This window comes from Hypoxylon trugodes (assembly GCF_022578975.1).
Source record: "Hypoxylon trugodes strain CBS 135444 unplaced genomic scaffold F4822scaffold_5, whole genome shotgun sequence".
Taxonomy (NCBI): domain Eukaryota; kingdom Fungi; phylum Ascomycota; class Sordariomycetes; order Xylariales; family Hypoxylaceae; genus Hypoxylon; species Hypoxylon trugodes.
Window position 1 is genome coordinate 1875376 of NW_026250020.1, and position 934355 is coordinate 2809730.

The 934355-nt window shown below is 47.0% G+C and overlaps 272 protein-coding genes and 4 non-coding genes across 276 annotated transcripts; 136 read left to right on the plus strand and 140 right to left on the minus strand.

Moving 5' to 3' along the window:
* Nucleotides 1-3708: 3708 nt before the first annotated feature.
* F4822DRAFT_255307 (uncharacterized protein) lies at nucleotides 3709-5147 on the minus strand. Its single transcript, XM_051454500.1, has one exon. It carries the CDS (start codon nucleotides 4851-4853, stop codon nucleotides 3738-3740), a length of 1116 nt encoding a protein of 371 aa, XP_051314512.1. The 5' UTR covers nucleotides 4854-5147; the 3' UTR covers nucleotides 3709-3737.
* Nucleotides 5148-9709, plus strand: F4822DRAFT_255308 (IkappaB kinase complex, IKAP component). Its single transcript, XM_051454501.1, has 5 exons — nucleotides 5148-5632; nucleotides 5696-6636; nucleotides 6686-7471; nucleotides 7523-7865; nucleotides 7918-9709. The coding sequence occupies exons 1-5, from the start codon at nucleotides 5442-5444 to the stop codon at nucleotides 9608-9610; spliced, it is 3954 nt and encodes a 1317-aa protein (XP_051314513.1). The 5' UTR covers nucleotides 5148-5441; the 3' UTR covers nucleotides 9611-9709.
* On the minus strand, nucleotides 9709-11253 carry F4822DRAFT_255337 (uncharacterized protein). The gene is made up of 2 exons (XM_051454502.1): nucleotides 10629-11253; nucleotides 9709-10539 (listed from the first exon to the last, which is right to left on the minus strand). Exons 1-2 carry the CDS (start codon nucleotides 11079-11081, stop codon nucleotides 9808-9810), a joined length of 1185 nt encoding a protein of 394 aa, XP_051314514.1. The 5' UTR covers nucleotides 11082-11253; the 3' UTR covers nucleotides 9709-9807.
* Nucleotides 11254-13875: 2622 nt separating this feature from the next.
* On the plus strand, nucleotides 13876-15949 carry F4822DRAFT_403701 (Rho type small GTPase). Its single transcript, XM_051458148.1, has 5 exons — nucleotides 13876-14388; nucleotides 14459-14486; nucleotides 14719-14916; nucleotides 14977-15111; nucleotides 15230-15949. Exons 1-5 carry the CDS (start codon nucleotides 14321-14323, stop codon nucleotides 15383-15385), a joined length of 585 nt encoding a protein of 194 aa, XP_051314515.1. The 5' UTR covers nucleotides 13876-14320; the 3' UTR covers nucleotides 15386-15949.
* Nucleotides 15950-19426: 3477 nt separating this feature from the next.
* Nucleotides 19427-21305, minus strand: F4822DRAFT_429358 (transmembrane amino acid transporter protein-domain-containing protein; the record flags this gene model as incomplete). The annotated part of the gene is made up of 4 exons (XM_051461081.1): nucleotides 19427-19455; nucleotides 19545-20117; nucleotides 20176-20338; nucleotides 20394-21305. 4 exons carry the CDS (start codon nucleotides 21303-21305, stop codon nucleotides 19427-19429), a joined length of 1677 nt encoding a protein of 558 aa, XP_051314516.1.
* Nucleotides 21306-21795: 490 nt separating this feature from the next.
* On the minus strand, nucleotides 21796-23946 carry F4822DRAFT_255959 (acid protease). The gene is made up of 3 exons (XM_051454507.1): nucleotides 23620-23946; nucleotides 22464-23556; nucleotides 21796-22400 (listed from the first exon to the last, which is right to left on the minus strand). The coding sequence occupies exons 1-3, from the start codon at nucleotides 23800-23802 to the stop codon at nucleotides 22117-22119; spliced, it is 1560 nt and encodes a 519-aa protein (XP_051314517.1). The 5' UTR covers nucleotides 23803-23946; the 3' UTR covers nucleotides 21796-22116.
* A 2113-nt stretch (nucleotides 23947-26059) lies between these two features.
* On the minus strand, nucleotides 26060-27797 carry F4822DRAFT_255661 (uncharacterized protein). Its single transcript, XM_051454504.1, has one exon. It carries the CDS (start codon nucleotides 27542-27544, stop codon nucleotides 26531-26533), a length of 1014 nt encoding a protein of 337 aa, XP_051314518.1. The 5' UTR covers nucleotides 27545-27797; the 3' UTR covers nucleotides 26060-26530.
* A 1-nt stretch (nucleotide 27798) lies between these two features.
* Nucleotides 27799-28902, plus strand: F4822DRAFT_255713 (CHD5-like protein-domain-containing protein). Its single transcript, XM_051454505.1, has 3 exons — nucleotides 27799-28020; nucleotides 28082-28268; nucleotides 28338-28902. Exons 1-3 carry the CDS (start codon nucleotides 27931-27933, stop codon nucleotides 28718-28720), a joined length of 660 nt encoding a protein of 219 aa, XP_051314519.1. The 5' UTR covers nucleotides 27799-27930; the 3' UTR covers nucleotides 28721-28902.
* Nucleotides 28903-29339: 437 nt separating this feature from the next.
* Nucleotides 29340-30930, plus strand: F4822DRAFT_255715 (uncharacterized protein). Its single transcript, XM_051454506.1, has 2 exons — nucleotides 29340-29552; nucleotides 29616-30930. The coding sequence occupies exons 1-2, from the start codon at nucleotides 29533-29535 to the stop codon at nucleotides 30670-30672; spliced, it is 1077 nt and encodes a 358-aa protein (XP_051314520.1). The 5' UTR covers nucleotides 29340-29532; the 3' UTR covers nucleotides 30673-30930.
* Nucleotides 30931-31188: 258 nt separating this feature from the next.
* Nucleotides 31189-32992, minus strand: F4822DRAFT_429363 (uncharacterized protein; the record flags this gene model as incomplete). Its single annotated transcript, XM_051461082.1, has 4 exons — nucleotides 31189-31564; nucleotides 31618-32675; nucleotides 32733-32884; nucleotides 32953-32992. 4 exons carry the CDS (start codon nucleotides 32990-32992, stop codon nucleotides 31189-31191), a joined length of 1626 nt encoding a protein of 541 aa, XP_051314521.1.
* A 915-nt stretch (nucleotides 32993-33907) lies between these two features.
* F4822DRAFT_403741 (uncharacterized protein) lies at nucleotides 33908-35599 on the minus strand. Its single transcript, XM_051458149.1, has 4 exons — nucleotides 35477-35599; nucleotides 35348-35416; nucleotides 34909-35292; nucleotides 33908-34855 (listed from the first exon to the last, which is right to left on the minus strand). The coding sequence occupies exons 1-4, from the start codon at nucleotides 35508-35510 to the stop codon at nucleotides 34236-34238; spliced, it is 1107 nt and encodes a 368-aa protein (XP_051314522.1). The 5' UTR covers nucleotides 35511-35599; the 3' UTR covers nucleotides 33908-34235.
* Nucleotides 35600-36063: 464 nt separating this feature from the next.
* On the plus strand, nucleotides 36064-36912 carry F4822DRAFT_429365 (uncharacterized protein; the record flags this gene model as incomplete). Its single annotated transcript, XM_051461083.1, has 5 exons — nucleotides 36064-36159; nucleotides 36233-36291; nucleotides 36399-36495; nucleotides 36600-36687; nucleotides 36800-36912. 5 exons carry the CDS (start codon nucleotides 36064-36066, stop codon nucleotides 36910-36912), a joined length of 453 nt encoding a protein of 150 aa, XP_051314523.1.
* Nucleotides 36913-38858: 1946 nt separating this feature from the next.
* F4822DRAFT_256040 (Cupredoxin) lies at nucleotides 38859-40093 on the plus strand. Its single transcript, XM_051454508.1, has 2 exons — nucleotides 38859-39666; nucleotides 39722-40093. Exons 1-2 carry the CDS (start codon nucleotides 39108-39110, stop codon nucleotides 40045-40047), a joined length of 885 nt encoding a protein of 294 aa, XP_051314524.1. The 5' UTR covers nucleotides 38859-39107; the 3' UTR covers nucleotides 40048-40093.
* A 327-nt stretch (nucleotides 40094-40420) lies between these two features.
* F4822DRAFT_256104 (putative serf family protein) lies at nucleotides 40421-41435 on the minus strand. The gene is made up of 3 exons (XM_051454509.1): nucleotides 41130-41435; nucleotides 40798-40882; nucleotides 40421-40744 (listed from the first exon to the last, which is right to left on the minus strand). Exons 1-3 carry the CDS (start codon nucleotides 41190-41192, stop codon nucleotides 40713-40715), a joined length of 180 nt encoding a protein of 59 aa, XP_051314525.1. The 5' UTR covers nucleotides 41193-41435; the 3' UTR covers nucleotides 40421-40712.
* Nucleotides 41436-43165: 1730 nt separating this feature from the next.
* F4822DRAFT_429368 (uncharacterized protein) lies at nucleotides 43166-43984 on the plus strand (the record flags this gene model as incomplete). Its single annotated transcript, XM_051461084.1, has 1 exon — nucleotides 43166-43984. The coding sequence occupies one exon, from the start codon at nucleotides 43166-43168 to the stop codon at nucleotides 43982-43984; it is 819 nt and encodes a 272-aa protein (XP_051314526.1).
* A 955-nt stretch (nucleotides 43985-44939) lies between these two features.
* F4822DRAFT_256144 (uncharacterized protein) lies at nucleotides 44940-48100 on the plus strand. The gene is made up of 5 exons (XM_051454510.1): nucleotides 44940-45407; nucleotides 45532-46026; nucleotides 46078-46886; nucleotides 46938-47133; nucleotides 47192-48100. The coding sequence occupies exons 1-5, from the start codon at nucleotides 45240-45242 to the stop codon at nucleotides 47588-47590; spliced, it is 2067 nt and encodes a 688-aa protein (XP_051314527.1). The 5' UTR covers nucleotides 44940-45239; the 3' UTR covers nucleotides 47591-48100.
* Nucleotides 48101-49329: 1229 nt separating this feature from the next.
* F4822DRAFT_256191 (uncharacterized protein) lies at nucleotides 49330-51498 on the plus strand. The gene is made up of 5 exons (XM_051454511.1): nucleotides 49330-49523; nucleotides 49582-49823; nucleotides 49875-50240; nucleotides 50293-50692; nucleotides 50768-51498. The coding sequence occupies exons 2-5, from the start codon at nucleotides 49796-49798 to the stop codon at nucleotides 51288-51290; spliced, it is 1317 nt and encodes a 438-aa protein (XP_051314528.1). The 5' UTR covers nucleotides 49330-49523; nucleotides 49582-49795; the 3' UTR covers nucleotides 51291-51498.
* F4822DRAFT_429371 (major facilitator superfamily domain-containing protein) lies at nucleotides 51314-53145 on the minus strand (the record flags this gene model as incomplete). The annotated part of the gene is made up of 4 exons (XM_051461085.1): nucleotides 51314-51661; nucleotides 51731-52593; nucleotides 52665-52849; nucleotides 52910-53145. The coding sequence occupies 4 exons, from the start codon at nucleotides 53143-53145 to the stop codon at nucleotides 51314-51316; spliced, it is 1632 nt and encodes a 543-aa protein (XP_051314529.1).
* Nucleotides 53146-54109: 964 nt separating this feature from the next.
* Nucleotides 54110-56011, minus strand: F4822DRAFT_429372 (cytochrome P450; the record flags this gene model as incomplete). The annotated part of the gene is made up of 7 exons (XM_051461086.1): nucleotides 54110-54463; nucleotides 54533-55095; nucleotides 55172-55244; nucleotides 55311-55564; nucleotides 55621-55647; nucleotides 55706-55738; nucleotides 55930-56011. 7 exons carry the CDS (start codon nucleotides 56009-56011, stop codon nucleotides 54110-54112), a joined length of 1386 nt encoding a protein of 461 aa, XP_051314530.1.
* A 1712-nt stretch (nucleotides 56012-57723) lies between these two features.
* Nucleotides 57724-59784, minus strand: F4822DRAFT_443574 (uncharacterized protein; the record flags this gene model as incomplete). The annotated part of the gene is made up of 1 exon (XM_051463130.1): nucleotides 57724-59784. The coding sequence occupies exon 1, from the start codon at nucleotides 59242-59244 to the stop codon at nucleotides 57724-57726; it is 1521 nt and encodes a 506-aa protein (XP_051314531.1). The 5' UTR covers nucleotides 59245-59784.
* Nucleotides 59771-62403, plus strand: F4822DRAFT_443584 (fungal-specific transcription factor domain-containing protein; the record flags this gene model as incomplete). Its single annotated transcript, XM_051463131.1, has 3 exons — nucleotides 59771-60172; nucleotides 60249-60713; nucleotides 60782-62403. The coding sequence occupies 3 exons, from the start codon at nucleotides 59771-59773 to the stop codon at nucleotides 61751-61753; spliced, it is 1839 nt and encodes a 612-aa protein (XP_051314532.1). The 3' UTR covers nucleotides 61754-62403.
* Nucleotides 61661-63583, minus strand: F4822DRAFT_443590 (uncharacterized protein; the record flags this gene model as incomplete). Its single annotated transcript, XM_051463132.1, has 4 exons — nucleotides 61661-62572; nucleotides 62640-63126; nucleotides 63197-63319; nucleotides 63389-63583. The coding sequence occupies 4 exons, from the start codon at nucleotides 63581-63583 to the stop codon at nucleotides 62052-62054; spliced, it is 1326 nt and encodes a 441-aa protein (XP_051314533.1). The 3' UTR covers nucleotides 61661-62051.
* A 1854-nt stretch (nucleotides 63584-65437) lies between these two features.
* F4822DRAFT_256394 (MFS general substrate transporter) lies at nucleotides 65438-67416 on the plus strand. Its single transcript, XM_051454512.1, has 5 exons — nucleotides 65438-65777; nucleotides 65857-66055; nucleotides 66123-66215; nucleotides 66297-67009; nucleotides 67081-67416. The coding sequence occupies exons 1-5, from the start codon at nucleotides 65606-65608 to the stop codon at nucleotides 67374-67376; spliced, it is 1473 nt and encodes a 490-aa protein (XP_051314534.1). The 5' UTR covers nucleotides 65438-65605; the 3' UTR covers nucleotides 67377-67416.
* Nucleotides 67417-68109: 693 nt separating this feature from the next.
* Nucleotides 68110-70048, minus strand: F4822DRAFT_256738 (NAD(P)-binding protein). The gene is made up of 3 exons (XM_051454514.1): nucleotides 69707-70048; nucleotides 69202-69639; nucleotides 68110-69132 (listed from the first exon to the last, which is right to left on the minus strand). Exons 1-3 carry the CDS (start codon nucleotides 69765-69767, stop codon nucleotides 68453-68455), a joined length of 1179 nt encoding a protein of 392 aa, XP_051314535.1. The 5' UTR covers nucleotides 69768-70048; the 3' UTR covers nucleotides 68110-68452.
* Nucleotides 70049-70549: 501 nt separating this feature from the next.
* On the plus strand, nucleotides 70550-72127 carry F4822DRAFT_403813 (Aldo/keto reductase). Its single transcript, XM_051458150.1, has 2 exons — nucleotides 70550-71131; nucleotides 71195-72127. The coding sequence occupies exons 1-2, from the start codon at nucleotides 70754-70756 to the stop codon at nucleotides 71870-71872; spliced, it is 1056 nt and encodes a 351-aa protein (XP_051314536.1). The 5' UTR covers nucleotides 70550-70753; the 3' UTR covers nucleotides 71873-72127.
* Nucleotides 72128-72423: 296 nt separating this feature from the next.
* On the plus strand, nucleotides 72424-72514 carry F4822DRAFT_t66. Its single transcript has one exon. It is a non-coding gene; the product is annotated as a tRNA-Asn (tRNA).
* Nucleotides 72515-74370: 1856 nt separating this feature from the next.
* Nucleotides 74371-76043, plus strand: F4822DRAFT_256809 (S-adenosyl-L-methionine-dependent methyltransferase). The gene is made up of 2 exons (XM_051454516.1): nucleotides 74371-74416; nucleotides 74742-76043. The coding sequence occupies exon 2, from the start codon at nucleotides 74790-74792 to the stop codon at nucleotides 75993-75995; it is 1206 nt and encodes a 401-aa protein (XP_051314537.1). The 5' UTR covers nucleotides 74371-74416; nucleotides 74742-74789; the 3' UTR covers nucleotides 75996-76043.
* Nucleotide 76044: 1 nt separating this feature from the next.
* Nucleotides 76045-77137, minus strand: F4822DRAFT_256770 (uncharacterized protein). The gene has a single exon (XM_051454515.1). The coding sequence runs from the start codon at nucleotides 76741-76743 to the stop codon at nucleotides 76108-76110; it is 636 nt and encodes a 211-aa protein (XP_051314538.1). The 5' UTR covers nucleotides 76744-77137; the 3' UTR covers nucleotides 76045-76107.
* Nucleotides 77138-77214: 77 nt separating this feature from the next.
* Nucleotides 77215-78173, minus strand: F4822DRAFT_429380 (uncharacterized protein; the record flags this gene model as incomplete). Its single annotated transcript, XM_051461087.1, has 2 exons — nucleotides 77215-77842; nucleotides 77944-78173. 2 exons carry the CDS (start codon nucleotides 78171-78173, stop codon nucleotides 77215-77217), a joined length of 858 nt encoding a protein of 285 aa, XP_051314539.1.
* A 6945-nt stretch (nucleotides 78174-85118) lies between these two features.
* F4822DRAFT_403827 (CAP Gly-rich domain-containing protein) lies at nucleotides 85119-86707 on the plus strand. The gene is made up of 2 exons (XM_051458151.1): nucleotides 85119-85812; nucleotides 85991-86707. The coding sequence occupies exons 1-2, from the start codon at nucleotides 85576-85578 to the stop codon at nucleotides 86477-86479; spliced, it is 726 nt and encodes a 241-aa protein (XP_051314540.1). The 5' UTR covers nucleotides 85119-85575; the 3' UTR covers nucleotides 86480-86707.
* Nucleotides 86708-89351: 2644 nt separating this feature from the next.
* Nucleotides 89352-91159, plus strand: F4822DRAFT_256916 (uncharacterized protein). The gene is made up of 3 exons (XM_051454517.1): nucleotides 89352-89697; nucleotides 89754-90703; nucleotides 90759-91159. The coding sequence occupies exons 1-3, from the start codon at nucleotides 89449-89451 to the stop codon at nucleotides 91129-91131; spliced, it is 1572 nt and encodes a 523-aa protein (XP_051314541.1). The 5' UTR covers nucleotides 89352-89448; the 3' UTR covers nucleotides 91132-91159.
* A 1247-nt stretch (nucleotides 91160-92406) lies between these two features.
* Nucleotides 92407-94812, plus strand: F4822DRAFT_429383 (uncharacterized protein; the record flags this gene model as incomplete). The annotated part of the gene is made up of 11 exons (XM_051461088.1): nucleotides 92407-92536; nucleotides 92591-92644; nucleotides 92733-92872; nucleotides 92982-93011; nucleotides 93067-93139; nucleotides 93195-93231; nucleotides 93302-93392; nucleotides 93449-93485; nucleotides 93562-93673; nucleotides 93743-93813; nucleotides 93863-94812. 11 exons carry the CDS (start codon nucleotides 92407-92409, stop codon nucleotides 94810-94812), a joined length of 1725 nt encoding a protein of 574 aa, XP_051314542.1.
* A 548-nt stretch (nucleotides 94813-95360) lies between these two features.
* Nucleotides 95361-96632, minus strand: F4822DRAFT_429384 (glycoside hydrolase family 128 protein; the record flags this gene model as incomplete). Its single annotated transcript, XM_051461089.1, has 1 exon — nucleotides 95361-96632. One exon carries the CDS (start codon nucleotides 96630-96632, stop codon nucleotides 95361-95363), a length of 1272 nt encoding a protein of 423 aa, XP_051314543.1.
* Nucleotides 96633-102425: 5793 nt separating this feature from the next.
* F4822DRAFT_429385 (uncharacterized protein) lies at nucleotides 102426-104289 on the plus strand (the record flags this gene model as incomplete). The annotated part of the gene is made up of 5 exons (XM_051461090.1): nucleotides 102426-102713; nucleotides 102773-102859; nucleotides 102920-103054; nucleotides 103117-103288; nucleotides 103400-104289. The coding sequence occupies 5 exons, from the start codon at nucleotides 102426-102428 to the stop codon at nucleotides 104287-104289; spliced, it is 1572 nt and encodes a 523-aa protein (XP_051314544.1).
* Nucleotides 104290-105777: 1488 nt separating this feature from the next.
* F4822DRAFT_429386 (uncharacterized protein) lies at nucleotides 105778-110121 on the minus strand (the record flags this gene model as incomplete). The annotated part of the gene is made up of 3 exons (XM_051461091.1): nucleotides 105778-105936; nucleotides 105989-109471; nucleotides 109522-110121. The coding sequence occupies 3 exons, from the start codon at nucleotides 110119-110121 to the stop codon at nucleotides 105778-105780; spliced, it is 4242 nt and encodes a 1413-aa protein (XP_051314545.1).
* Nucleotides 110122-114065: 3944 nt separating this feature from the next.
* Nucleotides 114066-116371, minus strand: F4822DRAFT_429387 (Sodium/hydrogen exchanger family-domain-containing protein; the record flags this gene model as incomplete). The annotated part of the gene is made up of 5 exons (XM_051461092.1): nucleotides 114066-114551; nucleotides 114613-114927; nucleotides 115285-115971; nucleotides 116093-116190; nucleotides 116254-116371. 5 exons carry the CDS (start codon nucleotides 116369-116371, stop codon nucleotides 114066-114068), a joined length of 1704 nt encoding a protein of 567 aa, XP_051314546.1.
* A 3335-nt stretch (nucleotides 116372-119706) lies between these two features.
* On the minus strand, nucleotides 119707-121413 carry F4822DRAFT_443594 (cytidine deaminase-like protein; the record flags this gene model as incomplete). Its single annotated transcript, XM_051463133.1, has 2 exons — nucleotides 119707-121173; nucleotides 121229-121413. 2 exons carry the CDS (start codon nucleotides 121411-121413, stop codon nucleotides 119898-119900), a joined length of 1461 nt encoding a protein of 486 aa, XP_051314547.1. The 3' UTR covers nucleotides 119707-119897.
* Nucleotides 121414-125832: 4419 nt separating this feature from the next.
* F4822DRAFT_403870 (bifunctional 6-phosphofructo-2-kinase/fructose-2,6-bisphosphate 2-phosphatase) lies at nucleotides 125833-129022 on the plus strand. Its single transcript, XM_051458152.1, has 3 exons — nucleotides 125833-126776; nucleotides 126831-127653; nucleotides 127707-129022. Exons 1-3 carry the CDS (start codon nucleotides 126334-126336, stop codon nucleotides 128562-128564), a joined length of 2124 nt encoding a protein of 707 aa, XP_051314548.1. The 5' UTR covers nucleotides 125833-126333; the 3' UTR covers nucleotides 128565-129022.
* Nucleotides 129023-129417: 395 nt separating this feature from the next.
* F4822DRAFT_403871 (uncharacterized protein) lies at nucleotides 129418-131927 on the minus strand. The gene has a single exon (XM_051458153.1). It carries the CDS (start codon nucleotides 131776-131778, stop codon nucleotides 130129-130131), a length of 1650 nt encoding a protein of 549 aa, XP_051314549.1. The 5' UTR covers nucleotides 131779-131927; the 3' UTR covers nucleotides 129418-130128.
* An 864-nt stretch (nucleotides 131928-132791) lies between these two features.
* Nucleotides 132792-134802, minus strand: F4822DRAFT_257438 (velvet factor-domain-containing protein). The gene is made up of 3 exons (XM_051454518.1): nucleotides 134633-134802; nucleotides 134312-134468; nucleotides 132792-134237 (listed from the first exon to the last, which is right to left on the minus strand). The coding sequence occupies exons 1-3, from the start codon at nucleotides 134645-134647 to the stop codon at nucleotides 132874-132876; spliced, it is 1536 nt and encodes a 511-aa protein (XP_051314550.1). The 5' UTR covers nucleotides 134648-134802; the 3' UTR covers nucleotides 132792-132873.
* Nucleotides 134803-139823: 5021 nt separating this feature from the next.
* F4822DRAFT_429393 (uncharacterized protein) lies at nucleotides 139824-140461 on the minus strand (the record flags this gene model as incomplete). Its single annotated transcript, XM_051461093.1, has 2 exons — nucleotides 139824-140209; nucleotides 140311-140461. 2 exons carry the CDS (start codon nucleotides 140459-140461, stop codon nucleotides 139824-139826), a joined length of 537 nt encoding a protein of 178 aa, XP_051314551.1.
* Nucleotides 140462-141197: 736 nt separating this feature from the next.
* Nucleotides 141198-141315, minus strand: F4822DRAFT_t73. Its single transcript has one exon. It is a non-coding gene; the product is annotated as a tRNA-Leu (tRNA).
* A 272-nt stretch (nucleotides 141316-141587) lies between these two features.
* F4822DRAFT_t67 lies at nucleotides 141588-141687 on the plus strand. Its single transcript has one exon. It is a non-coding gene; the product is annotated as a tRNA-Phe (tRNA).
* A 471-nt stretch (nucleotides 141688-142158) lies between these two features.
* Nucleotides 142159-144018, minus strand: F4822DRAFT_257498 (family A G protein-coupled receptor-like protein). Its single transcript, XM_051454519.1, has 3 exons — nucleotides 142965-144018; nucleotides 142756-142904; nucleotides 142159-142672 (listed from the first exon to the last, which is right to left on the minus strand). Exons 1-3 carry the CDS (start codon nucleotides 143384-143386, stop codon nucleotides 142377-142379), a joined length of 867 nt encoding a protein of 288 aa, XP_051314552.1. The 5' UTR covers nucleotides 143387-144018; the 3' UTR covers nucleotides 142159-142376.
* A 2342-nt stretch (nucleotides 144019-146360) lies between these two features.
* On the minus strand, nucleotides 146361-149466 carry F4822DRAFT_429395 (ARM repeat-containing protein; the record flags this gene model as incomplete). Its single annotated transcript, XM_051461094.1, has 3 exons — nucleotides 146361-147377; nucleotides 147433-149111; nucleotides 149193-149466. 3 exons carry the CDS (start codon nucleotides 149464-149466, stop codon nucleotides 146361-146363), a joined length of 2970 nt encoding a protein of 989 aa, XP_051314553.1.
* A 1908-nt stretch (nucleotides 149467-151374) lies between these two features.
* On the plus strand, nucleotides 151375-153170 carry F4822DRAFT_257536 (cyclin-domain-containing protein). Its single transcript, XM_051454520.1, has 2 exons — nucleotides 151375-152243; nucleotides 152296-153170. The coding sequence occupies exons 1-2, from the start codon at nucleotides 151570-151572 to the stop codon at nucleotides 152729-152731; spliced, it is 1110 nt and encodes a 369-aa protein (XP_051314554.1). The 5' UTR covers nucleotides 151375-151569; the 3' UTR covers nucleotides 152732-153170.
* Nucleotides 153171-153412: 242 nt separating this feature from the next.
* Nucleotides 153413-154067, plus strand: F4822DRAFT_429397 (uncharacterized protein; the record flags this gene model as incomplete). Its single annotated transcript, XM_051461095.1, has 2 exons — nucleotides 153413-153933; nucleotides 153998-154067. 2 exons carry the CDS (start codon nucleotides 153413-153415, stop codon nucleotides 154065-154067), a joined length of 591 nt encoding a protein of 196 aa, XP_051314555.1.
* An 864-nt stretch (nucleotides 154068-154931) lies between these two features.
* On the plus strand, nucleotides 154932-155431 carry F4822DRAFT_429398 (uncharacterized protein; the record flags this gene model as incomplete). The annotated part of the gene is made up of 3 exons (XM_051461096.1): nucleotides 154932-155087; nucleotides 155154-155163; nucleotides 155232-155431. 3 exons carry the CDS (start codon nucleotides 154932-154934, stop codon nucleotides 155429-155431), a joined length of 366 nt encoding a protein of 121 aa, XP_051314556.1.
* Nucleotides 155432-156526: 1095 nt separating this feature from the next.
* Nucleotides 156527-159407, minus strand: F4822DRAFT_257627 (alpha/beta-hydrolase). Its single transcript, XM_051454522.1, has 3 exons — nucleotides 158906-159407; nucleotides 158045-158677; nucleotides 156527-157982 (listed from the first exon to the last, which is right to left on the minus strand). The coding sequence occupies exons 1-3, from the start codon at nucleotides 159239-159241 to the stop codon at nucleotides 156810-156812; spliced, it is 2142 nt and encodes a 713-aa protein (XP_051314557.1). The 5' UTR covers nucleotides 159242-159407; the 3' UTR covers nucleotides 156527-156809.
* Nucleotides 159408-160753: 1346 nt separating this feature from the next.
* On the minus strand, nucleotides 160754-162931 carry F4822DRAFT_257692 (putative hydrolase). The gene is made up of 4 exons (XM_051454523.1): nucleotides 162504-162931; nucleotides 162062-162348; nucleotides 161914-162004; nucleotides 160754-161775 (listed from the first exon to the last, which is right to left on the minus strand). The coding sequence occupies exons 2-4, from the start codon at nucleotides 162319-162321 to the stop codon at nucleotides 160954-160956; spliced, it is 1173 nt and encodes a 390-aa protein (XP_051314558.1). The 5' UTR covers nucleotides 162322-162348; nucleotides 162504-162931; the 3' UTR covers nucleotides 160754-160953.
* F4822DRAFT_257731 (uncharacterized protein) lies at nucleotides 162791-165678 on the minus strand. The gene is made up of 2 exons (XM_051454524.1): nucleotides 165157-165678; nucleotides 162791-165093 (listed from the first exon to the last, which is right to left on the minus strand). The coding sequence occupies exons 1-2, from the start codon at nucleotides 165575-165577 to the stop codon at nucleotides 163388-163390; spliced, it is 2127 nt and encodes a 708-aa protein (XP_051314559.1). The 5' UTR covers nucleotides 165578-165678; the 3' UTR covers nucleotides 162791-163387.
* A 561-nt stretch (nucleotides 165679-166239) lies between these two features.
* On the minus strand, nucleotides 166240-167361 carry F4822DRAFT_257595 (DASH complex subunit Dad2-domain-containing protein). Its single transcript, XM_051454521.1, has 3 exons — nucleotides 166806-167361; nucleotides 166694-166753; nucleotides 166240-166629 (listed from the first exon to the last, which is right to left on the minus strand). Exons 1-3 carry the CDS (start codon nucleotides 167026-167028, stop codon nucleotides 166457-166459), a joined length of 456 nt encoding a protein of 151 aa, XP_051314560.1. The 5' UTR covers nucleotides 167029-167361; the 3' UTR covers nucleotides 166240-166456.
* A 39-nt stretch (nucleotides 167362-167400) lies between these two features.
* On the plus strand, nucleotides 167401-170320 carry F4822DRAFT_257944 (uncharacterized protein). Its single transcript, XM_051454529.1, has 3 exons — nucleotides 167401-167787; nucleotides 167849-168302; nucleotides 168356-170320. The coding sequence occupies exons 1-3, from the start codon at nucleotides 167739-167741 to the stop codon at nucleotides 170058-170060; spliced, it is 2208 nt and encodes a 735-aa protein (XP_051314561.1). The 5' UTR covers nucleotides 167401-167738; the 3' UTR covers nucleotides 170061-170320.
* F4822DRAFT_257839 (vacuolar protein sorting-associated protein) lies at nucleotides 170246-171546 on the minus strand. The gene is made up of 3 exons (XM_051454528.1): nucleotides 171142-171546; nucleotides 170658-171068; nucleotides 170246-170556 (listed from the first exon to the last, which is right to left on the minus strand). Exons 1-3 carry the CDS (start codon nucleotides 171208-171210, stop codon nucleotides 170431-170433), a joined length of 606 nt encoding a protein of 201 aa, XP_051314562.1. The 5' UTR covers nucleotides 171211-171546; the 3' UTR covers nucleotides 170246-170430.
* A 1011-nt stretch (nucleotides 171547-172557) lies between these two features.
* Nucleotides 172558-174503, plus strand: F4822DRAFT_443596 (alanine-glyoxylate aminotransferase; the record flags this gene model as incomplete). Its single annotated transcript, XM_051463134.1, has 4 exons — nucleotides 172558-172646; nucleotides 172715-173340; nucleotides 173399-173757; nucleotides 173817-174503. The coding sequence occupies 4 exons, from the start codon at nucleotides 172558-172560 to the stop codon at nucleotides 173898-173900; spliced, it is 1158 nt and encodes a 385-aa protein (XP_051314563.1). The 3' UTR covers nucleotides 173901-174503.
* A 1301-nt stretch (nucleotides 174504-175804) lies between these two features.
* Nucleotides 175805-180320, plus strand: F4822DRAFT_257778 (CRM1 C terminal-domain-containing protein). The gene is made up of 10 exons (XM_051454526.1): nucleotides 175805-175966; nucleotides 176064-176093; nucleotides 176158-176230; nucleotides 176287-176358; nucleotides 176420-177141; nucleotides 177200-177962; nucleotides 178015-178485; nucleotides 178537-178766; nucleotides 178819-179384; nucleotides 179441-180320. Exons 1-10 carry the CDS (start codon nucleotides 175901-175903, stop codon nucleotides 179682-179684), a joined length of 3237 nt encoding a protein of 1078 aa, XP_051314564.1. The 5' UTR covers nucleotides 175805-175900; the 3' UTR covers nucleotides 179685-180320.
* Nucleotides 180321-181406: 1086 nt separating this feature from the next.
* F4822DRAFT_257796 (arad-like aldolase/epimerase) lies at nucleotides 181407-183454 on the plus strand. Its single transcript, XM_051454527.1, has 4 exons — nucleotides 181407-181856; nucleotides 181949-182161; nucleotides 182442-182512; nucleotides 182881-183454. The coding sequence occupies exons 1-4, from the start codon at nucleotides 181615-181617 to the stop codon at nucleotides 183291-183293; spliced, it is 939 nt and encodes a 312-aa protein (XP_051314565.1). The 5' UTR covers nucleotides 181407-181614; the 3' UTR covers nucleotides 183294-183454.
* An 8861-nt stretch (nucleotides 183455-192315) lies between these two features.
* Nucleotides 192316-193011, minus strand: F4822DRAFT_258064 (uncharacterized protein). Its single transcript, XM_051454530.1, has one exon. The coding sequence runs from the start codon at nucleotides 192876-192878 to the stop codon at nucleotides 192396-192398; it is 483 nt and encodes a 160-aa protein (XP_051314566.1). The 5' UTR covers nucleotides 192879-193011; the 3' UTR covers nucleotides 192316-192395.
* Nucleotides 193012-194920: 1909 nt separating this feature from the next.
* F4822DRAFT_403933 (uncharacterized protein) lies at nucleotides 194921-196193 on the minus strand. The gene is made up of 2 exons (XM_051458154.1): nucleotides 195039-196193; nucleotides 194921-194981 (listed from the first exon to the last, which is right to left on the minus strand). The coding sequence occupies exon 1, from the start codon at nucleotides 195839-195841 to the stop codon at nucleotides 195449-195451; it is 393 nt and encodes a 130-aa protein (XP_051314567.1). The 5' UTR covers nucleotides 195842-196193; the 3' UTR covers nucleotides 194921-194981; nucleotides 195039-195448.
* Nucleotides 196194-209253: 13060 nt separating this feature from the next.
* Nucleotides 209254-211463, plus strand: F4822DRAFT_258303 (T-complex protein 1). Its single transcript, XM_051454532.1, has 5 exons — nucleotides 209254-209472; nucleotides 209545-209611; nucleotides 209667-209875; nucleotides 209933-211161; nucleotides 211212-211463. The coding sequence occupies exons 1-5, from the start codon at nucleotides 209448-209450 to the stop codon at nucleotides 211302-211304; spliced, it is 1623 nt and encodes a 540-aa protein (XP_051314568.1). The 5' UTR covers nucleotides 209254-209447; the 3' UTR covers nucleotides 211305-211463.
* A 1380-nt stretch (nucleotides 211464-212843) lies between these two features.
* Nucleotides 212844-214307, plus strand: F4822DRAFT_429411 (uncharacterized protein; the record flags this gene model as incomplete). The annotated part of the gene is made up of 4 exons (XM_051461097.1): nucleotides 212844-213029; nucleotides 213235-213446; nucleotides 213488-213572; nucleotides 213720-214307. The coding sequence occupies 4 exons, from the start codon at nucleotides 212844-212846 to the stop codon at nucleotides 214305-214307; spliced, it is 1071 nt and encodes a 356-aa protein (XP_051314569.1).
* Nucleotides 214308-215238: 931 nt separating this feature from the next.
* F4822DRAFT_258322 (phosphoglycerate mutase-like protein) lies at nucleotides 215239-217168 on the minus strand. The gene is made up of 3 exons (XM_051454533.1): nucleotides 216913-217168; nucleotides 216399-216854; nucleotides 215239-216331 (listed from the first exon to the last, which is right to left on the minus strand). Exons 1-3 carry the CDS (start codon nucleotides 216965-216967, stop codon nucleotides 215409-215411), a joined length of 1434 nt encoding a protein of 477 aa, XP_051314570.1. The 5' UTR covers nucleotides 216968-217168; the 3' UTR covers nucleotides 215239-215408.
* A 729-nt stretch (nucleotides 217169-217897) lies between these two features.
* F4822DRAFT_403945 (uncharacterized protein) lies at nucleotides 217898-219308 on the plus strand. The gene has a single exon (XM_051458155.1). It carries the CDS (start codon nucleotides 218401-218403, stop codon nucleotides 219061-219063), a length of 663 nt encoding a protein of 220 aa, XP_051314571.1. The 5' UTR covers nucleotides 217898-218400; the 3' UTR covers nucleotides 219064-219308.
* Nucleotides 219309-219769: 461 nt separating this feature from the next.
* On the minus strand, nucleotides 219770-226700 carry F4822DRAFT_258331 (uncharacterized protein). Its single transcript, XM_051454534.1, has 2 exons — nucleotides 220242-226700; nucleotides 219770-220184 (listed from the first exon to the last, which is right to left on the minus strand). The coding sequence occupies exons 1-2, from the start codon at nucleotides 226182-226184 to the stop codon at nucleotides 219966-219968; spliced, it is 6162 nt and encodes a 2053-aa protein (XP_051314572.1). The 5' UTR covers nucleotides 226185-226700; the 3' UTR covers nucleotides 219770-219965.
* A 6083-nt stretch (nucleotides 226701-232783) lies between these two features.
* F4822DRAFT_403956 (endothelin-converting enzyme 1) lies at nucleotides 232784-236342 on the plus strand. Its single transcript, XM_051458156.1, has 6 exons — nucleotides 232784-233277; nucleotides 233699-233785; nucleotides 233843-234033; nucleotides 234092-234628; nucleotides 234688-234969; nucleotides 235027-236342. Exons 1-6 carry the CDS (start codon nucleotides 233061-233063, stop codon nucleotides 236074-236076), a joined length of 2364 nt encoding a protein of 787 aa, XP_051314573.1. The 5' UTR covers nucleotides 232784-233060; the 3' UTR covers nucleotides 236077-236342.
* A 4-nt stretch (nucleotides 236343-236346) lies between these two features.
* F4822DRAFT_258450 (acyl-CoA N-acyltransferase) lies at nucleotides 236347-237196 on the plus strand. The gene has a single exon (XM_051454536.1). It carries the CDS (start codon nucleotides 236540-236542, stop codon nucleotides 237047-237049), a length of 510 nt encoding a protein of 169 aa, XP_051314574.1. The 5' UTR covers nucleotides 236347-236539; the 3' UTR covers nucleotides 237050-237196.
* Nucleotides 237197-239366: 2170 nt separating this feature from the next.
* On the minus strand, nucleotides 239367-240129 carry F4822DRAFT_258510 (uncharacterized protein). Its single transcript, XM_051454537.1, has one exon. It carries the CDS (start codon nucleotides 240035-240037, stop codon nucleotides 239597-239599), a length of 441 nt encoding a protein of 146 aa, XP_051314575.1. The 5' UTR covers nucleotides 240038-240129; the 3' UTR covers nucleotides 239367-239596.
* A 1-nt stretch (nucleotide 240130) lies between these two features.
* On the minus strand, nucleotides 240131-241975 carry F4822DRAFT_258421 (uncharacterized protein). Its single transcript, XM_051454535.1, has 2 exons — nucleotides 241561-241975; nucleotides 240131-241342 (listed from the first exon to the last, which is right to left on the minus strand). Exons 1-2 carry the CDS (start codon nucleotides 241700-241702, stop codon nucleotides 240744-240746), a joined length of 741 nt encoding a protein of 246 aa, XP_051314576.1. The 5' UTR covers nucleotides 241703-241975; the 3' UTR covers nucleotides 240131-240743.
* Nucleotides 241976-242741: 766 nt separating this feature from the next.
* F4822DRAFT_437393 (uncharacterized protein) lies at nucleotides 242742-248516 on the plus strand (the record flags this gene model as incomplete). Its single annotated transcript, XM_051462410.1, has 7 exons — nucleotides 242742-242835; nucleotides 242939-243906; nucleotides 244148-244151; nucleotides 245890-246045; nucleotides 246129-246505; nucleotides 246561-246962; nucleotides 247017-248516. 7 exons carry the CDS (start codon nucleotides 242742-242744, stop codon nucleotides 248514-248516), a joined length of 3501 nt encoding a protein of 1166 aa, XP_051314577.1.
* Nucleotides 248517-251342: 2826 nt separating this feature from the next.
* Nucleotides 251343-254786, plus strand: F4822DRAFT_258640 (TBC domain-containing protein). The gene is made up of 3 exons (XM_051454539.1): nucleotides 251343-253077; nucleotides 253144-254254; nucleotides 254309-254786. The coding sequence occupies exons 1-3, from the start codon at nucleotides 251690-251692 to the stop codon at nucleotides 254678-254680; spliced, it is 2871 nt and encodes a 956-aa protein (XP_051314578.1). The 5' UTR covers nucleotides 251343-251689; the 3' UTR covers nucleotides 254681-254786.
* A 1257-nt stretch (nucleotides 254787-256043) lies between these two features.
* On the plus strand, nucleotides 256044-257034 carry F4822DRAFT_429423 (uncharacterized protein; the record flags this gene model as incomplete). Its single annotated transcript, XM_051461098.1, has 3 exons — nucleotides 256044-256427; nucleotides 256507-256788; nucleotides 256858-257034. The coding sequence occupies 3 exons, from the start codon at nucleotides 256044-256046 to the stop codon at nucleotides 257032-257034; spliced, it is 843 nt and encodes a 280-aa protein (XP_051314579.1).
* Nucleotides 257035-257365: 331 nt separating this feature from the next.
* Nucleotides 257366-259444, plus strand: F4822DRAFT_258794 (uncharacterized protein). Its single transcript, XM_051454541.1, has 3 exons — nucleotides 257366-258339; nucleotides 258533-258853; nucleotides 258919-259444. Exons 1-3 carry the CDS (start codon nucleotides 257998-258000, stop codon nucleotides 259102-259104), a joined length of 849 nt encoding a protein of 282 aa, XP_051314580.1. The 5' UTR covers nucleotides 257366-257997; the 3' UTR covers nucleotides 259105-259444.
* F4822DRAFT_258795 (uncharacterized protein) lies at nucleotides 259445-260630 on the plus strand. Its single transcript, XM_051454542.1, has 2 exons — nucleotides 259445-259849; nucleotides 259912-260630. Exons 1-2 carry the CDS (start codon nucleotides 259785-259787, stop codon nucleotides 260399-260401), a joined length of 555 nt encoding a protein of 184 aa, XP_051314581.1. The 5' UTR covers nucleotides 259445-259784; the 3' UTR covers nucleotides 260402-260630.
* A 131-nt stretch (nucleotides 260631-260761) lies between these two features.
* Nucleotides 260762-262657, minus strand: F4822DRAFT_429426 (FAD/NAD(P)-binding domain-containing protein; the record flags this gene model as incomplete). The annotated part of the gene is made up of 2 exons (XM_051461099.1): nucleotides 260762-262303; nucleotides 262358-262657. 2 exons carry the CDS (start codon nucleotides 262655-262657, stop codon nucleotides 260762-260764), a joined length of 1842 nt encoding a protein of 613 aa, XP_051314582.1.
* Nucleotides 262658-262894: 237 nt separating this feature from the next.
* Nucleotides 262895-265209, plus strand: F4822DRAFT_258823 (nitrilotriacetate monooxygenase component A). Its single transcript, XM_051454543.1, has 4 exons — nucleotides 262895-263218; nucleotides 263270-263458; nucleotides 263524-263771; nucleotides 263829-265209. The coding sequence occupies exons 1-4, from the start codon at nucleotides 263132-263134 to the stop codon at nucleotides 264763-264765; spliced, it is 1461 nt and encodes a 486-aa protein (XP_051314583.1). The 5' UTR covers nucleotides 262895-263131; the 3' UTR covers nucleotides 264766-265209.
* On the plus strand, nucleotides 265010-267128 carry F4822DRAFT_258713 (Nitrilotriacetate monooxygenase component A/pristinamycin IIA synthase subunit A). The gene is made up of 8 exons (XM_051454540.1): nucleotides 265010-265310; nucleotides 265363-265503; nucleotides 265561-265765; nucleotides 265820-265832; nucleotides 265891-265950; nucleotides 266004-266560; nucleotides 266619-266796; nucleotides 266862-267128. Exons 1-8 carry the CDS (start codon nucleotides 265253-265255, stop codon nucleotides 267084-267086), a joined length of 1437 nt encoding a protein of 478 aa, XP_051314584.1. The 5' UTR covers nucleotides 265010-265252; the 3' UTR covers nucleotides 267087-267128.
* A 5482-nt stretch (nucleotides 267129-272610) lies between these two features.
* Nucleotides 272611-274165, minus strand: F4822DRAFT_429429 (uncharacterized protein; the record flags this gene model as incomplete). The annotated part of the gene is made up of 2 exons (XM_051461100.1): nucleotides 272611-273089; nucleotides 273157-274165. The coding sequence occupies 2 exons, from the start codon at nucleotides 274163-274165 to the stop codon at nucleotides 272611-272613; spliced, it is 1488 nt and encodes a 495-aa protein (XP_051314585.1).
* Nucleotides 274166-285692: 11527 nt separating this feature from the next.
* Nucleotides 285693-293571, minus strand: F4822DRAFT_258995 (putative histidine kinase HHK1p). The gene is made up of 3 exons (XM_051454544.1): nucleotides 293238-293571; nucleotides 290835-293167; nucleotides 285693-290780 (listed from the first exon to the last, which is right to left on the minus strand). The coding sequence occupies exons 1-3, from the start codon at nucleotides 293366-293368 to the stop codon at nucleotides 285784-285786; spliced, it is 7461 nt and encodes a 2486-aa protein (XP_051314586.1). The 5' UTR covers nucleotides 293369-293571; the 3' UTR covers nucleotides 285693-285783.
* Nucleotides 293572-294703: 1132 nt separating this feature from the next.
* Nucleotides 294704-297187, minus strand: F4822DRAFT_404044 (FAD/NAD(P)-binding domain-containing protein). The gene is made up of 6 exons (XM_051458157.1): nucleotides 296912-297187; nucleotides 296746-296815; nucleotides 296609-296689; nucleotides 296192-296542; nucleotides 295709-296134; nucleotides 294704-295653 (listed from the first exon to the last, which is right to left on the minus strand). Exons 1-6 carry the CDS (start codon nucleotides 296923-296925, stop codon nucleotides 295048-295050), a joined length of 1548 nt encoding a protein of 515 aa, XP_051314587.1. The 5' UTR covers nucleotides 296926-297187; the 3' UTR covers nucleotides 294704-295047.
* A 1718-nt stretch (nucleotides 297188-298905) lies between these two features.
* Nucleotides 298906-299617, minus strand: F4822DRAFT_259030 (uncharacterized protein). The gene has a single exon (XM_051454545.1). It carries the CDS (start codon nucleotides 299532-299534, stop codon nucleotides 299130-299132), a length of 405 nt encoding a protein of 134 aa, XP_051314588.1. The 5' UTR covers nucleotides 299535-299617; the 3' UTR covers nucleotides 298906-299129.
* Nucleotides 299618-301798: 2181 nt separating this feature from the next.
* Nucleotides 301799-304115, plus strand: F4822DRAFT_404048 (TPT-domain-containing protein). The gene is made up of 5 exons (XM_051458158.1): nucleotides 301799-302379; nucleotides 302452-302519; nucleotides 302578-302801; nucleotides 302861-303268; nucleotides 303325-304115. Exons 1-5 carry the CDS (start codon nucleotides 302243-302245, stop codon nucleotides 303694-303696), a joined length of 1209 nt encoding a protein of 402 aa, XP_051314589.1. The 5' UTR covers nucleotides 301799-302242; the 3' UTR covers nucleotides 303697-304115.
* Nucleotides 304116-304445: 330 nt separating this feature from the next.
* On the minus strand, nucleotides 304446-305599 carry F4822DRAFT_404052 (ribosomal L27e protein family-domain-containing protein). Its single transcript, XM_051458159.1, has 3 exons — nucleotides 305387-305599; nucleotides 304846-305182; nucleotides 304446-304771 (listed from the first exon to the last, which is right to left on the minus strand). Exons 1-3 carry the CDS (start codon nucleotides 305447-305449, stop codon nucleotides 304764-304766), a joined length of 408 nt encoding a protein of 135 aa, XP_051314590.1. The 5' UTR covers nucleotides 305450-305599; the 3' UTR covers nucleotides 304446-304763.
* Nucleotides 305600-306377: 778 nt separating this feature from the next.
* On the minus strand, nucleotides 306378-307710 carry F4822DRAFT_259069 (uncharacterized protein). Its single transcript, XM_051454546.1, has one exon. The coding sequence runs from the start codon at nucleotides 307456-307458 to the stop codon at nucleotides 306610-306612; it is 849 nt and encodes a 282-aa protein (XP_051314591.1). The 5' UTR covers nucleotides 307459-307710; the 3' UTR covers nucleotides 306378-306609.
* Nucleotides 307711-308405: 695 nt separating this feature from the next.
* On the plus strand, nucleotides 308406-310098 carry F4822DRAFT_259071 (4-hydroxyphenylpyruvate dioxygenase). Its single transcript, XM_051454547.1, has one exon. The coding sequence runs from the start codon at nucleotides 308520-308522 to the stop codon at nucleotides 309789-309791; it is 1272 nt and encodes a 423-aa protein (XP_051314592.1). The 5' UTR covers nucleotides 308406-308519; the 3' UTR covers nucleotides 309792-310098.
* F4822DRAFT_404055 (TFIIH basal transcription factor complex, subunit SSL1) lies at nucleotides 310083-312421 on the minus strand. The gene is made up of 2 exons (XM_051458160.1): nucleotides 311331-312421; nucleotides 310083-311263 (listed from the first exon to the last, which is right to left on the minus strand). Exons 1-2 carry the CDS (start codon nucleotides 311918-311920, stop codon nucleotides 310405-310407), a joined length of 1449 nt encoding a protein of 482 aa, XP_051314593.1. The 5' UTR covers nucleotides 311921-312421; the 3' UTR covers nucleotides 310083-310404.
* Nucleotides 312422-312908: 487 nt separating this feature from the next.
* Nucleotides 312909-314568, minus strand: F4822DRAFT_259129 (chitin synthase III catalytic subunit). The gene is made up of 6 exons (XM_051454548.1): nucleotides 314172-314568; nucleotides 314052-314087; nucleotides 313886-313979; nucleotides 313750-313837; nucleotides 313603-313696; nucleotides 312909-313549 (listed from the first exon to the last, which is right to left on the minus strand). The coding sequence occupies exons 1-6, from the start codon at nucleotides 314199-314201 to the stop codon at nucleotides 313001-313003; spliced, it is 891 nt and encodes a 296-aa protein (XP_051314594.1). The 5' UTR covers nucleotides 314202-314568; the 3' UTR covers nucleotides 312909-313000.
* Nucleotides 314569-318810: 4242 nt separating this feature from the next.
* On the plus strand, nucleotides 318811-321283 carry F4822DRAFT_429439 (sugar transporter STL1; the record flags this gene model as incomplete). Its single annotated transcript, XM_051461101.1, has 6 exons — nucleotides 318811-318833; nucleotides 318901-319416; nucleotides 319472-319549; nucleotides 319614-320096; nucleotides 320146-320858; nucleotides 320910-321283. 6 exons carry the CDS (start codon nucleotides 318811-318813, stop codon nucleotides 321281-321283), a joined length of 2187 nt encoding a protein of 728 aa, XP_051314595.1.
* Nucleotides 321284-322495: 1212 nt separating this feature from the next.
* Nucleotides 322496-325626, plus strand: F4822DRAFT_259198 (glycosyltransferase family 39 protein). Its single transcript, XM_051454549.1, has 7 exons — nucleotides 322496-322845; nucleotides 322910-323032; nucleotides 323087-323094; nucleotides 323147-323197; nucleotides 323251-324014; nucleotides 324064-324561; nucleotides 324615-325626. Exons 1-7 carry the CDS (start codon nucleotides 322696-322698, stop codon nucleotides 325256-325258), a joined length of 2238 nt encoding a protein of 745 aa, XP_051314596.1. The 5' UTR covers nucleotides 322496-322695; the 3' UTR covers nucleotides 325259-325626.
* On the minus strand, nucleotides 325619-327332 carry F4822DRAFT_404063 (GTP-binding protein rab2). The gene is made up of 2 exons (XM_051458161.1): nucleotides 326500-327332; nucleotides 325619-326427 (listed from the first exon to the last, which is right to left on the minus strand). Exons 1-2 carry the CDS (start codon nucleotides 326785-326787, stop codon nucleotides 325975-325977), a joined length of 741 nt encoding a protein of 246 aa, XP_051314597.1. The 5' UTR covers nucleotides 326788-327332; the 3' UTR covers nucleotides 325619-325974.
* A 764-nt stretch (nucleotides 327333-328096) lies between these two features.
* F4822DRAFT_404065 (uncharacterized protein) lies at nucleotides 328097-331356 on the plus strand. Its single transcript, XM_051458162.1, has 2 exons — nucleotides 328097-328522; nucleotides 328580-331356. The coding sequence occupies exons 1-2, from the start codon at nucleotides 328510-328512 to the stop codon at nucleotides 330835-330837; spliced, it is 2271 nt and encodes a 756-aa protein (XP_051314598.1). The 5' UTR covers nucleotides 328097-328509; the 3' UTR covers nucleotides 330838-331356.
* A 20-nt stretch (nucleotides 331357-331376) lies between these two features.
* Nucleotides 331377-332875, minus strand: F4822DRAFT_259240 (uncharacterized protein). The gene has a single exon (XM_051454550.1). The coding sequence runs from the start codon at nucleotides 332592-332594 to the stop codon at nucleotides 331770-331772; it is 825 nt and encodes a 274-aa protein (XP_051314599.1). The 5' UTR covers nucleotides 332595-332875; the 3' UTR covers nucleotides 331377-331769.
* F4822DRAFT_259248 (Metallo-dependent phosphatase) lies at nucleotides 332876-334265 on the plus strand. Its single transcript, XM_051454551.1, has one exon. It carries the CDS (start codon nucleotides 333157-333159, stop codon nucleotides 334060-334062), a length of 906 nt encoding a protein of 301 aa, XP_051314600.1. The 5' UTR covers nucleotides 332876-333156; the 3' UTR covers nucleotides 334063-334265.
* An 864-nt stretch (nucleotides 334266-335129) lies between these two features.
* F4822DRAFT_259308 (uncharacterized protein) lies at nucleotides 335130-336512 on the plus strand. The gene is made up of 2 exons (XM_051454554.1): nucleotides 335130-335395; nucleotides 335490-336512. Exons 1-2 carry the CDS (start codon nucleotides 335307-335309, stop codon nucleotides 336334-336336), a joined length of 936 nt encoding a protein of 311 aa, XP_051314601.1. The 5' UTR covers nucleotides 335130-335306; the 3' UTR covers nucleotides 336337-336512.
* A 20-nt stretch (nucleotides 336513-336532) lies between these two features.
* Nucleotides 336533-337942, minus strand: F4822DRAFT_259283 (uncharacterized protein). The gene is made up of 3 exons (XM_051454553.1): nucleotides 337152-337942; nucleotides 336995-337087; nucleotides 336533-336932 (listed from the first exon to the last, which is right to left on the minus strand). Exons 1-3 carry the CDS (start codon nucleotides 337747-337749, stop codon nucleotides 336730-336732), a joined length of 894 nt encoding a protein of 297 aa, XP_051314602.1. The 5' UTR covers nucleotides 337750-337942; the 3' UTR covers nucleotides 336533-336729.
* Nucleotide 337943: 1 nt separating this feature from the next.
* Nucleotides 337944-340088, minus strand: F4822DRAFT_259282 (O-acetylhomoserine ami). The gene is made up of 5 exons (XM_051454552.1): nucleotides 339726-340088; nucleotides 339610-339664; nucleotides 339469-339552; nucleotides 339051-339410; nucleotides 337944-338998 (listed from the first exon to the last, which is right to left on the minus strand). Exons 1-5 carry the CDS (start codon nucleotides 339773-339775, stop codon nucleotides 338180-338182), a joined length of 1368 nt encoding a protein of 455 aa, XP_051314603.1. The 5' UTR covers nucleotides 339776-340088; the 3' UTR covers nucleotides 337944-338179.
* Nucleotides 340089-341236: 1148 nt separating this feature from the next.
* F4822DRAFT_429448 (membrane-associating domain-containing protein) lies at nucleotides 341237-341896 on the minus strand (the record flags this gene model as incomplete). Its single annotated transcript, XM_051461102.1, has 3 exons — nucleotides 341237-341544; nucleotides 341611-341739; nucleotides 341812-341896. 3 exons carry the CDS (start codon nucleotides 341894-341896, stop codon nucleotides 341237-341239), a joined length of 522 nt encoding a protein of 173 aa, XP_051314604.1.
* Nucleotides 341897-344415: 2519 nt separating this feature from the next.
* Nucleotides 344416-347273, plus strand: F4822DRAFT_404077 (long-chain-fatty-acid-CoA ligase). The gene is made up of 3 exons (XM_051458163.1): nucleotides 344416-345305; nucleotides 345388-346975; nucleotides 347037-347273. The coding sequence occupies exons 1-3, from the start codon at nucleotides 344870-344872 to the stop codon at nucleotides 347140-347142; spliced, it is 2130 nt and encodes a 709-aa protein (XP_051314605.1). The 5' UTR covers nucleotides 344416-344869; the 3' UTR covers nucleotides 347143-347273.
* A 257-nt stretch (nucleotides 347274-347530) lies between these two features.
* F4822DRAFT_404079 (WD40 repeat-like protein) lies at nucleotides 347531-351394 on the plus strand. The gene is made up of 4 exons (XM_051458164.1): nucleotides 347531-348251; nucleotides 348307-350210; nucleotides 350271-350380; nucleotides 350434-351394. Exons 1-4 carry the CDS (start codon nucleotides 347658-347660, stop codon nucleotides 351267-351269), a joined length of 3444 nt encoding a protein of 1147 aa, XP_051314606.1. The 5' UTR covers nucleotides 347531-347657; the 3' UTR covers nucleotides 351270-351394.
* Nucleotides 351395-352337: 943 nt separating this feature from the next.
* Nucleotides 352338-356312, minus strand: F4822DRAFT_404082 (uncharacterized protein). Its single transcript, XM_051458165.1, has 7 exons — nucleotides 355533-356312; nucleotides 355205-355450; nucleotides 354836-354938; nucleotides 353780-354727; nucleotides 353696-353729; nucleotides 353485-353638; nucleotides 352338-353432 (listed from the first exon to the last, which is right to left on the minus strand). The coding sequence occupies exons 1-7, from the start codon at nucleotides 355650-355652 to the stop codon at nucleotides 352971-352973; spliced, it is 2067 nt and encodes a 688-aa protein (XP_051314607.1). The 5' UTR covers nucleotides 355653-356312; the 3' UTR covers nucleotides 352338-352970.
* Nucleotides 356313-357520: 1208 nt separating this feature from the next.
* Nucleotides 357521-359509, plus strand: F4822DRAFT_404085 (citrate synthase-like protein). Its single transcript, XM_051458166.1, has 4 exons — nucleotides 357521-357874; nucleotides 357936-358000; nucleotides 358058-358251; nucleotides 358302-359509. The coding sequence occupies exons 1-4, from the start codon at nucleotides 357755-357757 to the stop codon at nucleotides 359342-359344; spliced, it is 1422 nt and encodes a 473-aa protein (XP_051314608.1). The 5' UTR covers nucleotides 357521-357754; the 3' UTR covers nucleotides 359345-359509.
* A 714-nt stretch (nucleotides 359510-360223) lies between these two features.
* Nucleotides 360224-362489, plus strand: F4822DRAFT_404099 (mitochondrial carrier). Its single transcript, XM_051458167.1, has 4 exons — nucleotides 360224-360363; nucleotides 360737-361064; nucleotides 361133-361805; nucleotides 361883-362489. Exons 2-4 carry the CDS (start codon nucleotides 360830-360832, stop codon nucleotides 361935-361937), a joined length of 963 nt encoding a protein of 320 aa, XP_051314609.1. The 5' UTR covers nucleotides 360224-360363; nucleotides 360737-360829; the 3' UTR covers nucleotides 361938-362489.
* Nucleotides 362490-362848: 359 nt separating this feature from the next.
* On the plus strand, nucleotides 362849-364158 carry F4822DRAFT_259717 (glutathione S-transferase). Its single transcript, XM_051454555.1, has 5 exons — nucleotides 362849-363145; nucleotides 363204-363226; nucleotides 363294-363405; nucleotides 363470-363653; nucleotides 363716-364158. Exons 1-5 carry the CDS (start codon nucleotides 363115-363117, stop codon nucleotides 364122-364124), a joined length of 759 nt encoding a protein of 252 aa, XP_051314610.1. The 5' UTR covers nucleotides 362849-363114; the 3' UTR covers nucleotides 364125-364158.
* Nucleotides 364159-364841: 683 nt separating this feature from the next.
* Nucleotides 364842-366214, minus strand: F4822DRAFT_429455 (uncharacterized protein; the record flags this gene model as incomplete). Its single annotated transcript, XM_051461103.1, has 5 exons — nucleotides 364842-365152; nucleotides 365203-365282; nucleotides 365340-365548; nucleotides 365620-365967; nucleotides 366035-366214. 5 exons carry the CDS (start codon nucleotides 366212-366214, stop codon nucleotides 364842-364844), a joined length of 1128 nt encoding a protein of 375 aa, XP_051314611.1.
* Nucleotides 366215-374604: 8390 nt separating this feature from the next.
* On the plus strand, nucleotides 374605-378228 carry F4822DRAFT_404110 (plasma-membrane proton-e). The gene is made up of 5 exons (XM_051458168.1): nucleotides 374605-375262; nucleotides 375328-375407; nucleotides 375463-375729; nucleotides 375791-377891; nucleotides 377957-378228. The coding sequence occupies exons 1-5, from the start codon at nucleotides 374974-374976 to the stop codon at nucleotides 378001-378003; spliced, it is 2784 nt and encodes a 927-aa protein (XP_051314612.1). The 5' UTR covers nucleotides 374605-374973; the 3' UTR covers nucleotides 378004-378228.
* A 215-nt stretch (nucleotides 378229-378443) lies between these two features.
* Nucleotides 378444-380597, plus strand: F4822DRAFT_259899 (uncharacterized protein). Its single transcript, XM_051454556.1, has 5 exons — nucleotides 378444-378683; nucleotides 378776-379141; nucleotides 379201-379258; nucleotides 379309-379484; nucleotides 379641-380597. The coding sequence occupies exons 1-5, from the start codon at nucleotides 378650-378652 to the stop codon at nucleotides 380363-380365; spliced, it is 1359 nt and encodes a 452-aa protein (XP_051314613.1). The 5' UTR covers nucleotides 378444-378649; the 3' UTR covers nucleotides 380366-380597.
* A 48-nt stretch (nucleotides 380598-380645) lies between these two features.
* Nucleotides 380646-383615, minus strand: F4822DRAFT_404115 (uncharacterized protein). Its single transcript, XM_051458169.1, has 3 exons — nucleotides 383038-383615; nucleotides 382612-382824; nucleotides 380646-382432 (listed from the first exon to the last, which is right to left on the minus strand). Exons 1-3 carry the CDS (start codon nucleotides 383393-383395, stop codon nucleotides 381210-381212), a joined length of 1794 nt encoding a protein of 597 aa, XP_051314614.1. The 5' UTR covers nucleotides 383396-383615; the 3' UTR covers nucleotides 380646-381209.
* A 525-nt stretch (nucleotides 383616-384140) lies between these two features.
* On the minus strand, nucleotides 384141-390161 carry F4822DRAFT_429459 (Nup93/Nic96-domain-containing protein; the record flags this gene model as incomplete). The annotated part of the gene is made up of 5 exons (XM_051461104.1): nucleotides 384141-384461; nucleotides 384534-387635; nucleotides 388249-389301; nucleotides 389362-389931; nucleotides 390030-390161. 5 exons carry the CDS (start codon nucleotides 390159-390161, stop codon nucleotides 384141-384143), a joined length of 5178 nt encoding a protein of 1725 aa, XP_051314615.1.
* A 1659-nt stretch (nucleotides 390162-391820) lies between these two features.
* On the minus strand, nucleotides 391821-394587 carry F4822DRAFT_259963 (uncharacterized protein). Its single transcript, XM_051454557.1, has 4 exons — nucleotides 394306-394587; nucleotides 393045-394253; nucleotides 392171-392994; nucleotides 391821-392103 (listed from the first exon to the last, which is right to left on the minus strand). The coding sequence occupies exons 1-4, from the start codon at nucleotides 394378-394380 to the stop codon at nucleotides 392019-392021; spliced, it is 2193 nt and encodes a 730-aa protein (XP_051314616.1). The 5' UTR covers nucleotides 394381-394587; the 3' UTR covers nucleotides 391821-392018.
* Nucleotides 394588-394935: 348 nt separating this feature from the next.
* F4822DRAFT_404127 (SPX-domain-containing protein) lies at nucleotides 394936-398174 on the minus strand. The gene is made up of 3 exons (XM_051458170.1): nucleotides 397179-398174; nucleotides 395554-397118; nucleotides 394936-395495 (listed from the first exon to the last, which is right to left on the minus strand). Exons 1-3 carry the CDS (start codon nucleotides 397816-397818, stop codon nucleotides 395418-395420), a joined length of 2283 nt encoding a protein of 760 aa, XP_051314617.1. The 5' UTR covers nucleotides 397819-398174; the 3' UTR covers nucleotides 394936-395417.
* A 646-nt stretch (nucleotides 398175-398820) lies between these two features.
* F4822DRAFT_259998 (glutamate synthase) lies at nucleotides 398821-406467 on the minus strand. Its single transcript, XM_051454558.1, has 8 exons — nucleotides 405955-406467; nucleotides 405841-405894; nucleotides 405739-405779; nucleotides 405006-405677; nucleotides 402517-404953; nucleotides 402215-402462; nucleotides 399533-402161; nucleotides 398821-399477 (listed from the first exon to the last, which is right to left on the minus strand). Exons 1-8 carry the CDS (start codon nucleotides 406077-406079, stop codon nucleotides 399351-399353), a joined length of 6333 nt encoding a protein of 2110 aa, XP_051314618.1. The 5' UTR covers nucleotides 406080-406467; the 3' UTR covers nucleotides 398821-399350.
* Nucleotides 406468-411760: 5293 nt separating this feature from the next.
* Nucleotides 411761-413349, plus strand: F4822DRAFT_404137 (Apc15p protein-domain-containing protein). Its single transcript, XM_051458171.1, has 2 exons — nucleotides 411761-411978; nucleotides 412042-413349. The coding sequence occupies exons 1-2, from the start codon at nucleotides 411943-411945 to the stop codon at nucleotides 413155-413157; spliced, it is 1152 nt and encodes a 383-aa protein (XP_051314619.1). The 5' UTR covers nucleotides 411761-411942; the 3' UTR covers nucleotides 413158-413349.
* F4822DRAFT_404139 (uncharacterized protein) lies at nucleotides 413350-415015 on the minus strand. The gene is made up of 4 exons (XM_051458172.1): nucleotides 414770-415015; nucleotides 414315-414545; nucleotides 414161-414254; nucleotides 413350-414019 (listed from the first exon to the last, which is right to left on the minus strand). The coding sequence occupies exons 1-4, from the start codon at nucleotides 414778-414780 to the stop codon at nucleotides 413813-413815; spliced, it is 543 nt and encodes a 180-aa protein (XP_051314620.1). The 5' UTR covers nucleotides 414781-415015; the 3' UTR covers nucleotides 413350-413812.
* Nucleotides 415016-416137: 1122 nt separating this feature from the next.
* On the minus strand, nucleotides 416138-417355 carry F4822DRAFT_429465 (uncharacterized protein; the record flags this gene model as incomplete). The annotated part of the gene is made up of 1 exon (XM_051461105.1): nucleotides 416138-417355. The coding sequence occupies one exon, from the start codon at nucleotides 417353-417355 to the stop codon at nucleotides 416138-416140; it is 1218 nt and encodes a 405-aa protein (XP_051314621.1).
* A 2948-nt stretch (nucleotides 417356-420303) lies between these two features.
* Nucleotides 420304-423438, minus strand: F4822DRAFT_260169 (uncharacterized protein). The gene is made up of 3 exons (XM_051454559.1): nucleotides 422917-423438; nucleotides 421140-422864; nucleotides 420304-421084 (listed from the first exon to the last, which is right to left on the minus strand). Exons 1-3 carry the CDS (start codon nucleotides 423147-423149, stop codon nucleotides 420841-420843), a joined length of 2202 nt encoding a protein of 733 aa, XP_051314622.1. The 5' UTR covers nucleotides 423150-423438; the 3' UTR covers nucleotides 420304-420840.
* An 873-nt stretch (nucleotides 423439-424311) lies between these two features.
* On the minus strand, nucleotides 424312-427315 carry F4822DRAFT_404158 (P-loop containing nucleoside triphosphate hydrolase protein). The gene is made up of 2 exons (XM_051458173.1): nucleotides 426784-427315; nucleotides 424312-426714 (listed from the first exon to the last, which is right to left on the minus strand). The coding sequence occupies exons 1-2, from the start codon at nucleotides 427003-427005 to the stop codon at nucleotides 424942-424944; spliced, it is 1995 nt and encodes a 664-aa protein (XP_051314623.1). The 5' UTR covers nucleotides 427006-427315; the 3' UTR covers nucleotides 424312-424941.
* A 159-nt stretch (nucleotides 427316-427474) lies between these two features.
* F4822DRAFT_404162 (uncharacterized protein) lies at nucleotides 427475-429645 on the plus strand. The gene is made up of 4 exons (XM_051458174.1): nucleotides 427475-427749; nucleotides 427844-428183; nucleotides 428235-428774; nucleotides 428836-429645. Exons 1-4 carry the CDS (start codon nucleotides 427729-427731, stop codon nucleotides 429222-429224), a joined length of 1290 nt encoding a protein of 429 aa, XP_051314624.1. The 5' UTR covers nucleotides 427475-427728; the 3' UTR covers nucleotides 429225-429645.
* A 160-nt stretch (nucleotides 429646-429805) lies between these two features.
* Nucleotides 429806-432253, plus strand: F4822DRAFT_260225 (putative cytochrome P450). Its single transcript, XM_051454560.1, has 7 exons — nucleotides 429806-430087; nucleotides 430153-430593; nucleotides 430719-431075; nucleotides 431134-431448; nucleotides 431505-431680; nucleotides 431746-431865; nucleotides 431960-432253. The coding sequence occupies exons 1-7, from the start codon at nucleotides 430004-430006 to the stop codon at nucleotides 431997-431999; spliced, it is 1533 nt and encodes a 510-aa protein (XP_051314625.1). The 5' UTR covers nucleotides 429806-430003; the 3' UTR covers nucleotides 432000-432253.
* Nucleotides 432254-434691: 2438 nt separating this feature from the next.
* Nucleotides 434692-438593, plus strand: F4822DRAFT_260309 (SPX domain-containing protein). The gene is made up of 6 exons (XM_051454561.1): nucleotides 434692-434971; nucleotides 435076-435160; nucleotides 435344-435466; nucleotides 435540-435590; nucleotides 435650-436451; nucleotides 436505-438593. Coding segments are annotated over exons 1-6 (2928 nt in total). The 5' UTR covers nucleotides 434692-434969; the 3' UTR covers nucleotides 438370-438593.
* Nucleotides 438594-438772: 179 nt separating this feature from the next.
* On the minus strand, nucleotides 438773-439827 carry F4822DRAFT_404169 (uncharacterized protein). The gene has a single exon (XM_051458175.1). The coding sequence runs from the start codon at nucleotides 439517-439519 to the stop codon at nucleotides 438818-438820; it is 702 nt and encodes a 233-aa protein (XP_051314627.1). The 5' UTR covers nucleotides 439520-439827; the 3' UTR covers nucleotides 438773-438817.
* Nucleotides 439828-440291: 464 nt separating this feature from the next.
* On the minus strand, nucleotides 440292-443459 carry F4822DRAFT_429471 (amine oxidase; the record flags this gene model as incomplete). Its single annotated transcript, XM_051461106.1, has 8 exons — nucleotides 440292-440347; nucleotides 440446-440905; nucleotides 441003-441072; nucleotides 441144-441377; nucleotides 441867-442646; nucleotides 442695-443112; nucleotides 443168-443364; nucleotides 443419-443459. 8 exons carry the CDS (start codon nucleotides 443457-443459, stop codon nucleotides 440292-440294), a joined length of 2256 nt encoding a protein of 751 aa, XP_051314628.1.
* A 1272-nt stretch (nucleotides 443460-444731) lies between these two features.
* On the plus strand, nucleotides 444732-445937 carry F4822DRAFT_260402 (V-snare-domain-containing protein). Its single transcript, XM_051454563.1, has 3 exons — nucleotides 444732-445072; nucleotides 445128-445543; nucleotides 445615-445937. Exons 1-3 carry the CDS (start codon nucleotides 444893-444895, stop codon nucleotides 445700-445702), a joined length of 684 nt encoding a protein of 227 aa, XP_051314629.1. The 5' UTR covers nucleotides 444732-444892; the 3' UTR covers nucleotides 445703-445937.
* A 65-nt stretch (nucleotides 445938-446002) lies between these two features.
* F4822DRAFT_404178 (NUC173-domain-containing protein) lies at nucleotides 446003-450009 on the minus strand. Its single transcript, XM_051458176.1, has 2 exons — nucleotides 449907-450009; nucleotides 446003-449844 (listed from the first exon to the last, which is right to left on the minus strand). Exons 1-2 carry the CDS (start codon nucleotides 449967-449969, stop codon nucleotides 446173-446175), a joined length of 3735 nt encoding a protein of 1244 aa, XP_051314630.1. The 5' UTR covers nucleotides 449970-450009; the 3' UTR covers nucleotides 446003-446172.
* A 282-nt stretch (nucleotides 450010-450291) lies between these two features.
* Nucleotides 450292-451867, minus strand: F4822DRAFT_260377 (TPR-like protein). The gene is made up of 3 exons (XM_051454562.1): nucleotides 451542-451867; nucleotides 451032-451462; nucleotides 450292-450968 (listed from the first exon to the last, which is right to left on the minus strand). Exons 1-3 carry the CDS (start codon nucleotides 451572-451574, stop codon nucleotides 450554-450556), a joined length of 879 nt encoding a protein of 292 aa, XP_051314631.1. The 5' UTR covers nucleotides 451575-451867; the 3' UTR covers nucleotides 450292-450553.
* A 286-nt stretch (nucleotides 451868-452153) lies between these two features.
* F4822DRAFT_429475 (uncharacterized protein) lies at nucleotides 452154-452786 on the plus strand (the record flags this gene model as incomplete). Its single annotated transcript, XM_051461107.1, has 1 exon — nucleotides 452154-452786. The coding sequence occupies one exon, from the start codon at nucleotides 452154-452156 to the stop codon at nucleotides 452784-452786; it is 633 nt and encodes a 210-aa protein (XP_051314632.1).
* A 197-nt stretch (nucleotides 452787-452983) lies between these two features.
* F4822DRAFT_260478 (DUF726-domain-containing protein) lies at nucleotides 452984-455689 on the minus strand. Its single transcript, XM_051454564.1, has 3 exons — nucleotides 454942-455689; nucleotides 453912-454748; nucleotides 452984-453860 (listed from the first exon to the last, which is right to left on the minus strand). The coding sequence occupies exons 1-3, from the start codon at nucleotides 455564-455566 to the stop codon at nucleotides 453142-453144; spliced, it is 2181 nt and encodes a 726-aa protein (XP_051314633.1). The 5' UTR covers nucleotides 455567-455689; the 3' UTR covers nucleotides 452984-453141.
* A 4382-nt stretch (nucleotides 455690-460071) lies between these two features.
* F4822DRAFT_437412 (ras GEF) lies at nucleotides 460072-462743 on the plus strand (the record flags this gene model as incomplete). Its single annotated transcript, XM_051462411.1, has 4 exons — nucleotides 460072-460378; nucleotides 460462-460665; nucleotides 460789-462590; nucleotides 462651-462743. 4 exons carry the CDS (start codon nucleotides 460072-460074, stop codon nucleotides 462741-462743), a joined length of 2406 nt encoding a protein of 801 aa, XP_051314634.1.
* Nucleotides 462744-463638: 895 nt separating this feature from the next.
* F4822DRAFT_260503 (Six-hairpin glycosidase) lies at nucleotides 463639-467377 on the plus strand. The gene is made up of 9 exons (XM_051454565.1): nucleotides 463639-463855; nucleotides 463913-463951; nucleotides 464007-464124; nucleotides 464183-464279; nucleotides 464333-464335; nucleotides 464388-465015; nucleotides 465071-465530; nucleotides 465584-466828; nucleotides 466881-467377. Exons 1-9 carry the CDS (start codon nucleotides 463732-463734, stop codon nucleotides 467227-467229), a joined length of 3063 nt encoding a protein of 1020 aa, XP_051314635.1. The 5' UTR covers nucleotides 463639-463731; the 3' UTR covers nucleotides 467230-467377.
* A 738-nt stretch (nucleotides 467378-468115) lies between these two features.
* Nucleotides 468116-468993, minus strand: F4822DRAFT_429479 (OSCP-domain-containing protein; the record flags this gene model as incomplete). Its single annotated transcript, XM_051461108.1, has 3 exons — nucleotides 468116-468322; nucleotides 468386-468703; nucleotides 468835-468993. 3 exons carry the CDS (start codon nucleotides 468991-468993, stop codon nucleotides 468116-468118), a joined length of 684 nt encoding a protein of 227 aa, XP_051314636.1.
* Nucleotides 468994-469559: 566 nt separating this feature from the next.
* On the plus strand, nucleotides 469560-473358 carry F4822DRAFT_404191 (uncharacterized protein). Its single transcript, XM_051458177.1, has 5 exons — nucleotides 469560-470220; nucleotides 470284-470403; nucleotides 470456-470713; nucleotides 470785-472586; nucleotides 472683-473358. Exons 1-5 carry the CDS (start codon nucleotides 470017-470019, stop codon nucleotides 472948-472950), a joined length of 2652 nt encoding a protein of 883 aa, XP_051314637.1. The 5' UTR covers nucleotides 469560-470016; the 3' UTR covers nucleotides 472951-473358.
* A 183-nt stretch (nucleotides 473359-473541) lies between these two features.
* On the minus strand, nucleotides 473542-474848 carry F4822DRAFT_404195 (charged multivesicular body protein 6). Its single transcript, XM_051458178.1, has 3 exons — nucleotides 474584-474848; nucleotides 474129-474492; nucleotides 473542-474044 (listed from the first exon to the last, which is right to left on the minus strand). The coding sequence occupies exons 1-3, from the start codon at nucleotides 474619-474621 to the stop codon at nucleotides 473820-473822; spliced, it is 627 nt and encodes a 208-aa protein (XP_051314638.1). The 5' UTR covers nucleotides 474622-474848; the 3' UTR covers nucleotides 473542-473819.
* A 620-nt stretch (nucleotides 474849-475468) lies between these two features.
* F4822DRAFT_429482 (uncharacterized protein) lies at nucleotides 475469-479065 on the minus strand (the record flags this gene model as incomplete). The annotated part of the gene is made up of 6 exons (XM_051461109.1): nucleotides 475469-476975; nucleotides 477027-477281; nucleotides 477330-477441; nucleotides 477493-478512; nucleotides 478570-478673; nucleotides 478719-479065. The coding sequence occupies 6 exons, from the start codon at nucleotides 479063-479065 to the stop codon at nucleotides 475469-475471; spliced, it is 3345 nt and encodes a 1114-aa protein (XP_051314639.1).
* Nucleotides 479066-479260: 195 nt separating this feature from the next.
* F4822DRAFT_260603 (SNF2 family N-terminal domain-containing protein) lies at nucleotides 479261-483017 on the plus strand. The gene is made up of 12 exons (XM_051454566.1): nucleotides 479261-479865; nucleotides 479914-480482; nucleotides 480534-480641; nucleotides 480704-480921; nucleotides 480973-481003; nucleotides 481048-481241; nucleotides 481289-482195; nucleotides 482248-482433; nucleotides 482495-482542; nucleotides 482593-482695; nucleotides 482758-482856; nucleotides 482913-483017. The coding sequence occupies exons 1-12, from the start codon at nucleotides 479455-479457 to the stop codon at nucleotides 482931-482933; spliced, it is 2895 nt and encodes a 964-aa protein (XP_051314640.1). The 5' UTR covers nucleotides 479261-479454; the 3' UTR covers nucleotides 482934-483017.
* Nucleotides 483018-483318: 301 nt separating this feature from the next.
* On the plus strand, nucleotides 483319-485995 carry F4822DRAFT_404216 (AAA-domain-containing protein). Its single transcript, XM_051458179.1, has 2 exons — nucleotides 483319-483798; nucleotides 483853-485995. The coding sequence occupies exons 1-2, from the start codon at nucleotides 483499-483501 to the stop codon at nucleotides 485824-485826; spliced, it is 2274 nt and encodes a 757-aa protein (XP_051314641.1). The 5' UTR covers nucleotides 483319-483498; the 3' UTR covers nucleotides 485827-485995.
* A 155-nt stretch (nucleotides 485996-486150) lies between these two features.
* Nucleotides 486151-487927, minus strand: F4822DRAFT_260790 (cytochrome c-like domain-containing protein). The gene is made up of 4 exons (XM_051454569.1): nucleotides 487437-487927; nucleotides 486861-487051; nucleotides 486709-486803; nucleotides 486151-486649 (listed from the first exon to the last, which is right to left on the minus strand). Exons 1-4 carry the CDS (start codon nucleotides 487450-487452, stop codon nucleotides 486625-486627), a joined length of 327 nt encoding a protein of 108 aa, XP_051314642.1. The 5' UTR covers nucleotides 487453-487927; the 3' UTR covers nucleotides 486151-486624.
* A 475-nt stretch (nucleotides 487928-488402) lies between these two features.
* Nucleotides 488403-489632, plus strand: F4822DRAFT_429486 (uncharacterized protein; the record flags this gene model as incomplete). The annotated part of the gene is made up of 2 exons (XM_051461110.1): nucleotides 488403-489122; nucleotides 489189-489632. The coding sequence occupies 2 exons, from the start codon at nucleotides 488403-488405 to the stop codon at nucleotides 489630-489632; spliced, it is 1164 nt and encodes a 387-aa protein (XP_051314643.1).
* On the minus strand, nucleotides 489499-491378 carry F4822DRAFT_260788 (ribosomal protein S5 domain 2-type protein). The gene is made up of 2 exons (XM_051454568.1): nucleotides 490579-491378; nucleotides 489499-490478 (listed from the first exon to the last, which is right to left on the minus strand). The coding sequence occupies exons 1-2, from the start codon at nucleotides 491119-491121 to the stop codon at nucleotides 489834-489836; spliced, it is 1188 nt and encodes a 395-aa protein (XP_051314644.1). The 5' UTR covers nucleotides 491122-491378; the 3' UTR covers nucleotides 489499-489833.
* Nucleotides 491379-491500: 122 nt separating this feature from the next.
* On the plus strand, nucleotides 491501-493600 carry F4822DRAFT_404223 (NAD(P)-binding protein). Its single transcript, XM_051458180.1, has 5 exons — nucleotides 491501-492475; nucleotides 492582-492884; nucleotides 492971-493154; nucleotides 493219-493262; nucleotides 493317-493600. The coding sequence occupies exons 1-5, from the start codon at nucleotides 492066-492068 to the stop codon at nucleotides 493435-493437; spliced, it is 1062 nt and encodes a 353-aa protein (XP_051314645.1). The 5' UTR covers nucleotides 491501-492065; the 3' UTR covers nucleotides 493438-493600.
* F4822DRAFT_404228 (arginine-tRNA-protein transferase) lies at nucleotides 493601-496732 on the minus strand. Its single transcript, XM_051458181.1, has 4 exons — nucleotides 496293-496732; nucleotides 495538-495585; nucleotides 494572-495295; nucleotides 493601-494390 (listed from the first exon to the last, which is right to left on the minus strand). Exons 1-4 carry the CDS (start codon nucleotides 496336-496338, stop codon nucleotides 493862-493864), a joined length of 1347 nt encoding a protein of 448 aa, XP_051314646.1. The 5' UTR covers nucleotides 496339-496732; the 3' UTR covers nucleotides 493601-493861.
* Nucleotides 496733-500374: 3642 nt separating this feature from the next.
* On the plus strand, nucleotides 500375-501097 carry F4822DRAFT_404254 (NUDIX hydrolase domain-like protein). The gene is made up of 2 exons (XM_051458182.1): nucleotides 500375-500429; nucleotides 500537-501097. Exons 1-2 carry the CDS (start codon nucleotides 500399-500401, stop codon nucleotides 500962-500964), a joined length of 459 nt encoding a protein of 152 aa, XP_051314647.1. The 5' UTR covers nucleotides 500375-500398; the 3' UTR covers nucleotides 500965-501097.
* Nucleotides 501098-502827: 1730 nt separating this feature from the next.
* On the minus strand, nucleotides 502828-504832 carry F4822DRAFT_429491 (uncharacterized protein; the record flags this gene model as incomplete). Its single annotated transcript, XM_051461111.1, has 2 exons — nucleotides 502828-504030; nucleotides 504092-504832. 2 exons carry the CDS (start codon nucleotides 504830-504832, stop codon nucleotides 502828-502830), a joined length of 1944 nt encoding a protein of 647 aa, XP_051314648.1.
* Nucleotides 504833-506459: 1627 nt separating this feature from the next.
* Nucleotides 506460-508142, minus strand: F4822DRAFT_261095 (glycosyltransferase family 34 protein). Its single transcript, XM_051454571.1, has 3 exons — nucleotides 507649-508142; nucleotides 507168-507595; nucleotides 506460-507102 (listed from the first exon to the last, which is right to left on the minus strand). Exons 1-3 carry the CDS (start codon nucleotides 507935-507937, stop codon nucleotides 506884-506886), a joined length of 936 nt encoding a protein of 311 aa, XP_051314649.1. The 5' UTR covers nucleotides 507938-508142; the 3' UTR covers nucleotides 506460-506883.
* A 590-nt stretch (nucleotides 508143-508732) lies between these two features.
* Nucleotides 508733-510198, minus strand: F4822DRAFT_261104 (uncharacterized protein). Its single transcript, XM_051454572.1, has 2 exons — nucleotides 509353-510198; nucleotides 508733-509284 (listed from the first exon to the last, which is right to left on the minus strand). The coding sequence occupies exons 1-2, from the start codon at nucleotides 510034-510036 to the stop codon at nucleotides 509180-509182; spliced, it is 789 nt and encodes a 262-aa protein (XP_051314650.1). The 5' UTR covers nucleotides 510037-510198; the 3' UTR covers nucleotides 508733-509179.
* Nucleotides 510199-510789: 591 nt separating this feature from the next.
* On the plus strand, nucleotides 510790-512307 carry F4822DRAFT_261130 (putative proteasome component Pre8). The gene is made up of 5 exons (XM_051454573.1): nucleotides 510790-511051; nucleotides 511111-511130; nucleotides 511236-511286; nucleotides 511345-511947; nucleotides 511997-512307. Exons 1-5 carry the CDS (start codon nucleotides 511008-511010, stop codon nucleotides 512113-512115), a joined length of 837 nt encoding a protein of 278 aa, XP_051314651.1. The 5' UTR covers nucleotides 510790-511007; the 3' UTR covers nucleotides 512116-512307.
* F4822DRAFT_261152 (RCC1/BLIP-II) lies at nucleotides 512090-513348 on the minus strand. The gene is made up of 4 exons (XM_051454574.1): nucleotides 513103-513348; nucleotides 512931-513044; nucleotides 512681-512879; nucleotides 512090-512632 (listed from the first exon to the last, which is right to left on the minus strand). The coding sequence occupies exons 1-4, from the start codon at nucleotides 513254-513256 to the stop codon at nucleotides 512206-512208; spliced, it is 894 nt and encodes a 297-aa protein (XP_051314652.1). The 5' UTR covers nucleotides 513257-513348; the 3' UTR covers nucleotides 512090-512205.
* A 478-nt stretch (nucleotides 513349-513826) lies between these two features.
* F4822DRAFT_437418 (uncharacterized protein) lies at nucleotides 513827-518604 on the plus strand (the record flags this gene model as incomplete). The annotated part of the gene is made up of 7 exons (XM_051462412.1): nucleotides 513827-514063; nucleotides 514117-514145; nucleotides 514253-514301; nucleotides 514362-514614; nucleotides 514672-515141; nucleotides 515276-517247; nucleotides 517307-518604. The coding sequence occupies 7 exons, from the start codon at nucleotides 513827-513829 to the stop codon at nucleotides 518602-518604; spliced, it is 4308 nt and encodes a 1435-aa protein (XP_051314653.1).
* A 65-nt stretch (nucleotides 518605-518669) lies between these two features.
* On the minus strand, nucleotides 518670-520631 carry F4822DRAFT_261210 (uncharacterized protein). Its single transcript, XM_051454575.1, has 4 exons — nucleotides 519733-520631; nucleotides 519465-519666; nucleotides 519032-519410; nucleotides 518670-518945 (listed from the first exon to the last, which is right to left on the minus strand). Exons 1-4 carry the CDS (start codon nucleotides 520112-520114, stop codon nucleotides 518739-518741), a joined length of 1170 nt encoding a protein of 389 aa, XP_051314654.1. The 5' UTR covers nucleotides 520115-520631; the 3' UTR covers nucleotides 518670-518738.
* Nucleotides 520632-520769: 138 nt separating this feature from the next.
* F4822DRAFT_404274 (Rgp1-domain-containing protein) lies at nucleotides 520770-524174 on the plus strand. The gene has a single exon (XM_051458183.1). It carries the CDS (start codon nucleotides 521234-521236, stop codon nucleotides 523751-523753), a length of 2520 nt encoding a protein of 839 aa, XP_051314655.1. The 5' UTR covers nucleotides 520770-521233; the 3' UTR covers nucleotides 523754-524174.
* A 432-nt stretch (nucleotides 524175-524606) lies between these two features.
* Nucleotides 524607-528065, minus strand: F4822DRAFT_261300 (WD domain-containing protein). The gene has a single exon (XM_051454576.1). It carries the CDS (start codon nucleotides 527729-527731, stop codon nucleotides 524708-524710), a length of 3024 nt encoding a protein of 1007 aa, XP_051314656.1. The 5' UTR covers nucleotides 527732-528065; the 3' UTR covers nucleotides 524607-524707.
* A 1802-nt stretch (nucleotides 528066-529867) lies between these two features.
* F4822DRAFT_261310 (uncharacterized protein) lies at nucleotides 529868-531165 on the minus strand. The gene has a single exon (XM_051454577.1). It carries the CDS (start codon nucleotides 531067-531069, stop codon nucleotides 530104-530106), a length of 966 nt encoding a protein of 321 aa, XP_051314657.1. The 5' UTR covers nucleotides 531070-531165; the 3' UTR covers nucleotides 529868-530103.
* Nucleotides 531166-532924: 1759 nt separating this feature from the next.
* Nucleotides 532925-534379, minus strand: F4822DRAFT_404280 (Calcipressin-domain-containing protein). The gene has a single exon (XM_051458184.1). It carries the CDS (start codon nucleotides 534088-534090, stop codon nucleotides 533305-533307), a length of 786 nt encoding a protein of 261 aa, XP_051314658.1. The 5' UTR covers nucleotides 534091-534379; the 3' UTR covers nucleotides 532925-533304.
* A 3834-nt stretch (nucleotides 534380-538213) lies between these two features.
* On the minus strand, nucleotides 538214-544530 carry F4822DRAFT_443674 (uncharacterized protein; the record flags this gene model as incomplete). Its single annotated transcript, XM_051463135.1, has 9 exons — nucleotides 538214-539770; nucleotides 539848-540057; nucleotides 540164-540454; nucleotides 540518-540660; nucleotides 540792-541216; nucleotides 541320-541919; nucleotides 541970-543897; nucleotides 543957-544356; nucleotides 544412-544530. 9 exons carry the CDS (start codon nucleotides 544528-544530, stop codon nucleotides 538214-538216), a joined length of 5673 nt encoding a protein of 1890 aa, XP_051314659.1.
* A 1021-nt stretch (nucleotides 544531-545551) lies between these two features.
* On the plus strand, nucleotides 545552-546854 carry F4822DRAFT_261362 (uncharacterized protein). Its single transcript, XM_051454578.1, has one exon. It carries the CDS (start codon nucleotides 546075-546077, stop codon nucleotides 546708-546710), a length of 636 nt encoding a protein of 211 aa, XP_051314660.1. The 5' UTR covers nucleotides 545552-546074; the 3' UTR covers nucleotides 546711-546854.
* A 21-nt stretch (nucleotides 546855-546875) lies between these two features.
* On the minus strand, nucleotides 546876-548665 carry F4822DRAFT_261408 (phenylalanyl-tRNA synthetase). The gene is made up of 3 exons (XM_051454580.1): nucleotides 548416-548665; nucleotides 546957-548352; nucleotides 546876-546906 (listed from the first exon to the last, which is right to left on the minus strand). The coding sequence occupies exons 1-2, from the start codon at nucleotides 548546-548548 to the stop codon at nucleotides 546998-547000; spliced, it is 1488 nt and encodes a 495-aa protein (XP_051314661.1). The 5' UTR covers nucleotides 548549-548665; the 3' UTR covers nucleotides 546876-546906; nucleotides 546957-546997.
* An 889-nt stretch (nucleotides 548666-549554) lies between these two features.
* On the plus strand, nucleotides 549555-550595 carry F4822DRAFT_404306 (mitochondrial carrier). Its single transcript, XM_051458186.1, has one exon. It carries the CDS (start codon nucleotides 549600-549602, stop codon nucleotides 550263-550265), a length of 666 nt encoding a protein of 221 aa, XP_051314662.1. The 5' UTR covers nucleotides 549555-549599; the 3' UTR covers nucleotides 550266-550595.
* Nucleotides 550585-552219, minus strand: F4822DRAFT_261370 (insert subdomain of RNA polymerase alpha subunit). The gene is made up of 3 exons (XM_051454579.1): nucleotides 551963-552219; nucleotides 551334-551899; nucleotides 550585-551282 (listed from the first exon to the last, which is right to left on the minus strand). The coding sequence occupies exons 1-3, from the start codon at nucleotides 552029-552031 to the stop codon at nucleotides 550904-550906; spliced, it is 1014 nt and encodes a 337-aa protein (XP_051314663.1). The 5' UTR covers nucleotides 552032-552219; the 3' UTR covers nucleotides 550585-550903.
* Nucleotides 552220-553222: 1003 nt separating this feature from the next.
* On the plus strand, nucleotides 553223-554025 carry F4822DRAFT_429506 (GrpE-domain-containing protein; the record flags this gene model as incomplete). The annotated part of the gene is made up of 2 exons (XM_051461112.1): nucleotides 553223-553525; nucleotides 553585-554025. The coding sequence occupies 2 exons, from the start codon at nucleotides 553223-553225 to the stop codon at nucleotides 554023-554025; spliced, it is 744 nt and encodes a 247-aa protein (XP_051314664.1).
* A 326-nt stretch (nucleotides 554026-554351) lies between these two features.
* Nucleotides 554352-556325, plus strand: F4822DRAFT_261508 (uncharacterized protein). The gene is made up of 2 exons (XM_051454581.1): nucleotides 554352-554358; nucleotides 554442-556325. Exon 2 carries the CDS (start codon nucleotides 554760-554762, stop codon nucleotides 556137-556139), a length of 1380 nt encoding a protein of 459 aa, XP_051314665.1. The 5' UTR covers nucleotides 554352-554358; nucleotides 554442-554759; the 3' UTR covers nucleotides 556140-556325.
* Nucleotides 556326-557240: 915 nt separating this feature from the next.
* F4822DRAFT_429508 (uncharacterized protein) lies at nucleotides 557241-559222 on the minus strand (the record flags this gene model as incomplete). Its single annotated transcript, XM_051461113.1, has 4 exons — nucleotides 557241-558260; nucleotides 558368-558688; nucleotides 558740-559022; nucleotides 559104-559222. 4 exons carry the CDS (start codon nucleotides 559220-559222, stop codon nucleotides 557241-557243), a joined length of 1743 nt encoding a protein of 580 aa, XP_051314666.1.
* A 1426-nt stretch (nucleotides 559223-560648) lies between these two features.
* F4822DRAFT_404312 (replication factor RFC1 C terminal domain-containing protein) lies at nucleotides 560649-564405 on the minus strand. Its single transcript, XM_051458187.1, has 5 exons — nucleotides 564079-564405; nucleotides 563974-564028; nucleotides 563870-563914; nucleotides 561174-563816; nucleotides 560649-561120 (listed from the first exon to the last, which is right to left on the minus strand). Exons 1-5 carry the CDS (start codon nucleotides 564179-564181, stop codon nucleotides 560793-560795), a joined length of 3174 nt encoding a protein of 1057 aa, XP_051314667.1. The 5' UTR covers nucleotides 564182-564405; the 3' UTR covers nucleotides 560649-560792.
* A 228-nt stretch (nucleotides 564406-564633) lies between these two features.
* On the plus strand, nucleotides 564634-565498 carry F4822DRAFT_429511 (ribosomal protein L16; the record flags this gene model as incomplete). Its single annotated transcript, XM_051461114.1, has 3 exons — nucleotides 564634-565059; nucleotides 565118-565259; nucleotides 565317-565498. The coding sequence occupies 3 exons, from the start codon at nucleotides 564634-564636 to the stop codon at nucleotides 565496-565498; spliced, it is 750 nt and encodes a 249-aa protein (XP_051314668.1).
* A 276-nt stretch (nucleotides 565499-565774) lies between these two features.
* On the plus strand, nucleotides 565775-568033 carry F4822DRAFT_261583 (uncharacterized protein). Its single transcript, XM_051454582.1, has 3 exons — nucleotides 565775-566338; nucleotides 566396-566917; nucleotides 566972-568033. The coding sequence occupies exons 1-3, from the start codon at nucleotides 566051-566053 to the stop codon at nucleotides 567863-567865; spliced, it is 1704 nt and encodes a 567-aa protein (XP_051314669.1). The 5' UTR covers nucleotides 565775-566050; the 3' UTR covers nucleotides 567866-568033.
* F4822DRAFT_404316 (uncharacterized protein) lies at nucleotides 567831-569099 on the minus strand. Its single transcript, XM_051458188.1, has 2 exons — nucleotides 568832-569099; nucleotides 567831-568655 (listed from the first exon to the last, which is right to left on the minus strand). Exon 2 carries the CDS (start codon nucleotides 568432-568434, stop codon nucleotides 568201-568203), a length of 234 nt encoding a protein of 77 aa, XP_051314670.1. The 5' UTR covers nucleotides 568435-568655; nucleotides 568832-569099; the 3' UTR covers nucleotides 567831-568200.
* A 308-nt stretch (nucleotides 569100-569407) lies between these two features.
* Nucleotides 569408-570746, plus strand: F4822DRAFT_429514 (uncharacterized protein; the record flags this gene model as incomplete). The annotated part of the gene is made up of 2 exons (XM_051461115.1): nucleotides 569408-570467; nucleotides 570526-570746. 2 exons carry the CDS (start codon nucleotides 569408-569410, stop codon nucleotides 570744-570746), a joined length of 1281 nt encoding a protein of 426 aa, XP_051314671.1.
* A 390-nt stretch (nucleotides 570747-571136) lies between these two features.
* Nucleotides 571137-571580, minus strand: F4822DRAFT_429515 (DASH complex, subunit Dad3; the record flags this gene model as incomplete). The annotated part of the gene is made up of 2 exons (XM_051461116.1): nucleotides 571137-571304; nucleotides 571449-571580. The coding sequence occupies 2 exons, from the start codon at nucleotides 571578-571580 to the stop codon at nucleotides 571137-571139; spliced, it is 300 nt and encodes a 99-aa protein (XP_051314672.1).
* A 341-nt stretch (nucleotides 571581-571921) lies between these two features.
* Nucleotides 571922-573993, plus strand: F4822DRAFT_404320 (uncharacterized protein). The gene is made up of 2 exons (XM_051458189.1): nucleotides 571922-573416; nucleotides 573546-573993. The coding sequence occupies exons 1-2, from the start codon at nucleotides 572628-572630 to the stop codon at nucleotides 573882-573884; spliced, it is 1128 nt and encodes a 375-aa protein (XP_051314673.1). The 5' UTR covers nucleotides 571922-572627; the 3' UTR covers nucleotides 573885-573993.
* Nucleotides 573994-574014: 21 nt separating this feature from the next.
* F4822DRAFT_429517 (uncharacterized protein) lies at nucleotides 574015-575862 on the minus strand (the record flags this gene model as incomplete). The annotated part of the gene is made up of 2 exons (XM_051461117.1): nucleotides 574015-575246; nucleotides 575313-575862. 2 exons carry the CDS (start codon nucleotides 575860-575862, stop codon nucleotides 574015-574017), a joined length of 1782 nt encoding a protein of 593 aa, XP_051314674.1.
* A 1543-nt stretch (nucleotides 575863-577405) lies between these two features.
* F4822DRAFT_437423 (Pkinase-domain-containing protein) lies at nucleotides 577406-579418 on the minus strand (the record flags this gene model as incomplete). Its single annotated transcript, XM_051462413.1, has 4 exons — nucleotides 577406-577772; nucleotides 577824-578205; nucleotides 578255-578554; nucleotides 578611-579418. 4 exons carry the CDS (start codon nucleotides 579416-579418, stop codon nucleotides 577406-577408), a joined length of 1857 nt encoding a protein of 618 aa, XP_051314675.1.
* Nucleotides 579419-581748: 2330 nt separating this feature from the next.
* Nucleotides 581749-583230, minus strand: F4822DRAFT_261774 (uncharacterized protein). Its single transcript, XM_051454583.1, has 2 exons — nucleotides 583145-583230; nucleotides 581749-583091 (listed from the first exon to the last, which is right to left on the minus strand). The coding sequence occupies exon 2, from the start codon at nucleotides 583074-583076 to the stop codon at nucleotides 581919-581921; it is 1158 nt and encodes a 385-aa protein (XP_051314676.1). The 5' UTR covers nucleotides 583077-583091; nucleotides 583145-583230; the 3' UTR covers nucleotides 581749-581918.
* Nucleotides 583231-583717: 487 nt separating this feature from the next.
* On the plus strand, nucleotides 583718-584908 carry F4822DRAFT_261798 (NAD(P)-binding protein). The gene is made up of 4 exons (XM_051454584.1): nucleotides 583718-583917; nucleotides 583971-584265; nucleotides 584324-584630; nucleotides 584682-584908. The coding sequence occupies exons 1-4, from the start codon at nucleotides 583869-583871 to the stop codon at nucleotides 584769-584771; spliced, it is 741 nt and encodes a 246-aa protein (XP_051314677.1). The 5' UTR covers nucleotides 583718-583868; the 3' UTR covers nucleotides 584772-584908.
* A 61-nt stretch (nucleotides 584909-584969) lies between these two features.
* On the minus strand, nucleotides 584970-586741 carry F4822DRAFT_404327 (uncharacterized protein). Its single transcript, XM_051458190.1, has 2 exons — nucleotides 585839-586741; nucleotides 584970-585784 (listed from the first exon to the last, which is right to left on the minus strand). Exons 1-2 carry the CDS (start codon nucleotides 586468-586470, stop codon nucleotides 585331-585333), a joined length of 1086 nt encoding a protein of 361 aa, XP_051314678.1. The 5' UTR covers nucleotides 586471-586741; the 3' UTR covers nucleotides 584970-585330.
* A 107-nt stretch (nucleotides 586742-586848) lies between these two features.
* On the plus strand, nucleotides 586849-587831 carry F4822DRAFT_404328 (Oligosaccaryltransferase-domain-containing protein). The gene is made up of 2 exons (XM_051458191.1): nucleotides 586849-587021; nucleotides 587086-587831. Exon 2 carries the CDS (start codon nucleotides 587141-587143, stop codon nucleotides 587327-587329), a length of 189 nt encoding a protein of 62 aa, XP_051314679.1. The 5' UTR covers nucleotides 586849-587021; nucleotides 587086-587140; the 3' UTR covers nucleotides 587330-587831.
* A 591-nt stretch (nucleotides 587832-588422) lies between these two features.
* Nucleotides 588423-590869, plus strand: F4822DRAFT_261839 (uncharacterized protein). The gene is made up of 6 exons (XM_051454585.1): nucleotides 588423-588840; nucleotides 588901-588930; nucleotides 589034-589036; nucleotides 589787-589948; nucleotides 590001-590336; nucleotides 590389-590869. The coding sequence occupies exons 1-6, from the start codon at nucleotides 588613-588615 to the stop codon at nucleotides 590389-590391; spliced, it is 762 nt and encodes a 253-aa protein (XP_051314680.1). The 5' UTR covers nucleotides 588423-588612; the 3' UTR covers nucleotides 590392-590869.
* A 200-nt stretch (nucleotides 590870-591069) lies between these two features.
* Nucleotides 591070-593718, minus strand: F4822DRAFT_404334 (PLP-dependent transferase). Its single transcript, XM_051458192.1, has 8 exons — nucleotides 593252-593718; nucleotides 593058-593116; nucleotides 592380-592855; nucleotides 591952-592328; nucleotides 591769-591892; nucleotides 591474-591708; nucleotides 591345-591420; nucleotides 591070-591291 (listed from the first exon to the last, which is right to left on the minus strand). The coding sequence occupies exons 1-8, from the start codon at nucleotides 593278-593280 to the stop codon at nucleotides 591270-591272; spliced, it is 1398 nt and encodes a 465-aa protein (XP_051314681.1). The 5' UTR covers nucleotides 593281-593718; the 3' UTR covers nucleotides 591070-591269.
* An 808-nt stretch (nucleotides 593719-594526) lies between these two features.
* On the plus strand, nucleotides 594527-596418 carry F4822DRAFT_404343 (P-loop containing nucleoside triphosphate hydrolase protein). The gene is made up of 3 exons (XM_051458193.1): nucleotides 594527-595191; nucleotides 595251-595873; nucleotides 595924-596418. The coding sequence occupies exons 1-3, from the start codon at nucleotides 595105-595107 to the stop codon at nucleotides 596270-596272; spliced, it is 1059 nt and encodes a 352-aa protein (XP_051314682.1). The 5' UTR covers nucleotides 594527-595104; the 3' UTR covers nucleotides 596273-596418.
* A 2588-nt stretch (nucleotides 596419-599006) lies between these two features.
* F4822DRAFT_261991 (uncharacterized protein) lies at nucleotides 599007-601650 on the plus strand. Its single transcript, XM_051454586.1, has 7 exons — nucleotides 599007-599156; nucleotides 599231-599254; nucleotides 599338-599364; nucleotides 599427-600589; nucleotides 600642-600902; nucleotides 600953-601357; nucleotides 601421-601650. The coding sequence occupies exons 1-7, from the start codon at nucleotides 599099-599101 to the stop codon at nucleotides 601481-601483; spliced, it is 2001 nt and encodes a 666-aa protein (XP_051314683.1). The 5' UTR covers nucleotides 599007-599098; the 3' UTR covers nucleotides 601484-601650.
* A 1694-nt stretch (nucleotides 601651-603344) lies between these two features.
* F4822DRAFT_261994 (zinc metalloprotease mde10) lies at nucleotides 603345-606504 on the plus strand. Its single transcript, XM_051454587.1, has one exon. The coding sequence runs from the start codon at nucleotides 603759-603761 to the stop codon at nucleotides 606144-606146; it is 2388 nt and encodes a 795-aa protein (XP_051314684.1). The 5' UTR covers nucleotides 603345-603758; the 3' UTR covers nucleotides 606147-606504.
* Nucleotides 606505-607002: 498 nt separating this feature from the next.
* Nucleotides 607003-608573, minus strand: F4822DRAFT_404355 (uncharacterized protein). Its single transcript, XM_051458194.1, has 3 exons — nucleotides 607735-608573; nucleotides 607501-607603; nucleotides 607003-607426 (listed from the first exon to the last, which is right to left on the minus strand). The coding sequence occupies exons 1-3, from the start codon at nucleotides 607935-607937 to the stop codon at nucleotides 607274-607276; spliced, it is 459 nt and encodes a 152-aa protein (XP_051314685.1). The 5' UTR covers nucleotides 607938-608573; the 3' UTR covers nucleotides 607003-607273.
* Nucleotides 608574-608732: 159 nt separating this feature from the next.
* Nucleotides 608733-610661, plus strand: F4822DRAFT_404358 (glycoside hydrolase family 51 protein). Its single transcript, XM_051458195.1, has 2 exons — nucleotides 608733-609183; nucleotides 609243-610661. Exons 1-2 carry the CDS (start codon nucleotides 609077-609079, stop codon nucleotides 610651-610653), a joined length of 1518 nt encoding a protein of 505 aa, XP_051314686.1. The 5' UTR covers nucleotides 608733-609076; the 3' UTR covers nucleotides 610654-610661.
* A 430-nt stretch (nucleotides 610662-611091) lies between these two features.
* F4822DRAFT_443683 (WD40 repeat-like protein) lies at nucleotides 611092-614218 on the minus strand (the record flags this gene model as incomplete). The annotated part of the gene is made up of 6 exons (XM_051463136.1): nucleotides 611092-611553; nucleotides 611607-612038; nucleotides 612096-613313; nucleotides 613466-613647; nucleotides 613778-613794; nucleotides 613938-614218. 6 exons carry the CDS (start codon nucleotides 614216-614218, stop codon nucleotides 611530-611532), a joined length of 2154 nt encoding a protein of 717 aa, XP_051314687.1. The 3' UTR covers nucleotides 611092-611529.
* Nucleotides 614219-616638: 2420 nt separating this feature from the next.
* Nucleotides 616639-617819, plus strand: F4822DRAFT_429530 (DUF1751-domain-containing protein; the record flags this gene model as incomplete). The annotated part of the gene is made up of 2 exons (XM_051461118.1): nucleotides 616639-617015; nucleotides 617090-617819. 2 exons carry the CDS (start codon nucleotides 616639-616641, stop codon nucleotides 617817-617819), a joined length of 1107 nt encoding a protein of 368 aa, XP_051314688.1.
* A 5471-nt stretch (nucleotides 617820-623290) lies between these two features.
* On the plus strand, nucleotides 623291-627254 carry F4822DRAFT_404370 (TPR-like protein). Its single transcript, XM_051458196.1, has 8 exons — nucleotides 623291-624087; nucleotides 624147-624350; nucleotides 624410-624492; nucleotides 624550-624729; nucleotides 624788-624880; nucleotides 624935-625091; nucleotides 625154-625398; nucleotides 625453-627254. Exons 1-8 carry the CDS (start codon nucleotides 623928-623930, stop codon nucleotides 626932-626934), a joined length of 2604 nt encoding a protein of 867 aa, XP_051314689.1. The 5' UTR covers nucleotides 623291-623927; the 3' UTR covers nucleotides 626935-627254.
* Nucleotides 627255-627349: 95 nt separating this feature from the next.
* On the plus strand, nucleotides 627350-629273 carry F4822DRAFT_404372 (ribosomal protein L3-domain-containing protein). Its single transcript, XM_051458197.1, has 4 exons — nucleotides 627350-627736; nucleotides 627837-627993; nucleotides 628049-628722; nucleotides 628776-629273. Exons 1-4 carry the CDS (start codon nucleotides 627645-627647, stop codon nucleotides 629029-629031), a joined length of 1179 nt encoding a protein of 392 aa, XP_051314690.1. The 5' UTR covers nucleotides 627350-627644; the 3' UTR covers nucleotides 629032-629273.
* Nucleotides 629274-631119: 1846 nt separating this feature from the next.
* Nucleotides 631120-632435, plus strand: F4822DRAFT_262268 (uncharacterized protein). The gene has a single exon (XM_051454589.1). The coding sequence runs from the start codon at nucleotides 631201-631203 to the stop codon at nucleotides 631984-631986; it is 786 nt and encodes a 261-aa protein (XP_051314691.1). The 5' UTR covers nucleotides 631120-631200; the 3' UTR covers nucleotides 631987-632435.
* F4822DRAFT_262249 (anthranilate synthase component 1) lies at nucleotides 632078-634257 on the plus strand. The gene is made up of 3 exons (XM_051454588.1): nucleotides 632078-632449; nucleotides 632541-633948; nucleotides 634019-634257. The coding sequence occupies exons 1-3, from the start codon at nucleotides 632438-632440 to the stop codon at nucleotides 634138-634140; spliced, it is 1542 nt and encodes a 513-aa protein (XP_051314692.1). The 5' UTR covers nucleotides 632078-632437; the 3' UTR covers nucleotides 634141-634257.
* Nucleotides 634258-634742: 485 nt separating this feature from the next.
* On the minus strand, nucleotides 634743-635904 carry F4822DRAFT_262292 (uncharacterized protein). Its single transcript, XM_051454590.1, has 3 exons — nucleotides 635489-635904; nucleotides 635138-635301; nucleotides 634743-635025 (listed from the first exon to the last, which is right to left on the minus strand). The coding sequence occupies exons 1-3, from the start codon at nucleotides 635652-635654 to the stop codon at nucleotides 634897-634899; spliced, it is 459 nt and encodes a 152-aa protein (XP_051314693.1). The 5' UTR covers nucleotides 635655-635904; the 3' UTR covers nucleotides 634743-634896.
* Nucleotides 635905-636644: 740 nt separating this feature from the next.
* On the minus strand, nucleotides 636645-639318 carry F4822DRAFT_404381 (MFS general substrate transporter). The gene is made up of 2 exons (XM_051458198.1): nucleotides 638419-639318; nucleotides 636645-638348 (listed from the first exon to the last, which is right to left on the minus strand). The coding sequence occupies exons 1-2, from the start codon at nucleotides 638841-638843 to the stop codon at nucleotides 636893-636895; spliced, it is 1881 nt and encodes a 626-aa protein (XP_051314694.1). The 5' UTR covers nucleotides 638844-639318; the 3' UTR covers nucleotides 636645-636892.
* A 2074-nt stretch (nucleotides 639319-641392) lies between these two features.
* F4822DRAFT_404386 (general substrate transporter) lies at nucleotides 641393-643620 on the minus strand (the record flags this gene model as incomplete). The annotated part of the gene is made up of 4 exons (XM_051458199.1): nucleotides 643145-643620; nucleotides 642286-643079; nucleotides 641761-642233; nucleotides 641393-641611 (listed from the first exon to the last, which is right to left on the minus strand). Coding segments are annotated over exons 1-4 (1600 nt in total), but the record flags the coding sequence as incomplete, so codon positions are not given.
* Nucleotides 643621-643758: 138 nt separating this feature from the next.
* Nucleotides 643759-645165, minus strand: F4822DRAFT_429538 (uncharacterized protein; the record flags this gene model as incomplete). Its single annotated transcript, XM_051461119.1, has 3 exons — nucleotides 643759-644567; nucleotides 644617-645007; nucleotides 645061-645165. 3 exons carry the CDS (start codon nucleotides 645163-645165, stop codon nucleotides 643759-643761), a joined length of 1305 nt encoding a protein of 434 aa, XP_051314696.1.
* Nucleotides 645166-646448: 1283 nt separating this feature from the next.
* Nucleotides 646449-647531, minus strand: F4822DRAFT_404390 (uncharacterized protein). The gene is made up of 2 exons (XM_051458200.1): nucleotides 647423-647531; nucleotides 646449-647322 (listed from the first exon to the last, which is right to left on the minus strand). The coding sequence occupies exons 1-2, from the start codon at nucleotides 647453-647455 to the stop codon at nucleotides 646840-646842; spliced, it is 516 nt and encodes a 171-aa protein (XP_051314697.1). The 5' UTR covers nucleotides 647456-647531; the 3' UTR covers nucleotides 646449-646839.
* Nucleotides 647532-648751: 1220 nt separating this feature from the next.
* Nucleotides 648752-650467, minus strand: F4822DRAFT_262369 (glycoside hydrolase family 72 protein). The gene is made up of 3 exons (XM_051454591.1): nucleotides 650125-650467; nucleotides 649880-650067; nucleotides 648752-649814 (listed from the first exon to the last, which is right to left on the minus strand). The coding sequence occupies exons 1-3, from the start codon at nucleotides 650264-650266 to the stop codon at nucleotides 648867-648869; spliced, it is 1278 nt and encodes a 425-aa protein (XP_051314698.1). The 5' UTR covers nucleotides 650267-650467; the 3' UTR covers nucleotides 648752-648866.
* A 1696-nt stretch (nucleotides 650468-652163) lies between these two features.
* Nucleotides 652164-653935, plus strand: F4822DRAFT_404396 (WD40 repeat-like protein). The gene is made up of 3 exons (XM_051458201.1): nucleotides 652164-652240; nucleotides 652294-653442; nucleotides 653499-653935. Exons 1-3 carry the CDS (start codon nucleotides 652238-652240, stop codon nucleotides 653682-653684), a joined length of 1338 nt encoding a protein of 445 aa, XP_051314699.1. The 5' UTR covers nucleotides 652164-652237; the 3' UTR covers nucleotides 653685-653935.
* Nucleotides 653936-654095: 160 nt separating this feature from the next.
* Nucleotides 654096-655790, plus strand: F4822DRAFT_262414 (NAD(P)-binding protein). Its single transcript, XM_051454592.1, has 2 exons — nucleotides 654096-654807; nucleotides 654863-655790. Exons 1-2 carry the CDS (start codon nucleotides 654343-654345, stop codon nucleotides 655469-655471), a joined length of 1074 nt encoding a protein of 357 aa, XP_051314700.1. The 5' UTR covers nucleotides 654096-654342; the 3' UTR covers nucleotides 655472-655790.
* A 2086-nt stretch (nucleotides 655791-657876) lies between these two features.
* On the minus strand, nucleotides 657877-657983 carry F4822DRAFT_t72. Its single transcript has one exon. It is a non-coding gene; the product is annotated as a tRNA-Met (tRNA).
* Nucleotides 657984-659346: 1363 nt separating this feature from the next.
* On the plus strand, nucleotides 659347-661739 carry F4822DRAFT_404406 (kinase-like domain-containing protein). Its single transcript, XM_051458202.1, has one exon. It carries the CDS (start codon nucleotides 659785-659787, stop codon nucleotides 661084-661086), a length of 1302 nt encoding a protein of 433 aa, XP_051314701.1. The 5' UTR covers nucleotides 659347-659784; the 3' UTR covers nucleotides 661087-661739.
* Nucleotides 661740-662119: 380 nt separating this feature from the next.
* F4822DRAFT_429544 (PCI-domain-containing protein) lies at nucleotides 662120-663514 on the plus strand (the record flags this gene model as incomplete). The annotated part of the gene is made up of 3 exons (XM_051461120.1): nucleotides 662120-662298; nucleotides 662360-662442; nucleotides 662508-663514. The coding sequence occupies 3 exons, from the start codon at nucleotides 662120-662122 to the stop codon at nucleotides 663512-663514; spliced, it is 1269 nt and encodes a 422-aa protein (XP_051314702.1).
* A 315-nt stretch (nucleotides 663515-663829) lies between these two features.
* Nucleotides 663830-669611, minus strand: F4822DRAFT_262472 (uncharacterized protein). Its single transcript, XM_051454593.1, has one exon. The coding sequence runs from the start codon at nucleotides 669359-669361 to the stop codon at nucleotides 664271-664273; it is 5091 nt and encodes a 1696-aa protein (XP_051314703.1). The 5' UTR covers nucleotides 669362-669611; the 3' UTR covers nucleotides 663830-664270.
* A 596-nt stretch (nucleotides 669612-670207) lies between these two features.
* F4822DRAFT_262517 (uncharacterized protein) lies at nucleotides 670208-671446 on the plus strand. Its single transcript, XM_051454595.1, has one exon. It carries the CDS (start codon nucleotides 670402-670404, stop codon nucleotides 671272-671274), a length of 873 nt encoding a protein of 290 aa, XP_051314704.1. The 5' UTR covers nucleotides 670208-670401; the 3' UTR covers nucleotides 671275-671446.
* Nucleotides 671410-673811, minus strand: F4822DRAFT_262492 (Sds3-like-domain-containing protein). The gene is made up of 2 exons (XM_051454594.1): nucleotides 672932-673811; nucleotides 671410-672872 (listed from the first exon to the last, which is right to left on the minus strand). Exons 1-2 carry the CDS (start codon nucleotides 673355-673357, stop codon nucleotides 671619-671621), a joined length of 1680 nt encoding a protein of 559 aa, XP_051314705.1. The 5' UTR covers nucleotides 673358-673811; the 3' UTR covers nucleotides 671410-671618.
* Nucleotides 673812-674904: 1093 nt separating this feature from the next.
* Nucleotides 674905-679209, minus strand: F4822DRAFT_262536 (uncharacterized protein). Its single transcript, XM_051454596.1, has 3 exons — nucleotides 678762-679209; nucleotides 676488-678661; nucleotides 674905-676427 (listed from the first exon to the last, which is right to left on the minus strand). The coding sequence occupies exons 1-3, from the start codon at nucleotides 678937-678939 to the stop codon at nucleotides 675360-675362; spliced, it is 3420 nt and encodes a 1139-aa protein (XP_051314706.1). The 5' UTR covers nucleotides 678940-679209; the 3' UTR covers nucleotides 674905-675359.
* A 1225-nt stretch (nucleotides 679210-680434) lies between these two features.
* On the plus strand, nucleotides 680435-681989 carry F4822DRAFT_262562 (uncharacterized protein). Its single transcript, XM_051454597.1, has one exon. It carries the CDS (start codon nucleotides 680566-680568, stop codon nucleotides 681703-681705), a length of 1140 nt encoding a protein of 379 aa, XP_051314707.1. The 5' UTR covers nucleotides 680435-680565; the 3' UTR covers nucleotides 681706-681989.
* A 283-nt stretch (nucleotides 681990-682272) lies between these two features.
* On the plus strand, nucleotides 682273-682562 carry F4822DRAFT_429550 (uncharacterized protein; the record flags this gene model as incomplete). The annotated part of the gene is made up of 2 exons (XM_051461121.1): nucleotides 682273-682319; nucleotides 682376-682562. The coding sequence occupies 2 exons, from the start codon at nucleotides 682273-682275 to the stop codon at nucleotides 682560-682562; spliced, it is 234 nt and encodes a 77-aa protein (XP_051314708.1).
* Nucleotides 682563-682920: 358 nt separating this feature from the next.
* Nucleotides 682921-683415, plus strand: F4822DRAFT_429551 (HRDC-like protein; the record flags this gene model as incomplete). Its single annotated transcript, XM_051461122.1, has 2 exons — nucleotides 682921-683052; nucleotides 683110-683415. 2 exons carry the CDS (start codon nucleotides 682921-682923, stop codon nucleotides 683413-683415), a joined length of 438 nt encoding a protein of 145 aa, XP_051314709.1.
* Nucleotides 683416-683510: 95 nt separating this feature from the next.
* Nucleotides 683511-684532, minus strand: F4822DRAFT_262573 (P-loop containing nucleoside triphosphate hydrolase protein). Its single transcript, XM_051454599.1, has 3 exons — nucleotides 684297-684532; nucleotides 684021-684246; nucleotides 683511-683964 (listed from the first exon to the last, which is right to left on the minus strand). The coding sequence occupies exons 1-3, from the start codon at nucleotides 684362-684364 to the stop codon at nucleotides 683683-683685; spliced, it is 576 nt and encodes a 191-aa protein (XP_051314710.1). The 5' UTR covers nucleotides 684365-684532; the 3' UTR covers nucleotides 683511-683682.
* A 227-nt stretch (nucleotides 684533-684759) lies between these two features.
* Nucleotides 684760-686427, plus strand: F4822DRAFT_429553 (pseudouridine synthase; the record flags this gene model as incomplete). The annotated part of the gene is made up of 1 exon (XM_051461123.1): nucleotides 684760-686427. The coding sequence occupies one exon, from the start codon at nucleotides 684760-684762 to the stop codon at nucleotides 686425-686427; it is 1668 nt and encodes a 555-aa protein (XP_051314711.1).
* A 78-nt stretch (nucleotides 686428-686505) lies between these two features.
* On the minus strand, nucleotides 686506-687469 carry F4822DRAFT_262565 (GPI-GlcNAc transferase complex, PIG-H component-domain-containing protein). Its single transcript, XM_051454598.1, has one exon. The coding sequence runs from the start codon at nucleotides 687367-687369 to the stop codon at nucleotides 686584-686586; it is 786 nt and encodes a 261-aa protein (XP_051314712.1). The 5' UTR covers nucleotides 687370-687469; the 3' UTR covers nucleotides 686506-686583.
* Nucleotides 687470-689395: 1926 nt separating this feature from the next.
* On the minus strand, nucleotides 689396-694942 carry F4822DRAFT_429555 (uncharacterized protein; the record flags this gene model as incomplete). Its single annotated transcript, XM_051461124.1, has 6 exons — nucleotides 689396-692477; nucleotides 692535-693788; nucleotides 693875-694186; nucleotides 694267-694393; nucleotides 694450-694704; nucleotides 694762-694942. 6 exons carry the CDS (start codon nucleotides 694940-694942, stop codon nucleotides 689396-689398), a joined length of 5211 nt encoding a protein of 1736 aa, XP_051314713.1.
* A 7198-nt stretch (nucleotides 694943-702140) lies between these two features.
* On the minus strand, nucleotides 702141-703027 carry F4822DRAFT_262704 (uncharacterized protein). The gene is made up of 2 exons (XM_051454600.1): nucleotides 702366-703027; nucleotides 702141-702301 (listed from the first exon to the last, which is right to left on the minus strand). The coding sequence occupies exon 1, from the start codon at nucleotides 702893-702895 to the stop codon at nucleotides 702404-702406; it is 492 nt and encodes a 163-aa protein (XP_051314714.1). The 5' UTR covers nucleotides 702896-703027; the 3' UTR covers nucleotides 702141-702301; nucleotides 702366-702403.
* Nucleotides 703028-712590: 9563 nt separating this feature from the next.
* F4822DRAFT_263031 (uncharacterized protein) lies at nucleotides 712591-713566 on the minus strand. Its single transcript, XM_051454602.1, has 2 exons — nucleotides 712945-713566; nucleotides 712591-712887 (listed from the first exon to the last, which is right to left on the minus strand). The coding sequence occupies exons 1-2, from the start codon at nucleotides 713277-713279 to the stop codon at nucleotides 712872-712874; spliced, it is 351 nt and encodes a 116-aa protein (XP_051314715.1). The 5' UTR covers nucleotides 713280-713566; the 3' UTR covers nucleotides 712591-712871.
* Nucleotides 713567-714432: 866 nt separating this feature from the next.
* On the minus strand, nucleotides 714433-715860 carry F4822DRAFT_263023 (HSP20-like chaperone). The gene is made up of 4 exons (XM_051454601.1): nucleotides 715514-715860; nucleotides 714974-715366; nucleotides 714831-714857; nucleotides 714433-714746 (listed from the first exon to the last, which is right to left on the minus strand). The coding sequence occupies exons 1-4, from the start codon at nucleotides 715533-715535 to the stop codon at nucleotides 714592-714594; spliced, it is 597 nt and encodes a 198-aa protein (XP_051314716.1). The 5' UTR covers nucleotides 715536-715860; the 3' UTR covers nucleotides 714433-714591.
* A 730-nt stretch (nucleotides 715861-716590) lies between these two features.
* On the plus strand, nucleotides 716591-718131 carry F4822DRAFT_263110 (Snf7 family protein). Its single transcript, XM_051454604.1, has 2 exons — nucleotides 716591-717068; nucleotides 717137-718131. The coding sequence occupies exons 1-2, from the start codon at nucleotides 717021-717023 to the stop codon at nucleotides 717791-717793; spliced, it is 705 nt and encodes a 234-aa protein (XP_051314717.1). The 5' UTR covers nucleotides 716591-717020; the 3' UTR covers nucleotides 717794-718131.
* A 1-nt stretch (nucleotide 718132) lies between these two features.
* On the minus strand, nucleotides 718133-720093 carry F4822DRAFT_263107 (uncharacterized protein). The gene is made up of 2 exons (XM_051454603.1): nucleotides 718979-720093; nucleotides 718133-718920 (listed from the first exon to the last, which is right to left on the minus strand). The coding sequence occupies exons 1-2, from the start codon at nucleotides 719790-719792 to the stop codon at nucleotides 718292-718294; spliced, it is 1443 nt and encodes a 480-aa protein (XP_051314718.1). The 5' UTR covers nucleotides 719793-720093; the 3' UTR covers nucleotides 718133-718291.
* Nucleotides 720077-721799, minus strand: F4822DRAFT_263115 (iron permease FTR1). The gene is made up of 5 exons (XM_051454605.1): nucleotides 721530-721799; nucleotides 720980-721437; nucleotides 720729-720927; nucleotides 720340-720674; nucleotides 720077-720252 (listed from the first exon to the last, which is right to left on the minus strand). The coding sequence occupies exons 1-4, from the start codon at nucleotides 721686-721688 to the stop codon at nucleotides 720396-720398; spliced, it is 1095 nt and encodes a 364-aa protein (XP_051314719.1). The 5' UTR covers nucleotides 721689-721799; the 3' UTR covers nucleotides 720077-720252; nucleotides 720340-720395.
* A 2187-nt stretch (nucleotides 721800-723986) lies between these two features.
* Nucleotides 723987-726921, plus strand: F4822DRAFT_263153 (multicopper oxidase). Its single transcript, XM_051454606.1, has 7 exons — nucleotides 723987-724808; nucleotides 724863-725366; nucleotides 725437-725657; nucleotides 725717-726072; nucleotides 726127-726177; nucleotides 726259-726430; nucleotides 726492-726921. Exons 1-7 carry the CDS (start codon nucleotides 724455-724457, stop codon nucleotides 726727-726729), a joined length of 1896 nt encoding a protein of 631 aa, XP_051314720.1. The 5' UTR covers nucleotides 723987-724454; the 3' UTR covers nucleotides 726730-726921.
* Nucleotides 726922-727952: 1031 nt separating this feature from the next.
* Nucleotides 727953-730192, minus strand: F4822DRAFT_404458 (ATP synthase beta chain mitochondrial precursor). The gene is made up of 7 exons (XM_051458203.1): nucleotides 730095-730192; nucleotides 729856-730000; nucleotides 729742-729763; nucleotides 729576-729661; nucleotides 729474-729516; nucleotides 728863-729417; nucleotides 727953-728809 (listed from the first exon to the last, which is right to left on the minus strand). The coding sequence occupies exons 1-7, from the start codon at nucleotides 730103-730105 to the stop codon at nucleotides 728118-728120; spliced, it is 1554 nt and encodes a 517-aa protein (XP_051314721.1). The 5' UTR covers nucleotides 730106-730192; the 3' UTR covers nucleotides 727953-728117.
* A 225-nt stretch (nucleotides 730193-730417) lies between these two features.
* Nucleotides 730418-733120, minus strand: F4822DRAFT_404460 (TPT-domain-containing protein). The gene is made up of 2 exons (XM_051458204.1): nucleotides 732314-733120; nucleotides 730418-732249 (listed from the first exon to the last, which is right to left on the minus strand). The coding sequence occupies exons 1-2, from the start codon at nucleotides 732749-732751 to the stop codon at nucleotides 730942-730944; spliced, it is 1746 nt and encodes a 581-aa protein (XP_051314722.1). The 5' UTR covers nucleotides 732752-733120; the 3' UTR covers nucleotides 730418-730941.
* A 259-nt stretch (nucleotides 733121-733379) lies between these two features.
* Nucleotides 733380-735652, plus strand: F4822DRAFT_404461 (DUF382-domain-containing protein). Its single transcript, XM_051458205.1, has 2 exons — nucleotides 733380-733709; nucleotides 733762-735652. The coding sequence occupies exons 1-2, from the start codon at nucleotides 733635-733637 to the stop codon at nucleotides 735481-735483; spliced, it is 1797 nt and encodes a 598-aa protein (XP_051314723.1). The 5' UTR covers nucleotides 733380-733634; the 3' UTR covers nucleotides 735484-735652.
* Nucleotides 735628-738143, minus strand: F4822DRAFT_263225 (sugar transporter). The gene is made up of 8 exons (XM_051454607.1): nucleotides 737826-738143; nucleotides 737609-737762; nucleotides 737415-737542; nucleotides 737035-737339; nucleotides 736803-736987; nucleotides 736422-736743; nucleotides 736027-736352; nucleotides 735628-735957 (listed from the first exon to the last, which is right to left on the minus strand). The coding sequence occupies exons 1-8, from the start codon at nucleotides 738027-738029 to the stop codon at nucleotides 735773-735775; spliced, it is 1809 nt and encodes a 602-aa protein (XP_051314724.1). The 5' UTR covers nucleotides 738030-738143; the 3' UTR covers nucleotides 735628-735772.
* Nucleotides 738144-741219: 3076 nt separating this feature from the next.
* Nucleotides 741220-743450, minus strand: F4822DRAFT_429567 (uncharacterized protein; the record flags this gene model as incomplete). Its single annotated transcript, XM_051461125.1, has 3 exons — nucleotides 741220-741321; nucleotides 741443-741946; nucleotides 741999-743450. The coding sequence occupies 3 exons, from the start codon at nucleotides 743448-743450 to the stop codon at nucleotides 741220-741222; spliced, it is 2058 nt and encodes a 685-aa protein (XP_051314725.1).
* Nucleotides 743451-745480: 2030 nt separating this feature from the next.
* F4822DRAFT_263307 (uncharacterized protein) lies at nucleotides 745481-748238 on the plus strand. Its single transcript, XM_051454608.1, has one exon. It carries the CDS (start codon nucleotides 745653-745655, stop codon nucleotides 747891-747893), a length of 2241 nt encoding a protein of 746 aa, XP_051314726.1. The 5' UTR covers nucleotides 745481-745652; the 3' UTR covers nucleotides 747894-748238.
* On the minus strand, nucleotides 748239-749885 carry F4822DRAFT_263329 (uncharacterized protein). The gene has a single exon (XM_051454610.1). The coding sequence runs from the start codon at nucleotides 749413-749415 to the stop codon at nucleotides 748585-748587; it is 831 nt and encodes a 276-aa protein (XP_051314727.1). The 5' UTR covers nucleotides 749416-749885; the 3' UTR covers nucleotides 748239-748584.
* Nucleotides 749492-754992, minus strand: F4822DRAFT_263314 (uncharacterized protein). The gene is made up of 5 exons (XM_051454609.1): nucleotides 753068-754992; nucleotides 751273-752977; nucleotides 750654-751169; nucleotides 750177-750551; nucleotides 749492-750092 (listed from the first exon to the last, which is right to left on the minus strand). Exons 1-5 carry the CDS (start codon nucleotides 754619-754621, stop codon nucleotides 750058-750060), a joined length of 4185 nt encoding a protein of 1394 aa, XP_051314728.1. The 5' UTR covers nucleotides 754622-754992; the 3' UTR covers nucleotides 749492-750057.
* Nucleotides 754993-755489: 497 nt separating this feature from the next.
* F4822DRAFT_429571 (uncharacterized protein) lies at nucleotides 755490-756501 on the plus strand (the record flags this gene model as incomplete). The annotated part of the gene is made up of 5 exons (XM_051461126.1): nucleotides 755490-755560; nucleotides 755632-755768; nucleotides 755843-755947; nucleotides 756010-756162; nucleotides 756287-756501. 5 exons carry the CDS (start codon nucleotides 755490-755492, stop codon nucleotides 756499-756501), a joined length of 681 nt encoding a protein of 226 aa, XP_051314729.1.
* Nucleotides 756502-756895: 394 nt separating this feature from the next.
* Nucleotides 756896-759369, plus strand: F4822DRAFT_404477 (DUF726-domain-containing protein). Its single transcript, XM_051458206.1, has 3 exons — nucleotides 756896-757984; nucleotides 758101-758429; nucleotides 758575-759369. The coding sequence occupies exons 1-3, from the start codon at nucleotides 756928-756930 to the stop codon at nucleotides 759238-759240; spliced, it is 2052 nt and encodes a 683-aa protein (XP_051314730.1). The 5' UTR covers nucleotides 756896-756927; the 3' UTR covers nucleotides 759241-759369.
* Nucleotides 759370-759389: 20 nt separating this feature from the next.
* F4822DRAFT_263401 (HET-domain-containing protein) lies at nucleotides 759390-762085 on the plus strand. Its single transcript, XM_051454611.1, has 2 exons — nucleotides 759390-760154; nucleotides 760233-762085. The coding sequence occupies exons 1-2, from the start codon at nucleotides 759785-759787 to the stop codon at nucleotides 761909-761911; spliced, it is 2049 nt and encodes a 682-aa protein (XP_051314731.1). The 5' UTR covers nucleotides 759390-759784; the 3' UTR covers nucleotides 761912-762085.
* A 180-nt stretch (nucleotides 762086-762265) lies between these two features.
* On the plus strand, nucleotides 762266-763539 carry F4822DRAFT_404482 (mediator complex, subunit Med18). Its single transcript, XM_051458207.1, has 3 exons — nucleotides 762266-762859; nucleotides 762912-763260; nucleotides 763315-763539. Exons 1-2 carry the CDS (start codon nucleotides 762429-762431, stop codon nucleotides 763249-763251), a joined length of 771 nt encoding a protein of 256 aa, XP_051314732.1. The 5' UTR covers nucleotides 762266-762428; the 3' UTR covers nucleotides 763252-763260; nucleotides 763315-763539.
* Nucleotides 763540-784218: 20679 nt separating this feature from the next.
* F4822DRAFT_263589 (uncharacterized protein) lies at nucleotides 784219-785002 on the plus strand. The gene is made up of 2 exons (XM_051454612.1): nucleotides 784219-784913; nucleotides 784973-785002. Exon 1 carries the CDS (start codon nucleotides 784286-784288, stop codon nucleotides 784718-784720), a length of 435 nt encoding a protein of 144 aa, XP_051314733.1. The 5' UTR covers nucleotides 784219-784285; the 3' UTR covers nucleotides 784721-784913; nucleotides 784973-785002.
* Nucleotides 785003-785594: 592 nt separating this feature from the next.
* Nucleotides 785595-787350, plus strand: F4822DRAFT_263607 (uncharacterized protein). The gene is made up of 2 exons (XM_051454613.1): nucleotides 785595-786775; nucleotides 786849-787350. Exons 1-2 carry the CDS (start codon nucleotides 785733-785735, stop codon nucleotides 787300-787302), a joined length of 1497 nt encoding a protein of 498 aa, XP_051314734.1. The 5' UTR covers nucleotides 785595-785732; the 3' UTR covers nucleotides 787303-787350.
* A 1441-nt stretch (nucleotides 787351-788791) lies between these two features.
* On the plus strand, nucleotides 788792-790334 carry F4822DRAFT_404515 (dual specificity protein phosphatase 12). The gene is made up of 2 exons (XM_051458208.1): nucleotides 788792-789022; nucleotides 789105-790334. Exons 1-2 carry the CDS (start codon nucleotides 788976-788978, stop codon nucleotides 790177-790179), a joined length of 1122 nt encoding a protein of 373 aa, XP_051314735.1. The 5' UTR covers nucleotides 788792-788975; the 3' UTR covers nucleotides 790180-790334.
* A 7700-nt stretch (nucleotides 790335-798034) lies between these two features.
* F4822DRAFT_263698 (DUF1742-domain-containing protein) lies at nucleotides 798035-799116 on the minus strand. The gene is made up of 4 exons (XM_051454614.1): nucleotides 798715-799116; nucleotides 798385-798654; nucleotides 798270-798334; nucleotides 798035-798216 (listed from the first exon to the last, which is right to left on the minus strand). The coding sequence occupies exons 1-4, from the start codon at nucleotides 798823-798825 to the stop codon at nucleotides 798102-798104; spliced, it is 561 nt and encodes a 186-aa protein (XP_051314736.1). The 5' UTR covers nucleotides 798826-799116; the 3' UTR covers nucleotides 798035-798101.
* Nucleotides 799111-800924, plus strand: F4822DRAFT_263737 (Rtt106-domain-containing protein). The gene is made up of 3 exons (XM_051454615.1): nucleotides 799111-799488; nucleotides 799547-799870; nucleotides 799928-800924. Exons 1-3 carry the CDS (start codon nucleotides 799404-799406, stop codon nucleotides 800863-800865), a joined length of 1347 nt encoding a protein of 448 aa, XP_051314737.1. The 5' UTR covers nucleotides 799111-799403; the 3' UTR covers nucleotides 800866-800924.
* A 468-nt stretch (nucleotides 800925-801392) lies between these two features.
* On the minus strand, nucleotides 801393-802753 carry F4822DRAFT_443717 (Aldo/keto reductase-like protein; the record flags this gene model as incomplete). Its single annotated transcript, XM_051463137.1, has 3 exons — nucleotides 801393-802186; nucleotides 802236-802586; nucleotides 802644-802753. The coding sequence occupies 3 exons, from the start codon at nucleotides 802751-802753 to the stop codon at nucleotides 801598-801600; spliced, it is 1050 nt and encodes a 349-aa protein (XP_051314738.1). The 3' UTR covers nucleotides 801393-801597.
* Nucleotides 802754-805322: 2569 nt separating this feature from the next.
* Nucleotides 805323-807431, plus strand: F4822DRAFT_404532 (cytochrome P450). Its single transcript, XM_051458209.1, has 3 exons — nucleotides 805323-805837; nucleotides 805903-806019; nucleotides 806073-807431. Exons 1-3 carry the CDS (start codon nucleotides 805631-805633, stop codon nucleotides 807285-807287), a joined length of 1539 nt encoding a protein of 512 aa, XP_051314739.1. The 5' UTR covers nucleotides 805323-805630; the 3' UTR covers nucleotides 807288-807431.
* Nucleotides 807432-807863: 432 nt separating this feature from the next.
* On the plus strand, nucleotides 807864-809922 carry F4822DRAFT_443719 (PIN domain-like protein; the record flags this gene model as incomplete). Its single annotated transcript, XM_051463138.1, has 3 exons — nucleotides 807864-807877; nucleotides 807939-808099; nucleotides 808158-809922. 3 exons carry the CDS (start codon nucleotides 807864-807866, stop codon nucleotides 809636-809638), a joined length of 1656 nt encoding a protein of 551 aa, XP_051314740.1. The 3' UTR covers nucleotides 809639-809922.
* A 604-nt stretch (nucleotides 809923-810526) lies between these two features.
* F4822DRAFT_263886 (uncharacterized protein) lies at nucleotides 810527-814557 on the plus strand. The gene is made up of 5 exons (XM_051454617.1): nucleotides 810527-810822; nucleotides 810883-811234; nucleotides 811285-811915; nucleotides 811967-812612; nucleotides 812667-814557. The coding sequence occupies exons 1-5, from the start codon at nucleotides 810632-810634 to the stop codon at nucleotides 814291-814293; spliced, it is 3447 nt and encodes a 1148-aa protein (XP_051314741.1). The 5' UTR covers nucleotides 810527-810631; the 3' UTR covers nucleotides 814294-814557.
* F4822DRAFT_263889 (MFS general substrate transporter) lies at nucleotides 814557-817428 on the minus strand. Its single transcript, XM_051454618.1, has 3 exons — nucleotides 816481-817428; nucleotides 816136-816423; nucleotides 814557-816081 (listed from the first exon to the last, which is right to left on the minus strand). The coding sequence occupies exons 1-3, from the start codon at nucleotides 816705-816707 to the stop codon at nucleotides 814821-814823; spliced, it is 1776 nt and encodes a 591-aa protein (XP_051314742.1). The 5' UTR covers nucleotides 816708-817428; the 3' UTR covers nucleotides 814557-814820.
* A 2642-nt stretch (nucleotides 817429-820070) lies between these two features.
* F4822DRAFT_263974 (uncharacterized protein) lies at nucleotides 820071-821127 on the minus strand. Its single transcript, XM_051454619.1, has 3 exons — nucleotides 820724-821127; nucleotides 820440-820604; nucleotides 820071-820335 (listed from the first exon to the last, which is right to left on the minus strand). The coding sequence occupies exons 1-3, from the start codon at nucleotides 820857-820859 to the stop codon at nucleotides 820163-820165; spliced, it is 474 nt and encodes a 157-aa protein (XP_051314743.1). The 5' UTR covers nucleotides 820860-821127; the 3' UTR covers nucleotides 820071-820162.
* Nucleotides 821128-822212: 1085 nt separating this feature from the next.
* F4822DRAFT_443723 (uncharacterized protein) lies at nucleotides 822213-825589 on the minus strand (the record flags this gene model as incomplete). Its single annotated transcript, XM_051463139.1, has 4 exons — nucleotides 824894-825589; nucleotides 824262-824804; nucleotides 823972-824214; nucleotides 822213-823910 (listed from the first exon to the last, which is right to left on the minus strand). Exons 1-4 carry the CDS (start codon nucleotides 825479-825481, stop codon nucleotides 822213-822215), a joined length of 3072 nt encoding a protein of 1023 aa, XP_051314744.1. The 5' UTR covers nucleotides 825482-825589.
* Nucleotides 825590-829134: 3545 nt separating this feature from the next.
* Nucleotides 829135-829722, plus strand: F4822DRAFT_404547 (uncharacterized protein). The gene has a single exon (XM_051458210.1). The coding sequence runs from the start codon at nucleotides 829323-829325 to the stop codon at nucleotides 829566-829568; it is 246 nt and encodes an 81-aa protein (XP_051314745.1). The 5' UTR covers nucleotides 829135-829322; the 3' UTR covers nucleotides 829569-829722.
* A 310-nt stretch (nucleotides 829723-830032) lies between these two features.
* On the plus strand, nucleotides 830033-833884 carry F4822DRAFT_404548 (WD40 repeat-like protein). Its single transcript, XM_051458211.1, has 3 exons — nucleotides 830033-830725; nucleotides 830941-831395; nucleotides 831471-833884. The coding sequence occupies exons 1-3, from the start codon at nucleotides 830548-830550 to the stop codon at nucleotides 833727-833729; spliced, it is 2892 nt and encodes a 963-aa protein (XP_051314746.1). The 5' UTR covers nucleotides 830033-830547; the 3' UTR covers nucleotides 833730-833884.
* F4822DRAFT_264032 (uncharacterized protein) lies at nucleotides 833878-834774 on the minus strand. The gene has a single exon (XM_051454620.1). It carries the CDS (start codon nucleotides 834664-834666, stop codon nucleotides 834025-834027), a length of 642 nt encoding a protein of 213 aa, XP_051314747.1. The 5' UTR covers nucleotides 834667-834774; the 3' UTR covers nucleotides 833878-834024.
* A 4006-nt stretch (nucleotides 834775-838780) lies between these two features.
* On the plus strand, nucleotides 838781-839418 carry F4822DRAFT_404570 (uncharacterized protein). Its single transcript, XM_051458212.1, has 2 exons — nucleotides 838781-839119; nucleotides 839200-839418. The coding sequence occupies exons 1-2, from the start codon at nucleotides 838907-838909 to the stop codon at nucleotides 839242-839244; spliced, it is 258 nt and encodes an 85-aa protein (XP_051314748.1). The 5' UTR covers nucleotides 838781-838906; the 3' UTR covers nucleotides 839245-839418.
* On the minus strand, nucleotides 839395-842089 carry F4822DRAFT_404574 (putative dynamin GTPase). Its single transcript, XM_051458213.1, has 3 exons — nucleotides 840546-842089; nucleotides 839983-840492; nucleotides 839395-839921 (listed from the first exon to the last, which is right to left on the minus strand). The coding sequence occupies exons 1-3, from the start codon at nucleotides 841896-841898 to the stop codon at nucleotides 839685-839687; spliced, it is 2100 nt and encodes a 699-aa protein (XP_051314749.1). The 5' UTR covers nucleotides 841899-842089; the 3' UTR covers nucleotides 839395-839684.
* Nucleotides 842090-842354: 265 nt separating this feature from the next.
* F4822DRAFT_404581 (uncharacterized protein) lies at nucleotides 842355-844741 on the minus strand. Its single transcript, XM_051458214.1, has one exon. It carries the CDS (start codon nucleotides 844308-844310, stop codon nucleotides 843027-843029), a length of 1284 nt encoding a protein of 427 aa, XP_051314750.1. The 5' UTR covers nucleotides 844311-844741; the 3' UTR covers nucleotides 842355-843026.
* A 2300-nt stretch (nucleotides 844742-847041) lies between these two features.
* F4822DRAFT_404584 (uncharacterized protein) lies at nucleotides 847042-847580 on the plus strand. Its single transcript, XM_051458215.1, has one exon. The coding sequence runs from the start codon at nucleotides 847144-847146 to the stop codon at nucleotides 847489-847491; it is 348 nt and encodes a 115-aa protein (XP_051314751.1). The 5' UTR covers nucleotides 847042-847143; the 3' UTR covers nucleotides 847492-847580.
* A 1133-nt stretch (nucleotides 847581-848713) lies between these two features.
* On the minus strand, nucleotides 848714-849169 carry F4822DRAFT_429593 (uncharacterized protein; the record flags this gene model as incomplete). Its single annotated transcript, XM_051461127.1, has 1 exon — nucleotides 848714-849169. The coding sequence occupies one exon, from the start codon at nucleotides 849167-849169 to the stop codon at nucleotides 848714-848716; it is 456 nt and encodes a 151-aa protein (XP_051314752.1).
* A 1032-nt stretch (nucleotides 849170-850201) lies between these two features.
* Nucleotides 850202-851931, plus strand: F4822DRAFT_264762 (uncharacterized protein). Its single transcript, XM_051454622.1, has 2 exons — nucleotides 850202-850671; nucleotides 850725-851931. Exons 1-2 carry the CDS (start codon nucleotides 850320-850322, stop codon nucleotides 851807-851809), a joined length of 1437 nt encoding a protein of 478 aa, XP_051314753.1. The 5' UTR covers nucleotides 850202-850319; the 3' UTR covers nucleotides 851810-851931.
* Nucleotides 851882-853788, minus strand: F4822DRAFT_404588 (argininosuccinate lyase; the record flags this gene model as incomplete). Its single annotated transcript, XM_051458216.1, has 3 exons — nucleotides 853603-853788; nucleotides 853238-853455; nucleotides 851882-853184 (listed from the first exon to the last, which is right to left on the minus strand). Coding segments are annotated over exons 1-3 (1397 nt in total), but the record flags the coding sequence as incomplete, so codon positions are not given.
* A 997-nt stretch (nucleotides 853789-854785) lies between these two features.
* Nucleotides 854786-856632, plus strand: F4822DRAFT_264833 (acyl-CoA N-acyltransferase). Its single transcript, XM_051454623.1, has one exon. The coding sequence runs from the start codon at nucleotides 854931-854933 to the stop codon at nucleotides 856488-856490; it is 1560 nt and encodes a 519-aa protein (XP_051314755.1). The 5' UTR covers nucleotides 854786-854930; the 3' UTR covers nucleotides 856491-856632.
* A 350-nt stretch (nucleotides 856633-856982) lies between these two features.
* Nucleotides 856983-858858, plus strand: F4822DRAFT_265024 (NAD(P)-binding protein). The gene is made up of 6 exons (XM_051454624.1): nucleotides 856983-856994; nucleotides 857168-857719; nucleotides 857786-857985; nucleotides 858071-858177; nucleotides 858275-858319; nucleotides 858394-858858. Exons 2-6 carry the CDS (start codon nucleotides 857388-857390, stop codon nucleotides 858583-858585), a joined length of 876 nt encoding a protein of 291 aa, XP_051314756.1. The 5' UTR covers nucleotides 856983-856994; nucleotides 857168-857387; the 3' UTR covers nucleotides 858586-858858.
* Nucleotides 858859-861147: 2289 nt separating this feature from the next.
* F4822DRAFT_429597 (MFS general substrate transporter) lies at nucleotides 861148-863172 on the minus strand (the record flags this gene model as incomplete). Its single annotated transcript, XM_051461128.1, has 7 exons — nucleotides 861148-861363; nucleotides 861523-861802; nucleotides 861858-861884; nucleotides 861940-862336; nucleotides 862390-862805; nucleotides 862861-862922; nucleotides 862984-863172. The coding sequence occupies 7 exons, from the start codon at nucleotides 863170-863172 to the stop codon at nucleotides 861148-861150; spliced, it is 1587 nt and encodes a 528-aa protein (XP_051314757.1).
* Nucleotides 863173-865183: 2011 nt separating this feature from the next.
* On the plus strand, nucleotides 865184-867412 carry F4822DRAFT_429598 (PhoD-like phosphatase-domain-containing protein; the record flags this gene model as incomplete). Its single annotated transcript, XM_051461129.1, has 7 exons — nucleotides 865184-865618; nucleotides 865680-865716; nucleotides 865785-865910; nucleotides 865968-866124; nucleotides 866178-866278; nucleotides 866338-866466; nucleotides 866520-867412. The coding sequence occupies 7 exons, from the start codon at nucleotides 865184-865186 to the stop codon at nucleotides 867410-867412; spliced, it is 1878 nt and encodes a 625-aa protein (XP_051314758.1).
* Nucleotides 867413-868995: 1583 nt separating this feature from the next.
* F4822DRAFT_404607 (Diphosphomevalonate decarboxylase) lies at nucleotides 868996-871051 on the plus strand. The gene has a single exon (XM_051458217.1). It carries the CDS (start codon nucleotides 869659-869661, stop codon nucleotides 870808-870810), a length of 1152 nt encoding a protein of 383 aa, XP_051314759.1. The 5' UTR covers nucleotides 868996-869658; the 3' UTR covers nucleotides 870811-871051.
* A 1609-nt stretch (nucleotides 871052-872660) lies between these two features.
* On the plus strand, nucleotides 872661-874825 carry F4822DRAFT_404610 (uncharacterized protein). Its single transcript, XM_051458218.1, has 4 exons — nucleotides 872661-873299; nucleotides 873350-873521; nucleotides 873582-874223; nucleotides 874285-874825. Exons 1-4 carry the CDS (start codon nucleotides 872816-872818, stop codon nucleotides 874562-874564), a joined length of 1578 nt encoding a protein of 525 aa, XP_051314760.1. The 5' UTR covers nucleotides 872661-872815; the 3' UTR covers nucleotides 874565-874825.
* A 1244-nt stretch (nucleotides 874826-876069) lies between these two features.
* Nucleotides 876070-878376, plus strand: F4822DRAFT_404613 (caffeine resistance protein). Its single transcript, XM_051458219.1, has 3 exons — nucleotides 876070-877143; nucleotides 877204-877857; nucleotides 877920-878376. The coding sequence occupies exons 1-3, from the start codon at nucleotides 876537-876539 to the stop codon at nucleotides 878162-878164; spliced, it is 1506 nt and encodes a 501-aa protein (XP_051314761.1). The 5' UTR covers nucleotides 876070-876536; the 3' UTR covers nucleotides 878165-878376.
* Nucleotides 878377-878423: 47 nt separating this feature from the next.
* F4822DRAFT_404615 (cytochrome c and c1 heme-lyase) lies at nucleotides 878424-879818 on the plus strand. The gene is made up of 2 exons (XM_051458220.1): nucleotides 878424-879318; nucleotides 879404-879818. Exons 1-2 carry the CDS (start codon nucleotides 878645-878647, stop codon nucleotides 879690-879692), a joined length of 963 nt encoding a protein of 320 aa, XP_051314762.1. The 5' UTR covers nucleotides 878424-878644; the 3' UTR covers nucleotides 879693-879818.
* A 253-nt stretch (nucleotides 879819-880071) lies between these two features.
* Nucleotides 880072-881353, minus strand: F4822DRAFT_429603 (vitamin B6 photo-protection and homoeostasis-domain-containing protein; the record flags this gene model as incomplete). Its single annotated transcript, XM_051461130.1, has 2 exons — nucleotides 880072-881079; nucleotides 881150-881353. 2 exons carry the CDS (start codon nucleotides 881351-881353, stop codon nucleotides 880072-880074), a joined length of 1212 nt encoding a protein of 403 aa, XP_051314763.1.
* Nucleotides 881354-882796: 1443 nt separating this feature from the next.
* F4822DRAFT_429604 (heterokaryon incompatibility protein-domain-containing protein) lies at nucleotides 882797-884683 on the plus strand (the record flags this gene model as incomplete). The annotated part of the gene is made up of 1 exon (XM_051461131.1): nucleotides 882797-884683. The coding sequence occupies one exon, from the start codon at nucleotides 882797-882799 to the stop codon at nucleotides 884681-884683; it is 1887 nt and encodes a 628-aa protein (XP_051314764.1).
* Nucleotides 884684-885328: 645 nt separating this feature from the next.
* On the plus strand, nucleotides 885329-887153 carry F4822DRAFT_265315 (putative aldo/keto reductase). The gene is made up of 3 exons (XM_051454626.1): nucleotides 885329-885514; nucleotides 885598-886170; nucleotides 886314-887153. Exons 1-3 carry the CDS (start codon nucleotides 885511-885513, stop codon nucleotides 886682-886684), a joined length of 948 nt encoding a protein of 315 aa, XP_051314765.1. The 5' UTR covers nucleotides 885329-885510; the 3' UTR covers nucleotides 886685-887153.
* Nucleotides 887154-888221: 1068 nt separating this feature from the next.
* On the minus strand, nucleotides 888222-890023 carry F4822DRAFT_429606 (uncharacterized protein; the record flags this gene model as incomplete). Its single annotated transcript, XM_051461132.1, has 3 exons — nucleotides 888222-889048; nucleotides 889169-889829; nucleotides 889886-890023. 3 exons carry the CDS (start codon nucleotides 890021-890023, stop codon nucleotides 888222-888224), a joined length of 1626 nt encoding a protein of 541 aa, XP_051314766.1.
* Nucleotides 890024-896506: 6483 nt separating this feature from the next.
* On the plus strand, nucleotides 896507-897234 carry F4822DRAFT_429607 (uncharacterized protein; the record flags this gene model as incomplete). The annotated part of the gene is made up of 3 exons (XM_051461133.1): nucleotides 896507-896669; nucleotides 896725-896970; nucleotides 897023-897234. 3 exons carry the CDS (start codon nucleotides 896507-896509, stop codon nucleotides 897232-897234), a joined length of 621 nt encoding a protein of 206 aa, XP_051314767.1.
* A 345-nt stretch (nucleotides 897235-897579) lies between these two features.
* On the plus strand, nucleotides 897580-899459 carry F4822DRAFT_265423 (oxidoreductase domain-containing protein). Its single transcript, XM_051454627.1, has 3 exons — nucleotides 897580-897906; nucleotides 897999-898132; nucleotides 898204-899459. Exons 1-3 carry the CDS (start codon nucleotides 897794-897796, stop codon nucleotides 899202-899204), a joined length of 1248 nt encoding a protein of 415 aa, XP_051314768.1. The 5' UTR covers nucleotides 897580-897793; the 3' UTR covers nucleotides 899205-899459.
* Nucleotides 899460-899516: 57 nt separating this feature from the next.
* On the plus strand, nucleotides 899517-900774 carry F4822DRAFT_265444 (uncharacterized protein). The gene has a single exon (XM_051454628.1). It carries the CDS (start codon nucleotides 899605-899607, stop codon nucleotides 900214-900216), a length of 612 nt encoding a protein of 203 aa, XP_051314769.1. The 5' UTR covers nucleotides 899517-899604; the 3' UTR covers nucleotides 900217-900774.
* On the plus strand, nucleotides 900395-902216 carry F4822DRAFT_265447 (zinc finger protein zpr1). Its single transcript, XM_051454629.1, has 2 exons — nucleotides 900395-900760; nucleotides 900821-902216. The coding sequence occupies exons 1-2, from the start codon at nucleotides 900572-900574 to the stop codon at nucleotides 902060-902062; spliced, it is 1431 nt and encodes a 476-aa protein (XP_051314770.1). The 5' UTR covers nucleotides 900395-900571; the 3' UTR covers nucleotides 902063-902216.
* Nucleotides 902216-904104, minus strand: F4822DRAFT_265453 (glycoside hydrolase family 72 protein). Its single transcript, XM_051454630.1, has 5 exons — nucleotides 903879-904104; nucleotides 903671-903815; nucleotides 903522-903595; nucleotides 903038-903403; nucleotides 902216-902960 (listed from the first exon to the last, which is right to left on the minus strand). Exons 1-5 carry the CDS (start codon nucleotides 903939-903941, stop codon nucleotides 902370-902372), a joined length of 1239 nt encoding a protein of 412 aa, XP_051314771.1. The 5' UTR covers nucleotides 903942-904104; the 3' UTR covers nucleotides 902216-902369.
* A 573-nt stretch (nucleotides 904105-904677) lies between these two features.
* Nucleotides 904678-906961, plus strand: F4822DRAFT_265493 (lariat debranching enzyme, C-terminal domain-containing protein). The gene is made up of 4 exons (XM_051454631.1): nucleotides 904678-904903; nucleotides 904965-905066; nucleotides 905128-906550; nucleotides 906641-906961. The coding sequence occupies exons 1-4, from the start codon at nucleotides 904850-904852 to the stop codon at nucleotides 906667-906669; spliced, it is 1608 nt and encodes a 535-aa protein (XP_051314772.1). The 5' UTR covers nucleotides 904678-904849; the 3' UTR covers nucleotides 906670-906961.
* F4822DRAFT_404641 (POZ domain-containing protein) lies at nucleotides 906814-908025 on the minus strand. Its single transcript, XM_051458221.1, has 3 exons — nucleotides 907715-908025; nucleotides 907343-907482; nucleotides 906814-907264 (listed from the first exon to the last, which is right to left on the minus strand). The coding sequence occupies exons 1-3, from the start codon at nucleotides 907888-907890 to the stop codon at nucleotides 907254-907256; spliced, it is 327 nt and encodes a 108-aa protein (XP_051314773.1). The 5' UTR covers nucleotides 907891-908025; the 3' UTR covers nucleotides 906814-907253.
* A 491-nt stretch (nucleotides 908026-908516) lies between these two features.
* F4822DRAFT_265529 (ras-domain-containing protein) lies at nucleotides 908517-909852 on the plus strand. The gene is made up of 3 exons (XM_051454632.1): nucleotides 908517-908899; nucleotides 908962-909165; nucleotides 909225-909852. The coding sequence occupies exons 1-3, from the start codon at nucleotides 908609-908611 to the stop codon at nucleotides 909621-909623; spliced, it is 894 nt and encodes a 297-aa protein (XP_051314774.1). The 5' UTR covers nucleotides 908517-908608; the 3' UTR covers nucleotides 909624-909852.
* Nucleotides 909853-910458: 606 nt separating this feature from the next.
* Nucleotides 910459-911140, minus strand: F4822DRAFT_265533 (DASH complex subunit Dad1-domain-containing protein). Its single transcript, XM_051454633.1, has 2 exons — nucleotides 910925-911140; nucleotides 910459-910830 (listed from the first exon to the last, which is right to left on the minus strand). The coding sequence occupies exons 1-2, from the start codon at nucleotides 911027-911029 to the stop codon at nucleotides 910597-910599; spliced, it is 339 nt and encodes a 112-aa protein (XP_051314775.1). The 5' UTR covers nucleotides 911030-911140; the 3' UTR covers nucleotides 910459-910596.
* A 180-nt stretch (nucleotides 911141-911320) lies between these two features.
* On the minus strand, nucleotides 911321-913886 carry F4822DRAFT_404644 (Metallo-dependent phosphatase). Its single transcript, XM_051458222.1, has 4 exons — nucleotides 913030-913886; nucleotides 912517-912961; nucleotides 912034-912463; nucleotides 911321-911980 (listed from the first exon to the last, which is right to left on the minus strand). Exons 1-4 carry the CDS (start codon nucleotides 913187-913189, stop codon nucleotides 911789-911791), a joined length of 1227 nt encoding a protein of 408 aa, XP_051314776.1. The 5' UTR covers nucleotides 913190-913886; the 3' UTR covers nucleotides 911321-911788.
* Nucleotides 913887-914036: 150 nt separating this feature from the next.
* Nucleotides 914037-916627, minus strand: F4822DRAFT_404645 (Smg-4/UPF3 family-domain-containing protein). The gene is made up of 2 exons (XM_051458223.1): nucleotides 916240-916627; nucleotides 914037-916182 (listed from the first exon to the last, which is right to left on the minus strand). The coding sequence occupies exons 1-2, from the start codon at nucleotides 916476-916478 to the stop codon at nucleotides 914553-914555; spliced, it is 1869 nt and encodes a 622-aa protein (XP_051314777.1). The 5' UTR covers nucleotides 916479-916627; the 3' UTR covers nucleotides 914037-914552.
* An 836-nt stretch (nucleotides 916628-917463) lies between these two features.
* On the plus strand, nucleotides 917464-919410 carry F4822DRAFT_404647 (NAD(P)-binding protein). Its single transcript, XM_051458224.1, has 2 exons — nucleotides 917464-918388; nucleotides 918515-919410. The coding sequence occupies exons 1-2, from the start codon at nucleotides 917864-917866 to the stop codon at nucleotides 918773-918775; spliced, it is 786 nt and encodes a 261-aa protein (XP_051314778.1). The 5' UTR covers nucleotides 917464-917863; the 3' UTR covers nucleotides 918776-919410.
* Nucleotides 919411-919868: 458 nt separating this feature from the next.
* F4822DRAFT_429619 (kinase-like domain-containing protein) lies at nucleotides 919869-921011 on the plus strand (the record flags this gene model as incomplete). The annotated part of the gene is made up of 2 exons (XM_051461134.1): nucleotides 919869-920066; nucleotides 920121-921011. The coding sequence occupies 2 exons, from the start codon at nucleotides 919869-919871 to the stop codon at nucleotides 921009-921011; spliced, it is 1089 nt and encodes a 362-aa protein (XP_051314779.1).
* A 539-nt stretch (nucleotides 921012-921550) lies between these two features.
* On the minus strand, nucleotides 921551-923202 carry F4822DRAFT_265596 (uncharacterized protein). Its single transcript, XM_051454634.1, has 2 exons — nucleotides 921925-923202; nucleotides 921551-921855 (listed from the first exon to the last, which is right to left on the minus strand). The coding sequence occupies exon 1, from the start codon at nucleotides 923015-923017 to the stop codon at nucleotides 922100-922102; it is 918 nt and encodes a 305-aa protein (XP_051314780.1). The 5' UTR covers nucleotides 923018-923202; the 3' UTR covers nucleotides 921551-921855; nucleotides 921925-922099.
* Nucleotides 923203-923414: 212 nt separating this feature from the next.
* On the minus strand, nucleotides 923415-926548 carry F4822DRAFT_404655 (HET-domain-containing protein). The gene is made up of 3 exons (XM_051458225.1): nucleotides 926077-926548; nucleotides 925967-926020; nucleotides 923415-925915 (listed from the first exon to the last, which is right to left on the minus strand). Exons 1-3 carry the CDS (start codon nucleotides 926477-926479, stop codon nucleotides 923847-923849), a joined length of 2526 nt encoding a protein of 841 aa, XP_051314781.1. The 5' UTR covers nucleotides 926480-926548; the 3' UTR covers nucleotides 923415-923846.
* A 1200-nt stretch (nucleotides 926549-927748) lies between these two features.
* On the minus strand, nucleotides 927749-928645 carry F4822DRAFT_429622 (uncharacterized protein; the record flags this gene model as incomplete). The annotated part of the gene is made up of 1 exon (XM_051461135.1): nucleotides 927749-928645. One exon carries the CDS (start codon nucleotides 928643-928645, stop codon nucleotides 927749-927751), a length of 897 nt encoding a protein of 298 aa, XP_051314782.1.
* Nucleotides 928646-932502: 3857 nt separating this feature from the next.
* F4822DRAFT_429623 (uncharacterized protein) lies at nucleotides 932503-933174 on the minus strand (the record flags this gene model as incomplete). The annotated part of the gene is made up of 1 exon (XM_051461136.1): nucleotides 932503-933174. One exon carries the CDS (start codon nucleotides 933172-933174, stop codon nucleotides 932503-932505), a length of 672 nt encoding a protein of 223 aa, XP_051314783.1.
* Between the last annotated feature and the right edge of the window lie 1181 nt (nucleotides 933175-934355).

The window sequence follows — 934355 nt, forward strand, 5'->3', positions numbered from 1 at the left end:
GATGTTGTTGGGCTGTTTCAATGCGAAAAGGTCAATTGATTACGGTTTTTAGCGTGCCTTAAGGGTTTTCCGTCAGGGTCTTTTTTAGGGAACAACGTCACTGGATGCGGGACCGTGCAATTAAGTTTTAACTAATTCCAGCCATACGTCAGGTAACTTACTTATCTAAGCTTAGATCTATATACACCTAGCCGTATAATAGCCGTATAATACATGTACATATGTATACCTGTCATATATAATTTCAACATTTTAAAGTTACATAGAAAAACGGCAGGCAATCACGCAGGTCGTCATTGACTATGTGAATAAAGGAAAGAGGAAGATACCCAACTTTGTCTGATCAATTCTTCATTGAAAAGCATCCACATCTGAACGTTACTTCCTAACGTACCAAAGTATATAAATGTGCAGTTTAATAATATGTATTAGTAGTATAGGTGGGGTACCTAATTTTTACTAATAACCCAACCATCCGTTTCTTGGCTCAGACTATCATTGAATCCAGTCTATCCAGGGCTATGACCATAACTACTGTACAACTAAAGAAATCGAGTATACATACTAGACCACAAGACGAGCGCTACGCCTTATCCGCGATACCTGCACCGGCTGACCGGTGCCAACAGATATCACATTTTCCCTATTCTACACAGCTACTGTACATAAAACTTCACTTACCTAACATACCGGGAATGACAAAAGGCGATTGCTACACTCGCCTTCAAATACTTGATAGCATACTTCTTCATTACGACTTGCATAGCTTGCATAGTCTTATTTCTATGAACCATGGGTATCCCCACCTCGTGTTCGACCGATTCGATTCTTATCGTGAAGCCGGATTTCCACCATCACCACCACCACTACTACCAGCAATACAATCTAGTATAATCAAGCGAGAGAGGGTTGCGGGAAAACGGGATGCCTCACCAATCTACATACCCGCTGCCCACCATTCGGTATGATAAACGGCGCTGGAAGCTTCTATGATCGACGTTGACGCATCCCTTTTACAATATTGCATACCGCCCCGGTCTGCTTGCGTCTTTAGGGAAACATTGGACCCTGGGAGTGCATCGTAGCTGCGTCCCGCCAAGCTAATCCTACCAGCTTATGGTGTTACTATTCCGGTCTTGTGCCACTCACCAAATCCAAGCAGTTGGCGAGATTTATATATGACGGAACCAGACCTACGCCATTAGAACGGTAGTCCCGAACACAACATCGAGCTACATCACGCAGCTCACTAGCCACGCAGTGCAGCTTTGTAAAGGTTGCAACTTTAAATGCCACCGAATTGGTTACGTTTGACCTTAGGACCCGCGACCACGCATCTCTCAAGATATTCCGTTCAAGGAAATTTGAGGCAATAAGTCAGAATCCTTCTACCTCTCTCTCTTTTCTTTCATTCTTGTCTTCGGGCTAATGGAGAAGCTCACGAAGAAATGAATGGGGGTTGCGTGGTGGTCGCGACCACTCAGATACGAGAGCGCTCAGCGGACCATGGCTGAAGTTAGGTGGAAGGGGGACACATGGTTCATCCGTCATACGGCGATGCGAGGTCCTCTATAAATGGGTGACCAGACTAGAAGACAACGCGGGATGGCTTTTTCTCATCTCATGATTACGCCAAACCATATTTTGATTAATTGGCTACAACATTGGACAAAGCGGACCCCAAGCGTTGTACTTCTGTGCGATACCTATTTACACACGTAAGGTAGGTAAGTACCTATGTACGTATGTATATATGTACTATGTAGGTATGTTTTCTTTCTTGTGTGCCATCCCTCCGTTACCAATATGGTTGGTTAGGCATCGTGAACCCCTCCGTAACAATTTACGCCCCCTGCACCGAGGGGTTGGTCACGTTAAACTCTAGAAGCTTTTCCGGGACTCCACATACATCTGATATTGATGTGGGGGCTTTTAATCGGGAAAACGTCATACTTCCAGACCCTGGATTCCCGTGTGACGTGCCACGAGGATACACAGTGCCGCGCGCACCCCCCATTTAATTTCACCTACATTAGTACAGATGTACCTATGTACGCCTACCTTCTACATCCACTACCTAATATCCACTATATCCACTATATCCATCTTCAGTACTTCCATGCAGCAAGCGTATACACCACATACAGACGTACCCATTCTTCTACAAGACCCGTTCAACAAAGAACGCTTGACAATGGATCTCGACTCTTAAGAGAGACCGGATGCGGACAGGGGCAGATCGAACCAACACGTACATACATGTACATGCATACATGCGTAGCGGCATGCTACATTATATTCGTCACAAGCATGTGTGCTTGATGGCCCCGAAGGGCAAGTGGTTCGCGGTTAATGGATTTTAATGGTTTGGCCAAAAGTCCATAAAAGGCAATTAGGATGTGGTCCTTATTTGTTCCAGCGACTCTCTCGGTTATTAGCTTCCCGAAGCCCACCTGAAGATATTCGCAAATGCCCCAGGCGCCCCTCCACTAACAAATAGTATAGCGTACATATAGCAAGCCTGCAAGCATAGCAACAATTCCTACCTCCTACCTAACTGGGTACTTAACGGCCGACCACACCACTAACAACCAACTACTAGGTAAAGTTCTCACAAGCTTCAAGTTTTAGATCCAAGCTGACTGACAGATCTCCGTGAATGACTTGAAACGTTCTTTATCAAAAAATACCTCGCTAATGGCGTGACATCCTAGTGGATATGAGAACGAAATCTTTTTTGATATCGATTTAATTCACCGCATTAGCTCTTACAATCAACTCGGACTACTACGGCGACAATCTTCACGCTCCGGGGCCGGTTTTCGTCTTCAGGGATACAAAAAAGTATTACTGCCCACCACTAAAAGCCACCACCAGCATTAGCGCCTGGATTCGAATTAAGATATCGCCTGATTTGGTCTATCTAGATATCTAGCGTGCTTTGTTTTTATAGTGGCGAGATAAATAAAACGCCTGATATCGGGGCCAGGAGAAACCGTAAGTGCTTGTTTCTTTTTTCTTCCCTTACACTATCGATGACTTGTCTTATTTCCAGAGGCCTCGCCCTCGAACTATGTGTGTGCCGGACTGCAGATATTCTGTGAAGTAAGAAAAATCCTGTTTTGGCCCTGCCTTAAGCCAGCCAGCTGAGCGAGACTCGCTGCGGGTTGGCTTGACCTCCATCTCCGTTGCGTTTTCCCCGCACTAGACCACGGCCTGTGGTACAAATGGTCAAGTCCAGTGATATACGTGTTAGGGGCGGTGCGCCATGGCATTGGTAGGGAGGTAGGTAAGCAGTAAGCAGAGCGACGTAAATGTGCATATACGTTGGGTATCTAGATGCTTTGACTTTGATAATTTATCTAAATAATAGCTTATAGATTAAGGGGTTGCTAACAAATAGAAAAGAAAAAATCGGCATTTTCATAAATTTCTAGCCCAATAATTAGACAGAGAAGCCGATCTTCTATTATTAGTAGCTAGAGTATCAATATCTTCTCCGCGAGATTTATGCACGTCCATTTTTCTGGCAGCCGAAAGGGGACGGTTCCCTCCGTAATAGAATGCATTCCTTTTTCTCAGCACCGCTGCAGTGTGACTCTCAAACGTGAGAAACGACTGTCGATATTACATGTCGTGCCCACTTATAACTATGACGTGCAGCAGGAAATGCGATAGTACCCTAGTATCTCGTGTTCCGAGGCGAAGCATAACATGGGACACATTGTCTTAGATCTTTAGAGCAACACTCTAGACGCCACAGTCAGCAACCATGCTGCGTCCTGCCACCCGCCTTCGTCTGGTTTCGGGGGCGGAATTCGTTCCTCCGGTACCTTCGTGATGCCTTCAAAATCCACTGTGCTCGCACTTCGCGGAAAGTGACTTTCTTCAGTTTCTCCGTCTGACACTTCGCCCTCGGCATTGTCCGATTCTTCTTCGTTTTCCTCAACGGAAAAGAGTGACCACATCCAAGAGCCTACGCCGCTGTTCTTTCTACTAACTAATTTCCGGACGGCGGCCTCGTCCAATTTGCTCGTATCTATTTCGAAACATTCGAGCTTTTCATCTAGGCCCACGAAATCTGGACCTGGTACGGAGTCTTCTGGGGAAACATCCTGGCTGAAATATCCTTCATGCGCGTGGCGCTCCACAGGCGTTCTTAAACGAGCCCGACTTCCAGCTCTGCTCTGCGATCGGCTGCCAAAACGACTGCCTGGCGAAAGAACATCGTCTTCTGGACTTGCCACGCTGCCTCTACGGCTACTCCGTCTACTCGCCAATTCCCTCTCCCTAGCTAATTCTCTTTCATATGCTTCCTCATCGACGTCTCGCATGCCAGTCAAGCTAGTCGAACTCGCTCTCGAGACTAACCAAGCCTGCCCTTTAGACTCGCGAGTCTCAGAACTAATCAAAGCACCCGCGCGTAGGACCCAATCGCTATCACTTCGTTCTCGTTCTTTCGCACTGGCCGGTTCGCGATGGCGGGATAGAGGTGACAATGCTTCTATTCCTGCTCGTCGCGCATTAGACACAGCTAGGTGAGTTGTAGATTTACTCTTCGGTAGCTTCGTATCTAAATTCAAGGGATCGCGCATTGAGGAATGACGGCGGGTGGGGGAATTGGCTCGGGTTCGAGATGGGGATTGGAGGAGTCGGGGCGTTGTAGGCGCCGATTTGCCCTGGAGGTAGGAGACATTGTGTTGGAAAGCTGACGCGCCGAATTCGGGGAGGTCGTCGGGATCGGTCAGTGGCAATTTGGATGTGAGGGGTGCGAGGGAGAGGTGCTGGAGGTTTGTTGAAGATCGGTTTTTTCGTCGGGCTTGATTGGCGTGTTGCTTGTATGCGACGTCCATTGTTTGTATGGGAGGTTGGTATTTTGATGATGCTATTCAGACACTATGCTCAACAACTTTTAGATTGCAGCAAGACAAATTCGAGGCAAAACGTAAATGATGACTTAAATGGTCAATTCAATTGGAGTATGTACAATTAGTAGCAGATCAAGAAAACGAAGTCGGTTAAAGTTGAAAACTAGAAGCTGGGCTGGCCACACTACGAATTTGATACCCAGGAATTGGACAGTGACTTGCAGATCTGTTGGTAGGGATTCGGCAAAAGCTTAGAGAAGCTTTGGCCATTCAGCATTAATAGCAGGGTTTTTAGTGATACCTTCCGAGGTCCGCCGACCCGCCGCCGAGGTTTTCTAAACCTGGGAAGTTTAAGAAGCAAAAGCACGGACCCAACTTTAAACGGATTAGGGAGCAAACTAAATATACAGTACGAATAACGTTCATAAAAGTTTGATCGCACGGACTTATAGTCATCGTCATTACACAACTCAGTCAATATCAAAATCTCGTCGCCGAAGCCGTATTGATATATCAAGCTTCCTACTTAAAAATTTATGGTCGGCCTCATTATACCGGGCCAGGCATTTCAAAATGCGCAACCTTCGCAATATTCGATACAATGCCTGGAAATCATCAACCGACTTAAACGAAGAGGCCATTACATCGACGTGCTGGGACCCCGCCAAAGATGAAGTTCTATGTACTTTCGGCCCAAGTGAACAAGATGGGCGCATTCGTCTTGTGAGGATTATAGAACATGTTAGGGCCTCCTCTATAGACATGTGAGTTTTTATAATTTATATGAAATTTTTGAGATTTATTTTACTTATTATTCACATTTGTAGTGAATGCCAGGATGTTGCGTCATGGGATGCACCAAGCCCAAATCCAGATCTAGCCGTGGACAGGATTATAAACTCGCATCACTTTAGTGATACTCTCACAACATGCCTAGTACTCGAAGGTGGCGACATTGTTGTCGTCCAAGAATCCGAGGGCATAAATCCCCAAGATGGAGTCCATATTGAAATTATGGGTTCTATAGACGAGGGCATTACAGCTGCAAGCTGGTCCCCTGACGAAGAGCTACTAGCTATCACCACCAAGGCGAATACGGCAGTCTTCATGAGTCGCGGTTTTGACGGTATAACCGACATGACCATGACTGCCGACGATCTCAAGGAATCCAAGCATGTTTCTGTCGGCTGGGGTAAAAAGGAGACACAATTCCAAGGCAGGGGCGCTAAAGCTCTACGAGATCCTACTATACCTGAAAAAGTAGACCAAGGAGTGCTTAGCCCCAACGACGATGGAAGTACAATAATTAGTTGGAGAGGCGACGGCGCCTTCGTCGCAATTAACTCCATCGAATCAGGTATCCGTCGAGTTATTCGAGTGTATTCTCGAGACGGAGTGCTTGATAGCGTAAGTGAACCAGTTGATGGCATGGGGAGCGCATTGACTTGGCGACCAGTCGGAAATTTAATGGCGGGTACACAACGCCTTGAGGACCGCGTAGATGTCATTTTCTTCGAAAGAAACGGTCTGAGACATGGCCAGTTCTCTCTGAGAGCCCCTGAAAATAGGTCTCTCGTGGATGATAGGATACGACTAGAGTGGAACTCAGACTCTACAGTCCTCGCCGTAACTCTTAATGATCGAATCCAATTATGGGCTATGGGTAATTACCACTGGTACCTAAAACAAGAAATTTTTACACATCGACAACCGCTTCACCTTACTTGGCATCCTGAAAAATCGCTACGCTTCACATCAGCCATTTCAGGTATGTTAGAGTGTATATGATTATAATCTCGGCGCTAAGATTATTACAGGGAAACTACTACTTGCAGATTATATCTTCGAAGTGACTCGAGGATCGCTCACACCACCATATGATCATGGTGCCGTTGCCGTTATTGATGGCAAGACCCTTAAACTCACCCCTTTTCGAACCGCCAATGTCCCCCCACCAATGGCATTGTTCGAAATTCAAACATCATCGCCGATTATTGACGTAGCTTTCTCGCCAGCAAACACATTTATGGTGGTTCTCCATCAACTTGGTATAGATGCGTACCAATGGAACGTCAAGGGACAGCGTTCCATAACTCCGTCCCTAGTAGGCAATGTGACGTTCTCCAAGGATATCCCAGAGGGTGAACATGTTGCCCTGCAAATTGCCGTTACTGAGAACAGTGTTGTTCATTGCCTAGGGTTTGAGAAGGGACCTTCAATCCAGTCTCACCAATTCGATCAAGCTACCGGAGAATTCTCATCCAATCCGAGCATATACGCTGGTTCAATGTTTGGCTTCGCACGCTTAACCCAAGCAGGCTCTAGTGATGTCCTGCTTCAGGATTGCCTAGGCAGGCTTCATGGTGTTGTGAACCAACAGGATGAATTATACTCAATAAGTCTCCCATCTCAACTTCCATGGTGCGAAGTTATTGATCTAGCCGGCAACGTTATCGCCGTTGGATTATCTAGGAATGGTCACTTATATGCCAATTCTCGTCTCCTACTCAAGAATTGCACATCTTTCTTGGTCACACCGGCTCATCTTATCGTCACAACTACTAATCATCTAATTAAGTTCATCCATTTAGTTGATGTCGATAGTAAGTCCCATAGATGCTGTCAAATTTTCTGATAATTAACTTGTTTTATAGATCTTGAGGTGCCCCCGGATGACCCCGAGAAAGATGAGAGATGTCGAAACATTGAGAGGGGTGCACGGCTGGTGACCGCAATGCCTACAAATATGAGCTTAATACTCCAGATGCCTCGAGGGAATCTCGAGACAATATACCCCCGGGCCATGGTTGTAGCGGGTATAAGGCAACTTATTGATGCCAAGGACTACGGAAAAGCATATTCGTATTGCCGGACTCAACGTGTGGATATGAATATCCTCTACGATCATAGACCGCAGCAATTCCTCACAAATGTTGGCCTTTTCCTCGATCAGCTAAATGATGTCTCGTACATTGATCTTTTCCTCTCTTCTTTACGGTATGTCTTCATATTTAAACAATTAATGCGTGGTTGATCTAACAAAATACAGCGATGAGGATGTTACACAGACAATGTACAGAGACACCAAAGGTATAAGGAATCAAGAATCGCCAGAGAATACTTCTGGGGATGCTACTGTTGGTGTTGATAGTTCTTCGAAAGTAAACACGATTTGCGACGCAGTGCTTTCGCATCTGCAGTCACGCAAAACTAAGGACCACAATACTTTACAGAACATTATCACCGCAAATGTGTGCAAAGCGCCACCAGCATATGAGGATGGACTGCTAGTTGTTGCCGCCTTACTACAGGAGGATGAACAACTTGCTGAGAAGGCTGTTGAACATATTTGCTTCCTCGCAGATGTCAACACTTTATACGATGAAGCCTTGGGTCTCTATCACTTAGACCTGGCGTTGCTAGTGGCACAGCAATCGCAAAGGGATCCCCGAGAATATCTTCCATTTGTACAAAACCTACACCAACTCCCTGGACTAAGGCGTAAATTTGTGATCGATGACCATCTTGGTCGACATGCGAAAGCCTTGGCTCACCTTCAGTCACTTCAAGCCCATAAGGAAGCCCAAGACTTTACAGTCAAGCATGCTCTCTTCGCCACAGCCTTGAAACTCTATCGTTACGACCAACCTAACCTCACTACACTTACTGGTCTTTATGCAACATACCTTGAATCCAAGTCGAAATACCGAGAAGCAGGACTTACCCACGAATCTCTCCACGACTATGCAGCAGCAACCAGATGCTACCGCGCAGCCGGCGCCTCCTGCTGGCGCGAATGCCTCTTCACAGCCCAACAACACGACCCACCCTTATCCCCCGACGCACTTACCGACCTAGCCACCACTCTCGCCGAAGCTCTCTACGAAGCCAAGGACTACGCATCCGCAGCCACAGTCCACGCGGACCACCTAAACTCCCTCGAAAACGCCATCCCCTGTCTCTGCAAAGGCTACCTATTCGCCGACGCCATGCGTCTAGCATCCCAGCGCAAGCGTCCAGACCTGCTAACTTCATCCGTGGACCCCGGTCTAGCAGACGCCTTAGGAAGCAGCACCGAATTCTTCGCAGACTGCAAAGCCCAGCTCCGCGCCCAAGTCCCGCGTATCCTCGAACTACGCCGCAAAGCCGCGGAAGACCCACTAGGCTTCTACGAGGGAGAGCGTGGAGGTGGGGGGGATATACCGGATGATGTATCAGTTGCCGCGAGCTCGCGGATTAGTACTGGTGCTAGTTTATTCACGCGGTATACGGGGAAGGGGGGTGGGAGTGTAGGGACCGTCGGAACGGGCGTTAGTCGTGCGACGAGCAAGAATCGCAAGCGTGAGGAGAAGAAACGCGCGCGTGGCCGGAAGGGAACTGTTTATGAGGAGGAGTATCTTGTTAATAGTGTGCGCCGCCTCGTCGAAAGAGTCGAGAGTACCAGGCCCGATACTGAGAGACTGGTTTTTGGACTTACAAGAAGGGGTATGCATGAACGGGCGAGAGCGTTAGAGGTTTTGGCTGCGGAGGTCGTGGACGCGTATAAGGTGGCGATTAGAGAGGTTTTTCCTGCTGCTGCGGCGGCGGAGAAGGAGAGGAGAGCTGGGGAGGAAGCGGATGAGGAGGATTGGAGACCTATGGGTGCGGATGCGGTGCTTTATGAGAACCTAGAAGCTGCGTGGCGGAAGCAGGAACCCCCTATTATAAAGGGGTTTGAGAGGTTGTCGTTGCTTGGTTCGTAGACCGTTAGGTGGAAAAAGTACAAAGGGTAGGTAGGGTTAGATAAAATTAGGGGATTGCATGCAATGAATGGATGGATTTAAGTCAATGATGAGTGCAAGATTGGTTGGTTCTGAGCCTGTGTTCCTGAATGCGGTATATACATTTATGTTACAGGTTTAAACGGCGTTTTGGTTTTTATTTTACAACTAATCTTCTCTCACGAAGATGGCGGTGGAGGTGTTTCCTCAGTTGTCGTCTCTGGAGGTGGAGGAGGCACAGCTATCTCACTAGACGTTGTCGGAGCACTACTACTGCTAGGGGCCTCAGGTAGAGCGACACCCGCATTCCTCGTCCTCTCCAAATTCTTCGCCATAACCTCGCCGATCTTCTCCAGCATCTCTTGCGTCAGACGCGGCTTACCCTTCTTCTTCTTATTCTCCCGCTCGGCACGGTGGAGTTCTTGTAACGGTGTACGCATGCTATTCATCAACTTCTGCCTATCCTTCTTAGCCTGCTCCTCAGCCTCGAGGCGTTCGATGTACTCGGGGTCGTGTCTCGTACGGAAACGACTGTATTTGTTACGCAGTTCGTCGAGGACGGATTCGGGCATTGGTGGGTGGAGTAGCGTAGGCGTAAATGTGCGTTCTTCGACATCTATACGCAGGGTATCCGAGGCGTAGTCTTTTAATTCTTCCTCGGCCTCTTTGGGCCACGGGATCGATACGTTGAGACCAGGAACGACACGCGACCATTGCTTCTTGCCGGTTACTCGGTCGTGGATGAAGTCGGCGTGGACTAGTTGGTTGATGATGACGTCTCGCGTGACGCCGGTCTGGGTATCTTTGATCGGGTGCACGAGTCGGATCGCGGAGATGGGGATGGGCAGTTCGGTGTTCAGGGCTGGGGCGTCTGTTTGGCCGCGGATCTCTTGTTGCAGTCGGATGTTGGCCTAGAAATTGTCGGTTGAAGTTAGCTCCCTTTCCTATAAACCGAATTACAGGGACCAAATATAAAATGGGCGAGTAAGGATAGACCTACCTTATTTAACCCATTCACTTGAACCTCAGCCTTCTCCTCATTGATCCGCCCAATCTGGCCGATGCGTCCTTCATCCGGACCTTCCATCAACACAACCCGATCACCGACGGCGAGGTTGAGGTTGTAAGCACCGCCGGCCCAGGCACAACGGCGATTGCGCATGGCGAGGGAGACACGGCGGTATCCGGTACCGTAGCGGGCCTCATGAACAACGGCGCCCTCGCTTTCGGCCCATTCGCCGACGTCCTTCCTAGGTGCTAGCGGGCCTAGGTTCCAATTGTCTCTTATAGAATTCTTCGCAGCAACGAGTTCAGAGCGTACCATCTGCATCTGTGATTTGTGGTCGTTCAATGACTCTTTCTTCTCTTTCTTGAAGATCCTGAGATCTTTCGCCTTCTGCCGCTTGGCAGCTACCCGCTCGGCGGTGGCCACGCGGCGAAGGATTTTCTGCATTTTCCCTTTTTTCCTCCCCCTTCTCTTCGATTCGGTGGTGAAAAGGCAATGTCGAGTTGGCTAGGTGGTATATACAGGAGGACTGTCACCGTCTCTTGGTCCCTCACCGCGCGTGGGTAGGCCTCTATAATTTGTTCAGTGCCAAAATTTTGGAGGCTTTAGAGTCAATTGGTTGAAAGTCAATGCAATGATCTGATTGGTCTAATCTTGTATTACTTAAGCTAGAGATAAGATCCCGGAAAATCCAACCTCCGATTGACCCACTGCGCCGGAGCGAACATGGGTAGAGGTATGTACTTAGGTATACTTGTACCTAGGTATACCCCCTAAAATGCCAAGACACCTATTGTAAAAGATGTCGGTCTATCTTGCAGATTTCACGTTGCAGTTAGAGCTTGAGCTTGAGCTTCTTATCGACATGAAATAACGATATATTCAACACCCGAGCTTCCTATTCAATTTCGTGTCCTTATATCAATTGGACAAGTCTTAGCCACGGTACTATATCATTCACCGGAAGATGTTCCGATCTGTTGAGTGGCATCTTTGTAGCTATATCACATTATGACACATTATGACACATTATGTATTGAGCATTGTTTTTGTTTTTTTATTACTCTGGGCGCAGATCTTATTGAGGCTCATCAAAATGGGACTTCATGACGTGGATGAATACTCTATCGTATCCCTTCTGAGTTTGTCGGTAACTTTGATGTTATAGGTCTAATTCAGTGATATCTGTATAGATAAGTCGGAGTCTCGTCGGATTTCAAGGTTTCGGCCGGTAATGCAATCTATCTGAGCGGGTTGAGACGCGGAGATGGGACTAAACGTTCCGTGAAGAAAAAACGAATAGTCGATCTAAATTCGATAACGACCCATTCAATAAGCTAATGATGAAAACGATATACCTAAAATTTTAAGTACGTTTCATCGACGTGTAGACTTAAGTTGATGTGCTGCCTTAGAGCTTTAGGAAGTATTATCGATATGAAGCCGCGGTTTAGCTTAGTAGTAGCCTGTAGCTTACCTAGCTTGCTCATACGGTATTAAGAATGGATGCGTTATTCGAGTCAATCCATCGTCACAAGCAAGCCGAGCCACAGGGACTAATGAGTCTTGTAGCCTCGGTCTAACCACTTTTGTAAGAAAATGGCCTCCCAGTGCCGTGTTGGTAATAAAACTCAGGCGAACCAACGAAATGGAAAGGAATTAAAAAAAAAAAAAAAGGAGATCAAATCCAGCACGGAGTTTGGCAGTCGTATGAAACGCAAGTCACAACGGCTTATACGCGTATGCCGAACCCCCCACAACTCGTATCAACGGAGGTGGCAGAGATTGAACCAGACAAAACAAACATTGCGCGATAGGGGAGACTGAGCCGGAATGACATGACACTGAGCCACACTTGTTCAGCTGATGAGCCCGGATCAGCGCATGGCTACTGCGGTACCAGTCGGTGAGAGAAGAAGACGGCGCACACAAGAGAGAGGAAAAGAAAAAAAAGGCTCCTTGAAGATCTCCTGGTTCGGTAGGCGAATTGACTCAAACATGCCTAAACCTAGCTTGGTCTTGCTTGGATCTCTTTGCTGGGACTTTGCCAGGACATGATCTACCGGCACCTTGTTCCGCATCGAAGTTGAAATCTATGCAGTGACACACTTAAGTAGTGTACGCATTCATTAGCATTAGTATACCAGACTACATAATATGTTAGCATGTATCGGATTCTTTTCAGACTTTAATATCGACAAGTTTCTAAGTCAGCACCCGTTTCAACTCATAAGCATGAGATGATTCCACGTTTATGAGATATGACTATGAGAAGAAAAGTCATGACCTGTATGTTTTTACTGTGTGTGATGTTCATGGATATGCTGTTTTTTTCTTCGCTACCACATTCCCGATTTTCACCAGCCTGCTTCAATATTGTATAAAGAGTCATCTTCATACTATGCATACGTATACCAGGAAATAGTATAGGCATAGGTATAGGTACTTACTTACATGAGTAATCTATGTAGGACACCTCATAATGTGCATGTGTAAAAAGGAAAAAGAAAGCTGAATATCTTCAATAAAGATATGTCGACACAGCACATGAGACCCACTTAACAATGAATACTCTTCACGCATTGGTCGTAGGTATAAGATGGCTGATGTTGTATTTCGTAGGTCTACATATCTTGCATATGTAGGTATCTTCAGGTGATGTTATTATGAACGGCTTTTGTAGGTAGAACTGGTAGAACTAGCGGACCAGGTAGATACGTGTAGGGGTAGTTTGGTACTGGGGAAACTTGGTGTGTGTTTGGTGGGTTGCCTCCTCGATTTCCGAGGCGCAAGGGCCAAGGGTAAACCACTAAAATGTGAATGTGAAGGTAAAGTAAAAAAGTACTTGTAACCTCCAGTGCGAAAGCATAGGAATATGGAAAAAGGCGGGTACGGGTAACAATGAATCTCATAGGGTTAGTACTGGTGTTAGGTACCTAGATAGATTTCAGGACTCATAGGTTAATCATAACAATTTACGTTGTTCGGGTCGTTAGGTCGCCCGGTCGCTAGGACGAACCACTAGAACTACCTACAATTCCTAAATGCACATGTGTTGACCCACTAAACCCTTGCCCCCTTTAGTTCTTTTAGCTCTACTGTTCCTACCAGGCCCTACCCAGGTACTTATGTAGGTACGTACCTCTTAGCCGTATCATACCCGGGTTGTATGGTTGTCTTGTGCCTGTCCCTTATTTGGAGGGTGACCCGCCCGCTGCCTGGCGCTTTCTTGTTGCTTTCAATGGATGGGATGCTGCTACCTGGCTAACAGTTTATGTACCTGTAGTTGTAGTACTTGCAGTATTTGTAGTGCGTGCCTGCCTGTCCTGCCTTATCCTCTCTTATCCTACCTCCAGGGCTAGTACTTATCCATTACTTCTTACCTCCCTAACTCCCTAACCCATTCTAACCCTTCTAACCTTGCTGGTGCTACCGCTGTCAATTGAGCAACGACCTTCCAACCTTTCCTCCTTCTCACATTCTCCGTCTCTAATCTCCTCCATCTTCTTTCATCATCCAAACCACCAAAGGGACAACTCATTCCATAACTAAATCAAGAGGAATCTCCCATCAAGCCTTTTGTCCTCGTTTTCTTTTTCTTTTTCTTGCATATTCGCTGAATACCCCCGAGCAAAAAGGCCTTCTTTTTCTCTGCCCCTAAATTTTCTTCGCCCTCTTCTCCAACCATGGCTGAGATCCGCCGAAAGCTGGTCATCGTCGGTGACGGTGCCTGTGGTAAAACCTGCTTGTTAATGTATGTCGCCAACACGACCACCACCCTCAAAACAACACAATTCTGCAACCTATGCTAATTCGTATCACAGCGTCTTCTCCAAGGGAACTTTCCCTGAGGTAAGAGACTTCATTGCCTCGTCATCATCCATTCCTTTTTTTCAACACTCCCTTCTCCAAAGACCCGCCCGCGTCATATCGAAACAAAGAGACACCGGTCCAATCAATTTACACCTATCGAGCTGCCGCCTCATCGCCCATTGATACCATCAAGACCATCTATCGCGATCCGTCATACAATATTTGATGCATAATTCCATCTTGCTGACAAAATCCCCTTTTTTAATTATAGGTCTACGTCCCCACTGTCTTCGAGAACTATGTCGCCGATGTCGAGGTTGATGGCAAGCACGTCGAATTAGCCTTATGGGATACGGCAGGTCAGGAAGACTACGACCGTCTCCGACCTTTGTCTTACCCTGACTCCCACGTCATCCTAATCTGCTTCGCTGTCGACTCCCCCGATTCTCTCGACAACGTTCAGGAGAAGGTCGGTAACTCCTTTTCCTCCATGTCGATAATAAACTGCTGACACGTGCTCTATTAATAGTGGATTTCCGAAGTTCTTCACTTCTGCCAAGGCCTTCCCATTATTCTCGTTGGTTGCAAGAAGGATTTGCGCTACGATCCCAAGACCATTGAGGAGCTACGTAAGACTAGTCAGAAGCCGGTTTCTCCTGAAGAGGTAAGTTATTCTCACTTCAGCCTTGATGCATATAAATTGTGCATATCGACATGCATGCTCCTTATCTATAGCCTCGACCCTCGTGTTTATTTATGACCGCTAACATTCTTTTCCGTAGGGAGAGGATATTCGTAAGAAGATCGGTGCCTATAAGTACCTCGAATGCTCGGCGAAGACAAATGAAGGTGTGAGAGAGGTTTTCGAGCACGCTACTCGCGCTGCTCTCCTCTCACGCAACCGACAGAAGAAGCACTCTAAGTGCTTAGTCCTTTAAGAGCTTTACAATACCTTTACGAATACCTTCGACATGTCGTCGTAATCCATCGTCGTCCTACTGGGTTCATTTCGCGGACGAGATACATAGATGACAAAGGGTTTTGGACGGACTGGAAGGGTTGGACCGCCTCTGCGTCATAGTCTCGGCTGGAGTTTGATTCGTCTCCTCGTAACTTGCTGCTTCGGCCGGCGTGCAACTCAGGTCAGCTTTCACGTGTCTCCCATACTACAAACGGGGAGTGTATTTGGCGACAGGGCAGCGGGTACCATGGTACTTTGAATTGCTACGGATCGGGGAGAGAGGGGATAGGCAAATATTGCTGCCGTTAGAGAGATGTGTGTGGTGTGTGTGCGTGGTATGTGTGTCAAGATTGGCGAGACAACCCCAGAGAATACGGCTATATCATAAATCTTTCTCCTTTTTTACTGCTCTTGATAATTCCCACGTCAGGCCAAACCGGGGGGATGGACATTTGTTGCGCAAGGGGGCTACTCTTTCTACCTGTCTTTTTTCCCAATCATACTCCTTACTAATCCTCAGCCCCGTCTGGTTTCTTTCTTGCCTCTTATGACTATCTCGTGCTGTAGACCCCTTATCCCGTGAAAAGATTATGTAGCCCTGCTAATAGTGGGAAGCCCTCAAGTTTCGGGGGCTTTGGACGGCTGACTTCGGCCAAGTGGCTTAATGGCAATGGTAAGATTGTAGTTCTGACGTTGTAGCCGCATGTAAGGGGTCATGTGAGTTGGTTCGTACATATAGTCAGCGATTCAGGGGCCATGTTTCAAAATGGTTGTGCTTCATTCCTTTTACTAATATGTATGGTGAAGCTCACTCTATGCATATTAAGACCCGTATCAGACCACTGAAACGACTCACATTCTACGTCACTATCATAATTAAGAAAAAGGGGGTATGGTTTACTGGTGCCGTAGAGGCAAAGGCCATTTGTTGTAGTTGTACTCTCTAGAAACTAGAAACACACTCCTCTCGTTCATCTCGTTTCGGTTGATACATTAGAAAGACACCGTTAGAAAGAAAACCGTCTCCTCGTGATCCGATACAGTCCCCCTCCTCTCCCACCTATTCACCCTCATCCCAGATAATACACCCCGTCCCCGTTGCCGCCGTGTCCCCATGCCGGATATGGTAGTGAGAGAAAAACGAATGGTCTAGTAGGAATGACTGTTTGGTTCGGTTTCTTGTCATTGTTGTTGTTTAAGAAATAGTATGGAACGGAATGGAATGGAATGGGTTGGATTGGTGGAGGGCTGGGCCCTCGCCTGGTTTGCTGCTCACGCTGGTTCCCCCATGGTTTGGGGTTGGGTGTCGTGGCGCTGGTGGTTGTGGTTTAGACGGGGCAGGTCTGGTGAGATGTTAGCTTGGGTTTGATATAAGTTATGAGTGAGACATGGGAATAAAGGTGAATGTGTAAGTTGGTATACTCTCCATATGAGCCATATGGGATGAAATCATGAGAGGAAAGTTGGGTGAGATGCGTGATTGGTTTTTCATAGATAATCAAAGAGTCGAAACTTACAGCACCGCAGGAACCGCACTTCTTGACGTCGCCGTCGAAGCTGGTTCCGCACTTGGGGCAAGACGAGTTATGCATTTTGAGTGGTGGTTAGGTGGTTTGGTGATGTAAAAGATAGAATGTTTGCTGTTAGTTCCTGTTGGTCATCCGAGTCAGTTCTAACTAATAAGCACTAGGGTAAATGGAGTGACAAATCACGCCAAACTAGTTTCATTCGCTTTCCCCTCTCTTGTCAATATGTTTTCTTACTTCCGCTAATAGGAAGGTAGATAGATATATCAGAGGTATATATGTGTGTGTTAAGATAGGGTATAGGGTCTATGTGGGTGGATAGGTGATAATATGTATGACGGATGGGGTTCACAAAGTTTGTCCCGAGATATGTATGTAGTTTGTGTGTTTGTTTATCTCGAAGTACATGAAATATGTAAAAAGAGGGAATAGTAACGGGAGTTGTCACATAGCACGAAAGGAGGAGGAGGAATAGTAGTGGTTGAAGAACTTACCAGTTGGCAAGATCGGAGAGTTTCGATCGATGGGATTGGCAGTGCAAGATGGATAGAGAGATCTTTGGGATTCAAGTTCTGTGGTGTGATGGAAGGATTAATGTGTTGCTTAAATACTTTTAAGGCAGAAGAGAACAAGATGAACCTGGACAGGTATTATTCTCGAAAGGGGCCTCTCTCGTCGTTCGTTGGACCTTTTTATAAAGTGGCAAGCGGGGTTCGGTGCAATCGGAAGGAAGACAGACCAGACAGTGACCAGGAGCTATCAGATGTAAAGTATGTATGTGTCGATGTATGTATGTAAGTGTGCATGAGAGGAATAAGATAGGTATGGATAGGTATGTAAGTGTGCGTGCGTGGTGGTGTGTTGGTGTGTTGTATGACTCTTTTCTCTCTCTTTTTCTCTTTTGATCTTCGTGAGCCAACCCCATTTCTCCATCATTCTTGTTTTATTAATGGCTTTCTCTCGGTTCATCTTTTTTCTCTTCTGTACGTTATGTACCATCCCGCTTCTTCTGCTTCTACCCACCTTACCTACCTACCCCTACCTTATCCTTACCTATCCATCCATATCTATCTGCCTAGCTACATACAATAAAACGTGCGCGTTTCCACGCCTCTCCGTCGTACCCGTTGTCTGCCTTGTCGTCTACCTTGCCTCACTCTACCCTACACGCATAGCATCGCATATACCACACATCAACTTACGTACATACAATACATACATAGCTTACATGACGATTAGATACCCTGCTCGAAACTTGTCTGGGGACCGTCACTAGCCAAGTCCTGGTCCCGCTCTGGCGTGGGATCCTGCCTAATGGGGAGCGGCATCTATAGGTCAGCTGCCGATCCACGGATTACTAGAGTTGGGGTAGCGTGCGTGGAAAGGAAGGACAACGGAGATCGATCTGCTGCTTTTCTGTGGTAACGGGAAATCCGCCTCTCGGTCTCCTACGTATCGTGTAAGTAAATTCCGTGTGTACATACATATATGCATATCTATATATGTATGGCGTTTAAGTATTGATATGTACGGTAATGTGCCACGGCAAGACGGTAAGAAGCTGTAGGACTGCCTGAAACTAGGTAGGGGTAATTAGGAAACTAGGACTGAGAAAAAAAGAGGAGTCTACGGCTAATAGGACTTCTGGATGACCTAGATGGAGGTTGGTTTGTGGTGGTGATGTACCTGATGGTGTGCGTCGTCTCGCGCGTGTGGCGTTTTTGCAGTTGTGCAATTTGCGCCATGTGTCTATATTGTATGTATGTGTATGTGTGTGCTCTTTGTTCCGAGAAGCTTGCTTAACTCTTACCTACATATCTAGGCGCATATATAAGTATATATGTATCGTGTAGTATGTAGTGTAGTCTATACTGTATAGTGAGTTGTGTGTGCTGGCGTGGGTGGAATGGGAATGGATGGGGAATGGAAAATGGCTGAATGGGGTCAGGGCCACCATCAATCAAATCAAATCAACAATAACAACCCCCATCTTAAAGTGGTGCTTTGCATCGGCCCATCCAGACACAGTCTCACTATCTAATCAATCGTGCATGTGCTCGTCCACCTGTAAGTGGCCTAGAAAGGTCAACTGCAAAGTGCCGCCAAACCGACCAAACATATCCTCCCGCGATAAGCGATACAACGCACCCATGGCTTGGCCGCGCATGTGTGGATAGCCGCAGACAGGCGGATCCCGACCGTCTGGATGCATCCTCAAATCAGAAGAGGCCTTTCATCTCGGAAACGCTGCCTGCAGCTTCGCCATGCGGCCATCGACCTGGTGGCGTTGCCCGATCGCTCAGATGTCCTAGGTTACTCCCCGCCTCGTTTTCTCTTCATACGACTGTGGGCATCATAAACAATACACGTACACGGACACGGCTGTCATGCAGTATGCAATATGCAGTTTGCCTCTATTTTACTCTAAGAGCCCTTTCGCATTACGTGACGGGTGATATACAAGTACATAGCCAAGTAAGTCTATTATATCTCTAGACGCATTGAGACGGCTCGCCCCCGCCTGTAAGAATGGATATAAGTCAGCGTTCAGGCAACGGAGATGATGGAAAGACGGGTAGCCACGTCGCGCGACGTGTGAGAAGAACGAACCTTTGATCACCTTGCCTACAGCTTGGAACATGCTAATAACCATAACCGCACATCCAAACGCCACGATGCCCATAGCGACGTATGTTCTCCACGATCGAGAGCTTAGTTTGATATAACACAGCGGCGGCAGAATATACGCCAACGCGCAGGCACTCGTCGCCCCCACGAGCTCGAAAACCACACCGAGATCACACGTCACCAAGCTCAACGTCATGGCCGACACGACCAATGCAGAGCTGAAGATCAGGTGGAGGTTCATATTAAACGGCTCGTTAGGGAACCAATAATTAAGCATGACTTCCCGACATACGAACGCCTCCAGCGGTAACGTTGTAAGCATGTTCAGTCCGAAGCAGAGCCGCGCGAAAGTAACCATCGTATTGTCGGCGGGGAAGTTGTTGAGTACGTTTCCGAGCGTCTTATCTCCGAATGTAAGAAAACCCGCGAGGGCCATGGTCATGCATGCCAGCATGGAGACGCCTGTAGAATAATGCGTCACTTTTGCGAAACGGTCTATCGTGGGTGTTTTTAGAGAACCGTAAATTAGAAGAGAGTTATGTTGACAGACGAATGCTGGCTCTGGTTAACTTCACATTTTCATATCCTCGGAGTTATGACAACATAGACTCACCAAAGGAAATAACACCGACGGCCTGAAAAATGCCATCGTTAATTGTAAGTAATTGTAAAGAAAAAGAGCCGCGGTTTTCCGCTGGCGTAAGAGCACCTTGAACGACGACCGTAATCAGGATAATGATCATGCTGATCAGAGCAAGTGTGCTTGCTTTTGCGAGCTATCTTGGACTTTAGCCTATAAATCGGATAGCCGTTTGGCCGGAATGGACTTACTTTCGCAATATCCCTATATAATGTTAAAGGATAACTTATTCCAAGAATGAAAAGAATAATGGCCGCCCTGCGATCGCCTAGGATCCATAATACAGGTGTACTACCCAACCCAGGAAAGATGGTATGTAAAACCTGAGGTATCGAATCGCCCACGATGATGCCGAATGCGACCATGCCGCCAAACGCGAAAGCCCATTGCGCAATGCTTATAGCAATCAATCCTGTTTTGCCAAAGCAATGTTCGACTGTCCCTTGGAAGCTGCTCGCGCCGCTGAGTTTGCTGTTGATAACTATAAGCCGGATGGTCCAGTCGACGACAATGGTCAATACGATGAGTAATATGATGCCTGCTAATAGACCCGCGTCCTTGAATGCGTAAGGTTGACCGATGATACCGGCTCCAATGATACTGTTGGCCATATTCATAAACGCCGAACGTAGACCCGACTTGGGCCGAGTACGTTCCCGTTCAGCCCATTCGTGTACATCATTGTCGAGACTATTTGCTAGCGTTACGGACGGTGCTTCGATATCGGTTAAGAGAGGGTGTCGCGGTGTGGAATCGTCGCCGATAGGACTGTCTGGTTCGGCAACATCGAAGTAATCGGAGGGCTCGGTAGAGTAATCGTGGCCATTCGCTGGCGGTGGAATGTTTGTAGGTACTAAATCGAAACGTACTCGATTAGGGGTTTTCGGAGTATGCGGAGGTCGAATAGAACTGTGATGATCTTCGTCTGAACCATCGGCCTTAGTGTCGCCTGGATGTACTATTATGCCATCTTCATCGTCGTCTTCATCGGAGGTATTGCCAGCAAGCAAACCGTGTTGTTCTTCATCAGAGGGAGCTGTGGTGGAGCTGGTGTTTCGAGGTTGCTCTCTACTAGAGGAGCTATGAGTCGTGGCCTTGGCCATTGTGTCGTCACGGCGGCATCCTTGCTAGGGACGAACTTGTCGATTCCGTCCTCAGCAACGGCCTGTTATATGGATGTTAACAGAAATATAGAATTGCTGATTGTATTTGTATTAAGTCAGCCTTTTGAGCCGAGCCTCGAGGCAGTGTCAATGGGAAAGATTTAGGTACAAAGGTACTTGATACCAATAACAATTTCCCTTTCCTTATCATCATGTGATAGAAGGTACGTACCTCAACCTCTATATGCTAATGCAGGGGTGTATAGTTGGTTCCGGCTGGGACCCTGCTCGTCATAAGTTTTAATGGGTCCTACCTTCCCAAACCTCTTCATGAAGATCGGTCCGATGCTGCAACTTAAAATGTTATTAGCTTCTCCTTTTTTGACTTATCCATTATTTTGGCGATGGACTCATTTCTAGTTACAACTAAAGGAAACAAAACTAAATGTTGGTAGCTCATAGAATTGAATATATCATTCTTTATTACATAATCCTACATACAATGCCCAACAGACGTACGTACGTGTGCGCCCATCATAGGCTTCTCTGCTAACCATTTTCATTCCTCTCAACCCTGGGTATCATTCGTGTATATTTCTCCCTGCGCCATTATGTAGCGCTACCTTCTCTCCCTCTTTACAGCGACGAGCTAAGCCTCTGCTGTATATCCAAGAAACAAGCGGTACCTCCATATTTGGAGATAGGTGACGTGTACTGCTACGAGGCAGTATCTTCTGCTGGTGATAAAGCAGTTCATAATGTGTACATGTATATATATGGAGTAGGATGATTAATATTAAAACATCCCATATTAAACAGTCATGGCGATAATTAGGAGGGCACCTAGTACGGAGGCATATAGACCCTTTCCTTGCAATTTCTCGCCAGACGATTCTGTAGTGGGCGTCGGTGTCGTATCGGCTGCCGAACTACCTGAACTTGTAGGACTTGCGTTAGGCATGAGGCCAATGCCGGTACTACCCGAAGAACTCGTTGGGGTGGATGATTCGATAGTCGTTGTTGAACCATCGGGGGATATTGACGTTACAGATGGGCTTGTCGTGCTGCCACTTGAAGCTGCTCTAGCAGCGAATCCTGCAAATAGTTAGCTTCCGTAGAAATGGCTTGGAAGATATGCAACTATAATTCTTGACTTACCGATCCGTTTTTGATCTACGTCGAATACGCTGTAGACATTCTTCAAAAACATGTCTCCGAGCAACCAAGCACCGGACACGAACTCCATGCCGTACACATTCCCAAAGCAGACACCATCGCCATTCGGTGCAGATGTGAAGTCCTTCGACGAAGCAGTGTAAGTCTGGCCCGAAAAGGAGAAAGAGACTGTAGCATTGCTGTCGCATGGAACGCTCCAAGTCTGACCATTATCGGTAGTCTTGGAGTCAGGCACTAGCTTATATAAAGCCTGAACATCATCCGGAGGGCCGAAAACGAAAGTCGTTCCGGTGTCGATGTAAGCAAGTCGACCTTTAACTCCGGCCGAGTTGTCGTCATACAGCACGTCGTCCATCGGAATAGCCCAACTGTCTCCGGACTGAATGGGGGTGTATGAAATGTCGCCCTTGAATTTGGCCTTGTTTGGCCCACCAAAAGCTATTTCCCCATCGTTCGTACCATCACTATTCCTAGCCAGCGCAATCCCGAACACGTTAGAGTCGATTAGTTTAGCTTCTTTGACATAGCTAAGCCATGTGCCATTGGTCATCGATAATCCTAGGATGCCCTCGAAGGGGAATTGGGCAAACTGGTCGGAAGTAACGTTGGCGACTCCAAAAGGCATAGTAACTTCAAGCCCCGCAATGGATATAGTGTCAGATACAAGGTGTCCACTAACCTCTCCCGAGCCATACTCGACAGAGTAGTCGTTCCCAGTATCATGGTACGATTTGGAATCGTTCGGACCAAATGTGTTATGCTTCGTGCAAGCGCTGGATGTGCAACCCGAACCCATGACCCATGTTGTACTAGCTCCCGTGTCAACAAGCATGTACAACGACTTGCCCTCGGAACCAAAGTTGGCTTCTAGGAAGTACGAGTAGTCCGTTCCATCTTGATCAACTCCTACAGCGTTGCTGGCCGAGGGTTTGGCTGCAGTTACTACTTTGTAGTCGTTGTCTCGGTTGAGGAGGGCCGGATCTTCGGATGTAGATCGAGTCGGCGCTCTGTATCCATATTTGGTGGTTAGACTTTGAATTGCCCTGGAGACTTTGTCTGTAAGACTCTCTTTAGACTGCGAATCGAAGATTATATGTCAGTAAACCTCCAATGCCACGTCACAAGGGATACCACATACACTAGGCTTCCCTTGAACCAATTTAAACGTAACAAACCCAAGTTGGGGGTTTTGTTTGCTGGGTGCCGATCCGTCCGGGGAGCCTCGCTTTTCTAAACCGTCGTGACTAGGAAGACGCTGGAAGAAAGCATGAATACCGGTTACCCATAGTAAGAGCTGGAGAGTTATTAAGGCCCGATGCATATTGAGATTCTGCAGCGCCGTTTAACGCAAGCTTCTCCCCCAGCTTCGAAATACCCGACGTCTCGGATCCCGCCGCCAGGATTGGCTACTATGGTTAGATGATAGCAAACTAAACCTGCATATACATCTGAGAATCCGTCACCATGCAGTCGGTTTCGAACAAAGAAGTCGAACTTTGTTTGAATATGAGAAGGCGAGTTGTTTACAAAGTCAATTGGGTGCGTTAAGGTGGTTTTTAGACCGGTCAAAGCACAGCCCAAGAGTACCAGACTCTACGGTCTGGATATTATGGTATTAAAGATTAAGAGAGCGTCATTGGTGGGCCGGAGAGTAAAAGAAAGACGAAGGGACCAAGTTGGAAAAAGAACAACCAAAAATCAGAAATACGAGGTCGTCATCGACAGGACGAATACAAGGAACGTAGGGTCTCGCGGGAGTATTCGATACAGTCGATCTGAATTCCAAGACAAAGTGCGCCGCCTGGGAGAAACACGTTTCGAGAAACAAGACAGACAAGAAATTCCAATCAGGCCGCCCCGTTCTATTTCAAGGAACAAGATAAAGCAAAACGACTGTGGTGTATTATGTGGCGCTGTAAGACGACGACATACAGTATATACCACCTGCAACAAATTAGAAGGAAAAAAGGTATCGGGATCGGGGACGGGATGGAATGGGATAGGATAGGGTAGGATGTGGAGAAATGTGTGAGGATAGAGTCTAAGTAGTCTGGTAGTGTAAGTAATTATGTGGAGGTCGGTAGAGATGGAGAGAAGCGATGATGGACATAGGCATGAGCATGGGCATGGGCATTTGACCGGTTCTCCCTAAGCCCCTGCAGCCACTGGGAGTTCCAATATGTCCAGCATGCCCAGCATCATGTATCTCCTGATGGTTAGGGCTTTCCTCTATAAGGATAGCGTCTAAAGTGCGGGATGGATCTTAACTTTGGTACGTTACTTGTCGGCTATCCGACGGCCGAAAGTTGTCGATACATATGTATCTTCCATGGCATCCATGGATTCTTCTGTCTTGTTAGCTTCCAAGGTTTGTTAGTCCCGTGTCTCCCGCAGAAAAATGATCAATCGCAGCTCCTAATGAGAATGAACTGCTAAGAACGCTAAGAACGCTAAGAACTATTCTATGGGTACCCCCGGTACAGCAGTAGGGGTATGCAGAGATAGCGTTATAAGTGGATTCCCGGCTTTTAATCTACTTAGAGGTAACCTAGGATATCTGTTCCATTGATGCGATATCTGAGTATCTATGATGTACTGTTTTATTATAGTGATCTACTTGGGAAATTGGGTCTCGTCCTAAGAGTTAGCTGATTGGTCCGTCTATACTAAAGCATTCAGTTTGCGGCGTAACATTCGTGTTAACCGTATTTTCTATGCACCTCTCTAAGCCTCTTTAGATAATTTAGATAATCCCAAGCTATTATTATCAATTGATATTTTCAATGTTGGGGGTGTTGGAACTTCAATGGGCGCCATTGCGTATTGCATTTTGTGAGAACTGACTGGTGACGAACACCCAGCCTCGGCGATACGCAAGGGATCTCCATACAGTATGTATGTGCGTATGTAAAGTAGCAGATTCAACTGGCAAGGATTCCAGCTCAGTGGCCAGGAGATGGCCCCAGATAAGGTGGAGTTAGAACGGATGGGGTATTGATGGACAGCCAAGAAAACTGGTTCTGGAGATCCTTGATTCAAGAAATCATATCTGTGGGGCGTGCCCTTGCCAGCCCGATATGCGAATCTCATATTGCCGCCAATAGTCATTTAGGAGAGATAGTCGAAGATACCGCTCGGAGTACCCAATTGAGGTTGTTACTATGTAAGCAGGGCTGGACTGAGAATTCTTCGACGAGGTAAATCAGCAGTATTATGAGTTATATATGTCGAAATAGACGTCGAGTCTGAAATATTCTGTCATCAAGATGAGACTAGTTTAAGTCGGTACGAGGCAACCGAACCAATGGCAAACTACATGAACGGGAGAGGCCGGTTCAACAGACGGCAAAGCTTGGCACTATTAGTACTATCCATACATACTTCGTCACCCCACCTGCATCAGCTGTGCGCTTGAAAATCCCCGTGGGCTCCAGTGTTTTCCCTAGCCCCTTAGAATTGACGGTTGAGAACCGCAGTTGTGAACCGGAGGGTTTTTCGGTAAAGTGTACAGGAGGATCTCAATACTGTTAAGTGCCAAGGAGTCTCAGAATACTGGAGTTAACTGGTTCAGCGCCCAAAAAGTAAGGTAGCGGAATAATAATAGTAGGGGGCCTCTTTAGGCCATCTACTACTACGTAGTAAGGCCGGGCCCCCTGCGTTAGCTCAACATGAAAGGATTAGGCCTATCAGCATCGTTGTAAGTCCATCCCCCAAGCCACGTTTTAACCGTTGGGCACTTGCTATGATAGTATTTTCCCTTAGCCGCTATCCGGAAGGTTATGTGCAGCCGATGAGCCGCAACCCGGACTTGATCGCGGATCGTTAATCGCTGATTGTAAGGAGGGGGACCCGAAGGCGCAAAAATGGAGACGAAAAAAGCCAAATGATGTAAAGTCCGGACGGGCTGTTTCAACCTCTTGATTGCGTATTCCGAGGTTGGTAATTGCCTGGTTACAGGTAATTAGTAACACTAATACTGAGGGTCTCCCCTAGAGACTGGCTGGCTTATATACCTAGGTAGCTTGTACTGCTGCTAAATCGACCTCATTTTATTCGGCCACGTTAGACTCCGATGAAAGGCGGTATTTTTCACACCAACGCCGCGCACCCTCCAGTGTTCTCCACTGGCTACTGTCTTCCGGTGTTATGGAAACAAGTTTCTCGTTTATGGCTAAAAATGACTCAAATTGTTGGTCGCCAATGAGCCCTGTTACCGCGATGCTGCGCAGAAACACCCAGACGGACTCATTCGTCCAACGTAGCGAGTCCGAAATATGAAGTACTTCGGCAACGATTGAGGAGCAAAGCTTGGTGCGATTTTCTTTATTTTCGATCTTGCATATGGCATGAACCAGAAAACTCCAGCAAGAGATATCAGTATGATTTTTCAAACAAAAGTCTTTGACGTCAATAGCAACAGGCTCGGCGAATGTTGGATGACGATCTAATAAGAAGCGAGCATGATGCCAGGCAGTATAATTGCGAGGATGTCGAGTCCCCGCCACCATCACAATGTTTTTGATATCATGTTGCGGGTCTACAAACACGTCGTGGGCCACAAATAAATGTAGTAGCCAGCGACGATGGGACCAAAGGACAGGAGATTTAGTATGGCGATGCAGCCTCGATGTGAGCAAGCTATCCACAAATTGTTTCTCTCGTCTCAATATCGACTCGTGAGGGCCATTCCCTTCTAACGTCGATATAAGCAACCGCTTCCTGGTATTGGCAGCAGTCAGATGTTCAGGGTCCATGAGGAGCAGTACAGCTGTTGCATGTCCAATCTTGCTGTCATTTATGGATCCGCTGTTTTGGTAACCCTTTAGCTTTTGACGGGCAACGAAGAATGCCTGAGCCAATCTCAGCTTAGGAATTGCTACAGCTGTGCCATCCCTGAGATAGTTGACACCTGGCTGTAGAGGATGACTCTTCCCAAGGAATTCAATCTCCAGTAATTCATTTTCTGGTTGGTCCGTCAGAAGTGTTGAGATGTCCTCGTAGATTCTGTTTAGGTCATCGGCTTTCAGGTGAGCTAGAATGTCTTTATCGAGGGAGCGGGTCATTGCACGTGTCGGTCATGGATTTGCTTGAATATGGTCGCAAGGTGTTGCATATTCTACGAAGTTAGGTATGTGGCATTACATAAATATGTAAGTCATAAACTTAGTCTTCTGGTGGTATCTTGATGGAAGGTGTAGCTGAGCTTGCAGGTGCCCTATGATGATTGGATAGTGGGGTTTAATCAATTAAACAAATTATTTCACCTAAATGCATATTATGCCCTGACAACGCATAGGCCTAAGCCTCATCTGGGTTTAAGGTCGCATATCAGATTGGCCACGAATTTAGAGCTCCTACCTTGATCCCGTGGCCAAACTTATTCGCTGTGACGTACCGTCAGAGCTGTTTTCTTCCTTAAACACTCTCAACAGAACGCAGTATCGGCGACATGATGCTGTCCCTACTGCTCCTAGTTTTCCTCGTCGAGCTCGGCGCTCACCTTGTAAACACTGTCGGCGCCGCGACAATAAATAACATAGTAAGACCACATCTCTAGTAAAACCTACGTAACGTCATACTAATCGTTGACTGTCTTGCAGCTCTGGAACCTGTACCTAGCCATTCCGACACAGACCTCGAAGCAAGTAGCAGAACAAAAAAAGCTACAGAAAGAATACCTCACTATCCGCCGTGACCTGAATGCTACTAGCAGCCAGGACCAGTTTGCGAAGTGGGCCAAGCTCCGACGACAACATGACAAGTTGCAAGATCAGCTAGAGAAGAATAGTACGTTTTTTACTTCAAAATACATGCGATGGGAAGTAGGAGCAAGAGTTAACAGATGCGCGCAATAAGAATCTTCCTACGAAGCCTCGAAATCGAAATTCGATAGCACCGTCAATATTCTACGCTGGTTGACCACGACAGGATTGAAGTTTCTTCTGCCTTTCTGGTATGCGAAGCAGCCTATGTTCTGGCTACCACAAGGATGGTTCCCGTACTACGCCGAATGGATTCTATCCTTCCCACGAGCTCCCATCGGTAGTGTTAGCATCGCATCATGGCAAACGGCCTGTACCGGTGTAGTTATGTTGATGAGCGATATGATCACGGCGATTCTAGGGTTATTATTGGGCGCAAAGATCGCACAAAAACAACCGGCTGGGGCTGCTGCTACTGGGGAGAAAAGAAAGGAAACACCAAATTCGCAACAACTCAGGAACAAGAAAGATTCATGATTAATCATAATGAGATATAGAGGATACGTATGGATTATCGGGTTGTCAACTGACAATAAGGTATGAAGTATGTCTCTCATCTAATTTGACGCAGAGTTTTTCATCGCGAAATGCTAGGAACTCTGTAACACGATTGAGATGACTCTTGGCAGAGTACTTGGGCTCGCTCTAGGCAACATATTGACTCTAGCGACCATTGAGAAGAGAGATCGCCAAAGCTTCGAAAGTGCCATCAACATATTGTGGTTTGGTCCTCTTGACATACCTTGTCATCAATCCCTACTGCTGTTCTAGCTAGATTTTGCGACTCTATGAGACACCATGGCCTCTCTTGTGAGTTCGTCTCTATAGCTAGAATAATGAATGGCATGCAATGAACTTTGTACTTCATCCATCACACATTTAGAGGTTTTTTTTGATATGCGTGTTCTGAAGAATTCTGAATTATTATTTGTAGGGAAAGAAGTAAATTATTTTTTCCACCACCGATTTTTAAGAGGAACGGGGAAAAGAGAGTGGATCTAGATTTGAAACTTTGAACCAATCAAAGAGCTTTCAACGCACTGTCCTTGCTCCATATCGAATCCCTGCTCAAGGCCACTGTCACATTTGAATGTACAAGTATAAGTACTTATCTACATCATAGCACTTACGGAAGAACAAACTTGTCAATTTTGAAGGATACGTATGTACCATCCAGTCAAGTTGACCTTTGTGACTGGAACAAATAGAAATACCATATATCTACCTACCGATCATTACCTAGAAATTTGGCCGCATGTGGACTACACATCTAGCAGATTAACGACACGATGGCGATTCCTTGGGGGACGTAAGTGCCACCTTACCCTTCCCTTACCTTGAAGAACACAGACGGCTAACATCGAATACCTAGTATCAAGTCCCTCCTCATATTCTTCGGCCCTATCCTCCTCCCCAAAGCCATAAGCTACTACCGATCCCTTCGCGATGGGCCCCGCGTTGCTGGTATATCCATCCAACCTCTCCCGCATGACGCCCGTCGAGGCATCGCCGTCCTCGTCACAAGCGCCCTAACATTCTTCTCCCTCACCCTCCTCTTTACCCCCGAAAATGTATTCAAACGAACACAATCCCGCCTCCAAATCCCAACCGACGTACTCTTCAACCGCCTAGCCTCACTGCGCCCCAACAACGTCCTAACAGCAACCGACGACGCCCTACGCGCGCGCTTCGTAAACCTCGAGTCTCGGCTCCTATACCTACAATTCGGGCTGGACGCCCTATCCCAATGTCCATTCTGCAACGCCGAAGATCCACGGTCCTATTTCTACTACGCACTACCCGCGCTATTAGCACCGCATTTAATAAACCTAGTCCTCGCCTCCCTCGCGACCTCCGGCCTAATAGCAGGTCAAACCCACGGCCCGATATGGCGCACCACAGCCGCCGTGAGCAGCGGGTTAATCGCTGCGTTGGATTTATATTTAACAAACTCATATAACCACCAAACCAACGCACGTGCCACGCGGCTCGGCGAGTTAGACATGTTTTTCTGGGACGCGCGAACATATCGGTATCTAGCCCTGACCTTGCTCAACGCCCTCCTAGCCACGCTTCTCTACCTCTCGAGTACGAACCGCGCTTTCGTAACCCCGCCTAACCCCGCAACCCGTGTCGACGCCGTAACCCGGCAACTGCAAGGCACGAAGAGTCGTCTCAACGCAGTGGGTATAGTAAAGAACGCTACGACGAGGGATGAGGAGCTTCGCGCGCGCACTGCGGCGTACTGGACGCATGAGGGCCGGTTGATGCGCGAGGTTATGGAGGAGCGCGATGTGGTTGAGGGGGTTAATGATGCGTTGCAGAATCGTATTAATATCCAGGATATCACGCGTGATGCTGATGCGTATGTGTTGAATGTATTACCCCGGGTAGATCCCGCGGGGGCGCCAGAGACGATGGTGGGGTGAATGGTGGGATGGGATGGGGTTGGAGAGGATTGCTAGTATTTAGATAGAAATAGATGGCCAGAATCATATTTAATTAGATTCATATGTGAAGATGCTAGCTGGGGTGAAGTGAAATAGATCATGTATACGTGAATGTAATACTATAAGATATGCCAGTCTCTAAGTTTATCGGTTGATTCTAAGAGACATGGTTCAGCTACATCGAAGCACGACTCATTCTAAAGAAAGCAGACATAGTAGTATATGAAGGCATAACTAACGGGTGCTTGTTCAATATTATCCAAATGCGACCGTTTGAATGGCCTTCCTTGTCCTTCCTTCCCTCCTACCGACGACTTGGATATAAAGTCGTTTCCCCCCCCCCATACCCTACCGGTAACCGACAAACACCATGAGATGATTTATGCTTTGCGTCTCTTTATCACAATTGGTTATACTCGAAACAGAAATGAGTGCATTGCAATGTAATGCAGTTACATGGGTAGATCTAGATGAAGTCTTCACTACCTGAATTAATTAATTAGGTGTTCCTTTTGTTGTGCCTGCCGTACTCGACATGCTGCCCTTTCTTGATCCTCCTACCTGTGATGCTTCCTCTACACTCCTTTCTAAAAATCCGGCCCATAAATCCGCAAGAGATTCCTTGCTAGCCGATGATGAAGGTTCTGCAAAGAAATCCGCATTCAGAGACGGTGTGCTGGGTGTTCTATGGAATGGTGAACTCGGCAGCCGGAGACTGTTGTTGGATGTTCCCGGTCGAGCCAACCCGGCCTGCTCTCGCTGTTCGTCCGTCCAATTGAGAAGCCCGGCAATGATCTGGAGGATCTGGAATTTCTTGGGGTCGGATCGGTCAAGGGCGAGAAATTGAAGGAAGTGATTTGTAACAATTTGCCTATGGTAAGTTAGTAAATAAGCATATGACGTGCTATACGGGATGGAACATACCTATCGATACTATCCTCAGGCTTAGTTTTCTTGAGGTACCGCAGGGCTTTTGTTAAATGATCGTTGAGAACGATAGCTTCATGTCTTAATTTTCCAATAAGGAGATTCTTCTCTTTTACCTCTTTCTCGAAAGGCGCCGTCCGTTCCAACTCTTTTTGCAATGAGCCCTTAACCTTCTCCGCTTCAGTGGCTCTTGAATCTGCTTCTTGGACAAGCTTCTTGAGCGCCTGGAGCTGTTCTTCGGATGTCTCGACCATCTCTCGCAATTCCTTCTTGCGCGCCTCTTGGATCTCCTGTAGCGCTCTCTGAAGACTGTCGACAGCTTGCGATTGACTGTCTCGTTCTGTGGCGACTCGTTCGTAACTCTCTCTTAGTGTGCAAAGTTGTTCCTCGAGGGCAGCTGCTTTCTCAGTAAGGGATTCACGGATTGAACGTTCTTCCATTGCCAAGACTTCCCAATCGCCCATGGCGTCCTTAGCCGCCTCTGCTTCCTCTCTCAAATGTTGGATTTGCCGGGTCATATCCTCTTTCTCCTTTAGTGAGTTGTGCTGCGAGAGATTGTTGCGGCTCCGCAAGCTAGATAATTCCCTGGTGGCATCTTGTAATTCGACCTTTAACTTTTCCACTTCATCTTCGTATGTTTGTGCACCCCTTTGAAGCTCCTCGTTCTGGCCTTCTAATTCTTCGATACGTTGGTTCGCTTCTTCTAATTCTTCCTTTCCTCTTGCTAACCTGTTACCAACGTTTTCTTTAATCTTTTCGACTCTTTCCACGAGTGTTTGATATTGCTCCTCGACTTGTTCTTTTGCTGCTTCGGATTCCTCTAATTCTGATTTGAGTTGGGTCGTTTCTTGTGTATGTGTTTCTTGTATTGATTCGAGTTGCTTGCGTAGCTGCTCTACTTCTGTTTTTAGAGCTTCTCGCTCTTGTGTTATAGCTTCTAACCTAGCGCTTGTATCTGTGGAGTCGGTCGTTTCCTTTGTGCTCGGTTCTTGGACAGGGTGTCCATTCGTCGTTGGCGATGTGGTATGGCCGTTCGGGGGATCTTTTGGTGCACTCTGCAAATTAGTGAGCTTTATGTTGTGGGATACGTGGTTGGAATTAGTTGTATTCACCTCTGCTACGGTGGCATCTGGCTCGTCGGATTCGTTACCGTCCTCGTCAGGTCGCTCTCCATCCTGATTTGTTCCTAAGGCCTTAGCCCCGTCCTCTACCGGTTTTGACTTTGCGTTGTTCTTTTTCTTCTTATTATTCTTTTTCTTGGTAGCTGAAAAGCAGCGTGTTAGTTGATAGGGTCAATCTGCAAGACAATGACAAGAATGTTTAGCGACTAACGAGTATTTAACTGTTGCTGAGAAGGTTCGGTCGGACTCATTATGAAATCATTCGGGAGGCTTCAAAGCTTGAATTGGTGGCATCGATCGTGAGAGGTGGTTTTTTAAGAAAGTTGATTGAGAAATGATGCGCCGTTCTTGTTGCAGGACTGGAAATCACAATCCACAATCCGCTATCCGCTATCCACACGTAAGCCGTTGTGGTTTAATGAATTCCTATGTTGTACCTGTAGTACCTGTACATCTGCATATGTTATTTAAAGTAACGAATCAGATCGCCGTAGATTGATTGAATAAGGTACATATGTCCCCACACTGTAGGGTAAGTCCAGCGCTGTTACCTCTATCTGCGGCGGGGCCTATCCGCGAGCCTCTTGCCCTGCAGCTTCAAAAAACATACATCGGATGAAACTTTGCTCAAGGATTAAATCAATTTTAGATTCGACGTAACTGCCTAAGAAGTATATATAAGAAATTAAATAGACTTATTGCTCTCAGAATAGCAACATCTAATTAATAATGATTAAAAAGTTGTCATGAGTTCCGAACGAGATCTTGTACATATTCAAGTGGTAGATACGAGCTAGTTTCTAGCCTGTCTTCCATTGCAACACTCTGGGCATACCACCTTCAGAGTCTAGACCTTTTACACAAGATAAAACGGACCATCCATCCTCGTATCAGTCTAAACTTATCACATACGAGGTTAACTGTATAGATATCAAGATAGCCAAGAATTTCTAGTTTTATATCAGTTTGTTGGAGCTTTTGCTTGCATGGAAGGAATCTTTATAAACGTACTTAGGTACCCAACTACAGTGCCCCGCCAATGAAACTCACGGGCCAATCAGCTCATCCAATCATGTGATTGGTCAATAAATCATGGTAAAAGAAATCTAAAAATTCAAGCTTTCGCGATCTTTTTTTCTGCTCTACACATATTTTTCCATCTTCACTGGATCTTTTCAAAATCGAAGCTACCTAGGCTAATTTATGAAGCTTAAATGGTTGGTTCATTCATCCGGTTGAAGTAGAATGACAATTGCCCTTTATAATCCCATTGTCTGCTTGAATTATTCTACGAGTACAACGGGTTCGCTATGTGCAGACATAACGAATATTTACGTGAACTAATGCCTAGTAGAAGCAGGAAATAGTGGGCTTAAGCTAGCATCACTAACATTGCGCACGATTCATAAACTCGACGATCAAGTTAGGGGCCTCTTTGAATAGAGGAAGTATCGTCAATTGATTATAAACCATTAAAGAAACGCCTGAAACCCATTATGCAGCCGCCTTCTTCGCCTTTGATTTCCTCCCCTTTTTAGTGGTCTTGGTAGTATCTTGTTTGCTTGCCTTGGTAGGTACCTCGACGGCTGACTCCTTCGCTTCTTCTTCAGCTGCGGGGGCTTCGGGTGCCGCTTCAATAGCTTTCGGCGTCTCTTCAGCATACTCGAGCGCGGGAGCGTCTCTTGTCACTTCGTCAACAGACTTGATCTGGGGTGCTTCGAATTCGTACCCCATATCCGCCAATTTCTTTGCTCGTTCGTTGCGCTTCTTCTCTTCCTTCGTGATCTTCTGCGTCCACGTAGATTCCGACAACGGCTTCTTCAATTGATTACCAGCCATCTTGTTCCACGGCACCTTCTTGAAGCGTTTGTTCGAGCCCTTCCAGAGATCCTCGTGGACTTGCGACTTAGGAACAATCTTCACTTTCAGTACCCGACCAAATAGTAGATAGTTATCCATCGTCTTCGCGACGATCTCTGCCACTGGCGCCTCGGCGAACTCGATAAATGCGAAGTGTTTGCTCGCTCCTGTCTTCTTGTTCCTCGACATTCGCAATTTCTCAATTTTACCAAATTGGGAAAAGTAAGAGCGCATCTCGTGCTCGTAGAAACCGTCTATAATTGTCAGTGTTGGGGTTTATTTCCGGAGTGGGATTGGGTTGACTCACGAGGTAGGCGGCCGACGTAGACAACGCCACGCTCGTCATCTTCCGATTTGGAAGACTTCAATAGCTTCTTGGATGTTTGCGGGATTTCGCCTACATCCTGCCCTTCCTGAAATATGACATCGGCATCTACTACAGCCTCATCCTCATCGTCGCTGTCAATGATCTTTGCTAGAGCTTGAGCGTTGTCCTGCTCGTCATTGGGTGGTTGCGCATCTTCATCTTCCCCATTCGCTTCTTCCTCAACCTTCTCGCTCACTTTCTTGGATCGTGCGCTTTTGGTGGGCCTCGTCTCTGTCGATCGGTCGGCTTTCGCCTTTTTGGATCGGGTGTCGTCTTTTGTCGGCTTAGATTTCTTAGCTGCGACTGGGCTCGCATCCTCGGCCGCTATTGTAGCTATATTAGTTGGGAGATTAGAACAATGGCGCTGGTTATATCATACCTTTTCGCTTGGAAGCTGGAGCATCGACCTTGGCTTTTGAAGCAGGCTTCGCAGCCGGTATGGTAGCTTCTGTAATGATTGTTAATGCATGAAAACTCGGAATAAATATCGAATGCAGCATAATCTTACCCTTTGGTTTCCTTTTCCTAAGTTCTGGAGCCATTTTCAAGGTATTTTCTGATGTGTAATTAATGTGTGTTCCTTATTCCTTAACAACCTGGTCCAGATCAAGAACTTTTTTTTTTTCTTTTGCGCTGGGGATTCTGCCGTTCAGATTTTGGCGGTGAGAAAAGATAAACCCCACTAGTAGACACCCTCCCCAGGCTATAAATTGTGGGTACATTACCGCTAAAACCCAGCTTCGTCCAGTGCATACAAACGCTGAAGAACATTGAACTTCGGCATATTCAACGCGACTCAATATTCTAATTCTCACACCACGAAACTTAATTCCACGCCGCTTTCATTCTAGAAGCACGAGGCCCTATGCGATCCAGGTACTTAAGATTTCGATCCAGAACATAGGAGATTGTCTCTCTAAGGCGGATTGGAGGGGCTGGTCATGAACTAAGGACGTAACTACTGAAATCACAGCTGGCTAAGGTAGAGGTTGCCTACTACGATTAACCCGCCTGTGTACAGCTCAATATCCAAACTTTGCGATATTTTACCGACTACAACGACCACAAAAAGGATCCGAATAATTACCTGCCAATATGGGGCCCCCTTCTAAGGAACCTTTAACTCACAATGAGATTTGGGATGATTCAGCTCTCGTGGATTCATGGAACGATGCGCTAAGAGAATACGAGGTACGACCCTAACTATTAAGCCTCGATTCCCCAAATCTAAGAGTGGTCAACGCTCAATACTGACATTGTTTAGAAATACCACAGCATTCACAGGAACGGAGGTAATGTGGAAGATCTTCTGAAATCCAACCAGTGAGTTTACACATACCCTTCCCCAGCCCACTTCGTGTAGCTCCAGCCTCGTGGCCCATGTATATATATATATATATATATATATGCTTACACGAAGATCATTTAAGGACGTCTTCGGACGCCAAGAATGGGACTGAAGAAGGCCGCAATAGCCGTAGCCCTCGTCCTCCCAAAACAGAATCCGAAATGAGAGGAGATGCTGATGTAAGTAATAATCCCGACTCTCTGCCAAAGCTTTACCCTTGAGGTAAATCCCGGAAGATCAAGAAAGCTTGGCACAGATCTCCCAAGATTCTAACGAAACACAGAATGGAAGACAAGAGGACGGAACGTCAACTTCCCAGCATAGCCATCCGCTTGGTGGAGGTCCCGGTCCTGAAGGGCTGCTAGGTTCAGGTGAGTTTCCAGCCCAGCCCCAGTCCCAGTCCCGTCAAGGGTCAGAAGAGAGTTGTCTTATTCTATGGATTTGAGTGAGTTGCGGGAAGCGGTTTGCTAATAGCTATCATAGTGCGCGATGAGGGGCTCAAGAGACTACTGATGTCTTGGTACTACGCAGGTTACTACACCGGCTTCTACGAAGGCCAACGAGCTTCTCCCCAACAACGAAATTCGGAATCATGATAAAGATGAAATGAAGGAATTTAGAGTTATCGCAAGTCCATCCTAAATCTAACCGAAAACGTGATGGGATTCTTGATGGGATCGACTTGACAGGCAAGGATCTGTAACGTCAGATGTTACAAGCCATTGTGACAATGACAACGTCTCCCAGCTTACTCTGCTAGTGTGCGACGGGACGTGCGTCAGTTTCCAGCTTTTAGGAAGAGTACAGCAGAAAGCTGCCAATTACAAAATATCAATTAAAGATGCAAGGCGAAAAAAGCAAGTCAAGGCTACCTTTACGCATGAAGATCATGAACTGATTTCTTTCACGTTTTAGGTTGTGATTACCAGCCCAGCAGCCTAGCCATGGCAGATATGTTTCTACTACGTCGAGAGGAAACAAAGTTTACAATCCCATTAACGCCTCCTTATTCCGATGACTTTTGTAGGTGAAGATGATCTCAAGCCAAGAATTCGACCTTGGCAATAATATTGTACCACAAAACTCATCATATACGAGGTAGTAGTCAAACTAATGAGTGCATACTAACTTGTAATCTAAAAGCGCGTATCTCTTTATTCTGCATTTTACATAGTACCTAGTGGCTTCAACTTGATAAGAATATATGGCGAAGTCCAGACCCAAATCAGATATCACCGAGAGGCCGCCGGCGTCAACTTAGAAACTCACTTAATACCAATATATAGCAGCTGGAAGAGCCGGAAAGATACCTCAGGATGAGACTAATCGAGAAGCAGCACATGGTGCGGAGGACTAAGAAAGTCAGGGGTGCCCTTTCAACTAAAAGACATGCAATTCGCAAGTCTAGTTCAGATTAGGTCAGGCTTGAAGATTTCTCTAACTTTTGGGTAAGGGTCGAGACTGGGGAGTGGAGACTACGATTAAGTTGACCCTTAACGCAGGAACAGAAATCTCATCCGTCCTAGGAGTTCAGATGGTAGCGACAAGGATCCCGCAACGGTAATTCTACTTTGCAGAAACATGCACGTTTCTTGCCAAGCACCTCTCCCTATATACACATGTAGTAATCATTAAAAGGTTACTTACATAGGTATGTGTTAGTTATTAAAGGATGGCGAAGAAGAGTAACTCCGGCTCCGGAATACCTAACATTGATAAAACATGGTTCTCTTTTGAAAATTCGGTATAGGTGCCAAGCACACTGATCGCAATTCGTATGTACCTTGAAGGGGTTCCATTGACAGCGCTTAGTCTAACTAAAGAGGCTCTAGGCGTATAGTAATAAGTGGTATTTTATAGGTGGGTTAGTTAACAAAACTCAATTGGGGGCAATAGCTCTTTTAATTCTTAATAGGATATGATCATTTAGACTTCACCTTGATCATATTAAGTATGTACATCACAACTCTTTTTCATTAACTCTTACTATACATATCTATAAATGACAATATTCAGACTTTTTCCCTTTTACTACAGTAACATCGAAAAGGAATTGACGTCTGCACAATAACCATTGATGTAGAAGTATCATGGGGGTTTTGAGCTATGACCGCATCCCCCTGGTCTATAAGACGTTTAAGCGAAGGGTCAAAACACCACCCGAGACAATTCTGTCACATCGACCTCCTACCCCAAGCCCATGCAAAAATCTTTGAGCCGCCCAACCCGTGCTACCCAAGAATTCGCCCTATTCCTCACTCGACTATGTACCCCGTCGTGATGAAGAATTAAGTGGCATACTTCCGGTTTACCGTCCGTCTCCAGTCATGGAATCGGCTACCCTTGACCCCGGTAGGAATCCCCAGCTGCGTCCTGCACGGAAGATTTCCCAGTCCTGTTTCGAGAGCAACTCCTGGTCAAGGAGCGTAATATCCTTTCAGGGTTCGCCTCTAGGCCTAACCGGCGGCGGGTTCATAGATCGCCATGGGCTCGATTTAAGTGACGAGGTCCCCCTTCTGGGGCCGAACGTGGGTTGTTTCTCTTTCTCACTCCCTTCTTCAGACGACTTGTCCTGTGTATACGCTCTTTTTCCTTCATTCTCTCCCGGTGCCTTCGTGTGCTGTACGTCTTCGTTCTCTTAATTACGAGCAGGCCCTCGCCTTTTTGAAAAGCTTCTATATTGCCAGGTTCCGTTACGGTCATTCAGGAATACCTTTAACGACTCTTTCCACGGTAAAGAGGATATCAATCTTACGTTTAATTCCCCAATTAAAACCAAAAAATCGCAATCATGAAGTACGCTGCAGCGCTCTCGCTAGCCGTTGCGCCTCTGGCCATCGCTAAGGCAGTTCACAATGTCTACCCGCAACACAAGAGAACTAGCCACCTGCAAAAGGGTGAAGGTGCTATTGAAGGTATTGGTGGCAGCATCGGTCAATTAGTACAAGGAGTTTCGCTCGGAAGCGCCACGCAAGTTATCGTGATCTGGGCGAACCCTGGTAACAACGCTGCGACGACAACATTGCACGAGCAGACCACGGTAACGCAGACCGTCACTGAAGGTGCTGCTGCCGCAACTAGCGCTGCCGCAGGGGCCGCAGCCACTCACACAGTCACCGTCGGTGGTGCCGCTGGTCTAGTCTTCACCCCCGACCAAATAACAGCCAACGTTGGTGACATGGTCATCTTCGAATTCATGAGCGCCAACCACACCGCTACTCAATCCACTTTCGGTACACCCTGCAAGATCATGGAGGGCGGTATGGACTCCGGTTTCCAGCCGAACCCCAACAACACCGTCAGCCCCCCTCCCAAGGTTGCCATGCAAGTCATGACCACCGACCCCCTATGTAAGTCAATAAAATTTAAACCCTACTTGTCTACATCCCAACTAACAGATAACAGGGTTCTACTGCCGTCAAATGGGTCACTGTGGAAAGGGTATGACCTTCTCCATCAACCCCACTGCTGAGAAGACCCAGGCTATGTTCCAAGCCATGGCTATCCAACAGAACGGCCAAGGAGCCGGCAGCGCCATCACTGGTAACGCTACTGAGACCAGTGCTTCGTCTGCCGTTGCTGCTGCGCCCGCCGCCACATCCGGCATCAACATGGGAAGCGGTTCCGTCGAGAACGGTGCTTGTGTCTGCGCTGTCACTTGCGCCTCTGGCAGCTTCCCGGCCGTGGCAGCCCAGGGCATCGGCGCCTTCGGTGGCATTGCAGGTTTGTGATAGGCCTCGTGTATTATAGAATATCAAACACAATCTAACCTGTAGATAGGAGCTCTTCCCGCAAGCATGATGGAGGCCATCTAAGTTAATTCTCAGAGGAAAGCGGCGTCCGGTTGGGAATCATGAAAGGTTGTGATACCAGGGATATCGTATAATTGTGCAGCTGCTATTGCAGTTCGCGAAGAAAACGAGATGTTCCGAAATTTTCTTGGGGGGTTTAAACACCTGAATGACTTGTAGACTTTTTTTTTTTTTATTACCTGGCATAGGAGGTTTTTTTTATACATATGACTGGATCGTATATTATAGGTGCACTTAATAGGTCATCAATGAAGTAAAATACCATTTGTCGTCTGCAATACTGAATCGTGATGTTTGTCTTGTTAACATGACTACGGTATAGGATCTATCGCTTGGATAAGAGAATAGATGATACGCTACACGGCTGTTATCGGAGAAAGTCACGCTTCAGATCAATAATGATTGTATTCGTCAAGGGACGAAAGTGGGAAAGAAAGTCTAGACGCCATCACACGCCTAAAACTAGTATGTCCTGCCGAAGAAATATCGTCCTACTTCGTCATATCGTGAAAAGCATCCTTCCCGCCTTATCTATGGTGTATGAAAAAAAAAACTCCCTTTTCGCCATGCTCAAGTCACCACGGTTACTTTCCACCGGAAGCCTTCTTCGCATCGGCTAGAATAGAAGATCAGTAATCGACAAACTTCCAATATTAACATTGTCCTTACCAGCGGCTTGCTTCTTGCGCATCATCTCGGCGACGGCCTCCTTGTCGCGCTGCATCTCGGAACCGCTCTTGCTGCTCTTCGATTTCTGTAGAAAATATGATTAGTCTATCGTTACTCTCCTCCGAGCAACCCGACGGCATCGGCATCCTTATATTTGGGCATTATGGTTTGTGTCGGATTCCATATTAAGATCATCCATCTCTTAAAACATATTCCTTTGTTCCCGACATCATGACAGTATATAGTAATAGATATTGACCGGCCGATCGGAAGGGACTGCGAGGGCTCGGAAGTATATGGGTAGAGGAATGTAAGCAGGCGGAAGAACTCACCTGTGCAGCTTGCTGCTTGAGGTTCTTCTCACGCGCCTTTTCACGCTGGTTACCGCGGGCCATTTTTGCTGAGGATGTGGAGAGATAGAAGTAATCTGGGTAAGGATGGCGAAATCGGCGCTTAATAAAACGTGGATGGAAGACTCGTTTGTCTTGTCTCGGTGGTCTGGTAAGGATAGGTTGAGGGACGAAGATCAGAGGAATTTAAGGCTAGGTTTATGAATGCTAACCGCCAGTTGCTTAAAATAAAGAAACGGTGTCGGAAGCGCAGAAGTTTAGGGGAGTGGGTTCCCACTTAGAGCCGCGCTGGTAGCCTGTCAGTTGGTCGGTGCGGGCGGCCTTACCTGTCGCATTAATCCTCTATGGTACCTGCAATAGTGCGATGGTTGCGCTAGAGAATAGGCGCAAAGTTTTGACCGCGTGACTCCTGAGCCAATCATATCCATTTATCTCACAGTCACCTTCTGGATCATTCTTTACTCATTAGAATGAATCGGCGGTAGAACCCCCCAGCTTGTCAGATTCTCCACGCCGCCCACGATGCAAGCGGTCGTTCGCACATCGCCGATTCAATCAAATCCAAAATTCCCTAAGATAAAACGAAATCAATCTATGAAAACTACCTTCGATTCAATTTAATTTTCTCAATTATCAGCGGATTCAATAGATGAACAATATCAATGTCTGAACTTATGTACCTACAAAAACCCATAAGTACGAATGGCCTTCAAGTGATGTACTGAAAATATCCGGGACGATTTTTGGATGGCCTTCAAAGAAGCCAAGAATTCCACAACGCCTTGAAGCGAATACAATCGTCAAAGGATTCTTCGACCATGAACAGCTCAGCAACGCCGGACGCAATGATTGAATTTGCCTTTCGACCTGCTTGATTAAGACGCAATTTAAAGATATCTATCCCAGGTGTTTCCGTACCATTTAAACAGATCTTGGTGGAGTTGGGCCAATAGAAACGATGTTAACATGAAACAAAGTCTGTTCATTCACAGCCAATGAAACCTTTGCAACAACCCAATTCTCTATATGCATTCGCTCAACGAGAGACAGGATATTCCCAAATTATTGGATGGGATGGTGTACCGCTGCAGGTCGATCTCACGCTTCCCCTAGTTGCCGGTTTCCTAAGATGATAGTACGTGGATCGTTCAGAGTTGTGATTCGTGTCGATTCGCCAAGGGAGATGCTGGTCTAAACTGACAAAGGAAGGGATTCATCCACTCTATGCATCGTGGAGTATGCAAGAAATAGTATTCAGATCAATTTCCACCTTAACTCCTTGCTGCTTGTAATCCATACCCTTGAGAATCGAACTTAACCGGCTCCTACCTGGTTCACGCGTGCGCGTCTACCAATAGCTTCAACCGCTAGACACTCCCTGACGGAACACCTCGGGCTTCAATAGAGCATGATAGCACTTAAGCCCAACTAAATTCATTGGTCAGAGCAATCTTCCCTGACGCGAAACATGGAACAAGCGCCCCGATGAATTGTTACATTCTATGACTTTGTAATTGTCCGTAAATTCATTGTGCGGTCCTTGAAACCCTTCTTTGAGTAAAGCTTCTTTTTCTTCCACCATATTAAAAGATCGTGAGCTGCTGGTCCACACATTCTCTCCTTGTTCACGATTTTTACACCATAAGGATTTTATTGTCCTCGACGGACGTACATAATACCAATATTTTCATATTCATCCATTGTTTGTATTGTTATAAATCTTCACGCCACAAGGTCGACAATTTACGTTCCCTCTTACCTTTTCCTTGGTTTTTTTCCTTCAACTTCTTTTCTCGGCCACACAACTTACCACCACATTCATTCGACCGAAAATTCTCAGATCTGCCAGCCAGATCCCGTCGTACCAAAGAAAGAAAATTCGCATTCGTAGCAACTGCTGGCAGTTTCAACAGTTGGTCTCCCATTTTTTTAATATACGAACGATGCTTCCAAAACATCGTAACGCTAACGCTTACACACCTAGAGACACAAAACTAGGTATCGCCAGGGCATTAAATATGTTGGGCGTCAAGTCTCAATCCGGCTTCCAAGGCTCCGCCTTCATTATCCTCCAGGTTATCCGTTGTTGCAATATCGCCGTCCTACTGGCCATTATTTTCGTCTCCGGGGTTATGATGTACTTCGCCAAGATGCCCAACGGCTTCCAGTTCTTCAACGACGTCTCCCTTGCCTTTGTGATCGGCATCTCCGGCCTCCTACTCTGGACGGAACTACCGATTGAATTCGGCAAAGAAATGATCGGACGTAACTGGCCAGTCATCAGCGAAGCGCGTGGTTTCACCTGGCTCGGTATTTCGATGATTCTCATGGGCTCCCATCACCTCGGCGCACTCAGCAATGATACTTATAACAACAAGGACGTCCCCTTCCAGGTCTGGCAGGCTATCTTAGGAACCGGCATCATCTCCATCGCCTTCGGTGTTACCAACATCATCTCCTCTCTCATTTTCAGCAACAAGAAGGACGGTGTTCACGCTCGCGAGGTCCGCAACAAAGGCGCAACCACCCAAGATGTCATCTTCCATGAGGAGTACGAAAGCTACCGAAGCAACTCTATCCGCAAGGAAAAGCCTAAGACTAGGAGCTTCTTCTTCGGCAAGGGCGACGCCAAGCCTAAGATTAGCCATCCGATTGCTGTCCACGATATCGAGCACGGACACGGTGACGAACTCCCGATGGTCGATGATCGCAGCAGTCCTATCATCCCCGACGTCAAGCGCCCTCCGACTGCGCTACACCCTGCCTACAACGCCGGATCGAGATCAAGCCGATACAGCGAGGCGAGCCATCTTGATCGCTTTGACAATAGGATATAGTCAATTAGCACAAGAGGGTTGGCCAAAAATAATTGTAGCATTACGACATGGTGTTCATGAAGGAAAGGAAAGGCGTTTAGGCATTATTTTGATTTCGGATATACCCTGATTCTGGTCCACGGACCTTTGGTCTGGCTTCTTACATACCATAGCGTTCATTAGCATCCCATCATAATTAGGAAAGTGATAATAATATTATTGAAAGTTCATCGAATTCTTTAATTTGTTTTCCATGACAGCGTGATACGTATGGCCCGTATTTAATTCCTGCTAAATTGTGATTGAAAAAAAAAAACGATGATCAGGTGAAAAATGATGCATCTGTATTTGTGACTAGAGACAGGTACCTACTGTACCTAGGCAGGTATCTTATCACCACATGGCTTAAGCCACCAAAGTTGTGAAGCCTTAGTTGGTAGGCGCACGTGACTGGTTAAGTGACACAAATGTACACTATGTGGGTCTCTAGGCGGCGTGTAACTTCCCGAAGTACTTCCTTGTACCTAACTTTATCCATTGTCCGACTTCCTGGATTTCATCGGCCAAAGCTTCCGTTTAACAATCAACTTTCTCTCGCGACCTTCTACAACTTTATTTCCATCTACAACAACAACAACAACAAAAATCCCTTTCTCCTTCCCTTCTTTTCAATAACAGTTCTTTGCTTCTTGCGCGACCAAACGCTGATATTTCTTGCGACGATTTTTCTCGACAACCCTTTCAATACTTCGCCTCTGAAGGCCTTCATAGGATTTCAGCTTTGATCCACACTCGGTTTCCTCTGCTCCGACGCGACGACCTCAATCGCCTCTCGACGCGCCTCATCGACAGTCCCATTCATCAAATTGACCGGTTATACAGAAAATTCAGTAGTACTTGGAAGCGTAAGAGAGAACACGCGGATTGGGCCTAGGGCCTTTCGGCGTAGTGGGGTTCTAGTGAAGGCAATGCTTGAGCACTCTTGATCTCTTCAATACCTACTGCCAGACAGGCTCAAGGCCGTGCTCTAGCAATTTGGTAGAGTCCGGTCAGAGAGTCAATCATCCAATATTAAATTCTCGTACCTTTTGTATTGGTGAGAAGATTGCATAAGGGGCGTTTGCCTTTGTGACATACACTTTCAGTACTGTGCACGCGCCAGAGGAAAGCGGCAAAATTACAGCTGCTGACTCTTCTCTACACGTTGCAAATTACTTCTCATTAGCCCCCTCTTTCATCAAATCAATTCCCTTGTGTTCGCGCCCATTTAGCAACCATGTCCAACGAATCCGAGTCGGAGGCGGTAGCCTCGGCCTTCAGAGAAGCAGTGGAGGATCTTCATGGGTTTGCTAGGAATGAAATTAATACCTTAACTATAATCGCAAGAGAGAATACCGAACATGCACACGCAATCTCTGGAGCTCTTCAAGAGCACATAAAACGAGTAGGTTAAAATTCTTCTTTGCCGACTACGTGATAGTCAGATTTCCTTTTGTCTAGTCCGCGTGTCGATCTGTTGCTGGTTGAAAAGTGAACCCATAGAGCCCGTACTAATATACTCCTTTTAGGTTGTACCTCCTAAAAAACTGGCTTCTCTATACCTCCTCGATTCCATCGTCAAGAATGTAGGAACTCCCTACACCCTCTACTTCGGTAGAAAGCTGTACCAGACCTTCATGGAGGCTTATGCCTCGGTCGATATGGGAACCCGACGGAAGATGGACGAGATGCTGAGGACATGGAAGGAGCCTGTTCCGGGATCTCTCGATACCAGGCCGGTATTCCCCCCGGACGTTACGCGTCCCATTGAGAACGCTCTCATCAAAGCAAGAACATCGACATTACAAGCACAACGCGAGCATGCTCGAGGCCAACAACAATTACTTGGCCGTGGAAGGCCGTCGAGCCAGGGAGTGCCTTTCCGCGATACCCCGACGCCTCCAAGTGCTCACTTACCTCCTCAGGCCAACGGTTATCATTCTCAGACTCCCACGCCGACTACAAACGGCTCATCCTATAGCAACCCAGCCCAGTCAATGCCAGCTAGCTACCCGATGCATTTAGTAAGTATATAATTTTATCTTTATTAGAATTATCACTAATATCCTGTTTAGAGCCAGCAACTTCCGTCTAGATCTACGCCACAACCTATGCCAACAACAATGGCCTTTCAACCCCCCCAATTAGGAGGTTATGGCGCACCGCAGGCTGGAATCAGCACAGATGCTTTAAAAGATGACATCCAAAAACTAATTGCGGCCTCCCAGGCCCAGTCCGCACACAATCCGCATGATCCTAGTATACAGACAAGGCTGAAGGCGTTGGTGGATTTACAAAACATACTTCAGACCCAGAACCTGCCACAGGATCAGTTAGTGCTTGTTAAGAATCGAATTGCTGATCTTGCCGTGACTATAAGAGCACCCCCTGCCCAAAATTCTACCCCTATACCCACATCACAACCTGTAGCAGTAGCCCCTCCGCCGGCACCAGCTCCGGCTCCAGCTCCAGCCTCGAAGATTTCTCTAGACTCCTTGCTTGGTGCCGGTGCGTTAGCTGCTATAATGGCACGGAATTCTACCACACCAAAGGCATCTACACCCTATCCTCCTCCCGCAGCAGCTCCTGTTCCTACACCCCCACCTCAACGAGTTGAGCCTCAAAAGCCGGCCGTGACACAACCAGTACCAACCCCCGCATCAGATCCTTTAGCACTTATGAATATGCTAAGGCAAGCCGGTTTACTTCCGGCCACAACACCGGCTAGTAGTTCAGCAGCAATTCCTCCTAAGCCTACACCTTCACTACCTTTTCCTATGCCTTTTAACATTCCGAGTGCACTTATGGGCAACCAACCCCCTCGTCCTCCCACTCTTGAAGCTCTGACGAGTGATATTATCCTGAGGCCTGCGTCTCTAAAACAGTACGTCTCTTTGATATAGTTACATTTAAATTCGTACTAACGGGCTTGTAGATTCCGCCCTCATCTCTTACCTTTACTTTTCGACGCACTTGGACCTCAATGCACGCAATGTGGACGGCGGTTCCCTAAGGATGAGGAGGGTAAGAAGAAAAAGACTGCGCACATGGATTGGCATTTCCGGGTGAACCAGCGCATTGCCGATGCTGAGAAGCGAGGTCAACACCGGAGTTGGTTGGTTGACGAAGTTGTGAGTATTCCTAGTAAATCTGATTATATTTGAAGAGTACATATACTAACATGAGTAGGACTGGATCAAAACCCGGGAAACTGTCGACACGGATCATATCGCTCCATCTAGCGATTCGAACGCAGCCTCGGGCGGCTCAGCACCCAAAGCGCCACAACTACAATACATTCCCGTTCCCGATGATCCCGAGTCGGCAAATAGTATCTGCAGTATTTGCCAAGAGAAGTTTGAGATGAGATGGTTAGATGACGCCCAGGAGTTCGTCTGGCCGGACGCCATGAGAGTCGGCGAGAAGATATATCACGCTAGTTGTTACAAGGAGGCATTTAAGGACGGTGGAAACACACCGCCGATTTACACGAGAGGTACACCCGAGCCGACTACAGGAAAGCGAAAGGCCGAGGTGAGTTTTCGCATTCCTATCTACTTGTACTTATTATGGAAATTCCGTTACTAATACATCACAAGCAGGATGAACTGACCTCTGCGCAACGAAGCAAGATGAAGGTGGAGAGTACATAGGATGCACACTCTAGTTCTCCGGTCTGTTCCAGCTTTGGACGAACTGGTCCTATCCGCTCACCGTGTACCATTAAGGCTAGCCTCGACAGCCCGGTACGCGCGGGACGTTACGAGCCGATGTACTCGAGTCCCCTGAGAAACTCCTTCAGAGAGTGAGAGGGAGCGAACCGACTACACAGACGCCTGAAGCGTTATTGTTTTTGTCTAGGTGCCGTGTAACTCCACTCGGCATATTGCGTTAAACCATTGGCTATGGCTGCATAGAGCAGCAACAGTAAACGGCCAATGAGATACCTGCCTAGGTACTTGGGTACTTAGATGACTTGTCTCCTAGGAGAGGTTGGGGAGGGTGGGAGGAGACATCCAGCGATTGGCAGAGGTACTTGCATTAAAGAAATATAAATATTGATTAAAATGATTCTGTGGCTTTTGCTAAGTGATCGTCATCTCAGGACTTTTATTTCCATGTTTTGTTAGTATGACATGCTGTTAGGAGTGGGTCACCGTATGGATATCGTAGAAATTACTGCTTCGAATATCTCGCCTTTAATTAGATGCCGAGATCACAACCGTTGCATCTTTTTAATGTTCGACATAATTGAGACAAACTAAATATAACTTGGGAACTCAGAAACTATGCTAGGCAAGCTTATCAGCATTGGCGGGCCGCGTGTCAGGGCGGCGATCCGGTTTTTGTGCTACCAAGGACTCGGTCCCGAGATCGTCAGCCATCTTTCAGCCACATGTCTCTAAAGGGACGGTTACTGTCTCGGCCGAGCTGGGATCCTTGCGTCTGTGCCGTCCTTACATATGCGTGCCGTGGTAGAGATGTACGTGCGTGGGTGCCCCTTCGATCCTCTGCAGCGGCAAATTTGCCGCTCGTTCTCGGGAATTGGAATTGGGATTTGCTGCTGAACTTCTTTGGAATGCAGCGTGAATCCGACGTGCCTTATGGATGATTGGATCGACAAATGAATTTATGTGCTGCGCCGTCTGGCATCTTCGGCGCATTTGTCAGTTGAGACCGATGCTGAGGTTTGGTTTCTGTGTAGTTAATGCTTGGCATTTCGTATTTTTGAGGGTTGGCATCTTAAAGCACTGCACTTTTATCTTGATCTTATCAATTCGGAACTCCGAAGGGGATGCTCAACGCCACGATATGACGCTATCCCGATGGTACGCGTCATAAGCCGCAACACGCAGCCGGCGTTTGAAGGAACATCTAGATGGTGGATTTACGCCTCTCGGGAATAACCGATAATACTGCTATAGAAAATAAGGTCTTCTATAACCAGGAGATTGGGGAATGCGGAAATAGGAAAACAATTATCTCCAGTTTTCCGAGAGGCACGGCACTCTGCTATAGGCAAATGGGTGGAGACGCCTGCGTGGATGGTGTCATCAAGGAAGCGGCAACGTGGAAAATGAATCGTTGGAAGAGCTAAGAAAACCGAGTATTTGGCCTAGGACGTTTGATGATAGGTCAATGGCGACTTTTATACGTATGTCTTGAATTTTAACCTCGTATTGGTATAAGATAGCTTTTTGCCTGTCGTCAATCAAGCTTATGCTAGCTTAGGTAGGTAGTTGATCACACAATTCTTAGGTATATGAGAGACATATAGCTTAAGTTACGATGAATACTGTCCAACCTATACGCCACTCTGTAAATACCTACTTATATACTCTGAGATGGGTTGGAGTATATAAAGGGTACTCTCTTTACCATTGGATTTAAGTATCTCATCAGATGAGATCCACACCCCCCCCTTAACCATTTCTACTTCATACCAACACTGCCTATTGCAATCCTATGTAGTCATTGCGTGTGAGTAAGTGGACGTTTCATATAATTACTTACCTACTAGGTATCTTATCCTACTCCATGCTAATTATGGAAGCTTTATTTACTTTATTATCTACTAGTTACGCGTCACATCCTTCTTCTATCTTGTTCTCATAAATGATAGGTTACTTGGCTAGGGGGTTGACCGCAAAGTGGTGATTATGCATAAATATACCTGCTTTTCGGTGGGCTTCATCGGGATTTGTAGGCTCAAATCGAAACTTCTAGAAGCCCGATATTACCTTCTACTTAAGTTATAGAACCGAAATAATCTCGAGTTGGACAATTATAACAATGTCAAGCCAAGAAAAAGACAAAAAAGGTCTGTCATATCTATCCATCTCGCCGACGATTTATACTAATTCAACTTCAGCGTGTTACAACTGTATAATGCGGCACATTGCCTGTGATAAAACTGGCGTTCGTTGCAATAGATGTGCCAAGGGGAATTTAGAATGTCCTAGTTATGGTATAAGATATCGATTCGCAAATGAAGAGACAAAACCACAACCGGCTTCGTTCCCGGGTGTAAAGCATATTAGGTCAAGGCGCCGAAAAAGAAGCTATAAGTGGATTAAATATTGGACGGAATTGGCAACGCCAGAACCACAAATGTCGCCGGCATCGTCGACAGTGAGCCACTCACCGTCACCGTCCAGCAATTCTTTACCCTCGCCAAGCTCGCTACCAGGTATAATATCAGACATAGACCCTAGAACACGCCTGTGTTTTCTACATTGTAATTATATCCGCCCCTTTTCTAGCAAGCTATGAAATGCTGATGATGAAAGTTGCTGAAAATGTTGCTCCCTTTTTGGTAATGTTCGATGGCAAGACGAATGGTTACCGACACCATATATTACCTATGGCCTATAGCGAGCCTCTCGTTGAGAAAGCTGTCTGCGTTGTGTCAGCTTCTCACATTTCGGCAAAACAACGACGTCTTTGTAACCCCGCCGAGATTATAAGGGGTGGCCTGATCCGGAGGTTGTTTGAAACTTCAAGGTCGGAACCTGATTTGAGCGAGACTACTTGGGCAACGCTTGTTCTGCTAGTTGCGTCAGATATAATCAGTGGTCGCGATGATGTTTTAGTTATATATGAACTCCTGACTACATTCATAAAAGCCCGAGGACCCCTTGAGGAACCCATGTCCCCATTACAGAGATTTTTACATTTCCAGTCCTCCATGTGAGTGTACACCCAATATGTCTTACATCTAATCAATTGTGACATCTACATTCTGACCGACTTTACGCGTAATAGTCTAGGCTTCTTTATACAACCTTTCTCACATTTAGAGTCTCATTATAACAACCACAGCCCAATACCAATACTTGAAGATTATTATCGATATGACCCCTGTTTGCATAGGATCAACTCACATTACGAATGCACCGATTACGAAACATGGTTTCCCATCTACGAAGAACTTTTTCGCCTGGCGGGTGAAATTTGCGTGGCAAGAGAGGGGTCGGCGGTTTTACCAACTACTTTGGTCGATCATATACGGGACTGTGTTACGCAAATTAAACTTGCCTCTGAGAACATTGAGGAGAACACCCCAGGGTTCCATGCGATTGTCTGGCCTGTCTTTGTGGCCGCAGCAGAGAGTTTCTCGGACAGTAATCGCCGGTATTTCACCACAGTATTAAAACAGTTATGGGAAAGAACTAGCCATGTGAACATACTACGCGGACTCGAGGTTCTCCCCGATATATGGGCTCAGAGGGGCAAGAGGAGTTGGATTTCTATGATTTTAGACTATAAGGGGCTTGTTATATGTTGAGTACCTGGGTAATTATATCTTTTCTATTCGCATTGAACTACTTCCTCGGTTTCTAGATTAATGTCTTTTTGCTCAGCCACACCCCCTGCGCCATTTTTCTCGGGTTTTTCCATGTCATCTTTGAGTCCATATCGCGTATCCAATTCCTGTCTCAATGGTATATCTCGCTCTAATAAAACCAGCAGAGTCGCAAGACCAGCGAAAGCTATACCTATCAAGAACACTCGTTTTAGCCCTTCTCGATACACGGCACGAACTTCTGCCTGTACAGATGGAGAAAAGCTTGTTACAAAAGCGGCGGATGCTTGCTGATATGCGCCACCACCAGATAGTAACCGACGCGCGTCACTGTCGGATATGGTATTCAAAATCTGATCAATACGATTGTTAAAGATAGCGGCTGGGATAGCAACACCTCAAATGCTTCCGAATGCGCGGACGAAGCTCCATGCAGCAGTGGCAGCAGCCTGGTCAATCTCGGCCACGGGTGCTTGAAAAGCAGGCAATAGAGTATCAATGACAATACCAATACCGAGAGCGCCGATAGACTGGAAAACAGCCCACACAGCTATAGATGTATTCTCATCCATTGTTGAAAGCAATCCCATACCAAGCGTTGTGATTGCGAAGCCCGCGAAATGCAGGGGCGTAAACTTTCCCCAAATACTGAGCGCGATGGCAGCAACAGCAGCGCCAGACACTCCGAAAAGGGACATTGGTAGTAGGGAGTAACCGGTACGGAATGGCGTATATAGAGCCGCGGCCTGGAAATAGACAGGGAGAAAATATAAAAACCAGAAGTACATTGTTGAATTTAAAAAGGTGTTGATGATGACGATCACAGATGTACGATGCGCAAACAGATGCACCGGCATCACTGGTTCGACCGGCAGGCCGCTGATCTCGAAGGCTATGAATAGTAATAGACCGAGAAAGCCGAGAAACAAGGGCACTAACGTATGCCATGACGACCACGCATAGACGGTTCCGGCATATGTAAGCGAGTAAAGAATCGCTACCGTGCCTGCCATAAGTATGCCATTACCTATAAAGTCAATACGCTTGATTTTCTGAATGAGAGACGTCTCCTGGTCATATTCGACGTAAAGGAACAGGAACATTATTAGAAGCGATACTCCGCCAACCGGCAGGTTGATCCAAAAGACCCAGCGCCATGTCGTCGTATTAACTATAGCACCGCCGATTGTAGGGCCGGTTGAGATTCCGAGTGAAAAAATGGCAAGAACCACGGCCGTATATTTCCCTCGTTCGCGTAGTGGGACCAAGTCCGAAACTATAACGTCTAGTAGTAGAAAGAAGTGTAAGCTATTCAGCAGGTTGCTTGTAAGGTTTCACACAGGGGACGCCACTTACTATTCATTAAGACGATCCCTCCAGATCCTATACCTTGCACGGCCCGGCCCGCGATTAACATGCCCCCAGTCCTTGCTCGGCCACATATGCCGCTGCCAAGGGTGAATGTGGCTACGATAGCAATATAAATCCATCGTCGACCAAAAATGTCGCATAGCTGACCGAAGAGAGGTTGAAATGCGGCACTACGCTGTTTGTTAGTTTCCAGATTCCCTAGGTAGCTCACTTAACGAATAATAACAAACCTGCAGATTAAAAAAGCGTTTGTTATCCATACGAAATCTTCCCGTAGTTGAAGGTCCGTTAAAATTACGGGTGCCGAAGTTATGACCACGGTGTGCTCCAATGCAGCTAGAAGGGCCGTGACGCCGAGACCAATAATAACAATCCAGAAGCGAAATCCGCGTTTCAAGTCTTGAGGGACACCGTCAATAGGCCTGGATGTACTGCCTGTTCTTTCCGTTGATAATGCATCCGCCATCTTGTCCGTTTGAACTAGTTTGAATTTCCGACCTAAGCGGAAAATCGCGTATCCTCTACCTATGAGGCAAGTGGCCTATTTGTTTGATATGCGTTATCGTAAATCGCACCTCTTATTTCACCAGATATCCATTACTGTTACACGAGGATTAGTGCCAAGACTATGTTAGTTGTGATGTGTATTGAGTTGGTGGTTTGGATAACTTATATAAAACTCATTGTAGGACTATAAGGTCATGAGTTATGCAAGCGTACCAACATGAGGTTGGTAAGGAGAGACAGGTGTGAGTAAGTCGGTGGGGTCTCGTTCTAAGGGATGGCTTTAGGACCCAAGAGAATTATTAGATAAATATTGTTCTAAGATCTACCAAAACTTTGCCAGAAGTAATTACCTAGGTATGTAGTATTTATTATCTTGTTATAAATCTATTCGGAACCTAGAAACTACCGCCCGGACCGCTCCCTTAATACGAGTGGTTTGATTGACATGTTGGCCGAAAGAATATCTAGGTTACTAGGATACCTTTTTCTCACCGCACATCTGTGGCGTCAGAATTCCAAAGTTACCCCTTAACGTGATAGGCCCGGTTGATACATTAGCCGAAGATCTCTAGATACGTTACGACACGGTAGTATTTCCGATAGACGGCCATCACCAACACACATAGAACTTCAAAATAATGGGTTTGTTAGAGGTCTTATCAACACTGAACAGTATGTGAAGTACCAACACAGTTCTTGCCAAACTCATGTCCAAGAAATGAGGCTACAGATAGGTATATTATACTGTCAAAAAGGCAACATATACTGAGTAGCTCTTCATATAGGGGGTCAAGAACATATACGACGAGCAAATTATAACAAGATTAGAGTTATTCAAGCTTTTAATCAGCCCCATTTTGACATTGTACCGGGGTACAAGTATAACACCATCTTTGTTACTGGCCTAGGCCAGAAATTTTTGCTTAACCCGTCCTGTACCGGTGTAAGAATCTCACTCGTACTTCTGGCCGATGCCATATAGCATGTACCCAGAAGTCCTTGTCGAATGTCTTGTCTTGTCCACGGATCATTTCAAGGTCAAAGGTCCACAGCATCTTGGCAAGGAACAGCCTGATTTGACTCCATGCAATCTCTCTGCCTGTGCATAATCTAGGACCGATAGAAAAGGGCAAGTAACACTTTAAATCATCTTTAGAGAATTTGGTATCGTACCTAGGATGATCCGGCGGAAGCCAACGTTCCGGGTGGAAATTCAACGGGTCATGGAAATAGCGCGGATTGCGACAGATGTTGAAGTTGCTAACTTGGCATATAACCTGCAAAGTGTACGTATTAGAAATAGGGGTAGTAGATTAGGTGCCGGACAGTCAGCACAGGGGACTTACTCCTTTTGGGACGTAAACACTCGCGACAGTGGCACCGGGGCTTCTTCGTGGCATGCCCGAGATAGTCGTCACATGTGTACGTAGTGTTTCATGAATCACGGCGTTTAAATACTTCACATGAATTAATGTGTCAGGGGTGATGTCGTTGTAATCCCGGAAGGTATCTCTAATTTCCTCCACAAGTGCTGTATAAGCGTCCGGGGTCTTCAACAGAAAGAAGACAGCGCTGAAGAGTACAATTTGAACAGGGTCAAATCCAGCAAGGAAGAGTTGCATGGTAACTTGTTCTAGGTGAATTTTCTCTTTCTTTGTCGTAGGTGCAGGGACATCGAGTGGTAGCATGTAGTCGACAAAATCGGGATGTACCGTATCTCCTCGTTTATCTATGCGCTTTTGAACCTCCTGGCTGTTCATTTTGAAGAATGTTGGTAGGGTTCGAAGTACCTTTGGCGGAACGAACAAAATCGAAAGTGGACTAAGAAGCGGAAATCTCTTGGAAACTTGCATGACCGTCCCCAAGAAACTGGTGCCTAGTAACGTCTCGAGAAACTCGGTATACTTTCCTATTCATAGACCTTTAGTATAGGTACCTAGGTAGTCACGGGGTTGCCAGAGTGAAGCTTATCAAAGCAGACTTACCATCTCTCATTTGATGTAGTTCGCGACTATACGTCAGGTCTGCTGACATATCTGCAGCAAACCAGTTCGTCCACTATATGCTAAGTCAGTATTGACATATGATCTCACGGCGTATCTCAAGGTGATGGGAGTACAATACTTCGTAGAGATCAATTCCGTCAGTTGTGTCACCAAGTTCCCTCATCTTGTCAACAAATAAGTCAATATACATCTGCACAGTAGGCTCCTTGGCCTTGATAGCTTTGCTACTAAAGGCCGGGAAGACCTTCCTTGCTACATCACGACGTTTGACTGGATCAGTTTCCCAAGTGAGTCCCAAATCGCCCGTCCCGAAGTCCATGAGGTCAGTCTTCACCGAGGTTTCTTGGCCTTTAACCACTGAATTATATATGTCTAGGAGGATATGTTAACTTTACCCTTTACTAGATTAGCGATTGGATGATGCTTACCCTGCACTGCCCGTGGCGTCGAAAATACTATTCGAGGGTAATCTACTTAGTTCTGGTAATAGACTTGCTTAGGAAGCGCTCTTACCTATCTCATTAGGGGCAACGCGAACCACATCACCTAGAGTCACATGTTAGCGCGCTATTATACTTGACATAAGTTCACGCATTAGCATACCGTACTACTTTGCGAGCTGCTCCACTGCCCAAGGATATCTTCCTCTCAACCTAACTCATTAGACAATTGCTCAGACTGAAGTGGGATCTACTAACCAATTATAGGCAAAGAACGCGTTTGAGATCACTGCTAACTTAGGACCTGGGAATTTAGAAGCTGGATGGAAGTATAGCAGATAGATGCTGCGAGATATAGCGTAGCTGAAGGGCTAGACATCGTCAGTAAGGGTCTACAGTGAAAAGGGGGTTAGGAGGCAAGTCTCGCGACCATACAACGGCTATTGCTAGTAGAATCCATTGGAACGCCGTCAAGTTGGACAGATATGGTAGAAACAAACTGCTAGCAGTAGTCATGATGAACTCGCGATTTACTAGTATGTTAATATAAATGGTGCGACGATTCTAGGTTAACACATATGTGGGTGAGGAGATGGTGGACGATACAGATGATACATAATATAAATGGGGGACTGACGGGACATATGGTAAAATAGGGATTGGGTTGTAAATTCCATTATCATCGTCACCATTGGACAAAGCAAAACAAAATGTTGGTGGCCCAAAAGTGATAAGCGGTTGCTATTTCGAGTTCAACCTTTGTACCGCCTCAATACTTGTATGTTGGTTGGTACATCCAACGTCGATGTAAGGGATGGCGTATGGGGGCTATTAGGTTATCTGCTCGTATTAATGTAAGGAATATATGAAAGAAACATAAAGGTGTAAGCTGTTTTAATGTTAGTTCCTCTAACATAGCGGCCAATTATACAATTCGATCATTGAATCCCATATAATGGGCCCTACAGCAAACCCAAGGGCGAATAGACACATTTCATATTGGCAGCTATTTGTATGAGTTTTTTCGTCTCCAGAGACCCAATTGATGAAATTAGGGTATTCTTCCATGCCCAATCCGAGGTATACGTGATCGGCAGATTCTTGCGTCATGTAGGTTTACAACAGGATTAATGCAAGATAAGAGCTCTGATGCCTTTATGCGCAAACTCGTTCTTGTACATTGCGAGAACTAGATGATGCATTTAGCCAGTGCAATCCCGCGATGCGGCGCTATAAACACAGTCGAAGCTGTAATATACGGGAACCTGTGACGTGGCGTTCATAACATTCAACCAACAGTTCTTTTGTGCGATGGCATGTCGAACTAGGGATTGCCCTTTCTGATTCAGAAGAGATGATATCATGTTAGCCCTGGGTTGCACTTAGATTGGAGGGATTTGAAAATCGTGTGAGGGATAAGTAAAAAACAAAATACTTGCTATATTTCAACCGGTTAGCCTTGGTAATGGGTGTCTCATATGATTGTTTTTTGGGCCTTTCATATACCATACTGCTGCTATACATTCACGGCATCAACCCCTGCCATATTAGAATCATAAGCCGCATCAACAGTAAAATAGCCCTGCGGAAAATGCCGTTGGTTCGGGGCAAAGATCCATCCGAAAGAAACGACATTTTCTCCGGCTAGAAGGCACTTGCTGTGATACTATTCCGAAGTATTGCGAAGTACACTTAAGTTCTTAACTCCGGTGGCTTCGGATATAGGCTTTAGGTAAGAAGGGTTAGTAGGCGTTAGGGACTTCATGTACAGTCTTTGGCTGTGACTACCTAGGTATCGGCAAACACACCCAAGAATAACGAAACTTTCGCCTATATTCATTATATTTCGTCTAAGTCCGGGTACTGGTAGCTTACTATGAAGGCTAGGTACATAATCGTGCTCTTTGCCCTCGTCGGCGTTATCCCGAAATAACTTTGCACGATCTCAGCGAAACCTTAAAGTAGCCAATCAGGTTTGAGGTACAATGCTCAATTAGGAAAGTAATGGATACAACCTTATGTAGAATTGAGTGGAGCTAGGTAGGAATAGGAGAAGAATTAAATAATGTGGATGGGGAGCACTGATTTCTCTTAAATCTGTTTGCATTGCTTCTTTAGGACCTTGGTGATGGAGGGGTTGAGCTGCTCGTGTGAAGATGTGGCTCTCCAAACCCAGGTGATCCGAGCGTCAGGGCGAATCAGAGCAGCTTTAACTCCGTCCCATTGCTGACCAAAAGATTTAATATCATCGCTCGGCCCGAAGTATTTGATGTTAGAAGCCCAGGGGTTGGTGACTTCACGGAGAATTCCTTCGAGTTTGTCATCCATCACGACCAGGAGAAAAGTATCAACAGACATTGCAGCGTGGAGAGGATCAAACCTGCCTTGAACTTCAAGGTGGGTCACCCTCGAGCCTATCAATGAGTCCTGCTCATCCCCTTCCTGGGGAAATGGATCGCCAAAGCCAGTGATACGTCTCACCAACAATTTGTTTATGTTAGGGTGAGCGATGAGTTCGTATACAATATCGGCTAGGGCCGCTCGTTGTGGATTGTCCGGTGTGTACAGGGCTGTCTGAGCCAATGTACTCTTAATGACAGCTTGTAATGCGAGTCTCCGCTCTGTATTGTAGCTGTCTAGAAGCTCCTCTGCATGAACTCCGGTGATTCTTCCCTGAATAACGGCGACAAGTTTCCAGGCTAGATTGGCCGCATCCTGTAAACCTGTCGTGATACCCTGACCTCCCGCGGGGAAGAACTGATGAGCAGCATCCCCGACAACAAAGATGCGCCCGCTGCGAAAGTTCGTCGCCAATCGAGTAGTATTTGAAAATCGAGAGGTCCAAAGTGGGGAATGCATACCGTAATCTTTCCCCGAAGTCTCGATGGCGAATGATTTGGCATCCTCAATCGTCGGTGGCGCACTTGGCGGCACACCCATAGTGCTCAAATTCACCCCGGTAGTTCTGTAATAGTCCTTGTATCCGAGTGGCTGGATTAAGAACGATCCTGATTTGTTGTTTATCGATATCGGATGAGGAGGGGGGTCCGTAACGAGGACATCTGCAAGCCAACCCCAGATAGTTCCCTCTGTGCCAGGGAATTCGATATTTGCCAATTTCCGGATTGTGCTTTTTGTTCCGTCGCATCCCACAAGCCACGGAGCAGTGAAATCGGATTTGGACCCATCTCTAATTTCGACATTGAGAGTAACGCCGTCGGAGTTTTGGACCAGCCCGACTACTGTATGCCCGAACAAGAACTTAACTCCCTTCTGCTCACAGACGTCGATCAAGAGTTGTTCTGTCACAGCCTGTGGAATCATCAACGAGTGAGGATGCTTGGTACCTAGAGATTCTCGCGACATCTGTAGTCTAGTCGGGGAAGAACCAAAGTGGACCGAACGGATAGGTACACCGGCGTCAATGAAACGCTGGGCGATACCGCGAGTCGCGAAAGCCTCGAGACAACCGGCAGCCATTGCCGCTGCTCGGGAACGAATGTCTCGCGTTGTGTTTCTTTCAATAACCGTGACGTTAAGTCCGGCGGCCCGGAGCTCTAATGCCAGCCAAAGACCGGTCGGGCCAGCACCAACAATGAGAACATCGGACATCGCGACAAATTTTAGGTAAAACGCGCAACTAATTGCTTCTAGTAAAATTTGATTGAATTCAATCTATGTATTTTGATCAATTATCCTTATTCTACTTAATTTTCTATTCAATTTATATTATTGCGACAGGCCGATTGTCTTCGTATTCTTCGCCGGTATTCTCTTCATAAGCTGAATTGACCGATTGTGAGAGAGCCGAGAAGTCCATTATATTGTATTTTCCGACTTTGAGTGTCATCCATTCGAATGATTGACACATTTTTGAGTTAGGCGTCTCCTATGCACCCTGTCATCTTTTTCAGGAGTTTAGACGATCCTTTCCGTTAATTCATTCGTAAATGCCGATGCGGACGGAGATATAGGACCTTTCGGGCTTCTCGGGCCTCTCGGCCCACTCGGTGTTTTGAGCGTTGTACCACTATTCAAATACGGGCAATTAACCCTGGTTTTGTCAACTATTTACTACCCTGTATCCTAAGCATCTTCATTTAGTCCCCATGCATTTATCAGCATTACGCCTACGAGCATGAGCAACAGACCTTCTCGTCTCTCATCGCCAAGACACAGGCCGCGCCCGCGGTCTTGTATGGAATGCTACCGACGAAAATTGAGATGCGATCGAACCCAGGCCTGTTCAAACTGCACTGTCGCAGATGTTGAATGCGTATATACCGATGAACCGATTCGTCGAGACCGTAAATCGAAACATCGGAATGAAGAGCTAGTGGATCGGATAGCTGCACTCGAACGTTTAGTCTACCAACTTTTGGCCCAAAACTCGCTACGGGAATACAGGGAAGAGTCGCAAGAACCACCCAGGGAGGGTGAATCGTCCGCCACTCAACAACCACCAGGTCACCTGTTAGCAGACAACCACGGAAAGACTCGTCTCTTGACCGATACGTTTTGGGGACGACCTTCAAAAGAGGTATGTCATCTCCCTCATTAGACATACATATTGTTAAAGCGATCGCAGACTGCTGAATGAAGACTTTCGGGAACAGCTCGGAAGCCTTAACGGCAGTCTAGGGGGGAATTCGGTTCACTACCTCACCTCTCCATTCTCAGGGAGTTTATCTTACGAAAATTTCTTATTTCCACAAGCAGCACCTCAAATACATATAGCAATTGCGAAACCTGATCTAAGCCAGATCCGTCAGCTATGGGGGATATACGTTCAAAACATTGACCCTATTATTAAAGTTCTCCATAAACCCAGCATCGATCGATACCTGAATGATATATCACTAGGTAGAGATATGTTTAATCCTGAGACACGGGCCCTGATGTTAGCGATTTGCTATGCCGCAGTATCTTCTATGCCATCCTCCCAAGCTAGGATTGAACTTGGTTGCGACTGTGAAAATCTCACTGCTTCCTTCAGAATAGCCGTGGAGAAGGCATTATCGGATGCCCACTTACTTCAGACACATGACCTACGAGTTGTGCAAGCATTTTCTATATTCCTGGTAAGCTTCTTAGATAATATACACCTGGTACTGAAATGAGTTGCGGGTGCTTACCAGCCCTCATCTAGACGTGTCTACCTAGAAAAGAAACCCGTAGCATAGGGATACTATCTTCCATCGCGGTCCGAGTGTCCAGAGCAATGGGGCTACATCGGGATGGATCGCTATTTAAGTTGTCGCCATTCGAAACGGAGATGCGACGTCGCCTTTGGTGGCACCTATGTCTGCTAGAATGGCGTGCCGCGGAAGATGCGGGCTTGGAAACAACTATAACACCCTCAAGCTTCGATACGAGGTTCCCACTAAACATCAACGATAACGAAATGGATACAACATCCTTGAGCCTCCGCGATCGTCACGGACATACTGAAATGACATTCTCCCTGGTCAGATACGAAGCATGGCCACTTGCTGCTTCGTGGAGAAGTAGAAATATGCTTTGCCCTTGCCAAAGACCAGTGGGGAGCGCAGAGAAAGAAGAAGCCCTAGAGAAATTGTTAAGCCGCTTAGAGGATACGTATTTACAATATTGCCGACCAATCTCTACGCCGATAACCCGGATCCTGTTAATGATGGTACCACAAATGATCGCGAAGATGCGTCTCCTTGCTTCGTATCCGGTGTATCACCGTGACGACCCCCAGGGGACGACATTAACGCCTGGGGAAAGGGACGCCCTGTTCCGATCCGCAATTGACCTCATAGAATTGGATCAGCTGATTGAGGCTGATGGCGAACTAAGGGGTTGGCGCTGGTTCTTTGCTAACACCCATATTCCGTGGCATGCTATGTCGTTCGCCCTATCCGAGCTATGTATTCGTGTGGAGGGAGAGATAGAAAACACTGCGTGGAATGTGATCGAACGGGTTTTCCCTTCTGTGCCCCTTGGGCTCGGTAGGCCGGATGACAGTGTGTGGGAGCCGTTGCAGGGGTTAAAGCAAAAGGCTTTGAGTGCTCGATACTCCATCACGTCGCAATTATCGGTTCTCTTCCCAAATGAACTTAGTAACTCTCTGTTCGATGAATTGTCGGGAGACTAGGTGGATGACCCTTAGGTCTTGGTTGTCATATCCACTTAACGATCTCCACCATATTCGACGCAGAGAACGTTCCCCTGGATGTAACAAGCCGAATAAAATCACTGATTATCCTAACGCCAAGTTATACGCACAAAATGTCCTATAGACCATGTACCCATCATATGTCCATCCTAGCGCCAAGACCCAAGTCTTATGTTAATGATAGTATAAGCCAAACATTAGAAATACATAGTTAGGGAAGTCAAGCAGATCATACATCATAACCTTTCGGTTTTATTCGTTACATTATGTCTTTTACTCAAACTGCCTTGTTCACATTGACTTGGATATCAGTGCGTACGTAGATATCGTCCGATGTTGGTGGAATCACTATATTTCCCGGGTCGACATAAGTTATCTTAGGTAGGTATGCTGGCGAATGTCCGCGCTCGATCTGGTTGTTGCTAGCTCCCATTTGTTCTTGTTGTTGATGTCGGATGTAGCTGGAGGTGATATCTTGCCTGCTGCTTTTCGAAGATGGATTTCCCGTAATATCGACGCTGGTAAGGGGGATACCGTCATCCTGAGTAGTATCCACCCTTGAGGCATCAATAGTTGTCGGCATAGTCCATATGTGATTCAAGCTAACGACGCGCTTGAAGCCGCGAGAGCTCTGTTTCCCGGAGCCTTGGTCTGCATTCCTCTGATAGACATAACTCTTATCCCTCGAATTGCCCCTATATATCCTCAGTAACTGCGGTGCGATTACGGGGACACACGCGCAGACTACCGCTGTAGTCTCTTCTGCGGCGGTGAGGATTAAGTATACAGCGACGCCGTCTATCGATGATGATTAAAAAATGCACTAGGTTGCCCACCAATGACACACAAGGGATGAGAAACTTACAACTAGGATCGTTCTTGTCGTCCGTGTCGAGTAAAAGAGCCAATATACGAGCTAGCTCAAGTAGGGCAGCAACCAAACCAATGCCGAAGACGGCCATTAGACCACGTTTCTTAGATTTGTCGAGCCTTAATTTGGAGATTGCCCAAATTGGTAGCAGCAGGAGTCCGACATCCGAGATCAAACTAAAAATTGTCGGTAACGATACATGGAGTACGCTTGTAGCATCACATTGGCCATCCAAGCCCCCGGGAACCGGTTTTTTGTACCGAGCGTAATACTGGAGGAAATACCACTGCACTGGTTTGCACTGGAATAGGTAGAAGGCCGTACCGCCGAAGAACCAGAGGACAATATAGACGAAATTGGCCCACCAGAATATCCGTAGTCTCGGGTCGTTTACTAAAAATACCCGCTTGTAGAAGAAAAGTAGCGTCATTTTGATGGCGAGGAAGAAGCTACACATCAAAACCATAGTAATCCAGACATGCTGTTCTCATACTATGCGGTTAGCCCCGATGAAGAAATGGTTATATAAGATATAAATCTGGGTGACATACCCTAAAAGTCTTGGATACGTTCGATGGGTAGTCTGGGTCCCGGTGGTTGACGACTTCGATATGAAGACCAAGCCCATAGTGTGTTGCTACCATGAGATTCGCTATAATGACATTCACAAGGATCTAGTTACTCTAGATGTCAGACGACGGGCAATCTCTGGGAAATTCCTTGTGAAGGATGTGAGGACTAACCCCGGTCAGCACGATTAAGAAATCCTCCCATATGACCCTCGAGCGGTTTGCTACAGATCTCCATGTTCCCCACAGTCTTCCCGCGATGGCCACATCGTTGATAACGAGGAAAGAGATCAAACAACCCCAAAGCGCAGGTTGCCTACTCTCGTTAAGATGGGCCTCTTCGTAAGGAGTGAGTGTCGGTTGGGACATTATTCAGCAATTTGCGCGTCGTTTGGCTCTTAGTTGGTTTGGTATGTTATCCATGAGAAGAGATTATGATATCTGGGGAAGCGGAGACTGGTAATACTATCCGGATTTCCCGATGTTCTATTAAAAAGGATACCCAGCCCCCAAGAAGCTTCACAATGAGATGTAGGTAGCATTCCAAGATGTTTGCTCGATATCAATCAAATTGTCCCGTTGTGTAATAAATAGCATGACCTCTTGAAGTAGGTGCCACAGCTCAGTTAAGACATGGAGGGAAGTTCATAAAACCCTTTAAGGGCTCAGGTACTATGTAGGTAGGTATGCCATGGCCACCATAGAGCTTGATCCACGAATGAGAGAAGAGAATAGGGTAGCAGGAAAGGATCAACATGAACGAGTTGCAGATTTGGTGTTGTGTAACGTAGGCATGTCTCTTACTTTTTTGCACCGATACAGGTGATTTTCCGAGTCGTCCCACCACCCATAAATTCACAGCCGCTTCGGTTCCTCCGAAACAACGTTATAAAATTGGTCACCGTCGGACGATATAACAAGCTGAAGTTCCGTTCCATCGATTTTAAGATTTCACTCATCGACTTGGCGATACGACTCCATAATGCTTTCGAATGGGCGTTCCCCGTGTACATAATTTTTAACCATCTAGGATATATCGACTGAAGTAGGTAGATCATCCGGCGGCTGTTGATGGCCTCGAACACGACTATTTCCTCGAAAGCATCGAGAAAGGAGGCCGAGTCAATGAGTGATCAGCGGAGAGAGCATGTCTACGTATCTTGGTATCTATTAATAGGCTTCCGCTCGTAGGAATACTAGGTCTAGGAGGGCTGTGAGCTAAATGATGGTTAGATTAATTAATGCTGGAGATATAATATAACAAGGATACCCCATACCCGTCCACATACTGTAACAATGGTTAACCTCGCCGTCAACTACCGTTTCGGAACTTACCGTCGGGGGAAATTCGTATCTACTTAGGTACATATCGAGCTAGGTATGTAGGTAGGCGTCGGAGCTGAAAATGTGAAATACAACACAACCCTCGGTCCAAGACCGGTGGCATCAAACGGTTACAATGGATTTCAGCCTTCAATGAAACAGAACGACCGGAAGCAAGGCAGGCAGAGGAATAAGAAAAATTAATGGGATGGTAGTACATATTCGCCCAACAAAGACTCATTACCGAGGCATGTGTGAGTTATAAGCAGGCTGTTCGCTTTTCCGGCTTGATGCAGACGAGCTGGCGTAATATTTAGTTGTTTGTCCAATCATGTAGTCCGAGAGCTCGGATATATCGGAGAAGATGAGTGTCTGCTGATATTATTGGATGAGAATGTGAATCAAGGGAGGGCATCCGAGACCTCCTTGTGTACCCAACAATGTGGTATATCAAAGACATGTAGAATTTAGAATTTAGAAATATGACAGCCCTGGAGGAATGGTTTAGACGTAGAATGATGAGTTGTGATTGGCTATAAAGTCTAGGGTGGTTGTATAGGATAGAGTTTAGTCTTCTAGGACCCTGTAAAATACAGCAGTACTTCAATCATGTATGTACTTGATTGAAAACCAACACGTACCTTCCTTCGTCCTTCGTACGCACATGGTAGAAAAGTGATCGGCACGCATTGGCGGAATTGGCAGGACCCATGGATCTCTTGTACTACCATCCATAAAATTAACAAAGGGAATTTATTAATGAGTTGCCAGGTGGCCTAGGTCAACTTGCTCAACTGATCAACTTAATTCCTTGCGACGTCGGCGCCGCACACTTCGGAATATCTGGTATTAGTATTTTCTTTTCTTTCATTCTATACTCTTTTAAATCCATTATTATTCTTTTCTTCTCTACTTCCACTTTGGTTCATTTCCTCAATTTCCGTATCACCAAAAGTGTTTCAGGGACGTGCATAACACCCTTAAGGATTGGAGAGTTCGAGTCCCGCGTCTTTCCTCTTAATTCCGTTTCGCCTATCGAGCTTAACATACGGATACGGATATACAGCCATGTCCACTGAGAAAAACACCTCCAATTTGGAGGCGGGCGAAACTGCGGTTGCACGGTCCGAGGCCGACAGTAATCCCCAGGATGCCAGCCTTACGAGTTACACCCCCGAGCAAGAGGCTCGCGTGGTGAGCAAGCTGGACTGGAACCTAATGACCCTATTCTTTGTTCTATGTGAGTAACAGTGTTTCGTACCCTCTACCGAACAAAAAAATAAAAGAAAAGGTGCTGACCCGATCCCTGCGACGCCAAGACATGTTGGCGTACCTTGATCGCGGTAACATTGGAAACGCCAAAATTGCTGGTATGGACAAAGACCTTAACCTGGTCGGCAACAAATACCAGTGGCTCATTAACATCTTCTACATTACTTACATCATCTTTGAATTTGGTGTGCTACTATGGAAGATCATCCCTCCTCACATTATGGGCGCTGTTGTTGTGTTCGGCTGGTAGGTTACAAATCACCCGCCTGCCCGTTATCCGTCACCTTCCGGTCTCTGACTAAGCGTCACATAGGGGCTTGATCGCTATGGTCCAAGCCGGCACCCACAACTGGGGTGGTATGATGGCTCTAAGATTCCTTCTTGGTGCCTTCGAAGCTTGCTATGGGTAGGTAATAGTTATTATAGTGAAACTATTACTATATGTAACTTCTGCGCGTAACTTTTGCTGACGCGAACCCCTCTCTAGACCCGGTATTATTTACCTCCTGTCATTCTTCTATCTTCGACATGAGATCGGTTTCCGCTGCGGTATCTTCGCGTCCGCCGCTCCGTTGGCTTCGACCTTCGCGGGTGCTCTAGCCTATGGTATCACTAGCGGTCACTCACATTTGGCCAACTGGCGCCTTCTTTTCCTCGTCGAGGGAATCCCTACCGTCCTCATGTCCGTCATTGCCTTCTTTTTCATCCCCGACTCCGCCGAGAAGGCTAGGTTCTTGACGTACGAGGAGAAGGAGATTGTCCGTTCTCGAGCGATGCGTCAGGTCGGTACCAACGCCGCTGCGAGAATTGGGGGAATCAAACTCAAGGATGCAATCGCTATTTTCATCGATCCCGTGGCATGGCTATGTGGGCTTCTGTATTTCTGTGGCAACGTTACTTACTCTAGTTTGCCCGTTTTCCTCCCTACTATCCTCGAGGATATGGGATACACCGCCATCGACGCTCAAGGCTTATCCGCCCCTCCGTCTTTTGCGGCTTTCCTGTTCGCCCTGATCACTACCTGGATCGCGGATAAGACTCAACAGCGATGCTTCGTTATTTTCGTTACCTCAGTCGTGGGAGGAGTCGGTTACATCATCCTTGCCACTGTTGACACGGTCGGTGTTCGTTACTTCGCGACATTCTTAGCTTCCGCGGGAGTCTTCTCCACCATCCCGAACATCCTCGGTTTGACATTGAGTAAGTATCTTCCCCTGCACTACTAGGCCCATTCTAGCCATCGCGCATATACTAATTGATAATCTTCTTAGACAACCAGGGCAGTGACACCCGTCGGGGTATGGGTATCGTTCTCATCAACCTCATCGGTCAATGCGGACCCTTCCTTGGAACGAACGTCTTCCCCACCAAATCAGCACCCCGCTACGTCGAAGGAATGATCGTATGCTCTGCCTTCATGTTTTTTGCCGCCGTCCTCGCAATTGTCCAGCGTCTACTCCTTATGTGGTTAAACTCCCGACTTGACCGCAAGTACGGAAAAGACTTAGAGACGAAGGATGTGGTTGCTCAGGAAAACTTCAGCCCCACTTTCAGATACGTACTTTAAAGCATTGCAATATGATGGCAAGAGGTTGAAAAGGCAGGATTAGGATTTCGTTCAGGCCGATAATGGATAGAGGTCAAGGTTATACCCTTTTATTTTTCAATTTCCCTTCGCGAGCCCCGGGTTTTGGTAGGGATGAGTCAGGCGAGGTGGAAGCCTGTAAATGAGTCTTCCGGCCAGGATAGATAAAAATGGTCGTAGTAATGAAACACGAGTGTATTCGGAAGTTCAAGAGGACCATTTCGTCGTCTTGGAGTGAATCGCGTCTAACCCGCTAGGCCGCTGCCGAATCTTCACGTACCAGACAGCCATACACCCTGTCCAGTTCTTGTCACTGAATAATATCATGAACCACATAAAATAGTTAGCTCACCTGAGATTTCAACGTCCATGCCACATAGCATAGCGCCTTATGGTACTGCTATTCTCGAACCTCTGCGCTGGTAGTCCGCGAATGACTACCGCCGGATAACTCAGTGACGATGACGTTTCCGTCGCGCGTGTAATCAATGTTGATCCCATGCATATGGTCTGAGACTATCTCAAACTCTAGTAGAGGCTTAGACACCTCTACTCAGCCCTACTAGAAGCAAACAAGGCCTCACTAATAAAACAATCGGATTCCGCGGCTGAGACATGTCAGTCACAATATCCCTTGAAATGCCGATACCGGTCAGTACTAATTCGATCCGACGTACGGAGGCTGCGTCCCAATGCCATGTATTGGGGACATGGTACGGTACCGAGGCTAATGCCCGATGATGTTTCGGATATTATCGTGGCTGGCGCTGAATCGGCCAATTGGGAATTAAGTAAGGGATAGTATAAATAGCTTGAAGGTGAGTATTGGCCGTATACTTCGAAGATCTTGGTCCATATACTGATACTTCTCCCTCGTATAATATTTTGGGGGCCAGTGATCACTATACCCTAGATCAGTTGCTTCAGAAGTTCACGATCCATCAACTCAAGAAGTCGGGTCCGCTTAGGTGTTCGACAACGTCCTTAGTATTATATGCTATTCTATGCTTACCGAGACAAGAACCCTTCCGCAGCTCTAAGCCAAGATCGCGGGCGAGTTATTTACCCCCAGTGTTCAGGGGGCTCTTCGGGTCGTATACGTCAGTGGTGATCAGCTCGGGGTATTTAACATCACCCTGCTTCAAAGCTTCCTCCATAACCTCCATAATAACGATGCTCTCAGACCATGGTAGAGTAGCGCTCTCTTTCTTGCCATCGCGAAGACATCGGGCGCATTCGTCTGCTTCCCAGAACATACCATGACCCCAATTTCGTTCCGGATCCTTCGGTATCGGGCAATCCACAACCTCGACTTTGCCACCTCCATCTTTCTTAATGATCTTGTACTGCAGAGGACTGAAGGCGGGGCCCATAACTTGGATTTCTCCTAGAGGACCTTGGATCTTGATTGCGGGGCCTCCGCTGTTGTGCCCGTCGGTGTTGGTGGCGATCCGTAGGGCGGTCATCGCTATTCCCATACTCCTGTGCTTGGGGAACTGGAGGATGATGTTGGTCATCTCATCAGCCCCAGTTGAGTACTTGTTAATAGCAGCGACGGTTCGCGGTGGTTCCTTCTCCGCCTCTGGTTGCAGGTGGTATAGAAATTGGAAGAGCCATGTCAGTGAGTAGATACCCAGATCCAGCAATGCGCCTCCGGCCAAGTCCGGGTTCACCATTCGGTTATCGTCGGGCCAGGTAAGAGTACCATTCGGGCCATCGTTGCCGAATGAATTGTCGGCTTTGATTTTGTATGTTAACATCCCCTCCGTGTAATTCATTTATCCCTTAATGAAATGCGAAAACTCACCAATGACTCGATATACAGGGCCGATAGCACCGGATTGCACTAGCTCGCGGATCTTTATGCTAAGGGGGAAATATCGCGTCCATACTGCTTCCATCAAGAAGAGGTTCTTGGCCTTGGCGGTCTCAACAAGTTTTCGCGCTTGAACAGCATTGACGGTGAAAGCCTTCTCACATAGAACATTCTTGCCAGCTTCCAAAGCAAGCATAGTGTTCTGAAAGTGGTGGCTGTGTGGGGTTGCGACATAGACGATATCAACATCCGGATCGTTCACCAACTCGGTGTAGGAACCGTATGCCCTTACGCCGTCTGGAGCATTGACTTTTTGGAGAAATGACGTCGCGCTATCCTTGGAAGATGAGGATGCCACTGCAACCAGCTTGTGGGCGACATCATGAACATCGCGGATTGCGGGATTAGTGAGAAGGTCCTTAGTGAAAGCTAACAGGATGAAATGTTAGTTATATATGAATCCAGTCGAGTAATTGCCCTTGGTGACTTGACTAACTCTGAGCGATGCCGCCCGTGGCCATAATACCCCACTTGAGGGTGTAGGGTTGAGAAGCCATATTGGTTATTCTAATAGGATAAGAAGCTTAGGGTCAAGGCGATGGGAACAAAAAAAAATATACTAAGAGACGAGATTACAAGAAACCATAAACCTTATGAGCATTAAAGTTAAGAAAGAATATTATAAATACACCACGGCTCTTTCCCACCTTTGGCTATTGTGAAGGTGGGGTAAGAGGCGCCACATACTCTAGATTGGTGGGTGTTCGTCAAAGGTTATCGCTATCCCCTCATATACTATCTCAAATATACTGAGATGCCCACTGTATTTTACCGAGGGATTAGGTGCACCTTCCGATTAAGAAATCGTTATTCTGGTCGCTAGAAACCCTATTAAAATATAAGCAACTACGGACGTACGCCGGCTGTCCGTACATTGTAAAGCAGGAAGTAGGTTACCCATTTGCTTTTTATCGGTGCACAACCTTCCGATTATTATGCAAACGGATTGCCCGCGGTTTCACGACCGTCAGCGAAAGAGGACGTCATAAGCTCGTTTCCCTAAACACCCCGCGTTTGAAACTTCGGGCGTTCATAAAGCCGAAATGACTAGGAGTAGCAATGTATCTAGTTCAGCAAGCTGAGAATTACATACCTCTGCTTCAATTTTTGGTATCTAATAATTTCGGGTCGTCAAAGGGCGTCAATAAAAATATAATTTTACAATTACAAGAATCCGATGGAGTGATGGTATAGACCGTAGACTATATCAAATGACGTATGCGAGCTAAACACCAAGGGCTGAATCCCCTCACAATGATTTCATCCTTAGTCTTCGTAGATTATCACCTAATCACGGATGCCTGTACGACGAACTTAAATTTAATATTGCGACGATATAGCGTAAATAATATCTCTGCATTCTTTCAATCATCACCTTCAATTCATTCGACTCTTGCTCCTACCGAGGGCCCATTATTCCCAGAAGAAATACAGATTTATTGATTGTGGTGGATAGTAAAATCCATTTTGCGACTGAAAGGTTATGCCAGCAACAGCCCATATTCTACGGCCATTTTACTCCAAAGTCTCTTCCTTCGCGCCCATTCAACCGGTTCACGTAAATTGCTGTAGACCATTTCCAAATTCCGGGCATTCCCGATATATTCTTTTCCCATCAAATCGCCAGATTCTTAGTTTCAGATCGTATACAATGGATGCGAAACCGGCGCCGATGCCAAAGTTGATATATGGGACAGCTTGGAAGAAAGATGCAACAGCTGACTTGGTATTCTTGGCCTTGAAATCTGGATTCCGTGGTATCGATACAGCAGCCCAGCCTCGACATTATAAAGAGCACCTAGTCGGAGCCGGTATTAAACTCGCGATTTCATCAGGCATCATAAAGCGGAATGACTTATATGTGTGTTGTTTCTTATTAACTAGGAATCTTCAAGTACGAAAAACGTACTAATGATCTTTATAGCTTCAAACAAAGTTCACTTCGATAGGGGGCCAAGATCCAAATGATCTACCGTACGACCCCAGTGCGCCATTAGAAGAACAAGTACATTCTTCAATAGCCTCATCGCTAGAGAATTTCCGGTACTCGGGCTCGGAAGACCCATACATCGATAGTTTGGTTCTACACTCACCACTTCGTACCCTACCAGACACGATACAAATCTGGAAGACACTTGAGACATACGTTCCGCATAAAATCAGGCAACTAGGGATTTCAAATACACCGTTACAGGTCCTCGACTATCTATGTAAAAGTCCTGATATCGGCGTCCGTCCAGCATGCGTACAGAATCGTTTCTACCCAGCAACAGGTTGGGAAGTAGATCTACGGGCGTATTGCCGAGGTGCAGGTATCGTATTTCAGAGTTTTTGGACACTGTCGGGGAATCCGCAGTTACTCGGAAGTATGCCTGTGCGGAAACTAGCTACTAGCGCAAATGTTGAACTTCCGGTTGCATTGTATGCGCTCGTGCTGGGTCTTGAAGGTACTGTGGTTCTAGACGGAACTACCAATGAGGCACATATGAAAGGTGACTTAGAAGGGATTGGAATTGTAAACAGATATGCTGAGAGTGGAGGCCAGCCAATTTGGTCAGATTGCCTGAATGAATTTAAAGGGATAATCGGAGAAAATGAGTAAGCGGAATCTGGAGGTCAGTTTACTACCTAGGTAGGCCGAGAAGATAAATAGGAAAAGGAAGAAAAGGAAGAACAAGAGGAAGATGAAAGAGAAGATGAAGAAGATGAAGAAGATGAGAAAAATAACAAGCTTATTTTTGATTAATAATGTATATATCCCTTGGAACACCTTAGGTAGGTACCTTATATTCATAGCATACCTAGGTAGTAGATGATTTTTAAGGAAATAGGAATACATTGCCTTTCCATCTTCTCCCTCATACACTCTTCTTTCCCCTACAATAAAAAGTCGTAGTGATACTACCTACCTGGTAACTTGGTGTGAATTACAAGTCCCTTCACAGGTGGGTTACTATGAATGGTACACAGGCCACCACATACCGGCTACTCACGGACCTTTGACAAGGTCCACACTAGTTCGAGCCAGTAGTAGCACGGCCCACACTCCCATCTCGGCTAAATTCCCCTTAAATTGGTAATATAAGACTTAATTTGATTCGCACCTTCAACAATACCGGAACCATCACCACACCACATTCCAATTGTGGCTTATCCTCCGTGGCGCAACTGGTTAGCGCGTCTGACTGTTAATTTGCAAAGAATTGCAATCAGGAGGTTGACAGTTCAAGCCTGTCCGGGGGAGATTGATATCTCACGATGAATTTTTGATGTTCTCATTCCCCCCTAATCTGGGAATAAAGCTAAGCTTATTTTTAAGATTAGGTACTCTCTCATATTTTTTAGGGCATTCTTCCAGGAGGTATGCCACTGATTGTTTCTTTCCATCAAACTTAGCTGATTTGACGAAAGCTATACAATTGTATTACTATACCGTATTCTTCACACCTTGGTCAACTTCACTACCATCACCTTCTTTGATGAGGATATCACCTTTTCCATTAAAATCTCTATTTAAATTTGTTATATCTTTCATAGGTTGCATGGTCTATGGCTAGAAATTGGCTGCGTGGTGGTTTGCGACAGAAACCAGAGCATGCAAATGCAACCCACCTATCCTCTTCTTTTAAACTAGATTTTCTCGATCATTCCTTAATATTCCGGCCTCTAAAGCTAGCGCTGGGAACAGCCAGAACTGTCGGGCTTCCAATTTTGCTGTTCGGTGTATGTTTCGCCGTACTGATCTTGAAAGCGGGTGCTAGAAACGAGTGCTGGTATTTTGAGGTAATTTAATTAATTCGTTTAGGTACTACGGTGTCTAGGAACCTTTTCTACCTCACGCCATATACCATTCTTCCTGGTTCAGGTTGGCCATTGTTTCAATGCTATTTCTAATGAGTCCTCATGAGAATTCATATTCACAACACACAAGTCAATGTATATTCCATCTACCGAGGATTTAAAGACAGCTGCTAATGAACTCGATGGTTTGACACCATCTACGAGAAGTTCTCCCTGGCAGCTTGGCCAATTACCTGCCCTCCTAGGTAGGTACTTGGCTCCCCTATGTTTATAATGATAAAGCTACATAAATCATGATACTCTTTAAAAAAAAGTTTGTATCGGGGTTCTTCCCACCATCTGGGACGAACCCCCCTTGTTCCCGCAAATCGACAAGTACTTCTACCAGTATCACCAACATCACCACGATATCAAGAGTACATGGCCCCACCATGTACATTTACGCCTGATCTTTAGATACAATATTAAAAACCGAAACGAGGTAATTTATATGCATGTCTCGGCAACCCACGAGGTTGGTTTTCGATCTTACTGCGAGACACAAGTTTCACCCTTCCCATTTGCCCTCCTCTTACAACCCGGCGCTATTTCCCTTAGTATCGGGGGATTTTTCTTGTTTTAATCTAGAAAGGAAATATAAGAAAAGCTGAGCTGCAAGATCTAAGACATGCAGACGCCGAGGGATCGGCTCGAACCGGTTTGGTTCCTACTATGTACTCGGGCAAGGACCCGCTTGACAAGCTGACCACCGAACAATGCTGACAATTGACAATGCCATGTGTTCCCCACTTTCTCGGTGGGTTCCCATGAGAGGTTTGATTTCTTAGTGAAGTATTTTACGTACATGAAAATTTATGAGTGTCACACAAAGTTCATTTTTACTTCTTATCTGATTTCTATCCACTCCACTTCTTGATCTTTTTTACTTTTTTCCCCCTGCCCCCCATGCTGATGGGTTGTACGAATCATATTTTAGCCGCATACCTAGGTACCCAAAACCTAAGGTACGTTAGACACGCCCATAAATGCATAAGGTTTGGCTAGTCACACAGCAAGGGACTACCCAGCACGGTACTTTCGGATACTTAATCCTGTCCATGTACAATACATCCATTCATCTTATTGTATCTCAGAAGGTATTCTATACAATATATCTACTCAATCACCCTACATCATCAAAGTTTTGGCCGACCGGGCATCGTTGAACACCCCCACTCTTCTCCCCCGCCTAAGTGAGACAAGCTTACCGGGTTACTGGAACCTTTACCCTCGCTACCTTATCCCAACGACTTACAGGGCTTGCCTGTATAACGCCCCCGGTGCGCTACCTACCACATGTAAGAAGGTTAATACCTAACCTAATTGTACCCACGTACATACCTTTTTTTTTCTTCATGCCTGAGGCCCCCTTGTTCATTTATCACATCTACATCACATATCAAGGATTCACCTAGTAGTAATGTACCTTACATACATTATTCATATTTGAATCTACAAATGCTTGTCTCAGTCTCTATTCCGTCTTATACATGTTATCTCTCTTATCCTTACATCTTCACATATCTATTTGCACATTCATATCTACATAACATACACGTATGATGTGTACTATCACCAAAGCCACTACGTAATCTAAACGTACCCTAACGTATCCCTGCCTTGTTCTGCAGATCCAGCCAGCAGCAAACCCAACCAAGTACACTAAACCTATCCGCGTCATGCAACAGCAGCAGCACGAGCAAGAGCAAGCGCCAAAGCCAAACCTGGGCTGTGCAGAGCATGGTGGGATGCAACTGCGGTTAGGCCCCAACGATAATAACGAGAGGGGTGATCCCGCACGAACTAGCGTGGGTGAATCTGCTATTCCTTCTGCTGCTGCTGCTCCTACTGCCGCCGGCAACGCACCCAGAGAGGCGGTGACGCTGACATCACGAGGAGCTGAGGTCCACCGCCCCCAACAAGAACAACGAGGGAAACATGACCTGCTACAGGGTGTTACTCAGGCTACTGCTAGGCTAAGTACCTCCATCAGTTCGCATGGCGCGGCTATAGGACAAGGTGACCTTAGACCTAGCTCTAGCCACCCCTCTAGCGCTACTGCTGCAACCGCCGAAAATTACGAACAGCAGCACGTGCACAGCGTGTATGAGTCGATCGCTTCGCATTTCTCATCTACCCGCTACAAACCCTGGCCCCTGGTTACCTCCTTTCTGGCGTCTATCCCGCCGGGTTCTGTTGGTCTTGACGTTGGTTGTGGCAATGGGAAGTACCTCGGTGTTAACCCCGACCTATTCATCCTCGGCTCGGACCGTAGCGCAAACTTGGCCCAACTCGCCCGCGAACTCAAAGTAGCTTCGGGGGCGACTCAAAGTGATAGAAGTAGCGCAGATGTGGTAGGTGTTGCTGACGGTCTCGACTTGCCATTTGGAGGCGGGGGAAAACGGGTTGATTTCGCCATATGCATTGCTGTCATCCATCACTTCTCAACACGGGACCGGCGCATTGAGGGCGTCCGGGCCCTGCTCGATTGTGTTCAGCCGCGAACTGGGAAAGTCCTGGTGTACGCCTGGGCCCTCGAACAGGGAACTAGCCGCCGAGGTTGGGATGAAGGGACTGCGGACCAAGATCAGCTAGTGCCGTGGGTCTTGAAAACCAATAAGCCCAAAAAGTCGAAGAAGGAGGAGACTAATAACAAAGAGAATAGTGGTGACGGTGAAGAGACAAGAAAAGCTGAAACAGGGGTCGCAGAGGCCACCTATCAACGATATTATCACTTGTATAGGAAAGGAGAGCTAGAAGAGGATGTCGTGACTGCCGGCGGTGAAGTTTTAAGCAGCGGGTACGAAAAGGATAATTGGTGGGCAATAGCAAGCCCTAAAGAGGAGACAAAAGACACAACTTCAGAATCTATAATATCGCGATAGCAATATTATTTCAACGACAACCACATCAAATTCCATATCCAAAGAACCTAGACCGCTTGTGAACAAGATTTGCTTTGCATGTATTCAAAAACGAGAAGTACTAAATCACTATTTAATAGCCTGTTGGACCATCCACATCTAGTCCTCTATCTATCATGGTATGGCCAACGGCTCTCCTAAAACCTCCAACGTGGGTACCTAAGATAAATGCCATAAAATGTAACAAAACCCCTAATACAGAACAAGACAAGACAAAATCAAAATAGAAAAAATAAAAATAAACACAAGCTTCCCATCGACTGATGTCATACATTAAAAAAAAACCTCGCACTGCAAGACTCCCTGCTGCCGTGCCCCAGAACCCTACCCTCTCTCCCCGGTATCCTGACCTTTTCCACACATTCCTATTTCCATTCCCGGCACCTCCATTGCCCGCAAGTAAGCGAGGGTGATAAACAACGACAGAGATAATAGTAGTAGGGGAAGGTGAAAATGTGTACATGAGGATATGGAAAGACCTAAAAAGCAAAATAAAAACAAAATAAAGAGGTAATAAAGATAAAGTGATAAGGGAAAACCACTTTTCTGCTCGTCCATTGCGCCGCCCCATGCTTTCGATCGAATAGAAGGGGGGAAAAGACACAATCAAGAATGGGACAAAATAATAAAAAAGATTTCCACTGGGAGCCCAAGAAAGGGGGGTGAGGACGAAGTCGGCTAGGCTGCCTGCGCCCCCTATCTTATCCATCGCCGTCGAGCATTTTTCTCGCTTTCTTTCTTCCCTTCCGAGTTTGTAGTATGTATTTTTCTCTTCCCATTTGTTTTTCCCGTTTTTCTTCCTTTCCCCTGTCGTCAATACATGATTTCCTGTTGATAAATAGTATGCCCGATTTCTTCGAAAATGCTCACTCCGGTTCCGATGCAACGCTGTTTGTTCCCATTTGTTGTTTTGTATTTTTGTTGTGGTTTGTATTCCCGGACGTAGGTACGTGTACTGCCATACGTTTCTTCGTAGTCGTAGTCGAAAAGAAGGTAGATATTAATCAAAGCGTAGTAGATAAAGTAGCGACCAAAGTTTCGGTGGGATAACTCGGGTATTAAGACAAGAGTTCCCGAATACTGTTTGAATTAGTTTGTGTTCTGATTTCTTTGGTAACTTTGTTTCGAGGGTGGCTCTCGTACCGTGAATAGATTGTTTCGTAAGGGCACGACAACATATTTATGCTCTTCGCCTGCTCATCCCAGGAGAGAAACTGCTGACCTCTGGGCTCCTACGCCGTTTCGACATTGTTGATTCTAAGGGTGGGTACCCCATCGGAATCATATAAGGACCTGGACTTGCTGTAGTGCCTGGAGCAGGGCTCACGTTCGGAGGCGGTAAAGAATATGCCGGCGTACTATATGGGCTTGCACCCGTTGTCAACTCTGCAACTCCTGGTAGCATCCCTGGTCGCGTTGGCTGATTCTTGAGAGGGGCTAGAGGCATTCCATGGGGAGCATGATACCCATAATTGTCGGTAATAGGTTTAGGATAGAGGGAAAGGTTAGGCACGGCCTCCCTTCGTGATGCGAGCGGCCCGTTTAATGACGACGTCCCTCCGCGACCATACCCTCTTGGAGTTGTCGCATCGCGAGAAATATTCCCCTGTGAGTGGGAATGGGCATGTCGAGGAGATGTTCTAGTACCATTTTGCGACCCCTCTGCCTCTGTTTTCAGCGGAAATGTCTTTGTTACCCCAGCACGAGCTGCCATGTCTGTTTCGCCCAGCTTCCAGTGCATGGATTCCGCTGCTTTCCATGGTATCTCCATCTCCTCTCCAACCCTAGCCCACATGTCTCCTTTAAATCTGTTTTTTGTTGTCGTTAGCTCCATTGCTAGACCCTTGGAGCACTTGCTCTACGCGAGAGTTTTATTTGGCGTCGATGGCCCATCTTAGGTGTTACTTACCTCTCGTAGAGCCTCGCGAGTTTATTTTTCTTTTCCTCGTCCCAGTCGATCTTCTTCTCAAGGTAATTCTGGTAGTGCAGTCGACAACTTATAGGGCTCCTTCCTGGCAACCTTCTGGAAATGTCATCCCATTTCATACCACTTCCTCGGAGTTGCACGATTAAGGCGTCTTCTTCTTTAGACCATTTGGTCTGTTTCTTGGCAGGCGATTCCGACGAGTGAGGCCCCATGCTGCGTTTTGCGGCTACTCCCCCTAGTATTGATGGACCTGGTCTTCCCAAACAGGGAGCAGTGTACGACGGTGAACCGCTGGCTGGTACCGACGTGATGGCCGTAGTAGTTATGGAGGGGGGTACAGATGCGGATCGTGTATGGCGAGGGGAGGTTGCGGAGGACTCATTTGAGTCTTCAGCCTTAAGGAGAGACGAGATATCCACGTTGGCGGTTAAGGTGGCCTAGAGAGCCTTGAGCAGGCTATTTATCATGGGGGCGCTTAGTTGGCGCCTGGGATCCTCGCGGGTGTTAGAGACGTGGTGGTAATCGTTTTTTCTACCACAGTTGGCGCCGCCCGGCAGTCCACCAAGATATCCTAAATGCGTTTCGTCTCTGTTTGTTTTGTTTGAAAAGAAAAGACAAAAATAATCCTAAAGTTGCCTAGATTTTGTGTACTCTAGGACCGGTAAAGAGGATAACAACAATTCGGTGCCAACTCTTCAGGGGTGAATGAATGGGGTTCGGAGACTTCCTAGTGCAAAATAGAATAACTAAATAAATATCGAGATAAAAGGGGTTCTTCAGGTACGTGTTAGAAGTGAAAGGGAGAGAACGTTCAAGGAATCCAGAATTCTAGATCAGTAAAGCGTGATAGTACTTTGTGATTTATTACATATGATTGGATGTTCCCCAGTACTTTCCCAGCCAATAAATGTGATAATCTGAAATATTTGGATGAGGCGGCGCCAGACGGGTAAGTACAGTACTCCAGTCAAATTAAGTATATGTCAAGGGTTTTCGATAGTTCAAGGTACTTTATCGTGACATTATTCATCTATGTCCCATGGAGTGTTGATATAGTGGCGATGGGGGTACTATAGGTCCACGTCGGGGATGCGTAGTGTAAATTAATATCGGAGAAAAAAACAAGAAAAGAAACACTAAAAGAGAAATATCTACAGGAAGCTGGCGGACTGGAGGCTTTCTGGTCGATGGAGCATATGGTGGTCAGTGGGAGAGTCGGTAGCAAGGGTCTAGGTAGGTAACCCAAGCTCGAATAGACAACCAGGGGTGGGGGTGGGAGAGGGTTTATGGTGTGTCGAAATAAAGAGGAGTGTGGAGACGATAGACACCAGGTTTCTACGTTTATAGGCAGGCAATAGGCAAGTTGTGCGAGGTATAATAGAGCCCAGCAGTTCGTGGGAGAAGAGTTGGGTAACACTTCACCGACTATGCCAGCACAGAATACATACTTCTATCTGTCGCCCCCCATCTTAAGGGGGCCTCCTCCTCTTTCAAAAGGAGGGGAGGAGTCAGGCTAGCAAGTGACAGATTTTTAAGGTAATACATCTTTAGAATCGAGAAGGCTCTTAGAGAAGCACGCATTGTGGATATCCATCTATCCCCAGAGAAGAAGATTGGGATTCTAAGTTGAACAAACGGCTTGTTGGGCCATGCGAGATATTGACCGGGGCTGATGGCATGGCCACGAAATCATGCATGAGCAGAAGAACAATTCACCACTTCCAATGTATTTTTGGTTAGTACGCTAGGGGTAGCTTGCTGAGTCGGCGGATTAATGACGCAAATGGGGAGTGACGAACTGAAGAAAGTATACAAACGAACGAGGTGTTCGAGAGGCTCCCCCCGGGACGTCTAGGATTGGAGCAGCACACACCCTGGATTTCCTGGCAAAAAGCGTTGCCGGCAACGAGTTCAAGGAGTTCCCGCGCTGGAAGCTCTAACACGATAGGTCAGCCGGGGTGGATTGCAACATGCGCTTTGGGTCTTTGCGCGGTGCCAGAATAACCCAGGCGTAACAGACAACCCTCGTTTCCAAAAGGGCCATCAAGTTGCCGTCCTAATGCCGTTCCGAGGCTTCGAAGGAACTTGAGAGGACCCCTTGACGATCCGTTGCAGGGCAGCTCAATAAGGCTTGGATGAGATCGATTCGGAGAAGGACCCGTCCCTGGCCAACGATACTACATAGAGACCAAAATTCCAGAAGCCCTAGTGAACAAGATCGGGTGGCGGGTGGCGGCCTGTAGGCTATGAAACTGAGCACTGCGTACCTTTAAGTGGAGAATCATGAAACCAGACGGACTGCCATACGTACATTACTTGCCCTAGCTACCTGTCCTTACCTATGTATGTTACTGCTACCCTCGGTACCTTAGGGCAGTTCAGGCATATACATGTATGTAGCTATTGCTGATGTGCATGTGCGGATACAACCTTGGGACCTTGGGTCTACCTGGATGGCTTGTGAGGGTCACTGGCGAGGAAAGGTTCTTCTCATGTAGATATGTAGATACGCACTAGCACCGGCTAAGCGGGAGAGGAGGAAAAAAAAAAAAAAAAAAGAAAAGAAAACAAGGTAGGGTTTCGTCCGGGAGAGCAGGGTATGCTAGTCTAGCATGTATAACAGGTAGTTTATACATCTGTAGTTCATTGCGTATTCGAGAACATGGATTATAGGTTTGGCAAGTCTGGGGTGTAGTGTGTAGTGGTGTTGTCAGTTCAGATCGGAGAACGCCAACCGTAGAAGCGAAGGGAACGGTTTGGTCTACTTGCGTGGGTGGTGCGGTTGTGTGCGTGTATGTGAGAGCGAGCAAAGCGTTATGTGGTATCAAGTGGTATGTAAGTCCAGTGGGTGGTGGGCGTTGAAGTTGCCCGGACGGGACAAAATATGCCACCTACACAGCTACAATACCTAACCTACAGGGCTACCTTACAAGGTATACGATGGATACAACAGGATCCATAAGGTACATACGATTACCCACTCTTTAACGGCACCAACCCTCAACCCTAGCCCAAAATGACAAAGGCCCCTTGTCCCTCGAACACGGGATATGGGGCTCTCTCTTCTCTTCAACGCACGTTGCAGAGTAAAAGCCCAACGTCTGTGCGGCCCTTTCTCACGCTTTGATGAACATGAACTTATCACATCGGCTCCAGTTCGTCTCATACATATTATCATGGGCACATCATACATCGCCTGTAATAAGATATGGGCCGTTGTGTTTCTTACCTACTGCTTGCATTTGCCATTTTACAAGGTATGTCCAAGTCGTCATAGGCACAAAGATAAATCAATCAAATAACCAGTGTTTCCGGGTCTCCGGGAATAGCGATCTCTGGGGACCCGATGAACTGGCGGTCAGCAGACCAGCATGCATACGGGTAGGAGGTAGGTATCATACGTATCTTGCGTATACATTCTCATAGGTTAAGCAACTATTTAGACCAACCTGTCCCCTCTCTCGAGGCGGGAAGTGAAGGAGTAGGACATACGTATAGCGGTAGTAGTAGCGGGAGTAATAAGTACAGGGATATTTTTTAGCCCTCTCTCTTTTTCTTCCTTTCCTTTTTTTTCTCATTCTTTTTTGGTTGACTAACATATTTTATTTTCCTTCCCCCCTCATAACCCTTGCCATACACACACGTCAGTGACAGGGAGGTTAGGAGCCGGTACCGAACTTCAGCCTTCATCGTCTGTTTTAATGGCGTGCATGGGAATTAACTGCCATGAACCATGATCTACTTTGCCTGCACCGCATCACAATAATTAGGAAAAGTTGGTTTGGGCCCATTCTCGTACATGTACATGATGCTTCATGCTTGTCAAAGTCTTACACGTACACCACCCAAGAACTAATTTTTTTTCTTGCGCTGTTTGTTTCCATGTCGATTTCTGATAGGGCAGACCCCTGTCAGTTCCTCAGCATTTTTATGGATAGAAAAGGGACGAAGAAACGAACTGGTATCTTGGGCTGAGGGGGGTTTGCTGGGATATGTAGACGATGGATCGCGTGCGCTACACGGGAATTCAGGGACCAAGAAACCATTTGGTAAGTTGGGTAGACAGACAGGGGACAATAGGACCAAAGACATGTATGTACCTACTTGCTTACTTACATACCTACATAGGGAAGTATGCATGATACATACAATCATATAATGGTATTGTATGTACCGCATCTTTCCAAGTGCATACGGACAGAGACATGCATACATACACATATGCGAGTGTTATGGCATGGTAGCTAGCGCAATCTACTCTGCTGCAACTACTACAACTGGCAACAATATCGTGTTACATACCGTTCTCTCTTATGAATGAGGCGACAACTCTATCGCATATTTGCACTTTTGGTGTGCCGTTTTGTACTTGCGCCAGATTGGTTAGAAAAGCGATAGAGCGTGGGGTGGATGGTGTGGAAGAAGGAATTTCGTTGGCCATTTACCGTTTGACTGTTGCTGCCCGAAGGAAAGCAACGAAGCGGAGCGAAGCGCATCTATGGCGCTCTTCTTTTTGCTTCTCCGTCTGTCAATCAATTAACAAGAAGCGCACTATAGCCCTTACTAGGGTTTAGGGTAGATACATGATCATATTAGTTTCCTACTAATCGTAATGATGGACCGAATAGAGAAGGAAAAGAAATACATCCCCAGAAGAACAAGAAAAGCAATACACCCGTATTCAGCGACAATGCTTGAAATATGATATGATATAATATCATATGGCTGTTGGTCGGTTCGTGAACCCAGGCTAGGTCGATGTAAGGCGTACATGGATGTGGCCGTGCTACTAAACGGACTGACGTGCAACACCTGTTCGAGGTCAAGTGAGGCGAGACTCACGCATGTATGTATTGTCTACTTTTCCGGCCTAGCCTTGGATCGAACCAGAAATCCGGTGGGCCAGTCAATCTCCAGACCATATCGTTGGGCTCAATCAGCCCCCAACTCTCAGCCACCAATTTTGTCAGAAAATCCCATTAGGAAACCTCAGAATTCATCGTGACCTACGTAAGCTGCATTAATAATACCAAGTTTAAGGTACCTTCAGCCTGCTTCTGCCCATTTCCCTGGACAGTTGTGCTGGCCTTGCATCAATGGCTTGGTTTGATTGTTTTCCTCGACACACACCACCCCATCGATATCCATATAGCCGCAGCGCCGTGGCTTCGTCTCATATGCTCGGTAATTACTATCTCCGTAGCTCAAAAGACTCATAGAAAAACGTCAGATACCTACCTAATAGCTTGGGCACAACGGGTCTGAGTATAATGACTTATGTGGCGGATATAACAGACACCTTAGTACTGCCTGACAACTCGAGCTCAGCCTCGGTGACAACGCTAACATTTCACTCTGTGAAGCTGATACCGAAATAATATTATGACACGTCGAACCAAAATAATACACCTCTCCCGCGTTGTTGGGTCGGGATTTGACAGCGGGTCGATTGACCGCTTGGAGATGGGGAAGCGGTGAACAGTACCATAGAGTCTCGGATGGTACGGACGGGAACAACGCATATTTGCCTCCGTGATGAGACCACGCCGATTCATGTTAGATATACCACCTACCCAAGGTACTGTGAAGTGTTGGTGTGTCTATGAAGCGATCGCAGCTCCAGGCATCCCTCGAGATGCTAGTATGGGAGGAAGATTTGAGTGTCATTCCCATTTAAGGCTACAATATAAGCGAAAAGGGAAGAAAACTCTGGGTGGATAAGACGTTAGGTGGTAGTCCAAGCTCGGGTGGCGCAGCGGAACCGAGATGTGACTTGTCAGCTAGCACTTTTTCTGTGATAACCAAGATTTCGAGGACACCAGAAAGCTTTTGTTTGCTCGGGGCGCTACCTAGGTATGGGTTTTGGAGCAACTGGATCCCGGCACCGGGTCTTTCCCCGCGACGCTCCTAGCCCATAGAGGGCTGAACGTGGGCGCCTCGCGTTAGGGCAGACTGATAGGTCTTTTTTGGGGATCGCCGGTCGGCTGCCGCAACTATCGAAGCATCGTAAGCAATTGAATCATACGTGAGGGACGTATAGGTGATAATGATGCTGAAATGGCGTGGTTATGTCTCTAGGTTTCCTAGACGCGGCAATCTCGTGCCTGATGGTACGAAGAGTCGATGAAGCCAGACGCCTCGATTCCGCTGAAAAGAACCAGAAAGATCTGTCGTGGTACCCGATGGGTTAGATCTTCAGGTACGCAGATAATGATGCAAACGGCGGTATCCAAATCGTTGGTCCCCAATTCAGATTTGGCTCGTCCTACGTGACAAGCGATTGGATCTCGTGACTTAGCCAGATGGGACACGGACGTCAGCGGCCAAGTAGGATCAATTGGCATTGGTTTTCCGCACGCATTTCGCACGATGTTTCGGTCTACCGGTAAGCGATTGCTAACAATGCGGGCGTAAGTTACCATGCATTACGTGGGAGGATGTATCTATGTAGTATGTAAGCATGTAATGTTGTAAGGGCTACTTATGTAGCTCTCTACATATTATATGTGTGTGTATGTGGGATGAATCAGGCAGGTGTGCATGTCGATGCCATTTTAAAACTTCACGATGTGGGATGGAAGGGAGAAAGGGAAAGAAGATGGAAGAAAAAAAAAATTAAGATGCATCCTACCCCATCTGCCCATCGACCCCCCATCGACCTTACCTTCAGCAAGCTTTAGGTACCTTAGGTAGGTGGTATGGACCCATAGGATGGATCCCCTCGTTGGGGTGTTCCTGAAGAAAAGAAAAAAGGTCAGAGTTCATACGAGAGTGTACCTAAAATCCCTACATACATATGTACCTATGCATTTTTGGAGTATGAATAATACGCAACTTTGTACAGTACGCCCAATGCAAGGTGACAGTTCACACGCTTCAGGGCTGATTCTTACCGGTTCCAGGTTAATGTACCTATCGCACTGTCGCACCTACCTAACCGCGATCCTATTGTGGCTTGCAGATTGCAAAACTGTGGCGGCTTATCTAGCTGCAGTTGCCGTTGCTACCAGGGACCCTTGTTACTTTCCTTTGCAGTGCAACCTACCTAATATTTATGCATATATCGAGCAAGGATTAATCTAAATATGCACTTAAAATGTGCAACTTTTTTCAAGCCACCCACACGGATTCCGTGAACTTCTCCAACCACATGCTCAAGGCTACATACATACTTACATACATCTCCATCCTCACAAACGACTACCTACTTACATGCCTACATATCTATGTCGCTGCACATAATATAATTTAGTGCGATTAGTCCAAATTCGCCATCTCGCATACACACATTTCGCTCATTTGTCCAATATCCTCGTATTCCTGGTCCATTCCGATCCTTGGCCGTTACAGTACCTGTGCGGCCCGAGCATTGCTTGTGCTTTCTGCGGCCAGGGGTGAAATCTGACCCTACCGAGCTGGTGTGGAGATAAACGAGCGAACTCCTACTAAGCAGCTTAGATCGGGGAGCCTCACTCCTACCCAAGGTCGCGTTCCCTATCGTTCGTAACCAGGAAAGGACTCCGGCAGTCCCATCGAAGATCACCGATCGTCGGCCTTCATACGCCTTTCAGTGTTATCATCTCGTCTAAGCTTTTGCCACAGCCCAGGCGAGCAATGGCGGATATTCCGTTGCATGTCATCTCCGAGAATTCGGCCTCTGAGAGACGAGTCACCCCATCATGGTCGATCACCCAGCTGAAAAGGAAACTTGAGCCCGTTACCGGCATCCCACCGTCATCTCAACGTATTAGCCTTAAGACGACATCTAAGGAAACCATAGCCGTCGAGGCCGCAGATGAAGACACCACGATTCTGTCTAGCTTCCCCCTATCTGCTTATGCAGAACTGCATGTGAGTACCGCTCCACCTCATAGATACTTCATATGCCAGCCATCGGCCCAATCACTTTCGCGGAAGTACTTCGTATAGAGAATACGTGTCATCCCATTAGATGGTGCAAATTTGCTCACATGCACATATTTTCACAATAATACGCGAGACATGATGGACCACTAATGACAATACGAAGATCATTGATACTCGGCCTGCTGGCTCTAAGCTGAATCTCAATGATACATCGGGCGTGGAGAAGTATGTCATGCCCCCGGACGAGTACGAGAAGAAATCAGACTCGGTCTTGGCTTGGAAGAAGGCTGAGAAGTTAGGCCGCTTCAACCCGGACGCCCCCAGCTTGGAGAAGGCCAAGGTTGACGCCTTCGAGGCCGAAATTAGGGGTCGAGGCATAGAGGTGGGTAAAAGGTGCAGAGTTGGTGGCGACGATTCTCGGAGAGGTGAGATCAAGTACGTCGGCGAAGTCAAGGAGATCCCCGGCTCTTTAGGGGCTTGGGTTGGAGTCCACCTTGACGAGCCAGTTGGAAAAAATGATGGTAGCATTGGAGGCACTAGGTACTGGGGCACCGAATCGGCACTTAAGCATGGTGTCTTCGTCAGACCAGAAAGGGTCGAAGTAGGTGAATGGCCAGTGCTCAATGACTTGGAAGATATGGAAGAAATATGATCTAACGTCAATTTCTTTACATCTCTAATATGTGGCATTTGTAACCGGTGTCTAATCATTTGGAACGCGTTAATGCATCAAACTATTTACCAAAATTCATGAGATCAATCTCTAGATCCTTCTTAGATTACTTCTATGCCCTGATAGATTTAGGGGTGTCAGGATATAATCCTCAATGTACCTAAACAACATAGTGAGTATCTATTCAAATTGCGAATCATCCAAAAATGTCGTCATATTTATACTAGTATTTGTATTCTATTGAGCTGAGTGAAGTGTACAGGGAGTTTTCGATGTTCTACAGCATGCTCAAAATCAAATAAATAGTCGGAAATTCGATGCTCTAAATCATAGCTGCATCAAAGACAACCAAATTTCTACTCCCCTCAATCAAGAATAAGACCAAACTAACATCATAAAGAAGATTCCCAGTACCTACCTACCTATTAGAGCATTAGAGCATATCGGCGCTTCCCCGAACGCATTAATTGTCTTACCGCCGCCGTGTTATCAATGTGCAGCTTCCAGTAGCACACGATGGTACTCACGTCGCAAATCTTGATCTGATGTGTTTTTAGGAGTTTTAAATACGATAAGACCCCGATCTCAGAGGCAATCCATGTAGTACTTCCCGGGAGATAAGTTTAGCATCTGACACAGAGTAGATCTAGGGGCATAGGTAGATCGTACACTGCATATTCGGCAATGAAGATCGTGCTTTCGTCCCACAACATTTCCAAGAATACCGAGAAGCCACAATACTACATCATACATGATGCCGTACTCACGATCTCCGAGAATGAACAGGAGTTCTTGGTAATACAATAGTTCTGAAAGGGTGATGTCGTGTAGTATGCCAACGAAACAGGTACGGTGACACGAGAGGTAATAATAGGAAATTGTCTGTTACACAATTAGCGAGGGAATAACTTCCAAGGTGAGTCTTCTAAGATTAGCAAACTGTTCAGCTCGATTTCAATCTATATTCTTCTCGAAAAACTAACAGGGCACACAAATAATCAATAAACTTGCCCTTTCATTCCTCTTTTTACCCTTCTCGTGGTGGATGTATGAATCCTGAAGTAAGACAAGTAACACTTAACATTTTTCCTACTTCTGAATACAAAGTAGTCAAACAAACTAAGGCAACATGTTTCCGTCCCACTCGACACCAGAGAGCGGTGTAAGTGATCACGACAAGTCCTATACTAATGAGCTGGTAGACAAGGTCTTAGACGCGGTGGTGGAGGTTTAAGATGTACTCCAGGTAAGTTAGTTATCCAATAGGAATTAATCGCATTGAATTATAATGTAGTATTAAGGTTTGGGCATGGGGACCGTGCTCTTATCCGTAACGATTGTTATGAATCAGATCTGGTTCTAAGAGACTAGGGCTATAATGCGTTTGAGATTTATACACGTGCTACTTACGACACTTACTAATTTTCTTCAAGGACGAAAAAAGTCCCCGTCAGCTTTAAAATAGGATAGTTTGCAAACTAGACTCTTGCGTATGTTAAAGGGAAGAGATATTTCGTGGGGAATATAATATAACCGAATATAGTCCTATGAAACTATTAAGTGCGTTGATAGTATAGTGGAACTACTAGAAAGAGAAACTTGCATCGAAGCGAACCAACGATCTTTGATTCTCCTCATGTTGACTCCAGATTAGGTAATAAGATATAGAATGAGTTTATATAGCGGGTCGCGACCGGTAGGTGAGTTGCCGTATTTAGACATCGAGATTCCAATTGGATAATTCAAAGCGCAGCATGACTTATAGCAAGGTTCATGTTTGCATACCTAGGTAGTGATTGCGCGTAATTGTAGTAATTGTCTAAGTACAGTAATTCAACCATTCATGACTTCAAATTCCAAAACATACCTATACGTACCTAATGTACATATCATACGGTAGATGGCTGTGCGCCGGAGAATCTACTATTCGAGATGCCAAGCCAACTCTGCTTTAAAGGAAAGAAGACGCTAAAACGATGCCCGTCTCGGAATTATATGTTGCGTACAGAAAATCAAGCAACGTGATAATATCGCCATAATTGACGGCTTCATTCTTTTATTTGCCACTGGCCAACGCAATGACCAGATTTACGTTGTGTTCCGAGGTAGCCAAGTTGCGCACTGAATACATTTTCAGAAATTGTGCAACTTGAATTGTAGAGATGAAAGAAAGATGTATGTCGGCATATACTTGTATAAAACCAGGATCCTTGCGGGCTTTTTCTTAGTAAGTTTAGACTGGGCCGCAGACCCGATCTTGGCATTTCAATGCCGTACCCAAATACATGCGAACTGTGTAGGAAGCGAAGGTGCAATTGGAGGTACACGCGTACCTAATCTACAATCGGACAATCGACCCTTCCCTTCCCTACCCATTCCTTTCCCCACATCCCACCCGCTACGTACGCTTTACAGGCTTTACAGGCTTTAACAACTAAAGTCAAACCATCAAACACGCACTCCACATTCACACCACACACCACATACCACATACATACGTACATCTAACTTCCTTCTTCTCTTCTTACTCGTCCCCTCGTTCCCATGCGGCGTCGCCCAACACATCCGATCCGAACCTACCGCCCCAGCGCTCCCATTCGCAAGCCTCCCTCTTCCTCTTCCGGATCTACAACCACACAGCCTCTACCGCCAATCGCTTGTTGCCGATCAGGAAAATAAAGAAACGCCGCCAAGCGCCAAAGAACTTCCTCGGCTTTATGTCTTACTCCCGCGAGGAGAGTCGGTGTTGACATGCGACACCAGCCCTTTGCCTATGAGTGGCGCGCTAGGTAGGGCTATCTTCATACAAGGATCGGCCCACCTATCTGATTGATTTCTGCTGCCCTCTTCCGCGATTCTTGCTTTCCGACCATTCCTTTCCTTTCTGCCTCGGGGTAGTATTCCACAACGGCTGGCCCATCGTGTGAAAGCCAACCAAAGAGCCCGGCATGGCGACGTCGACCGTCGCTAGAGCCACCAACATGGCTTACCTCATCCTAGGTCTTACCTCCGTCCTTTCCGTCGTATCCGCCGACAAAGCCACCACGAGTACATTAAATGATCTCCCCGACAATCTGAACCAATTTGCTATGGAACTTTCTATAGGTCCTGTCTCCGGTCCTGTAGAAGTTGGATATAAGGTTGCACCTTTAACAGGACCAGCGGGGTTGAACCAGACCAACCCGACCGCGTTGGACGTACGGGTTCCTTTGATCCTTTCCTTTTATTGCGGGTTGACTAAAATGCATAACAGGCCATCAAAGTACAAGGGAACATAGTCGTCGTCGACCAGACCAATTATAACCAACAAAACGTCAAAGATAGCATTGCTTATTTAACTTGCGACTCGAGCGCTGCCGACAATACCTACCTTAGCCCCAACGACGTATTGAACTCGGTTATGACCAGACAACCAAAGGCGATATTACTGTACAGCATTGACGGGACCTGCTGCTCTCTGGAAGGGACAGATTTATCATTCAACTCTATTTGGACTATGACCAACTCGGAAGAGGCATCGGCAACTAAGAACATGACTTCGGATCCATCAACGGTCATGAGTGGCACAATACAAGGGTCGGGGAATGATGCCGACGATAACTCCGACGGGGGCCAGTCTCAGGGCGGGAATAACTCAGCGGTGGCGATGAGCATATTGTATAGCATCACTGGTCTGATTACTTTACTTTTCCTCATCATCATTGCGACCGGGGCAATCCGAGCACACCGTCATCCCGAAAGATATGGACCTAGAGCCAGTTATGGCGGAAGGCCAAGGCAAAGCCGCGCGAAAGGCCTCGCACGGGCTGTTCTAGAAACGCTCCCTATCATAAAGTTTGGCGACCCTCAACCCGCAAAGCCGGATCCAGAAAATGAACTGGAGAGCATCGCAGGAGACCGGCAGCAGCACTCGGCATCCCCCGCACAACGGGAGGTAACCGCGACCGACGTGGAACAGGCCGGTTCGTCCCCGGATGCGGCGGCAAGAGCGACCAATGCTACCTCCGAAGTTGCTGCTGCTGCTGCGTCAGGTGATGCTAAGGTCAACGGCGGACAAACGGAGGAAGATCACCTCGGTTGTTCTATTTGTACCGAAGACTTCAGTGTGGGCCAAGACGTCAGAGTTCTCCCCTGTGACCACAAATTCCACCCACAATGCATCGACCCGTGGCTAGTCAATGTGTCTGGTACCTGTCCATTATGGTAAGTCATTAAAGTTGATATCTATTAAAATATTTGAAACTAATGGTGCAACTAGCCGGCTAGATCTCCGCCCCCAGGAAGGGGAACAAAACGAAACCGACGAGGGCACTGATTCAACAACCCCACATGATGCAGGCGGCGATAACACCATTGATAACCATCTAGTCCCTCCATCCGAAGGTGCAGGAGATGGGAATCAAGGACGGCGGATATCGCGGCTTTTGGACTGGAACAGATTACGCCACGCTTCTGTTGACGAACGTATCCAAGCTCTCCGACAATATCGGCAGTCACAAGGAACTTCATCGGGCAATGCTTCAACCGAGGATCAAAACCATCACACCAAACTATCAGATCGGTTACGAGAAAAGTTCCATATCAGGACGAGAGCCCATCCACCGAATGATTCCCCTTCCACGAGCAATTAGACATTTCGTCAGTTTCCTCTAATACTTTACCGGGGTTTTCTTAACATGGTTTCCGTTTAAGGGTAGGGCGTCAATGATGAGTTTAAGTGACGAGTGATGTGATGAGTAGTTCCGATGAAGCGATGATGGTGGGGTGGGCGGGATGAGTGTGTTATACCACAAATAGAACGGCGTTGAATCTTATCAGGAAGGATAGGATAGGGTGTCATGGCACAGAGGGTTCGCATTGATCGGCGTTCTTAGGAGGGCGAGGTTATCTAATTCTACAGCCAACGTAAATACTTTAGGCTGCACTGGCGTTAGGCAGGAAAGATGGCGGCGAGTTCTAATTAATCGAATTGGCGTGGCGGGTAGTGGTACCATTCATTGGTATACAACATACTTATGTCTTTGAAAATGACCTCGGGAATAGAGGCGTCTATCTGACTACTTGGTAGCAGTCTAATAGAAAGGGTTTGAATTCCTCGAAGGCTTGTGGCCAAGTCTCGATGTTGTTGATATTACTAGTTGCTTGACTCCATAAAGGTAAGTGTCGTCTACGGTTGTTAGTCTTAAGCTCATCAGATGAAGCATCTCCCTCCATTCCTACTTCTAAAAGCCCAGCATACATAGTTCATATGGACCTTTTCCCTTTCGAGAGGAGGTTGAGTCTAATGTGAGTGAATAGCGGCGATGAGTTGAGACGGACGAGCGTAACCGATCGAAAAAACCTAAAAGCGCTTCAATGTTGAATTTTGGTCGAATTCTATCTCATCTTATCCTAGGGACGAAAGCTTACCTCCGTTTTAGGCCGGTCGTGCGAATTGTGAAGCGACGCTTTGACATCTTCGTGCTTGTCATGTTCATGACACAAATCCAAGTCGATCGTGGGTATTACGCCCATTCGCAATGATATATACATCAAAGCATCTCATATCGCCAATAATAAGTATCTGAAGTTGCTATAGCTTCTTGCTGCCCCTATTGATGTCGGCTTGGGAGGAGATAGCCCTAATAACCTCCCAAAAGTGTCATAGCAGACCTCGGACGGTCATCCGAAGTCACATTTGCCGATGGGAACAAGAGCAAATAATCCGATCTTAGATACACAATAACCTTGCGGCACATTTAGAGCTGATCGTGTAAACCCTAACTAGATCGAGTCGGTGCGGCTTACGGCTTGCTTTACCATCTAGCTAGGCCTTTACCTTCTAGTCTTATGTCTTCCGTTCTTTCTAGATTCTAAATCTTCTACGTAATTGATCTGATAATGAAAGGACAGGAAGTACTCTGAATATGGCTTCACTTTTATCCCATCGAGAAAATGGGGTCCTGTCATCAGCTCCGCCTGCGGAACCCCTCTCCGGCACGGTCATCAGTGTGATACTCGCATTCAGCGCTTTATCCATAATATCATGTTTCCTAAGTTCGTGATTCATATACATGAATATTAAAATAGGGCGACTAACGTTGTCAACAGCGCAAAGGTCAATAGCGGTTAAATCATGGAGACGCTTATCTCTTATTGCCATACGTATGTCTAGCCATCTAGAGAACCATCCTGCAGTCGAAATATCTGTATACCAACCTTAGGTCGCTAACGAAGAATGTTATGACGCCAGTGGTTTCCACGATCTATATCGACTCATGGATATTCGTGTTCGCCTCAGGCATCATCGACTATGGAATAGGCGTGGATACGAATCTAGAAGCCTGTTCAGCCGCTATACTTATATGCTTGTTCTTCTATGTTACTACCAAAGTTCGTATATCCATACTCTCTCCATCTCCACCATATTGACGAAGCTTTAGATTGTGAGTATCACAGCCACCTCACGGAAGAATGAACCAAGCTCACATCATTGGAACAGCTGATATATATCTTCCTCGTCGAGAAAGCAGTAAGCGACTCTCCTTCATACCAACAGAGACCACGAACTCACCACATGGATACAGTTTATCATTCAGGGCAGCACGAAGCGGCGATTTGAATCCAGGTTGTACTTATTCAACTCCTTCGGTATACTAAGTAAGTTTATACACCAAGTCAACTGTCCAATACTAGTATTCTAACCTACTAGTAGCTTTATATGCGATCGTGTGTACCTTGGCATTTGTTTAGTAAGTCGAAAGGAAAAATCCCCGCTACGTACAGTTATTACTGTCCTTGACTCTGACAACCAGTTAATAGTCGCATCGCTCGAATGGATAATGGACAATGTATCATTGGGATAGAGAGATCGGCCATGATCCCCCTCATAACGTTCGATGCCGCTGTAAACGTATGGTGGCGCCTATCTACTCTGCTTTCCGATATGCGGCTAATATGGTGAAATAGGTGTACCTCACGATCTTATTCTTGAACCCCTTACGAAGTTAGATACTCCTTCCATCTTATCTTTGAGAATTATTAAAGCTATGCTAACCACATCTCGAACTACCCATATTTAGGTGTCTACTCGCTAAAAGCTCGCTCCCGTGCATCCATTAATACTCCGAAATTGCGTGCTGCAACCATTCGGACTTTTGTTGGCGCCCTATGTACAACCACTTCAAGCATAGTGTAAGTACCATCTCTCCACAGCAATGTCAGGCAGAAAAGAATAGACGCTAAATTAACATTCACTTCAAGGAACCTTACAGTTCTCATGGTTCTCGACGGCGAGCCCGGATGGGTATGCCTTACATGTTGTAATGCGGATAGTAAGTGCTCATTCCCCTCCTCTTGCCTCAAACCAACCTAACAGCCCAGTTCTCTTTTCCGCGCTAGTAATCCAATGGATAACATCCCACGACAGCACCGGCGCTCACGATTCATCTCCCCCCTCTGATAAGGTCCAATCCTACCAACCAACCAATACGCTTCCCCCCCCACCAGCTCCTCCTCGCCCACCACGACGCGGTCGCGGGCAGAAAAAGCTCAACATCTCGCTCCCGCTAAAGACGACCAGTACGTCGCAATACGAGCACATATTCGGAGACATCGAGGCAGAAGCCGACATCACAAGTGCCAGCAGCGCATTTACCTCGCTCAAAAAGTCTGGGACCGCGACCCCCAGATTCGACTACGACATCTGCGGAAACGAAGGCGACGACGAACGCCCCAACGACAACAGTATACTCCAAGAACAAGAACAAGCGAACGAGGTAAACGAGCAGAGCGATACCACAAACGCCACAACCCTCAACGACAAACCCAACAACCGTACCCCCGACCCCTCAACCCGCACCCTAACAAGCCCACCAAGCACGCATCTAAGCCCATCCCCCCTCCCACACTCCCACCCACAACCCCCATCTCAAACCCAAACCCAACCATCAACCCCAACCACCAAACCCCATCCATCACCCGCCTCCGCCGCCGTAGCAGCCGACCTAGAACGACTACGCCGATACCGCGGGCGCCTGCAACAGCAACACCAACGCGCCAACCCAACCTCCAAAGCCGCCTCACCCTCTCTTTCCACAAAACCAGCAACAGGCCCCACAGGCGCGCTCATTAAACCCCCTCTCCTAGCCCCGGATACATCCGCCATGACACGTAAAAGCAGTGCACGGGACCCCGGGCACGCGTATCGCATTAGCCCACTCGTCTTCGAGGGGGGAAGCTCAGATTCGCGGTGGCTTGATCTCGTGGATGTGGAAGTGGAAGTGGGGAAAGGAGGGAAGGGTGGTGATCTTGGGGCGGGTGGTTGGATTTAATTGAAATGAAATATGGCTGGCTGGAAGGTTGGTGAAAATTAGAAAAAGTAAAAAGAAGAAAATTGAACGGAAAGAAGGTGATTTGGTATAGTAGTTTGCGACAAGAGGGAATGATATAGGGCAAGAATAAGTAATGTTTAATGGAGAGCATGTTCATCTAGAAGAGAATTAACCTGGGTTTTTGTTAGTAATAGTAGCAATTTTCCTTAAGTCACAAAACCTCACGAATGCATTGAAAAAAGACCAAGTATTTAGCATAAGCAAAGCTATATTGCTATTCCATTTCGTGTATCTCCGTATTTCCATGAATCGCCTCGATTGTAGGATGTCCCTCCCTGTGTAAAAACAGACTAGATGCTGGCGGGCATGACCCAAGACGACCAGATATCCAGTGGCTCGATGACATCGTGCCAAACAAATATGTACAAAGAAGTTTAGTGCCGAATTTTTGTAATCCTCGCGATGCATATCCCCTTTACCCCCCTTAAAAATCCGTTAAAAAATGTTGTCAAAGAATCGAAGTAATGCCACCAGAATCAGCGGTCATCTTAGGCGGTCCCGGCAAAGATCTTGCCGTAAGAGCTCAACTCGGTAGGCGAGTTCATGAGGCTGCCTTGGCTCAGCATGAAGTAGGAGTACTTCTCAACGAAGCTGTACTCATCACTGTCCAATTTCTGAGTGATGGCGCTCATGAATGCATCTACGTCGCCACCGCCGTTAGCGGCGAACTCAGTGATCCATACATTCTTGTTGTTGCAAGCCTCGTGGACCTTGGTAACGTGGTCTAAGAATTGCTCCGCACCTGCGTTACCGCCAGGGCCGTACCAATGAGCGACACAGAAGTCAATTTGACATTTACCGTCGCAGGCGTCCAAGAACTGCTTAAGCCAGTCGATACCTTGGCCCGCGTTCTCGCTGCTAGAAATGGCAGGAGAACCAATTCTCACCTTACCAGCGTACTTGCCGAAGAATTCTTGGTGACCGGCAGCAGCCTGCGCAGGCGATAGGTTAGATTGGGCGGCAATATCAGGCTCGTTGAAGCTGAGGAAAGCGTCGGATCCGCTAGAGATAGCAGCCTCTGCCTTGGAATCCCAGTTGGACGAATAATCCGACACGGAGGACCAAAGCATAGGATAATAGGCGACGTCAGCCTTAAGACCACCAGAATCAGAACCCCAGTTGTATGCCCACGAGAGCTTGGCTCCCAGGTTCAGGGCATCGGTGACAAGACTGGCATCATTGTACGCAGCACCTCGCTTGCCGGTGCTAGAAGTGGATGAGGTAACAGTAGTGGCCGACGAGGCTGCCGCAGCAGATGTCGACGTGGCGACAGCCGAGGATTGGGCCTGGGTTGTGGGGTAGAGTACATTGGGGACCGCCTCAGAAGAAGAGGAGCTGGCAATGGACTCAACAACAGGCACAGAGGGGACCTTGACCGAAGCGATCAGGGTTGTGGGAGTCGATGTAGGATAGGTGGGCTCAGCCGCCGGAACAGTGGTAGAGACGACAACAACAGATGAAGAAGACGATGAGCTAGTCGAGGTAGACGACGAGCTGACTGGAGCGGCGGGATACTCGGAGCTGTCTCCTTTGCCCTTACCCTTAAAGTCGATCGAGGAGGTAGCAGGAAGTGCTGCTTCGGTCGGTCCCTCTTCGCCTGCAGTGACAGTAACGGTCACGTAGTCAGTGATGACGACGGTGTCAGTCTCAGCATAAACAATGCCCCTCTTAGGGTGCATATGACGGTGGAGAGAAGCGGCGGCCACCTCCTGGACTGAGGCGGCAGCGCAAAGCGCTACGATGCTGAGCTTGGAATACATCTTGGATAATCCCTAGAGGTTTGGGGGTAGATGTTAAATGTCTTTCTTATTCGGAGTACTCGTTGTGGTGATGAATTCGTTCGTGTATATCAGTTGGTGTTGTACGATTTCCGTTGAAGGAATGTCGAGGGGCCAGCAGTCCAATCAAAGGAGAGAAAAGACGGATCGATAAATAGATCGGTCAAATATAAAATGAATGAAAATGTCAAAGGGACGTTGTGCGCTCCGCGTAGAGTGATAAGGCGGGAAGCAGGTAGCGCAGTCTATCAAAGACGCAGAAGGAGTGATGCGAGTTTGATGAGTATCTTGAATTGCACCCTTGGACGAGGTGAATTTGGTAGCGGTTGGTTTACTGCGTGTGACGTTGGACGGGGGGGATAAACAGCACACACGGTGTTGACTGTTCTTTTATATCGAAACCAACCACAAAGAATGAGTGAGAAAGGCTATGAATGGGTCGAAGCTGGCGACCTTGGAGGTGGAAACGTAAGCACTCAGTACTTGAAATGAATGTGTGGGGAAAGGAAGGAGATTTGATATCTCTTAGTGAGGAATAAGAGAAAGGATATCAAATGTGAAGGAGAAGAAAGGAAGAGAAGGGTCAGTTATGAAAGAAAGATTTTATTTACACCAGTGTTTTATGTTGCTGACCTGGGGGGGAAGGAACCAGTTAGCCAGTGAGAGACGAGAGAAGGTGGTGAATTGAGTTGAAAGATGCATATGTACCTAGGTACCTCTTTCTCTAATGCAGGTCCAGCAAGTCTGTCCAGCAATCGGGACGATGTGGGGCATTTGGGTGTGGTGGGGCATCAGGATCCAGGGGGAAGAGAACCAGGGGTGTCCCTTCCGCCTTACTAGTGGTCTTGATGGCTAGACCGATAGGCTCGTCTAGCTTCTTGGGCAGCCGCCGACCGTCGTTTCTGAGCGGCTTCTCTAGCAGCTGCAGGGTATTATTTAGGGTCGGGTTTGGATGCCAAGACTGGAAGTAACCGGTCCTGCGCACGGAAGATCTGACACCTCCAGAATCAGTTCGATTTAGCGCAAATCGATTTGCTAGAACACAATACTTAGGTACTTTACCCACCTGAATACATACATATTAATCCACTGCACCGTATTGTTTTTTATTGTTTTTTATTGTTTTTACTGAGTTAGGTACTTACCCGCCTGTCAGCTCGAATGTTCAGATGAAAAGCTGACCTGACCCGCCAATTCCTATTGGCTTCTTTTCAATATCCTATTGATCGGTACATGGGTACGTACACGTGTTGTACAATACGAACGGCGTATGTAGGAGGCTTGAGCACATTAGGTAGTGATTATGCAAAATAAATAGTGTGTGTGTACCACAAGAATAAACCTGTTTTCTCTTCTCATGTGCATATCCTCTGCATATCTGCGTCACTATTCTTTCACTGTACTCCTATTATTCGCGCATCAGGTGCTCACATATTAAGAATGTTTGACAAAGCCACTAAATCACCAAATAGGTGTTCATTATTTTATTCCCATTGTGTTTAACTTTTTATATGCTCACTTACATGAGCTTTATGAAAAACGTAGCGTATTGGTCACCAATCATGAGACGATACTACCTAAAATCTCGTCGCTCTTTCTGTATGGTCTAGATAGTGCCAGGTCAGACGTTTTCTTACGTAGCCCATGCAGGTACCGCTATCGGAACTGCAGGAACAAGGCGTAAGTAGACCGCTCAACACGAAGGAAACCATAAGCTAACGTAGCTAGAAGCAACTAAAGATGGGAGGGATCTCAGGGGATGTTACAGGTTTGCATAATTGTATAGGTGAAGTATCTATCTATTTGTATATACTATAATTTACCCCAATCGCTACTTAAATCTACATCGCACAATGCTGCCCATAAGCATCCCCCCTTTCCAACTTCTCAGCTTCTCAATTCGTTTTTTCTCTCACTTGAGACGTAACAAAGAAGGGGATGATGTCGCAAATACATTATAATTCCATTCGAATATCACTTCAGTTGAAGTATTTGTCACAATCGTTGCCGCCAATGCTTTAGTACAGAATACATGTCATTTAGTAATTTACCAATGATCAGAAACTAGGAAAATCGCACGACGGACGCGCCCGTCAATACTATGCCGCGCGCTGAAATTCAGGTGGCGGTCGCAACTACACACAGAAAAATATTGCTTTCTGGTCCTGATTCGATTCGAATTGATAATTGATCCACGTGTGGGCCGTGGGTGGTTGGTCCAAGTTGATTCATGGCAAGTCCAGACCCAGACCAGATGGGTTGCGTGCTTCTCGTCAATTGCGCTGACGCCTTACTTCTCTTCCTGGTCTAGCGTCTTACGTGGACACGTAGTGTACCAACAGGCTGGGGATCGACACGGCCCCTTGCCCAAATTGACAGGACCGAAGTTGAGAAAGCCTTTCTTCGAGGATGACGTGGTGCTTGTATGACAGGCTCGGCTCTCACTGAAGAACACCACATAGCGAAATTACTTCCAAGATAATTCCACCGACAAATGAGTTGTTACACCAGGGTAGCGTTACAATATCTATATGTCCCGACGGGCGACGAAATTGAGGAACATTGAAGATATTATCGTGTGGCTTCAGGGTTCCCATGTCAGTACCTTCAAAGCCCCTTGTCATATTGTAACGGCACATCAAAGCTTAACTCTTCCTTTCTCTGCTTTTTTACCAGCCGCTAAGTCGGACGATCCTAAAGATCAGCGACGCCTCGCCAATCGAATAATTCGATCCATTGTAACGTCTGACCTTGTTCTATAATTGGTCACTGGACAAAAGCGAATTCCCCCTTTTGAAGATTTGCTTTGTGAGAAGTTAATCGTTTCTTCCATCAACCAGACAAAGCTTACTCGTCGAAAAGGAGACCAATTGCATCATGTCAAGGTAGGAAGCTTACCCAGTCTTACTGCTTCCAATCCCTCGGTGCGCACAGGCGGGAGATCCAGAATAGGTAAACCACGTCGATATCCAGCTCCTCCAAGCATCAAGGTTAATTCTCCCACATGTTTATTTCAGAGATTGCCTAATCTAGTAATAATATTCTACGATATTGCTCCTTTTTATGTCCAGTAGATGCTTACGATATAGTGACATACCTAGGTAGTGACACAGAATTTAGAGTGAAGACTACCAATGAAATTAGCCCCCTGTGTTGATCCGTCGGGAATCTACATGAACGCCGTTTGCCAACGTTCTTGTCTTGGTCTTCGAGTCTTGAATAAAGTACCTAGGTAATGTGTAGGCTGAGCGATCGACGCCGACGCACTGGGTCGCAGAATCTATTTCAAGCTGCTGTCTCGGAAGCACCCAACCGCATCATCGGAGGTTCAACATCGTATATGAGTTGGAGGGGATCAAAGTCCATTATTTCTATCATTTCTTCTCCTATTCTTACCCAAGCGATACAGCAAACCCAGACCATAACAATCTACTAGAAGTGAAACATGAGTTTTCACGTATATGGTCTTCTCATGCAAATACAAGCATTGAGTTGTGCTCTGCATGGTTTTCGTGATATACACAGCATGTTTGCTGGTGTTTTTAATACAAGACGAAACCACAGTTTCTACCCAATGACCACGACAGTCATACGCACCGTCCATGGCATCCCGAGGCGGCATTATACCTAGGTACCGTCTCCCCAATATTATTTATCTCCGTTTCTTCCGTCATCTACTGATCTAAGAACCGGCCCCGCGCAACCTCCAGGATTGCGGATCTGTCAGGTCCCGTCGGCCCTACCGTCGATCTCAACCCGCTAAATTCTTGTAGTGCCCATAGATTCTCTAGCTGATACAATACTGAGTAAAGGGATATTATGTAAGTGTATTCGGACCTGATAGACACCCAGTTAGTCTTCTATCATATCATATCATATCTATCATGTACTGATTTTAAAACACCCACGCGAGCTGGCGACAACCCTAGAACTCGGTATGTGAGAAGTGTCGATTAGGTCAATGATCATGTCTTTCAACTCGTTTTAGTACAAGGAAAGCTGCCAATCAATGATTTCACATATATTTTAATACCATACTGCTATTCCAATTCATTAACAAATACTCGATATCGATCCTCTGGCCAATTAAGTATGCTATGACTATATCATTATAAAATCTTAGAGCCTTGTTCGTTACACAATAAACCCAAGGTAATACTATTACTCGTGTTCAAGGTTTCCCTTCCCCTTTTAGCTTACAGACCTTCTAAGCATCATGCCATATCCAATTTCTTTTCGGTATTAAAATATTAAGTTCATTATCGAAGGGATTTCATTGTTACAAAATAGATATATGAATTAGCAGAGTCTCAGGGAATATTTATTTATAAATATTCAGGTAAGATGCAAGGAAAATGACCAAATTTAAGCCTTCCTACTTAATATGAGATTCCTATCAGATCCCAAGCTTCAGTTTTTCATTCGACGATACTCAACCTAACCCTCCCTTTTCTACCATTTAGGTCGTATTGAAACTTCCAAATAAGGAACGATTTGAAGGATTTAATGTTGACTTCAGGATAGAATATTGAGTCTATAAGGTGAGGTGCCTTAACGTAGGATGCTGTTGTAATTCTTATTCTAGGATGATGGAAGACGGGTGGCTTAGCGGGTCAAATGATGAAAAGGGCGCCCAATACAGATGATCTAGCTTCGGTAGATAATTACTCCTATCGGCAGAGAGTACTACGAGACTGAATAGCGAATTATACTGCCGGCGTGATTAGGATTGAAGAAGGGATGGTGGGTCGTAATGATACTCGCGTGTCATTTAGCTACGACTGAGACCCTCATTGTATATGAATTGAAAGAGTTATACCAGTGATATTATAGTATATTGACGGTCGTGAAGTCATTTAGATTCCCTCGATATTTTGCTTTTCATCTCCTCGGAGGTCCGAATTTTGATACCGAAGCATAGCCCCCTTTCCTTCTCCACATAGCTAATCGTGTGCTTTAACTATACGTCTTGGCTTCTACTACGTTCCAAGAGGCTATGCAGCAGCGGACCAAACTTTTAGTTATCATTCAATCCAAGATTCCGAATTCGCGAGAAATAGTCGAAGATCGCATGTATACCGTTTAGGCGGAAGGGCTAAAGAGGATACCATTATGTCACCTAGCCAAGAAAATATCGCACTTGATGACCGAATTTCGCAACTATAACAGACGGGGAAAAGGCATCCCAAATTTTCAGTTGTGTTTGTAGGTGGTTGTCACCACAACTGACAAATTGCAGAGAATTTATTATCACTTTTTCGAAAAATCGACATATTGTCTCACAATTGTACTTTTGTCGATATCCCGGTAGTAATATACTGAAAAGACTCTCCGGTCTGACTCATTGCATGTAGATAAAAACCTATTTAGGTAATCAACAGACAAATGCAACCCTAATGAATGCTACAATCAAGTGCTAGAGTTATAGCTAAGAAGTGACGGACATCAGCCCAGTCGTGAATACTGACCAATTAGAAATTGCCATTTTGATCCCTAGTCGAGTCCTAGACAGGACGGTGACAGGCATCGCCACGATCAGACCAGCATATGATTGGCCCGGATGAGTAAAGCTGAGGCTTGCCCACCTATACTGGGCAGATCGACATTTCGACTCGTCTTGGCGCTAATGGCATTCCTTTCAACGTTCAGCCTCAAGGGTTCAATGCTTCTTCAAGGGGCGATTCCTTTGTTCCGTCGAACTTTCTTCGAACTTCAACTCATCCAATGGATACTGAATCGATAGACGATCTAGAAATATCGGAGTAATGGTTGGAGATGGAGCCGTCCAACTTTACCCAACCCATGATCCTTCCGCTCATGAACTTGAATGGTGGCGACGATTTCAATTACGCGAGATTCCTCGATGATGATATTGGCTACCTCGCTAGCAATGAATCGTCTACCTCTCTTCAGGCATTGAATAATGAATTCGGTGCGTCGAGTGCCTCGCCTCCGGCAAGTGCGCCCGCCAAGGCTGTCTTGAATCAGAAACAGAGATTGGAGCGGCGGGGTCATACCAAGAGTCGACGCGGTTGTTATAACTGCAAGAGACGTCGGATTAAGGTATTCTCACTTATACCCAGGCAGCGATAGGAGGCCAATTGCTGATACGGGAGTGACAGTGCCAAGAAAACCGGCCAGCATGTGGACACTGCGTGAAGACGGGATTGAAATGTGAATATCCAGCAGTTCCACAGGTCGTGCATCAAGTATGAACTCCATAGTGCCGTTGATCTCTCTTGAAGGAACGGCTACTAACAGGAGAAAAGCCGCAAAACCAAGTTCCTCTCTTCAGTCTGCAGGACATGCGATTCTTCCAGCATTTCCTGTTCGTTTGCTTTCCAAACCATCCGATAGGAAACGAGGCTATCTGGACGCATGAAGTCCCGTGTCTATCACAAAATGTATGCATCGCGCTGAAATCGGGCACATGAAGTGGGTAGAACTGATGATTCTTCATTGATAGTACGATTATCTCATGCACGCCATCCTAGGACTTGCGGCATCCGATCTTATGTTACAAGATCCCAGTTTGGTCACATTCGCCATGATGCATAGGCTGAAGGCCATCAAAGCGATTAAGAAGAGGCTCAACGAGGCCCACAAGTCGAACAATCCCGAAGAAGGAAACGCCATCGGTACGTGCCTCATTCTAGAGCTTCTTTTGTTGAGCAATTTAGAATCCCCTCCTAGGCTTAAAGCACAATACAACCCTTGGCTATTAGAATGAAACTTACTCACCTCTCTAGTGGCAACATGCTTCGCCCTAACCTTCCAATCCGTAATCCTAGACGACGGGATGGCAGAGTACATGACATTCTGCCGGGGCATCGTGCTCGTAGCCGCGCGAACATGCGCCATGCACCGGGACCGGTTCCTCTTCAGCAACATGGGCAACAACGAGCCAGCCTCGCTTTTACGCCCATTCCTCGAGAACATGCCCCCGGTAAACTCTGAATGGGTCGACATGGCCATAGCCTCCATCCGCGCCATCGAGCCATTAGTCCTACTATGCCGGGAAGACTCGGAGTCAACCTCCACCTCTAACTCCTGCGAAGAAAGGAGCGAGGGCATGGGAGTAGAGGAAGAATTAAGGAGGGGCACCGGAAGCGGAAGTGCAAGCGGAAGCACAAGTGGAGAAACCACCGGCACCGTAGTCGAAGCCGAATACTACCGATTCCTCATCGACATGGCCGAGGCCCTCTACGAGCCGAATCCATACCACGCCTACGAACTCCTATGCGCGCACTACGGATGGTGGATCCAACTTCCACACTCACGCTTCCGGCGCCTCGTAGACCCAACCAGCCAAACCGCAACCCTACTCGCCACGCACTGGATCGCATTGAAGCAAATCATGTGGCGTGTAACATCCGCCGAGCACCGCTTACGTGCTCAAGAACCGCGCGACATACCAGTAGTCAAACCCAAAAAGGACGGCGATGGTAGTAACAAGGACACGCACGGCAACGAAAAAGACGAAGACGGCGACATCTTAGTAGACCCGGGCATGGCGCGGTGGCTCAAGTATCTCAATCGCCAAGTCGACGCCGAGCACCGGCGCTACAACGACTGGCCGGTGTGGGTACAGCAACAACTCGATCGGGACATTAGGTACTTCGGAAAGACGAGGGTTTAACCTGACCGGTCTGAAAGCCACATAGACAACCGATACGTCTACCTGCATGAAGAGGGGAAGTAGAAAGAAAGAAACGGAGGGAGCTAGGGAAGTAAATTGCGTTATCGTACGCACGGATGACCATCCTATTGGTGGAGGAACGCCACGGCGGCGCTTTGCTTTTTTGGCTTTTGGTTTGGTTTGGTTTGATTGCTTTTCGCCATTGATACCACCACCGTCACTTAGACACAAATACACACCAAGGTCTATACCTAGAGGTACCTACATACGTGGGCTAATGTGCACAGTCTGGACCGGGTACTAGCACAGATAAAAACGAGGCTCTGAGAATATTTGCTTACGATTACACCGAGATAAGCACAGAGAAGTGTCTCGAAGAGAGACCTACATAGCTATCTCAACAATCAGATATCTCCAAGACAAACTCTTATCCCCGAGAATTTCCTGCAGAAGTGCTCATATCGTATGTTGGGAGCTTACTACTTTCCTTCTGAGACAAGCGTCCACATAAGAAAAATAAGAAGAAAATGAAAAACTTGGAAGTATTTTCTCATTTTCGGGCCGCGTCATGCGTGATGGCGCAGCCACCCATCTCGCTTACAAAACGCACTTCTGAAGTAGTAGGTAGGTACCTAGGTAGATAAGTCACGTCCCCTTATCGTCTAGCCTAAGTCACGGACATCGTGCATTCGTAGTCCTCGATGCCTAGATACTTACGTATGCTAGGTACCTACCTTGGTGGACATCTAGCCTTTTCGTATCCGTACTCTTGCTAGGATAGAAATTGCGAAAGGAGAATGTGAAAGAAACCAAGAGTCAATAAAGATATCCCGTGCCAAGCATCGTATGCATCTCTAGGTAGACAGCTAAGCTACGTATATCCGAATCCAAAACCACTGAGGTAATAATGTTAATTCCCTGGTCACAGTGCTAATTAACCCATTATAACGTACTACAACGGCAGTAACAAAATCAGTGTCTAGGTAACAAGGAAGGTGATCGTGCCAGTAATATAGGATGACTTATATAAACTATAGTATTAAATCATACGATAGCAACACAAGATCTTTAGAATTATAGGTTATAATTTGCTGGACTGTAATTCCAGCTACCCATTCTAATTATTCGAGCTGTCGAAGGACGTTACCTTCCCGACCAAATCGTCCTATGAATTGGTCCCCCTAATTCAACGGCAGATAATAACACTCGGGGGGGGGCCTCTCCCTCATACCCCTTCATGAAGAAAAATCAAACAAATCTAAACGCCTTGCTCTAACATTTTGTGGACTCGATTATTTCGAGTCTCTTATTCTGTTTCTGCACTATCCCGCTTTCATGTTGGCCGGTCCGATAAAACGTGTTGACCGTCCAACTCCATCTAATACAAAATATTTACACACGAATGAGCTCATAAACCTCAAAAGCTTCGCTCTTAGAATTGAGTATAATCCGAATACAACTCATATAACGAATGAAGCTAGAAAGTCATTAAATAGTTCCCACAATATTGGGGAGAAACCTCTGGGCAACCCCTCGCACATTGTCAGAGAATGTATTGTAGGTTTCGATTGATACAGAGGCACAAGTCGTCAGCGAAGGAGCAACACTAACCAACATAGCGCCAAGGATGAACATTAGAATTGGAATCTACTAGTAATTAGTCTCATTGCCATAATTAGAAGGATCGTAAATTGCTTACCCAGACAAACCACAGCATCTTGTCACTGCTGCCGGTCTTGAGCCTCTGAGCATGGGCTCGCTGTAGGTGTTCTTGTTGCTCCTTGGTGATGTTGTGCTTGCGCCCAATTTCAAGAAGCGCGGGCACTTCTTGCGATTGCGATGTAGATGCTTCCGCGGATGTAGGAGTTTCCGTCGTGGGTTGGTCAAAAAGAGTAGCACATTTTTTATCCGCTTCGAACTCAACTGCTGCGGTGGCTGCTGAGGTTTGTTTTACTTCGAAGCTCTTATCCAAGCTCTTCTCTGGGAAGATGCTGTCGTAGGCTGGGGGAGGCGAGTCCTTAGCACCGAAGAAGGGGAATTCCCATCGTTTACTACTGCCATCCTGCGGAGACTGTCCGTCCTCTGATCCAGGACGTGGACTTCGGATGTTCGGCACGAGAGAACTAATACGCTGCACAACAGGAGTTGCGTATAAGTAGGCTTGGTAATCCGGAAGTACGGGGATCGGCGGCAGGGCTGGCATTTGCATGTGAGGCATCTGAAGCGGTGGTAGATTTTGGAAATGCATTGCCATGGAATTCTGCCATTGCTGGAGGTGCGCCGCAAAGTGGTCTCGAATAGCTGACATCGGCGATGTAGGTGTAGCATCTTCATCCTCTAAGTGACGAGGCGGGATATTCTTAGGATAATGAGTAGGCGGGAATGGTTGTCTCATATGCAACCAATTACTCCTATCATCGTCATTGCTCCTCCTTCCAGACCAATCACCGTCACTGTCGCTGCTCTCCGCTGCTGAGCTTGAACCGGATCTCGAACGGCCAGACGTGAACTTCTCGCGGCGTCCCGGGGTCATTAAGGGCGTATCCCAAAGAGATTTGAGGGAGCTAGCACTGTTAGCCCTGCTGTGGAGAGACCCGTTACTTCGAGATCTGGAATGGTTCTCGATCTTCCGGAGGACTCGAAGAACGTCGCTAGATTGAGCAACATCGGCGGAAGTAAGACCCGAGAGACTGCGCATAGTCGGGTCGGCCCCTTTCATAATGAGACGTCGGACGATCTCTGGGTGGTTATTCATCGCCGCCAGATGCAGCGGCGTGAAACCACCCCTGTCACGCACGCCCACGTTAGCACCACGGGACAGGAGACCAGCAACAAAGCGTGCGAAACCGAGAGCACAGGCTAAGTGAAGCATAGTCTGGCCGCTCGCCCTCTTGAGATTGATCTTAGCTTCATTGATGCTATCATCAAGATCGATCAGCTCCAAAATACGAAGGAGACCCATCTCTACGGACTCCGAAAGATCCTGCTCGAGGCTGCTAAAGTTAGCATTGGGCGTCTGGCCTCCAGAAGTTGATGGACCCCAAGAGCCACTATTGTTGCCAGGCCCGTAGATGATGTTTCTAGCAATGTCCGCGACATCTGTCATTTTGCCACCAAGCTTATTTCCCAGAACGGTGAGAGCTGTACGTATCAGACGATGTTCGTCGTCATCGACATATCTAAATAACGGTTGCTGGTTGCCGGTGAATAGGTGATGCTGGGGGACCACACCGGGCTGTCTGATCGACACTGGGACTACACCCGCGCTTGGAGACGGCGGGAGTAGGCAGACCAACGATGTCTCACCCCAGTATGTCGTCGTAGCTGCCCTTTGCTCACCAAACATCACTTCAAGGCCGCCGTTTGTGAAACCGCTACCAAGAATTGTTACTTCGACACCGCCTGATTTTGGCCCTTCTCCAGGAATGATCTTGTAGATCATCGGCTGTGATCTACCCACATTCATAGCTGTAGGTGCATTGTACATGTTTTGGCCTACTGGAGGTTGCGGCATGCTTCGAATGTCATTTCCCATGCGATTCGGGCTAGGAGCTCGGCTAGGGTGAGTCGACGTTGGTGCTGAGAACATCGGAGGCACTGACATGCTGTCGAGGCTCAAGTTCCTGGTTCCTGATGGGAACATAAATTCAGCACCACCACTGTTTGGGGTAGGTGGACCTGTTGGAAATTGTTGCCCCATACCGTTGAGGTTTGGTTGTCCATGAAATATGGGATCCGTAGCTGTTGGAAAAGCTGCCATGTTTGGTGAGAACGGCGAAGTGGCGGCTGAAGTAGCGGCGGATTCGTTCTGCGCTCCCGGAATCGATGGCGGTGATTGGTGTGTCTCGAGTCTTGTCATCTCAAGACCGCTGGGTAGTTTCATAGATCCACTTGCTTTCCTTTTCTTTGACATAGGACCAGACGGGCTCATAGGGGAGCCCTGCCTGGATAAATTACGGGGTGCTGAGATGTTTGTTACAGGTTGGGGGTTCTGGGGGGGAAACGCCAGAGGCCCATTTTGAGCCATGCTCTGGAGGTCAGAAGATGACTGTGAGTGAAACATCATCGGAGCTTCGGCCGATTTGACATCGTTGATGCTCTGCATCGGCGAAGCTCCCAAGGCTGGAACAGAAGTTTGGGCCGTCGAGGTGGTGGGAATGTGTGTTTTGTGATCATCTGTAATCATTATTGATGATGAAATTTGTTGAGCAACAAGATTGCCTTGGTAGTCTTTTATGGTGAAGATAACGCGGAATCCCATTTTCTCGCCGTGGTGACGACAGTAGCAAGCAATACGCATTGGCGCATCTACTTGCACAGTACCATCAGGGACCACGGGATCACGTAACCCAGCTCCAGTAGGATCAAGCATATGAGGAGTGACTGACTGCCAGTCCTTCACTTCTTGGGTGTTAAAAACGATGACCCGCTGGTGCTCGTATCGATTCCATAATTCCTCCTCTTCTGGCTTTTTATGCTTCTTGCGGCCGGCACGTTTGCGTTCACGAGTTATACAACCGTTACATATCCGGACTTCGCCTCCTTCCTGCACCATTTGCTCTTCATCCGTACCGGCATCCTCCTGTCGGTTCGGATTTAGAAAGTCATATTGAGCTGTAGCGGCTCGCTGAAATGCACGTATACGCTTCGTCCGATCCTCCATAGCACTACTGCAGACTAGCATAGTGGAAAGCTCCAGAGTATCAGGTGACCGCATCGCTGGAGGTTTCGCAAGTAATTTAGGTTTTGATATTGTGTGTGTCGGTAAGTGAATCTTCTTAACGCCGGGTGGTAGGTTGTGCAGGGTTAATTTGATAGGAATTTGTGTCTCAACTCGAGATTTGAGCGGCGTGGGATGAACCACTAGCCTCGGTGGGGCACCTTGAGCCAAGCTCACTCGCGGCGAGAAAGACTGGAAGCCGTGCGGTATGTTTATCGAATCTTGTCTAATTTTTGTGACTGGTCCGTTGACTGGCAGACCCCCCATTGCTGGCCATGCCTGCGCCATGTTCATTTTTGGTATACCGCCATTAAGATGGTTGGCAATGTTCTCCGGGGAAGGTGAGTTTTTGAACACCACTGCCGGGGAAGCTTCTTGGCTTACGACTATATTCGACATCGGTGAGGTTTCTCTCGAGCCGCTCGTCTTGAGGCCGTTCATGGAGCTTGTTAAAGAATGTTGCTACACGCTAGTTAGTTTGAATGATATTATAAATCAGCAAAAGCACGAACCGATTGTGCCTTATGGTGGCCCTTTATCCTCTTTGCAACATGGCCCTGCGATCCAGGATTTATTGGTACAGACGATTCTCGTGTGACGCCGTTTGTGGGGGGGCTAGGACTGCTCGAAGCACTATCGAAATCGAAAACAGTAGACATGTCTATGTTTGATGGGTCCAGAGTTTCAAACATGAAATTCGTATCGTGTTGTTTATGTTCATTATCGACAGTCCAAGTTGGAAATGCCTCATCCGTCATCATCGCATCCGCTGAAGATACACTAGTCTTTCCAGTAGAATTGCCGCTCATTCGGGATGAATCTGAGGATGAGGAGCCACGGTGGGATGGAAGCGAAGCATATCCTGGTGCTGTTCTGTTCAAATTGGGATCTGTCGGTGGGCTAATACCCGGTGGAAATGGCTTAGATTCCCCATACATCGACCCGTCGAGTAACCCGCCGCCCGCGAAATTAAAAAGTGAAGTATTTGTAGCATGGTTGACATCGTCGCCATCATAGAGATCATATTCGTTCGTAACTGGGAAAGGAGGCATTACCGAGTCGTTAGGGAACGGGTTCGTCCCCGTGAATGGGGGTGACCCAGAAGTCGGCATGACCTAATACACTATTCTTCGATACGTCAAAGACGCAAAATCGTCCAAAAATCGTTAAAAGGGTAAGAAAGTGTTACCCGAATCAATTCCCACCGACCCAAAAATTATTCCGGATCGAGTCCGATGCTATCGTCGTCTATAATATCTGAAGGTTGGGGAGTGATTATAATGCGAGGTAACCGTTCGTGAAGGCCCTATCCAGCGAGTCCAACAAGGTAATGTAAGAAAACGTTATAGGGGGGGTTACAGCAACATATTGATCCAACCCAATACAACTTAATTGAAAGCGAATTTACGAGTGGGAGGATATTCGGACTCGAAATCCACCTAAAATCCACCTTCAACACCTATTAAATTTACAATGCAGTGCAAAGGATAAAAAACGACCAAAACTCGATGCGTGATTGAAGACTCGTATGGTGTGGCGACCGTGGTTCGGAATATGTGTGCCGAGAAACGCGGGTGGTTCTTTTATAACAAATATCGGTGAAAAGTTGCGGTAAGTTTTGACAGTAACAGTTGTTTGCTGGAAATTCAGTCTACAAGTAATTTGTATTACCCCGTTATCGGAATTTTCGATTACCGTTCTGACAGGTCCAATTGGGTAGTAGGACGTGGTTGTCGTGAGAGCGATCGAAAAAAGAAAAAACGAGGGAATAGCAAGAAATCGTCAAGTGTTTTTTCGAATGGAAGGAAAGAGAAGGAGGAGGGGGGTTTGTCGTCGGTCAAGGGAGTAAAAAAAGTGACTAGAATAATTAGATAGATTGTAATGTAGTATGTCAGGTAGGGTAACGGTTGTAAGGTGGTAGGTAGTAGGTCTCCAGCCCAGGTTATGGAGGTATGGGAAAGGGACAAAATGGATGGAAGAACCCTTGAGCGACAAGCAAAGTGGAGTTGAAAAAGGTGGTCAGGCAGGTCAAGGTGGGAAAACAAGCGCAAGAATAAGTTCTAGTACGCTAGCATTAGCAGTGAACTAAGTGGGCTAAGTGGACTAAGTACTAAGCCTAAGATTTTTGTGGTAACTTTCCAGCCTATCCCTGCCACCCGGCAAAACCGGGGGTTCTCCCATCTTTATACGGAGAGAGCTACCAAGTGACCTCAGTTGTTAGAGCGGAAGGATGGACAGGATGTAATTCCCACTAAAAATTGTTAGTGTTCTAGCAGTACCTTCCAGAACATCAGTATTCGTAGTGGTTTCTTTACAAGGTTAGCCACCGCTTCGCCATTCTATTCACTCTATTTAGTTATTTAGTAGTAATCTCGCTTAATACCCAGATGTTAGTGCAGCATCGGTGTACCTAAGCTACTGGGTAAACATAATCAAAATACCTACCAAATACATGACAACAAGAGCATACTTTCTTTCGTTTTAGAAATCTACATACATACGCATTGCGCATCGACGAGGCTACTGGAGTTTAAACCTTGTTCATATCTGACCGGGGAGAGACTAGACGATGACCTCAACCGTGAACTTGTGTCTCGTGCTCCAGTCCCGCCCGCACTGTTTCATATCCTTAAAACACTAGGCTACCTAGGTAACTACCCAAATAAACCCAGCTACCCCAGATAATGATCTCGAAATACATCCCTACATTGCAGACATGTACGCAAATATCTAAATAGCGTAAGATGTCGCTCGGCAGTGGCTTCGCTGAAGATCTTCTGGCAGCTTTAAATCCTCTCGAGTCTCGCGCCGGTGATCGGGAAACACCCATCATCAAATCAATATTGTTGTCATCAGTGCTGACCACCATATACATTCATTTCTCCAGTTTATCAGATACGATATACGTTTTTGTCAAGAGGAGTTTATCAGCGAGATAAACCAAACTCTAACAGCTTATTGCCCTATCTACAAGTAATAAACTCATATAACGGTCTTAGGTTATACTTTAGAGTTAATTGATTTTAACTATTTCCGCCGTTGAATTCAATTTAATCAGTTAATTCGTAAGTGCAGTTACCTATTATTTCCAGGCCAACCCACCAACACGAAGAAAACAAAGCGCAACTCCGCGCACTACACAACACTAATACTAATACTGATATAATATTAAACACCAACAGCAACGGCAACGACTACAACTACGACAACAACAGCAATATCTAACGATCTAACAATACACATCAAAGCTTAGTCGAAATAAACTCCCCTTTACTGTATCAGATCCACAAGTTCAATGTCTTGTTCCTATTCCTGCGTCGGGTCTAACTAAATTCTGACTGGTTCCTAGATCAGTTTTACTACGTGTAACTTACTCGGGGTTCTGTGCATATCTTGGTGGAGAGGCACATATTATATTCTCATGATGTGATAGGTCTTTACTACCGTGTCGCTATGATATACGGTCCCGCGTGGCCAATGTTATGCATTTCTTCTAGTCTACCCACCTACCTACCTATCTACGTCGCCTGCTTAGCTGTGGGAGGTCATAGCTCTCTTCTCACGGGCCCCAGGCACGCCATCGTCAAAGTAAGCCGTTCTCGCTGCTGCTTGCTGTTACTGAAAAGAAAAAAAGTAAAAAAATACGTGTCTCTGCTTTTTGCCAACCGCACAAAACATTACCTATCGAACCGCATCCACATTGCGTGACCCCCAAGGTAGGTAGCTTTTTTTTTTTCCCCGTTGATCTCTCGCCCTACGGGTATCATGGAGGGTTGCACCGGTATTAAGCACCTTCTATGTCGTGGCTAGAGCGACTCCGGGATTGATTGTACAGATAGGTAAATAGAAACAGGCAGTAGTTATCTCGAGTTACCTTGAAACTTCCGCTCAATGGAGGACTTGATCTACATAAGATATCTATTTATTTGTCTGCATCATACATCTCTTACGTATACCTTGTGACCTCCGTCCACGTTCGCTGGCCCTGAGCCACCGGAGTATCCGACACTCCTAAGCCAAGACATTTAGATTTTTTAAAATACACCCATGAATATCTACTACGTATAAGAAAATGCAAGTCGGTACCATTCTAAACTAACGGAGATGTCGGTTATTTAGATAATGCAAGGTCTACTGATGTATTCTGGCCGGAACTTTTATTTAGGCAATGTAACTCCATACCACCCTACCGATGCACGAACCAACTGTCGAGTTGGGTGCCTCAATCTAGTTGACGTGATCAACATAGTGACCAATATGTCTCTAACTGACTTACTGGTGTAAGTAAGTGTGTGTAACCGCTATCCGAATGGCTCGGATGGAAAGACGCGGGGGTGTTCGTGGAACTAGATATAATATAATGTCATACTCCGCTCAAAAAGCCGGTCTGGCAGCCAATAATTAGGGCTGAAGGATGAACTACTCCAGAAACCCCGTGTAGATCAAGGGTTCCATTGCTGCTGACAAGGCTAGGGCAAACCACAGCCACGGTCCCCAATTGTACGACAGAAAGGTAGCTTCTGATAGAGGGGAGCTTGTTGGTTGACAGCACCCATCTAATTAATGCGAGCAGTTTAACTTGAGTAAGCCGGTGTCTAGATTACTGTAACTGTCACGCTCGGATGTCCGTCCGATGTGGCAGTTGACATCACCGAAGTCCGAAACACACAAATGAAAGATAAGAAATCTGCATTTGTAATGGACCCTGAAATTTGTGTCAAAATGTTACCTAAAAGGGTGTAAATGATTGTATCGTCTAACTAACAGTAAAACTAATAGATTGGATGATATAACAAAGATGGAAGCTCATAAAAGTATCTCTAGTAAGGTGGTAGTTAGAAAGAAAAGAAAAAAAATTGGGTTGCCCACCCTCAAAAATTGACCATCTGTCTGGATGTCACCCTCCATATGATTTTCGTTGCAGGAAGTGCGCGGCCCGGCCAATGACCACTACTACCTTCTAGGCGTCGATATTTCACCACGCCCACGCCTCGATTGATTACGTGCTAGGGCGACGAATTTCAACGACATTGCGTTGTCAGAAGTGACAAATCACTCATGACTTGACCGTAGTATCCTTCTCAGGATCTCGAGGCTCCTTGCTAGCCGACGATGCTTCATCAGGAAAGCGAATTGTGCGGCTGGGTTGGGTTGGTGATGGTGTGCTTCCAAGCGAGCCCGGGCCTGCCTCTGTATCTGGGGATCTGGAGTTAGCATCGACCTTATCTCGGGCCTCGATTATTTCATTAGCAGTCGACAATTGTACTGTAGGTGGCCTAGTGGGAGGTCCCACAGGGGGTCCGGTAACCGCCGTGTTCTCTTTAATGATAGAACCGCCGATTCTATACATGGGTCGTGCTGATACAGAACGAGATTCGGTGGGCGTATCGAGCGCCGTTCTACTCCTAGAGCGGCTTCGCGACCTCAATCGACTATTTATCTGAAAGGGTATTATATCCTCAGGCGAGGACAAGGTCCTTGAAATGGTACGGGGTAGGTAAACACCAAATTTGCCCAAGGGGATACTAAGTCCATGGACAACCTTCGAAGCGATAAGTATGAGTATCATGTCACCATTTCCAACGATACGAGGCAAAACTTACAACGCTACAAATTACCATAAACCACACAAGAACTAGCACGCCTTCCCGGAGGTTAGCAACATCCCACCTTGCCGCATTTCCTTCATCCGGGTTCAACAAGGTTACGAATTCTAGTGTTATGTATAGGTAGAAGATTGCCGAACAGCCAATTGGCCCGAAGAAGCCCATGAAAACGGCTTGCCGCCAACCATCGATCTGTGGAATTTTCTTGTAGAACACCAAGATGAGGGGAAGACGCCTGAATAGCAAAATCAAGATCCCTAGGGGGATCAATCGGTAGATCGGAATAACGCTATTGGAGACAAAACTATGCCACTGTAACAAATACAAGTTAGCTGCTGTATGGAGAAAATATCTGGAAAACTTTGAAGCCCATAGCTTGCTCCACGAACAGCTCTAGGAGAAACAAAGAATGACGTAGGATCAACAATAGAGATAACAATTGCTTATGAATAGCCGAATGATAATACGTACCGGACACACAGCGCCGTACCACATGAATATAGCTACGTTAAGAAGCATATCGATAGTCGGTTGAAGTGAACTAGAGCGCCGATATATGATTAGTGGACGTGTTACGTTATAATTCAAAAACAATTTAAAAGCGTGCGTACTGAATCACGGTTAGCGGGTAAGGTTTATGGTATCCAGGAACACATCAGAACTACGAACCTCATCGAGCGTTCGTAGACGAAACCAATCATCCCAAGTGAAGACGTTTCCAGCGACGAAGCACGCTAAGATATCATCACTGCCAATCATACCGCATGTGCCGGTGATGAAGAGGGCGAGCGAAAACGCGAAGACGAGAAAGCTTTCACGATCCACGAATTTACGTTCTTCGCAAAAATGAAGCAATTCTTTAGCGACCCAGCCTACAGCCGCGCCGTATATGACACTGAGGATGATAGTGTATCCCCATGTCTCGCCAAACCATAAACCCATAGCAAGGCCAGCGCCACCTTTCTCATTAACGCCACCATCACCAATGTATTTGATAAGGTATAATGCGAAATATAAAAAGGGGTAGCCGAGCCCGTCGTTGGCACCGGATTCTGCAATAATGATTTTCTGAAGATCCTTGGGAACGTTGTGATCAGCGAACCTCCCTTTCACGATCACGTTGGACAACACCGGGTCAGTTGGCGTGACGCAAGCGCCAATGACAAGCGCATGAAGGAAAGGTAGATTTGGTACCAGCCCCCAGACGAGTAGACTAGTTATCATCCACATCGCTGTCATTATCGGCCCTAGAAGTAAGGCTAAAGGCTTCCATTCTTCAAGTAAGTAGCGGCTTGGAAGCTGAACCCCAGCGAGTACGAGCTGGACCCCAAGAACCAGACGGGTGAAGTACAGTGTCTGTAACAAAATTTAGCGTCAAAGCCTTGAGCTATAGGTGCCACTGTGAACAGACAAGTCGAAATGTGCTTTCCATCAGGTCGAATTTCCATGGCGCGGAGGTTCACTGGGGACTGCTTACAATCGCGTTTAGGTTTTCTTCCGAACCTGCATACTCGAGTGGACGTACAAAATTGGCAGCGTGGGGGGAGAATGTAAGGCCAGACATGAGCGATATGACTACAGAACCATCAGCCTTACGGACTGCCCATGTAGGTGATATCGTAAAACAGCTATACTTACGAGCCTCGGAGAGGTAGAAATTCTCTTTTAGCAGATAGGATACTAAACCGAAGACCGAAATCCACCCTCCCAACACGCTAACGACAATGTTGAAGTTAGTTAAAGCAAGAGTCGGCATTGTTGTTGAGTACCTATCTTAGAGATAGGGTTTCGAATAGGTATCAAGTAACGCCAGAATCGTCCTTGCTGCAACGCAAGGCAGGTAAGCAATGATATGCCACTAGCGAACTGAGTGTTATTGAATCATTTGGTTCTAATGAGGCTGTAGTGAACGTCGGCAGGCCCGCCACTTTGATTTCTATCTATGAAGGCGAGCGAGTATTGACACAGAAGTGTAACCAAACACCGTAGTACCAAGCGGGCAGCAAGGTGCTTGGGTCTCTAGAATTAATAAGGTGTATGTCGTAATGCCTTATTTGTGCCGTTTTTAAATCTTTCAATGGGCGCGATAGTCAGGAGAAAAAGCACGAAGCTAATACTTTCGTCAATGACGAAGCACTATCATAGGCTCAGCAACCACCTTGGTTAATAAATAGTATGTAGGTAGTGTAGGTAGGAAGGATGATGGATCTGCGATGGACGCAAGGAAAAAAAAAGAAAGATATGACGAATGGGGAAAGAATATTGATACTCCACTTCAAATGTTGTTAAAGATCGGAGCAATCGCCTTGACCGACCGACGCCGCCTTCTTATAATATAACCAAACAAAGGAAAGAGCGTCGGCTTCCAGATGCATAAGAGAAGCCACTAGGTTACACTAATGAGACTATAAAGTCTCAGCATATTTAGCATATCTACTCTAAACTACCCAACCGCGTTAGAATCGCAGCTACGGCAATTGCTAAGTATGATTACGCCTTACCTTATAGTAGCTCCGACATTCCTGCGCGCATATATACATCTGTATATTCAACCACTTATTCTTAATTGTTCTAGGTCTTGAAATCGGATACCATACTTATGAAAATTTCAGCTGCGTCTATCGTGGCCTAATGTTGCACACCGTAATTCACAAAATTGGGCATCAAAATCTAATCACTTGGCGGTCTCCTCATTCGAGCGATCACTCACTATCATGCAAATAGGTAGTAGAAAAGTCGTGATAGAGTATGATTATATGTGTCGAGGCTGCAGCTGTTACGACGCCACCGGCTCGATAATATATGCTTCGCCCTGTGATAGGTATTATCTGCGTCAAATTCCATACATGTGAGGGAGAATCGAACCGAGAAGAACGTAGACGATGGCCCCGAAAATGGTATCATTCGGTACTGCCCGGCATGAACGTCGTAAACTTATCATGGCATATTCCATGGCCAATATCTAGCATGGAACACATTATCTCATTAGAGCGGAAGTTTAGATCTTTCGCTTCGCGCCTTGAACGGCAAGCTCGTCGGCTGCCACATTTCCGACATCTGTGGAGTGGCCTTTTACCCATTGGAAGTATGTTTTCGTCCCTGCCTCGTCCCTCTCTTCGATCTTGGCTCGGATGGCTTCGACGAGGTCCCTATTCTTCACGGGTCCGTCTTTGGTCTTCCAACCGTTCTTTTGCCAATTCACATACCATTCTGTCGCACAGCTGATTGAGTATTTGCTGTCCGAGAAGATGCGTATTTTTTGTTGGAGGGGCACGATTTCTAAGGCTCGAAGAACAGCGGTCAGTTCGGCTCGTTGATTTGTTTGTACGTCACCCTCAAGGTGCTCCGAGACATTCCTATATCGGTCTGTTAGTAGGGTATCTTCCGAATTTAATTTCATGTCAGTAAATTACCTTTCGTCACCCGGACCAAACCAGACTCCGACTCCGGCGACAGCACCCGCGCGGCCATTAGAAAGGCTGCTTCCGTCTGTATAAACATGCTGAACGCCTGGCTCATCTTGAGTGGTAGCGGTAGTATTAGCATCTGTATCGGCGCCCGTGGACTTTTTTGTTCTCTTCGTAGGAGGCTCGATTCCTTCATTCTTCAGTGCTGCTATAGCTTCTTCGTTTCCATGTCTTCGGATAAACTCTACTGCATCTTCGCGTGTGTCGAACTTTTTATACTTCGGTCCCTTCCAACCCTTGATAGCAAGTGATGCTGTGTCCCAGTCGGTGTAAACTCCGGGTTCTCTGCCGATGGCTACTGCATAGTACCTCTCCGCACCCGGGGCCGCAGCCGATGTTTTTTTGCCAGCAACAAATGCTTCTGCATCCTCCCTACTCGGGAAAGACTTGTCTATCAAAAAGTATTTGTTAGCCCCTAGGTGATGCGTAGCAGATACTTAGCTCACCTACATGAGGCACCTCTGAATCCCGCAGTCTGTTCCTGGCATTCCGCCCAAGTCAAATATACTCCCGGTTTAACTCCTGCTCTTACAGCATAATATTTCTGAGCGTCGGGGTCCATCTTTCGTTTCTTGCTCGTTTTGGCTGGAGCTGTTGTCTTGGCAGGCTGCGAAGCAGTCTTCGACGGCGGGTTTTTCTTGGGTGCGTTCGGCGGCATTTTGAGAAATGGGGATGCGATCTTTTTCAAGGCTGATGCAATTTCACTCGTCCATAGCAATATGCATGACCTGCAGGATCCCGTCCTCTGAGAAACCGGTGGTACTTGTTCGAAACACGCGGCTTTGTTGTCGATGATGCAGGAACTGCAGGTAACCGTGGGCGCAAAGGTGCGTGAGAAGCGGTGTCGGAGAAGTCAAAGGAGTGTCATTTTCATTGAAGACTGGACAATTAAGACCGCCTAGGGAGGTCAAAGATACTTTCCGTTCCCGTCAGTAACCTTCCCTCCTTTTTTTTTTTTGGCGACGTGAACAAAATGCACCAAGGTTAGGCGGATTGGTTAGGCAAATAGTGGATGTATGTAGGTAGGTCTTTAGGGGAGAGGGGAATCCTCCAGGGCTATCAAAGCTTCCTTAGTCGCTACGATACATCGGACTGGGTGCACGTATGACAGGGATGCTAAGCCAAAGATGGAATACTGCACTAATCTATGCATAGGCGGAAGTGGGTTTTCTACGAGTGATAAGATAAGGGATTGGTAGATAAGTGGGTTTTAACTAGGGGGGCGTGTATATTTTATGTATCATGTGGGGTCCGGAACTCCACGACGCATCGGAACCACCCTTTCGGGGCAGCTACAACACCTGTACATACACATAAGGTAAGGAAGTTGTGCTGTGTATTGATCATGCCATCACAGTTATTCTTTGTAATACATGTATATATTAACTGCAGTATTTGTTTTTTGTTGTGCCTTTTTTTTTCTTGCTCTTACCTGTGATACAACTTTCACTCGTCCTGGGTATATCATGCATGCATCACCGTAAAGCCTCAACCCAAAAATATACAATGAGCAACCTTAGCTTTCCTTTCCTTCTTTTCCTCTCTGCTTTTTTTCTACCTCCATTCCTTTCCCTGTTCCTGTTCCTTTTCTCGTGACCAAGCAGGTATGCTGGGTCGTCGTAACGCCTTAAATCAACCTAGGCAATATAGGAACGAGAATAAAACAAATGCCATAGCCTAGCTGCGGTACCTTCTTTTCCCGTCCTCGTGTAATGTTAAACCCCATCAGTAATGCCAAATTGTGGCAGGAGGACTACCTAACTCCTCTGCTTGCCTCAAAACCAAACTTGTGAGTTCATCGTTACCGAAAAATGCTTACGCATGTAGGTGCGCGTCGACCACCAACGTCTCAATGTTGTCGGACTCCCACTCCCATCCCAGCAGAGTCCAATTCAACTCTTTGCGCCAGTGAAGTCCGAGTCCCTGGCCTCCACCGCACAAGCCAGTCTGACAAGTTCCCGAGGTTGCGCACGCATCATGACTTCGATCCTCGGAACACATGCCGCCCGTCAATGGCATACGTTGGCGGAAGACAATTCGTCCCATGCGTGAATGCAAGATAGCCATAGCGCACATGATACATGGCTCGTGAGTCATGTATAGTTCTAATTCGTGGCACAAGTAGCCATCAGGACAAGGGTGATCGGCGTTAAATACAATCTGCTCATCGTCGAGGAGGGGTTTGTCCTGGAATGCCTCGAACTCCATAACTCGTGGTTCAGATTTAGGCCTCTCTTCAGCCCTAACTAACTTCTGGGCCACCATACTGATTGCTCGGAGTGCTGCGTGGGCCATAGGGTTACCAGTATGTCCGGTCCTTTCTTGCTGGTGCCAGCGAGCATCAGCTGCGAGAGCGACAATCTGGGTTGTCTCTCTCGGTTCAGGTTCAGGTCCTGGCTGAGCATCACCCTGATTCTCGGCGTTTGAGACATCCAACTGGTTGGTGTCACCAGTGACGTCACCTGCAGCAGGAGCCTCCACGGCGTTGCCGGCATCAACCGCGGTACCTTCATTGTTGGAATCAGATTCAGCAGGACCTTGGTTGGGGCCTTGGTTCGCTGGGGTGGCCCTCACAGGATCGGGCCTTCCAGGAATAGTCCGCTTAACGATGATGGCACCAATGGGCTCTCCCAGGCCAGATATCTCTGCCTTTTTGGCAACTTCGTGTGCCAGTGTCATCCATATTCGGACGTCGCGGGACACATTGGTCTCAGATCGAGATATAGTGCTTGGGTGAGGACCGAGTGGGTTGTTCTTGCGATAAACAGTTTGCCAAAACTGCTGAGACCACATGTTGGCTTGGATCTGCGAGGTGGGAGCCATCAGGGGAACTGGGACCGTCGTCACGAAGATGTCATCCCTAATGTCATCAATGGCGCTAAGACCGTTCACTAGTTCTTCGTACGGCATCCTATCCACAGGACCAAGCACAATATAGAGCCAGTTGGATTTGCCGAGGTGGACTTGTCGACCGTTTCCTTCATTCATGAATTGTGATTTGAGATGGGGTGGTAAGTCGCAGGGTTTTACGCATCGGCGCAGGTGAGGGAGGTTATTAGCTGCATCATCACCGGCAAGAGCTCGCGCGACACTGTAACAATCCGCATTAGCTTGTGTTAGGATGCTCTCGGGAAAATATATCTTACTTCACAACGTCATTAGTAGATTTGTTAGGTGCTCGTGTAACATATGCCAGGCCAAGACAAAGGTTGTCACGCAGCTCTAGAATGGTCTTTAGAGGTACTAGGGTTCCTAAACCTATATGCTGCGGGAGGAGTTCTCGGGAGACAGGGTCGAGCGAGTCGACAGCTTCTTGCAAGGGATCGTTCATAGCGGCTACGTCGAGAAAGACACGGGCGTTGTATACGGTCGGGTATCGACTTGACGAGAGTGAAACTGTGAGGCGGACCTGCTGTTCGATCTAGAGCCTCGGTGTGGGAGATAGTATGGAAGTCAAAAAAGGTGATGGTTGAAAGCGTGTTGGCGACGAGAAGTAACCAGTAACCGCACACCAAGATCCAAGAATGTATAGGTTGACGGGGTTCAGATTAAATGAGAGACTTGATCCAATCCTATGTCAGGGCTCGGGCTCCCAGCATTGTGCTCAAAAGTCAGTAAATGCATAGATGGGTGAAGGTGTAATGGATGCACCCTCAGAGAACACGAGAAAGGACGGATTTGTTGTTTTTGAGGTCAGGGAAGGGAGACGTCGTGTAGTTCTTAGATGGGTCGAAGAGCGCGACTCGTGTTTGTTTCGTCGTAGCAGCTGTGTGTGTCGTGTGCTGTAGACTGGATGGGAAAGGTTGATCTTAGCTTGCGGTCGTGGTGGGAAAAAAAAATATGAATTTTTGAGATAAATCATAAGCTTTGGGAAGCGCTGATCAACCTTAGTTACCGTGCACCTCATGCGGAGGAAATTCTCCACAGGAACGATGGTGGAGTTTATCGATAAAGCCCTTTAACCTGGGAGCGCCTGAACCTTACTGCCTGCTAGGTATCGTACTAAATCCATACAGGTACGATTTTAGCACATTTATTCACATAAATCAAGTACCTACCAGCATATATCAGAGGTACCCAAGCAATTTTGCATAGCATTCCAAGTATAATACTGTACTGTAAGAATTAGGTATCTAATGTATTTGTAGTATGCGCCATTGGTTAATAGTTTAATGCATAAATGTCACCACCATTCGTAATGGTTGGAATTATAGCCCGCCTTTGAGGCCTTGCTATGACGTAGGTACATCTCAGCTACAGCAAACTTCGAATAACATAAATGTGCTTAGGCATATTTATGAATTTTTTCGAATGCCTTAGAAGCCTTAGAATATAATGTGCTTTAATAGTTATTTTTTTTTTCTCTTTGTTTACATGTGTACCAAGAAAAACCCAACCCCATGGCATTGGATTTGAACGATCTGAAAGTGCCAAAAATAGCGTGAGATGAGTACATGTGGAAAAAATAAAATAAAATAAAATAAAAACTCGGGGTCAATGCGATTTTGGCATCTGACGTAAAAAAAGATACGGATGGATCCATCCCTAGCAATAAGCTAAAATGATAAAGTTCATAGCCTTATGCTAAACGATGGTTATAGCTATTGACAATACATCCAAAGCTTGAAATCTTTGGGACACTATCTGATTCGCTAGAGTTACTTTTTATCTTATGCACATGCCCCCTGTCCGCATTTGCTTAGGTAGGTGCTTCCAAGTTATAGGTATATATGCGTATATAATTCCTATCGCCGAGGCGAGGGGTGATCGTGGGGCTTTTCCAACTTCTGCACATAAGTCAATACCCCCACCGCAAACCCGCGAAAGGCTGCGCGATATGAAAGAGTAAGAGGAATGAGGTGCGTAAAGGGGCCGGCCTTATCTCCTCCTAATTCCCCACGAATGCTGCGCTCTTGATCTACCACGTGGGCTCGTAATCCTCTGAAGTGACGCTTCTTGAGGTATTTATTGGAAGACATCCAAGGTGTACTACCTACCTACTTAATAGCTCAGATTTTATATTAACGACGGAGCCGAGCCAAAGAGCCACCCGCAGCACTACTTGGTCACCATCACTTCCCCAGGTTTACGTTGCATTATACAGTCAATCTCGCGTCTTGGGGTATGAGTGCGATAGATTGGAGACGAAATTTCTTACCCATGTGATCAAACTGTAAGAGCGATCCAGTGTAGCAGCTCTCGATTTCTACGTAGCTATTATTCACGTGAGTTTGCGCCAAAGTTGCATACAAGGGATGTTGCTAAGCAGATTTTCAATGACTATTGGATCTTACAATCGCTTGGTACCCAGTATATGTGCTGATCTCAGATCCCAAGGGTCTGATGACAAGTGCCCCTTGGGGTAGTGCTGGGGTACTCATCTTCAGCCCCGGAGAAAATGGTTGGGCATGAAGTTACTTAGATAGTGTATATCCGGTAACGCTCTTATATCATCGAGTCCAAAAAAAGAAGCCATCGCCAAGGCGGATCTCCGGTAAATCTCTCATACTACGTAGAAGGATGAGCCTAGGCCGTCGCACTGCGTAAGCCACGCCCATACACAAGCGTCCCGTTACGGCGCGGAGAAACAAATGGTAAATTCTCAAGATAACATGGGAATTAAGATATTGGGGACAAGTAAGAAAAAAAAAGAAAAAGTATTTCCAAGTCCGGAGTTACAATTAAGTGAATGTACCAAGGGGGGGACCAGTACAGCACAAATCCGAGATCCGACGAGTAAATTACCTAGTATATGCCTACCAGCTCCGGCTACTTTCGCTCCTCTCAACATTCTTCACAACTTGATAGAGCGTAATCTTCATTGCGCGATAATTACGTTGCAGGAGTTCAGACACCACCTGGGTTGTCAAGTCAGCGAATCAGTTGTGGTAGCACTTACATGGCGTACATCCTGAGACCTTCTCCGGTCGGAATACTCATAAATCCAATGATAGATAGGTAATTTTAGGCGGGTGTAATTGCTGTACATAGTAATAACATTTCTTCTTTCTCATTACCTTTTGACTAGTATTGAAGGTGGAGGGGTTACCAATGCGCTGTTTGTTGACGGTTGCCTACCTATCTAAGAACCAGGTTTGTATAGGAGGGAGGGAGAGAGGGCACTTAGACACAAGATAGGACAAGAGTTGATATTAATTTTTCTATACAATCCTACCGTCCCTCCCTTCCCTGGACTTTCCAAAGTTAACTCTCCGTAACCAGACGACTTCCCCAAGTGCCTGACTACCTATTTAGTCTAGCCTTGTCCTTTAGTTTGAACGTTATTCTTCGGGTGTTTAAAGTCTACCTATATTAAGTTTTGGTTGCTTAAGAAACAGTAATTTGTCACTGTTACATTTAACATTTTGCATCTTACAAGACCAATTCAGGTCGTCTTTAAAAAAACAAGGGCGACCACCACTAGACTAGGAAGCAGAAACACCCGAGCTTGCAGAAACAAAACGCGAAGGCGCTGATCTGGCTAAGAAGCTGAGCCTCTGGGCATATTTGTCTCAGAGTGAAAGACAATTCAATAATTCTTCTTGGGCTTTACCAGCACGTCTTGGCTTCATATCGAAGAAGGATTGCCAAGGACCAAGGTTCGAAAACTGGGCCAACTGTTGGGTGTCCTCCGCCCCATAGCCGACAAAACACTGAGCCTTCTCTTACACACCTAATACATAAGATATTACGGTGATTTACAAGGGGGGCCAAGCACCCAGGTGTTAACGTCAGGGACGCCGCAACCGCAATCGCAACCACAGGCGCTAGGAGCGGGTTAGAAAACGACATCATAAAAGTCCACCGACAGCCCACTTCGCGCCCACGTCAATCACTGATGTTTGGCCCACTGTAAGAGGAGAGAGGTACCCGTGGACCACTATTTCTTCTTAATCACTTGCCCTCTGGTAGGAAAAGGTGATATCAGAAAACAAAAGTCTGGAGAAGACGGCAAACAAGAACGACATCATTCATAATTGGTCTCATATTATTCCCATTTATTTTATTTCTACTTCTCCTTCTCTTTTTCGATCAATCTTGCATTAATTCTTCATCATCACCCTCGTCATCATTATCAAATTATTCTTTTTCTTCTCTTTGCATATTCGCACGCAAGCCTTACCTTACGCATTTACACTTACACTTACACAACCGCAACGTCCACTGTACAACCTGCAGTCCGTATCGGACCGTTCGGGATCGACATTGAGACGACAACTGAGAGTGACCCTTGTGTTGTCCTTATCGGATCTTTTCTTTTGGTTCTTAGCGAGTCAAACACGTTGGTTATACGGCTTCCAACTGTTTGCACCGTTAGTGCCGTGGGAGAACCGACAAGACGGAAAGGACGGTCTGAAGCTCTTGTCAATTGGCAAGCCTCGAAGCTTCTTTGGGTGGTGCAGCTAGGTTACTGCTGCACGATTACATTATCTTACCTTCTAGACTCGTCCGATTCGCCGGTTTCGCTACAATAGGTGGTTGCTCTACTGCAGGTTCCTACCCTAGCTTGCTACCTTCAGGGCTCTCTTTCCATATTGGACGGCAACCATATCTCTTGGTATTGCATTGTCCGTACTAGCGGTCTGCGCTAAAAAAACCTTAAACCAGCTAAGGTTAGGAGGACCCTTAAAAAATAGTCCGGAAGCAAGACACCGCGGACGATGACTCCTCGTCTGCACGTAAAGGGAGCAGGGCCTCTCGAGGTTCTTGCGCCGGTTGAGTGTCACAACAATTCTACTGTGTACCAATATTCTTCTAGCTCTACCACACAGGGTAAGTCCATCTATCTTGAACTGAAAGAACCACATTAAACCTTCTAGTGTGATTTCTTTTATTCTTTCCTTTTTTTTGCCCTCCGAAGATATTTTCTTTTTTTCCTAAGCAAACCCACTACCGATCCTCGATTTGATTTTTTAACTTTTGCTTTCACTTTTTCCTACATACGCCTTTATACACATACCTACTTCATCATCGATCGTGCTTTACATACTATAGTACTTTCCAACAACCTATTGCGACAATTTCCCATCCCCCCCCTCCCACTTCGCACCTGCACCTGCCTGCACCTTAATTCTACATTCCTTGTTACTGCATAAAATTGCACCCACTTTGCACGTTCCCTCTCGTCTCGGCGCCCCGATAATCGGTTGCATTTACTAAATTCAATTCCTTTTTTTCTCCCTCTTTAGATCGCAAACCTTCCAACCGAAGACAATCGCAATCACAGCAGTCGTCGCTAGCAAAAGCGGCGATGAACAACCAACGTCGGTTTTCCACCTCAAATTCTCCTCCTCGATCTATCCCGACGCCTCCAGAACACACAACCACAACCGAGTCCGATTCTCGTACCACCAGCTCCGACGCTACTCTGGCCACTACCGGTACCACCTCTCATGATGGCACGTCAGCATCACCACCCACACCCGTGTCCTTAAATGGCGACAGTACTGGCGTCTCCCATCAAAGCACTCCGAGCCAGAAGGGCCTTGCGCCACCTACGCTCAACAACCTACCACATGTTAGTCTCGGTCCAGTCGCGCATCCCTCTGCGCATCCCTCATATCTAGATAGTGCGCTCAGGGCCATAAACGAAGGGTCTGGTGGAGCTGCCGTCCGCGATTTTCCTGCGCCTTGGTCTAACGATTCTCCATATACGAAGAGTTATTCTTCTACTGCATCAACTTCCCCGCGATTGTGAGTCCTTGAATATGCCAATCTTAATTGGTTGATACTGACTTGTTGGGATAGTCCTCCGGTACGACAGAACTCGGGATCTCAGACCCCTCGTGTGCGACCTCATGCTACGACACTTAGTATCCCGGGGATGACCCGATCGCTCATCTCTCCTGATGGAAAAATTGCCGACAGAGATGTAGCTGCCAAACTAGTCATCATCATGGTTGGCCTCCCGGCCAGGGGCAAATCGTACATCACGAAGAAGCTTCGAAGATATCTTTCTTGGCAACAACACAACACCAGGATATTCAACGTTGGAAACCGAAGACGTGTTGCGGTCGTGAACTCTCCAACCAAGCATCGCAAAGAGAGCTCCATGGATATGCCAGCACAGGGGACTACTATCCTGGTGAACGGCGCTCAACCGCCTACTCCCGACTCTCCGGTTCAGAAGAAATCATCGGATCAGGACAATTCCAGTCCGCAGGCTATGGACCAATCCGCTAAATTCTTCGACCCCAATAATGAACAAGCCTCGAAGTTAAGGGAGGAAATTGCCATCGATACTCTGGACGAATTGTTGGACTACCTGCTCAACGGCGGAGGCTCGGTTGGCATTCTCGATGCCACGAATAGCACCATCCATCGCCGACAGAAGCTTTTCGACCACATTAAAGCCAGAGAACCCAAGCTTGGTATCCTATTCATCGAGAGCGTCTGCCAGAACCCCACCCTCCTCGAAGCGAATATGCGCTTGAAACTCTCTGGGCCTGATTACAAGGACAAAGATCCTATCAAGTCATTGGCGGATTTTAAGGAACGTGTGAAGGCTTACGAAAGTGCGTATGTGCCTCTTGGTGACTACGAGGAGGATCACGAAATGCAATATATCAAGGTAAGAAAGCATAATCATATTACCGCCTTATCGCACACTAACAATGATAGCAGATGATCGATGTTGGAAAGAAGCTCACTCACTATGGGCTTGGAGGGTTCCTCAGCAGTGGCATTGCCCATTACTTGTCATCTTTCAACTTATCGCCACGACAGATTTGGCTCACTCGCCACGGTCAATCCCTAGATAATGAGAAGGGTAAGATCGGTGGCAACTCTGAGCTCACTGATCGTGGCCACTTCTACAGCTTGTCACTGTACAAATTTATTACGCAGAAGCGAAAGGAGTGGTTAGTAGAGCAGAAGGATAAGGTTGCGCAATCGTCATTTCCTCCTGTACCTGGCGATCAATCGCCTCCTTACCCAGACTTGAATCGCGAGCTCGACGAGAAGAACTTCTGCATCTGGACCTCGATGTTAACACGCAGTATTCAAACTGCCCAGCACTTCGAGGCAGATGAAGATTACGATGTCAAGAACTGGGAGATGCTCAATGAACTTAATGCTGGTAGATTCGAAGGTATGACATATGAGGAGATTGCTCGTGATCATAAGGATGAGTATACCAAACGTCAAACCGACAAGCTCCAGTACGTCTATCCTGGCGTTGGTGGCGAAGGCTATCTCCAAGTCATCAGCCGCCTTCGAGACATGGTACGTGAGATGGAGCGAATAAAGGACCATGTCCTAATCATTGGACATCGTTCCATCTGCCGCGTCCTGATGGCGTATTTCATGGACCTCACCAGAGACGACATCGCGGATTTGGATATGCCACTGGGCATGTTGTACGCTATTGAACCCAAGCCTTACGGTATTGAGTTCCATGCGTACAAGTACAACGAAAGGAAGGGATCGTTTGACGAGGTCCCAGGCTACAAACCCGCAAAGACGGTCGACCGCCATGCCTAAGGGCCTAACATCGAAACCATTTATTCCATATACACACACCACACCTACATTGTATTATATTTAGTCATCATTCAGGCGAATATGGTAATGATACCATGAGACACGGCGGGCATTTTGTCTTCGAGGCAACCATTTGATTTTCCCTTGTTTTTTTTCCTTACAGGGACCGGTTTGCATGCTTTAGGAGTTTAGGGGAATGGTAAACGGAACACAAGTCACGGATTCATGGGGATTCTACAGCCGTGGTGAAGGCGCCTCGTGGGGCACAACGGCTTTTCACTGCTCCTTGCCATTTTTTCAATAAAACGCAGCTTTATGAACTGCACAGGTGGAGGATACCTAGCGGTGTGACATGGACTCAGGAATCGGCGTAACACCAGATAGATCCTCATGGTAGCTAGAGGTCTACAAATTCATTAATATAGTGAAACTACTCAATAAAGAGCCTCCTAAATGCGTCTTCGGTTATGCCTTGTCCTAGTGCTACTGTGATTGTGACGTATATGGGAATGAGCAAATTGACTTACTGGTAGCAGCATGAGCAATCGGAGTCGGTCCAAAGAATCTACTGACGCGTCAAGAGTGCGCGAGCATGATTGAGCAAAAAACATCACGTCCTAGGATGATTGCTAAAGAGCCAGGGATCTACTCACACTCCAGGAGTGCGTTAAGCCTTGACCCGACATTCAGGTCTGACATCAATGCTGTGGTATGACAAAGGTCATTCCACTCGTAAACATCATGATATCAGCTCATAAACATTATCTACACTGCCACAACACGAACACAATTTCGCACTGATGAAATTACAATTAATGCCCAACGCAAGGCGAACACAGAGTGATGTAAATATGGTATGTTATATTTCTGATCTAAACTGATCGGTTTCATTCCGTTATCATAAGCCCTCCTTAAACCGTGCCTCGAACGTAAAAAACCGTAGCGACCCTTATCCTATTATAATTACAAGCGGGAATCCCATTCCACGCGTCGATTGAATTTCGTACCAAAAAAAGGAGGTTAGGCTACCTAAAAAGCCAGTCCGGGAAGTAATAGCAAAGCAAAGATACTATACCAAGTAGCTGATGCCAATTCTCCCTTCATACGCCTGTCGCCTTAGAAACAAAAGCAGGTTCTGATATGGATATTTCCTTGCCGGTAGGTATAATTCGTATGCGAAAAAAGGTATATCTTTTCAATCCCCTTCTCAAAGATTCTCCAGCCTCTGGTTAATGGCAGTAGATATGAGAAATAGGGGAGGAAAAAGAGGAAGTCGTAAGTTCATAAAACAGTTTCCCTTCGTAATCATGAGAGCATTTCATCATGAGAAGAGCGTAGAAATGAAAGCAAATTGGTATCCATCCGTCCGCATCCATCCGGAATAGAAAAGAGAATAGAAACAAAAACGCCATGCTTTTTTTTCTTCGGTTTCTTGTCTTACTCGTGCCGGTCGTTACCATGACAGAATGAAATCAGAAAGTCGTCAACTGTTGCTATCGCCACTACTGTCGTCGTTTCTTCTCCATATCTGTCGCCCGTCCGGTCGCCAAAAGAGGAACTACCCCTATAGCGCCTCTCCAAAATGTCCTTCCGCTGCCTGGGCGTTCTCGTTCTGATCATCATATACGTAGATGTTTTCGTTATAGCGGCGTTTCTGACGAGGCTGGATGCGTGGTTTGTGGTAGTGGTACTGATCCGGGATTCGCGGAACCGAGGGGATACCACGATTAGCGTCGGGTACAACACTGAGGGGTGTAACTTCCCTCGAACGTGCCGGAGCCGGGTCAGAGGGGCCCGTAGTTGCCGTTGCATCTTGATGAATACCATCCATAGATCCACGCTCGCTATCCATCTCCCACGGATCTAACCCTCCTCCTCCTGATGCGGATCGCGATCGTAGAGATGCCGACTTGCCACGCTTACGCAGTTTACCGCCTTCACCTACTCGACTACTAGTCGAAAATGTTCGGCGAGACGGCAACTGCTGGTGCTCTTGGTTCTGATTTGGAAATTCCGGGCGGCGGCGACGACGCTCAGGTCGCCTTGTACTGACCTCAGGTGCGGGAGCAGGTGGGGATGGCGAGCGCATGCGCACAGCCCTTTCCTTAAGGTAGACTGTACCACCAACAGAGGTCGAGGGCGGGAGGCCCACAACGCCATCTGCAATCTGGGAATCCCGATTCGAAGAGGGCATCTTACGTAGTTTCTTCGCCACTCTCTTAAGTGGCTGGGCGAAAGAAGACGACGTAGATGCTCCAGGTGCTGTTGCTTCAACATTTGCACTTGCATCTTCAGTATCCGTTCGGTTGCGCTTGCGGCCTCGGAGAGATCCAAAGCGAGCCTCGCGAGAAATCTTATCGTTCGTCACAGGCATTAGTACAGGCATTTCTTCCGCCTCTGGCTCCGACTCCGACTTTTCGACTTTTCGTACTCGGTGGCCTGCCTTAGTTGGACTCAGTGGCGAATTGGGGCCCGAGGTAGCGGCGTCCATAGATGATACGCGCGGCGGGGGCTGAGGCGAGCAAGGCGCAGAGCCTGGGATTGAAGGCATAGGCGGGGGCATTGGAGGTGCAGCACGACGATCGTTACTGTGGCCTGCCGGTCCAGCATGGCGTGTTGATTGTATAGCGTGGGATTGGAAGAAGCCCGTTGCCATCAATTCGTTGTACGATTGTAGAACATCCTCTCGAGACGGGCGAATAGCACCGGGACCGGTACCATTAACACCCAAATTAGATAATTGCGGGAGGTTGTACATCTCAGAGTGGGATTTAGCAGCTCGAAGATGATCAGATCGAGGAGACAACGGTGGTTCCTGCAGGCTACTATGCTTCTTAGAGACGTCTTGCTTTCCACCACCATTGCTACGAGAAGAAAGGTTCCACCCCAATGCGTCACGGACACGATTGAAGAAGCTAGTCGATTTCCTATGGGTGATAATATGGTCTTGCGGATTTCCAGTCTGCTGTGTTACGATACTCTCAGAGAATGGGCGCTCTCGGCGTTTGCCGCGGGTCTCTTGTGGCTGCTGCGAGGTATATGGGTAGTCCTTGTAGAATTGCTTCTCGAAAGCCTTCAATTGCTCCGGACCGAGAAACTGCGGCGGCGGTGTAGCGCTGACTCGGTCGTTCATTGATCCCTCAACGAATCGTGAGGTTGGAGGTCGAGAACCGCCGTTCTCGGTTGGAGGCCTACTTGATGTATCAGAGGCCATAATAGCGGCGGCTATATCAATAGCTTTGAAGAGGTAATCTTGCGAATTCGAGGAATCATTAGGAAATGTGTTATGTTGTGAGGGGGGAAAAAAAGGTGAAGCTGGGAAAGTTAGGCAAGGCAATTTGTTTACTTCGAATGAAACTTGACCAATGCAACGTTTGCACCTTCCACCCCAGTCGGTAATTGCGGTGGGTCGGGGGGGCAACGGCGTTGTGCGTACCTACATAAAACCTACCTAGGTACATAAATAATGCAAGTTAGGGTAAATTACCCGCAAACCATTTGGTGCTAGATTGCAATGGACTAACCCAATTAAGTAGTTATTTTAGACACTTAATTTCATTTGCAACTCTCATCAACTTTCGATACTCACAGCTATCTACCTACGGAGATGTCCAAGTGATGAGGAATGACTTCCATCGAGGAAATTGATACCGTAGTAATTGTACTACCTACCTAGCTGGAGATAAATGTCCTTTGGGTAGACTCAAATTCGTATCACAATATCCCGAGATGTATGAAAAAAAAACCTATAGGCTTTGTTCATCGTATATATACAAAGGCAAATCGCCGTGCTCACTGTATCCTTTAAACTAACACATGAAAATTCAGAAGCTGGATCCTAGACGGACAGCCTAGTAGCGGCATTACTATCGCCAATAAACAAACACCTGCATGCTTCCAACCACAACTACAACGTCTTCGGCGAGCCGCCCCCCCCCTTTCTGTTTGGTCCCGTCATACCACCTTTCTTTGTGCCTCGACGTTAAACCTAGCGACCATTGTCATTATCTAGCAACCTTCGGGTTATTGAATCCCATACGGCCGCCAATAGTAGGATTCCATCAGCGTCGGATCCGCGGGCATCCCGATAGTAGGGGGCCCAATATGCTGAAAGGATGTATACAACGTAAAGGAGTGGGTGGGTAAAACCATCCTAGACAAATGAAATAGAAAATGATAGTGACGAAGTGTATCCCCACAATATGTACAAAAGGGGGCCTTATATTAAACATTGACGCCGTCGAACGCGCAACGCCCCTGCGAAACTTGATAATTGTCATTCGTAACATCCGTTAATATGCTCGAACCATTATGCAAGAGAATCGGGGAACACAGCTGTTCGTTCTGTGCCATCGGCTCTTCGGTAGTAAGGAACTCCGGGGTAGTCTATTGAGGGACGGTCGCCGTTGACAACACGTCCTTGCTGGTTGCTACTCGTCAGCTCGTCGATAGAGCGTTTGGTAGATCGGGGTTCAGGTTGAAGGTACGGCGGTCTATGAAGTGATGTTATCGAGCCAGAACGATCAGCGTAGTGGCTGGGCGACATCTTCGGGCTTATTATGGAAGGAAGGGAAGGCATAGGTCCAATGGAGGAAGCCGTGGGTGGTCTAGGGGAAACTCTCGCCAGGGGATACGGCGCAGGCGGGTGAGCGGAAATAGTAGAATAGCTCGCAGACGATCGTCGTCTAAGCTCTGCGTCGCTGGCAGCGGAGTCGTAATGCGGGTAGCCCGGTGGTGCATAGCCGGGCGATGGAGGTGGCGGCGGAAAGTTATTGCTCGGAGGGAAGATAGGAGCTGCAGGTGATACTGGTGTCGATTGGCCAGATGGAGGCGCAGGTCCATAGGGTTGAGCGAATCCAGCGTTGCCTCCATGTCCGAAGTTAAGCATGGTTGACGGAGCCTGGCCGTTCTGGTATAACGGAGGCGGAGGTGGTCCATATTCGGCATTCGAAGGACGTCTCGGGTGATCCGGGCCAACATATGAAGTTCGGTCCATGCTCGAATTGCTAAGGGATCGAGCGCGATATGCTTCCGGAGTTTGAGTCCTGTTCCTACGCCTAGCATACTCTTCCTCCGCATTGTTGTCGTACTCGCTAGGAGCAGAAGCCTTAGTGTCGCGTCGTCTCATACGTACATCACGTCGAATACGAACACGGCAACCCTGCTCAGCAACCGTACGGCTAAGAGAAGTGCTCTCAGTCAATCCCGGGAACTTCTTGGCACTATAGACAATAAAATCGGTTGATCGAAGGTCCATCCTATGGTTGGCATTTCCCGCTCTCAATTCCGACATGCCATCTTCATGGTCCTGAGGTGGTGCATCACGATCCTGATCTTGCTCCTCCTTAATCAACTCGTAAAGGCTGAAAACCAAACGATAGCGTCCTTCATGACGAACCGAAAGATCCGGGAACAGGAAATATCCAGCCGGGTCGGGTCGATCCAGGTAACAGCATCCAGATACAGGAAATCCAGTAAGGACGGGAGGCGAAGTAGCTGCTGGGGTTTGTACTCTCCCGTGAGCCATAGGGCGCGCATGCTCAAGCGAGGCGTAACAGAAAAAGTCGACATTATAATCAAACGTAATATCTCGAGCACCTTCAAAATGCTCTCCTTCGAAAACTCTCAGAATGACAACAGGCGGTGGGTCAACTGGTCGACGGTCGGCAGATGCTATTACTTGGTTAGTCATAAACTGAAACTCGGTACCTGTTAGAAAAACGTGGCCTATGGATTATTATCCGTACATTTGGGACCAGAACCACACGCTCTCGCACGCTCAGGCTGCTGCAGAACTTCTAATTGGTACCAGAGGTGTCTACCACCCTTGGTAATGCGGTGCTCGCGCGTATACATCTTGCTTTCGGTCTGGGCGACCATGGCATTCGCCATATTGGACTCGGGCTAAATCATAATCTAATATTAGTATTATTGAATCATAGTATGCGATGCGTCGTCGTCGAATAATGCGTCCAGATTATCAAAAGACCAATCGCATGGTTTCGCGTCGAGACAGAGTCGCATTCATAAATCAATAATTGTTAAGTTCAGTTAACACTGCGACGTACCTGAATTGGAAGCATCGCAAATAATATACTCTATTCGAGGGAACAGGTTTTTAGTAAAGAATGTATCCTTTAAACCCCAAATCCTACCGGTAATCCAACCGTTCCAGACAATCGGACCGTCAGACGAGGAAAAATTGAAACCAGGTAAATGGGATTAGGTTTAAGTTGTCGGCGGGCATGAATGATAGAAACTGGTTGGCGAAAATAGGAAAAAAGAGGAATCCGTCAAATTGGGTCGAGGGCGAAGTTTGTTTTGAAGAGAACCCGAAGCACTGGCTTCTAGCGCGAGGCAGGTTGTTCGATGGTCCAGGCGGTCGGTCGATACGATGACGGTGTCCTTCGTTTCCCGGTACGCTGGGCTCGGTTCCAGTTCTCTTTTTTTTCTTTTCTTTGTTGTCTTGATTCGTGGCTTAGGCCGGGGAAATCGACGACTCAGTTTCGACGGACTGAACTTATCTCGACCCAGCCGACGACAAAGGCCCACAGACTGAAAAGACAGGCGGGTTGGCGGAGTTTGTCGTCAGAATGATCGGTAGGGACGAAGTTTGATGTGTGTGAGGGAAAAGGAAAGAAATGAACCGGTCCGACGCCAGAGAAGGGGGAGAGAAGGCCAGTGGAGGACGCTGAGTGGGCTAGACTGGGGAGCGTGGGAACCAGTAAGAGGGTAGAAAGGCTTGGTTAGTTGGTTAGTTGGTCAAAGTCGGTGGACTCCAGTGGTCTCTGGGCAGACGGCTGGTCCTTGCTGGTGGATTTTTGGCTTGACTTGGTTGATTTGCTTAGTGAACGCTGGTGAGATTTGGCAGATTGGGGCCATAGCACCCAGTGCAAGGGAGATGGGATTGGCCCGAGCAAATCAACCGGGGTGGTACGGGGTGGCAGGTGGAGATGATTGCATCGGGTTCCCTACCTGTGGGTCGGGTACCACCAATCAAACGGGGTACTGTACCCATTAGGCTCCACCTGTGTGGATAAAGTAGCCCCCATTCCTCCCTTGGTTTTTTAGTTTCTCCCTGTATAGGAAGTCATGCTCACTGTAGCTTCGCTGTAGCTCACAGTATATGCACGGTGCCAAGACACGCAGGGACAGGGGTGTGAGGAAGTTTTCGACCAAGCAGATTGTATAAGAATGGAAGGTCCTCCACCCAATTTCAACCCGGCCAGAAATCCCCGAATGGGCTTATTCTATGACAATCACGTCGCTCCCGTCTCCCTGGACCGGAGACGGTACAGTGACATTACTGCCGTACTGTATAAAGTTCTGCTTCTACATCCATGCAGGACCGTGGCTCTGCAGCTGTACATATGTAATGTATAGGTTGGGTGGAGTTTGGGCAGCGTAGCAAGCCAATTAGCGGTCATTCCAGGAGCCAGGATTTTTGTCTTCGTCTAAAATTTTCTGAACGGTTCGCGTTTTAAAAGAAAGAGATGCTTCTGGTGGCGCCAAAACGGATCCGTTTCCCCCAATTCCGCCGCTGCGGGAGGAACCGACATTGCAGTTAGCGGAGTACATTTTAAAGTACAGTACGTACTTCATTTCCTGGAGACATTCGAGACAATTCATCATTTGATCTTTTAGGTAATTCATAATTACGGATACCAATATCAAATCTATAAATCTATTTACAACCATATTCAAATCAAAGTAAAAGAAAGAAGTCATCTTCGCGTGGAGAATTCCCGAAAATGCATAATTACTTACAAGGTAACATTCGATGAGACACAGTTTGCTTTTCCTCCTCATCCTCCCAACCAAACTTGTGCCGCTTCCCCGTAATGTTTGTGCATAGTGTCGTGTCTGCATAAGGAGATTAAATCAGTGGGAATCATTAATAACAAGCCGTCTGCGTCTTACCGAGCAAACATATCCATTTACATAAGATAATGTATAATCATTTGACTATATGGTATATGAGTATACCTCCATTCCATTCCGCCGTCGCTGGTTTTTTAATAGCCGGCCTACCTACATATATATTGTATCCTATTATGTAGAAATGAATACCTTTTTCTATAGACAGTGAATATTTCAGCTGAAGCACGAAGGTCACTTTAACATAAGCCAGGGTCTCTAAATATGGAACTCAGCTAACAAGTACCTAGGTACCTTTCTAATAAACGGATTTCATACCGATCTCCGAATGTCTACATTCCGTATTCCAATCCTCTTCCAATTCCGAATAGTAGTACCTGAAATATCTATGTAAGGGTTCTAATCCAGTAGTTTGATAAAAAAAAAAAAAAAAAAAAAAAATAAGTTCTGTTATAAGAGTGCCATCTTTGCTTCAGGAATTACAGTGTTGTACTTTCGGAACCTCTACCGATAGGATCACCATTTTCCCTAAATGGAAAATGCTCTTAGATATGATGGCCCCCTGGTGAAAGCAAAATCCGGTTCAAACTAACAGAAAACTAAGCCTCCTTCCATGTACCCAGGTAATATTCAATTAGGTCCATCAGTACTGTACGTAATCAATCACATTCGTAATACTGGTACATACCTAGGTAACTAGTATCTCCCAAAACCAAAAATCAAATATTCTAGACTTTATCTAGAATGTCCATCGTCATTTATATGGTGCGGAATTGAAAGCCCCGCCCTTTGACAGTTCTACCATGGTATATGTTTCTGTAGAACTTGTCCCGCTGTCCCGATGATCAGGGACCAATATGTAATTGTCTTTGTATGATTTAATACGTTGATCGACCCGAGTTTTACCACGCAGCTAAAAAGTTAAGCTTTCATCGGGCTTTGGAACCGAGTCTCAGCTGCGCTTGAAGAAATGCTTAAAGAACTGGTGCAGAAGTGGTGTTTTGCCAAGCTCTTTCTTGGCATCATTGACATTAACATTGACTGACAGACTTGACAAACGGCAACCTAGAAACAAAAAAGTTATGCTCTACATGGTGAACTCATCTGATGTCAAGATGAGACGACATGTCGCCTCGTGGCCGGCATCTCGCTAAGGCTAACTTTGAGGTTGGCTGTTAAATAAGTTCAATGCTTTGAGGTACATACATAATTAGACATGTATGTGTATATCATGTACCTACGAAGGTGGGCTAGAGAAGAAAGTTCATGAGTCGGCTAGTCGATTCTTGTTGGTCCAGTTCGTCCTACCTGCAAATTTAGTTTTAATCAAAGTAGTCTAACATGGTGATAGGTCATATCGAGATCATTACGTCGTGCAAGTACGGCCGAAAACCCTGTCGGCCCTTTCCTCTGGGAACAAGTACATCGTTCATGTACATGGGTAGCAACTGCACTATGCAGTTACATACCTAATGTACTGTACACTCTGACTCGAACACTAATACACTAATATCTGTGAAACCACCATTCAATTCTCTTATCTAAGCAACCTTCTCCCTTACATACACTATACGCTACGAACCCGGGCTAGCGGTACCCTACACATACTATCTATTCGTCGGGCTACCGCTCATCAGCAAAGTCGAGATGATCAACCACCTGCCAAACGACGCGAAGCCACAGACAACCAATTATGTCTTATATGGAAAAATAACCTTCCGCGTGTTTGTCTCAAATTGCCACGCTTAAGCAACTAGGTTATGGGGGAAGCGTATACTTCACGACGCTGTAGTCCACGTGTATACATATGTATGTCTCGAATGATCATTTCCACATCCCTGCATCCCACACGAGGTTGGCCGGTGAGCCATGAAATGTCTCTCACGTATGTGTTTGCCCTATTAGCGTGGCCGCTTGGCGCCGCCTTCTGTCATTCATGACCGAATGTCGTTAGCAGGGCAGAGGAGGCTAGCGGAATGATCCAGAGCCATGGCTTGAAGTATACGAGTCACTTGAAGATCATTTGGCGGCAAATATACACAAAGAACCTTATTTGCACACTTCTGAGGCCTCGACAGATCCGAGCAATAGTCTCGCCATTCGCGACCGAGTCGCAAAAACAAAGATCAATGGGCTAAGCCGATCCTCAAAGTACCAAGTATTCTATCATTCAACACATCTCCGGCACCTCATTCTCATAGCGGCTTAGCCTCGTCCCCCCCCCCTTAGTGAGGTTTTATGAGCCAACCCGGATACCTACCTAAGGTAGCAACCTCAAGGAGCATATAGACGAATCAATGAGAAGCAATAACGCCATTGTCAGCTATGACTCTTCTCAAACTCTTGCCTACAGCGGAATATGACAGCAGAAGTCCGGTAGTTACACCTGAAGGCGTAAAAAACAGGACGTACAACTTAGAGTGCATCTCGATTTCAATACAATACCAATTGAACTCCGAGTCGTCTAAGACTTGCATCGGCTACCCACTCACATTGAAATGTACAGTTAAGAAGCAACCTCCCCAAATGAGCAATATGATTGACTATCCTCCTATCTGTAGTGTAGCCTCGTTCGCTTCTACCTGCAGCGAGAACTCCCAGTATGACTTACAGGTCCCGAAGGCAAGACTCCGATGGCTATTTGGTCCAGAGAAGCCACGGCATGGTTTTCACGGCATTGTCGCATGGTCGATCCGTAAATCATCTATTATGATTCATACTCCATTACCTAGGTAGATGTTTGGTTCTTTTCAGTATCGGTGTCAACAACGGTATTCCTCTGCCAAGTGGTTCCTGCTTGATATACGAGATGCAGCAGCCCTAGTTACACCAGATCGCTTCCAGAGTACTCAGGTAGACTGAGATAAGGAACCCCATCACTAAACGTTACTTGGACGGTGACCCAAAGGGAACATAAAGTCCAATAAAGATATTACCACCCCAATAATCCACATTGTTGACTCGGGTATGAAAGATGATTCATCTTCAGAATCGCCTAGATGTTGAAAACCGCATGGTTATCTGCATATCATATTGCACGACATCCTCAGTAGCCGAGACCAGTTCGTAGCACTGGCTTGGCGGTCGACTTGTATGCTGGATTTTGATAATGGCGAATAAGATCGACCAGCTCGGTCAAGGTCATCGGGAACAATACAATCGTCTCAGGATGCATCAAATTGAGGATAAGTTTAGCCGCTTCAATTGATTTGCCTCTGATTATAGAAGTCATCAGCGCCCAGTACACCTAAATACCACCCGCCTTAGCTACAAACCTTATGTTCGATATGGTAATAACTTGTATAATCATATTTAACATATTACCTAAGTATTTTGGCAGATATTAATTATCACCATCATTCTTGAGGCAGGAAAATACCATCAAATAGAACCGCCCATTACACTCCCATCTTCATCAACCCACCAACCCCTATATACCTTCGCTTCTTGACCCTCCTTCCTCCTATCTTCTGTGCCCCTATATCCTCTCTCATCTCCCACCGGTCCGTTTCCCATCCTCGGAAATCCCCTCCACCCCTTCCAATCTCTCTGCCTTTGCCACTGCCGCCTCCTCCTCCTGTTATTCCTCGACCGTGTGCTTAGTTGTTGTGGCCATTCAAACACAGGTTCAAGCCATCTCTCCCTAAGTAGTGAGGATGTCGATGACGAATTCCTTAATGTCCCCCTGCGGCCACCGTTGCTGTGCTTTCTCGGCCCGAGGATGTGTTGCCAGCAGTGCGCGAAGACGCATACTAGGATAACAAGTACTTGAGCAATCTTGAGTTAGCAAACATCTATTTGATTACAACAAATAATCCCGAAGAAAACCCAAATTTACGGAATAATAGAAGGGTGGTAGTACACTTACAGACGACACAAATAACCGCCACCACCATGGCCGTGATGAATGCTTTGGGGAAATTGTCTGGCACGGTTTCATCTTCTTCTGGGTCCTGCGCTTCAGACAACCTTGTAAAAAGGAGAAGACTGGAATATATAGCGAGTAGTAGGGACCCCATTATCGCAACATAGTAGATGTAATGCACCGCCCCTGATAATGGTGAAGATAGGTGTAGGATGGGAGCGCTTGTCTAATAACTGCGAATACTTATGACAATTACCCGAATATGTTCTTCCATATAAATAGGACATCTCTTCAGCTAAAATCCACTGGCACCAACTATCGAAGTTATTGGATAGATTTCGTTTCTTTCTCGTCACAATTTCCCAGCATCTTCCCATTGTAGCCGGATACGAGACGGCAAACAGGTTATTATTAAACTTAATCGAGTAATTGAACATATAATTTGGAGTTTAAGTTCATCCAAACTAGACACCTGCATGTCGCCTTCGAATTAAGATTTATCTTCGCTTCTTAATATTGCTTTTAAAGCGCTTTGGCTTTGCTCAGGCGCTTCGCACCTCAAATTTTCTGACGATAGTTATGACATTACTTAACATCAAAGCACACCTGATCATACTGGGCATAACATCTCATCAATAAATTCCATTCTTGGACATCCCAACACAGAACCTTTACAATATATGTCGGGTCGCGGGTTGCGCTGTAAATCTCAACATTCTAGATGGTATCCAAAAGGTTGGTCCACCCTATTCCTATAACTATTCCTGACAATAAAATGAAGATGCATATCCAAATTTTGGATACATCTCAATATAAACTACATCGCTTAGATATATCGCCTATAAAATAAAAGACACCAAAAAGAAATACAAAACACAAAACTAAAATCATGACAAGACGGGGATTCGAACCCCGGACCCTTTCGGGAGTAGGTTTTTCTCTTTGAAAGAGATAAGAGATGAAATATCCTCTTGAATCTACCGCCTTAGACCTCTCGGCCATCTTGTCTTTAGAATGATTGAAAATAATGTTCATTAAACTAAATGATATAGGTTCATATAGAAGTTAGTTCAGATGGAGGAAGGAAATATGATGGTTAAGAAAAAAGGTGCGATCCATGGATGTGAATTTGATATATGATAATTAAAATCGGAGGGCCCACATATGCTAAGAGATAGTATAACCCTAATTGGCCGAGGACGGAGCTACATTATGCTGTAGTCAAGACCATCATTTTATGCAGGATATAGTAGCAATTAAGAGCATAGAATTTCAACAAAGCGGGGTTAGCTCAGCTGGGAGAGCGTCAGACTGAAGTCCACTTCAATCATCGAGGTAATCGGTATCTGAAGGCCGTGCGTTCGATCCGCACACACCGCAGCAATTTTTCTTTTGCTTGAGATTCAAGTCTTTTCTTGTTTTCCCTTTTGTTTCTCCGGATCATGTGGTGTTGGAAATATTCTCTCCATTGGGATGAACGTCCACTCAGTATCGACCTCGAAATCTTGCGATGATTGTGCCTTGAAGCGAAGGGAGGTTTATTACCACTTTTTGTTCTTTGAATCAGAAGAATTCCACCCCACAATGTTAAACGACATTTTATATCGAGATCAAGATATCTTTGTGGTCTCATCTCAATCGCGGAAGACGTAAATTCTTATTATTTCTCATTTTGCATAAAACAGCAAAGGGGTATTTTATTCAGCTCATTTCGACTACTTCCATTAAGTATTATTAGGGTAAACCGTCCTTCCTCTCCATGACGCTTATTACTACTTCGAAGGGTATAATGGCTTCCTCCTTTCCATCTTCTATAGCGAGCGAGGGGTATATATAATAATATCGCGACCATCCAAGATCCCAATTATTAATATCATTATTACGTTTCGTGACGATCATGATCATCACATCATAAAGAGTGACAGGCCCAGCCTACCATGCTTGACAACCGATCTAGGTTGGGCAACGGTGTGTATCCGAAAAAGGATTGTGCGACTCGCGAGAGTGACCTGCAAGAGACGTTCAACGCGAGGCGAAGTCGCACGGCTTTATACAGATATTCTAATTATCTATGCGGCCTGTTCACCGACGACGGGCTGAGCCGGAGCAGTAGCAGTCTTCTCGGGGAATTCACCGGCTTGCGGGACACGGCCATATCGAGTGAAGGCGATGTTCAACTTTCCGTAGTCCCATCTTTGAGAGAGGACGAGGAAGGCGAAAGAGACAGCCGGAACTAGCAGGACATCGAGAATACCAAAGAAGATGTAACCCGGAGTTACACCAATGCGGTTACCACCGTCGGAAAGACCCCATGCGATGGGGTATAGGAGCCAGAGAAGGTTGATCCAACCCGCCAACAAGGTGTCTACAATATCAGAGTCAGCAATTACCGTCATTGAGGTCCCGAGCCTGGAAAGGGGAACAAGGGAATATATCGGATATACGTACGGTCTCGGGCAACGTCGAAGCGTCGAGCGGCAGTCGAGCCGGTAAAGAAGGTGCTGAAGGCAAGGAGGACCCAAGCGATCGTACCGAAGGCGTAGAAACCCCACTTGTAGTTGGATGTCGTGAAGGCAGAGACGAGGTAAGAAATGACCCTACACCAATTAGCTCTATTCAGGGCGGCGAGAAGCAGCTTTAATCATGGGAATACTTACCAAGTCCACGACAAAGCAACATTGTACAGGATAGTAGCCCAGGAGACACCGCTTAGTAGGCCTAGAGCAATAGCGACAACGGGGAAGCTGACAACCCAATTGACGTACTCAGCCCAGAAGATTTGTCGAGTCCATCCGTCGACAGGCTTGTAGTTGGCCACCGGGATCGATTCGTAGGCCAGGTCAGAAGCAATGGCAAAGTAGGTGATGGAACCGACGAGGAGAGCAATGGTGAAGAGATAGTGGAAGATCTTCTCACCGGCTCGAGCGACGAAACTGCTAGCGAAGAAGACGATAAAAGAGACAACATAGATAGCCGTCACCGCCCATAACCAGTCACTACCGTGTACACTTAGCTCCTCACTCCCACTCGGGGGGTTGATATTGAGAGCATCGTTCCCACGGTATAATAGGATAGCCATTGCGATTATTTGTTTGTATGTTGATATTTACTAGGCAAGCCTATGAGGTTCGAAATTAGGAGGTTCACTTTCAAAGTGAGGAAGAAAGGAGAAAATCTGATATAGCCTTTGGATCACGGTGGTTGCGGTGATTCGCTGGATAGCTGATGATGAGCGAGTAGGGGAATGATCGGGGACGAGGCTCATAATATAATGACAAGAACCCCCCTGGCGAGAGCATCGAAGATCTAATGTGGTAGAGTTACACTATCGCAAAGCTCGGAGACCGATTATTGGTAATGACTCAATAGCCAAGGTATGAAGCGACAGTGACTAAACCCGAGATCCGCACGAAGGTATCCCGCTTGAATGATCATATGATCCAGCTATAACTCAGATTTGTATAGAATCTTCCATAGATCCCGGTAGGGGGCGCGCGACGGATCGCGACGGATCATAGTGATGCGTTTGTGGCATGGGATAGGATACATTGTTACCCACTGAGAATTCTATTCAGACCCAGGACACGGAAGGCGACGGAACGACGCGGAGTCAGACGACCTTCAGAGAGATGCAACAAAGTGTCTTTGTAACACATGGTACTTGAGCCAGTATGGTCGACGATCCCTCAGCCCTAATGTGGGGAAGCTACGGGACTCAACTATTATCGTAAGAACGTGGCAGCTTACAACCGGCCTGAGCCGGGGCTGATGTCTGTATTGGTAATTAATGCCCGATATGAAGTCTCATGAATCCAGTCCGTAACCCCAACTCTTAGTGAGGCAGAAGAAAGACCTCGGAAAGAGCTAGGATATCTTACAAATGAGATTGGAAACTTGAGGAAGAGGATTGTTGATTAGGAGGGCGCAACTATCGCCCGGGTATGGTCAGCAAATGCAAGGGAATGATCGGTAATGGTGACCAAAAGCCAACAGCACTAGACGATATTAGCGAGGTGTAGCAATGGCCATAACCCATCTACGGGGGATGGCGACATTGATGGAGGGATTCACGGCAGCATCGGATGAGCTAACACCAGATGCAGCCATCGAAAACGGTGATAGGTCTCCACCGAATACTCGACCATGTTCGTTCTAAAAAAGGCAATGGATGGACCCAATGGAGCTAGCATCGTGAAAGCATTGCCGGAGCTTGCAGGGGGAGCTTCGAGGTCCGACGAAGGCCGGTAGGCCGATAGACGGCTAGGCATATGTACAGTGGCGTCGAGTTGACGTGACGTGACGTGATTATAACCAAGGATTTCGAATTATTCAACGACAAACTGCTCATTTATATTGCCTACCCAGCTTTGTGTAGGATCTGACGTTGTTGTAGTTGTATGTGGTTGTAGGTAAATGATAGAGAGGTTGAGAGAGAGACACTGTCTCATCTTCATCTTCGTTAGCAATATCATCCCTTAGATTTCGTCTTGCTAGATTTAGTCCTGGTCTGGTCCATCTAGGCTCATCATTACTCTGAATGTCTAGACGTAGGTCGAAGGAGGGGTGGACTGGGGAATGAGATGTTTGGACCATTGAGAGCCTCAAATCGCCTGCAGCTCTCGCAGCTCCCCCGGCTTTTACGGAATGGATCCAATGATCCAATGGACCACGCATCGAGAGATACGACGCTATGCCTGTCTTAGATGGCGATCGACGGGTTTTTGGGTGTCATGCCACCATGCGAGGCTTTTTTTCTTCTTCTCTTTCGTTGTTTTTCGGTCCCTTCGAATTGAATAGAAATGGTTTATACCCGGAAGAAAGTGGTAGAATGACAAGTTTTTGGTTTGAACTTTCTTTTGATCTCATGCCACTTAAAAAGTCATTACATTATTTTTAGGCGGCGACTGCCGAACATTCCGGAGTTTCTAGACCAAGCGCCTTCCATCATATCATACCTCTATCTTATTAAGTGAAAGTCTAAATGTGATAATCAATTTCTCCATCACATCTAAAATTCTTTAATGCATAATGATATACTTACGATATTAAGCAACTGCTTAATAGATGGGTAACGATATGCAAAATATCTGCAATAATCCATACAATTATCATATAACAACTCTAGGAACCGAGGCCAACCGCTACTATGCTTGTATGCAACCGACCCAGACGATCGCCCATCAATTCGCTATTCGTTAATAACAATAAATATTAACCTATAATGATCTTCCCAAGGTCTCTCCCCCCTGGGCAACTCGATCCTTAGATGCATCGTTCTCCTCGCTCCCAATTGGTAAAAAGTTGCCTCGTACTTTACGCATGTGGCATTAAAACGATCTCCCACTCGCGGAGACGAAAATGCACAATGCGGTATGCTGAATCATGCTCACTTCAACCCGCTACAACACATTCTAGCTAGGCAAATAATAGCAAACCAATTCCCTCGTGTCACCCACGCCATTGGTTTACCGTCGCAACCCTTAGGTAACAGACTCATTTACTTTCTCCGCCCGGCCCTCTAGGACAACCTCCAGCGTAGCATTCGTCGCCTGTCGTACGCCCCAAACTCCGCGCGCGGATCAGCGGTGTGTCCTTCTCAACGGCAAAAAAGGTCCTCCCTGACTCGAGTGCTGCTAGTTGGAATTTTAGGTAGGTTCGCTTTCACAGGACCGACGCCAAAGAAGCGCAAACCGGCGGTTTTTGCTAGGCGCCGTAGTTATCGTATCGGGCTACAAATCAATATCCACAGCCAAATGGATGGAAACCTAGGTAATATCACATATAGCCAAGACAAGCCGAAGAATTGTGTATAATATCAATGTAGTCCCATAATTTTAAAGGGGGTATGTAATTGTGCATCCCTGGAACGCCCACGCGCCAGTTATGCCTATGCCTACATCTACAGCCTACCCGATACAAGCATCCTAAAGCATCCTCATACTCTCAATCGAGTCCCCTGGCCCTTCCGCTCGTAATAGTATAAACTGTACAAGTCTTCGCTGTATTATTCCTTCTCGAGGGGCTTCTTTCGTTGTGTCCGTTGAGGACACCGATTAATAGTTATTCGGCTTCATCTGCCACAGGGCTGATTTAGCCCGTTCCCGTACGTCAAGCTCGTCGTCGCCCTCCTTCAGTGCTTCGAGTTTTGACAAGAAACCCAATTTCTTAAGCTCTTGGGCTCTTTGAGTACATCCAGGACCATCACTGGCATTATCTTGCCATGTCAAATTATTGATCAGGTGGCACAAAGCAACCCGAACCTCCCTGTCCTGATTATTAAAAAGCCTTGCTAAGTGCTCAAGTAATTTTGTCTGGGATACCACTAGCTGCCGGTGGCGAGGGATGCTAGCGGCGATATGAACCAAGATGTAGATGACGGATTCGATAATTTTAGTCTGCGGTGGAAGTATTCGCGTTTCGCTACCCGGAATACCTCGTTGACTAAACGGATGGAGAACCTTAACCTGTAGTTTAGTGTCGAGGATATCGAACAACCTGTCTTGCCCTATGGTGTTGAACAAGAAATCGATCATCTCGGTTGTATCGTTCGGCGAATCGGCATTGGTACTCGAGTGAGCCCCACCGATCAAGTTCCGGATGAAGCCTAAACCCTGCTCCTGGATAGCTAGATCGTCATGTCTTGCTTTGCGGACCGGGTTTAGCTCCGCTTCCCGTAGAGTTTCCAGTCGTGCTTCTGCTAGCCGCAATATCCGCACATCCGAATAGGTCCGACTCGTAGGCGATTTATAGAAAGAGGCCGGAAGCCAAGGACGATACTGATCATCAGCAAAGCCCATATCTACATCTTCGTCCATATCATCTAGTGTATCTTGAACGGTACCCCTGCCGCTCCTTGTCTTTGCTGAGAAAAGCGCCGCATCTTCGGTATCGTCGCAGATCAACCGGACTAGCCATCCAGACTCGAGCTCTTCAACAGACCTCCTCTTTAGGTCAATATCTGCTGCGTGGACTAAATGTTTAAGTGCCCACAGGGCATTCAATCGCAACGATGCATTGTGCGAATGAGCATGCTCACATAACGCTCTCAGAATTCCGGCATCGATCAAGGACTAATGTTTGAATTAGCATAGTTCCAACCAGTATTTTGGCGTTTGAGTTACTTACCTCTCTCATAGGGCTAAAATCCATAACCAGATTGCAGATTGACGCGGCTGCTGCCACTTGGACCTCGACTTCAGGATGGCGAAGAAGTTGAAGTATCGGCGTGGATACTGAGTGATCAACTAGTGCTGTCCGGAGAATATTGACAGACCGAGACAACATCCGGACCACGTAGCAAGCTGCCAGAGAAACCGGCACTGGATTGTTGGGCGATGGGGTAACGGATTCAACAATATAGTGGACAACGTCTTGATTGACAATTGCTGTGCGATATTCGTCTTTGAAGGTTGCTAACGCCCCGATGGCCCTCAGCGTGCTTTCTCTAACATTGATTCGATGCACTAAATATTGATGTTGGCCTGCCTCTCCTAGCCGACATTCTGGAGGAAGCTCCCTTGCCGAATCTTGGGTTTTGCCGTGTATAGACCATGACCATGACTTTGCAAGTGGAGGTGGTGTATCATAGGTTTCCTTTAGCAGCTTGCACATAATCTTTACTGCGTTGCAGTCAAAGGCCGCTTTCTGTAGCAATTCGCTATCCGTAATAAGGTAAGCTAATATGATGGGCGCCTCTTCAATGAGATTGAGCATAGAGATGGTGTTTCGGTTGCAGTTGTTGTAGTCGATATCCTTCAATTTAGTGTCAATATCATTAAGCAAGCTCAAGAGGACGGGTATGACAAGCAATCCTATGTTTGCTTCCCTCGTCTTATAAGTAAAACCGGCTTTAAATAGAGAGGTTAAGATAGAAGTAGCCATGAGCATCTCGCTCCCTTTCCGAGTTCTAATTAAGTTGATTAGCCAGGGTATCAGAGGGCTTTCTGCTTCTTCGCCATCGGCATCGTTGTTAGAAGCTGAGGGTCCCTCGGATGGACTTCTGGAAGTGGTGCTATTCTGATACTTTGACGCCGACCGCCCGTTGCGAACCTGATTGTCTCGTGATGTGCCAGAGCTCGCCGTAGTTGCGTGGCTTGTAATCTGGAGGAGCGTATAAGGGAGAAGTAAATTCATAGGCTCGAAATCTAAATGTTTCGTTGGTCGTAGCCCAGGTAATTCCATGGGCCCAAAGGGTGATCTTGAAGACGTATTGGGATCAATTTCCGCGACGGGAAATACGGCGAGAATCGAAGGCGAGTAAAGTAATTTACATGTCCTGTAAGATGAGTCGCCTATGATGGCCGCGATCGCACCCAGAACCCCGTCTAAGCTACCAGCGGCGGTTGCAGGTGGTGGTATATACTCGTGAAGACCTTCATGCCGGGCGATCTTCTCCGCCCTCGGTAAGACTTGGCCTTCAGAAACCACAAATCCAGCCAACTTTGTAGCAAGGGAATCGAGGATACCACGAGTAACTAATGCTGACTGATGGCGGTCATCATGGCAAAGGTCTTTGATTAGATAGGTAATTATGGATGTTTGAGCTTCGTTGTCGGGGTTTGGTGGCTGTTGGGAGAGAATATGGTGGAGAGAGTCTAGAGGGCCATCGGTAAACAGCACGTCGGCTAAAGAACTCGAGCTAATCGGCGAGGACGATGGAGCATATGTCGTGGCTGCTGCGATATCTCGTACTACCCGAAGAGCAGCGAGAACGATGGGAGGATGTTCGTTTCGGAGACATGAGTTGCTGAGGACAGCCGGTAACGCACCGGCGGCGTGTAACGGAGGTAGGAATACAGGGCCAGCTATAAGATATATTGTGTAAGCTTATATCATAGTCAAATTGCGATATATAACAGTCGGGCGGGAAAACAAGTAGTACGTACCATTTGCGAAGCTAGCAAGAAGTTGTAAAGCTTGTAGCTTTGCATTGTCTTCATCTGGTAATGTCAGGAAAGGTTGCCGTCTATCTTTTCCATCTGTCTCGAGCGCATCGGGTGCTATGATCCTAACAATAGCTCGAAGGACACCGTGCTGAACCCAATCTTCTTTCTTCTGAATATGGCCGATCACCTCGTTTTTTAAGAAGCCCAAAGCGGCGATTTGTTCTGGCGCGCTTGAATTGAGCTTAGCCAGCACTGACTGAGGATCTAGAGCCATCATCGACGGCCAATATCTCCTGGTCGAGATTCTATTGATACAAAGGTAAAGCAAAAGAGAATCCGGCGCGCAATCTTTGATGATTGATTAAGTACAGAATTACAGAATGCGGAAATTGTCGATAACAGCGTTGTCGCGACGGTTGTACGTGCATGGATGGTACGGAACACTAAATTATTACGCTAAACTGATTGGTCCCTGATTGGTCCAAGTATGGGGATATTTTAATGGCTGCTCCTTCTTGTACATCCAAGAATGTATATTTCTTTGTGCTAATGTACGTACCCCGCAGTGAGCACCGTGGAGTTCAACGTATTTGATTGGATGAATTGGAACCAAGCTCAAAGTGTGGCTTGTACACCAGATCTGAGTTTCAATGGAGCCGTATCACAGCCACCGTGGCACAGCAGAAAAATTGATTCAATGTTCTAGGTGCCTAACTCGGCACGGGCTATCTTCCGCAGACCCGGTAAATCGGCAGCAGCCCGGGAGTCTGGAAACAGCCTTAAAAACTAAGAGTTAAAAAATTATCAAATATTTTGCTCTTTTTCAAGGTCAACCCCGGTCATTAGATGACGAAATCTATTGAAGACGTCATTGGTAGAACTCATTTTTAAGTAAGATGGATTTCAGTATGGAGATTTTGAAGCACATCCCGAGGTATATCATACTAACTTGTTTTGCTTTTTTGTCATTTTTGATAGAAGGCATCATAATTGATATCTATTTTCTGTATATACTAATCCACATTTGGTAGTTTGACATTGTTGATATGGAAGAGATAGGATGACTTTGCTACTATTTAAAGTGAGAAGTGTTGGTTTTTATAGGCGCAATCTGTTTCCAACTTTCATAACTTGACAACTCAAAGTCCATCCATCGTTTCGAAAAGGGTATACGTTTAACAAATTCTGACTCTCCTAACGCACTTTGGAGAGAAGATTCCGTTCTCGTGATAGAGTCGAGATTCGCCAAGAGACTAAGCTGACGAGACTAGAATAATAGGGCACCGAGAGGAACGGGCACTTTTTTTTCACTTTGCTCATCTTGGATTGGTACGAACTTCCCATGTGCCCCTCCCCCTCAGGATTTTCAACCAGGTACGTTAGCAGGTTAAGTACCTAGCGCAAAGCAGGTAGCATAGCCTAGCAAATAGAAACCCCTCATTCTCCTTCTAATCTTGAACGCACATATATCCTATACCTTATCTGAATAGGTGCCTAGGTGCGTGTAGGTATATGTATGTACTTATTAAAAAAAAGTACATGCAGAAGAAAATATCCTTGACCGCATAAAAGAAGCGTTAATAAAAAAAATAAAAAAATAGAAAAATCTAAGTCGGTAAGTAGACATGTCTTATATATCTTCAAACCACATCCCGTTCTTATCTACCGTACTTCTAAGTAAGTAAAGTCAGTAGTTAACCCATAATGGGCTACTTCCCGGCCCAGAGCGTAGTCGGACAAAGTTAAGTCGGGCCTAGAGAAGGTTAGGTAATAAGAAAATGGGTATGGATGTCAAGAACGTTCAAGTTAGTTCCAAGGTTAGGTATTTAGGTAGGAATGGTACGAGGTAAGAACCTGAAGAACCTGGATGGAGTGGGTCCCCACATGGACGTTCTTGCCGCGCAGCACTCCAGCGGTTTTTCGAAATTTGCCTTCTCCGTTTCTTCTCTGGTGCGGTTCCATAGGCCGTACATAGGCCGTAGTCCATAAGTCTAATTGTCTCCAGGGCTATCTCTTATGGTGCGTTCTCGGCGTCCATTCAAATCCTCAATTTGCTTCCCTCAATCATGAGCTCCAGAACTTGTCCCACCACCGCCTTTCCTTTTCTCAAAAAGCCGAATTTCCGTCAGTCAGCCTTTGACGGCCCGCCAATTAATCGTTCTTCTCTCGTATAGGCGTATAGGTAAATCCGTCGGTATACCTATTGTACAGTACACGCAAGGCATTTTTATTTGACGAGACCGCCGTTCCTATGAATGCATACATCTGGTGCGGCCCAATTTGCGACGACTTTCTGCGACTACTGCGACTACTGCGACCTCTGCGAATTCTTTGATCCACGCGGCTGAGACAAAGACATTATGACGATTTGGGAACCATGTTAACTTCGCCTTCAACAATTCCAGTGACAGCCAGCGCATCACCGAGGACTTTCCACTATGCAACATCTCGCTCTCCACTTCAATCGCCCAAGATAACGGTGCCGCTCCCACGCCGCCAATCTAGACATTCTTTATCGCGCTCCTCGCCCGCTGCATCTTTACGGTCACCATCTCTCTCCAAACCGAAACAATATGTTGGAGTTGATGCCGCTACGCAATACTCACCGATGGAGCCCTTCGATCCCATGGTCCCTTTGCGATCCGCACAGGTATCAGGTCCGAGGATATCGGGCTCCATAGCCGCAACGGCAGCAACAACTGCAGATCAACCTATACCACAACTTATCTCTACAGAAAATCCTCCCGTACCGAACCCATCCCCTAATAGAACCACGAAACCCCCTCAATCCCTCACACTCTCCCCTAATAAGAGGCGCAAATCGCAAGATCCTATCCGACCCCACCCATCCTCGGTAGTGGCATCAAGCCAACCGAGCTCTCCAAAACGACCAAAACCCAATGAATGCCCTCCCAAAGTATTGCCTCTGAGATATGAGTTATGCGAGGTGGAGGATATGGTGACTTTAATCGCCAATATGCTTGGGGAGCTGATCGAGACAAATGACTCGCTAGCCATGAAAAGTGGTCACCTCACAAGGTTTCATTCAAGGTACGATTAAGCAATTTTCGTGGCGAGCTGATGATATTAATTAGATACATAGGACAGCACCAGGTATATCAGTTTTGGACTATCTACAACGACTTGCGAAACACGCTACGTTGACACCGCCTCTTCTCTTATCTATGGTGTCCTACATCGATCGCTTATGCGAGTACTACCCCGATTTCACGATCAACACCCTAACCGTACACCGATTTCTGATTACAGCTGCAACAGTAGCTGGAAAGGGCTTGTCAGATTCATTTTGGAACAATTCGTTCTATGCGCGTGTAGGGGGTGTTAAAGTAGCAGAATTAAAGCTGCTAGAGCTTGAGTTTCTAACTCGAGTGGATTGGAGAATAGTTCCCAATCCAGAAGTATTAGTGGCTTATTATAAGGGCCTGGTTGCGCGTTGCAGTGGATACGTTTTGGAAGGGGAACAAGAAGCTTCCTCATCTAGTGACGGGGACGAAATCGACGAGAGTGACGATTTATAAAGTATGAAAGTGCTGAAATATGTGTGCAGGAAGATAATGAGGCCCCGATGGCTTATGTGAGCAGAGGATATACTCAAGAAGCTACGCACATAAAGACTATTTTTGATCTTTGATCTAGGAGTTATTGAGGGGAATCGGTTGCATTTGGCGCTTAGTGTAGGGTGATAGTACTAGGTCATTGCGGCTAGTTGGTTATAAGAGACATAACGGTGTCGTCGATGTCAAAGGGAGTCCAGGACATACCCAACCACGCTACAATGTTCATAGAGAATTTTAAAGCCTTAAAAGATAACAAAATTCCTGGCTCCAATAGTATAGGCCTCGTCGTTATGACCGTAACGCTAACAACCGAATTTTGATATAGAATACCTTTCAAAAGAATTACCACATTTTACATAAATAGCATATTTATTTGAGTATAGTGTAAATGCTCTATATATAGTGTGTTGAGGCTCAATTAACGTTGATTATTATGGTAGTAGAAGGTTACGTAGTAGGTAGTGGCATGCTGACAGCGCATGGTCCCAGAAAAACCGGGGAATCAACGGCCAATAATTACAAACTTCCTACTAACAACGAACAACGAAACCTACCTACATTACATAACCTTTCTATCGACCTATACCTCTAGAATATAATCATAATCCCATTCGCTAATACGAAATCACCGAAACGCTGCCCATGAAGTTCTCCTCGATAATATCAGGCCTCACGGCTTTGGCACTAGCGAGCTTAGCCAGCGCCGCCGACCGAACGGCTGCCATATACATTCAGCCTGTTTCTTCCTCATCTACTACCCCAGCGCCTCTCGCCGAAATACGCTACAATTGCGCGGCCTCTGCGTCCGATGCCGAGATTATATCCTACGAAGCGCCCGAGCTACCAGATGAAGCTACGTTAGTGCGCGTCGGGGCCTACGATCCGTCTACTAAGCGATGGCAGTCCTCGACTTCCGTGGCGTCTGTGAATAATTTCGGAAAGGGGTACTCGCCGACGATAGTCTTGTCCGTGGATAGAAATGGCGATGTAGTTGCTGCGGCGCTGAAGGGGATTCGGATTGATGCGGGACAGACGAGGGATTTTGGACCCCAGGTTTTGGTGCGTGTTGATAAGCCGGGAGCGCAGCCTGAGTTGAATAAGCCGGTTGTTCTGTCGCCTGAGGGGAAGACTGTTGAGCCGGAGGAGAAGACGTTCTTCCAGAAGTATGTATACCTATGCCTATCCACAGGATATGTTGGGGTTAGATTTTCTAACAATTTGTTGCAGGTACTGGTGGTTGATAGGTATCGTTGTTATGATGACTATGGCCGGTGGAGGAGGCGACCAAGGCAAATAAGCATAGAGTATACAACATCATGCCGTGTTCGATTAAGAGTACATTGGATCTGATATATTCCGGTAATGTGTTCTCACTTTGTAGTGATTGGTCTTTTGAAGTCATCTGCCTATCTAACATAACATCCTAATCATGTTCAATCGACTCCATTAACGAAGGTCGTCTCGAGATGTGAACTACATTTGGATACATTGACTACAAACATATTACTCAATATACTACTTCTGAGGTTAATGGCACAGTAAAATCGAAGAATTGATTATCTGCTGTTAATGGAAGGTATCTCTATGTTGGAAGCAATCCCCAAATATGATTTCATGGCATATGATTGTGTTTAGCAAGCTCGCAGCTGCCAAGTTCAATGTTGCTCACAAGTTGCTCTTACCACTATTAAAAATGTACAGTAGGTACAAGTTATCAGATACTGTAGCATCAAACGGCAACCACGAGCCCAGATTCAGCTTGCCCACCCCTTCTAAAGGCGGTCAGCCAATAGCCCCGAGAGCGCCATCCCCAAATTGCGTTAGTGTGCCTTCTAATCCTGGAGTAGGTAAAGCAGGTAACTCTGGAGACCGCAGCTGCAGTTTGAAACCAACCAATAAACACGGCAGCACAGTTGAACCTAGTTGAGAAGTACAGGCAGGTAGGTACACACCTTGGTACACATGTTTTTCAAGCACGCCGTACTTTTTTTTTTTCTACCACACACCACCACACCTTTTCCAACTTTCTGTTTAACCAATTGCGCTACAACTTACGATTGCTCTTTCGCCATTGATCAATCGCACGCAAATCTTCTTTTTCTCTCTGTAACTCTACCAGAAACCCACTACTCTCTACAAATCGCGATCACACCAAGTCATCATGGCCAGTGAGAACAGCGCTACCGTCCCTCAAGACGCTTCCGCCACCAAGGGCGTCGACGAGCCCGTCAAGGGAAAGGGTAAGGGGGCTGCGACTGAGGACCCCGTCGACACCACTATGGATGAGGACGACGATGATGATGACGATGAGGAAGAGGTAAGCTTTCCCTTCACTATTTACGCTCACTTATGCATTTGAACACTCTAGCTAACTATTTAATAGGCTGAAGGCGGTAAGCTACCCCCCATAACCAGCGATATTCTATTTTGCGAAAGCGACCACTAACACAACTCGACACAGGTGATGAGGACGCTGACGACAACATGGACGAGATCGATCTCAACAACATTGTTCAGGGCGGTCGACGAACTCGAGGTCGCGTCATCGACTGGGCCAAGGCTGCGCAGGACAACCCTGCCGAAGATGACGATGATGAAGATGAGGACGACTACGAGCCCGCCGGCGGCGAGGACGATGGAGACAAGATGGAGGAGGACTAGAAATATCCACGCCCCCTTCTCTCCCCTTCGCGTGCCCTCTAGTTGGATACCGAAGACTCCAACTGGATCTGAACGGGGTTGTCTCTATCCACCAATCGGACCAGCATCGTTACTACTTCTCCTGGTTTTCGGCAGTCCCGCTATTACGACCATCATATCATCATGTTTTTCTATTGCTTTGCGGCACTAGATCTTAGAAACACACGTTGTTCTCTTTTCCGGACATCGGATACGAAAAAAAGGAGTCTACGGACGGAGGAAACGCATAGCTATAACTTAGGTCTACTTCGGACTGATGTGTCTGACGTTTAGCTCAGATCACGGATGTATTCATCAATAAAAGTAAATGAACACACTAATACCATTCACTGCCTTCGTAAAAGTAACAATGTAATTGTAATTCGTTAAAAGTCCGATCTTGGTGATTATGTTTTATTTCATTTTGGAGTCGGCTTTCCCCTCAAAAGACTACGATAGCTCGTAAATAAACTCCGCAGAGTCTAAGTGTCCTCGGCATATGATGAATCAAACAATAATCTTCGTCTACCTATTATTCGACTTTTACCTCGTCACTACTTTTCTATATATCACATTTAATATCAGATATCATAACAACCGATCACATCGCATTCATTCGTTGACGTAAATTCGCATTCCCATACAACATATATAGAATTTGCTTTCTACAAATTCCCACTACTCAAACCAAATAAGCAAATCCAACGGTCGACTTGCCATTTATATTTCTTTTCGCGAAAAATCGACGATCACCCCAATAACCCACATGTACCTACATACCCCGAAGGCAAGTAATGTAGCTATTCACCGATACTCTCAGTTCCCCGACCAATCAAACCCATCACCTACGCCCTAAACAAGCAAGAAGCAAGCAATTGGATGATTTAGTTACCATTCCCAAGGTTTGATCAACGGGTATTTGCTTATTGGTTCTTGCTCCTAATACCAAGTAGGCAGGATTGGCGTAGCGGATGCGACTATAAATAAAAGCAAGAGAGCAAAGGTATTTACAATGGTTTAAGCATGACACCAAAACACCAGAAAGATAGTTATAGTATGGGATATGTATTTACTCATTTACCAGAGCCGAATATATACTATCAAACTCTCTAGGTATATATAATAAGGCTTTTAATTCAAGCCGTACCGTCTAGCTTTTGTCCATCTCTCGAGATGCGAATCCATTCAAACGCCGTGCTTCATGCTTCGTATGCAGCCAATGCTAATCCGAAAAACCAATGCTTATCATTCAACAATAAAGGGTATCATCCAACGCTCGCACATGCCATCACTGAACAAATAAAATAATATTTCAGTCGTCTTTTTTTTTCTGCTTCCCTTCTTTTTTCGGAGGCGCAGCTTATAACCTCGCTTTGGTATGCTGCTCGATCCCGAGGGATGTACTTCCGTTTCCGAATCCCTCGCTTAGGATCGTCCTACCCCACCAGAATGTGGATTCGTTCCGCACCCGCAGAGTCAGATTGCCGATTTGTGCGGCGACACCTGGGTTTTGACGTCCGCGCATACCCATGCGCTCATCATTACCTTGGCCGAATAACGTCACCTTGCCCAAGCTGTTCGCTTCTTTTACGCCGATCATAGTTGTGCTCGTGTTGAAGGGGCTGACAAACTTTGGCCATGAGATGGTAGTTGTGTTGGTGGTAACGCCAGGGCCTGGATTAGGATCACCAGTAACGACAAATCGACTCCAGAAGCCCGTCATCGCATCTGCCATAGCAACTATGCCTGGATATTTTCCGATAACGTCCATGTCATGCGTAACTATGGGTGCTTCGTCGCCGTGATCCGCGCCGCCATGACTATTCGACCGAGCAGCATAATGATAAGCGTAGACGGGGCTGGCATCCTTTGCGGTCGAGGCTAGATGTGCTGTTTGAAGTACCGGGCAGATATACGCGTAATGCGCATAGACATCATCTAACCTCCAGAACTGCGTACCGAAGCCAGCGGGTGGTTTAGTGACGTATAGTTTTTGTCCGACAGTGGTGTCGGGATCGGGATACATGGTATTTAGTGTATCCAAATCTGTCTTGTTGAGAGCAGGAATGAGGCCGGACATTAGGTTGCGCATTGCCGATGAATTGCTCTCCTTCGACGGTACGAACACTGCACCCTCATTCGTGTTAAAACCCGTTAGGATCGGGATACGTAAAACATTCCCTTTCTCCCAGGATTGACTTGGTAGGTCCGGTATTATTCCTCCGGAGCCGTCAATTACAGGCTGGAAAGCCCAACGCAGAGATGGGTTCCAACGTCTCCACACATAATTAGATGCAGTAACGACCGTGTCCAAGGGGAGGGCGCGGAGCCCATCAAAGAGCTTATCCCCAGAGGTACCATTCAATCCGCACTTCTCCAGGAATTGTGAGAGTTGCTGTTCATGTAGCGGATGAGTAGGTACGAAAGTAGCACGAGCTGTAGATCCACCGGATTCGAGGATCGCTTTTTGAAACGGTACAGGCGCCGAGGTTAACTTATTTGCCGGCGAATACGATATTAGGTGATGTCCAACCTTGAATCACTGTTAGTTATTCTCTCCTGTGACTTCGAATTTCTATCAAGATAATCACTTACCGAGTGAGCACCAGCGCTTAGGCCCATTATCGTAACGTTGTTGGCATCTCCACCAAAGTCGGCAGCGTTATTCTGTACCCATTGGAAAAGCGCCTGTTGGTCCTTTAATCCCAGATTTAATAGGCCTGCCTCTGCGGCTGATGCGCCTGGTAGGAAACCCAAAGCTCCGACACGATAGTTGAAGCTCATTCCAATTAACGGCGTCTCCGACCACGCGACAAAACTCAACATATTTCTCTCGGCACCACTGCCACTGTTAAAACCACCGCCGTGGATGTAAATGACTATGGGCATCTTCTTGCTATCAACACCGAGCTTTGCCATCTCGGCGGCAGCGGCGTCTGGGTCGTCGCTGAAATGAGGTCTAAATATGTTGACGTTTAGACAATCCTCGCCTTGGTTCTTCCCACCTCCATTTTGAGGGCAGACGTGGCCATAGCTCACAGCGCGCTGAACATTGTTACGGTCTACCGTACCATTTAGCGGCTGTGGAGGTCTGAAACGGTTTTGGCCAGCTGTGGACTGCGCATATGGTATGCCGCGATAAGCCTCAACGGCACGGGCGTATTTCGAGCTTTTCTGTACCACTTCGCCTAAATATGTCCCTTGATTTAACTGCAAGGGAGATGATTTCTGTCGCATCATTAGCTTGTTGCACGACTGAAAGTGGTGATAGGTAACTGAAGTTATTCATGCAATGATTGGAGATTGGGGATGCCAAGCTCGGGTAGGGAGGGAAGATCTCCCAGCCAAGAGAAACAATTGCTCGGCAGGGACACGATTTGACAACCGCACGCGATACGCCAAGCAAACTGCTTATGTATGACTTAATACAGCAAATAACATTTCTTTTTTACATACCTTTAAAATTTCGTGTATATGACCACTCGTTTCTAACCATATCAAAACTCCGAGAAGTACGGCGGCAACGACGAATGAAAATACAATAAGAGCTTGGCGCGTTCGGCTCTTTCGGATTTTAATGGCTTCGGTTTCTAGCCATAGTCGGATCTTGGAGGCCTTCTTCGTCCCCTCTGGTGTTAATGACTTGGTGCTCTTGGTGCTATCGCCGTCCTCTATCGAAGATTGGTCCATGACGGCTCGTCCATGGGGAGAGTCGTGGTTGTCTTGGGAGTGAGAAGAAGAATTCGAGGGATCTATGTTAATAATAAAAGCATTCTCTTTGGGGTCCTTCATTTGTCGGTGATTGTAATTACTAAGGCGATTGGATTGTTAGAGAGGCTCGACCCTCTGCAGTACCTACCAGAGGTGCTGTGCCGTACGCTGAACTGTAGATGCTACCGGATTCGAAAGAGGCGGAGCATAACGTGCAGGGAGGGTGCTGCCCGTCTTTTATCCAGGGGCAGAAAAGCTTAGCGAATTTAATAATAGTATTAAATTGGTACGTATCGCTGTAAGTCCTGTAAATCGTGTAGCCCTATGAGCGCTTGGCCAACACAATGAGGTTTGTTGGTTCTGGTTTGTTGGAAATAAAAGGTGGATTGTGGTCGTGAAAGGCGGGTAAGTGAATGGGTAATGACAAGGAAAGGAACAAGAAGGAATTCGGAGATCTACATATGTATGTGAATGTATGTAAATGTATGAATCATATCGGTCAACCTTCCAGCATTATGTATCAAATGTGCATGCCAGGTACGGCACAATTACCTAGTCAGAGGGGTACATAAGTGTAAGCTGCCAAACAAACTATACGTGTACAGTGTACTATGTATGTATTATGTACGTGTCCGTGAGCAATTTAGAATTGAATTTGGTCTCGGATTTTGAGCGGCAGTGGGGAGTAGGCAGTAGGCAGGCAATAAGACGTGGTGGTTCTTTCGTTTCTCCCGGTATGACTTCGCAAAGTCTGGGCCTGCCTGGGCTACGACAAGGGTAAGAAACAAAGGTGCAGCAACTTCCCACACTTTCCAACTTTAGTCCGAGGGGGTATACAAATTATGTTATTATCAATACCTCTTGTGCCTGCATGTCTAGCCTTGTAATGCATGTACTCCGAAGGTACACGGAAGCTAAGGAGTTTAGAAAAAACCGATAGTTCTTTCGCATCATCCCACAATCGGCCATCAAACCGAATAAGCCTTTACTAATACCATGGCATCATTGTCCAGAGTTGCTCTTGCAGAATATAGGACCATTGAGCCGATTCCTTTCTTGGTTGAATTCTACAATTAGCTCAACCACGTGCTTCGTATTTCTATTTCATTATTCCCGGATAAACTAAACTTACATCAACAAAGCTGAAAAAATTGCGCCAAACAATTATTTAGTGTGGTATGACAAAACAATATATCCTGGCGGCCAAGTAGGACGAACACATCTCCTAGGTGCTTGCGGGCATACCGCACCTATACGCATACGAATGTACCGAGCGTACCGACGTAGGAGATAAAAAAAAAAAAAAAAAAACAGGTGTTGCACAGCACATCTCGAGCCAATCACTGAAATGCGTCACTATCGCTCTGTCAAATGTCAAAAATCGCATACGCATGAAATTGACGCTGCCAATGCTGGGCACCCCACGAATTATATCATTGTCGATCAGACGAAGAGCTTCAGTTAATTTTCAGGTGTTAGGTGAGATCAATTGAACTTGACGCAATTCCTTTAGGTCCTTTCTAACATGCTACTAATCCTGTCGATCCAAGTCGCGCTTTGGCCCCCACTGTCTTAATCACTTGGCACAAATTGCTTCCGTGATCCTGGGCGGTTCTAGATCACAGACCATCTTGAAGAAATGGTTGGTTGCCAAGCGAAATCAAGCTTCTGGATCTAACCAACGGGAACCTCTCCTGCGCCTCCAACACCAGATTTTGGACCCTTGCAGATTGCTACGTTATACGGGGTCCTGAGCTCCAATCGTCAATTGAATTCCCAAGACAGCTGAAGAATCACATAACCGCACAGCTGCCTAAATTGGAGTTAGGTCCTAGGGCAGAAGATATCGGAACTTCCTCGCCGCCACTCCAAATTTTCGATATTCGCTGAGTGGCTGTGATATCCTTGTCTGGCTTACCGTCCACAAGGACTATATCAGCCCTCAGTCCCGGCGAAATTCTACCTCTGTCTCGGAGATTGAAGTGTTGCGCAGCTGAGGACGTAGCCGCTCTCAAAGCCTCGATAGGTGTTAGCCCGGCTCGTACCATCAATTCTAGTTCGTGATGAAGGGACTTTCCAGCCACGACCGTAAAGATGCCGCTGTTGTTCGTGTCGGTACCCGCAGCGATAGGTACGCCCGCATTCCGCATCGCTGCCACGCTATCTAGCGCATTTTGGAAGTCGGTTTTGCGCCTGAATGATGGCAGGATCCAACTAAGTCCCCACAGGACCCAGCTATTGGCCATGCCTTCCATCATCGATAGCGTTGGCACCGCGACCGTCTTTTGGCTAGTCATCTGGCTAACCACATTATTGTCAAGGGCTCGATCCATAGGCACGTGGGTTAGGATATCGAAGCCCGCTCGCAAACCACGTTCAAATGCGGCGTAGTGCGCTGTGTGAGCGACCGTCATCTTCCCGTGCTTCTTCGCCTCCACTTGAATCTTGTCTAATACAGCTTGCTCGTGGCCTGGGTGATCTGCAACGATCTTGATATAATCGACTCCTTCGTCGACCCGGTTTTGTACGAATTTCGCAGCTTCATCGGTGTCATGGACTGCGTATTCCGGGCCAAAACCACCAAGTTTGAATAACCGACCATGTCTAGAATTTTCCTGATTTTCAACATCGTGGATTAGTAACTTTTACACTCTGGCGGCGTAGGAGGAGGCATGACAGATAGCTTCAAGAGCTACACCACATGAGAATACTCAACCATCAGCTCTCTGAAATGACGCAATCTTGCCACTTACCTCATACGCAGGAAGACTCGAGCTCAACCACGTTGTTGGTCCTAGGACCGATGCGGCTCGGAGCTTATGATATTTATCTATCGGCATGCATCTGAAAAATAAAGGATCATTAGTACTTCCTGGTTATCGAACTTACAAACAAACTCACGCCATATCGCAGACGGTCGTGACCCCGAAGGATGCACATTCAGCCAGTTGGGCTTCGTCGCGGATGTGCACATGGCAGTCGATGAGCCCGGGAAGCAGTGTGCAGCCGGTGCCGTCGATAACAACAACCGCAGACGGATCCGCATCATCGGCTAACTCATTCTCACCGATATCCGATCCATCGATAACCACGGTCTTAGGCCCGACGACAGCCTGGCCGTCAAAGACGCGAACATGCTTGATAATGGTTAATTTTCCCATTTTGAAAATATTCTAACAGAAAGCTAACTGTGTATGAGATAAACGTATTAGTAAGTGCAATTGACTATAATCTGTGTACCTAAGAAGGCACTATGGTGATCTCGAGAATGCGAACCAAGAACACCGCTACATTCTTCAGACCCACAATCTCCAGCGCAATAATAGGATGTATATAGACTCACTTCAAGGTAGCTGGGTAGGCTTCATATATGTATAAACTGGCGACGAATGAATTAGTCTGTAGATAAAGTGTGACGTACTATCTTACGAAATCCTTGTCGTTGGGCTATGTATATATTTCAGCTCGAGGTTTAGGAATGTGCATGATTCATGTTTCCCGTCCCGTTTACGGGACTGCCCGCTTCGGACGGTCGGATGATCATTTAATATACCTTCCGTATCCTCAACTAAATATTGGGTTATACCCCATACACGGAAATTACATAACGTCGTCGCTTTATAACTTGATATAAAATTGCAGGTTGCAGTGGGATTCTATCGAATTAGTATCATGATTGTGGGGATGCTTACGGCAAGTCGGCGCCGCTGACGCCGATTCTAGATACCTCGGCATCTAGATCTACTTGATATATCGACAGGGGAATTATCTCAGCTATTTATTTCTGAAACTTAGCTTCGGGGACTGACTCATTTACTCCTCTGATAGGGACGACATGGTTAATACATGTACATGGTGATTTTTCAACTCGGGGTCGAGCCAAAACAACCAAACAACTCGAGTCCACGATTCTGATTAGAAATTATGCATTTGATACTCAATTAATGCAGTAACACCAATAATACAGGCCAAGTGAGGCCAACGTGAAGTCAGCAAAATGACTATACCTATACCATAACAATGCCCCAAGAACCCAACACAAAACAATACAATACAATACAACAACCAGACCGTTAGCAGGTCGGCAAACGCCAGAACTCTGTGCTTTTAAAACTCCCCGATGCAGTATGCAGATACACACAATAATACACCCCAGCCTTTCCTATAGTTTATCCTAAGAGCTCCATTGTGCTCAGTGACTCCCATATTCGGCGATCCGTACTATATTCATGTCGAAGTCATGACATCTCGCAGGGAAGCGATGGTCATCCTCTTCCTAGCTTGTTTTGCTGCCCACTCGCGGCTTTTCTGTCGTGATCGTTCAGCAGCCTCTTCTCGTGCAAGCTTAGCCAATGCTTCTCGCTCTCGTTTTTCGCGTTCTCGTTCACTAGTCCACGAGTTATCTCGTTTGTATATCTCCTGGCCGCGAAGCCTCTGATGTTGCACATCTTCTGTGGACACCGAACTACGTTGTCCGTTGAGGCTGCCCACGGTGGAGCTTGAAGAAGTGCCACGACTTGGTTGTGTACCCGCTGGTTCGGGGTGGAGTCCTCGGCCTCGTGATTGTTGTGATTGGTTGTTCGTTTTTGAAAGGGGAGAGCGTGAAGTAGGATCCATAATTGAAGGTGAACCCTTATTCCAATTAGGTGATACCTGGTGGGTGGAGTTCTCTACCAAGGGTCCTTTATTTTGACGGGCTCGGCTCGCAACAGTTTCGCGAGGGAATGTACTGGGCGCAGCACCGGAGCGAATAGGTCTCGCCTTGAATTCTCGCCTCTTGCGCTCTTCTTCCTCTTGTGCTTTTAGTTGTGCTTCGCGTTCCTCGCGCTTGCGACGAGAAATAGCTTCCCCTGGTAGTTCGAAGTTGGGCCGTGTTGGGGCTTTAGCTGATTTGGCGCGTCGAAGGCTCGATACAGTCGGCTTTATCGCCTGCTCTGGATTGAATTGCGTCGAGGCGCGGGCTTCGCGTTTCTCTTTTAGCTTCCGAGCTACTTCATCCCCAGGTAACTCGAAAGTCGGGATAGTAGGTTTTTTCGCTGACTTGGGAGGTTGCTTTGGTGGCAATAGACTCGATATACTCCTTATGGTTGACTTCTTTGGCGGGGCCTGAGCCGCAGGCTTGTCTTCAATTTTTATCTTTGGAGAATCGAGGAAAATCATAGATGCTGCCTTGCGAACAGTACGTCGGGGCTCGCTAGTTGACTTGATTCTAACAGAAGCGGAACCGCTCCTTCCTAATGTAGTTCGCTTGGACTGTGGTGTTATGGATCTCGCGGTATCAGCAGTCTTCACGGATAATGATTGCATTCGAGGCCTTCTTTCCGAGCCCGGGTCTTCCGGGGAAACAATTCGTCTGATGTGAGCTGCCTCATCAAATGCCTCTAGCTGTTCTTCAAGTTCGTCAAGCGCTTCCACAGAATCCTCGATTCTAGCAATAGGTATCACGGGCGACCGAGCATTGACTATATCTATGTGCTTTTCCTTGTCTCCGGCTGGACTGGTAGGCAATGATGAAGTTAGCCGGGGCCCATCCACTTGTAGTGCCTCGGGCTCTTTCGCCGGCGCGACGTGATTATGATTAGGCTCCGCAAGAGCCATCTTTTCTTTACTTTTAGAGTCTTCGCTCTCCTTTGCTCGTAATTCTTCGCCTGGTGCTAGGGGAGATATGAGAATCGTAAAGCGCGGAGGCGTTATGGTTTCGTCCGAATCCTCGCACTCGGTGGTCTCTTCTTGGATTGGCAAAAGATTGAAGCCGAAATGAACCTCTATATGGCTGGGTGTAGGTTTGGGTTCCGAGTTGGGAGCTTCGACGCGTACTCTTGTAGAAAGTATTCCTTGGAAATAACCGTCGCGATGTTTCGCGATTTGTTCCTCCACCGGTGGGATGCCCTTGCGCGCGATTTCAACTAGAGGATGATCCGGAAATAGTTTTTCTAGTAGGATGAATATATTAGTATGGCTAAATAGGACGCGATTCTATGTTTGCGAATACACACCTGTAATTGGAAGATCGAGATGGCGCTGTGTTTCGTTTGAATCAATAGTAGTAGCAACAGAACTTGATGGGCGCTTTGGATCGTATTCTGGAACAGTCTCGAGAACCTCGAAGGTGTTGGCTGAAATTGCAGGTCTTGTTAAGCGACGTCGACCTTGATTCTTCGGGTTATCATTCCAATTGTTACGAGATTCCGCGTCTATTCGAAGATCCCTCAAACTAGTTGTGAGTGAGTCAATTGTCTCATTAGAAGCCGCACTTAGTGGACTTGATTGGCGATTCTGCACCTGAAGGACAGAGAGTTCACCCAAAGATGTATCGTTCAGCTCGAGGCTGTTGTGCGAAGAATGATCATCATCGCCGCTATTACTCGAATCACAGGGGATCTCGAAGGGTAGTCTTCGAGATGGAATGGCAGCCATCCTTTCAGGGCTTCGATTGGATACAATTGGTCAATTGACCAATGATTGGAGGTCTGAGAGTGAAGCAACAAGGGGTGCACGGCTCAGGGGTCCAGCATGAAGCAAGGGTTTGATGAGAGTCCCAATCTAATACCTAGCAGCCCCGGACTAGCGACCACGAGCAGCTTGAGCACGGGGATTCCGACGAGCGAGAATACTGTCTATCAAAGTGGAGGTGGGGAATAACCCCTGCAAGAAAGCAAAAGAATTATTGAAACTCCTTTCCAACTTAGTGATAGATGGGATTGAATTTTTATGCTTGGTGATGATTGATGTTGTAGAAGAAATGAAAAAGCTTCTTCTAGAAAATTGGACGGTGGATATTGTTCAAGGTCAAATGCATACAGCGTGATAGTTCTTGCCATCGGAGTCGAGGGATTAAATGTTTGTCGGAAGGCTCGTCGCATACCTACATATGTAGGTAGTACGTGCTGTACATTTACGTACAAGTATTGATTTCCCTCGGATGTAGCTACCCTACGTCAGATCTTTTTTCCTATGGTAACGGCTTAGTAAGGGACGCGATCTTGACGCGATAGGTTCGCGAACTTTCCCCCACTTTGTTCTATCGGGGCGCCCCTGCCAGAACGGTAATCAAGGCATCGTCACTGATATCAATGTACTAAATGTACGACGCCCCCTCACATCTATGAAAATCTGTATGCGGGTATAAAATACTTAGGTATACATATAGTATAACTGTGAAGTAGGTGCGCCACCGTATCGGAGTTCGGGGATTCCCATCGGAGTTGGCCATAACTGCGCAGGGCGCAAGCAAGGGGCCAAATTTGGATGTAGGCTGATGGATGGTATGAGTAAGATTGTCCCAAGCGCATATACTCAAGAGAGGGACGATGAATTATGTTCACCCTCGAGAACTGCTTCCGTTTGAGCCTGCAATGCAGGTGCATGTTCCGTTGGTATACGGACTAGGGTTTGTGGTAGAGGGACAGATGTGTCCTCTTCGGCTTTGACTGTGGTGTCATCTGTATTTCGTGGCGTCGGGATTTTGGCTGCGGAGATGATCAGTACTGCATATTCCTATCGATCGATAAGTTGGATGAGATGCACGCAGACCTGAAGCCATATTGATTGCTCGAAGCACATTATGCCAATTGCCCACCACCGTCGCAATTGCTATTATATTCAAATTAGTCAAGAGTCTAATTTCTTATGAAAGTGCTCCCACCTTCCGTTCCGTCTGATAGAGTAGCAAGCTTCTGTTCTAAAGCTTCCATTTGGCCCGCTACGGCTGCACTGAGATCTCGCAATTCCTTGAGATTCTCAAGTTCTGCTTTTTTCTCGTTGACACGGGCCTGAAGCGTTGAGGATTGACCCGTTGATTGGCCAAGGTTACCGGAAGTAGAGCCTTGGCGCAGGTGGTTAGGCAACGTGCGCGACGAAAATGCCATTGTACTCTTGTCGGGAGAATAGTTTGTGAGGTCGAAGAGTTATGCTTCGATAGAGGATAGGTTAATTCGTATAGGACCTGGGATATCCTTGGTGATTAAACCAAGTGGGGAACTATGCATTCACTACCTAGGTATATATGAACTTTTGAAGTCCCGAGGCTGGCAACAAATAGGTGAGTAATCCAACACACTTGTGAGAGTATGATTGTCTGGATTATCCTATGCGATTTCATGAAAAGGATCATACCACAACTTTTGCAAACAGATATACCCGAGTAAGTACATTTGCATGATGCTAAATTGCATGTATTAAAGTTCAATATTCGTTTAAATGTGGATGCGCAATTACTTAACTTAATATTTTAGTGTGACGTCGAGAACATGTGGTTGCTAGTGTAACCCAATATGGAGCCCCTGTCCCAAATTGATGGTCATAGCTTGGAACTATACCTTCTTCGGAAGTTTGTTGATATCTATTCTCTGTGGAGACCAGCTCCCTTGCCAACTCATCTTGCCGACCAAAACTTTTTTGAATTTCTTCACCGCATCACACAAACAGCTCCTATCGTCGCGTGCGCTATTACTTTCGAACGAATAGGATTGCTACTCACTCGCTCCTAATAGGACCCATTTACATGATTATCGGCCTTCCAGATTGCTGCTACAATACTTATAATCTTGGAATTTCGCCCACCTCATGAATTCTGACCATGGCACGACTCAACGAGCCAATGGTGTCAACAGATAGCATAGAAACGCGTATGTTCCCAGCTGTTCTCGACAACTATGAACCACACCAACTAACTTATCTATATGATAGTACGGCGAAAATTCCTACGCCAGAATCGAGATATCGCCCGAGTTAATTCAACCCAATCGCTCAAAATACGCACTCTAGAGAATGAGTGTGTCCGCCTATTATCCGAAAACCTCGACCTTCGAGGACAAATACTACGACTACAAACAGAGTTGGAAGACAACAAGGCACAGAAAATTGCCGACCATGCTCTGGAGATTAAGGAGAAAATGGAAGCGCAACTAGCAGAATGGGGAAGTATGCTTGCGAGTTTGGGGCACGAGCCCATACGTAAGAGCCGATCGCCAAGAGAGGCAAAAAGGGCAAAACATAGATCGAGTATTGGTCGCATCAGTATGTCTGAATGGAAGAGGAGAGACACAGTGAGCTCAATGAAGGACCTCGAAGCTGCCGCTCTTCAGGAAGGCAGATTAGCGCCAATCTGGGAGAACAAAACATGCCCCCGCGAGACACTTAGGTAAGGCGCGCTTATCGAAATATGTGGGCATCATATACTAACAAAGTATCTAGTCGAGAGGAGATCATTGCGCTACGTTCCGTAGTGGACGACAATGACGATTCTCCGGATCTTGGACCTCCACCTGTATCACGTTTTGTCGATGAAGATCCCGTGAAGATTGATTTACCCACTAGAACTAATCCATCTAAGTCGGATTGGTCGTCGCTAGAAGATACGTCGTCTGAGCCTGCGAGCAAGAAAGAACCGCCAATAGTACCCAAGATGGATAGAAAGATAGATGATGCTGTCAACGATGTCACCTCAACAAAGGTCGAGCCGAAAGAAGCGAAGGCGGCCGCGGTCCCGGATCCCCAGCCTACTACCCAAGTTGCTAAGGCCAACTTGAAGAGGAAGCTAAGAGAAGAAGATGAGAAAGAGAATGCGGTGGTGTCTAAACCGGCAGCACAGACTGTTGCATCGGAAAAAGAACCGGAGAAGCCCACCCACGCCAGGGCCCGTCCTGGTAGCAGGATGCTCAAGCTTTCTGCGAACAGAAAAGACCCTCGGGATCAGCCATCCGACCCGCTTAATAAGAGAAGGCCGTTGGGTGCGAAGAACTCGAATGAATGTATCAAGTCACCGAAAAAGACGACGAAGCCTCCTGTTGACGAGGAGATCGCGAAAGAGGATATAAAAGCAAAGAAGGACCCTACCCCGGTTGTCGAAGTGCCTGTTCCAGAACCTTCACAGCCTGTAGTGGTTACAGACGTTGAAATCGAGACAGAAACACTGTCTGCGGAGCCCAACTTGGCTATACCTAATACACCAGAACCCACACCAAGAGAAGAGGCCAGGGATACGCCGCCCCCTACCGATATCTCATCTAGAGAGACATCGCGGGGTAGTCGTAGAGCTAGAGCTGCTGTCAGCTACGCTGAGCCCAACCTGCGGGATAAGATGCGACGGCCTACTAAGCAGTTGCTCGATGCCGTATCGGGTGAGGGAAAGCATATTCGACGAGCTAGTCACTCGAAGAAAGACGAGTTTCCCTCCTCAGGTCCCTCCTCAGGCCCCTCTTCCATAGTCAGCTCGGAAGGGAAAACGCAATGGAAGGAGATTCCCTCGATCAACAATGCATTGAAGTCAACTTCGGATGTCACGGCTAGTCCCCTAGCCCGAAAAGGCTTAAGAGCAACACTTTCCTCTAACGAGTTACCCACAAGCGTGGTAATGGAAAGGAAGAACCGAAATTCAACAATCAATGTTTCCACATCGAGCGATCCCGAATCTTCAGCCCCATCGTCTTCCGACGGAAACAACCCTACTAAGTCTAGTTCTCGATCAATAAACCGCCGCTTGGATGAGATCGCCGCACGAGAGGCTGAAGTAGCAAAGATATTCGACGACGAACAGGACGTCTACGAGTTCACCAGCCCGTCGTCCAAGAACGGTTCGAAGCAGAAGAACGCGATAGCACCAGAAGAGCCAGCCAAGAAGAATCACGGCAAAGTAACCCGACGCTCCAGGGTCAGACGATTATCATCAATACTCCACGAAGATCAAGACCATGGCTCCGAAGAGCTGAAAGGACCACGATTTACCGGATCTTCTAGACGGGCGACGGTCGCAGCATCTAAAGAATCGAAGCCAGAAGTAGAAAACCAAGGACCCGATAGCTCGCTAGAAGGAGACAGTTTGAGCAGCAACTCCTCCGCAGAGATAAACGGCTCCGCCCAAGATCGAAATGCATCCAGACGGAGGAGCATGATGTTATGAGAAAAGAGATTCCTTTCACTATGATAATGATTCATTCGCACAGGTCGTTTATGGAGTTTTTCTGAAGAAAAAAAATTGTATATGGATTCAAGTAATCACGAGGTTGAGTTGGCTATCAAGAGCCCCCCTTTTCAATAGTTCATTTTTCAAGGCGTCTGGTTTGGGATACATACATACCATACCCCCTTCCTCGGTGTATCCAGGATACGATTAAAGTTCTTTCATTCGTTGCATTGAAGATTGTATCATTAGGTAGTCAGGGCTAGAAGGAAGCCTGCTTCTACCCGTTGTGGGAGTGAAATACAACTATCTGATTAATCAGCGGACGCTTGGTAAACTCGGTGATCTAGATGTTCCCTCTTTCTAAAGATTAGGATGATCCTCCTGTAGGCTCTACAGGTTTTGTGTATGTCACCTTCTCCACGGCGACGTTTTCTACCCCGTTTTCGTCTTTTCTTAGTTGGTAGACGTATAGTGTAAGTGATATTCCTTGGACCTGTGTTTGGTGTTGGTAAGCGGTTAGAGGAACATTAAATCCTCCGTTTCAAACTCGTCCCCTCTCCCATAAATAACATCCGCGATAGAGAGAAAACTTACATCCATCAAGCAAAAACTGGGCACCATATCCTCTCCTTCATTAGTCCATCCCGTGGTATAAGCACCGGTAGCGCTACCCGGGTTCACAAAGAATTTGTCCATATACTCGAAAGCATCGAATCGGTGAGTACCGCCCCAGCATAGAACATCGACATCCAGTTTGTTGGCCTCGGCGAGCAGAAGATCGGGTTCGGTGGATACTAAGGTGAAGCCTTCGACGAAACCGATGCGCAAAGAACCGTGTGTTACGACTTGCGATAATGGTAATGATGTCGCTTCTACGTCAAACCGTCCCTTGACGATCTTAAGGTCCGGGGCGACAGATCGGAGATACTCGTAGGTGTGCTTGTCCGTTAAGTTGCCTAGGCATAGCGTCTGTCCAATTTTACCCGGTGAAAGGAGCTTCTTGAACTATTGGAAAGGTAGGAGTCAGCGGCGACGTAGAAATGTGGATGAGGTGAGATGTGTTGGTCATGTATCGTACCTTTTGTGGTATGTCGAGAGCGCGATCGGGAATGTGGAGATCCCCGATTACGAGTATAAGGAAGGCCATTGTGTATAGGTCGATGGATGGTCGGTGTTTTCCAGCGTAGAGAAGCGCCTGTTGGCTCGAATAAGAAAACTGCGTTTAGTTAATCGTAAGGGGATCGGTTCGTATAAGTCGGTAGCACCGTTTCGATATGGGTGAAGAATTGCGGTGAGGATGGTATGTTTAGATGTTCGCCACTTAGTTCGTAGATAGCCTTGATGATTTAGTAGGTTCAAGCCGCATGAGATGCATACGTATCCGCATAACAACGAATCGTAGACATGGATGTGAATGTATCTTAAAGTATTGAAGCTATCCCCACGGGTCTGCGAGGCTGACGTTTAATTGTTAGAGACCCATAGAAGGCAACTACCTAGCTTTTGCAAAGCCCCGCAATTTTAAGCTCTTAGTATACACCAGGTACGTACCCCCTCCACAGCTCGTCTCGTCATCTGTGGAACACCTGCAGCAAATGATCAGCGAGTACCTGCCGTAGGTTGGTACCTAGGCTACCAGATGGACACCTATTAAATCAGTACTTTTTATATCAAAGGTTTCAACTATAGCAGTACTCATCGTTATAGAGAAGATCCTTAATACATATAAATCTACATGATTAAAATTGGTCTAAATGTAATCAATCTATTAGTCTCGGGTTAATGTAATGCGGCCGAAGACGGAGGCTATTTAATCAAGTTAAACTTGAAATACCCGATCTCTATGGTTAAGATAGAATAGCGGTGGCTTACTATGTGCTATACCTAGAGCGATAAGGTCCCCTAGCCAATATTTGTATGTAATGTGTACGGGTAACTGCAGGTAAGTACTTGTTAGTGGGGGGAAGGGACGGGGGACACTTAGTCTCACCATCTCACCGCGAGAAATTAGGGCGTTCATAAATTCTAGTAGAATCTCCGACGTCCCTTCCCTTCTCATTCCTTATAAACTCTGTTTACTAAGGAAATAATATACCATTATATCAAATTTGGGATTAAATAAGGTTATTTATCCAACAATTGTTTAAGTTAGACTATCCTAGGGACCACAATTCTTTACCTGTCAAATCCCTTAGGTCAAAGTTACGCGACTCAAACTAACTCTTCGGGCTTACACTACACCCTTCATTCCTAAGTAGGGGAAGGGAGTGACCTATCAAAAGAGCTGGCTTACTCAACAGTACTACGGAGGCTTGCCGGAGCGGTGGTCGGCGAAATGCCCCACCGTCTACTCAAGACAGCGACCACCTCCAACCCCGCAGCCCGCGTAGCCATAATATCACAACACCTACAGGGCGGCAATCCCAATTACCCCAGAATTATTTCTGTTCCTCCAAATCAAGTCCGTAGTAATTTTTCAACATCATCCGCCAGCATGTCGTCCCAACCGGTACACCCGACGCTCCTCATCCCCGGCCCAATCGAATTCGACGATGCCGTCTTGCAGTCCATGAGCCACTACAGGTCTGTACAAACACTTACATATTCGATATGCGTCTAGAGCAAGGCCCTTTCTGACTTATGATAAATAGCGAATCCCATGTCGGTCCAGGTTTCGTCGCTACTTTTGGAGAGGCCTTGTCGATGCTACGTAAGCTCTTCCAAACAACCTCGCCCACTTCGCAACCATTCGTTATCTCTGGATCGGGTACGCTTGGCTGGGACTTAGTAGCTGCGAATCTTGTCGAGGCTGGCGAAAAAGTCCTAGTTCTCAGTTCTGGTTACTTCAGTGATGGCTTCGCCGACTGCCTCAGAGTTTACGGCGCCAATGTCGACCTCCTTAAGGCTCCTGTCGGTAGCCGCCCACAATTACCCGAAATCGAGCAGGCATTGAAGAGCAAGAAGTACAAGGCGATCACAGTAACACATGTCGATACATCGACAGGCGTATTAAGCGAACTCCAGAAGTTATCCGAGACCGTGCAGAGGGTTTCACCTGATACGTTGCTCATCGTGGATGGTGTATGCAGTGTGGCCAGTGAAGAGATCGACTTCGATGCTTGGAAACTTGATGGTGTGATAACAGCGAGTCAGAAGGCCATTGGTTGCCCCGCAGGTTTATCGATATCTATGTTCAGCGGCAAGGCCATAGACGCCTTCAAGGCGAGAAAGAGTCCACCAGCGTCCTATTTTGCTTCCATGAAGAACTGGACACCTAGTACGTTATAATCCTCCAAAGCAAGGTAGTATATACGCAGGATGCTGACCCGAGGCAGTAATGCAAAACTATGAAGCAAAGAAGCCATCATACTTTGCGACTCCGTCACCACAGCTCATCCACGCCCTACACACAGCGTTAAGTCAGATCCTCACCAAGCCACTCTCTGAGAGGTTTGCTAGGCACCGAGAGGTATCAGACAAGATTAAGAACGTTGTAACGGAATTAGGGTTGAAGCAAGTCGCCTCCAATCCGGAAGATCAAGCCCATGGCATGACGGCGGTCTACCTGCCGGAGAACGTCAAGGCTACTGATCTGCTTCCCAAGCTTGCGAACAGCGGTGTTGTCTTTGCCGGCGGCATCCACAAGGAAATCGCGCCTAAATACGTGCGATTCGGACACATGGGTGTTAGCGTGGTATGTGTTAAACTCGATATCTAGCGATAATATGAGGTCATGAAAGCTAATTGGAGTAGACCGATCCTGCAAGAACCGATATCGACAAAGCGATAGCTGCACTGAAAAGCGGGTTGGCTGAGTGCGGATATCAGAAGGCCTAAGACCTCAATACTGATAAGGATCCCGTGTGCGAACGAGTGTTAGCAAGTACATGCGAGAAGACAATAGTTATTTCTCGCAGTAACCAATTTCGGAAAAATCATTGGTCAGCTGGGAAAAGGAGATGGTGTTGTCTGCCCAAATTTGAGATGGGCAACAAAGGAAAAAAAGGTAGTGTAACCATCCACAACAAAAGAGGGAATAGACTAGAGGTTCCAAAGCGCGGAAAACGAAAAATATATCCTCTTCTTAGACCCGTTCATTGTATGCAGATCTGCTCCATTCATTCGGATGACACGACTTTGTTTTAACCACGTCGCATTCGACCACCTATTACCATTAGTCTTCACCTGACTAGCCACATAGGAGTAATACCTAGGTAGTGATGTGGCATTGGCGATGAGAAACTCGCCCTTCCTAAATCCCCATAGCTTCAGCCCAATTGCCATGCACAAATTAATATATGATATAGGGCGGCAGAGGACATCCGGCTTTTTCCGTGCCCAAAGATCAAAAGTGAGGGGAATGACAATGTTTATGAATCATCTGCCGCTTCGAACATATTCATCTTTCTCCAGAAATAAGTAGATGATAGTCGTAGATACAGTGAGTTGGAAATGTTTAGCAGATAAAATTCCGGGAGAACGGAAGAGATATGTACATATATCGAATACCCACTGGTACCACTGAGCCGGAATGATGGGTCCTGGGTACGTGGTACGAAAAGCGAGTACAATAGAACCTTAGTCCCCTAAAATAAATTGCAAGCCAGTCAAAATTATTCCTTCTACAGCTCACGTTACACATACCAAGGAAAGAAACACCAGTACAAACAGACTGGGTACCGAAAGTAGGCACCTAAGGTGACGTCCTTACCAAATGCGGGAGTGCATAATTTATAATCTGAACATAAAAAAAAAGAATTTTAGCTTTTTAGCCCGAATCAGCGGTGAGCTTTAGTGGGTAAGTGACCTATCAAATCCCCTTCGAGTCGGGCAACTTCGAAAACGCCCATGATAACATTATTGTGTTGTCGTTCTGCATTGGTTTGTCAACTTTCAAGACATTATTTAAATACTTGCAACAACACGAACCATTTCCACTATTACTTATTTTTATGTAGGTACTTTGAGACCGCATTCTACATATGATAAAGCAAGTATCCTACGAATCAACATCATAGGTTAGTAATATTCATCTTCGTTTTATTTGTATTTTTTCTTGTCGTGTAAGACAATTCCCGTTTATAAGACAACAAACAGCCCGCATGGCATTTGACCAAACCTCGGCGCGGCACGATACCCTAAAAATTAGAGGGGCAGATCGAGTTAGGTTGGTCGCCTAGGTACTTGCCTTGCGTACAGGTATATGTACCTCTCAGATGGTTATCTCGGAAACATCGAAAGCCTTGCGTCGACATCCAATGACATAATCGGAGTTTTTCGTTTATGATTGGCTCCCGCCGTATTTGACGCTGCTAACGACGAGTTTCAGCCGCTACCGCGCTACATACATATGTGCTGGCGGCTTCCAGTTTGTACCCACAGCTAAGCCTACGGTAGTGAATACCTTAGGATTAGGTTCAGAGGTATCACTGCAGCACAGGTACGTATCCAATGCTTAGCTGTGGCCCCAGCTCCAAATACCCCCCCAACCCCACCTACCTTCTGTGCAAAGTAGCCGCTATCATCTCACAGACCCGTCACTTGCTGCTTCCTCTTTGAATTTGGTGATACCTTTTTTTCACAATTCCAGCCGCCGAGCAGCAATCCCTTTTCCCACCAACCAGCCTCACCTATTTCTGCCTAAGGACTGCTTTTCTACTCGCAGAACCGCAACACCACCAATCTTTTCATAACTTCATACCCACGAGCCGTAGCTGAATAAAATCAAAAATTTAACATTTCAACTGACGTTCGCCCGACGCACAATTAGAGCGAGTCTCTGTGGATTTCTAGGCGCGCAGCCTACTCATCATCTCCCCCCCGCCACCCCGTTCGAGATGGCGCCCAGCATCCCCGACCTGGATCTAATGATCCAGTCCTTCTACGAAGGTCGCGGTGAACAGGTGAGCTTATCGTGCTTGTGTTTTAACTCTCACAAATGCGTCTACGCGCCATATGAATAGCTAAAGCTGCTAACACTTGCCTCTTCCCCGCCTCCAGCAAAAAGCTGCTGAAACCGCGTTAAACCAAGTAAGTGATGCGCCATCCACCTTTCCCACAAACCTGCGCTGCTGCTAACATGTGTGGTGTGTAGTTTAAAGAAGATCCCGATGCATGGTTACTCGTCGATAAGATCCTCTCCGAGTCCCAACACCCGCAGACAAAGTGTACGCCAGATTATACCACCACATATAAGGCAGAGCAGAAGGCTGACAGGTTTTAGATCTTGGTCTCCAGATACTGGACAACGTTATTATGACAAGATGGAAGGTCTTGCCCCGAGACCAGTGTCTGGGTTCGTCCATCCCGCCCTCCAGGTACCATTATCATAAATCCTTACAGCTAACCTTGATTAGGTATTCGCAACTTCGTTGTGAACTTTATCATCCAGGCATCTAGCACAGAGGAGTCGCTTCGAGGCCAACGAACTCTCTTAAACAAACTCAACCTCGTTCTAGTCTCCATTCTGAAGCAAGAATGGCCTCACAACTGGCCTACGTTCATTAACGAAATCATCTCGGCCTGCCGATCCAACCTATCCATCTGCGAGAACAACATGATCATTCTCCGCCTTCTTTCTGAAGAAGTTTTCGACTACTCGGCCGAGCAGATGACCTCAGCCAAAACGAGAAACCTCAAGACTACTATGTGCAATGAGTTCTCGCAGATTTTCCAGCTGTGCCAGGAGATCCTTTCCTCGGCGAACCAAACAAGTCTAGTAAAAGCTACTCTAGAGACATTACTACGATTCTGCAACTGGATCCCGCTAGGATACATCTTCGAGACCCCGCTTATCGAAACGCTGCGTACACGATTCCTCGAAGTTCCAGAATTCCGCAATGTTACTCTTCAGGTGTTGACTGAGATTGGTGGCTTAGTGACGGGGAGTCCAGGACAACCAAATGCATATAGTGAGCAGTTGGTAAAGATGTTCGTTGACGTCCTCACGACTATCGCTGGCATCATTCCCTTAGAGCTGGACTTGAAGAGCACATACCCTCAAAGCAACTCTAAAGATCAGGAATTCCTCCAGATATTAGCACTTTTCCTCTGCAACTTCTTCGGTCAACATGTCGATGTAAGTTAATTCGTTGTTCATAACATTCCCATGGTCAACTTTGCTAATATTAGTCCAGCTCGTCGAGAACCTCCCGAACAGAGACTTCCTCACGCATGGTCACTTTTACCTAATCCGAATTTCTCAAATCGAGGACCGCGAGATCTTCAAGATTTGCCTAGACTACTGGCTCAAGTTGGTACAGGAGCTGTACGAGGAGATGCAAACTGCTCCTTTGCAGGACATGAACCCCCTTATGATGGGTGGTGGATCGGCCAGCGGAGCAGTAAACCCAGGCCTGCTGGCCAACTTCCCGCTACGAATGCACAAGTATAAGGAAGTCTTATCCAACCTTCGAGTAGTCATGATCGAAAAAATGGTGCGACCCGAAGAGGTACTTATTGTCGAGAACGACGAAGGTGAGATTGTGCGCGAGTTTGTCAAGGAGAGCGACACAGTACAACTCTACAAGACCATCCGCGAATGTCTTGTCTACTTAACACATCTTGACGTCGTTGATACCGAGACTATCATGACTGAAAAGCTCCAAAAGCAGGTAGACGGTACTGAGTGGTCATGGCATAACTGCAACGTTCTATGCTGGGCTATCGGCTCGATTTCACTCGCGATGAATGAGGAGACCGAAAAACGTTTCCTCGTTACCGTCATTAAGGATCTACTTGGACTCACGGAAATGAAGCGTGGGAAAGACAACAAAGCCGTCGTAGCCAGCAATATCATGTACATCGTTGGACAGTACCCTCGCTTCTTAAAGGCTCACTGGAAATTCCTTAAGACGGTTGTTAACAAGCTATTTGAGTTCATGCATGAATCTCACGAAGGTTAGTAAATCATCTCTGGGTGAGGATCAACAAGCAGCTAACCTCATTACAGGCGTTCAGGATATGGCGTGTGATACTTTCATCAAGATTGCAAGGCAGTGTCGACGACATTTTGTCGCCCTACAACCTAGTGAGAACGAGCCTTTCATTGAAGAGATTATCAGGAACCTCCAGCGCATAACGTGCGACCTCACGCCGCAGCAGGTGCATACCTTCTACGAGGCTTGTGGATACATGGTTGCCGCGCAGGGTAACAAACATCAGCAAGAACGATTACTTGCCGAACTCATGAACGCTCCCAATGCTGCTTGGGACGAAATTATCCGCGCAGCTACTCAGGATCCCCAGATATTACAAGACTCCGACACGATCAAGATTATCGGAAATATTATGAAGACGAACGTATCAGCTTGCTCCTCCATTGGCCCCTACTTCGGCCCACAGATTGGCAGAATATACCTGGATATGCTCCAGATGTACCGTGCTACCAGCCAATTGATCTCGGAGGCCGTCGCTCGTGATGGTAGGTTTATAAGTACAGCTTTTATTCATGTAAGCTAACATATTACAACAGGCGAACTTGCTCCACGCATGCCTAAAGTCCGAGGATTGAGGACTATCAAGAAGGAAATCCTGAAGTTGATCGAGAGTTACGTCGATAAGGCCGAAGACCTCCAAGCGATCCGCCAGCAAATGGTTCCCCAGCTCCTCGATTCGGTGTTGGTGGACTACAACCGCAATGTCCCGGGCGCCCGAGACGCGGAGGTCCTCAAGGCCATGTCCACTATTATCACAAGACTTACTGTAAGCAATCTAGAGTGGGGCCCGATTGTTAAATGTTGCTAATCGAGTATAGGGCCTCATGGAAGATCAAGTACCGATCATCATGCAGAACGTTTTCGAATGCACTCTTGAGATGATTAACAAAGACTTCTCGGATTTCCCAGAGCATCGAGTCGAATTTTTTAACTTGCTCAGAGCCATCAACCTACACTGTTTCCCTGCTCTCCTTAAGCTTGATAATCGCCAGTTCAAGTTCGTTATCGACGCTTGCATGTGGGCTAGCAAGCACGACAATCGTGATGTTGAAAGTGCTGGACTTAACATGTGCCTGGAGCTTGTCACGAACATCGCCGAGAAAACCGACGTGCAAACATCCAACGCTTTCTTCCAGCAGTTCTTCATCGGCATCTTACAAGATGTGTTCTTCGTTCTGACCGATCCCGACCACAAGGCCGGGTTCAAGACGCAATCCTTACTGTTGATGCGAATGTTCTACTTTGCTCTCCCCGCCGATGGATCCACGCCAAAGATCCAAGGACCTGTCTACACGGACCAAGCACCAGCCGGTACGAGCAATAAGGATTTCCTCGCCGAGTTCGTTGGTGGTCTTCTACGTAATGCTTTCCCCAACCTTCAAATGTAAGTGTCCTTATATAATGATGCTCCACCACTATAGAAACTAATAAACCGTATAGTGCGCAGATCGGTGCATTTATTGAATGCCTTTTCACTTTGAACACCACGTATGAGAAGTTCCGACTCCAAGTACGAGACTTCTTGATCTCCCTCAAGGAGTTCGCTGGAGATAATGCGGACCTATACGTGGTGGAGAAGGAGCAAGAAGCTCGCGACAAGCTCACTGCCGACCACGAGAGACGAGCGAAGGTTGGAGGCTTATTAAAGCCGTCGGAAATCGAGGTAGAGGATGACGAACTGTGACTGCGTCAAGAGTTCAGGAATGAATTCGCTCCCCGGCACAACTCGAGCACAAACGATCCATCCAAGCAGGCTTCGGTTGATCCTCTTGATGGATGGGACATTTATGGGCTTTGAAAGCTCCTCCGCGGTACTCGAACGGGACTGATGAGACCTTGACCTTTTACCTTTTTGTCGAATCTCTTCGAGTGCCTATTCTCTATTTTCCTGTACGTGATACCAAGATAGAACTGCATGGCTAGGCGATTTCAACCGTTTCTGGACGATTACATCGCTTATATGGCCCATAAAGCTACTCAGCTCAGTTGCATTTTTTTCTTGTCCCGAAGTCTGAACCCGGTAAAGACATAATAGGCGGATATAAGAGAACGAAGTCTTGTGCCATCATGACAAGCGCAGCAGAGGTGGACCAAAAAAAGGGGACAATAATGGGAAAGAGGAGAGAAATGATGAAATGCATATATCCGGTTTTATTGGAATGACCAAATTCTCGAGGGCGGAAGGAAGGGGAAGAGGTGCAGTTCGCTAGGAAAAGGACGGAAGGGAGGGTAGGCAGTCTTGTGCCGATACGAAGGCCAGAAAAAAAGAAAAAGAAAAGAAAAGTTAGGGAGATAAACCATCGTTCAGTTTTTTATATGCAGGACGTGAATCTCTTGTTTTTTTCTTGTTGCTCAGCTAGTCGATTCGATAATGGAGGGTCTGCTCTTTAGCTATGAACCCTCGCCAACGACCACACTAACGTAATTCTATAATCGCAGGATTTTTCATACTGTTGTTGGTGTTGGTGGTGTGATGTGCGATGCATGGGCTTGTTTGCTGTGATGTGGTTTCTTGTGTGTTGCCTATGATGTGTATTTACTTGCTTAGTGAATGCTCGATGATCTACGTAGGAGATATCGTCATCATTATGTTGGACTAAGTGGCAGGATAAGTTTGATGTAGACTGTTACGTGTTCTAATACACAATTAACGACGTCCTACGCTGAGCTCTAGGATGATGACCTTTTTTCAAGACTTAGCATGTAGTTGACCACCCTCTACCGGCGCAGGATGCCATTGATAGAGAGTATACAGAATTTCCCTTCTATCCACCTTCTTCCAGCCGCTCATTAGCCCGTGTAATGGTTAGGATTCCTGGGGTATGCCCCTGAGCATGGTGCTGGAAGATATAGAACCAAGTTGAATACAATGAGACAATCCTTCCTCACTTAGAAATATTCCCTTCGCGAGAACTACATCCTACAAATTCAATAAACGTGTCTATTTATTCACTGTCAATTACAACCCATCTCCTTTTGAAGATAGGCACTTAATACAAGGGCAAGCGGAAAGTCTCGGACACGAAAGACGGAGTATGGACAGTTCGAACTGCCGACGAATTTCCAAATAGGGTAGGTATTCGGCATGGTACCGGCGAAAGGAAAGGGATTCTTATCTATTTCGCCCGTCTTGATCCCGGCCGATTCCGGAAAGACAAAGGCGGGGCTCGGACTATGGCCCATATCTATCCATAGCATGACATAGGTAAGTCTAAGTTGATTCCTGATTACTTTTAATCATTTGATCCGACCGGTGGCTTTTCTGGAGCGTCGTTCCTAGATCTTATTTAAACTTGATCATCGTAAAATCGATCCATGTAGAGAAGTCTTGCCACTCACATGTTATTGGTGACAGATCGCTGCGTACGGATAGGTTGATTTTCTTACACGACGCCCTTCATGCGGGGGAATTCTTGGTCTCCTCCTACTACTCCACCTCGGACCGGGAGCTTATCATTAGCAAGTCGTTAGATATAACTGCTACCTTTTCTACCATATAAGATACACTAGACACTGCGCTGTATGATACGGGGTTAGTGTTACGCCTAGTGCTATACATATTCAACATTTCAAAACGAGAAATCAGCAAATACTTCGTACATACCAAGGAAACAATGGCTCCTTCAGCAATCGCGGAGACAATCCCGAGCATTCTAAGCCTCAAAGGCCAAGAGAAGCTGGCAGACGCCGTAGAGGTTAAGGAAAAGACTCCCCTAGAAGCCATCTCGCATGGCATTGTGATGGAGGGAATTCCTACATTCCCTACCTATACGGAGCATAGGCGACACATCCTTATACACATGTCCGCCATCTTCCGCTTCTTCGCTCGCTCCGGCTTCACCGAGGGGCAGTCCGGGTTAGTTGATAGTCCTTTAACTGCCTGTCGCTAGACTCATCCGTTCTCTTGTCCATGAAGACTCGTATTGCTAACGTCACCACGTCATCCAGGCATATTTCAGTCCGGGACCCGGAATTCCCCGGCGTCATGTGGATGAATCCACTCGGCCGTCATTTCGGCATGCTCACGGCGGGCGATATGATCTGCCTGGAGATCGCCACGGGTAAGATCGTGGGCGGGAACACATCCCAGCCAGCCAACGCCGCAGGTTATTTGATCCACTCCGCCGTACACAAGCGTCGACCCCATGACATACACGCCATGTAAGTTTAACTCCTTTTCTCATCGACCATCACGACACGTATCATCCATCCCTCTGCCTTTGAGCAATATCCTTTTCCGTACCCTAGGCGCATGGAAATGAAGATAGGAGAAAGGAATTGTGTTCGGTGGGCCAAAGATGCAAAATGTCAGACGCGAGGGATCGCGCGCATCCCGCAAAAACCCAGGACCCACGATATTCCTAATAAGAGAGCATATTCCAAAAAGGGGATGGGACAGTTTTTTTTTTTTACTAACCAACAACCATCTTGAAAAAAATAGATGCCACGCCCACTCTAACGCTGGTCGAGCATGGAGTGCATTTGCGCGTCCCCTTGAGATGCTAAACCAAGGTAAGGCAAAGATACGAACCAACCAATCCACCACCATACCTACCTACCTTACTCATTTTCTTCAATTACCTTATACCTACATGCCTACATTTTCGATACCCCCGAATACCCCACAACGCATCCCACTGTCTGTTCCATCGTCGTTGTTATTATTTCGGGCGAAGGGGTATCCGTTCTTACTTCGGAGCTGCTCCGGAAGGAATCGTTCCCCGGTCGATCTCCCTCCCTCCCCATACCCTCCCCTTTCCCACACACCGCGAACCGAATCGGGCGATCACACCGAAGACCCCGGGCTTTTAACTGCCACTTCAACTACCTATCTAGCATTAAACCTCGCATCACTGACGTACCACTTTATCTCAATATAGATGTATGCAACTTCCACAACGCACACGCAGTCTACGCGCGATACGGGGGCATAGTCTTCGCAGCCGAAGAAGGCGAGTCCATCGCCTCCGCCCTAGGTCCCCATAACAAAGGCGTGATCCTCATGAACCACGGTCTACTAACCGTAGGTTCCACCGTCGACGAAGCGGGTTTCATGTTCGGGCTCCTAGACCGAGCTTGCGCCATGCAACTCCAAGTCGAAGCCGCAGCCGCGAACGGTATCCCGAAGCAGATTATCAGCGACGAGGAAGCCGCGTATAACTTCAAGATGGCTAGTGAGAAACACGCGCTGTACCGCGAGGCACAGCCCGATGTCGAGTTTGAGATGGAGATGGCTGGTGGGGAGCATGTGCTTGCTAGGGGGTTTGAGAGTCTAAGGGTTGTAGCGGCGTAGATAGATCGATGGCTAGACTAGGTCGGGGGTCGTATGTAGCAAGCAAGCAAGCATGGTTCGTGGGCATGGTGGCGCCATAGTAATGCCGTGTTGTGCCGTTATGCCGAGCCAAAGTTACAAGTTACTGCAGAAAATAAAGAAACTATCGATCCTTCGATCTGAATCTTGATCTGGGGGTCCGGTCTCGATTTCGAAAAAGGGGAAATGGGGGAAAAGAAACAGAAACAGAAAAAAATCGAAATGAAAAAAAAAGTGGCATGATTATACGCGGGGGCGCTGTGGCGCTGTCTGTGATATATCATTTTTTGAAGTTTCTATCGTATGTCCGTCTACTCTATTCTACTACTACAGTACTATGGAGTGCATGTATTCCCATCTATACTAGGTAGTGAGTCGTACGCGCCAGTGATAGGCGCGCGAGACGAAGTGATAATTTACCGTCTAGAGGGTAGCAAATTGAAAAACAGGTTCGGCTAAGACCGTGATTTCATGTAACCCTCCTTTCTGGCCGTTTATGGGGTATTCGATATAATAAAGTGTGGGAACCGTGGGAGGAGAAACATTTGGGGGGAAAAGGTAACCTTCGGAATGTTACTGTAGAGACAGGATTTGTTGGTCAATCAGTCTGGAATTACATATATAGTGTAGTAGTGGAGGCAACGGGGTGATGAAGAAAGTGATGCAAAACAGATGAAATTTTTCCTTCATTGGCTTCTCTACCGAGGCGTTCGAGCCATAAAAGGCATAGCGTTGGGACGGGGAGATGACGGGAGTATCCCGCAACATGTCAGGGACGGGCCGTAATTTTTTGCGTAGGGGGCTCGAACAAGGGTTCCCCCTTCACCCTTCACGATGCAAGCATCGGATCGCCCGATGAGGATCGAAAAGGCAAGTCATGACTCGCTGTAAAATGGTGATCACACAGGCTTCGGCCGGTCAAGCAAGCTAACACTATCAAGACATACATACATTGCCTACCGTGCCGTGTCTGCGTGTATACGTTAACCTCCTTCCTCTCTCAGGCCGAGATGATAAAATAGTCCCGGTTGCAGATCAAGTCATTTTGGGGGCCATTGATCTAACGCCGAGGTTTCACAACGATAACGAACCGAGCCAGGCTCACCGAGAATAAAGAATGGGCACTGCCTCGGTACGACCTGTTTTTACAGATATTGCGTAAATACGACGTCGATAGATAGGCGGCTGCAGCGTCGGGCATGCAAGCTGTTTCGTTCGCGAACCCCCGAAATAAAATAAAAAATCTGCAATCTTGCCTCCTGCGTCTGCGTCTCTGCGTTGCGATCCCGGATTGCTCAACCAAAGATGAGGTCCCATGCAACCAAACCATTCGGGCGAGATCCGCGCCCAGATCAATACCACCAAATAACCTCAAACGTACCCGGTCAGAATCACCGGCACGTAATGTATGTAAATAGAGTCTCCTTCAACTTTAGGCGCTAACCTCAGACTGCGAAAATCTCTTCAGCGTGTAATCTCTCGTATTGAGGCGCGGTTTCTGTAGCATTTACTCTTTTTAGAAGTAAGCACACTATCTGATTGCGTGCAGGATTTTCTGATGAGATCAAGGGTGTGGGCGCTTGGCAGATCGACGACCTTTCCTATGTAGGCATTGCATCGGTATTGCGCATACTTAACATAACCTCATAGGTACAGTACCTAGAACTACTAGGGGTGTTCCCCCAACTCTCCGCCGGTCCCCGGCCGTCCGCAGCTTGACCGGTTGACTACATAGGGAGTTGGTGGCTGCTTTGATTTATGATGAAAATGTTGTGTGACATTGACTGATAGTCTAGTCCGTCTGGACGCCTTCGGACGATCCTGCAGCTGCAGCACATACCATACTTCGGCTCGACGCAGCGCAGGGCACATGGCGACCTTAGCGATATCTCCATGTCTCAACTAATAGCACATTAGCCCTGTGAGATAACTAGGCGATCAGCCGTTGGCCTAGTCGTATAACCACATATGCCGGGCATGCTAATAGGTGTGGCTGCAGTCATCTTGTCCTATTCCCTGTTTAGTGTAGTCTAGTAGGGCTGCCTGGGCAAGGGGTGCGGCTCCAGACAATAACCTTAATGAATACACATCTTGAGAATGCTATGGTTCAGTGATTTTCTGGCTGCTTGGTCTAGACGTCAATGTTCAGGGGCCAGAACTCGTCAACCCTTCAACGATGCATGGATGTCCATAACGACACTCGGGTGTCGGGTTTTTGAGAATCACGGGAAGCCTGGAATGCGAAAGAAAAAATTTGCGTACAGGCGTCCCGAGAGAGGTTTCAGCAATACATGGGCTAGTTTTGGTGTAATTAACGGCATTAAACCATGCTTTGATGCAAAATTTCTGCACAATTTAGAGCTACCGAAGAAGTTGGAACGAAAATAGATAGATGATGCCTACCTTATGGATCATTCCGATGTATATTCAAGCTCGGAATTCCTACAGCCAACTTCAATTTCGAGGCTGCTAGGAATATCCACAAGTACGAAACCAGGCAGCAGAGACCTTGCCTAATGACTCCCCGCTAACTAGTAGTATCCTTCTACCTGGAACGCGGTAGAAAATTTTCTTGTCTATAGATGAATGAGTCACTTGCTGTAGGACTGCAATTTCCGTTCCTCACCGTAGCTAGCTCAAGGAAGCCCAAGTAGCGAAAATTTTCGTTTGGAAATGCGTCAGTGACACTATGGGCATTCCAAGGAAGAAATTGGTTATGTTGAGAGCGCAGCCGTGGAATGACGGGGCGTAAGACAGGGCGAACGAGCTTCTGGAAATTTCCCTATCCGCGTGAGACCCAGCTTTAAGGCTCACTAACAAACAAGGGATGACTCATCCTTCTGGTGGATCCAGGCGGAGCTGAGAAGAGGGTCCTTCATATTCCTCTCACTCTCTCATGTTCTTTTTCTGAACGGCTGATGTGAGTAGAATATTCATGGTTTTTAATCCGTACCTTGGAATGTAGTGTATTATGCCAGCTTCCCTATCACCTCATCACCGGTACACTAGTACACAAGTATGATGGTGGCACAAGGGTAACCTTGACGGAGAATTTATCACGATTTGAGACTGTTTGCGTGGAACGACTGGGAAGCCATCCGATTGAGTCTTTTCTTTCTCCTCTTACCTAGGAGGCTAAAAGGGCTATGTAATACTCTCACACGGCAACGGCTGCAACCTGAAGTTGGGCCCTGGTGCCTGGTTCACCATTGAATAATGCCTCAATCGGTCGACTCGGATGTCTGTATGGGGAACACAAGTAAGACACTTGTTCACGCTATCGGGACCTTCCGCCGTGAGGAAAATCTCAGGAACGCACGCAATAAGATCGTGGAGTGCTGAACTACGCCCTCTGACGTTGTCCCGACGCAGTAGATGAAACAAAAATCCCCGCTATAAGGATCCGTAGAAAGAAGACAGGCGAATAGGATAGGCAGGCGAAAGACATAACCGGCTTATTTCAGAAGTCAGTCGAAGGAGGACCCGCATTCCTTTGGTGTCAGCCAGTTGGAGAATGGCTTAAACGTGGCATAACATGAACCCTTAGAAACGTGCCTTGATCGAGATAGTGCCAAGTTCTATGGTGGATAATTGGATAGGGGAACCTTGAGTGATTCAGCCCGTCAGCGAGCGAGAGCCGTGGGATGGAGCCCGGTCTCGGTGGGTTCTGGAGGTCCGGACAGGTCCATGGGCTGACACGTCGTCGAAGTGGATTGGTCCGGCGGGAGCATTGACGGCTTTCTGCCCTCCTAAGACTCGGCAGTCTAGGACGAGAAACAGTAGCGGGTTCTCCTATTGCTATTGTGGGAACGCCCCGCAAGCCTAGTACAGACCCCCATTGGGTATGCACATTTGAAGTCGGACGGGCCACGGGAGGAAAGCCGGGACGGGGAAAGGAAGTAGGTAGGGAAGTGGAAGGAAGGCTAGAGAAACAAGATCTCACGAGCCCATCCATCATCCACCATCCACCATCCACGTCCTGTTATCCACATTCACAATTCTCAAACAGGTAACCGGATGTGTACCAAGATTGAGCCTGGAATTTTTAGGGGTCCCAAGCGAGCAGAACTTGGAATGACCGGAGGGATGCATTATGCAACGTTGGGGCCGTTGTCCTTGTCCCTCAATGCCGTGCCATTAAATTGATTTGAGTGATCGATTGATCGAATTTTTATTCTCTCATAAGCAGTGGCCATTGTCTTGGATAGCACGGCAGAAGAGAATTGAGTGGATTGGATGGATTGATGGAATGTTTCCAGGTATTGTAACACCATCGGCGCTAACGGCACTTAAGAGAATGACGTTTCAGGGACATGGTTGGTAGTTGTAATTGTAGCTGTATTAGGTTATTAGGTTCAAATGTTATTAGTCGTGCTAGTGTATAGTTGTACGGAATTAGACTAATCTATAGAGGGAGAAGAAATATTCCGAGAAGGTTATGTTATGGATACATGTACATAGCCCTTGCTCTTTGTCTCTTGCTTTATTATTAGCGAAAGCCTCATAATACCTTACGTGGAACGTACTTACCTATTGTAAACACATACATGAACGTACATACATAACATCAATAGTACTGATTCATAGTGGATTAGGTATAAATATACATATAGCCTATTGGCATAATGCAAAATGAAATAAAATAAAATACCTTGTAAGTCAGCATGAAGACGGTGAAACTTGATGTTTGGAAACAACTTGCTCTTCTTCGACTAGGATTGGACATCACAATTGTCCGGGTACCTTGTGGAATGATAGGCGGAATGTAGTGCCGTAACCAATGAAAGGGACGAGAAGGTACCACTTCTATCGAATTGGGTAGGTGAGTACACGTAGGCAGATAATGGAGCACTCAATCTATTAATTTGGGGATAGATGTACCCAAGTATCCTAGCAAGTTACAACAATAGGAGTAAAAAAGACTCACGATGATGACTTACTGTACGTACAGTACGTGATTGTATTATCGTTCCTTGGTACGATAACAATATCCCGCCTTGTTTTTCATCCCACGTAAGAATTTTTTTTTTCTTCTTCGACTCGTACTATATCTGCCTGGTTCATATATTGATGAGATGTCTTGTGGGGGTCACCCTTCTCATCTCGGCACATAGTCCGTAGACAAAGTTGGTAACGAGGTGTGTTAACGAAGGAATCAGGAAAACTTGGGAAATATACTCGTCCCTCTTCTCGACTTCCCAATTAATTATTTGATCAACACGCACTGCATAGTGTTTATGGTTGTTCCCGTAAGCCGAGGGTGAAACAAACAGCAGGTAGTAAGTAAGGAAGCAGCTTAAAGATGCATAAACTACATGTGTCAACCAATTGCCAGACTGTATTAAATGTCGTGTTGGCGGGTGAAGATTAATATTCGTACGAAAAGACTCTAGCTTCTGCTGCACAGCTCCTAAGCTCCTAACACCGACGTCATATCAATAATAATACTGTACCTAATTCCTAATTCATAGACAGATAGTATCCATAGTAGACAGGTATCCATCAATTATGTATAATTCACCCTCATGAGCCGCTCTGTATAATTCTCTGGGCGTAATCCCCCGCCTTAGCCGCAAGAGAACTTCGGATTGCATCCTGCACGGCTTATACATATTAATAACATTACTGTTCCGTAAATTTGCTGTTAATATAGGAATTGATTACCTGGGGTCGATTGTACAATCTTACCGGACTAAGCATGGATTTGATCAATGCTGTGTGTGTTATGGAAAAGGACTTTTTCCTTCTTGCTAGGTAATAGGTTGGTTACTTGGCTGCTTGGTTGGTTGGTTGACTTACTCCGTGGGTTGCTACCTATGATCGAGGCTGAGATTGAAGAAAAAATTTTCAAATTCCCCCCAGACCTGAAACATGCCATCATACTTTCGTACCGCATTGAAAAAAATAAAATAGAAAGAAGCGAGGTCGAATAGGGACACGCCCGTAAGTTAGTCGCCCGGCATAGGAAAGACAACTTTGCAAGACAGTCCGATTCTGCATAGGATACAGTACAGTATACAGTCCGAGGTAGGCTGGCTTGTCTTGTCATCAGTAGATTACTCGGTCTGGAACGTCTGTGGCATTTTCAATCTTTCGATTTTTTGTCATCGTGCGACCGGAAAATGAACAAAACATCCCAACAAAAAAATTTGCACGGTTTTCAGCCTGCTTTGGAGATATTGTAACTGTTCGCCTCGCCTCATCTTCGCTTACATCGATGGGAACATAAGGGACCAAGCACAATATTACCTAACAATGGATATGACCATTGAACGATCAAATTACCATAAACAAACCCGGAAAGGTGTTGTCTAGCCAAGTACTAGGTATTGTGCGCATATGTATGCCGGGTGCTGCGGTGTCTCTCTTCCTTAGTTGTTTTTACGAGACACGGAAAAAGTCTTCCAAGATTTCTGTAATCCACTTATCTTGGAAGTTGCTGCGTCTCGGCTGAGTTTTAGTAATATGTAAAAACAGGTTTATGACGTTTTAACGAATAAGCCTGTGTCTAAATTTATACATTTTATGTAATTAGGTAGCATGCCCAGGCTTATTCAGCTGCACGGCTCCTTACCTAGGAACTTTTATGTAGGGATTTAGGAACCAAACCCCTTGCATAACTAAGAAATCCGTTCCTGAGATTGACTTTTAACTCGTCCAAAGCTTGAGCATAAACACAGATAAGGTTTTCTCCGCCATAGGTATCATTTTGAAGTTAGCATGAAGTATAATAACCAGGTAAGGGAAAGCTACGTGTAAGTAACTGGTTAAGTATATTATGTATGCAATTGGCCTCTATAAAGCACATCGTAGATACATTTATGTATGCACCTGTAGCTCTAGAATTTTATATGAGCAGGATTAAGTTGACGCCAACCGGCAGATGCTCATTGGATCGATTGTCCGCCCGGCGTCTCGCGCGGGAAAAAAAGAGTTTCGTTGACGCAACTCGGGAAATGGTACAATTGGTCCCAACGCTGAGCCACCGAGTTACATTGACCAGAACGAGAGCCTCTTGCTGCTTTTCTTCAGTGTTTTCCCCCGTGCCTCGATCATACATATGGTAGTAGTTCAGTGTACGTGTAATTGACCATATACAAACTTTCAACTACGTCCAACGGCTTCACTTTGTATAAATGTGCTCAACAGTCGATGCTCGATGCTCGATGTTCGATGCTCGATCCGATCTGATCTCGGTCCAAGACCCCTAGCCTAACGTTCGAAATCCTCTCGTGCGACCTGAAGAAGCCTGCTGCGAATAGGCTCCTTTCGTTAGTATTGATACGGCATGGCCCTGGATATCTGTGCATGTAGCGAATGTAACTATCTCTTGAATCCGCTTTCGGCCTCTCCATCAAGTACTCATACAGTAGATCCTCCTTCTGTGGCTGATAGGGGGTTTCTAATAATCTCGTATGAAATCCTCGTACCATTTTTCTCTGGGCAATACACCCTTAAGAGGAGACACGGCATAATCATATAGTAGGAGATAGGCAAGTGGTTGTATGTAGTTACGTACTTGCATTTGCATATCTCTACTACACAGCTATGTAAAACTACATACTTAGGTAAAGAATCGACTCTCAATACGAACACCCCCTAATAAGTTGAGCGTTTCCATACGTCCTAGGGGGGCCAATGTTGATCATAGCGTTGTCCTATGAGGAGAGGCCATCCCTAATACAGAGGAATGAAGTCGAATCAAATCCCCACGTAAGATGATTTTTTAGTATTACACGTTTTACCTATGACCAACATACTATGTAGGCTAGTCTACTCTAGCTAAATTTTATAATTAATGTATAATTTTTTTTTATCTCCTGACGCGCCGTTGATGTACTAAAGAGGTAGTTTAATGCAATTCATAACGAAAAGAGTATTAAGCGCTTCCGCTACCCCGTCACTAAGGGACTAAGTGCTGAGCTTGGCGATCAGCTGTTGCATCTTTTCAGCGCCGATGCGATTTGAGCCTGACGATCAACGTCTGAGCATATCTGGGGAAAAAATGGTGAAATTTTCTAAAACTCTGGCACATCTCAAATAGGATCCACCGAACACCTCAACCTCAATCTTCGTAACATTTGTGCATCCACATCCTGAATAACTAAAATAATGATCCACTTAGAGCAAGAAAAAAAAACATAATCAATTGACTATTGCAACCTGCTATTTTGGACTGACCTCTCCACAGAATAGGAGGGAAACTCCCGTCTGGGGATACGATCCAAGATTCCCTCATCAGGAAGGTCAATAGATGAAAGTCTCCGAATACCAGGGACTCTAAGTTAAAATCATCTCAAGCTGATCACCGATAATATGCAATTCAAATGAAAGAGGATCGCTTTTCGTATGAGGGGCTTGAACTGTTTTTTCAATTCTTCTTGTGAATGAAGCCTCCCTATGGGATCATGCATCAATGGTGCAATGCCGCAAGGGAGAGGCAACCTAAGCTAGTCCTAGATGCCTAACATGTATCAAGTCCCATCAATCCACGCTGTACGCGGATGAGCCCGTGTTTCTGGGTTAATTCCCATCTCACGGCTCCTTTACCAACTGTTCTAACGCCTTCGTCCATAAGGAGGGATGACTCCCAAAACATACGTCTGAGCCAGTACAATTCTCTAACTGACGTGCTCTGTAAAGTCCCTGTGCCCAATAAACCCCGATCCTGGCAGCGATGTGCCCCATGCAAATAGAAAATCAAGTGATATCTCAATATTGTATCGTAGTACAACAGTGTCCGTGCCTATACCGGTAGCCCCCAATCGTACGCCCGCGGCTAGAAGGAAGTCGACAATAGAATCCCGAAATGACCCAAACTTTTTTATGATGCTGTGCTCCGAAAGATGCTCTTGTACAACAAAGTAACATAGTGACAAATGAGGTAGTAGTAGAAGTGTGTGGTGGTAGTGGTGGTAATTCATGCGTAGTCGTTCTGATCAAAGAGAAAATAAAATAGAAAAGAAGGAATGAGTCGTGTAATAGTTGCGTTGAATCGATTGATACGTATTTAATTGGTATAACAAGTGGAGTGCTGATCGTTCATGAAAAGTAGAAACGACGTCCGTTCGCTTGGCCTATCGCTTAGTAGGATCGTCGTCGTTGTTGTTGGAGGCGGGCGTGCTCGAACGAGCTGGCGTAGTCCCTCAATTGCTTCTTAGCCTTATCAGAAAGTTGCGTGCCTTCGCTGCCTGCGGAAGAGGTGCTTCGGAGGGAGCAGAGGCTGCTGTGGGAGCTCGACGGTGTGAGTACCCGGGTCGAGTTGGAAGAGGACGAGGACGATTCTGAACGTTGGGACAGGTACGATTGCGGTAGAGGTGTTGAGCCATATGGTTGAGCATTGCTGAAGTCGTAGGCGGGAGGCAGGTAGAACTTGGATTGTTGCCTCGAGGTAGGCCAGTATGAGCATGGAGCAGCAACGCCTGGGGTACCGGCTGGTGTGCTCGTTGTGGACGAGGTCTTCTCGAAATCAGATAGCCTGCATGATTCAGAGCAGTAGGTAGCGCCGTCTGTTTGTCTGTCGCAGGCAAGGCAGAATTCGGGTTCCCAAGATAGATCGGCAGACATGGTAACTGTGGGTGTATGTGTTGTATGTGGTATACGATTGTATGTGACGACCAGTTGGTCTAGTTCGATCGAGGACGATTCGTTGTTGTAAGAGTGAAAAGGCGAAAGGCGATAGCAAGAGAAGCCTGCTCAAGTTTGTCTTAAATTTTACACAAGACTATTGAACATATCCAAGGCGGAGAGGTCGAGGTGAAGCTAGCTGGGTGGGTTGTTCACGACGAAGTGGTGACAAGAGAAGTGAGGTGCCGTCTCGGAGGTATATATTGTTACAAGTCAGTCGAAGATTGTATCATGTTCTGCTGTAGTGTTGCAATGGAGCACGCAATAGCAGAGCAAGAATAGTCAAAAAGGTTGAATGAGAGTTGTTGTCGAAGATTACAGTAGCTAGCAAGAGGCTCGATGGAAATAGTTTGGAGGAGACGATGTTCATTTGTATGAATCCAGCTTACACAGCCAGAGCCAGGATGAAGGTACTTTGGTACAAAAGTTGGGAATGGTGCATCGAAATGGTCAGTCACATCAGCGAGCGTTTCGATCAGCAAAGACAAAAGGGATCCACAATTAGACAGACAAGAAGAACAAGGGCATTAGCTCGGTGGAGCCATTTTGCAACTCTACACTACTACAGTCCACCCACCCCTACCACCCCTACCTTCAGTCTAGCGGGCCCCTGTCCTTGCAGAAATTCGCATACGGGCTAGGCCGTGTTAGAGTTAGCGCTAAACCTGCTGCTGATCACGACTGGAGGGTTCGACAGCCAGGTACCAAGGTACCGTGCAAGGGCCTCCTCTGACGATTTCCCCTACTACGCACTATAGTAGAAAATTTTCTGCTGCTGCTTGGGTGTGTAGGGAGAGATTTCAGGGGGGCGAGCATTAGAATTATGGGCGACAGAGAGCACTGATAGAGAGAGGGTGTGGTGGGGAGGGGCGTGTGATCTTTTTTTCTACTTCTCCATTTTATTTTTTTTTATACAATACACCCCCTTTCCTTTTCAAGGGACCCCTCTCTCAGTCTCCCTCCCCACCAGCCTACCTATTCCGCCCATTACTCTGTACCTAGGTACCTATGTACTCTCTCACATTGCTCATTACACCCTCAATTTGTGACCCTGATGGCTCCGTAACTGATCATTCATTATTAGCAGATGTCTGGCGAGTTCCGAATTATGGATGAATATGTAGGGCACTCTATAGAAGGCAAATGAACATATCCTTGATATCCCTAGATATCCATGAAATATACATTTTTATTACATTTTACATACTGGGTACCTAGGTATTCAATGGGCCAGATAGGCAAATGCTCGAAATGCCTTGCCTATCAAACCAGTTCAACCTAATCCTTCCTTTTTGCCTTCTGCCTTGCTGCCTTACAAGAAGAAAAAAAAAATTCTCATCGTGGGCTAATATCTCTATCTATAGGTAGATAAAATAGATTAACCAAAGTGCGTTAAGCGATTTGTTAGGAAATATATTTACGATGGGCTCGAATAGGAGCATTTTCGACAACTATGGCTACGCGTACTCTCTATCTAAGGTGCCACCCACGCATGCTATTCTTTTTGCTGGCATGATTTGCAGCAAGTATGCAACATAACCTGTAGTCGAAACTCGTCTTCTCATTCGCTGCTCGGGCATATATTGAAGTTATGTTTAGTCTAGTTCAATGCCCATGCACTGGTTGGTATTATTCTTATTCTCTGGTTGGCGAACAATTACTTCATCTTATTTTGGCATATTGCGGCCTATCACTACCCGTTTTCTGCGACTTGCATAGGAACCTCGCTCTTGGACTATTATACAGCAAAACACTACCAAGGTAGGATATAATATACCCAATACTTACATACATACGTAGGTGGTAGTAGTAATAGATAATCCAAACCAGACAAGCCGCGAGACGGAGACGGAGTCAGAGATGGAGTGGAACCCGTGGGGGCGTTTCTCAACACCTTTACCCACGGTTGCCACATCGCGAATGTACGATCGTCAATTAATTAGCGACTGCGTAATGGCCGACCGGAATTACTCAATGGTAACAACAGAAGAAGAAAAAATTGCGCTTCCTTCGTAGGTGGCAGCCTCCATCGGCGGGTTTCTGGTTGGGCGACCCAGACAGGCAGATAGATTTGCACAGATAGGCTGACAACTTTAACAGGCTCAGACGCTGAGACGCCTAAATCGCAAGGACGAGGTATACGTAAGGGTATGTAGGCCCTCTACATAAGATGTGGATGTACAGTATATGCGAGGATGGTTGCACGATGACTATCATTTCATCAAGCCTACGCGTTGCGCAACTAGGCAAAAGAGAACCTAAGGGACGATGGGATGATAGGAAGATGGAAAGATGGAATGGAATAGGAAAAAAAAAGTGGATTGCATCGAATTTTACAAGTATCTTCAAGATGCAGGGCGACGACGTTGCAATCCAAGCGTAAAAAGAGAAAGAAGCAGAATCTACATAGGTACCGAAGTACAAGAGAAAGAGAGGGAGAAGAAAAAAAAGGTTGCTATTTCCCAGTCAATTCGTGTTTTGCGGGGAAACAGCCAACCTTCGCACGATAATCAAACCATAATGATATTCAGTGTTGCACAAAGTACTTTGGTAGTGCGACGGGAAAAGCCACAGGAAAATCTAAAATGTTGAATCCACAACTTTAAGTGGCCACACAGGATATACCTCCCTCCTACTATACATAGCATACTATACATCTGCGAGCTATAGTACATATATATGTATATTGTCGACGTATGAGATAACATCAAAGCATGGTATGAGATGGGCCGCATTATTGTGAGATGGTGGTCGAAGCCTACCATACCATACCTACATAAACCATACAACCATACATACGCACTTATACAATTACATACATTACGACCGACCACCTGAACCCGCCCACATTGTCTCTGCAGGTCTTGCATATGTTCTGCGGACGACTCCTTCATCCTACCCATCTCATTGGTTCGTATATACTTCCAGACAGGATGGCAATTTATGAAAACCGCCTAAGGTGCCATCGAAATTACCACCTCTCGAGCCATATTCCAATCATCTTCCTCTACTCCCCACGAAGCCACTGCTATACTTGTTGACCTGTGTGGCTACCCCCCCTTTTGGTCCTTACCATTTCCTGCCAGCATTATTGTGGTGGTTCATGGGAAATGCCGCTCATGGATGATACCTACAGCAGAGACACACGAGTGTGTATCCTATCTTCGCCCGGTACCTTTATCGACACCCGCGATTCCCTAAGACTCGTTAAAGAAAAAAAAAAGTAAGTGAAAATCAGATAACAAGCATGGGAAAAAAAGGAACGAAGAAAAGAAAGCCATTATTCGTAAACAGAATCGCGGCTTCTGACATCATCGTACTCATTCCCAAGACCTTTACTACTACTACAGCAACACTAGTTCTACTAAGAGCGGGAAAACCCCCAGGATAAGGTCATTTCATTTCATGGATGTCGCCAACCACATCCACTACGGCCGGTACCTTACATCGGCCGACCAATCTACCAGTCATTTTCCGACCCATCCGATGAATCACGGGGAAAGACTGTAATGGGGGGACCCCTTCGTTATCATCACCATCACGGGTTGCCCAAACAAGACTCGAATGCTCAGTTAGCCTTCGCCCACCTGCTAGTAGTCCAATTAGGACAGCAGCTGACACCTCCATACTTCCCATATTTCTATACTCCCCCCCATGCTCTACACTATTAGTAGGATGCTGGTAGCAACGAGCTGCACCATGCTCATGTCGTCAGCCCTTCGTACTGTACCATTTTCCTTTAGCCCTCGAGGTCTACTCTATTTGCAATATCGCTGCTGAAATACTACCTACGGACACCTCGGGGTTACGGTAGATCTTTCAGGTGGCAGCATAGTCTCTTGAAGGAATGATCTAGCGTTTGCCGAGTCTCATCCTTGGGCGTGGACTAGACCGAATTGGAGGAACCAGCAAGAAAAGAACAAAAGCGAAGACGAAGACGACGACTATGTACTGACGAACTAAACTTTTTTTTATCTTACGCTATCTATTCACAGCTTAGAGCCTCGCCTCGCAAGATGCCTATCACGCAGATCCAAAACGCCAGCCTTCTCGGTCTTTCCTCTTCGCCATGTCAATCCGAGACCAAGTGGTCCGAATGAGGACAAGAGGGTTGGAGTTGAGTTTGACTGGCTTGACTGGCAGTAACCGCAGTGGTCTAGGATGGTCGATCTACATCTAGTACGCAAAAAGTTGTTCTTGTGGCAGCCAAGAAACATGACGCTAGGCCCAAACCGATTCGACCTGCGTCGAAAGGCGGGGGAATCTCCTGCAGGTTCTCGTAGTAACATCAAGCAATTTGGTCCAAATGGTTCCAATAGACAGCCACCCTTCAGTCGTTAGCTGTCGGTTTGGAAGCTGCAGAAATGGGTGTGTGGACGAGCCACACCATCCCCTCCAGGGCTCTTCTTTTTTTCCTTGCCGACTCTGGGATCGCCACTTGATAGCGTACCAGACCTGCCCTGCTTTAATGCCATTTGCCTTTGGACGAGACTAGAGTCTGCATACTTCGGCGCACCCAGTAGAAGGGGGCCATTGATGTTATCGACGGAATTCAACAGGCCAATCTTGGGCCTTTTCATTTACTCAGGACCCTGAAATCTGCAGGTCTGCCATGTTAGTCTCCCCTTATAAAGCACGCTAGATCTCCACTCGGCCGACAAATACCAAGCTTTTCTAGGGACCGCATAATCATTAGGATATAGGACCAGGCTGGCGAGCACTATGAAAATACAACCTCGTCTGGCGCTATTGGGACCTTGTCGATCTAGCGTAGCGGGCGACAATACTAGTGTAGGAAAAGCGCTGGGCATATCGTCTCATCTAAACAATCCTCAACGACTATTTCGTGCTACCCCGTACATATTCCGCACTTAAAACACTATTCGACGTCTAAGGGGTGTGCCGATATCACGACCGACAACCGTAGCTTGCGGCATCTTGATTTTCAACGAACCTGGGGAGCGCTAGAACTAAGGGACCACAATAAGGTCATCGTGGGTAAGAAAGTCGGAATCCTCAAGAAACGTGGTCCCTAGCGCGGCCATTCATAGGGACAACATTCTACTGGTAGGATTTCTATGGCAATTGGCAATTCCTAACAATAAACCCGCATGAGACGACGTTTCCGCTAAATGTCGCGAGATATCGTCATGGGCAGGTAATTTGTTCCAATCTACTCAATCTACATGTGCGCGACCCTGCGCAGCAGGGCACTCTAATGATACTATATAAATGTTTATTGTCACCTTATGAGCAGATAGCTGCATCGCCGACGCAACAACAGCAACACGGGTTACTCGAACAAGTACACACACATCCCTCCGGCTGTCTCGTCACTTTCCCGTGCCGTCGCCGTGTTCACCCTAGCTTTCGGCGGGTAAAATCGTAAAGATCAAGCAGGACTCGAAAGGAGGGTCCGCGTGGGATGTGTTTGTCTTGCATCCGGGTGCCTATCTCTCTGATATGAAAAGGCATGCGTCCAGAGCATGCGGAATATCTGAAACTACTGAAGAGTAGGTGGGTACATAATAGATAGGATAGATGGATAGAATGGAGACACGAGTGTGGGTGGAGCGTCTGCTCGCGATATGGTCACATTAAGAGTATCCATCTAGATCTGTATTTATCTCGGCAGGCAGTGCACGCTAGACGGACAAGAGCAAAGTCCCCATTCATAACCGCTCTACGAACGACGGTCGTCATTCAGTCTATTTGCGCTATTCCTTTCAGGTATGCCAAGCTCGGACTCAGAGGGGAATTTTGCTTGGATGTGTACTTTTTTAAGCGATTACGACCTTTTTGGTCCCTGATTAATGATCGTCAGGCATTCTCTGAACGTATTTGGCCCTAGGTCTACCAAGGTGAGGCAAGTGTGTAAGTAGTAAATAAGCCCTAATTGTGCCAATGTCAATCAAGACTGTAGGCTATCGTTATCAAACGCCCAGCTCATTGCGCAATATGAAAAACCATACGATGTATGCAGTTGGGCGCAGCTTTAGTTTATTAGCTACTCAATCTGCTGGGACCTAGCTCCCTTTTTCTCCTACCTCACTGCAGGATGCTCGGCGGTTGGCTAGGGTCACATTCAATGCACATGTGCAGAAGCAGGCCCCGTTCTATCTGGTAGGTAACCCGTGGAGCTAGGTCATTTGCAAATAGAAAGGGTGGGCTTGCGGGCTTGCTTGTCTTGGATGCTGACACAGCAGTGTAGCACGCGGCTGACTGCGACGCTGTTACTGTTGTTGTAGGGACAGGGAAGCAGGGAGACAAGAGACTAAAGACACGAAAGGAGTGTGGCTTGCGAAGCTGTGGGTATCGTCCAATCTATTCCGAATATTCACCGTGATCCCCCAATCTCTCCATTTCATTGCATCTTTGCATCTTTTTTACATCTGCATGCCCAGGGCCCAGGGGGGTTAGGTGGGGAAGAAAAGAAGGGGTTCGGAAGATACCTATTACCTATCACATCTCTCGTACATGACTTATGTATGCGAACTCCCTCGCGACCAGAGAAATGCCAACGACGCCCCGAAAGGTACCTAAGTTGGTAACTGACATGGCGTCGAGACAGATCGAGCCGAAACGGGTCCGGAAGTGAGGTGAGCCAGGAACATGAAGCAAACCCTCTCTCGGCCCATAGCTCAATGTAGAAAATGTCAACATTATGAGCCGGCATCTTCCTAGTTTTCTTAGTCCTATCTATCTATTTTTCCTGACCCCCACGCGCAAGTTTCGTCATATTCCATAGGCCTTTGGATACCTTGGACTCGACGTTGTTGTGATTTTTTACTAATGCGCCCAATAAACCCGACCCAATCCGGTTGTTCAGCTGTGTCAGTCTCCTCTTATACAATTTCATACCGAGACTACCCTCCACCCTTGTGAAGAAGAATGCGGAGCCTTATCGCCCATTGATTGGCTTACCTTCCCCCAACTTATAATATGTCACATTTCCATTTTCGTAAGCGAGATGCCATGTTCGGTGAACTCGGCAGAAAAGAACGTGTGCATGAACAAGTGGATTTCCTATAGGGTACCCAATAAACAGCGAGAATAGCATCATAGCCAAGAAGCTATGGTCATTCGGATCCTGAGTGCTGGGAAATTGTGCGATGGTGAGGCCCTTAACCTCTTTTGGAGGTGTGCAAAGAGAAGGACGCCCGTCTGCCTCCGAGATTCCTAGCTGCGAACGTCGTGTAATGAAACGATCCTAGACCAACGGGTTATTATCTTTTCCTTTGCTTAGTGAGACCCTTCGCGCGAAGTCCCAGCATAACGGTCCTTCGGCACGTCTCGATATCCGAGCCTAAGGGAGGCATAAGTCGAAGGGACGGGACGCGATGAGCCAGCGAGTGCACGGCTTTAGCGGACCTTGATGGGTCTGTTACACGGCAAAGAAAAAGACGTTATCCCCATAGGGATAATGACCCAAGGTGTACAATATAGGATATCCTTACCTATCTCCATATTGGATATTAAGCGATCCTCGTCGCGCTAGCCTTAGATCAGGGACAGCGTACAGTCCAAGCGTTGTTAGGGCCTAACATTAGGGACTTTCGACAATCTTGTTGATCGTCATCAGTGCCACGGGGTTCATATTTTAGCCTCTCAATTGTCTTTCTTAAGATTGGAGCTGATAGTATCGCTTTCTCGAAAACAGACTAGAGGCAAATCAAACCGAGCCAACCCATCCTTGCGATAGGTTACGACGAGCATACTGTGTGTTATTGTGTTATATTATCAGCATTCCCCAAACACCAACCAGCGTCGGATTATAGGTCACAGGGCTGGGATCTGTCAATCTAAGTCGTTAATATCCGATAGCTTCACCGCAAGAAAGGAAAAAGCTGCGGCTCTTATTGAGCTGAGGGTGTGGTCGTCCCATCATCATCCTCACGTAAGAAGCTCTCGATTGGGAACGGAGGGACGAAAAACGTGGTCGCCGAGTCTATAGTTCGTATCAGCTTTCGGGAATCTGGCTTCCCAACCTGCTGGATCTTACTATTATTTTCTAGTGGTCATCAGCGATAGTTTTCAGCGCACATCCACCAATCTTTACCAACCCCTAGGGTCCTAGAGCCCGAAACCGATACCGATCATGGCCTAGTAATAGCCTGCCAGGGCTGAGTCTGAACTTGAGATTGGAGTTGTTGTTAGTGCTTGTTAGCGCATGGCAGATCGATTGGTTATGGGCGGAATTCGTCCGCATCTAATCAATACCAAGCCAAGCCAGGCTAGAATGAACTTTTTTCACCTTGGATCTTGGAAACACTATCAGGGTAATCCTAGTGAGGGCAATAGCGCCGGTCAGGGTCGTCCCGAACGTGGTCAAACGGATCCCTTGCTGTAGCAAGATGCATCTTGAAAAATCAGATAAGCAAACCCAATTCATGGCGACGTCGAGACCGTGAATGCCATCTTGGGCGATAATTATCTTGCTTGGAAGCTAGGTTTGGCTTGGGCTAGAATTTATAATTGCTTACTATCCTGATGATCTAGCCTAGCCCTTGGGCGACAAGGGAAAACAGTTCGTTCCATAAGCCAAGAAGTCAGATATCGTAGTCCTATTAGGGATTGGTCTTGGCCATTTTTGGCTGCTTAACCCGATGAATATACCACAAAAATTTTGGGTGGACTATCATCTCACCCGCCATTTTCGAGTCTGGGTCTTGCAAATGCAGGAACCGACAAGTCAGAGAACACCTGGAGTTCATGTGTTTAGTACAAGCTTATCCCGTTCAGCCATGCAACCGAAGCCGGCCCCGACTTTTTGAATCTAGCATTCTACTTTTTGGGTAGGTGAGATTTTGGATAAGAGTTCGTAGGGCTATGCAAAACCCGCTTTCGGTGCCTTGCAGGTAAAATTGCTCATATCACTTAAGACAAGACTGATAGCGGAGGATTTCGATGACGTTTCTTGGGCGAGGTGTGATTACGCAGCTTACCGGCAGGCAATGTAGGTCACATGAGCATCAACCTGCGCCGCGCGGCACGGCCATAGTGCAATGAAGAAGAATGTTTCGACGATTCCATACTAATGTCTTCGAATGCCAGTCAATGTCGCTTTGGACCCCCTTTTACCCATGTTGTCGACGCCCCCTGAAGCATCGTATATTGCACCATAAGCCACGCGAGAATGCATTCCCAGCAGTGCCGGACGTCTCGGCTTTGATGACATGCTATGCATGGTTTTCGTGGTAATTATCCCTTGCGTTTTGATAGGGAGCTCCGAGCATCCGAATTGCGAAAATATGTAATCACCGAGGCTATCTAGCTAGGTGGCTGAGCTACCTCTCTGTCGTGATCGTAGTCGGCGCGATATGATGTTAAGATGATGTTAATATGATGTAAAAAATCTAAGACTAGCAAATTCGTAACTTTTTAGGAGACGAGACTATTGACGACGGCTTCAATATTTACTGATAGCAGCATAAACAATACTAACACGTGCCCTATGTCCTTTTACTAGTGCTCGGTGTTTGCTATCTCAAGATCCCGGAAGATACCGACTATGTTAAGGACAAGGCATGGTATATACAAACATGTAACTTATGATGAATTATTAATGTCAGAAATGCTCTGTAGATCATTTGGCACTTATCTCCATCTCCTTGCCTTACCCGTTTCCGAAGTGAGATCACGACTTAGACATAGATGAGGTATGACAATCGAGATTGTTCTTATCCGGCTATTTAGAAACTAGCCCTTTCATCAGACTCCATCATATATTCGTAACACAAATGTCATTGAAGCCTGAAATTGCGCAAGTAGATGCTAGCAGTAGACCTCAACGAAAAAAAGAAATGGCGGAATTTTTCGACCCCAGATTTTTTTTTTTCTCCTTTCATTCTCCCCTTTCCCATTTCTTAGCGTTATTCATGACCAGGAATGCATCCTAGTATTTTGCATCGGGACCTTGCCCAAGTAAGCAGAACGCCGTTTGTGCTACCGCTCAAGCTATTGTAACGATGTCACATATCATCCTCACCCCTGTCTGGACCCCAGGTTATCGACATGCTCTCCATAGCATTTTGATATTCATCAAAAATAAGCACGGACCAGAGACTAACCAAGTCGTAGATCTTAAAAAATTAGGGCCTCCTATTTTGTTAATTTTTTACGACCTTTCGGACAATAGATCTTGGGGTTCTGAAGATTAAGTGACAGGGGAAATATTTAGTGCGTATTTTCTCGCTTAGCTGCTTTCGCTATCCGAGACCAGGTACGAGGTTTTCTATAAGCGACTCTCATATTAAGTAATCAAGCAGTGCGGCAGGCGGGAAATGCCGTTCAACATCTATTCAACAACATGGGCTCCGTGGTCTGTCATATTTCAATGATGATCATCGTTAACTATTTCAGTTGATAGATGTAACACGTGGCTATGGGGACCTTTCAGATATATTTGAAGTTTTATATAAGTCAGGGGAGAGCCTCTTCGTCTAGTGTTGTCCCTTGTGTGGTTTGGAGTAACCTGGTTCACGACAGCGCTCAGACGCTGCTTATGACAATCAGTCTCGCACTTTCGTACTTAAATCGTACATTCGCAAGGGTCTACTTTGAATTCTGGACGGAACCTCCCAGAGTAGCGACGGCTGAACCGCTTCAGCGGTGTGTTTTGCATACACTATCCTAACTATCCATGAGTGTAAGCAATTTGGCTGTATGGTTGATCAATATTAATACGAAGTTGTTCTAGAATACGTCCTTTGCGAAATTGTATGACTAGGAGTTAGAAGGGGTACAGTATTGATTCATCTTTATACAATGTAACTAAATCTTCTTGTTAATAATGATAACTTTAATCTTAAGACTCTTAATATAATTTGGATATTTTTAAGAGAACGTATTTGAAGAAGAGAGTATGTTAATTCTACCTGGGTAAGAATACTTGAGGGACATCTATAAGAGTATAACATTGTCTAAATGTAAATATTTACTTTTTGAATAGTTACACAACCTGTGTATTGAAGAGTTGCATCAACTAAAACCCCGCATTTTCACGTTCTTGGCACGCAGATGGTGCATATGCATCTGCCTAAACATGGTTAGAACTGAGTCCTTATCAATTATACGCTTACTCCGTATACTCCAGTTGAAAGTATTCGCTATTCTTCTTTTCTCCTCTTCCAGAATCAGAATTAAAGGATTATAAACCCTGTACCAACTTCGACAAAGTCGTCGTCAGCCGCATTGCAATATTGGTAAGTTTATATATGAACATGTATGTGCATACATGTTCTTTGCAATCCTATCATCCTCATAGGCGCATCACGAATTACGAGATACATACCCTGTCTTTCGTCGGATGAAGGATCAACCCCATGCCCGAATAAGTCGAAACTTGGCAGAAGGGCGTCATAAAAAGTGTCACTGTAGTATTGGTACGGCTTCAAACTGTGGTGAACAGCCTATGTGATTGGTTAGGAATCACAGTATTTGTACTGTATTTTTATGAGGCTTCGCACTGTGACATTTTTTTGACGCCCTCCTGCTTGGTCCGCCATGACGATCATACATATTTCGGATTGTCTAAGAGCTCGATGTGTCATATCCTCCGAATCTACGGTAAAATCCGAATATTATCATAGCATCAAATCAACCAAGAACTTGTTGTACCTAGTGGCTTGACAATGTCTTCGTGTTCATGCTGCCGTTCCATTGACTCCGAGTTCTCGACCATCAGGCTACATTACCTAGCAACACAAACAAGTTTATTGAACGATGCCTAAGGCTAGACCTATGTATATGGGCAAATAAGACGAAGGACTACGGAAAATGATATGTCATGTTACGCGACGACTTCATTCAACCATGGTAAAACATCTCATGCAGACGCTAACTCTTGCCTGTTCACCAGCCATCCTCAGGTCACACGGCACCTAGAGTGTTACCTAATATAAAGATTTCCTTTTGCCTACAAAAACGGGATAGCAGGTAACAATAATATCCGTGTCTTCTGCGCAACCTGTCGTGTAAATTGCCAATATTCTGCCTCGCTGCACGCGATCGGCTGCTGCATCAACCGGCGGTCGGCCATTTACGATACCGTCACTCAGTTTCTTTTTTTTTTTCTCTCACTATTCCCGTTAATTCTACGCCTGTTCTAGTGTTGTCCGCGAAGCGTCGCATTTCGGGGTTAGGCATACTAAGAAGGCAGACTAAGATAGGCGTGATGGGGCGAAATATGCTGTTACATCTCAGCCTAGACTCCTGGTCGCCTGCGTCAATCAATTTAGCACACCTTCTCGTAGTTGGTAAATTAAAAGGCTACTGAACGATATCCCATGCATCGGTGGTCCTCTGCACATAGACAAGGCGGCCGGGCTGTATCTTACATTGGACATGTTTTCCTTTTTCATCTATTTGCAGACCCATGATGTTACGAAACCGTCCCTGGCCGCAGACAGGCCTAGCTTTTCTCCCGGTCGAGTATTCATTACACATGATGCCAGGGAGCAAAGCCCTATGGCTGAAGGAACTACGCTGAAGGCTGGCCAGACGTAGATCAATATGTCATGCATGTCTCTATTAGTATTTGCTTTTGTCTAGCGAGGCACGAGATTCCCACGTTCTCCAACCCAGACTCTATGGGGTTCCATCGTGATATAACCGCCACTGGTGGCCACAGCAATTATGTTTACGTCAATTTCATGATCTCCTCATCATATCCGCGATCCCCTGTGGTATGGCTGAGCTTGTCTCTTATTAACGACACGCCACTGCCAAAAATCTCATGCATCAACTAGCTAATGTGGCTTGCCGTAGCATCGTAGGATTCGACACCCCCCTCTCATTGGTTCCTCCGCACCGACGCCGCGGTTCTAATTTTTCATCACACTTGTGGCCGCATGGTGCCTAGAGGAAGCCCGGGGCTTCATCACCTTTCATCCACTGTACTTGGGATTGTACAGAGCATACTTCTGAGACGTTAGCGTCACGCATTACCGTTTACTAGGTTCTTTGCCTGCGTGGCTAGCTACTAGAGGTCCGAAAGGGTGGTTGATGGCTCGATATCCCTGACGGAAACATTCTACTTCTTACATACATGGTGATATCAATGCTAAAAAAATTTATTCCTGGCGTTTTCAATGACGCCCAGGACTTCAAGCCTTATGATCGGCTCCTCGTGGAGCCCTCTCTGTCCCACCTGGCTGGCACACGGGAAGATTCATCACATTATTCCTCCCAATCCGCCGGGTAGGAATCGTCTCCGACCAGGGGGTCGGCCGTCACAACATGGCGCTGTGGCTAGCACGGAAAGGGGAACTACAGTTGAAGATGTGTGAAGCCGTTCAAATTGTCCGCAATTGGATTCTTCATCAAGTACGGAACCGCGTTGCCGAAAGAAGATGCAAGATACATACACTAGGTTCATTTGTGGTTCGGGAATAACGGCCAACTTACTATCTGCTCACAGCCAGCCCATCGTGAAGACCAATCCCTATGCGGCAAATGTCTTCGCCACATTGTTTCCGTGACATAATGTCCGTCCCATTAAGGATAACCGTGAGGAGGGCCTGCACGACGAGAGGCCTAGCCCTAATGACGCTGGAAGACGGAATGCCCTGCCACGATGCGTTATCCAGCGTCTCCAATCAGCGCTTATTCCCACGAAGGATCATATTAATCAGGTCATGTCCTCGCGATTGATATGATTGTAAGGTACCCCTAGATTAGGAAAGGAACTAACCCATGAAGAAGCGCGAGGTTTCGAAGCAATAATCTGCGAGCTGAGTGTATACGATAAAATACAGGTCGTCTTTCCTTCACGCGATTGCAATTCCCAACAATTCGACCCCCTGCGATGGACGCCTTTCGCAGCAGCCCTTTCAAGCATTAAGTCCCGAATTGTGTCAACCAAGGGAACAAGAGTGTGACGCAGTTTGGTGTAATCAATGGCAAGAGATGGTAAGGAGCTCTCCGCATAAGGTTGTGTGGGAGTACAGCGCCTCACGTCTTGCCCCCTCCAAGCGGGTAAATGAGCGCTGTGCGACGCCGGCAAAAACGCCCTCTATCTCATCGATGAGGGAGGCCAGCGACTACCCGGATCACGATTGTGATCGTCTATCGCTTACCCTCCAGATGAGCCCACCTTGTTCCATCCAGGTACGACTCCTCCTGACAAGGGCATTTGATATTATGACTGGACTGTAACATTTCACATACATATTGCAAACTTTCACACCTTGACATTCCATCGCATAGCAGCCTTATTAGACGTAAGCCGGTCATGAGACCGTCTCCGTATGCACGTTGCCGTCCTGCTTGTCTTGTCTGGCATACCGCTTTGCGTCCGAGATCGCAGACCCTGTGATACTACGCTGGTCTGACTTGGTGGTTTAGTCATCACTCTACTGCTACGACAACGGACCTACCTAAGACAGCCTGCCGGTGAGCCCTCCGGTTTCGATTGTCTGTCCTACCCAAGTTATTGATAGATATACACTCCCCCTTTCGATCTTGTCGTGAGATGGGCTTACTTTTCAGGGTCCTATATTTGCCGGTATTAATTGATCTGTTCGAGAATTACTATGAGAACGGGCTTCGAGATCGCGTGCCGGTCAAACGTTCCTCGTCTGTGAATCGGCAGATGCGGACGTGCCTTGATTTATCTCGAGTTACATCTGCTTATGACGTGCAGCTTGGTCTGTTCCTAACTTTTCTAATGGGTGGTAGTATGGTATCGGAGACTTTATACCTTGATGTCGCCTTCGATACGACTGCGTTACATTATCGCTCTGTTTTGGACACTCAGGGTCGTCGTGTTATTATCAGTAGGAGGGTAGCCCTCGCTTCAACTTACTCGATTGTTGTAAAGAGCGGCATCGCAGGAGCGCCGATGTCATCCAAATTTCTCAATTATAGCTGTCATCCCCCTTGGTGAGGTCCCATCCACGACTACGGAAAATTCGTAAGCGGAGCAAAGCACCGTCTCACGATAGTCCTCAAATGGATCATTGCGTTCTTAAGTCCTTCTAGGTGTTTCCCTCGTTTAATCGCAGAGAAAAAGGGCCGGAAATAAAGCGGCTGTAGTTAGTCGGACTAATTAAGCGGACTTCTCTCGGGGCTTCTATTAAGTGATGAATCGAGCATCTCCGTGGGTCGCAATAGCTAACAAAAGTGAGATAGAGTGGTCAGAAATTACAATTACTACCACCTGTCTCCAACTTGGCGCGAAAAAGGTGTTAGTTTTCGATTTACAATGAGAGGGTAGTGACCTGGTTGGGCTGCTTCGTATGGAGCAAGGCGACTTCGTCGTAACCTCGTCGGATCGTGAGCTTTTAGCCTCGCAGAATATGTCTAAACGAAGAGCCCTTCGAGTAGCGTTTGCTGCGCGTCACGCGACGACGATGGAACATACGAGGCGTTGTGTTCGGGTCGCCTCCTACCTATGGAGTGAATAGAAAAGGACTCGGCTTACCCTGGCCGAGCTCGCAATGTCAGAGAAAATATGAGATGGAACCCGAATCTCGTACTCTCTAACATAACACATTTTCCTATCATTCTCATTGACGTCTGGTTTCAAGAGAGCCGCTGGCCAGCATGTTCATTTCAAGGCAAGTTATCCTCAATCCAAAACTCTCGTTTTCGCTTTTTCCAAAATGAAAGGGCGCCGAATTTTCGTCAGTTCTCAGAAATATGACCCCCATTTTACGCCGAAACGATGCTCGTGTCTCTAATAACTGGGCGGTACCACGGGATTTTAGGGGTGGAATTGGGCTTATTGTTCATATGATGGGACGCCATCGTGACATCGCGCTTCGCAGGCATCGGGATTGTCCGTAAGACTTATCGCACTCGCTTACTCGTAGCATCGTGGTTCTTGTTGAGAGTTGAATTGTAAGTCCGCCGTAAATCATGAGCCGTGACCATAACTAGAATGCTTGGTAAGGAACCATGAGGGATTGAAGAAAAGAAACGATATTTCCGTAGACATATTGCATCCTATGTCTATTGTTGAGAGTAGGCTAATTATTCGATCTCTTCTGAAGCTGCCGTTCAGAATCCGATTTCCGACAAGCAGCCAGCGTTCAATTGAGAAATGAGAAAGGCAAGTATCAATATCATGAACCGTTTAATAGACATATCAAAGATTCTCATAGCGTTATCTCACCATTTCAATCTCTCAGTTATATGTTTCTTATAAAATGACATTTAAAAATAAATTGATGAATGAGTTTAGAATGAAATGGTACTTTGGTACCTTGGAGACGCGTCAATTTAGAGTGCTAGGGTACCCAAGCTAGCAACTTTATAGTGGATCGTATTAGGTAGCAAGGAAGGCGAGGGCGGTGAAATAACTTTTCCATTTTCCGCGGGGAAGCTCCAAAATTTCTAGGCCGAACAAATAATTTCGAGGCCAATAGAACAAGCTTCGCGACTACAACCTTTGAGCCAGGACCTTGTTGTTAAGCTACCTGTGCTAATCTCTATTCTCTTCTTGTTGACCTGGTTTGATTTAATAGCCCAAATACCAAAAAACGACGCCGGCGCACCTCCTTCAACATGCAGGCTCCCGTTGTGGTTATGAGTGAGCCCCTCCATGAGCTTAGAGATAGCTTCTACACCACAACTACAGAAGAAAACTAACATTATAATCTAGACACCCAAAGCGGTGATAGACAAACTGGACGAAAAGCCCAGTTGTCCAACATCGCCGCTGCGAAAACGTACGAAACCCCTTTTACCCCGCCATGCCCCTCCAAGCTAAACCCATACTCTTAGTGTCTCCGATATCATTCGATCATGTCTCGGTCCCAAGGCTATGTTGAAGATGTTGTTGGATCCTATGGGCGGTATCGTACTGACGAACGATGGCCACGCTATCCTACGAGAAATCGAGGTTTCACACCCTGCTGCCAAGAGTATGATTGAGCTTAGCAGGACACAAGATGAGGAAGTAGGTGACGGCACAACCACCGTTATCATCTTGGGTTAGTAACCAGGTTATCATACCCCCAACGACGGATTTGGCGCTGACTTCAGTTTAGCTGGCGAGATTCTAGCACACGCCCTACCCCAACTCGAACGAAACATACACCCGGTCGTAATTATTTCTGCCTTCAAGCACGCGCTTAAGGATGCCCTAGAGATTATCGACGAAATATCCCTACCGATAGATATCAACGACGATAAAGCCATGTTTGGCCTAATCTCCTCTTCCATCGGTACCAAGTTCGTTTCGAGGTGGACCGACCTGATGTGCAGTTTAGCTCTAAATGCTGTCCGAACAGTTACTTGGGAGGCTGGAAACGGCAAGACGGAAGTCGATATTAAGCGATATGCACGTGTAGAGAAAGTTCCCGGTGGCGAGATCGAAGACAGCAGAGTTCTAGATGGTGTTATGCTCAACAAAGATATTACCCACCCCAAAATGCGAAGGAAGATTGAGAATCCCCGAATCCTCCTTCTAGACTGCCCCTTAGAGTACAAGAAGGGCGAGTCTCAAACCAACATCGAAATTACAAAGGAAGAAGACTGGAACCGTATTCTACAGATCGAGGAAGAGCAAGTCAAGGCTATGTGCGAATCGATCCTAGCGTTCAAGCCCGACCTAGTCATTACGGAGAAGGGTGTTTCTGACCTCGCGCAACACTACTTCATGAAGGCAAACGTTACTGCGCTACGAAGAGTCCGAAAGACGGACAACAACCGAATTGCTCGAGCGACAGGTGCTACCATTGTAAACAGAGTGGATGATCTTCAAGAGTCGGATATCGGAACGAAGTGTGGCCTATTCGAAATCGAGAAGATTGGTGACGAGTACTTCACTTTCCTCACCAAGTGCAAAACACCTAAGGCTTGCACGATCCTTCTCCGAGGACCCTCCAAGGATATTCTGAACGAGATTGAGCGAAACCTCCAAGATGCTATGGGTGTAGCCCGGAACGTTATGTTCCATCCTAGACTATCGCCTGGTGGTGGAGCTACAGAGATGGCAGTCTCAGTACGGTTGAATCAATTGGCAAGAAATATTGAAGGCGTACAACAATGGCCTTACAAAGCGGTTGCCGATGCCTTAGAAGTTATCCCCCGAACTCTAGTCCAGAATGCCGGTGCTAGCCCGGTAAGAGTCCTCACCGAGCTTCGTGCTAAGCAATCAGAGGGCAAGAGCTCGTGGGGTATCAACGGAGATACCGGCACAATCGTCGATATGCAGGAGTATGCCATTTGGGAGCCAGAAGCGATCAAACTACAGAGTATCAAGACCGCTATTGAGGTAAGCTTTCTAAAACCATATCCTTTAGCAGTATACTAATTATTTTACAGGCCGCTTGTCTTTTGCTAAGAGTTGACGATATCTGCAGCGCCAAGAAGGCGCAACAAGTTGGAGCTCCGGGCGTAGGTGGTGGGGATGACTAAGGAGTAAAAAAGGAAAATAATTGATGAAATCTTCGAGCAAGCCTATTAGACATGGAAAACGAGAGGACATACCCCTGTACCAACGACTGGTCTAAAAGTTACAAGATAGATGAACTAGATGGCTTCGCTACCATCAATGACTCGCTTGTGACTTTGTTATGCCCTACCTGTCCACATACCTAGGTAGTAACAATATCGATCTAATTTGGGGCCGCGAATAATGCTGATTTTGTCTCGCAAGCAAATCTGCTAAACAAGGTGTATTACGAATTAAGACTAACCACCTAGGTGTGCTGCCTTCTAAGACTTATCGAACTCTTAATTGTACGATTTTGAGAGAAGTTTGAAGTGTCGCCTATTGAAGTAGCTTAAATTGTGATGAAAGCTTACCTGGCACCAGATTGTGTTAGCATCTTCATAATTAATAGTCAAGGTGTCATTCCAGGTCACTCTAACTCATGCAACGGTGGTGAATGTAACGAGTTCATTTGGTTCTTCACCCGAAGGTTAATTCAAAGTCAGCAGTCGCTCTGACTCTGTATCTTTGCTTCTCTAGTTGTTTGCTAAGCTGTGTGTAACCTTCAAACTCACATCTATGTACTATAAGGCCTCGTCAAGAGGGTGTTTGCATTTGATATAGAAGATTCTTTCAGATAGTAGCTAAAACAAAATTACCTATTTTAATCTCTTAGTATATATAGGTAATAACATCATATTACTTCGTCTATGTAATATTTTTCTAGATAACCTGAAGCAATCTCCGTGACAGCACAGGGGTCAGTTGGGATTAGGAGTCATTGAAAGGAGAATCAGACTTAAAATATTATCTACAGAGATTACCCCAGCGAGTGATAAACACCTACACTATGATGTTCAGGTAATTCGTATGAGATCACTGGTGGAGAGAATAAAAAAGGCTTGGTTAAATGGCAATGTTCGTTTTTTTAGAGGTTACGATAGAAAAGATATGAATCCTCGGGTGGATACGCATTGTGTTTGGTCCGGCTTAGGGAAGCTGCTACTCTTATGTGCAGGTGGTGAGTGGTTTCCTTTTTTGAGTTGATAGTGACGAGGAAGCGACTACCAGTATTATGCCACTCATTTACGACAAGAAATTGAGAAAAAACAGAAGTTACTCCTTCCTCTGTCCTAATCACTTGTCCTAATCATTAGCACTTAAGATCCTTCTTGCGCTTTCAATCTTTCCAGCCTTCCCATCTTTTTTACATCAACACGCAGTCTTGACTTTTTGCATTCGCAACACCAGCAATTTCGATTCCGAAAGCTTCGCGTACAGCACCGTCCTACTAGTTCTTGATTCAAGTTCTACTACTTACTGCTTCTTTACTTTACGTACTTTGAGTACTTTGATTTACATTGACGTCTTTGCGACATCAATCGCTTCATCTACTTGATCATTTCCCCTACTACTTCCACCTCTTCCACCTCTCTTACTTCTACCCTTACTACCTGTTCTCACTCCTCCTCTTATTTACCTTTCTACCCACCCTCTTACCTTACGAGGCATCACTTGTTACAATGCCTGTCCTTACTAAAAAGCGAAAGGCCGAGCTCGAGGCAGCTGGAGAGGGTTCCCAGGCTCAGGCGCAGCTCCAAGGCTCACTGGAGACCGACAAGACCAGAAAGCTCGCCGCTAAGGAGCACCCCTCGAAGCGCCAGAAGCGTGCCGATCCGTATAAGATAATTGACCCTTTTCGTCCTTTCGTAAGTAATACCATGGGTTTCATCTCCTAACTCCTCATTCCTTTTTTTTTTTTTTTTTTATAAAAAAGAAAAAAGTTCTTCTCTCTTCCTATCTCCCTCGTCCTCTTCAGCGGACCTCGGTGTTTAGGATGTCAAAAATTTGCCTAAAGCCACGAAAGCTCTTTGAACAGGGGATTAACATCGATGTACTGACTTTGCTGGATAGTCTCCCCCTCCCAAGACTGTGATGCGCCGTAAAGGCCGAGCGCACCAACCTAACGTCCCGAAGAAAACTATCGTCAAGCCGCCGAACCCCCCGCCGTTTGTCTTCTGTACCGTGCCCACCATCAACTCAGTGGGCAAGCTTTCCTCGAAAGGGGGAAGCAGTAAGGATGTCGGTACTATCATGGCGGCTAAGTCGTTAATCGATCATGCAGAGTAAGTTGACATTTGAATTCGTCTTCTGCTCGTTTCTTCAGTTGTGCTGCTGAGGTCCTCCGGGACCCTGTTTTTGAAGAACCTATTGATGAACCCCAAGAGGAGGAGGAGGACGGGTTCGAGGAGGTTCGAGAAGGGCAGGAGTAACAATCTAAGATCGCAGAAGCTCAAGACTGGCATATCTTGGTCAGACCAATCGCCCCACCACTCCCGGGGCGTTTCTTCCACCCTAACGGCCAACTCCACACCATATACAAGTATCTAACCGCACAGATCCCCCTTCCTAGAAAGTGGGTCGAATGGGCCGTCGAAAACGGAGTACACGAAGTTCCTGGGCGTGGAGATATCCGCGACCCCGGTACGTACGTCGCGGACGATACGTACAATTATGACCTGCTATACGAGACAATCCACCGAGGATTCTTCCGGACTGGTCGGCTGGAGGTAGATATCTTCCCCGAGCACTGGCCGATGGTCCGAGGCCATAGAGATGGAATTTTGGCAGACTTAGACCTACGCCCTCTCTCGCCCCCTGTGGAGCAAAAGGTTAAGGGCAAGGGCAAAGAGCCGGTAAGATCTCGGTTGTCGCCCGAGTCCACGCCCGCGCCCACAGGGGATCACTCACCATCGGTATCGCCATCAGCACCAGGACCCAACCGGGTCAACCAGGAGCTCTCAACCATAAAGGAGGAATCAGAGAGCCCTGTGCCCATTAGCGCGTCTATACCTCGAAGAAGAGATCCGACCGCCGTCCCAGTTGAACATTCCAGTCCTGTTACAAACACCATGGGGACGTTCGGACTCCCGGACGATTTTTACGATACCACCGATGGAGACTCAACGATCCTGGTGGAAGACTAAATGGACAAGGAGACGTCCATGGGTTACCGGAAGCGGCCCAATCGGTAGGCCGCCCTATTTCATCAACGCGAAGCATCCAGAATACTCGCTCCCCATAGCCGAGATGGAAAACTTAGGACTGGGGAGCCTAGGAAACTGGATATCCATTTATAAAATAAAAAAAAACCCTCACTTTAGACGACTCGAGTCGTAATGTTATATCGACACATTTAAACCCCCCAACAGCGAGCGATACAATTATCCCTATTCGAGAGACATAATCATTCAACTCACAGTATTTACCACATCGAGAGACTATATCTCGAACGAAAGTCGAAGATATAATTTGCGACAAAAATAATGATAATATGACAGTAGTCATAATTTAACATTAAAACCGGGAGGAACCGTAGTCACCCCACCGGGCCTGAACAACACCCAGCACCTAGATAACAGTTTAGGAGACCAAGCTATCCGAGAACTTGTCTCGGAGGGCAATAAATAAAAATAGCAGGCCGCTGCTTAATGGCCAACAGCAGCGGCCAAGGTGAAGGCCTGTCGGCCTCAAGAACGACCTTGCAAAAAGCAAGACGATTCAAAATAACGATGCCGCATCATGAGGCATGAGAAATGAGACATGAGAAAACAATTGATAGAATGGATATAATGAATACAACGGAAAATGGGATGAATTATCACGAAATTATGGCGTTTGGGGTGCTGTTGGGATATATTGGAACTTGGGGTATTGGATATATAAAAAGAAGGGGTGTTCTTTTTCATTGTGTTAAAATAATAACACAGAACAGCCTTGATGTAGGAGTTGAAGTGATAGAATAGAAAAGATGTCAATTGCAAGATAACTTACAAACACACAAACATCACCCAGCTATAATATTCAGGATGTTCGGAACACTGTAAAACGGGTTAAATGACGATATGCTTTGCAAATTTTGATATAAATGCTAAACTATTTGGCAATACGTTATTTTCCGAACCTCATAATCATCCTAGTCATAATGCGCGCCAATCATAAAGGGTATCTCCAATATGTAGAAGAAATGGGTGACAGACATACTAAGAAACCGATCCCCCCAGACCCCCAATATCTATTTTCCCAATTTAGTAGACGCTTCCTCGGATGCTTTTATCCTCCTTCTCCGCCTTGTCTAAGTCCTCGGCTTCGTCGCCTCCATCGGACCCCTGATCCGAGTTGTTAGGCGCATCACCAAGCCTATTAGCGTGCGCATGACGCACTGCCGAGGGCTCTCGGCTATTAAGTGAGGTTCCGTTCCTCTCGCCGCTTTTGACACGGGCGGCTTTCGCGGCGAGCCGCTCGCGAGCGTCGTTCTCGGAGAACTCTTCTTCGCTCGCGTGACCTGAGTAGGTACCGCCGAAGTCACGTCCGGTGCGTAGGAAGTTCGATTTAAGCGGCGTCGAGACGCTGCGAAGACGGTCTTCGATTGTTATGAATGAGGGCGTACCGTCGGGCGACGACACGATGTCCTCTTGAGCACGTGTCACGTCGATCTGCGGAGGAGCTCGGCCGCGAGGGTCATCGGAGTCGTCGTCCGAGTTGTTAGGCCCCTGTACACGTTTGGCTGGAGTTCGGCGGCTAGCAATCGTGCCGTTAGTCTCCGGGGGCGTGTGCGTGTGGCCGTTTGCGGCACAATTCTCATCATGCTGCCGCAATTCAGCTAGGTCACGGCGGATCTTGAAGTTCTTGCCGTGGTTGCAACCCTGTGGGCAACCACCCCATTTCCGTGGCGGGGCGGGGGTCGTAGCTTGCTTTTCGGCCTTGCTTGGCTCCTTCTCCTTTCCAGTATCAGTGAGCTCCTTGTCCTCCTTGGCTTTGATAGCGGCTCGTTCTCGGCGTAGTTCAGACCATGTACGAAGATTATTCTCGAGGTCGTATTTGCCGCTGTCCTTTTGCTTCTTCATGATAAGGAACTCGCAGTGGTTGACGTTGCGGAGGTCCTCGAAGTACTCGACGGAGAAGTGGTACCACTTCATTAGGAAGACTCGAGACATGAGACCGTGGGTGACTGATTAGATGTTAGCAGCTAGGTTACTTAGGTGTAATAGGGGAAAGTCTGGGGTCTGGTTACATACCCAATACGCAAACGCTGGCGAAGTCATCATCTCCGAACTGACGCCACAGGCTCTCGTTGAAGCCCGAGACACGGTCATATGCATCAGCAGCACTTTCTCCGTTTGGGATACGGTAGAAGAAGTGGCCGTAGTCAGCACGCTCTTGCCACATGCGTTCCATCTCAGCACTGCAAGGCTGGAAGTTTCCAAAGTCTTGCTCACGCAACCGTGGCTCCTCGTAGACCTTCATGTTAATTTTCTTAAAAGGGGACGGGTCAGGGTCGTCAGATGTCAAGGTCTCAAGGATGCCTTCGGTCGTCTCTCGCGTTCGTCGGTAGGGCGAGGTGTAGAACTGGAGGGTGTCGTCTGGCCTCAGCAAACCCCGTAGCTTTTGGCCGGCTTCACGAGCTTGCTGCCAGCCTTCGGGTGTTAACTTGACTCGGTGGTCGGGGATGGTCTGGTGAATCTCGCGGTTCTCTATGGTTATAGCGGTCAGTTCCTGCGTTTGTGCTTTTCATGGACGATGATAGCGTACTATTGCCCTCAGACTGGGCATGTCTGATTAGTATAATAAGCCTTGGACGACCCATGGTTAGAATGAGTTGTGTCCTGGAGCTCTTTTCTTAAGATGCTTTGGCGGTGGCGATGTTTTTAAAACGGTGGGGTTTCTTCGATTTCGTCGGGTTGGGTATTAAACAAGGTTAAGTTTAAAGACGCCGAAGGTTTTCGTTCGAGGAAGGAAAGAAGGAATATATATAATTATTAAGGATATCGCAGTAAGTCACTCGATATAGAACAACAGGCAGGTACAGGTTAGGTAATATGGGACTTTTCGTCAGGTGCGTTGTGGTTTTTGGAGAAACGAGTGATTTCAAATCATTAAATGAACAAAAAGACTTGGAGACTCGTATTTTAATTTCTCTCTCTTTACGGCATCTATCGGGCTGAGCAATTATATGTACAAGTGGCAGTGAGTGATGTGTATAAAAAGTGATGATAGGCTGTTATAAGTCAGGTTCAGACATACGTCAAAGGAGTAGCATTCAAGATGTATGTATAGTGTATCTTGATTTTACCGGATTAAAAATGTTTGGAGATGGAGGGTAGCTTAATTGGCATAGGTAAGATCAAATGCACCTTGCATCTTGCTTTTTCTTTGGCGCTGCACTTATGTTGGGCTTGTTTCAAACCCCCCCATTGTCCCCTCCAACCAAACAGCATGTGCAGCGCCAAGTGGTCGGGGGTCTCCCTGCTAGCCATGCACAAAGAAGCCTAAAAGACTCAAAAGACTCAAATACAAAACGTTGATTGGCTCGAAACTTTGTCCCCCTTCTGGCCGACCCTTGGACCCGATTTCGGCTCCAATATTGAGTTAGGCTTGGCTCCGAACTTTAGGTACGGTCCTGCGGTCCTGCAGTAGCCACCCGAGGGGTGACTCCTTACATAAGATACATCCCGTCAGGTAACACAAATGTAGCGTGGTCATCCCGACCCTTCGACCCACTCTTTTTCTTCGTCAAGGTACAAGCCTCATTATCGTCATCAATCAATCAATTTTAAGTGTCCAAAAACTTACAATCCGGCATCAAAAACAGCGAATAAATCATCGCAAACCCGTCTACAGCGATCTATAACTACTAAAAGATCAGCGCATCTGTTCGTCCCACTTCGACCCATCGCGTGTTTTTCTCCACGCACTAAAGATCCCCCTATTCGATCTACCGTCTCTCACCATAGCCAAAAAAGCGTTCGCATCACGCCATCAACATACGACAGCGCGCCTCGAATCGCCAGAGCCTCCTCCCTTACTCCAACGTCAGAACCAGCGATAGCTTCCAAAAGGTTCATTATACGATAAGAAAAATTAGGGGAAGGAGGGGGTTGGTGTGCCGATTTCGATAGCCAGAAGTAACTGCCCATCTAGGCAGCATCAGCTAGCCGGCAGACATCTCGGCACGTTCCGAACGAAGAATGACCCGCGCAAGTCCAACCTAGATACCGCTGCGAAAGGCCAGTAACAAAGATGTCAGGCGAAGGACCAGAAAGCATCCCCACATCCGCAGACCCGCGCTCCAAACGCCCGGTCAAAAAGCGCGCCTTAACCCCCCTCTCCACCCAAGCACGCGAAGTCGAAGCCCTCTTCTCCAAGCCCGAGCAAGAAGTCCGGATCCCCGACCCATCCGCCACCCGTAAACGCGGCGCGCTCCCACCGCCTCCAGAAATTGTGACTAATGTTCAAGGATCCAGCGCGGGAGCGGGCTCGGGTGAGTTCCACGTATATAAGGCGAGTCGGCGGCGAGAATACGAGCGACTGCGGTTAATGGATCAGGAGGTTGAGTCCGAGCGCGCGGCGAGTGAGTTCGAGGCTAAGAAAAAGGAGACGGAGACGCGGGATGAGGAGAAGACGAGGAAGAATAGAGAGAAGAGGGAGAAAGCTAAGGCGAGAAAGGCGAAGGGGAAGAAGAATGGTGGTGGAAGGGGAGGTAATAACAAAAGCAATGGTGCCGATGCAGAAGGTACACCTGATGGCGATAAGTCTACCACTGCGCCCGCGAAGGGCGTTAAGGCTAGGGTCGACGTGAAGAAAGACGAGGCAGAAAGTAAGGAGAAGACGGCTGATGGAGAACCCGCGCAAACGGATGCGCCGGCGGAAGAAGTAAAGGGTATCGTCATCGAAGAGGACTAATAGGATGGAATTTTAATACAGAGGTACCCATAATCCCCGTGATCATTAATCTCGTTAGGTATAGGCCGGAATAGGATGGGTGTTCGGGATTGAGATACATATATGCCTATTTGATGGCTTGACGCATCGTGGCAACTAGGGATGGCTTGCTAATACTACATCTACTATTGTACCTTGATACTGTACCATCACCTGTAAATTCATCAAAAGAGGCAGAAATTTCTTGTCGAAGTATCATAAATGGTATCTAATTTAATTATGCCCACATTGAAACAAAGTGATATCTTTCATCAGGCTTACCTTACCAAGACGAACAAAAAAACAAACATGCAAAACCGTGACTCCTTTGCCGGACCACGACACTTCATCGAGGGGTATACACACGAGCGACGAGGAGTGAAAAATAACACCCTCGTCAACTGTTATCATAATCCCTCGATGCCATCTCTAAGAGCTACCCAAGATCGCTTTTCTTCCGACTTTCTCTATCGAACAATAACCAATTGTTAAGCCATGAAGTCATGATGCCACCACGAGGGATGATGATGATGATGATAATGATGATGTGGGCCGTCGAATTTTGACGGCCGGCCTGCCTGCATTTGTACAAATTCCTCCTAGTAGAGCGTCGCAGATCCCTTAAACCGTATGTGAACCCTTGAGTCTTGACCTTTGCCCTACCTGTCTTAATGGTACATGTGCCATTTCAGCAGAAAATACAAATGTTATTTTTGAATCCTCCGCCTCGGCCGCCCCGACGATGCATTCGTGGTATACAACAACACTTTCCTTTTCACTTTTTATAAAAAATAAACCTCTATCTCCTGGAAACGCCGTGCAGATGCATTGATCATATCTTAGAGAGCAGCAACTGCTACTAACCGGTCGTTATCGGCTGCGAATCAGAAGAACTTGGACATCGCCGTGCTTAGGTCGACAAAGTCAACTGGCTTCGTAACGTAATCGCTAAAACCCGCCGCTGCGCATTTTTCTTGGACGTCCGACATAACGTTCGCCGATAGGGCGATGATAGGCATCGGGCGAAGATTGGCATGCGACTCCCATTGTCGAATTTCCCGACAAGCTTGATAACCATCCTTTCGAGGCATATGAAGGTCGCACTGTTATTCGTATATTAGCTTACCAATCTTATCAGCAGCATCCTAAGAACGACTTACCAATATTAATGAGTAGTAATTTGGTGGTTGTGCGAACACTTTCTCTGTGCATTCGACGCCATCGGCGGCGATCTCCGCCTCAATCCCAACTTTCATGAGATACCTAACCAAAACTTTCTGGTTGACGGGGTTGTCCTCAACGAGAAGTACTTTGTATCCCTTATTTCCAATACGCTTTTCCACATCCAAATAATTTTGCTTCTGACTTTCGACCATTTGAGCGGCGCTGGAGCGATTCAAATCTACACTGAGATCACGTTCCTTAGCCGGATCGAATATGACCGCGAACCTAGACGGTTTAACAGGTTTGTATACAAAAATCATCCTCTTTTCTGCTAGAAGTTGTTGGTGCTCGGCATCCGACGCTAGTTTGAGAACCGCTTGCCTTTGAACGGAGTCCGTTAAGACAAGTACCGAGGTCTTACCACCGGAGCTGGCGATTATCTTGTCGATAACTCCTATGATCTCTTCGGCCGATGGAAGATTAAGAACGATATGGGTGAAAGTGACGGATTCATGGCCTCCAATCACTTCTGCAGCTTCTGATACACTTGCCATTGCCGTTATCTGGTGTGGGACATCTTTCGGTAGCGTCATTTCAATATGATTTGTTGTCGCTTCTCTGCTGTATTTCTGGGGGCAGATGATGAGGATCGAATACATCGGTGGTCGGAACTGTGCTAACTCCGTGGGGAATTTAGTACCGTCTGGAGTAGGTACCATATGTGGCGACATCTTCCCAGAAGGCATTTCGAGTTTCATTCGAGATAGGTCTTGTCCACTAGCCTTTGCGGCTTCGCTAAAATGTGTGAGGCCAACATTAACCGAGGAAACTGAAGATCGGGTAGTAGTCAGACTTCGAAGAGAGCGAATTGAAGGATCCGAGCTGCCGGAGGATTCTGGCGGTGGTGAAGTAATATCCGCCTCAGAACTGGGACTAACGGTCGGGGCTGGCTCCATTGCCTTTTGCAATAAAAGGGGTTTGATAACCTGTGCTGATTTCTCTTCTGCTGGAGACCGTCTGGATGCAGTCATCGGTGGGGTATTCATTATGCTGGGATGATCGTTGGGACTTGGTAGGCCAAACCTAGCCGTAAACGTGAACGTGGAACCTTTTCCAGGTACAGCACTTCCGTCCATTTTTCCACCGTGAAGCTCCACAAGTTGTCTTGAAATCACAAGGCCCAGGCCGCTACCACCATGTTGTCGAGTACTACTCCCGTCGATCTGACTAAAGGGTTTGAAGATGAGCTCGGCTTCTTCTTTGCTGAAACCTCGCCCAGTGTCAATAGTTGAGAACTCAAGCATAATCTGATGTTCACCGAGTTCGGCTGCGTTGGCCGAATAGACTCTACATCGGCTAAAGACTTCTCCCACTGTGGTAAACTTAATAGCATTACCAATGACATTAAGAAGAACTTGCCGTATGCGAACCTTGTCACCCTTAACCCATGAAGGAACATTCTCTTCCACGATATAGTTAAGCTCGAGTCGCTTAGCAACCGCCATCGTCGAAACTAGTTCGTTAACGTCCTCGATAAGAGATCTAGTATGAAACCATTCGAAATTCAACTTCATCATACCAGCATCGACTTTGGACAAATCCAATATGTCGTTGATGATCATAAGGAGACTGTTGGCGCTAGTCTGTATGGTGTTCGTGTAATCCCTCTGTTCTTCGTTGAGTGTCGTATCTTGTAAGAAGCTTACCATACCAGAAATTCCAATCAGCGGTGTTCGGATTTCATGAGACATATTGCTCAAAAATCTACCCTTGGACTCCATAGCTTCTTTCAACTTCTCCTCCAGCAGTTTATGGTCATTTATGTCAGTTGCCGAACCGAAATAGGAACTCGCGCTACTACCGAAACCAACATCGCCGATCTCGACGCACCTCACTAAATGCCATCGATATTCGCCAGATTTTGATCGTAATCGCACCTCGGTGGTGTACGAAAGGCGGCCATTACTGTCTGTTGAAACCTTAAGGATGCCTCTCCGGAAGAGGTCATTTAAATCTGCGGTGACGAAATCACGGGGCGAGCTGTGATTCTGAGGCATGTTCCCTGGTTGCCCACTAATTAGATCTGGAGGTAGCAATGTGGTGCCCGTCGACGAACGGTGCCGAGATATATCGTCCACGTGCTCCCCACTCGGAGATGGTGCTGTTGAGCGCTCTAACGGTAATCGACATTTCGCTAAGTCGTCTGGGTGTACGTAGTCTATAAACCCTAGGCCCAATGCGCCTTCATCGCTCTGCCCGGTATAAGAGAGCCATTGTTCGTTTGCGAATGTGACTCCATCATCTTCTGTAGCGGTGAATATTATCTGGGGTATCAAGTTTGCTAACAGGCGATGTTTTGCCTCTGATACTTCGATCTCCTCTTGGCGGAGCGCCATTAATTCGGCTACCTTTTGATCATGGATATCCATATAGGAGCCGATAAACTGTACTATTACTCCACGTTTATCTCTCGAGGCTACCGCACGAGCCTGGTGCCATCGGTATGCACCATCGAAGCGACGAAGGCGTACTGATTGGGCGAATTGATCACCGGACCGAAGAGAATGCGTCCAGGCACGCATATACTCGTCACGATCTTCAGGATGCAGACTTCCCCAAGGATCTGCGACCAGGTCTGCAAGAGTCTGACCCCTGTAAGTTAGATAACGACTGTTAACCCAGACGATCTCCCCATGTACAGGCAGTGCAACGAAAACATGGACAGGTAAAAGGTCGAGCATAAGCCCCTTTAGGCGATCCGATGGAGGGAGCATGGTAACGTGTGGCGTAGATGAAGATCCAGGTCTGGCCGGTGTTGTAGGTTGCGACGTAGGTTTCGAGAGTAGGGAAGTGCTGGAGGGTAGGGATTGGAAGGTCGTGGAGAAATCGCCACCATACGAATGTAACATGGTGTGTTTATGGCTGTTAGACGATATACTCTGGCCAGAAAGCCGCTTCCGACCGTCATCAGCTTCGTGACGAGATGGCGGAATTTCCAATCCGGTGTTCATCTCGGAAGAATCCTTTGACGTCGGCCGTTGCTTCAATGCCTGATTGATTATTATTTCATCGAAAATACCGGAATTGCGAGAGGGAAGCTCGGAATTTTCGACGTCTTTTACAGCTGCGCTCAAATCTTGCTGATGGTGCAGAAGACTTCTCACCCGTCTTGGCTGCTTTTCGATAGTCAAACCGCCTTCCTTATTAATGGTTCTAGAAGCACGTTGAGCTAACGTCCTTTGAGCTGATGCCTCTACAGAAAGGCCTTCACTTCGAGGTACGGAACCAAAATAGCTATCACCACCTGGCTGACTAGGACTAGTACCCGCAGTTCGCCTCTCCACGACAAGTCCAAAAGAGCTAGGATCCCAAAACGGCGTTCCACTGGGTGAAGCATTAATGCTCCGGGATGGACCTGAATATTCGCTAGGGCTGGTGAGACTTCCGGTAACCGAGCGTTGGGAAACATCCTCAGCCGGCGGAGAATTAAGATGAGCGAAAATGGCAGGGTCAGCGACTGGTCGTCCATCGAGTCCAATAGCACCGAATCCACTGGTAGACGGCCTCTTCCGATGAAGACCCATTACTTCTGTTTCAAGAGTTGAATAGTGTCGACAAAGGGAGAAAGTCGCTGCTAAATGGGGTGCCAGGTGTTCGAGTGAGTGGCGTAGGTTGGAGGGATACGGTATGATAGGGGTTAAGATCGACAAGATTGCAATAGGCAGATGTTTGTTCTTCTTGGCTAATTCCTCGGTAGATAGGCGCTCATGTAACATAGCAGAACCTACACTCGGCTCCGGATGGTTGCGCTGAGAAACTTTCTGTTCTAATGCAGAGGGATCCAGTTTGAACTTTTGAGGTGGCTTCGAAAGAAGGACATGGTTCAGAGGCACATGGAGCACGGTCCAGGAGTTGTCAACTCCAATAGTCTCCGGGGGTTGCGTGGATGCATAATCTTGCGGACTTGGTCCTGGATTGAAGGATTCTTCGTCAACTACGGCGTCGGTGAAAAAGGGATTCTCTGAAGGGTCGGCTCGGACGGCGGGCGAAGGTGCCGGTGATTGGGACCATGGTGACGGGGGTGCCTGTTCGTACTCTTCGTATTTCGGGGTGGGAGGTCGAGGTGGAATATCATCTATCGTTGAGAATAAACTAGGGATCTTTTTATCTGCTGATAACGACTTTCGATTTCGGCTTAAGGATCGGGGTGCGCTCGCATTTGCTAACAATGAGGAGAGTTTCGTTTGTGATTCGGTTCTAATAGGCTTTTTTGATATTTTCTTCGGGTCTTCCGCTGGCGTAACTTTAGCGCTCTTCGGTTGTCGTTTTTCTTCGGAGTTCGGGTCGAGGTAGGGATACGTCCGTGTTAAAGCAATCACTTTGCCTCGCTCAACAACGCGGGTTATACCGTTGTGGTCGATGAGAGGGTCTGCTTCAAAGTCAAGTCCTTGCAATACCGGAAGAAGACGTCCTCTAACTTCACTCTTCGGCTCGAGCCTTGCTTCCCACGTTGGAACTTGCTGTTGGTCCTCAATAGCATCATGTTCCTCCAACGCCTGTCTATTTAATGCCGAATGAGGTTCATGCCTGTCGGTACCTGGATAATAACTTTTACTCCGTTGAAGTAAAGTAGGCCGGTGAGAGCTAGGGCCAGCGGCTTGATCCACATCTCCCTCTCCAGCACCCCTTTTATCTTCATAAGCGGTAAAGGAATGACGGTTTCGGATAATTGGTCGCACGGGCTTATCAACCTTTTGGAGTCCCTCCGGAGTCACTACAAACTCAGACTGATCACCTATGCTATTCGCAACAAGACTGGCTCCCCGGGCTATATATCCTACGCTTAAGTCATCTTCCTCTAGGGCGTTGTATGTGGCCTTTTGCCCCCAAGGTACATTTTCAACGTCTGTTGGGTCAGCTGGTACTGAGAGAGTTACCCTCTCTGCTTTATAGTATCCAGTCATAATCTGGACGACACTGCTCCACCATGCATCTAAGCCAGGCTCGGCAGAAAGCATCAAGGTTAGGTCATAAAGATTTGGTGTGGGGAAGTCGAGGTTCGGTTTGGTGGTTACTCCAGGAGGTAGGAAAGTCATGGCCGACGCCGGCGACGATGGGTCAGATCTCAACTGATCATGCAACACAAAACCACTAAATTGGGAACCGGTCGCGTTAACGGATCCGCCCTGGGTGGGCTGCTGGCCAAGAGCATTTTGCAGATACGTCGAGGTGAAACTGGGGGTACCCATACGTGGGAAGGGGTATGATGGTGTGCGGGCCGTGAAGTTTGGGGTCATACCGCCACGAACCGTCTTAGTTGATTCGGTCGAGGCAGTCGGTATGTCAGAATCGGGTGTTGGTGAGGGTGTCGCGCTAGACTCTTCCTTAATAGGTGATATGCGCGTCTTCTCAGACGCATTTCCAGAAGGCGACGGGGGACCTCGAACCGCTTGTTCTCGACGTTCCATTTCCTTCGCAAGTCGTACCCGGTATTCAGTAATAGAGCGTTTATTTTCTATGACTTCGGGTGAAGTCTCTGCGATGCTGACCTCCCTGCCTTTTCTCCTTGCGCCCGGGCCAACTCCTGTTGTTCCTCTTGGTAATTCATCCTTTTCGGGTTGAACATCTCTGACGACGGACGGAAATTTCTCCACACCGACCGCGTCCAAACCGTTGCCTCGCAAGTTCACGTGGTCTACGCTCGAGGAGGCAAGTGTCAGCCAAGGTGCATCGGGGTTCGTCGGCCCTACCGCGTTGGTTGGCAAGTTTCGCATGGAATCGGCGAGGTCGCTAGAGAAACTAGTCCCGGAAGGACTACTCTGTTTCTCGGTATTCAATGATTGTAAATTATTTGGGTCATAGCTGGGAGATGGGGAGGGCGGTAGTATGATAGAGCTACGTGGTTCGTCCGGGCCTGAGTAGTGATGATGTGATGGCATTCCTCGTTCACGGCGCCCCCATGCGGCAGTGTCGGGGACGGATCTCACTACGTTCTCGTGATCTCGGCATTCGCATTTGATAAAAACCAAAAGTACAGGTGCTCTCGGTCGCTAGAGTGCTAGAGTAAGGGATTAGACAGCATACGACCGAGAACAGGTGGTTTGAATTGCCGTATGTTGGTTGGGTGACAGCGAACTGCAGTGACAGTAAGGAATAAGGATGTAATTCTTTTTCGGCTAGGACAGTTCAAAACCGGTAAGTGGCATCGCCTTGTGTCGATTGCAAGGCTCAATTGCTAGTCAGCGGTCGGTTGGGTCACTACCTACGTCAGACAGTGCTCCTGATTATTATTGGTACGGTCTTATTTGCGACTCGGGTGCATCCGTAGCTCATAAGCACGATCCCTCAAAAGTATTGGGTATTGTACGTGCGTAAGCAGCGGGAATGACGACTTTGAGGGCGGGTCTCTTTTTTTTTTTTTTTCAACTGTCTTGTTTAATATTATTTTATTTTATTTTTTTCGGTTTTCAGCTGGAAACGAATGCTGGAAGAAGAGAAAAAAAAATTATTGGTAGAAAAATAAAAATGAGAGTAATAGTAATAATAATAATAATAATAATCGTATACACCGTTACTATTACTCGACTGGCTAAACTAACAGACAGAAACGTCAGACGGAAGGGGGAAAGGGATGGTTGGCATAAAACTCATAAAAGAAAAGTTGCATCGGTACATACGCGCAGCGGGTACGCTAAAAAATTAAAAGGCAGGCGGGACGAGATTTGGCTGGTAGGGAACCTTGGAAGGTTTTTTAGTTAGGGAAGCAGGGAAGTAGTAGCCCTGGGAGGGGGGAGTAGCAGGAGTAGTAGCAGGCGGGCAGGAAGTAGTAGGGAAGTAATGGAGGGAAACATGGCAGCATTGGCAGGTGGGTGGGTGTCTTGTCCACGTTGATAATTGCAGAGATGCATCTCTTGGACCCTCTTCGATCCAATCAACGATCCAATCAAGGTACAAGTTACTCTTTAGAAGGTTACGGCGCAATGGTAATCTGCGTTTTTTTTCCCCGCCCAACCGAGCAAAGCCAGTTCTTCCAACTCTTGCATACCTTGATCTTCAATTCTTTCATTTACAGCCCACAGCCCCGAACCCTTGAAAACCGCTCGATTCTATTTAACCACTTGACAATGACACCCACTCCTACCTCTCAGCTGAGCAATAATCTATCTAGCGGTTTCCCGCTCTCTCTCATATGATTTCGCCTTGTCATGAAATTTGAGCGACCTGCCAAGTTACGGTCGCCTAAAAAGAGTCCGAATAGAGAGAGCCCTGGAGAGGTGGCGGTATTAAGACTCACTCACACATAACGGACCCTTACCTCTCTCTATAGGCTACCTACCTAGGTACCTATTTATAAACCCCCATCCTCCGGAGAAGGACTTAAACCTACCTCCTACCTAGTATGGTAGTTAGATATGACCTATATATTTTAGTATGTAAAATCCCGTGGTACCTAGGTATCTAGGTAATATCTATTTCATCACGGAAATACTGACGATATGCCGTGTAGAAGAGACGCAAGATTGTGTCATCAAAAATCCCAATAATCCGTCCTTGTCAATAATAAGAGCGGTCAAGCAGGAATATATAAAATAAAAGTCACATAGGTAAATAGGGGGTGGGGTGTTCGCAGTTCTTGACCGGACGAAATTTTGGACGATCTTTCCAACCCCAGCTCGTTCAACCGTCAACGCGACCGATAGTCTTGGAGTCGAAATGCAACTAATGATCAGCCGGTTTTTTTTTTTTTTGTTGAATTTTTTTAAGGCTAAGTAGAGAGGAAAATAAATACTCATTTATAAGAGACTTGAATAATCATTACATCCCAATCATCTAGCTATCTACCTACCTACCTAACACAAGTTACTCAATATATCACATAAGATATTTCCTAAGAGACTGACCAAAAGGAGATAGTCGATAAGACAAAAATCGTCAAGAAAGTGTAAGTACCTAAGGGTCAGTGGTGTATGTAGTGCGAACTAAGTGCGTCATTGCATTGTGTACGTCATCTCACCTGCAGGGAAGTTTATAATTTGGTGTACAATCGCCAGCTACCGGATAAGAATGTCCGGCGGGAACTCATCGCTGAGAGTATTACCAGAAGTTGAAGTATTCCCGTCGCAAGCAGCCGTTCATCAAGATAGATTTGTTGATTGACGCGACGTTGATCTTGGAAGGGGGGAAAAAAACATGGTGGATGTTCGCATTCCTAAATTATCTGGACTTTCGGAGTTCTGCTGTGCCACAACCCAGACGATCGGTTAACAAGAGTAATGAAATGACGAGCGCTCCAAATGATAAGATTGGTGGAGAAGGTCAGAGAAAATACATACCGAAAGTACTTGTTTATATGGACACGGTGTTAGTGCATGTATATATTCAAGGTTAAGTTGTAGCGTATCAAAAAGTTGGATTGATTGATTGATTGACTGACTTTTGATGTATTGGACGTAAATTTATACGGATTACAGTATTCTTCCTTTTTCAAACATCCAAGGTTCCAGCGGTTTCATACTCCTCAGTAAAAATACGACAAAGTCTATGTCTTTTACAAAAAGTGTTTCACAATGACGAAATCTGTATCAGTTCGCGTGACACGGCAGGTAACTTCTCAACCTATCAATAATGTTGTGAACCGATGTATTTGCATTGTGGTGGCCAATAAAAAAGGATTGGGTAATTTTGGAGGCTCGCTTGCCCTCAACCATTTTGTCCGTTTTGTCCACTTACACAGGTGCGACCTACACTTCTTCTCTCGATGCAGCAGCAATGACCGTATGCGCCTGGGCAGTTCCCCACATAAATTTAGTAAGGGTCCAATATCCTTTTCCAATCGTCTCTTAAAAAAAAAGTTTAGGGTCCAAACCAAAAATCAATTGGTGTCCTACACAATAAAAATACATTCCTAACCATATGATAATACAAATACCCGCTGTTCAATCTGAACAAACCATCGTCCTACGGAGTAGATCTCATATTAAGCTAGCTTTACCCGAGAAGGTTTCACGCCGACAATGAGATTATCATCGCTTGACTAAAATAGAACCCAAAGTCAACGATTGGCGTCGCTTCCAAAATGGCACTACCCTCATCTATGGTCTCAACGCGTATCTTCATATGACAGAGATTGGATTAGACAAGATATCCCTCTGTTTTGAGCATGCTACGTGAGTGATCAATATTAATAGACTATCATGTGCCTTTATCCCTGCGATTTAGCAGGCCTAACGTTGGAATACATACATAAAGTGGCTCCCCATTCCAGATATTTGGCTCTTAACGCAGACAAATGACAATCATTAACCATATACACACAGCCTTATCTTAAATAGACAAGGTAGATCCGGAATACCCAATGACGATGCATTAATGACAACATTCGCGGAGACCCTACCGACCGAGCAGCCCGAGTCTTCTTCTTTTTCCCCTTTGTCGTCTCTACACCCTTTTCACCTTGCGACCCAGCAGCTGAGAATAGCTATTCGCTCCATGGCCCACAGCAGCCCGCCCGTGCGTGCCAACCACCGGGAGAACGGCGCATGATGAATCAGATCATTATCCACCCACCTACTTCTCTACGGAGTACTAAAGTAGGGCTTTAATTTTTCTATACGGACAATGCTTCAAGGAGCTAAAAGACGGCCTTAGAGCTGCCGCTACGAAACTTTTCGCGCGACCATCGGCTTCTACGACCTACTCTGTCGTTATAGCCGGTCAATTTTTTAGCTAAAAATCGTTCCACTTAGCTTAGGCCCTCAAGGATAGGCACCGTGTCCACGTTGTTAGGCAGTGATGCTAAAGGATTTAGTGGCGTTCTACGACAACTATTCTCGATCATACAGATAAGAATATGAAAAAGAAAAAAATTTATGAAGATGGGGATTTGCGAGCCGTTACTCGTCCCCACCGATTCCGATCCGCGGTCGACCTTCCGAGATGGCTAGTCTGCAGCACGTGCGGAGGTAGAAGGTCATTTCCAACGTCGCACGGCATGGGACTATCGGGGTCCCAACCCCTTGTCAGTCGAAATACAGCTATGGCCCCCAGTTGCGAAAGAGAGTATTCACTTCGCGATTCCATATAACTACAGCGTACGAAGTACGGGGTCAACTCGGAAGTAGGCAAGTAAATGTCGATCTATCAATAGGAGTCGCACAGGCAATCCACCCTTGCAACTTCACTAACACGTGCAATATTCTCGGCTTTGTTCGGAGAACCGGCTAGGCTATTCGCGAGGCGAGATATTGGTATTTCAGCCCATATTCTAGGTTTATATCAATATATATATTTATTTTATCTACTTGTTATTCGAGTAGCTCACAGTCACTCTACACTCAACATACGACATCTCATCTATTTACCACCTAGTCAACCAACACAAATCAGCAGAGTCCTTCACGTCGGATATTCCTCCGTTCCGAAGCAGCTCCGGTTCCCGCCGAGGCACAGCATACTAGGCCGTAACTTGTTCATATAGAACACATATTCTGCTGTACCCCACCGACCCGTACGCGGGGCCCCATGTACGTGGCCTTAATGCGGCTATACAAAACCGTAAATACCTAGGTTGAAATACGGTGGGAGGGGCTCCCACGAGCGCGCTGCTGCCGCCGAAACCCTGCAGTACGAACGCCACTAGATGGGGGCGGAGGCGTTCCAACAAGAAATAAAAACACAATATGAGGCTTGGGTTAAAGAAGTACCCATATTCCAAGAATGTACAGGCGCTCCCCAGGGGGAAAGTCGGCGTCCACAGCAGATCATAGCGTACATAACGTGCCATACACTGTGAATTACATACATATTGATCTCACACCTGTATAACTTATGTAGGTGGCAAGCACCAACATATCATACACACCAAATGAGACCGGCAAGTAATCTAAAATCTAGCCCTTGGGAAAACAAGCCCCAGCATGTAAAAGGCCTCGGGAATTCTTATTATATTTATACGCTGCACATGGCTGCTCCAACATATCTACCCCAACCTATTACTCGATTTTGGATATTAATCTCCTATATGGCTTGCGTATTCCATACTGGGTTCCCAGGTCATTAGCGCAAAGCAGTAGTAGCTCAGAGAGCTATTATGTCCTACCTACCTAGGTATGTATAGATGCCATCTATACACTAAGTACATTTCGATGAATAATAACCAACTTAGAGATGAAATATAAAGCTATTCGTGGTTAGAGCATCAAGTAAGTGACCTAAACTAGGGGTTTAAAGGCACAATACCTTTCAAAAAGTATGTTATGTATAGAGACCAGTATGCGACTAAGTACTTGAATCTAGGTAGCAAAATCTGATAATTTAAGTCTAGAAAAGGGTGATTCTCTTCAAGAGTTGAATACATCCGAGAAGTTCGGTTTTGTGTAACGTGATATGATATAACCCCAGCAAACCCTCCTATAAATAACCTAATCTTTTACCTATTCCTATTCTATCTACCTTTCTTCAGTAAACAACAAGCCCCAGGAGTGTAATTCCAGCAGCGAAAAGTCGATGCAAGTGAACCACGCAAACCTAGCCACCACAGGTTAGCATCACTCGAATTCATTCAAGGTAACCCGGGGGGGGCATCATGCCTTAAGTCTGGAACAACGGCGATATAATGCCTCACAACAAGACCTTCGCTAGCTCAAGAGATAAACTACTATACAACTACCTAGGAGGTATATAAGGTCCGCAAGATCGTGCCTTTTGGGGTACTAATGTTTTCCTGCCGTTCCTCAGCCCTGCAGCCACCCAATTGCAGGGAGTATCCACAACGATGCGCGAGTGAATGCTTAAAGTGAAATGTGCCCCATTCGATATGTACTCAGCTAAAGGTGGCTCAAGGCTGACCTTGATGTATCATATGGCGTTATACCCATATATCTAGGGCGTCGAAAGTCTGGTTTATTAATAAACAACACGCGGTAAAGTAGTGAGCATTGTTTCAACCAATCACCTCTAGTTCAAGAAAACCAACGTGGATGTATATCTTGGCAACGCTGCTCGCCCTATCCCTGAACTACACGATGCCAAATTGCATAGGACTTAGGCCCGCGCCCATATATGCGGCTTATGGTTTGGAAGAGAACAACTTACAAGCTTAAAGTGAAATTTGCATACCTGCTTTCAATACATCAATGCCCATCTATTCCGTATGTCCTTAGATGGGATATATCCAGCGAAACAACATCATGATCATAGACATTTACCAAGACTTGAAGCAAGACTTGAAGCCATGAAATTCATTAAAGATGATGCATCCTTCGTATTATTCAGCCCTTTAGCCCCACATACCCCTTTCTGGGCATGCTAGGATTAGCTTCCGCCAGCTAACCATTAGGAGCCGACAGAGAGAGGAATGACATGTTAAACGACCAATCAAAACCCAGTATTCATTTTAAATAGAGTAGCTACCCCCAGCAATAGGTACCTAGCCCGGCCATTTCCGGCTTAGCGTGTGGGGTTCTTTGCTCCGCCAACAGGCTGCAGCTGGCTTAGGCATGAGCCGCCATGAATTTCCATGTTACGTTCTTACCTTTGCATCTTAATCAACAAACCTGCTCATACACTATATCACTATACACCGAGTAGATCACTATAGGACGTCACCTCATCTATCGATTGTATTTTGTAAGGACGTATTGATTACGGATATGTACAATTTGCTATAGTCTGGGCGCACTAGGTACCTAGCTATCCCACAGTGGGCTAGCTACCCAGCTCAGCTTCTTTACTGCCACTGCTGATCGCATCATACACGCCGTAATAGACCTTACCAGCGTGTCTTGGCTCAGATCCATCGCCTTCAATCAACAGATATGGCTGGCCAAAGTCAGCTCTTAAATGACGAGCAAACACCCCTGCTTCGTGGTGCCAGCAATAACCATGACCAGAGAGGAAGGGATGTGACTGCCGAAGGAGACTTCGTTCATCTCAACTATCAGGTTAAAACCTGGAGGCGCCGCCGTTGGATATCACTCATCGTCAGCGTTCTTCTCATCCTCGCCTTCGTTGTAATATTAGTTCTTTCAGGAGGTAAGTTACACTTGATTGCCATTGTCGTCCTGTCCGACGTTCCTCAGAAATTAGTCTTGTTGCACTGATTGCCTCTCTTTATGAGCGATGACTTGACCACATGTGTCGGTGTCGGATCTGAATTTTGTATACCACTACACCCTTATAACCCAATCTCATGTATACCGTCCCACGATCTCTAGTCGACATACACTTGTTTTAATCAGGATGGTGTCATTCACCGAAGCGAGTAGTGGCGCGGAACAGAGACGGGTCGCATTCATCCGGAATTCATCCTCTCCACTTGGGCTTGATTCATTTCTGCAACCTCGCATCTACGCCTACCGAGATTTCATTCATTCTGCTTTTACTAAACCCCAAACCCTCGCTCTTTAAATACACTTATCACTTATCTAGAGGTTATCATCTAACGGTATTATAGTTCTCTCACGTGCTCGACGAAAGCCGAGCATGAGTACCTCGCTGTGCCAGTCCGCGGCCTGCATCCACGCAGCGTCCGAAATTCTCTGTTAGTGGATTCTAATGTTTCCAATTCCGCATACAAGAAGCTTATAGTGTTTTTTAGACAATTTGTCTCCGGACTATCAGAAAATCGATCCATGCACTAACTTCGATACTCTGGTTTGCGATGGGTTCGGCAATCGCCATGACATCCCGCAGGATAAGACATCTTATTCCACGTCAACTATCATGTCTGAGAATGGCCAAACCACACTCAGACACATACTAGAATCGCCGTATCCTACGACTTCTGAGGTATGTCCTCCGACGTGGAGCAAAACTACACGAGTTAAACATGCTAACGCTCATATAGCATTCCTCATTCTCGCCCCGGAACCTTTTTACGCGAGCTGCTTCTACCGATGAAGAAAACTTCCTCATGATTCAGAACGCTTACAATTCTTGCTTGAATGAAACTGTCCTCCAGAAAACGGGTGTCGCACCTCTGGTTGACTTAATTGGCCAACTTGCTAAGTCTTTCCCTGTTGATGAGGGCGATTCTGCTACAGTACAGGAATCGGATTATGTTACTCTTAGCGACACTATTCTTTTCCTAGAAAAGATAGGAGTAACATCGTTTTTGGGACTTGGCGCAGGTGCTGACGACAAGAACCCGGATGTCGTTATTATTCAAGCTTCTCCAGCAGGACTTTCGCTGCCCTCGCCGGAATATTACCAGGACAATAATACCGTGAGCTCGTACCAAGCTACGCTGGGAGAACTTTTCGCCACCTTCCTTCCTTCGAACTCTTCGAAGTCGGCGGCTAAGGAACTTGCGCAATCTGTTGTGGACCTTGAGAAGAAGATTGCAGCGATAACACCACCTCCCGAGGACCAGTCGGATGTTACTGTAAGCAGCATACGCCCAAACATCCCCTCTTGGTCCTATTCACAAGCTAACGATTCTAGAAATACTACAACATCGTCAAGACCACAGACGCTGCAAAGATTGGACCGGCCATTGGTTTGGACTCCGTCCTTAAGGGTTTGGTTCCTGAGGATTATACAGGAGATAGCCTGCTACTAGCATTCCCGGAGTTTCTTGGCAACGTGTCCGAGATCATCTCTAACACATCTAAGTCTACTGTGCAAAGTTACCTAGTCTGGCACTTAATCAGTGCTTATGCGGACTTTGTTGAGGGACCGGAGGTTGAGCCACTCATTCGTTTCACCAATGTACTATCAGGAAAGGTAAGAGTGCATCTCGCATATTTGACTCTCGGGCAGTAGGTGGCTAACTATTTCTAGGATCCAGACACGAAGGCCGAGCGATGGAAGACGTGCGTTAGCTACGTTGATGGCACCCTTGGCTGGATCCTCAGTCGATTCTACATCGAGGCTGCTTTCTCCGATGATGCTAAGAAGTACGGCGATCAGATCATAACTGACATCAAGCATCAATTCATCTCGAAACTGAATGGTTTGAGCTGGATGGATGACTCAGTTAAGAAGCTGGCTGCGAACAAGGTCAACAACATCGACCAGAAGATTGGATTCCCCACGGCTTCTCCGAACATCACAAACCCAAATGCCCTAAAGTCTTATTACAGTGGCTTGACTATTACCGACTCGTATTTCAACAACACCGTATCAAGCAATACTCGCGAAGTAAACAGAACTTGGTCGACTCTTGGAAAACCCGTTGACCATGGTGAATGGGGCATGCAAGCTGACATTGTCAACGCTTATTACAACCCCGTAGGTAACGAGATCGTCTTCCCAGCCGGCATCATGCAGTTCCCCGTCTTCGAACTGGACCTACCTAGCTATGTGTCTTACGGCGCTTTTGCATCCGTTGCCGGCCACGAATTATCCCACGCCTTCGACAACTCAGGCCGCCACTATGATGAGCACGGCAACTTCACCGACTGGTGGACGGAGAACACGGTAAAGGAGTTCGACACAAGAGCCAATTGCTTCGTGGACCAGTACAGCAACTTCACCGTTGAGGGTACTAATGGCGATACCCTGCACGTCAACGGCAAGCTCACCTTAGGCGAGAACATTGCTGATGCTGGTGGTGTATCGGCCGCCTTCGCCGCATGGAAGAACCGCACCGAATCGAACCCCGATCAAAGCTTGCCCGGCCTTGATTTCTTCACTCACGAGCAGCTTTTCTTCGTCTTCTATGGTAACTGGTGGTGCGGCAAGACCCGCAAGGAGAACGCCGTCCAGCGTATTTACACGGATCCCCACTCACCCGCTTTCGCTCGTATTTTAGGTACTACAGCAAACTCTAGGGCGTTCAGGGAGAGCTTCAAGTGCCCTGCCAAGGAGCCCACTTGTGAGTTGTGGTAAACATGGGTTTGAGCGAGTAGGATCATAATGGTGTTTGTATACTAAGAAATTGGAATCTTTTGTTGTTAGGTATATGAATGAATAGGTAATCAAGCGCCCACATATTTAGCTACTATAAGGTGCTTTCTAAGTATGTGTTTAATAAGAACTTCAAATATATTTTAACCTATTACGTATCCATAACTCGTAGATAGCTTATACGTACCTTATAGACACAGCGATTAACATCGTGAATACAAGATTATATCAGCTTACTTAGAAATGGGTTAACTCCTTTCTTAGCGTTTCCGAACAGCGCTTCTCGGACGGGGGATAGGGACGACGCCGATACCCGCGTAGGAGCAGGCCGCTCTCGGCAGACTAGCCCCGGGAAAGGAATCTACCCCTGAATAGTGACCATTTCTCTAATAACTCGACAATAAAAAAAAGAAAAAAAAGAAGAGAAACACGACCGCCATCGACCATGAGTGCAAGCGGCGGCGGCGAGGATTTCCCTCCCCTATCCATCGAAGGCCTAACGCTGAAGCGGGCCTCGGTGGAGGACGTACCCGCGATAAAGAAAATAATAGACGCCGCATACACCAAATACATCCCACGTATCGGCAAGCCACCAGCGCCTATGCTAGCAGATTACCAATCACTCCTCGCAACAAGCGACATCTTTATCCTCCGAACCGCAGACACAAACATTCCCATCGGCTCCGTCATCCTACGCCAAGACCCTCTCACCAATTCACTTAAGATCAACAACCTCGTTGTCGATCCCATGGCTCAGGGCCGTGGTTATGGCCGGATTCTAACCGAGTACTGTGAAAAAGCAGCGCGGGCGCAAGGTCGTACAGCTTTAACGCTGTTCACGAATATCAAGATGTATGAGAATCTCGGTCTATATGCAAAACTAGGCTTCGTGGAGGCGGAGAGGAAGATTGAGGATGGTTACGAACGGGTCTACTTTCGAAAGGATTTACTATGAGAAACTGGGGAGCGAATTTTACCCGCTAAAGGCTTCAAGTAACTATGCTGTTTTCCTTCCAGAACCTTGTGTCTGATTGAAATACAATCGTCTTTAGTACAAGTCGAGAGATAGCTTGAATGAACAACACTGCTGTGATAGCAGCTGGAAGGGGTGGGATGGGTAATCCTTCGTATGATTGTAAAATTTAGGTAACAATAACGCTTCATACATGGACGCGAAGGAAAAATGACTTAAAGTAAGCAAAAAAAGAAAAAAAAAAATTAATGACGAGGGAAAAGAGACTTCCTCGCCTAGGTGATATATGTTATCTCCCATAGTTTTATATTGTATTGACCGAATATTGCTAAAACGCCGCCATCCGGAGAGAAAGTCAACCCAGTTTGATCACTATCTATGTCAATCTTCTCGAGCTTCTTCCCTGTCGCTGTATCGAATAAGTAGATCCCCATGGTTGGAATAAGAATAGCAAAAAATCTACTATCCACGGAGAAGACCGTTGAGTTCTGGTGGCTTTCCCATCTGGTCCTAATCGGCTCGGAAATGGTAGACGCCACGCCCTTATCGAAGTCCCAGAAGTGAACTATGATAGTGTTTTCTTTAAAGTAGCGGCCGGCTATCCTCTTCCCGTCCAGAGACCAAATAACGGCCCCATTGGTAGTCACGGGTAAGTCGCCGAAGATCTGGCTTGTCTTGTCCATCGCCCTGTCTATGATTCTGATGACTCCGTTGTGCTCGTATTCTACATATGCAATCTTGGTCCCGTCCGGTGAGAAGGTGACGGGCCCATCCGATGTAGTAGTGGTTAAAATTTCTATCCCCGTTGCCAGGTCCCACACATGCCGAGCCCCCGCGGAGTTCACGAAAACAAAGACACTCCCATTCGGGGAAAAAATGTGCCCATATCCGGAGCCGCGGCTGCCGCAGCTAAAGGAAATGCATCGCGATACATTAGGCGATAACCTCCATACTTCAATCACACTATCATTTTTTATTGCAAGCAGGTTACCGTCTAGAGAAAGAGTTAATAAATCAGAAAAGGGTAGATTTTGACGCCAGGTCACGCCATTCCATCCCAGTCCAATCAATTCGTTTGACCCGGTATACCGGCCTACAATTGAGGTGTGATTCTCAGACACCCTAAGGATTCCGATGTCGGAAGAGTCGGCAATATGTGTGTCCACTCCTGTGAGGATGTCGAATACCCCCCATCCAGAGCCATATCGACGTATCATTTTGGCATGCGCTTTCTGGATCGGCGCAGACCCGCTGGGCCAAACGACCTTGCGATCTAGGCTGCCTTTCATTGCGTCCCAGAGATCAATTACACTGCGATTGGAGACGACAACAACTATTTTCCTGCTTCGTGGTAAGAAGCTTACGGAATCAATATATCCCCCATGTTCGCGATCTCTGAAATAGGTCGTTAGCTGCCTGATGTTGAAATAGCCCCCGACGCTAGTAGGCAATTTCGCACGCCAGGCACTACTAAGGGAACTATATAGAGAGGAAAGCAAGGTGACTGCAGCTATAGAATCCGGGTGATGGCTTCCTAGGGCCGAAAGCCTGCCATTCACGGCTTTGAGACACAGACTTTGTGCCTTGGCCCAGTCAGGTTTCTGCTGTCGAGATATCAGCAGAGCGCGTAGGTAGCACACTGAGAACACCTGTAGGTCGGGTAGCTGCGGGTTTCTGATTAGCTCCCGCAGGATCCTTTTGGCTTCCCAAGCGCTCAACTTATCCTCTGCGAGGGCTGTCGCCAGCAGGAGCTGGACATTTTGGTACACCGATGCGTCAGGACCAGACCGGACATCAGCTCCGGAGCGTTCTATGGCCCACATCATCTTTTTCAGGAGGGGAATCGCCTCGGAAAACGTCCCCGAGCGTATGAAATTCCTTGCTTTCTTATACCGCCTTTTGAACCTCTCAGTTTCGACGCCTTCGTCTTCCCAGCTGCTGATAGTACTGGGAGGCGTGTTAATGGGAGTGCTGTCCAAATCATCCGTGAACTGAGTCGAGGCTGTAGATAGAGAATCATCCGTCTCGTCGCCGGGTTCTTCCGTTGGGTCTGCTTGGTCTTGATTCATAAGCCAGGACGCAACCCTATACAATCTGCTAGGGCCGACCGGTACGCCTCTAACGGATTCGGACGAAGCGGCGTAGCCAACTCCACCGCTCTGATGCCGTCTTACGGTCCCTGCTCCGCTTGATGATCGTTCCGACTCGGTGATGGCACTGGCGTTCGAAGCTAGCGCTCGTACAATCGTAGCCAATTCCTCACTGCCTTGAACTATCGATTCATTGGACTGGGGGTCGGCGGATTGACCCCTAGCATTACCATGAGCAAACCCATGAACCTCGGCCAGTATAGCGGCAGTGTTCTCCTCCAACTGTAAGATTCTACCTAGTAAGAGGCCCTCTTCGGGTTGTTGGTCGGGATTCCGATTACTTGAGCGAGTATTTTGGCTGCACACCCAACTTTAATAAACCGAAAGTATGGTCAAGAGGGAAGAGTAGGAATTACCAAAAAGAAGGGGGCCAGTTTACTTACATATTCATTAGAACTGGGATGTTGAAGGCAGATATGTACGTATTGATCCGCAATTTAAGATGATTGATCTCCTGATCATACATAGTAGTGCGGAGATACTCCCTCGTCCGATCGAGGAAGGATCTATCACGACGAATTGCGCGATAGATAAAATCAAGCCTCGAAAACGTCTGCGTCGCATTCGTGAGAAGGGCCTCTAGCGATTGCGAATCCCACCATCCCGCGACGTGATTCCTTATGGCCCCGGTCCGAACCTGGTGCTCGAAAATAGATAGCGAGAACTGAAAGGTGTCCAGCTCTGCGGCAAGATGCCCGGAGGCCTCATTCACGTTCCGTATACCGTCAATCATGTTCTTGACGCTTATAACGGACCGGCCTAGAGCCGCGAGTAAAGAGAGGGACGAGGCAGCTATGCCGATGGCTGAAGCCGGGTCCATGGTGATAGAGGTGGTGAGTCGTTGCAACTCATGGAAAGAAGTGTTGATGGAAGGATTCGCGAGGGGTGAGATAGCGATGAAGAATGCCGAAATACTCCGGGGGTGGGGTCATATGCAGCACCTATGTAGGCATGAAGTTCACGGTAAAGTATTTTCTTTCAGCAATTGCTACCTACCTACTTGAGTAGGTGTACGGTTTCATCATTTCATTTGTTTTACTTGTAATTCGTATGAAATGACTTAGAGTTGTGTTTAGCGACCCTCCAGCCAGTCATATAGTGTCGCTAGGCGACGAGAAGTCGTTTCAATAATGTATCGCCAATCCGTTCTTTCGTTATTGCTACCTCATCCTTCTATGTAACTCTTTGCTCTATATAAAACGCACTCGTCGAACCAAAGCCGTGGATTCTTTTTGATCCCAAAATTAGAGTATACTCTCTAAGAGTGGCATATAACTCCGTCAAAACGAATGCTAATACCAATGAATACCGAACCATCCAAACTGACGATCTGACGCCGTGGCTAAAATACCGTCCAGAAAAGCGCCCGAAAGAAAGCAATTTTGCCCAATTTTGTCTACTGGGGACTTTTGACATGATAAAAGATAGACAATTGAGATCCCCATTTTGCTATGCACTCTGTTTGAAGCAGACCAAAAGGAATGTTCCCTTTACCCTATACTAACATCCACTCCGCCCCAATTCGCTCACAAGCCAAGCTTATGCTTCTTGATACGTGGGAAGACGCCGACAAGTAACAACACAACGATGACGATCAGAGCCCATAGCTTTAACCCCAGAACGTTGATGTTATAGTCGGTCTCAGCAGCGCTAATAATGGTAGCGCCTAGGAAGGGCAATAGAGCGTAACCACTGGCGCGGTGGTACTTCCAGATCTTCTTCGCATTCGCCTCGCCGCCATACAGCACGGGGACAGCGAACATAGTAAACCCAATCAAGTACTGCGCCAAGAGCCAAAACGAGGCGATGACACCGAGGTACCCGTGTACAGAGTGGAAGTGCGCGCCATGATTAATCTCCTTGTTAACCTCGATACTGATAACGCCGACGGCGAAGATGGCGAACGCTAAGAAATTGAGGCCGGCGTGGACCTTTTGGCCTACTTGTTTCTGTGTGCCGGTATGTGTCGGTTGGAGGACGAGGATCGATTGGATGAGAACAAGAATGCCTAGTGATTGCGCGAGGGGGTGCACCGAGAAGAGGATCAGAGGACCGTTGAGGAAGACGGCGGCCCAGACCGAGGCTACAAGGAGGATGCCGGCGGTTTCAGCGAGGACGCCCGTGCCTGATGATTGTATGAGCTTTGCCATATTATATATATCAAAGTAGCATTGGGGAAATGTTTGGTAATATTATTGTAGCTCTAGTATATGTATATTATATGCTAAAGACAGATTAGGGGCGCGGCGGGGCAAGGTAAGGCAAGGTAAGGCAAGGCAAGAGTGACTAAATAATGAAACGGAAAGGACAGATCTACGACGACTAAAGAAGTGAGCACCGTACCAATGAAGAGGTTTTTGATTATGGGAGCGTTGTCCCTTTGAGAAGCATCTCCCGGCCGGCCCAAAAGAGGTTCTAGATCACCCTGTCCGTCGTTGTCCGAGCTGACCGGGGGATGTTGGGGTATTCCAGTAGCTGATGCCATTTTGCCAATTTTTAATTAACGTAACGTCCTTTTTTTTTCTTGGGCGGATCTACCGCACGGGTCTGACAGTAAGGCAGGCTGTGCTAGGGGTATGTATTATTAATGACGTTGATGTAATTTAGGGGTGTATTCGGGAAGCACTTGGAGAGAAATATTGACCAAAAAATGCAGAATTTGGGTCGTTAATAAGAAACTTCCGAAGATGAAGAATTTTTTAAAAAAGGAGTTGTTTCACTTCATCTTTTTAAACATTACGAAGCTCGCCCACCCAAGAAGTAAGAAGGCTGGCAGCTGAATTCTGAAAGGGGATCGAGCTCACCATCGGTGACGGACATGACGGATATCTGCTTGAACCAAGCTTCGACCTATCAGCGTCTCGCGATTCTTAAGCGGGCGCTGTATTGTAGCGTAGACCGCACTTGATGCGGGGGAGCTACATCAGCAATCCCTGATTTGGGAAGGTTGTTGGTACACAAAGAGGATGAGTACTAACTTGAAGCGGGAAATAGGTTTCATCTTCTGCTTCGTAAAGGCGAAGCACCCGAGCTACATGTATAATGTATGTGAATTTTGTATGGATGTATACAAGGACACAAATATGATGAATAATCCATTATGGTTGAATGGAAAACCGTTTAGCTTCGGATGAAGATAATGCAAGGAAAGAGGGACAAGTGGAACGGCAATGAAGAACTGCAGGATTGCATATGTCATAGGTACTAACCGGCTGACTTGTCGAGTTAAACAATTGGTTGGTGGATCATAGAGTTTACGCCCCAGCACGAACACATTAGCGATCAAATGCAATTAGCATACCTAGGCAAATTGTATTCTGTATCGGCCGTGGCCGGGCGTGGCCGTATTCCGGAGGTTTGCCCCACTAGATTAGCGTATTGCGATTTCGAAGTCGGAATGTTGCTCCTCAGAAGGGGTCATCTGCAATCGGGCAAACAATGTGGAACGTCTTTCTTCTCTGTGATATATCGGTAAAACATTTCCCTGAAGGAAACACTTTTGAGAGAGAAGACAATCAATAACCATGGCGGAAGACATCGAGTACAAGCTTGAGGTTGTGAAGGTCACACCAATTGCCTCGGAGGAAATCGATAAGACTTTCCGATCGAGCAGCATCGGTACGTGAACGCAATGACGTGAGAGAAGGAAATGAAACAACAACAACAAAAAAAAAAAAAAATGAGAATTGAGGCTTCTCTAGGCTGACTCGTATCCAATTAGACTTGATCTCCGGAACATTAGGAGGCAAAGTCCTAGGATTCTCGGACCAATGGTTTGCCGATGCTATCAACCTATTGACGCCTACGCCTCCTATTAGGCAGCCTGGAAAGATGGTCTATACGGGTGCTTGGTATGACGGATGGGAAACGAGGAGACACAACCCAGAGCCTTTTGACTGGGTGGTTATACGACTTGGTGTGGCGTCTGGTACCGTGGAGGGCGTTGAGATTGACACTGCCTTCTTCTCTGGTAACCACGCTCCCGCAATTTCCATCGAGGGCTGTTTCTCATCAGATGACGATGAGGTTCTCTCTTGGAAAGGAGAAAGAGGAAAATGGGAAACCATTCTGGGAATTCAGGAATGTGGCCCCTCGCAAAGGTTCGGCTGGAAGTTGGACAACCCCACCTCAAAACAGTATACGCATGTCAGGCTCAACATGTACCCCGATGGAGGAATTGCAAGATTCCGATTATTTGGGCATGCAGTTCCGGTCTTTCCACAGGATACTGGCGCAATTTTTGACTTGGCTGCAGCTCAGAATGGTGGCGTCGCAGTCTCTTGCAGCGACCAGCATTTTGGTACCAAGGATAATCTTATCTTGCCCGGTCGAGGCAAAGATATGGGAGACGGTTGGGAAACTGCACGGTCTAGGACTAAGGGACATGTTGATTGGGCCATCATCCGTCTGGGTGCACCGGCTCTCATACAAGACTTCGTTGTAGATACGGCATTTTTCAGGGGAAACTTCCCACAAAAGTCCAAAATCGATGCGATTGAATGGAAGGGGACTGGTGAGCCTGGGGCTGATGCTGATGGATGGGCTGAAGTCCTTGAGCCTAGTAAGTGTGGCCCTGATCAGGAACACAACTTTCCTAGCGCAATAAAGGACAAAACCTTTACCCACGTGAAATTGACTATCATTCCTGATGGAGGCGTGAAGCGATTGCGCGTGCTGGCTAAGAGGTCTGTCTAAAAGCGACATTCAATGGAAAGGGATGGGTTCGTCTTTCGGAAAGTATATATTTACCAAGATTCCAATACATATATGTTCCAATTAAATAGACTCTTAAGGGCCATGGTCGAATAAGTTGTAGGAATGATTGAAAGGGAGAAGAGCAGTCACAGAAGCGCTAATGCGTTAAAATACCGTGCGAGTGCACAGTGTTGTGGTATATTAAACTGTACACCTGTAATTACAGGGCGTACAGCGCTGTAAGAAGCTTCTCCCCATAAATAAACGAGCGAACATTTTCCTCCTCGAATTCTAGCCCCGCGCTACCAAGTCATCTCTGTTCCATCCATAGCTCTGATATACTTTCCAGAAGTCTTTTCGCGAGTTGCGTTGTCGATCTGCTCTCAATTAGTTTCTTCTCTGCAATTAACGTTTTTATTATTTCAGATTTACAATATCTAGCATTCTCTCAACGCAATGCTCGATTGTAATGGGTGCCTTTTCCAAGTTTCCGAAAGTTCGGGCAACCCAATTTCCTGGGCCGGTTTGAACAAGGCTGTAGGGCTTCCATCAGCAAGCCACTAACGACGAGGGAAACGATACTTTGGGGAACTTACCCTGGGTGTATGGCCGTAGCCATGAGCCACTCGTTTTCGAAGTGTATCGCACTAGGATTGGGCTTATTAAGTGACTGATGACATGTAGCTAATGATTAACAGTTATATTGCTTACCATGTTAACCAGTTCAAAGCCGCCTTCGACGCACCATAGGATGGGCCGACCCAAGATTGAATATATTCCATGAGGCTGATAGAGCCACCCCCAGTGGAAACTGATATCCACTTGGGTGATTTCTTCGACTTTTGTAAAAGCGGCTTGAAAGTCTGGAACAAGACCAAAGGTGCCACTGCGTTGACGTGAAAGTTAGATATCATATCCTTGGCATCGACAACGTCAAGCGGCTGCACGTGTGGGCTCCCTCCTGCGTTAGCAATAATTATATCAACATAGTTGATGCCATATTCCACGACGGCTTCAAAGGCTTTGGCTGTGTCAGTGAAGGATGTGCTCTCAATGTGTACTAAGAACAGCCTGGAGCCAGGAGCTACTTTTGAATTCTTAAGTGTGGAAATTTCCGGCTTGGATTCATCTCGAATGCTTCCCACCACGACATGGTTGGGCCTCTCGAGATATCTCTGGGCTAACTCCCTCCCAATACCTGGAGGATGTATAAGTTAGCTCACGGTAATCCGGGTCAACCCCGCGATACTAGTTGGAGAGGACGAAATATATACCTGTGCTAACACCGGTGATAACTACAACGACTGGGTCATCCATCGCGAAAATATTTTTCAAATGTTTTACCCCGAAGTCAATTAGTTTCTTCGAGTTGGCTGGTATACAGTTGGCCGAAGGGCTGGCTTTATCTCAGCAGGCTCAATCCCTTACTTGAAAACTGCGGTAAAGGGATTTGAGGTACATTTATAAGTTCTACCACTCTCTTATAACTTTATCAATTTATGTTGTATATGTAATTAATACTTAAGAGTACATCTTTTCTTTCCCTACTTCTAAGTGCTATATATATAACGTAGATGCGATTTTATAGGATCTACTTACGAAGCCTAACAACTTTGAAGGTACATAAATTGGGTACTTAGATACCTTAGACTAAAACTCGCTATAAGCCATTATACACACTCCACTTTAATGTTCTGCACGGGCCACTACGTGTGGCTAAACAGGCGCAGCCCGCTCTTCGCAAGGTTCAATGTTAGTTGACCTTATTGAGATAAGTATTAGGTCTATCTCTACACTATCGCGCATATATGCCACTCCCTGATACTAGGCTTAAATGACGAACGTCCCCAAGTCTGGAACCCAATATAAAGGAGAGACCCACAGCTCAATAATAATAAAACTACTTAGAAAGCATGATTGCCCTTTTACTTGATCCGACAAATCCTTGAGCGAAATACTCCTATGCCTCCCATCCAGCAATGGATTTTGGGGACTCTGATGGCGGGGGCTTTGGCGGGGAGTCGCCAAAGAAGCCTCGAGCTCTGCCAGCCGACCTACCCAAGTCCCTAGACGATCGGAAGATAGTATCAACAGAACTGGTCCCGGAGACTGAGATGTACGATGGTTGGCAAGGTTCGTGAATTAGGACCCCTCCCTATAGCTTGAGTCAAAATCCGAGCACATTCCAGATGCTAATTAGAGCAATCTTTGTACAGGACAGTCACAGTTCCTTACGAGCCCTATGTTGGCGAAACCCCTTCAGTTTAGCAACCTGACCCTAGACGATCCTAACTACGACCAAGATGTAACTAAGGGAATGCCCGATAGCGATACGCGATTAATGCAAATGCTCGCCGCACAAGCACAACACCTTGGAGGGGAGGCTTTTGGTGATGTAGATGCCATCGCCGCAGACGAGAAACTATCGGACGAAGAGAAAAAGAACATGCTACAAAAGGCTTTGATTATGTCCGCAAGTAACGGTGATCTTGAAAATGTGAAGAAGATACTTGGCGGCAAGGCCAAATCATTTGTGGATATTAATGCACCGGACGAAGAAGGAACACCGTCCTTGGTATATGCCAGCTGCTTTGTTAGTCATATAACTTGCATTTCGTATCCATGATATGGCCGCTAATAATGCTCAGGGACATGAGAGTGTGGTACAAGCTCTTGTAGACGCTGGAGTTGATGTAGATAAACAGGACCGCAACCATTGGAGCCCCCTAATGTGGGCAATGACCAACCGACATAAGGGCATCGCGAAAATCTTGCTTGACAATGGAGCCTCACCTGAGGCTAAGACCTCATCTGGAAGAACAGCTTTCGATTTTGTTGCGCCCGACAGCGAAATGTCGTATTATTTACACGATAACGGCTACGGTATCGGGAATGCTGGGGTTACAGACGATTTCTACAACCCAGGCTTCTCCCAAGATAGGTTCGAAGAAGAAATGGCCGAGAACGAAATACGGCGGCGGATGATGATGGATAGTGCGCGAGACCTTGAGGTCGATTTAGGCAACATGGGAATAGATGACCAACCTGAGGTAGGTTACTGGTCCGCGACGAACTATGTGAGTTCGGTGTGCTGATTTCAAAAGCCCATGGATGAATTCGAAGAAGAGTTACAGGAGTTTGACTGGAGCCGATGTCTACATGACCAGATGTTCGTCTTCCAAGAAAGTGATCTAGATAGGATCCTCGACATTATTATCACCAACATGCAACCGCAGCGATCACCATCCCAGAAGCCCGTTCCGGCCAATATGATTTTTCTTAGTGCGCGATACGCCCACTACCACTCTAGCCCCGAACTTTTGGAGAAGCTGCTCGTCACTGCTCAAGACAAAATTAATGAAGTTGTCGAAGATCACCAATGGGATATGACTATCTTGGCCTTCTGGATGTCGAACGCGACCCTCTTATTACACTATCTAAAAAAGGATGCCGGATTAGTTGAGGCAACCACCGAATTCCAAGCGCAGCTAGCGGAACTCATTAATGAGATATTTATTCTGATCGTTCGAGATGCAGAAAGACGGTTAGACAAAGTATTGGATTCCGCGATGCTTGACCACGAGACCATTCCTGGACTTGACGATGTCACTTTTCAACATGAATGGAAGCTTTTTAAGAGAAAAAAGGAGGTCAAAGAGGAGCCACTCGAAAAACGATTCCGACCTCCCTCCCCAAAGCAGCGTGCTAAGCCCGCCCCTCGAAACGTGACATCCCTTTTATCATCTACATTATTTGTCCTCGATTTATACGATATCCACTCTGTTATCACTGCGCAAATCATATCACAACTTCTTTATTGGCTGGGCGCAGAGCTATTTAATCGAATTATGAACAACAGAAAGTACCTTGCACGAACGAAAGCGATGCAAATTAGAATGAATGTTTCAGTATTAGAAGATTGGGCTCGGTCTAACAATCGCCAACCTGAACATTATGAACATGGTGAGACGAATTCTTCCGGCGAAACGACGGTGGAGGCAGCACGGCGGCACCTAGCGCCTATCGTTCAGCTCCTTCAGTGGTTGCAATGTTTTTCATCATTGGATCCGGACGACCTGGAGGCTCTAGTTGGAACACTCCAACAGCTCAAGCGGTTAAGTCCGCAACAGTTGATTTTTGCTGCTAAAAACTATCGACCAGAAGTCGGAGAAAAGGGATTACCTAAGAGTGCGTTGAAATATCTCGACGCAATCCAGAAAGAAGCTGCACTTAGGAGAGATCGCAGAAGAACAATGTCCCCGCTGCCAGGTAGCGCACCCTCGACTCCTGTTAGGAACACGTCGAACGGTAATAACGCGGCGACTCCTGGGAGTGTGCAAGGCACGCCGAATCCGGATCAAGACGACGACGACGATATACCAGACGGAATAAATCTCGATCCCTCCTTAATGCTACCATTTACTTTACCAACCGTTACTGATATGCTTGTCTCCTACGGTGCCGGGTTTGGAGGAGTTAATCGGGAACGAGAGAGGAAGTACATTCCAACAATCCCGCCAGAGTTCCTCGAAAAATTAGAAGTAAGCGGCAATTCAAATCGGCCAATTTTTGGCGAAAAGGATTGGGAAAATGAAGAAGTTTGACGGGCTGATGGATATTCGCGTAGCGGTCAACGAATGAATGACCACCTCTAGCTCGGGCCAGCTCAGCATGCATGGAGCTCTACTCATCACTACCACAACCTACCTACCTACCTTACCTACCCAATTCGATGACATGACCGAAAACTCGTCGCGTTGGCGCCAACGAAAACGATTATCGACGCGGTATTAAACCATATGCAAGCTGCAAGGGACGAACGCGTGGCGCAGGGGGAACCCAGGGGTCCAATGCATAGCATTTTCGGGAGAGGCGTTGGGATGAGTAAGATGAAGCCAGTAAGATGTCTGGAAAGTTGTCATTAGTGCATCTTAGCGAAGTGTGCTGGACACGACAGGAATGATTATTGGAAGATATCAATTTAAGGGGCAGATAGCTATATGCATAGACTAGGAAGCGGAGATGAGAAGAGAAGGGAGAAAAGAAAAAAAGAAGAGATTCCCTACCCCTCTGACTGTGTTCAACCTTGTCCCTGTTTAACCTTGAAGCTTAACGTTACCGTACCTGAAATGTGTCGTGGCTCTCGTCACAACTAGTGGATCTCTTAACAGTCGACAACCAATTATCTTGACTTTCACTGTGATGCGGTCAACCTGAATCCAGGCACAAAAAAATCGCCAACTGTCGCGACCGACCCATCATCCAACCACGTCCAATCCGATTCTATCAATTCTTCTAGCTTCGCTTACAAGAAGGTTGTACTCATGCTTGGCACACAACATTGGCTTTGAGTCTTGGCAACGGATTCCAATATTGAGTTGTTTTTTCGCCGTCGCAATTTCAGTGATACCAAAATCGAATGCACAATAAGTTAGACTTGTCTAATTTTAGAGCTTCACGCCTCAATTGCTCAGATCCGACAGTAAGCCTAGAATGTTATAGCAAAGTACCTGGTAAGTGAAATTGTAAGGGGACCTTGATTGACCCCGCGCTTTTTCTTTTGCTTTTCATTTAATTGGTGACGGTTGATGGTCTCAAGGGTTGGCTGGCTAAAATGGCCACGTCAATGATCCAGTTGAGGTCGGAGTTCATGACCCGCGGGATTATTATTTTTTTTTTCTTTTTCTTTTTCTTTTTCTTTCTCGGTGTCTGTTAGGGACGAGCTTCCAGACCCAACCAAACTTCTTTGTACCTTTGGGAGTGACGTATACTACTCGCTTTACCCCGCTAGAACAGATGGGTATACACTTTCTAGATATACTAGAAGGGTCATTCGGTATTCCTATCTATACCGTACTACTGGTGGAAATGGATAGAAAAAATGGTGTAGTAGTTAACTATCGTGAAATCGGTTGCCCTCTTTTTTCCCATTCCTTTTACCCTCCGATCCCGACTTGGCTAAGCTCAGGTCGATCCTTGGATCTCGCATCTATAGACAAGCCAATAGCGAGAGAGGATGGGGAGCAGCTAGTACTACTTACCGGTTCAACATGTCTTGCCCTCCCATTTTGCGTGGGGCTCTTTATAGGATAAACGGAGCGATTCCAGTCATCTACCCTATCGATTAGGAAACTTGACATCGCGGACATGCGGAGGACTATAGCTTTTCATCAGTCCTGAGGCGGTTTGCCGTCACCCTCCCTCTACCTAATGGAGTGTAGAGGACGTTTGCGGGGGAGGCGAGGTCTGAAATTGAAGTTGGGGAATACACCCATGATGGTTCCAGGCTTTTCTTATATCGAGTAACTATTAGGTATAGACTGGAAAGGTGTTGCTTTTTTCCAAGCCCATAGTCTCGGTAGTGTAAGATACCGTTAGCGAGCACATATGGGTCATGAGATCTATGACCTAAATGCGCCCAACAAGTTTGCGACTTTTAATTCTTCTCTTAGGTACACGTATTACTTAAGTTTTGAAAGTGCAAGAAATGCAGAAGAAAAGCACGTAGGGTATTGTTGACAACATACATGTACGTAGTTGGAAGTGAAGTGGATTGTACTAGACCGCTAGATTTCCTGTTTGAGTATACATATGGATTAAGTCCACTAAAGAAGAGTTGGGCGAGCCAGTTAAAGTAATTGGGAAAAAGAACGGTGCGTGACCGCTCCGGGCCTGCGGGCTTGGGATCTATCGGTCTAGGTGGGAAAAGGTTGGGAAAGTGCCGCGGTACAACCAATTACCAAACTTGCAGCACTTGCAGCGGGCCAGCTGGAAAGAGTGGAAACCTCGCAACTAGGTACCTCTTGCCCCGACCAATTGGGAGAAACGGCAATGATGGTTGTAAAGTTTGAATACCTAATATACTTAGTATGTACTGAGTATGATGTGCATCGCTTCTATTGATGACCTTTCCGCGACCTGGTAGACCTGGTATACCTAGTAGAAGACCCTCCCCCCGACCCCCGTAGTACCGAACATGTCCTATGGAATTGCTGCCGCCACGACATCCACATGTGCATGCTGGCCAGATCAGATGAACCGTGGTCCAAGTCACCCAAAAAAATTATTGCCAGGGCAAACATATTAAAGCACCCGGCACCGGCTTGTGATAGTCATTTCTTAAAAAAAGCAATTATATGAGCTAGCTGGTATACCCGTTAGGCTTTTGGAGATATACCTCTATACCTATACATTTAAACATTGAAGGTTTAAAATTTACAACTAACAGCGGCGTCTGTGTAACTCTCCCACAGCTTAAAATTTCCCGATTCATCGATTCACCGTTTAAAAGTCAATATTTGAGTTTTCCTTTGCAGCCACCACATCAAAGAAGGTACGAGTGAGAAAAGCCTCAATAGATTGATTTCCTGACTCCCTTTTTTGGTTTGATCATTTCTTTTCTCTCGTCATCTTCTTGCTAATTGGCCTTTCTTGAACGCCCACCCCCCATTCCCTAGAACAGAGTCACGCTAACATATAACTACTTATCTATAGTCGTGTAAGTGGTGGACAAAGCTTGAGACGATTCATTAGTCCTTTGTCAGATTCGAGTTGCGAGTTGCGATACATAACGACAAACGGTTCTCTGTCACTGGAGCATAAACAAAAAAAAGTTAACAGCTCATCTTTGTCGACGTGGTTCGTGGTTTTCAGAGTACTTGGCTTGTCAGTTGGTTCGAGGCTTGTCAAGCCACTATAGCGGTTGCTGGCAGAATATCCTCTTCCGACGTCGCACCAAATACGATATTGTTCATTAAAGGAAATCCGTCGTGAACGAATGGCGCACATGTATTCCTTACACACATCAGCCACGGGGTTCGGGCTTGCGTCAGGTCCACCTGGCACGGTACCGTATGTGCCTCCCACAGCGCCCTCTAAGAGTAACGCAAGCACCCGGTACAGGAGTAGGTCTGCAAGTCTTGTTCCTTTTAGGGACGAATCCAAGCTGGTTGCGTTACGATATGATCAAACTGTGCAAGCCGAACCGCCTATCCCAATACCACCACCACGATCTTCTCGTCGCCCGCCGCCACGTCCAATTTCTTGCAATACAACTCGTGGCCCCGTTGTAGTGCCACCTCCTCGTCCTGCACCCCCTACCGAGCAGCACCCTGCACTGAGAACGATTAGCACACCACGAACAATCGAGCAGAGCGGAAAGCGGGATTCCGGTCATTCTCCGAGTACGCCATCAAGCTGGACCATTCGTGAAGATAGTGAGACAGATGATGAGGATCCATTTGCATACGAAAACGTGCAAAGATTTCCCGAAATTAAACCCCTCCAATTGAGGACTCGTTCTGCATCCCCCTCTCTGTACTCGCGTCAAGAGGAACGAGTGAGCGAATCCAACAGCAGGGCCAGTGCTCCTTCAATTTCTCCCGCATTATCAGATGGCGAGACAGTTTCACCAACTTCACCAACTACTCCTCCATCTGGCTTTTCAAAAAGATTCGCAAGAAGTTTTAGTTTGAGATCAAATTCATCAAAGTCATCTATTGCGAGGATGGGGCGGCTGCGGAAGAAATCGGCGAATGAGGTGGCCCCGTGCGCTGATAACCCCAGCTACCCACTGAAAGGACAGGATGGTTCGGCGCCTAAATCTCCTAGCGGCAGATTATCGCCATTACCTGACCCCCATGGTTCCCCAGTTATTTCGACAACCATCCCCACCGAGAGCTTGTTAGAAGATGATTTTATGACCCAGCTATCTTTCTCCAAGCGTGGCAGCATCATTTTTGGTGGTAAGCATCCGCGTAAATCTTTCAGGAACGCGGCCATGATGGCCGACCAAGACAGTGGCATCGGCAATGAACACATCGACCTGGTGCAACCCCGAGAGCCACGCGCTTTTCCTTTAGTACCTTCGCGCGCAAAGGTTATCGATCCTACCGCCAGCGCAGGCACTAAGGAATCCGCCAAAATCTCAGGGGCGCCCAATGATGCGAAAACCGATGCCCTGACTAGCACGCCACCGACGCCACGAAAACAACCTCCCAGTCTCCGAGTTATATCTGCTGAGGCGGAAAAGGAATCTCAAAAGGTGAGATCGCTCTATGAATCCGGGGAAGGTCTCAATTGGGAGGAGGGCGGTCGACACTCATCAATTGATGAGCGTCTTCAACCCGCAGCAGAACACCCACTAGATAAGAACGAGAACGACGCGTACGGTTTCCTTATATATCCATTTCCGTTCCATTTGATCATGCTGACAAGTCGCGTCTCTTACAGGGCAAGCGACAAGGCTGGAAACCCTATTCCAACCTTGGCTTCTATTTCGTTGCAACCAGATAACGACTCTCGGCGCGAACACGAGTTAGCAGGAGGTATTGAGGACTGGGAAGGAGTCCACGGCGAAGAAGTCGATCGTTACGGTTTCATTTCAATCCAACAGTCGCAAGAGTCCCGGCCGACAACACCGAACGAAAACGCATCCGTTCAATTCTCACCTAGCAAACAACGAAACGTCCTTGTTCGCAAAGATGCAGCATCACTTTCGCTAAGAATCACGCGCGGTCCCAAGAAGAAGTTGTCGGCCCGCTCTTTACATACACAGGCGTCGGGTTTATCCACAGCATCGCGCCGTTCCGCTCTTTCGGCTACTTTCCGCCAAGCTACAAACTTATTACCGTATAACAGGGACAGGAAGCTAATAGATGAGGCTGGGGATATCCTTGCATCGCACCCAGGCTTGTCGCATATAAATGAAGATGGGTCGGCCGAGAGGAAAGCGGCCGAGTCGAAGGTGAAGGAAATGGTGCGCACGGAAAAATGGCGAAGGATGGCCAAAATAATAAGAACTGGTGCGGATGGACAAGGCATGGTATTCGAATTCGACACGAAGCATCCGAAGCTAGTCGAACGAACATGGAAGGGCATCCCTGATTGTTGGCGATCGGCGGCTTGGTACTCGTTCTTGTCATCCAGCGCCAAGGCCAGCAAGGAGCCATTTGCGACAGATGAAGAACTAAAAGCCGATTTCCACAAGCTGATTGAGGAGCCGTCACCAGATGATGGACAGATCGATCTAGATGTACCAAGAACTATCAACCAACACATCATGTTTCGAAGAAGATACCGAGGTGGTCAACGGTTACTATTCCGAGTGTTGCATGCTCTATCGCTCTATTTCCCTGAGACAGGCTATGTTCAAGGCATGGCTCCGCTAGCAGCAACATTTCTTAGCTATTACGACGAAGAGGCATGCTTCATAATGCTAGTGCGACTCTGGAAATATCGTGGTCTTAATCGAATGTACCAATCCGGATTCGCAGAACTTATGGGCGCCCTGAAAGACTTCGAGCATGATTGGCTGGGCAGTACGGATGTCGCCTCGAAGCTTGTGAGTACCAACCATCAAATCTAGGTAACTTAGACTTCAACTAACCTTTATCAGTCTGAGCTCTGCATCGATCCAACTGCGTATGCAACGAAGTGGTACCTTACCCTCTTCAACTTATCGATACCCTTCGCCGTTCAGCTTCGCGTATGGGATGCATTCATCTTACTTGGTTACTCGCCAGAAATGTCGGATGCCCTTGCTTCTCCAACCAAGGCCACTTTCGAAGAGCCATCATCTAAGGGATTAGAGATTCTTCATGCAACCAGTCTCGCCATCATTGATGCCCTTCGGCCTACGCTGCTAGATTCGGATTTCGAAAATGCGATGAAGTCCCTTACTTCCTGGGTTCCTATTAAGGACGAACAAGGATTTATGAACCTGGTACATCTGGAGTATAGACGTCACCACAACAAGCAGAAGGCGTAGGAAGCTGGATCGTCCTCCTAATGTACTTGGTACGAACTAGACTCGCCCGTCAACTTCCTCAACAACGGAAACGAGAAACACAATTCTCGTCGGAATATCATTAGTATAAACTAGGCTGGGAATCGTGGTACCAGCTAGTCAGTTAATCATCACGAAGGGGAATTTCTATTCCCCCAACATCGTTCAGGTCGCGACAATGGCCTGGCTTATTATCATCTAATTCCCTTTGTGTCTCGGAGGAGCGCTGGTGTTCGCCCATGCCGGGCCACAAGGTGTAGGTAGGCATGGGATACGTTGATGGATGGTTCTCGCACTATACCCCTATGCGTTTGATGGATGTTTACGAATGGAGAGGAAGGACAGTTGGTCACGTCAAAAATCTTGGAACTCCACCAGCTTATCATCGTTGCTATGTTACTTAATAAGGAGCTCTACTACACGATCCCTACAGAGGTCGTGTCTCCTATAATCACTAAAATGGTCGTCTAGTACCTACCCTATAGCTGGACTACCTACCATAAACATAATAATATTACCTATGAACGAAGTCAATCAGTTACCCTACCTTCAAGCTTCATAGTGATGTGTACCGATCCAAATACTTCAGATTACCTACCCAAGCACTAGGGGATGGATGGCACGTGTTCGCCTTCCGTAAGGATTTATATAGATATCAGTCTCCATAAAATGACGTAATTTGCTCCTGGAGATGCAGTTTTCAGGAACCACCCGAACAAAGTAGGGCTGATTGAAAGTCGAGTATATGCTCAACAATCTGGACGCATGATCGAAAGCTTTGACCTAAGCCAGAATAACGTTATCCATTGACGGCTGATGACCGGAAGAGGGTGTGATATTCTTTTTTCTGTCGGTAAGGTGTGGTTCTTATGTACTTTCGCAAGATAATCCGCGATGCTTCCTAAAAATGTCCTATTTGGGAAGGATGGTGCGCAGGTCCTGGATGGGTATGCTACAGGCGGCCCTGGCATTGTGCGCTCTCGTTGGCTCAGCTCTCATGCCTTGCTTGGCTAACTACCTAGGTAGATACCTACGCCATGTTTTCCCCCCTGGATAGAGACGGCGAGGTCTCGCCCGTTTGGCGATTTCCAGTCATATCATTATTTTTAAATGGTATAGCCCCTTTATTAAAAGTTTATAAGGACGGGCGAGTATGCGGGAACTATGGTGGTTTGTCTTCTCTCAATCTCTAGACGGTTCAGTATCTTGGGCTAGATATCCTGCGTACCTAGATGCCTACCCAAATATTGTTATATCTTTGTTTTTTTCGCATATCATATATCAGACATAGATACGGGTGTAATCATCTCAACCCTCACTTATTCTGATTTGAGGGGTTGTAACGATGGGGAAGAAGGTGGCACAACAATACGAGCAAATGAACCAACCGCCGTTCTACCCGTACTCACCACCCATTCCCGCCGGTGCTTTTCCTCCTCCTCCTCAGCAGCAACTACTACAACAACAGCAGCAACAACAACACCAACAACACCAACAACAATACCAGCAATACCAACAACCGGCAGAGGTTCCCCGCCAGTTCCCGACGGCCTTCTGTATGTACACTGAGTCTCGCTGGAGCCAGCGACATTGGATGCTCGGCGAGCACCAGGCGAACCCGCTATACGCCGTCTCACTACATAGTGGCTTGTCTGGACAGCCGGACGTTGTACTGCATAGTGGTCCAAATGAGAAGCTACCGCCGTTCGCTGGCGCAAAGAGAGATGGGGTACGTTGTCTTGTTTTCCTTTCTTTCTACACGGGGCCTTGCTTGCTATGGTTTTACTAACAACTGACACTCATCGCAGTGGGGCGGCGCCGCGAAGATTACCTTCCCAACTGGATTAGGTTCGCAGGAGACGGTGGAGAAGATGGAGAAGGGAGGGAGCTTGACACATCCGACCTTTTCGTTTAGTATTGAGGTCGGCCCGGGTATGTGGCGCGAGACTTTCGAGTGGCGACACACGTCCGGCGCTGCTGTCAAGGCGCTCGACGGCCAGAGGTCCGGGTGGAAGCTTGTTAGGCTAGCCGGTGGCGGCGGCGCGGGCTTTGGCGCCACGTCGAGTGATGGGAAGGAGGTCGTTGCAGTTGTATGTGATACTGTCCCTCCCAGATTACTAGCGTAAAGATTGGTTTTTTGTTAACTTACGTTGCTACAGTGGGCATGGGCCAGCGCCAGCTTAACAAAGGTCTTCAAGTTCCAATTCCTCAGCAGTGGCGCAAATGGTGCCTTAGGCGACCGCTGGGCTATCATGGCTGTTATCACGGCGCTCAAGATATGGGACCGCCAAAGACGAGAGAAGAATGCGAGGGCTGCGTCTGGCGGTGGAGCTTAGATTGCTGTCTGGGACTTTGTTGAGAATGGGTTGGTATACTACCCTGAAGGCTCTATAAATTAATTCATCAGCTCATCTTCAAATGTTTTGAAACCCCTTAAAGTTCAGCATATGTCTATCCATATGAACAGTGTAGGGAGGCACATGTTCCATCTTCCGTAAGGGCTGTTCTACATCAGCCCCCCTTGGCGCATCGTTCAAATGTAACATGACGTAATTTCTTCCAGGGATGCCGTTCTTACATCCATGCAAGGTTGATGATGTTTCTAGGGCTATCGGGTTGAATAAGGATTTTGAAAGTACCTAGGTATAAACCAAAACTCATCTCATAGGTTGAAGTTGAAAGATAAAAAAAAACATTAATTCTCTTTATCAATAAGGAATGGGACCTTTTATATACAAAATCGACATTCACTAGTGATGGTTCCTATAAATATCCCAATTTGGAAGGGTAGTGCACTCGACCTAGACGAATCAGCCTCAGCTAGCTCTAGCATTGTCGATTTCTCGTTGGCTGAGCTTGCCTTGTTTGCATAGCATGGCCCGTTACAAGCGTCATAGTTAGGATCGTCGGTCGCTATGTGTGGAATGATCGATTCCTACGCTACGGTCGAGGCTTAGCTCGTTTAGCGATTTGAAAGTGTGCTATACTACCTTTTAAGTAAAAACGAGAAAGTAAATAAGGAGGAGCTATCGCCATTTGTCTTGTATCTTTTCTTTCTATTGAAGATTCAAATGTTAATACTACCTCCTAATTATTTACCTGGGTACTTTAATAGGTTGATACCCTGTGTTGTACATGTCAGCCTATCACATATCACATACAGGTATAAATAACCAAGTACACATATACTCGCCTCCATCCCCTCGATCCTTCGATCTCCGATCTCCATGCTAGCATTACCATTTTCACCTATACCAGCATCATAACGCGAAAGAGCCTCCAAACTCAAACTTGCAACCATGGCACCCCATTTCCAAGACGAGAAAAAAGGAGAGAATCATCAGGATCAACCAAACGACCCGCCCCCTCCGTACTCACCACAGGCTGCTGTAGAAGCTGGTCCTAGTACGCAACCGCAACAACAGCCGCGGCAGAAGAATATCCCACGTCAGTTCCCGCCCGCGTTTAGCATGTACAATGAATCGAGCTTCGGACAGCGTAAGTACATGATCGGCGAGCACCAGTCGACTCCATTGTACGCCGTTTCCCTACATAGCGGATGGTCGGGGCAGCCGGATGTCGTGTTGCATAATGGACCGAGTGATAATCGGCCACCGCTTGCAGGGGTGGAAAGAGACAGTGTGAGTACTTACCTACCTACTTGACTTTCATTCCACCCTCCTCCCGTCCTTAATATAGGATTAGACTTTCGGCCCGTCCCGGAGCCAAGAACTAATACTACCGGGATGTTTGCTCTTGCTTACATTGCCTACCTTGCCTAACTCTTACCTTCTAATATATCGGAAGTGCTATACACATACTAACAAGTCACAGTGGAGCAACTCCGCAACAATCACACTCCCCGTGCTTCCGGGGTCAGGGACACAAGCCAAGACCGAGCGGCTGGAGTCGACGGGCGGCTTCGGACATCCGGCGTATACGTTTAGCGTTGAAGCTGGTTCGGGCAACCGTCGTGAGGCTTTTGAATGGCGCCATACATCTGGGTCTGCGGTTGCGTCGCTTGGAGGACGTAGTTCGGGATGGAAGTTGCTGCGCTTGTCGACGGATGCGCCGAGTGGGGTTGTGGGAGGGGGGAGTGGGAAGTTTGTAGGTGGAGGGGCTTCGTCGAGTGATGGGAAGGAGGTTGTTGCTGTGGTATGCGATGCCCCCCTCCTCGATTGTTTAACCGAATAATGATTTTCTAACTGGCGCTGCTATAGTGGGCTTGGGCCAGCGGTAGCTTGACGAAAGTGTTCAAGTTCCAATTCCTCGGTAGCGGCGCGAATGGCGTCCTGGGCGAACGCTGGGCTATTATGGCTGTCGCCACGGCGCTTAAGATTTGGGATCGTGAGAGGCGGGCGAGGAATTCGAGCGCGGCGGGTGCTGGCGGTGGTGCTGGAGCTTAGATTGCTTTGTCTGGTGGCGGCGCGATGTCGTTGGGGTTTTGTTGAGAAAGAGTCGGTACACTACACTAAAGGCTCGATTCACGCCTTTCCCCTCCATGGAATGTTCTTTTCGTCAGTATATCCTCGGGACAACCGCGATAGGCTATCGTGGCCGGATCTTTTTCGTCGGCGTTTGCCCGAGGGGTTTGAGGCTTTTGTAATTGTTACTTAGTAGAAGATCATTATTCAGGATTTCGAATTAGTCATTATACCCTATAGAATTACGAGTTTCCGTTTATTTGTTTGTTTTCGATTGCATGGTAGATTTTCTGGTATCGTGACAGCCTCAATTCGGGGCTGGATCATCAGGACCAGGTACCAAGAAATAACGCATTTTTCTTCATCGGATCGCGATCCGTACGGCGCAGACGAGTTAGAACCAACATAATAAGTTAACCCGACCCCTGGCGAACACGCGACTCCTGCAAGTCAATGATATGTCTCCGAAGAGCTGAAAGTCGTTGGCTTTGTCCTTCTCCAACTCGTTCTAGAAAAGGCTGCGATTTACTATTCGGAGCTTCCAGTTCGGTCGGTCGCATCCATGTGCATTACTGATGCTCATTTCGAAGATGCCGACACTTTTTCGCGTATACGAACGAGGCTCACTGAACAGCCTTGGGAATCGGGCGAGTGAGTGAATTATGACACTGCGCTATCGTGGATGGATTGAAGCGGCGTGGATGCATCCTGCCTTTTTCAGTAAATGGTAGATGGTATTAAAAGGTGAAAATGTACTCGACTAGAGATCAATTGACTATATGCGTTCAGTTATTCCTCTTTCCATTGTATCATATCCGAAAAGCTTCTTACCATGGCACCTCTCGCGACAAACCGAGTATTGGACGAAACTAGCTCTATAGGGTCGTCTACAGAAGCAATACTCACCTCGTTATTGCAATCCACTCCTTACGATATATCCCATACCTTCGAAGTAGCGAGACCAGAATCGTCCGCCTCTAACGAACCCCGCTCCGACTCCGATTCCCATCGCAACGGTGACGGGGGCGCGATTGTGGGCATTGTGTTGGGTGTTTTGGTTGGCCTCTTCGCAATATGGCGATTAATCTTCCTCTACCGTCGCTTCGGAGGATTTAATCCCTTTCGACGAGCCGTCCAGCAGAATGAGCCGTCAACAGAGACACCGCAGAATCGAGATTCAAGGTCGAGGATGGCCAGATGGTTTGGGCGTAGACATGATGGTCCGGACGAGCATGAGGTACGGGATTTGGGGCACTCGGATCGCAATGCGGCATTGTGACCCGTTCAACTCTTGGTTCAAATCTAAAGAGAGAAGCAATGGGATTTTCTCATGATTTAAATCAAGTAATTGGTGTATTAGCTTCACAATATTCGAAACTGATTAACGGTCATTATTTCAAGAGTTGGTTGTATTTGATTAGGGTAGGAATATTTCATCTTAGCGATGGCTCCAGCTGAAAAAGCAATGATTTGGTGGCGTTTTTGCGTGCTAGGTACTCTTCCGATAATAGCTACCTCTATCTTCCCCTAAACAACTCAGCATGTTAAGCACTTGCTAACAGCGAATAAGCCATGTATGCTACCTAGGTAGCTAATATTGTACGGACATAACTCAGGAGCCCTTTTAGATTTAATCACTTCAAGGTAAGTCCCACCAACTTTCATGTACATCCCTTAAGTCGATAGTAGCTGGGTCGCGAATGTACGGCGTAATGTCAACGCTAAGATCCTGTTCTTTCTTAGTATTTCCGAGACCGAAGTACCAAGCCAACCCATTCCCGCTCTCCCCGAGATATTCGTACTCCCAATCCTCCCAACGCGGATCGCGATAGATAATTGTTACATGCGTTGCGCTCCCGGGCCAGAGACCATGTATCCTGCTTCCGGGTCGACCACTATTATACCAAGAGCTGCAGTTCTCGGATAACACAGTGGTCTCGAAGAAAGCATCCGAATAATCCACAAAGTCATCAGCGGCCTTACGCGACGGCTGGATCGTCTTGATGCCCTCGCGACCGAACTTGCGTAATAGCTTCGCCCAGAACGTGACCTGGACCTCCACGCTATGCGGGACGGTCCCCGAACGGCCAGACCCGTGAGGTCCATGAATAAAACCTAAATTGGGGAAACCGGGTGTTGCGACACCGAGGTATGTGTATGGGAAGCCATACTCGCCGTTTTGTTGCCAAAGCTCGGAGAGGTTCTTGCCGTGTGCCCAAATACCGAATGGAGGGACCATATCGACATTGGCTCCCGTGGCACAGTAAATGGCGTCGACCTCACGGTGTTTACCGTCGACAGTCTCGATACCGGTTTCAGTGAAACGTTTTATGTGTGTCTGGATATACTCAACATTGTCCTCCGTAATAGCCTCAAAGTAACCAGGTCCAGGAGTAAGTCGTCGACAGTGAGGTGAGAAGTCGGGAATAATGCTTTCGAGAAGTTCAGGCTTCTTAGCCAAACGCTTCTTAGAAATCTCAATAAATTCTTGCCGAGACTTCTCGTTCAACTCGGATCCCTTAAGCCAACTAGAGAATCCTCTCCAATATTTGGATTCCAACTCCTTTCGAAATTTAACATAGTTGGCCGGGTCCTTGAAAGATTCTTGGAGCTCGGAAGATATGGGGATAGGCTCAATGGAAGTCTCGTCGCCGGCGAAAGACGCCGCGACCCACGTCCTATTCCGAGCATAAACATCTAGATGCTGCACACGTTTTTGGATATTAGCAGTGAGCTGGAGACCGCTTGCTCCATTGCCTATGATCGCAACCCGCTTCCCGGTAGGATCAAAGTTGGGGTCCCAGTTGGAAGCATGCCGAAGTAAGCCCTTGGAGTCGTTGATTCCGGGATAGTCGGGCAGCTTCCAAGCATTAAAACGACCGTGGGCCGTCAGTACGAAATCGAACTCTTCACCAAAGGCCTCCCCCGTTTTAACGTCCTGAGTTTTTACGGTCCATATGTATTTCTTCTCGTCCCAACGTAATTCTTCCACCTTCCGAGAGAATTTGAGGTATTGGTACACATCATATTTTCGAGCGAGTCCTTGCCAATAATCCCTAATCTCACGGCCCTGTGCGAACTGCTCTGACCAGTTGACATTCGGCGCAAAGCTGGTTTGGTACACATGTGCTGGCACATCGCATCTCACACCTGGATATATATTCTCAAACCATGTACCGCCCTGTTACTAGTTAGTAGAAGTACACCTGTTAGGCTTCTCTACATCCCCACTCACCACGTCGGCATTCTTCTCGAATATTGTCAGCTTAAGATTCGGAACCTTCGCAGGAAGAAGAATCCCAGCTAAGACTCCAGAAAGTCCTGCACCAATGACGGCAACTCTTAACTCTCTTGGCTCGTCTATGTGTCGCTGCTCTAGTTTAAGGGTTGACCTCGGGTAGCCGGACTTCTGTGGCTCCTTGAGTAGCGGCTCGATTGTCTTCTTAACATTCTCAACTACCGGTACCTGCACACCATTTGTTGGTTTTTCTGGTATGGTTGAGGCACTGGTCTGCTCCGAGCCGTCGATAGTCATATTGGCAAGAGGCTTGCTTAGCCACCTTCGTTCAGTACAAATGACAAAACTTCAACCAAATAAGTTTCTATGTCTATTCATTTTCTTTGATACCCGGCCAGAACCAATCTTATAGCCGCTAGACTGAAGTTATCATTAAACGCGTTATGATTTGACTAATGCCGTGTTGTCCACCTACCACGTCTACAATAGGCGAAGCACGCAATAGCCCCCGCCTCTTTGCACCTCCGCGATAGGACGTCCGGGTAGCAATCAAGCTCGCGGTTAACATCGCATTCCAGCTAGCATTGTCACATCGAGACTAGACAAATGTCGTGATATGATAAAGCTACATAGGTACCGATGTGGGAATTGATACTATATGATTGCGGGTTGAACCCATGTGATACGATTTATGGTTACTTCGCCGAATTCCTAAGAGAAGTCATACAGAGCCAAGTCAACTAAGAAATCAACTGTGAATTCGATCTCAAGATGGCTTCTTCAGAGGGAAAGAAACAGATTTTGCTGAATGCATTTGATATGTCAACTGTTGGTCACCTCTCTCCCGGCCAATGGAAGGTAAGTATTCAGTCCTATGTATAGACATATACTTAGCTAATAATTTATAAGAATCCCGTCGATAAATCAGCAACGAAGCGCAATCTTGAGTATTGGATAGAGCTCGCGAAACTGCTGGATAAGGGAGGATTCAACGCTCTATTCCTTGCTGATACATATGGAGGCTATGACACCTATGAGGGAAGCTTAGATAACTGCATCAGACGAGCTGCTCAATGGCCAATGACCGACCCAACTATCGTATGTTCTCCAAAATGAGTTTTCGTCTTGTTGAGCGGGACTAAAACCCAAGTTTTGGGCAATAGCCGATCGCGGCAATGGCAGCTGTGACAAAGAACTTGTCATTTGCCATCACTGCTTCGACATCCTTTGAACCCCCTTTTCTATTAGCAAAGCGATTTTCGACCTTGGATCACTTCACTGGGGGTCGATTCGGTTGGAATATTGTCACCTCATGGAAGAAGGCGGCGTTTAAAGCTATCGGCCTCGATAATCCCATTGAGCACGACGAGCGTTATCGCCAAGCCGATGAGTATTTGAGAGTCCTATACAAGTAAGTCTTTACAGTCAAAAATTGCCAAATTCGATGAGGGTTAACACGTATTTCTAGGCTTTGGGAGGGCTCATGGGCCGATGATGCCATATCCCCTGATCCGGAGAACGACAGCTATGCGGATCCAGACAAGATCCGTACAATTAACCACAAGGGGAAGTATTTCACACTCAACTCACGTCACATCGTCGACCCGACTCCTCAGCGGACTCCTTTCTTATTTCAAGCTGGAACTTCACCCGCAGGTTCCGAGTTTGCTGCTACACACGCGGAGGCAATTTTCGTGTCCTCTCACTCACCTTCTGTTCTTCGGCCCAAGATTGCCAAGATCCGAGAGTTAGCCGCTTCTAAGGGTAGGGATCCGAGCTCACTCAAGTTCTTTTCAACCCATACCCCTATTATTGGGCGTACCGATGAAGAAGCACGCGCGAAGTATGAGGAACTCCAGAAATACGGCTCGGTCGTCGGTGGCCTTGTCTTGGTTAGTGGGTGGACTGGAATTGACTTATCTAAGATCCCCTTGGATCAAGAGATCACCGCAGCGGATTCGCTGGAGGCTCATAAAGTACGCAGCATCTTAGACTCATTTACTACTACAAGTGAGAGCATACCGAAATGGACGCCTCGTGTGATAGCTCAAAAAGCATTCATTGGAGGTCTTGGTCCAATTAGTATCGGGAGTCCCCAGACTGTAGCCGACGAGCTGGAACGTTGGGTCCGAGAGGCAGATGTGGATGGGTTCAACCTTGGCTATGTGACTACCCCCGGCTCGTTTGAGGATGTAGTTGAGCTCTTGATTCCTGAGTTGCGACGTCGGGGGATTTACCCAGACCCACCGGAAGAAGGGGAGAAGCTTACTGCTAGGGAGAGGGTATACGGAAAGGGGCAACGTGGACTCAGGGAAGACCACCCTGGGTCTGCGTACAAATATGATCGATACCAGGAGGATCCGCCATATGAAGAGGAAGTTCCTACCAAGAATGGAGACAATTAGGTGTCATACAAGATCTGTCATTATAGTCACTAGGACGGTTAGATCAACAAACCACAAAGGGGTCATTTCTCAGGATGCGACCGCAAAACACTCATCGTACGTTACACACACACTCAATTAATGTTGCCCCCACCTTGCTTCGACGCCTCCTTTCACCGGAGTATGACGACTATGGCGTGCAACCTATATTGGGGAACCCCGCCCATGCCCTATGGCGTGATTGGGTTCCTCATCTTGCGTGATCGTAGCCAAGCAAGCCGCAATACCAAACCATACGAATCACTACCTAGGTACGGCATCGTATGGCGATAGCTTGCAATCGGGCGGGCGAAAGCGCCGGCAGTCGGAGGCCATTGTCGATTGGATAGTCTAGTCCCGATACTGCAATGATGCAACAATTAAGCTACGTAAATGCCTTCGAACAAATAGGCCGGAATATCAACAGCATTTTGAAACTTGTGCATTGAACGGTATTCATAGCGTCAAAATGAGTAGCAACGGAGCCACTAAGAAGAGCCTTGTGCTCAATGCCTTCGTGATGATGTGTATGTCCCATACATTAAAACATAGAATCTGCTGGCTTATACCGAATTATAGGCAGTGGGCATCAGTCCCCCGGTCTCTGGAGGCACCCAGATGATGAGTCCTGGCGTTTTAATGAAGTATCTCATTGGGTCGAGCTGGCGAAGTTGCTCGAAAAGGCCAAATTCCATGGCATTTTCATTGCCGACGTCCTGGGTTTGATTAATCATAAAATTGCTTTATATGAGCATCGTCGCTAATCACAGACTTTAGGAGGATACGACGTATATACCAAGACATTAGATCCCGCAAAGGTCACAGGGACCCAATGGCCGGTGAATGAGCCCCTAACAGTTATTGCCGCTATGGCGGCGGCAACCGAGAGTATAGGTTTCGGCGTCACGGCGTCGACTACCTACGAACAACCCTTTCACTTCGCAAGGCGTTTATCGACGGTTGACCACTTAAGTAAGGGAAGGTGAGTTTATCCTCATGGTATTGTATGGCTTAGGTATACACTAATCTTGTGTAGACTAGGTTGGAATGTTAGATAAAAATTCCGTCAAACCGTACTGAGGGATACTGAGCTGAACGGCTACTTAGATTGTTACGAGTTACCTTGACTCAGCGGCGAGGAATATGGGCTTAATAGAACAGCCAAAAGTGGGTGAGGATGCCTCGTGAGAAATTCATGGCTCTAATTAGGTTACAAATAGCACGACGAACGCTACGCACAGGCCGAGGAGTACGTTAAGGTTATCTACAAGCTTCTAGAGTCCTCTTGGCGGGACGATGCCGTGAAGCTAGATCGCAAATCAGGTATCTACACCCAACCAGATCTAGTAAGACCAATCAACCACGAGGGCAAGTACTTTAAGGTGCCTGGACCCCATATTTGCCAACCCAGCCCCCAGCGTACGCCCCTTGTCCTTCAGGCGGGCACATCTCGTGCGGGAAAGCAATTCGCCGCCCAGCATGCTGAAGCTATCTTCGTGTCGGCCCACGCGCCAGAGGTCATAGCGAAGAGTATCGCGGAAGTTCGTGAAATCGCTAAGACACAATTTGGACGGGATCCTACCGATATCAAGGTCCTAGCACTAGTAACAGCGATTCTAGGGCCCACAGAGGAGGAAGCTCAAGCCAAGCTAGCCGACTACAAGAAATATGCTTCACACGAGGGAGCCCTTAGCTTGTTTGGTGGCTGGACTGGCATCGACCTAGATCAGTATGGTGATGAAGAGGAATTGAGACATGTTGAGAGCAATGCTGTGCGGTAAGCATGATCAGATGCAACTCCCTATTCGTTCTAGCATTAACCCAGTCTACCCCAGATCTACCGTCGAAGGCTACGCCAAATTCTCGCCAGGGACCTCGAAGTGGACTAAACTTACAATCGCTGAGCACATAGCTATCGGAGGCAATGGCCCCCTATTCGTGGGGACACCCTCGCAAGTAGCCGATGGGCTTGAGAGCTGGGTTAATGAATCTGATGTCGACGGGTTCAACTTTGTAAGTAACCCTGTTAATGCTTCGCTACTATTTGGTCAGTTACATAATCTCACCATAAATCACAGGCATACGCTCTCTTCCCTCAAAGCTTCAAAGACATCATCGAACTTCTGATCCCCGAGCTCCTCAGCCGGGGCCTGTTCTGGGATGACTACGCAGTGCCAGGAGGTACATACAGAGAGAATTTCTACCAAAAACCAGGACAGACTGGCCCTCTCGACTCGCACGTTGCTTCCTCTTACAGGTGGAAGGCAGGTGTAGCACCAGAAGACCATGTGATACAAGATTAGCAGTAACCCCTGAATATACGTGAAGCAGGTAAACATGCGCAATCATCGATTACAATTTGCCTGAGGCTATGTTAACTAGGATGGTTACTTGAGTGCCTAATCAGGAGAAAACAAATATCGTAGGATTTCGTACTAAGTATTATACGTATTAACCAGTTAACTAGAACGAAGTCTAGTTATTCATGAGTAGATCAGGTTCGTATCCCACTCCCTTCCGCACATTCGCAACAATAGGATGCTATGCCTTACCTGGTTGTCGGATATGAACTCACGAGGCCTCACCTAAGCAGTAGAATACAATTCGCGCCAACGGTTACACAAACACATTCCAAGGGTTCAAATCGTATACAACCATTTAATGTCGACCTTGACAGATGCACCTAACCTCAAGACGCGACCAGGGGTAAACACGAACCTACGGCTAGTTAGAGGCAACATTAGGATCGTAGGATGAGACGAAAACAAACAGAACGGAGATGAATCAGAACCACTAGATGCCTCCACCGGACATTAGATAGAAACAACGACGAAACGCCCTAAGAAACAAAAATGACGAAACAATCAAACCCAACCCAACGTCCCAACCCCGGCCTCGTTGTTCATAACTCGATTCGGATTGTCGTTCGTGATGTCGTCCTAGAAGGATTCGCTTCGGCTGACGTTGCCCGAGACCTAGGTAAGTATCTGCGTGCCAGGGAGGGTTTAAACGAACGACAGGATCTTCTCATTCCTACGTGCCATGTGTGCAAGTATGTATGTACAACAATGCATATGAGCACATTTCGTCAACAAACTTCCCTGACGCTAACGATATCCCTCAAAAGATCCCTGGCACCAGCGGCAGCAAACTATACACACTATTACACACCAAACTAGCCCTATACGTATGCTGTCCACACGCCTCCGCATTGTGGGATCGTCATGCGGCGGGTATAACATGTGGCTGCCCTGCTCAACCCTGCCCTGGTTTTCTGCCCATCCCATATATGTCCTACCCTACCCTACCCTGCCTTGGCTTGCCCTGCATGCCCTGCCGCGCTAACAGCCCATCATCCATTTCCACCTACCTCTCTCTGTCGCGTTTTGCGCCCGGCAGACCCGATTCGGAAAGGATGCGGTTTCCGGATCGGGCAGGAAGGATTGAGGGATTCTCCCTCAGCTGAGTGAGCTGGGCGAAGCCCACCATTTTCACTCATTTTGTTTTTGCGTGATATTTCCTATATAACAAGAGACAACCGGATCGTCGCATTTCCGGAGCGTATGTGCGTTTTGTTGAGTGACATATTACCTAGGCGGTGTTGCTGCAAGTTTGTTGTCGGGCGAACGTTCCCGTCCCTACGGTGACGATGTAACAAGACCTGCTGAGCCTCCTCATACTATATTATTTGCTCTCAGCTGACTGGCTGGCTATATAGTATGTACATCAGATACCCAGTAGAGACGGGACGTATGAGGTAGGTACCTTGTATGGGCCTGCTGAAAAAAAGTGATCTTCGAGCCTATCGAGTCGAATCCCGTAATGTCACTAACTGACGCACTACCGACGATCAATCAGATCACCCGCTAGCTTCGCCAACCCGTAAGCAGCCTGTTTACCTAACCTACGCATACACACAGACACACACCATACACACCGCGGCGGATCGGAAACGGCCGAATCAATAAGACCTAAGCTACCTATAGCTAGCACCTTTTCCCCGATCCCGTCAAATGGCCCATGTCTGCCTATATGTACTATGTATGTACGTATGTAGGAAGCATGTATGTGGGTGTGCGTATGTATGTATGTAGGCAAAACTAGGTAGGTGAGGTAGTATTCGTCCCATTGTATATTATGTACGCCGTGTTTCATAGATATTACTCTTATTAAGCCGCGCACGCAGTAGAAGGGTAGGGAAAAGCTTGGCTTTTCCTTGGTCTACATTTGATTTTTTTTGCGCTACTGCGCCCGTGAGGCGTTCGCACCTAGGCTGCCCCATTCTCTTGCCGTTCAAGTAGGGTAGGCAATAGGTGAATCTGTATGGTTGAGAAATGGGTCGTCGTCGAATCAACGGAAAGCTGCTCTACATGCAGTCAGCAACAGCGTCCCATGCCGCCACAGCGTCGCAGCGCAGCATCTCAGTGGGTGTGTGTGTTTCTGGTTTCGAAAAAGAAGAAGGGGGGGATGATGAGGGGCTCAGACCGGGCCGCTTGGCTGTGGCCGCGTCGCGGTCCTGTTGAGTTGAATTGATGATGAGCGAATAGCAATTCAACGTTCCATCAAATGTTTGGCGTCGAGCGTCGAGTCATGGTAACAATGGAAGGGGAGGCGCCCTGTTTGTTGTTACCTACATACACATACATACATACATACGTACAAAGCCACCAACGCGGCCGGGAATACAGACAGGACGTATGTAGGTTAGGTAGGTAGGAGGTAGGTATTCTCGAAAACTCGTCGGTGAAAGCTGTGGCCCTGAGGACCGCCCGGCCCTCCACTCTTCTACATACATAACACCCACAATCTACACACCTAACTACCGTAGCGCTTGCGCGTTCGGCGAAGACATAAATGATACCACCTTCTCTCGACTGACTGGACTGCCGCCCGGCAACTATCCGTCTACCTTTCCCCTAAGCTAGCGTTAGATCAAGAGCGTTTCGCGATGATGACAGGTGACATATCGTCTCTCCTTCTCGCTACCTAAATAAAGAAAGGGGCAGAGAACGTGTATGTGATTCTGCAGGTAAGAAAAATTGATCGATTTGGGCATCAGCCAGGTCTACCGAATGCGGTCCAGATCGGCGCATCGTCCTTCCTGAATACTGGGTTATGTATGTCTGTACGAAGTACGAGTGTAGGTAGGCAGGTATGTACTGTATAAATGTACACCGTGTCGTCATGGTCAACCAAGCCCGCTACTGCGAGTCATCATGCATCGCTAATGCTGCGTGTGCAGCGGCTATGTTGCGAAGAGGCGCTTGTAAACGAACAATGAGCGCTGTAAGTGGTCGGGGAACTATCGTGTGATTTGGAATAGAGTCGCGTTGATCACCCCTAGGTCAGATATTCCCATGTGGGTTTTCTTCGCCGTCGTCTGTTTAGGTACCGGGTAGGTAAGGTATGGCAATGTAGCACTGCTGGGGAAGTAAGAGCTTCGGCGACTAGCCCAGAAGGAATCTGTATCCCTTTGAGGGATGCGTCTGACATGTCTCAATGCGGATGCATGGGAGGATTTACCTACCTCGGCAGTCAAAACGTCGAGCCTTTTTACTCTTTCAATTGGAGCCTCCGTATTCAGCCCTAAAGGGGTATAAGGACCGGTAGTAGTTGTAAGGGGAAGAAAAAAAGGAGTAACATAGCTAGAGAGATGCTTGCCGTTATGGCAATTAGTACTCGGTCGCTTGTGTAAGCACTTAACAATAGAGAATGTTATCGGCGCTGGCCGGATATAAGCCCAAGCTTCTTAGGAACCCTTGGCCCACGTGTTAGAGGTCAATTACCAAGCTTCTAATTGCCGTATTCTCCGTCATAACGCGAATCTCCGAGCTATAGCTCTTGGCCTATAGTTCCAGCGATCGCAGTTCATGCGAATTTGTTCCTCTGCTCCCACTAACTCTCGGACACCTGCTAATAATAGCATTTCCCGGTAACATTAAGTAAATAATAAAGCAACACATCGCGAAAGGAAGTAATGTAAATAAGGGGACGAAGAGTAAGAAAATCTAACGCTGTCATCAGTAATTTCAGTCTATTCTCGGAAACGGGGAACCTCGTCTACAACCTTAGGTGCGTCGTCAATCGTTGCATAACTGTTTTGGGATAAGAAAATAAGATGGAATGGTGAGATTGAGGGGTGAAATGAGATGAACACTCCAGCCTGCGTCTACATGTGCATCTTTGTCCATACACCTACCTACATACACCTCTTACCACACCAATTAACCCTCCCTTCTCCCCGTGGGGGGAGAAAGTAAGAGAGCGGCTGCTAGATTGCCGTTGCATCGAGCCTGACATGAATAGCGGCTTGGGCGCGTGTGTGGGCGCGAATCATGAGTCGTCTGACCACTTAGCCGTCTGGCGCGCGGGTATATTTTGCAATTTTTTCAACTGCTTCCCCTGAGCAATTTGCATCTCCCTTACTCACATCGCATTCATACTGTACTGTAAGTATCCTCTTGTTCGCAGCGGATATCGGGGTAAAAGTAAAGCAGGCTCTGCAAGTAAGGGAATCGGACGAAGATCGTAGTAGTCCGGACGGACGTTTTCTAAGGCTGCTACGTGACACAAGTGGCGGTGGGCATATGCCCGCTACTAATATTTCGGACAAGAAGCAAAAACTGCCCAATTTTTTTTATTTCATTTTCTTAGTCTCGGATCACTTGACTTACATTTTACATTGTAAGATAGATTATTGACATGCAACTGAATGCGAAGCCATTACTACGTCCAGCTTCCCACAGGTACTGTCGTGCGACGCAGAACACAACCTATATTAAGTAACGTTTAGCAGTTCGTCTGCTTCCCGACCGGCTACGGTAGCTAGGTAGAACTGCTGCTGTGCTCAATATCTACCCAAAGCCGTGTTCTCCATCCAGCCCTTCCCGTGTTACCCAAAAGGGAACCTTTGGACGAATCATTAAATCTCCGATGATGCTCAGGGTCGGGTAGCCAATAGCGTCGCGATAGTAATCTACGGCAAATGTACAAGTAATAATACGAATGTCCTAGGCGTCGGGAAAAGGAGGTAAGCTAGTCGAACTGGGAAAAATGAATGTTTATGATGCTTTTTTCTGCACAAGGCATTTGATTACTGTATCTCGATGTACCGTGAGTTCAACATTTCCTCGCTCTTGTACAAGGAGCGATTTCTTTAGGGGGATATGGGAATATGATAGTGATGTTCAAATCGATAAAAAAACAGACATCAGATCTTGTGAACTCGATTGTATTATACACACTTTGCGTAGCTAATTCCTAGTCTTGTCCCCGGACTCTAGACGCCTACCCCGTTTTGTTCACATGGTATCTATTCGTATTGTACAAGGCTCATGCGTATTTCCTCTCTCAAATAACAAAAAATGTCCGGTGTCCAGAAACTCCAGGTCCTCTTTTCCGAGCCCATTTCTCCACACCGTAGAATGCTTTTAAACCGTCGTCATGACCCCGAAATGTATGCAGATGGATGATTTAGTACAGGTGAGAGTTATTAGTTACAGTGAATTCCAGATGATCGCCGTAGCCGCGCCATCTCATCCTAGACTGTGCTATTTGACTGTGTTAAGAGTTGGCGTGGCGCATCGGTAATCGTTTTTGTCCGGCCAAGGGGTCAATGTGTAGGTATTTTGGGGGAGAAAGCCACCGCCTCTTTCGCTTGTTAAATTATAACGTTGCTTAGAATGTCCGTAATAGTCCGAAGCCTGAAATTCCAACTCTTGTGACATTAGAGCCCATTTCTAGACTTTGGTAAAGACTATGACCCTAAGATCTGCACCAGAGGCTGAAACGCGGTCAGATAATAGCAGCGTAATAACGAGGATGCTCTCAATCATTTTCTCTCCCAGAACCAGGAGGTCCCACGGCCGATCCTACCCCAGCCACTCCAACACGCGACCTTTCATCCGACACCGCCGGAGAATTTCTTCGTGAGCCTTCGCCCTGCTGCGTCCTCATTTCCGATGCGTACCGTGGCGATGGGTGATCCGATAATAACGACGAGACTGAATGGGCACCGCTTCGAGGTTGCTGCAATGGTTCGCCCACCCCGGCTTCTCTTGGCGCGCTGAGACCGGGTGATAATCCCCGATGGGGACCAAAGGGTTCCATTCGACCACGCCCAACCGACCGATACGACGAAATATCACTTCTCTGCCGCGAATGACCTCGTCTTCGACCAGGAGGCGGATTTGATAACGTTGATGGTCCGCCATGCTGCCCGAAAGGCGGTGATCTGAAGCGCGCTTGACTCGGTGGGGGCGCTGCTTGTTGGGGGCCGGTCGCTTTTCGTTTCTTGGGCGATTCTACTAATTATCGAAGGGCAACATTAGCCAAACAAGTTTTTCTACTTGCTCGTTTTGGATTTTGACAAACCAGAAGGCGTTCCTGGCTGATTAGAGCCTCCTTGGGTAGTCGGAGGTTGCCAATGATGAAAGTAGATCGACGGAGACTGCGTATCTTGTTGTGGCTGAGCTTGCTGTTGCGTTAACGCGTGTGCTGGGTGTGGAATGCCTGACGGACCAGTAGGTCCTTCGCCCGTACTTAATCGGGGGAGAGCTGAGCTTCCTAACGGTCTTCCTACAGCTCCACCCATGCTCAAAGTGTGTGCCCTCGGTCTCGGCGAACCTGGCCCTGGATACGGCACAAAACTGGCTTGTGCACCTGCTCCAGATCCCGGCGTGGATGGAACACCGATTGTCGCTGCATACTGCTGTCCGCCGTACGGCTGGGACTCTCTTCGTGTCTCCGGCGATAACCCCCCCTGCGCCGGCATTATTTGCGCTGTGTGTGCTTGTTGCGGTGGCGCTAGATACTGTTGCGCCCATTCCATGGCTACTTGCGGGAGCGGTCCCCCGCTCATCCCAGCGAAAACAACCGGTACCATTGGTGGTGGAATTCCCCGATCTAAAGATGTTCGAAGCATTTCGTATTCTAATCTTCTCTGTTCCAGACGTAAATTTTCTTGCCGCGTCTTTTCTTCTTCCTGTTTCCTCTTCTCTTCCTCGGCCTTGGCCTGTAGCCAGCTCCTCATTGTGTCTTCAGACTGATGCGGGGGCGGAGGTGGTAATGCACCCAATACCTGGCTATGCGGAGAAGGAGCTGGCCCTACTTGAGAATGTAAAGGTGGTCCTGGAGCTGGTGGGTGAGGAGGACCAGGAGCTGGCGGCGGTGGTTGAGCTAGTGTCATGGCTGCCGGAAGAGGCAGGCCACGATGAGGTGCTGACATGGGCTTAGTGGATGGACTCTGTTTCTGCGGAAGGGCGAGGTATGGCTTCTGCAAAGAGTCCTGGACACTCAAGGGGGGCGAGGATCGAGGCGGCGTCGGTAGGTCATGGACAGGCCGATACCCGTGTTGAACTGGCTGCGTAGCTGTGAGCATCATCTCGATAGTAGAGGTGAAGAAGAGCTAGGCGGTAACAACGTGGGAACGCATGCTAAGGAAGGGGGAAAGGGAAGAAAATGCGAAAAAGCAAAAAGGGTAACAGAGGGGCAAAAGAGTGTATATGGAAACCAAAACGAGAGGTGGTGAATAACCTTTGCATAAGAGGAAAGCTGGGAAGGACGGCCAGCTTAGTAGAGAAGGGTCAGGATACGATCGGGGCTTATGGAACTTTTGGATCCCTAAGCCCAGCCTCATTTGAAGATCGGTGCCACACACATGGGTAGTAAGTTCTAAAGGATCAACTTTTTGGGGGGGAAGGGAGTTGTAGTAGCCGGTTGCGTGGTATTCTGGGCGTTGCAACTGGACATGCGCCGACACACAACAGCAAGCGGTCGAGAACCCTGGACGTTGTCTAGGAGGATCGATGCCCAAAGTAGCTCCAAGTCTCGGGAAGCACCAAGTGGGAAAGATCTTGGAACGGGTACGATAATGTGAGCAGCTAGACAGATTCTACCACTCGAAGCCGATTTAGGCAATGCCCGAAGCGGAAAGTTGAGGTCGTTCTGGGTGTGGAGTAAAAACGAGGGCCTAGCTTATCTGAAGGTAATAGTATGCGTACGTATTGTGTTCCCTAGAAGGTGGTGGTTTTTCATACAAGAATCTTGTAGAAAGTCGGATAGGAAGGGAAGGATTGTTGAGAAAATTCAGTTAGCCAGATGTAATTAGATCAGGTAGAACAGTCTGCCGGATCAAATTACGAGAGCTGGAATGTGTGTGTGTGTGTGTGTATGGTCGTTTCGAATCAGAAGCAAGCACTCGCTGTCAAAGAGAGCGTTGCCTAGACATGTTAGTTAGAGAAGAGTTTGCTAACAGGAAACTAATAGGCGATTCAAAGTCGCTTAGTCCGACGAATGTAATCAGACGAGGAGGAAGCTAAGTCAGAAGGGAAAGGCTTCTTCGCGACGACCTCATGAACTAGATGTTTAAGGTAGTTCCAAGTAAAGAGACTGGACGTGGATGTAGAAGTGGAAGAAAGTGGCTGAAGAGTTGACGAGGCGTGCCTCCGGGGGAGGAGGAGAGGGAGGGGAAGCCTTTACACGCCACTACAATGACGAGGCTGATCAAGCTGTATGTATGTACACAGATCAGATCAACATGGCCTGTCCTTGCTCCCCGTTAATATTTTTTCCTTCTCTCTCCCAGACCAGGGTGAGCAGGCCCCATCTTCCACAGTAAGTAGGGCAAGGGTTGGATTTTTTTCTCTCTCTTCTAGTGTAGTCCGACCTTGGGATGGTGTGTTTATAGGGCTAGTGTGGTATCTTTTCGCCGCAAGTCCCCTTTTCTAGTACTTGTGTAAATACGTATATACAACATACCTGAACAGAGGAGAGAGGGACCTTCAAGGGCTTGGCTCTACCCTGTTTCGAAGTTCGAGTCTCGAAGGAAGCACAAAGCCCGGGGGGTGGGAAAGACTCAACCTGCAGGGTCGATCCCTCGACGTCGGAAAAAGAATAAATGTCAAGGAGGATGCGAGAGAGACGGACGAATCAACGAATGTGGGGGGTGTGGAAATATTAGCAAAGCGGCTACCTAGCACCTAGCTTGGCTTGGGTAGGTATGGGCGTTGCTTGCTTGACTAAGGTATGGTACATATTGTACATACATGCGTACTTACATACTAGGTATACATAGACTATGTACACATAGTAACAGTAACGGGGTAAGAAGAGAAGAGAGGTGGATGGATTGAAGTGGAGTCTGAGGAAAAAGAGAAAGAGAGAGAAAAAATAAGAGACTGTACGGCGCATATGTGGGCAGATGGGACGAAAACTAATAAATAGACGCTTTTTCTGCTGTAAGACGTGTCAAGAAGAGAAGTTCGAGACTTGAGATAGGATAGATAGGATGGTGCAGGGTAAAATTCTCGCGAAGAGATAATCTAGAATCCGGACGATCTTTGGGTCTTTTTTGCCTTTCTTTTCTTCCTTTTCTATTCTCTCTTCTCTCGTGGCGCTGTTTTACCAGGTATCTCTCTCTCTATACATACACGGTTGTATGGAGGTAGCTGGGTAGTAAGGCAGGTTAGAATCTATAATTCATACCGGGAACGGATAGATATAGGCAATACGCATGTACGAAACCTGCTGCGTACATAGAAATACCTGTAAATGTAGGAATATGTGTGTGTAAAACAAGTATATTTCTATAGCAGATCAAGTATTTTGTTGTACTGTGCGTGTAAGTGAGTTAGGTACTTGTACCCATGTGGTTTAGTGTATGTAGGAGGAGGGAATTCGGCAGAGACCGTTGGTTAGGTACTAATGTCGATAGGTCGAAAGGGGCAAGTACAGTGCCGCATGTACTTGTCCATACCAGACTTGGAAATAGTAGCGTCAGCAGCTGAAAAGTGGAGTACTTTTTTTCTTAGGCCTTATACTAGATGTAGACAAGTGTATGTACATGTATACAGGTACTCGAGTTATGTACATAAAATCTTAATGTATATCCAGGTATGTACATCTGTCTATGTACATATGTATGGTCGGTATTATGGCTGAGCAGCAAACCTCCTGCTCGACGCTCTACCTACATATAATACATGCAAGTACTCACATCCAAATACTTCCCATGATAAAAAGACCACCCGCCCAGCCACAATTTACCTACATATACGGGGACAACCTCTCGAGTCATGCTGCGGGAGAACATGGAGGAACATCGTATGTATTGCATCAAACAGTTCGTGTACAATTAATGGTTCGGAAACCCAAGTAAAAACCTGTTGTTTGTGTGGGTGGATGCGTATGCGTGGCTGTACCAAGCAGGTAGACATCTGCATACCTACCACCTTAAGAACAGCGAGCCTATGTACACAGTAAGGAGACTTACAGTCTTGAGATACATGTATGCGGGTTTCTATACTGTGCGTTACTGTACGGAATCCTCGCCGGTCCTTCCTGTCTAGCGTATGCAGGCCTGTACATGTATATATGTAGGCCGTCTGCATGGAAGAATGGCCTTGAAAGAGAATAGGCTTGAGATTAGTGAGTAACTAGTATGTAACGAGTTCCAATCCCACGCTCTGTATCAGAGTATGATAGATATATGCAGTTTGGGACTTTTGTGCAATGTAACCTACCTACAACACCTGATATGACTTTAGATACCTTTATCTAGGTTATATATATATAAGTATGTGAGTGTGTAAGCATGTACATAATGTAAGAAGTCTCATTGTATGCAGTATGAATCTAGTATAGTGAATATTTATGAAGGTATCGTGCCAACCCGGTAAATACCTGCAGCAGGTAGGTTAGGTACTCCATGTAGTTAGTTGACGCACTCAAAACTGCCATGTACATGGGCAAGCAAAAGCAAAATATGCAGAACGGCGGGGTCTACCCATTTCCATATACATACCTCAGAACAAGGGGTTTAGGCTGGTCCCGTAACCAACCTGTAAGATTCCAACGGTGTAAGCTGTTGAATATTCCCGATCTCGCAACGGGTCGATAACGCGCCGCGCGCAACGGGGACAAACAATCCTAGCAGCTTGGCAGCTGACTTCCTGTTTAGAAGATCAGCGCTATTCCTGCTATGTAAAATCGGTCTAGGTTAGGTAGGTAAATAAATACGAACAACAGTAATACATATACTTTGCGATTCTGCGGCCGCGTGGCTGCTGTGACGGCCGTGACGTCCCTTGCCTAGGAGAAAGAGAAAAATGTTCGCCTGGCACACAAAGATTCCATTTTCCGTTTAGAGAAGAACGCCGTGTCTCGGGACCGAGGTTGTGACCGTGTTGTTTCGATTTGTGTATGGATAAAAACAAGAGCTCGCCCTAGGGGTAGGTATTGGGCAACGAACGAGTCTGACCAGTTGGAGGGGACGGCTTAAACTACCCAGGCACCCTACATAGTACGTAGCATGTAACATGTAGCATGTAGAGCCGTGTAGTATGTAAAATGTATGTAGGATATGTAGGTAGGGTACCTAGAAGGGTCTAGGCAAGCATTCTTTTTTTCTCTTTGCATGGGGTTTCGCCTTCTCGCAGCCCTTGTCGGCAATGTTTCAAAATCAACCCGATTAGGCAAGTCGATCTCTCATATTTAGACGTTTCAACTAAGGCGGAAAACTGGGGGCTCGGGGAATTGAAGGGGGCCTGCAATTGAGGTAGCAGTAACTTCGTCACATACCTACATCTGTATAAATTGCCGTCATTTCCAAAGTCTGGTCTTGCCGGGTCACAGCCAACCCGGGGAATGAGAATTACCTCATCTACCTCTATATGTATAATAAATCCGACTCGTGTGAATGCCCGCCGGAGACCGTCCATCGAACTCCCTGAAACATCGATCGCGTATGTAGGTACCTTCAACTTTCTATGACATATACATAAGGTGTTCACGACGAGGGTTTCGGATTCTCAGCGCCGGGGGTACCTAGGTCTCGTTGACAATTGTGTCGAAATAGGGAAAGGGCATCGTCGTTGCAGAGATGTAAGTGGCGGAGCGTAGGGCAATTAACGGGAGGGGTTGCGGAGTTAAAACCCAAAGACAGTACCGTGCCATAGAGCAAGGTAGGGCAGTAAAGCAGTAAAACAACAGCAGCTACCTAGGTACCTTGGTAAGGAGGGGCAGAGTTCGGAAAATCCACTAAGCCACAAACAGATGTACTAGTACCCATGCAGCCCCGAGGAGAGCTTCACACCGACAAGGGTTACATGCAGATAAGTACCTGGTAACGCTTATTTACACGAAGCTATCACCCATTTTCATGTCGTATTCCCTTACTTAAGTTTGTTGATGTTTCCGTCTTTTACGATGTGTTGCGACCCTAAGAGCCCGAGAGGAGTTGATTATTTTAACAGTTTAGAAGCTGTATCAGGCAAAATATGATATTGAAGAAAATATTGTTTACTGAACCCCTGAAGAAATAATCCCTACATAAGTACTTCCCCAGGTAGGTAAATTTGTGCGTATAAGCTTGTATGTATTCACTATGTATGCCCCCCCCTCCATGTAAGCCGGTAGAGTAACACATTAAAATCCGGTCCCCGGACGCGTTCCCCAAAATCTAGATTTAACTTCTTGTCAGAGTTATCCATGTGCTTAGATGCACACGTTTGTTCTATTAAAAGATCAATTGTAAAGTTTAGAAATCAATGCGGCCTTTTTTAAACCCTCGTACCTGACCAAAAATCTGGTGAATGACGTTGGTTTGTTATATGCCAAAATACACCAAAGATGCTCTCACCGGTTGAATATCTATTTATCTACGATATGTTCCTAGATAGGAGTAGCTCTGCCTTCAGCTTTGCGACATGGTTCTTGGCGCCATAGCTACGGTAAAATTACTAGGCGCTTAGTCTCGTACATATAGCCGCAGCCTCTTATAGAAGAGCATCTTAATCTCAATCTACCTAGGTAGTCAATCTAGTCTGATACGTCAGTTTGTGGCTGATGATGAGCGCAAGCACCATGGAGCCTCATAGAACGTCGAACAATGTCTACGATGGGGTCGCACAAGGTGGCGTATGTCGGTATGAATCAATCGTCATGGGATTTAATGAGCCAATTCGTAAACAGGCCAATTCCTGTCCCCAAGCGCAATAGTTTACAAGCACGTGTAATGTAGTGCAGCGTGTAACCAGTAACTTGAAAGTACCTAGCATATTGAATGTACATGTAGTAGAGAGTCATTAGTATCTTCTACAGCGACCTCGTAAAGGTTTGTTCCTCGTATGGGTTGTTGCCTCAATATTTTATAGATATATGGCCAGCCACGCAAGCATTGCCAATCGCTTGTCGTATGTGATACCGGAAAGTCGTTATACATAGATGCAAACTCCGCTATACCGCATCAATGGATACGAAGCACGACCTCGACATATCTATCTACATTCCTTGTGTACTAGTATAAAGTCAAGCATTGTTGCCTGTCAGTCTGTGTAGCAAACTACTGTAACCAGCAAATGATGACGAACCCCATCTAAGAAATGTAGGGCATTTTAAGAGACAGGGGAGGAGAATGCGCGTGCCCATACAAGATGATTGGTTACGAATGCCTCTCAGTTTATGTTTCTCATATGTACGCGCCTTGAAATATTGTTTACCCACATCATGTGGACTAATAATGCATTTGGCTTTTGCGGCTGAAGATGTCAATTTGTTGACGATAAAGAAGGAGAGGTATTAAATTGCGAATGATGCTGGCGCATTCCATTTAGTACTGTGTGCTCCCAGAACGCTGAATAGATACTTAGGTACTTAATGTACTTATAAAGTCTCGTAATTCCTAAATGGGGAAAACGAGACGGCAACGGGCCAATCAGAGGCGGTCTATACTTCTTGGCCGAAAACAACTGGTAAGCTTGTCCCGAAAAGAAGTCCCCAGCCGTCATCTTCATCTTCCTTCGTAACCAGCCAACAATAGGTGGATATTATTACCTTCTGCGTAGTACTCATCTTTTTCTCAAAAAGGATAACGCGCAAAAGAAACAGCCACGATTATGCTAACATCTAGAATGGGGCTTTTCACCCGGTGTATGAGGTACCCGGTAGTCATGGTACAGTACTTATGCATGTTCTGGGATGTTCTAAACCTTGTATGATCCGATCCCGTCGGTACATGTACCTAACCCAGGTTTCTACGCCTAGCCTGCCTAGCCTACATAAATTGAGGTGACACAGTATATCCGGATGTACTTACTACTTACATATGTTAGTATGTTAGGTAGATGTAGTAGGTATACGGATGGATGTGAAGTTAGTCTTTCCCCCGTTTCCACCTAATTAGGCGATTGAGTTTTCCTGATCGAGACGACATTTGAAACGACGCTGTCGATTTTAGTCTTCCTCGACTTGAAAAAAATCCATATTTGTATCGTCTTCTCAACGCAAAGCCGCTGAGCCCCGCTACCAAGTCCTGTAGTGGATATTCAAGAGAGAGTGATGATGCGCCACGGCGCAAATCAAACCCATTAGCACGATGCTTGGCTTTTCAATTCTAACGCACCCGGGATGCGCAGTTGAACAAGTCAATCCATCAATTGACACGAGATTGGCCTGTCATCAATTGCGATTCTTGCGCAAGCTCGTTGCTTTTACCAGCTGTAATTGGGACGGACCATCTTATCCCTTAGCTCTGCAACCTGTCCCTGCTCACTGTCGATACAGTATGAAGCCGTATTGAAATATGAACAGGAGCAAAAGCCGAGACTCTTACCAAACCGGACAGAGTTTGACCCAACACCGCTGCTATTCTTCACCAATTGAATTTCTCGGTTGCTTGGACTGAGCTTCCGCGGGTCTGGACGTCTCCTCAATTAGGTAATGTCCACCAAGATGGCTCCTTGCTTTCACCTGGATAAATCTGGGATGATGGCACGAGAGACTAAAAAAGAGAAACTACTACGCCAGGGGATCCAACTTAAGCTATCCCAAACTTGACTGTCAACCGATACTCTCTGGAAGCTATACTGTGTGTCAACTCAATATAGTTCACTTGTCAGCTTTGCAGGGACATTGACCCCTTCGGATACGTGAGGCAGTCAAAATCTTAGGCGACATTTAGGGACGCTTCGACGAATAATGTGCGCTCGCATCCATGTTACGGATATGCTAGTATTTGGTCGGATGCTCCAGTGACCTACCGGCAGCAGTTCCTATTGCTCGAGTACCATACTTCTCGTGGCTTACCTTGCAAGCGACTAAGTAGCTAATGGGTTATGCTAATTTAGTTAGTTGTCATTGTTCTGAATTGATTGGCTATACCCATCTTCAAGTCGACTATCATTGCCTTGGGGATTACAATTCGGGCATCCACGACTCGCCGATACGATTTGGCGTGAACCTTCTTACTATACTTTGTGGGGCCGAGAAAACGCACAGCAGCGGGTAGACTAATGTTAGTTCACTCTAATTACTCTAATGTCTTCGAAGGTTTCCGGGCAAGATAACTAGTCTGCTAGCTCAAAGATATTCGGCTACACCGTGACCCCATTCTTTTACATTTACTATGTACCTAGGTAGGTTAGGTAGGTATTCCCTTGTAATGAACAGCCTAGATATTTCACTACTATACACAGACCGGGCCTCTCCACGGGATTCGAGAATATCTTCGGATCCAAAACTTGGCCATGGTCCACTTACGGCATCGGGGAGTTCGTAAATAATTAATACGGTAGTAAAGTGAACACTGAACGGACTTCCGGAGAGCCACGCACGTACATAATAAATCCAACCGCCGAGAAGCGCATATTGACGATGCATCACGAAGTGAAGACGGTAAACAGCATGGCAGACAAGGATCGAAATGAACATCTAATTTCTTTCGTGTCAGTTCCTCGGTACACTTTTATTCGAAACCTCAACTAGAAAAATATTCTTGGGCTTGACTTTTCACTGCCCCCACAAAGCCCTCGTATAGGAACCGTCGGATTCTAGGTCACCTACAGAATCATGGTTAGGCCGGCATAATTGTCAGCTACAGTCCACTCAAGTTCGTAAAACGAACTATACGTATGGGCTATTTCTACAGGTTTCTTCGTCCTTCCGGAATAGCTCCTAATGGGTTTAGGGCTTCCGAGAAGCGACAACGTCACTACTATCTCAATTATTACTATGGACGAACTCGTTCAGCCCAGCAACCGAGGCCCAACCCCATATGGAGATGTCTGAATTTTTATTGACTAATTCCATTAAACTAATAACTAGTGACCTGCTCGGAGTTTACTCCCACTCTCCAGCGGTTGGTACCTAGGTACGTACCTAATTTTTCATTTTTATTCTTCTGGTCTCTGAAAAAGCAAGTTACCGTCTACAGCAGCCGATAGTAGAAGATGGCGTAGAGTTACGAGGTTATTCCTAGTCGAGATGGCGTCAATGTATTCTGCATGGGAACATGTGCTACACGCCAATATGCAGCTTTAGATTGGCAACCTTTTCCAACTTCCTGGCTCGCTCCGATCCTTTGCCTTCGAACCTTGATCCCGACACCGTGTGGCAGCCTTATGTCTCATATGTACACGATGGCTACCTATTTCTACTGATGTGTTAAGTTGGTTAACTTAGAGAGCGAAGTCTAACATGGTACTTCTAATATAACTACCGTGCTGATTATGACAGCTGACCTCCCTTACAGATAGATCTACTAGATCTAGGTCCTATATTTCGCTGAAATGTGCAACAGAAGCCTTTCATCTTAGATTTCCGCCTGCCTAGTACCTTTCCCCCACGGGCCAACGGCTCGACACGTGTACTTAGGTATGTGTGCGGACGCCACAACGCTCCCGTGGTTACAGCCCTAGGTAGTAGTCGATCCGATAAAAAGCAAACACCTGCTTCTACGCTCGCTCCTTTTGCTTCTTCTATATTAGAGAAATCTTGCCTGCATAGCTGAAACGCGCGAGTTTAACGCCTCCCGCTCTTCTAAGATAGGCTCCTACCTTGTGATCTTTCATGGATCATTCCCACACAGGATAGTCTTTGTACCTCGTGGGCACGAAAGAGGTATCTTAGAAGAGGTCTATTTGACGACACGTGGTATCCTTCGCTTGAGCCGCAATACTCCTTGAACTGCTAGTTTGCGAAGTTCACCGAGCCAACCGAGTCTAGATAGTCGCACCGAGTTGAGCCCTAATCATCCGACTTCTTGGCGTATCCTTCCTTCGCAAACCGGTAGTATCTTATAACCTTGTCCCTGCTTATACGCATCAGGTAGATAACCGACGGCCTTTTAGTTTCCAAAGAGAAGAACTATTTCGCGGATCTAAGCTGCTTCTGTGTTTATCTCTCACTTTCGCTAGCTTCGGAGGCGCAAGCCACCTATAGTAAGCTCCACACATGAAAAAATCCCGGTTGCCCAGGTGGACAAGTTTGCTAAACCGGGCAACAACTAACGATAAAACTCTTGAGAACTCCGAAAAGGGAATTCCCAACAATTCCAATCACCTGTAGCGCCTGCTACTTTCGGTCTCTATTAGGATCTGACCGGTATAGACAAGAACCGGCCACCAGGTTACCAGGTTTGATAAAAGGGGGCTAGAGGGGTAGGTAGGTAGGTAGACGGGACGAGGCTTGCCGCGTCATGTTCGTTGCGTGTACATACATATAAGTGCATTTTCAGTAGGGAGGTACTTATGAGTACCTATCATCTTATAACCGACTCACATCACTACCTAAACATACAATCGAGTGACTCAGCTAGTATTTTGTATAGTGAGAAACATCTCAACAATACCATTAGCATTCCACCACTAGCTTCATTCCAATCCCATCCTTTTCCCCCTTCTTTTTCTCTTTTCCATCAACAATAGAGGACCCATTAACCGCGGCATATAAATTAGCCGTCCCAAACTGTCGGGCCATACTAAAATCCAAACCAAACACACTACCAATCTAGCTCAACAGGCTAAAACATCGAGGAATTCTAGATCGTCTCGCCCCTTTCGTATACCTACCTCGAGTAGAAGTAAACTAGGATCTAGGTGAGTTAGATCATCCCGGTGGGCAACTCGGACCGACTTGTGCGAATTTCTCTTACTTGGGTAAGTAAGTGAAGTTGTCAAGCCCGGGTACCTACCTATACCTACGCGAAACTACTCTACTCCGCTTCACTCCGCCCCAGAGCCTCGGATGTGGTGGCTATGGATGCGAATATGTAATGTAATGTATGTGCTGTAAGTATGTCTCAGCTAATGCACTGCTGCATTCCAGCGTCGGGTCTGAGCCACGTACTCTAGTGAAGATTACTTTAGATGACTACGAATGCTTTTTCACGTGGCCCTGGCGTGGTAGCTTTTGTGGTGGCGCTTCGTATAGACTTACGTGGTATACTAAAAGCGACTACGGGTGATCAGCATCACAATAAGCGTGTATCCAAAATTGTTTCTTTATTCTCTTCTCTTCAATGCGTATTCGTGTGATCGGGGTCCTAGGACAGCTTCCCAAGTATACAAGTCCATCCATCCAACCTAGCTGAATAGGGAATCCTCTGTTATCCCTGGTGAGGACGTCCCCAAAAGTAAAAATGCTATATGTTCGTGTCTAGGTAGCTAGGTGATGGCGTTCTCTTATATCATAATTCCAAACTCACTTGTAGTACTTCATCTCGGACCCTGACCCGAAACGCGTATCTCGTATTCCATGAATGTGCATCATGTGCCGTTTGCCACATTATCTATATCATAACTTCAAATGACATAGCTCTCTTTCGTCCAACCATAATAGATTTCTCGCAATGAACCTAACCCTCAATGCAGTTTTTCTCACAGGGAATCCTGACGAAATAAATAAAAGTGTCCATATGTGTACTCCAAATTCCCAACACCAAATCACCATTCCCCGTTCGCCTCGGCCACGACGACCAACCCAATTGTGTACTGAAATGGCGACAACATCGTCCCCAAAGGCCCATATATGCGGGAAGAAATGAAGAAAATATTGGATAGATAAGAAATAGATCGAAAGACATTTTCAACAAGCCAATTATGCCACAACATATGCTATTACTCCTGAATGCTTGCTTTTGTCCATGCTGATGATGAGGTAGTCGGAATAGTGAGACAAATGGTTGTAAACGGGGGTTGAGAGGTATCCTCATAGCTTTAGGATGTTTCAAGTTTCGTAATCCGCGTCGCTATCTAGTAAAGATGAATTACTAGAATGTGGATTCTTCTTGGTCAAGACTGCTCTTGGTTTCTCGCTACTAGTGGATGCAGTGCCAGATACACTATTGTTGCGAGCTTTAGTCAACTTACGTGGCTGGCGTTTAGCCGCTTGATGCAAGAAGGAACTCGAAGGACTAGCTATGGAGTCTTGATCGGACAACGTGATCTCGCTGGATGTACCACTAGGCGGTTGGAAAGGCCTTATGCTCTCCCTGATTGGTACGACAATGGGTGGCGAACCGGTCGTGAAGTCATGCTCATTAACCACAGGCGGGCTAGGAACTGGGGTAGAGTTGCTGTCCGAAGATTCAGGAGGGGTTACTTGCGAGAGAATGGGGTCTAAAGAGTGCCTTGCGGGTGGTGTTGGCGGCTGGATGGTTCCCGTGGTATATGTATCCAACTTTCTCTTGAGCAAGTCCGCTTTAACTGGTTTCGCGAGATAATCATTCATGCCTGATGCCAAGCACCTTTCTCGGTCACCTTGTATTGCGGAAGCTGTCATAGCAATAACCAAAACCTTCCTCACCTCTTCAATGGGGTCCTGCCTGAGAAGTTTCGTGGCTTCGTAACCGTCAAGTACAGGCATTTGAACATCCATCAAGACCACGTGGTAAGGTATTCCCTCCTTAGCCTTCTGGCGTAGACCTTCCACTGCTTTGAGCCCATTTTCGTAAGCATCGACCTTGGTATATCCAAGTTTGTGCACAAACTTAATAGCAATCCTCTGATTGATAAGATTGTCTTCTGCGATGCATATGCGGATTTGATCTTTCGGAACTCGTGCTAAATCCACTACTGGGTGCGGCAAATGGTGGTGAGAAACCGGTTGAGGAGCATCGCGTTTTCTACTGGTATCTGGGAGTCCAGTAGGGACAGGTTGTGCTTCTCCTACTGATACCTCAGGTAATGCCTTATCGAACGTGACGCTGAACCAAGCCGTCGTACCCTCATGCTCCCTACTATCCAATTGAATCTCGCCGTCCATCATGTTTTCAATAAGCGATTTGCAGATGCTAAGGCCGAGTCCACTGCCACCATATTTGCGAGCGGTACTGGCGTCGGCTTGGCTGAATGGTGTGAAGAGTTTCGTCAGCTGCTTGTCCGGAATGCCAATACCCGTATCCTCAACCCAGAAAGTCAATTTCGCCCTTTCGGAAGTATTGGAGTCAACTCTAGCACCAATGGTAATAGAACCTCGTTCGGTGAACTTGATACTGTTGCTAATGAGATTACCAAGGACTTGGTGTAAACGAATAGGATCTCCGTATATCAACATGGGAGGAAGATTTATATCTTGAATAACCTTGACGTTTTTCGATGTCTTATCTTGATTGCTGTAGGAGACGGCTCGAACAACTTCGCGGACCATCTCTTCCGGGTTGAAAGCAGTAATATAGAGCTTCATCTTATCCGCTTCCATCTTGGAGAAATCAAGGATGTCGTTGATAACCGCGAGGAGGAGGTCCGCCGATACTCGGATCGACTCAGCCATCTCAAACTGCTCCTTGTTGAGGTTGCTGTCTCTTAAGAGCTCAGAGTTGCCAATTACACCGTTCAATGGTGTTCGAAGCTCGTGGGATACATTTGCGAGGAAGATACTCTTAGCCTTGGCTGCTTCCTCAGCGATTTTGACATTACGTTTGGCCTCAGCTTCCGCGTGTTTTGCCTTGGCTTCCGCGTCTCGAGCTTGAGCGACCGCTTTTTTCTGTATCCGAACCATTGCCTCGTTTTCCTTGGATACTTTCTCAACTGCTTTCATCGAGAGGGCATTGGAATAGCTGATGCCGATTTGGTTTACAAGTAACTGCAACACGGTAACGTTCCTGTCTGTGAAGGACCCTGGCTCGCCCTCTAGGTAGAGAACACCCAGGAGCGGCTTCCCTCCATGACAAATGGGGATTGCGATGATGGCCTTGCTTAGGGAGTTGCTCTGCAACCAGGACTCACTAACATTCCCGAATCTTTCATCGCTAATGAGGTCCGGAATGAAGACGGGTTCGCGAAATCGGGCGCAGTATAAAACTACGTTTTGAGCGACTAATGATGTACCAACTAATTGTTGCCCAGGGATATGTGCCGTGGCGCCTCTTTCCGAATCCCCGCTTGCTGCGATACACCAATTGTCTTCCACATCATCTTCATCTTGGACGATAATTGCGGCCTGAGTTGCGGATCCACCGCATGTTTGAAGAATCACATCGCACATCGTCTTTAGTAGGACGTCAACTTGTAAGACGGATGAGATAACTTGGGATGAAACCAAGATAGCATGAAGGTCGATCATGTCAAGAGCGGGCAAACCAGCCCCGGCTTCAGGTTGTGTAGAACCACGCCAAGCCGCCATTCGTGTTTCTTTTGTTTCGGCATTCACAGCCTGTACTGATTGTGGAACATCTTCATTATCTGCGGCATAAGTGACGGAAGCGGAGTCACCAGCAAAATCGGTCTGGACAGCTACTTCGGCGGTTCTTGCATGGCGGGTAGGACTATGAAGTAAAAATGCGTGATCTTCCTCGATGCGTTGTGCGATCCCGGTGGCTCCCAGTTGTCTCCAAAGCGCAACCGACTCTCTCAACCCTGCTGTTGCTGACCTCCTCGCTGATTGTCTAACGAAGAAACCAGCCATCAAGAAATTACCGAGAGCTTCCTCGAAGAGAAGGCTGAACTCTGACGCGTGGTCTAATGCCGTTTCATAATGTCGTATAGCACAACCGTGGTCATTACGAAGTTCTGCGATCTGAGCATCTAACCATTTTGACCATGAAAGATAATTGGCGTTGGAAACAACCTGCCAGTCCTTTATTTTCTTGTTTAAGTCTTCAAGCTGTGTAATGGTGTCATGAACTTCGTCCTTCGAGTCGGTAGCGTCTGTCCGCGGATCATTAAGCTTGCGTTGCATGAGACCTGCAAGGGCAAGGCCGTAGGAGACTAAGACGGCCCGAGTACTCCGCGAGGACCAAAGAAGATCCAGCTTATCCAAACACCTTCGCCCCATTTCGCACGCTGCTTCGTAGTGACCATACAGATATAGCGCAATGATTTCCATCGCCTCGTAGATTAGGACCGACCGACCGCCATTCCGTGTTTGGATATTGAGCCACGTCTTATATGCGTTCGAATTATGCTGGTCGTCGGTCATCACTGCTTCGGCGCTTGTTACATTTGTTTTTCCTTGTAGCGCTCGACATATTTGTCTAACCGCTATTAAATAAGTCCCGCCCCGAGTATCCTGGTGCCAGCCTGGGACTTCCTCGCAACAGTATTGACAGATTGATTCTAGATAGGCAACGTTTTCGCTCGCGAAGAACTTTAGTTGGGTTGAAAGTCCAAAGCTAAGAATAACAGTCAGGCGGTCACCAGAGCTAGAGGCGTACTCAACAGATTGATCGGCATATGTCACGCAAATGTTAATAGGAACCTGAATGTGGCTCACAAAACTGGCGTATGTCATATAACCACGGGCAGAGGAGAACGGATCGCGGGACCGCTCTAGAATTTCTAGGCATTGGGTACCAAGCTCCGCGGCGAACTCGACCATGTTGAACCTAGATAACGCGATCATGGCGACATATAAAAAGGCGGAACTGGAATAAGGGAAGTGCCCTTGTGTTAAAGCGAGAGTGATATGTGCAAGGGCGAGGTTATAGAACTCCAAAGTGTCGCTCCACCAAGCAGCACTGATGGCATCCGTGAGAATGGCCCCGACCGTCATCTGATGAGAATCAATGAAACCGGTAGGGCTTATAATCTCCGTCCGATCCATAACCTTTATTTTGGCGGCTAGATTCATAAATGTCGCATCACATTTCTCAAAGGTAGGGTGCGTGTCAATTTCCACCTTCAATTGAGACAAGCTCTCTTTGAGCACACTAAGCGCCTCCTCTGCGTTCCCATTTTGAGCATGGACACGGGCCTCAAGAAGCCAGGCTGGGGCTTTGTCCTCGGCGGATTTGGCACTCTGCAAAATGGTACTCGCAATACTATGAGCCGAGGCATTGCTGCCCATATAAATATAGCATTCCGCCGTACGCAAATGAAGCTTAAGGGTTTCTTCATAGTCCACATCCTCTAGGCCGTCCGTCCATGGATCAGGCTGCAGGAGCATGATGGCGCTATGGTAATATTTGGCGGCTGTGGGTCTTGCGCTGTTCTCTACGGCTAACGCCGCGCACTCCATTAGGTGTTTTCTATAAGGCTGGCGAATATGGACTTTTCGCCTGATAATGTCCACCGCTTCTGTGATATGCGATGCGGTGTTATCTCGTGTCTTGACTTCAGACCCGTGATGTTTTAGGAGGGTCTGTGCAATGGCGAAGTGCATTTGAGAATTGTTGCACTCCTTCAAGGATGACGCTGCTTGGACGTATCTATCATGGGCAAAACGAAATCGATCATCAGTCTCGCCCTGCACGATAATACAGGCGTTGATTGCCGCTTGTAATCCTGCTACGGCCGCCTGTTTTGTATATCTGGTGCGATAGAGAACCTCACTTAGCTCTTGGTCTTCGCCGTCAACAAGATCGTATTCGCCGCTCAGGAGTTGACATATTAGCTCAAACGAGAATGAACTTCCTAGAAGGGCCGCCCATGCTAGAATAGCTCGTGATGCCGGTGGGAGCTCGTTCAGCCTCCGTGTTATGAAGTCGGTATTCAAGACGTCATAATTATCTTCGCCTTTGAATTGTTCGAAGAGCCAGTCTAGGTCGAACAGCCACCTATTTTCTTTATAATCGTACCATATACATTTCTTGCGGAAGCAAGCACTTAACATCTCCCTCATATAGAAAGGATTGCCTGCGGTCTTTGATTGAATTACGAGGGCCAAGGAGGCAACATCCTCTTCAGGCCGACATAATGTCGATGCCACATATTGCAATATTTCATTTTCCGTCAGAGGTGACAAGGCAACTCTAGTGATCCTTGGGCCGCCGGATTTGGGATGTTCTGATCTTGAGTTAGCGTAAAAAGGACCGACAGAGACAAGACGGGATAATTCACCGTCAGTCTCCGCCGGCTGGAGAATCTTTTGGACCTTATCAGGCGACATCTCTTCGGGCCGGTAAGTTATTATTAGTACCATTTTGAGTCGAGCTGAGATCACTTGAGTGATCAACTCTAGAGACTCTGAGTCCGCAAATTGGAGATCATCGAGACACAAACATACGAAGTGGTGGGTTGTAAATATTCTCAGCAAATCCAAGAATGTGTTCATCAAGCGAATTGTTTTTGTAGACACGCCGCCCCGTAGAAATTCTTGGGAACTCTGCGATGTCACTCGCGGACTTTGGGGGCGTGGCTTGCCCGGTGAGCTCACAGGAGATGAGCTACGTCTATGTGCTGAAACCCTACTGACCCGAACGCTTGTCGAACTTTGGGATGGGGGAAATAATGATGGCTGTTCTTGAGAGCCGAGGAGAAACTCAGGCAGTCCAAGTAAATTGTGAAGCACTGGCCAGATTGGACGAACATAGTCTTTTAAGGCTCGGTGGAAAGGCGTCTCCGTGTTACTTTCTCCCCATACTTGTTTGAAAAGAGAAGACACAAGCTTCAGAAGTGGCCCAAATGCGGTTCTCCTAGCCGTATCGAATTTTGCTGTTGCGCAATAACCCCTGCGCCTAGCATCAGCCAACACTTGTTGGACCAGGAAACTCTTCCCTAAGCCTCCTGCACCCTCAATAGTGATGACCTCGCAATGGCCGCGTCTTCGAAATTTCGCTGATCCCAGTTGTCTTGAAAGGCTAGTAGATGTTTCTGTACCGCTATGTCGCGAAGAAGATTGACGTTCACCCAAGGTGTCGAGGACGGATTTTGGCTCAAGAGAGACTGATTGATGCCTGTCCCATGGCTTGGATAACCTAGCTGACTGATTTGATGAGATAGTATCGCCGGAAATTGTTTGGGCGTCCGTCCCATTCACTGAGGAAGGAACGCCGCTTCTCAATTGCTTTGGTTCTGAGATATTAGTTTGGGTGAATGAACCGCTTCGTCGAACACCCCCTTCGACAGAGCTAGCGCCCTCGCTTGAAACATCGGCGGCGTCGACAAGGTCATTTGATAAGGCCGAGCCATCCGAAAATCGATTGGTAGCCCCGAGACTCGCGATAGCGTGGCCTCTTGCAACTCTCTCGATGACTTTTATGAGCTCATTGTGTTCTTTCTGACGTCCGATCATAGCCGTGGGTAACATGAAAAATGACGAAATATCTTTTGAAGCAATGCGCCACTCCTTCAGCGCCGTCCAGTCACCATTTCCTAAGAATTTTTGAATCATCTGTAAGTCATAGCGTAGACCACTAGCTGAGTGATAACGTTCAGAAACGTTTTTGGCCGTGCATTTCTGTATAACGCGACCCAGCACTTCAGGTATATCCGTCCGAATATTGGATACCAAGGGAATGCGGCGACTAAGAACACATTGGACGATATCTAATGGTGAGGTTCCCGTGAAGGCGGGTTGTTGTGTTAGAAGCATCCAGAACAATACACCTAGAGAATAAATGTCAGTCCTCGTATCAGGCTCTGCCGGCATGCGACCTGTTTGTTCGGGGCTGATGTAAACCAATTTGTTCTTTGCGCCAAGTTCTTTGGAGAGTGTTGACCATCCAGTGCTAGTGAGTCCATGTTCGAAGGACCTCACACCCGAGCCAAAGGATATCAGCTTTACCTTATTTGTTTCTATGTTAAAATGGAACGCATCCGCTCTTACTTCTCCATGAACCATACCATGGCCATGGTGTAAAATCTCCAGACACTGGGTAGCGCCGATAGCAAAATCGAGGAAATGCAATAGACTAATGGGCGGTTCTAGAGAGAAGTCAACTCGGCGATAGGCTTCGAATCGGTCCTCGATTTTCCTAGCATAGTAGAAAGCGGGTCCCAAATCCAAGGCCTTGAAGAGATAATTTTCCCCAGGATGTTCATAAATAGCTACTATTATAGGCGCACGATCGCCCGGTTGTGGGCTGAGGCGGATAAGGTCGATGGGCTTCACATTATGTATTCCTTCCGGGTCGGCGGTGGCGATCAGGTTTTTCGCTATGTGAAATGTTCTTTCTTCGCGGAGGACGTGATAAGATACACGCGCGACTATCTGTTGTTCCTCGACGTTGGAAAGGTCGGTGGCTAGACTGGAGAAAGCAGGCGGGGAAGTCGATGAACGTTCGCTACTGGCTTCACTTGGAGAGATGAAGCCAAGATGGAGGTCGGCGGCCGTCGCGCGACTAGGGACAAATTTGGCGATCGCCGGTGGGCTACCTAGGTTTTGCAAGGGGGATGTTGTCGTGGTAGTTGTCGTTGAATATGGCGATATAAATCTTGTACCATAGATGTGCCTAGACAAAGATGCTCCACGTTAGACAGCTACTACGTAAGATGCGAGCTGATCGCATTCGGGAAGGATACCAGTTGTCATAACTCGAATGGAAAGGCCTTCGAGATTCATCCCATGTAAAGCCGCCTAGCTGTCGGAGCCGTTCGAAGATCCGGGCTGGGGGATCAAGTTGGTCGTCCGACATGACGACGGACCCGTCCATGACGTCTTAGCATACATAAGGAGGCCGTCCACGGCGCGCGTCGTTTAGTTGGAAGGTAGAAAGTAAGGAAGATTCCGCCACCGTCGCGACACACATGGCTTTGCCCGGGGGGGCCAAAGTTCAGAGAGACAAATTCGAAGATCGAAGAGCCTCCCTGAATTGGTGATCTTCGCCCCGGTGTAAGGGCCTTAAGGGAACTTAGGGACCTTCATCCACCCGGGCTGTAGAATCCTGCAAGAAATTTGGTGCTTGTCGCTTAGTCTTGAGACCGCTAACATTCGGGCGACAAGTTTGCTCTATTGTACATGTAGTAGTAATAATAAATTCCAAGATCCAAGATCCCTCAACCAGGTTAATGTGTTAATGTAAGATTGATGTGTAGCTAGGATGTTTGTATGTAAAAACTATGAGATATGAATGGCCAAGTGTTTGTTGTACAAGAAAAAACTCGTTTAATAAAGAGACTAATACAAGAAAAGTTGTAGGAATGGAGTTATATGTACATGCCTACCTACATCGATCGAATGGGGGACGTAGCTACCCAGAAAGCCCAGAAAAAAGCTGCCCTGCTCCTGCTGCCCTCCCAGCCAGCTTGCATACATGTACCTTCTAACTTGTATGTAATCTTATTGACCGTTTTCTTGTGGGCGATTGCCCCCCTCTATCTGGTACTGCCCTAACAGGCGCTACATCCGGCGGCTAACTTTCCCCTCTTTTCCACTGAGAGCAAATTGGGAACTACCCCAGCCGATCAGATACTACAGTACTGAATAACACTTGACCAGTTATACAAACATTTGAACACTTGCACTTTTCAGCCATCTCCAGCTGTGCATGTGACAAAACTTACGTGGGTAGCTCAAAAACCAATTCGCTTACATACAGGTATATAGGTACCTATAAGTATTAAGCTGCGGTCTTACATTGCTTTTTATGTACACAGATAATGACGTATATGTAAATGCATAGATAGCTTACATAACTTTATTAACAGTATACCCTCATTCTTGGCAACAAATTGCGGCGCCGGTCTCGTCCAGCTGAGTTGATACAAGTGGCATGAGGTTGGGGGTGGCAACGAACTTATCATATTGGTACCTTTTCTGAGAGTGGCACATGAACTACTAGCAGTAGTGTATAGGGCGATCGATGCGACAATATCGATATTCGGACATAGCAAAATACCACCTTCGACTAAAGCAAAAATGACCGAAAAACTGATCGATCGAAAATTAACAACTTTAAGGTGCTTACTATATGTACCGAGGTCTGCAAGGCTGACGAGGTAACGAGGAATATTGGATACGACTTTTTCAACGTAACCTCTTAAATATGTATAAGTTGATTGGTCATTTCATACATAACATCACATCCGGTCCATTATTAAAAAACGGCAAGTTAATCAGAAATCTATTCTTCTTTCTATTCATTAAGTCTCCTACCGTAGTAGAAAGACACTGACTTTTGATGCTTTCTTGTTTCGTCGTAAGATCAAGTCAGAATTAGCCTATCATTCCATTGCCGTCGCACTCATCAAACATGAACAGCCATATGCTCAACATAACGGTTTGCCAGAAAGCTCTAGTTCTTTTTGAAAAAAAAAAAACATCAATCAAGAATGTAGGCCGCAAATAGGCTATCTTCACAGCTTCACAGGGCTGCCATTACATTTACCTCGCTTATTTGGGGTGCGAAGGTAGTGCCGTGCCAGACTTCTTGGCGGCTAGAGGACCTTGGTCAAGACGGCGCTCAGTGTTCTGGCGGGTGTTGACAAAGTCAGGGTAGTTGAGTGTAAGCTCGACGGCGCCGTTGACGATGTGGTCAGCGGCTTCTACACCCAACATAAATGAGTGGTCCTGGTTGCCGACCTCGTATCGCCAGCTACCGAATCGGCCACGAGAGTAGATGTCCAAGTCCTGGAGCTTGGGGAGAAGCTGCTTCAGGACACCTTCACGCTCAAGAGTGGGTGTGGGGTAACCGTGGTCGAACTTGCGGTGGTAGGTGGAGACAATCTCGTCCTCAGCCTTGATTAGGTCGGTGTTGACCAAGCCCTGGATGCAGTCCTTGAGCAAGTTGGCCTCATCAACAGGCTTGAGAGATGATTGCGACACCTCAAGCATGACAGACCAGTATGGTCCCTCCTTGGGTTCCGTGCTCGCGGGCTTGCTGCCGTTGGCAATGGAGATAGTGGGGAGCTTGACATCAGCCTGGGGCTGGTTGTAGGGGGAGTAGTTGGAGAAGATAGTGGCTCGGTAAAATGGGCAGTTGTCCTCAGGGAAGTAAAGCTAGATATTCAGTCAGTTATAATCCAAGGTAAATTTGTATTAACCAATAACTCACCCAGCACTTGTCACCAATGCGCTCGGGTCGCGCACCTCGGAGACCAACACCGATAACATGAGTGGAAGAGTAGAATAGGCCCTTGCTCAGGGTGACTAGCTCTTGGTTGCCAATAGACTCAACTAATTGGTCGACGTTCATCGTGGAGACGAGCTTGTCGTAGCCGATAGTTGTGCCATCCTTAAGGGTGACAACCTTCTTGTTGGCGTCAACCTTGGTGACTTCTCCCTTCTTGCCGAATCGCTTCTTCTCGTCGGGAAGAGTGTTCGCGACGGCAATCCAGATACCACCAGTACCATCACGAGCAGGGAAGCGGAAAGTCGCGTTGGGACCCCAGTTTCCGGCAACCTTATTAAGAACAACGTTCTTCACAACATTCTTGACGTCAGGGGCGGCGACACGCTCACCTAACCATTGACATTGCATCTGGACATTGAATCTTAGAAAAATTTATCGATTTCGTAAGGAGGGGCTGTGACGTACCTTGGTGGTGGGAACAGCCCAGACCTTGTAGTTGTAGGGTCTCATGAACATGTCGGCAATACCAGCACCAGTCATGCGCATAATCCACTCGTCGAAGTCCTTGGGCTTCGTGTTGGCAACGCGCACCTCAAGAGAAGCGTCAATTAGACCATCAAGAGCTGTGACTTGGTCCTCCTTAGGCAACATGGAGATGTTGTTCTGGAAGGGGTAAGGGACCCAAAGATTCTTGTAGCGGACGTAGGAGATACGTTGGTGAGTGTACCAGTCATCCTCCTTAGGGAGTGCCTCGTCAATGCAGTCGTCGAAGTACTTGTAGTGGGAGAAGATGACGTGACCACCAACATCGTAGAGCTGTCAATACAATTCATCGTCAGCCACGTTTTAAACGGCGAGATTGCGGGGAGTAGATGGACTTACGAAACCCTCAGGTGTAACATCAGTAGAAGCTAGACCACCAGCCTTCTCGTTGGAGTCAATAATCAACCACGAAGGTCCATTCTATACCAATTATCAGTTCACGATAATTTCTTATCTAATTTGGCGGTGAGGCATACTAGCTGGTGGAGGCGCTTCGCAGCACCGAGACCAGTCGGTCCAGCGCCGATAACGAGAACGTCGACGTTACTAGGAGAGCGAAGGTTAGTCAATTGGATATTTTGAAAATGATTCTTAACACCACGGAAGTATACACCCTCGGGTTTACATCTGGAAAAAACTTACATGTCCGCACACATTTTGTCCCGTGGTTATTTTGGGATGGTTTCTATTCGAAGGCGGGGAAGAAGCCTCAAGTCTCAAGAACACAGAAGGATCTTGAAACGGCGGAAAAGAATGGATGATAGACTATCCAAGTCAACGAAGGCTGCAGGACAAAGTCTGTCTAACTCTATAGTGTACACGAAGTGTGTGCGTATGTGCGTGTGGGCAGACAAGGAGGGCACTCAAGAAAAAAGAAAGTCCTCAGGAGAGCAGCAGTTGTGTTGTTTTCTATAATATTTTTGGAGGGGTACTGCACTAAAATTGTGGACTGTATTAGTACCGCGCTATAATGGTGCTAGGCGTGTGCGCCGATCCACTTATCCTGCCCCCTGTCTCTCCGTCATGCAACTTGGCAACATTCACCCATCCAATCAGGTGGAGCTTAAGTCCTGATACGGTCAAGATGGTACCTGCACCTGCATACAAATGAATACCTTAGGTACCCTAACATTATCGCTACCTACTTAATTGCAGAGTACTTATCGGTGGGTGGTGGAATAGGTTAGGTATTAAGTAAAACATCTCCATCTATAACCAACCTTGGAACTTGTAGACCGCCAAGGCGACAAGACATGTGAATCAGCGTCGAACCTCTTGTGTTAGAAAGACGGGTACGGGATGTACCAAGTATGCATGAAACATAAACGACTTAAGCATTCGAGCAATCGAGACTTTCTACAAAACGGTGCTGCTAAATTAGGATTGAAGATAGAGTTATTCCAGATCAATCTTTTCTCTCCTTGCCTCCTTCTCCTTCTTTCGCTTCGCTACTACATGTATGTATTGAAAACGTCAATAACGTTTTCGACGCGGCGGCTGCAGGGACCAGAGCCTGCAACGAGTTTCTCCTAAACTTTATCTTGGGTACCTTCTTACTCAGAGTACTATATCTCTTGTACCCAATCTACAAATCTACAACACAAGTGTCATACTGATTTACATCCCTCATACATGTACCTATCTAGTTTCGCTGCCATGATTCGTCCGAGTCGCACGAAAGAGTAAACACTGCCACCTACCTACCTAGTTACCGCTAGTTTCCCTCCAAACTAAAGGACACCGTCAATTCAGGGGTAAACTCAGGAGAGACTCTTCCCCCCCCCTAAAATCCCTAATAGGGGGATCATATTATGACGATCGCTGTCCCTCTACAATTTTCTATTGACACACATACTGTGTAAATACATAACCGACATTAAAAATGTCCGCATGTGAAAGATAATCGAGTTCTGATAGGAGCAAATTCGGTGTGTGACAGTAATCAGCAGCAGAGCATCAGACAAAGAGGGTTGATTGACCACCGGGAAACCCCTGCCCGCAATTTCATAATAAGATGAAGCTCATACTCGTCCCCTTGTACGCGTCAACCTCGAAGCACCCAGCATCTAATCGCTTGTCAAGCACGACATCTTAAGCCTGTCATCAACGCCCGCAGACCCGTCACCTGAAATAGATAAAATGTGTGGTACCTAGTGCTACGACCAGTTTCGCATGGCACCGGGGAATATCGTGCTAATGCAACACTTACAACATTATATACAAGATGACAAGGTGACAAGATGAGGCTGGTGAGCCAAATAAAATATCTTACTACTCATTAACATATCATTACGTAGGTATATCTAATCATGCTATTTTGATACCCTTCTGGCCATTTTTGGACATTTTGCCCCCAGTATACCATGTCTTAAAAAATTCGCGGCAGATCCATATCGTAGATAATTCGCCTTAGGTTTGCGACGACGACTTCGCGCGAGTCAAGCCAGTAAAGCAGTGGGAACGCTGATGAGAGTATTATCTACCAGAGGCTAGCCAGCTCTAGAACCCCGGCAACTGAGATGGTGTCGAAACTATCTACCTACCTAATAAAATAACTAATATCGGAGTAGAACTTGTTCTGGCGTACATAGTGTGCATAGTATTGCCAACCCCTTCTCGCCGGTCCTCTACTACATTCTACTACCGCCGCTAAATATCATTACTATCACTACCCACTCTGCCACTTCCCGTTACTCTGCGATTAACATGTCGCATTTGTCGGCCAAATTGGGTCTTGAAGATCTTTTAATTTCGATAAGGTCGTGTCCCGCCCATACCCAGGTCAATGGCTATTTCCTACTCAGATGTACATGTACAAAAACCAATGTCGATCTTGTTTTCCGCTTCCAGCACTACCCAGTTAGGTCGGCAAAACTGCATCCCTCTTCAACTTGCTTCTAGTTGGAGCCTCAGGACCGGTTAGCTCCGCGAGATCGACGGTCAAGATTTGCAAAGTGCTCAAAGCCGCCGTCTCAAGTTGATGTATTTGGCCCACGGGGCCGCCTGGCGGCTTAAAAAGAAAACTTCCAAAGTGGAAATCCCGAGTATTCAGTTCCGTTAGGTCCAAGTTCAGAATAGCTTCCTCTCGAGCGAATACAAATACTAAAAGGTTAGTTCTCAGCCGGCTCTTTTTTGAAGTGATAGTCCTACGTGGAATCGTGACATGTCCGAATTGAGAGGGGGGGGGGGGGGGGGCCAAGGAGGGAAGAGAAAAAAAAAAGAAAGAAAAAAAGGTTGATCTTATCGTCTTAGGGTATCTGCTCATCTATAGCGTTAGTAGCACCTTTTTTTTTTTAGGGTGGCTACTATAAATATAAGGCACTAAAATACAGTGAGCATATCTCACTAATAGGGGGGCTTAACTAGGTATCCCCTATTCCCTTGCTAGCACCACATTTGCTATTACATGTATCAAGTCAGCCGCAACAACAGGAGTAAGATATTGACCGAGTAGGTAAAATATACTTGCAGATTCAAATCAATAAAGGAATATATGATGGATTATTCGTACACATGGGCTCGACTAAGCTGCGAGATAGAAAGGCTGGGGAATAATCCTATGGCGTCATACCACCATCTTACTTGCTCCTGTTGTGCAAATCGGGTGCCTCATCTCAAAGTATTGCTAGGTACTATTGACAGATGCAGAAGCGATATAAAATCTCATAAAATAAAACAAGCCTTTACGGCACGTAGCGTCCAACGTTTAACAGTTAGCGTATGGCACAAGCCCAAAGGGGTCCTTACCTAGCAGCTGAAGTACCTATTCACCTGAAAGAAAGCTGCCATCTACATCCAATCGGTATACCTACTTTAGAAGATACTAAGTACGAACTATCCCATCTGCATAATCGGGCAACCATTCGCTTGGGATGTATGTATGTATGTATGTAGTGTTGCTTACCATCTTAGGTAACCATATAAATACATACTAATGTAAGTAACAAGATTCCACGACATACTGCCAAGGGCACCAGGTATTCGGGTGAGTAGATGCGACGGGAAACTTGAATCGTGAAAACGGACGGAAAGCCGCGGGCTGTGATACGTGGCCCCGAAGTCTATATTGTGCTTCATACCTCGTATTTTGGACCGAAGGAAACGTGATGACGTTGAATACGAATCAACCTTCATTATTCTGATTGGAAGGGTGGTGATGATCCAAGACCAATGTCTACGCTACCTTTTTTGTATTGATATCCGAAGACACCCCCCACTGAGCCTCATCGCCTCGAAACGACTTTGAGTACATAATAGCGTACCTTAACCCTGGCGTAGATAGCCCGGTTTACCAGGGCTGGTCCCGTCTAAAAAGAAAGGTTGGAAATTCGGAGGGTTTTTCTCCTTTGTTGGCTACGTCACAGTGGAATAAGTTAAAAAAAAAAAAAAAAAAGGTACGGGGCCGCAATTCATCGATGGCCCTGGCTTTAAAAATGCTTAATCTCCAACAGCTTCAGATATGACGGACAGGATATGAAACCGCGTGGTAGAATAATTCCCGTTGGTTTCGATGGCAAACATCCCATCCCATCTCATCATCCCGCTTTTGCCCACCTTCTTTGCCCAGGTACACTAAAAATGCTGTGCCCATTACGAGGTCCGGGGATGGCCAATGACAAAATCGGAATCGAGAAATATGTGGAAAGCCTAAAGAATACATACGGAACATACCTACACTTACGAGTTGGATTGAGGATACGTAAATACGTGATCGGGAATAAAGGAATGCTATTTGTTTTGTCTGAACTACATAAAAATATGTGTTGAAATAATATGTAAATACCCTACCTAGGTACCTAGGTAAAATGTATAAGAAATATCAATGTCTATTAATGTCTGTCTATTGTTACTAAAGGTGTAAAATAAAAAAAGCCCTTAGGTGTGTTATCTTGAAACACAGGCTTAATCTATGCCTATCCGCGCTAAGACACAGTAGACAGTTGGAATTACAATCCTCTAAAATTGGATTGGATAGAAAGAACAAACTGTTCTAATTGTTCCAAGTCCTTGTTCTATGGCGCCGTGGGGAGGGATGGCCCATGATGAAATGAGAGCCTCTCAAAACGACATCAGTGGCTGTCAATTTTCAGGTTTTATCTATTAGACCTATAAGACTAACCCCACGCTTGTCCCTTTAGGGTAGCACTACGCAATTATTAGCCCCTGACTCCCCTGAACGCAGGAATTCCAGGGAATGAGAGTTATTAGTGGGGGTGGAAAGAGATGCGCTTGTATGGGTTTGTACCCATGAATGAGATGTACCGGTACCTGTACTGGTACTGCAGTCCGTCTAATAGGGTGCTGTTAGGTGGCGGACAGGGCAAGCAGAGGGGCACTGCCCAGAAGGGGGTAGGTGCTTTGCACTTGCTACGGCACGCACTGATGATGCGACCGTGTTTGAAAGCTCTCATTCAATTGGGGCGGGTTCTGGGGCTAAAATTGTGCGGGATAAGCACCTTGGTTCCTAAATTGCAAGATGTACCCAGGTACCTCCCATACCAAGGTACCTAGACCTTGTCGAACGCGAAGCACCTTTCAAATCAAAATTTATTAGCCGTACCATCTTCTTTTTTTCAGTCCTCTCTTTTTTTTGTTCCGCCTTCTTTTTCTCTCTGCGCTACCATCCGCAACTCGTCACTCCTGTTTCCCCCTCCAGTTGTCGACGACTTTTTTCTCCCTTCTACATACAAACAGCCTCAAGTTTCTTGAAGCTAACGGAAGAGAGAAACAAGAGTTCATTTTTGATTGACATCAAAGATATTTGTTGTCGTCTTGTGAACTTCTGCAGCTTCCCCCACCAGTAACGCCTTTCCCCAATTCACCTAACTCTTTAATTGGTCTCAGCAGGCTTGGCCTAGTCACTCTTTCTAAACCGTGTCGTCTTCAATTCTTTCAACTCTTACTACCCCTTTCTACTTATTTCGCAACCCGCGAACTGCTTCACATACCTAAATACAAGTAATCATAGCAACAATGGCCGACGAAAAGAGTCGTACCTCGGGCGAGATTCCCCGACCGGAGCCAAAGGGCCCTATTCTGCCCACTACCAACCTTGAGGCTGAAAAGCCCCAACCCCCAAAGCCAGCTGTTCACCCGGCTTTTTACGTCGCGTATGTCGAATCTTAAGCCATAGTTATTGTCGAAGTCGAGGAACGAAGCTTGCTGACAACGGATTCCTGCAGTGTTTGGATCAGTCTGTCGTCATCCGTCATTCTATTCAACAAATGGATCCTCGACACTCTCGAGTTCCGTAAGAAGCCCACAATTGATTGATTTGCGACCGTGAACGAGACCTAACAGTATTCCAGGTTACCCCGTCCTTTTGACATGTTACCACTTGTCTTTTGCGACTGTCGCGACCCAGCTCATGGCGCGTTACACCTCTCTCCTTGACGGTCGCAAGTCCGTTAAGATGACTGGACGCGTCTACCTCCGTGCTATCGTTCCGATCGGTGTCTTCTTCAGTTTGAGTTTGATCTGCGGTAACTTGACCTACCTCTACCTCAGTGTCGCTTTCATCCAGATGATCAAGGTATGGAATTAAAGAGCTTCAATTACATGAATGTACGGATTTTAACAAAGGATTGATAGGCCACCACCCCCGTTGCTGTCCTTCTTTCCAGCTGGGCTATGGGACTTGCACCCCCCAACATCAAGCAACTCCTAAACGTTTCCGCCATTGTTGTTGGTGTTATGATTGCCTCGTTCGGTGAAATCCGATTTGTCTGGATTGGTTTCCTCTACCAGCTTGGTGGTCTTCTCTTCGAGGCTATCCGTCTTAACTTGGTCCAGGCTCTTCTCAGCTCCGCTGAGTACAAGATGGACCCCCTCGTTTCCCTATACTACTTCGCTCCTATTTGCGCTGTCATGAATGGTGTTGTCGCTCTCTTCTGGGAAGTCCCCAAGGTTTCTATGGCTGAGGTGTACCACGTTGGTCTATTCACCTTCTTCTTGAACGGTCTCTGCGCTTTCTTGCTCAACGTTTCCGTTGTGTTCTTGGTAAGTTTTCAGTGCCAATTTGCAAATTTGAAAATAATCGCTAATCATATGCACAGATTGGCAAGACTTCTGCTGTTATCATGACTCTTTGCGGTGTCCTCAAGGATGTTATGCTTGTCGTTGCATCCATGCTTATCTGGGGTACTCCTGTCTCCGGTCTCCAGGCTTTCGGTTACACCATTGCTCTTGGCGGTATGATTTACTACAAACTTGGTATCGAAGCCATTAAAGGATATGCTGGCGAAGCCAACAGACAATGGGCAGAATTCGGTGCCGCTCGCCCTGCTGTCCGCAAGATCGTTGTCATTGGTGCTGTACTATTACTCGTCTTCGTTCTTTTTGGAGGCTTGGCTCCCACATATGCCCCCGACTACGACCCGTCCCAATACCTTGCCGGTGCCGCCGAGAAATTTGGCGTCTCTTCGTAAGCGAAATGTGACAAGATATACAAACCTCCATTTTCACAATACGCTTTTGTAATCTTCAGAGTGGAAGGGAGTTATGGTTAGGCTCTACGAGATCCGACCCGTGACGGGTGAACGCTACGTGATGAGCTAGTACGCGTTTCCCTGATTTTTCGAGTACATACTTGCACATATTTTCGACCATCTTATGTTTGTGGGGGCGGTAGTAATTGGAGAAATTTTTCTTTGTGTTCGCGGACGCTGATGAAATGGGGTAGCCACATGGAATTATTGTACGGCTATTAGAAAGCAGAAAGGCGTCAAATGCAAAAGGACTTGGACTGCATCTGTTTGCATCACGATAGGGCTAATCTTCATGTAACTTAGAGAGCCTAGGAGGAATTAGACCTGAATGGAAACGAAACTAAAAATTGCATATCAAATTTGTTTGACTCCTATTTTCTCCTGTGATTGGTATATGATGTTGATGCTACGTTGTAGTTGTGATGTTTCGTTTCGGCCTTATAATCCTTATTCAGCCAGTATGGGTAGCATTGTGAAGTGAAACACCGTAGCTGACCTATCACGGGTAATTAAATCGGCCGAGTTTTTATCGTCTACATGAAGGGTCTAAATGATACATGTTTAGGTGTATATGATTACTAACTTTGCAGTGTCACTTAGCAGAACAACCGTTCCATCGAGGTTAGGTACTTTGGCACATGTCTACGTATTCACATTACGAATCACTCAGGTCTAGATACCTAAGTACCTAGGGAGACATCTAAGAATAGATTATAGTCGTAAATTCTGTTAGCTATTCAGCTTATGCCATAGGACTATATCTCGGCATATTGCTACGATCCACAAGTTATCTCGTGAATGATGGTAGCCCACAAGGTCACATATGTACGCCCCGAGATAAAAAGCAGGTAGAGGTTCATTCGTCAAGTGTGTTTCATTTTTCATGTTCCTGAATAATTCAGAGCAAGACCCTTTGAGGCTCCTAATGCCATTTGATGATGCGATTTACATCCCAGACCGAAACCCCCCTAATACCGAACGACGGAAGTTGTATGCAGACGAAAGGATTAGAATTCTGTTAATAAATCATTAGCATATTTGTCGTAGCAGATATAATTGTCTATTATATCGAATTATGAGGAAACATACTCAAGGGTGTGAAAAACCATCGGTTCTTGCCGCTTGTGTAGCGCTCCTCTAGGACCTTCTTCACGTTCTTCTTAGCATCCTCACGTTGGCTGACCTCCTTGAAGGTGTCGTTAGAGACGACACCCTTAAGACCCTCAAGCTCGAGGGTGTATCGGGTGGGCATCAAGTGGTTGTAGTTGATGGCCTTGATGAAGGGCTTGATCTTTGATCGCTTCTCCTGTCGCGTCTTGGACATGCGTCGGGTGATCTTGGAGGGGTATCGCTCAATACCAGCGACGATGGCGTGGCCGTAGGGGTGGAGCTTGTTACCGCTGTCGACGGGCTGAATGATGACGACCTGTTGAAGTGGAATCTAGTTAGAATGATATTTCTTTCCCAATTTCTGTTGCGATAAAAATTTGTGCTTTGGAATCCGTAGAATTGTTGGAAACAATTGTGCAGTGAATCAATATCGGTTTCCCAAAGTTGTAGGTATCCAGTCCAATCCGTGTCTTAATTGTCCATGAAGTTGAAGTTGCTCTTTTCCTTCCATTCAACGTACCTTCTTTCCGGCGTATCTGCCGCGGGTGATGATGGCTACTCGGCCGACCTTGAGGAACTTCATGTTTTCGGCTTCTCTGTCGTCTTCTTCGTGGTGAGAATCGAGAGGGCGAAAGGGAAGTCGGGGATTGTTGGGTGGGTTGGCGTAATTGGTCGTAAGGTCGATTGAGGTAGTGAAGATGTTCGCGATGGCTAAGAAAATCGAAAATGTGCCTGAGAAAATTAAGCGAACTAAGGGTTTTCCCATTGATTGGCTAAATTGTGCTTGGTGGGGCAAGGTTTGAATGAAAAGTCATGCGTGGTCCGAGCTTGATAACATTTTTAATGGACACATCCATTCGTATTTATCTCAGGTACCTAGGTACACCCCGCCATCGCTTGTCTCTGAGAAAGCTTCAACTCTTTCGATGGGACTCTAGTAAACCACCTCAGAACTACCGACTCTACTCTGTAAATACTCCTCCTCAAAAAGTGATACTCCCCTAGAGCTCCATACCGTTCCAATGGCTCCCCAAACCTATATAATCTCCCGTATAGGGGATCCCATCTTCGCCGTTGTAATCGGGCTCGGAGCGGCTGCGACAAGAATTAATCGAGAGGGGAAAGAAAAGGGTAGAACGCCACAGCAAACCATTCAAGCTGGGAAGAGGTACACTCCACGTAGCCCGTAGTCAAATGGGACGCCCTCTCTAACCTGGTCTCTTATGTAGACGATTTAGTAACATATTTAATAAGCCGTCGCAATGATACTCTATACATTACGGCAACTCACTTGACTACCAACCGGAGGCCGGCGTAGGATCGCGGTCCTTAGAACTATGAGTACATTCACATCACCTTACGACGCGCGTTCGTCACCAATAATACCATACCTGGCTACAACACGCCTTCTCCGAAATTCAATACCGGGTAGTTTTGCAACGACTATCGTTGATGAAGTCTTACGAAGACGGTCAGCAATAACCAAGTTTAATACGGATCGTTATGTGCCATCGAAAAGCCCCGCGGATCTTGACGTCCGATAGAAAACAAGGCGACGCAAAGAAGAGATAAGGGACCGCTATATGGACATGACCAAGGTCTATTACAATATATTAAATGCTGCCGCTGGACCCTAGTATTCAAACTCCGAAGAACCAATCCTGATTAATCATCGCAATTTCCCATTAGCCCCCTCGTCATTATATCGTTACACCATCGCATCGTTGGCATTTACATGAATAACTATGTGGCGTATGCAGGACCATACTCTTTCTTCATCGCTTCCCTCACCATCTGGCCGCATAACTTGGCGGTCGGGTTAGTACTCACAGCCAACCCCTTGGCAATTTCGTTCCCGTACCGCCCCCCCAAAGCGAAGTCCCTCGAAGCAGCCTCCTCAAAATCAATCTTGGTCCAGGTCGCTTCCTTCCTCTCCCTTATGTCAGCCACTTTACTGGTCTGGAAAAATTTGGATGTCGTGTAATAAATGGCTGCTCGTTGAGTATGCGCAAGTGCCAAGGTTTTCCCAGCTTGCGGTGAGATGGAGGCGAAGAGGCTTTTCGGTGTCAGAAGCGCGATAGCTTTGTCGAGGTCTGAGAGGGCGAGGACTGCGGCTTGGCGTCGCTCGGCTGCATCTGCATCATGTTGTAACCCTCCCGGACCGTGTCCGCCGGGGAACAGCATCGTATCTCCGTGCAGTCTCCTCAGGGCTTGTGCCCTGTTATTTCGAGCACTCGCATAATCGGGGTACTCCGAGATGATATCGCCAATTCTTGATACGCATTGACGATACTCCTTTACCAGCCCAGCCACGGAGTAATGTCGCTCAAGGTCGGCGTCTTGTGTCTCGTTCACCGATTCTGCTGTGGAATCATGCCTTTGAAAATTTGCAAGTTGGGTCTCAAATTTCTGCATGGCTGAGATAACATCCCGCTCTTTCTGAGAGATATCATCGTAGATTTTTATGTTCGTTATGTTCGGGTCCTTGGGCAATGATGCGTCTACGATGACGGCTGTGAGAGGATTTGATTCCGGGTCCTTGATCTTCTCCAGGACGTTGATATCACGCCGACTGAGGGAATTTGTCGCCATTTTAGTAAAATAAACGGGCCGGGTATCGGATTTGAAAGTGCGTTCGAGGTATCGCTATGTTCGAGTTGATGTAGTGAAATACCCAAGAGCTAGATAGTAAAGCAGAGTATTCCTGGAAACGATTCGAATGGATGAAATCAAAAAGAAGTATACCATCGAAGTATGATACGAACTAGGCTGACCTCATTTATGACAGACAACTAGATAAATATTGGCTACACTAGGTATCCTCTTTACCTGTCGTGTATCTTCATCAGCAGTCATTGTTTCTCCACCTCGGCTTCTAATGCAATGCCGACATTTGTTACCACCGCCTGTTATCTCCTCATTCACCCTGCAGACCTGCAGCCAACTTGAGGTCAGCAGCGATAACGAAGAGCCCCCTTTTTCGCTCTTCCCTTTCTAGCCGTCATAACCCAGAGATGCTAATTGGATCATTCTAAGCAGAAATGGGTGGCGTCGGATAGGTGTAACTAGCTCAAAGCTATGGGGGCACGGCTAGCTTCGGCAAAGGGGTCTGACGTCTTTATTATTCTTTTCGGCTTGGTTTGGCTTTATGGTTTGATCCCGCATCCACCGAGATTTGCGTTTTATGAGGCGCAACGGGCAACAACCACCGCCAAATGTCCAATGCATTATAGTAATCTGCACTTACTCCCGAAGTTTTAGTTCCCCACTCGTCTGGGGAAGGAGGTACAATAAGTGGCTTGATTATGTGGGAGGAAGGTACAGACGGCCCGCCCGGTTTAGGAGTGCGGAATTCGGTCCGGCCCTGTTCATCCCTCTCTATCCGATGTACCTGTCTATAAAAGTGATGAAAGGTTTAAAATAATAGGGGAGGTAGGTTAGGTATTCTCTCAGTCCCATATGTACTACTGTTTCTATATTCCCGTTCGTGTACACATTCTTCTAGTATACGAATCTCTTATCAAAGAACCCCATTGAACACTCTTATAAATATATACCTTCATTCCCGCTTCGACTTCCCCTTTACTATATCGGCGTGATATCTACTAGGATAGATACATAGACATATCTTCAAATTACACAAATCATTCATCATGGCCCCCTCGGCAATCACAGATTCACCCCCAACCTACCCTACTGCCTCCGCTACAACCCTTCCTGCTCACATAGAACACACCGACGACTACGCTGTTCAAGCCGGTGTATCCAACTTCAAGGGCTACGACCACACGACATGGTGGGTCGGCAACGCGAAGCAAGCCGCCTCCTATTACCACAATCTCTACGGCTTCGAGACAGTCGCGTACCGGGGCCTGGAGACAGGGAGTCGGTACTTTACATCATATGTCGTAGCCAGTGGGGATATCCGCTTCGTGTTCACATCTCCTATCCGCTCTTATGCTCATCTACCCGAAAATGAGTTCATAACAGATGCCGAGCATAAGCTCCTCAAGGAGATGCATGAGCACCTGGAACGCCACGGCGATGCCGTCAAAGATGTCGCCTTCGAGGTTGACAATGTGGAAGGCGTATACCACAACGCCGTTGCCCAAGGCGCCATATCCGTGCAACCACCACAACTCCAGCACGATAAGATCCACGGAGACGTGTTAACGGCCGTGATCCGAACCTACGGCGACACCACGCACACCCTAATCTCGCGACGCAACTACACCGGGCCCTTCCTCCCGGGTTTCCAAGCCCGGTCCTCCCCACCCTCAACTCTCATACGTCCAAGGGTAAACCTCTCCCGCATCGACCACTGCGTCGGCAACCAATCCTGGAACGAAATGGCCTCAACCTGCGGCTTCTACGAGCGCTGCCTCTCCTTCCACCGCTTCTGGAGCGTTGACGACGACCAAATATGCACCGAGTACAGCGCCCTCCGCTCCATCGTAATGAGCAGTCCCGACGACGTCGTCAAGATGCCCATCAACGAGCCCGCCCCCGGCAAGAAAAAGTCTCAAATCGAAGAATTCGTACTCTTCAACTCCGGCCCGGGGGTCCAACACGTAGCTCTTCTAACTGAGGATATCGTATCCGCGGTCTCGGCTATGCGCGCGCGAGGAGTGGAGTTTATAAGTGTACCGAATACGTACTATGAAACCATGAAAGAACGCCTGCGAACGGAAAAACGCGGGTGGGAGTTGCAGGAGGAGTTTGAGACCTTACGGCAGTTGAACATTCTCGTTGATTATGATGAGGGTGGGTATTTATTACAATTATTCACTAAGCCCGTGATGGATCGCCCCACGGTGTTCATCGAGATTATTCAACGGCATGGGTTTAGCGGGTTCGGGGCTGGGAATTTTAAGAGCTTATTTGAAGCTATTGAGCGTGAACAAGCTGAAAGGGGGAATTTGTAAATGACGAAGTCACAGCGACTGTTAATTGGCTCTCTAAATGAGTATAGAGAGGGAAGCGGAATGGGATGTACAATAGTGCATAATCATTGTTACGAACTTACGAACCGGCACAGCGAGATTGTTTAATGAATTAGTCGGTTGGATGAATGGATGGATTTATTTTATGATATTATAATGCGATGAATGGCTTGAGGACATTCAACAGATGGGATGGCCATAACCATTATCATAGTACAATTAGCGAACTACTAATAGCTTGTGCGGAGCAGTGATGGCTATAGCCTATAAGCAATAGCTAGCTATTTTTTGTCATTCATTCGGATATCCTCTATACTCCTAATGGATTCATTGACATATCGTAAGCGTGAGTTCTGTCCCCTCTATATGAAGCAATTCGTCCCCTAGAAACAGCAAATTTAGGTGCAAACACCCCTTATCCATTCATTCAGTATGCAGACCCCACCAACGCCCCTCTTTGTTTTCCTATGCAGTAATGCCTAAAGGTTCGAGGTCATCCAAAGATTACCTCTGTCCAATCACTAATTGACTGTGTTGGTGATGTTATATTCATTCTCCTATAAAAGGACCGTGGACTTGTTCAGTCGTTCAAGGCCTATCCGTCGATTTCCATCGCGCCATTAGCGTCGCCGTTGCCATTAGCACTGCCATTAGCATTTTGCGCACCCCTCGTATCGCTCTGGCATCCGGGGCAATTGTGCAGAACTTCATGGGCGAATAAATCGCAGTCGATGCAAAAATGGTTACGGCAGACTTCGCACGCGTATCTTCCGGATTCGCTTAGACCTTTGACCGGCGGGAGCGACGCACCGGCAGCAGCGCCTTTGTCCTTAGGTTTGTCGGCTCTAGCTTTTCCTTTCTTCGATTCGGGTACTTCGGGGAATGGCGTTAGACACGAGTAGCACGCCTTCGAGCGGCGAGCTTCAGACCATGATACCTCGACCCAGTTGCGCAGAGGAAAGAGGTGGTGGTAAGATCTGGCTAAATGCGTTGATAGAATAAGTGTAAGGCCGCAACCGGGACACTCGGCGGGTAGTCGGCAGACACGGGAGGTGCAGCGAGTACAGGCATAGCCTTCTCGTGTAGGTCGGTTATGACATGCGCAGTAGTGAATACTATCTCCGGCGGCGAGAGTTCTCGAGGGGAAGCCCATCATGAGCAAGCTTGCGTTGTTCTGCTCCTGTGTTCGGGTAATCGGAGGTGTCGTTATCGCTAATAATAGATCTTTGAAATGTTCTTCGTGAAGAGCTATGCTATAACTCGAATTATCTCCACCGTTGGTCTTGGAACATAGCTCTTCGCAAATAGCGACTTGTGCTGCAAGTCCGACGATAGACACTCGTATACGGTCGCCAATCAAGGAGTTGATGGTCTCGTGTATGTCGCCCGGGTCGCTTGATATTAACGCTCCGTAGACAACAACGACCTCTCTTGTTCCATGCGATGGTGTATGGCTGTAACCCAAAAATCGTCAGTTATTCCCGTTCCTTGGTCCTTTATGCTAAAGCTATAGAGACCCACAATAGAGCACCTCTGCACATCTCCAGGGCATTTTGCAAACTCGGGTTTCCTTGGGGATCCTGCTTGATCCAATCCTGTAGTTTCTCAAGGTGTTCAGTCGGGTTTCCGTCCATGTCACTGATCCTGATCGCGACGCCGTCCCGCATACCTATTACGGCTAACTGTGAGATCGGATTCTGCTCGAAATATTCTCGGACGAACTGAGAGGCATAGGCCATCGTTAACTCGTAGCGGCTGGGTAACATATCCTTTTCGAGCATAGCAAAGGACATGTCTAGAACTAGGACCAAGTGACGTATTATACCACGTTGTAGGGGTGTTGTATCCTTCAAAAGTCGCGCACGCTTTTCTGCTTCGGCGCGGCCCTCGATAACACCAGCGAGTGTGCCATCTGCATCTTCGACGACTGTATCCCACGACCTTTGTATGCCTTCCCAAGCGGCCTTAGCGCCCTTACGTCCACCTTTCTTAGATTTATCGGCTTTGGATTGGGTTCGTGTACCGTGTCGCGTACTAGATGTCACTTGGTGATCGCCGAACTCGTCGTCAGTAACGTCGTCGGCTTGGTATTCACCGTCGGAATCGGCCATGGTCGCGTTAGATTCGTGATTTGTGTTGGGCAACTTTAACTAGTGAAAACGTGCCAGAATTGATAGAATAATAAAATCCCTTTGTCGGCGCGAAGACTTAAGGGGTGGTTATATGGAAAATGGAGAGGAAGAAAGAGAAAGGGAGGAAAAGAATAGAAAGAGTCCTAAGCTCTTAATGACGATTAATGCGTCGGCGAGATTTTTTTCTTACGAAACCTCAAGGCATTGTCAATAAGAGGATCAAAGTACCACATAACCCCCATAAAATAACCATGAAATCCTCGATAAAACACCGGCGAGACACAATCCCGCCAGAACAAAAAAGTTGTAAAATCTAGACGGGAGAGATGCAATAGGACAAGGCTGTTTTTCTTTGTTGAGCGCGACCGCGGCGATTGCGTAGCCTCGTATTTAGCATTATAAGCTTCGACCAATCAGATGTTGTGTAGATAATACTGAATTGGTAACTTGAAGGTACTTCCAAAGGTTACGTACTTAGACCTACATACCTGCAAGTGCACCTACCTCTTTTACATGTATCTACCTGTGCGCGCATCTGCACCGAGATCTTATGAACTTTAATCGGAAATCTATAAATAACATTTTTTACTTTTTACTCATTTACTAAGATGGACCGTGTTTTTGGTTGGTCTGGAACTACATATAGTATTCAATTCTATCATACGACGTCATATACATTAGTCGCACATATCTGGGGTATACTTTCAACCATGCTCAACAACACTCTTCGCCAAATTGGCGAATGGCAAATCTGCCATCATATGTATGAATATAACCTCTCTCCCCCTTTCTCTTCCCCTCTCCTTGGTTTTCTTCTCAAGCGTGCTTACGTTGCTTCGTATGCAATCATGCTTTTTGAACCCATCCTCCTTTAAAGGTCAACTAGTTTTTATACGTGGATTAAATTTTTTGGTGGTATTTTTCGTTGCCGGTTCCCTGCGACACCGTGTTTATCGGCGGGTTACGGCCAAGGAGTGAAAAGAAAAGAACATGAACGGGTATATTGTTGAACCTGAACGCCGACTCCGTATTCAAAATTAGTGATTAACCCCGGGAGAATCAAGGATAACTCGCAGGTTGACTAGCAATTGGCCAATCATCTTCGGTGATGCTTGACCAAAATACCCAGATCATGACTACGGATAGTAGAGTGAAGAGCGTCTCGAACAACGCCCCATCGATCTTGCCACTCGTTCCATTGCATATGTAGGGGCTGACCACGTAGTTGAAGATTTGTCCCAATGCAAATAGAACGGCAGCGCCCGTGAGATAGATCATAGGTCGGATTTCACCCAAGATTCGTAGAACGAGTACTGACTCCAAGACGTAGAAAGCCACTAGGAAGATGAGTGGCGCGAGCTGGTAAAGGACGTAAAGTGCAATATTTCGGTAGTGGTTGGTGGGATCCGGAACAAACTCATTCGTCCAGTGGTAGCCCGTGTCGAGGGTGATGTAGCCGGTGCCGATAAATAAGACGCCACCAGAGATGAGCATGAGTCCTAGTGAGAGCGGAGTTCCATCGTCTAGGATTTGGTATCCTACAACGGCATTAAGGAGAAGGACCCATGTTGTCGCGATTATCATTCCAATATGAATTCCAGTAAAAGCCTATGCTGGGTTAGTCTTATTTGAGACACAGATCCAGTGGAGGCGTCACATACAACCCGAACTGTCCCACTAAGAGGAAACTCCCCGACCGTGAATATTTCGCATATTTCGATTATGATATAACCAAGGAGAAACAATTGTATTTCCCTGCAAATGAATTAGTTGAAAGGCCTTAGGTTTTATGATGATTCGTTACGGACCTCCGGCCGACTGCGGCCTTCTTTCTTTCCGAGCGCAATATTAGTAGTATTGACACGGCAATAGCAATACCGCAAAGTAATATTGACCCTTCACATTGTTAGTAGGAATTGACGTAGATCTTGCAGTCAAACAAACCTAAATTTCCTAGATATCGGCCTCCAGACAGCGAAATGCCTTGTAGTTCGCAACCACCCCATCCGCCCCGCTGATTGTGGTTTTCCGAGAGAACCTAGCGATGATTGTTAGCGATGTCGGGTCCTTTGGCGGGACGTTGCATATGTGTATCACTGAATGAACGTACATTGCACACTGGTAAGGTCGAATCGCGACAGAATGCCTACGTATTGCGAAGTAAAGTTAGCATTGCTGTGGAATTTGGTCGAAACATATCGACCATGGTTTAATCATAAGAGAAACATACGTCGAAGTTTCCGAAGTTTGTCGATCCCATTTGGCCTTAAAGCGCGAAGGGATCGCGCAATGATAAACCCTTGAGGGTGGTATGGAGTATATGGCTCGTCGAGGAATATGACTTGCGCTGATTGTGCTGTCCTTTGCGAACCTAAGTATTTCAACGGAATATTTGAACGCGCGCAATTTCGTGACCATTCGCTGAAGCCCTGATCCTAAATTGAAACGCTACGGTAGAAATTGTTGAGAATTTTGCTCGGTGTCCGGATGATTGAACGCAATCTGACTCGCGCGTGCGGACGACTCGATATACTCGATTCGAAATGAGATTGTTGCCGAGAAAAAAAGTCGAAGGCTGGATTATTATGATGTAATTCGAAAATTTCCCCCTCAAGACTCCCTTCCTCTCCAAATTATCGTATCTCGAAAACCTAATCGTTGTTGTTGTCTCGTTTGTCCAAGAAGATTACGGGTGTATTATCTCGTGAATCCTCCACGGAGAGAGGGATCGTATGTGTAAGAGGGAAAGAAATGAGGGCGCAACAAACCCAGGGCGAAGGTTGTTAGGGTGATTGGTTCTGCTAAGCCAAACTTGGCTCGATCCCCTTGCGCCTTCTATGACAACGTTAGAGAGACGAAGCTACCCTTCTAGGTAGGCAATCTATTGTATTGTTAATCTGTAGGTAGGCAAGGTAGGCAAGGTTGGTAGGGGAAGGCGACGACTGTGGTTGGAGAGAGAGGAAGAACAGTGGGCCTTCTTAAATTATCCCAAGCTTATTTTGGTGATTCGATTTGTACTTGTTCCTGGATGGAAAGGCAGGAACAGCGCGATTCAAGCATATAAAGTGTACATGGATGGGCAGGGGTCGGAAATCTAGTTGTCTGGGTTGTCTGGGTTTGAACAGGGGTGCCAGGGCGGGCCAATTTTGTATCTCGCATTTCACACTTAGACGTTCCTTCGTTCAATGTTCTCAGACTAGGTTGTAACTTAAATCCCATCTATTTTATATGGATGCGAATATTGGCGTTAAAGTTTCGGATTACTGGCTTCATACTTTGACAAGTTCGAACTCATCTTATTAGCCGGCATACCAAATAGACTAATGTACTAATGGAGTATATTTTAACGTGGACAACTATGCCCATCCTTACTTGGTGTAGATGTGGTATGTACCTAGGTAGGTGGTAATGTAGTAAATGTACGTTGCCGATAAGACTAAAAAGGGAAGAAAAAATAATAAAATAAAATAAAGTCGTTTGCGAACCGGACAGCAAGATCCGCGATGTCTTGCATAAAAGTGGTTGTACATCGACCTTGGAATGGGCTAGGACTTACATGGAAGACCTAGCTCCTACCTAGGTAGCTTTAAGGACCCATACGTCTGTGAGTAATTGGATTGGATTATCTTCATGCGTGATGAAGTGTAGCCTCTTATGAGATAAGCAAGTTCACGGTACACCACTTATATACGACGATTATCCCATCCCACTCGCGTCTTAACTCCTTCTTCCCAACAACCGTAACGGGGGGCCGCATTAATGAAGGCGATGAAATACATAGGTAACATCCCTATGAGCCTCGAGGGTTTCGACACTGGTTGTCTTGGATTTGCCCAGCCAAGCCCCTAGCATACACGCCAGCATACGTAAACTTGTAAACTTGGTCCTGAGAGACAAATAGGCCGATCGTGTATTGTATTGAGTACATCGGTACTTCAATACAAGCAGCTAAGACATTTCTTATTAGCGCTGCATCTCTTCCCGCCCGATGTTACTTCTACCCGCTGGGCCCATGCTCCTTCATTTTGCAATCTTGGATGAATATCCGCTTACGGTCCGTTTTACCAAGAAAGTGCATAGTCGATAACTTCTACGGACGAGGTCCCGCTCATTATCGGAGTACCATACTGTTAATAGTATTCGCTCGAAAAATGATTCGGTGATGGTGTGATAAGAATTCAGTAGTATTTAGATATTCTCGAAACTATTCGTCCTAGGATGTGAATTATGACAGAATAATCCATAATCCTACAATACCTATAGTACCTAGGTATTTGGTGTAGAATTGGTGGTACGATTTAATGATAGATGATCTGCTTTCAGTTCCACGTTTGCGGCGTCTCGGGATAGGCGCAGATACCACATGTCTTCAGGGCACCTTGGGGGCGCGCAGGGTAATCTCTAACCAACCGCGTAATTGAAACCTATTAAAGTAGGCAATTAACATGGCGCGATGGCATTCCGAGTCTCAATGCTCATATTTTCAGGATTCGGGGCGTAATCGTAGTTTCTAATGGAAAATAGAAACGTTTCGTTTCAGCCACCATCCCTTTTCATGCCAGACTTTGTCCCAAGGCATCTAATTTCAATGGTCGGTCGTATATATTGGTCAGTTGGTTTGTAATTTTCGCGCCATCATTTGCCAACTAGCCAGTCAATTCGCGAGGACGACATTTTGTTAGGATGACCTCGAGCGGCTCTTACTAGCTTCCTCTTTGGGACTCTGTCTTTATGTCGCGTGTAATTCCAAGGTTGAGGTGATTGAAAGTAGGCAAACGATAAGTCCGTATCGGGTATTTAGGATATTCCGTGTGAGCTTCGAACTCATCCCTAGATTCGAATGACGTAGGTGTATTTTGTTGGGTTGGCCAAGATTCCTATGTTGGCGCAGTGGCTGGGCCGAGCATGTGCGCTTAGATGTTTGTCGAACTTTTAACGCTCTTCGTGCAGAATCGATTGTCCGAAGAGCTATATTAAGTTCTAATCGCATTACCTGGTAGTCAGACTGACCAAGATCCGATGACTATTACCTACCTAGTCAGCAAGGTCAAGCCATTGTGTTAGTTTACTAGATGAAGGCAGAGATGTCAGGAAGAATCATCATCTGATAAGCCACAGTAAGTAAGAGAGAAAATATTATCTCGCAGAATGCAGGCAACCCTTGAGATTAGTAGTTATTCCATTTTCACGTGCGCGTGGGTAGAATACCAGGACTTTCGAGGCTGTTAATGAGGGGGGTTGGGCTATCAGCCGAGCTATATGCGATCCCTACAAATGGTTCTCGTGATTAAGCTTCTCCGAATTCCCAGCAATCGACTGAGACATTGGTAGAACTGGGAAAGGGTTCATTCTGACGAGGAGAAATATCTGGGGTGTTGCATCCTCAAGTGACATTCTCGCTGACCGCCTTAGCCCGAGTATTCATGCTATGATGCCATCGTGGGTCAGTTTGCATACTGGAGCCGCTATCCCCAGACGGCTGAATATGCAACGAGTCAACACCTGACCCGACTGGTTTCTTGGACTGGCTTATGTTCATTCGTCGAATCAGGTAGAGGATTTGACATGTGTTACAATGTATCGTATGCGAATTCCGAAAGGGGTTCGGATTTGCATAGGATTGTTATCCGAGTAGAGAGGGTGCCCCCCAAAAGACTAGATTTAGTAGAGCTCGACACTGCACGATTACCCCACAGACTCTTCGATCCATCATGTGACTGAGGGTCTGTTCTGTCTTTTTGTCTGCCTGCGGATAGTGCTAACCTTGGAAGTTATGAAAGAAAACTCTCGGACGTGAGGATAACCGTTAGAACGTTAGTACAGCGGGACAGAGTTGTGACGGTCGCACGTGGTATCCATCTATAGGCAGCTTAGTTGGTTTTTATAGATTAAGCTTCCCGTCAAACACCGCTTAGATGGGATGGATGTCTGATATTTAGATGTTTCTGTGTCACCTCGGGTAGGTAGCAAAATGTACCTGCAAAATAAAGTAAAAAAAAAAAAAAAAAAAAAAAAAATAAGTATTACAGTTTATAAGGCGAATCGTCACCACGCATATAGTACAGTAGCTGTTTAAGATGGATACAGTAGAGTACATCGTATTTTGTAATTTTGTAAGTAATAAAATACGGCATAGCACTATCTTCTTTCAGAAGGGTTGTGGGGGTTTTATTACCCCACACTCAGAGTTGCAACTACCCAGCTGCCCTGAAACCTCCAAAGACTACGGGTCGCGGTTGCCGCTGAAAAGGCTGACTATTACACAGTATTAGGTTTACGGAGTACTTCTTGCTTGTGTAAGAATCAAGAAGGATCAGCGTCCATCTTCCCTTTCTTTTCTCCCTGAACTACAGAAAAAATAGGGGATTGCAGATTAGGATTCTATCGATCTGTCCCGGAAAGCCCTGTATTATCTTATTCTTTTCTTTTTTCGAAACCTACCTAACTTTACTCACTCATTTACTCACAATTCATTCTTTTTTTCTCCAATCTCGCCAATACCAATAGTGTATACAGCTCGAATTGCCGACTCCTACATTATCTCAGACATTTTTTGGTCCCCTTACACCAATTACAATTAACATTTGTTACGGTTTTTTATCGATATTACTTTGAGTAAAAAAAAAAAAACCGTTCTCTCCGTTCTCCGTTCTCGGGCTTCCGTTGGTTAGGTTGCAACCTTTTCTTCTGTATCGGTATTGGTACCTACAGTGTGTGGTACCTACCTATACCCGTGGACCTACCAGGCCTCCAGGGCTACTATCCATCTCTAGATCCAGTTGTGCATGTGTCTTGTACTTTGTTGATCCACCTACGTGCGTTGTGGTTTGAAAACTTGTCAACGCTCTTTCGTCACTCGTCAGGCCCGGATGACACTGAATCTTGGGGCCCTGTCCTATATACGCACTCCACCCTTTCCACATTCCCCAACTCAATTCCAGTCAACACAATCATCGCAGGAGGGTGCTGCTGCCTCACAGCCCCAATACCTCCAAAATTCCTTCACCAAAATCCAACCGTCTTCCTTCCAACATCCCCCTTCGAACCCTCACAAACCGATCCGAACACGGCGCCCAATCGACGTCATTGCTGGCTGGCCATCGGGACCAGCCATCCTACGAGAGACACTCCTCCGACTCTGCCGATTCCGACTCTTGGACTGACACCGGTGATCTCGCCGAGCAGTTGGCAGATGAGGAGGATCCCTTGCGGAAGACCCTCGCCGATACCTCCGTAAACGAGGACCTCTTCGCCGGCGCCTTTAAACGTCATCCTAAGCATAAACGCGTCCAATTTAGGAGGTCCGTCTCCGAACATAGTCATCAACGCTCCTCCAGATCCTTCAACGGCACTATCGATAAAGAAGCTATCGAGGTCCCCAACGTACCACCACGTCGTATCTCTAGAGCAGAGCGTATCATATTCGCCATCATGCCGGGTGCCGGGGTACACGGTTTCACGGGCAAAGCCCTCATGTTCGTAGCACACGTTTCCCCATGCGTGATACAATTTGTGCTAACCATGTCACAGTTACTTTACGAGTATATTCGTTTCGTTAGGTGTTTTCTTATTCGGATATGATCAAGGAGTTATGTCGGGTATCATCACGTAAGGCTCGCTGATGATTCTAATCTGACTTGACAGGTCGTCATGTCTTCTAACAATAGTTCAGGGGCCCGTACTTCCGGGATTACTTCAAGAATCCGTCGAAAGCAGAAGTCGGCACGATGGTTGCTATTCTTGAGATTGGTGCCTTAGTCTCATCCTTAGTAGTAGGAAGAGTTGGCGATATCATCGGTCGGCGAAGGACGATCTTGTACGGCTCGATCATCTTCTTCGTCGGTGGAGCTTTACAAACTTTTGCTGCCAATATGCCCATGATGATGCTGGGTAGAATCATTGCGGGTCTCGGTGTTGGTTCTTTATCCACCATTGTTCCCGTCTACCAATCCGAAATTTCTCCTCCTCACAATAGAGGTAAATTGGCCTGTATCGAGTTCTCGGGTAACATTATCGGTTACACGACGTCCGTCTGGGTCGATTACTTCTGCGGTTTCATTACCAGCGACTTGTCATGGCGCATCCCTCTACTGATGCAGTGCGTGATGGGTGCCCTTTTAGGTTTGGGCAGCTTAGTTATTGTCGAATCACCAAGGTAATGCACTTCGAAATTTTCGAAAATGAACTTGTGTTAACCTTTATAGATGGCTTCTAGACAATGACCACGACGAGGAAGGTATTGTAGTCATCGCTAACCTATACGGTGGCGGAGACATCCACAATGCTAAAGCTAGAGACGAATATCGCGAAATCAAGATGAATGTCCTACTCCAACGAATGGAAGGCGAACGAACCTATACCGAGATGTTCCGTCGCTACAAGACTCGAGTCTTCATTGCTATGTCAGCACAAGCTCTCGCCCAACTCAATGGAATTAACGTCATCTCATACTACGCTCCGTACGTTTTCGAGTCCGCTGGTTGGGTTGGCCATGAGGCAGTCAAAATGACCGGCATCAACGGTATAACATATCTGCTTTCAACCATCCCACCGTGGTACGTCGTCGACAGATGGGGTCGCCGAGTCATCCTCCTTACCGGTGCCATTGCGATGGCAATATCTTTATCCTTAGTATCATACTTCATCTACCTAGACATCAAGTCTACACCAACATTGGTAGTCGTCTTTGTCATGATATATAATGCCGCGTTCGGTTATTCGTGGGGACCAATCCCATGGCTTTACCCACCCGAGATTCTGCCTCTCAGCATTCGATCGAAAGGAGCAAGTTTATCAACTGCTTCCAATTGGGCATTTAACTGGCTTGTCGGCGAGATGACTCCTATCTTACAAGAATGGATCAAGTGGCGGCTGTATTTAGTACATGCATTCTTCTGTGTAGTCAGTTTCGTCGTTGGTAAGTTTCCATGCTCTTGTTTCCGATTATTACATGATTAACCGGAGACAGTTTATTTCATATATCCCGAGACCTGTGGTGTACGATTAGAAGACATGGACTCGCTTTTTGGAGATGCTAGCACTGCGGTGGGCACTCCTGGCGTGAGATCTGAGACCGGTTCTCTGGTCCGAGCCGGATCACCGGTGCCGTCACTTGACCTTCGAGGACGACCCCTTGGCTCGGATGCTAATATTCCTCCGATGGATATCGATCCTCCTACTTTGAATATTGTAGATGGAAAGCCACAGTTACGGTCCGAAAGCCAGAGTTCAAGAGGACGGGTAGGTGAATGGCTCACGAGGATGGTTGGACAGAACCGAGGCACAAGCAGTAGCCCGGCTAGTGGAACCAGATATGCGCCATTAGACCAGCGAGATGACTGAATTTACGAAACACGGGAACGTTAAATTGGTTGCAGGAGAACTCTTTAGACTCTAATTCATATAGATGGCGCGTGGTGGGATTTTCTGAAGGCTACGACAGCCCACGCTCCAGCATTATTGTACAGTGTTTTGCATAGGGTCATTCAACAAACTCACGAGGACCTCTACGACAAGTGACAGGATCGAAAGAGATACGGAGAAATGAACTTCATAATACATTCTGATGGGGAGCGAGTTTCTATTTTCATATATCCGGCCGATCCCCGGATGAACGCGAGTTCATCAAGAAAAACGGGACATCGTCTTATCGTGCGGAACAGAGATTGAGAGCATTAGATACCTACTCGAGGCAGTCTATTTAGGTTAATACTACTAGGCGGGATACTCACCACTACTCAATGTAGCTGGTGGTGATTCCGCGCCGACAATAATTCCAGGAGTCAAGTCTTGGGGTTACGTGCCTCCGTAATAAGCTACCTAGGTACGGGTTCGTTGTAAAGGTACCTAGGTATGGACTTGGTTGGGACAACAGATAGTACGCAGGGCGGAAAAAGCTGTCGATATTTCATTTGGTTCTAATGTACCTTTATTTACAATGATGACTACGAAATTTAATCATCATAGAGATATCAGTCTGAATAGCTTCAGTCGATATACCGAGTAATATTGACAATAAAGAAGTTACTAACAAATGAATCGGAGCTAGGTGAGGGTACGGACCGCACGGCACCCGACAAAGTGGGTAGGCTTACATAGGTAAGTGCGAAGCGAGGTACGGTTCACATGTGGAATAAATACATTACATTACACTTTGTACGCCGCGTGTCAAATAAATGAGCAAGGTGTCCCTAATTGAAGGTACATACGCAGGATGCTAGATAAAGCTAGGTAGCTGCACAGGGGAGGCTAAGGGGGGTTAGGGGGTTTACTTTAGCGTACCTAAGACAGCTAAGGCTAGGCCCTCGACCTGTTAAATCATTCATTCAGCTGAAGCAAGAAAAAAAAAAGTGAGAAAGTGCCAACTGAAGCCGGGCCACGGCTAGGGTAACCCGTATTTTTTTTGGTACTATCATCGCTTCTAATCGTACAAGCCACGCAAACCTCCCTTTTCACTTCTTCTACTATCTACCTCTACCCAAGGTAGCCTTTTCTTCTTCGAGAATCAGGTGTCCCCTTTTTTTGTGTTTCTCGGTAGTGTCAAGAATTATCAATTTATTCTTTCTTTGTGGAAGAGATGCTCTACTTTTGCCATCTTTGACCAGTTAATTTGTTCTCTTCAAGACCCTCCTTTTTTCTTGACCTTTTTTAGTCCGTAAGCCCCCGTTTCCAACCCGTGACATTCATTCAACCATTTCTCTTTATTCTCTCCCCTTTCGACTCGAAGAACGGGGTCAAGAGATAGTTTTCCAATCATGGCCGACAAGAAGGCCGCAGTCGCGTCCGGCGCTGATCCCGCCGGTGACGCTGCTCGCCGACGTAACGTACCCGGTTCTACTACCACCCCTGGCTCTCAAGCACAACAACCAGAGGCCGACGAGAAGAAGGTTCATGGAAAGAAGAAGGTACTTGCATCCGTGCATACAATCCGCCTCAATGCGAACCGCAAGCTTACTTGGATATAACTAGGAAACCTCGTTCCTTGACATTCTCGACCAGTGGGAGTTTATCATTGCGCCCCTGATTTTTACAGCCTTTGCCGTCTTCACGCGTCTATGGAAGATTGGCCTTAGCCCAATTGTTACTTGGGATGTAAGTAGAAAACATGTCTTGTAATCACGAGAGTATTTGCTAACAATCGCATAGGAAGCCCAGTTCGTCCGACCCTCCAACCCTCCCTTTCCCTTGACGCTGACCCCTCGATAGCTTCGGTAAATTCGGATCGCACTATATCAAACGCGAATTGTTCTTCGACGTGTTAGTACTATTAAAGAACTCGGTCGGAATATCGTTGTTAATGCATGGAATAGGCACCCCCCTCTAGGAAAAATTCTCGTCGGTCTCTCCGGAGTTCTAGCTGGTTACAATGGGTCGTTCGAGTTCAAGTCCGGTGAAACCTACCCAGAGGAGCTCGACTACACGTTTATGCGAGCTTTCAATGCCTTCTGGGGGATACTATGCGTGCCATTGGCCTACTACACTGCGAGGGAACTGAACCTTAAGCGACCTGCTGTCTGGCTAGTTACGCTTATGGTTCTGTGCGAAAACTCGTACACGACGATCAGCCGATTCATCTTGCTGGACTCTATGCTTCTCTTCGGAACCGTCGCGACTGTATTCTGCTGGTCCAAATTCCATCGCCAGCAAAAATACAGCTTCGAACCCGAATGGTTTTTCTGGCTATTCATGACAGGACTGAGCTTGGGATTCGTTTGTAGTATCAAACTTGTCGGGCTTTTCGTCACTGCTCTTGTTGGCTTGTACACCATTGAGGATCTCTGGAACAAGTTTGGTAACACCAAGATGCCAGTTCCAGTTCTTGCTGGTCACCTGGCTGCTCGAATTGTCGGTCTCATCGTCATCCCGTTCCTAGTCTATCTGTTCGCTTTTGCACTTCACTTCGCGATCTTGACAAAAAGCGGTCCCGGTGACGCCCAGATGAGCTCTCTGTTCCAAGCAAACCTAGAAGGTAGCGAAATCGGACGAAACTCCCCCTTGGAAGTTGCCCTCGGCTCTAAGGTAACCCTTAAGAACATGGGCTATGGTGGTGGTCTTCTCCACAGTCACGTCCAGAGTAGGTATCCAACATCCTGTGTTGTTGGACTTTGCTAACTATTTCCAAGCGTATCCCGAGGGCTCGACTCAACAACAGGTCACTTGCTACCACCACAAAGACGCCAACAACGAGTGGTGGTTCTACCCTAACCGTCACGACCCCGACTACAACCCAGAGGAAGAACCCCGTTTCGTTGGAAACGGTGACGTTATTCGCTTGATCCACTCTCAGACGGGACGAAACCTCCACACTCACGATATCGCAGCCCCCGTTTCGAAAGGCCAAAAGGAAGTATCCTGCTACGGTAATTTGACAGTTGGTGACGATAAGGATCATTGGCAAATCGAGGTCGTCAAGGATGTTGCCTCGCGTGATAAGAGCAGGGTTCGAACTTTGACTACCGCTTTCAGACTTCGAAATCCAGTTATGGGCTGTTATTTGAGGGCTGCCAACGTTAACCTCCCTCAGTGGGGTTTCAAGCAAATCGAAGTGACCTGTGATAAGAGCAACAATCCCCGTGATGCCTTCACTCACTGGAACGTCGAGGCTCACACCAACGACAAACGTAAGTTCATGGGGTATTATTAGATATATCAGTTACTAACCTTGGAATCACAGTTCCTCCTGGAGACCCCGGCAAGTATAAGTCGCCATTCTTCCACGACTTCATTCACTTGAACGTCGCTATGATGACTTCTAACAACGCTCTGGTGCCCGACCCTGATAAACAGGATGACCTTGCTTCTCAATGGTGGCAATGGCCTATCTTGAACGTTGGACTACGTATGTGCGGCTGGGACGATAAGATCGTCAAGTACTTCCTCCTTGGCAACCCCTTCATCTACTGGGCTTCGACAGCTTCCCTAGGTGCTGTTGGCCTCGTTACTGCTTGGTACATCCTACGATGGCGACGAGGGTTTACCGACTTGTCTCAAGATGAGATCGACCAAATTCACTACTCTGGACTTTACCCCATCCTCGGTTGGTTCCTTCACTACCTCCCATTCGTCATCATGGCTCGTGTTACCTACGTGCACCATTACTACCCGGCTCTATACTTTGCCATTCTCAGTCTTGGTTTCCTCGTCGACTGGACCTTGAGGAACCAGAAGAAGGCCATCCAATACACCATCTACGGAATCTTATACACTACCATCATCGGTCTCTACATCTACTTCATTCCTATCTGCTGGGGTATGACTGGCAGCAACCAAAACTACAAGTATATGAAGTGGTTAGATAGCTGGCGTATGTCCGACTAAGGGCTAGATGAAGTCCAAAGGGCAACCCAAAGCTAGAGAAGGGTAGGCCGTTTAGGTATAGGGAATTCTCCCCTACAAAATTCGACTACTTAGTCCATTTGGTCATAATGGCCATGAATCAAATCTCCATCTCCTCTATGTTCTCTGTTGTTTGATGTAACGATATGAAGGCAAAACTTGCATGAAAGGGAAAAATAAAGAGAGTGGAGTTCACGGCGGTATAACGTGGATGAGGCATATCTGGGGAAATAAAAGCAAACAAGAACTCATCAATCAATCCATCAATCAGTACACCGCTTTCTAATACAACACCACAATTTTTTTTTCTTTTTCTATTGAGATCTAAAGGAGGGGGCCCTCGTCACGAATCACAGTGTTAGGTATAGAAGGTAGTTAATCACAGTGATGAATTGTTCATCTGAAGTTCTTTCGTATGTGTGCTTGATGCTTGATATGCTTGAAAGTAGACATTATTACGTAGGGTATCATCGAATGTCGTATGCGATGCCTTCCAGAATGCAGTTTTCTTATGTACAGTGTGTGGAACCTTGACCCAACCTCATATACATCTTCTTCCTAGACGACTAACCGTTCAACATAAAGCTCATTCAAAGTGCTATGATATGACCGGACTGGATCCGGTTCAGTCTGGGGATTTTCCCATTCCAATTCAAAGACAGTTACGTTTGAATCTCAAGTGCCCACGTAGGCGCAGATTAACAACAACCACCCGCAATGCCCCTACTCGCATCCGCGGATAACTTGACTTGCTTCGCACCTCCAGGCCCCGGTCCCTTTACACCAGACCGACGGTCATTCAAATCGTATTTCCCCGCATTAATATTCTCAAAGATGCGCTCGGCGACTCTCATAAAAGCCTCCTCGACGTTTTCTCCGGATTTCGCTGAGGTCTCGACGTATTGCAAAACACCGTTTCGACGGGCCCATTCTTCAGCTTCTTGGTGGGTTACTTCGCGCTTGTTGGAGTCGTCGGATTGGGCTTGGTCGAGCTTGTTGCCGACGAGGATCACGACGATATCGGGATCTGCGATCGCGCGTAGGTCGTTGAGCCAGTCGGTTACGTGGTTGAAGGTTGTTTTTCGGGTTATGTCGAAGACTAGGAGTGCCCCGGAGGCGCCGCGGAAGTAGGACCGGGTTACGGATTTGTACTAGAGGGAAGAGATAGGTTAGTTGAAAGCTCCCCGTAGTTAAATGAGACAAATGGAACTAGAAGTGCTTACGGTTTCTTGACCTGCTGTGTCCCAGAGTGAAAGCTTCATATGTTTTTGCGGTGTATTGGAGACACGCGGGGGTTCGGGAAGACCTTTATCTGTGGTTGTAGTAGATGACTGTTTCGAATGTGGTGGACCGACGGGTACAATTCTCGAACCGAATTCTACTCCGATCGTGACGTCGTGCTGAGGGCTGAAGCGACCTTCGCAGAGTCGGATCGTGAGCGACGATTTACCACATCCCGAGTCTCCGATGCAGACCAGCTTGGCGATGTAGTCCCAAGGCGGCGAAGACATTGGGATTCGAATGGGTGGATGGGAATATCGGCGAAAGAAGAAATCGGTCACAAGACCTAGGATGAAAGGAGTGGAAATGTGTGAGGGTCCCTCGTCGTGGACTATGTCTTATATCTTCGCCGTGACAAGAGAGATAAGCCGAGGAAGAGCTCCGGCGATCCAAATCAAGAGTTAGTATTGAACTAAGAGCGCGAGCCTATAGACATCTGACAGAACAAATGTAGTATAGAGCCCAACAGGCTATCTTAAGACACAAAGACCACCGCCTTGTTACGTAAGTGAGAGAAAGTGAATGAATACTAAAAAAGATGAAATAGTCTAGAGATTCTTAGGGTAGCACATAGGTTTTGATGATGTCGCCGGGATCAACTACTTTAAACTCGCCTTAGCGCTTCGGGCAGCGGGTCGAGGCAACTCACTGCAGCCAGCTTGGTAGAAGGAAGCTCCGTTATCCTAGTCCCTGTTCCCTATCGATAATGAATTGCTATGGAAGGATAGGTTGGTACCTATAATGCTCAATACCTAGGTACTAAGTCAGGCACGATACATGGCTCTATTCAAAGCGAGTAAGGTAGGGAAGGCACCTAAGCAGCTAAGCACCTAGGTACATAAAGGTAAGGCGGCGGTCGGCGTTTCGAGCACCTGGCAGCGCCGATAGCGCCTGATTGAGGGTGGATGACCTCACCGCGTTAGACACCTGGTATGCTATGAAAGGCTCGTGACATGGTCGCACCATTTATTTCATTTATTAACATTATCATAAGGAGACCATGCCGGTTAATAAATGTATAAGTGACTTTTCCTTATCTCTCTTTCTATTTTCTTATTGGCACAGGGTCTTTTCTATACACTCTTTCTATTCTTATGGTGATTTGCATATATAATTAGTGAACTTGAGCAAGTGATTAAAGTGACGTACCGCATGTAGGCAACCGCTCATACGTACATGTGTACATCCCAAGTACTTATGTAGATAAAAGTAACCTATCTTATCGGAGATAAACTGTTTCGGGGCAAATAAGAGTGGTTGAATAATGAGTAACTGCAGGCTTCAGGGTCCATTAGTACAAGTTGGCGGCACTTGTTAGGCTCATACCTGCCCACTATCCCACTTTGACCGCTTCCGTAATGCAGCTCTCTAAAGTTAGCGGGTCTATGTCCGGATAAGCAGGGGTACTTTACAGTGTGATTAGTGCTGTAGATTAGGTACTTACGTATCTCTGTAGGTAACTAAGCTCTCTACATTTAGTATATTCAGTACATTCAGTACATTTAGTACAGAAGATGGAACATTGGACGCCTGCATGTGAGCAATTCCGAGAGTCATCCATCCATCAATCCCTCCATCTCCATCTCCATCTCCATCCACATCCACATCCACATCCAACAAACCTCGCGACGCCGCCGTTGTCGACGCAACAGCCTTGACCTACCATTTTTTATTTTTGACGTATACTTTCTTCCAACCCATCCTCTTTCCACAGTAGCATATCAAGATTCGGTGTTTGTTACTTTATTTTCTCTTTTATTGGCGGGTAAATCCCCGGTGTTCCCTTTCTTACTATTACCATTAGTATTCCGAGTCGTATTGTTTGCATTATTGTGCTATTGTCACCGCTGATTGATTTGCTTTTTTTTCTTTCGACTCCTGCCTAATTCTGCCCGACAACCCTTCCCCCTATCTAACCTGCCGGAGTCTACCTCCTCCTGCGCACATCCAACATGTTCTCAGAATGTAAGTCAAGCTTCTGCCTATTATACTAGGACCCGAAGTCTGACGTTTCGCTCCAAGATGCCTCGAGGTTTTTAGCCCAGTCGCAGTCCCGATTATCCAACTTCGGCCAACCGGATAACAATGAACCCTCAAATCGACAACCACCGGGGATGTCAGGACGATTCTCTCGGCAGCCTGCTCGGTCCTCGTACCAGACCCGACTTGGGAACCCTTATCAGCCCGCGAACTCACGATTCGGAGGTTTCTCGAGATACAACGCTATATCCGACGCCCCGCTCTTCCATAGTGCCCTGAACGAGTACCGAGAGGATGAGGATGACGACGATGCGAGGGAAGCTGCGGATCTTCGGGCTTTACAACGGTCTCGTCGGGTCTTTGTCTCGAGCCGGTTAGAGGAGAGCTCAGCGTCGGAAAACGATGGGTTAGGTGCCTCTTCGGAACGCGATGGGAACGAATCCCACGAAAATCTATACTCCAGTGCTCGTCCCATAGGCGGTATTAAGAGCAGTTGGAATGGTGAATCGAGTTTTAAAGATAGGCATTCTAGACGGGAATTGGGCAAAGAGCCAGAGGGGTTAGGCAGCCATCAGAACAAGAGACAGAATTCTGAGAGTGACGAGAGTGGAAAGATGGTTGACATTGGTTTGGAATCGACGGTAATGGACAATCAAGTTCCGGATGATCTTCTACAGGAGACACCTACAGATTCGTCACCACCCGCTTTCCAGCAGTTTAAGTCCGGTCCGAAGGGTGTAGCTGGGAGAAGAGGCTCGAATTTAGAACATGACCAACGGTTGATGCGACAAGCTATCGCGGAAGAGGATGAGACGGAAGAAGAGGAGCGAGGCGGCGAAATTCCTGCGCTGGCGCCTGCCCGAATGTATGGGGAAATATTTGTTCACGATCAATTTTTCGCCTGGATCTATCTCATAGCTATCGCATCTCTATTCGCCACCTTCGTGCTCGTATGGTTGCACACCTCCGTCCCAGGCAGGAAGATAGGAGACACTATCTACACAACCCTACATTCTTCATTTTACCTCCTTGCCGTGGATACGCTGGTGTCAATCATAGTGGCTTTAGTATGGATGGCAGCATTAAGGTCTTTCGTACAGCCCTTAGCGCTTCTCATCCTACTCGGTGTCCCGATTGTCCTCTTCTCATTCTCACTATATCCAATGATTTCCAGTTTCCAAGGGCCGGATCACGGATCCCGATTACAAGATGTGGTTATGAGATATGCGGCTATTATTCCAGGTATCTGCGCTATTGTATGGGTATGGCTATTATACAAGGGACGTCACGAGATACAAAGGGCAATAGACATACTAGACTTTTCGAGTCGAATCCTCACTGCCAATCCGGCGCTGGTGCTTCTCGGACTCGGTTCGTTAGGCTTTGTTGTCGGATGGACCTGGATATGGTTATGGATGTTCACAAGGATCTTCCTCGGCGGGTACTTTTCTAAGTCCCTTTCGGCCTTTGTGATTGGCACTGCTACTTGGTGGCTAGCAGTCTTCTTTTTCCTCATGTACGTCTGGACACTCTCCGTCATGGGCGGAGTTGTTCGGGCCACTACCGGTGGTACCGTTTCAAATTGGTATTTCTTCCGAAATAACCAGACCCCCGCTTCTTCAAATGCGGTCGTCAAGGGTGCTCTGGGACATTCAACGACCACAGTATTCGGCACTATCTGTGCCTCTACCCTCCTATCCTTAGCGGTTCGGATCCCTATTTTAATCTTGCCCCGCCGTATCGCAAGTATCTTCGAGTTTATAGGATGGCGATTAGCTCCTCGCCCCGTATCCGTCCTGACTAACCCGCTGGCGTTGACGTATGCGTCAATCCACTCGCTACCCCTGATGGAGTCGGCTTCACAGCTGAGTAGGATTCAGTTTCTCGCTACCGGACCTACTACTACACTTACACCGAGTGCATTCTCTCGACGTGGACAAGCATCGGCATCATTGATGCCTTACCGAATGGCAAAAATGCTCCTCCACGCCGCACGATTCGTTATGTCAACGGCACTAGGGTTTGCGGCATGGGTTATGACTGCACGGCAGCTGCAGGTCCAACTCCCAGATAGTTCCGGCATCAGGGGAAGCGCTTATGCGTACGTTGTTGGTTTGGTAGCTAGTATGATCGGTTGGGGTGTGTTAGGGGCCATGGAAGGTATTCTATCAGGTATCCTAGATGGAGTTCTCATATGCTATGCCAGTGAAAGGAGATTGGGTAGTGAACGCGCGACATACTGCATCGAAGCAGCCAGATTATTCGAGGACAGGAGATATGATGAGAGGGACATGGTTTGATGGATGAATGGATGTTGTATTTTGTGTTCCCGATTGACTTACATTACGCATTGCACTTTTCAGCTTCGGCGTTTTCGCGTCTAGGCCGCCGCCAAAGACGGTGGATAGGAGTCTCGAGATTGGACATGTTAGAATAAGGCTACTTGAAATTATTTGTGTTTTTTTTCGACGCATGAATAGCATGATGCCACGTGGTGGTTTGCTTGGGATAGATGGTAGGGGATTCAATACACGTAGGGAATTGACAGTCAGTGAGTTTTAAGAATAGGGTATTAGATACGTTAGGGATCGTAAATATGAACCCATATTTGATTTTAGGCGGCTTTACCATATAATTACACGACTTCGCGACATTCTCAAACAAATCATCTATACCAAACTCTAGCATTAGTTATCACCGTCATGTTTCTTTGTGGTCACCCAAGTTCGAGATTTAGGGGTTTTACATACCTAGGTACCTACAATGAGCTTCATCCACAGACACGGCTTTGTTCTTCAAATTGTTTAAATACCAATGCCCCTTTGCGTCACATTCACACTAAAATCATCATGATTAATATTTAATACCGTCAATTCCGTACCTCATAAGCTACCTATATAGTAGCTAAATTATAATACTAGACAGGATGGGTTGAATTAAGCATCACGGATGCTTAACTTCCCGCCAGCCGTGTTCATAGAAGATAATCACCCCTTAAAAAATAAAACCACCTCTACTATATAACCCCTATGAACACGGATTCCTCGACCAGCTCATCAAAACTTTTTGATGATTAAACCCAAAAAACAATAAAAACAGCCTGGGTATCCTCCTAATAAGCGCCAATTGAAAAGGAAAAAGAGACATACACTCGTATGTCTAAACGATATAGTACAAAGAGAAAAAAACGAGTTGCCCGAAGCCAGAGGAGCCTAACCATCTACGATAAGGCCTAAAACCTCGGATGCCGGTCGATTCCACGCCGCCCGAACCTAGCGTAGTAGGCATCGTCAATCTGCCGTATGACCTCTCGGGTCACCTTCTTCTGGTATGTTTTACACCAGCGAGCGATCCGGTGAAGAGGGACCCAATGTTCCCTCTTTGTATAGAGGTATTCATTGAGGTACTCTATGGCATCCTCCAGGTCGTATGAATTAGGGTTGTCCCCGCAAAGCCTATCCAATTTACCGCAGAACGCGTAAGACCACGGAGCAGCGTAAATAACAAGGCCTCCATTAGCGCCTTCGCCGCTGTAGACGATGGCGTCTTGTTTTATGGCAGCGTCGGCTAGACCTTTCTGAATTTTGCCCGGGATGCAGATCTGGTTCGAGTTGTTGAACCATTCGGTTCCCAGTTCGTTGTAGAACGCCTTATTGGCGTACCGGGCGGCATCGCCAAGGACGTGGTTCTGCGGGGACCGTGAGTTGCCCAAGAAGAAATCAACGTCATGTGTTGTCTCCCGAGATTGGAAATATAGGACGTTAATAGCCCCACCTACAGCTACCACGCGGATCGTGACTTGCTCTCGATCTAAGTACGTCGCCATGACGTCCAGGGCCTCCTTTAATACGTCCCGAGTAAGGTCGAACTTTACGTTCTCCCAAGGATGACCGTCGGCGTCGCGACGCTGTGAAGGGACCATAACAGGTCCTCCAATTGGGGCTGTGATAATCAAAGAGCCCCCGACTTCCCTGCGATCTCCTCTGTATCGCTCTCTGGCCACTCGAGTGGGCCCAACGGGATCGTCGGTCTCGGGCTTGGAGTGTGCGTGGCCCATTGTGGAAGTCTGAGGAAAGTACTGTGGTATATAGACAACTTTCTTTCGTATATATAATAGATTTCCTCTCTTAACTTAGGATTTCCTTTCTGCAACTCTTCTTTTTAAGCCACTGCGTGCTGGTGAGGAAGTCCAAGTCTCTCTCTCCAGGCGGATTTTCGGGCTTATAATACATTTCCGCTCTCATTGTCGCACAACTATTGTGGTGCACGGTGTTGGACATTGTTCGTACCTCAATACTCGAGTTTTCGAATTACGTATCTGTTTGATAAGTATATTGAACCCAAGGGTATGTTTTTGCTAGATCTTGGTGCAAGTTGGCCTTGTTGGTTAATGTAAGAAACTGTTCGCTCTTACAAAGTATCTCCGATGAACAGGTGGCATTGTCTTTCGGCCGTGTTTGTTGGTATGATAATGCGATTGGTTCATCCCTTTCAATACCCAAGTTAGTAGTAATATGATCCCAGAGTTTTGAAGAGTACATATATAATCTGTATCCCGCCCACCGCGACCATCTCCTTATCTATTGTGTATCGTGCAGCAAGACCGAACATGCTAAGAGATGGATTTGACTCCTCTTTCAGAGCCCCATTCGCAGGGGCAATCCAATCCGAATCAGACTAGCCACCTAGAAGATGTACCATATCAAGTACATCAAATTTCAGCATCCTCGTCGATTAGAATTGTCTGTATATCAGACACTCACTGTACACAGCCAAGTTTACCCGAAGGAGACATCCTGCTTCACGCCGGTGACTTAACCAACAAGGGATCATTCGAAGAAATCCAAGCGCAGTTGGGCTGGCTCAAGGAAGCACCTCATAAGTATAAAGTTGTTATAGCTGGTAATCACGATGTCTTACTAGACCCCGCGTACGTGAAGCGGTTTCCGGACCGTATATATGAAGGGGAGGGGACATCGCAAACCGACTTAAATTGGGGTGATATTATCTATCTCAACCGATCATCTATCAAGCTCGACTTTCCGAATGGTCGTTCACTTGATATATACGGCTCACCGCTTACCGAGCAATTCGGTACGTGGGCTTTCCAATACCCTCCTATCCGAGACGTGTGGACAAATAGTATCCCCAAGGGCACGGATATACTCCTTACTCATGGTCCTCCAAGGGGTCACCTCGATCTCGGAGGCAAGGGATGTCGATTCTTGTTGAAGGAGATCTGGCGGGTACGTCCCCGACTTGTCGTATTCGGACACATACATGCCGACCATGGACAGCAGGCTATTACCTACAGTTCTGATGAAGCATCATACGATATACCAATGATGGGAGAAATAGGGGTTTGGGCTACCTTTGTTATCAGATTCCGTCTGGCATCTGAGAAGCTTTCTGAACTTCTCTGTTGGCGATCGGAGGCCTCAAGTAGCACAACGCTTGTTAATGCTGCGGTTGTGGGTGGTCCCGGCAATGTGGAGGGAAGGCCAGCTATCGTAATAGATATTTAAACACACCTAGAGCCGAAATGGATAGACTTGAAATGTCGATAATGAAATGTCGCTATATATCCAGGCTATGTCTTTTGTGATGCCATATTCCGTACTCACTATTCTTGGGTGTGAGGTTAATGACTGGGTAGTTGTATCGCCGATGATAGACCCAATTGTATGCAAAGTTGTTAGGCGAATCTTTTAATAGTATAGCCAACTTTTGGTTTTGTTGAGGATCACGGTTTAGTCGCTTTGCAATCCTTCTCCCATGCAAACTAAAATTTCTGTATTGGTTGTGTCATCGTGGACGCCTTCAAATCCGGGAAAGATAGAGCGAAATTATACGAAGCGATAATAATTCTAGATATTTCAAATTGTATTCGTACGTAATTGTGGCTTAAAGTCGTATTGAATAAGGAAAGCCTACATAGATGCTAATAATTCGTAAGCTAAAGAGGCACAATTTACTTGTGACCGGGTGGCATTGTGAACGTCGTCAGCTGTCTCGCCTGTTCTCTAAAAAGTTGAAGATGGGAAGTATTCTAAATACAAGCACAGCCCCAATATATGCGGGTGGTGATTGGTGGCCTCCAGCAATCGAGGGGGTTCGAGTTTCGAGGGGCAAAAAGTGGTGAATGTCTCTCACAAGTTACACATTCGTGACGAAGAGCCCACTAAGTACTTGTCAGGTACAAACCATTAGTCAAAGTATAATCGGGGTTTAAGATGCCGAAACCGAACTGACTGAGGCAATGCCCTTTTTTAAGTCACCTAGGTATACATTAGGGGGCTTTATGGGGAATGGGGATGGGATGCGGTTTCCACATCATTAGATACATATGTACATTTGTATGTTAGGGGTGTACTTGACGTATCGAATCAGCTGTACATCTTGTATCATCCTTAGTAGAATCTAGAAGCGTTGCGTTGCTTTAGCAGGAACCACGGGTGGCCACCTGCAGTAGGTTTGTTACTATTTATTCCCATTACTGTGAGACATCTTAGAAGAAGGTTCTTGCGTTAATATTCGTCCAATTTTCTTCTTTTCTTCCGCCCAATCTTTTTTTCAAATACCTAATTCCTCACCAAACATATCAGTTTGGGAATAAACCCCTCCTTTGCTTGCGAGGAACCCCACTTTCTACTTCTTATAAGTCGGTCCATCAACCAGCCAACTACTTTACATCTATCTACCTACATAGACATTGGTACATGTAATCCATACAACACCATATCGCGTCGCAAAATAAAACTCGACACGTATGGCGGACTTCTTACCACCTACAGGCCCGCCGCCTCCTAAGGTACCAGAAGGCTGGGTCGCCCGCTGGAACGATCAATACCATGAGTGGTAAGTCATGGCTTGGCTCTCATACCTCAATTCTCCGCCCCTCACGCCACTTACTTCATTCGTCGCATCATCTAACCCGCTTTGCTTCATATAGGTTCTATGTCAATACGTTTACCAAGAAATCCCAATGGGATAAGCCCACCGAGCCTGCCGTAGACCCGAACGCTCGCGACGACAGCCTGCCTCCTGGCCCACCTCCCGGCTACACCCCAGGTCGAAGCCCCGCGCCCACCGACTCTAAGAATCCCTTCATCAACGAAGCCACCAAGCCTAGCGGGCCCTCGGGTTCACACGATGAGGATGCGGATGCTCGATTAGCGCGCCAGCTACAGGAGGAAGAGAACGCTCGTGCTGGTGGTGCTGCGCGGTCGTACACTAACGCCCCGACTCCACCGCAGGGCTACTCCCCATATCCGGATCAGCAAGGCCAACTACCACCACGCTCTGGAAGTGGTACAACCGACAAGGCCAAGGGCCTGCTAGGCAAGTTCTTTGGTGGAAAGAACAAGCCCCAGGGCTACGGTGGCGGCGGCTATGGTGGTGGATACCCGGGTCAGCAACCACAATACGGAGGACCTCCTCCCCAGCAGTACGGTGGCTACGGCAGCCCTCCCCCACAACAGGGATACTACGGTGGACCGCCCCCAGGTCAGTACGGAGGTTACGGGCCTCCGCCTGGCCAGTATGGTGGTTACGGTGGCGGATACCCTCCCCAACAAGGTGGCTACTACCAGCAAGCTCCGCAAAAGAAGCCAGGTGGCGGTATGGGAGCAATGGGAGGCGCCGCGTTGGGTGTAGGTGCGGGTCTAATAGGTGGTGCTTTGATCGCAGATGCGATTGACGACCACGAAGACCACGAGCAGCAGGAAGCGTACCAGGATGGTTACCAGGACGGCCAGGATAATGATTTCGGCGGTGGTGACTTCGGTGGTGATTTCTAAGCTGCTCATTACCTGACGCTATATTCACATCATATTTAAACCTATGTTTGCGATGCTTTCTACCACATATGAGCACTGTTTAGCTGGGGAGGCTGTTTAGATTGGGTCGAGCAAGGAAGCCAGAACGAGATAGGCAAAGAAGCAAGTAGCCAAGCATTGATCATGATTGAATGAAATCTAAATCGGGCATGAGAAATGAAGTGGAAGGGTCTGGCTGGGTTGGGTCGGTTAGGTACATAGGTCCTGCAATGCAGCTTCGTTTTACGAATCACTTATCTCCATGCGCATGTGTCTATATTCGAGTTGATAGGATTGACACCGTCCTCTAGCCGTTCTATTCCCTCTATATAAATGTTCGTACAAGCTTGCCATAATTCAATATCTCATAACACTCTATCTCTTTCCTGCCTTTTTGCTACCGCTGTTGTTACTACCAGCAGCAGATGCCTCGCTTTCATCTTTCTTCTGCCCCGCAAGGTAAGCGGCCATGTCGAAGTTGCCCATGGGGTTGGCGCTGGATTGTTGACCGCCCATTATCGAGTTCATTGGGTTGTTCTTTTGCTGTTCTTCCCACTCGGCTCGCATTTCGGGGTCCACTGGAGTTTTCGGTGGTTAGAAGACAGTGATCTATAGTGCGCATAGAGAGGAAGGGGCTTACTGTTCTCAACTAGCTTCGGCACGCCGAGGAAGAGTACCATGCTGACGAGACCCATGAGGATCATGGGGTTCTTAAGAATGCCGAAGACGGAGACTGTAGGTGCGTGTTAGTTTAGCCCAATATATTCAGTTTTCTCCTAGGTAGAGAATCCACGTACAAGATCCCCTCTCAGTATAATATTCCTTCGGGCCCAAAGCCCGCAGCGCGAAATATCCGTCCCCATTCTTTTGCACCTTCTGGCCCTTATTTCCCCAGTCATTTCCGCGGTACGTCTCCCACACAAAGAATACCGGTGTCTCGTTATGCTCTTTCGTTCCATCAGTATTAGTAGCGCTCGTGCTTCGCTGCGCAACATCCACGCGCAGCGGCGCGAAGGCATGCGTTCGACAATGGATATCGACGAGGTACGATCCGATCGTTAGATTCTGGAAAACGAATGTTCCGGCCGCAGTTAACGGCGCGGTCTGCGAGACGCCGAGGGAGGAGAGTGTTGCGTGCGTAGTCGGTGGCAGGACGTGTGGGTTGGAAAGATGTTGTGAGGATGGAATCCATAGTGTTAGAGAGTCTGTTGGTGAGGCGAGGATGGCGTCTGATGCTTGATCTGTACTAAGCCCTTTGCCTTTGTACTTGGCGTGGTATGTCTTTCCGTCTACGACGACGCTGGTTGAGCCGCTGAACGATGTTGTTTCGGCGGAGGTAAGCGAGCATGCGGAGAGGGCGCCTAAGAGGACGCTGGTGAGTGTTGGTATGCGCATCTTGTGTCTGTCTCCCCTCTCGATGCTATTAGTATATAGCTATAAGTAGTGAAGATAAATGGAAATGTAAGTCTCTAGATAGGGTTTGAGGCTATGATGTTATACAGTTTGTCGTTTGGAAGGTTCAAAGTCCTACATACACATTATGTGGGGCCAAATTGGGGGTTGTCTTGGCGCCGGATAGGTACCATACAACTGGAAAGCAGAGCCAAATTTAACATACCATCCCATCTCTCCGTCTTCTATAAACTTCGCAACTTTTTATCGCTAAAACTATGCGTCTCATTTGACTAGTGCTTCATGGCTATTCCGCATTCTAATAACATGTCAAGTTTGGGTGCTCATAAAATTTCCCCTTATCTCACAAATGTGATATGATTCTTTACTACTTGAATGGGTATAATTATTCAAAAATGTGCTTGCAGGTTCCTTATACGACTGTTGGTGCTTCATCCTTCTTGGCTTCCGCTCCCGAACCTCCCTCTGCTCCCTTTGTGGTCGCAGCAGACGCGTTCTTGAACGATTGTTCAAAATCGGCAATGATGTCGTCAATGTGTTCCGTACCGACTGAGATACGGATCAAATCCTCAGTCGTACCTGAGGCAATCTTCTCTTCATCTGACAACTGCTCATGTGTTGTGGTCCAGGGATGAATAGCCAGCGTCTTTGAATCGCCAACGTTGGCCAAGTTGGAGATCAGCTTGAACCCATCGACGATCTGGCTACCGGCAGCACCACCACCCTTAACTCCGAAACTCAGAACGCCACCAAAACCCCTCTTCAAATACTTCTTAGCGAGTTCGTGGCTGGGGTGGTTGGCCAATCCCGGGTACGATACCCAGCTTACGTAGGGGCTGGATTCAAGGTACTTCGCAAGCGCAATTGCATTTTGCGCATGTCTTTCAGCTCTCAAACTCAGTGTCTCGAGGCCAAGAAGGAGTTGTTGTGCTCCAAATGGGTTAAGACAAGAACCTAGATCACGTAGAATCTCAACTCTCACGCGAATGGCGAAAGAGATAGGGCCAAAGGTCTCCCAGAATTTAAGACCATGGTAACCCTCAGACGGCTCAACAAATTGGGGGAATCGGGCTCCATTCTTGCCCCAGTCAAACTTTCCACTGTCGACTACGACGCCACCAATTGTCGTTCCGTGACCTCCAATCCACTTCGTAGCCGAGTGGACAACAATATCTGCACCATGCTCAATGGGCCTTACGAAGTAGCCTCCAGCTCCAAAAGTATTGTCGACCTATTGAAGTTAGTATATTTTGCATCTTGCCTGGGATACTTGTTTAACTTACAACGACGGGGACACCCTTCTCATGAGCAACTTTCGCAATGGCCTCGAAGTCTGGCACATTGTACCGAGGGTTACCAATGCTCTCAAGATATACGGCCTTCGTCTTGTCGTCGATAGCCGCGGCAATGTCCTCGGGCTTATCACCCTCGATGAATTTTGTCTTGATTCCGAGTCGTGGCAGGAAAACCTTGAGCTGATTGTACGTGCCACCATATAAGTTGGTAGTTGAGACAATGTTGTCACCAGAGTGCGCGAGAGCAGCGAAAGTCATGAATTGAGCCGACTGGCCGGATGAGGCACCAACTGCCGCCACACCACCTTCTAAGGCAGCAACTCGCTTCTCAAAGACATCGACAGTAGGCTGTTCATTTCGGTTAACATCGGGCCAAATATGACTGGCGCTGACAGATATTACTAACGTTCATAAGACGACTGTAGATGTTGCCGAACTCCTTAAGGGCGAACAGCCTTGCGCCATGTGCCGAGTCATTGAAGGCGAAGCTCTATTAATGACAGTCAGCTCATAAACGTCCGATATGCTAATATCATGACAAACTAACAGTAGTCGCGTAGATGGGAACAGCGCGAGCATTCGTAGCTGGATCTATCTGGGCGCTATGGCACAATTAGCTGTCAACGCCCGAATATCTTGACAGTATTTGAGGAATTCCCGTACCCCGCATGGAGCTGAAGTGTCTCAAAGTTTTTACTTAATTCCTCTGCCATTGTGACTAATTTCAGATATTAAGTCTTCTCGGGTATAAGAGAAAGGTGAGAATCAGATAAGTGAGAATGACAAGATATCACGACGTCGGGCGATACCCAAATAGAGAGAAAACAGGAAGTATTTGAGTTCACAAGCCTATAGGACTTACTACAAAGATATGTGTCACTTGACTTAGCTTATATGTATCTCTTCATCACAAACGACTTCCCGACAATAGCACAGTACTCTTAGGCGAATCGTCACTCTTGGATTTCCGTTTTGGGGAATTGTGGAGTCGGGGTAGAAAGCACGCCATCGACTATCTCCTGTCGACTTGCCATGTAGGTCTATGTACTACCTATACGCTTCTGCAAGTATACATACTACTTACGTAGGTAGCTAGCCGTGGTGCTCGCTATAGAAAGTTACTTGGACTGAGGGGTTTTCGACTAGCTTCGCTCCATCTCCCCTGTCTCTTTCCTTTATATAGAGCTTGACTTCATTGGTCTGATATTTCGATATTATAAATTATTTTATTGGAATATGAGTTGCTTACTTCATAATTAATACTTCCTTTTCTACATTTTGTACGTATAGAAAAACTAGGTAGCTGAAAGGAGAAGTATCGCGGGGCATCCCACGCAAGCTATAGTGGGAGGTCACAAAAGCTAGCGAGGCATGGCGGGGTATCAATAAAAAACACCATCCCGTAGCCGTATTGCGACAGAACTAAAGCCCGTATACCGGTACATGGTGTAGGATATCGGGTGGGATGGTTCGTACTACCCCAATACCAGATGGCTGGAAACAAAGTTGCGAATAAAGTTTATACAAAGTTCCTACATTAACTTCGCTACATGTATGAGGGAAATTAAGGACTCATTACATGTAGTATAAGGCTAGCCGACATCGCCATCGCAATCAATTCTCTAACCCCTTATCCCTCTTCATCAATAATTCATTCACTATGTGTCAAGTTGATTAATTCTCATCGCGCAAACAGTATTGATGGTATATTGGATATATTCGTTCCGTCTTCATAACAAGAGCTCAGCCGAATCAGTTTCCCTTTAGTTAGTTAAGTTTTAACTATTATTGTTTCAAATTAACTCCAAATAACTCCTTCACAGCACAGCTCCCTTTCCCGGTACATCCCATCCATGGACGTACTGGCTGGCTAGTCATCTAGACGAAGCCTTCAATTCCCCGATTTTCTCTCATTCATAGCCACCTTCCCGTATCCTAGTAAAAAAACCGCAATCCCTTTGGTTGGATGAATGGGTTGATTGATGAATGAATGTGTACAACACAGATGACTGTCTACACTTTGCCTAGATGCAAGTATACACGATCCCACCGCCCAACCGTCTTCGCCTCTACGGGGTAATCGAGAGACGGACGGTACGGGGATAGCGGGATGTCAGTGTACCCGCGGCCGCTGCCGACGGAGAGCCGGTCGCCAGTTTGGCTTACGGTCACGCTTACGCGGCCGAGGTTTCCTTCATAGGGGGCTCGTTTAAAGGGCCCTTGTTGCTGCCCTTGCGGCCGAAAGTCGGCCGCTTGAAGCTGGGGAGGCCCGCCTTCGCGACTTCCTTTCCCATAAGGATCGCGGATCCGGTCCATAGTAGAAACTCGAAGGCCCCGAAGGCGATGGCGGCGCGCGCTGCTCCGCACACGCTGCCTCGGCAGAAAAGTAGGCGGCTCATGAATACGCTGAGTGCAATGAAGCCGGCGAAGTAGAAGAGCGCGTTAAGTACTTCGAGGCTCATTGCCACGAGTGGGTGAGATACTAATTAAAATGTGAGTTTTTGGAAGACGTATATTGAGCTGCTTGGCTCGTTTTGTGGTTACTTACGCTTGGGAGCGAATCTCGGTGTTAACTCGAGGTAAAGGACAGATACAATCGTGATTACTGATACTACTAGTAACCAGTTGACCTGCGAAGGAGACGTAGTCAATGTGTCTACATTGTACCAGTGCGCAACTAACCAAACCCAAAGTTAGCCCTTGCCAAAACAGCAACTTTACGCATCCCTTTCTATCATGACAAACGTACCATATGCCGTAAGACCCATCACAATGAAGGCGAAGAGTAGTTGGGCCGCCCGGATACCCAGGATAATAATGCTAGATGAAGCCATGTTGCCGGTTTGAAATCGAGGTGTACGGTTAGGAAAACGAACGTCACGGTGCGTACCGGTCGTCATAAAAACGATATTTTAATGAAGTACGCTAGGGAGGCGAGGGGGGAATTATTTGGATTGTATAATAGTTAAATAAGGAGCGTCAACAGCGGCAAAAGAATAGAAATATCCCAAGGAACGGAAAGAGGGCACCAGGCACGCAACAGATATAACGGGTGGAAAGAAAAACAAGAATTGGGAAGGGATCGAAGGGGAAAAAAGAAGAACCACCTACCATTCATGCTACATCCCGGGGGGGAACCAATGGGTAATTATCAAGAATCCGGAGACAAGTCACTCGTCAGGGTGAATGGGAATATCCCTGGTTGATGGTTGATCGTGTGCCCGCGAGTTGGCACTGACTTGAGCTCTGATCGCCCCAATGCGGGCGGCGATGTGCTGCCTTGAGACCATCTGAAACAGCAAAGATCAGGGGGTGTGAGCCATGCGCAAGAGATTCGATTTCCCGAACGGGGTCGTTGGTAGGGCGGAACGACCAATCCAGCCCAATCATCCCCCCATCATCTGCCGTGGCGGTCCCCACAGGGGTGCTTCGCAAATGCTGGGAAGGGTTCTTAATACAAGGACAAGAAAATCTTCGAGTTTCTGGTTTGGCTTTTGAATCGTCTTATCAATATCGATTCCGATCCCAGCGACCTTGGAACTGACAGATCACTGCGGATATTTCGTGATGCGATAATTTTTTGTAGCAATCCTATTTTATAACATAGCAAGACATTTGATTCTTAAAGATCCAAATTCCTCTCTAACTTACAAGTACATGAGATTCTAGCGTTTATTGTTGGCGGCAAGATGCGAGTGAAGCGAAATAAGAGGGGCGTGTATCACGCTGGCGGGCGCGTACACGTAAGTACAGCAGCGGAAGTCCGCATATCCATCCATTGCTATACTCAACATCGAATCGACTCGATACCAAGGTCTGTCTAATTTAGCAGTGCTACGTACGCACTTACCTAATCTACCAAGAAAATCTCCTTGTTTGACGCGCATGGGAATTGTTTCCATTTACGACCGATAATAGAAATGCCCAGACTATGAGGATCATGAACAAATACGTGAGAAATAAAAGATTGAAACATGAGATTGCGGGGATAAGATAAAGAGTAACCAAAAATAACAAAATGTTTTGCAAAACAATGTCTGTTAAGACTCGGAATTTGTTGATGGCTTGTATCAGAAGGCTTGTTCTGAAATCTTGAAGGCATCTTGGCTACCGGAGCCAAGTCGTCTCATCAGTTCGGGACTAAGCTTTGAGTGCCGAATATCTTACACGGCCAAGAAAACGCGCGTGCGCTCAGGCCTGCCTGCGTAGTGTAGTGGCGAGAAATCGATGGATTTAAGTATGTGCCTATTTTAGGATCTTCGGAGTTTCTATCGTGGCTTGCTGCCGTGTTATAATCATCTCTGGATGCTCTTCGGAATTGAGTCGTTTTAGACTGAGTGGCGTTGTTCTGGACCATCCTGCTAGATCTGAGAAAATTAAGGCAAAACAGCGCTAATAGGCGTGTGGTAGTACCTAAGCAAAGAAATTCTTCGAATTAAGAATCTCGATATTGCTATTTGAATAGTAATAAATTCACATGGATATAAGTTGCTTGCTAGCTCAGATATCTCCAACGAAGAATATATTCCTTGAAGAATGAGGAGCGGTTCGTGGTGACAAGGTGGCCGATAGCCTCTTTATTAACATGTCATTTGGCTTGACGGCTATTTTCGGCTAGGATTGTGTCGGAGTAATCTTGGCGATCTCTCAATCATACGGCTGGCTGCAGTGAGGCTTGAAAAAGGAGATAATGAGAGCTGAATCGTGTGTCACGAAATGGCGGTACCTGCGTGCAATTGTTTCGAGGCGGCAACGCCTACAAATGTATCTCTCTATCGGCTTTTAGTTGAAGCCACCATGTGATAATTTTTATATATTGTTGCCTGCATACCTAGTTAGAACGAGGTAAGGAACATGCATATTTGCCCAGAGTCTTTTCGCTTCCTCATGGTATGTCTATAAGGGCAGTCTATCGAAGACGAGTCAGCCAGAAGCGTTATTCGCAAAGTGAGGCCGTAGATCGCTTGTAAATATAAAAGTAAGCTTATCTAAGTCAGGTCATTTCGTTATTGGCTTTGAAAAGGTCTAGTCCATAATAACCTTAAGTTAAATCCAACCAGAAAAAGTTCAACTAATCACGGTACTACGGCATGGAAAGTGCCGGATTATATGCATACGTCTTTAACTGTTCGGCCGATGACCGAATCTTAACCAATGTCTTTGCTTTCAACCAATGATGACCGAAATGTCTGGGGTAAGTCAGTACCCATCTATTGCTCCGAGGTCTAGTTTCTGTCCAATCATATCCACGTATTGTTAAGATCGAGTCCCTAGACCTCGGCTCGCCTAATAGAGCTACTAGTAGTTTCGTGCATAAGCTGGGGAGGTACCTACCTAACAAACAAACAGAGCGAGCACATGTGCAGCGCATCTCGGCGAAGCTCATCTCCACCACTTTTGCTTACATGCGAGACAAATTGAGCCGGATAGGGGCACATAAATATTTTTACATACCTCTTTTGTCAGTTGTGTATACTTCCTAAGGCGAAACTGTTTTATAAGCTTAGACCTATACTTTTCATCTCTATCATTTTAGATGGTAGGTATTTAGTGTTGAAGCTATTGCTATCCACTTAACAATCCACCTCGGTATCTTCCCTACATAGACTAAACTCTAAGTGGGTCACGTCTGTGTAGCAAGTCGAGAATAAAGATTAAGGTTGCGACTAAAGGTGACTTCCAATTTCTTGAGTCGCCTTTTCTTCCCTTACATCTTAAGAAATCGTTTTGTTTTTAATTGTTTTATTTTTTTCCAACCCACCTATCAATACTACCATCTTCGATTCTACCGGGTAGCTGGATAAAATATGTCTGGAATTGGCCCTGACCCGCAAACTCTTGCGACGATTAAGCAATTATCGACGCCGCCACCTCCCGGCTCGCCCTACGCTGTACCTATACCTGGCACCGAACGAGATGGTCGAAGCCCTGTTTACAGGCACTGGCGATTTCAAGATAAGCCTCTGCTCGAAACTTATGTGCCCGAAATACGCACTTTCCACGACCTTTTCCAGGATGCTGTAAAGCGATACCCCAATAACAAATGCCTGGGTACGCGACCTTGGAACCCGACAACCAAGAGCTGGGAAAACCACTTCGAATGGCAGACATACACTGAAGTCGCGGCGCGAAGCAAAAACTTCGGGTCTGGTATATATGAACTTCATCGTCGCATTGGCGTTCCGCCTGGTAACCATGGTGTTGGTATCTGGAGTCAGAACAGGGCCGAATGGCAAATCACAGGTGAGAAACCCCTAAAACTCGAAGCGGCTGCCAAGTCGAGACCGATCTCCAGGTGTTCAAATTTCTGACTTACGTAACAAAGATATCGGGTTGAGTTCGCAGTCGCTCTTTTCTGTCTCGCTTTACGAGACCCTGGGTCCCGATGCGTCCGAATACATCATCAAACACGCCGAACTATCTTGCGTAGTCTCTTCGCTACCCCATATCCCGACTCTCCTCGCCCTTGCGCCCCGAATACCCTCACTTAAGTTGATCATCTGCGTGGATTCCTTAGATGCGGGGGAGCAAGATGGATACTCTAAAATTGCGTTGCTAAACGGCATCGCTGCTCAGCACGGTGTCCAGATATGGTCGATGACAGCTGTTGAGGAACTTGGAGCTAAGGTGGCTCACCCTGCGCGCCCTCCTCGTCCAGAAGATATTCTTACCGTCAACTACACATCTGGTACTACTGGTGATCCCAAGGGTGTGATTTTGACGCATTCCAACTGTGTGGCAGCAGTTGCCAGTGCCCGTTCCAGTGGGTCTTATACTCATACGGATGTCACTTTCTCGTACCTACCTCTAGCCCATATTTATGGACGAATGATCGACCAGTGTGCTATGTCTTCGGGTAGTGCTATAGGATATTTCCATGGCAACATGCTAGAGGTTATTGACGACTTGAAACTTTTGAGACCTACCGGTTTTATCTCGGTACCTCGTCTATTCAACCGAATCAACCAGGGCATCCGAGCCCAGACTATCCAGGCCGATGGCGTGAAGGGTGCTTTATCGCGAAGAGTTATAGAGACGAAGAAAGCTAGCATGAAATTGCCACCTGGAAAGGCGCACAATAAACACTTCCTCTACGATAGGATATGGACTCCTAAGGTGAAGGCCGCTGTTGGTTTGGACCGATGTCGCTCCATGGTGAGTGGAAGCGCGCAGCTCGATCCTGATGTCCACGAGTTCCTGCGAGCCGCCCTAGGCAACTTTTTCTGCCAGGGATATGGTCTTACCGAGTCTTACGCCGCGGGTTCATTCCAGCTGGACGGCGACTTTACGATAGGGAACGTGGGTGGTCCCATGCCAGGCATAGAAGTATGCCTAGAATCCCAACCTGAGCTCGAGTATCTCGTGACGGACAAGCCCAGGCCGCGAGGAGAGTTGTTGTTGCGAGGGCCGTTCATTTTCCGTGGCTACCTAAAGAACGAAGCGGAGACCAAGAAAGCCTTGGAGGCGGATGGATGGTTCCACACTGGTGATATTGCCGAAATCGATGAATTGGGTCGAATCAAGATCATTGATCGCAAGAAGAACGTTCTTAAGTTATCTCAAGGAGAGTACATATCTCCTGAGCGAATTGAGAATGTTTTCATGGGCAGCTCTAATCTAGTCGCCATGGCCTTCGTTCACGGCGAACCAAGCCAATCGACCCTGGTCGGTATCTTCGGTGTGGATCCGGTAACATTCGGTCCATTCGCTAGTAAGATCCTAAGGAAGACTGTCGCCCCGGAAGATATTGAAGCGATCAAGGTAGCTGCTCGAGACCCTCGTGTAGTGAAGGCTTTCCTTAAGCATCTTGACAACATTGCCAAGCAGCACAAGTTTAACGGGTACGAGCGCGTACGCAACTGTCTTCTGGACTTCGAACCATTTACTGTGGAGAACCAGCTTCTCACACCAACGTAAGTTTTTCTAAGGGTCTTATCATCTTATTGTACTCCTGCTGACATAAATCGTGTTTAGGTTGAAACTTAAGAGGCCGCAAACGGTTAGGAAGTTCAAGACGGATATCGACCGCATGTACGCCGAGATCAATGCAGAGACCGCAAACGTCAAGCCGAAGTTGTAATATATCGGCGATTCTGTACCATATATTTTATTTTACGTTATGTATACCTGTTATGTAACTACATAAGCGATGGCGCTCAACTATTCTTATTAATGTGATGAATGAATCATACATATTGTTGGATGTCTTTATAATCCTATTTTTCTATTGTCGTGACAACCCCACCAACCCACTACTTCACTAACAGCTATACCCGTATTAACTTACAACTTTACAACACTACATATTTAATAATAACAAGTAAAAGTCAACGACGTAGTAAATGCCTTTTGTTAACGAGATGATAAAGTTTATTTTAAAAATATAAAAAAGTAAATATTTTAATATAAATAAAATTTAAATATTTATATCTTTAAATTATTATATATATTTTTTAAAATAATATTTATTTTATTTTATTTTTTTATTATAAATAATGTATTAAATAAGTTTTTAACTTAATAAAATACCCGCTTTTTTAGTTTTATTTTAGTTTTACGTTTTCGAATGGTTAATAACTGGGGACACCATCGATCATGGCCGTCGACGCGAAAGGGGCAGCGTTACGGCGAGGCCAGCTAATCGACCTGACACTCGCCGATGAGGAGGAAGAGGGGGGAGAAGGAATTTCCGACGATTTTATACCACAGATACCCCCCAAAGCACCTAGCTTTCCCGCCGGTCCCACCACCACGCCTACCATACCAAACGCGCATGCCTTGAGCGTGCGGCCTCCTCCAATAAAGCAGGAACCCAGGCAATCCCAGAGCTATATTCCACCTCCATCGACACCGCTTTTATCAGACTCTACTCCAACCAATGGTCACTCTACGAAGCGCCGAAAGTTGCAACATGCCGACGCAAACAAAGCGACATCCCCCGCCGCCGTGAAAAGGTTGTTGAACAAGTGCTTGGAGAACCAGGTGTTTCCACATCTCGAGCGTGCTATCGAGGACTTAGATACAGAGGTCTACGATATCGATAAGCTTGGGTCAAAGGTCATTGGGAGGGTTGCGGATAGCGAGTTCGAGCGCCACTTTAACGATGGCAATGGGCGTCTACCTCCCGAGGTTGAGGCGAGCGTTAACGTGCGCGTTCGTGAGCTTGTAAAAGAGCTTGCGGGAGAACCTGTAAGTTGCTATCTATGCCCTACGACGATGACTTTTACTAATAGACCTGGTCTAGGAGTTTCGACGTCCGCCGAATGCTTCGCAACCACCGCAACTGCCTGCTCGCATATCTACGTCACAAATACCCGTGCCGATATTGCCTTCTATCGAGAAACCGCTGGATGGGTTTACGCTTAATGGCAATGACCACCGCGATGAAGAGGAAGTGGAGCAAGATGCCGACGAGGATATAGTCATGTCCGAAGATGCTGTCCCTCCACCTGCTCAGACGCCTCCGCCCCGACTCCCACCTAAGAAGAAGCCACCGATCACGCCGCAACAATTGCGAACGAGACAGAAAGCTACACAGTGGCAGTCAGGAAAGAGCTATGAATTCAAGAAGGAAGGTTCTCCATTACAAGCTAAGAGCCGCTGGTTCGGTCAACGATCAAGACCATATCTGCCTGCCGCCGATCGGCGTCGCATCGCAACGGGGGTAGGTAGTGGGCAAATGCTCCCTCTACGACTCGGCGAACTGAGTCAACCGAGTGTGTACCATGTAGACTTCAGCGATGAGGAAGTGAGATATCTTCAGCGACTTGCAAGATCTCTACATGGTAGACCACTCCAAAAGGCAGAAAGATTGGCTATCCGGGACCTACGCCATCTCCTGAAAAAGTCTAAAAACATGCAAGCTCGCATTGTTGATGTTCATCGGCAAGGTTATGACGATTTTGAACACCCGCCTTCTTCTATATTGAAGCGTTCTGCAGAGGATATCCATAATTTCTTAGATGATATACTGCAGAAACAGGTTGACGCCGAACCTAAGTCGTTTTACTTAGAACGAGACGATAGTGATGCTCGTGGTGGTGCACCGAAGAAGGATATAGTGCCAGAGTTGCTATTCGCAAGGGAGATTGTTGGTCAACGATTAGGAGTTACTCGTCGTTACCAAAACTTCAATACGGCGTTTAGGAGTAATAGAGAGGATCATATGGAGCCGAGAGTTGAGTGGACAAACTGTGCCGGGGATATTATGACTATCAGCTGGCTTTCAGATGCGACCCGCTTCGTCTGTGGCACCACTACGCATTCTGATTCTCATAATCAGCAATACAACAAACCTGGAAACCTTTTATTCGGCGATGCGGCATCTAACACCCTAAGAGCGTATCCTGACCACCGAATCCCCCGCCCTATCGTCGAACACGGCGATAACGCCTTAGCATCGATGAGGGAGAGTCAAGATCCTTGGCTTTTTACTTCAGTGGTATCATCGGACTATGATCCCGTCCATGATTTTGTGTTCACTTCGAGCTTTGATAATACGGTCAAAGTCTGGCATTCGCGTGATGGCGCCATGGCGCTGCATGAGACATGGCATCATGACGGAAGGGTCAATTTCGTCGTGGCGAATAAGAATATACACGGTAGTAAAGTAGCGACTGCTGCTGATATTTCTACGAGAGCAGTGCGGGTCTATCGTGCTACTCTTGACGGGCCAACTCGTCCTTCACAAGACTATGCTTATGATGAGTTCTCTTGTAAACGAGTCCACGGCGAAGATTATGTGCCTTCGGATAAGTGGGCTTACTTCCCGTCTGCGATTCGCTGGGGGCTAGAACCTAGTGTGAACCATCTTCTCTTAATCGGCTACTCTCCGCGAAGTCTCAACGGCGACGACAATGAGATCCCTGAGGACAAGCGCGATACCGGCGAGCTTTGTCTCTGGGATACAAACACGAACACCGAGGTCAAAGTCAACAGTGCGGCGACTGCGAATGTATTTGAGGTTGTGTGGCATCCCAGTCGGCCGAGTTTCGCTGCTGCTACTTCGGCGTCACAGACTTCGGAGAAGATTGAGGAGCACATTCGAACCCAGATCCGTATTTTCGAGCTGAATGAGATGACGGGCCAGTATGGCGTGGTGAAGACACTGGATTGCCCTGCTATTGATATTAATGAGCTTGCTATTAGGTACGAATTGTCTTTGTTATCTAATATTCTTGTGATGTAGGTTGCTAATATCCAAAACAGGCCCAATAGCACTCTATATTCTTACATTGCCGCTGGCTGTACCGACGGCCGAGTTTACGTTTGGGATTCTGCGGGTAGTGATGATCCCATGTGCGTTTTGGAGCACGGCGGTAAGTGTTTGTTTCCCTTTTATAATAAGAAATAAGGACTAACGGAAATATAGATCCAGTAGAGGAATTTATTGGAGATCGAGAACATGAGGATGTAGGTGTCAAATTCATAGCCTGGGCTACAACTGTGGACCGACTATACACCGGATCATCGGATGGAGTTGTCAAAGTATGGAACATACGACACGGAAAGGGGGTCTTAATCAGGGATATTATCGAGGTACCTGGCCCCATCACAGTCGGCGCTTTCTCACCAGACTTCAAGAGACTACTCATTGGAGATGGCAGTGGGCGAGTATTTCTAATGGATATCGATGGTGACGACGATGAGACGGACCAGAAAAGCTCAGCCGCCGTATCATCCGGCTTCTTACGACTGCAACTAAACGGAAAGCAACGTGCTATCCGAAGACCCCGTCCGTTCATACCTCACGAGGAAGTCCCCCCACCGGGTCATAATGGATTACCTAAATACCAGGCTGGACAGGAGCAAGCCCGAGAATACTTAAACTCATCACAGATCATACTTCGTCCCGACCCCACCATCGGCGCCGTCCAGGGGTTTATGTACTTCGAAACGGGCCTCTACCGCGCGGAAGCCCATCTTAATGGAGACCCACAGGAGCCGCTTCTAGGCGGTTTCGAGGCTCACCAACGTATCAACCAAACTTTCTCGCGATCATCGAGAGTGCTTAAGCAAGATAATGATAAGATCAAGAAACTACCGGCCCAGTGGGATAAACAAGTTCATAAGCGCAACACAAGGCTAAGTTTAGATGTTGAGGCCCTAGATCTGGCGACGTTCAGCGCGCTTATGGCCGAGGGCGCGGAGTTGCAGGCGTCGCCGCTTGATCTGGACTATGAGTCGAGTTATTATGAGGAGGATTAGTGATTAGTGTATCAATACATCGCATCAATTAGGGGCGTATGAGAGGGAGAGAGAGCAGAGCATAGTTTAAAAACTTCCTGAGCAGAGTCCTGCCGATGGAGTAATAAATGACATTTTTACATAAGCTATGAGGTCTACTCTATGAAGTGTATTTGAGTCGCAATATGATTAATTTCAACGCGGATACTGTACAAGTCCGGTGTACTACATTGTCCCAACACGCCCCTAATATTAGCTTCTAAAGCGATACTTCAGATCATGTCTTAGACCTATACCATTAACCCGTTTTATTCCGATCTAGCCGTAACACCCCAAGTAACACACCAAGAAGCCAAGCCGGATGAAAGAAAGAAGAAAAAGTAAATAATTCATTTTTCTAGTCACATGTATCATGTATTCGGACATCCCGGATGCTGTACTCTCGATTACGCAATGCATCGGGCTTCCCTTACCTCTTTGACCCCCACTTACTACTTAGTGGCGCCGGCAGGTTTCACGAAATACCTTCGAGTTAGGAAGGTTATTGTTAAAAATGTGATATGGTACAGATCGTACGGAGTAGGTTGGGCGTTACGATGCGATAGAAACTCCGGTGGGTTATGGATTACGTACGATGTTGACGACAAAAATGCCTGGGTTTATATTACCGGCTACGACTGTTGCGTTCCGAGGTACCTTTCGTGCCGTGCTACTGATCATTAAGTAGGTACCTCGGATGGATATGCATACCTAACTAGCTACCTAGATTAGGTATATAATTAATTAAGGCCGAGAATTGGGTATTCGAACAGTGCTTCGCAAGCAAGGAGGCGTAAGTAGTAGATACCTAGGTAGGTAGCACATGGGGCGTTCAAGGACTTTATAGGCTGATCGGTCTGCAGTTTGTTTGTAAGGCCTGCATGCATCATGCAAATTATTTATTATGTATCTGCACCCGAGCAAATGTACGATGTGACGGTGGCATTCTTTGGAATCTGCAAGAAGTGGTAAAGAAATGCGGGCGATCAATCTGTAACGGAGTTTTATGCTGTTACTCATCCCCAATGAAGATAAACATTAACATGGACAAAACACAAGTCTGGTTATAATAACTAATTGATAGTTATCTAAAGCTACATGCTACATGCTGCCGAACCTCCCCAAGTAAGAAGTTATCATCGAAATAGCCGCCCCCTTGCTTTTTTTTGTCTTCCTATCCTCAACGCCATCTCTGATTTTTGGGGGTACTATACATTATGCAACCTGCAACCTGCAGCGTGGACAGATGCCAATCTGCCCTGCTCTGTACTAGATGCAGATCAATACCAGAATTGGGGGGGAAGCTGAAAACAAAAAGGAAAACAGAACGCAACGTGTAGACTCTAACGCAAAAAGGCCCGTCCACATATAATGTAAATAGGTCCTATATGCGTAATGTCATGTTGATAGAGCAGAAGAATCCCGCGGTTGCTAAATGCGGAGATCCTAGGTCCCATCAGTCTTAACGCAAAATGCCCCAACGCCAGCTCATGCAACGTGATTCGTAAGATACTCGCAGATTATGATACGAGAAACGACCTCGCTTTGCTCTCCAATAATCCATGACACTCCCTTCATGACAAAGGGAACTGTTGACTTCTTCCAAACTCGATAGCTTCTGGGAGCCATCGTTCAAGACCAATCATCATATTTTTGCCTAACCTCTGATCAGCCTCGTCGCCGCTACTCGGAGGCCGGCGGAGGGAAGGCAAATCCAGGAGGAAAGACCGGCATTCCATTAGGTCCAGTTCCGATTCCGAAAGGAAAGGACGGAATGGCGGGTCCGTTATTAATACCGTTAATGTCCTCTTGGAGATCTTCGTGACGAGGATCTCGGTTTCGCCGCCATCTGGTAAGATCACCATCGTCCTCCCCAGGGCCACGGCTAGACTTGGGACCATGTCTACCTCCTTTATCGGTTTGCATTCGTCGACTGATGGCCTTTGACGAAACACCGGCACCAATCTCGATATCTGGTTCTTCGACGACCAGACCTGTCTCAATGGGACGGCCACCACTACCGCCGTATTCAGCGGTCAACATCCACTTTCGATCCGCCTCCGTCAATTTGCTGATAGGGATTACACTTATACCGGTTTGGTAATCGCTGCAATCACGAGGTCCGAAGCCTACACCCCAACGTGTCTGTTTCTTGTAAGTATAATGGTCAATGACGAATGCTTTAGATATCACTTACCCTAAATGTGCTATTCTCCATGGCTTCCTTTGCAGTGACGGCATCTCGGCGCGTAACCATCTTAACAAATGCGTGACGCTTATCTTTGTTGACAATGCAGGTCTGCACTTGACCATGACGGTTGAAGGCAGCGCGTAATTCACTCTCGGGGCATCTATAGATACATTAGTACAAGACACATCTTTCAGTCAATCGAAAATGAATAACTTACGTGACACCGCCAACGAATAAGGTCCTGCTTAGAACTGTTATTCACGTTAGTATATGTATTGTGATAGATATTCAGGCCATTTACCTTTGATATGACCCTGAGGAATGGTCCTATCGTAATCAACCCATTTGGGGCCTGGGTGAGGGAAGCCTTGCGCCGGGCTGGGACTACGGCCACGGCGTCCAGGGCTGCGCTGGCGGAATTCGTTACCTCTCATACGGCGGTCACGGTCATCCATACGTCCTAAGCCTGGAGAGTTACGACCATAGGTACCATATTCACGGTCGGAGCGACCATGAGGATCGCGTGCATCCCAGTGGCGTGGGGGCGAACGGGATCTTGACCTATTGCGATATCTATTCGGCGATCTCACTTGTTGATAGTCATGTTCACGTGATTCGACAGGAGGATAGCCCCCCTGACCCCAGGAACCAGCATACGGGGACTGACTAACGGGAGGTACAGCTGCTGACGCAGCACCAGGTGTGGGAGTGGCACCATTATTTCCCTGCATACTGGCTATGATTGCGGGGATTTTATCAAACGGGACGCCTTGATCGGCAAGAAGCTTGATCAACATAACCTGTTGCTGGACGCTGGGATCCATGCCAGGCACAGACGCCGCGGGGGCACTCGGTGCTACACCAGGGAAGCCAGGAGTTGGGTTACTAGAAGTTACTGGAGGCACAGGGGTTGAAGCCTGGATTTGACCTGGCTGGGGGAATGCGTAGGGCATTCCCGGTAAGTTTACAGGTTGCTGGGGTGCTGAGTAAGGAGCAATCGGTTGCTGGTTGTGACCTAGAGGAAGAGCCGGCGAATGAATCGTGCTCGTTTGTGGTGGTGGCACGCTGTACGTGCTGGCTGGAGCCGGGACGGCGTTGTTAACGGGCGCGGCTGTAACATTTTGTCGGGCAATATTGGCCAAGGCCTCCATGATTGCATTCGGAGCCTCGGTGGCTGACGGCTTACTCTCGGGCAAACCTGGTAGACCAGGGCCCGGCGGGGGGCTACCAATGGGTGTGGTAGACTCGTCTACAACAGCAAACAAGGGTCAGATACACGACCACAGATACGAGGGCAAAACGATAAATGAGTAAAAGGGCGGGAGGTTATTATCAATGTCGAACTCGGAAAACCTACTCTTTGCTGGTGCAGAATTGAGCTTCTGCTTGAATGACTCGATCATGGCCTGAGGGAATGTTTGGCCTTTCTCCCAGATGTCAATGAGCTTCTTAATTTTCTCCTATTGGGAACGGTTAGGTAAGTACTTCTTTTTATAGGTCAAGGTCGCAGGAAGTGTCTTAGCTAGTCCTGCGGATGCAAATGAATCAGAGCAACAAAAAATAGGCCGAGGGCCCTAATACCAGGATACCGGGAGATAGCACGACTAGACACAGCTACTAGACATAGCTTATTCCGCTTATCCCAAGAGCATCACGGTTTTTGAATGTCGATGCTATCGCCTTATGCTACGACTTGAATATGCGACGAATATGTGATATAGCGTACCTTTTGTTCTCCGGGAGCGTTCTGAATAATGTCATTCATAAGGACTGGAAGCAATTCCGTTACTCTATGCACGCCGGCAGCGTAGGTTCCATCTTTTGCAGAACTATTGATAGGTTGACCTTGATGCTTGGCCTGGTCAACCCAGCTGCGAGTTACCGAGTCTACAACGTAGAGCACTCCTAACTTGTGAGTCGCAGGGGTTTTCTTGAAGTGTGTATAGATTTTCTGAATAAGTACGGATTCGGACTGCGAGGTTAAAAAGACAATCAAATTAGCATTCATCTACTCGGCAGGAGGATCATGATGTTTTCAATCTAGTCAATCTTACCTGAACACTGTTGACGCATAAGCTTGTCAACGCTTCAATACGGGATCTGGTAACTCCAGGTGGCTTTAGATTTTGCATGGCATTCAAGCCCGCCTCAAGCTCAGCTACGGGCGATGACATGATTGCTATAGTATTCTCCTGTTTGGGTATACTTGGTTGGAGAGAATAGCGCGCAAGCACACAATGTACAACGAGAACAGGCTCGCGGCACCTGTGGAATGATAATACGATAGAGTCGCGATAAGTCACCCAAGTATTAGGAGGGTCTCTCTTGTTGCGCAGTGATGGGTTTGCTCTCGGGTGATTACTTGTATTTTCTTGTCGCGACCTAACGAGTTACATCCGTCAAGGGGCAAATCTAGGTAAAAAATAGTCGATGCTTTTCAAGAGGCCCTTTTCAAAAGCAATCCAGGTTGGATGGACGATTGATTGATGGAAGAAAATGGCCAAGGGAGGGAGTCGAGTGATTGAATTGATGCGACAGCAAATGGCACCACCACAGCTTTGCTTGCACCTCTACTACGGCGTGGGAACCCAGTCCCGGTACAGCGTCGAGTTTTAGAAAAATCCGGGGCGGGTAGGCTGGATTATTATGGTAAGCTGAATATTATCGGTAGGAATATGGAGAATAGCAGCGCGACAAATCCGATACTGCTGCGCGAAGATGTCGGCAGAATTTACGGTAAGCTGTTGATGTTGAAGGTAATGGGGAGGGTTGGTGTGGGAGATTTTTTTTTACGTCGGAAAGGTTGGAAAGGTTTTTAGAGGATTGCGAAAAGAGGAGAGGAGAGAATAGAGGCCTTTAACCAGTTGGCTGGCAAGATTTTTCAGTCGCGTGTTGTAAAAAGGTGGGGGTAGGCTAGTGAGTGATTGAGGGAAAGAGTCCGATACTGTAGAGCTTCAGGGCTCTTACCTGCCCGGTGGACAGTACCTAAAAAGATGTTAGGTTCCGCGAGTACCCAGCCACGAGGACCCACATCGAAATATCTAGGTAGGTGCGAGTACGCGCGCACTATCTTAGTACCTAAGGTTCAATAGATATTCTCACGGAAGGTGCCCGCTTTCCTCGTAAGTTGCAATTGAAAAACTCCAGCAAACAAGAGATTTATGGATGCCTTGAACATTTAGCTTGCATTGTCACAATTAGACAATGTTAGAAAATAATACCTAAAAGATATCTGACATCTGATAAATTAAAGACTTATATCCTAGTCAGTCTAGGATAGAACGTCTAGAATATTTTTAGCAATAATCCTGCTGACTAGGCTTTTTAGGCCTATATTTTAGCATATACCTACACTTACTTGCTACTAAAACGATGGTATTATATAACAAGCAAATGCTTCCTGATCCCCAAGTGCTTACTTCTAATTGATATTAGTATACGAAATAACCCTGAAGATGATCCACTTAGAGCAGACATATTTGTATATATATTCTAACTCCTAAGGGCCTGCCTTACGTACATACAAACATACTTAGTTGAGTACAGACTTAATATCCACACAACTAATGAATCACAGAAGCTTATCAGAGAAATCGCAAGCACATATATCATCCCAACTGTGTTGTAATAACCAATTCTACTAGATATAGTGAAGTTAGATTGACGTCAACGTTACAGAGATCGAGGCGCATACATATACATATATGTAGGTGTGCGATAGGAATGTAATGTAGATGTGTGTATGTATAGGTAGTCGGAAAAGAAGCCGTTCAGTGGATTGATGGACTGAATGATCCATGCGCGGATATGCGGACACTAATCAACCGTAGGAGCATAATTCATTGGCTGAAATCATCGGTGTACTTTCGTACTCAATACACTACATTGTAGCATCTTATGTAATTTTTGGTGAGATTTAAGCTCCCCAATTGGCCGTGAATCACCCTAGGTTACTTCATAAGGATGTAGTTGATGTAGTACAGGAAGGAAGGATGTTGGATAGGTGGTACGAAATAATGTACATAGAGGTAGTACCTCCGTAGCTGGCTGTCCTTTTAGTTGCCGGGCCCACTAAATTTTTCTTCGGTTTCCCCATCCAACCGAAAAAGCTGCCCCTAGTCCGTCAACCCATTCAATTTACCAAGGTAAGGACTTTAGTTTTCGCCCTTGAGGCATTTCATCATTCTTTTTATCCTTTTTCTCGACCTTCTGCTACTTTTTCTGACATCTCCTTATCATCAACCACAACCCAATTCTCCCCGCCATACTATCAGCCATGGCTACCACCCTTCGTTTAGGCTCCTCCGCCCTCCGAACTTCACTGAGAGCACCGGGTTTCACGGCCCGTACCACAGCTTTCAATGCCGTGCGATGCTACTCTTCTTCCAAGAGCCAGGTTAGCAAACCTCTAGAACCCCTCCAACCCACAACATCCATTGGCTGATCAATGCGTCTAGACTCTGAAGGAGCGCTTCGCCGAACTACTCCCCGAGAAGATTGAGGAGATCAAGGCTCTGAGAAAGTAAGTTCACTACGGAAATTCTCTTCCCAATGCACGCGACTCATAGCGCACTCGCAGAGAGCATGGCTCCAAGGTCGTCGACAAGGTCACACTAGACCAAGTATACGGTGGTGCACGAGGAATTAAGGCTCTAGTATGGGAAGGTTCAGTCCTTGACTCCGAGGAGGGTATCCGTTTCCGCGGCAAGACCATCCCAGAGTGCCAGGAGGTTCTCCCCAAGGCTCCCGGTGGCAATGAGCCTCTACCAGAAGGTAAACATTTACACTTACCAATGGCATAAACGTAAACTAATTCCTACTAGGTCTCTTCTGGCTTCTCCTAACTGGTGAGGTTCCCAGCGAGCAACAGGTTCGTGACCTGTCTGCCGAATGGGCTGCTCGATCCGATATCCCCAAGTTCGTCGAGGAACTCATCGACCGCTGCCCTACCGACCTCCACCCGATGGCGCAATTCTCGCTTGCTGTTACGGCTCTTGAGCACACCTCGTCTTTCGCGAAGGCCTATGCTAAGGGTATCAACAAGAAGGACTACTGGGGATACACCTTCGAGGACTCAATGGATTTGATCGCGAAGCTCCCCACTATCGCTTCCCGCATTTACCAGAACGTCTTCAAGGGTGGAAAGGTTGCGCCGGTCCAGAAGGACAAGGACTACAGTTTCAACTTTGCCAACCAGCTCGGTTTCGGCGAGAACAAGGACTTCATTGAGCTGCTACGACTATACTTGACCATCCACACCGACCACGAGGGCGGTAACGTCAGCGCTCACACCACACACCTTGTTGGTAGCGCTTTGAGCTCCCCCTTCCTATCGCTCGCCGCTGGTCTCAACGGTCTTGCTGGTCCTCTCCACGGTCTTGCCAACCAGGAAGTCCTGAACTGGCTTACTGAGATGAAGAAGTCCATTGGTGACGATCTTAGCGACGAGAAAATTACCGAGTACCTGTGGTCCACCTTGAACTCCGGCCGAGTCGTCCCCGGTTACGGTCACGCCGTCCTCCGCAAGACTGACCCCCGATACACCGCTCAGCGCACCTTCGCTCTCGAGAAGATGCCCAATGACCCCATGTTCCAGCTAGTCAGCCAGGTCTACAAGATCGCGCCCAAGGTCCTAACTGAGCACGGAAAGACCAAGAACCCCTTCCCCAACGTCGATGCCCACTCCGGTGTCCTTCTCCAGTACTACGGCCTAACGGAAGCCAACTACTACACTGTCCTATTTGGTGTTTCGCGTGCCATTGGTGTTCTACCCCAGCTCATCATTGACCGTGCCGTCGGTGCGCCCATTGAGCGACCCAAGAGTTTCTCGACCGCCAAGTGGGCCGAGATTGTCAAGAAGCTATAAAGGAAAGAGAAAAGTTTGCATTTCTCCTTTAGTCTCAAAAGAGCATGATTTTTACAACGGAAATAGATCGGTATACTGAGGGCAGTGGTGTATCAAGGGGGAGTTGATTTAGAAATGCTCCTATCGATACCAAAAGCTGCACTTTCTGTACAATAGTACGTCATGATTGATTTTTTTTTTTTTTTTTTTTAGTATAGGTAGCTACTACTAAACATTACCTATTTACAAAAACCTCTCCGCTCATCATTTTACAATGTTGTCCGATTTCTTGTCTTTGCGCAAAGTGTCACGGAAACTAGGGTACCTTACAGAAGCCACCTACGGAGTTCAGCAGTTCGTGGCGTTCCAATTGATTCGATATGGATACGTGCGGAATAGGTAAGGCGGTAGAAATTATTAAAATAGTTCCAATAAATTAAACAGAAGTACCTAGACAACCAAATTGGAATTGGGGAATGTCCGATCCGCTTGTTGAGGGAAGAGTTACATAAGGTGAGGCCTAGGATGGGGTAAGATAGGCCTAAAAGCTGCTAGGCTGCTAAGGTACATGTAGCTTACCGACAAATATGCACTTAGTAATTGATGGGGGCAGCCGCAATATTATCGGGCGGAGTATCTAGGGGGAAGGAGGGAAGCGGTTGGCTGCGAGCTTGGCAATTGTTGAGGAAGAGATGTGGAAAGTGCCCCGGTGGAAAAGGAAAAAAAAAAAGCGTTGGAGGAGTCTGACTTCCCACTTCCCAGCTTCCCAAGGGATCTAAAGCCTGGCAATTATGTGCAGGGTACCTTCCGCCTTTTCTCGGCGCTGGGTACTATTACTGTGGCTTGGGGGTCAAAGGAAAAAAAAAATTAATTTTTTAAAATCTTACAATCTTACATCTCATCATCTAACTCCGTACAAATAAACAACTTGTATCCGAGATAAGACTTTTGTCGAGATATATTGCTGTTGCTTGTTTTTATTGATTCATTGATCTTGAATCAATTATCATTGTTCAATTGAATTTACTAGAAGTCACTAGGTTAGTAGGTAGGTCATAACTCCAGATTCTTTTGTCGCCCAAATCTCCCCCCAGGAATCCCATAAATCCCCTGAAAGTGGCCGACATAGGCCTAGAACTAAGGCACCTAGACGGTAGACTAAAATATGACCATTACCACATGTGTCCGAGGATGTCTGTTGGTTTAACTTGATTGCTGACCACGTTCCCGGTAACAGCTGCAAGCTTACGGTAATCCGTAATCCTCCCAATTCGTATACCAATCATAAGCCATTTGTTAGAAAGTCGCCGACTCGACCACCCGTCGTCTCGCTCGGATTTTCTTGTCTTACAATCTTTCACCACTACAACTTCTTTCCTACACTATTATTCTAACATCACGATTCTCCTCTAGAGAACCTACCGCCGTCAACTCTTTTCCCTTTCCGCGAAGAAGCACCCGTCCGCCTTGGTCAGGCCCCCTTCCGTCAACCGATCCTCGCTTGAGATGTCCACCGCCACCGCTGCCGCCTCCGGGGTCAACCCCCCTCTGACCAACAACACGCTGGAGAAGAAGCCCATCAAATTCTCCAACTTGCTTCTCGGCGCCGGCCTCAACTTGTTTGAGGTCACTTCGCTCGGTCAGCCTCTGGAGGTCTGCAAGACCCACCTTGCCGCGAACCGAGGCGATTCGTTTGCCTCTGCGCTGCGCTCCATTTGGAACCGCGGTGGTGTGCTCGGATGTAAGTCTTCAAAGCCCAATTGCGATCATATGTCAGTGCTTTTCTAACATGTGTTTTCCACGTTGCAGTCTACCAGGGTCTTATCCCCTGGGCCTGGATCGAGGCCTCGACTAAGGGCGCCGTGTTGCTCTTCGTCGCTTCCGAAGCCGAATACTATGCCCGTGTCGCCGGTGCCTCGGAGTTCGGTGGTGGTATCATCGGTGGTATGACCGGAGGTGTCGCTCAGGCTTACGCCACCATGGGTTTCTGTACCTGCATGAAGACGGTCGAAATCACGCAACACAAGTTGGCCGCTACGGGTGTTAAGCCTCCTGGTACCTTTGCTACCTTCATGGATATCTACCGCAAGGAAGGTATCCGCGGTATCAACCGTGGTGTCAACGCCGTCGCTATCCGCCAGATGACCAACTGGGGATCGCGTTTCGGTCTCTCACGTCTTGCTGAGCAGGGTATCCGCCGTATCACCAACAAGGAGAATGGTGAGAAGCTCACTGCTGTTGAGAAGATCACCGCTTCGGCCGTAGGTGGTGGTTTTTCCGCCTGGAACCAGCCGATCGAGGTCATCCGTGTCGAGATGCAAAGCAAAAAGGAGGATCCCAACCGACCCAAGAAGATGACGGTCGGAAACACTTTCAGGTACATTTATGACACCAACGGTCTCAAGGGTTTGTACCGTGGCGTTATGCCGCGTGTCGGGTTGAGCGTTTGGCAGACGGTTTGCATGGTGGCCATGGGTGATATGTAAGTTTTCTCTTCCCTTTCTTTCCCCCTCTTCACCTCGAGATCGGAAGACAGATCGCTAACCAAAGTCAAAATAGGGCCAAGACTTACGTAGAAAAGTTGACCGGAGAGAAGGTCACTGCTAAGCATTAGGCGGCGTTTTCTGGATGGATGATATGGATGGTCACGTAACTCACGTGTTGATAGAACATGGTGTGGGATCAAATGTGTTGTGCTTTTTCATGATTTTTCTTGATATATTTATGACGGTCCGTCACTGATAGAATTCTTAAACTTCGACCCGTATTCCGGGTAGCATCTGTTCTTCTGGTCTACGTCTGGCATTGGTGTATGACGACGGCGTATGGCTCTTGGTCGAGATATATACATACTATAGAGACCTAATCGCAATACAAGCTTGTGGCCTTGGGTCGAATTCGTTTTCCAGTGTCGCTCTTGACGGTTGGTCTTGTTTATATGCCGTGATATGCGCGATTTTAGTCTGGTATGTTATATCAGTGGGTGTGGCTATGTAGGCGGATGTTGGGGTTGATAAGGGTGTCGAAGTTCGGTGTCGAGCTGCTACTGGCTGCTCTAATCTACCTACCTAGGTATATCCCGCAGCAACACGCTCATGGCTATAATCCTCCGTATGAAGAACATATCATTCCAGGTTTCACATCTAGAGCTTCAATTCATACTCCTTTTTATAATCTCTTCATTCCATGTGACGCCTACATACCCGTACCCAACTTTCAATCTATGCATAGTATCCAGCTATCTTATGTGGTGTCCTAGCTAATAACCAAAAGTTCAATCAGCTTGACTCGTCGTCATCGGACCATAAAGAGTCATAGTACATTGGCTTAGGACGTAAGCTTCTAGGTGTAGCATTAATACGGCGTATTGTCTAAGTTCGTTTATATGGTATAATAATATGGAGAGTAGAGTATGGGTTATAAACAAATCAATTTGGGTGGTTCATACCAGCTGATGTGCTGTGAGCCTAGTTGTACAAGGAACTTTTGTAGACTATTATGCGTGTTGGTGTCAGTCTATTTCCATTTCCGTTCGGTGCCTGGATATCGCTGGCTCCATCTCCAATTAGGTATATTAGGTCGTTGGCAACCAAATCGGTAGAAGGAACGTCTCCAGGTCTGACGCTCGATGTGTTTCCTAGCATCTTGTCCACTGTATCCCTTGCATACCTAGGTACATAGGTATATTCCTACTGGAATTAGTCCCTCTGGCGCATTCCCTTTGGAACACTCGAAACATCGTCATAAACCTATACTTTATAATTAAATCGAACATTCACATTACCTTTACTATGGCGAGGCCTATTCGAGTCTGGGTGTGTCGTACGTCAAGATCCTTTGGCCTTGTTATCGAATGAGTTACTGACAGTCGGATTCGCAGCTCCTGGCTCTAACTCTTGGAAAGTAAGTTGCCTATACCAAAATTACCAGTTTTGCGAGTGTATGCTAATGCGAGTTTCACTATGCATAGGTCATTTTTGTTTTAGAGGAATTGGGGCTTCCGTACGAGCTCGTGTCGCTCAGGTTCGAAAACATCAAGAAGCCGCCATTCACAGGTATTAACCCGAATGGTCGTGTGCCCGGTATGTATTGTTCCACAATTACTCAGGCCGACATAGGGGCGTTAGTCGTTGACCCAGGCATAAGCCATCGAGGATCCGAACACAGATATCACGTTGTGGGAGACGGGGGCTATTATCCAGTACCTGATTGCGCAGTACGACACTGAGCACAAGTTGAGCTACGCCACTCTCAAGGAACAAAACCTCTGTAACCAGTGGCTCATGTTCCAGGTCAGCGGCCAAGGCCCTTACTACGGACAGTGTACATGGTGAGATCTTCCGAGTTTCACTATCCTCCACCATTCATTAATACGCAGTTCTTGTTTTCCAGGTTCACCCACCTACACAAGGAAAAGCTCCCATCAGCTATTGAGCGATACGTCAACGAAGCCCGAAGAGTCCTCGGAGTTTTAGAAGGCGTACTCGCTGCTAAGTCCGAACCTCGATGGCTCGTCGGCGATCGCATGACATTTGCCGATATGGCTTTCGTCCCCTGGAACAATCGTTTGGAACTACTCCTCAGTGTCCCTATAGAAGAGAAGTGGGATGGATTCCCGCATGTTCGAGCTTGGCATGAAAGTATGACAAGTAGGCCGTCGTGGATCAGATCTATGGATGTCCGCACAAGGCTGATGGATGAGCAAGGTTTGGATTGGAATGGTATGCCTAAGGGAACCAAAAACTTTCATGAATACCAGGAAAGCATCAAGGCTGAGGATCAGGGCGAGGGAACGGCGTAGAAAAGCTAAATTCTTGCGTGTACCACATAGTGTTAAGCCTTATACTTGTCTTTCCGCTCCTGTATCGGCTACGGCCTGGCTTGAATACCTGGGTACGCAAGCAGGCAAGCCAATATAATGGCTACCATAGGCCGCGCCAATTGACGCCATATTGCTGAAGAAACCCTAGAGAAGGAAATAGGAATGACGATCCGATCTCTCACCAAAAAGTAAAGAGGCAAAGTGAAAGTCTACTATGTTACACAACAGGTCAGGTGTCACCGTTTCTAAATCCTCTAGTTGGGGGCCGGGTGACCTTTCCGTCGAGATTTATCCCCATCCGTCATTTGTTGGTAAGGCTATCGTCCTCCTACAAAACGAGTATGAGGAAGTAAATTCAAAGCTTTAGTTTATAACTATGCTCCCGTTATCAGAACCTGTGTATAATTTTTATCAACTGACAAAAGTCCATCCTGGTCCAGGATATGGAACGACAGATGAATCCCTATTACCACTATCTCTCACGGATGAGCTCTCAGCTCTTCCGGCAACGATTGCCGACTCTCAGGCCGGGCTCGAACAGAACCCAATGAAAAACCACAACCTAACAATCACATCATTCGTATTAAACAACACCCGCAATATCTTAACCATCCCTCCCATTTAAAAAGGGTTTGCTTTATACGGACGAACCATTCGTATCATTAATACCGTTGCTCTGCTCATATGGCGCCACCTCTATCCCTCATTAAGGCTATCGTGTATATCCTGCTGGACCTCGCCGGACCTATGCTGAATTTGAAGCTCAATATGCGAGTCTAGTGTTGGAAGCCCCTCATGTTCCGGGTTGGAGTCGCTGTGACTTTGGCTTTCTTTAGGAGTTCCATTCGATTCGAGGCTTCGAAGACTATGTGCAGAGCGGACACTACGGACCATCGACTCGGGCGCGCGGCCACCTGTGAATAGGGGGCCGTAGCAGGGCAGACAGGCCGCAATGATGGAGCAGTTTGGCTCGAGGATCAGGAAGATAAATTGTTTGGATTGAAGGTCTGCCTCTGATTAGCATATAAATAGAAGTCTAAGGGAGATAGCGACCTACAGACGTTGTTTTCGGACTCGACCACCGCCCGGACCGACTGGTCTAAGAACACCAGCCGGACAATAGCAGCGACACAGCAGCTGTACAGCAAAGATTAGTCACACAATTCTGGCGGCCATTTTAACGGATGTACCTACAAAGCACCAAGCCAGAAGATCAGGGCAATGGCAATCTTTCTCTGAGGTGTCATGTGCATGCGAAATATGACTAGAAGCGGGAGGCACAAGACAACGAAGTTAAGCGCGATGCTACTGCCAACCTGCGCGAGTCCCAACGCTGTCGAATCATATCTCAACCGACCTCCCTTCCACGAGTCTTTAATAGGGTCCACCTGGGTAAGGACCAGCTACAAGGTGATTACCTATTAGCTGAGATCAATCCTCGAATGGAGGGGGGCGGAGCGAACTCACGACGAACAATATAAGACACCATATCGAGACTATACCAATAGCAACCCAGACGGCGATGCGGAATGGCCGAGGAGAGAAGATACGCCTGTAGAAGAGAAGAATGGATATCTTCACTGTGGCGAGAGGGAATTGGATTAAGCACGATGAGAGGTAGATCAATTACGACCATGCCAGGTAAGTTAGCATTGTATTTCAAATGTAGAGTAATTCTCTTCAGCGCCGTGAGATTGAGGTACTCCGGCAAACTAACCTCAAGAGAGTACGAGGTGCCCTGGTTGGGATCGATTTTATAATAATCAATACCCGACCTATCGGTGAAAACCCAGACTAGAATGCTAAGTGTGAATGTGAATATCTAGCGATATTTACTTGTCAGCTACGTTGCCAACAGAGTTCCTAAACCAGTGGGTTATCAATCATACCCAAGCAACAATAACCCATATATCGTCGGCGAAGACTGGGCGGCGAGCATTTCTTCGAGATAGGAATCGGAGGCCGATAGCGATTGCTGACAGCACTGGGAATATGGCCGATACAACTACCAATGCCGTGGTGATGGCTGAGCGCACAGGCTTGCCTGTCTCGATATTAGAGAGCGGCATGCGTTTTTGTCTTGTCCTTGGATTTCATCAATGCGGATCAGAGACACGCGACAACACGCCTGAACAAAAAATGAGAGTAAATCGATATCCGAGCCAGACATCAACATAATTGCAACGAGAATTCGGGTTGCGCCTCAAAATCGCCAGCTGTGCCTCTTAAGTCTTCGCCATCCTCCCTGTGGTGTAACATAGTGGTGTTGTGGTTGGTAACTGCCAACAAGAGGTACTGCGAGTGTTTGCCGTCTCGGGGCTCGTAATTACGAAGGGATGTGAGAGAAGATTGCATAAAATGACAACCTACTCTAACACTCATTTCAAATTACTAAAGCGAGAGTAATACTACCTCTTACCTGTTTACACGAACAACTTGTAACCACCATGTGGTAACACTTGTATCGGCTGCTACTATTATCCTAACCAACATATATCTATTTAACTCGGCGCCAACTTTTCGCTCGAGTTGGGTGGGCATTCTGGGCACGAGAAATCCTTAAAAATGTAGATACGGATGTAAGGGACAGCAATGTTCGCGGGGTTAAGCATCTCATCACCAACAGTTTCAAGGCTTAGGGAAACCCTTAAAGGCTTGCCCGTGGCGGCCGAATCCTCGCTATGTTTCAGAGCTGTACCTCAAGGTTGATGTCCCGAACAGCAGGAAAGTCTACTCCTTCACACTGCTCGTGCAATATATGCGGTAGAGAGCCATAACTGTCCAATAACTACCACCTGCGCGCTACTATGACGGATCAGAGCAGCATTCGCGAAGTTGTTCGCGTGGGCAATGACAAGGTTTCCCGACGCCATTAAACAATAACCCCCCCGAAACTATGAGTTCACGGGAACGTATCTACTCCTAATTTTGTCGTGGCGAGAACTGGATACCTACGCTGTGCCCGACGCTTTGCGCCAAAAAGAGGCTGCTGGCGGTAGTATCAACGGCGATGATAAGGTTGCCGTGAGCTCTGATTTAATCTCGTGAATTACCTAGAATGGATAGGCCGACTTGGAATGAGATCCCCACTCTACCGATAGTATTGCCGACTTCATCTGTCGCGCGCTCTCTGACATTGCGGCTCGCCCGGACATGCTTGGACGCGCGGGCAAAAACTCATGCTAGGCACGCCAGTCTCTATGGGAATTGGGGTATGGAAACCTTGGAACCCTTCTAGCTTTCGAAAGCTCGGGTATGCCACGAAAGGGGCGGCGTGTCTAGCTCCAGATTTGTTTACGATGTGTAAGTGCCTAGGCATTTGAAAGCGGTTTCTTATTGAGCGCACTGATTCTTCTAAACGTTATTGTATTTTGTCCAATACCAAGGTAAATTTATCGCAAAGCGCAGGTGATAAACAGCGATTTAGCGAGCGAGGCTATGTCAATATATTCTTCTGTCGCCGACTTACGCGTCAACATCACTAACTATGAATGGACGGCGGATACCATCATTCAATTTTCGCTTTACTACTCAGCTTGGCTAAGTAAGGAAGATATTTGATTGAGAATATTAAGACTCTAAGTTGTCTATAATCTACACTGCCAAGTCGATATTCCGTTGCCCTGGGCCAGAAGTACGTAAACATAGTGAAAGGCATGACGAATATACGAATAGCTTCAATGGTCTAGCGCTATGTCTCAGCGCAACACCCCAAAAGTAGAAAAGCCTGAGGCTCAAACAAAATCCCAATTAATAGTTCCCGTGTCTAGTATTCATCATCTACACCAATGCCAATGATAACTAGGTAGGATTGACTCCCTTCTAGAAGAGTCAACCTGCTTGACTATTGTCGTATTGCATGTGAAGACACTATATACCGAGTTCGATATTTCCCTCGCACGGACATGCTAATTAACAGAAGCATCAATGCCTAACCAACGAATGTATCGATTTCAAAATAACACTCTTTTTACATTTACACAAATCACACCTCGGTGGATCATTTCATCGAAAACTCTCGAAGGCTTTGGGCTCGCATCCGTTCGTTACACGATTATCCCGAGCGTCTTTTTTTTTTCTTTGCTTCCCTTCCGTGGCGGGTAGTGATAGTGGGGATTGGATTGGTGATGGCGAACGGGACGACGCATTCGTTACGTCTCGGTTTAGGCACCTAGGGTTTGATTCCAATAAGATGCTGCTACTACGTACTACCTCCCTACATATCCGTCTGTCCTATCGGGTGTGTTGCATGCATTGAGTGTACTTGCAGCGCGCAAATTGACGTCGGTCGCATGCCTTTTCTCTCACTTTTTTTTCTCATCACTGACTTGTAAGCAATTAACGAGAGAGAAGAAATCTCTCATTCTCAGCTGACTGATTACCTGTATCTTGACGGGGCAAATTCATATCATGCGCGCGTCATAAGGGGGTATTCTAGCGGTCAGGCGGAAGCACAGACACAGGCACAGGCACAATGAGCATGGATAACATAATTGCCGCGTATCACCATTACCGCCGTCGCTATTACTAGGGGGCTCAAACTTATATGGTACCCAGGTAAATAGTTGTAGGCATCGTTAGACCGAAACAATGAGCTCATACGGTCACGGGCGGAAGCCAGGTACGCATCGTGGCTAGTTCCAGGTTTTTGTCGGCAGAGTCAATCGGAACTGGGCCAAGAGCCCGCGGGACTTTCTCACTTTCCACAATGTATCTAATTTATGTATGCATCCCCAGGACCTGGGGTGGATCGAGACGAGAGATAGAAAAATATGCCTTGCACACGGGAGTCAAACAACGGGCCATTCCGGGGAAGCGAGCCGTTCGTCATCCTGCCGAGCCCGAGACGGCCCGTATTGTGTTCCTCCAGAAACTGTCAACTGCGAATCGGATGGACCGTATTCTCGTTTACGTAACTCCGGCTTGAGACAATCTTGTATCTGTATGGAACATTGAGAACTCTTGGCCTCCCCTGTTTCCACCTGATGCCTCGACGCAGGTGGGCTTCGTAGAGAAGTTCTTTACCGACAGGCTGATACCGGTTAAGGGCAGTGATCAGCTTGCCTAGTCCGCGCCCAGCCATCTCAGCTTTCCAATGTGCCTGATTGAGGCTGTCGGTAATTCTATTTACGTCGCATTGCCATGTAACCATACTGCGGTGATGTATTTTTGGTAGTTGACTTCACTTCATCTTAATCCAGGCTATTCGGGTTACCTTTGCTGGCGTAATTTCTCATTAGGATCGTAGCTTGGCTCTGCGCGGCGCGGCTCATTAATCTGCGTTATCTGGACGCGTTAGGTAGTTTATCGTGTTCTTCAACTCCTAATGCATCCGTCGGTTCCTTTTGATTACGATGCAGCGAGTGTGCCAAGAAATATCGAAGATAAAAAAAGGGCCTGTAGTTCCTCGTGAATATCTTTCCCCCATCCCCATGGGACAGAGAGAGTGTAGATCATCGTGGCTCGTCTGGTCTTGGCTTACACGTAAACCATATTTTATCTAACAAAACTGGTCCTTTTTCTGATAGAGGATTACTACCGATAGTGAGAGCCAAGCTTCCCGACCCATTTACTGTTTTTATTTGTCTAGAACGCTGGCAATCCTGATGACCGAGAGAGGCAGAAATGGAAAATGCCCAGCTAATAAAAGTCGCTAGAGGCATCTTTGTGGTCTCTTGGCATGACGCGCAAATATACGTGCCAAGATGACATTGTCTGATGAAGGTCTGCCTGCGGTCTGTCGGGGGCACAACATAGGTAACATGTCCAGCATACCATAACACTGTACAAGAGCACTGTACCTAGTCGTTTTTTAGGTATAGTAACTCTTACATACAGTACATAACATGTCAGATGTCGGCCACGATTGCTCCAAGTTTGGTTCTACATCGATGTATCGGGTACACGTACCATAACCCCCCCTTCCCCCAATCCCCAAAGGGCTTTGGCGGGTGTGTGCGCTAGAAGGAAAATAATCATCTTGGCGGCGGAGAAATCGAGCAATCGGATCGACTGTAGCTTTCTGGGCTGAAAGGGGGCCAAGTAAATGGGGTCTGAATTGTACGTCAAGCTTCGATAGTTGATATCATCATTTTTGAATAGTCGTAAATGATCTTGTTTTGCGGATTTTGAATAACAGGATGAGTTTTTAGTCTTGTCGATGAAGGTCGAATTTGTTCTAAAGCTGCAACAGCGAAGACGTGGTAAAAAGCTTCAATCTAAATGGACGATAGGGTTTAGGTGGATGGAAGTATAAACTCCATCTATGACGAGACAAAACTAAGGTCTTTCCCGAATGGAGAATAGGGTTCGAAACGCAACTATATACAAGCTTAACTCTGATTAAGTCTCTACTGTGCATAGGGGACTGTAGAGTTTGTCTAGTAGACCCTGATCCATTTAGATGGTAAATTTTTCTTTGTTTGGGGGGTTTGGGGTTTTCGATTCTCAAGGGTCAAGGATGTAAAATTTCACATTTCACATAGGGTGAGTAAGCAACATTGATTTTTGGGGGGTATCTGGGTAGGAATGATAAAGAAAGAGGAAAAGAAGAAAAAAAAAGACTCATAGTAGGATACTCGTATCCAATAGCAAATCGCTAAGTTTAGAATTTGAGATAATTTCATGATAGTAAACTCAACAAAGCACATGCTTCAAAAATGTTTACTACTCCAATCCTTGCTGGATTGTTTCAAAGTTTCATCAGCAAAGAAACCAAGCTTTTTATAGCCGGGTTTCGTCGTGCGTTGCTTGGTTGCTTGCATTTGAGATCCATGCTCAACCGCGCACGGCGCCTCTGGCGTCTGTTACTTGCAACACTTAGGTAGAAACATTTGGTATGACAAAGGTGATTCTTGCAGAATCTGATTCGTGGGGAATGGGAAAAAAATGATTAGGTATGGGGTTTTCGTACGACCCGGGAATGGCGAGGGAATAAAGGAGATGTAGGTAGCCGTCTCGCATTAATTGACAAGACGGAATATGGCGAAATTTTACGAGGCTTTTTTTCCCTTACGAAGCTAACTAATGTGGCTCCCCCCTTTCGAAAGCCAGGCCCATAGCGGCGCGACAGCAATGGCGACAGCGAGGGTTGTTGGCTCCTCGGCTGCTCGGAGGCACGAACGTGTCAAATGTCGGAAGTGGGATACTGGTTAAGGAAAAGGCAATCTAATAGGAACCCCAAGCTATTCGCACCTAGGTAAACAAATCAGAAATTGCGACGTGAGAGAGGAACCACATAATGTCCGAATTAGAGCCATTGACCACTGACAGGAGCTCGAACGGGGTCCGCGAAATGGAAAATCTTTTAGCGACACGAGCGGCTCGATCCTCGGATCCTCCCAGTATAATTCCATCTCAATTTCTACTGTACCGTCTAAGATAGGTTAGTCTTAGTAGCTTCAGTTTCCCCCCCGGTCCCAATGTCTTCCATGTCTCCCATGTCTCTCCCGCTATCCTGAATTCAGGTAGTCCGTAAACGGCGAGGCGACCTCTCCCCATTCCCTGAGGTGCATCTCCTAGCGCAATTACGACACCAAGCGGGCGGACCCCAGTCACACGAATCCCGATTCTTGAGATTACTTTTTGCCGTCACCATGATTGGCGAAATTATCTAGCAGACGTTCCAGATCCGGACGCATAACCACTTAACATAAGCTGCGACAAGCCCACGCGACTACTTGCCCCTACGGTGAACGATATACGTAGGCATGTATTCTATAGTACTTCAAATTCTTCCCCGAGCTTGCGGCGGGCATGAGAGATTGACGGAGGCAAAACAACCGTAAAGGGGATAGGCTTAACATGTTGTCATATTCGTGTTGGGTCCTTCATTTGCGTAGGGGCGAAGGGGATGACTGTTTTCGAGATGGCGACAATGCCGATGACCGAAAAATGGCCTTGGGCTTAGGTAACCACCAACTTCCGGCTGAATGTCTGTCACTTTCACTTGGAATAGAAACATTAGGGAGCTTAGTAGTAATAGCAGTAGTGCGAAAAACCCCTTTATTAAGGTTGACCCATCTGGAATCAGGGACTAACGCACTCCGTACTTACGAAGACGCCATGGGCGGATATCGGACGCAGAGTTGACGGTGGCCACGAGACTACAAGCGGCAAGCTTTGTGGAGCCACGGCCATACCGAACGAATACCCATCCGAGAATTTGCGGTTGGCAAAAGGCGCTTTTACTTTCACCGAGCTTCGCACTGCCGGAGCCTTGTCGGTGAAGAGAATGCCGCGGATACAGGAAGAGAGCGAAGAAGAAAAAATAGTAATAAAATTCTAACGTCGATCTACAACTCTGTCCTACCATTGGTGTGGTCTGTGAGCTCTCCCAGCTGGGGTATGCGCGTGTTATGGTGGAAGGATTCGAAAAAATGCGGGATTGATCCCATGAACCCATGACGTATGAAAAGTAAGCCACACACGCCAGACGCCTTGCCATTACAGGAATTACTACCATCAATCAATCAATCCAGCGGTGGACACTGGATTTGAAGTTATTTCCCACGCTGCGTTCGCCAGGCTCACATTCCCCTTAGCCGCGGTTCTAGCTGGGTTGCCCTGAACCTAACAATAAATCCGCATTTGGCAGGTCACCGGCAGGCAAGGAGAACACCGTACTCCACGTTAGACAATGACGATTGTCGGTTAATGGAGACGGGGCTTGGGTATTTTTCTGGACCCTCCTACTTGTATCGTAGACACTGAGAGGTGCACGATGTAAATAGGTACGTATGTTCGTCGCATGGCATGCTCTAAATGAGACAGCAAGCCAGCAAAGCTAGGTGGACGTAGTGGACATTTCGCTCTTAGCAGGATCGGCAAAATTTGGTGGGTTCTAACACCTTTCCGCTTTCGAATAGCAGCCTCGTTCGCTGAGAGGTGAATGGAAAATGGCTCATAATGCTGGTTAAAGATGCTACATACGTAAGGTAACGAGGGTAGGAAGGATAGGCAGGGTAGGTAAGAAAGCTGGGTTACCCATTATGTATGTACCGTGTCTAGCAGCAGCAGCAGCTTTCTGCAGGCCTGGGTCTAGTGCAGATACCTTTGCATATGGTGTGGGCTCGTGGGCATGGGTTGCATAGCATACCTAATACCTAGGTACATATAGCACAGTAATAAGAGACGCACTGACTCGCCAGTAACCGGCCATATTTTCATAAGCTAGCACTGTATACTTTACAGGGCTAACATAACCTTGCATGGGTGGACCCAGTTCGTACATGCTAGATACCTAGGTAGTTAGTAGCCCTCGCATAAGCCCATGGGTCTATTCTCTAGTGACCGTGCTTCCCGAATGCAGAGCTTTGCGGAATCTTGATTTTGAGACGGACCTGGAAGCCAGAGGAAGGAAGAGAAAAAAAAAAAACACTCACCAAAACAATTAGGCCAAAAACTATTTCCATGCCAACCATCGCTTGGATAAGAGCGGAACGCTTTCAAAATTAGGTCAATTGGATAGAACAAATGGCTCTTCAGCTTCGGCATCGATTTTCTTTAAGCTATGACCATGAATGATAAGTGGAAAAGTCGGTGCGCATCTTCTGTCATCATGGGCGCAATCGAGTAATTCCCGCAAGATCAGAAGTTGTTCATGGGGTGTTAAAATGCTTCTTGCTCTGGAGATGGGATGTGGAGTCCCAGAGCTGTTCAGGTACCGAAAGGTGGAGTTCTGCAGGGTCTAAATCACACTGTGGTTACTTCCCATCTCCAGTGAAGAAAGCACGCTTGCCCGAATATGGTAGCTATGGTCAGGTACAGTACAACCTTGTTCAATAGTAATTTGTATGCTACGCGTCGTACCTTTTAGTTGCTGGGTACTGATGTGCATAGGAAGCAATTTCCCGAAATAAAAAAAATTAATCCTTACAACATACGTAGATAAACTTATGGCAACATCTAATACACGGACCTAAAGTAAACAAACTTTCCAAGTAGCGATTTTATCGTTTGTTAGAGTTATGATATAGGCCACTTGGCTGACCATTCAATGCAGAATTTGATACTATCATATTCTAGCTTATATTATTGGTGATAACATTGAAATTATTTTGCAATTAAAATTTTTAAGCTTTGCGTAGGGACAATTCGGCAACGCAAACAGCAGCAACGCAGTAACATGTTGCGAAATTCGCGCGTGAACAGGTTATAGCACGGTACCTAGGTACATAAAATACGTACATAATGCCCCAAACAGAGGTTTATGTACAAAAAGTTATTAGTGGTAGTGTGAATTATTGTGAAATTCGCCCTGGCTTGGCCAATGGGGGATCTATTGAGTGTAATAAAGTGGGGGTCTGGGTGGAAACAAACGGAAAGTGCATCCACACTGTATTGATCTGTACCCGTTACTTCCATGCTTGTGAGCTTGGTCAACCAGGGCCCCACAGTCGGAATTAGCTCTCTCGTTCTTGTCGTTCAGTTGTTTTCCCACGCCTTATAAAGAAAAAGCTCGCCCGCAATAGAACGCGCTTCCTCTTCTCTTCCCCATCACGTTGAAGACTTGGTTCGGCTCGTCTGGCTTGTCAATTCCCCCCCCAAGGTCGTCCGTGGTGCCTTCCGCCAAAATCTCCCCTCCTCTGTGATTAGTCTGAACGTCGTCCTTATTTACTACCCACGACATCATACCTCACAAACAACACCGTCGATTTAATCCTACATCCTAATAATTAGCATTCCACCTATTGCCGTCGATACTCGCTCGCCTACCCTGGAGTAATTTTAATATTTCACTGGACTCGGTCCTCTATTTTCTCTTTCCAATCCAGTCCTGACACTGAGCATTTAACCCTCAGTTGTCAATTCCAGAAAACTCGCCGTCATGGCCGAGTCCAATAATGCCGCCGCGCCGGCGCTCCACACCAACATAGAGTCGGGCAAATTCGACGAGAAGGAGGCTCACCGTGTCGAGGATCCCGCTCCTCTTAAGACCACCAAGGCCGAGGAAGAGGATGAAGACGAGGACATTGACGCCTTGATCGAGGACCTCGAGTCGCAAGATGGAAACGCCTTGGACGATGAGGAAGAGGGTGATGGATCTCCCGGTGACACCGGTCGCGTTGTTCCGGAGGAGATGCTCCAGACTGACACTCGTGTCGGTCTCACAGAGGGTAAGCCATGGATTTGCGACGCGGTCGCCGCGCATCAAATCAATGGGTAACTAACCAATTCACAGCGGAGGTCACCAACCGTCGCCGAAAATACGGTCTCAACCAGATGAAGGAGGAGAAGGAAAACCTCATCCTCAAGTTCTTCGTGAGTTCTAACCGAGCTTCCAGCGACCAATCAGCGTCTAACCAGCTTGTGACAGGGTTTCTTTATTGGTCCTATCCAATTCGTTATGGAGGCTGCCGCCGTTCTCGCTGCCGGTTTGGAAGACTGGGTCGATTTCGGTGTCATTTGCGCTCTGCTACTTCTCAATGCCTGTGTCGGTTTCATCCAGGAATTCCAGGCCGGTTCTATTGTCGACGAATTGAAGAAGACTCTTGCTCTTAAGGCTGTTGTCCTCCGTGACGGTACCCTCAAGGAGGTTGAGGCTCCCCAGGTTGTCCCCGGTGATATCCTTCAGGTCGAAGAGGTGAGCGATTTTTTCCATATCCCAATCAAATAGCGCAATTGACTAATTGTACATCTTTCAGGGTACTATCATTCCTGCCGATGGCCGCATCGTCACCGAGGATGCTTTCCTCCAAGTCGACCAGTCTGCCATTACCGGTGAATCTCTTGCCGTCGATAAGCACAAGGGCGACCAATGTTTCGCTTCTTCCGCTGTCAAGCGTGGTGAGGCCTTCGTTGTCGTTACTGCTACTGGTGACAACACTTTCGTCGGTCGTGCTGCTGCTCTTGTCAACCAGGCTTCCGCCGGCAGTGGTCACTTCACTGAGGTTCTCAACGGTATTGGTACTATCCTGCTCATTCTCGTCGTCTTCACTCTTTTGATTGTCTGGATCTCCTCATTCTACCGATCCAACAAGATTGTCGACATCCTTCGTTTCACTCTGGCCATCACCATCGTTGGTGTGCCTGTCGGTCTTCCTGCTGTCGTCACCACTACCATGGCCGTCGGTGCTGCTTACCTTGCCAAGAAGAAGGCTATTGTTCAGAAGCTTTCTGCCATTGAGTCCCTTGCTGGTGTCGAAATTCTCTGCTCCGACAAGACTGGTACTTTAACCAAGAACAAGCTCTCTCTTTCTGAGCCTTTCACCGTCGCCGGTGTCGACCCTGAGGACCTTATGCTTACTGCCTGCCTTGCTGCCAGCCGCAAGAAGAAGGGTATTGATGCCATTGACAAGGCTTTCCTTAAGTCCCTAAAGTATTACCCCCGCGCCAAGGGTGTTCTATCCAAGTACATTGTCAAGGAATTCTTCCCCTTCGACCCTGTCTCCAAGAAGGTTACCGCTGTTGTTGAGTCTCCCCAGGGTGAGCGCATTACCTGTGTCAAGGGTGCCCCTCTTTTCGTTCTCAAGACCGTCGAGGAGGACCACCCCATCCCCGAGGAGATTGACCAGGCCTACAAGAACAAGGTTGCTGAATTCGCTACCCGTGGTTTCCGATCTCTCGGTGTTGCCCGCAAGCGTGGTGAGGGTGCTTGGGAGATTCTCGGTATTATGCCCTGCTCTGACCCCCCTCGTCACGACACTGCCCGTACTATCAACGAAGCCAAGCGTCTCGGTCTCTCCATCAAGATGCTTACTGGTGACGCCGTCGGTATCGCTCGTGAAACTTCTCGTCAACTCGGTCTCGGTACCAACGTTTATAACGCTGAACGTCTTGGTCTCGGTGGTGGTGGTGACATGCCCGGTTCTGAGGTCTATGACTTCGTCGAGGCTGCTGACGGTTTCGCTGAGGTTTTCCCCCAACACAAGTACAACGTCGTGGAGATTCTGCAACAGCGTGGCTACCTTGTTGCCATGACTGGTGACGGTGTGAACGATGCTCCCTCTCTAAAGAAGGCCGATACTGGTATTGCTGTCGAAGGTGCCTCTGACGCTGCCCGATCTGCTGCCGATATCGTCTTCTTGGCTCCCGGTCTAGGTGCTATCATTGATGCCCTTAAGACTTCCCGACAGATCTTCCACCGTATGTACGCTTACGTCGTTTACCGTATTGCCTTGTCCCTCCACTTGGAGATCTACCTTGGTCTGTGGATTGCTATCTTGAACCGATCGCTCAACATCGAGTTGGTCGTCTTCATTGCCATCTTCGCTGACGTTGCCACTCTTGCGATCGCCTACGACAATGCCCCCTACTCCATGAGCCCCGTCAAGTGGAACCTGCCCAAGCTCTGGGGTATGTCTGTCCTCCTCGGTGTCGTTCTCGCCGTCGGTACCTGGATTACTGTTACCACTATGTACGCCCAGAGTGAAAACGGTGGTATCGTCCAGAACTACGGTAACATGGACGAGGTTCTCTTCCTTGAGATCTCTCTTACTGAGAACTGGCTTATCTTCATCACCCGTGCCAACGGTCCTTTCTGGTCGTCCATCCCCTCGTGGCAATTGACTGGAGCTATTCTGCTCGTCGATATCCTCGCCACCTGCTTCACCATCTGGGGTTTCTTCGAGGATGGTGCCCGCACTCACATTGTGTCTGTCGTCCGTATTTGGATCTTCTCCTTTGGTGTCTTCTGCATCATGGGAGGTGTCTACTACATCCTCCAGGACAGCGTTGGATTTGACAACCTCATGCACGGCAAGTCCCCCAAGGGCAGCCAGAAGCAGAGGTCGCTCGAAGACTTTGGTAAGTTGTCCTTATTAACTAACTATCCCTTGTTTTGGGGGCGTATTAGCTAACATGTTTCATAGTCGTCTCACTCCAACGTGTCTCCACCCAGCACGAAAAGTCGCAATAGGCCATCCCCGGATGAGCTAAGAATGGTCGCCGTTTAGGTGACTATGGTCGTCGGGAGGACTCTTAATCAGTGGTACATACTCGCCCTTCGGTCTATAGATACGTTCCGTTCAGGCTTGGTCGTGCACTTCATTTCCTTCTTGTAAACTGCCCCGGCGTATAGGCCTCGGTTACATCATACCCATGTTTCTTAGACTTAATAAGAATGAAAAAAGTATAAAGTAAACCTGTGTTGTGTTTCGCATGTGAATAACTACTTCTGTTATATATACAAATGGTGTTGGTGTGTGCCACCGTAGACTTTCATCATTGCTCAGTGTGCATGCTTTTGTTGGATTCCTTATCGGACATTCCAGCAATCTGATGCGTATCGATATGATTAGGTGGGGTATCTGAAATTCCGAGCGGAATGTTGAAAATGTCAGGTTCACGAGTATGAAAATTAAAGTTTATGGTCGGTGCATATTTAAGTTGTAGTTGGTCAGATTAGGTAGCCACTTGCGTAGATGAAACAGACGGCGCTGTAGATACTTGTTTACCTGCGTGCAGAGATGCTTTAGAAACCTTTTCCCCCAAACCCAAATCGGCGACTTAGATCGTCCACTTTACAACTCTCCGGCGTCATCTTCATCCACACATCCGACACAATGGCGCCCAGAGACATTCCTGGCTACTATTGGGGTAAGTTTTTAAGTTCTAGTCCTATTCTTATTTATTATGACCTTTTTGATTTTATTTTTCCGCGTATCGTATTAATATTAATCATTTTGCAGACGCCGAAAAAGGTCGTTATTTCAAGGTTGAAAGTAGCAACACCGCGCCGCAAGATGCCGCGTGGTCTTCGACTAGCTTCAAGAGACGTAAGATTGAGGATGAGGAGTCTATCGCACGACTTCGACGAGCGGACCGAGCCAAGGGCCTCATTAAGCGCTCTAGAGTACTCAATGCGCCGCTCATGGGTGGTTTCCTAGCTCATGAGTTTGGTGGACGCATTCCCGATTTTGACACTGCTCTCTTCGCCGATGGTATTGTCAAGAAGGGACGTGTTTCGATTGATCCTCGTCGAAGATCTACCAACCTTAGGCATATGCTTGTCGCTGCGGATAAGTTTGGGGATGGCTGGTGCTATGCCTACGGAAGTGAGTTTGTCTATTTTGCCAAGGAACGTATAATGCTAACATTGAATTCTCTTTGGAAGGTATGAATGATGGTATTGTTGTCTCAGACCGCATCTCTAGGGCCGGAGAGGCTCAGCTGTATGTATCATTCGGACTGTTTACACAGAGCACACTAACGATGACGACAGTATCGACAACACGCGTTCTTACCGACGCACTTTTGATATGGATGTTCCATGCGCGGATATTAAACATAGTGAGAAGTTTAACCGCGTCCTTGTCGCACCCGCCCGACCCTTAGATGCAACTCGTCCCCTGGTGACGCTCGATCCATGGACCTTGCTACCTATGAATATTAGTCATAGTGAGTAAAGCCATACTTCCTTTCTCCATTTCCATCACAGCTCTTAGATACCAAAGCCAGCATTAACACCAACACACTTCATAATCTTCCCGCGAGTTTTCTATATCTTTGTTTATGTGACGTGATTAGACTATTATTAACTCCGTTATCATCTAGGGCTCGGTTCTGGTTACAAAGGCCTTGAAATGGACACAGAGGGCGTTTCTTGTACTCTAGGTATACCCCCCTCGAGTAGTGAGTACGTCTGCTTGGTGGGCACAACCAGAGGTGTAGTGGCAGTCAGCCCTCAGGGTACATTTACTCCCATCTCCCCGGAAGGCAAGAAGTATAGGGATGTCTTTTCTATCGGCTTTTGTGATACAAAGCCAGACATTGCCTATTTTGGTGGCCGTCCCGGCTGGGTCTGGGCCGTAGACATGCGCAAGGGCGACCAAACCGTTGTTAACATGTCTGTACAAAATGCCATTACCAATGTCAGACTCATCGATGAGAACAACATCCTAGTAGCGAGCCTCCGCAACACACTGGCTGTCTACGATTTGCGCAACTTCCAATTCTTTGAGCCGTCCACAGCAACAGCGGTCATGGTCATGGATGGTTATAAGAACCAAGCTCGCATCGATATTGGATTGGACTACCATAAAGAATCAGGTATAGTTGCGGCTGCTCATGACGATGGTAAGGTGGCATTATATTCGGTACGCACTGGTCGTCGCGTCCCGTCGCCTGACATCGATGCTATTTCTTCGCGGTTTGGAGCGATCCGCTGCTTGCAGTTCCAGAACTTCTACAACGATGCCACACCCAGTCTATTTGTGGGCGAGGGCACCAATGTTCAGGTATACTCCTTTGGCACGAATTCCCCGGGCGACGAGGCTTGATGAACCATGAGAGCCACCCCACCTCCCACCTTTCTTTGATAGGCGAGCCTCTGGCTATTCGGACTGCATAGAAAAGGCGTTTGTAGTTGCTTTGACCCGAGATACCCAATGTTCTTTACAAATTAAGGACTACTTGCATTAGATAGCTTTGCCATGAAATGATTTAAAAAAATTGCTGTATTTTACCTGGGTGGCCTATCACTCTGGTTAGTTGTGAATATGCCCTTCCCTCTTACGTGTTTTCCTTCTTATAGTCCTCGCTGAAAATTCCATATGGTGACCAGGATAACTTCGAGCCGCTTTGTATCATTGACATCTACTGGCGAAATCTAACTGCTCGTCTGTATATATTTGGGAGAAATTGTGTCTTCTTTGGGTTATCCAAGGATCTATAGATCTTGGTAACTCTGACAGGATACCACCTACTCTTCCAACAAAGTTTTCTTCAACATCAACAACACATCCACAGCATCTAACCACCTCCACATTACCTATTCTTCACAAGACCACCGTATACACATGTATGCAGAACTTTGTATTGCTGATTGCTATTAAAAACACACTGATATGTTGAATCGTGTGCAGGGTACGTAATGATACCTACTTTGTCCTCTTAAAGCCATGTTATGCCATGCCGTCCCATCCCAACTCAATACTCCATGATATAACCCCTTTAAATAAATTCTTTTGTTGCTCCAAGCCAAGCCGAAGAATGGGTATAACTTGTACAAACCCTGTCAGACGCCTGTGTATTCTCAGCACCATAATAGGTGTTATGCTTTCGAACCAAAAGGCTATTGCTGTAAGCCCCGTATCACTTATCCGTGCCTTCGAATCCTTCGCTCTACCCACCACTAAATTGTCCGTCCGCAGGATCTTCCCCTATACTCCCTCTCCCTCTACCATTCGCTCTTCCCCCCCTTCCACGTCCATTCACCCCACTACCACCTCTCTTCAAATTATAACTTCCCCTCAACCTTGGGAAAGCCTCGTCGAAATCTTCCCCAAGCGACCAATTCTCTATACGTCTGAGATGTCTCTCGAACACGGGGTTAATTAACAATTCCCCACCATCCGGGCTTCTAAGCAACGTATCGGTAGGTTCGTAGGGCCAGTTCAGCGAGATAGTAGTCGTGAAGGGGATGAAGAAGTTGTCGAATAAGAATTCGGTCGCGTTGTACTCGAGGGCTAACTGCTCGCGCATACGCGGAAATGGGAGGTGATCGATCCACGCAGGGTGCGGTGTTGATAACTGTGCTGCCGTCGGTTGAGCGAAGCTCGGCAGTAAGTCGAAGTTCTCCTGTGTCGGACTGACTTGCCATCGCATGACCAGGAACATGTAATACAGTACGGCAACTCGTTCCGGTAGTGTGCTTATCCCTGGGAAGGCAGCTAGGATATCCGTGAAGACTTTCGATAGTGGATGGGAGAACACGCTGTTAGCCGGGTTAAGTAAGGATGAAACGGAAGGGTATCTCGGACCGACGACCTCCCTCGCGGGAACACCTTCAGCAGCCCGCTGGCGACGTTCTTGTAGAAAGTCTAAGAGTAGACTATCGAGAGGACATGTAGGTGGTACGTTCTTGATCGGGGCCGAGACACCAATCCAGGATCTCTCCCGGCATTGAACGGTATTCTGCGAAGCATACTCTATGCGGTGCTGTTGCTGCTGAGGGTACCCATCGGTTACAGCGACACGAGAAGTAGCATTCCAATCATGCTTCATGGGAAGATGTTGATATCCAGGGGTATCTTGTGCTCCGTTGAGGCCCGTCTGCATTCTATTCACACGTTCCGAGGGATCGAGCAAAAAATCAAGCTTCAGTTGTTCGCCAGCGCCAAGATCCAAGTTGTGGAGCAAGTCATGGCGTTGCTGATTCAGCATCTTAACCTGGGTGATATTCGGACTCGGTTGGGCGTGTGCCTGCCATGGTGAGTCTGCTGTTGAACCGGGAGAGGGGGCACTTGCGGAGGCCGAGTCATTGAAGGTAGTAGCAGGAGATTGCGACGGCTGGGTGGTGTGTATAGGCGCGATGTTCGGGAAGAGAGATGCGTAAGCCCCCTCCACTAAGGTAGAGAGTATAGTCAGTATACGTACGCATACCTCCTTTCCATTGCATAATATATATGTAGGTTGGTATGTTCGAGGTAGGAGATAACATGATCGGAGTTGGAGTACTACGTCATGGGATACCTATACCTACCTACATAACATCACATCTCAGATATGTACTGTACTGACTGACCTTGTTGATTAGATAATATTGGCTGTATCAAGGACAGGATAGTAGCCAGTCGGGTCTTGATCTCTGCATTTTCAGCCTCGACGGCCTCTTTGGCACGGACAGCAGCCTGCAGCTCCTGATAGGGCTGCTGCGAGGTCAGTTCGCAGATCCGCCTCTCGAGTGTCTCGATCTGATTCTTGGTTCGCTCGCGGATAGCGCGCTGTGCTTCCCGGTCTGGAGAAAAGAAGATGATAAAGAGGTTAGTAAGGGATAAATTTAGAAGCACAACGTTACACCGGGACACGTAACCGTACGGGGAGAGAAGGTAATGTGTATATACATATGTATGTTAACGCAAGTATGGCTTACGGGGCTAACTAAATTAGGGACGAAGATGACGATGTTGGGCTTATTATACAGGCTTTTAGATATGAAGTTTATATATACCATTGGCTCTCTTCTTAGCGAGTTGCTCGGGTGTCAAGCTGGCGACGCCTCTCGAGCTAGGGCCGGTCCGGCGCTTCTTAGTTCTTTGATCCTCGATATGGTCCGAGGCATTTTTGGGACCCGGGTGGGACGAAGCGTTACCCGAGTCGGATGACTGGCCATCAAGGGAGGGGCCGTGTCTGTGGAGACCTCCGTTGAGTCCGGCCGAGTCGTTTGTCTCGGGAGTGTTCCCGTTGTTGGTGCTAGTGGGAGCAACAGTAACAGTAGCAGCAGTGTTTGAAAGACGACGATCAGAAGTAGTAGCAGTAGTAGCAGTAGGGGTGGAGAAAGAGAAGACTGAACCAGCGGACGGGTGCATATCACATACGGTTCCGAGTTAGTCAGATGTATGAATGCCGAATGTATATTATCCCGTTTTTTATTATTATTATTATTATTACCAACTACCTGGGGCGTGGTACGAAGTGGTGGTGTATCAGGGAATGGGTCATGACAATTGGGTAGAAGGGATAGTGGGTTTGTAACACTGGAGATACTGGAGTTAGACCCGCTGTCACTTTTTTGTACTTTTAACTGGCCAATTTCAAAAAAACTTAACCCCCGTCTCACCGCTCAAGCCACTTTTCCGGAAACCTATAAAGATCGGCCCCAACACGATACATTCCAGCTAAGTGGGTCTCGAGTCAGAAAGCCAAATTATTCGTTAACGTTAACTATTGGTTCCTGCCCGCCGTAACCTTCAACCCAATTGGCTATATTCCCCGGTCGTACTACCGCCCCCCTTTCCGAATCACCTAGGTACATTATTACATCTAATCACAATTGCAAATTATCGTGAACTACGACACACGGGACGCAAGATACGACACCAGCCCCCTCGTCATTAATCTATCACTTCACAGCTGAATAAAATATTTGTAACTCTTGAAGTAAGCCGTTTTGCTTTTTTAAAAAATTGGTAAAAATTGCCTCGAACTGTTTCGTTCTTACCCCATCGACGCATGCATGACACTCCGATTAAGCCGAGCAAATCCTGGTTTCTCCAGCCATCCTTTTTCTTTTATTTCCCTCAACTACTACTATTACAACGGTTGGCTATCTCATTAATCCGCAGAAGCCCGAGCTAGAGCTTCGTGTAGGTGCGGCGGGAATCTATATCTTAGTTGACTTGTGTACGTTGTCAAATCCATGCTGATTTGTTTCAAGTTGTCACACATCATTCGTCTTGTGCCTTCATTGCCACTAAACTGTCCACCCATTAGCCGCTCCCTCTGTCGGATGCAGCAAGTAATAGTCCACATCAGTAAGTTAGGTATGTTAATAGCAACTGTCTGAGACAATCCCGAGAACATAGCCGCGTAGTGGCGGATTCTTGCCGGATCGCCATTAGCATCCAGAGGCAGAATCTCCAGATTACGTATTTTCTATATAAATATTAGTATTATTGTATCATTTTCGTTTGATTCCCAAGGGAGAAAGATAAATAGAGTACTTACGTCTAGAGCTTCCGGCCATTGGCTACCCTCAACCAAGCCCTTAACATCGCTCATCTGCAAGAGGATGTGGCAAGCAACTCGGTTCTGATCCTCAATCTTCGTGTAGAACATAGCATCCTTCTCATACATCGACATCATCGTCATAGCGAGTTGGATGGGATCATCGATGCACGCCAAGCTCAAGCTGCTGCCAGGTTGCACCTCGGGGTCCTTACCATCCGATCGTGGCTTAACTGGCATCAGGCGCATGGGGTCTTCACCAATCTCCAGCGAGATCGCTTCGCTTAGTGCACGACTCACTATAGTCACCACACTGTCGTAGTCGCAAGCCAAGTGATATAACAGGACCGCGTCCGTAGTTCGGCCATTGTCATCGGCGAATCGGGCAGCCTGTAACGTAACTGTCTTAACGAAATCATCTTCCTCCCTAAGGCCGATGAGCGAAGCACGTTCCTCGACGAGACCAGTGATGCGACGCCCATCAGGTCTGATATCTCCGATGAGCTTGCTGAATTCTCTAGTTTCCAAGATAAGCTCTCGGAGAGCGACGTGGCAGAGTTCTGCCTGTTGGCGTCCCGCCTCACCGCCTAGATCGGCATTGAGACAGATTAGGGTAAGATAGTCAACGGCTGAGGCTACGTCGGCAGCACGGAAATCCCGTGTGTAGTAGCCTAACATCCGACCAAAGCTCAATTGGGGTCTCGAGCGTGTGTCATGTGACAACAGAGAATCTGCTGTAGTCCAGGGGTCTGCAGGACGAATAAGGCCATAGAACTCGAGAGCAATGGCAAAGTGAATAGCATCCACATACGAGAAAGCATAAAGGTACGCAATGGCCTGTTCAAACATGCCTGAGAGGATCTGTAGGAAGAAGAACATGCCGAAAGTACCGTTATCATCCTCGTTGGGGGATTTCGGGAAGTGTTTGAGACCGATTTCCCGAATACCTGCACGTAGATCCTGCAAACCATACGATTCAGCAGCCACCTCGGTCGCCTTGTCGTTTTCACGCGCGAGGTTGAATTGGAGCCATATCCAATCTTCAATTTCCGTGTTAAGGCCGTCAAGACTGCGATTGCTCACATCGCAGCGTCCCACGATCTTGTAGCAGGCCATGCGGTACGGATCGATAGAATTCTCCGGCGCATTACGAGCTCGCTGGTTGTACTCGTTGTTACAGCGCTCTTGCAATTGACGTCTCAGTCGTCTATCCGGACTGCTAACATATTCGAGGAGGTAGGATGCAAAAGTACGATCAATGCTTCGGAAGGTGGTTGACTGGGCTTTGACATAATCGGCCGCCTCAGCAATCTTTCCAGACCTTAGTAGGTAGAATACGATAGCCCAAACAAACTCCCCGTCGACCTGTTGAAGTTCGACGTTATCAGGCACAAGATCTTTTCGCGCGTGTCGTAATCGAACATATGCCTTGATCTTGCTGATCACGTCGGGTCGACCACCCAAGTTTGCCTCCCTAGGGTATTTGGCTATGACATTTTCCACTTCCACAAAGAATTTCTTCTCCAAGAAGCCGTTTGCACCGCTAAGAATCTTTCGCCGGACCTCGATTGACCCAGCAGACTTGTCGTTCACATCTAAGTATTTGTCCTTATATTGACGTTCCCTTGCGGTAGCATCACCAGCAAATGTATCCGCCTCAGGATTCTCCCCAACGATAGACATAGCAGCATGGTAAGCATCGACTAGTTGCTGAGCGTGTCTATCGCCAGAACTGCCGGCAACCTGCGCAAGTTCGTGTAATATAGGGTATGGTTGCTTCTCGATTCGAGCGTGGTTAAGTTGTCGGATCCTCTCCGCAAGTCTACTTTGCTTCTCCCTGAGGAATCGATCGTCGATAGAAGCGGCACCATTGAGCGCAGCTGGGCTTCCCGTTGTCTCTTGAACATCCGTGAATTCAGACTGGTGGGCACCGATCTTGCTAGGAGTGCCAATAACAGATTTCTGAAGATTGGACCGACCAAAGGTGCTAGCTTTGATACCGGGTGTCGTAGATCGAGACGGCTTAGCCGTTCGTCGAGACCTGCCAAACCCTGCATGCGACTCTCTGCTAGGTGCCGCAGACTGTCCATCCGCAGGTCCATCATCTCTGGTCTTGATGCCGAAGTGCTCATAGATACGCTTCCTTTGTGCTTCCCATTCCATTGTGATGTTATCTTCGAGAAAATTGTCGAAGTCCCGCGTAGACCTTTCCAAGCCATCAGCAATCATGCTTAATGTAGTCTTCTTCTGTATATTTGAAAGGTATGCATCGACGTCAATATCAGTTGCAGCAGGCGCAGCTACCGGGCGTTCGACGCGGCCACCGATTCGAACATCGAAATCGTTCAAGTCTCTCACCGCCGATGCGGGTTCGAGACCGGATGCGGCGAGGATAAATCGAGCTTTATCGTGCGCTAGAGGATCCATTCGCGGGCCCAGCTTCCGAAGACGTTGACGAAGGTCTCCCAAACCGAGATGGAGGCTAGGGAGATCACCGAGCGGAGATTGTTCGCTGTCGGGCTTCTTGCTCTTCGAGAGGAGGCTGTCGAAGTAGCCGGTAGTATTTCCCTGTGGTAGTGCGCCGGTATTCGACTGGCCAGCTCCTTGAGCTTGGGTGTTTGTAGAGAGTCCGAGTCCAAGGCCGCCGGGGGCGGGCTGGGACTGGGCCAAAGACGCAAACATACCGCCCAGCTGTTGTTGAGGCTGTTGGTTACTGGTAGACAAGCCGGATAATCCAGTGAGGCCGAATGAACCTCCCGTTCGAGGTTGTTGGGTAGTCGTAGCTGTTGCGCCGCCGCCGAGACCCGCGAATGGTTGTGGTGCCTGAGCAGAAGCACCGAGACCAAGAATGCTGCCGCCGGGTTGGGGCTGTTGTTGTTGTTGCTGCTGCGGTTGCTGTTGTTGCTGTTGTTGGCCGAGACCAAGACCCGAAAAAGGCGATTGCCCAGTCTGCTGATTCTGATTATTATTATTAAGATTGGCAAATACGCTGCTACCCGATTGTGCAGGCTGGGCTCCAGCTGTGTTTGTCGCGGCACCAAACAGGCTACTACCAGTAGGTGTAGCAGCCTGCCCCGCCGGTTTTGCGCCAAACAGCGACATCTTGGACAAGAACGAAAGAAGAAGAAAAAAGATGATAGGTCAGTCGCTGTCGGTAGTTCGTGGGGGTTGCTGCAATTGGCAGCTGAGAAAAAGATCAGCCCAATGGATGGGATTATGATGATTATTTAGTTCAAGGGAAGCTGCAGATTTCATAGCAAGGCTGTTAAAAAAACAATCAACACCGTTGCACCGTTGCGGGTAGAAGCTTATGCACGGGCCATTTAGCGCGTCGCGACCGATAAGAATGTACTTACCCATATTAAGTAGGCCATAAGGTACCTATACATATGTACATATTTAAAATTTCATCAAGCAGGTACATGTCCGGATTTAGGCAGTCTTAATTGCCATTGATGATTCACATTTTATGTACATGCCTTTCAAGTTGTCTAAGAAATGCGTCTAATGCGATTAGATCCCAACTTTACCAACGGAAGAGATGAAAAGATGCAAAAATTCGGTCTATTGCCATTATAATCTACCATGTCCATATTTCTCTATCTCCTCTCCATTTCTGCGCCTGCTAGAAAGTTCCCTAGGTACCCATTAATCCACAACAGCTACCTACCCATACATATGCCCATCAACCCCCTTTTACTTATTTCCCATTCACATGAACCCAGGAGCTAGTAGCCGCGTCTATTCTGTCGCGGTACTCCCGTTGGGTTCGGCATAGGTCCAAGAATACTCCATACTTGGCATCGAGGAGTTTCTTCTCGTCGGCGTCGGTCCCGGGCTTAACGAGCCGGCCAGGTTTGCTCATGCGATCCATGATGCTCCAAAGACCCTCCGTCTTGCCTTCGCTGTCCGCGCTTCCGGCCTTAGCACCAAGCATGGCCGCCCCGTGTACTACAGCAGCGTGTACGTAACGAGGAATCAACACCGGCATATGGCAGGCGGTTGCGATAAGATCCATAAGCATGTCGTTTTGGCATTGACTGCCGGACATGAAGATAGTCTGGATGTTGTGGCCTTCCTTGTTCATAGCCTCAATAATTTGCCTTGTTTGTAACGCAATGAACTCCATCGTGGCGTAATACCACAGCGCGAGACCGTCCACGCTAGAGTCGGGGCTGAGACCGATCACTGAACCCTTCATGTTAGGGTCAGCGATAGGCGATCGGTTTCCCCAGTAGTCGCCATAGAAGAAGAAGTGTCGACCAAGGTAGGAAACGGTGGGGGCCTTAGAGCTCTCAGCAAGCTCCCTAAGGTGGCCATTTAGGTAGTCGTAGATGTTCATATGCATAGCCTCGGCGAGTGGAATTACTTCCTTATGCGCTGGGTGTGTCTCTATGATGTGTCTTAGGAGTTCACCCGTCGCCGATTGACCACCCTCAGCTAACCAATAATTAGGCAGAAGGACGTCACGGTAGGGGCCCCATACGCCATTCACAAATACAGGCTTCTCGGACATAGCAAGATGGCAAGTAGATGTACCGGCGACAGCGGCAAGACGGGTAGAAGCTTGCGCAAGATCGTTTGCGGGCGCGCTCTCATCGGCGTGTCCATATTCGGTGTCAACCTTAGCTCCTACGGTGCCGATCCACCCGGCATAAGCATCAATGACACCACTGCCTACTGCGATACCTGGTTGTAATCCTAACTGCTTACTAGCTTGATCAGACAAGTGACCGACTAACTCTCCCGCGCTAAAGTATTTGCCATTCTGGAAATTGAGTTAGCAAAATGGCTCAATTGAAGGTCACGAGGTGCTTGTGAGACTTACCACTCCGTTTACACCACCCATGCGCCTGAAGTTGTCCTTAGCAACATCAGCGAGTCCAATCTCATTGAAGAAGTCTTCCTGCCACCCCTTCTCACTTCCATCTACACCAATTGGGACGTATCCCTGCTTACAGACGGTACTGCAAAAGCTTCGGTTATCATTGCCAGTAGCCAAGTGTGTAAGCGCATCTGCCAAGTCATAAAACTTGCAGCGGTCGAATAGCTCCTTGGGCATGTTGTTCTTCAGCCATAAGACCTTAGGAATTTCCATTTCAATGCTCATCTTGCCGCCGACATAGCGCAGTAAGTTGTGGCCAGTAGCATTGATCTTCTCAGTCTCTTCGACGGGACGGTGGTCCAGCCATAGGATAACATTGCGATCGTTTCCATCGTTTTCGAAATCGGGACCGGTAACCGTAACGGGTTGGTCGTCATCTTCAGAGAAGACCGTGAGCGAGCAAGTAGCATCGAAGCCTATGCCCTTGATATGTCCAACGTCGACGCCGGACTGGTGTACAACACGCTGTACACAATGGCAAATACAATGCCAGATATCCGTAGTCGATTGTTCCTACATGTCTTTGTTAGTCTTGGTTATACCATTGGCTACCCGAGCTAAGACAAAGCAAAGCAGCAAGAAGGTGGGGAGGTCTTATATGGGTAACGCACATAGTAACCTTGCTGAGGCTGCCATAGCTTAATAGCTTCCGAAGCGAGAGCCTTAATATCGCCGGACGAGTCTATTAAACAAGCACGAGCCGATCCAGTGCCTACATCGATACCAATATAATGGTCCTGCATAGTTGCGGATGTTAATTGGGTTGGTTCAGAGAGGCTTCATGGGAATAACGAAGTATCGTCTGTATGTGTGGAAGGATTGTGGATGGACGGATAGAAGTATAGATGGGGGTTGGCCGCGTACGTTGTCCTCAAAATGGATTACATTCCGGGTGCTAAATAGGAAGTCCTTGTTAGGATTCGGCATAAACTCTCAGTCGTACAGACGATGATAAAGGGAAAAGGGCACCATTACTAACTCCATCGTGGGGGGGAATGAAGGACCGTGAGTGAATAAGCCACTCAAGGTACCGCGGGTAAAGGAACGAGTGAATAGACTTCCAAAGTACAGTCAATATACAGGAAGGTTTTTAATCCGTCCAATTGCAACCGTAACTTGCGTCGTACAGTTGCCTTCGATGGTTGCGTGTGAGGCTTTTCTCTTTTCTCCGTCGCTTCCAATTGCGTGGAACGTGGAACGTGGAACGACCTTGTGTCAGCAGCAGCTTTTGGGAAACTTGGGGAAGCAGGAGGCAGTTCCGGGTAAGTGAAAAGTGAACAAATTGACGCAGTACGAAACTGAAAGAGCAAGCCGGAGGAAGGAACCAAGGAAAAAGGTACTGGTCAAGAATTAAAAATGTTCGTCACACCTCGTGAGTTTCCCTTTCCCAAAGAATATTTGAAGCTACCCCCCCCCTGCCCCGTTACTACCCCCCCTTCCACCCCTCTACTATAGTACGCTATAATACTACTAGCCTGCTAGCACAACGCCATACGCCTCCATAGGACGCGAAACTTTTGGAGGGGCCTGGACAAGTCTGGCCCTTGGCCGAAGCCAAAGTGCTAATCCTACCCTTTTGCAGGGTACACCGCAGTACCGTAGTGTCGTCACAAGGTGGAGAAAGGTGGGGAGGAAAGTCGCTAAAAGCTCAGCGATACCCCGCTAATCTTTGCCCTAATTTATTGAGCTCTTCCCCCCTCCGCATGGGTTCAGCGTCGACCGCTCCCGCTCCTAAGCATCTAAGGTATCTGACTGTACCGCGAATAATCTTCTAACCTCCATGCTTTGGCAGCTGATAGGTATCGTGACTTTTGTTGGGTGACAAGCCACTCCACAAATTTTTATCTCATTTCGCAATAACGTACGTGTGGGAAGTAAAAATTTTCACCTTTTTTTCTCTTTCCTTCTTAGATTATCGGAAGACGGGTCTCGATACGATACCATTTTCCCAAGAGATTTCACTAAGCGAAATCCACATTACAGCTGTACAACAGGGTTGCGATACATTCTTGGGACTTGATGTGCATACACCTGTCCACCGCCAACTTTTTTTTTGCTCCGGGAGTTTGCAGCGAAGTCCGGTATTAGGAGGATTGTCACGATGATCCATGGTGTGGCAAGCCGCCACTCCCTAGCCCGGATTTGCAGCAACACCGTTTGGTTCGTCGAACACCCCTCCGCAAGAGTGCCGATCAACCAGCACATTGGAGGTTAAAGTCTGCAAAGTCTGCAGGAAGAAAGCAGGCAATGAATGCCTAGACATCTTTTTTGAGGGAATATGTATGCACCTGTATTCATGAAATAACCAGCGAGTCAGAAAGTGCATAATAAAATAGACTGAATGGGTATATCTACGCGAACAACCTTGAAAAAACTCCCATTTCCGAGATACAAAAGCAATTTTTTACAGCTAACCTAAAGCCCATTCGCCATTTATTCAATGCCCGGAACACCTGGATAATAGTGTAACCATCGTGAAATTCGTCCGCTGCGTCATTGCTGTCATTAAATTTAATGCGTGTAATTGTCGTCCCGTCCCGTCGCTCCTTGTTGAAATTCTGCGAGTGCTTCCCGTGAGAACTCCACGATCATCGCGATCGTTACTCAGCATCGTCCGGTTGATCCTCAACAAGTATTACAACCGTCAAGGTCGCTGCGTAAGCCTCGCGTATGGCACAAGCCATGCTGTAATGCATTAGTTATTAATTAATTATTTGTTCATCATCGTTGTGCGACTGCAACGGCAACTCACCAAGTTTTACTAATATCCGCCACCACAGCACTGAGTCCCCAATGGGAACACCATGCCCGCGCCAAGACTTCGTTGTCGGTGTTGCCAAACGTTTCAATTACTAGGACTCTATCGGCGTCGTCGTCCCCCACGATACGCTCTGCCGGCTTGTTCGCACTCGACCGACTGCTCCTTTCCCTATTACTCGGCTTACCCCAATCTAAAATATTCACGATTTCGTCGACTTTGCGGGTGGTGTAAACATAATCCCAGAATAGAGGGTGCGGCCCGTCGGAACATGGCCAAGCATTGATGAACGAAACATCAAATGTGAGATGAAGCGGCCATGACACTTGATCGATAGCGAATTGTATCGACGCATCGAACAATTTCGGACCGGAATCCGGCCTATCAGTAACCGCTTTCAGATTGACTTTTTCAATTTTGATAGTGTCGATAATATCGTCTGCATCGGGTGTGAGCAATTCATATTCTTCGACGGGATAAAATTTGGATTTTGTTCCTAGGGGGTCCGATCTTTCGCTCATCGAAGTGACGTCCTCTGGTGTCACGACATGTTGTCGAGCTTTTCTCGAGCGAATCCGCGCGATCTGTGAGCGCCCCAGGTCTTCTGTTGGTTGCGCAGGTCCAATCCATCCAGCGGCTTCAAGGCAAGTCGGCGCAAGCACTTTACCGACGATACACGTTGATGCCCAGTAGGTATAACTACCGCGATACTGGAAGCCGCAGTTGGGATGCAGATGTGTAAGTAAGGCAAGCTCGTCCGTTGCCTTATCGGGATCAATATCAATTAGGGAGTTCATAATGAGGAAAGGGAATGTGGCCTGCGCAACAATTAGCAATTTCAGCTGACAATACCAGAACATGCACTTACCCCTGGCAGGACCAAACCGCTAAAAAATGCCATCGCATGAGAACTAACGGTGATGAGAGTTCCTTCTGCTTCTCTCTGCTTCAACTCATCTATCGTCTCGGCTAGGTTCGGCCATTTCATCATCTGGGCGAACCTCTTCAGCATCTTAACCTGTCTTTTTCTAAGCTTGTAACGTAGTTTGACTTGTTCTGCCGTCTCGCCATAATCTTCAACACGCACAAAGTCCCTCCATCTTCGGGCAAGGGCGAGATTCCATTGGATCTTCGGCGGTATCGAAGATATGAGTCTCTCCTTAGCCCAATCTGTATGGAGTCTTGAATTAATCCGTAACTCAAGCTCAAGGCTTAAGAGTAGTTGATAGAAGAATCTGTGGTATTGTTGCTCATTCTCAGCGGTGGTATCATAGATGAACTTGGTGACAACTTGATTCTTCGGGTTGGAGAAGTCGATCCAATCCGGGCCCGACAAGCACATAACCAAATCCGTAATCTGACGCTCCATCGTCTTATGCGGGCTAAATATCTTGTCTGGGTCTTTGAGAAATCGTTTATATAGACGATATAAGAGTTCCTCATCGTCATCTTCCAAGCCGCCCTCCAAATCCCTCAGTCGACGAAATATCTGATCTAAATCGACATCCCTCGGTACCATTCCAACGTCGCGAAGTGCCATCGGCGGCGGAATTGCGCTGAAAATACCTGCCCAGTAGTTTAGAGTAATAGTACCCGGCCGGGCTCCGTACCCGAAGGCAAGGCTAGGTTGCTCAAGGGTCTCCCAGGGATAGGTAGGTGGACCAGATCCCTGTAACTTCAATGTGGTAAGTTGGGTCATCGCATTATGCTGGTTAGCAGCGTCGTTCTCGTCGCCGTGATTACCCGCCGACGTTGTATACAAACCGTAGTAGTTATCTGATACATGAGGAATCGGACGTTTATGTCCCTTATGCGCTGGTACACCCGTAGAGATAAGTTCCGTCGCTTGGCCTTGCGTGAGCTTTTCCTCACTAGACAAGCCTTCGGGCGGCCATTCAGATAAAGGCGATGGTTCATATTTATGGCCATTTGGATGCTCCTTACCCTTGCCCTTTGCATCACGAGGATCCGGGCGTCGAGTTCGTCGGCGAGCGTTGGCGGGGTCAAACTTCTCAGATCTCCGTCTTCGCGAAAGTGAATCGCCATCGCTAGCCCTTCTTGACGGCGGATCTTTTTCCTATGCGATTCCATAAGTAGATCTTCAACTTGTCGGCGATGAAAATACGTACCAGCTTACCGCTTCCTTGGGTACTGATTCTACGGAGCAGACCGCTCAAAAGCCCTTTCTTCTTTGCTTCAGCCATGGTTGCCTCGGAGAAACTCTCGGCTAAGCATAAATATGCAATCAAGTATCGGAATAAGTGAGAAATATCTCGATGCGCCTCTTAATCATTATCGGCTTCAGATTCGCGCAGGTAGGGGTACGCGTCAGGTCTTGTGGCTGGGCACACCTAAGGGATTAATGAAAAACAGAGCTATGCAACAAACAAGAATAATTATTGGTTTCGATGTGACACTTTTTGGTACTCGGGATAAATAGACTCGTGTTTTTATTTTACTATGATTTGTCTCATGTGATATCAATCAAATATTTGATATCGCTTGAAGTGCCGGATTGATTTGAGAGATGTGACTTGAAAAAAAAGTACCGATTAAAGTCAAGTCGAGTAAGTGGACGCTGCATTAGAATAAAGATTTATTGTTTTTGTTTTAGGCCCTTAACCATAGTCGATATGTACCATACATGACCACACGGGAAGCAGGAAGCTGCAGGTGTGTGTCATATGCACAACCCAGTAAAAAGGTCCAGCCTCAGATGTATCTAACAGCTGCATCATGCTGAAACAGGACATTGCATTGGCTTTAAATCGAAGATAGCCATTCAGGAAAGAATGTTGCGTTTGGTTTAGCAGTAGCGGGATCATATAATGATCATGCCAGTGGCTTACATAACGTGTTACCCACGTACCTAGGTACTTACCCATTTACTTACAACGCCTAAACATTTGTGCAACACTCCTTTCTCAATAATTCGTCGCTGGCACATCTCAATTTGGACTTTTCTTCCTTTTGGCGTTGTACTGCACGAAGAGAACCAGTTATGCTATGTTATGCTCGATGGCAGAGAATTCATGCCCTCGATAATATGCCGATTTTATCCTATGCATAACTTTCTTAACTTTCTCCGGAGATCCAATACATCTGGGAATAACCCAAGATACCTATACAATACATGACAAACAAATTTCTACACTTTTTTTCCCCAAGCACATATGTACCCATGTAGGTAACACAACTAGGTAACCTTTACTACTAGCAGATATTGCCGGCTTCCCTTGTCCTACACAAGCTCTCCAACAAAAGCCGCTTCAGTCTCATTCAACAAATGGATATCCAACTTTGCAAACGCGGCCCGGTACTAAGCAAACGGTTAGCCTCAAAACAATAATCGGATAGATCATAGGGTCATTTCTTACCGAAAACACAAAGTTCAATATCAGAGCAAGCATAAGAGCGGCACTGACAACCAACGGCCCAATCATGTTGTCAAAGTCTTTACCGCTGCGCTCCATAATCATATTGCGGCGCTTCTGCAGCATGAAGTATCCCCAACCACCTGCCATAATAGCAATCACGATATAAGCGATGCCCATGCATTCAGCGAGGAAGTTTTCTCCCGCTGCCGTGTACAAGCTGATAGCTAAACTGCCTAGGAGGATACAGATGTGCTGCCATTTAAGGAATGTTCGCTCGTTGGCAAGCCAAACTTTTGGCTCTACTTGTAACGGACCGGCATTCTTAAGCCAAACCTCCGGCTTTGTGACACCTTCGGGAAGTTGCGCCCGTTGACGCTTAGCTCGAGAGTACCGTGATAAGGAGAAACCAGGGAAGATGGAAGAAAGAGTTCCATATCCCTTTTGCCGCGTACCGTCTGTGTCGCCAGTCTCGGTATCATGATCACCACGGCCATTCACGGCGGTTGGAGGTACAGACGCCCTCGATTCTCTGGCAGCTCGCTCCGAGAGATAAGACTTCCCAACTGGCGAACTTGTCGCTGGTTTATATGAGCCGATCTTAGCGCCACCTAGGAAACTGCCTACAGCCATTGCATCTTCTGCCTGCTGAGCCTTGCGCTGTTCTTCCTCATCGTGAGCTGTCTGGGGATCCTTTCGGATATCCGTTTCGAGATCGCTGAGCCACAGCGGTAGGTGATTGACGTAGTCATCAAAAAGAGATGCGACACCGTGCACAAACTTCGAGAATCTAGGGGCTGCATGGACAAGGTGGGAAGCCATCAACTCTTCTATCCACCTCGGCTGCTTGCGACCATCTTCCTCCTTCAGCTTAATCTCAAGAAGCGCAAATGGAAATCTAGAGACCTCGCTCTGGTTTATGTTCTTGAATGGATACAACATGTTGCCATTGTCGATATCCCGGCGATGCCATTCCTGAGGATCGCGACACGGTCGGTCACGATCCAAGGTATCTTCGCGGATAAAAGCAACATCAGTGTCGATTGAGATTCGAACACGGTCATCCGAAGGTTTTTGGAACGCCGTACGAGTGTAATTGGCTCGCAGGACGGGTTCCAACTTGCTTCTTATAATGAACTCTTGGATCTCGTCAACCGTAGTCTTGAATTCCTCAATAGCCTCCGCAGTCTGACCCTGGCGTTCCATTTTCTGTATCGTCTTTTCCATTTTGTAGTCCCCATCAATGAATTGTTTGACATATTTATTCTTAATGTTAAACTTCCTCTCTTCACTAAGGCCATTCTCGTGCACGATCTTTTGCTCGAGGACAATGTCCGGCTGCGCATCGAGTTGTCCATACCAGCGTAGCCTGACGGACGAGGCGTCAACTTGACGATCCACCTTTCTTCCATATAGGTCGAATTTGGAATTGTCAAAGTAGAGCGACGTAATCTTGGGGTCTTCGTTGCCGTCAGGCTCTTGGCCAGCTTGTTGGGTGTAGACGAGGGCAGGTAGGTGTCGTAAAATAGCAGTCTTAACTTCGAGAAGGTTGTCTGTGTGTATCCAGACTATAACAATCCATATTAGCCCAAATTCAATTTAAAGTTGAGACGAATCCAACAACTTACATTTATGAGCGGTATAACGTTCCCCATTGTGCACCTCCTGTTGATTATCCAAATCCAATTCCAGCGGATGCTGTTGCTCGCCATCATCCAAGTTCTGGTTAATAGCATAATACATCAACGACAACTTCGTCAGCAACGGCGAATACGCCTGTTCGGAATTGAACCCGCGCTCAGACAAGCTAACCCGCATCATAGGCCGGACCTTATACCGATCACCACGCTTGCGGTCGTGTTTCTTAGCAATCTTCAAGAAACCGGTATAATTGGCACTACTATACTTCTTGAGTTCCTTGACCTCGTTCGTGATAGAATCAAGCTCGCTCTTCAGCTCCTTCAACCGGGCCGTAGTGATATCGCTCTTCGGCTTATCGTCCGACGGCGCCATGTCCTTGAGTTTCTCGAAGGCGACCTCGGCGCGTTCTTTTAGACCACTGACGATCTTCTCTTGAAACTGCGCGACCTTCTCGAGTTGTACGTTGAAGACCTCGTCACAGAACCGGTTCTCGTCGTCCTCAGTCCATGGCACGTCTTCGTCTTCCCGCCTGTCTTCTCGCAGCATGGTTTTCAGCTTTGAGTAGTCGATGTATTGGTCCTTCCATGGCGGGTAGATAGACTCGCGAAGAGTTTTGCCGAAGCGCATCTTGAATTATGTTTGTAGCTCGTGGCTTCGAGAAGAGTCGGGTTAGGGAATTAGTTGTTTAGAGGCAGGATTTTCGATTGGGGCTCGTATCAGGAGGTCGGGGTTTACAAATGCAATATGGATATAAGGGCTAAGGCAAAGACTAAATCAATTGGATAGAAACACAATAAATGCAGAAAAATAATTATAAGAGGAAAAAAGACACGATCAAGTGTCAAACCGATCGTTTTGTATAGCTGGGAAGATGGTATCAAGAAATTGGAGCTAAGAGAAGTGACATCTACATAGCACAAGCATAGCATAGCATGGTATAATTTTACACAGTATAAACAGCGATCTGCGACGTCTAATTGGAGCTCTTTCGTCACTGTTACCGAGCGGGGCTGGGCTACTTAGGTACTTAAATACTTAGCTCGTTCAGGGTTCCAGGGTTCCTTCGGAGAGCTCCATCTTCTAAACCTTTTTACCTGCCATCTAGCCGTCGACTAAGCTCTAATATTGTTAGCTTGAAGGTTCTGGACTACGCTATCTACGGCATAGGTATAGTATAAAAATATCGATCAGAAAGCCATTCGCCAATAAGATCGCGTGCCCGCGCAACGTGCTGTCGCATAGTCCTGAATAGAAAACATCAAGATCCAAAACCGGGCCTAATAACCACGCTAGAAAGAGGGACAAGAAAAATACTCTAAGAAAACCTGAGGAGGAAAAAACCTCTATGATGATAGTTTATGGCTAAAAGCTAGTTACGGCCTGCCCGCTAGGATAGAGTGGAATATCAGACGAGAAAGCTATCTCATATGTAATAGAAGCTGTGGATAACCTATCGTATACTGGCTTAACATATGTGATATTTGGAGCACGTGCCCCTCGAAGTTGTTCTCGCCAGCGAGCAATTAAAGGATAACAATAAATTATTGTAAGTAAAATTATGACATATGAAATGAAAAAAGAGGGGAGAAACTGTTGGCACAGAAAGAAACGAGCATATACGTAATGGTTCCCAGTGTAAGTGCCTCGATTGGCGAAAATCAATGATATTACTTCAAGTAGGGAAGGAAAATCATGTAAACTACAAATAATATAAATTCATCGAAGCAGAATATCATCGTATATACAGTACTCCTGGTAATCATCGCATCCCATGCACATATCGTAATCGTATAGTGTTAACAACTCTATGCTGCATCAGCAAGCAGCATTCAAAGAGCCACCCCAGAGCCAGGCATTCTTTTTCCCCTTGAGACCGCCTGCCTGCATAAGGTACATAGACATTCTCGCCTAATTTTCTGCCTCTTCTCCGTCCCCTTTATTCGTGGTATCATAAGAAGAACACTTCGTAAAATATCAATATGTTCACACCCGCCTTGATGATTTTTTGAAAAGCACCGAGCCTGTCCAAAATCTAATGTTTTTGTGACATAGCTATACATATATCTCATAATTCTTTTTGTGTTTATCCCATTTTCGTTGAGGAAAACATCGCATGGTTTTTAATACTTTTTTTTCTTGGTTTGTCAGTTTTTTTTTTCTTATGCGGCGACGCTGAAGATCTCCTGGGCCGTTCGCTTGACGATACCACCAGTGACGGGCAAGCTGGTGTAGTGCTGGAGGTACAAGTCGACCTCACGAGCAGCTTGTCGTCCTTCGTTGATACCCCTGTGCAGTATTGTTAGCTCAATTCCATTTCAAACAATTTTATGCATTAACTTACCAGACAATCAAAGATTGACCGCGGCGGCAGTCACCAGCCGCGAAGATACCCGGGACATTGGTGGCGTAGGAACCGGCAGGGGTCTTGACATTCTTGCGCGCATCCTTCTCGATCTCCTCGCCGAGAACGCGAGCCTCGGGACCCAGGAAACCCATGGAGAGGAGGACGAGGTCAGCAGGGAAGAATTGCTTAGTGTCCTCAAGCTTCTTCATGTCCCAGCCGCCAGTAGCAGACTTAGTCCACTCAACACGAATGGTGTTGATACCCTTGACACGTCCACTGCCATCGTCGACGAATTCCTCAGACATGATGCAGTATTCACGAGGGTCCTTGCCCATGTGCTGAGCCACTTCGGTGTGGCCATAGTCGACACGGTAGATGCGAGGCCACTGAGGCCAAGGGTTGTCACGGCCACGCTGCGGCGGGGGCTGCGGGAGAAGCTCAAAGTTGATAACCGACTTGGCGCCATGACGAACCGAGGTACCAATGCAGTCATTACCAGTGTCACCACCACCAATGACCACGACGTGCTTGTCCTTAGCAGAGAGGTAAGCACCGTCAGCCAGCTCAGAATCAAGCAGAGACTTGGTGTTCTTATGTAGGAATTCCATAGCAAAGTGGATACCCTCAAGGTTGCGTCCCTTGATCGGAAGGTCTCGGGCAACAGTAGCACCGGTAGCGATGACAACAGCATCGTTCTTGGCCTTGAGGTCCATCAAAGTGATATCTTCACCGATGGTAACACCAGTCTTGAATTGAACACCCTCAGCAGCCATGAAGTCCGTTCGGCGCTTGACGACACGCTTATCAAGCTTCATGTTGGGGATACCATACATGAGAAGACCACCAGCTCGGTCAGCACGCTCGTAGACAGTGACAGTGTGTCCAGCACGGTTCAGTTGGTCGGCACAAGCAAGACCAGCAGGACCGGAACCAATGACAGCAATCTTCTTGCCAGTTCGGACCTCAGGAGGTTGCGGGACCATCCAACCCATCTCGAAACCACGGTCAATAATCGCGCACTCGATGGATTTGATACCTACGGGGTCTTCGTTGATACCAAGGACGCAGGCACCTTCGCAAGGAGCAGGGCAAACACGACCAGTGAACTCAGGGAAGTTGTTGGTCATGAGCAGACGGTTGAGAGCATCTTGCCATTGATTCTGGAAGACCAACTCGTTCCACTTGGGAATAATGTTGGAGATCGGGCAACCCGTGTCGGATTGACAGAAGGGAACACCACAGTCCATACATCGGGCGGACTGGTACTTAAGTTCGTCTTCGTTTAGACGTTGAGAAAGCTCAGCCCAATCCTTCGTTCTGGTCTTAACAGTACGATATTTCTCCGATCGTCGCTGGTACTTCATGAAACCCTTAGTCTTGTCAAGGACGAGAGCACGCTTCTTCTCAGCCGCATTATCACCAACTGTCTCTTCGATATCCTGGAGCTTGGCGGCCTTCTCTTCCTTCTTTGCCTGGACACCAGAAACAATAGGTAAGTTGTATTCAGCACGCTTAGCCTCAGCAGCCTTGGCGGCTTCCTCCTCCAAGACTCTCTTGTAGTCTACGGGAAGAACCTTAACGAAACGTGGGAGTGCCCTGTTGAAGTCTACAAGGATACGAGCAGCCAGCTCGGATCCAGTGTAGTGGTGGTGATCCTCGATTAGGCCCCGGAGGAAAGCAATTTCAGTGGGGTCGGTAACCTCAGAGGCTTCAACCATCTCCATGTTCAGCTTGGCAATAAAGTCGTCGTGAATGTCTAGGACGTATGCAATGCCACCCGACATACCAGCAGCAAAGTTACGACCAGTGCTTCCCAAGATGACAACACGACCACCAGTCATGTACTCACAACCGTGGTCACCAACGCCTTCGACAACGGCTGTGGCACCCGAGTTTCTGACGGCGAAACGCTCAGCAGCGACACCACGGAAGAAGCAAGTACCGCTAGTCGCTCCGTATAAGCACACATTACCGATAAGAACGTTCTCCTCAGCCTTGAAAACAGCCGACCGGGGAGGGTAGATGATGAGTCGTCCACCAGAGAGACCCTTACCAACGTAATCGTTGGCATCACCCTCCAATTCCAATGTAACACCAGGAGCAAGGAAGGCACCGAAAGATTGACCGGCGGAGCCTTTGATGTTGACATGGACAGTGTCCATTGGAAGACCAGCTTCTCCATAGCGCTTCGAAATCTGGTAGGAAAGAGATGTACCCATAGCACGATCGGTGTTGACAATATCACACTCGATGCGAGATGGAAGTCCCTTATCAAGAGTCAACTCAGCTTCCGAAATGAGCTTGTTGTCTAGTCGGACATATAGACGGTGGTCCTGCTTTCGAACGTTGAACGTAGCAACACCAGGTCTGAGCTTGTGAGCAGGCGTAAGAATGAGAGAGAGATCGATGTTAGAAGTCTTGTTGGTTCGGAGATCGTCTCGGACCTTTAGGCATTCTACGTGTCCAACCATTTCGTTAATGGTGCGGAAACCAAGCTGAGCCATAATGGCTCGGAGCTCGTTGGCGACATAGTAGAAAAAGTTGATAACGTGCTCAGGGGTGCCAGAAAACTTCTTGCGAAGTTCTGGGTCCTGTGTTGCGATACCCACAGGGCAGGTGTTCAGGTCTATAAAATGTTAGTAACCCAATCATAGCTTCGAGACCATAGAATCCACTTACGGCACTTCCTCATCATAATGCAACCCATGGCAATCAAGGGAGTGGTAGCGAAACCCCATTCCTCGGCACCAAGCAGACAGGCGATTGCAACATCGCGTCCAGTTCGGAGTTGACCATCAGTTTGTACGACAACACGGCCACGGAGATCGTTTAGGACGAGCGTCTGATGGGTTTCAGCAAGACCCAACTCCCAGGGAAGACCGGCGTACTTGATACCAGTCCATCGACTAGCACCAGTACCACCATCGCTAAAGAAATTGTTAGTCAAAAATCAGAAAACCGTTAAGATTTTTAGTACTCACTGTCCAGAAATGAGAATGTGGTCGGCCTTGGCCTTGGCGACACCAGAGGCGACAATACCAACACCAGTCTCAGAAACCAGCTTAACGGAAACGCGAGATCGGGGGCTTGAGCACTTAAGGTCGTAAATGAGCTGCTTCAAATCTTCAATGGAGTAGATATCGTGGTGAGGAGGAGGCGAGATAAGACCGACACCGGGAGTTGAGTGACGGGTTCGGGCAATGGACTTCGAAACCTTGTGACCGGGAAGTTCACCACCTTCACCAGGCTTGGCGCCTTGTGCCATCTTGATTTGTAGCTCATCGGAATCGGCAAGGTAAGCTGAGGTCACACCGAAACGCCCAGAGGCGACCTGCTTGATAGCCGATCTCATTGTGTCACCGTTTGGCATGACTTGTGATCGCTCAGGGTCCTCTCCACCTTCACCAGTGTTCGATTTTCCGCCTAATCGGTTCATCGCGACGGCTAGAGTAGAGTGAGATTCCATGGAGATCGAACCATAAGACATGGCACCTGTGCAGAATCTCGTAACAATTGAAGTCCAAGGCTCTACCTGTTCAATTGGAATGGGATTGCTCTCCTCAAATTTAAAATCAAGCATGCCACGTAGCGTGCAAGCCTTGATTTGTTCATACTCCGAGCGGGAGTATGCCTCATACGACTTGTCATTTTTAGTGCGGACAGCATCTTGGATATTTGCAATCGAAGTAGGATCGTTTATGTGAGCTTCACCACCATCGCGCCAATGGTATTCACCGGATTCGGGCAGACCAGGGACGCTAACAGTCTGACGCGAAGGGAAACCACGCTCGTGGAAGCGGAATGCATCCTCGGCAATGAGCTCGAAAGTGAGACCCTTGATACGCGAAGCAGTTCCCCTGAAGCATCGCTCAACAACCTCGTCATCGACACCAAGTGCCTCGAAAATCTGAGCACCCTTATAACTGGCCAGGGTTGAAATACCCATCTTGCTCATGACCTTGAGAATACCACCATCGCAAGAGTGCTTGTAGTTTGCGATGAGAGTATCATCGGAGAGCTTCTTCCTGATCAAGCCTTCGCGGTTGAGCTTCAGAATACACTCCATAGCAAGGTATGGGTTGACGGCATCTGCACCATAACCGAGCAAGACACACATATGGTGGACTTCACGTGCCTCGGCTGTCTCGAGAACAATGGCGGCCATAGATCGCCACTTGTTGCTGACAAGATGGTGGTGGACCATACCGGAAGCTAGGAGAGATGATACAGCAACGCGGTCGGCGGATGTTTTTCGGTCGGAGAGTACGATAATTCTGTCTCGAGCCTCAATGGCAGCAGTAGCTTCATCGCAGATGAAGTCGAGGTGCTTCATGTAACCAGCAACACCGTCTGACTTAGGGAACGTAAGGTCAATTGTCTTCACCGTCCAGTCAGGGTACAACTTGGACATGTTGGTCAAGGAGTTGAATTCGGGGATAGAGAGGATGGGGCTTGGCAGTAATAATCGAGCACATTGAGAGGGGTCCATCTCAAGCAAGTTACCCTGCGGTCCCACGTAGCATTCTAACGACATGACAATAGACTCTCTGATCGGGTCGATAGGAGGGTTTGTGACCTGAGCGAAAAGTTGTCGGAAGTACTCGTAAAGCAAGCGAGGAGCCTGAGAAAGACAAGCTAACGGTGCATCGTTACCCATGGATCCCAATGCTTCCTTTTCGTCTGACGCCATCGGCGCAAGGAGTAAGCTAACTTGTTCATAGGTATATCCGAATGCAAGTAGCATAGGGTCCTCTTGGAGGCGTGTGGCATTGAGCTTCGCTGCAACGTCAATTGCTTGCTCTCCCGATACACGGCTTAGAACCTTGGGCAGGCTAATAAGCTCCTGGTCGATCCAAGATCGGAAGTCATTGCGGTTAGACACAGCTGACTTAAGCTCCGAGTCGTCGATCAAACGACCAGCTTGAGTGTCGACTAGCAGCATACGACCTGGCTGTAATCGTCCCTTTTGGATAACTCGCTCGGGGTCAACGTGAATAGTACCGACTTCGGAAGCGCAGATTATACGGTCGTCGTCCATTATGTAGTATCGGCAGGGACGGAGACCATTTCGGTCTAAGTTGGCACCGCAGAATCGTCCATCAGCGAATGTGAAGAGAGCAGGGCCATCCCAAGGCTCCATTTGGCATGCGGCCCATTCGTAAAATGCAGCTTTCTTGGGGTCCATGGCGGTGTTACCTTGCCAGGCCTCAGGGACCATTAACATAACTGCTTCGGGTAGCGAGAGGACGCCATTGATGGTGAGCAATTCTAATACGTTATCAAAAGCAGCCGAGTCAGAGCCGCCAGCCTCAACAATCGGGTATAAATGCTCAAGCTCATCACCGAATATATCAGATTGCATTACACCTTCCCGGGCACGCATCCAGTTCTTGTTACCGCGAAGGGTGTTGATCTCACCTGAAGTAATGTTAGACGTACAAGGCTATTGGAGTTCTAGATCTACACATACCATTGTGAGCTGCCCATCGCAGTGGTTGAGCACGATCCCAGGAAGGGAAGGTGTTTGTGGAAAAACGAGAGTGTACGAGGGCAAAATGAGCCTCGTAATCGGCATTTACCAGATCATGGTAATACTGATAAACTTGGATGGGGGCAAGTTGTCCCTTGTAGACAATGTTCTTGTTTGACAAGGAGCACAAGTAAAACCAATTATGAAGGCCGATGGAGTGGGTAGCACGCTTTCGAAGGACATACAATTGTCGTTCGAACAGCCGTTCATCGAATTTCTCTGGGTCCGTCATTTCAGGAGCATTTCCAGAGCCATACGCAGATGCAAGAACAACAAAGGGCTGGAGAATAAATGGCTCTCGCGAGGACGCAGCAGGACCAAGGAGAGAAGAGTCTACAGGAGGTGATCGCCAACCTAGAACTCTTAACCCGAGCGATTCGGCAATATCTTCCAATTGCCTCTTCGACTCCTGCAACGTCTCCTCATCTGGTTTAAAGAAAAGATTTCCCACGGCATATTGTCCCAGAGGAGGCAGTTTAATGCCTTCCTCCTTCTCAAAATTCTTGATAAAGAACCTATGAGGAATCGAAGTCATGACACCAGCACCATCACCGTCTCGAGCATCAGAACCAACCGCACCACGATGGGTCATGTTGCACAGGAGATTGCGGGCTGCAAAATGTTAGTATATTGACATGGGCATATAATATGGTGATGTTTATTAATAACTCACCATCGCTGACGATTTTATGGCTTGCCTTGCCCTTGATGTGGCTACGTAAATGGTTAGTGAAATTGTTGCTTTAGACGGGGCACAATTGTGTAACTGTCGTACCAGGCAAAACCGACACCACATGCATCTTTTTCGAAGCTAGGATCGTACAATCCTCTATACGATTTGATTAGTTATATGATCACATCGCCTTTTATTTATTCACTTGACACATACTGCTTCACCGGCAGGGCGCCAGCCCAGGAGTCGTTATTCTCTGTTTGATATTCATAAGGATGGTAGGCCTCGGCCTCGGACTCTAACTGTGTTTGTCTATCGTCGAAGTCGGCAGGAAGGCCCATGTCAGGCAAGAGAACAATAGGGCCAATTGGAGGTGAAAAGTAATAGAGAGAGGGTCGGAGGTATCTAGATGCCTCGAGAGACGCGGCCCCTGTGTGTATACGGCGAATGAGAGCAGCTGACGCTGCTTAAACGTCAGGTCTAGCTAATTCACAATTTTTATGTCAGCGTTTGATAACTTGGCTTTAGATCGGCAGATGCGAAAGAACGATGATAACGTGAAAGATAATGCAGAGAACAAGGTTGGTCCAATGGCGATCCGGATAACATTCGATATTGGGTGATCCAGAGTGACGGCGTTGGATTGGGAGGATAGAAAAAAGAGTGCGGGGTGATAGGTACGATTGACGACTGATACTTTTTTTTATCCTCTCGCCTTTATCTATCGCTCTTTCTCCATCTTAGGTAGAGTGTGTGGAGTTTGCCATGTGATGCCTGCAGCCGGAGCGTAGAAGACGAAACTCTATCCAGCTCTAGGTCCAGGTTTGTTCAAGCACGACCAAAGTGGGCTCCGCGGGGAAACCACTTGGGAAGGAAAGTGAGGCGGGTTACGAAGTTCTTGTGGCAAGAAGCATCTTGCTCTTTTTCCTCCCCTTCCGCTTTCTAGTACCCAGTAAAAATGCCATTTTTATCCACTTGGCGGGAGAATAAGGAGGAACGCCGGCCGCTATTAGGATAGATGTGCTATTGTGAACACAAGATGGGAAATAAAGGAGAACAAAAGAGCGTTGGACAGCCTTAGCTCTCTTTTTTTGCCCTTCAGTGTGTGTTGTGTTGCTTTACCCATATGCACCACTGGCGTCATTGAGCTTTGAATGGACAAACCACCACGACATACCCATGTAGAGGCCAGCCTGAATCAGGAAATCGGACTGTTGAATCATTGGTTTTCGCACGGTGGTAGCGTGGGGAGCGATACGATAGCAGCCAATTGCGAAGCTTCCAAACGAAACCATGCGGCTATCGATCTTGCGTCTGATAGGTTGGAGATCGTGCATATGATGTCTTTTTTGGTGCCGATACTTTCAGTTATCATCCGTAGGGTAGCAATAAGAGGGACCGGGGTATTTCTGCATTTGGATGGAGACAGAATGCCTCACTCATCATCCAACGCAGCATTACCCTATCCCTCGAACGCCAGTCCTGACAACCGACATAAATCCATAGGTACATCGAATTGTTGATCGCTTTCGCTTTTCCCTATCCCATTCCCGGTTTCTGGGTTTAGGTGCCACCGTCCAGGTTTTCCGCATTCCAGGTCTATTTTCGTTGTTCTTCGTAATTGCGGCCATTGAGGAACCAGGTTGAGGTGTTGCAAGTTGGGGAATTATAATGAATTAATAGAGAAAATTATATAGTTATACTCACAGTTAAAACTTTACGCGACTCCTATTTTTTTTTTCCTTTTCTCTGTCTCTCTTTTCGCTATCTCTCTTGGCGGGGTGGCTCTCGAGAGGAGATAACTAGGTTCAAAGTCTCTTGGGACAAAAAGCTGGGTATTTCGCTAAATGGTCTGGCAAGAGAAAGAAAAAAAGAGAAGAGAGGGCAATTCGAAGAAAAAGGTGTGGCAGGAAGTCTGGCTTTTATGGATGTGACAGCAACAGGAGAGGAGTAGGAGGAGCCAAGCCGGGTTAGAAATCGATCAAGGGCTTTCTACACAATTTCCAAGTCCAGTGTCGAGAAAAAAAAATATTTATTCATATAGGTCAGTAACAAATTTGGTGTAGAAACCCGACATGGGGAAACAAGAGATCGGCCTCCTCCACTGCGCTTCTTAGCCCCAGCGTTCAATAATAAGAGTAGAGTCTAAGTGGGGGAGGGGAAGGAGATGGCCGAAGGACGGACGACAAGTCTTTCAGACCCCGGCGTACTGTTTGCGTCTATTGGTTTAGACTGAGCGGCTAGTTCGATTCGGTGACGTTACCGGAGTCGAAGTTGCCTCTACCTCATACGCAGAGTCATTGAAGATTAACAAATGAACTATTCTGATTGGTTAAACTAAGCAGGGTCCATGGCAGTTGCTTGGTGTAAACTATAACTAGCCCATTTCTTCTACTACACATCTGTATGTACTCCTTTTTTTTGTACTACTGGTACGCAAAACAGAAGGACTCGGCCACAACCTAAACTTTGCCTCCATAGTGCCGCTGTCAGGCGAGGGAGGGCAGACAAAAAAATATTCGCGCAAATTCGGAATTTGTCACATATGCACCTACATGACATACAAATTTATACGCACTCCTCATTCATCCAATAAGCATCAATTTCATTTCTGTGTGATCCAAACAAACGTTATGAGAGGTAAGTTGGATGAAATGACTACGTAGGTGTATGATATGGTGCAAGGTAGTTTTTGATGGGTGAGATGGAATTCCAAAAGATTTGGGGGGTTGTGAAAAATACGAGGCTGTTTGCTGCATTCGCTACATAGTAGTGTGTGCATAGAGAGGTATGTAGTATGTAGTGTATTATGAAATGTGCATGGGCTACTACTGCTATTGTTACCACTGCTACGTATACTAGAAATGCAACATACCATTGAATCCATAGAGTCCATTGAGTCGCGAGACGGTAGCTTTTCTTGAAATTCTATTAGCGACTAGAGATTGTAACTACTATATAAAATCATACCCCCTTACTGCCCTTAAAATTAGTCGGTCTGTCTGTCTGCTTGGCCGTCCTTCTAGATGTCTGGTTAAGAGAATAATTAATTTGTTAGCATCGTTTGTGGCATCCGAAGTAAAACGACCCTTATTACACAGGAGACATATATGTCGTAATGGTGCATTTCAGGGCTACATAATCGCCTTCGAGAGCGCATTTGACTTGTAACCCAAGACGCCGGTTCATTGGTAGTCGGTTCTCCGAGGATCGAGTCTTACAGGCATGAGTCTATTCGCTTGAGATGCGACTTGGTCACATTTGATTGACCTTCGCAAATTAATAATAATAATAATAATAACGACTCTTGGATGATTTCCTTGCCGTTCATCGGAGGTCATCCTGTTTCTTTGCTTTTTCCTTTAAAAAGCTACGTAGCCGCAAATGAAGTTTTGAGTAACAAAAACGTCGCTCAGCGCTGGATGGACATGAACATGGGCCTGAGCATGGACGTATGAACTAAAGTCCATTCCAGAACCGTACCCTGAGCGCACCCCACACAGACATGCATATCCCGATGGCAGGGATATATCCAGGAAGAGACCATTTCCATGTACGGGGACTGGCGGGTAAGACGTAGAGCTGGCCTAAAGCGTCGAATGAGGCACTACGAATTTAAAGAAAGTCCATCTCAGCACCCAATCAACGCGAAACCTTTATGATTCTTGGATTATGAAAAAAGCTCGCTTCCGTGGTCCGATGTCGCGTCACCCGCTACTGCGGAACACTAGTAATGCATTATACTGTATATAGGCAGGTATTGTAGTAGTAATGCAGCTTCACAATGTAGCGGGTGACAGGGTCCGGGCGAGGACGAATCCGCTTACGAGAGCCTCCATTTGGGCGGTGCTGCGTGGCAGCGTGGGGTCTCTCACCATTATGGACAGACAAATCTGTTTTGAGAACCATAGTAAGGAGACACGGGGAATCATACAATAACCAAGATGCCTCATTCCTCGGGTGTCTCACATATGTGCGTACGCTCCTCGATCAATGTGGAAATGCCAATATATCCCGCAAACAACTAAGTCGTATTTGGTGTCGAGCCGACGCAGCAATTCGTCTGTACTATGTAAGAGTCCATCTATTAAGAATAAAATCCGTGCAGAAAAAAATACTTATAGTTGTCCTTGCAAGTAATGAATAGGCTGGTGCTAACTTCAAGAAGAAATATCTTCAACCGTGTGTAGCCTTATGGATTAAGCTTATCTCCGAAGGAATTCGAGAGGAGATTTTGAACTATAAAATGGTTCTATAGATGGTTGTATCGTAGGCTGTGCTCCAATTCCTACATACTGTACAACTTTGTTCGGGTAGAAATAATAAAAGTGCCCAGCCAATAAGAAGCAGCTCTAGACTTGTTGGGTCTATGTAGGAAGCAGCTCTCTAAACCGAATTCCTAACTTTACTCGGCGTAATTTCTGCAGGTTGAACCTGCATTGGATTTTAGGTAGATGTATCATGTATGTAGAACGGGGCGGCAAAGTTACATACATAAAATACACTTAGCATGTGCATACCTAGGTACAGTAGATACAGGGATAGTACGTGTGGTTAAGGATGCGACTGGGGTATTACGACCTGGGGGCTACATAGTAAAGTTTCTTGGCCGCGTGACCTCCCGTGTTATTGTACTCAATACCCTTTGTTCCCTTTATAAATCCGTAAGTAAAAGAATCGACAGCAGTAAATAGCCAGAATCCACCAATCAGAGTCTTGGTTATAGGTGATGGAGTGTTATCTCGCGCTAGCAATTCCCTGCGAGCCGCTAGCAAGGCCGGAGACCCGGACTCAATCTAGATCTCGGCGAATATGTGATAGAACCATTACCTCGTCCCGAGTACGGGTGTCACGCATTACGGAGGGCTATATTCTTTCGTGAAACTTCCAGTTTACACCCGTTCGCATACTTACACGGCGTTTGTATTCGGACGTGAGTTGGTAGACATCTAGTCACCGATATATTACTTGTACGACTTCCGATGTCGACCGAGAGAGAGTGGCAGGATCGAAGCGAGATCGGCCTTGTGGGAATAAGCTTTCAGAGGAACTACAAGCCTCCCCTCCTAATCCTTGCGCGTCGCGGAGGGGAGCGGGGCGGACTTAATTAGAGAGGGCTGACGGGCGGCGGGTCAAGCCCCTAGCACGTGCGCTACATATGTACGAAATGTACGAAATAATGAGGAGGACGCGTTCATCTTCCTTTCAAGCACGAAAATGCCCACTTTCTGTTCCGAAAAATCCCGTAGTCGAGGAACAAGCCCCATGGAGGACGGCCCAAATATGCCAAATACCTACTTTTTTAGGTAGTTACTTGTTCGTTTTGTCTGTTTTGTCTGTTTCATGAACCCGCGGCCCTTCTCACCGCTGCTAGTCAAACCGTACGATTCCCTTGACTAGCAAATTTCAGCGAATTCTCATTACCTGATGAAAATATCATCTATATTACTATTAGCCCGTAAGCGTAATTTGCTACGACTTGACTTGTCGCCAGCACGGGATGAGATGTGAGATGGCATGCAAAAAAGAGGAGTTCAGCAACTTACGATGAATGTGTCCTCATCACTCACCTGCCCAGCCTGCTTCCGAGCAGAACCCGGAGTGACAGCACATAAATTACTATACCAGAAGAGTATAGACTGACAGTTGTATCGCAGGCTGCAAGAAGCACTTGACTTTGGGGTCCGAGACTTTTGCGAATGGGAAATTCCATATGTGGATACATCCATTCGAGGTACCTGATCACATGCTTCTTTCTTATGTATGTTTATATAAGTTGGTGCTCGATCGCGATCTGAGTATTCAACTGAGGTTGCTCCAAATGAGGAACCAAAATGGTTATACAACATTGAATAAATAATGGAATTGGTCTGTATAAGTCGGGTGCATAAATTTAATTATACAGCAGCACATTTGGATTAGTATAACGTAGAATATAATAGGATAGGAAAGTGCGTTGACAAAAGGCAAAATGTCATGATTAGTAATAACAAACCGTAATAATTTTGGAGCCTCAAAAATACATCCCACTCAACCCCAGATTTAGATTTAGCAAATCCGCACCAGTCGCAACACATCCCTGAATTGTCTTTCCAGAGCAGCTTCATTCCGCCCAATTCGACACGCAGAGGACCATACGGCATGGTTACTTATCCGGCTACCTCGTAAAGCGATCAATTGCAACATTTGCCGGACATAGCAAGCATGTTGTCCCTCCTTCCAGACCTAGCACCACGCGATGTGAGTACCTCCTATAACACGTCTCATATAGGTAAAACAGCTAACCACAATCTACACACCCAGTCACACTCACTATGGTACACATCAACCCGCAATCCCCTCTCGACCCCCAACCTCGACCCCTACACCCCAAACAACCAGCCACACCACCACCAACAGCAACAGCAGCAACAACAACAAGACGGCGCCACCGGGGCTAACCACCGCGGGGCACGCCACCTAATCGAAGCTTCACCGCTCGCGCGTCTCCGGTCCGATGAGCAGAACCTGGAACGGCGAAGGCAAAATGTAGCGAGTTTCGGAAGCACATGGCTGAAACCCCTCGGCGTGCCCAAGACCCTGCACCAGCTGCGCGAAGAGCGTCGGGAGGCGGAGGAGCACGCCGAAGCCATGCGGCGCGAAGCCCTCGCGCAAGAACTCGCTGAAGCGGAAGCTGCTGGTGTGGGTGTGGGTGGTGATGTCGATGCTATGCTGGATGATGTACAGCAAGGCGGTGAAGGTGGGGATGACGGTGTTATGGACGACGTGCAGCTAGACGGGGCTAGGGACTTGGACGATGATATACCAGAAGCCGAGGATGCGGATTTTGGTGCTGGGTCTGATGATGAAGAGGATGAGGACGAAGAAGATGATGATGAACAAGAGGAAGAAGATCAGGAGCAGAGAGTCGCGCGAACGCAGCAGCAGCTTATGGCGCAGCGTATGCGCCAAGCCGATGATGCATTCCGTGAGTCCATGGCCCGTGGGCGGGACGACGTGAATTACTACGGCGTAGACGATGAAGTCGACGACGAAGACCAAGCGCAGATGATCGAAGAAGACGACCTAGCCGGTGGTGGAGACATGGACATGGGTATGGACGCTAACTTAGATGACGACATCCCCGAAGCCGAGGACGCAGGTTATGAGCATACGGACTCGGAAGCGGATTTGAGCACTAGCAGTGGCAATGACGATGACCGAGCCGAGATGAGCTTTGCTGCGCATGCGTCCCAGTCCCAACCGCAACCACCTCAGCAGCTGCAGTCTAGATATAGGCACGGCTTAGCGCGAAGCGATGCGACGCGTAATAGCATTACTATTAGTGATATACTATCCCACGACGGCAGCATGCTGGGAAGTAGCCCGGAAGTACAACGACGCAACAGCGGAGCGGCCCGTCGTCTCGGGCGAGGTTGATCCGTGAAGGAACACTAAGATTTTATGATTCATGACATAACGTCTTTCCTCTATTCATCCATTATTTACATCTGCATTCACCTTAAGATACCCATTACTACTTTACATCCTTCTCTACCTTACTCCCCTAATGAGATGGTTTCCGGAACCAAACAAGTTAGCCTTAGTATCATTAATACCAAATTAATGCCCAATGGAACGAGACAATGCAAGATGTAGTTGATGTATGTATGAATGTATAGATATGATACATTGAGTATTACAAACGTTGTAGTAGTAATGTTGATGACTTGACTGGTCCAAGTAAGTGTCTAATGTCCAATGCCCCCTAATACGTATGTACCAAAGTAGGTATGCATGTGTATGCTCGTGAACTTCGTACCGTACGTACGCACTCGGAGTCATTCCTATCCACCCGCCCGTATTCAGAGAATATCCCCATTCCCTATTCGTTTTCACGATCGTATCGTAACCGTGCCATTCGTTCGCATGTTAACACGCCGCAACGCCAGTCGTAATGTCGCTCTGCTTTTTCTAAGCCCTGTCTCTTGCTTTAGAGGTGTATGTGTATATGCATCTTTTCGTTCATGGGTAGGTAGTCGATATACCAAAATTCGCAAGTTCTACTGGTAATTTTATATCGCAGACGTCTACATCAGAATAACCAGACGTAGAGGAATATAAATATAACAGCGGCGAAGAACCCAAGCCAGACCTTCCAACCGACACCGGTTCGTTCGGCCATAAGAAGCATACGATTCATAGTACCTCGCAATCGTAGTCGCGTCGAATCGAACGTATCGTTCATCTTCTCAGCGAGCGCAGAAGACTCGCGGATTTCGTCGCCGATAGCTACTGTCATCTTGGGCACACATCCATATTAGCATAAATCTCCAGCGTTGCGTAGATCTCGACATGTTTTCTTATTTTTGCATTTCTTCTCCCGTGCCTCAATAGAAAACAATAATCTTACGCGCAGCAGCAACAGCAGTATGAAACTCACATCTTTAAGGACCTTGACCTTCCCTAAGATGCCCTCGACCTGCTGGTCGTTTTGGCTTTCTAATTCGTTTAGCACCGCATCGCTATATTGTCCCCTAATCACAGTATTGTCAGTGGCTCACCCCTTACAGCAGAGGTATACGAAAAAGTTGTACCTCGAATTCGGTGTCGCCGGCCTATAACTCCCTCTGTTGTCCACGCCTAGATGCGAACCGCTCCCGCCGCCGACCGCCGCGCCATTGCCTCCGGGGTATCCATATCCGTAGCCGCCCAGCGCAGCCGGGCTCGGTCGTCTCGTCGGGTCGGCGCTATTTCTACCGCTGCCGTTGTAGCCCTCGAATAGGGCGCTGCGGGAATCCCGCTGGTGTAGTGTCGAGTGACCGAATCTACAGTATCATTTCACCGTTAGCTCACGGATATCCATACAATACTCTGGTTTCTAGAGAAGTATTTCCCCCTTCTCCTTTTCCCATTCCGTTGCCGCGCGGCGCGATCTACATTCGATCTCCGAAGGTTCCAGAGAAGCCAAAGAATCGGGTCGGCGGGCGTGGCGAGGTAAAGCGTACCCAAACCAGTAGAACAGTGGACGGCTATATTAATCCGTACGTACCTGGATGCCATACTGTTCGTTGGTGAAATATGGCTACGATAGAGTAAAAGACATTGTCCAATTTTTTTCTAGATCGACGTAACGAAGAAGAAAAAGTTGAGTTGCCGAAGTTAATAAGGTATGATTAATTTATTGGGGGTTCAAAAACGCAGTTGCCAGGTCCTGCCACGTGTGGCTACAGGCGCGTCAGCAGCTGTATTTTAGATTTTTGCGACGTCACACCCCACTGAAACCTTGGAACAAACCATCCAGTCAGGAATGGGATAACTTTAACCTCAAAGATGCCAGGACTGAATAGACTTATGTCTAAGGTTAAAATAGTCTAATTATTCATCCCATTGGAATTTGACGAATTACCCACCTAACCACTTAGACATATGCCATCTCAACTCTCAATTCTATTCTGACTGTATCTCATATCGGTCGCATTTACTGGATCGTCACATCTCATCAAGACCGTAGTGAATAGAAATTCGATAAACTACTAAAACCTCTTACTCCCTTAATTCTTGTATAATGTCCATATGGTAAATAAAGCATCACCGAATATCTAGACCAGGCTTGATACAGCAAGGCTAGGAGGGTACAGAATAATATAAGTTTAAAAAGGCTGTTATTTATAAAAGAGCCCGTATCACGGCCAGTATATTTGTATTATAAACCCAGGATACCAGGCGTTTCTATATTCCTCACTCGTTCCCCCAGACAGCCCGAACTTCGCCAGAGAAGCCTGATTCGAAACCGTACCAGTCAACTCACGATCCCTCACCACTTTTCAAATCCGCCACTTTCACCCCACCTCCCTTCCGTCGCTTCAACTCCTTCCCACCAGCTCCTATTCCTCCTCTTACTCCTCGTGTCTCATAGACTAGGCTGCCGACGCTGTTCCATCCGGACGGCGAAGATATCGAACGGTTGATTGGCCAGTCGGTTGATAGTGCAACCAGATGGTGCGTTGGTTCGCATATATGATAACGCCGTTGATATTAGATCATAGTAATAAGGAACTTCGAGAATAAAACGAGCGGGAATTAAACGATAAATAGGTAGATCTCGCCTCTTCCGAATATGTACAGCAGTCACAACATTCCCTTATCTGTAAGATCCGTGACCTTGTATAGTTTTTTAATATCCTCCAAAGAAAATGTGTCTAGAAGATATTTCATCCGAAGTCGACAGTAGGTAGAAATATTATGCACAAAGGATAGTAAGATGTATGCTAGAACCGCTGAACGCCACCAGAAAGTCCAAGTATAGGACTTAAAAACACAGAAGACATAATAACGTTGCTTGAGTAAGGTAGTGTTGCGTCCAGGTTCGGGTATCAACTGAACAGAAATGAAAAACCGAAGACACTGTTTTTTGTTTTTAGAAATTCTGTGAGATACCGGCGCTCTGTTGAGGATAGTGCGACGGGTTCTCAATGCGGGTATTGCGTCGAGCTGGATTGTCCCTTATAACGGGTTGACCTCCTGCCTGTTGTTGTCCGTAAGCACCATCAGCATATGGGTTATTGCCACCGTATTGATCGAGGTAAGCTGGGGCTCCATATGAACCGGCGTTGTCACCAGAGCCATCGGACCTTCCAGCAGCACTGTAAGATGACGAGGCATTCGACGGTCCACGTTGTACGTTAGTGGTACCGTTACCGCCACGGTTGTCCGTAGCAGACGGACCCATAGCACCGAGGATCTCACCTTCTGGTGGTGAATTGGAGCCTTCGTTTACAAGGCCGTCTCCTGATCTCGTGTCAGAAAAGTTGCCTCTGGTTGGCGATGTTGCATCTGAGTAAGCCACACCTGCTGCGCCGCCCGACATTGTAGTCGAGGCCTTCCTCCCAGTTGAACCCGCAAGAGTGGTGGATCCCCATCCACGGTAACCTGATCCGTCTTCCTTCATTTCGTAAGCACCGCCAGCGCCGGCTCCCATATCGGGTAGGGTCGGATCGTTATTTGGGTTGTAGCTGTAGTCTTCAACCTCTTTTCTCCTCTCTTCCGCCGCATCCCTCCGTGCCTTCCGTTTCCTCCAGAAAAAGATGCCTCCAAGTACTAATAGTGCTACGGCAGCAATTGGGACGACAACGGCGACAGCAATTTTAGCCGGCTCGGCCAGAGCTCCCGACTTGGCAGGGGTGGAAGTTATGATAGAGCCAGATGCATCTGTGGATGTGGGTTGATTAGTTGACTGGGGATTACCAGCAGTCACCTGGGTCGAAGTGACAGTTATAATTGCTGTGCTTCCGTTCTCCCCCGTGCTCGCCTGAGTCATAGTAAATACAATGCTTGAGCTAGTTGGCGTCGATGTCGTAGAAGGTGATGATGTTGACGTGGTAGAACTAGTGGATGAGGGGGTAGAGGTGGGAGTATCACTAGTGCTAGATGTGCTGGTGGTTGGAGGAGTTTCAGTTGTCGATGTTGATGACGGCGACGTCGTTGGATCTGAAGTCGTAGAGGAAGTAGATGTGGTATCAGGCGGTGGTGTACTAGGTGGGCTAGTTGAAGGAGTGGCAGGTGAAGATGGACTGGTGGAATCCGACGGACTTGCCGTCTGCGCGGAATTGTCGGAACTTGTGGTGTTGGTAGACATGGTGAATTGCCTTGGGACGTTCAATCCGGTGAGAAAACTAGGAGGTGTCATGTTAGCATGAGGAAATCCGACAATACAGCGGTGGAAGACATTGAGGATGGTTGAAGAAAGACGAAGATAACGTGAGGTTAAGCTAAACAAAGCGGAACACTACACATTCGGGTGAATGGGGCGCTGGAGTTGAGCGGTCCAATGAGGTTATCATGGAATGTGTCGCAAGTCGCCACAGCACAGATTGTCAAATGTACACTAAAAGCAGCCCGTCGTGTTTATTCATGAATAAAATGCAGTGAGATGCAGACTGTGAACGTACCTATGCGACGAGACCTACTAGCCTGACTTGGCTGATTCACGCAGTCGAAAGAGACTGGGCGAGAGTAAACCACAACTCTAGTGGTAAAATCAACAATTGATTCTGATCTTGGCTATCGTTTCGAGTTGGGCCGTCTTGAGACGCGAACGGGAAGGAAGACGCACGCCAGGAGGGCGCCAGAAGGATGTACGGAACGAAGGCGAGACAGACAATGAAAGTTGGAAGTACAGTACGGGCAGACAGTGAAAAAAGTAAGGCACCGGCCGCGACGGTGGGCAGTCTTTGACTTAGTATGTACCCAGTGCTGCCAGTGGTATGAGTGGTATGCAGAGAGGGAATTGCAGCGAATAGGCTACTGCATACACCAAGTACACGTACAGGGGGGTTCCCTAGATAAGTCGTGGCTGAGTCCTCTATTTTTTTTTTTTTCCCGCTTGTGCCTCTTTCTCGTGTCTCTCAGCTTATGCAGGAGGGTCCAAATGATAGGTTAGGAATGCAGCAAACCACGACGGGGCCAAGGAGCTTTGAGTGTTAGTGTTGGTTGCATGAAGTCTAGGTACGAAGAAACAACGATATCTTATTAGTAAAAAAGAGTGAAGAATTAGTTATTAGATCATAGATTTGATCAGAGATAAGGAAAAACTATAGAACGAGTATGGGGGAAAAAGATGAGGAAGAGAGAATGAATGTCGGGGGAGGATTCAAAGAAAGAACATGGTTTAGGTACTGCTGGCAAGGGGGCAATTCCATGCAGTAGCGATGATTGACAAAAAGTGACAAAAGTGACAAAAGCAAAAGTTGGAAACTTTGCAATAATTTGCTGGCAATCTCAACTGGATCTAGTACGGACACGGACAATCCGGCAAGACTTTCGAATTGAGTTTAACGTTGCAGCCCGGTACAGGAACATCCCGGCCGCTATGATGAAGTTAGTGACTTCGTTTAGTAACTTACGAGGTGTCTAGGGTAGCTAACAACAATCTAGTGATTCGGTTTTACCTCAAATCGACTAGCGGTTCATCTCTTTCGTGTTTGCCCCTTGCGACCTGTGGCTTGACTTCTAACGCTTACCGTGGAGAGCGACTTGACTTTAAAATTGCGTCTCTTCCTTTGACATTCTTAATTAGCATCAATGCAGGTATATCAATTTTGTATCAATACTAAAATGAATGCATCCATAAGACGATTCGACAAACATATATATTGAGGAAGCTCAATAACCAATTTGTTTGCGGCGAGTATTGAGAAAAGGAACGATCTTGATAGAATCTAAATAACCATCCCTGGATTACATACTTAGAAAAGGTACCTATCTACCTGGTTACCTAAGTCCTCAGATACCTACAAGCTAGTTAGGTACAGTACCAATACGACTCAAAAAACCTGTCTTAGACAGGCACAGATTTTATTACCTTGGTATTTGGCGCCCGAAATTTTGAATTGGTTAAATGTTAGCAAGTCATTTTTGAGACCAACGTTTGATGAAAGGCCTCCAGCTAACAGTTAGTGTTAGTATATTAGCCTCATCTTCTAATTAGTCTACTGTATTTGCAAAGTCAAAAATCTTGACATGACACAGAGGAAGTCTATTCCATGTGTACTTGGAGCTTATTACCTTGGTCGGATAAGTACATAGGTACATAAGGTACCTACCTAAGGCAGGGAAGCTAAGCTGACAACACGGCTGGCTCAGTATATTCATTCCTTCAAGCAAACAATTCTGTATTTCCATCTTAGAAGATGTATTCGACTTGACTTACAGTAGTTTCAGTAAATTATTACCACTGTATAAGAACATTGACCTTTATTTAGAGCACGCCTCACAGATACTAACCTACCACGAAGCGCATGGAGAACATGCACTGCGGATGGAGCACCGTAGGCGCCATATGCAGTTTCTACGCATAGGCCCCATTGGCCCACCATCTAACATGTATTGCAACCCATAGACAGCACCTAAGTAGATCACCGGTCACAGCATACAAACATTCTCGGTGAAAATACATATAAAGACGGTCAGAGCAAAAGCAGGCTCTAAAATCCTATTCTTGGAACACCATAAATCATATCGGCGTCAACAGTTTCCATCAGTGCTGTAACCATCCACCTATATGTTCCAAAGTAGAAGATATTTCCTGCTTTTTGCCTTCACCCGTACATATAATACGCCGTCTTATAGTTTATCGCTAACGTCATCCGTGCCGGAGTAACTCCATTGAAGATGCAATCTTCAATTCACTGAAGAAAAATGTATACGTAATTGGCCCGTGTTCTTTGGGGATGATCTTCGATCTGACCCGACATACAAGACAGCCATTCATCAACTGAGAACCTCCTTCTATCTTTGGAAGCCCCCGCGCGAATATGATCTACAGCTTATTTTATATGGATGTGGAGATAAACCTCGAGACATTAGACTGTCTTAAATATTTCACAATTCATTACTATTTATTGAAACCCATTTTATTATACACTCAGCAGGTAGATTGGAAATATCTCACCTAATATTGAGAGAAAGTTGATGAGTTTAGACGCTTATGACAGGCGCTTAATGTGACACACCCGGTGAGAGTCAAAGCAGAGTAACCGCCGGAGATAATCTTAACGAAACAACGAAACATCAACGGAGTCTGTCAAAACTTATTTTCAAACTCCGGACAATTCTATTCAACTGTCCAAGTACCTGGTATCTCAAAAATTGATTTAAATACAGGATGTAGAAAAAATCAAAGCATAACATCCCTATTTCGATGAACAAAACACCATACCAGAGGTAATAGTAACCTCTCCTCCCATTGAAACAAGGGCAATAAGATAACCTCACCAGAACACGCTAGATTACACGATAGAAGAGAAAACAAGGAAAAGAACAAAATAGAAATCAGAAATCACAAGACTCTTAACAAACTAACCTGGATATATTTAATAAATACCTAATAGCAAAAACAACCCTAATTGCCTAGTGGCAGAACTGCACCGATCCTTCTATAATGTGTCCGCCATGCAAGATTGAATGCTTCGCCGGTCATGATATGGTTTCTAAATTACCTCCCACCACAAGGGAGAGATATAGGACATTAACAGTACATATTGTCAGATATACAAGACAACTAGCCTTGTCACATTGGAGTCCCTGATATAAACATTAGGCTTGTGCCATTGACTACCAGCTCTAGTCCCTCATGTTCCAAGATGGCTTCAGAGTGTTGTTCATAGAAGCCTGAGTAAAGACCGTGTCACCAGGAAGTCGACTGACTCTACCAGCACCATTACGGATAGCGCTGAGGTTAGCTGATGAAATACCGCTACGGTTGCTAACCACACTGCCCGAATCACTCATCGCGTCGGGATCCTTAAACCTACGCGGGGGAGCGAAGTCAAGTGCAGTGAATGTTCCTGATTTACGCAGAAGATGCCTATCGATACATGTTAGAAATGTCATTTCGCATACGGAATACGAGGTCTACTTACGGGCTAGGTAGTGCCGGAGTATCATCGAAAGCACTGACTAGCGGCGAATGGATTGGCGTATTGAGCATGTAAGGCTTGCGTTCGCCAATGGGGCTCTGCGATCGACCGGCCGTCACATCCTTGAAGGTAGGAGGAGGTGCGAACTCAACAGCACCCATAAGGGCGAACGAATCATCTCTCAACTTGGAAGGAGTAGGTAATGTGTTAAGCGGAGCAGGAGGAGGCATGGGTTTCTTGGGCTTTCCACCCATGAATCGAGGGTTAGATGCCGAGGAGTCTGGACGAGGGCTCATCGGTGCCCATCTGTTAGCTGACATGGTCGAGCCAGCTCTAGGTCTTCCACGAGGACCAGGCATATTCATGCTTCCATGAGGACCGTGAGGCCCACGTGGACCACGCTGTCCAGGTCCAGGCATTGGTCGTCTCGAGTTCGGAGGTGGGGTCATAGCACGACGGGTAACGGGCTGCGCGTACGGCATAACGAATGCATTAGTGTCAGGGTCGAAGAATGCACCATCACCAAGATAACCCGCATCGTAGTCTTCGTAGTAAGTTGCCTGTTGTGGGATTGGTGGCGGCTTTCCGTGATCCACAACCTTGGTATCCTCGAAGTACTCCTTGTAGAATGAACGGATTCTGTTAGCCCTGAACTCGGGGTCCTCCGATTCCAGGAAGTCCTCCGGTGGTAGAGGTCGGAACCCGACTGATAACCTTCGGTTCTCTTGCTCTGGAACACCTAAACCGGCTGAGTGCGGATACTCCTGTTCATGTTGCACCGGTGCGTCAACGTCGTAATGCGCGGCGTAGTCCTGATAATCTTGGGCAAAGTTCGACCCGACAGGCAAAGACTCCTTCCTAGGTGGCCGTACACTTGCGGGAACCGTGTTGCTGTCCCTTAATGATACATCGGCAGAGTTCTGAGATGCGCGAGGACCCATGATACCCAAACCATCCGTTTCTGGCTGAAATTCGAACTCTGGCAGGGCCATGGAATCGCCATGACCGGCGACGTTACCTGACTCTTCAGAAAGGGGACGAGAAGTGGCAATGGGCTCTTTTGATAGAGCTTGTCCAGCAGCAGCTGGAGGCTCCTGAATTTCTGGTACATGAGGAAGAGTTGAAGAATCATCGACGAAACGGAACTCGTTCTTTGCTGGGAGAGGGGGCATCTCTTCAGCGGATTCACGACGCGAAGGAGGCTGTGCGACAGGAGCTAGCTCTTGTAGAGGAGATGAAGGAAGCGACTTTTGACGAGGCGGTAGATTATTGGCGGTATTAAGGGTAGGCGTATTTCTCGATGAATCACGGTCACCACTGGTACGTGTCTTGCTGGTGTACAAAGAAGACTCTCTGTTACCCCCTTTCTGGAATGAGCGTAAAGAGCCGACGTCACTGCCGGCATAGCTAGTAACTGGTCGATAGGGATCCTCGTTTTGGTGAAGGCTCCTTGCAAGGGAATGCATGGATTCTCGAGATTGGTGTAGGTTAGGCGGAAGTAAATAAGGACTGGATAGATTCATGTCCATGGAAAGCTGCATCTTGTGACCCGGTTCCTTCTCCTTTCCGAAGAAAGCACTTCGCCTCTTATTTCCTTTGGTTGCCACGTTACCCTCGAATCCGAAATCCATAGACTTGTACTTGTCTGTTTCATCCTCCCTTCTTTGCCTGATCGTTGTTCGGCGGTGCAAGTAAATTAAAATAAGAAATGCAATTCCTAGCGGGATGCTACACAACTAGGTTAGCCACAATACTGTCGAAACTGTAGAACTCTTCTCACCAGACACCAAGAACAATGGGGACAGTTGTCGAGCTGCCCACTGGCTTTTCATCCAGATTGTTTTCTCGAGCTATAAGTCGAGTAGCGGCATTTACCCCCTCTGACCCGAGGTTGCCCATTGCTTCTCTAGCTTTAAGCTGATCCGGTTGCTCGATCTCCAAATGGTTTGGCTTCGAATGGAAGTGTTGATGGGCATGGCTATGGCCATGACCGTGGAAGTGACGCCCCGCCATCGTGTCTACTACACACACTCAATCCCTTATCCTAAATTAATCCAACCCTTCTATAATTCAATCGTACTCGGCTGGTATTTAAAAACCCGTTAAAAATCGATCAAATTTCCGAGTTTCGTTGTATGGTCATGCCAGGCCGTTGGGTAGAGAATCGTCGAGGTCGAAAGACGCGTTGGGAGCGGATAATACCTCGATTTCGAAAATTAGATAGGCTGGAACCGAATACTATTATTCTACGAAATCGATGCCCCCAACACTAACGCCTAAGTGACAACAAGGCCGGAAAGAATGACTAGTGGTTGGGCATAAAAATGAATGACTTTAGGTTAGCTATGAAAGAATGGCACGCCCGCTGGCAGGCAGTTAGGGTCTATTGACCGATTGTCGACGAACTCCTGGGTAAGGCGGTGGATGAATAGGATGAAGGAAAGAAAGGAAACAAGTGCGAGCAAGAACAAAAGAAAGGATGATTGACCGAGTACAACGACGGAGGTACCTTTTTCGATAGCCAGGTTCAGGGGAACCGACGAATGAAAATGGACAAGGCGGAAATGAACGAAGGGGTTATGGGGACCTTTCTATATTGGGTTTAGAGGGTCGAGAATTCCAAACAAGTTAAGGGCACTGTCCCCAACTAACCCCCCCGTACCTGAGAGGCTCCAATATTCATTAAAGGGCAGGCACATGTCAGTAACAAAATGGGCTACGATGGGCGCTCCAATTGCGTATAATTGCGTATGTTCCTGCCCGTTTAACACTGTACGGCCCCTGCCATCGGAACAGGGGACTAATGCAGGAACTGAGGAGTTCGTCCAATCATGCTCGTCGATAGAAACGCCGATAAGGACATGGAGGAGTAATCTAAGATGGGTTTCCACTAATTTGTACCTAGTCCTAGTTCATCTAGCCCCCTATTTTGGACATTTTGTTACGTCTGGCCGCTTAAACTGTTAAACTGTTCTTTGTACGGAAATACAGTGGTAAAAATCTGTTGGCAAGAATCAAGGATTGAAGGGGGATTCCCTCCACCATCATATACCCCCTTTTAACTTAGGGCCGGTCCAATTAAGACGAGCTGGTGACTTACCGAGCTGAGAAAGATCTATGGGACTTCATTCTGCATAATTGACGATCTTGAATTACTTAAGTAATGCTTAGTTTTGTTAAATTGTCGCATGCTCAATTTGGTAACTGACGAGATGAACATGTCATTATGTTTATGAATTACCTTTATTGAACAAAACGAGGCCTACAATTTCCAATTCATTATTTCTTCAATAATCATTCCTTCATACGGTTGGTAATCCTGGAGACTCCATCCCGTTATAAATACTTCATTTACATGGTTCGCGTCAGATGGTTGGATCCCAATTCGCTGTACCGACCCAGACGGTTAGGTTAGGTACAGTAAGTTCACCCATGGGTCAATCAGGAAAGACAAAAGACATCATCCCATAATAAGAAGTACGAGAGCAATGTACTTATCCACGGTTAGCTAGTGTGCCAAGCTAACGTTAAGTTTGTTTCTTTTTAAAACTTGCCCTTACGATTGGTTATTCCCGTCTCAGCCTCAACAGGTTTTGAAAGTAATAGTGACTATGACATTGTCTCAATAATTCCGTCCTGCAGTTTGCTTCATTGGTCTCTTCAACAAGCCCATCTTGAACAGCCGAACTTAGTAAGGGGGGAAGTACCTAGGTAGTCTCACAAGCAAATTCAGTGTCAATTGCAGTTGTAACGAGTCCATCGTCGAATAGGTCTAGCAAGTCAAAAACTGCTTTTTTTTTTGTCATCAAGACTTTAATTGGTAGTATCCTGATGCGTATTCTAAAAGCCATCCCTTCTCAATCTTGCTAATGTCGCGGATAAAAATCTTGCTGCCGGTTTCCATCACTTCGTGGAAAATTACCCAATCAGCTTTACGATTAAACATCAAAGAGCTAGGATGCGCATGAAGCGTCGTTCCACCTTCAACATTACGGAAGCTCCCATCGGGCTGCATCCTCGCCGCGTAGGCGAAATAGCCCGTCGTGAGGCATCTTCGAATTTGCTCTCCCTTGTTGGCGACTGATGTCTTGAGGCTCTCGTCTACCGTTATCCCAAACCGTTCCAGGTAGCGTTTCATTTGCGCTCTGATACTCACTGCACGGGTCAAAGCTTTGAAATTGATATGGTTTTCATGACAAAACTTCGACTCCTTCTTGCCCTTGGTTATAAAGGATTGGTAAACATTCAGTAGCGTCAAGTGGTCGCCTTCTTCAGCAGCGAATTTTCGTCTTGAGGACTCCATTTGTTTCTTTTCTCCATCTCTTTGAATCCAAATGGAACTGCCAAGGCTGGTCATGGCTGCTATCGTCAATATCTCACTGAGACAGCCGAATGAAGAAGCCGTCAACAATGTTTTAGCCATCATAGGTTCAACTGCGAGCTCTGCCATCCGCATACCCAACGGTTTTGTTAATTTAGCATACTCATCCAGAGCGCCCAGGGAGAACAACAGTTCTGTCGCTTTGATCATGAGTTCCGCAGGTGGAGGTGTCAGGTAATCGAAGCGCACAACATTATCAATCCCAAGCGCTTTAAGTTGTACAATGAATGGTGCGAGATTGGATCTTTGTATTTCTGGTATGTTCGCATCAGGTAAGACCCGGTATAATTTCTCGGTGTAAAGCCGGAAACATTTGCCGGGTTTCGTACGACCAGCTCTTCCCGCGCGCTGCAAAGCAGCTGCTTTGGAGACTGGGGTTGCTGTTAATGTCTCAATTCCAGTCTTAGGATCAAAGGCCCTTAACTTCACGAAACCCGAATCAATGACATAAACAATGCCATCGATTGTCACGGACGCTTCCGCGATATTAGTTGAGAAAATAACTTTTCTTGTATTTTCAGGTGGGCTGTCGAACACAAACATTTGTTGTTCTGTGGATAATCCTGCATATAACGGTAAGGCTAAGATCGACTGAGATCCTGGGGGAAGTTGAGGAACTCGTTCCCCAACAGCTTGGACCGCTGTGTCAATCTCTTCACGGCCAGTTAAAAAGACTAAAATATCGCCGTCTAGCTCTTTGGTGTGGATATCAAAAACCGTAGATATTGCTTTTTCAACATAATCCTCGGCCGGTGATTCCAAGTAAAGAATGTCAACCGGGTACATTCTACCTTCAAGACTGATTATTGAACCGATTTCATTATTTTCGTCGTCGGAGGGTTCCCGGCTTTCCGACTGCGAAAAGAAACTTAAGAAATCCTCGGCTTGAAGAGTTGCACTACTTATGATTATTCGGAGTTCCGGTCTCCGTTTTCTTATTTTCTTTAAAAGACCGAGAAGAATATCTGTACTTATAGACCTCTCATGCGCCTCATCGACCATAATCACCGAGTATCGTGATAAGAGCGGATCGACCAGAGCCTCTCGAATGAGTAAGCCGTCAGTTAGGAATTTGATACGAGTCGCAGCAGATGTTACATCCTCGAATCTAATTGAATAGCCGACCTCCTTCCCAAGCTCGCAGCCAAACTCCTCGGCGACTCTGATAGCTACGGTTGTAGCAGCTACACGCCGGGGCTGTCGCCTATTAGTACGGACCACCGAAAAAAAGAAAAAGAGGAGAATAAAAAAAGTGAGGGGTCCTACCTGTGTAACACCAATTATCTTACCGTCAGAGCACCATCCCGCGTGCTCGAGAAATTGTGGTATTTGAGTAGTCTTGCCGGAGCCTGTCTGCCCTACGACGATAGTGACGGGATTTTTCTCAATTAGATATAGTAGACTATCGTGATGCTTGGCAATAGGTAGTAGCGCCGAAGGCTTATGAAGAGCAGGAATGAAACTCGAATCGAGATCAAAATCCGCCATGGCGAGTCTCTGTAAGAATGGCTCCGAACTATTACTTCACACCTCCGAACTATAAGTCGTGTACTCGAGAATCAGACGTATAAGTGTCATCCATGATTTACCCAGTATCTATACAGGTAATTAAATCTGACTCTGGGTGGATTGTGGCATAAACGGTCTACTATGTAGAATTTAATCTGAATTGAGCACTCTCAACTTGGTGTGCTAGGCAGGCAGGCTGGTAGGTATTCGAGAATTTGCTGTTTGGATTTGGATTTGCTATTGAAGCTTAGTGACATTAAAGATAGTTGTGTACCTAAGTACCCATAAGAAGTTGGACCGGAATAGGATCTGACTGTTGGGAAATTTGTGGCTTAGCATCAAATTAGGTTATGTATTCACTGTGGCTCAGCAATGCCGTGGCGGGGTGGGGGAACGTCATGCGCGTCGCAACTCGCCTGGGCAAGTTGCCCCTCAAAACGCCGAGATAATTAGCAGGTACTGTACCTAGGCTGCCGGGCTACTGGGTAGGTGCCAGTGGGTTGCATGAACGATTATCTATGAATAGCTGTATCATCACCTATTAGTCTCCTGTTTTACCTTCGCTAGGGGCCTGAACAGGCAGACAACCATTCTTACTCAATCCTATTCATAATAAAATAGAGACTTTGACATTTCAACATTAATTATTCCTCCTTCACATCACATTTTCCAGTTACACCTGTTACTTACACTCTGATCAAGATGTCCGCTCCGACTGATGCGGTAAGTAAATTTCGATGATATGATGCAATCAACATGTCGCAATCCACATTCGATGATAATCGCATTTTGCTGACGCCGCGCTTGATTCTTCTAGAGCAAGACCGGCCCCGCCACCACGGCACCCGAATCTCCAACTACCGTGCGCCCGTTCGAGATGGACGACGACGATATCCAAGAGACTGGCGTCCTAGGCGATGAGACCGCCCACCCTACAGCCCCGAGTACTACGGCGGCTACAGCGGCTTCAACGGCCACCAACCCGCCTACAGCTACCGAAGAATCTGCGCCTCCGAAACCTCCTCGACCGCTTACCGAACAGCAGAAGAATGAGATGATTCTAAAAGAGGCATTTCCAGGTATTGAAGCTACTGTCATCAAGGCTGTTCTGATAGCTAGCGGTGGTCAAATCGACCCAGCTTTCAATGCTCTTTTAGGTATGTGTGATGCTACCTACAGTAGAAGCAATTGTTAATTGTAGGATATAGGCATGAGCGACCCGGATGCTGTCCAGAATGAGCCCGCACGCGAGACTGCGCCTCCCCCTCAACCTCCACGACCAACCGGGCCTAGAAGTCCCATGTCGCAATTGGAAGCCGACGAGCTCTACGCTCGACAACTCGCTCAGCATTACGATAGCGTCGGTGCCTACGAAGCAAGAACAACAAATCGTGGCCCGGGTGGTCAGTACCGACGACCAGAGACGGGTTTGAAGCCTAACGAGATGTACGACCGAGAACACAGCTTCATCGACGATGACCTTCCCGTCATTAGGGAAAACCTACGCAAAGGATTCCTCGACACCCAAACTAAAGTCAACAGTTGGTTCACCAACCTAAAGAAGAAGATTGATGGGGAATATGACGAGGACGAGGACGAAACGCAGCCCTCTAAGAACCAACGCCAACACCCACTAGGCAGACGTAGCGGGGAGGGTTCAAGGAGGAGTGCGGACTATGAACGCTACGACGCCGATCCGCAGGTCCTAAGTGATGACTTCGCAGGAATAAGGCTTAATCCTGATGGAAGTAAGTGGCTGACACTCAGATATCACAATACTCGAAATACGCGCGGCTAACAATGATACAGGATCTTCCCAAGATCGCCCGTCAAGCAACCCTAGCCTCCATAGACCACCCCCACCATCTACATCTCCTAGGCCTGAAGGTCGCAAGGTTGCCTTCAAGGAAGGCTTCGAAGATATCGACCAATATGATGCTTCCCCGAGAATTCCTCCCAAGGATAGCAGTGCGACTCCGCCCCCGGGCAAGCAAAGCAAATGGCAACCTCTATCGTCGGTAGAACCCAATCCGATTACAGACAACGATCCCTTTAGCCTCGGCGACAGCGAGGATGAAAAAGATGCAAAGAGTGGTGGGATTAAGATGGAGGCTAGTGAGAGGCTAAAGCAAGCCACAGCAGATGCTATGGCTGATAGTTTAGTCAGCTCTGAGAAGAAGACTGGTGGCAAGGATTAATAGCTAAACTAGATTGTTTCTTGGCGACATGTTTGGAACGTTGAATGAATGATACAGCTGGGTAGCATGGTGCAAACCCATCCTAATGCGTCGTTTACAGGCCTTTCCACCAGCATGGATATCTATTCAATCTGTTTAATCGAGCTTTGACGGCCTGATATTTGAGCCGATTCCCGACTAGTAGGCAGCCACTAGGTATCATATTAGATACGTGGGTGAAATTCTAACGAGTGACCTACCAAACCGGGCAATGATCTAGAACTCGTCTGCCATTCATTGCCTAACAAAGGGTGATTTAGCGACGCTCTGATTGGTCGACTTGTGTCATGGATGACCTGCATTCTTCGTATCCGTACTGTAGTCCTGTATTCTGTACGTGACATTACGTGACATACGCGAGCTTTGCGAGTGGTACTCGGCTATACATCTCCGCAAAGTTCTACACGCACCGAGATGATGGTCCTGCACTGCTACCGGGTTGCGAGGGATCCGGGGTCTTCCAAGTTTCCGAAAGTACATAGCTTCTAAAGCTCCCCTTTTATTACTACATAGCCCCGCAATTACAATGGGTTCAAAAGAAAATATATATAACATGATACCGTCGGCGATCTTGAAAATATTCATGGAGCAAAGGGAGCTGAATATGGATGACGTTCATATCGGCGACGCACATGCTTTTTGACATATTTACAGCATTTTCTCATATAACTTCATTTATGTGGTAAATAATAAATTTGGTCTTCTTTATATATATTTATTTTCTCTTTGCTGTGAACATAATGGCCAAGTTAGCTGAGCTATGGGAGGTCGGTGTGTCCAGCGTTGGGAAGTATGGTGCGCTCGCCATATTGATTTTTACCTTGGTAGGTTTCGAACGAGTGAAGTTTCAAGTATATGATGGTGGCTGATGTCAGACTGCGCGTTATAGGCTGTTGCGTATGAAGTAGCAGGAATTATCTACAACCTCTACTTTCACCCATTGCGCGACTTCCCTGGACCATTGATTCAAAGGGCTTCAAGACTTCCATGGGCAATTCGACATGCTCTTGGTTCTCAAGCTCTTTACACGCAAAAGCTTCACGACAAATATGGACCTATCGTCCGTGTTGGGCCGAATCACTTGACTTTTACCGATCCGAGGGCATGGAAAGATATCTATGGTCATCGTGTTGGTACCGAGGGCGATATGGCAGAAATGCCCAAAACTCGCGTGTTCAACAAGACAATTCGATCCCAGCCGACTTCGATCTTAAACGCAGACCGTGAAGAGCATTCTCGATTCCGTCGAGCACTTTCGCATGGGTTTTCTGATAATGCGATGCGCCAACAGGAGCCAATGATTAAGAAATATGTCGATCTCTTGCTACAGGTTAGTAGTTGGTGATACACCGCCTAATTCATTTCTTTCGAGTTAGGTGATGTAAGGGATGGGCGGCCATTGGAATAGGCTAGTTCATATTACCGGATAGTTACTAACGATCGACCTCACAATAGAGATTACATGAAGAATGTGATAATGGGAAGAAAGCACTCAACATCGAGGCTTGGTACAATTGGACGACTTTCGATATCGTGGGAGATCTTGTTTTCGGACAGTCGTTTCACTGTCTTGACAATGTCGACTATCATCCCTGGATCGAGTTCATATTCAGCAGTATTCGATTCGGTGCTATCACGGTAGCGATGACTTATCTTGGCTTGGGCGACCTCGTGCAATTGCTAGTTAAGTTGGGTGGGAATGCGATTAAAAGAGTACGGAAGTATACCGATGACATGGTGAGGACACGGTTATCAATGGAGAAGGACCGCGACGACCTCTTCGAGGGCCTTATTAAGAGACGTGAGGACTGGGTATGTTAATATTCTTCACATAGGGAAACTAATACTAACCATTTCGAAAATTCTGCAGAACTTATCGTTCCAGAAACTGTCTGCGAATGCGTTCATTCTCGTCCTCGCTGGATCCGAGACGACGGCAACCACGTTATCTGGTGCTACCTATCTCCTATTAACTCACCCAGAGATCCTAGAGAAGTTGAAGAAGGAGGTTCGCTCGGCATTTACCAGTGTCGATGAAATCACGATTAGTTCCGTCAACAAGCTCTCGTATATGCTCGCAATCCTCAACGAATCGCTCCGACTTTATCCTCCCGTCACCTCGGGTCTAGTTCGATCAGTTCCTGAGGGTGGTGAGCAGATTGCGGGTCACTACGTAGCTGCTGGTGTAAGTGAAACTTGGCATGAAAATAGTGGATATCTTACTCACATGTGTCTACGTAGACGTACGTCGAAGTCCAACACTGGTCGATGAACCACAGCAAGGAGAACTGGAAGGACCCATGGGCCTTCCAACCCGAGCGATTCCTGACCACCCCTGAAGAGGCTGCCAAAGCCGGAAACCAGCTTGAAGCTCTACAGGCCTTTAACGTTGGTCCCCGGAATTGTATTGGGCGCAAGTAAGGCACTACCAGGTCCTAGAAATGAGTTAGATCGTCGTATTAACATCGTTCCTAATAATTAGCCTTGCGTATGCCGAGATGCGCTTAATTCTAGCCCGCATTATCTACGAGTTCGATCTGAAGCTATCTGACGACAGCAAGAACTGGATCGAGAGGCAAAAGACATTTGCGCTTTGGGATAGGTCAGTATCCATACCCCTTACGATGCTATGGGGCATATTACCCTATAAATCTGCCGCAGAAAACCATCGCTAACCCCTGAGTCCGGAATTACAGAATCCCTCTTTACGTAAACTTGACCCCGGTAGAGCGATAGTCTGCTTTACAATCAAATAGCATTTATATGGAACATAGAAATGAGTTCTAGCTTATATCAATGGATTTGGTGTAAAGAGTAGGGTGATCTATGCGGCGAAAGGTAGAGTACATGTGAGGACGCTAGGATATGTGTGTTGCAAAACTCCCATCTATAAACCATTGTATCAAAATATACCCCTGTCACGAATCTACGTTGATCATCATACTAAGCTGTTACTTACCTAGGTAGTAATGCATTCTTCCTGGCTGCTTAGATTGGGTTTCCACTGGTATTTTCCAGGCAACCTCTTGCTTTCTCAATAGAGACTATAGTTGATCTATGTATTAAAAAATCCTGACGTTGGGTATTTGAGGTCCAGGATCAGAAGAGGCGATACTTGACGTAGACACCCAACGGATGCGCGCACATTTGGAACTGTGTACCTAGGTAGTTGATGCAACGCTCAATAGCTCGGGTCCAATGGAGAATACCGAATGTTAATGGTAGTTGATTCTCATAGCGCTCTTAACGAGAAATGGGGATAAGGGGAAAGGATTTCATGTAGCTATACCAAGTTCTAGAGTAGATACTTAAGTTTGAACACAGAGAAGAATCTCTGGGACAGATGGGTTCGCCCCCAAATCGGAGGATTAAAAATGTCGAGCTGAAGTACCTACATGTACTCAATAGCGACATGGCACGTGATACCTTGATCAAGGATCTGTCATCACCAGGTCGTCGAAGATCTCCCCAGGGTTGAGATCAGATCTTGCGGGGCATGAGTACTTGCATCATCGTTAAATCCGAGTGAACAGAAAAAGGAGGATTACTGGAACTGTCCACAAAGATGACACAATTGAAAGAAGAGAAGAGAGGGGATATCAAGGAAATAGAGAAGAAAATAATCATATCAACAATGGAGAATGACGTAGGAAATCGGAGGGCCGAAAAGGTTTGGGATGATTATGGAACGGTCGGAGGAGAGCGGCGGAGCACGAGGGGTTCTTTGCCTAGACGCCCGGACGAACCCCGGGCTCGGAGATAGTTCCCCACCCCATTTAGTTTATCCTCAGTCAGCCTCGCGAATGTCATGCAGAGACCACGGGGTGGAAAGGAAGAATACCATTGGCCGGAAATTTCAATGGGAAAGAGGAGAGGAAAAAAGGAAGCCACGATGATATGGTGGATCGATCGCCCAATTGTGGGGCTAGAGCTGCAATTGAAGGAGCTAACTTCTGCAGCCCATTCCCGAAAAACTGAAGTCCGCTGCTTGGTACTCTGTACTTACTGCCAGGATTTGTTCGGGGGATATATATCCGCTATACCAACATCACGAACACCTTTTTTTGAATGGGATTTTTGCCCGGCTTGCCTTTTTCAGTTTTCCAACCATAATCATACGGTAGATATTTACCGATGATACGTGAAGATGTATATTGGTAAGTTAGTGACATTTATATGATGAGGTAAAACGTTTAGGTTGTACAGCGTATTATGTACCAAGTACATTACGACGGTGGTCGCATTTGGCTCTTTAGTTTTTAGGGGCCCCACTGTGGAATACTTACATACGCTACATGCGAAGTCTGTCCGATTGTCCTCTAAAATCCCATTAGTGCTTCAAAGCTTGTCGTTATCAATCTAGAAGCTCACTTCGAAATTCAAACGACGGGCTCGGCCCAACGAAGGCCCATTACGTATGAAATACAGCATTCGCTCGACTCTGGATCCAAACATGAAGCCTAGCCACCAATCCACCCTACGAAGGTGTCAGTGAATCATACAGTCTATACAAACCCATACATTAATGTAGCCGCGGTAGTCTTGTCCCGTCTGTTTATTCTACTTGGTTTGCCCGGTCCCTACAAGGTTGCCAGGAAGCTAGCAGAACATTTACTATTAGCCCCTCGCCGGTTCGAGACCCTAAGGCCATTCCAGAAATTTGCAGCTCACCAGTCCAGTCGCAGTCGGGCTTGACGTCGTGAAAGCTATTCGGCTCAAGAGAGATTCTCCATTTTTCCTGTAAGGTACCTTTCCATCAACCCCTCCACGGGACTCGAAATCGTCATATTAAAGTCTGGGGCACGTCCTCATCAAACCTCTCCTGCGTCACATCCGCGTCCCTTGCACCTATCAGGAGCTTGCTTTTTCTACCACCTACTGGCCAAGGCAGTCCTAGGCCTGTTCATCGGGATCACCAGCCGCTTCATGCAGAAGGACAGTACTACACCTCACCCCGTCTGACCCCCACCTCCCTGTACGGCAACCGTCATTGGATCCAACGCCCTATTGTTTGGGCTGCCGTCTGCAGTTCGTCTTACCAAACTATCCCAGTTGCCTGAAGCTCTAAGCTTCAGTACCGAGGCGCCGTTATACGACCGGTCAGATTGTCGTGAACGTGACCTTTCCTCCATCACTACTCGTTGGTTCATCGATCGTGGAAACCCAGGCCCCTTGTCAAGAAGGTATAGTATACCTGCTGCATTTATTACCTCCGACGCCGTCGTCCCTGCTATATTAGTCTAACCCAAGACTCCTCATGCAGTTTTCCGACGTTGGTGGCTGCAAGTTAGGCGGGAATTCTGTCCGAGAGCTTTGCGCCCTACCGGAGCGTGCCCCCCTCTCTTGACCTTGCCACATGCTTGGATTTGATCCTATCTAGTATTACTTACGTCTAGATTATCAACTTATTCTTCTGCCTGTCTCTCTTAGCCACTCAACGTTCTTCGAGCAGATAGTTATATGACTCGAGGAGATACGTTTTTGAGACCTAGGCCCTCGTTTCTACATTAACCCTACCGTGTTGTCAGTTCGCATCTCATCTTGCTTAGGCCCCCCCTGGTACCACCCGCTCCCCTGCATTTTCGTTACACACGGAAACCCGCTGTTAGAGTCATCTCCATTGAGACACGCCTTTGCCGCCAATCTTGAGGTTCCCGCCTAAGTAAACAGCCTTCACGGGCTGGTTGCGGGCACGCTTGCCGCACCATGTAAGTCAAATCTGTTACTCATAGATTACTCCTGTCCCCCTCCAGTTCATCGCGCTAGAGTATTGCTTTTCTGCACCAGCAGGGGTTACTAATACTTTCTCCAGGAAGTTCGGTAAGCAAATCCAGAAGCGCCAGCTTGAAGTACCCGAATATGCTGCCAGCTTCGTAAACTATAAGGCGCTCAAAAAAGTATGTCAGCCGTTGCTTTATTTACTTGCTTCGTTTTACTTGATAGTATGAATTTTACGTGAGACGCTGCGTCGAAGGGGATCTATCCCATGTTCGCCAGAAACCAGCTTCTCATTCGTACTGTCTTAGATGAAACTTACGTTGCTCACAAAGTGGGATTGTATCACTAACACCAGCCAATAGCTCATCAAGAAGCTCTCTGCTACCCCGACTTTGAGCGCCCAAAATGACCTTCACTTTACTCCCACGCCGGTAGACACCCAAGTCGCTCTGCAGGCAAACAAAGCAAAGTTCTTCTTTCAACTGGTATAGTCTATTGCCTTCTCCTTTTGAAGGGCTATGTATATACGCCCTGGTGAGCAGTGCTCACATTCCGTAGGAACGAGAATTAGAGAAAGTAAACGCGTTCTACCTCCAGAAAGAAGCCGAAGTGAGTAGATTTACAATCTATTTATTTGCACCTATATTTTCGATGCTAACAATCATAAGCTTAAAATTCGACTTCGAACTTTGCTTGACAAGAAAAGAGTACTGCAATCTCGCCAAGGAGTCTCTAGACGCTCCGCCAAATTCACGACATTGGAGGAAGGGTTCCAACAATTTGCCAATGACCTGAATAAGCTTCAGCAATTTGTCGAAATTAATGGCACCGCTTTTTCCAAGATTCTGAAGAAATGGGATAAGACTTCTAAGTCTAAGACCAAGGAGTTGTATCTCTCCCGCGCTGTGGAGGTGCAACCATTCTTCAATGCTACCGTCATCAGCGAACTCTCGGACCAGGCGACGACCAGCCTGCAAGAGCTTGGGGCCTGGGCAGATGGAGATCATGTACCGTTTGAAGCTCGGTCGGAACATATGGTGAGTAGCCAACATCTACTTGGAACGGACGAAGGCGACGTAGATAGTCTGCTGCTCGATACAGCAATTACCGGAAACTTGGAATCCTTAAGAGACCTCCTTACAAGGATGCGAGCTGGGTCTAGTTCACCGTCAGGGATGGATGTCTCGCTGATGGAAAGGGTGACACGCACGTTCCTCGCTGCTATTCATGAAGCGCCGCAAGCTTCCCTAGAAGTCTTACTAGCGACTGGGTTGGTCGACATCCGATCTGAGGATGACATCAACGAGCGGAACTGCCTTCATCAGGCTACTATATATGGAAACTCGTTTGTGTTGAACGTTGGTCTCTCGGAAGGTGTTGAGGTTAGCAGAACGGATGTCTACGGGCGTGTACCGCTGCACTATGCTAGTATGCATGGTCGGTTGGATATGCTTGAACTTCTCCTTCGAGGTAAGGGCGATATAACCCCCTATTCATTCAATATTATGCTGATGTTGAGGCAGCTGACCCAACGACGATCGATCTGATTGACCACGACAACTTCACCCCTCTGATCCACGCGATTATTCACGGGCACCTTACATGCGTACAACGACTTCTCGCAACCTCGTCACGACTAGATCCTGTATCAGAGACAGACCATATTCCACTTAATCTCGCTTGCGAGCATGGATCTCTTGATACAGTCAAGCTACTTTTGGAGCATGGCGCGCAAATACTACCTGATGCTGAAGGGTTGTATCCTCAGCATCTCGTAGCACGATCTGGCCAAACACCACAGCTACTCCGCCTATTGCAAGAATATGGTGCCGATTTAGATCAAATCGATAAACTCTACGGCTGGACCCCATTAGTACACGCGGCTAGCGAGGGAAACGTACCTTGCTTGGAGGAGCTCCTTAACGTGGGGGTTGATCCTAACATCGTCGATGAGAAAGACTTGCCTGCTATGTACTACGCTGCATGGGAAGGGCATCTGGAGTGCATGCAGAAGCTTACGCCGCATCAAAAGGGGAAGACAGAAAGCCCGTTGATGATGCATACAAGCAGTTCACTCTTAGCCCCCATGGGAAGTGGGAATACACCTATTCCCATGTCCCTTGACGCTGATGCCATCCCTATCCTTGAATTACCACCACCGATAATACCTCTACGGCGTTATGGCCACAATTTCTTGGACACGAAGGCCGTTGTCCAAATCAGCTTTCAAGAAGAAGGCGATCACCCATTAGTGTTCTTTCATGATAGCAAATATCCTGCTGCACGATTAACGATCTCCTCCAAATTATCGGATCTCATTCCCAAAAACATCATGTTGCCTTTCCAAGAAGATACACGGCTTGTCTCTTTTCAGGTCGATAACCTTGATACGTTTACCCTCGATTTCGACGTTTTCCCTACTTATGGTGCGAAGATAATAGCGAAGACGGTTGCTCTTCCGAATACGTTCCGAGCTTCCTGGAATAGTTCAGGAAAATGCTGTCTTCCTTTATTCGACCCTCGACTACGGGCCATTGGCCAAATTACTTTCAATACTCAAGTAATTAAACCTTTCCAAGGAACTCCACTAGAGATTACGGACTTTGAGACTTACTGGAAGGCTACGAGTCAGCTCGATCAAAATCCAACCATGTTTGTCACAGGCTCGAGTTTGTCGGGAGATTTTCTTCAGCTATACGTTCAACATACTAGTGATGGCATCCCTGTGGTATGGCCACAGTGGATGATCCAATGTGGCGGCATTGATATATCAATCTCACGATTATCTTATGAGCAATTCTCTACCGTCACGGCGTCCAATCCTGGGAGAGCTCAGCTTCACCTGATATCTTCGCAAAATATCAGTAATATTGCCGACATTCACCACGTCCTCAACACCGCGGGCGTGTCCCTAGAACAGGCACTCTCCCTGCTTCCCAATTCGATGCATGTTGATCTTCAGATTATCTACCCGTCAGAAGAGGAGGAGCGAAGTCTCGGCCTAGGGCCAACTATGAACGTCAACAATTTTGCAGATGCCATACTAACTATAGTTTTCGACCACGCGAGGGAGCAACGGGCGCAGACAATGTCCGCTCCTGATACTGTTAGATCGGTGGTTTTCAGCTCTTACAACCCCACGCTCTGTGCGACTTTGAATTGGAAACAGCCCAATTTCCCTGTATTCCTTTGCAACGATCTCGGACGGGAAGAGCCTAATATCGCCTCGGGTGTTATTAGGAGTAGCGGACGGAGGACATTCTCGGTTAAGGAGACCGTGAGGATAGCGCAGAGCAACAATTTTATGGGGCTTGTTTGCTGCTCTCGACTATTAGTGAGTTATCTCCGACATTTTGATTTCCCCCGGATCATCGAAGGGTCTACATGAGGGGCAATGCTAACATAAGTTTTTTGACAGAACATGGTTCCGGCTCTCGTGGATGCGATAAAGTCGCACGGACTAGCATTAGTGGTCGATAAATCGGCCGAATACGTCACGGAACCGTATCTGCATGCCGACGCATTCCCTATTCCTAAGGGTGTTGATGGAGTATTAAAGGGCAACGGAGTTTTGAGGTTTAATGAATCTATAGACGTATAGGGGGGTTGCGGTCTAGTTAGAGCATTTATCGGTTGTGGCCATAGCTACGGATCCATCCCTATCCATATTCTTCGAATCCGGCTAACGCGAAAAATTGGATGGTCGCAATGGCCATACGCCAATGTGGCTTGCGAGAATTAAAAAGTAAAATGAGAAAAAGTGCATTACCAATGGAGTTTTGAGACGCTAAAGTGTTGTTGTAATGTGACGTTTGATATTGTAAGCTTTTATGTACTTAAGCACCCTTATACTCGTACCGTAGCGCACTTAACTCCTTCTCTGGATCTACACCACCCATAACCGCCTTCGCGACCAGCACGACCGCGTATACTATGGCGGGCAAGTTGCTTAGTCCAACGTGGCCCCAATGTCCCTGAGACGTCGGTGACTTCGATATAAACCCCGTCAACACCAACACACCGCATAGCCCTAGGTTTAGGTACGGGAGGTACTTCTCGAACGGCGAGTGGGTTTGTTCTTGCGCCCAGAAGGGCGAGTTATTAATATCCTGCCCGCCACGTCTCCCTCCCGCACCGTGTTTGGAATCATTACTACTACCACTACCACCAACCCAAGCATCCAAAATCCTTATCCCAGAAACCCCCGGCGGGAGAGACCACAACGTCCAAGCCGTAGCCGCTAAACTCGTAAGTCCCAATAGAGCTATCAACCTCCCACTCGCATCGCTAGGAAAGACCAGAGCCGTCAGATAAGGCAACGTGGATACCGCCGGTAGACATAGAAGGAAGAGTCGGAACTGCGCGTTTCGGGCGGCGTTTTGTTGGGCTAGGGTCGCTATGAGGTCATCTTGTTCTTGTTCGTCGAGGGCTGGTGCGTCTTCGTCGTCGGATGAATCGTTGGAACGGGGGTTGGGGGAGTCGTCGGGGTAGGCGAATGTGCGGCGCAGACGGGATGATGCTGTGGTTATGTTGTTCATGCCGGGTTGCTTGCTTTTGGTGTGTTTGTTGTGGTGTTGGGTGGGTTTGTAGGTAAATGCGACTGAGAGATGAGAAGAGATCGAAATTGAATTCGGTATTTATGTTTGGGCTTTCATGGTGGAGAGGGAGTTTGGTAAGTCAGGTCGACGAACTGATGGGTTGTTTGTGTTTGTGATCGTGATGATTTTAGGTAGATGGGATAGAATAGCAGCTTCGAGAATAGCGAAGCTACAGTTAGGTACCTAGGTACCTAGGTAGGGATTATTGGTGTGACGTAAGGTCTTGGGACCACATGATATACCCATGTGAGAGGAAAGTGTGGCTGGTTGTGGCTCGTCGATATCCTCACCTTGAACCTTAAGAATAATCGTCTCGATTTATTCCTTAGCAATTATTATGGTTTGAAAAAGAGTTTAAAGAATATCTTAAATGTTACAGGGTGATATTGAAGCTCAACAACAGATAACTTGCCCTAAGGAGGTGGGTTGGGAATTGCGTTGAAGCTTGCTAGTAAAAGTAGGGGTAGGCGTACCAAGACAAGCAACTATCCATATTTGTCCAGTGTCGCGACGTTTTGAACTTTAAGAGGGAGACTTGACAGTCGCCAGTGGCAGCGTTTAATCCAAGTTGTCGATCATGAAGATTTCCTCAGACGAGCCTCTCACTAGCCGAGTAGATAGAATATCTTTTCATTTCCACAGCACATGAGCGTATAGCATAGGTTGATGAGTGGTAATATGTGACATTTTGATACAATGATATATACAGTATTTACGTCGTCACCGTAGGGAAGTTTTTGAAGTTCCCATTATTATCATATTTCGCCTCTGTAAACCACTCGTTAGCTTAGATTCCCTACTTGCTACCCCTTGTCTTCACTTCCACTGATTGCCTTATGAAAAGAAAGGGAAGGAAAAGAACTTACTGAAGAAAGTATAACTCAGCGTAACTTCATTAATACCCCTCATATTAAGATCATCCAACAAATCCGGATCCAAGTAAAAGAAAACCGGCATATCCACCGTCTCGCCCGCATTCAACCTCTGCTCCTCAAAGCAAAAACACTGTATCTTGCTGAAGTACGGCGCTACCTGCGCCGGTGTTACGCTGTAAGTAGCAACCCCGATAATGTCGGAATCGCTTCGGTTGGTTGCGGTGTAGAAGGCGAGAGCTGTCTCACCGGGGAGCACACGCACTTCTCGTTGTTGGGGCACGAATTTCCAGGGGAGTACGTCCGAGACGGAGGCGTTGAAGGTTACGCGGATGCGCCGCGCGTCGGTAACCGGGACAAGACGGGATGCTGGGTCGAAGTCGGCGTCGCTGGAGGAGGCGCCGTGGCCGGGCGCGCGGATCGGTTGGCCGCCCCAACCGGTTGTTTGGCAGATCTGTTTTTGCCCGCTGTTAATCTCGTGCGTAGTGTACATATATGCGTAAATTGGCAGTGATATAGGGGGAAGTTGAAGAGTAGGAGCGGGAGCGCACCATCTTGTACATAGGTACGGATCCGTACGAGAAGGCGACGGTACCGAGGATGATGCTGAGCGTGTAGTACCTATAACCACCATAGTTGAGTCATAATTCCACGAGACCAATTGGAGTGTTCAGGGGAATCTGGGTATATACATCGTAGTCCTATTCCTGTATTTATAGTACTCGTGCACTCGCTCCATCGAAGGAGATACGGCGGTAGCGGAGGCATGCTGCTTTTTCGTGGTGCTATTCGTTACAGTCCTCCGCGGTGCTGACGGTAATCGCAATGGTTTCCCTCGAGCGAGGGCCCGACGGCAGGATTCGCACGCCCATGATGATGTGCTTGCTCGTAATGCACGCCATGGTGCCGGGAAAAGACCGTTCATCCTGATATACGGAGGTTGTAAGCTTTAAGAATTCATCATGCCATCCATATTCTTTATCGTGGGGTCATGTCGAAAAGCTTAAGGTCCCTGTAATTTTAGGTGGGCCTTTAAGTTTACAGGGGTTCGATTAGTGATCTGCTCGCTGTAACTTTGTTGTCGCAAGATCCACTAGCGCTTCCAGTCAGCCAGTAATTACAGTACCAGACTTCCAAGGTTGTTACTTCCCGACGATTACAAGCTCGAGTAGAATCATTGGTTCAACAAATGAACTCGTCGTAATTTAAATCAGTCGTAAGCTTAATAATATCATTATTTATTTTCGACTTCAGTCTATTCCAGTATCAGAGTAGACTACAAATGCTTCCCATTAGCCACTCTCTTCCTCATACCGTTCCCTTGTACCGAGACTTTCCTATTCGTCCTGCAAAATATTCTCTCCAGCAGGTCTATTACGAATGTTTGAATAGCTAAAATGATGAGTCTAACGAACAAATCCACAACGCCCATGTGAGGTTGCTTTCCACGGCTGTATGTCGAGTCCACGAATTCGAATGGTAGCTTCGCTCCAAGATGAGCCTGAGCTACGTGCAAGCCGCTACTGAACCCATCCTCGTGAAACCCATATTTCGTCCATGCTCCCGCATAGCTGATTCCTCTTGTATTCTGTATCCTCGGTAAAGCTTGTTGCGCCTGGATTGCAGCGGGGGTGTATAGAGGATGCGAGTATGAGTATCGACCTTGAACAGTCTCCGGCTTTGGTTCGTGAATGGGGTTCAGGGTTACAAGGACATCGCCAAAGCCTTGTCTTGGGATATGCTGCAGGATATTCATATTATAAGTCAAGGACACCTGATCAACGTCTTTGCCTGTCCATGGCGACGATACTGTAAGATAATTCCATGCTGACCAGGAATTTTCACGCTTGGGCATGTGTGAAAGGTCTGAATGGAGAACACATGTGTTCTCTGAAGTCTTGAATGAAGACATGATGGCCCTCTCCTCCGGCGTAGCTGATGGCTTGATGATCTGGTAAGCTTGGTCTCCATGAGTAGCCAAGATGACCTGGTCGAAAACCTCTGATTTTCCATTTTCAAAATGCAGTCTCACGGATCCTTTTGCGTCGTTGGTGATATGCTTAACTGCTGTCTTTAGGAATAGGTGATTTGGAGGAAATCCACTCATCACCGCATCGATGTACGATTTTGCGCCTCCCTCTAGAGTGAGCCAGTCAGGTCGTGTAGCGACTGTACTTAAGAGGTGATGATTCCACCTTGCCGGTATCAGCAATCATATTCCCTAATTAGGTTACCAGACTTACATAAATCGAACAAGTGTCACAGCCGGAAATTCTAAGGCGCATTTATCGGGACTCGTACTCCATACAGCAGCTGTCATGGGTATCAAATAATCGTTGCGGAATGTGTCTGAGTATCCCTCCTTGTCCAAGTACTCGCCAATAGTTTCCATCGGCTTATACAAATCCTTGGGGCCCTTCGAGTTTGAATACGATCCATCGCTGTCGTCCTTTAGCAAGTCTAGAGCAAACTGGTTAAAGCGAACAATATCGAAGATCAGCCTCCACATTCTCAATGAGAACAGATTCCTCCTCTGGCAGAATATGGCATCTAGACCGGTTCCCGCCCATTCGAACGTTCCGCGATCTCGTGAAACACCAAAAGTCATCTCAGTGGGCACCGTATTAACTTTGATATACTTGAGGAAGTTGATGAAATTGGCTTAAAGGCTGTTAGCGAAGTCGCATACATATTCATGATTTCGTAGGTCACAAACGGTATGTTGCCGTGTTGAGGACGATGAACCCTGTGTCTACCAGGGTAGTAAATTTGCCCTTCTTCCATTCTACCGTATTTGTGTGACCACCCAAGCGGTCGGCCGCCTCGTACATGTAAACATCATGATGAGTACGGTTCAGGGCCCAGAGAGCACCAATTCCAGCAGAACCGCTGCCGACGATGGCCACCTTCTTCCTAGGAACCCGATTAGTATATGATGTCATTGATCAAGACACGATGATCATTCACGGAAAGGGAGGCTCTAGCAAACGAAGTTCGCAGAAATTCATATAGGAATGGAATGGTCGAGTCGGGGAATGGGCTAGCAATGGAGGTATGCCACAAACGGTCACACAGCAGTGCCAATCCTCAATAGTCTCGTTAGACCGGCAGAAGTGTGGCTGGCTGACAGTAATGGAAGCTCTGATAGGGCAACCGTTGGCCTGCTTGATACATACGGCCCGGACAATTGCAGGATGTGTTTGGGTACTTTCGGACTTACATCTCCATACCGCCGTAGCGATTGAGTTGATACCTAGGTAGCTAACTACACGCGCTCGTTTGTAGTCCGAGGTCGATTCGTTGTTGAGCTAAAGTTTGTGATGTGAATATATAAGTTGAGCAGGGTTTCAACTCTTATTTCATAGCCACCCTAGGTCACAATTGAAACAGTTACTGCTTTGATTTACGGGGTTCCAGGTGTTTCTTATTTTACTGAGACAATTGCTGGGTTATGGCGCTTTGACTACAGCCACCAAACGCCTACATATGTACTGTGTACAGCATGCTTCTGCAGGTTGGGACGTTATCCAAAGGTCATGACATCAGTCAAAAATGATATGATCGATGTGACAATCGGAATCTAATCCCGCTTCTTTATTATAGCGACGTGTAAGAAAGGACCAATGTTTTGGTCGCTATGCAAGAGAGTTCCTAAGGAGCTGAAGCATGAATATTGCAATTTCACAACTCCGGGGCGATTCATTAACAGCTGCGATATCAATAAATGATCTACGTATGAATAATAAATAGGGTCCTAGTCAATCAAATGTCGAGGCTCAACGGGATCGAATATTCAGAGGCGGCGAACCGTCTAATACCCAATTCTTAGAAGCTCCATGTTTTGGTCTGCCCGGCTAATACAACTTCACGTCCGTAAAGAAATGAGGACGCGAAGCCTAATTATATTTCTGCTTTCCGGGGGTTCAACTTTCATGGAGAAGAAAAAGGAAAGAAAAGAGAAAAATTGTTACGAGCTGGGATTCATTAAAATACTTTTTCTTAGGCGAATTAAATCTCCACTAGTTGTGGCTGGATACGTGGCTGGCGATGGGCTGAATCCGTTTAATAGTGCCGATTTAGGTTTAGCTTGGACCCATAATAACGGATCTAGGAACTGACAGAACTCCCGTTTTCTTGGGAAGGAACTTGCTTCCATTTCTGGTTTAACTTACGCAACTTACGCAACATTCAATCATCTCTCCTGCAACTTCGGTATCTCTCATCAACCAACCACATCATCCCGTCATAGGATCCATAAGTCCTTCTAAGTCTAGTAAGCAAGGCAACGAGTTGCTTCTTAATCTCACGACAACGACATACGTACGCTCCTTTAACCACGATCCTCTCCGTGAGAGCCTTCGAGACGTCCATTCCAATCATCTACCAAAGAACGAATAACCTGACGTAACCTCTCAACGACAACCATCCCAACACAATCAACATGTCCAACCCTCTCGACACAGACGCCGGCTCCGAGCTCTTCGGCAGCTACGAAGCCGAATTCAAGTTGGTCCAAGCCGACCTAACCCAAAAGCTAGACCAGATCTCCGAACTCAACGGCGAACCGCGCAAATCCGCCATCAGCGCCGCCGAACGAGCTCTAGAGGAGGCCGATGAACTGGTAATTCACTTTCTTTCCCTTCATACTATATACTCTATTCTAAACGAAATAACAGCTCGGCCAAATGCGTCTCGAAAAACAAAACATCCCCTCATCCTCGCGCACAAAAGTAAACCAACGTTTCCGAAACTACGAAACCGACGTCGACTCCGCAAAGCGCAAGCTCCGTTCCCTAGCCTCCGACCGAGCGGCTCTCTTCGGCTCTCGATACACGGATGATCCATCCACACCCACCGATGTCCAGCTAGAGCAACGCCAACAACTTCTCAGTGGAACCGACCGTCTCGATCGCAGCTCGCAAAGGCTACGCGCGAGCCAGGCTCTAGCCAACGAGACAGAGGCTATAGGCGCAGGAACCTTGGCTGATTTACATGCGCAGCGCGAGCGCATCTCGCATACGGGCCAGGTGCTGTATGAGAGTGAGGGTTATGTCGATCGTAGTGTGAAGACGTTGAGGGGGATGGCGCGTAGGTAATGGAACCTCCTTTATCCCCTAACTCGTTTCGTATCAGGGAAAACGTTAGCTAACTGAGGACTTATAGGATGGCTACGAATCGGGTAATCACCATCGCCATTATCACTGTCTTAGTGATCCTCATTCTCGCCGTTATCTACAGCAAGTTCAGATGATCAAAGCCGTCGGAAAAGTTATATTCAGCCGTGGCTACACAGCCAGTCGGTCCCGAATTCTGTAGAAGTGGCATTTGTAAATTTTCACCCATGTATCTTGTGCGCTTGAAAGGAGAAAGAAAGTTACCCACGGCGTTTTACGGAAGCGTTAAAGTATAGGAAGGGCATTGGAACCATCATCACAGTCGTTTCACTCGTACATATTCCCATCCTACCATCAATTATTGAATTTTGTTTGGGGGTCACGGATTTTGATTGGAAGTAGTTAATACCAAAGACATTGATTGCGTCACCCCTTAATTTTAACGAGAAAAAATATGTATAATTCATGTTCATGATCCGATGATCCGTAATAACGCCTTGACCGTAACTAAACTATCAAACGGAAATTTTATAGGTAGGGCAGCACGAGATGTGTACTGCAAGCGGGTATCAAACTCGATCTAATATCCTAATCCCAGGATACCGGATCACCTTCTACCGGGAGATTTAGGCTTCCCAACCTTGCCAGCGAAAGACGGACCGTGTCTCCTTTCCTGCCCAAGTCCTCGCCTTCCGGAAGCAATACCACCCCTGCCGCTCCTTCCACCGCGCATACCTCCGCCACGTCCTGCACGCTGTCCTCGGAATCCATTGCCACCTCTACCTCCTCTGTTGACTTGCGATTTAATAGCCGAGACGTCTTTCTCGTCGACATCCATTTCTTCGTCGTCTTCATCATCTTTACCTCGTCTATTGGAGAACTTAAGACGTCCACCGCGGCCTCTACGCCCCACGTCTTTGCTCTTAAGAGCCGCGACATAGGCACCAACACCGCTCTCTTCTCTGCCCCCTTGAGCTGGCGTATCGATGACCATAGCATCATCATCCTCGTCTTCCTCGCCAAGGATCAATTTGCCGTCCAAGTCCGTCTTAGCCTTAGTCTTGCCAGCCTTGCGTAATTTGCCGGGTTTAGTAGAGGAGATACTGGCGAGCGCCTTGCGATCTAAGAGATCCAATGGTTCATCCTCATCTTCCATGATGTATGCCGAACCTCCCTTTTGGGATTTTCGGGACTTTCCGAGGACCTCGGCGTCCGAGTCATCGGAAGCATCTGACTCATCGCTGCTGTACAATGCCTCATCATACTCACTCTCGAACCGACTGCGTCGCTTGCCACTTTGTTGATCGCCATCTTCCTCGTCACCCGCTTCCTTAGCAGCATCCTTCCGCTTCTTGCTGCGCTCCTTAGTTTTGCGGATGTTGGTAAGCAACTTCCGGTCGGCTTCGGGGCAATTCCGATTAACAGGGTCAAAGCCAAAGCGACGAACCATTCGTTCTAGAATGTGCTTGACCTTGGCCCTGAAGTGTCCCTTGTGCTCGTGCGCCCATACCATTAAGTTTGGAATCATGGTTGTTAGGCGCGGCAGCATTAGTTCTGTGGGTAAGCTAATAACGCACACCTTCACGAATCCTAAGACACTCTTGACAATCTCTCGATTATTGGATGTTAAGAAAAGGTCCATAGTTTGTACAAGGTCGCTTAGAACTGCCTGGCTGACTGTCTCTCGAAATTCGTATAGGATGCGAGTGAGGGCGGTGATAGAGGCGGATATCATGTGAGGGGTGCTACCCGCGAGACCAGCACTCACCATGGTGAAGTATTCCTCGATGCTTGCAGGTACGGATGGGGAATCGTTTGGCATGTGAGGAACTTTACTGTTGTCGATCAATTTGCCCTTCGCATCTGCTAGTATTTGACCCATAAGCACTAGTAGTTCGAAGGCTGAGGTTCTGGCCTTCTCGTTATGTTCTTTGCAACATATAACTACTTCTGACAGTACCGATGGGATGAAGTGAAGGGAATCGTCGGGAATAAACGGCACCAACGCGGCAATTGTCGCCAACCGTTCTCTTCGCGCAGGAACCGAGACCTTCTCCGAGCTCGATAGAATCAGGTTTTGAAGTTCCGCATTTCGTTCTTGAAGCGCAACTTTGCCAGTATCCGAATCGGCTAGTCGCGGTATTAATTTATAGGCTTTCTTCTGTAACTGAGGGTCATCATCCTTGACAATGATGAGCGCAGCGATGTTGAAGAGTGAGCTAAAACTCTGGCGCGGGAGATACACCGACATAGTAATTACCAAATCCATCAGCGTCTGACTTGTAGAAGGCATCTGCTTTTGCTTCTGCTTCTTATTCTCCTCACCGTTGGCCTCATTTAGCGAAGAAGCCAACATTGTACTGACACGGTCAAATGTCTCAACAAGTTCCTTCTCAGGTGTGATACTAAGATAAGCGTTGATCGTCTGAAGTATGGGGCCCCTGGATTGGGGAAGTGTTTGGCTGTAGACGTTGAAAAGTACCGCTAGTAAGTTACCTGCGAACCCCCCGAGATAAGTCAAATTCTTTTGAGCGTCTACTTTAGAGACTCGACTTGTAAGGATTGAGCTCTCGTCCTCGACCGAAGCCACCGCTTGGTTCGATTCGACAAGAGCCTTGAGTGCTCGGCAAACGTCAAGCCTGAGATCAACTTGCTTATACAAAAGATTAGCGAGCATCTCAGCAAACACCTGGTCAAATGCTACTGTCAAATCTAACGGCAAGTCGCAGTAACCCGGTAGAATGGACCATGTTTGGTGTACCAAAGTTTCGTATATCTTGATCTCCATAGTCTTAGCAGCCTCGCCGTTGTCTAGAACCCGTTGAAACATCGCCTCGCTCAAAGGGATGAACTCAGTTCTAAAATGTTGAAGGTTGGTATTTGAAGTATAATCTCGGAGAATTGGCAGCATCCAAGCTCTGCCGGATTGGCCCTTAACTGGCTTGACAAGATTCAGGGGCAGTACGCTGAGCACGGATTCGGGGCCAATTGCTCGGATTGCTTTGCCGAGAACTTCATCCGCTTCCTTTTTGCCCATGAAGGAGTCGTTGCCACGGAGTTCGCCAACCGTTCGCACAACATTCAGCATCATTGGATCAGCACGCCACCTCAGAACATCAAAAGTCGCGCCAAGTACGTTGAACGTCTCCATCCACGCAGCCTGGTATTTTACGCTAAGAAGGTTCTCGGCAATCTTAGCCACTTTCTCGAGGACTTTCTCATCATAGATCGAAGGTTCAACTATGACTTGCTCGGGGATGCAGTTCACCATAAACGATATTAAGCATTCCGATGCAGAAATTCTTATGTTATGCGAAGATGATTCAAGAAATTCGGACACCATTGTGAAAAGATCGGGGAGTTTTTGAAACGTATCTTCGGGTTCCATTTGGGCTGAGACATCGTAACCTCGGGATAATATGGCGATCCAAGGAGGAAGAAGTTGTGTATCGTTGGATGAGGGGCGCATCTCGGAGATAATTTCGAGGAGACGTGGTAATTTGGTAGACGCAACCTCATCTGCCATGCCCTCGAAAATCATCTCGAAGATTTCGAAGACGGCCATTGTCATGTGCTCGTTCCCACTCTTTGCGATGCTAAGTAAAAGTTCACACAATGCCTCGATATTTTTGCTGGGCCAGCCACCACTAGCTATCGCAATCATCTTCGTAAGTTGTAGCGCATGGATGAGCGCGGGGTCGTGTTCGGCGGATGACCTCTTCTGCTTCCTCGATAATGCAGCCTTATTTGCGATATCCGTCAAGCTCCTCATCGCCGTCTCAGCGCAGAGATCTGCTGCTGGATGATCCAAAGATGGGCTTGGGGGAGGATTCTTGAGCACTTTGCGTAGCGCATCTTGGGCCCGCTTTCGTACTTTCGGTCGGTGGTCCGTAGCAAGATTTAAAAGTCCAGCGACAGCTCGTCGCGGACTTATTTCGCTTGTCGGAAGTTTCCATGCTGCCGAATCTTGCGCAAGAAGTAGTGATTCAAGGCACCCAATGGAAGGTTTTACTAATGGCGCCTCAGCATCGTCTAGGAGTAGCACCGGGGCGAGAAGCGAAAGGATCTGTGTGAATTTGGATCGGAGGAGAGGTTGCGGCGCAAAAGGCGTAACAATGTCGAGGAGATATACGACGGATGGTGTTAATTCTTTATTTATTTTTCCAGTTTCGAGTGACTGGTTTAATAGGGCCAACAGCGCAGCGAAGTATCCTGTCGGCGTCGGTTGGGTATTCTGTTCCTTGAGTGTTTCTTCGACCGCTTTTAAAACCACAACAGTCTACGCAGAATTTTAATGTTAGCGACCTAAAATCGGTGATTGATGGTATAGGGAATACTGACTTGCTGCTGGCTTTGGAGATTAGGTGACCGGATCTTATCCAGCTTCTCCTCCAGGGTTGCCATTGTGATTATCGCAATTCGCAGAAGCTTGAATTGGTGAAGTTTCTGGACTGTCTTGTCCATCGAGGAATTTTGGAATATTTTCGCTTATCGACTTCTTATCGGTGTTATCGTTAATCGTAAGGAAAGAACCCCACCATTGGTGCGCCTTGGCGGAGTTCAGCATGTGCCTATTGCCCGTGGGTACGTACCTAAACTCCGACGATTAGTGCACTGTGCGGATAGCCACCTCATCGTACTCATTCTCGAGTTCAGCTTCTGAGGCTATACAGACTCCATTAAATCAGTTAACTATAGAGGGCTATTATCACTAGCAGGAATATCGATAAACATGGAGAATAGATATAATACTTTCTCATGCCGACTATGAGGTTGATAATATGCAGTCTCTTGTGAATAGTAGCTAGTTTGCCACGGTGCCTGTTTCTAAACCAAGACGTTGCAAGCATGTCTTTATCTTGCGATTTGCAAGATCATGTTGCGCTGTGGTAGTATCTCCCGCCCAATCCCAACACCGAAATATCAGTTTAGCTGGCTCTTCTTGTATACAGCTTCCTCCATGGGTATTATATGCGCCTTAAGTCCACTTAAGAGAAATCCTCACCGGCCTCTTCGATGCTGTTCTTGACCCGTACAAGAATGGTAGTCTTCCACTTGTCAAGCTTGCTCATCTGGTCGTATTGGAATAACTTATCCGTAAACTGATCCTGGTCACCTGCTTCGACGGCGCCTGCTAGGTCCACAAGTAACTGGTGCTCTCGGGTGCTAGGGAATGTTGGATCTAGGTCTCGGAATTTCTCGAGCGCACGGTTCGTAGCGACCAAATCGCCTGTCGCTAAGTGGCAGATGCCGGCCTTGAGGAAATAATCCTTAACTGAGTAGCGCATCAAGTTATTGTTAATAGATGCCCCTGCGACTTTCTCGTAGTGTTCGATCGACTTGTAATAGTCGCCTTCGATCGCGGCAATATCTGCCACCTTAAGCCAGAGTTTGTTCGCCAAGCTAGACACGAATCATTAGCTTCCAAGGCACTATCATAATACGATCGTAGAGTATATTTCTTACGCTCCGGCGTTATCTCCTTCATACCATCCAGCGGCTGCCTCATAGCACTCGAGCGCGCGCTTCGTATCGCCCACCTCGACCTCGAAGACTTCACCCATGCTCTCTTTATGCTGCGCTGCCCGCCTGAAATTCCCCTTCTTGCAGTACTGGTTGACAGCGAAGTCGAGACATCGCACGGCATCTTCTGGGTTCTCTTTCCGATACACCTTGAAGGCATCGACTAGGGTGTTCGCAGCATCGTCCGGTTCGTTGAGTTGCTTACTTTGCACTGCAGCCGCCTTTTCGAATGCCTGACCGGCCTCCCGGTTCATCTTCTGGATCCGGAAGGAATTCGCCGCTTCGATATACAGGTCGGCCGCGTTCATATACTTCTCTTCTCGGCCGCCGAAGAAACTGAAACCGCCCGAGGCGCCGGCGAGCGCCTTGTCAGCCTGCATTCGCCATCGCGTGTCAGCAGCTATCAGTATAGTTGAATGTGGGGATGATGATGGCGGGGCAGTATCAACTAACCTTCTGTAGCAATGCGCGAGGATCTCCAGCCATGGTGTTTTGCTTTTGTGGTATTACACTAAGAAGAAAAAAGGAAAAATACTAGGAATAGTCGATCGATAAATTTGGCCGTTCAGAGTTAATATTGATGACAAAGGAATAGGAATGATATAAATGGGAAGTTGTCAGTTTGATGTTGCGACGCAGCTACCTAAATCTCAAGCTATGACATCGCCGTGTCTCACGCTAAAAATACCCCCTGTAAATGTACCCCAGGACACCTCCTTAGGTACATGAATCCTAGAAATTCAGTGAACAAAACTCACAATTTATTAGGAATATCTTCCATTCAACAGCATGAGGTGTATAATATTCTAATATGTTGATTGCATACAATATTTCATATTTTAGTGTAGACACCAATCAATGATACTCTTCTGAATTCGTATTCTTTGTGACTTCAATATGCCAAGGCCTAGGTAGCTTGTTCAGCCTCAAGCGCTGGAAACATCCACTGTAACCACTATCTCCAGCAGGGATCTTCCCTTTTAGGTAATTCAAAGAGACTTCAAATCTCGAACCACATCGAGTCTCCCTACTCCTATAGACTCAACAAGAGCATTCTCAAGCAAAATGAATTCAACAATATGCCCTCGTTGCCGTACGGCACTACGCCAATCCCTACGAACCCTACGATCTCACCATCTCCGTACAATATCTTCATCTCCCTCTCGCTCTTCACCCCACTCCCAAAACCCAGCCTCCCAAGCCTCGACAAGCATATCAGAAATCCTCTCGAAACCAAGCTGGTCCGTCCGATCACTCCTCCCTTCCTCTTCAACCTCAACTTCCGACGAAACCATAACCCCCAAAACCCTCCACCACCTGCTCCGGCTCTCCGCCCTCCCACCCCCAAGCTCGCCCGAAGAAGAATCCCGTATGCTCTCAACCCTACAATCACAACTACACTTCGTCCGCGCAGCCCGAGACGTCGACACCACGGGCGTCGAATCCCTGCGCGCCATCCGCGATGAAACCACAGCCGGACTACGCGAACAAGCCATTGGCCTAGACCGACTACGAGACGCGTTAGCAAGGGAGGACGTAGTAGGCCATGCGCGACGGCCACGACGACGACACCGAGAAGAAAGCCGGAGTGGAAGAAATAAGGAGGCTGGGGTAGAGGGATGGGACGTACTCGGCGGTGCAAGTGAGACAGCAGGACGATATTTCGTCGTTAGAACTGGATCATCTAAGCCAGCCTAAACGAACATCACTTAAACCGGGGATGCCGAGGAACATGTAAAAATAATTGTGAATTCATCGTGACTAGCGTAAGTAAAGTCTGCGTATCTCATTCCTGCAAATGCATGTTGTCCCGATTCCGGTTGCAAACCGCGAAATCTTCCCGTCCACCTCCACATTAGGAACAATGCTTAAGCCACCTATCCTACAGAGCAACCCCCTTATAGCTCGAAAAGCTCGCGGTTCTTGATGATATACTCATAACAATAAGCCTCCCCCCACCTAACACCTTGCGACTAAACCCGTCCTAGATATGCCTCCGTGTTCACAAATATCGAGGGCTTGGGCGAGCTCGGTGCTCCCCTGGATTTCGCCCCTACTTGTTACCAAGTGTCGCACGTCGCATCTTGTTCGTAGCTTCTTGGAGTTCCCTCGAGACCTTCGTTTTCGTCTTGGGAATGTCATTGTCGGCCACCTTTTCAATTTGCTCGCGTTCTTCCTGGAGCTCCTTCTCAGTATTCATCTGCACGTTCAACTTCCATTGCTCGCCGCCGACCTTGCTATAATCAATATCCTCCCAGCCGACCCGTCTCAGAATACTACCGGCGAGATTACAGTATCGAAGGTGGTTTATAATCACGTCGCCTACGTCGCAATTCTCGACATTCGGTACGCCCTCGACTCTCTGCAGTCCCGCTACACCGTCTTGCCAGTTGCTGCTGCGGTAGAGAAAACCCAGCATGTAATCAAACTTGGAATAGGCGTTGACCAGTCTTCCAGCAACAACGCTTTTCATCGCTGCCCATACTCGAACTTCGCTCGGGCAAGGCGCACCCATCAAGATGACGTTCTCCACCAGACCAAAACCTCTCTTCTCCGACAGTGCCATGAGGCAGGCATAGATAACGCGGGCCCCGAGACTGTAGCCTATAAGGGTAACGGGTCTTTCCCCAAAGATTCTGTTCATGAGGCACTCAGCTAGCACACCGCCTGCCTTTTCTGCCCGTACCATTCCGACACACCAGGGATTCTCAACGACCTTGCTGATTTTTACGAGGCTGCTCGGCCATAGGGATTGCCTGAGACTGTCGAAGACTAAGGGCCGTGTTAGCTTGCAAACAAGTCAATTGAAAAAGGAATTCTCACCGGTCCTTGAGCCGATCTCCTTTTTGGCTTCGTGCCAAGCTACACTCTTCATGGCAGATTCCAGCGCTACGCCCATCTTCGTCAAAGCTTCCAAATCCCACCTCATAGCGTAACTTTCGTTCTGGTTGCCGAGAATCTTCCAGGAGTCGGGGAAATCGTTTCGATCATTGAGCAACCCACTGATTCCGATAGTGACTCGCATTCGGCGATCCTCGGGGAGGACGTCTTTGGGGTCAATAACCTCGTTTTTACTAGTGTTGTGCAAAAGCACCATACCGAAATCCTGGACGTCCTTGCTGTGCGCGTCGATCGTCTTGCTTCCTTGCCGAGCTCCATACAGACCAAACAAGGTGCCGACGACGACTGTGCTTTCATTCATGGGGCCCAGCAGTACAGCTGTTGCAGAAGGATCGAGTCCGGCGCCCCCAAATACAGTACCGAGTCCAGCAACGACGAGGGGTGCCGCCAGCGTGCTGGCATTTCCACCCTGAGCTACAGCGGCCATGCCCGGCCTCCAGCGTCGAGAAGTCTTGGCTTCCTCCGTTCGCCTTTGGACGATCTCTTCGACAGGGATACCCGTAATGATCTTCGAAAGCGCTCGGGAGATTCTGACTTCATCATGTAGTAGAACATACATCGGGATACACAAGGAAGAAGTAAGCTTAACCATTAAGACCCTTGAGTACATGGCATATTGGTCCAGACCAAGTAAGATCAGTAGCATAGTATGCAAGATCAATGCGCGCTTCTCCTTGGGGCATTCCTTCAAGGGCGTTGGAGTCGGAGGGTTAAGACTAACAAGAGCAATGTTGGAATCCCCGGCGCATGTGCCGGATCCTGATATACCACATTAGCTTTTGTTCATAATCCAAGGCAAATTAGGAGTCGACGGTGTAAATTAGCGATAAAAGTGAAAGAAAAAGAAGGAAATAGATAAGACGTTCACTCCCAGCAAGCCTAGGGAGGAAGAACTTACGATTTTGTATCGAAGGTCTTCCTCTTGCGGCGTTGCCCGGTCGTCCGGCATTACCTGATGCCTGTGGTAGTCCCTGGCCACCAACATTACCACTGGTTCCGCCATTCTTGATAACGATATCTTGGAGTCGCTTCTGCACGCCCAGTCGCCATTTACTGAAGTTAGCAAGGTTGTCTCGCTTCAATTCGGCAAGGCTGGCTGTCAACACTTCAGCTTCTGTCTTCTGATACATCGCGCGGAGCTCATGAGGGGACTTGGGGGCCTTCCATGTGACGCCCGGTGCCTTGGTAATTATGTCGGGTTGTTGGGCGGGCTTCACATTCTCTTTGCGGGAGTCGGTAGCAGTGGTCGGAGGCGGTACTCCTTCGATGTACAAGTGACGATACTTCTCGCTGCGAGGGTTGGGGATGATGTTACATGTCGGCTTAGGGGGGTTGATGCCCAGCTCGGGGGCGATCTGGGAGGGACTCAGCTGATCGAAGTTGTCGCGTAGCTGCTTCTGAATATCATCCATAATGGCATTGACAAGTCGTTGAAGTTGGAATTTCTGTTCCACATTCATGACGGCACTCAAGTCGAGTTCAACACGCTTGGGCAGACGCCCTCGAGTCGCATTGTGACGAGCCATGGCGTGAGTGTCGTCTTCAGATGAAGTGGAATAATTAGAGGATTGATCCATTGCTAGGAATCGAGAAATAAAAAGGAATACTGAAATAACAAGAGATAGTGGGGCACCAAGGGTCGCGTAGGAAGTTTCGACGTTGCTAGGATACTGGGAAGGTACGTTTGTTACTGATTGCTGGTGGTTCAAGGTCGCAACTTCCTAAGGAACCTAGGGGAGGAAGCGACGATAAGGTAATCTAGCAGCTGCCACCTAACAATCGGACACAGTACTCAAAAAATAAAGGCAATCGCGGGGTTAAAATATGCATATAGCACCGTACTTAAGGAGATCTGTGCTACGAGCTAAAATTTATAATTGCAAACGACCTCAATCGTGCGTGTGTCCACATGAGATATCGGACGCAGGAATTATCAGATGGCCGCGCCTTTGTTGCTCACATTGCTTATCCAGTGCTGTAGCTATCCGAATTTATCAACCTAAAAAGCTACCTATCCTATACCAATACTTGATTAATTGCCATAATTGATTGGGATAAAAATGATAGATCTTATAATGTTATATTACTTATGCAAGCCTTTTTTCTTTTTTGATTTTTGTTGTAAATAGATATCTTTATGAAATATGATTTATCTATAGAAACTATAAAAAAGGGGTGGTAGTAAGGCAGTGAACGCCGCTTAACACTAGTTTACTCATTCATTCGCCTATCTAAAGCATCCAAAACAACCAGTGAACTTACTGCCATTTAAGCTTCGAGCCTTATTTTCATTATTTGAAAAAAATGAAAGCTTAATTTTCAAGATTACATAGATACGAAGAGTTCAATACCTGCGTAAGGCACCCGCTATTCAAAAAGGGGCTACACCTATACCCACGCATCTACAGCGATCCTAAGTAGAATGAAAATATGCGTAGACGTTGAAGCTACACGCACGTTCGGTCTAATGTACGGGCATACTAGTTCTTGACAAAAATATCTGATTCATGTTCTACAAAGGCACAACGGTTATGCCACCTAATCGTAGGTAAGGATAGAATCGCCTGTAATGGTCTAGGAGATCTATCGATCTACGGCAGAGCCTCAGGCATCATTAGCACGCTCGTGTGCCCTACTAGGTACCTATAATAGTCACCCATTCACTAATTCTCCAACTTAATGTAGTGTCATTATCCGAACTGGAACACAGTACGTGAATCATGTTCGTACTTAGGCATCTCTTGGGACAATTTCTATTCTTTCAGCATATCACCTAGGTCTTACCTTGACGCGCAAAGTCCATGCTCATGTTCAAGACTATGAAGTAAACATGTATCCACCTACCTATATAAGCATCTATGGATGGGGCGTTTTTAAAATACGGGCACGACCGCGAATATTAGCAACTGGACTCTGTCGAATGAGGTTGGTTGGCACTTGCTGGATAGCAGGCACTATTTCCATGTTTCTTTTATCCTGAGTCAGTGGGCAATAACTAGCTCGCAGTCTTTTCGGACCCCAAAGATGCGCATTGCCTGTTCTAATAAACCCATTTCAGGGGTAGATCACTTACCTAAGCCTTGTTTCTTCCACTTCTATTCTCATCTCTATCTCTATGTGACTACCTGGTAAGGAAGATATTGTCTAACCTAGTATCGGAATTGTCACCTAGAATGTTATTTATGATAATAAATGCCGGCCTCGTATCATAAAGGAGATCGGATTCACGAACGGGATCGTCCTCATAGCCAGGTGAGTACAACAAAAGGAGACTATAGGCTCATCGGTAATCTGCAGTACGGTAACGTTCCTTGTGACAGCACGTCGTACTACCTTAGCAATGACACATCGCATTGGCAAATTGTCGTAGTTATACTTGAAAATTCGTCAGCTTTGCTGTACTAGCCGAAAAACTGGCGGTTCTGATGAGACTGTAGGTATTTGCCGAAGAAGTAGGAATGCTCCTCTCGAGAGTTAGTTGAGCGATCTTCATGATAGTTGTTTTCGTGGCGTGTTGACAGTCATTCTAAGTTGAAAATATAAAGGCTTAATTCGTAGGTCGTACAATAGAAAAGGAATTCAGGGCCAGAAGTACCTACTTTTTAAGACTTAATGCCCGGAGCCGTATCATGTGTCAGATCACCAACGTAACCATGAAATTGAGCCAAAGCTGGTTCTTATCGAAAAGATCGACGCTGTGCGAACATCGACACAGCTGTAGCGCTCTTGGTAGAGGAACCAATACGTGACTGGCCGTCAACGTTGCCTAATTTGCTGCGATATTTCATCCCGGACGAGCCCATATCCGGGCGGCTATCGAGCAGGTAACGACCTGCTATGTATAATATTGTGGGGGTACCAGGTTGGGATATGAATTTGGACTCACAACTGACTTTCATAATAAATGCATACACAACTTCTCTCTTGGGCTACGTCACTGTCCGGTTTGCCCCCCTGATAAGACTCCAACAATGGAGTGCCAGGGTTGAGATTAAAAAGATGGTATTACAGATTACATCCAATTGAATAAGAAAGTCCGGTAAGTACCTACCTTCTGAGCCTTGCGTGCCGTCCCGTATTTGTGTAAGACAAGCCATTTGATTAAAAGGCAAACGGTTCGATGATGCAAAGCCTTACGAGAAATACATAATGTCGTCTCGATGGGTTGATCCAGAGATGGTGTGGCGTGATTTATCATAATAGTCCGTCCCCGAGGCCCCGCGCAAGAACACCACTATATGTGAGGCTCGTACTTTCGTAGAAGGGAGGAGATGTTTGCTGGCGTTGACATTTTGGCGTAGGTGCGTAGGAGTTGGAAGATATCAAAGCGCAACGCTTATTGGTCAATCAACCCACGTGCGTATAAGGAGCTCTCATGAAAGGATGGAGGGCCTGAACGGCCATGTGTGCTAGCATAGCTTGAAGATATATGATTGGTCTTTGGTCACAATCAAGATAACCCAGCAGCACGCCGGTCGTAACTTGGTGTACAAGTTGCCGCCGGCCGTTTGCATTTCGGTGTTATCATAGTACTTTTGTAGGTACGAATATGCAGATTGAGTTTAGGTACCATATTTGGAGTGATGATAATTGGATATTGAGGTTAGATTAAACCTCAGCTTTTGATCAACTTCAGCTCGGAATCTGGCGATGCATGCAGCTTCGATGAGAAAGGAGCCCCTTACCACTTTTATACCGAGGTGTGAAATGATTTAAGTTAATGGTCAATTCTTGACCTTAGATGGGGGGCACTTGCTCAGCTTAGATGCAGGGGTAGGGAAGCTCCTGTCGTAAGCTGGGGAAAGGGTACTTTCAGGTACATCAAACAGCTATTTACTTTTAAAATTTACTAGCCTGATAGTGACAGGTTTCCCGTTGAAAGCCACCAACAGACCCTTGGCAACCCCAATAATGACACATCGAAATCGCACGCACTTGTATGCAGATGTACCGCAAACACCCAAGTCTCTTCCTAGGGACATGGGATATACATGGAATACATGGGATATATTACAGGGTCCCCGTCACTTAGTGCTTCAGCTGAGGGGGTATTGAATTCTATCCCGTAACCGGATAATTGGACTCAAACTTGAACCCCTCGACGTCGCATTCGAAGACGACTGAGTTCAGTGGATTTTCATGACATGACAACGACCCCTACCTTTACATTACTTTTAGACGCTGTATTCGAATATATCCCATCACCTTTTTTCTTGGTAAACCATCGACGCATCGCTGGTCGAAGTTTCGCACATATCCCGGGTTTCCATTTTACGGTTCAATTCTGAAGCTCTACCTCGACGAGTAACCCGCGAGAGTCTGTTGTGTCGGTATGGATTTGGCCCCATGGTCACTCCGTACTTCGTGAATTAATATCAGCGCTTTAGTTTGGATGGCGCAACATTACACAGCTTTTCGCCTAGCTGATATAATTCATCCACGATCACATCGGTGAAGCCGTACTCCTCGCGCCGCTCGCTTTCTCCTTCGTCCGACTTTTCCACGAGTACCTACCTGCCTTGTATCCATATTGTCACACCCGACTCTTAGATTGACCAAGCTATAACGAATGTGCTACACTACACAATAGCTCGCAACCCGCCCTTATACACTCAGCCAGTCCGAGGGCAATACGAACGACTTGAGTCCGGCCACGCTACGTAAACGATTCATAGCAAACGATTTCTCTCCATTATCCATAATATAGTCACCCCTTCCGATCACGACCCGTTCGACCTCAGAGACCCTATCTCAGTTTCAGACTCCCGCCATTCTGATCGGAAGTATATCCCTTGATTCCCCACCTCCCTTGGGATTCACTCTAGTCTCTCACCACCCTTTCGGACTTTGTTTCTCGATAGATATCGTAGGCGAAATAAACCAGCCACCTAAGACGACGTACAACTATAGTCATGAGAGCTCTTAATTGAAGCTCTCCCCCACCAGCTCTACATAAGGAGCTATTAACAAGACGTGATCCTAATGCTTGGATGTGCCTACAGAGCTTCTATGGTGGACACCAAGGTCGTTTTATTCCTATCACAGACGATACGCCTTGACTTGTCCACATGCGATTGACATCATGGAGAGTATCAACATATGTGTGATAGGGGCCAATGGGGTCGGCAAATCACACTTTGTACAAAGGGCCATGTCCCTACCACGCGTCCCAGGCCCCAATCCTACGACAGCTCGTATCAATATCGACAATGTACCTTATGCCGTCACGTTGTTTGAATTGGATCTCGAATACTTCGACGTGGATCCCGATCGGCAGATCAAGTGGCCGAAGCAGATGGGTGGTGCCATTCTTCCCCGCGTGAACGGAGTATTACTCTTATACGACGTGATGAACCGGGAAAGCATCATAGAGTTACCACAAACCCTAAGTAAGTGGCGGCAAATACATACAGTTATGCTTTCAATGCAACTGGTGTTCATGTATAAGATGAGTGGAGACTAATATTGATAGATGCCCTCGTAAACTCATCCCTACCAGCGGTCCTCGTTGCAACGAAGTGCGATAACCCGGAGAATTTAAGACATATCGATACGGAGGCGGTCGCTGCGGCGTGCCAATCTTGCCTCGCTACTTTTAAGACGTCCGCCAATAAACCCGAAAGTGCGAGGATAGCATTATCCACGCTCCTCAAAGCATTAGTAATGAGAAGTCAAGGTAAGTTTTTACCCATGGTATTTCTTGACTACACGAAAAGGCAGAATTGGAACATACTTATCTATAATATAAATAAACCCAACAATTTATCACGTCTTCATCTTTGCTGACGGTATATTATAGACCCAGACGGCACAGAAAGCATAGGTTCAAGACGTCGAGCAGCCTCAGCCGCGCATCTTGATGCTCAATTAGAACCAACAAATTCTCGACCGCTAAGTCAACATAGCAAACACAGCCGTGCTAGTTCGGATATGTCCCTGCTTCGAGGGTTCATCAACCAGCCTGGGGCAGATTACCGTCATTCCACAAGATCACCTCGCGTCGATTATACAGGAAGCCACGTAACCGGCCAATTCCCGGACGCGGCAGAAGATGATTCAGGCCAAACCGTCTCAAGTATGCTACGTACTCCAGGCATCAGACTAGATCGTTCCCAAAATACTGCTTCGTATCTTGAAGTCGAAGATTCCGATGCGGACTCATTGAGATATTCCGATGATATACCTTTACTCCAGCGGAGTGATGACTCAATGTTCGAGCGACCAGCAAAGAAGGTTGGTGTCACTTTCGAAGAGTTGGTGGATCGTCTCGTTGGCCAGAAAATGTCTAGAGCAGATAACAATTTCTTGGATATCTTCCTATGCTTGTACCGAAAGTTCGCAACTCCCTGGCAACTCTTTTCGGCCCTCTTATCACGGTTGGAACGTCTCAAGGACGACAAGTCCGTTCATTATCTTACCAAAACCGCCACACAACTCCGAATAATCGAGGTAATTGCCAAATGGGTCGGGACATATCCTGTTGATTTTGCGCGACCAGCGACGAGAAGAAGGCTCGAGAACTTCGTGGGGCATTTGTCCACCGAGCCAATATTTTCTGCGGCAGCGCAACAAATGCGTAAAACTTTGGAATACGGTGCGATCGAGGCCGACGATATAGGCTGGGAGAAAGCTGATAGTCCCGATGATACCGAAGACAACGAGCTAGCTACAAACTCTTTCAAAGACTCTACGAAACGATTTCCTGATTTGTCAGAAAGTATGAGCTCTCTTGGTGTAGATGAACCAATCGAAAGACGACCTTCGGCTAGTTCATCTCTCCAAACGGATGGTGGGATAGCTGGAAAGATACATTCATTCCAATTTCACTCATACGAAGATTACGAGCGAGAAGCGGCAACGATGGTGCCTACATACACACTACCACTAACCAAATTCCGGTATCACATATTTATGGACACGTCGAATGAGGACATTGCCGACGAGATGACACGTATTGATTGGGTTATGTTCTCTTCAATCCGAATCCGTGATTTGGTCCGACACGTCAGCTTGTCCGCTGATCAGAAGGAAAAGTGCAGAGCCATGAAGAATGTGAACCGCACAATTGCGCATTTCAACCATATCGCGACTTGGGTTTCGAATATGATTCTCATGCGGGATAAGGCTAAACATCGTGCACAGATGCTAGAGAAATTCATGAGTATTGCTTTGAGACTCAGACAACTCAACAATTATAATGGTCTAGCAGCCGTGCTAGCTGGCATCAACGGAACGGCCATCCACCGTCTCTCACAGACTCGGGCACTCGTTCCGGCTGAGGTTCAAAAACGGTTCGCGAGATTGGTGCTGCTCATGGGGACGCAAAAGAGTCATTTTGCTTACCGATTAGCATGGGAAAACTCACCGTTGCCACGTATCCCTTTCATCCCGCTACATCGTAGGGACCTTGTATCGGCTGAAGAGGGTAGCATGACACTGGTGGGTCCCCAAGGCGACCGAATAAATTGGAAGAAATTTGAGATTTTAGGGGAGATCCTCTTGCCCATCATGAAAAGTCAAGGGACTCCCTATCCAAATTTATCCAAGCATGATACAGCAAGGGAACTCATATTAGATTGCTTGATGCCTACGGATGATGAAGTAAGACATCTATAATTTTACTGACCAAACGGAGCGTGTGTAACTAACTTGGCATTTTAGGACATTTACCAACGCAGTATTCAAGTTGAGACGCCTAGTGGTGGCTCAGTAAGCACCGACAAGAAGAAATTCCCTTGGTTCGCGAAGTCGTAGTGACATCGTCAGTCTCCACTTCTTTTCAATGCAGCGATATCCACAACTTCAACTTAGCAGTGGTTACTTGAAAGCAAGCCTGTCAGATTTACAATGGAGTTGATGGCGCTAGAGAGTCAGCACCCAAGCCACCATGTTTATTCTTCCATCGATGCATGGCTATATCCAAGGTACATTCCAATGAATTGGTAATTACTGATGGAGAGGTTTGGAGGTCTATAAATTGACTCGCTTTTAATTTTTTCGGTGAGATAGACAACCAACCGGTTAGGTAAGGGGCATTTTGGGAAGTTGTTTGTAGAGCTTGCTCCTTGTCTACGGTCGCTTTATCGGGTGGTAATGTGTCACGATGGGTTTGGCTATCCCAACGTTGCGGATATTATTTTTTATTGGCGTCTAAGACATATTGATATCGACCCATAACATATCATTTTAGTTAGAAAGGATTGATGAGATGGAGAGATTATATTGGAAGGTGATAGTAACGTACATACCCCCCACATCCATGATAATGTTACATGTGCTTGCCCCAGATTTTGATTTTGTGAGGTCTAGATTGTTTGTATAACTAGCTTAATGATGTCATACGTCCCCCGCACATGCTTTTATTCCCCTCATTCGGGTCTTTTCTCCCCCCCATCGCGGCCTTGGTTAGGCCTTGACGCAACAACCAACGACGTCTTCTTACATTACCGTAGCTGTAATTCGACTAGCTCGGCTCAATCCGCACAGCCGCCAGGACCATCGGCTTACCTGAATAAGATAGTCTCAATAAAGCTCTTCTCGCGTACCTGGATTTGATCTACAGTTGTCACACTTATCTCGTCTTGTCATCTTACACCTCGACGATATCAATATTGGTGTCTCATACTCTCTCCAAAAGTTTAGGCATTTTGACTACTTGCTCTTAGATCATTTCGTTGCGGTTTTAAGCGGTTTTAATTGTCTTGTTTCTATTCGATTGGCGTCTATTAGGCCGCTTTCCACCATGGTTGTAGTTGACAACCACGAATACCTCACCGAGGAAGAGAAACGCCTCAAGGAGGATAGTAGTCGTACCAAATACTGGAAGAAATGGGGTCCTTATGTCGCTGAACGACAGTGGGCTACAGGCAAGATGACTATGGAGCTGCCTTTATTTGGCTCACTAACTAACTCTTAATGCGTAGTACGAGAGGATTACAGTGCTGATGGTGATGCATGGAGTCGTAAGTATTCTTGTGAGACCCTACCGAGTAGGCATTAATCCCTGAATATTTGTAGACTTCACACACGACGACGCGCGATCTCGAGCATTCCGTTGGGGTGAAGACGGAATCGCAGGAGTATCCGATACCCACGGCCTACAAAACATCGCCTTCGCTTTTTGGAACGAGCAAGAGTCCGTGCCAAGCTCCGTACGCCCCAAAGTGCTTCTTACTGACACGAACACGTATTAGTCCCTTCCTCAAGGAACGCCTCTTCGGTCTTGCGAACCCCCAGGGAAACCATGGCGAGAGTATCAAAGAAGCCCATTTCCACCTTGATAACACACCCGTAAGCTTTACACGTCATTTGTGTCAAAATAATTGCTAATAATGAAATCATAGACAGTAAGAGATAATATGATAAACCTTGCCCACACCCATACTTACGGCCACCTAGCATTCATACATGAAATACCTCTACAAATACCCCCAGAAAGCTTTTCCATACGACGACCTCCTGAAGACGAATGCCAAGAGAACGAAATCCGAGAAAGAATATCAACTCATTGATACCGGTATCTTCGATGAGGATAGATATTGGGATATAATAATTGAAACTGCCAAGGAAGATAATGACCCCGACGAGATTCTCTTCCGAGTCACAGCGTGGAATAGAGGCCCAGAACCAGCTCCCCTCCATATCATCCCCCATGTTTGGTTCCGGAACACATGGGCATGGGGTAGAGAACCCGAAGATAAGAAGCCATCCATCACGGAACACGCCGAGAACTTGGCTAAGTCGAAACATCACAAGTTAGGTGATCGATATGTACTATTATCACCTTCACCAGGTGTTGGCACCAGTGGGGAAGATGTAGAGCCAGAGCTGATCTTCACTGACAATGACACGAATTATGAACTCCTCTATAATGGAGAAAACAAGGTCCCATACGTCAAAGACGCGTTCCATCGATATATAGTCGATAAGGAGAAGGGTGCTGTGAATCCAGCTAAAACAGGCACAAAATGTGCAGCATGGTTCCAATTTAATGAGTCGGGTGGTGTTGGTCCTGGTGAATGTGCTGGTAGGTCGCCGATGAAACCACTAGAAGAATATGAGGTGCTAATATTAAATAATAGTTGTCCGTTTCCGACTTTCGAAGAAGGATGAAACCTACCTAGATGAAGAGGTCTTTGACGATATCATTGAAAAGCGACGAGAAGAAGCGGATGAGTTCTATTATAGAATCAGCCCTCTACCAATGGCTGACGATCTTCGCAACATCCAGCGTCAGGCCTTTGCGGGTATGATGTGGTGCAAGCAATATTACCAATTCATATGGGATCAATGGGCCAACGGCGATCCTGCTCAACCACCACCTCCATCTGAGAGGAAGTCGGTCAGAAATGCACAATGGAAACACTTATATATCGACGATATCCTATCTATGCCGGACTCATGGGAATATCCTTTCTTCGCAGCTTGGGATTCCGCCTTTCATTGTATCCCACTCGCTATGATTGACCCCGACTTCGCCAAGAAGCAGATTGACCTGTTCACTAGAGAGTGGTACTGCCATCCAAATGGTCAACTTCCTGCGTATGTATTCACGTTGAAGCGAACATGGAGAAATGCGCTAACAATTTTTGAAGGTATGAGTGGAATTTCGGCGACGTGAACCCTCCAGTTCATGCCTGGGCTACGTTCCGCGTTTTTAAGATCGAACGCAAGATGTATGGGAGGCAAGACCTTGATTTCTTGGAAAGGGTATTCCAAAAACTGTTGTTGAACTTCACATGGTGGGTTAACCGAAAGGATACCGAGGGTAAGAATGTCTTCGAGGGAGGTTTCCTCGGTCTAGACAACATCGGTCTTTTCAATCGCTCCGAGCCCCTCCCGACTGGAGGTGTCCTTGAGCAGGCCGACAGCACAGGATGGATGGCATTCTATTCGCTATGCATGCTAAACATTGCGCTTGAATTGGCCAAGCACCGACGAATTTACGAGGATATTGCATCAAAATTCTTCGAGCATTTCGTATTCATCAGCGATGCCATGACTTTCAAGTCTGGTGAAAAAGATGAGAAGTCCTTGTGGAATGATGAAGACGGCTTCTACTACGATGCGATATCTTGGGGCGGGCCATGGATTCAACAACTTCCTGTCCGGTCCCTCGTCGGACTTATTCCGCTTTACGCGACACTGACCTTAGAGCCGGAGTTGATGAATAAGTTGCCATCTTTTAAGAAACGGGTGGATTGGTTCGTGGAGAACCGATGTGATATAGCCGAGAGAAATATGGCAAGCATTCGGAAGAGGGGTAAGGGAAATCGTATTCTCCTCTCGATGGTGAGCAAAGATCGGCTAGAAAAAATTTTGAAGCGTATGCTCGACGAAGATGAATTCCTCAGTGAGCATGGCATCCGATCGCTATCTAGGTACCACAAAGACCACCCGTACTCCATGGATGTGAATGGTCAGAAATTCACCGTCGGATATGTACCCGGAGATTCGGATAGCGGGTTATTTGGTGGCAACAGCAATTGGAGAGGTCCTATCTGGCTTTGCGTCAATTTCCTCCTGGTGGAATCCTTACAAAGATTCTATCTATTCTACGGACCTAATTTTCAAGTGGAGTGTCCTACAGGATCTGGGGAGTACATGCATCTTGGACATGTTTCCGAAGAAATTCAACATCGGTTACAACATCTCTTCGCTCGTGGCGATGACGGGCGCCGGAGTATCAATGCCGGAAGCGACCTACTTGACTTTGACCCCCACTGGAAAGATCATATGTGGTTCCACGAGTTCTTCGATGGAGACACGGGTCGTGGGTTGGGAGCAACACACCAATGTGGTTGGACTGGTCTCATCGCCCGCATGATCCATGACACTGGGTAAGTTACACCATTCCCAAAATTTTATTACAGATACTAACATTTACAATAGTATTAGTTGCCGACTTCCCCAAACACCACGCACACCATCAGTGGGTCTTAATCACTACTTTGATGACATCTTCCACCGCCACGTCGGCGTCGGAGGCACTAATAAACCACAAAAACCACATATGCGCCGCTCATCCACCGCGAGATCGATTAGTGCGCGCAGCGACTTCGATGCTTCAATCAACGACGACGAATATGATGCTCGTAGTGTCGCACCGGATGACCCTGAGCGTGAAGCGCTTCGTAAAGAGGCGGATGCTCATCTACACCAGTATATCTCGGAGCAGTTGCAGAGGGTTCAGAAGGATGATGAATATGCAGACGGGGAGGAGTATGAGACGCATGTATAGACAAGAGGTGCATTTAAGATCTAGGGACTAGAAAGGAAGAAGATGGGGATTAGAGGTTATACATATACGCATTTATACATAGGTAGGCTGCATACGATGTAGACGGAATACGAGATGATAATGTTGGAGAGGATGATATAATAAAAGTATTTGGCATGATAGTTGAATTATACGGAATGATGGGGTGTGTTTGCGCTTTGTTATATGTGTCGTATTGTATTCTTCCATATGGTGGCGTATTCCTTTCCCCTTTGCTAGAGGATTTCATATCGTTCAGTTCTACCCATGTTTTTCTCTCAGGAACTCTGTTCCCTATACAGCCCCTCTTTATACTTGATTACGCTAGAGGACTTGACGATAATTAGGAGGCTAAAGAATGTTTGTCTACCGGCTGGGAATGACGAGGGACGCTGGCAATTGTTTATAACCTGATTTATGATACTTGCTATAAAGGTGACCAAGTGATCAGGCTCGGGGGATTCATGATAGATATATATTTTGAGTATGGTCAGTAGTAATACTCCATACTCGCAGTTTATTTTGGTAAACTTGTGCTTGATAATCGTATTGCGCTTGCAATATGAATAGTTGATTTCTCTTAACAGTTCAATTAGCTGAGATGGCACACTAAGCATCAATGAGATACACCGCAACCACCAATTCACCATGTAGAAATTTCATCCAAGAAACAAGTAGCTGGATATTTTCGATTAATGCTTTTATGAAGAGACAAGTAGGATTTGGGGGGACGAATGCTTCTTCTATTCTACGAGCCTATACACAATGGTATCTCCTTTCAATTTAAAGGGGACCCAACCTTTCTAGCCGCAAATCGTCTCTCCGTGACATCACCCTCCACGCTCACGCGAAACAAACAGAAATTATTTTACAGGGTGTCGGTAAGGAGCTTATTAAGCTTGGCAATCTTGGATGAGACCGAAAGGTCAATTGTCCTGTCTCCGATTTCCACAACGAGACCTCCGAGAATGTCCGGGTTGACCTGGTTGGTGACCTTTAGTTTCTTGCCTTGTCCAACGTATTGGGACTTGGCGATGGCAGTTTCGAGGCGGGAGAGGGTCCTGTTGTCCAATTGCTAGGATACTAATTAGTATATTTCGTATATTCGACGTATAATTCTAGGTTGAATATTAATTACCTGGGCGCTGGTAACAATGAGCTCAATCTCGCCTCGGGAGGCGCTCATGATCTCGCCGAACTTCTCGCAGACACCCTGGAGTATTCCAAGACGGTTGTTCTCGGCGAGGGTAGCGAGGAAGTTCTTGACGGTTTCGTTGGAAGCAGCAGCACCAACGTTCTTCTGTAGTTCGGCGACGATGGAGCTCTTGTCGGCGTCGGAGAGAGTGGGGGTGTTTAGGATCGTGGCCAACTTAGCATCCTTGGTGTATAGCTCGCCAAGGGCGGTAAGGGCTCTAGCGGTGGGCTCGAGAGACGAGGACTTCACGGCGGCAGTGTACTAAATAGCTCACAAGTCAGTAAACTGGCTTGTCTTATTCTCCCTCGCTCCAATCTCTCCCCAATTGAATTCTTCAATACATCCTAAAACCAAACAACCGTAATCGCAAAGGGAATTGAGGGTTGGCGTACCAGAGCGGTGGCATAGGTACCGTCAAGACCGTACACGGAGACAGGGGGCTTGACTTCCTGAGCGGCGGCAGCAGCGGCATAAGAGCGCACAGGAGCACGGGCAAGGGTCCGCTGGGGAGCTGCGGCTCGAATTGAGCGGATTGCCTGTCGGGACCACATGACGGCGTGTATGGTGATGGAATTGATGCGGGTTTCGAGGGGATGGGTGGTGATGTATCGTCGTCGGCTTCAGAGAGGTATTGGAGGTTTGGTCTGCAAGAAATCCAACCGGCAACTTTAGCGGGCCATTGGAACTGACCTAAAGTGGGTCAATAGAAAACAAGCCCGCAAGCCTCTAGAAAATTGTGTGCTGAGCCACAATATGGCTTGACTGTTTTCCCAGTTGAATGTCATAACCTTATTTGGTTTAGCTTAGTTTTTTACGTTTTTGCATGCAGCACACCTTCCTTCAATTCCTACCCTTTGTCCTTTTTCGGACGATCCACAATGTCACATTTAAAATGGCTCGTTCAAGAACCTGCACTTCTTACTGGTTACTTGTGACTTACTACAACGCATAAACAGGGCTCCGAGCACGTGTACAGTGCCTGCTCTGTAGCCGTGATTTTTAATTTGGTTTAGCCTAACTGATTTTGTCGGTTTGTGCAGGACTAATCATCGCCCCAGGCATATTTATATATATGTAGGCCCAAGCGCCCACCCAAATGCACTTCACCTTCTTCGACCAAAATAAGACAAGACAAGCCCGAAACTTCCCACACCTGGATTTTTCGCACCGTCAATCCAACTTCACAAGCCAGAAGAACAAGATCCATTTTGGGCGCGTTTTTCTTAGCCCAACCCAAGAAGTGTCTTTCTCTTCTCCATCGCCCGGTTTAGCAGGCATTTGATTTGATTGATCATTATCTAGGTATACTACTGTGATCCTCGCTCACTACCTATCTACCTAGGTTCCTTTCATCATCCATCTTCATCTCCTGTCATATTCCAACAACGCCAGAAAGTTGCCTTGCTTTAGTCGCTTCTGTCCGCCCGTCCAGGTTTTAGGTTCCAAGTCGCGATCGCGCTTGGATATGATGCAGTAGCTGTGCCACTATAGCCATCATCTTTCTTTTTTTTTAATACTACATACCAGTATCCCACAGTTTCCTTTCAATCGGTAAGGTTAGGATTACTGTCGTGATGACGAGAGAACGGAAGAAGGTTCCAGCGCCACGCGCTGGCGTCCAAGCCCTAACTCGACGCTCCAAAATGGAGAGAGTACGACAACAGCATGATCATACATGGCGAAGTTTGAATCCGTTAAAGGAACCGCCTAAAATGAAACACAAGACCACTTTCGAATTGGTCCAGAACGCCGATAAGAAGAAGAAACTTGAGTTCAAGGTAGCCTGAGATTTTTTGACAGAATGACGATACTGTCGGAAGGAAAATGCTGACCGCTGATAGATCACCACCGATAAGCAACCACCTCCGGGTTTCGAGTTTGTCCCCATAGGAAATCCAGATCTATCGCAAATGTGCAAGGACATGTCCCGAGAACAAGATGCGATGATTTTTATTGTTTCTGTACGCCACACCTCCTTTCGTCGCTTCATTTCTACTGACATTCAATACTTAGGAGGGCAAGAATCCTGATAATCTCGAGCACCACATGAACCGTGTTGGCTACCATTTTAGGCAAATGATAGTTGAACAGGCTCGTCCGAAGCTTAAGAAATCCTGCAATGCTGCTCCAGCCCATCAGCATAGCGAACCAGAACCAATTCCACAGGATCAAAACGAAATCAATGACCAAGCCGATGCTGTTCTGAGAGACCTTTTTCCGAGAATACCACATACCGATCGGCGCCAAATCATCCAACATGCCTTCCAAAAAGTGCGTCCTTCATTTTCTACATATCATACTACGATACATACGGACAGACGTTAATATTATACTGATAACAGGACGGTAAATTCCATGGCGAGTATAGAGTTGGCATGGCTAAAGAACTAACACTAGCACGACGGGTTCAACTTGCTGCGATTGCTCACATCAGACATACGCATACTCGTTATGATGACCTGCTGAAGCAGACTAGTTGGGCCAACGCTCGAAGAGCTGTAGAAAAACCCTGTCTAGATATCATCGTCAAGTGGCGAGGTGATGAAGAGACTGGCCGTGACCAGCTCGACGAGATCCTTCGTGAAGTCATCGAAATTTCAGATACTGAAGAAGACTCCGAGGATGAAACACCTTATGCGGAGCCCACGCTTACGCCGCGCGTTGGAACCATGCCTGCCGGAGAGCTGCCAAGATATGCGGCAGAACCCTTACCTCTGGAGCTTGCGAGTCATCAGCCGTCTTCTCAAGCTCATAGACGTGAACCATCCGTCCCAGGTGTCCTTACGTCAACTAGACAGAAAGCGATTGCCAAGGCCGAGAAGAGGACTGCTCGAAAGACCCAGCGATTCAGGAGGTATGCTGCCGCTGCTGAAGCCCTAGCCGGTGTAGTCGATGACCAAAGGAGCCGCGATAACGTTCCCATTATGGTCCCACGTGGTGCTGCTCCGATGGATTCGGCCAGGCGTCCGGGTTCCGTTCACACCATTAACTCTAGTCGTGAGCCAACCGTGGCCGCGCGTGGTACTCCTGACATTGAACAGATGCCGCGCCATTTCGAATTACGAACGGACTCTCAGCGCTTTAATAGAGCCCCCGGAGAGAGAATTCCTACAATTCCTCGCGGTATTGAAACCAATGGATATGCATCACCCCGACCATTGAATGAACTGGGAGATCATAGGCCCAAAGTTGGGCACGTTCAACCAAGTTACAGCCATCCACATGGCCCACTCTCGCCGGTAAGAAATGGATTACAGGACATGGTATTACAGTCTATTGAACCTGCGTCTCCTGTTACTCCCCGCAAGGCGCAGGATTCATCTCGTATCGTGTATCGTGAGCCTCAGCGCTTTGTAGAAGCGCCCCGTGTCTATCGACCAATTCATGAACCCATGGGTTCCGGGCCCCGCCCTTGGTCCCCTAGGGTTGTGAGTAGTGGCAATGGATCGGTAGCGATGCCCCACCGTACTGATTACCCGCCGAGGGATTTTGGTACACGTACTGGACCTGCGTTCGTCGAGATTGACCGTCAGAATCGCGGGGAGGATTTGCGACATGCTCCCGCTGAATATTTTACAGACAGGCCACTATCGCCTTATAGACCTACGAGCGATCTTCCGGCTCACAACCGGCTACAGCCACTTCCTAGTGAAAGAGTGGCCCACTATAGCGGTGATGTTCCTCTTAGAACTAGACCACACCAGGTCGTCATTGATGATGACGAACCATCTTATCGGCCTCGTCAAGTAGTCGAGGTGCGACGACATCCCAATGGAGATTACCCAATTCCTCCATTAAGACGAGGGGAACCAGCCCCTCGATTCCCTGTTCAAGAACCCGCTCATCACCGAGATGGTGCCGAGGTTATATATATTGACACAGTATCTGACCGGCCAAGAAGCGCTCTTGACTACCGTGGCCCAATTGATGTTCCCAATGGCGGGTTACCTCCATTCCAGGAGTCTAGAATCCGTAGAACAGCAGCGACAGGGCCACGACACCACGTAGTTGATGCTCCCGCGAGCTATGACCCGGGTTATCACAGGGAACCGTTACGTAGTCAACAACTGGATCATGGTTTATCTGGTAATGTATACTGTGAAGGAGGACGCGTTCCCCTTCCCGATTTAGACCAACCCGAAGTGTAAGTCGCGAATTTCATGATAAAATATCCTTCTTCATGAGATTTTTCTACCCTTTTAATTCTATTGTTCCAACGCAGGCTGACATGCCTATTTAGGCGCTACGTACCAACTCAACGACGTCTTCAGGAACGACCAGATTTTGCGCCAATTTCCGACCCTCATCAGGATCGACGGGAGATTCGGTACTACAGAGTAGGCGAGGCTGGCGAGGCTAGCGAGACTGCTTTGCCGCCGGTAGAATACCGTCATGATTATCGACCACGTCTCGTAGCACCTTCAGCTCACGACCATTATATGGAAAATCATGATGCTCCGCTTCGACATTACGCTCCGGAACATCGCATGGTTTATGTAGACCAATAGTATTGAGCAAACGAATCCTTCGACAACGATGGTACTGATTAGGCGAGGAAATTTTTCCTTTGAAATTCCGCTTTTCAAGGTCAGGGGATGGATGACACGAGGCGTTATGGGTTATAAGGGAGGATGACGTCGGCACATTTCCAACCAGCATAAGATACCCTCCGTTCGGCATTAAAAATTTCTAATCACTGTTGCATGGCCAGGAGTTATCGGCATTTGCATCACGGTATAAGGAAGGCATTGCATAACTATAGAATAACCAGGAAGGTTAAGGAGTTCCCAGAATTGCATTTTCGGCTTGGCTAGGGAGTTAAGAAAGTCATTTTTCTATACATCCTGTATATATTTTAAGGAGACGTCGAGAGGGACAATAACCTTGGCTGAATCCAATACACACTTTGCATCCTACTTATGATACGAACCAAGTGATCTTATGTAATTGTAGTTATAAAGACATTTTAAAGGGGGTTAATTTTGAAAGTAACTATTCCTAAGCTTATGGATTTTTGACAGTTTGGTTAATAAGGCTAATGGCGCCTTTCTTGTGTAGATGTCGTATTTCAGATCTAGTAAATCATAGATGGATAGGAATCGAGCCATGAGAAACAGTTGAATTCTATTGTCTATTCGTTGACATGAGCCAGTGGAGTATCCTCGTCCAAACACTGTCTATATCCATCCCCGTTACAAGATGTCCAACCAATCAACAAGAGGGATCTATCATAATAACCTTTGCTTCAAAAGGGACTGGAATCCCACCATACGCCTAATATCTCCAAGACTAAAATGATTCTAACACCAATTATACAAGCAATGCTGATTACTAAATGGCCGTCCGTCTGCCTGTGCCCTGTTATTTATGTCGTATACTACGAGGCAAGCACAGCCCTCCTCTCTGGTTGTGGTTCTAGCTCTTCTTCCTCTTCATGTATTTCGGGTTGTTGCTCTTTGACAACCGCTTGGGGTAGTTTGGTATCAGGTGCGTTGGGTAGTACGGCAGGGCCGTTGACTTCGAGTTCGAGGGCCGCTAGTTCGTCTTCGACTTCGTCCTCGTCTTGGTTTGTTATTCGACCGCCTAGCATATCGCTGACTTCCTGTAAAACGAACAAACGTGTATTAATATCAAGCAATTAATCCTCAAACTAGTTGGTCTCGTGCGAGATTGGGCTGGTACATACCTTTTGATAAGCAATAGCATCCGCCGTCTCACCCATCAACTTCTCTACATGTTCGATCCCGCCCATCTCGGCGTGGATATCGCGCAGCACCCGCGTGCCCTGTTGTAGCCCGAATATGACATCTTTTTGTATCAGCGCGAATTCAACTGATCGCGTGAGTTGCTCGAGCTGCGCTAGTTGTGCGTCGGTCTTCTCGAGAAGCGATTCTTGGTACTTTTTTCGACGTAAGGCCAGGAGGGCGCGCTTCTTATCGCCTGCGGCGAGCATTTGCCGCGCTACGGCCGTTTCTTTGTCGGTGAGGACTGTGATGCGCCGTTGGTATTGGTGGAGCTTGTCGCGCTGGAGTTTGAGGTCTAGGATTGCTCTGTTTGTTGGGAGAGTTGTGTTAGGCGAGCGCAGTAGTGAGAACAATTAGGGAGGCTTGCTATTGAAGGTAGGAGATAGGGGGGCTGTACTTGTCCTGGGCCGTCACCCTGCTCGAGTTGTTGCCCATGTTCGCCGTGCCCTGGTATCTGCCGCCGCCGAATCCGATGCGTGCATAATCCGCCGGCGACGATGTTTGGGGTTGTGGAGCAGTATATTTTGGGTTGATCGGTCCCCCCCCACTCTAAAGCTGCCTGCTTTCTGGGATAATAAATCTTGTGGTTTTGCTACGCATGTGATGAGTGTGATATCTCGGTGGATGTGTATGACGAATGGGAGGGAAGGTTGACGGCATTGCCTTGCGAGTTAGGAAGGTGGGTATATGTCTTATCGATTACACGGATCATGCCCACCTGGCGACCTAAAGTAATAGAAAAGACGCGGACCCATTATAGATTAACCTATTTGGGCTGTTATCAATCAACAATTAAATCTCAAATAACTTGATCAAATATATGATACTATAAGTTTTATACTTATTTTTTTTAATTAATCCGAATAGTCCTATTTAATAAATCAAGTTGCATTAATATACGATATATATCAAGAAAGTTATGGTAAAAAATAGCTGATATCTTAAAAGTGGGTTCGATGCACCATTTCCCATTACTTCCGGCTGCCTGGGCACTTACAGTAGGGTGTCAAAAGTTTGAATCTATTTTACATATCTGTACAAGGTTAAAATACACTATACCTATCTTAGAAGGGTGCTTGCAGGTTTAACCAATCAATGTTCTATAATCCTTCTGGTCTAGCTATATCTAGTTAGAGTATTCTGACATTCAGTACAGGTACGCAAAACGGATTCAAACTTTTGACACCCTACTGTACATGTATCTACCTACTAGGTAGGTACCTAGGTAGTATTACATATGTAGGTAATGTTTTCTAGCGTTTATGCTTATGTACCTATGTACCTAATCTATCACCTCAATAACCATTATTCCCTGAGCGTCGCAATAATCGTGATGTACGGAACGAGCATGTTGGTCAACGTCAACTGCGCTATTAAAAGTGGTCATGCAAGACCCGCACTTCCATCTCTCAACCAACTTCGAATGGTAGTCTAGGAAATGATCGCGCAATTCGTTTTCAAAGGCGGCAGCACTCTCACTAATAAAAACTGCAGCCTGCTGCTTGTTGAGACAACGGTTGCAGAAGAAACTCGTATGGCGAAACACGTAATGGGTTTGAAGTTCCTCCACATTAGAAAACTGTGCATGGCACTCCCGACATCCGCAGATGATTGAACCTGACAACACCCTATTCTTGTGATGGTAGACCCAATAGTGGCTTGTTAAACTTTCAGGCGTGAGTTCCCCCGCACAACCCGAGATACGGCAGTAACGGAAACCAACTAACTTCATGGGGCTGTTAATCATTATATCTAGTTGAGAAGTATCGAGAAGATTGTTGCCGAATAATGGCAATTCTTTAATTGATCCCGATAACCTCAGCCCTGTGGTTTCCTCGGGGGCTTGTAACAACTTTTGAGAAGATAGAACCATATTCTGTTTTTCAAGCAACGCTGAGGTCTTGCTGTCATCCAGCTTCGGTGTACTCTGGGGCCTTGAAACGGCTAGTTGACCCACTCGCCTTATTGGTTTGTGAACCACTTCAGGGCGATGATACCTGACCATATGGTTCTCAAGATTCCTAATCGAAGTAAATGGAGGGAATCTGCACTCCGGAATGGTACACAAGCATAACTTGGTATGGCCAATCTCGTGCTGGCGCCGCAGTTCTTCCGATACGAAACCTTCAGTAGCTTGTGGACAGGAGCTAAGTCGACACGTAAATGCCGAACGTCGGAATTGGCGCTTGAATAGATCTAAATCATCAGCGGATATATCTGGATATTCATCGACTCTGAGAAGTAGTCTGACGACTTCTTGGTAAGACGACAGCATCATTGAGATGTAGTCTTTGTGTGGCGAGTTGGCGGTAGGATATGGCTGCACCCCAAGAACCGATATTCCAGGTTTTGATAGAAACTCATTCATGAGGTTAGTTTCGAATCCCTTCGAAGACCTAACATTCAGGAAAATTTCGACGAGCCTCTTCAGCTGAGGCTGCCCCTCTAAAGCTTTTAGTCTTTCATATGTCTGCGGGTCTAGCTCCTGTCCGAACACAGCATTTTCTACTCCACCAAACCTCTGGGCTAGGGCTGAAGCCAAATCCAGAATCAACGAGTTGCTATTAGGTGTTGCTACATGGTCGAGCAGATATTCCGTCCAGAACTCGGTAGCATATACATGAAAGCCATGTATGCCTTTTACTACACGCAGAGCTTTGGTATGTTCTGTTTCGTTGCCAAGAAATATATCGGCGCCGCATGTCAGACAAGCCAGGATGGATAAACAATGTTCTGTCATAATCTGGCTCTCTCTGATAATGAAGCTACTCGAGGGCGACTGGAGGAACCTGAATGGCGTGTTAGAATATCAAGGGCGACTAGTAAGTCAGTGTACCTACTCCTTGACTGAGATATGTATGAAAGCTAATGTAGTATCTGGTCTCTCTTCCACCAACGTTCCGCAAATATCCAAGACATACTTTGGGACAAGATTGGTCACGTTTGGGTCTCCTCGGCTGAACGTCAAGGCAGAAAGTAACTCCATCTTCTTTAATGGTCTTCTCGTGAATCCGATCCAGCCAAATATACACCTGATGCGCTCCACTGACCTTTGGTCTAGTTGAACCAAGACCTGTGTCAGAATCTTGCGGTAACTTGAGCATGGTCAGAGTTTTCAATCACCAGGAGTTTGACGGACATACAACTCGAATAATTCTTTCGGCAGCTCGTCAATAGCAGCCTTCATTTCTTTGCCGTTGAAGAAGACGTTCTTAGAAAGGTAATCAAGAACGAGGCGAGCATACAGAAACATGCCTACCATGATCTGTTAGTACGGTATTAATGCACAGTGTGTAATGTGTGTACCATTGGCTTTGTCTGTGATCATATCCCCCATATGACCAATATCATCGGTCGCAAGCTCAAGCTGACAAATTCTGTTATGTAGGGGTGCCCGTCGTAATCGTTGCGATACATATTCCCTAATCGCATGTTCGATGTTGCTTCTCTCTTCTGTGAGAGATACGGTTTGTTTTGCCCTCAGTCTGCCAGCGATCCGTGGTGAATTTCGGCTGCAAATAAGTGTCTTGCAAATCATTCCATCTGTTCCTGATTTCCTACTTGTGATACGGCTAATGAAAGTCAGTATGTCTCCTTGCCTATCTTCGTCGCATTCGTTCAGACCATCGATCACGATCCAAACATATTCGACCCGTCGTGGCCCACGAGAGGTTAGAGTAAATAAATCACCTAACAACTTCTCAAGAATTTTGACCGTAGTGGGTTTCTTAGCAAGCATACAGTGTTCGTACACATACGCGACTAAGTCACTGTCCTTACGAAGTAATTGAATGAGTATCGACCTTAGTATTTGGTCATATGTTGTGGAAGAAGCATATCTGTCAGTACAGAAGTGGCTTATGAGAAACATATTGGCGCTTCTCATGAACTTCATAATTTGACTGGCTAAGACACTTTTTCCTGATCCCGGTGAGCCCTGGAGCCATAGGACTGGGGGATCTGGTTTTGACTGAAGCCAGCATTTAATCCTCGTGTTATTCAAAGCCCATGAGCATGTGCCATCGTATTTATCCCCTTCGATCAGGATAGTCTCGAGGATAGCCAGTTGACCTGATTCCTCCGACTTCAGCCAAGTCACAATGGATTCGAGTTGCTTGCTGGTCTGCTGATTGTTCCATTCATTCATTCGGGTACGGCTTTCTACCCTCCAGGACTTGATGTCCTCACGCACCTGGCGGATATCTGAGACACCATGCGCATTGGCCTGAAGGTCAACGAGCTCTCCGTGGCGCTTCATATCGTCGAGGATGTTGTCAAAGCGCCTTTCAAAGCGACCCCAAGACGTAAGAAAAAATAGTTTCCAGCCTAGTAATTCGTCAATATTTACCTTGATCAACAAGGGTTATGGATTATTCAACCCACTCTTGCGACGAACGAAGATGTAAGCATGTCTATGGAATTGGAGTATATCGGCGTAAAAAACAGCCAAAGTCTGTTGGAAGTCGGGGTTTTTGCTCAAGGCTTCGCTAAGCAGCTGGAATCAACCCAAAGAATCCGCAATTCGAGAGTACCCTTTGATTATCTTCTCAAAGGCCTCAACATATTCGGAAGCAAGTTGGAGCACCAATGTGATTGGTGCCCAGATCCAAGACAGGTAAGGAGTCCCATTGCATAAAACTTCCACGACTCTTGCATAATGCTCTAGGCCAGAAAATAATGGTAGAAGTCGTCGCATATTACGAAGGGACTTCCTTGCGGCGAGTTGGTTCTCAAGAACAAGCGCAGACTTCTTCACATTTTCAAGTGTTATAGTAGAGAAATTGTGCGAGTCCTCTGGAAGAACTGTCTGGTCGAGTTGGTCGAAAGCAGTCTTCATCGCTTGGCCAGCCACGGCAGAGACAGGGGGCCTGAGAGGCATTTCGTCCCTTAATTCTATTCCGATGCGAACTTCTATACCGTCTGTAGTTGTAAGACGAGGCGAACTTGTTTTATGCTATGGCTAAAAAATTTGGGTTGCTTAAGAGGGAATTATTGAGTGAGGCAAGTCGGGCTGTGGGCGCTGTACTACATCAATACGACTACCACCCTCATACACACAGCCACCTATGCCATCTGCATAATTAAAAGAATCACGGGCTGACAAGTTAGCCTGCATATGGGCTGTAAAATACCTTCGGTACAAGGCCGCAATACATCCTCGATCTTTATCCGATATACATAGGGCTGGTCTGTTGTGTCAAGAACACGGTCTACCGACTTCCCTATGCTTCCAATGCTATTTCTAGTATCCTGACTCAATTATTCGTCATGTCTACATATTTCGATCTCGATAATATAAGCCAACCCAAATCGAAGCGCCCGCGTTTAGACGAGGCACCGATTTGTTCGTCGGGCTTCACTTTTACCGCAAACAATACCCTCCCTGCGATAGAGGCATCAGAGTGGTCAAATCTAGGTGGTCATCTTGACACGGAGCCTACGGATGTCTGTCACAATGTCTCTACAGGGACCTTAGACCTTTTACCAAATTTTGACAATCCTTTATCGCAACCATTCGGGTCATGGTCGCAGCAGCCTGGTACTTTCCTTGGGGCAGGAAATGAGGCATTTGCTTCTGCACATATAGATTTTACGATCAACCAACCCCCATGTTTTACTCTGCCCAATATCCTAAGTTCATATACCCCGGATGAGGACGAGATGGTTTGCTTCGGGATGGTAATGTGCGGCCTAATCTGTTATGAATGCGGCACCTAACAGCTACAGGTCGACAACATAACGGCAACCTATGAGCAACGGAGTCAGGAAGCGCTTTCACCCTACTTCACGGTACAATTGAAACCTTCGGCTCATTTTACTTCAGACATATATAAATCCTTCTTAGGTCGCATCCAGACCGAACATTGCCATATGATAGAAGGTCTTCTGGAAGAAAAATCCCTAAAACTACACGTAAGGTGCACGCCCGCCCAAGGGCAGAGTACCAAGAAAAGGGGGCGGAGTAACAACGTACTATATTGTTCTCTAAGTATTATTATATACGGACCTCTTGGATTATTCGGCGACATTGGTGATTGGTTCCAGGACTACGGGGTTTACCTACAGGATCCGGAATCATGTAACCTCGACGTACCAGATACCAAATACTATAACCCGCACAGGATGTCCTCGAGCGACTTTCATTTGTGCCCGATGGTCTCGGAGGTCATATCAGAATCATCTACTATTGTACTACAAGAGCTCCCGGAACTTCCCGATTATTTAGAAATACTAGGTAGCTACGCTGACTTAGAGGAAGCACCACAACCATCCTCTATTAATACTGCCCTGAAGAGGTATGTAAGGCTCAGATCTTAAGTTATTACAACTAACGAATTATGGCTCAGGCACCAGAAACAGGCCTTAACTTTTATGTTAAATAGGGAGAAGGGTTGGGGTTTCGGTCATGATTATCCAGACATTTGGGAGACCATTTACAAGGATCATACAAGAATGTGAGTTAAAAACACGCCACATCCTTTACTAACTTAGGCCTATGTATTCTAATCTGGGCTAGATTCTTCAATACGGTTTCTCGAGCATGCCAATTCCATGAGCCTGCGAGATTTTCCGGTGGAATCATTGCAGATCCCATGGGACTCGGTAAGACACTAACGATGATATCCTTGGTTGCTACAGATATAGATTCGAAAGAGGACATCGGCATATATCAGGAAGATACCGAAACAGGCAAGCAGGGTGTGGCAGCAACACTTGTAGTAATCCCACCGCCAAGTATGTGCACACCATGTCTATTGACTAGAAGTATGTTAACATGTGGAACAGTATTGAATACGTGGGAACAGCAAATTCAGAAGTAAGGAATACTTGTTTAAATAATAATAAACTAACAATATCCAGTCATACTATAGGGGGCACTATGATGTACCGACGACACCATGGCAAAACACGGCTGGTCGGGATAGAAGAGCTGAATGGCGTCAGCTTTGTTCTTACTACTTACCATACTGTTGCTGCTGAGTGGAAAGCAAACACAGGCACGCAGAAGTCCGTGCTCTTCTCTGTCCGTTGGAAGAGAATAATACTAGACGAAGGTAAGTCTCAATCATAAATTGGGAAATTACTGTACTAAATATAGCAGCACATTTTATTCGCAATGGAAATTCTAACATGGCTGGAGCTGTATGCGCCCTCGAGTCTGTATCACGATGGGCAGTGACAGGTACACCCATTCAAAATCGCCTGAGTGACCTCGCAAGCCTCTTGAAGTTCGTCCGGGTTTATCCTTACACGGACCCGAAGCAATTCGAGGCCGATATATCACGACCGTGGAAGTCTGGCGAAGATGAAGAGGCTGTAAGGAGATTGAAGCGACTTGCGGAATGTCTGCTGCTAAGGAGACCAAAGGCTATCATCAATCTTCCTCCTCGTAGAGATCAGGTTTATCCTGTTGAGTTTACGCCGGAAGAAAGACTTTCTTACGAGCGCCTGAGACAACAAACCATAGCACACATTGAAGAAGCACTCAGGTGCGGAACCGGAATGTCTATGTCGCATGGCTATATCAACGCTCTGCAACATATAGAGTCGCTAAGACTTTTTAGCAATCTCGGGCTCTTTTACGAATCAAGACATAAAAGGAGGTCACATCAACCCAATGGAGCAAGTGAGTGGAGCAATACTGCACAGAGGGTTTTCGATTCTCAGCGAGATATGTCGTCCATTACCTGCTCGCAGTGTTCATCGGCTCTGGGCCTAGCGGATACTCTACTCGACGACACAACTTCTAATGCAGAAGCAGCCCAGTACACTAGCTGCCTGAAGTTTATCTGTAGCGAATGTGTTGACAGGTTGCGTCGCCGTAGCCAGACTGCTTATTGTGATCATAATCCCCCGTGTGATTCAGCTGCTGTGTCTACAAGTGGTGCTGCGTTAGAGGAGATTGACAGCTCTGCCAGCCTTCAGCTCCGAATGGCAGCTTTCAACCCCCCCTCGAAAATAAAGGCTCTTTTAGAGGACATCAGAGGTGTCGACTCGAATGTTAAATGGTGCGTGAACCAGGAATTCTTAAGCATCTAGATGCTGACTTTATCCTCTTAGCATTGTATTTTCGACTTGGAGACTGACACTTGATCTGATCAAAGCTGGCCTAGATCGAGAAGGCATCCAAAGTATCCGTTTCGATGGTAAAGTATCACAGAAAGATCGTCCAGCTGTGGTTGAAAGGTTTGAGTCGGATCCTAACGTCCGCGTGATGCTTCTCACATTATCTTGCGGAGCTGTTGGGTAAGTGTTAAAACTCCCACGACTTATAACACAGAACCACTACTAACGGAATACCTCATAGTCTTACTCTTACAGCGGCGTCGCGTGCTTATTTGATGGAACCCCACTGGTAATCCTGACCGATAAATTTGATAGAATCTACCTAACGTTATCGTACAGGAATCCTACTCTAGAAGAACAAGCTCTTGCGCGAATTCACCGACTAGGCCAAACTCGAGAAGTAACAACCGTCCGCTTCTGTGTCCGAGACTCTTTCGAAGAGGTAAGTTAACCTCTAGAAAATCAACGCTAGACCTATGGCAATAAGCTAATATCCACGGATAGGAAGTCGTGAAAATCCAAGAATCTAAGAAGCAACTGGCTGGCGTACTGCTTCCCCATCAAGATAACGGCGATACGGATAGTAGCCGTGGCGCTTTAGAGGTAATTATGATTGGTATAATTTGAATATTTTCGTACATCTACTAACATTTGTGAAGCGACTGCGGTCATTGCTTTGAGGTTTCGCAACGAGACATGGCAAACAGAACCCTACAAAATGAGGTCGGTCATGGTCCGAATTGAATAGGCATACGAGGAAATCTTCAAGATATGTGTTCGCGTTTGCCTTAGCCTGATAAAAGTATGGCACTCTCGGCCAAGGGCTGGTATTATAGAAGACCGTCGATATGATTTTGGGTTATTGCGAGAAGTTAGGAATACAGGAAAAGAATGGTAGATATTTTGGTAGAAAATACCAAGGTGGGGGTGCCAAAAGCCCACAATTTAGAGACTTAATGTACCGAAGTACCGTTTCTTATCAGATAAGGTACCCGCAAAAAGTACCCTTCAATGAGCAATGTACCCACTTTATTTTTAAAGCTCCCGAAAGTTTTCAAGCGGTTTAGAGAATGAGAACTCACTCAAATTTACACTCTTATGTATCTTCAGCCTGCGATCTAGAATTCGAGATTGGCTTTTTGACGGAGCGCAAGTCGACAAAACTACTGTCCCTTTTCATATTTTTTCTTTCTATTCATTCCGAATCATATGGTCCACTACTACCAAAAGTAGCCGGCCGACATAATGCCGGCCAAGGTACTACAGGGAATAGACCGAGATGTCTATCAAATAATCAGAAAACTTGAGGATGAGCATGATCAAAAAAACCAAGCGTCAAATAAGGATGGTGGCAAGTCGCCCAGGTTTACTGTCTCAGGTGTTTACGACATTGTCAAACGATCGAATTCCAGCCTTGCGCGCCTCAAGAAAAGGCCCCTGGAGAGTTCTATCGAGCGAGTCCTTCGCCTACGAAAAGAAGAACGGAAAGAATTTGATGAGGAAGCCAGCCTAGATGAAGCGCCACCCACGTCACCAAAGCGCAAGGTAATCAAATCCCTCACTCTACATCGATATGCATTCATATACTGACATGAATAGGAACGCGATTATTTCGTTATGAACAAACACATCTCAAAGTCTTGGGACTTACCTAGGAACACGCGAACGGCGTCTCCTGAAACATCGGCCCCCGAAGCACCAGCTCCTGAATCGACTGCTACGAATGGGAACGTTTCTGGGGCTGATGTAGCGACCGCAACAACCCCTACGGTTGAGAGGGAACCTAATGGAGAGTCCAGAGCGAAAAGGCGAAGGTTCGAGAGACCTAAGGAGGATCGTAGCCCCCCTACCGGAGTTTCTTTGCACGATCTTGGTGGCATGGATGATGCTATTAAGATCCTTGCCGAATCGGTCACGTTTCCGATGCGATTTTCCGAATTATGTCTCAAGAACGATTTGGAGGCTACTCGCGGAGTTTTGTTGCATGGTCCGCCGGGATGCGGAAAAACGATGCTCGCAAATGCATATGCTGCCTCTCTCGGCATAGCGTTCATACCTGTCTCAGCCCCCTCGCTTATTGCCGGCCTATCTGGTGAATCTGAAAGGAAGATCAGATCGCTTTACGAGGAGGCTCAGTCGCTAGCCCCATGTCTCATTTTCATTGATGAGATTGATGCAATAATGGGAAAGAGGGAGAATGCCTCGAGAGAAATGGAAAAGCGTATTGTAGCGCAAATGCTTACTTGCATGGACGACTCGTCGCCTCAGAAGCTGGGGGGGAAGCTCGTCGTGACAATGGCCGCGACAAACCGGCCCGACAGCATTGATCCAGCACTTCGAAGAGCTGGGCGATTTAACCGAGAGATAAGTCTTGGAATACCGAACGAAGCCGCCCGGGAATCTATTTTACGAAAAATGCTTCACAATAGCAAAGTCTCTCCCGATATAGACTACAAACTTCTAGCTAAGAGAACTCCTGGCTTTGTTGGTGCTGACCTGAAAGATGTAGTCTCTGTTGCCAAGAACGAAATGGCCAGAGCAACGATGTCTGAACTCGCACAGACGGAACCCGTTGAGATGGATCTTGACCCTGAGTATCAAATATCACCTGGGCTTCGGCTACATCTCGCAATAATGTTGGCGGGGGATGAAGCCGTATCAGAGGAGAAATTCGTATTAACGATGGAACACATGCTCGAGGCGATTGGCAAAGTTCAGCCATCCGCCAAGAGGGAGGGTTTCACAACAATACCGGACACGACCTGGGCACACATCGGTGCCCTTCACGATGTACGAAACCAGCTTATGCTATCAATCGTAAAACCTATACAAAATCCAGAACGATTTGCAAGCAAGGGTTTGGAAGCGCCCTCGGGTGTGCTTCTTTGGGGACCCCCTGGATGTGGTAAAACTCTTCTAGCCAAAGCAGTAGCCAACGAATCAAAGGCAAATTTCATTTCTGTCAAGGGTCCGGAGCTTCTTAACAGATATGTTGGCGAGTCAGAACGATCTGTTCGTCAGGTCTTTAGCCGGGCACGTGCATCAGCTCCGTGCATTCTATTTTTCGATGAATTAGATGCGTTAGTCCCCCGGCGAGACGGAAATGGACCGGAGTATAGCGCTAGACTCGTGAACCAGCTCTTAACGGAACTCGATGGGATGGGTAGTCGATTAGGCGTTTATGTCATCGGTGCTACCAACCGACCGGACATAATTGACCCTGCTATCCTTCGCCCTGGTCGATTGGGAACCAACATCTTCGTTGACCTACCCGATGCCACTGGAAGAGTCGACATTCTAAAGACTCGAATGAGGCGCCTGTTGCCCTCTTACACCGACTACCACATTCTAGAGGCCGTAGCTCGCGACCCGCGATGTAACGGTTTCAGTGGTGCTGATTTGGACAATCTACATGTAGCAGCTGGTCAAGCAGCGGTGGAGCGTGCTGATGTTAGAGGCCCGGACGTGATCACACCGGAGGATTGGGAAGTCGCCCTTACCAAGATCAAGCCGAGTGTATCGGATAGCCACTCGAGTAAGTTTAGAGAACTTAAGGAGCTAGGCTGGGAATGATCTGTGACGCCTTGCGCTTAGTAGTTGGATGGCATGCGAGGAGTTTAGATACCAAAGTCTGAACTGATAGCGAGCATCGTCGGCTGCGGCCGACCGTTCATCTTAGTTTTTATTACGTGTACCTACGAATGATACCATAGCTGAATCTTAAGTAAGCAGTCATGAGTCATTGTGAAGTGAATGTTCTTAGGTGATATACCCTTGAGTCTGTCTCATACAAAGATCATTGTCACGGCAAAACAATATTCACGACCCAGTAAAGCATCCAACAATCCCACAATTACGAGAATACCCCTAATCCCAATGTATACATACGTAAAGACCCAGAGATTGTCGATTCTAGCCGAGGCTAGTAGTAGGGCTAGTCTGTATTATTTCAACTCGTTCTCATTGGCCAATTCGTCGCATCTACCCCATACAAATTACTTGCAAATCCAAACCATAGTACGTCATGAATAGGTTATAAATAAATAATCTACGAAAATCAAAGATGTATCACTCAAAGCGTTATGGAAGACGCACAATGCGATTCACTTTATGTTCAATTATTGGCAGAGTTTTGTAATCCAATCCAAGCCTCCTTTATTGAAAGAAGCCTGAACTCCTAACACACTTCCAGCCAACTGTTACAACAACGCATGATGCTTCTTTGGTGTTGGAAAAAAAGAGGAGATGGATATATGCTCGCACCGTCGAGGGTGCCAAATCGGTCTAGTAGTCTATGAATACACAACTGGCCGGTTCCTGTCTATGCGATTGGTATTGGTACATGTCTGTCTTTTATCTCGTAATCTTCGTCTATGCCGTAGCCTCCTTCAAGAAGCTGTAAAATGAGGTTAGTATCGTTGATATTAGGGGTGTTAGGAATGAGGTAGTACTCACGTAATGAGGTCGTTTCGGTCCTTCTCCTTCTTTAGACCACCGAAAGCCATCTTGGTTCCGGGGATATACTTCTTGGGGTTCTCTAGGTAGTCGAACTGATTATGATGTTAGTGGTTTTCATGCAAGAGCTGCTCTAAGATATAGCAACATACCAGAGTGCTCTCGTCCCAGGTGATACCCTTTTGCTTGTTGGCGTCTGTGTAGGAGAAACCCTCAACCTGACCGGTCTTTCGGCCGAAAAGACCGTGTAGCGCAGGGCCGACCTTGTTACCCTCACCATCCTTTAGGGTGTGGCATTGGGCACATCGGGTCTTGAAGAGGTTGGCACCCTTCTTGGAGTCACCTGAAGAAATGAAATGTTAGCCTTAAGATTCCGTGAAATTCTGAGATTTCCCATGTAGCGGTAATGTTCGCAGATAGCTAGTTGACCAAAAACCACCCCAGAGCCTAAAAAACGAGGTCGATACGCCGTCTTCAACCACCATGCGGCTGTATACCACCATCCGGTAAATGGCGCAGACAGTTGCGACGCTCTATGTATTGAGACCCGAATTATAAAAATTACATAGACGAGTGGTTGAGACAATAGCGGTAGAGATACTGTCCCGCAATGTAGCTTATCGTGTTCGTACAGGCAGTGGTGGTGGTTCAATGGCTCGACAAGCGTAACGTGTTGACATCATGACGAAGCGGATTCGAAAGAAAGACGCAAGGGGCGAAAGACCTACCAGCAGAGAAACCCATTTTGTCGTTATGGAGTAAGAAAACGAATAGAAGATATTAGAGATTAAATGTGTAGGAGATAGGCGAGAGAAAGGCGTAGTATGTAGAAACGAGAGGTTTGTTTCGTCTAAGTAAAAATTGCTCTTTAGGTTGTGAAGACAGGAGGAAGAGTAAAAAGAAAAAAAAATCGGCGCAAGCCTGGGAATTTTTAAAAAGCGATGAGCTCAGCGCAGTGCAACAGGACGAGCTAAAGCCAGGTTACTAGGGAAAAGCGAGCCACATTGTGGCGCGTGACCGCTAATTCTCGACCAATAGGAATTTACTAGAAGTAATACGCTTCCGGGGAAAGCCGGTGATTAATTTTTTTACTCCCTCAAAGTTTCCACTATTACCTGGTAAGTACCTTCTTCCCTTGACCCAGTCCGCAATCCAACTAAGAAACTCCCATTAACGATGAAAAATAAGTGGAACCGATGGGGCGGAACTGGAGGAATCTCGGAGTCAGGGTGAGGAAGGGTAGAGCCCCAGAAAACCTACGAAAATTTTCGAAGAACCTGACGCCAGAACAACGCGGTTTCCAGAAGACACCAATTAACCTCAAGCATTAAACCCTTTTAGGAAATCCATCCGACCATCGCCGATTCCGACCCTTTGGATTGGTTGAAGGAAAAGAAACTTCACCGGATTGGATCTATTGAATTTGGATCGGATCATAAGATAGATGAACTTCAAATTTCAAAGTTCATGCAAAACGCGCTCAATTTTATGTATGCATACCTAAGTAGGTATATACTACTGGGACTGAGACGCGCCTGCATTTTATGAGTCAATTGACATACGTCTAACATTGGAATCGAATCATCGATATTTTAGTGGTTGGCCCCTCCATCGATTTTAATATTTGAGGAATTTTAAGTTCCCCTCCTCAACGCCAGCCCGAGAGCTAGACGTCACCGTACTCAGCTTTCACGATGGCTTCAAAAACGACTTACATACCCCGCTACCTTCTACCTCAGTATGGTGCATTATGGCGCACAACCACACGCTCCGGTGCCTTCGCAAGGCCCCTCAACGCCGAGCTAGGACAAGTACTAGTGCGCTATGCCTCTAAAACGGCGGCATCAAAACCTACTACCACTGCGAAAACAGCCAAGACAACAGCGGCGAAAGTAGCTACTCCAAAGGCTGCTTCGACGAAAGCTAGCCCCACGTCCACTGCCGCCAGAGCAGCAAAGCATTCCGCGCCAACGAAGCCTCCTGCAAAAGCTACATCGACGGCTAAACCCGCTGTCATTAAACCGACGCCGGTATCAGCAGCGCCAACAACCCCCAAAGCTCCAACTCCGAAAACTCCCACATCACCCGCCGCTTCTTCGCCTGCACCCAGTACATCGCCGGCGCCGGCGCCAAAGGCAAAGACACCGGACCCGACCCCCGCAGCAAAGCCGTCAGCGGCCCCGGAACCAGTCGACCCCTCGAAACCTCGCGTCCTCGAGAAGCCGGAGCGCTTCAACCCGCCGTCACACGGAGCGCGATTACCACGCTCAACGCCGCGACACTACGGCGGACCTATGACAGATGCGGAAATACAAGCCCAGAACACGAAAGCGTATCCAGGGTTACCTCCACCGCCGAACACATGGTCGCATTGGTTCCTCCATAACCGATGGATCCATACTTTTATTACTCTGGTATGTCTGCCACTACCGGCGATAGTCTATGTATATATATGACGACAAACTCTAACATATTATCAGGGTACCCTTACATCCCTCGCCATCTACACTTTCGCTACCAACTTCGCCGCCAAATCCCCATTCGCCGACATGATCCCGCCTATCTCCGAGTTCCCGCGACACCCATTCCAGTATATAGACATCCTTATCGAAGTCATGAAATTACATGAGCGACATGAATCAGCTATAACGGCAGAGAAGCGTCGTCGCCGTGTTGAAGACGTCGCGAAGAGGGACGAGTACCGCAAGGCCCACGGCTTGGAACCAGCTACGGGTCTCTTTGGAATGGGCACGAAGAGGGATGATGATGAGGGAAGCAAGAGTAACGGCGGCGTAGAGAAAGAGGCTGCGGCGGCTGTAGTTGCCGCGGAACCGGTTGCGACGAGTGAGCCTGAAGCTACTACGCCGACGGCGACGGAGACCACGCCGGATGGGAAGAGGAAGAAATACCTTGGGATATTTTGAAGTGGTGGGAGTTGTATACAGTAGTGTGGAAAGAGATGAAAAAGGAAGTAATAGCCACTACTCAATTTACTAGGTGAGAGGCTACCATGACGGCGGCCTTCCCTAAAACGAATCTCAACTCCGGGACAAGGCAAAAGGATACGAAGCAAAGCAAGCTCCAGATTTGATATCAATTAAATCGTATCGCACATAATACGATTTCTATCCCAGATCCACAGCGTCCAAACCATCCAGGACCTCGTCCGTAATACCGCCCTTTTCTAGTACTTTTTGTACCATAGCGCCGAGAACAGCTACCTTAGCTCCTCCTCTAGGCGCCTTCCACACACCCTCCGTGTTTTCTATCTCCGCTGCTCGAGCTCCTGGGTCCTTCGCCGCGGGCACACCTTGTCCCCACGCAGCTAGATTCACCGAGTTTGGCACTCCCGGCGCTGTTAACCTTGACGGTGGATCTATTGTCCGTACGGAGAGCAAGCGTAATTGTCTACCTGTCTCTGCTATGCCATCTACGTCCATCGCCCCGTCGTCGCCGTCAATAACAGTCTTCCCGCCCACCGATACCGCAAGTGCCGAGTCCGCTACCGCGAGCTCCTCCTTCGACGGGTCGAAAATGATGCTTTCGCCTACAGCCATGACAAGTAATGTGACAGGCGGCCGCGAACTAGGCGTGCCGGTGCTGGTCTGTCGCGGGTATATGTATGTAGAGGAGGCCCAGTCGTCGTCGAACATAGGATCTTCGTCCGCTTCGGATTTTAATCGTGGAAGTCGGGTCGCGAGGAGGGCGAGGTGTGTTGTTAAGCTGAGGAGCGGGAGCGGGTAGGAGAGAGGTGGAGAGATGAGGATGATCTGTTCGATATACATATTAGCTTCGTGTACAAGAAAGATACGACATATTTCGGAAGAGTTGTTCGCGAGCGTTGTATAACGTATATATGGGTAGACTCACGTCAATGTAAAGCTTCCAGTGAAATCGTCGGTTGATCCATAACTTCTTCGTAAACTCCCCATCCGCTAACAATGCCTCACTAAGCATCGTAGCCAGAAATACGGTGCTACTATCGTCGTCGCGGTATCCAGGAATTTCAACCGTAACCTCGACCCAATCATTCTCCCCCGCTATTAACGCTCCCTTATCTTCCTCTTCATCAGAGACTTCATCTTCCTTCTCCGTTTCTTTGCCTTTTCCATGTCGTTTCCGCCGTAATTCCTTATTCTCGTAGAAATAGTCTTGGTACGATACATGCGCTTTTCGGCTCTTTTGTACTTCGGCTTTGACACCGACGACGGCTTCCGTGCCGTCTGCGAAACATATACGCGCGCTGCCGTTGGCGCCGGGCAGGACACCGGCTTCGGCTGTTAGGGGGCGGAATTGCGATGCGCCCCGGCCATCGGGGCGGACTGGTGGTGAGAGGAGGAGTGCGCTGTGGAGGTAGGCGAGTTCGGCGGGGGAGAGGAGGAGGTGTTGTGTTGTGGATGTTGCTGTCGCCATTGTGATATTTTCGACGATTGGTTGGTTAGTGGGAATAGAGAGATGAATTGTAGCCTCGGTGGGCTTTTTGGAAACTTAGATTTCTTCTTAGATCATAGCCCTTTGAGAAATTAGACTCGGAGATCATACGTCAATTGTCAATGTAAATGTATTCGACTATGTCTCGTCGCGAGGTTGAGGTGGGAGATTTTTCGAGCTTGAGCTCTATATTGGAGGGGAGGAAAATTGATTGGTTTGAGCTTGTGGTGGGGCTCTTGATTTTCTATGTAAGTGATCGGCGAGGCTCGATACTGTGTCTTATCGATAAGGCATTAAGATCTTGGGAAAGTGCTTATCAATGCGATGCCGAATTTCGCTCACGAAGGCTTCTTGTTTGCTTACTAGTAAGAGAACTCCAGGTATTTCGCTTCTCTAAAACTGTACACTATTTCAAGCATTTACCAAATTCGACAATAATGGACTTTTGTTTATCTACTCGCCTATTTAGGAGGACTTAGTCGTTTTCGGATTTGTAATGTCGGAAATCGGAGCAACCAACGCCGGGTCCTCGGAGACAAATCCACGACGGACCCAGACGGCACCGAGAGGATTTGGTGATCGTGGGCATTGTGGTCCTGTTAATAGTATCACAGCCCGTATAAGTCAACCAATGTCAAGCTACGATGTCCTCCTCGAACTTCACATATCTAAAGCAACGCTCACTGAAAGTCTCCGGTGTAGATCATGTAAGCGACAGTACGAAGAATTAATTGGAAATACAAAGTCATGTTAGTGACGGAACTCTTATCATTCGTATTTAAAGGGGGTACATTCTTCAATTCAAGATGTTGCTTCTCGTGCTGTGTTGTGTTGTGTCTCATTTCCGATCTGAGACAATTCCCGACTAACCAGATATACAAAACTACGTACTCAAATTCTGCCCTTTCTCCCTACTAATTTACACAATGCCTCCTCCATTGAGTAAACTCATATACCAAGGGTACATGAAATTGTTCCCGATCCCACTTCCGCCGCCAGGAAGTTTTAAGGACCAAATCGCTGTTGTGACGGGTGGTACGAGTGGCTTAGGGTTAGCGACAGCTGTTCACTTCATCAATCTCGGCGCCACTGAGGTCATCATCACGAGTCGGGACTCGACCCGAGCCAATGCTGCTCTCGCAACGATCGAAAAGGAGACGGGTGGGAAAAGTAAAGGTCGCATCCGCGTTTTAGACCTTGATATGAACCGTTATGTCTCGGTTGTGGCCTTCGTGAAGGAGCTTAAGAAAGTCCGACAAGGCGGGGGTGGCGTCGACCATATTGTCTTGAATGCTGGACTCGCTGGTGTGGATTTTAAGATAGCGGATGAAGGCTGGTAAGGCTCCTGTCCTCCCTTTGGCCATGAGGAAAACCACCCACAAACGAGAAATGACATTATCACCAAATTTGAACACTTAGTTTAGCTAACATCAAACCCCTAGGGAGCAAAATGTCCAAGCAAACGCCTTGTCCACAGCCCTCTTGGCTATTCTCTTGCTCCCATGGCTAAAAGCCGAACGCGCCAATCGTTCGTCGCCCGCACACCTAGCTATAGTCGGTTCATCACGACACCAAGATGTCAACATCGAAGACTGGAAGAAATGGGAGGCGGAAACCGGTATCCTAAACCACTACAACAAGCCCGAGAACTGGACTTCGCCGGATGACATGTACGCGGCAACAAAGCTCATGGTCCATTATGCCATCGACGAGCTCGTGAAAATGGCATTGGGACCTGATAAACGGTAAGTTTCTTCCTACCCCTTTTCTGAATACCAACGTATCCCTCAAGAATAAACTTCCTTACTAACATTATTTAATCGTCTCTCAGCCCTCAGGTAGTCATAAATACAATGTGCCCGGGCCTAGTCTCAACAAATCTAGCAAGATACCACAAGGCGAAGGGAGCAGTGATAGCAGTGGTGGCCGGCATATTCATGGGGCTTTTCGGAAAGTCACCGGAGAACGGCGCGAGGACGTATCTTGCAGCATGCCTTACAAAGGAGGAAGAACATGTAAGGAGTACTCCTTCCGTATATCTCTATTATTGGTGGCTGACGTAAACCTTTCGCCTCGCAGGGGAAATTCATCCGGTTTTATGGCACAGAAGCTGAGTATTGGAAGTAAGTCGTCCTTGAAGATTTCATACAGTTAGTATGACTAACACAAAGATCCAGGCTAGAAGAAATAGTCCTAACTGGCGAAGTCGGGAGGAAGCTACAAGCCCAAGTTTGGTCGGAGATGAAGAATGAATTCGTCGCTAAGGTTCCTGAGGCGAGGAAAGTTTTAGGTGTATGATCTCTAGGTTGGACATAATCGATTGATAGGAAGGCCTAAGAATAGTGAACGTCGTCTTATTTTGAAGACGTGTTAGTTGATCATAGTTGATCATAGATGAAGATCGTGATATCTTTTACAGAGTATATGTTAAAGTCTCCTTAGAGGATTATTTTAGAGCGATGTTAAAAGATAATCCGCTAGTTTTGTTATTTGAATCATCAATACGCTGTTTTGTAGTTACATAGGATATCTATGCAATCTTCCTCCATGTCCTTTTCCAGCCTTGGGTTTGGCCAAAGGCAGTACTTCCAGGGATTCCGAATCGTAGTCAAGACCTGTGTCTACCGACATACAAAATCCAGTCTCGATAAATTTCCATCCCTAGAATTATCATCCCGCTACACCCTAAGCGTTTGATTTATAGGGATGCCGTCTCGTAGTTCTATTCTGCCGGATCCGATGACTGTCTTCGAAAATCTAAGCATATATCAGGTATGAGATCGAGGCCAATCGCCGCCACAAGTTCCGCTACCAGTGCCTTGGCCCCACCTGGGTCCGTGATATCTTCCCCTTTCCAGGAGAATATGGTATCAGCGAAAGAATATCTGTCGAGAAAACGTATTTTAATATCATCCAAATTCACCAAACTCATTTCTTCAGCGGATGGAATCCCCGGCATCCCAGTGTGGAAGAGAGACGGATCTTTGTGGCGTTCAGCATCCTCCTCCGAGTCGTCCTTCTGGCCGTCAACATCCATCTTTGAGTTTTCTCCTTTGGGCGAAGGATTCCTTAGAGCGTATTCCCCTGTTCCCTTGAAATCAAGGTAGCCGTGGCTATCAAACTTCGCGATAGTATCTTGGTCGAGGTCTACCCATTTGAGGGTCTCTGGGTCGAGAACTTGTTGCGGGGAGAAATCCATCTTGTACCTCATCTTGGGGCATGTATGGATATAAAAGCCGGGGTACCACCATCTGCTCCTTCGTCAATATGTATCCTGAGTAAAACCCATGAATTATTTGAATTATCAAAGATGATGGCGTCGAAAATAGGTATTACAAAAGTGTATGCCTGGATAGTCAAATGTAGATGGCACTTAGGGCAACGCCGTAATAAGGAATAGGCTGTATCGCATATGGACCTTTTCGTACTTACCGGTAGCCGCCCTCTATCGCCAACGCGATCTCCCGCAAAGCCCCGAGTTTTCCAGGACTAAACCTATGAATGGATTCATGGTATAGAAAATAGACGGCGCTCACAGACTGAGGAAGAAGGTCCAAAACGCCTATAGCTACTAACTTACCATCGAGTCGGTAGCATTGGTGGAACGAACCAAGTTGACGTTCCCGGCCATCCGGTGCCGTAAATTTTTCTGGTGTCAATGGCGAGGTACAGAGGAATCTTTTGAATCCTTCACGAGTGATAGATGATGGGGACTCATGGTGGACAAGCCGTTGGTAATTTTCGAAGACAAGGTATTTCTCTTCGGTGAATTTGTTAGACTCTAGGGTGACGGTAAACGTATGAGAGGGCTCGGGTGGTTGCTTCAATGATGAGCTGTCGCTTTCATGAATTCTTTCCACCAAGTCAAACTCGGTGTCCCGCTTCCGAGCCTGCTCGCGTGACTTCGGATATAAGCGAGCAGCTTCTTTCGCGTACTCCTCACCTATGACGTACTTGTTGAAGCGATTGATAGCTTGCCGTTGATCTTTAGACGGCCGAAAACGGTCGGAATCAAGGCGAATTGTGTAATGAGGGCAACAAGAATCAAGTTGGTTTGGTCTATAGAGCAGCGTCCCGGATCGTCTCCAACATCGATCGACTAGAGTCTCGTACATGGCCGGACTCATAGATATCGCACGTGCATAGTAGGAGTGGCCTGGAGGCAAAGGTAAGTTCAAACATGCTCAAATCACGATTGCAAAAACCACCATGTGCTTAGGCGGGAAATCCTTGTAGGACGCTACACAAAGTAATAGGTTCAACAGATGACACGATAGTAAGTGGATAATATATCAGAGCCACCATGAAATACCGACGGTTAGGCATGTGTGCAGAAGAGGACATCAGATCGTGAGTGTATGCCGGCATGATCGAGTGAATACATCCTGTGAGACTAACTGGTACCCTTTCTACGGCAGTAACCGCAGCTAATTGATTGTCTATACCCTAGAAAGAGTTAGTCGTTAAGTATCCAACTACTTTGACATCATGAATTATAGAGCCCGGTTTTCTTTAGTGAGCTGAGTAAGAGATATATCGATTAAAAAAGCAAATTTTGGACGTAGGATTTATTTTTGCTGATCACTTGATTTCAATTGCCTACAGTGATCATCCTCGGAGATAAAAGGAGAGGGGGGGAGTAAAGAAAGGCGCATTTCGGGGTGCAAAGTACACGATGCCGAGACGGACCCCAGATTGAAGGTAGTGACGGGTCGAGGTAACACGCGATGATACGTCGGCTGGCTAAGATGCAAGCAATTGTAGGTAGTACGGGCTGGCGAGGTTCGCACAGGGGAGCGCGAGATGTTACTAGGCTGTGGCTGATTGCCTGGTATTTAATGGTTCCTTGGCAACAAATGGCAACAAAGAACTGCACAGTGGTCCCTAGTTCGAGTAGTCCAGCCGGAGACGGCCCTCCTGTTACTCCTAGTCGTTCTGCCGGAGCCGTGCGGCGGTTCTCGAAGACGCCAGTGGGCTGGTAGTGGCGCGCCAACGAACACGATGGAGTGTTGTATTCTCCATAAAACCATATGCAAAGCGGCGGACCAACGACAGCGTCGCAATGCCGCACGGGGTGGAATGGTTGGATGATATTGAACGGGAGGCTGCTTGGGGTAGAGGTAGATGGACTTAAGAGTGATGATCTAACTCACCAATTGGCGTTATATACAAAAATGCATTTTCAGGGGTGGCCTGCATCCTTTCAAAAGACGCCCCCGCGGATGGCTAGAATGGCTAGACTTGTAGATGGTCAGACAAGCACATTTGATCAGAGGGGGGAGACAGCCTGGCAGCGCACGCGCGCAGGGATTGTTTTTTTGGCAAGGGATGTAAAATGTAGAATGTAAGTAGACATACCGGGCGGACCGAACGAGAAAGAGTCGGTGTCGAGTCAGACGACGAGGTATATGTATAGAACAATAACCGAGGAAAATATGTGCGTTAGGTATGTACAGTTACAAGAGTTGAATGAATGGACGATGCTGTGCGGTGGGATATTGCTAATATTGGAGGTTAAGCATATCCAATGCTTCTTATGTATATCGGATGGTGGGGGAGAAATGGGAGAAATGCCTTATAATGTATAGGAAAGGTTAGAAAAAAAAAAAAAAAAAAAAGGTTGTTGTGCCATACGTGACTCTACTATACACTTGTGCTATCAATAGTGGGAGGAGTTACCGGAGTCTTTTAAGACGTAAGGTCCGATGGTACCTAGGTACCTACTCAAGTACCTCTTATACATGAACGTACGGAAAGAGCTGGAGGCAATTGATGCTTTTTTCGATCTGTCCTGCTAGAAGGTACAATATGAGGTACGTTCTTGCCATACAAAATATACAATAACATACGCATGTTGAAGGTACCTGATATTACCGCATGGAACAAGCACGCCTCGCGGTACCTACATACATGTTACCTTGGTAGATTAGGGGTTTACCCAAGGTAACAACTCTGGTCACTGCTACCTAGGCAAATTTCCGGATTCAGAACCTGCATGGCATTATGCAGGTGCTATGACGAATTATACAGTCCGGCTCTACCTATCAATTCTATAAGAAATAATATACCTAATTGTCACGAAAAACCTCGAAGAGATATTGGTCAATTGAACTAGGATGGGGATAGTGTGAGCAGTTTATATTAATTCCTGGGATATTACGAGGAATATACGTCAAGGCTTGTGGAACCCCCCCCCCATCTTCCTGTTATAAGCTATAGGCATCTATGCATGATAGTATATAAAATGTGTATAAGTTGTAAGTGAGTCGAGGCTTTTTCTATGGATGACCATGTTGTCATTATAGTTGTACGAAGTACAAAATAAACCCTGGAAGGATTCTATCAACATGTACCTAAACTTCCAAGTTCTTCTCTACCTACTCCCCACGCCAATCTTGGGCTACATGTATATATTGATCTCCATTCAGGTTTAAATACTACGTCACCAACCCGGCTTGGTTCTGTCACGCTGATGAGTTGCCGTTCAACAACTTTTTCTTACTTTCTTGCTATGACATTGGACGTTATCGGAATGCCGCATCGGTAGCTAGACTTTTTTGTATAAATTATACATGAAATATGAACAGGCGTTATGCATATCGATGTTTCCATCTTCATAGTAAGTGCGGCGGTGTGTAGTATACAGCCGTCTTATACACGTCGAAATGGTCAAGTTGGTCGATGTAGCGGAAGGATTGTCCCCTTCGGCCCCCTCTACGATGTTGTCTCAGTTGTAGTTCAACTGGGGAACTCGGTGATCGACGGCAGGATGCAGGCGAGGGGTAGATCCGATTCAAGGTCATCACATCCATGTGCCGACCAATCCTAGATACATGGAGTAAAAAGGGGACTATATCTTCAGCAGAGTGTAACACTAAAGTGCAATGGTAGCCAACACATGCGAGTAATACATAGAAACATGTATAGATGTTGAGGTAGCTTGAGAGTTTCGAGGCTGCCCAACGGATATATACAGGGACCCTTAAGGGTTTTACATAAGAGATTTACAGGGTTCAAATGTTGAAAGGAAACATCAAGTCTATGTTGTAAGGATCGAAATGAGGCTTGGGTATGTTTGTGTGGATATTACCCGTTGTATGAGGTCGTGAATACAACTAACTACTGCTGTTGTTTGACCATCGCAAGTATAGTAGGCAGCTAGGGTAGTCGTGCAGGCCAATAAATTCTCTTTGCGGTATTCCGGTTATACACAATACACGGGTAGTACTGAAAAAAGGTTGGTCATTCGCATTAGAGCTAAATTCTGTAAGAACCGTACCTGGACAGCCGTGTTAGTGAAGTAGAGTAGCCTGAGGCAAGTGACGATACATGCATGCAATTACTGAGGTAGAAAATCATCCAGGTTCTTCCTTTCCATTTTGAGGAAAATTTTTTCTCTTTCCTTCTTCCTCCACTCTCATGCTTTGCACTTTTTTTTTTTCTTCTTTGTTCTATTTTTTCGACAAGTCCCCTCCTGATACAGGCATCAGGTTAGTTTTGACCGGTTCTGGAGTCCGTGACCAGTGGAAGTTACCGGATTTTGACATTTTCTGGCTTTGGTCCCTACCTACATAAAGCGGTGTTGTCATCAAAAAACGACCCGCGAGTGATCTATACATAAGAGATATGTACTTCTATGTAAGTACGGATGTACCTACCTACCGAAACGTACATTGATGTATACTCGGCCACCAACTTTAAAATTTCCCAGCATACCGGTGTGGTTAAACCAACTGAGGCAAGTAAGCTACATAAATGCACGATCTCAGCGTACATATATGGTAGGCGACTGGTTGTATGTAGGTACGTAGGATGAATGTTCGTATGTATGTACGTATATGTGTATGTGTATATGTCTTACTTGCCTACATGGCTACTATGTCAGGTTACCTACATAACCTTACATATTAATAGCTTACCATGATAGTCCCGACGAGAAAGTTGTGATGGGTGATGTGTGTGATGTGCGCATGTTGTGTGTGGCTTGCCCTGCCATTTTCTTGTCTCTCTTAGTTTTCTTGCCTTACCTCACCTGGCATTAGACCCAAGCTAAACGTTAGCGCGGTACAGATATACGCGGTGAGGAAAGTTATAGGTACAAGTTGCCAGGTACCTTCTAGGTAGTCTGGGCCCTGCATCTTACAACCTTACTAAAGGGAAGTCGTACCTACCTAGCTCGTGCCTTCGCCCTGGTCCGCGGCTCCTCGTCTAAGCTGGGGGCTCCTTTTTTTTTTTTTTTTTTTTTCCTTTCCCTTTAAAAAAAAAGGGAGTACTATAAAACCCAACTCTGCCTGCTCTTCCTTGTCGGTGCCCCTCCATTTATTACAGATATGGCACGAGACTTGCAACGGACGTGCTGGTCCAGCCAGAACAGCAATTCGCATCCTCGCTCGTTAGTGGCTCACCCTCATCATCGTCAACATCGTCTCAGACATCCTAGTCTTGGACCTCTCTTTGCATCCCAACTTAGCAACTACTTCGGTGCGCTCCCTACCTGACCGCCGGGGTTTACCTCTCCTTCTATTTCCCCCCTACTCCCCACAATTATTTAGTTCTTCCGCTGCAGAATCAAACACACCAAGAAAAAAAATAAAATAGAGCAGTCGGTGTTTTATATGCGACGAGTTCGTCCTACCCGCCCGCTACTTTGACTTGCTACAAATCCCCGGATCTACCGCGCCTCTTTGCCACGCTCCCCGTCTCGTCTCCGAGCCTCTGAAAGAAAAGCCCGAGGTGACACGTGGATTCGAATGTGCGTATATATGTGGATGTGCAATTCTACCAATACCGCTCATCATTCCCTTTTTCTTGTTGGTTGCTAGGGCCGGATTCCCTAAATATTACAATACTGTTTTTGTGCATTGAGCCTCAAAAAAGCTTTCGCAAACAAAACCCTATAGAGCGAGCAAGAACGGAAATAGTAAGAAAAGCGGCGGAAAAAGATTGTGTTTCGTACACAACCACAACACCACTAGAACGCGATAATCATTTCTACTCAAACCTCGCGTCCCACGGATAGACGACCTTCGCATATTCCGAGACCATTCATGATCATGCAGCTCAATATTTTCCGGTAAACGCCTTAATTCCAGCTCCATCTGGCCGGCATCCTCTGCCCGGGACCTTCCAACCACCGCCACCACCACACCACGGTTCCTCCCGTCTAGACCTGCTCCCTAGGTAGAGCTTGACCATCTACGCCATTTCCGACATTGTTACCACTTTTAAAATGGCATCCGGCTCATCGAATAATCGCACGATGGAGTCTCGTACGGGTAGAAATAAACAACGTAAGTTCCTTGCGAACTCCTTGATCGATTTTTTGTCTTGATTTGTTCTTGTGGCGCGACAGTTCTGAACCGCCTACCCCGTAGACCAACTGACCCTTAGATTCTAGGATACAATTCGAAGGGTGAACGATTAGTAGCCGGAGTAGTGCCTCTGACAGAGGACAGGCTATACGTCCTACTCATACAATCGACTCGGAGAAAAGGTTGGGTTCTCCCCAAAGGAGGGTGGGAATCAGACGAAGAATGTACAGAAGCTGCCGAGCGTGAGGCTTGGGAAGAGGCGGGCATAATTATTCGCATCGATTACGACCTAGGCGACGTCATTGACTCGCGGCCACCTAAGAGGCTGTCAAAGGATGCGCCCAAGGCACTATATCGCTTCTACGAAGCCACTGTCCTAACTGAGGAAAATAACTGGCCAGAGAAGCATAAGAGGGAACGTCAATGGTTTACGTATTCCCAGGCGAAGGAGGCCCTCTCCGATCGACCGGAGCTTTTACAAGCTCTCGAGTTATCTACCATGCATAGATCTTAGCAAGTTCGGGTCCTTTCGAGACTGCTTTCGAAGAATGATTGTATCCATTCTTCGAGGTTCCTCGTCTCGTGCTGCGACCCGGCACGCACATTTCTCTTCTCCATACGATTCATATGACCAGGTTCCAAATTGGGAAAAAATTGCATAGACCAGGGTATCGGAGTTACTGGTATCTCCCTTCGAGATATTCATTTCTATCATGAGGCATTATAACGTTTGATTCTGTGGCCCGTTATTTCTAGGCTAGCGAGGAGAAAGCTCGGTTGAGACGACACTTTGGCGTCCATTAAGTCTCGTTTCTCCTTTCTTTCTCTGCTGCTATTTTCTAATGAGGAGAAAGCATATCGAACTTGCATAAAAGTAGGCGTTGACGGCAACATGGGATAGAAGTTGTGCAAATCAAGATTAGTTGGCAACGGGCATCGCATACATTACACGTTTAGTGAACAGGCGTTGAGACTCAGTATACAAATCTATCTACAAACCAAGGGTACTGTACCTAGGTAGTTCCCAACAGAAGAGAAGTAGTTGAAGCTTCTCAAGGGTCCTTTTCTTTTTTCCATAGACGGGGCGAACTACATACACATGGCCACGTTGACAACTACCTAATATGGTGAGCGTTGAATAAAGCACATGCAGCTGAATTCATGCATGTCAGTACATGCGTATACGTGCGCGTTACATGTACCACCAGGCAGGTGACTTAGCTATAAGGGGTCAGATGAAGAACACATCCCCCACGCAAGGGGAATAAATAAGAAAGAATTGCTACCCCCATGCTTCTTTTCCGTATTCGATGTGTCAAGTACCTATCTCTCGGTCTGTAGAACGAGTAAGTTAAGCAGCTGGGTTGGGGGTTACTGCCAATGAGACCGGGGCGTTGGGTCGGGCTGGGGGTCCGGCCCCCCTTTATCAGTGAGTGACACATCGTGACTTGGATCCAGGGCTGGGGCTGGGCTGGGGTTCTTGCTTTTGCCTGCACGAAGACTCATAGATAAATTATAAGATAACATGGTGATTGCGGGATGTTTTCTTAGGAATCAAGGACCGAGACCCGATAGACAAAGAACCAGTTAGAGAAGTCCTATTGCGTAAAATGTAAGATAGATAGAACCAAGTTTCCGGGGCTCCCGGTTTGGTAACGGTTATATGCTTGATGCCTAGACTGGCCTTACCTGCTTGCTGTATGGATGGATGTACATATGTATGTAAGAGGATCTGGTTAACGGGAAAAGCTTGGGTTTGGGTTTGATTACCTGCCTGCCTACCTCCGTGTGGGATGTATGTAGTTCGATGTAGACGATACATTCAAGGAGAGGCGCGTGACCAGGTATGTAAGTGTATACCCGGCTAACCAGTTGCCTTGAACTAGAAGAAAGTGAATTGCCATATTATGATTACTTGGCTGAACATCTATTTTGGTTCTTTCCGGTGATCATCAGACTAGATGAGTAGATGAATCTATCAGCCTGCATAGACGTTAGGGTCCAAATACGAAGCAATACCTAAGACAACAGATACATACAAGATACGTACCTACACACACTTCTCAAATAGCCCGGTCGAAATCTAGGAAACACGATGGATATATAAACTAATAGTTACTAACTAAATATGGACTTATTCAGCACGGCGTTCCAGCCCCCCAGCCACTTATCGACTGTACCTAATTACTTCTCCATATGTATCTTCTTTCTTTCATCTTTTTCCTTTCAGGTATACTCGGTATCCCCCTCCCCTCCCCAATTACCTTGCTAAAAGTTATGGTATCTTTTCGCACAATATTCATTACGTAGGTAGCTTACGACACCCATTCCAGTCTGTCATTACCACAACCCAATCCAACCCAACCTAACATTCTGGCTATGCATTCCCAAAAGGCCAATTCGGCTCCTTAGTCTCCGCAGCAGCATACGCTTCACTTTTACTCGACCTCCTTCCCCCGCCCATCTCCAACGTCTCCCGCCTCCTCCGCTCAGCCTCCTCGCGCAACCGCGCCGTAACACCGCTTAGTCCAGCCCGACTCCTATTCATAATCGCCTCTGCCGCGGAGCCCCTAGGGGGTCCATCACGGACGCGGGGGAACGTAGCGAAACTAGCCCCTGCGTTTTTCGGCCGTCGTGGTGGTGATACACCGCCGTTGCGCAGACTAGCTGTGTTGGTGTTCCGCATGGATGTTAAGGATGAGGTGGCCGGTGAAGGCTCGGCGGATTCTACGTCGCTGCTGTCGCGGAAGCGCAGGCGTTGTTGGCTTGTCATTGTTCCGGAGCGTTTGCGTGGTTCTATGGTTAGTTCTTCTGGTTCTGTGTTCCGGGTGGAGCGAGTTGCTATAGGTACTGGTTCCGCGATTTGTATTTCTACTAGTGATTGTGGTGGGATAGATTGGACCCGAGGTTGGGGTTGCGGTGGTATGACTACCGCCGCTGGAGCCGTCGATACCGGCGGGACTGGTGTGGGAAGCGCCGGTGAAGCTATCGGGCTTAATAGAGCCCTCTGGTCGTCCTCTACTGCCTTTGTCTTTCCTTTATTACTGCTGCCCACCCTGATGAGCCGGACGCTTGTTGCGCTTTTAATGCTGTTTTCTTTTTGTAGCCTAAAGCTAGTTGGGGAAACGCCGTAGACGTCGTTGGTGTTGGGAGCGGGAGCGGAAGTTACCGCGCCCTTAGGGCTATTGCTACTTCTTGCGAACCCGATATCACTTGGGCTGGCTTCAGTCCCAGTTTTCTTCCTTAAGAACGGACTCAAGGTAAGGTCCGGAAGTTTGAACTTGTCCATGGGATAGCCCGTTCCACCGCCACCCGGCGTAAAACGAGGGCTATTAGGCGTACCACGGACCGCAATTGGTTTTTCAAATGGTCTTTCGTATTGTTTTTCGTTATTGGTGTTAATTGCCGTGGCTAGTTCTTCGCGGGTATACTTCTTCTTGCGTCGATAGCGGACGATGAAGCATGAGACGATGGTTGTAAGTATAGCAGTGCCGATGACCGACGCCGTGACTATTATGGCAACGTTTGTGGCTGAGATTGAGTTGCCTTGTACTTGGGTCACGATAGAATTCGCGTCGCCCTTTTATATCTTGTTAGCAGGAGATAACAATTATCGATTAGAGGAAAGATATTCAACATACTCTTACGCCGCTGGCGTCGGCTCTAGCCTCCTGAATTTGGCTCGCGGCAATATTCACCGCATTGGCCGCGCTCGAGCTTGCTTCTGCCTTAGCAGAACTTACAGCATTACTCGCACTGCTCTGAGCGCTAGCTAAGTTGGACGAGATACGACTGCTCATACTAGATAGCGATCTTGATAAATCGTCGCTCGCGCGTGCCGTGGCTGCGGATACGGCACTTGAAGCCGACGATCGAGTCTGCGATAGTTGCCGGTTAGCATCGTCGGCGTTCTGGTTGGCAGACCGGACCGCTTGGTCGGCGGACTGCCGGACAGACTGGGCGGATTGAGATACAAGGCTCATGGCCGAAGACGCGCTCGACGAGACGGACGACAGAGCTTGAGTCGCTGATTGTGACAGCGACTGCAGCTGTGAGGAAAGCGCCTGGACTTGGCCATCATCCTGGCGCTTTTGTGGTGGTGTTGTTGGTTCGGGGATTCGTAATGTGGGAGCCGCCTGCTCTCGTGGACTCTTCCTTATTGAGTCTGGTATCCTTTCTACTATAAGTCTTTCGACTGTGTTCTCTTTTTCGACGACGGCGCGTTCGTAATTATTCCATAAGAATGGCTCTCCTCTTCTCGGCACTTGCGCCACCTTAAGTGACGCCGACACGGGATCTCCCCCAACATCCTCATTAGCCCATATCCCTATCGTGCCCAGCGCGAATAAAAGAGAGCACCGCAAGAGCCCGCTCCGCAGCATCGTTCATGAACCCATAACGAGTGACTCGAAGTAAATCTAGTCGCCAGGACGATGTCATCAAGACAGAAAAGAATGTGAAGGAGGGAAAAGAAGACTGATAGACCGGATCGAAACGAAAATCAAGGTCAAAGCACATATGACAGTCGTCGACGGACACAACCGATAGTTCTCTTCCGGTCCCCATCTCGTTCGTCTAGGTTTTTTGCCCGCTTTCCAGGGCTAGATCTACCATGTGGACGAAGCATATTCATGCGTATAGTAAGATCCGAGCTGTTGGCGTTGAACTCGGATCGGGAATACGTAGTTTACTCCCCTGCAAGAGCTCAGAACTGGGGAGCCGGGGTACGTATGATCACCTTAGTTACCCTGGCTACTCTTTAAGTCGTTTTGGTAGACTGTATGATCTACAATTAGAAACGAGTAAAAAAGAATAGTAACTAGATAGACTGGGGAATTGCTTATGAAATCGAGGCGAGCCGCATTGATTTCGCATCCGCATTGGGCAAACCGACACCTTCGCGCAACAGTAACAATGTGATACTATCTGAGGTGCATTATAGGACTATAACTTATTCACATTTTGCGAGGAAGTGTGACAAGTTCATATCATTCTGAGGATCCATGAATTCGTAATCTGTTTGTTTAATTGTTTGTTTCTAGAATCTCATGATCTACGTGAAAAAAAATGTTGAAATAGAGAGGAACGGAGCTCCGAGAAGGTTGACGATATGCAAATGATTTATGAAATTGTTATAACTTTATGTAAGAGATCGAAGCCACAACTATGCAATGACGGAAAGACGAGATTTACGATTGGATACATGCACGGGTATCTGCAGGTAAGATCCACTTACCGGCCACCGTCTCGGTAGTGCTTGGCCCCGACACTACCGACGCTCACATTTTAAGGTTAATTGGTAAGGTACCTGGGAATCTGGCGATAACTCTATGTCTTTTTCATCCAATACTTCACAATTTAACTAATATATACGGGATCTAATACATTTCAGACGAACTTAGAGAAGAGATGACTTATTTCTAACTTAATCTGTGCTTTCAGTCGCATCTACAGGCTACTATGTAGTAACACTACGTAGTAAAACCAGGGTAGGCTGGTATTGGCTGAAACATACGGCTGTCCCTTTATCATCGGATGGTACCAGACCCGACAACCGGTATCGATTCTCGCCTAGAGAAAAAGAAAGTAAAAGGCCCCTACACCCTGTGCTCTACGTAGGGTATTACAGCAGTATGTAAAAGTAGCCAACCGGAAAGGTTCCCCTAGAAGAATTTCTATCTGTGATGATTAGGCCAACAAGCCGCCGCATCATCAGGGGAGGGAAGAGGGGATATTTGTGAAGACTGACCCTTACAAATTTCAATCTCATACCGGTATTCTAAGTCACACAACCCTTCACCCCTAGATAGGTAACAAAAATCGAGCTAGGTGTACTACCCAAAGAGAAACTCCGTTATAAGCGAGGGATTATACAGCTTACATCCGAATTTACTTTTGCTTATTCATCGTCATCGGTACCTAGTACCTAGGTATCAGCTCGCTTCGTTTGAGTGAGGTTACTGATGATAATGCGACAGTATAGGTAGTCTTCACATATTTGGCCTAATATGAACGCTCTGTAAAGATCATAGAATGTGTTCGTTTGTTTTTAAGGGGATACGCGGTACATAAAAGGGGGCCATCGACCCAACATCGATGGCCTCTTCTCGGCCATAGTCTGCGAGAAATAATACATCCAGTAGCGCCGGTGGCGCACCTTTGAAAAAAGTAAGGCAATCTCCAAGCCGTCAAAAACACCTATGTAAATGCCACCGTCCACTCTATGTTTTGATAGCGGACCAATAGAACAACCGAATGAATCTACTATCCTCGTGCTCCTTGAACGCCCATAACCCATTACAGCGACCACTCTCCTCTTTTTCTTCTTTTCCCGCTTTTCCCGTCGTTGCGGCATTGTGAGTTCAGTGCTTGTATTTTGAAATATAGTCGTTTTCGTCACACATTATGGTTGGTTGGTAAGATAATTGGTATTTCATGCCCTGGAAAATGATGTTCTCCATTGCTGTGAGAATCGCTCCGACTCTTTAGAGCAGCTCTTCTCCCCCGCGTTAGTACATCTAGCAAATAAAACGGCGATATCCCCGTCCTTATACTGATCACCATGGTCGTGGCTACTGTAAGCGTTAATCATTCGTTGAGGGATAATCGCCAATTTCGAAAGAATTGTTGGATGCCATTGAACAATATGTTCCTAGTACCGGTTAGAATCCCTTCTCTATAGCGTATAGTGTATGGTAGGGGCCAGCATAGACCTACCAAAGCATGTGTCTCGGCCTTTTGGAAGTTGTAACTTCGATACAACGGGTCGAACCAAGTGTCGAGGAAGAATTTAGCCCATTCACCATTCTTTATCACAAAGCTACCCGTAGCTAGACCCTCTTTATCTTGCGTTAAGACGAACTCGACATCGTCTGATTTGAGGTGCGAGAAAGTCTTGATAATGCTATCTGGAGGTACCACCGGGAGGTCCTTGAGCATTGCGCTTTCGAGTTTGCTGGTTCCCATTACATAATCCTCCACTTTGAGACTCGGATTCATGATGAAGGCATCTTGCTCGAGATACCACAAATATTTGCAGTCGGGATATTTGGTTATCGCGTGTCGCATTGCCACGACCTTCGCCCACGACGTAGGCGACCCATTAAGATCGTAATCGCTCGCTTTTACGAGTAACGTGCCATATCCTACTCGAATAATTAGACATAGCGCGAACAATCTAGTCTGCTGCGGATCTTACCATGCTTTTCCGCATACTGTATCCTATTCTCCTTAATATTCTTTATATATACGGAATTACTATTCGTGTCATCGAGCACGGTCACTAAGACGACAGGTGGCTTTCCCGATATCGTATGATGGCTCCTATGTTTCGAACTACCGGAGAATAACCATATCAATCCGACGATTGCTAGCACGAATAAAACGATCGACCTTAGATGGCTCTTCCGTATTCTCGATATCCTCGAAGTACGGGGTAGATAAGGCGGTGGATTTGAACTTTTTCGAGGGGGATAGGCGTAATGCATAATGAACGTCAACGAAGAGGATAACCTCTTCTAGAACTATCGAAAGGAGGAAATTGTAGAGGTTAATTCGATTCCAGACCCGTAGGTCCTATTAATCGGCGGCGCGTAGCAGTAGTAGAGACGTCTCGTCTTCTACCCTGATTGCGATCAGCGCCGTGTATGGTGAAAGTAGAGGAAATGGCGGCTAAACGACAAAATTCAAGCCGTGAACCGTTTTTGACTACTTGATCAGCGAACGAGTGATTGAGCCGAAACGCGGGCGAGTTTGCCCAGTGTCGAGAAGGTAAAGGACGTGGCCACTTTTGGCGCAAGATTGGATCGAGTCGAATCAAATCAAATCAAATTAAATCGGTACAAACTGTACAAAGGGTTCGAAAAATCGAGATAAGCGAATGTCGTTGGAAATAATTATTAGGTCACTCTAGGAAGCCAATCGCATCGGGTGACCTGAGAAAGCTGAGAATGGCAAGCTAAGATAGCTACATATATGAATATGACTTCAGGCACGAATAGCCGTTGTATTTGGTATTTGACATGTCGCAAAAAATCATGTGCATGCAACTTCATCGCCAAATTACGGGATTCTCGTTTTTGGCAACACGTTTAATTGACTAAATTTATTGGAGCGGCCTAGACCCCAGTTGAACTAGGAACCTTATTCTCTAACCCGTCTAAGTAACGAAATCTCCATCTATCACCATAGGTGGGGGCGGTGTACAAAATAATCCGGACGACCCACAATTGCATTTTCACCGGAGCCATGGATTAGAGATGTACTTGGGTACATTTGACAAGTATCGTAATTCTTCCTTTATATTCACTACTTTCGCTGCTATCCTAATAACCTAACAAGGAACCACCCGTTTAAATATTTACATGATACAAATGAAAGAATATGTGCCGAACAATCGCCAAACAACACCTTTATACGTAACCAATAATGGAAAAAAGGGGCAGTCAAGTCAGCTAGACTCAAAAAGAGCTACTAAACGTTAGGCAGAGGATCCGACGCTCTTGAACCAATCTATACGCGAGTACGAACAAGACGCCCATACTCATCAGACAGTAGCAAGATATCAATCTTTGCACACAGACTAGTTGACAAGAAACGGAAGAGCAACTTCATGGCAACTTAAGAGTGTGCAAGCTTGTTCGAACATGGTAGATACTAGGTACCTACCTGGACACAGATGCTTGGAAGTTAGGGAACTGTTAGTAGTTCATTCCATCGACGCCGACTCACTAATTCTCTTCGTCGTCACTCTCTGGAGACGGATAGTTCAAAACATCGCGACTCACTGGGCCGAAGGCCTTCTCAGCCCAACGCCGTGCAGCCTTCCAGACTCCCTAAATAGATAGGTAGGTTAGTAAAAATATTAGATATAAAAACGAACGCGAACAGAATCGATACTTACAGATAAGAATGTAAAAATACCAATGATCACAAAAATTAGATTGGTGTGCTCTATCCGCCAAGGCCCAGTCCCAGCACGAGCGCTAGCTATTAATCCGCCAGTCCGCATATTGAACCATGACCATGGGCTAACAGTGACAAATTTTACGAGAAATCCAAGCAGGCCTAGGGCGCAGATTCCCCTCAAGAAATGCTCAATCCAACCACCCTCACCTGGTAACGAAGCATGGCCGCTTGGAGGGTTTTCAGCTTCCCTAGCCATATGAGAACCGGCCCCGGCCATAGTGCCTAAAGGATCAAGCCAGATGCCGATGATGAGGTTACCGACGAAACCGAGAGTGAAGACGGCAATCAGAAAGATGAGGTTGGTAAGTCCGAAAGCCGCCGAAGGACGTTTGAGCCACTCGGCCAAACTTATCGGCTCCAGCTCGTATGGATGCATACATCGGCTACATCGCCAAGCCCGCTCATTAAGCTCCATCCAGGTCCTTAAGCAATGTTCATGGCACCATTTGACGCTGCCTCTACAAATACACGGGTTGATAAATCGTTCTCCGTCTTCGTCAATATATTGTCTTGTCGGCGTCGGGTTTGCGCCTTGCTGTTCATAAGTTGCCTCTACTTCCGCAAGGCAAATCCAGCATTTTCGAACGCGCCTTCTCGGCTGTGGGTTTCCAGGATTCATATCGATGCGCAAGGTTCTTGACAGCGTCTCTCAGGTTATGTCGTTTGATATACGGGGAGTGGAAAACGAGGACTGGGGAGTCGAACCTAAATATAGAAAAAACCAATGAAAACAAGACCGAGCATGCGAGAAAACGAAGGATTGACAAGAAACACCGAACGATTTGTATCAAATTCTCACTATTGTATAATCGTGCCAAGTATGATGTAAAAACAATAGGATTGCATGTAGACTATTGTTCAACGTACGGTTCAAAGCGCGCACTAAGTCGAACTTGGAACACAAAGCTAGTTGTCAAAGATGGGTTGTCATTATCCGACCCGTGATGGAACAAGGAGATTGTAATGCTAGACGACCATTGAAGAGCATCGTCACTGTACTTGCGTACGGAGAATCAGCTTACAAACCTAAGAAAAGGTCTCTTGTTTGCTTTGGTCTCAATGATAGGCAGTCCTGTAGCCATCTTCGAAAGATGATTTGTGGGCCATAGCATAGTGTAAGGCGTCATGTTGGTCTTGACAGCTTGCTATAGTTGAAAAAAAAAATTTGATGAATGTTGAAGTTGACATGGACTTCATTCTGAACGGCTACTAAATTTTGGCTCATAATTGAGAGTTAGAGTGCTTATGTAATATTTCACATCGGATCGGGATGTAGCCTAGCTTCGGAGACTAGATAGTCCGAGAAATTTAGCATCGAGATATGAGTGGATCCCGCCCATTGTAGTCCGACGTGCGTTTGGAGCTCCCTTAGGGAAAGTGCTAACTATGTATGTACCTAAAGTACCTACGGTCCTGAGCTCTGACGCGCAAACTCGCGATGCCTAGCAAGTAACTGTAGCTCTCCACACCACAGCTTCGAGGTTCCGTAGCCTTGTTCATCCAATCCCACCTTAACCAACTTATTTCTACAACCTCGACATTTCCAAAGCTACCTCCCATAATTTGATCACTTAATAACAATTCGTAACCATGGCTGACCGTTACTCCTTTTCCTTGACCACTTTCTCCCCTAGGTAAATTCCCTTGGACTACTAATATTCTACATCGCGACTCTAGACTAACTTATTGGTAGTGGAAAGCTAGTTCAGATCGGTATGCCAGCTCTCCGACCAGTCGCATGCATATAGATATAGATGTCTATGGGAGGAAATGCCCTCTACTGGTGATATTGATATTTGCTAACAAGCTATCTATTAGAATATGCTCTGAACGCAGTCAACCAAGGTGTAACGGCACTCGGCATCAAGGGTTTGTAGATCAGTCACTCGATATTTTTAAATAATGTCCACTGACTGTTCATATATAGCGACAAATGGCATCGTCCTTGCAACAGAAAAGAAGTCATCTTCTCCCCTCGCCGATCCCTCCTCCTTGTCCAAAGTCAGCTTGATCACTCCCAACATCGGTATGGTTTATTCAGGAATGGGCCCCGACTACAGAGTGCTGGTGGACAAAGCCCGAAAGGTATCCCATACCGGATACAAGCGAATCTACAACGAATACCCGCCTACGAGGATATTGGTGCAAGATGTTGCTCGTGTAATGCAGGAAGCTACGCAGTCTGGTGGTGTCCGACCATACGGTGTTAGTCTACTCATTGCCGGATGGGACGAGGGTATTCTACCAGATGAGGAAGCTGCCGTTGAGGGCGAAGTTGAGGGCGAGAAGAAGCCATCCGGTAAGACTGGTGGTATTCTGAAAGGTGGTCCTATGCTTTACCAAGTCGATCCGTCTGGAAGTTACTTCCCTTGGAAAGCCACCGCCATCGGCAAGAGTGCAACAACCGCCAAGACGTTCTTGGAGAAGAGATACACCGAAGGCCTCGAGTTAGAAGATGCCGTACACATCGCACTTCTTACCCTGAAGGAGACTATTGAAGGCGAGATGAACGGAGAGACAATTGAGATTGGTGAGTTAAAGAAATACATATTTTAAGAAATATTACTAACTGTTCCAAGGTATTGTTGGCCCGCCCGCCGACCACTTGCTCGGAGTTGAAGGAGTTCACGGCGCGACCGGCCCCCGATTCAGAAAGTTGACTCCACAAGAGATTGAGGATTACCTGACGAATCTATGAGCCTGGTCGCTACTAGTTACAAAATTATGCCCGGAGTTCACGTGTATCATAGGACAGCATAGAGGGTCTTAGGCAATTAAGGCGGAATCATCAAAGGATTTGATTCTTGGTCAATATGAATGACGTGCGCCCTCCTGCCCCTACGCTACAAGTTACACGGTCTACCCCTAAATGCAAATGTATCTTTGTCCATGACCTTGCTTCCTTAATTGACAATCCTAGTTGACCGTTCGTGTTATCACCGATAACGTATACATCACTGTTAGAAGTCAACGCGATTATATGCGATTCCCCCACCCCAAAATCCGTTATATCACTATCCTCGTCGACCACTATGGGTATTGGACTACTTGATAATCCCTCAAGTATCGCTGGCCGCCCAGGATGGCCACCCCAAGCATAGAGATCATCTCCCTCCGTCAAGGCGAGAATGAGATATCCAGCTGCGCCAATCCTCTTTATCCTACCGGACGGCAGATCCTCGAGTTCCTCTACAATCCCAGGTCTTTCTGCTGGACTATTTATTGTAAATTTCTGTCTTACCAGAAAAGGGGTTATATATTACCTTGAATCCGTTACTGTCCTTCCAAGGCAAGCGCTATAACGCTCATCTCCCCAAGTCCAGACGCGACCGTCTTGCGACAAAGCTGCGAACCCTGTTTCGTATGCTACCACCTGTGTGATTTGGCCCATTCCAGAAAAGGCTTGATATTCTCCAGGAGAAGTAGACAAATACTGACGAATTATATCATGGCCATCATATTCTAATTATTTGTAAGTGATAATCAGCGCGTATATCAGAATATGATGCTTACCGGCTACTATTCCATTCCCTGCAATAGCAGCTGTAGCTGAAAGGAGATTGTCCCTGATTGCCTCTGATGCATTGTCGATGAAGCCTGCTTGTCGGATTCCGGTTGTGGTTTCGACTTAAAGCCTATTAGAATATCTATGAGCGGAGTTAGGGCATAGAGGAATAACACCAACCAAATGTACATGATAAAAGGGAAACTGGTCGTTCAATGCAATTGTCTTTCAAAATAAGTCGAAACGAAATAATATCATCAGGCTCGCCAGATTTATCCTCTTTGTCAAATTGTAGTTGGTGCCAGGCATTGAAACCCGTAGCAAGCAATTCCATAACCGCGCTATGAGTTGCAGGAAGCACCTGTATTCAATGTTACAGGCCTATGTTATAGGTACATGTAGCCCGGATGTAGGTACTAGACATAGGATACAGGTAGGATACTAGCACCCACGATACTTCCCGTAGGCAGGTGAGCTAGTTAATCCACTTGCCCGAGTAGGAAGTTTGCAGATAAAATTTACTTTTTTTTATGTACATGCATGTATCCACCAATCATATCAATTGGATAGATGAATATGCAGGTTTCCTTATTTTGGGCGTACATCCTTTTACACAAGTAGGCAGCCTTGCCAGAATCACGTCGTACTTGGGTTGAAGAAGAATCTGACATATCAACAACATACCTACCTAGGTAGCTATATATCGTATCTGATGCGGACACGCAAGAAAAAAACCACTTTTCTTTCTTTTTGCAGACTTTGGTAAATAATGATAGGTTCATTCTTATATGTGTGTCAGCCGACTCGACCACCCATCTCTCTTCAACAAACGAAATTACTGGGTGACACGAAATACGCCTTGGCTGAAATACAATCCTTTCTTTTTTGAATCCCCACCGCAGAAATGGAGGTATCCCCGCAGTTTAATTTCGTGGATTTGAGTTCCGACGATCTCAGTGAAGACGACGATGACCCCGTCGTTAAGAAGAGCAATGAAGACCTTCAACCAGAGATAATCGAGTCCGTCGAAACTCAGATGGAAGAAATTCAAAAGCCAACCGAAGATTCAGGGATCATACATTCCCGCGAGTACCAGCTCGAGATGTATGAAGAAAGTCTCAGACGCAACATCATCGTTGCGGTGCGTAAAGATTCCTACATTCACTATGACCTTACACTTACACGGTTTTTCAGATGGAGACTGGTACTGGCAAAACCCAAGTGTAAGCCTGCTTTTCACAGATCCGCTTCCCCGTAATGGTATGCGGAGATGCGTGTGAAACCTGACTCCCGCCTTGCTCATTCCGCATGTATGCTTATAACCTCCCAGTGCTGTCCTCAGAATTCAAGCCGAGATTGAAAGATCAATTCCTGATAAAGTACGTGTAACTTCTACAGTCTTTCGTTGTTTCTTCTCGGCACTAACTCGTGCTACTTAGCTTGTTTGGTTCTTGGCACCTACGGTGGCTCTCGGTGCACAGCAAACCGGAGTACTCAAATCTCAGATCCCAAGCGCCCAGATCAAATTTCTTAGTGGTAGCGACGGCGTCGATACATGGACCGACGTCCGTACGTGGGATGACTATCTGGAAAATGTTCATGTTGTCGTCTCGACTCACCAGGTTCTCTTGGATGCGATTAGCCACGCATTCGTGCGTATTGATCGGTTATCCCTCATAGTCTTCGACGAAGGTTAGTGAATCACCCACGAAACGCTACACATATCGCGGTACTAACTTCATCCGCCAGCGCATAACTGCGTTGGCAAACATCCCGGGAGCAAGATCATGGGTCTATACCACAATTACAAAACCGCTGGTCTTCCAATTCCAGCAATACTTGGTCTTACGGCAAGTCCCATCATGAAGTCGAAACTCGAAGCCCTAGAACTTATCGAAAAGACACTGGACGCCGTGTGTAGAAGCCCAACCATAAATAGGGATGAGTTGATGTCTATAGTAAAACGGCCAGTTATACACTATGCTGTTTATTCTCAGCCGGATCAACCTCCTTCGACAAGCGCCATGAGAGCATTAGGTAATGTGTATCACAACTTGGATATATTCGACGACCCTTACATTCGTCGATGTACGGAAGAGAACACCGAACGCAGTCGAGCGCAACTCAAGGTTGCTCTAGAGACTATGGACACGTATGTCTTCGGGCAGGTGCGGTCTTTATGGAGCAAAAGCAAGGAGATTTCAAAAGAGCTGGGACCAGTGAGTTTAATTCTATTGTTTAATATCTCCTTCATATTTAGGAATAGGTATATCGGTATCATAAATTCCATATGGATGGGCTCATATGCATCACCCTAAGCCGTGTCAACAATATACTAACTCATAAATTCTAGTGGGCAGCGGATTACTTCATTTCCGTCGCTGTTACTCAATTCCTTCAGTCTATTGAGAAGAACGACGAATTCTTCCGGGAGTGGAGAGTCGAAGAACAACAATATCTCGCGAAAGCATTAAGGAATATCAAGCTTCCCACAGTGCCACTATTCGATGACGTTTCTCACATCGGTATTTCTAGCAAGGTCAGCACCCTCGTTCATCAGCTTTTGAATTCGGACGACGGAGCCATCGGTATAGTGTTCGTACGTGAAGTCGCCACAGTAGCAGTTCTAGCACACATGTTATCAATCCACTCGTCCATAAAAAAGCGCTTCCGAATCGGTACCATGATTGGTACGAGCGAGCGGAATGGTAGAAAAAGAGACCTTAGCACCTTGGGTAAAATCAATGGGACGAAGAATCTTGATGAATTTAGGAGTGGCAAAGTCAACCTTCTCATAGGCACAAATGTGCTCGAGGAGGGTATCGATATCCTAGCATGCAATATGGTTGTATGCTTCGACAAACCGGATAATATGAAAGCATACATTCAGAGGCGCGGCAGGGCACGCGCGGGAGGCTCCAGGCTCGTCATGATGACTGACAAGCCCACGTCTCAGCTCGATGAATGGGCCGCGCTTGAAGCTGAAATGAAGAAGCGTTATGAGGATGACATGAGGCAGGCTCAAGAGCTCTTAAAGCTTGAAGATTTGGAAGAACCACAAATTGATCCTCTCTACATACCAGAAACCAGAGCCTATCTTGACTTTGATCAAGCCAAATCCCATTTGGAACACTTTTGCAGGAAAATTTCAAGCCGACAGTATATTGACTCAAAGCCATATTATCTCTTCAAGCGATCCAGCGAATCAAGTGAAACTCCACATATATCCGCAACCGTGGTCCTACCAATGTCATTACCTGCTGAACTTCGAAGGGTGGAAGGCAATGGGCTCTGGTATTCAGAAAAGAACGCTAGTAAAGACGCTGCCTTCAAAGCCTACAAAGCTATTTACGAGGCTGGACTACTCAATGATAACTTATTACCTCTGAGGGATGAGTTTCTAAGAGACGTCGATCCGAGAGCTTCAGAAGTGGAGGTTCATGAGCGATGGAACCCCTGGGTACAAGTTGCACGTGCCTGGAATTGTCAAAGTGTGATCTACCAACGTCGACTACGATTGCTAGACGATCACGATAAGGTAGTGTGCGAATTTGACGCATCGCTGCCCGTAATCTTCCCGGAGCTACCGGATATGGAAATATTCTGGACCAAGGAGAAGCCTTGGAAGATTCAACTCGACGAGACGAAAGCTATCTTTATAGGAGACCTCCAAGCCGATCAAAGCCCGGCCTTGATTGACCTTGCATATAGACATCGCCAGTTGAAAGTGCGAGACGATGCACGGATGGCCCTGCATCTCCAGTCTACGACAGAAGACATTCCATTTCAGCAACTGCTCGGACAGAACCAGATTAGCAGTGACAGCCATCTTGACAATACTATTCTCATTCGGGACCCTGGTTCCGTCCCCTGGCTCTTCAAGAATATACTTCCCTCTAATGACCCGGACTTAAAAACGCCGGAGTTTCTTCGTGGGGAGCCGGTTGATAGCCCATGGTTGGTTCTAGAGAAATGGCCGCCGCGCAAGAATGGTAATTTTCTTCGTCCTCCAGACCAAGGTTGTACGCCGCCTCTTAGGAAATTCCACCAATGGCCTGCGCACCTTTGCCGAACAGACGGGACACATATATCTAACGTCTGCTTTGGCACACTCATTCCTTCGGTCACGTATATTATAGAGATCTACTTAGTTGCGTATGAATTATGCAATACTTTACTAAAAGATGTGGGATATAAAGATATCTCGCTGGTTACTACCGCTATCAGTTCTAAAGGGTCCTCAGGAGTGACCAACTATGAAAGGATCGAGTTCCTCGGCGACAATATTCTCAAGATGCTTACAACCGCCACCGTGACAGCTGAACGTATGTTAAGATTCCCTTCCATATTCCGTGGAATGCAGCAACCTACTAACACATCCAAGATCCAACTTACCCAGAAGGCTACTTAGATGCGATCAAGACCAGGATTGTATCTAACACCAGGCTTTACCGTGCGGCGATTGAGACAGGTTTGGATAAGTTCATCATCACAAAGAGCTTCAGAAAGAAATGGCGTCCGCTTTACGTAGACGAAATTCTCACCGAACCAGGCGATAATTACAAACGCAAAATGTCGACCAAGACCCTCGCCGATGTAGTAGAAGCATTAATCGGAGCAGCATATATCGACGGCGGTATGGACAAGGCGCTTAAATGCGTGCAAATATTCCTTCCCGAAGTTCATTGGCACACCTACGAGTCCGCCTGCGCATTTCTATTCCAGCAGAGACCCATGAGCACAGAAGTTGGAACCCTCCTAGCTCCCCTGGAGGAATTAATCGGGTATTCTTTCCGCAACAAGAACCTCCTCGTCGAAGCAGCCACACATTCGTCATTCGGCTACGTCAACTCCACGGGATCATGCATGGAGCGTCTAGAATTCCTCGGCGACGCTGTTCTCGACAGCGTCATCACAACCAGTATATGGAATTTCGAACGCGAAATGTCACAACATGAAATGCATCTCCTCCGTGCAGCTTGCGTAAACGCGGATCTCCTCGGGTTCATAAGTATGGAGTGGACTATTCCACAAGAAACCACGGAAATCATAGATAACAACAACACTAAATTCACATACACCAATGTCCCTTTTTGGAAATTCATGCGCCACGTATCGCGAGAACTCGGCGATGGGCAGCGGGGAGCTGAGGAACGGTTTAAGTGCGAGAGAGAGCCGATTTTGGATGCTATTTATAATGGATCGGAGTACCCCTGGGTGCAACTTGCGCATCTCCGTATTCCAAAGTTCTTTTCTGATTTCTTCGAGAGCGTGCTTGGTGCTGTGTGGGTTGACTCCGGGGCTTCGACAATGGAGGCTTGCGCATACGTTGTTGAACGTGCGGGGATATTACCGTATCTACGCCGCATGGTTAGCGACAACATTGATATCCTACACCCAAAGAATCATCTAGGCATATTGGCAGGGAGCCGTCTCGAGAAAGTCGAGTACCAGACCGAGGTTCGCGATACGGAGAACGGGACGAAGGAGTTGTTCTGTAGAGTCCTAGTTAATGAGCAGGTTATTGTGGAGGTCGGCGGTGGTGTTACACCGGAAGAGATTCAGGTTAAAGCCGCATATAGGGCTTGGAAAAATCTAATCAAAGAATACGAAGAAAGGGATGCAGGAAGGGGAGGGAGCACTGCGGAGACGGAAGTTATGAACTTACGATTGGATGAGTGAACGACTGGATGACTAAATGGTTGGATGAGTACCTGAATAACTCTTGCGATGCCTTTCTTTATTGGTTCCCTTAGATCCCTAGACTCACTAGCACAAAAGACCTAGAAAGAACGAAGTGTGTTATACATGATTTATTAATCATCATCCAGATGAATAATATCCTTTCCATCGTCCGTCTTAGACATCTTATATGGTCTAGATCGGATCACGAGGCTGCTAGGCTCGGAAAGAGTTCGTTTCCGGCCTCTTTGCTCCTTCTCAAGACCTCTCTTCTCCTCGTCCTTTGATCCGGGTGGGCCGACTGTGTTCTTAATCGCCTCGTCAACCCAGGAAGTGCGTTGCTATGCTTTGGTTAGTGAATGATCGATCTAAATGATATTGATGAATGAGTAGCTGGACTGTGCTTGTTCCACGGATGTGGGCTTACCTGTCGCAGTCCTTCTATAGCGAGTTTCTCGATTTCGTCTCGAGACAAGCTTGCTAGAGCCGGTGGGGTTTGCACTCCATCCTCGGGCTCGGATAAGCGCAGACGTGAAGGTAATGAATGAGCTCCGGGCGGAGCTAAATGTGGGCGCCGGGCCGCCTGAGGCGAAATATGGGGCCTTTGGGCACTCGGGGGAGGAGTACCCTTCTCCTTCAAGGCTTCTATGACAGGGTTGACTGCTTTCAACCTTCGAAGGATGGCATTCAAGTTATCCTTCGAGCGGTACAAGAAGCGGAAAGTGGCAATAGGGCCATCATCCTCGGGCAAAGTGGTACAGCCAACGTATCGAGGCTTCCTTGTTGCAGGGGTAACGTTTGCATACCTATTTTCCGAAAATTAGTATGAGGTTTATGAAGTTGGATTGAAGGGAAAGTACCGAGTGCCGTGTGAAACCGTCTTGCCATCCAGAGCCTTTTTCGAAATCGTCGTACCCGTGATCCCTACTCCGGGAACTTTGGAATGACTATTGGCGTCATCGCTGTCATCCTCGATAACCCGGTAGATTTTCACCTCGATGGTGCCCATCTGTTGGACCTTTTTCAGATCACGTTGATACTGATCAAAGTCTAACCCCCCAGCTATAAAGCAAAAATAATCGTCAGCATGTCGTGAAAACTAGCTAGAAAAGACGTTGTAAAACGTACAAGCTGCAATACTGGCGAATTGGAAACTCTGCTGTTCTAGCTCGCCGCGCTCGTTTCGAACGATGCGATAGGAAACATCGCATTCCCAAGGGCCTCGGTGGACGTCCCATTGGCGACAGTAATGTCCCTTGGCCCATTGTCCATCGATATATGTGGCGATGTTCAAAGAATGGTTCTTTCTGCCCCATCGATAGTCGTTATCGACCTTGAGATGGATGGCGAACGGAGTGTTGTCTCTACACTCGATGAACATGTTGCAAGTCTTCAGAACCGACTCCTTAATTTTTCGATCTGTAGCCTTTGGGCCGTCGTGTTCCTCGGCGACTTCGCCGGCGATCCGGACGGTCACTTCCACTCCGGGAATTTCGGCGATGATTGCCATCTTGAAGTTGTCGCGGCGTACAGGAAATAGGAGTGGCGATTGGAAAATTACTAAAAATAAATACGCCGAAAAGGAAAGTAGAAGAACGAAAGATGTTGGCGATCAACGCGATAATTAAGAGAAGGTGTCAACGAAGTGAAGGTGTTGGTAATGAACGATGAGATCATTGCGAGATGTTGAATGGTGACCGAAGAATTAAAAAGTTTTTTTTTAGCAGAGAAACCATGGCAACCAGATGAAAAGTTGGAAAGAGCACTTGCCGACCAAGTGTGAATTGAATGAGAAGGTGCGCATTTCATATATTATCGTTCCTTCCTCACTGTGTAGGTATTGGTGTCACTACATCCATACAGTACATATTGGCTTCGTTTGCCTCGAACCTACCTGATTTATCGGGTAACGGTCTTACTTACAACTTTTAAAAAGGGTACGATACCTAAGGAACAGAAAATGTATACGCGCGATCGTAAATATCATAATATCGCTTCATCTTTTGAGTACTCTATATTTAAGGTCCTCAGCGGAATGTGTGATGAGAGAGATGCAATACAACAATTGGTTCGTTGCGATAGGACCGGGAGACGGGTTTTGCCGGAACCGATGCTGCAAGGATTACATAATACATTGCCGATATTAGTAGGAGGTATGTACATCCTACATGTACCCTTTCCCTCTGATCTACCAAGAACCATTGACGCTGCTGCATCATCCCAGGACTATCCATCCCTGGCGACCCGTACCTCGTACCCGTATACCTGTGTGATAACCACATTCCTTTTATCGTCGCGACTTTGAGAATAGCTTTCCATTTGACTAAATTAATCAATTCATTTTAAATTCTAACCATCATACTCTTGGCTTTAACCCCTATAATCGAACAATTACCATCCTAAAGGCGAATTAATACCCTCTTTACGCTCACTCGATTGCTGCCATAGCTCTAGCTCTAGCTCTCATCTTACCATTTCCATATCGTCATCGCGGACATTGACCATCTCGACTTGTGATAATCTCCCTCCCCTATTTTCTGGGGCTACTTACCATCAATTCCTCGTGAGATGACAACGACGATGCGGTCCTTTACATGAGACCTCTCCTTCAATTGGAAGGAGTGTCACCATGCCGTCTGAAGGAGTACTAAGTAATATTCGAGTCTTCGTAACATGGGATGATCAGACTGTCTTTGCCGGCGAGGATATCAAGTGCCGCATAACATTCAAGAATATTGCACCCGGTCCGAACGAGGCGAGATCACCGAGCCGACACCCACAATCCCAACTTCACCCCGTCGAACGATCGAGGCAACCCTCGCCTTTACTGAGTCCGAGAACGAAACCTAACAATGGGTTGACACCCCCGGTATCCGCGCGAGGGCATCGCTCTACCTTATCCTTAACCGTCCCGTCGAGTAGTTCGCGCTTAAGGGGGCCACCACAACAATGGACCCCAACACAATCACAACCGCCACGATCTGGCCACGCGCATAAGCGATCACTTTCCATAGTGTCGATAGGTTCGGCAGCAACTATTGAAGAGCAATCAAAAGGGAATACAACGCCTGGTCGACCTCCGAGGCCTCCCCGTGGCCATGGAAGATCTGCTAGTCTACAGATATCACCTAGGGGCGGATTTATAAATGGTCCACAATCAGCGGCCCTGCCTAGCAGGCGACCTTTTGGTTCTGATACCTCTCCTTTATATAACTCCTTCCCGCCAACGAAACATGGCTTCGGTCGTTCATCCGGGGCCTCGACCACGCCGAATACGCCCGGCTATGTTGAATCGCAATCGCCAAGAAGAAGCCCAGGGCCAATACCAGATTTCAAATTCCCTATGGCCCCACCACGCCAACCTGTAGATGTTCCTAGTATCTCGCCAACCACACAGCCGATCGACTACTTGACGGCACCGTTGTCAGGGATGGGTACAGGAGGCGTGGTTTTACCCGTACGTTCGAGAGATTCAATACCTACCATTACCGAACAAGTGGCCCCCGCGGCACGGATATTATCTGCGGCGAGTATTGCCGGTGGAACTCCTAGGAGTAGTGGCGAGTTCTATTCACTGAGCAATAATTCGTCTGAGACGCTAGCATCAGAATATGTCACACAACCGTTACATGGGGGGCGAAGGCCTGCTCATTTACGGCGAAGCTCTGGTCTTTCTATGATAGCCCAGGCGCGGTTACCAGAACCATTGATGATGGGCTATGCACAAGTTCAGGGCTCGTTTACGTTAGATGGATCACTGATTAACCTGGGTCCTTTCGAAGCAGTGAAACGAAAAGCCGTGCTAGGAGGCCAAGGAGGTGGCGTTATTGGCGTCGAGAGCTCGAGAAGGACCAGTGGCCTCTTGAATGGTTTTGGCTGGGGGAATCTTGGCAGTTCTATTGGAGAACTGCTTGGTGGTGGAGAACTCAGCAGTATCAAGCAGATGCGAGGCGTTGCGAGCTCCAAATCTATTCCCCTTTTATCGACGCCACAGTCGATATTATTCGTAGATTTACAACTCTCCCCTGGTGAGAGTCGGACTTACGAATACTCCTTTAAATTACCGAAAGGTCTACCTCCGACACATAGGGGGAAGGCAATAAAAATTTCATATAGCTTGGTAATTGGTACCCAACGGCCTGGTGGTACCAAGGAACAACAAGTGCGATCCGTCGAAATACCCTTCCGCGTTCTCGGAAGCGTTAACAGTCACGGCGAGATTCTTGGTCACGACCTACTTTCACCCTACATTATCCTTCGTGACCTTGCGAAGGTACAATCCCTCGATAAATCATTCTCTACGCACATCTCTACTAAGAGAGGCAAACCTGACCGACCCGAATCCACATATAATGGGTTCCTCTCATATGTTGAGGAACTCCTCGACCGACCCCGCCAAGGCCTCGGTCTCCTATCTCCGACAGCCACAGCCCCACAATCACGTCGTACCTCTGCTTTTGAGGAATCAGCTTCGGCGAAAGACGCCATTGATTTGGCTATTCTCCGATCAAACCTTTCCTCCGAATCCGGCCAAAGTAGTAACCGCTTTGAGATCGCTCGAAATGGTCGGCGCGTCGGTGTAGTAATGCTGGCTCGACCAGCGTACAAACTAGGCGAATCAGTCAGCATGGCTATCGATTTCACTGGCGCCGAAATTCCGTGTTATGCCGTACATGCAGCCCTCGAGACTGCCGAGCGTGTTGAACCGACGCTAGCCTTGAGGAGCGAAGCAAGTGTACACCGTGTTACACGAAAGGTCTACGGTAGCTCTAGCGAAGCCACCCTCTTCGCTCGCCGCGTCGTATTCAACCCATCGATCCCAATCAGCGCTACCCCTGAGTTCGTCACCAGCGGGTTGAGTCTAGAGTGGAAGATCCGCATCGAATTCGTCGTACCCTCATTCGCGAGCGACGAGAGCGGACTCGGTATTCCAGGGATTGGTGGTCCTGGGATGGAGTCGAATGGTGGACACCCCTTACTCGAGGAGATATCGCGAGATGAACGAGGAGGTTTGGTACTAGTCGCCGCGGAAAACCTTGAATGCGAGAGTTTTGAGGTTGCGGTCCCATTAAGGGTTTATGGTGCGGTATGTAATGGGCTGGAGAGGTTGGAGAGGGATGATGCTATGGAGGAAGGGTTGGTGGTTTAGACTAGTTGAATGAGTAAAGGGGGTGGCTGAAGGGAGATGAAAGAACCATGACACGTATAAAACTTACCAGGTACCTATGATCTGTGCATCCGTATAATGGATTTACATACGGATAAGAAAAAAGAAGGCAAAAAGTCTAGCATGAAGATGGGCGGGCAATCAAGCCAAAAGCAATCTTAAGAAACGAGCAAGTGTTAGAATATGGGAATAGCGAGGCTAGAAAGAAAGTAGATGAAAAGGAGTTTCTGCGCGGGAAACGTCTTTGGTTGGATAGATGTGTATGTATGTATGTACGTATGTAACCATAGCTGTTTAAGTGAAGACGGGGAGTTGTGGCATCCATATATCCTTCATGTCGAGCTGAGTGAGGCCGACTTAGAATTTTGTCACTTTCACCAATGTGTAAATTTCCAACGTCCATTTGTTTATATCGGCATTAGCGTCCGAAGACATCGCGAATCAAAATTCTAAAGGACTTCACCATAAGCATAAAGGCAGTAAGAAGTGAACAAGTAGAGCCCAGTGGTGGGCCATAAATCAATTGGCGATGATGGTGGTGTCTAAACAAAACAGCAGCAATCCCATCGATTGCAAGTGATAGCAATAAGTCCTCCCTCTCCGTCCAAGCGCACACCTACGGCGCTATATCCCTTCCTTATAACTCCTATTTTTTTCTCCTGCCAAGTGGTATCATGTTGATAAAGTGGACGAGTTAACTCGGTAAACAAAAAAAAAAGAAAAAAGCATGCCATATCCTGGAAACGCCGTTTGAAAACGTCCACCACCTAGACGTATTCTCCCCAAATGAATGTAAGGTCCTATCCGAACGCCGTAAGTCTCCAACGACTACATGCCACCCTCCTTCCTTAGTTCCTTCATGCTATAGCGCATTCTTTACACTGCGCATTTTTTGATGTACAAATGGCTAATACATATTACGAATGAGTGTACGAATTATGTTGAGCCGCTACTAGAGTCGGCTCCGGATGACCCGGGACGTTTACTGGGCGAGTCCGGCTCTTGATCCGAGGGTGATCGATAATTTATCCGGAGTTTTTCGTCTAGCAGGGCAACTAAACGCTCCGAGTATTGATCGAGAAGGCCGTTGAGCATAGAATCACTCATGGCTTTACTTCTCGTAGCCCTGTCGCCCAATGCGACAGCCGTGAGGCGTAATTCTTGATCTAACTCAGCCAGGACCTCTTGGCTAATTGGATCTGTAGATGAAAGCTTCTTTCGATAGGCTCGGAGTGTCCGACAAGCCTGCTCGGTGGCCATACTGAGGCTACCGAATGCCCTCAAATTACCATTACTCTTTGTTTTATTGGAATTAAGCACGGGTAGAGATGGGCGCCTTCTTACTTTAGTCCTGGGACTCGCTGGTGGACTGGTACACCGACTATCCGCTGATGGCCGTCTACACGGTGTATCCTCAGGAACAGTGAGCGCAGGTCCGGTTTGAAGTGGGGCAATAGGCGTCCTTGATGAGGGCGTAGATGCTAAGTTATATATAGATTTTCTTTTGTTGAGTGTGCGTGGAGGTGATCGTCGGCCAGCGATAGAAGGGGAGGATCGCTGAAATTCAGCCAACTCAGCCTTGGAAAAAACACGTCGGAGTGTGGGTCGGGAGACAGTGGAACTGTCTTTGATTGGAGACGGTTCGCGAGTAGATGTGCCCCATGATGGATCTTGTAAATCCATGTCCCATATCATAATCGTGCCATCGGATCCGACACTTACAGCCCTTCGCTTGCCGCCCTCCTCCTCGAGCAGTGCTATTCCATTGATGGCCTCAGTATGACCCCATTCGCGATCTAAGAATGTGCCTGTCTGTGTGTCGTATATCCTGATTGACTTGTCGGTATTCGAGAGGCCGAGGAGAAACGCGGGCTCCTTATCAGTAGCTGCCCGGGCAATAAGGGAATCCAACACAACAGATTCGGTCCCGCTTTCGTCGGTACATTTGAATGAATTCGCAAGCTTCCCATTTTCCAGATCGAACGAGCAAACGGATCGATCTGAAAGCGACACAAACAATGACTTCCCATCTGGTCCCATTGCCATCGATGCTGGGGAAACCTTCAAGGGAAGGGTCTTGGAAGGGATAGCCGCCATAACATCTGGATCACCCTCCTTCGTTATCAGATCGTGGACTTGCAATGCCCTATCTAGAGAACAGGTAATCACCCTGTCGGCCGATGGGACCAGTACTTGGACCACTCTAGCAGCAAACTCGAGAGTTTGGAAATGTTCGAATTTGCCACCGGCCGTCTTGTGGAATAATTGCGCTGTACGATCTCGACCACAAGTCGCAATAATGAATTTTGACTTGTCCTCGAATGTGGTGATGAATTGGCAATCAGAAGCATGAGCTTTCATAGAAGACACACATTTCATAGTTGAAAAGTCGATAATCTTGATAATTCCCAATTTATCGCCCGTGACAAAGAAATTGCCGCCCTCTGTGGCTCGAACTAGGGTTAACTGATTGAGCACATCGGATTCATCATCGCAGCAAGCCTCTTCAAGCGGGACCTGAAAGGAGCGCTTGACCTTGCCTTCAACATCCCACAGTATAACTTCTCCAGATCCAGACCAGCTGTAAAAGTCCGCGCCCGGAGCATTCGGACGCTTGAGAGCTTCGACACCCAAGACTGGTTCTCGATGTCCAGGGATTGGAATCGGCTCTTTGAATTCTAATTTTTCCTGGGCATATTCAAGGTTCCAGACATGGATGGAACGCTTGACATCGACTGTAACCATATTCTCCTTAAGAAAGCCCATGGCAAGAATGCCCGAAAATGAGCCTACTTCTGTATTCAAACAATCCGGACTGCACTTGAGGAAGGCTTCCAAATCAAGAGTGGCCAAGGTTCCCGATTTACCGCCGAGATACACGACGTTTCCACGGATCGTGACACAAGTTGTTATAAATCCACTTTCGAGGACATTAGTCAACTTCATCTGCTTATCCGTATCGTCGAAAAGGCATATATCGCCCGTCTCAGAGCAAATGATGGCCTTTGTATCGTCGATGGCAACGGCGCATGAAAATGTTGCGTCTATCATGTTACGAAGCAAAACGTTTCGGCCAGGTAACGTCTTTTGATGTGGCTGAGGGGTCGTACTCGACTCTCCAACGAATTTTTGCTTTAAGGGAGACGTCGATTGGCCCTCTTCAATTCGCCACACTTTTACATAACGCACACCTAAAGTGATTAGATTGTTGCCAACCCATATCATACCCCGGATATAAGATGTGCATCTGTTTTGTTGAAACAGCTTTGCAGCACCAGTCTTGGGGTCGATCTTCCAAATGTATAGGAAGCCATCGTTGGCGGATCCGAGCGAGGCGAGGTATTTTGAGTCGGGTGACCAAGCAACAGCTTGGACTCCATATGCATGCTCGCTAATAGAGACGAGGGGAGTATCCGACGAGTTGTCCTCAAGATTGAAAATGAGCACTCGAGGAGCGTAACCGGTTTCTCCAACGGCTAGAAATCTCCCCTCCTTACTGAGAGCCAAACACGTTGCGGCCTTGATCCGTTCTCGACTGGTCCACGTCTTCGATGACGTGGGGGATTCAGCCCAATCATGGGTGCCAAATGTCGACTCTCGCAAAGAGACTCTATTTCGACTATCGTTCGCTTTCGGAGTTTGCGTTGGTGTCGATGGAGAGTAAGGAAGCGGAGGAGTGCTATAGATGGGGAGAGCGGTCGGGCGAGCTCTGAAAAAACGCTGAGTATATTCAGCTCCGTCGACATCTACCACGACCACGGCTGCGCCTGCGATATAGGCAAAGGAAGAGTTTACGGTGTCAAAACCGGTGGGCGAAACACAAGTGGTACCGACAACTCGTTTCAAAGACAGGCGAGGGTCCATGGGCGGTCGGCCTCGGAAAGGCGACCGAATAGGATGAGGAAGGTAAGGTGAGTTCGATGGAGTCAATCTCAGCCGATTCGAAGGAGTGGATGCCATCTTGTTGCCATTGATTTCTCTAGAATACTATAAGGCTGAGAGGGTTCCAAGCTAGAAAAAGATTTTCTTTTCTTCAAGTAATATTGATAGTGCTGGAAATTTCTATGCGGTGAGGTGTCATGGAGAGTAGTGCCTTGTGGATTAGGAAAAAGGTGAGACAGCAAAGATCATTAACGGTACAAATAAATTAGTTAAGACAATGGAAGAAGGCGTTTGTAATGCTCTCTAATTTTAGGAATAAATAGATAGTAGTAGGTGCAAAGAGGGAAAGATGAAAGATTCAAATGCTAGAGAACACAATGTCAATTGGAAGCCACACCGCGAGTCATGTTCATTGATGACTTACAGTGACGTGAAAAGAAAACACCAAAGCGAGACTAGGAGTGCATATAGTAAGTAGGACGTAGGTAGGTCAGTAAAAAGAGAAGCGAGACAAAGCCAACCAAGCTCAAGGAAGGCTAACAAGTCTCCACGACTTCAACAAACTCGATCGAATATGGTATAAGGATAAGATATTAGTCTAACAAAGAAGGGTCATTGAAGCAGATCGACCCTTTCAGAGCACGTTGGAGCTCTTTACAGTCGGTAAAAGAGGAGGTGCATGGCGTATGGTGTATGTGTATGCGTGTGTGCGTTGTGAAGGGCGGGAAGTTTTTGGGTCATGACCATCGTTATGGTGCTTTGAGTGGGAGAAGTGGAAACCCACAACCCCCGACCTCGTCAATATATCCATTGGAATAGGTTTATTTAGGTTTGTTTTTTTCTCTTTCTTAACAGACGAAGTACTTGGGTAGCTTTAGCAAGAGTAAGCCGACAAGGGTTATGTTGACGGGGAGAAACCGAGGGACTCTTCTGATTGGTTGGTTCCTGCGCTTTGGTGATCATCTAAACTCTATTTGGTGTGACGATTTCCTTAAGAGGTTACTACCCTAGTTTAGCTTACATGGTAGCTAGTCCTTATGCAGTTCTGTGAGGCTGCAAGTCGACAGGGACGTCACACATCGATTTCCTTCCCCATCTTTTTTTTTTCTCTTCTAAAGTCAATTGGGTTAGTAATTCGGCATCTTCCTATCAGTTTTATACATATGTAATTGTTTCTACCTACATATGTAGGTATATCAATGTCCTCCAGAACTTACACGTATGCATAGCATTATTTTGGAGTATACAAGAGATGTTGGAGTTCAATTGGATTCCAAGACTCTCCAACATCTCGCACGACGAACTTATCACATCCCGAAGTACTGGTCGTATCTTGACCCTGGCTACACTACGTACGGTAATGCAGGAACGCACGGGCACAAACCCGCACCAACTGATGAGGCAGGAATCGACAGGGTCCCCCTGAAGCTCTAGAGCATCCCCTCCCTACCTACTATTTCTCACATAATTTTCTCGATCAATCATCAAATTCTGTCCCGCTGTCTGAGCTTACCGAGCACACAGAACATCGAATATGTTCGGCCTTGAGGATCCGATAGTTTGGTTCCTAAGCCACTAGTCTCCGTGTCATGTCTAATTATCATACTAAGACCGTTCATGTGATGATATTCCAAGAATCCCTTCCGTCAGTATTGAACTGTCCTATCTTACTAGACAACTTGGGGTAGTAGCAATACACCAGGGACTGTAGCTTAATCGTTTCATTCCTGGGTATATAATGTAACCAATTCTTATCATATTGCCTGTTTAAAGGGCTATAGTGGTATTATATCAATATTCACAAAAGTCCTAAGGAAATCGAAGCGCATTAAATTGATTCCGGGTTTGTATACGCTATCTAGTGTTAATCATCATGCACGATCGGTCACCTTTCGGCTTCACCGGCAAATTGGTCAAATTGATAGGCTGAATAGGATGATTTTCATTGGATTTCTCTGTCTCATTCAAAAGACAACTAACTAGAGCATTTAGTATGATTCTTTTCGACTTGAATAACATACCGTACTTAAGTTCTATACCAATTTGTAGAAAGACAACAATATCCTTACATTGTAATAAGATAGCATTAATTATATGGTAATCAAACAAAGCTACGCCTCTCCAACGATTTTTTTCTACCACCCTTACCCATTTACACGCATTACAGATCTACTTATCATTCACGAAAAGTTCTGAGTACGCATTGTCTTTTTGGTTAGTGAATAGGTTTCTTTCTTGTCGGCGATAAGCACTTCGATTTTTTTAATTTTCATCTGCCTATCAAATACCCATGAATTGCCTAATAGACTAAGTGGTGATCCTCATCCTAACTAGCGCCTAAGCATAGATTATAATGCAAAGCGCCTGTAGATACAGCATTTAAACCAACCAGACCCTGGCGAGGATTGTCCATTAGGACAACCACAACCAAAAAAAGGTCAATTACTTGCTCATTCAAAATCCCTAGGCCGCCTAGGCGGTTGCGTGCGCGGTCCTCTCGGGCGATTCCAACTCGGATCCCTGACAATACCCTCACGACGCCACCTGCGGGGTGGTTTCTTCCCCAACGCCGCCATCTGGCTCCATATATTCTTTCCACGATTAAACCAACGTTTCTGGCGACGCTCTTCTTCCTCGGAGCTCGGCGTCCATTTACTACGAAGTATACGACGGATGGCCTCAGGCGACACTTCGAACTTCTCCGCCAATACTTCTGTGGTATAATCTTCCGGGAACTGTGAGTGCAGAGCACGAATACCGTCCAGTGCGTCTGGAGATAGCCGTTTGCGTGGCGCCCAACCTTCGGGGAATTTTTGCTTTAGTGCCGATTTTTGTATTTGCCATTCTTCCCTCTTGTGGGCCGGGAATGTCTCCGTCTCTGTCTTCGGGCTCTCTTTTACAATCTTCAACCTCTTTAGCCGCTTGGACTCGATAGGAGGCGACTTAGCATCGTGTCCCGCCTCTGACTTGACATGTTTGCTTCGAGGAGTGAGAGTTTTCGCTGGTGATTCGTTGAGATCCGCGACGAGGGCGTCGATAGACTCGGGTGAGTAGTCGAGGATAGTGCCTTCGCGTTTCGCTTGCTCTATTTTGTCTGCAGACGCATCAAGCGCCTCCACGCCGTGTTTGTCTACCGTAGCATCATTAGACGGTTCTTGCTGTGGATCTTCCTGATTCTCGCCGGCCGTTGAAGAATATGAGTCCGACTCCTTCACTGCCTCCTGCGGAAAACGCAGTGCTGCTGTGGCGCTGTACGACCTAGGGAAAACGGTGGGTGACGGAAAATCGAGGGCTCTTGGATATGGTAGTTGGATTCGTCGCCTTGTCGGTGCAATAGCCGAATCAGACAATCGAAGACCCGTAAGGCTTTGTATAAATAATTTTAAGGAAGTCGTACGGCAAGCGCAGCTCATCATATTACCGGAGCGCTGGATTATTAGCTTCGGCAATGTGGTGTAGAAACCAAAACCTGAGACAACTTTGAGGATCTCCAAGTTTTTCCCGTTGGGCAGAGTTAGATAACGATAACGGATGTCTTATCGATTATCAAGTGCATTAGGATGAATGGGGTCTCTATATACAAATAAAGATATGCACATGCATAAAGTGTTCCACGGATCTTTAGAATCGTGTGGGGGTTGTGGGGGTCGACTCTTCCCTCTAGATTCTAAGGTATTTCACGACAGTGATGTCAACTCATACACTTTATTGTTTTTGCTAGTTAACAAGTCTATCATAACCCCACGAAACATCTATACTCACTAATGCCCAGAAAGTGACAATGAGCAACAAACTCAAGATAAGTCGGTTATGCCACCATACCAGTTAATACATTTGTGCATCCGTAGGTGCAGCCACCTATGTCATTACCCCCATTTCTAGTATCTAGTACTTTCTTTTCTATCGCCCATATTCTATTTGTCATCCTATACAGATTGGTCCCACTGCATAAGCGTAGGCAGACTCACGAGCATAGCTACGACTATTCCGGGGATGTGAGTTGAGTAGAATCCAGCATGTACCTAAACCACCAAATGAAATGAGATCCTGCCCCCCTCCTCGCTGAGATTCATACCATCTCGATATGAGTAGGCCTTCCATAGCCAGATATAGGGCTAGAAGAGCAAAAGTCGACCCAATACCCGGCGTTATGGGAAAAAAGCAACCTGCATACGATGGAACTTTTTCTCATAGCCGGAATTGCGCTTAGCAAGGTTTTCACCTACAACATTATTAGGCAATCCCAACGTAACTGTTGATACCCGCCTCGTGATGATCCTCATCTGCGACGCGCTGCTTAACTGGTAGGTGTTGTCGCGAGATCTAGAAATCGGAGTGTCTAGTTTTTCCTGACCTATTTGACTTCGCCCCGATGCTTGCGCGATGCGCTATGTTCAGGATGTCCAGCCAAGCGAACCACAGCATCAGTATGCCAAGCTGAGTGACTTCCCGTAACTATTGTGACCAGATCGAGTTTCGCCTTAGGCTTGTGACGAGGCTGTGTCCCCAAAGTTCCACCCCAACTCCCGCCAGCCGAGGCTGTGAAGCTAGGCAAGTCAGTTGGTGACCAAGACTAACAACTACCTGCTCATATTAGCTCAAAGGGATAAGCCTCCCAAATAAATCCTCATCGACGCAAACATACGCAGCCAATTGACCTACACCGCAATACTCCTCACCCCTCACATCTTGCGCCTAGTTTTGAGGCTAACGTAGTGGAATAACTCGCTATGGAATACCCCTATGTTTCTGCAGCATGTCCCTTAGCCCCTTAGTATAGCTCTCATCTGTAGTACTGTAAAGGAAGCTCAAGCTATCTCCCTTTCCTAGGCAGATATAGGGGGCTAAGTATCGTTGAACACATGGCATTGGCCTTGCTACTTATGCCTATAGCTCCAGTCATCTTCGCTTCTATGTGATATCTAAGAATAGTAGGATGGCAGTAAGTCGTCGATATAATAACTTTATCATTCTAATCGTCATACATCGTGGCGTCGTTCTTCATCTCCCATAGGTATACGTATGGCCCGCTCGTAAGCTAGTAGTAGTCCCCGAGGTAGGATTTACTTCGTCCTCCCAACCACATGGAAAGGATTTAAAGTAGAATAAAAGACGTTGGGAATCGGTGTACGCGCCATTTCCGGATCCTGCGGGAGGGAGGATCTGCCGTGGCTTTGGGGGCCGTGATAAGCTGTTGGAAAAGCAATGTCATGATCCTATTGCGCACGAGCAAAATTCAACATTAGCAAAACTCGTTTCACGGCACACTTACTTTTTGTACAATTCATTTTAGTATTTGGTATTAAGCGAACTTTTCGAGCTCTGATGAATATTGTACAAGACGAATGTGGATGCTCTCCAGCTCTCCATTTCTTCATCCCATCCCCTCGGCACTTCTGGTATTTCGGTGTTATGATGCAATGAAAAACGAATCCCGATCCAATCTACCCCTTTGCACATGCTCATGTGCTCGTGTCTCAATGCCCACGGATAATGCTATAATGTGGCGAATAGGTATCTCAACCCAGACCTCAAAATCCATGGACCAATGAAAAACCCTCTCCGTAACGCCGTACTATCTTGAAAGTAGAAGAAAATGCACTTTTTGTAAATTCACCCCTGCAGTCTATAATTCTCCAAGTAAAGAATCCCTATCCCATAAGTTCGACGGGCGGCCGTGCTGTATGCGCCTTGATAGGGCCCGGGCTTGCGTTCCCAGTGGGGCTTAATGAAACGGGCTCGTCCGTCATATCGTCGACCGAGATCGCAGGTAGATTCGGGCTACCACCGTGCTCTTGGGGTTGGTAGATTAAAGTGCTACTCCTGCTTCTGGTTCTGAAGGTTGTGCTTCCAGACTCCGCCGGTGACACGGGAGAAACATCGGCGGGGGCAGCTTGATGGCGTAATTTCGCTAAAGCATCAGCTAAGTCTTCGGCGTGGACTTGCTTATTTGGCGCATCCTCTAACTTCATCTCCCAACCGTGGGGTGGCGAGGGAGGAGGGCTGATGAAGAATAGCTTGCCAGCGTCGGGTAGCTTAAGTGTGTCGTCCTTGTGTAGATCTAGAGGCGTAGGCTGGCCAAAGTAGACACGACACCGCTCACCCATAATTGCTTCACCATCCCATACTGATCGTACTCGAATAGCAGCCTCCTCGTCAAAGAAAGATACGACTATGCGGCGGAATGATTTTAGTGGCGACCACGTATATATGGGCGCTGTACCCGAGATGAGTTCGCGGAGCGTTTGTAGATTGTCGGGGCGGAAGATTTCAGTGTCGTTTAAGTTCGTGATAAGTAATGTGTTGGAGGGAGGTGTCGGTTGAGACGGCGGCGGTAAGCTTGTGAGATCTAAGGATAGCGAACGGGAAGATCCCCGGCGTTCCATGATGGGCCGCGAAGGGGAAGAAGGAGAAGTCGGTGATTGAGATCCGGACATGATTGCTTTGTTCAGTGGCGTCGGTATATGTCTCGGATAGAAGTGGCGTTTGTAGCTTTGTTCAGTCTGCTTACGTCAAAGCTAACGAAGAGGCGTCGATAAGAAGATATTTTTCTTCTTCTTGTAGATGCGTAAGTTGTATTGTGTGTTTGTGTGTTTGTTGTTGAAGTTGTAGGTATGAAAAGAGGGACACAACGAGGGGGGAGGAGAATATGTATTGAATGGTGGTGGCTGCGCAGATGTGGAAGCGGTATAATCAGGCGAGTTCCAAACACGCAGCAAATCCAATGCAAGTCGATGGATAGGATTGATTGTAGGTGCATAGCGCATGTACGGAGAATACTGGTGTAGAATAGGTACAGTACCTAGGTACCTAGTATGTTCTCGGACCGTTTCGAACGTGGGCGAACCGCCTCAGTGGGTTACAGTGCCAATTTTGTGGATCGTCTCAGTGGATCATGGCGGTACGTAGACCTACCCCACTACTTAAAAGCTAGCGCTTGCTCGCACAGCCCTGAGGCCTATCAGAGTCGATTTGAATTCCTTGACCCAAGCAATTTTCCCGACGCTGTTGCACTAGCAACACTTGGATGACAGGGGGCGGCTATGCATGGAAGGCACCTAGGTACGTATTCCCTATTGACCGCAGCCACTGATGGATCATCTCTAACCCGCAATTCTCTTCCTTGCGAAGGAATGAACTGTTAGCAACCGCCGCATAAAAGCAAGTAAATCCTTAACAGTTTGCTCAACAATCCAATCTTAAAATTTCTCAACGTTGCTGAGCCATCCTCATAACAGCAATCCAATTCCTTATTGCGAGGCGTGGTTACGAAATTCAACCTCGTTAAGCAAGGGCGTTACGTTATCATTCTAGATGCTTAATAGAATGGTTAGTCTAAAATATTAACGGCGTTTTGGTCTTAATGTACGATAAACTACCCATTAAGGTACGTGCTAGCGGGCCAGTCTACTATTAAACTATTGGTGTGTAAGTCGAAAACACGTTAACTTTCAATACTGGACCCCTGCAGTAGCTCAGAGGCCAATGCGGAGTTGGAATTGAGGCAGTCCTATATTTTAGATTTTGCCTTGCTGCTTCGAAGGCTATGTGGTATATGTCGTAACTTCCTCGCCATCTCAAGGCGCAGGTGTACCTACTCAAATGTAGTGGGTGACAACTTCCTTAGATGTGTATAGTGGCAGAGCTAAGCGACATTCGGGATTTATTTCGTTGATTAATTGGATATGGGGTAGCTACCTAGGTACTTTGGGTAGTCAAGTGGTATAAGCGTGTAACCCGCTGCTGCCGGTAATGCATTGAAAGTGCAACAAACAGACACAACAGTTGTCTTAAGCTTACCTCATACATATTCAATCTTGACTTATCTATAGTATAATCAGCTCACTTTTTTAATGTCATGAAGCAACATGACCCATTCCTATGCTATAATCACTTTAGAACAATGATTTCACTTTTTGCTGAATGACCATAACCTAATTGCACATTTCATTTCTAATCCCGATTCCTAGATTTGTTATAGTTGTCGTTGAGCACCGCCCGTCTTCGATCTCCCTGCCCAGATTCGTCATCATTATTTCTCAACAATACACCGCATCATACGTATAGGAAGAGGCAGATCATGCCTCGGCGATGTCATCAAATCCTAACATGAATCGTAAGCATGCTAATACTAGTAATCAAACTATTAACACTGCCTAGATGTAAAGACACGATGCAATTTCGAATTACTTAGCTACCCTAGGTACCTAGGTAGATACGAAGATCGAAGCGAATGCGCAAAACGGCCTTGCTAGCACAGCCTCAAACCACCCAATTATTGGCCTCTTTCCCCCACACACGGCTTTTCCGCCGATCTATCTACCCATCTATCTAGCGCCCAGGTCCTAGGAAACACAAGCACTACAGCACTACCCAAGGCCGAGACCGCCTGTCTGATCGGCACAACCTTGAACGCATCCCATGGGCTGTGGCGTAACAACAGTATTCCGTTCCAGAACGCTGGGCGGCCTTAAATTTTTGCTCGTGCCCATACCAAACAAAATTATCTGGCTCCCTCCGATCCCCATGATTTTTGGTCGCGAATTGTGATACGCTCGGCTAAGCCTTCTTCGTCAGCCAGTCCAGCGAATCTCGGCCGATCTGAATGTCAGCTAACCAACTGCCACGTGACGCATCAGTTTGGGAACGGAGTCTTCGGTGTTTTCATTTCTTTGAGAATCGTGTTACGAAGCCAAGTGTGAATTATGTCATGCAAGAATCAAGTCTGTCTCACACAGCCCGGACACTCTCAACACCGAAACACTAGATGATGCTATCGATGATGCTGTGTATTTATTCGTGACCCACCACATCCGATGCCCCCGGTTTGATGTGTTCTGCGCCCCGAGACCCCCGTCTCGTGAGGCCGCAAGCCATGGGTCACAAACGGACATGGTGGTGAACGGGATTTATGAATCTCTCCGCTGACCTACAACACGAATTTTTCTACGAACTTATGTCAGCAAACGCCACCGCCATGCCTGGAATTTCTAGCTAATTCTATTGTGCCTCTCCATTTCATGTCATCCTTCCCGGCTTGTATAACACGATTCATATCTCAGCAATGCCTAAATGTGAGGAAGCATGACAATTGATTCCAAAGCTGACATATCGTTTTGGTGATAGTATATCACCAGCCACCAACGTGCAGCTTCTACGGAGTAAATTATAAGGGCTATCCTATATATAATTGGAGTCTTGTTGAGGGGTACATGACAGCCACCTACGCATACGGACGATGATTCTAACTCCGAAATCCGGCATAAGCAAAATAAGAAGAAAATGGAGTTAAATTCTCATTGAGATAGTGTAGTACCAATCTAAGCTTTGCCAACTGTGAAAGTTGGCACGTTCAGTTTTAACCCCAAATACCCATTCCCACAACTTGGTAATTTCGTCAAAGTCGTAGACTATCTCGTCGTCAAACCATTGATGAACATATCTCCAGCACTGCTACCATGCAAGGCAGTCGCGTAAGTATCCGACAAGACCCCGAGGCAAAATAAGGAGTTGGTAAGTCCGGTGTTCTCCGAGGTCGATGTGTCTAGCGGGAGTTCCATCACTCTACGACATAGCATCAAGCAGCTCACGTTGGATCTTCAAAGATTCCTTACTTGACTTTGCCAGAGTTTCAACAGCAATGACTTTCCGTCCTAAAATTCCAAGATCTTTTTCTTCTCGTTCATTTGGTGGGTCCTGCTGGCGTTCGTTCCTGCGCTGCTTGCGCTCACGCTTGTGGGTTTGTCACAAAGAAAATTCCGATCAGAAGCTGAGATAATTACGGATGAAGGTACCTAGGTATTTAAGAGAATAATTGCAATTCAGGAAGTTCGAGGAAATAGTAAGATTATATACAGCTCATGGGTAGTAAGTTGAGGATCATTCCCGTACTTTCGAAGGCGGCAAACAGCATTCACAGTTGACGTGAACAGTTGGTATTTTTCCAGTGGGTGCCTGAAAGGCATTTAGCTTACCAAAGTATGTGCTCGAAGGTAATGGTCAACCCCTGCATGGCGGAGTATATCTAAATCATTTACAATAACTATCTAAATATTTCATTAAGTAGCACCTATCCATAATCGGGCTCTCAAGATCGGTACTATCATTTCAAAACGTCATAAGGGCTTTCATCCCGATCTAATAATAATCTAACCTAGGACCACAAAACATGACCCAATCGCCTTTCTATAGATATTACCTAGGTATACTGGGAAATCAATAAATTTGGATTGTTTTTTCTGTTATATCTTTGAATCCCAACGCCTCTCCAAGCATCATCCCATCGACATAGCATCCCCCGATAAGCCGATACGACTGCTCGAGGTTTTGCACATTGCCCTTCTGTAGGATGAATGGCACATCACCACCACGAATAATGCTCACAAGATCGCCTACTTTAGCATTGCCTGGCACGATGCCGCAGAACTTCCTCTTCGTTACCACAAATCTCCAGCCTGAAAGATTATCATCAAGCAACGAGGCAAAGCCCATGCATTTTTGGTGTCGAGTTATATACCCGCCAACAGAGACGTTCGCCGAATGGGAGTCATATAGCTTGCTTTAGTTTTTGTCTTTCTTTCTCTTGAATCCATCTTTCCTCAGCTGTTGTCGGAACGCTTGGTATGACCCGACAATATCAATTTCCCCCGAGACAGCAACCTTGGGATACATTGCACCAGCAATGGGTACCTTCCATTTCAACCCCTCTCGGCGGTCAGGGGGGTAATTTTCAGCTACTTCATCGACCATCGATTCGAGTTGTTGGAAATATTTTAAGCGCGCCTTCACGGTTCCGGAATTCGACCTGCTAATCTGTTCGATCTCATCTACGAGATAGCCCCGTGCGGTTAATAAATACGGCGATAAGCATCGTATATCACCATGTAGGTCTGCCGAAGCTTTATACTTAGCTCCTTGTTCACGAAGATCAGTAAGGCCATTGATTTTTGGCTTTGTTAAATCCGGAAGCCAAGAAGGAAGGGGTTCAGTTTGTGGACCCAGCCCGGCTCGATAGAGCAGTTGCAAGCCATAACCTTGGTCAACGAAGGCTTCCCCGAACCTGCAAGCAATTTCTTTGAAGGTAGTTTCGTGCCTATAATCTGGCCGAAACGCCCCGCGATCTCCGTCTGAAGCCAGACCTAGAAAAGCAAAGAAACGGTCACATTTCAGAGTCGAATTGACATAAGAAAACGTGTTCAAAAGCGCCATTAAGTTCCAGCGGGATCCGCGAGCTTCCCACCCCCGCATATTTGAAAGAGTCATAAAAGGCTCCCAAGAATTAGAAATATCCTCCTCAGGCGTTACTTCTCGCTGTACGACCATCATGGCGGCGTGGATTTCATTCCAGTCAACTATCCACTTTCCACATACGATACTAACGGTAGGTGCAACAACTGCCTCCTGTACTATCCACACGCGTCGAAACCACGTGTGATCGAAGGAGTGCTTAATGTTTATCCAAATCATATCGTCCAAATGTGGTGTGGGGCTGTCTTCCCAGAGGGCAGCAATTGGGGGCACGCTTTTTGGCCACTTCCTATAGTCGGTCCCGTATAAATCCTTAGCCTTGATCTGCAGTAATGTCTTAATGGCTTCATCGAAGCGTTCGCCCGCGCCGAAAAATGCCAAAGTCCGTGCTGCGTTTTGAAATATTTTTGGCAGAAGCAGGATTTGTTGTGCTTTTTCTGCTGCTTCCTCTTGGTTGAAGCAAATAGCATCGATCCAGAGGATTAGGGGGTTTTCCTCTTGGCGTATGTGCGTAAGAGCAATGTACAAACTTTCCCTTAAGGTGACAATACCCTCATGTGTGGATAGATACTGTTTTGATTGTTGGTCTGGACCCCACTCATATGAAAGCGTTCTATACGGACCGGCTTCCGTGAGATCGGTCCAAGGGCATGTGAAAATAGTTCCTTGAAGGGGGTCGTGCTTCTTGCCAGGGAATAGTATGAGTAACCGTAGTTCCTTAGCGCCTATGTACCCGTAAGTATATGGGCGATTATATTTGACTAGATTATTTGTAACAGGTTCCTTCCTGGGCATTGTTACGACTCTTTCCGCATCTGCCCATAATTGTTGATATCGGCTGGTCGATACCTGTCCAGGGTAGAATTGAGTCTAAAAAGAGGTGAGTAAACTGCGGCTGTTGATATTGATGTTAAGCGAATGACATTTGGTTCCGAGGGCTTGCTTACCTCCCGGGGATCGTCAATGGAAGCTTCGAACCTGAACCCGTCCTGTAGGACTAAACGGTTAAATATAAGGAGTTCCCATGGATCAATAATGAAATAAAATCTCGGGTTTGTATAAATGCCCGTAATTCGCACGAGGACTAATACGTCCTCCGAGGTTCTGCAAGCAGGCATTTTGGATTGAACAGATCTAGCAATCTGGAATCTTTGTATCTGAATATGAGGTCAGCATGTCCCACATATTATGATATGGCTTGTGGTGAAGAAAGAATTGTTGAAATAGCGAGAGAGGATCCTAAACGCAAGAAATCCCACTTACCCTCCTGATTTGGGACGAGCTCCAAACGAAAGAGGAGTTTCTATCGCCACCAGAGGCTGCAATTTCCAGATGATATACCAGAAAACTGCAATTCCATTGCGCTAGTTTTTCGTGACCAAGGCTGATAAGATGCTGTGTCATAGCTTTTGATATGGCTGGATCTCTCATAGTGAACGGTGATACATCTTTGTTAGCAAAAGGCGGCAGGCCGGCTCTGGTCCGAAGGTCACTGGTCCAATGGCGAAGCGGGTTGTAGGCTGTCCCCATAACGTGCGTAAAAAATAGAGAGCCCTACGTAAAATAAATTAGTACTTTGTTGTTATACTATACCTGAAGGCCCATAAATCCAAATACCATATGCTCTCCAAGGTACTCGAGATGCCTGCATGGATCCAATTGGGGTCCTCGAAAGCTCACACCTAAGGGGCGTATAGGATCTTCTGGCTGCTTCATATGAAGGTCTACAACTTGCATCACCGGCACAGATCTGTCGGAATCTGTATCGCGTCAGCTAGTACGAGTCGATTGGTCGGGTTGGTCATAGTCGATCTCATCATCAACAAAAGCCGAAGGGACCGTGAGCAAGTCCCCCGATCGAAGATTAGTGCCTCTGCTCTTGTAAACTTACGATAAGAAGTTATAAAATTAGTATTTCTACGTTGGAATCTAGTGGGGTATATACATATTGTCTTAATATGATAGCCTTCGACTCCGAAACGGGCTTGAACTCGATCAATATCAGGGTCGCTGAGCGCAATAGATAAAAGACACCGAGCTATAGGGTCATTAATGCCGCAATGGGCTGCGAGTAAATCCACAAGTTTGAGAGGTGCTAGTCGAGAAATGCTTCGCTTCTGAGTTGTGAATATCCTCAGCTCATGTTCTTGTTTTGGCGAAATGGCAAATTCACCCGGAACCGGACTCCCAATATGCTCAGGTTCATTTTTGTACTGGAATGCGTACGCTCGCGAAATTTGTTTAACTCTAATAACGGTTACGTTTTCTAACTGATACTTTATCGCGTCGTGATGGGGATTAGATTTGGGAACCAGCCTAGATGACGAATAAACTTGGTTAAAAGAGCTAGAAAATTCATACTGGGATAGGAAAAGGTATCGGCTAGCCTAAGTAGACTATGGATGGGTTTAATACTCACACTCGTAGAAAAACAGAACGATTTCGGATGAAATCAGTTTCTCGATGAGATACTACAAAACCGCCTAATAACTCCGATTTCATCGTGGCGAGTTTCGATAGCCTAAGAGAATTTAGTTGCCAAGCTTCGAGAAAATGCTCCAAAGTAGAAATGTCTTGGGCGTGCAACGCTAGAAGTGGAATTTTGCCATCGAAACTTTTTGCTAGATCAGGCCGATCGGCGATGAACCAAGAATCATTGCGGGTCAAAAGTTTGTCGAAGCCATTGTGGTTTGGCTTCTCCCTGATCGGGAAGATCGCCTTACTACGGATCGTTTTCAATAGCTTCCTAGCCTTCGAGGGACTCGTATCCCCTAAACTCTCGTTGATATCGGCGAAGATGCCTAAAATGTCTGATAATGTTGACGACTGCTTAATTGATCTCGCTTTTATGGCCAGGGCCCCGACACGGCGGTCACCGTGACCCATTATCCCAAGGAAGAGATCTTTGCTTGTGGGATATATGTTCCTGATATTTGTCCTCCTCTGTGCACATTCTGTGGCATTAAGCCAGGACTTCGAGTTCGTATCATATATTAACCGACACTTGTTAAATGCATCGCTTTTAAGTTGTCAGTCGATACATGATACTGGGAGTACTTTGATACTCACTCCACTGCTGACTCGTGATTATCATAGCGAGACTGAATTTGTTCATAAATGTAGGAAATAGTTTCGTATTCTGGTGAGCCTTGGTTTTGACAGATCGATTCCAGACACCTAATATAATACCATACATCATTCTCTACCTTGATACCGAAACAAGCTAGTCTGCGGCGTAGGGTCTTGTCCTCGGAGTTTGAGATGTCTAGAGAAGGAATCGGAAGTTCAAGCTCGTCGATCCTACTATCGAGCTTCGGAAGGACGGTTTTAGACAGAGGCGAAAACCCATGAACCGTCTGTACAATACTTGCCCCGATGTCTCTGATAAGAGACGCATTCGAACGTACCGCTTCCTCGTTCTGGGTTGTGGATACATCTAGCTCAATCCAGGGCGAGTAACTCTTCCAGTGGGAATGAAGAAGATCAATGATGTCCGAAATGGTGCATTCTTGGAGAAGGAACTTGAACTCTTCAGACAGATGGTAGACATATTTTGAATAACCACCTCGGAAAGATACTAATCGCGGGATGTCCGATAGATGTAGTGTCTTCACGAGGTAAGATTTCATAGTTTTTCCAATCTGGGCGGAAGATTGAGAAAAGTAGTCTCCAATTACTCGAAGATGAGGGTGGTAAGTTTTCGTGGCTTTAAAAGAGGAACCATCATCCACACCGTAGACATCCAATGACGATCCCTCGATTTGGTTACAATCGAAGGTCCATAGCTCCCTACGTAGTTCGATATCTTTATCTCCAATATCTTCAAGTAGCCACGCGCTAAAGCCATTATTCTTGGGGCGAGCCCGTTGCGGATTTATTTGGGTTATTTGGAGTGCGGCATACCGGGTCAGATCGTCGCCCCGGAACCCCGGGAGCTCAACGTCTGGGGTAAAAATGTAATCTTCGTGGATAACTGCGAACTTCTCACTTAATTTATCATAAACTCTGGTTGCCGACGATGTTTTCGAAAAGTCCCCTCGGATATATAGGTGGGACCCCTTGCACCGACCGCCATCAGACGTAGTAAACCACAAATCCACCTCGGTGCCGTCCGGCGGTAGCCACGAGGCTTCGAATAAGAATTTAGCATGCGAAATAAGTTCCTCTTGACTCAACTCATTAGGTCTGAACGATGATGATGCATGTGTATCAGCAATATGACGACACATTGCGGGTGTGTCAACTTCTGAGATGGAAAGCCTCTCAAACAGCATACGACGATGGGGCTGTGCTGCAGCTTCCGGGTCGACCACTTTGAAAACAGTGCTGACAGGGAAACGTGTGGCGTTGAACTTTTTAGAGAAGAAGACCGGATGTGAGTTTGGGGCTGCCCAACCCCCACCCAAAAGAGGGACGATAGGAAGTAACAATATTCTCTCCCACCCGCTTATGTCATCTATATGGCGATCTATAAGGGAAAGGAGAGCTTTGGCGAGTTTGGCATGCCATACTGAAGGCTTATCATGAAAACTTGCCGGGGATGCGGAAATCATAGATTCGAGATCCTCTAAGAACAACTCGTCGGTCAATTCGCGGACACCCAGGCTCAAAAGGGGATGGATTGTCCATGACGGATAGCTTGGCGACAAATATTTATTCTCTGTTTTCTCGTTATGGGTGAATGGGCGACCATCATCGTCCACGTATTTGGTGTAAAATAGCCTTCCTGGTGTGCATAGTGTCCCAGCCGATGACTCTACGACATTCCTCTGGCGTAGATGTCGTAAAATTGAATGGCTAGAAGGTTGAAAGAAGGATGTTACATCACTATTTGGGATGAAGTGAGGCCAATAATATTTGAATGAGCCTCCGTTGAAATTGTCAATTGCTTGAACGAACGCGTGGGCTAGGCCATCCCGAAGTGTCTGGTTCCAAGGGAGTGAAACATCAATGTGCGACCGATTCGCCGTCAGCAGAAAGTCTGCATTCACCAGGAACTAGACTTAATTAGCTTAATTTCCATCGCCTATGTGAGATGGATTGGAAGATTGCATACCCTTAGACCGTAATCGTTGATAGGCAACGTTGCATAAACATTATGGCTGCTTGGCTGGGGTTGCTTAGGGAGATCCGTGAGAGGGAAAGCAAGTTCTATTGAATAATGTGGCAATGGTCGCCTAGGCTCTATAGGAAAGTCATGAACTTGATACCCGATTGTGAGATATTGCATCTGACTGTTCCTTGTGGTAAGAATCGTGAGCAAATTCCCATTTTCACATGTGGTCATCTTCTGTAAATTCTCTTCATAGGATTGCTCCGGCCCTATAAGTACTCGCACCGTCACCCTTTGTATTTTTTTCAAGAATACGAGTAGTGCAGGGTCAAATGTTTTCAGTTTCTCGACTAGTTCATTTTCGTCGTAGTCATTCGAAACATTGTATAATTCAGATGCGATTCTGTCTGCAGCATGAACATCGAACCCACTGCTTTCAAAACAAATTGGGTACCTACAGATGGAGCAATTCTTGAACTTGAATAGCGAGCTCGTCATGGCCTTCGAGGCTGTGTTGACGCCTGATCTTCTCGACTAGGGACTTGGCCTCGCGTTCTACACCCGAGTTGGACGACATCCCTGGGCCACTAGCAGTACCTGTTCTAGTATGACACCTTGCGGTTGCTTAAGTAAAAGATATCTCTCTCCTACTACCAAGAAAGGGGGGGGAGGGGCGAAGATGTGGCTTTGCAACGAAGAGACACATTGCCGGGTTGCGAAATTATGAATAGCGTGTTCAAGAGTTATCGTCCTGACTTAGTTAGATATACTGCTATGGGATGGCTATGTTTGGGGGGCTATACCTCCTGACCTCCCAACCTTTGGCTTTTATGTTTTCCATATTCCGCCCAATGACATAATTTCATTATGAAGAGATTCCTGTCTGATTTCCATTTTAATTGAAGATATATTGTGATACGGATTATGGACCTATGAGGCAAGGGAATAGAATGTATGAGACTAGAGTACAGACTCGTGTACGTTAGGCAGAATTATCCGCCCAGGTAGTTATAAATGAGGCGTAGGTTCTAATACCTGGACTCGCTCGATAGTTGTTTTCTTACTGGTCGCCGTGAGTTAGTCAAGGAGGTTTTCACTGCTTGCTGGCTGACCTTTTGTCGTATTCAATACACTTTATACTCGGTACGTATTATATATGTACATGTACTTAGATATCTAGGTACTTAGGCAGAAGGGCGATTTTAGGGTCTATTATAGAAAAAGTTGGAGTAATTGATGAGGTAGGGTTCAGATTTAAACACTTGTCACAGTGCTCCGATAACGGTGGAGAAAAGTTTCGAGTAGAAGATGTTGTATTTTTTAGGTGTAAAGGTGTAAAAGCTCAAGGGTTTAAATACTTGATATAGTGTGCCGATAACGGTAATGAGTCGTACCTGCCCATCTCTGCCCATCTATCACATAGTCTTATTTGGTCAGTACCTACATAGGTACTCAGGTAGGTTAGGTACCTATGTAACTGTGCTATATATGTACCTAGATACCTAGGTATGTATGTACAGTGTTCTACTATGCACCGATTTAGTCTACACAACCACATTAAGTCAACTTATAAGGCATATATAGGTAGCTTAATGAGATCGCTATTTTGAATAACTAGGCTGAATAGTAGAATATTTATTTGTTTAGAGTTTGTCAATAAATAGGTACCTAGTCAACTTCATTGACTACCTGGGTGGTTAGTGATTCTACACCATCTTCAATTCATCCCTTACGTCAACCCTCGCAGCGAAAATGTAAACATTTCTGTGCCCTAGACTTATCTCTTCTCCCATGTGGCCTGTCTCAGACTTAACTCATTGGATCCCGAGCTGCTGAATTCCGATATATTCTCATTACTTTAGTCAGCTTTTAAATTCTATATATAAACTACCGAAGGTAATCCCTCAAAACGGCTACAAACTCATCATAGCTCTCGAAGGATTCACGAGTCTCGACCCAAACATCCTTCTTCACATCCCACCAAAGCCCGAGGCCGGGCAGCTAATCGTGCTATGCCCATGGCTAGGCGCCGCCGACAAGCACATCGCCAAATACGCCGAGATCTACCTCAAAATCGCTCCCAACGCAAGGATTCTCCTCCTTAAGTCCTATGTAGCGAGCATGATCAGCCCATACTCGACCCAAGAAAGCGCCATGAAGCCAGCCGAGCACGTAGTCTGCCAGGTCCTAGACGAGTGCGGCGGATCCGAAAGCGGAAATCCGGGTACTAAGCCCCGGATACTATTCCACATGATGTCGAACGGCGGAATCAACTCGGCGACAAACTTACTCCGCGTCCTCGAGCGGAGACTCGGGAAACCTTTGCCTTTGGTCGGATTGATTTGCGACAGTGTTCCGACCGGGGCTTCCTACATGAAAACGCGTCGAGCTTTCATGTATTCCTTCCCGGCCCGCTTTCCGGTTAATCTGATTTCCTCCGCGGTTATACACGTTCTCATATCCCCCCTTTATATATCAATCGCCATGGGCCGATATGAGGCCCCCGAAGACTATTGGCGAAAATCAATTTTGGATGAGAAGCTCATCGATAGTAAGAGAATTTGCTATGTCGCATCTAAGGCCGATAAAATGATCGATTGGAGGGATGTCTTGTCGCACGCGGAACAAGCACGCCCGAAGAACTGGGAGGTTAAAGAGTTCATGTTTGAAGAGACCCCTCACTGTAACCACATCAGTAAATATGAGAGCATCTATATCAATGCTGTTGCTGATATGTGGGAGAACAATAAGCACTGATATTCGCTGTTAGTAAGCGCAATTCTCGGAGCAAAGACCAAGAGACCTTATATATCACTTGGACCAGTTATCATCTCTGAGAGGCTCGGATAAGATGGTGTGGTAATTGGGTATATTTTTAGTTTCCCATCCAATAGACTTACACTATTTCGAATATATGCAACTTTTACCATTCTTAAAGACCCATTTTGAGAGCCTGTGCCATTAGTTTCATACCATGTCATGGGGCAGTTTTATCTCTCCAACCTTTTCTATGCTCCGGGTCAATTGCGGGTTTCACCGCATTATTACCGAATTTCCACACCTAGTTTCTCAACAAGGGCGCGAGTGACCTTGTTATGAAGATCATTCGTCTCGGTGTTAGTCAACGTCCGCTCAAGACTACGGTAGTTGATTCTGTAGCATATGCTCTTCCTACCGGTCTTCGGGTGCGTGAACTCATCCTGTAACTTGACATCCTCAACCACATCACCAGCCACGCTGCGCACGATCTCCATAAAATCATTCTCATGAAAGTCATGTACGTTGGCCTTAGTATTACCCCCAGCAGCAGACGACGACTTCAACCAGAACGACACATCCTTAGAGCAGATGGGGTATTTGGAGAAGGGTGCAAAACGCTTTAGCGAATTCAGGTCATCCGACACGCCCCTAAATTGGTTTAGGAAGCGTTCATCTTGCGACCAGAACAAGCGGATATCTGGGATCTGGAAGAGCAGCATGGCGATCCTTTCCAGGCCAATGCCAAAAGCCCAGCCTAACTGGTTTGGTACACCAGCGTTGATGTATAGGTCCTGCTTGACCACGCCGCAGCCAAGTACTTCAAGCCAGCCTCCGCTATAGTATACTTCAAGTTCCCACGAGGGACTCGTGAAGGGGAAGTACGCCTCAACCCATCTAACCTGAAGCGGCTCATCCACAAAGTTAGGATCAGCCCTTATAGCAGCCGCCTTGGCACGGGTGAATATCTCGACAACCATAAGCTCGAGCGATCTTTTTAGATGGGCAGCTATAGCTTCTGCCTCTGCCGGCGAGTGGTGGTCCGTCTGCCGAGGATTCCTCTCGTCGTGGAAAGGGGGGTCAGGGTCCTGCACCTGGATATTGTGGCTCGGGAGTTTTTCTAGGTCCGACCAGACAGCCGCGGCGACGTCTCCATTGGGTACCTTGGCGCGGTCCCACGACCGCGCACCCTCCATCTGGTGGAATATGGGGTAATGGCTCCTGTCGATTTCATCGCGGCGGTAGACGTCGGCGCTGATCAGGTAGCCATCGCTGAGGTTCGCTCGGAATACGTCCGCTTGATGGGCGCTTGTGTGTGTTCGTAGTAACGTCTCGCTGTTCACGTAATACGTATCCGTTTTCGCTCGTCCAGGGTGATCTTTTGGGAATCCGAGAGAGTCGAAGTTCTGGTGTGTGGTGACGACAGGATTGAAATCATTGTGATACTTGTAGGTAGGCGCTGGAAATACGGACTCGATGATCTGTCGGGTTATATATACGGGATGGTCTTTTTGTAGATGTAATCGGCGGGGGACTTGATCGATGATATTCTGAGGTACATTGAACCAGGAATCTGTCTTGTACGAAGTGCCATTGATCGTTGTGGAGGTTGAATTTGCTCGGTGTTGCAGAGCTGGGGTGGCTAGCAGCACAGATAAATTAGAACAGCTGTGGTTTCTGGCACTTCATAGCCAATTAGACGCACCTCCCGACACCACCCCGCAACGATTTATTCGTACTAAAAGAGGGGAAGCGCAGCCATTCACTCCGTTAACAATTGAGGGGTTTGTTCTTCTTATTCGAAGACACGATATGGTAAGCCTACTCGTCCACATCATTGCGCATGAGAGGTGGCTTCAGGATGATGTTTGTTGCTGCTTAAGCTTAAGCTAAAGCTTTGAGGCTCTTGCAGAATTGAATCCCAGAAAAATCCGAGAAAATCCGCAACCTTACCCAGATCGGCAGGAACGATGTGTATTGGGTACCTACCACATCCAGTGTAACCAATGAGCTACACCCTATTAGGTCAAGTCTCTGGAACCATGCGGCGGAAGTAACCCTGATGTTTAGCTGATGTTAGGCTGCATGAAGATCGAACCATATGTACCTGGGTACAAACTACCAAACAAATTCGATGCTACTCGCTCGACCAACCGTGAGGCTATGTTAAAAAAAACCATCTCCAGTTTTTTCTCGGGCGAAAAACCGCCGTCCGAGAAAAAACAATTACCGGTTCAGCCGAAGCGCTGTGAGTCGACCGACTTATTTCTTTTCGCTTTCTCGTTGGATTTTTGGATGACTGCATCAAATCCCGTCTTGTTTGTTAGCCGCCAACTTTTTCTCCGAGCTAGGTAATATATCAATTGCACCATTCTTTATGGCTTGGGCTCGCTTCATTTGGTAGGTGACTATATCGTTAAATTTCTTACTATTACTCTGGTTTTCTCAGATTTTTTTCTACGAATATAGGCACGGCGACAACAGTAAGCAGGACATAGGGATGGTGCTTTCTGTCCACTCATTCTCCGAGTTACGCCCCCCTTTAGTGTAGTAGTATTCCTAAGACAAAATGGAATCCGTTACTACACCCCGATCCACCTCCAATGAGCCGCCGGTCACCGCCGCCGCTGCTGCCAAGCCTAAGCTTCTAGAGAAGAAAAAGAAATCCTTACCACACGAGAGGATATCTTATCCCTTCTGGTTCGGAGGTAGCGCAAGCAGCTTCGCTGCATGTGTGACGCATCCGCTCGATCTCGGTATGTACGAAATTTTTGCCCATCTGTTCAGCCCTACGAAAACGAGTTAGACCGAGCCAAACCCACTAACGGATGACGTATCGGTGTAGTCAAAGTACGGCTCCAACTACGATCCGGCGATGCGCCGAAGAATATGAGCGGTACCTTTATGCATATCGTGCGATCGCAAGGTGTTCTCGGACTTTACAATGGCTTATCGGCGTCCCTGCTCCGACAGATGACGTACTCAACGGTTCGTTTCGGTGTATACGAAGAATTGAAGAGGCGGGCCACTGCCGACGGCTCGAAACCCTCGCTCCCACTACTTATCGGGCTATCGACGTTCTCGGGATTCCTCGGTGGTATATCCGGTAATGCTGCCGATGTGACCAACGTTCGCATGCAGCAGGACGCTGCCCTACCGGAGGCCCAACGCCGCCACTATAAGCATGGTCTGGACGGCATGTTTCGCATGCTGCGAGAGGAGGGTGTGCGTAGTTGGTTTCGAGGTGTATGGCCCAACAGTACTCGCGCCGCACTCATGAACGCCAGTCAACTTGCCTCCTACGACACCTTCAAGGCATGGCTCATGACCTACACTCCTCTGGGTGATACTACAACAACCCACTTTGCTAGTTCTCTACTCGCTGGTTTTGTGGCTACTACGATATGTTCCCCGGTGGATGTTATCAAGAGCCGGGTAATGAGTACCAGCCACCAGCAAGGTATTGCTCACCTACTAAGCGAGATCTATGCCAAGGAGGGCATAAAGTGGATGTTTAAGGGATGGGTGCCAGCCTTTTTGAGATTGGGACCGTAAGTTTTTATCCGGCTTACTAAGAATATCCCCTTTTCCCGATGACTAATTGCGAAATATAGGCAAACGATATGTACATTCCTATTCCTAGAAGCACACCGCAAGGTTTATAGACGATTCAAGGGAATCGAAGATTAAGTTCGCCTGCATATACATATACCTACAACTACATAAAGACGATACTCGATACAGCAGACCTTATAGAAAGGGGGCATGGATCTAGAAGTTTATACCAGAAAGAATGACGGCGTTTGGAATTATTGAATTTCCGCATTACCACAGGCGTTGGGGCGGCATGTCGCACTTTTAGCTAGACGATGGCGAGATAGGGTATAGCGCTTTATTTTGCTTACGAATAAACTGCCTGATGAAATCCTTCGGTTGACCTTTTTAAAACGCATGCATGTATTTGATTAGAGGGGCACAAATTACTCGTGAAAATGCAATGTCCTCATCCCCTATTGTGAGGTACCCTGAACTCCTGAACAATGCAGCTCAAGAAAACCTATCTTGAGTAAACCAAACCCTCCTGCTTTTTCTACGGGACGACTCTTTCGCATCGTACAACTCCTGAACCACCTCTAAAAGAAGGCCAAAACGCTAAGGCTCTTATGCGATGGGTTCTTTCAGCAAGAAAACGTTTAACTCCAGCCGTTCGAACCCGAGTTGCCATAGGGTGTGGTTCCATAGGCTGTCGCTCCGCCGCCCCAAGTACTAGCACCTCCGGTGTTACCGTAAGGTGTACTATAACCACCATCCAAGTATCCGGCTCCTCCATCAATCGGATCGGGGCTGCGGCCGCCCCCATAATCACCATTCATTCCCTCGCTTTCTCCGAGACCATGGATAAGACCGGCCAGCTTGCGTTGTAGCTCCTTCACGCCCTCCAAGATGATGGTGTCCGACTGAATATTGCCAATACCCTCAACCTCGAAGTAAAATCGGTTTGGTTCAGCGTCGTAGTCGAACGGCTCACCCTCGGCAGGCGGCTCTTCCAGTTCAGCGTACTTCGACTTAGGCCTACCGACAGTTAATTCGCTTTCAAAAAGGAACAAGAACTACAAGACTAACCATTCAGACGCAGCATCTTGTTCGTACCAAAGATCTAAATGGTGCAAACGATTGTGAGGGTCATACTCGAAGCCAATAGCGGCAGTCGGAGACCATTTAGCATGCTCCTTGGCAATGCCCTTCTTCGCAATACAGGTGAGCTTCAGCTCTTGACCCTTACGAAGCTTGCAGATAAGAGAACCAAGCCGCTCCGGATCCGTGATGACGGGGTTGCCAATCTGCGAAGTAGGTCGGTCAATACCAACTATGAGGTCACGCGCGTAAACCTTCATAACCTCGTCTGTGGTGCATTTAGCGTGGAGTGTTAAAGTGACACTGCATCGGCCGCAGTTTTGGTCGCAATCGCAATCTCGGGAGTAATTAAGTTGGTCGATTTCGCTTGAGTCCAGGGGAATCAATCCTAGTCGGTGGGAGATGAATTCGTCGGCTAGGACAGAGGTGTTCTCTTCAATCTCGACGAGATCGATCGCGACGGTAGGAACTTCGGCGTGCATGACGCGACGGATGGAGTTCGCGAGGGACAGGTCAACATTGCTAAGCTCAAAATCGACGTGGTAGTTATCCGCCTGCGAAAAAAATCATCAGAAAGATCCAAAGTATAAGACAATGGTACGATGGAGATCGCCTACAGCTGACACCTGTATCTTAGGGCCCAACTCATCCCTCAAGTCTGTGTCCATCATTGTGTCATAATCCATTGTTGCGACGGGTGAGCACGACCAGCTCTGATGATGTTAAAAATCAAGAACGATATGAACTAAATAAAAAGAGATATTGCGGTGTAGATGCCGTATTCCGTCGGAAATGGCAGCGCGATCGTGTTGTTGAAAGGATTGTTTCGTCTCTTCAACCTTCAATGGGAAATGTTGAAAGAGTGATGGAGGCATTGGTAAATTTCCGAGGCTGAAAGATTTCTAATATTTCCTTACTGCGCACAACAGGCGGTGCGCTATACCAAAAGAGGCAAAGCGTGAAGCCTTTTAGCGTCAAGCACGCTAAAGAAGGTACCTGAGCTTAAGCGCACGGTATGCAAGGCTGAAATGGTCCGCAAATCAAAAAAGCTACATGGGTACTTTTATACTTGCAAAACAAATCCTGGGAATGTCAGGATGACGTATGTGCGAACTACGCTTGCAGGCATGCACATATCAGAAAAGTAAAGGCTGTAGGTGGGTTACTACGCAGAAAATAGAGCTTTAAGCACAAAGCCAGATTCTCAATGTGTCAGGTACCTGGGTATCTAAACCAATCAGTCGAATGAATTATACCCTTAATCATTCCCAAATCAACCCGAGTAGATCATGCATCTCCAATGCGACGCACCAATCATCTTCGCAACCCTAGACAAGCTAGAGATAGCAATGAAAATTTCGCATCACCTGGAGGCAGTGTAATACCAGGGACACATTGAGAATGATCATGGGCAAGCCCAGAGGATACACCCCCTTTTTATAAAAATTAGAATAATCAGAGATTGAGCCACTATGTGACTCTTCCAGAGATTAAACTGAAAAGAACAGATACTACACTTGATCTAAGCCAAAAGGCAAAGAGAGCTGAAGAAGAAAAGAAATAGATCTCAGGGACCGGAGCACGAATCTCAAATATTTAAATCAACTCTAGAGCGGTGAAGCACGGCAGAAACATGTTTGCCCCACCATGCCACCGACTTTTGTCACTTGACAGGGGCCGTTTAGTGCCGTCTATCGGATAAGTGGCACGGTGCGGCTAATGGGGCAAGCCCGCCCAGAGCTACTTCCGTAGGCCAAAAATTTATTTGCACAAGCTATTGCCTCCATCATTGAATCTAAATATTCGTTAGCACTCTCATGCGATCCCTCAATTTTCTCCCTCACATTCTTCATTCTTCATTCCTCATACCCGTCAATATGTTAAAACAAGCCCTTTCCAGATCATCCAGAGCCATTTCATCGAGCTCAAGGACAATTGCACAACGACCCATAATACGATCGCAATTCTCCCCAGCGCCTTTAAATTCCCTACGATCCGGACTCCCCACAAGCACAAGATGGTATAGCGACCAAACAGAATCCGCAGCGAAGAAGGAAGGGGAAGGCCCAACCTCACAAGTGGAAGCTAAAGATGGCGAGACTGTCAATGCGCCGTCGGACGCTGAGGCGGAATTAAAGAAAAAGCTAGAAACCAAGGAAAAAGAAGTCGTTGACTGGAAGGTGGGGGCATCCAATGCGCCGCAACATAGATCGAGCTAGAAGTCTAACAACTCTTGTAGGACAAATACCTTCGATCAGTAGCTGACTTCCGCAACCTTCAAGACCGAACGCAAAGGGAGATGAAGGCGGCACGCGATTTTGCTATTCAAAAGTTCGCCAAGGACTTAGTTGATAGCGTCGACAACCTCGACAGAGCTCTAACGATGGGCCAAGAGAAGATTAAGGCAACAGCAGAGGAGAACAAGAACGAGGATCTGATGAATTTCTACGAAGGTGTCAAGATGACCGAAACCAATATGCTCCAAACTCTAGCGAAACACGGCTTGGAACGGTTCGACCCCGAGGGCGAAAAATTCAACCCCAACGAGCACGAGGCTACCTTTATGACGCCAATACCCGATAAGGAGGACAACACTGTCTTCCACGTCCAGCAAAAAGGATTCAAATTGAACGGAAGAGTGCTCCGTGCCGCCAAGGTTGGCGTGGTCAAGAGCCAATAAACGATGCTAACGAAAAAATTATTACTTTTATCTGTGTATATTACGAAAAGACCTTGTACACCACCACCACGACGATGGGGCCGGCGTTGGGTAATGTATATAAAAATGCTCCTCTCATGAAAAAAAGGCGGCTGGCGGAGACGAATATTTAACGTCTTAGTATACATGCATGGCATGGCATGGCTGTTAAAAATCAAGCAGCTTCTCGATCTAGATGGGGTCTAAGGGATGTCATATTGCGTAGAGCGGGTTTGGACTTCATCAGGTCACCGAGGCCTGCAATTTAATGAATAAGTACCTCCTTTTAAACGTCTTTGTCATTTGGGATTCAAGGTACGCAAATAATGCCTATTGTGTATCATTTCGCGCGCTTAAAAAGGTTATTCTATTGTTCAACGTGGATTGTGTTTATTTAGGTTATTTGTTGGAAGAATACAAATACCTACGAATAAACGCCCAGGCAACTTGAAATTTAACCTTGACAAAGGTTTGCAAATTTACCTAGGTACTTATAATTTCTCTGGTACTCAGTCATTGGACTTGAAGGTTCAGACTTGCATGAACCCAACCAACATAGACCCGGTCGGATTCGGGGTCGGTACCTCTTTACCAATCCAATCGGGCTCGAAGCAAATGGTAGCCTGAATTTTACTCTCGACACCAACATTTCCTCTAATCTCATCCTGCAATTCGAGATCATCAATTAATCCATTGAACGGAAACCTCGCGCAATCATGTCGCTAGCTCCGGCTGTTACCAGAGATGGATTCGCCTACGCCGGGGACCTCTTCGCCGAAGCGAGCGGTCACAATCGGCACCGGCGCGCCACAGTAGCGGAGCTCAAGGACCATTTCAAGTCCGGCAATGAGAAGGATCACCCCGCTCATTGGTTTGAGGCTCAACTCATCCATTACGGTCTTCAGCCTTCCAAGACCAAAGCAGTAGCTCGTATGCGTCTTTACGATGCCGTCAACGGAGGAAAGCTATCAATTCCCACCCACATCAAGCAACTCGAGTCAGACCTAAAGAGAGAATGGACCAAGAACGAACGCGACGCCAAGAAGGCCCTTTCAGCCCCTGCTGCTACTACTACTACCAAGTCCACCAAGCGCAAGGCCGAGGCTTCTTATGTTGATTTGACTGTTAACGTTGGCGATGTAAACATCACCGTCTCAGCCGGTAACGCCAAGAAGAAGGCAAAGACCACAGCTACGACTGCAAAACCTTCAACCCCCACCAAATCTCCGAAGAAAGCCGCTGAGCCTAAGGCCAAAGCCACCCCAAAGCCCAAGACTGCCAAGATGATGCCGCTTAAAGCGGCCTTGAAGACACCTACTAATCAGAAGCTTGATACTATCCCGTCTTCGTCCCTCGTTTCTCCAACCCGCCCGAAGCAGACAGCTCGTCGCGGTGGTCTTCATCAGGGACCTGGCCGAGCAGCACCTAGGATCCCCGCATCCAGCCCCGCGCCGTCTCGTCCCAAACAAACCGCGCGCCGAAGCGGCGCATTCTCAGCTCGCGGTCGAATTCCAGGTCCCTCCAGCAGCCCCGGCACGCACTACCACGTCATCGACTCCGACTCGAACGAAGACCGAGGCCCGCCTCCCCCGTACAGCGAGTACCCCAGCCACGACGACAGCGACAACGACTTCACCATGCACTCACGCAACTTACGTCCCCTAGGTCTACTCAACGGTCGCTACCATATGGACTGCCCCTACGTAGCCGAGCAATGGGACTACGACAGCTTCTCGCTCGTCTTAACCCTCAGCGGCACCGAACTTCTAGGCCGTTTCGACTTCGGCGTAATCACCGGTGTCCTGCGCCTCCCGCAACGCCCTTGGCAGTCCTCACTTGAGAGTCTACAGTTCCGCTGGCGCGGACGCGAGGACGAGGGTCCGATTATATACGGAGACCAACACACCGGCGAGATCCGCTTCCTCGGAGACGGCCGGATTGAGGGTGAGATTGATTACATGGGGGGCATTAAGTTCACCGGCGATAGGGCTCCTGGACAGGGCACGCGAAGTGGGATTGATGCGCAGACCCTGAAGAATGAGTGGGAGAGTTATAATGAGAGCGAGTACGAGGCAGAGAACCGCGGACGCTGGTGAGTGCGGGGTTTGAGAGAGTGGCGTTTTGTGCTACGTCTTGTCGATTCGATTTCAGGGCTTAGGGACGATGCTTCTGTAATCTCGGGCGGAGATTCGGAGTTACTATTTGTCTATATAACTCCGAAGTCCGGATTTTGCATCCTGTTCAGGTTTCTATAGGCCAACGAGACCGGCGAATTTGTTGTTTGTGTTAGGGATCATCCATGCGGGCATTTGGGATTTGCGGATATTGTTTCTCTACTTATACTTGATGTACACTTGTAAAAGAAAAAAACCCATGTTGTGATGTGGCGCCTTTTTCTCCGTATTCCGGGAGATTTGTGAGTAGCATTCTGGTAACTAAGTCTGTCCCGATTCTCTATTGCCATTTTGATGGATTTTCCTACCAGTATTTTTGTGATGATATTCAATCGTCTTACCACGGTTCACATGTTCACTTATGTAAGCATAAATAGGGGTAGGGGATTGAAGGAAATTGACATTAATTAGTACAATTGTCGAAGCCTATGGCCCAACGAGAAATACTATCATACAATTTTTTTTTCTAATTTTCTTTTCTTTCACACCCCAACACAACTCACACGAATGGGATGGGGTGAAGACGATAGACCTCATAACGATCGGCAAAAAAAGCAATCGTATATCTCCAGCGACTGATTGTTTTTCTTTTTATGAATTTTGTTCCATGCGAGGATATCCCTGTACAGGGAAGCTGGGTTGGAGAAATTGAAAGCGTGTGGTTGCATGCGTAAAGGGGTAACACAACAGTATGCGTATTTTTCGATCTCCGATGACCAACCCGAAGATCGTGTTACCGCGGTATGTTCCGCGTAAATGAATCCAGACGGAGTTCGTGTGATCCTGACTCTCAAAACAATCGTATGCCCAGTACTTATCACCCAAGTACTGCCAAAGCGTCTTGCTTAGAACAACTAATGTCGAAATTCAGAAGTGGGAAACCAAGTCGTGATACTCATAGTAGCCCAGGCGGAGTATCCGAACAAAGGGCAAAATCGAAAATGCCGAAAAATATGGAGTGAAGTATGCGAAGCTATGGGTAGGGCATCACTACCTAAGTAGGAAGTGATCTGAGGAGCAAGTTTAATACTCTTCCTCCGTAGTCCAGCTGTTGGAACCGAATCGGTTTGTAGGCGCAAAGGCGACTGTCTTTCCCTTGCCTCTTTGACCGTTTCTGTTGATGCCGTCACCCTCGTAGTCGGTAAACTCGTCCTCTTCCTCGACCTCATAGTCGTCGTCATCGCCGTAGAAATCCCTGTCCAGTTTGTACTTGGCATTGGGGTCATCAAAGTCGATATTCTCGGATTCATGAACGCTCTCGACGTCGATCTCAGGTTCTAGCTCTTCTTCGGGGCTGGTGGGTACTGACGGTGGGTGTGGATCGACATACAAGGGCGCCACTCGCTGGATGCATATACATCCCGGATGATGACGGAATCTCTGGCCGGTGCGCTGCTCCCATCGCTTGTGAGTTTCGGCTTCACGCTCAGGGCCGGTAGCTTGAATTTTCGAAGGCTTTTGGTGCTCCCTGAGGTAGCCGGGTTCATCCAAACCGCCACCATGTGCCTGCCCAATACCATCCAGATTTCCATCTTCATTCGTGCTCTTCAGGCTCGGCACCGGAGAGGACAAGGCCTCGATCTCATTGTAGATGCCTTTTGGACTGGTCTTCCCGACAAGGAGACATTCTTCATCAATCTCTATCTGCAGGCGCTCAATAGCGCGCGCGTTCTGCTCTCGGCGGGCTTTGACTTCGGCGTGGCGCACATAAACATTGTCTAGGCGGACCTGGGTTTCGCGCACATGAGCCGAGACGTGTGCGCGGATGCGGGACTCCTTGGCTGACTGCTGGTCCGTCTGGAGATGGAGTATGCGCTCGGCACGTCGATGATGCAGGAGCGGGATGTAGAGCGTGCGCAACTGGTCGCGCTCTTGGGTGAGCTCCTTAATTGTAGCTTCCTGTGCATTGATAGCCGCCTGGTTTCCAGCAACCTTGGCTTCTTCGAATTTGATGGAATCTTCCCGAGCCTCTACGAACTCCTTTATGGTCATTCCATTGGGCAGTTCGTCATCCATACATACGACAGCCTCATCTACTTCGGTCTATTGGAAAGTTAGCTATGGCTTGAACGGAAATCCATATTCCTAGTAGACAGTAGGAAAGGAAATTGGTGGAAAAGTAGGTTTACAAGATGACGAGGTGAACTTACATTGCCATAGTGCTCGTTAGTGCCAGCGGCTGGGACACTACTAGACTGTCTACCATAGACACGGTCTAAGCGCTTCTTACCATCAAGGGGAAGCATGAGGTTGTACCCACGTAGGAATGTCGCTGGAGCGTAGGCATCGTCGGCAACACCGGGAGGAGACCAAATCAAGGACGGGTTTTGAGGCACATTGTAGAATGGCGAGAACTCTTCGCCAGTGTTTTTGTCGACCTGGCTCTGTGCGCCCTTTAGATAGGCAGGGTAATGGTCCTTGTCACGGGCGATAGGATCCTGAGGACGGCATCGCGCAGTATGGACCAGAAGCTGCTCATTTTAGTAGATGACGAATGTGGAGAGGGAGAAATAACAACTTACACCAGAGGGATCCTTAATGAACTCGTGATCCCAACGCTTACATCCTTCGGCCCAGGCTAGGAACGTACAAGGCGAGATACGCACACTGGGAAGCCCTCCCTCATCATCGTCCGGGTCTTCATTCGAGTAAGACATGGGATCAGGGACATCCAAGGCCAGAAGGGGTTTGCCCGGAGTTCCAAGGTGGTGAATGGCCGGTCGAGGAATTTCGTACACGGCATCAGTGGGACTATCGCCTCCCATGTTATCAGAACGAAGAGCGTGGTCCATCTTTTCAAGCAGTCTAGTCGATATACTCATTAGCCTACTATATATATGATAGTTTGAAAAACGAATGAAGTATGGGTGAGAGCGGATAGCATACCTTGAAACATCCTTGGGATCCGTAGGCTCGTATGGCTTGACTCCAACGTCCACGTCGTGGCGAGCCTGAATCCAGTCGAAAAGGGGATCAGAGAACTCGTCCATAGAGGGACCACGCATTGCAGCATAGGCCTGCATCATAGAATGAGTCAAAGTTTGCTTCTCTACTCGACATTCAGCGTGAGAACAGCCGGAGAATCGTCCGCTAATAATAGGCGGATTCTAGCCGCGGTTCTTGGACGACTCCCCAGTAGATACAACTGCCTGGTCATATTGATAGTCGACGTCATCCAAGCCTTGCATCCAGGAATTATGCTTGTCAACCAGGGCAGTGCCTACTTCGAATTAGATATTCCATATTTTCGCTTGTAATTGAATTATGGACTTACGGGGATCTACAAGGGAAATTTCCTTGTTGTAGTTGACATCCATGGAGGATGTATTATCAAGCGCCTGCGAATCGACATTGGGGATACCATCCGCTCGGGGCGGATTATTGAAAGAATCCATATTCGCCTAGACCCAAAAGGAACGATTAATAAATGAAAATGGGACTTATGATGCCTGTAGGTATGATAAAGTCAAGGGTATTTTGAGTAACAAGAACTCTCAAGGCTCAAATATTTAGATGTTGATGCAAGTATAAGAGCAATTGGAGTAGAGGGTATTTGAGTCAATATGTAGATGGGAAAATTCACGAGAAAGAATTACGAAGTGTTCGCATCGTATCGTTTATTTGATAGTACCTTACTACTGTACTGATGGATGGAGGGATGTGGTGGTTGGAGATGTGCCAAAGGTGTAGAGAAGAAAGAAGACCAAGGTAGCTTGGTCGCATTGAAAATAATAGATTCATACATACCTGGCTTAGGCGATGGGATGACATGGTGAATATCTAAGCATTAGAAGCCAGACGGCGGTCATAGGAATATAATTACCGGCGTGTTATGTAGAGGTGAAAACAGAAAATATGCTGTACAGGATTGAGCAAAACAATGCGGCGATGATGTGGGGGATGGAGGAAAAGGACAGTAAGAGATTTATTTTCGGCGAAAAAGAAAAGCAATACAGGATGTGATTGATATTTAGTGGAAGAAAATTGTAGAGTGAATTCAAGTCGCCGAGTGGGTGGGAAAAGAGTGTAAACAGGCAGGTACTAAACACTCACGGCGGGCCCTAGTTCACGGACCCTAAATTCTCAATAGCGACCTTGTAACAATAGTTTAGGCAGGAACGCATAATTATCTTACTGGTCGAACGGTGCCGTAGGTGAAGACAAGGACGCCGATTAGTGGCTTGTTCTGCGTACGAATAAAGGCAACTACCTACCTAGGGTACGGAACGATAGTAGAGGCAGGAACACCTCTACATGGTGGAATGGATGATTTAGATATAGCAAGTACCTACTAAGTGGATGGGTAGGTACTTCCGCAAGTCTATAACAAACGCCGGTTAGAAGAACGCCTATTCAAGATATCAACACCAATGCGGGTAGGATAAGTAGACATACAGGAAGAGTCTTGATCACTCCTCCCTCAAATCAATATTCTAGATGAATATATCTATTATCGTTATTGTCATCTTCATTCTTCACTGTAGATTACTCGCCCTGTGCCTAGTAAAATATGTACACCAAAGCAACACAAGCTCTAGTCATACAAATAAAGCGTAGTTAGATATGACGGGTTTCTCACTTCTTTGCCTTGCCTTTAGCTGCCCCAGCTTTACCCTTGCGTCCTTTCGCTGCTGGCTTTACATCTTCGTCATCGTCCTCAACTTTAGCAGCCTTCTTCGCGCCCTTCTTTCCACTTTTAGCCTTTGGCCTTTTGATATATTTATCCTTCTCAATATCAACATCCTCATCTTCATCAGCAACTTCGGCAGCCTCGACAACTTCTGGTTCGTCATCCTCCTCGTCTATTGCCTCTTCGAGATCTGGTTTATCCTTCGCAGCTTTCTTGGGAGCAACAACACTGCTGGACTTCATAAAGGGAATCGGATGCGACATTGAGTTGTACCTAGACGCGTTAGCCTCGAGATCGGGTTTTTTTCTCACATAAATACCACTTACAGTCGAGTGAAAGTAGACTTAGTCTGAGTGTCAATGTTCACTTGCTCTTCGTCTTGAGGACCGACACCCAGCTCCTTAATAAAATCAAAATCTTCCCTGGTGAGGAAATAACTGTCCAAAAGCTCGATGACTTCTTCAACAGACTCTTTGCCTTCATCAGCAAGTCGCTTGATGAGTCGTGTCCAAAGCACTGGTAGGTATTGCTGACGGATCTCATGGTGGTCACCAGAGGATTTGAGTCGCATGTGCGAATGGATCTCGCGGATGTATCTTCCTAATTTTCCGTACTTGCTATTGTTGCCCAGCCAGGAGGTGAAGTTGGATCCTATCATTTGGCCGGCTACAAAGCTAGCTGGTCTGACTGTGCTAAACACTGCGTGAGTGGGCATCAATCCCCAATGTTGTTGTGGGCCATGAATCATTCGATCTACCAAGTCGCCATCACTAATGCTCTCTGCTGCCTTATCGACCATTTCCAGAGCCTTGAGGTTCGCTTCTCGCTTGTTGTACTGGTTCTGGTTTAGGACGGCTGGTTTGGTTCGTAGGTAGTTCTCTTGTATCATCAGGTAGCTGAATTCGTGGTCGTTGAAATATAGCTCAATTTTGTCGTTGAGAGTTGCCTTGCTCGCTTGAGAAAAGAGGCCGCCGCCAAGCATTTTCTGGCAGATATCCCAAGGTTTCAGCACGATCGATTTCTCCCAGGCTTTCGACATATCCTTGCTCTGGCTGTAATCCATAGAGGACTGGTCAAGCTTGACTGTTGACAACATGTTGATAATCTGTCGGATATCTCTATTACTACCTTCGATCAAGGCATCGAGTACTTGTGGAGACAACTTCATTCCCTCTCGGTGACAGACAGTCATCATCCGCGAGCGAATTTGATCAACTGTCGGCCGTTGGAATTTGATGTCAAATGTAACGAAGTCGAACGGCTTCATCTTGGGCAGCTTTCGCTCGTTGCAGATTAGTATAAGAGGAACTTCCGTCTTTTTGCAGAATTTTGCGAGGGCCCCGACACCACCGCGGTCACCGGCAGACATTCCATCTACCTCGTCCATGACGAGTACTATTTTCTTTTTCCCCTCGTCTACCTTCTTTCCGTCCTCTGCGAAGTAGCCATTGAGGGACGTGTTATTCATAACCTCGCTTACCCCAGATTCCACAAGTTTTTTGCTTCTTGTGTCGCTGGCATTGCTCTCTATAACGTCGTATCCTTCGAGCTTAGCAGCTAAGTGTGCGGCTGTTGTCTTGCCAATACCGGGGGGACCGGAAACGATGATAGCTCGAGCCCCACCCATGCCATCCGCCCCTCGTTTCTGGAAGTTGTATTTACGTGACTTGGTCCAATTTCGTAGCCAGTTCTGGATTTTCTCGACTGCTGCTTTATTTCCGCAAATATGACTTGGCTGGGTTGGTGCATACTTCACTGTCCATAATTGAGAAAGCGGCGCAGATGGGGTTTGAGAAGGGCCATTGGCACCACGCGCAGCAGCAGCAGCTTTTCGTGCCTTTTCTGCTTCCGTTTTTCGAGCTTTCTCCTCTCGTTCCATCTCGGCTGCTTGTTCTCTCGCCTTCTCTTCCTCCAACTTTCGCTTCTCGCGAATCTTCTCGGCCCCTTTGCCACCCCCACCGCCGGCCGGAAGACGACGAATGAGTTCGAACAATCCCTCTTCGTTAATAGTCTTGATACCATGCTGACGAATTTTGGCAAGCTTGCTAGGTCCGGCATCTTCGCCTAATACCACATAGTTGGTTTTACTACTTGGTGCACCTGTGATCTTGCCACCATACCGCTTGACCAAAGCCTGGGCTTCTTCTCGTGCAATAGTGGATAGTTGACCAGTGAAAACAAATGTGAGACCGGCAAGGCAATCTTCTTCTCCTTCGGGTAGTTCCGCAGTAGGGTTTGGTGGCGCACCAGAATTGCCTCCTCCCGCGGCTGCCTTCCTCCAATCGAATTTGGCGTCTGGATCTTTAGCCGGTGGTGTTGGCGGTCTGACCATAGGAATATCATCAAATATCGCTTGAATGTTTGCATCTTCTGGTTCATCTGGCTTCTTAGCTCTCGGGGCTCTCGGTTTCTTTGCGGCCGGCTTCTTGCGAGACACAGGCTCCTCATCTTCCTCTTCCTCTTCTTCACTAGATGCGGCATCAGGTGTCTTCCTCTTTTTTGCTGATGTAGCAGCTGTAATGCTCTTCGGGGGCTTCAATGTGGCGGGTTTCTCGTCTTTCTCGGCCAGCTTAGTACGAGAAGCAATTCTTTTAGGTTTGGGAAGGAATTCTTCCTCGCTTTCCTCCTCGGCATAGTCATCGTTCTTCCTTTTATTACGGCTCTTTACATCAGCAGCGAAGATATCATCACCGGCATCTGCATCATCGTCCACGAAAGCCTCATCGTCATCATCCGGGTCATATCGCTTGAATCTAGGTGGTGGCTTTTTTGATGCGGAATCACCGTTCTTGCTAGGGGCTACAACATCCTTCACCGCAGTCTTCTTATTTCGAGGACTCGACCGCACTTCGGCTGTAGGTTTCGGCTGGGGCTTAGCCTCCGGTTTTGTGGCTGGTTGGCTCTTCTTCGATTTGTTCGAGGCAAAGTATTCGCTTGCTGTTGTAGCAGTTCCCTGGACCTTCTCCTCGCTAATGTTGATTATTAGTAAAGAGCCATTCTTTTTCAGTGGTAGTATACCTACGTCGCCTTCTTCCTCGGGGTAGATCTAGTAGTCGGTTTCTTCGGTCTTGGGAGCTACTTTAGCTTTGGCCTATTGATTATCATGAAAAGTGGTTTTCTACATACTCAATAGCTACATCGCCATCATCTTCATCACTGTCATCTACAACCTTTCGTCCCTCTAAAAAGCATCGTTAGTGTGGGTATGACATAATAGGAGAAAATACGCACCGGTACGTCTTTTAGATGAGTCGTCTTCTGCTTTCTTTGAAGCTGGTTTCGTAGGCGCAGCGCCACCTTTGGCTCCAAAAAAGGAGCGAATATCCGACGGCATTTCAACGAGCGTTGAGGGACTCTGGTAAAATAGAGAAGACGCCGAAGTCTAATTGACAACTAAAACAGGTCGACGTCTCTCGCAAGAAAGTTAAAGTCAAACGATCTACGATAATTCTTGACGCGAATAATGACGCGCTCACCCTAGACTAATATGGGACTCTTAATGGATTCGATTCGCGCGTGCACGGGCCTTCTGTCATGGGTGCCTAGGACCCCACTACAGGCAGCTAAAAGACCCCTAGACCTAGGTACATAGGTACTAAGTTTGTAAGCGGGAAGGTACCCGGATGGGTACCTAAGCAAATACCTATCCCACTAGCGACTGGCGGCTAGCAGCGCTTAGCGGCAATGGAACTTTTTAGGATCCATTTTTTGAATCTCGATCCGCCATCATCAATTTTCTAGATGCGAAGCAGCAACGGCAATTGAATACTTCAACTGTCAGAGACAATGCCTTCCAACGGGCCATCATGTCTCGTCAGTGCCCTTCGGGCCCTTAGGGTATCTCATACACCAACCACGCGACCGTCAATAATACGTAAAACACCGATTGCATCTCGAACGATCCCGTCCCCTCAAAATGTCCGACTCTTCTCAGCGACGGCATCAATGGCCGGCAACTGGTTAGAACCGAACTTGAATCGAAAGGACAAGATGATGAAGGGACGACCTAGGGTTGCAACAGGCGGGTCTACCAAAGGAACAACAGTAGTATGGGGAGATTGGGGACTACGGATGAAAGACCATCACCGAAGAATCAGCGCGAAGCAACTGAAGGTCGCAGAGGATACTATCAAACAACGATTACGTGGCCAAAAGTACCGATTATATAAACGAGTCTGTTGCAATGTTGGCGTGTTCGTCAGTGGTAATGAGGTTTGCCTCCTAATGCGTGCTTTTAATGTGCGTCCCTATATCTAACGTATGATTACAGATACGTATGGGCAAAGGAAAGGGTTCCTTTGATCATTGGGCCGCAAGAGTAGCAGTAAACCAGATTGTCTTGGAGCTCAGGGGAATGATTCACGAGCAAGTTGCCCGTGATGCTTTCCGTTTAGCCGGCAACAAACTACCTGGTGAGCTTCATATCCCATTCATTTTTTTACATGGGGAGTACCCTAACATCGCATTAGGCCAATGGGAGTTTGTGAGGAAAGGCGACGCGCCCATAGTTGGAATTACTAAGCTGAAGGGAGGAATCACATTAGAAGACTTGAAAAGACCACGACGAAAAGTCGCTGCGGAGTCGCTAACGCCGATTCTTCCCGAAGTAACGGGCTCCGAAGCCCAACGGACACCACTAGATCTCCCTTGATTACAAGGTCATCTATTCAGTATGTAACTAATATGTATATAAAAAGAATCCATCACATCCGATTTTTTCGATTCATGCGTTGGATGATAGCTCCGATAATTGACCAATTGCTATCAATGAATGGCGATTGGGAGGGACTAAGAGACTTACATGCATGTTAGTAGGTGACGCTAACACTAAAAGGTTGGCGAGTATCGTATGAAGAAACTGCGATATAGCTGCATACAAGCAGGTGCTGAGGCAGATGCTGAGAGCTAGCATACTTCTGATGTTCGTTACTTCCCATCCTACGCTTTATCGGGTATCAACGCTTAGGGTTTTGACCAGAATTCTCTTCCTTTTTTTTTCTTTTTTTTCCCCAGCTTCGTGGTAATTGTTACGACATCGCGATATTTTTCGTACATCAACCATCCGAAATTACCCCTTAATTCACGACATATTCTCGAAGCATCTAGCCATATGCTATGCTTGAAATAACCTCGCAAGCGATTATGAATCTACCTAACCCTTCGCATAGGGGTTTCGGAAGCATGCTGGGGGTTTCGCCTTGTCATGGCCAATCAAACTGAACTTGAATTGAAGACCTTCGAACTTTCTAACGGGCTTTCGGGTTCTTCTCTATCCGTAACTTCTCTTGCGATGATTTCCGGTCTTCCATCCCAGCATTCTTCGGAGGAGCTTTGTCAATTGATACAGTCAAAGAAGCTGTGGCTCATGTCTCCAGGTGTCTGCCGAATACAAATAATCGTAGACCGACAGCAATTATCGATGCTATTAGACAATACCGAGGCTTATTTCGCATTCCTAGAGCATCTAGCTGACGCGATCTGTCAATGTTCCGTAAGTCGGTTCTACACGGTAGCAATGCAAATGCTTACATGGCTTGGCGCGGTTCAGTTATGGGCTTCCCTTGGTCTTACGATCAAACAAGAGGATATCCAATACGAACCGCCGTACGAAGGGGCACCGAATCTTTATTTTATTATCGAGCATCCACAGAAGTCATCGATGCTACTCTCGCCTCCGCAAAGCCCTACTGCTCGCTTCAATGGGATAGAGTGTCTCTTTCGGTATCAGTCAGGCGATCCGGAGGTTTCCAGTACTGCGACCGAACTTCCAGATACACAAGACACAATCATAGGCGACCATTCCCCTATGACAGCATTACACGCTCTAGAGTCGATCAGTGACACCTATGGAGATGTCATGCCGCTTACTTACTGGGGGGAACCATTCGCAAATATGCCTGCAAATCAGGCGTTACACCCGTGGGATGATGCGACTCATCTAGCTGAAATGGCCTTACATGTAACCATTGGCATTAAGAAGCGTATACGTGGTTTGCGGCTGTTCCATCTCGACACTAAGCCATCATTACTCGAACTAGCCCCTACTATTTGGAACGCGCATTATCTCAAGGTTCAGTCTGTCTTGCTTCTAATGGAGAAATTCTTATCTAATATTGAGAGTCAGGCGGTGACATCCCATGTTACAAAATTCCCTCTTATTTCCAACATTTTAGCATCGTCTACTCGAAGTCGATCATCGTCTCTACGGCAAAAGAGCAAGAAGTTATTATTTGATGATGCTTCGAGCCATCAGCCCACAATAGAAACAGGGACTGAGACAGATCTAAATATCATCTATCGGAGTTCCATTGAGAGGAGGCTTTGGAACTTAGTACAAACATCACTCGACCCGACCACACGCACCAAAAGTGCTGGTAGAAACACTGACCCACAATTAGATGAGGTCTCCGACGAACCCTACGTGCTTGTGCCTCTAGAGGTGGACCATTTTGATGCATTTGAATATGGCATTTCAGATAACACATTAGGAAGCATCGGATTCAGTGGTATGCCTAGCGAGAGATTCCCACCATATCTGATGTCGACATATCAACCCCCGGATAACGGCAACGGGTATAATACAGTATCGGGACACCCACGACGGTGGTGCGAAGATGAGGACGTGGAATGTACCGATGAAGATCTTCCTCCGGAAATTACTGGTGAAGCGGAGGAAATCCGCAACTCGCCTCATTCTAATCACGAGAGTTCTTTCTATAATCAATCCTCGAGTTCTAGAGATTCACGAAGCATTCCAGCTTCCCAAGGGCATATTTTCAATGGTTCCGGCAATCTTACAGTAGATGAAGATCTAGATATGCCAGACTATTTTGACGATATGGAGAACATACACGATACCATTGAGGAACCATCATTTGAGCAACAAATTGTGGCCAAAGAGGAGACACTGCGGGAAAGCGGATATAGCAGTGATGTTAACGGTCCTATAGAAGAAGAGTATTACCTGAAGGAAGAACAGGTAGATTCTCAGGACATAGAAATGTATAAACAATATTGATAAACATATAAACGGTAAATACATAATATTATAAGTGCTAGACGCGGCCCGCTGTCATCGAAGCACCCCTAAATATCCCCTTATCCTCGAATCTATTGTCCTCCTATTTCCCAAAATTCTAAACCCATCACTCTTCCTGGGGACCGCGCCTACTAAGACTCGTGGTTGCGACCTATCTTCCCCCCTAATAAGTCTCGCGGTTCATTGTATCGTATATGCTCAGCGAAGATAGGATGAGTGGGTAGGATATTTCGAATGACGCGGCCGTCAAAACCAAGAACCACCGGCAGTATTAAATCACATTCATGCTCTGTAGTTGGCTCATGATAGATCCTTTATCGTGCTGCCGGTGGCTTCGCTCCGGGCTTCTTATCGCCCTTCTTCTCCTTCTTTTTCTTCTGCTCGGGCTTCAAGGTTGCGTAGTGGATGTACCAGATGAGTGTGATCTGAAGGATAATCGCGACGAGGACGACAACTAGAATTGTGAACAGGTACGGTTGGTCGTTGAGGGTGGCGACGGCTTCGTTGGTGGCCCCGAGCTTGGCCATGAATCCGAATTGGCCCGACATTTTGAATTATGTTTTGGCTTTTTTTTTTCGCAACGACTTTCGGGTTGTTGGTTTTTTAAAGTACTCGACTTCAAGCCGAGAGGTGCTTCGAGCGAATGGATTATAGCGGATAGACGAGCGAAGGAGGCTACGCGCTAGCAATATTGGATAATTATGGTGCACCAGTCACACTTAGAACGAAGAGAAAAGAGGGAGGGCAAAGTGATGATAGCTTCACTTTTCTGCAAAATTAGGATAGATTAGAAGGGAAAATAGATGGAAGGGTTTCTACGATAAACTAGAAATCACCCTGAGAACAAGGGAAACGTAAGCAATCCTACATTGACAGACGTTTTGTTGCTGTCATGAGACAAGCGCCTGGCGAGGTCTCGACTGACTTGAACCGATGGATACGTACAGAAACTGACGATGGCGACGATCCCTGTGAAACTCGTGCGTTTCAGACCTGCGGCAGAGTCGACTGGTTGGAGATGGCCAATCATCGATGAGGAATAGGGAGAATTCAGGGGTTGGTGGCCCACTGTTGAGATCTTGGGTGCGATTCGTGAAGGAGCCTCGTTTTGGCGATTGCGCCGCATGAGGTCCTCACACCTTTTTTCGCGAAGCAGCATTATAATTAGATCTTTGCACCAAATATTTGTAGAAGAGAACTAGTTTGTTTATTTCAAGGGATCTTGATGTCAGCGGTCTAAATTGTTAAAGAAAAGAAGTAACTCCCTTGCTTATGCAAGATGGACCAATCAGAGAAGGACGCTAAAGCTGTGTAACAAATTCAGGGTTGGGTGGATCCATGGAGCGGGACATTCTCGGTAAATAGTAAATCCGAATTGAATATTGAGAATCGTAAAAAAATAATTTCTATGTACATTCATATGTACCAATTGAAGCTCGGTATTTCACGCGACCCTACCATTCCTTTCTTGTGTGGTCGTAGCAGCCATAAAACGGCAGATATTTGGGCGCTGGAGATGCGATGAGCGTGGCACGGCCTGTACGATGCCTGCTTTCTAGGCGGCTTGCTGCCGCGGCCAAGCCGACAGCAGCACCATCACAATGCCACACCTTCCACAGCTCGGCGCAGCTCGCTGCGAGGCGAAAACCCCGATTTAAGAGCATACGAGCCGAGGAGATGGGACTCATATCACCGGAAAAGATTGAGGATTTTACCGAACAAACATTTCCTAAGTATACGCTAGAAGAGGTGGAAATTTTGAAAACGAGGTATACGCCAGAACAAATGGCGGCCCTCGAGGCTGGTGAAGCAGCTATCGACCCGAACGATCTTACGATACAAGGTCGAATACGAAAAGATCCTTACAGATTACCGTACCTCGATGACTTCAGCAAAATCTACCCCATTATCGACAAGCGACCCCAGAATAATCCGCCACCGAACCCGAAAGCCAGGTTCATGACAATGCGGGAGCACACAGATGATTTGGCCAACCGCCTCGAGGCCTTGATACCGAAGGATGTGAACTTCGAAGGCATGAAACCGGAGGAGATTGAAAAAGTATTAGAGCAAAGGGTCGACTTTGATATGGAGAGGGCCAAGTACTTGCTCGAGCCCGAGACGATGGTGCATACCAACGGGCCGTCGAACTCAGCGCTCGCACCGTCACTCGGCAAGAATTTATCTGGTGTCGCGGGTATGTACATTCCGCCGATCGACCCGGCGGACGCTGGATTGGACGACGAGGGCAAGTACCAGAAGTTGAAGCGGCGGATAGGCCTGCATGTCAGGGACATCCTGGACATCACCACCAAGGTCCTAGTCGTCCGCTTCGTCTCCAACCAGACCCGTCTCGGCAGGATCCGCAGCGCTTGGGTCCTGGCTATCGCTGGTAACGGTAACGGACGCCTCGGTGTCGGCGAGGCAAAGTCCGTTGAAATGGCTACTGCCCGCCAGAAGGCGACACTTCTAGCCATTCAGAATATGCAGCCTATACGTAGGTACGAGGATAGGACAATCTATGGCTCGGTTACGGCAAAAGTTGGCGCGACAATTGTCCAGATTGACGCTCGTCCACCTGGTGAGTTATATATCGACTATCACTAATTCTACGTGCGAATGCTAATAAACGAGAAAAGGATTTGGTCTACGCGCTTCCCACCGTCTCTTCGAAATCTTCCGTTCTGTGGGTATCCACGATATCGCCGCCAAGATGCCGCGATCGAGGAATCCAATGAACTCAGTAAAGGCCTGCATTCTAGCCTTACAAAGCCAGAAAGACCCCAACGAGATCGCCCTCGGAAGAGGGAAAAAACTCGTGGATGTACGGAAGGTGTACTACGGTGGAAATGTGTATTAATCGACCATGTACAAATATCGTATAAATGAAGAATTCTCAAAGTTAAGGTGTGTGTGAATAAGGTCATGATATAACCCTTTCTGTATGTGCTCGTTATTCATCGTATTGGGTATCTTCTGTTGTGATATACATTATCCGTCAGTTACGTTCTGACGTCAAGTCCCCAATTTTCGTATCCCTATTTCCTTCGTGACCTCATTATAGCAATTGGGACAATAGTCCTTCGCGAGTCGATATATTCCGGGCAAGACGTATTCTCGACATGAACGTATTCAGGATCGCGTACACCAACTAGAGCCATTCGAACCCCTAATGATCATGGCCCTTTAGGTTCGGCTCGGGGGCACGAAGCTATTGTTCTTCATCTTTGTGATATTCCGCATTGCTCGCTCAACCTCTCGATTGGTCGCCCCAGTCGATCTCCTGTTGCAATACAATGCTATATACACTGGCCTTGAGCAAGGTGAATACTAGACTTGTCTTGCGCTCGAGTTCGCGTAGGCCATCGAGGATTTCGGTCGTCGGCTGGCCGGCCATAGTATCGAGAACATTTGCGAGCTGTGAATTTTGGTCAGCTTTCTCCCGAGCCAATTGGGTATAGGTTTCAGACAGCCACATTTTCTTGGTTTGGCTGAAAAGTCGTTATCATCGTAGCTTGTGATGCGAGTAAGAACTATAAGCTGACGCGTGACCTAGAATTACGTAGACTAAACTAATGATATGACTTGCCTTCTTCATGTTTTCCGCTAGTCGCTCGTACTCATCAAGCACCTCCTGCTCTAGAGGCGTGAGCTCGGGCGGAGATAGTAAAGGGTTTGCACCCGGATTATCCATCGTGGGCAGACAATGAAGGTGACAATAGGTTGACTATAAGGAAAGACGCGTGATGATGAGGCTGAGAAAGCGCGTGTTGAATAAAAAGACTGGAGGGGTCCTTTTTCTTTGGTGTCGCATTAAACTTCGGTTCCCCGCTAGTACGTGGGGTATTTCCGCAGTACATGTACTTTACCATGGTACATGCATGCAATCGGGTCAGGAACCGCTTCGGCGATAAGATTAGACAGACCAATCATACGTCATTAGTTTTTAATGGCTTGGGTCGCGAAATGGGAAATGTGCATTTCTTTATGTAAAGTCACTTCGTATATCCGAGGTTTGTTTTCTTCTCCTTTACACAATCCGACCCCCCAATATCTCACACTTCTTACCCACACCGACGCCTCTATCAATAATATATGTTTTCTTTTCTAATTGGTGTCTGAGAAGCTACTCCGCATCTCCGACCTAATTGTGCCTTTGTCCGAAGTCCGAAAGGCTGAGACACCCCAATTACAAGACACAATTGCAAGACATAATGGATTGTAATCGTACAAGAACACAAGCCGCTTGCGTCGGCCGACTAAACCCGCCAGGGTGTAATGAGAAGAGAGAACTGGCCACCTGCCTTTCTCAGATTTCTGCAGCCACCTAAGGGAGGGACTAAAGGACGATACCTTAGGTAAGGTAGGACTTTGAAGGTAATACACCTTTATATGTTCCTCGCGGCCCAGATATGTGAGCCTCGACTCTTGGCTCGGCCCTCGTTTGCCCCAAAGCTGGTCGGTTTCCGACTACCGAGTCTCGGCCGGGTAGTAAATGACCTGCCACTAAATGTCTACCTATCTATCTTTCCTTCTCTCCACGGAAGGATTCTCATCTAACTCGTTTGCTATTTTTATTGTGGTAACAATCTAGATCTCTGCCCCCAACACTAGTGTATTCCTCGCCAACGAATGTGAAGTCACCCTATCTAAGCTGAAGAGACTTATTTCATCCCTTCCCTATTACTTCCCCCTTTACTATTAAACCGCCACTCTGACGCGTTGTACACGAGAGGCGCAAATGACACAACAGAAAGTTATGGTAGATTCCGAATCTGCTATTGTTACTACATTTCCACGGTTCCAAGATCTCCCCGCCGAGTTGAGACTTTTGATATGGCGATTTTCTTTACCACGCCGAGCATTCGAGATCCGAAGAGAGACGGTTTCCGTCAGGCTAGATGACGAAGTAGGCGACTTTAAAGATCTCGACCATGATGCTTGGCGACTCCGTAGTTCAGATCTGGTGGCCGTAATTCTGGCTCCGCCAGCATTGTTGTCGGTCTGTCGCGAATCCCGGAAAATAGCTAAGCGTACCGGATCATGGAAATGTGTCGGCAGCCGTCCTCGAGGTATCTGCCGAGTTCTCAAGTTAGAGACGTGGTTCGATCCAACAACAGACACTCTTTGTTTCGACGACTCCGCTATTCAAAATATTGCTGGGCAAATAACAGAACGGAACGGCCTACAAACCGAAAATACTAATAATCCCGCTATCACTAGATTCTACTTTGCTCAGTCACCTGTGAGCCCTGTCTGCGTCAGCCTTGCAGCGTTGGCAGGAAATTCGGGGAAGTTCTTTGCAGAGCAGTGGAACCGTAGGCTTCGAGGTTTCTGGCACGGCGTACCACAATGCCAATATTATCACGATAGCATATTGATGCACCTGGGTAGATCCCCTAAGGTCCAAGAGATATTTGGGAAGGGCGCTGATAGATGCCATACACTTCTCGTCGACGCGCGTGATTATGGGAAACTACGAAAACTACACAGGTTGTACGTTGATGAGTCCGATACAACCTACTCCCAGGTCTGTCGCCCGGCCCCTTTTTTCCATTTCCCACATTTCCAATACAATGAGCCTCTCCTTCACTCACTTCCCAATGTTGTCCCTATGCCTCTAAATTCATAACGTGATATTGACACAAAGGGTAAACAGCGAAGGGTTGCGGACTGGCTTGAACGTGTTATGGACCCGGAAGGGGATTACATCGAACAATCGCAGAACGACTTGAAAGATCTCTGGCTTAAAGCTCAAGAAAACATACCATTTTCGTCCATCGTCCATTCCCCGGGTCGACTAGGAAACCAGACGAGATCCCTACTCGACCCAGGCGCCGTCCTACACACTATACTACAACAATTTGACCATACTCATCCCTGGTGTCAGGGTGTGATAAAGGGAATGCCCAATATGCGCCTCGTAATTCACTTTCGATTATGCATTACGAATCATGATAAAAAGCATTGCCAGAAGATAAAGGTACTTGGAAATTAGGCGCCACTTGGGAGCCTTGTTTCTCGTATCTAGCCTAAGCCTGTATAGATTTGGCATTCAACATTTGATATTTAATAGGATATTATGATATAGTTATTATGATTCAATACACAATTGTGTACTCGATTATCTAAAGCGTCCTCCCATGTCTCGTTTCACCCACCCAGTTGGGCGGCTTGCCTTTCTTGAGCCTGTAAATGCGGAAGGCCGTCTTGCATGCACCCGTCCAACCGAGTTGTTCTTTGCGCCACTTCCTATTCCCACCGTTTTTGAACAGTTTCTCCACCATCATAGATGGCTCATCAAAACTTTCTCCTTCAGAATATTCATCCCCATCCTCCTCATTCTCCGGTCTAAGCGACGAAATCCCCACTCTAGTCGTTGGTGGTGCACTTATTTGTATCGTCTCACTATACGGCATAGCCTGCCCTGCTTCCTCATCATGTGGTTTTTCTCCAATAGCTGTTTCAGAACTGGAAGCGTTACTAGCGACTTCGATCCAGACCTCGGCTTTTCGAATCGTGTCAGCGTAGATGATGAGTAAGACGATTAGGACTAGAGGTATAGAAGCCGCCCAGAAGACGAAGAATTGGTTCCCGGTGGGACCGAAGGGGTCGCTCATGGATAGGATACTGGAGACTATGGATAGGGGGAGGAGGACTCCGCCCATGTAGGATACTCGGTCGAGACTGTGTTTGTTGTCGTCGTCGGAACTGCTATTGCCGTTGTTGGTGTTTGATGGGCCCCGGGCGCGGGTTCGGCGGCGTCGGCGGGGGATGAAGGTTGGGACGTTTTCTATTGTAATAGGGTTTGTAGGTTGTTCTTGCTGCGAAGGTGGTTGTGTTTGCTCGGAAGGTAGTTGGATGTTGGTGACGATAGGATTCAGTTGGTTTAATAGTGTGGCGCGTCGTCCGAGACGTGAGAGAAGCGCTTCCCACTCCCCGGTCGTTGATGAGGGTTCAAGAGAGTGATATGATCGATCGTGGAACTGCGAGTCACTCAGGTTTCGCTCAAGGCTCTTTTGCGCTTGCCAGTATAGAGCTGTCGTTTCAATTGCACCGACTGGTAAGTCCGTGGATAGGATTTCAAAGAATCCACTCCATTGGTGTAGGGTTACGTCTTCGACGAGTGATCGTACGTCTACGTCTACGGAATCGTTGGCTTGTTCTGCTAGGGTTTCGTATAGCAAAGTCTCGAAACATGGGATTTCTTCACCGTTTAGAGTGTTGGTGTGTTCGTTATGCAATGTGTCGCTACTTGTCCCAGGTTCCCCGAAAGCAGGGCTTGCGCCTGATGAGCGATAATGCGCTTTTTGGAAATACGATGATGGTCGCGTCCATATCGGACGGTCTACGAGGAGAACTACATAATACTGTTAATATTGAATTTCTGGGATCGGTCCGGATGTGGAGTAGGGATACTACATACCGTCTGCCTTGGGACTTAACCACAACGAAGCATGGCAAAACATCACAGCTTGCCCATCTGCTGATGTCATATGCACAGGTGGTCCTCCAAGAACACCGTCCGCCAGTGAGATATGCCCATCGGCCGTCGCCGACGCGAGCAGCTCCGGATACTCAAAATAAGCAAACCCAAAAGCCTCATCCCTTACTCGTCTTCGTTTCGTCAGGGGTCGGTATATCCGTCTACCGACATGCGCATCAACAAACCGCGCATCGATATTAAGCGCCTCCTTCAGAACATCTAGACAATCCGAAGGTAATCCGTGAATGACAAATAGCCTGCGCGTGTGTCCTGGTGAGTTACGTCCCTCTCGCCGGAGACTAGCGCGCAGCTCCGAGGCGCCTCCGAGATGCGTTCGGGTGCAGTGCCGTTGCCCGCTCGGCCATTCTAGTAAGTATACCGGACCGAGTAGATCAAGACGTTGTTGCTCTAGGCTTTGTGTTACGTTGGTGGAGGACGCGACGCGAGGTGGACCGGAGAGGTTTATTCCGATGGTATTTGCCCGCGCCATATTTAACAGGCTGGCTTTTTAATCATGCCTTTCCAACTGTCTAATTTTGTCGCATGCAGAGTTATATCATCTATCCAGCAGCAACCTCTGCCGCGATTATCCATTCAGTGCGTACAGTAATCACATCACCATGCTCTCTATTATGCTAGCGGTACAGCAATAAACCCAGAAAGTTCGAGTTACCTCGGTCCTATTAATAACGTCAATAAAATTTCTTTTTCGTCGAAAGCGTTACCTACCTCTTAGTAACCTACTCTAGGATGACGATCCTATGTGAGATTCGGAAAAGCGTCTCTTATAACCAACAAGCTAGCGTGTGTACTAAAGCAGGCGTGAGATAAGTCCGGCAAGTTTTTGCTTATAAGTAATCTATCGTTAACCGTATTATCATAGAAGAGCAAGGAAATAAAAAATCCGAATAAGATGCCATGTAGTATTTCGAGGCTGCGAACCTCGACTCTAAATAGTCTAACGACGTAGTATCACAGAGATCGGATCGGATCTTCGGAGCTTAACAGGTAGGTGGTACCATCTAGTTCACCTACCCGTGTAGGCAGACGGATCTGATGCTAGAAGACGCCTCATTTAGAAACCAACCTCGTGCCCCGGGTAAAAATAAGTAAAAATAAGTCATAAAAGTCACAGGGATATCAAATCGGTTGATGTGACACACCATCTTGATAGAAGTCAGCAGGTGTCAGCCGCAAGTAACCGTTCTAACCAACCGCCATGGTATTTACGTCATCTCCTAGGTATGTATCAGATTTGATAAATAATAGAAATATCTGTATAATCTGTATAATTTCCAATTTTGTAGTTATGTTGCTTTTCACTTATATGGTCAGTATCTGATAGAATGAACAAAGAGGCTGAAACTGAGAAAAGAACACTCGATTGCTAGTAGGCATGTGAACAGACGAGAGGTCCGATCGCCGAAATCTGGGACACTTGCCGCGCGCCACAGAATAAGAGAATGGAAACACCAGACGGAGGGGCGTAAAGCAGATATTTTGATGATAAAACTGGTTAATGAATGCTATATCACAGGAGCAGGCTAAACAAAGTGGTAGCGTGGGCTGTCTCAAACGGACTTCTAAGACAACATTGACGAGATGATGAGCGAGTAAAAGCCTTATTTGCAACTGTCGTACAAACCACTGCTGACCCGCGGGTCCCTTTTCTTGTCGTCTTTCCCTTCAAAAACTCCTTCGTGCCGATAAACGCCGTACATATATGAATGCTTGATGCCACCTTCGCCCTTTTTCCCTCTTGTGCGTAGCCCTGATAACAATCTTCAACATCAATAGCATTATAGGAATGTCGTAAATAGATAGTGATCTTGAAATTTTGCCCCCTTTCTTTATCTTAAAGTTCATAGTACAACCCATCGATGATGGCGAGTATGATGCTGTGCTGACAGTATCTTATTTCGACAGTAATGTGAGAGCTCAGTAGCAAAAGAAGCTATGCCATAGAAAGCCATAAAAGTTGATGCAAAACAAGCTATTGGTGTGTGGGTAGAGGCGTACTTCTAAATGATAAATCACCTGTCGCTGCTATAGTGGTCGTCGCCATCGTGATGTAATGTAACACTGTTAAACTCTTCGAAAGGGTCCGCGGCCTCGTTCCCGGGTGTCGCCAGTTCACTATCTAACGGCACACCTTTGGCGTAACCCAGTTGTTTCGAGCCGGTAATGTCGACGCTTTCGCTCTCTTTAACGTTTCTAAAGTTGACCGTATCAACACCACGGCCCGCATGAGGAACTATTGGTGGCTTCATGTGTCGAATGAGAGCCCATTGTGTTGTCCTAAAGAAAGGATGCGCTTTAATATCGGACGCGCCAGCTCTTGCGCCCAATCTCCTGGTCTCATCCTTGATTAATAGCTTTCGTATTAAAGACTTGCAGAGACTACACAATAGTTAGCATGGTCACAACAGAGACGAACTTGTTTAGACATACTTTGAAATCTGGGGCGCTCCGGAATGCTCCGGGAATGGTATTTCCTCTCGGAGAATGTTGGCAAAAGTCGCGTTACGATTCTTGCCCTTGAAGGGCGTAGTACCATATAACATCTCGTAGATCAAGATGCCTAAGGTCCACCAGTCCACAGCACTCGTGTGTCCACTACCCTTGATGACTTCTGGAGCAATGTATTCTTCAGTTCCTACAAATGAATTCGTCCGGAAGTTCGCGATACACGATTTCGTATCTATCGTAGGGAGGGACGAGGTGCTGGCGCCGTTTTTGCCCATGATCATGGTGGGCTTACCACCAGGATCCGATTGTTTCGAGAGATCGAAGTCAGAAAGCATGATATGCCCCGATTGGTGGAGCAGAATGTCTTTCAACGTCATTAGTAAAATTCTGAAAAAAGGAATAAAAATGCATACTCTCTGGCTTCAAGTCTCTGTAAATGAATCCCATCAAATGAAGGTATTCCAGAGCAGCTGTAACCTCTGCGGCGTAGAATCGCGCGTCATCTTCGGGGATACATTTTCCGGGGCGGGTTTGCAAAGCTCGGAAGAATTCTCCACCGCTACAATATTCCATGCATAGATAAAGATGGTCTTCGGATTGGAATGAATGATATAATGTTACGATAAATGGATGGTTGCTCGTCGCTAGAATTTCTTGTTCGGCTAACGCTCTCTTGATCTTATTGCGCTTGATCATCTCCTTCTTGCTCAGGACTGCTTTCGTAAGCACTACTCCGTAAATGCCGGGGATAGGGGAATAGGGAACCAACCTTTCATAGCATAGAGTCTAGAGCTCTTCTTTTCTCTTACGAGGTAAACCTTTCCAACGTCTCCCTTTCCAATGAGCTTGATCTTGTCAAAACTCGCGGGCCCGACTTCGACAGTGCGGACCTTGATCGAATTGGAGCTATACGTCCTGCGGAAAGCTAGGGAATTTTGGGTTGGTGGCGGAAGAGCTCCGAGACCATCATTTTCGGGCACGGAAAGTGTTGCAGCATCGGCAAGTGAAGCTTTAGCATCGATGAATCCTAATGATATAGAGTCTTCACCGTGGATCAATGGCTCTTTGCCAAGCTCCGCGGTGGCTGGTCTTTCTCCGCTACCTTTACCTTGGCTAAAGAGGCCCTGGGCATTCGGGGCACTTGCAACCCTCCGTAGTTTTCTTGCCAGCTCTTCTTTTGTAGCATTCGTAGCTTGTTGTTTCGCGCCATCTGGTCCATGTATTTTTAAGCTCGGAGTATCGGGTGGGCTGGGTGGTACGGATCCCGAATCGTGATGGCGTAACGCAGGTTGGCCTTGGTGGGCGAAATACGGGTTGGCATTGGCGGTGGGACTAAGAGTATCGTCTAAGGGGTTACCCTCACTCGCTGTGGTAGTCGACCTAATCCTACCGACATTGGTGAAAAACCTCCTCGATTGACGGAAGCCAACTTTTCCTTCTGACTTTAAGGAATGGTCAAGGCTCTTCTCTTTTTCGCTATTGTTATTGGAATTATTGTTGTTGATACGGAAGAAATTCTTCAATTTTTGGTTGAAATGGCTATTGGTGCCAGCAGAGGCGGGCGACTTGACGGGCATTTTTTCGTTATCGGTGTTGTCGCCTAAGCTAGAATCCCTAAGGTCAACATTCGGATGATGCCATGATGTGAATCTCTTTCTGATGCGGAAGTGGGAACCTCGTTTCGCGAAGGAAGATGTTGGAGAGGGAGGGTTTGGGGATGGTCGGTTGAGGTTGGAATGGTGTTCAATTGACTCGTCGGACCCCATGTCGGCGGTAGCGCGGCAGAAGCAGTACAAGCAGTACAAGCAGTACGTTAGTAGCCGCTATTATGACAATTGTCTGGCTGGACGGGCTTAGGTCTGCCAAACCAGGCCTGGCGCTGGGCGCTTGGGGCAAGGGCACCAAGGGCAGGCTATTACGCTACGCTCACTTGGTAAGCTGGCAAGGCCTGGCTTCGGTCGGGGGAGCCGCTTAGAGCGAGCGAGGGGCAAAAGGGGCGGGTCTAAAGGACGCTGAGAGGGGGCTGAGTTCCCACTTGGGATACGTTGCGTTGCGTTGCGTAGCGTTCCAGGTTCGGGTTTCCTTTTTTTTGCTTGCTAATCAGAACACTGGGTAGAATAGATTAGTTGATGCAATGTACCTAGCTCATCATTCCGTAGGTACCTACCTCCTAGGTACAGTACAGAACCTAGCCAGTTAGACAGACACTGCAGATACCGGTATACCGTGATGTCTCGAGGAGCCCCGGAATTATGGGGTTTCTTGAATTCCTGGATCGTATTTCCCCTTCTTCCAACCCCTGTACTGCTGTTGCTGTTGCTGCAGTGCCAATACGAAGGAAAAGGTCCTAAAAAGGGACGTCCGGATATACGAAGTCAGATTCAGATTCGGGTTCCAGGTCCAGGTTCCAGGATCAGAACCAAGGTCCTGGTCCAACTCAAACAAAACGGTTTCCCTTTTTCTCTTTTCCTCTTTTCTCTTGTTTTCTTGTTCTCTTCCGATAGCTGCGGATGCGCTAATAAAGTACGACCAGGCTACGTACGCGACAAGCCTAGACACTTAGCTAGAACCATTCGGTCCGCATGAACATTGGCAAAACTATGGGTGTTCGCTCATAGAACGACTCACTCACGAATTGATTCGTTGACCTTGGTTATCTTCTAGGTAAGAGTTCGGCAAATAGAAAAGGGGAAAAAAGCAAGCAACATTGATTTTGTATTTAGTAGTAGTTGTTGTAGTAGTAGGGAAATATAGGAATGGTGAAGTTAAAAAGGGATATGAATCCCTTTTGATCAAATGGATTGATTGAATTAAGAAGGGCGACGCGAATTCGGGGCTTAGAAATACATCTCAGCTTAACTTTCACCTGAGTTCATTTACATGTAGTCACCTAAGTTTGTAGGTAGATTTAGGTGGTACAACAGGTAGGATAGGTACTTGATCTGCTAGCTCGTTACAGGTATTGTACCTGCCTGTCTACGCTGAAGTTCTGTAGGTAAGACGCTTGATTCTAGGCGCCACTCTTATTCCCGCAGTTATCCCACATTTGATAATCTACACCAGCAAATGTACTTGTACTTATCGTTGTAGTACACATCCATCGGTCCGTACTCTCGCCATAATACCGAAACACTTTTTGAACAAACTCGACACGTGTGCCATTTTTTATTATAATTTCTTTCACCTATGCATGTCCTTCAAAGGGTATAATATAAAAAAGGAAACGAGAACAACCACCAACACATATGATGGTATGGATCCTTTAATACATCACCATCTCCAAGTTGTTTTATGCAACTCACCGACTGGAGCTCGTGGAATGGATCCCCTTCGGTGCTACGCTATTAATGCCGGTTATGCATCTTACGTCATAATAGAAAATAGGCAAGCTGGAGCCCGTAAGTTTAGTTATTATGACAATTATGACATACCTATATCCAGAAGCCTATACACTGATAAGCATCGTGCCATCGTCAGGGGTTCCATATTGATTGGTCAGCCTTAACGCCATCGGGGAATCTCTAAGGATCCTCAGTACCGTAGATATACGGTAGTCGTAAGATACAAGATAATGCATTGTCTCCTTTAAATGATATATTGCGGCACACATTTAACTCGGCAAGCTGTTTCATCATGCGGGAAACTTCGTGATTACAAAAGTTTGCTGTCCGTGAGTACTGTCTTTGATACCTAACGCATGAGAACCTGGTAAACTCAAGTCTCCAGGACTCTACCATTTTTTTCTGCACTCCTTTGTATGCAACAGAGCTTTAAACTCTTCTTTTATGCGTGTCAATCATACGCCTATTTTTTCGAGTTCTCGATTTGTGGTATGTACATCCATCCCTGAGAAAATCGGACAAGGGAATGTAGAATTATGTGTGTAGACATGCAGTGTACATTGCCAAACGCCACTTATCCTATTAGTATCGCGTCATGAGACCCAATTAGCAAAATCGACAATCAGCGGAGATCCATCCGGATTAGCGAGACTGCGGCTCGGCACGGGAATAAGGCAAAAAGCATCGGCTTTATCCCTATATACAATCGGATTTTATCGTCATGATTCACATCGAATCAGTCAATTCCTAGCGTCTGTTTTCTGTACTCCTCTTCCGTAAGGGCATTCTCATCCATCTGTATTAGCAATCGCCTCAACTTTCGGTTCCTTTCCTTGAAATGCTGGTCGTCCTCGAATTGCTGGTCCGTAACCGAGGGAGTGATTTGATTGCCATCTTTGTCGAATAGGTAGGACGGAAGTCCATCAACAGTCTCGGGTTTTAGTGTTATGATACCATCATTCTGATATCCTTCGCCTCTGTACCACATATACGATCTGAAATGTTCTTTCTCCATGTGCGCCTCGAATTCTTCCCGGTCTGTGAACTCGATAGGTGGTTTCCTTGCTGCACATTTCCCCCATAAGCAGGTAGCTGGCTCTTCGTCGCCGTGGACGATAAATACGTGCTTGCGTAGGGTCTTCATGTTATGCAACTCTGCTGGACATGCCCGCGCAGAGGAATATTTCCATTCGCAGGTAAACGGTATGTACTCGGCCTTAGATTGCAGATAATTATCTCTGGCAGGGAGTTCGGGAGGGCGCGGTGGTCTTCCTCGTCGTTTTAATTCTTTAGTAGGTTGGTTCTTTTTGGGAGCGGGACTAGCGGTCTCTCTGCTGCCTTCTTTGCCATCCGCGTAGGGCCTTCCAGGTCTCCAGCCTTTCGGTCTACCCCTTTTCTTTGGTTGAGGACTGGATTCTTCCCTATCATTTTGCGTAAAAGACGGAATGACAGAAACCCTTTTCGCCATCGGCCTCGGTTGTGTTTCTGGCCGCAACCTTCGGCTTCTATCTGCTATAAGCTTCTCTTGCCGCGCATGAGATGGCGAGGCGGATACTGATCGAATATGTACGGCTATTTGAGTAGTTGGCTTTGTCGGGGTGGCGGTCGGCGTATTTGTAGGTATATTAGTAGAAGGCCCTTGCACTTTTGGCTTGGTAGCTGAAGTTTGCTGGATTTGCTGGTGTGGTATGGGCGCTTTGGGGCTGATAATGTGACGTGTCTGCATGATATCTGACACAACCGGGGGCATGATAGCATCTTCTCCTAATTCGTCAGGAGAAGAGTCGTTGGCGAATGTTGTGACAATGGGCTTATGAGAGGCCCCTGCTCTATTATCTTCCATAGCGTTGATCTCAGAATCAATCGATATCTTTGCTTTTGGTAGCCGTAACATGAGATAATATTAGATCTTTAATGAGATTAGAATTAAATCATTTGTTTAGTATTTGAAATTTTACTTACTAGAGATATCAGAATAGCAGTATTAATTGAGCCCCGTGCTCTTGTTTGTGAGATACAAACGTTCTCGATGAGATGAATGATGATACGCTTAGAGTTAGACGCGTCTTGAATTCAATGAGATTCCAGCTTTAACTGTTAAGAAAACGGAAACCTTCGTTGGGGACCGTTTGTACCTAGGTACTGTACATGTACATACGATACGGTTTTGTTCCGTTTAAGTGGGGTAATCGTACCCATAGTCATAGTGGCCATAGCTCCCTAAAGAAGCCCTGGAGCAGCCTCCATTCTATACTACGCTCTCCAACTTTGCTTCTTTTTCTCTATTACTCCGGGGCATGCACCTACGGATGCTGCACGTCACCATCTTGAGGGGCATCTGGAACTAGGTCATACCAAGCTGCATATCTCTTCAAATCCATAGCTCATCATTCGGTGGTTAGGGAATTGCGACATCTTTTGAAATTTGTCATCAGCACTCCAACCTTCCGAAGGGATATAGAATTATTAATCACGACCGCGGCACATCTCCTCTCGTGGCGTGCTTCGTACATCTAATAGATAATCGTCTTTATAATCACATTGGCTCTTTGTTATTTATAAGAGAGCTTCGATCGCCTGTTTGAATCATATATCCTCATCCTAAAAGTAAAACTTATAGCTTAAATTTGATATCATTTTAAGAACGTCTAGGCACTTACAACTTTAGCAACTAAAACTAGTAACAATGTCTTCCAAATTCTTCGCCGTCGTCGCCGGTGCTGGCCCCGGAACTGGTAAGTCCTTCGCGCCAGCAGAATACGGCTCAGCACCTGCTAATCCCTACTAGGCAGAGCAACTGCTATTCGATTCTCCAAGGCCTACCCAGTAGTCCTCATTACCCGTAACCCTGAGAACTTTCAGGGCACAGTAGCCGAGATTAACAACGCTGGAGGTAAGGCAATTGGTATCAGCGCGGATGCCTCGGACGTCAAGTCGCTAGACTCAGCCTTCGAGACGATTGCGAAGGAGTTACCAGGTCTGAAGCTTGCCGCCGCTATCTTCAACGTTGGCGGCAATCTTAACAGGAAGCCATTCCTTGAGCTGACTGCCGACGATTTTGACGCCGCTCTTGGTGCCAATGCGTATGCATATCTTAATATCAAACTTGATATACTCAAATTGAACTAAAATATCTCATAGGCGGGGTCTCTTCAACTTCGCTCAGAAGACTGTTCCTCTACTCCTAGAATCAGTGCCTATCTCGGAGCACCCCCCTACCCTGATCATCACAGGCGCGACTGCCTCCATCAGGGGCTCATATCTATGGTCTGTGGCGGCGGCTGGCATGTTCGCCCGACGAGCTCTTGGTCAGTCCCTGGCGCGCGAGTTTGGACCTAAGGGTATACATGTAGCGCATGCTATCGTAGATGGTGTTATTGATATCCCGAGGACGACTCACTATACCGTGAACAATGGCGCTGAGGATGGAAAGATCAGAGCCGATGCGGTTAGTATTGTAGATTTTAGGATGCTGATTTTATTGCTAACTTTGAGACAGATCGCCGAAAGCTACTGGGGCCTACACACTCAACACCGTTCTGCGTTCACACAAGAAATTGATATACGACCCTATGTCGAGAAGTTTTAAACCTCATTATTTGGTAAGAGAGTAAGAGCAGGGGCTGCAATGGGATCTTGAGGAACTACCTGGGGATTTGAAGTGTTGATAACTACATCAAGACGTTGTATCATGCGCCTTTGAATCTAGAAGCTGGTAGCTTCGATGAGAGATAGGAATTATCCAACGCTACGTTCTCTTAATAAATCAGCAATTAAATGCCTTAATATGCCGACGAAGTGAATGTGCACCGGAGTAACTATATTGATGGCGAGACATCGTGTCTGAAGAATTATATATAATATGCTTCTTATTTCAACCAATCTGACCTCGCATAGCCCTATAAACACAAGCCAGAAGACTAAACCCGCTGATCCCGAAGAATCCCCACCATCCCGCAGATATTGGGAGACCAGTGATGGCTCAATCAATACGGGATTTGCTGTGGCCCAGACGGGATATTCTTGGCTTGTTAGAATGCCGTTTTCCCTGACCCGTCGCTTATCTCGAGTACCCATCTTTGCGATGGTATTCTCTTTTCCTAAGATCTTTTGCTCCGTTATATCTCACCACTTTGAGGGTATAGATCTCAGGCGCCTGCGGCGACTGCTGTGCCATCGCCGGTATCCGGAGGCTGGTATGGACCCGCAGAGTAACCCGCCGCTGCGGCTAAGCGATCGGCTTCTTTCTTATCCCGAATAGCTTGTGTTTCTTGCCTTAGCCTCTCCAAATTCCAGGCATCATCTTCGTCGTCGTCGTCGTCGTCTTCTTCGGACTCGTCTTCGCCATATCTCCAGTTGCCACTTTCGAACAGAGCACGACCGGTCGATTCCTTGGCTTTCCGGGCTTGTTCTTCGGCGGCCTTCTTGTCTAATCGCTCCTTCTTCCACTTTGCGAAAGTCTCTGGGGTGACGGGAGTAAGCGTTCCAGTAAGTTTGTGCCTTTCTGATTCTAAGAAATCTTCGAGAGTAAGAGTCTTGAGAGGAGATTTGTCCATAAGGGCTTTCTCAGCCGCGCGCTGTTCTTTTGTCTTAAGTACGAAGCTAAAACGATGAGGTTAGATAAATCACGAAAACGTAGCGGAGGGGAAATCTTACCCTGGTGGAAGCGCATGTCTATACTTGCAGTCGTCACCTCCGTTTGGACATTTCCAGAACCAACCGTATTTTCCATCTTCGATTGCTTCAATGAAGAACTTGCAGACCTTGTCGGTAGTGGTGACTTGGTTACCCTTTTTGGAGAGTACTACCTTTCGTAACTTCTCTTCATCCCAATCATCGGACGTCTCCTGCTTCTTCTTCTCTTCCTCCTCTGCTCGGCCATCGGTGTACAAATTCTTCTTCTCGGTCTTTCGTTCAACTGATAGGTCGTGTGCGAATTTACATTTCTTCCCCTTTTCGCAATTGCCTTTCTTGAAGAAGATACAGACAACAGTCTTGGGATCGACACCAAAGGGGACCTTTTGAATTTGGGCTGGCTTATTTAGGAGAGCTTCGGTTTCTCGCTTGGCGTCCTCGGCGGCCTTCTTCTCTCGGGCGCGTGCTTCTTTTTCGGCTTGCTTCTTTTTCTCTTCCGCACTACCTCCGGCCTTGGCTGACGCTTGAATCTGTTTGATATGTTTTTGGGCAACTGAACCCTTCTTATTTTTCATACCAAAGGTCTTGTCTTCGGCAGCCTTGGAGGCAGAAGGCTTCTTGCCTTTGGGGTCTTCCTTTTTCTTTGGAGGCATTCTGTCAGGTAGTGGGGCGTTTTATAATTCGGCGGCGAGTACGATTCTCGGGGTTGTAGGATATTAAGATTATCGGGAGAGGCTTCTAATTGCCCAACTAAAGTATATGCTTAGACGTTGGAGCAATTAGATGTCGCAATATTGAAAAGGTTTGTAGGAATAGACGGGTTGTAAGAGCGATGCAATTACTTCACTAAATTAAGAACGCTAGCGGTAGAGTTAGTGGGCTATATTGTCGCCTCGGCGGGGTCCAGTAAAATAGAATTCCGAGGCTACGTCACATGATCAAAACGCTGTCTTAGTCAGGAACAGGGTCCACTTCAGCCACAAACGCAAAGGTACGTACCTAACAAAGGTTACGTATTCCCTGCGCCTGCGAAAGCTGCAACATAGAATTGGGAAGCTCCAAACTGGCCTCAATTCTGAATTTCTCCAAATGTGAACGTGGAAAAGAATCAAACTTACCACACACCATCCCGACACTCCTTTTACGTTCATCGCACTCCTTGTACAATATCAATTGTGACAACAAGGCGTCGCAGGTGCATACAGTACGTATTGTGCATTCATATAAGCTAACAAAGACAACCCAGACAGTTAACATCCATCTCCTAGTTAGATCCTCCGCCCCAACCGATATACCACTCCGTTTCTCTGCGCTTCTTCCACCATGATCTCCGACGACGACTTGTACTCGCTCGCCATCTTCCTTGGCTCGGTGGCCATGGTTCTCATTGTGTTGTACCATTTCTTCGAGGTCAATTCACGCGAGGACAGCGCACTCGCTGAGAAAGCTGCCAAATCGACACCGGCGCAACAACCTGCAGCAGTTGGGAAACAATCAGGCACGACAAAATGACAGGAGACGGACCGTACCAAAGGACACGGGCGTTTTCATAGATCTGGGCCGGTTACGAAGAGTGCAAAGTCATAATCATGACCGGCGTTTAGTATAGTGATATGGAAGCAAAACACGCACATAAAATACACCCAAAGTGCCTATGAGCTGGAAGTGCTCTCCAATCGAGCAATGTGGTGGACGTCAACTCGACATCTATGAGTGGGTAATTCTGGAAGATGGATTAAAGTTATAAGGAAATCATTGCCACAACTTCCCAAGGCCTAAATGTTGATTGCTTCTATATGTGGTCTTATAGTCACCCCATAAACAATAAAATTGAGTAGGCCCAATCATGTTCAACTTGCACAGAACCACGCATTCACTTGGGGTTCTTTATGTTGGCAAGAATAACGTAGGCTTAGCTGCGAAAGAATCAAACTAAGGCGCCAATAACATGCCAATATCGTTTCAGGTCTAGGTCCACATTGTAGCATTCTCTATTTTCGGTAGCCGATTGTTGAAGAAGTATAGTTGAATTGGATGCTATTCGCCTGTAAATCGCAACCTAAAGTCACTGTATACAGTACTGCGCTTGCCTATTTTGGGTTGCTCTGGGTAAAAGGGTGGATATGTAGGTACTTTTTAGCACTGGTCTAAATCAGGCAACCGTGCGCCACATAGTGGAGAATTCCCAGTTGCGGTCGCACCTGGAGTCGGTGGCTCACAGTGCCGGGGCGACTCATTGTTTTTTCCCACTCAATCTCTCTCGCGCTTCCCTCCTTGATTTCCCTTTTAGACTGCGACTCTTTCTCAAACCGAGACTTCTCCTGCCATCTCTCTCTCCCACTCCATCAACATCAACCCACTCCCAATCCAGTCTTCTCTTCACCCATCTTCTACTGAGGAGAATTCTTCAATAATATTTATTTTCGCTTATTTATTTCTCCCAGCTGCATCCAACTTCGTCAGCCATATCTACCTCGTCGTTAAAGAATCGCGAGACAGATTTTTTCTTCCATCCACGCCTCCACTCACAACACTCAACAAATCAAAACCTTTCGCCGTCTTACTTCCCCTTGCAACGCGCATAGAACTAGCGCCTTGTTAGACCGTCGCGAAGTCATCAAGCATTCACTTGCGTTGATACATCAATCGAGCTGTACGCCTTTGCGCTCGTACTTAAAACGCCACCCGTTGGGCCGATTCCACCTTCAGCCTGATATTTCGACGCGCCCGTTCAGCGTGTATTCTTCATACCATACAACCCATCCCGATAATAATCAGTCATAATACAAATCAACATGTCTGGAAAACTTGACCAGTCCCTTGACGAGATCGTCTCGACTCAGCGTCGCGCTGCTGGCGGCCGTCGCCGCGTTCCCCGCCGTTCGGCAGGACGAGCTACCACTGCAGCACCCGTCGGCGGCGTTCAAAAGACGTCCAAGCCGCCTCGTGCCGCCGCGACGAAGCAAGTTCCCGCTAAGGCAGGCGGTGGCAACGGAGAGAGCAAGGTTGTTGTTAGCAACTTGGTAAGTCATCATCTCAGATTCGATACTCGCTTTCGCGCAGACCTGCTAACAATATTACAGCCGAAAGATGTGAACGAGGGCCAGATAAAGGTATGTTTCCTAAGGCTTTCGCCTGCGGAATTTCGTCGACATCTTCCTTGACCCGTACGCTCGTAACTTTATGCGATCGAAATGATTATCCTCTTACCCGAAGGTGGTTCACTATGGCCAGCTCAGAGCCGTCAGATTGCCTAGTCTCCTCCCTTGACCGCGTATACTTTTAATACCGCAGAAGCGTCGGGAGTCGAGCTATCGTCGCTACGCGCCAATATTGTTGACCCTCTGGTAGGCTTGGCAACCCTCCAATGCAGGCTACAATGCGCAGACGTATATGGGCTATATAGATCTTGACGAGCATGATATCTCCGAATAGCGAGACTGTCTTTATTGGCGCAACATCCCTCTATAGGACAATTACAACCCAGCGAGCATAGCAGTGAGCAACAGCATTACAGCGCACAATAAGTAAAGACTTCCATCGATATCTCCAGGTATTGGTATTATTGGTCATACGGTGGGCTTAGCAAGGTGTGCCCTTTAATGCGTCGTCTTGAACAGAGGCGGCATTTTTACACTAGACACGGATTGAGGGTAACTTTGCAGAACGAAGATAGTGTTTTTTTTAGAGTCGCATCTTTTCTGCAAAGGACTTTGACCTAGTCACGATGGAGTCGATACTAGTTATGATGGCGGGTGGTTGCCATTCGGGGGCTATTTATTTCCAGCTGGGGTCGACGCTGATCCACTAACGCTCACTGCATGCTCGTTGATGTTGATTTACCTTCGGATGCTTACCATGGACGAATATCTGTCGGCTAGGATTCTTCGGTGGTGTCGATATTGCTTACCATTCTACGCGAACGTCGAATGGATTTTATGAGACTAACATTCGTGCCCTCCATAGGAGTATTTTTCGACATCAGTTGGACCCATCAAGCGTGTGGAGCTCTCATACGGACCGAATAGTGTCAGCCGTGGGATCGCTACAGTTACCTTCGCCAAGCCCGATGGTGCTAGCAGAGCGTTCAACGCCTTGAACGGCCTTCTTGTTGACAACAGACCCATCAAGGTTAGTCCCCATTCAATCTAATTACCTTACTTAGTTTACTAATATCTCATAGATCGAAATTGTCGTTAGCGCTGCCAAGGCCGCCGAAATTGCGCCTCCCGCAAAGACTCTCACTGAGCGTATTACCCAACCCAAGGCTCAGCCGAAGTCTGCCGCGAACGATAAGAAAAAGGAAGCCGCCGGAAAGGCTGCTGGTGCTGGTGCTGGTACTCGCGGCCGCAAGCGACGCCCTGCTCGTAACGGCCGCCCTACCAAAAAGACGGCTGAAGAACTCGATTCTGAGATGGCTGACTACTTTGACGCCAACAACCAGAGTGAGAACACCAATGGCGGTGCCCCCGCTCCCGCTGCCACAAACGGTGACGCAGCTATGGAGGACGACATTCTAGTATGTGCACCTGAATTGACAACTAGTATTCACTTTGCTAACCACAATGTAGTAAACGGATTGCTTGGACATAATTGAGACTGGATCGGGGATGAGGGTGCCAAATTGCATCTGCTCTTATTGATTGCTTGTGCCATAACATGGCGCTCTCTTTCCTTTTTTCTTTGCTACTGAGATAGGGAGTGCGACATGAGGGGTGGACCACACGTTTCTATTCCGGTCCGGATGGGGGTCAGTCGGTCGGTCATTTGGCTTCGCTTTAAGTCGCCAATCGAGATGAGATGCATGCACGATAGGTTTCTCCAGATAGTTGCTTAATAAGGCAGGGTAATACACATGGCACTTCCCCTGGAATTTTCCCTATTTCTTTCCCGAATTCGTGAATCAGATGGCTGTTGCTGGATAGAGGCGCTATGGTGTTGTCTTGGGGCTAGCACACTTCTAAGCTTAGATATAGAAGCGTCCTATGCGTAAATATTTTGATACACCTAAATGAATCAATCAAAATTATTAAACGTCATTTACAAATTCACTGACAATATATCCCTGCCGTTTTAGCGTGGGATCTTCAAGCATCTCACTCTTCTCGGCATTACGTGCCTAAGCGTATTTTCAACGCCGCGTTCACGCAGAAATGGCACGTATACCCGGTTGAGTATGGATTCAACCCCTAGCCCATCCTTCAGGTATAACATGTGACGTCACTAAGCAATACGCTGGGACGAATTAAATATAAAAAAAAAAGAAATGTTCATTTGTTCGTTAATAAGTATCTTCTATAGGACCCCGTGTTGCTAGACTATAAACCTCCTAACCCCCATTTTCTGTCTTGTCTAGATAGGTCATAATGAGATCCACCATCCCATTCCTGTGTAAAATATGTCAATGGCTGGCATATGTTCTCGTTATTGTTGCTTGTTAGCAACATCTAATCTATTCGGAGTACTTCTTGAATCTGTAGACTTGTTAGATACCGTATTTTATAACTTAGCTAAGGAGTAGGCTCACTTGTTGACGACACGTTCAATACCATCACAGCCCATTCTTAGGACATCCATCTTGGGGCCATACGAAAACCGGACGACTATTGTAAAATATTAGTAACTATATAATAGGAAGGATATAGAGATCGCTTACAGTGGTGGCAAGGGCTGTCGAATAAGTCTCGGCGGCGAGAGGGGTTCAAGTCGAAGAAGATACCAGGCACAACGATAACCTTCTCTTCTAAGCAGGCCTGGAAGAAGTTTAGACCGTCGGAGATAGGGCCGGGAAGACCCTCAAGGTTGAGCCAAAGGTAGAATGTGCTGTCCGGCACGTACTTAATCACGAAGCCCATGTCTCGTAGGCGCTTAACTACGTAGTCTCGCTTGTCCTATAAAGAAAGGACGTCAGTTAAACACCAGAAATGGTGATGTTCCCAAGGACTGCCTACTCTGAAGTGATGCTGAAGAGCTTCCATCTCTGTGCGGACAAGGGAAGGCTCCAACATGGGGATAGCTGCTTCTTGGAAGGGAGCGTTAGCTCCACCATCAAGGTACGAACCGCAAGAACCGATACTATTAATATTATATTAGTTCGTTTATTTCTAAGGCCATAGCGCACAGCTCGAACTCACGCCTTGATGAATTCCTTGGGTCCTAGAATCCAGGCAATACGCCATCCAGGAAGTCGGAATCGCTTGGTGAGTCCATCAATGATGAGAACATCATCTTCGTCCACGTCTTCGATGTTTTCGGCGGCTGAGATCGTGGTACCGTCACAATTGCTGGTGTAGTTGTAACCAGAATAGAACTCATCGCTAACTAAGGTCGCACGTCCACGGCAAATATCCTGAATTTCAGCCAATTCGGGGTTGGCTACCACTCTTCCGGTCGGGTTGCGGGGGTTCGAGGTAATAATGACTGAAGTTCCTCGAGCGATTTCTTTCGCGATGACATCTGGGTGAATGTGATATCCATCTTCCTCGGAAAGCGGTGTTGGGATTGCGGCGAACTACTAGCTGTTAGGTGTATTCTATGCCAGGACCAGTACACATTATCTTACGTTCTTGAAGAGGGACAACATCTCATTGTAAGCAGTATAGTCGGGGATGAAGAAACCGACATAAGCGTTGTTGAGGACAGCGGCGATACGGATCAGACCTGCTCTTCCACCGGGAACAATGGCGACGTTCTCCCATGAGTACTGGCTTTCCTTTCCCTGGCGATGCATCTCGTTGTACATTCTGGCGACAGCAGCGCGCAGAGGCTTGATACCAGCAGTGGGGCCATATTCTCTAAGAGCGACGGAGACGTCTATCGTGTGGGGGCGCTCAAAGCAACCCTCAATGTCGTCTTCAACCTCGGGAGCACCCTGGCCAAGATTGGCCCACTTCTCGGGTTCCTCGAGGAATCCATATTCGGAAGCGCGCTCGGTACACCATACGACACCGGTGGAGGCACGCGATGCGTCTAAGCCGGCGTGAGGAAGATGACCCGGGTTTGCGGCACGGAATTGACGGTGGATTTTAGAGCTCGTCTCTGCCAAGGCTGTCAATAATTGTAATTACGTCTAGACCGAGACATGCTGCGGTAATAGCATGAGGGCCACGTTTGCCAAGAGCCAAGGCCGCCACAAGTTGTATATCAGACCGGACACAAGAACAGAACCGTGCTGTTCTTGGCGGTATTACGACATGAAGATCCGGGGAAGAACGGTTGTAGAATTATTAAAATACCATACCATTAGCACTTGGGTCACCGATACTAAATCTTCTTCGCGGGACACCAGTGTTCCTATTCCTATTGTTGGGTTTTAGTAAGAATTGACATTTTCTTATCACGCATTGAAGCTGCAGAATATTTTCTGGTACATCGCCGTAGGGCATGCGATGTGTGATAAGAGAGCCAATGACGGAGGTTTGGGTATCAGCTTACATGGAGAACTTGCGATTATTGAACGACATCTCGGCGACTTGATTTGTCTAAGCCTAATGGTGGGATGGTAAGTAAAATGAAAGGGTGGAGGGGAGAGTAGGTAGGGTAGAATTTACTCAACTAAAAACGCCAATTATCCAGAGGGACGGTCTTGCTTTTTAAATAAAAGAAAGCTGGCAGGGTCGCGCAGGATAGGTACAGCTTAAGAAATAAAAAAAGAATGGTAAAGGGGGGGTTAGAAGAGGATGATATCGCGATGGTTGTCGGTGTGCCCTTTGGGCTCGAAATGCAAAGTGGGGTACGACAAAAGAGGAACGTCGTCCTAGCGGGTTCCAAGGTTGGGTGGATCGCTAGAAAGTTGAAGTCATGGGATGCGGGCCGGTGATCAATCAAGCTTACATCCAATGTTAGGCCTCAGATTGAAGAATTTAAGTGCAGGAAATAAGAAAAAAATTATTCACACCTACATTATGTACATATGAATTCAGGCAAGACAGGGCTGGGCTTGGTTTGGTTTGCAGGTGCGTAAGGTTACGACAAACAGTACCTTCCTTGTACTGCATGTATCTCCCTGAGGTGTGTGCGAAGCAAGACCGGTTTATCGGCAAGTACGATGATGACCTATCAGATGAAATACGTGCGTGCGTACCTAACATAATGTATGTATTTAAAATTTAATGTTCAAATTCACGAATGTTTGTATTCATCTCATCAACTGAGTTAGATCTATGCCTAATTGTATACTCAATCGCATATTACAAGGCACTGGCGCGACAGAAAAATTTGTCAATTCGAAAATAAAATCTGCATCAGGACTTGAAATCGCGGAATGAGACATTGATCTGGATCTACTTATGTACCCGTACGTATGTATGCTACCCGACAGTATGCATAATAAGGGGGGGGCAAGGTAGGATTCCCAGACTCCAGTTACACTACATCTTCGCTTCTTTGCTTCCATTGCACATCTACATGTATACAGTAAGTGGTACCTGTAGATGAACATGCTTTTTATATTCGTACGTGGGTGCAATTCTGAAACCTCAAGGTGGAAGAAACCGGGACTCATATTGCTAAACGACAATATCCCTACGTGGCTTGCCTATCTCCATATTAAATGGTCTATCCGGCCGCCGAAGGGACGAGAGTCCGCGAGTAAAACAGCATCCGTGTTCCGTATTCGTGCCACCGGGAGATGTCTCATAGCTCCAATTTCCTACCTAAGTGCCTACATATGCAGGTATTTACATATATGTATATGTATTGCCTTCCCTACTTGTTTCCCTGCAGTGAGTTGGTAGTAATTTATTCCAAGGTGAACATCTCGATCAAGGGTGTATTTTCATATCAAATAGTTTCATCCGTTTATTACCTGTCTAAAAAGTAAGGTAGCTGGTGGTGGATCTGTATTTTTGTATTTCCTAGGCTGACTAAGTTGTCTCAAACGGTTTTCGTAAAGGAACCTGTTGTGATCAACTGTTAGGTGAGGGGCAGAAGAGCTGCTCCTCATCGGAGTTTCCGTTTAGCACTACCGTGTTAAGGCGAATCAGTGAACATCTTACGTACACTCACATAGAATTACGTAAGGTAGACCAGTGCCCCGCGATTGAAGGGATGAACCTTTGTACGTACCTACTATGACGGGATAAAAACTGACCCCTCAAAACTACAGGCGGTAACGGACGGCACAAATAGTCTAACGCGTTACAAAGTCAATTAACGCGTCCCTTAGTCCTTGGCATTATAACCTTTTTGTCTTTGCCAGTAAACTCTATTCACTATCAGCAATTACGGATGAATAATTTCGGCGACCCTACCAACATCACAAAAGCATAACACGAAATTTTGCGAAAATGGCTCTAATAGTTGACAAACACCGACCGCGTTCTCTCGATTCACTTACCTACCATTCTGAGCTGTCCGAGAGGCTTCGATCCTTAGTATGTGGTCCTAACCCCTATGACCTCTTTGACATGTTAGCTAACAATCCATGCCACAGGCGCAAAGCGGCGATTTTCCTCATCTATTAGTATACGGCCCCTCCGGTGCGGGCAAGAAAACTCGTATCGTCGCAACCCTCAAAGAACTTTACGGCCCCGGTGTCGAGAAGATCAAAATCGATGCTCGAGTTTTCCAAACGACTAGTAGTCGCAAATTGGAATTCAACATCGTAGCCTCCGTCTACCATCTCGAGATTACACCGTCCGATGTTGGAAACTATGATCGAGTCGTCGTACAAGATCTACTGAAAGAAGTCGCCCAGACCCAACAAGTGGACCAATCAGCCAAACAAAAGTTCAAGGTTGTCGTTATCAATGAAGCAGACCATCTAACACGAGATGCCCAGGCAGCTTTGAGAAGAACTATGGAGAAATATAGTCCAAACCTTCGATTAATACTCTTGGCCAACAGCACAGCCAACATCATCGCCCCTATTCGAAGTCGAACGCTCCTCGTAAGGGTGGCTGCGCCAACAGTCGACGAGATTGCAAACGTACTTGCAGATTCTGCCAAGAAAGAAGGTTGGCCTGTTGTTAAGGGACTGCATAAGAGAATTGCTGAAGAGAGTGGACGGAATCTAAGAAGGGCGTTATTGATGTACGAGGCAGTACATGCTCAGAAGTGCGTTCGTCCTTGCGAGTTTGCGCCGTACCCTAGCTAACAAACCCCAGTGAGAAAGTTACTGACGACACGCCTATTCCGCCCCCTGATTGGGAAGCATTGATCGCACAAATTGCCAAGGAGATTATGGAAGAACACTCACCAGCACGCATCTTGCAAGTTCGATCGAAACTATACGATCTGCTTACACATTGCATTCCTCCCACCACGATACTCAAAATCCTTACATTCAAACTTATCCCGATGATCGATGACGACTTGAAATACGAAGTCATCAAATGGTCCGCTTTCTACGAACACCGAATAAGAACAGGAACCAAGGTCATCTTCCATCTAGAGGCTTTCGTTGCCAAGTTCATGCGTATAATCGAGATGTATTTGATGAGCATGGACATGTGAATGGATTGAGTTGTCGACTGTCGACGGAATGAATAATGTATATCAACATAGAGCTTATGGAGTAACGGATGTTTTATAGCTACATGGTCGGAGGCCTACTGTAGCTCACTTCGCAGATACTAATGATATCCGAATTGGCAACTTATTATTCTAATAGATTGTAAAGTCTAGAGAAGCCGTGATTGGACGAATCCGAAAACCTATCTCTTGCCAAGATGTATGGGAATTATCGGAATCATATCAACACCGATCTTTTTCCATCTTCTCAATGAATTCGGAAGCATAACTAACGATATGGTCTCCGAAAGGCCGAATTGATCCCGGCCCGCATTAGACGTCATCGTCCGATGGTCGCATCCGGCAATGGGCATGAAGTTAACCGAGTTCCGGGAGCTTGGATACAGAACGGAGCTGTGGTGGAGCATGAGGCTCTAAGCTCGCATAGGCATAACCGCGACCATACAGAATGCGTATTGATACCTCGGCTAGGGGGAAGTTTAGAGTTTATGTAGCTTCATCATAGCGTGTTCGTTTTAGACGAATTTATGGGACGATGTTGCTATATGTACCTAAGTACCTCCCCCAATTTGGAGATTCCTTCACAAGTATGGTTCGAGCCGAAAACATCCCATAGGGAAGAAGTGTAGGTATAGATCGAAGGAAGGTATCTGATTGATGCTTTTGGAATCCTGATTCAGATATGGTAATGTGGCTAACCCAAGAAGGAAGAAATATTAGTCTCCCCCGCAATCCCATCAACCAGAATCGAGTTGTTCTAGACAAGGGCGGAAGGAAGCTTGGCAAAATAGGTGACGACATACGTCGCAACGGAGGACAGGGGCTAAATGATAAGTAAAGTCCGGATCGGATATTCTAATGATAGGATATCATTTACTAATAAGTAGAAGAGCACCATTATTGAGTATTTAAGTGAAGATTAAAAATTCCTAAGGCTTCGATTGGATCCTTTCGGATGAGCACGAGGTCAACGGAGCTGCGGAGATTTGGTGATGTTTAGTGTACGGCTTGGCTGCAAGGAGCTGGGGTAAGTCGAAGTACGTAGAAGTGGGATGCGGGGTTGAGGGGCGAGACATAGAGGGTTCGTCCTTTGAGCTTTTGGGCGCTTGGTCAGGGTTAGGCGATCATTCGACTAATAGAATTGTAGGATCACAAACTAAAAGACAATAATCACGACACCGAAGGGAAATGAATTGTTGTATGTACATTCTATACATTGTATAAGTCTTTCATACCACATTAGCCCTATAGTTACATCTAAGTGACATGCCCTATTCATGCTTGTTGATAGACGTCTATCCCTATTCTGAATAAGCCAACAAACAAATATTTTAAAACAGACCCTTGAGTAAGGTGCATAGTCTTAGTCTCTTTTCTACGCCCTAGCAAACCGTTATATGTAATTTCCACCATCACACCGGGAACGAAAAGAAGAGGCTTGGGCCGTTCCCCTGCAGGATTCTCCATCTAGAATCAACCAACTGCAGAGGTGGTCCAGTATACCGGTAAAATAGATAGAACGGTTCCTTTGTCTTCTCAAGATATCCCACCCGGTGTCCGTGATAAGTAGTATGTAATCTTACACCGTAATCTCTTTTTAAGAGGGGCGAGTTACACAAGTCGTCGGGCTTTGCTCTCGATGATGTTGGCTTATAGGCTCATATGGCCTACGTGCGCGCATACACCCTAGCCCGAACAGCTGGGTATAGTACATAAAACCCCGTTCCAACTTATCTGCACATTCGTCTGCGCGGTACGACCAACCGGTCCAAAGGGTGCTGCGGCCTAGAGCTATCACTAGCCCATCCTACTACCTATCTACATATTGCTACGTAGTATGATAATCTAGGAGGGTGTGAGTTCGATACCGACCTGCGTGCGTCAAGAGTCAGGTGAAACTGCATTTAATAATTTGCGGGCTATGTTGGGCATGGCTAGTTGTATTTCGTACGTAGGACTAGAAGAGTTGGCGTTAGAAGGTTCCATGGTTTTAGTCTAGAATGGTTATACAATACACATGGCCATGGTCATGGAGAAAAAGAGAAAAGAGTACGGGGTTTAGATACATGCATACCTGAGATATAGTTCAAACGGTCGAGCGGAAGAGAGAGAAATAGCCCCACATGGCGTTCACAAACCCCGGTCCGAGTCGGCGAATCCCCAACGAACCTATCCAGTCCAGTGCTACAGGTATCAGATTACCTATAATCTGGGCTGGCTGGGTATTGACTAGCGCATTTAGCACCTAATGTATGTAGGGTAGGTCACGCTTTTAGGGGCTAAAGGTGAGCTGCCTAAGGGCCGTAGCTGCGTAGTTGCCCACTTTGTGCCCGCAGAAGTACCCCATCGTACTTTGCGTGCCACCTGCCGTACCAGGAACTGCATATGTGGATGTACAGTACAATGCAAGCGTGGATGCTATGTAGTGCTACGTCCCGCGCCTACCCATTTCTCCCAATATTTTTGCCGTAATACAAAAAGTGCCTCGCCCTCGTCACCAATATTTGGGCTTGACCCGGTCGTCATTGCTCTTTGTCTTCCTTCCTTCGTCTTTATCGCTCTTATAGCTTCGGATCGGAGCTGGGGCAGTTGCTACGCTATTCAGCTACACTTATATAAATAATACCAGCTCATTGCTTTGCGCAAATTATATAGCTCCAATCCCTATCCTTTTCTCTTGCTTGGGACTTTCTTCCTACCTAAATTATTAGTAACCCCGCAGTGTCTCAACGATCAAAACCAACACAACCACACGTTACTACCACCAAGAACAAATCACCACCATCAGTCATACCCCCCATCGTCACTATGGCCGACCAAGCCAAGGCTCCAGTGGTCGCTGAAGCCCATCTGGTTGATACCTATCGTGAGAACCCCCAACCAGATGATATCCAAGAATATTAAGTAAAGCTTATCCAATGCTAACTTGACTCGAAATAGACCCCCCGCAAAAGATGCTTGACAGTAAGATATAACTCATTCGTGGAGTTTTTACGCCTCCGATATGTGAGGGTTACACAGTATAGATGAAGCTAACACAAGCTTAGAGCATCCCAGTAAACCCCATCTTAGTGGTAAGACAAATATGCACTTTTGCTTTTTGGCATGCAAGAATACGAGTTTTAATATGTGATAGGTCTCGAGGAGTACCAACAATTATACAAGGAATCCATTACCGAGCCTGAAAAGTTCTTTAGTAGAACGGCTAGAGAATTATTAACATGGCAACGAGACTTCGAGACTGTTCGTACCGGATCTTTGACCAATGGTGACGTTGCTTGGTTTCCTGAAGGCCAACTGAATGCTTCATACAACCTGGTCGACAGACATGCCTTCAAAGACCCTGACAGAGTCGCAATCATCTACGAGGCTGATGAGCCCAATGAGGGTCGAAATTTGACTTATAGCGAGCTCCTCCGAGAGGTTAGCAAGGTCGCATACGTCCTCAAGAAGATGGGCGTTCGAAAGGGAGACACTGTCGCCATTTACCTACCTATGATTCCCGAAGCTATCATTGCTTTCCTCGCGGTTATCCGTATTGGTGCTATCCACTCTGTCGTTTTCGCCGGTTTCTCAGCCGACTCGCTACGTGACCGTGTTATCGACGCCCAATCCAAGGTGGTCATCACCACAGATGAAGGAAAGCGAGGTGGCAAGCTCATTGGTACCAAGAAGATTGTTGACGACGCGCTCAAGCAATGCCCGGGTGTCACAGGCGTACTTGTTTACAAGCGCACCGGTGCTGACATTCCCTGGACTCCTGGCCGAGATCTGTGGTGGCACGAAGAGGTCGAGAAGTGGCCTTCTTACATCGCTCCTGAAGTAGTGAACTCCGAGGACCCTCTCTTCCTACTATATACATCAGGTTCGACAGGCAAGCCGAAGGGCGTTATGCACACAACTGCTGGATATCTACTAGGTGCCGCTTTGACCGGTAAATACGTGTTCGATATTCACGACGGGGACCGATACTTCTGTGGTGGAGATGTTGGTTGGATTACCGGCCACACATACGTCGTCTATGCGCCTTTACTCCTCGGTGTCTCCACGGTTGTCTTTGAGGGAACCCCTGCTTACCCGAACTTCTCACGATACTGGGACATCATCGCAAAGCACGAAGTTACTCAGTTCTATGTTGCACCAACAGCATTGAGATTATTAAAACGTGCTGGTGATGACTTTGTTAAGGCCCACATGCCAAAGCTGAGAGTCCTGGGCTCTGTAGGTGAGCCTATTGCTGCTGAAGTTTGGAAGTGGTACTTCGAAGTTGTAGGCAAAGAGGAGGCACAGATTGTCGACGTAAGTGCAATTGGACCTTGTTTATGGGGTCACTGTTTCTAACTGAGAGCAGACTTACTGGCAAACCGAGACTGGCTCAAATGTAATTACTCCTTTAGCGGGAGTAACACCGACGAAACCGGGAAGTGCATCTCTGCCTTTCTTCGGCATAGAGCCTGCTATTATTGACCCTGTATCCGGCGAGGAAATCCACGGGAACGATGTTGAGGGTGTGCTAGCTTTCAAGCAGCCATGGCCTAGCATGGCCCGCACCGTCTGGGGTGCGCATAAGAGATATATGGAGACCTACCTAAATGTCTATAAGGGTTATTATGTGAGTTTACGGCACGGAACTATTTCCCCACACTTACTAATAAGTCTTAGTTCACCGGAGACGGAGCTGGCCGAGATCACGAAGGCTTCTACTGGATCCGAGGACGAGTAGACGACGTGGTAAATGTTAGTGGTCACCGTTTATCAACTGCGGAAATCGAAGCCGCCCTAATTGAGCACCATTCCGTGGCCGAAGCCGCCGTAGTGGGCGTTGCCGATGAACTTACTGGACAAGCGGTCAACGCGTTTGTGGCAATCAAGAACGTTAGCGAGGCTTCGGATGCCTTACGGAAGGAATTCATCCTGCAAGTACGGAAGAGTATCGGACCATTTGCCGCACCCAAAGCGGTATTCATTGTACCCGATCTTCCCAAGACGCGAAGTGGCAAGATTATGCGCCGCATCTTGAGAAAGATCCTAGCCGGTGAGGAAGATCAATTGGGTGACATAACAACGGTTAGTTTCCGCGACTTGTCTTTCATACCCCTTGAAAATTGAATGCTGATGCCTTTACGATAGCTCTCCGACCCGTCTGTGGTTGACAAGATCATTACTACCGTCCACGAAGCAAGAAAGAAGTAAATAGTAAGAAGTTGATTCCGATACGGATTTCTGATACCATTCTGTTTTAGATGTGGGGAGGTTTGGAACGTGACTGGCGACAGCAGGGCTTGAGTGGTCATAATTAGTCCTTCAACAAAGTGTGTTCATAGTAGCACGAGATTTCCACATCCCGTTCCGGTCAACCCTAATTTGCCTTGGGTATTGTAGCTGAACAGCTCCCCGGCGAAGAGTTGAGGAATAGCCTCTATATAAATGATGCATTATTTGGATTGCTCAAAATTAGCTAGTTGCAAATGAAGGGGGTAGTAGGCTATTGTTCATTAATAAAGCAGTCGTATGAAAGAAACAATATCAGCCACAGAATACTGAAGTGCCCACCTTACTATTCGGGAAAGATTGTGCGCACGTATATTCCGGCGGGAATGTGGCGCAATTCAAGATCGTCTCACTGCACATAAATACAGAATAGGAAAAATGTGCAGTCGAGCATCTACCAAAAGATCTTGATAGAAAAGAGCCAAGATAGAAAGACGCGTCATGACCGCTACTTATACATGATGAGCATTCGCAATCAAGCCTCCTTGGCAGACGTCTTAAACATGGAATCCGCGTTAGCGTTGATAATATGTCAAATCCCATAGTTTTAAGGGGAAAAGTAAATACAGCGCTATTTAAGAGACATTGCGAAATAACTGCGTGCTCTAACATCTAAAGGATAAGGCTGTTGGTACTACGTATACATACGATCTGCAAGAACCCGACAGGTCCGGCGGGTGGCCGCCGAGACAATTGACAGATTGTATTCTCTTTGTCATCTTATTAATGTAAACAACATGCTCGGGTAATAATGCACCGGAATTTCCACATATTTCAACTCCGAAGATTGGTACGGACAGCCCTCTGAAACGGAACGAGAAGCTCGAACGTATAATTATAACACACGGACTGGATGAACGGGTGTATAAATAGAGAAATAAGAGCCGGGGTTGTTTCGCCGCAGGGTCTGATCAACCCGTGTATTCGTTAACGCATTGATGGTATAACGGTGTTCCGGTTCCTAGATTGCTAGATCTTCGTAATTCTTTTTTTTTTTTTTTTTTTACTAACGTGTAAAGTTTGTGTAGCATATTACTGCTGATGAATATATGTGTTTCTGGTGACGAAGTCGATGAAATAGATGAAGTGGGAAATATCTCATTCGTATTTGAATACGTATTTCTTTTTGGTGAAGCGAGTACGAAATAGACGAAATAGGCTTGACGTAAAGCTGATTTGCCAAGCCGGCTCAGAGTTGCCAGGCTGCTAGGTACCTAGGGTAGGTACCTCCTTCCCTTTCCCCTTCAGGTAGGCCTGCAATTACCTTCGTTTGTGCTGTAGCATCATTGGAAGATGCCCCAAGATCTTGTACAGTTGCAGTTGCCCCGCTCCAATAAACCGTCCTGTCCGTCTCACCTGCTATTATCATATCAAACGAATACAGGGATATGATTGGTCCTCTGTTCAATGTACTTATGCAGGACACTGGACTCAGCAGCGACCTGAGCAAGTAAACTTAACAATAGAGGCAACAAGTGGGAATCAGCACTTGCCTTTCTTCGTACATTCTTCGCATATCATTCCTCTAAGCAGGACTCTTTTTTTCATCTTCTTCGTACTTCGTCACTTCGTCTTATATATCTTGATCTGCTGGCTTGAAGCCTGCACAGCCGCAATTCCCATCATTCCTCTTCTATTTTCTCTTACTTTTTTCTTTATTCACAATTGAAACATCCCCATTCCCGTACCTTTTCACTGTCTTTTCTCATTTAAGTAGGCTACTACTTTCGTTTCTGCCTATTTATCGGATCATTGGACAGGATCGTTTGGCGGTTAGAATCTGGTGTACCTTTCTGCGATGGTCGGCGACAAGAAATAAACTGGAAAAAACGAGATCAGCTCGGCAGTATTCCAGCCCCTCCAAGATTTGAAATCCTACCTAATACCTAACCAACCCTCTCTTACAACGTTGCCGAGCCTCGCTCGCCCCTAGAGTAAACTTGGCATTTGTTGCCCTGTTTCATCTTGGTTCCGCTTCTTCACTCGAATTCTTGGTCTGAGTTTTGAAAATTCGCGATTGCATTGTACATACTATTCTCGCCGACAGTAACGACGACGATACTCTGCTAATCTTCTAATTTTCTAAATTCCTAACTCGAGACACCTGTGGCCGTAACATTCCGAAATCGCATCGTCGCATGGGGTCTTGAGAACGGAATTATCGTCCTCGGAGCAGGACTTCAACCCCAGTCCCAACATGCTCGGCATCTTCAAGGCTACGGCCATAATATTATCGCTATCTACTTTGTCATATTTCTCAGATGCGCACTCGGTCAAAAGAAATCCATTAAATTATATAAGCCGACTAGATAATCCAGTAATTCACACACCCTCTAATCGAGTTCACGCCTATTCCTCATTTGACCTCACGTTCCTCCTCCACAACGAGAAGGACAAAGTCCGAATATCGTTAGAACCAAACCACGATGTACTATCCGACTCGGCGAGCGTCCGGTATCTCGGTCCGGACGGAACCGTAACACGCGAAGAGAAGGTAGAAAGAACGGATCACAGAGTGTTCAAGGGACATGCTTTTGTACAACATGCAGACCATTTGGAATGGATTAATTCGGGCTGGGCGAGAATAACTGTTCACCGAGATGGAGCGAATCCGATATTCGAGGGCACGTTCCGGGTCCATGGAAACCATCACCACATTCAAACCAGTTCCAATTATAGGCAAACACAGCACGAAGATGACCCCAGCGCCGACTTTGCCGAGGATGAATATATGGTTGTTTGGAGGGACTCGGACATACAATCGGATCTATATGACGTCTCTGAATTGAAGCGAGGATTGAATAGTCATTCGTGCTCGTCCGACGAGCTCAATTTCAACAATGAAGATGCGCATCCTGTACACCAGGGCCTCGACCTTCGCGACATGTCAGTAGTGGACGCAAACGGGCTTTTCGGTCGCGATCAGATCGATCCAACGACTGGTGGAAATGGCGCAGGTGTTAACCTTGCTCAGAGCATTGGGTCAACCCAAGGCTGTCCCACTACCCGCAAGGTTGCACTGGTAGGAATTGCTACCGACTGCACTTATACGGCACAGTTCAGCTCTAACAGCGACGTTCGCTCTAACATCATTCAACAAGTCAACTCGGCCTCAGCTCTATACGAGAGTTCATTCAATATTTCATTGGGTATTCAAAATTTAACAATTAGTGAGGCGACTTGTCCGGGAACACCATCGCAAAATGCTCAATGGAATGTTCCATGTAGTAGTAGTGTTACTATCACCGATCGGCTTAATCTATTTTCAGCTTGGAGGGGGCAATTTAACGACACCAATGCATACTGGACATTGCTCAGCACCTGTAACACCGATGCGGCAGTAGGACTAGCATGGCTGGGTCAGCTCTGCTCCCAAGGGTCGGGAACTCAAGCAGATTCGAGTGGAGGAAACGAGACGATCGCAGGGGCTAACGTCGTCGTCCGAACCTCGACTGAATGGCAGGTCTTTGCCCACGAATCTGGCCATACATTCGGCGCTTTTCATGATTGTACATCCGACACATGCTCAGACGGAACATCATCGATGCAGAAATGTTGCCCGCTCAGTACCTCAACCTGCGACGCCGATGGAGGTTTTATTATGAACCCTTCCACGTCTCCGGGTATCACCCGATTTTCGCCATGTACCATTGGTAATATCTGCTCGGCTATGGGTCGCAATAGCGTGAGGTCGACTTGTTTAACCAACAATCAAAATGTTGTCACGATCACGGGAAGTCAATGCGGAAACGGCATCGTGGAAGCGGGAGAGCAGTGTGATTGCGGTGGCGAGAGCGGGTGCGCTAACAACAGCTGCTGTAATCCCAAGACGTGCCAGTTTCAGGATAACGCCGTGTGTGATCCGTCCAATGAGGATTGCTGTACGAGTCAATGCCAGTTCAAGTCATCAGGATCGGTTTGTAGGGCTAGTAGTAGCTCGTGTGATCCCCAAGAGACTTGCAGTGGTACCTCCGGAACGTGCCCTACCGACGTCAAGGCTCCGGATGGTCAATCTTGCGGTACCGATGGCGCCGGCTTGACATGTGCTTCTGGGCAATGTACTTCTCGCGATCTGCAATGTTCGACTCTCGTCGGTTCGATGACCAACAATACCGATACGAAAGCGTGCGATTCGCAGACCTGTCAACTACGCTGTGCCTCATCGCAACTTGGACCTAATGCGTGTTACGATATGCAGCAATACTTCTTGGACGGTACTCCTTGCCAAGGTGGTGGGCACTGCTCCAATGGACAATGCCAAGGTTCAAGTGTAGCCGACCAGGTGGGAAGTTTCTTCCGCGACAACAAAAATATTATCATCCCTGTGGCCGCGTCTGTCGGTGGCCTAATCCTTCTTGCTATTAGCTGCTGTATAATAACATCATGCCGACGCAGGGCTCGGAGAAGAAAGATAGCCAAGACTGTACAGCCCAGCAGTAGTTGGGTGGCCGGAAACGGCGGAGCGTGGGCTGGTAACTCGATGCCGCGCCCACCCCCAGCAGCTCGAGAAATGAACAGCCAAAGGATGCAGCAACAGCCTTGGCAGGACCAACAACAATGGAGGCCCACAATGCGGTACGCGTAATACGACCTCGTGGCCAGAAGAACCTAGGCTGGTAACTGGGAATATGGGAAATTCAAGGCGTTGGGTGAGAGGAAAACTCACCTATAAAGGGCCTTGTAAAGGATATTATTGGATGTCATCATATCATGGTGTTGTGGGCGTTTTTAGCCAAGCATGCATTTGGGTAACGGGATTATGACCTTGGATTATTCATGTCTTTTGATTTTTTGGATAGCATGGGGGCTATATTTTAGGTATATAGCAACCTCCCCTGACTTTATACAACGGAACTAGGAATCATGTGCCATAGGAAGGCGACCAAGCTGGGTTTACTTCCGACTTGAGGTTTAGAAAAAGGAGGAAGGAAACCTGATTAAGTGCATAGAAATAAATATTATTACTGTTCTAAACGACGAACAATTATGATGGAATTGAAGAGCACATCCTATAGGCCCATCAATTCTCCCCTAATAAGGGTTTCATCATTTGAACGCGTTTTTTAGCCCTGACTCCGCAAATAAGAATAATATAATCGGTTTTTTAGGGGATTACGCCGATGAGGTCAGTTCATGATCGACCGACCAACCAACTTACTCCACTGGAAATAGCGAAGTTCTAGCAGAGAACCAGCCTGCCGGGTACCCGTGCGTTCTTTGAGCGCCCAACCCTAAGAATGCGAGATGTAAGCTTGGACCTTACACTTACACGCTCTATTTTCCCGCGACGAGCTTGCCAGCTATACTATAGCGGCGCTCGATAGCAAGAGGAATGAATACACGCGATCGCTTGATAGCTTCTCGTGCGTATTACCCCTATTTTCTTCTCTGCTCTGTTCTTCGCTTTTCTTAGTTTTTTCCCCCCCCCCTCCCCCCCCCCCCTCTCTGAAGCGATTAATTAATTCTCCTCGCACTCTCCATCTCACGAACCGTCTCGAATATCGATTCCATCCCGCGAGCGTACTCCCACCCTTCGACAACCGAGGTGGGGGTGTAAACCGGCGGGATTGACCGAACGGCGTCTATCAAATCGACTAGCCACCGACTAGCAAGTCGACTTTGAAGCCGAACGTAGACGCCGCCTGCCTCCTTTCTCTTCTCGGATCAGCACCGACTCTCATCGTCCTCCCACATCGATAATCCGATAGATCCTCAAACATTCTTCCTAGACCGACCCGGAGTAGATCCGCCAGACATGCGAGAACCACCCGCGCCACCACGGTGAGACTTCTTGCGTGCAGGTGGAGATGGCTCTTCGAAACCGCAGAGCATGCGGGTGTACCGAAGACGCGTAGCTGGTATACTCTGTATAGTATTGTTATAATAGTGATACAAGAAAAATGGAAGAACGGAAAGGGGGTAAAGAAGAATGAGAATACCTCGTTGTCTCGTTGCGCAGCCATCATTAGAAGTTCCGGACTATCTAGTACCTGCGCGGCGATTCGGCGACGCTCTACGACTTCGTGAGGTTCGTCTTTGGTTCTATAGAGAGTGAGAGTTAGTTAAGAGTATAACCGGAGTTTTGTGTCACCCCTCCCAAGTCCGTATACAAGAGTGAGATGGTAGGTAGAAATGGAGTAGAGGGGGTCATAGTGACGGTCTTCGATACGTACCCTCCAGCGCGATATTTCCTAGTATCCTCGCTTGGCCAGTCGCTACTGTCATCCGAAGACACATACGGGTCTTTCCCTCGGGCCTGCCGATCCCGCATCTCGGGCGTGAATACATCCCCCACCGTACCCGCGCCTCCTGGCTGTCCGGCGATGTTCAGGGGCAGTCTAGCGGCGCCGTAGCCGGGAGGAATATGAGTACTCATTTTTGCGTATGCCCCCCTATTATTAGCCCTCGCTCTTTTTTTCCCTTTTCCTTTTTCGTAATAGTAGTAGGTCTTCGAAAGTCACCTATTGGTGGGATATTTTTCGCTTGTTGGTTGCTATGATAAGAAAAGAAATGGATCTTGTTATTTTTATTTTCCGGGTAAGGTAGACCGAAAATACTGCCTTGTTGGTACGCAAGAGGTAATAAAATAATTATATTTTTATCGTTTTAAGGTTTTTTTTTTTGCGCTCTGATGGGGAAAATTTAACGAAGGCATACATAGAGATGCTTTTTCACCCAATAGGGAATTTTGTGTGGGGGGAAAAGGGTCGATATGTGTACGTTGCTCGATCTAGTGTAGCCAGTAGCCAGTAGCCAAGATTATACCGTGACCCCCCGCGTAACAAAAGGGAGAAAAAGGAAAATGTGTAAGGTTCCAAGGTTCCTTCCCGCGGCACGGTACACGGGGTTTTGTGTGGGGGAATCCTTTATGTACTTACGAAGTTCATTTAATGAAATAAAATTCAAACGAATGTGAAGTTATTCATTAGGATAACCGTAACATAAAGAAATGGTACAAGTAAAATAAAGGGAGAATTAGATCTAAAATGAAGTTTTTATTCCTATCATAAATATAATCAGTGTATTGTATAGTCATAGTCATGTATACGTAACTGTTACTGTATATGTAGTATACTCCATCGCGGGGTAACGTAAGTACTTCCCTGGGGAAATCTTAGTATAATTGACTAAGCAATCGGGCGACTTGGATTTGCTTTTTATAATTCCCCATGCTTACAACTAGTTTCCCAAGGCAGTGAATTGTCTTTACTAACTAAGGAAAAGGTAAATAATCTCGACAACTCTCTTCGTCCCCGTCAAAAAAGACCAAGCCATTAGTCTCCAACTCGTCTTACTCGTACTTCATTATGCGCACCAATCGGCACCTAGCGGACGAGATTCCCCCGAATGGGACAACTTCCCGCGCCCGCTCCGGTCCCCGGTGGGACTGGAACCATTGAGGGGGCGGGCACGTAGGAGCTATACAAATATATAGGAGCACGAGATCCGAGTTGAGGGGAAGTATGTTCTTGAGACTTCTTCTAGTTTGGGGTAGAAATTATCATCGATTTCACAATGGCTACCTTCACCAAGATTGTTGGGGATGAGACCCCTCTCATCGAAGTTGATGCTGGGAAGCGCTTGTCTAAGATTGATCCTATGACATATGGAGGATTTACTGAGTAAGAGCTATACCAGCAACTCCCCGTGTCAATAACTGACGGCAATACTAAACAATTAGACATATGGGTCGCTGCATATACGGAGGTATCTATGAACCAGGAAGCCCACACGCCGACGCGAACGGGTTCCGAAAAGACGTCCTAGACGCTCTACGGGAGCTCGATATCCCAGTAATCCGATACCCAGGCGGGAATTTTGTCGCAACATACCATTGGCAAGACGGCATCGGGCCTCGCGACAAGCGTCCCAAGCGACCCGAACTCGCGTGGCTAGGAGTAGAATCGAACCAATTCGGCACCGACGAATTCATGCAATGGCTGGATGTCCTAAGCGAAGGCCTACCGAACGGGCGTAGGGTCGAGCCATACATATGTTTAAACTTCGGCACCGGCACATTAGACGAAGCCCTCGCATGGCTTGAATACTGCAATGGTACACGCGACACATACTACGCGAACCTCCGTCGCGCAAACGGACACCTCGAGCCCTACCGGGTAAAATACTGGGCCCTCGGCAACGAAGTCTGGGGACCATGGCAAGTCGAGCAAACCACCAAAGAAGAATACGCCAGAAAAGCCGTACAATGGGCCAAAGCCCTACGTCTCCTCGACCCCAGCATAACCCTCATCCTCTGCGGTCAAGACGGACAAAGCTCGTGGGACCACCACGTCCTCCGCGAAGCGGTGTCTTCCGTCGACATGCACAGCATCCACGTATACACAGCCTCAAACACACACCTCCAAAACGCAACCGCGCCCCTAGCCGCTGAGCGCGCGATCCGCATCACCGCCTCCCTAATCGAACTCGCGCGCATTGAAAACAACGTACCCCCCAGCAAACCACCGACCAAGATCTGTTTCGACGAGTGGAACGTCTGGGACCCGGAGCGCGCCCCGGGTGACAAAGGCGCAGAAGAACAATATACACTCTCCGACGCCTTAGCCGTCGGGGTGTGGTTAAACGTGTTTGTGCGGCAGAGCCGGTACATCGGGATGGCGAATATAGCACAGACCGTAAACGTAATCAGCCCCTTACTCACGACCAAGCGCGGTGTCGTGCGTCAGGCGACTTGGTGGCCGCTACTACTTTTCTCGAAGTATATGCGTGGATGGACTGTTGCCGCGCATGTTAGAGCTGGAACGTACGATGGGCCTACGCAACCCACTTGGTTACAAGGTGCGTTGTTGCAGGAGAGTGAGGGGGCGCCTTTATTAGATGTGAGCGCAGCGTTGGGAGATGATGGATTTGTCAATCTGGCTGTTGTTAATATTAGCGAAGATGAAGATTTCGCTGTAGATTTGAAGGGTTTAGGTAGCGATGTGGCCGTATACACCGTAGCTGGGGCACAAGTTAGTTCGACAAATACCGAGGATAAGGAGGAAGTGGGCTTATCTGAAGGCCGTTGGGATGGAAAAGGGAAATATACGTTTGCGAAGCATACGTTCACGCTGTTGAGATGGAAATCGTAAACATTTGAACTCAGAGCTTGAAATCTCGATTCGAGTTGGAGTAAACTACTTATATGTACGTGTTTGGGATTTCTTCGGTAGACACAATAAAAAATATCTTAATCTGACATGACTGACACGACTGGCTTGATTTGAGCCGTCTTCTTCTCTTCGCACATAAAAAAAACACAAAAAACTGCGCCGCGCGTCGGAATGCAAATGCGACGATTATACAAATGGGAACATTCCCTAGCTCGGTGTGTGCTATACCCTGGGAAAAGGGGTCAGCTAAAGAGGTGAGTGTAAGCAAGTGAGGTATACGTTTTTAATAGCGCCCCTGGCGCTTCCGTCATAATCAGATACATCTATTCGATACCCAGGAGCAACTCGTAGCGTCGTCGTGTTCATTGGGATGAACTAGCACTGTCGGTGTCCGTGTAAGCTTCGTGATGTCAACCACGGTCATTCGATACACAGCTTAGCGTAAGCTGCAAACTCTTCCATATATTCCATCTTCTCCAGCGTCATTCGTACATCTGAAGCTATTTGGCGCGGGATTAATCCCTCGTTTGCCTTATAATATCTTCAAGTAATCCTTTCGGCATCATAGCCCCGCCAGTGCCCCCAGAAGCGATTTCTTTTTGCTTCCGACAACTGGTCGAGATCATGAGCCGGTATAGCTGTATTAGTAGGCTCTAGTTGCCTTGTAGTCGAGACGGGATGGATCCATCGCGGTGGGTCATATTAAGCGATAAGTGTGCGTAATTCTCATCTCGTCTGTGTGATGAATAGTATTGGTGTTTTAACGGGTTGCTACCTTGCCGATAGATAAGCAGACGAAGCGAAAATGGACCCGATCCCTATTTTAAGTATTTCAATGGGCAATGCAGTTCCACATCATCGAAAGTTGATGATCGCAAGCTTATTTTCAGTTAGCCCTACTTTTGATGGAAACACACAGAAAATTAACTTACTCGGTTGTTGACCCCATAAGCTAGTTTATGGCCTGTAGCATCCCATCCCAAGCAATGTTCATCCTCTTCGTCCGACTCGGCGTTCGCACGTGGACTGAGCCAGCCTGGATGGGGTCCTCGACTCCAACTTGCTCGTGGGATACTGCAGTCGCCAACCTTCCAGATAAGTATCCTCTCGTTAGTAGCTCCAGCTATAAATGCGCCATCGGGAGTGAAAGCAAGTGCAACAATGGCTGGACCCATGGTCATGGAGCATTTGGCTTTACTATCGGGGGCCAAAGCATTCCACACGAAGATAGCTCCGTCCTCACCACCAGAAGCCAAAAGTCGCTCATCGCCGGAAGGTTGTTGTTCCAGAGGTTGCCAGGCTAACTTCGTAACTGCGTCAACATGAGCCTTGATTTCGCGTCGTCGGCCAGATGTATCCCATATCTAATAGTGCACTCGTTAGAAACAATACCCCAACCTTATGTAGTGATGGGCACCTACATCAACATATCCTTTATCTCCGCAAGTAGCTGCTAATGAAGTCCTGGAATCGAACTGGACTTGTGTCAAGATGTCACCATCCCGGGTTTCAAATTTCTTGACTTCTGCGATCTCCCCGTCGGCACACTTGAGAGCAACTAATAGGTCACCACCACATAATAGGAATTCTGACTCGCTTGTCCACGCTACATCCAAAGGTTCGGCATCTAGATCATGTCGCGGGAGGTAATATGTCATCGAATTCGACGTTGGCGCGTGATAAACTGTTATCAAAGCACCCCCATTATCAGGCGCAATGCCTAGAATAGCCGCACCACTAGGGTTCCAGCGCAGTTTGTAGACAGGTGGTTCGGGGACCTCGAAGCGTTGCAAATGAGCGCCCTCGGGGCCCCAGAGATTAATTCGGGCTTTTGAATCCGAATCCGTAGCAATAGCGATCGCGCTCCCATCAGTATTCCACGCCATAGCAGTAATGTTGGCCCTGGGCTGTATATCATCTTCGACCAGAGTATGGAAATTCGGAGCGACGCCATTCACGTGACCATTGGATGCAAGGTCAGTTGTGGCTCCACGAGAAATGTTCCAGATGCGGGCTAGCGCATCGGTTCCAGCAGCCGCCAAGATGGTGGGATCTCGGGGATGCCACTGGCAATGCAGTAGCACAGGGGCGCTTTCGCCATTAATTCTTGCCAATGCCGTGGTTGGCGAAGAGGTAGGTGCATCATCGACACCGAAACCAAGGGGGATAAAGGTGGTTTCTGTGGTTAGTTCTTCGACTTTTTCTACTTGTGTACCCTGTTCGGGTCCGTCAGTTCGGGGAATAGGCGTTGGTGCTTGTTCGCCTTCCTGGGGTGACGGGTAAGCATGATTATCGCCGTGGTGGTTCTGGCCGTCCAGCTCCATTGGTGTTGTGGCTGCATCCACCCCATTTTCGTACCCATTACTCAGTCTTGGTCGCTTAGCTGGGGAGCCATTCAGAAGCGGCGCCTGTTGTTGCCTGTCAATTTGACGCTTTCGGTTATTTTCCGCATCACCACCTCCGGAGGTAGTTGTTGCTGCTGCTGCTGCTACTGTATCTGTTTCTGCATCATCATCCTGGTCCATTTCATCCGCTTGACGTTGTTCTAATAGCTGCTGATGAAGCGGCGGATGTGCAAGTAACGGCCCAAATATCCCTAGTTCGGCCAGTGCCGTTGGCGTAGCCGCGTCACGAGGTACCTGCACAGAAGGAAAATCTGTCAGTGCCCATTTGGCCGGATCCCGGGCAGGATTGGAGAGAGATCAAATTTGCCTTCATCGCAACCCGCGTGTCGGATTCGTGTCTCATCTAATGCACCGACTATGGATGTGAAATTATTTGAATGACATACCTGTTGTTGCTGCAGTTGTTGTTGTGATTGCGCATGTTCCCTTTCTAATGAGCTATACAATAAACCCTTGTTTATCACATTAACTAGCGCATGACTTTTGACATGTTGCGCGAAATCAAGCTGTCGGTGAGGTTCCTTGACGTGCCATTCCTTTTGAAATTTGACCGCTGTCTCTCGATAATCTGCAACGTCCAAGGTTAGTTCAAATGCGGCCGTCCAGACGGCGAATGTCACTGTCACCACCACACATTCATCTCACTACGTAGCTTAAGATGCGTGAAGTGACAAGCGACAGCTAGATTATTTACGTACTTCCTTCTATCAAATACCTGCGATATTCATGTCAATGACCCAGTAGAGAGCGATAACAGCATAAGCAATTATGAGGGTAGCGATGCAAAAATAACACCGGTGGTTTTTTTGGTGGTGCGAGGGAGACCGGGGATACCTAAGTGGGAAAAAAATAACATACCTCCAAATCAAGAAATTGACTCGGTCAGAGTCTAAATACTCCTTCATAATTGCGAACAGCAAGCTACAAAGAGCCGTAGGATCGTGATTGTGCGTATCGATTCGAGCAGTGGCGTTAGCAGGTTCTGGATAAGTGGTATTTTGAGTTGTTGTCTTGAGGATGGTGAAGGAAAGAAGATAATGAGATTTTGCCCGCTGAAGGCCTTGGAACTTGTCCACGGGAAGGGGCCAATGGTAGACCCACTCCACAATCCATCCTAGTACGTCTATGGATAGGTCCATGGGTGGATTAGGTATATACTTTGATATTATGGAGCTATTAAGTACTATACAAACCCTACCTACCATGTCGCTCATCGTAATTGGGGAAGCTACAGCCTGCATCGGTACCTACGGGTACATCACAAATGTACTTACATATACCCAACTTGTATGATCATTTTGAGCATTTCTAGTCGTCGGGCAAAACATTATTTCGTGTATAGGGTGATTTAAGATCCAAGCCAATACCATAAGGCGTCTATAGTGCACATATAGGCGAAAGCTTACATTCAACTATAAACATCCAAACTTCAAACCCACGCGTCTTGTCTGACCATAGGTAGAAAAAGAATGTGCTTGAAAGACACAAGTTGACCGGGAAATCTCTGTCTGAAAGTAGAGGGTCTTAGCTTCGGGGCGGCGTCTTTGATTATGTATGTATATGTAACACTAAATGTGGGTGTATTGTACATCAACATGCCTGCACGCCTACGTCCATACTCAGTACGTCCATCCGTCCACACACATCCAATAATTTGTGTACATGATAATAGGGCTGTTGCTCCGCCGCATTTTTTAGGCTGGGCATCAGTCGACATTGCTTCTTTAAGGACGCATTCAAGTATTCAATTATACACGTGCAGTTCCGTCGGGTTGCATTGACGAATTGCCTTACTGCAGATACCTTTTTGAACCAAAATAGTCAGAATTCTTATCCGATTCAGGTTCGGCATTGTAACCATTTTCGTTTTTCATTGTACAGTGCCTTGGCATCCTTTTTTTTTTTTTTTTTTCTGACCGTGTCTTCATCGATCATGACCCACGCGGTAGGGCGTTTCCTACTGCAGGTGTTCTGGCGGGTAGCAGAACGGATGGGGAGGCTAGACTTCATTCTGTCAGGGAGAAAAAGATTGGGTGAGCCTATGAGATGGTTTTTCTTCGAACAATGGAAACGACAGCGAAACTCCAGACGGTCCCCACAAGTAATGATCAGGGTTCATCAATTTTATTAATCCGTCATCCTGGCTTGGCTTGGCTTGGCTGGGGTACTCCCGGAAATTCGCAATCGAACAGGATCTTAGAAAAACTGAGATCGGGTTGTGCTAAGGGCTAGAAAGGAGAGATAGAATAAATAAATAATTAGTGTAAAATAACATCCTATACAATTACATTATAAGTGGCTTTGACGTATTATATCAGTGGCTGTCTCCGATAGTGAAGATCGTTTCGATATTAAAGGAAGAAAGAAAAAGGAAGTATTCAAGGTACTTAGGCTAGGTAGGTTTTTGAGCAAATGTAGCAGAGTGCATGATCTTGAAAAGGGAGTTGGAATTTACTTGGGTACCTTATGTAGGTAGCCCACCAGAGCTGAGAAGAGGATACGTACCTGACCAGGGAGTCCCGTCCACGCTAACCTTAGGCGAAGAAACAGACGATCTTTTAAGTCGCTGCCATCCGACTAATGAGTCGTTCTTATCCATTTGGGGCTTAGTGCATTGAAAATAGTATTATGCCTCGCCGGCATCACCAACAATCCCTAAACATGCAACCACGCTAAAATTAAAGATGGGTGAAAGGCGCATCTAATGTACTTTGCTACCTGCATCTCCAAAGTCTTTTCTTTCTTCCCCCATGCGCGTAGCCGATTATTATGAGACCCGACAACCCAAACACCTAGGTACTTAAACTTAATAATTAAATTGAGTGCCTTTGTAGTTTTCATGGATCGGCTTTGCTTTATCGCAATAAATAAAAAAACCACTCATATAAATAACCAGGTACCTAAGTAATGCCTGTAAGCAGCAAGATGTACACGTGAAATGTATCGAAACCATTTCTAACCCTGATCCCCTGCGAGAAATTTCGTGGTGCTAGGGGTCAGAACTAAGCCATTTTAGGTCATGGACACGGACAACCCTCATACTCCGTTCGGTAAAGGCGGAGGCGGATAGACGGATGAGCATTTACCTTATGGACAAATATCATGTCTAATATAGGTAGGCCGTAAGTTTATATAGGAGTATAGGCATCTTAATAGCCACGAGTGCCTTGTTCTTATCTGATAAAAACCCACGATTTTTAAGTTGATCAAGTGATATGTGTCCAGTGTAGATGCAACAATGAATGGTATATGTACCTAGGTAGATAGAAGCGGCACACCCGTAAAGGTTAAATTTGAAGGTTTCCCCCATTTAAAGTAAAGCACGGTGCAGGCAAGGTACCGAGTGGCGCATATGGAGCTTGGCTACGATTAAACATTAAAGGCTGAAGCTCTGGTTACTAAGCTGTGGCTGACGGAAGGGGAAATAAGCACAGGCCACATAAGCCAGGCTACCAAAAGTTAATCTCATGAGCTGATGTGCGCTTCGACGCGATCCCGAAAATCCGACAACTTCTCAAATTCTGCTCGACGCCCAAAGCCTCAAAATCCAACTGCCACAATGCCTCCTCGACTAAATATCCCGCCGGTTACCCGGGTTGTGCTTGTGGTCCTCCTTCTTCAGTCCGTCTTAAGCGCTGCTGTGCGCTATCGTCAGTGGTCCGCACATTCGGAGATCGTTGTCGAATGGCTTACCCTGATACCACAATTATCACTATTTTATCCATGGACCTTTTTAACGGCTACATTGGTCGAGAATAATATATTCACCTTGGCTATTGCCGGCCTCACTCTTTACCATGGGGGCAAGTATCTGGAACGAGCCTGGTCCTCCAGGGAATTCGCAAAGTTCCTTCTTGTGGCATCCCTGATACCCAATACCTTGACCTTTCTAGTTCTCGTCACGCTATTCACTATCACTCGAAATGAAGATTGGACGTAAGTTATGGCTTTTAAAATCTTTGAGTGACCATATATATACAAGGGATTATACTAATCATACAAAAATTTAGGTTGATGACTATTGCCGGCACGATACCACTCCAGATTTCATTCCTCGTTGCTTTTAGCCAACTTGTTCCTGCCCATACCGTTACTCTCTTCCGAGGTGTCCTCTCCTTACGGGTACCTCGGTTCCCTCTACTTTACATTGGTCTCGTTGCGATACTCGCACTGACACCATTGCTCACGAGCGCGTCTCTACTCCTAGCCTTATTCGGTCTCCTGTCGAGTTGGACCTACTTACGTTTCTACAAGACCGTTTTCCCAGACCTCGATTCTTCGCAGCCAACTTCGATGCGTGGTGATGCAAGTGAGACGTTTGCTTTTGCTGAATTTTTCCCCGGGCCTGTCAAGCCGTTTGTAGCACCAATTACGGAGCAAATTTTCAACTTGTTGGTAGCGATAAGAATTTGCACTCCTTTTTCGCAAGCCGATATCTCTGCTGCTGCACAGGGAAGTAGCTTCATACAGCGAACCGGCCACGGAGGTGTTAGGGCCGAGGCAGAGAGACGACGAGCTCTGGCTTTGAAAGTACTGGACCAACGACTACATGCTGCAACCGCAGGACCTAGCGGCTCTTCGCGAACTCAACCACAGCCTCCTAACCAGCCTTCCGGCCCAACAATACACACGCAACCGCAGGCGAATAGTCAGGCCGCGATGACAACACAACCAAACACGGTGTTGGGGGAAACAAATTATAACCCCGAACAAGACCATATTGAAAAGGAAGACTCTTGAACTTGGATGTTGAGCTTTGAGTGAGGAGGCAGTGGCTGTATCCATTATTTTGGCTTCGAAATATCTTTGTCTTGTGTCTGAATACGTTTGTATTTCTACCATGGGAGCACTCGCGCGTTCGGAGTCGGCATTAGAGGATGAGCCATTTGGGTCTTGGGTTTAGCGGGTGGTGTATTCTCGATCACGCAATACCGAAACTCTCGCTGTGCTAGGTTGCAAGCAGCAGCGGATAGGTGACCGTCCAAGCTCCATCTTACCGGGCTCTACGCAAGACGTGACCTCAGTGAATTAAGATGGGCTTAGCGTACGTCCTATATCAGTCTTTAAAATGCATATAATGCCATCAGTGCTTAGCGCTTGGATAATAATACGACATGAACTCATATGATACCATCCACGTGTTTACGGAGGCTTGTCATTTTAAACTTCGTTAAACTTAAACTCGGGCATCTTGTTTATATAAGGTGAGTTGAATTGATATTCTCACGCGGTTTGCTCGGACATATCGGTAGCCTCTTGCATTTATAAGTAACGATTAGTAAAGTTAAGACAGGAGACACTTAGTTCATCTAGAACGTTTGAGGTTGACATCTTCAGATACAGATTCAGATCCGGAATACGGAATACGGAAAGACTATTAAAGCTTAATTTATACCTACCATAATTACGGGGCATAGACATTATTGTGGAGTTTTCGAGAAGGATGATGTTTTGTAGATCCATATGTATAGGCTTTCAATTAAGTGCATCTGAACTTTATGTCTATACGTATGTGCTTTCCTACTATGTACATACACTCAAGGACGTCAAACAACTAGACTTTAAGCTTCTCTTGTTAGGACAAAGTCAATTGTCCTAGCCTCGTAGCCCATCATAAAGGGCGGGAAAAAGGAGGAATGGTGGCGTTGCAATTGTGGCTTGTATACATCATTATGCCATACCTAAATTGAATCCATGTGGTACGACGTACATCAGTTTGGGGAAACCTGGAACAGGCACGGACTGTCTCATCATTAACCAGTTTCTTCCACCGCATCTAAAATACCTAGTACGACAGCTTGTCCACGTATCGAGTTCAGTTCCACGGCCCCTATTCCCGATACGTCGAAACATCGACCATCCATTTCTCTCCAATACATGTGACTTATCCTACCTAACCTGTGCATACCTTGTTACTATGTACTATACCATGTACTAGGCTGCCAGGTGCACGTCGGCAAATCTCGTGCTTTCGGAAGCAACCTGTTCTCAGGAAGAAAAAGAAAAAAGAAAAAAGCTTACACACTTGTCCTCCAAAACGTTTCGTTCCAAGCGAATGAATCCCTGTGTGCCTTAAATCCTATTCTTTCCATCGTTAATCTACCAGTGGGTAACTCAGCTCGCTGTGCCCCTGGTGCTACATGGGATAGCCCTCTCTCCCGGTCACCTTGCCCTACCTACCTAGGTATCTCCCAACGGGTTTGCCAAAAACTGGATGGATTTGTGTTGAGTTTCATTCCTACCTCGTCGCTTTTTTCCTACAAACAAACGAATGCTACGAACCAACATTATTACCTACTGATGGTTCATTCTCTATTGTTCGCGGAGAAAGACTAACTTGGGTTTTGCCCATCGGCCCGTCGGTGAGTGCTGCGGTTTGGTCAGATGTTGGCTGGCTGACCGATTGAATAGTCTATACAGGTTGCGGCATCAAGTTACGGGAATACGAGCGCCGAAAGCGCTAGAAATTTTTGCTTCTTTTATGTGTGCTGCAAAATGTCCAGTTATCCCACGCCTTAATTGAATGAGCGTGTGAGTAAATGAGCAAGCATGTAATGAAGACCAGGTATAGTAAAACAATCTGACGAGGCTCATCGAGGCAGTGAAGTCGAAATACCGTGGTGCATACACAATCCGCTCGCATTTTCCATGTCCATTGTTTTTGGTTTGCTCTTTTGCCTTCAACTGCTCGGCCCATCTTGGCCACCTCCCTCATCGTCAACTCATCAGCGATGAAAAGCGCTTGCATACATATATGTAATGTATGAACACTTGGGCTGGGAACCTACATATCTATCTATTTGGTACGTAAGTACTTAGGTAACTCGCATCCATCACTACCATACTACACACCATCCATCATCGTCATTACTACTAGACCGCCGGGGTCCGATGCAGGCAGGACGGCAGCTCCACTCACATGGATGTGATCTGTGTGGCACATACCGCTGGGGATTTGGCTAATGATAGCCACGTACCAACAGCTGCATATGCGTGAGATGTGTACAGCAGACATACATAAGCTAGTGCCTCGTACCTTTGTATAGTTGCACCGGCTACGAGGTCCCTCGACCGCCACCCCTTTTCCCCGTTTGTCCCTCCAGTATTTTTTTTCTCTTTTAATTATTATCATTGTTATTATGAACCTAACCCAACTTGTCCTATTTGACCTGCCTTTCCTTGCCTCTCCTTTTCCTGGGGCGCTTCGAACTATCCTACCCACTCATCTATGTATATTTGTATATACACCCATGTTGCGGTTCTTCTTCGCGCTATATACACTCCTTCCGCCACCCCTTATGCCGGGCAATCACATATTGCATGCGTGCTGCGTGCAGTTGCGGGAGAAAAAAGCTTCCCTTGGACTGCCTGATGATGACGACGATCACACATTTAGCGATCAGCCAACCGGCCATCTTCCAAATGATCAATCAATCTAAGTAGATTATCGAAAGCGACGCACTAAACATCCCGACTCATGAACCTTTCGTATGAATAATACATTGAATAGTTCTTACTAACCCCACATCCCCCTGCTCCCGTCTCGACCTGACTTTTAGGGACTAGATTAGGTAGGGAATACACATACCACCACATCGTACGCATATGTGTACTAGGATGTGTACGTACTTCCCAAAATGTGTATGTAAGGATATACTCAGGTACATTGATGATGACGATGATTTCATGGCGGACGATCTTGAAACATCATCTTGATAGGATCGACTGCCGTTCCTACTATGTATTATATATTATGTAGGCCTGTATGTATGTATGTACATAAGCGCCTATATTTGTGCGTGCATACATATCGTGTAGTAAGAGGTATATAATACGGAGCCCGCAGCGACAAAACAGTCGACGAGAGGAAAAGCCCCGAAGTGATGAAACCGTTCAGGTAAGTAAAGTATCCATTGAAGCAAAGCCGTAGGATTTCTTGGAAGGACACCAGGTATTACTAGTGTAGGTACTGCGTAAATAAGAAATAAGCCCCAAGCGTTCAGAGGTTCAGAGGGCTCGCGGTAAGATTCCAGCCCCTTCTTAACATGACACGTGGGCTTTCTATAAATGTGTTAGCGCCAACATCAACATTACCTCAACGGGAATGATCACTCAGCTATTTATTGTCTCGTTCAAGCTTCCCCCCCCCCCAAATCTAAAGAATTGGTGCCACATCGCCGGTGTTTCTTCACCCTCGATCTTCGGGAGATGACGAGATTGGTCGCTTGGCTATTTCCACCATAATCTCCCTGCTGACACAACCCAGCTAGCCCACAAATAGCCTTACATAGCAAGTAGGTAAGTACCAAGGTATTACACTAAAACTCCTGCCTGGTCTTCTCAGTGTGTGTGTTGTGACGAGAGTCGCATTGTCAGATTGTGATAGATATTGTCAGGCGTTACCCATATAAGCTGGTTAATATTCTGCGTATGATTTTTACTTCTTTCCTCTCTGGTTGGCCTCGCCGAATTGTGTAAAAGTCCTTCCCCCCCTTTTCAGCAACGGGATGATCTAGACAAGCTTCTGCATGATTTGCAGCGACGAAAACCCGGCAATGGCGAGTTACCTGAATTGTGACGACCCACCATTTCGACTTAACCAATACTATTAAATAAACTACACTACCCGGCGACAGACTTAGGAAACGGGCGCGAACACGAATCATGGGTAATAATCGCTGTCGAACATCTTCTGAACTAAATACTTAAATACCTCGGGACCTACTTTTTTATACACTACCTTTAGCTACATTAGTATTTTTCTATTTTATCCACAGTTTATTTAACCCGGGTTTAATTCATACCCCATCTTAAATAGCATTAGATATAGAAAATAATTGTTGATGCTAAGATCGCACTATCGTACAGTCAAGTGCGTCGTTGTTGTGTCCTGTACGTTTGACAAGTGTCAAGCCGGGAAGGTTGGAAATTCGCCAGAACAGCTAGAATTATTGACATCCATTCTAACTTTGTTGGGCAGTTTGTTCCTGTACGTCAAGCCTCACGATGTAAAGTGTTTTTTTTTTTTTTGAAGGGAGGGAGGGATGGAGCGAGGATAAATACTCCGATACAAGCTGGAGATAAGCGTTCCTCGAAAATTATTAAATTGCTATCCTTGGGGTTCCTTTACGTATGCTACGTAGTAGGTTGTACAGGTTGTATTAAAAAGAGGGTAAGAGGCAGAGAGGGTGTGGGTGTGTAGCTTCGAATGCCAAGACCTGCAGGATGACCCACATCCACACCCCCTCCCCTGCCTTCCAAGCAAGGCCAAGCGGCAAGGTAAGAGCGAATCCGTCCGAGCCGCCATGACCGGTGATTGACCCAAATTTGTACGTGTTTCGGAACTTTGGCCGCACCTCGGTCTAAGTCCTGGGAAAGTACCTCCCGGTTCCTTTTCCTTAATTCCTTACAGGAACCGTCACTAAAGAGTTCGGTTTCAATCAAGGTTAGCGAAGTACCTTGTACTAACGCGGGACCTAGCCGCAACCCGTTTTTTTATTTTTCTTTCCCAAGGCACATTTTAGATTCCCGTTGTCTAAAATGACACAAAGCCTGTTCTTACTAGACTGGCGGTATTAGACTAAAGTTTGCGAAAAATAAAAAGGATATTTAGAGTACCACGAGCCGGAATGGTGACGCAGCTCGGGGGACGAGCTAAACACAAAACGAAGGAAACATTTCGTTCTCTTCGGCAACGAGGCGACGACAATTAGTTAACAATTATTGCTAATTAGTTAGTATTACATTTAAGCCTAGTATTAATTGATATGTCTATTGCATTTATTTCCACATCTACACACTTTATTTCTTCTTCTACCTAAATCATCTGTCAGTAGAATGACGAGATTGATAGTTAACATCCTATGACCCCCACACAACACCGTAAAAACACACCTACATCCATTTTGTATCCGTATATATCATCCGATATGTCTGAGAAGTCCTCATACTAGCATGGTCATAGGAATAATTGGGATAAAATAAAGAGTTTGTTCATATTAAATAAGTATATGTATGAATAAATGAAGAAAGTGGAAGCAACTAAAAAAGGGTCCATCCAGGAACCTAAATGGTACTGGGAACTTATGGGGCTAGACTAAGAGAGAGCCCCACATTGCATGCACGTCTTAAAAACCCAGAGTACATATACTTGTAGGCTACCTGCGTCTGGGCGTGGTGCAGGTCTAGGAACTCTCTCCCGCGCCCCACATAAACTCCCATGCTCCTTCTATCTGCTATCCATGGGTTAGGGTAGCTGAGAATTGCGAAATCCTCGTTGGGCCTCCTCCCAACTCTACTCTTCTTCTCTTCCCGTCCAGCCTCTCCACCGCTTATTCTCCCCTCCCATATTCGGCGTCAGGCAATTCGCGGTCAAGATAGAGCCTCAACATCGCCTCTTCATTCTCCAAACCTAACCCCAAACTTATTCCTCGTCGCCTTCGATCCCGCTTATTTTAGTCGCATCCGATACGCATTGTTGTTGCTTGGTACTAGCGGCAACTCTTTAAGCGCTGTGTTGTCCGCGAGCCATCATCATCACAATCACCATCCATTGTCTTTCCAACTTGCGACCATCGGGTATTTCTAACGACCGTGGTTTATTGTCGGATTCTGACACATCGCCGCGCAATTCTTAAAACCATATTTTTCCCGACCGGTCTTTTTTCTTTTATTAGGCCTCTCACTTAATTTCTATTTTTTTTTTTTTTCCCTTTTTCATGCACGCGCCTCTCATATAATTTCTTCGCCGCGAATTCACCGCACTATAGAGCTCCGACTCTACTTCGATAAGGATTGAAATTCTACAAGACAGCATCCTTAACGTCCTATTCGAGTCAAACGAGCTTCATGGCGAATCATCACCCTTCGCCACAAATGGCGATGCAAATGCAGCACCACGGTCCGCCGGTTCCTCCCCCTCCTCCCCCGGGTCCAGCTCAAGGGGCACAATGGAGGACACCGTCGCAGCATATTGTCGCCGTAAACGAGGCTCTTTGGATGCAAATTGGTGAGTAGATCTTTACGGGGTTGTTACTTTCGGTGTAGTCAATTGACAATTTCTCGCAGGCAGTTTCTCTGAACTCCTTGGCAATTTGGACGATGCCATGGGCGCTTACGAGCGTGCGCTATTAGCGAACCCAACCTCGATTCCAGCCATGAACGCAATTAGTTTAATCCTTCGAACTCGCGAAGATTTCCATAAGGCGGTAGAGTATTTACAAGCTATACTCAAGATAGACGCCACCCAAGGTGAAGTTTGGGGCAGTCTGGGTATGTTCAACCCGCGCATTATAATCTCACGCAACCGCAGAATTAACATAATTCTTTAGGCCACTGTTACCTCATGATGGATGACTTGCAGCAAGCATACGCTGCTTATCAATCAGCCCTAGTCAATCTCCCAAATCCAAAAGTATTTTAAAATCTCCCATAGGCCTCTTTTAACATATGCCCAACTAACACATAGCAGGAGCCCAAACTTTGGTATGGCATAGGCATTCTCTACGATCGGTATGGATCTCTTGATCACGCCGAGGAAGCCTTTTCGCAAGTTATGCAGATGCAACCGGATTTTGAAAAGGCCAACGAAATCTACTTCCGACTCGGTATAATTTACAAACAACAATCAAAATATGGCCCAAGCTTAGAGGTATGACTCGATGAATGAACGCCCACCTGTTTTCTATGACTTGTCTAATTTGTCTCAGTGCTTTAAATACATTGTCAGCTCACCTCCGCCACCCTTGACCGAGGAAGATATTTGGTTTCAAATCGGACACGTGCACGAGCAACAAAAGGATGTAAGTTTTGATATTACCGGATATACATAATTTCTACTGCTAACTATTACGCAGTATGACAGCGCTAAAGCCGCTTACATGCGAGTACTTGAACGTGACCCAAATCACGCAAAGGTTTTGCAACAGCTTGGTTGGCTTCATCACCAACAGAGCAGTAGCTTCCAGACTCAAGAGCGCGCAATTGAGTACCTGGAAAAATCCGTTGCCGCAGGTAGGTGATTCTCGTTAAATTCAAAGTTGACAAGATTCGTATGTTTCTGACACACGTGGCAGACAACAATGATGCCCAAAGCTGGTATCTCCTTGGTCGATGTTACATGTCACAACAGAAGTATCCCAAGGCTTATGAAGCATATCAACAAGCTGTGTACCGCGACGGACGGAATCCTACATTTTGGTGCTCCATTGGTGTACTTTATTACCAGATCAATCAGTATCGAGATGCCTTAGATGCGTACTCCCGGGCGATACGCCTAAACCCGTACATATCTGAGGTTTGGTATGACCTAGGTACTTTGGTAAGTTGAGTTTGCCACTCTCACAAGTACCACCCCATTAACGAAGTGTCACAGTATGAATCTTGCAATAACCAGATCAACGATGCTTTGGATGCATACCAGAGGGCTGCTGAGTTAGATCCTGCCAACCCTCACATCAAGGCTAGACTTCAACTCTTGCGGGCTGGCCAAACGTCGGGAAATCTCCCGCAAGCCGTCCCCACTGACGTTCACCCCCAATCTTATGGGGCCCAGGGACCGCAAGCACCGCCATGGACCGGTTCCGCACAGATGCAACAACAATCCGGACCTGGAGGCCCTCATAGGCCGCCTCCTGGACCTGCAGCAGCCAATGGATGGGGTCAAAGAACCAGTGATATCAACCCACCTCAGCCGCCTAATCCCTATGACCAACGGGAGCCCTTTCGTGGGCCAGCACCTCCCCTCCCTCGACAGCCCAGTCCCCGGCAGGAGATGAGGCAATACGGAGAAGCCAATCGACCTGGTCCGGCACCAATTCGAAGGGGCCCTTCTCCGGGACCGCCGACTCAGTACGCTCCTCCAGGACCAGCGCAGCAGCCTCCACCGCCTGCGCAGGGTCCCACTCGAGTTAACAATCCTAACTATACACCGGCGCCTGCTTCAAACATGGCTCCTGCTAATGGACCGCCCAATGGTGCTCCACCACCGCATTCTTTGATGTCCTATCGCAATGGATCCCCTCGCTCGGAACCGAGGCCCATTCACGATAACCGAATGCCTTCGCCCAAGTCAGCATATCCTCAGCATCAGCCCGCATTCCCCCATCACCCGGAAGGAGGTATCCCTAGCATGGACACCGCCCCTCACCCAAAAGGGATAATTGGCCCTGATATACACAGGGACCATGATCGACCAGCATCTGTTGCTTCCAAGAGGATGCGGGAATGGGAGGATGAACCTGCTATTAAGAAGCCCGCCAATGAGGAAAATCGGGCTCGGATGGAAGACATTCGTCATCGACGACCGTCAACACCGCCACGGGATCCATATCGCCGTTCCCCGGACGCGCATCGCTTTGAGGAGCAACGACGCATGGATGAACAGCGACGTGTTGATGACCAGAGACGCGCCGAGGAAATGCGTCGTGTCGAGGAGCAAAGGCACCCCAACGAGAGCTACCACCCATCCGATGCTGCACATCATCCCCCGACGCATTCGATACCAAATCACCTACCTCCGATGCAACAAGGCCCACCTCCGCCTATGCAAGGATTACTCCATGACGGACCCCAGCCAAGCCCGGCCCCAAAAGACTACGCCCAAGACGAGCGCCAGAGGCTCGAACACCCCCAGGCTCCGACTCCGTCGCAGATCAACGAACCCGAACGAGCCGCTAGGAAGATGGACGTCGATGACGATTACGATGACAGTGGAGAGGAGGAGAAAAAGGTGACGGTAAACGGTGCCGCGTCAGGACCCAGCTCCGCATCAGGAGATTTAAAGAATACAACACCTACCAGTGCTAGCCTGAACGGAATAATGGGACCTGCCCCGAAGGCAGAGGGAACTGCTTGAACTGGATTTTTTATTTTTTATCTACGAACTCTGAACGCCAATACATACCCATTTCCTATTGCTGTTCAGGATTGTTTCTAAGTCATGTATATCAATTGTCGAGTTGGTGAGCTGCTCCTAGTTAGGTCAGGTGGCAGTCAGCAAGTCTGTCTATCTTTTCAAAAGAACGTTTATTATCTCAACAAACCAGATGTGCCTCAAAATATAATTCCATAAGTGAAAGCGGAAAAGTGCATAGCTTGATGTGTTGCTTGTAGATATCATTACCGCACGATTAATTCATACAATGTATATACCTATGCAAATTCATAAGCAGTCCCGATACAATTAAAGCTACAGATTAAAGTAGCAGATCATTAGATTGGAACAGGGTTCTACACGAAATTCTACAACAGTACATGCATCTGTATCTACATATGTAGGTAGGTGCATGGGTGCAGAGATCTCGACAGCAACAACTCAACCTTGGAAGTCACGTGGACAAAGCTTTAGGGTTCTACAGTGTGGGGTTTCCTTCCCACATTCGGTTATTTGCCAGGTGCTTTCTTTTTTTTTCGTTTTGCAGCCCACAGCTTTGTGCGCTACTGCACCACTGAAAAAAAAAAGTTCAGCTTTTCTCAATCCCTCTCAATTCCTAATATTTTCTTTAATCCTCCCACCCACGACCTTTCGATTGACTTCTTCCTACAACACCAAAGGATCAATCGAAAATGTCGCACCGTAAGTTCGAGGCTCCCCGTCACGGCTCTCTTGCCTTCCTGCCGCGCAAGCGTGCTGCCCGTCATCGCGGCAAGGTAAAGTCGTAAGTAAATCCATTCCTAATCTACATCGCCAAAGCCTCTCCGGCCTCGCGCACCAATTTCACATGAAACTTGATGCTAATGTTCAATTACACCTGACAGCTTCCCTAAGGATGACCCTAAGAAGCCCGTCCACCTCACTGCCGCCTTGGGCTACAAGGCTGGTATGACCACGATCGTTCGTGATCTCGACCGACCCGGCGCGAAGTCGCACAAGAAGGAAATCGTGGAAGCTGTTTCCATTATTGATACTCCACCTGTACGAACAACGCAGCCCGCTTGGCTATGTGCCTATGGCTAACATCTTATCACAGATGATCGTTGTTGGTCTTGTGGGCTACATCGAGACTCCCCGCGGTCTCCGATCTCTCACCACCATCTGGGCCGAGCACTTGAGCGACGAAGTTAAGCGACGATTCTACAAGAACTGGTACAAGAGCAAGAAGAAGGCTTTCACCAAGTACGCTAAGAAGCACTCCGAGAGCAGCGGCTCCTCTATCACTCGCGAGCTCGAGCGCATCAAGAAGTATTGCACCGTCGTCCGTGTCCTCGCCCACACCCAGATCCGAAAGACCCCTTTGAAGCAGAAGAAGGCCCACCTTATGGAAATCCAGGTCAACGGTGGTTCCGTCGCTGACAAGGTCGACTTTGGCCACGGTCTATTCGAGAAGCCCGTCAGCATCGACACCATCTTCGAACAGGATGAGATGATCGACGTCATCGCCGTCACCAAGGGTCACGGTTTCAACGGTGTTACTGCCCGTTGGGGTACCAAGAAGCTCCCGCGTAAGACCCACAAGGGTCTCCGAAAGGTTGCTTGCATCGGTGCCTGGCATCCTTCCCACGTCCAGTGGACCGTTGCCCGTGCTGGTCAGCAGGGTTACCACCACCGTACCTCGGTCAACCACAAGGTTTACCGTATCGGTAAGGGTGACAACGAGTCCAACGCCTCCACTGAGCAGGACGTTACCAAGAAGACCATCACTCCGTAAGTTGAAATTGACGCATAAATGTATCGTATTCATACTAACATATTTATAGTCTGGGTGGCTTCGTCCGATATGGTGAGGTCAACAACGACTTCGTCATGGTCAAGGGTTCCATCCCTGGTGTCAAGAAGCGTGTCATGACGCTGCGCAAGTCTATGTTCACTCACACTTCGCGACGAGCATTAGAGAAGGTGGAGCTGAAATGGATCGACACATCTTCCGAGTTCGGTCACGGTGCTTTCCAGACACCTGCGGAGAAGAAGCAATTCCAGGGTACGCTCAAGAAGGACCTCGTCCAAAGTTCGTAGAGAGCTTTGTGTCTCCTTGTATCACGTCTTCTCGTCTTTGCATCGGTGTTTCTGGGTCCCTTTTACGGCTGCTATGATGGGCATGGTCTAGGATTTGCATTTGAGTCTAAAAGCAGATAATGAACAAATGCATAAAGCAAAAACAGTAAAATATAAACATCTATGACTCTCAGTGATAATCATTGCCCAGTACTTCTAGTAACTATATAGGTACGTAGTAAGAACACCAAATCAAATATAAATTTAGTCACGACGCGTGCGTAGATTGGCCACTTGTAATTGTCCACCCCATTGTATCCTTTTTCAACACAATTCTTACCAACCCCGATATTTACATAGCTGCGAACTCTTTCGTGTTTCACAAGGGCCATTTTGATAGGTGGTAGTGTGACGCAGATTCCATAACTATGAGCGAAAAAAACCAATACGACCATCTATTCAACTTTCTACAAGGGGTTTCTATAGATCATGCCTACCTACTTGTGTTTAATGTTTATTACGAAAGTCAAATCTACCCTATCTGGATTAGAATTTGATTTTACAGTATGGGACGCGCCAACGGTCCTACTTCCCACAGCAGGCTTTACATGTTGACCGTTGTCCCAGTACATATTATAGTGCGTATTGGTACTTGCCCCTATGGTAAAAGATGAGGTAGAGTTTCGTAAGGTTCTTTTCACATAATCTAGATGCCTAAGCTTCAGTCTAGTGAACGGTGTTTGAAGCTATCGTGGTTTGATGAGCTGACATTACGCTTTCTTAGGTAGAGGCTGACGTTCTTACTATGGGTCTAGCCTAAAGTTATAGTTATACTTGGAGCTTGAGCTCACACGCTGACGGTCGACGAAACTCTATCGAGAGATCTGACAGAATGCATTTGGTCTTCGGTTATGATATACGGTTTGTCGAGATTGCTATTAGGTAGATTCTGCCAGAGAAAGGAGCAGCGACAGCTCAACTCGAAATCTTAAACAGATCATCCGACAGTCCTTTAATTTCATAAACCTTCTGTCATTTTCAGGTGCAGTCGGCAATCTTTCAGAGCACTCTGCCCCCTCAGTTCCTCTCATTATAAATACGTGGAATCCAACCCTCTCTCTCCTCTCTCTCTCAACCTTCATTCCTCAACACGGAGCATCAAGATCCATCCATCCATACCTACAAAATGCCAGCTTAGCTGGTACCTACATCTAGCCTTGTTACCACCACTCGTTCAGATCTCCCCATCTCCTTCGCTTTTCAAATATATCATCTCAACTCATTACCCTGCTCGCTCATACCAGATGCCTCTGAACATCAACCAACAGCAAAAACAACCCCAGCTCTACTTACGTTCCGCTCTACCGCGGAGGCAACATCGGCACACTACGAGAATCGGGATTCAATAGTCTCAAGGGACAACGAGCAATCATTCTATGGCGAAAGAGCGATCACAAAAGATTCCGAATTATCTAGTTTTCTAGCATGAAGTAAGAAGTAAAAAAGCGACGTCTCCCGCATCCCTCAGGTGGGCACCAATTTTGTGTAAAGCAATAGATCGAAGCATTGCTGTTCCTTGTCGATATCGGCGGCAGCAGGCAAAGCAGACCCAGGCGCGAGACTGCCGAGTGAGTGCCGATTTGCACTCACAAGATGTTCCCGGGAAGAGTTCCTTGAACAAATAGGAAGCTTCGTGCTGTTAAACCAGACACCTACCGCACGACTCGATGACATGCTACAATGCGGTTCTTTCCCCCAAAACCCGGCTCTCTAGGTCTCTGGGTACCTAATCGTCGCGTCTAGGCCATTGTACCCAAGGGTTGTGGCTGTTGCCACATATATAGCAGGGGCGAACGATATCCGAATCATTCTAAGGGGAGAGGCGATTGTCTCCAACTGCGCAACGGACTGGGAAATAGGGTGGGCACTGAACATGGGTGGACGGTGTTAGAGTTAGATCGTAACATTTTGGTAGGACTGCAGCGTGTGGCTCAACTTCTGTTTGAGGCCTGTAAGATACAAGATACTATGCACAAAGGCAATATATATTAAAAGGGGGTATGAGTATAAGAAGCAGTTGCAGCAGCTATGATGTAACTAGTGATAAAAAGCGATAAAAGCAGCCTTCTTAAGCTTGCCTTGAATCATACGAGACAACAGTTTTGCTGCCCAATACAATTTTATCTTTATATGTCGATGAGACTCGGTTTGCCATTGCGCAAACACAGCTCTATTTGCAAGTCATTGAAGCAGTGTAATATTCGGTTACTTTTCAAGGTCCTAATTTCGCATTATACCAATAACCCCAGAATACGGAGTAGACCTGATCACCTAGCTTCGGCCGATTTTCCAATACCACGAAATTTTGATAACCTGAGAAGCTTCACTACAGCTAGGGTACTAAGAATGGCGTCGGATGAAGACTACATGGCTTTTCTTGACAAGGCGAACCGAGACCCAAACGAGGGGTATGTCAAATCACAGAACTCCAGCAAACAAGATTTCAAGGCTACGGATGATGGAGCACAAATTCCAACTGCTATCCAAGAAGCTACTGAGGATATCTTCTACGTGAGCGACGCCGATGAGCCGTTTGTACCTGTATATCTAGCATGGGACGAGAGCGGTAAAGGACTGCCAGATGAAGGTGGGTTGCATCGATGCCCGCCTCTTTTCCTCACGTGTGTAGTAGCAGTGCTAACAATGATTGGTTTTATAGAGGAATTCGCATCCTTGATACGACATCCCGATCCGTCGAACGCACAGATCGAGATACAGGATCCAGCCGATTGGGATACGCAGGGACAGTATAAGGCAATTCTGGACGCGGTACGGAAGGCGGGTAAGGGGAATGATGTGAGAGTGTATCGTGTTGCGAAGGGAGGTGTGAAAGTCGAGTACTGGGTTATTACGACGGAGGGAAAGGGCGCGAATGCGAAAATTGTTGGTGCGAAGGCATTGGCGGTTGAGAGTTAAATCGACGGGGTTTGAGTTTGGTCGAACAGGATGATTGACTGTTGATGATGGTGATCATAACTGGGCAGACGACTGAGAAAAGATGGATCTCGATTCGTGAATACCCCGCTACTTCTATTCTACGTTGTTTTATGTAAATGGCGGATTCGAATTGGTTGGTGACACAATGTGGGGTAACAATACGTACAACTGGTACAACTGCAAGTGCCCCGCCTCATTAACTCCGTCTTCGGATAAAAAGTGCATTTGTACTAAATGGAAGTTAATGTAAGGGACCAAAATCCGAATTACTTAAGCTTCCTCTTAATTTATTCTCTACCTAATACTAATACTGAGTCAACCTGCTTGCTCGGTATAAAGAATAGGAAGAAGTGAGGAGGAAACCTGAGGATGCGGGAAGCCCTCTTACTTTTCTATTCTTCTTCTTATCTTTCTTAATAGTCTGCCCACCATGGCTCAAGCAGTAAGAAGTTCCTAGTTCTCATGCCCCTCTAGTCACATCAATCAATTAATATCCGAGTGAACTAACACGTAGTATTGCTTGCTTGTTATAGGATGTTGTTCTACCATCCCTTGACACCGTAAAGGATCTACTCTCCAAAACAATACCAGGACCCAAGAAACCAAACCTCGTACCTTTATATGGCCAAATATCCGCCGACCTAATCACACCTTCCGCAGCATATCTAAAAGTCTCGGCACATTCGAAATCAGACTTCTCTTTTCTCCTCGAAAGCGCCGCCACAGAACGGGTTGGCCGGTATAGCTTCGTTGGTGCTGGACCACGTAAGATTATAAAGACTGGTGAAGGTCATGGAGAGTCTGTAGACCCGCTACCTGTACTCGAGAAGGAGTTGGAACAACATGTCGTTCTCGAAGTACCAGAATTAAGGCTACCGCCACTTACCGGTGCTGCCGTTGGTTACGTAGGCTATGACTGCGTGCGGTACTTCGAGCCCAAGACGGCGAGGCCTATGAAGGATGTTCTTAAAATACCCGAGTCGCTTTTTATGTTATTTGATACCATTGTGGCTTTTGATAGATTTTTCGGTGTCATTAAAGTCATCACCTACCTTCGAATACCAGGGAACTTAGAGACCCTCTCAGACGAATATAACAAGGCTACGGCAACCATCCAGGAGCTCATTGACGTCCTAAACTCCCCCGAGATACCCATCCCTGAACAACAACCGATCAAGCTCGGTCAGCAATATACTTCCAACATTGGGCAAGAAGGCTACGAGGCACATGTAACGGAATTGAAGAAGCACATTGTGGTCGGCGACATCATCCAAGCCGTGCCCTCGCAGCGTTTCGCTCGCCCGACTTCCCTACACCCGTTTAATATCTACCGCCACCTCCGTACCGTTAACCCCTCCCCATACCTCTTCTTCATCAACTGCCAGGACTTCCAAATCGTCGGCGCGTCACCTGAACTCCTCGTAAAAGAAGAGGAAGGCCGGATTATCACTCACCCGATCGCTGGTACTGTCAAGCGCGGTAAGACGCCCGAGGAAGATGAAAAACTTGCTAGTGAACTACGCAACTCGCTTAAAGACCGCGCTGAGCATGTCATGTTGGTTGATCTCGCGCGTAACGATATCAACCGCGTGTGCGACCCTTTGACTACAAGGGTGGATCGGTTAATGGTAGTTGAGAAATTCAGCCATGTTCAGCATCTCGTGTCCCAGGTCTCGGGTGTGCTGCGCCCTGAACAGACGAGGTTTGATGCGTTCCGCTCGATATTCCCTGCTGGCACGGTGTCCGGCGCGCCGAAGGTGCGTGCTATGGAGCTGATTGCGGAGTTGGAGAAGGAGAAGAGAGGTGTGTATGCTGGAGCGGTGGGATACTTCGGGTACGGCAGCGTGGGTGTGGATGGTAAGGAGAAGGAAGGCGCGATGGATACGTGTATTGCGCTGAGGACTATGCTGGTTAAAGATGGCGTGGCGTATTTGCAGGCTGGTAAGTATTTACTATCTACCCTTATCCTATTACGAAATATTACAAGTACGAATGCTAACTACAATAATAGGAGGCGGTATTGTCTTCGACTCGGACCCGTACGACGAGTGGGTGGAGACGATAAACAAGTTGGGTGCTAACACGCAGTGCATCACTTCGGCGGAAAGTCTCTACGCGAGAAGACAAAAATAGAAAATGGAAGATAAAGAAATGAAAATAGAGGGCTTATTGTAAATGAAAAGATTCGAAATTTAGATGATATCGGGTTTTCAATGGGCATGTGCTTGATATAAAAGGGGCTTGCGGGATGATGGTGTCTCTGCGGCTTCATGTTAGGTAACACTGGATCAATAAGGAAATCGATTGCCTTGCTTACTTGAAATGACTGACTGATCTTGGTGGCTGTGTTGACTTGGGCTTGGTGCGCTATAGAGGATTTTGTTGTGCGACTCTCCTAAGAGCAATTACATATAAATCTTGGGTATTTCGGATAGGACCATTCCAGATGCTAGGAAGCTGAGGTATACAGAGCCTTCCTAAATACCAGGTAGGTACTTAGTGTGATATTTCGGTGAAGTTGGCCGTCCTTGTGGAGAAGCTTCGTACCTCTCGACGAAGATCATCACTTTGCAGCCGATAACATTTCCCTTGTGTTACACTATGTGCTGCCTAGGTATTTTGACCATTGCTCAAAATCTCTACCGGTGTACTCGCTATCCCGATTTCATAGCGAACGGGTATAAGAATCAGAACGATTACTATTACCACTTGCTAGCTCTGTATCTGCAGGATCCGTTGACATATCAAAGCAACGATTCGCTGGGTGCTCAGACATCAAGCCCCTTAACTTGTGAGGCAATTTATTTCTCACACTACTGCATTGATATATGTATGTAAGTCTCAGAATAGCCTCGGAGACCCGGTGGTTTACTAATTACTTCAAGTAGCCTATCTCATTTCCTGCTTCTCCTCATCCCAAATATGTCCGGATAAGTCATATGCGGGCTCGACCCGTGTCACTCCTTTAAGCTTCTTGTAGTTTAGTTCATCGATATTGATACCGTAGAGCGCACGAACCTGTATTGATCGTGTGTCAGCATATTGGGTGACTTTCTTATCCCCTATCTCCATGACCACCTCCTTTTCCGCTCTTTCTTGCGGCTACTTCAACTGGTCGGGTTACACTTACACTAATACCGTATGTATGTTCCTTATGGACGGCCTCGAAGTCGATGCCTATACTGGTACCGCACTTGGGGCAGAACATCTGGTCTTTCGTCTTAGTGTTGAAGCGGTAGCTAGCACATCGTTTTCGCCCGTCGTTATGCCATACTACGTCTTTGGCTTTGGGGTCTGTAGGTGTATCATATCGTGTTAGCATGTATATTTATGTTCTTCCGGTACTAACTGAAGGAGGTAATTCTTTGCCTGGCGGCAAATCGCAACGCGCCCATAATATGTGGCGCTTCGAAGGAGCAAGGCGTTGATTAGGGGGTAGGAAGATGGTACTCAGAGAAGGTAAGATTGACACGCCACTTACACACAAGCAGATATCCTAGGCGGAAACACCCAGAACAGCTGCAATTCATGACTGTATACTCGGGTAGCGGCGGTGACAGTGTGACTGAGAATTTGATGTATCCACAGTGGCAGCCACCCTCATACGTGCCACTCTCCTCCTGTCCTCCTTGTTCCGAAGCGCCCATTGCTTTTTATTTTCCCTTTCCTTTGGTTTTGCTTTTTTTCTTCTTCCTGTCTGTCGCTCCTACATCCACTCCCCTCTTGGTGGCTTCTGCTGTTTCTCGGTAAACGCCACTTACTTCGTGAGAGGTGACAGGATCAAAGCCCCTGTATTCAGCAGCGATAGCTCAGAAATAGAGGAGGATGATACGTGGTAGTACATCGAAATTCAAAAAGTGAAACTCACAGTAGTCGTATAATCCTTTATATACACATCCCTGACTCTTCCAATTATTAATCCCATCCCGGAAATCAAGATAGGGAACGGTACCTAACACCCACGCCACGCCCTTTATGCCAGCCATGGGCGCGGATACAGAACCCTGGTCTAAGTATCTGCAGCCACCCGAGACCAAACTTGCCATTTGAAGTTAAGACCCCATCCGCGAAACAATTCTCTACCGACATCAAGCCCTTTTCATTTTTTTCTCTTCCACCCTATTCGACAAGCCACCTACCTGTAAGTCTATCCGGTCCCCAGCATGCAGAAAACGGCAACCGAATTACCTAGATCGGGTAGATCTGCAAGCGGATCCGGATTGGTAATCACCACCCACCTCCGCGTCAATTTCCACATACAGTTCGGAAACCGGCTCTCTGTTTTATGACTCTTCGTAGTTAGCTAGTTTTGATGTTAGTACTTAAGTATATGCACTTACATCCCAAACTTCGAAGCCATCGATATCCTTGGCTGTGCCGTATACCTAAACCCTACCAAGTCTTGGGGTACAAGTCGATTTTCCGGGGAGATGATTCCGCCCAGGGAGTCCATGTCGAGGGTAAGCAGAATAAGAACAAGAACAGACTAGACCCTCTTAATATACAAATCGGGCGTCGAGGTTTAACTTCATTGGCGGAGTCGTTTACCATACGCCGCTCAATCAGTAATGACGAATTATGAAATTAAGCTTATTTATTTTTGAACTTCTTTCTAGGATACGTGGAAGTTTACTATAGTTCAACAATTTTTATCATATTAATTAACTCTTTACTATCGAGTTTATGGGGTAAAGTAACTACATGTCATCTAACAAGTGTTATCTTCCTAATTCCACCGTTGTGTTGGACCGCATCATTCGTGCGCGCGATCCTCTTCGTATAATGTCTATAAATCTAAGCTTGGTCGCATAATCCTGTTGACCAATCCTTCTCCTTCCCCCTTTATTTTTTTAAATCCTAAGAAAACCGATATTAGAAAATACGCTTAGGCCTTTTCGGTCTCAATGTTTGTTTTGGGGACATTTGACGCGGCGGCATGGTCCACAACATCCTCCCTGTCAACTGCCGTGTCGTTACTAGAGCTGGAGGCAGCACCCGGCATGTTTCCAGGGAGCGTTGGCGCGAAGTTACTCTTAGCCCGAATCTTGTGGCCGTATAGGTAAAAGATGACCGGAATAGGCACAAGTAAGGCGGCAAAGCAACCTAGTAGGGTGCCCGCCCATTGGATGCCCATGCCATTGAACATATAACTTGCGAACAAAGGAAATCCGGCACCGCAGAGGGATCGGAGGAACGTATTACCTGCAATGGCGGATGCAGCGAACATAAGATAGGCGTCGACAAGGTAGTTGAGAGCTTGAAGGAAGATACCCATGAGTCCGAAACCAGTTAGAATACCCGATGCAGCTGGGACGATCCAGTGGACATCGGCACGATAACCAGACCAGGAAAGCCAGAATATACCTCCAGTGAATGATACTCCGCCGGCAATGACGATGGGAAGACGCCATTCGGGGATGGGCACTCCATTGTTAGCCGCAAGCTTGCGCTGGTATCGAGGTTGGTCAAGCAGCACTACGAGACCCGCGAGGAGCTGACCGGTAATCATCCCGAAGAAGGTCAGACCAGATTGACCGGCGTTGAAGTGGTGAACACCCTGGAAGATGAGCGGATAGGCCGTTAGGAAGAGGTACAGCAGTCCGTAAATGAAGGCCATGTAGATGGACAAGAGAAGGACGATCGGCTCAGTGAACAGAAGTCGCATAGGACGAGTAAAGTTCTTCTGAACCAGCTCTTTGAGATCGACCTCGATTTCCTCTTGCTTCGCATGGATACCCCAGTTCCTTGTACGGCGACGTAGCTCGGCAGCTTTCTCGATTAGGATCACGGGCGGGTAAGTCTCGCTCAGGAAGAACAAATCGAGGACGAAGGCAACAAAGCCCATGATGCTGGCAATGTACATAGTCCAGCGCCATCCGAGATACGATTGGACGATGAAACCACCAACGAAGGGCGCAAGCAAAGGTCCTGTAAATACGGCCATGGAGAAAAGCGTAATCGCCACTCCTCGAGTAGCGTTGTTGAACATATCGGAGAAGACAGCAGCGACGACGGCCAAGGGACAAGCACCGAAGAAACCAGCGAAGAAACGGCAGATCAGAATCGTCTGTAAGTCCTTGCCCGTAGCGCATGCGATAGAGAAAACTGAGAATCCGAACATAGCGGTTACAATCGGCAGGCGTCGTCCCTTTAATTCAGATAGAGGTGCCCAGAATGTTGGGCCAGTTGCAAAACCAAGGACGAATAGCGATACACCTAATAAGCCGACTTCTGAACTGACGTTGAATTCTTTAGCCACATACGGTGTGGCGGCTGAGAAAATACTGGATGCGAATGCGGATGTCATGGTGGTATAACCAAGCATGGCAGCTGTAAGCAGCCTAGGAGAGAAATTTGGTTAGTTAACTGACATATATATGGAATGTCTTAGATGGCTTGCGCCGAACTTACTTCTTCTTAAGCGACCAGTTCTGCGCATGGTATGGGTCGTCTGGGCCGTCGAACTCGACGACATATTCTTCCTGATTTGGTAGAGGAGGCGGGAATGGTTTTCCAGCGCCGAACGCAGGTAACGGCCTCCTAGACTCGCGGCTCCTGAGACTTCGTCCGACGGTGGCGCTGTGTTGGCTTCGGGCGGTGTTGATACGGCTAAGTTCTGTGGGATGTCGTTCGAGGTCTCGTGATGTCGGCACACGGCTCATGCCTCCCGTTCGCCTTTGCGCTAGGTGTTCACTGGAATCTGTAGAGACGGATGAAGCTGATATAACTCGCTCGACTTCATTGCTAGCGCGACGAGGAGGGTGTTCGCTGGTGGGAGATATGTGTTGTTGGGCGTCTTGCTCAGCCCGAATGAGCTCGCGATCGACCTCGTCCATGTTGACTGGATGAGGGAGATCTCTGTTTGCGCGATACTCTATTATGTATGTTTTGGCTTGTAGCTGAAAGTGCCGGTTAAATATTTTGAGATTCGGTTTTCTTTTACTTGGCGTGGATCACTTGACTGGCACGTAAAGTAAAAGTTGTAAGTCGACTCGATTAGGATAGGTGATTAGGACAAAGGTAATGTAAGTGTATGTATACCTGTATCTTATGAAGAGAGAAAGAACGATATACAAAATAGAAAGTACACTTATTCCACTAAGAGGAAGAGGAATCTGAAATCTAATGTGATCTTGAGGATCAGAAATTTTTTCAAGATTTTCCTTGAGCTTGGGCACCAAGCTTCTTTAATAATAATAAAGGAAACGGTCCACGGGATAATTTGGGAATAGTCATTTTCTTCCGGGATTAAAAGCACGCTTCTAATTATTCTAGTGTATAGAGGCGATACAGCGAGAAGAGAGAAGGGGTTCGGCATTCGCTTCTTGCATTTCGAAAGAAATTATGGGCCTCTTCACTCTACATGTAGGCGAATGTTGTATGTACATTTGAATTACATAGGTTACTAAGGTCGTTAGACGTATTAGATGTAAGCTTTGGGGCTTCAATGACGAAGGATTGACCATAATTGATCAGAAGTGACCGGGGCAAAGACTTCCCACAGAGCCATAATCCGCGCCGAGATGCAGGACCGGCCCTGCAACTTAACTGCACCTAAGCAGCCTAGGCTCGCTAGACCCGTTAGGTACATGGGTACCTGGGCAATGTACCTCTCGGGATGGTGCATGAAACCGGCCGCCGCGCGCATTGGAAAGCTTGACCTGTTCCAGATTCCAGAAGGTGCGCGAAGGGTTCCGAGGCTAAGGGAAAGCTCGTCTTGCTCGTCCCATGCTATCCTCGTTCCATCGGCGTTACGACATAAATCGAACTAAACTAGTAAGGTTGAATTCAATTTATTAAGCAAAGCAGCTTTCCGACTGACTCAATCATGCCATTGTGACCCATCGTGATTATAATTCCTTACATACATGGTACCTACTAATTCCTTACCTCTAGGTACATACGCTGTACTAGGTTGTATTCTTAGCTTGTTGGCTCCCTCTGTAATAAATATAACGTTAGTTACACGAGATTCCTCCATTACCTAGTTGTTGTTATTCGCAGCCGTTTGATAGGTGTATCCCTTCTTACCATAATTATATAATTATAACCATGATACCAACAATAGTTGGTCAAGCTTCGGGTAGGATGGGTTACACCGCTTAAGGAGGATGTATGCAATGAAATAAAGGGAATTGAAGGAAAATGAAAAATTTACAGAGGGGCGGCAAGCTGAAAAAAAAGGACAAGTGAAAGGAGTAGAAGGGGCCGAGGTGAAAATTGGGAATGTTACGATAGCGGAGTCTCGTATCTAACAATCTATGGATCAATTGATAGTAATGGATAGATCTGTGACTAGAAGCTTGTATTGTTTTCCATTGTACCTATTAAAAATGAGTACATAAAAAAAGGCCCCCACTCGTTCTCCATTTACTCCATTTAACGTTTATGCCAGTCAAGGACTTCGCGGCAGGCTAAACTTGGTTGAGATTTAAAGATCGGCTTATTCATTCGTGATTTCCCACCTCGGCCTCGGCTGGGGACGCTTGTAGTCGGTGCAACCTTTCAATTGTCCAGTTACAAAACAAAGAAAAACCTTTTAAGAGATAATCTTATCTCCGCATCCACCGGGAAACAATCAAGCCGCGGCTCGCCGTCACTTTACCTACTAAGTGTCCAGGGAAGAAATTATTTTTTAAGAAAGGGTGTCAACGAATACGATAAAATTTTTTGCAATATGATATCGAGTAATAAACGTTGGCAGGATGATACGATTATATAATAGCAAACACACTTACATGAATCGCGATATCAACCTGCATGTCTGGGTACCTCGGGATGTTCTGCCAAAAATACGTCAATAATACGTTAAGTTTGCTCTAGCGGTACTCTTCCGAATGCAAGGTTCCATAATAATTATGCACGGAATTTGTCGCAGCAGCTTTGTTTTCGGTCGCATCTGCCAAGATCTTACAATTGGGTACTTACCTAGGTATATACAGAGGGGTGATACAAAATAGTAATGATTCAATTGTAACAAATGTCATCACACCATAATCTGGGAACATATCGTGGCTAATCAAAATCCGACTAACAAACATAATACTGCTTACTCGCTAATGATTCAGCTCTGGACCGGTCACGTAACATATAATTCAGGGCTGTTCCTCGATTCTTTCTGGACCAACGACCTAGAAATGGTTGCGAGTTCGTTTTGTCTCAAAGCGGGCCGAATTTCTTTGTTGATCGGTAAGCGGTGAAACGGTGTTAGGTTGGTCAACTAAATTAATTCCGAAATCTGCGGAATCAATAAGCATAAAAAAATCAACTACACCCGGGATAGCAATTGAGCACTAACAGTACGGTATCACGAAGCACGGAACGTCCGGCGTTGGGTACACGTAATTAAAATGTCACTTGCGCATCGGAATTGGACGTTTACGGCTTTTGTTGACTGATATATATCTTAACGGATGACTCTTGTCTTATATATCGGAGGCTCTCTAGTCTTTATTTCACACCCCATCCATTTTCTAGTAGGCAAGTCGCTTCTTCGAGCGTCAATCCCGCTGTCTCCGGATATATTCTCCAAATCGTATACCAACCAATGACACATATAATACCATATAATCCAAACGTCAAGGTGGGTGTTAGTAAATCCATTCTGTTATACGTTAGTCTACTGTATCAAAGGCGGGACGATTGTATAACGAAACATAGTTCCGAGGCTGTTTATCACTTACTACATTCTATGTTAGTAATTGTATAACGCAAAAGATAAGGCAGCATAAACTTGGAAATGCGATACATACCAAAGGCAGGAATGTTAATCCAATAATGAAATTCGCAAGCCAATTTGTAGCAGTTGCTAATCCACTACCCAACGATCTTACATTCAGAGGGAATAGCTCGCTTTGCATCCAGGGAACATTTCCGAGGCCCAAAGCATAAGAAGCTACAAATATCATAATACTTATCAGTATGACGACAGCAGCATCTTGCGAAGGGCCCGAAGAAGCAGCATCGATAGTTGTAGATAGAGGGCCATCATTGGTTTCTCCGGACGATAGCTTAATAAAACTAAATCCGAATGCCGATAACCAAAGACCAATTACCATAAAGGGTATTGAGTACAGTAAGATGCGCCTACGACCAATTCGGTCGATTAAGAATAATGCAAGTACGGTAAAAGCAAAATTCGTCGCAGCAACTGTTAGCGACGTGAGTGTGGGTATCGAAAACCCTAGAATTGTGAAAATCGTCGCTGAAAAGTACATCAACGAATTCTATATCGTCAGTTAAGATATACGATAAAATGTACGAATTCCAAGTACTTACGAAGCCAGAAAGCTGTTGCAACCCCTGAAGTAAGCATGCAATAACCAAAGCTCGTCGGTTCTTCGGCACTCTAAGAAGTTGGTACCACCCCTTAAGCCAGCCATCACTACCTTTTCTTCTATTACTCACTGGAGTAACATTTCCTTGCTCTTCTCTAAGTTCTGCTTCGATATCCTTCACGACGTTGTCAACCAAGCGGCGGGAGACGACGTCAGACCCTATTGTCTTCTTAATAATCCGTCGAGCATCTAAAGACTTCCCGGCCTTCACCAACCAGCGCGGGGTCTCAGGCATGAACAGTAATAGTGCACACTGAAGAGCAGCCGGCACGGCGCCCAACCCGACCAGCCACCTCCATCCCGTCGAGGGGTCACCATGTTCAGCGAATACCCAACCAATTACATAAGCCACCACCTGACCTAGTGTAATCGAGAGGACATTCATAGTCACCAGCCTACCCCGGTGAGCAGGCGGAGCAAGCTCAGCGATGTATAACGGGGTAACAAAACTCGCCGCACCAATCGCCGCGCCCACAATCGACCTCCCCAGCACCATCCCAGCTACGGAGTAACTAAGAGCTTGTACCAGGGCACCGAACACGAATAATAGATCGGATAACAATATAACAGGTTTCCGACCGAAGTAGTCCGCAAGGACCGACGAAATCGGCGAGGCGACGAGGGCAAAGAGCGAGGTACACGATGTAATAACAGATTTATCGAGCGACGTCAACGGCCGGCCGGAAAGCGAGGATCCTATTGAGACTAGAGTCGCCGATATGACTCCTGTGTCGTCTTTGTAACGTGACGTAACGTGTAAGCAGGTTTGTGCAGGATCTCGCGGGTTGGATCTTACTTGCATCCGAATAGCAGCCCGCTGATGCCTGCGGATAGCGTTAGGAGCCAGATGAATAGGCCCGGACGACCTGCCGGCCATTCCGTGTCGTTATCCACGTCCTCGGTATCTGCAGGTTCCGAGGATATGCCATCTTGCATGTCATCTTCCTGATGCTGCATCAGGGGTTCCTCTGCTGCGTCTGCCATTGTGATGTTCGGTTGCTACGAATCGTAATTGGATCGGGTTGTAGAGATCATGTCAGCAGCGCGGCTGTGAACATCGCGTGAACGTTAAAAACACGAAATCGATCGTATGTGTGTCGGCGTTAGGTATTTAGAGTCGAGTTATGACGAAATAGAACGGGATAATAATGTAGAAGGAATGAATGTAGTTGAGCAGGTGCCCGCTGGCTGGTCTCGTGGCATAAGCTTGTAAGCTCAAGGGTACTTCTTTCCATGGTTCCTGAGCCGCACATAGAGGATCGGTGGGGCCGATTTTTTAAAGGTTCCAAGGTTCCAACAGATCGGAAATCGGGGTCAGATAAACTGCTTATTATTTTGCTATTTGCGTACGTAATCATGTAGGTACATATTAAGAATTACACGTATAACCCCTGCCCCCTCTTATTAACCATACCTAAAACAAATCCGCTGAGGGTATCAATACCGAACCAACTGTCAACACTATCATTAAGAAACTCGCCCACAGTAATGAAGTAAAAACGATTCGATCTTGTAGAGCTCTTAGATGCCTGTTATGGTTCAAGACGGTCGTATCGAAAATCTTGTGCCGCATCGGTTTCTCCCGATATAATCGGACCCATGATTCTCCGTCAAAATTGTTCGCCGGCCCCAAACCTTTCAAGCTTTCTGTTTTCGAGGAGTTTTCTGTTATTATCTTCTGTATCTTATTATCGGGCGAATCAGATGGACCATGTGGTTGCGCCTGTCCAGGGTCCATCTCTGAGTGATTGTTTTCGAGATCCACATCCATAACTCGTTCCCATGGGCGGAGCTGACGCTTGCGATTCATGTACAACCCGACACTAATTCCGCGGCCTTCTATCAACCAGAAGTAAAGGCCACCATACCAAAACGGCAAAGCGGATAATCGAACCAGTCGATTGAGACTTGAAAGTATGAATGCGATATCTAGTAAAATGGCTAAGACGATTAAGAGAGTTCCGACAGCTCTAGCAAATAGTACTCGTGGACGATTGCTATTGTGAATGCTCCATTGAATGAAATTAGGATGACTATGTTCTCTTAATATCAACTCTGTGGCTAAGAAGGCAGGTAGGAAAGCAGATGGATGTGTCGTGTGTTGCAGCGCATGCATACAAGCCGTCCGATCTTTGCTTGTCAGTGTCAACTTTCGTAGCCCGGATATCGAGATATAATGGCGGGTTATTTGTGTGACCTCGTCTCGGAACGGCTGCGCTGAAACTGTCCCAACGTTAGCAACTGGGTAATCCATGAAGAGGAAGCTACTTACAAGGCTGCCATTGCAATTCCTTCTGGCTCTCTTTAATACCCAACTTAGACGCCGGAGTTCGAGGCCTCGAGAAATTGGTTTCTACTCGGCTAATTTCGGAGTCTAGTTCCTTGAAAGATGCGATGTGCTGAGTCCCGGTTGTTGTGATTTGGTCCAAGATCTTAAGTATACGATTCAACTTTTCCGTCCTCTCTCCTAGCGCCGCTGACCATGAGAGCTGTCGGAGGTGTGCTCCTCTTTTTGTTTCCCATGACGAAGATCGCGCTTTCTCTTGCTCAGACAGCTGGCTCCATCTCTCAACATAGTCGCAATACCATAGGTAAAACTGAAGGTTTTCTGCGTTGCGCTCTACATATATCAAGTAATCTCTGAACTCGTCTAGGGAGCATGGCTGGACTGTGGGTTAGTATTAATACCTACAGGTTTCAACCTGAATATACTTACGGACCGTGTATTATCCCTAATTATCTCTTCGAAAGATAATCTGGCCGGTATCTTCTCCTTGAATGCCCCTATACCCCTCAAGTGTGAACTAAACCACGAACCCATCGATGACTTCTCACACCAAAGTTATATCCGAGCCCGCGACAAAACAGTGACGACGTATGGGAATACAGCTGGGAACGAAGGTAGAAATTTCTAGTAGTAAGTTAGGATCTACTTTGTCTATAACCTAGTACTTTCGTTCAATTTCTTCAACAATTATCCCCCTGTCCTACGCTATGAGTAAGATGGATTGGCGAAGTTAACAATTAACATAGTAAATGTACCTAGGTAGGATCAAACACGACACATCCGTATAATATGAAGGGGGACCCGACTTGTTGTAGTAACCTATGTATTTAATAGCCGACCTTGTGAGCGAGAATTACATATGGTGTGTAGCAGTAGTGCCATGTTCATTCCATCGCAAATACACTACTACATTCTCAAGCGAGAAGCCCTCAGAAGAATTGATACAGAAATAATCCTTCGGCAATGAGACTGTTTCTACACTCTTAACAAATGTACACCAACATCGGTCGAAGCGAGGCATCTGTATGGGCATAGCCGACATTACTTGTTCGTAGAGTAGCCGCAAGCGCGCATACCTAGCGACACCGAGATCGAGTAACTTCAATTAAACCTGCGGCTGCATGCGCATGCCACACGATGTAACAAGGATTGACTATCACGAAATGACATCGTTTGCGATGTAGTTTCCTCTCCTCTGCATGGCTAATGAGCCGCCAGGCTCGCAATCCTACACTCTATAATAGAATTATATATTGATAAATGGAGATGAGTCGATCATTCAACAATGGCACATTCAGAAGTCTTGATATCTCAGTCCGCCACACCAAAAGCCAACACGCGACGGAAACCAACCCCTAAGCGAGACAACGAGACTTTGAGTATGAGAAAGCGTATTCCAAAGTATTCACATACGCGCGAAGGATTTCCCCAGGACAACTTCATACCGTCAATTCGGCAATCGTCCTAAACGAAATCGATATCAGATCATATCGCAATTCCTTCGCGTTTCAGCCCGCAGCGGGAGAACAAAATCAAAAAATACCGGCAGGATGCAAGTCGGGGGTTAATTCCGAGCGGCGCTCCTGCGTCAGCCGAAGACCTTTTGCAATGACGGATGGATCCTTACCCCGAGCGTTTGTTTTACTACTACAACTATGTAATACGACGATGCTATGCTACATTCTGGGGTTGTTCGACACAATTTCATAGATATTTAAGACGAGTATTTTATCGCAATCTAATTATATCTCGCCTGGATACTACCAACTACCTACCATAGGACTATTGATCATATCTCATATTCTTGTTGGGGGTCTCGCAAATTGACGTCTAGCCCCATCCCCATGGTTACGACTAACTGCATATCACAAGAGAAGAGCCAACGTCATTTGAAATTGCGGATTACTACGCTAGGAGATGGGTGAAATTAACATCGAATTCTAACGTGGGAATCTAGATGCTATCATGAATTTAGGACTAACATTTTTAGGGATCTCCTTTAGGTAAGCTTTATTCAATCTTAAGGTTCTACTATAGGTAAACCGATACCACTAATGATACTACATGTATGAACGACGTACGATTTATACGAAAGTTCTTCTCAGGCCCCTAATCATTCTCCCACAACGCCGTCAACCTTCACTCACCGAGGGCACACCCTTAAGCATATCTCAGAACCATAAACCACGCAACCCCAAGCGCAACCCCCTAAGCTGCTAACTCCAGTGGTACACAACTAGAGAACCCAAAATCAGGTCTAAGACCCTTGGCTCCTCCACTCAAAGCCGTCTCGGCCGTCTTCACAGTCAGTACTGTAGCGCCGTCTTCTAGTCCTAATGTAGTCTTCGTCGGTGTGCTTGTTCCCACACTTCCACTTCCACTCGAAGTAGTAGTAGCAGTACTTGTCCCCAGCAAAGTCGGTGGAACCTGCGAGCCGCTCAAAACGCTCGTCGCAAACCCAGGGGCAGCGCGGTACACCTTCAGACACCCATCATGCGCACACTGCGTACCCGGGGGACAACACCCGCCGCCGAAGTCGTTACCACATGCCGAAGCGCGAGGATCGCAGCGGGGACGACGGTCTGCGGTAGCTAGACACTCGTCTTCTGTTGTTGTCACTACGCAGCAGTATACGCCGGACGGGGAGAAAGAGGTGCTGTGGCATGTCATGTTGGTGGGACAGCACATATTCTGCGGTACGTTTCCGTTAGTTAAATTTCCCCCTTCACCTTCGATTGAACCGTGAAAGGAGAAAGAAGGACAGAAAAGAAGTAAGTAGAAAAAAACTCACCGGCTGTCCAAAAGCCTCACAACTATCCTTCATCCCACAAACCCCAATCCCCAACACAATATTCTCATTCCCACTCCCACCTCCACCTCCACCTCTCCTCCCAATCTGCCTCCCTCCCTCACCCTCATCACCACCACCTTTTCCACCAAGCGCACCCCCATCACTCTTATCCTTCAACAGAAACGCTCCACTCGAATAATACATAGCATCATAATAAACCGTGAACACAACCCCCACAATCAAAACCGCAACAACTAAAACCACAAGCCCGATCAAGAAAGCCCAACGCAGGCGCGGTCGGTTCTGGAACGGACACCATCGGTGCCAGTTAAGCAGTCGCTTGAAGCGGGTTTTGAGCGGTGGATTACTCTTCTCGACGTCCGTCTCCTAGACCTCGCGTTTGTGCGATGCGCAGTGTGCTGAGGGGATCGGGGCTGGTGTGTATACCGGTGTAGATGGGTTAACGCGGACGGTGGCGGGAGTCGTGGCAGTCGGGGGAGGTGTGGTTGGTTTTTGAGGTTGCGGTTGGTTTGGGTGCTCGGTTTTCTTAGGTTCTTCAGGTTGATTAGGTGGGTTTGGTTCAGACATGGTTAACTGGGATAGATATAGATAGGCCTAGTTAGAATAGAGTATTATCGTTCGTGGATTGTAGGTAGCGTATTATAACTGTAAGAAATATCTGTTTCTAGGGCGATATTGAAATGATGAGTATAGGTTACAAAGGATCGTTGATTTGATGGAGGATTGTGGTCTTTTCGAAGTCAGTGTAAAGTTCCACTCGAGAAAGTAGTTAAATAAATGTAGATGGGTTCCCATCCATCACGCCTTCCCTTGATATGATAAATTGAAAGTCCGTAGTAAGAACGACGCGCTCATCGAAGTGTCTGGGAAGTTAGTATCCCCTTCACTTCTTACCTTACACACCGTAGTAGTACTGTTGAAACTCTACACCAATCATGTCACATCTTATGAATCTCATGAATCTCGTTCCATCTGGGTATCATTGCCGATTTGGCACTTATTCAATTAGTTTCGGGAATTCGATATTCCCCAACTATGAAATTGTTGCTTCATGACCATCGTCCGCGTCATTTGCCTGAAATCTTTAATGCGTTCTCTTCATATGCAATTTTGAAACACATCCTGTTGTCATTTCCAGGAGTGTATCGTCCAGTATGTACGAATCCCTACGGCAGAACGCCGTTCATTAGGTGATGGCGTAGACCCATCTAGTCCATCTAACTCAAGGCAGAAAACGCCGTGTACTATGCCTTTTTGGATGCTTGGTGACAAGCCACTAGCTGTGTAATCGAAGCGAAATTAGAATTATTCTCGACGAATAATGCGCAGCATAAAGACTCCGATGCCCTATAAAGTAGGGTAGGAGACCAACGAGTGAAGCATCGGGGTTGGAAGGTTGTAATTCTAAAGATTTGTCGTAGACTCAAAAGAAGATGGTAAAAACAATCATTACACCCACAAGGCCTGCGCCCATGCCGGCAATCTCCTGGGATCCAGAGACGGAGTTTGGTGTCTCCGTGGCGCTAGGGCTAGCGGCTGAGCCCGTAGCACTGGGAATTGATGAATATCCGTGAGTCAGTGTCTCTCCTAAGGTGGGGAGAGCGACGTTGCCGTCAACGAGCCATCCGCTAGCTGTTGATGTCGGGCACGCACGTGTCGAAACCGCTTTAGTGTCGTAGGCGGACTTGGCAACTCCAGTAGGAGTGAGAGTCGCCCAGTGCTTGCTAAGGTTCTCGAAATCGGGTGAGACAGGTGTCGGGGTACCAGCACGTGTGTAACCTCCAATCAAATTGGCGCCGGTAGCAGTTGGGTCGGCCTTTGGTCCGTAGGAAATAAGACCGTAATCATTGGCTTCTTCTAACCACTCATAGATGATGGCTCCACTCCAGTCATTCACCATTTCAGAGCCGAAAATAGAGTCTTGATCATCGAATAATCGCGGGCCGGGCTTATTGCATCCAGTCTCAGAGAAGAAAATGGGGACGGGGAAGTTCTTGGCCTGGTCCTGTAGGTTGGAGTAGCCGGAGGTCTGGTAATCAGTAGGATCACACCACTGGTACGAGTTGAGACCGTAGAAGTCAATGTTCTCGGACGAGTTTCCTCCACAGGTAAGATAGTCCTGGAGCCAAGGTCGGAGTTCCGCGATATCGGTAGCGGAGTAACCGATCGGAATCTTACGATAACCCTTGGAGTCTCTGTATGCCTTTAGATCACGGCAGCTAGATTTGATGAAGGGAGCAGCGAGAGACTGGTTGTTAATAGCAATGATCTCATTTCCAACGAATAAGCCTAGCAAGTTATCGTAGTTGTGGAAGGTATCCATAACTTTGGAGTAGGCATCGAATTGTGTCTGGTTCCACCACGGATCATTCTATAGAAGGTTAGTTCGAGCTGCCTTAAAATATAATCGAATAATTCTTAAGAGTATTGACTTACCGGTAGGATATAAGTATCAAAGGTATCCATGTCGATCATGGTGTAAATGCCAGCGTCAGAGAAAGCAGACATGCAGCCGGAATGATCCTCATTCGGGTCAACGTGGTAGACGCGAATGGTGTTGGCACCCAATTTCTTCATAAGCGATGCATCTCGAGTACATTGCTCAGTATCAACCAACGGGTCCTCTAAAGGAAATATTAGAAACAATATAGCTTATGCAAATGATATAATTTCAGGCTTACTCTCAGTAAGTTGGTAAGCAACTCCTTTTATGAAGAATTGGTCGCCATCGCTCGTGAAGAACTTGTTGCCGACTGCCTCGATTGTCGGTATCGCGTAGGATAGAGTAGCGCCAGAAAGCGCCAGAACCAGGGAAGAGAGCATCGTAACGTAGTTAAAAATATTTGTATGAAAACAATATCGATTCTTGCCTCGTAACAATATTTCCTACTTTATTACTACTGGAAAGCTCGAGTTGCAATAGCGATCAAAAACGAGAGTTCGGGAGCGAGTGTAAGTCGAGATAAGAGCGAATGGTGATTAGCGAGTGCAAGGGATAGAGAAGTATCAATGCCCGTAAGTTGTCGACAAACGAAGGCGCCCAGTAGCGAAACCTGGTAACAAACGGACAAAACGAATGTCTAATGATATTTCTCTCTTCGTCGTTTAACTCGACTCGATCCGACACTCTTAATCCTCCGCGAATAAACCACAGATGAAGATGATGTGTGGAGAGGGAAGAGAGAAAATAAAAGTAGAGAACGAAGATCTGGAGAAGAAATATGGATGTGTCGTGGCGTACGGGATAGGGTGAGATTGCACGCTCTAAGTCACACCAAGACAAGGCAAAACCCAGTAGAACCCAGCAAAAATCCATATAGAAAAAAGTACTTAATAATCCCTGGGCTTGTACCTACATATCAAACGCACTACCACCATAGCTAAGTTAGCTAAGTAGCTAATAATCGAAAGCGGGACCTATCCCCTAGGTAATCGTAAACAATCCTGGTAAATAAAAGACTATCCTACCTTGATTTTTTGGGGAAGTTGAATGTAAGCTTGGATTCTATAGGTCGGTGGACTGAAATCTCCGGGGAATCCCACCTTGGCCTAGACAAAGAGAGATAAGATTGGATTGGGTCTCTTTTCTTTTTCAAGGTCGAAAAACCAAGGACGAGGAAAGGATCCACATATATCCCCTGTTCGATGGTCCTAGTAAAGAAAATTTAAGAAGGTGCAAGTGCCCTCTCAACGGCCTTTCCTTCTGATCATTGTACCTATTGTACCTATCGCCAAGCTGTGACGCGTATGTAAAGTGCGGGCAATTGGATTTATTGGCTCGAACAACCGTGTATCGCTGCAAGCGGTTTGAATGTCTTGCATCATCATTGGTTCATCCTATCGTAGTTGTTCCGTGTTTCAGACCTTCTCATCCAGATGCTATTCTCATAACGGACATTGTGGGATCTATCAAATAGCAGGGATACGTAATAGACTCAATGCACTTCGTTGGGGATGGAACGAAGAGGTGTTCGATCCGAATTCCTTCATTTAGCCGTTAATTTCAACAGCTGTAGTTGACTTTGGGATGATTTAGGAATGTAATGTAAGGTTGGATCCGAGTCATTTCTTCAACTATTAAGCCAAGCATCTCGGGAGTATCCTAGCCTCTTCAAACTACATGAACCTAATTCATAAGTCTGATAGGAAAAATGGAAATTCGATTCAGCTCGAGTCAGATAAAATATTTAAGTTGGCGAGCCTGTAACTTTTTTGTTCTTCTTCCTTGTTGCTGAGTGCAGCTCTAGTGCAAGTTTCCTGCATCGAGTGACGTCAAGTAATTCTAGTTCCATGTACATATGCACTCTCCTTGGGTACATGAAGACTGAGAGCTAAATGCCTTTCGTCCAATAATATTAGGCGATCTGCAAATATGTAGATTTATCACCTGGGCAGCACGGGTATCTACTTCATCTGCCTCTCTCTAATTAACGGCTTACACAAGCAACTAAACAATTTCGATATCCGACACGCTGGATTCGTTTCAAACCGATTCAGAAACACAAAATAAAATGTTGATGGATGGGTGGTACTACAATCCTAATGTAATTGTGTCGTAGTAATCAATGTGATGTGCGTGGAAGTACCTAGGTACAATCTGAGCCCGATGATTCCAATTGGTCGAGATTAACTGGAGCAAATATATTTATCGATAAGGTGATAAGCTCATTCGGGCTTGGACGGATGCCGCCAGCCGGCAAAGGTGGGATAAGAAACTTCCAATAACTTTTTTTTCTATGCGGTCAAGTTGAATGTGGGAATTTCTATCTCCGACATTCATCTTGTTCAGCAACCATGGTACGTTGATTTCCTGATTTACTTTTTAATACAAATACTAACGCCCTTGATAGAAGATAAAAGCTTTAAGTCGCTCGGTTGCGACCTACCAACCAGCCGGATCTGATGTCCCCAAAGCGCCTCGAAACCTCGACCCAGCGATCCATCCTTTCGAGCGAGCACGAGAATACACGCGCGCTCTCAATGCCGTAAAATTGGAGCGCATGTTTGCGCAACCATTCATTGCGCAGCTTGGAAATGGTCACGTAGACGGTGTTTACTCCTTGGCGAAGGATCCCAATTCCCTTGATAGATTTGCGTCGGGTTCAGGTGATGGTGTTGTAAAATGCTGGAGTTTGACAAGTAGAGACCAAATCTGGAAGACGACTGCGCACGAAAACATTGTTAAGGGAATGGCATGGACGCCTGATCAAAAACTTCTTACATGCGCTTCCGATAGATCAGTCAAGATTCACGACCCCTACAACACACCGGACGATTCAGGACCTATTCACTCATGGCTTGGTACGAACGCTTTTACAAGCTTGAGTGTTCATAGGTCGAAGAACGCATTCGCAGTTGCTTCCGACGTTATTTCTATTTACGATCTCGACCGATTTACAGCCGCACCAGAAGTTCTCCGATGGCCTTCATCCGGCGAAACGATTACTTCAGTCTCCTTTAATCAGAGCGAGACTTCAGTGCTGGCGTCTTGCTCTACCGACCGCTCAATTATTCTATACGACCTCCGAACATCCTCGCCACTTGCGCGTACCTATCTAAACTTCAGCTGCAACAAGTTATCTTGGAATCCTATCGAGCCAATGAACTTCGCTGCGGCGAGTGAAGACCACAACGTGTATATATTCGATATGCGAAGATTCGACCGAGCATTGAACATCCTGAAGGACCATGTAGCAGCAGTTATGGATGTAGAGTTCTCGCCTACAGGACAGGAGCTTGTTACGGCTTCTTACGACCGCACTATCCGATTATTCAACCGAGACCAAGGACATTCTAGAGATGTATATCACACAAAGCGGATGCAAAGAGTTTTCTGTGCGCGATGGACACCAGACTCAAAGTATTTGCTAAGTGGATCTGATGACGGAAACATTCGTCTTTGGAGGGCAGAATCCTCCAAGCGAGAAGGTGTCAAGTCTGCTCGGCAGAGACAAGCACTTGAATACAACGATACATTATCCGAGAGATTTAGTCATATGGTACGTTTCTGCTTATTCCTTACCAAGAGGTTTCCTACTAACATAAACCACTTTAGCCTGAGATTAGACGTATCAAGCGTCACAGACATCTACCAAAGGTTGTGAAGAAGGCTGGTGAAATTAAGAAGGAAGAACTCAAGGCTATCAAGCGACGAGAGGAGAATGAGAGGAAACACACAAGGAAGCAGTTTGAGAAGAGGAAGAGTGAACGTGATAAGGTCATTCTAGCAAAGGAGAAGTGATGGTTGATGATATCCTTCATGAAGAGGCTTACGCTATGGTACATTCAGGCAATGCATTTACAGGGCGTTAAAGGAGTTGGAGATCAAAAATCGATACCAGGCAAGACTTAGGTTAGCTGCATCCGTATTCTCACAATACAAAATCAGAGATGAGAATTATGAATGATAAATCTCTCATAAGAACCTTAAGTAGGCGCTGAAATTTGCACTTATAATTCTACCACAAAGAATACACGAATAATATCACGAGACAAGATGCCTCCTGAGCAGAAATCTACAAGTACTTGAAAGTTAAGTCGTAACGATACCCCTGTAAGATCGGTTCCCGCCGATTGGTTAGGTACAGTAGGAACCTGCCTTAGTTGAAACTTTAGGCGCTCGGGCCAATTGTTTCAAGGGTCGGATGTTGTACAGTAAAGCTTTTTAGCTTTTAGAAGCTGAAAGTGAAGTTGCGATCCCGGATTCGAACATCTGATTGTAGACACTAAGCTGGTCTAACAAACTTCCTTTTTTCCTTCTTTCCACCTTGTTGTTCGATAATTTAACTTTATACCATTCTTTTTGGCAGTGTCCTAATCGTAGGTACTCAGAATTCCATTCTCTAAAGTCAATTCTAGGTGCTTGCTGGTCAGCATCGTGTCCTCAACTATCCGCAATCATGAACCAACCTCGGCCAACGACGCGCGAATCGTGGGTTTCGTCCATATCCGTCGACCTCTTCCTCAAAGTCCTCAACGTTACCTTATTACATCCATTCGTAGCATGGATTATACCGCTATGCTTCCGCGCCGAACACCAAGACTATACTACGAGGCCGATGATAGTTAGTATTACGTGGGCGATATTCGTTACGCTGCTATGGATGGGAAATGTCATGAGCCACAAGATCGCATATGGGATACACCGAGAGGTAGACTTGACTGAAGAGGTCATTGTGATAACAGGTGGAGCTAGTGGGCTTGGCCTGTTGATCGCTGAAGTGTATGGTATGAGAGGTGCTACGGTCGCTGTTCTGGACATTGCCGATCTAGAGAGTACCGATGCCCGCGGCATTACATATTACAAGTGCGATGTGACAGACAAGGCCCAGATTGCGAGAGTTGCACAAGAGATAGAGCGCGATGTACGTATTGACTTATGGTATTCTTACGTGACTTGACTAACAGTACAATTCACAGCTTGGAACACCTACCGTCCTAATCAACAATGCCGCCATTGTTGTTGGCAAGAAGCTGCTCGATATGGATGTAGAAGAAGTTGAGAGGAGCCTCACAACTAACCTCTTGTCGCACTTCTATACTATCAAGCAGTTTCTTCCGGGTATGATTCGTAACGATACTGGTGGCACTATTGTAACTCTATCAAGTGTTATTGGCCACCTCGGTGCTGCTCAGCTAGCCGACTACGCTGCCGCCAAGGCCGGAGTAACAGCTCTACACAAGTCTCTCGCCGCCGAATTACAAGAGTACCCGGAGATTAAGACCATACTTGTTACGCCCGGTCAACTCAGCACGCCACTTTTCTATGGCGTCAAAACTCCGAACCCCTTCATTGCCCCAGTGGTCGAACCGATAGAGGTGGCCAAGGAGATCATCAAGGCCATTGATCTTGGCCTGAGTGATCACATTGGCACCCCTCTATACGCACGCTGGGTGGATTGGTACAATGTGTTGCCTGTGGGTGTTCAGAAGATCGCCCGAAAACTTTCGGGCATAGACACTGGTATGAAGACGTTTGTCGGCCGCAAGGGAACCGAATTGAGCGAAAAGAACGGAAGCTTGATCTAGCTGGGTTTGGTTGAGGAGATCTAGTTAATGGAAGGCTATTTACGATTAAATACCGCACGCAGACGGCCGAATGCTGGCGTTCGCGAATCTGTTAAGATATAGTGATGGGTGTAATGTATAAAAATACCTCTAGGTATGTGCGGTGTAGTAAAACAAGTGGCACGCTTCAGCAAGACTTACGAATATCTTGATGTGTTTGAGGCTATGCACAAATCTTGGATAAACTGTTGTGTAACTTGTCTGCTAGCCTGCTGTTCGACATTATTCGTATCGCATCCAGCCACCTGAGAACCGTGCCCTGTCTTGATCAGGTGAAGGCGACCGAAAATTACCAGTCACAATGGCCGCCGCGGGCTGGCCATTTAGGGCCTTAATTCTAATCGAGCCAGTAGGATATGTCGCACTGCATATAGTATTGTAGATATCTCATGCTGTGACTGGTTAGTTCGGTCCGAGTCTTGTCGCTAATATCACCGAAAGCTTTAAAGACGCCCACGCGGCTACCTGCAGGTCTGGTATAACACTCCAATTGATGTTGGCTTATCACAATGAATCCGGGTTGCGCCCGCTCCCGTGCTGATGCAGCTGCTGCGGTACATATATGTAACACCGCCCACGGGCGACAGCCGACGACGTCATGTATAGGGGTGTAGCCCTAGTAAGTTCTTTTATTTTTTCGTATCAGGGCATTGTTCGCCGGCTTCAAATGCGATCAGTGCTAAAGCAAAACGAGGTGAATAACTTTTTGCCTCGCCTAGACTTGCTTCAGGGGAATGATAGGAGTTCGCATACACACCTTCGTAAGTAACCCCTTATCATCAGTGAGGTAGTACGCACGTATGTGCAATAGCCGATGGTGATACAGCATGAACATTTTCCCATGCCACAATCCAATATATCTAAGAGGCTGCTTGAATGTAATTTAAATTCCAATGCAATACTGCTAATACAATACAATCAGGCAAGCGGTCGACGCCAAAACGCGTACACATAACCGGCGATCTTACCTCGTGTGCTTGCTGAATCATTAGGTGATTGAGATATCTGAAGCCCCTTTATGTGTTGTGTAATGACCAACCTGCCTCTTTTAATCTATCTTGCAGGACCAAGATCAAGGTGTATGAGAAGAAAGTGCATCTCGTGAAGGGAACGTCAATTAACATTGTTTGTTAGATGTATCAAGAAGCAGCTGAAAAGGGATAGTGGTGAGGTTTTATGTATATTGGAAAAAATCACCTAATAATCTGAGAAGGGAAGGAAAGGATATTCTAGATGTATAGTTACATCCGGTGAATATCTCGAGATAGAAGTTACGTAGAAGGCTGAATAGCTGATTTACAGCTGGAAAAGTTAAGCTCAAAGTAGAATTCGGTCTTCTGCCAGCGAAAATCATAACTCCTTTTCCTTACATTCGCCATCTGACCTTTAAGAGGCAATTCATATGTAAAATAATTTTATATGGACATAATTGACGCCACCACAACCCACTAACCGGAGTTCCAGCCGTTCCGAATTAACGAATTAAGGGAGCGCCTAGCCTTGGTCTTGATTACTGTACTAATTCTATACACTTCTCAACGGCTGCCAAGTGGCTCGTGATCCTATAACAATTTGGCTATCAAGAAGGTCACCTTAACAGCCAAGGGTGCTATCGGTATTCATCGGCTCTAAATGGAAAAACATCGACATGTCAATATTAAATCATTGTGCCTTATCCCATGCATACTAGGGCTGGAGCCGTGTCACGGCACATCTTTCCCAAGTACCAAAAGATCCCTGAGAAGTCGAGGTTGGGGCATCGCATTAAAGGATTGCGGCGCGTGGGGGAACAGGGGGGTTCCTAGAAAATAAGGGATTGACATAATCATCAGGTCTTTAGGTCTCTCTGAAGGATCAATCTAATGACTTGCATAGGAAAGTCAGCCTTGGAGACCTGCCTGGCGGGTTCACCGGACAATATATTGTTGCTTGTGAACACGAGGAAGGGTATCTTCGGGGGCGAGACTAACGCCTCTATGAGCTTATTCCAGGCATTATTAAACGCCCCTCTAGAGTATATACGTCGATATCGAAACTCACGAGAGCCTCTCAATTGTATCCCGCATTAGTGGCGTTGACCGGGGGGGGGGGTGGTTTATCGACTCGAGAAAGTCGATCCTGATAAATGGGTTTGACATCGATTCAGGTGGGGGGAAGAGACCCTTGATCACGCCGCTTTACGCTACAGCCTGCTTGGCTCCAGACCCCCAAAATGATAAACTGACATAATCAGATCATTGACCTTCATCGTTGTAACCTATGTTTTTATTGACGATAGGCGCAGTTCAAGATTCGGCACTAAAAAAGTCAAAAGTACAAGCAGCAATTAAGAAAAAATTATAGAATGTAGTCGTCCAGACATTTTATGTCCTGGGTGAGGCTCGAACTCACGACCTTTGGATAGCCCAATCCTGGGGGATTGAGTCATATGACTCTATGAGACCAACGCTCTGACCAACTGAGCCACCAAGACTAATGATTAAAAGTTGGTTGATTTGTTGTGCTTATATTGTAGGTGTGGCGTATAGTTAGTTGCAATACCTCCACTCTCTAGTCTCCCCCGATTTTGCCGAGGAAATATACTGCGAAAGCGTGGGGCTCACGCTAATGTAAAATGGGGGGCGTCTACATTTAGCTTTAGTGTTAGAGGTACGTGCTCAAGATAACTACCGTTGGTATCGAGATGGTTAATTCTAATTCGACAATGTCATAAATAAAGTCTATACTTTATGTCATGCTAAACTTAATATTACGTGAAAGTTGTAGAGTTAGAAAAGACAATTAGTTCCAGTCTAATGGTAGAGAAATAGGGGTAACTTAAAGTCATAAATTTGAATTTAATTTCAATATTCAAGCCGGAAACATCGAGCACTTTCAACATTGCACTTTCACATTCCCATGCATAACTTATTCATGACCATTCATAAATACAACAGCTTAGTCATGTAACTGAGAATTACCTGAATCGAATTGGAACAAAAGCGGCGGATACACTATACTGAATTAGTCGAGTGACAAGAAGAAATGTATCGAAGTAATTTATATAATCAGACACCCAAGGACATGTTCTTATCTATTGCCTTCCTTCGACCAATCGCATCCTTCACCTCATCCAAGAATCACCCTAAATAACCACCAACATGATTTGCTAAGTCTAGGTACCTACAAAGTAAATCAGGTCAGGATTCTCCAGCAGCAGCCGTGAAGGGGTCTTCTGGTCTTCTCTTATCATATACCATGCTCCTCCTACTTTAACGGATTGCCCTTTTACTACTACTACGCCAGTCTTATATGGAACTTATCGAGGTCCCTCTTGTCCTCTCGGGGGTAGTATATGTGCTTGAAAATGCCAGACCGCAAAAACAGAAAGATTGCCTCCTCCAGGCAACATTTGCTTTGTGCTGAACTACTTTGACCCCCTTCATGTTACACCTGCGCCGACGCCCTCTCTCGGTTAAGGAGTATGCATACGCATTTGTTACTCGTAGATTCTACTAATGTATAATACGGCTTACTTTCCTGTGTTGCTCTGCTGACATTACATTACCAAATCTCATGCCCTAATCTACCAGGGAAATTTTTGTTGTCGCAATATTCCCCATACATACCTCATACCGGTATATTATTATTATTTTATATTACATACACACATTACATACATTACCGTACATGACGCGCCAGGGTCGCGTGACCATACTGACCGTTTAGGGTGGATCGATCTATGGTGTAATGCTACCCTTGCTATGTCTACGGTAGCCATGTGGTGGGATCCATCTCGGATTGAAGCGACTGTTACTCGACAATTCGTCTGTTCGCATTTGCTTCCCGAGGAGATCAAACGACTGGATTTACCACTAGGGTTCGGCGATGGGTTAACAGATGGAACATACTGGGAATGGATTGACGAAAAGGCGAAACGCATATTTCTCATTCTTGTAGACCTAGGTGTACCGGATCAGATCTTCGGACTTATCGATGATAGCTGGGATGATGATGACCTTCCGATACCCCCAGGTGAGATCGAACGGCTGGCGCTTACACCCACCCGGGATGACAAACTCGAGAAGAGATTTTATTTCCGGCAATTCCACTATCTACTCAAATTCGTCGAAAAAGGCGAATATGTAGTATACCAAGGTCCCGAGGTCGTCCCACTGAACGTGGACAAACGACCCGGACTGAATCTCAACAGCGTCGTGGATAGAGTTGAGTTACCGAACAGACCTGGAGAGGCTTTCTCGCGGCGTCGCATCCCGATTGGAAATGGACCTGGCATGTTGACGGAAGATGAGTTCCTCTACGAGATCCATAAAGGCAAGAATTTTGAGAATGATCATCTCGTGTCTTACTTCGGGTCGTATGCTCACCAGGGGTTCGTTTATGTTCTCTTCACACACCCAAGCGACTATAGCCTCAAGTCCTTGTTAGTGAACATGCCTAGCTCATTGAAATCATTAGCAAAGCAAGACCGGCGGCGCCTCCTCATGAACTGGATACACTGCCTTGTGGATTCGCTCTGCTATCTCCACAGCCACGGATTATCACATGGAAACATCAAACCATCAACCATTCTATTCAACTCCGAAAATCAAATATTCTACACAGATATAAGCCGTCTAAGCATAGACGCAATATCCAATAACTCAGACCGCCCAACCTTCGACAAAGAATCCTACGACTACGCCGCCCCTGAACAATGGTACCGCCCATCACCCACGCACTCTCATTCCGGGCTCCACCGGAAAAGCACACTCATCGCCTCCTCAGTATCAGCCTCCACATCCTCAGATAACTCCTCATTTTCTATCAACCGCGGAACATCCGAAAGCAGCACATCACCCTCTTCTCTCCTACACTCCCCCACACCCTCTCTCAACCCTCTCGCCGTCGACATATTCTCCCTCGGATGCATAATCCTCGAACTCATGTCCCTCCTCTTAAAACGCCAAACCCGCAACTTCGCCTCGCACCGCGCAGCCAAGCATAAGCAGGCGGGCCGAGGCGGCGCAGTCCTAGACTCCTCATTCCACAAAAACATTGGACAAGTCGAATCCTGGATGACGGGCTTAGCCAAGGAAGCCGCGGCCAAGAACAAAAAACACCGCGGCGAGGATCCGATATTCCGCGGTGTGGCCCCGACGCTACAGCTCGTGGCTCGTATGATGTCGGTTGTGCCCCAGGAACGGCCTACGGCCAGAGAAGTCGAGCAGCGCGTATACCGCATCCTAACCGAGGAATGCGGGATCGCGGAACCGCATTGCGTGCACCAGTACGAAGGCTTCGATTTCGGGCTCGGCGGTCTGCATATTAGTCGCGGGGACGGATTTAATATCGCGACGACGCCGAGGCGGTATAGTGGGTCTGTTAGACCCGGTTCGTCATCAAAGTTGGCGGCTTATCGCCCGTTGAGTAGTAGCTCGATCCAAGAGCGGGATATGGCGGGCGCGAGTGGGAGTGCGACGGGGAGTAGCTCGCAGGCGCAGCGAAATGCTGGGATGAATAGGGTGCGCACTTGGCAGGCTCATATGTACGCCGCAGATGGTGGGGGTAACCTCTCTCGTACTAGTTCGATGTAGAGGGAAGAATGATTAACTGACATTATGGCGTATGATGGTAGAAACGACGAGTTTTGGGTAATCCTTTGGGGCATGAGGTCAGGAGGAACGGTTGGGAGGGTTGATTGGAAGCGGCACATACACGTATAGGGAGTTGGGGTTTTTTGATATGGGGAAAATGAAAAGAATCATCTTGGTGGCACTTGTGTCTATACTCTCGTTTAGGGAGATGGAGGAGGTTTCTCTTGGACTAACACGTAACTTACCTAACTACCTAGGTAGTTATGTGTATATCTTTTATCGTGAGTAACTGGGTGGAAATTTGGTCAGTTGGAGGATGGTTGAATGTGAGATGAATATTGTGAAAGCATAACCTACCTAGGTACATTATCACAACTTAGTCGTATAATGACGATATTGAGCCAACGAATCCAAATACCTGGCATGTAGGAAGGTTAAGAGCGATTCCTAACATATAGTGATAATTGGCACATAATACTGCTACTTAGAGGTATAGTAGGTGTCGTATATATTCTGGGTATCTCTTAACAAGGCTACAAGTACTATTCTTTGATTATCGTTATCTCTTTAGCAATACTACTCCCATTTCAAAGCAATACAAGGTATCTGGGGTTATCCTTCGAGCCAATGGACTGGGCACTGATGTGTGCTTGAGATGTAGAAGATTGAGAATGTACCTACATGAAGTACCTCTGTACCTTTGAATCGTGGGCGGAACGGATTTACGGGCAACTCCGCGCTAGTCCAGGCAGTTCAAGCTGCGTCAGTGGTAGGTACCCACTTTAATTGCTTTAGGTAATCGCAAGGCTGGAAGCTACCATACGAACGAAACATCAACGGCCATTAAGCTCCAGTTGTACATTCGTACTATTCAGTAATTCTTGCCCTTCTCATTCACACCAACAATCAATTTCTGCAGGGACAACCGTCGTGGATTGATTCGGAACTCTAACGACTTACTCTAAAAACAAAAACCTTGCCATCTTCCTCCAAAAATAAATCTAAACCTCTTCCCGAGCACGCGCCAATCAACATGGCTTCAAAGAAGCCGTCCGTGAAGGAGGCGCAATCCCTCGCCAGCTCCGATCCGCGAAAAGCTGAAGCTATTTACAAGGATATCATATCTCAACCTCCCTCTGTTACCTCCGATGCGGCGATTAAGGAGTACGAGAGCGCCTTGATAAGCTTAGGAGAATTGTATCGGGATGAGAAGTGAGCATCATCCTCAAGAGAAGTTTGACTTTGGCGCATCGTATCTGACATTTGTGTGTAGGAAGCCAAAAGAGCTTGTAGATCTAGTTACGACCAGTAGGACTGTTCTTTCTAGTTTTGCAAAGGCTAAGACGGCCAAATTGGGTATGTCCTGATCATCATCTTGCTTTTCTAATAGTAAACTGTCTTCTAATCTTTATGTTACATAGTCCGTCAATTACTCGACCTCTTCGAAGCCATCCCGAACACAACCGACATCCAGATCGCCGTCACCAAGTCATGTATAGAATGGGCTACTTCCGAACGAAGGAGTTTCCTGCGCCAGAACCTCGAGACCCGCCTTGTTACCCTGCACATGGCCAAACAATCCTACTACGATGCCCTGACCCTCATCAACGGCTTGCTGCGAGAACTCAAGCGTCTCGATGACAAACTAGTACTCGTAGAAGTCCAACTGCTGGAATCTAGAGTATACCACGCTCTTGGCAACAACTCCAAGGCCCGCGCAGCCTTAACCAGCGCCCGAACAAGCGCCGCCTCTGTCTACACACCACCTCTACTCCAGGCGAACCTTGATATGCAATCCGGCATGCTTCACACAATGGACCAAGACTTCAACACAGCATACTCCTACTTCATCGAGGCGCTCGATGGATACCACACACAAGATGAATCGGCTAAGGCTACAGCAGCTCTACAGTATATGCTTCTTTGCAAGATCATGCTAAACCTAGTCGACGACGTCAACAACTTAATGGCATCGAAGCAAGCGCAGAAATACGCAGGTCAGAACTTGGAAGCCATGAAAGCGATCGCGCGCGCACACTCGAACCGATCTCTCGAAGAGTACGAACGCGCGCTCGCTACATACCGCTATGAGCTGGGCAGCGACGCTTTCATCCGCAACCACCTCCGCCGTTTGTACGACGCCATGCTCGAGCAGAACCTCATCAAGGTCATCGAACCCTTCAGCCGCGTCGAGATCGCCCACGTCGCGGGAATGGTTGGTCTAGATACCCAGCAGGTCGAGCGCAAGCTCTCCCAGATGATTCTTGACAAGGTTATTGTGGGTGTTCTTGACCAAGGCGCCGGTTGTCTGATTATTTTCGATGAGACACACCGCGATGAATCTTATGATGCTGCGCTCCAGACGATTGAGAAGTTGAGCAATGTCGTGGATGTGCTGTACACGAACCAGGCTTCCATGCTAGAGTAAAGGAGATAATGGTGGCAGTAGCTTGGTATGGTGGCTGGGAAGTAAAGGAGTAAATTTTGTACGGCGGGCCGAGTCGATGCGGATTACTCTCTTCATGGAATAGAAGGAAGAAATGCTACTCGGCCGTTGTAATATTACTAGGTAGAGAGCTGACGATTCGAAGCTAGGACGTTAGTTAAATAAAGATACAGGGCGTTGTGGCACTTTTCAACTTGCACATATTATGAGTAGAAGTGATCACTTTTGTAGTGCCCTTTCCTGACCCTTAGAAGTCTAGAGTCTAAAACCCCCCAAAACTCTTAGAACTTACTTTCCGTCACTGGACCTCACTCAAATAACAATTTTCGGATTCAACATGAAATATAATTCCGTTCGAATTATCCACCTTTGAAAAAAGGCAGTATGCTATGGCATCAAAATCAAAGCAATCTCAATTCCTCAGTAACCTAACCTAGCAAGTAAACACCCCTTGCCGATTCCCCTTTTTTGATACTGACCAACCGCCTATCCTATGAGGTTATGTCATCCTGACTTGCCTATCGCCAATAACGCCGAATATAATGCATGTGAAATATATACTGCTCCCCTGAAAAGTGTGATTTGGGGATGCTTCCTCCAAGCTGTTAGACCGATAACCTGAATGGATAGGACAGAGTAGCGAAGTGATGTAGAGCAAATCCGTCTTTCGTAGCTCGTGAATGTGAGCCCGCAGCAACGTCGATCGTAGGGAAAATAGGGTATTGTAAACCCAACCCCTTAAGTAAAAATCCTCTCCTCCCTCCTCTGCCTCTCTTTCTCCCTCCTTCTCTCTTCCCTCCTTTTTATTCTCTCTTCCTTCTCCTTCTCCCTCCTAGTTTGGCTCTCGCCCGCACGCTCAATTTCATCTCCCCAATACCCAGTCTGAACCCTATCCCTATTTTCATCCTCATGCTCACGATCCCTCTGTGGCACTTTCCCCAGCCGTCTTCTCTCCTCACCAACCATCAACGCGAACAATCTCCTCGCCAAGTCATGTTCTTCCCAGCCGCCAACCTCAAGTTTGAACGCGTCGATAATATCGAGATGTCCCCTATCGAGGATTAGGCTCTCGGGGTGTGACGGGGTTGATACTTCCTTGCCCAGGAGAGTAGTAAGAGATCGGCGCTCGCTGCGTGGTGGTAGCGGGACGCGACGTTTGAATGCGCGGGGATTTTGGCGGCATATTTGGAGTAATTCGTCTAGACGAACCCAATGTGCACGCGTCCACTCGGTTTGTGATAGTGGTGTGTTAGAGGTAGGAGCTGAGACAGTGGCGGCAGCGGAAGGGTTCGTGGTGGCAATGGACAAGGGAGCCGGCGCTGGAGCCGGAGCGAAAACCGGAGGTTCGGGCTCTGGTTGCGGTTCTGGGCTGGTGTCCAATATCGTTGCCATGAAATTGTTCTCGTTAGTAGCAGCCGGCGAAGGGTTGTACACGGCGCTGTTCCTCATGGGGGGACGAGAGAGTAAAGAATTTCTCCGTACAACCCCCTTGCCCTTATTAAGGGATGGGAGTTGTGGACGCTGAGATAACACTCCGCGGTTATCATCGCGGCTGTAAGCTTGGCTTTCGGGTTGATCCTCATTCTGTGTGACAGGTGATAAACCGCTAGGCTTGAAAGTCACGACGCGCCCTGGTGTTGTCGGTTTCAGTGGTGATCTGAATGACGATTTGGATGGCGACAGGGTCCTATCCCAACGCGACGGCTTCTCCCTAGGAGGCAAGCGCTCATACTCTGTCCCATCTGTCAAGAGCGAAGACTCTTGCTGCTCATCACTTGGTGGCAAGAGAAAATCATCGCTATAATTTCTTTCAACCCTACTTGGAGAAGGGCCAGTTCTGAAAAGAGATGAGCCGGATTGACCTGGCCGAGGCGTGAAGTTGCGTTTTTGCTCAATAGGCTGGTAAACTTGTTGCTCGGGAGTCGAGGGCTGGGGTGATGGCGGGGACATCGGCTCGGGTGTCTGAGATGGTGCCGGTGAAGGCTCAGGCGGTGGATGAGATAATTCAGGCGAGAGTGACGGCGCAGGAGCAGGTTTGGGTGAGAGTGATGGATCGGGAGCAGGCGAAGGGGATGGTGTTGGTGATGGCGCATGGCTAGGAGAAGTCGCCTCATAAGTATCTGCCACCGTTTCGTTGGATTGCGAGGGGGGCGCAGGGGATGATTGGTCGGTTTGCCGTTCCGAACTTGGCTGGACTTGCTTCTGCGGGATTGAGGAGAAAAACCCCGTCGACCAAAGAGACTTTGGAGGTTCTTTGTGTGGTTGTGGTTGTGGTTGTGGTTTTGGCTCTGGCTCTGGCTCTCTAGGAACAGGCTTCTGATATGCGGGCTGTGCGGTTTTCTCGGTTTCACGGATTTTAGTGGCCGGACCAGCTTCAGGGACTTTTGTAGGCAACGTTGCAGGCGATGAGAAGAATGACATGAGGTTAAAGCTGCCGAAAAGTTGAGTCTTAGCAGGGGTGGGTTTCTTTTGGGTCGCCGGAGTATCCTCAGTTGGTCGAATTAGCATCGAGTATTCAGAAGCCTCCACAGCCTCTGCCGGACCTTGTCCTGGAGCTTGTTCTGCTATGGGTTCTTCAATTTCTGATTCAAGCTCAGGCTCGGGCTCAGGCTCCTGTTCTGGCTCTCGCTCGGGTTCTTGTTGCAGCTCCTGCTCTGGTTCTGGTGAAAATTCTGGCTCCAAATATGGAGGAGGACTTGGAGATTGTTGTTCAAATTGTTCGTATTGTTCATATTGCTCAGGTTCGGAAGGTGTACGTTCACGTTCCTCAGTGACCCTAAGTTCAGGCTGCTCTCTCCGTACTATAGATTGAGCGTCCGAGCGTCGCGGTCCGGAACGGGATCTGGGGACTTGCTCATCCGGCTCACTTTGCGGGTTCTCCTCAATTTCTATTTGAGAAGGACTTGCAATCTCTTGCCGGTAGATGAGTCGTCGGCTGGTTCGTCTCCAAGGGCTTGGGATTTTGTTTCGTCGAGGGGGGTCGTACAATTGTGAAGCACGTCGTTCTGGCTCTGGCTCCCTTTCCGGCCTTGGCCTTCTAGGCGTCGGTCGCGAGGCTTCAACGTCCCAAATATCGTCATCCTCAAAGTCTATCCCACCGCCAGTATAGTCATCGCCGTAGTCCTCTTCCGGTTCTCTTCGATCTCTCAAATCCTGATCACCTTCCATATCAACTTCGTTGTACGCAGCGTTTGCAGCAGAAATAGCAGCGTGGCTTCCATTTGAACCACGAGTAGCGTAGATACTTGAGTTTTGAGAACGCATGTACTGTGGGTCCGCGCGATGTTCTGCTTCCTGCTGGTTCCCATCTGCCATCCAACTCATCTCATCCTCATTTGGTGGCATCACTCTAGTCGAACTGGCGGCGGATTGAGCGAAAGCCGTGTCGCGTTGCAGCTCCCGGTAACTTGTGTCATGCGTATCTTTTCTCAAAGCTTCGTTTCGTGTCTCCTGAATATCTAGTCCGAAAGGATCCGAGACGTTTCCAAGTACTTCGCCTTGTGGAGGTGGTTGGGAGCGAGATATGTTAGACCGCATACTCTGATTAACGGTAGGGTTGAAATTAAATAAATTTCGGGCGGCAAATTGGCCGGAGATATTATAATTGGGCCGAGTTGGAGATTCGGGCATAGATGAAGGATTAGAAGTATCCTGCAATGATCGTGAAGGGTCATTAGCCGCTCCCCTGAACGGACTGCCCAGGCTGCCCTCGCGAACTCTGGGAGACGATCTATCCGACACCACATCTTGAAGGTATCGGCCAGCTCGTACAATCGGCGATAACGAAGGTCTAACATTAGGGGGGGGCTCCAACGATTTAGCAGGTTCGACAATTTCTTTAGCAGATGGAGGCAACTGAGGGGAAGATTGTTGTAATTCTGGCGTATTGTTCATCTCTTGATCTAACAGCGATGGTCCAAAATCCATCGCACGAGGTCGATTCATGACAGGAGGTGAAGATTGCACGGCGGAATTGGAAGTAGAAACAGCGTCCGCTTGAGGTCTTGAAGACGGGCCAGCATCTTCTTCTGGGGCTTTCTTAGAACCAGCATTCGAAGATGAGGTATCATCCGGAGTTGGTAACCTGCTCGACCCAAAGTTTGACCCCGTTTGTCTATTAACAGAATTAGGTTGATCCTGGGGAGCTGAGACTTCTGCATCATCCCGCTCTCTAGGCATTCCGACGCGACTCTTCGGCTTTGGAGTAGCGGCTTCAAGGACCTCTTCTGGTATCTCGGAAAACGAATCATCATATGCACCGCTTTTCTCATACTGTTCCATTCCAGAGGTCGGCTTCATAGGTAAGCGACCAGGTGTTGTTGCGTGAAGAATAGTATCCGCAATGTTCGAAAACGAGTCATCCACATGAGGCGCTTTTCCATTGAATACTTGTCGACTTAATGGAAGTTGCTTTTGCCTCCTAGGGCTTTTTGATGGTCGTCGCGGGCTCTGATTGAAAAATGAACTCCCTTGTATACCAGATCGGTTTTCTTCTGGCGGTAGGTCGTGTCTGCTTGATTGATCTTTTGCGGCATCGGCTTGGATGCTATTCCGCAACGATTCAATAGTTTCATTGATGATCTGGTTAGTTTCATCACCAATCTCTTGGGGGTCGGAAGGGAATGCGCTTCGGTTTGCTTGAAACGAAGGTAGAGATTCCACAGCTATCATGCTGAAATCAGACGCGTGCGCCAACGTATCTTGTCCACTGTGAGGGACATTATCAAAATCATCGAACTCCGATCCTACATCACTATGATTTTCCATCAATGGCGGATAATCGTTGCCCACATCCATATCATCATCATCCAATCTTCCTTCATTATGTGATCGCGCTGGTAATTCTGGATCTAGTCGCGTATTCTCTTGTTCATGTAGGTTGGAAATATTATCCTGCGTCGGTGTCCTATCGCCATCTCTTGCCAACTCTCCAATGAAAGCTTCCGTATTGTCCTCCTCGTCATCGGCATAGAATCGCCGACTACTTTCATATCTAGAAGAATTTGGATTCGAGATCGGTGCTGATGGCGGAAAGATCCTTGGGTTTTCTCGAGAAGGGTGAGCAATATCGTGGTTTACCGCATCACTAGTCAATACATCGTCCGCGTCAGCTAATATGGTGACATCTTCTATCGGCGCTTTCCGCGGACGCCCTCGCTTCCTCTTCGTCGCGGTGGATATTTGCGACGAAAGCACTACTTGTGTCGTAGAGAGCGCCTTAGGCGTCTTCCGAACTTTCGTTTGTGCCTTTGGTGTTGGCGCGTTTTCGTCTGTTCCCGCTGGTGTATCGTCGAACACGCTCGCGTCGGAATCTAGGCCGCCTTTTCGTCGCGTCTGTCGGGATTCTTTCATAGGCGTTCCAGCCCTCTTCTTACCCTTCGGCATGGGTGTACCATTACTAGTTCGCCGTCGCGGTCGGCCGGGTCGACGCGGGGTAGACTCGTTCTCTATCTCGTCATTCAGCGGTATGGTAGCAGTCGTGACGGTTTCTCTTGGGCGGCGGCCTCGGGTCGGGGAGGATGTCGGTTGTTGTTGGAATAGTCTGCGGTTGATACCCCGCTTCAAGGCCTCTGCTTCTTCTGCCTCAACGGTGACGAGGATCTTTTGCGGTGAGAGTTCATTGCCGACATCGAGTTCGAATGTCCTCTTTCTAGGAGAGATGGTTCTTGTAGGTGAGGTCCGTCTCGAGTTATACGTAGTCTTCGGTAAGGAAAGCGCGGAAAGATCATGCTGGGTAATTGTATTATCTTTAGTATGTCGCGCGAATGATTGCGCCGAACTTGGAGGTTCGTCCCCCAGCGGATCTGGAGATGACGGTAAGTCATCCATACTGGCAGCAGTAACAGTAACTCGTAATTAGGTAGCAAAATAATACTGTCCGAACAAAGAAAGACAATCCCAATCAGCCAGGTACGGGATGCAAGCAATTGGTTCATCGAAATTCGACACCGCGCATCGGATTGTGAAAGATTCCACAGATTCCACATGCAGGGGACGCGCCGGAAAGCTACCCAACCCTACCGAGATGGCCCCAAAGCAGCAGTTTGTTTACTTTGAATTGGTGGATGATAGCGTGATCTGATAGGTTATCGTGGTATCCATAAAGGTAGGCTGGGACTGGGTCGGGCAAGGCTATTTGGCAAGTGGCGGCTCAATGTGCACGTGTACGTATAAGTGGGGTAAATACTTCAAGACTATTGAACTTACACCCTGATTGGTTGCATGCTAAATCGGAGTTGAGGGACACCAATTCCGCCGAAAAAGTTTACTTTTAGCTAAGCAAGAACTTTAATTTCCGTCTGAGTTAAACCTTCAACTACGTCATCGTCTCGATTTCAAAGATATACGGTCCGCGGAGGCCGAACAAAACGCAACCTTAAGATCCCATTTTGACCCCATGATTAATCCACTATGGCCTGATTTGACTCATCTCGCATCTAGATTTGCATGTACGCCTTTACAACGGCATATCATCGGGTAAGGTTCGGTAGATTCTGCAACATCTACCCATCTCTTGCACTACATATGCATGACAAACCAATGATGGAGCTGTCTGACCCTACATGCTTCAAACCTACCTAGGTATCTTACAATCGAATAATCATATCTCTTTCATTTCTAAATGACGTGATTCGGAGCGCCTTTCCTAACTTCCGCTGCTTTGAAATACACTTGCCTACCTAGGTATTACAATGGCGAATGCCGTTGTCGAGCCATGGAGCTCTGATGTCTATATAAGTCAAGCATCGAAGTCGATGCCATGGTAAGTTTAGTTTGTCAGATAAAGCTCTCAATCAAATCTAGTCTACTCATCCATTGGAACTATCTCTACAAACTCCGTCACATAGCTTATAGCTTCGACATCCATAATGGCAATCACAGCATCAACCCCACCCCGCGGTCCCGTAACCGCCAACCTCAACTTCTCCCACCCACCACCTCCCGGCGTCGTAGCATTCAACTACACCGACACGCCTCCCCCTGGCGAACCCCAACGCAACATAACCCCGGACACGCACCCCGTAACCATAACCGACATCCGGGGCCACGAATCCTCCTACACGCTCGACCAAGACGCCTTCGCCGTACTCCAACACCTGCCCCCCTCCAAAGAAGAGCTCCCAGGCACAGGGTCAGGATTCACAGACGACACCTCCATAACCACAAACTACTACCCCGAAGTCGAAGCCCTGCTCCTTAACAACATCCCCAAAAGCAACCGCGTTTTCATCTTCGACCACACGATCCGCCGCGCAGATCCAAATGCATACCGCAAAGCCGTAACATCAGTACACATCGACCAAACCCCGTACTCCGCCGCGAAGCGCGTCGTTCGCCATATGGGTTCCGATGCAGATGAGCTACTCAAAGGACGGTATCGCATTGTTAATGTATGGCGTACTTTGAACAAAAACCCCGTTGAATCGATGCCGTTAGCGTTCGGGTCTAGCGCGTCACTAGCCCATGGCGATATTATCCCCGTCGAGCATAGAACACCTACTGGGTATATCGGACAGACCGCTGCGATTGCGTATAACCCCGAGCAGAGGTGGTATTACCTAAGCGGCATGACAGGTGATGAGCGTCTGCTGCTTGAGTGCTTCGATAGTGAGGCCTTGAAAGAGGGTTCGAATGTAGCTGGTGGCCGGGTTCCGCATACCGCCTTTGAAGACCCTAGAACCAGGGCAGATGCTGAGGGTAGAGAGAGCATTGAGGTCCGGGCTCTAGTCTTTGGCCCTTGAAGATGATCGAGACGATGAAATTGTTATAGTATGCCATGTCACGTAGTATAATTTCGCACTTATCTATAAGCAGAATGAATGAATAATCAGCAATCGCTTTGTTTGGTATCGACCATGAATGTCCAGCTCAATATGAAATGTCATGGAAAGCCAGCCAGGCTAATGTATCCCTAACGCCAATCCTGATGGTACATACCATGTCGCTGTACCACATTATGCCATGATGTGCTGTAAATGATTCCAGCAGGGATCCAAGTATAAACAGAAAACCCTTATGCACACCCCCTACTCCTCCTTTCGTGGTACCCCTGAACCCAATCCGTAAATATTATGACCATCTGAAATTAAGCCTTGCGCTTTCCTCGTGCGCTTCCTGATCGGCTCATCGCAACACCTCCCAAGCTACTCTGTCTGCTCATCGGCACACCTCCTGTAGCCTCCTTGAATACGGAGGGGGAGTCTTTTGCTCCTGCCGGGGAATCTTTGGCACCTCCAGCAACGTCCGATGAGGCACCTGTGGGTTCGCCTCTTAGGTCACTTTCCTGAAGTCCAAGTGACTCTGATATTATTTCCGCGGAAGGTCGCGGACCTTGGTTGTAAGCAATATATTTGCTCTTAGACACCGGTGTAGACATCGTCTCAAGTAGTCGACGACCACCGTTTGGATTGTCAAAATTAGACCCAACACCATGCTTGTTTTCATAAGCCTTCAGAAGCTTCATGGCCATGAAATCTTTGTCTCGATCGGATTCGGCTAGGATGGTAGGTGTGTTGGACTCGTCACGTCTGTACGCCTTCGAATATTGAGAATGGATAAGGGGAGGGAGCCTAGGCTCTTGCCCAGCCACTTTATCTAGATTACCGGGAATCTCGAAGTTGGCCAACGCTTCAATTCCAATCAGCTGGTCGTCGTAGAAGTTTTGCTGCTGGGCATGACCGCCTCGGGTGCTTCGCGTGGTGTGCGAAGGCTGTCGCTCCATGCTTGTAGCAGCAAGATCCTCGTCGTCGTTGGCATCGCCATTGCCATTGACACTCTCGTCGGGGGTAATAATGTTGCCGTTTGTGTCGCGGCGGATCAAAAGGTGTTTGTGGGCTGCGAGAGCCGCGACGTTGTATGTCAATGCGAGTTCCTTATCGGTGAACAGCTTGTCTATGCTGTAAACAGGTCCCGTCTCTTTGCGCAGGCTTCTTACTCTCTCGCTCGACCAGAAAGGCGTGGTATTAGCGGTGTCAAGAGCTCCTCTCTTGGGAACTGGGGATCCTTCGTCATCTGCTGCGTTGCGCTTTCTCTTCTTATTCTCCGAGAAACCGGGCAAATCCTCCATCTCTCTTCGCAATCGAGTGTTGCGCTTCATGTGTGTTCCGCCAGGGCTCGCAGGGTTGGTAAGGCTAAATTGGTTGGGATGTAGGAGGAGAGCGGAACTATCGGTGATTTCGAGGGCTTCTTTCTCTTTGCCCAATCGGTATTTCTTCGATGTAATAGCGTTGATGAGACGATCTCGGAGTGTGTTGGACAGCGCTCGGTGTTCTCTCTTCGCTACTTCGATTTTGTAGGCACGGGTTTTGTTGTATTCGTGAAGCTTCCTCTCATATTCGACCTAATAGAATAAATGTTAGCAATGCGAGTAATATTGAAGTAGATAGACGGGAAAAGTACTCTTTGGCAAGTCATTTCGTAGTCACGATGTTCAACAAGATCCTCAATCTGGTGGACCCAGTCAGAAAATGTAGGGCCTGCCATTTCTAGCAGGCTTCGCTTGGGTTCGCCATTAGTGGGGGCGCTGGCGGCTTGCTGCGCATTCGCAGCTTGTATCTCGCGGTATTCGCGATCGATCGCATCAAGAGGACGGTCGGCGTAAGGGTCGACTCGGCCGACAAGGTTGACGTCGATTTGGATCTTATGGAGTTCGTCTCGGTAGTTCTTATCCTTATCGCGGCTGAACTTGTCTGATAAAGTCGCTAAACGATCATTCAGGACTTGTCGCTTCTTGTCGCGCTTCGACTGAGGCGGGGGGGAAAGGCGGCTGGTCTTGTTGGAAGTGGCTACTAGAGTTGCCGACTGGGCAGAGTCGACGGAGGCCATGGCGAATGTATTTGGAGAATAAAATGGGTGAAAAGAAGCTTGGAATTTCCAAGTTCCACGAACAAGAAAAATAATTCGGATTTAGAAGTAAAGTAAGGGAAGTGTAAATGTGTGTGTGTGTGTAGAATTAAGTAGCTTGAGAAGTTTGGAGGTAGAATTATGAATCAGATTGTGGACGACGGACGAAGTCAAACTTCTAGAGTGTCCAGGTCCGGTTGCGTCTTCTACCGACCATGCAGAAGATGGAAGTTGAAAGTCAAATTGAAGTATGGGAAAGTGTTTGTATTGGCACGAAGTTACCAGTGGTAAATTCCAGTTGACAACTTGTGTATTGAGAAGGCAATAAACAAAATGGTGTAATTGTATAGAAGAAGTGATGAGATCGAAGGTAGAAGACAAAAAGGATGTGTAAGGATGGATCTCTGTTAGGATCTCTGGGCGCAACCTTAGAAAACCAAGCTGATTTCACTTACAAGCCCCGAAAGTCTATTTGTGCTACCCTGCGCCAGCTGTCCAGCTAGTGCGATACCGATAAGGAAGTACGTACTTGTGCTCAGGAACCTCGTGCACTCGCGCCAGGGCAGATGATAGGCTTAAAAGCGCGGCAGATCAGCCCCCTGGTTATTTCTAGAACCCCACTTTCCTAATTAGGACCATATCTAGATGCGTACCTTCGTCTTGCACGTCCTTATTTGGAACGTATTTTTATATTTCGATACCAAAGCTCGCCCGAACTTCACACCTTCAAAGCATCCTATCCAAAATCGAATCTTATACCATCTTACCGGCAGCATCGTGACCATCCTTAATTTTATTGTTGAGTCATGGCTCGTAACTCCCTTAACACGGCATACTCGTTCTCAATCTAGGCACCGCACCACAGTTCGAATTTCGGTAACACAGCCTCCAGCCTCCTCCATTACTCTCCCTCCCCATTGCCTCAGTAGGCGGGCGGAATCCAGGTAGGGCAATGACCATAATCCTAGGCAGGAAATTTTCGACAGCCTAAGATCCCTTCACCCATCATCTAACGAGATACCGACCGTAGTCCTCATCTTCAAATAAATCCCGAGGTCTCGTTACCACGAAATAGTGGTTCTGTAGTTCCTCCATCGACGGCATAGTTATAGACGAGAACTTATACTCAAATAACTATCACCATTAGCAACCTCCTCGGATATACCAGGATCAGCATTATACTAACCTTCCATCGCCGTGCAGCGAGAAAACCCGCCAGCAAGAACGCCAACAAAACCATGGTGACCAAACGTTTCAGTAATGCATAGTGGCATAAAACGCCTTGAGTGTGACTGTTGCTTCCAGTGTATTGGGGTAGTAACGTAGTTGACTTCGGCATAGCAGCGATGCTTCAATATTGAGGCTAGAAATGTATAGAAAGCGAATGAAATAAAGTAGACCAGAAACATAATCTTCAATAGTTCATATGAATAATAAGCACAGCTGTCGGAAAGACTGAGCGTGAATTTAGATATTTAAAGTGCTTGTGTTGCCAGAGAGGCAAGTTGGTCAAAACAACGAAAGGGATGTAACATTTTTATTGAAGGCGTATCCTTGCTGACTGACTGCCGACTAATAAATATTTCGATGGACTCATTGTAACAATATCCGAGCACATTCAGCAATCACAAGGAGAAATTCGGCATTTGTCTGTTTCACGTATGTTTTTTTTGTTTTTCCTATTGTCTATAAATGTCCTAACCACCACCTCGCGTAGATATATATGTAACTTACAATCCACTAGCGAACTCACCGCCTCGTATACCTATTGTCTATCTGCCGTGGCTTCTTATGTGTAGAAGTACAGAGTCCGTATATTTGTTACGTGCTACTGTCCACACACAATGTTGCACACCATCCACCAAGGCAAGCTAGACTGGTGGCCATCATCTTGTGCGTAGATCATGCAAATAAAGCATGCAAACCAAGTAGGCGAGCGCGAAAACTAGCCCTCGACCACGAGCAGCTGTTTGGTATATAGTCTTTAGGCAGACATGCTACGGAAGTCATCGGGAACTTCCCATCCATGTACTGCAGCGGCCCGGATGTACGCATCGATTGCCTCTCCGACGCTATATTGCCTATTCTTGTTGAGCGGTTTCTCTAGTCGTGCTGGTTGGGGGTCGACGCTGCAAATAGCCATGCGGACCTGCAGTAAAATACTTTCTATATCGTTGGCTGGAGACCAGCCTGAATTCGTGAGAAGCTCCATGCACATAGCTCCTCCAGCTGTGACATGACCGCCACCGCCATGCATGAACGGGAGGAACCGAGGGCGAATAACGCGCACAAACGGCGGTGACATTGGAAAGCCACGCAGAAAGCGAAGCTCCAGGACAATACTGGTAACGCCTGCTGATTCCATGTCCTTCGCAAGAGGTAAATCTGGGTCGAAAGAGTGTAATTCCACGATCCACTGGAACATGTTATCGATTTTGTCAAAATCGATATACCAACCGAGTTGGTGAAGAGGTGTCGATGATTGAACTTTCTCCAGCTTCTTGAGCTCCAATCCAAGAGCCTTTTGAGCTGTACCAGTTGCAAATGAGGGTTCCGCCAACAGCGGAAGCGTAGAGAAGTCAAGGGTTCCAGGGCAAAAATTGGTTTCGCATGTTAGCTTCGTTGCAGAGGCGCCGTCATCACGAGAGAGGAATTCGGCGTCTTGTTCATCTTCGTCACTAGTGATCATCTCAGGTTCCTCCATATCCGCGGTGAAAGAACCCGCCGGTACTTCGTGTGTAAAGCGTATCGCATATTGGGGTATGTCCAGACGTGTTTTCTTTGGGCCCGTGGCAATCCATTCTGGATCCTGTATAAACTTCGGGACTTCGTATATACCTCCTCCCTGAGTTTTTTTATTTGTGGTTTGTTTGACGTTGGTTCCGGCTGGATTCGCTGTGGTTTGAACAAAAAGGTACCTACATTGGGTCCAGTGACAATGTTGTACGACGAAGAAGGGATTTGTGTTCACGAATGAGTTGGTGTCGTTGACGAGCTCATTTAAACTGATGGCTCCCTGTACCTGTAAAGCTGACTGGGGCCATATAGCCATCTGTCAAAGATGTTAGAACCGCCTTCCAATTCTATATAGGTTCAAGGTTATAGCACTTACGTGAGCCGAGTTTGTGTAGGTACGGCTGTAATCGAAATCTCTAGCAAAGTAAATTCCATTACCAAAAGATCGACCATGAAGGGAAATGTCGTAGTTTAGGCCCTGGCGAATAATACTGTGCCAATTCTCCAGAGCACTCCCATGCCATGCAACGAGCGTCTTCTGTGGTTTGTCGATACCTTTCAGAGCTTCGTTAAAAAGTACCTCTTTCTCTCGAGATCCCTGAGCAAACCTGAATTGTATCCAGCCTTCAACACCGCGAATCCTCTCATGAGATCGAGTGTCGTCAACCTGCACAATGTATGATCGGTTTGAAGCCACAATCCACCGTAACAAGTCCACGGAACCTCGTGACATCCGACCCCATTTATTCAGGGGTGGAGAGCCGCTACTCATCAAGTATGATCTCATATCGTCTACGGATGGCAAGGCTGCAAGTACAAGCATCATAGAAAACGCCTGTTCATATTGGTCATTTAAATCATCCAAGTCATCATTGTACAACACAAGAGAGGCCGACGATTCGTTTGGTGTCTGACGCTTGTACGTTGTGCCATCGAGAATGGGGCGGCTCATATAAGGCAATGTATGTCGTGATGCAACGTCCAATAGTAGAATCAAGCCGCTTCTTGATACGATATGGGCATGGTGTAGTACGATTGTTGGCGAACTTGTGCCTGCGGCACCCGTTTGCGTTACGATAACGACCCATTGGCCTTCGCTTAGATTGATGTTGTCGTCCTCTGGTGGTAGCATAGCTGTAGACTCGTCCCAATTGAAGACGACATTTTTAGGGTCCACAAGCTCACCTCCATGAATTTTGGAGTATGTGGTAGAGCCTTTTTTAAGTCGGATTTTTGGTACTTGTAGGCCCAACCCCGTGGGAAATTCTCGCATGCCGACTCTTTTAGAATAAGCATCACAACATATGCTAGCGTAACAGAAACTGATTAAGAGATCGACAACTTGAGGCCTGTTAATAATCTCAGAATCTATGCTCGGTCCAAACCCTAGATTCATGTACTGATGAAGACACAGGGGTCTATCGCAGACGTAGGGCTTTATTGCTTCAAAATTGCCTTCCATTTTTCGATGACAGGCTGTGCAGTAGTCAGTACATCTGACTAAGTACCTTAAGGCAAATTGTGCGGCTAGGAGCGGTAAGGATAATTCCCCATCGCTTAGAAAGTGGTCGTTGGCAATACAAGTAGGCAGTTTTGCTTCGTTGGTGGGCTCCTCTATGTTGTTGCCGATTGCTTCCCCTACATCAACATGATCCGGAGCCGCATCGGGCAACGAGTCAACTCCCGGGTCGAAAATTCGGGAGCGTAACAACTCATTCGCCGACTCCCAGGAGCCACCATAGCGTTTCCTCATCTTCAATAACGGTATAAACTCATTATTCATGAATTCCTCGATCGATGCACTGATCCAAGTAGGCAAAAGCTCTGGGCCTCCCAACGAAACATTATCGCCCGAAAACGTTTCAGCAGCCTGTTGGGTTGGCGGTTTCTTGCTGTTGCACTTCCTCAGGCGAAACTTCAGACAGGCGGAGCCGACCGACCGCTCGAGAACGTCCTCGAATGTCCTATATCCTCGAACGTATTGAATAAGCAGAACAATATACCCCGACGATGCAAGGTCCCACGCCTCACGCGTCTCTTTTGAGAGACCCAGCTTGTTCACACGAATCGAAATCGAGATGACAGTTTCGTGCTTCTTATCCTCTAGGCCATACACCCTCCCCGTGTGGAACCCCGCGTCAACCACAGACCGAAGATCCCGTCGCACGCGCCCTAAAAGCGCGGGTGAGAGAGATATAGCTGGTTGGAGAGGAGAAACTCTGGGTGCCTGTGGAATACGGAACGTTTGGATACTAAAAGCATCATCATAGATATTGTCATCATCTCCGTCGTCGATACTAGCGTCGTCATCGGTGTCGTCTATAGGGCATTCGTCTGACTCTATGCCATCTGGGTCCACCATTGCAATGTCTTCTTCTATCTCAGGTTCCAAAGCAATCCGTATCTTCTTAGAAATTATATCGAGGAATTTTTCAACCCTCATGCCTTTTGTCTCGACCAAGGATTCTTCTAGTACCTGTGCGACCGCTTGTGGCACGTCGTTGTCGGTGTAAGCAAGAAAGCAATTGAAATCTGGGTAGCCTCGAACATCTAGTTCGTTGTTAGTATTGAGATTTACATCGTCATAAGTGGATGGTAGAGTAGGCGGTACCCAATCTCGCCAGCGATGCATGGATATGGTAACACTTACCTTGTGGAAGTACACATATTTTGACTCGCAAGGGGCCGGATGCGCTTTGAAAGCTGAATATGAAGGTGAACTCGTCTGATGCATCCCCCTTCTTGACGTCTGAGATCTCGGGATGGCTCCTTTCCATGGCCGACTTCAAGTCGGCTTGGAACCGAGAGCTCGCCTTTGACGGCGTCATAGCGGATCCCGTTGGAAGGTGTCAATCCTAAATATTCCCCAACCAGAAGGCCTACTCCGTGGAGTAATATTAGTATTAGTAGCTTGCGTTAACTTTCTTGAGGATATAGAGTGTGTGTATAGATGTAGGCTTTGAGCATTGAATTATGAAGGAGGGGAAGAGCAGTGTACAGTTTAGACAGATATTGCGATGTCTTTCCTCTCTGCTTGAATATCGAGTTACAGTAGTTTGTGTAAGTTAGAAATACGAAACGACTTATTAAAGAAAGGAAGCTTACCTAATTCTTGACTAAACGAGTTCTTGTAAGATGAACAATGTATTGTGGAAAGAAAAATAAAAGAAGGAAATGAATGTCGTAGAGTTCGTCTCGTGTACTGTATCTGAGGGTTGATTGGGGGGTTGCTGGGACCCTATTAAAAGGTGGCGGCACAACAACAGAGGACAGTGCTAAGCCCTAAGGACCTCTATGGCGATGAATGGGATTGTTCTGTCTGGCCCACACACTACGACTTTATGTAGATGGATACCGAGGTATGAAGTGAACAAAAAGCACTTGATGTCTCGACAAGTATGCCAGAATTTAACCCGAATCGAGGAGAAGCGTCAACGGCGAGTGCTTGAAATGCGAATTACGTGGACCACTAGCGCTAGTGAATCTCGGATGGGTAGGAGGCCCTCGTCACGTAACAGTACCGAGTGGTGAATAAGGTAAAGTGCCAACGTCGAGAAGAAGAATCATGTGGATGAATGTGAAATTGTCTCTCTCGTTTCCTAGGCTCATTGCTTTGAAGTATAAATGGGCTTTAGTCGGTGGGTAAGGCTGCCTCACCGAACTCATTCAGCCTTACGATAATAATAAAGTCAAGGCAAACAAAAACGGAAGTGCACACAGGCCAATGTCTGAAGTCGAAAGTTAGGCTCAAACCCACAGACCACGCCGGCGAACCTTGACGTACATATAAGTAGTATCCGAACCCATCATGTACCTAGGTATGAGGAAGGCACCATTAGTACGCGGGCCCCCTCTTCTCTTAGTCTTCACAAAAATTCAGGTAAGGCATCTTAAATCCCATATGGAGACATCTGACCGAAACAACACGCTTAGGCACCTAAGTAAGCTTGGAGCACAAACAGAAATTCTTGCTTTTTCGGACAAGATAAAACGGTTGGATGTATGCAATGCGTAAGTAACGTCTTAGCAGACAAGAATACAAATTTAGTTAGAAATCACCAAGATAGAAATGAAGAATAGATGGTAAGGCTTTGAGTAAATCCGTTGGTATTGCATGTATTTAGTAGGAAGGTAAGGTAGGCTGACATCACTTCGATCAGATCGATATCCATTGATAGGTACCTAGTTGTAGGCAACCCGGTGGGGCGGGATATGTAGGTGGGGTCTGACTTGGTTCGCCTGTGGGGTTACACTAGCTGGGGGGTACATATGTACCAGTGAGCTGTAGCCCCACTAACTCCGCTAAACAATGCCAATTTAGGTAGAGATTCTTTCATGGATGATCCAATCTTCTCAGCCAACTTTTAAACTTCATAATTCGAATACACATAAACTTTGGAGGGCCGCATTGAGGGCTATCCTGCGTCCAATTTCCAATTTCCAATTTCGAGAGTATGTCCTGGGATGCCAAATCCGGAGGTAGGCGGCGCCAAAATAGCTCCGTGAGCTCTTCTCGAGCATTGCCGCATCATACAAGACAGCAGTCGAAAATACCGGCGCAGCCTAGATCCCATTATGTTACCGACCCATTTCTCCAAAACTTCCTAACGCCATCTTTCGACCCCGCCGAATATCTCAATGCCTCGCTTCCCTCACTCCAGACCACGTCCGCGTCGACACGAACGACCGATGCCGCAGTTCCATTAGCAGAGCTATCCACACAAGCTCAAACGCAACTCTCCCAATTGAACGCCCATACGACGAGATTGACGAATACCCTTACACAACTCACGGATGATATACTACGGAGCGGGAGCAGGTTGGCATATGAAGTGGAATTGCTGCGCGGCGAGACCCTAAGTCTATCGGAAACGCTATCAGATGGCCTACACAAAGAAGTCACAAGGTTTATACCCGACGGTATACGGGAACTCCCCGATACCAAGGCAAGTGGAACCGCCCAACCGACGCAGAGGCGCGAATCCGAAGCGAAGCCTCCGACGAACCTAGAGTCTATCCCACAAGACAATAACAGTCAAGACCCGCAATACATAAGCCAACTACAAACCCTGACACTAGTACGCTCCCGGCTCGATACGGTTGTTAAGACGTTTGGTGAAGCTATGGAATTTGTATTCCCACCCTCGGAACTCTCGGTCGGTTCGTCATTCTTGTCTGTTTCAGCGCCGGAACCTGGGGTGGAGGCGCACAGTACAGAAGAAAAAGGACAACAAGTTCTCAGGCAACTTAAAGAGGAAATATCAGGCCTACTAGCTAAAAGTAGCGACCCAGTGGAAGGAATTGAAAAGGCAGCTCATCGCATAGAAGAGCTAAAAGAGTTGACAAAAGTATGGAAAGGGACGGCAGAGGAGAAAGGAAGAACAAAATTCATCGACGGTCTGGCTAAGATGGTCGAAGACAGACACAAGGAATTGTTGCGAGAAGTGGAACAGAACGGACGTCGTGATAACAAAGCAGATTTAGACAATAACTCTAGAAAAGCTGCCGCCAATTCCGATAATGGTGGGGCGGAGAGTAGACCGCTGTATGGAATAATGAGCCAGTTACAGCGGCTTCGAGCCGGCCTACAATGATTCAAAAGATCAAAATTGAAGGAAATTCACGCATATCCCAATTGTGAACCGAAGATACTATGGGAACTCATGGTGTGTCGTGGTCTCATTGTTTACCAGGTGCCTACGTCTCCGTGCAATGCTACATTTATGTGATGCCCGCAAAGTTGTAAAGCACCATTGTGCTCTTGCACTGCTTGATCCGACATAATTTCACACCAGACAGCGAATTATTTCTTACCGTTACCATAACTAAAGCACAATTGTGATTTAATCATGTAAATGATATATAGCTTGGGGTATTCAAGCGGAATCACAGCTGTGAAGTTATTGCTAGTGTTTTCTACACGCTTGCTAGGAACACAATTGTGCTGGATTTATGTTTGGACCTTTCTATGAGCACTCTGGCATCGATGAAATGTCTAGACCAGCAAATCGAAGGGAAACAATTGTGTCCAAATGGTATTCATACAAACGAAATGATAGAAGCTATGAGTTATATATATTCAAAGGGCGGTGAATATGAGGAGACTTAACTTGGCTGGATGATATCAGCAATCACCGCCTGAACACTCTGTGACGACTCAGATGTCGATGAGAACCGACCCCTCGATCGTGCTGTCTGACAGTAGCAAGTAGGCTACCGTATCTTCTAAGTAGGCTACCCAACTTACTAACGATTGTTGGACAGAACTCCTCAGACTTCAAACGTGTCCCATAGCCTACACAAATATCTACAAAGCCCACCAACATCTGTAACCGAACGACTGGTTGCTAGTGAGAAGCCTAAAAACCCCGAAGATAGCCTACAGAGGGCCAAGGATTATCTCGAATCTTGGAGTTCGAAATATGATAAAGCTGGAAAACCGAAGGGCTGATGAAGATGAATAGAGGATAAAGATAATGTACGGAAGATGGAAACTCGAGCTGGAGATATCGGCACGGACACCTAAATGCTTATTTTTAGGTACCTATCCGAACGGACGGAACTTTAATTGCTAGTGGAGCCGATGGGTGGGGTGCGATCGGAATGTACATCGATACTTGCTAAGAAAATTAAACTAGAATTAGACCATTCAATTTACAAACTTCGCACACAGTACGTGACAAGGCAAGGTTTACCTACACTGAAGAACTCATTTCTTAAATCCCCATCTTCATTCAATACTATTCACTCTCCTAAATCTTCACCAATTATTATTGCGCTGGGGTGGTGTCGAAAAAAAAAAGGTCACGATGAAGATTTTAGAAGCTCAATCAGCCGTATTGACCAATGTCGAGGTCTACACATTTCTAAACAACCAAGCGAAGCAATATCAAGATCAAAAGCGCAAGGGTCCTGCTAATCTTGAAACACTACGTCAAGAGGTAAGATTGGCTTTATTTCACCTGCATACGTACACACTTTCATTAATCCAAGCATAGGTGCTGCAATACTTTGAGTCGCCTCCAGGTCCTCTGAGTCAGAAACCTTTACCTTTTGATACTACAGCTATTCCCCAGATGATCAAGAGATTGCGCCAATACCAACTTAGCAAAGGAGAATTAATTATGCTCTTAAACATTCGTCCAACTAACGTTCCGGTTCTGAATACTGTTATCGAAGATATGGAATCCCGTTTTAGCAGCGATGAGCAGCAACAAATTATTGACATTACTACCGAGATTCTTGGGCAATTCCCCGAGGAGCTGGAAGAAGACGGCCAAGGAGATGTTGAGGACGGTCAGTGACGGGAGCAATTTTTTCCGCGATGCCGCTAAATATCCGATAATTCACGACTAAAATTTCTGTATGATGCGATACCGAAAAAAGTTATTCTATGAACGGAATGGGGTATCACAGGATCTTGCTGTTAAAACTACGGAAGGGGTTTCGTCAATGGGGGCCGATGGCGTAAATATTGGTCACACAAGGTGCCAATATGAACCAATTTCCGGATTCCGGACGATCGATAAAAGCGGCAAGATGATATACAGGACAGCCACCGTCTCAAGGAATTACAATATCGCACATCCGCCTTCGCTCTGCCCGCCATCCGCGGTTGATGTCTTTACAGCGGTATTGCAGATCTCCTCAAAGGCCAACTTGAGAAGCTCCCCTGTAACAGCCGAGCATTCAACATATTTATCGACCCTCATCTCTTGCGCCACCTTGTATCCTTCTTGAGGATATATAATACCGTTAGGATCGTCTTCAGACCTTAAGTCTCTCTTGAGGCCGACGACCATGATAGGGAGTCCATCGCTGGTTTGGAAGGTGCTGTGGACCTGCTTGATCCACTAGAAAGGCGAAATTAGAGGCATGAAGGTTTGGATGGGGTCTGGGTTAGACTCACAACTCTTTGCATGTCGATGAGAGATAGCCTCTGGCTGATATCATAGCATATCAAGACGAGATCTGGCTGCAGGAGTCGCCAGTCCTCTGGACTAGACGTATCATAGAATTCTAGACAATATCTGCGCCTCCTATTTGTAACTTCGAAAATAAATGGCTGATCTATGTCTCGTAATAAAGTGATTTGGGCGTGACCATCGAGACTCCTGCTACCCCCACTAATTCGTCTACAGTTCATTAGCAAAGGGGTTTGTACTGGGCTGGAACCTACACATACGATAGAAATGTTGATTTTCCTACTTTCTCATCTCCGAGAAGGAGGACCTTGACTACCACGTCATCCATCAATGATAACGATTTAAGCGTTTGGAATTTGATAAAAATCTAAGCTAACTGTAGAGAACTCGAGGTGAACGTGAATAGGTACAATTGAGATGCAGCATGTTACGCTATAATTCCGGGGCTTTCCAGGTACTTAAAGCCGCCTTTTAGTGAGTACCACTATCGATAAGCCCACTATTATACTGACATACAGCTTTTACTCATAAATATTTCAGGCACGAACACACTAGAGCATTAAAGGACTCATCACAACGGGCACATTTTGGCGGCGGGAATGAATGAAATCCCTCAAGAAATGTTATAGCCAGCGGCTTCTAACGTCTGGATTCATATCTACTATTTCCCGTCGAGAGACCCGATGCGGATTTTCAACAGGCCTGATTGCGCTTAGAGTCAAAATGGATAAAAAGAAAGCAGCGTATGAAAGATGGACGAAGGATGCTCTCATAAAGCGCATACAGACGCTGGAAGCGAATCTCGTCCGCGCTGAGACGCATAACCAGGATTCTACCACAACCACGGCAGCAGAGGGGTCTAGTACTAATAATGCTACACCCAGCCCCCCAAAGAAAAAGAAAATAGAGCGCAAGATCGATTCATCCAAATACTCAACACGGCTGGTGGCGTTCAAACTCGCATACTTGGGCAAAAGGTACGGCGGCTTCGAGTTCGCGGTCCACGCCAATCTACCGTCGATCGAAGAGGAGTTGTGGAAGGCGTTTGTCAAAGCGTGTCTTATTTTCCCTGAAAACCCTGATGTAGTTGATTGGGATAGTTGCGAGTACTCGAAGTGTGGACGCACGGATCGGGGTGTGAGTGCGTTTGGACAGGTCATTGCTGTGAGGGTGAGGAGTAATAGGCCTTTGCCTAAGGAGGCGCCAGAGGGTGAACGGGAAGATGGTGGGAATGTGGAAGGGGAGGGTGGTGCGGCAGAGGAGAAACGCGAGTTCGATGACTTTACGGATGAGTTGCCGTATTGCAGGATCTTGAATAAACTCCTACCGCCTGATATAAGGATGCTAGCGTGGTGCCCCACGACAGCGGCGGATTTCTCTGCGAGGCACGATTGCCGAGAAAGACAATACCGATACTTTTTCACGCAACCGGCGTTCGCACCATATCCACAGAGCCTCGAGAACCCGGCTGGGACTGCTACTACCAAAGTAAAGGGCGGCTGGTTAGACATTGAGGCTATGCGACGGGCCGCCAAGAAATTTGAGGGAACTCATGATTTTCGAAATTTCTGCCGAGTCGATCCGAGCAAACTTAATATCAATTTCGAGCGAAAAGTGTTTGAGGCGGATATAGTGGAGGTCGAGGATGCGGAAACGGCACTGCCGTTCCTAGATCGTGATGAGTTTAAGCCTACGTCGACGTCAGATGCCGGTTTGAAGAAGTTGCCTAAGGTGTACTATTTCCACGTGCGAGGAACTGCGTTCTTATGGCATCAAATACGATGCATGGCATCGGTTATCTTTATGGTGGGTCAGGGGTTAGAAGACCCATCGGTGATAGACAGGCTTCTAGACATCGAAGCCGAGCCACGAAGACCAAACTATCAACTTGCGGACGAAATCCCGTTAGTATTATGGGATTGCAAATTCCCTAGGCCCGAGAAACCTCAGAATGCGCTCGACTGGGCATATGTAGGTGAGGACAACCCCCTGTACCAGCACGGAATAACGGGTCTCTTGGGTGGTGTGTGGGAGTACTGGCGTGAAAAGAAAATGGACGAGTTGCTCGCCAGTCAGCTCCTAAATATAGTGTCCTCACAAGCGGATATCAACCTCCGTAGAGACCCCAAAGCACCATTGCATATACCCACCACCACGACGAGGATATTTGAAGGTGGTGATAAGGAGCGTCTGGCTGGCAAGTATCAGCCACTATTGAAAAAGCCGAGACTTCCTTCGCCACAAGAAACCTTCGACAAGGAAGCGAGGAGGAAGGGATACGCAGACGCGGCGGATATGAGGGAAGCATTTATAAGGAAAAGGGAAGAGGCTGCAGCGGCGGCGGGTGAACCACCGCCAGAAGTAGCGGCACTAGAGGAGGAAGCTGAATAGGAGAATTCAAAAAGAGAATATAACACATTGTGCATTGTAGATATCTAAGCTACGCAGCGTTCTTGGGGTATCATAGTCCATAAAAGTCCATACCGTACGCCAATCTCATTATACCCAATCTATATTACTCATTTCTTCCGATAATAGCAAGCGTCTCTAACTCTTGCCATCACGCTTCAGCTCTCCATCGTGTTCATGCAGACACGCCCTCACACCCCTCCAAACCTTCTCTACGATCCTCGGACGCGGTAATAATCTTGGAAACACAACTACCACATGCTCTTCCCCTTCCACAACTACGACCAAATAATGCCGGACTTCGAACCCGCGGAAGGCTTCGTTGATCAGGACATCTTGTATCTTGTCGGTGGGTATAAACCGTGTCTTTAAGGAACTGAAGATAGTCGCACCGCTAGAACTCGTCTGGATCCCGAGACCGCGGAGGACGAGGAGTCGTTCTTCGATGCCGACACGTAGGGATAAGAGGTAAAGCGTAGCGAGCGAGGTGGGGATTAGAACCCAGGGGGGAATCGAGGCTGCGAGGGATGTAGAGAGAGTCCCTACGCGGGAGCAGAGGACTATTTGTAGAGTATGTTGGAGGCCAGCAAGAGAGAACAGAGGGCTGTCGTTTGTGACACAATTGGATGCGGCAGCATTGGGGGCAATAGTGTCGGAGGGAGTGGTATCTGCATATGCTGGCGATGTAGGTGCTTGCGATGGGTCTAGAGGGTTCGTTGTCGCAGAAGCAGGGGAGTATGGGCTCTGGGCCCAAGCTGAATATAACAAGAGTAGGACAGCGAGGCCTAACACGAGACGCACGAAGTATACGGCAGTGAGAGCGAGTCGCAGTGCTATAGTTGGTGGTGGGAGTGTTGAAACGACAAATTCAGCGGTAGTGGGCGAGGGGCGCCGTATGCGCAGGTATGGTATTGTTGTTAACATTTATGCACTGGTTTATAGCGCATTATAACGAAGAATCATTGCCTGGAAAGTATCAGCACATAGTATATCGAAATTAGTTCAAAGCTAGGGAGCTTGAAAGTCGACAAGGAGCTTTATCCCGAAGATTAATTGGAGGTGGGGCCTGCAAATAGTCGGAGCTCTAACTGCCGATATCAAAAGTTTACCCGGAGTTTTTCCTTTACATGGTATATAAGCCAAAGTAAAAGCAACTTTTCTTGACTGTAATGGTCAATTGGGCGAAGGCGCTTGAAATTCGCTTTCCGCTAATCCCAATTCCATAAGAACCCCCGGGCCGCGCCCGCTGCAAATACCGCGGTGATCATCTATCCACTTGGGTAACCAGTGTTGACTAGTTAATCCTAGGAAATGGAGAGCAAACTTCAGGGAGGTTTCACTCTGCAGAGTATCTCCACCGTCGTATGGTGTGGCGGAACACGTTGGCCTGGGGATTTGGGCTAGTGGAAAGCGATGGAGATTGTCAACTCTGTTATTTTTTGCATTTTTATCATTTTCTACCACCCCTACGTAGGGTATAAAATTATCTAACTTTAGATTTTAGATGCTGGATATTCACTATTTTAATCGTCTACCAGAGATAATCTTTTTTGTTTGTTAAAACGCAGTTACGAAGGGATTCGAACCCCAACGTCATTATCGTCAACTTTTGAGGATGGAGTTGTTCCACCACAACATCACCAAATATTACTTTAAACGAACGGTCAAATCAAAATTAGGAATCAACTCCTAATTAACTACCTAGGTAAATACGCAATAACTAAGAGGTATAATACTATGTAACAACATACTCCAAGGAAATATTCATGCATAACCACTACTTCCTCAATCACCAACCCTCGACCAGCAAGCAAAACGTAACAATAACAACATCGTCATATAGGTAAGTAAGGTAGGCGGGGTAGGTAAAGTAAGAAGCGAAAAATAACAGTATGCCGTGAGGCAGCACCATTCTTAGTCGTCAGACTTTTTGTTTTTAGTTTCGCGTCTTCTCTTTTTAGGGACTTATTTATTCTTTTCGTCCCCTTTTTTTAAGTCTCTTTCTCTCCAGTTCGGTTAGGTCATGATCATAGATAGCCATGCAGATATGCTGCTTGCTGCCTTCGTTCTGTACATGAACACATCCCCCTCGTCAATCCTCCTCTCCTTCGTTCCACCATAACGTACCAAGGTAGGTAAGGTAGGTAGTAGTCCTCTACGGTTTCATTTTTCCTCTGACCATCCAAAGTAGTTGCCCTCGTTGTCTTAATATCTGTCCATCCATCCATCCATTCCATCTCCAAAACAGGTCATAAGTCGTGATGATTTCAAAAGGTGTACCATCCACCATGCTCGCACACGTGAAGGTCATAAACATAAAGGGGTATTGACGAATCTCTTTTTTTCCAGTCAATCCCCGTCTCGAGTCGGAGAACAAGAAAAGAAGTATACAAGTTGCATATCAGAAGCGAAGAAGTCGATCAATCGGTAGGTAAAAGAAGCATCGTTGTCAAAAAAATAAAAGATGAAGTGGTATTAACGTCGTTCCAAATCTCAACTCCCCACCCGCGGTTCATTGCCATTAGGTAGGTTCGAATACAATCATTCCCCAGGATTCCTAAGCCGTGAAGCGAAACACTGTTATTGCTAACGTAGTAGGCATGCGTAGAGTAAAAAAAAAGCTCAAAATGGCGGGCGTTACAAAAAGTCGAATTCCGAGGAAGAAGTGGTATCAATTGGAATGAAGCCGAATATCGGTGCGAAGGAAGAAAAGAACAAGATAGATACATGTGTATATCAAGTATATATATAAAACGCCGGCGCCATGCAAAAGGATGCAAGAGATGCAGAAGAATTCAAAAAGCGAATAAGTATGCGTCATAAGTGAGTCCAAAATAGCGAAAATGAATAAGAAGGCGTGGTAGAGAGATATAAAGACAACGACGATTTGGATGAGTTGTCGAGTAGAGGATTTTGAGGAGGGAATGATTCATTGACGTCCGAGGCACTTTTAGATCATCTCACTAGCATGCAACCCACTGCCGAACTCGCGTTCCTGGTACGCGGCGCGGACCTCACGAGGATGTCGTTCAACTCCCTGCAGCTGTTGGGATTGCCTATCAACAGGCGAAGTATACCCACCACCGTTGTTGTGCATGCTTACAGGAGGTGGCACGCTTTCATATGGCATATTTGCGGTATCGGGCGACTTAGTTCGGCTTCCAAGGATCGAGCTGGTGCGTCCGCGACTAGCAGACCGCATGCGCTCGGTCGCTCGGCTGATGCGCCCTGCGATACTGTTGTCTGTAAAGCTACTGCCACGTGTGTGTCCACGCCCACTACGCGATGAAGGGGAGACGGCTATTGCTGCCGACGAAGGAGGGTTGGAGACGGGTACAATGGTTAGGGGAGGAGGTTGCTGTGGCTGCTCTTGTTGAGGCGGTGGTGGAGGTGGTGGGATGTTCTGTTGCTGCTGTTCGTCCTCGTCCATTACGATCTCAATAGTCCCAGATCCCGATGGTTGCGTGTATACGTTGGGTCTCGCGCCGGGTAGAGGTGCTGGGGGTGGAGGGGGCGGGGTAGCTAGATGCTGAAGCTCCTTTAGAACTGGTGGTGGTGGAGGCGGAGGTGGGATTTGGTCATCTCGGGACGTACGTCTCGAGTGTCGGCCAGCTCCTAATCTCTCCTCAATACCAGGCAGGCCCGCAGTAGCATCCGCGCTCATTTTCCTAGTTGAGACGGAACCCCGTCGAGGTTGCTGACCACCTGCCTGCATTCCCTCCTCGGGAATAGGAGCGGACATGCATCGCGCGATGTTGGGCCTTGAGGGAGGCGAGTACACGGTAGATGGAAGAAGAGTCAACGGCGGGGTTGACTCGGCGTTTGCCTCTGACACCTTAGTTGGGGAAGACTTGGTCGGTGAGTTGTTAGCAGAGTTGCTGATGTTCAAAGGGCGATCAGGAGATGGTTGTCCTGAAGACGACGGCGATGAAGAGGACTTGTAAGCAGCAGGGATGGGAGGTACGGCCACATTGTGCTTGTTCGACTTGCTTGACTTGCTTGTCTCAAATTGAAGACGCATAGCCCTGGGCGTCGCTGGCAGACCGATCATGGGGACGGTTCCGCTGCGAGTGTGTGAGCTCTTGTGGGGATCAGCAGTGTGGCTTCTAGCGGGCATATCCTTGTGAGGGATAAAAGTGGTCTGAGGTAATTCAAAGGCACTTGGTGGGCGAGCAATAATTGGGGACAAGTCATCTGGGTGAGGGATCGGTGGCGCTGAGGGGCGGCGCGCAAGTGACTTGCGGCGTTCCTCAAGTTCACGGGCTGCAGCCTCTTTCTTCAATTGCCTTTCAGCTGAGATCATCTTGAGGTCTCCAGCACGGGGTGCATTCGTCTGTTGCTGATACTGCTGTGGCTGTAACTGCAATTGCAAAGGTTGCAATAGCGGTTGCTGCTTAGGTGCTACTTGAATCGCAGGCATCGGGTCCTGGTCTCCGGGTGTCTTATTCCTCTTGCGGCTCTGCGACCGATCGCGAGCCCGTGATACGGCAGGCGAAGCGGGATCCTTCTGGCCACTGCGGTTGTGCCTGGTCCGGAACTGTTCCTGTGCGACAACAGCAGCTCGGTAGTCATCCTCATCATCCGATCCCCCAAGGAAATGCATAGGAGCTGAAAGCGGTAATGGCGACGAAGGTGACCTCGCAATAGAACCATCACCACGGCTCTTACTCCTGCCGCGAAGTTCTAACGCTGGCGGTCGTCGTTCCAAGCTCCTCTGTCGACCGGTTCGACTGGAAGCACGGCTGGACATGCGAGTGCTTCGGGGCGAAGATCGTCGGATTTGGCTAGCCTTTCGGACAGTGGATGGCTCCCCAGACTCGAACTCCTCGTTCGATTCAACATGTTGCGGAGTGCTTAGGTTGATGAGATCCTCGGGGGACATGGGCACGGGCGAAGTGGGTGATCGCTTGGCAGGTTTGGGAGTCCAGTTTCGGGAGATACCCCTACCTCTGTCCTCCGAATTGTCTCGCGTAGTCTGGCGGTTTCGGCTGCTTTCACGGCTTCGACCATGTCTCTCCTCCTGGCGGTGGCGACTGCTTTCGCGGCTCCTCTGCTTCTTGGAATAATGTTGAGCAGCCTCCAAGCTGTGGATGTATTCATTCAGACCACGACCTCCTTGGCCATGACCAGTCCGGTCGGTCTTGTAGCTTCGGCCTGCACTAGATTGAGATGTAACAGAGCTGGCAATGGAACCTGGGCCACGACGGCGAGTGGGCCAATGGAAGCGAGTGGAGGATGCTACTGATTGCTCAGGGGAAGCTATATCGCCACTCATCGTAGCCTCAATAGAATTAATCCTTAGCTCCATTCCTTCGGGCTTCCGCTCCCGAGCGCCATTTCGGCTCGTGCGACCTTGTTGCATCAGCGCCTGAATCGACGCCGGGGAAGGAGAGGGAGGAGGCGGGTCTCTGCGGCGGTTGCTGTCCTTCATCATCATTGGGCTTGCACTAGCAGCTCTAGAGAGTGACAGCCCAGCGCTGTATTGCTCGTCAAGAGAGCCCTTGTAAGAATGCTGGGCACGATGAGTTTGGGTCATTTCAGGGGCAAGGTCGCTTGGCGGTGTCGGCAGATTCCGTCCTTCTCGAAGGTCACGGGGGATAGCATCGTGAGGGATCTCTCCAATAGAGGGCAAGCGTTGTCGTCCAAATCCACCGGGTGTGGTAGGCTTTGCACTGGCGGGGGTATTGAGGGCGCTTCGCTGCGAGGGACGAAGAAATGCGGTGCTGGGGTCACGTCCACCAGGAGACACAGCAGACTCAGCTATTGGCGTAACACCGGCAGCGATGGGGGTCGCGCCTCCGTCACCACCAGTTGCAAAGAACTTAGACTTCTTCCCTTGGTCACCAAACGAGGTGATGAGCTTGAGCGCTGATGTTTTTGCAATGCTGCGTTGTGGTCCACGGCTCAGGTCAGGAGGAGATAAAGGTGGGCTCAAAACCTCGGGAATACTCGGGTTCATACTCTGGAAAGTCAGTTGCGCTGCTGATGGTGAGGTCCAGGGCTCAGTGGACTCTATTCCAGTGCAAGCGAAGCTGTTCGAAATTGTTAGTGCTGTGTGTTTTTACTCTTAGCGTTGCATAAGAACTTACCATCGGATTGCCAGCTGTTGTTGACCGTGTTGAACAGCGAACTCTCCCCATTTCTTGATAATCTGAGTCTGTCGCTCCCAGACACTAGGGAAGAAAAGGCAAAGCAGGATGAGAGCTTCCATGTACTTCTTGTGCGAAACATAGATCTCAATAGCATCGTTGTGATCACCCATTCCAATCATAATTGTCGTTGCCGCATGCACATCACCGCTCTCCAGAAGACGCTGCACGTATGCTCGTCCCAGCTTATGTTGGGAGGCAGTACCTCCAATCCCACTCAGAGCCAACAACATCCAGTCCGACGAAGTCATGTTCTCCGACGTCGCCGTCATCACATCCGCGTCGATGTCACCAAGCCATTTCGAAAGAAGAATACGGCCAGCGGAGCCTAATGGGTGCCGTGCCATCTCATCACGAATAAGATCCTCAATCTCTCCGTTCCACCCAAAGATAGTGCTAAGCATCTGCCGTCGAAGGTCATCGTTAGTGAGGCGAGTCTGGTCAACCAAAGGAGCATGTTTGTAAGGGATATCATGAAGACGGCTCCTTGTGTACTTGAAGAGATCATGGACCTTAGACTCCTCGGGACTGGGCAGAACCTCATTCCTTAGTCGAGAAGGTCGACGATGAGAACGAGAAGACGAAGTTATCGAGGCAGAGCTAATGCTGCTAAGCGAGTAGGCGTCCTTATCGCCGTACGGTGGCCTAGCAGAAGATCTCAGAGAAGATCCGGCAGAGATGTAAGTGTTCTCGGTCATTCCACGTGACAAGACCGAAGCCTGGTATTTGCCTCTAGTGCCGGAGCCGGTAGACGATTTTGAAACAGTCGATGATTGGCTTGTGGACGCCGGGCTCCTTGTCATGTATCTCTCCTGTTCGAGTGTCTCAGGGGTAATATCTGTTCCACGGGCAATCCTCGCAAATGGCGACATATGATCATCATCACTTTCGGAAATTTCAGGGTTAATGGGAAGTGACGAGTCAGACTCGGATGTGCCGATGATCACGACTCCTTGCTCAGGCTGCTCTTCGATCGACACTGGCGGAGACGGTGGCAAAAGATTAGCAGGATGCTGGACGTTAGCAACCATCATCGATGGCGTGTTCAGGTCGAACTGTTGGACGGTGTTGTTGGCACCAAGGGTGAAAAGGGTTGCAGCTGGTCCATACACGGCAAGGCCACGAACATGTTCAAGGGTCGGGATGCCATCATTAGTGATGTGTTTTGTTCGAACATCCCATGAAAGTGTCTCGCTATGCCGAATGATATCATTAGCATTGTACAAACTTAGCGCGCGCGTATCTGTGTGCGCTCATGCATGGTGTGGTGTGGACCTTACCCTTCCGAGTACTGAATTATGCGACCGTTCTTAGACCAACCCATCCAGTTGGGTCCATTAACATAATTCTCCGTGCGTTTCAATATTCGGACTACCTTGGCAGCATCGTCGCTACTAAGGGATTTCGCCACGCTCCAGACCCTAAGATCGCCATCATTGGTTTGCACAGCCAACATATCCGACTTCTGGCGCGCCGATGAGGCATGCCACGCAAGATTCACAATCGGTGACGGTGCCCTTGACGTGCTCAGATTATGTAGAATTGTAAACCTCGGTTGAAGTGTAGCAATTAAGAGGGAGCCATTTTGATATCTTTATATGAATTAGTACAAAAGGGGTCCTATTAAGTTACACCAGATCGGACTTAGGAGAGGAGAAGAATAGGAACTAACCCAATGGCGAAGGTCCTGCAATCGGCTGCAGGTGCTAAGGCTGTAATTGGTATTTGGTCGATTGTCCTTGCAGAGATATGCTCTGATGTTGTGGGCTCGAATAGTATAACATTTCCTTGCGTGTTGCCTGCAGCCACGATATTAGTTAGGGATCGACGATATATTCATTCAAAAGAGACATACCAAATGCGACATTTCCACTCCGCATCCAAGCTGCGCATGTAAGGGTTTCATACGAAGCGAACCGAGCAACTTCATCTCCTGCCATCAGGTCCCATACGATAGCTGTCATATCCGCATCGTAACTAACCACCAATCGACCAGCTCCTATATCACTTTGCGTATCCACGGCTAACAGATGTATTTCTGCGGAATGTCGTGAAAACCGCCTTTCGATCGTAAGGCTGTCGTGATGCGCAACAACTACCGAGCTGCCCTCTATAGAATGAGTTAGTCTCTCGAGTCTAGCAATTGACGATTTAATGTGCTACTTACGTCCATATAACAGCATAGAAGCTGTCGCTGCTATTGGCTCAAAATGCCTGACGAGAGCAGTTGGCGATGTGAAATCTCTCGGTTCGGCGGCAGCCACTTTTCCTTTCCTCGAGGAGCGCCCGGCGGAACTTGTGGATGTGTTGCGATGCCTCGGCATCGTCTGGTAGCTCGAAGACGACATCGTAGCTATTAGTCACCTATCAGTGTGTTAATGCCACCGTAATATAACACGATGGACCGACCACACACATCTGCCAAGTATGTGTGGGCGAATTGGGGCGGAAAGGCTCTTGTAGATCAGGCTGGTTCGCAAGAATCTAAAATTGGACACATCACTTACCTCAACTTGCGTTGTATATCCGCGAGATAATACTCTCCCAGTGTCCAAGCAAGCGGGGGCGCTACACAATTCGGCCCCCGAACATCACACGCAACACCTGGACCTGCCCGTTCCCGGATTGAATTGACCTTTTCTCTTTCCCACGTTCCTCGTGCCAGAGCTACAATGTCGAACCCACGAGAACCGGATGCGCAAATTAGCTTCCTAGAAAAGTTGTCGAGGTTCCACGATAGCACTGCTGCTATGTTGCGCCGGCTCGGAAGGGTGCTGATGCTCCTGTCTCCTTTTAGGCCCTAGGTGAAAAGGGGGGGAAGGGAAGGTTGTGGAGGTTAGATGTTGTTAATAAGGGGAAAAAAGAAGGGACCCCAAGAGGTGGAGGGAAGAAATCGGCAACGTCGCACAGAAGCGTGTTAATCCGACTATTTACTCGTGGAAGCGTGCTACGGTAGCGGCAGTGCGACTATATTTGAATCAGGATGGCTTGGGAGGCGCCTGTCTGCTGCATGAGAAGATCCCTTGGGTCGTATACCAGAAATAAAAAAGAAAAAGGGACAGCAGCAGTTGGGATTAAGAGAGGAAGTAGAGGAACGGTACGCTCGGTCGAAGCTTGGGGGTGTGCGAGAACAAATAAGACGTATATCGCTGTTCATCAGGTCCAGCGCCTAAAGAGGAGTTGACTCTGAGCTCTCAATGGCCCAGATCGCATATACTACGTAGTAAAGAACCGGGGGGCCATATCTAGAGCGGATGCGGGTCCGGCTAAGCCCAGGTCTCTACATATACATTGGCAGTATCTCGCAGGGGTCTGATCAAGCCATCGCCTGCCGAGTGGACAGGGTGCAATTCAGGGTAGCAAGGTGATCGAATCGTTCTGAGTACAGTAGTGCGATGGATCATGCAAGACAAGGGACAGAACCGGAAGGGTATAATAGTGTACATGAATAGGTACACTACAATTCGAGGTTGAGGTATAATTAGCGTCGCCTCTTGTTTTTTTCATTGCTGTATCTCTGGCACTGCTGTGACCTTACTGGGCCTCTTTTCTGGGGGCGATGAGGCTCGCCTAGCTTCGCCACTTGGCTGCCGACATACATATTAGACATATAGCTAGAAATAGGAATTCTCAAGATGTTAAGGTGAGGAACGAGTCGCATTAGGCCTACGCGGCGTCCGGCCATGTAATCTACCGGGCAGAAGAGGCGCAATTTTTTTTTGTTTTTGTCTGCAGCATCAGCAGATATCCAGCGAGGCGGTTCCCCTCGGGATTGTATGGCCCCGAGTTCCTTTGGAGAAAAGGAACATCTGGGGGGGAAGGGTGTGTGGTTTAAGGACCTGAGATTTTAAGGCGCAGTTCACATTCAATGAGCTTTCAGAACTCATTGGAAAGCCATTGCACCACTATACAGGGAGGCCCAACCGGGAATTGTTGCGTAGGTCGCCAGCCATAGCTTATAGCCCTGTAATTACTTAGTGGCTCGTAATGTTCAACAGCGATGGTTTCGTGCCCCTTATTCGATGGTACTAGTGTGGTAAGTGGTAAATGGGAAATCTAGCGCAAAGAATGTCATTTGGCTATTTTCTGTTCGCAGTGAAGGAAAAAGCGAATAGTGAATTGTGGTTGGGTAAAAAGGTAAATGGGTTAAGTGGGTTAGCATGGACAAGATGGGACAAGTAAGAAATGGATGTTGACGAACGTCGTTCCTCGCAGTAGCGCCGACTGTAGTGGAAAGAGCGGTTACAGCCTAGGATTGGCCAGTTGTCGGCAAGGGGGTCCCTAAGCCGGATGGATGATTGGTTCTAATGCATTTACTAAGGCTTGGCGCGGCGGTAAAAAAGAGTGACGAGACAATTCGTTGGTAGATAGATGCAAGGGTCAAAACTTTAGAATAGCGATTCGACATAACAACAGCCTCTCTTTTTTTCTTTCTTTAATTCCTCTCAAATACCAATTCCTTGAAACAAAAGAAGGCATGAATTGACAATGGATCATAATGTAATGCATTACGCTTCCTATATTGTTTTATACTAATTCATACCTAATAAACTCGTAAAGCATTATACAACAATTACTTAGGTACCTGGGTATTTACCTTAGGTACGTACCTGAACACTTGCACCACTTACATGAACTTACAGGGCATGGTCAGGTACGGTACCTCCCTAAGATACCTGGATACCTAGCACCATGTACCTAATCCTTCTGTTCTCTCTCCACTATCCGTTCTCCACGATGGAATAATCCCAACCTAACCCACCCCATTCTTTCAGGGGTGATCCAACCCATAACCTAGCAGCCCGTCCAACCCAGCTACGAAAAAGGGTATTTTTCTTCAAAAGGTTGAAGCTGACCATAAGAAGTCATAAGCTACCATGACCATAAACCCCACTACATAGATACCTAAAGCAAGATCAACATCCCATGTGCACACGGCACGCACGCATATCACACACACATTACATTAGGTAGATAGTACATCAGACGTCGTGGCTCTCGTTTCCTCACCGATGGGTACCAGCATCCTATCCGCGTTACCTCACGTGTGGTACGCGCTTCTTCTCTTCTCTACTCCTCCCCTCTCTCTTGCGCACTTAACCTTGAATTAGGGGGGAAATGTTAGGAGACACCACAGTTCAATGCCGTGTTGCCGATGCTAGATAATCGTCAACTCTGACGAGATGTATCTGTAGTTGAAATAGGAATGGTTACGAAGTAAAAGAGGTAGTTCAAGAGCGCGAGGTTGGAAAGATGGGGAAAGTTGAGGCTGGTAGCAGCTGGAACCCAAGCTCGATCAGGAAAGATAGTCAGATCCAGATATGCATAATATATTGCTTCATTGCGATGAACACGCAAGCTAGTTATGTAGTGCATGAATCAAGTAGAAGCAAGATCTCGTAGGTACATGACTTAGATAGATAGCCAGATGAATATGTCAAAGCGACACGGGATGGCATTAGATGGCATACCATCTGAGCATATTATTAGGAGCCTATCGTCACATCGGATTCCGGGAATCCTAGCAAAACCATTATAAGGACAATGTATTATTTTTTCTTCCTTATGCCGATAACGTCAGCCGCCTGTTTATCCCAACAGCTTAGAAACTAACTCATGTACATAGGGCCATGCAGATCTTCAGCAACCTACTAAAAGACATAAGACATACATACTTACACACGTGTTGTTGAGAGGTTCATAACCGACATCCGTCGAGAAAGCTGGGGATTCTTGTATTACATGTTCTATGCTCGCACAACTTCTTAAACACTTTATGTGAAATCCCTCATAGGCAGTTTACCAGGAACACTCGTATTCTCAAGCCATGTGTACAACCCGATACCTGGGATCGGTTCGGGGGTTGCAGGTATGGTGTCGCGCATTAGGAACATTTCTGATGTCGACCCCGCAGAGGTCGCGGCCAAAGCGACCTTCTTCACAAGTTCTTACATGTATGGAAATTGTATGAAAGCATGTCGGTATATCCAGTCAACGAGTTAACTGGATAGGTAGACTGACCTACCCACCTGAATACCTATTATAGTAGGTACATGAAATAACTCATGTTTCATTCCCGTCAAGTAGCAGCCTCATTTCGTAGCTAGGCGTTCCGATCACGCATTCTCCTCACCTCTTCAGTCCCTTGCATATTGTCATACCCCAAGATACGATGCAGACCAGGGGCTGCCCTGATATTTATCGAATGATCACCCCCCATTTCCCCTCTAAATCTCTTCATCGTAGTCGGGATTGCCATCTACCCTCCATATCGAGAGAACCAACTTGGTAATGGAATACCAACGGTGTAGACGAGTTATATAAACGAAATGATCGATACCACCTTAGTATATTGCAAGGCTGCAAGGCTCTCTCAGGTTGAGGCCTCTTCTAAGCTGTGATATGTCCGTGCGACTTCACCCTGTTCCATGCGTCAGCTCGATTGGTAGCCAACGACAACACCTTATAATTTCTTAAACATGCCGAAGTCGCTGTGCCTCGCTGCCGTAGTAGCGGTTGACGCGTTGACATAATTACTGAAAGGATCGTAGTAACCTTTAATAACCAACTTCATGCTAAGAAAAAGCAATTGCAACACCTATATAATTAGTATTGTACCACGTTCTCTGAGGGAATAAGCCACGCTTTTCAAGGATATAAGCGACGGACCACGGGAAGGACACGGGACGGGAACATTGATGCGTCCCGTCCCGGTTTCTTATCAGACCATGCGGATAGACTATTCGTCTTGTGTTGTTACGAATTGCTACTTACTCGGGTAGATACCAAGGTTATGAGGCATAGATTTACATAACGCGATCGAGAATGTGATCGTCTTAGGTGAGCATCTTAAGAGTTCGTTGACGATTCAACCCCCGCGTCTGTGATGACTTTCAAGAAAGACTTGATTTACAAAAACAGCCTATCTACACCATGAAAATGGATAAGATGTGCATCGAACCTCACCCTTGCTTGAGTATCACATGCGGGGGGAAAGCTCCGGGCTCCGGGCACTCGTCACGACTATCTCGCAGCCAGCGCGCATCTTATCAGCCAACTACCTACCCACCAGCCCACCTACTTAATCTATGTAAGTAAGGTAGATGATTGTATCGATAATACTTAGTAAGTCGGCCTCACAACGATCGAGCTCTCCGCCTTTACTCCGCTTATAGCTGAACTTGTCTCATATACGGAGGCTGAGTCTGCTGACCTTGCGCCGATCCGGTCAAGGGTAAGCTTAAAGACCGTAATAGGTTGCGTTTCTGCCCATTAATGATAGAGAGCTCTATTAGCGCGAGATAATGGGCGCCACGCCGGTCACAGAATTACCAGTAAGACGAACAAGGTGATCCGGTGGATGTGGGGTACAGATCTCGCCGTCCGTTCCAGCTCACTCAGCCAGAACAACTTCCGTCTTTGCACTTTTGCCCCTCGTCATCGTATTGCCCAACTGTGTGTCTCGACTCTTATCACGGAAACCTAATGGCCCAAAACAGGTAGTCGAGTACCAAACGAGACCGATCCACGAAAGCTTTCGAGGGTGCTCCGGCGGTCAAGGGCCAACCAAGAAAACGACAAATCATAGTCGATCACTAGAGAACGCCATCCACCGATTGGTGGTTTGCATTACCTCCCACGCAGCAGCGGCCATCCCCCAACCCATCTCCATCCCTCTCGTGAAGAAACTCAACAAGACAACACCGGGTTCTTGGGATAGCTTCTGCCCCTCATATGCAGTTGATAATAACTGCCCAACTCTCCACCTTGACTCCATTCTCGTGAGTCACCTGTCAACAGCGCATACACCGACACGTCCGCCCACACACACACGTCCATACACACTCAAGCATAGTGACGTGCCCGTACCGAGTTGTCGTTTTTCTGTATGTGTGTATGTATGTGTGCACCCCCACCCCTCATCGAGCAATGTAGCAAAATAGCAATGGCACAACATCGTATAGCATCATAACCAAGTTAGGGTAAGGGTTTTCTCTCCCTTCCTTGCTAGTCTAACCGCTTGCTTGAATGAGGAATAAGCTAGTGGTTCCGGATGTTGGCGTGCGGCGCGTAGCGTGATGCTATTAAATGTGATGTGCCCATGTCCGTCAACGACCGGGCCGTCTGCATACTTGGACGATCATCACAAAACCCTAATGTCAATAAAGTTATTCGAGATTTACATATTAGGAAAGATGAAAAAAAAAAAGTTCCAAAATGGATCACCGCGCTAATCCCGAAAATGTGTGAAGACGTTGTAAGACGTTGATGCTAAGGTGGTTAGAGTCAGACCTCCTCTATCTTAGACATTTGGGGGTTGAAGTGTAGACTTTTGTCATTAAGATCCCAACAGAATAGATATTTCACTGGTTAATTCAAGACACAATTACTTGTTTAATATTTGACTTCTAAAGAGTTTAGTGATTCGATATAAATTACATTCTTCCGATTAACCCCAATACAAGCGAAATATCATAACACCTATCACCGCTCCCAATAAGAACTTATTTAGTCTTCCAATTACAAACATAAATCACAAGCTGGGCATCCATAAATGCATTACGTGACGTGACCAATTGACAATAGAACCAAGAAAAAAGAGACTTCGTGCCACTGCAAACGATATTTAATTATTATCCAATGGTATCACCGCAACCCGAATACCCGGGTTCACTTTCCACCATCGCTTCCCCATCGCTCCTGCCCCTCCGTGATTTCCATTCGTTCAAAGTGCCCAATCCGGCAACTCCAGTTTCGTCACCGGTCCATCATCCCCCCCAACATGTGTAATCGCCTTGCTAAGTTCTCCTTCCGTCGAATCAAATCACCTTGTTGCATCATTCACCGCCAGACAAATTTCTGCATCTGAATCTGCATCTTGCATTTCGGGTCAAACTCCACTTTCTCAACTAAAACTTTCTGCTTCACGGCACACAGCAACACACAACAAGTTTCTGAAATCTAACACATGAACCCTGCTCCGGAAAAGCCTCTGGGTACTGCGGAAATCCTCCACTTGCTGCCTTTCTGCCCCTCCTTCAAGCATCCATAGCTAACTTGCTACCCCTCATCCATCCACAGTAGCATAGCATAGCACAAACAACAAACACACTTCAAACCATTCCCGAATAAAAATTCAACTGAACTGAACAGACTGACAAATCATTCTTCCTCATTGTCCTTCCCATCCTCCATAATGTTTGACCAAGTTGGTTGACACGTAACGTATTCCCAGTGATACCAAAAGGGGTGGTTGTAATTGTGATTGTAGTGATGGGGCAGTGTAGTGGCGGCGTAACCAGGCGCAAGGCAAGACAAACCAATATTATTGTTCTCCTTACGAGCCATGGTGTAAGTATGTAGTAAGTGTGCAACGTTTGGGTAAATGCCTAGTAAGGCAAGGCAAATGTGTAAGACCGAGTCTTCACCGTATCGTAGTCGATGTAGATGTGGCGCGGGGCGAATGCCATCTGCGGCGCCGCGCCAGCCATCCTCACCAACCAACCAACCATCATCCTTCCGTCTTGCCTTATTAGGGAATGACTCATTATAATGAGTTCTCGGTGATGGGCGTTGGTGCTAGTGCTGATAGGTGGTGGTATTGGGGGTATCATAATAGGGTATCATGGGTATTAATTCGTATCGTGTCGTTCCATTTCGTGTCATCGTAAAATAAACATTGCTTCGTAAAATTGTTTCCAAAATATCTATTCGGCGACGTAGTTAGTAGGCTGTGCAGGCCAATAGGTGTTACCGAGGAAGGTGACTCACCATTAATAAACTGTATCCGCGTTCTAGGAGTGGTCGCTTCATTCACCAGCCTCGGCGATGGCGTCGAGATGCGCTTGCTTGCTTTTGGGTGTGCTCTTCTTCGACGAGCCGCCACTGCCACGGCGTTGGCGCTTGAGTTGTTGTCTTCGGCGCTCCTTCTCGTTGAGCAGGAACTTGACTGCTTCACGTTGCACTGCCATTTGCTGTTCGCGTTGGATTCTTAGCATCTCGGCGGCGTCCTCGGCAACTGCTGTCGGTGACGTGGGTGTCGTGCTGCCCGCACTAGATACGCTGTGCGCGTCATCCTCGAAGCCGTCGCAGGGGAATAGATCGTCGTCGGAGAGGTATGAAGACGCGCGTTGGTACGGTTGTTCTTGCTCTTCGTTGGTGAGCGAGGATCGCTGCGGCCACGAGGGGAACGCGCAGCTGGCGCTGTAGTCTCGCGAGGAGAATAGGTAGCTGTTGGTGGGGATCTCCATCGGTTGAGCTGGGGAGCTCATGGAGCTGTAGGAGCCGTATGGGCTGTACATTTTGTTCGTATTTGATTTCGCTTGTACTAATAACTCGCTTCGTCCAAATATGTGATTCCTAGTCGGTGTTCGTGTACCGTGCAGATCGCGTTGCGAAAGTCAGTAGTATGCGTGTAGTAGTGAGTCGACGATCGTGACGCAGTAGCAGTAGTAGCAGTAATGTCAAGTAGCTTGAAGAAATTCAAGTGGAGTTGAAGAACTGGGATGGACGAGGTGGATTATTATGTATTACTGCTCTATGGCTAATGGTAAATTATCTGGGGTATCAGACAAGGGAGAACGGAGGCATGGGACGGGAGCGCATGGGATGGCCATGAGAACATATATATACCGGAAAGGGTGTGTGGTAGCTTGGTAATGGTGGTGGTAGCGGTGGCCGTGAATCATCACCGCACGGAGGCAACAGTACAAACTGACTTGTTACATGCCCTACTAAGTACCTTGGTATTTTTTCCAGTTTCCCCGTTCTTCGCTTTTCACCCCCCCACGTTGCAGTGAAAGATCCTGGCAGACCGCCTGTCATGGATGCGGGTTGCGAGAAAGGGGGTGTGGCCGGGAGGTAGGGAATGGGTGTTAACACCTAGTCAGCCTAGACCGCCTTAACAGGAGTCAGCTTTGAAACCCATTTGTATTATTGTATTTCCTGTATTTCCTAAGCCCTGGCCCTGTCCATCCTACCTGCCTGCCCATCATCCAGGCGGTCTTGCAATCCCCGAGTGCGGTCCTACCAATCATTTCCTCCCAAAAAGTAACGGATAGGACACCGCTAAAATAAGACCTACTTTTTTTGTATTCCCAATTACGGACGTACCAGAGCAAAGGAGGCCCGGAATCTGTAAGTATGTATGTACGACATTGCTGGCAACACGCCGTTGGGCTTTCTTCTCTTTCTTCCCTGATGCTTCGTTTGCATTCCCCACAAGCCTATAGCAGCCAGCGTAGAAGGAAAAGATTCAGGGCAGCCACTGAATCGCGGCCAGAGAAGACAGATTTGCACACTTACCAGACCGCGGGAAACGCCCCATGCAGAAACAACAAGCACTGGAGCCAGGATCCCGGCGAGCAGGGCTTCATGGATCCGTGGGAAATCATGACGATCAGGGTTCGACAAGTGTCCCACATTGGATTGTCTTATCCGACTGCCGCGGCCGGGTCTATCTCCCGCTTGCCTAAGCATCCAAGCGCGCATCCAGCATCCTAGGTTAGTTAGCTTCGTATCCAGGTTACAAGCCCTCATTACCGAGGGTTAGGTACCTACGGAGTAAATACGTATCGTACGTATCGGCTCTCAGGTTACAGTAAGCTCGTAACCCGTTCACGGTTCTGGGAAGCTGGGGAGAACAAGAAAGCGGGGAGTCGTACAAGACAACCGGAGGTTAATATGGTACATCTTTATTGAGTATTATTGTGCGTATATTGTATATTGTCAGAAGTATCACGTAGCAATACCAGCTTCGGTTGATTACTGGTGAGTAAAGTAATATACTACACACAATGCTACAAGAACAAAATTATTCCTACTACAGCAGGATGCAAAATTCCTTGGCTTCCGACATCAGTAATAACCATAAATCGCAACGTGGTAATGGCAATCAGTTGCCGAAACTCGCAGGTTCATTCGTGAATGGCTACGGGGCGTTAATTGCAGAATGGAATCCTGCTCTGCCGAGCCACCGTTTTGCTTTCGCTTTCGGGTTACGATAGCAGTAGGAAGGGGTAAAGGAGTTAAGGAGGAGCCGGAGTGAGGTGTGAGAATCCGTCACACATGTATCGTATGTACGTACATTGTACTTTGTAATAGACGGAATAGCAGGTTTTTTCTTACTATTCCAGTCACCACATGACACCCCAATTTAGTGACGAAGGAGGCGTTCCTTTGGTCCCTTTTGGTTGGCCCTCGGGCAGCTATTCACCTCGGGCACGATTGTTAAAACGGGGAGAGGTTCCCACGTCCGTTCCGTTGGCTTGCATTGATTGCTTCATTTGCAAACCGCTAAATTTTCAATAATAGCCGATGTTCTGAATCCATTCCCCCCTTGGTCATTATTGTGTTTTTTTATTATTATTTCCAACCAGGTATTATTATTTTTGCTTTCTATTCCCCCTGTGTGCCGTCCGAGCGTCGGCTTATTTCAAAAAGAAAAGAAAAAAAGGTAGCACTCCCTCGGGATTCGATTGCAATTTCGTTTTCATTTTGGGGTTAGACGGGAATGGTTGAAAGGGAAAACAGGTAATAGTTTGCCGTTGCGTTACTTTTTTCCCTTCTTCGATTCCCATGCTTCCTGGCGATGGCATTGATGACGATGACGACGGTTGGTCGTATCGAGCAATTACGCTTCTGCTCCTCTCGCAACTGGCTGCCCTCCCTCCCTCGGTCCCTACGCCACGATGGCAGTCAGCAAAGCAAGCTTCGGCGGCTTAGCAACGAAGCTATGGATTTTGCTTGCTACCTAACGGCCTTATTTGACCAACGGGGTGACCCAAAGGTGAGTTGGCTGACCGCAACATGTCTTTTCCTCTTCGTTGTATTGGCCAATACCGGCATTTCTCCTGACCGCCTGCCCAAAGCTCGACTCGTATAGGTGGGATTTCAAGTCTAACATGCCCTCGGCGTTTGATTTTCTGCCTAAAAATATGTACGTGCGTAAGAAATCCCAAATCCCCAAAAGGTCAAGATCCCGTAATCGTCGGGACCGTTTTACGATACATCCTGACTCAGACGTAATATGTCACACAACGGCCGGATTTTTGACCCTGTCACTAGGATATTCTGGAAATATCAAATGTGTGCGCGAACGCGCGAATGTACCTGTACCTACATGGCAGTGTAGATGTTGGTGGGCAGCCATGTTCCATTCATAGAATATTTGTATCTATATCCGTACCAAAAGGATCGGAATCTCATCCCACACACAAAAGTGGCGCTTACTCTCTTACCTATTCCTCCAATCCAAGCATTTTATTGCTATTTCGGGTTTTGATTGATGCGCGACTTTGGTGCTTACCTCCTACAATGCGAGATACAAACATGACTGCTTGCTTGATGTAGGATTATTGTTTGCTATTATCTCACGGTCATGTTGTCGAGCTTCCCCTTTTCATGATAATATCCGGATCTAGTTTTGGTTGTCGATGTTAAGTCGCTCGCACAATTGCGACCACTGCTGCTACATTGAATCTATCAACCTCCCATTCATAGGTAAGTCGGTTATTCGGGGCCGTGCCTTGATAGGCAGTCAACATATTGAATATGGAGAAACGTCGACCATGTCGTACACACACGCGTGTACACATGGGGAAAACTGGAGAGAATAAAGGTAGCTGCTGTGTCATAGGCGTGTTCGCTGCATGTTACCGCTTCAACTATAGTGTTCGCCTACCAGAACCCAGGTAACGACCATACAAACAAAGTTGATAGGGTTACAGTGAAAGGTGTTCTAGAAAGAAGACTGCGAACGTTTCGGGTCCACGCTGACCGCCTCGTATTGCAGCTACCGGTACCAGTAGGGAAAAAAGATGGAGTTTCCAGTCATCGCCTAGACGCTCCAGTATTCCGAACAAGACCAACCAGTCAGTGATGGGATCAACAACTGGACCTTGCCCACCATGTCACCCCAGATTTCAATGCGGATTTTCCGAAAAGTCTAGACAAGCAGACAAGACGGCGTCGAGCACACCGCGACCGAAGCGGTCCGGAAGCGGCTTAGCTAGGCATTAATTTGGCCTACTATGGACTATAATGGGCTATAATGGGCTATGGGGAAGGCTAGATTGTTTTGCTTCCTGAGAAACTATTGTGTAGATAGCAGAAAAATAGTTGTAGATCCTCGCCCGATTCAAGATTCCCGTACGACTCGCGAAATCCCGCCGCAACGTTTCGTGTCGAGTCGACGCGACGCCGCGAGGGCACTTAAAATCATTTAGGACGGCTAGTTTCGTTGGAATGCTCAACCGAAATTTTGACCGAGGCCAACGAATAAGATCAAATAAAGAAGGTGCAGTGCCGCACTTCTAGCTCCCGAGGCTCATCAAACCTCCTTCGGTTCGTTGTCCAGTAGTTTCGAGTCGCACCGGTGGAATGACGATTCCTACGACTATTGGCGATCTGGACGAGCCACCCATTGCGCTATGATGGCTATGTGTCATGGACACCATGAACGCCATGAACGCAAAAGAGCCATACACGAGACGAAGTCAGGGAGTTGTCGGAGGCCATCTACCATCCATCAACTAAAGCCCGCATGCACCCGACCAACAACCATCTTGCCGGATTCACGAGGGGAAGACTCATAAATCTGTTTTGCCATGTACGACGCGAATCGTGAGGCACTTACGAGACTATAGGATGCCTCCTTGACGATCAACTTAATTATTATTCAGATTGGGTGGCTACCTACATATGTTACATCCTCACAGCTGTAACTTGTAAGAGCTTCGGTATTTCGGATGATTCCAAATTGACAGCTTGTGAATTTGTTTGAACTCTTCCTATCTCTCCGAAAAGATATCGAGTACTTTTTTTTTCTTGTTAAACTACCAGATTCGTCTTTATTGCCTATTCTGGACAACCCGGGATATATCCTATTTAGCACTTGCTATGATGGGTAAAGGCCAAGCCGTAAATACCTAGGTAAATGGTGATTAGGATATACTGCTAGGCTATTGGGTGGTAAACCCTACAAGTGAAATAAATAAAAACGAAATACACGAAATGATCTCTTGTCCTTTCACATCTCAAAACGATGTCTCATATCTCAAGGAGGATCACGTCTATCTTAATACCCTTGCCCCAGCCTAGCAGGTGACAGCTCCCATTCCCATTCCTTCGTCACCCTAAATAGAGTTATTATTACTACATTGTCACGATTTTAGCTACTGGAGCACCCCCACAAAGTGAGGTACATATGTAGATGGAGGATGGGGGATGGAGGATGGGGGCAAAGGGAGGGGGGATGATCCACGATGGGATGGGGAATACAAGACACAATGGCGATGAAAGGAACCCCACGCTTCGGAGTTTCTCTGTGTTACCCTCCTCCATGGATATCTTAGTCAGTTGAACGGGTTTCCGATGTCAGGATCCTAGATATCCATGATCCATACATGAATAAGTCCGGAAACCGGCAACACGCATGCCGAAGTTTCTAGGGGCACATGGAGATTTCTCGACATGTTCAAAAATTTTCCATCAAGAAAAATAAATTCCGTTGAATTACCTAGGTAGATGATCCTATTACCACAACATTGCATCACGGTCGGACAAATCGGACTCTTTTCGAAAATACAAGCATTTCGGTCGGCACATAAAACATTATATGAAAAATAAAGAAATTGCCGAAACAATAACGAAGCCACGACGTCATTCTTCTATCTTCTCGTGTCCTCGTGTGCTCTTTTTTTTTTTTCACTTGGCTAATATACTCACCTTAATTGAACCTGTGGGAGACATGCAGAAATCGGGCCTTGACATGACGGCCCGTACGTAGCCGGCTGTGGAGAAGTAGCCGGTATCGTAAAGAGCATACGTAGATGTTATATAGGATATATTATAATATGTTAATTAGACGAGAGAAGAAATAAAAGACACTAAAAGCCATCTACGTTATAGCGCATACTCCGAAGGTCCGATATTGCCGCCGCCAAGAGTCACGAACCGAGTGGTGGAGTTTTCGCGTACGGGGTACCTAGATGAAGCCGCCATGAATTCTGCCGCTTCGTTACAACAATACAACAATGCCAAAGTTTTCCCCGGATTCGTAAGAGACAAGTCCCGAGTGGGAAAAGCAAAAATGATGTGGAAGCACAGATTTCTCCAAGATTATATTGTCATGTACGGTTATTGTGTTATTAATCCGGGGCAAAGTCTTGGGGAGCTACAACAGCTAAGATGTGTTACTGCCGTGTTCGCAGCACTGTAGTATTTGACGAATACAATTTGAACAAGATGGAACATCATGTTGCCACACACACTATACGCAACTCAACTCCGGCACGACTCCAGACATCAAGTTCAGTAAGCAGCAACACGGAGTTCATTCAACAGCCGGTGGTTTAAGACAAATTAGCTGTTGTAGAACGAAACGCCTTCGACACGGGTTGCCCTAAGCAGCAACTTTTTCTGTCTATCTTCTGCTTCTGGCATATGCTGTACTTGGCCAACAAAAACAGTTGCTTTACACGTTGATCATCTACTACACAATTTGTGTTCCTGACGGGTATGAAAATCCCATCACCAATTGTGAAAGTAACTCTCTAGCCCTAGGCCCTATTATACACACCCTCGTCAAGTCAACGATCTACGCCAAGCATCAGTGCAAACTAAGCGCGGCCGAATCACATCTCTATTATAGCCAACCCTTACTTGATATAGGTGATAAGATCGACGGATTGGCCTTGATGGACAGAGTCTGGAATGTGTCGCGACCACGAAAGAAGTCGTGTGGACGTGTGTTGCACCGCGCACAACCCATTCTAGAGTGGGCGATACATAGATAAAATTCCCTAAGAAGCAATGAAAGCTAGGAAGAGGGTGTAGCCACCCTACCATTTCCCCATCACCATCACCTACGATGTGCCGCTCGCTTAAGAAGTCTCGAAGCTAGGGCAATTCTTTTCGTCTACATTCTGCAATTTCAAAAGAGGAGAAAAGAAGAATCGCAAAGACCAAATTGGTTCTTTTTTCCTGTGACCGCTACATCTCGGAGAAAATCTGTACGGTTCGATGGTTGCAAAGTTGCAACCCCCCGCAGGACCGCCTCCCCCGAAAGCGCATTGAGGCCCAATGCCATTGTTGAAGAAATGCGCATCGAACAGGGGCAACACAGCAGTAGCAGTAGCAGTAGTCGTAGCTACACCAGCGTATGTTCGTTGTTCAAAATTCCCAACAACCCCCTGTTTTGAACGACGCACGGGCGTCATTGTCGTTGTCGTGGGCGCATCACAGACAAGTTTGACAGGCCCATTGCAGGTTTTTATATGCACACTTACATCTACCTCAAACCTAAGGCGATAATATTCCAATTATGACTGGTTAGTTCATCTGCTCGTCTACATGTCTAGTTTTCTATCTTGATTCTGCTTCGTAGAAAGGGGCGCTTCCGCTGCAGCAAGGAACCATGGACAAGTGTGTATGTGTTATAGTGTCTGGTTATATTACGTTCACGGTCCTATATCCGACGAAGCAAAGCAAGCTTAGGTAGGTAGGTAGCTGCAGCCCAGACAGACGTGGCACGCCGCCCGCGGCCACGATGGCTTCAAACACCGATTTTGATTTGCGCGAAACGCAGCGCGGAAGCAAAAACCTAGTACCAAGCATCGAACTAACCTTTCATCGTCGTCGCAATCGGCGCTATGGTATGTATGCGACGCAACTTGTGTAATTGAATCACACACTCCTGTTCGGACACGTTCGCTCGTCTTGAAGCACAAGGAATGAGGTAGGTAAGTCAATGAAGCACCCATTGACCAATCAACCCGGGGGTATATCGCAAATGGACGCCGAGGACGGAGATGGCTTCGCGATATCGATAGATACTTACACAGATACCTATAGGGGCGTCGGGGCGTCGCGTGTGGATTAGCAACGATGAAGTAATGGTTGGCAACAAATTGCGCCGCTATCACATCTCGGAAAGTGATAACCCCGGTGATTGAGGCGTTCCATCTTCCCTTTATGCTTATATGCTAGCGGCCGAGATAACTGCGAGTCAGGTAGGTAGATGGCGCTCAGATCGTGATCTGATTAGCTACGATGCGATATTTAACTCCGAAATGTGTGTGATGTGATGGATGTGACGAGTTCTACTAGCCAAGGAAGCGCACATGACTGTAGAGGTACTAACCACCCAACCACCTCCTTTACGGACCGCCGAACCGCAGAGAGACAATCTTGTGTTACTCCACTTGAGGCCGAGCTTCTTTCCATATCTGGCTGTTAAATAAGACTCGTCAGCAACCCTTATAATACCGTCTATTATGGAGAATAGTTATCCAGGATTGGCCGATTTAGAGATCGCTTAAGCATTGCCGAACCATTAAGCTTACATTGCGTGATAAAAAGGACTTAAGCTTAAAGGGAACGTTACGCGCCTACTGATACAGGGAAGTTTTATATCCCATATTATAGCCTCCATGCATATATACCTAGGTAAGAATGTGATTAGGGAAGCTGACTTTAATATCGCCAGGCTTGTCTTCAGCCTTGTGACCTTCTATATCTAGCCAATAGCACCCACCCCATGTGAGACTCTTGTTCTGAGATAGGTTAGGAAGGCATGTGATAATATCACCATTCGCAGTGAGAGTTATATCGACAATGAGCCATAATCCGACTCAGTACTGAGTTGGATGATAAGGTCATCAGGACTGCCGTATTGTATAAGCGATTGCTTAGAAAGCCTCAGCACTCGTCTAGATACATCTATAAATGCACTCGCTTCGAGTAGAAAAGCTGGATGCGATCGTGTCCAATCAAGCACAATGTAGGCCGAGAGTATTGGGAACGGCCGAATGCAGAGCCCTTGCATTTAATACGATCTCCAAATTATAGTTAATTAGAATGATTCGCATTGTGTAATGAGGTCTATAGGCTATGATGGACCTGCCGTTTATGGACATCTGATAGGGTCAACATCTAGTCGTCTATGCAAGGGCGACAGCGAGCTTCTAGATGACGACCACTCCCATGCTCAAGTCTATATCAGGTATGCATCCAATTTATAAGACTATTACAATTGGTCGTCAATCAAGGGGCTAGATATCTTGTTTTATGTGAGTTGTCGTTTCAGGAGTTCCGGTTTAATCGTGATACATTCGATGGAGTAATCTCCTAAGAGACTATTGTCGGCGTCTCTCCCTACATAGTTATATGAGCTCATCGATTTGTCCGGGTTCTACATTCCTTCAATGAAGATAGACTATACTATCATGACATTCACCCAATTTCTCAACCCCTAGCCGTCGCCGTCGCACTAGGAAGCGTATTAACGACCAGTCCAGAGCTCACCCTACCCGAATCTCGGGGCCCAGAAAATCATGAGCTCACATAAAGCCTTCACAATGATGAGCTGACTTCCTTGTTATAAGTTAACATGGGCTATCCCTTGTACAACTGCTGTCTTATAAAGCATTCGCATGATGGGCGAGTCGACTTCTCAGATGGAAACGAAGGGTGAATAAGTCAGTCATAAATCCCCTGACTTCGAAGCAAACGGTTCTAACCCAAGTTCAGAGAATATTACTATATCTTTCATCACTACAAATAGAAATAGAAACAAACATATGTAGTATCACCACCGTCCAAGTGTAGCCTTCGTATCAGGCATTTCGAAGCGCCTTCTGTAGGCGGTTGGGGATGTGCTCTCCCAAGACGGAAGTTGGATTGTCCGTACGGTCGATTCTGTTTCTCTCGTAAGTAGATAAGGACGAGTGTCGTATGTTCTTTACTTTGACGCAATTATATGGACCTGCTGAGGGCTAGACATGAATTCAGCAAGAGATCAATTGCTCGCCTGTTCTATCGTCATAAGGGGTTGGGAAGGGTGTATGCTCGAAGAGCATCTTAACGTCTTTGGTTTAGCGTGGTCATTTAAGGGCCTGACGACTGTTCTCAGGAGTAATCTATGGCAAATGGACTCAATTTTCAGACACCTCGTTGTTTAACTGAGTGGTCTTGCACCTCGACTATTCATCACAGAGGACGGTCAATAGACTGAATATGTAGCTCAAACATGAAATTCTAGAGAGCACGAGTGCGTACTTGTTAGGATACGCAAGTATTATTGCAAATATCTTCCTAAATTGGACGTAGATACTCTGCGATAGTAAAAGGATGTATACCTCCCTATACGCAGACACCCCCCCCCAAAGTACCCCCATTACAATCTCTCGTATATCTTGTCAAGCCATTAAACAATACATAATATAGCCAAGCTCATCTTAAATCATACACCTGATAAGTTGAACTCCTTTACTGCCCCTATCCATTCAATGACCTACAATCAGCGTCAATATCCAACAGACTCCCTCCTAGACCTCAATATTAGACTTACTTCCCACCGCTACCCCCTCCTTGATTCGTAGCTGAAGAGTGTTTCCGCCCAGAAGAGTAGTAGTACTGGGGTTCACTATCCCCACGACTACTCTGATCAGGCATGTGTACCAGTGGGGCGTAGTATGGCTCCTCACAAGGCCAGGCCGTGATGAATGCTCCGTCTCTTGAAGCTTCAGCCGCATCACTAGCCGTCCAAGTGTACGAAGAAGAGGCTGAAGATGAAGCTGAGTGCGTCGTCGAGGTGTTAGATTGGCTGCATTGGATAGGAGTAGACGTGGTCGTGGTGGGTCGGGGGCGTGACGACTTGGGCTTGGACTTCGTGGCGTGAGGCATCGTAACTGGACCTAATAGGGTCTTAGGTCTTAGCTCGTACGTAGTCGTCAAGTAAGATCTCCAAGTTGACAATAGGTAGAATCTATATGAAGTAAAGAGATGCCGAGAAGGGTATATAGCCGCTAGTTTAGATGGTATGTTTCAAGTTGTAATGAAATGTTTGAAGAAAACCTTCAGGCGAAGACCATATAAATTCGTTAAATTAGAAGGACTGCTCTAAGCAAGGAGAAAAGAGGGAGACTTATATGTAAATGCAACTCGCCATTTTCCTCCATATGCAAGTCGTCAGTGCTAAGGAAAGAGAAACAATCATCGTTCCGTTCACAGGGCATGACAAGATTCACCGAAGCAGGATCCGGCAGATTGGTTCCATACCGTAGCCACGTCGTTACTACCTCGTACCCACGAACTACGTGCGTACCCTATGACATATGGCAATACAATAATCATGAATAATTTTAACCAGTTTCAATATATCTGTGAGACCGAACGGCGTGCTGAATCTCGCAGGATCCTCAGTGCGGTATCCGATCTCCTGGATCATGATCACAGCACAGCGAGGGGTTCATGGGGGTTAAGTAGGACGGAGCCTCGCATATTGACAAGACCTTGAGAATAGATAATCAGTACCAAGCCTTGGACAAGGCCCACCGCGGGAGGCAGCCAGAAATAGAACATAGCATTGATGCGAAGGAAAGCAGGGAAAGAGGACCCATCGGAGAGAGACAGGTACACGGAAATGTTGAACCCAAGGTTTAGCAACTGTGCGACGGGACACCTCGTTCGGAGCTGACGTGAAAGAATGACAACGGACAGCTAACGTCACACCAACCAGAGACTTACAGACCCGGGGGTTCGGACGTGGCCAATCACGTAGGCTATGGGGAATTGCGGCTACTCTGCTTGCCGAACTCCAAGACACTCGCCATGAACAAGAGGGCGTGTTCGTGATCAATGGTGAAGGTCCCCAGCGTGGAAATAGTTGTGTAGCCATATGCGAGAAGAGCCAATGTGTAGGAATAAAATTCGATCTTAACGCAATCCCTGTTCACATTCAGAATTCCAAGTCATGAAAAGCTGCTTGATTACTTCATAAATTCATCGGGTCCCAGCGTCAAGCACTTAGGTAACCTATCCACCTAGATAGCCAATAGTTCGCCAGCTTCCGAAACATCTCTGAGCAGCATTACCACTTGCTAATTCTCCTCCATGCGTCTGAAGGCGTATTCGAGACCTAGTAGGACAGACGAATGGACCTTGCACGAGGTAGCTGAGGAAGGGTTGATGCTTTTACAGCACATAGAGACCGTGTTTACGCCTTAGCTGGTTCCTTGTCCTTGCCATCTTCTTCGCCTTCAAGAGCGGGCATGTCGTCATCGTCGGAGTCATCTTCCTCCTCCTCGCCGCCAGTAGGGAGATCACCACCGCCAAGCTTGGAGAAGTCAATGCCGCTAAAGTCGCCACCACCTGTAACTCGAGCGTTAGTTTTGTTGATTAATATAGAGATACCGAAGCGCATAAATCATAGCACTAGGTTAATTGATTACGTACCCATACCTCCCATGCCTGGCATGCCACCTATTAAAATAATGTGTTAGCGTGAAATTCCCGAACATTAAATGTTAAGGGTCCTTTTCACATGTTGTGAAATCCATGAGAAGGCCACGTGTGAATTAGGAAAGGGCTTCACATACCCATGCCACCGAATTGGGAGAAGTCATCCTCAGGCGCTTCGTTCTGCTCATCCTCATCGACCCACTTGTCGAAGTCAGTCTTGAGGAACTGAACCTTCTTGGACTCCTTAAGGAGTCGCGGCCAGTATTCTTCGTTGAGGTCCTTCTTGCGAAGCTTCAGCTCGACATTGCGGGCAGTGTGATGGGTCTTGCTCTCCGCGGGGTCGATCTCAGCGTAGAAAGTAAGGTCTAGGTGGTACGTTCTCTTGAGAGTGTCGGAATGACCGGTGAAAGTAAGGGTCGTAGGCTGAAGGTCAAGCTTCAGGTTCTCCTTAGGAACATCGGGAACCGAGATGGTGAGGTAGATGAAGTTCTTTTCGGGGTCGGTGTTAGAGGAGCGCTGAGCCCATAGAACTGTGAATAATATTGTTAGCTTATATCTACTTCAATAGCTTGGAAAACTTATGCGAATGAGGGGATAATTGTTTATAGTATATGCTATGGTGATTTTATCCGTATCGTAAAGCTATAGGGTGTAAATGTTGATGGGTGTGAGCTTACCTTCGGGGGTGACTTGTGCCATGATGTTGGCGGAAGTGGGATATTTTTCGGTGGCGGGTAGTTGTTTAAGGTGGGAGAGAGGGAGAGGGGAGGATAGCAACAAAGTGCTAGAATACACAGACGAATGTTAATGTAGGTGATTAAAGGTAGGCGTGAGCAAACACTTGGGGGTATTTTCCGTTCTCCAAATTGGTGTGAAGAAAAATGGAAGAAGGAGCGGTGGAATGAAAAATCGCAAAATATGAGGCTGTTCCAAAAGCTTAATGATGCACCCCTCCGATGAACATCGAACCAGCACGAAAGCGGCGGAAGCAGCAACAGGGCTGGGTTTTTGGCAAGGGGGGGTAGGTGCCTAGGTCATTGCTAATTTAGTGGGAACTCGCACTGTAAGAAAGTTGAGAAGGCAAAGAGATTAACCCAATCGGGACAACGGCCGTCACAATGTCCCTGTATGTCGTACCTTCGTATCCCCATCAATTAGGTGGAAGGACTCAACTAGGTGCATATTCTGGAATGACAGGTCAATAAATCCATTTGACAAGAAGCTTCTACTAGTATTACATGTGGCGGGTAGGTACATTACGGTATTGATAACAACAGCATTCACCGTCTTCAGATGCCTACATGGGAAAACGGAATATCGAAAAAGAACAATGAAGAAAAGCAAACGCCGAGATGACTGCATATATAGAGGGCTGAAGAATTTTAGAAGCCTTACGTAGGTTCCAAAGTCTCGGATTTTATCTGCAAGAATAATATTGAAGTTACATTCACCGATACAATACCATGCAAGTAATACAGGATTTGGGAATAGTGAAGCAACCTATTTACAAATCTCTGGATTATTCATATTAAATATTTTCATGTGAATTAAATTTATTCTCGGTTGATGGAAGTGATGTGGATGTTGATCAAATGATTACTTCTTGCCGTCGTGGCAGAACGTTCAAAGCTGAGTTATATTAGTTGTAAGTAACGTCCCGCTATCCTATGAAACCCTATAGAATGTAAGATAGACTTTCTACCTGCATGTTTATTCGCCTAGATATATGTACATATGTATAAGCTGTTGGAGATAAATTACATAAGCTGTACGTAGAAAGTCAAACCTTGCTACCAAATGCTTAATAAGTGGATTTGCTCTTGCACCGTGCTAGAGATACGGTTTGGCACTTAGCGGGGTTAGGCTGTTCCTGAATCCGCATCCCTCCTTGTCAGCCCGCCAGGCCGCTGCTCGCCCAGACCAACGTCATTTAGATCGCATTAACCTGCATTACCCTATTATCCATCTCTCTATTATTCCATCAGGTCCACTAGATCCAACCACTACTCTACCTACATGTAGATTTGGTATACAGCTACCCTTATTGAATTGAGGGTGCTCTGCCAGATCCTAATACAAGGCTCCCCGGTAGGAGCCGCCCTCATTGAAGCTTCATCCAACCCAACCAAGTCGAATTATATCTCCTGATCTCCTAATATACCCCCTAACACCGCTTCTCCCAAGATGGAGAGCCTCAAATCGCTCTTCGTCAAGCCGGATCCCAATGCCCAGGTAAGCTTCTATCACCCTAATCACCCCCTCGCAACTGTTTAATGGTACTAACCGAATCTTAAAAAAAGATGCGAAAATGCAACGCCCTAATCCGCTCCAACATCCGCAAACTCGACCGCGACATCAGCCAAGTCAAACAAGTCGAAATCAAGACCAAAAACCTAATCGTCCAAGCCGATCGCCGGGGACAGCGCAACCCGCAACAAGCACGGCAAGCCCAACGCGAAGCGCGTGATTTCGCGCGCGAACTGCTACGAGCGCGCCGGACATCGCAAAGATTAGTTACGTCGAAGGCGCAGCTTGCGTCCGTGCAGATGCAGGTCAATGAAGCGTTTGCGGTGCGCAAGATCGAGGGGAGTATTCGCGCTTCGGTGGGTGTTATGAAGGATGTAAATGCACTTGTGAGGCTGCCACAGCTTGCGGGCACGATGCGGGAGTTGAGTGTTGAGTTGATGAAGGCTGGTGTTATTGAGGAGATGGTGGGCGAGAGTCTGCCGGTTGATGATATGCTTGAGGATGAAGAGGAAGAGGCTGAGGGTGAGGTTGATAAGGTGCTTGGTGAAATATTGAAGGGCAAGATGGATAAGGCGGGACAGACGCCTGCGGAGGTGCCGGCGCAGCCAGAACCAGAGCCTGTTGCGGCGCAGAGATTGGACGAGGAAGAGGAAGACCAGGAGGCCATGATGGATCAGATGAGGAACAGATTGGAAGCTTTGAGAAGCTAGACCAGCGAAGAAGATGGACGAGTCGTTGTTTGAAGTCTATCTACTAGATACTTTGGGAAGAAACAACCTTACTGTTCTTGAGTCATAATTCGTATCGGCGTTACGGAGTAGCATCTACCGGGTTACGATCACGATCATCATCATCAACATCATCGTTATTGCTATCATTGTCGGATTGGGTAGGCAACAGTACTTAGTATTCAGATCATGATGTTTTCTCGAAGCAAGAACAGACGGCCAGGACGCTCGCGTATATACAATTACTAAGTTCGATGTCTATCTAGAATTAGATTTTATACATGGATCGGCGCTTTTTACTATTTTATCACGGGGCCTATAATAGTTTGGCTCATTTTTGTTTATTATAAATGTTGTCTGTGATATCTCATCGTATCGATATATCCAGGGATATAGTCGATTACGATATAGTAACAGAGAATGTTCAGAATGCAATTCTGTTATCTCAACACTTTATACAGACCGCAGTAACGCTCCTATTCATCTCAAACTCCACCTAGGTGTAGTAGATGAAAGGCCATCCTGCGCTTGGTCCTCGGCCGTCCAATCCCAACTCGTCGCCGTGAACACATGCTTCGCCAACCCCTCTGTTCCCAGACCATTCTCAAAACGCAGCCGTTGATCACCCGCAATAGACCGCGTAAATCGGAACGGCTTCTCTTTCTTGTTTTCAGCGTCAGATGGCATCCAAGCTGCGACTGAACGATGGTTCTTCCATGCGTTCCTATTGATCGGGATAAAATTCGCGGATAGCAGACTATGTATGAAGTCTAGAATGGGGAGTATGCGTGTACGGAGTCCGCAGTTGGTGTGGTTTTTGTCGATTTGGTAGCTGGGACATTGTCGTAAGGTGGATAGGAGAGAATCGATCTGTAGTAACGAGGTGTCGGCGATGGAGTCTAGAGATCCCGGTGAGAAGTCGACGAGGAACATCAGGTTTTTGTTGGCGAGGAACTTAAACATCTCGCCTAACTGGTATGAGTCGCAGGCCGCGCTTGAGTCGTAGCCGAGTTTACACTGTCGCGCTCGCGACGTGTATAATGTAAGGAAATGTCGCTGTACTGAGGCGATTGTGTTTAGGATACATTGTCGCCGGTACTGAAGCTCCTCTAGTTTAGATGTTAATATGCGTCGGAATAGGGGATGTTGGGATTGTATAAAACTCACGTTCAAGGCCATCTTGCAAGTACCACCACGTAGCATCCGAAGCCTCATCATCTTCGGCGAAGGAACCCCATTTACAGGAGCCATTCATAATGATTTCCTTCGTGACAGCTTGAAACCTAGTAGGATGAGACAACAGCCACGATACTAAGATCTTCTGTCGCAAGACATCTTCATTATTGCGACTCATGACAGGTACCTCATCCCTAATGAGGTTACGATTCGTCGCGGGCCATTTCGGCTTCAGTGTGTTGATGACATACTTCGAGACCGGAACCGTACAATCGAAACGATCCGCCAATACCGCCAGCGTTGTCACAAACGACAGGGCGGCCTGCTTTGTGGTTACTTCTTTCTCATGAAGGATGCGCATAAGATCGGCAAATGCACCTTCACGGTGGGCGTAGTGTGTGGCTTGATCATCATCGCGAATTTCTATCCAGGGGAGGTCCTTCACGTCAGCGGCTTCGGGCTTGACATTTTTCAAGGATAGCGCGGCAAATGCGCCGGTAATATCCTTGGCTTCTTTGAAGCGACCGTCCGTAAGAAGTTTCTCAAAGTACTTGGACTGGCTCTTGAGTACCTTGAGGTTAACGCGGAAAGCTAGGCGTGCTTTTCTTTTTGGTGCAGGCTGTAATTCTCGGCTCGCCAGTCGTGATTGAGTAGCACGTGCGGATCGGATAGTGTCTTTAGAATTCTCAAAGATCACGTCAAGTATTATATCTCCATCTTCAACAATGTTGACCACTTCAGGGAGCGTCCCTGTAGGATTTGGTTCCGGCGCATCGGCGTCCGGAGCACGGGGTGAGTCGTCCATTCGGCTTGTCTCCCGTGTGAGGCAATACCCTAAAGATGCAGATGTCCGAGGTGGTCATCAGTTCTAAACTCCTCGCCAATGCCAAATTCCGAGAATACCTGGCCTAAATTCGTCTTATCCCGATACTGATCAGATAGTAATAAAATCAGTATGGGAATTTGAGATCGAATATAAATAGCATTCAATTATTCTCCATATTTTAGTTGAGAAATACCTAGGTAGTATAGGAAATGACGTTCATTCCGTGCTGCCCAAAGCTTACAGCGATTAGTGTGAAAACCCCAGGTCCAATCATTTGCATCATTTCATCTCATTATAGGTACCTACCAAAGATATAGGCATTCTCAATGTGTATACAAACTTTTGCTATTCTATCATTCATATTTACCATTAACCAATTATCTATCCTATCGTTCCAAATGGCCCAATTAATGGTTTCAACCTTCAAAGAGGAAGATTTCTAAAGCGGCCCTTACGTTTAGCGGGATTACTCGATCTCCGAGCCCACGCGGCCGAGCGGTCCGCTGCGCTCCAGTTGATAACTCACTGCACTACCCCCCATCTTTAGCAAAAAAATATCACAGCCTTTTCAGGTAGACCTTCCTAAGCCTCCGGCTTGTCTGTGACATCCTTCACTCCGTCTGCTCCATGGCTCGGGCCAACTGTTTCGGGCACTGGATCAGCCGCGCTCTTCTTCGGCTTCAAGAACGGCCAGTGACCCTTAACCTCACGGTATCTCAAGACGCCAAATGAGGCCATGACGAAGATCCAATAAACGTTATATGAGATAACGGAGCCGTAGGTAGCCGAGTTAGTCCATCCGAGGATGGCGTTAAAGATACCCCAACCACCCTCGCCTCCATTTAACTCCGGGCTGCAGCACTGTGGCGAACAATTAGTAAGTTGCAAGACAATAATCAGAATCGGGTCACATACGTTTACGTGCCAGACACTCTTGTCAATGTCATAAGATCCCGGACCATCTCCCAGTTCGGCAGCATCACCACCGATGATGTTGTTCCACTGTTGGTTTTCAAGGTACCAGACAGCACGCGAGAAGAGACCCGCGCCTACTAGGTATAGCAGACATGTGGAAGCAATCAAGAAATACTGCAATTTAGCACCAGCACCTCCCCTGATACGAGTTAGCGAATCGCAGTAATCAATAATCACACACGAATACTCACTTGTATAAGAAGTATCCTACAATACCCCCAGCAATCAGCCCCACAACAACAGGAAGCGGGAAAGCCTTGGCCGGCGCACTGAACGAGACACCAGCGACGAAAACAATCGCCTCGATACCCTCACGCAACACAGTGATGAACGGGAGGAAGAACATGGCGTATTTCTCTGCATAACGCTTGAACCAGCCGGGTTGGAACCACCTTTTCCGACCGGCAGTGGCTTCAGGGGCTTCGAGGGACTTGGCAAGCTTGACGCGCCATTTCTCCTGCATCTTGCCGACGCGGAGGAGAGCAACGCCCATGATGCTAATAATGACTGCCGCGACGAGGGCGAATGCACCCTCGTAGTTGTACTCGTTAAGCGACCATTTGTCTGTGCCTAGTTTGTAAAAGGCGCCGATGAGGCCGGCGGCGACTATAAGACAAAGACCGAACCCAGTTGCGACTCCGATCCATACCTAGTGGTCCAGTTGTTAATTGACCTACGTCCTATCCATGATTACGGATGAAAATGGAGACATGGAATAAGGATGAAAGGGGCTGTTCTTACTTGCTTGACGAGTGTCTTATACACCTTCTCATCCCGATTAGGTCCATCGAGGGTCTGCTTGAGAAAAGCTAGCAAGACAGAGACGATAACGACACACTCGAGTGTCTCTCGAAATACGACGAGAAACACCGGGACGGCGAAGACATCTTCTGCCGCCATGGTGAAGGTGAGGATGAAGGTGACAGCTGAGATAATCCAAGCAAAATCTCGATTCCCTCAAGGCCAAGTTAATAAGGAATTGGGGAACGGGTTTCGGTGTGGTAGTATGGAAAAAATAGGGCGAATTATCTGTTGATCTGATAAATACAATCAGATAATCTTTTATGTGGGGCGCAGTATGGGGGGTGGTATCAGTATGTCTGTGTGTTTGTGTGTGACTCGGTTATACTTGAAAAATTGACGATGATGCTTGAGGGTACGGTACAGCAGCCGTGGAGGGGGGCGTTTCTTGTTGCTTGGACCGTCGACCGCCGATCACGGGAAGATGAAAGAAATCTGGACCATCGGATGGAATGATGCTTTGTTCAGCTTTAACTAGTGATCTCATCTATCGGGTGAGACCAAGTTCAGCTCGTATTTCCTAACTAAGGAGCTAAGGACTCGCGTGGTTGTCCCGATCGTGGTTGGTGAAATCGCGCCAAAGAGATGCGAGATAGGAGTGGGAGTTAGCACGAAAGGGAGAAGAAGAAGCAATGCAAGTATGGCATAAGATCAGCTATAAGATCGGCTATGACGAGGTACCGAGATGGTTCGATTAATGGGAAAAATCAGATGCTTGATTTTCAAGTCATCCTTGTAGGTTACCTTCATGAGAGTTGAGCGAGTGACGGAGTGACGGAGGCAGCCCGCAGTTTATCAAGTTACCAAATCACCAGCCTAGCTTAACCTTAGGCGGGTATCTAAGGTATCTTAGGTATCTTAGTTAGGCAGTTATAGCGAGACGGGTAGAGCGAATAGCTAGACGTAGGTAGGGATTTTTAAGTTTCACTAATATAAGTTGAAAGGATTCTAAACAGGGTCTAGGCATGGCTAGACATGGGGTAACTTATCGCTGCTTGCAACGCTACACACGCTACACCACGCTACATTTGCTGTACCCAAGGACTTTTAGCCTTGGCGATTCAAGCTTTGCCAACCGTATCAAGTGCAATTCCCCGACCAACCTAGGCACCTAGGCACATGTAAGGTTAGGTATGTTAATTCTAAATTCTCCAGCTGTTTTTTGTCACCGATCTTTTACATTTTACCCATTGTGGGGTTACACCACCTGTAAGAAGCTTGAAAGTTACGGGGATTTTACCTGCATCAAAAAAAGAGAATGGGGACTCGCTGAAGGTTTGCTTGATTAGATCCATCATCAAAATTTCTTTTTACTTGCTTGCTTATCTACCTAACTCAGGTACGCTACACTTATACACTAGACTCAAGTATACAATAATTCAGCCGAGACTGTTCCTCTTTTTCTTCGTTTCCGCCTTCCTCTTTGAGTTATTGATTCATTCGTCTTTCTTCATAATTGGTCGTCATTTGATCCCTTCTTTAGGTACTAAAAAAGAGCTACATGATTTAGAGCGAGCACGGTACACCCCACGCCGTTACCGCTAGACCCCTAGGTGAAATCTTATCAGATCATCGCACTGCAGAAGGGAACTTAGTGGAGGGGTGGGTGGTGAGTGGGTGCTATTTGTCCACCGAGGTCGCTAATACAGGGACTTGCATAGTGCGGTAGGGTCCGCCAACTACCTAAAAAGGTAATAGGATGGGTAACACAAAGAGATGCACTATAATTTATCATAATGTTTGTGCGGTTTTTTTTTTTTCTTACTTCCTTCACTTTCTCCTCATAACAAACATTTCCAAAACTCGTGTCATTGGTGATGGCCTCATCGAGTAAAATTAGCAACCTTAGGTTACCACACAAACCCCTCTTCCTTCTATATAAAAATGATAAGTATATCACAAGTATAACAACCCTTGTCTATCCATGACCTACCAAAGTCATTTAATCGGCCTTGGGGGCTAGATCCCAAAAGCATCAATGATCCTTACCTATCAATACCAACTGTACCAATTGTACCTACTGTACCTAGGTAGTAGCGCCGTACGCTAATAACGGGAATTGTATGATCTATTGGCGGCATCGCTCTTGAAAGGTTAGGGTACCTATGTAGCAGTCTAGGAGCCTAGGTAGGCGGAATAAGTTCCATTCTTCTTTCGCAAATGAGGCAAAGTCTCGTACATTCCGACTTTAGCAACCCGGAACTATTCACACTTACTTCCCTTTCTACCCTGCCGCTTTTAAAACCCCAAGATACTTAAGTAATGTATCAAATTTACCTAATGTAAAGAGAAAAAGAAGAATAAGAAAAGGATATTAGTCGTCGACATGGGTCGATGTCACCGTGCGCGCTTCCAGCCGATGCATTGACGGACTGATTGATAAGATTATCTACCATGTATATGTATTAACTGCCCGTGTATTAATTCCCTATTTGATCCCTCCCCCCTACCATATCCCGGCCACTACTCAGTCGGTAAGAACAAAGACCTACCTACCAAGGCGGGTCGAGTATGTAATTTACATACCTAGGTACCCTCCCCCATCAGGTAGTCCAAGCCCGATCTTGACTTGACCTAGCAACAAAACATTCACCTAATTCTTGTCCATTCACTTTGTGTGTTTGGCTTACCTCGGGCTACTACTACTTCTAGGACCTTGTGTGCCCAAGTTGGTGTGTGGTGTGGTGTTCAGCTATACCTACTTGGTATTGTATCCACAGGACTCACTCGAATTTATCACTACTACCCATTCATTTTCTTACTCTTGGCAATCCTATTTACAGCCTCAAAAGCTCCCAGCCTTTTTACCTTCTTACTGCTTCTCATCACATTACCTAAGTATCCTTCGGGCAGGGCGCCTTCACCATGTCCTCAATATTCGGACGTGTCGTCCTGCTCATAGCTTGGATCGCGACTCTTTTCGACATCACCAATGCCAAAGTCGTTAGATATGACTTCGCGATATCCTGGATCAGGGCCAATCCCGACGGCAGCCATAGCAGGCCGACTATTGGTATAAACGGCAAATTCCCCCCTCCCCCTATCTTCGCCGATGTTGGCGACAATGTCATCGTCGTTGCGAGGAACGAACTTGGAAACCAATCGACCTCTCTCCACTTCCACGGCCTATACATGAATGGTACCACACATATGGATGGACCCTCTCAAGTTTCACAGTGCTCGATTCCGCCCGGGTCGAAAATGACATATAACTTTACCGTAAGAACCTACCTCCTAACATAATTACAATGGAGGGAACTAAACAATAGACAGATCAACCAATCTGGCACATATTGGTATCATTCACACACTGATGGGCAATACCCTGATGGACTCAGAGGAGCTTTCATCATCCATGATCCCAAGTTTCCCTTTCAAAACTATTCGGGCTATGATAACGACGAGTACATCTTGACCATATCGGATTGGTATCACGATCAGATGGCAGACCTTCTTCCCACCTTTATTAACAAAGGTAACCCAACAGGGGCTGAGCCGGTCCCCAATTCTGTCCTATGGAATGACACGTACAGTTTAAATGTTATCGTTAGGCGCGATACCACTTACTTGTTCCGCGTGATGAACATAGGAGCATTTGCTGGCCAGTACATCTGGTTTGAAGGCCACAATATGACTATCATTGAAGTGGATGGTGTTTATACTCAGCCTACAGAAGTCGAGATGATTTACCTATCTGCTGCCCAGCGCTGCAGTTTCTTCATAAAGACTAAAGACAACGACGATGCCAACTTTCCATTCGTGGCTAGCATGGACACCGTGAGTCTCACCTTGAGTTTGATATCAATACAATTGTTAAATGCTAACCGATTGATGTGCCATATACTAGTCTTTATTCGATACTATGCCAGACGATTTAAATTGGAACGCCACGGCATGGTTGACATACAACCTCCAAAAACCCTTCAATGATGCCGCTTTCCTTGACGAGTTGAATAACTTCGATGATATCACTCTCGTCCCTTATGATAACCAGACTCTTCTCAAGGAACCTACTAAAAACATCGAACTCAATGTTATCATGGACAACTTAGGTGATGGAGCCAACTAGTGGGTCCCCCGAACGAAATATGTCTTTTCCCCTGAGATGCTAATCCTATTCCTCATAGTGCCTTCTTCGACAACATCACATACAAGGCTCCTAAAGTGCCCTCTCTCTACACGGCTCTATCTGCTGGAGACTTGGCAACCAATCCTACTGTCTATGGATCCTACACCCACTCTTTCGTTCTAGAGAAGGATGAGGTAGTCCAAATTGTGGTGAACAACTTGGATACTGGACGCCACCCGTTCCATCTCCACGGACACAATTTCCAGGCTCTCTATCGCTCGGAAGACTTAGCTGGAACTTTTGAAGACGCAAACCTTACAGAAGCGGACTATCCTGAAATACCTATGCGTCGCGATACGTTTGTATTATTCGACACTGGATTTATCGTACTAAGATTCCGTGCGGATAATCCTGGTGAGTTTTATCTACCTCCACGGTTGTTATAGCGCATACTTACAGATTTGATAGGTATCTGGCTCTTCCACTGTCACATCGAGTGGCACGTTTCATCTGGTCTGAGTAAGTACACGTTAGGCTTGAAGCCTCCTGTTTTCATCCCTTAATTCTATGAATAATAGTGACTAACCCAATATATCACAGTCGCAACAATGGTCGAAGCACCCCTCGAACTCCAAAAAACCATCACGATCCCAGAAGACCACCTAAAGGTTTGCGCAAACGCACACATCGCCACAAGCGGCAACGCCGCTGCTAATATGAACTTCCTCGATCTTACCGGGGAGCCTAAGTCCCCCGACCGCCTACCTGATGGGTACGTTGTTTATCCTCTACACATCCTCCTTGCTATTGAAACACGTACTAACGCAAAACAGCTTCACAACCCGCGGAAAAGTCGCCCTGGCTTTCAGCGCGCTCAGCGGTATCCTAGGTGTCCTAGTAGTAATCTGGTACGGTCTCGCGCCCGACGACGCGGCTACAGCATGGGCTGAGAACCACGCCGAGATCCAGACCACGGATTCTGCGGTAAGGTCCTCGGAGGCCACGGGCACGGAGCCTGAGGTCGTTACTGTAACTGCTGTTTCTGGAGGCGGTGGGGTGGCAAAGGCTTGATACTAAACAGAAGCGAAATCGAATTTCGGTCAGGAAGAAAGCCAGCCCCATATGGGCGGAGCGAAATAGACACAAAATAGGTATGATGTAATGTACGACGGTTAGGGATACGATAGGGGTAATATAAAATTAATGAGCGATGAACTGATTTCATGTGGTGATTATGTACCTACACATAACAGTCGAATTGGGGATTCGATGGAATAATTATTTCCTCCTACTCCGTGGTAGGTTTGTTCTGCGTGCTTCCGTATTGCATAGCTGCCGCTGCTGTGTCTACTACATGCAGTACGCACGAGAATAGCATATCTGCCGTGTTTTGTCTCGGATAGATTACTTACTTTTGAAGCGGCTGCCTGCATTTATCGCGCGGAAATGAGACCATTAATGCAGCGTAGATTCTATGGGCAATCTACGAGTGGTGGTACTGAATCAAATAGTCAGGGGCCTCTTCCGGATTCTTTAGATGTCCCTAGATCTCGCTGCGGGTTGTACCAGCTAGGATGTATGCCGATGGAATACTGTAAGATAGACTGGATAACGTAAAATACCGCAGGTATGGGTAGAGGACCGTTGTTATTTATCTGAAACGGTAATATTAGCTCGCCTGTCCTGAGCTGTGTTGATAGAATATGCAACATACCTCAACTGCAGATTTTAATTATATATAATTCTTTTCGTATCCCCATAGCCCATGAGGAGGTAAAAACGAATTATACTACCTACCTAGGTACGCTACAAAGGATGCCTATTAAGGCCCACAGACTCTATTGAGCCCCTAGGTAGATACCTAGGTACTTATGTGATTTATAGCATACGGTTTTCGGACTTCACTTAGGGTAGGCAAGATTCTATGATTTTCTATAGAAGAGCTTTTCTCAAGAAACATGGTCACAAATATAGTAATATTAAATTGGGACAAGAGATCTTGGGCCAAACACTTTGAGTAGTGGTGAGCAGTATCATTAACTCTGCGAAATCTTCACCTTTTTCATGACTTGGATGAATTGTATTGGCGGCTACATTGTATTCTAGAATGAGAATCTCATCTTCAGTGAAACTAGAACGTTTTCTTAAGTTGTTGATAATTGGCGGATTGTCGACCGAACTCATTGATCCATCCTCGACGAATCCGGACATCTCTTATGTTATAGGGACTTTGAAAGACTTACAAAAGTTACTTTTACGGCACACACGTACGAAGACATAGCAACATCATAACATATCAGAAATTAGGGTGGATATTTGTAAGGTATATAGCTCACAAAAGGAACTCGATTGAGCTAGGGAATTCATCAGACCGCATTGCTCCCCTTTTCTAGATATACACAGGTCACTACCTTTCTTTTTTTAGTAGCGTCTATTTAACAGCAGTCCATATTAGATCCTTACGACTTCTCTAGCTCCGCCAAGATCTTCTCTCCCTTCTCCCTTGCGGACGCAAAGTTACCAACCATGTAGAAGGCACCTTCAGGTAGGTCATCACCCTCACCAGCTAGGATAGCCTTGAAAGAGGAAATGGTGTCCTTAAGGTCGACTAGTCTACCCTCGATACCAGTGAAAACCTGAGCGACAGTGAAAGGCTGGCTCAAGAAACGCTGGATCTTACGGGCACGCTCGACGGTAAGCTTGTCAGCTTCCGACAATTCGTCCATACCCAAAATGGCAATGATATCTTGGAGAGACTTGTACTCCTGGAGAATTTGCTGGACACGGGTGGCGGTGTCGTAGTGGTCCTGACCAACGACACGGGGGTCGAGCATACGGGACTTGGAGTCGAGAGGGTCGACGGCGGGGTAGATACCCAACTCAGAGATACCACGGGACAACACAGTGGTGGCGTCCAAGTGGGCGAAGGTGGTGGCAGGAGCAGGATCAGTCAAATCGTCAGCAGGGACGTAGACGGCCTGGACGGAAGTAATGGAACCCTTGGTAGTGGTGGTAATTCGTTCTTGCATACCACCCATATCAATGGCGAGAGTGGGTTGGTAACCGACAGCAGAGGGGATACGACCTAGCAGAGCAGACACTTCAGAACCGGCTTGGGTGAATCGGAAAATGTTGTCAATGAAGAGAAGCACTATGCAGAGTTAGTAGGTAATAAAGTAACGGAGCCTGGGAGACAACTCATACCATCCTGTCCTTCCTGGTCACGGAAGTACTCGGCAATGGTCAAACCAGTAAGAGCGACACGGGCACGGGCACCGGGGGGCTCGTTCATCTGACCGAACACAAGGGCGACCTTGGACTCGCCATCGAGTTGAATGACGGAAGTCTCCTGCATTTCGTGGTACAAATCGTTACCCTCACGGGTTCGCTCGCCGACACCAGTGAAGACAGAGTAACCACCGTGAGCCTTGGCGATGTTGTTGATAAGTTCCTGAATGAACACAGTCTTTCCAACACCAGCACCACCGAATAGACCAATCTTTCCACCACGAGCGTAGGGAGCCAGCAGGTCGACGACCTTGATACCGGTAACCAAAATCTCGGCAGCAGTGGATTGTTCAATGAACTCGGGGGGGTCGGCGTGAATGGGTAGGAACTTGTCGGTCTTGATGGGTCCACGTTCGTCGATCGGGTCACCAGTGACGTTTATGATACGACCAAGAGTGGCAGGGCCGACAGGAATTGTGATGGGAGCGCCAGTGTCAGTGGCCTTGGCGCCTCGGGTAAGACCCTCGGTACCTATGAAATTGTGAGTTTATAATCGCATGCGAAATTTTTTTTCAAGAATGACCTACCGTCCATAGCAATGCAACGGACGACATTTTCACCTAGATGTTGCTATATATGAAGTTAGAAAAATATTTTCCAAGTTCCAGCTGTGCGGTATATAAGCTTACTGAGACCTCAAGGACTAGCTTGTTGCCTTGGTTGTTTGTCTCCAAGGCGTTTAGAATGGGGGGTAGCTTGGTGCCATCAAACTTGACTATAACAATAATGTGTTAATATAGATATAGATAATTGCGATTGAGAAGTCCTATGATAGGCATTGAGAGTTTTACTAACCGTCGACGACGGCACCGATGACCTGTTTACGTATCCCATTAGCTCCGATCCGTCAATCCGTTTATGCGGCAAAGCTTCGCCAGCGGTTATTTGTTATTTTGCGCCAAAACTCACCTGGTAAATCTTGCCATCACCGGCACTTGATGTGCTTGCGAATCGGCTGGTAAGAGGAAATCTGAAAGCAGATTGAGCTGGCCTTACCGCGCGCCTCGGGGCGGCAAAAGCAGGCCTGGTAGCTCTCGCGAAGGAGGAGAGGCCGCTAAAGTCGGGGTAAAAAAAACTCTTGATCAGCTCAATTGACCTCAATTGGGGATTGGAGGTATTAAAAAGAATATCTAAATAATATTACTTACCTCTTGAACATCTTGAAAGATGACCGAGAGCGATTAAGGATGGATGGAGTGGAGGAGGTGATGAGTCTGGAGAGAAGGAAATAATTTGAAGCAGGTTCGAGGTGAAAATGGCGCTGGCGGCCATTTGGTCCCGGATGAACTTTGGAATTCCACTCGCCAAGCTCCACTGCTCCAGCTAGTACACGTGACTTAGTACGTCACCTGACCTTACGGTACCACCCGACAACCCGATTTGTACTCCACTTTGAGTTGATTTTCTTCTTTCTAGCTAGCCTCAATCACACTAGACCAGGAAGAGAGCTTGGAAAATTAAAGTAACAAGCTTTCAACGGTTATTCCAGGAGTTAAATTTAAGCAATTGGCTTTTAACATTATTTACAGAAAGCTATTAAGCTCATAAATATACTTCATGCGAGTATATAAGCTCAAACGTACCAAATCCACCTTCTTCTATGTCTATTCCCCAAGATAACCGACTCGATCCAATCTAGATCCAGTCTAGGATGAAGCTGGTATTCTATGCCCCTTACAAGAATATCTAAACCTTTAACTCCCGTGCAAAAGGACCACACGCCATTAACTTGCAAGATGATGTTCTTATATAGACAATTGAAAAATCAGTCGCATTCCAACTCCTGTCCACTTTATGCCATGAAGTTCCTAGCCCTTAATCCTTAACATTTTATGTACAAGATGACGACAGCGACGGCAGCTCCTCATTAGCCTAGATGCACTAGCACTGTTCATCCCTCGTTGCAAAGAAAAAAGATTCGCCCTTCTATACGTATCCTCCGATGTGTCATAACCTATCTGTCTTTGTTGACCCTGAGTGAAGGGAGCCTATTACTTATCGAACACTAACCCTATCCTCATATCTCCAAGTCTCCTCTTGCTTGGTACCAGGCGGTAACCAAGCTGCATTGCTGCTCCCTCTCTGTCGCCCCTTGCCAACGTCATCACTTTTCTTAAAGTCCTCGGTACCACCGCTTGTTTGCGTAGAATAACCATTAGTATACGGGTGAGGTGTCGATCCGTTAGATACAGGCATCGGGCTCTCGAATACTTGTGGCGTTTGCACGGCTGAGCCCGCGGGTCCTTGATTGGTGTTGAGGGGTAGCAATGGCTGATCTCGTGTATTTTGGCTCATGAAACGTGCGCGGCGATCGGCTTTGTTGCTATCGCTTGTTCGGTCGTACAGATAGAGGCCAAGGAATGTCAGCGTAATACCCACTGCTTGAATTGGGGTTGTAGGGTTGCGGAACCACAATATCGCTACCACAATAACCCACACCCGCTTGATTAATGATGCGACTGAGTAAGTGACTGGAGACACAAGCGATAGCAAGACAAATGCCAAGATATTTTGTCCGAAGTGAAAGGTGCCGTTGAATAAAAACTCAAGTGTTAGTCGTCCGTGGTCAAAGCTGTTTGGATGTGTGGAAAGATCCACTGAACCATCATGGTAGACATCTCTCACGAGACCGACGCCTTCACTCCAGAACCATATCGGCGATGTCAAGAGGAAAGCTAGCCCAGAGGAATAACACAGAAGGTTAAGCTTGTCAAGCTTGCGGGATTTTGCTGATTGGCCGTCTGCTTCTGCTTTGGCAGCTTCGTTAAATAGTCTCTTCGAGAAAATGTTCTGTGTGACGAAGATGATGGTTGCAAGTAGTGCATAGATGATTCCAAGTATCTCTCCCTTAAAAGAATGGTTGGAGGAGCATGCTAGCATCACACCTAAGGTGAGCGGTATCAAGGAGTAATATGTCGCTTTCGGGTATCGAATGTTGAAGATGAATCGGTAGGCGAAAACAGTAAATAGGGGTGAAAGCCCCTTTACGGTATGGACCATAGAAACCGGAATCTTAGAGGTCGCTGTCGAACTTAGTAGATGTCCACCTATCTGGAACGCCGCTAGTGGGAGAGTAGTTGTGATAACATCTCTAGATGGATATCGAATGGGGTTCTTCAAGGCTGGGATCGACTCTCGAAGGGTCGGGAATACAGATGCCAGCCATGAAGAAGTAATGCAGTAAAAGGCGACCAAGAAGAATTGGATCATGGTCAAGGTGGCAGGTTTATCGAATGCATTTAGGATCGATTTCGAAGATGTATTGGTCAGGGCAGAGGACATGTACCACATTATGCAGAGGATCTAGATTTACGCATGCCATGTCAGTACATGATTGGCAAGTTGTGATGATGTTCACATGACATACAATGAGCTTAGGGGATATAGGTGCCCGCAGTGCATCTGCTAACTCGTGCGCATTCTGGCTAACACTGCCATTTCTATCCCTGATGGTTCGGAAGGCTTCACTAATGCTCTTCTGTCGTCCATGACCTCGAGGGACACCAGCCGACGGACCCAATGGAGAACCAAATCTTACACCCCGAGATGCAGAAAGGTCTCTTCGTGGTTGCCAGCGATCTCCATTAATCTGAGCCCCTCCACTCAATCCGATACCATATGCGTTTAATCCGGCGGGACTTGATGATCTTGCACCATTGGCGCGCATTGCAGGAGAGTCGATATGATCTGGGAATTTCTCAAGACCGGAACCGGCGTCGCTTTCATAGTCATCCGGATTCTTGGCGCTGGGTCGCGGGACGGAGGGATCTCGGGCGTAGGAGCCGGAGCTCGTTGAATGAGGCATCGTGTGACTTTAGTTGAGTTTGCGGTGCGGGTTGGTAGGGGTGTAACGAGCGACAAAGGAGCAACGCGCAAAGACTCGAAAAAGGGGAATTTACAAGACCATTGCTTCGGAACGTACGATACGAATCTGGGGAATCTCGAAATCCGGGGTGAGATAGAAACGATGATGAAAATCCTCAAGATCGCTGGCCGGCAGTTATGGATATCAGGCTTGGGTGGTACAGTATCGTATCAGATTGTAATCATGAAAAAAAAGACCTCTCTATACCGATGTAGGTAATAAAGGGAGGGTCTGACTTCTGCCGCGTGGCGACCCCTGTTAAAATGACTGGCTGACTGACGCGATTGAAAAAACTTGGGAGAGTCTTTCGTAACGAAACGTAACAAAACGTAACAAATTGCCAAGAGCCGCCGCGACGCTTGGTCCCTTATCAATTTAAGCAGAGGACGCTAGTGGACGGCTTACATGTTATCATGCACGTATTTCGTACCTACCCTTAGTAGCTAAATTTAAAATGACGGCGCCCACCGGTTAATGTTTGCGCCACAACTCAAATATAAAATATGGGGCTCTTTGGCTTGGTGTGGCTTAGAAGCTCTAGCTTTGCAGGCTCGACCTCAAGTTTTCGAAGTCGCGTGCTGGAAATGTGAACGAATTGTTAATCATCAGCCTTGTCACTCACTATCTTCATCCCACACCTCACTTTTCTTCTAATTTTATCGTCTTGTCATCGCCGATCCCCCATCAATAACACCAAACATTCTGAAGTACCTAATTTTCTTTTCCCCTTTCATTTGGGGATAGCCCGGCCGTCGCGCTTGAATCGCCGCATAGACATAGAACTATAGCGAGAGAGAGGCGTACGCCCAACCATATTGACAAGATGGCCGCCCCTAAGATGACAAAGAACCAGAAGCGACGCGCAAAGAAGAAGGCAGATAAGCTAGCAAAGACAGATGTAAGTTATGTCAAATTTGATTCGCGTTTTCCTAAATACTCATGTTATCCAGGAAACATCTACGGCCGACGGTACCCCCCAAGTTGAACCGAGCGAGGATGAATCGAATCAAGAGAAAGATGCGCCCGATGGAAATGCCTCTTCAGCGGAACTCGAAGTAAAGGAGCCTGCCGCATCAGATAAAACACCCGCCGATGGTCCCACTCAACCTACCGACGAATTTGACCTTGACAACGAAGACCCTGCCTATTCTATGTACAAGGATATCTTCACAAAGTTTGGCGTATCAAGAGAAGAAGATGATATCGCGAAAGAGGCCAACGCCGGAAACCAGGGCGAAGTGTTTTTTGACGACGACAACGAAATACCCGATGAAGAGGACGAAAGGAATACCCAACCTAAGCTCTCTAAAAAGAAGCGGAAGATGCTCAACAAGCTCTCTATTGCAGAACTGAAAGCATTGGTGAGGAAACCCGAAGTAGTGGAATGGCATGATACATCATCGTCGGATCCGCGATTGTTGGTACAAATCAAGGCGCAACGAAACGTGGTTCCGGTGCCTTCGCATTGGTCACTAAAACGCGAGTATCTTTCATCCAAGCGCGGTATCGAGAAGCCTGCTTTTAAGTTACCTAAGTTCATCGCGGATACCGGTATTTCAGAGATGAGAGATGCTGTATTGGAAAAGCAAGCAGAGCAGTCTCTGAAGCAGAAGCAACGCGAAAGGGTACAACCGAAAATGGGCAAGCTGGATATTGACTACCAGAAGCTTTACGATGCCTTCTTCAGATTCCAAAGCAAACCGCAACTGACGCGTTTCGGTGAGGTTTACTACGAAGGCAAGGAGTATGAGACAGATTTACGACACCTTCGGCCTGGCGAGCTTAGTGATCCTCTTAAGGAAGCTTTAAGTATTCCTCCTGGCGCCCCCCCACCATGGCTTATCAACCAGCAACGATTCGGGCCCCCGCCTTCTTATCCCTCTCTCCGAATTCCTGGACTGAACGCCCCGATCCCATCGGGCGCTCAATGGGGTTTCAACCCCGGATGCTATGGTAAGCCGCCCGTGGATGAATACAACCGACCGTTATATGGAGGTGATATCTTTGGTATCATGCAACCCTCTCAAACGGCGCCACCGCCCGGCGAACCTATCGAGCGCACGCCATGGGGTGAACTCCAAGAACCCGAGGAAGAGTCCGAGGAAGAGGAAGAAGATGAGGACGAAGAGGAAGACGAGGATGAAGAAGACGTTGGTGCGGGCTTGCAGACTCCGTCTGGAATGGAAACTCCCGGCGGTTTGGTCAGTAGCGTACCAACAGAATACGGCACAGCCACTGAATCCGTGGCCGGAGAGTTGGATCTGCGAAAGTCTCGCCGTGGATATGAGACTGAAGATTCCACGCACCCTCGTGCGGCTTACACGGTCATCCAGGAGAAGCAGGCCCGAGCAGAAGGTTTCTTCGGCAGTGATCGCATGTATGATCTCAAGAATGCTGGGGGTGACATGCGCGTTCTCGGTCAAGACGAAGATAGCAGTAGAAAACGCAAGAAGCCTGGTGATGTGGATGTGTCTTTCGATCCGGATGCGTTAGTAGATGGTATCAGCAAGGACGAAATGAAGAAGAAATTTGAGGAAGGCCGACGTGAAGAGGGCGTTGGTGCTAATTGGAGGAGAGAAGAAGGCCTCGACGAGATGATTGCAAACGAGAGCCGTAAGAGACTAAAGCGAGATGAGGAGAAGAGAGACGAAAGGAAGAAGTACAGGTTCTAGGCTGGCGAGCTTTTTGGGCTAGGGCTGGCGTTGAATTGACGTGTACTTATTAGTGTATACTTGCAATGGGAACGGTGGATGGTGCAAAAAGGGCCACCTTTGGGGAGTGAATTCAAATCAATAATCATCAACCCCCACGACGCAGTTCACTTATAAATGATTTATATGCACTTTGCGACTGTCAAATAAAAGTCCATTGATTTAACCGACTATATAGCTTCAATTCGCATACGATATACATCTTGGTTCAGACGAAGCTCGGCTCAGGAGTTGCAGTCATTATTCCTCCTTAGTCGCCCACGGTTCTCCCCTCTGTATTCGTGGCAGCCCTGCTAATAAGATCGGCCTGTTCCTTTTGCGCGCCCTCAGTTCCCTGAACCAAGGTTTCGATTTTGGTTACTGCGAATTTACGAGCAGGTACTTTGTTGTCGAAAAGGATATCGATTTCAGCATAGGTTCGTCCTTTAGTCTCGGCTATTTGTAGTTAGTATATATCGACTGTGGAGATATCTTTAGGATATAAAAAGGAAAGGGTATACGAACGCAAACGGAAGAAGACCCATGCCGTGAATATGGCATTGGTACCAGCCCAGAAAAAGGCAGCTTTGGGGCCCCAATTCCACTCAGCGGGGTTGAGCTGGCGGTAGGATACGACGTTGATGAAGGCGATGTTGATGGCGTTGTAAGCGTTGCGGGCGAGAATGATGGATTTAGCACGGAGCCGCGTTGATGGAATTTCAGATACGATGGTGTATACCACGGGGCCGATGGAGAAGTTTGCTACGGCACTGAGAAGAAGGACCATCGTTCCAGCCGTCCAGGCTTCTGCCGTGCTAGGTGGTGTGTGAATGCCCATGAAACCGGTGATACTGCGGACGTAGTTAGCCAATGTACCACTTAGATGTGCGTTTCTAGGTAAGCTGCGTATAACCACTCACATGAGCAAGACAAACATCACAATCATCCCGCCAAGGACCAACGTTTTTCGTCCAACCTTATTCAGTATGAACCAAGCTGCAACAGTCCCAACGAAATTGAGGCCATTCTGTCCCCAATTGAGCTTGAATGAGTCCGAATCTGATATACCGGCTTGTTGGTAAAAGTAGGATGATAGCCCACCGACTGCTGTACCGGACATGGTCTGCGCGATCCAGATCCCACAGACGATCTCGGTCCGCCTAAGGTCGATTCCTTTGAAGCAGTCCCAGTACGTGGTTCCTTCAGAAACTTGCTTCTCCATTTCGTCCGTGTAGACCATCACTACCAAATACCCACATTAGCAGCTGGACAGGGATGATTCTGGTATTCATGAAACCTACAGGCCATCGCCGCATCAGCATCGCGTTGGGAAAACCCAGAGCTTCTAGCCAGCCGTTTCAACGATATCTCTGCTCGTTCTTTATAGCCGTGTCGTACACACCACCAAGGCGATTCCGGCGCGAGATATGTACCAATGCCAATAGGGATCGGCCAGACCCATTGTAGAGAAAAGGGGATTTTGTATCTGAGAAAATTAGTACAGAGACGCCCATTAAATAGCTTCAAACTTACCCCCACTCATCTTGTCGACTCTCAAGCCCAACGAGCACACCTGAAGAGATAAATTGACCGATGATCCAGCAGAGGTTGACGTAGCTGGTGAGATAATGTCTCAAGGGAACGGGACAAACCTCAGCCGCATAGGCGACAGTCATAGTCTGGAAGATACCCCATGCTATTCCTTGGAATAGTTCACCCACAAGAAAAACAGCAAGGCTATCAGCGAAGAAGGGGAAGAAAATGAAACCGGTAACTGCGATCAATGCGACAAGAAGCGTATATCGGTAACCCCAGCGTTCGCACAAAACACCGGCGATCTATGATCGCATATTCCACATTAGTAAATGACATCCAATACTTTCAAGAGTTCAGTAGTTCAGAAAACGTTATACCTGAAGTCCAATAATTTCACCAACATTGGTTGCACCCGCAATGCCGTTCTGCCAACTTGCGGAAATTTGATAGTCCCCGTTGGGGGCTTGTGTGCCGAACCTATCGCGGAATGGGGGGTACGAAATATCTGTCGGAGTTAATATATCGACGCCACACACGTCAAAGTGCTGGTAGTAATAAGCAAATTTCTTACATGAACCAACCACTGCCGTCCCGAACCCTTCCATTATGAGACATGAGGAGAGAATCATAGACCAAGCGATGGCTTTGGGGTAGATCTTGAAGGCTTGCGAAAGTTTCATGCCTCGCTCCCTTTCGTTCGCTTCATTTGCCTCATTTACGAGTGTCTGCATTGGAGTTAGTATTCCCTTATCCCGCCAAATCGATTTCAAAAAGGGTAAGAGGCTCACCATGAAATCGTCGACGTTTGCTGCAATGCGGCTGGCGATAGCCGGATCAATCTGAGTAAGTTGCCCATCGTCCCGCGAATGTTCATTCCCGAGGCCCTTTTCCGAGTCGCGTTCTTCACCACTAGTAACGTCTTGTCGCAACTCCGGTTGAACTTTCTCATCCCCTTCCACTACGTGAGATGGTCGACCTCCCTGCTGAGCCATCTTAGTCGCAGTTATCCAAAGCAACAATCACTGAATCTGAGGCATGAGTAGAAGCTCGATTGTCTTTGTCTTCTATAAGCACGAGGAGTTGAGTTGTCTATTAAATTTCCTTTGTCGCTGTTTGACGAACCGAACCGATCAAACCTAGGTAAAGCCCTACCGTCAGCTCCCGAGCGCCATCGTATTACCCAGCAGCTCGTAATAGACATACCCCGCAACGTTACCACCATGCCATCCCTTAGGCGAAGATACAATGCCACCTCCCGCGGTCTAGCCAACCAACCACCTTCCCCCCGGAAACAAAAAAAACAAAACCAAACCAAACCTGTAGGTCGTTATCATAGCAAGCTAAAAACTCCGGTGATTGGGTCGAGCGGCACAGCATCCTGTACGCCCTCGGATGCGGGGTACGACCCATTCATCTTACAGCGTTGGGATCCCACGACATCGGTAGAGTTTGGAGTACAGCGTGAGCTTTTCCTGTTCGAGGCGGTCCGGGGGCACGTATTTGGAGTCCGATCACTGCCTAAAAGGGGAGGTTCGAGAACAAGGACCTAACTCTCCAACCCGGATATTAAGTACACCTCCCCAGTCTTATTAATATATTCGCTATGATACTGGTCATGTGATAGTATTCCTATGTAAGTGTGCGATGATCTTTAATATCAATTAAATGTTAGCAGGCTGATCACTTTCGCCTTGAAAGTAATCGGGACGGCAACATTGCGTTCAGCTTCATTGCACGAGTTTCGGGAAGACTATAAGTACCTAGGTAGCGATACAATACCTATCCCGGGTACTCGCATAGGCTAGGGCGCGCCACAAAACGCCCCTATAGCGGTTTAAGACGGCTTAAATATAGGGGTTTGAGAAAATTGATGTAGATACAGCCAGTCTCCTTTTTTACTTCTGCAAGACAACATTTCCCAAGCATCCAAATCAATATCAATTATTGCGCCTAGGGAGTGACGGCAAATGCAGATGTTATTTATGGCTCCCTCAAGGGATGTTTTCAAGAAATATGACATAGACTTATATACACGGCAGATTCACTGAAGCCCCTTTTAGATCAAAATATTCTATTGCATGAATGGATCGCTGAACTCCAAAATCCCCCTTTTGTCTACCATAGTTTATGCTCCATCGAACCTTGCATGCCTGCACCGTACGCCCCGACACATTGTGGTGATCTTGTTGGTGGTGTACCTCGAAGTTGTCGAGACGCCTAAACAATATCCCTTCGTGATTTGACCCGTACCGAATAAAGCGTATTGAATACTTCCTCGCCAACTCTTCTAACATCTATGATCCCTGAAAGGGCAACAAAAAGTGATTGTCGGGTAATTAGACGTATTTGACGAACCCGCAGCAACATAAAAAGAGTATAAGGAGTATAATCACTGATCCTGAAGCAATTACCCCTATCGTGACGGGCGTGATAGATCTTGGTGATATTACTCCTTGAGTACCGACTGGTGCTGCGCTGCAGGCAGCTACTAAACCGAGGGCGAATAGGGCGACCAAGAAAAGGTTCCTCAACATCGTGGAAGTAAAATTGGGAGATTTCGTAAGGTGTTGATTTCGTGTTCGTTATTCTCGTTCGGATGGTGTTGGGTGATGAGAAGGTTGTGAGGTTTAATTAGTGGGAAGAATGATATTGAAAAAGACGAATGGGAAAATAAATCGTAACGTGTTAAGTAGGTACCTATGTAATTAAAAAAGTGCTTTCGAGTGTCAGGACTTGAGATGAGAATAACGGTACAAGTGACTTAGGCCCCCGACTAGATTGTTCATAACAGCAGTGATAAGCCATCCTTGAATCACCTCCTTTCGAGACGGTCAAGATGGTTGAGGATCTTCCTGCAAACAAAGGTAAGTAGACCGATTCCGATCATAACTCCAACGCAGTAAATAGCTATTTTCCCTCCCTCGCTTAGCTCTCTCTTCAGGATAACTGACTGCACCCCGACCGGTGCAGCGTTGCAGAGAGCTATCGAGAGAAGAACGGAGAAGATGGCAAAAAGGGTATTTCGCGACATGGTGGCAGGAGGGTCTTGTGTGTTGTCGTTGGGTCGGGTCTTAGATACTATCTGGGTGGCGAGAGCAGGCTTCTTTGGGTTGATGATATGTGGTTAGAAAATGTTCAAAAGTTATAGAGGTTGTTCTAGGTTAAATAATAAAACCCTTTTCGAGTCCGGGAAGTCAAATCAAGAACAACATTGGACATGACTCGGCTTCCTTGGTCCTTCATTATTACTTGTGTTCTGACTTTGGGAGTATCATCTCGGTGTATTTTGGTCTGAGGAATTGAAAACTTTTCGATTATGAGTGTGTAAGGCTGTCCCATGACTAGGGGAGTGATAGACCGGAGTGTACAATTAGTCACGAAGAATCTGCCGCAGGAGAAAAGAGAGGGGGCAGCGGGTGCTGGACCTTTTATTTAAGGATGAGATTGAAAATAGCTTTTTTTTTAGAAATAAACCTGACGGACATAAAATGAAGACATTTTACTTGGTTTATCGAAATATCAAATATTTCGTACTCAATGAAAATATGGCTTAGAATTTTACAAATTGCGGTCTCATCTATAACTTATATATTCACGTAGACTCATAGAAGTTCTTGGCGTGTGGGTTTGGGGAAATACTCGTGGACACACAAGTAGAATCGTGAACAAGACGTTTACGGGAATAGCGTATTATTCAATGCGAATCGTATCGAATCAAGGACATGATTAGTTACTGACATCATTTAAAGGGGCTTACTGATTGATTTCTCTATCACGGAGGTGCGACAATGAGACGTTGCGTTCTTGAATGGTCTTAATTTGTGTTGTAATAAATTATTTATAGGCTACGATCCTGGAATATTGAAAGGATCCCTTTCTGAGAGGGCATCAGAAACGCAGCAGTGTGTATAATGTAGCTTACATAGAGCCCCCAGATCTGTTGTTGCGGCTTTCTCAAATGGCGACTGTGACCAGATGATTTGGGATTGTATTATTGTTGATAGGCCCTGCGCCATGCTCTTAGATGGTGGAGCCAATACCACCCCTGGAGTACAGCAATCGTTTCTAGGTTGTTTGAATGCAGGTGAGTTGAATCCGCTCATTTTCCTAGGCTCTACATTTTTCAATGTGAGTTGGAGGCGGGTTGAAAGCATTGCAACTTTCGCGTAAAAAATACCTCCTTTAATCCCCACAGCAACCATTGCAGCGCCAGTTGCGGTTTTTTACTGGAACCTTTGCGTCGTGTTGGATGCAATTAACGTGATAAAGAGGTGTGTCGCAATCCTGTAAATTGTTAGTCGAATGCTTCATAAAACCGATCTAGGAGGGACTTAGTAATAGCAAAAATACTAACTAAATTAGAGCAGATTAACGTAGACGGGCCGCGGACTGGTTGTCCACATACAGCGCATCCTGACGCTGACTTGCGATATTCGGTTCTCGGAGATGGTGGTTTCGTCGTTTCAGTCGGCTCAGGGCGCTTCTGAGGTTTTACCTGTCGCATGATTGCTAGGGCTTCAGCGATTGTCGATTCAGCTAGAGAATTTCGTGCCTTCAGGTAGCTTAGATGCTTTGAAAATTCTGTCATCCGACTCTGAGTAGCAGCTAACCATGCCGCCTTTTCCTGAACGAATTTGAGATAAACAATCTGCAAGTGGGGTTCAGAAGTCACGCATTCCCTATTCACGAAGGCGTCCCATTCTGCGATATACTCCTTCTCATCTGGGTGGACATCGCTGTAATCTCGAATGATATCTCGATGTTTTTGGACTAACCAACCGTCGTCGATCTCTGGCGGATCGACCAAGCTTCCGGGTTCAAGTAACGCTTTGCTGAGACGATCATACATGGGCTGCTTGTTGTTGGGAACTCGCTGCCTTGGATCCTTTGGCCCAGTTGAGAACATTGGCTTTATATTAGGTTAGCATATTAACGGGTTTCAAGGCATATTTTCTACTCACTTGTGAGGACCTTGGTTGTGTGAGAGTTCTTTGGTCATCTAATGACATATCGTCGTCTGAGTCGCTTTCGGCGCCCTCTGAACTCTGAACTTCCAATAGAGAGCTTGAACGACGACGGATCACTTGGCCGTGTTGAGAGACCCATATGCGGGAAGAGCTTGAATCAAACTCGTACTTAAATTCGGGATGAATTCTCACGTGTTTTTCTAGCTGACCCATGGATGAATGAACCGCAAAGCATCTTATGCATTGAAGATTCTTCAGTGCGATTTCGCCAGTGTGGGGGAGGATCCACGTAATCTGGCCCGCTTGGTTTCTAGTATCTGCTAACTTACGCTGTTTTTTCTGCTCCTTCCTTTCTTTGCCCCTCGCTTTGTCGCTCAGGAGTTTTAGGTTATAATTTTGCTTCCCCCTCGTTCTCAATGAACGACTGGGAGTTGCTGCCTCTTCGTGATCTTCGTCGTCATCCATCAAGACGTCCTGATCATCTTTCGGCGGATCGTTTTCCGCATTGTCTACTCTCTCGTTCATGTGACCATTTGTTAACGGTTTTAAAGTGCCATTGGGGATCGATGGCTTGACTTCTGGAGGGGAAGCCTCAACTTCGGTGGTGCTACCCGCTCTATGACATGTTGACCATCGAAGATCCATATCCATTATCAAATCGAGGGTGGTGGGCTCAGTACCAACCCGTTTCCTAATCTGAACAGGTACGGAGGCCCGGGGCTTCTCAAATCTGTAATTAAACCGAGACGATAGAACCCAATGCTGCGGATGGCTCGAGGGCATATCATGAATTTCTTCCCTTGGTAGTAGATCGACGGGTGGCCAATTAGGATCACCCGCTGACTCTAATTCGGCTTGAACCAAGTAATCATCGGATAAATCGAACCCATTGTCGTCTTCTCGCTCGACGTAAATTTTTTGCGCCGGTATATGAAATGGTGAATTTAAATAGATCCTAGCCCTGCGACAAATGCCATCCGAATCTCGAAACATCTTCAAATTGCATAACTGGCTATCACAGTAGAGTATACGGACTTCCCCGGCAGTAGCCCTCCAGCGGAAGATGCTCAACTTGCAGCGAACTCGAATAGTCGGATTATCCTTTTTGGTAGGGGACCCCGTGCCATCAAGCAAGTTGTTAATTTTCGGGTTAGAGTTGTCCTTATGGGCGATCTGAAGGATTTCAACGCGCAGAGCTTTTTCAAAGTCATCATCACCCTCGGGTAATATGTGACTCACAGCACTATTCAGAATAGCCTCGGGGGAGCTATCAGTGAGGCGCCGTCTCTTAGCAGCGCGCGGAACGTGGTCGTCGCTAACAGCATTGTCACCGTTCGTCGAAGACAACTTGATCCCCATATTGTATGGAGAGAGATGATCGATGGCAGTTTTCCAGGCCCTGTGAAGTAAAGGTAATTCGCGTTTGTATGGGGTGATGGTCGCCATCTCTAAAGGAGAACATCGGCGCAGCTCGCCACGAAGTTGTGGCCTCCTGCACTAAAGATAGAACGGATGAGGTCGGATATTGCCGGACAACCACCTTATGAGAGCCGCCGGACGACCTCCTGCTTAATGCCACAAGCAATACCTTAGTAGATACCTACGTGGGTATGTACCTAGGTAGGCACGAAGTAGGTAGATGGGTGTGCCCGTGCCCGTACGAGTAGGAGGCAGCGCCTTTCGACGCAACCAATTAAGTATTACAGAAATTGGGCTAGCATTATTGATGTCCCCAGTGTCGAGGACCAATCAGTGTATGTTATAAATGTGTAAAGTTGAAGTGATGGCAAGGCGGAATAGCAAAGGCGCAAATCCGGGGATGACGATCAAAAATAAAAAAAAAATGAACGGCTATTGTGAGAAATATCGATATGCAGCAGCAAGCAAATCAGATGTGAAATGTCAGATGCGTTGTATGCGTGAGTGGCTACGGGCCGGATTGTTTACATGCAAGAGAAGAAATCAGCGACAAAAGCCGCCAGGCCACCAGCGCATGAAGTCGTAATAAAGGTCGTGAATATTGAATAAAAAAATGCGACTATAGAAGGGTGAGCCGAGAGGGCATGTGATGTGTATGATTGAGTATGTGTCCGCGATGCGAGGCGTGAAAAGTGGAAGAACCCGTCGACGCGTTCTCACTAACCAAGTTGGTCAAGAGACGAGACGCCAGAACCCTGCAGGGGTTAATGAAATCCAAGGAAATGTGTGGCTACGGTCGCACCTTTTATGGCGGACCCCCCCTGTCTATGGAGGAAGGAGGGAAGAAAAAAAAAAAAAAACTTATATCAAGCAAGCAAGCGTGTAAGCCACAAACTATTTGCGACCGTTACTCGCCGATCCACATAGGTAATTACCCCTTATGTCGGGGTTTTTCGACATTGAAACTTCTGCACCAGCCAACTTAAACTCAAAATGGAATCGATTTATTTATGTTCATTTATTAAAGTACTCGCTACATGTATGCAGCTACCACAAGTTGCATATAGTGGACATCCATACATGCATGTGTAGGAACTGTATTTTAGTGTTGAACTTAAAGAAGTTAGTGTACTTATTTATTTGAGTTGGGGATCGGGGTCCCCAAGATTTTTATCAATATGTTCGTTCCGAAGAACTTAATGATTGACTTATCTAACTAGGTGCCGTTTTGGACCATCAACGCCGTATTTTATTAAAAGAGTAGGTAGTCATTCGGATATCTTTTCAAGCAGTTACTTACGCACGGCGGCAAGTCGACAGACGAACACAGTCGATATTCGATATTTGTACGATTATATATATTTAATTAGGAGCAACATGGAAGGAAATAATTGGTGCAATATCGGCGGCAGGAGGTCAATGTTACTTGTCGTATATTTATACGTGTGGTAAGTAGTTGTGTAACCACCATCAAGGTGTAGTCTGGTCTTCGATGAACAATCCATGTACCCAGGTGCCTAGATCGCAAATACATATATGTAGATGGAAGATACGTCATGTATCATATAGGTAAGGTTCCCTGTTTGTCTCTTTCCTAAGCTTCATTGTAACAATTTCTCTCAAAGTGAGAATTCGCGGAAGTTGCGAGGCCGAAGATAATATTTTCTCTTATACTTAGTTCGCACTCATCGAGAAGCTTGGTGCGACACATCTAAGTGTAGTATCAATGTTAGACAGATTCGGTAAAACGAAGGATGGAGCGCATTAGGGATAGGAGGGAGGTACACTTCTTATATAAATGATAGTACATATACGTACCTAAATACATGCATAGATGATGTAGCTCTGAAATCTGGTGTCGTGCAGAGTTGGCGGGTGCATGGGTACTTTGTTAGGTACACTTTCAGCTGCTTGCAGCAATGACTTCCAGGATTGGAAGTTGCGCAGATATGGGACTGGAAAGTGTAGATCCAATCATGAGCAGGAACTTTATTCAGTGGAGCTGTTTCCTAATCTTATCTTAGCTCTGAGTCAATGTTCAGGTGCCCGCCATTCATACTGTACAAAGGTGTGTTGCACTTCATCCATTCATCACCACCAGATTATTTTCAAAGATCGCATTCCACACAGCGCAACGTTCCTACTTCGCGCACCCTTTGTCTTCCGTATGCCGGCTTCCATACTAACCCTTCGTACACCCAAGCAAATGAATGGTTCTTGTTCCTAACAATGGACCGTCCTCGACGAGCCTTACGGAGCAATCCGTCCCGAGCTGCCAAAGTGAAGAGACCGGTGCGCGAGACACGATCAACAGTAGCATATTTCAGTTCGCCGCCCTCCTCCTCCGATGACGACCTTGACGATGACTCCTCGGATAGCGACCACTCCCTAATACAGAGCACATACTCTGCTAAACGAAAGCGAAAGAACGATAACGACGACTACTCGCCCCGTCTCAGCAAGGTCACCCGTAGATCAACCCGAAATTCAACTCGTGATGTTGCGCAATCACCGTCGCGGACTGCTCGCACCACCCGCACCACACATGCTATTCATACACCGAGTTCGACTGCGGACACACCTATTTCTACGTCCACAGATACTCCTACCGTCTTCCCTCCCTGGTCTACACTGCCATACCATGTTCTAAAGTGTCTTTTCGACCAAGTCGCTGCACCTATTCGCGATCCCTCATCACGTCGCGAGGATGTCTATGAGGCCGTCAACGATCTGATGTCCGCTGCACGAACTTGCAAGTCCTTCTGCGAGCCCGCACTAGCAAATCTATACAAATGCCCCCCGTTCTACCACCCATGGCGCTATACTAAGGATCCCTTTACGTCTTTCAGTCAATTTCTCGACGCTCTGAATATGTGCCCGGATATAACCATCATCAAGTATCGACCGAAAGTCGAGAATCTCCAGATCGAAGTAGGCTCAACTTTGACGCAAAAATTCAACGCGAATTACCTAGCTTTACGAAATGTGATCCCGAACCTCCCTAGACTGTCTTGCCTAGAGTTGTACCACGAGTTTGATGAGCCGCCCTACCGTAAACTCGATGAGACCATTCGGTTCAAATGCGAAAAAGACGATTTAGTTGAAGCTCTAGGGGGAAATAGAGCCGACGACAAAACTGTGCGTATAGAACTGACGAGTTGGCGCTGGAACTCTAGACTCATGTCTCAGAAGTCTCTTCCTCTAGACAAACTGGAAGGTTTCCATATGAACCCTAGTTTTGCAAGTCTGCGCAAGATCGCCTTTGTGAATTATCAGGATGCGTCTTGGAGACTGCCGGCAAGGCTCCATGCTAGTGAAGAGGTGCAGAGAAAGAGCCAAGCTTACATGGCTCAACTTGCTAGTTGCATTTCAGCATTGCCGAAGCTTGAACATCTCATCTTAGAGACGTCTACGTTGGTCAACGGCGCATTACTGAATCGACTCCCGAATTCGCTCAAGCACCTTGAACTCATCAACTGTTGGGAACTAATAGCTAGCGATCTTACTAGCTTTTTGCTTTCGCATGGTAGTCAACTACAAAGCCTTACCATAAATCATTGCCAATCGTTGAGTCTGTCCTTCCTGCCTGTCTTGCGGGCGGGTTGCCCGAAACTGGAGCATTTGTATATGGATTTATCGTATTACAAACACCACGAGCATTATGCTGACAACAAACCCGAATATGAGACACTTCTCGCGGAAGATGAGGTACCAACATGGCCTTCTTCAATCCAGTCCATTGAAATCTTCCACATGCGAAAGTGGGGTCGAAAGGCAGCAGAGGCGTTCTTTGGAAGCTTGGTGCAAAGTGCGCCTGACCTCCCCCATCTTCGCCGTCTTGCCTTCAGGGTCGCGCTGGATATAAGCTGGCGCCAACGACAAGAGCTTCGGGAGTTCTGGGTTGACAAGATGGTAGGGGTCTTTAAGAGAAGGGCAGCAACACCGAAAAATGCCAAGACGCTCCGTCCGCACCCCACTGAACCCCGCCAACAGGTTCAACAGGAATCGAGAGTGAAACCCAATTCACCTGCGGCGTTGCCAAGCCGGCGAAGTACGCGAATAGCTAACATCTCACCTGCCCTAACTTCATCGGAAGGTGAGACGGCTTATGCCAAAACGACCTACGTTAGCAAGGCTCAACTTGTGAAGGCATCGGCCATTAGCAAAGAACTTAAGCGACTCAGAGGAAGCGGATTGCTCCTCAAAGAACAAGACGCCGACGACGAAGATAGCGAAGATGAACTTGCCGCCGACCACTCTGACGCAAGCCAACTGGATCGCAGGGTTCGAAAAATCTCAAAGTATCTCCCTGATGGCGGCGAATTTATCCATGGCATGTGCGATGTGGTAGACATCCAGGTTGATAACCATCGACCTATGGAAAGGCGTTTCGACATGGACGATTTCTTGGATGAATCGGAAGATTCAGACCCTGAGTGGGACGGTGGGGATGTTGATGTTTTTGATTAAAAGACGTCCCTTTCAAAGATGGAATGGACAAAGCTCCATCCTCTATATCATTTACAAAAGCATGATTTGCATGATTAATATGAGGCTTGCATGGAACGGTTACAATTAAGGGTTTTCGGCGTTGGTGGGGTCGGGGTCGATGGCTTTTCGACATAAGGAGTTTGATTCGGAGAGTATCCAATCCCAAATTGGTGGAAGGGATAGAGTATTCTTTATACTTTGCATTGCTAGATGGAAAGGTGCATCTTCAGAATCTGAATCCTACCCTCGAAAAGAAAGCGCATAATAGTTGTTCATAGATACTCCGGCGCAGACGCACATAATGCGATTTGATTTACTTGCATCAATACGGTCTTATGGATGGTTGCTTTGTGATATTTGATGGATTATTGGCTTGTTTATGTGAATACTCTCAGCGACATTTTCGAGGATTTGGGCTTTTATGACTTTTCCCACATCCTGTATATCTTGGCCAAAATTTGATGATATTTCTGCCAAAAGATCTATTGTGGTACACTATACAGTCGGTGTAACGAGATAAAGGGGTTACACGTTGATTAGGTAATCTTATACTGAAGCTTGACGAAGAGGATCCATTATTGCAACATTCGAAGTAATACTAATTGAAAATAGAATTATCATTAATTTTTCGAGTATTTATTTACAGGCAACCTCAATTATAATAAGACTACTATGTATCGTCGACGGCTGTGATACCAGTCTTGATGTGTTTCTTGCCTCCCGACTCCCAAGGGTGTTTCGGGCACCCTTTAAATCCCAGAACAGACGCATTTTCCATTAATAACCCATTTTCACCGATACATTCCTCTTCCTTCCTAAACTGGCGCAATCGCTGCCTGGAAAGTACCTGAACCTCGACCTCCCCAGTCGTAGCGCAACGAAAAACATAAGCATGCGACTTATCCATCGACGGCGCACACAACGGATCATCAAACGGATTCCCCTCCGCCCGCGAAATCTGGACTCGCATCGGTATCGTCCAATACGGTTTAATAAGCGGACACCGGCGATACGTATCCACAGGCGCGGGCACGGACGCGGTATCCACCAACTTAGCATGATCCGCGTCGTTATCGTCTTTGCGAATCAGCACTACTTCCTCGAGCCCGGAAAGCGCTTTTCGCCAGTTTCCGATGTGACTTAGGATTTCCCAGCATATTAACGGACGCACACACATTAACCCGAGGGAGCGAAGTGGTTGCGAGCTCTCAGGGCATATTACTAGCCAGAGCAGGAATTTGTCGACGCAGAGTCGATCATGCGAGAAGTTGAACCATATCACGCGCCCTTTGTTGACTTTTAGGTCCGTGGTGGGCACTGGGAAGGCTAGTTCGTAATGCCCGATTCTTTGCGCTTCGGCGCGGGACTCTTGGCATATGTGGAAGATGACTGGGGCGCGGGTGTGCCGTTGGATGTCCACGGAGACGTTCCGTGGACCTGGGAGGGAGTACTCCCAGATGAGACTTCGAAGTTCTAGAGGTAGATCGTTGAAACCAGTCATTGCTTCGGTTTCTAGGTGTTTCGGATTATTTAGGATTATTTTGATTTTGAAGTTTAGAATCTTAAGAGGGAATTTATAGAATATGGCAACAAAACTTTTCGGAAATATGCGAAATGTTAGATTCAGAGATTTAGATAGTAGCCTATAGCAAACAGCTTGACATGAGAGATCATCTCCGTTATATCCGGTTTAGTCGGGAATATGCGTGTAAGATAGTCAAGCAACAAGAGTCTATATCATGTGGTGGGGCTTCGAGAAGCAGTTGGAGAGTGAGATATCATTGTGGCTATAGAGATGGTTGAAGATGATTTGATCCTCAAGTTGTTGGTCCTTGGTGTCATTTATATGGGCAAAGACTTGGCCTTAAGTGGGCACGGTCATACCCCTATCTTTTGTTTCACCGCCCATGTTGGCGACACCGCTCCTTAGTTCGAGATACAAGGAAGAGTTATGAGGAAAACAAAAGAGAACAGGGTACCTATCAATGATTAAGCAGTTTGAGATTACTTCACTCTTGACTCATCAAATTCTGCTAGCTAGACCAAATCTTGCCCAACCTCTGCGCCCTATAGATTTTTCGAGCTAGGCCCCTGCACGGTTTGAAACAACAAACTCGACAGAGTAAGAAAATGAATTGTCTGTTTAGAACATGTGTATCGTCTTGGCTGAATGAAACACTGATGATAAAAGTTAGTATTTTATTTCTTATAATAGAAGAGGCTGAGTGGGAAGGCAAGAAAGGAATTCGGGCTATAACATACTGGAGGGCATCAAGTCCTTATTATCATCTAGACTTTCCATCGCTGTCTGCATATGGGTCGGGAACTTCTTGAGCACATCGGCAGCGAGATTCTTCTGTAAGCGATCCGCACGCCACTGGTAGAACTGCTGGACGAGACCAGCTCCAGCCATAGTTAATGCCATTCCGCCGATATCTTTTATGGTATCTGAGAAACCGGCGTCGCTGTCTTCGTCGTCGGAATCTTCTTCGGCACCTTCCTCCTGGCCACTCATTCCGGTCTCCTTGGCTACTCTCTTGAAGATGTTCTGGCCCATTTCCGTCTTGAAGTTGCCCCAGTCTCTGCTTTCCATCAATTTCTGTAGGATGGTACAGAGCCTATTCTTCTTTTGCATCACTATAAGGTGTCTTAGTTAGTAAATACATCACAAAGGAAGGGGAATTCATTGATTCTATGGGGTACGGGATAGGGGGATAAATAGGACTGCGTTGCACTTACTATAGTACTCCCAATACTTCAGGAGACCCATTTCAGGAGCCGCATTGTGGAAGTCAATCTCGTCAGTTGCGATTCGATGCCCGTAGAAGTCCCGCCCGGTGCCCCCTAATTCTAGGTGACACAAGAACCACTTCGCACCCGGAACACCAGAGAATCGGGCAAGAACCCATTCGCCCGCGACCTCCGCCAAGTTTGATTCTTGAACGAAGCCAATCATTCTGCTCACTCTAGCGCCTTCTGTTTTGGCTTTCTCAAGACCCGGGTCTTCTGGATCGTTGGTATTATTTTCCGTCGGCTCGGATGTGTTGATAGTTTTGACAGTTCTTTGCCAGACATTTTCCATAGGCAGTGTTGCGCCGTGTTTTTCCTTAACCGCTTCATCGCCGTTTGTTTCTTTGCTGTCATCCGAGGTTTCTTCATCGTCCTTCCCGTTAAGGACTTTACTCTCAACTGATTGGACAATGTCAAGCTCCTTTTCGAGGATGTACTTTGGACAGGCGAAGCTAACCATGACCCCTGTAATATTGTTAGTTATTGATTTATAATAGGAAATTTTGATTGCAATTGCCGCAAAGAGGTAACACTCTTTGGAGGGTTGTTGTGATGAAGATATACTTACTAGCAAAACCAGTACTAATAATACACCATCCAGTAATCTTCTGGTTTGGGCTGACCGCGAGTTTTATCTGTCTGCGAAGCTTCTCAGGCTGTGCCATTGAAACAACAACTCGTTGAACATCGAACAGGCCCTCGATCCCCGAATTTTTGATGATTATAGGATTAGGTGAGATCATCGTGTCAATCTCCTCCGACTTTATTTCCGGTCTTGAAAATTCTCGCGTTGGAATATCTGCTAGTACTTTCTCCAATTCGGGTGGTAGTACAGGTGAGGGTTTGGGTTTATTTTCCCCATCACCATCGTTCTGGATTCCCTCATCTACGACCTTAATACTTCCAATGTAGGATAAGACTTGTTCATCCAAGGAATGTTTTGATGTATCCGAGACCATTAATGACGGCGTTGGAGGACCCGACGGTAAGCTAACGGCATCTGGCTCGTTGATTGGTGTCCCGGATCTCGGCGTCTGGCTCGACTGAGAATTTCCTGAGTCCTTTCTCCCGAAACTTTTGAGTGATGGTGCCTTGAAGCCTCCAATTCCTCGACTAGAAGACTTTGGCGGGGCTGCCTCGGGTTCGGTCTTTTTACGACCAAAGCTTGGAGTCTTGAAGGGTGTTATATCCTTGGGCAAGGAAGGAGTTTTGATTTGGGACGAGAGAGAGCTGAATGGAGAAAATGATGGACTAGTTTGGTTGGGGGCCGATTCCTTGGTCGGGGTTCCGGATTTGGCTGCAGAAGGTGGATCAAGAGATGGTTTATTATCAAACGCCGTTTCAACATATTTGAGAATTTTCCCGATGTTGGTAATATGCGGCTTCAGCAGCTCGAACTTAGTCCTCTTAACGACTCGGAGGATCTCCTTCACCCATAGAAGGGGAATGTTTTGCTTCTGCTGCTCCTTAACAAACATGATAGTGTCCAGAAGCATGCCAGAAATAGCGAGGAAGTCCGACATAACTTCGTAGCGCTCGAGTTGGAGAATATGTGCCAGTTTCTGGTCTTTTCTTTTCTTGCGATTTGCATCTTTGCCAAATTTGTATGCTTCCGGCGAGAATGGGTATAGAGATCTTCCCCTAACAGGGCTTCCGTATTGCCTTCCAGTCCAATTGAAAACAGAAACATCGTTTGATGAAATGATGACCTCGTCCAATAGCCGAGAGAGAGCTTTCGTTAGACCTTCAGCGGGGAAAGTGGGATACTTCACACCAAGCATACCCATTAAACAGTATGCGCGATCGGTCGTGACGGTAGCGTCTCTCCCACAGACTAGAGACATTGCTTTGTGGGTTGAAAATTGACTCCGAACAAGTCCTTTCTGCCAAAGGTCAAGCCCAGGTAAATTTCCGAAATCCGCGATATAACTCCTATCATCAAGAATCGGGCGCTCTATGAGGCTGACTAAGCATCGGATAAGGGTGTTGATTGCATATCTCGCTCGTTCTGCCAATGAATAGGCTTGGGAATTCAGTAGGTATGGCTGGAGGACCCTCAAGATGTTATCCAGTAGCCGCTTTCCATTACTGGTTTCTCCTGTGTCGGCCGTCAAGCTTGAAACAACTATGTGGACGGATTGAGCAATTTGAGATATTGCTGTGTCTATAGCTATGTCCGACGGGATTCGAAGATCTAGGATCTCAAGCATAGCGATCAATTTTTGTGCGGCACTAATGTCGTCTCTATTTTGATCATGGCGGCGGAGGCGATACTGCTTTGAGTTAGTTGTGGTCTTCGTTTACTCTATGGAGACGGAAATATTGGCATATAAGGAGTGTGAAGAAAGATTATGTATACATACCTGAATACCGCTCGCATCGAGAACGCTAGTTAGAGATTCTATGGTTTTCTCATCTCCAAGTGCCGGGGAATATGGGTTATTGGCGTCGATGTTGGTGTAAAGAGAAACAAATGGGCATAGAAAGTACCATGGGCCAAGATATTCCACTGGCCGACTGAGAAGTTTCCAAGAAGAATTGACATAAAAGGTCGCCTTGCTCATAACAAGTTCCTGAAGTGTCCAAGCTCGAGTAGACCATTCTGGTTTATGGGCGATGATATCTGCGTAACTCGTGATATTTGATGGCGGGGTGGGGTCAAGGGATTTTATGACACGCCAATCTGCCAGTGAATCGCTAGGCACGCCCCTATTGGTGTCTAGGTGTACTAAACAGAACTCGGCATTCTTGTACCACTCTCCCATAGCAGAGATACTCCTGGCGTATTCGCCACTATCGGCTCTGTTAATGCAACAAGAGTCGATCCATAGGTACCGTTTTTCAGTCCGTGGAAATGGATTAGTGTCAAATATCTCCTTAGATCGTTCAATCGCTTGGTCAACCTTGGTCATGGACTTTCTTTGCTGAATGAGCCCTATCAAATCCTCAACGGCCTCCCGAATGTGACCATGGCGCTCGAAAAATTTGACGTTGTCAGCTCCTTCGGACTGTCTCCGATTTTCCTCTAAGAGAGTTTTCTCGGCGTTTGCCACGTCGATGTCTGATTGTTTCTGTTCGCTGCCGTCCCTGTCTGCATTCATTACTTCCTTAGCCTTGTCTTCGTCGAGACCGATATCTTCAAAGAATTGTTTGAAGACATCATCTTCCATGGCTTCGGCATGGCGGGCGGCTAGGGCTATTGCGAGCCTATTCTTAGCCCTTTGAAGCCCGCCCCGGCCATCATCCCCTCTTTCAAGAGCTTGGACCTTGACCCGTCGCGACAGCAACTCTTCGACAATAATACCGCTGTCGCCAATTCCGAGTTCAGGTAATATGTTATTCTCTCGTGCCAATTTCTCGATTCGCTTTTCTTGCTCGGTAATGTCTAAGTCGCACTGGTTTTTGATTGTGTCGATGTCATTTAGCTTGTCGATGGGAGCATGTGTCTTATCGCTCAAAGATCCGTTGGCTCCGGCAGCTGCTAAGGCGCGATTAAAGGCTTTAGCTTTGGCGTCGGTTATATACTTATAACTGATTTCAACACCTTTCCAGCTGTGCGAGAGGATGCAGTATTGGCTTCGAGGGCCAATATCAGGATAGTCGATGAGATGTTTGGTATCAAGGTCGATCATGCGGATCGGGTATCGGCCCTCTTGACCACCCGGATCTGCAACTGCCGTCGAGTACGATGGATCCAACAACCCGACATCTTCAAGGCCTATAGTAGTCGAGATTCCTTTAGAGTAACGGCCGTCGTCGTCGTAGAAAGTGGGCTTGAATTCAGGTACCAGCCAGACATTTAACATGGCCCGTACTTTGTCTGGATCCTTGCCGACAGCAATCTCGAAAGCCGCTGTCGACTTAGTCTTCAAGTCGACAGCTCTTGCCGTGACATATTCGGCTGTTGCCTTTGACATCGTTGTCTCCGGAAGAAATTTATTGATGAGCTAACTACAGAACCTTAGGCCCTGACGTTGTGGTGGTTTGCTTCGGTACTGGTTGTGTTCAGAGATCTCAACTCGCCTCACTGAAAAGATATACCCGCGATTTTAAGCCGCGGCGCACGGAATGAATACCAGTAGAGCGAGAATTGGGGAGGCTCAGCGACAGATCATATTGTCTCCTCATAGACATGCACCTTTCCCCAGGCGGATTTTCCTCGTAATGCCATTCAGCTTGGGGCCTGCATTATTGGTGTGATGTAGGCTAGCATAGGCAGTGATGCCCAAGGATAATCTCTTTCAGCTCTGCGACGCTTCATTATCCTTCCCTTGTTAAGGCTATATTGCAGATATTATCACTATAACTCGGCGACGAGCAAGGTATTTTCGAGATAATAATTCGTAGGATACGAGCAAATCAAGTCCAGGGCCTTATTGTTTAACATTTAGTTGGCTCGTAGGATATATTAGAAGCGATGTGGCAGCTGTATTCGGCGACCTAGCATTGATTTAGTGCCTAGGATTAGTGGTTGCCCAGTGTGCTGAGCGGAAGGATGCTACAGCGCGTCGACCACTTGCCTAAGTTAGACATTCAGCTGCCAATATTTCGTTAATTCCCCCAATTTATTGCGGCTGAAAAGCTAGGGGTCAATTTACTTCGGTTAGTCTTGCCGTAGAGAAACACGAATAGGAAATGCGGTACATCTAGCCTTAGATCATGGCTAGGTATGTATCTCAGGTAGTTAATCAAGGGGGTTTCCTTCACTGCGGGTTGACATCGTCTGAGGCTGCGATAGTATTTCAACTCAAGGCGAAAAAAAATAGACTCGTTGCAGAAACCCAAATGGCGTCTTACCATCGCGTATTGAAAGTGTTCGACCGGACCATTCGAGATAAATCCTTAGAATGCGATTGGTATGTTTGTTGCCAAATTCACATGGTCTTGTTATTCTTTGTTTTTTTGTCTTCTAACAAAATTAATTTAGCGACATCCATCCATGGGAGGTTCTGATTAACGGCGAAAGATGGGCCGGGAAAGTACGGCTCATTGGCTTCGTCGATGTTTTCTTCCTCATGTGTTACTCGGCGGACGCTCGTTTTGAGAAAGGAATAATCATCTATAGTAAGTTGATCCCCCCAGTTCGACGACTCTCTCCAAATCATAAATACTTAATGGCGATACTTAACTGAAACCAGAGGACGATGAGGTCATCAGAGACACCTTGAAGAGTGCGAACGTAGACGCTTCGCAAATTAAATTGGATGTCGTCAATGCAAAGGAGATGAAGGACGATAGCAACCGTATGTGAAGGCTCTTTTTACCTTTCATAAATTCGAGCGTCGCAAACTAATAGTCTCGAAAGTGCTCCCGAAATACTTCGGCTTCACTAGCCAACCGCTCGACTATCTCATCATCGGTCTTGGGCACGAGGTCGGATTGAATACGGAATACCCAAGCTCTTCCTTAATCAAGTACGAGATCAAGATTTTGAAGAGCAAGAACAAAGTTATGAAAAGTGAGTACCAAGACCCCGTTACGCCACCTCATACCACGAGCCGGGGCTCGGGAGGGTAGCTGCATGGACAGGGCCCTACCCGGGTACCGACAGACCTAGAAGATAGGTACTGACAATATCTCAGAACGTGTCAGGCGCGCTGTAACACAGCACAGTCTAATGGACCTAATGCATGATGCGATTCGCCTCGGGGTGATAACACACGCTGAGATGACAGCGCAGCTCTTAGGGAACTTCTATGTCGGAAGTGCGACAGATGATGCTATACGCAAATATATGGACACGCTGGGCTCTGCTAGTCGACCAAATAGCATTGCATTGTCGAACGAGAGATCCTGATTTATGAAATGAAGATATTCCTAGGTTGTAAACAATGAATTAAGAGATGCTCTGGGTTAGACGTATAGCGCACATCCGAGCGATTTTCGCAAATCATTGTAGAAGGAGAGGTTAAAGCATGAGAGGTATTAGAAGGTTAAATGAAATTGCTCCTAGCTTAAGCCAAAGAAATAGCGCTTACACTAATAGCTAACCCCCCTATTAGTACCTCTATAGTTGAATCAGCTCCCCATTAAATAACTTGGCTATACTGGTTACGTGCACGTTTTAGTGAACAGGGGTGATGTCAGCGAGGCCCGAATTGATGACGTAGGGATTCCTCGAATACTGAAAACAGGCAACTTGACTTTAAATTTTATTAATTAATGATTTTATTGTTTATTTCTTCTATGATCTACTTGATAGTGTAGTTAAATTCACATAAAAATGGCGTCGATGTTTAAAAAAGCAGGCTCTTTCTTAGGTGGTAATGAGGACGAAACCAAGAAGCAAGATGAGGAGGGCGAGTCGCTAACGACAGTGCTGGAAACGGATGAAGACCGCAGCGCTCTCACTATTCTCGTTTCTAACATTACTGAACTTATGCGCAAGCAAGTCGTTGATACTTTTGATCCCAAACTCACAGGTTCCCAAGACGACCAACTAACGGACGATAATGGCGAGCCCATTAACCTTGAGAAGCTGGGCGAGGATGAACGTAGCAAGGAATTGCAGAAGCTACTCGAGAAACAGAAAGCTGAATTAACCAAACTTGAAAAAGAAGTCAGTGAAGAGAAAATGGTTGCATTGAAGACAAGTGCGTTAGGGTTCTTCGACGACTGGAGGGATAGCATCGTTCTCCGCATTGGTGAAATCGTCAACTCAAGGAAAACGGCTGAAAATCAATCAAAACAGGCAAAACCCGAACTTGTGCGCCAGGATACTGAACCCGCCTTAGAAGGGATCGAGAAAAACGAGCATGAAGATATCATCGCAGAAACGCTCCTGAAGCTATATGCCCCTGTTGAGACCCCGCTACGTGGGTTGGCCAAGGAGAAAAGGGTACTGATACTGCACTCGGTGTTTCTTCTAACACTGAGTTTGGAGCACTATAATGCGCACTCGCGAACCCTGCTGTTGTACCTAACCACGAGCCTGGGGCTTTCAGCTACAGTGCTGTCAGAGGACGAAAAGAAAGTCGCCAGGGGCCTCCTAGACGCAGCTGAAAAGATGTCGGCGGAAGAGGAGACCAAGAAAAGGGCCGAGGAAAACCGCACTTCTCGCCGCTGGAAGATGGGTGTAGCTGGAGTCGCAGGTGCTGCACTTATTGGCATTACGGGTGGTCTAGCAGCCCCATTCTTAGCTGCTGGCGTCGGCACCGTTCTGGGAGGTATTGGTCTCGGGGCTACCGCTACGGCAGGATACTTGGGTGCGTTAGCCGGTAGTGGTGTCCTCGTCGGTGGCTTATTTGGTGCTTATGGCGCAAAGATGACAAGCAAAGCCAGTGAGTATCCCCTATTACTCCACGTCTAGTCGCTATTTCAGGGCTGCTAGCATTGTCTGGAGGATTCAAACCCCTAAAAGCCCTGTAAATTTGGATATTTACGCTAATCGTTACAGTGGAACAATATACTAGAGACGTAGAGGACTTCGCTTTTGTTCCCATTCAGAAGTTAGGGGAAAGCGAAACCGAAGCACGCCGGTTACGGGTTGCTATCGGTATATCTGGTTGGTTAGGAGATAAGGACGAAGTAGTTAAGCCTTGGAAGTGCATTGGGTCAGGGCAGGAAACATTTGCTCTTCGCTTCGAACTTGAGGCGTTGATGAACCTTGGAAATGCGCTCACTACTTTGGTGACTTCAGCTGCTTGGTCGTATGCTAAATCTGAGATTATTAAGCGAACTGTCTTCGCTGCTCTGAGCGCTGGTTTATGGCCATTAGGCCTACTGGTACGTACGAATTGCTTTTTTTCTCCCCTGTAACATGGTGCATACATGCCTATTATCCCCACCTAGGTAACTTCCTACGAAAATAATAGAGCGTCCATTAGAAGGAAAATGTATAGGCTTCTTACAGTTACTAACGCACCTGTAGAAAGCAAGCCACATCATTGATAACCCCTGGAGCATCGCCAACCAGCGTGCCCAGAAAGCCGGGGAAGTACTCGCCGATGCCCTAATCAACAAAGCCCAGGGCGAGCGGCCAGTCACACTTGTCGGGTACTCACTAGGCGCTAAAGTCATTTATGTCTGCCTACAGCAACTCGCTGAGCGAAAAGCCTTCGGTCTGATTGAGAACGCTATAATGTTGGGTGCACCCACCCCAAGTAATTCTGCTGACTGGCGTCGCATCCGTTCAGTGGTTACTGGTAGAGTCGTCAACGCCTACAGCACCAACGACTACATCCTTGCTTTTTTATACAGAAGCAGTAGCATTCAATTCGGTGTTGCGGGTTTAAATTCAGTGGTCAATGTTAAAGGTGTTGAAAATATTGAAGTCGGTGATTTGGTAAAAGGGCATACTTTATACCGTCATGCGACGGCTCCTATCCTCAAGCGCATTGGCTTTGAGGATATCGATTTGCAGGAAATTGGACATGAAGAGCAGAAATTAGCGGAGCAAGAGAAGAAGGAAGAGGAACAGCGTGAGGCAGCTGAGAACGGCGCTAAAGAGTCTGGCGTTACGAGTCAATCCGCAGTAGCTGATGAAGAAGTCCACAAGATGGAACAGGAAGTCGAACAGAAGAATAAATCTAGCTAAACCATCATAGACACAAGGCGAGGAGAGGACTACAATATTAGTCAAATTATAGGCCCCAATAGCAGTGTATGGGGGCTGAGAATACCTACCTAGGTCCAAGTAATGAGATTATTACTAAGAATATTAATAATCGTCGTCACCATAAACAGACCATGAGTAATCAACAAGTCCCCTATAGTTTCCAGTGAGAATTGGGGGATTAGCAGGGTCGCGACGTTCATTTCTAGGTAGCGCTTCCGCTGAAGTAGGATTCTTCAAGATGTCAGCATCCGTTCTAATCCTAATGACCATACTTTTATCTCGCATTACGAATATTTCCTTAGGAATTTCATCCTAAGACATCCATACTAGCAGTCTTAGCGGTACGGAGACCATTGGACCCCTAGCTACCATAAGTGTTTATTCACAGTCGACATCCACCAGCATCAGAATAGTAACAAGGCGTTTCCAATTGCCCCTATCTCCACTGAAGTCAGCGCGGGAAACCGTCACTCACGCCTAGCCCCGCCTCGCTTCAGGAGGGTTCAGTGCGCCACGGACGACTATGATCCCCGAAACTTGGTGCGATGTGTGCTGTAATTTCAGCCTAGACATCGCTAGAGAAGCAGAATTAACGCCTGGTTTCAAGAATCGGTATCAAAACAGCGGGTATTATGCCGGTCGATTCGAGACGGGGTATCAAATCGACTGCCAATGCCAATTCATAAAGGAGTCCAGATCCTCAGGTTGCGAATACTGCAGATTTCTTAGCGAAGTTATTGATACGTTCATTCCGAACCAGACTATCGATGGTGATTCGATGCTGCTGTGTCTGCGAGAAGATAGTACATTTATACATTTTCTCCCCACGAATCCTAACACTATCAATGGACGGATCAATTTTCAAGGAGTCGTTTACATATATCGACCAACTGGTATGATCTGAGCGACTTCTATATACTACCTAAAGCAACGGCAATATTAAAAGTACTTCGCTGATTCTGTGTTCTTAGATTCGATATCGAAGCAGTCCGGCTCTGCCTATGCACATATCCCAGTTTTACCAGATATCAAGCCTCCAAGTTCAGAAGAATCATTCACCTACCTAAAAGCTTGTCTGAAAACCTGCATTGAGACTCATGATTCTTGCCAGCAGGATCTCTTGTCGCCACCAAAGCGTTTGCTTCAACTTGGGACTCGCGGAAATGGCTCAGTTCGACTTTACGAAACGCCTAATGATTTTCGGGAACCATATGTGGCTCTAAGTTACTGCTGGGGCAAAAGCAGCGTCCTAAAAACCGAAAGCTCAAACATTCAGTCGCTGATGCGGGGCTTCGATCTTAAGCAATTGCCAGCAGCCGTGCAAGATGCAGCTTATGTAACTCAGAAGCTTGGGCTGAAATACCTTTGGGTTGATGCGCTATGCATCATACAAGATAGCAAGCTGGACTGGGAAGATCAATCAGCTAAAATGTGCTCGATATATGAGAAAGCACATCTAACCATTATCGCATCTTCATCTGACGCAGCGAATGTTTCCTTCCTCGACCATAGTGCGCGGCCCGAGACGTTCCATTACCATGTCCCCGGCAAACAAGACATACTTTTGGGAGCTAGAAGGGAGTGTAAGAGTGGTCATCATTTCGATTCATCTATGGGGATAGGGAATCGTGTGGCGCCGGATCCTACAATAGTGAGGGGTTGGACGCTACAAGAAGCGATATTGCCAACTAGAGCCATATCGTATTCGACAGATGAGCTTCAGTGGCATTGCCGATCGACCCGATCTTGTGAATGCCAAAGCAGGACAAATGACCAACAGGTAGCAAGCTTTCTCATCGGACGAAGCCAACTAGAGACACTCGAACAATGGGATAAGCTTGTGCGCATTTACACGCAACGACAACTCACATACCTGGAAGACAAATTCCCTGCGATATCTGGAATAAGTCAACTTATTCATGAACAGACTGGATGGCAGTACCTAGCTGGGCTATGGAAAGAGCATTTCATTTCTCAGCTCCTATGGACGCGACACAGTTTCCACCCTTTTTTCGAAGATGCGGATACGTCAATGCCGCCTAAATTTAGGGCTCCGAGCTTTTCGTGGGCGTCCCTAGAATGTCCGATCATTACCTTTACAACTAATCCCGATGTTGTAGAACAGGCCGCTACTTTGCACGAAGATGCGAAACTTGTAGATTCGAACATTTTGTTATCAGGTGTTGATCCATTCGGCCGGGTAGAACTTGGATCGTCTATAACAATGGAGGGGAGAATGATGCAAGACGTAGAATTGCACGGTCCAATGGATGATGAATACGCGAATTACTCTGTTCTGCTCGGTGGTAGAGATTTGACCTTTGAGGCAGATATCCAGCTTGAAACCTTCTGTTTTACAGCTGCTAACGGCCTCCCACAGCGGACCGCTAGAAGGTCAGCTAAACCTGCTAATGAAGGGTTTATAAAATTGGAGGGTAGAACAATGGTGTCTGTGTTCTTGTTAGCACACTCCCAGGATGCGGACGGTTTAGGCACGCAATTCTTTCTTTTCCTTAGTGCTTCCCCTTTGAATAGTAATCATAACCGATACGAACGACTTGGGGTATTGATGATGGGAATCAATTCGCAAGAAGGATACAATCTGTTGGATTTCAGTGGTTTACCAGTTCAAAGGTTCACCATTTTTTAGCGGTTCATCTGAGCTGAGAAATGGGATTATCTAATCCGTACGAGATAATTACCTTTTAAATACATAAGATGCTTGCCTAAGGCTTACTAATATTACTAATATTCCCCCATTACTCCATATATAGAAATATCAGAGTCTTAAGCACGATACAACAATACTGTCTCTGACTTACCTAATACATTATAGTCCCCTAAAATGGTGAGAGCTTAACCTTCGAATGACGCTAAATATACGCTAGACGCGCTAGGGATGGGATGTTTTAGGAGCCTCTTTACTGGGTTGGTGGGGTAATATCCCGCTATTACCACCTGTAGATCCCGTCTGCAAGGCACAAGTGGAGCATCTTCTACTTACATCTTTCATCATTCACCTCTTAATCTTCAGCCATCCTCATCACATTGTCCATTCCATCTCCAATCCATTCATATAAACCGACACCCAGAAGCGAAAATATAATCGACCGGTGATAAATAAAGGACCCCGTTAAAGAAGCAATCTCATTCAATATTTAATCAAGATGCCTAGGGAGCTTTTCCTGACGGCGACCGTCAAGGACTCCGATTTCACAATGGCATGCGCCGTCTTGCAGGGCATGACATGGATGTCTGCGCGCCAATCTATCCATCGCATTCTATTCTACCAAGGTCATCCACAACCAAAGCCTCTTAAGAACGTGCGTGCTTTCCAGCAGTCGCGTTACCTACCTCTATGGAAAGAGTTAAGCAACCAATTGGCTCGATCATCGTACATTTTACAAGCGGCCTACGAGGTAATTCCGGATAGGGATCTTGGAAAAGGAACGACAATGGAATTTAATTCTTTGCCCGGTTTTTTGCGCTGGACAGATTTACCTGATCCCCTCCGAGATACGCCAGTTACGTCAAGAAAGAAGATTGAGATCCCAGAACAGGTCAATTTACCGATGGCTATGATTGACAACGGTTTCCAGTGAGATTGACCGCAAGTTAGCACCCTAGCCAGTACTAATGCATTTTCCTAGGTATAAGAACGAGATAATCCAAGAGAGCCATTCTTATGTCAGGGAGAATATTGAATTCATCTTCAGCAGATATTATCATCTGCCAGATTCTCCAGGACAACCAGTGGCGAGTCTTCCTGCGTGGGCGGATCTTCGCCCATTAGATCCAGCCCAGAAATGGGTGTTGAATGTAAAACTTAACCTACTCGATGATAGTCAACCAGACAAGTTGAAGAAGGCGAGCGAGGAGCTATTAGCGGTGAAGATGGAACTGGATATATTATTCGAGTTCAAGCCTATCGACCGAAGAGTATTTGACACGAGGATCGCTCCCCCTCCTGCGATCCCCGGGCGTGGTTAAAGCTACTTGGTAAGCCGAGTAGTCCTCTACCTTCTCTGGCATGTTGAACTAAGCTTGACACAGGTCGAGAGATGCCTGCTACGTTAGACGAATAGATAATGAAATATATGAGATACCCACCGGAAAAGGCAGTATGTTTCCTTTTAAATTTGTAACCAAGGATAATGATTCGCAAGGAAGCCCTATGTTCTCTGAAACTATATCAGAGACCCTTTATATGCAGTGCTTTGAACTATAGTGTGAAGCTAGTAGCCGCACTTCATAGCCATAGAATCTTATTCATTACCATCATATACACGACCCGATGTTTCTTTTCTTTGGTTGAAGTTGTAAGAGTATATACCAAAAATGCGCTTCCGGCCTTGAACCTAAAGGGCAAATAGCAGTTGCCTCAGGTGAATAGCCATGAAGAATAACGAAGGCTCGCGCCTGCCCGCGCTTGCCCCTGGATAAGGGGCGACGAACCTTGTCCTCCTTGGCCTCCAATTATCTAGAGGAATAGTGAAGCTACGACCCCTATCGCATTATAAGGTTACCTCCAGGGCTATGATATTTAGAAAGTCCTTCCTGCCGTTGACACGTTATTCATCACGTACCTTATGTGCCTTAAGTAGAAAGTTCTTTCCCACGCCGTGAGCATGCCCTATCAACAACGCGCGTGTTACGCCTAGGGCTAACAACACCGCGGCAACACGCTCCTCCTTCACACAATGCTTCACCTTCATTTAACCATACATATATGCGGGTCAACTCGGTACAAGAGAAATTTTTTCGCAGCAGGCAGATACACATAATCTATACTTGACATATTTTTGTTGATTGAGGCATCTTCAAGGTGATCGATTATACATAAAATACATAGGGTATCATAGCGTCTTTCATCAATCACCATCATCATTATTGACAAGTATCCTCGACCATCTATTCTTGTCTATTCCTTCTCCTTCAGTCTTTCTCCCCTTGTCCTGCCACTCTAGGTCCTCGCAGAACCATCGTCGATCTTTCCACAACACCATCGACATGGCTTCCAACTACGGCGGCAACGGCAGCTATGGGATTCACCCTCCGGGCTTCAATGCCTCCTACTATAACACATCTAGATACTCTGGATATTCTTCTGCTACCCAACCTGCCGCCCAGCGAATGCCCGTCTGGAGTGCTGTCACTGCTAATCCCGCAAGCCGAAGAGAGCCGTCAGTTGACCAACATTTCGGAAATCGTGGCGCTGGTGAGTAACCTGACTTGAAATTTCTACGTCCAGATTGAACTTACTGATTTTATTTCATAGTAGCACCTACTTACCCTGTTTACCCTTCTCATCGGAGTACCACACCTTGGTCTGAGATAGGAAAGCCTACTGCTAACCGTAACACTGCGAATTGGAGCCAATCGCCTAACCGTTCTGAAAGTACGGCGGCTCCTCATCCTCCAGGAGGACTATCCGATAACGAGGCACGGCCGTCCAATACGCTAAAGCCTAGAGTTGTGCTCCCCCCGGCTGGTAGCGACACCCGCACCGTTACACAGAACTCTACCAACACCCAGAGACCGCATCACCCCCCGACTGGGCCTCGTGCCACAGCGTCTCCCATGCTCTCATCGCCGAATTTCTCACCCACACCTTCTGCGCCTAGAAGCGGAAGCGCCCCGCAGAGCCCTACTCTAAAGCCCAGTAAGCGCCAGATCGTAACCGATCCACGCCAGACCTTAGTCAATAGTCCGACCTTCGAGGCTCTCTACACTCCCATCCAGGCCCGTCAAAACAACCAGAGACAACAGAATCAAAATGGATACCAGCAGATCCTACAGCAGCGTTACCAAGGCCTGAAGCCCCCACATAACGAGCGATATCAACTTCAGAACGGACACTACCCGAAGCGTCCACGGAGCACCCCCGCTTTTCGGGACAATGTTAACGTGCCCCAGAGGCCTCACGGTCACGGACATCTGCAGCCGCCGAAGAACGCCGAACCTATCTCCCCTGCTGAGAGGATTAGACGCCAGGAAATTATAGACGAGCGGGCCCGGAGCTTCGACGAAGAGGATGACAACATTTTCTACCCATACGAGAATTAGGCGTATATGGGAATATCTTGATTACCTGCCTATTAGGAGATAGAAAATGCGAGGAATCAAAAAGGGCCTGAAACTCGTCGAGAAATTCTACTTCCATTGTCATGGCACGGACGACGTTCTAGGAGTAGCTTGAGGAGTAGGAGGCTATTAGGGCAGGACAGGTTGACATGCAGCATCGTTATGGTCTTACGGCTAGCCGGCACAGTAGTCGTGTTTATGAAGCTTATAGGGAGTGCTTCACAAAACATGAATGCTGATGCAGGCGTTGATAGGGTTGCTTTCACATATTTTGTAGGCAGTTAAGGACATTTCTCATGATACTGTTAATGATTCCATAATGCAATGAATGTGATATTACGAAGCGTTTATTTTAGCTATGGGAGAATATGCTTTTACAATCTATTGTATATGAATGTGTAGTACCATATTAGTTCTAACATACCTAGGTAGCTATACTTTTTCAAATTTATGTCGAGGGGGTTTTATCATTCACATATGGGTAATCAAATGACATGAAATGTATCCAGGTAATGAATATAACAAATACGTAAGTACATTTAGAAGTAAACACAGAGTATATACACTTATTGAGTCCACGATACCGGAAGAAGTCATCCAAAACCGAATGCCATACACCATTTACTCGTATCTTTTATGTCTAGATATTTCTCTACGATTTCAAAATCTAATAATCTACAATATGAAGTCAGGGAAACGTACGTTTCTATTCTATTTTAATATATTAATCTTATAACATTGGTCTATACACGACTCCTGGTTCATACTTTCCACAAGTCTAGGAGAACTTGAAACAATCTACCAGGTAATAAACATACATTCTTCAGACTATGATTCCACAAACTTGTCCTATTCCCAGAATAATTCTCTAATGGTGTGATTTTCACAGCTCCCCTGATTGGAAGTTGCTTATTGTTCCTCCTATGCATATATATCGGCCTACTATACTCCCATTTCTAAGGAACCATGGAAGCCCTGTTCCCGTCTCAAGATCGATACTCGGCATTATCATCCCACATTTAGGATGTATCTGGGTCGGTCGTCAGTGTCCCGAACAGCTCGCACTTGAACCAATCAGACTCGTATTTCGAACACCCCTTAGGACAATGTAGTTATTTTGCTGCCTAGTATTAGCCGCTTCTTACTCCACGTTCTCATATTACTAAACCACTTCATTTACTCGAAAACATCTATTTACTCCACGATGTTACATAAGGAGTGGCGGTATTTGCAAAGTGACATGATTTTAAGTCCCTCTCGGGCCCGACAGCATAGGCCAACTTCGCGACGACCTTCCGATCCACACTATCTGGGCAATTCTAACATTAGCTGAACACCCACTTATTGGGGCTCTTAAGCCTTGAGTTTTATGAATTAATGAATTAACGGGGCCACATATTACCGCAGGATTTGTTCAATATAGGCGCCTTAAGGGCCCGGATTTCAAGGTACTTCGTCTTAAGGTATCTAAAAACAGCTATTTCGAAACAGCTAACAACTAACAACTAGTATCCTAGCCGGTATCAAAAGGCATCAACTACAGATATTCGGTAGCCAACGACCAGACCGAATTGTTCTAGAAGGACCCTCAATACTGCTCCTTTGATGGCGTCATAACTAACCCATTTTAATAAGGATGAAATCGACGATAGCCTAAGTAGTAAACCTGGGGCTTGCTCTTCTCTGCTCATTGACAACTTGGGATTGGTGCCTTAGCTTCGAGGGATTCGGGAATTTAAAACTAAATCCTCTATAGGTAACGTCGCATTAATACACACCCCGCTGAGTGGTTCATTTAAGAACTCCATAGCCTATCCAACTCCTCTTGAAGCCTAGTATATGTTGATAGTTAGTATAGCGATACGTTTGTAGTGGATATGATATGTCCTTTTGATGAAGCTGTTGGAGGCGAACCGTTTCGATCTACTTGATTAGACCATGTTCGACATCTATTATTGATATTAGGCCCGCTCCCCGTGCGGCGTGGTTACTACCTTTTACCGGGGAGCAAAAGAGTTAGCCGCGCAAAAATCTAGCCCCAAACTCCTAACGTGGTAAATGCATCTTGTTCTTTGGTAGCTAGGGTGCCTGGATAGTTAGGATTATCTTCATGTTGGCCGTGGCTAGCCAATAAGATACCGCGCAGATAATAGTCATCGAAGTCCTCGCCGCGCGATCAGCCTTAAAACTATAGCATAGGGCAACAACCAACTCGATTTGAGTAACCGTTGAAACTAGATATCCACATATACGCGTATGTCAGGAATGAATCATCATAAACCTGGGTACAGAAGCCTTTAAGAATACTAGCCGCCCAGACTTAGACATGCTTAAAAAAGATAAGGAGGACTTTTGAACCCTGGGCTATAGGGCTGTTTCCACTTAATGAATTCTGGGCAATACTATACTTTATCCTCTAGTTAATATTGGTGCTATAAGAGGTATCCCGAGATGTTACACGGACTTAAGAAGCATCGGAGTGCGTCAAATGGAATACCCCTGAGCACTATAGCTCCCACGCCCAATCCCAAACTCATTAAGCAAATCAAAAGGTCAGGATCTCCATCCTTCGCCAACCCTATTCCATACGTAGCAATGACCCTACACAGCGAACATTACAATGCGTGGGCGATGGCAACGATATGCGAGGCTATGTGACCAGGTCAGGTTATATGATTATACTATGAGCTGAATTGGCACCAATTTCAAGGCGGGTAAGTAATATGTATTTTGCTACCCTGGCATCAGGATCATCATTTGAGTCTGCATGAAAATGGTTAGCTACAGTAGTACGGGGTAAATTTTACCAAGCTTTTATATGTGTACGCCTGACCGTCGCATTGAACAGTATCGTGAATTCATCTATAGTGGATTTGCATGAACGGACTGGCCGTCGATGCAGCGACAATTTGTCGGCTCCTTTTCACCCTTTTTGAAGCCTTTCGGGCTACCGAAATACAACCTGCAAACCCCCCCGGCCACGTCCCCGTTTCTTCTAAATGGCTCTTGCATGATGATATACGTACACCGCGTTCATCTAGGTATACAGAGACATGAATTAAAAACCATATCCACATACGTATGATAATCACGATGATCTAAGCAAAATTGCGCGGTACAGATCCTACACATACGTACTTCCTAGTAAAATACAAAATTAAACATTGCCAAGCCCGGGCCGGGCTTGCGCTTTGAAAAGAAAACGGATAGATATCGTTTTGCGAGCGCTAGGTTCGGAAGTGTATCTGTGCAGCTGATGGGTGTTGTTTTCTTTCTAAGTTAATTCTTTGCCCCTTCTAGAACCAACGAGCGAAGCATCCGTGCCTCTTCCTACGTAACGCATTCGGTGCTTTCTTCCATAGATTCATGACCTATCACTTTCGTCACGTTGTTTGCCCTTTTCCTGCATATATACCTTCTTCCCAGCATACCTGCAACAGCAACGGCAAGACCTTGCGTGTGTGCGATGTGCGACGGGAAGGAAGCTGGTCGCTAGGGCCTAGTTAGCTACCTAGGTACTACCAAGCAACAGCTGCTAGGTAGCTAGCTGGGTTTTTTAGGGGCCCCCGCTGTCCGGTGTCCGTCGTAGAAAAGACTTGTGAGACTTTTTGGGCTTCCAACGGCAGGGGTGGGAATCCTTTTTGCTTGCCTACGGCACAGCTGTACACATAACACCATACTAATACTACCGCTGTAAAAATGTGCCTATGTGTGTGCGCTCGCGTTCGCTCACATGGCTATTGCATGGACTTTTGTGCCACTTAATGTTGCAGTAGCACAGGGCTGGTCCATCGCGGCCACTAAGGAGGCTATCTACAATGTAGCTAGGGGCAAGAAGATCAGTCCAGTCCAAGTTCAGCTCGGGAAATCCTTTCCACTCGGGTCTCGTCTCAAGTGTCGGCCGATTCGCTCTACCTATCTTGGATTCCTGACTCATGTACGATGATGCACAATAATAATTAGTTACGGAACCGACTAAGCTGCTTTGGTAGTTGGTTGTGTGTCGACACAGGAAGGAATAATCCGTTTCTGTTCGAGGGAGTCACGGAGTTTTGCGAAACAATCAGAATGCCCATTTCGCTTTGACGATGTTCATCAGCTCCCTTCCCCCCAAACGTGGTATCATCCTTTCGTCCTCCTAATCATCATGCTTTGATATCGCACGAATGAATGCTTTCTTGAGCCCCGCTAACCAACCCATCCATCCCACCTAGGTATGTATTATGGGCTCATACGTACATACATATATACATACATGATGTGCTCCATTCCTCCATGTATGTAAAGGTAGCTAATTGGAAATATCGGCAAGTCTATCTAACCGCCCGCGGAGGCCCCGATTCTTCGGTTAGCACACTCGGGAAGGGCCCTTCGCACGTAAAATAATTTGGCGGTGTAGAAAATATCGACCCAGACAAGCAAGGCAAACATGTAACTTCTTGCCCCCCTCGTCTGTGCCCGTATGTCCCACCAACTCGGTACCATACATATACACCAAAGTTAGACTTACATTAGATACCGAATCATGCTCGGTCCGCCGTCATGAACCAATGGCGCTTCCTCCTCCCCCCTCTAATCGCGCACAGAAGCGCATTGAAACCCTTGGATCGGATGCCCCCCTTCACCCCTTTAGAATTCTTTTTCCAAAATAGTCCGATATGACGATGAGGGTGGCCCGATCACGATCGTTCCCGAGGGTCTCGGAAGGATGAAATTGCGGTGGGCGCAGCCATATCTACCATTTACCAAAAAGGGGGAATCTTAGGAAAAATAAGGCCAGTCCTAACCAGGCAAAAGTAATAGCCGCCGCATACATAGTATGTACAACATGAAAGAACAATGAACGTGCGTGAGTGAGCGACAACCTGGAAAAAACCTGTTGCTCGGGGAATCCCAGACAAGGGATTCGAGTGAGGTTTCACACCCTTCCTGCCTCTCTACCTACATAGTAACCCGAACTACTCATGTAGGCAGCACCAACAAAAGGGTTCGTCTCATAAGGCAAGGTGGGTATAAATGCGCGAGCTCGTTAGGAATCCTTCGTTCGAGAAGGAAATTTGGAATGTTATCTATAATTATGGATTAACGATTCGGAGATTTCAATCGTCAAAGAAAGTACCAACAATTACATACCTAACGAAACGTTACGTAGATACACTGCCCTGCCAAGCGGCGAAAAACCACGTTTTTTTCGCCTTGTTTCTTTTTTCGTAACCACGTGCGCTAATCATGTTAGCTCGAGAAGCTATTAACTTATCGTCACGGGAGGAGTGTCCTTTTTACGTATAGTAGTAGCTTGCGCGCTTCGTCTCGGCGGCCTTAGTATAGTGACTCTTTATTGTATTATAACTGCCATAGTCTTTGAAGCTGAAGGGCTAGACGCCAAGCTAGCCTAGTAAATGTCTCGATCAGTACTAGCCAGGTTTGGTCTCCCCAGATTTGGGGGCGGATTTATTCCGCTACCTAGGTACCACTACCACATCCTACTGTGGAATCAACATATTGTAGCCGCCCCCAAAGTGGGACCGACGTCTACGTTATGGTAAGGCTGAAGTCCTACCAAGGTATAGTAAATCGTATACTCGTTTGCCTTGTCAAATAGTATAAGGCAAATCCTGTATCCCGTGAATCGAAAGTTGGATGCCTGTCCTGACCGCCAGACGTAGCACGCAAGATGGCGCTACTTTCGACTAAGCCAAGCAATGTCGGTCCCGGCGTATTTTGAACGAAATCAAATACATTTTCCCACAAAAACTTACCCATCATTTAATATCAGGGGCCGACGTTACACCAAGAGCCGCTGATAATAGGACTTTGTATAGTCATAATAGGAAGCAATGGGCGATATTATATATCGATACGCCGTTTCGAACCTCGATACCCAAGGCCCACAAAGTATAAGGTACCTAAGATAATGAATCCACCGCTTAGTACTGTAGGTACACCACGTAAGTCGAGTCGGCGTCGTAAAAATTGGGAAAAAAGGTATCGATGCCTACCTGACTCGACAGATCCCCACGTAAACCAACCTCTCAAAAATTCGCCTCGCCCTCACCGAAACATGATCGTAAATTAATTTTTTGAACTGTTTCCTTTCTCTGACCAAGGTACTTGCCGTTAGCGTCAGATCCTAGCGGCGGGGACGAGAGCGAGGAACAAGTCCGCGAGACAAGCTAGTGAATCCTCCAGGCTTACGCCCTAGGATATGTCAGGGAGTTTCAACCTAAAAAGCCTGCTGTCATTTGCATTCCATCGCGACATTACCTATATTCCAAACCCGCAAATACCATAGTAAGAGAATCCCACGGCTACCGCCGACGGTCGGTCGGTCCCTGCGCTACTACCGCTCGCCTTATGAACCGTACTTTGTGTATGTACGTCTGATGGAGCGCGGAACAAAACAAGACGACGTACCTATTCGCAGCTAAAAATAGCAATGAAAATAAGTAGCACCCGGCTCATATCCATAGGGCAGAGGAGTGGGGTTTCTCGCCCGAAAAGGGTTCAACATCAGATCAAGTAGCCTCAAACTTGACAGACGTAAACAGGCGAATGGCCACGTCGAAGATATACCGGGGGTACCTCGCTGCCCAAGATGGTCATGGCACAAGGATGAACGGAAAGTACCTCGAGAGTTCGTGGGATAGTATAGACATCGTTAATTGCACACCTCTACTTGAGGAGACTTCCTGACTACCCCATCGCCCTATACGTAGGAGTGTTATGCTCGTCGCGTGATGTTATCGACACCACCCACCAACCCGTAGTGCATGATCGATCCATGGTCCGCGCTCTAGCAACTTGGTCTTGATGTGAAACAATCCAATAACTTCACCAGATAACCCAAACCGGGACCGAGCCTTCTTAGACGCAATACCGATGTGATACTATGCATCATCCAGAGCATAGTTGGATCAGAATCGTTCATGCCTTCACGGCACAGAAAGAAAAGTACTCAAATTGCTATTGTTGGCGATCAGCAAGGTGTGTTGGAGCACAGAAGGCTGACCTAGATTAAATGCCTCGTTCTAGCGACATCATGAAAAGCCGCGGCGAAGAGGCACGGAGCGGAGAGTTGCCACGGCGGGAGCTTCTCCGTAGGTAGGTATCAGTTGGTTTGACTGAAGACGAAACCAAATATATCCTCGGGCTTTGCTTTCACTAGAAGGAGCTTAGTTCCCGATCTCTCCGATTAACTAGGAAGTACCTGCCAAAGCCCGAATCTTGAAAATGATCGCAGTTCTTTCCTATAGCAATCTGAAGTCCGACCTTGAAGTCAGAGATATGTCCGCGCCGGGGCCGTCTGTACTACGTAAATCGTCCCGGTTCAATCCGGCCGCGGAAATGAAGAACGGGAGGTTTCGGTACTGACCATCTAGTTCGCTTAAAGCCGGTGGTTGACAATGTATTGTACTGTATCAAATCAAGTTTATGGATGGCCCCCAACCCTCCATATCACATCATCATATGATTCCTACATATATAGTGTTATGTATGTAGGTTGATCATGTCGTTATTCCTACATACATACACGTCGGAGCCTTGCTCAATACCTACATTACGGGCTTAGGTAAGCCCCGAGGCGACGACGGGGCGAATAAGTCAGTCAGCCATACACAAAATTTAAATTCAATCAATCAAGAAAAAAAAATTGATCAGAATCTGCAGTCAGCAACGTGCATGCATACACATGTGATCACAAGACATTAGCATTACGCTTCTTCTGAGTTAAAGATCGACGGAAAAGGGGTCGAGATCGTAGGTTCAGGTCAGCTAGGTCCTCGCAGAAGGGCACAGCAGGTAGTGTACCACCATCGTACAATCGTCCTATGATGTCGTTGGGCTCGGAGAAGGTCCTACATATTCAGATGTAATGTTGTGACCCGCCTTGTTGTATCTCCGGCGACACGAGGAGAACAAGCTGACATCCGTTGGTGGACTCCGCAATGCAGCCGGGTCCCATTGCGGCGAAAAAGAAGATTATTATGATGTTAGCTTCTTACGGCATCGTATTAGTGTATTGCCCTATGTACCAAGGGAGGGAATAGAGTTGAATATTTCGGCATCTTCCGCGGGAAGTACGTATACGTTGGTTTATGTTAGTTCTGTGATGTTGTTGCTTCGACCCCGAGTAGATCGATAATCGAGACGAGAACGTATTAGGGACATCATCCCTTACGTTTGCACACATCCGACTTGAGGATCGTGATGCGAGACTAATCTACTATAGGTTACGTACGCATGTAAGTGGAAGTTCTCCACCACATCCCGCGAGAATAATGTCAGAATAAGAGCGAGCATACTATACGTATGCATCGTGAGAAAAAAAAAAATACTAAAACTAAAAGATGAGGGTACGTGCCGTTACCAGTAGCGGACCATTCACTAGATCGGGGCTAGCCTTGTGGGTTCCCTTAGGAAAGTCGAGACCTGGGTTCTGAAGAATTGTAAGGATCTTTGCCTGCCACGCAGGCTTAGAGTCGTATCGCGAGGCTATCGAACCCCGCGAACTTGGACGCGATGAAACTCTTCAGAAGCGGAAGTACGTCGCCCCGACCTTAGCTTTCCGACCTCTTATGTACGGTTATGTTTGAAATGGGTACCAACAATATCAAGGTAGTACCTACGTAGCTGCGTAGCCATACATTCCGGAATAGCTACTCGTCGGGTGGGACAACAGGGTCTCGTTTGCTGCTTAAGTGGAGTAACGGGAGTGACTAATATATGCAACTAGTTTGCTTTAAGAAGAAAATCTTCCAACGTTGGTAGACATGTTGCATTGTTGCATAGGAATAGCCTACCTGGGTATAATGTATAATGTGACAGGCGAGTCTAAGGACTTTCAGGGCCTAGCGTTGAAGTGACAGATCTTGCAGGTTTTGCAAAAGAAAAATATAGAAGAGAAAGAAAAGTAGCAGTAGCCTGCATGGTAAGCTGAACGCGCGGTCAGCAAACCGTTCGCGCGCATCTTGGTTCCTATAAGAAATAGCCGCTTCCCTTACCCACTGCATCCGAGGTGGTAGATTTGATGAAGCGAGGGATGGAGACTGGTGGCATGCCATCCTGGTGAAATCGGTATTTTAGATAGATAACTTGTAAGGTTGCTATGACTTCACACACCCCAAAGCGAGTAGGGCCGGTACTGTATGCAAGGTAGGATAGTGTTACTAGCCTGCTAGCCGACTTAGTAGTACGTAGGTAACGTGGAGTGGGGATGGATGGAGTGGAAAAAAGGGGATCAGGATCGGTCCACACGCAACATTTTACTTACCATGGTTATCATATACCGAGGCTTTGGTCAGCCTTACGAGAGTAAGAGAGAGTTCTGACATTTCAGGGTAGCAAGGGGAATTGCTACGGTGAAGGGAGCCCGCCTTTGAAATTCCCGTTCTATTTTGCCGACTTGGGAACGCTTGACAAATTAGGATCGCCTCCCGTAACGGATACAGACCCGCTCGAGCCCGCGTGGGAGGTTCATGGAAAATAATTCAAAAACATAGGTGCCTAGACAAGTACATTATAATCCAAGGATTGTCAGCTAAAGTGGGTTACCTCATAGTGGGCTCTGCAGTACCCTTTCGCTCGAGCCAAATATTTGTTCCATGACTTTGTCCCTATGAAACTTGAACGGTAAACCAGATTTAGACGAAAGTCCCTCCGTGTGGAGTTTCGCTCGCTTCGTAAGGTCAAGAATGGTTAAGTCCCAAAGAATCTAGTAATCAGGGTCCAAAAATTAATTAGTCAGTAAGCAATATATGTTATCTCTCCGCCTGCAGCTATTGTATGATATACAAACTTGTATAGATGATTAAGCTGCTCATCATTGAGAATTGTAATTAATTCAAGTGGAGGAAATTATCTCCAGCTCCATAGAAGCTGGATGGTATTCTGGAAGATCGGCCGAAGTTTTCGCCCGAGCTTCCTAGTTAGGCAAGTTAGGAGAGGAGAAGCCCGCGGGAACGGAAGCCTCGGTACTACTATGTAAGGATATGCCGCACAAACGGGCTACCTTCATGTAGGGTGTGTTGTCATCGCATATACATATGCAATTTGAGCGCTGGTATGTTCCTGAATTCGCCAATTTGGGACATCCAGCTAGGAAGAAAAAAAATATTTCGTGATGTGTGGTACTCTTTATGAGCCGTTAAGCGACGACCCCAAAACTTACTCTGAAACGTCTCTTTATCGAAATCATAGCATCTACCCTCCGTAAAGTTAGCGATCCAAGACATAAATGTCACCCCTGTTGGGACCAGGCCTGTCTTGTTGCTACGTTGAACGTGCGCATACCATGTTGGCGGCAATGTTTGATAGGTAAGAGGAGGGGTCTCAGGATAAAAAGAGAGCCAGCGTTGCTGAAGAATTGGCATTCTAATATGAAATGTGTGATGGTGCGTGATATGTACTCCAATTAGTCCGTCGACGTCGTAGCAACGTGAGACCCCGGGGGACGACTCGATAAGGTTCCTCTGCAGATGAAAGGGGTCCTAGAAACACATATTAGACGCACAACAACGTGCCATCCGCAGCGGGAAGCAATTTGCTCCGGCTGATCAATTCCAAGTAGCCGGCGAATGGGCCGTCATTGCGGGGACGCGTGGGCAATGCCACTGGGTATTCAAGTTGTGTCAAGTTCGCCCCGGAGGTCTGATAGAGGGCTGAAAAGAGGGCGCCGGGCGCCGGGTTTGCTCGGGCGACTTGCTGATTGTCCTAATACTCATCTAATCTGATTTGACAAATGGCGGTGGGGCCAAAGGATTCATACCGTACCGTAAGGCATTGACGCCGTTCAGCCCTCGATCCAGCCTTCTACGTCAAAACAGTTGATGGAGGCTGAACTACCAAAACTAATTCCCCGTCATAGCGGTTAGGCAATTAGGAATCGACACATCCCAAAGAGGGTTTTCAGGTTTGGTGCACTGATAACGTTTGATTCGCAACGTTAACCCGGGTTTTCAATATACTAGGGTAGCCATATGTCTCTGCCAATGACGATTGGGCCGGAATAGAAGCGAACGAAAACCGAGGCCATTTCGGTCTGCAGTATGTTGTGATTCTCCGCGGGTGGTAGGATATCGCGCATGTAAGTATGCTGCAAGGGGCCGTGGAATTGCATATGAGGATGAGGGCAAGGCGAGAAAAAAATTTTTCTTTCTATTCTTTATTTGCTTCTTTCTCGGTGTTACGTATGGGGCGGCCATGCATGAGGAAGCGCGCAAGATAAACCACCTATCAATTCGGGTATCATTCCCCCTCGACGTCACTCGACGAGACATAATACCCGCAGGTATGGGGGTGTGAAGAGTCGGAACAGGCAAAAGACCGCCTACGGCTCAAAAGGGCTTGGAGCTCCTGTCCCCCGGAAAAGAAGAGGTTGTAGTAGTAAGTACTCGCCTTTTTTGTTGGCACCGTCAGTTATGACAAATGTGAGTCGTATGGTTCACCCGTGCATCAATGTCTGCCGGTACTTGAGTTGAAGTCCAATGGATCATCAGGTTGCCCGTCGTCGCGGTTACTATCCCGTCTATAACGAGGAAGGATATGACAACGGCTAGGACGATAATGTCTGGGAAGGCCCACGCATGGCATATGCAAAGTACCTCTAGAGAACGAATTATCGTTAGCCCTTCCGAGAAGACACAGCCACACCCAGCCTGCATATCACGCGACAAGGGATTCGGCAATAAAATAGGCCGGGGGACGGGGAGGGGGACGTGTGCTTGGTCAGTTGTATCAACAAATCATGAAGAGATGGGTATGTGTATGCGTATACAATAGGTAGGTAGGAAATGTATGTAGGTTGATAGGTCGATACATATGTATATGTCGATGCCAGATGCCTTGCATCTCGTCGCTTGTCCTCTCCTTCGTAGTAATCTGGCGTAGGCGCAGCCTTGTCGCCTCGTACGGGGTTAGGCTCCGTAGCTGAGCCTGGCAACTTACCTAGGTAGTACATACCTAGCCTAGGCACATCCATATATGTAGGGTAGGATACCCACATCGCTACGTCGTACATACGTATTTTGTAACGAGTGTATGTCCACAATAGGTAGTTGAAGGAAGTCAAAAGCCGGATCATGACACTATTGGTCTCAATTTAAACTGGGCAGTCCGACAGCCCCGAGTCCGGAGGGCGGGCGCAATGAGTTTAGATTTGGAGATTTGGATTTGGCCAAACTCAAAATTAGGATGCAGCCTTGTAAGGTTGCGTGCAGTCCGGGCTGCATGATATGCATGCCAAGCCCCATGCTTTTGCCTGCTACCAGTATAAATCTACTAACATACTACTACATAAATACAAGTATGTACCTTGCTACTACCTGCCACCCTATCGCGCTAATATGTGCATAAGTTACTAAGTGCGTAACGTGCAGGTGGGCAGCATGTACGTATTATGTAGCTTGCTTATACGGATAATGTATGTCTGCGAAAACCGCACATTCGGATATCGAAGGTATTTCGCACATACATATGTATCTATATACCAATATACTACGTATCTCATGGATGGGTATACGTAAATGAGGGGTTGAGGGGGTTGGGCACGGGGAAGTTGTACCCGAACAGCGAAGCATTTCTCATGCATTCGTTTCCTTATGAGCGTGTGAGCGACCACCGAACCGTACATACCTACATGCCTATGTACCGCTACATAATATCCGTATGCGTATGTATCGCATTGTATAAAGTTTACCATCAAACGTTGTTAACTGCTGGTCGGGGGCGTCGGCGTAACACAAAATTAATTATATTATGCGCCTAATTGAACAGAGAAATATCGACTGGCTAGCCTATTTTCAGTCATAGTTTCCCTCAGCTGAAAAAAAAGTTCTTTCCCCTTAAGTTGGTTTGCTTATTAGCGTCGTGCCAATCACCGAAAATGTTATGGCTTACTTCGTAAGTCTTCTATAACCCATATTGCGTATTACGTAGGCTCTCAAATTTCGCGCCGTCGGATATGTCAAATTGTAGTACTTTGTAGGTCTGGACTCTATGACCTGAACAGCGGCGTAACGACGGACTACTTACAAGTGTCTAGGTACTTTTGTAATTAGTACCTAGGAAAACAGGATATATCTAGCCTAGCTTAAGATCTTGTGCCCTATGCATACTAGCGGAACCCGTCCGCAGCTGGATTATAGTGTAGGTTTAGTTGTTAGTGTACCCGGGCGGCGTTTACTATGCGACCGGATATACCTAGCCAGGCGGGCCAGGCTATGAAATCTAGACCTACATTCTTAGGTGATATTGTTACGATTACTTCTCAGTGTATGTTCACAGCCAAGCAATTGCTCGCAGCATGGAGATGTGTTGGGAATGATCATATATTCCAAGAAACTACTTGTCTTCTAGGCTATTGTAGAATCGTATTTGAGCATCATTCTCTAAAAACCTGCCTAGACAACCTTGGAAGTACAGTACCTTAGCGGGTACCTACAGTAATCGGCTACTTATAACCAACAACATCCTAGATATTAACTGTAACGATCAGCGCATACCCGTATAAATCCACAAAGAGATCATAATCAATATTTTACTATCTATCGTACTACCCACTCTGTAAGTAAATAAGCAACCGGCTTGACTATTGGCCGTAGTACTAGGTAATAAAGCCTTACCGACGTTATGGATAGGGCTCAGGGGACCGCCAATCAAGTGCATGAGATTACAACTAACTAATTCCCATCCAGCGAGATTCCGCCGCGCGGAACAAAACATAAACGGTATGGTAGAAATCGGAGACGTCTCTATTTAGGGAATACATTACCGTGTTGGTCCCCGTATCTTCGTCTCTTCTAAAACCCTCCCTTGACCTGAAATACGACGTGAGAAAAGAGATGAACATTATTCACACACATATGGTTGAGGAAGATATTTAGAATGTTACAAGATGATAACATTCGCCTTGGCTTTTCATCGCCTCCTCTTTACCGCCCAGTTCGGATTTCATGCGATTAGATGATAGGTGTTGAATTGCGGAATATGAAATCATGGAAACCACACTTTCCAAGCCTGTTTCCATCGAAGTCACGGAAGGTTTTGGTTGGTACCTAGGTATTCTCTCATTTTCTGGGTTCCTTCAAATTCATTCATTCATTCATAGCACACAGGGGGGCGGAAGCAGCCGGGCGACCGGAGGATCCACATCTCCCTCAGCCAGTCCTCCTAGATCTTGCATTACCCAAGTGGCAATGAGATCTTCGGCATTTTGACGTCTTAGCGCCTTAATTGCAAGCCAATTCGGCCCTACGCAAGGATATTCGCGAATCATGTCTCAGTCTCGAACGACAATTGCCGTTCGGAGCGAATCAAAGTCACTGCACTGTCACCAATGTGCCTTGCGTCCCGTTGTGCGCGGCTCGCCTGTTGTCTGCCGAGGTGGTACGCCAAAACCTCGCACAGTTTAGATCCCCATTTACGCCTCACTACCAAAGAGCAAAATTTTAAAAAGTGTAACTTTGGTAACCATCTTATCAGACTAGGCGGATGTCCCAGGGGACTCCGAAGTGTTCAGTCACGCAGTCCGTCGTGAAACCGTCAAATCTCAATCCCCCCGGATTGCGGACGTTATTCTTCTTGCCTGTTTACGTATAAGTTAAAAGCTCTAGAACGTCGGCGAACACTGGGTAGAGCGGGACCGATTGCTCCGGGATCCCCGCAAAATAATGTTTCTACTCAAACGAAGCGTCACTTTAGTATCTTGTCCTTTTGAACCTAGCTTGGATCCGTCCGATCCCTTTTTTATAAGATGATCGGATAGGCTGGTGCGGAAAAGGGCGTCAACACTTGACGGAACGGGAAAGATGTCGAATCCCATTATTGGATTTTCGTTGCCCTACCGTAAACTGTAACACAGTTTCAGCGGGACACATCAAAGCCTTGTAGGGTACAGACGTTTTCCTGCGTCATGTACCTGGCAGGCTGGGTTAAGTAGTAAGGCGAGACGCCACGTTGTGTAGCAGATCATCAGAGATTCATTCTCTAGGCGATTTTGTGGCACGTCTTAATATTACCAAGGCCTAGCCACGAGACTAGGAGACGTCAATGAGACGTAGAAACGTGTGTCGTAGGCCAACTAGCCTTCATTAGTGCATTATACGAAGCGCTCTGAGTGGACACCCACATGAAGTTAATTTTATTCATGAAGCAAAAGATGGAAACATTGCGGAACCGACAAGGTCCCGATCTGTAGCCTTGGCGGCTCTTTTGGAATTTGTCCTAGGCATGGCCGGATTGCGACTCTGAAGATGAAGAACTTGGTGATAAAAGTTCGTAGGATCGAGCTCGGGCGAGATAAATTACCCGAATCAGTATTTACCTCTGTACTGTGGGTACCCGGCCTCCCTATTTTTAGTCTCTTTGACTGGCCTCTTCTCATAACAATCAATGTCTCTAAAATGCATTGATGCCAATGCAGACAATTCCCATTGATTGTCTAATCTAAAATAAACATTGGAACTTTCGGTGTCCGTGACGGTTGAATAAGATTGATTTTTGTGTAGGTTGCAATGTGATCTGGTCGGCATCTTGGTCGGAGGGGACGAATCGCATGATATGGTACCTAGTCGAAAGCGCTGGTGAAGAATTGCGGATGGAAGGTCATGCAAAGTTCCCAAGTTTTTGCATCGCCCAGGATATTAACGAACCAGTCAGAGACACTCGCCACTGAGATATCAACTCGGCAACAACGACCGCCGAGTTGAGGGCGCTTAATTCAATGGTATCTATCGGATAATGATATCGGATACTATTTTATTTGCCTAGGTAGTTTGTTGTTTGATGCAGAATGGTCAACTTTGACGTAGCCAGGGTGACATGCAGCGAGTATTGATCAAAGTCATGATTAAAGGGTACTTAATTAGAAGGAGAGTCGTGCCTGTCGCATCCTTTGGTATTCCGTGTGGTTTGTCATGTTGTCGAAAGTTTCTATTGAGACGTGTAGTTATCATCGACTTAAGGCGTAAGAGCTAGATTCAATATATCCAATACTTTAATTTATTTTTATTGTGATACTTGATATACCTAGGTATCGTATTTTAGGTAATGACATGTCGGAAGGAATCAAAGAGGGGCGTAAACCTTGGAAAAGGGGAGACCTGGAAGCTTTAACCATTTCGGTAGGGGCAATAGTTCGCGGGACCAATCAGAACTATTATCTCCTCACTATCGTCCGGGAAGGGCTTGTAGGGCTGAGGGGAAACCTTAACAAACTGAAAATCTGGATTTAAAGTGGCTTTAAGACTTTAAAATTCCAAGGTTCTTACTAGTTCTTAGGTTGTTTTTAAGGCGTACAAGACAAACATCTTGCAGTAGTGTAGTAATGTAGGGTACTTCGATGTCCTCCCGAAGTCTTTCTCGATCACGCGGCAAAGTGGCATGCTTCTCTCTCCATGTACCTCACCTCTACATCTGCAACATCAAGCTAGAAAAAACAAGTGTATGTACGTATGTATGTATGTATGTACGTATGCATCAGCGACTACACATGTTTTTTATGTATTAACTTCGTGTAAGCCTACTGCGTGTCACCCACACATACAGACATATTAACCTACTGTACTTTGATTTGCCGAATCGTAATTGCGCCATGGTGATCTATCCGTCTTAGAGTAAAGTAAGCCGCTGTCAGATTCTGTTTGAGCTCAGCAACAAATGTCCGGCGGTCTACTTATGCTGGCCTGATGCGAAGGTCATAGGTCACATAGATCTTGCTTGATGACAGGATTTCGCATTGGATCCTTGATTCTGTAGGTAAGAACGTTGTGCCTCATCATCTTCTCACAGTACGGTGGAATAAAACGATGTCATTTCCATATGATAGCCCCCCTTTACCCCCGTCGTCGATACCCATCGATACGTAACATGCCGAGTGTGATGTACCGTGGTGGTCTTAGTTTTCAGGTGGGATGTCACAAACATTTGCGGCGGGTATTTTCCCAATGTGGTGTTCGGCAATTTTAGTCATCCAAGCTTCAATAATAGGGAGCTTGTTTGGTTCTGCACACCGATTATGTAACGACGCTACCTAATATCCGGGTATTACTCGTGTATTTCTTCGCCGTAACTCACACTACATACCTAAGCACAGTCCTAAGACGTAAAGACCTAGGGGAGATAGGTTCGCATGAAGGACGCGTTGGTGTTTGGGGCTGATGATTAACATGACGATTGTCGCAAGCAATTGCGATCACTTGGCTAGATTGGGAATTATCCCACACAGTCTATATGCCTATATAAGGCTTTATAAGGCTGAAATCCCCATCTTTAACGACGCCGTCTAATTGATGAGGCTCAATTTGGAGTTATGACCGGCCGCTACCACGTCCCGGTAGTAGTTAACGTGGGATTGTGCTGAGATTTTGGGAAATTACCTTGGTCGGACCGAAGACCGCCTCCCAAGGTCCCCATACGCAATTTGATAGACCACGTTAGGGAGACGGAAAAAACCGAGCACATGGTTGCAAGAGGCAATAAAGCATCTGATTAAGGGATGAAAACTAGACGTATGCAGTATACGTAAACATCGTCCGATGATCACCGTATCGCTATTGTTCTCCGTAACAGTAAGTAACATAATACGCAGCCGTGTAAGTTGTTCAAAGTTGCGCAAATGTACCTACTTACATTGATACAACATATGATAGCCTACAACATCCAAGTACTTGAGTAGTAACACAATGTGTGTGTAGTAGGGTGTTCTGAAAGACAGACCTTTTTTTTTTTTTTTTTGGCACTTTTGTGAGGACCTTCGCGTTTTTCGGGACGTTGCCAGAGACGTCCAAAAGGTGTGCATTTTCTTAAAATGGACTTGTTGGTCAATGTGCTGCTGCAACAGCGGGTAACATGCAGCGCATACCCCTACCTTGTTTCTAGGTCTACAAGTTACGAGGTGTGCGTTGGTGGAAAGACGGCTTTTAGGACATCGACATCATCGATGAGACATCTATTACATACCACGCATACAGATTATAATATTACATATTACCTACATACCCGAAGAAATGTATAACCGATTTGTAAAGGTAAGATATATATAAATTTGAAGTATGCGTACATAACTTATTATCAATGATGTATCACTACGTTACGTACTGTACCTCCTACATGGGGACTTACTCTTCCATATTACCTACACACATGAACACAAGGTAAAAATCGATGGTGTATATATCTATTTTCTATCTGCCTATCAAATTACCTACCTCTTTACAGCATATAGCATATATATATACATCGTTTACACCTTCAATCGTAAAATGTGTAGGTACACCAATTTAACTTCCAGCCCTTTAGTGGAAGGCGGACAGTAAGAGGTGCAGCCCTGTGCCGGTTGAGAAAGTCGCATTCGATCCCACCCACAATGCATAGGAACCTAGGTACGTATTACACATGTATGTACGTACTCATTTTCCCGTAGCAGAGTAAAGGTACTTGGGTACGAAGTGAAAGAGGACATGCACCTGCAGTTGTACACTAAGTGGGTGAATGCATTCAATTCGCGCACACCCCGAGAGTTTACTCCCCCCTGGACGCAACCTCATTTCTCAGGACACACCCCAAAGGTTCACCCCCCTGCGCCCCTTCGCCTTAACCAGTCTTGCAGGGATCTTTCAAGTGTGTACGACAGGCGAGGTACCTAGGTACCTAATGACTAGCCCTAGCAGCGACTTGTTCCCCACTCTGAGAACTACGAAAGCACCCCTGTAAGAAAAGCGCGCTAGTTTAAATCTGAAGAATCCGTGGATCCCTGTCCCTCTCTTGAAGGGCTGAACCACCACCCACGCATAAGTAGGTACTTAGCAAGGTTACAGGGTAGCAAAAATAACAAGGGTACTTACAGTTTAGCAAGGTAGGTAGGCTGGTAGGCTTGTAGGGCGCTTTCTCGTTACGTGAGTGTGTGGGTTATTAGTCTTTTCTTCTGCTCTGATCTAGTTTTAATATGCATAACTCGCCCCTCTCTCAACTCTCTAGGAACCCTTTCAGAAAAAAAGGTTGCGAATGGGTTCTTGCGAGTGCGAGTGTTTGGCCGATTCTCCTCCTGCTGCTATTCCTTACTTCCAACGCCTACTTCGCCGTCCTTCCACTCCCAGCTCGGTCTGAGAAGGAAAAAAAAAGAATTAGTTGCCTCTGCCTACTAATATTCTTCGCCTCGTCCGACTCCTATCAGCCTACGAGAATAGAGAGTTGTAGTAGTGTCAAGCCGTCGACAGAAAGAGAAAGAGCCAAAGAGCAAGGGACAATTGGTCAAGCTCTTCTTATTCGACCGACACGACATATTACTTCTTTCCGAGCAGGTCAGCCGCTTTCCCCAGCTGAACTTGAGAATCGCCGCCATCCTCGTCCCCCGATCTTTTCAGCCCGATTGCTTCATTGAGGCTCCAAATACCTTGTATTTCTTTTGGTTCATTCATAGGGATTATCTCGGTGTATTATCATCGTGTTATTATTATTTATATGTTATTTATTATCACGACGAGTTACGTTTTCCTACTATATTAGAATACCCTCCCACGCTCTTCTGTTTCTCAAGTACGAGCTTTCACAAACCACACCGGCGCTGCCGACACGTATATTTGCCACCACTACCATTATTTCCACGACGTTACGCCTCTTGACTTGGGATCAGATCATTGTCTTGTTCATACGTCTACGAACTCTCCCGCCGCAACGCTATCGCCGTCTTGCCAACTCTGAAAAGTCCATATATGCTCTCTTATCTCGGAAGGGTTTTCGTCTCTTGATTCGACCAGTCGAACATTGCGTTCCGCCCTTTTTCAGCTACTCACCGCTACCGCTAAAGTGTGGCAATATCACCATTGGCTCACAGTGAATAGAGCCGACTCCGTTTCGATTCGGTCACTGGAAGGGGGAACACAATATGGAGATCCCAAGATATGTGTCGAGGGAGCCAGGGGGCACACCGCCAGCCATATACGTCGAGGGTTCGAACCCTTTCGATCACTATGGAGGATCGGGCCGTTCCCACATGCAATCTAGATTCTCGCCGACATTGGCCTCCTCTACTCCCATGCCGATATCCAACAGCCGTCGTCTCGCCGAAGACATTGCGCCTCCACCATTACCTCCCCCCAAATTTGTGCCCGGGCTAGGGCAGCCCCCTAGGCATGACCGCATTCCTTCAATTGATTCGAGCACGAGCTGGGATAGTCGAAGAAACGAAAACGACCGGGCTTATCTTGGTAGGAATAAAAATGAACGCGATCCGATACGACCTCATAGAGACGAAGGGTACCATAGTCTTAACTCCACTATCTCGTCGTTAGGGTATGACTATATGACTTATCATCAGCGATTATACTATTCGAACGGAACACTAACCAAATTTTCAACTCAGATCTCAAGATTCACTTCCTAAGAAGCTGTTCATGTCCCACGACCAATACCAATTCAACAAACCACACACCAACAACGACTATGATAACGCATTAATAAAAAAGCTAGACTCCCGAAGGACCTTTGATAATAAGTCGCCGCCTCGACGGCCCAGCCTTAGTACTTCTGTCAACAACCCGGTTTCCAGTCTGACCACGGCTGACCACCGTTTACATCCTCAACTTACACCACTCTCCCTTCCTATCCGACCAAGCAATAAGTTTGTTATCGACTCCCCGGGTCGTTACACGGACACACCTCTGCAGTCTGCACTCTCACCACGTGGTCCACCATCTTTTTACGGGGCCTCCAGTAGCGAATATCGCTCTCCCATAGAGCCCATTGATATGGACCGGTCGCCCTTTTCGCGGACAAGAAGGAACAACAGTGGCTCGTTACCCGACGATGCAACGGTATCTACGCATAGTAGTTATGATAACAATGGAGACGACACCGATTTTCCTATGGAGGACCGGTCACAGGTAGAGGACTATACATCGCGTTCGGAACATCAAGCTATTGGGCAAAAGAGGCGGGCATCTTCACCGCTTGGCGATGATCTCCCAATGCAGGGTATGCCTGGTTCATGCGACCCATTACGTCGTCGCGAGGGAGCATCGAGAGCGTCGCCGACACCACGTCTCAGCGGCATCCCTTCGGGCTCTATACCCTCTGTTCCGTCTACCACCCGGAGTGGATCCTTTGCTTCCACTGTCTCGCTTGCTACTAATCTTTCAAGTATGAATTCATTTGCCGCGAGATCCCCCGGTGGTTTATCCAGTGGAGGACTTTCCCCTGTTGATGTCGTTTCGAATTCTCCGTATAGCATGCCCAATTCTCTTGGTCACTCGCCACGCACTGCACTTGCGCGTGTGCCGCATCAACGAAATTTGAGCAATGAAACACGGCGTCTTGCGTCGCCACGCAAGGTGAGCGAAGTGTCCAAAGCTGGCATTTCCAAGATACCTGGAGGTTTTTATATGTGTGAATGTTGTCCTAAAAAGCCCAAAAAATTCGAGACACAGGAAGAACTAAGGTGGGTTCTACGACGCATTCACTGTTTTAGCGGTAATACGTAAGATCTTATAGGTTGCTAACGAATGTTGTAGTGCACATGAGGCGGAGAAACAATACGAATGCTCGTTTTGCGGCAATCGTTTCAAAAACAAGAATGAAGCCGAACGCCACCAAAACAGTCTCCACGTTAGGAGACATAGTTGGTCCTGTTCGGCGTTACTCATGTCGAGATATGACCGCGCTTTTCATGAGAGCTCCAATCGGCCAGGAGAGGCCGACACATGTGGTTACTGCGGAGAAGAATTCGAGCGCCACGGCGGAGTTGGGCGTCCACGACAACCAACAGAACAAGATTGGGAAGAACGGTTAAGGCATCTCCAGGAAGTGCATAAGTTTCGTGAGTGTAACTCGAGCAAGAAATTTTACCGGGCAGATCATTTTCGACAACATTTGAAGCACAGCCACGCGGGAACTAGTGGTAAATGGACGAATATGTTGGAAAACGCATGCATGCTCGATGAAGAACCCCCGCAACCAGCGAGATGAGCGAATTGAACGGACTAGCAATGACGGGATTGGGTAGCAATACTGCGCGGGGTTCTCGAGGGAAAATGGGAACCTATGGGTTGGGATGCGCATCACTCAGGGAGATTGATTCGTTGGCTGATGAAGTAGGTGCCCGTTTTGATGCACGACAGCCGGCCTGCAATTGGGCGCTGGGATAGAAGCGGTACAGTCGGAGCAAAGAGTAATCGCGCGCGCCGTGCGCCTGCGAGTCTCACCGCATTCAAGAGCAACATGGTTTGCTTTGCCGATCTCCCGCCTTCCCACGGACTTGAAAAAAATTTCAGTGGTCGGTCGCCGCATGATTTTTGAAGAGAGAAGGTCGATATACTATTACATTTACCTATCCTACGGTAGCCCAAACTGAGAAGGCATTTGGCTCTGTCCACAGTATTCCAGCCAGGGTTCTAGGCTCGACTAAAACGTATTGGGATGTAGTAGGGTGGACTCTACGTTGTTAATGGTTAATTTACGAGAGACAGCTTGCTACCAATGTAGCTGACAGAACACAGTTCCGTTGCAACGGGTATTTGCTGCTTGGCACATATCAGAACGCAGCAAGCAAGTCTTCTCATCAACGTCGACTTTCAAGAACCAACTTGTTACAAGAAACGTCCACAGTTTGTATATCAATAATAAAAAAAAATGATAACTCACTTGTTTGATCCCATGTTTCGTAAACTGAAATTAACGAGTATCGCGCATATGCATCGTATACGGGTGCCTACGAAAGCCAAGAGAGAGCATGGGGTGGTGCCCATGTCTTTTCGGGCGGGGCTTGTAAGCCTATATACATATAAATGCCGGTGCTGACGCTATCCGCAGCGACCTGGATTTCTGTCTGTTGCATCTGCAATCATATGTGGGCGTAATTTCGTCATAAAAGTACGAGAAAATAAATAATCAAAAAACCCTACGTCATAACCTTGAAAATGTCGAGCTCATTGAGTTGAAAGAATACTATGGGTTTTCAATACAAAGGGGGGGTTCAGTATGTACATAGTTGGAGATCTTGAGAAAGACAAGAAAAAAAGCAAGTTGGGTAAAAGAAAAAGAAAAACGAAAGGGGATGCATGTCGTATATCGATTGGACAGAAAGTTGGCAGAAGTAACTGGGATACCGCGGGTAAGTTTGCTGCAAGTCAGCCCATTCATCCCAATTTAATACTTTTAGCGGGTTAGCGCGAAAAACGGGCCTTACACGTCACATGATTCAGCCCTACCGGGAGGGAAGCAGCAAACTCTAAACTGAGATTTGACGTGCGCTTGCACAGCCGCGGGCGCCACATTGTTATCCGACATTAGGCTAGTTCAGGTAGTCCGAGGTTTGGGTATGGATTATGTATACTGGTACACTGAGGGGCCAAAGCTTGTATGGGCCCAGTTTTTCTCATGTGGCACAAAGCTACCCCGATTCCGCCAAAGAAAAGTAGGTAAAATTTCCTAGCATTTGGTTTGCTGCAGCGATGTGGTGGATTTTCACAAATTTTATCTTTTGTGGATAAGCATTTTGTTACTCTTCTACCTTGACTCATTTTCATAACTTGGCTTAAATCTTATAGACGACATTTTATCTGAGCATATATCTTACGAAATTAAAGAAATGTATTATTTCAAACGATACAATTGAAATAATTGAGATACGAAGAAACATCATGTCGTTTTCCAGGGTCCCTGGAGCCGATAATCTTTACGTTGGAGGGTAATCTCGAATTTTCCAATATTGTCTTCCCCACCCCGCATGATTCAACCTTGGCTGGGTAATGAACTGACATAAGCCATAGAGCCTGGGCATTGAACCTTGAGGGACATCGTCAAAAGCTTTACGACCAAAATGTTACGCACGTACTCTCAGTCATTAAGTTCTCCTTCGACAAATGGGGCGAGGAAGCAAAGCGTCTCAAGCATATGAGTATTGATGTAATGGACGATTCAGATACCGATCTACTAGTCTACTTTTCATCTGCAGTACGCTTCATCGAAAATGGGTTATATCCATCGGCCAATGATGAGGACAAAGAAGCGAGTGAAAAACGACAAGCTAGAGATGATGGTACCTCTCCTGGCGGAGTCTATGTGCATTGTGCTATGGGCATATCGCGCTCCGTAACCTGTGTGATTGCTTACTTACTCTACAAATACCCCCACCGCTTTGGAGGCAAGCAGTTTGTTCCTTCGGTGACCTCTGCAGTTCGACGGCGGCAAACTTCTAAGGAAGCTGTACAGAAAGCCCTCGAGTGGGTCCGCGAGGGGCGCGGAGCAGCTTCGCCTAATGACGGCTTCATGCGCCAGCTTGAGATATGGTGGGAGATGGGATGTCCAGCCGAGAGCGATAGCGCTGTGGAGCAACATCCTATATACCAGAAATGGCTATATGAAAGAATGCTTAAAGAATCCCGGGATATACGCCAGGCACCTGAGGCTGAGCAGATCCGTTTCGAAGATGAAGTGGAGCTGGGAGATGAGGCTGCCGAAGCTGAGGCGGATAAGGCAGATGGCAGGGAAGTTCGCTGTAAGAAGTGTAGACGTATCCTTGCGACACCGAAATTCGTCGTGCCGCACACTCCAAATCCTACTGAGCGGCCAGAATCTCCGAATTGCGCTCATGTCTTCATTGAGACTCTCTCCTGGATGCGACCTGCCTTAGAAGGTGGTGCCCTCGAGGGTCGTCTATCCTGCCCAAATGCTAAATGCGGTGCTACGATCGGTCGTTTTGCATGGCAAGGCTTAAGATGTAGTTGTGGAGAGTGGATAGTTCCGGCCTTTTCGCTCAACCGGAGCCGAGTTGATGAGGTAGCTCCGCGTCGTACAGACCCCCCTGCAATCCGATTGCCCCCGGGACGGAACGGCAACTTATAACAGAGTAGAAAAATTTGTTAATGATCGTCATTGTCACCATCATAAGCATTCCTACCCAGCAATTCATCGAGTAAGCCTCCTCTTATATTAACCAAAACAATAATTATAGCATTAGTTCTCACAATAAATTAGGTACTTGGCCCAGAGTGAATACGGCGCAAGCACGAGCCAACAAGATGCTGACATTAAAACTGCCCACTACCCTCCAGTGTCCCCTAAACAGGTATCTTACCTAACCCGCCGCTAATATCTCAAGGGTCGAATTGGACCACAGGGACTTGTCTGCCTTGTTTAACACCATTTTCTCTCCGTACACACCTCCCCCTTCAGCTCTTATGAAAAGAAACTTCGCAAAATGTACCCTCAATCAGATATCACATAGAGCATATCGACCTACCTTCTTACGGCATAATGTCAGACGCACACCACTAACCCTGTCGATTGTACGCTTCAGGTATAGGGCTTACCCCTTTTCGCAAGACACCTGGGGTCGCAACCCTGCTTACCGTCTGATCCTCGAGGGCATTCCCGTTTCCCCCGTGTTACCTGGCGATCTGGTTGACGTTGTTCTGCTTGCTAAACAGCATACTTGCTGACGCTATCTTCACCCGTGGCGCTTTACCCGAGTCAATCCCATGTATCAGACGCCGCCAGTCGGGGCGCTTTGAAAAGTCCCAAAGTAAGCGAGTTGATCAATCCGCCTTTCTTTATCCCGTCAGATACATAGGCAATCGGGATTAGCCTGTTACCTCGCAAAGCTCTATTTGGCGGCATGCGCTTCCCCGAGATGAGATCACCATGATTGCGACCTGTCAGCCCTTCCCGCAAAAAGAAACTGTCGGTGTGCAAAGGTGGGATGTTTTCAATCACCGATACCTATCTTATCCCCTGACCTCTCTTCGCAACAGAAATATCGCATCGCGGCGGGCGCATTTCGGTTTCGTTAATTATTTTTTCGGTCCTAGGACAACGGGTGTCTGAATAAACGGAGCTAAATAGAGGCGGAAATTACTAACGCCCAGACACCATTATTCTTTGGCTCAGCAAATCAGTCTATTCTCAATAGATTAGCAAAATCTGCCTCGGATAGTTATCGTATCAGGCTCAAATTATCGCATTTTGCTGTGAATTAAACTGCGCCGCTCGTCAAGCTCTACCACTGAGCCTCCGCAACTAGATCCTTGACCCAAGCTCCCCACGAAACCACGTCAACTACTTGCAGTAGCTGATGACAAAGAGGTCAGCGCTGCTGACAGAGCAAAGTCTCGTTACGTTATCAAATCTAGTCAACCACGATAATAATGTATTTTTCTCCACAGATCAAGCTTGCTTGCTCTCAGCGTCTCGACGCCGGTTTCACCTGGAAAATCCACGCGTTCCCATTGGATCTTATTCAGATCTTCGATCTCTCAGACAAAAGCACCGCGCAGGCAGGGTAATCTTAGATTAGATAACAAGCACGAGCACGCAAGAAAAAAAAGAAAAAAAGAACATTGAAGGAAATGTACTAGAAGAATTATGTAAAATCCGTTCCCCATTCTTGGGAAATAACAATTTTCACTGTTGGATCTACATACGTAGGTACGTCGCGCCACTAAGAAAAAAAAGGCTCCTTTCATGCAGGAACATGACAGGGCCCAGGTAACGCTCTCCCTTTACTGTGTACATCCATCGCTCTTTTCGCATTGGTTGGTGACATGTCAATATTACAAGCAAGGAGGCGGTGCGTCTCTGTTACATACCTAGTACCTAGGGGGAGCCCTAGGGGTTAACCGGTCTGGCGGGTTTTCTTTCGGAGCTGTTGCCTGCGCAGGGAGACAGAAGAAGAAAAAAATAATTGGGGAAATTCTTGGAACTTTTGCGGATTTTGTTCAGTTGCAGTTGCTTCTCGGCCGGGCAGGTGAAGGGACATTGCATCGTAGGTGGATTAGGGCTTGACTGACAGGCCTTGAGAAATGAGGATTCTCAGGGTCTGAAAGTGTGTTGGTAACGCTTTTTCCCGATCGACTAGATAGCTTTTATTATCACGATGCTACGTAAAGTGGGATGAAGAATTGGCAAGGGGGCGCAACATCGAAAGCAACAACCAGAAAAAAAGCTTGTCGAAGCTTGTGTGGAGTATTTTCGGCGTCCTATAGTTGACCTGCTATTGATGGATATTTCTTGTCTTTTTGTAAAGATATTGGTGTTGGTAACGGCCTTGTTTTCCTTATATGAACTGGTGTCGGCGACATGAAATGTGCTGTGCCTCCCCCATCAAATTGGTCGTCGTCATTATCCATGTGAAGTCGCCGCCGAATTAAGCTATATTCTAGGCCCCTTTCTTTACCCTATGCATCCCACTTACCTAGTAACCCTAGTCTTATTCTAACCCTAGGATCGTATCTACATCCATACCTGCCTCCTACCTCACTCTTACATATCTACCCGGGGTATAGATGCACCTGTGTGTATCAGGTACACGGGAGAAACCCTGGGTGAAGTTGCTTTTTTGTTGGTTTTACTGACTCGCAGGACGGCCCGTTTCTTAACCCCGTTCCCCGTGCGTGCGTTCGTACCACAAATGACGAAGAGGCGGCCGGTTATATGCTTGTCACTCAAGTAGGAAGCAAAACGCCGGGTTGGATTCAAGGTCTAGATGGATATACGTCTGTATAACCTTCTTGGCACATCTGTCGTCGCTGCAAGTTGGCGTTGTCATTGAAAGAAGGACTCGGGGGCCAAGACCGGAAAGCTTCGCCAGGGCAAGGCTGCGGCCTGCTTCCCCCGCTCTCTCCAGGTAGGTCAAGTTACCTAGATAGGTACCTAGGTATGTAGGTCTATATGTACGTAAGTCGATACGTAGTAATTTAGATGATATGCAGTCAGCAGTTAACCATCAACAAACGCGTATCGGCACCTGCTATCACAAATTAACATTACCACTACCACCATCCGCGGAGTAGCACAGCAGGAAGGTTAGTTAGGTGGTAGAGGCAAGTAGGAGGCACGGACTTCGAGATGAGGCGCGGGATTACATAGGTCTGGCGTAACGTACATGTTTCAGTTGAGGGGACTTGCGAGTTAGCACGACGAGAATTCCCGGGGGCTTGAGTGGCTTGAAATGCGATGTGGGAGTTGGGGGATGGACGATGGATATGCGCGCTTTTGGAAATCCGTTAGAAGGAAGGATCGAGATGCAGGTGTGACGGGTAGGGGACCGCGGCCAGCCCGGCAGAGGGTAGAATACCTGAAGAGGCCTGTATTATAGGCGGGACTATGCATGTAAGTAGCATCTGTATGTCGGGTATCTACTTACCCAGGTAGGAAGCAGGTTCGTTGCTTGGCTTTGCTTCTTTCTAGCTGCTGTGACAGCCACCCCTTGAGAGAAGTTCCCTGCTTCCCGTGACTGCGAAAACCCCAGGATCAGATCATCGAATGAGCATTGTCTGAGAAAGATGGCGTACGGGTCGATCAATCGTTAATGATTATAATAGGTATAATGTATGTATGTTGGGGGTCAAGTGCATATTGCATACCCTGATTCCTCGGCTCAAAGCAGAAATCCCCCTCTCTCTTTCTTATTGACGCTATTATCGTTAGTTGGTTGGCTGAGCATTGCGATAGGATACCCAAAGTCAGAATTCGGGGATTTTGGGGTTGGATATGATTTGCGGTCTTTGTGAGGCTTACCAAAGCCCGATAGACGATACGCACCTATGAACTACTACCTGTGTATCTATGCACACCACCCAACGATCGATAAGTTCGTCTAGCACACACACAATGGTAATAACATGACACTAGTTGTAAGTAGCCGTGCGGCGCATGCACGAACGCGGCGACGGCTGGCAGTATAAAGCGAGCAAACCAAATTTGATATTACGTCCGAAGGGCCACCGAGAGTGGGAATACGACCGAGCCGATCTCATGTGATATTTTTCTCCTGTCGGCCGTACCTCCTCGGCCGGGACGTTGGTTCTCGGTGTGATCAGTCCTCAAAAATGGGGGTCAAAAAGGTCTAGTAAAAAATGAAAAAATTTAAGCCCCCTTAGATACATATCTAGGTACATATAATAGTAAGCTGAGATTTAATTGTTACTTTCCTGGGCTTAAGATCGGATTGGTTCGGCTGGTTCATGAGGATCTTGAAAGATCTGACTTCGGATGACCCGCGCCTTTCCCCCTTTTTGGGGGTTATGTAGGTATGCTAAGTCCGAACTATATAAGCAGAATGACGAAAAGATAGAAAAATCAATAAGCCTGCATAGGTCATGTATGCATGCATATATAACTGCCAATTTATTCATTTTTCGGCTCGGTGGGCATACCGACATATCCACTACATAAAAGCTGTCGGGTACCCAACCTGCGAGATCGAACTGCAAGTTGTTTTCGGAACCAAAAAGCCGACGAAATATATGGGGAAACGCCCCGATAGAAACATGATCCCTCGGAGGCCCCGAGGTTTTAGGGGTGTCTCTGCTCTCGTGCGCGCACTACCATGAATGAAGATCTAGGCAAAGAATAGGGGCAACGTGTCCCTGACGTAGTACGCTCGCGATCCTAGAGCGAGGTAACACGACATGAGAACCCGTGCGTCAAGCCGCAGTACGATGATAAGATGCGTACGCTGTGTAGTACGAAGTATGATTCTGGAGTGCTATCATTGACTCGGAGGGGACCGGGCCGGAGTTCTGATCTGCGGTCCTCCAAGATAATGTGGCATTGATCTTTCCCTCTATATTAGGGAACACATTGCGACTCAGCGGGAATACGCTGTGAAAGGTGTGCGGTTATAATTAATATAGTAAGATTGGATGAAATTTAGTTCCCGATCGGTTTCAGACAGCCGATGATTTGATTTCAAAGCAGAGAAGGGCTTAGACTTGCCTTAGGTAACAAAACGGCTAATGCCGAGTAACTCTATGGCCCAAGGTCATAGGGCTAGCCGCCAGCCCTATGCAGCCTAGGCTTGAAGGGGTCGGCTCGGCGCGGCGGTAGACTCAGCCACTGTCTCAGACGTACGAAAACTAGTTTTAATTGCTTGAGGCGCCTAATTTTCCATCTCGGCCAAATAGCGCGGAGTTGATGGTGTTTAGCGCGTACCTCAGTTTTGCCTATTTTACCTGACACACCCAAATAACTCAAATAATTTGCTCGTAAGAAGGATTATATTTTATAACGGAAGATGCCGAACACCGGGTTCGGGGTCTGTGTAACTCGAAAGCGGACCCGTGAAGTCGGAACAAATCCCGGGTCACAGGAGCAACTGCCCTTTGATCTTTCGGGGTACTTTAGATTCGAAGAAGGAACTCCCGTAAACTGCCCCAGAATATCTTTTATGTAAATTAGGCCGAATACCGATTCACACAACGACATGGACACCCAGAGCCTATTTTATGAGAGCAAGTCTTATCCTATTTCTTGTTTCCTTTTTCTAGCTGGCTCGTCTATTGTGAAAGGATGATGTAGTCTTCTTTTTAACCCGGATACGTACCCTCGAAGTGTAAAAATTCGCTTCAGGGGTGATTCAAGTAAGCGAAATAGAGAAATAGCTGACCATAATACTGTTGTATCTCTCACCAAGTCTAACTAGCCATCTAGAGCATGTACATGTCTTATGGCGACCTAGAGTTTTTTTCGTCCTGGCAAAGGCTGGTGGGGTAGTACATGTATGCACTGATAAAAGTGACCACATGTGAAGAAAAGTGTCACGTAACATAACGCTATCTCGTGGAAGCAGATATGTACTAATCCGGCAAATTTCTGTAGCTGACATTATCCCCCCACAATCCGTCAGTCAGTCAGCTTTGTCATAATGCAAAACTGAGTGGGATATCCTATTGTCCCTCTGATAGTCTGGGAATGTTGCTGATTCCCTATGCCGAAGATGTACCATGTACGTATTGTGGGTAGGTCGTAAGCACCGGCCACTTCGAAGGTGCAGCTGGGGCTATACCAGCAGTACTTGAGCAAATCCTTGCCCTATGGGGTGTTCATAGAGAATCGTGGACGAATTATTTGAACCTATTCTATGAAGGATCGGAGGGGGGGTGTATGCCAATCTATAGTACGTCAGCGCTAATATGCATCTTAATGTTAGACAGCCCCGCGCATGGGGAGTAAGCAGTGGATAGGGCCGGCTCACGAGCCGGATCGAAACCGTTTAGTAGTAGCCTAGCATTCTCCAAAGGACTTGAGCACGAGCAGTAAGCATCAGTGAGTGTAATATAGGCCGTATAACAGGCCTTACCAGCCATTTAAGCGTGGGCCGACGGTGTCCAATCATTCTTGATGCCTGTGTCGGATTTTGGCTATGCAGGGCGCCGATGTTTATTGTATACGTAGGCTTTAGTGGTCATAACTAGGCTAAGCTAGGTGTTTATGCCCGTCACTCCCCGAGCAGGTAGGGACTTGGCCAGCCACCTAACCCCGATATGGTTATTCAACACGTAATATAGAAAAATGTGCAGGAGAGCCATACGAACATAGAGAACACCACATATTGCACATACCGAGCGTAGAAGGCCTGGGTTGGTTACATAAGAATTACCATGGACGATCGCCGCGATAGATCCGGATGGCCACAGCATGGTACCCTTGACAATTGATAGCGGTAGGGACGGCTCGAAAAACCTAGTCGATTCGTGCTACCCATCATAAGGCTGATGTCAAGATGTATACCTCTGTGCATCGTTTAACCAGAGAAAAACCGAGTATGGCCGATGTACACCAGTGTGTGAACCCGAGTCTATGCTGCACATGAAATGTTACATTTCCTGCAACTTCACATAGCTTCTTAAAACGGTACCGATATGCCCTATACAGTTGCAGAAGAGAGCGATACCCACCTCTTCATCGTCACACCCATATCATGCGTTATGTCCGTTCTGGAAGAAGGTAATACAACTTTCCGGCTGCGAGTACGACTAGCGTATCCTCGTGACCTTGTCGCGAAAAAGTGTCGGTTGCATTCATGGTGCATCGACTCATCAAAACACGGGAGATGCCCCGTAGATCAACCACATCAGGTCTTAGGTGTCACGGCATCCACTGCCTCGTTGCTCATAATGGTATCATCAAGCTTGGTACCGTGCGTTGTCGATGCAATGTAAGCACTAATCTTCCTGCAGCGGGCTGCAGAACCGACGAGATTGTTGACCGGAGTGGGGAGCTCGCCAACAACTTGTCCAACTCGCATCAAAATTTACCAAAACGCGAGGCACAAGCTTTTTAAAATCCGAATCCGAAATGTGAATCGCGCTAAACTTCAATTAGGGTCCAAACGGTAAGGCGGAGAATTTAGGTGCTGAAACGGGCTGGGCGCAGGCCGATCCCGTTATTAACAGAGAAACATCGTCAGCCTTATAAGGCATCTCGTAGGGTCCTAGCCTTTCGCTCAGATATACATACCACCAGCCTTTGGCGGTCAGCTTATCAATACTTTATCCTATATAGGCTATCACTTTTGAAGGCAAGCCACCTAGTCAAATTAGATGCAACTAAGTGAATGCAACAAGGTTAATTGACCGGTGTGTCCCTAGAGAGAGGGGAAATGGTGTGTTAATGGGAAGCCATATGCATTCTCGCAGTAGTATGCCGACCCAAGATATGGTACGTTTGGGTAACGAGAATCGAGAGATGCTCAATCAACCTATAGTAGTACCATGTATTTTCAAGGTACTTGGGCTGTATGTCGTAGTTAATTCTTCAGCAAACAGGACATGGGCTCCAATGAAGGTTGACAATACACCGAGTACCGACCACCGCTTCGGAAAGCCACTCCCGCTTGATGTGGTACTTTAGCCCCCATAAGCTTATATATGTTTAAGGGCGGGCGGAAGTATAGGCCAGAATTATCTTTGGGGTTCAGCGTGGTTACCTCGCTTCGAAAATACTACTCGCTGAGCTGGATGTCCGATGCAGGCGGAGTTGGCTTCTCAAGGCAGGTCCTTGGGCACAGAGGGGAAGAAATTAGGGTTGTTCAAACGCTCCCGGTTCCTTTTGGCCATCTCAGCTTGGCGTTTCCTGTCAAGTCGTTGTTGATAGAAGGTCCTGCATGTCATCAATAACAAGCAATACTATTTGGAATGGAAACTAATATAGACCTTTGCAATGCGAATACTCTTGGTTCATCTTCCGCTTTTGGTGATGTATTATCATCCGCCTTATCCTATACTTATCAATCAGTAGGATAATGGGGTATGCATTCAAAATGCGTACCTTGCTGTCCGGTTTTGGATCATCTTTCTTCTCGGCTTTTTTCGAATCTTTCTCCTCGTTATCCTTGGCGTCTTTGGCCTTATCCGTCTCCTCGCCAGATTTTGATTCTTTCTCCCTTTTCTTACGTTGTTTCTCTTCATACTCCTTTTTAGCTCGTTCAATCTCCTCTTCCATCTCCTTTTTCTTCTTAGCCGCAACAGCCTCCTGGTCAATAATAGGCGTGCAGAAGCCTCTATCTTTTATATGGCCGATACACACATAGAAGAAATCCTGACGGCAGCTACATCAGGAACGGTCATTCCATAGTCTCACTATAAAGCCATAGCTTACCTTATTTTCTGGAGTAATGAGTACGCTGGTACTGGGCTTGTAGCAGACCTCACAGGCTTTGGCTGAAGTATCGGCCACCTTCCGGTGATGCCAGATATTGGGGAAAGACATGATGCCCCTTAATTATAGCAAATGTGAATAGTCCAGATATGGGTACAGGTGGACTAGGTCGATGCCGTTTGCAGTGGTATACCATCAATTCATTTGAGAAGCTCAATGCCTGACGTTGGAGAAGAGAGTAATGGTAAGGCGAGGAGGTAAGGTGGTAAGGGACTGGGTGTGGGGTTCAACCCAAGAGGGTGCGGATTTAAAGCCGCACGTGGCGCACAGGCGAGGCGCCGAGGTACCTAGGTAAGCTAGATAAGCCCGTTGCGACCGTGAGATAAAGGCGATAAAGCAGGCTTAAATTAAATTTGCTGTTTATTTTTCAGCCTCGTGCGTGTAGCAGTATAAACTTTTTAGGGGCATTTCTGTACGTCATTTTGCTGAACGGTAGTGAACATTAGCGCAAAATATAGCACTAGAGCCTGATTATCTTCAGCACCTCAGCACTTTATAGTAGGCAACTTCATAACATAAACATCAACATTAATTTCTTCGTAATCAACGCCAATTCGCACCACGCCCTATCGAACATTTCTCGATATCGTATCCAGGGGTAATTACCCCAAGAAGTCCACTTCTACGCCATGGCTAGTAAACTAGACATCCAGAAATTGGACTCTGCATTCAAGTCGCGACCGGACATCGTACAAGACATCCAGAAGGCTGCTGGTATGTCACCCCAACACACCTACCCAATAAGACCGTATTACTGACTGATGGGTTGTAGACTCCCCGTCGCGCGTGAAGCTATTCAACGAAATTGCAAACTTTGTATACGAACAGATTGGCGATCAACCATCCGGATCCTCACTCAAGAGACGCCGAGTCGATATCGAACCCTCCCAAAATGGGAATGGACCGAACACCACAGCATCAAGCACGATAGAGGATGTAGCGAGCGAGAATATCCTGTTGGAGATTAAGGACATATCCGTCTCTATCCCGCAGCGCAAGAAGTTCGAATTGGTATTCACCCCTAAACACATATATGCTCGGGTTCCAAGCCAAACTACACCCGCGCCCGGTATAGTGTTTGCATGGAAGGATATCGGTATGCCTCGCCTATGAGATCATGACCTTGTACTAAGACTAATCAATTCGCGTGCAGAATATGCCTTCTACCTCCCTGTACCTGAGAAATCACAGGTCCAACACAACTACATTCTGTTTCCCCGAAATTCTTACTCCTTGACAAAAACAGGCACGCCGGCTGAGGATCCGTTGGTATTTACAGTTTCAGCCGGTGCTCCTAAGCCTGGCTCAATTGGTGGACCTAATGCCAGCGCCGCCTCAGCCGTTTCCGATTCTTACACCACGCTATTCAACTGGGCCCTGAACAAATGTCTTCAGGCGGCCGGGAACAATGTGCAAATAGTCGTAGCGGATCCTAGCAAGTTCCACAGTAAGGTTCGACAGCCACACCGACCGAAGGAACCAGCAGTTCATGTGAAGGCATTCAGGGGATCTAAAGATGGTTACCTGTTTTTCCTAGAGAACGGAATTCTATGGGGATTCAAAAAGCCGCTATTATTCATACCGCTTGATAAAATCGCCGCTATCAGCTACACAAGCGTATTACAGCGGACCTTTAATATGGTCGTGGAGGTCTTTACGGGCGAGAATGGAGACGATGAAGCCACCGAAGAGTTTGAATTCTCGATGCTGGACCAAGAGGATTATGGAGGTATCAATGAGAGTTATGTCGCGCGACACGGCCTTCAAGATCGTAGCATGGCAGACCAACGAAAGGCGAAGCGAGAGCTAGCGGAAAATGCAAAAGGAAAGAAAGACGCCAATGGCGCAGAGGAAGATGCCAACGGTCAAAATGGTGATGACGGTATGACCGAATTAGAAAGAGCCCAATTGGAGGCGGAGCAACAGCTACAGGATGATGAAGATGAAGACGAAGAGGATTACGACCCTGGTTCTGAAGGTGAGAGTGAGGGCTCAGGAACCAGTTCCGAGGAAGATGATGACGATGATAATGATGCCGCGGAGGACGACGAAATGGACGAGGAAGACGACGGCCTCGGAGACGAGGACTAGAGTACAATACCCAATTATGGCGGCGATAGAACGAGTCAGCAACAAGCGTGTAACAATACCTATCATCAAATAGGAAAGCGGCTTTTCCACGAAGTTTTCTTTTTGCTTCAACGAGGCGCTATGGAATAGAAAACAGCTGAAAATGGTATGGTTTCGGCTCAGATATAACATCTATACGGCTTCGGATATAGGGCACTAACCAGCTACGGTTTATTACGTTGAAATTATTTGCAGGACGGCGACAACCTGTGCTTCGGGGTTTAATGGTCAGCAGGTACTGCAAGCATCTAAATGGCCATCTTGTTCGGTCCTGGGGATTTCGAACAGTAGAGAAGCAGGCCGGCATAGTAATGACCAGTGCAATATACTTACTCGCCTTTGAGTGCCATACCAAGGTCCCAATGATAAAATGAAAGTGGCATCTTAAGCTAACCTATTCAACAGGTCGGCACACCTATAAGCGACCAAAACCGGAAATAACACCAGATGAATTCAAAGCCCCGCGATGGGCACCCCTTGTAGCACCCCCTGAAATAAACTGCAACGATCGGATAATTCTTTCATTTTTCACTAGCTGGAAAGTAACTATTCATCAACATGTATTCAAACCCCACGCGATTTAAGAAGTCTCGTTACGAAGGTTATTCCGCACAAAGCAAAATAGATTCATCTTCTCGCCCGCTAATTTACTACTTAGCTATCCTCAATCAAGTTACAGAAATTCTGTAGAATTTACAAGGGAACAGTGTCCTGAAGCGTCGAAGGTGGGACGTTTCCAAGCTGAGTGTTCCTGCCTCCAATGACCTGCAAACCACCGATGATGTCTCTAACCTGTTTATTCTCCTCGGCAGTAAGTGTGACGTCCAAAGCACCCAAGTTCTCTTCCAAGTACTTAGCCGACTTGGTTCCGGGAATAGGGAAGAAATCATCTCCTTGTGCCAAAATCCACGCCAGAACCAACTGACTCGGCGTATGTCCCTTGTTCTTTGCAAAGACCTCAAATTTCTTGACTAGCTCCAAGTTCTTGGGGAAGTTCTCCGGGCTGTATCTCGGCACGATTCGTCGATAGTCTGTCGGTTCGAAGTCATCCGGAGACCTGTAGCGACCAGTCAAGAATCCGCGTCCGAGTGGAGAGTATGCCACGACGGCGACTCCTAGCTCTCGAGCGGTAGCAAGCAGGTTGGTGCCCTGTTCGTTTTCGATGTCCAACGTCCAGGGGCTGTATTCAATCTCGACCGCAGTGATCGGGTGGATAGCGTGAGCTCGGCGAAGCGTGTTGGAAGTGCATTCAGACAAACCAAGGTACTTGATTTTGCCTTCCCTAATCCATGGATTAGCAATTGTATCCTCATCGTTATCGAATCACTCACTTCTTGAGCTGGGCCATGGCCTCTATCGATTTTTCCACAGGGGTCACCTCGTCGAAGCGGTGGCAATAGAATAGTTCGATAACGTCAACATTGAGACGTTGAAGCGACCGTTCGCACCCTCGTCGGCAGGCTTCAGGGGAACTATCAACCTTGACACCCGGTCCCTGGGGCGTTTCCTCATACTCAAGAGCCCACTTCGAGGCCAAGAAGATATCGTTTCGTCGTTCTGGGTGTTTCTTGAACCATTTGCCCACAAGTTCTTCGTTGTCACCGTAGCAATAGGCAGTGTCCCAGAAAACTTCTCCGAGTTCCCAGGCTCGGTCGAGAACTGCGTGGCGCTCGTCATCCGAGCTTTGAACCGAGTTAGTCTGCAAGCCACCAGCAACGCCCAGAATTGTTCGGACTTACCCTACTGTGCCGTATCCGACACTCATTCCCATCAACCCAAATCCAAGTCTGGGTACTTGAGGGCCGTTCTTGCCTATCTGGCGGGTTGGAATCGTCTTAGGAGGGGCCATGGTGCTGATTGAATATTGAAAATTGGATTTTAAAAGGTCACGAAATGCTCTGAAAGATTAGAATGTCCACTGATGTAGTCTACGAATCGAGAGCAGGTATCTTGGAAGCGGACTGAAACTTATATCTAAAATCGCATCTCCTAGAAGAGCAGCTAATCTAGTAGCGGCGCCCGCGGCATCCACAGCCTAGCACCATTGAAACCATCACGTCGCGAGATTTACTAGGAAAGCTACCCACCTACGCGGATTATCACCAATGTTGGCGCCATCGTTCTGGATCTATTGCAACGATTGAAGCACGTCGTACGGTGATAAACGATTAGACCCGACTTACATCCGTGATCTATGTCTTTTTGTTCAATCAATAAGAAACTATCTCTATTCAATTGATTCATGACGTTTCAACTTCATCGAGGCTATGAACGCAATGCTTGTCTTTCCATGCTGTTCCCGTGTATAGTGCTCGGTTGAGAACGGTCTTTGGGAGTTTACGAGGGTGGCGTGCATTAACTCCGACCCTTATTAATAATTTTTCGTGGCTCCCGTTTTATAGTGCCATTTAGTCATCATCGAACGGAGACTTTATCAAGAAGAAAGAACAAATTTACTTGGAGATATCCATTTTTAGATTGATATTCTCTCATGATCTGTTATCGCCGAATCGAAGTAAATCGAATTCACCGTTTTGTTTAGTTGCTTGACTCGCGTTGTACTACATGGTCTAAATTGGTAATTTATATAATCAATTGTTGAAAGCGTCGAAGAGAACTATACCTTGAATTAACTCCCCAGCTATGTCACCAATGAATTATCTGATAGGGTCATGAGATTCATCGCAATGAAATCTAAATCTTCTGTACTACTATTTCTCTGGTATCGGGCTCAACTTGTTATGAATGATTGAAGCCATCGGCGTTAAGACATATATAGTAAGATAAGCAGATCCTATACCTACACGGGAATAAGCCATCGACTACAAGTTACGATTTCGCGAATAAACACATGCCATGCGAAGAGAAACAGGAAATGAAGTCTAGGTGTGTTCCACGTTTATCGGCCTAATGATAAGACGTATCGGAGACATATCTCGGACTCGGAGCGATGCAAACCAAGTAGCTATCTTAATCAGCCAAGCTCAAGTTTGCGAAAAGAAAGACACCTCCCTCGCCTCGCAACAGAAGGCCTTTTCACTTCAAGATGGTGGGGTTTGTTAGACTCGACGAGTTAGTTTTAGAGACTAAGGTCGTAACGTATGAGATTATCGTGATTCTAGTGATTCCACTCCAAGCCGTACGAGTCTCCACAAAGGATCGCGTCTTATAGATGTTGTGATACCTCATATATTAGCTTATAAGGGAACTAGTGCTCTAACTGAGAGTTAAGCTCAATTCTATGTCCACTATCATGCGGAATTAGCCTCACATAATGATTGTAATTAGGGAACAAATGTTTGCCTATTTACCTAAGTTTAAATGTATACAACTTTTACCTTAGTCTAAAAAACCTGCGGTTGCGAATTGTTCTTCATTATCTTTTATGGTTGGAATTATCCTCGGCACGTAACTAATACTAGGAGCCTCCTTTAAATATTGATAGAACAGGCATAAAAACACCTTGAGAATAATGGCAACCGGAGATGTCTAATCACGCAGACTTAGTTTTCCAAGGTGCCCATCTAGTTTCTAGCTTCTAGAATCGTAGCGTGCTTTTCCAGCTGTCTTCTAAATCTACTACGGACCGACGCGGCTCACTACCAAGCTAGCTTATTGTATTAGCACAGTAAAAAGGGGTGCTGTAATTATCTAACTCATTGATCGCGAATTAGGGCTTCCCCTCTGGTTCTAGGAGACGTTCTGGCTCGTTGAGGTCTTTGCGCAACCTAACCCCGCGAGATCGTTAGTGCTTGCGCATAGACGTTATTTTTCGAGCCGTTGTTTCATATTGATCTAGAAATATAATTAATTTGGCAGAAATTTACAACAAATTTGCGAAAAGATTGTTCAGAGTATACGGGAATATCAACAATATTCTTGAGCCTTATAGTATTACTAAAGACATGAAATTACTCTTCTTGGGTGATGTTTATATATATGATGAATAAGAGTAAGTACCTAGGTCCTTAGGGGTATGTGTATTAGAGCGACTAAGAGCTGGGTCTTAATGCCCTTATTTTCTTTTCCAGGTCATTTTCATATGAATGTAGTAGTTTTCTAGCATAAAATATGTTTATTGGCTTTGGGTGGGTGAGTTATTTCGGCCCCGATGTGGTCGTTCTCCAACGGAGTAAAGAAACTCCCTTTTTGGCTAGGGTATTTGGATTTGATATTTAACAGATGCGATTGGTAGAATATTGAAACCCAGACCGGCTGTTGATGAACTTGACGTCACATTGGGATAGGTTGTTTACTATGCAGCATGTCTCGGGTGGCGTAACTGCCGCTGTACGGGTTGGCTTTTAAGCAGCAATTATGCATTCGTATTCCGTATCCGTATTCGCTATTAATCTACGATTGGCTTTAAATCGCCGCTGGTCAAGTATAATGCAACCTTACTATACACATTTTTGTATATTCATGCTACCTATCCAAATTTCTCGTCTTCGAGGGGCTGTCGCTTCGCACTATCTAATAGGGACCGCGCCCCGCCGCCGCTCGGCTGGGTCTGGAACTAGCTAGTATGGCGGCGATGGTACTCACTACGGTATGCACCACGTGGAGAATGCGGAGAGTTGAAACAGGAGCTCGATAGGCGAGGGTGCCAGTAGTTTGGTTATGTAGCAATTTCTAGGAATATAAGTCATTGGAACCCCAGTTTCCCGATCTTCTTTGTTGTAGAGACTCTGATGCTCCCAAATCCGCCCTACTGATCGCGTTTAGAATGGAAGCTATTCAACGGGTCCTTCCCGAGGGATTCCCCGTATCCCTCCAAGTGGTCATAGCGACCTTGGTGCTTGGCGTTGTCTATTCACTAATCACCAAGGATCGACCTTTTGCTGGATTTCCTGTCGTAACGGTCAATGGGCTTAGCCCAACAAAAAGTTGGCTATGGCACGGGCGAGAGGTTTTGGCTGAAGGCCGTCGACGGGTAGGGCTACCTGTCGAGATAAAGATTCAATCCAAACAATTTTACTGATGATGGTGGTGTTATAGTTTTCTGGGCCATTCCAAATTATGACGGGTACTGGCCCGAAAATCATCTTGCCCAACAAGTACGCGGATGAGATCCGCAATCATCCCGCGCTGAACTTCAATAAGGCTTTCGGAAAGGTAATTATATCACCTTTTCTTGTGCACTCTGATGGAAATGCTGACAATGTTAGGATTTTATGGTAAACTATCCCGGTTTTGAGGCTCACCGACTCGGTCTACGTGATGAAAATCTGATACAAGAAACTGTACGAGTGAAATTAACTCAATCGCTGAACTTGGTCACCGACGACCTTGTGGAGGAAACAGCCGCATCATTGCACGATGTTTTCGGTGAAGATGAGGCATGGAACACCCGGCAAATTAGGGACGACATGCTCGAAGTTGTCGCTCGACTCTCATCGAGGGTATTTCTAGGAAAGGATCTATGCCGAAACCGAAGATGGCTCGATATTTCTAAGACTTACACTGTCGACTCCTTCCTTATTTCCCGGATCTTGAGGGCTATCCCATCCCCCCTCCGACGGATCGCTTACATGATCGCCCCACAGTCAAGGTCGCTGCAAAATGCTGTTAGAGATGCTCGCAAATTGATCAACCCCGAAGTGAAGCGTCGTAGGGCCGCCGTCGACGCGGCGCGTGCTGCCGGCGAAAAGCCGCCCAAGGTCGCCGACACGATTGGCTGGATGTACGAAGTCGCGAAGGGACAAGACGACGTTGATTATGTTGCCGGGCAGCTTTCGCTGACAATGGCCGCTATTCATACGACTACGGAAGTTACTTGTTCGGCGCTTTTTGATATCTGCGAGTACCCCGAGGTAGCCCAGCAGCTCCGAGAGGAGATCGTCCAGGTTATCGGGGAGAACGGTTGGGCTAAGACGTCGCTATACAAACTCAAGCTTATGGACAGTTTCCTAAAGGAAGGGCAGCGCCTCCGACCTATGGGAGAAATTTCTATGCACCGATACGTCGAGAAGGATATTAAGCTCTCCGATGGCACCGTACTTCCGAAAGGCGCCCGAGTTCAGGTAGCGGGTAACTACACGGACCCCGCGATTTACCCCGAACCGGAAAAGTTCGACGCCGCCCGATTCCTGAAGATGAGACAACAGGCTGGTCCGGAAAGTACCAATAGCTGGCAATTTGTTACGACTAGTCCGGCTCACATGACATTCGGACACGGTCAACATGCGTGCCCCGGTCGGTTCTTCGCTTCGAATGAAGTGAAGATTGCGCTATGCCATTTGTTGCTTAAGTACGATTGGAGGTTCATTCCGGGTGAGGGCAGACCGGCTCCGCGATCATTTGAGGCCGTTCGGGGTGTTGATCAGAAGTCAAGGATCCAAGTGCGACGCAGGAGGCCCGAGATTGATCTTGATAACTTTTAAAAGGTTCTAATGCGACTACTGTACATATTATTTACCTAGGTAGCTATTCGTTAATATAGTGGGTTATTACTACTATACCAGTCAATTTATACGTGATGGCTGTCCGGGCGGTTGGGATGCTTGGGGTCGGCAGGTGCCTCCGAGCAGTTGCCATGCATCTTGAGCATTCAACTAGGGCAACAACATACAGATTGGATACTAATGCAGGAGCGACCTTGACTACATTCTTGATTTGCTCACCTCACCTAATTTCCAGAAATATAAAATCTTGAAACCTACAATTTTCAACCAACTTTCAATTGCGACACTCCCATCCTAACCCCTGCTTTCGCACCCTCAGATCAATTTCGCACAGATCGCAAAACGATACCACCACCGCGTCAATCTGACGCGTATTGCCCCAAACCTTTTCCTTATTTATATACCACAGCAGTTGAACATATTGATATATGGTTGCTCTATTTTTTGGAGAACCTACTGAATTGGTGGCGTTGGAGCTTGTTGCCGACTTCTTCGCGTGCGGTGTAGAGAAACCACTGCTCACCAAGCGGGATTCAATCGTATTTAGCAGCCACAATGGGTCTAAGAGGGTAGGTGAGCTTTCAGAATCACGTCAAATTCTTAATGGCTAACTTTGAGTGTCTGCTATAGTTTCTCCTTAAAGGAGAGGGCCGTAGGTCAAACTCGTTCAATCGTTGAATGGTCTTCTGAGCACTTTGAGCGTCACCGCCAACCACTTCGAATTGCTATCGACCAAGCGAATTGGTGGTACAAGAACATAACTCCTGAAAAGGAGAGTCAAATTAAGCGACGTACGTGGACTGCGAACCCACCCCCTTTCCTGTAGCCATTAGTCTAACGCCGTACCAGAATCTCCGGGATCACATCCAAGAGAAAGGAGCATTATGGAACGAATTTGCTATCTTTTACGGATGAACGTCCAACTTATATTCGTGTTTGATGGACCCAACAAACCTTGGAAAAGTCGGCCTCGCGGACAAAACTACAGTGCATCCAATGTTGCTCTTCTCAAGGAGTTGCTAGACCAACTAGGCGTACCTAGGCACGATGCTCCGGGAGAAGCGGAGGCCGAGTGCGGTAGGCTTCAGGAGCTAGGTGTGGTTGATGCCGTCTGGTCCGATGACAGCGATACATTCATGTTTGGGTGCAAAACTGTCGTGCAGTTTCATAAACCCGAGGGACATGATTTCAAAAGCGAGGATAGTGTCCTCGTTTACACTGCGGACGGTCTTCTTGACCGTAGTAAGTTATCTAAAGAGGGTATGCTGATGTATGCTATTTTGGTTGGTTGCGACTACGCAGATGGCCTCCCTAGCGTCGGTACAAGCACACTTTTGGAAATTGCGAAACACCACAAATTTGAAGAGGCTGCTACGATATTGGCTAAATCAGTCTCGAACCAACACCGAGAACTCAGCAAATGGCGAGCTATGCTCTTACGAATTGTCAAGGATGCGTATCCGTCTAAGAATTTCGCACTCCCTCCAAATACATTTCCAAACCCAAGGGTCCTACAAAGCTGCAGTCGACCGAACGTTTCAACAGACAGTAAGCTAGGAGGCTTAGTAATCCACTGGTTCCGGCCCTTTAGACCTAACTTGTTTGCTCGGTATAGATTTCTATTAGAACATTTTCATTCTAGGAAGCATCCTAGCTGGCCGGCAGAATACCTTGTACCTATCGAGCTTAACCACCGTCTCAGAGAAAGACATAGCGAGTTTGATTACGGCATTATGGAGAAAACTCCAATGGGACCCAAGAAGGAGGGGACTGTCTCAGTAAATCCGACACTCGTCATACCGGAACTGCTGGACATCCCCCTGCGCGATCCAAAAACAGGCCAGGCTTGTGAATTTGAAGAAGTCAAGGCTATTCTTTTGGATTGTGTGATTAAGCAAGGACTGCCGAATGTTATGGAGAAGGCCACACAGAAGGCTCGGAGAGGAAGGCCGAAAAAGGTTGCAGCTGGAGATAGAAACAAGGAGTTCGCCAAACTGAACCCAGAATGTAACAGCCCGAGCCAAGACGGGCAATCGCGAAAGAGGAATTCGAACTCGCTTGTAGAAAATGAAAATTACCGTCTCCTAGGCGTTAGCGACAAGTTGAAGAAGGGGTTAGCAAACGCGCTCAATCTAGACAATGCGGCTGTCCAGAACCGGAGTATTTTGGAAAGAGCCCCGATAATCATACTCGACGATGAGGGCATTGAAAACAGGAGTCTGGATGATGGCCGTACAAATGTGGCTCGCAAGAAGCAGAAAACAGAGATACCATCCCTTGCCGATATTGCGGTGATCGACTTGACCGAGGCAGATTGGCGAGGGAAGTAAGAATTAGCAAGGTAATGAGCTGGAGGGATTCCGGCTAGTTATGACGACGCTCGCTGACGCCACGCATGGCATAGATCATAGTGCACTATCCGACCTAAGAAAAAACGCCAGCAAGGACCGGAAATTGCTCGGGGTGGCGTCTCGAGATGCGCAGCACTGCAGATTGACGATGGAGATCGAGAGTCTCGGATTAGATACTCCTTGGTGGTGACCCACTAGGGCGCACTGCAAGGCGTATTGCCCCGCCGATGTGTGCTATACCTCAGCTATCCTTCTGCAGATTCTGATTGGATAAGAATTCATTAACACCTTGTTACCCTACCGAAGTCGCCTCACAATGAAATGGTTCTAAAACGACATACGAACACCAGGTACTTATCTAGGTGATTATATGATATGTTAGAGTAGTGGAAGGGGGTCTTATTCAAGCACGTAAACTGAAGATACTGGTGGTTGTTTTCTGAAGGTTCTTGAATCATATTCTCTCGGCTTCACTGTTCAAGCTAGGTATAGCCACACATAAGCCTCTATAAGCCGCCAGCGCGGATCCCTGCCCTGGACCAGTACCTACCAAAACGAGAGGATGCAGCCCAACGAAACCCCGCAGTTACATGGGAGGCCACAGGCAGCAAGCCTCAAACAGAAGACTCGATCACGAGCATTTGGGTCTGGTTGACGGAGGCAGAGCGTAGACGGCAATGGGAAACTAAGATTTAAATGATTTACATCAGCTAGATGCCTTACTTTTCTAATGGTTGCAAACATCTTTGCTTCTTGGGTCATTTCTCGAGGCACGGCTCACTTTGTCGCAACAACTAATTGAGCTTCTTTCCTAAGCCTTAGCGAAACCCGATTCCTACCGAGGTACATATTAACTAAAACGATATTCTCACCACCTATCAAACCCTGGTCTCGATTTCTCAATCTGAACGCAAGAACGTATGCAATAACTATCACTTGCGGGCTTCGGGCCCAGGACTCGCACCAGATGAAATGGAGAGATTACTGCCTTCTTCGCCAAATTCCCGGCATCGAGACCGATTGTCCGCCAAATTATCTTCGTTATGGAAGAAACCGAAGCTTGCCAGCAATAAACGAAATGCGGGAACCGCGCTCGTTTTATTCCGTGATTCTGAGGAAAGCCCTGATTCCTTGGCTAAGATCGATTCTGGTTCTAACTCCGAGTAAAAACTCCCGCCTCTAATTGCTTTTGGAAAAATTGGGTTTAACCATGTTTTACTCAGTAGATATAATCAGCTCTGGCTACAGGCGGAGCAACTATTATCTGACGGATCTGAAAGCGATAAATATTGTGCCGAGAAATTCAAGAAGTACTTGTCGCCCTCTAATGGTGCTTTTATTGCCGATGGCGAGGCATATATAGAAGAATTACAGGCTCTAGTAGCGAAGAAGCAGCGCGAAGCAGACGCGAACGCGCTGAAAGTTACAATCGGATCAAAAACCTATGTCGTTAGAGACCTCGCAAGCAAGATTATAGTCTGGTTGAACAGACTCAAGGAAGTCGGTGATGTCGCGGTTAGTTTCGATCCGACGCATGCTGCTCTTCCTTGGGCAGCATTTCGCTTCCTGCTTCAGGTATATCTTCGTCATGCACCCGAAATACAGGAGTGGCTAACACCATCAAGGCAGTGACTATCAATAACGAACATGCCGGGAAACTACTCATAGGCCTCGAGAGAATAACTAGTTTATGTCTTCGGTGTAGGATCCATCATCAATTATATCTCAGCGAGAAGCGTCCCGCCCTTAGCGACAATGTAACCGGCCCACTCAAGACTTCGATCATCACTTTGTTTAAAGAAATACTCTCATTTATATCTATGTCGGTAGAGTATTGCGAAAGGGGTCTTTTTGAAAAAACAATTAAAGGGACTTTTCAACCCGACAAATTCTCAGCGAGACTGACAGCACTAGAGGATGAAGCAGAAAAGGTTGAGAGGGCTGCCAACAATTGCTACCATCTAAGTGTCATAAGTGGGCTCGAAAGCGTCACAGACCAATTTAGTGAGCTTCATAGCATTCTAGACCAAGGGTTTTGCAGAGTCGACGACGCACTCAACGGAGTATGGACGAGCATGCAAGCGAATGAATATATCGATATGCTAAAATGGATATCGGATATCCCTTACCAGTCAGATTATGAAAATGCGAGGGCAAGCCGTCTTACAGGTACCTGTGAATGGTTGCTTCGTCATGAGAAGTATGCGCAATGGAGAGACTCAAGCTGTTCTACGACGCTGTGGTTACACGGGATTCGTGAGTATCGGAACCCTAATGGTTGTGTATTGTACTGATATCGTAGGACAGCGGGTGCAGGAAAAACTAGATTGGCTACTAGAGTTGTTGACGACATATCTTCGACTCTGGATACTACATCAAATAGTGAAGGGTTTGCCTATTTTTTCTGCGATAGGAACCGATCGGATCGCCAGGATCCCGGTTCTGTACTTCGAAGCTTAATAAGGCAATTATCGTCCAAGCCAGAAATAGTACGAGCGAAATCTGGTCAATCAGAGTTAGATATCATGGATTGCACACGTCAAAGGTACCACGGAAAAAAAGCAACAGGTTTCGCATCCTCTCGATTTACCATAGAGGAGTGCCGGGATTTGCTAAATGATATTAGCAAAGGATATGCTCAGATAACTGTTCTAATCGACGGCTTGGATGAATGCGACCACAAATCTCGGCACCTTCTGATAGATGCTCTTGATGACGTCGTAAGTACAAGCCCCGGACTTGTCAAGGTATTTATCGCCAGTCGCGACGACGACGATATTAAACAGAAGTACGGTGGTGGGCACAATTTGAGGATCCAAGCAAGTGACAACCAGGCCGACATCGACAAGTATGTCGCCCATAAAATTGATCAAACGAAATGGTGCAGAACTGGGATGCCCCCGGAAATGCGTGACGAAGTGATCCAGACGTTCCGACGAAAGAGCCAAGGAATGTAAGTAGGGTCTAATTTTTCTAGTTATATGATCGAGTCTAATTTTACTTATAGGTTTCAATGGGTAGTGCTTCACATCGATAGTCTACTTGAACTGGATTTCGCACATCTAGTATACGAGCACTTAGACGGACTTCCCGAGGGCCTTAAGGCATCGTACGACGACATTTACGAAAGTATCGACAAGCGAAAACGATACATTGCTGATAGAGCATTCCAATGGATGATGTGCTCTTGGAAGCCTTTGACTCCCTTTGAGCTAGCGATAGCTGTTTTTCAAAGCCCGGACGGCCCTTTCCAACCAGATGTCGATGTTGGCGCAGTTATTGATATGGTACTCAAAACATGCAAGAATCTAGTGATGGTGGAAATGGGTGAAAATTTCGATATCTGCAGATTTGCCCATTTATCGGTACAGGAGTATCTGGAATCATATCATTTCGACCCTATACAGGCGAACGATCTCGTACTAAGTGTACACCTCCGTTACCTATTCCACTTAAAACAACCTATTACCAAAAGATATAGTCCTGAGGATAACGATTGGACGGAAAGAATGATGGTGTGGGACCAACAGGCTAGGCCTTTTGCCGGAGCTATATCTGAAGCTACTCGCAACCTAATGGTACGATTCCTGGACAGCCCTTTCAAGGGGAGTTCGGCGTATGATATATGGATAGAATCCCTCTCAGTCTTCCAAGGCAGTGGGAGTAGTGTTTCCATGTATGATTCTTCGGTTCTCGAAGGACTCCCGTGGTTGGCTTGCGTTGTCTTCGAATTCTACGATGTTCTGGTTGAATGGCTGCGCAGTGGCTTACTAAAGCCCGAAGACATGATAGTCAATGGCAGGTCTCCTCTTTTCTTCACATACCCGCATAAAGATCCACTGATCTGGAATACCCTCGTCGAATTTGGTGCGGGTGTGAATGGCATGGTTCACTATGGGTGGACACCTCTGATTTTCGCTGCGAGTTTGGTCGGCGGTTACAGAGATGCAAAACCGCTTTTAGAACATGGCGCAGACCCAAACCTGGTATTCGAAGACAGTTGCTCGGTCCCCGTACCCGCTCTCCACAAGGCGTGTCAAACTCGCGAAGCAAAAATGATATCGTTACTCCTGGAGCATGGAGCAGATATTAACAAAAATGTTCGACATGTCGGTACCCCGCTACAAGTCACAATCTTCGAAAAACAGTGGGCTCTATGCCAGATACTGATTAAAGCTGGCGCCGATCTTAACGGTTATGGCAGATATGTTTGGACACCTCTTATGACTGCATTGAAAAGGAAAAACATGGGCATTGCGCGCTTAATTATCGCATCGGGCGCCGATATCAATGCTGCTACTCCGGATGGTGGTACTGCGCTACATGCGGCTATTAGTTCTACGAAACACGGCGTCAAACTTCTAGTTGAGAAAAAGGCTAACATGAATCTGTATTCCACGAGATACGGTTCACCACTTTACTACGCGTTTGTAGTACAGAAGAAGGCCAAGCTTAGTCGTATGCTGCGAATGGCAGGTGCTGATTTGGACACGGCACATGGGGAGTACGAGAACGCGGAAGCTGTCGCGGCTCTACGGGCTATGGATTGGAAAATACTTGATTCGAGACGGAAACGCCGCCACAAGAATAAAGACCCTGAAGAACCTGGGTCAAGACGGTTTTCTTTCCCTTAGCTCTACCGAAGTAGCTGACAAGCTAACTCGGGTTTTCTAGTGCGCTAGGGAAATCCATTAGTATTTTAAGTCTATTATTAGGCACTTATAAGCCGTAGCGTATTTCCTTTTAAGTAGGAGCTTGTTTAGTGCCTTTTCTACGGTACTTGCTCATACTTGGTGAGTATCGTTTTACGTACAGCAATCACCCAATCGAAATTGCAAATAAAATTGTTAACCAAACTTTTCTTTAATTCAACATTAGATGACTGTTCTAATGAGCGTGATTCAGCGAACCAGCAGGTATCGTAAGTCTATAATCGTTGTATCATCTTACACTCCAATGCGTATTTGCCAATGCTTCAACGCTACCCATCCATTAACATCCCCAAGTAAACCCCCCTATATCCAAAACCGTATCCCCAAAGCCCCGTTTTCTTGTGTGGTGTTTATTCAAGAAGCCAAGATGCTCCAAGTTCTTTCGTGTTCATATCCTTACACATGTGTATATATACTTTACTTTGCTTTAGTTTGTGTTTTAGTTGGGTTTAGATTACACGGCCCTTGACTTGCTTAAAGTCTTTGACCTTGATGTCCCTCCAGGCGGCAACGCTGAAGATGCCGAGAACGGTGATGGCTGTCGCGGCGACGAACATCCACCGGAGGGAATCACCGTAAGCTTGAACGATGGCGTCTCGGGTCGGAGAGCCGACGGGGTAAGCGAGTTGCTCTGTAAGCTGGCTGTAGATGTTGGTAAGGTCTCCCTGGGACTCTGCAGGTAGGTACTTGGCTAGAGCGGCGGGGAATAGACCAGTCCAGATGGCAGCAGAGACGGTAGAACCGATGGCACCACCGACACTGCTGAACATACCCTCCATAGCAAGGACGACAGCGACGTGCTGGTGGCCAGCGGCAGCCATGACAGCGATTTGTTCAGCAATAACACAAGCACCACCAGCGAAAGCGTAAAGGATCTCGCACATGATGATCCAGCCAAGGTAAGTACCGGGTTGACGGAAGTGGATGAGGAGACCAATGCTGAGAATAGTGACCGGGACACCGAAGTAAAGAGCGACCCACTTGAAGCGACCGGTGTAGCGGATAGCGAGACCGACGATGAAACTGAAGAAGCAAGATCCGAGAGAGTAGATGTTGCTGATGTAACCGGTCTGAGTAACGTTAAGGTTGAGAACAACTTGAAGGAAGGACGTGAAGTAGGCGGTCCAGATGTAATACTCGACGAAAAGAACGGCGGAGAGAATGCAAGCACCGAGAACAGTTCGGTCCTTGAGAAGCTCCCAAGGCATGAACTTGACAGGCGAGAAATACTTCTCCCAGATAACAGCTGCGATCAGGAGGAGACCACCAAAAATGATCAAGCAGATGGTTAGGGGGTCCCTCCAGCCGTAGTACTGGTAAGAGTAGATGTTGAATGGGAGTAGGAAAAGAGCGAATCCACCGGAAACGAGGATAAGGCAGATAACGTCGAACTGCCAGAAGTAGTACTTGACTGATTCCCAGAAAGTTCGGCCGCTGGGAGTGCTGACGATCAAACCAGCCTTTCTGGCCTTTTGGTAGTTGTAGGTGAAAAGGAAGAAAAGCGGTAGGCACATAATCGGGGTGATGATGGAGAAGATACCGAATCCCCATCTCCAGCCGATACCACCAAGGACGCTCTGAGCCATGGGGCTAGTGATCCAGACAGTGATGATGTACGGCGAAGAGATGAAGGCCAACATCAGACCTCGGTTCTTTAGCGACGAAGTATCGGCGATGAAAACGGATAGCGAGTAACTAACACCGTTGTATCTAAGAAGAGTTAATAGGATGCCCAGGGAAAAGGTTGCAAAATTCAAAACTTACCCGACCCAGTAGAAAACTTGCGCAGCGGCATAAGTTTCAACGCCGTTGCAAGCCGCCATCATGACCAGACCGAGAGTCATTAGAATAACGACAACCATGAAACCCTGGGGACGACCCCAAATGTCGAGAATCTTAGCCAAAGTGAGCTTCGAGATACCGGCGATAATACCAGACATGACGTTCGTAGTGGCAGTCAAAGAGTGGAGGTAGAAAGCACTAGTGACATAGGGAGTCAAAAGAGATCCCATTCCCTGTTGCATGGAGTCGACGAAGTAGATGATCCAGATGCTGCAATTTTGTTAATAGCTGGAAAGTGAAATAGCGTCGGTTGTTGGTGTAACCTACAAGACATAGGCCATAATGAGGTTAGACCTCGACCAAACCTTAGTAGTGGCTTCGATCTTTTGCACACCGGCCTGGGCTTGGGCGTCGATAGTATCCGGGTCGGAATCGGCCTCGCTGGTACGAGGCTGGTTGTCGACTACTCCGATTTCTTTGTCATTTTCCGGGCGAGTTTTCTCCTCCACCGGCACCTCGGTAGGGTGAGAGAACCGAGCGAGCGGACCTCTCATTTTGGCGGTTGAATTCGGGGTAATTCCTCAGTTGAAATTGGGGTCTGAGATATTATGTATAAATGCGGCGCGTCTTATGTCGACTGACTGATAACCGGGTAAGTGATCAATCTTGGCGAAGCGCGTGGGATAACCTGGTTATTCGAAAAAACTATGGTTATAGCGTATACTATTCTATACTTGGACGTATAAAAGAAGATATACTAATACTATTATAATAGTATTCCCAGCCGAGAGGGTTGTAGGGATGTTGGATGAAGTGGTTGAAGGAAGCACGAGTCAAATTCTGAGGTAGGAAGAGTGCCCTTTTATTCAAAACGCATTGACAGTTGCTCCTACTACCTTGAACCACCCGTCCCGAAGAAGGTAGGTACGTACGAAGGTGAGTGGGAACCGGCGGAACCTAACTAACCTTGATCTCTGGGTTGGGTCTAGCCACGAGTGTAGCTAGAAAGAGTGGGGAACAATGGCGACCGAAGTGGATGGCGACTGCCCGTGGCCAGGCCGAAATGTTCAAGACATAACAACCCGTTAGATGATGAACATGATTCGTAACTACCTAGCAAGAAAAAAAAAGAGAGGAAGAAAAACACCAACGAATGATCTAGCTTCAATTCGTTCCTTACCCAGAAAGGTGCGATGTTCCGGAAAATGCTTTAAAGCTAGTAGCAAACCATACCTAAAATAATGAAAGGAAAATTATCGTTCCACTCTATATGTTCTACTTCGTTATGAAATAGTCAATTACGTAAATATAACTTATGAAAATCCCCACGGTTTGTACCAACTCTGTACCAAAAGCTGAGAGGAGGAATCGGAATGCAAGGTAGGGTGTGGTTTGTACCACGAGTACTAAGGACCTACGAGCCGTGCAAAAATTCAGCTTCCCTCAAGGGGGAAGGTTCTTCGGGCATTCCAGGCCAGCTAGTGGCCAAGGGACCCGGATCAGCTAGACTTGATTAGGTGCACTAGCCGATCAGATACTGCAAGAAGTGGATCGGTACGAGAATTTATCTTATCAATCAGTACCCACCAACCGAGGATTTCAAAGCGTGATCAAAAAGATCAAAAAAAGTCGCCCGGGTACTAATGATCCAACTAATCAAATTAGCAAGGAAAATCATATCCTCGAATTTGTTGGTGCGTTCCAATAGTTCGGCAGCGTTACGTCGAGACCACGGGCGAGTGGGGACGCGAGAGCAGTTTTTTGACGTTAAGGGACCTTCGCTAGTCTCTGCGCGACTTTTACTACACGACGACTAGAATGGGAAGAATGGGACCTGCTGCTAGTCGTACTGATCTTCACTGTTGGAGGTGGTGAGACATGGCGACCTGCTAGGCGAGATCGATCAGGCGGAAGGCGAATCAGCTCATGACATCAAAAAAACCTGGATCAGAATTGGGAATGAGATCCCGTTTGGTGATCACTGATTACTCCAGGTATAGTTCCATCTATTCTCATCTGCTATTGACAAGAACTTATCCACGAATGGTGTCAACTCGCAGTAGAATGGTCCACCTTCTGAGCTTAACTGACGACAAGCTTCTCCAGCTGAACTTGGCGTCTAGAACTGCTAGAGAACTGCTGGCCCGATTCGTAAAATTCTCGAATAAGTTGCTGGTCATGAATCATTCGATCTCAAAGAGATCCCGCTCAAAGAAACTAGAATGAGGTGTAGTTAGTCTGCTAGACAGATCTAGTTCTGACAGCTTGTTCCCAATTTTTGCAAGACCCCAACTCCATCCAGCGGCTAACTCCTCTAAAAACGCCTCTTTACGCCAGGCCGATGTCGCGGCCAGAACTCGGAGTAATCGATAATTCGTGTAGCCAGCGCTGGACAAGGCCTATTCCCAGTCGGCGATTCGTGCCAATTGGGAAACAGTATCCTGGGCATTACGTGTACGACGTAGTACCGCTATACGCTACTAATCATAGCATAAGAAAATGTAAGAAGTACATATGGATATAAGAAGTAAGAAGTCTAAGTGACGGGTATGCCATGTAACCTCACCCTAAGCACCTTGGAACCTTGGAACCTGCAAAAGGCTTGTGATCTGTTCCATCTTATCTCCAATTGGTGTGTGGATCGGGAATGGGGTGGTTTAATTTATCAGATTATGTGCAGGACCGACCGTTAGGCGGCTTTTTTGGTGTTGGTGCGGTGCGAAGCGGTGCGAAGCGGACGGTGCAGGGGAATAAAAAAATAAGCGTCGAGACAAGCAATTCGATGAAACTCTTCAACACCATTACAGCCAGACTAAGTACCTAGGTACCTAAAAATAATGACCCGAAGTACCAAAGTACATCATCCACTGGAATAACCCCACACCTCGCGCGTTTTGCATAATCTAATCTTACCACGTGACCAATCTTTTTCTTTGCCAGATCAAACTTCCCTGTAATTTTTTTTCGTTCTTACGAAAAGCTTCATTTCGGCCCACGCCATTTTCGATTGACGGCATCCATCCCACCTACGGCCGAAAATAAGAAAAAAAAATTTGTCGGATCCGGTACCCCGATTTCGATCCTTCGAGATGTCGGCCTCTCAAAAACCAATTCGCCTCCCACCCGTCAAGGTCCTCCGAGTTCGCAATCCGAATGGTCAGAGGGAGCGTCCTTGCATAGCTCTCATGTCCTCTGTTCTAGGTACGCGCTGACGCCGCCTTACGTTCTAGATTCTCTAAAATAAGATTATCATAAGGATCAATGACGTTTTATACTTATGCACTTGGACTAACGGTGTTGATTGAATAGCATGTTGGGCATCTGCGGGATATAGCACAGCGGGATGCGCACAAGTCGAACAAGCCTTACGAAATTGTATGGACGCACCGCAACCTTCCCCGCCGAGGGGCAGCGAAATCAACTACCACCTCGCGCGATTCAAGGATAAACTTACGTATGCGGAGAAGAAAAGAAAATAATAAAATACTTTGCTCGAGGAATATATGGGATGCGTTCTACAATCGCCGCAGTTCAAGGGTCCCTATGGGTTGGTAAACATCTACACAGCGCCATGAGGAGGGACTTTTGCGGCTCTGTACGATACGGCGGATGAACATGGAGTGGCATACAACCCCCTTCTATGAAAAAGGCAAAAGACGGCGTTTCGGGTTGATCCACGAACGAGTTAGGTCTGAGGTTGAATTACCGGCGGCGATCGTCAACTGCTATACACGAAAACTGTATATTTGGAATAAACGCCAGTACATGATCTTACATACAATAACGAATGAAGAAATGATCAAGAATATCAGCCTTGCACCATAGATTGGACGACTGATGACTGCCATACATAATATGGAAGGGTTCGTGACTAAAAGCTTAGCTCACTATGCGCAAGGAGATTCTGCTACCAAGCCGCCTTTCGAATAGAGCTTTAGACTATTGATATACTAGCTCCCTATATGATATCACTAACTTCCCCCTTTCCCCTATCCAGACCCTCCCCACCTTAACATAAGCAAGGCAAATGCAAGCTCTGGTAATTGCTACAAGTCTTTCCCGAAGGCGTGTCACTGCCCGTCTGTAGGTACACCTGCCAATAGCTACCACTAAGCTGGCAGACTAGGAAGTTAAGTTGGCGGCCGAAGCTACTTCCCGTGCTCGTGATGATAGTATCGCCCTCTACGAATTCGAGGATCAGTAATCATAACCCATTACAAACTTCAGCCATCCCTTTGCTGGAAACAATATGGAAGGGGGGTTCTAGAGGTATAATAGTCACTCACCAAGCGCCCAAGCATCCGTCGCGCTCGCCTCCGCAAACGTAAGTGTCTTGTACGACGTTGAGTCACTTCCAATATTCAAGAATTTCGATGTATTGGTGCTCTTAATCGAAGTACCGATATCAAAGTACTCGCTGCTAGACTCAGGGCCCATCACTGGGATCGTAGCTATTTTAAAGTATGCTGTTAGCTTCGTAGATCAGATCGAGATGAGGCAAGGAAGGGTAGCTAGAATAGGATGATGAAATAGGTTAGAATTAGGTATATAGAGACATGTGATGACGTACGATCCTGCGGGTACGCTTGTAGGTAATAGTGGAAGATAGGTGACGATACAGCGCGGATCTGCTCCGGCTTCGCCAAGGCCGTAGGGACTACGGCCACGCAGGCTAAGAGCAGGCGGGAAGCGAGAGATGAGAGCATATTGTCTTATGACTTTATGGATATATAAAATAAAGATATTTTGAACAAGCCACAAGTCAAATATAATGACTTAGTTACATAAGAGTATGCCAGTCGAAAATTCAAGGGATGAACGATCGACAGAACAGTTAGATTATAAGTCCACCAACGCCACCTGTTCATTTACACGACTCGAATATATTCCAAGGCAATGGCACGCTACATGATCATTCATATTAAGAACCATGAGGGGACGGTGGTCAACTAATCTAGACGAAATAGGTAAAATGCGGAGGACCATGTCCGTCACCATTCAGCCTCCTACAATGGCATTAAGTAAGCTCACATACTACGCACTCGGAATACAGAGCTAGAATCTCAGATATATTACCTAGATGACAGCTATGTAGGCCAATGAAGCTCTAAATATCTAACCAACAAAGCGACGCATAAAATTCTTTTATAAAAAAAAATCTTCATTTGAGGTACACCTATATATAGGCCACTAGCTCTCAAACTCAGCTCCTCCTTTGAAAAAAGCGCTGCGAGTAGGACTCAGCTCCTAGCGTTTCGCCATGCCCCATTCAAAAATATAAAAGCTTTCATGGCTATCAACTTCGTGACGTCTGACTCCACATTACACCGACAGTATGAAGCCCCTAGGTTTACTCCCGCCAATGCTGCAGCAACAAACATCTTGCTCTCTCATGCTTTGTGAAGTCAGATGCGCGAAACAGAAATAGCAGAACCGCCGTCCGTCTTAACTAGCGCCGTCCTGTGCAAAGGTTATCAAATGTGGTCGAAGTCCGAAATCCCTGATTATTTCCCACATGGCTCTTGACAAGAAGCCAGTAGCCATATTACCCAATCTCGGCGAAAAAAAGTCTCAGCTACGACTATGATTTGCGCAGTGAGGGACAGAAACGATAGTTGAATATGTTGTAGAATAGAGGACTCAGAGTCCGACAGGGTTGTAGGCTCATTAGCTCCCAAAAAATACCAAGGACAGAGGTTATATCCATAACGACCGAGGACTGTCCTGACGTAGCATCAGAACCTGAAAAAGAATGTGAAGTTGCTTTTCGATCTGGCGGGGACCCAAAGCCAGTCCGCAAGTGACCAAGAAAGGTCTGGTATCTAGAATATGTGCAAGAATCGTAAAGTCGTGAAAAGAACGTCGTTGGATAAATGATCCGAAAGGTGAAATGAAGTGGTATCAAGATATAGCCCGTTAACTTTTGGTGCGTACCATATCATTATTGGCATAGCTAATTGAGTATTGTACCTCGGTCGTCTCTGAGAAGCTTTGGTCGTAAGTGATTTGTCCCTAGAATAGGCCTTCGAGATTCTGTCGCAGAGTATTGTTGAGGACGTTTAATCAGTCTCGCCGACGCAGAAAAGTTCTATTTCTCCGACGCCACCAGCATACATGTTACGCGAACCTTCACGCCACTCTGAGAATGCGATTTGAATATCGTCATCACTTTCGATTGTTACGGAATCACCGTCCTCATCGCGATATCGCAGTTTCAGATTGCCCTTAGCAATCGAGCTGTTTGTGAATCGCGAAAGCTTAGCATCAATACGGTCTCTAAGCGATTGATATGCAATATTGAACGGTGCTACGAGCGTGAAGTACGTCCCATTGTCGCAATTCACCTTCACTTTCAATTGTGCAGGAATCGGAAGGTCTGGACTCGATAACGGGTTGCCTTGCGTAGCTGTACCCAGTGCCGGCGAGACAGGCTGTTGGTTGTTAAGATTCAACGGTTGAGGTACTGATCCTCCAGAAGATGTTACTGGAGCGGGAGTCGTCTGTCGGGGGTATACGGGCTGTGTAGGGAACTGGGACATGGTTCCTCCGTACTGACCGGACTGCTGGGTTGACCTATCACGCGGAACACCTGGACTCTGGGTATTAGTACGGATTGGGACATCCTGTCTGGGAGAGCCAGTTTGAGATCGCGGGATGTTCGCGTCATGTGCAGGGTGAAGGTGGGGTGGAATTCCAGGTACAGCGGGAACAGGAGTACTACTATTAGTCCTACGCCCGTTCGGCTGCCCGTTGATGTCCGGGGTGCTGTATGACCGGCTACGTTGCTGCTGAGCTAGCGTTTGCTGTGAGGCCATCACAGGCAACGAAGGTCCTCTAGGATTACGCCCGCTCAATGGAGAAGGCCCGTCTCTCGAAGGAGCTCGTGGCATAGCAGGTGCGGTGTAACGGTTATTGTCTTCCCAGCCCCCTTGAGGCGTTCCAGTCCTTGGGAATGGATACTGACCAGTTGGTGCGAACATAGTACTCGCTGTACTTGTCCGCGAGGACGCGGGAGACTCTGCCGTGGGAGAGAAGTACGATTCGCCCGCACGGGGAACTGGCGACTGTGCGGTACCTTGGGTCTGGAGGCTCAGCTGTCCTGGGGGAGCCGGAAGAGGGAAACGTGGCGGCGGTGCTCGAGCGATTCCTGCTAGAGACTGGGTGCTCTCTGCGGTTGCGGAGCGAGCTCTTAAACTTGTACTAGATGCATTACGGTTCATAACTCCGCCAGTCGAAACTCCACCAAAGCCCACGCCTGGTGGCGACACTTGTGATGGTGCCTCCTCTTCTTCATCCTCATCGTCTTCCTGCTGGGCGTAAGGATTCTCAAGTTGGTTTTGACCCCGCATCCATGCAAAGTCTGGAGTGCTTTGCTCGGGGCTTGCAGCAGCGCTCGGGGCGTTTTCTTTTCTCTGTGCGACTAACCCATTTTCCCATTTCTTCATCGTTTCTTCGTTGGAAAACTTGATGACAAAATTTTCTACGCCGGGATCACCCTTCCACCATATCTGTACAGTATACGAACCTGGGATAATTAGGTTGAGTTCCACATATGAATCATCGCGTTGCTTACCTGGTTTTGCGAACGACAAAACTTCGGTCACATTTGTCATAAATATCCGTCCCTTAAGCTGCAGCTTGTTATTCTTATTCGGAATCTTCGGAGCGGTCTTGTTTTTGTCTTTCTTATCTTTGCTCTTATTCGGTTGTACTTCCTTGCAGCATAGGAGGATGCATTCGAACAAGTAAATCTCGTACTAAAAGATCATCAGCATTAAGCTCCTCTGGGTTGAGGCGTCTTACTTTCACAAGACTTACGTCTTTTTCTTGCTCGGTGCGACCGGTGATGACAGTGTACACTCCGTGTAATAATAGCCTACCGAAGGACTCGACTCGGTGGTTCTTCCAATCGTCTACTCTCCGTATTAACTCTTCCAAAGCCTCATCTAGAAGATCGCGATCGACCGCCTCGTTTGCCTTCGTGAGCACTCGTTCCGCCGCCTCGATACCCGCAGTCAAATCCGCCCTGATTTCTACGTCTTCACACTTCTTCAACAATGACTAATTCTAGTTAGTATGAGATCGTCTCGAGATAATCAATTCCGCACCTTTAACAGTAAAGGATATTTAACTAATCTTTGCATTGGTTTTAGCAAGAAACTATCCAATGTATTAAAATCAAACGATACAGGATGTTCGGCTAGTTGGATTTTATCGAAAACCTGGCTGGCTATTTGGCCCGCTTTCCGTTGGTTCGCGATAAAGGGTTGGTAAATGTCGAAAGCATCTTCGTATGTGACGAAAGGTGCGCCCCATCGTTGCGCTTCCTCTGTCATCGAGTTGGCGGTTTCGACGCGAATCAAAAAGCGTCTCTGGAAGTCTAGGATCGAGTTTATGTTTAGGAATATTTGATGGATTATATCACCAGGGATAACACCCTTCTGTTCTAATGTCCTCTTGAGGTCGTGAAGATTTTCGAGATCTTGAACGTATTTCCGCTCCGTGTCGACTAATTCCTGGATAATGTGATCGCGATACGTCATCTGAGACCCGGGTACTACGGGCCCAGTATCTTCTGGATAAGGTTGGATTTGTAGGAGAAGGCCTCGTTCTTCAGCGCGGTCCAGAACAATATTCAGCACTTGGGTAACCTAATCGGAGATGTCAGCGTATTGATTCATAGCATTACGGAGACTGGGATGTTCCATGTGCACGGGCGAATACCTCGAGCAAGACATACCTTAACAAACCCAGTAGTATCGTTACCCATCAAATCGCTGATCACAAAGGACTCGGAAGCGGGGATCTTTAGCTGCTTCATGCAGGCCTCGACGAACTTGAAGATGGCTAGTTTGGGTCGCCTTGCCTCGCTAGCTGCGGGATCGATTTCTAGTGGGCTCTCTGGTTGTAAGCTGTTGTATATGGTCAGGAGTGGAAGACCCGTTCGCAACAGGTTCCAAACGGATTCCACGGGTCCATCTTCGCCGCCCGGTGCCGATGCTAGAGCATCGAGGTGTGCCTCGAAACCGGGTACGCGGGCGAGTCGCAGTTTCAATGCGATGCATATTTGGTAGAGCGATCTGGAGGCGTCCGCCTTTTGGTTGATAATATTTGCGGTGGGCACGACGTTACCATTGCTCGCGGGAGGAACAATGGTGGAAGCCGACATGGAAGTAAGTGAGGAATTCGATGAGTTGAGAGCTGTCGAGCCGGACAACTGGCTCGTACGGAGGCTGCTCATAGTAGATGTTGACATGGGACCGTACTTGTTGTCGGCTGGAAATACGGGGGCCGTGTTCGTCCGTAGAAGTGCCGGAGCATGTGCCATGCTAATCAACCCATGCGAGTACCGCAAAGAATGACCGTGCTTTCGTTAGTAATCGTCACCGAGCGTCGAGGCGGGCAGGCGGGACAAGTGTCGTCAATTTAGGAGCCTTGGCTCGAAGCAGCGAAAGGAGTCAGGATATGAATTGCTTAAAGTGGACGTGGCGGGGGCTTGGGAATTGGATCGGTGAGATCGCCGCTAGATACTACTCGAGGTCGAGATGTGGTCCTTTGAGATCTATCGCAACTTGGGACCCGTACAAATGAATAACTTCAGCGTTGTCGCGTTCGGAAATTTAGAATCGTTTCGGTGGAATGGGGTGAAGAAGAAGAAAATGAATCCTTTCTTTTTCTTCTTCTTTTCTGAAGTCGCCTCCTCTTGCTTTCTTCTCCCTGAATCAACCTCCGTCACGCGGATTGTCCCAAGTAACTCAAGTAACTTTGCGCTTTCTTTTTTATCCTGACGCAGGGCGATGGAATGACGGATATATCAGCAGTTGGATGTTCGTAATGCTCGATATGCTGTTTCGTATCGCAAATACGGCGTTAGGGCAGTAAGGGGACTTGAAACATCGAAGGTCGAGAAGACCGCGCTCGGCGGTTATTGGGGGTAGTAGAGGTAGTAAGAGGTGGGAGGAAGAATTAGGCGGACTGGCGCCTTTCTCTTCTCGTTCTGCCGATCTGGGTGCAAGTGGTTACGGTGGTGCGGTGGTGCGGTGCGGTGCAGCGTGCAGGTCAGGTGGGCGGTTGCAGTATAATTGTAAATTGTACCTACATAAGGCTATGTATGTAGTGTATGTAGGATGAAGTAGTTGGCCGGACCGTCAAGTATAATTGTGGCTTTATCGATTTAACAAACGTTTGTGTGGGTTTTGTCGAATAATAAAGCAAGGTCAGGTAGACAGGTACCTAAGATTAGGTGGATTATGGATTGTGGATTGTGGACGGTGTCCGTGTGTGGGTTACTTGTGTAGTGGTGGATTTGGTTAGTCTAGTGGATTGCGACAGACTGCGACGACAGTTTATGAGACTATGGAATTGAAAAAAAAAAAAAAAAAAATTTGGAGTTTTTGTTGGGTGTTATGCCGACTGTTTAGTTCGACGATCAGGATTAATCCAATGGTCAATTATCCTAGATGGGTTAGTTATCGTTACATACTAATCGGCAATTTTTAGGTTGCTTTCTTCCTTCTTTATGTATTTCCTTAACATGTGACTGGTATCAATGCAGCCGATACGAATCACTGTACCTTCAAATAGAGGGTTTCCTAGTCACTTAACCAGTACCTCTACCCCTATCGATACACCGTACAGCTATGGAAGTACATCCACATGAGTTTAGTGGTTCACCACACCACACCACTGATGGGTAGCTGCTACACTAGAAGCGCATTGTAGCGCCAGCCCACCATAGGAATACATTACCATCGAGATACCAGGCATTTTCATAATGCATATCATATGCACAATTCGACCTATCTTATTGATATCTCTTGTGATTGCTTAGGTAGTCTATTTTATTAATGTTTCTATCGCTTCTTTCTTTCTTGTCTTTTTTTCTTCTTAATTTGATAACAAAAACCAAGAACCTTGGTGATTGTCAAGAGAAAAAAAAAAAAAAAACAAGGAATAAAGGTAGGATGACCTGATGCCCCTCACCCACCTAATTCAAGCACCCAAGCAGCTAAGATAAGGTATCGGTATTGGGTTCAGTGCAGGTGGTTGTCAATGCGCTAGGCCCTATACCAAATACCAAATACCTACCTAGGTACCGACCATAAAGAATAAGACCTAAACCGGATAGAAGCCGCAATTACACCGCCACTACTACTGACATTTCTATAAGTGCATCACTAAATAAGAAATGTAGATGCCTAAACAAGTTACCTTACTCACTTACTAACTTACTTACCTACCTACTTAAGATGCGGTATTCCATCGAAACGAACGGTGACTTAGACTTACTACAGGTGATGTACCTATCTACAGTAGGTGCTAACAGGCTTCCCGCAATTGGGCATTAATCGTGATGGGGTCTTTGATTGTTTCAAATTAGCGAATCCCCGGGTCTATTCCCAACAGGGCTAAATCCCGTTGCACTGGGCAAAAAATCGTCATCCTGAATTGACCATGATCGACACGCCTTTCCCGTCCTTCGCCCACCTACTATAGGTGACTTGGGAGAGCACCTATCACGATAATCCCCCGACAAACGACGGCATCGGTAGTCATGTTATTCCTCAAATAAACCTCGACGAGCAAACTAATCACGAATAAGGATTGAGCACTTACTATATGCTAAGGATGCTAAAGCTCAACATACACTAGGCTTAATGTTTCTCTCGGAAGGATTCGGAATGGAATGTTTATCTTACAACATCAAACAACAAGGTGAAAAGGTTTATCGATGAACCGACGGTCTGGAAACATTTCAGTATGTACCTAGGATGAAGCCTTACTGCAAGAAACCCTTAAAATATCCTCGAGTATTACATCAACCCGCCTAAATACGACACAGAGCTAGTACCAAAACCCTGCCTTAAAAGTCGGGTTCGGGTGGTATTTGGCTTGTTTCTAATTGATTTTTGGCATTCACGTTTTCTTGGCTACTCGTCGCGCAATGCAGTAAGCCATGGTCACTCCACATGATGGATCGATCCTTTTCGACTCGGTTTTGGTGGGATCTTACACAAAAAGTGACAGCAGTCAGACTCGAAGGGTGTTCCGACGTCATAAAGGAATTACGTAGTCTATCTTCGTTACGTATGTTCGATGCGGGTAATCATAGGGAGTCAGCTTTATACTGTTGTCTGTTGGGAAGAAATTCGTAAGTGTATAAACCCACAAGCGTATACCTGTAAAATAAAGATATACAAGTTAGACTACCTATGGAATATGACACTAACCTAAAGAATAATATCCATCGGCAGCATGAAAAAGGGGTAGGGACACGGGGATCTCGGATCCTGCAGGCCTAATGGAGTGATCACGGTGTGATGGTATCCTCCGTGCATGACAGCGGCGAGAAAGTCAAGTAACGCAGGGATTAAGTGGAAAAGAAAATATATAAGACGCCCTAAGCCGGCTAGACGTCGAAGTTCTGTAATGCTTCTATGCATGCTTCCCCCCTAACGTCCTGTCTAAGGCTGACCTGACATATCAAGAGTCACATGCTGGATATATTAAAAATAAAACATTACCTATTTGTGTTGTATTCTGTAGAAGCCTTACCTGCAATATATTTCATCGTGATTTTGGCTGTAAATGGTAGGGCTGGTAAACAAGATGATTGAAGCAAACACTTATAACAGTAGTTTGGTAGGACCAATCTCAAATATTATCACCATAGCATCATGTCTGCCTTATGCCACGTACCCGGTCGTCGTGTTTTTCATAATTTGTAGGCAGTAATATGGCCTTCCGGTTAGGTCCCAGCGCTGAACAATGATCAGAGAAGATCATACAAACCTACTTCAGGTAGAAGAGTCTAGATATGACGAGATACTTCTCTGGATTTGTGATTGATGACAATCGCATTAATTTAATCGACCAAGCACATCCGTCGATCTAGCACAATTCCTTCGGAATATTTATGCCGAAAGCAAACCCACTAACACCATGGTCCTTTTTTTCGTTCTAAGCGAAGTCAACGGAAAATAATGGGCGTATGGGTATTTTTTATTCCTTATATAGCAATCCCATCATTCGTGATCACAATCGGTTTCACTATTTACAAACTTACTATTAGTAAGAAGATAAATAACAACGTCGCCGGCTTTCTCCATTTAATGCCCTCTTACATCTACTCAAATGCCATTCCCAACCGTAGCAGAATGAACCGATAAATGGGTGTTAGAATCACCCTTGTTTCACGAATACCTATTTATCTGGGTTTAATGGTGATCTTCCAGTTGGACGGTATGAATGGGTTCGGTTGGGTACCGAGCGGGATTGGAATAATATTGGGGACTGTTAGTGCTGTTAGCGACTCCGCTGGGTTCTCATTAGCGACCATCGACGTAACATCTGTATTATTAAACTATTGGCCGTATATACCAAATCGCTTAAGTGTAGAATATCGATATGGGTAGGGAATAGGTTCAAAGTAACACGCTATACTCTTCACCCAGGTATACTCCTATATGATATTATTTATCGTCATATCAAATTGGAGTTAGGCTTTGGAAGACTTACAACGCCTATACCAATTGAAGGTCGAGGCTTTTGCACTAATGTTAACCGGCGTTACCAATATTACTGGGGGAGAGGGGGGTGGGTTATCGACATGGTATTGTACCTGACCACTAACAAAAGATGCATTTAAAAAGCTTTGTATTTGTTAGCCTAGACGTACATCAGTTGCTTCCTGGTCCTACCAGGTACATTTGATAAACCTCAAGGGTCCGAATTTAACCAATGAAAGGCGGCGATAAGGCTCTAGGCTGCTAAGGTAACTGGTACGGAGTTTATTCTCCACAGGGGACTTGTTAGTTGAGACGCCTGGACGCATCAAGCATTCTAGACACTAGACACTCCAACGCTCCGGTGCTACCTTACTGTTACTACCTTTCAAGGTTGTTTCCAACTTCCAAGGTTCTCCAAAGTACGTAAATCTTCCTTAAGATTTATGATCGCGAACCTAGACATCTTTTCTGAATAACATACTAGTTTCTACCAACTTCGGGGTTCCTCATTCTTTTGTTTTATTCTTTCTTTCTTCATTTATCTCCCTTCGTCGATTCACAACAACGCATGGCCATTTCATTCGGGCGGGCGATTTGCATTTGTTGCTTGCCTCATTTGCGATTCGCATGGTGATACATCGCAACACCACCATCACAACGTTTATTGGACCAAACTTGGTACAGCACTGCGCTGCGCTGCACTGCACTGACTGCACCGTCTGCACCGCCTTACTACGGTTTACAATCGTCGCCCTCTTTCTACCCTGAACGCTTCAATAGTACTATCGTATAAATAAGCATTCAAATCGAATTTACGAGATACAAGCGAAATAATACTCCTCAATTCCAATTTATCGCTAAGCCGCGAGGCAACTGCAGCATACAAATGGATCCTTTCTCTCCCGCACAGGAGCCTGACGAGGGTTATTCGGAGCATCCCCTTAATCCCTCCGATTCGGGCAGCCTTGCCAGTAATGCATCGCTGACGGTAAAGCGATCAGCTGCCGATATACCGGCATGGCTATCGGCTCAATTACCCACGTTGTCGGTGTACCAGAAGACTCGTAAGTTAAACACCTCTACACCTCATTGATTCCCAACCGGATATACCAATATACCAAATATATACGTATACACATAAACATAAACATACGCACATCACATGGGTATACACCGCATTTAAGAATTTAGTTACTATTCTTACTTTCAACTTATTTTATCAACTAAACTGCACCGTTCGAACTCTGTTCGCTAAACAAAAACCACTTTAAAATCATAGGACTGGCTATGCTCATTCTTAACGAATTGCCCACGACCATGATTGCAGACATCGTCATGAACGAACTAAACCCCCGCCTTTACATTAACTTCGTCGAACGTCTACCGCCCGAGATATGCCTCAAAATCCTTGGCTACCTGGACCCCGTGTCCCTAATCCGCGTCGCTATGTGTTGTCGAGGTTGGTACGATTTGGCTCTAGATCGCAAGCTCTGGGAACGACTATTCTATTTGGAAGGGTGGAAAGCTATACCATCGGAGATCCTCGCCGCCGAACAACGAATGAACGAATCTCTCGCCTCCCAGATCGCATCGCAACAAGTTGAATCCTTCGAAGATGGGCACGTGAACAAGAAACGAGCTCTGTCCGACCCGAAACAGAGAGACGACGAAGACTTCGAAATGGTAGATGCTGATGCGCCAGTTGCCCAAGGCCCTATGCCTGGTTCTCAAGATGTAAGTGTTACCATTATGTCGGCTAAGACAGAGATTTTCAGCGGGCAAAAACATATATCTAACATGCATAATAAGACCGGTTTATTTTCTCGTCGACCTGGGGACAGTGGTTCTTCTATGCAAAGCAATGCTAGCGTCACTCAGCATATGGGCAACCTGATGATGAAGTCGCCCAGTCCGATGCAAGACGAAGGAAATTCTCAAATCTCCAAAGGTAAAGCTAAAGCGGTTGCTGAACTTATGGATCCCTCCCGTTTACCAAGATCTACGCTTTGGTTTTACGATATAATCGACCGAAGATATAAGATCAATTGGAAGTATTTGTATACGATGAGACGACGATTAGAGCGTAATTGGGATCGTGGCCGGTACACGAATTTTCAATTACCTCATCCGGATCACCTTGACGAGGGACACAACGAGTGCATCTACAGTCTTCAGTACAACTCCGATTACCTTGTCAGTGGTAGTCGAGATCGCACATTACGAATATGGAATATCCGTACACGACGGCTCATTCGACCGCCTCTGAAGGGGCACTCAGGATCGGTCTTATGTTTACAGTTCGATTCAGACCCTGATGAAGATCTCATCGTCTCCGGAAGCAGTGACTCGGATGTCATCCTATGGAAGTTCTCTACTGGCGAGATTATACAACGACTCAAAAAAGCTCACAGAGAATCGGTCCTAAACGTCAAGTTTGACAAACGAATTCTCGTAACATGTTCTAAGGATAAGACGATAAAAATCTTCAATAGGGTTCCATTACGACCCGGAGATGTCGGATACGGTGGCGTCAGCCCTGTGCCTATGAACTTCAGAAACTACGGATACGACGACTCATTAACTAATCAACCCGCCATCAAGCCACCCTACACAATGATCGCATGCCTCGAGGGACACGGAGCTGCCGTGAACGCGGTCCAAATCTGTGACCGAGAAATTGTCTCCGCTAGTGGCGACAGACATATTAAGGTGTGGGATTGGCCAAATCAGCAATGTCAACGAACGTTCCTTGGGCATAATAAGGGTATTGCGTGTGTCCAGTACGATGGCCGCCGTATCGTAAGTGGAAGCAGTGACAACGAAGTGAAGGTCTTCGATCGGGAAACGGGTCTTGAGGTTGCAAGTCTCAGAGCACACGGAAATTTAGTCCGGACAGTACAAGCTGGATTCGGCGATCTTCCTTACAGTGTCGAGCAAGACCGACTGGAAGCAAGGGCCGTGGATCAAGCCTACTTCAAAGCTTTAAATTCCGGCGATCTCGAAGAAACCCAACGATTGAGACGCCGACCCCACAACGCAGGTAGCCGCCGCCCCGAGGATATTACTGCTTATGGAGCCAAGTTACCTCCTGGCGGCGGCGGTGGTCCTTATGGGCGAATAGTGTCGGGGTCGTATGATCAAACCATCATAATCTGGCGACGAGATCGAGAGGGCGCTTGGAAGGTTGCACATACACTTCGACAGGAAGAGGGTGCTGCTTCTGCTCTTAGACAAAACTCTTGCAACTCTGCCTCGAGAGCAGCCGCTTCATCTACTGGTCGTAATGCGCCGACTTCGCCTGCAAGTGCACCACCGTCGTTACCACAGGCCTCACACTCGAATTTTACCCATGTCGAACACCCTATTATCGCCACCATCACCCCCCAAACTACTTCATCATACACGCAAATGATCGACACGTGTGTTCCCCAAGGACCAGCTGCTCTTCAACAAGCGCTATCGGCCTACCCTACAATGTTAACATATCATTCACACATTCAAACGGCGATCGACCGTGAGACAAATGCGCTCGTTCGCTCACAATTAAGGCAAGTTGTTAACACCGCCTTGGTCAGAGCACAGATCGCGCAGAATCGTATTAGGGAATCCGTCCAACAAGCTCTCTCCGCTACATCACCTGCTGGAGAGGCATCAACATCTCAAACTATTCAACCCCAAGCCCACGCGGCACCCACCCAATTAGGATCCGGTATCGGCAGCCTATCTACTATCTCTGCTCCCAACCATGGCAACGGCGGCGGCCCGCCTCCTAGTCTCACCAACGTCAACCCCCATGGCCCATACCAACAAGCAGAATCCCAGTCACAACAGCTCCCGCAAGCCCAACAGGCTGCTGCAGCCCATGCGCAAGTGCCAGCACAGGCACAACAACAACAGCACCCACATATCCCACAAGCAGACACGAGCCCGGCAAGAATTTTCAAGTTACAATTCGACGCGCGACGTATTATCTGCTGCAGTCAGACGAGCACCATAGTGGGGTGGGACTTCTGCAATGGAGATCCAGAACTTGAGGAGGCGGCGGAGTTTTTCGGGACTATAGAGTAGGGCCGCTTGGCACAGGTACTGGCTGGGTAATTATTTTTTTGGCGCATTCTGATCATGTTGGTATTGTATGATCCAGCAAAAGGCGGTCATACGGAAAGTCAACGCACGGCATCTTTCATAGTGAGGATCAAAGGAACATTGAAGCAAATAGAAGATAATGAAAAATCAATAGTCCGCCAAAAACCCTTCATGCCTAGATACACATGTGGAAACTCCTGTGACTCCCGTAGCTTCTGTAATTCTGTCCTACCCAGGAAACAAGTGCTGATGTTGATGCTAACATCCCGTATCGTCGTCACCTTGCTGCTTCCTGTACCTTGGTATTCGTCTCGGGCGGCTCGTCAATGAAGTCGGGCACTTCGTCCTTCATGAAATCAGGCACACCACCAACTTCCATACCAGCACCTTCCATCTCCATCTCCGCACCTAGTAGCTCCAGCTCAGCATCGAGTTCAGCTTCGTCGACGTCGTCGGGGACTTCATACCCGCGACTTAGGGTCTCGTTGATTTCGTTCCCAACATCCATCAAATCCGCCATCTCATCCTGCATGCGCTCAATCTTATCTAAATCGACTTTTCCATATTGTTTCTTCAACTCCTTCTGCGTGGTCTTCATCGCGTCCACCGTAGTCATTACACCCGCCAGGTTATCCTGCATAGTCTGCGCTTGCTCCATGTTCCACACCTGAGACTGTAACTGATCTCTTTGGGATTCATATTGTTTTCGTCTTTGAAGCACTTTTAAGGCTTTGGATTTTAAGGCGGATTTTCCTGGCCCTTCGCGCATTTTCGACATTTTCGATTGGTAGGTGCCGAGCTCGGCGTTTAGGGAGGCGATTTTTACGTCGAAGGAGGATATTCGGCCGTCGATGTTGGATATGGCGCTGTTGAGCGTGGGTTTGGGCGCTTTGGGCGCGCTGCCGAAGAGGCGGTTCATGGTGAGGAGGGGAGGGGGTTTGGTTGGGGAGGTGATGTTAGTTATTGGGGGGTTTTCGCGTATGTATAAGTTGGCGTTTTATTAGGTATCTCGTAGTTGATTTGGTAGGAGTTAGGCAGAGAAATTAAGTTTTGGTTGTCGTAGGCAGCTGGATAATGATGGTAGGCGTGATGCTTTCCTTAGGCGATTAATGGGAGGCTTGGTGGGGCAGGAGCAATGACGTCCCTTGGCGTGTCATCTGGTTGCCAGCCGGCTCCAGCTGCTATCCTATTACTTATCTCAAAGTTGGGAATAACCTCAACCTTACACGTCCCAAGTTTTGGAACTTGGACTGATATCATTGTTTTCCTCCTATCAGAAAGTAGATTGGAGGTGATTGAAACCTTGTCCCATTTATGCCATTTTCCAGAATCAATCGAAAGTATGTAACTAATACCCGGACCACAGCTGAATTAGATACGTAATCTACGAAAGTTTACCACGGAATATTATTCTACGCTTCGGAAGTATTGATGTTCCTACGCGCTCTGGTTGCTCTTCACTATCGTGATAGGAAGTGGTTATATTATCGGTGGAAGATAATACTTACAATCCTTACTCGCGCTCTAATATCACTAAGAGGACTTTTACCATGAAATGAGAGCTTGAGAGGGAGTAGGAGTAAGATACCTGAGTGCGTCAGGGAAACATATCCAGGCGTCCACATGGGGTAGAAGGGAGGTCCTATACATTGACTGCATGAAAAGGTTCTGCTCTAGCATATCTACCCCTTCTTTGGTATTCTCATCTCCAACTTCATCCCTACAGGGACCTGAACTAGCCGGAGAAAAAGAGCCGTCGGGAGGCCATGCAACTAGTGGGAAGTAGGCAGCCGGAGGGGCAATCGGCCATGAGAAGAGGCCTTGCTATCCACAGATTCCTAGTACCGATCGAAAATCTCGAGCTGAGGATGAAATCAAGGAAAACATGAGCGAAGGAATGGTGGTCAGGCCACAGAACTCCACAGCTAGGGTGACATAACTAGAATGTCAGTTCTAGTCATATTTCATCGTAGATGGAACTTCCCGTGTCGCTCGGTGGTCTGCCGAGCAAATAAGTACCATGTCACCGCCTTCGATATTTCCTGTTTATGAGCTATCAGTGACTGTTCAATTTTTGCTCGCTCATACTGTGTATTGTCTATCGCGGAGCTTGAAAACTTGCTTATTTTTGGTAATGCTATGACCTTAGAAAAATACCGAATCGATCGAGCTGTAGGGTATCTTGATTCCCAAGCGCTTCGATGTAATGGGTTAGTGTGGTTGTTGTTCTTGAATCCCATAGTCCACAACACGCCTATCGGCCCACAGTGTTGTCAGGATCGATGTGCCTTATAGCTTTGGAGTATTGGCAATGGGTAATCATTACTGGCTGGTTGTGGATAATCTGCGACTCTTCCCATTCAACGTCAGTAAATAATCGTACTTCGCAAAGAGTGGAGCGACAACATCCCGTTTACAAACAGTGAGGCACATCCCTTGCGTTGAAGTTTGAAAAATTAACACTCATTGATCGATTGACGTGCTACTATACAGCTGCATGCCGTAAGCGGATGTTGCCATTTTCGCCGAAAATGGCAACATTCTAACAAGCTGTAAAGAATAGATGAGAAGCGCCGGGGACACGGTCAACATGATGCCCATAGATTACAATCTAAAGGATGACCTGTGTTTATTTTCCGGGAAGAAATCGAAGGGCTAGACTGGCCCTACCCAAGCCACCTACATTTGGAAACCCCTGGAAACGTGGCGTTCGTATTACCGCTTGCTTTTGGTAATACAGAGGGCTATGCTTATTAAGTCCTACCAACCATGCGGAGTCCGGGGCCTACGTGGTTACAACTTCATCTAGACGTTTCTCGTTCACCGGTAAGATGCATGTTCGTGTAATCTTCCAATAGCCAACGGCTTCAAGTCCTCGTGCTGCAACAATTAACTAATAGTCTATGTTATCGCGGCTTGAAGGAAGGCCCGGTGAGTCGGGAAGGTGAGAACGCGATCACTGTATGGCTTAGGTAGGTTAGAACCATTTTCTCTCCACGAACCTGGAGTCAACCCTGCTGATCGAGTAGTGCATATAGGTAAGGACCCGATCAATAGGACCCATCGACACTGCATTTTCCTGCGAAATTAACCATTCGAAGCGCTTCGGAAGAAGTCTAGATCCTCGAGTTGCCTCGATCAAGCTGCATCGCCCACCCACCGATTGAACCTGCCACTGCCTAAAAGAAATGTCGGAATAGGGGCCTTTTCCTTCATACCCCTATTCTTACATCGCGATAACGTCGCACAACAGCGCTAAGAGATGCATGTTCCCCATTGTCGCTTGGAAGCAGCACATGAAGGATTCGATAACTTTGAGAATCGTACGTCTCTTGTAAAGGATATACGATACGCTGCGCGAATATGAGACGTTACTAGCTGTTGATAAGGCAAAAAACAGTGTCAATTTGGCATTCAAAGTGAATACTAAGTAAATAGAGTCGTGTACCTAGGGGATAGCAAGCCGTGCTACGCTCATGGAGTTCTCGAGTCAGAACTGTTGTATATAAAATAGCTCTGAGACTAACGGTAGTTAGGAACCGAATATCTGGTTAAACTCAATACTAGATCTGACCAAGCGGATGAATCCCCCTCAGCAATGGGCTGCTTATGTTCAGCCAGCCATTGCCTTTGGTACGCTGACTTGAGAGTAGTATCGTACGACGGATGACGCGGAGTGTATATTCGAAAACTCGCCAAGATATGCAAAAATATCGTTGAATTTGTCTTTTGTCGTAAGCAACAATTTCTTTGGTTTATTGAGGACCGAATCTTGTTAACTTACTTTTAGTAGGGATTGCATGAAGCTCATGGTTGGCCAAGGGTAACTTGGGCAATTCTATAGCCTGTCTCAGAATAAGCCATAGTAGTCCCTTAGTCTGAATATCTAGTATCCCGGTCATGATCCCGCTGTGGGGATATCTACACTTGTTAGTTTTAATGCTAATGTTCGATATAGTTGCGGTGAGAGTTAAGAATCTTCTATGCCAGCTTTACAAGTTAGCTAGTAGCTTAGATCGACTAACTTCTCGGGCGATATCTAGAAACTAGATCCTAATAAAGTGTGAAAGTCATGAGGATTGACAAGTCACCTTTCCTAATGGCCCTAGCAAGGATTTGTAAGTGGATGTATGTTTGCCGCCAATGAAAAAAATACGGTGCATAAGGCTGGCCGCTTCATCATATATGCGCTGGGAACAAGTCCCGGAGAGTAATCATGACGTTTCAACATATTCCGTGTAACTACCTAGGTAAAATGCTGTGCGAGCTGTCCCTATTTTGTGCATATTACACTGCTTCACAAATTAGGGATCATAACGGCAATGGGCAACTATCCAACTACCTCATATTAAGTGTGTGTCATCCGTAATTAGCTGCAGAATCTCTTCGCCTTGGATAATTATATTCATCCCAACAGGTCTTCTGTGCGGGAGCGGATCGCTGCCGCCTTCCATTCTGATTATACAGGCCCGGCCGGGCTCTGGACCCGGAACAGCTGTTCCCGTCCGAAAATGGACCATTTCTGCACCCTGTAATCTGGGGTCGACTAGCGTACCCCCGAGGACTTTTGTTATGACGAAGCTGTGTGCCCCTGACCATGTGGCTGAATCTAGAACTGGGTTACACCACGAGAGCTGAAAATGAAGAGTGGGCTGTTTATCTTCATTGGCTAGTAAATCAAGGTCCGATAGAAGTAATATGTAACTCGGTGGCTTGCATCGATGATCGAAGCCGGAATGTTCCTATAGCAGAACGTACGACTGAGGTCACACGGTGAGAAAAAATGAACGTCGCTAAGGAAATTGTGGCTGGCAGTGGAGATGCCGCCGCGGAGCATCTTCAACCAAGCGATCATCTAGATCGAATCGATCACTAGGACACCATATCCGAGGCGGAACGCCAGCGATTAGTATGCGGTATCAGGGGAAATAGCTCAGGCACCAGCACAGAGCATCGCGCTTATAGGCGTGGTGTCAATTTAGAGCGAAGGACAAGCACCTTAGACGGCTATATAAGATCCACGGATTCCGTCGATATCTGGAGAAAAATCATCATCGCAGACCATCAATCAACAGTCTTCAGTCTCTACAACGATCTCCAGCTCTTTACAAATCCTTAGTCTCTCTCTTTTCGGGAACTACCCTTCTACAACATTCAAAATGCAGTTCAGCACCATCACCACTCTCTTCACCTTGGCCGCTGTTGCCATTGCTGTCCCTACCGACGTCCAAGCCCGCACCGAGAGTGGCGAATGCCCCAACAACCAACCCAACCAGGTTTGCTGCTCTAATAGCATTTTGGACTGCATCCTCCCAATTCTTGGCTCGCCCTGCGGTGGCACCACCTATTGCTGCAGCACCCTTCCCTCCTCGGTACGAATCCTGTCTTGGTTATACAATAGCCATATACCACTACTGTGAGAATATTGACTGACAATATTATGTTACTACAGGGCCCTATCAACGTCAGCATCCTTGACTGCGTCAAGCTCCTCTAAGCGAAACGCTGAAAACGGCACGGAACTTGCTTGGATGAACTACCTAGGTAGTTGGCGGATTTGACTGGAAACAATGATGAAAGGGATTATGCCTGCTGAAGTCTGATTTGATTTAACTTATATCATGGCCTGATGACACTCGTTTAGCTTCTAAATATTACTCAATTACGCGCGCATTCATCTTGAGCTGTGAAATGGTTATTATGCTACTTCCCTCATAATTTGATAATTTACCCCTATCCCTCATGATGACCAGTTAACCAAGAGTAGAAATGACTGGAACAAATCAATCGCAAGAACTGCTTGAAAGGGTACTTCTTGGTTGGAATATACATTGTAGTCCAGGGGGGTGGGAAAGGAACCCTTTAAATCTCGCACCTATTGACCCACAAAGCTAACACTCGAGCGACTTTTTCGTTTTCAAGCGACGATCGAATGATTCATGCCTTTATAGAGTACCTCTGAAGATCCGCGAGGTTCTTTCGAAGACTGTTTACTGTGGATTCAAGTTGGGCTCGCCTATCTCGCTGAGCTACAGTCTCAGAACTTATGCGAAAAAGTTCCTCTTCACTTAGCTCAGTTATTCCCTGAGGGGAGAATATCGACGGTAGCGCAGATAGAAGATGGCGTTCGACCACCTGGCGACATACATTATCGATGAAAGTGGACAATGCTGCCTAGTGTTTGTGTCAATAATAAGTGATGAAGTATCGTTTGAGCGAGGAACTAATACCGTACCTTGTAATAAACGTCCAATAATGCTATTGTCTCGATATGTGCTTGTTTATCTAGCCCGACGACTGTTTTACTCCGGATGATTTCAAGTACTTCTCGAGCTGTGATCAACTTGTCGTCGCTACCCCAACGTTTTCGGACTACCTTTTCCACAGCTGTTGCATACGCTTCTGAAGCGACTTTATTCCGCACGTGCTGTATGGTCTCTGCGTGGAGACGATGATTCATGATAGGAAGCTTTTCGTCTTTTAATAGCTTCTCTAGCTCCTCGTAGGCTAGATCTTTTGCTTGGTCAAGGCCTTTCCCGTAAGTAGAGATAAGGTAGCAAAGTAGCTTTCCGTCTAAAGCGTTGGTAGAAACCGCTCGGGTAATCCAGTTTGATATTATTCTAAATACCTTGTCTACGTGATTCTTCGCAATAGTTGACCAGCGGCTCGATTGTGCCTTGAATAGCTCTGTGAAGACTGCACTCTGGAATACCCCGGGGATTATATCCTCATGGCGTTCATACACCTAATTAGGATTAAATATTACGTTGATATATAAGTTAGGGAGTAAGCACTGACAGATTTCACCCATCCAATCATTTCTTCCTTGGTCACGAGGAGTTGATTGTCTGTGATGCCACTCCTGGTCGTTATTTTTCTCCATTGTCCATTATCGTGCATGTAATTGGCGAATTCTTTGTTAGCGGTGTGAACCTCGGTTCGTAGTCGATTCTTGGGCCCCGAAAAGAACTCCGCGCTGAGCTCGTGGTAGTTTCCGTCAAGAGCAGCACGGGTCAATTGAGAGAGGTGCATGGCTAGGCCCGTCATGAATACCCGGACGCCGCTAACTGTAGACCGTTGATCTCCAAGCGCCTTAAGTTCTTGCTCGGCTTCAGACAACCTGTCACTAGTAGCCTCCCATATATTTGGGAGCTCAACCTCAATACGCTCCTCAAGGAGATCGCGTAAGAATAACTTCAAGTTTTCAACTCCCACTCGATGCCAAAAGAGGCGCTGTGTTTTCCAAGCGGGTTTAGAGAAGAATCTCATTTCCATGCGAGATTGAGCATCTAAGGTTAAACCAGCCTCCCTTTCGGAGGTGATAGGGTTCATCAGTAGAAAATATCCTAGCTCCGGTTTGTGATTGCCCATATTCTTCGCTAGTTTCGCAATTTCGTACTCGGCTCCTTGTTTTATGGAATCGGTTTTGGTGATGACACCTAGGGTTCGCTGGCCTTCTGGGTCGAATTTTTGGGCCAAGCCCATTACACCATGGTTGGTGACATTTGAGGCCTCAATAACAGCTAATATTATCGAATGAGTATCCGAGAGGTAGCTTTCTGCTAGCCTTTGTAGTAAGTTGGACCTGCCCTCTATATCATATGCTTTAGGACGAGATATGGATCCAGGCAGGTCAATTATCGACAGATGAAGGCCATGGGCTGCCTTTACTTCAATCCGTAGCGTGTCGGCAGTGATAGCACCCATAGAACGAGACCCCTTGTCATAAAGGATAATTTTGGAGATCATTTCATCCATTACCGCGGGTAGCTCCGAAATATTGGATAGATCGCGGGTGTAGCCCCTGAACTTCTCTTGGGCGATGGGACATTGCTTGCTATGAGGCCGAATAGTTGCGGTGATTTGCTGCCTCCTGTCCGTATGCCGAAAAACCATCTCAATGGGGAATTTTATCACATTGCCTTCCATTCGAGAGAATGGGATGCCAGTCAGGCGCTCTAGTACAGAGCTCTTCCCTGAGGCGGTATCGCCGCATACTACTATTTGAGATTGGGAGATGGATTCATTGATCCCATTAATATGGGCTTCATTAATTTGGTCTAGTCGATGTTTAGACCAAGTAGAGCCAAGACTGCCCACGCCCGTCGGAGCATCCGCGATAGCCATCTTGTCAGTTAACTTCACCATCATGGGCTATAATAGTGGGGTAGCTGCCTGTAGTACTCGACTCAGGGGCGAAGGGAGTTGGAATTTACCTGCCAGATAGGTAGATAATGAAAACCAGTAGACTGAACTTCTTTGATCTATTTTGAAACGAATGGGAACCAAAGACTTGGTGGGACAATTTCAAGTTGTATGGAAAGCTTCAGCCTAGATATGAAGTGGGAGTTGAGGTATCGGGTACCTATCTCACCTAGGCCGTTTACACATATGTTGGCGCACGGTACCTAGTTGGAGAGCCTGCATGTGTGGTGATACACATGTTAAGCCGTAATCCGCTGGTCACCAATCAGACGAATGCTACCTGACAACTCATTCGTCATTTACTGCAGCGGGCCGCGGTCTGTTGCATTATCTGTACTTTGCTTTCCGCGGACCAAGTACGGGCGAATACAAACGGCAACGCGCAACCCCATTCGCAGCCTTGTTATGTAGGTCTCAGTCACGCCTAGTTAATGAGAACTGTATAACCCTATACGTACTCCGGAGTACCTTTTTACATTTCCCCATCCCATTCCACCTAGACAGAACGCCTTGGATCGCCCACCTGGCACCGCGTGTAAAAAGAAAGTCACTGGACTTGTAGGTCAAACGATACAGACTGACCATTCGGCTAAAGCTATGTGGGGGGTAGTGCTGATTGAATATTGTGAGCATCTATATCATATCTCCACTGAGATTATTCGTTCGCCTCGGATAGTCATGCGAAGCTCAGCGACGAGACGCCGTACAAGAGGGGCCATGGCTTTGTGACGAGCGGAACGCAACCCTTGTTGACAAAGTGTTGCATATGGGGTGCGGACCATGTTACACATCGCACTTGTGTCAAGTCAAAGTACAACCCCGCGTATTGAGAAGGCTGCGAGGCCGCCCATTGTTGCCTGTTATGCCCCCGATGGTGGCTATGTTAGTACATTTAGATACCCTCACTGAGGTGCTAGGAGAGGCATTCAAATAAAGAAAATAGTGGCTGTGTTTAACTTGTTATTAGGAAATACCTATCTAAGCAAGAGGATTCGCGTGGTTAGGGAATTGCGAAACGCGCATGTTGTGTCACCACCGGTCTAACACTGAAGCCGATATTTCTTGGCCCGTTAGCTAGACGATGATAATTTCTTCCTTAGAAAAACATGATCTCCACAAATCCAAGTGATCGCAGAGAGGGACGTAACAAACTCTCTCCCAGCAGCCAATGCGACTTGGTGAACTCCTCAGGAGTAGACACAATATGCGTGATGCGCCATATTCCTTGGAAATCATATCTTCCACTGCGGCACTTACGAGTTGGGACTGGGGCGGACTCTCGGATGTTAGGATATGCCAATCACTTGGAACATCCAACTCCAACACCCGAGGAAGAAAAGGACGGATGTAGAGATCCGAATGAGCTGGCATGATGCCCAGCTTGTTAATGCACTCTGGCATCTCCTCGACTCTCACTGTACAGACTTGACTCCTTACCCGTAGGGATCCTATCTTAACCGGTCCATAGGGGTCATTATTATCTTGAAGGACGCACCAGGCTCCCAATATTTGCCATGTAAACCGGTTGTCATCGTCTGTATCCAAATCAATATCCACGTCCATGTCTATATCGGAATCTGCATCCGTATACCACTGGAGCCTGATAAATTGTATCGGCCCGGATATAGAAGCCCATGACCACGATGGTACGCCGCCTTCGGTTATCCTACGGCACTGGGAAAATGGCTCGGCCGCTTTCCAGAGAAGGCTCTTGTCGAGATGACCGCGCCACAAACCAGCAAGGTAATCCTGCGGCGGCCTTGGGATGTTGGACGCTATGGCTGCTATTGCCACGAGTCTCTTAGAATCGTAGGCTCGGTTCGTAGATGTATATCGTTCAATGAGGTCCTGCCAACGTTTTAGGGGAATCATCGGGTAGTCCTCGTATTCCCAACAATCGGAGTTGGTGAGTTGAAAAAAGATGGTCCTAAGATTAGTTTCGTCTTCGTAAATGGACGTGTCACATTCACAACAGGTGTACGCTTCGCGGTCCCACTTTATTCCTGTATCCGTGAAGCAGATTCTCCGATCTGAGAGACATTCTTCTTGTAGAAGGTGTTCCCATATTTTCCCAGTTCTGCCATCAGGTTGAGAGTTTCTCTGACCAGGCTGCTGGTAGAATAAGTCAGACGCATCGAGTATGGATATCTCTATGCTTGTGTTTAGTCGGGTATAAGCGAGGACTTCGGTGGTTATACCTGATTTTCCATCCGTGAATCGCAGTATTCGAGGGGGTTGTGTTGAACCGACGCCCCGGAAAAGGCCGTCGTCGATATGGCTAGCTCGATCCGCAAAAAGGGTCAGAGACGCGTACGAATATACATCGGCAATATCATCGGCTTTCTCATCCCCAACCATGCACACAGTATCAATCCATAGGTATTGAATATTCAAGCTCCGCGAAATTTCTATGGCATCGTGGAATGTTTGGGGGATGGATTCAAACGTTGGGTCCCAACCAGGACATTCATATCGGTGATTGAGAGCGAGATACGCCCCCTGACCCCCTTGAGAAACATGTAAGAATGGATCCTGTCCGTCCAGTCCAACGTCGATTACCCGAGCCGGTAGTTCGGCGAAGCTTTTCCGGTAACTGGGGAGATGCCATATAATAGAATCTATATCTTTACTCTGTGTTCGCGAAGGAAACGGCTCCTTGGCCGTGGGCACCCAATGTAGCGAACTGGAAGGGTCGCGGTCCTCTCCTGCTTATAAGCTGAGTTAGCATAATTGACCATTTTGGTATTTCTTTGATCGCATATGTCACCTTCGTCAATGGCCAATGCCACGCAGACATAACTCCAGAATGAGTTTTGCGCAAGCTGAGGCTTAGTTGAACACGCTATAAGATTAAAGTAAGGGTCTGGACATCCTGCTATTGTGTAAATGCGGTCTACAGCCCAACCGTAAAGGTTGGTATTTTCGGATAACGTACTCCACTGCGACATTCCATGAATGTTTCTCTTATCACGTCGTCTAGGCTGCCAATCGAATGATTATTGCGCAACTGGTCCGATCTTTGTCATGGCTAAAGGGATAGAACTTGCTCGTATCTAATAGACGCAAGTGAGAGCCTGTTAGAATGTAGCCTTAATTATGTACGCTTTTCGCTGGTGAGTCCCGTGGTCATGGAGCCGATGATCTTGTACTATGTTCTTATTCAGGGGTATCTTCTGATCTAGATTCATTTCAAGTATCGTAAGTCCTTGGTATAAGGATACTCCCACCCAATTATGTAAACCTGTCATGGAGGTCTCCTTCCTTCCCCGTCACCGTAATGCCTACTCCTGAGAGATTATTCTAAACCTGAACCATCCGTGCCAGTCTAAAGGAATGTCTCCGCTCAGTCTATGTCGGCGGCGCTGACCTGATGTGATATCGAGTTCGGGGGTTCACGTGGTGGATGCGAGTGTCTAAAATAACGCCGCGTACGTGGCCGATGATATTGCCATCGGGTATTTAGTGCGTGCTCGAGTCTTCGTGGGTATCCGATAGGAGCGGGTCTGCTCTATTCTCGCCTTGCTATCGTACGATGATGACTCTGGGCATGCTAGGTAATGATATAATGTGCTGAAAGCATTGATATGCTCATGCGTAACCTTTCGGATGATTGTTACCGACTAGAGGCATCTCTTGTATCTGTCCTTCCTCGAGTGTCGGGCCAAACCAACGTTCCTTTCTTGCGACTCGGCCACAAATGCGTGGTCCGAATTGTGCCAGAACACAAACAAGCGTTAAGACAACTAGAGTTACAACAGCCGCCACAACGATAGCGATGATGAACTGGTTCTTAAAATCGTCGCCGACTGATGCCATTTTGTTGGACCGCCGCCTTGAAATTGGAAAAAATGTAGTAAAGGATATTTAGATGAATATGATAACGATTGTTATGTCATCTGTAAGTCCGACAATGTTGACAGACCTAGAAATATCGTATCGTATTCGGCATGGATTCGTAAGACAAAGGTCGTGGATCAGGTCACTCCAACCAGGAGACAATAAGACCTGGCTGCCGATAAAATTTTTTCATATAAATATAATAAAATGTATAAAGAAAGGCTTATGAGACAAGTAGAGCTTGTGATATCTCTGGGACCAGTAACTACTAAGAAAGTTGATATAGATCAATAACTCTTAACAAACTAAGGCAACTACCCGTGGGGGGCGTTATATCTATATGTATAAGCCATATTCTTACGCCTCTTACCCGCAGACGGCCGGAGTTCTTATGTCATTGTGTGTTAGTTATTAAAATATCGTAAGTCCTACATGTGTACAAGATCCGAGAGTGCCGAATCCGAGATTCAGCGGCTGGTGCCAAGGCCATTGCGCGGCAAGGGATAGGTAGGGCGTCAGCTACGTCTTTACGTAGCGGTAAGCGAAACATACAGTCGGGTCCATATATCCATGGGTGGACTTGATTGGTGGGCTGCCTTGCGGCAGTGCCCGACTCTTCTTGTTGGAGAACCATGCGATGCGGCTATGAAAAACCTATGAATAGCTATTGGCCCGGAGCTTCTGAATCGGGGAATAAGCATCAACTAGAAGCTAACACCCGGGGTTCTTATGGATGAATTGGCATTAATCCATCAAAGCGACTGATCTACAGCCATTTTGACGCGGATAACGTAAAAGTTAGAGACTCGAGAGAAATTCCCTCTCTTAACCGATAGATTTGCATCAATTCTCGCGGTGAAAAACCTGATGATTTCTTGGAGCCACTCTAGGCATCGGCTTGGGCTGAAAAAATGCTGGTCTTTGTTGCCTAATGGGGCTTGCCAACCCCCAAGATATACTATGTAGGACGGATCGTCTTTCTAATTGGTAGCAGCTTGGAATTTGTTATCCAAGATTTGATAAGGTACCTAGGTACGTATTCAAAACCCGCCGCTTTAAGCCGTAATTGTACACCCTTTATGCTGGAATTGTACACATACCATGGCGGAATCGTCCACTAAACGGTTTTGTACGTGGACTTTATGCTTAGATACGGAAAATATGGCAATCTGGATTTACAAGGTATTGTAATTGTATGGCTAGACATTTGATTCACCGAATCTGATTGGTCCGGAAACAATATTATTCCTTTTCCATCAACTCCAATCCTTACGTACATACGTATAACGTGACTGACGATACATAATAGTTCATTCTTCGACTTTCTTTAACATCCATTTCCTAGTGATGCGCAATGGATTTAAAGCAGCCATTATCCCCACTAATATCTCAGGATGCTGCCACCGCTGAAGAGGTTCCAAGCATCGATATCCATCATCCTTGCTACCCAACACCACTATTAAATTTCCCCGCGCTAGACGACGGCGGTGCTGATTATAACTTGGTATTTTACGCGTGTTGCATCTTGGTTGGTAATGCTTGGTTTCCAGTCAACGCGCGCGCATATCTTACCCTTACTCCCGATCCCTCAAATCCCATCCCGATATCTGCAGATGGGATCCTCCGCGAGAAGAAATACTGGCTTCACCTACCAGGTTGGTCTGACAAAGGCAAGTTCTTCTATACTACTACTTATACATAATATCATCTTAATCGTATTGATCGCGAAGCATAATGTTATCTATATTAATAGCCAATCCCAATTAACAGATCCGTATCCCATAACCCCAAATTTTAGTCATTGGGAATTCCCACATAATAATATACCTTCTCTTTGGAAATCCCTTGATATCCCTCGACTTCCGATCGATAGATACCTAGCCCTCCCGAAAGTGAGTCGCGACGCCACCATAAGCCGCGATGTCTCCTGTCGAATAACGCGATCCTTTTGTGCGAGTTAACAAGCACATATTATCCCCCAAGCGAAGCTGACAAGGAAATGGTTCGAGGTTAATACGATGTATACCTATTGCCTAAATCGATCTTTACCCGACCTCATAGATGACTTAGGCAATACAATACTTCTTCGATCCGACGTTCATTGGATGTTGGATCAAAAGGAGCTGACATTGGTCCCAAAATTGGACAAGAATACCGGTAAATATATACTGGCAACTCATATATTGCATTCGTCACCACAGCATCTCTTCGAAAAAGAACCTCTGTATCACAACCGAAAACTACAGCAACTATATAGCATTGTTCCAGAGTTCCTTTCCGCCCGCTTTGCTTGGTCTATCTTCAGTAACTACACACTGCAGATATTCTCCCGCATAGGCCGAATCAAGATTCTTGTACGTGAGCGTACAGAAAACCCGCGTTCTGAAATTATCCTCGTTTAATGTGCAGAATACTGGTGACATTCCATTAATAGACACTCTACTCGATATTGACACAGCTTCCACTACGAGTTCGAAAAAACGTTCACGTAGTGGCCGCGATAATGAAACAGAATCAGAACATCGATATTACTACTCTGTAAGTAAGGAAAGGGTAGTTTCCATGACTGACGAAGAGGAAGGCTTTGGAGAAAGCGATGAGGAGGAGGAGGATGGTGACGAGGACTCGTCGCCAGACCACCGTCCCAATAGTCGAATGAAGGACTCGACGCCTTCTTTATCTCATTCCAGCCTCACAGCAAATCGTGGGTTTTAAGGCTAGTATATAACGGGTTCTGGTAACGTTTTGTTTTGTGCTGGATATCATTTTGACACCATAAATCGGCTCCTTGCGGATCTGTAGGAATTTTGGCGTACGTTTCTTGTCGTTTTATAGATATTGACCTGCCATTAATCTGGTAACACTTACCATCGTCTAAGGGCCGGGTGCCTAGAAGAACACCACGCTTGTCACCTCCGGTGCCGTTAGTATTCCAAACACGATGAATGGAAAGGAATGTCATTGTCAGAAGGCATTGACGTGCCGTAGATGAATACGGTACTGTTAGGGGGCTTCTGAGGGGTATTTTGAGGAAGAGTAACATGCCCATTTTCTTGGTATTGGAGAGCGATGTGCTCACCCGGCCGCGCTTGTAGCGGGGGGGACGTCGAGTTAAAGTCCCCGACTTGCAGAGTATCCCTACACATAGAATCAGAGGGGATAATTCCCAGGCTCGCGTCCCGGCCGCCCGGTGGCAGTAGGTATTGTTGTTTCAGGTCATTAAATGCTAGGTCAACACGAGACATGGCGCCACGCATATACCCTACATCACCAACCATAGTGTCGTTCAAGTCAAGGCGCCTCAATCGCTCGACCCATGAGTGGGCCAACGTAAAGGGAAGCGTTAGAAAGAACACGGTTAAGAAAGTAGCCAGCGCCATCTCGAAAGTGCTATACCTTAATGCGAACCAAGTAGAGTCGCCGCCGCTTACCTTTCCATCATTTATACCTCGACATGCGATGCGCGAGAAGGACGAAATTGGCCAGGTACCAATTTTGAACACCCATCACCGGGGGGTTCAATTGTATATGAGTACAGTATTAGCTTCTTGAATGAATACTGAAAATTCTCTGCTTACAACTCCGTTTCTCGCGACCGTTTTCGTAATTAGGATCTAATTCTTTCATAAAGGACAACCCGTGCTTATGCCCATTTATGTTGAATGAATAGCTCGGCGTAATCTTAGTGGATCTATCATGTACTAAAGCAGCAACAACGCTAAGACGATCTGATCGCCAGCCTCACGGCATAAAAAATTAAGGTACCAACGGATACGTAAGGATACGAAAAGTGGCGCAAGCAGTCTCGGATTGCTCTCCCCGTCCGCGGCTGACTTGTCAGTGCTTGGGCACCCTCATAATTCGAAATTCGAAACAGCTGAAGATGTAGAGTTGGCTTGACAATTGGCCATGACTACCTAACTTGATGGACATTTGTTGTCGTTGGTCGATCGCATAAAGCCATGACAGGTCCTCGACGTGCGCAAAATGAAACGAAAAGTCCTACGCTTCACAAGAAGAGTAAGAAATAAGTTATCTGATGGTAAGACGCCCTGATGACTGCGTAATATTTAATTACGCTTCAGCTTAAAATCCGAGAAAAGGCAGGATACAGTGAGGGATTGATTCTGGGCGACGTTTGAAAATGAATTGAAACCAACAACATTTAGGTAGACAGAATATGAGTCGCGAGGAGGAATATGCATAAGTCTGTATAATCTTCGACCCGCCGCTTATATAAGCCGTACGATTACATAACGGAAGGAAAGCAGGAAATGGAGTCACGTGTGATACCTACAGCTCTTCGATTTAACAAGGCGAACAACACAAGGTGACGTCATGAGAGAAAGCAAGTTCAAAATAGTGGAATTATACATCTTATACGTCAACTTCTTCCTTAGAGCTTTTAGTCCGGCAGCTTTTTAGAGCTGTGCAAGTTACGATGTAAGTAATTCTTATTTACATATATTCATAACAGCTATAGTAGCAACAAATGCCTAATTGGCGTACAACGTAGGAAATAAAGCAGCGATGAGCTATGCGTTCAGGGCGTATTCGCAGTTGACAGCCTCGAGCATACGGCGGTTTTCTGGTCGTCGTCTTGCTAGTTCCAATACTTGGCCCCTGACCCGAAGAGTAAACCCGGACCCAAACACCCCTTTCCGATATTTTGCGACAACACATCCCTTGAGAAAGGTAGACCTTAGTGACGAGACGGCGAGAGAAACCAACCAGAGAGACCAAGCCGCACACGAGAAAGAGGTCCGGGCCGGAATCGAAGATGCTACAAAACAACAGATCAAACGCCCCTGGCAGAGGGAGGGCGCCGATGAGCCTCCAGTCAACGACTCGAGACGTGAAATGAACAAAGCCATGACAAAGGGTATATCCAATCGTCCTCAAATTACCCACCGGGGGTTGCTAACAATCAACTAGGTAAACTTCTAACAACACCGACCCGCCTCCTAAAACTAATTATCCCCCTACCCGTCGATGCGACACACGATGAGCAAGGCAACAAAGGCGAATTCCGTTCCCTCGCACAGAACGAGGACATCCAACCCCTTGCTCTCCTCGTCCACCCCCAACAACCACTCTCCTACCTCGAACGACTAATCCAAGCCGAGCTACCACCGATCCGAGACAGCGATGACCGGGAGAAGATGCCCAGCGTGTACTTCCTAGCCGAAGGTTCGGAAAAGGACGAGTCGGGGCAAGAAACAGGAGCAAAGCGGGACAAACCCAACATCGCGTCGTACTCGGGATTAGGCCGCGAGGGCGCTGATACACCTCCCGAACACAAGGACTGGGTACGATGGAGTAGTAGCACTGAGATCGGTGATTTCATCCGCGATGCTGCGCGTGGTCGCGAATTCGCGATCGAGATTACGGGACATAATACTGAGATGCGCGTCGGCGTACCTAGTTTTAATGACCGCACGCATTATATGCGTGTTCGGTTACGGCGTATGTCTCATAAGATTGATGAGCTCTCGAAAATCAAGTATGAGTGCGATATGCTAGCTCATCGGGGCGCGCATCGCATCGCCAAGGCTGGTTTTGTGGTTCTATCGGGGTGGTGGGGCGCGGTTTATTTCCTTACCTTCCACACTGACCTTGGTTGGGATCTCATGGAGCCTATTACTTATCTCGCGGGTCTTACCACTATCATGGGTGGTTATCTATGGTTTCTTTTCATCAGTCGGGACCTAAGTTACCAAGCTGCGCTCAAGATCACTGTTTCGCGGCGCCAGAACATCCTTTACCAGGAGAGGGGTTTCGAACCGCAGAAATGGGAGACCTTAGTGCACGATGCAAATGCATTAAGAAGGGAGATTCGGACTGTAGCCGAAGAATACGATGTCGATTGGGATGAAACCAAGGATCTCGGCGGCGAGGGAGTTAAGGAAGTTCTCGAACACGAAGAGGAGAAACGGAATGGAGGTGGTGATAATGAGCGCGAGAATAGGGATCGTAAGGAGAATTCTAGGCATAAGCCAGAGAAAAATAACGAGTCATGATACCCGCATAATACACGTAGACAGATAGAATTTACGAATAGCATCAGTATGGTCAATCTAACACATTGTGTATGGTAATTGCTAATGATGGTCCTGTGATGAGAACTTTTTTTTTTTTTGTCTATGCCTGAGTAATTTTTCCCCTAGTCATCCGTCAAGCTAATTACCATTGAACAAGACTCATCATATTCTATACTCGCCAATTGTATATAGAACGCCCAGTTGGCAAAATCATGTCGCAAAATTAGGCATCAAGTACCTCCTTAAGAACCTTGATCTGCTCCAGCACACTCTCCTTGCTAGTACCACCCTTAGCAGAGCGCATCTCAACGCTTCGCTCGTAGTCGAAATACTCAGCAATATCCTGCTCGAAACGGGCGTCGACTGACTTCAACTGCTCATACGTGAGCTCGTTCATCGGTGTGTCAGTACTCTCGGACAGGGCTACTACACGGCCTGAAATATGGTGCGTCTCACGGAATGGCACCCCCTTTCGGACCAGGTAATCAGCGATATCGGTGGCAAGCATAAAGGGGTCAAGCGCGGACTTCATCTTCTCAGGCTTGATATCCAGCGTCGCCAACACACCGGTCGCGATCTGTATGCTGTCGCTCACCGTCTTGACTGTGTCCAACATAGCCTCCCAACTCTCCTGCAAATCCTTGTTGTAAGTACTAGGTAGACCCTTCAGCGTCGTCATGAACCCAGCCATCTGTCCAAACACACGTCCACTCTTACCCCTCAACAACTCCAAGCTATCCGGGTTCTTCTTCTGCGGCATCAAAGAACTTCCAGTCGAGTAAGCGTCCGCAAGACGAACAAAACCAAACTCAGCCGTCGAGTAAATAATCAAATCCTCAGACCATCGCGAGACATGCTGCATGAGCATGGACGCCCACTGCAGCGCCTCGGCCACAAAATCACGATCCGCAACACCACCCATGGAATTCCACAACAAGCCCTCGAAACCGAGTTCTTTCGCCATCATATAACGATCGATATTAAACGGATTGCCCGCTAGCGCACCACATCCAAGGGGGCTCTTATTAACTCGACGGATAACCTCACGCAGACGTTCGAGGTCAGCCGCGAAGGCTAGGGAATACGACATGACCCAGTGGCTCCAGCGGATGGGCTGGGCGCGCTGCAGGTGCGTGTAGCCGGGCATGACGTGGTCGACCTCGCGCTCGGCGCGTTCAGCGGCGACGCGTAGAAAGGTCACGAGGTGTGCGTCGATTTTGCGCAGCTCGTCACGGAGCCACATGCGCATGTCGCAGGCTACTTGCTCGTTGCGGCTGCGGCCTGTGTGCAACTTGCCTGCAACTTCCTTGCCAATGATCTCGCCTAGTCGGCGCTCGTTGGCGGTGTGGATGTCCTGGGGTATACCATTAGTACTTATCTTGGCGGGGTAGCGGGGGAAGGACTCACCTCATCCACACCAGGCACGATGACGAATGTGCCATTTTCCCATTCCTTCATCACGGCCTGAAGACCCTCTTCGATCTTAGCGAATTCGTCCGCTGTGAGAATGCCGCCCTTCGTGTTGGCGCGGGCGAAAGCGATGCTGCCCAGGATATCTTGCTTGTACAACGCCTTATCAAAGTGGATACTCTCGTTGTAGGCCACCATGAGAGGGTCGAGGCCACCTAAGACGAGTTAGTATGTTTAGTTAAAAATAGCCTCATATTACACAAGTAATGAGTTACTGTCGCCATGGTATCTCATGAACATTCAAATCTTGTGGAAGTTGAAATCTTGTGTTACGTTGGGAGAAAATATTTTGTAGCACATACCGGTGAAGCGGCCTCCCCATAGCATATTCTCGCCAGGTTTGGTGTTCGACGCCATATTTTGTGTCGCTCTCTTTCGGATGAATTAAAGTTCCAAAATACTGACGAAGTCACAATTGTTTATGAAGTTGTTGCGTGACTCATCAGAAGATTGTCTCGAAGTTGAGATTGCTTATCACAATAATAATAAGAAAATTGATTCGCCTGCACATCAATTGGTGCATACCTAGGTATTTTAACACCTACTTATTATATGCATATCCCCGCCCATTTAAGGGATAAAACAGCATTATAAGATTTAAGCCTTATTACCTAAGGGGACTTTACAGGCTAAAAACTCTTGCTCCGGTTTCTCCCTCACCTTATTCCCTCTAAGTTTAACACCAATTTTTTTTAAATCGTCGAACTGACCATTTTTTAATTGTTCCAAAAGAGAGTGGATACACATTCGAAAAGACATTGGAGAATTCCGCCGTAGACTACTTCAAAATCCCGATACATCATACCGGTCATAATGTGTTTTCAGACAGCTAGATTACTAGCGTATTTTAGTCGCATGTTGGCTGGAACCCATTTGTTCCAGCTGTCTTTCAACATTCGGGAACCTACTACGAGATGATTCATCTTGCTTAAAAACGAATGTTTGCTCATTGGATAAGTAAGGAAAACGCCACTTTTGCTCTAGGCTGTTAGTACACGGGTACATCTCAGCTAGAGTCGCCCTGATGACAACATAGGGCTTTGGCAAGGCTTACCAGAATCCGGGGAAGTCCAAGGATTCTAGATCAACAGCCCTAGACTGACACCACTGTCCCCTGATTTTCCCCTATCGCATGACAGGAGTAAACATTTTTGACAAGGAAGCTCCGTAACCGCAACCCCACCATCAGTCCTCCGCTCCCACGCGCCGGTCGTATGGTATGACGTTACGAAAATGTTGGAGCGAAACAAGACGAAACGAAACGGAGTCGCCGTTTGCTTTCGCTGATTATAGTCAATCTGTATGGGACAAGTCGTCCCACATTGACTTGCCAATGACATACTATCGATCGCGATAGTGATTTTATTTCTTCATTCTTCCTCGCCAAGTCCAAACTTATACCACATGATATTATAATTCTTTTTGCCCTCTAGATCAGTCTATCATATGAGTATGCTGTCGCAAACATAAGTATTTAGTACCTACCTATTTAAGCTTTATCGGTGAAATCATTCTCGACATGATACCTATAATACATATTTAGCTCTTATCTTTTACCCTCTTAAATCTTCCCCTACCTTAGATCTCTATACCTCATTCCTAGCCAGCCTTACTCCGGACTATTAAACAAATGGCGCCATCCATTGTCTATCTGCCAGACGGCCAGAGCTTCACGGTTCAGCCTGTTTTCTCTGGCCTATTCTTCAAATCCAACGAGCTGAATAACCACCAAGCGCCTTTCCCCGCAGGCTGGACAGTTGTACTACACAGCGAAGATAACCCGGAAGACCACCTACACAATCTTACTCTCGAAGATGATGCGAATGAGTCGCGCTCTAGAAAGAGCCATATTCATAAATACAGCAAGCCAACATTGCAAAATGACACTATCTTCATATCGTCTATCTCGAATCCCTCAAGTAGCGAGTACAAGCCGCATGCCAGCCAGTCGCGACAAATAGCTATGATGCTTTGGGTTTCACTTTACTGGTACTTTCAACAACCCGAACCGTCGCCGTACGTGGAAACCGAACAGTCGAAATATGCCCCTCCGGATGCGAAACCGAGAGGCGACTGGCGCATTAGAATTAAGCGCGATGGAGTCTTGCGCACGCGGAATATGATACCAAAGCTCGAGAGGATGGGCTTAATAACGAGCTTAGATTCAGCTGTCGGAGAAAGCTCTAGCGAGAACAATCGCGGGTGGGATCGCATGTTTGTTACCCGACGCATGTTCTGGCAAATACACTGCGGCCTATTCCTTTTCACCCTACAGCCGGTGAAGCACAACTCTTCGTATCCCGGATCCCCCAACAATAGTCGCCCTACTTCTCCAGTTAGAAGCGACTCAAGCCATTTAGCATCACTCTCCAACCACTTGACGCCCGAGACGCCTGGCTCCCCTATCGGACCATATTATTCATCCTCCCACTTGCCGACCTACTACCCGCCAGCGCCATTGCAGTACATTATAACGAACAACGTCCGGCATCCGCTGCGCCAAAAGCCCCCACACATGGGCGAAGTCTTCTACACGCGATTTGTACCTAGCGTTGGAAAGTATCTTTCATTCCGTGTTGCATCCCTCTCGCCAAAACCGGTTCCCTGTACTTCGCCTGTCGGACCAAACGAGAGGGAGAGTACCCACTTGAACACATTATCCGATTGCTCACTCCTTCAGATGTGGCTGGCCAACCCGAGGGTGTCGGCTTTCTGGGGTGGATATCAGCCTAACTTCCTCTCAAATGCCCTTCAGTCTCGCCACTCATTTCCAGCTATCGCAATGTGGGATGGCGTTCCTTTTGGGTATTTCGAAATCTATTGGGTAAAAGAAGATACCCTCGGGCGATACATGGGAAACGACGCGCAAGATTTTGATAGAGGCGTCCACGTGTTGATCGGGGAGGAATGGGCTCGGGGTAAGGTACAGCAATGGCTTTCGAGCCTGATCCAATGGTGCTGGCAGGCGGACTATCGGACGATGAATATCTACCTTGAACCTAGAGTAGATAACACGAAGTGGGTTAAATCACGACATCCAATTCTTCGGTTGGTATTAATGTCTATTTATAGATTCATCCATCATCTCCAAACTGCAGGTTTCTCGAAAGAACGGGAAATATCCTTCCCGCACAAGCGAGCATGGCTTTGCCATTTGAGAAGGGATGCATGGGACGGACCGGCCATGTGAGAACGGAGAAATCGGTTTATAACGCCGACTTCATTTCACCTGCATCCCGTGGCGCAATCATTATACCTGGAAAATACGAGCGAGCGGCGCCCATTCTTACACGAGGGGCGCTGATGCATATGCATTAGGGGATAGCGAAGGTCTAGACTTGGTTTCGATTGATTTCGGTAAAATCTTACGATATGAGGACTAGAGTCGGATTTACACGAAACACATACAGATATATTCGCAGTTAATGATACACGAAAGGTATGAAGCATTTATCCAAAAGTTAACGATTTGAGCCTACTTTTTAAAGGCAATTGAACATTTATAATTAATAGCAAACCTACGAGCTGCACCTTGTGACTTTGTGTCGCCTATTCGCCCATCGGATTCGCTAATGGCCGCTGTGTCAAGTGAGTATCGGTTGTTTCGCCTACCGCCGCTCGGGACCGAGAGCAAGCTAATGATCGGTGGCGTCAACACCACATTCATAACCAACAAGTAGGAGTGGATTACCTGGTTACGTAGACGATTCCATTGTGTCTCAGCCGACCTTCTGAATTAAGTATTACAAAGACATGAGCAGGTTCAATTTAATATGAACCGGGGGATTGTATTTACATTTAGAAATAGCCACCATCACCTGCAATGCGGACGGGTGCATATTCACATTACTAACTCTGGAAAATCAGTTTCGAGGCTCACGTCGGACAGGAACTTCGGGTAGCAGCATTCATACAAAACGACCCGGGAACCTTATTAGTACCCGACTCTGCAGGAGGCTTTCTGCAATCCAGAGATATCTTTTCGACCTTTAATTTAATTAACTGCACCTACCGATCGCAATATACATACAGCACCGCATATTACACAGCGTTTACAAGGCTCTTCAATCGAGAAAATAGCGCCAGAATGTCTACCTACACGATCCTAGTCGTCGGCGCGACAGGCCAACAAGGGGGTTACGTGCTGTCGGAACTCTCTCACCAGCTCTCCTCCACCTCTAAAACCACCCCCAAAATCAAAATCCTAGCCTTAACCCGCTCAGCTTCATCACCCAAAGCCCAAGCTCTACCCTCCAAATACCCAGCTCTAGACCTGACCGTCGTGGAAGGCGATACCCGAGACCCAGGCCCCATCTTCGGCGCACACCCCCACATCGACGCCGTGTTCAGCTACACCACGCCACCAGACGAGGAGCCCCAGGCGACTGCTTTAATCGATTTCACCGCAGCTGCAACGCAGCAATGGAAAGACGACGAAGGGAATGACAGGAAGATCCATTTCGTGTTTTCGAGTGTCGATCGTGGTGGTGAACCGAAATCTTGGGATACGCCGACGGATATCCCGCATTTTACTGAGAAGCATAATGTAGAGTTACATTTGAGGAAGGCGGTGGAGGAGTCGCGGGGACGGGTTACGTATACGGTACTTAGGCCGGTGGCTTTTATGGATAATTGTGAGTTTTTATGTGGGGGGGTTGTGAGGGTATTCGCATGTTTGACGGCGGGTGCATCTCACTATCTCTGTCTCACTTCCACCCGTTACCTACTCCATATATATATAACATGTCTCACCAACTAACCATATCACAGTAAACCCCGGCGGCACCTTCGGCAAAGTCTTCGCCAGCCTATGGAACACCCTCTCCGCCAACCGCAAACTTCAAGTCGTCAGCGTGCGGGACATCGGACTCTTCGGCGCAAAAGCGCTTCTAGACTCCCTTCCCACGAATCCGAATCCTAAGTATCGCAACCGTGCGATTGGGCTCGCGGGCGATGAATTGACTTTGGCGGAAGCGCAGGAAGTGTACCGCCGTGTCTCGGGTGGGACCGAGTTGCCGCGTATGTACCCTTTTTCGTTTTTGTTAGATTGACAGTCTGGGGGTTTGGGGAATCGCTAACTTGTTATCGCAGAGGCTTGGACCATTGTCGGTTGGGCTGTACGCGGACTCGTTGCACGCAACGTTGGTGCTATGTTCCGCTGGTTTGAGACGGATGGGTATGGTGTTGATATTGCGGCATTGCGTAAAGAGGAGCCGCGCCTACAGAATTTTGAGATGTGGTTGAGGGAGAGCAGCAAATTTGAATTTGATGAAAGGGAGAAATGAGGATGAGCGCCCATATGTACCTAGTAAGGCTCCCTGCTCGGTTATTGTTAAGCTTATAGACGATCTCACGTTAAGGGCATAGGTTTTCAAGAATGACAGAAAAGACGCGTTTATTCTCAGCTATCTTAGGATTATCTGGGATCTGTGTTCTGTAAATAGTCGATGAGCATTAGGACAGGCTCTAAACAGGAACTAGATCTTTGCAGGCAGTATATTGTGAAAGGACTCTGCGAATGCTCCATTAATAACGGAAGTCCTCCAGCACCATGCCACAATCTTTGAACTCTCCCTCCGCCAACTTCTTGATCACACTAATTGCACCTGGCATCTCGGCCTAGGATGCATGAAAGTATTGTAACATGATCCGCATTTCTGTCCGGCTGCCGCTTGCGGGGGACTTGGGCTCGGGTCTTGCGGTGAGATTGTCGCCAGGGGTAACCAAGGCTGGCCAGAAAAATCTATTGTATGTGTTGATACAATCGTAGAGTTTTTGAACCTGAGATTTCATGTCCTGAAAACATGCGGTTTGGTCAGAATGGTTAATCATGTCAGGTCGCTTAATTATCGCGGAATTGAGTTTGTTGTGGTCTATGACGTGCCGGACCCAGCCGAAAATATTCCCAAGACCCGCAAGATTCAGGAGAAGTTTGACTTTTAGAAGAGTGATGGCAACAAGTAAACCAAACGGGAGGGAATCATTGACGAAAATGTCGCATGGCTTGAAGATATCTGACTCTTCCGAAAACCCAACCCTTTAAAGGCCATGGTGCCACCTTTTTCAAGAAGTTATAATATTCTTGCTCTTGACCAAGACGCAACATAACGGCCGAGATTCTGCAACGAAGGGTCACTTCATCGTCGGGGCACACCAAGAGCATGATGTTGAGATGCTTCAAAGCATCTTGAAGGGCGTCAGTGGTCTTGATTCCAAGGAGGAGATCGATCAGTTTATATTGCCGTTGAAAGTATTCTTTATCGTCACTTATGGGCTGAGAAACACGAACATCTCCTCCAGTTAGATTCTGAATTTGTCGAAGTAGTATAAGGCCTCCTTAGTCCACGCTAGGGGTTCCCTTCTTCTCCAATAACCTTTCACGGTATTCCTCAATTTCGTGGCATATCTCTTTGTGCTGGTTCTTATGACTAGAGTGGTTTGTGGAAGTGCAGTACCAGACTACTTGGCAAGACACGCATCGAACCACGTCATACTTGCTGTTGCAGGCAATGCATCGGTGATCGGTGAGCTCTTTGTCCATTGTAAGAGAATAGATATGTATGATAAGTAATACAAAGCTTAATTGGAAATGATGGTTGGTTTGGGCGAGTAACGTAGTGAGTCAATTCAATGTTGGTCTAGATAGAGTGAGAAATGTAGCCCGCCTAGTTTGACTGGTTGAAAATGATGCGTGAAAGATTTACTACCTAACGGATACCACAAAATAGGTGAAGTCTGAGAGCAAACCGTGCTTTCCGATGCCTACCTAGGCAGGAGATCTATTGGGTGTGCTCCAAGAAGTCGCGTCCTAGCTTCATCTACGATCAAAGTTAGAGTCATCAGGCGCATACGCACTTGCCTCCCATACATATGGCAGTCGATGAGTCAATCATTGATGGTTCAGGGAAACCACTATGGGACGAATACTGCCGCAAGAGGAGACATATAGACATGTACGTCCACATCGATGAGCACCTGCTTCTTTTAGTCCACAGAAGCTATTCGCAAACCTGTGTGGATTGAATCGGCCGCAAGTGCTCCGAGCCTATTCCAGACTCTAGACACTCCATTCAATTTCATTTATGGTATGTTTATTTGATCGTCAGGCTTCAAGTGGTCAGTGCGACTTCCCATTTCTACAGAAGCAATGAAAGTTTAGCATCGAACCACTTACGCTCAAAGTCTATCCTTCGACGGGTAAGGACTATCAGAAATATGCCTAGAGGGAAGGCGCAGGCAGGTATTGCCATAACACATCTTAATGAGATTTGGAAAGGAGCGATGCTGCAATGTTAGCAACAGTATATTGGCAGTCGCGGAAGAGGTTGCCCCCAAGGACTAGCCACCCGATGATGCTACGTTTTACCGTTAGGCTGTGTTGAAGAACGAGAAAGCGTACTCAACTGTAGCATTTAAGAACGCAAGGGATGGGAAACATGGGGGCCGTAATTGTGATATATGAAGTATTATATCGTGTCCGATTAATATCGTTCGATTCAACGCTGGGTATCATACAACATTTGCGGTAGTAATAGTACTTAGATATGCTATGTACTACTAACCGCGGCTTCTAAGCTTCAATTCAGATCAGGCTTGCCTTGAGAACCACCAACTTGTTTGGGGATTAGTGGTTGGTACTAATATTTCATAGTACCTGGTAGCTCCAGTCCGAAAGTTATCTATAACCAATCCTAGACATCCCCACCACGCGATGTTTAGTGTAGTTCGTGGATCCGAGAACCCCTGGATCTAGAGTCCCAATTCCAACTAAACAGTAAGGGAGAACTAAGAGGTCAAAGCGCCCCCGCGCTGGACTCTACGTCGCCGTATCAATTATGATAGGGGATTTACGAACTGCGTCTTCCGTATGGCTCGAAAGGGAAGATAGCGCTGATAGCGGCCATACCGAGGAAGAGCGCCGCGCAGATGTAAATCGGAGCGACGGTTGCGGTGTTGGCGCTAGAAGCGACGACAGCCGAAATGATACCCATGATCCGATTGCAACCAACAGCAATACCATTGCCAGTGGCGCGATGAGCACTTGGTAGTACTTCAGGGGTATACTATAACAGGGCGGGTTAGTGACCATTATTCGATAGGGCATTAGTAATTTAGTGTAGTGTAGCCTATCTTAATGGCGTATTTCCTCTGCCACTAGAACAGGGGTTAAGAAAGACAAAGGGAGGCATGTTTTAGTGATTGGTAGAAGGATTAGTACTTACTGCGTATAATGTTCCATAGTAAATATTGATACAGAATGCAATAGCACAACTAAACCCGACGTTTTGTGAAGCAGTCGAGACGGCCGTGTAAGCGAAGAAGAAGGCCATAGTTATTAATGCACCTATAGCCATAGTATATCGTCGGCCGAGTATGGGAATGTTGCACATCCACGCAGCTAGAACTGGTCCAAAGATGCCGGAAATATTCGTAAGTGTATAGTTGCGCCATGTGTCGAAAGTACCAACGCCGTCGTAAGCTCCCCGGCTGGCAAGATATGCACTATAACAAAGTTAGAAATGTGAGGATGTAGGTAATAAGGGACATTGAAACATACTTGAGGAAAACGTAGAAAAGAGGATAACTAGAATCATGAGTTAGCTTATTGACCAAATACTGAGTCTCGGATTCAAACATACGCTAGTCCAATCAACGTCCACGAGAGCCAAATAAGTACCGTGGAGATGCCGATCTTCCTCGTAGCGAATAGTCCAGAGAAATGAATGAAGCTTTCGCGAAACGAAAAGCGATTCTCGCTGTGCGCAGTTCTTACTATTCCACATGACTCGAGCTTATCGACTGTGAGTGTGCAAGGGCGGTTATATCTCTTAGCGATGGAATGAAGCGTCTCGACTAATTCGGCGTCCTCTCCGGTTCCTAGACGGTACTTCGGTGTCTCTTGTAGCCGGACAACAGTGATACGCGCAATGGACATGGCGAAAACGAGAGCGCCGGAGGTGTACATGACATATCGCCACCCCTGGTTAGACTCTCTAGGGCAGTTGTCGGCGGATGCACAATTCCACTGGGCCGGAACTATATTCACATTAAAATCTCGAGGCGCAATTTCGAAGAATTATTCGACTCACCTAAGAAACCCCAGCAGATAAAACCCGTGACGGCCTGACCGATGCCCCACCAACAGGCTAAGAAGGTCAATGCCCACTGCTTGTTGCTTGGGAGGTATTCGAGAAAGACAGTGGTGTCTAAGATCAGGTTACCACCAGCGCCAAATCCAACCATAGCCGTGAAGAAACCCAGAGATGCCCAGTTAGGGGCCGCGCCTGAGACAACAGTCGCAACGGAGGAGATAAATAGGGAGATGTTGAACGCCCAACGGCGACCTATGATATCGGCGCTCAACCCCCAGAAAAGTGCTCCGATGAGCATACCGACGTACGTAGCAATCGTCTGGGCATTGTCATAGCCGACTTCACCGAATTCCTTGAAGGCGGGACCTGCAATGTTACTCTGCAATAAGAGAACTAGGGAGTCGACGGCGTAACTATAAGGTCGCGTGAGTGGTCACGAGCTTCATTCGGCGCTGAATTAATTCTTACCCAAAACCATTTAATACAAACAATTTCCAGTGATAATTAGTCCAACCAATCTCGTCAATTGCCTGAATATATGTTAATATTATTGGGGTGGATTGTCACATTCACTCATGGGTTCATTCTCACGTTGTTGACTAAATGCATTTTCGCGTTGAGTGCGGGATCCAAGTCCTGAAGCGCTAGGACTTCTTCGGCGTCGCCCACCGATTCGCTCGCCCGAACATCATCGGCGGCGCCGACATCTCTTTCGAAAAGACCCGGATCTTCTCGTCCCATCGCCTTTTCTTCTACCGCCTTATTCTCGTCAAGCGCCATTGCGCTTTTAATTGGTAAAAAGTAGGTCGAAAATAATACTTGGTGTGAAAACAAGGAAGGTAGCTAAAATATTGTTGAGATCAACGCATAGAAACGGTTATGCTTCTTAGGATGTAAGATATCTTAGGAAGTATATAATAGGTCTAGAGCAAACAAAGAATGTCTGGAGCAAACTCGAGAACGGGAAATCTAAGATGAAAATCAAATTCCGCGAGAAGATTTGAAGTTTACTATGTACCTACAAAGAGAGTTCTGCCAAGCCCAAATGACCAAGCTACGTAATGGGTAATGGGTATGTTAATGGGTATCATGGATTCATTGGTGAATCAAGGGTATACTCGGTCAATCTAACCGACGAAAGGTCTCGGGGCTTTCCCACGGGTTTCCCACGAGATAAGACTGGGGATTTCCCCGACTAGGTAGGTACTTAACTGTACTTAGTGTAAGTAGGGAAGAGATTTGCCTCAAGGGCGGTGTTTAGCGTCGTAAAACGTGGAATAGCTTGTAAGAAGTTTACCTATAGCATACACCATGCGCATGAGGCGTTCTTCACCATCCTGGGCTAACATCCATTAGCAGCCTTTAAATAGGATAATCCTCGTGCCACCTAAGGCTAACGTTGATAGGTTCGTTCAGGGGTTTGTCTCTCAATACCCCACGCCACGAATCTGACGCTTGCAAGTATCTTGATCCACGAGGTCCCGTAAGATGAGCGGTAGGAGTTTGTAAATCATGAGTACTTCTACTGTTGCATAGTAGTGTAGGTACTCTTATCATAACTGGTTTGTTGATTCGACCCCTCTTCCTCATGCTTTTTTTTTCTTTTCTTTTATTCATCTTATCTTCCAGCTAGGGACGCAGGGTACACGATTGATACCTGGTACGCTCGGTAGCTGAAAGAATCGAATGCATGTTTATCTCAACCAATCTGAATGCGATGGAAATGGCACTAAATGATGCGCGACATTGACCCTGCATTCTAATAAGCAGGGGAGGATGATAATTGAAAATTGGTGTATGTTTCATTGCAAACTCGATAAAGTTAGGTAGCAATGGAAAGGCTGGAGTTGTAATGAACAAGAGAATTTAGTGATAGGATCCTTGGAAAAGTCGGGGAAAAAAGAGAAGAGCAATTCAGGATTTAATGTGCTAATTCTATTACTTAGTAGCCCCAATCTAATAGAAAGCACGGGCCAATTTGGGGCCGTTTTAGTTACACGATTGCGTGGAGAAACGACACTGTACGGAAGGAACACCTGTATCGGGATTTAATAAGCGTCGGTGGCGCAAAGCAGCTAAAGAAAACCAAAAACCTTCCAGGGCTCTCTCCTCTTTTTTTCTACTGCTAACTTTCCGTCTTACAGTACATCTTCATCGGATCCGAAACATGGCGTATCTCGTGCCCCCTTGCCCAAGTAATTGAAGTATTGACTATCAATAACTTGAATTGTTTTGGACTTTTCTAGAAATCCCAGATCTTTGGGTCTACATAAACGGGAGGTGTTCGCCTTATGCAGAATGCTGGCTCGATGACCAAGTGGAATTATTATACATCTGCAGCTAAGTTGACCAGGTTTGGCAGTTCACACGCAACGGTCCAATGAGCATCGCTATTTTACTCACGTTTTCTGAGGCTCTATTATGGCCCTGTTCTCAGAGCTATGCTTACGTATTTTCGTACCTTGGTCGGATGGTTTTTCCAGTTTCTTTCATTGGACAATTGAATCCTACGATGCATTGGAGCCTCGGGCTGCGCCGTTGACTAGGAAATTGAGCTCATCCATCAGATCCGCGTCCAATCATGATCTTGATGATTACATTCAGCTTGCCCCTCTTAATGCCGGCATGCTTGCGACATCCTCATCCAGTGATGTCAACTCGTTGACGAAAGGAGCCTGATATGCAAGTATTTAAATAATACCATGGAAGCTCTTGAATATAGTTGTGTTCCTTGTTTCATTCAAGTGAATGGGCGAGGAACGACGGTCATCCCATCATCAGGTAATTCATCATGGTTCGTAGCTTGAGCTATCTGGCCCTGGCCAGTACCGCCTCAGCGGCCTTCACTGGTAACATGAACTACTTTTCTCCTTCGAGGCACCACGCATCACTTGGTGTATCAATAAGCAAAGTAGCCAAGAGGACCTACCCGAATGCACCCTGGGATCCGAGCAAGTTGAATTTCACCCACGGTATCGCTTCCGGCGACCCGTACGATAATAGCGTCATCCTATGGACGAGAGCAGCACCGTCTAGTGATAACAACAAAAGCAACGTAACGGTGTCGGGTTATGTTCCTCTCTACGACCATTCGACTGACCAGTATGTCGCGAAGAGTGACTCGCCCGTTTGCGTGGATTGGAAGATTGGTACCTCGGATTCGCTGGAAGATGTTGTAGACTCTGGGACTGCGTATACTAGTTCTGACATTGATTATACTGTTAAGGTAAGGCGCGCGCTCCCCGATTCTCGAGTTAGAGCTATGAGTTAATAATTATTCGTTACAGGTTGAAGCCAAGAACTTGAAACCTTCTACCACGTATTGTAAGTAATAACACAATTAGACGTCCTAGATGAGTTTCGTGGTGATATGCTACTAATCACGTCTCTAGACTATCAATTCAATGTGTGTAACTCGAATAATACTTCTCCCGTCGGCCGTACCAAGACAATTCCTTCTGCGAATGACGAAGTGACTGAGCCAGTGAGACTTGCTGTATACTCTTGCAGCAATTATCGTGAGTCCATATTCGATCAGCCCAGTCAAGTTCATCGCCATTAACATGGACGGGTAGCGTTTGGATTCTTCAATGCGTACGGTAACCCAGTCAGAAAAGATTCCGTCGATTATGTGATCCACCTCGGCGATTACATATATGAATATGGTAATGGTGAATATGGTTGGGGTAATTCCTTCGACCGAATCCCACTCCCAGACCGACAGATTTTCACGTATGTCATATATGAAAGCCTAAATGCCGGTGACTTGTCTAACGGGGCTGTAGTCTATATGATTACCGAAAACGTATCGCTACTTACAGAACTGATCTGGACCTACTTGCGAACCACCAAAACTTCCCTTGGATTCCCGTCTGGGATGACCACGGTACGCCGATCACATCCACACACGCATTGTAGTCACGGGCTAATTATACCATTATACAGAGGTTGCTGATAACACATGGCGCGATGGTTCCTCTGAATTGAACAATACCGAGGATTCCTTCGTAATGGATGGTGGAGTGGCAGTTGACCAACGGAAGATGAATGCTGTCCGCGCATATTTTGAGTGGAGTAAGTCAAGAAAACCGGGATGATGAGTATTCTATACTGATTAGGATGAAAAGTGCCTATTAGACAGGTTGATATGGACGATAACCTACGAATATGGCGCAACTTTAAGTTCGGCAACTTGTTTGATCTAGTCATGTTGGATACTCGTCAATACGATCGAGGCATTACTGATTTATACTGGAATACCGAGTACCTGGGTGAGATCTACAACGACGCCAGCCGCACCCTCATGGGACCGCGTCAAGAAGCCTGGTTTTACCGAACCCTACGTGAAAGTTCCACTCGAGGAGCTACGTGGCGTGTCATTGGCAACCAAATCGTGTTTAGTCGAATAAACGAAAGCATAAGCTCAGGCGCGGATCTACCATTCAATTATGACCAATGGGATGGGTACCAAGCAAACCGAAACCGCACGTTCCAAACCATTTACGATAACAACATTGGAAACAATGTCTTCCTCGCCGGGGATTCGCACGCCTCCTGGGTATCTGACCTCGTCTGGCTCGATGAGCACCCTTACGACCCGGCTACCGGGTCCGGATCTGTAGGGGTTGAATTTGCGGGGTCTGCAGTCAGCTCTCCATCCCCAGCTGGGCAGAACATCACCATCGACGCTGCGAGGGCTGCTTCGGAGTGGTTGACAGCTGCGAACTCGGAGCTTCAATGGCAAGATCTTTACTACCGTGGGTACTACGAGCTTTACATCACCCATGAGAAAGTAGACGCTGCTTTCTTTGGTATCCCGACGACTACCGTTCGTAACGGATACGAGATTCCCCTAGCGAATTTTACGGTTATCGCCGGTGAGAATAGCTTGCACCGCACAGACGGTTCCCCCGCTGTTGGGAACGTGGAAGCAGGTAGTCTAAAGGGCGGCAAGCCCACGTTCTCCAATTTGACACATGACACGGAGACTGGTTCGTGGTTCACTTACACTGGAGTCTAAAGGCCATGAGAAAAAGAATATTGCGTACGAAGTATGCTTATGATGACTTATAATTCTACGTATATAATGATAACTCTAATCCAAAATTTTCGCGTATGATACGCGCGATACTTTCAATGTGTCTTACGGTTTCTTGGGCCTGCATATTTCTGGTGTTACCATGCATTATATGACCGTTTGACTGAGAATTTTATGTTTATTGTTCATAACCATGAGCATTGAGTTGAAGTGATGATTCTTTCCTAGTATTCTATCTGAGTTAATAATGTGAACTGAGTTGGTTCATATGTATGCTAACCTCTTGAGCTAAACTTACTCCCCTATTCGTACCTACTTTAACTGTATTTCTAATTCGATTGCTAGTGGTCTACTCGATTGACCGTTGGTTACAGTTCAACCGCTGCTTCTCACAAGCATAGGTGTCTGCCGTCATACTCATTCATAGTTCGTTAGTATATTGCCTGGCAGCCATTCTTACTCTGTGTCTACATTGAGTCCTGCCAAAGACGTTAGAGTTATCCGGGAGGGTTGAGACCATTGAAGTCTAATGATAACTTTCAGGAAGCCAACATATGGCAGGAGAAAGAGGTGTCCCTCTCTGTTCACGCCTATAAATACCAGCCTCTCCCACCGTTTTCACTCAGTCTTCTCCATCATTCATTTCCAATTCATCTCATCACCTAGCAAAACCACGGTTTCCAATAGCAGCCTTCCTGAATTCGGATATTTACAAGCCTATGCTTAGTCTCGCTACTTGTTACGAACTAATGGCCGATGTTGAGCACATAACGTGCTACGATCTGAGACCTTCTTTTGATCTTCCCCTCTCTAGGACACTACTTTGATGTCTACCCAGCCAAGAGGGTCTTCCTCTGCCTCGTTCACCCAGCAAATCACATCGGGGAAAAGGTTACGGCGTAGCAATATGTTCATCTCAACCATTTCAATGTCCAACATAGAGCCACTCGCATCACGACTTTCCCGGCTCGATTCTGCGAACCCGAGAAGACACAATAGGTATGGTTGGTGTCACTCGCTAAACGCTAGGGAATCACATCAAGTTTGCCATTACCACACCAACCTAGGGAAAGCGAGCCTCGAACGCCAATTTCCCGTCCACGCTAGAGGAGAAGCTATTTCAGGACTCTGCTCTCTCCTAGGCTGGGACTATCGTCGCCGTTCATATTTGGATGGACATTTATGTATGTTATATTGCGTTCCCTCGTATTGCAGTAGCTTACACTTTGAAGGCGGGACACTGATTTTAGGACGCGACTTCGGCGAGGTGTGTGGGATTACTACTGAAGATGAAGAGGCAGACGGAGATTAAGGGCGAATAGTTTGGATTAGGAGTTTGACGAGGAAGAGACATGGTGGGTGGTAGACATTAATTCTTCGCGCATATCTACGAATTCTGGGGGGTATTTTAGATAGAACGGGTTTGTATTGTAGCGTCACACTTGAGACACAACAAGCATTATCTAGGAATTGGGAGATCAACCCCCAACTGTTTTATGTTTGCATGAGTGTTTATACTATTGCACTTGAGCTGAATATTAGCGCATATATTGATTCTATAAAGTGCAAAAGGATTGTAAGATGACGAATGGATGGATTAATGATGGAGGGGATGAATTGGACGATGGATGCGTAGACGGAACCGGGTGTATAGCGGGATCCGGGTGGTCCTATGTTGGTTTATTGGATGATATCAATTGATGATGACTGTGTCTTACTTTGCGGGAAATATTCGATGGTAGGGGATGAATGAGCGATCAAAGATAATGGGCTGACGATAGATACAATGAGTAGAATAATTGCTTCAATATTGTGATTCTAGTGATGCTTCGATTTGTTGTTGTTGTTTCGTAGTCGCAATTAGTTGATGGATAATGTTAGAATATCACTTAAGGGGCACTAAGAGTTTAGGTAGGAACAGGAGCGGTTAGGTAGTAGTCTAGGCTCTGCTCAGCTAGTCCGGACTTGCCTGATGGAGGGCTAGGGTAATAGTGTTAGGCTTATTTTAGCAATAAGTGGAGATAATAGGTCCCTGAAGGGTACTACCCCCCTGTCCCTTAGGCGATCCATGGATCTCTCTTGGATATTACCCCTCCACCGACATCCACCAACATAAAAAAAGATGAGAGCATCCAGCGAAGCCACCGACTGTCAAGTCTCCTTTCCTTCTTTAGCAGTAGCAGCAAGTTTAAAACCCCCACGAAGTTGATATACTTGCCTACATAATCATGTCCGATACGATCTACAAGGCTAGCACCACCGCCCCGGTGAACATCGCGGTCGTCAAGTACTGGGGTAAACGCGATGCCAAATTAAATCTCCCCACCAATTCCTCTCTCTCCGTCACTCTATCACAAGCCGACCTCCGCACCCTCACCACCGCTACCTGCTCCGCGTCTTACCAAGGCCAACCCGACTCCCTCACCCTCAATGGCGAGCCTTCGGATATCACGGGTGCCCGTACACAGGCCTGTTTAAGAGAACTACGAGCCCGTCGAGCCACTCTCGAATCTGCGAATCCATTGCTGCCCAAGCTCTCGTCTTTACCTCTGAAGATCGTATCCGAGAACAATTTCCCCACCGCCGCCGGTCTCGCTTCCTCCGCCGCCGGCTTCGCTGCCCTCGTCCGCGCTATTGCCGATCTATACGAACTCCCCGCCGACCCGACCGAACTCTCCCTCATCGCTCGCCAAGGCAGCGGTTCCGCGTGTCGAAGTCTGTTCGGCGGATACGTAGCATGGAGAGGCGGTGAACAAACCGACGGTCTCGACTCCAAAGCCGTACAAGTCGCGCCCGCATCCCACTGGCCCACAATGCGGGCTCTAGTCCTCGTCGTCTCGGCCGCGAAGAAGGGTGTTAGTTCGACATCCGGTATGCAGCAGACTGTGCACACTTCCGATCTGTTCAAGGGGCGTATTGCGAATGTTGTTCCTAAGCATATGGATACCATCGAAGCCGCGATCCAGAATAAGGATTTCGCGACCTTCGCGGAGGTTACGATGAAGGAGAGCAACTCGTTCCATGCTTGCTGCGCGGATACTTATCCCCCGATTTATTACATGAATGATGTTTCCCGCGCGGCGGTTAGGGCGGTTGAGGCTATTAATGCGGCGGCGGGGAAGACGGTTGCTGCGTATACTTTTGATGCGGGTCCGAATGCTGTGGTTTACTATCTTGAGGAGAATAGTGCGTCTGTTGTGGGTACGTTCTATGGTTTGTTGCCTGCGACGGATGGGTGGAAGGATGGTGCTAAGGTACATGCGTCTGCTGCGGTGCCGCTTGATGAGGCCACTTCGAGTCTGATTAAGGGAGGTGTAAGCAGGATTATACAGACTGGTGTTGGGGAGGGACCGATTAAGACTGATCAGCATTTGGCTTAAGTCGGTGCACTCGACATGATGTGGGATGAACGAATGATGATTGATATCAACTTCAAAGACGGAGACTGGGCGGCATCAAGCGAGATTTTATAGACATCTACAACAGATATAAAAGCAAGAAGCAGTAGAGAAGAAGTTCATGTAGAGATCTTTTTTAATATCAGAGTGTTGTATCTGAAGCGAATTACCCCTCCATCTCATAACTAACGGCTAACTCCGAGTTAAGCTCTGGCCAACATCATGGCGCAGCCATTGCTACACTGCAAATAATCTGAGCAATTAACAGCACTGGTCTCTTAAGAAAAGGGTCTAGTGTACTTCTAAGCTTGTTGATTTTGAAGGTCTTGGAGCCTACGATAAAGGTGCGGAGTCGTAAATGAGAGGTTTACCTAGAGTAACGCACCCAGCAGGGAATTGCGTGGACCCTCCACCAAACGCCAGTCAGACCAGATAACTTCCAGAGCATGGATACCTAAGTAGGATCGATGGTAAGGCTCAACAATAAGCCTCAAATATATCATCGTATAAATAATAGAAACACATGTCGGTCCTGTGCCCACGTTGCTAAATCTAATAAGATTTACCTACAACGGAGCATTGTATCTTTACTATTCACAATCGAGTACGGATTTACTCTAATAATGTAAGCGAGATATAGGGGTAGAAGAAGCTAAGCGGCTAGCGTATGGGGTCATTGTAACATGTTCATGTTACTGGAAGTCTAATGCTTAACACAATTAAGCTTAATTATGTACTAAATAAAGACAAACGACGAAGGAACATAATATCATCATATCATCTTCCATCAAACGTGGACGAACAAATAGCTTCTTACGACAAAACGGCCCGGCGATCCGGAATAGTCGCTCGTATCAGCTCCGACGCTTTTTCATATTACAACCTTCATATTATATCGGAGTTATATCATTTTAGGAAATACTCCTAGAGGACAAAATATCAACGGAAAGCCGGCTAATCATCTAAACTTGCGATTCTTGTCGTAACGTTATTGGGACACCAGAGGCTCTACAGCCTATTTACTCAGGTACTGCGCCCCCAACACACCCTCGCCTAAAGAAAACGTCTGGACTACCCCTTTTCCACGTTTTCTAATATTCTTCTGTGGCCTATAGGTTAGCCAGGTCAATATGATTTTTCTTCGGCACAAAAGTACCTCCTAAATGGCGAGATCCCGGCTTGAGTTCCACAACATGCAATAAAGCCCTTCCGGGTGTACAATCGAGCCGCAGTGTCAATGTTACACGAAGTATATTTAGTGTGCCTATTACGACTATCTACATGCAGGTAGCCCAATCATATACTTACTAGAAGACCATAGTTGCCTCTCAAGGAAAGCCTCCTATCCAATCCACCAATTAGATGCGACTCCGGCTCCGTGGAACACCAAAATGTGTATCATATACCCCCAATCAAATCCCGCCACCAATCTCGCTATGAATACTACTTTTATCAAAATATTAGATTAATATAAAATGGTAGGCCAGCCATCATGCATGTCAGACATGAGAATGATACCAACCGCGTTTTCTGCAAGCCTCGCCGTTCGAGCACGCGAATATCGTTGGCTATCGAGGCGGGCTAAGAGCTCGCTTCTTCCCGCGTTAGGTGAGACGATTTGATGAAGGACGATGCACATGGGCAATAGCGCCCCATCTATTGTAACATATCATATTTATTTGTTAGTTGGCTTCCAGAATGTCGTTATCAGTAACCAACGCCAAGACATTGTCAAGGTTCGTCAAACAGATCGAAGATAGGCGTCATGTAGCAGGTTACGCCACCCCCCTTCTTCCCTTCCCGGGTAGTCACTGCTTAAATCTGACTCAGACTAAAGAATTAAATGTTAAGATTTGATATAAACTCTCGGTGGGACGGGAAGCTGGATCCTGGAGTAGTATAAGTCCGGACCTAGAGTTCTGTGCTTTGCTTCGGTTTATGTTAACATGTTTGTTTAGCAAAAACCATTTCATTCCTTATTGGAACGATGTATGGACGTCTAATACTCGCTGGCCCCATTTTGGTGGCAATCCTGGCGCTCTTTCTTTCCCCATGGGAGACACGATCAAAATCAGTTACTCCACCGGTTACGGGTCGTAACAACACAGTTCTATTCCTAGTAAACTGTGAATATGGTCTTTCAAACGTGCATATGGCAGCAGCAAATGCTCTACTAGAACGACATCCCGAAGTTCATATACACTTTGGGTCTTTCCCATCTATGGCCCCTAGACTAAAGCATATCGCAGAACATGCTAGCAAGAAAACATCATCCACGCGAGAAATCGTATTTCACGAGCTTCCGGGACACTTGTTATTTGCAAGTTTCTTTGCAAGACTCAACAAGACGGTTACTGACATTGTACATCCACCGGGTCTCAAGGGCGCCAATGAGAATATCAGGGATATGGCTTATTATGTTTCGCCGTGGACAGCGGAAGACCACATGACTCTCTATGAACGTTTTATAGGTGATTTATCCTCTCTCGTTGGATTTATTCGTATCTGACCTTCTTCATAGAAATAATAGATGAGGTAGATCCTTCTCTGATAGTGTTGGATGTTTTCGTACGGCCAGCCATCGACGCGACACGGAAGCGGAATAGACTACATTCCGTCATCACCCCAAACTATCTTATTGATAATTTCGCTATTTACCAACCATACCTAAGCTGGCTATGGAAGTACCCCATGTTCGTCCCATGACCCCCCTATTCCCCTCTCCCTATATGTTAAGCTAACATCTCTTGCAGAGGGTCCTCCGGTATACCATACCCCATTCCATGGAGCAGAATACCAGAGAATATCTACCTCGGCATACGCTACTACTACGCCATGCTACTCATGCCCCATCATAGAGCCACACTGAAATACCTGGCTACAAAGGGACTCACAGACCGTGTAACTTGGTTTAATGTGTACCGTCCTGATGTTCCTTGGTTCACACAGAATCTACTAGGCGCTTCCATCCCCATGATGTACACCCCTCCCAATGTAACAAGCACAGGACCAATGATGATATCTCTCTCTACAGTCGAGGAAGAAAGTCCAGAGCTAGCCAAATGGCTCGCCCGGGGACCGACAGTACTCGTCAACCTCGGCAGCTTATACATGTGGACCGAAGCCCAGGCCTCGAGCATGGCGGAAGCAATTGCGCATACGCTGAGCGAAAACCCTAATTTGCAGGTCCTGTGGAAGTTTCGGAAAACCCCGATAGATGCGTCAGGTACGGTGTACAGTGACGAGTTCAAGGAGCCGCTTCTCCCGTTTATTAAGAATGGACGTATGAGGATGGAAGCATGGTTAGACGTGGAGCCGACAGCTCTCCTGGAGAGTGGGCATATCGTTGCCTCGGTGCATCACGGCGGTGCGGGATGTTATAACGAGGCCCTTGGGTAAGCTCCCCCGCCCTTCTTTCACATGAAGCAAAACGCTAACCCCTATACCCCTAAATAGAAACGGGGTCCCTCAGATAGCTCTACCTCAATGGGTAGACCATTACAATTTCGCCAGTTTGGCAGAAGATATCGGGGTAGGCGTCTGGGGATGTCAGGAGACTAGCCCCTATTGGACGACGGAGTGTCTTCGTGAGGCTTTTGCTACGATTGTGGATCGTAATGAGACTAGTGCGGCTATTCGTGAGAAGGCGAGGTATTTTGGGGAGATAGTTCAGAGAGATCCTGGTCAGCATATTGTTGCGAGGGAGATTGCGAAGTTGGCGGCTTCGCGATGTTAATGGCGCTGTTCGAGTTACCTTGAAGATACGGAGGGCCACTCTACGATAATTTCGCCTGCGGAAGCTGTGTGAATGTATATTTAACTTGTTCGTACAGAAGTCTGCCTAGTATATATTCTGCATATAGAATCCATTTTGATAACTTAGAGTCGAAAGAGAGATTGAGCGTTGAAGTAAGAATATGGCGATGGGTTTATTAGCTCTCGCGTAGCTTTGTAGGTCCGTCTCGGCCTACGATGACCCGTTTTATGGATACCTAGGCTAAGAGCATTTCTAATAACATTTCATTAATGTCACCTAGGAATTGCCAAATTGATGGTTTATATTCTTCAACCTTATAATAGACAGGGTTATTACCGTCCTCGCAATAAACATAAAAATACACTCGTCTGATACTGCTAGACCATGGTGCTGCTGACAGGCACGCTGAAGCTGGCGGAGCCTAGTGGGGAGTTTCTCCAGTAACCCGCTAACACCCACTAACCGAAGAATGAGTGCTGATAGTCTACGCCTTCATTATAGCAGCAGGCCAACCCATATCGAACACGTTATTTACATGATTGAGACTTGTGAGGAAATGTATGTCATTCGTAAGAGTTAAAATTGAGCCATTGTAGAACGTTTTCAGACAGGTTCCCGCGCCTTTTCAAGCGGCTTGTTGGCGAGGTAGGGAATCATATCGCGCAAACCTAGTCATAGAAAATTGATAAAATTTGGCGGTCCTGGATTAAATCTCAGGAGTACGTCAAAAGGATTATAGTGGCGTGGTCAAACTCCATCTGTAAAGAGGTAAGTTTAGTCCATCTACCCCGAGGTAATAGGTGTTGTCGCATTACACTGTTGGGAGAGTGAATGGTTTCAATTATAGTGCTCTGATTAGAGCTCTCCCGCGATTTAAAGTAGAGTGCTAGCTAGTCCATCGGTTAACATCCGAAATTCTGTCTCACTTGCACAATTCCGACGCACCTTCGCAACTTCTGTATCGGATGCATCCGATCTGATTTCTACCTTCCATCGGACCTTTTCCGAAATTCGTCTAATATTAGGTAAGCTTCGATGCTAAGTTCTAAGCATTATTATGGAAAACTCGCCATCTACGCTGATCCGACACCCTCTGCTATAGGCCTATGTACGGCGCCTCTAACGCATCCTATGATAGTATCGCGCCGGCTACTTAGGTAGTTTTTACCTTGAGTCCCTCATAGCGCGAATAGTATAGACCTATCTTCATAACTTAGGCAAGACATTGCGACATCTTCTAGCTCTATTGGGGATCCCAGACATCCCCTCCCCACTATACCTTGAACCGTGTAGGTGCTATTCCGTCTATAACTTAGCACTCAACAGTCTATCCAAACATTCTAATTATCAAATTTGAGGGTCTTAGGACATCCAACAACACGGTTTTGTGTATACTCATCAAACAATATAATTAAACGTATTCATTTTTCATAGAAATCGATATAATAGAGTTGAAAATAAGAAAAGAGGCTTATTTTTAAGCTTAACGACCTACCTAATTAGCACGTGTGAGTTAATATGTTGGGTTGCATTTCTAGGGTGCCGTAGTGCGCGCCGAGGTGGACTTGCAGGATCAGATAAGATTATCTGATTGATAAACTTGTCGGGGACAGGGGGTCGGAAGCCAGGTCCCTACCGGAACGACGTGAACCGGATCAGCGCATCTACTCTGTAGTTAGGCACATACAGTCCATCGTTCCAAAAGACCCATGTATTCGTCTCCTCACCGTCGTTTTGGAGGAATTTAGATAGCTCGTTAAATGGATGACTCTTATAATGCCTGCTCTGGCGTACGTTAGCTTCGGCTCCGGCTTCGGCTTCCGCGGCCTACTTGGCTGTATATATTCAGTCTCCGTCTCTTCGAATTCCTAGAAGAAAGAAATTAGTTTACTTGGCTTCCTTGGCTTCTTTTCACCTAACTGTTTAATTCATAATAAGCAAGAAGTTAGCCATGACGTCTCGCGAAACCCACGATGAGATCGTACTAGCATCCGATCCCGTGGATCTGGAATTGGCCAAAGTTCCAACGGCTACAGGTCCTCCTAGCCCGCCTAAAGATTCCGATCCCTTCCTCGTCGCCTTCGACCAGCCCTACGATGCTGAAAATCCCCAGGATTGGCCAGCAGGCCGCAAGTGGATGGTGACAGATGTCTTATCTGCCACGGGTTTCAATCGTATCATGGTCTCAACAATCATGGCGCCTGCCCTGACTACCATTGCCCAGGAGTTCAACATGAATTCAACCGAGTCGGCCATGTCTCTGTCTATTTACTTACTAGCTACCGCATTTGGACCGCTTTTCATTGGTCCCCTATCGGAGATATACGGTAGACAGGTCATTCTACATACTTCGAACGTGTGGTTTCTTATTTGGAATATTGTTTGTGGTTTTGCTCCTAATAAGGGAGTTTTGATCGCGGCTCGCTTTTTAGCAGGCTTTGGTGCTAGTGCTATATACGCCCTGGCTGGGGGCGTTCTAGGCGATATATGGCGGCCTGAACAGAGGGGTCGCTCACTGGGAGTTTACTTACTCATTCCACTGTTGGCTGCAGCCGTCGGTAGGTGGCTTAAAAATATAGGGAGAAATAGGTGATCAAGGCCGCTAACTGTTAACGCAGGTCCAATTATTGGCGGATTCATGGCTGCACGCACAACCTGGCGATGGATGTTCTGGTCCACGTCTATCTTCCAAGCTGCCATGATATTCGTAGCATTTTTCAGCTTCGACGAGTCATTCGGTGCGCTAATCCTTCGTCGACGTGCCCAACGTCTTCGCAAGGAAACTGGAGACAATCGTTATTACACACTAAGTGAGCGGCAAGACGGTAATAGGTCAACGATAGCAGTACTTTCGCGAACCTTGAGCCGTCCGGTTAGACTTCTAATCTTCCATCCGATCATCCAGATTTCGGCTCTTCAGTCTGGGTTCGGTTACGGTTTATTGTATATCGTGCTGTCAACTTTCTCCGAGCTTTGGACAAAGCAATACGGCCAGTCGGTAGAAATTAGTGGGTTGCACTATATTGCCTGTTCGTTGGGCGAAGTAGCTGCTTCACAAATCGGGGGCACTCTGATGGATTACCTTTACAAGCGGCAGAGTGCACGCAGCCCCACTCCGGAGTCCCGCATTCCGCTTCTATTCCCCTCCATGATCATCTCATGGATAGGCTTGGTGCTATACGGGTGGACGGCCGAATATCGGGTCCATTGGTTCGTGGTCGATGTGGGAGTCTTTGTCATGTTGTTTGGAATGCAACTTGCCGGCATGCCGAGTAAGTCTTCTCTTTTCCATATCAACCAAAGTACTTGTAGAATGCTAAAGTGTATATTATAGTGACGGCATATGTTATTGATGCATACCCGGAACATACGACCAGCGCCATGGCAGCTCAGCAGTTCGTCAGAAGCTTGCTAGCTTTCCTATTTCCATTATTTGCTCCGAGTATGTACCAGGCGCTTGGGTATGGATGGTCCAATTGCATTATAGCCTTGGGAAGTATTACAATTGCCGTTCCTCTTCCTCTTTTCATATGGAAGTATGGAGCAAAGTTGAGGGCCAAGGCGAGCTCTACCTATTAGTGAGAATGAGGACTATGGACCTCTGGTTTGATCTTCGGAACTGCGAGTTACGAGCTCCTAGCATGGATTGTGTCTGCGTTCGTGGTAGTTGAGCGATCGTGTTGAGTAGCCATTAAATTCTAAAAGATGTGTATAGTATAGCTTATCATAAATACCCAATATGAGTTGATGGTAGAAACAAGTTTGTGATTGCGTTAATAGCAAGAAATAGGGTGTAAAATAAGTTGTTAGTGGTAAAGTTTTTGGGGGGGGGGGGGGGGTCTTCTCTTGTTAACAGTAACGGTTGGCGATTGCTGGTCCACTAATTCCGCGGGCGATGACGTCTCCATAAAAAAAAAGTTCCAATGGATCGCGCAACCCAAGAATTTTTAGCTTAACCTCATCAGAAACGAATGGAATACCCTCAATTCACCTTATTGACTTGATATTTTACCACTTGCGTGGGTACTGAATGAGACGACGATTAACGAAGCCACGAAAATGTCAGACGCCAAAGAACAGGCGCAAGCCGCATGTCCCGTCGACCACAAAAGCAGAGAGGCATGGTTATCACAAGCAAGAGCCGCGAATGGCGAAATATCACCACAATCGCAATCATTACCGCCGTCGCATCCTCCAATACCAAGCGCCGCAACAAAAGATTCCGCCGAAAGCTGTCCTGTAGACCATAAAGCGCGCGAAGCGTGGTTACAACAAGCCTCCCGCTCAGCACCCGTACCCTCCCCACCAACCTCACAACAACCTCCAGCTTCAACCTCGACTTCATCATGGACATCCTACATCCCACGAATACCCTTCTTCGCCTCTCCACCACCAACCACGACACAATCCCAAAATCCCCGACCGCCCCTCTCCTCCCTCGGCACAGACCGAGAAATCTCCACAATCCCACGAACCTCCAAACCCGCCGACGAGACCCTCCCAACCGCCACCCCACACATCCCCGCGAACACCGAACAAGAAACCGGCGCAGACGAAGTATCCGGGAACTGGATATACCCCTCTGAAAAGATGTTCTTCGAAGCGATGAAGCGCAAAGGCCACGATCCGCGCGCAGTGGACATGCGCACCGTCGTGCCGATCCATAATGCCGTGAATGAGCGCGCTTGGGCGGAGATTAAGGCTTGGGAGGAGCCTTGGGTTAGGGGGTCTATGTACGTTCTGCGTTCTAAACTATAGCTCTGGAGACGGTCGTCTATACATTGGGTGAAAAATAGTGCTAATATGACGGAAATACAGTTGCGACGGCCCACGCCTCCATTCCTTCTCCGGTCTAAGCACACATATGTCGCCTCGAGCCCGCTTCAATACTTTGCTAGGCTACCAGGCACCTTTCGACCGACACGACTGGGTCGTAGACCGGTGCGGCAAGGAGATTGAATACGTTATCGACTTCTACGCAGGGCGAAATGGTGGCACAGCTGTTGGTGCTAACGGGAAGCTGTCTTTTTACCTCGACGTAAGACCGAAGTTGAATACTTGGGAGGGGGTAAAAATGAGGGCTATGCGAGCCACTGGCTTGATATAAATTAGATCAACAGAGATCGCCTAGAGGTGGGTGCCAACCACTTATATAAATATCAGTGTATTATAAGGGCATACAAATTCATGTCCAGTACATATCGTAGCACGGCGCATGGTTGGGTATAGAGGGTTGCCATATAATGATGCAGGAAGGTCACCATTCATCTACTCATTAATCTACTCATTAAAATTCATTCGCACCTTATGTTACAAGTAGTTCATTCGTAATCCCTGTGACTACCTATCCGTAGGGACTCTTCCGCCCGAAATGCATCACGTAGAGGGGTATCGCATGACCAGCCAGTCCTCCATTAACGCCCAAAAAACAACCGTTGTAGAAAAGAAAAGTCTCTTCTACCCGTCCATAGAACCGCGCTGCGGGTCTAATCCTTCTGGTGGGTTAGGCGCAACTGGATAGAAGGACCAGTCTCAATTGCGTTGGTCTCGAGATCCCAGCCAGCAGCCTTGAGGCTCTTCCAAAGCTCGTCGTAGTACTCATCAATCGGTTGACCGGTCGAAAATTCATATCTCGTATGAACAATGTGATAAGCTTCAATGTATGCTCGGAGGACATCTCGTGTCGAATAACCTTCCTTCATGTAGATCTTGATTTCGTCCGGAAGAATGAGGAAAAGATATCCGACCTTTACGTACTTCTCGAAGTTGAGACGCTGGATCTCGAGAGGGGTCGGAACCGTATCCACAAAAGTGATGTTAGGCTTGGTCCAGGTAATGATACGCTCCTCAGCGGCGACTTGATCAGGGCGGAGCACACGATGCTTGAGCTTGTCGATAACCATGCATAGTCGCTGCTTGTTCAACGTACGCATCTGGACAGCACGGACAGCCTGGTAGTTTGTCCAAAGGTGGACACTAACGAGAGTAACCATCCAGAACCAAACTGCAGCCTTCCCGTGCACAACCTGAAGGAACAAGCTGCCAATGAGCATGCCGAAGAGGCTGATAACTGTCTCCTGACTTCCATCTTTGGCATTAAGCTCAGCGAGGTTGCCTGTCTTGGCAAAGTGAGCACTAAGAGCAGCCTTAGAAGCACCACCTGAGACGCCACAGAGGGCACGAAGAATACCAGCGGTACAAAGGGCAGCAACCTTCTGGGGCGGGGGTAGAGCCGGGGATAGCACATCAAATAATAGTGCCAAGTCGTTGACAATGTCGGCAAGGAATCGGTAATACTTGCACTCGGGCGCAATAGCGCGACCACAACGGTGTGCGAACCAGATTGTGGCTAGACGGCCAGTTGACTCTTGGAGAACCGTAAGTAGGACAGCAGCTGTGGCCGAAGATGTGGAATCGCCGACGCCGAAACCCTGGAGCACAGCTCGGGACGATAGTAGACCAGCAATGGTGCTAGAAAACGCCTGAAGTGAATCCTATAATTCATATTAATTAACGGTCGCAAAAATTCGATTTGAAATCGGCGAATAAATGAAAGAAACTTACATAGATCTGATAGGGCGTGTAGTCCGGAGTCACAGAGTTGGGGTATCCAGCGGGTAGAAAGACATCCATCACAGCTTTGACGTAGCCTCGTGGGTGTTTGAGGTATGCGACGTCTTTGCCATCGGTAGTGTACACGCGCAAAGCGCCGGATTCCTCGATGGCGTAAACATAGCTAGGCATCTCGCCGTCCTTTTGGGGCGCCATTGTGAATTGATCTGACGGCGTACTGTTATGAAAAGTCGTCGTAAGGAGAAAATAAAAGTTGAAAGGGTGAAAAGGTTGAAAGGTTTGGTGTTGAACTGCGCGCCGATTATGACGTGGTAAGTTTGGGGCAGCTCTAGCTTGCGACTGCCTGCTGAATGTTATCTGTACCCCGCCATTACCCCGCGGTTTTGCAAACATTCTCACTAAACACCACGCTAGAATTACCCGTCGACCCTGCCTAATTTGGCATTACTAGGGTACTATACTACGTTTTCAGGGGTCGCGACGGTAGGGGAGTACCTAAGGCTGCTGGGCAGGTACGGCGAACAGCGCGATTGTGCTTGATCGTGATTGCCTACTTGTATGGGTACATACCGATCCTAAATATTGAGAAACACATGCTAGCAAACTTGTGCAATTTATTATAAATCATCTCATCCCTTAGAGAAATCACTCAATACTCTTTTCGTACTCAATAGATTATGTCTTCTTATAATGAAGCTTCTACATGAATATCATGTAGCTTACAACCAATCCAGGTATTAATAAAGAGATCAAATCCAGGCATTTATACAAATACTTAGAGGAATAAACCCTTAATATATTTTGCCTGTCATAACATCAATGCAATATTGCCATCCAGTCGATACTATAGAACTCCAATAGGTCACCTCAGGAGATTAGGGCCATGATCTACAGATTCGTGTTTGAAAAGATGGACCTGTCCCAATATCTAACCTGTCTCATCAAACCTTCTGCCTACCCAAGTTATTACATTCTCTGAAGTCAGGCCCAAGCTCGCTAAGCAGGACATCGACGAGACTCAGCGCACAATAGGTTTTCTTTAGCTTCCTTACCAACTCCGAGTATGCGACTACAACACCACAAATGACTACTACTTAAGAAAATCCACGGACCAATCCACATTTCTATCCTAGTTGAGGTTATCTTTAGAATCGAGCGGACTATATACCTCACTTGAGTATGGTAGCAAGGTTAACCGGATTCGTCAAACAAGTTCTCAGATACAGGCTTGATTACGCGCTATAGATCGATAATTGGAGAAGGAATAGCAGGTGTTTGGGGCTCTAACCTTGAAGAGGATTACTCTCATTGGGGGGATTTAGCACCTAAAGATTAGCAGGTAGTTGCGTTAGCGCCATTATAACGGATCAGGGGTAAAGTCGCATTCTATGAGGCTTAGACGAGGAACAACCAACAACATCTATATGAGGACATATGGTGTATACATGTATTATATCATTTTAAACTATTAGATAATTACCTCAAGCCTATGACTCTATTTAACATCTCGGATAGAAAACCATCACTTTCTAAAGAGGTATATACACCGGAGGGCGTCATAGCGCCTACTGGATTATAGGAGGCCCCTGAAATTTAGCGATATCCACTGAATTACCACGTGGAGCCCTACTGAAAAAGATGGGGGAACCCGAATCGTTGCCCCCTTACAAGTACCCGCCTCTCCCTGACAACGCGCATACGCGAATTTTAGAACTTCAACCATCTTTAGACTCTACCTCCCCTCTTCACGTCAACCTGCGCCTCATCAATCTGGACATAGATCCATTCTTTGACGCGTTATCGTATACTTGGGGAACGCCTGTATTCAGTGAGGAAATCATAGTCGAAAATAACTCATCTCTGGGGATTACGACGAATCTTCGCGATGCGCTGGTTCGCTTCAGACTACCGACCAAGTTGAGGCGTCTCTGGGTCGATGCGATATGCATCAATCAAAATGACATCAACGAAAAAGCCAGGCAGATCCCGCGAATGGCGGAGATCTACCGCGGTGCATCTTCCGTGTTAGTTTGGTTGGGTAGTGATTCAGATGGCGAAGCCCATATGAGGAAAATAGCCCTCTTAACCCAACGAATGCCAGGCCCAGAGAATATCGAGGAGCTGAAACGGGCATTCAACGGGCTTCTCCAACTGCCCTGGTTTGGTAGGCGCTGGATTATACAAGAAGTCTCGCTAAATCCCAATATTTTACTGTTCTGCGGGGCTTCTATGATCCCCTGGCTCAGACTGCTATTGATCCCTCAAAGAATATGGGGCTCGGATACTGCACCTAAACATCTGGTTCAAAGCTTTAGAAGCCTCTGGGAGTCTCACGTTCTAGCGGGCCGCCCACTTAGGATTCTAGAAATTCTAGCGGAGTTTTCAGAAGCAGGCTGTGCTGATGACAGGGACCGTATCTACGCCATCGCAGGCCTAGCGCCAGATGTGGCTTTTGTAGATGATGAGTCCAGCTCCGACAAGATAATTATCAACATCAATTATACCAAATCCACCCAGGAGATATATCGGGATTTTGCCGTTTCAGTAACGACTCGTTTCGAGCAACGTCGTGGTCAAACCGGCTATGATCGCTTCCGTCATGATCTGAATGGTAATGACTTCGTTAGACATGCTATGGATCGATCTGACAGCTCCCATTTTAATGGGAAATGTTCTTGGATACCCGATTGGCGTTTACCTATTATCCGACAATCCCTGCGATCGGGGTTTTCGGCTCTTCGGTACCCTCAATCACGAAATATAGAGACTTTGACGCTAGAAGACCCTTATTGCGTAGGAGTAGTCGACCACATATTCGAGGCTTTTCCTATGGATGCGAGCCCGAGTCTTGCAATTTCATGGACAAGGAAGCTTTTTGAATCGGTAAAAGAGCGGATGCTAGCAGAGGATCCCGATAAACAATTGAGCAATGACGACTCACAACTCGTGTGGCATCAATTGCTTATGCTCCTTACGGGAGGACAACACGTTCCTTCGACATTTCAGCAGTCGGATAATATCGAAGATTATATTGATGAAGTGTTAGCTTGGGCGAAAGGGCGTCTCGTGTTTATCATGTCACCACCAATTGCCCACGTTGGTCGGAAATGCTTGGTCTGGCCACAGCTGGGTATCGGACCATCGCACACTCGAATCGGCGATATTGTATGTACCCTCCACGGGAACTCGATGATTCGTCGAGATGATTCTAAGCCAGGCTGGTTTCAATCCCTGATATTTCGAAATACCCAACAATTGAAAGATACCATAAGCCCCAGTTCATTCTTGTGCATTCCTCAAGGAGTGGGATCGAACAAAGCAACAAACCCAAAGAACGAAATTCCACAGAATTCAATCACAGTGGATTGGTCCGACTTTGAATTCTTTCTGGTTGGGGAGTCCCTCGCATACGAACGGAGGACCGAAGACCGCCTAGGTATCACATTGTTTCTGCAGGTACAAGAGGCTCTGGCAAGAGCTGATACACAACGACTCATCCATGTCAAATCCATACGCATCCGTTGAAAGTTATATATCGCTCCCCATTATACTAATATGACTTGCAGGCAATTTGCGCAACATATGTTAGGCTCTTAGTTACCCATGGTGGAGGGGAACCACCGAAGCTTATATCCCTCTGAACGAATGACGGTATATGCTTCGGGATAACATAGTGGAGTTAAGACAATCCCTAGCGTGATACGATAATGTCTTGCCGTCGCGATATTAGCGTGGTGCTATACTGCGCCTAGCTAGAAGTAGCCGGGATGCTTAAGTCGTTCGGGGTCCAAGAGTGTATCCATGAACATTGTCAACATTCGCCTTCTCTCTTCAGTCCTTTTTAAGATGATAGGAGTAACACTATTCTTTTTATGGACGGTCGCATCTTTTTCGTATTTCTCTCAACGTAGCAAGACACGATTGAGGGTATGTATGCAAGGGCGATGTGGGCTAGTATATAAAACCTTCAGACTTTTACGGACTTAAAGTACCAGTCTCGTTATATCGCGGACTTAATAAAAAGTCACAAACCGATGGCATTTAACGAAATCCGCTACAAAGGCCATTAGATGTCCAAAGGCATCGATTGAAGCCCTTTAGTTTTCGCCGATTCATTCGCTAATTCGACGTCGTTATGGTCCATCGAAACGTGTTGGTAACACAGTCGGATATAGGTAGCCAGCTAATTCCGAAACCCGCAGCTATCCTACCTTTTTTCAATGAAGGCGATCCTCGATTGCTGAAGAAAGAAGATTATTTTCGATGGAGGTTTTAGATATCCACGGTCGAAATGTCTATAGTAACAGCCAGAGCACTCAGCCAGAGCACTCAGCCAGAATGGCCTCGGCCTCATGCGTACGATCTCCCCATGCCATCATTTCACGAAGCCTTAGTTCTTGGTTTTAAAACAAATGGTGGGGACTAATGAATTCCAACAGGTATGACACCGCACAGCGGAGCGGTACCAGACGAGGAGACATTCGCTGTGCTGAAGGCCGCGCTCGCAGCAGGCGTAAACGTATGGGGTGGGGCCGATTTCTATGGCACATCAGAACGCAGCTCACTACACTTGCTAGCACGCTACTTCACTCAGTATCCTGAGGACGCTGATAAAGTAGTAATCTGCATCAAGAGTGGCATCGTCGACATGCGTACTCTGAACATGGACGGATCCCCCGATGGCATACGCCGCATGTTGGCCAATGCCAATTCTACCCTTGGCGGCCGCAAGAAGATCGACGTCTTTGGTATTGCTCGCGTCGATCCTAAAACCCCTATCGAAGAGTCTGTGCGCGCTCTCGCCGAATTGAAGGCGGCAGGGGAGATCGGAGGTATCTTGTTGAGTGAAGTTGGCGCGAACACTATTCGCCGTGCTGCTTCTGTGGCCCAGATCGATATGGTGGAACAGGAAGTTAGCCTATGGGCGACAGGCATCTTCGAAAACGGCGTGGCAACAACATGCGGCGAGCTAGGCATCCCGATCGTTGCGCACACGCCAATTGGCGCCGGTAGTATGTGGCACCAAAACTCCTTACCCGTACCTACTCCCTTCTCCTACTCTGGTGCATCTTAGGGGTCAAGGCTCCCGAAAGCGCCGAAATTTCTCACAAGTCGTTCACTAAAAGAGCAACTAATTCCTAATTTTTGTTATTAGTGCTTACGGGGCGGATTAAGAGCATCGACGACCTACCTCACGGGTCCTACTTACGCATGTTCCCACGATTCCAACCCGAGAACTTCCAAAAGAACCTCGCCCTCGTCTCAGAGATAGAGAAGCTAGCCAAAGCTAAAGGTGTCTCACCTGCTCAACTCGCCTTGTCATGGCTAAAGCTTCAAAGCAAGAAACCCGGAATGCCCCTAATCATTCCCATTGCAGGTGCGAGCTCTGAGGCTAGGGTTAAGGAGAATGCCGCTATTATAGATCTATCGGACGACGATCTAAAGGCTATCACGGGCACTTTGGAGAGCTTTCCTGTTGCTGGAGATAGATATCCCGCCGCAGCGATGAAGCTCGTTGGGGTATAATCGATTTTAGGGACTCAAAGGGGTTCGATACTCCTCTCGGTCGATGGTGTGGTGGAGGTGCTTATGGGTAGCACTAAGTCCAAGTGTATACTACACGTGCGACTGATCCTGGGCTGGTCAGAACTGAATGATCGGGGGGGCGCACCTTATATCTATATCTAGATTTTGGTAACCGCAATCTGATGATCGTTCTCTGCTGCCTGTAAGTCGTTCCTGATAACTGTTATTAAGCGTTTGGATGATCACAGGGCAGGCTCGAAGTCTTATCTAAGCTCATCTCGATATGATTATGTAACGTAGGAAAAGGGGGTAGATGACGTATACGGTTACACCAAAAATAGGGGCTACGACCATACAAAAGGAATCACGCCACATTTCAAAAGACCAGGAACTATTTCCGCCTCTAATCAAAGAAGTGACGATATTCAATGAAATAAAATTCAGTCTGGTTAGGAGTCCGGCATAAATGAGATGATTCAGACTTGGTCTTCATAGTTGAAGCCTACGACTAGAGTTATCAAAGAGAATTTGGCTAGGACGAAGGTAACGCGATGTTCACGATAAACGGCCAATGAGGTATTAGCCGCGTCCGATTAAACTCTAACACCGTCGTCGCCTAAGATTTAGTCAACGCTGGCCAACGCACTGTCCCGCAATTTATCGTCAGGTACGTTTACGTCATAGCAACAGATTCCGGTCAGTTCCATCCATAATACGGGTCCGTCTCGGCAGCAGCGACGGGAAGGATTAGTATAAATAGGTGGCAATCGACAGGGCCAAACCTGAACCTCTATTCCTCCATCATTCCATCATTCCAAGACCTTTTCCAACCACGGAAACATCAACCCTTCATCACGATAATCAAATTCGTGGATCTTATTCTATAAATTACTTCAAACCACTATATATATCCCATAATGCATTAAAAACATGTCCCTTAAGCAAATGGATACCCCCTACGGCATTCTCCACCCATGCTGGGGGACCAACGACAACCGCAATCTAGCCGGCGACGCCGCGGGTGAAGCGTCTTGACGACGCCGGAAACCAACCTACCGTACCACCACCTATTCCCCAATGAGTAGCCATCTCCGTACACTTTCGCGTTAGCGAGCAATAGAACAACGAATACTTCAACGTTGTAGTCGCTATGTGAGAAGATATTTCCGATGAGAGGTCGAGTGTAGCTACTACCCATCCAGGGAAAAGAAACCCACTAGGGAGTCAGCTCCTCTAGGATTGGTGTTGGGCAAGACGGACAATAGGGATGGCAAGAAGAAGGATGATAGCGAAACGAGAGAGCTAAAACGGAACCTCCACTCTCCAACGCGTCCAGACACTTGCAAAACTACATGAGCCGACATCTATGCGCGGGTGGCTTGTCTAAAACACATAACTAAAGTGCTGACTTGACGAAAGGATTATGCTACTTGAAGGTTTTGAAGTGTAAGTTCACGTACCCCTGTACCTATTAACATGGCTCAATACGGTCTTCTTATTATTTGTCTAAATATCTGACTCTCCAATGGTGTGGTGATTAGTACTCGAGATCAAAGAACGGCGTCCACCCCGCCCCCCGACAGGAAACTTGAGTTTCATCTTGGCTCATGTCCTCTTCTTCTTGGGCTTCGCCCGCAGTTGTCGAGTTGTTCCCGTTTTGCGGGCTAACTGCGGCGCGTTTTTCAAGCCTCGCCAAACGGCTGTTCCAACGCGTTTCAACACTCTTCCATCTTCGACAAAACGCCCTTCTGGAGACTGCGTTGGTTTCTTCGGCGAGGAGACCGGTAATGCCTCCCACAGATTTAGAGACCTCGCGAGGCGGCAGTGTACCTCGCATCCCTTCGAGAGGAACGGGGGATCTAGGGTTTGCCATGTACCTGTAGAATTCCAGAAGCCTGTAAGGGTCGTATTCCCCCACAAGGCTATGGATGGGAGTCCAAAATGTGCGATGCTGTCCCTTGTACCGTAGACGATCGTCGGCCGTCGCAACGTTGCATGTCACTTTGCATTGGACTTCTGAGTGGTTCAATCTGACCCCTGAGATCTCCATTACGGACCACGCCAATCCTCCATACACGTTGTATCTAGGAAAGTCTCGTATGCAGCGACCAGATGAGTAGTCATACGATCCTACCCTAGCTCTAGTACGGGATGAGATTGGACCAAAGGTGTCATTTATGGGATCTTGTGAGATACGAATCTCTCCTGGCATATCGATGCGTGCGGCCGTTACGGCAAGACCGACGTTCGCTTTCATATCATCGAACCACTTGGGGCGGTAGAATCTGTATTGCTTGTCCTGGGGGTCTTTGTTGTCGTTCAACCTCTTTTCCTCCCGTCTGAAAAGGCGCTTTCGACGAACCACTACAGCATCCAACAGTTAGTCATCATCTATTGGCTTTATTACGTACCAGGGAAGGCAATAGTACAGATGCTGCTTGAAGGAAATTGGACAGTGATCTAATGAGGTTCAAGGTGACTTACGAGCATCATTGATAGGCCTAAGTTGGCGCGCATGCGCTGGATCTGGGTCTATTTCCTGCAACCACGCTGGGACTTCGAAACCGTCCTCAACGCCCATCTCATAGGTATGAATACTATCAGTACCCTTTGCTCGAATCAACAGTCGGAAAGTAGGCAGGTTCCACGGAGAGCAAATGTCGTATGTTTTGAGTAAGGAAGTATGGGCTTCTGCTAAGAAATGCTCAAACGGTGGTATGACATATGATAGCTCCCTCAAATCATGACATTGGCTCAAAAGTGTCAATACACTGTTCCTTTGGTAATCAGCGTTCCAATTGAGCCAGCGGTGTCTCCAGTATCTCACGTCGCCCGGCGTCGCTATGAGACTACCCTCGTCGATCTCAATATAACGAATCGCCGCACGTCGCTGAGGGGTGATAGCTGCCAGGAAGGCATGTAAGGATATTTGCGTGTTGAAGGAAAAAGTATTGACACGATAGAATATCGGGCAATATTTGAGATCTTCATAGATTTTTCGGCAAACCTGACTCAGGGCAACAACTGTTGGCTGTAGTTTCTTGCCTTTGGAAACCAACGTATATTTGTTGGAGCCGGCCATGAGATCGGTGGGGTAAATTGGGTCATCGAGAACGACAGCGAGTTCGTAGATCTTTAAGAGGATCTGACTTCATTTAAGTATGAGTTTATCAAGGATGAGATGAGCTGGCTAAGACGTACCTCAGACGGAATTTTCTTGAAGAGAGGAACTTCGTTATTCTGCGCAGTGATGTGGGCGAGAGGGTGCGTGTCCTCGCACCCATTGCCATTGGCATCAGGAACAATTACTCGCGTTTCCGAAGCCATTTCGTCGGACATTACGAGTTAGAGTTGTATGGATGCAGATGGAAGAAGTGTGGGAATTATCGCCGAAGCAGGTTTACTTGAAGTGAAAGGGATTGGAAGTTGTGTAAAAAGTCGGCGTGACAATGGGTGGAAGGTTTAGGTGTAAGGGATCCCAGAGGTTTCCAGTTCGCCGAAAAAATAAATAAATAAACAGGTTACGGTGCAATCACTCACAGATAATGAAGGAACTACCTGTGCACGGCGTGCCTTCCCCCGGAGGACCTGGACGAACTGTGTGCTTGCCTTGGTAGGGAAGGAACCTAAATAAACACAAGTGCTTGCCTCTAAAACAGTTCCTGCCTTCTACGTAGCTGCCTTACGGCGGGGGAATACAGGGGGATGGCAAAGTTAATACTCTAAGTTAGCGTTGCAAGGACCACCTATTTCACAGTGGAAATTACTACAGAAAAAAAAAGAAGCTATCGCGGGATTGGCTCAGCTTTCTTTTGCAGTAACAACTTACAAACACACATTTACACTGTTTTTTCACGTGCTTCTGTACCGTACCTTCTGTAATTCTCTACGACCTTAGGAAAAAAAGTTCTTTAAGTTTTTTTTTGTCTTGTTTCGATTTCGTTTTGTTTTTTTCGATTAATTTTATTACCCCCTACCCTCCCCCCACCCCATATTTTGCTCCTGCACTGGCACACAGTAGACCTTCTCCTAGTGTTTGCGTAAAATCGGCAGTAGACAAATAATAATAGGAGAACTACAAAAATACTATATATCTTAGTACCTAGGTACTTAAGCAATGGTACCCGTATGATATTACGTCTAATTTGATACAAAAGTACTAGTGGTTAATATGTTAGATTTGCGTCAATGGTTACTGCTACCTTGATATTTTAGGTAGTTGTAGCCTGGGATAGTAAATGTACATTGGTGTTCGAGGCAGGTACATGTTGAGTAGAATTGGTGGTAGGATACATCCCCTCTAGGCCTTGACGGCGAAGCCGCATACCCCAGGTACATATCACTATTGGTCTATTGGCCTACCTACCTAGTAATATATATATAATGAGTAGTAACGGTTAGTGATTCAACATGTAGGTACACAAAGACATACATATAGAAAATCAAATATGTCATACAAAGAATGAAGCATACTATATAGGAAGAATTGTATTAGCGTTGCAACATATGAAAAATGGCCTAAGGTATTCCATGATAAAACAATATATAAACTACATCAGCGATGGATTGTGATGGATACAGATAATCATAATAGCAACATTGATTCCTAAATTGTTTTCAATATCTATTTCATGGAGTTCCTCGCTTCTACCTAGGTAAAAAAATAAATAGTAACGCTATTTTCCACTTAGAATAATGTAGTCTTCCCATAAAGTTCGACCTTTCCAACCACAGGTCCTCTACGAACCCAATACTTGACGGCACCTCTAGGACGCTTCGGTTTAGACATGATGGTAGGTTTTCGATTACCGTCTTTGAATCGCCTGGTGCCTTCGGGCTTACCTATCCGGATCTCCCTGGCATCCCAAAATATGTCGCACCAGCATAGGTTACATAATCCTTCATGATACTTCTTTACCTTAGTATCTACGGTCCTTACAAGGTGACCTTTATGAAAAACGTGCCCACATTCGTGAGCGTAGCGGTCATAGGGACTGTATTTATATCCGTTACCAGATATGAATACTGGGGATTTTGGAGACTGGTCAGCCGTGAGGCTTTCACCGTCACTCTGGTCCGAATACTCGTGCATATTGTGCTGGATTTACGATTTACCTGCTTTCTAATCACTTAATTGTTGACGGGTATGGCTACTTGACCTTTCTTTTCATCTGTGTGATCGTAATCGATGATGGCAAATTTGGTTAGACAAAACTAGCTTCTCGCCAGCTGTAGCTGCTAGACTTATAATACTAGAGCTGATCGTATAATGTATTGTGCTCGGAAACAATGTCTCCTTGGAAATGAGAGGCGTTGTTGAACTTCTTGCTTTGTTCCCTATTCCCTATAATGGTATAGTAAAAGGGGTATATAAGATGGAGTGTAGCATGACGTTGGGCTTATGAAAACATAAAAACATCGAAGTTAGGAGTCTAAGCCAGCAATTAATACGGCCATTGATTCTCGTTGCATCAGGAGCAGGTTGTTTTAGTCGTAGTTATGTACCTAGGTAGGTAGGTCTGCAATAAATAGAAAAATAGGGGTTAGCTGTCTACCTAGGCACCCTGCTGTATCGCATTATTAGGCGCCTATGGAATTTTTAGTGGCCGTAAATCAGGTGGTTATACGCGGATCGTGTTCAGCTGCTAGGCGTACCTCAACTGGCGGCCTTGGTGGTTCCTTTAGAGGGGAGCATCGTGCATAGCGCACCCCCGTTTGGCAGTGCTTACCACTGCCCCGTCCCCTATTAGTACCCTAGTATACTACGGAGAACATAGCAACACGCAAAGAATAACGACACAGGATTTGATTCTGGCCCGTCCGCGCCTCAAATCTAGTTGTAATAAATATAATTCATCAAGGTAGAAATTACCAATAATAGTTATATGTAACAACTACATGTTCTCTCTTCGAATCGTTCATGTCTATAATACTCTTGGTAATTACCAAAAAGAGATGTAGAAGCTCTCCGATTGGTCAAATGAGAAAGCTTAGCTCTACTTCCAGGCTGAGCTCACTAGCAACATAGCCGCTATGCTAAGCTACCTAGGTATTTTTTCATCTATACTTCCGTTTATGCTATTGATTTGGATATGCCTAATGGCGACGCACGGTAGAGAATTTCGCTATACGAGTAGCGGAAACGAAGTTTCAGCAAGCGCTCATTTATATCTTCTTTTCCCCTTGAAAGGCACCATATAATCATCGCCAGGTTCCCACCTAGGTAGAAACAGGGCGCCTAATTTTATGTAGGTCTTACTCCTAGCGGTTAATAGCCCCTAATACAGATGTTTCGCATTTCCTTACCAGTGGAAGTAGGCGGCTCGGAACGCCTGTGTATGTCTTACTTATAGTGGGAGCTAGCGTACTACGGGCTCTGTTGTAGAATAAAGCAGTGAAGGTAAACCACCTAGGTACCCAAAGTATTTAGCATCACTTCCTTATTTATCGTTGGATTTTGGAGCTCGCAGGCGGGTGGGTTTCGATAACACTAGTATTCGGTAAGGTCGCATCGTCAATAAACCCATGGTACTCCGGGTTAACGACGAAGGAAATCCGATTAAGTTGGACATACTGGTCTACTGGAGGATTGCGATCGCGATTTTCTATTTGATTAAGCCCTCGATTTAGGGTTAGCACAACCTAGAGTGCCGTTTGGCATCTAGGATCGGGATGGGTTTATAGCAAGTTCTTTTCGCTGAATCTATCCGGTATGAACCCTTAATTAACACCCGTTATCACGTCGACGTTGGGTGTAGCAACGATTCCGAGGTTTATAACCCTGTCGCATTCGGCCCTAGCGTTCTGTAATGTACGTGATACCGACGGGCTGTATCCGATTAGCAGCACTTGACAGTCGAACAACTTCGACTCCATTTGGAATTCCAAAATATTAACCGGGGGTCTTGGGGTCATTCATGAGCTTACGCTACTTTGCACATAGCCCGAAGGTAAACTGATTGACTTGCACTCACGGCATAGCTCCCGCTCGTCCCATTCGAGCCTATTGAGTTAGATTGTCTAATTTGGTCTCCTTGCGTCGGCCAGCCAGCGAAGCAATGTGCAGCCGATTCAGGCAAGGTATCTTGGTGGCTGGTATTAAGTTTGGAGAGGCGAGTCATCCTCGTCGTCCCTGACTTGTAGAATGCCTGTAGGGAGAAAACATTTTCAAATGCCGTTGTCGGATAATGAATTGATCAAAGCGAAGTCTCGCGAGATAAACCTGCAAACCGGCTCAGTGCAAGCGAAATTACTCAAGGACGGTATTGGATCAATGTCTACTTGCTCCGATATCACCGCCGCTAGCGAGCGTCGAATCCCGAGGAATGCAGTTGTATAAATGGTGGCGGGTTTTGAGCAGTTAAACATGTGAAGCCGCTCGGAGGTGATACCCAGGTATATGCGAATACGTTCTACGTCGGCTAGAACACGAAGCATCACCTGGTTATAAAAATAACTCGCCGGAAGGTTTATGTCGTACCCGGAAGGTTTAGGTATGCTAGAGGGCATACTATACGGGAGCCGGAGCGCGGAAGCCATGGCCTCGGGAATTCTCGAAGTAATTTCACGCATTGTGCTTCGTGAGTGATCATATTCGAATACGAAGAGTTGCTATTAGAATTATCCAATTTCTTCCGAAGTAAGGGAGAAGACCGATAGTCGAATTGGAAGTTGCAAAAAGAAATGCGGCATACCTCGGCAACGCAACTAACCTAACCCTTTATTCAACGAGGTATCTCAATATCGCATCTCAAAAATGCCAAGCTAGATGCAAGTTGATACGTTTGCGCGCTGAGTATAGGCATCAAGTAACCGGAATCTACGATGTAGCTCGTGCCCGTCTCGATGGTTCATGAGCCTGAAGCCTCAGAACACCGGTAATTCAAGTAAGACGGGAATCGCGGCTACTCCGTTCATCCGCTTCCAACAGCAACAACTTCCTCGGCAATCCACACGGGAGATAGCTCCACGGGAATAGCCATGCCCCTATTGCATGGTGACTTGCGGCTACACCGCATTGTATTCACATCGGATATTAGATATCTTATCAAAAGAAGATCACGTTTCGAACCGACTAAATGGCGCATGTTAGCATGCTCCTCGGAGGGACTTCTTCAGCCTATGGGGATACTTAGTGCCAATATGGCTAGCCCTAGTCAGCCTCGAGGAAATTTCGGCTCGAAAAGGAAATAGCTGGCATCGCCGAAACAACGGATCTAGTCTATACAGACTGAAAGGGTCCATGGATATTAGATTATTTAAAAGTTTAATAGGGATACTGTCAAGCTCGTCATCAATGCTACGTGCTGATGCGGATAGGAGGTTGACCCTGACCGACCTTATTTTAAATCCCCTTACCTAATTCTGTTTGGATATGGTGACATCGCGGCATTCAGGGGTTTGTAGTGTATTCCACTTCGCGAACCAGGTCTCTAGAGTGACGTCAGGATTCTGGCACAGAGAAATAACATTGAAGGATCAATAATAATACGTTGTGATTTCCTAAGGCATAACAATAATGAAAATTGTGACCCAACTGCAGGTCGCCCCCAATTAAGGGGCATAAAATTGGACAGTCGCTTCTGTTACATATCCATTGCGCTTCATAAGAGCTGCAAGGGAATGAGAAAGGCTACTGGGGCCCAAGGGACTTAGCCAGTCGGTTGGAGTCGGTGAGCATTATTCCAGTGTATCCGCACAATGCACATATGTACCTAAGTAATAGTCAGTAATTCATACGAGAGACCGTACGAAACCGCCAATAATGGTACTTGCCGAGTTTATTGCCTTGCTCCACGAGGTTTCTGTATCTGCCACGTGCGGACCAATGCAAGCCTTCTTTCCTTACAAGGCTGGCCGGTTATGTTATGCAAGTCCCCATTTAACACCTAGGAACTAGTTGTGATCGCCTATGGAAGTCGTTTGATAATCGTCCAACAAGGGTCTTTTGGACTTTGATCTACAGAAGCCGAAGCATTTGAAGTGGACATGGCCTCCAAGTAATGTAGTTTCGTCTTGTAATCCGACAGCAATGAGATGAGTTGGTGTTGTAGAGGCTTCACACAGTAAGATCTAAGGCGCCGTCGCCGCGGTTGAGAGGACCGCATCTTGTGATACCTGACAACAAAACAATGTCTTCAACATCGTATATTGCGTTGGCGTGGATTTGACCAGTGGACAAGCTTTTTAGCATGGGGGCTAGTAGGTAACATTGCGATCGACCATGCTACCGTTAGGGCCCCACGCGGGGACAACAACCCCTTGTCTAGCACTAACAGCATTGTATTATTACAACGCACGGTGATAGTTCTCCTGCAGCTTGGTAAGGCACCAGTTCGACTTCAACCTCATCGATGAGACGCTGTAAATCCTGGCTGAATCCATCCTGCTGGTATCCATTCTGTTGTGTACCATTCATGTTTGCCAAGACCCTGTGCCTGAATGTTATTCGCCAATAAGATGAGAGGGTGGAAAGTGTCCATCACTATTCCAGTCCTTGACCTAGTGACGACATTGGAAAGGATGATAGACTCACCAGAGTGGATGAGGGTAGAATCAACATGGACGAAATGAATGCAAAACTCAGGGGTCTAAGTGGTGAGCCGGTTCCCTCGGGGGAGTATATATCTGCCGTCGCCAGTCAGTATAGACAGATTCCTTCTTTTCCTTCCTCATCCAACAATCGATCAGCTTACAGTGTCTCTCACTTAGTCGCTCTCTACTTTCCAACTTAGTCACTCCTTGATATCTTTAAGCTCCTCAGCTTTTTCCGCTTACGTAAAACTCGCTTCACCGCAACCAACACAATACCCAACAGCCAAAATGCGTTTCACCAACTTCGCTCTCGCTGCTTTCTCCATGGGCTCTGCCCTCGCTGCCCCGGCCGTCCACCAGCAACAGGCTCGTGCCATTGAGCTCCTCAGCACTGCCATCACCACCGTCACTGGTGTCCAGAAGACGGTTGAGGGTGACCTAAAGCTCATCTGTATGTGATTCATAATCCGATGCATAATTCTCTATGCCACTAACATAAAGTGCAGCTGGCCTCGTCGTGGGTGTTAACGTCAACACCACCACTTTGGTTCCCCAGATTGAGCACACCCTCCTTGAGGTTGTCAGTGAGGTTACCAAGATTGCCAGCCCCGTCTTGTCCCTCGTTGGTGAGGGTGTTCCCCAGCTCGCCGAGTCGGAGCTCCAGCAGCTTCCTCAGCTATTGAACGGTGTCCTCTCCATCGGTAACGGTATCAAGACCACTGTCGGTCAGGTCGTCAAGGGTGTCTCTGGTGGTAAGTATCAATGGATCCAATGCTTTCTAGGTCAATGCTAACATGTATCCAGATGCTCTTACTGCCGTTAAGCCTGAGCTACAACTCGTCCTCTCCATCGTTGAGCCCATTGCCAAGCCTGTTGTCGGTCTCGTCCAGGGTCTCCTTGGTGAGGTCGCTCCTGAACTTGCTCAGGAACTTCAGGGTCTCCTCGGTGACGTTGAGGGTCTCCTCGGAAACATCCTCGCTCCCGTTGCTGGCCTCCTTGGTGGCAAGGTCCTATAAATGCATTCTCCCATTTGAGCCTGTAAGGTAGTTGATGCTTTCATCGCGAAGGAGTTTTGAGGAAAGCGCTTCTGGACAGGATACTGCATGCTCATGATTAAATGCTTGGATACCTTTTAGCATTTCTAAATACAGCGCAAGCCGAATTTAATTGATTATATTCGGCTGACTATTACTTTGATTTTTGCTTCGTGTGAGATGTTTCGTATAAAGTTTGAAAATGTTCTGTGGGAATCGGAGTTTTTAATATTTAGGTAGTGTTATCAGTACTTCGATAGGCGTGTTTTTGACGTTTCATAACGTACGCCACCTTCCTCATCACTAGACCGTTTTAATATGTGCTGTAAATTTACCAGGCACCTACCTAAAAGGGTCACGGAAAGAACACATAAGTACTATGAATGTTTTCTTGCTGGGGTACTCCAAAGTTCCAACGTGACTGCTTTTCATTTCAATGTTGCCATAAATGTAAATATCTCATCTTTTTTTCACTTAAAACCCAATATCCCGTAGTGTACTTCTAGCAAGGAAATCTCTACAAGTATTCGATACCTTCAAGATGGCATTTCTACTTGACAGCGCTCGTCGCAATTGGCAACTCTTCTATCCTTCCGACGTGCGCAAGTCCCCTGCACCACTTCGATTCGGAATCCTTGGCGCTGCCAATATTGCGTAAGTATTCTACATCTACCCAATACTATGCTGAGTCAACCTATCCAGAAACCAAGGCAGTGCTAATTATACAACGAATTGTCTTGAATTAGGGCAAATGCTCTCATTACTCCTGCGAAGACTCATCCTGAAGTCATAGTTCAAGTCGTAGCCGCCCGAGACCTCTTAAAAGCAAAGGCTTTCGCGCAGAAACACCGAATACCAGAAGTAGCCAGGACATATCAGGGTACGTAAGTCCCGGCATCAACCTGTAATTCGCATTTAGTGCTAAAAATTAGTGCACGCCTCCCCTACCAGATATACTTAATAATCCTAACATCAATGCCGTCTACATACCTCTACCCAATGGATTACACTACGAGTGGGCTTTCCGCGCACTCGCAGCCGGGAAGCATGTACTTCTAGAGAAGCCTTCGGTGAACAATTCAAGGGAAGCCGAAGCTCTCTTCAACAGCCCACTTCTAGATGGTCCCCAAGCTCCCGTTCTCTTAGAAGCGGCTCATTTCGTATTTCACCCTGCCTGGGCGGCGTTCATGTCTTATGTTAAACCATACCACGTCTCCAGCGCCAAGGCCGTACAATTCGCCCCAAAACTGATGTTTGGCAAGAACAATATCAGATATCGATATGACCTCGGGGGTGGTGCTCTTATGGATCTTGGTGTTTACGGAGCAAGCGTTTTAGCTCGAATATTCGCGACCATCCCAGAATTATGTGAAGAATGTGTCACGCAACCTAGTTCGTCTGATCCGAGGTGCGATCGCCAATTCAAGGCCCGGTACCGGTTCCCTGGCGGTAGATACGGCGTGATGGAAGGTGACCTGAATTCGTTCGAGATAAAACCCGAAATCCTTGTGGTGCATAATCCCATTATAGTGTCCGGCGAAGAGGCGGGGATCGAACTGTCCCCGGGACTAGAAGTAGTACGAATCCGCAAGGTCAGGTTCTCAGTTTACCTTCAGCCGTCGTACCTGCATTACATCCAAGTCGATGACGACTTCAAGATACGAGGGATCGAAGATCCCACAAAACGTGTTATTAAGAGCTGGTCGGTCTGCAAGGCTGTGAAGGCTTACACATTCCGCGATATTGGCATCGATCAACCGGGCGAACCCGATTGGTCTACATACCGGTACCAACTCGAGCAATTCGTGAACAAGATCCGCAACCGTGAGGTACAACAGTGGGTAGATGGCGCTGATTCAATCAATGCCATGAAGATGGTCGATATGGCTTATACGAAAGCAAAGTTGCCGTTGAGGCCGATGAGCGAGTATACACTGCCACCGGAAGCATAGGGGCTGAGGGCATACATGTGAGGGCTAAGGTGAACAGTATTTTATATCCCCTTTTTTTTTCTCGGAATAATTAGCAGTACTTCGACTCGTTAAGCCAACCCTTCAGAGGTGTCGGTTGGGGCAGATACCAACCACAACCACCGAAGAGGACGAATATGGCATTACATACGAATAATAAGCTGAATAGAAAGCGTCTATCATTTGAATTAACTTCTTAATAAATCCTAAATGCGATATCTCAACCTTGAGGAAACCCCCATCACTACTTACATATACTTGCTAGTGTTATGCATATAAGCAAACATGTATAAAGTGATATAGGAAATTTCGCCTGTATTTTCAGTGGATCCTTAAATTTCCTACCCTTTTGGAATTCGTCTCTGAACCATTTTATCTCACCATGGCGACCGACACTCTTCCCGAAAGCGTCGGCTTCCTTACAGACGCTGCACATCTTCTTATGAAATCGGCTCCAGAGACCTCGGCGTATATTATGTCACAACGGAACTCGTTAATGTTCCATAATGATTTAGAGCAGTCGGGTATGCAGAGGCAACACGTCTGTGGTGCCTGTGGTCATATCATGATCCCCGGGCAAGGGAGTGAGCTTAAGATCGATACTAACAAGACTATATGGAAAAGGAAGAACAGCAGAAGCAACGGAACTTCGAAGAGGACGAATGAGAAGACCGTGCGAACAGCTGGATGTCGGAAACGATTTACTTGTGAGATGTGTCATCGTTACACCGATATTTCGATTCCTCCACCAGCACCTATTTCTAGGCGTCGCCAACTAAAATCCTCAAAACCCCTAGTTCTGGGTGCACCAGCTTCTATTGTTTCTGCTACTTCTATTTCGGAACCAGGCAAGGTCTCTGCCAATGCCAACAGTAAGAAGAGAGCTAAAAGTAGGAAGCAAGGTCTTCAAGCATTACTTCAGCAAGCGCAATCTTCTGCTTCCAAACCCCAAAATGGCCTTGGTTTAAGTCTTAGCGACTTCATGATGAAGTGACTTAATTCAATGATTCCTTCTACGTTTATTATGTACCTACGTACATGACAGCTAGGGGGTTGCTACGCTGCTTACGGAAGCTACTATGGCCTTGGGAAGCCTCAGCTTCTGGACCTTTCCAACAGGGACTAGCAATCACTAGCTCTCAGGCGATGGTGCGCTGATAAGCCTGATATGTCATAACCCCGCGCTACCGCGACCAAGACCGAAACTGCCCCTCCAAAATTTTTGAGTCAAGCAGAAAATCGAACGCTTTCGATCAACACCCTTAACTCGGCAACAAACCAATATTCGACGGAACGACATACAACTATTTGTATCGAATAATAACTAAAGAGTTTACAAAGGATCGAATATGCCTTCAACTGAAGAGCAAGGCAACTCGAAGAAACAGTCCTCGACTGATTTCTTCGAGTCCATCGGCCAGAAAGCTGGACACCTCAACCCCACTACTAATGGCACAAATGGTGTCGCGCACACGGGTGACGATGACGAGAAGGTCGTCGAAGAAATTGAGTCGCTATGCATGAACTGTCATGAAAATGTAAGTCTACTTTCCAATCATACCCCAACCACACGAATTCCTTTGCTAACGATCATATAGGGCACCACGCGCATGCTCCTTACTAAGATCCCCTACTTCCGCGAAGTCATTCTCATGTCCTTCTCCTGCGACAAATGCGGCTTCTCCAACTCCGAGATACAAGCTGCCGGCACCATCCAGCCGAAAGGCTCGAGCTACATATTACGATTAACCGACATGGCCGACTTCGAACGACAAGTCGTCAAATCCGATACTGCTATCGTCAAATTCATCGAGCTAGACCTCGAAGTCCCCTCGGGCCGCGGACAACTCACAAACGTCGAGGGTCTATTGACCACTATAATGGATGATTTAGAACTCGGACAAGAGGCGCGAAAGGAACAAGCACCAGAGATCCACGCGAAGATCGATGAGATCATCGAGAAAGGCCGGGCTATGCTAGCGGGCGAAGCCTTCCCCTTCCGACTCTCCGTCGACGATCCAGCGGGTAACTCGTGGATCACCCCTAACATGCGCGATGGCGTAGGCAAGTGGGAGAAACACGAATACATCCGAACGCCCGAACAAAACGAAGCCCTCGGTCTCGCCCCCGCAGACCCAACCACCGGCGCCGCTCCCTCAACCGACGACGACGACATCATCCCTGACCAAGTCTACGAATTCCCTGCCACATGCCCCGGTTGCATGCACCCCTGCACGACCAACATGAAAATGGTTGATATCCCGCACTTCAAAGCCGTAGTCCTAATGTCCACCGTATGCACCGACTGCGGCTACCGATCCAACGACGTTAAGACCGGTGGCGAGATCCCCGAACTCGGCAAGAAAATCACTCTTAAAGTCGAAACAGCCGAGGATCTCGCGCGGGATATCCTAAAAAGCGAAAGCTGCTCCCTCGAATGTCCTGAGCTGAATCTCCAAGTCAATCCCGGCACTTTAGGGGGCCGCTTTACAACTGTCGAGGGATTACTCACACAAGTCCGCAACGACCTACACAACCAAATCTTCGAAACCGGTTCCTCGGAGGGTGGGGACTCGTTAAGCTCTAACGAGCGCTCGCAATGGAATGCATTTTTCGAGGGCATTGATGCGGCGATTAAGGGGGAGAAGAAATTTACTATTATCCTGACGGATCCGTTGGCTAGCAGCTACGTCCAGAAGGCTGTAGATCCGGATCAGGTCGATCCGCAGATCGAGACGGAGGATTATGAGCGTACGGAGCAGGAGGAGGAGGATCTTGGGTTGAAGGATATGAAGGTTGAGGGATATGGTGAGGATGCTGCTAATGGGACTACCGCCTAAACCCGAGACCTTTGGTGATTCGGAGGTTAAAAGATGGAAGGGCTGAGTATTTGAATTTTAGAAGCATGAAGATACCTGATTAGAGTTCCGAAAAGGAGTATTATTCACTCGAAGGAAATAAAAAGTGTTTTTTTGCGTTCGCTTTTTGATTTTTATTATGCCTTCATGCTTTTGTGCAGTTGGAAGCTAAATATCTACCTAGGTAGGTAAGCTATAAGCGCTGCTATGCTAGAGAAATCGCTAGACTAATGCTATACTCCATTTTCATATGGTTTTACACCTTCACGTCCCCAGTATCACCGATTATTCAGGGCTCAATGTCTTCGATGTTCAAACTCTCCCATATCGAGGATATAACATCGTCAATACTTTGGTCAATAACATCCTGATTGACGTCAATCCACTCGCTGTCGTCGAGATTCTGCTCGATCATGTCCCAGTTTACCAGAGTCTTCGGAAGCAATTTGGGTAGACAGTAGTCACCTTCTTTCGGCGGATCCGGCCGGCACATGTTGGAAGCCGAGCCTGGGAGCACCTTCGGAGGTGGCTGATCCAAGTAATGAAGCTGTAGGCTTCTCCATAGACGCTTGTAATCCGTGGTTGATTCCAGTAAGATACCGCCGTGTTCCCAATCTTTTTCTTGAGTGACCAAGCCCCGTAGTGCCCCAACCTCTTTGAAGAAGTCGCATGCGATGCCACCAGAGAACACACGTAACATATCAGGGTTGGAGTATAAGGCATTTGTTTCGGCAATGCAACGAGCGTCGGCGGCTTCTGGTTTGGTGCCATATCCGGCAAAGAATACTGGGACGTGTGTTTTGCCGAACATTTTAATAAGCTTAGCAACGCCAACATCGACCTTTTTGTATGACTTTTCAACCCAGTCGAAGTCTTCAAACTATATGACAGATAAATAGTAATTAGCAACATATCAATACGCCTTTGATTTTGATATAAGTCGTTTGGTTAACGTACCGAGAAGAAGTCGACGGTCTCTGACACGTCTCCCGAACAATAATACTGAAACTTCGGCTCCACCGTAGGGTTTATAGTTTGAACTTCTCTAACCATTATACCCACTGGAATGGTCCTCATGCCCGTCTTCTCAGTTAGCAGTCTTGTGTAGCGTTTGATATCGCGTACGATGGCGCGGGTAACAACGGCCACGGCAGATTCGGTGAAATGGCCGTCGTGACAATGGGGGACGACATATCCTAGGATGTTGATGTACTTCGCCATCATCTCGGCAACTCGTAAGAAATAAAAAATATTTTCCCTGTTGTACCAACGAAGGGGGTTTCTGTTCCTCGCGTCACTTGTTTCATTTCGGTGACCGATGCACTATTCCAGTAGTTTCGTGTGAGCAATAAGATATGTCGCTTTAGAGGAAAGTGGTGGGATTTTGCACCAAAAAATTGATTGAATCGAGAAGAACATCTGGAAAGGAGTAAAAACTCACTAGTATCACATATATGCCAGCTTCAGCTAGCATTTTCATGGCAGCATCGTGGTTTTTGTTGAGTTCGACAAAAGCTGGTATCCCCTTATTGTGAGTCTTATGCTTACGATGAGATTAAGGGGGGGTATGTCGCTAATCGCTCTACTTACGAATGTATATTGTATTGATTCCTAGTACTTTCATGAAGGGGATACTAAGTTCTAATTCGAGGAGCCCATCGTCGGATAATGGATCGTCAGATATCCGACCTGGTCTGTAGGCACGCTGTTGGTACACGACTCCGTTTATGAGGAACTAATCATTAATTAGACCTCCGTTGAGCTTCCGGGGATCGTGTCTGGTTTTTTAGCGACTTACACGGTCGTCGCCGACATAGAAGTAACGCCCTCTGACGGTTATTGGTGTCTGTATTTTCCCCATAGCTCTTATGTTGCCTTGTGTCTTATAGGTGTTACTTGCTAAGGCTTTGGTGACTATTTATATGACCCTGCCGGGGGAGAGGTATAAAATGAAGTAAATGATATCGAATTAGTATGGTGGAATTGAGGAGAAAAATAGAAATGTCGAATTGAACTAGGTTCAAGATATTTTTATTTAACATATGGTATGGTCAAGCCCCATAACGTCATAAGGCTTGGAGATAGGGGCGCCTTCCGTGCGTCTGTGAACCCATAGAGGTGGTCGAGACTGCCCGTTTACCTACCACTAGGCGCCTACCATTTAACGTTGCTAATCGTATGATGAAACTAAATTTTATGTATAACTGACCGAATGTAGCTGCCTACCTGCATAGTACACTTGAGCCTTGCTCTTGTACCTGTCCTAAGATTCTGAAGCGATACAATCATTCTGCTTGGGGTTGATACTTCATCTTCGCGCGTGGAGAATACTGAATAACTTGATAGGTGTAACTCGACAGCGAACATGTTTTTACCAAGAACGTTGTTGATAGAACTGCCCGTAGAATGAGGAAGTCCCGGCATTTTCCCGGGGAGATATTGCGAAAAGCAATTACCTGTTAGGTGAAACTAGGAGGAAACAATGCACTTGGCGTCTCTCAAGCAATTCATCATGGAATGGTTAAGATGGATGACGAAAGGTGCAAGTGGATGATTGAGTGAAAGGCGAAAGAGCAATGATAACCAAGTTGTCCCCGGAGTTTGTTAATTTTAGCGAGTAGATACCCTCTGCAGCACCTGAGGACAGCACAACTTTTAGCGACTTTTGGCGCTAAGTCGCAGGGTTACCTTTTAACATCTTCACTGCATCCACGCCACGACGTTCGTCGCATAACTCAACAACACCTAAAGACAACAAAGCGTCGTACCATGGAAGCAAAAACATATGAAGCTGAGGGTGTTCGTATTGCCGTCGAGGGTTGTGTAAGTCTACCTAGTCAATGATATTCATGGTGATCATGATGCTGATTTTATGATTGCGCAGGGCCATGGCACGCTCGATGCGATTTACGCCTCTGTGGCCAACTCTTGCAAGGCTCGCGGTTGGGACGGCATAGATCTTCTTATCATCGGAGGGGATTTCCAGGTGACACGAAATCCCATTCTAGCGCATCTAGCACTAATTAGCGAAACTAACAGCGCTGTAGGCCACTCGCAATGCCGCAGATCTTTCGGTTATGTCAGTGCCGGCCAAATATCGCCAACTCGCCGATTTTCCTGGCTATTACACCGGCGAAAAGAAGGCGCCATACCTGACCATCTTCATTGCTGGAAACCATGAAGCTAGCTCGTACCTATGGGAGCTTTACTACGGTGGCTGGGTCGCGCCCAATATTTACTACTTAGGTGCAGCTAATGTGCTACGGTTCGGACCCTTGCGCATAGCAGGGATGAGCGGTATCTGGAAGGGCTTCGATTATCGCAAACCACATCATGAACGTCTGCCGTTTAGCCAGGACGACATCAAGAGCTTCTACCATGTGCGTGAGATCGACATACGTAAGCTCCTTTTGTTGTGCGAACAGGTTGACATCGGGTTGAGCCACGATTGGCCACGTGCGATAGAGAATCATGGGAACGCTGGAGCGCTATGGAAGATGAAGCCCGACTTTAAGCAGGAGAGCTTCGACGGCACACTGGGAAATCCCGCGGCCGAGTATGTTATGGATCGGTTGAGACCTGCATATTGGTTTTCAGCGCATATGCATTGCAAATTCGCTGCCATTAAAACCTACAAAGCACCCGGCGACACTACGGAGACAACGAGCGGAGAAGTACAAAAACAGGAAGAACCTGTCCCAGCAGCCTCTTCCAAACCCGCTGCTGCAAATCCCGACGAGATTGATTTAGACCTAGAAGATGACGAAGACGCCCCTACACCAGCTGAACCCCCTAAAGAGTCCAAGCCCGCACTACCTGCAGACGCCACCGCAGGCGGGGTAGTCAGTGACGAGCTTCTCGCGCAGCTACCAGCATCCTTCGCTAAACCAGCACCTAAGCAGCCAAAGATTAACCCGGGCCAACCTGTCCCACCCACTATCACAAACACTACCACCCGCTTCATCGCCCTAGACAAATGTCTCCCAGGACGGAAATTCCTGCAACTATGTTCTGCTTTCCCCGTCGACCCTACACATTTAACTACATACCCACCCTCCGCCGATTCTAAACAACGCTATCGTCTACAATACGACCCCGAATGGCTCGCTATAACGCGCGTTTTCGGGCAATACCTAGCCATCGGCGATCGCACAGCACAGACGTCGGCGGATCTAGGTGAATCAGCTTACCAGCCCATGATCGACAAAGAACGTGCATGGGTCGACGAAAACATAGTCCAAGCGGGCAAACTCGATGTCCCCGGAAACTTCTCCATCACAGCTCCGCCCCATCGCCCTGGAATCAACCCCGACAGTGTCGATCACCAACCTGATGAATACACAAACCCGCAGACAACGGCGTTTTGTGAACTGCTTGGTGTACCGAATCTCTGGGACGCGAGCCCCGAGGAGAGAGCGGAACGGAAGGCAGCGGGCCCGCCTGTTTCGGAGCCGAGGAATTATAATCAAGGTGGTGGTGGATATAGAGGAAGAGGCGGCGGACGGGGGGGTGGAGGTGGTTTCGGAAGAGGACGTGGTAGGGGACGAGGTGGATGGCGAGGTGGTGGTCGTGGTGGGAGGAATAGGTAAACTCATGCTATGACACACATCTCAAGCTTCATGAAAATTTCATGATACCGATGAGTTTATAGCACGAGGATTGTTTCTACACAAGGTCACGTATGAAGGAATAGTAAATTAAATACCCCAAAATAGATCTGGTAATAAAAAAACGTTGTATTGAGTAATGTGTTCTACTGGAATTTGGATGTATCCCCACCTAAAAAGCATGGTCTCAACAGAGAAACACAAGCCACGCAGAGTGCGGGGGATAAGATATATCAATCTTCCATCTGTTGTAGGCGATTCAACACACGGGAGAGCAGAGTTGAAAGCATATGCTTAGATGGGTCCATTTGTTAAAACAGACATGACACTGTTTGCATCATACCTACCATAAGAATTTGGGATCAATTATGGTTAAGCAACCTTGAATTCCAATATCATTGCGCCTTCGTAAACCGTTGCCTCTACCTAGACCCCAAAATTCATAGTGATCATATCGTATCGTGGTATCTTGACACCAAAACGCCAGCCGTATCCCGTATTCTGTATCCGGTCTATGAGATCTTAATCATATCCGACTGATATCTGGTCGGTAGTGACGAGAGAATCTATGTTGCTTCTACAGATAGTTGAGACATCATGGTGAGCGTGCTTTCTGGTTTGACCTGTTGTTCAAGTTGCCTAGGAGAGACCTTACTATCAAGTCCTAGGAAATCCGCAGCCATCAAGAGCTCTAGGCAGAGTTCAACAGGGATTTCCATATCAGGTACGTCTTCCTTTTCACGGTTCTTGTACCAATAGTGGAAGAATTCGACGACCTTCTCTAAGACCATGCCGCTGTGATATGTTAGTCTTGTTCTCCGACCATTCAAACGTATAGCAAATGAATGCTATTGTGATAGGTGAGAAGAGATTGAAGTGTCTCAGATCAAGTGTAGTTGGCTGTCATTCAGACCATATGAATGGTCTGTCAGTAAGAACACAGCGAAATATTTGTGATTCATCACCGACAGTACTTGAGAAAGATAAATCGACGATAGAATAGAAGTAGAAGTAGAAGTAGACTTACTTGATCTCCTCAAACACACAGCGACCAGTTCGCTCCTCAGCGAACTTGCTATTGGGATCTAGCATACCCTTGATGACAGAACTAATCATGGTCGCCTCGCGAAGAACTACAAACTCAAAGCCATCACTGGAGACTAGAGTTACATATTCGCTGGATGGTGAACCGTTGGACGCCATCTTGAGAAATGCTGGCGAGAAATCGGTGGGAGGAAAAAAAGGTGATGGATTTTAAATGAAAACGCGTCTGTGTAGAAGAAAATTTGGAGGTATGGGGAATACCCGTTGCCTTAAATGGAATGAATTGGGTGGCTTTGGTGGCTTTAGTAGGCAGAAAGAGTGGCTGGTTTAGTGTTTGTGTCGGCGGAAGCTTAATTGATTTGGCAACACAAAAGTGGGGGTTTTCGACTTGTGTAAGCTGAAACATCGGGCTACACCGGGTCACCCGCGGTTTCCATGTCAACGCCCCAACTGCCCCAATTGACTTTTTTATTATTGACTTTCCAAGGTTCTGACGACATGCATGAAGCCGATTAACCAACCAGCGTAATCAACTGAGCCTCAGACACCCACATTCTCACCTGCAATTGGGCTTTAACAAATCCGCTCTTGCATTTCCTCTTCTTTTTTTTTCTCTTCTTCAAACCCGAATCCTCGAATCCGGACCTCGACACCACAAAAAGTCTCACCTCCATTCCATTCTATCCCATTAATCAATCAATTCTCAATCATCATTGTTCGGCCCGCTGAAATTCCATTTTGCTACCATTTTAATTTCTTCGCCTAATTACGGTGCTTGCTTGCTAAGTGCAATAAGACAATTTACCTACCAAACATAAATCCGACGAAACAAAAATTCATTTTGCACCAATTGATTCTTCGCTAGGACCGCCCGGCTATGGCGAACTATCAAAATCGCAGTTCATACTACGGTGGTGGAGGCAGCCAAGCTATCAGCGAGAAGTACGATAATGGTATTCAAAGACGAGGGACCGGCAGAGGAGAGCGTAACACGCGGTCCAGCGAAGGCACAGTCAGCACCGTCATGAGCGCGTCAACGGGTAGAGAATCGTCGGCGACGCACGTCACCGAGGCGCCCGCATATTCCAAGAAGATCGTGGTGGTCGGTGACGGAGGGTGCGGAAAGACGTGTCTTCTGATTAGCTACAGCCAAGGATATTTCCCAGAGGTACGATAACTTCCTTAATACCCGATTAGACCAGGCCGCGTTCGAAACTAACACCAATAAAGAAATACGTCCCTACAGTCTTTGAGAACTACATCACCTACCCGACTCACCAACCGAGTGGTAAGACCGTCGAGCTCGCACTATGGGATACAGCCGGACAAGAAGAGTACGATAGGCTGCGACCTTTATCTTACCCCGAAACCGATCTAATATTCGTCTGCTTCGCTATCGACTGCCCCAACTCCTTAGATAACGTCCTAGACAAGGTTCGTCGCATTCTACTCCCCATGACCTCGTCGTAACAACAAACTAATAGAGAATATAGTGGTACCCCGAAGTCCTCCATTTCTGCCCCTACACACCCCTCATCCTTGTCGGCCTGAAGTCGGACTTGCGACATAAGAAGACTTGTATCGAAATGCTCAAGACGCAAGGTCTGACGCCCGTTAGTAGCGAGCAAGGCATGGCTGTTGCCAAGAAGATGGGCGCGCAATACATGGAGTGCAGTAGCAAGGAGATGACTGGTGTAGACGAGATCTTTGACAGGGCTATCCAAACTGTCGTCGCTAACGACCGACGTAACCTCGAGGCCGCTATGGCCGCCGCGCCCACCTCAACGAGCGGCGGTAGTGGTAGCGCATCAGGAGGCGGGGGTCGCGAAAGCGGTGGTATCCCAGGACTCCGTACTTTTAAGAAGAAGAAGCGGAACTGCAACTTCTTGTGAGGGGCGATTTGAGGTAGCAATTGGATGCTATTCTTACTATTTACGTACAACACACATCAGTAAACAACAACAAGCTAACGAGCTTCTGAGAACATATTTGGACGAGATGAGACCAGACGAGACGAAGGAGAATTCATAGGAAAGGGAGGAAAAAGCCCGGTACTCAATGACCACTCTCGCATGACACCATTTTTATTTCTTTTTTTCTACAACTTTCTTCCGCAACGACATTTGGTACTTTTATTTTTTCCCTTCTCTTTTACGACCTCGGAACGGAAAGGTAAGGATCGCCGCTTTTGTTGTTTTGCTATAGAGTTCTTGAGCCCTTTTGTTAGCATTCAAGATCTCTTGATATTCGGCGTTCCTGAGAAAGCTTTTTTTGCTTGTTTTTTTTTCCCTTTTCCGCATGTATAGGGGTCTCTAATGACTATAAGGATTAAACGGGAGGGAGGAAAGGGATGGCAAAGGTGTTGGTTCGTCGTCAGTCATCAGTCATCAAGTTCGTTGATCATCATCCTCGTCGCCGTCTTGGTTCGCTGTACTCTGCTATGGTTACGGTTTTGGCTGTGACTACACGCCGAGTAGCTAACGCCGGTACGAAGCCGCAAATGCAACATTGGAGCCAACACATTGGTTTTTCTGGTTCGCCGCGGGACACAAGGATTGGGACCAGGAAACAATTGGAACTGTATAATTAATCAACCAATCGCGTTGTTGTACGAAAGCTCGTTGGCAAATCTGACTGGATCGATCATCACCACGGCCTCGGATAGGAAATAAAGAAACTTCATAATACTCTTGCCCCGTGTTTACCGCCTTTAGTGAAATATGTGTATTCAGTGATGTAATGTAAATGTGCCGTAGCTTCGTAGTGCTAAGGCGGGTATCGTCATGACCAACCGTCCCGTATCATCCCTCATTCATTCTGCTTTTACCTCGAAATACCGTACTAATCAAGGTTCGCACTTCATCTCTAACTCTTCGCCTCACCCTCCGCCCGTTCTTCAGCACGCCCTCTCTGACCTTCCTCCCCACCCTCCTCAACAACGGTCTTACCGTCTTCAGCCTCGGGTTCGGGATCTCGCGCCATTACGTTTTCAAATTGCGACCATAGGGCCTCGACGGAGGAGAATTCATTTCCGACGGCGGTTACGGCTTCGAGAGAGCGGTTGAGTTTGTTGATGTTGGCGAGGACGTGTTCGAAGCTCTACATCCGGTGATTTCTTGTTAGCTGTTTTCATTTTTGTCGTGTTTTTGGCAGTGGATGGTGGGATGGTAGAAGAGGAGGGGTGCGAACGAACCATAGCTATCTCGCCAATCAACGCTTCACGCTGTTGTTCGAAGTACGATTTTTCTCGCTCTCGCGTGCCCATTGAGGACGTTGAACGCTGGAGGTTTGAGGCCATGGTGCTTCGTTATGTTGCGTGTTTTTGCGCCTCGTTTAGAAGTTGTAGACGGAAGATGTGACCTCTGTGATTGTTCCCGGTAGGATGGATAAGGTTAATTTTAGGCTTTTGTAGACGCGCTGTAGCGCGTAAATTGAATTAAGTTTAGGTACGTCCCGGCGTTCTTAGGTACCATTAGTGGGGTAACATTGGGGGCTCGGGGTAACCCCTCAGTGACATCGACCGCTGGACTGTGGATTGTTAGGTACATATAACGTCACCACTGTAAGGCTCATAAGCTCGCGGCATCAATGACTTTCAAGGTTTTTTTTAATACTCAAGTCTTATACACTCTATCAATGCCAGACAATTTGGGAGATGTACAGAATCCAAGTATATGGCACAATACGTAACAAAAGCAGTCAAGTTTCATCAAGCACAATTAGTACAATGTTCATGGGAGCCCAACATTCCTAGCTCCCTACACTCTACGATGTAACGGACGAGACCTCCGAGTCCCTACTATACATATAACATGACTGCTCCCGTGTTGTAGGGTGCTACAAAGGTGTTCATGGCCAAAATCCCCTCCTGCGTGACAAACATATGCCCCCTGACCAGTGTTGTCTATACCCTTTCGTGTGTTGTGCCTATCATATCTTCATGCTTTGTAAATAGACATTCATTAACAACGGCCCGTCCCTTAACGCCTAGGTAATGGTATCAAAAGTATGTCAAAATTTCGTAATCGAGGTTGCAATCCAGGATACAATGCATTCATTATAAGAAATAATCGGAAGGACCACGTCGTCCTGCGGGAACGTGCCTCATATCATCTGGGACTGCCGAGAAAATACTAAACTTCGGGTCCAAGTTCTTATCCACGGACATAATCGAAGCAACATTTCCACACCTATAACAGTAGTTCGGGGCTGACCAGACCGTAACCACTGAGTTTTGCGGGAAGTGATACTGTTCTATCAGTTAGCAAATACAAAATAAAGACATAGAAATTGGCAGCTTACCTTATAACCTTCGTTAACGAGTTGATGAGCTCGAGCAATCAGCTTCAACCCGTTAACGTGGTTGAATTCTGTCGCCACCTTATCACCAAATAGCCACCCTGCACCTCGAGGGCTAATAGCCCAAGTCTCGACTTCTTCAGGATCACTCCAGACAAGATCGCAGAATGCTCCCTCATGGGGAATCTCCTGTGCTCGCGCAACCACTCGGATCTGATCAATGGTACGAATCTCAGGACTCAATCCTCCGTGGACGCAGAGTATTTCCCCATCTACAATAGCTGCCAGGACTAAGAAATCGAAGACTTGACAACAGGATTTCCACACAGAAGCGTTTCCGTACTTTTGCTGGCACTCCTCATAAAACCCGTATACTTGGGTGATCTGCCTAGACTCGTGGTTTCCACGGACGAGCACAATTCGGTCAGGATATCTAGATAACTTGTTAGAAAAAGGCCCTAAATAACCAACGCTAGATTGCCTTACTTAGCCTTCAAGCACATTAAAAGTGTAAATGTTTCAAGACTGAAATATCCTCGGTCGACAAAATCCCCTAAAAATACAAAGCGTGTATCGGCATTGCTAACTGGCTGTACGGAGTCCGAGGAGTTCCTCTGGGAATTGTTCACGGAATCGTTACCCTCCTCGTCCTCTTCCTCCACATTGGTCGACTCATCACTAGGAAGTCCTGGAACGTCTCCAGATGTGTTCTTCGACTTCTTTATCTTCTTCTTCAGCTTCGGATTAGTAATCTCGGTGGGAGGTTCGATATCGGCTGACGTGATAACGGATGTGGAGGTGGCGGGGGGTTCTGTGGCGGGCTGGCCTGGCATGCCACCGCTAACACGGAAAAGCTCGAGTAAATCGTAAAATTGGCCGTGGATATCACCACAAATAGTGACTGGCGTTATAACGGGTTGAATGTTGGATTCTATAATAGAAAATGGTTAGGTTATACCAGCAGAAACATATTGAAAATGGGCGTTAATTTGAACGTACCCTCCATCAAGACTTCCTTAACCATCTCGCAGAGTTCCTTCATTACCGGCTCGGGTAGATAACGACATTGTTTCGCTTGCTCGAGCCACTCGTCTAAACCAGCACCGGCAGTCAACTTCGCCGGTCCCGGTTTGGGGACACCAGCGCGAGGGAAACCCATTTCTGATATTTATATATTATCCGTTTCGGTGTGTCGCGCCAAACACGACAGGAATGATGTTCGGCGATAAGGGATATCCAGGGCTGATAACTTAAAATTCGATAGTTACTAGACCAGCAACACCGAGTTCAATAAACTCCGGTATCTATATGTTGTCGCAGAAAACTCCAGTGATACTGATCTTTTAACGAGAGGTTTTGGATCTGCGATCCAAGATTTGATCTAGGATTGGAAGTTTGTGGGAGCTATGCTTCTAAGCACGAGGCCGAAGTGTTGTTTTATCGGGATGTGTATATTGCAGGGTAGTGTCTACCGTGGGCGTCACAATGCCCTCCTACGTTCGAAAGGAATCGGGTGGATTTTAGTGTTGCGTCGTGGGACTTCGGCGAGTCCTAAGCTAGGAGTGGATATTCGGATCGTTGCACGGATAATGAATCTTAGATTGAATTCTCCGAGGGATGCTTATCGCGATCGGTTTAGGTGATCTTTCCTCCGTAGTTTTTCTAAAGCGTCATTCCAGAAAATGTTTGAAACGGCGGAGCTATCTCTTCCCGTTAAGCTTGGAAATCTGTGTGGTGATGCATGTGAGAGGTTTGATTGAATTCTAGCCGCCGCACGGATCGGGCGCCAGTTGTGATGGCCGATTCTCGAGGTTAGAGCGTACCTGCCGGTACCACTTCTCGGCTCGGGTCGGTTTGATAATTATTCCGCACTATTGTGGGTATATTAGGTAATACAACTCTCCCCCCTTTATTCGTCCCATTTTCACAAGGCAAACTGTCTTAAGTACCTTAGATAGGTGATGTTCTAATAGAAGTATACTTTAAAAATAGCAAATATTTATAGGGGTAGCTCATATTTAATAAATAAAGCCCCATAAAATCTACCAATTGCCTAAGTTAGCTTTTGCAAGCCATACTTTACATCTCGTCAATCTAAGTAAACGCATAAACAATAAACCAGAATAGTAACGCAGTTTTACTATATTCTTTAGTAATTCAGGGCTAATTCTAAACATGCTAAAGTAGCAGCTTCATGGCCACCTTGGAATGGCAAAGCCTGTACACAAACTCGCTATTGTGTGTAACCCAAAACCATATGGGACTGGGCTCTTAGCCGACGTAGCCCAACGGTGTGGGACGTTGGCTGCTGTCGCTTATAGCTTGCTGCATCCGGAGCTTCGCTGGAAATAGTTTCGTCCTCACCCGCTGTACAATACTCTACCAATGGCAAATACCTATTAGGAGTAAGAGCTCAGGGATAGCGCGATTTCCTAATTTCCGTAATAAATCCATGCATCATAAACGCGCGAATAAAAGCATTAATAGTGCAAGTGAGGCAAGAATCAGGGTGCAGTATGCCTTCAGCCTGCGTCAGTTGCAGCACCGGAGTCGGCAGGTGTAGTGGGAGGTGGTGCAGAAGATCCAGATGCTTCGCCAGCTACACTCGTGTTAGCTGTGCTAGCTCCACCACCGCCTCCTCGACGGCCTCGACCACGACCACCCCGCTTAGGACGATCCGGCGGAGCCTCACTACTTGCTTTATCGCTCGCCGGTTGTGTCGGAGGTTGTGTCGATTTCTTCGTTTCCTTTCGTTCTAGCACCTGTACAGTGCCTTCTGCAACAGGTACGGGACTCGCTGAAATAGCTTTTACCAACGCCTCATGATCTCCAAAGTCAACATAAGCAAAACCCTTGCGTTTGTCAATTTCAACAAATGTGACAGTACCAAAGGTCTCCATAGCCTGCTTAAGTAGCGGTTCTGTAACACCTTGCGAGGGGTTTGCATGCTTTACGAAAGCACGAGTCGCCCCAGCAGTAACAGATGGTTGGCCAGACCCTTTCTTTTGCGAAGTTGGTTTACTGGGTGGCTGACTTTTACCAGCAGCACCCTTCGGACCTGTGGGAGGTGTGGCAGTCGAAGTTGTAGCGACAGGCGTAGTTGAAGACGGACCTGTCGGAGGAGGTTCTTCCTTTCTCTTCAAGATAGTTGGTGTGATAATCGGGGTTGACTTCGCTGTACTGCTAGCACTCTCAGTCCCTTTTCCCTTGGACGTGTCCTGTTTTGTAGCCTTTCCACCCCTGGACCGACGGGATCCCTCTGCCACCTGTGCTTTCGGGGCAGTTGGAGCAGATAAGGGCGCCGATGAACTGGGTTGGCTTGGTGCCGTCGGGGGTGTCGATGTCGTGTCCTTACTATCCTTCTCCTTGCTAGTATCGGTCTTGGATGCGGCTTCTGCCTTAGCGGCATCCTGGCGTGCTCTCCTATGCGCACTTCCCGGGCTGAGGCCAAGGTCACGTTGTAGAATCTTTGCTGCCGCAGCAATATTAGCCCGTCGACTCTTTGGCGCGGCCTCTTCAACTGCCTTGCTCGTGGCCGCCTGCGTAGTGCTAGACTTTGCTGGCTCGGTTGTATCCTGAGTAGTTGATTTCTTAGTTAGAAGCTTCACGGGCTCCTTGGCCTTCTTCTCGTCCTTCTCGGTGACCTTTTCGACTTTCTCGGCCTTGGATTCCTTCCCCTTCTTCTTGGAATCTTCCTGACTTCCTTTCGGCTTCGCAACCTGAGACTCGTGTCGACCATGCTTACCAGTCTTCGAACTAGAAGCCTCTTTTCCCTTATTGGCCTTCTTCTCTTTGAGATATTCGACCAGAGGTGTCGTAGTGACTCTGGTATCTGCCTTGCTAGCGTCCTCCGCCACCTGGTCCGCGTCGGCCTCTTTCACTGTCAATTCCTGCGTAAGGCTATCGAGGAAGGCCATGAAGTCGGGGTCCTGGTCGATAGTGCCTTGTTTAGAGTCTATTCGTCGCTTGGTAGTGGGGATCTTTTGGTAGATAGCAATATCGAGGTACGGAGGGCCCACGAGAGCTGGGTCGTTGGAAGTTCGCTTCTCGTCCTCCCAAGTCAATGCTTGGACGGTTTCGGCTAGAATGGAAACGTCTTCGGTTCGTATGACATGGAGATAACAGCGCGCAGGAAGCGACGGGTTCGACGGGCTAGATGCGCGGCGATATTTAGCATGTGATATTCGCAGTATAGTTAACGAGACTCACTCTTGGGAAATATGACCATCTTGAAATCTGGTCCAATCTACTTTCCCATTTCCATCCTTCCATTGCTCTCCCAGGATATTCCAAAACTCAGTCTCAGTCATTCCAGGTGGGAGGCGACGAATGAGAACTTTCTTGCCCTTCAGAGGTTCTTTAGCCTTGGTCGCTTTCGGTGTGTCATTAACCGCCAAAGAAACGGGCAAGACGCCATTAGCTTTTCGGGCGCTCGAAGAGCTCGTCATGATTGCGATTTCTGAATTAGATGATCCTAGTCAATAGAAGTTATACCAATTTGTTCCCTGGCATAATTATGAAGGGGGATTGATTGACGTTGCTGTGGAATTGAAGATAAATGTTGGGTGGTTTGATAAAGTTGAAAGAAAGATAGGCCCGTCCAGAATTAGAACTAGCTGAATTGGAGGTCCCACCCCCACTAACTGAGCTATTGTTCTCTGAGGGCGGGCGCGCATTTAACGCATTGGTATAGCAGGGCAGGTGCTAACCATAGCTAGCCCTGGAGCCTTAATACCACACTAAACCGTATATAGCGGGGTGGTATCCTAGCACAGCAAGCATAAATACAGGGCAAGAAGAGTAGGACCAATGCGTCAGATCCATGGATGCGCTCGCTATTACAGAATGACCAAACCACAAACAAAGCTCACAACCTTGAGGTCCTACGTACCGAAGATGCTCTACCGCAACAGTACGTACATAAACATCACAATTTCTTTACCTATATTTAATCTTATACGAGTAGGTATATAGAGCTATTCATAAAATATATTTACAAATAAACGACAAATCAGTGAATCCTTGTCATAAGCGCTTCATCTACGAATCTATCATCGTCCCAGAAGGGCGTCAAAAAAACTGCCCACCGTAATATTAATACGGCTTTTGACTGTGTCAAACGGACTATTTCATTGGTCGAAAATTATACAGTATCATAATGTGAATTTTATGAGACTTCACACGGTGGGCAGTTTTATTGACGTCCTTCTGCGTCCATCACATGCTTAGAATTTGCAGACATATTTCACAAACAACAACACTAGTATCTCAGGTATAGTATAGTTGTACTCACTCAAATTCCTTTGAGACCCCGTATAATCCTTTTTCACACCTTAACGCTAGTGATCGAATATCTCCCTTTCAATTCGACGTAAGACAAGTGACGTCACCGTCACAGTTGATGACGATAGGTACCAAGCAGCATTGGTAATACAATCTTTCACAGTCACGTAACCTCGGAAGTCCCTAGATACGATCTAGACCTCGAATAGGCTAAAGAAAGAGCGAAATGCGCTTTGAGATACTCCGTGTGCGATCTCAGTTTCAGCGACTCCAAATTTCCGATTTCTAAGCCGTAAACCCCGACCCGTTGATAAAGTGAACACTGTAGGCTTCTCGGTCTACCTATCTAGGCATCTATATACCTATATATTTCTTTCTTTCCTTAATTACGTCGTAGTGGAATGCGTATTTCCCTCATCTACTTCAAGAAACATCATCTCGACAACCTAAACTCACTAGTTTCACCCGAGCGCTTCTACGCTTCCTCAAGTAAGAAAAGTGTAAAAATAGAGGACACCGGCTAGCCTAGTACCTACCTATACAAAACAAAATGGTCCGTATCTTTATAACAGGTTCCTCCGACGGCCTCGGCCTCCGCGCAGCCCAAGCCCTCTCCCAACGGGGCCACGAAGTATACCTACACGCCCGCACCCCCCAACGCGCCACCGAAGCCCGCTCCTCCTGTCCCTCAGCCAAAGACGTATTCATCGCGGACCTATCCTCAACCTCCGAGACCCAATCCCTAGCCACCCAACTAAACACATCCGGGCCATGGGACACCATCATCCATAACGCGGGTGTAATGCACGGCGCCTCAGCGCAAGGAAAAGGGAAAGAAGGCTTACCGAAGTTATTCGCGGTGAATACGCTAGCACCGTATATACTAACGAGTTTGGTGGACCCACCGCCCAAGAGATATGTTTTCGTTGCGAGTGGTATGCATCATGGTGGCGATGCGACGTTGAGGGATGTGCAGAGCGCGACGTATAGTGATAGTAAATTGCATAATGTGCTATTGGCGTTTTGGTTCGCGAGGAGGTTTGCGGGGAAGGGGGTTACGAGTAATGCGCTGAATGTAGGTTATGTTATCCCCCTTTTCTTATTTTGCTTCTCAGAGCGGCGCAGTCGTCCTTAGAGGGTTATCGTTTTCAGAGAAGTTCGAGCTTCTCGTTTTCTTCGTCTACTAACTTATGATAATCAGCCTGGATGGGTTCCTACGAAAATGGGAGGCTCTGGTGCACCCGATGACATTAACGCCTCTATCGAAACATACGTCATGCTTGCGGAGGGATCAGGCGTCTCCGAAGGGAAAACGGGGAAATTCTGGTATCAATCCCGCGAGGCGCGATCTGGAGGCTCGGGCAGAGAGACCAGCTATACAACCAAAGCAGATGAGGCAGCACGACAGGATAAGCTGATCGAGATACTGGAGAAAATCTCAGGTGTGCAGCCACCCGAATAAAGTCGCCGTCGATGAATAAACCATGACCAGGTTTATTGTTGGTGCAGATTGAATAATTGCAGAATTTTAATTTGGCTTTACGGCATGGTGGCTACTTATATAGTAAGTGCATGCTGTAGGCGTTTCTGAAGAAGGGAATCTCATTACGTCGGGGGCTGGCTCGGTAAGAGCTAGACAGACTATAGGGGTTATGTTGGTTGTACGAAGGCTGACGGTTTCGAACGATATCGAATCATTGTTGCCATATACCAGACTATAGCTTCTGTGTAACAATTTCAATAAGCTGTCAAATTCATGATCATCGAAAAACCAAATGTTCTCGGACTAGACTCGCCGGGTTCGTGAGATAGCCTTCTAAGATGATTGACACCATCGCTGGCGCCACATATCCCCTTGTATCCTTCGGGAAACTGCGGGTATTGCTGCGAATTAACAAAAAGTCCTGCATTCGATATATATTCACCGCTTATATATGTATACCAAGGTTTGCTGATAGCCGGGTGGACTGATTTTCGTATTGCTCCGCTAAAAAGCAATATACCAATCCACTAGGAGTGGGATGTCGCGATGATATTTTATAGCTTCAATGACGGAACAATCTAGAGCTTACCTTATCTAGTGAATTACGAAATAAGCACCCAGTAACATTAGGATATTTCCAACCAATTAATTGCGTAAAAAATCAGTCGATCTGACCTTCATTGGACGCGGCATGATCCGGGGTGGGCTGAGATAATATTATTCGTAGTAACCTACCTCTACTAACTGCAACCCTCTACCCGCGCTTAGCGGCAGAAATATGGAAACTCCTCGCGAACCTAGATATCTCAACTCCTGTCAACCCGGGGATAGGCGTTTTGCTTCGATTCATAAGGGCCTCGCAGGTGATATAGGAGCTAAACTCCACATGATTCTTTGGTTCGCCTCTTGCATGTGGTGGCTGAGTCTTACACGCATCTCCAAGGCGGGCTGGCCACCCCGTATTCGGATGACAAAAGATCTTTATGCGGGTATGTGAAGATTTATATAATGGCGAGACCCCTATTCCGGTTCATAACGTCTGGATAAAAAAAAATTAACCTTAAACCCGATCATGCCAAGCAACCAATCCTCATCGCCCGAGCAGCTAAAGCTCCCTGCCTCCATAGAAGAGGTCACGCCATCATGGCTTTCCAGTGTCCTAGGCCAGAAGGTCAAAGCTATTGAGCTCACCAGGAGCATCCTAAACGCGAGTGCTGGCAAGCTCTTTTTCACCTTGACCTACGAGGAAGGCAACGGGGATGACTCCAAGGTATTGCGTACGCCCACCCCCTCTGAAGAACGCTTTTGACTCGAGTGTGCATAGCCGAAACCAATCAAAATCTGTATAAAAGGGGGATTCAACCCAGACGTCATTGAGCGATATGCGGATTTCATCACTCTCTTGTACAAACGAGAGGCCGACTTCTTCAATCTAGTCGCCCCAAAACTTGGCCACATGGACATCCCAAAGTCTTACTGGGCTGGAAAGAACGATAGCCAGGGCCTCGTAATAATGGAAGACCTAGCGGCCGTCGGAGCTGAATTTGGCGAACCCGTGAACGCCTGGCCCGTCGATCGCGTCATGGCTGGTGTTACCCAACTGGCAGGTCTCCATGCTGCTGCTTGGGGCAAGCATACCGAATATCCGTGGGCCGATCCGGAGTATTATGATGGTTTAATATGGGCGCTCGCATCTCGATGGGATGACCTCATACTTGGTGAAAATCGACCCCCACTTCCCGATATACTTAAAGACGAGAAGCGAATTAAGGCAGCACTTAAGAAACACTATAGCTCAAGGAATCCTCGTTTCCTCACACTCCAACATGGCGACCCACACCTTGGAAATACGTATCTAATTCAAGGAGAGCCTCGTTTCTTAGATTGGCAGGGTATTCAGATGGGTTCTACTTTCCACGATGTAGCGTATTTCATATCGGGTAGTTTGACCGTCGAAGATAGGAAAGCTCACGAGATGCGCATATTAGATCATTATCTCGGTGCGCTATCTCGATTCGGTGGGCCGTCTCTCTCTAGAGATGATGAGGAAGTTATGGTAGAGTATCGCAAGTCGATGATGTCGGGCTTCAATTGGCTTTTGGCACCTTATGAGCTACAGAACGAAGCGCGCGTTCGTGCCATGGTTGAACGACATAGTTCTGCTTTAGTAGATCACAAGGCCATCGAGCTCCTCGAATCTCTACCAGATGTTTGATAAAACGGCGGCAATGGTGGTTTGGCTGCGGAGCATCGATTACGAAAAAAAAGCGTAAACTCTATGTGTACCTAAACACCAGTCATTACACCACCTAATCCCGAAATTGTACCTTTTATTAGCATCACAAGCTGTGATTGATAAAACATCGTTGCATTCTATAGAATAGCTGTCCTTTGTCAGCGATAGCAGCGGTAGTTCCGCCTCACGTAAGAATATACATTCCACGGAATCGGCTGGGCTGTCTCAAAGGAGCACACGGAATTTTTGAGGGCCTAGACGGGCCGTAATGAGATCAACCACGTTTCTGATAACGAAACACCTGCTGTAAGAAATTAGCCTGCGGTAATACGAATGAGTATCAGGGAGCACATGAATCCATACATCCATGTCTTCTCTCCTACCTAGGTAGTTTTAGCATAGCTCTTCGCCTACTAAAATGCATTTAACGATATATAGACTTCTTCGCAATGCCCCTACTACCTCAATTCTGACCATGCCCCCGGCCACCCACAACACTTAGTATTCTAGCTGTTGTTGCGGAGACTCGATCTCGACGCTCTCAGCTATTCGTGAGAATTAACGGATCCAGTATGCAATATGAAATTGGGTGTCGATAATCTTTCAAATGACTCCATGAATATACGTTATGCGATATGCTGGATTTCATACGTTGTCGGCTGAAAGAATCTCAGGGAACTGCATAACACTCGTAGCAGATGGCCAAATTTCGAGAATTAGGGGTAAAATGTGCTCACTAATCCTTATGGGTTCGCTACGCATCTCCTAATACCGAGATCCTCCGCGGGGACTTTTTCGAAGATCTACTAGTATATAGCACCCGCTGGGTAAAATGTATTAGAATTTCTGTATTTATTCAGGTAAGGGTTTTGGTGTTAAGGATGTCTCATACCAATCGCAGTACCATAATAATCCCTAAGCAATAACACAGCGCTGGTGCTCATAGACATATAGCCTCATAATGGTGCACCCGAAGAATCTCCATCTACTAACATATGGGCGACTGAGTTTGCTGAACTGGTGTTGTCATGAGCATGCTAGGAGGTGATGCACAGTGTGCGTGGTAACTAGCTGAAGCGATCACCATTCACCACCACCGGCGGACTCGGAGTTCGCCGATAGTAACCGAAACCGCAAGCGCGATAATCCACGTCGACGACCCTTCTTAGTATGATTTTCCGGTGCATACCGTTAATTGCCTCCCCGAATGACATAGCAGTGCGTGTATAAAGAATGTGATTACTTGCCAAGCCGGCAGCGCTCAGGTATTCGACGTAGGGGACAAATCCAAATGTATCTCGCGAAAGGCTGGGTATCGTCGCAGCGGCGACATAGGCAGCATCCGGAACCAATACGATGTAAAGTTCCTCCAGCTCCGTCATAAACTCGAGAACTTCGCGGATGGGATCCGTAGGCCCGAAAGGGATTGCCCTATCAAACTCGCTTTGTGGAACCAGAACAGCTAGCTTTCGCACTCGGTCACGCCATGGTACAGAGCGCATCGACCAAAATGCCTGCTCGGCATGTGACACACAGAGGTAGAGCATGTCGCTATCCCAGTCAACATATACGGGGGGTGCTTGCGTACATGTTTCGTTGTGCTCCGGAAGCGTCATGGTGGAAGATGCGACAAGGGTGAAGTGTATCGGCACGCGAGCACGGCCCGAAGTGACGGACTCAGCGAGATCCTTGCCGAATCGGACTGGGGTCCATACGCGCTTGCGTGAGAGGGCGACGGCATGGGCCTCGCGGTTTATGAGGGAAGACGGAGGTCGACCATCTAGAATGATGAGGTTCGTTGCGGAGTCCAGGACGGTGCAATTGAATAGTAGTGCTTCCCTCTTTGGATTTCGGTTCTGACTCTCCGGAGCGGGATGGACAACGTGGATACGGGCGCTCTCAAAGTGGTACTCCCAGATCAACATACGAAGTTCTTTAGGGAGATCATTGAAATATTGGAAGGCGCCTATGGCAGCCATTCTCATTATTATTATTATGTTGTAATATTTTTTGGTGAAGTAGAATAAGACGAATTGTTGTCGATGATGATGATGATGTTGGGGTGTTGAAGAAAGTTGTAAGGTTAGACAAATAAAGTGGAGTCATCGGATTGGCTACTAGAAGTGTGGAAATCCTGCTGGTAACAGAGCTGGTTATGCGCGTATTAGTAACAACCTTCTGTAGGTACTACCTAGATACCTGCCAGATCTGTTACCCGACAGGGTTCAAGTAACGCTAAATTTAAGGCACTACCCAAGTACCAGGCGCACTTGCACTATTTAGTGGTAATCCGCCAAAATTAATAGGCTCCGGGAAGGGGTCCTGTCTGTCGTGTAACAAGTGACCTGTAGTCTGTCGCTACCTGCCCCAGCAGCGTACCTACACTTCTTTCCTTTTTCAACACCACCCTTCTACGCCATTCACACGTACGGATCTACGTGCTTCAGAACTAAGCACAATTGGTTTAATTACCTAACTACCTAGGTACCTAATTTCATTAGCACGATTAATTCGTAGCGATCGAATTTGGCGACCTTTTTTCTCGGAAAAATAGGTGAGGCAACATCGACACAGCCCGCTACGTCTCGCTCACAGTCTCAAATAAAACCTGGCGTGGGATATATCCTAACACAACACGTTTTATTATCTCTTCATACATGTAAGTTCTTCATCAGTAGGTCATACTTATAAGTACAATCAACCATTCGGCCCCATGCCAGTCAAATAAATCTGAACACTGAGGCTTCTCGGCCCTTTTGAGAAATTCATTCCCAAGTTTGGGCGGTTATGAAGACTAAACCCATACCTACGAGGCTATATGATCTCCACCGTCCGCGTCGGATACTTCCGAAAGTATTGCAACCCACCACGTTCCCGTGGCACGGAGTGGAATACCCCAACCCGGAGGTATTTCCCTGGTTCTGACGCGGGATGGATGACAAGACCATAGGCGTATCTATCATCGGATTTGCTCAATCCTGATTCCGAAGCTTGTCTATCGTTCGAGTTCAGACTTAATAACTTCGTATGAGCTTCGGTTTCACTGTATAAGGCTTCCCTAATCTTTCCCCCCATTTCGTTGCCTTTTCCTCCCGTCGCGTTATCCAGCGGTTGGTCGTGGTGCCGTTTGGTTTTTGCTGACTTTGTTGAAGACATTCCGTATACCAACCGTCCATTATCATATCCAAACTTCCCCTTCGACGATCCGAGATGGGAGGCATCGGGGATTCCTCCAATGACCCACATATCCATGGTAGGATCTCGTAAATTCAAATTTGGCCCATCATCTTTGATCTCATGTTCGTATACGATCTGGACAGGATCCCAGGAGAGATCGTCCTCCACCTGGCGGCTTCCGATCAAGACCAACGATAACTCCTTAAAAGACTCGCTTCCTCCAGACTCGTTCCAGTCAAGGCTTATATCGGCGACATATTCGCCGTCTTCGGATGCCCGCCATGGTATATCGTGCGAGCCTACCCTCACGAACGATCGCATCTGAAATTGAAAGGGAACAATCACACCGCGAATAGTAATACAACCATTCGATACGCGACCAAACGGCGAATCACTCGTCAACGACGTCCATCCTTCCAATTCGCATTCTTGCTCAACGGGCGCGGGGTCCGGCCCCGAAAGTACTTTAAATCGTCTCTCGCCGAATTCGATCGGTTGACCGCGGCTTGCCCAACTCCAAGACGGTGCGACGTACGCGTATCGAGACTGTAGTGAGTCCAATAGCATTTCCCTCGTCAAATGTAAAGTATCGAATGAAATGAGTGTAGTCCAAAATAGGTCAATATAGGGGATCATGTGTCCCGCTAGGTATCTTACGGGATGCAACGTAGTTGCAAGCCCAGAAATCGCCGGGAGTCTATCTAAAGGGTCGGTTAGCTTCCGAAGAGAGTACTCTTCTACTATATTTAGCCAATTCAGGTACGCCGTCTCGGCATCGCGTTCGTCATTTTTAATGTACTTGGTTCCACAAGCGGTGATCGATGGTTCTACCCTTTTGCTTGATTCCGATTGCGCACCGCTTTCGGTTATGACATGCACTCTCGCTCTACCAAAAACGAGCACCCTCTGCGAACTTTCGTATTCTTGAAGGACCCAGGCACGTAAGTTCCACTGGCTATACGAAAGGGAGAAAGTCAAGCAGTCGACGGCCGCACGGAAGGGGTGGATCACGTCGCCAATAAATCTGATCGTGTAGGATCCAACTACTGCCTTGTTAATCTGCGACTGAAATCTCAACCTCGTAGCGATCCAATTTCTAGCGAGGAATCCTTGCTGGCAAGATGTCGAAGCCGGTGTACAAATCGTCACTGTCGCATTCCGGTACACATGGGACATGCGTGTTGACTCTCTAGCCCAATCTTGTCTGTCGTCCTGGATAATACAGAGCGCATCTACCCAGAGGTATCGTATACCTAGGGCCTGTGTGACGCGGATGGCATCACGAACGATTGGCGAAACTTCATGAATTTCGAACCCACTCAACCGTTGTTGCAAGGACTTTCGTTCCGTCTTAAATTGCAAAAGGCTATCCTCTTCAGGTCCCCAACAATAGCTTAGAGTAGTGTATGGAACCAAGATAGAATCCTTAAATTTAGTATTGGAACCCGTCTCGATAAGTCGGCATGATACGCCTCCTCCGCCTCCTATGTCGATTAGGCGGGTTGGATACCTGGTCATTTTAATTGGAGACACTTCTCCCAACAATGTTCTCGGGGACACTTCCGCCTTCGTCTGTGGGATTGGCAATGTTCTGATTTCGGAGTGCCCGCTCTGATTCAGGCAATGAAGTATCATATCAAGATTTTCCGAGCATAGGGCGTCTTCGTACGGGGGTTTTACAAGCCTCAACCATCGGGCGCAAGGGCCTAAACTATCTCAATCAATCTTGAAATAAATGAAAAATTGCCTCAACGTACCAGAGGGAGAATCAATATCAAATTGGAGCCACATCGACGAACTTAAGTGATCACCTAGGTACTGTTACTTTAACTGCCTTGGATATTCAATTCCTTCGAAACTGGCGCACCTTTCTCATCCAACCCAATCCACAGAAGTTCAGCTACCAACGACTTAAGACCGAAGGATCCGCCATCGAGTTCCATCGAGTCGTCACCCCGATACCACTCATAAAAAAGGGATACTGTCAGCTCATCGAAGCAATCACGAACGTACCTCCCCACGACCTTTTTCAGTATCACGCAGAAATCGCATCCTTTATCGGCTGTATCAGAGAGCCACGGGAACTCAGGCGCTGAATCAAGTAGAAAATAATCAAGTTTGAACCGGTAGTTCCGATGTTTCTTTGAAATTCTAAGGTGAGTTCCTTTAGAACCGGAGCCAGCTTGATACGCTCCCGGCCAGGTAGAATCGTCAAACTCAAGAACGCAGCACCTTTCGCATAAGTTCGCGATAGGAGGAAGCGTCGCCATTTCTCCAACGAATTGGTATCATCGGTTTCATGAGCGCCATATAGAATCGAAAAAGAGACTTATGTATCCATCATCAAGTAATCCTAGCAGTATGAATGGTGGATACTGCACTTACATAACCAAGTAATTAGACTCAATCTGGCTGCCAAGAAGATCCCCCGCCATAATATTACACGGATTGGTAACCACTCACGTACCCCGGTGAGCTTCCGCTCCTACCAATTGCATGGTATGGGGTTTTGTGTAGCATTCTTACTGACATAAAATTCCCGTAGATCTCTGTGTATCATGAGTCGTCTTGCAATTAAAATCCACGGTAGCCTTATGCGACAAAAGCTCGCATATATATAACTGATGAAGGTTTCGGAAAGGATGGTCGGTATACCCTGTTTCTATTCGCCTTCTCCTTTTGCTCCCAGATAGAATTTACATATGTACACGTTTAATTGTTCACTACAGGTAATATCAATAGTCCAAGTAATATGGATTGTAATCCAATGACATGGTTGCAAAAATCATAAACGTACATATCAAAAAGTGATCATCCAAATAACAAGAAAAATAAACATGAAACTGTCGACGGCACTGCGAAGTGCTAACATGCGGGACACATAACGGTAACCCCAGTCTTTAAACAGGTATCTAAAATAGCCACCCCCCAAACTCGCTTCCGTTTCCAAAAGATAACACTTTTTAAATATGAATAATAGAAGAAAATGATGTGAAAGGGGAAGAGCTGTAGAGGCCGCTAGCCCCGCCGTGGCCATGTGAAGAAACACATGTATACTGAATTGCGGAAGGCGTGTGTTGTTGCCTCATACCCATATCTTGCGATGATGTAAGTAGCATTAACTATCCGGCCCACATAGGCCATATTGATCTCAGCGTATGGATGGTTTCAATAACGGCCCGTAAATAGAGAAAGATGAAGTGGTGGTACAGATCGAAGTGATACAGTGATCCCGGGCTAGAGTGAGGCGCCGTGGGAAGGACCCGCAAAGCCAGCAAGGCCTCAATCCACGCGGGGTCGTGCGGCCACAGTGTTGTCAATGTGCCTAGGCGATACTAGCAACGGATTTTTGATATTACATCGTGATGATGATGTTACATGCCGTTGAAGTATCTAAGTAATGAGCTTCGTGGCCATGGGTAATGGGTTTGGCGGCATTAGGAGACGGGTATTAACATCCGTGTTGAAAGTGGTAGCTGCACCCTCAACGTCCGACCGATTTAGCGTTCCTAGGTGTGATTTCTCAACTAATAATCACATCAAATCCTTCGATGGCCACGTTCGTAAGTTGGGTATTGTATTGGGTATTGGATGTAGTTCCCCGTGGGCGGAGCATCGCTGGCGCTATGGTAACCCGATTGAGCTGCAGATCGGGGAGTTCGAGGGACGTTGGAGTATGGATCCATAGGACCCGATGCTAGATCGACCGTGTAGTTGCCCGAGTGTCTCTGCGGACTTGGCATCTTTTCGACGTAGGCTCTACTGCTGCTTAGGTGAGCACCTGGGTTGACGCTAATCGAATTTCGTCGACGTGATGGTCCAGGTCTCTCTTCACTGGATTCGGCATGCCTCCTACTGGTGCCTTTCGATTCTCTGCGACTCTTGTCATGCCTGCTCCCCGACCGTCTTACTCTGGATAAAGGCTCTCCATTAGCGCCGCTCATGGTGTCGTCGATAGGGGAATCTGTGATGGCACGGTAGCGGTGTCGATAGTCGTCGCATTCATCCTTTAGTTGATCGTAGTCAATCCTAAGTTCTTTTATCTGTATCTGTAGAGCGGATTTGTCATCTTCGAGTTCTTTATTGACTTTTTCGAGTCTCTCATTTTTCTCGCACTCTTCGCGGTAGAGTCTCTCTGTGTCCCGAAGATTTCTGTGGGATCTGGTTAACTCGTTGTCCAGATCGGCACACTTCTTTTGACAATGCTCGACTTTCTTGTTCGCTTGACCCAGTGCCTCCTGGAGAGCACCGACGCTGTAGAGTTGGTCGTGGTAGTCCTCTGCTGTGAATCTACGATCAGGTCTGCCACCTAGACTAGCCTGTTCACTAGAAGACGAACCCAAGCCTGAGTCATGTCCCGGTTCGCGGCTGCGGTAACTTCTCGATGAGCTCTTAGCCGGGTTTGAGAGCTGGAATGAGACATGCCTGTCCGACATTTTGTCTTAAATGTCACCACCAAAGGGCAACAACTTCTAACAGATGCCTGCGGGGTGTTTCACAATGAGGCGACGATGCAGGAGGAGACGAGCGAATGGGAATAGTCGACGATTGAAGACGGGCGAAAGTATAGGCGGGGGGAGGCAGTGTTGAGTCACCGAGATGTAGACGGCAGCCAACAACTAAGTAAAGAGAAATATATAAGTCCGTATAGATCGCTGGATAGTATACGATGATGAAAGAACTTATGAGAAGTATGCCTTACAAAGAAAAATAAGTAAAGAGATTGAGATGGAATAAGAATAAACTTATACAAGGCAATTCAGGTCTTGTGATTCGAGAATGGCCGATTGCTGCCTTCAGTCTCGAAAGATACTTCGTGTATGTATAACACTTACACCACAAAACCGACGACAGCAGTTGTGAATACGGCAGATATATGCAGGTATCGGTACTAATAAAAATGTAGCAAGCCGGGCTGCCTCTCACATGGAGTCATACTTTAGGCAACGGACCCCCTAGTCCGTAGCTAGCATCCTTCCCCGATGGATGAGCCTCAAAAGTATACCAAGGGTCACTTTAAACCACGGAGAATAATGGTAAGGGTACCCAGGTTAGGGATGCGCCGTGGCGGAAACACTTGTTTCCCACACTCCCCGTCAATCGAGGAGATGGGATGGGTGGATGCCTTGCTGACAGCCCGCGCTCCACGGCGCATCACGCAACGAGTAACGCGCCAACTGACAGATCGGGGATGGGGGAGCTGTTGCACCTGAAAAGAAAGAAAAGGATACAGCCAGAAAAGTCTAGTACCTAGGTACTGTGAGACGGCATTTTGTGTTTCCCTCCTTGATCTGAGCTGGGCCCTGGGGTGGCCAGCTTTTCACCGAAAAAATCAGAAGTCTTATCGAGCCGGTTGCGTTGACCGCTCAAGTACCTAGGTATTCAGCCCCCAAAACAATCCACCTAGACGTAATGTTCTGGGTCGCATCCGATATGTAGGTCAAGCGGTTCTCAATTGCGATCTTAATTCTGGCAGTGCAGTGCCGTCTTCTGCGCAAGTGCGTCGAGTAAAGCTGTATCCCGCACTGGCGCGCATTCTGCCCACCAAAAATGCCTAACCAGCCAGAATCATGGGTTTCTTCTGCATGGTCGATTGAATGACATCCATTGATCTAGAAAAAATCAATCGAGGCCAGCAAAGATTAGGACAAGCAACGGTCCGCATCGATGACTCACAGGCGGGCTGCATTAAGGGTATCAGAATAACCTCATGCATTGAAATACATGACGTCCGATCAAATACATTTGATTGTTGATCTCCTACTTGTCACGATTTGAGATTCTTGCCTAGCAGGGCTGAAGGAGAACGGAATCTCCAGTTGGTGTCCCTGGTCCCTTAACCAAAATTGGGAGGCAGATAGGAAAAAAAGATGGGGGGAGACTTGGCGGACCTTGAAAGCCTTGGAAAGCATCTGATTGATCTGGTCCACTTAACAAAGTGGAAAAACTGCGGGGCGATGAACAGAATTCGCTAAGCCAAGATAGGAAGAGTAGGCAACCATTTTGTACCTAAGTACACGAGCTATCCATGAATAAAGTGCTTAGTCACTGCATCTAAGTTTAGTAATCCTTACCCCCTACATCATTAAAGGGTACAGCCACTGCGGCTGGCCCAGCTTGTTCTCCTCTACCAACTTTTTTCAACGAGTTATTATCAAGGAACCCATTCCTGAAAGTCCAGAACACTACCAATATTGACATGTATCGAAACCGACCCCAACAGCCTCTCCTACGCTACATATACACGAAGATCAGTTCACTATAGGTAAACCCAGGAAATTCACTCTCTTACACACCCTCAACATCTTCTTTACACGTGTAAATAAGCGGTGACCCTGTTGTTCTCCGCCAATTCGGGATATTCAAGTTACCTCCCGAAGCAAAGCACAGCCGGCTAGCAAGCCATCGAAAACTTTTTAGTTCCCGAGATATTCAGGAGAAGGCAAGGGAAGCCAGAAAATTGCACTTTCGCGATTCAAGCCAAAAGTCCGCGAACAATCCGGTGATACCGATGCTGAGCTGTCAATGATAGCATTGGCATCGACAGGTACTATACGTATTAGGTATTACGTACATGATTTTCTAGTCCTACCTACATCCCGTGGGGAATTTACCGAGCGATAAGAGAGGAAGCCGATGTAGCCGTACAGTACAAAGTCCGAACTATTAGAGAAACGTAGTGTGTTCAAAGTAGTGGGGTACCAAAAATATCTCTGCCTACTCGCTCGAACGGGTTCGTGGTCCGCGGCTGAGAACTCCTCTTAGGTCATCACTTGAGCGGCAACCAACCAAAACCTGTGGATCACCCTGTAATGTCCGTGGGTTGCCCGCAAGGAACGACAGCTAGACGCCAGCCAACCAACATACAGAACATTGAAGTATTAAGACGTCTAATTATTCATCTATTGATTTTGTTATTAAACTATGTAGACTCCCAACCTTGAATTTGAAATTCGACGGCTGAATTCTAGATGGTAAGCTGTTCCAAGGATCGCCACATAGTGGTTGCATAATCGCTAATTAATAAAAAAGCAAGCCAACCTAGTTGTACATAGGTACCAGACCAGCAAGCGAGACTTGCATCCCAAGTTTTCTTTCTCGGACATTCCATCTTATCTACTACTATCCTAGCTTCCTAAGCAGTACTGTGTTCGAAGGATCATGCTAGACAATTAGGACAAGCAAGCCACTGCGGGTGGCGATCTACGTGTTGTATGCGTACTTTAGCCTTTTCCACTCGCACAATACTACACTTCAGCGTAAGTCCTGCGGGGGTGGAGTCGTGTGCTCGTTAAAGGGGTTAGGAGTTACTGGGTAGCTCCGGCAAGGCAGCCTCGCCAAGGGTATTACTGTCAGCACCTCGCTACGAGAGGTAGGTGGTAGGTCATTATCCATGAAGCTACCCCAAGATTTCTAGTATGAATAACGGCCTAATGGTCGGGCGCGGTCAACTCGCGGTATGAATACAGGATTATTGAGATCGTGGTTGATGAGTTGGTTGTGGTGGTGGTAGTAGTACTACCCCTAGTACGTAGGCGAGCCGGTGAGACATAGGAAAGTGCAGTTTCGGGTACTAGAGCATTTCTACGTGGGACGATAACTATGATACTTCCTCGGCTCAGCATATGTTAGGGTATGTAAGTAGTATCATGTGTTAGTCCCCAATGGTGTGTGGGCTGGGCATCGAAATGACTTCTCACATGACAGCTGGCTTAGACCGAGTTCCACGGGTCAATGGCTTAAGCACCCGACCGTTGGACTCAAAAATGCTCACCCCGCGGGATTTGCAAAGGGTTGACTCATTATATCTCATGATTTCGCTTTCAAATGCGAGTTCTGTTGCATCTATTTCCTAATTACTGATTTCGGGGTTCATCAATCTACCCTACTTTCTCTCCAAATCCCGCCTTAAGCTAATGCAAAAACTAATCAATGTAGAAATGAAAAACAAAAGAAATGAATCGAAGTAGTGGTATCCAGTTTTGAAAAGTACATGTAAAAATTGTTATATCATGATGTAGAAGTGAAGAAAAATCCCAATACCCATCTCTTGCTCCTATGCTGATCCTATGTGGCCCCCTGAATGCCAAAATGCCAAAATGAAACCCACCAAATGCAAGATGTAGTCTAGAACAACATGAGCAAATTGAAAACAGGAGAAAAATGAAGAAAATGCAAATAAAACTTACAAGACACATTCTTGGTTTGCCCCTCCAAATTGCAGATTCGAGAAGCACCACATCGTAGCCATCAAAAGACAACTCCACAATATTCCTAAGCCCCCTAAAACCCCTCATACAAAACTATACCGCCGTCTCGGCGGCAACGGCGTCTCATACCGTCTCAACATTCTCCTCTGCTCATCCACCAACGCATTACTCTCATCCAACTCCTTCGTGCGCGCCGCCAGCAATCTTCTAGCCTTCTCATACCGCTCCTTAAAATCTTCATACAGTCTCTCAAACCCAAAAAGCCCAGACACAGTCTCTGTTAATACTTTTACTCTTGTAGTAAGTGTAGCGTTCTCTTTCACCAGACTAGCATTATCTTTCTCCAACCGGTGCACATCCTTCTCCTTCCCCCCAACCTCTGCTCTTAGCGCAGCAACCCGTCTGCGGAATCGCTCTGCATTTTCCCCACGGTCAAGCGAGCGGCGTAACCCTTCGATCTCGTCGCCGAGTTGTTGGTTACACGCGACCAGACGCGCGTTCTCAGCATTCGAAGTCGAGAGATCGTTTTTGAGGGTCTGATTTTCGCAGGTCAGCGCCTCGTTGGAGGCGAGTACGGATTTATTTTGGTCGCAGAGCGTGTTCCATTGCTCGAGCGAGATGCCGGCGCAGTTATCGAAGCATCGCGTGCGGTAGTGGTGTCGGTGGCTGTGGGAGTGATCGCGGTGGTCGTGGTGGAAGTGGTATGAGTTTGTGCGCCGGCTGGTCGGGGACGTTCGGATGTAGTATTCGAACATATGGAAAGATATGGATATGAAGCGTTCCCTCGAGTTGAGGGTCAACGCGAAAAAAACGAAAATGTGATAGGTTAGGTTACGTGGAAATTTGGTCTTGACGTTGGTGATGATCGACAGGGCAAGAGCTTTGACTGGATAAAAGCACGATGAACCTGCGTTCTGCAGAGTTACTACGAATGTAAGATGCAGAAGCTAGTAGATGTGAAGACGAATAGGAAGAGATATACCAGCCAAGGTTGGTCGGGACGGGTATGCAAGGGGACTCCATTATAAGAAGATGAATCCTAGGCATCGACATTTGATAGGCCTCCGCACGAGGCTATGGTGGGGAGGGCGAGAGGCAACAGATGAAGTCTAAAAAGTCTAGGGGTTTGCTATCACGGGGCTTTGCGAATGAATCTCATGCGTTTCCCGGTTGACGGCACCGTAATGGCGGGTGAGGGTTTTGGGATTAGTAGGTTGATTCACAAGATACAAACGTTGCTAACGGCCCCAGGTACACGAAGTAAGCCGTAGCGACTAGGGCCACCAGGTTAGGGGAGCTAGGTAGGTTAGCTATAATCCCAGCCTCAAACAGATGGGCTGTATAGTTATTAGGGGGGCCGACTTAGACGTCATCGGACATGAAGCGCCTGAAGACTAATACTCTCAGTTGACTTTTGAGTACCTTACTATGTCTTAGAAAGGCCCTGGTCATTTGGCTTTGTTATCATAATCAACCGGATTTGTAAAAACATGGTCCTCATTACGGCCTTACCGTTGTGGGTTCGAGGAAATTAATACGATAAATACGAGAAAAATAGATAAGATTGTTCGAAGTAAATTGGTGGTAATTTCATCAAGGAGGTAGCTTACGACGGAGGGTGTATAGTAGTTTAATAGTATAATCCATCTTAGATTTCTTGGGTTTGGGTATCAATCAAGATGCAGGAACTTTGATCGCACATAAGCGCGGACGATGCATCGAAAGGAAAGGTGCATTAGCTTCCGACCCGTGCCCATGGAGCCAATTAAAAATAGTGGAGACGAAAAGAAAGTGGGTATATACCAGCCCTATCATGCGCACAGACCCCTCAGCTGATCCACCTGGACGGCTCGATCTTATGAACAAACAAGGACAAGGGGGGATAATCTAACTCTCAGCTCAGCCCCGACCCATTCCTTTATGAACCCAAGCTAAT

Coding starts and splice junctions, on each gene's coding strand:
- F4822DRAFT_257692 (XM_051454523.1), bottom strand. CDS start 162,321: ATGGGAAAATTAACCATTATCAAGCATGTTCGCGTCTTTGACGGCCAG. Junction 162,005..162,061: donor ACGACCGTCTGCGATATGGC/GTGAGTTTGTTT, acceptor TTTATTTTTCAG/ATGCATGCCGATAGATAAAT. Junction 161,776..161,913: donor CGAGTCTTCCTGCGTATGAG/GTAAGTGGCAAG, acceptor GTTGAAAATCAG/GAAAATTCTAGACATGGTCG.
- F4822DRAFT_257536 (XM_051454520.1), top strand. CDS start 151,570: ATGTTAACTTCGCCTTCAACAATTCCAGTGACAGCCAGCGCATCACCG. Junction 152,244..152,295: donor CTCACAAGGTTTCATTCAAG/GTACGATTAAGC, acceptor TTAGATACATAG/GACAGCACCAGGTATATCAG.
- F4822DRAFT_261210 (XM_051454575.1), bottom strand. CDS start 520,114: ATGGCAATCATCGCCGAAATTCCCGGAGTGGAAGTGACCGTCCGGATC. Junction 519,667..519,732: donor ATTCGCCAGTATTGCAGCTT/GTACGTTTTACA, acceptor TTTGCTTTATAG/CTGGGGGGTTAGACTTTGAT. Junction 518,946..519,031: donor CTATAGAAGGACTGCGACAG/GTAAGCCCACAT, acceptor ACCAAAGCATAG/CAACGCACTTCCTGGGTTGA.
- F4822DRAFT_403945 (XM_051458155.1), top strand. CDS start 218,401: ATGTCAGGCGAAGGACCAGAAAGCATCCCCACATCCGCAGACCCGCGC.
- F4822DRAFT_265444 (XM_051454628.1), top strand. CDS start 899,605: ATGGCGACCGACACTCTTCCCGAAAGCGTCGGCTTCCTTACAGACGCT.
- F4822DRAFT_263023 (XM_051454601.1), bottom strand. CDS start 715,535: ATGGCACAAGTCACCCCCGAAG. Junction 715,367..715,513: donor GGCACAAGTCACCCCCGAAG/GTAAGCTCACAC, acceptor TATTATTCACAG/TTCTATGGGCTCAGCGCTCC. Junction 714,747..714,830: donor GCCAGGCATGGGAGGTATGG/GTACGTAATCAA, acceptor CTCGAGTTACAG/GTGGTGGCGACTTTAGCGGC.
- F4822DRAFT_262492 (XM_051454594.1), bottom strand. CDS start 673,357: ATGGCCTCCGTCGACTCTGCCCAGTCGGCAACTCTAGTAGCCACTTCC. Junction 672,873..672,931: donor ACGAAATGACTTGCCAAAGA/GTACTTTTCCCG, acceptor TTATTCTATTAG/GTCGAATATGAGAGGAAGCT.
- F4822DRAFT_256809 (XM_051454516.1), top strand. CDS start 74,790: ATGCAACAGCAGCAGCACGAGCAAGAGCAAGCGCCAAAGCCAAACCTG.
- F4822DRAFT_263607 (XM_051454613.1), top strand. CDS start 785,733: ATGTCCCACGACCAATACCAATTCAACAAACCACACACCAACAACGAC. Junction 786,776..786,848: donor GAGACACAGGAAGAACTAAG/GTGGGTTCTACG, acceptor CGAATGTTGTAG/TGCACATGAGGCGGAGAAAC.
- F4822DRAFT_404515 (XM_051458208.1), top strand. CDS start 788,976: ATGTCGTTTTCCAGGGTCCCTGGAGCCGATAATCTTTACGTTGGAGG. Junction 789,023..789,104: donor GATAATCTTTACGTTGGAGG/GTAATCTCGAAT, acceptor CATAAGCCATAG/AGCCTGGGCATTGAACCTTG.
- F4822DRAFT_404312 (XM_051458187.1), bottom strand. CDS start 564,181: ATGCCGTCGGATATTCGCTCCTTTTTTGGAGCCAAAGGTGGCGCTGCG. Junction 564,029..564,078: donor CTCATCTAAAAGACGTACCG/GTGCGTATTTTC, acceptor GATGCTTTTTAG/AGGGACGAAAGGTTGTAGAT. Junction 563,817..563,869: donor ACCCCGAGGAAGAAGGCGAC/GTAGGTATACTA, acceptor AATCAACATTAG/CGAGGAGAAGGTCCAGGGAA.
- F4822DRAFT_404115 (XM_051458169.1), bottom strand. CDS start 383,395: ATGCACCCGTCCGCTGGTTCAGTCTTCTCTTTCTCCACCCCTACTGCT. Junction 382,825..383,037: donor CGCTAAGAAGAGAGCCAATG/GTATATATAAAC, acceptor TCTTTTCTCCAG/ACCGGGAAGCACAGCGCGCT. Junction 382,433..382,611: donor AATATTATCTAATCAACAAG/GTCAGTCAGTAC, acceptor TCTCTACCTTAG/TGGAGGGGGCTTACGCATCT.
- F4822DRAFT_404216 (XM_051458179.1), top strand. CDS start 483,499: ATGCCGGCCAAGGTACTACAGGGAATAGACCGAGATGTCTATCAAATA. Junction 483,799..483,852: donor CCACGTCACCAAAGCGCAAG/GTAATCAAATCC, acceptor TGACATGAATAG/GAACGCGATTATTTCGTTAT.
- F4822DRAFT_257498 (XM_051454519.1), bottom strand. CDS start 143,386: ATGGCTATCCTATTATACCGTGGGAACGATGCTCTCAATATCAACCCC. Junction 142,905..142,964: donor GTTGCTTTGTCGTGGACTTG/GTAAGTATTCCC, acceptor TAATTGGTGTAG/GGTCATTTCTTACCTCGTCT. Junction 142,673..142,755: donor CTTCGACGTTGCCCGAGACC/GTACGTATATCC, acceptor CTGATATTGTAG/ACACCTTGTTGGCGGGTTGG.
- F4822DRAFT_259069 (XM_051454546.1), bottom strand. CDS start 307,458: ATGGCGACAAATTCCCTCAGTCGGCGTGATATCAACGTCCTGGAGAAG.
- F4822DRAFT_404343 (XM_051458193.1), top strand. CDS start 595,105: ATGGCTCTAATAGTTGACAAACACCGACCGCGTTCTCTCGATTCACTT. Junction 595,192..595,250: donor CCGAGAGGCTTCGATCCTTA/GTATGTGGTCCT, acceptor TCCATGCCACAG/GCGCAAAGCGGCGATTTTCC. Junction 595,874..595,923: donor GAGGCAGTACATGCTCAGAA/GTGCGTTCGTCC, acceptor AACAAACCCCAG/TGAGAAAGTTACTGACGACA.
- F4822DRAFT_262573 (XM_051454599.1), bottom strand. CDS start 684,364: ATGGATGACGTGGTAGTCAAGGTCCTCCTTCTCGGAGATGAGAAAGTA. Junction 684,247..684,296: donor GGAAAATCAACATTTCTATC/GTATGTGTAGGT, acceptor AATGAACTGTAG/ACGAATTAGTGGGGGTAGCA. Junction 683,965..684,020: donor TCATCGACATGCAAAGAGTT/GTGAGTCTAACC, acceptor TCGCCTTTCTAG/TGGATCAAGCAGGTCCACAG.
- F4822DRAFT_258823 (XM_051454543.1), top strand. CDS start 263,132: ATGGCTTCTTCAGAGGGAAAGAAACAGATTTTGCTGAATGCATTTGAT. Junction 263,219..263,269: donor TCTCTCCCGGCCAATGGAAG/GTAAGTATTCAG, acceptor ATAATTTATAAG/AATCCCGTCGATAAATCAGC. Junction 263,459..263,523: donor CAATGACCGACCCAACTATC/GTATGTTCTCCA, acceptor TTTGGGCAATAG/CCGATCGCGGCAATGGCAGC.
- F4822DRAFT_403827 (XM_051458151.1), top strand. CDS start 85,576: ATGGCGGATATTCCGTTGCATGTCATCTCCGAGAATTCGGCCTCTGAG. Junction 85,813..85,990: donor CTGCTTATGCAGAACTGCAT/GTGAGTACCGCT, acceptor GACAATACGAAG/ATCATTGATACTCGGCCTGC.
- F4822DRAFT_404162 (XM_051458174.1), top strand. CDS start 427,729: ATGTCCGCTCCGACTGATGCG. Junction 427,750..427,843: donor TGTCCGCTCCGACTGATGCG/GTAAGTAAATTT, acceptor TGATTCTTCTAG/AGCAAGACCGGCCCCGCCAC. Junction 428,775..428,835: donor AAGGCTTAATCCTGATGGAA/GTAAGTGGCTGA, acceptor ACAATGATACAG/GATCTTCCCAAGATCGCCCG.
- F4822DRAFT_403741 (XM_051458149.1), bottom strand. CDS start 35,510: ATGGCTCCAGAACTTAGGAAAAGGAAACCAAAGG. Junction 35,417..35,476: donor TAGGAAAAGGAAACCAAAGG/GTAAGATTATGC, acceptor CAATCATTACAG/AAGCTACCATACCGGCTGCG. Junction 35,293..35,347: donor TCCAGCTTCCAAGCGAAAAG/GTATGATATAAC, acceptor TAGCTACAATAG/CGGCCGAGGATGCGAGCCCA.
- F4822DRAFT_404223 (XM_051458180.1), top strand. CDS start 492,066: ATGCCTCCTCCATTGAGTAAACTCATATACCAAGGGTACATGAAATTG. Junction 492,476..492,581: donor AAGATAGCGGATGAAGGCTG/GTAAGGCTCCTG, acceptor TCAAACCCCTAG/GGAGCAAAATGTCCAAGCAA. Junction 492,885..492,970: donor GCATTGGGACCTGATAAACG/GTAAGTTTCTTC, acceptor ATCGTCTCTCAG/CCCTCAGGTAGTCATAAATA.
- F4822DRAFT_256144 (XM_051454510.1), top strand. CDS start 45,240: ATGTCCAACGAATCCGAGTCGGAGGCGGTAGCCTCGGCCTTCAGAGAA. Junction 46,027..46,077: donor CTAGCTACCCGATGCATTTA/GTAAGTATATAA, acceptor TATCCTGTTTAG/AGCCAGCAACTTCCGTCTAG. Junction 47,134..47,191: donor GTTGGTTGGTTGACGAAGTT/GTGAGTATTCCT, acceptor TAACATGAGTAG/GACTGGATCAAAACCCGGGA.
- F4822DRAFT_265529 (XM_051454632.1), top strand. CDS start 908,609: ATGGCGAACTATCAAAATCGCAGTTCATACTACGGTGGTGGAGGCAGC. Junction 908,900..908,961: donor GCCAAGGATATTTCCCAGAG/GTACGATAACTT, acceptor ACACCAATAAAG/AAATACGTCCCTACAGTCTT. Junction 909,166..909,224: donor TAGATAACGTCCTAGACAAG/GTTCGTCGCATT, acceptor TAGAGAATATAG/TGGTACCCCGAAGTCCTCCA.
- F4822DRAFT_256394 (XM_051454512.1), top strand. CDS start 65,606: ATGTCCACTGAGAAAAACACCTCCAATTTGGAGGCGGGCGAAACTGCG. Junction 66,056..66,122: donor GCTGTTGTTGTGTTCGGCTG/GTAGGTTACAAA, acceptor AGCGTCACATAG/GGGCTTGATCGCTATGGTCC. Junction 66,216..66,296: donor GCCTTCGAAGCTTGCTATGG/GTAGGTAATAGT, acceptor ACCCCTCTCTAG/ACCCGGTATTATTTACCTCC.
- F4822DRAFT_404641 (XM_051458221.1), bottom strand. CDS start 907,890: ATGGCGTCCAACGGTTCACCATCCAGCGAATATGTAACTCTAGTCTCC. Junction 907,483..907,714: donor TGTGTGTTTGAGGAGATCAA/GTAAGTCTACTT, acceptor AACATATCACAG/CGGCATGGTCTTAGAGAAGG.
- F4822DRAFT_404477 (XM_051458206.1), top strand. CDS start 756,928: ATGGCGTCGATGTTTAAAAAAGCAGGCTCTTTCTTAGGTGGTAATGAG. Junction 757,985..758,100: donor AAAGATGACAAGCAAAGCCA/GTGAGTATCCCC, acceptor TAATCGTTACAG/TGGAACAATATACTAGAGAC. Junction 758,430..758,574: donor TATGGCCATTAGGCCTACTG/GTACGTACGAAT, acceptor ACGCACCTGTAG/AAAGCAAGCCACATCATTGA.
- F4822DRAFT_261370 (XM_051454579.1), bottom strand. CDS start 552,031: ATGGATTATGACACAATGATGGACACAGACTTGAGGGATGAGTTGGGC. Junction 551,900..551,962: donor CTAAGATACAGGTGTCAGCT/GTAGGCGATCTC, acceptor TTTTTTTCGCAG/GCGGATAACTACCACGTCGA. Junction 551,283..551,333: donor CAAGATGCTGCGTCTGAATG/GTTAGTCTTGTA, acceptor AACTGTCGGTAG/GCCTAAGTCGAAGTACGCTG.
- F4822DRAFT_259717 (XM_051454555.1), top strand. CDS start 363,115: ATGGCGAGGCCTATTCGAGTCTGGGTGTGTC. Junction 363,227..363,293: donor CTGGCTCTAACTCTTGGAAA/GTAAGTTGCCTA, acceptor CACTATGCATAG/GTCATTTTTGTTTTAGAGGA. Junction 363,406..363,469: donor CCCGAATGGTCGTGTGCCCG/GTATGTATTGTT, acceptor CCCAGGCATAAG/CCATCGAGGATCCGAACACA.
- F4822DRAFT_404127 (XM_051458170.1), bottom strand. CDS start 397,818: ATGCGCTTCGGCAAAACTCTTCGCGAGTCTATCTACCCGCCATGGAAG. Junction 397,119..397,178: donor ACGTTATACCGCTCATAAAT/GTAAGTTGTTGG, acceptor GGATTGTTATAG/TCTGGATACACACAGACAAC. Junction 395,496..395,553: donor TATTGAACTTTGTGTTTTCG/GTAAGAAATGAC, acceptor CCGTTTGCTTAG/TACCGGGCCGCGTTTGCAAA.
- F4822DRAFT_263698 (XM_051454614.1), bottom strand. CDS start 798,825: ATGTCTTTCCCCAATATCTGGCATCACCGGAAGGTGGCCGATACTTCA. Junction 798,655..798,714: donor TCATTACTCCAGAAAATAAG/GTAAGCTATGGC, acceptor AGCTGCCGTCAG/GATTTCTTCTATGTGTGTAT. Junction 798,335..798,384: donor ATCCAAAACCGGACAGCAAG/GTACGCATTTTG, acceptor TGATAAGTATAG/GATAAGGCGGATGATAATAC.
- F4822DRAFT_404370 (XM_051458196.1), top strand. CDS start 623,928: ATGGCGAATCATCACCCTTCGCCACAAATGGCGATGCAAATGCAGCAC. Junction 624,730..624,787: donor AATATGGCCCAAGCTTAGAG/GTATGACTCGAT, acceptor AATTTGTCTCAG/TGCTTTAAATACATTGTCAG. Junction 624,881..624,934: donor TGCACGAGCAACAAAAGGAT/GTAAGTTTTGAT, acceptor ACTATTACGCAG/TATGACAGCGCTAAAGCCGC.
- F4822DRAFT_260788 (XM_051454568.1), bottom strand. CDS start 491,121: ATGGCGACAGCAACATCCACAACACAACACCTCCTCCTCTCCCCCGCC. Junction 490,479..490,578: donor ACTGGAAGCTTTACATTGAC/GTGAGTCTACCC, acceptor TATATCGAACAG/ATCATCCTCATCTCTCCACC.
- F4822DRAFT_404570 (XM_051458212.1), top strand. CDS start 838,907: ATGCAGTTCAGCACCATCACCACTCTCTTCACCTTGGCCGCTGTTGCC. Junction 839,120..839,199: donor GCAGCACCCTTCCCTCCTCG/GTACGAATCCTG, acceptor ATGTTACTACAG/GGCCCTATCAACGTCAGCAT.
- F4822DRAFT_265423 (XM_051454627.1), top strand. CDS start 897,794: ATGGCATTTCTACTTGACAGCGCTCGTCGCAATTGGCAACTCTTCTAT. Junction 897,907..897,998: donor CTTGGCGCTGCCAATATTGC/GTAAGTATTCTA, acceptor GTCTTGAATTAG/GGCAAATGCTCTCATTACTC. Junction 898,133..898,203: donor AGTAGCCAGGACATATCAGG/GTACGTAAGTCC, acceptor CTCCCCTACCAG/ATATACTTAATAATCCTAAC.
- F4822DRAFT_264032 (XM_051454620.1), bottom strand. CDS start 834,666: ATGAACCGCCTCTTCGGCAGCGCGCCCAAAGCGCCCAAACCCACGCTC.
- F4822DRAFT_262565 (XM_051454598.1), bottom strand. CDS start 687,369: ATGTTAACAACAATACCATACCTGCGCATACGGCGCCCCTCGCCCACT.
- F4822DRAFT_404461 (XM_051458205.1), top strand. CDS start 733,635: ATGGCCGCCCCTAAGATGACAAAGAACCAGAAGCGACGCGCAAAGAAG. Junction 733,710..733,761: donor ATAAGCTAGCAAAGACAGAT/GTAAGTTATGTC, acceptor CATGTTATCCAG/GAAACATCTACGGCCGACGG.
- F4822DRAFT_263314 (XM_051454609.1), bottom strand. CDS start 754,621: ATGTCAAAGGCAACAGCCGAATATGTCACGGCAAGAGCTGTCGACTTG. Junction 751,170..751,272: donor TATTAGTACTGGTTTTGCTA/GTAAGTATATCT, acceptor ACAATATTACAG/GGGTCATGGTTAGCTTCGCC. Junction 750,552..750,653: donor GAAGTATTGGGAGTACTATA/GTAAGTGCAACG, acceptor GACACCTTATAG/TGATGCAAAAGAAGAATAGG.
- F4822DRAFT_404048 (XM_051458158.1), top strand. CDS start 302,243: ATGGCCGACGAAAAGAGTCGTACCTCGGGCGAGATTCCCCGACCGGAG. Junction 302,380..302,451: donor CACCCGGCTTTTTACGTCGC/GTATGTCGAATC, acceptor GGATTCCTGCAG/TGTTTGGATCAGTCTGTCGT. Junction 302,520..302,577: donor CCTCGACACTCTCGAGTTCC/GTAAGAAGCCCA, acceptor ACAGTATTCCAG/GTTACCCCGTCCTTTTGACA.
- F4822DRAFT_258331 (XM_051454534.1), bottom strand. CDS start 226,184: ATGCCATCACATCATCACTACTCAGGCCCGGACGAACCACGTAGCTCT. Junction 220,185..220,241: donor ATTACTACTCATTAATATTG/GTAAGTCGTTCT, acceptor TACGAATAACAG/TGCGACCTTCATATGCCTCG.
- F4822DRAFT_256040 (XM_051454508.1), top strand. CDS start 39,108: ATGAAGTACGCTGCAGCGCTCTCGCTAGCCGTTGCGCCTCTGGCCATC. Junction 39,667..39,721: donor CATGACCACCGACCCCCTAT/GTAAGTCAATAA, acceptor AACAGATAACAG/GGTTCTACTGCCGTCAAATG.
- F4822DRAFT_255713 (XM_051454505.1), top strand. CDS start 27,931: ATGATGCTGTCCCTACTGCTCCTAGTTTTCCTCGTCGAGCTCGGCGCT. Junction 28,021..28,081: donor CCGCGACAATAAATAACATA/GTAAGACCACAT, acceptor ACTGTCTTGCAG/CTCTGGAACCTGTACCTAGC. Junction 28,269..28,337: donor AGATCAGCTAGAGAAGAATA/GTACGTTTTTTA, acceptor GCGCGCAATAAG/AATCTTCCTACGAAGCCTCG.
- F4822DRAFT_404320 (XM_051458189.1), top strand. CDS start 572,628: ATGACACAACAGAAAGTTATGGTAGATTCCGAATCTGCTATTGTTACT. Junction 573,417..573,545: donor CCGATACAACCTACTCCCAG/GTCTGTCGCCCG, acceptor AAGGGTAAACAG/CGAAGGGTTGCGGACTGGCT.
- F4822DRAFT_403870 (XM_051458152.1), top strand. CDS start 126,334: ATGAACAACCAACGTCGGTTTTCCACCTCAAATTCTCCTCCTCGATCT. Junction 126,777..126,830: donor GCATCAACTTCCCCGCGATT/GTGAGTCCTTGA, acceptor TTGTTGGGATAG/TCCTCCGGTACGACAGAACT. Junction 127,654..127,706: donor ACGAAATGCAATATATCAAG/GTAAGAAAGCAT, acceptor CAATGATAGCAG/ATGATCGATGTTGGAAAGAA.
- F4822DRAFT_259283 (XM_051454553.1), bottom strand. CDS start 337,749: ATGCGCATACCAACACTCACCAGCGTCCTCTTAGGCGCCCTCTCCGCA. Junction 337,088..337,151: donor TTATACTGAGAGGGGATCTT/GTACGTGGATTC, acceptor ACGCACCTACAG/TCTCCGTCTTCGGCATTCTT. Junction 336,933..336,994: donor GCCGAAGCTAGTTGAGAACA/GTAAGCCCCTTC, acceptor CGAAAACTCCAG/TGGACCCCGAAATGCGAGCC.
- F4822DRAFT_404406 (XM_051458202.1), top strand. CDS start 659,785: ATGTTGACGGAAGATGAGTTCCTCTACGAGATCCATAAAGGCAAGAAT.
- F4822DRAFT_404274 (XM_051458183.1), top strand. CDS start 521,234: ATGCCGTCTGAAGGAGTACTAAGTAATATTCGAGTCTTCGTAACATGG.
- F4822DRAFT_404532 (XM_051458209.1), top strand. CDS start 805,631: ATGGAAGCTATTCAACGGGTCCTTCCCGAGGGATTCCCCGTATCCCTC. Junction 805,838..805,902: donor TGGCTGAAGGCCGTCGACGG/GTAGGGCTACCT, acceptor GTGGTGTTATAG/TTTTCTGGGCCATTCCAAAT. Junction 806,020..806,072: donor TCAATAAGGCTTTCGGAAAG/GTAATTATATCA, acceptor TGACAATGTTAG/GATTTTATGGTAAACTATCC.
- F4822DRAFT_404396 (XM_051458201.1), top strand. Junction 653,443..653,498: donor CCGAGAGATTTAGTCATATG/GTACGTTTCTGC, acceptor AAACCACTTTAG/CCTGAGATTAGACGTATCAA.
- F4822DRAFT_255337 (XM_051454502.1), bottom strand. CDS start 11,081: ATGCAGAAAATCCTTCGCCGCGTGGCCACCGCCGAGCGGGTAGCTGCC. Junction 10,540..10,628: donor AAGTGAATGGGTTAAATAAG/GTAGGTCTATCC, acceptor GACAATTTCTAG/GCCAACATCCGACTGCAACA.
- F4822DRAFT_261508 (XM_051454581.1), top strand. CDS start 554,760: ATGTCGCTAGCTCCGGCTGTTACCAGAGATGGATTCGCCTACGCCGGG.
- F4822DRAFT_404584 (XM_051458215.1), top strand. CDS start 847,144: ATGGATTTAAAGCAGCCATTATCCCCACTAATATCTCAGGATGCTGCC.
- F4822DRAFT_404137 (XM_051458171.1), top strand. CDS start 411,943: ATGTTGTCCCTCCTTCCAGACCTAGCACCACGCGAT. Junction 411,979..412,041: donor CAGACCTAGCACCACGCGAT/GTGAGTACCTCC, acceptor CTACACACCCAG/TCACACTCACTATGGTACAC.
- F4822DRAFT_404355 (XM_051458194.1), bottom strand. CDS start 607,937: ATGAGTACTCATATTCCTCCCGGCTACGGCGCCGCTAGACTGCCCCTG. Junction 607,604..607,734: donor AGGAAATATCGCGCTGGAGG/GTACGTATCGAA, acceptor CACTCTCTATAG/AACCAAAGACGAACCTCACG. Junction 607,427..607,500: donor CTGCGCAACGAGACAACGAG/GTATTCTCATTC, acceptor AATACTATACAG/AGTATACCAGCTACGCGTCT.
- F4822DRAFT_403813 (XM_051458150.1), top strand. CDS start 70,754: ATGCCAGCAACAGCCCATATTCTACGGCCATTTTACTCCAAAGTCTCT. Junction 71,132..71,194: donor TAAAGCGGAATGACTTATAT/GTGTGTTGTTTC, acceptor TGATCTTTATAG/CTTCAAACAAAGTTCACTTC.
- F4822DRAFT_258995 (XM_051454544.1), bottom strand. CDS start 293,368: ATGGACGGGTCCGTCGTCATGTCGGACGACCAACTTGATCCCCCAGCC. Junction 293,168..293,237: donor CATTCGAGTTATGACAACTG/GTATCCTTCCCG, acceptor ATCTTTGTCTAG/GCACATCTATGGTACAAGAT. Junction 290,781..290,834: donor CCAGCCGGCGGAGACTGACG/GTGAATTATCCC, acceptor ACTCAAGATCAG/AACATCCCAAATCCGGCGGC.
- F4822DRAFT_404615 (XM_051458220.1), top strand. CDS start 878,645: ATGTCAGACGCCAAAGAACAGGCGCAAGCCGCATGTCCCGTCGACCAC. Junction 879,319..879,403: donor CCTTGGGTTAGGGGGTCTAT/GTACGTTCTGCG, acceptor ACGGAAATACAG/TTGCGACGGCCCACGCCTCC.
- F4822DRAFT_260377 (XM_051454562.1), bottom strand. CDS start 451,574: ATGGCTGGAGATCCTCGCGCATTGCTACAGAAG. Junction 451,463..451,541: donor CTCGCGCATTGCTACAGAAG/GTTAGTTGATAC, acceptor TGGCGAATGCAG/GCTGACAAGGCGCTCGCCGG. Junction 450,969..451,031: donor GAAGGAGATAACGCCGGAGC/GTAAGAAATATA, acceptor ATTCGTGTCTAG/CTTGGCGAACAAACTCTGGC.
- F4822DRAFT_404052 (XM_051458159.1), bottom strand. CDS start 305,449: ATGAAGTTCCTCAAGGTCGGCCGAGTAGCCATCATCACCCGCGGCAGA. Junction 305,183..305,386: donor GCAGATACGCCGGAAAGAAG/GTACGTTGAATG, acceptor CCACTTCAACAG/GTCGTCATCATTCAGCCCGT.
- F4822DRAFT_258640 (XM_051454539.1), top strand. CDS start 251,690: ATGGCGCACATGTATTCCTTACACACATCAGCCACGGGGTTCGGGCTT. Junction 253,078..253,143: donor GATAAGAACGAGAACGACGC/GTACGGTTTCCT, acceptor CGTCTCTTACAG/GGCAAGCGACAAGGCTGGAA. Junction 254,255..254,308: donor CGGATGTCGCCTCGAAGCTT/GTGAGTACCAAC, acceptor AACCTTTATCAG/TCTGAGCTCTGCATCGATCC.
- F4822DRAFT_404482 (XM_051458207.1), top strand. CDS start 762,429: ATGCCTAGGGAGCTTTTCCTGACGGCGACCGTCAAGGACTCCGATTTC. Junction 762,860..762,911: donor ATGATTGACAACGGTTTCCA/GTGAGATTGACC, acceptor GCATTTTCCTAG/GTATAAGAACGAGATAATCC.
- F4822DRAFT_261095 (XM_051454571.1), bottom strand. CDS start 507,937: ATGCATTACGCCTATCCCCCTCGAAAAAGTTCAAATCCACCGCCTTAT. Junction 507,596..507,648: donor ACAGTATGCGGAAAAGCATG/GTAAGATCCGCA, acceptor TTATTCGAGTAG/GATATGGCACGTTACTCGTA. Junction 507,103..507,167: donor AGGCCGAGACACATGCTTTG/GTAGGTCTATGC, acceptor AACCGGTACTAG/GAACATATTGTTCAATGGCA.
- F4822DRAFT_260503 (XM_051454565.1), top strand. CDS start 463,732: ATGGTTGTAGTTGACAACCACGAATACCTCACCGAGGAAGAGAAACGC. Junction 463,856..463,912: donor TGAACGACAGTGGGCTACAG/GCAAGATGACTA, acceptor CTTAATGCGTAG/TACGAGAGGATTACAGTGCT. Junction 465,531..465,583: donor CCAAATGGTCAACTTCCTGC/GTATGTATTCAC, acceptor CAATTTTTGAAG/GTATGAGTGGAATTTCGGCG.
- F4822DRAFT_404613 (XM_051458219.1), top strand. CDS start 876,537: ATGACGTCTCGCGAAACCCACGATGAGATCGTACTAGCATCCGATCCC. Junction 877,144..877,203: donor ACTGTTGGCTGCAGCCGTCG/GTAGGTGGCTTA, acceptor CTGTTAACGCAG/GTCCAATTATTGGCGGATTC. Junction 877,858..877,919: donor GCAACTTGCCGGCATGCCGA/GTAAGTCTTCTC, acceptor TGTATATTATAG/TGACGGCATATGTTATTGAT.
- F4822DRAFT_256770 (XM_051454515.1), bottom strand. CDS start 76,743: ATGGATAAGATAGGGGGCGCAGGCAGCCTAGCCGACTTCGTCCTCACC.
- F4822DRAFT_404169 (XM_051458175.1), bottom strand. CDS start 439,519: ATGAACAACATAACCACAGCATCATCCCGTCTGCGCCGCACATTCGCC.
- F4822DRAFT_262249 (XM_051454588.1), top strand. Junction 633,949..634,018: donor CGTGGCGTATTTGCAGGCTG/GTAAGTATTTAC, acceptor CTACAATAATAG/GAGGCGGTATTGTCTTCGAC.
- F4822DRAFT_403871 (XM_051458153.1), bottom strand. CDS start 131,778: ATGGCCTCTGATACATCAAGTAGGCCTCCAACCGAGAACGGCGGTTCT.
- F4822DRAFT_259998 (XM_051454558.1), bottom strand. CDS start 406,079: ATGGGCCTTCCTGCCGACTTCGACGATAGACAAACACAGTTAGAGTCC. Junction 405,895..405,954: donor GGCGCCCTGCCGGTGAAGCA/GTATGTGTCAAG, acceptor CAAATCGTATAG/AGGATTGTACGATCCTAGCT. Junction 402,463..402,516: donor CACATTCTCATTTCTGGACA/GTGAGTACTAAA, acceptor CAATTTCTTTAG/CGATGGTGGTACTGGTGCTA.
- F4822DRAFT_260169 (XM_051454559.1), bottom strand. CDS start 423,149: ATGGCGGGGCGTCACTTCCACGGTCATGGCCATAGCCATGCCCATCAA. Junction 422,865..422,916: donor CCCATTGTTCTTGGTGTCTG/GTGAGAAGAGTT, acceptor CTAGTTGTGTAG/CATCCCGCTAGGAATTGCAT. Junction 421,085..421,139: donor ACTCCGGCACTACCTAGCCC/GTAAGTAGACCT, acceptor ATGTATCGATAG/GCATCTTCTGCGTAAATCAG.
- F4822DRAFT_259240 (XM_051454550.1), bottom strand. CDS start 332,594: ATGGGCCACGCACACTCCAAGCCCGAGACCGACGATCCCGTTGGGCCC.
- F4822DRAFT_255959 (XM_051454507.1), bottom strand. CDS start 23,802: ATGCATCGGGCCTTAATAACTCTCCAGCTCTTACTATGGGTAACCGGT. Junction 23,557..23,619: donor TGGTTCAAGGGAAGCCTAGT/GTATGTGGTATC, acceptor TTCGATTCGCAG/TCTAAAGAGAGTCTTACAGA. Junction 22,401..22,463: donor CGTAGATCAAAAACGGATCG/GTAAGTCAAGAA, acceptor AACTATTTGCAG/GATTCGCTGCTAGAGCAGCT.
- F4822DRAFT_404195 (XM_051458178.1), bottom strand. CDS start 474,621: ATGGGCAACAACTCGAGCAGGGTGACGGCCCAGGACAA. Junction 474,493..474,583: donor AGGGTGACGGCCCAGGACAA/GTACAGCCCCCC, acceptor CCCAACAAACAG/AGCAATCCTAGACCTCAAAC. Junction 474,045..474,128: donor ATGCTATTGCTTATCAAAAG/GTATGTACCAGC, acceptor TTCGTTTTACAG/GAAGTCAGCGATATGCTAGG.
- F4822DRAFT_404644 (XM_051458222.1), bottom strand. CDS start 913,189: ATGGGTTTCCCTCGCGCTGGTGTCCCCAAACCGGGACCGGCGAAGTTG. Junction 912,962..913,029: donor TAAGGAAGTCTTGATGGAGG/GTACGTTCAAAT, acceptor TTTCTATTATAG/AATCCAACATTCAACCCGTT. Junction 912,464..912,516: donor TTAATGTGCTTGAAGGCTAA/GTAAGGCAATCT, acceptor CAAGTTATCTAG/ATATCCTGACCGAATTGTGC.
- F4822DRAFT_404381 (XM_051458198.1), bottom strand. CDS start 638,843: ATGGACGAGGTCGATCGCGAGCTCATTCGGGCTGAGCAAGACGCCCAA. Junction 638,349..638,418: donor AACTGGTCGCTTAAGAAGAA/GTAAGTTCGGCG, acceptor TTTCTCTCCTAG/GCTGCTTACAGCTGCCATGC.
- F4822DRAFT_258795 (XM_051454542.1), top strand. CDS start 259,785: ATGACACTGCGCTATCGTGGATGGATTGAAGCGGCGTGGATGCATCCT. Junction 259,850..259,911: donor CCTGCCTTTTTCAGTAAATG/GTAGATGGTATT, acceptor ATATGCGTTCAG/TTATTCCTCTTTCCATTGTA.
- F4822DRAFT_262536 (XM_051454596.1), bottom strand. CDS start 678,939: ATGACGCCGTCAAAGGCGAGCTCTCGGTTCCAAGCCGACTTGAAGTCG. Junction 678,662..678,761: donor AATATGTGTACTTCCACAAG/GTAAGTGTTACC, acceptor ACAACGAACTAG/ATGTTCGAGGCTACCCAGAT. Junction 676,428..676,487: donor CCTACACAAACTCGGCTCAC/GTAAGTGCTATA, acceptor CATCTTTGACAG/ATGGCTATATGGCCCCAGTC.
- F4822DRAFT_265024 (XM_051454624.1), top strand. CDS start 857,388: ATGTCTACCTACACGATCCTAGTCGTCGGCGCGACAGGCCAACAAGGG. Junction 857,986..858,070: donor ATTCGCATGTTTGACGGCGG/GTGCATCTCACT, acceptor ACCATATCACAG/TAAACCCCGGCGGCACCTTC. Junction 858,178..858,274: donor GGGACATCGGACTCTTCGGC/GCAAAAGCGCTT, acceptor CTTTGGCGGAAG/CGCAGGAAGTGTACCGCCGT.
- F4822DRAFT_404191 (XM_051458177.1), top strand. CDS start 470,017: ATGACGAGAGAACGGAAGAAGGTTCCAGCGCCACGCGCTGGCGTCCAA. Junction 470,714..470,784: donor TCCAACATGCCTTCCAAAAA/GTGCGTCCTTCA, acceptor TACTGATAACAG/GACGGTAAATTCCATGGCGA. Junction 472,587..472,682: donor GATTTAGACCAACCCGAAGT/GTAAGTCGCGAA, acceptor ATGCCTATTTAG/GCGCTACGTACCAACTCAAC.
- F4822DRAFT_404547 (XM_051458210.1), top strand. CDS start 829,323: ATGGGTGTTAGAATCACCCTTGTTTCACGAATACCTATTTATCTGGGT.
- F4822DRAFT_404079 (XM_051458164.1), top strand. CDS start 347,658: ATGGCCGTCGACGCGAAAGGGGCAGCGTTACGGCGAGGCCAGCTAATC. Junction 350,211..350,270: donor ATTAATGAGCTTGCTATTAG/GTACGAATTGTC, acceptor TATCCAAAACAG/GCCCAATAGCACTCTATATT. Junction 350,381..350,433: donor GTGCGTTTTGGAGCACGGCG/GTAAGTGTTTGT, acceptor ACGGAAATATAG/ATCCAGTAGAGGAATTTATT.
- F4822DRAFT_261408 (XM_051454580.1), bottom strand. CDS start 548,548: ATGATGTGGACGAGTAGGCTTACCATATCGTGTCTTCGAATAAGAAGA. Junction 548,353..548,415: donor TTGCGGGGTGGTGTCGGGAG/GTGCGTCTAATT, acceptor CTGTGCTGCTAG/CCACCCCAGCTCTGCAACAC.
- F4822DRAFT_404548 (XM_051458211.1), top strand. CDS start 830,548: ATGGATCCTTTCTCTCCCGCACAGGAGCCTGACGAGGGTTATTCGGAG. Junction 830,726..830,940: donor GTCGGTGTACCAGAAGACTC/GTAAGTTAAACA, acceptor TTAAAATCATAG/GACTGGCTATGCTCATTCTT. Junction 831,396..831,470: donor CTATGCCTGGTTCTCAAGAT/GTAAGTGTTACC, acceptor ATGCATAATAAG/ACCGGTTTATTTTCTCGTCG.
- F4822DRAFT_262472 (XM_051454593.1), bottom strand. CDS start 669,361: ATGGATGACTTACCGTCATCTCCAGATCCGCTGGGGGACGAACCTCCA.
- F4822DRAFT_404077 (XM_051458163.1), top strand. CDS start 344,870: ATGTCTGGAATTGGCCCTGACCCGCAAACTCTTGCGACGATTAAGCAA. Junction 345,306..345,387: donor GGCCGAATGGCAAATCACAG/GTGAGAAACCCC, acceptor TACGTAACAAAG/ATATCGGGTTGAGTTCGCAG. Junction 346,976..347,036: donor AACCAGCTTCTCACACCAAC/GTAAGTTTTTCT, acceptor AATCGTGTTTAG/GTTGAAACTTAAGAGGCCGC.
- F4822DRAFT_258794 (XM_051454541.1), top strand. CDS start 257,998: ATGGCACCCCATTTCCAAGACGAGAAAAAAGGAGAGAATCATCAGGAT. Junction 258,340..258,532: donor CAGGGGTGGAAAGAGACAGT/GTGAGTACTTAC, acceptor AACAAGTCACAG/TGGAGCAACTCCGCAACAAT. Junction 258,854..258,918: donor GGAAGGAGGTTGTTGCTGTG/GTATGCGATGCC, acceptor GCGCTGCTATAG/TGGGCTTGGGCCAGCGGTAG.
- F4822DRAFT_257731 (XM_051454524.1), bottom strand. CDS start 165,577: ATGGCTGCCATTCCATCTCGAAGACTACCCTTCGAGATCCCCTGTGAT. Junction 165,094..165,156: donor TCTCGATCTTCCAATTACAG/GTGTGTATTCGC, acceptor TCATCCTACTAG/AAAAACTATTTCCGGATCAT.
- F4822DRAFT_261774 (XM_051454583.1), bottom strand. CDS start 583,076: ATGTTACGGCTACCAAAAGCAAAGATATCGATTGATTCTGAGATCAAC.
- F4822DRAFT_263225 (XM_051454607.1), bottom strand. CDS start 738,029: ATGGCTCAGCAGGGAGGTCGACCATCTCACGTAGTGGAAGGGGATGAG. Junction 736,988..737,034: donor AGTCGACAAGATGAGTGGGG/GTAAGTTTGAAG, acceptor TAATTTTCTCAG/ATACAAAATCCCCTTTTCTC. Junction 735,958..736,026: donor ATGGGTCTTCTTCCGTTTGC/GTTCGTATACCC, acceptor AACTACAAATAG/CCGAGACTAAAGGACGAACC.
- F4822DRAFT_404280 (XM_051458184.1), bottom strand. CDS start 534,090: ATGTCCGGATCTCAATCACCGACTTCTCCTTCTTCCCCTTCGCGGCCC.
- F4822DRAFT_404655 (XM_051458225.1), bottom strand. CDS start 926,479: ATGGCGACGCTTCCTCCTATCGCGAACTTATGCGAAAGGTGCTGCGTT. Junction 926,021..926,076: donor GATTGGGTTGGATGAGAAAG/GTGCGCCAGTTT, acceptor AACAGTACCTAG/GTGATCACTTAAGTTCGTCG. Junction 925,916..925,966: donor TGATATTGATTCTCCCTCTG/GTACGTTGAGGC, acceptor GAGATAGTTTAG/GCCCTTGCGCCCGATGGTTG.
- F4822DRAFT_259129 (XM_051454548.1), bottom strand. CDS start 314,201: ATGGGATCGACAAACTTCGGAAACTTCGAC. Junction 313,697..313,749: donor AAGGCCGCAGTCGGCCGGAG/GTCCGTAACGAA, acceptor ATTCATTTGCAG/GGAAATACAATTGTTTCTCC. Junction 313,550..313,602: donor TTAGTGGGACAGTTCGGGTT/GTATGTGACGCC, acceptor AACCCAGCATAG/GCTTTTACTGGAATTCATAT.
- F4822DRAFT_404099 (XM_051458167.1), top strand. CDS start 360,830: ATGTCCACCGCCACCGCTGCCGCCTCCGGGGTCAACCCCCCTCTGACC. Junction 361,065..361,132: donor CCGCGGTGGTGTGCTCGGAT/GTAAGTCTTCAA, acceptor TCCACGTTGCAG/TCTACCAGGGTCTTATCCCC. Junction 361,806..361,882: donor ATGGTGGCCATGGGTGATAT/GTAAGTTTTCTC, acceptor AAGTCAAAATAG/GGCCAAGACTTACGTAGAAA.
- F4822DRAFT_403933 (XM_051458154.1), bottom strand. CDS start 195,841: ATGGGTAGGATGAAGGAGTCGTCCGCAGAACATATGCAAGACCTGCAG.
- F4822DRAFT_261130 (XM_051454573.1), top strand. CDS start 511,008: ATGGCTGACCGTTACTCCTTTTCCTTGACCACTTTCTCCCCTAG. Junction 511,052..511,110: donor TTGACCACTTTCTCCCCTAG/GTAAATTCCCTT, acceptor ACTTATTGGTAG/TGGAAAGCTAGTTCAGATCG. Junction 511,948..511,996: donor CGGAGAGACAATTGAGATTG/GTGAGTTAAAGA, acceptor AACTGTTCCAAG/GTATTGTTGGCCCGCCCGCC.
- F4822DRAFT_404228 (XM_051458181.1), bottom strand. CDS start 496,338: ATGCAGGCCACCCCTGAAAATGCATTTTTGTATATAACGCCAATTG. Junction 495,586..496,292: donor TTTGTATATAACGCCAATTG/GTGAGTTAGATC, acceptor AACTCTTTCTAG/GGTATAGACAATCAATTAGC. Junction 495,296..495,537: donor CTGCCGTAGAAAGGGTACCA/GTTAGTCTCACA, acceptor CTTTGCCTCCAG/GCCACTCCTACTATGCACGT.
- F4822DRAFT_404645 (XM_051458223.1), bottom strand. CDS start 916,478: ATGACGAGCTCTTCGAGCGCCCGAAAAGCTAATGGCGTCTTGCCCGTT. Junction 916,183..916,239: donor GATGGTCATATTTCCCAAGA/GTGAGTCTCGTT, acceptor CCGCGCATCTAG/CCCGTCGAACCCGTCGCTTC.
- F4822DRAFT_263401 (XM_051454611.1), top strand. CDS start 759,785: ATGATCCCCGAAACTTGGTGCGATGTGTGCTGTAATTTCAGCCTAGAC. Junction 760,155..760,232: donor TTACATATATCGACCAACTG/GTATGATCTGAG, acceptor CTGTGTTCTTAG/ATTCGATATCGAAGCAGTCC.
- F4822DRAFT_404110 (XM_051458168.1), top strand. CDS start 374,974: ATGGCCGAGTCCAATAATGCCGCCGCGCCGGCGCTCCACACCAACATA. Junction 375,730..375,790: donor ATATCCTTCAGGTCGAAGAG/GTGAGCGATTTT, acceptor TACATCTTTCAG/GGTACTATCATTCCTGCCGA. Junction 377,892..377,956: donor GAGGTCGCTCGAAGACTTTG/GTAAGTTGTCCT, acceptor CATGTTTCATAG/TCGTCTCACTCCAACGTGTC.
- F4822DRAFT_255307 (XM_051454500.1), bottom strand. CDS start 4,853: ATGGACGTCGCATACAAGCAACACGCCAATCAAGCCCGACGAAAAAAC.
- F4822DRAFT_255661 (XM_051454504.1), bottom strand. CDS start 27,544: ATGACCCGCTCCCTCGATAAAGACATTCTAGCTCACCTGAAAGCCGAT.
- F4822DRAFT_265596 (XM_051454634.1), bottom strand. CDS start 923,017: ATGAGAATGGCTGCCATAGGCGCCTTCCAATATTTCAATGATCTCCCT.
- F4822DRAFT_261839 (XM_051454585.1), top strand. CDS start 588,613: ATGTCTGGAAAACTTGACCAGTCCCTTGACGAGATCGTCTCGACTCAG. Junction 588,841..588,900: donor AGGTTGTTGTTAGCAACTTG/GTAAGTCATCAT, acceptor ACAATATTACAG/CCGAAAGATGTGAACGAGGG. Junction 589,949..590,000: donor TTGACAACAGACCCATCAAG/GTTAGTCCCCAT, acceptor AATATCTCATAG/ATCGAAATTGTCGTTAGCGC.
- F4822DRAFT_261583 (XM_051454582.1), top strand. CDS start 566,051: ATGGCCAATCAAACTGAACTTGAATTGAAGACCTTCGAACTTTCTAAC. Junction 566,339..566,395: donor ACGCGATCTGTCAATGTTCC/GTAAGTCGGTTC, acceptor GGCGCGGTTCAG/TTATGGGCTTCCCTTGGTCT. Junction 566,918..566,971: donor GGAACGCGCATTATCTCAAG/GTTCAGTCTGTC, acceptor ATTGAGAGTCAG/GCGGTGACATCCCATGTTAC.
- F4822DRAFT_404158 (XM_051458173.1), bottom strand. CDS start 427,005: ATGGCGGATTTTGATCTCGATTCGAGTTTCATTCCTGCTCTTCATAAG. Junction 426,715..426,783: donor AGATAATTGGTGTTACACAG/GTAGGACCCCTC, acceptor AATAGGCGACAG/CCCCGGCGTGTAGCTGCTAC.
- F4822DRAFT_259308 (XM_051454554.1), top strand. CDS start 335,307: ATGGCGGACTTCTTACCACCTACAGGCCCGCCGCCTCCTAAGGTACCA. Junction 335,396..335,489: donor AACGATCAATACCATGAGTG/GTAAGTCATGGC, acceptor TGCTTCATATAG/GTTCTATGTCAATACGTTTA.
- F4822DRAFT_259248 (XM_051454551.1), top strand. CDS start 333,157: ATGGATTTGACTCCTCTTTCAGAGCCCCATTCGCAGGGGCAATCCAAT.
- F4822DRAFT_404358 (XM_051458195.1), top strand. CDS start 609,077: ATGGCTACCTTCACCAAGATTGTTGGGGATGAGACCCCTCTCATCGAA. Junction 609,184..609,242: donor ACATATGGAGGATTTACTGA/GTAAGAGCTATA, acceptor CTAAACAATTAG/ACATATGGGTCGCTGCATAT.
- F4822DRAFT_263737 (XM_051454615.1), top strand. CDS start 799,404: ATGGCTAGTAAACTAGACATCCAGAAATTGGACTCTGCATTCAAGTCG. Junction 799,489..799,546: donor AGACATCCAGAAGGCTGCTG/GTATGTCACCCC, acceptor GATGGGTTGTAG/ACTCCCCGTCGCGCGTGAAG. Junction 799,871..799,927: donor GTTTGCATGGAAGGATATCG/GTATGCCTCGCC, acceptor ATTCGCGTGCAG/AATATGCCTTCTACCTCCCT.
- F4822DRAFT_403701 (XM_051458148.1), top strand. CDS start 14,321: ATGGCTGAGATCCGCCGAAAGCTGGTCATCGTCGGTGACGGTGCCTGT. Junction 14,487..14,718: donor CCAAGGGAACTTTCCCTGAG/GTAAGAGACTTC, acceptor TTTTAATTATAG/GTCTACGTCCCCACTGTCTT. Junction 14,917..14,976: donor TCGACAACGTTCAGGAGAAG/GTCGGTAACTCC, acceptor CTCTATTAATAG/TGGATTTCCGAAGTTCTTCA.
- F4822DRAFT_404327 (XM_051458190.1), bottom strand. CDS start 586,470: ATGCCTCCAAAGAAAAAGGAAGACCCCAAAGGCAAGAAGCCTTCTGCC. Junction 585,785..585,838: donor AGACATGCGCTTCCACCAGG/GTAAGATTTCCC, acceptor TCATCGTTTTAG/CTTCGTACTTAAGACAAAAG.
- F4822DRAFT_257438 (XM_051454518.1), bottom strand. Junction 134,238..134,311: donor GTGTGGTTCTGGTCCCAAAT/GTACGGATAATA, acceptor ACCAAGTAATAG/CATCTGCCGACCGTCGACCA.
- F4822DRAFT_263307 (XM_051454608.1), top strand. CDS start 745,653: ATGGACCGTCCTCGACGAGCCTTACGGAGCAATCCGTCCCGAGCTGCC.
- F4822DRAFT_263107 (XM_051454603.1), bottom strand. CDS start 719,792: ATGGACGACTCACCCCGTGCTCCGGACGCCGATGCGCCGGAACCAAAT. Junction 718,921..718,978: donor CTTGCAAGATGGCCTTGAAC/GTGAGTTTTATA, acceptor CATCTAAACTAG/AGGAGCTTCAGTACCGGCGA.
- F4822DRAFT_265447 (XM_051454629.1), top strand. CDS start 900,572: ATGCCTTCAACTGAAGAGCAAGGCAACTCGAAGAAACAGTCCTCGACT. Junction 900,761..900,820: donor GCATGAACTGTCATGAAAAT/GTAAGTCTACTT, acceptor ACGATCATATAG/GGCACCACGCGCATGCTCCT.
- F4822DRAFT_404328 (XM_051458191.1), top strand. CDS start 587,141: ATGATCTCCGACGACGACTTGTACTCGCTCGCCATCTTCCTTGGCTCG.
- F4822DRAFT_265533 (XM_051454633.1), bottom strand. CDS start 911,029: ATGGCCTCAAACCTCCAGCGTTCAACGTCCTCAATGGGCACGCGAGAG. Junction 910,831..910,924: donor TGATTGGCGAGATAGCTATG/GTTCGTTCGCAC, acceptor CACCGGATGTAG/AGCTTCGAACACGTCCTCGC.
- F4822DRAFT_261994 (XM_051454587.1), top strand. CDS start 603,759: ATGCTCGGCATCTTCAAGGCTACGGCCATAATATTATCGCTATCTACT.
- F4822DRAFT_256916 (XM_051454517.1), top strand. CDS start 89,449: ATGGCGACGTCGACCGTCGCTAGAGCCACCAACATGGCTTACCTCATC. Junction 89,698..89,753: donor CCAACCCGACCGCGTTGGAC/GTACGGGTTCCT, acceptor AATGCATAACAG/GCCATCAAAGTACAAGGGAA. Junction 90,704..90,758: donor TCTGGTACCTGTCCATTATG/GTAAGTCATTAA, acceptor TGGTGCAACTAG/CCGGCTAGATCTCCGCCCCC.
- F4822DRAFT_262704 (XM_051454600.1), bottom strand. CDS start 702,895: ATGTACAGCCCATACGGCTCCTACAGCTCCATGAGCTCCCCAGCTCAA.
- F4822DRAFT_263110 (XM_051454604.1), top strand. CDS start 717,021: ATGGAGAGCCTCAAATCGCTCTTCGTCAAGCCGGATCCCAATGCCCAG. Junction 717,069..717,136: donor AGCCGGATCCCAATGCCCAG/GTAAGCTTCTAT, acceptor TCTTAAAAAAAG/ATGCGAAAATGCAACGCCCT.
- F4822DRAFT_265453 (XM_051454630.1), bottom strand. CDS start 903,941: ATGGGGAAAATACAGACACCAATAACCGTCAGAGGGCGTTACTTCTAT. Junction 903,596..903,670: donor AATCAATACAATATACATTC/GTAAGTAGAGCG, acceptor AGGGGATACCAG/CTTTTGTCGAACTCAACAAA. Junction 903,404..903,521: donor CTGGCATATATGTGATACTA/GTGAGTTTTTAC, acceptor CTACTGGAATAG/TGCATCGGTCACCGAAATGA.
- F4822DRAFT_404085 (XM_051458166.1), top strand. CDS start 357,755: ATGGCTACCACCCTTCGTTTAGGCTCCTCCGCCCTCCGAACTTCACTG. Junction 358,001..358,057: donor GAGATCAAGGCTCTGAGAAA/GTAAGTTCACTA, acceptor GCGCACTCGCAG/AGAGCATGGCTCCAAGGTCG. Junction 358,252..358,301: donor CAATGAGCCTCTACCAGAAG/GTAAACATTTAC, acceptor AATTCCTACTAG/GTCTCTTCTGGCTTCTCCTA.
- F4822DRAFT_261310 (XM_051454577.1), bottom strand. CDS start 531,069: ATGATGAGCTGCGCTTGCCGTACGACTTCCTTAAAATTATTTATACAA.
- F4822DRAFT_260790 (XM_051454569.1), bottom strand. Junction 486,804..486,860: donor CCTGGGACGAGAGCACTCTG/GTATGTTGCTAT, acceptor CATCATAATCAG/TTCGACTACCTAGAGAACCC. Junction 486,650..486,708: donor GACCGAAACGACCTCATTAC/GTGAGTACTACC, acceptor CTCATTTTACAG/CTTCTTGAAGGAGGCTACGG.
- F4822DRAFT_261991 (XM_051454586.1), top strand. CDS start 599,099: ATGGCCGACCAAGCCAAGGCTCCAGTGGTCGCTGAAGCCCATCTGGTT. Junction 599,157..599,230: donor CCATCTGGTTGATACCTATC/GTGAGAACCCCC, acceptor GACTCGAAATAG/ACCCCCCGCAAAAGATGCTT. Junction 601,358..601,420: donor AATTGGGTGACATAACAACG/GTTAGTTTCCGC, acceptor CCTTTACGATAG/CTCTCCGACCCGTCTGTGGT.
- F4822DRAFT_258510 (XM_051454537.1), bottom strand. CDS start 240,037: ATGGACCCGGCTTCAGCCATCGGCATAGCTGCCTCGTCCCTCTCTTTA.
- F4822DRAFT_261362 (XM_051454578.1), top strand. CDS start 546,075: ATGATCAGCCCATACTCGACCCAAGAAAGCGCCATGAAGCCAGCCGAG.
- F4822DRAFT_404044 (XM_051458157.1), bottom strand. Junction 296,690..296,745: donor CGAAGCGCCTCCACCAGCTA/GTATGCCTCACC, acceptor TAATTGGTATAG/AATGGACCTTCGTGGTTGAT. Junction 296,543..296,608: donor ATGTTACACCTGAGGGTTTC/GTAAGTCCATCT, acceptor TTGTATTGACAG/CTCTACGATGTTGGTGGTCA.
- F4822DRAFT_404647 (XM_051458224.1), top strand. CDS start 917,864: ATGGTCCGTATCTTTATAACAGGTTCCTCCGACGGCCTCGGCCTCCGC. Junction 918,389..918,514: donor TTACGAGTAATGCGCTGAAT/GTAGGTTATGTT, acceptor TATGATAATCAG/CCTGGATGGGTTCCTACGAA.
- F4822DRAFT_255715 (XM_051454506.1), top strand. CDS start 29,533: ATGGCGATTCCTTGGGGGAC. Junction 29,553..29,615: donor ATGGCGATTCCTTGGGGGAC/GTAAGTGCCACC, acceptor TCGAATACCTAG/TATCAAGTCCCTCCTCATAT.
- F4822DRAFT_260225 (XM_051454560.1), top strand. CDS start 430,004: ATGGCCAAGTTAGCTGAGCTATGGGAGGTCGGTGTGTCCAGCGTTGGG. Junction 430,088..430,152: donor CCATATTGATTTTTACCTTG/GTAGGTTTCGAA, acceptor TGCGCGTTATAG/GCTGTTGCGTATGAAGTAGC. Junction 431,866..431,959: donor ACATTTGCGCTTTGGGATAG/GTCAGTATCCAT, acceptor CCGGAATTACAG/AATCCCTCTTTACGTAAACT.
- F4822DRAFT_404254 (XM_051458182.1), top strand. CDS start 500,399: ATGGAGTCTCGTACGGGTAGAAATAAACAAC. Junction 500,430..500,536: donor TACGGGTAGAAATAAACAAC/GTAAGTTCCTTG, acceptor CTTAGATTCTAG/GATACAATTCGAAGGGTGAA.
- F4822DRAFT_258303 (XM_051454532.1), top strand. CDS start 209,448: ATGCAGGCTCCCGTTGTGGTTATGA. Junction 209,473..209,544: donor GGCTCCCGTTGTGGTTATGA/GTGAGCCCCTCC, acceptor ATTATAATCTAG/ACACCCAAAGCGGTGATAGA. Junction 211,162..211,211: donor GTATCAAGACCGCTATTGAG/GTAAGCTTTCTA, acceptor ATTATTTTACAG/GCCGCTTGTCTTTTGCTAAG.
- F4822DRAFT_261104 (XM_051454572.1), bottom strand. CDS start 510,036: ATGAATCCTGGAAACCCACAGCCGAGAAGGCGCGTTCGAAAATGCTGG. Junction 509,285..509,352: donor GTATTTTTACATTCTTATCT/GTAAGTATCGAT, acceptor CTATCTATTTAG/GGAGTCTGGAAGGCTGCACG.
- F4822DRAFT_261300 (XM_051454576.1), bottom strand. CDS start 527,731: ATGGCATCCACTCCTTCGAATCGGCTGAGATTGACTCCATCGAACTCA.
- F4822DRAFT_404390 (XM_051458200.1), bottom strand. CDS start 647,455: ATGAAGGATAGTTGTGAGGCTTTTGGACAGCCG. Junction 647,323..647,422: donor GTGAGGCTTTTGGACAGCCG/GTGAGTTTTTTT, acceptor AACGTACCGCAG/AATATGTGCTGTCCCACCAA.
- F4822DRAFT_257595 (XM_051454521.1), bottom strand. CDS start 167,028: ATGGCATTTTCGTCGCGCACGTTGCCTAACCACCTGCGCCAAGGCTCT. Junction 166,754..166,805: donor TCTATCAGACGGAACGGAAG/GTGGGAGCACTT, acceptor TGAATATAATAG/CAATTGCGACGGTGGTGGGC. Junction 166,630..166,693: donor AGCAATCAATATGGCTTCAG/GTCTGCGTGCAT, acceptor TCATCTCCGCAG/CCAAAATCCCGACGCCACGA.
- F4822DRAFT_404581 (XM_051458214.1), bottom strand. CDS start 844,310: ATGGTTGGGGATGAGAAAGCCGATGATATTGCCGATGTATATTCGTAC.
- F4822DRAFT_255308 (XM_051454501.1), top strand. CDS start 5,442: ATGCGCAACCTTCGCAATATTCGATACAATGCCTGGAAATCATCAACC. Junction 5,633..5,695: donor AGGGCCTCCTCTATAGACAT/GTGAGTTTTTAT, acceptor TCACATTTGTAG/TGAATGCCAGGATGTTGCGT. Junction 6,637..6,685: donor CTTCACATCAGCCATTTCAG/GTATGTTAGAGT, acceptor AGATTATTACAG/GGAAACTACTACTTGCAGAT.
- F4822DRAFT_260402 (XM_051454563.1), top strand. CDS start 444,893: ATGTCCAACCCTCTCGACACAGACGCCGGCTCCGAGCTCTTCGGCAGC. Junction 445,073..445,127: donor TAGAGGAGGCCGATGAACTG/GTAATTCACTTT, acceptor ACGAAATAACAG/CTCGGCCAAATGCGTCTCGA. Junction 445,544..445,614: donor TTGAGGGGGATGGCGCGTAG/GTAATGGAACCT, acceptor GAGGACTTATAG/GATGGCTACGAATCGGGTAA.
- F4822DRAFT_404458 (XM_051458203.1), bottom strand. Junction 729,662..729,741: donor CATCGGTGCCGTCGTCGACG/GTTAGTAAAACT, acceptor TTATTGTTATAG/TCAAGTTTGATGGCACCAAG. Junction 729,517..729,575: donor AGCTAGTCCTTGAGGTCTCA/GTAAGCTTATAT, acceptor CTTCATATATAG/CAACATCTAGGTGAAAATGT.
- F4822DRAFT_404178 (XM_051458176.1), bottom strand. CDS start 449,969: ATGGCAACCCTGGAGGAGAAGCTGGATAAGATCCGGTCACCTAATCTC. Junction 449,845..449,906: donor ATCTCCAAAGCCAGCAGCAA/GTCAGTATTCCC, acceptor AATTCTGCGTAG/ACTGTTGTGGTTTTAAAAGC.
- F4822DRAFT_262562 (XM_051454597.1), top strand. CDS start 680,566: ATGTCCTGGGATGCCAAATCCGGAGGTAGGCGGCGCCAAAATAGCTCC.
- F4822DRAFT_404306 (XM_051458186.1), top strand. CDS start 549,600: ATGAGCGGTACCTTTATGCATATCGTGCGATCGCAAGGTGTTCTCGGA.
- F4822DRAFT_258322 (XM_051454533.1), bottom strand. CDS start 216,967: ATGGGTCGTCCAAGGCTTATTATACTAATCAGACATGCCCAGTCTGAG. Junction 216,855..216,912: donor TGCCCAGTCTGAGGGCAATA/GTACGCTATCAT, acceptor CTATAACCATAG/AGAACCGCGAGATTCACCAG. Junction 216,332..216,398: donor CGCCAGCGTTTGCGTATTGG/GTATGTAACCAG, acceptor ACATCTAATCAG/TCACCCACGGTCTCATGTCT.
- F4822DRAFT_264833 (XM_051454623.1), top strand. CDS start 854,931: ATGGCGCCATCCATTGTCTATCTGCCAGACGGCCAGAGCTTCACGGTT.
- F4822DRAFT_259030 (XM_051454545.1), bottom strand. CDS start 299,534: ATGAGCAGATACCCTAAGACGATAAGATCAACCTTTTTTTCTTTCTTT.
- F4822DRAFT_256104 (XM_051454509.1), bottom strand. CDS start 41,192: ATGGCCCGCGGTAACCAGCGTGAAAAGGCGCGTGAGAAGAACCTCAAG. Junction 40,883..41,129: donor TCAAGCAGCAAGCTGCACAG/GTGAGTTCTTCC, acceptor TATTTTCTACAG/AAATCGAAGAGCAGCAAGAG. Junction 40,745..40,797: donor GCGCAAGAAGCAAGCCGCTG/GTAAGGACAATG, acceptor CTTCTATTCTAG/CCGATGCGAAGAAGGCTTCC.
- F4822DRAFT_257778 (XM_051454526.1), top strand. CDS start 175,901: ATGGCGCCCAGCATCCCCGACCTGGATCTAATGATCCAGTCCTTCTAC. Junction 176,359..176,419: donor GCCCCGAGACCAGTGTCTGG/GTTCGTCCATCC, acceptor AACCTTGATTAG/GTATTCGCAACTTCGTTGTG. Junction 179,385..179,440: donor GCTTTCCCCAACCTTCAAAT/GTAAGTGTCCTT, acceptor TAAACCGTATAG/TGCGCAGATCGGTGCATTTA.
- F4822DRAFT_404139 (XM_051458172.1), bottom strand. Junction 414,255..414,314: donor CCGGCGACACCGAATTCGAG/GTACAACTTTTT, acceptor TACTGTGATTAG/GGGACAATATAGCGATGCGG. Junction 414,020..414,160: donor AGGTCAAGGTCCTTAAAGAT/GTGAGTTTCATA, acceptor TGTGTGCCCAAG/ATGACAGTAGCTATCGGCGA.
- F4822DRAFT_263031 (XM_051454602.1), bottom strand. CDS start 713,279: ATGCCTCACGCCACGAAGTCCAAGCCCAAGTCGTCACGCCCCCGACCC.
- F4822DRAFT_256738 (XM_051454514.1), bottom strand. CDS start 69,767: ATGGCTTCTCAACCCTACACCCTCAAGTGGGGTATTATGGCCACGGGC. Junction 69,640..69,706: donor CACGGGCGGCATCGCTCAGA/GTTAGTCAAGTC, acceptor TCATCCTGTTAG/CTTTCACTAAGGACCTTCTC. Junction 69,133..69,201: donor CCCTGTATATCGAGTCATTG/GTGAGTTTTCGC, acceptor ACAAAATCAAAG/CCGACAATTCATTCGGCAAC.
- F4822DRAFT_257627 (XM_051454522.1), bottom strand. CDS start 159,241: ATGAAGGACCCCAAAGAGAATGCTTTTATTATTAACATAGATCCCTCG. Junction 158,678..158,905: donor ATATACACGAAATTTTAAAG/GTATGTAAAAAA, acceptor ATGATGCGACAG/AAATCATCTCCCTTGCAGTT. Junction 157,983..158,044: donor TAAGCGCTGGTGCTCACTCG/GTAAGTGATTAT, acceptor CAGTGATTCAAG/GTTGGACATCACCTAATATC.
- F4822DRAFT_259282 (XM_051454552.1), bottom strand. CDS start 339,775: ATGGCAGAGGAATTAAGTAAAAACTTTGAGACACTTCAGCTCCATGCG. Junction 339,553..339,609: donor TTCCCATCTACGCGACTACT/GTTAGTTTGTCA, acceptor TGTCATTAATAG/AGCTTCGCCTTCAATGACTC. Junction 339,411..339,468: donor TCTACAGTCGTCTTATGAAC/GTTAGTAATATC, acceptor CGAAATGAACAG/CCTACTGTCGATGTCTTTGA.
- F4822DRAFT_261152 (XM_051454574.1), bottom strand. CDS start 513,256: ATGGAATTGCTTGCTACGGGTTTCAATGCCTGGCACCAACTACAATTT. Junction 513,045..513,102: donor CCTTTTATCATGTACATTTG/GTTGGTGTTATT, acceptor ATAGGCTTTAAG/TCGAAACCACAACCGGAATC. Junction 512,633..512,680: donor AGGACAGTAACGGATTCAAG/GTAATATATAAC, acceptor TACAATAAATAG/TCCAGCAGAAAGACCTGGGA.
- F4822DRAFT_262268 (XM_051454589.1), top strand. CDS start 631,201: ATGTCGATGAGACTCGGTTTGCCATTGCGCAAACACAGCTCTATTTGC.
- F4822DRAFT_263329 (XM_051454610.1), bottom strand. CDS start 749,415: ATGACTGGTTTCAACGATCTACCTCTAGAACTTCGAAGTCTCATCTGG.
- F4822DRAFT_260603 (XM_051454566.1), top strand. CDS start 479,455: ATGTCTACATATTTCGATCTCGATAATATAAGCCAACCCAAATCGAAG. Junction 480,483..480,533: donor ATTAATACTGCCCTGAAGAG/GTATGTAAGGCT, acceptor ATTATGGCTCAG/GCACCAGAAACAGGCCTTAA. Junction 480,642..480,703: donor TACAAGGATCATACAAGAAT/GTGAGTTAAAAA, acceptor AATCTGGGCTAG/ATTCTTCAATACGGTTTCTC.
- F4822DRAFT_260478 (XM_051454564.1), bottom strand. CDS start 455,566: ATGGATCAATCCTCTAATTATTCCACTTCATCTGAAGACGACACTCAC. Junction 454,749..454,941: donor GGGACTACCACAGGCATCAG/GTAATGCCGGAC, acceptor GTGGTATATCAG/GATCCGGCACATGCGCCGGG. Junction 453,861..453,911: donor GGAGATCGGCTCAAGGACCG/GTGAGAATTCCT, acceptor CACGGCCCTTAG/TCTTCGACAGTCTCAGGCAA.
- F4822DRAFT_263974 (XM_051454619.1), bottom strand. CDS start 820,859: ATGCTCTCATCTCTCGCTTCCCGCCTGCTCTTAGCCTGCGTGGCCGTA. Junction 820,605..820,723: donor ACAAGCGTACCCGCAGGATC/GTACGTCATCAC, acceptor ACTTTAAAATAG/CTACGATCCCAGTGATGGGC. Junction 820,336..820,439: donor GACGGATGCTTGGGCGCTTG/GTGAGTGACTAT, acceptor TCGAATTCGTAG/AGGGCGATACTATCATCACG.
- F4822DRAFT_257796 (XM_051454527.1), top strand. CDS start 181,615: ATGGCTCCTTCAGCAATCGCGGAGACAATCCCGAGCATTCTAAGCCTC. Junction 181,857..181,948: donor TTCACCGAGGGGCAGTCCGG/GTTAGTTGATAG, acceptor CACGTCATCCAG/GCATATTTCAGTCCGGGACC. Junction 182,162..182,441: donor CCCCATGACATACACGCCAT/GTAAGTTTAACT, acceptor TGAAAAAAATAG/ATGCCACGCCCACTCTAACG.
- F4822DRAFT_259198 (XM_051454549.1), top strand. CDS start 322,696: ATGGCCGACAAGAAGGCCGCAGTCGCGTCCGGCGCTGATCCCGCCGGT. Junction 324,015..324,063: donor TCTCCACAGTCACGTCCAGA/GTAGGTATCCAA, acceptor ACTATTTCCAAG/CGTATCCCGAGGGCTCGACT. Junction 324,562..324,614: donor GGCTCACACCAACGACAAAC/GTAAGTTCATGG, acceptor TTGGAATCACAG/TTCCTCCTGGAGACCCCGGC.
- F4822DRAFT_257839 (XM_051454528.1), bottom strand. CDS start 171,210: ATGGCCTTCCTTATACTCGTAATCGGGGATCTCCACATTCCCGATCGC. Junction 171,069..171,141: donor CTCTCGACATACCACAAAAG/GTACGATACATG, acceptor CCTTTCCAATAG/TTCAAGAAGCTCCTTTCACC. Junction 170,557..170,657: donor CCAGTTTTTGCTTGATGGAT/GTAAGTTTTCTC, acceptor CACCAAACACAG/GTCCAAGGAATATCACTTAC.
- F4822DRAFT_262292 (XM_051454590.1), bottom strand. CDS start 635,654: ATGGGCGCTTCGGAACAAGGAGGACAGGAGGAGAGTGGCACGTATGAG. Junction 635,302..635,488: donor CCTAGGATATCTGCTTGTGT/GTAAGTGGCGTG, acceptor ATACACCTACAG/ACCCCAAAGCCAAAGACGTA. Junction 635,026..635,137: donor AACATACATACGGTATTAGT/GTAAGTGTAACC, acceptor CGATCAATACAG/GTTCGTGCGCTCTACGGTAT.
- F4822DRAFT_262517 (XM_051454595.1), top strand. CDS start 670,402: ATGGCAATCACAGCATCAACCCCACCCCGCGGTCCCGTAACCGCCAAC.
- F4822DRAFT_404607 (XM_051458217.1), top strand. CDS start 869,659: ATGTCCGATACGATCTACAAGGCTAGCACCACCGCCCCGGTGAACATC.
- F4822DRAFT_262414 (XM_051454592.1), top strand. CDS start 654,343: ATGAACCAACCTCGGCCAACGACGCGCGAATCGTGGGTTTCGTCCATA. Junction 654,808..654,862: donor CACAAGAGATAGAGCGCGAT/GTACGTATTGAC, acceptor TACAATTCACAG/CTTGGAACACCTACCGTCCT.
- F4822DRAFT_404574 (XM_051458213.1), bottom strand. CDS start 841,898: ATGATGGTGAAGTTAACTGACAAGATGGCTATCGCGGATGCTCCGACG. Junction 840,493..840,545: donor TGATTGGATGGGTGAAATCT/GTCAGTGCTTAC, acceptor AATCCTAATTAG/GTGTATGAACGCCATGAGGA. Junction 839,922..839,982: donor TATTGGACGTTTATTACAAG/GTACGGTATTAG, acceptor CACAAACACTAG/GCAGCATTGTCCACTTTCAT.
- F4822DRAFT_257944 (XM_051454529.1), top strand. CDS start 167,739: ATGGCACGACTCAACGAGCCAATGGTGTCAACAGATAGCATAGAAACG. Junction 167,788..167,848: donor AACAGATAGCATAGAAACGC/GTATGTTCCCAG, acceptor TCTATATGATAG/TACGGCGAAAATTCCTACGC. Junction 168,303..168,355: donor TGCCCCCGCGAGACACTTAG/GTAAGGCGCGCT, acceptor CAAAGTATCTAG/TCGAGAGGAGATCATTGCGC.
- F4822DRAFT_404610 (XM_051458218.1), top strand. CDS start 872,816: ATGTATGGACGTCTAATACTCGCTGGCCCCATTTTGGTGGCAATCCTG. Junction 873,522..873,581: donor TGGCTATGGAAGTACCCCAT/GTTCGTCCCATG, acceptor CATCTCTTGCAG/AGGGTCCTCCGGTATACCAT. Junction 874,224..874,284: donor TGTTATAACGAGGCCCTTGG/GTAAGCTCCCCC, acceptor ACCCCTAAATAG/AAACGGGGTCCCTCAGATAG.
- F4822DRAFT_261798 (XM_051454584.1), top strand. CDS start 583,869: ATGTCTTCCAAATTCTTCGCCGTCGTCGCCGGTGCTGGCCCCGGAACT. Junction 583,918..583,970: donor CGGTGCTGGCCCCGGAACTG/GTAAGTCCTTCG, acceptor AATCCCTACTAG/GCAGAGCAACTGCTATTCGA. Junction 584,266..584,323: donor GCCGCTCTTGGTGCCAATGC/GTATGCATATCT, acceptor AATATCTCATAG/GCGGGGTCTCTTCAACTTCG.
- F4822DRAFT_404055 (XM_051458160.1), bottom strand. CDS start 311,920: ATGGCCGATTCCGACGGTGAATACCAAGCCGACGACGTTACTGACGAC. Junction 311,264..311,330: donor ATGTGCAGAGGTGCTCTATT/GTGGGTCTCTAT, acceptor TTTGGGTTACAG/CCATACACCATCGCATGGAA.
- F4822DRAFT_263115 (XM_051454605.1), bottom strand. CDS start 721,688: ATGGCGGCAGAAGATGTCTTCGCCGTCCCGGTGTTTCTCGTCGTATTT. Junction 721,438..721,529: donor ATAAGACACTCGTCAAGCAA/GTAAGAACAGCC, acceptor CTGGACCACTAG/GTATGGATCGGAGTCGCAAC. Junction 720,928..720,979: donor GTAGGATACTTCTTATACAA/GTGAGTATTCGT, acceptor AACTCGTATCAG/GGGAGGTGCTGGTGCTAAAT.
- F4822DRAFT_264762 (XM_051454622.1), top strand. CDS start 850,320: ATGAGCTATGCGTTCAGGGCGTATTCGCAGTTGACAGCCTCGAGCATA. Junction 850,672..850,724: donor GAACAAAGCCATGACAAAGG/GTATATCCAATC, acceptor ACAATCAACTAG/GTAAACTTCTAACAACACCG.
- F4822DRAFT_263886 (XM_051454617.1), top strand. CDS start 810,632: ATGGAGAGATTACTGCCTTCTTCGCCAAATTCCCGGCATCGAGACCGA. Junction 811,235..811,284: donor CATTTCGCTTCCTGCTTCAG/GTATATCTTCGT, acceptor AACACCATCAAG/GCAGTGACTATCAATAACGA. Junction 812,613..812,666: donor CGACGAAAGAGCCAAGGAAT/GTAAGTAGGGTC, acceptor TTTTACTTATAG/GTTTCAATGGGTAGTGCTTC.
- F4822DRAFT_404316 (XM_051458188.1), bottom strand. CDS start 568,434: ATGTCGGGCCAATTCGGATTCATGGCCAAGCTCGGGGCCACCAACGAA.
- F4822DRAFT_258713 (XM_051454540.1), top strand. CDS start 265,253: ATGAGTAGCAACGGAGCCACTAAGAAGAGCCTTGTGCTCAATGCCTTC. Junction 265,311..265,362: donor CAATGCCTTCGTGATGATGT/GTATGTCCCATA, acceptor ACCGAATTATAG/GCAGTGGGCATCAGTCCCCC. Junction 266,797..266,861: donor ATGTCGACGGGTTCAACTTT/GTAAGTAACCCT, acceptor CATAAATCACAG/GCATACGCTCTCTTCCCTCA.
- F4822DRAFT_260309 (XM_051454561.1), top strand. Junction 435,591..435,649: donor ACCTCCAGAAAGAAGCCGAA/GTGAGTAGATTT, acceptor AACAATCATAAG/CTTAAAATTCGACTTCGAAC. Junction 436,452..436,504: donor GCTTGAACTTCTCCTTCGAG/GTAAGGGCGATA, acceptor ATGTTGAGGCAG/CTGACCCAACGACGATCGAT.
- F4822DRAFT_256191 (XM_051454511.1), top strand. CDS start 49,796: ATGTCAAGCCAAGAAAAAGACAAAAAAG. Junction 50,241..50,292: donor ACGCCTGTGTTTTCTACATT/GTAATTATATCC, acceptor TGATGATGAAAG/TTGCTGAAAATGTTGCTCCC. Junction 50,693..50,767: donor TTACATTTCCAGTCCTCCAT/GTGAGTGTACAC, acceptor TACGCGTAATAG/TCTAGGCTTCTTTATACAAC.
- F4822DRAFT_403956 (XM_051458156.1), top strand. CDS start 233,061: ATGGCTGGCCAAAGTCAGCTCTTAAATGACGAGCAAACACCCCTGCTT. Junction 233,786..233,842: donor CGCAGCGTCCGAAATTCTCT/GTTAGTGGATTC, acceptor AGTGTTTTTTAG/ACAATTTGTCTCCGGACTAT. Junction 234,629..234,687: donor AGGACCAGTCGGATGTTACT/GTAAGCAGCATA, acceptor TAACGATTCTAG/AAATACTACAACATCGTCAA.
- F4822DRAFT_258450 (XM_051454536.1), top strand. CDS start 236,540: ATGAGTGCAAGCGGCGGCGGCGAGGATTTCCCTCCCCTATCCATCGAA.
- F4822DRAFT_258064 (XM_051454530.1), bottom strand. CDS start 192,878: ATGTCTGCCGATCTATCTTGGGAACCCGAATTCTGCCTTGCCTGCGAC.
- F4822DRAFT_404460 (XM_051458204.1), bottom strand. CDS start 732,751: ATGCCTCATTCAACGAGCTCCGGCTCCTACGCCCGAGATCCCTCCGTC. Junction 732,250..732,313: donor CTATATCCCCTAAGCTCATT/GTATGTCATGTG, acceptor GCGTAAATCTAG/ATCCTCTGCATAATGTGGTA.
- F4822DRAFT_263153 (XM_051454606.1), top strand. CDS start 724,455: ATGTCCTCAATATTCGGACGTGTCGTCCTGCTCATAGCTTGGATCGCG. Junction 726,178..726,258: donor GCACGTTTCATCTGGTCTGA/GTAAGTACACGT, acceptor AATATATCACAG/TCGCAACAATGGTCGAAGCA. Junction 726,431..726,491: donor CCCGACCGCCTACCTGATGG/GTACGTTGTTTA, acceptor AACGCAAAACAG/CTTCACAACCCGCGGAAAAG.
- F4822DRAFT_262369 (XM_051454591.1), bottom strand. CDS start 650,266: ATGCTCTCTTCCCTGGTTCTGGCGCTTTCTGGCGCTACTCTATCCTAC. Junction 650,068..650,124: donor TGCTTACCAACTTACTGAGA/GTAAGCCTGAAA, acceptor TATTTCCTTTAG/AGGACCCGTTGGTTGATACT. Junction 649,815..649,879: donor TTGATACTTATATCCTACCG/GTAAGTCAATAC, acceptor AACCTTCTATAG/AATGATCCGTGGTGGAACCA.
- F4822DRAFT_259899 (XM_051454556.1), top strand. CDS start 378,650: ATGGCGCCCAGAGACATTCCTGGCTACTATTGGG. Junction 379,142..379,200: donor CTGGTGCTATGCCTACGGAA/GTGAGTTTGTCT, acceptor TCTCTTTGGAAG/GTATGAATGATGGTATTGTT. Junction 379,259..379,308: donor AGGGCCGGAGAGGCTCAGCT/GTATGTATCATT, acceptor CGATGACGACAG/TATCGACAACACGCGTTCTT.
- F4822DRAFT_404082 (XM_051458165.1), bottom strand. CDS start 355,652: ATGTCATCGCCCGTAGCTGAGCTTGAGGCGGGCTTGAATGCCATGCAA. Junction 355,451..355,532: donor TATGCGTCAACAGTGTTCAG/GTAAGATTGACT, acceptor TTAACCTCGCAG/TCCGAATCCGTACTTATTCA. Junction 354,939..355,204: donor ACGCTCCCGGAGAACAAAAG/GTACGCTATATC, acceptor CGTTCCCAATAG/GAGAAAATTAAGAAGCTCAT.
- F4822DRAFT_259071 (XM_051454547.1), top strand. CDS start 308,520: ATGGCCCCCTCGGCAATCACAGATTCACCCCCAACCTACCCTACTGCC.
- F4822DRAFT_404063 (XM_051458161.1), bottom strand. CDS start 326,787: ATGTCTTCGCCGCCTTGGGACTACATCGCCAAGCTGGTCTGCATCGGA. Junction 326,428..326,499: donor ACACAGCAGGTCAAGAAACC/GTAAGCACTTCT, acceptor TCTTCCCTCTAG/TACAAATCCGTAACCCGGTC.
- F4822DRAFT_404334 (XM_051458192.1), bottom strand. CDS start 593,280: ATGTCGTTCAATAATCGCAAGTTCTCCAT. Junction 592,856..593,057: donor CGGTGACCCAAGTGCTAATG/GTATGGTATTTT, acceptor CAGCCTTGGCAG/AGACGAGCTCTAAAATCCAC. Junction 591,893..591,951: donor CCCAAGGAATTCATCAAGGC/GTGAGTTCGAGC, acceptor TAATATTAATAG/TATCGGTTCTTGCGGTTCGT.
- F4822DRAFT_258421 (XM_051454535.1), bottom strand. CDS start 241,702: ATGGCATCAGCTACTGGAATACCCCAACATCCCCCGGTCAGCTCGGAC. Junction 241,343..241,560: donor AATCAAAAACCTCTTCATTG/GTACGGTGCTCA, acceptor TACAATCATCAG/GCACGGGCGTCCTCGCTGAA.
- F4822DRAFT_265493 (XM_051454631.1), top strand. CDS start 904,850: ATGGAAGCAAAAACATATGAAGCTGAGGGTGTTCGTATTGCCGTCGAG. Junction 905,067..905,127: donor TCATCGGAGGGGATTTCCAG/GTGACACGAAAT, acceptor ACAGCGCTGTAG/GCCACTCGCAATGCCGCAGA. Junction 906,551..906,640: donor GCCGAGGAATTATAATCAAG/GTGGTGGTGGAT, acceptor GTGGATGGCGAG/GTGGTGGTCGTGGTGGGAGG.
- F4822DRAFT_265315 (XM_051454626.1), top strand. Junction 886,171..886,313: donor CACGCCAATTGGCGCCGGTA/GTATGTGGCACC, acceptor TTTTGTTATTAG/TGCTTACGGGGCGGATTAAG.
- F4822DRAFT_259963 (XM_051454557.1), bottom strand. CDS start 394,380: ATGGCTGAAGCAAAGAAGAAAGGGCTTTTGAGCGGTCTGCTCCGTAGA. Junction 394,254..394,305: donor CCCAAGGAAGCGGTAAGCTG/GTACGTATTTTC, acceptor GGAATCGCATAG/GAAAAAGATCCGCCGTCAAG. Junction 392,104..392,170: donor GCGGATATTAGTAAAACTTG/GTGAGTTGCCGT, acceptor AATGCATTACAG/CATGGCTTGTGCCATACGCG.
- F4822DRAFT_404372 (XM_051458197.1), top strand. CDS start 627,645: ATGTCGCACCGTAAGTTCGAGGCTCCCCGTCACGGCTCTCTTGCCTTC. Junction 627,737..627,836: donor CATCGCGGCAAGGTAAAGTC/GTAAGTAAATCC, acceptor TACACCTGACAG/CTTCCCTAAGGATGACCCTA. Junction 627,994..628,048: donor CCATTATTGATACTCCACCT/GTACGAACAACG, acceptor ATCTTATCACAG/ATGATCGTTGTTGGTCTTGT.
- F4822DRAFT_263889 (XM_051454618.1), bottom strand. CDS start 816,707: ATGAGAGGTCCGCTCGCTCGGTTCTCTCACCCTACCGAGGTGCCGGTG. Junction 816,424..816,480: donor CTCATTATGGCCTATGTCTT/GTAGGTTACACC, acceptor ACAAAATTGCAG/CATCTGGATCATCTACTTCG. Junction 816,082..816,135: donor CAAGTTTTCTACTGGGTCGG/GTAAGTTTTGAA, acceptor AACTCTTCTTAG/ATACAACGGTGTTAGTTACT.
- F4822DRAFT_263589 (XM_051454612.1), top strand. CDS start 784,286: ATGCATAACTCGCCCCTCTCTCAACTCTCTAGGAACCCTTTCAGAAAA.